Source organism: Lynx canadensis, chromosome D2 (genome assembly GCF_007474595.2).
Source record: "Lynx canadensis isolate LIC74 chromosome D2, mLynCan4.pri.v2, whole genome shotgun sequence".
Lineage (NCBI taxonomy): Eukaryota > Metazoa > Chordata > Mammalia > Carnivora > Felidae > Lynx > Lynx canadensis.
In genome coordinates, this window is record NC_044313.2 from 49,692,847 (window position 1) to 50,846,279 (window position 1,153,433).

At 43.4% G+C, this 1,153,433-nt stretch overlaps 2 protein-coding genes across 6 annotated transcripts in view; one reads left to right on the forward strand and one right to left on the reverse strand.

Moving 5' to 3' along the window:
• Window positions 1-98,869: 98,869 nt before the first annotated feature.
• Window positions 98,870-832,995, forward strand: KCNMA1 (potassium calcium-activated channel subfamily M alpha 1). Of its 5 annotated transcripts, XM_030334400.1 has the most exons (30): window positions 98,870-99,412; window positions 321,962-322,123; window positions 469,556-469,617; window positions 532,504-532,597; window positions 533,456-533,567; window positions 592,148-592,223; window positions 601,953-602,028; window positions 604,167-604,337; window positions 605,944-606,035; window positions 624,450-624,560; window positions 627,130-627,235; window positions 628,968-629,050; window positions 632,570-632,639; window positions 638,587-638,742; window positions 671,803-671,912; window positions 684,913-684,981; window positions 695,308-695,394; window positions 701,582-701,658; window positions 740,746-740,839; window positions 755,390-755,513; window positions 759,505-759,729; window positions 762,975-763,167; window positions 792,752-792,865; window positions 793,648-793,728; window positions 797,669-797,799; window positions 817,968-818,162; window positions 820,049-820,167; window positions 822,530-822,754; window positions 825,057-825,085; window positions 832,235-832,995. In XM_030334400.1, the coding sequence occupies exons 1-30, from the start codon at window positions 99,035-99,037 to the stop codon at window positions 832,384-832,386; spliced, it is 3,774 nt and encodes a 1,257-aa protein (XP_030190260.1). In that variant the 5' UTR covers window positions 98,870-99,034; the 3' UTR covers window positions 832,387-832,995. The 5 variants fall into 5 exon arrangements, with proteins under 5 accessions (XP_030190260.1, XP_030190261.1, XP_030190258.1 ...); XM_030334401.1 differs by lacking the exon at window positions 793,648-793,728 and having other exon boundaries at window positions 98,871-99,412; XM_030334398.1 differs by lacking the exons at window positions 793,648-793,728; window positions 825,057-825,085 and having other exon boundaries at window positions 98,872-99,412; window positions 832,232-832,349.
• Window positions 832,996-1,063,446: 230,451 nt separating this feature from the next.
• The window catches only part of LRMDA (leucine rich melanocyte differentiation associated), a 1,027,441-nt gene continuing 937,454 nt past the window's right edge, over window positions 1,063,447-1,153,433 (reverse strand). The window contains exons 7-8 of the mRNA XM_030334023.1: window positions 1,066,309-1,066,390; window positions 1,063,447-1,063,797 (exon numbers count right to left, since the gene is read on the reverse strand). Coding sequence (XP_030189883.1) covers window positions 1,066,311-1,066,390 — 80 coding nt within the window. The 3' untranslated portion in view covers window positions 1,063,447-1,063,797; window positions 1,066,309-1,066,310. The remainder of the gene's footprint in view (window positions 1,063,798-1,066,308; window positions 1,066,391-1,153,433) is intronic.

Consider the following 1,153,433-nt stretch of genomic DNA (forward strand, 5'->3'; position numbering starts at 1 on the left):
CTAGGCTTGGTGGCTCCAAACTCAGGCCCAATGCCCTGAATCATGTGCTCAGACTGCTTCGTCGGGACACCAGTGCTAGTACTGCTGACACAGGTGGCAAGGTCTGCCTCACCATCACTGCGACGCCAGGCGGTCGACACTGGGGATCGAGCCTCTGCTGAACTGTCTCTGGAAGGTGGGAGCTGGAGCCATGCCAGCTCCAGTAGGCTCTGGAGACTAAAAGATTAAAATATGGATCCTAGCGGCGCTGGGTGGCTCAGTCGGTTAAGCGTCTGACTTCGGCTCAGGTCATGATCTCGCAGTTCGTGGATTTGAGCCCCGCATCGGGCTCTGTGCTGACAGCTCAGAGCCTGGAGCCTGCTTCGGATTCTGTGTCTCCCCCCTCTCTCTGTCCCTCCCCGACTCGTGCTCTGTCTCTCTCTCTCAAAAATAAATAAACAGTAAAAAGAATATATGGATCCTACCCTTAAAGTGTTACCCATCCATTTGGAGGAGTGAAAAGCCATGAAAGGTCATTATAATGGAACAGAAAGTGGTAAGTGTGTTGGAAAAGGATGGGTACTGGACTCGGATTCCTGGAAGAAGAGAGGCATTTAGGTCAGGATTAGTTGCCTATGTGTGCTCGGGCTCTGGGTATAAGGCCTAAGGCTAGATTCAATTGTGTTACTATCTTTTGCAATTCAAGAACTTAAGGAAAAGTGTTGAAGATAAAGGTGGACATAGAATTTATTAACAACAACGAAACAATCCTACAACCCCAAAACATACACTCAGTGTATATGTACTTATGGATACATACCCTCATACCCTGCACCTGACTCTCGGCTCATAGTTAACTCTCTCTCCTTCCAGTATAGCCTTATTTGGCAGTGAAGTGAAAGGCAACTTTATTTGTTGTTTTAACTCTTAAGACATTGCATTTTTTGGGTCTTTTATTTATGAACCCAAAGTTGTACTCTTTCTATCAATACTTTCATTAATGTCTCAATAATAACATCACTAGTGACTCTACTTCTACTCTTGATTGTTATTTATTGGGTTCAACGTCTCACACAGTTCTGAAAAAATAATCCCATTGTGTTAAAATGCTTTTTCACAGCCATTTAATGGTTAAGACACAGGGCTGCTAACATTGACCTTCCCATACACATCCTTGTTTTTTTGTAACCATCAATCATTCATTTGCAAGTCTATAACCTACAATTTTGCATTCATTAGTCGTCATTTAACATATAGCTCCTGACAAAATTATTGATGTATTAACATCATATTTTTATTATATGCTTAGGTTCCCAAATCATCCTGAGTCCCTTGAAGGCTGCTATTCTGCTCATCTTTTTTTTTTTTTTTTTTTTTTTAATTTTTTTTTTTCAACGTTTATTTATTTTTGGGACAGAGAGAGACAGAGCATGAACGGGGGAGGGGCAGAGAGAGAGGGAGACACAGAATTGGAAACAGGCTCCAGGCTCTGAGCCATCAGCCCAGAGCCCGACGCGGGGCTCGAACTCACGGACCGCGAGATCGTGACCTGGCTGAAGTCGGACGCTTAACCGACTGCGCCACCCAGGCGCCCCTCTGCTCATCTTAATAAAGTACAGCAAAAGATTGGAAATAAGCCAAATATATGTAAAACAGAAACTACTTAAATAAGTCATGACACATCTCTCCATGGGATATTACACAGTTGTAAAGAATAATGAGGAGGCACTTCATGTCCTGTTATGCAGTGATCACCAAGACATATTGTTAAGACAGCCAAATGCAGAGCCCAATGTAGAGAATGCTCCCACTTTCTGTATAAAGGAGACATTAAAATGTGTGGGCTTACAAAAGCATGAAATACCTCTGGGAGGACATACCCAGAAGCGAGATAACATTTGTTACCATTTGGGAGGGAAATCATGTGGCTGAAAGTCTGGGTTAAGGGGGAAAGTGTTCAATGTATATGCTTTGCTTTTGTACCCTCAGATATTTCAAATAGGAAATACTGTATTTCCTAAGTGTGAGGATATTCTCGTACGTAACCACGGTGCAATGATCACAATCTGCCAATTTAACGTGAATGTACCATCATCTGATCCACAGTCCGTCTTGTAATTTCAGTTCTCAGTAATGACTCAATAGCCTTCCCCCCCAACCCCCCCATCCAAGGCTCAACTCAGGATCACATATAAGCTGTCACGTATTTTAGTCTCCTTTACCTCGGAATGAGTCCTACATCTTTCTTTGTCTTTCTTTTTTGTCAATGGCAGCAATGATGAAGCCTCTTTAAGTGGCTTCTCGGGCAGTAGATGTAGACAGGTGGGAACTGGAAGAGGAGAGCCAAGGCATGGAGGCCTTAGGGATGGCTGTCAGCTTCAGCCTTACTTGTGGTCTAATACATGGAACCCTTTTGAGGACTTGGTGGAATAATGGCATTTTGGCGAGGGTGAGAACGTGCTCCTAGGCTGCAGGGATGGGTGGGTGGGTCTTACAGTCGTAAGTTGGGTCTACATAGAAATTTTGTAGGCTTATTTTGAAGGCTGGTGAGGCCAGGTGACATTTTATTACATTCTTAGGTAGATTTATAAGGGGAGGTTGTCTATAGCTTTCATCAGAATTTTTTAAGGCTTTTTATTCAAAGTTTTAAACACACGCAAAAGCAGAGAGTGTTTAACGAACCCCCGTGTACTCTCCACAATGGTTTCGCTGGCTGGTCAGGGACTTGGGAAGGCACAATTAAAAACTGGTCACAAGGCATTCTGGGAAAGAGGTGTGTGGCTGGACCTCTCTAAATGGCCACAGAATGTGAAAATCTGCATCCCAATGGTCACTCAAGAGTAGTTGCAGCAGAGAAGGGTTTTCATAATCAGATGAAATGATCCATTCTCTGGGTCAGTTAGCTTCTTTTCCAGGCACCGCTGTTCTTGCCCAAAGGCCTCAGAGATCAAAGTGGCCAAGACAGCAGTGACAGAGATGGTGCATCAGCTCAACATCATGGACTGTCCACTTCCTAAAGCCTAATCTCCAACAGCAGAGACCGACACTGAGCCCCCCATGTAGCACTACCCTTTGGGAAAACCAGTGAGCTACCACAACATACGAAGGATAGGATTTTGATCTCACTGACATAGATACTCTGGATATGGATTTGCTTTTCTTGTCTGCAGTACTTCTTCCAAAACTATTATGCATGTGCTGACAGAATATCTTAGTCACCATGATGGTATTACGCCTTGCATCACTTCTGACCAAGGAACTCATTTTACAGCAAATGAGGTACAGCAATGAGCCCACGTTCATGGGAATCAGTGGTCTATCATATTATCCTGATTACTGTAGCTTTATAGGAAGTCTTGAAATCAGGTAGTGTATGTTCTACTTTGTTATTCTTTTTACAATTGTTCTGGCTATTCTAGATTCTTGGCATTCTCGTGTAAACTTTTAGAATAATCTTGTCATTTTCTACCAAAAAAATCTAGGATTTGAATGGGATTGTGTTGAATCTGGAGATAAATTTGGAGAGAACTGACATCTTCACTACACTGAGGCTTTCAACTCCGAACATGGCATATCCCTTTGTTTATTTAAGTCTTCTTTACTTTCATTAGCAATGTCTTTTTGTGCACAGGTCTTGTGGACCTATTTTGTTAAATTCTTTCCAAATTATTATATGGTCTGTGATGCTACTGTGTAAATCGCATGTTTTAAATTTTAGTTTTCTGGTAACTTATTGTCAATATTTAGGAATACAATTCATATATTGACTTTGTACTTTTTTAAGGTTTATTTATCTATTTTGAGGGAGGGGAGGGGCAGAGAGAAAGGGAGAGAATCCCAAGCAGGCTCTGCATTGTCAGCACAGAGCTCGACATGGGGCTTCAACCCATGCACTGTGAGATCGTGACCTGAGCCGAAACCAAGTTATACACCCAACCAACCGAGCCACCCAGACACCCTGACTTTGTATTTTAGAATTTTTTTGTGAATTTTCTTATTTTAGTAATTTCATAGTATGTTTCTTAGGATTTTTTTTACATATATACATACATTATTATGTCTTCTGTAAATAGTTTTACTTCTTCTAATCCATAACTTTCTAATTTATTTCTTTCTATTTTGTTTTGTCATGTGGCACTCTAGTACAATACTGAATAGAATGATGAGATAGACAATTTTGCCTTTTTCTTGATCTTATCATTAACTGTAATGGTAGCTCTGTGTTTTGTATTTTTTTCCTTAAGTTCACTGAAAACTATTATTGTGATTTTAAAAACGGCCTAATGGGTTTGTAATGAATTCGGCATATCATTCTGTTGATATTTTAGAACTGATACTGACTTTTGCTAGAGAATTAAAAAAAATTCAAAAGTGAAAATTGTGTAATAAACTCCATCCCTGGCAAAACCTGCCATGTCACATGGCCACAACTCACTATTCTGTACAAAAGTTTGTATTAATAAAGCTCTGATATAAAAATCAAATAACAAACAGTGGTGTTTTAAGTGTAGACAGGTTTTCCATTTGTTCCATTACTTATAAGGCTTGAATCTCTCTTTAACAATGTAACATTAAATTCAGTATGATGACTTAAGTCAATTAAAAAAAAACCCATCCTTTTATACTCTGAAGGATTTCTTTCTTTCTTTCTTTTCTTTTCTTTTTTTTTTTTTTTTTGGTCATCTTTCCTCTTTTCCTTTTCTTTATCTTTGCTCTTTGACTTCTTTTTCTGTTTTGTGTGTGTGTTTGACTTTTTTTTTCAATTTTACCTTAGTGTCCGCGTGCTTATTCATTTTTAAAAAAATGTTTCTTGTGTTTGTTGTTCTTGTTGTCCTGACGTCCTGCTGGGCTGGCACTGCCACTGTGCCTTCAGCCTTGGCTTCCAGGACTATGGCTTCCACGTGGGCTGCCCAGGACAGCTTGACTCTGGCTCCTGCTAAGCCCGTCTGGCCGACGGCTGCTGTGTCCAGGCCCTTTTGCTTCCTTCATTACTGTGTTGTTCAGTTCCTTAGACATTTTGCTGAATTTTTTCTCTTCTTTTACAGATAGGTTTCTTTCGCTATCACCTTCTTTAGAGTCTGGTGCAAAGCAGGTTCATCACTTCCTTAGGTAAGTCAGAGGAAGGTCAAAAGGCGTAGTTAGCAGGGGTTTAGGCTGGCCAGCATTCTTATCATTTGCTCTTTTTTCTATCTGTGTGTCTAGTGGAGTAAGAATATAAATTGTTGCCACTCGATTCTTTGTTGCTCCTTGCTTCTAAGATGAGTGGCTCATGATCCTTACAAGGATTTTTGTCTGCCACTTAGTCTCCTTGCTGGAGCACGTGGTATCCTAAGTGGCTTTGTGATCATGGGAGTTTTTCATCTCTTGTGGTACTTGACCTACCTTTTTGGGGGAATGTCCTGTTCATTTTTTTGGCAACTCTCTCTTCCCTCAGCTTATTTTTCTGTTCAGATGCAGAAGCTGTAAGTTTTTTTGTAGACTCCTTTTATTAGGTTGAGGAAGTCCTCGTCTATTTTCAGTGTTTTGCTGAGAGGGTTGGTTGTTGTTGTCTTTTATCATAACCAGTTCTTTAATTTTGTTTGTTTTTTTTTCTGTGTCTCTCATGATGATTATAATTTGCCTCTTTTATTCTGTTAATGTTGAGGAATACAGTAAGTTTTCGAATGTTAAGTCAACTATGCATTCCTGGGATAAACCCCACTAAGCCACATGTACTATCTTTTTTAATATTGCTGGATTCAACTTGCTAATGTTCTGTTAAGGATTTGTGTTCAGGAGAGATAGCCGTCTGTAATTGTCTTGTAATAACTTTGTTTTTCTCATCAGGATAATGTTGCATTATAAAATAATGTGAGAAGTGTTCCTTTCACCTCTTTTCTGGAAGTTTTCGTGTTAAGACTGGTATTATTTCCTCTTTAAATGTTTGATAGACTTCAGCAGTGAAGCCATCTGGTATGGCATCTTCTTTGTGAAAAGGGTTTTTTTTTTTAATGTTGATTTATGTGTGTGTGTGTGTGTGTGTGTGTGTGTGTGTGAGAGAGAGAGAGAGAGAGAGGAGTAGAGAGAGAGGGATAGAGAGAATCCCAAGCAAGCACCATGCTCAGTGAAGAACCCAATGTGGGGCCCGATCTCATAACCATAAGATCAGTACCTGAGCCGATATCAAGAGTTAGACGCTTAAACCAACTGATCCACCCAGGCGCCCCTGTGAAAAGGGTTTTTAAAAAGTTGTTATGAATCAATTTCTTTCATAGATATAGTATCATTTAAATGATTTCTCTCTCTTTTTTTGACTTTACCAATTTGTATTTGTATGATTTATTTTCTCATTTTAAACAAACTTACTTTTGTACTTAATTCTGTATTAAACATGTATTTTTTCTATTTTTAATTAATTAATTAATTAGTTAATTAATTAATTTTTAGTTTACATCCAAGGTAGTTAGCATATAGTACAATAATGATTTCAGGAGTAGATTCCAGTGATTCATCTCCTATGTATAACACCCAGTGCTCATGCCAACAAGTATCCTCCTTAGTGCCCCTTACCCATTTAGCCCATCCCCCCACCCGCAGTCCCTCCAGCAACCCTCAGTTGTTCTCTATATTTAAGAGTCTCTTATGTTTTGTCCCCCTCCCTGTTTTTATATTATTTTTGCTTCCCGTCCCATATATTCATCTGTTTTGTATCTTAAATTCCCATATGAGTGAAGTCATATGATATTTGTCTTTCTCTGACTTATTTCACCTTAGCATATACCCTCTAGTTCCATCCATGTTGTTGCAAATGGCAAGATTTCATTTTTTTTGATCACTGAGCAATACTCCATTGTATATATACATATATATACCACATCTTCTTTACCCATTCATTGTCAATGTATATCTGGGCTCTTTCCATACTTTGACTATTGTCAATAGTGCTGCTATAAACATTGGGGTGCATGTACCCCTTTGAAACAGCATACCCGTATCCCTTGGATAAATACTTAGTAGTGCAATTGCTGGGGTCATAGGGTAGTTCTATTTTAACTTTTTGAGGCACCTCCATACTGTTTTTCCAGAGTGACTGCACCAGTTTGCATTCCCACCAACAGTGCAAAGAGATCCTCTTTCTCTGCATGCTTCCCAACATCTGTTGTTGCCTGAGTTGTTCAGCCATTCAAAAGGAGGTGGTATTAGATGGTATTAAATGATTTCTCTTTTTATGTCAGTTTTTGTAATTTTCCTTTTTTTAAGGAATAGGTAGTTTCATTATGTTGATGAATGTACTGGAATAAATTTGCATATATTGTTAGTCTATCATTTTAGTGTTTGTAGGACCTGTAGTTATGTTTCTTCTTTAACTCCTGATATTGGTAATTTGTGTTTTTTCTTGATAACTGTAGAGGTTTATCAATGCATTACATTTTTAAAAGATACAGCTTTGGTTTAATTGGTTTCTCTGTACTGTTTGTCCATTTTCTATTTCATTATTTTTTTAAGTTTATTTATTTTGAGAGAGAGAGAGAGAGAGAGAGAGAGAGAGAGCATGAGCAGGGGAGGGGCAGAGAGAGAGAGAGGGAGAGAGAGAGAATCTCAAGCAGGCTCCGCACTGCCAGTGCAGAGCCTGACCCAGGGCTCTATCACAGGAACTGTGAGATTATGACCTGAGCTGAAACCAAGAGTCAGAAGCTTAACTGACTGAGCCACCAGGAAAACCCTCATTATTCTTATTGTTGCCTTCATGTTTCTTTTCTACTGTTTTCGGATTAAGCTACTCTTTTCTTTCTGCTTTCTTAATGTACAAGTTTAGATGACTGCCGCAATAAAGATCCTGTCCTGTCAGCCTCCTTGTTTATTTTTCTTTGTGTGAAAATGCATACATTCTAGTTATACTGCAGTTTCTTTGGCAAGCATAAACTATCTTTTCAGACTCAGCAGGTATGTTAGAGAAACTGGCTTCTGAATTTGGTACCAGTCCAGCATGGATTAAGAGGAAGAAATCTACTGAAATGAGGATAAAGAGGATTTTAAATGATAACAGAAATTCTATTTGGTAAAATTGGAGTAAATTCTCTTTTATGTCATTTCCCCCAAATTCCATTTTAAAACAGGTGGCCTTTTAAAGACAGGTGTTTCTGTTGTACTGGGCCTTGGACACATTAGCTGTCCTGGGCTTTCTCAGCAGAGATACGGACCTGACATGTGACCTGGGAGTGTTTTCCCTGAATCCAGTCAGTGTTAATTGGTTCCAGATATGGAGGGGAGATGGGTAATCTCATAGTCTACGGATGTCAGAAACTTCTTCTTACCCTGTCTTTTCATATTTTCAATTAATAAGCCTTTTTGAAAAACATTTGGACTTCTGCTCACCTGGACTTCCAGGTGAGTTCTAGAAAGTTGTAAGAGACCATTTCTCTCACTGTAACAATGTGAGTAAGCTGTATGAGCTACAAAATCATAGTGGTTAAAAACCTACCAGAGAGCTGAAGATGCAATGAATTTAAAATGACCTAATTTACAAACTGAGGGTTGATGGGGGGTGGGAGGGAGGGGAGGGTAGGTGATGGGTATTGAAGAGGGCATCTTTTGGGATGAGCACTGGCTGTTGTATGGAAACCAATTTGACAATAAATTTCATATATTAAAAAAAAAGTACAGATAATATAAAAAAATAAAAATAAAATGACCTAATTTCAGCGTAAAGAGCCTTTTTTAGGAGAGTGATACATGAGGCTGCTTTCACATAGGAATATTGTGGATGGAGGAGGAATCCCTACCATAGATAGGGGATTTGGGAGATGCAATGAGAAACTAGCTGAACTGGCTGAAATTTGGATGAGCTGGTATGATGTAGTAAGATTCCAAAAGACCTAAATGCAAACGGCACCCACCTGCAAATTCTCATCCATAAGGCCCCACCAATGCATGGCTCTTGTCTGTCCCTGAAGGACAGGGAATGAGTGTGGAGAGAGATTTTCCTAGGAGCACTCACAGGTCGCTTTTTCTACCTGAGTCTCCACTGAGTACATAGCAACAGCACAGACAAGAAAGGATAGAGACCCCTTCAAGTCACACGTGCCCACCGATCCTTTCCAAACGAATACATAGTCAAAGATAGAAGACATGTAAAAAAGCAGGAAAGTGTGACCCATAACCAAGACGAAAAAATGGCCAATAGAAACAGAACCAGAAATGACCCAGATGCTGGACCCAGCAGACAAAAGTTTTAAGGTAACTCTATTAATGTGTTTAGTGGAAAATATTGGAAAAATAAGTAAAAATAGGGGAAACTGCAGCAGAGAATCTGCAATTCCATAAACGAATAAGATGGAAATTCTAGAACTGATGTGAAAATTTCATTTGAAGGATTTAACAGCAGAACTTGAAGACAGGTTAATAAAATTAATCCAAATTTATGCATGAGGAGAGAAAAATTAAAAAGTTACAACAGACTCTCAGAGAATTGTAGGATAATATCAAACACTATAATGTATGTATATTGGAGTCCCTATGAAAGAGACGAAAGGAAATGCAGCACAGGGAGTATTTGAAGGGATTAGACTTGAGAATTTTCAAAAATTAATAAAAAAATATCAATTCACAGATGTTAGAAGCTCAGGAAAAGCCAATTAGAATAGATACCCCCAAAAAACCATATCAAGGCACATCATAGTCAAAATACTGAAAATTAAAATTAAAGAGAATATATTAAGCACAGCCAGAGAAAAGTGGCACATAGTTTAATGATACAATAATAAGAATGACAACTAACTTCTCATCAAAAACTCTAGACTCCAGAACACAGTGGAATAGCTTCTTTAAAATGCTGAAATTAAAAAAAAAAAATCAAAATACATACTTAAAGAATGAAAGAAAAAAAAAGACATTTGCCCTCAGAAAAAAGCTAAAAGCATTTGACTCTGGTAGACTTTCATTACAAGAAATAAGTTCTTCAGGCTAAAGGGAAAAGGTATCAGATGACGCCCAGATCAATAGGAAAGAACACTAGAAAAGGGCAAATCCGTGGGAAGGGGTGGTGTGTGAAGATGTAATCATCACTTTTTATTTACCCAATAGGTATTTAGATTTACCCTAATTTCAGTAAACTCTTTGCTCCATATTAAAGAGTGAACACTGGTGTCTATGGTGGTGAACGCTCTCAGGTTTCATTTGTTGAATGTATCTTTAATTCATGTTTATGGTCAATGGTTTTTTCTCTCTTGAGTAAAGTATTTTATGTTGCGGGTTATTTTCTTTCCGCATATGAAGATGGTCATTCCACTGTCTCTTAGGTTCCATTGTTTCTTGATTTTTGTTTTTTTTGTTCTGTTTTGTTTTTTTTGAGGATTCAGCTGTCAGAATAAATGATACACTCAAAAGATGTGGATTTCTTTTTAACACTCTCCCTGGGATTTATTTGGCTATATATATATATTTGTATTTATATATATATATATATTTATAGACACACACACACATATATACACATATATATGTATGTATATACATTATATATATATATATATATATATATATATATATATATATATAATTTATTGTCAAATTGGTTTCCATACAACACCCAGTGCTCATCCCAACAGGTGCCCTCCTCAATGCCCATCACCCACTTTCCCTCCCTCCCACCCCCCCATCAACCCTCAGTTTGTTCTCAGTATTTAAGAGTCTCTGATGGTTTGCCTCCTTCCCTCTCTGTAACTTTTTTTTTCCCCTTCACCTCCACCCTGGTCTTCTGTTAAGTTTCTCAGAATCCACACATGAGTGAAAACATATGGTATCTGTCTTTCTCTGCCTGACTTATTTCACTTAGCATAACACTCTCCAGTTCCATCCACGTTGCTACAAATGGCCAGATTTCATTCTTTCTCATTGTTTATTTGGCTTTTTAAAGATGTGGTTTGGTATGTGTCTTAGTCTATTTAGGTTGCTATAACCAAATACCACATACTAAGTAGCTTATAAGCAACAGACATTCCCCGCTCATAGACATGGAGGCTGGAAGTCCAAGGATCATGACGGCCCAGCGTGATGGGGTAAGGGCCCTCTTTGTGGATGAGAGATGGTGTCTTCTTGCTGTGTCCTTACATGGTGGAAGGGGCTAGGGAGCTTTCTGGAGCCTCTTCAAAAAGCACTACTCCCATTCATGAGGCTTCTAATCTTCCTGGACTCAGCACTTCCCAAAGGCCTCATATCCTGATATTATCATTTTTGAGGGTTAGGATTGTAACATATGAATTTGGTGGGGGGCATATTCAGACCCTAGCAACATCTTTTATTGGTTCTGGATACTTCTCAGTCACCATTTCTTCACATGTTCCTCTGTTCCTATTCTCTTTTCTTCTGGGACACCAATAAAACATATGTGTTAGACCTCCTCACAATATGCTCTATGTCTATATCTGTTAGGAAGTGAATATTTCCATATCTCTGCATAGCGAGGACTTTCTGCATAAATGTTATTGGTACCTGGGAGGAAGGCAGTTAGAACTGAAGCCACCTGTTCCCATTCAAAGGGTAAAAAAACTTATCTTCTCTGAACCCCCCACCTCCCCAAGCCAAATACTTATATTCTGGAGTGGGGACTTCCCTGTTTTGCTTATTAGTTTTTTTAAAATATAATTTATTGTCAAATTGGCTAACATACAGTGTGTAAAGTGTGCTCTTGGTTTTTGGGGTAGATTCCCGTGGTTCATTGCTTACATACAACATCCGGTGCTTATCCCAATAAGTGCCCTCCTCAATGCCCATTACCCGTTTTCCCCTCTCTCCTGCCCGCCCATCCACCCTCAGTTTGTTCTCTGTATTCAATAATCTCTTATGGTTTGCCTCATTCCCTCTCTGTAACTATTTTTCCCTCTTCCCTCTCCCAATGGTTTTCTGATAAATTTCTCAAGATCCAAATATGAGTGAAAACATATGTGTCCTTCTCTGACTGACTTATTTCACTCAGCATAATACCTTCCAGTTCCATCCATGCTGTTGCAAATGGCATGATTTCATTATTTCTCATTGCCAAGTAGTATTCCATTGTATATATAACCCACATCTTCTTTATCCATTCGTCAGTTGATGGATATTTGGGCTCTTTTCATAAGTTGGCTATTGTTGAAAGTGCTGTTATAAACATTGGGGTGCATGTGCCCCTATGAATCAGCACTCTTGTATCCCTTCGATAAATTCCTAGCAGTGCTATTGTTGGGTCATAGGGTAGTTCTATTTTTAATTTTTTGAGGAACCTCCACAGTTTTCCAGAGTGGCTGCACCATTTTGCATTCCCACCAACAGTGCAAGAGGGATCCCATTTCTCCACATCCTTGCCAACTCTGTAGTTTCCTGATTTGTTCATTTTAGCCACTCTGACTGGTGTGAGGTCTTATCTCAGTGTGTTTAAAAAATTTTTTTTAATGTTCATTTTATTTTTGAGAGAGAGAGAGGGACAGCACGAGTCGGGGAGGGGCAGAGAGAGGGAGACACAGGATCCTAAGCAGACTTCAGGCTCTGAACTGTTGGCACAGAGCCTAACTCAGGACTCAAACTCACGGACTGCGAGATCATGACCTGAGTCTAAGTCAGCACTCAACCGACTGAGGACCCAGGCACCCCTAGTGTGGTTTTGATTTGTATTTCCCTGATGATGAGTGATGTTGAGCATCATTTCATGTGTCTGTTGGCCATCTGGATGTCTTCTTTGGAAAAGTACTATTCATGTCTTCTGCCCATTTCTTTACTGTATTATTTGTTTTTCGGGTGTGGAGTTTGGTAAGTTCTTTGTAGATTTTGGATACTAGCCCTTTATCTGATATGTGATTTGCAACTATTTTCCCATTACGTTGGTTGCCTTTTAGTTTTGTTGATTGTTTCCTTTGCAGTGCAGAAGCTTTTAATCTTGATGAGGTCCCAATAGTTCATTTTTGCTTCTAATTCCCTTAATTCTTAATTCTTAATTCTTTGGAGATGTGTTGAAGCAAGAAATTGCTGCGGCTGAGGTCAAAGAGGTAATGTTGCCTGCTTTCTCCTCTAGGGTTTTGATGGTTTCCTGTCTCATATTTAGGTCTTTCATCCATGTTGAGTTTATTTTTGTGGATGGTGTAAGGAAGTGGTATAGTTTCATTCTTCTGCGTGTTGCTTTCCAGTTCTCCCAGCACCATTTGCTAAAGAGACTGTCTTTTTTCCATTGGATACTCTTTCCTGTTTTGTCAAAGATTAGTTGGCCATACGTTTGTGGGACTAGTTCTGGGGTTTCTATTCTATTCCATTGGTCTATGTGTCTGTCTTTGTGCCAATACCGTACTGTCTTGATGATTACAGCTTTGTAGTAGAGGTAAAGTCTGGGATTGTGATGCCTCCCACTTTGGTTTTTTTCAATATTACTTTGCCTATTTGGGGTCTTTTGTGGTTCCATACAAATTTTAGGATTGTTAGTTCTAGCTTTGAGAAGAATGCCAGTGCAATTTTGATTGGGATTGCATTGAATGTGTAGATTGCTTTGGGTAGTATTGACATTTTAACTATATTTATTCTTCCAATCCATGAGCATGGAATGTTTTTCATTTATTTGTGTTTTCTTCAATTTCCTTCATAAGTTTTCTATAGTTTTCAGCATACAGATCTTTTACTGTTTTACTTCTTAGTTAATTCATTTACATTTCAGAGGGGGATAAAACCTGGAATCGTGGAGGCATTTGTTTACATTCCAAATGATAGTAAACTAGATAGTTAATTAGATACTAGATAACTATCTAGTAAACTAGATAGTAAACTTGTGACTAAAGTAAATGGTTCTCTCCCTCCCTACTCTCTCTTAGGAAGAGAGTGTGCTAGCTGGACATTGTGCAACCTATATAAACTGCTAGATTCATAATTTCAGGGTTTCTCTCCTGCGGTGTGAAAAACTCTTGGGTCATGCAGGTGTAACCTCTGGTTCTCATTGTGTGACCCTGAGGCAGAAGAAGTTGGATGTAGGGAACGATACAGTTACTGCTGTAAATTATAATCTGCCTTCTCCCCAACTTAATGATTTTAGTCAGGATAACAGACATAAATAAAACCATTTAAAACTTATCACTTAGATTTTCTGCCTCATTTCCCATCTTCTTGTCTTGACTGTTCTTTGCATAGTTTCTTCCTACAATTTCATTCACAAATTCTCTCTCAGCTTTTGTAATCTACCATTGAGCCATTCATCAAAATGTTTTGAGGGTAATGGAAATGCTTTGTTTTTCTATTGTGGTGGTGGTTGCACAAGTACAGTTCACTAAAGTATGTACTTTGAATAAATGGATTTTATTTTATGTAAATTATACCTCAGTAATGTTGTTAAAAAGATTAAAAGGAAGATAGACCAGAAAAAATCTTATTCTTAATTTTCATATTATCATATTTTACAGTTTAAAAAATTCTATTTTGTTCCCTTACATATCTATTATGTGACTTTTTAAAATTTTTATTTTTTAGTTTTTAAAATTTACACCCAAATTAGTTAGCATATAGTGCAACACTGATTTCAGGAGTAGATTCCTTTAGTGCCCCTTACCCATTTAGCCCATCCCCCCTCCCACAACCCCTCCAGCCACCCTCAGTTTGTTCTCCATATTTATGAGTCTCTTCTGTTTTGTCCCCCTCCCTCTTTTTATATGATTTTTGTTTCCCTTCCCTTATGTTCATCTGTTTTGTCTCTTAAAGTCCTCCTATGAGTGAAGTCATATGATTTTTGTCTTTCTCTGACTGACTAATTTCACTTAGTGTAATACCCTCCAGTTCCATCTACGTAGTTGCAAATGGCAAGATCTCATTCTTTTTGATTGCCGAGTAATACTCCATTGTATATATATATACCACATCTTCTTTATCCCTTCATCTATCGATGGACATTTGGGCTCCTTCCATACTTTGGCTATTGTTGATAGTGCTGCTATAAACATGGGGGTGCATGTATCCCTTCGAAACAGCACACGTGTATCCCGTGGATAAATGCCTAGTAGTGCAATTGCTGGGTCGTAGGGTAGTTCTATTTTTAGTTTTTTGAGGAAGCTGCATACTGTTTTCCAGAGTGGCTGCACCAGCTTGCATTCCCACCAACAATGCAAAAGAGATCCTCTTTCTCCGCATCCTTGCCAGCATCTGTTGTTGCTTGAGTTGTTAACGTTAGCCATTCTGACAGGTGTGTGGTGGTATCTCATGGTGGTTTTGATTTGTGTTTCCCTGATGATGAGTGATGTTGAGCATTTTTTCATGTGTCAGTTGGCCATCTGGATGTCTTCTTTGGAGAAGTGTCTATTCATGTCTTTTGCCCATTTCTTTACTGCATTATTTGTTTTTTGGGTGTTGATTTTGATCAGTTCTTTATAGATTTTGGATACTAACCCTTTATCTGATATGTCATTTGCAAATATCTTCTCCCATTCTGTCGGTTGCCTTTTAGTTTTGCTGATTATTTCCTTTGCTGTGCAGAAAGAAGCTTTTTATTTTGATGAGGTCCCAGTAGTTCATTTTTGCTTTTGTTTCCCTTGCCTCTGGAGATGTGTTGAGTAAGAAGTTCCTGCGGCCAAGATCAAAGAGGTTTTTGCCTGCTTTCTTCTTGAGGATTTGGATGGTTTCCTGTCTTACATTGAGGTCTTTCATCCATTTTGAGTTTATTTTTGTGTATGGTGTAAGACAGTGGTCCAGGTTCATTCTTCTGCATGTTGCTGTCCAGTTTTCCCAGCACTACTTGCTGAAGAAACTGTCTTCATTCCATTGGATATTATTTCCTGCTTTGTCAAAGATTAGTTGGCCATACGTTTGTGGGTCCATACGTTTCTGGGTTCTCTATTCTGTTCCATTGATCTGAGTGTCTGTTCTTGTGCCAGTACCATACTGTCTTGATGATTACAGCTTTGTAGTATAGCTTGTGTAGTATAGCTTGAAGTCTGGGATTGTGATGCCTCCTGCTTTGGTTTTCTTTTTCAAGATTGCTTTGGCTATTCGGGGTCTTTTCTGGTTCCATACAAATATTGGGATTATTTGTTCTAGCTCTGTGAAGAATGCTGGTGTTATTTTGATAGGGATTGCATTGAATATGTAGATCGCTTTGGGTAGTATCGACATTTTAACAATATTTGTTCTTCCTATCCAGGAGCATGGAATCTTTTCCCATTTTTTTGTGTGTGTCTTCTTCAATTTCTTTCATAAGCTTTCTATAGTTTTCAGTGTATAGATTTTTCACCTCTTTGGTTAGATTTATTCCTAGGTATTTTATGGTTTTTTTGTGCAATTGTATGGGATTGATTCCTTGATTTCTCTTTCTGTTGCTTCATTGTTGGTGTATAGGAATGCAACCGATTTCTGTGCATTGATTTTATATCCTGCAACTTTGCTGAATTCATGAATCAATTCTAGCAGTTTTTTGGTGGAATCTTTTGGGCTTTCCATGTACAGTATCATGTCATCTGTGAAGAGTGAAAGTTTGACATCCTCCTGGCTGCTTTGGATGCCTTCTATTTCTTTGTGTTGTCTGATTGCAGAGGCTAAGACTTCCAATACTATGTTGAATAACAGTGGCAAGAGTGGACATCCCTGTCTTGTTCCTGACCTTAGGGGGAAAGCTCTCAGTTTTTCCCCATTGAGGATAATATTACTGTTGGGTCGTTCATATATGGCTTTTATGCTCTTGAGGCATGCTCCTTCTATCCCTACTTTCTTGAGGGTTTTTTTTTATCAGGAAAGGATGTATTTTGTCAAATGTTTTCTCTGCATCTATTGGATCATATGGTTCTTGTCCTTTCTTTTACTGATGTGATGAATCACATTAATTGTTTTGCAGATATTGAACCAGCCCTGCATCCCAGGTATAAATCCCACTTGGTTGTGGTGAATAATTTTTTTAATGTATTGTTGGAGCCGGTTGGCTAATATCTTGTTGAGGATTTTTGCATCCATGTTCATCAGGGAAATTGATCTATAGTTCTCCTTTTAAGTGGGGTCTCTGTCTGGTTTTGGAATCAATGCTGGCTTCATAGAAAGAGTTTGGAAGCTTTCCTTCCATTTCTATTTTTTGGAACAGCTTCAAGAGAATAGGTGTTAACTCTTCCTTAAATGTTTGGTAGAATTCCCTTGGAAAGCCATCTGGCCCTGGACTCTTGTTTTTTGGCAGATTTTTGATTACTAATTTGATACTGGTTATGGGTCTGTTCAAATTTTCTATTTCTTCCTGTTTCAGTTTTGGTAGTGTATATGTTTCTAGGAATTTGTCCATTTCTTTCAGATTGCCCATTTTTTTGGCATATAATTGCTCATAATATTCTCTTATTATTGTTTTTATTTCTGCTGTGTTGGTTGTGATCTCTCCTCTTTTATTCTTGATTTTATTTATTTGGGTCGTTTCCTTTTTCTTTTTGATCAAACTGGCTAGTGGTTTATCAATTTTGTTAACTTTTTCAAAGAACCAGCTTCTGGTTTCATTGATCTGTTCTACTGGTTTTTTGTCTGTTTGTTTGTTTTGTTTTGTTTTTGCTTTCGATAGCATTAATTTCTGATCTAATCTTTGTTATTTCCTGTCTTCTGCTGGTTTTGGGTTTTTTTGCTGTTCTTTTTCCAGCTCCTTAAGGTATAAGGTTAGGTTGTGTATCTGAGATCTTTCTTCCTTCTTTAGGAAGGCCTGGATTGCTATATACTTTCCTCTTATGACCACCTTTCCTGCGTCCCAGAGGTTTTGGGTTGTGGTGTTATCATTGACTTCCATATACGTTTTAGTTTCCTCTTTAACTGCTTGGTTAGCCCATTCATTCTTTAGTAGGATGGTCTTCAGTCTCCAAGTATTTGTTACCTTTCCAAATTTTTTCTTGTGGTTGATTTCGAGTTTCATAGTGTTGTGGTCTGAAAATATGCATGGTATGATCTCGATCTTTTTGTACTTACTTAGGACTGATTTGTGTCCCAGTATATGGTCTATTCTGGAGAACGTTCCATATGCACTGGAGAAGAATGCATATTCTGCTGCTTTAGGATGAAATGTTCTGAATACATCTGTTAAGTCCATCTGGTCCAGTGTGTCATTCAAAGCCATTGTTTCCTTGTTGAATTTTTGATTGGATGATCTGTCCATTGCTGTGAGTGGGGTGTTGAAGTCTCCTACTATTATGGTATTACTACTGATGAATTTCTTTATATTTGTGATTAGTTGATTTATATATTTGGGTACTTCCACATTTGGCGCATAAATGTTTACAATTGTTAGGTCTTCTTGGTGGATAGACCCCTTGATTATGATATAATGCCCTTCTGCATCTCTTGATACAGTCTTTATTTTAAAGTCTAGATTGTCTGATATAAGTATGGCTACTCCAGCTTTCTTTTGTTGACCATTAGCATCATAGATGGTTCTCCATCCCCTTATTTTCAATCTGAAGGTGACTTTAGGTCTCAAGTGGGTCTCTTGTAAACAGCATATAGATGGATCTTGTTTTCTTATCAATTCTGTTACCCTGTGTCTTTTGATTGGAGCATTGAGTCCATTGACATTTAGAGTGAGTACTGAAAGATATGAATTTATTGCCATCATGATGCTTGTAGAGTTGGAGTTTCTGGTGGTGTTCTCTGGTCCTTTCTAATCTTTGTTGCTTTATATATATATATATATATATATATGTCTTTTATAAGATATATATATAAAAGATATATATACCTTTTATAAGATATATATATATCTTTTATATAGATATATATAAAAGATATATATATCTTTTATAAGATATATATATACATATATATGTGTGTGTGTGTGTATATATATATATCTTTTCTCCCCTCAGAGAGTCCCCCTTAAAATTTCTTGCAGGGCTGGTTTAGTGGTCACAAACTCCTTTAGTTTTTGTTTGTCTGGGAAACTTTTTATCTCTCCTTCTATTTTGAATGACAACCTTGCTGGATAAAGAATTCTTGGCTGCATATTTTTCTGATTCAGTATACTGAATATATCCTGCCACTCCTTTCTGGCCTGCCAAGTTTCTGTGGTTAGGTCTGCTGCAAACCTGATCTGTCTTCCCTTGTAGGTTAGGGACTTTTTTTCCCTTGCTGCTTTCATGATTCTCTCCTTGCCTGAGTGTTTTGTGAATTTGGCTATGATATGCCTTGTTGATGGTCGGTTTTTGTTGAATCTAATGGGGGTCCTCGGTCCTTCCTGGATTTTGATATCTGTGTCTTTCCCCAGGTTAGGAAAGATTTCTGCTATGATTTGCTCACATAACCCTTCTACCCCTCTCTCTCTCTTCTTCTTCTGGGACCCCTTGATTCTGATGTTCCTTTTTAATGAATCACTGATTTCTCTAATTCTTAAATCAGGCTCTTTTGCCTTAATCTCTCTCTTTTTTTCTGCTTCATTATTCTCCATAAGTTTGTCTTCTATATCGCTGATTCTCTGTTCTGCCTCGTCCATCCTTGCCACCGCTGCATCCATCTGTGATTGCAGCTGAGTTATAGCATTTTTATTTCATTCTGGCTATTTTTTACTTCTTTCATCTTTGCAGAAGGGGATTCTAAACTATTTTTGACTCCAGCTAGTATTCTTATTATTGTGATTCTAAATTCTGGTTCAGACATCTTGCTTGTATCTGTGTTGGTTAAATCCCTGGCTGTCGTTTCTTTGTGCTCTTTCTTTTGAGGTGAATTCCTTCATTTTGTCAATTTGAAGGGAGAAAATGAATTAATGAGGTAGAAAAATTAAAATTAAAAAAACATTAAAATTAACATTAACACACACACACACACACACAAATCGAATAAATGATGCTAGATCCTAGGTGTGTTTTGGTCTGGGTGTTGAAAGTAGTTTGACAGATTAGAGAAAAAAAAGGGGGGGGAGGAAAAAAAAAAGGAAATCGTTTGAGAATTTGAAAAAATGAATACACTGAAGCAGACTAAAATGAGATGATGGAAGTAAAATAGAATTTGAAAAAATACACACGAAAGTAAAGAATATAGTAGAAAAAAATTAAAAATATTTTTAATAAAAACTAAAAATAAAAATGCATTTTCCTTTTTATATATTCAAGAAAAAGAAAAGAAACGAAAAAGAGAAAAATGAGAAAAATAAAATCGTTTGAAAATTTGAAAAAGTGAATAGTAGTAGTATTAAATGAAATGAAAAGACTTAAATGAAATGATAAAAGTAAAATAGAATTTGAGGGGCGCCTGGGTGGCGCAGTCGGTTAAGCGTCCGACTTCAGCCAGGTCACGATCTTGCGGTCCGTGAGTTCGAGCCCCGCGTCGGGCTCTGGGCTGATGGCTCAGAGCCTGGAGCCTGTTTCCGATTCTGTGTCTCCCTCTCTCTCTGCCCCTCCCCCGTTCATGCTCTGTCTCTCTCTGTCCCAAAAATAAGTAAACGTTGAAAAAAAAATTTTAAAAAAATAAATAAATAAAAGTAAAATAGAATTTGAAAAAAATTACATAAAAGCAAAAAATATAGTAAAAAAATTAAAGAAAAATATTGTTAATAGAAATTGAAAGTAAAAATGAAGTTTTTCTCTTTCTGTATCCAAGAAAAAGAAACAAAAAAGAGAAAAAAGAAAAAGAAGGAAAAATAAAAGGAAATTGTTTGAAAATTTGAAAAGGTGAATACACTGAAGTAGACTAAAATAAAATTATGGAAGCAAAGTAGAATTTGAAAAAATTTACAAAAGAGTAAAGAATATAGTAATAAAAATTAAAGATATTTTTAATAAAAATTGAAAATAATAATGAATTTTTTCTCTTTCTGTATTCAAGAAAAAGAAAAGAATTGTAAAAGAGAAAAAGAAAAAAAAAAGAAAATTGAATAGATGAACCTGCTAACACATGAAAGTAAGACCGAAATTGCTTCGTTTTCCGCTAGAAGTCAGTCCATGTAGCTCTTTATAGTCCTTAAATGAAGCCTGCGGTGAGACTTGTGTTCTTGAAGAGCGAAGTTGGCCCAGTTGGGTGGGGCTCAGTGTAATGGCTCCATTCTCCACTAGATGGCGCTGCGAGCCTACTGGGGTGGATTGTTGCAGGGCTCGTAGGTGTGTACGCGCATGCGCGGGAGGGTGAAAATGGCACTACCCAGTTACCCAGTCTGTTCTCCTGGATCAGCAATCGTGCACCCGTCCTCTGTCTTCAGCTCTTGTCCACTCGCTGCTTTTTCACTCTCTCTGACCAGGCTCCAGGCAGTACCTCTCTCCCAAGTTTTGTCTCAGACGCGGCTGTTTTCCCCGGCCCCTTACTTCCGAAGGACTGTGGCTTTGACCTGTTCCGCCCTTCTGCGGGAGGGTCTCACCGAGCAACGGCCGAATAAGCGATGGCCGAATATTGGCCGCACCCAGGAACCCCCGCTGGACCCTGTTGTTGCCGGTGCCCCGAGACTGTGGCCAGGTGCCAGCCCATCCCAGAAAATGTTCGCGAGACAGTGTAGCAGCAGCGTTTCAGGGATTATGGAATATCACAACACACATCTGGCACCAGGCTTCACCCTTAACGACCTTGTTCCAGCACCAGCGAATGCAGCCGTTCTCTGGGGTCTGCTGGGCCCAGGTTGCCTCAAGCCTCTACCAAATGTCCTTCCAGCAGTGGAACCGCTTTTCCCCGTGTGGCCCGAGAACCTCCCGGACCCCACCCTGCTCCTGGGGATTCGCCCTTCCCACCAGAGCACCGCCAGGTATGGAGCTGTGGAGTTGCAGACTCTGTGCTCGCCCTGTTTACAGTTTTAATGGAGTTTAAACCCTCTCCTTTCTCCTTTCTGCCTTTTCAGTTTAGTCCCTGCAGCTGTTTCCAATTTTCTGCTTTCTCTCCAGCTGCTTTTGGGGAGAGGTGCTTTTCCCATATTCTCCCCCCAGCCAGTCTCCATCCTCTCTCTGCTCACAAAAGCACCTCCCTGTGCCTTCTCACTCCCCAAGTTCACCTCTCTGCGCCACGTACCTGCTGAATTCTGTGGTTCAGTTGTACAGATTGTTGTGTCAATCCTCCAGTCAGTTTTCTAGGTGTGTAGGATGGTTTAGTGTTGGTCTGGCTGTATTTCATGGACGCGAGACACACAAAAAGCTTCCATGCTGTCCCGCCATCTTGGCTCCTCCCTTATTATGTCACTTTTTATAGTTTCTAGTTTTCTGTACAAATTGTTTAGATTGGATTTATCTCCTTGAGATAAAATACATAGTAAACCTTTATTTGTTTATTTATTTAAAATAGCAAACCTATTTATTTTATAGTCTCAGCTGACAATTCCATTATTTGAAATCCCTGTGGGTTGTTTCTTTGTGTTTTTTCTGCTTATTTTTATTTATAATATCTTATCTTCACATGTGCCTCGTTATCTTTGACTGTGTGTTAGACATTGTCATGGGAAAACTAATGTCTGGGATGTGTTCCATATTTTTCTGAGAGTGGGTTTTCTATTGCTTTAGCCAGGTGACTGGGGAAACTGCCAATCCAGGGTCTCCTTCATACCAAGTTCAGGCCTTGTTATTTTCTCAGGCACCCAAATTACCTGGAGCCAGATTTTCATCTGTGTAAGGCCCAGTCTACTTTTGGTTACTCTTACTTCTAGTGTGCAGCTTTTGGGGGCCATAGCCCAAAGTCAGAAGTCATATATTGGGTCTCATACTTTGAGAGCTCTGGACTCCAACATTTTCACCCACAGTTCCTTGAGGCCATCAAAAGCCCCAAATTGTAGCTTAGCTTCACGTAGTAGAGCCCAGACTATCTCACTAGTCTCTCTGGTTTCCAGGGCTTTCTAGGATTTTGGACAGATAATTTTTTATTATCTTTTGAGCTCTGTGATACTTTCAAGAAGATTAAAAAAATGTTTTGTTCATCCTTTTAGCTATATTTGGTAAGAGTTTGGTCTGAATCACCCAGTCTGCAATTAGGAGAAGTAAGTCATAACACTGACATTTAAAATAAATATTTTATTTAATTAGAGAAACACCGACTTCCCTAGTTAATAAAAGTTAAGCCTGCTTATTGTATTGAATTTTGAAAACTCAGAGAAATAAAAATGGGGAAATGTATGCCCTAGGAATACTATGAGATATATGTTAATGTTGTGGTGTATTTATTTCATTTCACTCTTCTCCCCCCCCCCCCCCCGTATATTAAAGTATAAGAATTCTAACGCATATACATTTTTAGGGGTGCCTGGGTGGCATCTGACTTTGGCTCAGTTCATGATCTCGTAGTTCATGAATTTGAGCCCCCCATCAGGTTCTCTGCTGACAGCTCAGAGCCTGGAGCCTGCTTTGGATTCTGTGTCTCCCACTCTGTCTGCCTCTCCCTTTCTCACACTCTGTCTCTCTCTCTCTCTCAAAAATAAACACTAATGCGTATACATTTTTATATACTTTTTTCTTTCTCAAATTTTTATTTATTTATTTTTTTAATGTTTATTTTTGACAGAAAGAGAGAGAGGGAACGAGTGGGGGAGGGGCAGAAAGAGAGAGAGGGAGACACAGAATCTGAAGCAGGCTCCAGGCTCTGAGGTGTCAGCACAGAGCCTGACGTGGGGCTTGAACTCACCAACTGCAAGATCATGACCTGAGCCAAAGTTGGACACTTAACCGACTGAACCACCCAGGCTCCCCATCTCAAATTTTTATTCAAATTCTATTTAGTTAACATACAGTACATACAATATTGGTTTCAGGAATAGAATTCAGTGATTCATCACTTACATACAACACCCAGAGCTTATCATAACAAGTGCCCTTCTGAATACCCATCAGCCATCCCCCACCCATCTGCCTCCACCAACCCTCAGTCTGTTCTCTATCTTTAAGAGTCTCTCATGGTTGGGCACCTGGGTGGCTCAGTCAGTTAAGCATCTGACTCTTGGTTTTGGCTCAGGTCATGATCTCATAGATCATGGGATAAAGCCCTTAGCACAGAGCCCGCTTGGGATTCTGTCTCTCCCTCTGTCTCTACCCCTCCCCCATTTGCACGCTCTCTCTCTCTCTCTCAAAATAAATAAATAAACATTAAAAAGAGTTTTTTTAGTTTGTTTCCCTCTCTTTTTTCTCCCCCTCCCATATATTCATCTGTTTTGTTTCTTAAATTCCACATATGAGTGAAATCATATGGTATTTGTCTTTCTCTGACTATTTCCCTTAGCATAATAGATTCTACCTCCATTCACGTCATTGCAAATGGCAGTATTTCATCCTTTTTGATGGCTGAGTAATATCACATTGTATATATAAATATATACCACATCTTCTTTATCCATTCATCAGTTGATGGACATTTGGGCTCTTTCCATAGTTTGGCTATTGTTGATAGTGTTGCTATAAACATTGGGGTGCATCTCCTTGATCTCCAGATGCACCCTCCTTGAATCTGTATTTTTTATCCTTTGGGTAAATACCTAGTAGTGCAATTGCTGGATTGTAGGGTAGTTCTATCTTCTTCTTTTTTTTTAAGTAGACTCCACACCCAGCATGGAGCCCAATGCATGCAGGGCTTGAACTCACGACCATGATGAGATCAAGATCCAAGACCTGGTCTTTGATCAAGGGTCATATGTTTAACTGACTGAGCCACCCAGGCACCTCTAATTTTAATTTTTTGAGGAACCTCCATACTATTTTCCAGAGTGGCTGCACCCATTTGCATTCCCACTAACAGTGTAAGAGGGTTCCCATTTCTCCACACCCTTGCCAACACCTATTTTTTCTTGTGTGGTTAATTCCAGCCATTCTGACAGGTGTGAGGTGGTATTTCATTATGGTTTTGATTTGTATTTCCCTGATGATGAGTGATGTTGAGTATCTTTTCATGTGTCTGTTAGCCATCTAGATGTCTTTTTTGGAAAAATGTCTATTCATGTCTGCTCCCCATTTCTTAACTGGATTATTTGCTTTTTAGATGTTGAGGTTGATAATTTCTTTATAGATTTTGGATACTAACCCTTTATCAGATGCATTGGCAAATACCTTCTCCCATTCCATTGGTTGCCTTATAGTTTTGCTGATTGTTTCCTTCACTGTGCAAAAGCTTTTTATCTTGATGAGGTCCCAGTAGTTCATTTTTGGTTTTGTTTCCCTTGCCTCCAGAGATGTGCTGAGCAAGAAGTTGCTGCAGCTGAGGTCAAAGAGGTTTTTGCCTGCTTTCTCCTCTAGGATGTCTTACATTTAGGTCTTTCATCCATGTTGAATTTATTTTTATGTATGGTGTAAGAAAGTGGTCCGGTTCCATTTTCTGCATGTCGCTGTCCAGTTTTCCCAACGCCATTTGTTGAAGAGACTGTCTTTATTCCATTGGATATTCTTTCCTGTTTTGTCGAAGACTAGTTGACCATATAATTGTGGGTCCATTTCTGGGTTTTCTATTCTTTTCCACTGATCTGTGTATCTGTTTTTGTGCCAGTACCATACTGTCTTCAATGACTATAGCTTTGTAATATAGCTTGAAGTTCAGAATTGTGATACCTCCTCTTTTCTTTTTCAGGATCGCTTTGGCCATTTGTGGTCTTTTGTAGTTCCATACGAATTTTAGGATTGTTTGTTCCAGCTTTGTGAAAAATGCTGGTAGTATTTTTATAGGATTGCATTAAATGTGTAGGTTGCTTTGGGTACTAGTATAGATATTTTAACAACGTTTGTTCTTCTAATCCATGAGCATGGGATGCTTTTCCATTTCTTTCTGACCTCTTCAGTTTCCTTCATAAGTGTTCCATAGTTTTTAGAGTACAGATCTTTTACCTCTTTGGTTAGGTTTATTTCCAGGTATCTTATAGGTTTTTGGTGCAATTGTAAATGGGGTCAATTCCTTGATTTATTTTTCTGCTGCTTCATTATTGGTGCATAGAAATGCAACAGATTTCTGTACATTGACTTTGTATCCTGCAATTTTGCTGAATTCATGTATTCTAGCAATTTTTTGGTAGAATCTTTCAGGTTTTTTACATAGAGTATCATGTCACCTGCAAATAATGAAAGTTTGACTTCTTTCTTGACGATTTGCATTCCTTTTATTTCTTTTCATTGTCTGATTGCTGAGGCTAAGACCGAGAGTAGTATGTTAAATAGTTATGGTGAGAATGAATATCCCTATCTTGTTCCTGACCGTAGAGGAAAAGCTCTGTTTTTCCCCATCAAGGATGTATATCCTGCTTCTGTTTCTTAAAATAATATTGCCAGTGTGTTCACTAATAAATATTTTGTGAGAAAAATGGTTTTACTGCTTTGTCATACCCCAACATAAGCATATCAAAATTTATTTAGCCATTTCCTATTGTTGGAGTTTTACAGAAATTATAATTTTCCTCTATTTTATAGTTTGATTAGCATCTTTGCATATAAATATTTTCCTGGACTTCTGAATATTTCCCTAAGATTTGTTCTCTAATTTGGAATTACTCGGACAAAGAGTATGACTAGAAATGTTATTTTGATAACAACAAGAAGGAACGTCTGGGTGGCTCAGTCGGTTGAGTGTCCAACTCTTGGTTAAGCAACTGACTCTTGATTTTGGCTCTATGCTACAGCACAGAGCTTGCCTGGGATTTTCTCTCTCTGCCTCTCTCTCTCTCTGCCCCTCCCCTGCTCACGCATGCACACTCACTCAAAATAAATAAATAAACTTAAAAAAAAGAGATTTATCTGTAGCCAGTCTATCTCTTTGCCAATTTATCCTCAGCACATTTAGAGCTATTGTCAGTGTAAACTCACTGTGAGTTATGAGTTTAAGGAAACATAATTGCAGGGGCACCTGGGTGGCTCGGTCAGTTGAGCGTCTTCAGCTCAGGTCATGATCTCGCAGTTCGTGAGTCCAAGCCCTGCGTTGGGCTCTGTGCTGCCGGCTCAGAGCCTGGGGCTACTTCAGATTCTCTCTCTCTCTCTCTCTCTCTCTCTCTCTCTCTCTCAAAAATAAATAAATATTAAAGAAATTTAAGGAAACAGAATTGCAGAGAAAGTGCATCAGTCTTATTTCCTCGACCACTTCAGAAAAATGTTCTGCTGAATAGGCAGAAACAGACAATTCTTCACTTGAAGAAGGTACTCCTTAACCCCAGGTGCATTTTAGAATACCCTCTGGACAGTTTGATATGAATCCCCGGGGAAACCATGGGCATTTATATATCTATGTTTGTAATCCCTCAGCTAGTTTCCATGGTAGTCAGGCTTAGGAACCGCTTCTTAAAAGTGAAAGTTTAGTCAGTGTGTAGTAGACAAATGAATTTTAACTATCAACTTCTTTTTTTTTAAATTTTTTTTTTTAACGTTTATTTATTTTTGAGACAGGGAGAGACAGAGCATGAACGGGGGAGGGTCAGAGAGAGGGAGACACAGAATCTGAAACAGGCTCCAGGCTCTGAGCTGTCAGCACAGAGCCCGACGCGGGGCTCGAACTCACAGAGTGCAAGATCGTGACCTGAGCCGAAGTCGGCCGCTCAACCGACTGAGCCACCCAGGCGCCCCTTAACTATCAACTTCTTAGAATACCTTTGACCTTTGCTTGTTTAAGATGTGGGTTTGCTTCTGATCATGGCTGTACTTCAGAACTCGGGTTGATGGATAAAATACAGGATCCTTAGTGAAATTTGTATTTCAGATAAATAACCGAGAATTTTTTTAGAGAGTGCATGTCCCAAATATTGCAAGCAATATGCTCATTCTAAAAACTACCCCTTTTACAATCTGAAATTCAAATTTAACTTAACTGGATATCCTGTGCTTCTATGTGCTAAACCTGGCTGCACCAATTATGGTTATACTTGAGGATGCATGTGATTTCCCACAGCATTCTCCTTCTCTTGCTGAGGATTGGTATTGGGACCATCTGTTTTATGAAGAGGTTTGAGTTTATAGTCAATTACAGCCTCCGATTCTCTCTGCCTGGGACCAAAAACTGCCTTCATCAGCCTTCTGAAATAACTCCACGAAGACACTGTCATGACACCCCATAAGGTTTTGGTGATTCCTTAGCCTGTCCTAATGTCTGTTGTGGGAAGCTTTTACTTGGTATACAAGAGGGTTTCTAATAGCCATAAAGTATATAATAGCTTCTTTAGACATAGTTGGAGAAAGAAGCTTCTAGCATTTCTGTATGTCAGTGAACAGAACTGTATACTGTGAAGTAAGCTTTTGTTCAGATAGCAGTCATTTGAGCCCCTGTTAGCTATGCATGGGTAAGGGGAGTTGACACCCATTATCATGGAAAAAAGGTACCACACACATGGTGTGTGTGTGTGTGTGTGTGTGTTTGTGTGTGTGTGTGTGTAGAAAATGCTTTGTCTCTTTAGTAGTCAGTCTCAGAGGGCGTAAGCCAATTTGTACAAGTTGCCCAGGGGTCTCGTGTGTGTAAAGGCACTTAGATCACAAGTTCAGTCTCTCCTGAAACTTGAAGTTAAGGGGAACTGATGAGCTCAATTGGCATGGCCCTGCCCATGGTATTCTGGTAGGAAAGAGCCCCAAAGGATCCAAAGGGAACCCGCTGGAAAGGAAAGGGGGGTTCTGAGTTAGTGGTGCTGAACCAGTAAGGAACCAGAAGCCCTGTTGGATTCAGAGTCCCCACCCCCAGCATGATTTGAGGAACAATATCTCAGCACGTGGTGAGAACTACAGAAAAAGTGAAGCCCCAGCTCCAGTGTAAGACACCCCTGTAGCTTAGCCGGGAACCTGAGCCAGTAAGGGCATCCCACCAGCAGACCTCCGGAATGAACCTTGCTGGATTGCCTTTCAATAGCGACACCTTGTGGCAGCATCTTACAATGGCAGCAGAAAGTTCAGCTTGTTCTTTATCTGCCTGGTTTGAGGAAGCAGGACCAAAGGAGAGGGATTCTTGAACCATACAGGGGATGTGGGGGGCTCAGAGGGGAGAGCCTGGGCTTCCTGTGCATAAGGGTAGGTACATGCTTAGGCAGTTATGAGAGGGGGCTCTACTGACTTCACATCTTTGCCCTGTCCTAGCCTGTGAGAAGTTGACAAGTTACTGAATCTCTTTCTGCCTCAGCTTCTCTATCTGCACAATGAAGCTGACAATAGTACCTATCTCCCTAAGGTGGTCGTGGAGACTCAGCGAGTTAATGCACGTTAGAATAGTACCTGGAACATAGCAGGTGCTCAGTGAATGGTGGAGGCTGATGTCATTGTAAGGAGAGGTAAAAAGGGATGAGACAATATTGCCTGAACGTGAGCCACGGTCATAATGAGCTCAGAGGTAGATGTGGGTACATGTGGTGATTCTCACGTTGCAAATGATGTGACCTGCATTAGGAGAATGCAAGTGACTTGCACAAAAGCACAAGGGCATGATCTGAATGCTAGTCTTCTTTAAAATGAGGTTTTTTTAATGTTTATTTTGGAGAGACAGAGCATGAGTGGGGGAGGGGCAGAGAGAGAGGGAGACACAGAATCCAAAGCAGGCTCCAGGCCCTGAGCTGTCAGCACAGAGCCCTATGCGGGGCTCGAACTCACGAACCGTGAGATCATGACCTGAGCCAAAGTTGGGCGGTTAACCGACTGAGCCACCCCAGCGCTTCTGAACGTTAGTCTTCTGATTAGACTTGTGTTTCCTGTCCTTGTGTTGAAATGACCTAATCTACCACCTGGGTCTCTGTGATTCTTCAGCCATGATCAGAGTTGTATCCAAAGCTATTTTCATGGCAAATGAACCTGCGGCCTAAGTGAACCCCACAGGGGAAAAAAGCCCTATTCACATCACCTCCGATTTCCCCCCTCAAATCCATCGTCTCTTTTCCAATATCAGTGCCTCTGCCTTGATCTAACCCTCTTCTCCTGCCCGAACCCCACACTCCTCTCCTAGCTGGTTGTCCTCCTCCTGGTCCTTCTCCCTTTCAGTCTTCCGTCCATGCAGCTAGACGGGTGATCTTTCTAAAACACATCCCCGCTTTGAGGCTTCCAGTATCTCCCTCTCTCCTGTGAGACTGTCCAGCCTGGCTAGCTGTGTACAATCGGACCTCTGTCCCCAAGTGAGCCTCTCTTCCTGCTGTTCTCCCAAGAGCTGGGTTCTCTTTCTCTTCCCGAAGTATTTGGATACTTGCTGTACCACTCACCATGTTTAACTGTCCTTTGCACTCAATCTCTCCGGGAGATTGAATTCATTGAAGGCATTGAAGAGATCATATGTGACCCACTGGTGTCTCCTTGGTGACTAGCAAGGCACCAGGCTAGGAAGCGTTGATACATGGGACAGATCATCCTGGGGCTCATTTAAGATAAGGAGGTGGCCAGTCCTTGGACTGAGGGTCAATGCAGCTCTTCATTGCATCATGGGTAGTAAGAAACAAATGGGAAGGGAACAATTGGCCATTACACACGGTACCGATGTGCCAGTTCTCTGTCTCGTAAGAAAGCTAAAATATTGCAGTCTGGCTATCCATAAGAGCTCTCTAATGAACAAGCAAAAGAAAAAAAGTATTATTGCCAGAACTTATTAAGTACTTTGTGTCGGTATCAGCAGGAAATGGTTCAAGTTGGAAAGTTTAGTCAGGTCCTGAATGACAGTCAGAAGCCAGAGTCCTGAGGTACTCTGAAGATTGATACGGGCACGTTGGGGGGATATCTGCAGCCACGTGTCAATTCACCTGATCGAAGGTGGCACAGAGGAGAGCTTAGGCACTGCCAACCAGACTTCCTGGATTCAATCGTGACTGAGCTGCCAAGCTGTGTGATCTAGGACAACTTCCTTAAGCCTTGCTGTGACAAAATCGACTCTTATGTAAACTGAGGACAGGAGAGCACCCCTCCCTTATAGTGTTATTGTGAGAAGCTAATACCTACTCAGTGCTTAGAACCGTGTCTGGCAAACAGTAAGCACTACACGTGTATTAGCTCTTATCATTACTGACTCAGGAAGTCCGTCCTCATTTTCTGAAAACAGCACCGTGAAATCGGGCGTTCCAGGAAAGCAGTGTCTTCCTTTCACCCACCCAGCTGCTGCACACCCACACCCCCTCTGTAGTTCTTTTGCACACACCTGTGTAGCTCTGGCTTGGAAAAGAGACAGTCCTCATTGCCCTTCCTCTGTAGAGCTGGTTAACAAGCCACCTTTCCTGTCAGAGTAATTGAATCTGAACCATCTGACCAATAGATCACCTTAATGCATTTGGCCCCAGTGCCCTGTCTCCTGAGGACTAGGTCCCTGGAGTCTGTCCCTGTTTGTCTCCTCTCCTTAGCATTGCACACTTAAAAACAAAAGCTTTCTGAGCTCCTGAGTTATATCTGCCCATTGTTTCTGAAGAATGTGCTGTCTCAGGCTCTTCCATTTCAAGCACTGAAGGTTTCCCCTGATGTATTGCTTACATCACATCATTTGCTTAATGACATACGTATAGAGTGCATTGTCTGGCACTTTTTCTATTAGAGTCTCCTGAGGGCACTAGTTCATGAGCGAAATGTATCCTCTTTTCTCTCTCTCTCTATCCCTTGCCTCACCCACCTCTGCTTCTGGTGGTATAATGGACACAGCACTGGGTTTTATGGCAGAGGGAAGCTGGGTTCTGGATCCCAAATGCCCTCTACTAATTACGCGAACTTACTTCTTGGGGTCCAGGGTCTTCTGTTAAATGAGATGCGGACTAAGGTCATCGGTAAGGATGCTGCCAGCTCAGGGCTCTTTGATGCTTCAACTCTTCCTGCACTCCTGATTTACAGCTGACCATTCATAAACCCCTTTAGGGGAGTGGCAGGGGGAGCCCCCATCTGCTTCAGTTGGGGGAGAATCAAGCAGGGTGCCAGGATGTATATTGCACCATAGAGATATGATGCCAGATTGTGCAGCCTGTGTATCCTACCTTCCAGTACGGACTATACTGAGACAGGGGATCCAAGTGTTCCTGATGGGATAGGTAATGATGACTCTTTGGGTGTCCAATTTGAGATCTGGAGATCTTGTCCAGTTGCCAGTTAACCAGCCTTTCATTAAGATGCTGGCAGCTCCTAAGGGGCTGAGACTGGCCTCTTGCTTCTCTTGCACCCGTGACACCCAGCACAGGGCTGGGTGCCCTAGAAATACTCACTAAATAATTTTGAATAATGACAATAAGTCAATGGTAGGATCTGGCTGCTGAGAAACCTAATGTCATCTCAGGCTGCATTAATAGAAGCACGTTAACTAGAATAAGGGAGGTGATATTGACAGCCTCACTGTTGCACGCTGTAGGAGACCTTATCTGTAGAACTGTTTCATTTTCATTTCATTACCCAGGAAAGCTCCATGAGAGTTGGGACAGTGTTTGCCTCGTTTGCTACTGTATTGCCAATAAATGCATTGAACTGGTCAGATACCAAGCTTGCAAAAACATGTTGTCTGCCTGACCGAGAGCTTGTTCTCCTTCAGGGTTACAAGGAGGGTTATCAGCATACCTTGTGAAGAGCAGCAGAAGTACCTGGGGGTTATTTGAACCAACCCAGGGAAGCCTGAGAGTCTTCCCCAAATATTTAATGGTACACATCTGTGTTTTTTCCTGCCTCCCTAACATCCATTCCCCTTTCAGTCATAGCATTCTGATTTTGTTTTGGAAATCCCACTGAGCACAGCCCTGTGGGACTTGCTGAATACAGCCTTGGAGGGACTGCTTCTCAAGGTGCCCCAGGATCCCCAGCTTAGAGAGGCACACAACCCAAGTGTGTGGCCAAGCCAAGGGCTGGCTCTCAAAGGATGGTCCCCACACCAGCAACACCAGCATTGCCTCAAAACCTGTCAGAGATGCAAAACTCCAGACATCTAACTCAGAGTCAGAATCTCTGGGTGTGGGGCCCAACAATCTACATTTTAGTAACCCCTGCAGGTGATTCTTAGGCCAGTGTGGGTCCCATTATTATCTGAGGGTTTGCTGATTCCTCCAAAACATTGAAGACAACCGACACCTGATTGCCTGCTGGGGGTGGAGGGGGGGCAGTTAAGAAGGCCCAAGGGGGTGACCCTCAGGAGACCGCCCAGAGATTCTTGCTCCAAAGGTCCCTGGGGTCTGTCCTATCAGGGACCCAGGTCTTCAGCTTTTCTTCAGTTATATAGGCTTCCCATCTTCCTCAAATTCTTTTTTTCAATTCAATTACATTAAAGTTTATTTAATTAAATAATTAAACCTAACTTAAATAAAAACATTAAATAAAATTTAATTAAAGTTTGTTTTGAGAGAGAGAGAGAGAGCACATGCATGAGTTGGGGAGGGGCAGAGAAGGAGGGACAGGGAGAGAATCCCAAGCAGGCTCCACACTGTCAGCATGGAGCCCCATGTGGGGCTTGAACCCTTTGAACCATGAGATCATGACCTGAGCCTAAGTTGGATGTCTAACCATCTGAGTTACCCAGGCACCCCTCTTCCTCAAATTCTTTAAAATTTTTAAAGAATTTTTTCTGGGGTGCCTGGGTGGCTCAGTCAGTTGTGCATCTGACTTTGGCTCAGGTCATGATCTCAAGGTTTGTGGGTTTGAGCCCCACATCGGGTTCTCTGCTGTCAGCACAGAGCCCACTTTGGATCCCCCGTCCGCACCCCCCCCCACTCTTTTTCAAACTAAATACAAATTAAAGAAAAAAAAGAAAAAAAAATGTCTTCAGTTAGCTAGAGTCAATTTCTGTTTCTTAGAATCAAAGAGCCCACCAACACTGGATGGGAAGGATTTGGTCAGATGACCTGTAAGGTCTCTTCCAGCCTGCACACTGTGAACGAGGCTCAGTACGTGACTGATGGATGGATGGATGGATGGGTGGATGGATGGAATGAAACCAGATCTCCTTGAGTTTGAGCTCTGAGAGAAAATAAAATTGAGCAGGGGAGAAAAAGAAGGTGAGGAATATGGCCAGATTCTGACTCCAGGATGACTGGAGTTCTGGCTGGATTAGAATGAGCACCAGGAAACTTGTCTCCAGGGAGAGTTTCCTGGTTGACTTGTAACCTCCCTAGGCTCCATTTTTTTTCTCTCTAAAGGAAGGATTATTCTGTGCTCTTAGCTCATCCCCCCTCTGTAGCTAAATTAAAATGCACGCGTGACTAACAGCAGCCTTGGGGTGCCCCGCATGGGGTGCTGCCTGTTGGGTTGTGCGCATTTAGACGAACAAGGCTTAATCTTGGTTCCTTGGGCCAGATGCTTCTGCATAGACCCTGCTGACGCACCACCAGCTCTGCCTTCCTGAGGGCTGGGCTGGGGGTCAGCTCCCAGCTGATACCATCTGCCTTCCCAGAAGCGCCCTGCTAAGATGGTGCAGTGGAGTAGGGGGCAGGGGGGCAGGCATTTCGGGAGAGCATGCAGGGGTTCTGAAGGACGGGGAGTGTTTTGTAGCCAGTATGACGATGTATGGGAAGGGAGCCCTTTCTAAGGAGAAATTGGTATAGATGAATGTCTACACGTGGAATTCAGAGGGCTGTGAAACTCACATGCATTTGGAACAGGAAATGTTCAGAAGTGCCAGCTCATGTTGTTTTTGGGCTGTTTTGGGACAGCCTGGGGACAGGAGAACCAAGCTCAGGAGCTGTGTAGTGCGAAGGCTGTGGCAGGCTGGGCCAGTAGCCCTCTCTAGCTCTGTGCCCCTCGTAGCTCTTCTGCCTCTCTTGGCTCCTCTTTGCCTCTCGGCCAGTCTTCCTGGTCCCCCCGTCTTCTGCTTTCAGCTTCTTGTTTCTCCATGTTGCCTTCTACGCAAGAACCCGTGGGGGTTGCAAGTGACTGACACCAACTCATCAACAACTTGGGGACCCAGGGGGGCTTTATTGGCTTGTGGAATCAAATCCTGAATTTGAGCGACCAGATCTTTGAAGGGAAGGGGTGCTGCTGGACTCCAGAAACGACCGGAACCAGGGCTCGAATCGGCTGGCAGAGTCACCACTTTGCTTCTCCCCATGTGATGGTTTCGCGGTCTCTCACCACACAGGAGCTTCTGGCACACGTGGGAACATGGCTACTGACAGAGCCCTCACTTTGCTGTTCACAGTTCCTACCACCAGAGAGGGGCTGGCTTTTACTTTCTGGGTTCCAGGTTGAATTAGAACACTCACGTGACTAAAACTCGCCGCTCAGAATCATGACTGTCCTGGCTCGGCCGATGACTGCCTGTGCGACCTTGCAAAAGTGACTTTACCTCTTTGAACCTAGTTTTCTCATCTGAACAATGGGGATGAAGGCAGTGCCCAGACCAGAGAGGCAGCTTTTGTCTAGCAGTTGAGAGGAGGGGTTGTGGGGCCCGGCTGCCCCGCTGCAACCTCGGGTTTGCTACTTAGAAGCAGTGTGACCTTGGGTGTCCCGGCCTCCTCACCTCTAGAATAGGGGTAATAATAGCACCTGCCTGCAGGGGAGTGTTGCAAAGAGTAAATGAGATTGTGAATGCATCTCCCAAGCAATCGGCGCCAGCATTTATTCCCTGCTCTCTCCACAGCTTGTGATGTCATTTCTACAGGGTCTCTGCCTGGCTGCAGCATCGATAAAATAGACGGTGAGCTGCGGGCCATTCCCTCCTCAGCTGGTGGCCACTCTGCTCCTTCTGCTTAAGAATGCGAGTAGGAACCAAGAGGGATGTTCATGTAGGAATGAACTTGAATCTGTTTTATGTTTTTTTTTTTTAATAAGCATTCTCAAGCCTTGGTTCCCTGTTATTAATGGATTGCTTTTAAGAATAGATTCTATTCTGAGCACTGTATCAAGTGCTCCGCATCCCGTATTTAATGTAATTGTTCCATCAACACATCACGGCAAGTGTTCGTAACCCTCTTTCGCAGATTAAGGAAGTATGCCCCCGAGAAGAACAATGACTCACTAGGGATCGCGCACCTGGTGAACGCAGGCGGAAGCGTGGGTATTTAAACCCCAGCTCGCCTGGCCCCAAAGCCCACACACTTGGCGCCTGTCTTTGAGGTATCTTCTGCTGGAGGCTGAGCCTGGGTTGGGCTTGCGGATCCTGGAGATCTCAGCCAAGCCTTCCCGTGTGTGTGTGTGTCTCTCTCTTCCCCCTGAGTCAGGCGGGCCTGTTTGCCTGTAAGCTTCTCCTCTGCCGGCTAGTGTTTCGGCTTGTTCGCCGTTGTGCTCCTTTGGGGGGACGTGTTTCACCCAGTTATGTGGTGGACGTTGTGCCTGAACATCACAGCCAGCACTCTGGAAAAATCCCCGCGACTCTGGAGATGTGGGGGGAGAGGGATGGAAAGGAGCGCATCAGTCCCGCTCCCCACCAGGCGGTGGCGCCAGTTTGCAGGCCGGGCCAGGCTCCCTGAGTGGCTGTGGCTGGGCAACTGACCATGCAGCCTCAGGCCTCCTCAGGACCTCCACCTGGAGAAGCACCAGTTACTGGCCGTTACCTGTAGAGCCTGTGGGAAGGAGAGGCCGCAGCCAGGAGTGTGGCCATTCATGAGTCCCGCCCTGAGGTGACCTGAGGGCTCAGGGGTCCTGCTTTCCCAGGGACAGCAGGATGGCCATGTGGCCCCCGCCCTGCAGGACTCACAGAGCTGGGCCAGCCTGGGCTGGGCATCTGGACTTCTCTGAGCCTGAGATGCCCTGAGCACCGCCTGCACCCTGAATGTGGTAGAAATAATAGCTGAGGCCTATCACAGCCTGGGGCTGAGGATGTGTGGGGGTGGGGAGAGGGCCTTGGACCCGGCCACCCAATCACATAGGGCCTCAAACTTCCACTTGGGACATCACCTCCAAATTAGGGTAGGTGTGTGGTGAGGGAGGTCCCCTGACAGGGTACCCAACCCAAGGCCAGAACAGCTCCAGTTGTTAAATGTGAACATTTAAGAAGGACCATCATTTTTGCAAGCCAGAAATGCAAGCCATTTTGCATTTCTTCATTTTTGTACACGCCAGGGCTCTCAGATGAAAGAAGAGGTCTGCCCACCCCCCACCCCCACCCCCCCCCCATCCCCCGGCCCCGGGTCTCAGAGCCCAGTTCCACAAAAGGAAACCGGAGGCCTTGGGCCCTGGCCAGATTGGTCTGGGACGGCAGCTTCTCCCCTTGCCTGCAAACTGGCAGGAGCAAGCAGAGTGACCCCAAGCTCCTCTGTTGCTCTACTGCTTAAAAAATAAAATGTACAGGGGCGCCTAGGTGGCGCAGTCGGTTAAGCGTCCGACTTCAGCCAGGTCACGATCTCGCGGTCCGGGAGTTCGAGCCCTGCGTCAGGCTCTGGGCTGATGGCTCAGAGCCTGGAGCCTGTTTCCGATTCTGTGTCTCCCTCTCTCTCTGCCCCTCCCCCGTTCATGCTCTGTCTCTCTCTGTCCCAAAAATAAATAAACGTTGGAAAAAAAAAATAAAAATAAAATGTACAACCGTCTTCAGAGATGCGGGGCATCTGGGAGCCACCTAACTTAGGCTACTATTCATTCATTCACTCATTCATTCATTCACTGAGGATTGACCAGTTTCCACCATGGGCCAGGGCCCCTAGAAGGCTGCCAAAGGCAGGGTCAAGAGACCCCGCAGACACAGCCCACTGCCTCAGTGAGATCTGAAGTTTAGTTCAGGGAAACAATTAAAGAGGCAGTTGCTAAACTGTGAGAAGTGGACATGGAAGATCAAGGAGAACTTCCTGGAGGAAGAGGCCCCTAAGCAAAGGCCTAAAGGTGAGGGGAGTTAGGGGCTCGAGAAGTGAGGAGTGGAGTTGGACACTGGGCCTCAAAAACTCTCATTGTTTTTCAGGAGGAGGGCCTGGCTCTATCGCCTCCCTTCCTGGCCACTCCCACTGCAGGCACCCATGACCTGGTGAGGCAGGAAGTCTTTCTATCTGTCCACATGAACTACAGTGTCCTCCGCAGAGGATTAAAAATCTGTTGAGAGCTATCAGCCTTCTCCACGGGAAAAATATATCTGTGTGGGTCTGCTCCCATTATGCCCACAACTGCAGGGCTTCGTGGGTGTGCAGAGGGGCCCGGGGTGAGAGTCCACGGATTAGAGGCAGAAGAGGGGCGCCATGCACCCTTTTGGGGAGTGTCTCCCTTCCCGAGCCACAGCCCCCCAGCTGCTCCTGTCGTTCTGACTCTGAGAGGCCCTCCTGCTGACTTTGAACAAGGTGGGGAGGGGGCTGGAAGAGCCTGGCAGGGTGGGCCCTGCCCTGACTTCTCTCCTTGCTCCCCCTTGTGTGGCTCTGCTGGGGTGGGCCTTCTCCTCTCCACGATGCACTTGTGTTGTTGCTGGGGACCGACAAGCCCCATCTTTGGCCCACAATAAGCACCCACAGTGAAACACCACTTGCAAAATGCAGTGACCCCCATGGGGCATGGCCCTGCCGGCTTTCTTGAGTGGCGTGGCGCGAGCTGTGCCTGGGTGGGTCAGCATCCCTGCCTTCTTCATTCAGAGACTCCGATGGCCTCTCTGTCAAGAGCAAGTGGCAGGACGGGTTCCCAGCACTCACATCTCCTGGCCTTTCTCTCTCTGTTGGGCTGTTTGGAGGCCTGGCAGTTCATCTTGGCAGAGTGCTGAGGATGACCGTGGGTCTTCTTAGTTGTTGTTGTTTATTTTTATTTATTGTGAGAGACAGAGCAGGAGTGAGGGAGGGGCAGAGAGAGAGGGAGGGAGAGAATCCCACGCAGACTTCATGACGTGGGGCTTGAGAAATGAACCGTGAGATCATGACCTGAGCTGCGATCGAGACTTGGATGGGTGCTTAACCGACTGAGCCACCCAGGTGCCTCAAAGTGGGTCTTAATAGCAGAGAGTCACAGTCGTCACTGCCAGGCCAGCACCACATCCTCTCAGGGTCCGTGTCCCACCCCAGAGGACTGTGGGAGGCAGCACCTTGGAGTCTGGGGTGCCGGCCTCACTGTGCTGTTACTAACTGCAGGGATTGGGGAAAGTCCTTCAGAGGACCGTGTGAACCTACTTAGCTCTTGTAAAACAAGGTGCTAACACCCACCGTGACTTGGAGCTGGTGTGAAGATAGGAGATGGGAAGCAATAGCAGCAGTAAGGATAGCGAGTCCTTGTCAGTGTGTTCCATGCCAGCTTCTGTGGTCAGGGCTTCCCATACGTGAACCGGGCGCAGGATATGTGTGTGCTTTGTGAGCTGCCTACGTATGGCAGAGTACGCGGGCATGGGGGATGATAACTGTCCTGGGCTCCTCCGGCCCGGGTGAGCCACACAGCCATCCCAAGCCTCATGTGCGAATCTGGATGAGCCCGTGTCCCTTCTGGTCCTCTGTGCTTTGTCAGTGATCAGGTGGGGCCAGATGAGCCTAAGGGTCCATCCAGTGAAGCAGCCTGTGGAGATGCCGAGGGCAGAGGATACAGGAGAGCAAGGAGCTGGCTGGAGATGATGAGGGAGGACAGGAGCCTGATGGACCAAGATCTGACTTCCTGAGGAGCCCAAATCCCACAGATCCTCCTTGTCAATGCTTCTTAGCCCTACAGAGAGTGTGGTCCTTAGTGGTGAAGGGGCTTTTGCAAATGAGCACACTCTCCTCCAGCTGGTGGTGGGGACACTGCCTTCGGGAGTCAGCCACAGGGAGCAGAGGCAGTGAAGGTAGACGGCAGCCCCAGACTCTGTGAAAGCTCCGGAAAATCTCTTGATCCAATTGGGAAAGCCTTTGTAAGCAGTTCGTCTGCCCAGACCTAGGTCTGGTGACCATTTCCTCAGTGTTGGCAATGGTGTTATTAATGTTCACAAAATGCCCATGTGATCTTCCCTATCCACAATTTGCATTTTACTTCTCTACAATATTTCCCATCTCCTGTCCATGCCCCTGACCCAAGATCAGTAGAAATAAGGGCCACCATTTAATAAGCACTCTCTACGTGCCAGGCACTGTTTTAAGTGCTGTATGTGTATTGTTGTATGTGATTCTCCCTGAAGAGCTCTGTAAGGCTGTGTGGTTAGTGTCATTTCTCTTTATAAATGAGGAATCTGCAACACAGAGAGTTTAAGTAGCTTCTGTGAGGTCACACTAGGGAGTGGCAGAGCCCAGAGGCAGAAACCAGGGCTGTTGGATTCCATGGATCTTTGTTCTACAATGTAAGGAGAGATTTTTGGTTTTCGTTTCTTTATTGTTCCTCGTATTGATCTGATGCGGCCAGTGTTGTTCGCCAACTTCAGGTTGACGGTGATGTCCTCCCCAGGAGACTGGCAGCTCACATTCTGTTCCTTCTGCTCCTGCCCTTCCACCTAATGAAACTTGGGAATGTCCCCAGGAGAGCCAACGGCATGCGAACTGCTTGTGGCGTCCACCTTTTGCCCAGGGCCAGTGCCTTCTGATAACAGCAGGACTTAGCCCACCCCGCACCTGACATCAAATCAGACAGTGGGATGAAAGAAAGAGACTGAGGACAACAGGCCGAGATGGAAATGTTTCTTCCTGTTGGCATTTTTTTTTCCTCGGTGGTGGGGGAGGACCAGTGGGAGGAGAAGGAGTAATTCCTTGTAGCATCAGACCAGTTTAGTGGGCTCGTTCGCCTCTTCCCTGGGCCCACAGTGATTGTCCTGTTCCTGGTCAGACAAGAGGGAGGTCCAAGGACACCCGGAGAGCAGGTGTTCCCAATACCGTGGAGACATAACGTTTGGGGATTCCCTCCTGTCTTGCCTAGGACTCACCCTCCGTGTCTTTCAGGAAAGGAGTGGTAGCCTGGTCACAATGAAGAGTAAGTGACTGTCGATGCTTAATAGCTCACCACTCCCCAGAGGTGCTGAGGGGTGAGATGGGAATTGAGGGAATGTCATATGTCAGTGAGTGGTCTGGGGGAGGGGTACCCAGAGGCTGGCCGCTGCTGCTGCTGTTCTCAGAATGGATTTTTTAGCTTTTTAGTTTAACTTACAAATGTCTACCTTCAGGCTCATATCAGTGGACTCTCAGCAGACTCCCACCCAATTTCCTTGATCACTGGGATCCCTGTGCCCTGGAAATACCTCCTTGCTTCCTTCAGGAGTCTCTCCATTCACAAGCACGATCCCCATCCAGATCCCCATTGTTGAGGGCTCAGTTTTGAGGGCCACCCACTTTGAGATCCCATGTCTGATGGGGATGGACGAGGGTGACTTGGGGAGACTGTGGCCACTGCCCTCTTTGATGTCAACCCCAGAGTCTGGTTGTGGCCCTACTATGACACCTGTAGTGGAGACAAGCCCGCTGGGTGCTCAGAACACCTGCCGGGCTGCCTGCACGGGTGGTGTGGTCCAGCAGAAAGCTCGCTGAGCTTAGAGTAGGGACCCCCGGGTGTGTGTCCCATCCCTGTCTGTCACTTTTCCACCCTGTGACCTTGAGCACATCATTTTACATTTGTGGCCATTTCCTCATCTCCTGTAACTCTGGACCACTGGGAGAGGATCAAATGATGTAGATACAAGTAAAAGCACTTTTTATTGCTTTGAGAGGGAGGGGGAGGGACAGCGTAAGCGAGCAAGGGGAAGAGAGAGAGGGAGAGAGAAGTGGGGCTCACCTGGAGTGGGGCTCGAGCTCACCTGCTGCAGAACATGAACTCAAACTCACCATCATGACCTGAGCCAAAGTCAGATGCTTAACAGACTGAGCCACCCAGGCGCCCCAAGTACAAGTACTTTTAAACGGAATAGAGATTGTGTCTGCTGGGATGATGTCAGCGAACAGGTAAAAGAGGGCAACCCCCCACCTGGCTGAAGCAATAAAGGATGTGTACTGGTTCCTGTAACCAGGCAGGCACTGGCACCCGGGTTTTCCTGTGCTTCTCTTAGCTCCACCCTCCTCCCGCGCGGTTTCTTCTGAGGCTTGGCTCAGGTGGCTGCAGGATGTACATGTTCTCACCACAGCCACAGTAGAAGATTCTTGAGGAGGGAAATTTCCCCCGAGTCATTCGCCAAACCTGCTGCTGTATCTCACAGGTCTGAATGGGGCCAGGTAACCATGATGGTCTCTGAGGGGGCTCCAGTAAAGGACTCTCGTGTCTCTGAGTTATAAAAAGTGTGATACATGAAACAAAAGAGGAAAATGGTACCTTTACCTTATTGCTGTTGGAGACTGTTACTTAGGGTGAGAACACAGTGAGCCTTCTTCCAGAACCCCCCAGTTAGGACAGCCTGCTCACCCAGTTGGGGTCTCCCTGTGTGGGAAACCTGCCAGGTGAGTAAGCCTCCTGCTACGGAGAAGTGGAGGTGACTGTGTGCTCTCTGCACACACACTTCCTGAGGCTCTCTTCGATGGGAAGAAAAGCTGAGCTGGGCTGAACACGGCCAGTTTATTCTTCTCTGGTTTTCACTTAGAGGGATTACTGTGCCTCTGTGAGTAAAGGGGTAGAGAGAGGTCAGAAACCACATTAATGGATTTTCTAAGGGAAGGAAACATTAGGAGAGGGGAAGACACATACCCCTCCCCCTTGCCCCTCAAGTCTCCATTCCAGAACCATCCGTGTGGCCAAGAGAATATCATGCACTAATTAGCTTAGCCCTGGTTTAACTGAACTAATCAGTATGGCCCGGGGTGTGGGGCTTAGAGTCACACGAAATGGTTTGAAAGAATATGAAATACAGGGGAGCCCGGGTGGCTCAGTCGATTAAGCGTCCTACTTCAGCTCAGGTCATGATCTTGCAGTCCGTGAGTTCGAGCCCCGCATCGGGCTCTGTGCTGACGGCTCAGAGCCTGGAGCCCGTTTCGGATTCTGTGTCCCCTCTCTCTCTGCCCTTCCCCCACTCATGCTCTGTCTCCCTCTCTCTCTCAAAAATAAATAAACATTCAAAAAAATTATGAAACACAGCCAGTGTGAAGCTATAGCCGAGGTGACGTCTCCCCTCCCCTCTATCCTGTGGGTACCGGATGATGGGAATCTGATACAAGAGGTATTGAGAAGATCATGTTCGGCTCAGTAATACATAAAATAGTACTTAATAACTATGATTTGTTTAGTGTTTATTACAGCCAAGCACAATGACAAGCTGGTTTAATCTCGAAAATCAAATAAACGAGATTTCCACTTCTGGCCGTGATAGAATAATTATACCAGAGTAACCCTCCTTCTATAAATAACTACAAAACTAGAAAAAAATATATGAAAATAAGAGTTTTCAGACATTGGACAATAGACAGTGGAGCCCTGTGATCACCCTGGCTTTCTGCCTGGAGGCACTTAGCAGAACCCAGCACAAGGAAGGTTTCCAAGGGAGCTCAGCAGTCTCACTGAGCTGGGCACACAGAGTCTTGAGTACAGGGAGGCTGAGGCATCTGGAGCTTGTGGGGCAGAATATTGGAGAGGAGAAGGCTCCAGAAATCTCCTGAAGGATCCCCATGCAGTGGTGAAAATGTCCTGGAGTTAGATGGTGGTGATAGTTACACGATCTTGTGAATATATTAGAAACCAGTGCTTTAAAAGGGTGGATTTTATGGTACGTGAATTGCATCTCAATAAAGAAAAAGTGGGGGTAGGGGTGCCTGGGTGGCTCAGTCGGTTGGGCATCCGACTCTTGGTTTTGGCTCAGGTGCTGAGCTCGTGGTTTCATGGGTTTGAGGCCCGCATTGGGCTCTGCACTGGCAGCTCGGAGCCTGCTTGGGATTCTCTCTTTCCCTCTATCTCTGCCCCTCCCCCACTTGCATGGTCTCTGTCTCTCTAAAAATAAATAAATAAAAAGAAATTTTTAAAAAGTTGGGGGCAAAGAGGATCCCCTTAAGTTTTTGGCTGAATATTAAGCTGCACATATATAGGGTGATATCCCAGAGGGCCAGACAAAAAACAAATACTGGGGAATGAACAAAAAACAAGGACCTACCCAAGCACATACAATATTGGAAGACTTTTGAGTTCTGACTGACCAGAACAGAGAAGGCTTCATGAACACAGGGAGCTCAAGGGTTAAACCATCCCTAAAACAAAGGCCATCCTAGATGTACTTTGGCAAAGCTTTAAAAAAAAATTGCTTTGACAGTGGCGAGCAGATCCACAAGTAACTGTCAGAACACAACAACATTTTTAAAGGAAGACAACAAATTCTAAACATACCAATCATATTATCCAGCATCTAATAAATTTTTTTTTTAATTTTTTTTCCACGTTTTCATTTATTTTTGGGACAGAGAGAGACAGAGCATGAACGGGAGTGGGGCAGAGAGAGAGGGAGACACAGAATCGGAAACAGGCTCCAGGCTCCGAGCCATCAGCCCAGAGCCTGACGCGGGGCTCGAACTCACGGACCGCGAGATCGTGACCTGGCTGAAGTCAGACGCTTAACCGACTGCGCCACCCAGGCGCCCCATAAATTTTTTTAATCAAAAAGAAAAAAATACGGTTGATAGAAACAGACCTAGGAATGGCCAAGATGGTAGGTAGAAATAGCAGGTCAGAACTGCAAATAGCTTTTATTTGAAGAGTTACTGACTGAAAGTTCTGCAAATAGGATGAAAAATATATACAGATAGGAAAATTTCAACAAATGACAAGCAGAATAGACACAAAACCATACCAGGCACATCAGAGAATGGCTGAAAACTAATGATAGAGAAAAAAAAATCTTAAAAGCAGCCAGAGGAAAAGAAATTGCATATAGTGGAATGAAAATCAGGATGGCTATGACTTCTCATCAGAAACAACTAAAGCCAGAGATAATGGAAAAACCTAACCAATCTTCTTTCTGTAGACAAGGGAATTGTGGCTCACAGAGATGAAGATATGTACCTAAGTCATACTGGAGAGTGGAATTTAAACTCTGGTCTTTTGACTCTGAAGTCTGATTTTTTTTTTTTCTTTTTCCCAGTTTGCCTCTTTTTAACTTATGAGAATTTCAGCAAAGTTTTTGTCAGAATTACCAGGTTGATTGTCAAAAATCAATATACTAAAGTGCTGAGAAGTAAGTAAAAATAACCTGAAGCTCCCCCACCCAGGATAAATCATTCATACACTGGTAAATATCTCCTAGTCATAACAATGCACAGGTACACATGCATGTGTATAATGTAGCGGTCATGGATCACACTCTGTGTAACTAAGACTGCTAATCGCCTGCCATATATATATATTCTCCTCCCTTAGTAATAGGGCTCTGGGCAACATGCCCGGTTTTCCAGGCTCCCTGGCTGAGAGGAGTGGTCAGGTGATGATGTGATGTGGTAGGGCTTCTGGGAAAGTTATTGTGGCCCCTTTCCAGGATTCCCAGATAATGGGAATGATGGCCGAAGCTCCAGTAGTCATATTGTGGCCTTGAGGGTAGATGCCACCTTCCAAGCATGGCAGAACAGAAGGACTGAAGGATCCATAGCCTCTGATGATTTCAAGGAACTGTCACACCAGCTTGAACTCTGTGTCCCTAGCTTCTTTTATGTAAGAGAATAAGCCATTAGTCTCTTTAAGCCATTGGGCTTAAAGAACCATGTACCCCTGTGTAGATTTTTAAGTTGACATCTAAAATTTCTTTAAAGGTTTAAATAGTTGCAAAGAATGAACTCTGACTTATTGAAACTGTTAACATTCTAAAACTGTCATATCACTTTATTTATTTAAAAAAATTTTTTTTTAACGTTTATTTATTTTTGAGACAGAGAGAGACAGAGCATGAACGGGGGAGGGTCAGAGAGAGAGGGAGACACAGAATCTGAAACAGGCTCCAGGCTCCAAGCAGTCAGCACAGAGCCTGACCCGGGGCTCGAACTCACAGACCGCGAGATCATGACCTGAGCCGAAGTCGGACGCTTAACCGACTGAGCCAACCAGGCGCCCCATGTCATATCACTTTAAAATGTATTTAAAGAAATAAAAACTTCATGGTAATCTAATACCATCATTTAAAAAAATACATGAATAAATGTGATAGAGGTACACAATGGAATATTACACAGCCATAAAACAAGATGAGATTGTGCCATTTGTGACAGCATGGATGGATCTAGAGGGTATTATGCTATGTGAAATAAATCAGACCAAGAAAGACAGATACCAAATGATTCCACTTATGAGTGGACAAAAACAAACAAACACATAAATAAACAAAGATCAGAATCAGATCTATAAATACAGAGAACAAATTGATGGTTGCCAGAGGGAAGGGGGATGAAGGAGGGGCCAAATGGGTGAAGGGGAGTCGGAGATACAGGCTTCCAGTTATGGAATGAATAAGTGACAGGAATAAAAGGCACAGCATAAGGAATATGGTCAATGACATTGTAATAGTGATGTAACAGGACAGGTGGTAGCTATACTTGTGGTGAGCATAATGTTTAACCTTGTTAAATTACTAATATAACTTTGCATGTCAACTATAATCAAATAAAAAATTCCATAAACAAATATTTAACAGTCAAATTTAGCTCATTCATTTTTTTTCTTGATCTCTTATTGCCATTCTGTGTCTCTTACAGAATTTCATCCTAACATGTTTTTTTTTTTAACGTTTATTTATTTTTGAGACAGAGAGAGACAGAGCATGAACGGGGGAGGGTCAGAGAGAGGGAGACACAGAATCTGAAACAGGCTCCAGGCTCTGAGCTGTCAGCACAGAGCCCGACGCGGGGCTCGAACTCACGGACCGCGAGATCGTGACCTGAGCTGAAGTTGGCCGCTCAACCGACTGAGCCACCCAGGCACCCCCATCCTAACATGTTTTTTATGCACGTGTTTTTTTATGCTTGAAAGTCTTTTATAGATTACTTTGTCTTTTTTTTTTTAATTTATTTATTTATTTTGAGACAGAGAGCACTAGCAGGGGAGGAGCAGAGAGAGAGAGAGAGAGAGAGAGAGAGAGAGAGGGTGAGAGAGAGAATCCCAAGCAGGCTGTGTGCTGGCAACTTGAACTTGGAGCTTGAACTCACAAACTGTAAGATCATGACCTGAACTGAAATTAAGAGTAGGGCACTTAACTGACTGAGCCACCCAGGCTTTTTTTTCCTTTTTTCTTTAAAAAAAAATGTTTTTTAATGTTTGTTTATTTTTGAGATAGAGATAGAGCATGAACAGTGGAGGGGCAGAGAGAGAGGGAGACACAGAATCCAAAACAGGCTCTAGGCTCTGAGCTGTCAGCACAGAGCCTGACGTGGGGCTCAAACCCACGAACTGTGAGATCATGACCTGAGCCACCCAGGCGCATTTTTTTCAATGTTTATTTTTGAGAGAGAGCACACATGTGAGTTGGGGGAGGAGCAGAAAGAGAGGAGACAGAATCCCAAGCAGGCTCTGCACTGTTATCATGGAGCCAAATGCGGGGCTCAGTCCCATGTACCATGAGATCATGACCTGAGCTGAAGTCAAGAGTCAGGTGCTTAACTGACTGGGCCACCCAGGTGCCCCAGATTACTTTATCTTGTGTCTCTGCAATAAGATCACACACACACACACACACACACACACACACACTAAAATTGTATAACCATGTATTTCTAGAGATTGAAAGTCTGACCTGGATTGAGCTATGTTGCAATCTTAATGAATATACAACTAGACAAAACAATATAAATTAAATTTTTTATAAATAATAAACATATAACTAAAGAATTGTAAATCCACTTCTTAATAACACGAATTGAGCATTTAAAAATTAATTGGTTCATTTATCTATGGTTGAGTATCATTTATCTACGGGTGGGTATTATTATTATTAGCTAGTTTCTCTTCCTATTGATGGTTTTTGTAGCGTTAGACACTAGGAAACCTTGTTCACATAAGTAAATAAAAATGGAACAGGTTTTATTATAGCACTGTCATATAATTCTTTGAACTTTTATGAGTTTATATGCTAAAAATCACAATGATATACTATCAAAAACCATTTTTAACATTCTATCAGCTAATAGTTTGACTAAGCCCTTCTTTAGTTTTGTTGAGAGCAAAGAATTAGGAACCATTGATTTGCAAAGGATAGAGTAATTCACATTCTCAATTTCTGGGAAGTATATTATGAAGGCTTTGTACCAAGTCCTATGGAATGACTCTTAATTGAGAGGTAATCCATTAACTCTCATTCCTTTCCAGAGCAACATTTGTGTAAATTGACAGTCACAAAAAGAGTTGGGAAAAATCCAAACGTAAATTTCAATTTGCCCTTATCAACACAATATTTTTGATGAAATGCTTTTGTTTTAGTGCAAGCTTTAAATATATTTTCATCCAAACTTTGGAAAATGTCCACTAAATATCTGAGATGGCAAAGCTAGTTCTTATTGCCAAATCAGTTAGCCAAGTTTATTTACTTTGAAATATGACACACATACAGAAAAGTCTACTAAGCAAAACTTTATGGGTCAATAAATCATAAAAAAGAAAATGCACGTAATTATCACTCTTTGACAGCATCTTCCAAGGCTTGCCACATTCCTTTTCCCACTGACATCTCCCTCTTTTTCTCATAGAGGATAATGGGGCATCTAGCTGGCTCAGTCAGTAGAGCATGTGACTCTTGATCTCAGGGTTGTGAGCTCAAGCCCCATACTTGGGCATAGAGGTTACTTTACAAATACTATCGGGGCGCCTGGGTGGCTCAGTCGGTTGAGCGTCTGGCTTCAGCTCAGGTCACGATCTCGCAGTCTGTGAGTTTGAGCACCACATCAGGCTCTGTGCTGACAGCTCAGAGCCTGGAGCCTGTTTCAGATTCTGTGTCTCCCTATCTCTCTCTCTGCTCCTCCCCCGCTCGTGCTTTGTCTCTCTCTCTCTCTCTCAAAAATAAACAAACAAACAAATAAATAAATAAAAATACTATCTCTGCCTTTCTCCTAGAGGATACCACTGTCCTGACTTTTATGGTAGCTCTACTTTTCTTTATAATTTTGCCATATGTATACTCATTCCTAAACAGTGCAGTTTTGCCTAAGTTTGAATTTTTATAAATAGAATCTTACTGTGTGTGTTTTTTTAAAATGTGTATCTTAACACTGAGAAATTCACTCATATACTTGTATGTAGCAGTAATGTGCTTCGATTTCATTTCATTATAGTTGACCACTGTGCGAAATTACCACAATACGTTTATCCATCTTGTTATTAATAGACATTTGAGTAATTTCCAGTTTGGGACTATAAGAATCACGTTGCTATGGATATGTGTTTTGTTCCATGTAGAAGTGGAATCACTGAATTCTAGTGTAAGCCGATCTTCAGTCACAGTACGTGGTGCCAAGCTGTTTTCCAAAGTGATCATACCAAAATTACACTGCTCTTGATAGGAGAGCTCCCATTGCTTCCCAGCCTCACCCACCCTTGGATTCATCAGTTCAAACAGTGTGCACTGGTACATTTTTGTAACTCCCATATATTTGTCAGCCTTTGTACGTTTGTACTTCCTGGTACACTCTGGTGGACATATAGCGCTATCTCACTGTGATTTTAATTTGAATTTCTCTGATAATAAATGGGGCCAGGTTCCTCCTGTGAATTGTTTGTTCAAGACTCTTGGCATTTTTCTCTTAAAACGTTTATTTCTTGCTGTTTTGGAGGAGTTCTTTTTATATTTTGCGTATGATCCCATCATCAGTTATATGTGTTGAAAAGATCTGCTCCCACTCTGTGGTTTGTCTTTTCAACCTTTCAGTGCTTGTTTTTGGATGAACATGAAGTTCTGAATTTAATGGGGTCCAAGTAATATTCTTTTCCTTAATGGTTAGGCTTTTGTGCTTTGATTAGGAAGATTTTTTTTTTTTCTACACTAGGGCCATGAAGATAGCTTCGCATATTAACTTCTAGAAGCTTTATTCTTTTCTTGTAGATTCAGGTTTACAATACACCTGGAATTAGTTGTTGTGTGAAGTGTGAAATGGTTTCGTTTTCTCTCGCCATACAGATGTCCAGTATTCCACTTTACTTATTAAGATACAGTCTCTTTTCCACTCTGTTGGAACCACATTTGTTAAGTTGTGAGTGTGTATGTGCGTTTGTGTCTATGTGTACGTGTACACAGCCTCGTGTATTGCAAGGTTTCTGGGCCTTCCATTCTTTGGGTCTATTTGTCCAACCCGGCGTCAGAACAACACTGTTTCAATTACTACGCTTTATTAACAAGTCTTGATATTAAGTCAGGCATGTAACCCCAACTTCTTATTGAACATCTTGGCTATTGTGCTAGTCTGGGTCCTCCAATGATCGGACACCAAGGTAGCACTAAAAATTAATAAATAAGCGTACCTGGGTGGCTCAGTCAGTTATGCACCTGGCTCAGGTAGTGATCTCATGGTTTGTGAAATAGAGCCCTGCGTGGGGCTCTGCACTGACAGGGTAGGGCTTGCTTGGGATTCTCTCTCCCTCTCTCTTTGCCTCTCCCCTGCTCATGCTCTCTCTCAGAATAAATAAATAAACATTAAAAAGTCAAATAAATTTAATTAAGGGGCGCCTGGGTGGCACAGGTGGTTGAGCATCTGACTCCTGATTTCAGCTCAGGTCATGATCTCAAGGTTCATTGTGTAGGGCTCTGCACTGACAGTATGGAGCCCGAATGGGATTCTCTCTCTCCCTATCTGCCCCTCCCCCACTCATGTTCTTCCCTCTCTCTCTCTGTCTCTCTCTCCCTCCCTCTCTCCTTCTCTCTCACTCAAAATAAATAAATAAACACTAAAAACCAAATTTCATTAAGGGAATTGTTATGTGAGAGGAAATAGGGAGGGAGCTTGCTAAGGCTGGGAGAGCTGTCAGACTGAACAGCACAAGTCTGCTTACAAGTAAAGGGGAGAAGAGAAAATTGGGTGGAATTGTTCTAGGCAACTGTGTAGTCAAAGAAAGGTTTGAAAAGATTATTGGAAATTCTGGCGCCAAAGCTGGCTGTCAGAAGAGTCTCTTGTCTCCCAAGAACAGGTCTGCTTTAGTATCTCTAAATGCATTCAGTCACTGGGGTCCTTGGTCAGTTTTTCTCCTTATAGTTGGAGGTCGGCAAGACACTCTCGTGGCTACCATAGTCTACCCTGTGGTGGGAAGTTTTACTTCTCCACACAGATTTGGAAAGCAGCTCTTATAAGATTCCTTATTAGGATTTGATCAAGATTACATTAAATATACAGATAAATTTGGGAGGAATTGTCATCTTTACTTTTTTAACTTATTTTTATTTTATTTTATTTTATTTTTTTTACCGTTTATTTATTTTCAGAGACAGAGAGAGACAGAGCATGAGCAGGGGAGGGGCAGAGAGAGAGGGAGACAACAGAATCCCAAGCAGGCTCCAGGCTCCGAGCTGTCAGCACAGAGCCCGATGCAGGGCTTGAACTTAAAAACTGCGAGATCATAACCTGAAGTCAGACGCTTAATCGATTGAGCCACCCAGATGCCCCTAGAATTGTTATCTTTAAAATATAGGTCTCCTGGGGCACCTGAGTGCCTCAGTTAGTTAAATGTCTGACTCTTGATTTTGGCTCAGGTCATGATCTCATGGTTCATGGGACCGAGCCTCACTTGGGGCTTTGAGCTGACAGTGCAGAGCATGCTTGGGATTCTCTGTCTCCTTCTGTCTCTACTCCTCTCCCACTCTCACACTGTCTCTCAAAATAAATAAACATTTTTTAAAAAATTAATAAAATATCGGTCTCACAATCCATGAAACTGGTATATATCTTTGTTTATTTTCTTTTTAAAAAAATTTTTTTTTCAACGTTTATTTATTTTTGGGACAGAGAGAGACAGAGCATGAATGGGGGAGGGGCAGAGAGAGAGGGAGACACAGAATCAGAAATAGGCTCCAGGCTCTGAGCCATCAGCCCAGAGCCTGACGCGGGGCTCGAACTCACGGACCGCGAGATCGTGACCTGGCTGAAGTCGGACGCTTAACCGACTGCGCCACCCAGGCGCCCCATCTTTGTTTATTTTCTATCTTCTCTTATTTATCTTCTTAGTCTTTCATTGTTTTCTGAGAGGTCTTATAGTTAGATTAATTCCTAGGTATCAGCTTTTTTTTTTTTTTTGCTATTGCTAGTATACATGAATGCAATCGATTCTTGTCTATTGACATTTTATTGAACAACCTAAACTTATTAATTCTGACATTTAAAAAAAATGTTTATCCAGAGAGATAGATAGAGAGAGAGAGAGTGAGCATGAGCAGGGGAGGGGCAGAGAGGGAGAGAATCCCCACATTGTCAGTGCAGAAGCTGATGTAGGGCTTAAACCCATGAACCATGAGATCATGACCTGAATCAAAACCAAGAGCCAGATGTTTGACTGAGCCACCCAGGTGCCCCATTAATTCTGACATTTTATTTGCACATTATTTTTGATTTTTTCTTTCTTTTTATTTTATTTTATTTTTTTAGTTTACATCCAAATTAGCATATAGTGCAACAATAATTTCAGGAGTAGATTCCTTAGTGCCCCTTAACCATTTAGCCCATCCCCCCTCCCACAACCCCTTCAGTAACCCTCAGTTTGTTCTCCATATTTATGAGTCTCTTCTGTTTTGTCCCCCTCCCTCTTTTTATATGATTTTTGTTTCCCTTCCCTTATGTTCATCTGTTTTGTCTCTTAAAGTCCTCATATGAGTGAAGTCATATGATTTTTGTCTTTCTCTGACTGACTAAGTTCACTTAGCATAGTACTCTCCAGTTCCATCCACGTAGTTGCAAATGGCAAGATTTCACTCTTTTTGATTGCCAAGTAATACTCCATTGTGTATGTATATGTGTGTGTGTGTGTGTATGTGTGTGTATATATATATATATATATATATATATATATATATATATACCACATCTTCTTTATCCATTCATCCATTGATGGACATTTGGACTCTTTCCATACTTTGGCTATTGTTGATAGCGCTTCCATAAACATTGGGGTGCATGTGCTCCTTCGAAACAGTACACCTGTATCACTTGGATAAATACTTAGTAGTGCAATTGCTGGGTCGTAGGGTAGTTCTATGTTTAATTTTTTGAGGAACCTCCATACTGTTTTCCAGAGTGGCTGTACCAGTTTGCATTCCCACCAGCAGTGCAAAAGAGATCCTCTTTCTCCACATCCTCGCCAACATCTGTTGTTGCCTGAGTTGTTAATGTTAGCCATTCTGACAGGTGGTAAGGTGGTATCTCATGGTGGTTTTGATTTGTATTTCCCTGATGATGAGTGGTGTTGAGCATTTTTTCATGTGTCAGTTGGCCATCTGGATGTCTTCTTTGGAGAAGTGTCTATTCATGTCTTTTGCCCATTTCTTCGCTGGATTATTTGTTTTTTGGGAGTTGAGTTTGATAAGTTCTTTATAGATTTTGGATACTATTTATCTGATATGTCATTTGCAAATATCTTCTCCCATTCCATCGGTTGCCTTTTAGTTTGCTGATTGTTTCCTTCGCTGTGTAGAAGCTTTTTATTTTGATGAGGTCCCAATAGTTCATTTTTGCTTTTGTTTCCCTTGCCTCTGGAGATGTGTTGAATAAGAAGTTGCTATGGCCAAGGTCAAAGAAGTTTTGCCTGCTTTCTTCTTGAGGATTTTGATGGCTTCCTGTCTTACATTTAGGTCTTTCATCCATTTTGAGATTTTCGTGTATGGTTTAAGAAAGTAGTCCAGGTTCATTCTTCTGCATGTCACCGTCCAGTTTTCCCAGCACCACTTGCTGAAGAGACTGTCTTCATTCCATTGGATATTCTTTCCTGCTTTGTCAAAGATCAGTTGGCCATATGTTTGTGGGTCCATTTCTGGGTTCTCTATTCTGTTCCATTGATCTGAGTGTCTGTTTTTCTGCCGGTACCATACTGTCTTGATGATTACAACTTTGTAATACGTCTTGAAGTCTGGGATTGTGATGCCTCCAGTTTAGGTTTTCTTTTTCAAGACTACTTTGGCTATTCCATGTTTTTTCTGGTTCCATACAAATTTTAGGATTGTTTGTTAGCTCTGTGAGGAATGCTGGTGTTATTTTGATAGGGATTACAGATTTTCACACTTCTAACCTCTGTTCATCTGTATTTTAACAAAGAGAAAACTGGGCTTCAGGCAGATAGTCTCTGGTTAATGTTTCATAAATTATTTGTTTTTCTTTTTGTGTGTTTTAAGTTATTTATTTATTTATTTGTTTGTTTGTTTATTTTGAGAGAAAGAAGAGAGAGGGGGAAGGGGCAGAGAGAGAGAGAGAGAGAGAGAGAGAGTCCAAGCAGGCTCCGTGCTATTAGCACAAAGCCTGACATGGGGCTCGAATTCACAAACTATGAGATCATGACCTGAGCCAAAGTCAAACACTCAATTGACTGAGCCACCCAGGTGCCCCTCTTTGTGTGTATTTTTGTAGTTATCTTCTACTTATGGCAAGGGATATGCCGTAAGTAGTAGCTAACGTGTTCCAAGCAGTGTTATGAATGCTTTTTGATTAGTAGCTCATTTTATCTTCATGAGAACTCTGTGAGAAGGGTTCTAGTACCCCATTTTTCAGATCTAGAAACTGAGATGAGAAGGGTTCTAGTACCCCACTTTTCAGATCTAGAAACTGAGGTTCAGAGAATTTTAGTAAACCAAGAGAGTCACAAGTTAGAAAGGGCCAAGCTTGGCTCCAATCCAGAGCCCATATTCTTAGGAGTTGTCTCTTTTAGGATGGTGATACTTTACATTTAATTTTTTTTTAATTATTTAAGGGGCTCCTAGGTGGCTCAGTTGGTTTAGAGGCTGGCTCTTGGTTTTGGCTCAGGTCACGGTCTCAGTTTGTGGGTTGGAGCCCCACATTGTTAATGCAGAACCTGCTTGTGATTCTCTCTCTTCCTCTCTCTCTGCACCACCCCCTGCTCATGCACACACACACACGCTCTCTCTCTCTCAAAATAAATGAATAAACTTAAAAAAGTAAAAATAAAAAATATTTAAAGTGAGCTAATTTATTTTTAATTTTTAAAAGTTTTTAAAAATGTTTTTTATTTATTCTTGAGAGGCAGGGGAGGGGGAGAGAGAGAGGGGGACAGAGGATCCAAAGCAGGATCTAAAGTGGGCTCTGTGCTGACAGTAGCGAGCTGGATGCAGGGCTTGAACTCATGAATTGAGATCATGACCTGAACTCAGGGCACCCAGGTGCCCTAAAGTGAGCTAATTTAAAGATAAATATTAGGTAAAGAATTAAAAAGTATAAGTACTATGTGAGTGGGACAAAAATTGGGTCCTTGAAAGATGCATGTTTGAGAAGCATCAGCTTAGCCTAGGCTCCATGGTTCTGCCTGCAAGTGTTCAGCTCTGTTCTGGGCCATGGGGGGCTGGGGGGGGGGCAGTGGAGAGCCAGCCACTGGAGGAGAGAGCAGGGCACCATCTGGTTTCTATTTAGAAGCTGTTGCAGGAGAGCTTGCCCTGGGTACAGGCTGACTTATACCCTTGTATCCCTTTTGTATTTTTTACTGTGAAATTGTATTACTGATTCACACAATATGATGTGATATAACAATATAAACTAGGGCTTTTCCCAGCAAACCTAGCATGTGGTTAAGAGCCGTCATGAGTATGAGTATGTTAACACATGACAGTATTTAGAACAGGCCTCACACTGCATCAGTGTGCTTACAGGGGGGTTGGGGGTGGGGATGGGTAAAGAGAGATGAGATGAGATTGTGCTGAGGGCTAGGGAGAGGGGGCTTCGAAGCAGTCCTGGAAGAAGCAAACCCTTAATGAGCTTCTATCTGAGGCAGCTCAACATCGATCTGCCTCATGTGTCTCAGGACTTGCTTCGTTTCAGGCAGTTGCACAGACCTGCCAGAGCCAGCTGGGGAATACCAAACGTTCCGCCTGGGTGCCTGGAGAAGCAGTGTCTGATCTGGGCCCGCCAGGCATCACTAGTGGCAGGATTCTATTGCTACGGGGGTAGAACATTAATGGGTTCCCGTGTCAACATTCATCAAAACCCTGCCCTATGTTGAGGGCTGCAAAAAGCTGGCTGATGAATCAGGAAGTGTATGTTGCAGAGATGGGCACCATCAGGGAGAAGTGGGCTTTTAAAGCTGGACATGGGTTCTTCTATACCTCTGAGTCAGTGAGCTCAAGACCAAGAGAACAGGATTAGCCAGGAAACCAGGCTAACCCGTGAGACCAGGTGCTAGAAGCTGGGACACGTTTCCAGTCCTCTGCTGGGCCCTTGCCTTCTGCAGAGCTCTACAGTCTATAGGGCACCCACAGGGCCTTGTATAGAATGGTTGTGGGCATGCCACTTATTCCTTGTCTAACCCTGCACAAATCATTTGTCTCTCTGAGCCTCAGCTTCCTCATCTGTAAAATGCAGGCTGCAATAGTACCTACCTTCCAAGGTTGTTGTGTGTATCAAGTTAGATAAGGGAGGGATGTGGGAATGGTGGTTGCACATAGCAAGTGATCAATCAGTGATACAGCTATCTGTTATGGTGTCCTCTCTGCTGAGCTGTGGAGGGCGGGGTTCTAGAGTCTAAGTGACAGATGTGGCTAGGCTGCAGGGGAGTGAAGGGACTACCCCAGAATTCACAGCTGCTCGATCACAGAGCCCCATTTCAAGCCTCAGGGCCCTCTACCTTAGGTGATGTGTCCTGGGCACAGCATGACATCCAGTGTAGGGGCCCTCTGAACTGGCCACAAAGTGGAACAATGAAGTTCAAGACCTAGATTTCAGTCTTGGAGCCCTGTATGCTCAGATGGACCAAGATTTGGCTTATTTGATTTATGCCACCACTATGGACAAAAATGCAGGCAAAGTCTTCAGCTGGGGGCCGACAGAAGATTAGTAAATTGAGTAAAGAGGAACTTTATTTACACCTTTGTGGCTAAAGCTGATCAGAAGTGGGATATTTCACTTGGTGTGTGCTGTGTCTTTTGTAGCAAGAGACCTACACGGACAGTTCAGCGTGAGGCTCTAGAATTATACTGCTTGGGTTCAAGTCCTGGCACCACCACTCAGGAGCTGAGTTGGTGGCTTTCTGGCAAGTCTCAGCTTCCTCATGTTTAAGACTCTGGTAATAAGGGTGTCTATTTCACAAGGTATCTATCAGTTAAGGTGAGGTTTAATTGAGACTGTTCTATATATGGCACTTAGCACAGGGCCTGGCAAAGAGGAGGTTCTCCCTAATGATAGCTATTACCATAATTAAGACACAGAATGTCACTTAAACTTACAAAGCATTATCTTTGCAGCCAAATATCAACAGATTTTTCTCTCCAGTTGCAGACGTGAATGATAGCTCAGGCTGGAGCCCTGGTGTCTAAGCAACTAGACGCCTATTACCTTTACGAGCCCGGCCTCTGCATCATCTGTTACCACCTACCCCACCCCCAGCCTGCCGCAAGCACAGTGCTTAGCAGAGAGGTTCTCCATAATGGTCTGCCCACCAGAAGTGAATATGCCACCCATCAGCTGGGGGAACTCGTTCCTGAGGGACGGCACAATGGCAATGCCTGGGTGTGGGGCCAGGGAAAATGAAGCCAGGAAGACCCCCTGTTGGACAGACTCAGCAATGCCCGTTCTGATTGCAGGTGGTTCTTTCAGGGAACTTCCCAGACATGTAATAATTGATAGGATGCTGGTCATGATGCAGCTGATCGTTTGGCCCCTCACCCACTCCGTTTGCGTTTGCATCTCAAAACCAGGAATAAAAAATATCTGCCCTTCTAGGATTTTATAACTATGTGATGCTCTGCAAATGGACTCTCTCACACAGGTACATGCTCCTGCACGTGGTTTACCAGTGATGGTTTTGCCCGTCTTCCCACCCTGACGGGCTGATGGAAAGATGGAAGGGCCCAGAAGTCCCTTTTTTTCTACATTAATTTGATCCTGTAAATCTCCCCTCTTGACTGCAGCCTCCAGAGAGAAGGGCCAGTGTGCTGCCTGCTGGGCAGCAGGAGATGGACCATTAAATATGGTGGTGATGGTCCTAGTGATTCATCACCCCGGTTGGCTCAGGAAGAGCCATTTTTCAGGTGGGAGATTCACAAGCAAAAGGTAATTCCTCTCTAAGGGCAGACACTTCAGAGCCAAATGCAGCTCAGGTGTTTGCTCTGGGAGGGGAGAGAGGGTGCTGGCGACACCATCCCTCCTCCTGTGGAGTCTGGACGGCTCTGCACCAACTCTGATGCGCAGGGCTCTGCCCTCCTCCTCCGGGCTTCTGAGCTGGCCCCTGGGGCCACCTGCATTGCCAACACTGTCGTTTAAAATGGGTGATGAACAGCAGCCGCGGCAGTAATGACAATGACAACGATGAGGGGTTCGGGTGGATTGTAGCATTTTGTTCTCGTGGCATCCAGCCAGGCATGTATTATTATCATTCTGATTTTACAGGTTGGGAAACTGAGGCACAGAGCGGCTAAGATGTGCCATGCCACAGATTCTTGTGCCTGGTAAACTGGAATGCCAATCCTGGCAGTCTCACTCAGAGTTTAAACACTTTATTTGCTGCCCATCACTTGGCTGGAAGGGAGGGAGGAAGGAGGGAAGGGGGAAGGGAGAATGGGTGTCTTCCAGGTTGTGAGGATGAAATGAGGGACTGCGTGTGAAGGCGTACCATACAATTTAAAGTGTCAACATGGACTTGAGTTTGTCACTGTTGGACCAGAAGTTGTCCCCAGAAGAAAGAAGCTTATGCTCTGAGGGTTAGGACTTCAGGTGCCTCTGGCTTCTGGCTGAGACTCCTAGGGCTTTCCCTCCACCCTTGGTGCTCCCCCCACCCCCACTCTGAGCCCTCAATGCTCTCCCTACCCAAGCCCCTGAACCCTCAATGCTCCCCCCCCACCCTTGATTCTGAGCCGTCAGTGCTCCCCCCACCCTCAACTCTGAGGTTGTTCTCTTCCTTTGAGATGCCAGGATACAAAATGCACACCTCAGAGACTTACAGCTCTCTGCCCTTGACCAGCTCATTGCTGCCTATGAATGACCTTGGGTGAGGCTGACCTTGTCTGTAATAAGGTGGTCCTGCCCTGGCTGGCCCAGGGGCTGTGAGGGCCTGTGACAGCCCATGTACCCCAGCACCCAATTCAGTTGCCTGATTTCAAGTGCTGCACAGCCACGGTGATGGGTGGGGACCGTGCTGGATGACACAGATGCAGAACATTTCCATCCCCTTGGAATGTTCTATGAGACAGCATTGCTTGAGAGTTTGGTATTTGTTTACAGTTCTTTTCTTTTGAGGGAAAACTTGCATACAATGAATCTTAACACCCTAGAAAGTTCCTTCATGCCTCATCTCCGTCAGTCTCCACCCCCCAAGCTCAGAGGTAACTGCTATTTTGATTGTTTTTTAAAACTGTGAATTAGTCTTGCCTGTTCATAAAAGACTTTTGTTGTCCCCTGAAAGCTTGCCCCATTTTTCTGTCCTCTCAGGAGAATGAGAGAGTCTTGAGACTGACGATTGCTATCTTCCCTCCTCCTGGCTTCCTTGGCTTCTCCTACATCTGATAGACAATGCGGACTAGAGCCGGTCTTTGGGAACTTGCAGGTGGCCTGCCTTCAGCTTCAGGGACCCTGCACCATTCCACCTGCCTCTGTTTATAGTTGACCATGGGGACTGGGCTGTGTCCCTTTCTAGGCACACCTGACTGTCCTTCCCATTGGGGGCTTCTGCCACCATCGGCAGGACTGCTGGGCAGATGGGAGTGGGCAAGGAAGCAGAGGCTGTCACCTTCTAAGGACTGGCAGACAGGAGGTTGGCCTAGAGGACATTGGTCCAAGTGACACCACCTAGCCTGGCTGGCCGCTAGTGGCCCTGATCCCATAGTGGGGGATTACAAGAGATTTGAGTCAACTTAGAGCTGGAAAGTGGGAAATTACTTTTGGCTTAGAATTCTGGGTAAGGAAACACATTTTACCTTTTCGCTTCAGCTCGGTTGAAGAAAGTCTCAAGTAGGAGAAGCCAAATCCATCTCTTTGCATTGATGTTGTCACCAAGGCTTGGAAAATTCCCAGGTGTTCACAGCCAGCCCCTGGGCCAGCCTCTCCTGGTGACTACCATCTGGCCAGGGAAGGCATCTGTGTGCTGAGAGCCAGCTAGAAGGACAGGAACTGTGATTCCAGGGACTCCTGCGCTGGTGCAGAATGACCTTAATTAACTTTTCCTGGGTGAGGGAAGGACCCCCCACTGGAGCAGAGGCGGGGGGGGGGGGGGGGGGGGGAGGGATAAATGTCACAGCACAACGCTGGAGACTTCCTGCGCCATCAGAGGGGATGCGGGCTGGCTCTAGCACCCAGCAGGAGGGGCCTCTCTGCAAAGCCCAGAAACATCACCTCCTGCTGTCTGTTGGTCTGCTCACTTCTCACTTCTGTGTGCTGATTGGCAGCTGTGCCAGGATGAAAGAAAGGGGACTTGCGACCTGGATCATTGGAGGGGAAGGGAGGGCAGCTGAGGACACTGGGGCAGGGAAGGAAATCTGGAAGGTTGTGTCTGGGAGCTGCCTGAGGAGGCGCTGGAGGCAGCACATCCCTGAAGCCCACGGGAAGGAAGCAGGCGTAGGATGGTGAGGCGCCGGGGGATTCGCCTGGCCACAGGACCACGGTATCCCTGAAGACACACGGTGGCCAGGCCACAGAATGATGGGCCAGGAGTCATGTGAAAGGGAGACCTTTTTTGCTTCCTGGGCAGGGCCCCCGAAACGACTGTGTGTCTGTGTGCAAGTACGTGTGTGGCATGAGAACCTCAGAGGCTGATCATGGGCTTTAAGGTACCTCTGCATCAGGGGTGTCCACAGAAAAATCAGGAAGTCCTAGAAGTCTGTGTTTAGTGGGGTCCCATCCTCTCCTTCCTTCCCTCTCTGTGGCTCCAGAATTCACAGCACTGCCTGTAAGGTCTGTCTATCCAGGGGGTCACCTGGCCTGCTTGGCGCTTTCCCTTCCCTCCACCCAAGCACAGACTCATAGGGAGAGAAGGCTCTTTCTCTCCAGCTGGGACCTCAGGGTTATCAAGCAACTGTCACCAAACTTGAGACTGAAACCTGTATTGGGCACCAGTCACCCACAGACCTCAGCCCTAGGTCTGCCAGGCAGGATGGCCAAATCCTATCCATTCAATGAGGAGCAGCAATGGGGCTAGAGGAGGGCATTGTTATGTTGGGAATTATTAAATAAATGCTTTCTCATTAAAAAATTTTTTTAATGTTTATTTATTTTTGAGAGAGAGAGAGAGAGAGACAGAGTGTGAGCAGGGGAGGAGCAGAGGGAGAGGGACACAGAATCCAAAGCAGGCTCCAGGCTCTGAGTTGTCAGCACAGAGCCTGGTGTGGGGCTTGAACCCACAAACCATGAGATCATGACCTGAGCTGAAGTTGGACACTTAGCCACCCAGGTGCCCCAACACTTTCTTATTTTGAATATGGAGTTGTCTGATAGAGACTCAATAGAAATGTAGTGAGCTCTCCATCACTGGCGATATTCAAACTGAGACTGGATAAGCACTTCCCAGGGATCGTGTTTGTGTGTGTGTGTTTTTCAATGAGGAATGGCAGTTTACATGATTGTCACTTTGCACTAGATGAATACTTCCCATTCATGTGCCATCTTACAGATTTTGGATATATCTGGGTCCTGTTTATTTATATACCATTTCTTTCTTTAAACAATTTACTCTTTGGGACATAAATGTATGTTTAAAGAAAACTTGAAATCCATATCATAAAGGAAAGCCAGAACTGCATGTTATAAATAGAAAAGAATGCTTAAAAATTCACCACCGCCACCACCACAAACTAAAGCAGTGTTACCAAATCCTAGCTGGATGCTGTTGCCTGCCACGTTGTCTAGATGCAGATCGAGAGAGCAAGGTAGACCTGCTTCCGTTAAGGCTTTCTCCTTGAGATCATCAGAACGGTTGGGAATGAATTGGAAAGTGAATAGCCACCTCCCTGGGTGATTCCATTGCATGCCCGCTCCCTCGACCTCACTCCCAATCACCCAATCACCCAGACCAAGTGCCCCTTGGCCATTTCCTAACCCCAGGCAGGCTCACATGGCCTAGGGAAGATACCCCTACCCTTGTTCCACCATGTGTGAAACAAGGTGTTTGATTGGAGAACAATTGCTAGGGTCCTATGCAGCTCTAGTATTCCTTGAAGCTTCACTTTTAAGGATTTTCCACTCCTGTATGGTTTTTTAGAGGGCTTTCATGAGCCATTGCCCTGGGAGGGATATGGGGTCAGGGCCACCTTGGCTCCTCTGTGGTTCCACCAGAACCACCTGCCAGCCCAGCAGGAAAAACTTGCTTTGCTGTTGGGCTCCTGCTCCAAACACTCCTCAGAGCCTCTCTGAGCCCTCACCTCCCATCCTCCCTGCTTCCATGTCTGCTTCGCTTGGGCTAAATGTCGGTTTGAAAAATAGGATTCCATTAAAAGATTATTGTCTGCCTCCTAACTCAGGCCTCTGAGATGCAGCCTGTCCTCACTTGATTTGGTTCAGGGGCACTTTCAAAAGAGGGGTGGCAGGGGGTGGGAGGGAGCCAATTTATCATGGAGAGTTAGACATCGAGAGAAGAGGGTTTCATTTGGAACTTTGCTTATACTTGGAAAAGTGCTTCGAAATATTTTCACCAGCAGGCGGTCAGCAGGCAATGCCCTGTTAAGCACAACAACACCTGGCTTGAAGCAAGTTCACCACTTGAAAATTAGGCCAAAGGAAGGAAAGGTAAATTAGTAGGTAATTAGGCACTTTACACAGGACGGGTTTCCTAAAGGAACCCTTTAAACAGGCATTCCCTGGTGACTTAAAAACATTTTTTTTTTAATTTAAATTTTAGTTAACATACAGTGCAATGTTGGTTTTAGGAGTAGAATTCAGTGATTCTCACTTAGGTACAACACCTAGTGCTCATCACAAGTGCCCTCCTTAAAACCCATCACCTATTTAGCCCATCCCCCCACCCACGTCCCTCCAACAACCCTCAGTTTGGGTGTGGTAAAGACTTCATAAGATGACCATGTTTCAACCAGATGCATTTTGGGGATGGAGTTCCTCCTGGAAACCACTAATCTGCTTTCTGTCTCCATGGATTTGCCTCTTCTGGGCATATCACAGAAATGGAATCCTATAATATGTGGCCTCTTGTATCTGGCTTCTTTCACTTAGCATGTTCTAAGGTCCATCCTTGTTGTAGTGTGTATGAGAATTTCATTACTTTTTTTGGCCGAAGAGGAATATTCCATTGTGTGGCTATACCAGGTTTTATTCATCCACCCATCTTTTGATTGGCATTTTGATTGTTTCCACTTTTGGGCTATTGTGGATAATGCTGTTATGAACATTTGTGTATGGATGTTTTCACTTGTCTTGGGTATACTCCTAGGGTGAAATTGTCAAGTCATATGGTAAGTCTAAGTTTAATTTTTTGTTTGTTTAAAGTTTTATTTATTTATTTTGAGAGAGAGAGAGAGAGAATGAATCTCAAGCAGGCTCTATGATCCTTGCAGAGCCTGACACGGGGCTCAATCTCATGACCATGAGATCATGACCTGAGCCAAAATCAAAGAGTAGGACACTTAACTGACTGAGCCACCCAGGCGCCCCATTAAGTTTAACTTTTTGAGGATCTGTCACACTGTTTTCCATAGCAGCTGTGCCATTTTCCATTCCCACTAGCAGTATATGAGGGTTTCAGCTTCTCCATGTCTCTACCCACACTCATCACTGTCTTTGTTTTAGCTACCCTAGTGGGTGTGAAGTGGAATCTCCTTGTGATTTTGTTTTTTCCTTTATTTAAATTTTTTTTTCTTTAATGTTCAATGAGAGAGAGAGCATGCAAGATGGGAAGGGGCAGAGAGAGAGGGAGACACAGAATCGGAAGCAGGCTCCAGGCTCTAAACTGTCAGCACAGAGCCCAGCGCAAGGCTTGAACTCATGAACTGTGAGATCATGACCTGAGCTGAAGTCAGACACTTAACCGACTGAGCCACCCAGGTGCCCCTTTCCTTCTGATTTTGATTTGCATTTCCCAACTGCACACCTGGGACTTGAACCCAAGTCTCTTAATTCCCAAGTCACTGCTTGACCCACAATACCAAAGGACAAAGAGAAAAAGCAATGACTGGGGGAAGAAAGCACCTTTTTCCACCATTCCTTCCTACTGTGTCTAAGGGAGATAGTTTTGTTCAAGCCCTCGGTATGAAGACTATATTGAACATAATATGAGGATGGGACAGTCTTAGATGATACATAAAGCTCAGGGCCAAATAGCCTTAAGAAGGTGAGGTCAGAGAGGACTCCATGGAAACATGGAACCAGTTTATTTAAGATGTAAGAGTAGGGGTGCCTGGGTGGCGCAGTCGGTTAAGCGTCTGACTTCAGCCAGGTCACGATCTCGCGGTCCGTGAGTTCCAGCCCCGCGTCGGGCTCTGGGCTGATGGCTCAGAGCCTGGAGCCTGTTTCCGATTCTGTGTCTCCCTCTCTCTCTGCCCCTCCCCCGTTCATGCTCTGTCTCTCTCTGTCCCAAAAATAAATAAATGTTGAAAAAAAAATTAAAAAAAAAAAAAAGATGTAAGAGTAAAAGACAAAACAAAACCCGTAATGGTACCCAATAGACAATAGACACTGGTACCACCAACGGAGTAAACAAGCACAGTGATTCTCAAGGGTGTGAGTCCTCCACTCCTTCCCTTCCTCCCGTCCTCCCCCAGAGGCTTCCTGAGCTGTAACGCTCCCATCTCCGCTTGGGCTGGGTCCCCTGGAGATGCTAGGGCCAAATCACTGCCTACAACCACTGCTCTTGTGGCTGGTATGTCACAGGGTAATGCATTTTATCACTTTACAAGTGAATTACCAGTCGACTTAAGTCTTTTCCAAAGGCTGATTACCATAGTTTTTAACCTTTGAATCCTCAGCGCCTGACATATACTAGGCTTTCCATAAATGTTTGTTGAAGTCATTCATCCATCCATTTAACAAATATTTATTCAGCATACTTTGTCCCAGGTACCGTTCTAGGCTTCGAGGATACGGCAGTGAATGAAACAATTAGGAATTCCTTGCCCTCATGAGGGTTACATTCTAGGGGATGAATAAATCAAGTGTACAGATTTGTGTTTGAGACAATGAATGTGAAGGGAATTTGTAGTTTATACATGCTACATACAGTAAAGGATTATATTCATGAAGCAATGGTAATATACTAGCAACACAACAGTTATGTGATGCATTGGCCATGTGCCAGTCACTGCTCTAAATTACATTTGAAGATTATGTAAAATATACATGAGGGTTATATACATAATAATATGAAGATTATATACATGAGTATTCAATGGAATTTTAGATGTACACAGACACACACAGTGTAAAAATCCATTAATCCTTACAACAACCCTACAAGGTAGAAGTGATTACTGTCATTTCCACTGTACAGATGAGAAAACCAAGGGACAGAGAGGTTAAGTAACTTGCCCAGGGTCACAGTGAGTAGGTGAGAAGGCCAGATCTTGAACCCAGGCACGTGGCCACAGCACCTGTGTGCCCGACCGCCATACTACGGCCCCTTGCACTGGGCAGGAAGCAGATGTGAATTTGGCATGAGCTGGCTTCCTGTGCTTTGAGGACTGGATGCCACCGTTTCTTTTCATTGGTGTGGGCCTGGGATGTTTGGGTTGGTAGCAAGCTAGCCAGGCCACCAGAATGGAGGCAAGTCCTTAGGACACACTCTACCACCTCAGCCTGTGTGGCCCATGACCTCATGCCCCGGAAGGTGACCCTCCCGGAGTTTGCTCCTTCTAGCCCTCTTGCCGCCCTTCTCCTAGGTGTCCGTGTGGGAACCTGCACTCATTCCCGGCAACTGCTGAGTGACCTCACAGCTGTGGCAAAGGGCTAAGAGTCAGGAAGTTTACTTCCTGTGCTTTGCCTGGTTAGTGTCCCCAGGCAGGGCAGAGAGCCTCCCAGAAACTGCAGGAGGGAGGAGGGCGGGGAGCTGGGGGACTAACAGGTTCGCTCACATTTTCTCTCTGATGGGGTGAGCTGTGAGCATCTGGTGGGTTTCTCCCTGTAAAGGGTGGGTGGTCTGTCAAAGACTCCTCTCAACACCTTTGGTTTTGTCATTTAAAGACGGATGCTGGAAGTACCTCTGAGCACAGAGTCCGGGATGGAGGGACACACCAAGGTCCCTCCCCCTCCAAGAGCCTAGGCTGCAAGAGCTTTCTGCTAAGCGGCAAGCAGGTAGGGCCTGCCGAGTCCTGTTCACTGCTACACTCCACGGCCTGGGCCACTCGGCACACAGTAGGCACTCAGGGAGTGTTGAATGAAAGGGCTGGAAAGGAAAATGAATCTACCGGGTTCAACCCTCTCATTTTATAGGCAGGAAACTGAGGCCCAGAAAGGGAAAGTGACTCAGCGAAGCCAATATTTATAGCCACCAGGCCACCAGCTGTGCGCTTCAGAAGAGGTGTTCTTTCCATGACACCAGGGGGCCCAGGTCTGCAGATGCCTCTCCTAGAGGGAGAGAGCCTGCACAGGAGTCCCCGCCTCTCCTCTCCCCCACACTCCCTCTGATCTCCAGGAACATCTGCTCATTAGCAGCCTGAACTGGAAAGCCAGGAGGCAGGGAGGAGCCAGGTAACCTTTGCAGTTGGAAGTATCCTCCTGGGAGGAGGGGAAGGAAGGTGAGTGGGAAAAAGGGAATAATGACTATAACAGTGTTGACCATAACTTACTGAAGACCTACTATGGGCCAGGTAGTATGAGCAGGACCTTTTTGTGTGTATTATTTTTAATTCTTTGACATTCCTAAAATATATTATTGCCCACAGTCAGATGGTCCTGGTGGCTACTTGCTTTTTTTTTTTTTTTTTTTTTTTACTGTTTATTTATTTTTGAGAGGCAGAGAGACAGAGCACGAGCAGGGGAGGGGCAGAGAAAGGAGACACAGAATCTGAAGCAGGCTCCAGTCTCTGAGCTGTCAGCACAGAGCCTGATAAGGGACTCGGACTCACAAACTGCAAGATCATGACCTGAGCTGAAGTCAGATGCTTAACTGACTGAGCCACCCAGACACCCTGGTCCTGGTGGCTACTTAAAGCAGAGCAAATGATGGAAACTTTCTAAACGGAATGGGAAAACAGTATGCGTGGGCCCAGGTTCTACAGACAAGTGCTCAGGGGTCTTGTGTTCAACCTAGCAGAGGGCAAAAGCTCCCGCTTCATGAGTTGTGGGCTGTCTGTGGTCTTGGGGCCTGCAGCCACAGGGTCTTGGGTTCCAATCCCAGCCCCACCACATGCAACTGAGTGGGGCCTTTCACATTGTAAAAGTAAGTGGAAAAGAATACCTACCTCCCAGCAGTGTAGAGACGATAAAATATATGTGATGAAAAGGATCTTGAGTCCATGGTATGGCATACAGTAGGAGTTTTGTAATTGTTAGTTCTCTTTTCTCTCCCACCTGCAAACCAATGTCTACTTCCAAGAAAGATGATGGCCTTGTGTCCTTTTCTAGGGAATCAGCATTTTAACTGATGACTTGTAGGAACCACAGGGTCTGGAAGCTCAAAGAAGTACATTTCAAATTAAAAAAAAATTGTTTTTAATGTTTATTTGCTTTTGAGAGACAGATAGGGAGAGAGAGAACGAGTAGGGAAGGGACAGAGAGAGAGAGAAAGCAAGAATCCCAAGCAGGCTTTGTGCCATCAGCACAGAGCTCGATGAGGGGCTCAAATTCATGAACTGTGAGATCATGACATGTGCCGAAAATCAAGAGTCGGACGCTTAACCAACTGAGCCACCCAATTTGGCTCACCCAATTTGAGTGCCCCAATTTCAGTTTTTAAAATGTTTTAGTTATTCTTGAGAGGGGGGGGGAGGGGCAGAGAGAGAGAGGGAAACATAGAATCTGAAGCAGACTCCAGACTCTGAGCTGTCAGCACAGAGCCCGATGTGGGGCTTGAACTCATGAACCCTGAGATCATGACCTAAGCTGAAATCAGACACTTAACTGACTAAGCCACCCAGGCAGCCCTCAAAGAAGTGCATCTCAAAAAATAATTGGGAACATCATAAAAACTACTGACTTGTGTACAGTTAAGAATTGAAATGTTGTGACATTTTTCGGCTAATATATATGAAAGAAACTTAATAGAAATTTCTCCACATTTGGTAACAATTCTGAAGAATTGCCAATAATAAGTTGTGAAGCTGAAAAGGTCTTTAAAACTGTCAATGATAAAAAAAAAAAAACACCCCAAATTTGGTTACAAAGGAAAAGTAACTGAGAGAGGCAGCAGGGGTGGAGAGGCTTCCCCCAGGTAGTCCCTGAAGGGCCTTAGAGCCCCGGTCCTGGGCTGCCTTTCTCTGCACAGGGAGAACGAGGTCTGGGGATCCCTGAGCAGCAGTTGGACAGGAGTCCCTCAGTGCTTGGAACACCCCCTGCATGTGCCCAGCGTGAAGGCTGGGGACAGAAGACATGGGTGTTGGGGGCTGCTATTTGGGAGCTGGAATCGAGGAAGGACACCGGTGACCTCGGGCACCAGGAAAAGGGAGCAGGGTCTGCTGCTTTAAGAGTCTTGCCGTGTCTCATCACCATCTCGAAGATGTGGGGAGGGTTACAACAATCACTGGCTTCCCTTGATGGGATGAGGAGAAGTCCCAGAATGCCTGAGATTTACATTTTTATTACCTCTGTGGAGTAGGGACTCAGAACAGATTAAGTTTGGTTTCAGAAAAGCACTAAAAAAAAAAAAAAATGTTTCTTGCTCCTGAGTTTTGGGGCAAAATTTAAATATGCTACAGATGTATATTACCAGCATATTTAAGTGTAATGTGATAATACTGGATCTATACCTTTTTACTTTTCCCCTATTGATAGAGCCAAAGCCCCCTTATCGGGTGCCATCACTTCTGGTTAAAGAGCAGATTAAGAGAATGATTATAAAAATTTTATATACGTACTTTAAACATTTTATTCTAATTTATAAACATGAATATATATTAATCTGGTATTTTAAAACTTAGGGAAAATTCTAAATGTAGAATTTAGAATTCTAAAATAATATGCAAAATTAATATTCAAAATAGGCAGACTAGTATAATGAACCCTCGTGTGCCCATAATCCAACTTCAAAAATTATTGAATCACGGCCAAGCTTGTTTGGTCTATATCCTCCCAATGTACTGTTACTTTGAAGCAGATCCTAGGTGTAATTTTGCTTAATCCATGATATTTTAATCCACATCTGCTATGGACTGAACTGTGTCCCTACAAAATTCTTATGTGGAAGACCTAGCCCCCAAAGTGATGGTTTTTAGAGATGGGGCGTTTGGAGAATATTCGGGTCAGATGAGGTGAGGAGGGTGGGGCCCTCATGATGGGATCAGCGCCCCTATGGGAAGAGACGCTGGAGAACTTGTTCACTGTCTCTCTCTACCCACATCCACTGAGGAAAGGCCACGTAAGGACACGGTTAAAAGGTGGCCGTCTGCAACCCAAGAAGGGAGCTTTCACCAGGCACCCACCTTGCTGGCACCTTGAGCTTAGACTTTCAGTCTCCTGAACTGTGAGGAATAAATTCCTGTTGTGTAAGCCACCAGGTCTGTGGTATTTTGTTTTAGCAGCTTATACTGACACAGCATCTTTAAAAGACAAAAATTCTTTAAAACAAGCAAATTGAAAAATAACATTGCCGCACCTACAAACTGGACCATTGACTCCTTCAGAGTGAGGGGCTAGGGCTAGGGCTCTTCTCTTGAGAGCACGTTAGCTCCCTGGAGGCCCATGTTGCCTTTCAGTGAAAACCGCATCCCTCATGCATGATGTACAGCTTGGAGCTTCAGTTTTTTATTGCGGGATGAGAACTTAGAGATACGTTGGGACATATGGTAACAGAATCCTTCCAGGTAGTTCTTACTGTCTCCTGCCATCTTTGATAGTTGCCTCACTCACACGTATTCTGACATCATTTTGAGGTTTTTTGTTTTTTTTTTTTTAATAAACTCCCTTTCATTGAGCATGTCCAAAGCATTCACCTTAATTTTCATAGAAATGACTCTCATTTTCATCCTCATACTTACCTGGTATTCTGTAGTATTCAGTTATGAATTAACAATAACAACTGGCATAGATCGGTTTGGGAACACACACAACCGGTTCCTGCTGAGGATCCTACTCAGCTTGTGGGAGAAGGGCCTTGGAACGCTGGAGAGGGCCATGGTCATCCAATGGTGTGCTTACAGAGGACAAAGAGCGTCACATGAGTTGGTAAGTCAGTCAGGCAGAGACTGATTAACCGAGCTTCTTCTGGCTTTTTCGGAAATTGTTTTATTTTAGTGCACGTGGCTCCATATCGTTCTTTTTATATACTGCATCGTAACCACCGCAGGGTTGTGTCATATGCCTTAACTTACAGGCTTCTTGGTGGTAGATGTGGAAGTTGTTTCTAGTTCTTGTCTGCTCATTTTACTTTTTTGCTACTAATAAAATGCTTCAGTGAGCCTCCTTGCACGTATACTGGGATGTGCTTTAACCATTATATCTACAGGATGCGTTTCTTAGTGTGGAACTCTTGTCAAAAGATATATATGTCTCTTTAAAATTTTTATCGATACTGCAAATTGTTCTCCAAAATTGTTTCACTGATTTATACTCCTACCAACAGTATGTAAAAGTGTGTATTACACAACCACTCACCAACCATTACCAACCTTTTTCATCTTTACCGGTCTGATAAATAAAAGGTGCTATCTTGCTGTCGATTTATTTTATTTTATTTTATTTTATTTTATTTTATTTTATTTTATTTTTTGCTTTGTTTTATTTATTTATAGTAGGCTTTAGTTTTTTTTTTTTCTTGTGTTTGATGGGTATTTGCACTTATTTTTCTATGAACTGTGAGCTCATATCTTTTGCTCTGCTTGTCTTTTTGAATAGCTTTGAGACTCTAATCTAACAGTACTTACCTTTTCCTTGTCTTTGTGTGACGTAAATTCACGGTGAAGGTTGGATGACTGTTCATCAAAGATGTGTGCTCTCTTCTGCTGTGTGGCGTTGTCTCTGGGAAGAGGTTGCCAGCTACGGACTTCCCTTGGCAGCCGTTTCCAGCGGGGCAGGTGGAACCACGTGACTGAGTTCTAACCAATGGCTGAGAGCGTGGATGCCATCTGCCGGCAGCTGGTTAGAATTTCTCACTGATCCTTCACCATAATCCAAAGGTCAAAGTTGGCAAGGCTTCTGCCAGCCTAGTCTCTGGATGATGTAGAGGAGGAGTGTTAATTGAAACCACCGGTTAATTGAACCATTATGCATTTTATGGCTTATCTTTTTTAAAATAGTAGCCAGTCCCCTCTAACAAGTACACAAAACTCAGAGTAAGTAGCCTATTCTAACTTATGTATCAAATATGTGTAGTGTTTGTTTTTTGACCCTTTCTATGCTATTTATTTTAATAATACAGATCTATAATTTTTTTACATGGTTGTTTTTAAAAATGATGCTTGCATTTTGTGTTATGCTTAGAGAGAGGCTTTCTACCTCAAGATTATTTTTTAAGTCATTTATGTATCTTTATAGAACATTTAGAGTTTACATTTTTCATTAAAATTTTTTGCTTCATCTGTAAGTTATCTTAGTGTAAGATATAATGTGGGTTTCCATCTTAGGAACTGTCCCCCCCCCTCACCCCTTAAATGGTTAGGAATTTGTTCGAATTTGTTCCCATTCCATTTATTGAATAATCTTTTAAAAAATTTTTTTAACGTTTATTTATTATTGAGAGACAGAGAGACACAGAGCATGAGCAGGGGAGGGGTAGAGAGAGGGGGAGACACAGAATCTGAAGCAGGCTCCAGGCTCTGAGCGGTCAGCACAGAGCCCAACGCAGGGCTCAAACTCACAAACTGTGAGATCATCATCTGAGCCGAAGTCGGTTGCCTAACCAACTGAGCCACCCAGGCGCCCCTATTGAATAATCTTTTAATCACTGATTTGAATCACACTTTTGTCATTTACCAAACTCCAATATGTGATTGGGTTTACATAAAGATTCTCTCCTGTTTCATGAATTTGTTTATTAATGCATTGTGCCAAAGTATTTTCATTGCTGCAGATTTATAATATAGTTTAACATACCTAGTAAGGAAGTCTATCTTCATTTTCCCCTATCATTTTCCTCTTGGCTAACCTTATATTTGCTTTTCCAGATAAACCTCAGAATAAGTTTGTCTAGTTGAAAGAAATTATATTTGATACTTTAACTGGAATTTCTCTGAATGAGGAAAACTGAAATTTTTACAAAACTAAAATTTTGTCTTAAAAAATATATATCTTTTGGGACACCTGAATGTCTCAGTAAGCTAAGCGTCCAACTCTTGATCTCAGCTCAAGTCTTGATCTTAGGGTGGTGAGTTCAAGTTTTGCATTAGGCTTTGCTCTGGGCATGAGGCCAACATTAAGAGAAAAAAAAAGAATATATGTCTTTTGATTTATTCAAATAATATTAAAATTCCTCATTGGAGGGTTAAAGCTTTTTTTATACAGATCCTGCACGGTTGTTGTAAAATTTACTCTCAGGTGCTTTAGGGACCTTTTCTTTGAGCGTATTCTCTAACTGGCTTGTTGTTTGAATAAGAAGAAACCATCCAAATCAGTTCTGTATGGTTTTAAAGTTTTTCAATTGATTTGGATATATGATCATATTATCTTCAAATCATATTAAATCTGCCCCCTCCTTTTGAATATACTGTATTTCCGTCTTATTTTGTTTTTTCCTTGTCTAATGGCACTGGCTTGTACTTCCAGAACAATGTTTAGCAATGCTGTTGGTGGCAAATTCCTGCTCCTGAACACCCTTAGAGGATGGTCTGTTGCTATCGATTGGCTAAAATCCAGCTCTCTCAGAGGAAGCAGGGGGAGTTTGCTAGGAGGTTTGGAAATGGCCCTTGCTAGAAAGGTCCTCCCTGACCTGCTCTATTCAGGACTAACCCTGGCTACCTCTGCCCACCCTAAGCCCCTAAGCTCCCTAAGCCCACCTGCTCCGTGCCCCTAGCACGGATTGCATGGCATAGGATACATACACTGTCTTCTCAACTAGAATGGAAGCTTTCCCAGGGCAGAAACAGGTTCTTTGGATCACTGCGGTTTCCCTGCAGCCTAGTGCCCTGCCTGTCACATAGGAAATACACAATCAATATGTGACCAATGAAATGACACAATCAGATAGACTTTTGCTGTGTCCTATAAAAAATGCCCTTCCTAATAACTGCCCATCACATTTTTATAGCCTTTTCTGTTAACAAAGCCCTTTCGAATACATTATCTTGCTTTACTCTCTCATTAAAAACCCTGGGCGGTTTCCCTTTATTTATTTATTAATTTATAATTTTTAAATTTTTATTTATTTATTTTTTAACGCTTATTCATTTCTGAGAGATGGAGAGAGACAGAGCATGAATGAGGGAAGGGCAGAGAGAGAGAGGGAGACATAGAATCTGAAGCGGGCTCCAGGCTCTGAGCTGTCAGCACAGAGCCTAAGGCGGGGCTTGAAACCCATGAACCGAGAGATCATGACCTGAGCTGAAGTCGGACGCTTAACCAACTGAGCCACCCATGTGCCCCACGTTTTTCCTTTAAAATTTTTTTGTTAATGCTTATTTATTTTTGAGAGAGAGAGACAGAGAGAGAGAGAGAGAGAGTGGGAGAGGGGCAGAGAGGGAGACACAGAATCCAAAGCAGGCTCCAGGCTCTGAGCTGTCAGCACAGAGCCATTTTTCCTCCTTTCACAGATATGAAAAAGAGGTTCAGAGAAGTTAAGTGACTGGCTCAAGAATTGCTCAGCTAATGAATGGCAGAGCAGGATTCCGTCCTAGCCTCCTGGTTCTTTCCACTGGGCTGTGCTGCCGCTCAGTTGACCATCCTTTGGAAAGCAGCTCTGAAGATTTTCCATCTTGATAATGAAAAGTGACTTTTTTAAAGCTGTTGGTTTAGGAGGAAGAAGGGAGTGAGTGAGGGAAGTAGTGGCCCCCCAGAAGCTGCTACTAATTTTACCCTTGTCAGCAAAGAGTAGGTTTATGTGGGTGTCTGGCAAGGTGCGTGGGGCTGAGGGCGGTGAGGGTGGTGGGGGGTGGTGGCCGGCATATTCCTCAGCTCATTGTCCCTTGGCCTCAGCTGCAGTGTCTCAGAGCCGCAGCGCTGGCCCTTTGGGGCTGAGTCCCGTCCTCTCACTTGGTGGTCCCATCGAGGGTAATGCAGACCTCTGGGCCTTGGGTACTCGGCAGCCCTTTCTGCACACACAATCCTGTCTGAGCCACTTTGGGATGGTCCACAGGGGAGAACGAGAGCACCCAGTCCTTACCCTTACAGGCCCATGCTTTGAAGGGAGAGAAATAATTTAGACCTCCCACGTGCCAGGCCGGATGCTGGCCAGGCTCCCATATACCACACTTCACTTAGTCCTCCCTACAACTCAAGAGTGAGCTGTAATGATGTCCTTAAACAGAGTTTCAGAGAGTGCCCCAGCTCACCAGTGTCACGGCTGCAATTCCAGCCCCGAGGGACTCCAACACCCATGCACATTCTGTGGCACCTCCCACAGGGTTGCGTGGTCTAATGCCAAGGGACAAGTCCCTGGTGACACAGCTGGGTCCCACCAGGGGGCGGAATCAAGGACCCTGCCCGGAGGGTGAGTCTCCTTTGGCTTGTGAACGGCCTCAGGGGAAGGCAGAAAAGAGGTGGTAGCGGGCTCTGAGAGGGAAGAGCCGGCAGTTTGGTCTGGCAGTAAGGAGAGACAAGAGGGATTAAACTCCGGCTCTGCGTTAAAGGGTAACGTCTGAGTCAGCCATACTGAAGGCCATGTTCCCCTGAAGGGATGACCTTGGCGAAATGGTGAGGTCAGTAAGTTTCACTGACTTTTTCACCCCTTCCCCTGGCCTGGACTGCTTGCGACTCCATGAGGGGCCTTTCAATTGGCTACAGATCAACCCTCCACCACCTACCGCACCCCATCCTTCCCCCATCCCCCACGTCAAGATCCCCTCCTGTGCCTCTGTGGATATTTATACCACATAGAGGTTCCCAGAAACCTGAAAGCCTCCCAGGCTGTCTGTGGAGAAGCAGCTGCTACTGTTGGCTATTTGGGTGGCCTACAGGCTGGCAGGAGGGTGTCCTGGCACCCCTCACTGTCGGGGGACCACCCTTTGCCTGTTCCACACATGTGTCCGTGGGTTCAGGAAGTTGGAGGGCTCAGTGAACACCTTCCTGTCCCACGTCGATGCTGACTTGGTGAGAAGTACCACTGGTGGCTTGGCCTTGCCTGGCCCTCAGGTGGCATTGACTCCCCTCTACCCAAGCAAAGTGGAGCAGCAATCCCAGTGGCCGCCCATCCTTGGCGACTCGATTTCACTATCAGGATGGAAAATCTCCAGGGGCTATTATTTTCCAGAGGGCTGGCCACCTCCATTAGTGGCTCCTTAAAAGGCAATCCAATATCGTGGTGAATATCACTTTGAAACCAAATCTGGTGTCCTTGCCTTAATCCCCATAAGCTTCCTGCCCATCACTCAGAGCTGACCCAGCACTGGCCCCCCACGGCTAGATCCTAAAATGACTTGGCTTGAGAGGCAGGGGTGGAATAGAAGTGTCAGCTCAAACTTACGGGGTGGATAATGAGGGGCAAAGTCTGAGGCCACTGCCCTTGGAAATTTGGACTCCCTTAAACAGTCAGTGACAAGTGATCCTCAAATATATACACCTTCAGCAAGCATGAAAAATCCTCAGTCCAAAATAATATTGACATGTAAGGGTCTTGCCGTGTTGGAAGGTGGGGTTGTAAGTTATAACACACGATCGTGGGAGCCAGTTTCCTTTAAACTTTCCTGAGGCTAAGGGCATCCTTCCCTGTCTGTTTACCCCCAACACTTTGGCCGCAAGAACAAGAACATCAGATTAGCACTATGAAGACCTATCAGGTTTCTAGTCGAGATTTTCACACACGCACACACACACTCACATATGCGCACACATGCACACGCACTCTTATCTCTCACTTTCCCAGTTACTTCTTAAAGGAAATTAAGATCCTGTGAGGTTAAACTAACTTGGTGAAGTTTCTTGGAAAGAACAGTGTTTTAAAGAATCTGTAAACAGCTCCTGGATTGACCTTCAAAAATACTTTAACTCCTGTCATCACTTTTATTACTCTTTGCTTAAGAGCCTAAAATGGCATCCCCATCTCTCAGTCCACATCTTATCTAATATTCAAGATCATTCTCTGGGCCTTCACTGCTTTGTAATCCTCCCCACCCCTGCCTCCTGTCTAGTGCTTGCCCACACACCCAAACACACACACACACACACACACACACACACACACACACACACAACCTTCCTCCACACACAACCTTCCTCCTTGCTTCTCCCCCAAGCCTGTGTGCCTAGTCTGGCCCATCCCTCCAGGCTCAGTCTGGCTTCTACTTCTGCTTCTCAGAATGCTGGGAGCATTTAGGATATGATTCTAACCTCATTTTCCGCCTGCTGTCACTTTTTTAGCTTCTTGTGTTGCAGGCACTGAGCCTTTCTCCTTAACAAGATTAAAAAACTCCAGGAGGACATGAATTCTTGTCTACTCCCTCTTCCCTGTGCCTATAGCAGGCGCAGCACACAGTAGGCCCTTTGGGAAATATTGAATAATTGAATATTAAATAATTGAGAATTCTGGTTTCCTATCTCAAGGAATAATTCCTAGTTACTTTAAAAAAAAACAAAAAAAAAATGAAGCAGAAGAAATGTAATAAGGAAGCATTTGGACATTTTTCACAAGATGTTTTGAGAGTGCCTGCTTCTGTGTACGTGTGCACGTGCGTGTGTGTGCATGCATGGGTGTGTGCATACATGGGTGTGTTTGCCCTCATAGGTATACATGTGGTAGTTTGGCTCCAAGGCAAAATTAGGCTCATTAAGAAGATGCTTGCTGACCACCTGCATATGGGTGTGTCCCCATAGTCCTTAAATTGTCCTCATTTGCCTTTTTCTTTGCACATTGTAACAAGCCCTTGGTAACGACAGGGGCTAAGGCTGGAATGCCTAATGAGCTTTGGATTAAGAAATGACGAGATAGCATCTTGCTGATTGTAATTAACACAAGGCCTCTATTGTGTCGTATCGGCACTGCATCTTCTCGCTGACAAGTAATTCCCCCAAATAATCACTTGTCTTTCAACATCTCGATGTGTGGACTAATTGTAAAGAGCTCCTGCCTGGAAAGGCCACCCAGAGCAATTTGGGGACAATTACACGGGCGCTAGTGGCTGCTGGGCACAATTACCTGGACTGGAAGACATGGTAATGAGTGAGACCCAGTGAGGGGAATGAAGCTTTGGCCGGGCGCTCAGACAGCATCTGCCCATGGTCGCTGGCTGCACAATGAGCTTTCAACAGAGCTAACATGTTGCCCTAGAATATGAGAATAAAGTGCTCATTGGGAATACCTGAAGGGACTTGGGTCATGTTTTGTCCCTTAAATGATACTAGTCATGATTATCGGTAGAAAAAAAAACCCAGAAAATATAGACAACAAAACCACTACCAACATCTTGGTGAGTTTAGTCATTATAATCACCGACACCACCATCATCACCATCATCCTCAGTATCTTCATCATCAAAGTGGCTACCATGTAGGAACAGATACTTCATTCCACATACTTTGGTAGGCACTTTAAATAGATCATCTCTAGATCTTATAAAAATCTTGCAAGGTGGGTCACTGTAATTCCGTTTTATAGATGGGAAAACCGAGACACATACCCGTCTCCGCTCACACAAAGCAATAGTTGTTGGAGGTGGAATTTCAATCTGGGTCTGTGTGTCTAAAATCTGTGTATACGCTGTTTCTCTACTTGTCTTTCAGACAGGATGGTGACCCTTTCTCTCCTGACTGCCATAAATAGTTGCTATGAATGTTGAGTAAGATACTGGATATGAAAGCTTTGCAAACTGTGAAGTCCTGAATAGACTCAGGACTTATTAGGCAGTGCCTGGCATCTATTCAGACATCATACCCAGCTGCCAAGTAAGTAAGCAATATTCATTGAATGGCGTTTAATTAGGTTTCATTGAAAAGCTGAGACTGGGCAGGTATGTGCAGTTTGGGTAAAGGGAAGGAGGGACTGGAGAAACTCTAGGTACATGGGCATGAACATCGTGAATTGAAGGGGAAGAGAATGATTCCATCAACTGGAGTGGGCATGGTGCTGGGCGGGGGATGCGCTCTCACTCCCATCGGCCACCTCAAACCGTACTTCTTCAAAATCAAAATGGCATGATTATTACCTAATGGTAGCCTTCGAACAAGCTCCTAGCCCCCTTCCAACAAGATTGTCAAGTTCTTATATGAAAATTCTAGAGCCACCGGTTGGTGTTGGGGAACAGGAAAGGCAAGAGTTCGAAGATGTGGGGTTAGCTTAGGCAGGGGTCTGAGTATGAGGTGGGCCACAGCCAGACTAGTTACCAAGTTCTCTCTGCTTCTGTCTCTGCCTACCTCACCACCTCTCTCATCTCTTGTTCATTCTGACTCTTGACTTTGGGAAATAATGTGGAATTCTAAAGCTTTGTCCCTACTGCGTGTGTGTGTGTGTGTGTGTGTGTGTGTGTGTGTGTGTGTGTGTCCATGCACGTGTATTGGAATTAGGGACTATTCTCCTATTAAAAGGCAGAAGTTAAGAGTCTCCAGCATCCTAAATGTCCACCCAGGATGCCAGCCAAGTGCCCTGCCAGGCTTGGACGCTGAACTCCCCTCCCATGTTGGAGGTCCTGATGGCAACCTGAGAAATTAATTGAAGTTCTGTTGGGCAACTCTCCGCGAGGGCAACTCTCCAGCACCCTGTGGCTTCTGCATTTGTCTTGGAAGATGACCAAGCCAGGAGTGGAGTTTGACCAAAAGTAGGTGGAATTGACTTAGAAGAGCTAACTCGGGCCGTCGCTACCATCCAAAAAAGAAAAGAGAAGGTGGCTGGGAGGGAAATCGGGCGGCGTCAATGAGGGGATGCTATTTTGCCAGCAACAACTTGCAGCCGCAGCCTGGGAGGGGGCAAGGCTGCCTACGTGCAGCCACACACAATCCTCCGCCTGGGGCCAAGGCAAGAACCGAGCCTGCACTTGACCTCCATATCCATGCACGGTGAAGGTGAATCCTCTCAGTCCCCTTGTGCCCTGTCATGCAGAAGTAACCAGGCTGGGGGACTCTTCGTAATGGTCACACTGACCAGGCATCTTGCGACTGACCGCATGACCCTGTAGTCAGTGAACTGGGGAAAGTAGAGAGCCAGTGATCGCTATTCTGTTCGTGTTTGTGTGGTGGCACCCTTACAGGGGACACCAGTGACCATGAACTTTCTTTCCTGGAGTTGTGTTCTGTGGATCAAAGGCCACTTCTGCCTTCATTCTTGAAACTGGTGTTGGGCTTCGTAGACAAGCAGATAAAGGAGATTTTCTCATCGGAAAAGAAGGAACAACTGTGTAAGAAGTTAAGCTATAAAGTTGCTGCAGTGAACAGGTTACTTGAATAATTTGAGCTGAAAAATCACATCGGACTGAAAAAGATGTGCATATACATACAACCTAATTGGAGTTCAACACCTGGGTCTGCCTGCCTAGGAACTGCTTTCTGTTGGTAGGTCTTGTTGCTGATGCCATCGCTCCCCCACGGGCTCTGGAGTCCACAGGCATCTCTAGGGGAAGAGAGCAAAGCTGTCCCATGTGTCCTTCCCACCCTACAGCATGCAGCTCTTCTACTGTGTCTTGTGCTGCCACTAGGTTGATCACTGGGAACTGAGAGAGATCCTCCGGTCAAAGTGGTGCTTGACTCCTGAAACATGGAGTTCGGAGTTGTTGTATCACAGCTAATTCTACACCTAAAGATGGAGAAGGTGGCTTTTAGAGGGCATTGGGAACCTCCCTAATACCCTCCTTAGATGGGCCAAACCTCAGAAATACTAATCAGATGGAGCCCTGTCATGTCCTGGCGTCCCCTGGCCCAGGGCTAACTCAGCTGATGGTCCAGTATTGGTGCCTCATGGATCTTCAGTCTGCAGTGAGACCTGAGGAACCACTCATTTGAGCCTCTGATCCAGGGACATCCTCATTTTTTGTCTTGTTTTCTCAGTCTCTGGATCCATCCAATTTTACCTGCTCCTTAGCTGCGCTCCATCTTCCTTGCATGGGATAGGACCGCTCCCTCCTAGCCTTTCTTGCTTCGGTTTGTCAGAAGGCTTGATGAGACTCCAGCTACCAAGTTCTATAAAAGATATCTGAAGAATGATGGGATATTCAGGTTGGAGAAGAGGAGATCAGAAAGAACCACGGTCCCTCTGTTTAATTCACTGGCCCGAGTGTATACATCTGGAAGAATAGTCAGATTTTGGATAGCCCAAGAGGTGGAATTCAGATCCATGAATGAGAGCTGGAGGGGGACAGAGTCCAGGTCAGAATAAGGAAGTTAGTAGCTGCAGTAGTTAGGAGCTGAACCACCATTCAAGCAGCTGATACTGGAGGAAGCTTGTCCATTATCAACACAATCCCCATCATCATCTGCATCCTCATCACCATTTACTGAGCGCTCTGCCAAGCTCTTCACAGACATGGTCTCAGTTGGTATCTCTGCCATTTACTGCCACTTCCTTTTCTCTTGGAGGCTCATTCTCCCCATCTCTGAGCCCTCTGGCTTGTGGTCCTCAGTGGTTTACAGCTCAGAATGAAGAATCTTGACGAGGCTGTAGAGTCTGGAAAAGCGTGGTCCCGGTAGGGAGGTGCCCACCGGACCACAGGGCTTAGAAAACAAAGCACTTGCCTGATGCGAGCATGAATTCGCCCCTCTGTATCTGACAAGTAGGCGTTATTCTTGGTGGGTAAGCAGAAACACAACCTTCCTTTGTGAGCCTGTTCCCCACACCATGAGCACCCCCCTACCCCACCTTGCATGGAAAGCTTCATATAGAAATGAATCATTCCCAAGTTAATGTGAAATTTAAAGATTTTGCTTTCCTCTTCCAGGGCAATTTTTGATGTCAGGCTGATCTCTCTCCCAGTACAATGAAAATCTTTGTTCTCTTATCACTAAAGGAATGTTATGATTCTGAAAGCATGTAGGAGTATCTCAGGAGGTTTGGTTCGCCTCAAACCAGGCTACATGGACAGATAAAGATGGATAGAAGGTGGATTGGGAGTTATTGTTTAATGGGGACAGAGCTTTGGTTTGTGCTGTTGATAAAATCCTGGTGCTGGATAGTAATGGTGGTTGCCCGATATTGTGAGTGTACTTAATGCCATTGAATTGTGCATTTAAAAATGGTTACAGTGGGAAACGAAACAAGAAACAGTGGTTAGGCGTGTTTGGAGACATGCGTGGGGAGAAGTGAGGAGGGGGAGTAGCTAGCAAGGAAACAGTGAAAAGAATTGAAAGGGAATGCTTCCTCTTGTACGTTGCTGGAGGGGGTGCCCAGTGGCACAGTCCCAATGGGGAGCAATTGGCCGTGTTGACCAGAATCACAGATGCCCATGCTCTTTGAGTCTGTGATCTCACTACTATTCAAAGGGTGTGCCTGCTTTTGTACAAAATGATGGTGGGCGAGTGTCTTTACTGTAGTGGTGTCAGGACCAATATAAGACCGTCATTGGAAACACCTAGAGGGGCTGGCTAGACAAAGTATGGCAGAGCCACACCATGGAATACAATGCAGCTGTGAGAGAGGGAGAAAAGAGGGAAGAGAGAGAGAGAGAGAATAAGCTTCCTAGATACTAATGTAGAAAGGTCTCCAGGGGGACCCATCCACAGTAAAGATTTATTGTAAAGTAAACACATCAAAGACCAGAGTAGTGCAAATAGAATGCCACCTTCATGTAAGAAAAGGGAAAATTCTGAATATATACAGACTGTGTGTGTAGAAGAATACTGGAGGATACACAAATTAAACGAAGTGGTTGCTGAAGGGGCCTCAGGTGTGAGGAAGGGAGGGGAGTGGACAGACACAGGCTGTATTTTGTATATTGTTTTGATTTTTTTTAAGTTTATTTATTTTAGAGAGAGAACGGGAGCAAGCGGGGGAAGGGCAGAGAGAGGGCAGGGAGAGAGAATCCCAAGCAGGCTCCACACTGCTAGCACAGAGCCTGATGTGGGGCTCGAACTCATGAACCATGAGATCATGACTTGAGCTGAAATCAAGAGTTGGATGCCTAACCAGCAGAGCCACCCAGGTGCCCCTGTTTTGATTTTTTAATTATATGAATAAATTACTTAGTCTAATTTTCTAGGAAGGAAGGAAGGGAGGGAGGGAGGGAGGAAGAAAGGCTAGGAAGGCCCTTTACAAACTCCGAAACATTCTACAGATATAAGCGCTTAATAATGAGAAAGCAATTATGATCATAATACTCTAACAGCTACCATTTCTCAAGTGTTTACCAGACACTGCATGAAATACTTTGTATCTATGATCTTCTTTGATCCTGACCACACAATGGTTTTTATTTTTATAAATGGGAAAACTGGCAATTGGAGGAATTAGATTGTCCAAGGCCACACTTCCGGAAAGGCACAGGGCTGGGATTTGAACCCAGATCCGTCTGCTGTTACACGTGACTCTTGACTGTGCCGTACTCCCATAGGTGCCATTGCCCTGCGGTAGACTTTCTTATGGGGAGGGGGCTTCTTTATTTCCCAACCTGCCAGAGCAGCCCCTGGGACCGACATAGGCGTTTTCCAGGGAAAGCTGGAAACCTTAGTAGGCTAGGTGCCGTTCTTGGAAAAACGGGACACCTTGACAGCGCCCGTCTGCCCCCGGCCGTGTGGTCATCCTGTCTCCAGGAGGTATTTTTGGTCGCAGTTTTCCTACAGTATCCGGTTGAGTGCCGTGATGAGGCACAACACGTCTCTGCGGTTGCTCCTGGCCTTCCTGAAATATCCATCCAAGACCATGTTGGCTCCACCGCCTTGGATGGAGCCCAGAAGAAGGTTTTTATGGAACATGTCTTTAAAACCGGTTAATGATTTACGAATAGCTTGGCAACGAAGGCAACGTATGCCCAACAAAACCTTTTCCTGTGTTCAGGCAACCTCAGGGCCGCGTGGTTAAACCTGCAAGGAGTCCCAGAGGAGACCCAACAGTCAAACGAAAGTTTGATTGTAAAAATAATTAGATCACAGGATATTTAAAAATAAGGTCCAGAGGTGGAGCTCGAGCTCCATCCTGTTTGACTTCAGAGAAGGGCCCCCAAGTGGAAAGTAAGCTGAGAAGCAAAAGTACCAGTGTTTGGCAGATTGAAATTCTGGGTTTCATGTCTCAGGGCCCAGCTCTGCTGCTGGTGGGATTGCCTGGTGGAAGGAGGAGCTTTTCAGTCACAACAATCCTGCCTCGGATAAACCTCATTGGCTATGGTATGGCCACCATGCAAAGCTAGGAGGCGTTTTCTCAGAAGATTCCACTGGGGAAGTGCGCGGCCTGCGGGTTTCCTGTGTGTTTCCATAGGTGAATCGCACACCACCCTTTTCCTGGCACCGTGCAGGATGACCTGTCCCTCCCACAACGCTTGATCCATTTTCTAAGTTAAAGGTGCTTGGTGCCCAGAGAGTGAGGCAACTGACGTGCAAGTGTTTCCCTAAAGGGGTGAGTGATGGGGTGTCCTGTGGAAAGGGGATCGCCAGTTTGTTTCAGGATAAATGGCCTCATTGTATTCTGTTCGTTCGTTCTTTCTTTCTTTCTTTCTTTCTTTCTTTCTCTCTCTCTCTCTCTCTCTCTCTCTCTCTCTCTCTCTCTCTCTCTCTTTCTTTCCTTCCTTCCTTCCTTCCTTCCTTCCTTCCTTCCTTCCTTCCTTCCTTCCTTCCTTCCTTCCTTCCTTTTTTTCTTACCTCAGTTGATTTCCCACAGCCAGCCTAGCACATTTAGGTGTAACGCTGGGGTAGGAAGAAAGTAGTGTTTGTTTTGTGTTTAAAGTTTATTTATTTTGACAGAGAGAGAGAGAGAGAGAGAGAGAGAGAGAATGAGTGGGGGAAGGGCAGAGAGAGAGAGAGAGAGAGAGACAGAGAATCCCAGGCAGGCTTCACACTGTCAGTGTGTGGAGCCTGATTTGGGGCTCGAACCTACGAACTGTGAGATCATGACCCGAGCCAAAGTTGGATGCTTAACTAACTGAGCCACCCACGCACCCATCGTTTTTGTTTTTTGCCATGACCAGCAGCCAAGGTATCTTAGAAAATCACCTCCCCTCAGGCTATGTCATGGGGATCTGAGCAGGGGGTTATAGTTCAAGTCTCCCTGGCTAAATCCAGTTTCCTCTCAGGGTTTCTAGGCCTCTTCCTGGTAAAATTTGTTGATGGGGAGTTGGCTTTCGCCTTAGTGATGGATACATTGAACACAGTGATGCTTTCTACAGAAGTGTCAAGGGTGGCTATGTGGGGAGAAAGAACTCTGATGAATCAATAGGTCCCTGAAACTAGACTGTCTGGTCATCCCATAGGGGTTTGCATCAGAAACATAGGAAGTGCTGTCTCGTATGCTGCCCCAGCTATGGGCTGTCAGCAAGGCCTGGAGGTGTCCCCTGGTTAGTGACACATTTGGTAGTGGTTGTTCCCATTGGTCATGACATGGAAAGCTTCTCTTTCCTGTGGAAGCCTTCAGAGGCATCTCAGCAAGATGCTGCATGTGGAAATTCACAGGAAGAGTAGGAATAATGTATACAGAGTAGTTAGCATGATGCCTGGCACCAAGATGCTCAGAATATACATTTAAAAAAATAACAGAACATAACAGTACAATTAAGAATTTCTCTTTCCTCCTTATTTGAGTTTGGGCCACTGAAATTTGCTAGGCACACTCTCCCTTTGTGTCTTTGCTCATGCAGTTCTGTCTGCTGTCAATGGCTTCCCTCCTTCCCCCGCCATTACATGTATGTCACTTCTGCTTATTGTCACCTTAAATTCTATATTGTCTGACCATAGAACAGCAACGTGGTTTTCTTTTCATGAGAATTTATCCGGTGTATATTTCCCCAGTCCTTTACTTTAAACTTTTCTGGGTTCTTAAATTACAGATGTGTTTCTGGGACATACGCATTTTAAACAATTTAAATACAGTAATTCTTTTAACCGGTTAGTTGAATCTGTTTACATTTACTGTAATTTTAAATATGTTTGAATGCATTCCACCATTTTCTTTTTTTTTTTAAATTGAGATACAGTTGACATATAACATTATATTACTTTCCCATGTAGAACATAAGGATTTGATATATTTATATATTATGAAATGACCACCACAATAATGGTTAACATCCATCACCACACATAGTTACAGAATTTCTTTTTCTTGTGATGAGGACTTTTAAGATCTACTCTCTTAGCAACTTTCAAATGCACAATACAATATTATTGACTACAGTTGTCATGCTGTATATTATATTCCCATGACTTGTTTTATAATTGGAAGTTTGTATCTTTGTCTCACTCCACCCATTTCACCCACCCCCCCCCACCTCCAGCCTCTCACCATCACTAATCTGTTCTCTGATATTCTGTTTTTACAATTTCTTGTCATTTTAGATTCCACATATGAGTGAAATCATATGGTATTTGTCTTTCTCCGCCTGACTTATCTCACCTAGCAGAATACACTCTAGCTCCATCCATGTTGCGGCACATGGCAAGATTTCGTTCTTTTTTATGGTTGACCAGTATTCCATGGCATATGTATACCACATCTTCTTTGCCCATGAATCCTCCGATGGACACTTAGGTTGTTTCCATGTCTTGGCTATTGTAAATAATGCTGTAGTCAACATGGGGGTGCAGATATCTTTTTGAGTTAATGTTTTTGTTTTCTTTGGATACATACCCAGTAGTGAGATTGCTGGATCATATGGTGATTTTATTTTTCATTTTTTGAGGAACATCCACACTGTTTTCCAGAGTGGCTGCGCCAGTTTGCAGTCCCACCAACCGTGCACGGGGGTTCCCTTTTCTCCCATCCTTGCCAACACCTGCTATTTCTTGTCTTTTTGATCATAGCTACCATTTTCTTCTATTATTTCTGTTTACCCTACTTTATGCTACTCCTCCTCCTTCTTTCTGCCTTTCTTGTTTCCCTTTTTATCTTTTTTTGTTTTGGGAACTAGCTGTCCATTCCATTTTCATTCTTTCGGTGGTTATCCCTAAATTATCTCTAAACTTAACAGGTTTACTTGATGTCACAATCTCAAGTTAATTTATACCTCCACCCTCTTACAAACAACTTGGAGAATATCGATATGCTTAAGACTAATGCCCTAACATGTTATTGTGTTTAGTATTTGGGTTCCATTTTGTTTGGTACCACCCAGATGTCCTTAATATTATTGTTGTTGTTTTATAAATCAAGCTTGTTTAGTATTCCCCATCTGGCAATTGGTATATTTGCTCATCAATGCTTTTTTTTTTTTTTAATTTTTTTTAACGTTTATTTATTTTTGAGACAGAGAGAGACAGAGCATGAACGCGGGAGGGTCAGAGAGAGAGGGAGACACAGAATCGGAAACAGGCTCCAGGCTCTGAGCAGTCAGCACAGAGCCCGACGCAGGGCTCAAACTCACGGGCCGCGAGATCGTGACCTGAGCCGAAGTTGGACGCTTAACCGACTGAGCCACCCAGGCGCCCCATCAATGCTTTTTTATTACTTTCTTCTGGGTTTGCTTCCTCACCCCCCTGAAATTTATCCTTTAGAAATTCTTTCTGGGAGAGTCTATTGGTGACAGATTCTCTTAGTTTTCATTTATCTAAAAACATTTTATTTGAACCTCACAGTTAAAATGTCATTTGGCAAAAAATTCTAGATTGAAAGTATTTTCATTCAGTCTTTTGAGGACTGCTGTCTGTGGTCTCAGTTTTGCTGTCGAGACGTCTGCTAATTGTCTCCCCTCTGTAGGTAATTTCTCTTTTCCCTCTTGTTGCTTTGACTATTTTCCTCTTTGACTTTGGCGAACTACCGTTTCTCTACAAGGCATCTACAGGTGGGATTTTATTTATTATCCTGCTTAGAACTTGTGCTTCCTGAATTTGTGAATTCTTGTTTTTCATCAATTTTCAGCCATCATCTCTTTGAATATTATCAATTCCCTTCCCTGTGACCCTTTTCTGGAACTCTCATTAGATACACTACAGGACAGACATTCCTCTTCCATCTGCTGTGCCTGCTGGGTCCACGCTCTTCCTTCTATTTTCTTTTCATACACTGCATTCTGGGTTTATCTCTCAGATCTGTTTTTCTGTGACTGAATCTTCTTTTTTAATGTTTTTATTTATTTTTGAGAAAGAGACAGAGAGCAAGTGGGAGAGGAGCAGAGAGAGAGGAGGACAGAGGATCTGAAGTGGGCTCTGTGCTGACAGCAGTGAGGCTGATGTGGGGCTCGAACTCACGAACCGGGGGATCATGACCTGAGCTGAAGTTGGACGCTTAACTCACTGAGCCACCCAGGTGCCCCATTACTTGCCTAATTCTTAAAGTCCAACCAAGTCTAATCTATTTAATTTATGCTACTCACTGAATTTTTTTTTTTTTTTTTTCCAGAGAGAGAAAGAGAGCGAGAAAGCACATGGAAGGGGCAGAAAGAGAATCTCAAAAAGGATCCACACTGTAGCCTGGAACCTGATGTGGAGCTGGAACTCACAAACCGTGAGATCATCATCTGAGCCAAAGTCAGACACTTAACCAACTGAGCCACCCAGGCGCCCCGCTACTCACTGAATTTTAAAAGTTCAGTGACCATTAAAAAAAAAATTCCCATAAGCTCTTTTTGGTTCTTTTCCAAATCCACCTTTTTTGTTTTATTGTGGTTGTTCCATTTTTAGTTTTTTTTTTTTCATTTTGTTTCTTTATACTTTTAATAATTTAAAGTCTTTACTTTTATGGTCTCCATCATGTTATTCACTTACCTAAAGTTCTGCAGTCTTATCTGATCTTGGCTTCCTTCTATCTATTGACATTATTAGCTCATGATGTGATTGCTTTTTCATGGGTTTTGAAATTTTTGGATGGTGAGTTCATTCTCAATGTGGCTTTATCTTTGGGAATCCTTCCCAGTCAGTTGAGGATGTGTATTTTTTTCCCCAGCAATTAATACACTTTCATGTGCATATTAGGTGCCCAACAAACATTCATCTTTGCTGATGATATGGACAAGCTACAAAAAGATAACTAAATCTCTTTACCCCTTTATTGGAAGGGGACATATTTCTTTTCCATGTGTTCCCTCCAAGCTTGTCTGCTTGTGAGTGTGTGAGATTTTCACTGTTGTTGAGACATATATTCTTGGGCCCAGAGAATGTTAGCTAGCCTTGGGATAAGAGAAATGAGCAAAAATTCTGGAAAGGGACATGGAACAATTCTTTAGTCACAGGAGGAGAGGCACCGTTGAGCAGCAAACAAAGATGGGTAAACAGGGCACCATCATTCCTGGCTTGAGACAGGGGTGCAAAGACATGGTAACATGGTGATAGATCAGAATCTCATTTGTATGCTTCAGAGTGTGGAGCCTCTGAGAAAGTGGGAGTAGGCTTACGTAACCACTTTCTTGCTTTTATTAATAATAGCAAAGGACAGGGGCTCCTGGGGCGCTCAGTCTGTTGAGAGTCCGGCTCTTGATCTTGGCTCAGGTCACGATCCCAGGGTCGTGGGCTCGAGCCCCACATCTAGTTCCATGCTGAGTGTGGAGTCTGCTTAGGATTCTCTTTTTCTCCCTCTGCCTCTCCCCTTCTTGCTCATGCTTGCTCTTTCTCTCTCTCAAAAAAAAAAAAAAAAAAAAAAAAAAAGCAAATGACAGTAAAGGGTCAAGATACACCCTGTGCCAGGTACTGTGCTAAGAAGAGCTTTATCTGCGTTCTTTCATTTGATCCTTATAAGAACTCATGGAGGAGGCACTCCCGCCCACCCCCAACTATACAGATGACGTCACTGAAATTTGAGAAGCTGAGAAACTTTACCCAGACCCCATAGCCAGGGAGAGGAACAGAGCTGAAATTTGAACCCAGCTCTGTCAACTCCAGAGCAGGCACATGTAGCCACTGCAGGGCTGGACTAGCATTCCCACTGGGCTATGATATAAAATACTTTAATACATGTGGTAGGCCCTCCAGGGACTCTTCATGTGGTGGTGGGAGAGCTGCTATGCACAGGAAGACCCAAGTTATTGAAACTGTCGACAGCATACAGTGCATGGTATACGGTGGGTGCTTAATAAATATTTATCCAGTAAATAAATAATGCTTTTTCCTTTGAAGAGTTGGGGAGCTGAGCCCTGGAGAACTGGGCTAGGACAATTAGATTGAGACTGTTCCCTCTCTGGCTTCACCTTTGGCTTTAAAGTACTGCGTAGTCAGCCAGAGAAACCAGTGTCCTGATCACTTTTCCTGACAAGGAGGCTGGGCCGGGTGGGATTCTTTAGAAACGTGTCACACTACAAGTCGATAATGGTGATGGGGAGTCACAGCCTGGCTATTTGGAGCTTCTCTTGGCTGGGTGGCAGTTTCTAGATATTCATCCTGCTGAGTCTTACTGTCAGTCCTCATCTTGGTGAGGGCAACAGCATACATAATGAAGGGATTCCTTCCTTGGCTCACCCCCTACACACGCAGCCCAGACCCACCCCAGCAAACCAGGAGACTTTATAGAGCTGCAGGGTCTCCCTGGACCTATGCCCTGCAGGCAGACCCAGCATCTCAAGTATCTCTTCTCCTGGACAGTGAGACAGCCCTGCCCAGAGTGAGGGAGGTTGGGGGGTTGGAGGGGACAGCAAGGTTCACCTGCTGAGATTTGCTACCAGGATCCTGCATATCATTCCTTTCTAGGGGAAATGACTTGTTTCTTACCGCTGAAGCTCTGGAGCTTTGGAAACCCCCTGTATTACAGCCACAACTGGCTGTGCTTTGCCAGGGAAGTGGAGCCCCCGGAAGAGCAACCGGCCCCAGGCAACTGTGTGTCTTGATGTCTTCTTTGTGTCTTGGGTCTCCTTTCTCTGTCTTTCTAGTTCTCTCTGACTTTGTCTCTGTCTCTCTCCCTGTTTTCATGTCCTTTCTTCCCTCTCCTTCTCATCTCCAAGTTCCTCTCCCAGGCCTCACACTTTTGTCCCTGTGAACTTCTGCACAGCTCTGCCCCCCTAACGCCTTCTTTCTGTCCCCAGGGACCCCTGTTCCTGCTCTCTGTCTTCACCCCTACTGGCCCCCCTGTGGCCTTGAAAGGTCCTGGCTTGCCTGCAACCCCAGGGCTCATCCCACAGAGGCTCTTCAGTGCTCTCATCTTGGCCTCAGGCTGTGTTTGGCCTCCAGCAAGAGGCCCAGGAGCTAGGCTGCCAGACACACCTGCCGAGTTTAAAGCCTCCCACTGGGAAGCACTTGCTGAGCTAACTAGGATGCCCGGCCCCTGCACCGTGTGCGAAGGCCCAGATGCCATGGGGGTGAACTTCTTGGTGCCAGTCACCAGCCTAGGGGACTTCTGAAGTCCTCTGTGCTGACCCACAGCAGGGGCTCACTGGGCCAGTGGGCTCTCCACGGGATAAAGGGCCTCATGCAGCTCAGAGACCCAGATTAGCATTTTAAAGAAAGGTTGGCAAGAAGGAATTTCTGAGACTTGCTGGGAGCAGAAGGGGTGATGGTGAGGAAAGTTTACCACCCCCCAGACCCCAACAGGCTGACCAGATGGCATTGGAGAGGGGCAGAGAAGGCATCAGGTAAGGAAGGGGGAGACTTGGATTCGAACTTCAACTCAGCCACTGGTGAGCAAAGAGTTTGGGCAGGTTACTTAATACCTCCAAGCCTCCTGTCCTCCCTTCTCAAAAGAAAAAGACAAAAAGAGCTCTGAAGTCCTCCCAGCTCTACCATGATGATGGCCCAGGGGAGAGGTGAGGGGCTGGATGACCACCAAGGCTGCTGTTGTCCCCTGACCTGTAGAAAAGCCTCAACAAATACTAGCTCTTTGTGTGACTTCAGACGAGGTACTTAAACTCTCTGAGCCTCAGTTTCCACATCTACATGGTGAGGGTAATTCTTGCTTTGTACGATCCTGTAAGAAATACATCCAGCAGGAATGTACAGCGTGTCTCAAAGGCTGAGCGGTGTGGCCCCAGGCGGTGCAAAGGAGGATTTTAGCTCATACTCGATCCTGGCACTCAACGAGAAAGTCATACCCTGATCAATTCTTTCTTAAACCTAGTTGCCACGGAGACAGTTGGCATGTCTCTACCACCTCAGTAACACTCATCCGTTTCTGTATTTAGCAAAGGGAGTCCAGGCCTCGGGGTGAGGGCCTTCAGTTGACAGCCCTAACCTCTGATTTGATAACATCGTTTTTATTCATTATGTCTATTTTTGTACTTTCCTCTTATTCATTATTTGTATCCATATATTTTTATCTCATTTGTGGTTTTCATGATCATTTATTTACCTTCTATTTATGGCAATGCTAGTGTTCCACAAAGCTAGGGTTACAAAATTTCCTTTTGCAATAAATTTGAATAAATAATAGGAGTCAAATGGAGACAAATGTTAAATACTAGTAAAGGTAGCATGGTGATATAGTGAAATTGTGAAGATGACCTAAGAATAGGAGAAATGCTTGTATTAAATGTGGGGATGTGCCACGTGGCAATCATGGGGGTAATCGTGACTGTTACTGCCTTAGAAGGAGGGGGCATGGGCTGCCTACATGCCATTTCTCTGCTTGTCATCTCAGCTCCCAGGTAGTGCAGGTGACGCCAGTCTCCCTGGAAGACCCACGGATGAAAGAGCAGAGCGAACCCTCTGGGCGGTGCAGTGTGAGAATAAATTCCTTCAGTCTCCAGATTGGTTCTGACTTAAATGGTCTCCCCCATTGAATTGAACAGGAAGCCATTTAAATGGCCACCAGATTGTGAACCATTGAACTTCTACAATAATGACAGAGGGGCTGGACTTCCCATCTGAGCCATTGTACTTTAAACAGAATATGTGCTGCCTTCTGAAATAAAAGCCACTTATGCATCCCAGCCAATCTGTCTCAGTAGAGTGCCACCAAGACAGATCTTGATAGAAGAGCCAAGAGCAAGTCAAATAAAAAGCTTTAAGTCCATGACTATCCATCACCCAGGGAGTTCCCAGGACTGTTAGGGCAGCTTGTGGGTTACTTTGTTCAACGCATAGCTTTCAATTTTGTTATAGGGAGGGAAGAGCGAAATGAGATTGATAGATAACCAAAAGGATGTTTTTGTAAGCCTCCGATTCAGTGTAGCACCTTGCAGGAAATTCATTTAGCACAGTGTCCAGATGCTCCTGGAGGCTTTCTGAAAGCAAAGACACAGCCACGTACCTGGCAGCATCTGCCTCTAACAGTCTGCTCCGTTCCAGCTACACAGTGCAAGGTGTTTTTCCAGGAGTATCTAAAGTATCTAAAGTTTGTGCTCATATAAGCCCATGTCAGAGGTCCCCAGAAAGAAGGAGCTGGTAAAGCACCCACGGGATGTTTGCAAACAGCAGTGGCTTCAGCACCTGGAAAAACCAGAGGTCACTCCTCTCTGGGTTTGGATTTGCTGGGATGGCCAGGCAATTGGCACTGCTCTCCTGGATTAGAACGGCCATGCAGAGTCCACTGGAAAAACTTCCCTAGGTGGCGGACTCGAGGACTCAGGTTCTGGCCAATGGTGAGGATCTACCTCTCCTTCTTATACTCAGGCTACATTTCTAGAATAGTGTTTCCTAAGTTCTGGAAATCTGTGTTCTTCTGCTGAAACATGGCAAGCCCCTTCCATAAATACCTAAAATAATTTGTCTCATATTTATTTATTTTGGAGAGAGAGACAGACAGACAGACAGTATGGAGGGGGGACAGAGAGAGGGGGAGACACAGACTCTGAAGTAGCTCCAGGCCCAGCTGTCAGCACAGAGCTCGACGCGGGGCTCAACCCACAAACCGCAAGATCATGACCTGAGCCGAAGTCAGATGCTTAACCACTTAACCCACTGAGCAACCCAGGCACCACCCATAAAGACTTCTAATAAACTTTCCTCTTTCACTCAGTGGCTAGTTTATTGGTCTGTTGCCTTTATGTCTCATTCTTCTTCAACTCCCAGGGTATTGCTAGGTTGGGTTTTTGTCTAGTCTTGTTTGATTTTTGCAAAAATATTGCAGAAGCAGGATTTGTTGATTTCATACAGGTAGCTTTACCTCTTATAAAAATATCACCGTTTACAATTTTTGAAGCCATGAAATCATTCTCTCATCTTTGGGGAAGTAGAAAGCTTGACAACTGTGGGATAGATACTAAAGCTGAAGAAGGGACGTGACCTCCAGGGAGGCCAGGTGTCAGTGTGAAAGGAAGGGATGGACCCTGCTCTGGATAATGTTGTGCCCAAAGTGGACACCAAAGGAGCAGTCGGAATTAGAAGTCAATGAAACCCACAGGTATGCGACTTTCGACTCATCTTTCCTTATTCCCAAGAGGGCTTCTGAGTGGGATGGATGGTCTCAGCATTGTCCTTGCGTGCCGATGTGACACAAGCTTCCAGGCAGAGGCAGGAGGGAAGCCCTCAGCTCATCTGCACAGTCCCTTTTATGGTGCAGTCATTAGAGCGCCTTTTAGCATGAGAGATGAGTTCCGTGCTAGACTGCCCAGATCTTGAACCACTGTTTCTACAAAGACAAAATCAGGGACCTTCTCAGAAAAGGATTAGAAAGTCTCTTGGTTTGGTTTGGGGCACCTGCCTGGCTGGCTCAGTCTATAGAGTATGTGACTCCTGATCTCAGGGTCGTGAGGTTAAGCCCCATGGTGGGTGTGCAGTCTACTTAACACAAAAACCAAAATCGTCTCTTGGTCTGGAAGTAGGAACGAGTTGGGTAGTATCGAGGAGTATCTCTTCACTTTTGGCTCCTTCTTTCCCCACCAGGAAAATGGGTGGACTAGTTTTTGCCCTGCCTACTTCCCAGAAGCAAGGCCTGTAGTCCTGGCCTTCTGGTCTGGTGACCACTGATCACAGAATGAAAGGGAAATGGGAATTTGCAGAATTGTTATTCGGAAACTCGGGAAGAATGCAGGTGGGAGTTGAATTCAAACCACGCCTCGGCCCCTGAGTTAGGTCTACTGGGACCCAGCCAAGGATGCAGTTTAGGGGAATGAAGACTATATTCTTGCAAGTTTGTATCTTGGCTGGCCCTGGGGACAATGACAGAGGAAGATATGACACTGTTCTTCACATTCTTCACTCAGCATTGGCTGATATGAGGCCAGCAGTGCAGTGCGAGGCTGGGAGGTGTCCCACAGTCGGGTTGGCCCACACATGCACTCTCCCTGGAAGACAGGTACTGGATCTAGGATGTACAGATATTAATGGCAATCTTCTTCAGGACGTCTTTTTGGCTACTATGGATCATTTACACATAAGTTCTAGGACTTATTTAAAAAGATGTTACATTTCAGAATATGCCATCTACTGAAATATTAATTATTTTAAAAAGCATGTTTTTTTGGTGATATTTCATGACATGGAGAAAAATACTCACAATTTAATTTTAAGGGAAAATAGGATAAAAACTAGATGTTCAATCTAACCCTTAGTTTTTCAAAAATACACCCCTGTTAAGGACATAATGTGAAAGAAATATATGAAAATATCAATCATGGTGGGGTGCCTGGGTGGCTCAGTAGGTTAAGGGTCGACTTCAGCTCAGGTCATGATCTCACAGTTTGTGATTTTGAGCCCTGTGTTGTCAGGCTCTGTGCTGACAGCTCAGAGCCTGGAGCCTGCTTCAAGTTCTGTGTCTTCTGTTCTCTCTGCCCCTCCCCCGCTCACACTCGGTCTGTCTCTGTCAAAAATAAATAAACATTAAAATGTAAAAAAAAAAATCAATCATGGTTATTGGTAGGTTGTGATATTCTATTCTTTTGTGAAACACTTATTTTCCAAATTCTTTTAGTCTGAATTATTCTCATAAGCAGAAATAAACATAAAATAAATATTTATTATAAATAAATCCCTCCAAGCTTGCTCTCTGAGTCCCTCTCTCCATCCTGGGGACCAATGCTTCCTTCTGGATCTCAGAGGCTTTTGGGCATGGTTTCAGGGGTGGACTCTTCCTTGTTCATTATAAGTCACAAAGAGAGACGTTGCTCCAAAGGTAAGGTGCTCTTGTCATGCCCAGTAACTTGACAGATCTAAGACTCAGTTTCTTACCTGTAAAATGGGAGAATGGCTACTGTCCTTTCTTATGGCACAAAGAGATTATAAAGAATGAAGGAAACAAGGAAGGGGAGAGTACTTTAACCATTTAGAACAAACCACAATGGTAATTTAAGAAGTGGTAAGTTGCCAAGGGTAGTTACAGCTTAGAAGATCTGACATCAAAGCATGGTAACAATATCAACCCTGTTAACTGCCTTTATCACAGTACTTTTATATGTTGGTAGGGCTGGCAATGGGTAATTAATATTATTGCGGCTGCAGGATTTTGCAGTAGGACTTTCTTCTTTGGAATTTTCACACCAAATTTCTGACTATTTTAATAGGTCCCCTTTGCATTCACCAAATAATGTCAAGTACCAGAAATGGTCACCAGAGGGCGCTAGATCACTTACGGTGTCCCCCTGGCTTCCGCATAACAAAATCACCATGATTTATTACGTGGAGTATTGGAACTGGGTCTAGGCAGGAAAAAGATGAAATCTATGCATTAACTATGATGTTGAGCCAACATTTCAGTAAATAAGCTTCTTTTTTCTTCCTTGGCTATTACTTTAGTTGCTCTGCTTTTTTCATTTGTATGTTAATATACTTTTACTTATTTCTTTTAAATCAGTTGAGATAGTTCAGATTAGAATACTTTACAAACTTGAAACCCTGGTTTGCTTTGAAAGCCGAGATAGGCACATGTTCACATGGTAAAGAGGCTGCCCTTCCCCCGAGAAGCTTATAAATGTATTTAGAAATAAATAAATGGCCTGTATTGTTTTTAGGAGAGGGGGGTTGAAGTTTCTATTTGTGGTTAGCCTTTGAGTTCTTGTGCAGTGGCCCTCAGTTCCCAGCCTGCAGACACACACCTACAAGAGGGGACATGCACTGGGGCTGTTTGGAAGTGCTTCTCTATACTTTGCCCTGGAGTCCATCTGGGGACTGGCTGTGGGGCCCTCCAGGTCGTAGTGTAATTGCTGCAGCAGAGAGCGGGAGCGCTTTGCCTCAGTTCTCATCCCAACTGAGGGGACTTGTGGGGTGCGGAACAGCAAAGCAGGGGGCAGGGAGATAGTCCTATCTGGACCCCTCTCCCCCATGGCCTGGTGCATGCACACACACATTAAGTACTGGGTTGGGGTCAGAACATCTGGTCAGAGTTTGGCTGTCTATTTTTTGGGTCACAGCCAAGATCTGTATAATGTTTTCTTTTTCACCTTACGAATAACCGATGTTATTTGTGGGTAAGTGGGTAGAGCAGTTCCTGTTTATATTCCAATTTTATGAACGAGGAAGCAGGCACCTAAGTTTCCTTTGAAGTTTGAGGTTCCATTCCATCTGTGTATAACTTTTTCCTCAATTAGTGGGGCCAGGGGCAGGTTTTCCGAACCTGGTGCTGAAGTTGGTGGATGATAAGGAGGTAGCAGGAGAGGTGGGCAGGTAAGCCTGGTGGATGGTGGCACTCTTGCATTCGCTGCCTACCGGTCGGGCCACCCTGGGAGGTGGTGTGAAACTGGGGTTGTAGGATTGGTAGGGATATACCACAGCGAGGGACCCTGAGGAATCCCAACTCAGCCTGGGTTTTGTATGACACAGAAGTTGCTAAAAGCTTCAACCAGCACAGGCAGAGGTGTGCAGAGAGCAGGAGATAGGGCCTCCCAGCACCCTGTGGAAGGACGATGGGGTGGTGGAGGTGACAGTGGAGGAGATACACTGGTGGGGATCCTGAAGTTGGGGTGACTGAAGTCACGGCAACCGGTGGCTTCTTGCTAGTATCCCCAGACTGGTGTTGTAGGGGAACTCAGGCTGTGGGGGCTGTTCAGGAAGGCCTGGAGGGGATTCACTGGTTTGCGGAAGCTCAGTTGTAGGAGGGAGGAAATCCATTCTGGGGGTTCCACACCCCCTTGGGCAAACAATCCTATCCTTCTCTGCTCTTTTTATGCTATGGGTGTTTTATTTTCAAAATTTAAATCTTGTACTTGCTTTAAGGAAAGTCCTTAGCGTTCCTGGCATATGCTGAGGCCCAAAGGTAGCAAAGTACAGCTGTTTAGAAGGCTAACAAATCAAAGGAATCTCAAGGTCACGGTTTACCTTCTTGCACATCTTCACGGCACTTCTGGGCCTGACCCCTAACCCAGTGCTGGGAAGAACCCAGGGCCTTTGCATGGACTAAGGCAGCACAGATGTATTGTGTGGCTGCTGAGCACGAAGGAGGAGGTTTAACACTGTTTTTTGAGTACCAAATATTCAAGAGCTCTTACTCATTCTGTTTCCCCCTTTGATGCTGGCCTTGACCCTTTTCTAATGAGTGTGTGTCTTGAGCCCAGTGAACATATTCTGAATGTGTCTGGAGAAGCTGCAAACGTTCCCTTCAGCCTCTCTGTCCAGCTGGGCCTCCCTTCCCAGGTCCTCCCCAGCATCCTCCAAGGGCGGGTGGGGTGGGGGGGGGGTGGTGCTCTGGCTCAGGCAGAAGCAGCACTTGCCTGCCTACACAGTTAAGGTTGCTAACTTGGCCCTCACCACAGGAAGGGCTGAAAGGAACCTGATAATTCCAATTAGGCTTAAACTAATGAGCCGGAAACTTTGGGGAAACCACTGAAGGGAGAATGTGACCATCTTCCTTCTAATTAGCACTGGAAAACCTTGTGGTCCAACTGGTAGCCAAGAGCTTTGAAGGGCAGTGTACAGAGGGAGCAAAATTTCCCAGAGCTTTGCAAGAGGTATTCCCCTGTGGTGTAGGGATAGAGGCTGCTGAGGGGGGAAGACCCTAACTGGGGAAAAGCAGGCTTGGATGGCGCCTAGAGTGCCCCTTCTCCCAGTGGCTCTCCTCCCACGATGAAGCTTGGGGCTAGATAAGAGGGGGAAGGAACACTTCGGGGAACTCTACTGTCTATTGAAGCCTGCACCATCCCTGAGGCCAGGTCCCCACCCTGCTCATCTCTCCTCTCAGGCAGCCTCTGTCGCTTAAAAACAGGCAGAAAAACCACCTGCTGCTGTCAGGGGCCACAGACCACCCTCCAGCCTCCAGCCGTGCGTGGGGCACTGGGGCACCTAGGAAGAGGGGAGGGAAGAAGGAACTAGAGGCCCGAGGTGGGGGGGTCGAACTAGGGTGTCCTGGAGAAGGGTCCTCCTCACTCCCGAGGCCCGAGGATTTGGAGGTGTCCGGCTGTGTGTCGACAGCTGGTCACTCCTTCGCTCCCCACCGGGGGCTCCTTTGGTAAAAACAGCCTGCCATGGGTGCCCCGCCATCCTCCTCGGGGCCCCGCGGGTCGCTCGGGTGGGGGCGCAGCACCTTGGAGAGAGGCGCCCGATCCCGCGCCCTGACTTGGGGCGCTCTCCCTTGCTCTCGGGGGGTCAGGGGCGCGCGCCCGGCGGCCGCCGAGGGATCAGCCTGCCCCCTGCCCGGCCTCGAGCCGAGGCGAGCCGGCGCTGCGAGCCTCCTCCCCTCCCGCCTCGGGCGGCCTGAGCCCGCGCCCGCTCCAGTTGCTGCAGCTGCTGCTGCTGGCGGCTGCGGGGAGCGCGGGGAGCGCGCCGAAGAGGCTCGGGCGGCGAGGACGGGGACGAGGAGGAGCCGGAGGAGGCGAGGAGGAAGAGCGAGGGGAGGCCGAGGAGGCTCAGCGGCGTGGCAACGCGGCTCGGGGATCCCTGGGGGCATGGGCTAGCGGCCGCGGCGGCCTGGCAGCGGGACGCAGTGGACCTTCCGTGGCCCGGCGCGTGCAGGGGCGGCGAGCCGGAGCCGAGCGCAGCCGGGGACCGCGGGCTGGCGCGGAGGTGTCCCGGCGGAGGGGGCTGATTACCCGTTATTAACTAGTTGCCACCTAATAAGCCAGGAGCGGCGGGTGAGCGGCGCGGGCTGCGCGCGGGGAGGGTCCCGGGCCGGAGCGCAGCGCACTCGCGTGGCGCACGGCGGGCCGGCGCGCAGAGCCGGGGCGGGCCCGGGGGGCGCGCAGACCCCGGGCGCGGGCGGCCCGCGGCGCCCCCTCGCTCTCCGCGCTCGGGCCGGCGCAGCCCCGGGCGAGCGGGGCGCGGGCCGGGGCGGGGATCTGCCCGCGCGCTCCATCCCCTCCCCCCGGCGGGCGGCCGGGGGAGGGCGGGGCGGCGGCCCCGCCTATATATCTCGGCGCACCCCGCCAGGTCGCGCACAGCGCCCCGAGCCCAGGCGCCTCCCCGCCCCCTCCCCGCGCTCCGCGGCGGCGGCGGCAGCAGTAGCAGCAATATGGCTGTTGATGGGTGTTCGGGGTGGCGCTGGCGGCGGGAGGAGCTCCCCCGAGCCCCTGCGCCGGCTGCCCGTTGCTAGCTATGGCAAATGGTGGCGGCGGCGGCGGCGGCAGCAGCGGCGGCGGCGGCGGCGGCGGAGGCAGCAGTCTTAGAATGAGTAGCAATATCCACGCGAACCATCTCAGCCTAGACGCGTCCTCCTCCTCCTCCTCTTCCTCCTCCTCCTCTTCTTCCTCCTCCTCCTCTTCCTCCTCGTCCTCGGTCCACGAGCCCAAGATGGATGCGCTCATCATCCCGGTGACCATGGAGGTGCCGTGCGACAGCCGGGGCCAGCGCATGTGGTGGGCTTTCCTGGCCTCCTCCATGGTGACTTTCTTCGGGGGCCTCTTCATCATCTTGCTCTGGCGGACGCTCAAGTACCTGTGGACCGTTTGCTGCCACTGCGGGGGCAAGACGAAGGTAACGCGTGCCCCGGGCGCCCGCCCCCTGCGCCAGCCCACCTCCTCGCTCCTCACCGCGCCTTGCCGCCCTCCATCCCTGCCTGTCTTCCCCGCGCCGCCTGCCCTTCCCTCCGCTCTCCCCGAGCCCCGCTCGGCGCGGCGGGCGGTGCGCCCGGGCAGAGGAGTTGCCCCCAGCCGGTGCGCCCCGGGACGCGGACGCCCGGTCCCGCGTCCCCTTGTTTACGGTGGGGTCGCCGGCGGCCGCGGTTGGGGCCGGGCGGGGGACGCGCGCCTCTCGGTTGCCGGGTGCGGGGTGGGGAGAGCCGAGCCCGCGGGCCCCGAGGCCCCGGGGGGCCGCCGGGTGCGTGTGCCGGGTGCGGCGGCCGCGTTGCTGGTGGTGGGCGAGGGGGAGCACGGCAGCCCGCACTCGAGAAACCTGTTGGGGACAGGAGTTCGCGGTGTCAGAAGGAAGGGGGAAAGCCTTTGGACAGGGGAGAAAATCTTTTGGACTAGGGAATCCCAGGGGAGGAACCTGGCCAGAGGAAGTGGGGGATCTCGGAGACAGAGAGGGAAAGTTGGGGAGATGCATCCCAGTTTCGGAGGCAGCCCGCGGAGGCTGCCACTTTAGGAATGTGGCAAGGGCGCACATCTGATGTCACCTTCCTCTCCATCCCTTGGATATTCTTCTGGAATATACCCCCACCCCAAGTTCTTCAGCCTGTGTATTCTCGACCCCCAAGCCACCCCCTTTAGGTGCCCGGAAATGCCGCCAGCAGCGGGGAGCAGGAGCAGGAGGTCCGCCCGAGAGCCTCCGAGGCCGCGGTTTCGCGCGGAGCCTCCTCCCCAGCGCTTTTGAGGTGGCTGGATGTCGGCTTAAGCTATTCCTGGCGCATAGACGCCCACCAGCACCGAAGCTCACTACACCTTAAGTATGGTTGCTAGGCTGACTGCCTGGTCTGTCGCCGTGTCCCTAGAGATGTCCTCTGCCCTCCTCCTCCCCCTCTCCCCCCCATCCTCCCAATGGCTGAAGGTGAGGGGCTGGGGCAGTTTTTCACAGAAAACTGAATAAGAGAGGGAGAGAGAGAGAGAGAGAGAGAGAGAGAGAGAGAGAGAGAGAGAGAGAACTGGAAAAAAGAGGGACCGAGCTGCTTTGTGTTTGAGTAAGTCCCACCCTAGGGGACTTCACAGCGCTAACATTTTCGGAGGGAGGGGAGATCAAGGGGAATTGGCGAACATTGCAAAGTGGAGGCAGATCTTGGTCGGGATATTTCACACCTCTTTTCTAGCAAAGTGAATCCCAGGACCCCTCAAACTTCCATAGGACTCGGCAACTTGTCGCAGTCTCCTTAGTTGCTATGGGAAGTAGGGAAGCCGGGGGCTCTGGGTGAAATACCGAGGACGAACCCAGGCTCCCTCTCCTGATCATTAATTATACACGGCGCTGGGTGCTGGAGATCAGCTGAGTTTTGTGGCAGGCACATTTGTGTTTTGGAAAATACTGGTGTGTTGGGCATAAGGGAGAAAAATAAAAGCCATCTCTGTCTTTTCTCCTCCCACTTCTCGGGAGGCTTCCAGATGTTGGCCAGCCAGCTTTCTTTGGAGTTACCTCCTCTGCCATGGGGGTTCTCCTTCCTTGTCCAGGTGAGAAATCTCCCACATTCCTGAGAAGCAAACAGGTTAAGCAAAATCTGAACCAGGAGACCCTGAGATGGTGCTTCCTGCCTTAGCCTTTCTCTTACCTGTGTCTTTTTTTTTTTTTTTTTTAGTATTTATTTTTGGGAGAGTGCAAGTGGGGGAGGGGCAGAGAGAGGGGGACAGAGGATCCAAAGTGGCCTCTGAGCTCACAGCAACAAGCCCGATTATGGGGCTTGAACTCACAAACCACAAGATCATGACCTGAGCCGAAGTTGGAGGCTCAACCGACTGAGCCACCCAGGTGCCCCTTACCTGTTTCTTCAACATCTTGACCACACATTCCCTCGTCTCCTCCTTCTCTCGCAGTCTTTCGTCTTGGAGGGTTTTTTTGTTTGTTTGTTTGTTTTTTCCTTTACTGAGGGTCAGTGTCTGCCCTTAGGGGAGAGAGAACTCCTGGATGTGTGCATCTAAAATGTTCTCTAGACTAAGTGGTTTTGGTGAAGTTTTTTTTTTGTTTTTTGTTTTGTTTTGTTTTTTTAAATTTCTTTTTAACGTTTATTTATTTTTGAGACAGAGAGAGACAGAGCATGAGCAGGGGAGGGTCAGAGAGAGGGAGACACAGAATCTGAAACACGCTCCAGGCTCCGAGCTGTCAGCACAGAGCCCGACGCGGGGCTCGAACTCACGGACCGCGAGATCATGACCTGAGCCGAAGTCGGACGCTTAACCGACCGAGCCACCCAGGCGCCCCATGTTTTGGTGAAGTTTTGAACAGCTTCCTCATGCTTAAGAAATGGGGCCTTCTTGATCGTAGTGAAAACTTTTTCAGTGAGTCAAAACAAGTTTTGGTATTTTTGTGATCCTGGGGTTTTAAACACGGCTTCCAAGTCCTTTTACTCTAGGGGTTCATGGATGCCACTGCAGTACCTGTGATGAAATGCTAATTGGATGGCTCACGTAGAGAATCTCTTTCATAAATGATGACCAAGCATAACTTCTGTCGGTCTTCTTAAGTAAATAGGTTTTTGGCAACGATCATGAGAAAAAATAATCCCTATATATTTTAGGCTTTATTTTGTAGCTCCAAGACCTGCTGAGTTGACGTCACTGCAAGTTTCTACAAAAAAATCAACCTGGGATGAGAGACACTTGCAGTTGGAGGGAGGATGTGAGGCCAACGTAGCACGAGGTCAGGTCACTTTTGATCCCATTAGAGTCCACTTTAAAACATTCCCAGAGTTACTTAATAACTGCCCCTTGATTTGCTCACTTAAACCATGTGTAGCTGGCTCATTACACCCATTAATAGTAACTTAGGCCCCTTCTAAGCTTTACTTTCTACCCCTGAGGTCTGTATTTTTACTGCCATCCTGGTTTTTTGTCTTATATTCTTTTTGTTTTCCAAGTATTTGCTAGTTGTTGAGATGCGGTACAGAAGAATGCATTTGGCCTAAGTTTGGAATAATTATTCCAGTGCTGGGCTTCCCAAGCAAACGTAGACTGCTGGGGCATAGAATTCTCTCGGCCCTCAGATGTGCCCACCCTCACCCTCATTCAGTCCCAAGACGGTTTGACCAGCAGCTGGGGTCCCATGGAGGCCTCGTTTTTTAGCATCTGAAATTCCATGGGAAGTAAATTTCATCAGGGCACTGTGACATCACAAGTATTTGGCCCCTAGGACAGCATCTTCCTTTTTGATCAAAGGAACCCAATCTTCCTTTTTGATCAAAGGAACCCGAGACTATGGACGTGCTTCCCGGGGCATCTCAGCATTAGTACCTTTGGCCTCTGAATTGTAAATGGTGAGTGACTTTACTACTTTGAAAAGAATGGCGTGTGGACTTTTTTTTTTTTTTTTCAGGAAATGAGAGAACTAATCACATTGCCCCCTGTTGGGAACTTGGGCACAATCATCCGGTACTGTGTTCTTTGCTATACTTTTTCACGTCATCATTTTTTTCTCTGTTGGGTTTCATCAGAGCTCTGTGTTCACCAGGCTGTGATGTTTTGAGGTCCGATCCAGTTGCGAACTATAGTGAACAGCGAGCAGCTCAGGCAGCCTGGATAAGGCCATGACCTTGAAGAAGTCATTTAACATCTCTGGTCTCTTTCCTTGTGTTTAAAATGTGGAGATTGAATTCTCTGACTTCTGATGCCCCTTCCTGCCCCGTGACTTGGTGTCAGAGGTTGGGAGGAGTTGAGAAACTATGGGTAAAGTTTCTAGCTCAGAGTGTGTTTTGTAATTTTCTGGCAAATTCTTTAGGAATTCAGCCTTGGAGTGCCTCTGTGTATTTCCTCTTTCAGCACACAAGCTGCTTCTCTTCAGATTAGCCTGGGGAAACTGAGTCCAGCTTTCAATGGAGCTGCGGCTCACTGGGGGACCTGGATGTGGCCAGGCATAGGCTCTCGCCTGCTCTCAGTTTGAGCTGTCCTCCCTGTAGAAGTTGGGCTTGATCGAGCCTGGTCTGCATGTAATGAATTATTGAGGTATTGTCTCCATGGTTGTGTCTGAGAAAACAACACGTTTTCTCTGTCAGGTTCGTGACTAATATAAACATCAGATCCCGTTATGGCTTGGTAATTACCCAGGGTCTGGCCCGATGCATCCAATCAGGACTGGAGCTCCAGTGCCTCAGAATTCTTGATTCCAGATCAGACCTGCAGCCTCATCTCGTCTTGGGGATTGCCTGCATTGGATGACCTTCGGATAATTCTCTTTGATCAGGTCACTTAGGGTGGCCTTGGAGAAGCTCTCAGGTCCCAGTCACAGGGGAGTTAGAGCTGACCTTCCCTTGTGCAGAGAGATTTTTGCTGCTCATTCCTGGCTCTCTTTGTGCAAATGCACACTTCAGTAGAGATTCAGCAGTCAGACCCAAGTGCAAATCCTGGATCTTATTAGCAGGGTATCTTTGGCTGTTAGCCATATTGCACCTTGGTTTCTTCATCTGTAAAAAGAGCATAATGATGCTTACTTTGTAGGATGCTTATGAGGAGTAGCAATAATGGGTATACAACAAATAGAACAACAACAAATAGAACTTTTGAACCCAAAGGAACCTCTATACTCTGAAGTCTACTGTCCTTGGGTCAAACAACCAGCTAGGGTGACACTGAGACTTGGGCTCATGGCTCTTGGCTGTGGCAAGGCTGGAAGATTGGGGAGGGGCAGCCAGGGAAGTGTCCGTGGATGGGGGCCTGCCAGGACAGCTGCCGTTTTGATGGTGGGGACATCAGTGGACTAGCGTTGACCAGTGTTAACGCTGTGGGGCTCCGGGAATGATAGACTGAGAGGGTGTGAAATGTTTGGTAGGAGAGCAGGGCTGGCCAACATCATACCATTGAGAAGGGAGGACTTTCATCCCGTTACCCCAGTCCAGAGCTCGTAGACCTGTTCCCCTGACAATGCCACAGTTTCCTGGGCAGCGTTCTCTGTAACAGGACCAGCTTTCCTCCCAGTGCTGTTTCCCAAAGTGCGTTCCGTGGAGCACTTGTCCTTGCACTTACCTTGCAGAAAATGTTGTGAGTCTTGGCATACCTGAACACCCCCTTGAAGAGTCGGATCACAGGTGGGGAGAAGCCCTGTAGTAGAGAAATTGGTCAAACTGCTCTTAACCGGGCTCACTTCGAGCAGCCTTGCCTTGCTGTCAAGACTGCTGTGTAGTACCTGAGTCCGCCTGTGACCTTGGGCAAGGACTTCACTGCTCTGCACCTCAGTTTCCCCATCTGCAAATTGGGGATTGTAACAGAGCACAGCCCTGTGGGGTAGGTTGTCTCTCTAGCCCTATTTTGTAGACTTTCCTAGGAGGACACTGGTGACCTAAAGCCTTGGGCTGACTCTGTATCCAGGTGCCCTGGGGACTTATCCAAACATGTGTCAGGAGGAGAGGAAGAGCTGCCCTATCACGTGGTCTGGGGCAGAGAGAATTCCAAGGCCAAGGCCGAGTGGGCCCCTTCTTTGCCTTGCTCCTGTCCTTTTTCCTGGAGGGGGACATTCATTGGGTGTCTCGTAGCACGGAGTAAGTCCTTGCTTTGGGTCCCTCTCTCTGTCTCACCGGGGCAGGAGAAGCGTGCTGCTGAAACCGCCTGGCACTGGATTGCAATGCTGGGACCTCTTTCCCAAAGTGGGCAGCAGGGGGGCCCCAGCTCACAGTGGCAGTGGCCATATGCTAACTTTTGAAACACAGCAGGCAACACCACCATCTTGGGACTTCAGAGCTGTGGAGTCCCTGGAGGGGTGCCCCTGTGCCTCCAGCGGAAAGGGCTGTGTCTGTGCAGTGATTCCGAGCTGCTGGGCTGTGCGGGAAATACTGGCCTTCATGGACCCGTGTCTGGGGGTCAGGCAAGGCCAGGCCTCCTGCAGCACCTCTGAGATTCCACAGCCTTTCAGTGCATGGCAGGGAGCAGATCAAAAGTGCTTCCTTTTTTGAAATGCTACTTAAGTAGGTGGAATCCTGGCCCTGGGCACACAGAGAAGGACTCTCCGCCTCCCAGGCAGAGGTGTCTTAGCATTCTGGGTAGAAGTCTCAAGGAATGTTCAGTTGGGATATCAGATCTCTGCTTCGGAGGGCTGGAGAGAGTGTTTGTCTGGTCCCGGGGCTTGTCACATGTTAATATGCATAAGAATCACCTGGGGTAGCCATTAAAAATGCAGCTTGTGATTCCGACAGAAGGTCCAGGGTCGGGCCTGAGATTCTGCACATCTGACAAGACACGGGGGAGGGCGGGTGCCTATGTTGTGCAGGCCACACTTAGAGTAGCAAAGATCTGGATCATTCCCACCCTCCAGTCAGTCCCTCCCTAAAAAAAAAAAAAAAAGCTTTTTTTTTTTTTTTTTTGCTTTAATTAAATTTTTTTTAATTTACATCCAAATTAGTTAGCATATAGTGCAACACTGATTTCAGGACTAGATTCCTTAGTGCCCCTTACCCATTTAGCCCATCCCCCCTCCCAAAACCCCTCCAGTAACCCTCTGTTTGTTCTCCATATTTAAGTCTCTTATGTTTTCTCTTCTTCCCTGTTTTTATATTATTTTTGTCTCCCTTTCCTTATGTTCATCTGTTTTGTCTCTTTAAGTCCTCCTATGAGTGAAGTCATATGATATTTGTCTTTCTCTGACTAATTTCACTTAGCATAATACCCTCCAGTTCCATCCATGTTGTTGCAAATGCAAAGGTTTCCTTCTTTTTGATTGCCGAGTAATACTCCATTATATATATATGCCACATCTTCTTTATCTAGTCATCCATCAGTGGACATTTGGGCTCTTTCCATACTTTGGCTGTTGTTGATAGTGCTGCTATAAACATGGGGGTGCACATGTCCCTTCGAAACAGCACACCTGTATCCCTTGGATAAATGCCTAGTAGTGCCATTGCTGGGTCGTAGGGTAGTTCTATTTTTAGTTTTTTGAGGAACCTCCATACTGTTTTCCAGAGTGGCTGTACCAGCTTGCATTCCCAAAAAGCCTATTTTTAAATATGGAAATTCCCAGCTCTTCAGCGGTGGGGAGGGATCCTGTGCCAGGACAGCCAGGTCGGGACGACTCCGCACAAGCCCCTTGGAGCCTCTGCGGTTCAGACTGGGCCCTGACTGCTAACACCCACTGTTCGGGTGCCTGCTCCCAAGGAACCCACAAGAGCTGTTGGTGGAGGGTTGGGTTGTGGCGGCCAGAGCAGTGGTCTGCAGAGATACAGGGTGGGGTGTGTGCGTTCCCCGCCCAGCAACATGCGGGTTCCTCCTCTCGCCAGTTGGTCACACTGCAAGGGGCTAGGCTTCTCGAGGTCCAGGATGGCAAGTCTGCCAAACCAACTTCTTGCAAAATTAAAGGCTGGTGGCGTAGCCAGGCCTGCGCCGTGGTGATGCTCCAGGAAGCCAGCTGCTGGCCATTCCCTCTGGAAGTGTTTGAAGTCCGCGGACAGCAAGACCGCCAGCCCGATTTTCCACAGGGACCTGGGTGGGTCTTCCCAGATGGAGGGTTCAGCTTAAAAGGGTTGGACTCAAGACCGATGCTGAGTGTGGGGAGATGGGTGGCGCGGCACGGTGCTGGGCCCCCTCAGCTGCTCTTCTCAGGGGTTCTGTCAGGGGAAGTTGAAAGTCATTCTTTTGTCACCCTAGCGTATTAGGGTTGTTTGCAGCTCACACCGCCAGGGACCCTGTCCTGGAGCTGTGCTGTTGATGTGGTTGCACTGTCAACGAGGAGCAGTTGGACCAAGCTTTGAGCCCTGAGCGTCTTCAGCGGCCAGAAGGAGGAAGGGCTTAGTGCAGTGGCAAGCACACAGTAGGTCCTCCGTTGAATGTTATGGTTACGATTGTTGTTGTTGATTTTGCTTTTACCACCTGGTGAGTACATACTCTGTGCGCAAACCAGGCTGGGTGCTAGGGGAAGAATAAGACCCAGTTGTGACTTTGTTTTTAATGTATATTTTTGAGAGAGAGAGAGACAGAGCATGAATGGGGAGGGGCAGAGGGAGACACACACACACACACACACACACACACACACACACACACACACACAGAATCTGAAGCAGGCTGCAGGCTCTGGAGCCCGACACGGGGCTCGAACCCATGAACTGCGAGATCATGACCTGAGCCGAAGTTGGATGCTTAACCGACTGAGCCACCCAGGGACCCCTTTTAATGTTTATTTTTGAGAGAGAGACAGACACAGAGTGTGAGAATCTGAAGCAGGCTCCAGACTCTGAGGTGTCAGCACAGAGACGGATGTGGGGTTCGAACTCATGAACCATGAGATCATGACCTGAGCTGAAGTCAGATGCTTAACCTACTGAGCCACTCAGGTGCCCCCCAGTACCCCCCCCCGCCCCACTTGTGACTTTCATCTGATAGGATGAGAGGGAAAAAAACAGTTATCTTCTCGTGGGGTGTGCAGTGTCTGGTCTTGGAGTTGCCTGGGAGCCCCTCCCTCGAGGGCAGGAATTGAGTCATTTAAATATATGTTGTAAGGGCCCTTTCCATCACAGTTAGCTGGGGGCCGGGTGGGAGTGTAGTAGGTGCAAATATGTTTTGCTCTTTTTTTCTGGGTAATTTGTTAGGAGCTGTGGAGAAAGTCTGGGTGAAAGGGATGGGCTTGATTTGGTGACACGATGTTTGAGTCATTCCTGGCTTTCAATTATTCACGCCACCCAGGTCTCTCTTGGCCAGCGGATAACAAGGATTTAGTTCATGACAAGCAGCTGTCTGCGAGGTGGGTGAGTCAGGCAGGGGACAGGAGGGGAGCTTCAAAAGAATGGAAATGGAATTTGCTTTGTTTTCAGCATTATTTGGTGATTGTCTTTGTCTCATTGCCAATTTGGAAATGTAATTGACACTCCAGGTCCTGAATGGATGTACTTAACATCCTCATCTCCCTGTAAGATCTCATTACCTGTATGACTAATGCTTCTTTACCTGGCCAAACGCGAAATTATTTAAGACATCTCATTTACTTTCTGTTCTCTGTGCTGTTTCACTGGGCTCCCTACCATGTTTTCTGAGGGACCCAGATCTGGCTTACTCTGGACATGTGAAAGCTAATCAACAGACATGCCTGTATTCCTTCCTTCGCGCCTTCCTTCTGCTTTTCACCCTTTACTTCTTTTCTTCCTTCTGTAGTGACTTTTGCTAAGTCTGGGAGCAGAGGGACTGAAGTTGGCAGGTTAGTGGACAACAAACAGGAACTTGGTCTCACTAGTTGAGAAGCACATGGTATTATGAAGTCACAGAGGTGGAAGGGAGATTTGGGCCTGGATTCTACTTCCTCCCCGGTGCCGGTGCTGGGAGCCCTGTGCCCCATCATCATTGGGGATGGGGGTGTTCATGATCTCCTGAGGCCACTGTTTCATGGAGGACAAGCCCACCTTAGAATGAGTGGAGAGAAAGAGTTTTCTCCTTGCACTAGCCCCTCTTTGCTTCTGGTCTGTTTCCATGACACCCAGAGCCAATCTCAGTGGAGAGTAGATTTCAGATTCTAAATCCAGCCCAGGGAGGCCAAGAGCTGGGTGGTGTTAATGGCAGCAATGTTGTGGAGGGGTAGAATGCCCATAAGGGTGTTGCTCCTGTGCAGGCCACTTTCTTTTTCTCTTAATGACTTGCTGGTATCCTTCACCTGTGGTAGTGAGAGTTTTCCTTGTCCTATTCCCCGAAGTTTGGAAGGTGGCCCATTTTGGCCATTGGTTCTGAGAGTTTGCCCTCCAGGATGTGTCTGGTCTTGTTAGACGCTGCGGGTGGAGGTTTTGGCTGTCCCCGGGCCATCACGTCACCTCTTTGTCAATGGTACATGCACTGTGTTCCAAACTTCAGCTTCCTTCATAGTTTAGTGCTGGTCTTGGCTGGGAGCAGATGTGAATCAGGGGCCATGCCAAGAATCCAGATGTAGAGTGTGGATCCTTTGTTAAGAAGCCGGAGGCGGACTCTGCTTTCTAGGTGTCGGCTCTTCCCAAAGGGCAGAGAGCAGATAGTGATCTGGGGCCTCTTTTTGTACCATTTAAGGACGGCTGCTCCCTAGAATCAAGGCTTGTCCCTCCCAACTGCTCATCTTACGCCTCTTCTCTGGGCTTCCATATACTAGTTCTGCCATTTCCCCTGGTCCGCGGAACAGAAGGAAACCAGGAAAGGAAGGAGAACATGCAAGAGGAGAAGGTGAGGGAGAGTAGGGGGGGAGAAGGAGATGTTCACACCAAGAAAAATATAATTTCTTTTCTGGGAGCTAGAGGCTGGGTAAATATATAATTGGGTGGATTTTGTTTTTAGTTCCTGCACCTTTGTCTTAACGAATAAGTCATGACAAGTGACCTCACCCCCAAAGAGAGAAGTGTTATATAAAGACCGGTAGAAAGAGTGTTTTCACTGTGGGAAGATTTTGGCTTTCCAGTGAAAAGCATTGTCTGGTTAACTGATAGCATGGGGCCCCGGGTGGCCTGTGACCCAGATCCTGGGAGTCACGGGGCTCCGTGGGGGTCTTTTCTATGTACACATTACACAGGAGCAGAGTTCTGCCCCTCTTCAGGAGCAGTTGCTGCATTGATTTATTTTCCCTTCATGTGACTTTGGAGTATAGACCCTTTATAGCTCTGGAAGGGGAAAAAGTGGGCGTCTAATGATGATCCAGTGGAAAACTCAGAGAAAGGACTCTCAGGCTTGGAGGAAGGTTTGGAAGATGACAGGGTTTATCCAAGTGCTGGGGAGTTTCGTGACCAGTATTAGCTGGCTACAGCTTTATATACATTTTTTTTTCTTTCTTTTTGCATCTGGGAGCATTTTCCTCATAGTGTTTAAAGGAATTGTTTTAGCTACCCATGCATTATGGCCTTTCATCCTGTGGATTGTGTCAGCCACAACTGATCAGGTGTAAGATTCTCAACGGGGATAGGAATGGTGTCTTTAGCTGAACCTACAAGAGAAGTCAGTGGTTTGCCTCAGTATTAAAAATGGCATCCTTTCCTTAAGCTCGGGTGCAACCCTATTTTCCTTGTAAGATTTCTTTTTTTTTTTTTTAAACTAATATAGTATTATATTAGTTTCAGATATACAACATAATAATTTGATTTTTGTGTATATTGTGAAACAATCACAATAAGCCTAGTTAACATCTGTCACCTTACAGAGTTAGAGATTATTTTCTCTTGTTCTGAGACCTTTTAAGATCTACTCTTTTAACAACTTTTGAATATGCAATACAGTATTATTGATTATAGTTGCTTTGCTACACATTATCCCCCCATGACTTATTGATGTTATAAGTGGAAGTTTGTATCTTTTGATTCCCTTTACATCATTTCATACACCCTGCATTCCCAGCCTTTGGCAACCACCAGTCTGTTCTCTATATCTTTGAGCTTGGTTTTCTTTCTTTCTTTTTTTTTTTTTTTCCTTTCTTTTTGGTTTCCACATATAAGTGAGATCATATGGTATTTCTTTTTCTCTGTCTGACTTATTTTACTTAGCATAGTACCCTCAATAACATCCATGTTGTGGCAGATGGCAAGGTTTCATTCTTTTTTTATGACTAAATGATACTCCATTGTCTGTGTTTTCTTTCTTTCTCTTCCTTCCTTCCTTCCTTCCTTCCTTCCTCTCTTTCTCTCTCTGTCTTCCTTCCTCCCTTCCTCTCTTTCTCTCTCTCTCTGTCTAAAATCACATTTTCTTTATCCGTTCCTCCATTGATGGACACTTAGGTTGTTTCTATATATTGTGTCTTGTAATTAATACTGCAGTGAATATGGGGGTGCAGATATCTTTTTGAGTTAGTGTTTTTGGTTTCTTTGGAGAAATCCCCCAAAGTCGAAATGCTGCATCCTGTAAAATGTAAAAATAGTAGCTCTATTTTTAATTTTTTGAGGACTGTCCATACTGTCCCCACAGCGGCTGCACCAGTTTACATTCTTACCAATGGTGCACGAGGACTCCCTTTTCTCCACATTCTCGCCAGCATTTTTATTTCTTGTCCTTTTGATAATAGCCATTCTGACAGGTATGAGGTGGTATCCCATTGTGGCTTTGATTTGTATTTCCCTGATGATGAGTGATGTTGAGCATCTTTTCATGTACCTGTTGGCCATCTGGATGCCTTCTTTGGAGAAGTGTCTATTCAGATCTCCTGCCCATTTTTTAAATTGCATTGTTTTTGTTTTCTTTTGTTATTGGGTTATATAAGTTCTTTATGTACTTTGGATATTAACTTCTTATAAAATACATGATTTGCAAATATTTTCTCCCATTCAGCAGATTGCCTTTTCATTTTGTTGATAGTTTCCTTTGTTGTGCAAAGGTTTTTTTTTTTTTTTTTTTTTTTTAGCTTGGTGTAGTTCCACTTGTTTATTTTTGTTTTTGTCGCCTTTGTTTTTAGTGTCAAATCTGATACATCACGACCAGGACCGATTTCAAGGAGCTGACTGCCTGGGTTTTATGGTTTCAAGTCTTATATTCAAGTCTTTTATCCATCCATAAGATTCCTTTTTTAACTTCAGTGTTTTATACTTTTGTCCTTAATCCTAAAGGCAATGTATGTTCATTGTAGAAATGCACAGAGAGGCATTAGGAAAAAAAAAAAAAAAAAAAAAAAAAAGGAGACCTCACACCTACTAGGATGCCTACTATAAAAAAAAAAAAACAAAACAGAAAATAACAAGTGTTGGCTAAGCTTTGAAGATTTGGAATCCTTGTACACTGTTGATGGAAATATAAAATGATGCAGTCACTGTGGAAAAAAGTATTTGTGGTTCCTCAAAAAAAAAAATCAAAAATTGGATTGCCATATGATTCAGCAATTCCACTTCTGGAGACCCATGTTCATAGCAGCATAAAAGCCAAAAGGTGGAAGCCGCCCAAATGTTGATTGACAGATGAGTGAGTGAACACAATGTGGTCTGTACATGCAGTGGAGAACGACGCAGCCTTATAAAGGAAGGAAATTCTAAAGCATGCTACAACGTGGATGAGCCTGGAGGATGTTACGCTAAGTGAAAGGGGCCAGACACAAAAGGACAAATACCGTATGATTCTACTTTATGAAGTACCCAGAATAGTCAAAGTCGTAAAGACAGAAGTAGAATGGTGGTTACCAGAGGCTTTAGGAAGGAGGGCAGTGTGGGCAATGGGGCGTTGTTTAATGGGTACCAAGTTTCAGTTTTGCAAGATGAAAGCATTCTGCACAACAATGTGAATGTACTTACTACTACTGACCTGTACACTTAAAAATGGTTAAGATGGTTAAGTTCTATGTTAGGACTATTTTACCATACAGGAAAAAAAAGAAAACAAAAGGAAAAAGAAATTGCTCCAAATCCTCCCTCTTGGAGATGACCCCCCATTATCTTCAGGTACATTTTCCTCCCAGACACATTCTCCACCATGGTGCTTGTGTTTGTCATTGGGGCAGCTAGTAATTTTCCTCTAAGGGTTGGTGAGTGGGAGTCCCCTGAGAAGTGCCCAGCCTGGCCTTTTTTGCTTGAGGTGCTGTCCACACTGACAGCAGAGCAGACAGGACAACTGTCCCTCTGCTGGCGGAGTCTGATTTGATGGTATCTGTTCTGAGTGTGAAATTTTTTTTATTAAAATTTTTTTTTAATGTTTATTTTTTTTTGAGAGACAGAGAGAGACAGAGCAGGAGAGGAGCAGGGTCAGAGAGAGAAGGAGACACAGAATCCAAAACAGGCTCCGGGCTCTGAGCTGTCAGCACAGAGCCTGATGTGGGGCTCGAAACCACGAACCATGAGATCACGACTTGAGCCGAAGTCAGATGCTCAACCGACTGAGCCACCCAGGCACCTCTGGATTTTTTATTTTAACACATGAGTGGCTCTGGTGTCTCAGGCAAGTCATTGTCCCTGGGCCTCAGTTTTCACTGTGTAACATGTTCTCAGATTCAGTGATTTCAATAGCTAGCCATTTCTTCAGTCAGATTCTTTATCATTTGTGCCTGATAAAGAACCCAGTGGTAAATCATTCAAGGTAAATGGGCAGTTCTGGTTCTATTATAAATCACAAGATTGAAATCTGACTGATGTGTCCCCGAAGCATCAATATTGACTTCGATGAGATGGCATATTTGAGAATTACAATCTGAGGACAGAGGCCCTTTTGGAAATATCATCAAACTTGTCATTAAAAAAAAGTCTCAGAAATAGTATTTTGTGACTCTGCTATTACTTCGAAGGAAATAGCCACATCACTATTGAGGTTTTAGTTTTAATTTTGGGGGTGGAGGCCAGGTTGAAAACATCTTAGATTATAGACTGTAAGTGGTGTGCCATGATAGGCTGGCTTGGTTGAGGTTAGACATAAAAAGAAACATCTCATTAAAGAGGAGGTCACACAAATCAACCTACTTTGATGCTTTTCTTTGACTTGCCCCAGAAGGCAACCCCAGGGTGAGAATGTTCATCTGGGCTCTGTTCCATGGAGCATTTCAGCCACGAGAAGTGGGAGGAGATGCCCAGAGCTTCTGTGGCAAAGGAGCGAGTGTCTGAAAGGATGATCCCCACTTCCCAATGATTTCTGAAATAAAATCCTCCCCACCCCCAAATCGTAAACAACGAGCACATCGGAACGTACTGAATAGTCTTAGGTTACCCAACATCAATTAGATCATGCTACAGGGGCCATGTATTACATTTTAACTCGTCACAGATACATTACGTTAGCACTTCACAGATCCACAGGGTCCCAGGCAGCTTTGGGGTATTATTGAGTGAATTGGTGATTGTGTAGGACTTGACGAAGCCCAGACAAAAATACTTCTTTAGATTTTTCCGTATTGTCGTTACACTCTTATTAGGGGGTGCAGACATCCTGCAAATATTTCTTACAGAATAAGCTAAAAATTTAGACAGTGGTTATTGTATCGGTTGTACTGAATGGTTGATTTATGGCCGTGAACCAGATACAACAGATTTTTAAAACTCCGGGAACCTTTACATTTTCCAGTGACAGGCAGTGCAAGCACTATATTTTTAATTGGTCCCTTCTTTTAAGTCAGGAGCTGAAATGTTATCATGCAAATCTCTCCTGAGTTGCATGGAAACTAATAAAATCACAAAGGTTTCTATTTGTACGCTATGAACACAGACTGTAATGAAGCCGAAACAGCGATCTCTAGGGGATGATGCTATTTAAATGCTAGGCAGGGCTTTGAAACGATTCTAATGGTGAAGAGAGAAACCAGCAAGGGAGTGGGTCCGGTTCTTTCCTCCCCACCTCTCAGTGCCTGTTCACCCACGCTCCTCTTTACTTCCTGACCTCAGAAAGAATTAACTTAGAACAAAGACCTCTAATCTCTAGTACATCCTGTCTGTTACCTGTTGTAGCAAACAGCAGTGAATTCTCAGACATTCTCTCTTAGCCACTTTCTCTTCCTCCTTAGTCATTGCATTGATCCTACACTTAGTGGTGCTTTTGTTTTGGTAAGTCTATGTGAACTGGAGTAATTGACTTCTTAGGGGAAAAAAAAAATGGTAACAAACTTTTTTTTTTTTTTTTTTTTTTGAGTAGTTACTATGCATCAAGCACTGTCTTAAGCTCCTTATGTTTATTATGTTATTTAACTTTGAAAACACTCCTATGGGGGCACTCAGTTGGTTGAATGCCCGACTCTTGAATTCTGGTCAGGTCATGGTCTCATGGTTTGTGAGATCGAGTCCTGTTGTGGGGCTCTGCACTGAGCATGGAGCCTACTTGGGACTCTCTCTCTCCCTCTCCCTCTCCCTCTCCCTCTCCCTCTCTCTCTGCTCCTCCCTGCCTCATGCTCTTGTGCTGATTCTCTCTCAAAATAAATAAACTTAAAAAAACAGTCGTATGGAGTAAGCACGTTTATAATCCCCGTTTTGTACATCAGAACAGTGAAGCATAGAGAATATGTGTGAATTTGGATAATAGATTTTGAGTCCTTACTATGTGTCTGATGGTTTCTAAGCCCTGCATGCTGTTATCTTATTTTAATCCTCACAACACCCCGGTGAAGTAGGTGGTGTTATCAGATTAGGAAACTGAGGCATGGAAAGTAGAGTAATTTTCCCGGGGTCACACAGTAGTGAGGGGCCAAGCCAGGTGTAAGTCCTGGTGGGCAGGCAGTGGACCTTGCACATCTGACCCTTGCACTGTCCACATGCAGGTGTACCACCTGTAGTGGTAGATGGGCTCTGCTTAGCTCATCTGTGCCACAGAGTGAGGGAAAACATTAGGGCATAGATAGATAGGACTGAAGAGAAGGGTTGGTGTGTGGAGACTCATGTACCATCCCTAGATGAGGTGTGAGACCCCTTGCACAAATTCCGAGAATTCTGTACTATGACTAGAAATGAACCTTAAAGATTATCTAGTCCTTCTAATCTTTCTAACTCTTGCTTTTCTTTGCTGGAACAAAGTCAGGTATGCTGTGTGCAGTTGTACAGGTTGCTCACTGCACAATTCTAGGGCTGCTATGAGATTCATATCAGATAATACATAATTAGACTTTTAACTATGGCCCATGTGTCATACATCTCTCTATGTTGGGGGGTATTTGGAGGCACAGAATAAATATGGGGCATTTTTCTGAGTATCAGTCTTCCTTTAAGTTTTGAATAAAACCACTTTTTTTTTTTTTTTTTTCCTGAGGTAGGCTCCACAACCAACGCTGAGCTGGTGCAGGACTTGATCTCACAACTGTGAGATCATGACCTGAGCTGAAATCAAGAATCGGACACTTAACTGACTGGTCTACCCGGGTGCCCCCAAAACCACTATTTTTAATATTTACACATACATGGGAGATATTAGGACTAGGATGCGGAATTCAGGCATATTTTTAAAAGCTTGAGGTGTGTGTGTGTGGCATGTGTGTATTTGTGCATGCACGTGCAGGAGGGCATGGAGGGTGAAAGAGTCTGACACCCCCAGTAAAGCCTGATCATTAGACTATGAACCTGAGCGTCGTGATGTGGAATGAGTCCCTATTCTTCCCACATACAGTTTGCTCATATCTCAAACTCTGAAACTGTGTTATTAAAAGAATGGGACTTCTATGAAAAGCACGTAACTATATCTGAATTCCCTGATCTGTTATAAATAAAGTGCATTTCAGATGTCGGTGGGGCAGAGAATTTAATCTGTGCACTCAGAAGAAGGTAGTGCTAACTCATTCAGTGGTTATGAATCTTCCCTTGCCTTAGAAAGATCGATTCCTTGCCGCTCTCCACCTCCAAAGCCTGGAAATACATTATTGTATCACAACATGGATTTCTTTCTAGACCATTGGGTATTGTGGCCTTGCGTCTGCCAGACCCTCTGCACGATATCTGGAAGCAGGAGACGAGCTGGTCAGTCTGTGAATCTTTATTATCCTGGCTATCCTCTTCCCAGGGATACAGATTTGCATAAGGCATTGTTTCCTCTCGGGCAACGCCAGTAGCCACGTTGTGTGATTCCAGGGCCGCCATCCACATCATAAGTGTGAACAATGCCCCTGGAATTGTGCAGTGTGCGCCTCACATGTCCATACATGTGACTTTTCTAAGTGTCTAGCTGGGTTGGTATACACTTACATAAGAAATGAAGAACAGGGTAAGGCCCATAATTCTTTTTTTTTTTTTTTTATTTTTTTTAAATTTTTTTTTTTTTCAACGTTTATTTATTTTTGGGACAGAGAGAGACAGAGCATGAACGGGGGAGGGGCAGAGAGAGAGGGAGACACAGAATCGGAAACAGGCTCCAGGCTCTGAGCCATCAGCCCAGAGCCCGACGCGGGGCTCGAACTCACGGACCGCGAGATCGTGACCTGGCTGAAGTCGGACGCTTAACCGACTGCGCCACCCAGGCGCCCCAGGCCCATAATTCTTTTTTTTTTTTTTTTTTTTTTTTTTTCAACGTTTATTTATTTTTGGGACAGAGAGAGACAGAGCATGAACGGGGGAGGGGCAGAGAGAGAGGGAGACACAGAATCGGAAACAGGCTCCAGGCTCTGAGCCATCAGCCCAGAGCCCGACGCGGGGCTCGAACTCACGGACCGCGAGATCGTGACCTGGCTGAAGTCGGACGCTTAACCGACTGCGCCACCCAGGCGCCCCTCAGGCCCATAATTCTTAATGGCCAAATAAGTAAGAGAAACATTAAGAGCTTGAGATCCAGAAAAGGTGGAGAACACTGATGATTGGTCAGAGAGGACGTGGCCAGACAGGGACCACTGGGGGGATGTGGGGGTGTGAAGGTGAACCCAGCCTTCCGATCCCTAGGCCCAGCTCCCGGGACAGGCTGTTGCCATGACTTCTGACGACGGTGCAGCTCCTGACGTGATGTAGGAAGGCTCCCAGGCCCCCACGTTCGTTCTCAGCACGAGCCTTTGAGAAGAGTGAATGCTTGGGTGCCAGCCCGTGTGTGCCCCTAGGGCCTGTGCACGAGGAATAACAGGACCCAGAGGATGTGGAAAAGGCCTCTCCAGTGCCAGCTGTGCTATTTTTAGCTCCCTCCCACGGCCCCTGCTGTCCCCAGGTGTTTGTCAGCGGAGCATCCGCACCTATATGGAAAATGGCAGTCGGAGCCCAGGCTGGCCCGGTAGGCCGCGGCAGTCTCGCTCCTGGGCCCAGGCGGCCAGGCCGGATCTCTGGGGCTGGCAGGCTGCTGTGAGGGTGGTTGCATAACTGGCCTTTCTGCCGGTCGTGGTGCCTGCTGGTTCTGGGTGAGGAGGTCGGGCCAGAGTAAACAGGTCTACACTCCACTGCCCCTCCCTGCGCGCTGGTGCACTGGACAGGCTCACGGGCCTGGTGATGAGCTGGCATAGTCAGTGGCTGCTTTGGCTCTGGAGAGCTGCCTGACCCTTGCCGCCGAGTGCCCAGGGCGGAGCGGCATGCCTGGACTGGGAAGTGTGCAGACGGCCTGGTCTGGTCCAAGGGCGGTCCAGGTGTGGTGGAAGGCTGGGTGTGACCTCAGGGATGGCCCACTCCTTCCCTTTTAACTCTCCACGTTGCCTCCCCCATTCTTCGAGGCGCGCGGTGCACTTGCCGGCTGTGTCAGCTTCCTGCCAAGCCTTCCGCGCTCAGCGAGCCAGGCCTCGCTCTGCCTCTGACACCCTCCGCCGTTTGTCCTCCCTGTCCTGTGTGACCACCACCCATCTGATGTTTCTTGTGGACGGGGCTGGGGGTTCTCCTTTTTCGACCTCCTGTGCCTCTTCTGGGTGGTCCTGGATTGTGGGCGGTGAGCGTTGGCCCATCAGTAATGGTGTGGTGGCTTGTCCTCTAGCAAGGTCCTTGACAAACCAAGGCTCCTGGTATTCATGTTCTTGGGTGTTCCCTTGCTTTGAATCTGGACCGTGACTTGCTCATCACCAGTAGAATGAGGTGGGGATGACTATGACTTCTGAGATTAGGTCAGAAGAACCCTTCCAGCTTCCCTCTTGGTCCCTCGGAACACTGGCTTTTGAGAAGGCAGCCATCGGGTATAAGACATCTGATTGTCCTGAGACCACCGTGCTGTGAGGAGTCCGGGCCACAAGGAGAGGCCTGAAGGCTGAGATGCTACATGGAGGTGGGGACGGGATGGAGAGACAGACTCTCCAAGGAACACCAAGGCACCAGACGTGGTGGGAAGAATCCGTCCTGGAAATGCGTAGTTGAACCCCAACTGACATAATCAGAGATGAACCAGCTAGCTCATTCCTCCCTGAATTCCTGACTTAAAAAATTATAAACAAAATAAAACAATTGTTTTAAACCACTACATGTTGAAGTGATTTGTTATGCAGCAATAACTAGAACAAATAGCGACCATTTAGGGTGGTCCTTCTGCGAGATCCAGTTCATAGTGCTTTCTCTGGGTTCCTCTTAGCCTCTCTTCCCCAACCTCTGCCGGCCAGCCACACAGGACTTTCTGCATGTCAAGGATGACCTCCGCTCCGCCTGGAATTCTCTTTCCTTGTCCCTCCTCTCCTGTTCCATTTATCTGGCACCTGTTGTCCAGAGATGTGCTGGTAAGTGTTTAATCTCTAGGAAGAAACCCCTGTTTGTAGCATTTGTCCATTCCTGTGGTGTAAATACACCCACCGTGGCCGTTTTCAAGATACCAACGTGATGTCGCAGGACACGGAGGCAGGCGTCGTCGCCCCCATTTTGCAGGTGTGAAACTGAAGCTCAGAGGGTTTTCCTTTCCTAGGGAAGTCGTGGCAGGCATGGATCCTGGGGTCCTGGCCTCAAAGACCATGCTGTTTCCAGTGCCCTATGCTGTTCTCATGAAGAGCCTGTGCTTGACCCTGAGCCCAGGTAGCATTGCTGCTGGGCTGTCTGGTGTCTTTTAGACTAGTGGTCCTTCCACTACTTGTCGTGAGCTGCTGCTCACTTTTCCTCATGCTTACCATGCCAAACCAGTCACAGCCGCTGATTTCTCTCTTCAGCCATATTATGACATCTAGACTCTGTGATGCAGGCAGTGGTCATGGAAGCAGTGAGCTAATAGGGACCTGGGAGTCCAGCTGGGGGCTTGGTTACTTGTGCGTTTGTCAGGCCAGGCCAGCTGTGGGGTGTGTGGGGTGGGAAGGGGTGGGGGCTTGTTTCACACAGTCGTTCAGAGACCTTGGCTCCTTGCACCCGTGGATGGCCCTGCCGTCTTCTAGGGTACTCTTGACAGTCTCTGTTGAATCCCCTGTATCCAACTGACAGCTGGGGAGTGAGAATTAAGGATCCTGAGGTGTGGCTTTGTGGGAGCGGTCCTGGAAGCCGTTCACATCACTTCTGCCCACGTAGTCCGTTGACCAGAACTCAGTCACATGGTACCCTCACACCTTAACAGCGAGAGATCCTGAGAATTGCAGCAGGGCACCCAGGAGGAGTGGGAAGTAGATCTGGAGAATATCCAGATTGCAGAAGGGGCTCCAGAGTGCCGTGCTGGGGGGAAACTGGGGCGAGGGCTTCTAGAACTTACTAATCACACTGGATGTTTCCTGGTGCTGCTAAGGGTCACGAATGGTGTTAAGCACGCCACATGCTTTATGTCACTTATTCCTCTCAACAAGCCCATGTTGTGGTTATTATCCCATCCCCCTCATCCCCGTTTTATAGGTGAGCAAACACCGAGCCATGCAGTGGTTACGGCACTTGGCCGAGGGGTGTCACTGAAGAAGTGGCAGGGCTCCACTCCAACCCAGGGATTTCTGGCTCCAGAAAACCTTCTCGTCCCTGCCATCAGCTTGCGAGCCACTCTCCTTCTTACACACTAGAGCAGAGGGGCCAAGGGGCTAGAGTGCCCCATCTCTCCCCCTTCCAAAGAGGACGGAGAGCTCAAAGGTGTCTTGGCTGTTGCCAGATGAAGTTATACCTTATTCTCCGCCGTGGTGATGTGGAGCATTGACAGCGGTGGCCTGTGCTCTGCCCTGTGACCTGGAAGCACCGTCTGCCCCTCAGTTCTCTTCCACTTGGAGTATTACTCTGAGTGGCTCTGTGCCTGGGACATCCAGAGTGTAATGGAGGCAGAGGCTGGTTCCCAGGTCCCTCATCGTCCCCCCCCCCCCTGCAGTGAAGTGCTTCACCCTTGGAAATGTCTCTTCCCTTTAGCCCATTCCACACAGTTCAGATTTCGTGTTTTAGCAGAGTGAGTTCAAGTTCAAGAGTTCACTGCCGAGACAACAGGGGATCGGACGTGAGTAATAAGGAGAGTAATGTGGCTGCTTTTCTCAAACCCAGTGGACCAGAGTGTACATGTCCACAGGAGCATCTCTCATTCCACCAAGCGCAATGTTGTCGTCAACATCATGCCCTCTGGAGCCAGACTGCTTGGCCTCAAATCATAGTTCTGCCACTTGGTGACTTTTAGACCTTTGGCAAGTTGCTGAATCTCTCCGCACCTCAGTTTACTCGCCTGGAAAGTGGGACTAATCATAGTAACCACTTTGTGGATTTGTTAGGAGGATATGATATGTGTTAATTGCTTACAGTAGCACCTGCTATGTGACAGGTGCCATATAAGCGTTCATTGTGATTGTTACTTCGCTTTGGTTACCTTTGGAGGCTGTTTTCCTAGCATGGACCAGGACAGTAGCTTATGCAGTCACTCTGTCTTCCGTAGTTCTCCACTCTAGGGGACCCAGCTTCCAGAGGGATAGCTTGCATGTCTGGCCACCTGCTAGAATGTAGCCTTCCTGAAGTCTGGGACTGTATGTCCATCTTTGCATCCATAGTATTTGGGGCACTGGAAGGCTTCTGCAAAAGTTGCCTGAGATATTGTCCCCATGCTGAGAACTCCAAGACAGGCAACTTTTTATGTTTATCCCTGTTTCCTTAGCAACCTGCAACACTGTCCAGCATCACAAAATGCTTTTTGAATAAATGCAGGACTGGAAGAACAAACGGTTTCATTCTTACTTGGAAAATGAGGGTCTGTCTTTGGCAACAGGCTTGTTGATAGCATCTGTGCATTCTTTTGAATGTTACTGGGGTGACATCTCTTGGCATTTGAAAGTCAATATGATTGTAGGAAACTGAGGTAGTTTGCAGGCGAGTATAATGAATAAGAGAGGACGCCAATGTGGATAATGTATTACTGGTCCCCCAAATGTGTAATTATGATGTACTGAATCTCAAAGTTCTGGGTGGCATGTAATTGACCTCTGTAGGTGACTTCCAAAGAAAAGTTCCAAAAATGCCTCGAGTTTTGGCAGCATTGGAGTAAATGTGTGATCCCTCCTCCCCTCTCCCCACCACAGAGGGGCAATACTCATGCTGCATGTTAACTTTCCTCTCTTAAATTTAGGCTTGTGAGCATTATAGCCTAGCCTTGGAGTAGGACAAAGCCAGGCTTGAATCCCTGCGTTACTTTGCACTAGTTTGGTGGGTTTGGACAGTTCACTTAACCTTGCCAGGCTCACTTTCTTCATCGGTAAAATATGAATACTAAAAATATCTGCTTCATAGAATTTTTGTGTGAGTAAAATAAGGTGGTCATTATGAGCACTTAGCACCTCCGAGATGCCCAATAGATGGCTTCTGTTCAGTTGAGGTTGAGTTATTTTTGACCTCTCTCCTCCATCAATAGCCACAGTGGGGATGCTGCTGAGGTAGGAGGCAGGGATTCCTTGAGGGAACATGGTAGCCAGGGGCCAGCGGAGTACCAAGATGGTATCTCAATGGTGAGGTGGTGACATTTCCTTTGGATACTACATATGATGGTAGAGCTTAGGGTGGAAGAAAGGTTATTTTCCCACAATCACTGAGTTAAGCAAATATTTTTATCATTAGCAAGTTGTTCCACATTGGGCCAGGCTGTGAAGAGGATCCCAGGGACATTAGTCATGGTGGGACTTCCTTGGGGGAGCCCCCAGTTGAGTTGGGACTGGGCGAGGGACAGACATGGGTGTTCTTTCCTCTGCTTGCCGGGTGACATGGAGGGGTATGGGATATGGGGCACGAAGATCTGGGCTTAGCTCTCGCTAAGTAAGTGGTCCTGGGCAAGTGGTCTCCCCTCCCCAAGCCTCAGCTTTCCTTGCCTGTAGGATGCAGACCACAGAGAAAGTTCTACCTAGCACATGAGAGATACTCAGTATATAGAGGCCACCATTTTTTTTTTTTTTTTTTTTTTTACAGAGCGAGGTGGAATTATACTATTTAGCAGAAGTAGATCTATTCAAGTCTTCCGTTGAGCCCTCCTTATACGAAGTACTGTGTTAGGTAGAGGGTAGAGATGAGCTCTGGAGGATTCCACATTGCTTCACTTGCCCAGCTCTCTGGCTAGAGTGTAAGCTCCTAATAACGGATCCTTTAGGCCTGGGCAAACTGTGGGCCTCACGGTAATCCTCTGTATCCCCAGAACCAAGCATGCGGCATGACGCAAGATAGCCACCTGGTAGACATTGGTGAATGAGTGAACAGATGGGCGTTAAACTCTTGCTGATGAGCTGACTAATATTCCACACTGGCTAAAATTGTATTTTGGGCACTGAATCTCTTTCTTGTCTGCGGCTTCTTGAGCACTGAGGGTATTTAATTATCTCTGGAAGCTGGGATGGAGCCTTCCAGGCCACCTTCCCCAGGCCCTGAGCAGACAGGACGCCCATCCAGTCTGGGCAGTGGCAGGGTGTGGGTGCCTGCAAAGGTAGCCTCTCCCTGCTCTGTTTGCCAGTGGCTTGGCCAGCTTCCCCTAAAGAAAGGGCATTTTGTATGCTTTGTTTGTGTAAGTGTTGGACAGCAGCTTCCCACCTGCAGACAGTCTTTGCCTGTGTTTGATAAAATGACAGATTTGTGCTTTTCTTCTGCCAGCTTTCCCCCGTCCATCTCTTTCTTTCATTGCTGTGGGAAGGGGACTCTGTCGGGCCAGCCACCAGCCATCAAAAGAGGAGCCAAGTCCCTCATCCCACAGTGCTGAACTGAATTGCAGCAAATTGGGTGGAGGAGGCAATTTTAGCTCAAATGCAAACATCCTGTCAAAGAACAGAACGATTATAGTTTTTGCTGCACACGGGGAATAACAGCACAGAGGTGAATCTCGGCATCTGTTTATTGCTAATTAACCCCTTGGTGCACACTTGCATTCCGTGTGAACCGGCCTGCAGCCTGGATGACCTCCTCTGAGGAAGGCCCCTTGGCAGCCAAACTCACTTGGCCAAGATATCTTCATGGGCTTCTTGTTTTACTTGCTACCCCCATTGGCTCTGACTTCAGACGAAAGCATTGTTTTGGGACCAGATAGCTTTGTGTTCTTTAACAAGGCACAGGGTGTATTGGAAAGAGGCACAGAGTACCCCCAAGGGTGGGGCTGGTCAGTTCCGGTCAACCAGAATTTATTGGGATCCTGGAAGTTTTAAACCTTGTACTGTGACGGGGCTGGGGGGAGGTTGGGGCAGAAGGGTTGCCATTTACTGAGAGCTTAGAATGTGTCTGCAGTGTGTCATATTTCTGAGCTGGCCACTTTGTGTTGCAGCTGGTAAAATTCTCACAGCAGCCCTGAAGGGCAGGTGTTTGGGAGGAGAGACCCAGAGAGGTTAAGTAATTGCCCCAGGGTCACATAGGCAGCCCAGGCGGTAGAAGACACAGAGTTTGAGAACTTACAGTCCTATCGTATGGGCAGAAGTCCCAGGTTGTAACTTAATTCCTGCAATAAACAATAATTAGGCACCTATTGTATACCTGGGCACGGGGCAGGGGATCCAGAAATAAGTCAGCCTCTGCTTTGTCTTCTGGGATGGTCTCTAGAGAACTCCTTGAAGGATAAGAAGAAATCTGCCAGTCTTTGGACTTTCAATTTCTAAACTGAGGTCTAAATACATATAGGGCATGCACAGAACTTAGTGTAGAGGTTGGTGTTTTTTTTTTTTTTTTTTTTTACATATGTATGCACCTTTCTAACCACCAGTCCTTGGAGGCAGGAACCCCACATTACGTTCTGTGTTCAGGCAGAGCGATGAGATACAGACCTTGAGCGCTCTGAGGGATTCAGAGGAAACGGAGCTCAATGCACCCGCACAAATTTGGTTTCTATCATAAGGGGAAGGAAGATGAATATTCATGTATCTTGATCTCTTTTTGCATCATTACATCTTGCTTTCTCTGGATTTGAGGCTCCCCACCTGCCCCTGGGTTCTGTGGAATAAGTGTTTCATGCATCACATCTCTACTGCATTGGGAAGAAAAGAAATTGGGGGAAGAGGAACTGACTGAATCCTTGAGTAGTTTAGCCAGCTTGCTGTGCATGACTGGGAATGGGTCTGGGTCTCTGGCCATGTACATAGAATATGGACGTGAACTTTGGCGTTTGTGGGAGCGAGGCAAGGACTGGGGCTGGGCTCTGGTGTGCTGTTTAGTCTGTACATTCTTGGATGGCGGAGGGAGTGTGTTTGGATCTGCGTAGGCCCCTGTGTGGGAGCAGAGGGGGCCAGGAGACACTAGAAAGCCACCAAGACTGTCATCTCTTTTTCCCTCAAACTCTTTTAGCTTTCACTTTGAATTGCTTAAATCATATAAGGAGGCAAATACAGACTTTACTGTCTTGTGGCCCTGGCTCTTGCCTTCCAGATTAGTGTATAAACTCCTCTGTCAGCTTATAACCATGGTGCCTTGTTCTTACACTTTCCTCTTGCCTACCTTGTCTTGTCTGAGCATGCAGTAAACCACCTCATGAATAATTGTTGTGTGCATTGATTTTAGGGTCTTTGAGGGAGTTGTCTATGGCTTGCCATCAACAGGGATGTGGAATTGAATTATAAGGTTATAAGCCGGTATCTGCTTATAAGCCGGTAGTGTTCATCTTTAGACATCAGGATGAATAGCATTGACCTTGGTGAATAGCATAGGAGAAGTTTGGAAAAAAAGTCACAATAGCTCACACGTTTAGGGAACTATGTGCCAGGCCCAGAGGGAAGGACTTTATGTAACTGAATGAGTTGTGATGCTTTTGATAGTAAGTGGAAGGAATCCTGACTTTAACTATCTTAAACATTAAAGGGACTTCATTAGTTCATGTAACTGAAAGGGTGGGTGACTTCAGGTGATGCTTGATCCAGTGGCTCAGTGTCTCCAAGGACTCAGTTTCTTTCTGTCTCTCTGGTCTACTTTCCTTACAGGTGGCCTCATCCTGAGGCTGCATTGCCTCTGGGTTCCCAGATGGCTTCCACAGTTTTGGAGGGCACGTGCTCTTATGTTCACACCTGCAGGAAATAGAACACCTTTGTCCCAGAATTCCTTGCACTGGTCCTGAGGGTCACTCTCACTGGTCAGGCTAAGGCAAGGCTGTGTGGTCAGTGTCCCTAGAACCTTGATGACCTCTAAATGGAAAACAGGGTCTGCGAGGAAGGGAGAAGATGGACATTGGGAAAGCAGTCAACCAAAGTTTTCTACAAGTGATGGTCGAATTTCATCCTCACAACACCTTTTTGAGGCTGGCACAATACCCCCATCTACACATAGGGAAACCAATGTACAGAGAGACCAAGGAATTTGCTTGAGTCCATACAGCCCGTGGCTCAAGCCAGGAATGAGGCTGGGCAGTCTGACTCCAGAACCTGCAGTTCTGACCACTGCATTGCATTATTCCATGGGTCTTCTCTTTTTTTAGTTGAGATAAAATGTATCCTTTTAGGGCGTACAATTCAGTAGTTTTTAGTATATTCACAAAGTTGTGCAACCGTCACCACTATTTGATCTCAGAACATTTTCATCACCCTAAAAGGAAGCCCTGTACCCATTCAACAGGCACTCCCCCGTCCCCTCCTCCCTCTACGTCATCTACTTTGTAGCTCTGTGGGTGTGTCTAATCTGGGCATTTCATATACATGGAATCACAGAATGTGTGGCCGTTTGTGTCTGGCTTTTTTCACTTAGCCAGTGAGTTGTTTTTGACTGGGATCTGCTGTGCTTGACCTTAAGGATTCTCCATTCCCATCTTTTCTGTCTTGAAGTGGATGGGGCTGTTGTCCGGGGAAGAAAGAGATTCTGTGCTAGTGACAGGCTCTCACTCTGCAGGTGGGCTCTTTTGGGGGAGCCACCAGACTAGGGTTTTGTGAGGACAGGAATGGGCCTTTGTATCCCGGCGTCTCCTGGATATGCACGGTGAGGGTTCATTCTGCATTCTTGAGCACCCCCATGTGCCAGGCACTGTGTGAAGCCCACCCAAGGAGAACAGCAAGGAAAAGGGCTGGGGAGGTGGGGACCGGGGTGGGGGGTGGGTCAGATAATCAACAATCAGTCAATAAATGAATGAGATCATTTCTAGGGCACAGTGGAGAAAACAGAAGAGGGCGATGGGGTTGAGGGTGTTTGAGGGGCCCCCTTAGTCGGTGACAGGGAAGGCCTTTCTGAGGAGGCACTCACTGAGCTGAGACCTGCCTTAGGGGAGAGGTGGCCATACAGGATTGGGGCAGCGTGCCCTAGGTCCAGGGGGTTGGGGCCTAGCCCAAGGGTGGGGACGTGGGTGGCAGTCAGGCTAATTGGAAATGATGGTGACTGCCACCTCATTTCTGCTTTTCCTGAATGGTTCCTCCCTCTTTGGGACCTTTTCCCTGCAGCCTCTGCCCTGGAAGGGTTTGATCACTGTCTAAAGGTCATGGCGACATTCATCCTTGGAAGGCTTTGGAATCTGGGGCTTTAAGCCCCTTCTGTGTTACTGAAACTTGAGCCCAGACTTCCTCCTGTTTCCGACTCAGGCCTGAGAGTGCCAATCACCTGTCTTTTTTTTCCTTTTTTTAAACAATTTTGATTATTCAAAGACCTTCATGCTCTTTTTAAACGTCGTATCCACCAAATTTCAGGGACCATAGACCTAGTCCAGATGGACGCTGTCACTTGCGGATGGGAGCCTGGTAGGCTAGTGTGTGTTGAGTCTGCTCTGGTGAGAGTGCAGGTAGATAGGAAGACAGATCATTGCTCCCTTGGACACACATATGCACACGCGTGTGCATACACGGGAGTCCAGAGTGTGATGACAGTCCGCGGAAGAGGGCAGGGCTTGCGGAAGGCTTCTCTGCAGAAGGAAGGCCTGAAGGAGAGCAGTATTAGTCAGGCCTGGGCGGGTGAGGGGTGTGCCCGAGGGCCCAGGGCCGTGAAGCCCCTGTGGCCCCAGCAAAGCTGCTTGGAGGCAGTGGACTGGAAGGGAAAGGGACGGGGAGACTCTGAGAGGCAGATGGCAATGTACTCCAGGCCCTGGGGCCCCAGGAGGAAAGACGGAAGAGGAGGAGAGAGTAACTAGAAGCTCTAGGAGGCCAGGCATACGTCTGTTTTGTTCATTTCTTAGCCTGTGGCCAGCACGGTGCTGAGCAAGGAGAGTACGTCCTGACTTCTCAGATGGGGGGAGTGTGTTTCCGTTTCCGATCGCCACTGTGATAGATTACTGCAAACTTAGTGGCTCAGGACACCGGCGATTATTCTCCCACAGCTCTGGGGGCCGGAAATTTGTAATTGGTTTCACTGGGGCTAATCTCAAGGCATCCCCTGGGCTGGTTCCTTCTGGAGGCTCTGAGCTGGGGGGGCCTCCTTCCCTTGCCTTTTGTAGCATCCAGTGGCCAGTCGTGGTCCTTGTCTTGTGGCCTGTGCCCCATCTTCAGAGCCCATCACTGTGGTCTCTGTTTCCACCACCGTATCTCCTACGTTCTCATCGGCAGTCAGATGTCCCTCTGCCTCCCTCTTCTCCGGACCCTTGTGTTCACATCTAGGGATAATCCAGGACTCTTAGCCCATCTCAAAATCTATCGCTTAATGATACCTGTGGGACCCCGTTGGTCACATAAGACATTCTCACGGGTCCTGGGGATTAGGACGTGGACATGGTGGGGCCATGTCCAGTGTGTCCGCCAACCAGCGTGTCCACAAATGATGTTCTTAAGGGGTATTGAGGGTAGGGGAGTCCATAAGTACATTCAGCAGGGGAGCCGCGGGGAAGGCTGTCCTTCGCTTGGCTGGTGCGACTCTGCAGTACAACCCTTCGTCCTGTGTGGCCGCTCCTGATATCCCCCAAGAGTGACACGAGGTTCCTCAGTCTCGCACATCCCACTCACGCCCTTCCCTGACTTCCGTTCCTTCCCTAGCTGGCAGCTCTTCTTCTCATCCCAGGTCTGGCATGGCACACGTCCCTCCTGCCCCATCCGCCTAGCTGAGTCAGAACCCCAGGCCCGGCCAGGGTGAGTCACTGTAGGCACACAGTCATGGGGAGGGAGAACAGAGCAAGGCCACTGCCAAGGTGGGGAGAGGATCTCTGGAAGATCCGCTTCCCCTAGAGGTCTTGGAGGGTCTTCCCCGTGGTCAAGGTGCCCAAGGTGGCCCTGAACAACCAAGATGGCGCCCTGTAAGGGTTTGTTGGCTGAACGTGGTGAATCCCTGATGGCTCTGCCTGCTTCAGGAAGGGGGTTCCATGTCATCAAGAGAGAGCTAGTGATGGGGCAATACTGCCTGCTTAGCACCCCTTGGGACTTAGGAAGAAGGGACTGCCAGGTGCAAACGTCTTTCTTGACTCTAGGTTGGAGTGCTGTTTTATTTTATTTTTTATTTTTATATATTTATTTACTGTTTTAAATTTTTTTTAACGTTTATTCATTTTTGAGACAGAGAGAGACAGAGCATGAATGGGGGAAGGTCAGAGAGAGAGGGAGACACAGAATCTGAAACAGGCTCCAGGCTCTGAGCTGTCAGCACAGAGCCCGACGCGGGGCTCGAACTCACAGACCACGAGATCATGACCTGAGCCGAAGTCGGACGCCCAACCGACTGAGCCACCCAGGCGCCCCTGGAGTGCTGTTTTAAAGACCTTTGGGGTTTGGGTGTTTCTCTGGAGGAGGTACTTGTACCTGGCTGACCCATCCCTCCTTCCAATTGGAAGTGGGATGAGGGGCAGGGCTGGGTGACCCTAAGCTTAGAACCAACCTGGCCTTTCAGCAGCCTTACCTGCAAAGGGCCTAGGGCACAGGGAGCCAAGAAAGGCCAGGGGATTTGAGGGAGGGTGGAAGGTGGAGTTTGAGGAGAGGATCCAGGTTGCAGCCATTTGTGTGTCTGGGAATATGGTAGCCAAGTGGACACCTCTGTGGATGTGATCCCCGAGAGGTGAGGCGGTATGGTGAGGACTGAAGATTCACTCCCAGTTCTGCCATCTGTAGCTGCATGACCTTGGACAAGTTGTGTAGCTACCATAAACCTCCATTTTCTATAAAAGGGCACTTCCCTCGTGGAGTGTCTGAATCCATGCAGGGACCTAATCTGGGTAAGGTACTTACACGGCACTTAGGAAGCACCTACTAAAGGTGAACTACTCCTGTCATTGTTACCATGTGTTGGCAGCCCGAGGGCCTGCGACATGGAAAACCTTCCCAGAAGCGGGAGTAGGAGATGGTACCCACCCCTGTCCCCAGCCGTGGCTGATATGGGAGGCTGCTGGGACTGTCCCAGCAGATATGGGAGGGCGCCCCGGAAGCCCATGTGCCCAGAGTCTGGAGGCCACTTAGCCGGGAACCCCCAGACCTCCTTCTAGCATCTCTGGCAGCCTGTCCCCCGGTCCCTCCAGGAGCAGCTGAGAAAGGGAGGTGGGCAGAACCCATGTTTGGAGATAGACCTGGCCCGGACCCAGTGCGGTCACTTCCTGGTTGTGCAACTTCTCAGAGCCTCGGTTTCCGCGTCTGGAGGACGGGAATCATGCCCAACTTGCTGGGCACTTCTGGTCTTAGGAGAGATGAAGGGTACTATTTACGGAGTCCTTGGCTGCAGGCGGGGTGCCGGCTCTCTCCTGCATTATCTACTTGACCTCCTTCGGGGAGGGCATCCAATGCAGTCCCCGGCAGCTAGTGAGCACTCTGTGAAATGCCTCTTCTGCCAGGTGGCTTCCGAGGATCTTACAATCCTGTGTCCCGGGGCTGCAGCTGGGTGGAGTGCTGGGGAGGGAACATCCCTCTGCGGTTCACAGGGAGCCCAGCAGCTGGCTTCTTTGCTCCGGCCGCGGGGTGTCTGCTGTTACAACTGGGGGTTTTATGGCTGTTCCTGGTGCTCAGCCTTGAGGCTGTTTTATGGGCCACTGTGTTCTTGGAGCCACACCTCAGACATGGTCAGGCCTTGAGATCTCCCAGAGCCTCTCTGGGCCACAGTGGCCTGTGATAGGTACCACAAGCTGCCTGTGAAAGGGAGGGGCTAGGGGAGTGCTGGGCCGTGAGGCCAGGACCTGGGGTTTCCGGTGACCCCAAGACCTTCAGAGGAAAGTGTTGGCTTTCTGGTTGTCCACTTCTTTTTTTTTTTTTTTTTTAATTTTTTAATGTTTATTTATTTTTGAGACAGAGAGAGAGAGAGACAGATTGTGAGTGGGGAGGAGCAGAGAGATAGGGAGACACAGAATCTGAAACAGGCTCCAGACCCTGAGCTGTCAGCACAGAGCCCCACTCGGGGCTCGAACCCATGAACCACGAGATCATGACCTGAGCCCAAGTCGGACGCTTAACCAACTGAGCCACCCGGGCGCCCCAGTCTGGTTGTCCGCTTCTGACGAGAGCTGTCTGCTCATCTTTAGGAAGGGAATGACAGCCTGGTTTCTGTGCTGTGGCATAAGAGACTCTCAAAAGACCTGAAGAGGAGAATTTGGTAACTTAAAAACGAATAAATGCCATGCCTTCTGATTGCTTTATTTTGTTTTATTTTTTTCAGTCCTATTTCTTTGTTTTCTGCTGTCCTTGAGGAGAAAGGGTTTTTTTTTTTTTTTCTTTTTTGTGCCCAGCATGGGCTTCAGAGGAGGCTGCTTCGTGTCAGTGGTTAAAGGTACAGGCTTAGGGTACACAAATGTTGGTTCAAACCCTGTCCTCACTGCTCATCCATTTTGATGGTCACCTGGCTGGAGAAGCACTGCCAGCCTTTGCTTCCAGGGCCCGGAACAGTCCATGTCCTGCCACGTTGAGGCAGCCCTAGACAGGTAGGATCTGCCCTTCCCCCAATGCCAGTGGGTTCCCTGGAGAGATTGTTAGTGGCTCCCCAGTGATGTCCTGCATTTATTGTATGCCTTTTTGCATCAGGCAGTATTGTAAGAGCTTCACATGAACCCTGTTCATGTGTTTCAGCTAGGAAACATTATTATCCTTGTTCTAGAGGTGGAGAGCTGAGGATCAGTAACTTGTCCAGGGTCCCGCTGCTGCAGGGTAGGGCAGGGATGGGAACGAAAGCAGCCGATGCACAGTCCGCACTCACGACCACCCAGCCTTCTTGCTCCTGAGGCTGCTGTGTCTCTGAGAAACTACGGTTCTGCGTGAGTTTGGGGCAGCCCTGGGGGTGGGAGTGGGGGTCTGTGGAAGGAGCCAGAGGGGACACTGCCTGCCATGTAACAGGAGGGAGTTGGTGTGGGCGCAGGCTGACATATTGCCCCAGCTGTCCCCCTGTTTGCACACTTAAAAACATTTTTTTTTTAATGTTTATTTATTTTTAAGAACGAGCGAGACAGAGTGTGAGCAGGGGAGGGGCAGAGAGACAGGGAGACACAGAATCTGAAGCAGGCTCCAGCCTCTGAGCTGTCAGCACAGAGCCCGACGCGGGGCTTGAACTCATGGACCGCAAGATCATGACCTGAGCTGAAGTCAGACGCTTAACGGACTGAGCCCCCCAGGCGCCCCTGCCTGCACATTTTTTATTCCTTCCCCTAAACACCCACCAGGATACTGGGGGGGGGGTGGATGTGGGGTGTCCCATTATTGAATGGATCTGTGCCCTTGCCCCCACTGACACACATGCCCACACCGTGTTCTCTTGAAGGGGTGTAGCACCTGTCCACATGTTCGGTTCTCAAGCCCTGGTGCACATCCTTGAATTGGGACATCAGAAGGAAGTCTGTCCCAGCCTTATTTCTGTCAGTCCTGGACTCCCCCCGCCCCCGTGCTATAGAAATCCATGGTGAGGTGGAGGAGAAGGGGAGGCAAGGAAAACTGAAGGAAGCCCAGAGGGAGGCCGGCCCTGTCGGGCCTCCTGAGAACTCTGGCATCACAAATACCAGGGCCTGTAGCTTTATTTTTAGCAGTATGAGGGGCCCTGAGGGCAACAGGGGGGATGTGGGAATCCTATTTTTTGCTCTGTCTTGCTAATGGAACCTCTAGCAGTTTTTATGCCTGATTTGCTTTCCTCTGAAGTCTGTCCCGCTTGCAGCCCCAAAGTGTACTTCTCCTTCGATGCAGCTTGGAGTAACGCGGCGATGGTGTGGACTGTCGGGTGCGTCGCTTCCTCCCTGCCAGCCCCAGCTTCCCGAGAAGGGAGGTGGCGGTCTGTCTGGTTTCACATCCCTTCCTCATCCTGGGCTCGGTTTTCTGAAAGCAGCCAGCTTCCCTACCAGATGAATGAATATTCCCAGAGGTGTTTCCTGTTTCCTGGGAATGTTCTGAGAATGTTCCCATGCCAGCCTTGGTTGCTTAGAACCCTTGAGTGTCTGGGGGGTTGGGGGGGTGGGGACTGTCACTTGGTGGAAGGGGCCTGTCTGCTGAGGGCTGGTCGATGGAAGGGCAATGTGTGGGGTGCTGGTCCCAGTGCTGTAGGGCTGCTAGGAGTGCTTAGGATACGAGGACCCCTATCAGTGCAGGAGGAACAAATGAGAAGATGTTGGAGGGGAAGAACCTCCTATTTGGTACGTTCAGATTCTCTCTCCCCACCAACAAAATTAAAAAAAAAAAAAAAAAGCTTTATTGAGATATCACTCTGATACCATAAAGTTTATCCTTTCAATAAAGTGTTTAACGGGGCACCTGGGTGGCTCAGTCGATTGAGTGTCTGACTTCGGCTCAGGTCATGATCTCACGGTTTGTGGGTTCGAGCCCCACATCGGGCTCTGTGCTGACAGCTCAGAGCCTGGACGTTGCTTCGGGTTCTGTGTCTCCCTCTCTCTCTGCCCGCCCCCCCTTGCACTCTGTCTCTCTCTCAAACATAAACGTTAAAAAAAAATTAAAATAGTCTTTAGTGTATTCACCGAGTTGATGGTGAATCCATCGCTATTATCTAATTCTAGAATGTTTTCATTACCCCAAAATAGGCTCCTTACAGCCGAGCAGTCACTCCCCACCCCCTCCCCCAGGCCTGGCAGTCACTGACCTGTTTTTGGTCTCTGTGACTTGCCTGTGCTGGCCATTTCATATAAACGAGATCATAAAATACATTATGATCTCCATGTCATGCTATGAGAGTGAATCTCTGTCCTTTTCTCTGAGCACTTTTGTCTACAATGGATGCAGGAGTCACCTGAGTCTGAAAAGTTACCACCGCGAGGGTGTCTCTCTCAGCCTCGGTGCCCGGGTGGAGATGGGAAGCCTGGGTTGTGTGCCATCCAGTTTTGATGTCAATCATTGGTAGATTTCTTGTGCCCTGGAAGTAGGAGCAAAATCAGAAGGCCGCTCCCATTATCTGGGGTGGTGATAGGTGTAAGGGATGGCCTCATTTTCAGTGCCCTTTAGTATAGTACAGTTTTGGTGAGAAGCAAGGTTAGTTTCTTAGATTAAAAAGGGTCTCCTTGTAAGCAGAGGAGCAAAGGGGGCGCATCTATTAAACCGCTTGCTCAGAACTCAGCATTTCCTGGAACTGAACATTAGCATGGTCTGTGCCACCTGCTTTGGCTTTTGGTCCAAGTAGTTTGCTACATCCCTTGACCAGCTTGACTTTGGCCAGGTCCTTGAGGGCCAGGAGGATGCCTTGGGGTCCACATGGTTTCTGGTTGAATCATTAGCAAATAAATTGGCCTTGATGCTTACCAGGACCCGGGGGACAGGAAGGCACCATGGTGATGACCTCTGATGGTAAACAGACCATTGGAACTGGACTGTATCCTCCAAGGGCTTGCTGCCTTCTGCGTTGGGATCAAATGCAGGAGATTTTTCATCCTGGGGCTGGTGGGAGGGAGCTGCTGATAGATATTTTGGCTCCCAGATTTTGAAAGGAGAACAAATGTATATACCAAGGCTGTAAAGGTCATATGGTCTGAGCCTAAGGCAATGGCGTTATCTGTGCTCGATTGGCCAGATCATGGGCTTACTGCTTCCTCATTCATGTCACCGAAGAGCTATGGAGTGCATATCACACCCTAATCGACATCACAAATTGGGATTTGAACATAGGTTTAATTGTAGCTCTGCCTTTAATGCAGTTTATGAGATTGCCCTGTGTTTTTATCTGAGAGGCTTTGGTTGGGATGGAGATAAGGATGGTCTCTGGTGTCTCTGGACCTGAGCATGATGGTCCAGCCATGGGACCTATGGGACCTGCAGCAGAACTTCTCATGTGAGCCTCGGCGACCTCTGTCAAGTCCCTGCCTCTCAGAGCTGTGAGGCTCAGATGAAAGCATGTGCCTGAATATGTTTTGAAAAAGTGGGCTGGCCATAAAAGCCACACAGTCAGACCTTCCTGTGCACGAAGGGCCAGGATGCGGTCTCCCCTTTGCTTCGTAAATGAGAGAATGGCCCTTGCTGGGTGGCAGGCACCTTCTGTCATCTCCACCTGGGGGGAATCGTTAAGTGCCCATTATGTGGCTGTCACTGTGTTAGGCAGTTTAACAAGAAGATTCATGCCCTATAGGGAGGCAGAGTAGTGTAGTGGAGGGAGCATGAGGGGCCCCTGGTGTATCCCTGGGCCCTGTCACATGCTGGCTCTGTTACCTTGAACAAGGTGTGTGTGTATGTGTGTATCCTGGTACAGAAAAGCTCTAGTGAGGACTAAGTGAGGAAATGTGTGTAAAGTGCTAGGAAATGCTCAATATATCCTACTTGCTGCTCAACCCTCTGGGCCACCACCGCCTGCCTTCTCCCCCTCCTCCTTTTCCTTTGAACTGGTCTGTCACCCTCATTTTACAGATGAGGAGATGTGGGCCACTTTTTATGTTGTGTGGAAAAGCCTTCTGTAACAATATCATGGGAGGCATTCCCACCTCTGTTTACATACCCCCAGGAGCGGGGAGCTCACTACTCCTGAGGCATACATTTTGTTCCATTTTGGAATAGTTTCATGTGAATCTTAGAATATGCCAGGGGGGATCATGAACTATTTACATCAAAATGATGTGCTGTTCATCTTGAGAAAATGGTAGAATCAGCCTATATCCCACAGTATAGCCTAGGGATGATTTTTCTTGACATGAAGATAGGTTGGCAGTGACTTTCTCTTGAACCACCCCCCCCGCCCCCCCCCCCCACACACACACAGGTGAAGGCCAGTGGTGTTTGAGGGATTAGTGAGGTGGAGATTAGCCCAGAAAGTTATAGGGTTGAAAAGTGGAGTGGACCATCAGGACAGCTCTGGTTGCTGGTTGTTGAGGTAGGATGATATCATTATGTCCAGGGTCACAGGACTTGTTGCCCCTGACCCTGAAAGTCAGCATTGGGGTGGGTATCTAGTGCTGAGTAGTACTCTATTAAAACAGATGGGGGGGGGACAAATATGACGATCTCTGTAGTTGCAGAAAAAATATTCAAGTGGATATTTCATGAGAAAACATCCCAAACTTGGCACAGAAGGGGACTTCCTTATTTGATAACTAGCTAAGAGCTAGATAGGAGCTAGATAGGAGCTAGAATCTGTAGCAAATCTCATTTTTAATAGGTAGACATGAGATGCATTCTCTTAAAGTTAAGAACATGACAGGAATGTCCATGATCACTTCTCTTGTTCAACATTGAACCCTAGGTCCAAGCCAGTGCAGTAAGACAAGAGAAAGGCAAGAGAGACATAGCATTGGACAGAAAGAGAGAACAGTGTCATTATTTGCTGGTGATCCAGTCATCTGGCTAAAGGAGATCCTAGACTCTGAATCTATAAATTATTAGAAGTAACAGAATTCAGACAGGGGGCCAAAGGTCAAGTACAGAATGCATAGCTTCTCGTAGACCACGAGCAACTAACTAACTGGAAGCAAAGGCGAGAAAACCTAGGGTTTCTGTATGGAGGCTCCGGGCATTATCCCATGTGGCATCCACAGCGGTGATGTCTCCTAACGAATATTTATGCAGTGTGGCAAAGCACTGTCACACGCATCCAGCCCACCAGGGCAAAACGGGTAACTTTAGTTTGGATTTTACATGGGAGGAACCAGTGGCTCAGAGAGGTTCCAGGGGCCTTGCTCAGCATCCCTAAGTGAGCAGGAGGAGAGCAAAGGCTCCTTGCTTTCTGCTCCTCTCCACCTGCCTTCTTCAGACCTTACTGTCTCCAGCACTTGCTCTTGTCCTTTGTTACTCATTTCCAGGAGCAGCAGAGCTTGGTGGGAAGGGGGTTCTGGACGCATTTATATTTGGGTGAGAATGTACACTAGGATTGCTTTTATGAGCAACAGCTTGTCCTCACACACTCGTGCCTGTGATGTTGGGACGAGCTGGCTTTCTTCTGAGGGCAGCTGGCCTGAGATGTGATGAGGCGAGAGACGGTTTAGTGGTTGTTGGGCATGGTCTAGGCTCCCTCTCTCTTCATTTTGGCCCGCTTCCTTTTAGTCTGATTTCCATCTTTGCCTTTTTGTTTTATCAAATGCCTCTTTAACAATTCTAACAGTAACACGCGTTCGCTGCAACTGGTGGAATAATGACATCGCAGACTGTAGTTGCAGAAAGTTGATAACTTTCTGCTGCAACGTACTTCTCTCCTTTAGTCTCACCCACCAGTGAGTGGTAAGAGCCCAGTGTAGACTCTTCCACTCATTTCTCCAGGCACACAGCAAGATGTGCAAATGGGTTTTCTGCTGATTTGGCAAGAATTTATAGGCATTGTGCTAGGTGCTGGGGGTACCACAGTGAACAGGAGATAAAAATCCCTGCTCTCATGGGGCTTACAGTCTAGAAAGTTGAAGTATCTAATAACAACATGTCTAAAGTGCCAGCCAGTGATAAGTTCTATAGAGGAAAATAAAGCAGGGGAAAGCTCCCACCCATCCCCCATTTCATAATTTTGAATCAAGAGGTCACAGCAGAATTTACTGAGAAGGTGAATTTTGTACAGAGACCTAAAGGACATGTGAGGGAACGCCATGAGATCTCTGGGAGTAACTTTGAGGCTGAGGGCAAGTGCAAAGGTCCTGTGGCAGAATTGTGCCTGGTAATATGCTCTGTCAACTGGAGTAGGGCGTAAGATGGGAAAAGAGGTAGGAAATGAAGTCGTGGAGGGAAGAGGAAGGAACTGGATGAGGGAAGATTGCTTAGGGCCCTTTGGGCATTGGATAGGGCTTTACAGTTGTGTCACGAAAAGGGGATCTCGTCATATTTTTTTCCCTTGCAACTTGCTTCTCTTGTTTAGTAATACATCATAGACACTCCTCCGTGTCCATAGATAGAGATCTCGTTTTCAAAAATATTTCAACATACTCATGTACCATAATTGATTCAGTCATTCTTTTTTGATGGACTTCTAGGTTGCTTTTTTTTTTTTTTTTTTTTTTTTTTTTGCCCGACTACATCAGTGCTCTAATAAATATCCTTGTATTATGTTGCCTTCCATACTGGTGCTTTTATTTTACATGTTGGAGTGTGGGATCTCAAGGGATGTGCGTATATTTAATTTTAATAGGTATTGTTAGATTTCTCTCCAGAAAGATTTTTTTTCTCTTCATGATTGAACCCTTCCTCGGTCTCAGATGTCTGGCTTTGTCCCTGAGTTGCTAAAGAGCTACCCTGCAGAGAGGGGAAGTCACACCTACAAACAAGGACAGCTGTGGAATCCTTCAGCTGGTGGGAAGGTGTGTGGCCTTTTGGGGTGTGCTGCCGGGAACAATGTCATTAGCTCTTTTTTGGAGCTTGTATTTGATGCTGGTGACGTCAAGATAGCCCAGAAGATGAAAACACAGCTGCTGCTGTGTTGTTTGCATTACGGCTGATTTTCCGTCTACTTAAAATAAGCACAACAGCGAGGAGCCGCCCGGATGGAGATTCACACCTTGTCAGATATTGAAGCGTGTTCCTGTAGCATCCGAAGGATGAGGCTTCGTCCCAGCACCGGGTCTTGTGAGCTTTGGGAACGCCGGTAGAATGGCGGTGGGCATGTGCTTGCCTGGCCCCCCTTCCCCCACGACGTTCCAAAGTGGGATGTCGTCAACTTTGAGGCCGATTCTCATCTGTTTAATAGTCTGTATGTACTTGTGTGATTTGTACTGTTGGACATTTAGGCTGTTTCCCATCTGTTGTAATTCAAACAATGAATAATCTTGTGCGTGAGTCTTTTTGCACATGTATGGGGATATCTGTTGGGTAGATTCCTGAACTGAAAGGGATTTGCTGCTTGGGTGGTGATAGATATTGTCAAAATGACCTCCCTTGGGAGAGGGACCAGTGTCCCCATCCCCAGGTAGTGCAAGAAAGCGCTCTCTCCCCAAACCCCCTGTGACACGGGGTCTTGTCACACATTTTGATTTTTGCCAGTCGGCTGGGTGAGTTGAATCCCATTTCTATTACGTATTTATTTCGTGTTGTATTTATTTCTCATGTGTGGAGACGAACTCCCCTTCAGATGTTCAAGAGCTATTTCTGTTTTATGTTTATGGACTTTCTTGCAAATCCTTTGCACTTTTTTATTTTCCTGTTGGATTATTTAGTCCCTTATCTGGCCTCTTCCAGTGTGGTCTGTCCACATTGTGAAGACATTTGACACTGATCAGATAACCTAACCTGTCTGACTAGTTACAGGTCGAGGCGCACTGTCTTTATTTTCAGGGGTGAAGGTCTAGGTGTTGGAGAAAAAGAAGTAAGCCTCAAAAACAAACTGTAGATCACAGCTGTGTTTTGACAAATGTGTTACACTGACTGTTCCTCAAACAGCTTAAACTCAGATATAACAGAACTGTGGGGCTGGGGAGTCCATCAGCCTGGGCACATCTTGAATTTACAACCCCACTGTGGGAATTTTCAAAGCAAGGACTGCCCTGGGTCACTATGCTTGTCCAGGTAGCCTAACAGCTCCTGGCCTTATAGCACAACATTCAACTTCAATAACCTCACACAATACAAGGGTTACAGCCAACACGGGTGTTCCTCACGGGGCAGGCTCCTAGGTGTCCAGTGAAGGATCCAGACTTCTTTTGTCTGTGGCTCTGCCCTTTCCAGGTCCCAGAGTCCTCCTCTGGGTCCTCAGCTAGCAGAAGGGATGGGACAAAAGAGGATTATGTGTGAGGGGGCTTCATGGGCTGGAGGCTGTGCCCATGCTCCTCTGGCCAGAACTTGGTCTTGTGTCCCATCTAACTCAAGGGAGGCTGGGCGGTGGAGGCCAGTCTTGACTCCAGGAACTTGCTGCACCATGGTCTCTTAGCGCCGTGTGGAACTTGTAAGTTTTAAGTGTCTTCTTTTTTTTTTCTTTTTTTTTTAACGTTTATTTATTTTTGAGACAGAGAGAGACAGAGCATGAATGGGGGAGGGTCAGAGAGAGGGAGACACAGAATCTGAAACAGGCTCCAGGCTCTGAGCTGTCAGCACAGAGCCCGACGCGGGGCTCGAAATCACATACCGCGAGATCGTGACCTGAGCCGAAGTCGGACGCTTAACCGACTGAGCCACCTAGGCGCCCCGTGTCTTCTTAAGTGTGATCTCACTCCGTCATTTGACAGCTCTGTGAAAGAGAGGTATGATGAATGCATTTACCCCTCATTTGGATCCGAGGAGGCTGAGGCCCAGGGAGGTCAGTATCCTATGCAAGGTGAGGCACTCAGGTATGGACATAGGTGCCTGTGGAGAAAGCTTGAGAACAAAGCTCTCACCTGGCCCGCCCTTTCTAACGTAATACAAGAGCACTCACCCACTCTGGGCATGCCTGGGTGAACCTCTGCATGTGGGAGAACAGGCTGTTTGGTTAGGGGACTGTAGAGGCTGGTCAGAGCGCATCCTCTACTCTTGAGAGTGTCTCTTGCCCTTTATAAATAGTACCCAAATGGCGAAGGGTGGCGGTTCTCTTGCTGGTAGGAAGGTTGGCCAAGGTGTCCCACGTAGGACAGACTCGCCATAAACCTGCACCTTCCAGGGGAGCTGTTCCTCACCTCGACTTTGGCCATCATACCTTTCTTGTCATTTGCATGGGACACTAGCATTGAAATCGGGGCTTTCTTCTTCATGCTCCCATTTCCCTTTATTTAATGAGTTGAAAGCATCTGATGTTGCAGTGAGATCAACATGTGAACTGTGATATCTCATCTGTTCTATTTCGAGCGGCAGGGAGACAAGTGTGGGATGCTCTCACCCACCCTCTGCGTAAGGACTGTTTCTCCGAGAGCCCATTATTAGATGGGTGGAGCCAAGGCAGCTCTTGGCACACTTTGGATGCTTTCCCCTCCAGGGTGGACACCTGGGTTTCCTTTTAGTGAGAATGCCTTCAACTAACCTAGTCAAAGCCTACAGAGACAGAATCATAGGTGATTGCATGGGTTGTTGTGGTAGCAAAGTCAGCACCGAGCAGCAGAAGGAAGAGGCATCCACAGGCCAATGGTCAGGGCTCTGGACTGTCACTTCTTTTTTTTTTTTCAACGTTTATTTATTTTTGGGACAGAGAGAGACAGAGCATGAACGGGGGAGGGGCAGAGAGAGAGGGAGACACAGAATCGGAAACAGGCTCCAGGCTCTGAGCCATCAGCCCAGAGCCTGACGCGGGGCTCGAACTCCCGGACCGCGAGATCGTGACCTGGCTGAAGTCGGACGCTTAACCGACTGCGCCACCCAGGCGCCCCTGGACTGTCACTTCTAATTGCATGGCTGCAGCACTCGGTTTTCTCACTTGTGCGACAGAAAAAACGTCTTTCTTACCACTCCCACTGGGCTCTTCTGAGGATCACACAAGATAACGTGTATGAAAGTGCTTTGTAAACAGGAAAGCACTCTGCAGTATAAGGCATTATTATATTAATAGTAACAACTGTCGTTTGCAACCCTGGTGATTCATTTGGGGCAGGAAACCGTAGATGTCATCACTGCTACCATTGCTACCCCATGTGGTACTCCAAAGCTGCAATTACCATGGGCAGTTTCACTTGATACTTAATGATCATGGAATGTTAGTTCTGGAAATAATTTGGGGGATTAGCTAATCCAGCCCTATCGGTTTATAGATGGTGAAGCAGACACCTGGAGTGGAGAGACTTACCTGAAGTCCTTAGAACCCAGGGCTGCAGACTCTGAAGTTCCCGAGAGTGGGTTGTTTTGCTTTTTGGGTTATGATGGCCTGTGCTTCTGAAAACGCTAGAAACCAGGAGGTTGGGTGGGACACTTAGCCTTAGTCATTAGGTGGAGTAGCAGCTCTGACTCATGTCTGCTCACTCACACTGACCCCACTCTGAGCTCTACTGCACGAGGTTCTGGGCAAATTTGGACGGTGCTCAGAGAAGCTCAGATACTTGGGCACAAGGTCCAGGAGAGCAGAGAGTAGGGACTGAAGTAGTTTGCTAGCAAGCAAAGGAGACGAAGGTAGTTCCAGAACTCCAGAAGGCAGAGGTGCCCCTGCTCCTGAGCCTGGCCCTCGTCAGGCCCCACCCCCTCGTGCACCCTCTGACTGCCCTCCCCAGGGGGCGCCGGCTACCAGGGCCCCTGCAGCTGTGGGACTCCCAGGGCCCTCTGGAGAGAAGGCCGGGGGCATCCAGTGATGCTTTAGGTATTCAGAGGGCTATCAGGCCTGCTCCAGGTAGAAGAGGGACTAGTGAGTAGAAGTCCGGGAAAGGCTGACTTTGGTCTCCCATTCATTCACACCTCTGGTCAAACCTTTACCTGCCTCTGGGGCTTGCTCACATGTCACCTTCTAGACAGGTCTACAGGAACCTCTCTATTTGAACATGTGACTTGCGTGCCCTCCTCCCCCCGGAATATGTTGACCCCCTATTTCTGGACTGGATTCACCATCCAACATATACAAAAAGTTGCACCTTAGTTCAGGGGGTTCCTGTCTGCCCTCTGCCCAGCTTCGCCTCGTGTGCACACCTCAGGTAACCATGGGCTGGGAGGGCTAGAACCTGAGCAATGAACCTGGTATACTGCCACTCCCTAACCACAGACCTTCGGATGTCACCAGCTCTTCCACTAATGTCCTTTTTCTTTTGCAGGATACAGTCCAGGATCACACACCGTATTAACGATCTTGTCTCCTCGGTCCCCCCTCCAGTCTCCAACACGGCTTTATCTTTCAGTACTTTAACATTTGTGAAGAGCACACTGTTTAGTTGTTTTTGTAGAATATTCACCAGTTTAGATTTGCTTGATATCTTCTAATGGTCAATGTGTATTGATTTTATTTGCTGTTGATTGGGTCTATCCCAGCACTGGATCGTGGGCTCCTTCAGAGCACTGACGTTCCCCAGGCCCGCACATGTGCTCAGTCAGTGTTTGCTGAGTGAGCGGATAAGGCTCAACACTGCCCGGCATTAGCAGAGCGTCTGACCTGAAGTAAGAGAGAACCAGAGCAGCTGGGTAGTGCTGAGCCTTGGTAGGTGGCTGGGCTGGATGGACCCTTAAGCCTCTTCCAATATTCAGATTCCAGGATAACATACCAGATGGTGGTATATGAGCTCAAACTCACATTCCAGTGTTAGCTGAACGTGTGCTTGCTGTGGAGCTCTGTGCTGGGTACCTGCGATCCAGGCTCTGAAATGGGTTTATTTTCCTTGTAGACCAAGAGTCCAGGGAAATGCGTGGGAAGAGCCGGTGGCCATGCTACAGACAGTCAGTCGAGCATCCGGACTCTAGATCAGTGGTTTCCAAACTCCAGTCTATATCATAATCACCCAGTGGACTTGGTTAAAGCACAGATTATTGGGTGTCACCGACAAGGTTTCTGATCCACTTGGTCTGGGGTGGGGCCCAAGAATTCCCAGATGCTGCTGCAGCTGCTGCTACAGTGACCCTCCTTTGAGAACTACTTCTCTAGATGTTCAGAGGAGAAAGAGGCCACTGCCAATTAACACAGGCCAGGAAGCCTTCATGGAGGAAAAGGACAGGCTTGAATGGGGCAGGGTTTACACAGGTTGGGGTGGGGCTTGAATACACAGCTCCCTTGCTGCTGCCATATGTAATCTGTGGTTGCCTTTTGCCTGCCTTTGCCACGTTGACCTCTGGCCTCACTGTGGACTTGTTCAATCCTCTTGGTAGCATGAGCCGTTTTGACCAGGGGAGTCTGAGCCCCCAGAAGAGGAGGCTGACTAAGCCTTTGACAGGAGTTGACCTTGGCTGGCTTGGATGAAGTCACTCTGAGGCCTGGATGTGTCCGTATTGCACAGGCTGCCTGAATGTGTTTATTTGCCTGGGCCTAGCTCTCTGCCCGCTGGCACCGTTCGAGGTGTTGCTGTTGGGCTCCGTGGCTCTATTTCTGTTTTCCTGTCTGGCACCAGCTCAGCGGGGGCAGATGAGGTATGTGGCCACCCTTGCTTTCTTCCTGGCTCCATGTTCTTCTTGAGGGCAGCATTTGGTCAAGTCGAACATCTGAGTCTCACTGGAGTATCTGCTGGGGACGGATTCTTTTCAGGAGAGAGACCTTCTCTGATGGAGAGACGAAACCTTTCGGGAGATAGATAATTGAATTATGTTTGGACTTAACACATGGCGGTGGTAGGAATATTTACACGTGTGCATAGGTGCTTAAACTTCCAGGTTCATTTAGAAGTTTTTATTCCTTTAAGTGGCCTTCCATAATCGGTGTTAGAGGGGAGCCGGGAGGGATTAGCAAGCTTGGGAGAAGCCGGGCATTGTTTGCGAGGTTGGAAGACCCCGGGCAGGGGGGCAGTGTGTCATTCAAGTCACACAACGTTGGAACGAGAGGGACATCGGTGAGCTTCTGGTTCAACCCCTTCATTTTAACTGAGACCTTCAGAGGCTAAGTGACTCGCCCTACTCAGATGTCACCTCCTCAACCGTCTCAGGCCACACCAAATTGCTCTCTCGTTCCTTTCCGTTCCCAAGTTGTTCTATCTGTAACACATCTCTCTTGTTTTATAAGTAGTCATGTGTGGGTTTGTTTGACCCTCTAGATAAAGAATCAGCAAATTACAGGCTGCAGGATCCGATCTGGCCCACTGCCTGTTTTTGTAAATAAAATTTTATTGGAACACAGCTGTGCCCATTTGTTTATCTATCGGCCATGGCCGCTTTTGCATTACCGTGGCAGAGCTGAGCAGTTGTTACAGAGACCAAATGGCCTAAATGACCTAAAATATTGACCATCTGGCCCTTTACAGAAGAAGTTTGCCAGCTGAGGCAATAGAAGGTGAATTCTTTAAGGGCAGGAGAGGAGTTTCATTTATCTGTGCATCTTCCATTTCTTGCTTATAGTAAGCGCTTCATAAATATATGTTGGCCAGACTCAAAGTGCAATGGGCCCAGTTGTCAGAGATTAAGTGTGTGGGGCCGGAGCCACCACCTGGCTGTCCTGGCTTCCCTAGCTTTCATCCCCTCTGTTGGACCTCTCTGTGACACAGTTTTTTTCTATAGAAAGATGATAGTATTGTCTGCCTCCATCAATATGTGGTGAGGTTAGAACAGGATACTGAAATATCTTAATAGAACCTCAGGCCTAGATTCTTGTGTTCCTGATCATTCTAAACCAGCTTGGCACTGGATTTCTCTTTCTGAATCTCGGTGGCTCCCCTGCCACTCACCATTCTCTGTGGCTCCCTCTTGCCTACAGGCTATGGTATGCACTTGGCCTGTCATTCACCACCCTCCTTATTTTGGCCACTACTTACCTGTCTTTCACTTCTCCAGTGCAACCTATTTTTGCATCCAGAATCTTCTGCATGGTGTCTCCTACATATTGCCTGGGACCCTGCGTCCCACCCTGATCTTTACTTTTCCTGCTTCTCTGCTGCCTGCCCTTGTGGGTCCCCCTTGTGTCTGACCTTGCTGGAGTCTTTGGACCTTGGCCAACATGAGTGACTGTCTCATTTGCTACTCAGGGTAGTGTTTTGGTTGCTATTTTTTAATCCTCATGGAGACTTGTTAAAAAAAAACAAAACACCAGAAACTTAGACCCCAGACCCATGGAAGTAGAATCTCCAAGGATGGGGCCGGGTCTCTTTGGTTTTTAACAAGCTCATGTGGTTCTGATTTTGACCAAAGTTTGAGGAACATTAAGTAAAAACAAGGTACTTTGCAGTAGTATTTATCTTTTTATGAGACTCTTCTTATCTCTTCCAATAAACTGGAAACATCTTGAGGGCAGATCATTTTTTTCAGAGTAACACACATATACATGAAGATTAAGTCTGTGAGATGCTTGATGGGTGAGATTAGCTCCTGCATCTGGTAAGCGCTCAGAAAATGTTTGCTCATTGATCGGTACAAGATATGACAGTGCCCGGGAAAGCAAAACAGGATCTGTGAGGCAAGGGATTATTATCGGGAGCAAGTCCGACTCATGCCTTTCTGCTAAAGACGTCCTCCAGCTCTAGACATAGAAAGTCACACCCCCCTGAGAAACGCTCACCACGCAGATATCCTGTGCTTCTCCAGAACTCTTTTCTTTACTCTGATGTCTCTGGGCTTATGCAAAAAGGCTCCTTTTTCCTTCGCCTTTGGTTTATCCCAATAATGCAAAGCTGTAAGAAGTGCATGCTGCCGGGGAGAAGTTTGTTTGGATACCTGGGAATGTAGAAGATGTTTAGCTTGTATAATGAGTTTGGCGTTCCCATTGAACATGCTCAGAGAGAAGTGCAGTGTTTCATCTCTGCCTAGTGAGTTATATCGCCTGTTTACACAACAAGCCTGTACTCTGCGGCCTCGGAAGGGGCTCCTTGCCTTCTTCAGGGTGTGATGGTACCAGCTTGGTGTTGTCTCTGGGCAGACACTGTGCTTGGGCTTCGTGTCTTTTATCCTGTTACACGGTGGGAAGATTGTCTTTCAGAAGAAATAATTTCAAGCAGCGCTTTGTTTAGAACCATTGTGCGAGGTTATTCAGAACACGAGTATACCATCATTGAATTGATGCATTTACTGAGTGGGGAAAAGAGAATGGTGAGTAGACCACCCATCAAGGTTGTCAGCCTGGGTTCTGGTCAGGGCACTCCCTAACTGGAGTAGAAAATTCTTAGTCTGTAATGGAAAGAGATAAAATAACAAAGGGAAGAGATAACATAAAAACGGAGGTAGGTTAGTAGTGAGGGCTGATTTAGGAAAATTCTCTGTGTTTTCTTAGAAATTTTCAGCCATCTAAGCCTAAATGGGAACCTTGGCTTTGGCAAATAAGTGCTCCAGTTATTTGAAGAATAAAAACTTCTCTCTCTTGTTTCATTAGCAGCACGTTGTATACGGGGGAAAAAACGTAGGTTCTAGAACTTACTCCTCTCCTCCCTCATGATTTCACTAATTCATTAATATTAGGCCTAATTATTCCAATTTATTATATTAGAGGCTTCTTGCATAATGTAAAAATTGAATGGATTATTAGCTTTTTAATAAACAATAACATTTACTATCTACTGTGAGAACTCTAATCATTTAATTGATGACTGCACCTCTGTTTGTTCCCGAAATGGAGCAAAAACTGTTACCTATCCCAAACTGGACTCGTTGACCACGAATGTGGACAGTGGGAGGTGGCCCGCACAGGATCCAGAGCGTTCTCCCATGGAGCACGAGGAGAGGCTGTCAGACATGAGGCAGTGCAGCCTCTGTCTACCTGCTAGAATCAGTTTTCCTCCGTTGTCCCCAGAGTCAAGAGCATGGGTGGGACTAGCTCAGTAGAGGGATTGTGTGGTCCTGTGTAACAAATGAAGATAGATCTGGCGTTGTCTCTCAGCAGCGATGACTGTGAAACCAGCTGGTTTCAGATTTGGAAATGGACAGTGTTACCTACAACGTCAGATTAAATTGGGGCCCTTTGCTATATAGAGGATAGAAGGCATGTGTTGTAAATACATTGTTTGGTTTGGACGTCCAATTTCATTGTGATATTAAGCGTGGTGGGTCAAATTGGCTTCTATTTCTGATAAAAATGAGGTTCCAGAAGGCCATTCTGGCCTATGTGCTTATGAGAAAGAGGCCTCAGAAGGGAGTTTGGGTGTGCTCCCCCCCACAGAAATAGCGCTGCTGTAATTATTCTGTCACTAGAGGCTTGGCACTGGAGAATGAAAGCATGAGTGAACTCAGTCTTCTCCTGACGGAGCTTGCGGACTGGTGGGAGGACACGGCACCCCTGCAAAGAAGGCCGTAACTAAATGCAGGTGAGGACCTGCATTCCTGATTGCCAAGGAGATCCCAAAACAGGGCAGGGAAGCTGTTCACTTGGGGACTCACGAAGCACGTAAGCCTACTTACGGAGGAGACATGGAGCTTACCCTTGAAGACTATATATTTTACAAACAAAGAGAGATGGGAGAGGTAAAGGGAATGGAGGAAGGCGATAAGGTGTGGAGCTCGTTCACGGCAGGTTAATGCACCTTTTTCAGAGCCTTCTCTCATCAATGGAGCTTCCATCCGGTGAAGGGAATCAGGTAAGAGCTTGGTACAAAACCAAGCAATATTCCTTGTGCTTATCTTCACTCCTTACAGTAAGAGATTGTTGAGTGTAATAATCATCTTCAGTTATAGTAACTCGTTTAATCATGAGCGCAGCTCAATGAAGTAGGAGTCATCATCGTTTTCAAATTCTGGAAGAGGAAACCGAGATGCATGTAGTTAAGTGATTCGCCTGAAGCGTGTGCAGTTAGTATGTCAGGGAGCAGAAACTCCCACCTGCTGGTTGGACCCTGGAGCTCGTGCTCTTGGCTGTGGCACCACACACAGTCACTTTCACCCTGCGCGGCAGGGAGCCACCTCTCTGCCCCCTCCCCCAGCCACGCGCATGCAGGTTGTGAGCAGGGGTACATCTCACCCCTCAACCCGCTCATCCAGCCAACTGTTGGCCTGTGGTCTGAGCACTCAAGATTTGTTGTGGGGGCTTCAGGACGGGAGTGATCACATCTTCTGGGTTTTGAGGGACAGTCTAGAGAAGGCGAGGGAGGGCACTTCAGGGTGAGAGAAGAGCGTGAGCCAAGTGCCGCAGTGGGTGAGTGGCCGGGGGAGAAAGTGGTGTCCCCCGGGCGGGAGTGTGGGGTGCGTCTAGGAAGCTGGAGGTGACCTGGGAGGTGGGGTGCGGGCGGTGGGTACCGGTGAATGCTGGCTCGGCTGCGGGACTTCTCAGGGTCTGAAGGATTGGGTTGGACCTTGGGCCTCCCAGAGGATATCAGATGACCAGGCTGTCCCCCAGCTCACCGTTTGGTGTCTGTATCAGAGATAGAGCCTGGGACTGAACGACCCATGGCCTGGATTCCAAGGAGCATTTCCTTGGCTAAAAACACGTATTGAACAACTTCAACGTACCACATTCTGTGGCTAGCGAGACAGATAAGGGTTGCTCACAGGCTAGTGCTCTTATCTGTATGTTGGGCTCTTGGTGATTGTTGTCAGGGAAGAACTGGGTGGGTGGTAAGACCAAGGCCTGACCCAAGGGAGTGGGGGCTTAGCAAGCAGCCAGGACTGTGGCCTGACAGAGTTTCTCTGACCCTGAGTTGCTGACTAGCAGGGTACCCAAGTCCTGCTCTCTAAATTTTGGTAACTGGACTAAGCAACTGAAGGAGTCAGCAAATCGTCACCAGGTCAGGTCCTGGATAAGGTATGATAAAGCATGACATATGAAGGAGACGGAGGGTAATCCCCCCCCCCCCCCCCACCTCAGACCCCCGAAATTGCATCATTTATGAATGAGATTTTACTTTTCAGAAATGGAAAATTCCTTTTAAGTGAATGTATGGCTATTCCTCCTTAGTGTCTCCTGCCTGGGCATGATCAGGGCTTGGGGCTGGGGACCAGGCCTTTAGGAAGTGAGTCTGGACGTGACAGTCTTTCCTCCTGAGCCAGCACTGAGGCTGAGTGTGAAAGGTGGGTGAAAGGATGGGCGGTCTCGGGGAAAGCCCCAAAGCCATAAGGAGTCAACACCCCATCTTCTCCTTTCTTCTGCCACAGAACCAAAGGCGTTACCCCAAACCCAGGACAAACTTTGACCCTGCTCTGCCTGTATGGAAAGTTAGGTCACTGATCGGAGAAGGGTGGACGAGTTTCCCTCAAGGATGGACTTTTTGTCATGAAGCTGATTGTCATGTTACTCAGATTTCAGGTCTCAGAAAACTGTAGCAGCATAGGCTCCAAGGGCTAAATGTTTTCCAATCATTTCTTCTTGCGATTAGACTCTCCCAGGTGTTAGACCAGTCCCTGGACGTATCGTCTCCTGAACTGGTGCCCCTGTGTGAGAAATGATTCCCGCCCAGGCTCTGTCAAGCCTGTGTTTGCCAGGACCTGGATTCCAGTAGCCATTTCTCTCCCCATCCATCTTTCTGTGAAACTGGGCCAGTGATACATTGACCTGATTTCTGATGATCTTCAGTTGCTCAGAGTGGAATTAGCTGTGGTCAGGGCCGGGATGGGTCTCACCTGGAAGATGTCCAACCTGGGAGTCCAGGGAGCAGAGGCAAAGGGTCAGGACCAAGGAGGAGTGGGCAGAACCCCAAGGGCCAGGCTCTGAGTGTCAGAGGTCAGCGAAAGCAGCCCTGCTTATGAGTTTGGCACAGAGGTATGCAATAGCCATGACAGTCCTGGACGTGTGAGCAATATTTGTAGCCAAAAGAAGGTTGGAGGCCCACAGTGCTGCTGACTGAAGCAGGAGGGGTGGAGATGCTGGAATTATCTCACCTCGCCCGAGTCAGCTTTGCCCTGCAAATTGGCACATGGGGCCGGTCGGTGGCTGGTTATGGGTGCAGACAAATCACACAGGAAGTGGGGCCTCCCTTGCTGGCTGCTTGCCCTATGCTTTGGGTCCATGCCCATAGCTAAGCAGTCACATATCTCTTAAATAAAGTCGGCTGAAAGTTTCATCTGGAAGCTAATATGGAACCAAACACCTGGGTGTCTGCCAAGGCCTCAACTGCTCAGGTCAGGAAGGCCCCCAGGGGGGCATGGCTCTGGGAGCTGCTGGGGACAGGCGCTTCCTTGCAGTTGGTCAAGAGAGGCCAATACTGCTTGTTTGTCTTAGAGATTCCGGAGGTGAGAGACTTAGCAGAGGCTGCTTCCTGATGTGTGAGCATTTCTTCCGGGTCTTAAATTCCAGCTGGAAGATGATGTTACGAATACGAATTGCTAGCAATTGTTACACTCTTATTTCACATGCATTAATGTGTGCATGCCCCATGTCAGCCCTGTGTGGCAATAACCCATTGTTACTTGTTTTATAGAGGAGGAAGTCGAGGTGCAAGGAGGTTAAGTGACTCACCAAGGCCAACCAGCCAGTGAGTGTCAGGGCCAGGGATTCGACCCCTGGCCCACTAGTTCCGAGCTGGGCTCAGTGTCAGTCACAGCGTCTGGACTCTGATCTTTCCCCACTGGGGCTGGGGTGACATGCATTTGATCTTGCCGGAGAAATCGCCAATCTTATCAACCCTTAGAAAGTTTGAGAAGTGGAACCTCAAAGCTGTATCCCAAGGGCATGTCTTCTGGTTTGCTGAATTTTTAAGAAAGATTTTACTCTCTTTTTTACAGCAGGCTTTCTTGCTTAGTTATGGGAAACTGATAACTGCTTGTAGAACCGCCTCTGTCCTGACTCTCCCACCCCTTGAAGTCCTCTTTGACTGTCAAGGAGCACGTGCATCTGTAGTCAGAGCCAGACAGCAGGGCTGGGCCAGGCAAAGCAGGGTGGCTCTTCTGAGGCCAGTCCCCATGCAGCGCCCGTCACCAGCCCAAGGCTGCTGTGTGGTAAATGGAGACGGCCGGCCCTGTGTTCCCCAAGGAGGGAGAGAGTGGTAGGAGATGGTAAACTGTGCTCAGGCTGATTGGCCCAGGCCACCGAATCTTTGTGCTGCCTGGATTAAAAGTCCAAACTTGGGTGTCAAACAAATCCTGGTGTCTCGCCTGGCTTTGCCTCTTAAGAGCCTGGAATCAAGGAGGCACTTCATGAATGTAATTTCTGACCGTGTTGTGGTTAGGAGGGCCGGTGCTGGAGGCTGATGGCCTGGGCTCACTGGCGAGCCATGTGATCTAGGCCACTTTCAGCAGGACTGGCTACCTAACTTGCGGGGGGCCGTGCCAAGCGAAAATTCGAGGTCTCTTGTTCAAACATTATTAAGGATTTTAAGGTGGTGGCATCAGGGCATTAAACCAAGCCTGGGGACCTGTGGGCCTGCACGGTTTGTACGTCAAGCCTCAGTTTGCTCATCTGCAACATGGAGATAATAGTAGTATGTCCCTCTGGGGCTTGTCATGAAGTTTAAGCCTTAGGCCACAGGGTAAGGGTTCGATAAATGTCAGCTTTGATAAGTGCCATGCCAGAAATTTACAGCCTCGTTTTGGGCCATTGGCAAAGGGCCGTAAGGCAGCATGGGCGTGGACTCTCGGTAATGGCATAGCTTCAGGAACATTTTGGGCTTTGTCCTCTGCTCTCACCTGCTTGTGGGTCAGGACTTTCACCTTTGCCGAGCACAGATGTCTCCTCTGGGGGAGCAGGCCGTGTCCTGGATTCCCCAAGCCGTGGGCTGGAGGACGATGGGAAAAATGGATGCTGTTTTCCTGTATTCACTTTTATTTCCTAAAAAAAGTCAATCACTGACATCACAGAATTTCATCCCAAAGATTGTACTATGCCTCTCTGAAAAATAAAGGCATTTTTCTGTTTTTTAGATTAAAAAAATTTTTTTTAAGTAACCTCTATGCCCATCGTGGGGCTTCAACTCATGACCCCGAGATCACGAGTCGCATGCTCTACCGGGTGAGCCAGCCAGGTGCCCCTAAGGGCCATTTTCCTATACGTGCACAGTAACATTATTATAGACATCAAGGTTTGTTTGTTTGTTTGTTTGTTTGTTTGTTTTTAGCAGCATTTTATGTAAAGTTTAGCTGGGTATATGTGGGGAGCTAAAGTGATTAGTGTAGATTTGCTTTGCTAGGATGAAGGGCTGTTATCCAGATTCAAACTCAGCATGCTTGTTTACGTTTAACTGCCATTCATAGAAGGCAGTGGCTCACTATTTTGGTAAGAAAGATCCTGGGACACCTGCCTCACAGCCTCAGTGGGTGAGTGTAAAGACTACTGTCCAGGAGGAGCCTTTATGTCTCATTTCCTCTGCTGGGTTCTTTTATCTTTCACCTAACCCATACCAGGGGCCTCCTGAAGGGTCTCTTAGCCTTTGGAAAAACACCCCCATTGGCCCATCCTCCACAAACCAGGAGAGAGATTGAAGATGTCACCATCTTCACGCAAGGTCCAGATGACATTCTCATTCGCTTAACTAAAACTTTTCAACACTGCCCCCCCGCCCCGCCCCCATGGCTGGCCACGTCTGTCTGTATGGCCCATGAGCTGAGGATGGTTTATATATCTTTCAGTGGCTGGAAAAAAACAAAAGAAGGATATTATTTTTTGACACATGAAAATTCCGAGAAATTCAAATCTCAATGTGTATACATAAAGTTTTATTAGAACGTAGCCATGTGCATTCATTTACATATCTTCTGTGGCTGCTTTTATGCAACAATGGTGGTTGAGCAGTTGCACAGATCATTAAAGAAAAGGTTGACAGCGCGGCGTGCTGAGAAGTCACAGCAGGCTCTCAGGTCAGAGGCCTCCCTTGTGGGTGGCCTGCACCTTCCCTAGGCCCTTCTCTACAGCCTCCTGGGATCTATCTCAGCCCCAGGACAGCACCAGCGGTGGCCACTTGACATATGCAAAATGCCCCGGAGGGACTTCAGAAATGGACCTGTCCTGGCCTCTGCATTTCAAGAGGCAAAACTGAAAGCCAGACAGGTGGAGTCTCTTGGCCATTGGGCTGATCAGAGGCAGAGCCAGGACCAGAATCCTGGCTTCCCGACCCTCAAAGAGAGGGATTACTCATCTACTTTTGACTTTATTAGGGGGTACCAGGAGAAATCAGCCCCCAGAATTGAGATCAGGCCACTAGAGGCCATTGGGAAACCCTTGGATCAAGGCACCATCCAAGAGAAAGGCCACTGGCTGGGACTCCTGTGCAGCACCAGTGCTCTTTGCTGGAGGTGTCCAGAGGTGCTGTGCGAGGCTGTTGCTTCTAATCCCACCGGTTTAATTTAGCCGCGGTCCTGAGGGAGGCTGTGCTAATTATAGCCAGTTGGCCATGCTGGGAGCTATAAATAGTGCAGGAGGCACCTGTTTGTTCATTAGTAGGCATTTATCAAGGCACCTACAAAGGATTCGGCGTCGGGGCTGGGCATGGTGTGGGCATAGAGAGCACCTAGAAGCCTCGAACTGTGCTCTGAATTTGTAGTTGAGTCAGAGGAAGCCAGTGTGAGCAGTGGAGTGGGGCATCAAGAGGATGCCTTGGGAACAAAGCTGTCAGGGTTCAAATCCTGGCTTTTCACAGCTGTGAGCCCCTGGGAAAGTTGCACGAACTCTTTTCGTTTGCTTTCTCATTTGGAAAAGAGAGAACTTAGTATCTGCCTAATGAGGATGTTGTAAGACTAGAGATATGTGCACATATGTATACTCATTTGATAGATATATTTATGTATTACAATGACATATTCTGTTATACGGTATAACCATATATTAACATGTATAAGTAATTAATCTGTATATATGTATGCATTATTTAGAGTAGTCTAGAATCTTGAGTAAAATGAAATTGTTAGTTATTACTGCATGGAATGGCATGAGGACAGCTCCAAAAGCAACCTGCCCTTGCGTGACCATCTTTCAAGGAACACTTGATCTTGGAAGAGTGCTGAGTCTAAGGCGTCTCCCAGCCTTCGATGTGGCAGTTAAGAGTGAAGCTTTTTCAACCTGGAATTAAATTTTAGCTCTCTAACTTCCTGGTAGCCAGGTTACCTCCTCATCCTGTCTCCGTTCCTCCTCTGTAAAATGGGACACCATGGTACTGAGCATTTCTTGGGGTTCTGGCAGGAGTAAAGAGATAGGACGTGTAGAGCACTTGAGAACACGATGCCAAGCCCGTGGTAACTGTGAAACAACCTAAGTCATTACTGTTAACCCTCTTCTTCTTGTCTGCCTCTGGCAGCACCTTCCAGGCTGATGTTGTCCTATCTGGAGAATGGGGCCGGTGCCTCAGAGGGCAGGGGGCTGGCCCTGAGATGTCCTGGCCTCAAGACGGGTGGCTGAGGCTTCTTCCCTTGTAGTCCTCTGGTTCCAGCTCTTAGTGTCCCTTCTCTTGAGGCCTGTGGCACCCCCTCTTACGATGTTGTTTCTTCCTGTGTCTCTGTCCTTATGCCCCAGACACGGCATGGCGCACAGTGGGCTCCTAGGAAGCACTCTGCTAGTGGAGAGCGGTGTTTGCCATGACAGTGGAAGAAGAGAAGAGGGGGTGGGGTTTGTTAGATTTGTATGGAGAGAGGTTGAGAGTCAGAGGGAGGGACAGGATACCTAGGGGGTCTCCTGGAGGAGAGGCATATTCCCTCTATCCCGTGTCACAGGGCAAGGGCGTCAGAATGGAAGTTTCAGGAAGACACATCTCTGTTAGGGAAAGGCCGAGTTGCCTGGCCCTAAACCTGCCTGAAGTGAGAAGCATGGGAGAACATGGAAGTCAGGCACGCTGGTCTGGGCTCGCTGCTCCCAGTTTAGTTGTAGGACCTGGAGCGTGGGTCCTACCCCAGATCTGCCGAGCCCAGGCCTGGAGTTCAGCAAGATTTCCCAGGCGTACGTATGGAAATGTGGGGAGCTCAGCTCCAGACCAGAGCTTCTTAAGCCAGGAGTCATTCTTCCCAACCCACAGCTGAGAAAACTGAGGCTATCCCTGGGCCTCACGCACTGATTCTCGAAGTTCCGCTTCTCTCCCTGGACCACCAGGGAAGCACTAGGTCTTTCCTTGGACCAGCGGCGTCAGAAACGGAAATTGTCAGGCTGCGCTCCGGAGCCAGTGAGTCAGGACCTGTGGGGTGGAGGCCTCCAGGTGGCTCTGAAGCACGGGTGAGATCGATAACTAGGAGCCAGAGCACTGGCCCGCAGCGCTGGCTGCACAGTGGAATCACTCGGGAAGATAAACAAAGGATCACCGCCGAGCACGTGCATGTGGCAGGGCCACTGGGAAAGTCACAAGCTCCCCAGGTGATTCTAATGTGCAGACAGCGTTGAGGACCAGCGGTTTAGCCCCAGGGAAAAATAGACCTCAGTTTTCTCAGCTGTACATCAGGGGGAATTGGGTAGAATAACCCCTGTTTGCCTGCCAGGTAAAGGAAAGTGCCTTCGGCCTTTCATTTAGTTCCCTGGGGCCTGGAAAAGTGCATCGGGAGGCGGCTTCCACCTGTCAGAAAGGTGCAGCGAGATTCCTGTGCCTGTAGAGGTGGGGTTGGATACCTGCTATGGGCTGAGGGGCAGAATTATAATGCAGTGGCTCACAGGTCCAAGTACTAAGTGTTATAAGGAAGATATGCTGCTGTGTTCCGGGGAAGGCAGTCACTAGCTCCTTTCGAGCCTGGTTCAGGAATTCTCCTTGCCCTCCCTCTGCCACCAGTGCTTCATGCTGGAGCTCACCCTTAGTGGGGCCCTTTGCTCTGTGTTGTGAGATAATGAAGTCTGCAGCATCCCAGGCTCCCTTGGGTTAGAATCGGGGGTTGTTGGGAGCCTGGCCCCCTCGCCCTGAACACCGGTGGTGGCAAGAATGACGTTTAGAGAAATATTTACCCAAAGTAATCCCTCTGCTATGCCACTGCCCGTCTCCCAGGAGGCTGGGTAACAAATACAGAGTTCTGGTCATCATTTATCGAGGGGTTGAGCTGAGCCTTCCATGGGCTAAGATGAGGCAGGAAAGAGGGTGGTGGTTATGGTCTCCAGACCCAGGCTCTGCAGTGGCCAGCATTTAGGGCCTCTGAAAGTAGCCATTTGTACCAATCACGGGGTGACGCTGAATGTGCATCATAAATGCTGGGTTCAGGGGCGCCTGGGTGGCGCAGTCGGTTAAGCGTCCGACTTCAGCCAGGTCACGATCTCGCGGTCCGGGAGTTCGAGCCCCGTGTCGGGCTCTGGGCTGATGGCTCAGAGCCTGGAGCCTGTTTCCGATTCTGTGTCTCCCTCTCTCTCTGCCCCTCCCCCGTTCATGCTCTGTCTCTCTCTGTCCCAAAAATAAATAAACGTTGAAAAAAAAAATTAAAAAAAAATAAATGCTGGGTTCAGAAGTGTCAGGAAACACTGTATGTAGAAAGTAATCATAATTTAATCTTACAAACGAAATTATATGGCACTTACCAAGTGCCCGAGGCACTATTCCTCATGGGATCCTCATGACCCATGATGTGTATAACATTGTCCGGGAGGAGGCTGAAGCTTTGCCTCACATTGCGTGTCTCTTAGTCGCAAATCTGAGACTCGAATCCAACTGTATTGATTGCCACCATCCACCCTGCCCCAGCTTGACTTATTGAACCTGAGACTTTGCTAGGGACCTTTTGGGGCCATTTCATGACATGTTCTGTGGTTTTATGCCTACAAAGCTGTGGCTTCCGGGCCTGGCCAGGCTCTCTCTGGCCATCACCCATCTCAATGCTTTCTCTTCTGGTCACTGTTCTTTTGTTCTTCCTCTTCTGAGAACCAGAACATGGATTTTGCAACTGAGTCCTAAGGACTTTTGTACTGGGGATCTAAGTGTGAGGGATTTTGAGAGAGAACTCATTGATCTGAGTCCACAACCCCTTGCTTATAATTCCAAAAACCCTAAAGCTCCAGAAAGTGAGGGTTTTCACCTAACTCATTGGGGAGGGAGGCAATCCTTCCCCAAACTTATGTGAGGCTGCTGATGGTCTTGATTCATCTAGCTTAGTCTGGAGAATCATATGTGAGTGTCCCTGAAGAAACTGTAGTGTGTGTGACAGTGATTTGTGGCCCAAACCCCATAGATTCACCTAATTAATTTTCGAAATCTGAACCAGTTGGAATTCTAAAACACATCTGGCTCCACAGTTTTGAGTAAGGGGTTTTGGACCTGCAGATAAAAATTGAAGTGTGTGCGTGTGAGTGTGTTATTGATTTAGTCAGTGGATGTCTTTTGAGAGGAAAGAGTGGTAGATGGAGGAAAGTGGGGAAGACTAGTTATTAGAGAGTTGTCAGCAACCTGTGAACAACAGAGGTTTTTTTTTGTGGGGATGATGTAGGTGAAGGGTTTGACAGTGAGAACTGTTGTGGTCTGTACCTATATCAGGGGTTTTGTGTGGTCTGGTTTCTTTAGAAAATTGAATTGTAGAGGCAGCTGGGTGGCTCAGTCGGTTAAGCGTCCGACTTCAACTCAGGTCATCATCTCATAGTCTGTGAGTTCGAGCCCTGCATCGGGCTCTGTGCTGACAGCTCAGAGCCTGGAGCCTGTTTGAGATTCTGTATCCCTCCCTCTCTCTCTGCCCCTTCCCAACTTGTGCTCTGTCTCTGTCTCTCTCTCAAAAGTAAATAAATTAAAAAAAAAAAAAAAAAGCATCTGACTTCAGTTCAGGTCATGATCTCACGGTCCATGAGTTCGAGCCCTGCATCGGGCTTTGTGCTGACAGCTCAGAGCCTGGAGCCTGCTTTGGATTCCGTGTCTAACCCTTCTCCACTTGTGCTCTCTCTCTCTTTCTCAAAAATAAATAAACATTAAAAAAATTAGAAAACTGAATTGTAGTCTCTAATGATGCACTTATTTCCAGCTTTAACAAAGGCCCACGTTGTGTGTGTGTGTGTGTGTGTGCATGCACAGAAAAGGTGTCACTGTTATTTTGCTGTGCCACAGATGAGGAATAACCAAGCAAAATAAAAAGACAGGAATGTCTCTGCATTCTTTGTATATTCCTTTCACATCTACTTGACTCTGTTCTAATATTTCGTTCTTCTTCTTTGTTCTCTCTTCTTTAGAAGAGTTCAGATGCCCCTTAATAGAAACTGCTGACTTCACAGTGGAATGCACTTTTCTTCATTACTATTAGCTGTTGTAGGTCATTAAAACCTTGCTGTGGCTGCTTTTTTTTTTTTTTCCCCAGTAAAGGCTTTAAAATTTTAAAGTTTTTAAAGCTTCTGCCTTAGAGGGCTCTGGGAACTGTGGGCTCCTGAGACGAGAGAAAGTCATTCCCAGCCTTCAGTTAAGTACAGGAGAGGACACGGATGCAGGCCCTGAGAGATACTTTGATATGTCTAAAAAGAATCATTCTAAAGGAGTGTCAGACTTTAAGCCAGGATTGAAAGCATGGGCTTTATGAAGGCCCAGGAGACCAGACCTTGGGCCCTTGCCAGGTGGGAAGTTGGAAATGAGATTCCTGCATAAAGCCTGACCTTGGGGGGGGGGGTGGTGGTGGCTACATCCTCAGGGAGCAGGTGATCCAGCAAACATTTAGGAGGGGGTGGGGGGACAGCAGGGGCAGTGCAAAGGGAGCAGACAGGGGACTTTACCTGTTTCACCTTTGGCTTGGTTGAGGGAGGGTGAAACAATGTTTTCTGTGAGAATTTATGGTCATAGATCTGCCTTCATGAGGGTTCAGGTTTGAATTTATACTACCTGCATGACCCAGGACACCCCAAGCTTTGAAATTAACCTGATGTCGTTTTGGGTTGATAACACTCCATAGCATCTGTCAGAATCAAATGACAAATTCCCTCTAGAGGGACATTCTCATAGCTCGAGCATTGAAAAGTTCCTGTAGGTAAAACCCTTCAGACATGAGCTTTACCCTTAAATAATGAAACAGGGAAACTAGTCACCATGAGTGAGAGCACAAACAGATACAAGAATCGGATCCAAGGGCTTCACGTATAAGACCAATTGGATACATAATGTATTTCAAATGTTATAAAAATAAGTTGTTGGAAAAAATGAGCAAGAAGCACTATACTAATTTAAAAAAGTACAGACATTTGAAGAAAAAGAAATAGAACTTCCAGAAATGAAAAATGTAACCGCTGAAATTGAAAATATGATCTTTAGTGTTAGGCTTGCGCTTTTACAGGCTATTTTTATTAGAAACATTAAGATAGCAATTCCGAATAAGGGTACATCAAAGATAACATTAAAAAATGTGCAGTTTTGCAGGACTGAATGCATTATAATGTATTAGAAAAACCACATGGGACCCAGGCATGCTTTCATTTTTTGGCTATGTAACCTTGGGTTACTTCTTAACCTCTCAGATGCAGTTTGATCTTATGTAATCAGACTCCACAGATTTGCTCTGAAGGTTCTATTAGGTAGTTTTTGAAAAGGTCTTGATTTCCCTTTTCCCTTTATTTCTCTTGCTTCTGAAGAATACATAGTCTCTCCCATTTCCTTCTCCTTTGGGAGGGGTTCTATAATTTAATAATTATAATTGCAACCAGGATGACTGCAAGGCAGGCTACCAGTCAGAAGAGCTGGTCTCAGGTAGCGAGGCTCTGGTCAGGCCTCCCATCCTGAGGTGGGAGTGGATGGTGGGGTCCTGACTTTGAGAGGGGCCTGAATGTGGTTAATATGGCGACAGATATGGATCTTGGTCAGGCAAAGCCTGCAAATCCTATTCCCAGTTAATCCAATCCCAACCCTTGGGAAATCTGAATTTTGCATTGAGCTTGGACTCTATTTTGGGGTTGGGCCCAATCTGTTACATTGCTCTGCAGACATTGTGCACCCTGTCCTCTTGGTCAGCTCTACAGGACAGGACCTGAGTTCCTGAACAAGTGGGGAGGAGGAGGGGGATGGGAGGTACCTGTAGAGGAGCTCAGAGGCAAAAATAGCCTCACATACAGATCCTCTCCCCCTCTTTCTTCCGCTTCCCACCTTCATTTTCTCCATATCCATTCTTCTCCTTTGACTTTCACTCCTTTTTTTAAAAAGTGTATTTATTTTGAGACAGAGAGAGAGACAGAGATAGATAGATAGAGAAAGAGAGAGAGAGAGACACACACACACACACACACAGAATCCCAAGCAGGCTCTGCGCCTCCAGTGTAGAGCCTGACTGCAGGGCTTGAACTCACGTACTGTGAGATCATAACCTGAGCTGAGATCAAGAGTCAGATGCTTAACTGACTGAGCCACCCAGGCACCCAACTCCTTTTTTTCCCTTTCCCTTTTTATCTCTGTATTTTCTCCTTCTCTCTAGCAGAGGAACACAGCTCATTCTTTTTTTCTTTCTGTGAAATGAGTACAGTGAGAATTTGGGGAGTAGGTCTCCTCTGGACTTGCCTGGACCCACAACAATGCTTGGCATATACTAAGATTTTAGAAACTGTCTAATGGGGTTGTCCCAGACCTTGGAATAGCTTCTGGACCTTTCCTGGTGTGGATCCAAGTCATGACAATGGAATTCTCCCCAGGAAGGGAAGCAGTGAGCCCGAGTGGAGCTGGCTTTCAGGAGGAAATGGCAGGTTCCCCCTCCCCAGTGACATGGGCCCAGCCCAGCCTTGGAACTCAGCACTGTCAGGCCTGCAGATGACGTCACTGGCCTTCCATGGGACAGCTGCAGCCAGCAGCAGGACACTCCAGAAATGCCAGCAGTAATTGGAAACTTTATTTTCAAATGCTTCCCACAGCATTCATGCATGGCGAGAGGTGCTCGTGCTGCTGGGCTATTCAGGTGGCCACCCTGAGATGGGCCCTGGGGGATCAGAAGGACCTGAAGCTAACCTCCATCTTCTCTGGGGCAGGGCTCTGGGGGTGTGGGGTGTGGGGATATTCCCCAGAAGGTTGCAGCTTCTTGTGGAAGGGATTCCGTTCATATAAGCCTCCAGAACCAATGGGATGCAAATCATTTTCAAAGCCCCCCCCCCCCTTTTTGCTATTCCATCTAAAAAACATTTTCTTCTTATTTAGCTATCTCTGATGCCTCATCTTCTCTGTGCAGCAGGTGAATGTTAAGAGAAATGAAAGGGGAGAGAAACACAAAGATCTTTGGGAAGGGACTATTTTGTGGAGACACAGCAGCCGCCTTCCCGTGTCTGAAGGTCTGTGATGGGGAAGAGGCGTCAGCCTGTTCTGTGTGCCCCCTGATAAGAGAACCAGGTTGTGGGGAGGCACGTGTCGTCCTGGAATTCCGGTGAGAGCAGGGAGCTCACAATGATGCACCTGCTACAGGACATCACAGTGCAGGGGACTTGCTCCTAAGCCACGGGAATCAGAGCCAGTTTGTGCTGGGGAGCCGGCCTCTGGCACAGTACCCGCCCCCGCCTCCCCATCAGCCGCGTTACTGGCCCACTTATCAATCACAGACCAGCGCCAAGTACTGATCAACCATTCAGTTGTCACTCCTGCCCCAGTGGGTGGGAGCTATCATTAACGTCATTTTACAGATGGGAAACTGACTCACAGAGTCCAGGTTCCCAAGGTCACAGGCTAGGAAGCGGCAGGGGCTGGACTGGAATCAAGGCAGTCTGTCATCAGAGCCCACTCCCACCCCATACCTCCCGCCCCAGCTCTTAACCAGCAGGATTTACCTCTCATCGTGGTTTTAATGTGGCTTGAACCCTCCAGTCCTTTCTTTCATACTTTTTTCTCCACCTCCTTTTTATCGTAGTCTTCAGTGTCATGTCAACATAGTGCCTTATGAAATCGTTGGGAAGATACCTCTTTGGGACAGTGCGCTCAGCCGTGGAAGCTCTCTCCCTGCGCCCCCACCCCCCACCCCGCCTCATCCCTGTTTATCTCCTTTAAGGGAGAGTGTACTATGGGAGCTGTCATCTAAAAATGGACTGGCTCAGCCCTGGCGGGATCCAGGAGGGGGAAGGTGGCCACTTGCAGGAAACCGGTGCCGGGCATAGCCAGCACCGGCTGTCAGGCGGGAGGACTGGTGGACATTGGAGGTGCAGTCTAATGGGGACAGTCGCCGAGTGTTGCCCTTGATGGCGCTCCCGCTGTCGTAGAGACGGTGGCTGCCAGAAGCGTGATTCTGCCGGGGAGGCCGTGGCTCGCCGGCCCCTCTCACCACCTGCTTGAATTATTGCAGTTGCCTCCTGGCTGCTCTACCAGGTCTCCTGTGCTCCCTTCCCCAGCCAGTCCTGCGTGCAGCTGCCGGAGTCATCTCCCCAAATACTGATTTTATGACATCACTCTGAACTCCCTTTGCCCCTCCATGTGCTCAGAAGCCTGACCTCCTCCTGCACCCCGCGGTCGAGGCCTCTGCCCTCAGACCCCGGCCCGCCTTTCCAACCTCCCCTTCCTCATCTGCCCTCTGTGAGCCTCACTGCACCCAAACTGGTCTGCGGTGTGCCCCGAACAAGCCTTCACAACCTGCCTGTTCTTATCTGGGACTCCCTCCTCCTCCTCCCAGGTGTCCGAGTTCCTGGTTCGTTCAGGCTTCCCTTCACTCAACACCCATCTACTATGAAGTGACTTAGTGCCAGGGAGAGGCTGGGAAAACTGAGACATATGAGAGAGGTGCCCTGCCCTTGAAGAGCTGTTGGTCTTTGATCAGCGTGGTGAGAGCCACTCCAGGTTTGGTAGAAAGGCTCCTCTTCCAGGAACCCTTCACTGATGGCTTGTCACTGTGAACTTGCCCTTAGCAGGAGCCCTATAGATCCCAGTCTGTGTTCTTCTCTTTTAGTGCCTTGTTTTCTGCCTGGTGTTTTTCACTTAATGTCAGTATCTGTTGGACTTTATTCTAAAGGAACATACCACACTCTACTGCACTATGTTTCTATTGATAGGAATACACGTTTATGTCGAGGCCTGAGTCCAAAGTGCGCCCACTTCCGTGATTCCCCGAGATTCTCATAACGACACTATGGGGCAGGCAGGACAGATGTGATCAGGGCCGGTTTGCAGAGTGGATGCGACTTGCTCACAGGCACACAGTTAATAAGTGGCAGAGGCAGGACTCGGCCCTAGGGTCTTGCCAAGTGCGTGGCACATAGCAACCCTCCCCCGCCTCCAACGGAAGAGTAGATGGAGGCAACCCCATCACTGTGGGCTCTCCCCTGGGCCTGTAGTTGGGTATGTTAGGGTAGAATGAGAGAGTAGAGAGAAGAATCTTGTGGCTGAAATCCAGGGGATTCATCAAGGAGAGGGAAGGTACATGGGGTTATGGGGCTGGTTGGATAAAGGGTGGTTTGTTCCCCTAATGCTTCTCATGCAGGTGTTCTACCTTCCTCTTCCTCCATGGAGATGGGAGTAGCTGGATGGAATGCGAGGAGAAGGAACAGTGTGGGAGGGGGCTACAGTGGATAGGATGGATGGGAAGAGGGCAGGGGAGCAAGGTCTGGGGACAGAGGCAGTCAGGTGACCTATCCCTTATCATCCAGGAAGAGCTTCAGAACTAAAATATTTCAGGTGACCTATCCCTTATCATCTAGGAAGAGCTTCAGAGCTAAAATATTTCAGAATTCTACATCATTCTTAAAGCATTTAGTAGAACTGGGGACAAGGTATACAGAAAGTGGAATCCCAGCTCCCTGTTACGCTGGCTATTGATTTTTGGCTTTGCAATTATAGCAAACGTGCTATCACTGTGAACACTAGCTAGTTGGGATGCTTGGGCATTTGAAGCTCAGTTGTTTGAGCTACTTAGGTGTTAAAAAAAATCTTACCTTGCTTTAACAAGAACAAAGTGTGTTTCTTTAGCCCAGGCATAAATCAAAAATAGTTGAACTTTTTTTTTTTTTTTTTTTTTGCTTAAGTTTAAAAATAAAAGAGTCACCTTTGGGCTGAGATCAAGAATGGAAAATTTCAGGGCATAAGAGTAATTTTTTTTCCCCATCTGTTCTGGTAAGGGACGAGAAGGTGTTTTGATGGAAGGTTGCATGTCAACGTGGACTCTGGGTCCCTCTGCAATGTTGCTTTGCAGGGTCTACATGGTTAAGATGTTTTCAATGAAAGGCCCCTCCCTGTCCCGGCCCCTCCCTCTCCTGAATATGCAGAGGCCAGGGGAGCCACGTAATTGAATATAAGCAACGAATCAGAATAGACAAAGGGGGTGGTGATTAAAATGAACAGGCTCTTCAGCTCCTGCAAAGGTGGTGTTGTCACAGAATGTGCAGGTTGGTATGCCAGATGATCAATTACTAAAGCTCTAGATTGGATAGTGGCAGGTATGTGGTGATGGCTGCCAGGCCTGGGGAACTGTACTGGCAAGTGAGAGTAAGGATGGGGACTCTTGTGGCTTTTCATTAAAAACAAATCTAGATAGTCCTTGACTGCTGTGGTTAATTTTGAAGGGCATTGTGGTTAAAGCGTTGTTTGTTGGAGATACTTTATTTTTACCGTTCAGTATTATTAAGGTATGAAGAAACTGTTTTATGTATGTCAACTTTACTGTTTCTGACGTCTTCTGAGGAAGTATACATTCGTGCAGTAGACTGCCTGGGATGTTCATTCTAAATTTAGAAGCCGCCTCCAATGGGTACTGAAATCAGTCACACAGAATTCAGGTGCTTACTCAAAAAATCTACATATGCATGAGACTGGCATCATCACTGGTGGAAATTTGGGCAGCCGAGCCTGTGTCTTAGGATCCCGGGGTTGTCAGGGTGTGCCCTGTCAGCTGTGGGCTGGGCTCATGACATGTGTGTTAGTGAGTATGTATTGAGCAGAGTCAGCATGGATGGAGAAAGGACAAGCCACCATAGACAAACCCTGAAAGCTCCGGTTCAGGAGCCCTAGGTTTTCATCTGGACCCTGTCACTTACTAGCTGTGTGACCTTGGGCATGACACTTCACATAGCAGCCCTGGTTTCCCCATCAGTCAAAGTCGGGGATTGAATCATCCCCAAGCCTGTAATTGACAATTCAAAGATTCAAAGATTCCAGTAAGAACTTTAGTTCTCTTTTATCTGGGCTGTTTGTAGTAGTGAAAAGTGATAACATAATTAAAAACTTCCCTTCTGGTTAAATAGCCATAGTCAAATACGGTCAGTGTTGTAGTAGTTTTATGTGGGGACAGGTGGTAGCTACCCTTGTGGTGAGCACAGCCTCACACACAGAGAAGCTGGACCACTGTGTTTCACACATGGAACTACTGTAACATTGTGTGTCAACTATTCTCAAATAAAATCACATTTTAAACATGAAATAAAATGGCCTTTGTGCTAAGTTGTGTGAGTATCTTTGTCATTCTGGCTTTTGCCCTGAAAGCCTCTGGACCTTCTCAGGAGGCAGCTATTAATGACTCAAGGTTTGGCACCGAGAGGGGCTTCAGCCTAGGCCCTTGTCCATCCTGATGTTCATGGTCCTGCCTTACCTGCTGTTAAATATGTTGGACATTTCCCTGGCTTATGGGCAGTCTCTGGGTGGAGTCAACATAATGATCGAACTTCTCTGGGTCTCTGTTTCTGCACCTGGAAATGGAGCTAATCATGAACAGTAGAAGTAGTTATGAGGGTGGGCTCTGAAGCCTGACCACCTGGGTCCAAGTCTCAGCTCTGTCATCCGTTAGCTGTGTGATCTTGGGCAAGTCATGTAGCCTCTCTTACCTCAAATCACTGCCTGCAAAATGGGGACTAGAATAGCACCTACTGTATAGAGTTGAGGCTGACATTAAACAATATGCATGAAATGCTTAGAATAGAACAGTCATATTAAAAATGATGGCACTATGTATGTGTGAGATATTAACATACAGGGCTTTATCATGTGCCAAGTGAGATAAAGTAATTATACATGGAGGGAGAGGATGTGTGTAAGCCCCTTACAAAATAGTTGCCAAATAGTTAACTTTTAGTCATTGTTAGCTGTTATCTAACCAGGTCCTATTGGAAAAAGAAGTTTTTTTTTTTATTAAATATAATTTATTGTCAAATTGGTTTCCATACAACACCGAGTGCTCATCCCAACAGGTGCCCTCCTCTATGCCCATCACCCACTTTCCCCTCTACCTCCCACCCCCCATCAACCCCCAGTTTGTTCTCAGTATTTAAGAGTCTCTTATGGTTTGCCTTCCTCCCTCTCTGTAACTTTTTTCCCCTTCCCCTCCCCCACGGTCTTCTGTTAAATTTCTCAGGATCCACATATGAGTGAAAACATGGTATCTGTCTTTCTCTGCCTGACTTATTTCACTAGCCATAATACCCTCCAGTTCCATCCACGTTGCTGCAAATGGCATGATTTCATTCTTTCTCATTGCCAAGTAGTATTCCATTGTATATATAAACCACATCTTCTTTATCCCTTTGTCATTTGATGGACATTTAGGCTCTTTCCATCATTTGGCTATTGTTGAAAGTGCTGCTATAGATGACATGATATTACACATGGAAAACCCGATAGACTCCACCAAAAGTCTGCTAGAACTGATACATGAATTCAGCAAAGCCGCAGGATACAAAATTAATGTACAGAAATCAGTTGCATTCTTATACACTAATAACGGAGCAACAGAAAGACAAAGAAACTGATCCCATTCACAGTTGCACCAAGATCATAAAATACCTAGGAATAAACCTAACCAAAGATGTGAAAGATCTGTATGCTGAAAACTATAGAAAGCTTATGAAGGAAATTGAAGAAGATACAAAGAAATGGAAAAACTTTCCATGCTCATGGGTTGGAATAATAAATATTGTTAAAATGTCAATACTACCCAAAGCAATCTACACGTTCAATGCAATCCCAATCAAAATTGCACCGGCATTCTTCTCGAAGCTAGAGCAAGCAATTCTAAAATTTGTATGGAACCACAAAAGACCACGAATAGCCAAAGTAATATTGAAGAAGAACACCAAAGGAGGAGGCATCACAACACCAGACTTTAGCCTCTACTACAAAGCTGTAATCACAAGACAGCATGGTATTGGCACAAAAACAGACATGTAGACCAATGGAATAGAAGAGAGACTCCAGAATTGGACCCACAAAAGTATGGCCAAATAATCTTTGACAAAGCAGGAAAGAACATCCAATGGAAAAAAGACAGTCTCTTTAACAAATGGTGCTGGGAGAACTGGACGGCAACATGCAGAAGAATGAAACTAGACCACTTTCTAACACCATACACAAAAATAAACTCAAAATGGATGAAGGACCTGAATGTGAGACAGGACACCATCAAAACCCTAGAGGAGAAAGCAGGCAACAACCTCTTTGACATCAGCCACAGCAATTTCTTACTCGACACATCTCCAAAGGCAAGGGAATTAAAAGCAAAAATGAACTTTTCGGACCTCATCAAGATAAAAAGCTTCTGCACTGCAAAGGAAACAATCAACAAAACTAAAAGGCAACCGACAGAATGGGAAAAGATATTTGCAAATGACATATCGGATAAAGGGCTAGTATCCAAAATCTATAAGGAACTCACCCAACTCCACATCCGAAAAACAAATAATCCAATGAAGAAATGGGCAGAAGACATGAACAGACACTTTTCTAAAGAAGACATCCAGATGGCCAACAGTCACATGAAAAGATGCTCAACGTCACTCCTCATCAGGGAAATATAAATCAAAACCACACTGAGGTGTCACCTCATGCGGGCCAGAGTGGCTAAAATGAACGAATCAGGAGACTGTAGATGCTGGCGAGGATGTGGAGAAACGGGAACCCTCTTGCACTGTTGGTGGGAATGCAACCTGGTGCAGCCGCTCTGGAAAACAGTGTGGAGGTTCCTCAAAAAATTAAAAATAGAACTACCCTATGACCCAACAGTAGCACTGCTAGGAATTTACCCAAGAGATACAGGAGTGCTGATGCATAGGGGCACATGTACCCCAATGTTTATAGCAGCACTTTCAACAATAACCAAATTATGGAAAGAGCCTAAATGTCCATCAACTGATGAGTGGATAAAGAAATTGTGGTTTATATACACAATGGAATACTACGTGGCAATGAGAAAGAATGAAATGTGGCCTTTTGTAGCAATGTGGATGGAACTGGAGAGTGTTATGCTAGGTGAAATAAGTCATAGAGCGAAAGACAGATACCATATGTTTTCACTCTTATATGGATCCTAAGAAACTTAACAGAAGACCATGGGGGAGGGGAAGGAAAAAAAAAGTTAGAGAGGGAGGGAGCCAAACCATAAGAGACTCTCAAAAACTGAGAACAAACTGAGGGCTGATGGGGAGTGGGAAGTGGGAGGGAGGGGAAAGTGGGTGATGGGCATTGAGGAGGGCACCTGTTGGGATGAGCACTGGGTGTTGCATGGAAACCAATTTGATAATAAATTTCATATTAAAAAAAGAAAGTGCTGCTATAAACATTGGGGTCCATGTGCCCCTATGCGTCAGCACTCCTGTATCTCTTGGGTAAATTCCTAGCAGTGCTACTGTTGGGTCATAGGGTAGTTCTATTTTTAATTTTTTGAGGAACCTCCACACTGTTTTCCAGAGCGGCTGCACCAGGTTGCATTCCCACCAACAGTGCAAGAGGGTTCCCGTTTCTCCACATCCTCGCCAGCATCTACAGTCTCCTGATTCGTTCATTTTAGCCACTCTGGCCCGCATGAGGTGACACCTCAGTGTGGTTTTGATTTATATTTCCCTGATGAGGAGTGACGTTGAGCATCTTTTCATGTGACTGTTGGCCATCTGGATGTCTTCTTTAGAAAAGTGTCTGTTCATGTCTTCTGCCCATTTCTTCATTGGATTATTTGTTTTTCGGATGTGGAGTTGGGTGAGTTCCTTATAGATTTTGGATACTAGCCCTTTATCCGATATGTCATTTGCAAATATCTTTTCCCATTCTGTCGGTTGCCTTTTAGTTTTGTTGATTGTTTCCTTTGCAGTGCAGAAGCTTTTTATCTTTTTTTTTTTTTTTTTTATTTTTAAAATTTTTTTTTTTTTCAACGTTTATTTATTTTTGGGACAGAGAGAGACAGAGCATGAACGGGGGAGGGGCAGAGAGAGAGGGAGACACAGAATCAGAAACAGGCTCCAGGCTCTGAGCCATCAGCCCAGAGCCCGACGCGGGGCTCGAACTCACGGACCGCAAGATCGTGACCTGGCTGAAGTCGGACGCTTAACCGACTGCGCCACCCAGGCGCCCCCAGAAGCTTTTTATCTTGATGAGGTCCGAAAAGTTCATTTTTGCTTTTAATTCCCTTGCCTTTGGAGATGTGTCGAGTAAGAAATTGCTGTGGCTGATGTCAAAGAGGTTGTTGCCTGCTTTCTCCTCTAGGGTTTTGATGGTGTCCTGTCTCACATTCAGGTCCTTCATCCATTTTGAGTTTATTTTTGTGTATGGTGTTAGAAAGTGGTCTAGTTTCATTCTTCTGCATGTTGCCGTCCAGTTCTCCCAGCACCATTTGTTAAAGAGACTGTCTTTTTTCCATTGGATGTTCTTTCCTGCTTTGTCAAAGATTATTTGGCCATACTTTTGTGGGTCCAATTCTGGAGTCTCTCTTCTATTCCATTGGTCTACATGTCTGTTTTTGTGCCAATACCATGCTGTCTTGTGATTACAGCTTTGTAGTAGAGGCTAAAGTCTGGTGTTGTGATGCCTCCTCCTTTGGTGTTCTTCTTCAATATTACTTTGGCTATTCATGGTCTTTTGTGGTTCCATACAAATTTTAGGATTGTTTGTTCAAGTTTTAAGAAGAATGCCAGTGCAATTTTGATTGGGATTGCACTGAATGTGTCAGGAGGTCAGGTGCTAAGGTTTAGTCTGCTGGTGAAAGTCACAGCCACACTAGAGACCACTTAAGTGCAGCTCTTGGGGGCTGAAGAGCCCGGCTCCTTAGCATCCAGGAAACCTGATATCAGGTTCCAGAGCCAGAGTCACCTCCAAGAGAAGTGAAGGCTGCAGGCCACGTGGACTGTCAGCCACCTCCATGTGCCACGCTCTCCAGTGGCTTTCCTTGCATGGGTCAGTTTCCTCATCAGCAGTAGGGTGGAATTAGCTAGATTGGGGCTTTCAAACTCTATTTTTTTCCCTTGAGACCCCAGGAAGATGTGTTTCCTCTCTCAATTCAATATCTACATCTGTGAAGATAATTAAGCAAAAGTTCCACATAACGGCACCTTTCTGTAGGCATACTTTCTGTTTCCTGTGCTGTTACATGCTTTTCTATTTATTGAAAAATGCCAGTTGTGAACCATGAAGTTGGTTCTGTGAGCTGCTAATGGGTCATGACATGCACTTAAAACACATGAGGCTGAATGATAGCTGAGGGCCCGTATGGGCTGTTGTGTCGTGATTCTGCTGGGACAGTACTGGGGGGACGTGTGGCTTCTTCCTCATGGGCCAGAGATGGTGTGAAATACCGGCCAGATTTTCAATTCCAGAGGTGGAGCCAGCTGCTGGTCCTTTTTTTTTTTTTTTTTTTCCCCTTTCCTCGAAATCAAGTGGATATTTCCATAAACTCACAGGTATGAATTAGAACGCATGTGGGACTATAGTTCCTTCCCTAGCCTCCAGTCCCAGTGGGAAGGAAGGGAGGCCTATCGCCATATGGAGGACAACAGACAGTGGTTTCAAATGGTTCTTGGCATAGCGGGGTCCTGTAGCCCTTCTGCCAGGGGAGTGCAGTGGGTCAGGCTGAGCCCCGCCAACAGCATACGTGGGGAGGGTGTTCACCTCATGTGGAAATTGCACAGCCCGAGCCCACGTGCAGTCCCGGAGTAGCGCCCACCTGCTGCTCCAGGTGCCAACTCTTGAGCTGCAGGATCCTGAGGAGGTCTGGGGTCCTGGGGTGGGGGTGGGTGGGCAGTGGGATGGTGGCGGCGGGCACGCCAGAGTTCGGAGGAGCGGCTACATACTAACATGTACAAAGTCGTTCCATAATTTCATGCCTGTGGAACTGCACCAATCTTAGCCTGATTGCGGCTGTCCCTGAGAGGCCACCAGTAGGCCGGCATGCATGTTGCCGGGCAACAGGGGCTGGGCTGACCAAAGGCAAGGGGAGGAGCTAGCCTCTGAGGCTGACATAACCATCAGGCCTTTTCCAGCATAGGGCCGGAAGTCAGGCCCTCGCCTTCCCCGGGTAGCATTGGAGCCTAAATGTCCCCCGCTGCATTATGATGAAGTTATCTTGTGGGCTCGCCACCTAAGGCTTTTGGGCCACAGTGGTTTTAAGAGCACTCATTAGAAAGGGGTGTTGCTTGGAGAGGCCCTGAGGCCCAGCAGCTAGTGACTGACTCTGCCAGGGGTTCTACGGTCCAGATGCCTGGCGTGATGCTTACTTCCAAGCCTCTGCTTCATGGCTTTATTTTGTGCCTGTGCCCTTTTCCATCTGGACAAGCAGAGACCTTACTGGAATTTCAGGACTGCTGTTGAGGCCTTTCTTGAGATGCAGCAGCATTTCTGACTAGTGGAGGCAGGACTGTGGACAAAAGGTGCATAATTGATAGCAAATTTATTGTAGGAACCTATCTCCTCGGGACTCTTCTTCCTTAGGACACCTGTCATCCAAGGTCCTTCCTGGAACTGCATTTATGCTGGTGAACCACGGGCCAGAGTGCTCAGTTCCTTCTGTGAGGGCCTCGGCTTTCCCTCTCTGCCCTTCCCTCCCCTAGTGTCACCCTGGTCAAATAGTTCTTGTGAAATAGTTTTCTTCTCAGGCTCTGCTCCTGCAAGTCTGCACTCTGAATGTGGTGCCTCTTCGGTGTCACCTGACTCACGATGCGTGTCCTGACATCTGTGTTCTTATTTTTCTAAGACCAGAATTATGAACATTCCAAGAGTCATCTGGGGGGAATCTGGAGAAGCAAGAACCCACTTTGTGAGCCTTTTTCTTATCGGTACCAGGGGGATAAGAATGCGTGCTTCACTGGTTTGCTATGAAGATCGTATGAGATAGAACTTTGCAAGTTATTCAGCTCAAGGTGAAAGAAAGAATTATTAATTAATATATCGCTATTATTAAGAATTTCCTAGAATTTGCACACTCAAATGCTTTATTCGGTGCAATCTTTCTACAGCTGTAGATTGGGATATTAGTTTCCTTGCATACAGAATGGTGTAAATAGAAACAAAATCACTCTTCCCTGGCAGTCTGAATTTCTTAACTTGGCAAGACAGCTTAAAGTTTTTTGTAAACGCTGGGGAGGGGGACCCAGAATCACCCAGCCCCCCTGCTAATAGCACATTATTACTGTGTTTTCTGTATCTCCTGTTTATCTCTGGAAACCCTAAAGAGCATGAGAATTATATTCTCTGTCACTGCTCAAGAGTCTCCTATGAACCATATAAACGGTATTGAACTGCACACTTGTTTCTCATAAACCCAGTTGGGCTAATATTGTAGACCGTTTCTGTCACCTCTGGCTGTCTGGCTGTATTTGTACTTAGCCACACATCCTTCACGCCCAGGGCACATGCTGGGTAGGAGAAGCCTGTGTCCTCCCAGCTGGAGGGTACTCATAACTCATGAACTCAACATTGAATGGCTAACCATGGGCCGTGACTCATAGTGTTCCTGAATGCTTTGGGGCAAGATTAAACTGCCTTTTGGCAGTGACTGACAGCTGCCAAGATTGAACTAATGAGCCCGGAGCCCCTGACTCCCTGCAAACTACTCTGGAGTCGATTTCTTTGCATATAGCTCTCCCTACCTTTCAGAAACCTGCCTCTGTAGCTCCTCTGTGCTCAGTATATGTCACATCCATCTCCTGCTGTTTTGCCAGACTTAATTGCCAGAATTATCTGAGTGAGTTATTTGTATTAGTCTCCAAACAACCAGTAATTACAGCTAGAGGACCAACAAATAGAACACATGCTTGTCTTCCCTGGTGACTTTCGGTCTCGGTCGTCGCAGGACCCGTAGAGATGAGTTTGAGGCATTGGGGTGTGATTGTATCTGTGGTTGATGGGGGGCTGGAGCTGGGGAAATGCCCCAGTGATTGCATTTTCCTCATGTGTTTTTGGCTCACAGGTGTGCATCACCATGGCATGACCATTGGGTGTCGATGAAAGATGGTTCTCTGGTGTTGAGCAGGAGGCACTTGGTTGGGTGTGTTCGTGACCCTGGGATCCATGCTCATTGTGATCCTCGGTTTCGGATGGATCTGGTTTATATCTCCAGGGTCCTGGATTCTTCCTGGTGCAGCGTGATCATGGCTTTGAGATGTATGAGCAGTGGCCTTGTTCTATCACTGTCTTCACCATCATCTACAGCACTGACACTTCTGTAGGAGCACGTCAGAGGTGACAGAGGTCTGTCACCTGAATTATGACCTTCAGTTTCTCCCAAACACTTTGAAAAACTATACTTCCACTTTTGAAAGATGAAGAAACAGACTCAGCAAGGTTGGGTGACTTGCCCCAAATCCCCCAGATGGTAGGTAGTAGAAAGGGGCTTAGTACCTCTGTCTGAAGCCCAAGCTTTTTCTCTCTGGTCACACTATGTGTCTTTTGGAGAGGAGCAAAGAATGCTTTTTGAAAACCTGCATTTTGCTTTTGCTGCTTTATAGAATGTCAGTGTTTGCCTAAGTTAGTTCTTAGGTAGTGGTGACCAAGAATCTTATTGTTCATTGGGATTTGCCTAGTTGACTCCAGCACAGAACCAGAGGCCCCAAAACACAACCAAGCTTCCTGGCTTCTCCAGCACTAACTTCATCTCAAGATGCCACCGGTGTGAGGTCTCTGCTGTGTGCAAGGGGATGGCGGGGGTGGGGGAGCTAAGTTTGGATCCCTGTACTGTTCCCTTTTCATCTGCTTAGTTTAACCTCCAAAGTCTTGTACCATGCTGTCTGTGCCAAATGGAAAATGATGTTTTTATATTGCCTCATACATCATTCTTACTCTGGCGTGGGGGCTGGGATCTTGGAACACTTCAATATACTCAGCATAGGACTCTGCTTAAAGCTATGAGAAGCTGTTAGATTTTTTTGTCGTGAGGTTGGCTGAACCTGAGTTTTACAACTAGTTTTTATGTTCTGTTCAGAAAGACAAGGTTGAAAAAAACAGGTGACACTGAGGTATCATTTGAGTAAATGATTTTTGTCTTCTCCTAGAAGGGAGGTTGGCTATTCTTTGATTCTAATTTTCAGGTTATTTCTCCCAAGATATATAGTTCTTTTTTTCCCCCTGACCTATGGGATCTTCATCCCTTGTAATAGTCAGAAATGGCCCTTGATCTACGGGTTTATTTGGGCTCAAATCAAGTCTCCAGAAGCACGAAAGGCCTGTGACTTTGTCATATCATCACCCTGGCCTGTGAGGAAGGGCCCTGCTGATCTCTTTCCTGAAGTACCTCAGACACATGTGTCCATCTCTCTGTTCCCCCAGCTACCCTTCCTGAGAATGAATGTCCCCCTCTTCCTGATAAGGGGAGTTCTTTGTCTGCTCCATGTTTCTGTGGTGCACACCTGTGTGCATGTGTGTGTGTGTGTGTGCAGACGTGTGTGTCGGAGAGAAGAAGGGTGAGGGAAGAGGTGTTGAAGATGAAGTCCTTGTTAGCGGATGTTTTTTCTCAGAAGAGAAATCACTTTCACAGGATGTGGGGAGCTAGTAAAATGTCATCACCGACCCCACTCAACCCCCCTTGTGATCAACACTTCCTGCATCTTCCTTGTTTCTCACTGTCCCCAAGTCCCCCAGGAACTGCTGGTCCAAGAGAATGCACTGTGGTGGTTGACTGTGGGTTTTGTGCCATGACCGTGAAGTTAGGGCCTGTCAAGGCCTGCCATCTTTGCAGATGGCAACGTTTCTGGGAACAGGAGGGCCTTGGAAAGTATGTGTGCTCGTTAGATTGAGGCAAAGACTCGCTTGGAATCTTCCGTGGAGTTTTCCTCACCTCATCAGAGAGGACTTGGTTCTCAGGAAACGTCCTCAGGGCGCTTGTGACAGTTTTTCTGTTGGGCTTTCAGAGGGTTAAAGAAATAGCACACTCACCCCCAGTTGTGCAAAATCCGGCTCTGAGGATTGCTGGGGAGATTGCTCAGCTTGCTTTGAGAAGCTTGTGTTCATGCAGAGGGCCCTTGTGGGCTTCTCTTCCTGGTGTCTGTAGTGAGTGGCCCAGGCCAGTGCTTCCTGGTCGTGGCCACAAGGATCACCTGTTAGAACCTAAAAAAATAAATAAAACCCCACTCCAGAACTACTGAATTGAAACATCCAGGAGTGGAATATGAAATGTGTGTTACTTAGACCAGCCCTACAGGGAATTCTGATGACCTTCCATGCTTCAGAAACCACCAGACTCTTTACCCGTCCGCTAGACAGTGGGGGAGGGCAGGAGGAGGGGTGAGGTGACACTCGGATGAGACCTTGTGTCTCTGTGGTTGCCTTGAGCTCACATCCTGGACACCCACCTTCGTGGTAACAGCCTGCTGTTGACATTGGGCCCTGGGAGTGAGGTCAGCAGGACACCCTGGTCCCCGGTGTGGGCATTTCCCTGGGAACAGCCCCGAGACAGAAGCTGCTTTCTGGGAGTGGGGTGTACCTGAGACATCACAGGTGGGCTCACTGCTGAACAATTCAGTGGTTCCTCCCGGCCACAGGGACACTCAGGCTCTGGGTAGGTGTGTGTCATGGACGAAGGGCTTGACTCGCAGTGCAGGGGGCCTGGAAAGGGCCCAGCCGGAGGCAGGCACACCACCGGACAGGTGCTCACCCTGCACCCAGTGGGGGGAGCTTTCATTCGACTGGGGAGTGCCATCCTGCCCTTGTCCTCTGTCACCTCATCCCCCAAGGGCCCCTTTCTTCAGTGTAGGGGGAGGGGTAAGCTTGGGCATGGGAAGAACCATTTATTTGTGAGGGCAGATTCAGGAACATTTAAAAGATTGATGGGCCGCATTTTCAAGAAATTCAAAGCAGAAGTAGTTTTATGGAGACCCAAGGGGCAAAAAAAATGAAAAAAAAAAAAAAACATTTAGATTTCATCTTTCACTCAGTAATGGAACACTATTGAGAAAATTGACCTCGCCTTTTTGTCACTAAAATGTTAATGTGTGTGCTGTTTGGGGAGGAGTAATGATGCAGAGGCTGCTTTCTAACTTTTTGCCTTCTTAAGCGAACTCAAGGGCTGCATGGTGGCCTGCCGGTGGTGTTCATGACAAGAGAAAATCGTGCACAGCATGGCTCGTTCAGGAAGAGTAAAACTACGCCCTCGGGAGTGTCTGATCTCAGCACTTCTTGGTGGAAGTCCTGTCACAGTGGATGCATACATCAAATCACTATAACGCACACTTAAATATTTTAGAATTTTATTTGTCAATTACATCTCAAGGAAGCCGCAAAAAACAAAAGCAATTGTGAATACCCACATATGTTCCTAAAGAAAACTCCTAGGGCACCTGGGTGGTGCAGTCGGTTAAGCATCTGACTCTTGGTTTCAGCTTTCAGGTCAGGATTTCATGGTTCGTGAGTTCGAGCCCCACACTGGGCTCTGTACTGACAGTGCAGAGCCTGCGTGGGATTCTCTCTCTCCCCCTCTCTTTCTGCCCCTCCCCAGAGTATGCACTGCTTTATCTTTATTTATTTATTTATTTTAAATAAATTAAAAAAAAATTTTTATTTTTTTATTTTTTATTTATTTTTTCAATATATGAAGTTTATTGTCAAATTGGTTTCCATACAGCACCCAGTGCTCATCCCGAAAGATGCCCTCCTGAATACCCATCACCCACCCTCCCCTCCCTCCCACCCCACATCAACCCTCAGTTTGTTCTCAGTTTTTAAGAGTCTCTTATGCTTTGGCTCTCTCCCACTCTAACCTCGTTTTTTTTTTTTTTTTTCCCTTCCCCTCCCCCATGGGTTTCTGTTAAGTTTCTCAAGATCCACATAAGAGTGAAACCATATGGTATCTGTCTTTCTCTGTATGGCTTATTTCACTTAGCATCACACTCTCCAGTTCCATCCACGTTGCTACAAAGGGCCATATTTCATTCTTTCTCATTGCCACGTAGTACTCCATTTTGTATATAAACCACATCTTCTTTATCCATTCATCAGTTGATGGACATTTAGGCTCTTTCCATCATTTGGCTATTGTTGAGAGTGCTGCTATAAACATTGGGGTACAAGTGTCCCTGTGCATCAGTACTCCTGTATCCCTTGGGTAAATTCCTAGCAGTGCTATTGCTGGGTCATAGGGTAGGTCTATTTTTAAATTAAAATTTTTTTTAACTGAATTTTTTAAAATCTAAATTTAAAAAATTTTAATGAACTTTTAAAATTATTTATTTTAAATAAACTCAAGCACCCCCCCCCCCCCCCACCCCCCAGTACTTGATATTTCAAACATAGAAGGGGAGCGGAGAGCTGTAGCATGGGTATACATGGGCTGTCTGCCTGCCCGGTAGACAGAGGCCTCCATGGGGACTTGTCAGAGCTGCCACCTAGATAGTGCCCAGTGCTCAGCCTGTATCCCCCTCCCCCTCCTCCCTGTACCCATGCTATTTGTACACAGTTATTGTCTGTTCTCTGGTGAAGAAACCGACCCATATTGCAGTCACATAGCTGGTAAGTGGAGGAGGTTGGATTTAAGCCTGGAGGTCCCTGGGCTAACCACCACGTACAGAGGCTAACTAGGGTCCCATCCTACATGGTGCTGTCTACTTTCCTGCCCCACTTTGTCCTGGCAGGGCTCTGCTCCTAGGACATTGCTGTCTCTTTGAATGCAGTCTCTCTAGCCTTCTGCGTCCAAACCCTCTTCTTTTTCTTCCGGGTTTCAGAAATGCCTGGAAATTGCAGATTTGTCCAGGGCGTGTTTTCCCACTGAGGCTCCAGGAGGCTTGCGCTTCTGTCGCTGACAATTGACTTCCTCCTTGCCGCTTGTGGCCACTTTGGTGGGCTGTGCAGGTATCTATCATGTTAGAATTGTGGAGGGTCCCTTTGCAGAATTAACTTCCCGGAATCTCTAGAAGGAGAGGGTGACTTCTGGGTCCCCTTCTGCCATCTTAGCAACGGCTGGAATAGACGTGCTGGCCAGGCTGGACGGTAGGGACTCTGCTCTACATACACTGTGCTCAGGGGAGAAAGGGTTTTACCTGAAAGATCAAGTCTATAGCATCAGCTGAACCCTGGCTGGTATCTCAGAGCATCCCAGGGCTCAGCAAAACTATTTAGTTAAGGATGCAACTTTGTAGCATGCTGTGCCAGTCACAGGGCAGGATGAATTACATTGGAAACAGTTCCTGGCCTCCCGGTGGGGCCCCCTAACCTTGCACGATACTTTCCTGGAAAGAGCGTTTGATTGATTGTGGGGTTCAGGGGCTTCGGATTCCCGTTGGTTTCTGTTTTTTTTTTTTTTTTTTTTTTTATTCTGGGTCTCAGTTTTCTCATCTGTAAAATGGGGCATTAGAAACTGAGTACATAAGGTGATACTTTATTTACTTTTTTAAAGTGTATTTATTTATTTTGAGAGAGAGAGAGAGAGAGAGCGCGAGCGAGCAGGGGAGAGGCAGAGAGAGACAGAGGGAGAGAATCCCAAGTAGGCTCTGCACTGCCAGCACAGAGCCCGAGGCAGTGCTCGAATTCATTACCCATGAAATTGTGACCTGAGCTGAAATCGCGAGTCTGACGTTTACCTGACTGAGCCACCCAGGCGCCCCCTAAGGTGATAGTTTAAACTCACACAATGTTAGGGGCGCCTGGGTGGCGCAGTCGGTTAAGCGTCCAACTTCAGCCAGGTCACGATCTCGCGGTCCGTGAGTTCGAGCCCTGCGTCGGGCTCTGGGCTGATGGCTCAGAGCCTGGAGCCTGTTTCCGATTCTGTGTCTCCCTCTCTCTCTGCCCCTCCCCCGTTCATGCTCTGTCTCTCTCTGTCCCAAAAACAAATAAATGTTGAAAAAAAAAATTAAAAAAAAAATAAACTCACACAATGTTATATGTCAATTATATCTCAGTAAAGCTGGGGGGGGGGGAAAAACTTAGTGCATTTGAGAATTTTCTACTGAAATTCTTTAATTTTTTAAATCTTTATTTATTTTTGAGAGAGAGAGGGAGAGAGAGTGAGAGAAAGCGCTAGCAGGGGAGGAACAGAGAGGGAGACAGAGGATCCAAAGCAGGCTCTAAGCTCTGAGCTGTCAACCCAGAGCCCGATGCAGGGCTCGAACTCACAAACCATGAGATCATGATGTGGGCCGAAGTCAGACACCTAACCGACTGAGCCACCCAGTGGCCCCTCTACTGAAATTCTTTAAGGGGAGAAATGAATAAAGGTGAATGGGCTCCTCCTCTGTTACTATATAGGAGCATAATCTGAAGTCACCCTCCATGCACATGTTTACTTGATAAAGTTGTGCAGATTTTCCCTGTCATTATGTGATGTTTGTTTTTTATTTAATATGTAAATAGTATTCTCCCTACAACTTTGAATCAATTATGCTCCATTCGTAAATTCCCTGAGTGGTTTTATGTGCCCTAACACCTTAAGTCTGGGAGGCAAAGCTCAGGGAGCAGGCTTGTGTCGTGCTCAGGTTGGGGGGCAGCATATGAAAGTGGTGCCCCACATGTACCACGTTTTCTGCTCGTCTCAGGGTCGTATTCTCACACTGCTTCTAGCATCTTTTCTTCATGGAATTAGTGACGATGTCAACATCTTACCTTACAAATGCTCCCCTGTTGCAACTGTGCTCAGAAGATGCACACCCGGCCCTCACCAGTCCCCAGCCTTGCCTCTGCCTAGACGCAGCCCGGTTTCCGGGGGAGAGAGGCATGCCCGGGTCTGAGATGCTTGCTTGGGAATGTTTTCCAAGGCCTCTTCCAGCTCTTATGTTCTGTGCATCTGCATGAGGTCACAAAGCTCAGACGGGCAGGCTGACACCCACATCGACTTCACAGCGATATGTTAATCCAGGAGATAAAAGAGAAAGCGAGGCAGGAGAGAGCAGTGTGAAATCCCAGAGGGAGCCCGAGGCCCCAGGGAATTCCCATGGCTTCCAGCGGCAGAATGAAGATAGCTCTGGGTGCTGGCACCAGACAGCCGCAGGTCTACACTACAGGTGTTGAGAGAGAGGCAGCTCCAGCCAGAACCAGTATCAGATGGAGCCTCTGAGGAACCATGCTCCCATCTGGCCTGGGAAGTCTTCTGTCTTGATGCTCTATCCTCCCACCTGGATGTACCAGGACTCCCCGAAGAGGGGGCCCTGTCTCTGCCTTCATTTCCTTTCTAGTCTGCTCCATCGTGGCCCTGGTGGTGAGCACACCAGACATGAGCATTATTGCGAGGCTCAGGAGAGTCTCTTAGATGGCTGGGGGGGGGGGGCGGGGGAGGGAATCCTTGCACAGTCCCTGAACCTCACACCTTTCCCTCATCTTCCATTCTCTGCCCCTCTTAGCATCCTCCTCTTCCAAAAAGGGAGCTATTATTTGCCCAAGTTACCTAGGACTTTCATCCTCCACATCGGCAGTGGAGAAAAACTCCACGTGGCCAAAGGGTAGCTCATCCTGACTTTCTCCAATTTTTACCTTTCTCTTGAGGAATTTCTCATCTGTTAGTACTTTCATAAGATACTAGTTTTAAAGGGGCACAATTTTCCTCTAACCACAGTGGCCCCAGCTTGGGTACATGGCTTCTCAGCCTTTCCTTAAATTCCTCGTGTTGCTGGACATCTGGCCTGGGACACTGAAACGGGACTTGATGGGAAACTTGGGGCTGACACTAGGGAAATAAACAGAGGGTCACAGAGCCAGGGGACTGCCTTACAGGGCATAACGTATCCCCGCCAGCGTCCTAGTCTGGGCCTCCTCCTCCATGCACAGGGGTCACTGCTCTCACTGCAGCCCACAACTAGATATCTGCCCTTCTGGAGATCCCTGGCCGGGAGGTGGCCCAGAATGGGAGATGCAGGGACCAACTCCTTGTCAGTTGAAGGCCTGTATCCTGGGTGCAGCTGTCCTCTCCCATCGTCTAGGAGACGAAAGCTTCCTTTCCTCCTTCTGGGGCACTCCTGCTGGCACAGAGCAGCATGGCCTCACTCCTCTAGGTCATGATGGGAGAATTCAACATAGAAAGTTCAACACCTCCAGCCCGCATAGGAGCTATCAAAAGGGGTGGCCACTTGATTTCCTTCTCAGTATAAGCAAGACGACGTAGTGGTTATTAGATATGTACGTCCTCAGCATCAGAATGCCTGCATTTTAATCCTGTCTCTGCCTTTTACTGGTTCTGTTATCCTGAAAAAAACAAAAAACAAAAAACAAAAAAACCCAACCAACCAACCAAACAAAAAAATGGCTTCGCTTCTCTGGGCCCCAACTTGCTTGTTTGTGGAGTGTGTGTATTTATAGTGTCTTCTTCCTTGGTGTTGGGGCTGCTTGTGATTGTAGGGTTACTACATGCAAATGCCTGTGGTCAGTGACTGATTCCCAGCAGGTCTGCTGTGTGTGTGAGTCCGGTCCATAATTGGCCCGGAGCGGAGGATATCTCCATCCACGCTGCAAGTGTGGCAAACATGGTTTTTCAACCCATTCCTGCATGCATTCGTATTAGGTTCTGTCCCAACCCTACAGGGTACACTCCATGAGGAAGGGCTTTTGCCCGTCTTGTTTGCCACTGTATCTCAGGTGCATCTTGAGTCAATGTCTTGCCAGTAGTAGATGCTCATTAATTGCTTGCTGAATGACTGAGCTCTGTGAGTTAGGCATAGCAGGTAGCATTAGTCCATTTGACAGGAGGACAGGCTGAGGCCCTGAGATAGGACATGACTGACTCTTCTGAGGCTGTATGAGGCATTAGCAGCAGAGTCGGGGCGGGACCCCAGTCTCCTGAGTCCTGGTTCCGGGCACTTGCCCCCGCGTGCTGTTGCCTTAACTAGGAGTAGGTTGCCTGGAACAGGAGCGAAATAGAAGGTGGGTAGCTTTCAGGTCAACTTCCTGGATCCCCGTCCATGCCGCTGCCTGGGGCCCCTCTGTGTGCACTTACATGTGCGTATCCTGCACGTCGAAAGCTCTGGAGCTTGTAGGCCAGTGGTATCTGCTGCATGGAATCCTACTGACGGACAGCTTCTGCCCCTAGCTGATTGGGGTGGTGCAGATGACCGCTTGCTTTCTGGAAGCAGGCCTTACCTACATGAGGCTTCAGGCTCTGCGTGTGGGTGCAGGGGGAGGCTTTGTGGTTGCACCGGGCATGTCAACCTGGCTTCCCAAAGGTGGTGCAAAGATTGCCCTTCTGTAAGTAGGGCTTGTCATGGGAGGCACTGGGTACCAGGCATCTTGTGTCTTTTTTGGCTTCCTATGGGGCTGCTCGGGCCCTCCAGGGCTATTTTCTCCATCCTTTCACCTCCATGCAAGACTGTACCAAATATATTCTAGAGATGTTTTGCTTTTAAAGGGACTCAGGAAGCAGGCCCAACTACTTCTGAAAGTTTTTCTAAATTGAGGGTTGCAATTTTTTTTTTTTTTCTTATAAAGGGCCAGGTAGTAAATGTTTTAGGTTTTATGGGCCATGCTGTTGCAACTACTCAAGTATGCCTTTGTAGCATGGAATCAGCAATAGGCAATACTTAGCAGATTAGCATGGGTTAGTTCCAATAAAACTTTATTTACAAATACAAATGTCAGGCCAGATTTGGCCCGTCGGCTGTTAGTTTGGCAACCCTTGTTCTAAATGATCATCTTCAGGGTCGGCCCATTTCCTTCGGTCTTGCTGGTCCTGGGTACTGCCTGAGTCAGATAATCCAAAGGGAAGGCAATTCCATGTTGATTTCACTTCTCAGTCTCTGCTTCTAAACCCTTCTCAGAATACCTGCCCAGGAGAGGTCCTGGAAACATGTGCCTTCCATGCAGAAGGCTTACTGTGTATGGAAAGCCTGGCTCTCACCCCAAATTCCAGTTGATCTGGAAAAGCCACACAGGGGTGGGCCTGGATGGGGGGCCAGTCTGGGGTGAGGCTGGATTGCTGTAAATGCTCAGACACTTGGGTTCTTCGTTCCATACCTCCTCACTGCCTTCCTAAAGCCAAGAAAAATGAAAGACAAGGGCTCTGTGATCTTGGGCATAATATTTAGGGTTTAATGGGTAGGGTGAAATGTAACTGACCAGTTCTTTTCCTTTAGCCAAGCCCTGCATGGTTCCTTAATAGTTCATGGTGGGGATTGCAGGTTGGTGGGGAAGCAGTGGGGCTCTTCGGTGGTCTTGGGATAGAAGTCTGGATTCCAGGAGGTACTGGCTTATAAGAGGCAAATTCAGCATGATTTTTTCAACACATCTTTGCACAGGGAGATTTTTATGGAAATTCGAACACTCCCAGCTAAATATCCCTGCTATTAGCATCTTTCATTTTGACAGAGGAGTTTTCTTCTGCCCTGATGGATTATTCAGGCTGGGCTGGGTTCCTGTGTGGAGTTATGGGCACTCTTTAGGGGAAACATTTGGTGTGGTAGGAAGATCATGGTTTCTGGGATTAGATTTATGTCTTGGCCGTGTGCCATTACTTGTAATGGCCTCAGGCAAGTTCCTTAACCTCTCTGAGCTGCAGACCTCACCTGCACGAGGGCGTGATGATCCCGTACCCAATGCTGCTGGAAGACTGAGGACCAATGTGCAATGTACCGAGTACAGTGCCTGACACATAGTAGGTGCCCTATAAAGGAAAACAAAAATTCACTTGTAATGAGGTCGGCTTCAACTATCCAGGTCTGGTTCAACATCTTTGAGGTTGTCCATGTGCTGCCCTGAGTAACCACCCAGTAGTAATGTTTTAAAGTATAAAGGAGGCCCTGAAAGGACAGTCTACTCCCTGGGGAACATCCATTTCTGAGAGTACGACCGTCCTTTCCTCCACCCATTGGAAATACTCAGCCAGTATGGGGCCAGGCAGCACCAAGGCGAAGGGGGCACATGTCTTTGCATCTTGGGAAATAATCTTCTTGTGTGAACTTTTCCAGAAGAAGGAGACAGGGGTGGCCTGGGACCCTGGATGTTTCATGCTATCTTGTCTTGCCTCTTTCCTTGTCCTGGTGTTATTGTAGATTTGTTGAGGCTGGAATGTTCCTGCATAGTTCCTTTATACGAGGCACCCTCTGCCCAAGCATAGTCTAGCCCTGCTGCTTCCAGCGTGCCATCTATCCATGCTGGGCAGTGGTGGTACTCTTTCCTGCTGGGTGGGCCAGAGCTGTCTGCAGGTTCTTGTCAGAGCTGGGTGCCCTTAGCACACTGTGAGTTAGGGGGAGGCAGTAAGCTGGGAACTCAGTGGAGGAGGGAGGCCTTGAAGGTACAGAGAGGGGACAAGACAGGGAGAAGAAAAAAGAGGAGGAGGAGGAGGCTGTGGAGATGGCTCTCTCATTTACGGCAGGGAGTGTGTGATCACAGCCAGCGCTATGCAGACTTCCCTTCAAACGAGAAGGGAGTGAGAAAATGTAATTTTAGTGTCTGGCTTTTGACTGATTCCCTGCGGAGGTTCCTTCTGGGCTGCGGTATTGGGTGTCTCCCCTCCCCTGCAAGGGACAGACGGGCTATGATAAGTGAGTTCAGATTTTGCCTGGGGAAAAGCCATGGGGAGGAAGAAGAGAGCAATGCACATGCCCAAGGGGTCTGGGGGGCTTGGCTTTGGGGACAGGGAGGTAAAATTAAGGACACTGCAGGAGAGGATCAAGGACACTGCAGGAGAGGATTTAGGGACAGGCCAGCGGGGTCAGCAGCTCCACTCAGTCTGGGCTGAGCTATATTGGGTCTCTGTTCCTACGCCGAGGCATGAAGCCATGTTTTCCAGGCCCTGTTCCATGGCCCCACTGCCAACACAGGTGTGCATTTTGGTGGAGGCCCGCCGACCTCTGTGCAAAACCAAGGCAGCAGAGTCTTCCCCTGGAACAAGGTCCTGCTGAGAAGTGTGCGTTCTGGGCAGGGCCCAGGGGGAGCCCCTGTGCCCAGCTGCCCCGTGGCCCCTGGCGTGGAGATGTGGCTGGTGGATCTGCGTGTGAAGATCAGACCTGGGGAGATTATCAGCCGGTGACAGCTCTCCACCCCAACCCTACGGCCCCCACCCAGCCCAGAGAGTTCTCAGCCAGGGCATAGGGAAGGTTCACACGTGGTGGAAAATCTTAACATTTTCATCCCGCTGTCCCTCCCCTCACTGCCAGTCTGTGTGTGTTAGGGGAGCAGAAACTCATTTAAATAGGAGTCTATGAAAAAATATAATTAGGAAGATAGATTGAAAAATGCATATAATATGCTTCCGTGCAAGATATAAATTACTTTACCCACACCACTACACCCATCCATTAAACTGCAGAGTGGGGAGTTGTCTGTGGCATGAAAGTCTCCTGGGAGATTCTCCCAGGGAACCCAACTATTAGGAACTCCTTAAAAGTGGAACTTGAATGATAGCATATAGATAAGAGCATCTTGGAAGCTTCATGGTTCCATTTAAATTCATCATGCAGTGGAAAAAAAAAAAATTCATCATTCAGTGACTGCATCGTAGGTAAGAAAGAATGTAGTTTCTTTTTTTTTGCCCGTATCATTTGCACCTGGTGAGGGATCACCTGGGGAGGAAGAAGGCTGGGCAGATGAGGGTCATGGGATTTTTGTCTTCCTCTATTGGAAGGCCGTGCCATATGGGAAGCGGCTAGCCTTTTTTGGTGAGTCCCCAGAGGGCAGATTTTTTTTTTTTTAATTTTTTTAACGTTTATTTATTTTTGAGACAGAGAGAGACAGAGCATGAACGGTGGAGGGGCAGAGAGAGAGGGAGACACAGAATCGGAAGCAGGCTCCAGGCTCTGAGCCATCCGCCCAGAGCCCGACGCAGGGCTCGAACTCGCGGACCGCGAGATCGTGACCTGAGCTAAAGTCGGACGCTTAACCGACTGAGCCACCCAGGCGCCCCTCCAGAGGGCAGATTTAAGTGCCATTTGTCAGAAGTTATAGAAAGACGGGTCTTGGATCAATGTGAGGGAGCACTTTCTAGAAAAGCATTTTGGTTCAAAACACGGACTTTGGAGTTATGGAGCCCAGACCTACCAGCTCCTGGTCGTGGGGCCTCGGGAAAATTCACTTCTCCGGGGCTCCATCTGTCCTGCACGAAATGGGGAAAACTCATGAAACCTTGTAACCTCATAAGGTTGCTTTGAGGATTAAAGGAGAAAGTAGAAGGGTATGAGTAGCTCATAGTGAGGGCAATTTCATAAAAAGTAGGTATTCTTGCTGGAAGTCATGACCACCAGGGTGTAGCGGCAGTGAGAAAATTAGCTGTGCTGGGCAGGGATGGTGGCTGCATTCAGTGGTCCTCAGATTTGGCAGTGATCATTTCAACCACCTGGGAGTTTCTTCCTCTGCAAATAACAGCAATTGTTTTTGGAAATAATCACTGCAAAAAACTCAGAGAGAGATTTTGAAAATAAGTCCAAATCTCACCACCTCGGAATAATCGTCTTCAACAGTAGGAGGAAATCATTAAAGAATCTTTCTATGGATATATACAGCTGGGAGGATACATAGACCATAGATTGACAGGAATACTTTTAGAATAATAGGCTCACACTCTCTGTTCTAATTTTAACAAAGAGTATTCACTTACTTTGCTTGATTTTCTTTTTTTTTTTTTTTTTTTAAATTTTTTTTTCAATGTTTATTTATTTTTGGGACAGAGAGAGACAGAGCATGAACGGGGGAGGGGCAGAGTGAGAGGGAGACACAGAATCGGAAACAGGCTCCAGGCTCCGAGCCATCAGCCCGGAGCCTGACGCGGGGCTCGAACTCACGGACCGCGAGATCGTGACCTGGCTGAAGTCGGACGCTTAACCGACTGCGCCACCCAGGCGCCCCACTTTGCTTGATTTTCTAAGAGGAAGCATCTGAAGGAAGCGCTGAGCTCTGGATTAATATTTCTTCATTGAAACATAGTTTCTAAAAGATCTCACTGAGGTTAAGAAAAATGTTAAGAGGTTGTAGTCATTGCTTTCTGTTAACAACTGATTTTAATTTTAGACTTGTAAGTGCATGCTATAAAAGATGCAGAAAGATGCGCTCATACTTTCTCCTACCACCTGTCTCTGCCTTATTTTAGTGCTTACCACTGTTTGTACATTGTTAAGGTTGATGATTTCTAGTAAGTCCCAGAGCCGTCTGGCCTCAAGCCTTTCCCCTACGTAGGAATTCAGTTTTCACTAGTATTCTTTCTGTCTCCAAATTGTGCAGCCCTCTGAAATGCTGTCATTTTGGTCTTTAGTTTGTTTTCTTTGCTCTCACTTCATGGTAATCTAACTTTTCTTGTTGTATTGAATATATATTCTGATTTGTTTCTCCTATACATTGAGCACTTGCAAAAAACTTCCTCTGTTTCTTTGGTTCCGTTTTCTTCAAGACGGAGCTCTTCATGGTCTGTACGCGGTGTTCCTTATATTTCCCTCTGTTCGTGTATGTATGCAAGTGCCATGGCATGCTGACCTTGGGTAGCTTTGTCTGGTCCTTCCACTCCGATATTGGGCAAAGGCTCTTTTAAAATGACTTTTCATGCTTTTTTGAAATGACTCTTTTTGTAGCTTATTCAAAACCACTGCTTTGGAATCTGAACTGCGCTTTGTGAGGTGATTTCTGATGCCTGAGAGCATTGTAGGGAACTTGGGGATGAGGGAGGGTCGGAGCTCAGAGCTGTGTGTTCCTTTGGTAGGACTGTGTGCTGCTCTCCCTAGATTTTGTTCAACGTCCCGTCCAAGTTCATGCTGCCCATGGTGAATGTGTTGTCTTCTGTGAGGGGATGCCTTTAGACGATCCCTTGAGTTAAGCACTGAGTCTCAGAGCCAATGCTCATCCGAGAGGAAGGGGGGGACCCCGAGTTGTTGAAACCATGGCTTTATAGCTGCCTTCTAGCAGTTTCCAGTTTATCCTTTCGACAATTTCCCATCAAGTCAGAAAAGGGAAAAAAATAACAATGCAACTATGGTCTGCTTTTTTCTAAAGAGTAGGAATAGTAGTATAATGATGGAAGTATGATTAGTAGAAAGTGTGAGGATTGTGGCCTCACCAATAGTGCTTCCAGGGGCTGGGGTGGGGATAGGAGACTTACAAGGCACACTGAATCCTACTCCCCTACCCTCACCCCAGGACTTCTCCTTTAGATGTTGATAGCGTTCCTTGTTTTTTTTTTTTTTTTAAGTTTTTAATGTTTATTTTTGAGAGAGAGAGAGAGAGACAGAGCACGAATGGGGGAGGGGCAGAGAGAGACACACACATAGAATCCAGAGCAGGCTCCAGGCTCTGAGCTGTCAACACAGAGCCCAATGAGGGGCTCAAACCCACGAACTGTGAGATCACGACCTGAGCCAAAATTGGACGCTTAACCAACTGAGCCACCCAGGTGCTCTGATAGCGTTCCTTGTTTAATCACTGCTGCCCCCCCCCCCCGTCTTTTTTGAGGGAGGTGCGTGTTTTGTTTTGTTTAATGTGTTGGGACATGGAGGTGTGTGACATGTGGCTTCCCTCCACTGTCTTTCTCCGAAAGCCTCTCTGAGTATCTTTTAAAAAATAATTGTTTCTCAGTCTTGAGCCATGTACATGGAATCTCACTCCCCTATGAGTGGGACGCAGAGATCTTTAGCGGACCCTCGAACAGTGCAGGGTTAAGGGATGCCAACCTCCAGTGCAGTCAAAAGTCCAGAATAACCTTTAACCCCTCCAAAACTTAGCTGCTAATAACCTACCATTGACCAGAAGCCTTACCAATAACACAAATAGTTGATTGACACATATTTTGTATGTTATACGTATTATATACTATATTCTTACCATTAAGTAAGCTGGAGAAAACATTATTAAGAAACTCATGAGGAAGAGGAAATACATTTACAGTACGTGATGTAAAATATCTGCATGTAAGTGGACCAAAGCATTCAGACCCATGTTGTTCAAATGTCAACTGTATATTTTTATGAAGTTCCCAAGGCAGTTCTAACAGTTGGCCAAGTCTAGGATCCATTTTAAGTTTCCTGTAAGATTCTTTCCACCCCTAAGATTCTGTGATTCATTCTGTTCTCTTTAAGAAGGAGGGAGGGTGTATTAGTACAGGGATTCTATCAGCTCTTTCCCCAGATATCCCCAGATGTGGTTTCCCTCATCATGTGGAAGAAGGAGTCATGCATCTCCCCTTGTTCTGATCGTTTCTTTTTTGAACTATGTATGTTGGAGGGATGAGGTTGAAGGCTTATCTAATCTTTGCTTTCCACAGTGACTTAAAAGTACCCTCTATCTTTTAGTAGGCTTGTCCTTGAGTTTGTGTAGATAGATTGTTCTCAACCCTTCCTGTGTGTTACAGCGCCTCTGGAAGATTTTTGAATACTCATGCCTGGGCCTCACCCCTGGAGATGCTGTGTTAATGGGGCCCAAATCACTAGCCTTTCTTACAGCTCCCTAGATGTTCTAGCTAATCTACTTCCAGGGTTGAAAACCAGTAGATTGTTCTTTGTTCTTAACGTTTATTTATTTTTGAGAGACGAGTGTGAACAGGGGAGGGTCAGAGAGAAAGAGGGAGACACAGAATCCGAAGCAGGCTCCAGGCTCTGAGCTGTCAGCACAGAGCCTGATGTGGGGCTCTAATTCGCAAACTGAGATCATGACCTGAGCCAAAGTTGCACACTTAACTGACTGAGCCACCCAGGTGCCCCTTTTTCTTATTTCTTTAGTGACTCATGATCCTTTCCCCATTTCCTTTACTCGTACTCCAACCCTTGGTTATGGAACACGTATTTTCCACTCACTAAATAAGATAACGTTACTTAGAACCATATAGTGTGTTGTGGTAGGGAGCATGGACTTTGGAATGATAGAAACCTGAATGTGGATCCTCTTTCTGTCCCTGCTGCTTGGGTGACCTTGGGCAAGTAACCTAACTTCTCTGTTCCTCAGTTTTTCTCGTGCAAAATAGGGATTTCGTATCTAGTTTGCACAGTTGTGAAGGCTGTTTTGAGGACCTGTAGTAGTTTTGAATGACATTAATTACATGTTACACCAGTTTTCTTTTTGTTACTGTTTGCCTGATATATTCTTTTCTGACCCTTTATTCTCAATCTTTTAATAAGATTTTGTTTTAGATATATCTCTTGTAATCACAACACAATTGAATTTTGTTCAATGTTTTAAACAAATTTGGTAATTTCTGTCTTTTAGTAGGTAAGTTTAATCCATTTATGGTTATTATAATCACTGATATAATTTCTGAGTTTTTTCTCTACTTTTTTATTTTCGGTTTCTTTTTTACCATTCCTTTTTCTTGCTCCTTTTTTCCCTTTTCTATGTTGATGGATATTTCCACATCCCCTCCTTTTTTTCCTTTGCTGGTTCACTATTTCTAGATCATATTCTATTCTCTTAGTGGTTATTCTTAATATTTTAAACATACAGACATACCTTGTTTTCTTGCACTTTGATTTATTGTGCTTTGTAGATACTGTACTTTTTTTTAATGTTTATTTATTTTTGAACTAGAGAGAGCACAAGTGGGGAAGGGACAGAGAGAGAGAGAGAGAGAGAGAGAGAGAGAGAGACAGAAGATCTGAAGCGGGCTCTGCACTGACAGCAGAGAGCTTGATGTGGGGCTCAAACTCACAAACCATGATATGACCTGAGCCAAAGTCAGATGCTTAACTGACTGAGCCACCCAGGTGCCCCTGTTTTTTGTTTTTGTTTTTGTTTTGTTTTGTTTTGTTTTTCCAAATTGAAGGTTTGTGGCAACCCTGGGTAGAGTAAGTCTATTGGCTTCATTTTCTCAACATCATTTGTTTGCTTTGTGTTTTCATGTCATAAATTGGTAATCCTCACAATATTTCAAACTTTTTCATTATTATTATATTTGCTATGTTTATCTGTGATCAGTGATTACAATTCACTGAAAGCTCAGATGCTGGACAGCATTTTTTAGCAATAAAGTATTTGTAAATTAAGGTGTGTACATTTTTTTTTATATAATGTTATCGCACACTTGATAGACTGCAGTATTGTGTGCATATAACTTTTATATGCACTGGAAACCAGAAAAGTTCATGACTTGCTTTATTGTGATATTGACCTTATTGTGCTGGTCTGAAACCAAACTTGCATTATCTCCAAGGTATGCCTGTACGTACGTAGCCAAAAAATGTTTCTGGCAACAGTGAAAGTGATACAGGATTATTAATAAATACTATATGTAAAGTATCCAACATAGTGTCTAATAGTCATTAAAATGCATAATAATTTCCAGTTACTAGTGCTTCTCTTACTACTGCCAGCACTACAATTAATATTAATTCCATCATTTTACCCAGAGAGCTGCTAAGCAGTATTTTTACCCGTGAGTATGTTATCAAGAAGCTGACTATTATGAAAATTATGCAGAAAATCTGTTAGTCTGAGTAGTGACAGTTTTTCCCAAAGGAGGGCCTGCCTGTTAGGAAAGATAGCATTGTGTCCTGGTGTATTTTGTCCCTGGGTTCATGACTGCATCTTTTTACATGACTTTTCTTATTTGTAAAATGTTGCACTAAGTATTCAATGAGATACATTTTGCAAAGCACTTAGCACAGAGTAGGTGTTCAATAATTGGTAGCGTTTATATGGGCACACAGCTGAACTTCCCCTTTCCAACACACTAGCCTTGATGCATTACCCTGCCTCATTTCCCTGAAAGCCAGTTCTTGGTGTGCATCCCTCTGGCTCTGACCTCCTGACCCCACAGCTCCGGTGGGTTGAGCACGGATGTAACCGCTCAGCTCCACCTGCTTCGGGCACAGCCAGGCAGGAGGCAGCCCAGCACTGTGAAATCAATCATGATGATTCTAGGAGGAATTATTGGTGAATTAGTGGAATGCTACAAGGGACGGGCCAGATGGAGGTAGGTGTAAAGCAGCACTTTGCTGGATGGAGATGTTTTTGCACAACATATTGATCTCCTTGGGGTGGGAGAAAAAAGAAACAGCAGCTCCTCGACACCCTCCCAGAGTGGCGGGTGGGAGAGGACAGGTGGGAGTCTGTGGGCCCCCTCAGCTGGCTTTTTTTGGATGTACCATCAGGTACTGGAGCTGTATTCCCACTGCTCCCCCGGCAATGCAAAGGGCAGATTACTAAGCAGGGCTGGGCTGGCAGCGAGCTATGCTTTGTTTTCCCTTCGCGGCTGCAGTGTTCCTGGAGGTAGGTGGTGCAGATACTCTGGGAGGGGGTGATGCCCATGCCTGGTGCCACAGGCTGAGCTCAGAACAGAGAAGTATGCCTGAGAGTCCAGCCCCTGGTGCTCCTCTGATGGTCCCGGGAGTAGCAGGGGCCAGGAGTAGGGTAAGCCGGGACGGCTGAGCACGAGGGACCCTGTCAAAGCTGGGTCCCATCCTTGAAGGTGTCTTCCAGATCCACCCTTGACAGGACACGGTTCTGCCTCAAGTATCGGTTTTGCTTCCCTGCTACAATCCATTATCTTGCAAATCCTAGGCCACTCGTTCCCCACCTGGATGTCTATTTCCCAACCAGTAAAATTAGAATTGCAGGTGTTTTAGCGGAAGGGGTCAGAAGATGAACCTAGGTTTTAATTCCATCACCATCACCACGTGATCTCGGACATCTGGCTTGGGTGATTGACGGCGTGATCTTGGACTTCTGACTTGGGCGATTGACCATCTGTAAAATGCCCTTGCTTCCTCTTGGGAGCTGGGAGGTATGAATGAAAGAGTGGCCTAGTGGGCTCTGGAGAGGGGAGAGAGTTAAGAGAAGGGTTCCTTGGGGACATCTGCTTCTTTCATAGGGCGGGGAAGCTGGTGTATGAATGGTATAAGTCTCGGGGTCCCCAGCCCCTTCCAGGGGGCCTCCTGGACCAAGCAACCTATACTGGAATCTTTTTAGTCCCACGGGTAGATGCAGGACCGAGACTGGCAGCATGAGGGGGACAGGTCACTGCTCAGCAGGAGGAGGGACCTGATCTCGGAGCAGCCCAGGCTTGGAGGTAAACTTGTACTAAGCAGGGACTCTGTGCCAGGTCCCGTGCGAACCGCTCCCCCTATATTAGCCCACTTACTCGATGCCTTCACGACAGGCCCCTCACAGGTGTGGACCAATCAGATTGGGTGTTTTTTATGGAGCTGTAACAGGATCCTCCTGGGTTCAGCCTTTAACCTCTTAGTCATTAGGTTGTGGAAGATCCAGGGGGCTCTATGGTGGGGGGGCAGTTTGGGGGGTACCGGGGGGTTGATAGACTTGGGACTCATGTTCTGGCTGAGCTGTTGAGGATGGCTTCATAACTAGCTCTGGAGTTTGTGGTACTGCCACTCTCCAGGACACAGGAGGAAGTGGAGGTCCAGAGCACTTAAGTGACTTTGCCAAGGCCACGCAGCTTGTAAGCTGGGATCTGAACTCAGGTCTTCTGGCTAACTAAGGAGTCCAGGTAGGGATAATGATACCAATGAAGGTCCTAGAGTTGGAAAGGGTGAGAGGAAAGGGCTCATGGGGCTGCTTCAGTGGCCAAAGAGCTTGGCAGGTTGTCCTGACCCATAAGACCACCATTGGGGTTCCTGGGTGTTGGGGGCAAGAGTGAGAGCGTGAGTGTGTGTGTGCACGTGTAGGATGTAGGGTGTGGGATGCAGTATACATACAGAGTAGGTAGGGGCGAGGAGGCTGCAGAATGTCGCTTGTGTATAGTGTGGGTGAGTACATATGCAGGGTGGGGACTGTGCGTGTGGGGAGCTGGTGTGAGTATGTGTGTGTAGAGTATATGGGTGTGTGCGTGTGTGTGTAGAGTATATGAGTATATCTGTGTGAGTGTGTGTGTGTAAAGTGCCTCCTCAAAGGCCCCAGTCTGCTAGCAGCCAGCTCGTCCATCATCATAACAGAAGTCTGTTGCGTTCCTGCTGAGCCCCGCCAAAAAAAATTAGGGGGAAGGAGAGTCATAAAGAATGTCCGGGCCAACGGGGGGACATGAGCACTTTATGGTCTGAATGGCCCATTGTGATGAATTGGGTGACAGTGGGGCCAGCGTTGCCACTGGGACTCATAATGGCTCCTTAGGAGCGGCTATATTCTTAATAACAGATTGTTCCCAGTTTCTCATGTTAGGTCATTTATTTTTCTTTCTTCTTAAAATTATTTCTTCTTTTACAGGCAGAATAGAAAGAGGAAGAGGGGGATACGAACAGCAAGAGAGACGGAAAGGTTTCAGGGATCATCGAGTAAATTCTGACACTCTAAGCCAGAAGAAAGAATTCTGAGTGATTTTTATTTTTTTGCCCTCATGGGAGGGATCTTAACATGGAAGGGACTCTCCAAGCCAGCTCACATGTCTCAGACTGTGGAAAAGCCCTTCTGGGGCTCTCTTCTGGAAATTATCTGCAGTTTGGGGAAGGTGGGCTGGGGGAAGTTGGTGAGGATGAGAGTTCTCCTGTAGCATGGCTTGGGCACTGCAGACTCACCTTGATTCTGCTGAGTGAGTGGCTCTTGTGGCAGAAAAGTATGTCCCTTGAGCTGGCATCTGATGAGGAGTGGTTTAGGATGGGCCAAAAGGAAGGCATTTCCTGCCAGTGAAGTTAGAGGGAAGTCCTTGGTTCTAGAGAGAATTCAAAGATCTTGTGGGGGTTGGCGTTAGAGGACCCGGTCCCTCCCAGCCCTGGGGTTCTATGTGTTCCTTTGGAGATTTTAGAATCAGTGATACCTAGTGTTGAGTGCTGTCTCTTGGAAACAAACATGAACATAAAATAAGAGGGGGTGCCTTTGGAGGAAATGAATGGAGGGTCAGGAAGCATTTTGGATTTCCTGCTCTGTGCCAGGATTTCTACTGGGTTGTGCAATGGCTCTGAGATGAATAAGACAGCCTTTGCCCCTAGGACCTCACTCTTCATGTAGTGAACTGTGACTTTTGTTTTGTATTTCCCTGTCATTGACTGTGTTGAATTATGCATTCTTTCTGTATCTAACAGGAAGCACCATCATGATGGCTGTTGAGTGAAAGGTACAGAATTTGGCATGCTGGGAGGAAATAACAATGCTACTATTTATTAAGATGAAGATCTACTGTGGTATTTTAGATAGTTGGCTTTTGAAGTCCAGAGGATGAACGTGTCAAGTGGGCATTTTTTTTCCCCCTCCAATTGACAGATGTTTTAGAGTAAATGATAAGAGCATAGGGGACAGATCACCTAGTTTTAATCTACTACTGCCAATTAGCCATAGGACCCTGAGAAAGTTACCTACCTCTCTGTGCCTCTACTTCCTTATCCCTAAGATGGGGGTGATATAATAGTATCTATTGCTCTTCTCATAGTGGTGCTGTTGCAAGGAATAGGTGAGTTCTTAGATGCAAGCTTTAGTATCTAGTACATACTCAGAGCTGAAAAATGTTGGTATTTCTATTACCAGTGAGGAGATTGAAGCTTGGTGAGGTGAGGTGACTTGTCCGTGGTCACTTACCTGTACCTGGTGGGGCTGGAAGTCAAATCCAGTCTCACAGGGAGGCAGAGGGTGGGGGTCACACACTAGCCTTGGCTTCCACCTTTTGTGATCTTATCAACTAGATAAGGGAGAGGAGTAGAGTTCTTGACTTTTGAAGTGATATCTGCTAGAGAGAGAGGAGGCCCTTTGTCTTAGGGGACTCTTGAGTCTTGGTTGCAGTGTCTTCACTGAGAAGAAAGACCCCAGCAGGATGTAGCCCTCTGGGAAATCCTGTGCTCTCTGAGCCCAAGAAAGGGTTCTGGCTTCCTTCTGCCCCTAGATGCCAGCTACTATGCCCTCACCTGGGGGAAAATTCTAAACCATTGTTTCTAGGCCAAGAGTAGTTGGGAACCAAATAATTACACAAAATGTACCTGCCAGTATGTTTCCTTTTTTTTCTTTGCCCCCCCCTTTTTTTTTGAAAGCCTGAATTAAACCTTCTTCTATCTGTACTTTTCAACAGGATGATAAACTCTTTGAATCAAATTTGTTAGGCCTTGAGAAGTATTGGGTAGGCGAAGAGGAGTCACATGGTATCCATTTTGACTTTGAGCCCTGATAAGAATTTTCTGGTGTGTTAGTGTTTCCTCCTGGAATTAAGACCCACCTAGTGAACTGATACGTTGTTGATACTGTAGTGTGTATATGAGTGTTGATGTCAAGAAATCATAATTATTTTATGCCTTACCTTTCTATAACATCTTCATGTGAAGACTGGCACTTGGGTGAACCCCACAACTCTGACAGCAACCCTGTAGGTTGCAGATTGAGGCTGTAGGTGGAGGTGTTGTGCGGGTATAGTTTGTAGATGTAGTTTATAAGTGTAGGTTGTAGATATGAGTTGTAGGTTATAGGCATAGCGTGTAGGTTGTAGGTATAAGTTGTAAGTTACTCAGTGAGAGCACATAAACAAGAAATAGAAACAAAGGGCTTTTCACTTCTCAAGGTCACATGCCATTGGAAACAGCCCTGGACCTAGAACCCAGATCTTTTGGTGCCAGGATCCCTGGTCTTTCTGAGTATATGTTCCTCCATGGAAATGATGACTCTTTGCCCCTCCCCTGCTCATGCTCTGTCTCTCTCTCTCTCAAAGATAAATAAACATTAAAAAAATTAAAAAGTGGGCGCTTGGGTGCCTCAGTTGGCTAAGCGTCTGAATTTAGCTCAGGTCACGATCTTCTTACAGTTTGTGAGTTTGAGCCCTGCATCAGGCTCTGTGCCGACAGCTCAGAGCCTGGAGCCTGCTTCGGATTCTGTGTCTCCCTCTCTCTCTGCCCCTCCCTGCTCGTGCTCTCTCTCTCTTTCAAAAATAAATAAACATTAAAAAAAACTAAGAAATGATGAGGTGTATTTCAAAAGTATTGTTTATATTTTGCTCTTATAAATATACATAAACATAGACAGAGGAGTCACCTTGTCTCTTGTCTCTTTACCTAGAGATACTCATTGGTTACCATTTGATACATTTCCTGTAACCCTCTTTACTTTGTACAGATTTACAAATTATTTCAATTTCCTTAGCCATGATTGTACTCTATCTAATTTTGTATGCCTACCCCCAATTACTGTAATAAACATTTTCTGTGCTGTTACCAGTCTGTAAACATTTTTATGACTGCATGTTATTCACTATGGCTATACCACCATTTCTTTGTTAGCCTTTCTCCAGTGTGGGATATTTAGGCTGTTTGTAGTGTTTGGCTTATCACTAAGATAACAACAATCATCTTTAAAAAAATTTTTTTTAATGTTTAGTTTTAAGAGAGAGAGAGAGAGAGAGACAGAGCACAAGTTGGGGGCGGGGGGACAGAGAGAGAGAGGGAGACACAGAATCCGCAGCAGGCTCCAGGCTCTGAGCTGTCAGCACAGAGCCCAACCCAGGGCTCCAACCCACAAGAGCTGCAAGATCATGACCTGAGCTGATGTCGGGTGCTTAACTGACTGAGCCATCCACATGCCCATCAACAGTCATCTTTGAGCTAAGTTTTCTTGAAGATGATATCGTTAGGTTTCCAGGGGGAATGTGGGGCTGGGTGTTTTCCACACTCAGGAGACGCTGGGGGAGGCCTAGTTAGTCCCTGGTGGGAAGTCTGGCCTGGGGTTACACGGCTGCCTGGCTCAAGTGTTCCCTTGGCAAGGGGCTGCCTGGCCCAGAGGCCAGCACTGGGCAGTGTAGTGTATATAGAGGGAAGTGTTCTGCTTTCTTTAGACACGAGTAGGATATGCAGGTACAGAGCTAAGGAAAATGGATGCCTTTCAGAGACTTGGGTTTATAGAGCCAGTGGAGATGGGCATGGGGTAGGAAGGGGGAGCCATACTCCTCTGGCATTTCTGCCCTGGGTTGTCAATAAACAATAGGCAGTTTTCTCCCACAACCAAAGCCTAAGCAGGGAACAGTTGACCCTCCTTTGTCAGGGCTTGGGAAATGCTACTAGGTAATCCTCAGAGGGATCTTGGAAGGTCAGTGGCTGGAGGAGTGGCCCCATCATAGGGTTGGGTGAATTTTGCAAGGGGAGGGGTGGTAGAGGGGAGAGAGAGGGGCAGAGTCTGGCATGAAGACCCAAGGGTAGGGTGGATATGGAAGAAAGATTGGCCCCTTCATTCAAGGAGGTTATGTTCCTTGGGAGCCCTTCTTCTAGCCCTGGATGTCCCCAGCTTTGGGATGCTTTCCTCCTTTTGTTTGTGTTGTTTTTGCAAATGAAACAGTCAAGTCTTGGAGAAGTTAAAATATTTGCCCAGGGCTGGGTAGCCATTGAATGGGGATGGGAAGCTAGACCAGAGAGCTCCAGCTTTCCTAGTGACCCATCCACTGTGTGATGTAGCCCCTTGCATGTATGGGCTTGTATTCGCTTGGGCTCTCTGCTCCTTGGGGGTCAGGGTATTGAATCATGTGTGATATGCCCTTGTTAAGACTCAGTGGACATGTTAGCAACCCTGAGTGGTTAGCAACTGCAAGGGCCTCTCACAATGTGGATGGTCAGCCTGTGTTTGGTGACTGTTCATCCATCCATCAGAAATGCACATGCATTTGTTCTACAAATATTTTTAAGTACTTACTATGTTCTGAGCATAGCAGTAGACCTTCTATTCCTGCAGAGGACAAAGTTGTCACCAAGAGTTAGAGAATTAATTAATTACAAATGGTAGGAGAGCCAAGGAAGAGAGTGGTTTCAGGTTGCCAAGAGAATGTGTGTAGAGGGGGCACACCAGAGTTTGGGAAGACACCTTTCAGCATCACCCAGATGCCCTGCCCAGAAGGCAGGGTCCCGTAGGGCCAGGAGAGGGTTCTGTTAAAATAACTAGATTTTTTCCACTTGGACTTTGGTTTTGTTCTACTATGGACCAGCTGGGTTACTTTAAAAAAACCATTTGCCTTTTTACATCTTGTTTGCTTTATCTATAAGCAAGAGTATATGAATGAAGAGATTGTAAAATTCTGCTATAAATAATCAAGCCACCTTCTCGCCTCAACCACCACCAGCATGGTAGAAACACACCGAGGAAATCCTAACCCTATCTTAAAAATAGTCAGTACATGTAATATTTTAGTGTTTGTGTTTTCTCTTTTGAGTGGAGTTTGGTCACTGGCTGGTTCCTGGTGGGTAAGATTTGGAGGGAAGCATTTTCCAGGCTTAAATGCATTAAAAAAAAAAAAAAAAAAAAAAGATCTGGGAAGAAATATACTAACCCTTGCTCCTTCTTACTCAGTGAGAGCACGTTTTCCACCTCCTTGATTTTGGTCCCTCATCCGCTGGCAGCCTCTTGCCTTCTTTGCTTGGTCAGATGATGGTCCAGAGAGCCCAGTGCCCAGCAGGGGGGAATCTGCCCCTTTTGCACATATCATGGGGAGGCTCGAAGGCATCTTGTTGGACTCAAATGACGTGTTATCACATGCCTGCTTGGGGGATCCTTCTGCATTTGACATATTGCATGACACTCAGGGGGTTTTGCATCACGCTGAAATGCGTGGCAGGCCTCCTCTCCCTCTGAGCACCAATTTAGTGCATTTCCTCCCCTGTTGCTGCTTTTTGTAGGAGATTATTTCTGACGCATATTGACTTGTTAGTGGAAAATGCTTCAGAGGGATAATGAGCTGGGTAGTTTGCCTCTTCATTTTTCTTTGTTATTGTTGTTGAATTCATATGGGCTCTCCACTTACACTTTATTGATTCCTGAATTTAGGGGATGGCCCTGTAATTGACAATTTCCTCCATCCAGTGTGAGCAGAGAGAAGGGCTGTATCTGTGGATGCTGATTCCACCAGAAGCAGTATGATTCCAGGACCGAGGTTCTTGCCTGAGATAGGGGCACTTCTGTCCAGCCCTGGCCTGACACAGCTCAGTGCCCTTGGGCAAGTCCCTTGCTGTCTCTTTCTTGGCTCTGGTGTTTCCTTGCCATCCTACCAGGGATCAGACCAGATGACAATGGGTGCTGGCCATCCCAGTTCTCACATTTGCCAGACGAGAATGGAAGCCCTTTTCTCTGGTGGTTTAGTGTTTGAAGACCTGGGCTTTCCTACATTCATGGATGACACCGCTGACCCCATGTGCTCTTGCCATTGGTTCCCCAGGAGGCCTGATGAATGTGTGCTGAGTCACACACACGCACAGCCAGAGTCCCTTGTGACTAAGCTGTGCATTTTCAGGAGGGCTGGCAGGGCCAGTCGTGCAGCCTTTGGACTGGGACAGCCTGAACTCAGTGTTGCCCAGATGGGGAATAACCATGACCTTGGTGGTGTGGGGGAGGGGCACCTGCCCATGGAGCTGACCAGTCTGGGCTTGTGCGTTGCTCTGTCTATCCCAGTACTCTGGCTGTCAGCTTTGCTTCTGCATAGATGAATTACTCTTGTTTCAGACTCTCATGGAAAATCTTACTGTCAAGTTCTTAGGACAGGATTAAGGAGAATAGGTGATAAAGGTCATCAGCATTATTTACAATCTCTTGACTTTTATTCACCTCCGTGGCCTGTAGACAAGCTGAGTGCTTACATGAGTGGCAGAGACTTAGGATTTGGAACCAGGCACACCCGAGTTTGAAGCTGGCAGTGGGGCTTTTGGCCGTGTCACCTTGGAAACCAGCCTCCCGAGCCACGGTTTACCTTCTCTAACATGGGAGAAGGCGGCATTGACCTAAGCGGTTGGCTGGTAAAGACTAAATCAGTGGAGGCTGTGTTTTGCAGCACCCCCACACTGGTGGGATGCTTTTAGGTGGGACACAGACGGATTTCTTATTATAAAAATAGAATGAGCACATCAGAGCTTGTGCTTTCGCAGATACAATTGTTCAGGACAATGCTAATTTTAAAGAAGTGAGACAAGTTAAAGTTGACTCAAAGAACAATGTGCAGTGAATTTTAGTGCAGGACATGCAGACGTGCCAGAAATCAGGAAGGTGGGTGAGTAGGACAGAAATTTCTGGGCACGACGGAGCTATGTTGTCCTAAAAATCTCAGACAGAATAAATACATGGTGGGAGCAGGGTCAGTCAGTGTGTCTTTGCTTTCTTGTCTGGTACTGGTGTGGGGAGGGCGAAGGGCGCTGGCTCTGGTGTGAGGAAGGCGTAGGGTGCTGGCGGAAGAAGCTCAAAAGAGAAAAGTTGTTGGTAACACAACTTTGTGCATTGACTCCACCTGATTGGATGCTGTCCTCTCCCAGCTCCCAGCTGTGAATTCCACTAAGTGATTCTGGATGAGATGACCACTCTTCCAGATTTTTCCAGGGCAAGTGTTAGTCATTTCAGAACGAGAGCCCTCCAGCTAAAGGAGATCTTGGCGACAATCTACCCCATTTTATATGAGACTCACGTGATTTCTTTAAAAAAATGATTTTATATAAACAAAAGAGAACACAGAGAAGTATAGAGTTACTCAGGGACACACAAATAGCACAGTGGCTGGGACAAATCTTTACGTGTCTTTCCCTGAAGATCTTTCTTTCCGCTCTCCTGCTGCCCATCATGGGCATTAGCCTCATTATTTGGAGTGTGTGTTCTGAGAACAGAACCCACCAGGCCTCAGGTGGGTAAGCCCAGAGGGTCTGCTCTTCAGCATCGCCTGTGTTTCTGTGTTTCTCCTGTTGGAGAGACTCTGTGCAAAGAAGAGGAAATGACTTAAAATTTTGGCTTTTGTGTTTGCACTGTTGCAAGCTGTGTGGCCTGGGCCTGCAGCCGACCCCCCAGGGCCTGAGTTTCTTCCTCTATAAGGTGCTTTGATGTCTGTAGGTTTAAAGGAGATAAGAGATGTGAGAGGCCTAGTGCTTGGCGCCCCAGGTAAATGCGGTTGGAGCTGGGATCAGGCTGTTCACTAAACTAAGCCCCCAGCTCATGGCCTTCCTCAAAGGGGCTCCTTCTGGTGCCTTGAACTGGCCTGGTCACTCTGCCAGCTTGGGTGCTCATGCTCCTTCATCCTGTAGAGCTTTTGGTGTGGGGGGTGGGGTTAGAATATCTAGGAATCAAATCTCCCTTTTTTTTTAAATTTTTTAATGTTTATTTTTGAGAGAGAGAGACAGAGAGAAAGCAAGCAGGGGAGGGGCAGAGAGAGAGGGAGACACAGAATCCGAAGCAGGTTCCCAGCTCTGAGCTGTCAGCATAGAGCCGGATGTGGGGCTCCAGCTCACGAACTGCGAGATCATGACCTGAGCCAAAGTCTGACGCATAAACAACTGAGCCACCCAGGCATCCCTTCCTTCTTTACACTTCTTATTTCCTTTCTCATGATTTCTAGATCGTCGTCTGTAATTTTATGTCATGTAGTTATTCTGTGCTAGGTTCTACGGATCCACGAGTGAATTAGATATAACCCTTGCTTGGAACAAAGTGACAGTCATATGGGGGAGCTGTGTTGGGAATGCATAGAACACTGCTTGAGAAGGGTGAGTGTAGCATGCCAGGTGAGATCCCAGAGGAGGAGGCCACCTGACCCAGTCTAGGAAGGGGCAGCTGGAGGGAGAGGCTTACACAGTAGATAGTACCTGAGCTGGGTCCCAGGACATGCGGGGAGTTAGTTAGGCAGCATCCTTGGCGGGGGGGGGGGGGGGGGGGGGAAGCAGGGGTGCAATCCTGGTGGAGAAAATAGTATGAGAAATGTCCGGGGTGGATAGGCAGCACGGCCCATGTGAGAAACTAGGCAGTGTGGTGTGGGGAATGAGGGGGCAAGAGCACAGGGCTGGAACTCTGCATGTAACAGCGGCCCCCAGCCTTCTGACCCTGGTCGCTCTGTCCTCCCAAACCCCTTCCAGGTGAGAGGTCTCGGCGGAGAAGGGTCTGTGTGCTCTGCCTTTTCTGGGTCCTTTTTTTGGTGTGTGGTAAATTATATATACCATAAAATTGACCATTTGAACCATTTTAAAATATATGCTCACAGTGTTGTGCAGCCATCACCACCACCTGGTCCCAGAACTTCCCCATCACCCCAGACAGAAACCCCATACCCATTAGTGGTCACTCCCCACCTCCTCCTTCCTCCAGCCCCCGGAACCACGGATCTACTTTCTGCTTTCTGTGGATTGGCCTATTTTGATATTTCATAGAAGTGCAATCATACGGTATGTGACCTTTCGTATTTGGCTTCTTTCATTGAGCATAATGTTTTAAGGTTCATCCAAGTAGCGCTGTTTCATTCCTTGCTCTGGCTAAAGAATCCTCCATTGTATGGGTATTCCACCTTGTGTTGATCTGTTCATCTGCTGATGGACGTTTGGGCTGTGAATGATGCTCCTGTGAACATTTGTGTGCAAATGGTTGTTTGAGCGCCTGTTTTTAATTCTTTTGGGTACATGCCTCGGAGTGAAATTGCTGGGTTACAATGGTAATTCTGCATTTAACACGTGGAGGAAATTGCTGGATTCTTGAGAGTACATTTAAAAATTTTTTTAATGTTTATTTTTATTTTTGAGAGAGAGAGAGAGAGAGAGAGCGTGAGCAGGGGAGGAGCAGAGAGAGGGAGACACAGAATCCAAAGCAGGCTTCAGGCTCCGAGCTGTCAGCACAGAGCCCGACGCGGGGCTCCAATCCACGAACTGCGAGATCATGACCTGAGCCGAAGTCGGACGCTTACCCGACTGAGCCCACCCAGGCGCCCCCAGGGAGTTCATTTTAGCTCCACCCTGTGCTTAGAGCCAGGCCCTTCTCATGTGCGCTGTTGGGCACCAGCTCTGGAAAATGCACTGAACAGTTACCAGGTGCCAGGCACGGTTTTGCATCCTTACCAGCAATCCCAGGAGATGGGCACTATCCTTGTTCCCAGATTTCTGATGAGGAGACTGAGGCGCGGAGTGGTTAAGCATGATACCCAAGGTCACACAGCTTGTGAGTAGTGGACTGGGGATTTGAAGCTAGACAGACAGTCTCCAGAGCCTGGTGTTTCTCTGACATACCACAGGATGCCTCAGAGAGGCCTAGGAGTGGTCTGGGAGCGTTCACAGACGAGGCTGCTGGCTGAGCCTGGGAAGCCTCCTGATGTGCGGTGGGAGGCTGTGTGTGCAGCATGGAGCCCACATTTGCCCTTGGGGCCCCTCAGCTGCACCCCCACCCTTTGGTTCTTTTTTCTACCTTGCCTCTCCCCACCACCCCACTGCAGCCGCCAGCCTCTACTCTTTCTCTTTCCATAAAGGAGAAAAGTTGATGGGCTCTTCTAGAAATAAGACCATAGAGAGACCCTGCCCTCTGGTTAGCAGTGGGGAAGGTCCAGGAGAGAGTGCTCCTTCCGCTGATCTGAGGGGAACCCACGGGACCATCCAGCCCAGGGGTTTTCATGGTGCTTGCGGGTTGCAGAGATGACCCTGAGTTGGGCTCAGGCTCAGGTGGCTAAGGGCGCCCCCCGCTTGTGACTGCCACAGGCTGGTCTATGTCACCTGCTGTGGTGTAAGCAGCACCCACAGAGGACGCTTCATACTGGGCTGCTAGCTGCCTGTGGAAGAGCCTGTGTATGTTCCCTTGGCTGAGGCTGAAGGTGGGGAACCCTTGGGAAGGGGTGGCTGGGCCTTGGGGAGTGGGAAGGCCCTCCTGGAAGTTGAAGATGGAGCCCCAAACCAGTTCGTCCTGTGGGAGCTGGCCCAGATGATGGTTTACAATGCAAATTTGGGAGCATGCCAGGGCCATATTAATACCGCATGAGGCAGTAAGGGGACCGCAGACTTGAAACCGGAGCTCTGCCCTAGAATGGAACTGAACAGTGGGCCTTGTCTTAAAGGGACATGACGTGCTCCCAGAAGTATGTGCAGCATTATTTCCCTCTAATGCTGTATACTATATTTGCACACAATGCCCCCGAAGGGTTTAAAAAGGAAATGGCATTGTAAGATGGGAGACGCTTTTTATTGCACATGGTGGCACCATTTAATGCTCACTGACTTTAATTATTGTTTCTTTTGTTACCTTGGTGAGAGGTGGGGGGGAGTGGAGAGGGAGATGGAGAGAGAGAGACAGAGAGAGAGAGAGAGAGAGAGAGAGAGAGAGAGAGAGGACGGACTGTAAGTCTTTACCTGATATCGTGCTAAAATCTATCTCAGCTAGTAAGCAGGTGGAGAAATCTGGGACTCATTCAGAGGTAAAGCAAAATGAATACTAACACTTTGAAAGCTTAGGATCACTAATGACACATAATTCTGCCTTCAAGGTGCCAATTTTGATTCTTCTGCTCTTGGGGTTGAGTTCATGGCTGTGCTCATTGTTTCCATGGAGAAGGGCAAGTCTGTGCTGTTTCCTGTTGGAATGTGTGGGCCACTTGCATTTGTCTGGAAACCGAGCAACTCCAAAGTGTCAGTATCTGGATGCCATTGGCTTAAGAGGAAGAAATGGAAGAGATGTCAGGAATTTGTCTGAAAGGGTAACCTCCATTCAGATGGTGGCCTAGAGCATTTTTCCTTGACATGAAAGGAAGAGCTAGCTCTGTGTGGTCTAGTATCAGTGTTAAGTGTGTTTCAGAATATTTTCAGAAATATTGCATTTCACCAATCTTTTGAGAGTCGTGGTCTGCTACAGTAGCTAGCATGCTTTTGGGTGCAGGTGATGGGAAACACGGACTCGAGTTGGCTTACTGTAAGGAAACATACCTGTGGCAAGTAGGACAGAGATGGCTGGGGTGGGGGTGGGAGCTCTCAGGTGTGGATGGTTTTGGCTGAGTGATATCTGAGGCTTTGGCTCCTCCTGTTTCTTTACTCTACGGCCCTTGGTGACAGCTTCATCCTAAATCTGGTTCCTCTCATGGCTATGAAATGGCTGTGGCGGTTTTGGGCATCACATCCGGTCATGGCAATGGCCAGAGGCATGGTGGGATCATCTCTTCCAGTGAAGACTTTATGGAGAGAGGAACCTTTCCCAAGGCCCCCAGCAAATTCTCTATCTGTCCTGTTGACCAGAACTAGGCCAATTGCCCTGTACAAGTATCCAGTAGAAGAGAAATGACCTTAGACTGGGCAGGACTCAGGAGCTGGCAAGGGAATGGGCCCAGCTTACTTGAGGCCCAAGGCAGTATAGAAGAGAGGTAGGAACCTGAACAAAATGAGGCCGTGCTATGAACGAGGAAGGGGGTGATGTCTAGCTGTCGCTTGCATTCACAAATAGCAAAGGGCAGCCCCCATGTACTTGGGTGCACAAGGCATTAAGGAATGCTTGAACCTGGGAGAGAAATCAGAGGTGAGCTGCTCCAGTCTCTTCATTTCACAGATGAACAAACTGAGCCCTGGGAGTGGGGGCGACTTGCCCAAAGCCAGCTGATCCGCCCTGGAACCCGGCTCCAACTGTGTGGGCATGGCTGGCGCTTGGGGGGTTCTGGCTGATGTCACACAGCTTGTGGAAGAGTACCGGAACCCAGGGTGGGAGGATGTTGTCAGGGCTTCTAGAAACCATTTGTAGGGCCTGTTATTTTCCTTCACGAAATGTATCAATCGACCACTGTGTCTCTGAGCCTGCCCTTGCTGGGTGTTATGAGTGTAAATGCAGTAAAGAAGTCTCAAGGCATCCACAAGAGGACAAAGTTCCAACCCATGAAGGCATAGTCAAAGCTGGGTATGTGTTCTCTTCTGGGGAGAGTCCTCATTTTTCGTATTTCACTGCCTATTCCAAGGACTTACAACAGTGTCTGGAACACAGCTGTTAACCCCACAGATAAATGTCAAATTGCATTGATGAAAAATGCATGAGGCCATGAAAATGTTAATTTTACCTTATTTTAACCTGATGAGGTGGGTATAAAATTAAGTCATGCTAGTGATTCTCTAGACAGGATTGTCCAAAGAAAAATATCATGCTCTCCTGACAGCAAACATGTCTGGCCTTATTTAAGGAGTGTGGTCTTGATGGTTGGGTATTGATTTGGTGAGGGAATAAGGCGGTGATGGTGGCACAACCCACTGGTGCTGAGGGAAGCTGGAGGTCGTGTCCATGCGGGTCATTCGTGACTGCCCTGGGCTGCAGGGCCAGAGCGAGTATATCCTCTCCTGCCTCCTGCACAGCCCTCAGGACACTTCCTGGAGCCTTGTCTTACCATCAGGGTGGCTCTGGTTGTCCATTATGATCTGATGTCAACTGCCAAAAATGTGGGTGGGGAGTAGTTTGTGGACAACTAGACCCAGATCCCTTGGTCCCTAGATGCCACCCTAAATAAAGCCAAATGAGTGGCCTACAGTGTATCACTGTGCCTGGCATTTTTGTTTTCTCCCCCAGAACCGAGTCACCAGGGCTGTAAATCATTCAGAACTCAGAACACCACACACACCATGTCGAAGTTTCTAAAATCAGGCTCTGTTTCCTGTGCCATCTTGAGAGTGTCAGAAACTCCAACACATTTGAAGGTTCCCAGAAGAGAAAGGAATAGCCTTCTTATTATTCTCAGAGGGTACAATGTGCACATTCTTGGCTTCCTCAACATTTGGATTCTTGAGGGGCGTTTGGCGTGGGGACGGAGAGCAAACTCCACCAAATCTTCTCCTCTTGTCATGCCGATGGAAAGTTCTCCATATCTGTTTTATTACTCAAGCATTCCATGTCCCCTTTCGACATCTCCTATACCCTTCCTGCTTGCCTTTGTGCACTGGAGACTTATCTTACTTTGTAGGTGGTTACAGTGGAGTTCTCTGCAGAGTGAATTTTTGTAAAGCAAATCCTATTCTTGCATTGACTTCACTTGGGCCGTGAAGATAAGTTTCCAGAAGGAAATATTTTAATAATTTCTTTTCTACTTTTTAATGGAACTATACTATGGTATGGAAAAGTGAACATACCATAAAGTCTGCATGTATGCAAACTGAACCCACCCATGTAACCAATAGCCAAATCAAGAAACAGAGCATCTCCATAATTTCTTGAAATAAACCCTTCACTAGAGGTATGTTCTTTCGGTAGCATTTCTGCACTCAGTATCTCCCCTCTGACACCCCTCTGAAACATCACCAAACTGAGGGAGTTTCTCTCCCTTGCAGGGGTTACCTGTGTTTTGTATTTCTTATGTGTTAGCTTTGGTCTTTGTTTTTATTTTTTAATGAGTATCTACCTCCATGTTAAATACACCCAACCTGTGAACAGCCATATTTACCAATGAGACCAACTGGGGACAATCTTATTTAACACTTTTATTGTTTAATTCTTTTGTTGTTTTCTTTTCTTACATATTTGCTGCTTTCTTTTTTACTGTTCCTACTTGATTGTTCCTTCAATTGGGTCAGCTCTCCTTTTGCATTTATAAAGTGACCTACCTTAACAACCCATAACTATTCATCAAGCTCCTACTATGCGCCAGACTTTCTGGAAGATAGTGTGTGTGTGTGCAGTGGAAATAAGATCCAAGGCTAAGTCATGACTTCTCTTCTCAAAGATGTGCTAGTCTTGGGGTGGGAGTGGGGGCACAGATGTGTGCTAGCCTGACCATGAACTTGCCACATCAGTGAGATATCAAAGAGGCTGAGAGATTTGGGTGGGGTGGTCACCCCCATCTGAGGGTGGGGAGGAGGATTCAGGAGGACTGTGTGAAGGAAGGGACGTTTTACATTTCCTCTTGGAGACATGATGCCTCTTGATGGGACCCATGCTCACAGTTATGATGTGAGCGACAGGGAAAGGGACCTTATTGTGCTTTGATAGTAGGTCCCGCTATGTAATGCATGAAGCTGACTCAAAGGGAAGATTTTGGGTTTATTAAAGGAAATTAGAGTTCTCTGTGCTACCAGTTCTGTAAGTTCAAAATGCAGTCCAATGGGTTTGCTTAAACAGTTGGTTGCCCTGAGACTTGTTTCTGGTTCACTTGGCAGCTGGGCAGAGCTGGAACCTTTGAAGGTTGCCCTCCGAAGGTAGAGGCCAGAAGCAGACCCTGAGCCAGGCACCCCAAACTGCCCTTACCTGTCCCACTGTCTTGCCAGCTTTGCTGGAACCCTGCTCTTGGGCAGCGACAGCTGGGAGGTGTGGGTGAGGGGCTGTTGCTAAGAAAATGATTCCAGCTTGCCTTGTGTGGCGTGTGTGTTTAAATTAGCATCTTTAACTGCAGTTCCCAGCAGTTACTCAATTTTGAAACTACTGGGGGTTTGGGGATGGGGGGGGTGGTGTTGAGGGGGAGGAGAGGTGATTTGAAAAGGCAAAACATTTGGAGGTGTTTTTTTTTTATGAAGTTAAATAGAAGAATATCAGCTGGGTGAGTGCAAGTCACAGGCATGGTTACAGAAGTCCTCTGTGGGTCACAGGGTCCCCCTACTCTTCCCCAAGAAATTGAAGGTGGCCCCATGGAGCCATTTGGAATGGCTCTTGGTCCTAAGTCCTCTTAGGGTCCCCAGAAATCATGGTATTGGGTGAGGATGTGGGGTGGGCACATCTGATTGATACCCACCCTCAAGGCAGGGGGGCTCGGGCATTTGGGAACGACGTTCTGGTGTGGGTGTCATCCACCCACCCGGTCATCTCTCACAAGGGGCCGGGTGGAGAAGGGGAATCTAATAATAAAAATGAAGATGTTAAAAACAGGCAGTGATAGTGCTCACGTTTATTGGGTGCCTCCCATATGTGAGGGACTGAGCTGAGAGCTTCACATCCTCTGACTTGTCTGATCCTTACAGTGGCTCAGAATTGGCTCCCTGTTATCCATGGTTTGCACATAATGGAACTGAGGCATGGAGAGGTCAAGTAGCCTGCCCCAAATCACTGAAGCAGTAAGTGGCAGAGCTGGGGTAGAAATCCTAGCTTTCTGGCACTAGTGTGTAGGCCTCTAACCTTGCGTTTTGCTGCCCTAGGAATTAGGAACCAGGAAACTGAGGAAATGAGGTGAGAGCAAGAATGTGTAAGTAGAAGACAGGAGAGGGGACTCAGAGATTTGCTGGGTTGAAAGTAGTGCCTCCCGTGGCTTTTTAAAGGTTGCTTTTGGATGAGGGTGACACAAAGATGTCAGTCTCTCTTGACCTCAGGGCCTTTGCATGTGCTATCCTCTGTGGCTAGGATCATTGTCTTGCCTGCTTGTTGTACCCGGCTCCTTCTCATTTGTCAGGTCTTAGCTTAAAGTCATTGGAGCGGAGAAGCCTTCCTGACCATCCAGTAACACTCACTCAGCAAGTATTTATTTTGTGTCCGTACACACCATTCTAGGCATACTGCAAAGCTAGTGAACAGACATAAAACGCTGCCGGTGAGGAGCTTAATTCTATTTGGGAGAGGGAGAAAATACACAATAAACACAGCATATAAGGACAGTTTTGTACTGTGTGATTTTGTAATTCTCTGTTTCAGCATTCTGCTTCTTTCAAAGCCCTTACCACAATTTATAATGATTTTCTTTGTTTACTTGATCATCGTCTGCCTTGAGTGTCTTGGTCAGCACTGTGTCCCAAGCACCCAGCCCAGAGCCTGACACAAAGTCGATGCTCAGCAAGTGTTTGCTGAAAAAATGAATGAGAAGTAAAGCTCTTGGACTTTGGGGGAATATCTAGACTGAGAAGTTTGGAAGAGTTTTCTGCAGTTGAGCCAGATGTCTTCCAAAGGCCAGTGTTGCTGGGAAAGATGGTGCCCACGTCAACACAGGGACCCTGGCTGAGCTGCTTTCCATGCTTTTCCCCCAAGGCAGTCTTTGAGAAAGTCTCTTGGATGCCTCGCCACTGTCTCTTTAAAATAGGGAGGGCGGTGCCCTTTCCTCTCTGTGGCAGACGGGAGGGAGGGCGAGGGATGAGCTGGCTGCCAGAAACAGTGGACTGTGCGGTACGGGGTGACCCGAGGCCTGCCCCGGGTGCTGCACTTACGCAGGCTGAGGGACAGTAGAGGACACGCCATTCCCGTCTCCATACCTGGGTCCCCCCCCGATGTGGGGACCAAAGAGAACACATCATCATCATGAACAATAAGGGTTAGAATAGGAGCTAACATTTACGGAGCACTGCTATGGGCAGACTCCTTGCCAAGCCTTTTAAGGGCGCCCTGTTGTTCAGTCTTTACGGGTCCCTGTGTGATGTTGGGAACGTGCTGGGGGAGTGACTTGCCCAAGGTCACAGGGCTGGTGGAGCTGGGAACCCCATCCAGGCGAGCCCCAGACCTCACACTGTACAACCTCAGACAAGTCCATTTGCTCATCGTTAGTGTCACCACGCAGAAAGCTCTTACATGGTCAGAAGATTCCTAGCTTGAGCCCTGGAAAACATTTTCCACTCTGCTTTTCACCAAGCGAGGCCTTCACTGTGGAGGTACTTGCAGACTTCATGTACTTCATAAGCGCTGATGTTATTTATTGTTCTTGCTATTATTAATGAAAGCCAAACTAACTCAGTCTTTGGGCTCGAGAGGCAGCAAGAGGGAGCTGAGTGACCTTGGTTGGGATGTTAATACTCTTTTGCAGTCTCCTCTCGATTATCCAGGCTAATGGAATGGGAAGCCGTGCTCACAAATAGTCATAAAACAAGAAAATCAATTATCTGCTCACTGGGGTGTTGACTGACAAGTAGGTACTAAGCCTTTTATGAGGCTGGCCTTCAAACATGACTCCCCTCTCTGGTGAGCTTTTAGAAAGTGTGAGCTGGGAAGTAGTCCGTGCTTTGCAAAACAAGGATGGAGACACAGCTTTTGCTCCGGCCTTTGATCTCTGGGTAGAGATAGTGTGTAGATAGCGTCAGCAGCCAAGGTGGGGCTAGTGATGTTTTCCCCTTTCCTAAAGCAACTTGGGTGATGGAGCAAGTTTTGTTAATCCCCCCTGAGCATTTCTCTGGCTGGTGCAGCCGCATGGAAAATGTCAGCGTGCTGTCCGAGCCAGGCACAGGCCAAGGCCGGCGTGTCTTAGAGCTCTGCGGGGCTGACGTGGCGTGCAGCTTGAAGGGAATGGAAAGGTCACAGAGGCCTGGGACAAGGGAGTGGACGGAGCCAATGGCACTGTCCGGTAACATTATATGGAAGATGAAATTGTAGCGTGGAGCGGAGCGATGCCGGGCTGGGGAACGAAACCTCAGCATTTTCCATGATTAACTTTCTAATAGTAACCGTGTGTGTACAGCCGGTGCTTAGCAACGGGGAGATGATCTTCACTGAGTGTGCATTAATACAAGGGCACGTGGCTTCTCACCATTGTTGGGTTTTCCCCACTTTGTTTCTGCCACCGTCCTGTGGAGAGCCATCTGGGAGGCCAGCCCGCAGACCTGTTGTCCTTGATGGCAGAGCGCGGAGGCCGTTGAATTTGTGTCCTTTCCCCATTGATCTGTCCCTCCCGCTGGAATCCCAGGCCTCAGGTAACCACACACTGCCTCTCAGCTGCAAGTCAGGAAGGGACGGATGCTTAGTGAGATTCACCCAGAAGCTGGGGCAGGGCTGGGTACCAGCACTTCTGTCCTGTGCTCTGGAAAGCAGTTCTGTGCTCTCAACTTTCTTTCCTCAGTCCCCTCCCTCAAAATCAACACTACATCTTAGATTTGTAAGCAGTCCCGAGAGGGAAATGGCGGGTTCACATCAGCGTCGATGACTTCCTGTGTTACCACCCAGAACCCCCCCACACCCCCGCCCGGAGAACTTAAGAAAAGGTGCCTGGGGAGGGCATTGCTTATCCCAAAGGAAAGGTGGATGGCAGAATTTCAGGCCCCGTGTGGCCTGCTGGGTGTTGGCCTGTTGTAGGTGTAGGTGCTGGGGATAGAGTGGTGACACAGACCCAAATCTTCTCTCCTTTTGGACCTTAAATTCCAGTTGGGGAGGCAGGAACGTCACAGGTGGATAATTCTTTAACCTTAGATAAGTGGTTTAAAAATACGAAGCAGGCTAAGGGGTAGTGAGTGATATGAGTGTGAAGGGGCATCTGTTTTACATAGGTGGCCATGTAGAGGCATGATGTGTCCAAGGAAGTGGCTTTCACAGGGAACCAGAGGGACCTGCCTGGAAAAGGAAGCATAGGAGACCTGTGGGGGAACAGTGCTTCAGGCATGTGGAACAGCAGCTGTGAAGCCTCTGGGGAGGGAGTGAGCCCAGTTGCTGGAGAGTTCCCCTCACTACTCTAAGTGCCTCCTTTCCTGCCTCTCTCCCCAGCTATATCTCTTCCAGAGAGCTTGTCACCATCCAACGTATCTTGTATTTATTCCTTGCTTTGTTGCTGTGGCTTCTTGTCTGCGTCTCCAACTGCAGTGTCCCTGGTACCCATAAGAGTGCCTGGGAGGTACTGATACTCAGTACCTTCTTGTCAGATGAGGGACGGATGGAAGCCCGTGTTTGGAGCCAGTGAGCAAGGTGGACGGTGGGAGGAGATGTGACCGGTGAGGTAGGCACGTAGGGGTGAGGAGGAGAGGCTGGGAACACTCCTTAGGTATTTGTATTCTGCTGGATGGGGTGGGCAGGGAACAGACCTTCTTGCCCCGTGAGCCCTAGCTCAGCAGAAAGACCGGCGGGTCACCGTACCTCCGAGCCCCCTGTTCCCAGAAGCTGAGATGTTCATTAAGTGTGTAGCTAACGAAAAAGGTGCCAATACTGCAGTGATGCCTCTGTTGCGTTCCGGAGTCTCCAGGGAATCCAGATCTACACGTTCAGCCATGGTGCAAGATCACCAGGAGCCTGGGCTCCTTCTGAGGGATGCCGGTGACCCCATCCCCAGGGACCCTGAGGCATCCGTGCTCGGTGCTAGCTTGTGTTTTCCAGGGGCTGCTTTGATTGTCTGGTTGCTGCTGTGTAATTGCCTTCTGGTCCGTTAATGGAGGAGGCCTGGGTTCCCATTACGTTGTGTCCTTCCCATGCAGTCTGACATAGGCCAGGCAGCAGGCAGCAGAGGGAGCGATTCTTGCTGAAGACCCAAGGGCAGTGCCCACCTGGTCCCCATCTCTGCCTCTGCAGCTGGAGTTTGCCCTTGGGAGAGGAGGCACCAGCGCCTTCTCCCAGCAGCATGCTTTCCCTGCGTTCACACGCATGCAAATGCACCCAGGTGAGCACGTGCATACGCCCACCCTGGCATGCCCGCCTCCCCTCACCCTCGCCTGTTTTTACACATCCCCATGAACTCCCTCACCCCTCACCCACCCACTCAGGCCCACACGCTTCCACTCCCCCATCCGACACATTTGCTCACACACCTGTAGCTCCCCACACACGCCTCCATGGGTGGACCCTCTCCACCCCTCAGTCTACCTCTGTGCACTCAGGATGCCCACCCCACGTCACCTCCCCTGGCACCCCCTCATCAGATCCTCTTACATTTAAACAGGGGGGTTCTTGACTTGCTTTGTGGCATCGGAGCCACAGAAATGTGATGAGGTGTGAGGAGTGGAAAGTTCTGCAGGTGTCCTGCTTACTGATAGCAAAGGAGGAGGAGGAGGAGGAGGAGGAGGAGGAGGAGGAGGAGGAGGAGGAGGAAGGGGTCCCAGCTGCTTCTTGGGCACAGAAGGGGCTCAGTGCAGGGCTTTGGGGAAGGATCTTACTTTCTCCTTCTCAAATTCATTCACTTAGCCAACATTTATTGTGCCTGTTGGTACATCAAGCACTGTTCTAGGCAGCGGGAATACGCTAGAGAAGAGAGCAGACACAGGCTCTGCTCTCTCGGGCTACATTCTAGAGGTAGAGCAGATCACAGACAGGATAATGAAGTAGACAGGGTCAGGCAGCTAGTGTGGGGGCAATAGGACCAATAAAGGAGGGAAACGGGAAAGGAATGATGAGGAGGGCACACTTTCACACGGGGCAGTGAGACAAGCTCTTCCAGAAGCCGAGTTTTGGGCAGGTGTCTGTTCAGAGCACAGCCAGAGGGAGGAACAGCACTTGCAGAAGTGTGGAGGGGTGGCGGGGGGTTGGGGGGCTGCAGTGGAGAAAGGCCAGCAGCGTAGCCACGAGCGGGGATAACGGAGAGTGGTGGGGAGTCCTTCCCATGGAGGTCTCTTAACATCGGTCACCCCCAAAAAGATTGTGATACCCAGAATCCCCTGGATGCATGGGACTCATCTCAGTGGGTGTTCCTCTCATGGTGCCTGGCACCGATCCATCCCCAGAAAATACTTGCCCCTCAACACATTGCTTTGTTCAGTTCTACACAGAACTTCTTCTGTGTTATGAGATATCTGTGCTGGCTGCTGGGGATGACAGGATGGAATGAGCCAGCCTTCCCCTCGAGGGGCTCCCAGCCGGCGAGGCGGGCAGCTGGACGGATGCGTGAATATTAAGTGCCCTGCGAGGGATGTGCCAGGGCTCTTTGTGCCAGGCCCCTGTGCCAGGGATGTGCCAGGGCTGGTGAGGGGACCCCGTGTAGGGGACAGCTCTTTGGAAAAGCTGATTCCTGAGCAGAATCCTCAGGAAGGAGAGGAATTAGCCTAGAGTGAGAGGGAGGAGTTGGAAAGAGACATTGCAGGCAGAGAGGTGAGCTACAAGGATTAGGGAAGTGATGCCTGGAGAATGCATCCATGCAAGTGGACTCCTGGCAGTTAGGGGCTCGAGGAGTCTGCTCTTGCCTTCATGCTCTGTTTGTGCTGGGCCAGGAAGGAGGCAAGACGGGTCCCAAATACTTCACCCTCGCGTTGATGCTGTCATGGGGGCGAGCCCTGTGGCCGAGTGCCCCCCTCCCCAATCCCTATGGCTGAGAATACCTGAGTCACCTGTTCCCTGTGCCCCGTGGTCATCCTCCTAGTTCCCCCCTTAAAGTGGCGGGAGCCAAATTTCCTGGCTTATCAGTCAAGCCTCACCTTCTGGCTGGTGCTGCTGTTTGAGGGGCAGGCCAGGAGGGCCTCCCTGGGGAGAAGCAGAGAAGGAAGAGGTCCTTTGAACATGTTGCCCAGAATCCAGTCACTGCACCCTCCCTTTCAGAGGGAACAGACAGACTGGTGGTCTGCAAATGTGTTTGGATTGGCCTGCATGCTTTAAAGTTTTGTCTTGTGTGTGTGTGTTTTTGTTTTTGATTTTGTTTTTGATTTTTGTCTTTGTTTTGCATTTACTGCCTACGTTTACAAAGTGGGAGGTTTGGGATTAAAAAAATGGGTTTTGGGGTACCTGGGTGGCTCAGTCAGTTGGGCGTCCAACTCTTGGTTTCAGCTCAGGTCATGGTCTCCTGGTTTGTGGGATTGAGCCCCGTATTGGGTTCTGCGCTGACAGTGAGGAGTCTGCTTGGGATTCTCTCTCTTCCCTCTCTCTCTGCCCTTCCCCCCACTCGTGCCATCTCTGTCTCTCTCAGAATAAATCAATAAACTGAAAAAAAAAAATGGGTTTCTAGTTTTTCTTGAAAAAAAGCTTGTGGGCCTGAGTACCATCATGGTCATGACTGGCTGGGCAGAGTTGTGGCCCTTGCTGTGCACAGGCCCTTACTTACCATAGCAGCCTGGTTCCCACGGGCATGTAAGCTTGGACCCCTTCTTTTGCATGTAGGAAACAAACACAGTTTTGTGTTTCTGGAAGTTCTTGGGGATGGCTTTTGAGTCCTTAACCTCTTCTGGGTCATTCTCATTTCTCAACTGCAAGCCAGTAGGTGGGAGCCCCCTCTCTGTTTTCATTTGCTCCAGGACAGCTTGGTGTCACTGTATGTCAGAAATAATGGGGGATATTGTTGGAAGACACAGGTCACATCACCCGGCATCTGTAAAAATGGTGTGTCCAGATGCGGGTGAAGAGGTAGAAGGTCTGAAGTTCTTTGGAAATCTCAAAGGCTGAACATGGAGAGCTCGTGGGTGCAGAGGACAGGGACATGGCCAGGGACTCCTTTTCTGTGCCCTCACTCCCCAATTTCCCTGTCACCCAGGCTACTCACTGAGCCAGCTCCTTAGTGAGTCTTTATAGAAAGAAAGAAGACATGACTGATGTGGTCAGGGTCTAATTAGATGGTGACCCCTTCCCCACACCCCATAACACCGTGTCCCCTTCAGCCCCTGGGATTCACACATGGTCATTTCCGGAAAGCGGGAAGCCTTGGGGCAGGCTGGGAGGAGGCACTGGGAATTTGCCTCTCGAGGCTTTGCCGAAGTAGGGAGTCACGTTCTGTTCTCTCACTTCTGGTCTGTGCTCCGAGGAGACTGAGCTTACACCACCTGGGCGAGCTGCTTTGATGGGGTCACACGTCGATTAGGATTGGATGACCACCTGGGGAATGTGCCAGCGGGGGCAGCCAGGACACAGAGTGGTTTGCTTCCTTTTGCCAGTACTTTCCAAGGCCTGGTGCTTGCCTGCAGCTACTGGAGAGGCCTGGCCTACCTCTGAGGGCAGGTCAGCGCACCCTTGGGCTCACAAGTCTGCGAGGCGGCACCGCCGGGGGCGGCATCAAGGCCCGATGCGCCAGGCGGGGAGGCGGGGGGGGGGGGAAGCCACATGCCGCCAGCCACTGATGGTAGTGGGGAGGCTCCAGGCCCAGGTGCCGGGCGGGTAGATTGAGTTTTCAGCCTGCGGAACTTCTAAAGATAGGCCTGGGTGGCGCTCTGGTGGCAGCGGGAGTGATGGGCCATCTGTGTGAATCACAGGCCCGCCCGCTGCAGTGAGAAGGGCCCAGATGCAGGAGGGGGAGGGCCAGTGCAATGAGGGCGACTCAGTCCCGGCCACCCTCAAGGAGGGGCTTTTGCTGCCTGGCTCCTGGAGGGCTGCAGCTGCCTGTCCTGTTTGTGGTTTCCCGTGGGGTGTGGGAGCAGGTAAAGCACGAGTGGAGTGTAGACGAATCGTCAGTGTGATCTGTGCTTCTCTGGCCTTGCAAGCCTCACATCGTGAAGCACATGGGTTGCTTGGTTTCTTTCTTTCTTTCTTTCTTTTTTAAATGTTTATTTACTTTTGAGAGGGAGACAGAGACGTGAGCAGGGGAGGGCCACAGAGAGAGGGAGACACAGAATCCGAAGCAGGCTCCAGGCTCTGAGCTGTCAGCACAGAGCCCGATGCGGGGCTCGAAGTCACAAACTGTGAGATCTTGACCTGAGCTGAAGTCGGCTGCCTAACCGTCTGAGCCACCCAGGTGCCCCTTGGTTTACTTCTTACATCACCACTGGGAGTCCCTCCATGTTCACCACTGCCCCCCCCCCGCCCCACCCGCGGCCCCTGTTTTCTTTGAATTATTTGGCTGGCTCTTTGGGGTACTTGTGACACTTTCTCACATTCCTGCAGCACTCTACAGTTTGCAAAGCAGGTGACCCATATTTCTTGAGCTCCTTCCAGGTGCTAGACCAGCGCTGGGGAAGCAGCAGTGAAGGGGCAGGAGTGGTGCCCGCTCTCAGGGACGCAGGAGACGCTGATGCTCTCCTCTAGGAAGATAATAGTGTGAAGTGCTCCCAGAGGCTTCTTTGTGAGAAGGAGAAAGGCCTCTCTGAGGAGGAGACATTTAACCCAAGAGGAAGGGAGCTGGGCAGAGATTTGGGGGAAGATCATTCCAGGAAGTGGAACAGCTACTGCGTAGCCCCTGAGGCAGGAATAAGCTGGTCTGAAATAGCAACAGAGCCACTCTGAACAGAGTGTAGGGTGCGGCGGGGGGCGGGGTGGGGGCAGGTAAAGTGCTATGACAGGAGGTTGGCAGGGCCGAATCTTGGGGGGCGTGGTAGGCAACGGCGTAGAGTCTGGATTTCCTTCTCAGTGTGACGGAGCGTTATTGGAGGGCTTTAGGCAGCCGTGCGTGTGATGCGATGAACATTTTTAAAAGCCTGCTCTTGGAGCAGCGAGGCCAGGAAGCGGGAGGCAGGAACAGAAGCAGTAGGGCCTGTTAGGAGGCCACTGCATTTTTCCTGGTGAGAGCTAAGGGTGCAAGTGTGGCTCGGGCTCCAAAGCGTAGATCAGTTATGCTGCTTCTAAGCTTAGAGCATCCGCATTAGAGACAGAGGGAGACAACGGAGGTTCAGAAGGTGCTGATGGCTCCTCCCATGGCCGGCAAGCAGCAGGGCTGACAGCTGCAGCCAGAGCCCCGGTTTCAGGACTTAGGCACTCCCCCCACCTCAGCTGTGGTGTCTGAGGAGGCCGCCTGCCTCTCTTGCATGGTGTGATGCTGGCATGTGAGGTGAGGGTGGTCCCTGTGGGTCCTTGTATCCACCTGCTCCGGCTGCTGTAACAAATACCCTGGACTGGGGCGGGGGCGGGGGGCGGGGCTGAACATTTTCTCACGAGTCTGGAGGCTAGAAGTGTGAGATCAAGGTGTTTGGCAGGGTTGGTTCCTTCTTTTTTTTTTTTTTTTTTCTTAAGTTTATTTATTTATTTTGAGAGAGACTGAGACTGGGGGAGGAGAAGAGACAGAGAGGGGGACAGAGAGAGAATCCCAAGCGGGCTCTGTGCTGCCAGCACAGAGCCTGACGCCGGGCTTGAACTCCCAAAACCGTGAGATCATGGCGTGAGCCGAAATCAAGAGTCAGACGCTTAACTGACCGAGCCACCCAGGTGCCCCTAGGGTTGGTTCCTGCTGAGGCCCCACTCCCTGGCTTGTAGCTGGCCGCCTTCTCCCTGTGTCCTCACAGGGTGTTCCCTCTGTACCTGGCTATATCCTAATCTCTATATCTCTGAGGGTGCTGGTCATATAGGTGTCTAATGACCTCATTTTAACTTAATCACCTCTCGAAGGCCCTATCGCCACTCACAGTCACCTTCTGAGGTGCTGGGGGTTAGGACCTCATATACGAATTTTACGGGGGACACAGCCCTACCAGCCTGTTTCCTCACAGGCCAGCACGGTGGGTGGCATGCAGTTACTGCATGGTGCTGACCTCCTTTGAACACTTGGGACCCACACTTGGCTTGTCTCCAGGACGATGGGCAGTGGTAACAGATATTTGCAGGTGGCCGTGTGCAAGAGTTCAGCCCCAGTGCCACGAGCGCGCGGGGGCCTCGGAGGTCCACTGAGAGAGCAAGTGCACTTTGTGCGAGGCGGTGGGTGGAAGAAGGAGTGCCAATAGCATCTGTCCTAGCCACTGACTTTATGGTGCCACCTGAAAGCACACAGACGATGGGCTGTTGGCCAGATCAGGTGGTTAAATAACAGAGTAATTGAAAAGAGTGACCAGTATTTATTGAGCACTTACTAAGTGCCAGGCATTCTCCATAGCATCCTGCTTGCTGGGATGCAGGCTTTTGGCATCACAGAAATTCTGTGAACTAGAAGATGAGGAAGCTACGTCTTAGATCAGTAACTTGTCTGTGCTTGTTCCAGGCACTGGTGGAGCTGGGATTTGCAGACGTGCTCCTTCTGATTCCAAAGTCTGGTTATCCACCATAAAATGCTTCCTTTAAGAATGTGTCCCAGAAGAGAATGGCTGTTTCAAGTTCTGAATGAGACTTGATTTCTTTGGTGTTGCAGGAAGGGCAGTTGACCCTAGATCCATGTGAAGGTTTGGATGCCAGCCGTCCCTGCCTCAGTCAAAAATCCATGCATAGCTTCTGACTTACCCCAAACTTAATACTAATAGCTTACTATTGACCAGAAGGCTTACTGGTAACATGAACAGTTGATTAACACAGTTGATTGTGTATGTTATATGTATTATTTGCTGTATTCTTACCATAAAGTAAGCTAGAGAAAAGGAAATGTTATTAAGAAAATCCTAAGGAAGAGAAAGTACATTTACAGTATTGTACTATAAAAAAATCTATGTATAAGTTCAAAGCCATGCTGTTCAAGACTCAACTATACACAGCTTTCATCTGTGTCCCGTGTTAAACTTGTATGTAAGGAGTCTTTTACTGTCTACGTCAGTGGTTATAAAGGTGGGGTCCCTAGATCAGCAGTATCTCCTAGGAATCTGTGAGACACACAGGTCCTACCTTGGATCTCCTCAATTGGAAACTGGGGCTGCTATCAGTTTCCTGATATGCTCACGGGGAGTTTGCACTGCGAAATCCAGGGCTGGATGTCTTCAGGAGCCAGATTTCAAGGCTGTACGTGAGATGAGGAACAACACAGCATCTCTCAGAGCCAGTCCCATGTGACGCTAACAGGTGTTATGCCAAAAAGGTGTCGGTGGTCGATAGGCTTCTTTATTGCGGATCTTTAATACGGTGATTATTCTTTCACTCTTTTTGGAGATGGCGATATTTGTATTTCCCAATCTTACTTGACTGTTAAGTGCCTTTTGTGGGGAGCAAATAGCAGGACTAATGTTTGTGAAACATGGCACTCCATAGGGGTTTCGGGGGGAGATACAAATGATCGGATTGGGATCTTCACAACGAGTTTTTATCAATTAAGTTGTATTTACTAAGAGGTATGCAGTGTTCCTTCCTGTGGCAGAAGCTATGAACAATGCCAGAAATAAACAGGGATCATTATTTATCAGATGCCTTTTTTGTGGCGGGCACAGTGCAAGGCCCTACAACCTTAACGGGTTGATAGCCTGAGTCCCAGTTAGCAGATGAAAAATGGAGGCGCAGAAAGGTAAAATCGCAGGGAGTACAGTGGGTAGGTGGTGGAGCTGGGATCATACTCCAGGATTGTGTGAGCCCCAGATCTCTTCTCTTTCTATTTCTGCATCACCTCCTGGAGCTTGGGGAGGGAGACAGGGAGCACTCGTGGAACAGAGGACCAGACCTGCAAGTTGCACTGTGAGATGATGCTCTGCAGTGCTTGGGGCTGGAAGAAGGCATGAGCCATTCCCCAGCTGTTTTAAAATGACAACAATGACGATGACCACAGCAACATTGTTTCTCAATGACAACGACCACAGCAACATTGTTTCTCTGAGTATACACATAACAGGAAACTCTGAAAATAGGTAAAAGTATAAAAATGCATACCCGTTAAGATGGGTAACAAGTAACAAGTGTCAAGGGAGGATGTAGAGAAGTTGGAACCTGTGTGCATTGCTGGTGGGAAAGTGAAACGGTACAACCTCTGAGGAACACGGTATGGCAGTTGCTCGAAAAATGAAACATAGAGTTACCGTACGATCCTGCCCTTTCCCTACTGGCTGTATACCCCGAAGAAATGCAGACAGGGACTTGAACAGATATTGGTACGCCCGTATTCATAGCAGCTTGATTCACAACAGCCAAAAGGTGGAATCCTCCCAGGTGTTCACTGACAGAAGAATAGAGAAACATACACCCTGGGATATTATTCAGCTCTGAAAAGGAAGGAAATTCTGACACGTGCTACCACACAGGCGAACCTTGACTGACGATAGTGTGCTCAGTGAAAGAAACCAGTTACAAAATACTGTTACGGTCCTACTTTGAAGAGAGGCCTAGAGTACTCACATTCAGAGAGACAGAAAGGAGAAGTGTGGCTGCCTGGCGTGGTGTGCAGAGATGCTGGGAGGTGTGGGGAGACTTTAATGGGGGCACTGTGTCAGTCTGGAAAGATGAGAAAGTGCTTGAGATGGATGGTGATGAACCGTGCACAACCACGTGAAGACAGTTACGCACAACCACATGAAGACAGTTACGCCACAGAAACGTACACTTAAAAAGAGTTACAATAGTAAATTTCATGTTATGTGTATCTCAGAACACTTAAAAATAGCTACAGTGGTAAAGTTCATGTTGTGTGTATCTCACCGCAGTTTTTAAGAAAGTATAAAAATGAAAGCGACTGTTAACATCTCAGAGAGGATTGCTGTGGATGTTTGGGTATATTGCATATCAATCGTTTCTCGATGCGTTTAGGTGCACGTATGGATCTTTTCCCATGCCATCAACAATTCGTTGAAAATATACTTTTTAGTATATCATATAGAGTATATCACATAGAGTTACCGTACGACCCTGCCCTTTCCCTACTGGCTGTATACCCAGTGCACCCGTGTATACAAATGTGCATCACATTTGTTTGTCAAGTAGATGTGCTGCAGTCTGTTTAACCATCTCCCTGGTGTTGCTTCTGGACGTTATTTCCAGTTTTTCACTGTTTCAGGCTGTGCTATCGTTAAGGTCTGTGTATGTCCATTTTTATTCACACCACAGATTGTTTCCTTAGGACAGGCTCCTAGAAGTGGAATTTGCTGGGCCAGAATGCGCATGTTTTTAAGATTCTCTGTACACATTGCCAAGTTGCTTTCCAGAAAGGTCATGCAGCTTTCATGCAATCTCACCAGAAGTGTGTAAAGAAAGAGTGTCTTTTTTCATTACCTTCCCTAAAGGGAGCCTAGAGGATGCAGAGAGAGAAAGAGAGAGGTAGCCTGGTCCCTTCGGATGCCAGAGCTGGGTCTCAGCCTGTGCATTTTTCTTTCGGGCAGTAAGTGGGTGCCTGCTTAGCCAGCCAGGACAGCGCTGATTTGTGCTCTGGCCAGCCAAGGGTTCGGAGCCTGCCTGCGGGAGAGAACAGCCAGTTCAGGGATAATCCCTTGATATTGGCGCTCTGGTTCCAGTCTGGAGATTTTTATCAGGGCTGATTGCCAGTCCAGCACTGGGCTGGGGCAGCCAGCAGTCTGCTGAGCTGCCCAGGCAGGGTTCACTGAGCTTCCTGATTGGGCCCTCAGACCTCATTTCAGGGGGGAAAACGTTTGAGAGTCTCTGTGTTGCTTTCTTCCAGTGTACCCTGATAGAACAGGTGGCCGCTTTCTAACAGGCATTTTCCTGTTCAACGGGGAATGGAACTAAGTTGGAAGAATATATACTTCCCTGTGGGCTCCATATAGCCATTTACCTTTTGAATGAAAAAAAAAAAAAAATTAGAGGCCGCAAAGCATTTTCTGTTTTTAAAAGTTGTTTATTTTTTTGTGGATCGTAGAAACAAATGTTTGCTTGTTTTTGCCCATTTGGGAAATAGTGTGCTGCTCTTTATTCTGAGCTGACGGCATAAACACAGGTCTGGAATGAATGGCCTATTCCTCCGGAATTAAGCTCCACTGGTGGTAGGAGGGGCTTACAGCTCTGAGCCTGGGACTCCCCTGAAGGCTTCAGAGGAAAGATGGTCTCCATCTCTCTTTCTGTTTCCCTTTCCTTTTTTTTTTCTCTCTCTCTCACTCCACATTTAAAATCTTTCCCTCCATGTCTGTCTGTCTGTCTCTCTCTCTCTCTCTCACACACTGCTTGGGAACCTCCATGTCCGTCTGTCTCTCTCTCTCTCTCTCTCTCTCTCTCTCTCTCTCTCACACACACGTGCACACATGCTGCTTGGGAACATCTACTGATGTGTTCTTGGTTTCTCTCTGGTGTTGTAGGAAGCCCTGATAAGGTTCCCTGAAGATTCCTACTGATTTTGGACTGTTCTTGAAAGGACACGTTTCCTGGCTCTCACCATTCCCAGGGGAGTGGGGCTCTCTTGAGCTGTACCCCTTGGGTGTGGAGGCGATAGGAAGAAACAGTTATGGGCCTGATGGTGAGGGTCTGACTGAGGAGGCTCACTGTTGATGGTTCCAGAACTTTCAGAAGAAAGTCTGATTAGCTCTACACATGAACCCGTGGGGTTAAATTCACCAAAGAGGGATGGGGGAGCCGTGCTACAATTCCCTGAGAGGAGAAAGAGTTTGTCTTTCAACAGGGACTATGGTTTCAGGGACCGGCTTTCCCTGCACCTGTTCTAGTCTGTTGCCAAATGCTAGTGATTCTCTCTCAGTCATTGCCTGCATGCACCCCCCTTCTCCATTGCGGCTGCCTCATGGCTTGTCTAGTGCGGGCTTCCATTGCCATTTGCTTTGGACCATTGCAGTGGTCTTCCAGTGGGCCGCACAACTCTCTCATTTCTGATTAGTCATACATCTGGCTGCCCAGTTAAACATTCTAAATGTTAGCTGATTATTTCACTTTCCTCATCAAATACCCTTTCATGGCTTCTCATTAGTTGAAAGGAAAACAAAAAGTCCAAATATTTTTTTCTTGGTGATCAGAGAACTCCATATTTCTTCCCTGTCTTCTCTCCCCTTTATGTCTCTGGGTACCAGCCCACAAAATTACTCCCTGCCCCTGCCTCACGTGGTAGTTCATTTTATCCTTTCTGCTTCCTTGTCTGTGCACTCGTAGGTCCCAGTAATTCTTCATAGCCTGGGGCTAAATCCTTCTCTTCCAGGATGCCCCAAACTAGAAGTAATCCCTCTCTCTCCTCTACCCAGTACCCTCCTCCCCCATTCCCTCTCCTAAAGCACTGAATTTTTGTACTTTCTGTTAGAGTTTCTTGACTGCTAGTCGTATGTCCACAGTCTTTGTAAGACTCTGATTCGCTGTTGAGTGCCCACCTTTCCAGGGTTTGGCGTCTTGCACATTCACATGGCAAATACGCGGCCATATCTGGTGAATAAAATGAACAAACGACCTGGGGTGTTCAGTGGTGTTGGGCCTGTCTTTTCACCCTGCTCTGTTTGCCCTCCCCTCCCCTGCACTGGTTCCTGCTGGTGAGCAACTCACAGCCCAGGGACCACTTCACTTAAGCACTCGCATTTATTTCCAGGCATGTAGCAAGGGGGCAGCAGGTTAGTGATTCATGAGTAGGTGGAGAAGGTGAGCGCCTTGAGAGCTGCTGACTCAGCCACCAGCCGCCAACCTGGGGCTCCTCTGGGCGATGAATCAATGAGTGGATGGTATGAATGAACAGATGGTCACGGAGTCTCAGGGGACCTGGGTCTCCTGGATCTGTGCTTCCCAGCTTTACAAGTGCATGGCCCGGAGCCTCATGGGGAGTGCTGGAAGCCTCTGTATAAACATGGCATGTTTTCCTGGAGAACCAGCTCTTTCTGAAGGTTTGGGAATAAATGTTCTTTAATATTCAATCACAGTTATCACGGGAGAAATGCAAATGTATTAAGAGATAAAATGTAACACTTTAAAGCAGCTTCCTGCCTGCTGAAGGCTTGCTTGAGGTCCCAACCCAGGATCCCCTTGGAAGGTGGGAGGTTGGTGCCCACTCTTCTCGCCTTCAGGGGCTGTGCTGGAAAGTTTGCAAGGATCCGGGCTAGTTCAGTACCCCCCACCCCGCCTGTTGCTAGTTTCCCATCACTGCCTCCTCACCCTATGGCTGATCTGAAGCAGGGTGTATAGACTGTTTCTTGGAATTGCACAGAGCTGGGTTCAAATCCCTTCTGCTGTGTTGACATTGTATCCAGAGGGCGATGGGGGAAGGGATGCTCCCATTCTGTCTTTGCAGAGGAGAGATGTGAGTGCTAGAAACCATAAGACTGAACAGTACGTGTGGAATAAGGTGAAGTGTAAGCCCCTGGGGATCAGTGTGAGAAACACACTCTTTCAGGCAGGAGTATAACCAAAACAAGGGACATTTGGGAGCACTCCCACTGATGATGCTACCTGGCTGTACCCCCTTGTGGAGTGACCCTGCAGTGCACACCCCAGCAACCTGTGTTCCTGCCCCTCCCTGCAACATGCCCCCTTTCATCAGGATGAACATGGTTTAGCTGTGTGACCTTGGGCAAGTCATGTGTTCTCTCCTTCAGTGCCTGACTTTTTTTTTTTTAATTTTTTAAATGTTTATTTATTTATTTATTTATTTATTTATTTATTTATTTTTTGAGAGAGAGAGAGAGAGAGAGAGAGAGAAAGAGAGAGCATGAGCAGGGAAGGGGCAGAGAGAGGCAGACACAGAATCTGAAGCTCACTCTAGGCTCTGAGCTGTCAACACAGAGTCCGACATGGGGCTCGAACTCACGGACTATGAGATCATGACCTGAGCTGAAGTCGGACGCTTAACTGACGGAGCCACCCAGGCACCCCTGTGCCTGACTTGTTACATGAGGAAATGACATGCTCCAGAAGGTTGTTGTAATGACAACTCCTGTAAGATGGGTTGCAAAGATTTTGGGTCTGATGCTTTGTGACCAATATGGCAAGGACTCCATTCTGTACTAGAGAACCCAACAGCATTTTGCAGTTCAAACATGGGAGTGGCCAGTTACTTGCTCCCTAGGGTTTCCAGAGAAGTAGTTTAAAGAATGCCAGCCCCATGCAGGCAGGGACGTGCCTGACTTGCCCTCATCTCCTTACCTGCTGGAATGGTGCTGGTACTTCGTAGGTCTTGGACCAGTGCCGGATGGCTGGATGCAGGAGGTAGATCCATTAAACACCTGACAGGAGACAAGCACCTGAGGATGTGCTCAGAATCTCTGAGAATGTTAGTTGCTAAAATATTGTGAATTTAAGGACCTCTTCAACTTGAAGTAAAGCTACCAGGCTTTTCTGGATCTTTCTTCAGGAGCCTAGAACTAAACTCTGGGTCACATGGAACGCCCCGGCTGGGTGGCATATGGATATGTCTAAGATATAAGTGAAGTGACCTTTCTTTCCAAGTCACTGGTGCTAGAGGCGAGGTTGGTGTACTGTCTCTTTAAGGGATTGAACTGACTCTTTGAGCCTTGGAAGAAAGAAGGGAAAACCTTGACGTGTATTAAAACAGTGTTTGAGGGGATTGAGAAGTCAGTCTGTGGGAAGCCTGCCATGATTCTTCTCCAAGTAGATTGCTTTACCTGGGCCAGTAATTAGTCTTAGTTATGAGGTCTTCCCCTGTTTACTAGTGAATTACTGTCACACGAGTTGTACATTGCCTTTGCTATGTTTCGCTCATATGACTTGAGCATACTTCTCCAACAGACTTAACACCCCTAGATATGACGTGTCTCTTGTGCCTTTGTGTAAACTGTATATTCATTGCTTCAAAAAAAAAAATAGACATTGATTCCTAAGATGAAGAGGTGATAGTTTGACCTTTAAAGTACCCTCGTATACTTCTCAGGGATTCTTGAGGTGGCGAGGTTAGTTTTTGTTTGGAAGGTGGATTTTATTATTACACCTTTAAACCAAGAAGTTTGGGGGCGCCTGCCTGGGTGGCTCAGTCAGTTAAGCGTCCGACTTCAGCCAGGTCACGATCTCGCGGTCCGTGAGTTCGAGCCCCGCGTCAGGCTCTGGGCTGATGGCTCGGAGCCTGGAGCCTGTTTCCGATTCTGTGTCTCCCTCTCTCTGCCCCTCCCCCGTTCATGCTCTGTCTCTCTCTCTGTCCCAAAAATAAATAAAAACGTTGGAAAAAAAAAATTTAAACCAAGAAGTTTGTTACCACCCCACTCTTCATCTCTGACCTCTGACCTCTTCATCTCTGACCCTACCCACTCTTCATCTCTGACCTAGAGGGTTTAGAGTTACTGTATCTGCAACATTTTTGCCCCAAAGCGTATGATTTATCTGCATTTCTTTGACAGTGTTACCAAGTGGTCTCGGACAAATCAAACTAAATTGAACAGTGTGTATTATGCACTAATACTATTTACCATCAACATTATCATTTTTTTATTATAGGGACTTCAATTTGGTATCTGTTTGGGGGTACTTGGAACTTTACACAAGTAACCTCATTCAATCCTTGCAAGAACCTAGGAGGAAGGTGTCATTGCTATTTTAGCTTAGAGGGTTCAAGTGGCTGTCCACAGGTGGGTGAGTGGGAGTGGTGACATTAGACCTCGGCGAGGTGAGAGTTTAGGCTTTGCCATCAGACAGCCCAAGTCCTTCTCTTGATGTCCGTGGGGTGTGAGAAGCATAGGGGGTGGTGCTGTCTCCTAGACCAGATAGAGCTGGGAGTCTACTATAGACCAGCCAGATGGTCTATAGTAAGCTGGAAACTGATTCCTCTAGGGCTAAGATGAAGTTCTGAGGGATGGCGTCCTGGAGGAGAGCACCCTGGAGGGGCCCGAAATGTGGAAGCTTTGGGGTAGGAGGAGGGGCAGGTGTGTAGGGTGAAAGAAGTAACCTGAGAAAGGATTCAGAGGTAATTGGCTCAGTGTTCTGGCCTCAGTCTCCCCACCGTCCTGGGCACGTTTAACTGTGAATGAAGCGATGCAAGATTCATCGTCTCCATGTAAGAAAAGTGCTGGAGAGAAGAGGCATTCCTGGTATCAGGAGCACAATTCTCAGTGGAGTATCAAGTAGAAACTGCTTTTTCTGTGATTTTTTTCTCTCTTCCCAGTTACTGTGGCTGCTGTGTTTCATGGCAACTTGATGTCGTAGAAAGATTCTTTTGGTGCCCTCAGATGTCCTCAGTGTGTTTTCGTCCTTTCTGCTAGGTTTTCTGCTCTCTGACCTTGGGGTTGCCCCAAGCTTCCCTGTGCCTCACGAATCTCACCTGGCAGAGGAGGGGTTACACCGGTTGATTTCCTTGGGCACTTGTAGCTCTAAAGCGCTTGAGCATATGATCTAATCATGATGACACATAGAACAGTGAAATTACTGCCACATCTCAAATTTGAATGACATCTTTATGAGTGAAGAAATTGTCTCCTGCCTCCTGGGACATTTTCATTTCATTGGGACACACCTGACTCCAGTCTGCCTAGGGATACAGAGAATTTGCTACGTGGCCCAAGGCCTCTGCCTGCTCCTGTCCCTCTCGCCCGGGGTAGCGGTGCCTGTTTGGTACCTGAAGGCCGCGTCCTGGGACATGCCTGGGGCTCCCCTTTGTGCTGGCTTTCTCTCCTCTGCAGAGACTAGGGCCTGGGGTCTGCGTCTGCCTCTGCCCAGCTCTGCAGACTCTCCAGGAGGGGGAGGTGGAATAGGGCCCAGAGGCAGGGAGGGAGGGTGGTGTGGGCGGGGGGAAGAGGCCCCGAATGACAGGCTCAGTGACTCACAGAGCCTCTGCTCCAGCCCGAGAGAGAGAGAGAGAGAGAGAGAGAGAGAGAGAGAGAGAGAGAGTGTCGGGGAGGGGTTTGTGGCAGTGCCTCATGCAGCTGGGTAGGAACCAACCCCGAGATGCATAGATTCATTGTCAGGGGTGGCAGTCCTCCCTGGGCACAGGAGTGGACACCGAGCTGGGGTGGGGGGCAAAGAGCAGGGCGGTCCAAGGTGGGACCTGCTGTGCATCCCTGGATCAAAGTGAGAGCCGTCCACGAGTGCTTAGGCCGCAGGCACTGTGGGTGCCTTACAGGAGTGATCTCATTCTCTCCTCACAGCCCTATCAAGAGGGAGGCATTCTTCTTCTTCTCAGTTGGTGGATGATGAATCTGAGGCCCAGAGGGGTTAAGCATCTTGTCTGAAGTCACCCAGCAGTGACTAACCAGGGCCTTGGGAGCCTATGGGCTGAATCACTGCATCCTTGGCATGGAACCTGCCTCAGAATCACCTGCAGGGCTGGGCCCCACCCCCTAGTTTCTGATTCTGGTTAGGTCTGGGATGGGGCTGAGAATGTGCATTTCTATTCAGTTCCCTGGTGATGCTGATGCGGGGGCAGAGGGGAGGGCAGAGCCATACTTTGAGAACCACTGTTCTATCCTCACATCTCCCCCATCCCAGGCTCCTCCCCCATGAAACAAGAGGGATGGAGTCTCCTGCCACGAATGCCGTTCTTCTAATTACTCCTAATTATGGTTAGTTTTGGCCAATTTAATTTATGAAAGAGCAGTGCAGTTTGACAGACTCTACTTTTGCTACTGTGTTTCTGTCTTTGTCTCTTTTTATTTTTGAAAATTTGCTGCTGGGGCTCCTGGCTGGCTCAGTCAGTGGAGCATGTGACTCTTGATCTCAGGGTCGTGAGTTCAAGCCCTACACTGGGCACAGAGATTACTTAGAAAGAAAACCAAAAGAAAATTTACTGCCCTCTGTTTTGAGCTGCTATCTTAGTGCATAAAGTCCTTGACTTTTAGGTATCTACTTTGGAGTGTACTCCTTAACAACACAAAATCTCCTGAATTGTCCGATGTCTTTCATCTTGACTTTCTCTTGATCTGGATACCAATGCCTCCAACCCGGCATCATCTCTACTGTGTGTATGTGTGTTACATGTATATGCATTTGTTATTCTGAAAGCAAATGCATTTTGACCCTCTGGCTTTCTTCTGCTTTTTATGTTTCTTGGCAGTCTCTTTTGTCTTGCGATGATGAACCATTTTCAAATTTAATTTTATATTTTCCTCTGATACATCAGAAGGTTAGCTCTATCGTTGTTGCTTCTCAGGTATTTAAAATATTCTTCATCCTTGGGGCGCCTGGGTGGCTCAGTCGGTTGAGCGTCCGACTTCGGCTCAGGTCATGATCTCGTGGTTCGTGGGTTCGAGCCTCGTGTCGGGCTCAGAGCCTGGAGCCTGCTTGGGATTCTGTGTCTCCCTCTCTCTCTGCCCCTCCCCTCCTCATGCTCTGTCTCACTCTGTCTCTCAAAAATAAATAAATGTTAAAATTTTTTTTAAATATTCTTCATCCATCTTTTGCTGATGGTTAATGTACAGAGTGAAACAGCAGCTCTTGGCTCTCTACCACGTAAGGTAAGTGACAGTAAGTCTTCCCTCTTCTCATTCCTCTACTCCTATAATAGTACAATCATATTTTCATTATATCTTCTGGTATTTTAAGCCTCTACTTAATGTATTACTGCATTACTACTCTACTAAATGTATTACTGCATTTTATCGTTTTTACATTGTATCTTCTCTTTAGAAAAGTTTAATTTTTAATTTTTATTTTAATTTTGATATGTCCCAATTATAACAATTATTGAGACCTAATGGGTCTTCATGTTCATTGCCAGATCTTTATTACCAGGGGCCTTCCCTATTATTGAATTCTTTACTTTGATTAATGTCTTTCCTGTAAATATGAAAAGCCTAACACCTATAGAAGGTTTCTGAAACATCTGTTCTGACTTATTGCACTTTGTTTCTCCTAATGTCAAGGACAGCTTGGCCCTGTTGGCTGAGGTTTGCCGGGGAGCAGTCGGCGACCAGCCTGAGTTTTCTCCCTTCCGTGGGTCATCTGCCACCTTCTTCACCGTGAAATAAATAAATACATATGTATCCATTTGGTCATCAGTGAGCCTTTTGATCTTCAGATGTGGGTGTGTCTTCGGTGTTGGAAACTTTTCTTGGCTTTTCATAATTTTTCAGTTATTTTTTTCTGAACTGGCGGCCTGCCCTCGCTAACTGTTATCTTTTTGTATAGCCCAAGGTCTTAGATGTCACAGCATTTGTGCTTGTGTCTTTCTTCCTCTTCATTTTGGGAGTGCTTTTTAAATTTGTCCTTCACAACACACCTTGTTTCAGAGATAAGGTCTCTTGGCTTTGATTGCAGACAAGGAGTAGATGGTGTCTCGGTGCTTCAGCTATCCTCAGAGTTCTCTTTTAGTGAGCATGTGCTGTGCTGTAGGCACTGTGCTAAGCATTTTGTGTGCATTACCTCTGAGGAGCCTTAGAACAAGTCTGAGAGGCCTGTGGTTTGAGTGTCTTCAGTCTACAGATTGGGAAGCAGGTGCTCAGGGCGACTGAGCTCTACTCAGCCTCACCCAGATAGTGAGCGCTGGGGCCAGGGTTCAGGGCCAGCGCTTTCACAACAGAGCCCATGCCCTTGGCCATGATGATACGCTGTCTTTCCAAGCCGTGATTCTTTTCCAATCTCTTCTTCACTTTGAGGGCTGTATTCTCTGCTTTCTGTGTTTAAGAGCGCTTCCACAGGTCTGGTGGGAGGTTTATTATGCTTTTCATCTGTGAATGTGGACAGTGTTTGCCTATAAACAGGAAGGATCAGTTCTTCCGGGTCCCCATGCCGTCCACCGCACTGCCCATAGAATGCTCCTCCTCCTGGCTCTTACAGCAGATCATTGGTTGATGAAACAAAGTCTTACATGACCCAGCAAACTGTAAGGCAGGGCAAGTGAGCTCCTACCATGAGGACTTCCAGAAGGGAAACTTAATCCCCATGATATTTCTTCCCTGAGTTTGGTGAACCCATTGCACCGTGAGCCAACTGTTTGCATCTGGCTGGCTGTTTGACCTGGCCACCATGCCAGGTACAAACTGTGCTTGGACCTGCCCTTCCTGGAGCTGCCACCTGCCGCATCAGGGACAAGTTCCTGCCCCCAGCCAGTTTTCTTCTCGGTGTACCTGCCATGTGATTCCTGGGGCTTCCCGTGGCGGCTGCTGACACACGCTGTTGTCGCTCCCCAGTGACAAGAGGGAGCCAGGTGTGCTCAGCATCTCTGCCCCATGCTGGGCTCACTGTCCCGTTCTGTCCTCCTGATCTTGGCGGCTCTGACGTGCAGCTCCTCTGCGACCTCCACTTCTTACTGCGTGTTCTTTCTGCCACTTCTCACAAAGCAAGGCTCTCCCAGGGGCCTCATGGCCTTCTCTCTGTCTTCATCATATTTTCTTCAGACATTCTTTTAGGTCGCTGGCACAGGAATGGCACCTGTTCCTAGCTTCCCACTGCAGGTTTGCCAGGCCTGCTGTACTCGTTTGCTTGTGACAATAGGAATCCGGGCAGGAAGTCGTTACAAGCCTGTGCGCATGTCGCCATGGTGACTCATAAATGGACAGATCCCTCCAAAGCCAGTGGCAGGACTTTTGTCTCTCCACTGCCCAGGCTCCTGAGTGTGGGGGTGGGGGTAACTCACCACCTCTTCCTGCTGGTGGCACCTCCCACTTTCTACATTTCTCCCCACCTCAGATCTCAAGTCTTAGCAGGGGAGGACTGGGGCCCCTGGATTTGACATTGAGTTGGATGAGCCATTGCAGCTTCAGACTCTATGACTCTGGTGGCCCAGGTCAGGTTTCTAAACTAAGCTCTCAGGAGATGAGAGACTTTGTAATACAGAGTGGGTCCTCTAACACTGTAATCCTTATTCATCACATGGTTTCAGGCTGGGAACTCAGGTTTTAGAAGACTGTCTGGAGGTCTGGAACTCAGAGGTGGACACAATAATGTGGCACTGATTCACTGTCAGAAGGTGAGAGACGCAGTGTCAGGGATAGGTTGGGTATGTGAGCTCACTCACCCTCAACCAGCGTGGACTCAGGGTATCACTTCCAAGTCCATCTGTGTCTGGTGCTAGGCACAGTCACATCCTTGAAGTTTACTTGATGGACGGTCACTAAGGTAGTTGACACTCTAGAGGCATCAAATGTGGTTTGCAAACAACGTTACTCCCAGGCTAAGAATGATGATCCCATTGGACTTTGATTATTCATAAATGACAGTTGATGATAAGGCACACTCTGTTTCAGAAAACTCATTAAGGGGGGCGGGTCACAGAGTTTTTCCAATGAGAGCTAGGACGGAAAACCAAGAGAGGACACATTCAGATGAGTGGTTAATCCCCCAGGCGAGTGTGAGGTTTGCTTCCTGAGATGTTGCTTGCTCCCATGCATTGGCTTCTACAAAGACCTTGGAGGACACTGATGTTTTCATCCGCATTGCCAGTGAAGTAGATGGTGATTTCCTAGTGAGAGTACAGGAAGAGCAAGGTTGGGTGGGAGGCTGGTGAGGGAGGGGGGCAGGAAGCGTGAGGAGGGGAGGACAAGGAGTTGAACTTTGGAGAGGTTGGGTTTGAGGTACTCATGGGATACTGGGTAAAGACAGCCAGTAGACCGTAGGGGTGGAGAGAATATTTCCATGGTGTTGCAGGGGGTAGCAGCAGGCCTCTGCTTAGCTCTGTGTCTTGGGAAACTCACTTAACCTTTCGGAGCTTCAGTTACCTTACCTATAAAATTGGGATGTTCGTAACTTGCTCATGGTGCTGTTGTGAAATCAAGTAAGTCAATAAGGGTGGTGTTGCTGGTCCGACAGGGTACTCAAAATCTCTTCCTAGAAGGGTGCTTTTTCTGGAACATTCTGTGTAGCATTCATGAGGTGCTCTCCTATCTGGAAGGCCTGTCCCCTGGTGAGGAGGACCTTGATTAGAAAGATGACAGTTGGATAGGATTTTCTTGTCAGTGAGGTGGTAAGGAAGGGTCTGGAGTCCAGTATGGTACTGAAGGCCGGCCAGGGTGTGCAGTGAGATGATTCGAGGGCCCTGGGGTCAAGGAAGAAGAGGTGGGCAAGAGAGTCCTCAGGCAATCTTCGTTGGAGATGAAGAGTGTCCACACCCGTGGAAGCCTTCTGCCTCCTTCTGAGGCTGGGGCTTTTCTGCCTCCAGAGAGTGCTCTGCTTCTTTATCAGACTGATTCTCACTGAGAACCTCTGGCCACCTTGGTGCAAGTGCGTGTCGCAGGCAGGATGACTTCCAGAGACTGGCAGCCTTCTGTGAGAAACCACAGGGAGTGAGGCAGAGGCCGCTCGGGAAGATGTCTGTCTCCAGTCTGAGGGTCTCCTTTTGGCCTCTGCAGAGTGTAGGGCTCCTTTGCTCCTGTGCCCACCCCTTGGGCCTGGGGCCAGAGCACTGCCACCTGTGTCCACGTGTGCCAGCCTCTGAAACAGCAGCCTTGACTTGGGCTCCAAGCATGCTTCCTTGCCGGTGTCTCAGGGGGACATTCCAGGAACGATGCTTGGGGAGTTTGCATTTTCTCCTTTCATGAATGTGACAATGGCCTGAGAAGTCAAGGAAGCTCAGCTAACTTTCTCACTGGTGCACATCACCAGGGGTGCAAAGGGCAGAGGGGTGGGCCACATTCTGTTTTCTGGGGCTATAGAGCAGGTTGGGTCTTGTTAGGGATGACACTTGATGGTAGGGTTCAAGGTCGGGCTGCAGCATGCTGGAGGGGCAGTGAAGGGAGCCTGACCTTAGTTAGACCAACTGGCAAGGAGTCTGTCTCAGTGAATGGAGACACGAGGCACAAAGGCTGGGGCTGGGCTAGAGCCAGGAAGTCCTTTCAGATGTCTAGCCTACTTCTCGGGACTCTGCCCCAGTATAGGAGCAATGCTAGGAATTCCAACTTGACTGTTTTTTTTTTTAATTTTAATCAAAAAACTTTTAATGTTTATTTATTTTTGAGAGAGGTAGAGGGAGAATGCGAGCAGGGGAGAGGGCAGAGAGAGAGGGAGACACAGAATCTGAAGCAGGGTCCAGGCTCTGAGCCATCAGCACAGAGCCTGATGCGGGGCTCGAACTCATGAACCGTGAAATCATGACCTGAGACGAAGTCGGACACTTAACTGACTGAGCCACCCGGGTGCCCCCCAACTTGGCTTTCTTAAAAAAAAACTTGTTTTTTCTTTGAGGAACCCAAGTATTATAGGTTGAATTATGTCCCCTGAAACGGTACTGAAATACTAGCCCCATGTCTCTATAAATGTGACGTATTTAGGAAATAGCATCTGCAGATGATCAAGGTGAGGTGAGGTCATTGGGGCCGGCCCTACTTCAATATGACTGGTGTCCTTATAAAAAGGGGAAATTTGAACGCAGACGGGCACACAGGGAGGACGCCGTGTGAAGACGATGGCGGAGGTTGGGGTGAGGCATCCATAAAGCTAAGGAATGCCGAGGACTGCCAGCAAACCACCGGCAGCTAAGGGGGAGGCACAGAACACATCCTCTCTCACAGCCCTTAGAAGCATCTGACACTGTTGACACCTTGATCTCAGACTCTGGCCCCCAGAACTGTGAGACAACATGTTTCTGTGGTTTAAGACCCCTAGTTTGTGATACTTTGTCATGATAGTCATGATACTTTGTCATTTGTCTTGGCAAATGAGTATACCACACTTTCCAGATCCCATTTTCCCACTTCCTGGAAAACTGCTCCCACTGATGTCAAAGGACTGTGTGTATGACCATCTGAGCCCGAGGAGGTCACCAGTGGTAAGTGCAAGCTGCTCTCTGATCTGCAGAGAATCCAGTGAGCTCCTGTGTTCACAGGCTGCCTCTGGGACTTTGTTCCCCATTTCCTCCCCATGCACCTGCCTGGCCAGCCCCTGCTGCACCCCTTGTGTGGCCGGGTGGCAGTCGGAGCTGCCCCTGCCAGGGAATGTGTGTGTCGAGCCCAACCAGGCAGCCGGGCTGGACTCCTTCTGCGCAGCCTCACTGAGGAATTTCCCCAGCACCCATCCTGCCCTTGGCCCTAAGCCCTAAGGGTAAGGAAGACGAGGTCCTTGTCATTGGGTCGCTCACGGTCTGTTTGGTGAGATGCGCAGACTGAACAGAAACCACCTTTTATTTTATTTTATTTATTTATTTATTTATTATTATTTTTTTTTATTTTAATTTTTTAAAAAATAATTTACATCCAAATTAGTTAGCATATAGTGCAACAATGATTTCAGGAGTAGATTCCTTAGTGCCCCTTACCCATTTAGCCCATGCCCCCTCCCAAAACCCCTCTAGTAACCCTCAGTTTGTTCTCCATATTTATAAGTCTCTTCTCTTTTGTCCCCCTCCCTGTTTTTATATGATTTTTGTTTCCCTTCCCTTATGTTCATCTGTTCTGTCTCTTAAAGTCCTCGTATGAGTGAAGTCATATGATATTTGTCTTTCTCTGACTGACTAATTTCACTTAGCATAATACTCTCCAGTTCCATCCATGTAGTTGCAAATGGCAAGATTTCATTCTTTTTGATTGGCGAGTAATACTCCATTTGTGTGTGCGTGTGTGTGTGTGTGTGTATACACACACACCACATCTTCTTTATCCATTCATCCATCAATGGACATTTGGGCTCTTTCCATACTTTGGCTGTTGTTGATAGTGCTGCTATAAACATGGGGGTGCATGTGTCCCTTCGAAACAGCACACCTGTATCCCTTGGATAGATACCTAGTAGTGCAATTGCTGGGTCGTAGGGTAGATCTATTTTTAATTTTTTGAGGAACCTCCATACTGTTCTCCAGAGTGGCTGCACCAGCTTGCATTCCCACCAATGCAAAAGAGATCCTCTTTCTCTGCATCCTCGCCAACATCTGTTGTTGCCTGAGTTATTAATGCTAACCATTCTGACAGGTGTAAGGTGGTGGTATCTCATTGTGGTTTTGATTTGTATTTCCCTGATGATGAGCAAAGTTGAGCATTTTTTCATGTGTTGGTTGGCCCTCTGGATGTCTTCTTTGGAGAAGTGTCTATTCATGTCTGTTGCCCATTTCTTCACTGGATTATTTGTTTTTTGGGTGTTGAGTTTGATACGTTCTTTATAGATTTTGGATACTAACCCTTTATCTGATATGTCGTTTGCAAATATCTTCTCCCATTCTGTCTGTTGCCTTTTAATGTTGCTGATTGTTTCCTTCGCTGTGCAGAAAGAAGCTTTTTATTTTGATGAGGTCCCAGTAGTTCATTTTTGCTTTTGTTTCCTTTGCCTCCGGAGACGTGTTGAGTAAAAAGTTGCTGCGGCTAAGATCAAAGAAAGTCAAGTGCAACGTGGTGAGTTTCTGCGGTGTTCAGAGTCCTCTGCAATGGTTATCCTGTTCCACTGAGTGGCACGGTCAGTTGTAGATTTACCCCCCGGCCAGTGGTTATTACCTTTGGAATGTTTGAGTCCACCCCCTTTATATTACTTCCAACTCCCAGAAGGCAAAGACCTCTCCCTGTCCTGTTCACCTGGCGTGGGGGAAGCCAGCCTTTGCCTAGGGCTTGTCATTTTTGGCCACATTCTGCAGGCCTGCGTGGGATGTTCCATCAGTTCATCCTTATTGTGCGGGGGAGGAAACCAAGACTCTGGAGTGGAGTGATTTGCTCAATGTTACACAAGCAGAGCTAGACCAGGGGTCCCCTGGCACGTGGTAGGACCATAGGAAGTGTGGTAACTTCATAGACACCATATCAGTGTTCTGTGTTTAATGGCACCTTCAGTGTTCCGCAGGGGCCAATCTTGTGTCCTCAGCTAAGACAGTGAGCCATCGGGGACAGGGATCACCTCTTTCCTGCAGCCCCCGGGCTCTCAGCCCCAGCTTGGGCACACATTCCCCTCCTGTGCTGATTGACGAGCATGGTGTTAAACGTGTGGCCTTTTGCGGGCAACTCGAGGAGGGCGATGAGCTTTATAAATCTGCCTGGTGCCTAAAATTGAACCACACACATAATTCACTGACACGTACTTTGCTCATTCGGGCTTGCATTCTCTCTGCCATCCTGCCTCCAGCTCACGCTTGACGCCTTATGGTTTTGGACTTCGCCAGCACACAGTGGCACGTCCGGCTTGTCCCAGATTCCTGACCTTTAGGCCTTGGGTCCCCATGGGCAGCTTACTGCTATCCGAACACCAGGGCCTGGCCCTCAGTGAGGCTTCATCAAGTGTTCTGCTGCTTTTCCTCTGCTTTCGAAGCACCGTGCCTGCCTGGGGGTGGGTGGAAATGGGGGTGATAAACTAGGGCACCCTGGGATGGGGAAGGGCTCCTGATCTGCAGCCAGGGTTCCCCATTTAGAGAGACTTGCCAGAAACCTGGAGTTGTTATTGAGTCCATTTAAAGGGCCTGATCCAGGGCCAGGAACTTCGGGGAATGTGAAGACACAATCACTGTTTCCAGAGGCTACACAAGCAGCAGAGGATTGTAGTTAAAACTTGGATTTGTATTTAACTACCAGTTCAGATCCCCAGTTACTAGCTTTGATCTTAGGCAAATGATTTCATTTTTCTTAATTTAATTTCTTTGTAAACTTCTACGAGGTTTTCATGAGCATTAATGTAGTGCATGGCACGTTTCAGGTACCCAGTAAATATTAGCTTAAAACACTGGCCCCTCCACCTCCACTGTATTGAGAAGAACTGACCTGCAGACCGTGCCTCCTGTGAACCGCCTGGGAGGCACTTTACTGGCATTAGCAGATTTCATCTTCCCAGGATCCGGGAAAGACTGAGGCACAGACTGTTGCAAGGAGCTGTTTGAAGTTCAAGGTATAGAGCTGGGGTTTGGTGTAGGCAGTCCAGCCCCTGATCTGTACCTTTAATTGCCATGCTACATGGCCTTGCTTAGACCCACTTATGAAATCTTGGACCACTTCCAGGTACCTCAGTTTCCTCGTCTTTAGAATTGGAATGATGAGGGTGCCAGCTAGGACCCTTAGGAGAATCCCTTGAGCTTTGTGAAGGGCTTAGCAGGCAGGATGCCTGGCACATCATAAATAGTCAGTCAATGACAGCAATTTCTTGATAGGGAACACATGTGCACAGGTGACCAACAGTGCAAGCTACACGAGGCAGAATGCCAACAAGGCTATACAGCTCTTTTATTATAGGTGTTTAGAGTGTAGAGCTCAGCATGGGCTGATGAGGAGAGATGGGGAGGGGGTGGCCCAAGGGAGGAGGGCAGTTTGGACAATGGGGAGGAGGTGGGAAAGTGGAGGGTGAGGAGGCTGGGTGCCAGCATGGTTGGGACAGTTGGGGATGTTAGGTGTGGGGTTTGACCTGTGGGCGGTAGGGAGATACTGAGGGACGGCAGGCTCACGGGGATTGCTTCAGAGTCTTCTGGCCTGTCAGAGGCATGGCTGTCACAGACAGGAGGGACTTCTCATTCATTCGAATCCAGCTGCCCATCCCTGGTAAACAGAGCAGTAGTCACAAAGGAAGGGACCAGCTGGACACACAGGATGCTTGCCCAGTCCTTCCATCTGCTATCCCAGGGGGCTAGCCCTGGACCCTGCACAAATCCAAGGCCCCAAGTTTATTGACTTTCAGCTGCTGTTTGTGTCACAAATGCCTGTCCCACAAGGGGCATTAAAAATAACCCAGTGGCTAATAGCATTTCTCAAAATAACTGCTTGCAAAGTGCGTTGCTGGAGCGAATGGCTACTAAAATTAGACTCCTGGAGCGTGTGTGTGTGTGTGTGTGTGTGTGTGTGTGTGTGTATGCGTGTATGCATGTGCATGTGCGTTAGTGTGACTTTTAGACCCATCTCCCCCAAGGTGAGGCCCACAGTTTGTGCCCTTTTGTTCTCTGGCTCCTTCTGTCGTCATTGGGTGTCCCAGAGCTGTGGTTACCTCTCATCCCTGCAATGCCCTGTTCTATCCCCCAGTCCTTGGCAAATTGGGGCAGCTGCTGCCCTACATTGCCCAGTTGTGCTGCCCCAAAGAGCAGGATTTTGAAGAATCTTGGGGGGTGGGGTGGCCTCATTGTCGCAGTGGCCTCATTCCTTGGTGTGCCAGGTAATAATAGCACGCCGTGGGGGGAATCTCACTCAGCCTGCTGTCCAAGGGGGAAACTGGGCCATGGAGCAGTGAGGCAGCCCCACTCAAGGTGCCCTAGTAACTGAGGGCACGGACACATGATTTGCCAGCCCTCGTTCCAGGTCGAGTCTCTAGAATTCTTCAGTGGTCTTCTGTGACAGTCCGTTGGGCCACCAGACAACTGGGTCAGTCAAGCCCAATCAATTCTCCATTCACTCATAACAGAAAAGGGAATGTGGGGATCCTTAGAACAAGTTGCAAAAACAAAGTGAGTCAGCACTGGAGGGGGTAGGGAATTTGGATGCAGGACAAACAGAATCTGAGAGCCAGAATTTGGTTTTCCCTTGGGTAATGACTCGCACGGAAAGAGGTGGGCCCCAGCGTCCCCATCTTTGACATGGAGGAACATTCAGTGATTCATTAGCGTGTGTTTATTGAGCAGCTACTGTGGGGCTGACTCTGTCGTAGGCTCTGGAGTTACAGTGAGAGGTGCAAGGTAAGAGCAAGCTCAGGACGCACAAGCCAGTGGTGACCCCCGAGGGCCTGGTGTTCTGTGTGGCCCAAGGGAAGAAATGCGTCCTCTGTACGTTAGCTACATCCCTTTGCCTATTGGCCTTGAATTGCCCCTAGAGATTTAGGTTCTGGAGAGGAAAGCCTGTGAATTTTTTTTACCTGCAATGGAGGCCCAGGAAGAAGTGAATTTCCCATTCCCTGGGGGACTGCATGTGGCGGAAGTGTGTATAGTGGAAAGATCATAGGCCCTGGAGTCAGGTGGACTCTGTGACCTTTGACAAATTGCTTACCCTCTCTGAACCTGTTTCGTCAGCTGCTAAATGTGAATCAGCGTAGCACGGACATCCAAGGGCTGTTGTGAAAATTAAAAGACATAATCGATCCAATCCAAAGTGCCTAGTGTTACATCAGTATCAAATTAATAAAAACTGTGTTTGCCTGGGAAGTTTCAGTAGTCATTGCTTTCAGTCAGGGTGACGGTAATTTCATTTTTGAGTATTATTAAGTCATTGCTGTCTGTATGGCCATCAAAAACCTAGAGTCACTCGCTGGAAACCAGTTAGGCCAATTTCTTTTCTTTCTTTTTTTAATCTTTATTTATTTTTGAGAGAGAGACAGAGTGTGAGCAGGGGAGGAGCCGAGAGAGAGGGAGACACAGAATCCCAAGCAGGCTCCAGGCCCCGAGCTGTCAGCACAGAGCCCGACGCGGGGCTGGAACCCATGAACCGCGAGATCATGACCTGAGCCGAAGTCGGACGCTCAACCGACTGAGCCACCCAGGTGCCCCAAGTGAGGCCAATTTCTAATGCTAGAGTCAGGGTGAGGGGGGGATACAGTTTGAAAAGTTTACATGTATTCAGACCTTGATAAGTCACATCCTATGGCACATTCTTTTTGGGCACTGAGTGTCCAAGAAGAATCTTTTCCTCAACCCCCCATGTAAAGTTGGCAGGACCCTAGACATCAGGCCAGACTGTCTTCTAACCCAGTGATTCTCGGCCGGGCATGGCTTGCCCCTCCCCTGGGATGTTACTAGTATCTAGTAGGCGGAGGGCAGGGGTGCTGCTAAATATCCTATAATGCACCGGATGCCCCCACAACAAAGAACTGTCTAGATCTAGTCAGGGCTGTGAAGCCCTCATCTGAAGATGAGGAAACTGAGCTCTGGTTGGGGAATTGACTTGCTAAGGTCACCTGCACATCCAAGCTAGAGCCGGGACCCAAAACTGAGTTGACTGATCAGAGATCAGGCCCTTTTCTAATGTACCTTGGTGCCTTCATCTCATTGTGTGAAGCAAATCATTAACTTTAGTCGCGTTACTGAGCTCTTACTCTACGCTTGATCACTTTCAAGGCACTTTGTCTTGTCATCTCCTGAGTTCTGCTCTGGGAAAGCCAGGTTTTCCTCTTCCAGGCTTGCGGGTACAGAGGGTTGTTAGATTTGGCAAATAGAAATAGAGGATACCCAGTTACGTTTGAATTTCAGATAAATAAGACATAGTTTTTAAGTTTAAGTATGGCCTCTGCAATATTTGGGGCATGCTATTTCAATACATTATTTCTTGCTCATCTGAAATTCAGATGGAACGGGGCATCCTGTTTTTGACCCTGCAACCTTTTAGTCTCTACCTGCTGCCCTGAGATCACACACAGGCCATGGGACCTTTCCGCTCCTACTCGAGGCTTCCGGCATTACTCATAGGCCCTCTGCCTGGAGGGCAAAGGTGGAAAGGGGCAGGTGGCTCTGAGAGTTGAGCAGGCATCCCTAACTCCTGGTCCACAGGTGTCTGGGAGAGACTGGCCATCCATTCTGGGTTAAAGAGCCCGTAAGCTGAGAGGGTGGTCGAGCTGTCCCTTTTTTATAACTTCAGCTGAAGTGTCAACAAGTGAGCTATGTCCCTGGAACACCAGGTCCGGGGAGAGGTCTGGCAACTTTGCCGCTAAATTAGGAGCAGTGTCCTTTCCATCTCGCTGGCTTCCAGAGAATACTGCTACCTGGGCCTGAGGAGCACCTGGGCTGCAGCTATGCTCCAGCACCTTCTAGGACTAAGTACTGTCCTTGCATGGTCCCTGGCTCTGGGCCTGCCCTTGGGGCTGGGGCTGGGCAGCTGCAGTTAACTCATGGGGAGAGGATGAGGGCAGGGGATGATGCACCCACAGCACTGCCTCTGAGCCAGTGGGCCTGGCCACTGGAAACCCCTTTGTTAACAAGCGAGGCGAGAAGGGGATGCTGGCCTGGCTGCTGTGCCCTCTGAGCCTCACCCTGCCCTGCCCCCTTTGGCAGCCTGCTACTTTGCTAGTCTGGACACGGGCTCCAGAGCGGTTCGAAGTCAGGTGCTGACAGCCCATGTGGAGGGTGGTGCTGTCGCCCTGCCCCACTCCTTCCACGAAGCTCACCCCCCGCCAAGGTCCAGGCTTGTTCCTGGGTGTGAGGATGCCATCTGTCCCCTCTCCCCAGAGCGGCTTCTTGCTGGGGGAGCTCCTCCCCACAGTACTTCCTGAAGGGCACTCAGCTGGCCAGTGCCTCAGCACAGTGGCCTTTCTTCACGTGGACTGGGAATAGCTTTTGAGGGTCTTCGGGGGTAACTGCTTAGGGAATTTTCCACATTGCCTGCCATCTTGTGGACATCCGTGGGCCACCAGAGAACCAGTGAATATACCTGGCCTTTGCTGTATGTATCTGTGCATAATAATGCGTGTTGAGTGAATACATGAAAGAGAAGAGAGGGGTAGTTCTGTTTTGTAGAAGGTGTCTGATGATAAAGGCTGAGGCCACTGCTTCTCAAACTTGAGCGGGCATCAGCATCACCTAGTGGCCTTGTTAAGCCAGAGACCAGCCCCAGCCTCGGGATTCGTGGCTCTGTAGGTCTGGGTAGGGACCAAGCCGTTGCATTTCTAACAAGTTCCCAGATAATGCTTCTAGTCTGGGGTCATGCTTTGAGAACCACTGGCTTAAATTATTGCCTTTCGCAAATGCCTTGTTGCATTTCAATGTTACTTTTATTAAAATAATCATTCATTCATGAATTACACATGTCTTTATCGAATACTTACTATGGCCCAGCACACCAAGTTGGGGGCATAAAAGGGTAAGAAAGGCCTCAGGAAACTCACTGTGCAGTGAGAGAACTGGACGCTGAAAACAATGGTGAACGGATGTAAGTGCTTTTACTGGGGTACTGTGTCCAGAGTGCAAGAAGTGAATGCCTGTTGGTGGAATTCAGGCCCAAGGATTTGTGAGAGTCTTACTGATTTGGATTCCATTACATATGCCTGCTTCTTGGGCTGCCTGGATGGATTCTTTACATATGCCTACTTCTAGGGCCGTCCTGGATGGAGACCCTCCTTGGATAGAGACTATCTTAAGCAGGAGAGCACCCTTCTGGGTCCCTAGTGTCAACTTGCTGCCTGAGTTTGTGCGAAATGCTGCTGACATTTACCTCCAGGGATTCTTGGAATCTGCCATGCTCTTAGAAAGCTAATTTCCAAGAGTCTGAAGCGGTCCTGAGCTGATGCTTAGCCAGGGACTTGTCATGGCCCAAAGAGACATGTCCTTGCAGCAGGGGGAAGAGGCCTGGGTACCTTTCTTCAGAAGTTGGGGGGTTGAGGAGGGAGGGAAGCCCCCCACCCTGGTGACTGACTGCTCAGGGCTACGAGCTCCAACAAGAAACTGAGGAAGGAAAATGTGCTGCCGTTACTATCATTAGTAACAAAAGTATTCGGGACAGCTCATACTACTGGATTGTCTGCTGTGTGCAGAGCACTGTTCCGTACAAATACCTTGGATTCGTAACAGACTGAAAGGGTCGAACGGTTAAGAATAGTCAGTGCTGGTGGAGCACACACCCTCAGTGTTCTGAAGCACTCTGCACGCATTACTTCATTCAGTCCTTGAAACAGCCCTCAGAAAGGGGGCTTCCACTGACTCCATTTTAAATGAAAGAATACTGAGGCGTGGAGACAGTGAGCCCCCGGAGCCTAGGTTGATTGCACTGCTCTCCCGCTCGAGCTGATGGTGGTGAGGGGTGGGAGGAAGGTGAAGGTGAGTGTGAGGGAAGGGCATATTTCCGCTGTTACTATTAACTCTGTCTAGGTGAGATTGCAAAGCCCTTGAGAGCAGGGACGGGCCTCAGACACCTTCCTGCTCTCCCAAGACACCTTACAGGGTGTCTGATGAAAGACGCAGCCTCACCCAGAACTGCTGTCTGGTCTACACCTGGGGTGACCAACCGTCCTGGTTTGCTTGGGACTGCCCTGGTTGCAGCACTGCAGGTCTGGCATCCTGGGAAACCCTGTAGTTAAACTGGGCCGACTGGGATGGTTGGTCACCGTATCCCTTATATGATAGGCAAGGACACTGGTGCCAGGCGGGAACACCGTGTGCTCCGAGCCTCAGCCTTGGTCATTGGTGGAGACGGATCCTGGGCCTGCTCTCTGCTCACAGTGCAGTGCTCTCTTCTCCCACAGCCTGTAGAAGTGAGGCTTGGTCCGTTCTGTGCCCGGGAGGTGCAGCGTGGATAGGTAGCCTCTGTCTTCTCTCTGGGTTCCTAGGTGCTTCTCAGCCTCTGTTGGAGAAAGGACTCTCATTATCAAGAGGCTTTGGCTCAAGGCTCCTTATGGGGCACTCGTGCTGGGTTGGGAGTTATCAGGGTAACTCTTTGAGGGGCAGTGTCTGCTCTAGGGGCTTACAGTCAGTGAAACGGAACATGCTTTTCCTGAACAAGAGCACAGCCATTCTTTAGTGGGAACGGGGGTGGGGGGGGGGGTGGTGGTGGAGGGGCGGAGCAAGTGACAAGTTCCCAGCATCAGATGTTGAAACTGGGATCCCTTCCCGTGTTTGGTGGGGACACTGAATTCTAGACCAGTGGTGGTCTTCAAAGCGGTATGCACAAAACCATTTTTTTTTTTTTTGGAATACAGGAAGAAAATATTAAAACATCAATTTTACTTACTTTTTATCATCCTTTTAAGTGGCTATTTCTGTGTGTATTTTATAGCATATCGCGATAAACGCGGTATCGCACCTGATATAAACATACATGTACGCGTGTGGGGGTGCACGTGGATGGGGGCTGCTCATGTGGAAGGCTCTCTCTGCCTCTGAGGAAGAGGTATTTTAATGATAATGGGATCTCTTGGCTGGAGGAGAGATGTTAGAATCACTTTCCGCAGGGGGAGGTCCAGATGAAGAGCAGAATGAGTTTTAGTGGACATTGGCTTAGAATATCCCTTGGTTGATGTTCAACTGGTGCAGATGGCACTTAAGAGTCTCTGTGGATGATGTGTGCTCTACTTGTGGTATCGAGTGTCAGGAGAGCGGTCCCTGCACTGGGGAGCTGGCTTCCTGCAGTCACGTTCTGCCCACCTTATTTTATCACGTCTCTAGCAGGATGGACGTGTCAGCTGACGAGTGACAGGAGGCAGTGTTAGATCAGCGGTTCTTAGAGTGGGGTTCCTGGTCCAGCAGCAGGAGCACCACCTGGCAACTTGTGGGAGAGGCACACTGTTACGCTTCATCCCAGACCCTGGGAATCAGAGAGTCTGGGCTGGGGGCCCAGCGTGCCTTGGCTTAGCCAGCCCTCCAGTGATTCTGATGTCAAGGGGAAACTGAGAACCACTGAGATACAATGGAGTTTGAGTCTTGTTTCTGTCCTTGCTGCTTCTGTGGCCTTGGGCAAGTTACTAACACCCGGAGCCTTGGTTTCTCCATCTGATTAAATGAGGACTCTAACCTCTCTCTCGCAACTTCAATATGAGGATTAAGATAGGAGATGCAAAGTGTTTACCACAAAGCAAAGCATATAGTGCCAGTTAATTGTTTTGCTCATTAATTGCATTGTGATGGGGCAGCAGTAACTTCTGTAATGGGGGAGGGATGGAAACGTCTGACTCCCCATTCCTTCACGCACTAGCGCTGTGACCTTGAACAGACCCGTCTCCTTGTCTGTAAAGTGTGACCCAACTAACAGGATCAAATGAGACGAGTTGCCTCAAGTGCTTTGTAATTTGTAAGCTACCAGGCAAATATGAGAAATTTCCGCATAGTTGTTGACTGAGGTGGCTTGTACTTTGTCCCCTTGGAAAATATTTTTCCTCCTCCCAAATAGTAAAAGAAAGTCAGGAATCCCACCATGCCAGACCTCCACTCTAGGCTGGGTCACACAGGGATTTTATTGCCCCAGGAATCATTATTTCTCTATGCCATCTCATTCCCTCCTACTCTGACCTTCTTAGGCCAGATCTTGTCCTCAGCTTGCTTCCCCCTGTGGTCTTAGGTTGATCCTTTATTAAAACGTCAACTGCAAGTCATGAAAACTGCCTGGTTTCCTGGAGGAGGTGAAGGTGGTGGTGACTGTCCAGCGTGCCCTTATGTCATTATGATAATTGCTTGGGTGGCCATGCCAAGACATCAAATAAATTGCCTCCTCCCCTTAAATGCCTCAGTGCTGTTTTTGCAACATGAATTTTCCAAGTGTAAAGATAAGCTTTGCTAGTAATTTCACCAGATTCTTAAACGAGGGAAATGGGCAAACAGCTTTCCTTTCTCCACACTCTCCCACTTTTTCCATGGCGGTGTCCAATGACAACACATCCATCACTAGAGAGGCCCCGGGGCCAGCCAGCACTGGCTGCTGGAAGGCTCCCGTCTTCCCAGAGAGTACTGAGGGCCCCGGGGAGGGGGGGGGTCTGCAGAGCAGAGATAGAGCCGGAGGCCCCGGGGGGAAGAGAGCCCTCACCCTGTTATTTACCATCAGCAGCTCTTGTCTCTGGAAGGAGGGGCACACCTCTTCCCTCCTCCTGGCCTGCCTCAGTGAGCCACACACTGATGAAGTGAAAGCATATGTCACAACCACGTGTCCTCATTAGAGGCTGCTGATGAATAGGGACGGCAGGAAAAATGAGTTGAGCTCTGCTGGGGCATTTCTTTACTTTTCTAGCAAACTGCCAGGATGTCCTTCCCCTGTAAGAGTGAAGGGAGCGGAGGAGAGAAGAAGGGTCAGAGCAGAGAGACTTCTGCTATGCTTTTAGTGGTGCAGCCAATTAAAAAGAAATTAAAACAGAAATCTCTGATGGCTGCTGGAATGCAAAAGTCTTCTCTCTTGGCCTCTTTAAACCCTTGAACAAATTAATTGGATGGATGTTGACTGGGTACCAGCTGAAGGCTTAGGTACCAGTTCTTTCTGTGGTGGGTAGAGAGGAATGTGTGTGTGTGTGTGTGTGTGTGTGTGTGTGTGTGTGTGTGTGAGAGAGAGAGAGAGAGAGAGAGAGAGAGAGAGAGAGACAGAGAGAGAGACAGAGAGAGAGAGAGGGAGAGAGAGAAAGAAATGGAGGGAGGGACTCAGGGGTTGTGGGGCAATTTGGGGATTGAAAGCATGCTGCATGTGATTTGAGCATTTTGGTATATAGGAGACAAAATCTGCTGAAGTTTCATTTTAAAGATAATCAGAGGACTGGGAGAAAGACCTTCTCTAGCCTTGGAGAAAACAGTTGGAAACTGTGAAGACTCTTGCTTCCAAATGCTGCTTTTTCCCCTGTAGACACTAAACCTTGCGATGGCTCCGGTGAGCCGTAAGGAAGACCCATGTGGCCGGGTGTTGCTGGGACGGGCAGTGGAAGGTGTGGGGTGGCCCCGTGGTGCTAGCAGTTGGCCAGGGGTCGGATGGGATGCTTTACCCCTATGCTGACACACACTTGTCTAGAAACTTTTTCCGCTGTGTGGTTGGGTGGTCTTGGAAAGAGACAGGAGGATGCTGCCTCCCCTTCCCGGGACCTGGACATTTGGGGTCACCCAGGTTCCTCCCTGACCTTGTAAGGTCCTCAGCCCTGCCTTCTCCACAACTTCACTTTCCTTTTTGCACAGTCTGCTTAAGAACTTAGAAAATGGTGACTGTGGCCCTTTGACCCAGAGATCCAGAACGGTTGTCTTACCGTGGTCAGGGCAGACGTGCAGGGATGGAGCAGAGCCCCATTGTGCCTCTCTTTCTGGCCCCTGGGCCATCTCTGCTCCATTGCAGGGACAGGGTTGGCATCCCTGGGAATGGTTCCCACCACACACTGAGCCATAAAAAATTAATCTACAGGGCTATCAAATATTTAGTCGGTCTGGTGAATGAACACTTGCAGATTCTTATGAATTCTTTGCTTTGATTAAATAAAATTGAAGGATGGGAGTTGTCTTTTTCAGCACATTAGCAAAAGGCAAGTCATGGCCGTTACTCTCTGCCCGGGATCCGGTGCCTGGGAGCAGCTGGAATCCGGCAGAACCCACCTGCTTCATGTTTTAGCCCTGACTCTCTGTGCTCCAGAGTTTTGGACTCACCCCGGTTGTGGCCAAGAACGGTAGTGCTAAGACCAGCGGCCCTTTACACTTTATGAGGCATTATCCCAGCAGATCCCAAGTTCAATATTCTCAACCTTGGGTAGCCCTCTGATCTTCACAAAATGGGAATCATAATAATAATTGATAATGCTGCCTCACTTATGAGATTATTGTGTGAGATGTATATCAAGGTCCTTGTACCTAGCACCTAGTAGGTTCACAGAAAGTATCACTATCATTATTGCTTTATTTCTACAATACTGTGATTGAGTCGCATCACTCCTTGGATTTGGGAAGGCACGATTTGAGGGGAGGATATACCTCTGGAGGCCGCAGCCAGCAATTTCTTGGAGTTATAAACTGACCATTTTGTTAACGAGCCTACTTGTTCATCTGTTCATTTGTTCAAGGCTGTTGGCTCATGCTAGATACAGGAGGTGTAAGCCATCAGACCCCGCTCTTAAGGAAAATATGCTTCCACTGGGGGGAAATCACATGTACACGCTAGGTATGTATGTACATGTTTGTGTCTTAATATGTTCATCATACAGGGAGAAAAAGATTCCTAAAAATTAGGATTATTATGGGTGGGGTTCTTAGGGAGAGCTTTCTCAAGAGGTAAAATCTATGCCCGGGAAGGGGTGAAGAAGCCTATGGCAGTCCCTGGGGTTTCAGAAGAGCTCAGAGGGGGCTCTGACTGCTCAGCATGTCTGGGGCGAGTTTAGGCTTAAAGGATGCAATTGCTCCAGGAGAGGGGACTGTCTCCTTATTTGTCTGGCTGCTTTAATAGTACAGGAAAAGTAAGCGTGGCCCTGTTTGAGTGCCTTTGGCTCAGCCCGAGGAAGAACCACCCTGCTGCAGTTTAGTGGGGGGCACTGTGGGTTGGGTCTCATCAGACCAGAGTTGTACAACTGTGATCTGCCTGCTGGAGCCCTGGGTCACTGCTGGAACCTGGCACTGGACCCCTGTGGCTGGATGGGAGGCAGGCTGAGCCAGCCCTTCCCTGTCAGCCCTGTAGCTAGCCCAGCTCTGGTGGGAAGCGAGGGACACGTCCTGATGTCTGGATGACCTGTGGCGTATTGCTCAGTGGCTCGCACTCGCGGGGGCAGATACCAGCGTCACAGTTGACATGTGTTGAGACATCCTGGTGGGTGAAGTCAGCGGGTCCTGAAGGAAATGCATCAGCTTCTGTCTTGGTTGAAGGCTGAGGTGCCCCATGGGACCATTCTTCTCTTTAACCTATCCACTTGGTCAGTCGATGAGCAAGGATTTCCTGAGATTTGAGGTGTCAAATATTCAAAAAAATCCCTAGACTTGGCTCTGTAGGGGTGCATGGAATTGTAGCAGAGCAGGGACTCCCTCCTCTGCCCAAGGAGCTCCCAGTGCAATGGAGGCGAGCAAGAGAGAGACACACACGAAAGGTTAACAACTTGTACTAGCCTCAGAGACAAGACCATGGGCAGGAGTTCAGGAGATGTCCTAAGACAGCATCTGCTCAGTGACACGAATGTCTGGGGTGGGGAGTGACCGCTGGGCACGGTGGGGAGAGCTGCCTCCTTGGTCGGCCTCTGTGTCTTTCTGCTTCATGAACTTGTCTACGTGAAAAGAGAGAAATTCCGTTTCTCTCCAAACTCCAACGAGGATGAAGAATACCTCTGGACATTCTTTTTATTTCTCAGTCCTCCTCTACTGCTTATGAAAGTCCTTTGGACACATGGTAAAATATTTGCAAAGAACAGAAGCCTGCAAAGAAGCAGAAATAAATTCACCTGTAATCACATCAGAAACATTGCTACTAGTCATGTTTTGCTTTATTTTCTTCCAATAGCATTATTGTACATTTTTTCTTCACAGTGCTGAGGTCACAGAGCGCTTGCAATTTAGTGTTCTGCTTTCTTCTTTAACGTTGTCATATTATTGGTATTTCCACGTGTTATTGGGATCCGTAAACATATTTTTAAATGACTCATGTCCCATAATATGGATACTCACCTCTTTTCTTTCATTTCCCCTCCTTTTTAAATTACAAATAGAATTGCACTGAATATCTTTCTTCATAATTATATATATTACCTCATTTGTTCATTTATTTTAGAAGCCTTGAATCCCTGCAATGTGCAAGACAGTGTGCATTTAGCCCTGAGAAGGAAAAGGCTTTTAGGCATAGGTAATTGAGAATGTCATAGGACAACTTAGGAGGACACCATCTGGAATCACAAAACATATCACACAATCACACAAATCACAAAACGTATCACACAGTTTTGTGATGTTGTCTGTAGCCAGTTCCTGGTTTGCCCTAGCACCATGGGCAGGTTGATTGTTCTGGGCCTCAGTTTCCCTATCTGTAGTCACTAGATGGGTTTGAAGCTGCTTCCTGCCTCCAATAATCTGTGATTCTAACTGCAAATGTAAGATCACACAGGGATCCCTCTTCCCTGAGGACTCACTGAGGCCTGGTGCACAGGTGCTGCTGTGGGGCCTGTTTTCTTCCCCTCTCGGTCATGATCATGGTGTCCATTTGCCCAGCTCTTCTTCTGCACAGTAGTTGAGGGCTTGACTGCAGCCTGGATCTGTTTGGAATTAGCATGGACATGATAGAATTTTATAAAACTGTGAGCAGAGCGACCAAGGAAGGAAGACTCTTTTTTTTTTTTTTAATTTTTTTTTTCAACGTTTATTTATTTTTGGGACAGAGAGAGACAGAGCATGAACGGGGGAGGGGCAGAGAGAGAGGGAGACACAGAATCGGAAACAGGCTCCAGGCTCTGAGCCATCAGCCCAGAGCCCGATGCGGGGCTCGAACTCATGGACCTCGAGATCATGACCTGGCTGAAGTCGGACGCTTAACCGACTGCGCCACCCAGGCGCCCCAGGAAGGAAGACTCTTGACCAAATGCTGACATGCCCAGTGAGGTCCCTTTTGAAACTTGAGCAGGATAAATGGGAGGGGTTCTTACCCCATCAAGCCCATGATAATAACAGAGAAAGTATTGTCCTGAGAAGTGTTGAAGGCGGGACACTGCAAAGACTTTGGAAACATGCCATAGAATGAAAGGCCAGAGGATAGCTGGTACCTGCAGGGTATCCTAGCCAGGTGATTGGGTGTGGCAGTGCCCCAGTTCCACAGGCCCCAGATAATGGCATTCAAATTTATGACCTCTTATTCTCAGTTTATACATAACATAGATTGAGACAAGCCAGCACATTTGAATGGGGACTGAGAGACCAGCTCATTTATTAAGGATAGCAGTTTCTTGCTGGGGTCAAGCCTTTAGCTTTGCTGCCTCAATGAACTTAATTTTAACAATTCATGCAGAAGGAAACAGGTTCAGAGAATTGACCACTACTCAGCTAATTCTTTAATGCCTGGGGGTACAACTATAAAGGTGGGCAACAAGGAGTGTGTGTGTGTGTGGGGGGGGGGAGTATCATCCATCTAAGTGATAAATGACAAAGTGCCACCTCCTGTCCCTTACTCATGACAGACATCCTCAATCTCTCAGGATATTCTTTCTAGCTCAGCCAAGGTGCAGGTTCAGAATCCTTCTTAACACTGTGCTCCAAGCAGCCACACTCGCAAACAATGGCATTCATTGCTCCCGGAATACAACATTCTTGTCATTCCTAGGCATGGGTACATTCTTTCTCCTATGGGCAACACCATATGGGAAAATAAATCAACATCTATAAGGAAGTTCCTTGATAAGCACAGATATATGGTGGCTTAATAAATTGCTGTTCTGAACTCTAGGGATGTTTGTTCAAAGAACTGGGTACCATCTTGAGTAAAAGCAGTGAATGTGGAAAAACACGGATCTCCCTTGTATTGTCAGCCTCCAGAATGAAGATTGGTTCATGTTATGATAGCGAGTTCTGTTGTAGGCATTTCCCAAAGGGCTTGTCTCTGTGCTTTGTCGTGTGTTCTCCATAGCAACACCTGTGGGACGGGCACGCTTGGTATTATTTCCATGGAACAGATGATAGAGGCTCAAGGAACATAAATGGTCTGCATGAGGCAAGTCCTGCAGCTGGGACTTCCCCTGGAAACCTGGTGTCCCTGCCTCCAGGCAGCGGTTTCTTGGGTGTTCCTTTTTAAAAAAAATTTAAGTTTTTTTTTAACCTTTTGAGTTTGCACTAACATGAATTCCTCTAGGGTAGGGTCATGTCTTACTTATTGCTGTATCTTTGACTACTTGTCCTCCTCAATCTCAAGTACTGTGACTAACACAGGAAGTGATTAAGAAAGTATTTATGACATACAAGTCAGCAGAAAGCTCGCTTCCTTCCTTCCTTCCTTCCTTCCTTCCTTCCTTCCTTCCTTCCTTCCTTCCTTCCTTCCTTCCTTCCCTCCTTCCCTCCTTCCCTCCTTCCTTCTTTCCTCCCTTCCTCCCTCCCTCCCTCCCTTTAGTAAGAAACCTGTTCCCTCCCTCCCATTCTGGCCTTTCCCACTCTGGGGGTAGGGGAGTGCCCTGAGCTTTAATCACAAGAGCGGCTCTGGCTGTGAGGCTACCCGGGGAACAACCACACCTGTGCAGCAGATAATGACATTATCACTCCGCTGGGACTTTCTTTCCCACAAACAGGCTAGTCATTAAACCCTTATTTGCAGCCCTGACAGCAGGAGCCACAAGCCTCTAACCAGCTTAAGACTGGGGGCGGGGGGTGGGGGGTCCTCAGTAGAGGGATCCCTGTACAGAAAGCCTTCCAGGACAGTGGCAGTACCTACATTGCAAAAGGTGGAGGGCTCGGGGAGCAGGTGGCCCCATGGGTGAGCTCCGGGCAAGGCAGCAGGAGAGAGGCCTGAGCTAGGAAGAAGTGGGGCTTGGAGGGTGGGAAGTAGATTGGATTTAGGGCTGTAGGGAGAGGCGGAAGGCCGAATAGCCTAGCTCCCCAGTCCCCCTCTGGACCATCTTTGTTTTCTGATTTATCATGTGTCCCCTTTGGGGATGGCCTTTTGACATGTGCTAATTATAAGCTGTCCTTCGGTGCATTCTGAGAGTTCTAATAATTAGAAATTCTAATTCCAGTCCTTTGAGCTACTCCCAGCAGCCTTATCCGGTGAGAGGAGCACTTGACACATTTGCTCTCCTGCTCAAAGTCACTGCAGGAGGCCAGCAGCGGGCTGCCTGGAGGAGGGATCCAGATTTGGGGAGTAAGGATGGAAACTTCTCTCCATAACCCAATGTCTCAGAAGAACATCTCTCTGTGGTTTGTTCGTTTTTAAAGAGGAATATTTTCAAGGCAGATGGGACGGGGCCCCCCTGGGCTCCGATCTTAGCCTGGTGGAGCCTCACTGTGGGACCCTGGACAGGACACTCTTGGATCTCAGTATCCTCGCCTGTATACCGAGGGGATCAGATCTGTGATTGCCCAGGGCCCTTTCAGTGCTGAGATTATTTGAATCCATGAAATGTGGTAATAGTGTGTTCGGGGGTGAAGCCCCTGGCTCCCCCAGGGCCAGCTACAGGACTTCATTTGCATGTCGTTTGATAATAAGATATTAAATAACTTCATTCAAGGTCAAAGTAAGGGCCCAAGCCCCATGTTTTTTTCTGCCTTACCACACTGTCTGCTTAATCTCCCTTAGCCTTGGTTTCTTCATCTGTAAAATGGGGACGATACTACCTGGGAGATGGTATCGGTGAAGCTCTGTGTAAAGTGCAAAGCACTGACCGTGGGGAGGGATCTCCATATGGTCACCCTAGCCTTGCATAGATCCTTTGGAAGAGGTGCACCGTGGTTTCTTCACGGCCTCATCCCACACAGGGCCACAATCTGAGAGCATCTCCGGGGCCTTGTAGCAGTATGGCGCCCAGGACTGTGGTAGGGAGAAGATGGGCACTCCAGCTCCAACTCGGACCGAAGACTCCCCCTCCTTTGCTGGGGAGTCGCCCCGTGGGACTGATAGAGGTGGACGTCAGTCCTTGGGGTCCACCCTTCCGTCTTGTCCGCTAGTGACGGTGAGTGTGCTTGGTGTGGTAGGATGTGTTACTGGTGCACAGCGTGTACACTCACGTTGTTTCTTCACAGGTGCAGGGTGGGCGGAGGGGGCTGCTCAAGGTCATGCACCAGGGGACTGAGGAATGAGACAGGGGCAGGGAAGGAACTGAAGCTTTGAGCTCCGAGAATCAGCCCCACTGCCACACCACAGCCCCCCTACCCCTGTGAGCTTCTCCCACGGTTTTGTCTCACTCTGCCATCCAGAACCTCCCTGTCTGGGCTTGGGCCCCAAAGCTGTCCCTTGTTAGTGGGCATCCTCAAGCCTTAGAACTTAGTGCTGGAGAGACCCTTGGATGTCATCAGGTCTGACTGTTTTAGTTAGTTGGTGCTGGAGTGGGGGTAAGATGATTGAGTAGTTCCCAAGGCCACATAGCTTGTTGAAGCAGTCTGAGATGACCATCTCTCCCCACCAGGAACACAGTGCCCTTTACCCCCCACCCTACTGCCTTTCTTGCCCTGAAGTTCCACCAGCGGGTTGTATACTGGTGTAGTGAGGCCCAGGGTTTCATTTTATTTAGCCGATCTTTGAGAGAGAGGGAAAAACAGAATGTAAAGCCTCTGCGTGTGCCCCGTTCTCCCTGTATTTGTCAGCTCGGGCTGCAGCAGCAAATACCCCGGACCTGGGGGCTAGATGACAGACATTTGCTGTCTCACAGTTCTGGAGACTGGAAGTCTGAGATCAAGGTTTCTGTAGGGTTGGTTTCTTTTGAGGCCTCTCTGCTTGGTCGTCTTCTCCCTGGGTCTTCATGTGGTCTTCCTGTGTGTGTGTCTGTGTCCTCCCATCCTCTTTTTATAAGGACACCTGTCAGATTGGCGTAGGGCCCGCCCTAGGACCTTATTTTAGCCAATCACCTCTTTGAAGACCCTGTCTCCCAACACGGTCACCATCTCAGGTACTGGCAGTTAACACTTCAACATATGGCTTTGGGAGGGTGGGGGGACTCGCCAGCCCCTGACATTCCCCCTCATGTCACCTTGTGTCTGTTTTGCCCCTGTGGGCATTTGCATTCCCAACTCTATCTTCTACTGGGAGCCTTGGTGAATGATCAGGAGAGACTCCAGAATGGAAGGAATGTCCCGGAAATGCTAAAGAGGGGGAAGCAGAGGGGCTGCCTGTGGCCACCCCCTGCATTCACCCCACAATGGCTGCTCCCCAGACTTGCCTGGAGTAAGGGCAGGAGGACCAAGCCTATTCAGAAAACATTCAGGGCCGAAGAGGGGGGAGGTAGTTCTAGGGAGTGTAACCGATTAAAATAATCATATCAACCGGCCCTCAAAGAGACATATTTATAGCCATGGTGACACATTTTTGAGGATCCAATTTAGATCAGACTCCAGGAGTCTTATTTTTAGGCCCAGAGGAGATCCCTGTAGGCAGGTGACCTGGTCTCCTGTGGCTTTGTGTCCGTTCTGTCCAATTGGAGACTCTCAAAGCTGGAAGACATTTGGAAGGTCCTATCAGCCCAGCCTTCTACCTGACGCCTGTATCACTGTTCCCGTGGTCCCCCTGAGGGACCATTCCACCTCTCTCAGATGCTTCTAGTGCCAGGGAACACCTTTGTATCCAAGGGGCCCATCCTATCCTAGGAAAGTCAGAAGGAACTTTCTTCTTTCTAAATCTTCTATCTGCTGGTCGGGTCCACCTTTGGGGATGGACAGAATGTGTCTAACCATTGGGCAGCTCTTCACAGGTCTTGAAGACAGGGCTGATGGCCTGTTGGCCTTCCCTGCTCCAGGCTGTGGGCCCCAGTTTCTCCGTCAGCAGCTCCTCTCAGGATTTCATTCTACCCTGTTTTTTGATGAATGTGGATGTTCAGTTCTGGGGTGTAGTACCTTCCTCAGTGCCCTCCTCATGGGGCTGGCTGTCATTCTGGGTCCAGATAAAACTTGGCCAATTGTCATCAACTGGTCTTTGATGAGAAATTGTAGGGAAAACAGAGTACTTCTCAAAAGGAATCACTCAACAGATAGCTGTGCTATCAGTTTGGCCAGAAGAAAGGTAGAGGCTAAGTATTGATAGAGGGAATCTGCCCTATGTGAGGGGTGGCACTATGCCCCTCTGGGGACCCAGGTCAGGCCACAGGATGGGGGGATAAGCTAGAGGACCCTGGTCAGTGGTCCTGCTGGGAAATGAACTTTTGGGCATCTTTGGTTTGCATACCCTACCCTGCCAGGCCTGAGAATGGGGTGGGGTCCTTCCAGCCCCATCTGTGGGTGCCCTGGACAGGGAGAGCTTGGGGGGGGTCCCTTGTGCTGGGCCATGTCCCCTGGCTCACAGAAGGCACACCTTCAGTGTCACACTGAATGGAACATGTACATCCAAGACTCAGCTCTGTGGCCGACCTACCCCTTGTGAGACCTCGAGCAAAGGTCCCCACTTCCCTTATCTTCAGATTCTATCTGCCTCCTTTGCTGTTCCGAGGATGAAATGGGGTGACGCCTGGGAAAGAACACAAGCCCCAAAGCTCTCCACAAGTGTCACAGGTGAATGGTTAGGCAGCTACCTCCACCTACACAGATATTTATATCATAGTGCCCAACATCAACAACAGAACAGAAAGAAGTAAGTTAGTTTTGAGAGGTGGAAAAACTCATACTTTAGAAGGTACTTCATTGGAGCTGTTAGAGTAAGATTGGCCTAATTGTCCAAATACCAGTTTTTATGTTTCCTTCTAAAACTCTGTTTTCTGTTAAAGGCAAGAATACAGTGTGCGTGTGTGTACATGTGAGTGTGTGTTTTTATTCTTTGGACAAATGAGGGGTGTTCCTCTGTGAACGGGGATGCCCACATAACCTCTCCCCCTCCCTGCCCGAGTCTGCCCCTGCTCACCTCCTCAGCTGGCATAGTTGTGTTTATATTACCTAAAGGAACACAACAGAAGAATCCAGTTAAGCGTCTGACTTCAGCTCAGGTCATGATCTTGCAGTTTGTGAGTTTGAGCCCCACGTCAGGCTCTGTGCTGACAGACAGCTCAGAGCCTGGAGCCTGCTTTGGATTGTGTCTCCCTCTCTCTGTGCCCCTACCCTGCTCGTGCTGTCTCCCTCTCTCTCAAAAATAAACATTAAAAACATATATATATATATATATATATATATATATATATATATATAAACATTAAAAAAAGAAAAGAATCCAAGTTTGGGGACAAACAAATGCCTAGAAATTACACCTCTCAGGGGAATCACTTGCTGACTCTTCTAGAGAAACCCTCGTTGCTTGAAACAAGATGAGAATTTCCCAGATTAGACCCTGCAAGATGGCAGATTCTGTGGGCAGGCTTTTAAAAATGATGAAATTACTTGTTCACTGTGATCAGGATTATAGTCGAGTGGCTTATTTCTACTCTTCTGCCTGGCTTGCAGCTAAAAATAAGATTCGGGAATTGGGTTTTTCTCTTTTGTCCTCACCACAGAGCAACCTCTGTGAGCACTGGCATTATGCAGAGGCCTCATGTAGTGACCAAGCTCTCAGGCTCTGGGCGCTCAGGAGAACGTGTGTGGCCTTTGGTTTATGTTTCTGGAGGATCCCTTCTCCTGACTCACCCTTTCTCCGTGTGGACACTCCATCTGGTGTCTTCATCCCACGTCTTCCCTTTGTAGTGTCCAGGGAGGGACCTTAAAGGCATAATTCTGTGGCATTACCTCCTTGGTATGCTCAGTCAGAATCACTGCTGGACTGTAAACCCCATGAGGGCAGGGACTGGGTCCATCTTGGCCTTCAGAGTAGCCGTGGCATTGTGTAGGCAGTCCATAATCATTTGTGGGATAAGTGAATAGATTTCCATTTCTAGGATCCTTTCCAGAACTGGCACGGGGACAGAGAACTTCACTTGCTTCTCTTTCCCAGTTCCCTCCAAACAGTGGGCGACTAGTGGAGAAGCTGGCTCCGGGCATTTCTGCCCCAGGCCCCAAATCCTGTGCCTCTCCAAATGAGGCTCAGAGAGCAGAGAGCCAGAGGCACAAGTAGGCATCCAACCTTTGCCTCCTTGCTCTCACTGTGACTGATGGGATTAAAGAAGTCTGGCAGCATTTTTAGGTCTTCATCTGCTATTAGCTGATTAAAATGAAAAAAAAAAAAAAGAAAAATAAAAATCTGCATCCTGGGACCTCCTGTTCTCGAAGCAGCTGAAGAAAGACTAAGGAGCTATCAATGACTTCCTGGCTTATGTGGCCCTATTTTTGGCCTCAAACCCATTGTGAATTGCTGTCTTTCCCCCCAATCGTCAGCAGGAAAATCCATCAACAAATTAAAATTCCCTTCAGAGTCAGAAGGGCTTTGGTTTCTGGGTTTCTAAATGACCTTAATTTTAATCACCAATGCCATGCAGGTTTGGAAGCAACCACAGCCACTGAACCTCTTGCTACTTGCTGAGGCGGCAACGTGCTGGGGTTTTCACAGTCTGCAAGCTTCTGGGTTCATGGGTGATCCCTCTGGAAGCCTTATCGATTTCTAAAGAGCTTCGTGCCCCTGCTTTCATTGGCCTGACCCAAGCGGTTCTCATGCAGCTTTTATAGCTAAATTCACACACCCATGGCAAGTTTTCCACCACCTTCCAGTGAACTTGTCCTAGGCCCTCAGAGGACCCCTTCTGGTGGCTGTTGCATGCAGGGGCCCTTTGCAAGACAAACCAAGAACCAGACACAGGTCTCAGGCTGCCACGATAGGCTGGGTTATCCTGGGGTGGCCGGGAGCCCTGTCCAGCACCATGTCAGCTCTCCAGCTCATTTTGAAGTAGGCCGTCTTGACCAGGAATCCTCGGTCTCCAATAAACCAAAATGGAGGCCTCTGCTTCCCATAATGTGGGGATTCCGATAGCCTGTAGATGTTTTTCAGTCATTGCCATTTTCTGGAGCCACATCCTATGTTGTCTAGACATTGATAAACTGGAGGAGAACCAGGCTTCCTACTTAGGCCTTCGGAGGTGCTGGTGGGGAGAACGTGGTGATTGACAGGCAGGGCCCTGAAACAGAGATGAGCAGGAGAGGCAGCTGGGTGAATGGGAGGAACGCAAGTGGACCAAGTGCAGGTCTGGGAGTTTGGACTGGTCTGCTGTGAGGTCCTTGGGGTGAGGGGGGGGGGCCGTGAAGAGATTGGGCTTGCCTGCAGAGTTTAGTGCTGTGTGTGTTCATTGTACGCCCCTTTGCTCACACAGTAAGGTAATCAGTTTGCCAAGACTGGGTTGGGTTAATGCTACTTGTTAGTAATAAGAAGTGTAAGAAACATTTACTGGGCACTTACTGAGTGCGAGGAACAGGGCACTCGTCACAGCTGTGTGAGGAAGGGACTATTACTCTCTGCATTTTCCTGATGAGGGAAGCCAAGCTGGCCGAAGTGTCATAACAAGTATCACACGCTGGGGTTGGGCGGGGGAGCTTAAAACTACAGACATTTGTTTTCCTACTGTTTTGGAGGCTGTCCAAAGTCAGGCAGGGTTGGTTCCTTCTGGGGGCTGTGAGGGCCTTAGCCTCTAGAAGGTCATCTTCTCCCCGGATCTTCACGTCATCTGCCCTCTGTACCTGTGTCCGGATTTCTTCTTCTTGTAAGGACATCGGTCATATTGGATTGGAGCCCACCCTAACGGCCTCATTTTAAAGACCTTATCTCCAAATACATTCCGAGTTACTAGAGATTAGGAATGCAACATGAGTTTTTTTGAGGGGTGACACAGTTCAGCCTGTAACAGGCACAGAGAGGCTAGGTAACTTGCCTGAGGTTGCACAGCTACAGGATCAGAAGTCAGGGGTCTGACTCCAGAATCCCCTGGTGTTGCACATACTGAAAAAAATAATGAAGAAACGCCAAAGCAAGGTAACGCAACTGTGCACAAATGCACGTTGCATTTAAAACAAATATTTTAAGTTTAGATGAATTAAATAAAGGAGCTCTTTTAAAAAGAAAAAGAATCAAATACATTATGATTCTGCCATTCAGAGGACAATTACTTAATACGTGAACTTAATGTTAATTCTTTGTGTACCACCAGGGATGAGGTCTGGTAACAGGATCAAAGTGGAGACTTGGTGGAAAGTGGTATCTCTTCCCATTCTGTGTGGCATCTCTGTGGAGGTGTATATAACCCCATCAAGGATCGCTTTGAGGTCTAATTCTGGGTCCTCTGTGAATGTAGACTTGGCTAGTGGGCCCTTGCTCCTCCCTGCCTCCTTGGGGTAGCCTTTCTGAAACTGTGGGGCTACCCAGTCTCTAGTCTTGGACTACTGTGCTCCACTTCCTCCCAAGTCTGGACACCTGGGTTCTGAACTCTCCAGGAAAAAGTGGTGACCTTGGGAAGGTCATATACCTTGAGCTTACCTTCCCTGTCTCAAATGGAGGCGTTGTGGTAAAAGGTGACCTTTATGGGTCCCAGCAGATCCAAATGTCCCCACAATTTTGATGCTGTGACTGAGAGCTCTTTCTCCCGATTCTGTGGCTGAATGTTATGCTAAATGAAATTGTAGTGCCTGGAACCCTGTTGGATTGTACCCGATGGCACCCAGATGCCATCAGGGACAGTCAGGGTCTTCTGATCGCCTGGCATTACACCCACTGAATGCTGCTCCCCCAACATCGTCGCAGATGACCGTGTGGCAGGGTGCCGTTCCCTCGTGAGGGACCGCAATCAGGAAGGAGGAGATGATTGAAGTGTGGTCGTTTGAGCTAACGTGGAGCCTGCTCGGTCCGACCCACAGCGTAGCCATGGCCTCTGCAATATAAAATTGGTTTTAACAGACGGATCTGTAAGGCCAGGAGCTATGGGAGGTGATGCGTGTCAAAGTGAGGTGGCAATAGCTTTGTAACACGGTGTCCTTCACAGTCTGGCCTAGAGGTCACCCTGAGATCTTGGGACAGGCTCTGTGTTCTTCCAGCTGTGTGTTCCCAGCACAGCTTTCTAGCTTTCTTTTTCTTTCCCTCCCCTTCCCTTTTATTCCTCTTTTCTCTATCTCCCTCTCCTTCTTTCCTTCCTTTTTTCTTTTTAAAACTTAAAAAAAATTTTTAAGTTTATTTATTTATTTTGAGAGCGAGAGCGAGAGCGAGAGAGAGAGAGAGAGAGAGAGAGCGCACAAGCAGAGGAAGGGCAGAGGGAGAAGGGAGAGAGAGAATCGCAAGCAGGCTCCGCACTGCCAGTGCAGAGCCTGACGTGGGGCTTGATCTCACAAACGTGAGATCAAGAGTTGGACGCTTAACCAACTGAGCCACCCAGATGCCCTTTTCCTTTTTTCTTTTAAGTACTGTTGATCAGAGCTTTCAGATCAAAGGTGATAGTTTGCCTCCTGTGGGCATTGCCATTCTGTGTGACATAACATGCACGCCCTTGGTTCTGTGAATGGGCACCAAAGTGCACGTAGAAGGGTTATTTGCCCATAGTCTTTCCTTTCTCTTACCTTTCTGACCCCTTACTATCTTGCCACGGCTAGATTCAGCCCACCTCGTGCATTATTATTTCTCTGACTATTGAAGCCTCCAGTGACTGGTTGTAAAATGTAATGACTCTTTTCTTGGAAGTTGTCACAACTTAACATACCCGTGCTATAAATAATAGGTGTGCGTAATTGATTTGCTTTGTGTCTCACTAGAGGATAAGCTCTTTGAGGACAGGGACCCTGTCTGCTTTCACTGTAGTACTCCCAGAGCTTAGCACACTGTGTGGATTGCAGTGGGTCTCAATGCTTGTTTGTTGAGTGAATGAGGGAGGTGGAGGGTTGGATAAGTCTTCCTTTGGGGCTGAAGAAACGGGTTCAAGCAGGTAGGTGGTTTGCCCAAACATCTCTGGTTGCCATCAGATGACATAGACCTGGGCTCTGTCATTGCAATCTGTTCAAGGGGACCGCAGCCACACCCATTACTCTCCTGCCTATGGGGAGCCTATTGTCTAGTTGGAGAAGCCAGGGGAAGGTGGGGGAGGGTCACGCAAGGAAGTGTGCTAGGCTGTATGACAGGTGAGACACAGGCAGCCGGGATCCAAGAGGCAGGGAGCTCTGAGCTAGGGATGGGTGGGGTCACCCTGAGCCACACAGCTGGTCTTGGCTTCCACCTTCAGCAGCTGTGGTTGGCTCCTGATGTTCCTGCCAAGGGTGTGCCTTTGCTGGACTTCTCACCTCCTTCCAGCTGTGCTCCTGCCAGGAGCACTTTCTGGGGGTGGTCCCGTTCCCTGCCAGGGTGGATTTGGGTCTGTCCTTTCCCTCCCAGCATCCCATGGGCATCTCCATAGACTGAGGAAGGGTGTGGACTGTCCAGCCCCAGGGCCACAATATGGGCAGGGCTCTGCTGTAGTTGTTTGGTGGCTAAGGTATGGAACTGGGAATCTGGGAGGGCCTGGCTCACTCTCGATATAATATATGAGGGAAGAGCTCATTCTCCGGGAGGGCCCATCCCTGAACAGTTTTTGTTTTACCTTGGAGGAAGGTGTGAACAGTCATTAGATGCCTGTGTTTGCCAGGTGCTAACAGGATGCCCTATATATGGTGTCTTATATAATCTTCCCTACAGCTCTCTGAAGGTGGTATTGTTATTATCCCCATTTTACAGATGAGAAAGCTGAGGTTCAATGTGTTTAAGTGGCTTACCTAAGGTGGGCACAGCTAGTGAATAGAGAGTCCAGATTCAATCTCTGGCTCCCCAACGCCACCTCCCAAGTATTTCTGTGCTGCCGTGATGAATTCTAAGACCCAGGTAGAGCCAGGGAGCTCCAGAGACAGGTGCCATAGAATGGAAGACCTAGCCAGGACACCTTTCTTTCCTGCAGACTGCCTGGTGCCCCTGGGTCAGGGGCCCTTCCCAGTGCCTGGAAGGCCAGGGAGTTTGCTCTTGGCGCTCTCAGGAGTCAGCAGTGGGCAGGGAGTCCGGCTTCTGCTGAGGTCTCCCTGCTACTCCCAGCCTCACCAGAGACTGTGACTGGGCCCCAGGTGAGGGCTCAGGAGGACCCAGACCTGGCCTTCTCAGAGCAGACCATCTGGATTATTGGTGTGTGCATGTGTTCCATTTTGGGTGTACTGAAGTGTCTCATCTGGTTTTGGTTTAGAATTTGAGCCCTGTCTCTTTGTTACCCACCCCTGTAGATTTATACACAACCATAGTCCCGTGTAGAAGACAGGTGCTTGGCCGTCTGAGGCCCTGGAGCTGATGGAAGGAAGCAATGACTTTGATGAAACAAGATAAGCAACAATTTAGAAACTTTCTATCTAAGCTCTGTGATGTAATTTCCTCTCATGGCAGATTTATCTCCTCAATTCTGTGCAACTCAGACCAGTACTGGAATGGCTTCCCCCTTCCTGTCTGCACACCCGTCTGAGTTGACTGTCAAGGACACGGGTGCCCTGAAGCCGTGAAGAGAGTTTGCCTTAGAAGGCAGGGAGCCAGGCTCTGGATTCTGGCCCTGCCTGTCATTGGTTGCATGACTCTGACCCGCTCACTTAGCCTCTCTGAGCCTAGGAAGCCTCATGTCTCAAAGGAGAATTCAGTGGTGATACCTGAATTACCTTAACGCAAGGGATGGTGCCAGACTGGGGATTTCTGGGTGCAATTCTCTGTCTTACTTAGCATGCCTCAGATTTGCTGCTTTCCCATTAGCAAGAGGCAGTACCTTTTTCTTTTCTTTTCTTTTCTTTTTTTTTTTTAATTTTTGTTTTTGTTTTGGAATTGAGAGCCATTAAGATTAAAGTGGAATTAAGAGACCATCTTCCTGGCCTCATTGTGTCCTTCAGGGATCACCTCCCCACCTTCCTATCTGTGCACTAATGGCCTAAAAAAAAGGGAGGGGAGCATAGCCGGTTAAGAATGGAATCAATTTATTTGTAGAGACCCTCCCCCTTCTCCAAGGGCTTGAAGACGGAGTCTGACTTGAGCCTCCTGGAACTTATGAGAAGGAAACGAGGCTCACTGGCCCAATAGCCCAGATGAGGAAACTCCAGCACCCAGAAAGGTCAGGTAGTTCTCAGAAAGTCACACAGCAATTTGAAGGCAATAGAACTCAGGGATTTTGACTCCCATCCAGTGTTTCTCAAACTTTATTATGCACAAGAATCTCCTGGGAATCTTGTGAAAATGCAGATCAGGAGATCTGGGGTGGGGCCTGGACATTCAGTATTTCTGACAAGGGCCCAGGTGTTGCTGATGCTGCTGGTCTGGGGACCTTGCCAGGAATAGCAGGGGGCTCGGTGAAGCTAGGAGGCTGGGGTCTTTGCAGTCTGGGCGAGTGGGAGTGAGCCCTCTGTCCTGTGTGAAATCTCTCCTACCTCCTTACTGATGTGTGTGCCCCCAGCTTTTCCTAAGTTTTCTTTTTCTTGTGCCGTCAAGGCCTGGGCTGCTGCTGGGGTGCTTCCCCGGCCCATTTTCTCCTGTCTCATCCTGCTCTGTGTTTGAAGTAGACGTCACATCTTCGCTGGTTTCTGCGAGGCCCCCGGCTTACAAGTCTGCTCTAGGCTCAGAGTCCCCGTTCCAGGGAGACTCGAATGCCTGAATTAACTCCCTCTGGAGCACTAAACTGCCCTGAGTGCTAACCCAGTTTGTATTTTTAGAGTGTGCTCCATCAATTACCTCACTCGCAGAGCCGCTCTCTGCTCGACAGGGAGGGGTGGCAGAGTTCGTCCTCAGGCTTTCCTGAGTTGCCCCTCCTGGTCCTCATCCCTCATGAAGTCATCCTTTTCCTCTCGGCACTGTATCCTTAGTGCTCAGGATGGAGAGATTATCCACCCCATTTGGTAGATGTGGCGGAAACACAGGCCCAGAGCAAGTGACAGTCCCCAGGATTAGGGCTCCTACGCCCTTCACCTTCCTGCTCGGGCGAGGTCATGGAAAAGGGCCATTCTCCCATGTCAAGCAGGGCTGAGGACTCTCTCTGAGCCACTGTTTTGCAAGAGGCTGATCTGAAGGGAAGCCAGGTGGGGGGCCATGACCCATGCCACCCTCTGGTGGACTGGTCTTTATTTATAAAGTTCAGCTGGAAAATCCTCACGCCAGAAAAGACGGCCAGGGCCACTACGCTCCTGCCCCCCCTGGGGAGACCTTTGACCCGGGCCCCAGACAAATCTTGCCAAATGACTGGGTTTGTGTTTCAACCCAGTTTCTCCCACCTGTGGCCAAGGCGTTGATGAGCAGCGCTGCCCCCAAGCTGGGCCGGGTAGGACAGGGCCTCTCCAGGTCGGGGGAGGGGGAGGGCTGCTTCGAAATTCAGGGTGACACAGTGGCTGGCACTTCTTAACCAAGCTCTGTCTCTGGACCCAAGGCCTGTGGATTGGCAAGTTCATGACTTCTTCCACCAATTAAATGTGAGCGCCAGCTGTGGTCAAGGCCCCAGGTGGGCTGCCCAAGGGCTCAGAGCCAGAGGGGAGTGAACAGAACACAGTCCCTTTCTCAAGGACCTTGGACCTCTTCCTGGGAAAGCATGCTGTATGCATCTGTAAAAGTGAAAGCTGAAAGCACCAGGAAGTGTGAGTGTGTGTGTGTGTGTGTGTGTGTGTGTGTGTGTGTGCCTGTGTCTATGCCAATGTGTGGCACACATATCTATGTGTGCTTGTCCGTGTGTTTATATATGTATATCTGTATGAGTATGTATGTGAGTATGTGTTTGACTTTGTGTGTCCGTGAGTGTGCTTTAGGCTGTGACTCTTTGAAGTCCACCCTCAGTGGGGAGCCGGCAGACAGCCTCAGGACCCGGCTGCTCTGGAGTGTGGCCCTGAACCCCAGCATCGTGGATGGGACAGGGACATGTTCCCTGTGGAATATCTCTGTTTGGCTCTATCCTGGATGTTCCTTCTGCCCAGAAGACAGTGGGCAGCGCTCATAGTGAAGGGAGGGGAACAAAAAGGAAGGACTAATTCCACTTCATTCAGCATGTGCCTGGCCCCCCGCTGGGTGACAGACTCAAAAGTGCACCAGATTTGCTCTAGTGTGGGGGACAGTCCTCGCCTGTGCTCTGCCTGGAGGGAAACTGAGCAGGAAGTGAAGAGCCTTCGGAGGACCGGTAGCCGAGCCGAGTCCTAGGTGGAGGTTAGAGTGGCTCCTGGAAGTGAGGAATCTATGCCCTCTTGCCTTCACTGCTGCAGCCTTGGTAAGCCGAAGACTACACTGAACTGAGATTCAGGACACCCAGTGTCTTGTCCTGATCCTTGCCGTGTGATCTTGAGAAAGTCGCTTGGCCTCTCTGGGCCTCGCTTCCCCACCTGTGGAACGAAGACCTTGGATCATCTCATCTTACAGGAGTTATTAGATTCTGCAGCTGAATGAGTCACTCCACAAAATGCAGTCTGAGCTATTTGGCCCGCAGAGCCTAAGATACTTACTATTTGTCCCTTTACAGAAAAAGCTTGCCACCTGTGTTATAAGTGCTTTATAAATATGGACTTATTTAATCCTCATAACAGCCCTATTGAGATGGTATTGTTATTTATTATTATTATTTAAAAAATTTTACATCCAAGTTCGTTAACATATAGTGAGAAGGTATTATTATTGTGCCCACTTTATGGATAAGGATACTCAAGCGCAGAGATATCAGATACCGTGCTTAAGGCCACACAGTTAGGAAGTAGGAGATGACACATGAACCCAAGCAGTGGGGCCCAGAGGGCTGGAGCTCTGGCCACCCCGTAGTACCGAGAAAGGACCCTCGGAGGGAGGATGGGCTGAGAAGATTGAGGTGCTGACCTTGCCAGGCTTTTGTCCGGAGTAGTGATGTGTCAATGCTCTGCTTCGGAAATTGTCATAATGCGGATGTCTGGGGACCACCCTGCCTCTGGGGATCCTCAGTCTCCAAACCGTTTCTCTTAAGCTCTAGATAGTTCTTAGAGGCAACACCTGCATGTCATTAGCTGGGCCCTGCTCACAAGAGCTTCTGCATAAAGACTTCCTAATTTAGATTATTGGTCAGTGTTTGTACAGTTGCCACGTGCTGTGGTCTGTGTCCTAGCTGCCTGCTCTAGCTCATAAATGCTTGGAAGGCCTGGGTTGTGTTTTGCACGGTGTATTGTTCAGGACAGAATGGCGTCTTGTCAGGCCAGAGGATTCTGGGGCCACAGTGCTATCAGAAGGGAGCTGTCAAATTGCCTGCACCTCGAAGAGGGTTCGACCAAAGCCAAGAGTTATGTGCAGGGAGGATCAGTGATGTAGCAGGTGCTGTCCGTGCCCCCCCCCCCCCCCCCCCCACCGGTGCTCTCCATTCCTATCCTGTGCTCCCGGTCGGTGCCCGCCCCTCCTCCTCACTTCTCAGAGCCAGAGTGAGCCCAGAAAGAGTCAGTGCCTGCAGGAACAACCCCAGCCACAGACCCCCCAGCATCTGGCCCCTCAAGTGGCACAGCCACAAGGCATGTTCTACACCAAAGCTTCTCACAGAACTTTCTATGATGATGGAAATGCTCTACACCTGTGCTGTCCAATATGGTAGCCACTGGCTCATGAAATGTGGTGAGACTGAGGAACTGAATCTTCAGTTTTAATTTAAATGCCAGTAGCCAGTTGTGGTTGGTGCCTGCCATGTTGAGCAGGGCCATTCTGCCGTTTCCTGGAGGTCCCCAGCAGGACTGAGCCTGGCTCCGTTGCCGTTAGCTGTGTCCTCACTGTTAACAAACCCTGCGTTGAATTCCTCACCTTCTCCACTCCCCAGCTGATTCTTCCCTGGAATTGCCATCCAAATAAACTATTCATTCCAGCCATATGAAATTGCCATTTTTTTTTTTACATCAAAAAATTGTTGAATGTTAGGACTTTCATATGATTTAGTTTGCACCGAAATCCCCAGCTTGGGTCTGCTCTCTGGGCGAACCCAACCTCATGAGGTATTGAGGTTTGTATTGATTTGTGTGCATAAGCTAGGGGAGGGAGGTTTGAAATCATTCCCTGCCCAGGCTAGATTCTAATCCCAACTGTGCCTCAAAGTGGCTGTGTGGCCTCGAGCAAGCCACGAACCCTGTCTGTGCCTCAGTCTTCAGTGAAGATAATCCTGCCTGCACCTTGGCCCGGTGCCTGCCCTTACCTGCCTTGCAGGCTGGTTGGAAGGAACAAGGGAGCTTGGAGACGGGACTAGTCATAACAACGGAGCACAGTGAGGATGAAAGGTGCCTTTCCAAGATGCACTGCCCCGGCTGCACCCTCTTTCTGGCTGCAGGGATGCTTGCTCATGGCTGATGGAAACCGGACTGCGTGTGTCTTTGATGCTAGGATGGGCGTTCCTGGCTGCCCTGGATGCCAGTGTCCTGAAGCTGTCTTTGCATACTCTGGTCTTCTTGGCAGGGTGAAGTTAGCCTCTAGCATGAGCTCCTGAGCAGGAACACTGGAAAAACTCACCCTGGCTGCCATTTGATCAGAGCAAGAGCATGATTTAATGAATGGCTGCCGAGGGCCTCACATTTGTTTCCCTTGTCCACAAAGTGGCAGTAAACAGTTTAGGTGGTGACTTGAAGGCTTATCCTTTTTAGATTTTTCCTGGAGTGGAACTATTGGAATGGACGGGCTGGGAGCCTTGCACTTGTAGTCAATGTGGATTTTCCTAGTTCCCTCGATCTTCTTGAACTTCCTAGAGGTTTGTTCTTTCAGCTTGGGTTGGCCTTTTCCAGAAGCTCAGAGCCCCCCAGAATATGCTGGAGGGAGGCTGGTCCATCAGGGACCGTTCAGGAAACCAGGGCTCATGCTAACAAGTGCAGTAGGAGTTTATATGGGGAACTAAGTACAGAGGTAGTGGAAGAGATAACAAGCTGAGCATATGATGGGGAGATGACCCCCAGAACAGCAGTAGCAGGAAGCTGCTAGCATCCCTAGGGCTGGGGAAACAGGGAGAGCTGATTTCCTGGAGCTCAGAATCCAGTAGTGTCTGGGGATGTTGGAATTTTGGAAGGCCTGCTGGGTGGAGCAAGATCACAGAGGAAGTGAGTCCTTGGGGACTCAGAGGGGGTAGAACCACTGTGGAGACACCACCCAACACACAGAGAGAGGGAGAAGTGTCCTGGTGTCTCTTCTCCTTTTTGCAGGAAGAAAAACAGTCTTCTGCCTGTATTCCTATTGGCCAGATCTACCAGAAGGCAGAGGGCAAGAGAGTGGGGTGGGGGTGGGGGAAGTGCGGTTTGTAGAGGGGGAGTCAGGAGTGGGTCAGCATGGGGGCCTAAGAGAGCCTTCAGAAGAGAGGTTCTAATCCTGGAGCCTGTGAATGAGCTTCAGGGAGGCCAAGCACCTCTGGGGAGTGTAGGCTCTGTTTTGTGTCCATGTATATACACCCGTTTTCTAGAAAGAGAGCCAGCATCCTTCTTCGGATTCTCAAGTTGTCCTGCGCCCACCGAAAGATCTAGCACCATCGATAACACCACCTTGTCTTACTCATGGGAAATCTATGCATGCAGAGAAATACACTTGACCTCGTGGACTAGGGTCCTTTCTGCTAACTGGCTATTGTCCTTCAGTTGTCCTGGTCGCGTGAGGATGTTAGGAACGTCCCCTGTCTGCTCTCTGCCTCTCCAGAACTAGCTGTGTGTCTCTGCTTGCCGGTCAGCCTTCCTGATCTCAGGGCCACAAAACCGCTCCATCTAGCATGTTCCTGCAGCTGTGGTATCCATGCCATTGATCTAGATCCTGGTCTAGGTGCACCACACAGTGAATGAGGCAGGCAGAGCTGGCACTGGGAACAGACTCCAGTTCTCCTTCATTCAGTCTCCTTCATTCAATAATGAGGATGGACCTTGCACCTACCATGTGCCAGGCATTTTGCTGACCGTGGGGGAGACAGCGCCAATCAAGATAAATGATGACCCTGCTGTCATGGAAGTGGAGGTGGCATTAGAAAACGAACAAGGGAACAAAGACACAAACAAGATAATTTCTGACTGTGATCAGTGCCAAGACGATAACAGAATGGGGAAATGGGATAGAGTAATGATGGTTGAGTATGAGAGTTATTTTTGATGGAGAAGGCCTCTCCTAGGAGGACATGTTTAAGTAGAGATGTGAGGGATAAGGAGTCAGCTCTCTGAGAGAAAAAGCATGGCAGATGAGGGCAAGAGCCCATGCAAAGGCCCTGGGGTGGGAATGAGGACCCCAAAAACAAAAACAAAAACAAAAATACACTGTGCCCATGTGGCTGAAGCCAAATTAGAGCTCCTGCCATGACAGTCTGATTCTTCGGACTAGCTCCGCCAGGCCTCCTGCACGCTCTTCTTGCTTTAGTGGGTGAATGGGCGGCAAAGTGCCCCTTCCTTCGCCATGCTCTATTCTCAGCAGGGTGTGTGGCAGGTGGCTGGAAGCTGGCTTTCTGCTCCCCAGAACAGTGGCTGAATGTTTTGGTGTCTCTGAGATGTCAGGAGGATGGCAGATTGTTTCTCTTCAGTCCATCAGTCACACAAAAGCCCAGGGAGCAAAGAGCACAGGCTTAATTTATTTTGTTTATTTTGCAGAGGAAATAGCACTTCCTTGGAGTGAAAGCTCTGAAGACTAAAAGCTGAATGGAGAGGGGGAGTCTGGATTAAATGAATGGGCTGACCAGCTCTGACCCACTTTCTACCCAACACAGCAGTGATGGAGAGGAAATTGCATTCTGGCTCTCTCTGCACTGGCCCAGGGGCCGGTCACTTCTCTAGCCTGCCCTTCCACAGGGGACGGGGCTTCTGTGCAAGTCGGGCTTCCTGGAAGTGTTCTTGAAGGTAGCTCATGAGGGGACGGGAGGGTTACAATGTGCAGCGGCCTCACGCCCTGCCTGAGTTCATCTTGCACCCTTCGAGCCTGCCTGATATTACTCCATCACCTCAGCCGTGAGGGCAGGTGTACATTTAGGTGAAGGTCATTTTAATGGTTCTGTGATGTAACTGAACTGGGAGGGAGAAATCGCTGCTCTTCTGGACTCCAAAGGAGTGATCAAAATGAGGAGTTCTGAGGAGGTCTGGAACAGGCTGGGCAGGGAGGGCAGGGGACATTCCAGCTCATCTCTGCGACCTAGTGCTGTGATTGCAGTGAGCAAAAGGTGTCCATGAAGGGCTCGCTGCAAGGACTCCTGGGTTCACATTCCTGGCTCCACATTTCATTATGTGTGTGGTCACAGCAGGTTCCTAAGTCTGTTTTAGAGGCCGCAGCTTCCTTACCTCTAAAGTGGAGGTGTTGATACTTGTCTGTCCCACCTCTCAAGGTTGGTGTGGGGTTCCAAAGGGAGGTAGGGTTTGAAAGTGCTGCCAGGCACATAGTAGGTACTTAGTAAATATAGTTTGTTTAATTGCAGGAATACATGAATAACTGAAAGAGACCAAAGCTGGTATATTACCTGGAACTTTAAGACTATAAAGAGTGAGCATTGAAAAACCAGTGATGGGGGCGCCTGGGTGGCTCAGTCAGTTAAGCATCCGACTTTGCCTCAGGTCATGATCTCATGGTTTGTGAGTTTGAGCCCCGCATCGGGCTCTGTGCTGACAGCTCAGAGCCTGGAGCCTGCTTCAGATTCTGTGTCTCCCTCTCTCTCTGCCCCACCCCTGTTCATGCTCTGTCTGTCTCTCTCTCAAAAATAATAAATAAGTGTTAAAAAAATAAATATAATGAAACAACAGTGACAAAGAGGAAGTTAAGGTGGACTTTTGCAAATCATCCATGAAGCTCCATCATCCCAGGGGCCTGGCCAGCTCTATCAAGTACCCTCATTGCAGGAAGAACAGTGCTCTGGACATAATGCAGATTGTCCTGCTCTCATCGGATGGATGACCACAAATCACAACCCTGGGGTTCTTGGGCCTGTTTATGGACTTTGTTCTCCTCAAGGTTGCTTTAGACAGCTGGTCGTATGAAGATCTTAAAAGGGAATAGAGCCCAAGAGTGAGGGAAGGCTCTCACTGTGGCATTTTGAGGGTGCTTCACTAGTGAAATAATTACATCATTAATCCCCAAATGAAGAAGGAAAGGTGAAGGCATCAAAGAAAGAGCACGTGTTCATATGCAGTGATCACTGACAAACTCTGATTTTAACAGACCCTTATGAAGAGGAATGAAGAGTCATCTTACTTAGGACTGATCAAAAGAGGTTTGGGAGGGCTGAAACATAGAATGAACTAAAGCTAGTAAAAAGAGCTAAAGATAGCCACAGGCCTTTGTAAAATAATAGCCCCAGAGTTAGAACGTGAAGGAGACGGGATAGTATCACTACTCTGGAAAAGTGATACTGTTAGCAGACAGAGGAACAAAATAGAAAAGTGAGCATTCTGTTTTTTCTCTCTGTCTTCTCCACCTGGAATGAACTCTCTTTGGAAGAAAGTGTCTTGCAAGGAACTGGAGAGTCATTTTAAAATGCATTTCTAGGATCAAGTGGGTTCTGTAGCAGGGCCTTCACATGCACTTTGGATGTGACTGCAGAGTTGTGAGGCAGACTCTTTTGATTGATTATTATTTTTATTATGGATTGTATTTTCCTGCTTCTTTGCATGCCTGGTAATTTTTGATTGGATGCTAGACAGTAAATTTTACCTTGTTGGGTGCTGCGTATTTTACTACTACTATAAATATTCTTGAGCTTCGTTCTGGGACATGATTAAGTTCCACAGAAACAGTTTGATCCTTTTGGGTCTTGCTTTTCAGCTTTATTAAGTGGGACCAGAGCTGTCTTAACGTAGGGCTAATTTTTCCCCACCGTAGAGGCAATACCATTCTGAGTACCTGTATTAGTTTGCTGGGGCTGCTATAAGAAAACAACACAGACTGGGTGGTTTACAACAAATTTGTTTGCTCACAGTTCTGGAAGCTGGAAATCTGAAATCAAGGTGTTGGTAGGATTTTATTTTTCTTCTGAGGCCTCTCTGTTTGGCTTGCAGATGGCCATGTTCTCTCTATGTCCTCACATAGTCCCTCTGTCTGTGTGGTCTGTATCCTAATCTTTTCTTAAAAGGACACCAGTCATACTGGATGAGGCTCCTGCCTAAGGACCACATTTTGGTTTAATTACCTTATTAAAGACTCTGTCTCCAAACAGTCACATTCAGAGGCTCTGGGGGTTAGCATTTCACCAGAGGAATGTTGAGGGGACACAATTCAGTCCATAACCTGGTGCCTCACGAATTTTGAGGTTTTCTGTTCTGGCTGATTGGACATGACCTATTTTCAGCCCTATGTGAGCTCCAGGCTGTTCTCCATGTCCCTTCAAGATGTTTCTCTCCTCCACCTTGGGCAGTTTCCTCACAGGCCTGTGCTGATCAGTACTTAGCTGAAGACTCAGGAGGCCCCTCTGCGGATCTCTGGAGTGTTGTCTTGGCAGCTTTCTCCTCTCTGATGCCTTGCTCTGTGAATTCTAGCCGCTTTGGCCTCCCTGGTATCCCAGCTCATCTCCTCAACTCATTGAGACTCCTGGGCTCTGCCTCAGTCCCCTTCTCTGTGCTGTGGCCTGGACACTCTCCAGGTGGCTGGCCAGGGCCATCGTGGGCTCCTCTCATTTGTCTCTGCCTGAACTCCAATGTCTGCAAACCCTTGTCTCCAATGTTGCTTCCGGTTTTTTGTAGTTGTTTTGAGGAGGGGGTTGTTAAATCTGGCTCCTTTTACTTCCTTTGGAGAGTGTTTGAAGCATGGGGAATAATACCCCTAGTGTTCTGGAACTTCTTGTCCTTGCTAGTATTTCTCAGTGTGTGTTAGAAGATGGGTTCTGGAATCTCCATTCTAATGATGCTGTGGCTTATCCTTGGGAATATTTTTTTATTGGATTATTGAGCTGAGTGCTTGTGAGCCCTTAGAGATGCAGGTGGTGGTCACATTGGGCTCCATTCATGCTGGAACCACCAGTTGTTAAAGAACTGATGTCAACCCATAGGGCTTCCTTCACCGTGACTTAACCTTACTTGGTCATGTCAGTGAGTTCTTGCTGCACACCAAGATTTCCTTTTGTCCTCGTAGCAACCCTCTCAGGCGGGTTCTATCATCCCTGTTTTCCAGATGGGAAAACCACAGAGAGGTTAAGGAAATTTCCCAAATCTAGAGTTTGAACTTAGTTCTGCTGGCCCTTAAATGAGATGCTATGTTGTCCAATATCTTCATCAGCATTTTGATTCAGGAGGCTCCAAGAGCTGGAATTTCAACTCAATCAGCAAAACAAAAACAACAGATTAGATGCAAGAGGAAGGATGCTTCCTGATCCCTGCATTGAGATAAGAAAAGATCCCCAGAAGCGGATGGAGGCTAAAACTTATTCCTGCAAAAGGCCTCAGTTTTAGAAGGGAACTTTGACATTATTCAGTCCCCAGGTTACAGCTGGTGTTAGTGGTGGCCAGTGGCCAATCGCTTTTGTGATAATATCACACTCACAGGTAGACAGGAAGCTTCCGGGCAGGACTTTCCCTTAATTGCCCCAGTCTCCCCTGTGTGAAGGGCTTTTCCTCATGCATTTCTCAAGTGTACCATTATTCCTGGATAATTGGATGGATGAATACAACCGTGGATGGGTACAACCTTGTTAATTGTAAATAAATCATCACCTCACCTCTCCATCACCATCAAAATGTCTTTCATGCTCCAATTAAATTAACCTACTTACTTCATTCTCTAATGAACTTTTCCAAAAGATAACCCTCTGACTCCATCTAGAGAAGAACTCTGGTTAGATGTCAACTTTGCTCCCTTGGGTGCCCACCTCGTTCTCCCATTCGAGTGTGGCTTCCTCCATATGATCATCAGTAGGTAGCAGGGAGGGGACAGTCTTGATGAATTTGGTTAAAAGAGCGTTTTGCTGGGGCACCTGGGACCTCAGTCAGTTAAGCATCCAACTCTTGATTTTGGCTTAGGTCATGATCTCACAGTTTGTGAGTTCGAGCCCTATGTTGGGCTCCGTGCTGACAGCATGGAGCCTGCTTGGGATTCGCTTTCTCCCTCTCTCTCTGCGCCTCCCCTGTGCATGCTTTCTCTCTCAAAATAAATAACCATTAAAAAAAATGAGTACTTTATTGTCTTGGAATGCCAGCCTGTGTCCAGAGCAGTGATCAAATATAGGATCTGTACTTTTATTTCCACTGCTGTTAGCAAAGCTTTGGTGGGAAGGAGGCTCTGGGGGAAGGGGTTCAGTCAGACCCAGAAATACTTGTCAGGCCTAGTTTCCTGTGGCAAAAAGAGTTGTGGATTTCAAAAGCGTTTTGTGAACATCCGCAAACTTTCATTTACTGTGGGTTTGGAATTGACCCGAGCACATGGGTCCTGGAACATACAGGTGCCCCACATGGGGATGGTTGGTGGCCTTGCCCATAAACAGGAGGGGCAGTCACTAGAGCATGTGGGCCACACACTGTGGAGACTGACCACACCTGGATCAGGTGGACACCTGGCCTCTATTTGAATACACCCAGATTTCTTTTCTTTCTTTTCTTTCTCTTTTGGCCAAAACAACAGAAATTTTATTTTCCACAGTTTGGGAGGCGGGGAAGTCCAGGATCAAGGTGCTGGCCAGTTTGGTTCCTGGTGAGAGCCCTCTTCCTGGCTTGTTAGACAGCCACCATCTCATCACATCTTCACGTGGCCTTTTCTCTGAGTGCACACAGAGAGAAGGAGATCTCTGGTGTTTCTTCTTATAAGGGTGCCAACCCTATCAGATTAGGGATCTGCCCTATGACATCACTTAACCTTTATCACCTCATCATGGGCTCTATCTCCAAATACAGTCACACTGGCGACTGGAGCTTCTACAGTGAATTTTTGGGAGGATGCAAACATTCAGTCCATGACAAAGGGCATTAACAGTAACAATAGTAAATTGACAACTTACATGTTGTAGCACTTTACAGTTTGCAAATACTTGCAAACTGTTTTCGTTTTAACCTCTCAGCAGAAGGTAAGCCGTGAAAGGATTATTACATCACATTTGCAGGTAAAAAAGTCTTGAATATGCCCAGATTTCTAACCCACGTCCCATGTCACCTCTACAAGAAGCCACCCCTGTACCCTAGCTGGAAGTGAGCTTCCCCCTCTGAGCCCCAGTTGCCCTTGACCCATATTTCTGCTGTTAGGGCTCTGGTCACTTTCTGTCTGGGATTTGAGTTAGTTACTTACCTTCTTACTTCCTCAGCTGGACGGCACCCTCCTTGGAGGCCAGGGTCCGGGTCCGAGTTAGCTTTGTGACCCCTTCAGTGCTTTGCACAGAGCAGATGTGACGTCTCATTAGTGGTTCCTTTTGATCTGCCTAATCTTCTGCAGCCCAGTGTATTGCGCAGGGTGAAAATTAAGGAAGGTTCTTCCCCTATTTAATTCAGGGCTACCTCTGGGTCCACCTGCCCTTGTATTTCAGGGACTCAGGGGTTCAGGGCTGGTAGGAAGTGGCTTCAGCTGGGAATCGGGCTAAACTGTTCAGAGTTTGGGTCTGCTACATTAGCTGACCTGTTGTCATGGGTCTCCTGCTGCTCCTTCCCTCTCCTGGACTCAGGACAGGGTGACCCTTTGGGTGGGTCTGAGGCAGGCCATGACTGGTGAAACTCTGAATTCTCTAAGATTTTTATCCTCTTACTAACTGGATACCTTAAAGTTTAAAAAAGAGGTTTTTTATGAAAGTGACTTTATGTTTTTATGGTAGAAAACTTGGGAAATAACAGAAAGTTATAAAGAGCAAGCAATTTCTTCTGTAATTTTACAGCGTAGCAATCATATTTTGGTGTATTTTATTATTACAGTGAAATGTTATTCTGAAACAAGGATTGGGTCATACTATATATAAAGCTTTAAAAATATTGCTTTTTGGGGCACCTAGGTGGCTCAGTCAGTTGAGCATCTGACTTTGGCTCAGGTCATGATCTTATGGTTTGTGAGTTCAAGCCCCACAGCGGGCTCCGTGCTGACAGCTCAGAGCCTGGAGCCTGCTTCCGATTCTGTGTCTCCCTCTCTCTCTGCCCCTCCCCTGCTCATGTTCTCTATTTCTCTCTCTCAAAACTAAATAAACTTAAAAAAATTTGTTTTTAAATATTGCTTTTTAAAACTAAAAGTAACACATGTGGTATTCAAATAATTCATAAAGAGAAAATGAAAAATATAAGCTTTCTGCTAATCCACCCTCCCTGATCCCTGAAACCTCTCTCCAAAGGTACCTACTTTTCAAAGATTCTTTTGTTTCTCCCAGGGGTAGTGGTGGTGGGGAGGAGAACACATATACTACCTTTCATATGCATGACTAGTTAGGCTTAGAGGCTAGAAACAGGTAATGAGCATTTCCCCCTTGCTAGTGATATTTCAAAGATATTTAAATTTTTTTTTAATGTTTATTTATTTTTGAGAGAGACAGAGACAGAATGCAAGTGGGTTAGGGGCAGAGAGAGAGGGAGACACAGAATCCGAAGCAGGCTCCAGACTCTGAGCTGTCAGCACAGAGCCTGACGCGGGGCTCCAACTCACAAACTACGAGTTCGTGACCTGAGCCGAAGTCAGACGCTCAACCGACTGAGCCACCCAGGCGCCCCTCAAAAAATATTTTAAAGGGCACCATTCCAGTCTGTCATGAAGCTGTCTCATCTTCCCATCTCTATTCTCTGTTGGGCATTTAGCTTCTTTCCAGTTTGTTATTAAAAGTAATACTTTAAAATAAAAACATTTTTTACGTATAAGTTTGCCCCCCCCGCCTATTTTTTCTCAGGACAGAATTCCAGAAATGGAATTCTTGTAGCAAAGGACAGAAACTTATGGCTGTTGGTAGATACTGTCAAATTGTGATACATTTCTTCTATGGAAATAGGACCATTTCTCTTGCCCATAAATTATTTTTGCTGCTTTGAAGATTAAAAAAAGTAGTACAAGAAGACCTGCTCTTTATAAAAAATTCAAAAAATATGGAAGTACATGGAGTGAAAAGTAAAAGGGGCACCCTCTTCCACCTCCCTCTTTAACTCGGAAATAAGCCCTGTTAGAGCCAGACCAGGCTTGGACAGACCTGAATTCGAATTTGGATGTTGCCATGTGATGGTGGGCTAGTTATGCAGTTGCTGGGCCTTGGTTTCCTCATCTGTAAAATGGGTGTGCCAAGAATCACCTCGCTGGACCGTGAGGATGAAGTGGGCATGTGCAGGGGGCCTGGCCAATGGTAGGCACTGTTACAAGCGTCGGCTTTGTTGAATGGCTGAGGGATGCTGGCCCATCTCTGTGAGACTGCTTTCAGCCTGGCCTGGTAGAATCACAGTGCTGGGAGCTATGCTAGCAGGAGGCAGAGAGTTTCCAGCAGCGGCTACACTGAGCTTATGTCCTAGTTTGTTCATCTAGGCTCTTTGGGGAGCGGGATATCATCATCCCTTTATTAGGATGGACACACCCTGGATTACTTTTCCTGAGAACTCTGACATTGAGGAGAGAAGAATCAGGCAAGAGAAGCCCCAGCTTGGATGGGCATTGACTGAGTGTCCCCTTGGAATGTCAGCCTGCTCGAAATTGTAGGCATGACACCATAAACCGTCCTATTTATATTGCACTAAACTCTGCAAATATCTTTAGTAACACTAAGCCCTGGGTTGTTTTAACAGCATCTCTAATTATAACCTTTTTCACATTTACCACACTGTCACACCACCCCGATTAAAGCAAGGCTGTTCGCACCCAGTGGCAGCATTGCTGATGAGAAGGTGCCACTAAAGCTGACCTTCCAGGAAAAAAGGCTGAGCCATCACTTAGAACGCTAAGGACCCAGTGAACTGTTGTTCTGGATCCTGGGCTCTGAAATGTTCCAGATGGAGCATCTCCTGGTGGTCTTCAGGCTGCATGTGAAAGATGGAAGGGAGCAGGTGTGCTATGCGAGTTTCAGGGAGCCAAAGGGACTTTCCTAAGGTGGTGGTCTGTGTTTCTGGCCTCGGCAGCCTTTAGTTTACCTGCCAAACAGCCTGGAGGAGGGGCTGTCTGTGTGGGAGGTTGGTCAACAAGTTGGGCATTAAGTGGTTCTGTGTTTGTGAAACATTCATGGGATATCTTCGACGGGAGGAACCCAGCTTGTACTGATAATGGCCAACCAGTGAGTACTAAGAGGGGATGGGCACTGGTGCAGACCGGCTTTTCTGGAAACAGACCTAAGTTTGGCCATAGGATGTTTGCTGGGGATCGATACCTGTGAAAGGAGGGGTGGAGGCAGGGAGCAGTGGCCACAGGGACAAGTGGAGGGCTGGTGCAGGCCCCACCAAGCCCCCACCGGCCCAGCCGGGAGTTCAGGGTAAATATTGCCCAACAGAATTGATTTCTTGTGGCTGCAAGGGCTGGGCCTCTATACCCCACCTCAGGCACTCACCAGATGCTGACTAGCCCAGGAATGGTGTGACCTTGGCTGAGGCCACCCCCTGCAGCTGAGGCTGAGCCTGATGGAGCCAGCTGGAGGCTGCCTGCTTCACTCCATGAAGCTCCCCTGAAGGAGGATTGGGCCAGGACATGCCCATAGGCAGGCACAGCTTGATGAAGGAGCCGGAGCTCCTCCTGAATCCTGAAGGATACCTCAGGCTTTGGTAGTTACAGAGGAACAGGGAGGGCTTCCAGGTGAGCACAACAGTGTGAGCAAAGGTGTGGAGGTACAATGATAGGGTGTCATAACCAAGAGCCAGAATGCACAGCATCGAAGTTTGGCTTGTCTGGACAGAGACTTTCCGGCCATTGAGAAGCAGCCCAGGGGGCCACCCGTGTGAGTGACCCGCCTTGTTGTTTGCCTTCTACCCCTGCTCTGAAGCCCGTTTTTCCCGTCACCGTTAGGGAAGCCAAGCCAAACGGGTGATGTGTCTTCCCGTGTGACCCGGAGTGGCCTTTCCTCTGTGTCCTCCAGCCTCTTCACCTTGGGTGACTGGGGAGATTATCTGCTTCTTCCTGCACAAAGCCTGGATTTCCAGGGCTCATCTCGATGAAGGTGGAGGGGACTTCTAGGGCAGCTGACCAGAGCCTTGAGAACCTCCTTGAGCCCGGTCACCCCGTTCTCATTACAGGCTCTTCTGAGGGGGGTGCAGGGATAGAGCATCCCAGCTCCCAAGTGTAGGGGCCATTGTTGGCCTCTTACCAGCATCTGGGAAGCTGGCAGCCAGGCAACATGTATTTACTGGGCATCTTGGAGCCCCTCTGATGAAGAAAGGCTGGTCTTTGGCCTGACAGTTTATCTGTTTAGATTCCTGAGCTAGCCCCTGAGGCCAGGGGATTTTCATAGGCAGTGACTCTGTTCAGCTTCACTGGTGGGGTGTGTGTGTGTGTGTGTGTGTGTGTGTGTGTGTGTGGCAGGGGGGTCTCCTTAGCCAGGTGTATATGGCAGCAGGAGTTCTATGAGAAGAACACAGAAACAGAAGCATCATCCCCAGGAAGGCAGGTTACCTGGGTCCAGCCAGCTCTCCCCCGACACCTGCCCTACCCATCAGCATTTCCCTCTTTTCACATGTGCTCTTCCAGTCCTCTGCCTTCCTCTGCTGCCACTTGCCCAACATGGGCCACACCTTGAACATCAGTCCCTTGAAGTTGGATTTCCTCTCGAGTACTCTCAGAGGCCCCCACTTGGGTGTTGTCCTGGTATTTTGGAATTTGACAACAGAGCAGAGCTAGAATGGCCTCGTGGCCTGTTTGGGTAACCTCCCTCGGCCTTGACTAATGACTGCAGTGACATCTGTGGACAGTAGGCAGGTCCCTGGTGCAACCCTGTGTGATTGAGTTTCCTGAGTTATTCCATCAGCAGTCCAGCAGCCAGATTGCTGGCTGCTGATTGTGCTAGCTCGTACCTGGTGCGGAGTTTGGGTTTCAGGTCCCTCCCACTCAGTACCGAGTCGATTAGGAAATACTACATGGCTGAAGTAACAAGTACTCTACAAGTATAGTGACAGAAGTGTCCGAAGGTTAATTAGAAATTTTCATTAAAGGAGCTTGTTGAAATTGGTCACTCGTCAGTATCATTCTCACCTGCAAATTAACCATAGGGACCTGTGTGTATTTTTATTTTCCCACATGTGCTTGCATTGTGTGTGTGTATGTGTGTGTGTGTGAGAGAGAGAGAGGAAGAGAGAGAGAGAGAGAGAGAGAGAGAGAGAGAGAGAGAATGCTTGAGAGAGAGAAAATGTTTCTGCAGAAGATCTAGAGGTTTGTTGTTCACTCTAACCTCCCTAGCAGAGCAGAGGGCCTGCACCAGCTCAGCACACAAGATATTCTTGGAGTTTGCCTTGATAGAAAGCTAAGATAGCAGCCACATTTTCCTGCTGTGGTTTTCTTGGGCTTTTCTGAATGCAGACAGATGCTGCTGGGCTGTATCGGATGTTGGGATTCCAGCATTCCCACCCTGTTTGGGGCAAGCCTTGGGTCTCTCCTAGTTGTGTAGCTATAGTTGGTTGCTATGGAAACCAAGTCTCACAGTATGGCATAGAGCCCGTTTATTTCTCCACGTCCTGCCCCTGACCTGGGAGATAATGGTGATGGTGACACTTCTGTTCGTGGCCTGTTGGGAATTCCCTATGCCATCCAGCGAGGCTTTTCCAGGCCCCGCCCATGGCAACCACAGGGAGAAGCTGGTGATTCTTGGGGGGGGTGGCTTTTCCCTTGTGCAGGGCAGGTCTTTACCTTTGGACGGGCTGCCCAGCTGCTCCCGCAGGCTCCACAGTGCTCGCTGGGGCAGGGGGGCCTTGGGCCTTTGGGAATTACTGGGAAGTGCCCAGGATAACCTCTGGAGTGTCTGGGAACAGCCTCTGCCTCTTAGCATGGAGACACCCAAGGCAGATTGCGTGGCATTTTACATCTCACGGATCAGCCGATAGGATAGTGGATATAATTGCCTTGTGGCAAGTTAAAGTGGCTCCAAGTCAGCTAACAGGTGCCTTTTCATTATTAATTCTCATCAAGGACGTTAGTTGCTATTTAAGGATCTAGCTGCTTGGCCACCTACACCATACTTCCTCTGGATGCCTGCAGTTTTTGAAGAAGAGAGAGAAAAAGTCTTTTTCTCTTCCTTGCTACTTATCCTTGGAGAATTCACTTTGGTGAAATGTCAGGTGATTCTCAGGACTGTCTTTTCTCCAGGCAGAAGGAGTCTGGAAGTCACCACAAGAATTCTTTGTGCTGGGAAGTCTCAGTTCCATAAGCAAGCTCCTACTGTGTGCCTGTTACCCTTTGAAATTACATCCTGGTGCTTCTCAACAGTGCCTTGCAGAAGGCATTTTTAAAATTCTCCTTTCTTTGATGAGGAAATTGAGGCTCAGAGAGGTTAAATGTATCACCAGAGTTCGCCTAGCTAGGAAGTGGGACAGCTAAGTTTTGGCCCTGGCCTCTGATTCTATGTTCCACCTGAGTCAGTGCAGGGCCAGGTGAGCCTGGTTCATCATGTGCTGCGGTCTCTGCACTTCACGAGGGCTGTTATTTTCCCTGACGAGTAGATGTTTCACCCTGTCCTCTATTGTCCCCAGAAGCCCAGCCCAGATCAGCCTCCCTAAGGAATTTTCCAAGCCATGACCACAACCCATAAGTGGCTCTGAATGCACATGAAGCACGAATGTCATGGGGCTTAGTGATGGATCTGATGAAGGTTGGTGTCTGTGGCAGACTCCGTGAATGCAGTGGCTTCGAGACCAAGAACATCTGGGCCCCTGTGTGCAGGAGTGTCCCGGAAGCCTGCTGGGACCACCAAGAAGACCATTCTTTGGGGAAAACATCCATGTAGAAGCAGTCTGGCCCCTCAGTGGGAGACCGGTGGCCTCTAGGGGCTTTTTCTGTCACCCAGGTTCTCATCTGTTGTGTGTACCCACCCACTCCTGGATCTTGGACAGCCTTGGGCTGTCACCATGGTATTCGTGCTGCTGAGCAAACACGTTCTTTGAAAAGCAAACGTGTTAGGCAGGAGGACTCTCCTTGCACCTTGGTCACCTGTGTGGAGTGAGGGCCCCCTAGCTAGGACAGGAGGAAGGATGGTGACAGAGGGTAAGCAGTAGGTGTCAGACACGTATGAAAACATGTTCAGGTTCACACTGGCCGGGATCAGGAGTCCCAACTACAGGAGCTGAATGTGTAGACTCCTGTTGTCACCTGGCCTTTTGCTGGGGTGTGAACGGGGAAAAGGGGAAGGGCAGAACCCAGCCATTTATGGAATGCTTGCTGAGTCTGATGCATGCTGGAGCTGGCGACTGGGTTTTGGTAAAAGCAGCCCAGTGACACTCCTGTAGGGAGCATTGCCATGTGCTAGGCTCCAGGTGAAACCCTCTACATGCTCTCTCTTGCTAGTCCTTGTAAACATCCTGGGAGATCAGTACCATTGTTGTGCCCACTGTACAGTTGAGGAAACCAAGGCATTGAGTGTTTCAGCCCCTTGACCAAGTTCTTACAACTAGTAAGGTAGCAGATCCAGAAGGCAAAGCCAGGATGCCCACCGTGGTTTCAGGGTTGGGAGGACAACTGAGGAGTTAGTTGGGGCAAGAGAAGGCTCATGTGCAGGGCACAGAAAGTCCACTTGGAAGGGGAGGAGACCAGTGGGCAGGACTGATGGCTGATGATGGGTTTCAGTGTGGCAGAGGTCTAAGTGTCAAGGGAAGGGGGGCTGCTGGGGTGTCAGGCTTCCTCTCGTGGGCACCAAGAATCCAGAACAGGTGTTCCTGCCCTTGAGTTATTCACTGAGCTCACCTCCTGGTTCTGGGTCCTGAGAGTCCAGTCCTTGGGGCATTTCCTATAGCTGGGAGTGCAGTGGGGCTAGAGTGATGGCTGCACATAGGCACAGTGGGTGGTAAGGTAGGAAAGACTCTGGCTGACCGGAGCTAGGTCAAGGAGACACCTCAAAACAGACCTTTTGAGTCTTCTGGATGGTCTCTCTCCTGACCCCGTGGCCCCCCCTAAGAACTGTGAGTGGTCAAGCAATCTCCATGTCTGGCTCTGCTGGGAGAGGCAGGTCCCCAGCAGACCTCGGGCCTTTTTGAAGCTGCCTTCGGCTTTCTGGCTCACACAGAGGGCAAATGGCAGGGATCGAGTGTGTGAAACCCTCACCCTCCTCAGTCTGCCGCTTGGTGGCCCTTTCTTTGCTTGTAAGACAGAAAAGGTCTCTGCTTATTGTCCAACCCTTCTATTTATAGTCACCAAATGATTAAGCAGATCAACGTGTCTGGGATCAGAAGGGGCTGCCTGGCTGGTGGGCCATATGGTGAGTCTGCAGGGTCGCCGTGTGGCTAATAGGAGGAGAGAGGGGAGTTTAGAGAGCCTCTTGTCGATGTTCATGCTTCATTTCTTCCCAGTGTGTTTCTGGTCAACAGAAGGATTAAAAATAGCATTAAAAAAATTCTGTTCACTGGATGTGATCCTCGGGGGGCTCTTTGGATCACATTTAATCACTTCCCTGATGACACAGTGTGCTAAATTCTGAACAGCCCGGGGAAGACTTCAGATGTCCCCCTACCTGGTCAGTGTCAGACGTGTGTCATGACCTTTCCTTTGTCAACACCTGTGACAATTCACCAGGTTCACCCCTTGGCACCCCCTAGTGTATCCAGTGGGTCACCTGTAGACACTTTGGTCATGATACGTCTCTACCCTCATTCCAGTTCTTCCATGGCTCCCTATTACCTACGGGGTAAAGTTTAGGCTTCTTTGCCTAGTGTTTGAGGCCTCTGAGGCCTGGCCTTAGCCCATCTTTCTAGCTCTGTACCCTGTTCTCCTGAGCCACCGTCAGTCTTTTAGGGCTCCTTTCCTCTCCAAATATGGGGGCTGCCTCTTTGAATTTTGACTCTTGCTAGAATGTTTCCTCTTTGCCTGTTTAAATTTTCCTCACCCTGCAAAAGCCAGTTCACATTCAGTCTCCAGGGCTCCCGACAATCTCAGAATGATCTCACACTTTTTTTTTTTCTGGACCTTTAGAGCAATTCTGTCTGAACGCTTTCATTTGGCAATTAATCATGTTCTGCCTAGCAGTGTCTTTTCCACTATTATCTCAAAGAGTTATTTAAATATTTCATCAGCATTTAAGTCTTGATATTTGTCCTGCCACCTCAACCAGACTGAGTGTCATTGGAGGGCGGAGGGAGGGTCTTAACGTCGGCTTCCGCAGCAGGCGGTGATGTGTGGTGGTCACCCGCACAGGCTCCAGAGTCTGCCTCTGCCTTTCATTCTCGCTCTGCCTCTTACTAACCACGTGACCTTGGGAAAGTCTCAGCATCTCTGTGCCTCAGTTTCCCTACCTGTAAAATGTATGTTAAAATCACACTTGCCTCAGAAATGTCCTAAGGATTTAGTGAGTCAATACTTTCAGAGAAAAGGCCTAGAGCAGGGCTCCGTGGTGCCTGCTGAGATGCCTGTACTTGCCGTCCACCCAGCCCCTGGCCTTGGACACAGTACATGGGCCAGATTTGCTTATTCTGTTCATTTGGTATAACATCATTTGTACAGATGGGAAAGCTCTGGCCTGGAGAGGGTGAGAATGTTTCCTGTGGTCACACAGCAGGAAGTGGTGGAGAGCCAAAGGGGGCAGGACTGGGATCTCAGGGCTCCAGGAGCCCCAGGGCCTTTCTTTTCATATGCTTTCCCATTGAGGGTCTTTACTATGCCAGGGGCACAGAGACAATTTTTTTTTAAATGATTGAGCATCTTTTCCAAGGAGCAGATGCCATGGGGGGGTGGCATGGAAGCTGTGGCCCTGCAGCAATTCCAGGGAACCATTCACATTTAGTTCTATGGGATTAGCCTTCCCTCGAGGTGCACAAAAGGGCCTTGGGATGGGAGGTTTCCCTGACAACCTTCCCATCTCACTCCTGGGCCTGGTGATGGAGCCTTGAGGCCACCTGCAGCCGGAAAACACAAAAGCGTCAGAGCCAAGGGTGCTTTCGAACCCTGCTTGAACAGGTTGAAGGCCTCTGAAGGTAGGTACCTCTGCCCCTGCTGTATGCTGCCCCTCCTGCCGTCTCCTGGCCACGTTCTGAAAGACCCCTCAGGGTTCGGGAGGGGTGTCGAGGACCTATTTACTCTCCCTCCCCGTTTCGTGCCAGGGGAGAAGTCAGTTTGGCTGGGACACGTGTTGTGATGATGTGCACGGGTGTTCCAAGATCAGTGCTTCCCTTCTTGCCTGCCCCAACCCACCCCTAGTCCGGGAAGAGGGGAGGGGTGAATGGCCAGAAAGTGCCAAATGATTTCTAATTCAGAAATGGTAACATCTGACCTGAGCCTCCAAAGTGCTTTCCAGGCTGCTTTTCAGATAGAATCAAAGGTGACAACCTTTGGACAGGTTTGTGATAAAACAAAATAGTAAAATGCAATAATGTTCATGTAGAATCTAGGTGATGAATATTCATGTGTTCTCTGTGAAATTCTTTCAGCCTTGCTGTATGTTTGAATTTTTTTATAATACAATATGGTGGGTGGGGAGAAGGAGTGAGGACTTTACAGCTGACTGCCGGTGTAGTCAGTCCCAGCTTTGCCCCTGTCTAGCTGTGTGACTTTGGAGAAGTTACTTAACTTCTCTGAGCCTCAGTTTCCTCATCTGCAAAAATGGGGGATAATCATAGAACATATCATAGGTGGTAAGATAATGCATTTGAAGTACTTCTTAGGCAAGGGCTTGAGACAGTGTGTGATACACTTATCTAATTGATAAGCACCAGCTATCATTATTATCACTTGTTTGGATAGGGTCTTAGAAGAGGACATTGAATTAGGCAATGAGAAGGCCATTAGTAATGTGAAAGAATTATTCTAGGACTGTGGTCTGGTAAGGAGGAGAAGCTGATAAAGGGGTTTAAACAGACAGGGGGTAGGTGGAGAAGTCAGAAGTCTTGTTAGAAATACGAGGACAGGGGAGGGAACCGGGGGGATGGAGGAGACTTGTCTGTGGGGCACAGGTGGAGAGAAGGGGCAGGAGGGAGTAAAGTGCCGCCTAGCTCCTCAGAGTGTGCCCCGATGAGGGCAACGCTGTGTCACCTGGCAGTTCGTCTGAGAAGCAGAATGCTCGCACTCAGTGACGACGGAGAAGTGTGGGGCTGGAATCCCCAGTCCAACTTCAGGACCGGAAGGGCCCCGCCAGCCTCCGGCAACATGCCCAGAGGCACAGTCACACAGCCTGTGTCCGGAGGCAGAGGCAAATGGTCCAGCCAGGCACGTTGTTGCCTTCCCCTGAGGTCAGGGAGCCTTAGATGGGACCCCAGCTGGACTTTGGCAGAAGCTCTTCCTTGCTCTAGTGACTGAATTGGTTAGTTCCACCCGGCAGCTTTCTGTCACCCTTCCTCTTGTCCGTCTCCTCTGACAGGTGGTGCCACGGGGCCAGTGAGGCCAGTGCTGGATGGTAATGAAGCAGGGACCACACAGCAGGCCTACTGCACACCCTACGATCAAGGGAATTTCTGGACTCTGTTAACCCAGAGAACACGTCCAGGTTCTGTGTCACCCTCGGGTGTTTACATTTTTGAAAAATTAGATGCCAGCAAAAAATTAAGGGTCCACATGAAGGCGTAGATTTCTAGCTTCTCTTGAACAGCAAAAATCGACTGATCAGTCAGCCTGGGACCTAGCAGTTACCTGGGTTTGAGTGGCAGGTGCCTGTGATCTCTAGGTCACCACAGTCCCTGGTGGCCCTTTCAGTCTTACATTCCAGCCTAACTCTTCAGACCATTTGAGTTTGTCACCCTGGTCTAATGCAGGAAGTGGACACTGGCCAGCCAGATTAAGGGATTTGCCTGAAGCCGTCTATTTTGTCCACAGAGCAGGCCCCTGGCTCCCAGGGCAAGTCCCACACCTCTGTATGGGTGGCCCCTCTCTCTGTAGCCCTCCCATTAGAAGCCTCATTGAGACTCTGAGAAATCCCATAAGCCTGGTCCAGCGTTGTTTCTGGCTCTCAGGTGGCCCCAGGGCAGGGCGGGGGGTGGGGGGTGGGGATGAGATAACTGTAGTAATAATAAAATAATTTATAAAATTATCACAAACCAAGCTCCCCTTGGTGAGTCGTTTTGAATTTTCTACCCATGAATGTTCTTAATACCTTTTCACCCCAAAATTTTACCTGGTATAAAAACTATATAATAAGAACTTGAAAAGACATTTAGGAAACCAGTCATGATCTCACCAGCATAGCCCGGCAGCAATCTCTGTCTTTGATTTTTAAAAATGCTTTAAATCACGGAAAAAAAAAATATTCTTATTCTTATCTTATGCCACTGACAATAATTTTAACCACCCTCCCTTCCTCTGTTCCACCTCCTCTGTTCTACCTCCCCTCCCAGTCTTTTCTTTTCCCTTTCCTTCTATTCTTTCCCACCTGATAACTGCAAGGTAACACAATGCTTCTATGTCCAGAGTTTATCACCTGACAGAGGATACAGTCGCCCAGTCCCGCTCAGTCAGCTGCCTACGCCCACCCTTGGTAAAGGAGTTCTCTGCTGTCTGCTGTCTGGCTGGCCAGATAAGTTCCAGATCCTGGGATGCAGGAGGGGGAAAGCTAGGCAGGCATCATGGAGAAGCTGGAAAAGCCTCACTAGCCCTTGCTTTTCCATCTACTAAAGTAAAACATTTTGGCTGGAGGTTAGTGTGTGTGTGTGCACTTGTGTGCGTGTGTAAAGAGGTAGGGCTGGAATGGTAGACTTTTAGGCACCAGGAATCCTCTCCCTTTCTAGCCCGGTACACTCAGATCTTTTGATGCCTCTGACCGGTAGTAAGTTTGAAGCTTGATACAGTCATCTTTGTTGTGCCTGACTTTCTTGGCATTTATGTGTATTCAAAGAGTGGGGCATATTTCAGTGCCTGGTGATAACAAAATATCAATGGTACTTCCCTGGGAAGACTATGCCGAGTGCTTCTGGTAACAGCCCGGGCTTTTGGTGCCATAGTAGCTGTGTGACCTTGGGTCAGTTACTTTACTTCTCTGTGCCCAGGTTTGTTTTCTATAAAATGGAGATGATCATTCCTAACCCTGCTGGGAGAATTAATTTAATGAGATACTGTATGTAAAGCACTTAGCAGAAAGCCTGGCAAACAAACAGAGCAGGGATTCCTGTTCCCTCCCCCTTCCTTTCCCTGCTAATTTTCTTTAGAGCTTGAGAACCTGCCAAGGAGTTAATAATCTGTTAACAAACACTAATGTGTTCCTGGGAAACTCAGACTACAGCGGATTGCTTTTGGAGAGTCAAGAATATTCGTGTAGTGTAAATAGTCAACTCCAGTTTAGGTCTAACTTTGGTGAGCCTCTAGTGTTGCCTGTTTAGGGTTTTGTTGCTCAGCTGTACCTGGGATTCTGGGAACTCTGTTCTTACCTCGCTCACCCTGCCAGCTGGGTGACCTGGGCACATTCTCTCCCCTCTCTGGTCTTTGATGTCCTTGTTTGTAACCTGAAGACCGTAGGATATATTTAACCTTGGGGGAGGAAGGGGCAGAAACTTGGGAACCTAATTCAGCCAGCGGCCCAATGTTGTTTGAGCATTGTCTGTTTCCCTTGTGCCTGATTTCTTTGGCATAAGCCACGTGCTTATGCTGTTACAGAATCTGGACGTGGACAGAAATGCTACAGTTAGGTTGGGCTTTAGGGTTTCCCCAAGGGTGGGAAGCACACCGTGGGGAATGTGCCAGAGAACTTCTAGTTATATGCTCACAAGACCTTGACTCTCCAGGAGGAAGGTAGTTCCTTTTCAGCTTTCTTCCAGTTCTTCTGGTTACCTGAGGGAAAAAGTCTCTTTGAGGTATTTTGAGCACCTCTCCACCCTCACCCTTGTCCCTTTGGAACAAAGGCACAGCCACCCTCAGGCCAGAGCCTTTGTCAGCTGTAGCGTCTAGTTGGCATCATGTGACCCGGTTGTGTTTTGCATTGTGTTTATTTTGAAGGCTATCTTCTAGGTCTCTTTTATAAGTAATACCAGCTTTTTACATATGCCAGTGTTACACAGTTTCATTAAAAATACTTACCTAATATGAGTCCACTTAAAGAAACAGCCTGGGGCGCCTGGGTGGCTCAGTTGCTTTAGTGTCTGACTTCGGCTCAGATCATGATCTTGTAGTCTGTGAGTTCGAGCCCCGCGTCGGGCTCTGTGCTGGAAGCTCAGAACTTGGAGCCTGCTTAGGCTTCTGTGTTTCCCTCTCTCTCTGCCCCTCCCCTGCTTGCTCCCTCTCTCTCTCAAAAATAAATAAACGTTAAAAAGAAAGAAAGAAAAATCTAGGTCATTAATAGTGTGGGTGGCATGTGAATAGGGCAGAGGTTGTGAGGGGGCTGTGAATAGTACTGACTGAGTCAGTCTTCTGGATTAGCCCCCTTGACTCCATTGCTGACCTTGAGTCCATTTCTGACCTCAACATTGACAATAACATGGGCATCTTCTACCAGCCTACCAGTTCCTTGAAGTCAAGGGCAGCATCTTTTTCATCCTTGTTGTCTGCGCATGACATAGAGACGTGCCACATTACTATTTTTCGTCTGCTTAACACACATATTGGTGGACTGCCTGATTTCCAGCAGTCTTGCGGTGGGCCCTGGGGTCTGGGAATGAGGGCCAACATGCCCCAGTCTCTCAGGGTTCTGAAGACACAGGTAGATGCTGTTGTTGAATATGGAATGTCTTCATATGAAAGAATTCACCTTCGTTATGACTCAAAACCCCACCTCACGCAGACACACTGGCCTGTTACCGAGAAGAGGGTTGAGTTGGCATCCCAAGGTTGGCATCAAGATGTGTGTGTAGAGAGCAGTTCCAGTAGTGGCCGCTTCTCCAGAGAATGCTATTTCTCAGTTCTTCTCATAGGCAACTCTATTCCACACTGTCCAGAACCAGGATCCTTGCCCGGGGGCCCACCGTGCTCCCCGAACCTGGCGGGAAGGATACTTGGTCTGGTGCAGCGCAGTTTCCTAGCGGTCAGCACTTCTGTAGGGGAAATGGCCCAGATGCTAAGAGATGTGCCCTGCGGCAGATGTTAGAGAGCATGCTTAAGAATACCCCGCCCCAACCGTGGCCACCACGGCTCGAAGACTAGCCTTTGTGTGTTCTTTCCGAGAGGCAAGTGTATGGTTGGGGGAACAGAAGGAAGCTCGAAGCCAGCTGGTGATGGTGGGGAGAAGAGTCTCTTGCTGGGTGAGGGAGGGATACCTCTGAGGCGATGGCATGTTGGTGCCAGAGGAAGTGTAGCTGAGCTTAGCCAGTGGGAGGCATTCTGTGGCTGGATGTGGCTCTGACTGCATTGCACTTAACGTTGTAGTCTGGGCTTCGGGCTTGGGGTGATTAAGACATTGTGCTATGCTCTGCTTGCTGCCACTGTGTAGACTGGGATGTCAAAACGATCTGTCAAAAAGTGAAATCACTTTTTTATGAACAGGAAAACAGATCTAATGATTGTGGCCTGATTTCCCAGCACTTGGCCTTCCTTAGTTTTGAAATATGAAATATCGTCACTTCTTTCTTATCACGAACAGACTTTGCTGACCTTTTCTCACCCCAGCACTACCCCATCCTTGACCTTGACCCCTCCGTGACCCTAGCTAATCCCCTGCCTCACACCTTTCTTGGCCCTCTTCTCTTTCTCACCTCACTCTTCGTTCCTCTGTGTCTCTCCCACCAGGTATAGAATAGCAAAGTCAGTTTTGCATCTTGCTTGATAATTTAAAAATTGTTGAAACTTTAAGAATTTGTTCTTTAAATTGTATCAGAATGTTCCAGCTTTAAAATGACAGGGCAGAGAAAATTCTGGTTTGAAAATGGGGGCCTTTGAGGCGCCTGGGTGGCTCAGTCGGTTAAGCATCCGACTTCGGCTCAGGTCATGATCTGGTGGTCCAGTCCGTGGATTCGAGCCCCACGTCAGGCTCTGTGCGTACAGCTGAGAGTCTGGAGCCTGCTTCAAATTTTGTCTCCTTCTCTCTCTGTCCCTCTCCTATTCTCGCTCTCTCTTAAAAATAAATAAACATTAAAAAAAATTAGAAAGTGGGGGCCTTTTGGGTTTTCTGCCTCCTGGGCTTGGCTCAGCCACCACCTCCCCACGTGATGATACCTTTCACTTTCCCGGGACTCCTTTTTCTCATTGGCCGCCAAAGGGATTTGGGCCAGATGAGCGGGTCTCTTTATTTCTGGATGTCAGTCTGCTCCTTGGTGTGACAGTGACGCCCAAGCTAATCTCCAAGGCCTCTTCTCATTTTGATGTTCTGCGTCTGACCCTTGATGACCGTACTTGAAACCACTTGTGGGACTAGGAAGTGAAATTAGGACACCTGCTTGTTTTAGATGCACTTTTTAGGGATGGCATCATAATAGAAGAAGATCAACAACTGAGCAGAGCCCTTCTCTGTCTTGTTCACCACCCTCCACCCGGTGCCTAGACTAGTGTGAGTAAAAATGGGTTGAGTGAAAGAACACGAGGCAATTGTGCGTTTTGTTCAAGGCAATACATAAGGCTCCAGAAGGCAAAGTCCCTTTGGCTTCACCTTAAGCGTTACCATACTGCAGTAACTTGACGGTGCTGGGAAGGGGAGAGAAGGAGTGAAGGTGTGGCTTTCAGAGTCTGGAATCCTGCACGTGGGAGAGACCTGCCATGTGCTTTCCCCATCCCGAGGGCCCCAGCCTCTGAGTCCTTTGCTGTCAGTTTTCTAACAGCACAGACTCCAGGCAGAGCTGCAGACATCTAGCAGTTGCTGCTGCATTCATGTTGCAGCTGTTGGCTGCAGCCGCCCTGTGGCTGAGCTCAGTGGCCTGCGGTCACCTTTGTATTCTTCAGACTGCCTGGAGCCGAGGTAAACCCGGAGAGGGGCCTCAGGCCTGCCCTCCGGCTTAGACCCTTCCCCATTCCCATATACTTACGCTCTTCTGCTTGGAAAGTCACAAAGAAAGTCTTCTGCTCCCCAGGGCTGAAAGAGTATCCCTGGGACACCAGAGGCTTAGGGGTGGGATTCTATTTCAGTCCTCATGCAGAATTATAGAATGTCACACCATCAACACTTTCCTTCTGGATATTATTTTGATTGTTTTGCAATCTGAGAACGGGAGCCGGTCTTTGGCTCCTCCAGTGCTTGGTCTTGGCAGCTGAGCCCATCAGGGGAGTGAATGATCACTCATTGCGTGTGGTTGGGCCCACAGTGACAGGAAACTGGTACCTTGACATGCTGCTTCTAGGAGAGTCACTGGACCAGCTGATCTGAGCTGGGAATTGATCTCTTATCTCTTGGAACTGATGTTAAGTGCAGAGATGGACAGTGGACACTTCACTGGAGATCGAAGCTGCTGTTCCTAAAAAGAGTAGTTCTTTGCTGTCTGGAAAGGCCAGGGTGGAATATGACCCAAGAAAATCATGAGACAGGATAGAAGGGAGAGTGGAGAGTCTTTACTATGCTATTGACGATCTGTGAATTTTAATCAAGGCATGGCAACGGTGGAGGCCTTGGCTTTTCTTCACTAACATATTCCTCCCATCAGCCTTCATCGAGGCCCACTCTGTGCCAGCCACGATACAGAGGTGCACTGTGATACAGAGATGGGTTGATACAGAGATGAGTTACGTCAAGCGACGCTAATGGGGATTGCACTTTGATGGGCTGGCAGGGTTCACGGATGTGATGTTGCATGGATGGCACCTCCCTGCATCCTTCTGTGGTTATCACCAACGTGAGGTCCTTCTCTATCTGCCTGCAGAAAGTACTTGCTTTGTTTGCTCTCCTGGGGAATATTCATGCTAGTATTTGACTAGCTCTGGCTTCCCAGGTGGATGTTCTGAATGTTGGTGTAGAACCACATTGTGCCATGATCGCGAGAAGATGGACTCCAGTCTTGTAAATAACATCCAAGGCATTTATGCAGGAGGCAGTAGACTGGGACTCGGGACTCCAGACTTCTAGACGTGGCCCTCCACTCATCTGTTAATGATACTTAGAAACATGACTGGCTTATTGCTTCCATTCATCTGGTCAACGGGGTGGATAGTTGCCCCTGCACACGTACACATTAGCACATTTATAAAAATCTCACAATATAGTCTTTGAAACATTACTCTGGAAGATGCAAATAGATAATAAAGGAGTTTATTTGAGAAAGTTTGCAAAATACTAGATTAAACAAAATTATCCCATGGGTTTTTTGCTACTGCAGAAAATTTCAGGGTCTTTAATATACTAATATGGGGAATCACCACCCCTGGGGGCGGTATAGTATGCAGTGATCCCCAATCTTACTTGACCATGCAATACTTGTGTTATAGGGGAGCTTACTGAACTAATGTTCCTTGGAATCTACTTTGGAAATTGCTAGCCTAGATCGGTGGTTCTCAACTGGTGGTCATTTTGCCCCCTTGAGGACATTTGGCAATGTCAGGAGATATTTTAATGGTCACAACTAGGGAGGGAGGCAGAGTGTCACCAGCATCCAGTGGAGAGAGGCTGGGGATGTTGCTAAGCATTCTACAGCACACAGGACAGATGCCCACCATAAAGGCTTATCCGACCCAAATGTCATAGTATGGGGTTGGGAAACTGGCCTAGGGGGTCCCTAAAGCGCCCCCCCCCCCTCCCAGCTCTAACACTTTAGGGGATTGGCTGGTTTGGTGACAGTCTCCAATGTGGTACACCAGTTTATCTGGAGGGATCTTTGGCCCTTGAATGCCATTGCTCTCTGGAAGGCAGAAGAGGTGAGGCCATTCTGCCTTATCCTTGTAGATACTTGCGCACTGCTGGCTCAGGAGCCGCGTATCTGTGTATCCATATGTTCAGTAACCATGGTCTGGCATTTCTGGCAGCTCAGAGGCTGGTGGCGAGGTGAGAAGAACACGAAGTCTCCCTTTCCTGGGTCTTGTTTTCACCCTCAGTGGCCAAGCTGGGGGAGCTCACTTTGCTCTGTTGCCCAAGAAACTTGGATTTCAAAACCTGCTGCCTGCCAGGAGCTGTTCCCGCAGATGGAGCTGAGATTCCAAGAAGAGTCTCTAGCTCGCACAGATTCATCATCTTTATGAAGTTTTAAAATCACAGATGGTTTTTATGGATACTCAAGGTATTCCAGCTTTTTATGCTTTCTCTTGACCCCCTTCCCCCGCTTCTCCAAACACACATTTTTCTCCAGTAACCAAAACACAGTAAGTAACGGAAATTCCATCACAGGCTGGCCCACAGAGACCCGAATGGGACCAGTGCAATTATATCTGAAGCGAGGCACTGTCATGACTAATTAGCCTCTTACAGAAGTGAATTTTCCTATGGACAACTTCAGGGAATCAGCCTGCCATGTCCCGAGGTACACTCTTTGTAAGCTTCCCTTCCTCTCCAGGCTTCGGAGGTATGTGGTCTCTGAGGACTCTCTGCCATCCCTGCACCATGTGAATGGTCCAACCTAAGGTGGAAACTCATTACCCCCCTGCCCTTTGCCCCATCAACCATGCGCTTGTTCTCATAACAGGGGACCTCGTCATCATTAGGGGTATGAGCCATGTTTGGAGAACTTGCTGCTTCATCAGAAGGCAACGTAGGCCCTGATGAGTGGGCTCACAACCCCAGCTCTGTCACCAACGGTAACCTAGGAGGCCTTGGGGAAACCGTGTTGGGATTTGCCATCTATGTCTTTCCCGTCTGTAGCAAGTAGAGCATTATCCTGTGTCCAGAGATATCAGATGAGATTGAATGAGTGAAATTTATGCAACAAACTTTATTAACCACTGGCCCCAGAGGGGATTGTATGAAACACATTTTTCAAAAGGACACCCCGTGATGGATGACTTGTTGGGGGAAACTCCAGACCTTTGCTTACTTGGTTCAGATATTTATTGAATGGTAACCATGTGCTAGAGAGTGCTGCTCTTTGTTCTGAAGGTTGCAGAATCTGTAAAATATGGAGACACAGAGAAGGGCAGAGAAAGCCCTTGTGGGGTTTTGGGTCAGGCTTAAGACGGAGCAACAAAGACCTCCTACTGCTGGTCAGCACTGATTTAGTATTATGAGTCCTGGAACTTTGCCGAGTGCTTTTGGCGTCTCTGCTGACCCTCATGACCTCCCTCTGTGGTGGATATTAATAGTCCCCTTTCCAGGTGAGGGAACTGAGGCTCCTGGGAGGTTAAGAACCCATCCAAGTTATTAACTAGAAGAGTTGGGATTTGAACTAATTTCCAGCAGATTCTAAAGCTGTGCTGTTACTTTCTTGCCTCCCATGAGTTTTGAATCTTGAATCTTGAGTCCTTAGCTTCTAGCTGGTACCCAGACTCCATGCCCTAGTGCCCCAGTCAGGCCCCAAGTTCTAGGGGAGGGTCTGAGGGACCATCCAGGCTGTGATAGCACCATGGTGCTCACATGCAGTAGATGGGCTGTCTAGCTCTTCCTTTGTAAAGAATTGCTGTGCACTGTGCTCAGAAATCTCATGTACTACGTGTTAGAGCTGAACTCCCCCAAGAAGAATTTACCAAATCCTGGCTGCAACTCATAAGTAGACTATAAAGTCAATTTAGCAGGTTACAACCAATGCTTACAAAAAAAAAAAAAAAAGATATAAAAGTACATCCCTGGTAAAAAGGATGACTTCTTTGCTGCAATCACTTATGTACTAGATATGTATGGGTCATGATGTAAAACGTCTTTCTCACTTTGGGTGAAGGTCACGGGTTTGAAAGTACTGCCCTGGAGGGTTATTGGGCATGCAGCAGACACTCCAGAGGGAGGTTTGCTGTGTTTGCTGTGGGTCTTTGCTCGGGGGATGGGTTGAAGGAGCAGGTCATGACAGGTTGGTCAGTGGGGGTTGGCTGAGAGCCCACTCTGAGCCGGGCTCTGTTAGGTGCTTTGGGAGCTTCAGGCATGCTGGAGAGGAGGCCCCTGCTGATCCTCAGTCTTCTTCCTTTCTGTCCAGAGAACACAGGTCTGCCCAACCAGACAGAAGAGGTAACAGTCAACACCTAAAGAATAATAACTGAGCCGTGCCGCGTAGCCATAGTTAAGAGCCTGAACTCCAGAACAGCTGGCCCAGGCTTAAATCTTAGGCCATCTCACTGCTTATAGTTTCCTGACCTAGGGTGGATCACCTTACTTCTCTATGCTTCAGTTTTCTCATCTGTAAGATGGGCACAACAATGGTCCACACTGGGCAACATTGTTGTGTGGATTGAGTTAGTATTTGCAGAATGCTCAGATCAATGCCTGGCACAAGGCCACCAACATACCTACACTTATGTACTATATACCTAGTTTGCCATATGAGCTTTATTGGAGTGCCTAACAGAAGGCTTTACCAAGACAAGACCTGAAGCAGGCTTGAAGCTCACCGCATTTAATATCCTTTTTTCTCATCATGATCATCATAACTGCTCTTTTTTCATCATAAATATATTCCAGACACTGAATAGAGTCCTGCAACCCAATGGAGTGGGAATCATTATGCCCATCTTACAGATGGGGGAAATGAGTGTTTAAAGAGGAGCCACGCCAGGCCCCAGACCCAGGTTGGTCTGGCTCTGAAGCCTGTGCTCTTGAACCACTGGACACATTCTGTCCTTGATCTGCTGCCACTGCTTCCTTTGAATATGTGGCAGATTAGGTCCTTTCCTGGTCCTGAGAAAGGGTAGCATCCTCTCCACTGGGCAGAGGGAGGGTTGGAAGCCCGGTGGTCCTGGGGAGTGCTCAGGCCTGCCCTGAGAGGCAACTCAGACATTCACTACCAAGACTTGGTTTCCTGATGGCTCCTGCAGCTACTTAGCCTCCAGATGGCTTTGTCTGGTTGTGCTGATGTCAGAGATGTGTCTCATGCCCCATGCCTGGCTCATCTTCTCTCAGTCTCAGGAGCCAAGGCCCTGACGGGACAAAGAGCCCGTGACAAACGCTGGCCCCTATTTGAAGTGCTGTGTTAAAGAGGGTTCCAAACAGGATGCACGGCCCTGCAGGGACTCATGCATTTTTAAACACCCCCCCACCCTGCCTTCGGAAACTACCGGAATCATTAGGGCTCTTAGTCATCCGGTTCAGCACTGGGGAACTAAGGATCTTGGCTCTGTTCTCAGCAGGAGAAGTCCTTCCACCTGGAAAAGGCAGAAGGGCAGCCTACCCTGCCTCGCCAAGTGAACCCACCTGAGGACCCATGCTTCTTGGTGGGTGTGGGCTGATTGGCAGTTGACCGATGGCAATAAGTGAGGACAGTGACAATGGCTCTCAGCTACAGGCCATTGATGGACTTGGACTTAGCACCCCTTGGATGTCCAGGTCTTTCCCAAACACTGTGGACAAATATGAAGGAGGAGGCAGGGCTGGGGAGACACCCAGCCCACAAGCCAAAACCTGAGTACTGTGGGAACTGGAGGAGAGGGGGCTAGGAGAACCGTCATGGTCTTGAAAACTTCCCACAGGAGAGGAAACTCGGGTGAGGGGAACCAAGGGTTTGGAATTACTACATAGGTAGGTAGGTCTGGGCATTGTCTTTACACATAACATTTACTCTTTCAGGAAGCAACCCCCAGCCCTCCAACACTTACCCATTCATTCGTTCGTTCATTCACTCATTCATTTGTTCTTCAACAAATATCTCTTAATGTGCCTGCTGTGGTCCATGCCTTGGCTATACCATGGTGCACACTCTCCTCCTGGGCTTGTGGTCTAATGAGGGACTTCTGCGTTAAACAAATAAATCTGCAAATATCTGTGAAATTAAACCTATAGAGAGTCTGACAGAGGAAACCAATGGGATGTTGAGAGAAAGGCGAATAAGGGGGACCCCACTGAGACTCAGACATGCTGCGTGTGCCTGTCATAGCTGTGCCCACACATCAAGGCCGGGCAGAAGCCCTCTGCCTTCATGACATCAGCCTCTTCTATGAAAATTATCTCCCACCATTTCACAGGCTTCTGCCATGCTCTGTCTTCTACTCCGGTGTCATATTCTACCTTTATTTAATTTCGGGCACTTGTCTTTTTTGCCATACTGTGTCTTCAGCTCCTGGAAGGAGAGGCTATGTTTTATTGGATGAGAACCTACTGTGAGAAGTCCCTCTATGAGTGTTGTACAGGTAGATTGTTGTTGAATGAATGAATATGGGCCTCCATTCCTATCCCAGAGACGCCCTAGGGGATGTGTCAGGGCCCTGTGATGAGAGCACAGGTTCCATAGCCATCCTGCCTGGGTTTGGCTCAGCTGCTTACTGTCTGTGTGCCCTTGTCAGGTGCCTTGACCTCCCTATCCTGCTGGAGCCTCATCTGTAGAATGGGCGATGTTAGCAAGGTTGTAATGATGAAAAATGTTATGACATGTGTGCTACTTAGATTCGTCCTTGGCCACAGTCAGTGCTTTAGAAGTTAGTAGTAGTGTTCCAGAAACGTCCAGCATCTCACAAAGTTCTCATAACCTCCTTGCAAAGCATTTATTATTTTTATTTTATAGCCCAGAAACCTGAGGTTTTGAAAGTTTGACTAACCTGCAGCAGTTTGTGTGGCAAATGAGATTTCAATACAAAACAAAACAAATGTAAAAATGAGGCAAACTTGCAAGAAGACTTTTGTCTTCTACGACAGCATACTATTCATCTAACTGGCTTAATTCTTAACACTAGTTGGAGGCTGAGATGTAGATGTTCCAGAAGTCTGCTCTCCTGGCCAAAGACAAATGTGCTGTTCATGGACCAGCTGGATACTTGAAATTAGATGCTATCCTTGGAAAGGATGAAGGAAGGAATACTTAACTTCTGGTTAAGTGTGTGTGTGTGTGTGTGTGTGTGTGTGTGTGTGTGTGTCTGCTCCACCCTGTCTCAGAATCAGACCCTTCTCTTATTTTTCAAGGACCTTGAGGTGGGAGACAGCATCCCGAAAATCTCATGATCTGTTGTGGCAGAAAACATGGCCTTGGCCCATCTCTAAAACATTCAAAGGCCTTCAAGTTCACACAGACTCCATGTGAGCAGTCAACCCGGGGTTGGCATGAGTTGGAGAGGCAAGGAAAGTGATTGGTTCTGATTTTTCATTCTGTGGCTTCTGAGCTTGTGGAGTCTCCATCTCTTGGTCCTCTTTCTCTCCATCAGCAATGACAAGCTGTATCTACATTCCCTTTCTTGGCTCCCTTAAATGCTCCTTGGGCACATAACTATGTCTGCCTCTTTTGAGAATAAACATTATGGCCCTTATTTTTTCAAAAGGAGAGGGGTATAATTTGTGGCTAAAACCAGGGCACTCAGGCTGTGAAAATATCTACTGTTTAGTTGTTTTCATGTTGATGAGAGAAGGCATTTCTAGCTCAGACCTGGAGGAAAAGAAGCTCTTTGTCATTGAGAAGCTCTTTGCAAGTGTCTCTCAATGAGAAACAGGACCAGTGGAACCAGGATGGGGGAAAGCCAAGTCTCCTTAATTTATTCATTGACTTTTTTTTTTAAACTAAAAAATAATCACACGCTTTTTGCCACAACAAGCCCTGGGGCAGGAATCCAATAGAATATCATACCAATACTAATTAGATAATCTAATTTCCAAAGAGAGACCCCAGCTCAAGCTCCTAACAGCTCGCAGTGATGCAGAGGTGGCCACCAGGATCAGAGAGCTGAGGCCCGTTGTTCCCCTGAAGTTCTGTGCACATCCACCAAGGTTAGGGCTTGGCCAGAGTTTCATATGTATGTGTGTGTGTGACTCTCATAATCTGTGATGGCAAGAAACACCCTATTTGTGGGAAAGATTGCTACATAGTGGGTGGCTTGAAACAAACAAATTTATTCTTTCATAGTTCTAGAGGCCAGAAGTCCCAAATCAGGGATTTGCAGGGCTGAGCTGCCTCTGGAACCTGTAGGGTAGAATCTTCCCTGCTTCTTCCGAGCTTCTGGTGGTGGCTGCCCATCCTTGGCATTCTTTGCCTTGCAGCTGTAGCACATCAGTCTCTGCCTCCGCTGTCATTTGCCCTTTTCCCTGTATCTCTGTGCTCACATGGCATTCTCCTCCCTTGGTCTCTTTCTCCTCCTCTTGTAAGGACACCAGTGATCCTGATCACTTGATTACATCTGCAAGGACCCTGTTTCTAAAGAAAGTCATATTCACAGGCACTGATGGTTAGGAGGACTTAAACATATTTGGGGGGGGGGAACACAGTGCAACCCATTATGTGCTCCTTGCACTGATGCTGGGAAGATGGTTCAGGGTTTCCTGTACCAGTGTGAGCAAGTGGGCGGTTCTTGGGAATCAGGTCCTTGGAATGAGGAGGAAACCTCAGGTGGAGGATTTATGCCTTGAAGGTCTTTTTTTCCCAGATCAGTGTTTCTCAGAGTGGGGACCCCAGACTAGCAGCATCAGCATCAGCATCAGCTGAGCACTAGCGAGAAATGTAGATTCTTAGGCCCCACTCCAGACCTCCTGAAGCAGTGACTCGGGTAGGGGCCTGCAATCTCTGCTTTAACAGGTCTTCCGTGAGATTCTGATGCACCGTGAAGTCTGAGGACTATTCTAAGTTCTTACCTTTTGTCCTCACTGTCGTACTTTCTAATGGGGTTGTCCATGGACAGTGTTAAGTATTTTGGGTTAAAGTGGAAAGTTCTTTGGTCAAGTGAGTTTAGGAAGTACTGTACTGGTCTATGCCAAGCAAGTTCCTTGACTGGTTCTGAGCTTTTGATATGCTTTACGCACTAGACCTTGGAAATTTCCAGGAAGAGGAACAGTAGCATTTCCAAATTTCATTGGTGAAAGAATTATCCTCCCTTGAATGGAGTATCCCATTGGACTGGCATTCTGCAGAGTACACACTGGGAAAAACTGCTCTCATCCACATATCAAGGCATTCAACACATTTTTATGAATCACCTTCTAGGAATCAGGCCCTGTGCTAGGGGAATACGTCCATGAACAAGACATAGTTTCTCTCTCCATGGAACTTATAGTTGCATGCAGGAGCTGGCAAACTACAGGCTGTGGGCCAAGTCTGGCCTGCCATCTGTTTCTGTATGGCCTGCGAGCTAAGAATGGTTTTTGCATTTTTTAAATAGTTGAAAAATTTTTAAATGAAGGATATTTTATTTATTTTAAATATGAAATTATATGAAATTCAAATTTCAATGTCCATAAATAGAATTTTATGGGAACACAACCACTCTTTGTCTGTTTACATATTGTCCATGGCCACTTTTGCTCTATAATGACAGTTGAGTAGTTGCCATAGAGACCGCACCACGTATGGCCCACAAAACCTAAAATATTTACTGTCTAATCCTTTGCAGAAACAGTTGGCCAACCCCTAGCTGAGTGAAGCAAAGAGGCTCTGAACAAACATTTGCAGGTGCCTTGAGTGTTACAGAGGACTACACAGAGATGGAGGTGGATGGTGCAGTAGGGAAGGCTCTCTGGAGAAAGATCTTGAGGATGAGTAGAAAGCCTAGAATATGACCAGGCAGAGAGGGTTGATATAAGAAACTGTACCTGCAAATCCAAGAATCAGAAAAGAGGACCATCCACTGAAGGAGTGGAAGGAAGTCCAGTATGGCTGGAACATAAGGAAGGTGAGCCAAGAGTGGTTCCATATGTGACCGGATGGATGCCAGGCAAAGGCCAGACATACGAGAGCATCTGTGAAGGTCATGCTGAGGATTTTGAGTGTTACCCTAAGAATAATGGGAATGAATTGGAGAGTTTAAGCACTGGAATGATATGAGCGATCTAAACTTTGCGAGGTCTCTCTGGCTTCGATGTGGGGAACGGATGGGGGACTGTAACAAGAGTGGCAGTGCGCAGATAATTATGAAGTTTGACTGTCCATCACGGGAGAGAGAATGGGGCTGGAGAGAAGTGGATTTGGGATGTGACGGCTCTTTATGACATCTATGACATTTACCCTCCCTCCTGCAGGTTCTGTGCTCTCCTTGACAACCTAAAGAAACTGTCTCCTTGGTGCTGGGCCTGCCTCCTCTTAAAGCCTTTTTATTAATCACCATGGATTATTTGTTGCACACCTACTACATATGTATCTGGCATGGTGCCAGAGATAGAATAAGAATACATATATATATGTGTGTGTATATATATATGTACACACTATATACACATATATACATATGTATATATATACACTTACTATAGAATATGTTCTACAGATAATATAACTATATTCTATATCTATAAGAATTAATAAGGTCAGGTTTCTGACCTCAAGATTCTTAGCTGGGAGAATGATGGATGTATCCACAGTGCTTGAATGTAGCGAGGGCTCATAACCAGGGGAGCAAGTAGTTCTCTTAGGGAGCAAAGAGTAAGTGTTGAGTGAACACTCATGGCAGATATTAATTTTAATTAAGAGATCTGGAGAGGCTTCATGGTGGAGGTGGCATTTAAACTGAGTCTCGAAGAACTTGTAGGAATTGGGAAGGAGGCGAGGGATAATGAATCCAACATGAGCGAAGTGATGGGTTTGTGATGGTATGAGGTGTGTACAGGGAAGGGCTAGGGGAGCAGTGCAGGGTGGTGGAAGGCTCACTCTTTGTCTGATGGCTAGGGCCCTGCCTACGTCATTTCATGACCTTCTGAAGCAAGTACAACTCATAAAACACACCCTTCCTCCCCATGACCTTGTTTATAGGCACAGACTTTAACCTGAGCCAATAGCAACTGTTGTATCAGCAAGTCCTCTTGGAGGGTTCTAGCCCTTCCCTCCTATGGCTATTTCTGATTGCCTTTGACCTCTGCTTCTACTTCTTTCTTCTGGCTGGTGCCTGGCCCCTGGCTGTACCCCAAGACCAGTGACTTTCAATGCAGTTTGCTTGGTTCTCGGTTCTGTTGTCCCAGGCTGTGACACAGAGTCATTTGTAATCTGGTCTTCTGTCCTTTGCCAAAAGATACTTAATAAATGAGGGTGATGATGATGGGTCCCTTAAGAACAGTTTGGCTGATTTATTTTTAAAGTCTTAAAAATAGTGAAATATAACAAATATACAGAAAAGTGTAGAAACATAAAAGTACAAAATAGTGAATAATCATGACAAAATAGTTATAACCAACTTGGTCCAGAAGTAGAATACTGCCAAGTATCTCCAGAAGCTTCTCTACGTCCCTTCTCCTTGGCCAGCTTCTCACCTCTGATGTGTCAATGCTAAGAAATACTAACAGCTACCTCTGTCAGGCTCCTGGTCAGAAAAGCAGCTGTAGAAGGAGAAGAAAAACAGAGACTTGGGATTCAGACAACAATACGACCTTCCTTCCAGAGCTGCCCACACAAAGGAGGTCCCCTCTTAGGGAGTTGTAGGGGCTGGACTGACAGTTGCTATGGAAACGTGGGGCTCGCAGGATGCCTGGTCAGGTGAGGACCACAGCGCTCAGGCAGGGGCCCCTGTCCTCATTGCTGTAGTTAGATCTGTACAGTAACAAACTTGGGAGATATAAAAGAAGCTTCCCTTTCGTGTTATCTTCGTCCCCATGCCTGCCTGATATGACATACCGTCTCCTGAGCACGGTAGACGGAGCGGAGCACTAATGGAAGGAAGGCATGTTTCTTTTTGTCCAAGGGAGATTGTGGGTCCTCAGGGGAGAATGTGCAGAACTAACAACACTTCAGTAGTAGTTCATTAGCAAACCTGACATTCAGGTTACAGACATTTTTGCAGACTGCATTTTCTAACAATTGTCTTGGGCCCCCCTCTGGTTACAGTCTTATTTATAGAAGGAGGCTAGTCTGAACAGGCAAGAGAGGAAAAACCATTTCCATTGGAAGAGAAGGCTAAATGAGTTTGCCCTCTCTACGGAGAGAAAGGTGTGTGCCTTTCGAGATTTCAGTTGTTGAATCACCTTCCCCATTAGCTCCTCAATATTTATACTGGGTGCATTGCAACCAGATTTGCAAATTAAGAATAGCGGGGGGGGGGGGGGGGGGAGGGATGCTGTAGGGAGGGAGCCCCTGTGTATGCAAGTGTGTGAGCAAGACCTTTCAGCTTCCTGTTCACTTGTTTCCTATATCTAATTTCATCTTTGGGCTGGACCTGCCACTTTCTCAACTGTGCCCTGCTGACTGAGGTCTGGAGACAGGGAAAGGGTGTGGGTGCCCCCGGGGGTAGTGAGCTGCCGTGTCCAGACACTCGGTGTTCTCTGTCTGGGTGGAAAACCTCATCTGAAGCCAGATTGAATCACACCAGTTTCTAAGACATTCCTCAACCATGTTAGGCAAAAGAGTCCCCCGCTGACAAGCTGGGGTAGAAGGAAACCTGATATAATTTTGGAAAAACCTTCTTTGAGAAAGAAGGTTCTCACAGCTGCTGAGCCTCTCTCCGCCGTCCAGGGTTGGAGGGGTCCCAGGCCACAGCGAGGAAGGAGATTGATGGACCTAGGGGTGCCAAGTAGAGAGCTGAGGCTTTGCAGTGCTGGGGTGCTCACCAGTCCTCACTCCCATCAGGGATCTAGGAGAAATAGTCATCTGAACTGGTTAGAAATAGAAGTCCGCTCGCTTCTCCCCTGGCTGTTGAGTTATTGCTGTTATTTCACATTAGCAGCTGGTCCAGACTCTCTTGTATTTGGCTGCCGTGTTGGAAACCTAGATCCAGACTCGGGTTGTGGGAACTCAGGAGCATAGGAGGTTGAGGTTTCGGAGTCCAGCCCAGCTTCCTGAGGTGGGTGCGGAATCAAAGCATGAGGTGACCGGCAGCTGTGCGGAGCCCTGGACGTCTGAGCCCGGGCGGCCACACTGGGCAGCCGATTACATCGCTAGGTCCAGAGTGCATGGTGTGCCTGGTAACCTGGCCATCTTTCTGCCTCCCGAGGCCTTTCTGACCTGCTCGGCCTTGGTTTCCTGAATGAGGGTCATGCGATGCATTGGGAAAGGCAGTGGGGCGACCTAATTGGGACCGCTCTTTTGACCTGAAGCCAAACCCCATCCCAAGTTCTGCAGATGGAAGAGGCAGAAAGATGTTTAGTCGGTGAGAGGTCCATAGGCACAGGCTGGATTAACTCCTAAATCATGGTGGAAATTTTCCTGGACTGGGACAAATCCTTTTGTAAACAAGAACATTCATCTTTTTTTTTGACTGACGTGTCTGGTGAGGCAAGTGCCTCTCAGAAGCCCCATGACATCTGATCTTGTTTGGGATTTGGTGTTTGTGTTTGAAAGTGTAGCTGCACTGGGGAGCAGCAATTCTGGAGGCAGGACTCAGTGCTGGCCTCAAGTTGGGGAGACCGGCCTGGTTTAGCCAGGATATCAGTGGTGCCCAGAAAAGGGCTTGCTTTTCCAGTACCTACTAAGCAGCGTTTTAATTTACTCAATCATTACATACCTATTAATCACTTGCTGTATGCCTAACACTCGGCCTTGACTTCAAGTTGCTTTCAGGCTAATGGGGGCGATGGGACATACATGGATAAAAAGACAACTATGGCTCCCAGCCTGTGTCTGTCCAGTGACAAGTGAGAGGAATGGATAGTGAGCCTTGCATTTGGGACAGGGGGAGCTGTGGGGGTTGTAGGCAGGTAGAGGACTTCACTGGGCCCCTGGATTTGATTGACGGGGATGAAACCGACTGGAGAGCAATGGACTAGGTGTCCCAGGAGTGGGAATAGCTAGCACAGAGATTGGCACTAAGGAGGACCAAGTCCTCTCAGAGAAATCCAGTGAGAAAGCAAGCTCAGTGAACAGCAGGAAGGGCAGCAGACAAGCCTGAAGAGCAGGCCTTGAGGGATAACTCAAACCCCTCAAGTTCTGTGCAGCAGGCAGTGGAGACGGGGGAGGATTTTGAGATTCCAGAAAATATGAACAGAGGGAAAACAAAACACAACAAAACCAAAACCAGAATTTGTCCAATAATTCTTTCAGCACATCATTAAGTCCCCTCTGTGTGCTAGGCAGGTCCCGGGCTCTGAGGACGTGTGAACAAGTTGAGCCAAGACCCAGGCCTCTAGGAGCTCATGCTGTCGTGGAGGCTGATAGAGAGTGAGCCCACCTGTGCACAACGTTAGGTAGCGGCAGGCGTGAGGAGGAAAAGTGGGTCAAGCCAAGGGGATGGAGGTGGTCTGTCCCATTTGGGACATTGGACTGTCCCTTGGAGTGTTCACAAGTTAATTCACTTTGTCACCTCATGTTGCTTCTGTCTGTTGACTTGGAGAACAATGTTCAGCCACAAGCAGTTCCTCCCACCTGCAGTCTGCACTTGGCCCCTGAATGGTGGCATGGGGCCCTGGCTACGGCTGCGCTGGTAGTTTTGTGCACTTCTTCCTATAGTCGTAGTGAAGCCTTCAGAAGTAGTTCAGGACCCTTCAGTATGGCCCTGAGCCCTGAAAATGAACGCATTCCCTTCTCTTCCTGCTCTCCTGACCAACCGGCACTGGCTGAGCTGAGGGACATTGTCTCTGTCTCTTGGGCCCTACCTTTCCTGGCCCTGAGGCTGTCCCTGATGGGCGTGACGGACACACCCTAAGCTCCATGTAGGGGACCGTGGCCATTATAAGCAGGGCCTCTCTGGGCCTTAACTTCCCATCTGTAGAATCAGGAGTAGGTGAGTGGTTCCTAGACTTTCCATGGGATACTCAATTAAACTTAAAAACATAGAGAATATATCACAGGGTTGCCAGGTTTTTTATTTTGAGAAGCAGGGACATAAAAAAGAAACTGTCAAATGCCAGCTCTACCATCATTGTCATTTCATTAAAAGGGCATATTAATACCCAACAAAGGAGTGATGACATAATGTCAAAGAAAAGGACACTTCTTCCCTGGAGAAGAATGTTGGCTGTCTTTCACTGACATACACATTACATTGTGCTGTTGCTTTTTATTTTCAAACTCCCTCCTGGAGCAGCACAGTCATGGGCCCAACATGTGGGACCTTGGAACCAGAGGGCCTATGAGCCAACCTCCCAGCATCCTTTGCTGTGGAGAGTGAGACCCCATACAGCCAAATCCACAGGTGGCAATGGGCTCCCTTCCTTCTCCCCTCTCAACCCTCTACTGTTTCCCTCTCAGTACCTCCTTTGTGGAAGTGGGGACATTCCAAATGGTCTCGGGCTGCCTTTCAGAAGCCGGGTGAAGGTGAGAGACAGGAAGAGTCCATGACCTCACTGACCAGGTGAACCAGTCCCTCCAACATCTAAACTCCTTGTCTTTGGGAAGCATTCATTTTTTCCCCAACCATGTCCATATCCGTGTTTTGATTCACTTGTCTTCCCCTCCCCCTCCCCAATTAACCTTAGTCATAAAAGTTAACTTGACTGTGATGTGGAGATTTCTGCCTTCTTTTATGAAAATGAGCGTTTGGGATTTCCTGTGGGTCTTAGTTATGCATCGCCAGTCTGTCTTGACTAGAAACTGGATTTGGCCTCCACTTTGGTGAAGTGAACAGGAATGAGGTTTGCGGTTTAGAAAATATGGATTCACATTCTGATCAGCTCTATTAGCTGTGGGACCTTGAACAGGTCGTTGGGCACTTAGCTAATAATAATAGCTGCTGTTTACTGAGCCCTCGCCAACTGTGTAGCATTTATCTTGATGGCTGATCCTTACACGTGTTCTCTTGTGGCAGGTATTTATAAGCCTGTTTTTCCAATGAGGAAACTGAGGCTAGGATGAGGTTCCAGGTTGCACAGTGGTAAGAGGGGAAGGCTGGAGTCAGACTCTGGCTCTCAGACAACAACACTCGTGCTTCCCACACTTCTCATGCCCTCTCTCAGCCACGTGGGGTTCTACATAGTCTCTTGTATGAGCAGGCTTTGGGGGTGCCTGGGTGGCTCAGTCAGTTAAGCATCCGACTTCGGCTCAGGTCCTGATCTCATGGTTCGTGGGTTTGAGCCCCGCGTCGGGCCCTGTGCTGACCAGCTCAGAGCCTAGAGCCTGCTTCGGATTCTGTGTCTCCCTCTGCCCCTCCCTCACTGGCACTCTGTCTCTCTCAAAAATAAATACACATTAAAAAACAATTTTGAATAGGCTGTGTTTCCTTGAAAAGGCCCTCCTCCTTCCATGACCCTAGACACTTCCTTTCTGAAGAGAAGGAATCAGACTGCACAAGTTGTGAAGTTGCTTGCAACCTTGACCTCTGTAACCCTGAGATTCATTTCATTAAAAAAAAGTTTTTTTGAAGGGTTTGAGTACTCTCCTTGAAGAAAGAAGTCATGCTAGATTGCCTTCCTATAAAATGCAAGATTCTTCCTACAAAAAAAAAGAAAAGGATTTATATTGAGCTCATGGTCCTCACTGGGATTTGTAAGGTTGTCGTGCTAACCTCAGACCTTCAGAGAGCTTCAGTGCCTCAGTTTCTCATTTTCGTTCTTCTTCTTCTTCTTTTTTTTTTTAACATTTATTTATTTTTGAGAGACAGAGAGACAGAACATGAGTGGGGGAGAGGCAGAGAGGGAGGCACAGAATCCCAAGCAGGCTCCAGGCTCTGAACTGTCAGCACAGGGCCTGACGTGGGGCTCGAACCCACAAACCCTGAGATCATGACCTGAGCCGAAGTCAGATGCTTAACTGACAGAGCCACCCAGGTGCCCCTCAGTTTCTCATTTTCAAAATGGGGATAATAGTGTCTAACCTGTAATCATGTTAATAGGATTAACCAAGACACTACCTTCAGAAAATTACCTTTATTATTAATCCTTCTGAACTTCTAGCCCTGCCTCAGACTTTCTGGGTGTGATTACAAATTATTCCTCAACTAAAACACATGTCATTTTTGTCTTCTGACTGGGCCCCTGTGACAATTTTCTTGTCTGGATGGTGCATGAGCCATTCTCCCATCCTGCCTTGCAGACCAGAAGTTCGGTGGCCATGTCTTTGCAGGTGAATGCACTGACTTGGGCCCAGCCTGGGTCAGTCTGGCTGAGGGATCAGAGCTGGGGTCTCTGCTAACACAATTCCAAGTCTCTGAGGTCCCAGTAGTGAACTCTGGGCTATCACATATGTTGTCATTTTGTTAAGCTAATTGAAGGAGAAGGAGATCGTTAGTCTGCATGTATGGTGTAGTGGCTGAGATATAAAGTTAGGGGTTGACTTACTGATTTTTAAGCAGCTAGTGTGGCCATTTGAGAACATATCACACCATGGGACATTATGTCTAATGGGTCCTTCTGTTCCCAGGTTGGAACCCCCTTCTCTGGGCCATTTCTCCAGCTCCCTATCCGTATATGGCATGACCAGATTTAGATGTCTGAGCTACAAAATTTTGTTAGTTAGAAGCCACCGGGTGTAAGATGATAGTTTCAGTAGTAGTAATAAACAGCATTTTAGGAGCAGATCCCATCTCTTTGTACATTTTGCCTATCCTGAGGCAACAAGGAGTAGAGAAAAAACATGGCTTTTAGTCTTAGAGTGAACTGGATTTAAATTTCCGTGCTGCCACTTAGGAGATGAGTGATCTTGGAAATTACTCAACCTCTCTAAGTCTTATGACATTCCTACCTTGCAGGCTTATTGTGAGAATTAAATAAGATGGTGTAAAACCATCAGTAGAGAACACGGCCTGTAGATGCAGGAGGGAACCAAGGACTTCCTGAGGGCCAGCTGAGCCCCCTCAGTGCCTGGGAGACTGGCGAGCATTACAGTGTTCTCCTGACAGGAGCCAGCAAGGGCCCCAGGCTCCCCCAGCACTTCATATTCAGGGACTCATGCAAGGGAGGGGCTGACAATCCAGACCTCAAGGTCAGGCGGTTTGCAAGAAGACAGAGCCTCGGGGAGTGTTTACACAGCCCCTTTGAATTCGAGACAAAGAAACCTGAGGCACAAAGATGGTAAGTGCCTTGTTAAAGGTCACCTAGCCTTTTTCTTCTGTCACCTTTTTCTCCCACAAAGACCTATGAAGAGCAGTTATTCACACACAGCCCAGGGGACTCCTAGGAGTGAGAAACTGGACAGTGCACCCGGGAAGCAGTAGCTAAAAATGCCTGTGATGAACAAGTGTCTTATGACCAGCAGAGAGACCCAGTAAACTCGGATGGTTTTCTGACATCTCAGAGCACTTGGCTTTGTCCAGCCTTCTTTTTAAGCTCCTGTGGCCTGCGTCCGTGGGCACTGTATGCCTTCCCTAGAGGTGTAGCCTGTCGTTAGCAAGTGTAATAGCTGCTGGGTAGGCTCATCTGGCATGCGTGCGGGTCCTCCTGCCCCTGTGGGCTCCCGGGGGATGGATGGGGAGGCTGTGAGGTGCGGGGACAGGACGCTCTGAGCTGCAAGGGAGGGGTGTGATAATTGGAACTTCTCCAGGGTAGACACCAGTCTCACTGCCTCCTCACACCAGCTCCAGGTGGGGCCCAGATCCTCTGCTGCCCTGTTGCCCCCACCCCTATGTGTCGGGGCTACCCCCTCTCTGTGCTGCAGAGCAGTGCACTCCTCCTTTTCCTTTCTCTGCAGAGCTCTCGCCATGAAAATCCCAGCTGGCGGTGCCCACATTATGCTTTATTTGCCTGAGCTGCTTTAGGTAATCGGCCTAATCCCTAATACATAGGATTATCAGTACCTGAGAGAATCCCTTGCTGGGCCACACACCCAGGATGTAAAGGAGGCTGCTGGAGGGATTTCCTGTGGGCCTGTTTGGAACAAGCAGGGGTGTCTGGAGGACCGTTCCCCAATGTTTAGGCCTGAGGCAGAGGAGCCAGTAGCCTGCATGGAGGTACCGCTAGCCCCGTGGGTTTACAGATACTAAAGTTCAAGCATTTCTGGGTCTTAGGCCAAACTGTGCCCCGGAATGTCATAATCATCGCCACAAAATAAAGCATTTTTTTTTTAATTTTTTTTTTCAACGTTTATTTATTTTTGGGACAGAGAGAGACAGAGCATGAACGGGGGAGGGGCAGAGAGAGAGGGAGACACAGAATCGGAAACAGGCTCCAGGCTCTGAGCCATCAGCCCAGAGCCCGACGCGGGGCTCGAACCCACGGACCGCGAGATCGTGACCTGGCTGAAGTCGGACGCTTAACCGACTGCGCCACCCAGGCACCCCAATAAAGCATTTTTTAAAAGCTAAAATGGGCCTATGGATTTTGACTCAGTGGATTTCAAACTTTTTTTTTTTTTTTCCCCACAGAAAACCACTTCATTCAGACCCAGTCTAGCACGGGACCTTACTTGGTGAAAATGGCTCAATGCAGAGCCGCTTGGATTTTCACGGGGGCCATAGCCTTGCCTCCTCTACCCTCCTTTGCTAACCTTCTAAGGCGTCTCACAGATTATGCGATGCTGGGCCCCAATGAACAGAAAACTATGGGCTTAACCCATTGCTCCCTCTCATTTCTCATTTGAGGGCTCTGCTCAGAGAGGTTGGATGACTGGCCAAGGCCACACAGCCTATTCCTGGAAAAGCTGGGGCTAGAATGCCAGCTTCCTAACTTGCAGCCCAGAGCTCTTCGCCTGCCACCATTCCTCTAGTGAGAGAGAAAGACTCTTGTGCTCAGCTGAGGGCAGCTGCATGCAGGGCTGCTGGGTCAGTTTTGAGGACAAGAGGGTGCAGGAGAGGTGGGGAGCTGCCACTGGAGAGGGGGTGAGGGTTGGGGTTCCAGGTGGATGAAAGGGATAGTTCAGGAGCAGAATCCTTCAGTATAGGCTCCGGGAAATGGGTTTCTGATGATGACCAGGGAAACGTGAAGAAGAGTGGGACTCAGAGTGAGAGCCAGAGAGAGGACAGACGGAGGTTTCTGGATCCTTTCTTCCCCCACAGCCCTGTGGAAGTTGAACATCCAGGAAATAGCCTGTGGCTCAAGACTCTGGGCAGGGGGCGCAGCTATGGGACTTCGAGGGATGGGGCTGGCTCCCGTCCCTGCAGTGTCCCCCGATTCCCTGTCACACCCCAGAGGTGCCTCAGGCTTTGCGGGACTCCTTGAGGATTTGCCTGCTGAGGCCCTCCAAGGATGCAGAAGCACCTGGGGAGCTTTATCTCCACCTTCAGCCACATCTGCATAGGACACCTTAGTGCTTAGGAGGAAGGCTTCACGGCCTGTCAGCTGGCCATGTTCATTTCCAGTTGGATGCATTGCTCTGTGAAGGGTGATTTATGTCTCCAAGCTGGTTCTTGGCCAAGAAAGGAACCATGTTTCTCTGTCCTTGATTTCATCACCCTCTCAAGGCATGGGGACCTTGAAGAAGGGTCTCTGCGGTACCCGTGGTACCCGGAAGTGGGGTGAATCGAGTGCTCAGAATGGTAATAAACCCTTCATGGGCACTTTGCAGTAGTCCATAACCCTTCTGCACACATCATCCCCTTCACTCCTCACGCTGTCCCTGGAAGGACGTCAGGACAGGTACTCGCCTCTTTGTGGTGTCAGACAGCTGAGTTACAATTCTGACTGTGTCTTCCTGGGCCAGCCACTCATCCCCTCCTCTGCTGCCAGTGCATTCCTGGCTGCGCCATAGAGTTACTGCAGTGGCGCTCAGCGGCAGTGGCCCGTGTTAGTGTCGTTACCCCTCGTTAGTAATACCACCCGTTCCAGATGCTCTGCGGGCCTGGAGCCGACTTCCCATTTGCTGCAGCTGTCCTTCTTCCCTCTCTCTTCCCTTCCTTCCTGAACCCTTGGCTCCTGTCTCTCACCCACATGGAGCAGGTGCTTACTCAGAGCTCACAATGCTCCACCGTTGAGGACAGGGCAGTGGACAAAAGAAATGTGAAGTGTTTCCCTTGTGGAGCTTATAGACCATAAGGGACGATCGAAGTTGGCAGGCTAGCAGCGTATAAATGCTCTGAGGAGGAATAGAGCAAGGGTGGGGGTGGTCAGGGTGGGGAGGGTGTCATTTTCAGTAATTGCCTCTCAGTAATAAGGTGACAATGACCCGAGAATGGCGAGGGAAGCAGCCAAGGGGCTATCTAGGCTGGGGGGGAGCAGCCTGGAACATTCTGGAAGCACAAGGAGGCTGACTGGGCTGGAGTGAGTGAGTGAGTGGGAGACTAGGAGGGTGGTGGGAGGCGCGGACAGATTGGGTGCGTTGGACTGTGTTAGGCTGTGACTTATCCTCCCAAGTGGGACGAGGAGCCACAGGAGGGTGTCGGCACAGCCGCAACATAATCTGACTTACATTTTTAAGAGTAGTTTTCCTACCAGATGATCACCGTTTAAGCAACTTCCCAGATCTGGGATGAGGAACCTGTGTCCAAAGAACCCAGATGAAATCAAACTCGAGACAGACGTGGGCCTACTGGGGGCAGTCCCAGCAGGAGCAGGAAGGGAACTCTGGATTCCTCCCAGCAGCTGACCCCCATCCCTTCTGTAGTCACGCAGCAGGTGCGGTGCCCAGGGTGGCCTGACCTGGCTCTGCCTGACAGGTGTGGGTACGAGTGTGCCTGGGGTGAGTGAGCCTGGCCAGGTGGGAGCAGGTGTGATGTGTCTCACAGGAGGGTGTGGCCAGCACAGTGGGCCACCTGGCAGCACCTGGCAATTGCAACATCCTGTTGGGGCTCAGAGAGATAATGGGGGCCCTGCCCTGCAAGATGCAGCTGGGTGGGGATCTGACAGCTGAGCCATGGGCTCTGTGAGGCCTGGCTTTGGGGTCTGGAACCCCTTTCTCCAGAGCAGCATTGCTTCCTGCCCAGGAGCAGAGAACAGTGATGCCACCATTGCCCATCCCACTCGGTGCTTTCATAAAGTGCTATGCTCCACCTTATTAGATTGCAAGGCAGCACTCATTGCTGTTTACAGAAGAGGCTCTTAGAAATGGACTGACTAGTCCAAGGCCATCCAGAAAAACCAGACTTGGCTTTAAGTATTTTGACCCTCGGAGCTCTTCCTACCACACCACAAACCCAAAGTTTGCAGTATACTGGGTCCAATTCAGGAAGGAGGAGAGACACAGAGGGGACCTAGATTTGAGGACTGGGGGCTGTGGGGTCCTGGGATTAGAACAGGTTTGCTCTTCAGTGAGGGGCCAGGGCTGCCCCCATTGCTAGGGAAAGCCAGGCCCTTCGAAGACAAGAAAGGTTGCTTCCTACCATGGCCCCTGACTCAAAGCCTGGACCAGTCGTTTCTGCCAGTGCCAGGAACACCCGAACGCCAAGCTGCAGGCTGGTGCATCAGAGGGGTGTGCTAGGGAGTGGCTGGTTCCTTTAGGCTACACTTGGGAGGAAGAATCATCTTGTCCAGGAGGCAACAAGCATGAGAGCCACAGAGCCGCTGGGGCTTCACTTTTGGCTGGGCTGGGTGGGACTGGGCATGTGGCTTCCTCTCCAGCCACCCCCCACCCCTGTGTTCCCATCTGTATAGTGAGTGGGGTTGGCATCCGAAGGGATTGCCGAGGTCCCTTCTCAGGTTTCCGTCTTTGATCGTATGATTCAGAAGCAATGCCTAAATATCCAGCAGATGTGTGCTCTGTATAGTGAGCACCAGGGGCCTGTGGTCCAGTCAGGCCCTTGGCCACAGGTGACACAGGAGGTGTGAGACCCGTGAGAGGCTGCCTGTGTGAGCAGGCGGGAGGAGGGGACTGCCGGCCACTGTGCTCTCCAGTGTACCCCCAGACCCCTGTACCTGCACTCTTGCCCGGCAGCCCTCTTCGTCCTCCGGGCTGGGCACTGAGATTAGATGTTGTCCTGTGCTGTCTGCAGGAGGTAGCGTGGCTTGTTTTACGTAAGACTCTGGTAGAGACAGAAGGCAGGGCTGGAGGGAAGAGTGGCCTCCAAAGCAAGACTGAACTCCTTTCTCAAGGGGTTGGCTGTTGCTGGATCTGTAGCTTTCAGGACATGCCCGCAGGCCCTACCCACTCGCAGTCTCTTCAGAAAATCCATGGTGTCCTGTCTGAGGCCAGGGTAGCTGGAGCCTGTAACTTGTGGGGTCCCTCTCTCTCTCTCTCTCTCTCTCTCTCTCTCTCTCTCACACACACACACACACACACACACACACACACACACACACACACACACACCCAGGGGTGCACACACACAGAATGAGTGGGGATCAGGGTCAGATTGCTCCTGATGCTCAGGGAAGCCTGCCTGACCCTGCTCAGGTGTCTTCCCTGAAGGGTAGCTGGGTCCTTCTCTGCAGTGGGAAGTGGAAGGTTTGATGGATGCCCACTTTGCCATTCAGAACAAAGGGCTGCCTGCCCCCCCCCCCCAACGCCAGCAATGTCCTGGGGGCATTGGAGAGAGAGTGATGTCCTGGGACCCAAGCGGCAGCCTCCTTCTGGCCCTCAGTCTCCTCATCTCCAATGGGAGGCTGATCTGAAGGAGTTCAGAATCAGAAGGGATCTAAGAATCTAAGAGGTCACTTGGTCCAGGGCTCATTCTATGTAGGAATCCCTGCCCCTGCTGCCCTGGGGGGATGCCACACAACTCCTGATGGAACCCCTCCAGAAGTCATGCTGCCTTCCTTCCCAGGGGCCCATCGCCTCATTGAATAGTCATAGCTGTTAGAACCTACACGCGTTTATCCTTTGTTCTGTAATTATTTGTTAAGGTTCCTCTCTGGGTCAATGTCCCCGCCTAGTGGGTTATTAGCGTCCCTCTCAGGGCCACCAATCAATGAAGTGGTGCCGTTTTAGCTGAATATCCTTGAAGGCCAGTCCCATCCGTGGGTGCTGTCTGGGCAACTGTTACTGCCTGGCACCATACCACGTGCTGTGTATTGTCTGTCTCACGTAAGCTTTGCCACCACCTGGATGGGGCCAGTGTGCCTGTCCCCATTGTATATGGAGGCGGCAAGGTTCATGAGTTACCATGCCCATGGTAGCCAGCTTGTAAGTGGCAGAGCTGATCAAGTCCTCTCAAGCTCTGTGTCTTCCGCTAAGAAATACCTGATCTCAGTTACCCTGTCTGTAAAATGGGGATATTTCACCTGCCTGTTGGATTTATTATAAACCCTAACCAAATCGTATATGGAAAGCACTAAAGTTTTAGTTGCTGGCACCCAGTTCTGGCTTGATAAATGGTGGCCAGTGACTATGATACTGGGCACTGTCCCTTCCCGTTCCTTCCCTGCTGTGTGTCTCCACAAGGATACAGCCTCCTCCCTGGGTCTCTACCCTCTTTTCTCCAGAGCATGGGGCCGTACCTGCTCCCAGCAAGGAATGCTTTGGCCAAAGTAAGGTCAGAGGTGGCGGGGGCCTTTCCCCCAGGCCAAGCATGGCTAACCTGGACAGCTGGTAGTGTCCTTGCAGAGCTGCAGCGTCCTCGCTGTCCTGCCACTGCCCTAGTCCTGCCTCCCACACGTGGTAATTAAGCCCACAGCATCTAGTGTAAGCAAATAATAACAAGGGCATTATCTTTCTTTAGTCTCTGTTTGTCCTTGCCTATCATAAAGTAATTAAAATAATGAATGCCTTGTAAAACAATAGTTAAGAGGGCTGGCAAAGGGCATCATGTGCAATATACGTCTTGCGCTCTGAATTATTGATGCGTTGAAACCACTGTGACTGGGGAAGACTCCCTGCCTGCCGGCCCTTTTCCCGCAGGTTCTCTCCGCCAAGGTCCCAAGGCCTGCGGGGTGGCTGTGGGCCCTGAACCTCCAGGGCTGAGGAGCAGCTTGTGGCCATGGACCAGCTTTGACACATTGCTGGGGGGCGCTGCTCAGAGGGAGACGCAGGAGCCTCTGATTGGAGGGCTTTGCCCTGTCCCGACCTCTCCCTTGTCCACCCACATTCTCCAGTTCTGAAAGAAGCAGGTGGTTCTGTCCTGGGTGAAGGGGGAGGCTGGGAAAGATCCATGTCCCATTTTAGATCAGGGCAGGGATGATTAAGCCATGCCGGCACGATTAGGAACAGTGGTTCTCCAAGTGGGGTTCCCAGAGTGGGGTGCCAGACTGGCAGCATGAGTGTTCTCTGGGAACTTTTTAGAAATGCAGGTTCTGGCGTGGGGCCCAGCACTCTGTTTTAACAAGGCCTCCAGGTGGTTCTGATGCCCACTTGAACTTGAGAAGCACTGCTTTAGAGTGTCGTGGCTCAAGGAGAGGCGGGAGGTGGTAGGACTAATGAACTGAAAGTGCGTTGTGTGCATCTATGGGGCAGGCCCTCTTGTCCCCATCTTACGGGGGCCGGGGGGGTCCCATGCGCAGGAGAGCTGAAACTACACCTTCAGTTACTAAGGCTTTTAGTGAGGGCCCCTGGGTCAGGACCATTGTTATTTCCAGAACACCCACTTGTGCAGAATTTCCACATAGTCAAGACATAGGGTCCTAACAGGCCACTGAGATTGGCTCAGGCAGCAGACTCCACAGATGTCAGTAGGTGGCCCCAAATGTACCCACCCTGTGACTCTCTTACCACAGCCTCCTCTTAGACGATTTTAGCTTCCTGGGGCCAAATATACTTGGAAATGCAACATGAGCACCCAGTGGTGCTGATGCTTCTTCTGGCTTCCCGCTTCCCTGAGCCACGGGAGGCCGGATGGGGAGAACCCTGTGTCAGGAGCAGCTTCCTGCCTGCCTGCAAGTCCCCAAGAGGATGAGTCATCCCATGCCTCTCAGCTCTCCTTTCCTCACTCACCCCATCCCCACTCACTGCAGACAAAGGTTTTCACCTCTGCCTTGGCTTCTCTCCTGTGCTCCAACTCACAATGTCCCCAGGGTCTGTTTGCCTTCAAGATTAATTCCGTTTTTAAATTTTATAAAAGTTTATTTATTTATTTATTTATTTATTTATTTATTTATTTAGAGAGCAGGCAGTGGGGATGGGCAGAGAGAGGAAGAGAGAGGGAGAGAGAAAGAATCCCAAATGCATGGAGCCCGATTCAGGCTCAAACTCACGTTCTGTGAGATCGATCATAACGTGAGCCAAAATCAAGAGTCAGACGCTTAACCAACTGAGCCACCCAGGCGCCTCTTGAAAATTAATTCAAAGGTTTTAAATGGTGAATATAATTTGCTGGTATCTTTTTATACATCTGTACCTGCAGAAATGATATCAGTGGGTATTTGAGCAGGGGGGGCCCATTTAAATTTAAATTTAAAGTTTATATAACGAATGTGTTTCGTATAACCATGTGCCATGTAAAAAATATGTTGTCTATCTGAAATTCAAATTTCTCTAGGTGTCCTGTATTTTGTTTGGTAGTCCTAAGCACATTGAAGGGCTGGCTCTTATAACCCTTTTTATTTATTCATTCATGTTTATAGAGCCACCTATATGCAAGGCACACTTTTAGGCACTCAAGGTACAGCATTTGGTAGGGGAGGCAGACTGTAAGTAAAAAATAAAACTGAAAGGTGGTGCTGTTGGAAGGAAGGTTGGAATTAAAATTTTTTTAAATGTTTATTTTTGAAGGAGAGAGGGAGAGGGAGAGGGAGGGGGAGAGAGAGAGAGAGAGAGAGAGAGAGAGAGAGACAGAGTGCTAGTGGGGGAGGGGCAGAGAGAGAGAGAGAGAGAGAGAGAGAGAATCTGAAGCAGGCTCTAGGCTCTGAGCTATCAGCACAGAGCCTGATGCGGGGCTCAAACCCACCAGCTGTGAGATCATGACCTGAGCCGAAGTTAGATGCTTAACAGACTGAGCCACCAGGTGCCCCATAGGGTTGGAAGTTTCAAACGTTGCCAGAGAAGATTTCACTGAAAGGTGGTATTTGAGCAAAGACTTGAGGGAAGTGAGGGAGTAAGCCGTGACCTTCTGTGGGAGAAGAGTGTTTTAGGCAAAGGCACATTGTGTACAAAAGTGTGCAGTTTAGGGCCCCATGTGGGGCTCGGTTATTTGAAGAGGTCAGCCTTGTTTCCTCAAGCATGTTTTTAGCCATGAAGGGAGATTTATTCTCTTTTGTAATTAAAAAGGTCTGCGGGCACCTGGGTGGCTCAGTCAGTTGAGCGTCCGACTTTGGCTTAGGTCATGATCTCGAGGTTTGTGAGTTCGAGCTCCACATCAGGCTCACTGCTGTCAGTGAGGAGCCTGCTTTGGGTCCTCTGTCCCCCTCTCTCTCTGCCCTTCCCCCACTTGTGCTCTCTCAGAAATAAATAAAACATTTTAAAAAGTTATTGAAAAAGGTCTTATGTGGATTTCAGACACAGCTGGATTCAGGTGTTCAAATGATGACACCAGTATTCTATCACTTCTCCTAGGTTCCTCTGTGGTGGCTTCATTCTCAGGGAAGGGTTGCCTTTCCTGTTCTTTCCAGCAAAAGTCCCAGGCTTGAAGTGTATTGGGCTGGCATGGGTCATGTGACCATCACTGGCTCAATCTCTGTTTCCTGAGGGATGGAATGGAGTCTCCATTCCTGGGACAAGCGTGGGCCTTCAGTTCCTTTTGAACTATATGGATCGAGATGAGCAAATGGAGATTTCCTTCAGAAAGACAGGGTGCTCCTGTGAGGATGGTATGAATGGTGGGCGGCATGCCAACCTCGCCTCCTTGTAGTCACTCCATGACCCTAGACAGGATGCTCTCCCTACGGAACTTAGTGGTTGTTTTCTTTAAAGGGGAAAGAGAATAATTTCATTCTTCTTTCTTTCACAAAGATATTTTAAAAGGAAATAAAAGATTCTTTTAAAAAAGATAAAAAAGAAAACCAAAGCCATAGTCTATCCCACCTCCTCGCCCCTTGTACCTTCAAGCCGGCATCCATGTCAGCCAGGACCTTTCCAACTTTGATTCTTTTGGGTAGGTTGTGTTTACTAAATCCAGTTGGTTCCTGTTCTCAACCCTGTTCTCTCTGTTGCCAGGAGGCCCAGAAGATTAACAATGGCTCGAGCCAGGCGGATGGCACTCTCAAGCCAGTGGACGAAAAAGAGGAGGCAGTGGCAGCCGAGGTCGGCTGGATGACCTCTGTGAAGGACTGGGCGGGGGTGATGATATCTGCCCAGACACTGACTGGCAGAGTCCTGGTGAGTCCCCAACACCTTCCTCCTCAGGGAGGCCTGCTGTCTGGTCCATGATCCTACCATGTTTCCCAAGTCTTCTCTAAGCTACCCATTATTGGGGAATGGGGGTGAACAGCGGGTCATGGAGTAGAGGCTGGTTCTCTGTGCATGTAAGCCAGAGGTATGAGGGAGGATCTGTAGAGTGGGCCAGCACCTGGGGTGAAGGGGGTATGTTGGGGAGGATGTAGGACATTTCCTCTGCCAGCAGAGTGTGTGCATGCACACTCACACAAGTGTGCACACATACACCATGTGCACACACACATACATACACACACACACATACACACCTTGATAATCCTGGAGAGGAGAAGGGAGTCAAAGAAATTTGTGCTCAAAATTCCACAGAGAACCCATAAATGATAAATGCCAGGATCCATAGAGTTCTCGGCATGTGCCCATTGGCTCTGTCGGGTCTGCTCTGGGTCAGAAGTTTCCCTGAGAAGGATGCTGCATTCCAAATGATTTCTTATTACGATTCTGGAAGCTGTTTTGTACGGGCTGCCCTTCCTGGGCCTGAAGCTGGGGCTTGGTCAAGACTAATTTGACTCAAAGAATGAATGGGAGTGTCCTGACAGCTAGGTGAACCAAAGATAAGGCAGGGCCATTGGAAAATAGGTGCCACACCCAAGGTGTTTCATGGTGAGAGCTTGGTGAGGAGGTGACGATAGATGTGGGGAGATGGTAGAAGTTTCACCCGTCAGAATCCTTCTTGGGGACAACTCTACGTCATGTTTGGGATGACTATGCCACAAACCGCTTGAGGGAGGGACTATGACACTGACTGTCATGCTCGCATCACAAAGGTGGTGGCCAAACAGCTGTCAAGGAGGACAGGGTTCTGTTAACTGAGGGAGCTTTTGGGAGCAGAGCTTTCTGGAAAGTCCAGAAGCTGTGGTTGATGTTGATTGCTGGCACCATAGAAATGGGAGAGGTTTAAAGCTGTGGTTCTGGAGAGGAGGAGAGGGAAACTGACGAGGCCAGATGCTGCATGGAGGAGGACCTCCCGGGTCGGTGGGACCCAGGAGAGACCGGGTGGCACGGAGCGTCTAATGTGAGATTGTAGGTCGCTTGCCGCAGGCTCTGCTCCGTTACCAGCCTCCTCACCTCCCTGCACAGTCTTCTTCAGCAAAGGCTCCATTGCTGTTTCGTGCTTGTGTATGAGTGGATTCTGTGTGGGAAGCTGACGGAGGGTGAGTTCTGGGTCTGGGCATTCATGGGGAAAGAAATGCAGGCAGTGCATGCTATACCTGTGGTGGTGATGGTGGGTGAGGAACAGCAGACAATTTGGTTGCACAAATGTGACGCCTGTCGCTTCTGCATGGCCACTGTCGACAGCTCTAATTTTCTCCATCGGCATCAGCCGAGAGTTACCAGAATGACTTGGCTAGGCGTTTTTTGCGGCCCTGTGGAAAACAAGGAATGATCTACTTCCATTGCACCGTGGATGGAAGTTATTGACGGAATGTGTGGAGGAGAAACGCTGAGTACGAGCATCGTGTGGGTGTGCGTAGGGGGCGCTGAGTGTGGGGACACAGGGGCCATCAAGAAAGCCTCGTGGCGCTTCACCGGGTGGAGCCTTTGAGCTAAAATTTCCATTTCAAGATGAACTGAGCACATGCTTGATGACAGAGAAGATAATCCGAGATGGAAGCATCCCTGAGCTTGAAAATAAGAAAGGGACCACTTAGTGGGCCAGAAGCGGAGAAGAATACCTAAATAATACATAATAAAACAGAGAACATTTGAGATGAGCATTGAACTGTGAGCTAGCATCATGAATGTCTACACAGTAGAGGGGGTCATCCCAGAGTGAGGGAACAGTGGCAGCAGAGAAAGGGCGCGGAGCGTTGAGGGACCGAGGCCCAGGCGGCGAACAAGGAGGCACCTGAGGGGATAGAAGACCCGGAAGATGGGCTGGTGGCAGCTTGTCAGATCTTCAAATGCCCAGCCAAAGAATGCGGACTGAATTTTGCAGGAAAAGGAGATTTTGAGGGAGGGGCATCACGATTGGTGGTTGTGCCGAGAGAAACACAAGGAGACAAAGTAGGGAGCAGATTGGTGAGGCGGGAGCGCGACGTGCTAGGATCCGTCAGGACAGTGAGCTACCCCGCTGGGACAGGCCGTGAGCAGATGACCACAGGGGACCCGCCGCAGCCAGGCCTGAATGAGCACCACGCGGTGCAGGCAGGTGGGTGGACGTGGGTGGTGCTAGGGAAGCAGAACTAAGAGGCCAAGGGCACCAGTAGCCATGTTGACGCTACCGCTCATGGTAACGTTATCAAGAGCCTCCCGTGAGCCAGGCACTGTGTGCGGCACTACGCATTACGATCAGGTTGAAGGGCCAGGGCCATGTTGTATTTGTTCCGTCTCTCCCATTTTGCTGTTGTGTTGTCGGGGTTCATTACAAGGAAGCAAGCAAGCGGGTCTTATCGATGAATGTGTCTCCAGTTTGCAGTTGAGGAACCTAAAGCATAGGAAGGGCAGCAACTCGCCGAAGAGCATGCAGCCTTGAGTGACACAGCCAGGCTCGTACCTGCAGGCCTCTGGACTCCCCGTCTAGTGCTCTTTCCGTGTCATTACTTCCCAGGCGAAGATAATGCCTCTTCTTTTTCTAAGCCACTGTCAGCTGTCGCTTTGGCTGTGACATTTTGACATTACTGTCTGAGCCAGTTAGATCCTGAGGCTGTTTGGCCTGATTCTCTTAACATTTGCATGGACAAGCACAGTCTGCCTACGCCTCTTTGCCCCTGATGCCAGCTGCCCTCTGAAGGTCTCCTTGGAGAAAATCCTGCCCGGGCTGTTCTGGCTCCATCCTAGCAGGCCTGGTCCCGCTGCACAAAGAGAGCAGGCGTCTTGGTGCCTTCGGAACAGGCCTCTCCTTGAGGAGAGGGCGGGTGTCTGCTCTGAGTAGGGAGCAGATTTCACGTAGAAGTTTCAGTGCGCACGAGAAAGCATCTCTGTCTGTTCCGAACCCAAAGCTGTGTTTGTCTTGAGCTGTCCAAATGTTTATCCCTGCAACAATGGGATTAAAGCAAGACTAGACACCCAGCTGTTCAGAGTTTCCCTATTTAATGTTTAATTTTTTTTGACACCTGGCACAGGAGCTTGGCTGCCACACCTGGGCCCCTTTCTTACCTGTCTCATTGTCACAGGTGAGAGTGTCAAAGCTAGGCATTTGTGGGTAAGGCCCAGGTTGGGGAAGATTCTCCAGACGACCCCAGCACATCTATTGACTCACCTGCTGTCTGAGATCTCTCAGACAAGCACACCATTCATTCAGTGAGTGCTTATTTCTGACCTGCCCCAGACACTATTCCAGGCCCTGGGCATAGGAGATGAGCAACAGAGATCTAGGGGGTGAACTATTTGTATCGATAGACTAGATATAAAGTTGTTGAGCTCAGTGTGAATAAGAATAAATGATAGTCACCACTCCCCAATGCTTTTTATGGTTCACACCTGGAGCTTCAGCATTGGGGCTCGGAATAGCCTGCCTGGTTCTCCTGCCATGGTAGTCAGGCTTAGCTTCATAAAAATAGCAAGACTGGACAGAGTCTTGGAGCACATGGCTGAGGGGTTCTGCATCAAAGCGGACACCAGGCTGGCAAGGGTTACTGCTTCCTTTATCTTTCAAATTTTTTTAAATGTTTATTTTTGAGAGAGAGACAGAGACAGAGACAGAGAGCAAGCAAGGGAGGGGCAGAGGGAGAGGGAGACACAGAATCCAAAGCAGGCTCCAGGCTCTGAGCTGTCAGCACAGAGCCCAACGCGGGGCTCAAACTCACCAACTGTGAGATCATGACCTGAGCCAAAGTTGGATGCTTAACCGACTGAGCCACCCAAGTGCCTCTCCTTTATCTTTTTTAAAAATTAAAAATATTTATTATTTTCTGGCTATAAAAAGGATGCATGCTTATTTCAGAACTGGGGAGTATATTGGAAGAATTGGTGACAAAATCCACTTTGGGGCTTGGGGTTGGCCCACACTGAGGGACATTTCAGGGGCAGTAAATGCCATGGAGATAACTCCTAGCTGTTTGGGCATTGCTGGGACTTTGTTCACTCCATGTCGTGTTTTCCCTTGTATGCACAGACTCCGGGGATAAGTGGTTCTCTGTGCCAGGGATTGCTGTGGTCTTCCTGCGGACCTTCAGTGAACACGAAGTTGGGAAAGGGATGATGGCCCTCTCCTTGTAGTGGCTGCTGCGAGCCACGTTCGTGGCCCACTGAAAACACACAGCATCTCAGGATTTACATTCCATGTGTTCACATCCCCTGGACTTCACGTCTGTGTCTCTTTGCTCATTTCCCCTTTGTCCTGATTTCCTTATTCTCTCCTATTCAGACTTTACATGTATGTGGCTATGTACTCCATTACAGTTTTGTGAGCTAAATGAAATCTTTCTAAGAATAAGGCAGTATACTGAAGTAAAGAGGGCAAGAAACAGAGTAGGCTTTTGTATTGTTCGGTTGTACTTTATAAAATCATTAGCAAAAATCAATATTAGAGACAGTCTACTTCAGGGTTGGTAAGGTGTTCAGTCAAGGGCCAGATAGTAAAGATTTTAGGCTTTGCAGACCATAGGGACTCTGTCCCAGCTACTCAACTCTGCCATTGTAATTTGAAAGCAGCTATGGACAATACATGAGTGTGACTGTGTTCCAATGAAACTTTACAAAAACAGGCGGTGGGCCAGATCCTTTTTCATAGTCACAGGTTTCCGATCATGGTCTATTCAATTCCTTATTTAATAAATAAAGAAATTGAAAGGCAGAAATTGGAAGAACTTCCTTAGGAAGGAATTTTCTAAGGTAATACTGCACAGGAGTGACAGTCCCAGAGAACCCATTTGTAATGAGAAAAGTTACAGACACACAGATACACCCATGGCTAAATGTGGACACACACATACACTCACCCCACCTCTGTTAAACATCTTGTTTCCGAATATTCATATTAATTTCTACATTGATCTCAGAGAGGCTATCTCCCTAAGAAAAAACTATGCATCATGGCCAAGCATGGCCTCACCTCTAGGTGTGAGTCGTAGTATCTACGTTGCCTGCACCGGACCTCAGTCCCTTTACACGGTCACTGCTTTGTGCTTCTCTTTAAAGACTACTTTTGCCCGTACAATCATCAGCTCCTTGAGCAAAGATAGAACTCTTAGAATTCACTCTGTTTGGCTATTTTCCCCCTACTTCCCATGCCACTACATTTAAATATTCCTCCAGGAAACATGTAAATCGAACCCATGAACTGAGAAGATAGGCTATACTTGCTTTACCATCTTTGGGATGATTTATTGAAGAAAGAGAAAGAAAAACACCAGTCTTTTCCTTTATCTTCCCCCAAACATCGCATGTGTGGCATTTTACATTAACATTATATACGTAGTCTGGGCCGTCCATCTTTATCTCCTAGAGCCCAAAAGAAAATATGTATCAACTACATCTTTCAAATAGAAATAATCCTATTGGCTTAATAGAGTTAAATAGACACGTTCTCTGCGGTGCCATTTGCACATGAAATTGGACTAGTTGAACAAAATGGGGGTGCGCATGGGCATATGCTTAATCGAATATGTGACATTTATTGCCTTCATTTCTCCCTTTAGGTGACTCACAGTGCTGCTGACACATCTCAACAGCATCCTCTCCTTTTCCGTTGCAGGGCTGCCTGGTGGCAAATTCACGCACAGCTCACATTTCCATCTCTGTCTTCCTCTCATTCATGCCCCCTCCCCCTTTTTATTGCATTTTAAGCAAATCTGCATAAAATTTTTCTATCACCTACAAATGTCCTATGTGGTGGAAAGACCTGAGGTGTCATGGGCCTGCATTCTTAGTAAGAATGTTCTCATAGTAAATAGATAGACCCCACTGTCTGTACACTTGGAGGTAAATTGGGATTTTGTTTGAGGTTGTTTTTTTTTTTTTTTTTAAACTCCCCTAAGTGAGGCTTCTCTTAAAGGAAATGCATGGCAGTCCCTCTTCGGGACTTAATAATGGCTCTTCATTTTATCCTGTGCAAAGAGTTTATATTTTGGATATGAACCAATAAGTCAAGGAAGGTGTGCTTTCTTTATATCATTAAACATGAAATGTTGTCTTCACCTGTTGAAAGATGCACTGGCTTGCACTAGATTTGTTGCTGGTGACGCCGCACCATTGGGTGAGAAAACGTGAGTCACAGAAGTCACTGAATCCAACAGGCACTCATGATAGGTGGTGAGCTGCCTGTCACCGGAGATGTTCAAAGAGAGGCAGGATCACATTTGGTGCCGTTTGTGACAGTTGGTCGGACTTCATCCTCACTGCTTTAATTAGGTTCTACAGAAAACTGGATCTAGGAGATGCTCTAGGATAAAAATGGTTCCCTGGAACTTGGACAGACTTCATTGCTCTCCCCTTCGTGAGATTGTCAATGCATAGCAACGTGTAAAGCTCAAAGAAGTCCTGCAGTAAGAAGGCAGACTTTGCTTTGCCCAGCGTTCCCCTTTCCTGTTTCACCAGGGAACCCTTTCCTCGTGAAACACCTGTAAGGCATCATAAAGAACGCACTTTGGGAAACACTTAAATAGCCCAGGGATTGGCAAACTACAACCCATGGGCCAAATCTAGCTCACTGCCTGTTTTGTACGGCTCACAAGCTAAGGGTGGTTTTTACATTTTTAATGGTGTTTTAAAAAATCAAGAGAAGAATATTTTGTGACATGTGGAATTATATGAAATTCAAATTTCAGTGTTCATAAACAAAGCTTTATTGGGACACAGCCATGCTCACTCATTTACATATTGTCTGTGGCTGCTTTTGCAACGTGCTGCAACGGCGGAATTGAGTAGTATCCACAGAGTCCAAAATACCCGCCAGCCTAAAATAGTTACTGTCTGGCCCTGTACAGAAAAAGCTTGCCAGTCCCTGAACTAGATCATTAAGTTCCCCTCTGCTCCAGGACTGTCTCCAAGTAGTCAGCGAGACTTGCCCTATGGTTCCTCAGAGCACAACGGATAAGGGGTACCATCTAGCCCCTCAGGGAGACATTTATTTCACAGTCTAAACCAAATGATGTGGTAGAGATGGGGAGACGGAGGCCAGAGCCAGGTGGGCCTCAAAGCTCTACAGCAGGTTCCCAGCTGGCTCAGTTTATGGATTTCCCCTTCCCAAGGTCAGTGGGGCGTGTCTGGGAATTCTGTGGTAGGGTCACTCCCTGTAACTCCACCTGCCTTCATTCCCCTGCAGTCGAGCCCACCCCAGGCCCTGCCCAGCAGCCCGGAGTCCGGTTCCTACCATGGAGGACACCCCCAGTTCTGGCCTGCAGGCCAGGTGCCTCGGCCACACTACACTGGCTGCTCGTATGCACTGCTGGTCTGCGGGCCACGTGATCCGTGAGCCGGCCTCTCCAGCGCATTCTGTAAGGAGCAGCTGTTAATTTTACTAGCTGGTGTGTTGGCTCCTCTGGCCTCCCCTGTGAAAATGAAGGAGAGTTTCAGAAGTGAATCCTCAGACGGCTCTGGGAAGAGGAAGAGCCTTCTGGCCCAGGAGCAGCCTGCTTCGTCCTGGCTGTTTATCTCTGACTCCCAGGGGCCTCTGGGCTCTGGTGGGAAGCACTTCTGCCCCACTGCCTCTCTCCTCTGGAGTTTCTGGCGGGGAGTGGGTACCCATGTAGTCCTCCTACATTATCTGTCCATTCCTTCATCTGTATCCCTTCATCCGTCTGTCCTGTCCACGACTTCTACTGGTGTTCCCAAGCACATGGGATTGAATGAGCACAAAGTGGGTGTCTGGTGAACAAGCCAGGGCACTGCAGGACTTTCCCTTGCTAGTCACCCTTGCTTCTGCCCTTTCTGTTTCAGCCTCCGTGTCTGGGCTGGGAGACAGGAGCCCCGCCCCTTTGCTAAGCCAGCATTATCTGACCTGGGGCTCCTACTCTCTTTTGATCTCCATCTGGCTCTTTATGTCTTTTTCTCATTTGATTGGAACCAACAAGGAGGACATGTAGAGCACTCAGCATCCCCAGCATTTCCACCTCCTGCTTTCCTCCCTTCCTGGGACATGCATCCTCAGGAAAGGATGCTGAGGGCTGGTGTGCATGGTAGGAACCCAGCCTCTGCGGCCATTCTACTGAGTCCCAGATCTGCCACTCCCTAGGGCTTTTACCCTGGGCTGGTTGCTTCCATTTTGGTGCCTCAGTTTCCTTATCTGTCCAGTGGGTGTCATAATAGTCCCTGCTTCTTAATGTTGTAAGAATTTGATGCATCAGTGCATATTTGATGTTTAGAAGAGTGGCTATTATGTGGTGGGTGCTTACTAAGCATTAGCTATTATTGTTTTGGTCATTGTTGTGTGAGCCCAGTGACACACCATGGAGGAAATGGGCTGGTGTGGAGACACACGGGGTTGGAGAGTGGAGGATAAATCCTTTCCTGCAACAGATGTGGAGCGGCCTTCGGCTCTCACCAGAGTCAGATGTCCTCTCAGGATGCTGAACCAGCTCTGGGCATGGTCGTTTGAAAGGGGTCTGAGAATCCCAGGCAGGCCCTGGTTTGGGTCCAGCCAGCTGATGCTCCATGCACACAAATTCCATGCACACAAATTCAGGCCATCATTTCTGAAGCCGGCTCATGTCAAGTCGGCCAGGAAATTCTCACTTCATGTGGCCTTCCGGAGCTGGCTGGGGTCTGGAGGGCAGGCTGGGCCCACCCTGGGAGCCATACATTATAGGTGTATGTGCCATAGGAAATGTCTTGGCAGGATGACACATGGGTCTTGTAAAAAGAGGGTCAAGTACACTCACTGCGGTCCCCATGTCTGGTCCTTCCTGGATGTGAGGCGAGGCTGCCAGACACAGAGCTGGTTTCAGAGAACACATCAGCCCCAGTATGTGGGGAGGTGTCTTCCACATTCGTTTTGTCGGGCAGCGACCACAAATCTGTTGAAAGGGTGCAGGGAAGTGTGCTGTCACCAGGAGAGGACACAGATTCTGCTGTACGTGTAAGGCATCTCCTTTGAGCTATTCATTCATTCCTTCAGACATTCCTGGAGGATCTGCTAGGTGTCAGACGTTATTTAAGGCGCTGGACACATGTTGGTTCTTCTAGCAAAGCTTGCAAAGTGAAATCATCCAAAGTGTTGAAAGTGCAAATGTTATGTCTGCATTTTGCACCAGGAGAGGACACAGATTCTGCTGTACGTGTAAGGCATCTCCTTTGAGCTATTCATTCATTCCTTCAGACATTCCTGGAGGATCTGCTAGGTGTCAGACGTTATTTAAGGCGCTGGACACATGTTGGTTCTTCTAGCAAAGCTTGCAAAGTGAAATCATCCAAAGTGTTGAAAGTGCAAATGTTATGTCTGCATTTTGCTACAATGCTCTGGGTGGCAAGATTTTTGAAGTAGTTTGGTCATAAATCAGAGCCCATGACCTCTCCATCAGTCCTTGGACAAGCCTGGGAGCCCCACACTTCTGGTCCCGATCACACATCCTGTGCTGGACCCAAGAGGCCTGAGCAAATGTGTTTCTATGACTAATGTTAAACTAGCTTCTCCTTTGCCAACCGGTAAAAGCTGGCACCCCCTGGAGGCTTTGTCGGAAATGGTATGTCTGTATTTGGAGCCCACCATCTTGTGCTGGGAGAGTTTTCTCACTTGGCTCTTCTCCCAGGGCCTTTGGAGGATGCCAATGGTTTAGCAGACCCTATTTGCCAGAAAAATACCCCAGTGGACTGAGACTCTCCTTGGAGCCTCCCTGTCAGCTGTGCGGAAGTTCGTTCAGCAGGGAGACCCCAAAATAGAGATGATGCTGATGACAAAGTCGCCAGCCGTTGTCGTTGCTGGGGGCACGTGCTTGGAAAGTCACACTCGGGACCACACGCAAGCTGACGCTTCCAAGTTTAGTTTACTAGGCTATGTTTAGGAGGACGCAGACTGACTCGTGCCTACAGGCCCCACACATCCCAATTTGGTGCGCTAGAAGCCCCATTTTTAGGGTGTGGGTCCAGAATGAGGCTTTCCTCAGAAAAACAACTACGTCAGGGGAATGACAACAACAGAAACCCACCATTTGCCCTAAAATTTTATTGCAAAGTATGTCCTCTAGAACTTGAGTAGTGAGGGAACTAGGGCAGGACATTTGCTTGTCCTTCTTTCTTAAGGAATCAGGCCGGTCGAAAACTCCATTAAGTGCACCCAGGCCCATCTCTTTGCTCATCCAGTTAATTTTAGTTCATAAAATTGGCCTGGTGCTGATGTGGAAGATCACGACTAAGCTGGGAGGCTGGGGGCCTGTCTGAAGGGAAGCTTGGTTCCCAGTTCCCAAGCCTGATGGGACACGGGTCTTCCCCTCGGGCACCAGAGTTTACCTGTCAACTATATGTGCCTCCTCCCTGGGCAAGCAGACCTCTGAGCCTTCGTTGTTCATTGCACATGGGTGAATCCAGAAGTGAGTGGACTGGTCATACTGGTTTCTTGCACCTGGGGAGAATCCGGGGTCTAGTGGATTCCTCTGAAGGGTTGAGAAAGCCTCAGCTTCCTAGAACTATTCCCAGCCTGCCTTAGCAAAGAGGCTGAATTTTGACCTTTCCCCATTTCTCTTTTTAGCTTTTTTCTTTCCTTCTTCTTCCCTCCCTCCCTCCCTCCCTCCTTTCTTTCTTTCTTTTTCTTTCTTTCTTTCTTTCTTTCTTTCTTTCTTTCTTTCTTTCTTTCTCTTTCTTTCTTTCTCTCTCTCTTTCTCTTCTCTCTTCTTTCTTTCTTTCTTTCTTTCTTTCTTTTCCTTCCTTCCTTCCTTCCTTCCTTCCTTCCTTCCTTCCTTCCTTCCGGCTCTTGGTGAAGTGGCTGTCCTATGGGAAACAGAGAGCAACTCATTGAAAGAGGGAGAAGAAGAAAAGGCCCTGTTCCCACACTACCTTCCCTCAAATTCAGGCTTCACTTACATTAAAAATAGCTTGAGACAGAGGCTGAATCACAATAGGGTGGCGTTTCAGAGGCCAGTCTGCTGGCTTCCTGGCTGCCACATGAACCTGCTAGGCTTGTCGGTCTCTGGGCCCTGACTTGCACAGGAAGGCGTGGGGTTTGGAATCCCACTGGGAGGGATCCAGACCATTCTCCTTGTGTGTCATGCTAGATCTATCTGGAGCTAATTATATCCGCTGGGCACTCACAGAGCCTTCTCTCTGGGATTGTGCCCTGGGGTGGAAAAGAACTTCCTGCAAAGGAAAGGGGCTGTTTTCAGGGGCTGTCACATCCCACAGGCACCATGTGGGCTCCTGGGGAAGCTGCCATGAGGTTATTGTCTCCCTCTGAGCCGTGAGGTGGGCAACTTGGTGACCTTAGACCTGTCCAGGAGGAAAGCTTGGATCATTAGAAAAAAAGGCAAACAGTTTGCTCCCCTAGGTTCATGTGGTGTGTGTCTCTGGGCTTTGGGGACCATTGATAGTGTTGGAGATCAATTTGAGAAATAAGAGGAGAGGTTGCAATCACTTTCTTTCATCTGAGGAACTGTGGTCAGTGGAAAACTAACTGAGTTCTTATCCTGGCTCTGCCGTAACCTTCCTGGTGACCTTGGGCAAGTCAATTCCCTTTTAAGGTCTTGGTGTCTCCATGAACAAAACAAGAGGGTAGCAATAGTTTATTCCCTTGCAGCCCCAAATGTTTCTATGTTTTCTCATTCCCTCTACTGTCCTTCCATCCATAAAGGCAGCGAGGGTTGACCTCAGACCTTTAGTGCACCTGGCAACGTGCTAGGCACTGAGAGCTTCAAAAGGAGAAAGAAGTATAGTCTTTTTCTCATCGGCTGGAGTAAGTGAAGAGAAGCAAGAGATAGTCCAGCAGCGTGGTGTCCCCATGTGGCCCTTCCCTGGCTTTGTGTTTTGCTTATTTATTTATTAGTTTATTTACTTATTTTGAGAGAGAGAGAGAGAGAGAGAGAGAGAGACAGAGAGAGAGAGAGAGAGAGAGAACGCACAAGCTGGGGAGGGGCAGAGAAAGGGAGAGAGAGAATCCCAAGCAGGCTCCGTGCCATTGGCTCAGAGCCCGATGCAGGGCCCGAACTCACAAACTATGAGATGGTGACCCGAGCCATGCTCAAGAGGCAGACACTTAACCAACGGAGCCTCTCAGGCGCCTGTCGTTTAAGATAAAAATCTAAAACTCTTCCTTTGTGATAAGGCCTCTGCCTCACACTCACCTAAGGTTCTTTTCTTTCTGGACTTCTTTCCAGGTGGATGTCTGTGTGCAGAAAAGGAGGCTTCTGGCCTGTGAGTGTGGAGTCAGGTGGGAGGAACAATGCGGTGGGAGCAGGGGTCACATCCTGAAGGCTGGACCCTCCCAGGGGAAGTGCAGGCTTCTTTTAAACCATTTCAGTCTTGGATCCTCCTTGAGTTAGCTTTAAACAGTCGGAAACCCCTGAGGGGATCATGTTCCGACTTGGTAACCACACTAGCACCAAAACTGACTTTAAGAAAAGCCTTCTTTCCGACTGAGCAGCCTCTGGTTGGGAGACCTTGAGTGAGATGCAGCCTCCGTCCTTTGCTTTGGCAGAACTGCTGCGGAAGAAGTCACCGTGTTCCTGGAAGTCTGTTCCTCTTCTGGAGGTAGAAGTGCTACCTATAAACAGAAGAGGCACATTTATTTAAAGTGGTTAGTGGCAGAGACACCCAGGAGGGGCTGAGCAGTAGGGAAGATTACTGTGGTGAAAATCATTGTTTTATTTCTGGAGCAAGGTGGTGCACCCCGGGGGCTGGAAGGAGCCGCCAGGCTAACCCCCAGATTCATAGCAAGGGTGTCAACGCTATGGGTGGTTGATGGACTTGACATGGTGGGAGTTCCCCAAATGAAGCTTCATTTTAGGTGAACTTCAGTGAACTTACAAAACAACCACAGCAAATCCTCAGCTGACTATTCCAAGTATTCCTGATATAATTAACATGATTGAAGCAAAGACTGTCTGAATCCTTGGGAGTAAGGACTAAGCAGTTTCCTGGAGGCTAAGTTATAAAACACCACTGTTCCTCTGACCTGTGCCCACTTTGCAAACCAGTGGGTTTATCTGGTGGTTTTTCCAGAAATTTCAGTGCTAAAGCAGGTTTCCATAGCATCCTGGCCCAGAGGGAGTTGCTGTACTGGGGGATCAGGGACATCTCCAGCAAGCAAACCTTGTGGAGGCAGCTAGGTAAGCCATCCATCCAGCCCCCAAAGATACAATTCCTCTTCCCTGGGGCTTGATAGAGAGATCCAGATAGAGAGACCAGAAATAAATAAGAAACTAGATTCCCTTTCACTTAACTTTCTTTCAGACACAGCCTCTGGTGCTAATTATTTCTGCAGTAGATTTTGTCAGGCCTCGAATCCCTTTCCTTTTGCCATAGGTGGTATAGAGATGCAAAATGACACGAGAAACAATCCGCTTTCCTGAAAGATAATTTTGTGTACATTAAACAGACACATTAAGCCATTTATAAGTGAGCTGTTTGTTCTTAGGGAGCTGGAGGAAATCTGAATTTCTAATTCCATGCTCTTTTAATAATTTTCAAAAGAACCAACGGTAATAATTAAATGTCTTTGAACTTCCCTAGGCTGTCTTCTGTTCCATGATCTCAAAGCATATGAAAAGAAATAGAATTCTCTACCTTGATGAACTCCTTAAGAGGGTGGAGGGGATGTTGGCCCTGGAAGGAGCTTTTTAGCAGAATGGGGGGGGGGGGGATTTAAGGTAAAGAGGCTCAAGGGAAAGGCCCAAGGTCACTCTGAGAGCTTCAGGCATGAAGTGAGGACCTAGAAGCCAGTGTTTTCTTAGTAGCCTTGTTTGCCCAGACTTGGAGCAGGGCAAGGAGAGAGAGAGCTAGAACTTAGTTAAGGGTATTTGTAATGAGAATATGTGTGACATGGAACATTTTTTGGCTTTGGTGTTCAAGGATTAGAAGAGATCTGATCCAGGGGTTGGTGAACATGTCAGCTCCTGGGCCTGCTCTGATTGATTGGTAGTGGTTCCGAGAATGCTTTGCTGAAGATTCAAGGCTCAGCAGCAAAGCCTAATTGGGGCTCTGCTCTCCAGAATGCTGTGATTGATTAGTGATTTCTGCCATGAGTAGTGACTGGGAGGGGGTGGGGGTGGGGTGGGGGGTGCAGTACCAGTGTTATTTACACCTTACTATGCCTTAGCTGTCTCTGTTCTAGATCATTTTCCCTAAAGTTCACTTCATGTGTGATTAAAGTGAGGCTTGTCCAAGATCACACAGTCAGTCCCAAGCAGCATATGGACAAGAGCCCATGTTTCCTGACTATGTCTAGCGTTCGATACCCCAGCTCCATTGGTTAGATCTCAGAGAAGCAGAAACTTGTCAGCTTCCTGTAAGAGCCTTCTTTTTCTTTTCCTTTTTTTCATGTTGTAGCCTGATTTTAGTTTCTTCCATCTGGAGACTTGCTTTAGTGTTTGGAGAAGAAGAGGGGGTGGATTTCAGGTCCACAGTGATTCTACGGATAAATAGAAATGCAAGCACAATTTTCCCATTTGTTGGGACCATTCTCAAAACTCTCTTAAGCACAGAGTATGTGCCGGTCGCAGCCTTTCTCACTTCAAAACTTTGCCCTTGACGCACTCCTGGGTTCCGCTCTCCCAATCTCTGAGGATGCCCGACCCCTGCTCCACTCTCTGTCACTCTGTGAAACGCTTTCAGTGAGGGCTGGTGCGTCATCATTCCTTCTCTTGCTTCAGAAGCCTTACCTTCTGTTTCTTCCTGTCTTCCTGTTTTCTCCCTCACTGTTTTATCTCTTCAGGTATTCATGCTCACACCTTAATGGTTGTGATTACAAAGATAAATACGTTTTGCCTCTGACCAAGAGCAGTTTCTGCCCAGACTTGAACTTAAAAGTCTGCAAGAGTGGCTGGATGGGAGCAAGGGTAGAGTCCTCAGCTGTATCCTGGGAGCCATAAAAGTTTGATAAGATTTTATTGCCTCCATAAAGAAGAAAATAGGATTCCAAGGTTTCAAATATGATAGATAAATAATAAGGAAAACTCCAGCTTTTGTCAAAGCAAAGTTCTCTTTACTATATGAGTCTTCCTATTGTGGCTGCACCTTGGAGCCTATTTCATTCTGATGCCAGACAGAACCTTCTCCAGGAATTTATGCAAAACTGGGGCTGGATAGAGGATTTCAGACAATTGGTAAAACTCGGAAGAAGGCGATAAGTTGTGCTCACGGGCCATAATTCACTCCTAAACTCATCCATTCCTCAATTCTTCTTCCTCCCCTTCCAGCCTAATGGGGATTGGAATAGAGTGCTGCATTAGCTGTGAGACCCAGGCGGGGATTGGATTCTGGGGTTGTGATCGACAGGGCAGTATAACAAACAGGCCTGCGGTTGCCTGTGCCAGGCAATCTTTCATGCTTGGGGTGGCTGGGATCCTTTGTCAGTGTTGAATTTTGTCTTCAGTAAGGTAAGGTACTGGGCACAACTGTAAGTAAGGTACCTGGGCACAACTGCAGAAGGCTTAACTTCACATTTCCGTGCACTGCTCAAGAGATCCCCACGTCTCGCCTTCTTTAGAAACCAGATGCCGTGTTGGGTGGCTAAGAAAGCACCCTGTGAGTGCTACCTAGAACATGTTTCTGATTTGGGTGCTTGGTGGGAAACTGATACACACACCTTACATCCTGGCAGCAGCAGAGTTCTTTGGACTTGCCCCCGACACTCCTGCCTCCATGTCCTGGTTGAAGCCCCGTGACCTCTTCCTTCCTCCATGATAGCAGCTTCTGTGTCACTCTCCTCTTTTGGCCCACCCCCTCCCTTTGGCCTACCTTGCATGCTGTTCCCAGATGCCATTTGCATCCTTAAAGCCAGCTTTGCTTTGGTTCCCCCATGGCTCAGGGACCGTTAGTAGCTTCTCATGTCCTAAAGCCCAGACTCCTTATGCAGATGGTCAGGGCTCACCGTCCGCGGGCTCCCGCTGACTTGCCTGCCAGGCTTCCCACTTTTCTCCTCCATGTGCTCCATGTGTTCAAATCCTGTTCACCTTCATGGTGCATTGCGGGGTCCTTCCTCCTGTGTAACCCACTGCTCTTGTACACCGTTCACTTACACTTGTGCATGTGACCTGTGTGCCCTATTAAAGACAGCAGCCAAATGGCTAAGGGCACTGGCTGTAGAGCCAACCTGGCTGAGTCTGACTTTTGCTTTGCCATGTACTTGTGTGACCTAGAGCCAGTGACGGGGCCAATAATAGTACCTACCTCATAGGGTTATTTTGAGGATTAAATAAGCTAATATTTATAAAGGGCTTAGAACAGTGGTTGGCACAGACTAAATATTATATAAATTGTTTGTTAAATAAATACAGTAAACCTCAAATTCCTTGAGAACAGGAAACACGGATTTTAATAATCACCTTTGTCTTATACTGAGCTAAAATAATCCTGAACCAGATTGACGTGAGGATGAAATTTAAGGGGGATAAAGACAGAGAGAGAGAGAGAGAGAGAGGGAGAGAGAGAGAGGTGGAGAGAGAATGAATACGTGTGAAAGCACTGTCATGTCTTCGTTCAACTGATATTATTGAGTATCTGTGCTCATATTATTGATCGGTGCTGATATTATTGATATTATTGAGGCTCTGTGCTCAGTAGTTGTTAATGATCAAAATGGAATGAGATATGTCTTCAGTATTCAAGGAGCTCACAGTCTAGGGAAAAGGACAGAGATGTAAGTCTGTATCTAAACTTGTTGGCTCTAACTATATGGAAAACAAGTAGCAGGTATTATTCTGATCTCAGCCCCATGTTATAGATGCGAAAACCAAGGCACAGAGATTTTTTTAGTAAGTTAGATAAAACCACACATCCAGTAAGCATCAGAATTGGGATTTAAACGTAGGTTCCTGTGACTCAATGGCTCAGGCTCTTTCAACTCTACTATGGTGCTTCTCATTCAAGAACAAGTGAAGGAGGAATGCCTAAAATACAAAACACAGCAAACAACAGGTGTTGGCAAGGATGTAGAGAAAAAGGAACCCTCGTGCACTGTTGGTGGGAATGTAAACTGTTGTAGCACTCTGGAAATAGTATGGAGGTTCCTCAAAAAATTAAAAACAGGACTGCCACGTGATCGGTAATTCTTCTACTGAGTATTTAGAAAACACGAATTCAAAATGATATATGTACCCATATGTTTATTACAGCATCATTTACAATAGCCATGATAAAGAAGCAACACAAGTATCCATCAATAGGTGAATGGATAACAAAGATGTCACACACACACACACACACACACACACACACACACACACTGGAATATTACTCAGCCATAAAAAAGAATGAACTCTTGCCATTTGCAACAACATGCATGTACCTAGAGGGTATAATACTAAGTGAAATAAGTCAATCAGACAAAGACAAATAGCATATAATGTCACTCATATGTGGAATTTAAGTAACAAAACAAATGAATAAACAAAGTAAAAAAAAGAGAGACAAAAAAGCAGACTCTTAAATACAGAGAGCAAACTGGAGGTTGTTAGCGCTGAGGGGTGAAATAGGTAAGGAGGATTATGGGTACACTTATCTTGATGAGCACTGAGACATGTGTAGAATTCTTGAATCATGATATTATATACCTGAAACTATAATACTGTATGTTTGTTATACTTCAATTAAAAAAAAAAAAGGATGAGTGAAGGAATGAACAAAGGTGTGAAAGAATGAATTGGAAGATCCCAAAGACATGGCTCCAGGAAGAGAAGATCAAACCAGGGATTTGCCGTGTGTCCCATGTCAGGTTGGGCAGGTAGTAAGCCCCTGAAGCCATAACCATTTGCCCAGTCAAGCATTTACTATGGTGGACAGGCGGGACAGTGCCATTGCTTCCTTTTTGGGGGCCACCTCACCCCTTTTGTCATACCTTGATGCCCTTTAGCCATTTCTCTCTGAGGAACAGGTGGTCTTATTTCCTTCTCCTTTGGGTAACACTGAGGACAAGAAGTGGATGTGATGATGGATGGAAAAAGTACTTAACTCTTCACTCTTCGGTCTACTTTCATCATAATGGGCCCATTTGGAAGGCTTCCATAGGTACAGGGACAATGTTCACTGGGCTTCATCAGCCACTGAATGATCAAGGCATCAGAGAAGTCTGGAGTGAGGCTGGCCGGTTTCCATGGAAACTGCTGCTTGCCTCAGCCCCACACACACGCTTTTCTTTCCACGTAGGCATGTGTTTATTTATTATTGGCTCAACACGGGAGTGCCGAGTGGCCGTGTAGGTGCTGTCTGCACCTCCATTGCTGAGGTCACTCTCTCAGTTTGGAGATGGACCCACAGGTTGGGGGGTAGAGGCACAAGATTTGTCCCAGCAGGAAGAGCTCTCCTTTAGGACCCTGAGCTCCCGCTGTCTGTAAGCATGATGACGGAGATCCCTGGGGTGGGGACATTGGAGATATGTATCTAGAACTGTTACAGTCAGACACTGTGTAGGGTCCTGCAGTAAATCCCACACTACCCTGGAGAGCGCATGGTGACGCACATACCTTTCATAAACAGATTGCTTGCTGCTCTGTCCTGGGGATGCCCGTGATCTGGCTGAGTGTGCCTAGGCTTGACAAGCTCTAGACCTAGGCCCTGTCCAACACGGGGTCAGTAACCTCAGGCGGCCACTGAGCACCTGAAATATGGCCAGTCCAAACTGAGATGTGCTATAAGTATAAAACTTAGCATGAAAAGAAAGATGGCAAAATATTATGAATACTTAATAATTTTTGCCTTGTTTGCATCTTGAAATGATAACATTTTGCACAGTCTATCTAGAACCTAATTTAGGCTAAATAAACTTCCTTATTAAAGTTAATCTCACCTGTTTCTTGTCATTTTTAAAAATATACCCCTTAGGTGGACAGTGGTGAGGATTGTACAATGCAAATGTACTGAATGCCACTGAACTGTTACTTAAAATGATAAGTCTTACATTATTTATATTTTACCACAATTGAAAGAAAGCAAAAAGCAAAAAAAAAAAAAAAAAAAAAGTCTGATGGGAAAAGAACCATCTCTTCCAGGCTTCTTTCTTAGGAGTCTGGATCACTTTCCCAGAAGCCCCCGGGACACTTCCCTATTTATCTTATGGGTCAGGACTGAGTTCCCTACAGGCTTGGTCCTAAGCCAATTACTCACAAAAGAATGACACCACTCAGTTGTCTCAGATTAACTAAGTCTACACAGGAGTGAGGCCAGGGTCTCTTGTGATGAGCTACCCGTATCCTAGAACAAAACCAAGGCTCTCTGAAGAGGAGAAGGGGAAATGGCAGCCAACACTGCAACCTTAAAGGAAAATGTACGAGCAAATCGATGTATCTGAACATTAGGTGAAAGCAGTTTGAAGATTTCCTCCCCCACTTGGAATATTACCGTCTTTAAATCTGCTTATGGTTGTAAATAACTCAGTTAAGCATCAAACAGATGTGCCTCCTAGGAAATTTTAAATTACATATGTAGCTTGTATTAGATTTCTTTTGACAATGCTGCTCTGTAGTATTAGTGGTGAAACGCAGGGTCTGGGATATTCTCTCCCACTTAAAACTTTGTGCTGCGTTACTATGTCTTAATTGCTGTATCTGTATAATGTGAATAACACCTACTTCATAGGGTTATGGGTTGAGGTGACACATGTAGGGCACTTAGAATTGTGGGCACGTAGGAAGAATGTAATGACGATCAGCTCACATCGGGGCCTGCATGGAGGTGAGTGGCCATTCCCAGAGCTTCCAGACCCTCCCCAGCCTGCACACCACTGCTTCTCTGGCAGGCCGAATGCCGACTCAGAGACACAGAGGAATCACCCCAAAGGGAGCTTTTAATCAGATGTGGTGGTGAGTGCTTGTTGGATGGGTTTCTTTCTCTGGATGGTCCCAAGATGACTTTTCCTAGATAAATGGCCATCTCCTGAGGCTTGTATCAGCTCCACTGGAAATAGGGAATAAAAGGTCCACAAATAGGAAACCCTTTGTTGGGTGCCACCTCATTAGGGCGGATCTGACTTAATTGAACTCACACCTGCTGTGCTCACGTGTGTGGCTCTAGGAGAAGCGGGTGTTTGAAGCCAGGTTGCCCAGCACCCTTGCTCTCAGAGCCCCACTATATGACCCTCTGTAGGGGTTTGTGCCTATCAGCAGGGTGTCTTGAGCTTATCTGAGGGGAACAAAGGCCTGGATTTAAAGTTGTTTCTAAGTCAACAGTTGAAAATAAAATCACAAGTGAATTCCTGATTGTCTTCACAATTATTTGGGACCAAAGGCACCCGTGCAGGATTTGTGGGGATCTCCGGGGGATGTGGGATATTCTTTGTGTCATTGAACCTTAGACTGCAATCATTAGATCTTGGCAGACTCTCATCTCCATTGCCATCGCTGCCTGTTGCTTAGGGAAGTGCAGTGTCAGTGCTAGGAGGTGGCTTAGGGGGGTGATGAGCCTGAGCACTGAGCAGGGGAGGTGCCCAGGTTTACATAGCAAATTAGCGCCAAGTGTCACGCTTTTTCTGAAGGCGGCTCTCTTGTATTTTATGTAACTTTCAATACTTTCTTAGCAAATTTTCTCCCTAATTTAAATTACTCCTATTTTCCTGTTTTCTCTTTTTTTCCTTATAACGTTCATCATTCTCTAATATAGTATATACTCTGCTTATTCATCTTATTTATTAGGTATCTTCTCCCATCCCCACTAGAATCCGTACTAGCTCTGTAAAAGCAGGGATTTTTTTTTTTTTTGTCTCTTTGGACCACTGGTGGTGTATCATTAGCATCTAGTTGCTGGAATAGAGTAGGTGCTGACCGAATGAATGTTGAATAAGTGGATGAGAGCCTAATCGGGTCTCAAGATCTATCCTGGAGTAAGTCAGCTTTCCTTCGGTTGTCTAATTCAGAGTCCCTTAGAGAGAAATATGAAAACCGTTTCCACCCCAGTGGAACTCTAAGGTCAGAAAAGCATAGAGTTGCTCAGGACTAAGCTATGAATGTTGACTTTCTAAGAGGTCATAAGGTTTGGGACTTAGTGCCTTCAAGCCATCATGTCATCGTGCCCACTATGCTGCTTGAAATAAACAGACAGGGTGGATACTTGGTGCAGCCTTCCTTCCAGATGAAGTCATCTTTAAAGTTGTTTTTTTTTTGTTTTTTGTTTTTTGTTTTTTTTTTGAGGGGGAAAGTGAGCTGGGGAGGGGCAGAGAGAATCCCAAGCAGGGTCTACAATGCCAGCACAGAGCCCAATGTGAGACTCGAACCCATAAACTGTAAGATTATGACCTGAGCCGAAACCAGGAGTCAGATGCTCAACTGACGCGGAACCACCTGGGCTCCCCAAATGAAGGCATCTTTAATATGAAGTACCAGCAGGGTCTCGCTAGGCTAAGGTGGGAGAGGAGCAGGCGTTCCAAACGAACGGACTGCCGGAAGCAAAGTTGTGAAGGCAGACATGATCCTTCATTCCGCTGACAATCGTCTTGAGTACACCTTAGTACACGCTAGGCTCTGGCTGGATGTGGCTCTGTGGCTTGGTTGTGAGCACGTTTGAGGGAAGGAGCAATCGGGAGTAGGCCACTAAGGGAGAGAAGGATGCACATTTTCCGCCAGTTCCTGAAATGTGCCTTCATTCTTCGGTGAGGTAGGCTGAATAAGAAAGTAATGCAGGAAGACAGTCTCTTCAAAGGAGCTGTGCCTAGGGGCTCCAGATGAAAGGACTCCTTTGTGAGGGAAATGAAGGAAGGAAACAGAAGTGATTCTGTGGTTGAACTGTGGGCTGAATGAAGACCTGAAATACGGGAAATGCTTTAAAATTAGATTCCAGGCTGGGCTTTCAGAAGAAGACGAGTAAGGGGGGGGGGGGGTCCACCGAGACGGAGGGCTCAGTGCGGAAACGCAGAGGTGGGAAGGAGATGCCGTGTGTAGATCTTTGGTAGAGATCGGAGAATGTTTTTTTGTATCGGGTATGAGAAGAGCATGGTGCTGGGTATGATGCCTTTCACCTGATAAAGAAAGAACTTTCAGGTGATAGTGTCAGATTTCCAAATAGTTTTGTTTATACACGCATTGTTTTTCTCCGTCCGTCTGTAACCCCAGCCAATAACAGATGGCAGTATTTAGTAAGGATTTACTAAGTGCCACCTGTGGTGCCAGGTGCTCTCCCTACATTACCTGTAATCCTCACATTCCTGCGGTGGCGTGGGCACCGTGTTCATCCCGCGTCTAAGGACTCTTCCAGGTGAGGAAATTGCCCTGGTACGTGGCAGGCCTGATGGAAATGTTGGCTCTTGTAGACGTCAAACGTTTTCTGTTGAAAAATAACGTAGCATGGTGTTCTGGGGCAGGGATGAGGGGCCGCTGGCCCGAGCGCTGGATGTGATGGTGATGTGATTTTACCACATTAAGGAAGCAGACAGCAAGAGGTTCCATACCCTTTAACTCCTGTAATCGTAAATCTGTAACATAGCTTTAAAAGCTTTTAGTGATAATCTGCCAAATCAGAGGTCACTTTAGGGCGGTTTCTCTTTGTTTCTCATTTTATGGTTGTTGTTTGGTTGGTTGACTGTTTTCTGCCCATGTCTGGTTTTCTCTTCGTCTCTACCTCCTAGATGTCTTTGCTACCCCTTCTCTCTCTTTTCCATCACTCTTGTTTTCTCTGCCTGTATGTTTATTCATCTGCTTTTTTTTTTTTTACTTTTCTTTTTTTCCTCTGTACCTATTAGTATTCCTTAAATGCCCACGAGAAAGAATTCTTGTGTTCTTATTGCTTATTGGAGGAGAATTTTATGCTTTACTTTAAAAATTATGGATGATTTTAATACTTCTTTCTTTAAAATGTCATAACTTTAAGTTGCTTTTTTACTTCATTACTATCAAAAGGATATTCTGATTCTCTATTGGACAGTGGTCCCTGGTGGGGGTGGGTGGATTGCAATTCTCTGTTAATCACTTGTGTTGAGGAATTCATCTTTGGTCTGTTGTCTCTCTTGGTTATTTATTACTCAGTTTAACATAGAAATCATTAAACAGACAGTGTTTTCTATCTACAGTGTCAGGGGAAAGCCTTGTCATTCCCCAAACATCAAATGAAACAATGCTTATGAACCAAGAACTTCTCAATAGAAATCAATTACCAAGGGTGTCATCTGCACCTCATCTTGGTGTTTGTAATTGAACAATGAAAATGAAGGTACATGTAGGGGCTTTTAATTTGAATCAGAGGATGGGGCCAAGAACTGTCATTTACAACATTACACAAATAGTCCTACAATAAATAATAATTCTGTCTTGAAATTACTTTCTTAAATCCTTCCTGCCAAGTGATCACCATAGATTAGTTGGTTTATAATGAGGATAATAGTGCCTTGAATCTGCATAGAGTGCTTTTCAGTTGTCAACATGCTCTCTCATAATGCTATCTTTTTTAGCATTTGAAGATCTCAAATATCCCAAAAGTAATGAGACCTGGAACTAAGATCTTTCCTTACAATGTGGAAGCTGGGGATCAGAGAGGTAATGTTAGTTGCCTTTTGACACACAGCATACCAGTAGTGACAGTTGACCTAATCTACATCTCTAGATTCCAGAGCCAGGATTTTTTTCCTGAGTGCCTATGGCCAGAGGGAGACATCATGCTATCCATTGTACTGAAGGCAGAAAAGGGAGAACTTGGCAGAGTGAGCTCTCCAGCTTGGTGGCCCTCACCTTACTTGCTGAAGAGTCAAGACAAAGGCAAACTTTTCGTAGCTAAGCCTTTGCCCCAAACATTGTGAGATGAGGGTGGTGCCATAAGGAAATGCAAACATGTGGTCCACAGAAAAGCAGCAGCCTCACCACCTCACCAAGGTCCTCCTGACACCCTTCCAACTGGAGGGGCGAGTCAGTGCCTTTTATTTTCCCGGCTCATTGGCTTCTGGGCACCCTGGGACTGTGCTGACCAGTGTTGCTTCAGGTGGATAAAGACGGAGCGCTTTCAGAACAGTTTCTTTTCTCAGACTTTAAGCAGTTTAAACACTGGGGACTTCTTTAAACTTAGGAAAAGAAATAAAGCTCCACTGCCTTTGTACCCTAGGGTTGACTGGAAGCTCATCTTCTGCTTCAGGCACTAAAAAGGGCAAATGCTCATTTAAAACAAATTTTATATGCCACCAGTGACTTCTTCACATTTGTTGAGAACTGACTGTGAGCCAGGTATGGGGCGAAGTGCTTAGTGGGCCTCTTTTAACCCTTACACCCAGACTACGAGGTAGACACTGTTATAATCGCTGTTTTATGCCAGGTTCAGAGTGGTAACTTGCTGATGGTTGCACAGTCACTGAGTGGTCTGACTTATAGCCTCTGCTGCCCAGGATCTCCAGTAAGGGAGATAGTTTAAGGCCATTGCTTTCATACTTGTAAAGGCTCAGAGCTCTGTGTAAATTGACAAAAACCTAGCCGCTTTGATGACAGGGTGGGGGAGACTGGTGCTCACCTGTGCCCCCTTCTCTGGAAACCCAGGCTGGCCCGTCTCAGTCAATGCTGCACGTCAGGCCTCCGTGTGCCTTCCCATCTTCTAGGTGGGGAAGACCAGCAGCCATTGGCCTACCTCTCTCTCTCTCTTTTTCTTTTTTTTTTTTTTGGAACAGGAATTGCAGAGGGATTGTCTTTGTCTTTGGAAGTGGGAAAGGGAGTAGGCCTTCTTGATGAGGCTGCAGATGAGGGTGCTGGAGATACGGGTCCTTCTCAGCAAGCCCCTTGCTTGGAAGAAAGCCCAGGTGGGAATGGGGCAAAGCAGAAAATGCTGTTCTCCCCTGGTGGCTGCAGGCTGGGAACAGGTGAGCTGGGACTTCTCAGGCAAGGTGGCTCTGACCCGACGTAAGCCAGGGAGGCTGCCCTGAGGGCATTGTGGACAGACATGCCTAGATCCCACTCGTGCCCCCTTTTCCAGGCACCTCTCTGTGCCTGCCGGCTCTGAGTAGGCCTGAGGGCCTGTGGGCTCAGCCAGCTCCTGCTCTTCTTCACCTCACTGCCAAAAAGAACTTACCGGTATTTTAAATGTACATGTTCCAACTCATTTAAAAAGTGAAGCATTTCATGTTTGGGTTTTTTAAAAATTTATTTTATTTTATTTTTTTTATTTCTTTATTTTTGCATATGATCATATGTTTATTTATTTTTTTTAATATGAAATTTATTGTCAGGTTGGTTTCCATACAACACCCAGTGCTCCTCCCAACAGGTGCCACCCTCAATGCCCATCACCCACTTTCCCCTCCCTCCTACCCCCTATCAACCCTCAGTTTATTCTCAGCTTTTAAGAGTCTCTTATGGTTTGCCTCCCTCCCTCTCCAACTTTTTTTTCCCTTCCCCTCTCCCATAGTCTTCTGTTAAGTTTCTCAGGATCCACATAAGAGTGAAAACATATGGTATCTGTCTTTCTCTGTATGACTTATTTCACTTAGCGTAACACTCCAGTTCCATCCACGTGGCTACAAAAGGCCATATTTCATTCTTTCTCATTGCCAAGTAGTATTCCATTGTGTATATAAACCACAATGTCTTTATTTTTTAAATTGAAACTTACACAGTATTGATAAAATAATTATTTTCGAATTGACCATTTATCTTCTAGCAAAAAAACATGTTTCTGGTTCTTTTGCTATTGGAAAGAGTTTCCTTTTCCCTCAGGGTGACCTTCCAGATAATGCCTTGAAGCGACCAGCCTTCATCATTTATGTTTATGTTTATCCTTCATCATATATGTTTATTTATGTTTATGTTTACTCATATTTATGTTTATGCCCTCAGGGACTCTGTGGATAAAAAAGTGGGCGCCGTCCCATTGCAGGGTCCCCTTGGCATGTTTTATTGCTTTATTTGCCTCCTTGTCTGGGACCGACTGTTCCAGCTATGTGGGGAGAGTGAATCTGGTGGCTTTTGGAGTGGAGAAGGTCTACAGAAACCCTCCCTCTACCTGAAGCTTCCTAGACCCTGTTGGAAGACAGGCATCTGATTTTCTGATTTTGCTGGAAGGGGGAATTGCCCTTTGTAAGTGTGGCCATCGGGGTGGCCACAGCCTACCACATGCCATTTTGCTCACCCTGGTCTCTTGACCATGCCAGCAGCAAAAGTGCCTCGGACATATAGGGGCCAGGACCACAGCCCGGCTGGGTACATGGGGCCTGGGGAACACTCTGGATTTAGTAGGCAGGGAGTCTTGTTTTCGGACACTTATTCAGTCAACAAATACAGGGTTTTCTGCAGGTAGGGTTCTTGGGAAGCAGACTCTGAGGCAGAGTCAAGTGAGTGCAGGATGTTGATTCCAGAGTATCCACGGGACCAATGCCCACGCGAGGGGTGGAAGGAACCACATTGCACGGAGGGTGAGCGGTGATGCAGCTCCATGAAGATTTCCCCCTATTGCAGCCTCGGCCAAACCTATGGAGAGAGCTGGATCTAAGATGGTCTGCCAGTGTCGTCCTGGGATGAGCTGGAATGGGCCTCTGTTCCCTAGCCCCACTCCACACAGCCCCACAACCGCAGGGAGTGGGCTGCCCCCCAGAGGGCGTGACCTTGGGCCGAGCAGTTCTCTGTGGCTGCGCACGCCTTAAAGAACTGCAGACAGTTCTCCCAGCAGCTGGGCGGTAAGTCACTCCTGCGATCATCATGGTTTTCTCACTGCTGAGGCACTATGTTAAGGCACTTAAGATAGAGTCAAAAGGATTGGTCCCTATCTTTAAAGTGCCTGCAGCCTTGTGGCCCAGACTCTAGTGTGACAGGTGCAGGGGTGGAGGGCTGCACCTGGGACTGTTCAGCAACCCCAGCTGGTCTTCCACAGCCTCAGAACTCCCCTTGGTACCGCTAGGAGGTATATGCCAGCACCCTGTTTGCGGATGAGGAAAGCAGCTGTTGAGTACCTTGCTGGGTAGCTTGCTGCTTGAGACAGCCAGTAGGGAGACACCAGGATCCAAACTCAGGTCCAACTCTGAAAGCTGTGTGCTTTTCTTTATTCAAATTTGCCTCTGATGTGCGGAGCAGGGCCAACAGGAGCGATGTGACTGTGGGAGATGGGTCCCCTCTTGCTAGCCTTGCCCGTGCCCCGTCTCACCTCTGTGCCTTTGCTCCTGCGGTTCCCCCACCTGTGATGCCATTTTTCCATACTTCCTCCATGAAGATTTCCCCCTTCTCCAGCCCACATGGCTTCCTCCTCACCTTGACTTTTTGCATTTGGCCATAGTTATGTCTCTAGTCGCTGCACTGGAAGAGAGACCGCACACTTCCAAAGGGCAGGGCTGTTGTATGTGTGCTGATGTAGGACTTCTGTGAGATTTCTGTGCTCGTGGTCTAGGAAGTTTGGTGTGGGTGGCTTCCTTCCCCCAACAGAGACACTCTAACCCTCCTCTCTGGGAATCAGAGTGTTGTAAAATGCTGGCAGCCACTCAGCCCTAAGGGTCGTGGGGGAAGCCAACCAGCTTTCCCACCAGAAGCCTAGCTGGCAAAAATTCTCACATCTGTGCCATCTTGAGGGGGTCTGTACCTGTCCTACCTCATGTATTATGAGAGGAGGTGCAGGGGAGGCCAGGGTATCAGCAAGTCTGAAGGACGGACTCTGACAATCCCCATGTTTGCTGAAGGGGGAGGCTGGCACAGAAGCCATCCAAAAGCAGGTTTGGACAAAATCCAAAGGTTCCAAGGCCTTGACATCCAGCCCCTGTGACCTAACACTCAATCAGATGGCCAGGGATGTGTTAAGTGGGAGAAATCTGTAAATGTTTACAGAGCAATGGGTTGCGAGCTGTAAATGGCCTTGGCATATTTATAAGAAGTGAGCAGGCCAGAAAAGAAACCCCAATAGCTTTCCTGCCCCCCTTGGATACAATTACCAAACTGATGGATGGAGGGAGTATTCTGGTTGTTAAATATTTGGGCCTCAGGAGTCTTTTGATGTAGCTTCGTATGACAACTGCTTGCAAAGTGAGCTCAGACTAGCTGAAATTAGCTCAGGGCCATGTGTTGGGAAAGAGAGGCTAGTGGTTGGAGTAGATTCCCTCCATGATTGTTTGCAAGTCTGCTGTCTAAGAGTTCGGGACTCTGGTTTGTCTCTGCTCATTTACTACCACACTTGGGTCTGGGTGAGTGCATAGAAGCATCAGGTCAAGGAAGATTATCATGATTCTCAGTCAGGTATTGATACACATTAAGACCAATCAGTCTGTCTCTCCATTTCCATCTGCTGCCCTCTGCCCTTCCCACAGCCTTCTCAGCAGCCCACCACAACTGCTCCCATGTTGCTGTGCATGGCCCCCTCCCTCCTGCTTCTGGTCCTTTCTGCTACCCACCCACAGTTCCTTCAGCTCACATGACCTCTCTCTAAATAGCTCTGCTTGAACCTTCAGGGACAAGCTCAAAATGGCATCTCTTCCACCAAGTCTTCCTGGACGCCATAGCTAGAAGCAACCGCTGCCTCGTCTAAATGTCATTTTAGCCAGTTCCACAGATCTAAAGTGAAAGTGGGAGCCATCTTTGTTTTGTGTAAGCTAGCTGGCTGAGGAGATGGGAAGAGATGAATGGAAGGGAACGTGGATGGAGGGATGAATGTAGTGTCTTTCAGTTAAAAAACACTATGCTTCAGCTTGCTTAACCTCCTCTGTGAGACTAGTGGTGCCAGCACCTACCTCAATGATGTGTGAATTAGATGGAATAGTGCATGATACCTGGGGCTGGAAACATGTTGGCTGCTGTTATCGTTGCCATTGTTTTTGGAAATAACTCCGGAAGATGGTCAACCCTTTGAGGAGAATATTTGAGGATTCTGTATTAAACTCAAAGATTCCCAGGGCTTGTAGTTAACCATCTGGGCCCACTTCCTTGTATTACTGACAAGGAAACTGAGCCTGAAAGAGGAATGGGAGAGACTTGCCCACATTGTCAGAGTTGGTGGCAGGTTGGTGTCAAAGTAGAATCTTCTGGAAGCTAAAAATGTGACTCAGACAAATATAGAATGTGCACATGTCAAAAATTGCATTTAGCTCCTTAATGAGGAAATCCACAGGATAATCAAGTGCAGTTACATAGGCACTGGAGAATTTTGGGATGAGATTGCTAGATTAGATACAGATCTAATTAATGTTTTATAGGGCAGTAAAATCTTAACTGGTATTTTTTTTTCTACTGAACAGAAATCATTTGTCTTCTTACTGGGAAAACCCCACACATGGACATGCACCTTCACTGATTCTGAGCTTTTTAACAAGGCAAGCAAAGGTGCTCTCCTCTAGATAATGAAACATCCCCTGGGAGGGCTGTCAACCCACACCCCACCTGTGACGTTGAAAGCATGTGCTGCCCTTCTGGTGCCTCAGTCCTGACAATAGCACCAAGTCTTCCCACCAAACTCATCACCTCCCTACCTCTTTCCTACACATGCATGGAGCCTGGGTCCTTGCTTCCATTCCCTCATTGGTGATGTGAGGATCACACCACCTCCCTCGTGGGCTGGGGGTGCCAACTTATGGTTTGGTGCCGGGCAGGCAGGAGGTCTCATGGTCCTGGCAGTCGAGGAACTTGACGTCTACTGGAGAGGCAGACTTGTACAAGTAACTATGCCACCATTTGGTAATGGCTGTGAGGCAAGAGCAAAAGGCTGCAGGAGCCTATGCAGAGGGGTGCCTTGGCAAAGTAAGGGAAGAGACAGGAATGTTAGATAGGGAATCTCCAAGCCCCACAGAATGGAGTCATTGGTGGAAAGGAGAAGGGCACAGGGCAAGCTTGGCTAAGTAAGCAGCATATGCAAAGATGTAAGGAATAAAATGTAAGGCGGTTGTCATTTAATGTGTATTTGTTGAGCTTCTGTCATGTGCCAAGTTCTGTGCTTGGTCTTGGGATATGTGTAGGGATTGGAGGACATGGAGACATCCATTCATGGAGCAGAAGACAAGCCCTAGTCCTTTTAGGGGTGTTTTGAGGAGGTTGGGGTCTTAGGTACATTTGGGAGGAGGAGAAGGGGAACCCAGCAGAGTGGAGACAAATGAGGCCAAAAGAAGTGGGAGAGCCCAGCCGTTAGCTGACTGATGATATGGATGACAACACTTGACCATGCAATTCATCTTTGTCCAGAGCCTTCTCTATGCAAAGCCTGTGGCTGCCCCCTGGGCAAGGCAAACAAGTGTAGTCACCTGGTGAACTCTTCAAGAAGCTTATGATTTGGCTGGGAAGACAGGCCACACTCACCAGAAGAGCTAACCATATGCAGTGGTGGATAAGATAACTGTTTGCTCAAGGCTTTGGGAGAAGGAGAGCTCTTTGTGGCTTGGGTGGTCAGGAGGAATTTGTGGAGAGGAGTCACTCAATCAAGAGTTGAGTAAACAAAAGAGCAGAGAGGGCATTCTAAGCAGTAGAGTAGCTCCCAGCAGAGGCCTGGAATCAGGGAGATTTTCTGCGGTTCCTGGGAGAAGAGTTTGAATAGGTGCAGTGGGCCAGGTGGTGAAGCACCTTAAGTGTCCAGCTGAGAAACTGGAAGTCCATATTGTACCAGGGATTGAATGCTCAGATGCTCACAGGGGCTAGGAAGCTCTTGCAGTGAGGGGAGAGGGCCTGGTTGTGGGAGCTTGGTCAGCACAGTGAGAGTCTTCCTAGCTGAGGGAAACTGCCTTGGAGCTGTGGCTGACTGTGGCTATTTGGAAAGTTGCTGTTGTGATATTTCAAGGGAAATCAGAAATCTGCATTTGTGTGAAGTCTGCTGGTTTTTTACATGTTGTCAGTAAAAAAAATTACTCCATGGGTCAAGAAACAGACATGTGACTTCTCTGTAGGCAGTGTGTTCACTGAAGGTCCTTCTAGGCTTGGGCATCACAGGACAGATGGCAGAGGGAAGGTGAGGGTGTTCACCTGGAGAACTGAGCAAGGAGTGGGCAGCATCATAGTCAGGCTCTTGTGCAATTATGGCCAGGGATAACAACTAATGCTGAGCAGGGCTCACCCTCACCAAGAACCAAAGACCTAGAACAGAAGAGTACCTAAAGGAAAGGGAGCAGGGTTGGGTTCAGGGTTTGGTGAACAGTACAAATCCAGTTTCTTACTTGCTGTCTTTAAAGAAGCCTGGGTGTTGTAAATAATGCTGCAATAAACAGGGGTGAATATATCTTTTTGAATTAGAGTCTATATATTCTTTGGGTAAATGCCTAGTAGTGGAAGTACCAGATCATATGGTAATTCTATTTTTAACTTTTTGAGGAACCTCCATACTGTTTTCCAGTGTGGCTGTACCAATTCACATTCCCAGCAACAGTGCATGAGGGCTCCTTTTTCTCCACATCCTCTCCAACACTTGTTGTTTCTTGTGTTTTGATTTTAGCCATTCTCACAGGCTTAAAACGATATCTCATTGTAGTTTTGATTTGCATTTCCCTAATGATAAGTGATTTTGGACATCTTTTCATTATTGACAATAGCCAAGATATGGAAGCAACCCAAGTGTCCATCAATAGATGAACAGATAAAGAAAATGTATGCATATGCAACGGGATATTACTCAACAATAAAAAATGAGATCTTGCCATTTGCAGCAACATGGATAGACTCAGAGGGTGTGATGCTAAGTGAAGTAAGTCAGTCAGAGAAAGGCAAATACCATATGATGTCACTCATATGTGGAATTTAAGAAACAAAACAAATGATCAAAGGAAAAGGAGACAAAAAATTGGGCTCTTAAATATAGAAAACAAACTCATGGTTGCCAGTGGTGGGTGGTGGTTGAGGGGAGGGGTGACATAGATAAAGGCGATTAAAATCATTGTTGAATCATTATATTGTATACCCAAAACCAATATAACACTGTATATTAATTATACTTCAACTAAGAAAAAAGAAGTATGGGTGATGCTGGCCTGTACTTGTGAGGAAGGCAGGGAAGTTAACCCTTAGCCTAAGTGGGCTTCCTGGAATGGCTCAGGGTCTTCATATGGTGGGACTGAAAAGAACACTGGCCTGGGATTTGGGAGATCAGGCTCATAGAAGTCACTGCTATTTACTGAGTACCGTCTGTGTGTCAGGCACATCATGCACATTCTCATTAATTCTGCTAATTCTCCAAGCTGCCCTGTGAAGTAGAGAACACTGGGACTCCACTTGTTGGTGGCTCCTTGTTTGATAAAGCTGGTCAGTGGCAAGGCTGGTGTTGGAACCCAGGTCAGTTGAATTCCAAAGGCCAAGTTCTTTCTCATGGACCCTACTACTGCTGCGGCCTATACTGAATTCCTCCTTGAGCTCCAAGTCTAACCCATTGTGTGACCTTGGATAGGTCACGTCCATCTACTCACAGAAGAGCAAGAGAGGAAACCTAGGGCTTGTCTGCAGCATGTTGTGGTTCTGCAACTTGAGGCATTTGCCTTTTGGAATGTTATGATTCCAAAGGTCTTTGAATGTTTAACTTCAAAGAGTTAGGAATCAGAGATGTGTCATCCCCAGATAGTTAGGGGCAGCAGGGTTGAGAATGAATTTGGCAGAGTTGTGGGAAAGGATGCATTCTCATCATTCTTGGAAGGGCTTTGTGTATGAAATAGGCACATGGATGTGTAAAAAATAATCATTCTAGCATGTTTGTCACTGAGGCCCCCAACCTAGAGGCCTAGAATGCAGCTTTTTCTGTTTTCACGTATTTCTGCCCTTCTATCCTCTATGAATGTTCACAATCCCCCCACCCCCAGGACCTGCAGCTTCAAAGAGAAATATTATTGATGCACTGAGTCTATTTTTGGCTGGCTGGGGTTGGTGGACATCCAAAACGGAAGCATTAAGTTTTACATCCATTTTTATCTACATCTGCTCCTCTCTCCCCCAAATCCATCAAAAGATAACAGAAACAGAACTTTCCTCACACCACATTCAATTGGTTCATATTTTGGGGGCCAATATGTCATGCCCCACCTTGCTGTAACTGAGAAATGCATTTAACATTTCGAAGGAGCCACAGAGAAAGAGAGAGGAAAACTTCCATTTGCCCTTAGAGATTAGAGGAGGGCTTTTCTCTTGGAGCTGTTATATATGGAGCTGTTTTTTCTGACTCAGCAGGGAAAGGAGGTGGTTATGAAAGCAGATGTTCCCTTGCCATGAAGCAAGTATTTTGGGTCATGAATCTTATTGATCAGACCTATGCGATTGAATATTTCTCTTATGCACACACATATTTTCTGTTTCCTCTGTCTTGTGCTGTTTCAGTAACTTCCTGAGAGACTTCTGAAGACTGGAGACAGCCAGAAGGTGGGCTTCTGGAATATTGCTCCTATTCTTGGGTTAGGTGGGAAAAGGCAATCCTCAAGTTTAAGAGATGTGTTGGACAGACAGAGAGAGTTTGGTAAATCTGTTAATCAAAATTCCTCCTTGAAAATTCTCAGTGAAATCACCCCTGTCCTTGGGTGATTATAATGTGCAGTGGGATTGGGAAGCAATGAATCTATGCCCTTAAGCAGACTGATGCAGGGGGCCAGAGTCATGGGAGCTCAGATTCTTATAAGCCTTTGTATGAGTCTAGAGTAGGGGTTCACACCTGACTGCCACTTAGAATCACATGAAGAATTAATGGTGCCTTAGCCCAGCTTCAGAGATTCTTTTTCAGTTGGTCTAGGTGGAACCCAGGCATCCATATTTTATAAATCTTCCCAGATGACTTCCTATGATTTCCACTTTAGAGAAGAATGCTTCTCAAACTCTGATGTTCAGGGAAGTTATCTAGACATGTTAAAATAATAATTCTGAAGACCTGAATGAATAGAGGGACATACTATGTTCATGGACTGGAAGACTCATCTATAAAGATGTCAGTTCTCCTCAGATTTCTGTATAGATTTAGTACAATTCCAACTAAGATCAAAGCAGGACTTTTTAAGTCAATTTCTAAAATGCATGTGGAAAGCCAAAGTAACTAAAATAGTTAAAATAATTTGGAAAGAATATATTTGGAAGAATCACACTCACTACCTGATTTTGAGACTTACTATAAAACTATAGTCATCAAGACAATGTGGTGTTGGCAGAGGAATAGACACAGGTCAATGGGACAGAATAGAGATTCCAGAAATAGACTCACAGCAAATATGGCCAAATTGTTTTTTGACAGAGGTGCAAGGGCAGTTCAATGGAAAGAGGACAGTGTTTTCTATAAATGGAGTTGAAGCAATTGGATATTCAAAAGCAAAACAAAACAAAACAAAAAGCTTGACTTAAACATCACACTCATGCAGAAATATATTCAAAATGGACCACAGAAACAAAGTAAGAATGTAAAACTTTTGGAAGAAAACAGAAGACAAAATCTCTGTGACCCGTGGCTAGGCAAAGCATTTTTAGGCATGACACCAAAAAGATGATCCATGAAAGAAAAATGGATCAACTGGACTTCATCAGAATTAAAAACTTTTGCTCTGTGAGAGACACTATTTGGGAATGAAAAGACAAACTACATAGTGTGAGAAAGTGCCTGAAATTCACATGTCACACAAAGGACTTTGTATAGCCAGGATGTATAAAGAACTCTCTAAATTCAACAGCAAGAAAACAACTCAAGTGAAAAATGAGCAAAAGACTTGAACAAACACTTCAACGGTTGTTGGTGCCTGACAGTCTGAAAAGTGCTTCCTTGGAACTACAGAAATTAGGAGGGTCTTAAGGAAGATGCACTGAATTATTCACCTCAGCCCAGTCTGCCAGAGTTTTATTCTTTTCTCCAAGAGCTTATGGATTAATGTTATTTTTTTAGATACTGTACATTTATGTGGGATCCTAGGCAGGGATTATTCTCCCTTCTTGCAGGTAATATCACTGACACCCCGGGAGGTTATGGTTATAGAGTGTGTTAGCGAAAGAACAAGGAGGAGGCTGATTTCTTACCCACCAGAGTGACCAAGATTCCCCACAAGAGTCAGGTCAAATGGCCAGAGCCATCACGGAGTGCCAAGCATGGGAATTAGGTTCTCAGGACTCTTTTGGGGAGTGGGCTGCAAGCTCACACACCAAGGTGAAGACGGCAGAATAAAATACTGTATGGAGGTACAGTAAAAAGCAAGGGGAGGGAAAAGAAGAGAGAAAATAAAACCATGACTGTCAAGTATAGGTTTAAATACACAGTGAAGGACTGAAGGGTGCATCTTTGTCAAATGGTGGGTCTGTGGGAAACCATACTATCACTTACTCCTAATTACTTTTTCTCCTCCCCCAACCAGAGGAGGTAGTGCATGAACATTCCAGTGTTGAGAGTCTTTTTAGGGTCAGAACACTTGGGCTTCAGTTGGCTTCTGCTGACACCTCGGTTATTGAGAGATCTTAAACAAGTCAATGAAAGCCGTGTCTCCGGAAGGTCCCAGGAAAGGGTATCTCGGTTGCTCAAGGTTTGGGAGTGGAAGAAGATGTCTGTGAATGATGCTTCAGTGAGTTGTGGTGCCTTTGAGTGAGGCAGTGAGAGGAACCAAAAGACAATGCCTAGGTTGGGCTGTTGGGATGTGAGGTTGTGACATCTCTTCATTTGTTTCAGGCACCCCTACCCTCAGTTGTGCTTTGGTTGATAACCTTAGTTATTCTTCTATGCAGATGGCTCTTAAACCTCAATTTTCCTGGCAATTACCCCCTCGACAGTACCTTCCCTACTGCATACAACTTCAATTAATCCTCAGTTACAATGCCACAGAGACTGAAAGGCTTTTTTTCCCTTGTTCCCCTTTTTTCCTTCTGAGCAGATTGGATTTTGTGCAGCTCCATTGGAAGAGGAGTCAGTTTTGAAAACAGGTTCAGATTCTAGCCCAGTTCCTATTTATTTATAGCCCAAGTTATTTCGGCAACTGCTGTCAAGTAAAAACTCTGTTTAATCGGAGGCAGGTAAACATGCCAGTTCCATTTCATTGCCTAAGCTGCCCTCTCTGCTGGGGTGGGGGAATGAGGCCATGATGAGTCTGACCTTGGATGCCAGAGGGTTGAGGACCAGAGGGTTGAGGAGCTGCTCCCCATTCAGACCTGGGCACCCGGTTTATTGCCACTTCTGTCATTTGGTAGAAAAAAACAAGAGCTTAGGAGCCATTCTGGTCTGGCCACTTGCTGACTCCATGACTTATAAAAGTTACTTAGCTTCTTGGGGTCAGGATTTACTCATTTTAAAATGGCAATGTTACTAACTACAAATAAAAATGAGCTAATATAAGCCTCCAGTATGGTGCTTGGTAGACAGTGGTTTCTTACTTCCTGGCTCATGGAAGCTCTTTGAATGAATGAAATCAGACATTGGGAAATTGAATGAATAAATGAGCACATTTGTTCAGCAAAGATTTGTTGAGAATCTGCTAGGCATCAGACATTATGCAAGCTGGTGGGGACAGTAAGATATTGTCCCTGGCTTCACAGAGCTTATGTGGTAGGGAAAGAGAGGGCAATGTGCACAGAAATGTATACTCGTGCACATTAATAAGTTTGTTTTTAAAAGATCTAGAAGAGAGAGGAGGTTGGGAATAACTTGCACTGGAGAGCTGAGACCAGAATGGGAGGCGGGAATTCACTGGGCAAAGAGAAGGAAAAGCATGTGTCCAGTCCTGAGGCAAGAGAGAGAGCTTCACATATTCAAGGAAGGAAAAATAAGGCCAGGGAGGCGGAAGTGTGGTGAGCAAGGAGGGGTCTGGCTGAAGGAGGCTGGAGAGGAGGGCAAGAGGCCTTACAGGCCACAGGAAGTGTTTTGCATCTTTTCTGGGCACCAGGAAAAGCCATAGAAGGGCTTTGAGCAAGGAATTAATGCAATTCTATTTATTAGGACCAGATGAGGTTGAAATGAATACAAGGTTACTAAGAACACAGATGCCATTTTTATGGGAAGAGCTTATTCACTCAGCGCTGAAGGCTGGCATAAGGCAAGGGTAGCTGTCGATGGTCATTTTTGGTTCTTCCTGATTCTGGTCCCTGCTGTAGAGTGGGAGACAGGCTGATAGATGCTACAGTCTCTAGAGTCAGTGGGGTTCTGCCTGTCTGAAGCCGTAGACTTTCCCATGACCCACTCCCATTATGCCTTTGGGTATGAGAATCCCCAGGAGTGGGAATCCAGAAAATGTCAGCTGTGTGGCCTGATCTGGAATTCCAACTTGATTTAAATCCACTATTGTTTGGAAGAGAAACAAGGAAGCTGTGGTATCGGTTGGGATAAACTGGATTGAGGAAGCCCCCCATGTATTTTCCAGGAAAAAAAGTTCTTAAGAATCTCAAACTACTCTCAATATTGTAAGTCACCTTGGCAGCACAAGGATTCAATTTGTCTACTGCTTGTCCTAGACACTTTGGTGCTCTTGGGCACGGAGATAGTTCAAGCAAAGCCAACCATGTCTCTCTCTTTCCACTGACAGGAGGACCATAAAAACTTGAAAAGGGGACATCTGTCCCTTGTCCCCACTTCTGCCTGACCTGGAGAATGGCAGGAACCCTTCATAGCATTCCTCCTCTATATAAACAAGTAGCCTGGGGAGAGATTTGTCAGAGGCCCACTTGACTGATGCATGTATTTTAAAAGCTAACCATCCAGGGGAGAGTCTTTCTAACTAAGAGGGCCATGGCAGAGAAAGCTAATGGAAACTCAGGCAAACAGACTGAGGCTCCCATGTCCTGCTGCCCTGTGAGCTGGGTGGCCAGGTCTGAGGCAGGGTGTAAGGCAAGGTCCATCCAAAGAGCATCTCGAATTTATCGAGAGTCTGCTATCTTTGGAGCTCTGCCTTTTCCACATGCCATGCCATTTACCCTTTCCAGTGATGCTGTATGTATTCAGATGAAGCAACTGAGGCCCAGAGTGGTTACGTAAAGTACCCAAAAGCAGACGGGCAATAAGTGGTTGATATAGACTGAATGTTTGTGTCCCCTCTCAAATTCATATGTTGAAATCTAACCCCTAATGTGCAGATGTTTGGAGGTGGGACTTCTTAGAAGGTGGGTAATGAAAGGGGAGCCCTCATGGGGTTCATACCCATATGAAAGGCCCCAGAGAGCTCCCTCACCCCTTCTGCCATGTGAGGGCACAAAGAGAAGATTACTGTATGTGAACCAGGAAGTGGGTCCTCACAAGACACTGAAGCTGCCAGTGCCTTAAGCTTAGACTTCCCAGCCTCCAGAACTGTGAGAAATAAATGTGTGTTGTTTAAGCCATTCCATTTGTGGTACTCTGTTGGAGTGGCTCAAATGGGACTAAGACACAGGTAGAGCTGGCTCTGAATGCAAATCTTTCTGGCTCTTTCCACGTTGTCTCACAGCCTGCCCCAGCTTTCTGCATGCCCGTGCATGTCAGGAAGAGGGTCAGTGATGCCCTTCTCCGAAGCATGTCTCCTGGTGCTAAGTCATTGTCCTTGGTGGGGGTGCAATGAAGGGTCACTGGCTAGGGCATGTCCCAGCATGGACTTGTCAGCAGGCCATTATTTTCTCCTCTGTGAAGCAGGGTCAGCCTGCCCGCCTTGCAGGGCTGCCCTCTGCCAGCCTACCGGGAGCCTGAGTGAGATAATGGGTGTGAAAGGTCTTTAGGGAAGAGAGAGCACAGGAGAGGAGGCTGAAGTGCTAATGGGCAGCCAAGACCACCGGTAGCCTGCTGAGAGAGACCTTGGGCTTGTTTTGGCTACATATGTGCTGAGCTCCCAGGGAACAGAGAACTGGGCCATGGTTTGCCCAGGCTGGGTCAGAAACAGTGTTTCCTGAGCCCACGTCACCAGCCTCCTTTTGCATGGTTGAGGAGGTGCCTGGGCGTCCTGTTCCCTGCCTGGCTGCATGTGTGGGCCCTCTCATCCTGCTGCTTGGAGCCCAGTGTTAGCCAGGAGCAGCTCTTGGCCCACAAGGTAGACCATGCAGGCTAGCTGTGGGCAGTGGTCACCTGTCCCACCTGGCCACAGAAAGCCAGTGCTCCTCTTTGTAGCTGGTGGCCTGGACCACCAGCTCCCCCAGCCCTGCCCCTACTTCTGTCTCACCTCGTCTCTGCAGTTACCCTGCAGTTGCAGTGGGAGGTGTTGGAGCAATCAGGTGGAAACATCCTTCCTGCTGCCTAGAATCTGTGAGCTCTCGGAATCTTGTTAGTTCCTGTGATCTTCTCTCTGCCTTCCTGTCCTCTGCTAAGAGCAAATCCAAGGGCCAGGCACCTTGTTTCTGGGGGGCAGATGGAACCTCTGGCAAGTGGCCTCCCTGGGAGGAAGGTCTCCTGGCTACAGGTGCACACTGTGACTTCTCTAGGCCTGTTCTACTTCCGGGGCCACTTTCTCATTCTTGTCTGCTAGAACAGAGAGGGCTCTGGATGCAGACTTAGGAAGACTGGGGCCTGGTCTGAGATATGTCTAATCTTGCTGATGGTGGTACTAACAGTAATAATAGTTAAAATTGGAATTTACCAAATGCCAATTTGCACCAGAAGTCATTTAGACCTGCAAGACACGTATTATAGTCATCTTACAGATGAGAAAATTAATGTTCAGAGAGGTTGAGTGACTTTCCCAGAGTCAAACAGCTGGAAGGTTACTGAGCTGAGGTTTGTGTCCACGTCTTGGTGACTCCAAAGCCCAGCTCTGTTCACCAGGTGCCCTGACACATGACTTTGTGAGCTCAGAAAGTCACTCACTCAGAAACCCCCCAGAGCTGTCAGGGTTCCAGATCATTTTGTCACCCTGGCGATGAGGGGGTTCAGGCCCCTGACTGCACTAGCACCTTGGTTCCTTAGTCCCTCCCACCCACCCAACTCTAAAATTGCCATGGCTGGCCTGGGTGCTTTGGAAAGTGCCGGGTAGGAAGAAAATTCAAAGCGGCTTGACTCAGTCTCTCCCCTGAGTTTCCCTTTGGAGCCCTGAGAAACACATCTGAAAAATGAATGGGAATATGAAAAGAAGCAAGCAGAATAGGAAAAAGCAGAATAGGAAAAAGAAGGCTGAAGACCTCATATATGAGGAGGGTGCCCATCTTCCTAAGCACTTAGGCACGCATTTGTCTGGAGAGTGGCCTGGCATCACAGAGGTCAAGGTGGCGTGAGACCCTGCTAGTCTTGATGCTCTACTTCCCTGAGACAATCAGAGAACAAAGCAAGGAGGGCTTCCCCAGCCTGAAACCTCATGCTCCAACAGGGGCTGGCCTCCCCAACCCTGGCAGGGCTGGGAAGCCCAGTGGCTATCTGTGCCTAGGTTCGCAGAGGAGACAGTTATTGGAAGCTCTCCTGTCTTTCCTCATTGGTTATCTTGCTTCTTCCTAGGCTCCCATCCTTTCTCCAAGGCTGACACTGACACCTCCTGTAGGAGGTCTTCTTTGGCTGCCCCAGAATCAGGGCTCCACACCTCATTCTAGAACAGCTATTGCATTGTGGTCTAAATGCTTTATATGTTTCTCTTCCTTTTCTGCAAGATAAGTCCACAAGCTCTTTGCAGCCTGGGGTGGTCTCCTTTCTGGATAGCCAGTTCCATGAAATATTTAAAATACTGCTGGCATAATTTGATATTGTTAATTATTCTTATTATCACTTTGCTCTACTTAGGGTTTTTTTTTTTTTAACAGCTTTGCTTTCCACTACTTTTTCCTATCTTGGCATTTATTTACTCATTCACCAAATAGTCATTGAGTACCTACTATGTGTCAGACAGTCTTCTAGGTACTGGGGGTACAGAGGTGAATGACATATTTATTGGCTTATGCAATTGAAAGACACAAGATTAGGATTCACTTAGGCTCAACAGTATCACCCCTGGAGCTCACATCCTGTGGGAGCTGACTTTGTGGGTTGAGTATCTGGGGATCCTTTCCTGGACATGCCTCAGGTCATTTTTGAATGAGTATTTCATCTGGCAATGAATGAGGCCACCCAGGCTCACACACACTTGTTCCTGGAGTTGGAGCTACCCTCCAAGGTTTCATAATGAGAACACGCTTTTTTTAGGGGAACAGGTGTGTGGTAGATTCTGGACTCCTACGCGGCTGTCTTCTGATTATTCCCGGAGAACTGCACCTCTCTGATCTGGTTTGGCTGAAGCTGTTTTTGTCACCCCCACAGGGCTGTGTTGCTTGTTCCTAGAGCAGAGAGACATCTGTCATCCTCACTGAGCCTTGACAGATGCCACAGTCAAATAAGCAGCACCCGTTTAAACACACACAGCAACAGTAGTTCTGTCGTTGCCACGCTGGCTCAGACTCCGCACCTCATTTCCATATTCTGTGGCCTGCCCGTCCTCCTGCTGGGCACTCCTTCCTGCACCTCCCTGGCAGCCCGTGTGCCCACATGGCAGGTACAGAACCACCAGTACCTGTGCACATTATGACACCCAGCAGACCTGAGCAAGAGGGTTTGAGCCAATGAGATGTGAAGGAGGGTCTCACTGCAGACTTCCAGGTTGTAAGCACCTGCTAGACAGTGAGCATCTCTCGGCCTCTGGGTTGGAACAGGGGTTGGATGCTTGATCGTGAGCATGATGGGGAAAGCAGATAGGACCTCACCTCCTCTGGGATATGGATGAATCTTCCTTGGGAAGTGCCACACTTGGCCCCTGTTTGCTTCAGGAGTGAGAGGGTGGGGAAGTGGTGTGGGCACAAACCAACAATGGGGCTTGCTCCTAGTATCAAGGGGAAACTGAGGATGCTCCACCTGTATTATAAGAAAGAGAAGGCTTGACCAAGGATGGCTTCTAAAAGGAGACCCAGAGAGATGAGGGAAGACTGGGGGTGGTGGGTTGAGAAGCCAAGGAAGAGCCAGGCACGAAGTCTGTGTAGTTGTACGAAGGCCTGGCATGTATTTTACCACGATGTAGAACATTTCCTCTTACTTTATAAAATTGCCCTAGCTTTTGTTACTTTATCTCTCCCTCCCTGTGGGTCCTAACAGTGTAATCCTGAAAGGTTTGTGGACTTGTTTTGGAGAAGGCCGTGTTAAGAAATGTAGAGGTGGCAGGGAATATCCTTCTCTTTGGCAGGTTCCTGCAGGGAGCGGGTGGCCTGGGGAAGGATGCTGGAGGGCCAGGACCCTGGGGCCTATAGAGAAGATGAGCTCAGCGGTGTCCTGGGGATGGACAGGGGGATAATCAGTGGTTAGGTTCTAAGCAGTGTCCTGGTGCCATGTCCCAGATGGGAGCATAGATAGATGCCATCCTGCTCTGTGGTTAGACTTGGGAAAGTGGGGCAGGAGACTGTTCTGTATATTTAACAAGATCTACTAGAGACAAGCCAATACGATAAGTCCTACTTTTTACTATGTATGCTTATAATAGACCACTAGCTGAAAAAGACTGGTCCAGTCCTGGAAGCTTCCCGGAAGGACTTCTGCTAGTGCAGCCCCAGCTAAGCTAGAGGTGTGAGGCTCTGGGTGCTGGAGAATGGGGCAGCAGAAGACCAGGTCTGGGGCCACCAGCTGGGCTGCAGGCAGTCCTGGGGGTGGTTCTCAGTTGACCCTCACTGCTCCTTCTCAAACCTCCCTCTTTGAAAAAGCAATTCTTGTTTATCCGACTGGCTCAGTTGGTTAAGTGCCTGATTCTTGATGTCAGCTCAGGTCTTGATCTTGGGGTTGTGAGTTCAGGCCTCATGTTGGGCATGGAGCCAAAAAAAAAAAAAAAAAAAAGAAAGAAAAAGAAAAGAAAGAGTACTTCTACTTTTATATTGTGCTTGTGCTTAAATATTGTATTTGGAGAAAGGTATCAAGAGCTGAAATGTTTCTCTGTACCCTGAATCTGATCATCTGCAGCTCCCTTGGACTCTAAGCTGATTTTGTGATGTGGTGTTGCAGAGACCCCAGCCCACTTCACTTCATCTTGCTTTTTGTTTTTAAGCTACTCGTTCTTTCTTAAGCTGACATTTGAAATCTTAGGTTGTTCTTTTGGGATTTTCCCAGATTATATTTGTGACTGATCCTTCTCATGATGTTTTAAGTGATGAAGAGAACCTGACTCCAGCAGTAAAACCAAAGGCCTTCGTCATAACTGTAGAAGTTTCTGGAGCGTATAAAATATCGGTCTAAGAAAGACAAGCTTTTCCCTTAACTGAAATGACTACATCTCATGGGAAATTTAATTTTTAAAATAAACCTCGCATTCCAATAAAGAGGAAAGCCCTGCTAGATAAACAATGAACATGTTTGCTCAGAAAACGGTTCTTTATTCAGCTAGGGAGGAACCATGGGAATAGAGGAAGATACAAAGTGCTGAATCAAATCTAGAGGATTGGATTTTGAAATCAAGGCTGAATTTATCATCTCTCTTTTTCAGTGGGATCTACCTAGGCAGAACCAAGCAGATTTTCTCCAGATGCGTCCTGTCCCGGTTCTAGGACCACCAGAAGATGCTGCCAGAAAGGCTGTCCCAAAGTCCATGAGTGTCAGGGAGCAAAGCCAGGGTCTGTTACCTGATAGAAAGCCTCACCAGTGTGACTGCATGTATCATCCAGGATTTTATGTATACACATGGGAGAGATCTGGTTCCAGCTGCCTAAGCAAAAAAAAAAAAAAAAAAAAAAAAAAAAAAGTGGGGTGGGGTTTGATGGCTCCAGTAACCAGAAAGCCCAACGGTTAGGTTTGGCTTTCGAGGTAGCTGACTCCAGGCACTTGAATGATGTCCTAAGGTCTCTTGCTGTCACTGTTTCGCTCATTTCTCCTTCTATCTCATACTTCTGCTTTCTTCTGTGTGGGTTTTCCACCCAGGAAAGCTTCCTCCTCAAATGCATATCCTATTTGCTCCTTACCTTGAGCTCCAGTGGAAAAATGACTTCCGTTTTGCGTACAGAAGTTCCAGCAAAAGCCCCAGAACCAACTCCCATTGAAACAGGTTGGTTCACATGCTTGTTCCTGAGCCAATCACCATAGCCAGGAAGATGGGTCTGATGCTCTTACTGGGGAAGCCTGGCAGGACCTGCTCCCAGAGCTAGAAGGTGGGGTCGGGGTCCTTCTTGAACCAGATGGAATGAGAGTGAGGGAGTTTTGTTACTAAAGGGGCAATATATACTAAGCAGATAAAGATAATAGCTCTCCATTGTGATGTGGTTTGGTCAGGTGGATTTGAGGGACCAGCCTCGGGGTGGACCCATGTTTGTCAGATGATCTTCTTAGGTGATTTCTTCTTTGGTTTCCTATAAAGTACCTCTGTTGTTTGAATGGTCCTTTTGCCATCTTGTTCCTTGACACTGAAAGGGTGTGCAGAGGCTAATTTACCACCTTGGACCTGCTCTAGAAGACAAGGCAAAAGCTCTGTGCCCACACTTCTTCCCCGACTACAGATTTGAGAAATCCTTCCACCCTCTAGGCTTGCTATTAATTTCTGGCCATCAATTGAGAGCTGATAGGTATTGGAGATTGAAAAAAATCTTTGTCTCTCTCTTTCTCCCTCTCTCCATCTTTCTTTGTAATTTTACTATTGGAACTATTTAGTTTTATTAATTGAACAAGTTTTTGTTAAATATCTGTATCTATCTGTTATTAAGTACTTACTACGTACCAGGCAGTTGCATGCTTTATAAATATTAAGTCACATGTTGGCAGGAACCCTGTGAGATATATTATGAGTCCTCTTTTGCAGGAAAGGAAGCAGGGTCAGGGTGTTATGTGACTTATCAGAGGCCATGTAACCTGCAGCGTCCTACACACTTATGTGGTTGTGCTGGGTTTAGTGCATATAGGGATGTGTAAGGCATGTTCTGTGCCCTTGAACAGTATGTAATTGCTGTGTGTTTACAGTTACATAAAAGCATGAGTAATACGTTTCAATGGGAATAAATGATACACCAGAAGGAAGTGATTAATTTTCCTTGAGTATAGTCTCGGGGGCAGGAAGGGACATTTGAGCTAGGCCTTCATGAGTGAGTAGGAGTTTCCAACGTGGGTATGGTGCAGAGGGAATTTGTTCTTTAACTGAGTAATACATGAGTTGTTTTTTTTTTTTTTTTATTGTGATGGAGTTGCCACCTCCAGAAGATGTAATATCACTTTGTACTCTGCCTTCTCATTTTACTGGATGGCCAAAGTGATTCTATTTAGTTCAGATGCTTTCATTTGCAAAGAATGGAAACCCTAGCACAAGCTGGTTCAAATAATAAAGGGGGTTTATTGTTTCATCTAATTGAAAAACACTGAATTAGGGCTGGTTTAGAGTAAGGCTTAATCCATTGGGTCACCGATATTGCCAGGGGTCTGGTTTCTTTCCATCCCTCTCTTGTGTCTTAGGCAATGGTCTTATCATCCAAGGCTGGCTCCTTTTAGGGTGTTAAGATGGCTGACATCCTCCTTTGCCATGCTCATCAGGAAAGAAAGGTGGCTTCATCCCAGGATTCTCAGCCCAAAACCCAAGGCACTCTGACTTCTAGATGGAAGGGGGAAGTGGACAGTGGATGCTGGGAAGGCATTAAAGAAATGTTACCACAGCATTTAGGTTTGTATAATTCCTTTTGTCTTGAGCAGTAAAGGTGGCTTATACCTACTGCACATAACCTTTGATGCTCAGTCTGGGGTACCTCAAACTCCAAGCTTGACCTTGGGTAATCCAGCCATTGAACCTTTTTTCTCCATGTTGTCTCTTCCTAGTTTGTCTCCTGGACCAGCTTCTTTGACTTTGTTTGAGAACACCCAGAACACCTACTCTCTAGTAGTATATGGTAAATTTTGTGGATAGACCAGGATACTCTGGGCATAATGACAAAGTACCACACAGGATGGTCTAGAACTTGATAGCAGCTAATCTCTTAGGCCTTTTACAGAGCTGCTTCAAAGAGGGTAAAAAATCTGACACACGGTGCCTGGGTGGCTCAGTCGGTTGAGCATCTGACTCTTGATTTCAGCTCAAATCATGATCCCACAGTTGGTGAGATTGAGCCCCACATTGGGCTCTGTGTAGACTGTGCAAATCTTGTGGATCCTGCTTGGGATTCTCTCCCTTTTTCTATCTGTCCCTCCCCTGCTCACACACACATTCTCTCTCAAAATAAATAAATAAGCTTTAAAAAATCTGTCAAAGTATTTTCTAAAACTCTTACCACACTCTAAGACCACTACTTTCTCCATTCTACTGAGATATCTAAATTTATCCTCAGTCATGAAATAGAAAAAAAAAAAAAAAAAAGCTTCCCAAGATGTCCTGCACTGATGAGAGGAAGAAATACCCAAGGCTGTTATTAGCCAGAGCTGGTCAATCGTATGTGGATTGTAACAACAGCAGGATGGCTCTAGGAAAGGCTGACTATTTGGAAGTGGGTAGTCCTGGGTTTCAAATTCTGATGCTGTCACTTTTGAAGAGGCAATGTGTCATGAGGATGAAGAATACAGGCTGTCGTCAGACTGCCTTGAGTCTAAATCCTGGCTTTTAGGATTTTGTTTACACGCTGTGCCTGGGTTCCTGTCCCAGCTTTCTCATCTATTAGACCTGGATAAGGAAATAGGCACCAGGTCCTAATCTTCCATTCAGGGGATTGTTTTCTGATGTGTTGTCTTGTCATCCAACCTTCCAATTTAGTTGGGAGGGTGATGACTGTCGCTTTATGTCTGTGGTCTCAGTGCTTCATTGGTAAAATATGGATACAAGTAATAGCCACATTATAGGGTTGTTGTGAGAATTAAGTGAGTTAATATATGGTAAACAGTTGACCCGGCATCTTGTAAGCACCAACAGTATGGATAATTAGATATATCTTGTAGGATTGCTCTAAGCCCTAGAGACATTGCATATATGCTCTCTGGTGTATTGCAGACACCTGATAAATGTTAGCTATTATTAATGATAATTATTTTGATCGAGCTGCTTAATAATAATGTGAGTCATCTGAGTAGAGCTTTATCATTGCCAGAGTGCCTGCTGCCAGCATTGTCCCCCCTGGACCTCACAGCTGCTCAGTGATGGGGCCCCTTCTTCTGGCCAGTGGGTCCCAGAGGAAGGTTGAATGCCTTCCCAGGGTGTCCTGGCCAGGTGGTCACTCTCAGGATGAGGACAGGACCCATTGTGAGGAGCTTCCTTGTCCAGGGCTCCTACCACATCCCCTCTCTCTCCATCCTGGAGGCTTCCCAGCCATTTGTCACAGCCTCTTTTGAAATGCATGCAGTTCTCATCAGTAATATCCTGATTGCCCCATTAATCTCCTTTAAGCTTCATGAAAAATACAAAGGGCTGGATCAGGAAATAGTCACCCGGTTCTAATTCTGCATTCAGGGGATTGTTTTCCGTGGACGTGAAGAGACTGATGTTTCCCATTTGGCAGTTGGATTTCCAACTAAGTCGGAGAGAACTGTCACCTTCTAAATTATCAACCAGTTTACAAGGTTGCATCTATATTTTGCCCCTAACGTGTCTGTACTTTTTGTTGTGTCTCTATCTGCATGTGCTTTTCTTCCTAATGGATGTTTTTCTATACGCCCAGAGGGAGTGCTAAGGAAATTTCTTTTGATAAGACCTTAGAGAAGCGAGACGCCTGAAACTTCCACTCACCCCCCTGTGCATATTCCTTAGACTCTGACCATGGAGCACTGTTCACTATGGAAGGAGCAGTGTTTGCTTGGTTAAAATGTGCTCATACACACACACAGACACACACACACACACACACATACATTACACACACATATACATACACACATACTCAGATACATATACACATGGGCACACATACACACACAGACATAGACACACACATACACATATTACACACACATAGACACATTATATACACACACACACACAAATGCAGACACACATATATGTACAGAGGCACACATACACAGACATAGACACACACATATTACACATACATATACACATTATACACACACACATACTCAGACACACATACACACAGACATAGACACACACAGACACACACACATTCCACACTTGATATTAGCCAAAAGGCCGAGAAGTGATTACACACACATTCCAGGGCCCTGAATTCTACACTCCTTTGCTGTTTAATGTGGTAGCGACTCACCACATGTGGCTTTTAAAATTTCAATGAAGTGACCAGTTTAGCTCTTCACTCTCATTAGCCACATTTCAAGTGTTCAGTAGCTACATGTGGCAAGTGGCTACTGTATTGGACAGCATTTCCATTCATGCAGAAAGTTGTGCTAGACAGCCTTTGGTGTAAAGGAGAAAAGGAGAGGGGACTAGCCCATGAGTGTCAGCATTAGTGACATAGTGCCCTACACCAACAAATATTAAAATATTCCTCTTTCTTCACTCTGTGTGTATTTCTCTTGTGATTCCAAGGACACTTACGACCAGGAGAAATAAGAGCCTATATTGTTCTTCGATCGAACACATTCGATGAAAGCATTCACTGAAAATTGAGTTATTTTAATCTTATGGAGAAATATAAATGCCTATTTTGTTACTTCATATGAACAATGAACTTGGACAGCACATTATGTATGTTTCATCCCTTTGGTGACTGGCAAGGGGGTGGCCAATGTAGTGAATACCTTGTTTGTCTTGGAGACAGTGGGGTTCAGGAAGACTGTTTTTGAACATTGCTTGGCAGGTCTTGAACTGGTCCAAGACTTTTAAATACTCCTGTCCAATTTGAACTTTAACATTTCTGGCTGGGGATTACTCTGGGGTGCAAATCCACTTAGGAGTAATCGAGCCTACTCGTTTGTCTCCAGACACCAGACATCGGAAATGACTGCAAGAACACACTTGCTTTTGATAATATCAGAATGGCGTCTGCTGTTGTTTTGTTGTTAAATATCAGTAGGTTGCCCAGTAGTACCATCCAAAGAGATGAGCATCACTGCATGAATATTGCAAAAAACGTGTGGACCTCGTGGGGGCCGCCCAGACCTGGTTTTGAGAATGACTAATTTAATCAGTTTGCAGAGTTTAATTCACATACGGGACAAAGGTTCTGAATCCTTCAGTCCTTTGTATGGTGTGGGTGGGGGTGCAGGGAGGGGAAGAAAAGCAGAGAGTGGTCACTGGCTGTCTGAGCTAACAGGAAAGTTTGGAGAGGCTGCCCCCAAGATCTGAGGTCTGATTGACAGAGCATGTGCGGGAAGGGGTTGATGTGCCTGCCTGAGATGGGCTTATCCAGCAGCGTCCTAAGCCTCTGGTGAGTATGGGGGGCAGGAGGGGTGCGGGTCATTGTGTTCCAAATTGTGGGCAGCTGGCTTACCAAACAGGCTGGAGAATATCTGTAGTATTTTCGAAAGACCAGAAGTCCCAGGACAAGAGGATGCTCTTCCCCAAATATCTTTGCAGTCTTTTAAGATTTTTTTTTTTTTTTTTGCGAGAGAGACAGAGACACAGAGAAAGAGAAAGAGAGAGAGAGAGAGAGTGCATGTGTGGGGATGAGGTGGGGGTGGGGGAGGGGAGGGGGGAGGGAGGGGGGGAGAGAGAGAGAGAGAGAGAGAGAGAGAGAGAATGAGAGAATCTCAAGCAGGCTCCACAATCAGCACAGAGCATGCTGTGCTGATTTCACAGAGCTGAAATCAAGAGTCGGACACTTAACCTGCTGAGCCATCCAAGTACCCCTGTCCTTATAGTCTTAATAATGGCATCCTGGGAATTTCAACCCATGTTAGGGGTCATCTTTTTGGTGCCCTTTGACCTTTAGTTCCTTCAGAGTTGACTGGTGACATTGAGAATTTTTTAACTCCTGTTGCTGATAAAAATATTAGAAGATTTATAATACTCTAAACATATCACAGTAATAAGTGTAATAATACCTCTTTCCATTTCTGTAGCCTTTTGAATAAAGCCCCCTGGAAGCATCATCCTAGCCATTCTAGCCATCATTCCTTGGCTAGAATCCACCAGGCAGTCCAGATATAAGTGGAGCGGTGACTGAGGGGAGAGAAAAGGTGGAGCACAGCTCACTGAACCTGTGCCCCCATACCCTCCATCAGTCTTTGAGCCAGCCCTTGGTCACCAGTATGCCACCTCAAGAGCATCACCCACCAAGCCTTGCCAGTGTGTCTTCTGATCACAACAGCAACCCCGTGCTACCCCTGGAATTAGGGTGGCAGCCAGAGAGAGGAGAGTGGCCCCTACACCACTTGGCCCAGTTCAAGGAGGGTCTATAGTGACGGATGCAGGGGGAAGGGACTCATCCAAAGTCACTGGCAGGGTAGGGACTGGATTCTTCGCAGGCTGGATTGCTTATTTATTTGTTTGTTTGTTTGTTTATTTACATTTACATCCAAGTTAGTTAGCATACAGTGCAACAATGATTTCGGGAGTAGATTCCTTAATGCCTCTTGCCCATTTATTTATTTATTTTTAATTTATTTATTTATTTATTTATTTATTTATTTATTTATTTTTCCAGATCAACAAATACCATTTTATTTTTTTTAATATTTTTTTTAAAATTTAACTTTATTTTTTATTTTTTAAAATTTACATCCCAATTAGTTAGTATATAGTGAAACAATGATTTCAGGAGTAGATTCCTTAATGCCCCTTACCCATTTAGCCCATCCCCCCTCCCACAACCCCTCCAGCAACCCTCAGTTTATTCTCCATATTTCTGAGTCTCTTTTGTCCCCCTCCCTGTTTTTATATGATTTTTGTTTCCCTTCCCTTATGTTCATCTGTTTTGTCTCTTAAAGTCTTCATATGAGTGAAGTCATGATTTTTGTCTTTCTCTGACTAATTTCACTTAGCATAATACCCTCCAGTTCCATCCACTTAGTTGCAAATGGCAAGATTTCATTCTTTTGATTGCCGAGTAATAGTCCATTGTATATATGTACCACATCTTCTTTATCCATTCATCCATCGATGGACATTTGGGCTCTTTCCATACTTTGGCTGTTGTTGATAGTGCTGCTATAAACATGGGGGTGCATGTGTCCCTTCGAAACAGCACACCTGTATCCCTTGGATAAATGCCTAGTAGTGTAATTGCTGGGTCGTAGGGTAGTTCTATTTTTAGTTTTTTGAGGAACCTCAATACTGTTTTCCAGAGTGGCTGCACCAGCTTGCATTGCCACCAACAATGCAAAAGAGATCCTTTCTCCGCATCCTCGCCAACATCTGTTGTTGCCTGAGTTCCTTAATGCCCCTTGCCCATTTAGCCCATACCCCCTCCCACAACCCCTCCAGCCACCCTCTGTTTGTTCTCCATATTTAAGAGTCTCTTATGTTTTGTCTCCCTCCCTGTTTTTATATTATTTTTGCTTCCCTTCCCTTATGTTCATCTGTTTTGTACCCTAAAGTCCAGGCTCTTTTCTAGAGTAGCACATATCCTCATAGAACTTGGCTCATGGTTTCCCAGGCAAAGCTGGGGATTTTGAGCACTGGCCTCCATGTAGCCTGTCTTCACGGTGACTGTGTGCTCCACTCAGGGATTCTGCTGGGAAGACCCTGAGGAGGGTTTTCAACTTAGCTCAAACTCTGGGTTGATCCAGTTTCTCTTGCTTTGCAAACTCAGGTGAGGGCACCCGGAAGTCCTGCTGTGGTCTCCACCCCAGGCTCATGAGACCCATTGTGCTCATTCTGCCTTGCAGACTGTCACCTGTAATAAAACAGCTACAGAGTGTCCACAGATGCAATTGATTCTTATACACGGATGAACGAGCACTTGTCCTCCACGGACTCTTGTCTCTACCTATTGGCACGTGCCCAATGCCTCAGTATTCTTGCCTGTGAAATGGGCACATAAATAGATCTACATAAGACTCACTAGAAGATTAAAGCTCTTAAACACTTGGCTAATGGCAAAATTTCCCAAATAAATGTTGGTTGTAGGACCAGAGAGTAGGAATAGTTGGCCTTCATCTCAGAGACGGTTACTTCCATGCTCCATAAAATTTCATTACTGTTCTTGTTCTGAAAGCAAAGAAACTAAAGCTGTGGCTTCTTGTCTACCCTTTGCTAATGGTTTTCAAATTGACTCTATATGCAGAACTGCTGATCATTTTCTTATAGGGGAAAGCAGATGATAGGGAGAAAAGGAACTGAATGTATTTTCTAAACTTGGTTTCTATGCTGACTCACCCAGTGGGTTGGGAGCAACTTTCTACGTGTCCGCATCCACCATAGAGATGGGGGAGATGTTACCCTTTTGCCCAAGGGAGGGGGGTGGATGGAGAGAATTCCAAGGACTGCATTAAGAAAGAGAGTTTGCAGAGCAAAGAACTCTTCTTCAAAGGTCAATACAATCTTAGTAATCTTATGAAAAGCCTTCCTGGCTTTTGAATTAGCTCCAAGGAATCTGGCACCAGATTTTAGATTTGCTCAGAGAGCGAGAGGGAAGGAGATGCCGCCTTTGTCTGGAACTGCCGTACCTTCCTCTGCAAGGCCAGCATTGCAGAGATATACCCCAAAAGAACAGTGGCAGCTTATAGTTGGGACGGAAGCACTTAATTTGTTTTAATCGTAGCAATTTCTAGGAGTCACTGGGAAATTCAGCAGCTAATGAACGTGCCCCTGTTCTGTCAGATCCCTATTATAATATTCAATATTCTCTTTTTCATACTTATCAGCTAGGGGAAGTACAGAAATATATCTCTGGAGCCTGCTGGGGATAAAAGCAGGGATGTAAAAACCTCCTTCCTTCCCACCAGATGGGTCCCAGTAGCCCAGGTGAATGTCACACCTGTGTTAAAAAGGCCATTGATTGATTCCTAGCAGGCTCCGACCAGAGCCTCCACTTTCCAGGACGGTGCCAAGTTGACATCTTTTCCCTTGTCCTACCCCTTGCTGGAGTCCTTGAGGACCTTCCATTCAGTGTGTGGATGTCCAGGTCTGGAGGCAGACACACTTCAGATCTGGACAAGAGGACAAAAGACATAGGATGAGGGACTATTCATTTTTGGGCTGTTTGCTTTTTTCTTCTCTCCCTCTGCCCATACGATAGTCCCGCTTCTCCGCAGGGACTAGTTCCAAGACCCACAGTAACTGCCTGAAACCGTGGATAGTGCCCAACCCTACAGATACTATGTTTTTTCCTGCACACACATACCTGTGATAAAGTTTAGTTTACAAATTGGGCACAAGAAAAGATTAACAATGATAAAACTAGCACAGATTTCTTTTTCCTGTTTTACAGTTTCACGGAAAGAAGATTTTTTCATATTGTAGATCTTAGCAGCCTCAGCATGTGATTTTTACCCTCATTAAGTTGAGAAGTTACCTTTTCACTTAAAGGAAGCACTTTAGGGCTTCACTTTGGCATCTGCAAATCGCCAGCAACACTAGCCTTGTGTTTGGGGGGGGGCATTATTAAGTAAAATAAGGGTTACTTGAACTTAAGCACTGTGATACCACAAGAGTAGATCTGATGCCTGAGGTTGCTGCTACATTACTAGTGGGCAGGCAGTGTATAAAGCAAGGATATGCTGGGCAAAGGGATGATCCACATCCCTGGTGGGATGGAGCAGGATGGCACGAGATTTCATCACACTACTCAGAATGGTGCCTGATTTAAAATGTATGAATTGTTTATTTCTGAAATTTTCCATTTAATATTTTTGGACTGTGGTTGACCGTGGGTAGCTGAAACCATGGATAAGTACTACTGTACTTAGTGTTTCCAACAGCTGATGGGAGGCTGTTCTGTCTAGAGTAAATGACTCAGGAGTGGTATTTATGAAATCATATTTCAGGACATACTGGCACCCCTCAAATTTGGAAGAAGCTTGCATACTCTGTCTCCCACTTGATGATTTCCATGCATATTTACATATTAAAGACCATGGAAATCTTATAGTAAAGTGACCTGGACAAGCTTGCCTCTGTTTATCCTGTGAGACCAGGATGCTGATATTCTGCAGGGCACAGTGTACATGTGCTGCTTACCTGGACTGATTCATCCTTTGAATGAAGTTTGGATGCAGCCAGATGGATAGCAAGGCGGTAAGTTTTCAGCATCTAGTTCCGTGCCCTGGTGCAAGTTACCTGTTTCATGCCTCCGTTTCCTCATCTGTAAAAGGAGATAATAAAAAGTACCCACTTCATAGCATTGTCATGAGGGCTAAATGCTTAGTGAAGCTTTTAGCACAAATTCTGAAATATAATGTGTTCTATATGTTAGCTATTGTTATTACTGATATCTTTAATTATGGTTTACTGAAAGCTTTTGTGCTAAGTGGTGTTAATGTCTCCTCCTCATGTTGTAGAGCACAGGATAGTACACTACCTTGGATGAAAGATTACAAGACACCCTTGTTTTATTAAGCCTCATGACAATCTTAGAAGAAAAATGTAGCTGTCCCTCTTTTATGCTGGAGGACGGTGAGGCATACATGAGCGGTGAAGAGACTAGTCCCAAGTCCCCCAACACATAGAGGGCACAGTGCAAAGCAGGCTTGCTGGCTCCATGCCCGTAATCCCCAAGCACCTCTAACTACCTGTCAATCAGACCCTGATAGAAACCCACAGACATGGACCTGGTGTCAGCTCTGGTAGGAGGCACCCTCCCCTAGATCCTGGTTTCGAATCTTAATTCCACCCCTCTCTAGTTCCTTGCCTTTGTGCAGGTCACTTGACTTCTCTGATCTTCAGTCTTCTCTGCTGTAAAATAGAAATGGGAATACCCATATCTGATGGACACAACAGGGCTAATGATACAGTGAATGTGAAGGTCAAGCACAAAGCCTGTCATATGGCTAGTGCCCAATAAGTCTTAGATCATAGTGATGCTGTGCATCAGCCTTTGTGCCAGGTTGCTTCACATGCATGATCTCCTGTAATCCTCACAACTCCAGCAGGAGATCTGGACTCTTCATTTTTCAGATGGGGAAACTGAGGCTCTGTGTAGGTAAGTGACCTGCCCAAGGTCATAAAGCCACAGACTGTGAAGTTGAGGTTCAAGCCCTGGCAGCCTTCCTCCATGGAAACACCTTTCCCGTTCCTCTTCTGCAGAGCCATGTGCTGGGATATATGCAGGATTTGTGCGTGACCATGTTACTTGGTCTGCCCAGTAGTCTGGCAGTGGACATTTTAGCCATGTCTCTGTAGGATAGTACTGTCATTTGGGCTTGAGGACTGTGTTCCTGAGCCAGGAGAATCAGGCAGAAGTTTAGTGAAGTTTCACCAGGAGGGATGTACCAACTCCAGTCTTGGGTCCAGCAGTCACCTCAGAGGTGGTGGCCCATTCATATGTGCATGCTTGGCTGGGGTTAGAGTCTATGCCATGGCATAGGACACACTGACCCCAATGAGTCCAGTTACCTACTTAACCGTTCAGGTGACCAGAAGAGATGATTTCCTGCAAGATGAACCGAGAGAATACTCAGCCAGTTTTCCAGCTGATTGGGGGATGAAATCCAATGCATTGCAGGACAACAGAGTGTTTGCATCTTCCAGATAAATTCTAGTTAACAATTTCAAAATACCCATCAGCCTGAGGGACAAGAGCAAAACAAAGGACCCAAGGTACCAGATGCAAGACACTAGAATAGGGGGAGGAAAGGAAGGCAAGGGAGAGTCCAAGATTTTCCTATCATGCTTTTCCTATTCAGTTGGCATTGAGAGTCCAGGAGAAGAGCCAGGATGGGTCTTCAATACTAAGGAGTGTTAATTTTGATGTGCTGAGCAGGTGGAATGTTTTTGTTCCCAGGACATGAAAATGCACTTGGTTTTGCATGATTGCATTTAAGTTTTCAGTGGAACATTACTTGGCCCTGGCCCAGGTCTACAAAATCCCACAGTTTGGAAGGACAGTCACTGCAGCACTATTACACTTCAGGGTTGTTCATGGGGAATAATAGCAGGTTCCACTGTTCAATTGCAGCACATTTCCCAGGATATCCCTATTTTACCTTCCTTGGCTCAGGGTCCTGTAAGCATCCCTGTGGGGGAAAGGGAGGGTGTGTCCATCCAAGGTTGGTGGCCAGTACATGAATATGCCCAACACTTGGGTTCAAGAGAATGGGTCCAGGTGTAGCTGGGCAGTCTGGGAGTGGAGATAAAGGCAGGTCCAAGGCAGGGAGGACATTAGGATCCTTCATTCAGTCACCCAGTCAACATTGACTGAGCACCTGCTGTGTGCCAGGCATTGTGCCAGGCAAGGGCATAAAGCTGTGATTGGTGCAGCCAAGCACAACCACACACAGTCATGTCACAGACAGTGTGGGCAATGGGGCCAACATGGTGGAGATGGGAGCACTGGATTGGGAGTTGGTCTGTGCTGTATGGTGATGCTTTCTTACTAACCTACCTTATTAGTTCTTCTCCACTCTCAGTCAGGACCAACTTAGTAGGAACAACACTTTACTTTCTTCCTCCCCCCCACCCCCATTCCTAGCATCTCACAATTGATACTCAGCTATTTATTTTGCCTTTGTCCTGCAGGCTGAAAGGTGAACATAGATATGAGATCCATAACTTCATCTCTCTGGGATTCAGTTTCTGGACAGAGGGAGAGGGTCTTCTGAACCGGCTAAACTCTGCCACATGCTTCTCAGGGGAAATACCTCCTCCTGAATCTTTAGTTTGGTTTTTTTTTTTTTTGAAGGAACTGAGTCCATGATTTCATATCAGGAAGGTACCACCTGGCAAAGGGGGAGATGATAGACCTGATGGGGACAATGAGATGTGGTTCAAAGTATCAGACTTGGGGGAAGGTGTCAGGGAGAGCCGGCTAGATGTGAGGATTCAACCAGACAATATGAATAGAGAATTTAGGACCATGCCTGCTACATAGGGGGTCCAGTAAAGTCCCAAATAAGCCTGGCAAGGAAAGCAGGGAGGCAGCCATTCACCCAATCTACAAATATTTTTAAAATATCTGCGTCCAAAGTGCATGGATTCTGGAGCCAAACTACCTGGGTTCAAATCTTGGCTGTTTTATTTACTACCTTTGTAACCTTGAGCAAGTTAGCTAATTATTCTCTGTGCCTCTGTTTCCTCATTTATCATATGGGAATAATCAATAATAGCAAATGGAGGTTTTTTGAGGACTATAAGAGATTAAGAGCTCCATGTATTCATTATAAGTATCTTTTTGTTTATTTATTCAATGGCTATTCATTGGTCGTGTTAAGATCAAGGCAGTGGAGACTAGCAAGTTCTCTGCTTTGCCCATCTTATATTCCAGTGGAAGAGCCAGATTATTCAAAAAGCCAATAAAGAAACTGACAAATGATGCATCTTAAGGTAGTGATAAGTGCTCTGAAGGAGACAAGAGAGAACACCAGGAAGTGAGGGAGTAGAGTGAGGACCAGTAATACAGAGAGGACGGGGAGAGGGAAACAGGCATTACACACAGAGATCATTCTGAAATAAATTCTTTGGAATTTACCAAAAAAAGAAAGTGGGGGGAGCACTCTTCGAGTTTCCAAGAGAGGCAAACAGGATAAGCAACCAAAAATAAATATAGTTAAATAAAGATTGATTCTGGGGCCAAACAAGCTTCAAGATAATTATTTTACCCAGGAGTGAATCATTATGGCTCACAAATGAATTCATCTTTTCGTGTTTTCAGTACCAAAGGTCCTTGATAGATGGATTAATCCTCCTTTTCACCTGGCTTCCTTCACCTGGTCCCCTTACTTCATTGAATTGAAATTAAGGGCCATTCATTTGGAAAAACCTATTAACTCCCTGCTCCTCGATGGCTCACTATCCAGTCAGCCTGGCTGAGTTCCATCTCTTAGGGCATGAGTCCTCGTGCATCTCTGCTATCTCCATTAATGTCCCCTTTGGGCCTGTGGCTGAGGCAGTTAGGCTCATTGAATATTCTAGTCGCTTCTGTATACTTTCCAGCTCCTACGGTTAGGCAGGACACAGGAACCCAGGAGATGGGCATCACTTCTGGTCTGAGGCAGGGAGTCCCCATGTGGGGTACTCCAGCACTCCCTTCCCTGTGATGGCACCCCACCACAGGTTGGGTGCTTTTGATGGTGTGATGCAAGATGGCAGAACTTCCATTAGCTCCAGCCCTGGAATGGGTGGGCGAACCCTCACTGTCTGTCGTCATGGGTCTCTGACTTCTGGCTTCATAAGGGCCTCAATGACTGCTTGTTCCCTGTATTTTGTAGACATGTGCAAACCTCTACCCAATGAATTTATTCAGCTTCAGCTAGGCCTGCTTCTGCTTCTATTAAAGTTAAATTTACCTCCTCTAAGATCACTTCCACACCTCTTCCTGCCCTAGTCACTCTATCTGACTGTCCTGTGTTATTTCTTTATTGTATTTGCCATTCTGTGACATTATCTTATTTATGTTTATATATTATCTGTGTCTTTTCACTAGACTATAACCTCTCGTCTGCTTATACTCCGATATACCGTCAGTGCCTATAGCAGTGCCTGGTGCAAAGAAGGTACCTGATAAAAATGTGAATGAATGAATGCCAGTCACCAGGGAGGCACCTCCTTTCCTTCTCCATAACTTCTCCCATCTGCTCTCCCCTCCCTCAGGGCCTGCTGAAAGGTTGACTCATTGAGGCTGTAGAATGTCTGATTAAAATGATGAACATCAGACCCAGCCTGTCTGGGCTTAAATACAACATATGTGTGACCTTGGGCAAGTTCATCTATGCCTCACCTTCCTCATCTATAGTCTGGACAGTAGCACTACCTTCTGCATAGGATTATTTTTCAGATTAAATGAGTTAATACTTGTAAAACTCAGGAAAATGCCTGACTCCTATGAAGAAGCATGTAAGAATTACCTTGTTGTCAGTTGTTGAGAGAGGGGAGGGGTCTATTCCCTATGTGGCCCCCTAGGCATCCCCTCAGTAATCTGCAGACTTGACCTTGCAGGTCACCTGAGGTCCCCTGGGGTCCATTCAACAAGGAGGTTCGGCCCAGTTTTTATGCCCAAGATACATAAACCCACCCAGCCCAGAGGAGGGGTCCCTGAGGAAAATGGCTGACGGGATGAGGATGGAAGGTCCTTTTCTCAAGGTTGAAGCTCCAAAGGCTTCATGAGGTCCCGTCCTCAAGGCTCTGTCCTTCCCGAAGTCCTTCAGCAAGATTTCCATAATGTTATTAAAAAGCCACATATGCTGGCCAGATGAGTGACACTTCCCAGTGATGGGGCTTTGCTCTGCTCCTCTGGGCACGAAGAACTTGTTCAATTATGTGCCACCCCCATGATGGGCCCAATCACGAGTACACACATTAGCTTCTGATTATACCCTTGTTGAGTTTCTCTTGACAGGAGGGAAATGAATTTACCTCGTGTCACCTCTGTAGTTTGCAGACAGCCTTGGCTTCTGTGATAATAGCACTTTTTGAATTTTGTGAGATGAAGGAGGAAACATTCATTTGGTGACCAGTCCTTAATGACCCACATGTTCAAGCCTGGAGGTGGCTTGAGCTCATCCATCTCCAGGATGATTGCCCCTGGGCTTGCATGGAGAGCAGAGCCCCAAATTCACACTCTTAGGGTCTTGAATCACTGAGGCTGGAGGCAAATGATGACCCTCCACTTCCTTTTGTAAAATAAGCATAATACTAGTAGTTATTTTGCAGGGTTGGTATGAGATTAAATAAGCCAATACACATAAGCATGTAGAACAGTGCTTGGCATATGGTAAATGCTACATAGGTTTGTCTTTTGTTAAAAATTATTTTAGGGGCACCTGGGTGGCTCAGTTTGTTGAGTGTCCAACTTTGGCTCAGGTCATGATCTCACAGTTTGTGCGTTTAAGCCCCACATCGGGCTTGCTGATGTCAGTACTGGAGCCTGCTTTGGATCCTCTGTCCCCCTCCCTCTCCCCCTCCCCTCCCACTCTCTCTCTCTCTCTCTCAAACATAAATAAACATTAAAAACAATTATTTTAAAAAATAGTTTTGCCCTTGTTACTATTATTATCATCATTGTGAAAAAGCCATCCCCAGAGTTCGAATACATCTCTGCCATTTAGTAGCTGTGTGGCCTTGGACACATCTCTTACCCTGTGGGTCTTCATCTCCCCATTTGTAAATGAGAAAAGAGTAATGCGTTCCTCAGTAACTGTGAGCCGTTCAGTGAGGGAGTGCATGGAGAGCATTGAGGACAAACACTGCCGGCACAGAGAAGTGCTTAGTGAATATTAACCATTGCCAGGTGTCACTGGTGATTTGCCTCCCTCACCAAGGGGGAGGTTGCATGCTGTGCAAGCCAGAAGGGGCAAGGGAGAGGCGACTCCGCACGGTAGCTTGGTATTATGTACTGAGGTCTTGCTTCCACTTGGGGCAGTGAGCTTCTTGAGAGAAGGAATTGCCCCAACCCTAAGCTTGAGTTCTGCTGAGGGATCCTGGGACAGGCGCCAAAGGGTGATGGGAGTTGTCTGTGGATCCGTGATTCCAGCTCTCAGACTGGGCTGGTCAGTACCACCTTGAGACAGTGCAGTTCCGGTGAGGGGCAGCAGACCCCTCTCTTACAGCCCCATCCCCTCGCCCTTAAGAGCCCTGACTCTTCAGGAGCCCATCCCTGCAGAAAGCCACCCCCTGCCCAATCACTGGGGAGCATGAAGTCCCTAGGGACTCGCCTCTGAGTGCCTGGGAAGGGCTTCTCCTGCATCTGGGACAGGACATCTAAAAAATTAACTAACAACCCTTCCTCAACCATTCCCTGGGAGTTGTTTGTGGTTTGATCTCTTAAGTTGACACTTTTCCTGTCCCTAAGGAATTCTCAGTGGCACAGTTGTTTGCTGGGGAGGGCCCCTGTGTGGATGAGGCCCTGAGGTCCCTGAAAGCACTGACATTGTAGTCTGATCTGAGGTTCCAGGGCTTGGTAGGGCACCACCTCTGGGTTCTTTTCTGCCCTTCATGGCTGCCCTTGCTCCCAGAACATGAGGCTCAGCAGCAAAGGTTCATTCTCAAAGGGAGGCCATTGTGGCCTCGTTGAGGTTCAGGGTCCAAAGTCTGGGGCTTTCCTGCTCCCCGAGCCCACAGCCTCAGCCAAACCAAGTAGCTGCAACAAGAGTCCCTTTTTCCAGAGGAGCCTGGGCCTGTGATGTGCGGGGACCTGGTGCTACGTCTGCCTGGGATGAGCTCTTCAGAATCATGGGCCAATGAGGCAAATTGCACATGCCTCCACTGTGAAAATGAATGGGATGGGGGAGAAGGGAGAAGAAGCCAGAGACAGTCAGAGTCACTGCAGGGCGCTGGAGAAGGACAGGACCAGAGTGAGACTGGGAAGTGAGAAAACTCTTGGAAACAGAAGGGAAAGTAGAAAATTGTCACAAGAACAATCCAGCACTGAGAACCTAGTGTGTACCAGGCACTGAGCTATGCACTTTGCATCTCATTTAATCTTCCCAACCCGAGTATGACGTAAGTATTATTCTCAACTTTGTTTTATAGAGGAAACAACTGACATTTGAAAGGGCCGGGCATCTTATCTAAGATACACAACTTTTGGTGGAGAGTCAGGACTGGAACCCAGGCCCAGGTGACTGCAGAGTGCATGTGCTTATCCCCTGCAGAGAGCCAGCACCCCACAAGTGTGGCAGTGTGGCAGAACACCCCTGGGCCCCCCTGCGTGCCCAGACACTGAGAGGCACAGGCCTTCTCTTTGTAGTTGAGATGAATTTGCCAAGAGACCTCAGGAAAAGCAGATGAGTGTTATGCATCTCATCCTCGGCTCCTGTGTTACTTAGGATGCTTTTGGCTAATAACAGAGAAAAGCATTTTTTTTCTGCACAAAAAGAAATCCAGGCACGGGTGGTTGCTGGTGCTAGTTCAGGTGCTCTATCATGTCAAGGTTGACCTCTCTCAGATGCCAAGATTCCCTTGTCTTTTTGCTCGTGGTTACAAAACAAATGGGCATCTTCAGATTTTGTGTGTCTTTTGAGGTAGGAAGAAAAGGGGAAGAGGCAACATCAGGTGATGCTTGTTCGCTCCTCCTTCTTGGACTTCCTGCCATGCAGACTTCGTGACATGGCCATCCATAATGGCAAGAGGAGCTAGAAGGGATTTTTCAGCTGTACAGCCTCTAGCACGGGCAGCCTGGGAATCCACCTTGGGTAAGCCAAACTGTGGGGCCGGCCACATGTTAACAAAGCAGCCAAAGCTCAAACCCACCAGGGACCCTCATCCCCGGGGCAAGCCCATTTAGTTCTCTGGACGACACAGGCAGGCCTTGACCATTCTGAATGGAGCAGAGTGGTGGACGGCACGAGGAGGAAGGGGCGCCCAGCTCCCTTCTGCCTTGTGGCTGCTGCAGGTGGCGACGAACACAGTCACGTCTGTGGTGTCTGCAAAACCCAGCCCGGAGTCTCTCAGCTCTTTAGTGCCTGCTTTCTCTGCAGCCAGCTGCACCGCTCACGTCCCCGGAGAGGCGACAGATTAGATCAGTGGAGCAGCGGAGAGGCTGGGGAGGGGGTGGAGGAGGAATGAATGTGGATTCGACAGAATTTTCTAAAATATCATATTATTGATTTGGGAGAGACACAAGAGAGGAAATGTAAGAGACGGGTGCTAAGAGGCTCAGCCGAGATGGGCATGAGAGAGGATGCCTGTTTTCGGATTGGAGGTGACATTAGACCAGTGATTCTGAACCAACTTCTTATTAGGGCCTGTTTGTGGAGCCTTTTTACACATTTTTTTTCCTAATCATCCCCCCACCCACCCATGAAATTTTAATATCACAGATGTCTGTTTATGTGCTGTATGGATACCTGTGCTTATCTATAAAAGGAGTAACATTGTTTAGATCCCCCAAATATCAGTTGTGCCCCCTCAGAGGAGTTATTGATAATACATGCGTTAGACAGATCTCTGGGGGGCACATCTGGGCTTCTCTGGGGAGGGGAGTAGCTGGCCCTGCTCAGACCTTTTTATAAAGACGGGAGCTAGGAGGAATCTCACATTTCTTGAGCACCTGCCATGTGCCGGGCACAAAAACAGGCACTTTAAACACATCATCTCACCCGATGGGAGGTCAGAACTGTGACCCCATCTCATAAATAGGGGCATCAAGTTTCAGAGGCTCATCCCTCCTTTGAAGAGACCGACTTTGTCCAGATGAATGAGGTGACACTGCTTCTATGGCAGGGTATGATTGTGCGTCGAATGGGTTCAGAGCTGGTGGGATTAGGAGAACAGAAAGGGCTTAGTTCATGGTGGTACTTTCTGGAGGGGAGTGGATGGGAACAGGCTTTGAAGACCCAGAAATGAGAAGGGGGAGGCAGCCCAGGAAGTGGGGACAGGAGCTTTGAAGGCTTAGGACTTGTATGGGGCCCTGCCTGAAAGCCTAGGATTGGGAGCTGAGGGAGATGTGGGTGGAGCCATCAGGTCACCAGAAGAAGCCACGGGGAAGCCTGTCACTCTCTGGGCTCTAGTTAGAGTGTGGTATTGAGTCAGTGACCCAGCCCGGATACTTTGCCCAATTGCCATGGGGCACAAAGACATTTTCTTCATAGGTTAGGGAAGGAGATGGGGTTCCTAACTCATGGGCTTTTGGAAATTGAGCAGTCTTTCCAGAGTGTCCGGAGGGAATCTCTGAAAGAAAGTAGCAGAGTGTATGACCAAAGAGAGACTAGAATCTTGTTTTCTTTTCACTCCCAAGACCTTTGTGTCTCCCTCACTCCTTCCCTGACAGGTACTTTGCTGGAGCTGGACCTCCTATGGACATGACTGTATCAATGAAGACAGACTCTAGTAGCAAATGGCCCCCAAATCTCAGTAGGGCAGTGCAACAGTGGTGTGTTTCCTACTCAGGCTTCCTGCTTTTCATGCTGCATATTGGAACCCAGGCTTCTGGAGCCTACATTTCCCCCACCCCTTCATTTTTGCATGTGCTCCCACTATGGCTATAGCAGGGCATGATGACGTGAGGAACTCTGTACAGCTCCTAAAGTTTCTGCCAAGATGTGACTCATGCCACTTCTTTTGACATTTCATTGGCCATTGTAGGTTACATGGCTTAGCCTAACTTCAAAGGGAGCAGAGAAATGTAATCCCGTCATGTGCCCCGGATGTGAAGAGCAGGAGATACTTGTGAACAGCTTTAAAGATGACCACAAAGATAATAATAAATGATGAAGATATGAAATTGATTTTTCAAGATCAAGTAGAAATCTCTTTCCTCTGTTCTGTGTAGCTCTCTGAGTATCTCTCCATTAGTGCTCATAGTATGCTGTTTGGTAAATATTTATTTGTTGCCCCAACTAACGTCAAAACTCCTAAGGGCAAGAAATATGTTGAATGAGAGACCTACAAATACTTATTGAGGACCCACATACTATATACCAGGCACAACGCTGGTACACCGAACAAAATCCCAGTCTTCCAGAGTGGTGGATCGGGGCTGGGGGGGGGGTGCTTTGCATTGCTTGTGACTTCCAGAACACCCTGGACATGCCTCCATCCTGGCACTGACTAGTCCAATGGCTTGTTGATTGACTAAGTTAGAAATGGGAGAGGTGGTGGAAGAAGCTTCCAGAAGGAGGTGGTTTGTGAGTGATGACCTCGCCCAGGCTCCACATGGGGCAGGTATATCATACATTCTTGGCCTTCATCGTATACTTTGCTTTTAACAATGGTTCATTTATCCTCTCATCCCACTTGTTCCTTTAGGTGGACAGATATCATTGCTCCCATTTGACAGATGCGCAAGCGTTCTCAGAGTTGGCCCTTCAACCTGATCCGCTTAGTTCCTTATGGATGAGAGCTCATCTCCTCTCTGGCTGTGTTAACTGAGCTGGACCTGCCGAGTTTAGGCTTCCCATCATTCAGCTCCCATCACCATCAATCAAACATTCTCAGATTGGTGGAGCTTAAACATGACAGCCATTTGAAATTGAGTAGAATTCAGTATTATTAAAATAGCATTCTAAATTTTAATCTTGTGCATCGACTTTTTAATAGCTTCTACTTTCACTAAAAATTATGAGCCATGCTCACAGACATTCAATTTAAATACTGTCAGGCACGACTGATTTCTCTTCCAGTATTACCAAATTCCTTCCTTCCTTCCTTCCTTCCTTCCTTCCTTCCTTCCTTCCTTCCTTCCTTCCACACACTCTCTGTCCTTCTCCTTTTCTCTCTCTTTGCTCTTTTCTTCCTTTTATAAATTAAAGTACTGAGTTAATTTGTTACTACTTGATGATTTTACAAGGTAAGAACTCTAAGAAAGAGGGCGTGTCTTTGCTTATGGCTTGATTATTCTTACTCTTCTATTGTTTGGCCTTCTTTCTGGTCTAGCCATTGATAAGGGAAGACAGGCTCCTCCATTGTGGAAACTGGATAATGTTTACTTTTTTCTGGGGCATCTCTTCTTATTATTATCTCATTGTCATGATACCAAACAAGTGTACTCAATATTGGTACCCTCCCCCATGTGCTCTTTCAGTACTCAATCTCTTCAGGACTTGCAAGTCTCCCAGGGCCGTAGTACCCTCTGTTATGCATCTGCTACTAGTTTTCTCTCCTGCCACCAACCGTCTCCTGCCTGGTTATCTTCATCCTCTCATCGCCATCCCAGTTTCTCACCTTGAACCGAGACTGGTGTAGGGGAGATGGGGAGCAGGATTGATAACGAGGACAGGCATGGATGGATAAGAAGAGATGAGAGTGGCTTTTGGAGTCAGACCTGGTCTGGATTTCTTTTCTTGCCAATTGCTAACTGCCTGACCTTGGAAAAGCACTTAGCCTCTCAGAGCCTTAGTTTCCTTACCTGTAGAATGGGGTTAGTGATACCTCTCTCATGGGGTGATAGTATGGATTCAATGAGAAAATGTACACACAGCCCAATGCTCAGCATTGTGGGCTATGACATCGATAGCTAACAGGCCATTCTTCCCTGCCCTCCACCCCAACCCACTACTTCTCAGTTAAAGATACACATTAGAATCACCTAGGAACCTTTAAAAGGTGCCCAAATCCCCAGGCTTCACTCCAGACCAATTAAATCAGAATCTGGGGGTATATGCTTATAGCATCTTCACTTTAAAAATTCTTTCCAGGTAAGTCTGATGCATGCGAGGGCTGAGAACAACCCTAAGTCCCCAGGGTTGCCTAAAGCCTGAATATACTTTTCTTTTGAGATCAGAGGAAACTTATTTTAGTGCTTGTGGGCAAAGACCCAGATCTCTCATTAACACTGGAATGGGGTTGTACTTTTTCTTTTTTTTTTTTTTTTTAATTTTTTTTTTTCAACGTTTATTTATTTTTGGGACAGAGAGAGACAGAGCATGAATGGGGGAGGGGCAGAGAGAGGGAGACACAGAATCGGAAACAGGCTCCAGGCTCTGAGCCATCAGCCCAGAGCCCGATGCGGGGCTCGAACTCACGGACCGCGAGATCGTGACCTGGCTGAAGTCGGACGCTTAACCGACTGCGCCACCCAGGCGCCCTGGTTGTACTTTTTCTGACTGTGCCTGAGAGAATAAAGAGAAGAGGTGGGGTGGAGTAGGGTGGGGATTCTCAGTGGGTGAGACTAGGCACACCCTTTACTTGTTTTCTTTTGGGGGTCCCTATGTTGTGCCTGTAGTCATCACTCTTGATTCTGAGAGGTGGGCAGAGGGGGAGGGGAGGAAAAGGAGGGAGGAGGGTGACCCTCATGGAGTCTTCTCCAGACTCCTCTTCCCACTAAGGTACTCCTCTCGTATAGACTCTAAAAACTTTTGGTCTAACTGCCAGCTGTCCAGTATGGTGGCCACTAGCTACATAAGGCTGTTAGACACTTGAAATATAGCTAGTCTGAGTTGAGATGTGCTGTGTCATATACATATTCAAAGAATAACTATAAAAAGATAATGTAAAATAGCTTATTGACAAAATTGTTTTAAATATTGGGTATATGTTGAAATGATAATACACAAATTTTAAAAAAATATTGGGTATGTGTTGAAATGATAATATTTTAGATATGTTGGGTTGCATAAAATATTACTGAAATTAATTTAGCCTATTCCTTTTTACCTTTCCATATGGCTACTAGAAAAATTTAAGTTCCCTAGGTAGTTTGCATTATTATATTTCTATCAGATGGCACTGACTTAACCTCTCATTTTCCACTCAGTATATGTTTCATATATAAATATGTCTTGATGTTTCCATCAGACAGACAGTCTGAGGACAGAGACCTCAACATCCTATTTGTTTTATGTCCCCCAAACACCTATTATCAAAACACCCTGTACTCAGCAGGCAGTGACAAATGTTTTCTGTAATTGTTGACGATGGGGATGCTGTTGATGGTTGTGGTGGTGAGGGTGTTAATAAAGCTCAAATGGTCTTTTGGGGCCAAATTGCAAAGATTTTTGAAAAAGCATGCAAGGTGAAATGGTATATTGTTTAGAATAAGGGTCCTCAAATGTATCTGAATTGTTTAATTTACACATATAAAGATCCTTAGTACATGGAGCAGAAAAATCTTCAGTCATTTCTGTTTAGACCTGGAGTACTTCTTAAAAGTCTAATGATCAAAACTCTCCTAAAATGTTTAGTGAACTGTACTAGGTGATGGGGATACAGCAGTAAATGAATGGGCTAAAAATCCCTGCTCTTTGGAAATTCCTTGCATGTATGCAAGTAAAATAAACACATTTCCAGTAAAATGTTTATAGGTTGGATGATATAATTAGCAGCCTGGAGAAAAGTAACACAAGGCAAAGGCAAGGGGGTATGGTGGGTCAGGTGGGTGACCTATGAATCTTCCATGGGAGCCTCATCAAGAAAATAACGATCAAAAGTCTGGAGAAGGTGAGCAAATCTCTTGAGGTTCACTTTATCGTATTGTTTCAGCAATTCACCTCACATCGTGTTTCTTTCACTCTTATTCATTCAGTACATATGTGGATTGAAATTCTTTTATGTGCTTCGGGCATTGGTGAGATGAGGAAGTAGGTTCTGCCTCCTAAGCTCACAGCTTAGTCTCAGAAGTATGGAAAATGTGCCAATTATACATCACACTTGCATCCTCTTCAAAGTCGATCCTCAATTAGACAGCCCTCCAGCAGCTGCAGTCACTGTATGGTATTCTCAGGTAACAGAAGTACACCTCATCTGAAGTATCATCTGATGCAGGATATGCCGGGGCTGTAGCCTGGGAAGATCCCTCTCAAGGAACCTGGGTCCTGCAAGCAAATGCTATGAGGCTCTGGCTGGCATTCTGAACCCAAAATGAGTTGAAATGCTGCAATTTCGTTGCAGTGTGGTAGTGTGAATTTAGGCACAAAATTTGTTTTGAATTTGATTCTAATCATGGGGCTGGTTTGTGGTGATGTGGTTTGAGAGGACTGTGGGCTATTTGCCAGGCCATTCTTGATACATGCTGTGTCTCACCTGTTTAGTCTATTAAGACCAGAGCCAACAGGGAAGTCCAAGATAGTGTGACTCACATCCTGCTTTATACCATCTATGCCATTGCTGGTTTAGCTTCTGGAATCCTCAATCAGGATTGAGACCTATCTTGACCTTGTGAGGTCATCGTGGAGCTCCAGGCAAAAAGCAGAATGAAAACTTGTATTTATCTTATTCATGGCTGATGAGTCTCTCTGTTGTAAGGGCCCCCAACTTGGTGAAAGAGAAGAATCTCCTTTTTGTAAATTTCATCTTTGAAAAAGGTTAACACATAGACTACATTTGCTAAGTGAGTCCAGTATCTCTCTGAGTTTGAAGTTTAGAAGCTGAGCTGAGGCTGATTGAATGATTTTCTTGAAAGTCACGTGTTTCTGTTATTTCCATTTCTGTCCTTTTGATTGCTAACCTGTCTTTGCTGGCTTCCTTGCTGCCATCCCACGGATGTGTTCATAGTTCCCTGTCACTCCAAAAGTCTGCTACCTCCTCCTGGTGACCCCACAAATCCCCAGTGTTCCATGTTCAGTGCTCTGGGGAGGGAAGCAGATGGCAAGACTGTCCATTCCACCACCCAGGGAGGCAGGTGGAAGGATGGCTAGGGTTACAGCAACAGGTGGGGAATTGAGGTTTCAGGGCTGAGCCTGAAGGAGACACTGAATCATCCATGACCCCTGGGCAGATCAGCTCACCTGGAGCCAGCCCTGCTGGCAGAAGGTGGCAGCAGGTGGGAGTTGTTTCAGCTCTTGAACAAGTGAAGAACAATGTTGGGTGGGTGACTGGGAACTACTGCCTTTATGGATGATCCCCTGCCACTCACCACCTGGGTGCAGTGGCTGCACTGAGGTCCCCAGGTTCTGTGACAAATGGGTTTTTGCTCCAGTGTTTTCTTGATCCCAGGCAACATCCTCCTGTTTCCCCCCTCTCTCCCCTCTCCTACCCTGCCCCCCTTTAGTTCCCAGCTCTGAGCTAAATGCCTCCAGTTCAGGGAAAGTGCCCTTCCTCTATGCTCCCCCAGCACCAAGGACTTGGTCCACTGCACTGCTTTGTAATTGCTTCTACAAGCTGTTTCCCACACTAGGTGGTGGCTGGGATTGTGTCTTGACCCACAATGTATTTCCAGGGCCCAGAAAATTATACCCGTGCTACAGTCTGGAGTCAATGCCATCTATGTGCATAGCATCATTTAATCTATTAGAGACATCTCTTGATTATCCACTGAATGAAAAAAAAAAAAAACTAGCAGCCTAGAAAAGCCAGAAGAAGACTTAATCCAAAATTTACTATTTTTAAGGCTTTGCAGTGCTCCATAGGGCAATTTGGGGGAAGGAAACAGATATGGTAGCTTCTTGATCATTTTTACATTTATTAAATAAAAATGAGGATTTTGGTAGTGTTTGAATATTGATAGTATAAAATGCCTTTCACTGACTCCCTCTTCAGCATTGTTTCATCCTTATTGGTTCTACCTAGTGAAGACAGGAATAATTGTTTATGGAAATGGATATGTTTCATCGACCCACTGTTGTCCTGATGGTGTATATCATAAAGTTGTATTGTATAAATTGAACATAAGCTTGAACAGTGTTTTCTAAGTTATTAGTTATTATATTCCTCATGCTCAGACCTGCTGTCAGTCATTGTTAGGAGCCTGGGGGTATGCCAAGTAGGGTGAGCCAAGCCAGTGTAGGATTTAAAAGTTTTCCAGATAAGCCACATGTGATAACTGAGCTCTCTGTAGTTCAGGCATGTGACTGGCAAGTACATCAGAGAGGGTGGGTGGGGAGGGGACAGTAGGACACTGGCATTTGTTTGAAGCCAGTATATGTTACGGCCTCCTTTAATTCAGATTCTGTGTGTCTTTGCACATTGGAAAGAGACTTGGCTGGACACTGACAATAATGACAAGTGTCTTCTTATTTAACCCCATCTCTATGCCAGACAGTAGGCTCAGTGTTTTGCTCACCCTCCCTCCCACATCCTGAATGGAAGATACTATTTCCATTTTACAGATGAAGAAAGTGAGTCTTCAGAAGTTAAGGTCACCTTCACCAAGTCAATCAGCTAGTAAGTGGTGAAACTTGTTTTCAGATTTCTCTCTGGCTGCCTTTCCATGCTTTTCTCACAAAACCTTCCTGCCTGAAGAGCCAGCCTGGCTGTCTTGAATTTTCCGTTCACTAGTAGCTCTATGACTTTTACCAAAACACATCAGTTCCCAGACTTAAGCTACCTTTTCTGTATAGTGGGGATGACACTAAGTGCCTGCTCTGGAAGGATATGAAGAAGATTGAAGGAAGTAAGATACATGGAAGTATTTAGGAAAGTATTATGAGTTCAATATCAGATGGGTTCATTATCATTGTTTGTCTTCCATCATGACTGCTAGAGTTTTGGGGTCATGGGCTGGGAATGTTGAGTTAGCATTGGCCATTCTTCAAAGAAGCCATGCAACTGGGGCCTTGGTTTTGTTGATCTACACAGCTTGTGTCAGCCCTGTGAGCCTGCTGGGCTCCTCTGGAAGCTGACAGACTGATGGAGAAGCAAGTGGATGGTGGCCTCAAACATGGGTGAGCAAGGGGTGGAGAGTGGCTCTCTTGTAATATGGACTGAGCTCTCCATTGCTTTTAGGGGAATTGTGGCATTTGTGTTTTTATGTCTCCCATTTTAAGGAATGTCTGAGATCTCTTTATGTTGAGTTCAGGGGATGGGTGAGTAACCTTTCCTTATTTCTTTCTTACTTGATCTGTCTCCAGAGTTTGCTCAGCAACAGGACAGAAGAACAGGATAGTAGTTAATAGGAAAGAGAGAAATAAGGGCATCCATGCAAACCAAGATGTAGGAGGAAAAAAGAAGGCTTCATCTTTGTTAAGTCTGATTTGAAACAGTAATGACAATAAACACTATGATAATAATAACAATGATAATTATACTTAACTCAGTTCTTACATGCCCTTTCTAAGTAATTTAGAGCATTATCTTAATTTTAAAAATAACTTTATGAGCTGAGGACTATTTTTGTGATTGTTTTTATAGATGAATGAGCTGAGACATGAGGAGGTGAAGGAACTTGCCCAATGTCGCCTCCTGATAAATGAGGAGTTAGGATTGGAATCTAGGCAGTTTGCTTCCAGAGCCTCACTCTCGATAATGTTCTCTGCCACCTCTTTGCAGTAGGTAAATTAGAGAATAGAAGAATTAACTCATTTCAGGATAGAAGATCCATGTTGTTCAATTTCTTATTATTCAGGCCAACAGAGGGGAGCCAATGACTCCCCAAGTAATTTATGTTAGCTCTGGTCTGCATTATGAGGGTTTTTTTGAATGATATGTTTAGAATCAGGAGCACAATAGGTGAGGAAGCTCAATTGCTAAGCTGAAACACATTTATTCTGAATAATTGTTTTTATTTGAATGATTCCAAAGAGTCTCTCTCTATCCTCCTTGGCAATTTCTTAGAAGTCATGACTCCCATCAGCCTTTGTCCACTTGTCTATTTCAGTACCATGGACAGGGTCCTGGGTGCTGGAGTGGGCAAACATTTTAGTTAGATTATGCCTGTGTTTTTGGCTCAGTTTATTTTCCATCTTCCATAAGACACATTTCTAAGCATTGTAGTAAGTCACACTAGCATTGTCTGAATACACGCATGCTGACATCAGAGTGTATAATGCTTCAAACATTCTGCAGAGTTGGTACTGGCCCTTTTTTGCTTTCTCTGACCTTATTGGGACTTCATAGGCTTGACAGTTTGTTTTCAGTACAGCCTGCCTATCTGAAATTTTGGTCCCTTAGTGTGGTTGGTGCCAAAATAAAGAAATTCATTTACCTGTTCTTCAGTATCATTACATGATAATGACATCATGGGTGATGACAATACATATTTATTGAGTGCTTATTTTGAGCCAGCCTCTGCCCTGAGTGCTTTGCATGTATTGTTTTATCTAATCTCTCACAACCAAAACAGTCCTAGGCAATGTACTGTAGTTTTACAGAGGAAGAAAATAGGACACAGAGAGACTAAATTGCTCAAGATAACCCAGTTAGGTCATAATTAGTGGAGCAGAGCCCACACTCTGAACTTCACGGTAATCCTGTATCCACTCACAAGGGGTCCTCAGGGTGGAAAGAGAGGGATAACCTTTTCCGAACAGAGATGTAGGAGATTTGGTTGGCATTTGATAGGATTTGATGCTCAGTCCCTTGTTCTGCTTATGATCCAAGCTTGTTTAGACAAGAGGGTAGTGATACTCTAGAAGCCAGAGATGGCAAGTGAAGCTTCCTTAGGAGTCATAAAGTGTGGGCTCAGAAGTAAAAATGGGTGTGCTTTGCAGAAGGGATAATAAGCATCTACAGTCTGGATCATTTTGTCACAACATCTGCTGCTAACCCACTGCCGGGAGGAGGAATGTCAACCATGATGCTGTCTGGAGTAACCTTTAAAACAGAAAGCATTTGCATGTCCTGTGAGCACTGGTGTTCTGTTGCTTGTCTGACATAAATCCCAGTTTCTTCCATCTCCCCTCTGGTAGGCTTGCATCTGTGTATCAAGTCATATTGGGTAAGGATGACCATAGAGATGGAGGGCAGGCTTGCTTTGTTGTCAACTAATCTCATTAATGACCACAGCATTGCAATATCATCACTAGACTGAACCTCAGATCCTTGTAGAAAGCGCATTCTTATATAGCAGAGGACACTGAGACCCAGAGTAGGAAAGCAGAACTAAAATTCAATATTTGACCCCTAATCCAATGCTTTCTTTGTGACTCTATGCTGCCAAACTGCAAACATGATGAATATTAACAACAAAATATTTTCAGTAGTATTAATATTATTGATAAAGCTTCTACCAAGGGTAAAGCATTGGGATTAAGATTTGAAGTTTGTCAAGACAAAGTAAGCAATTGTCTTTCCCCTGAAAGAGGGGATTGACAGCCTGGGATTTGAAATATAAAAACAGATATTGCCATCATCATCACCATCACTGTCACCATTTTCACAGAAACCCATTGTGAGCACTTACTATGTGCCGGGCACTGTACTACATGCTTTATGTTATGTCTTAATTTAAAATGTATGGCAAAGCTATTATTAAGCATGCTTACAGATTAGGTTCTGAGGTGTTAAAATAACTATTACAAAGTCTTCTATTATGAAGCTCCTTATGGGGGACACAGCTAATCAGGTACAATAGAAGCTTAGAAAAAACCAGGACAGTATAGAGGCTTCATGGAGAATGTGAGACTTTCAGGGGGCCTTGGGCTAAGCTGCAAAGAGAGATAAGGACAGTGAAGGTGAACGGATGGGGAGGACACCTGAATGGTTTTGGAGTGAAGAAGGTGGGAGGTTAGAAAAGAACAATGTGTAGAGTGGTCTGAAGAATAAATGAATGACCTTCTAATTTTCTGAGCACATTCTCTGTTCCAGGCCCCATGCAAAGTGGCACTGGGCATGCAGAGGAGAGGGACACAGACCCCACACTAATGAGTAGGGGAGAAGACCCCAAAATAGGCAACCATTATTGTGGATAATAGGGTTGGGCAAGGGACTATGTGAGTTCAGTGTAATGGGGCCAACCTCTCCTCTATTTGGGGGTATACTACTGATACTGTCAAGAGTAGCCTGGAGACAAAGAGACCTGGGGCAGTGCAGATGAACACATGGTTCCAGCTGGTAACTGGCCTTGAAGGTCATCTTCTCTCCTTGCCTGCCTATTCCCTGCCTGTGAGCAGGACAGGGGGAACTTCTGTTAGTGCCACTCCCTGGCATGGTCAGCTGCCAGAGCTGCACCCTGAAGCCCAGAGCTGCCCACAGCCAGAGCTTGGGGCTGTCAGAGGATATCACTCCACACAAAGGCTGTTTCCCCTCTGCTGCTGGACTGGGCATGTTTGTGTTTACTGTGCCAGCCACTCCTGCCCTCCTCAATTCCCAGTGCTGAGGCTGGGCGGCTGCCGAAGGGCGGGCTTCCGGGAGGCCAAGCTTGCTGTGGGGGGAAGGAGGGGGAGGAACGCAGCTGGTGCCAAGAGAAATATTAACTTGACATTTAGCAAAAGGGTGAATCCATTTATTGCACTGCAACAATGAGGTGTTTGCATCCTGAGTTGCCTTCTGTTTTCCTATTGTCTTTCCTCCTCAGTGGTCTGGCCAGGCCCTAGTCTTGGCAGTTTAAATCAACACAGTAATGAAGGGAAGCCTCCTGGTCAGTTTAAAGTCAGTCTCTTTGTCTGTGTCTGTCTCTGTCTCTGCTTCTCTCTCTCTCTCTCTCTCTCTCTCTCTCTCTCTCTCTCTCACACACACACACACACACACACACGCACATACACACACACACACACACACGTGTGCAGAGTCCCTAGAGCTGTACTGATTGTTCAGAAGTCTGTTTCTCCTTGGTTCCTTCCTTGCTAACCCTACAGTTGCAGCTTCAGTCCAGACAACTTGGGCACTTTGAAATGCCTCCATCCTGGCCTGCCTTTCCAGCTACTGACAAAAACCATTTCCAGACAGGATGAAACATGGATCAAACTCTTGCTATGTACATTCAGGAATGCTAAGAACATGACAAAAATTCCTTACATAGCCACAAGGATGTTAGTATTTATAGGGCTCTTGCCTTTTTGTCATCACCCAGTGTCATGGTGAGATGGGCAGGGTTGGTGCCATTCTAGGTGAGGAAGCTAAAACTTAGGCTCTTGTAGGGGCGCCTGGGTGGCTCAGTCGGTTAAGCGTCAGACTTGGGCTCAGGTCATGATCTCACAGTCTGTGAGTTCGAGCCCTGCCTCGGGCTCTGTGCTGACAGCTCAGAGCCTGGAGCCTGCTTTGGATTCTGTGTCTCCCTCTCTGTCTGACTCTCCCCAGTTCATGCTCTGATTCTCTCTGTCTCAAAAATAAATAAACGTTAAAAAAATTAAAAAAAAAACAAAACAAACTTAGGCTCTTGTATACTTACAGTATGCCAGGCTTGGTACTGGACTCTTTAACTGCATTACATCATTTAACTCTCACCAGTGGGATGGGTCTAGTTGTCCCATTTTATAGATGAGGGGACTAGAAGGTTTGAGAATTTTTCAGCTGGGAAGCAGTCATATAAACCTGACCTTAAAGCCACCACACTGCTACTTTAGGGGGCATGGGTCAGTTTGGAAGGTGGGCAGAGTCCAGTGGGCACTACACCATTTGGTTTTCTTTCACTCCCGTAGCCTGTAGTGGTCTGAGATGGGATCACAGGTGTTCTAGAGAACCATTTCTTTTGCTTCATTGTTCACCTTGCCCCCAGAATCTCCAGAAGAGACACTGCTCTTACCTTCTTGTCTTGTCCAAACAAGATCCAGTAACTCAACATCTGAATATCTAACCCAGGACAACTCAGAAGTTCATAGAATGTTCTCTCCAGAAATTTCCTTCAGGTCTCACCCATAACAGCCCTAAACTACAGGATGGTACTATTGCTTTGAGCCCAATCTCAGCTCTGAAACACTCTTATCCTTCAATCCCCTTTCCATGAATTTACTTGCCCCAGGCCCTTCATTCTATATCAGGAGGGAGATCCCACTGGCCTGACATGATAACTTGACCTCTAAAATTTGTAGTGATACATAAAGCATGAGAGAGAAGTGGAAAACACATATAAATACATCTACTATTTATTATGCAACTTTTCTTCAATTGCTAAGTTAACATGCTCAGCTCACTCAAGCTATCTATGTGTTCATATTACCCCTCTCACAGCTCAGTAGGTATGACAAATCTCTTGCCACAAAATTATGCTCTTTTATAGTGATGGGCCTGACCACATTTGGGGAGGGGAAACCCATTGATCCAGAACGAAATTCTTTTCTTTTAGACCCATCTATGTACCTGTGTCCCAGTAGGTCCCAAACTGACATGGAATGGAAAAGCCAGTGCTTACCATTGACAAAGGCTTTATTCCCATCTCAAACCATTCTTCCAAGCCTATAAACATCCTTCTAGGGAGTTCCATTTGTCTCTAAGAGCCTTGTTTCCAAATGAGAGGACCAATCACTTTTTTGATGTTCTAGTCTGTTCTCCAGTGAAGACCCGCCTCAGCCCTTTTGCCATCTATCAGATATTGAATGGAGCCCAGTGGTCTGCTGATCTCGGTTGGTTTCAAATCAATTACTTGGTCTTGGCTCTCATTTTAAGACTGAGTAAGTCAATCCTGGTGCTAGGGAAACCTTATATTTTTCTCCAGGGCAATAGCTGTCAAATATGGCTATGTATCACATGACCTGGGGCTGTTTGTTAATAGGCAGATTCCTAGGTTCCACACTAGATTGACCAAATTAGAATTTCTTGACTGTAATTTTTTTTTTTAATTTTTTTTTCAACGTTTATTTATTTTTTTTGGGACAGAGAGAGACAGAGCATGAACGGGGGAGGGGCAGAGAGAGAGGGAGACACAGAATCGGAAGCAGGCTCCAGGCTCCGAGCCATCAGCCCAGAGCCCGACGCGGGGCTCGAACTCACGGACCGTGAGATCGTGACCTGGCTGAAGTTGGACGCCTAACCGACTGCGCCACCCAGGCGCCCCGACTGTAATTTTTAACAGCCAGTCCTCCTTCCAGTGTTTGGGAACAACAATCTCATTTATCTACCAGTTCCCAGGCAGAGGAATATTTCCCAGTGTGGATGCTCTTGTCTAGTCTTCATTCCCTTCTCCACCCTGATAGCTTTTATTCTGCTTTTGAGGAACAGAGCAATCATCAAAAGCTCAAGGTGACCCTGCTCTGGTCCATTCTTCTCTTGCCAAAGCACAGGAAGTAGTTCCATCTGGCATACTCAGAGGACAAAAAGAAGAAAACGTTGGGTTCTAATAAACATACCTGTGCCACATACCCAGTGAACTGCACAGTATTCTGTATCCTTTTGTCACCTCTGCTGATGATTTCATGATGAACTTGGAGCACAAATTTTAAGGGCTGGAATTCCAAAATTGCTAAGTAGATTAAGTGTCCCAACACTGCACACTGATAACCAGTGAAAAGACATTCAGTTACCACCAAATAACCATGGACTCTCTCACTCCTCCAAGTGGACTATGAGCAGAAATGACAATGTGTCCCTTCCAGCTTGAGTCAGTTAAAAGCCCCTGTCTACTTCCACGTACTCTTCCTTGCCCTGTCATGGTGATCACAGAGACCATGTGTTGAGATGGTAGAACCATGAGGTAAAACCAGCCTGGATGTCATCTTTTTAAAACAAGTTACCTTGGAGAGCCACCAGACCCAATATGACTTTTAATGAGTGGGAAATAAATGATGAAATATTAAGTCTTTGGAATTTTAGGGTTTCTTTGTTACTGCAGCATAACCTTGTATATCCTGAAAAATGAGGTTGATACAGTCCTGAAGCAGACTTTCCTGTTCATGAAACTTCTAGTTCTTGGCATTTGTAGCTTGCTTCACCTCTTAAAGACTGAATGAAACTAGAACTTTCTAGGAACCCTTTCAAACTGCAGTAGTGATTTACTGAAGCAGAAAGAACATGGTTATTTTGAGTCCCAGGAGAAGAAGAAAACAAAACAAAACAAACTTAGAGCTGTTGTCTTCCTCCTAGAAAGGAATTAAAAATAGAGGCATATTGACAATGGGCAAAATACAACACTGCCTGATCTCGTGTGGACGTGTTCTTTGAAAGTATTAATTACACACTCATACCATTTAAAAATATTAATTTAAATGCACACAGTTTGCAAATCTCTGCTGGATGACTTGGGACAAAGCTAGCTGAGAATTAATTGATTAATAACAGGCTGAAGCCTGTGTGTGTTTTCACTGACAATATCCTCAGGACTTGGGTTTCTTAGAGTTGCTTTTCTGTCTGTGGGAGAGGTGATTTCTTCTTTAGTGGACTTTTACCACTCAGCAGAATTAGCTAATCTGATCCTTTCTCTTCTGTCAATGGCAAAAGTCACTTATTTGAGAATGGACACTTATGTCGTATTTTCCTAGTTGTGTGTAAGAGGCTTATGTGGCATTTATGATATATAGAATGACAAAGAGGGTGCGTACTCAGGAAAAGGTCTTTTGTCCATCATGACATCAAAAGGGTCTTCTGTCCATGGTGACTCACTGTGTACTGAAAAATTCCATTATGAGTAATACATCCCTTTCCATTAAAGATGTCATCCCAGAAATGGTTTGATTGAATATATATTCCTTCGTAGGGAGGGAAAAGTAGTAAGTCATTAACAGCATAAATATGACTTCCTTAGAAAATCCTTGAGAGAACGTGACATTAGTCAGATACATTTTGATGGGACGTGTGAAGTAGAGAGATGAGCCACTTAGGACAGAGGATGGCAGGGTGAGTGTGAGCAGTATGATGTGGCAGAGGACCTGGGTGGCCCAAGAGCTCTGACCCTACATGTGGACAATGAACTGGGTTTGGGTGGTAAAAGGTCAGCATTTGTTCAGGGTTGGTCATGAGTGCCTGCATTGGTGTGTCCTGTGGGGCTGATTTCTTTCACATTAAACCAGCCTTCCTGAACGTTTTAATTGTGTTTGGGTTTTTTCCTGTAACTCTTAGGTTGGAGTCATGTCCTATCATATATAGGTCAAGTGATCTGTCTGCCAACCTCTGATGTGGTGGGGTTGGCAAGTGTGAAGGAGAGAGAAGTGAGGGAGGGTCCAAATCAGGAAATACCTACCTACCTTTGTGCATCTTGGCCTGGGGAGTGGGCTGGGAGGCAGGCAGGAGTGGATGGGCCTGCAAAGGCTCTGACACTTGTATGGTGAGGAGGGTTCAGCCCAAGGATGCAGGGCCCTGAAAGCCACTGGAATTCCTTCTTCTTTCTTCAAATTTGCCTGGAGTCTCAGCCTCAGCTTTAGTGTTTGGAGCCATGTACACATTTGATTCTTAAGGAATTGTTCCTTTTTTTTCTTTCAGAACAGCCTTCATGAGGATTTGGAGGATATCACCTCCCTCATGACACCCACCTTTCTAATGGCACTTAACAGAACATATTTCTTTTGCACCAGTTAGAAGGTGACTCAGTCGGAGGTGAGGGATTGAAGGGGATGGATGTGACTGCAGACTACTCTACTTCTTGCTAGCTTTGTGACTGTGGACGAGTTACCTAACCTCTCTGTGCTCCTTTTCCTCCTCTGTAAAACCTCATAAGGCTGGTGAGAATTAACATCTTGTGAAGCTCTTGGAACATTACCAGCAACAGATAACTTATGTACTGGTTTGTTGTGTCAATACATGAATAAAAAAGGACGGTTGGAGTCTCCACCATTGCGTTTAGGAAATATATATATACATAAATATATATATTATATATATATATTTATGTATATATATAAATGTCTTTTATATGTATAAATTTTATATATTTTATATATTTATAAATGTCTTTTTCATATATATATATATATATATATATATATATATATCTTTTAAGGGCAAAGGGTGAGATCTCAAGGAGAATGTTCAAGCTATCAAAAGATGTCATAAACTATCTTTTGCCAAATGTGGATTCTCTTACCTGGAGGATCTATTTTGTTTGGTGAGTGACATCATTAGTTGCATAGAACAGTTTACCTGGAGATCAGGGCAAAGCTGAATTGTTCTGCATCAAGCAGGCTCTATCAGGTTAGGCCATATTATGCTATAGTAACAAGCAACCCTGACAGTGACATAACACAAGAAAAGTTTATTCATGCTCCATACATATATAATATCAGTCAGAAAAGGCAGGGAGTTGGAAAGAGGGAGGCTCTTCATTAAAGTCAGGCAGTGAGCCAAACTGATAGAAGAAGTTCCATCTTGGCATTTCCTTCCAACGTCATCCTGGCCCAACACAATGGTGCACCTCTCTGGCTGAAAGCTTCCATCTGGAAATGGCACACATCACTTTGCTTCTGATTCATTGGCCAGAGCGAACCACTTGGTCACACCTAATTTCAAAAGAGATAGGAAATTATTCTACCAATTTCCCAGAAAGAGGAAAGAATTGGGATAGTTGTGAATATCCCCTGTGATGTCCATAGGGGTGAATATCCTTACTCTAGTGGGAGGGTCAGGGTCAAGGGGCTTTTGCAGGGAGAGTGAGGGATTTTGGCTTATCAGGACTATGTTTCTATATGGAGGGGCTGTGAGGGGAAAGGTCAGGAGCCTTGGTTGTACCATGGCCTAGAAGGAACTGAGGTGAACTCAGAATGTCCTATTAGATCCATTTGTGCAACTTATATCCCTTTTCCACCTTACCTGTGAAATCTTCAACAGTTTATGTTGTTCCTTATTTGCCTGTATCTGGGAACATGGGTGGAGGTGGGGGCAGGTGGGAGGGTCTCAGACAAGCACCACATTCAGGGTATAAATCATTCAGGGCAAAATCAGAGGCAGAACATCTCGGCCTAGGTGCTGAATGAGCCAGAGATGGCCAACCTCTGAGGTACTATACCTGTTATTTTTCCTCCTAGATCATAAATTCCTCATGGTCAAGTACTGTCTCTTATTTATATGTATGTCCTCTGCAGAGCACAGAACTATTCTGATCTCAGTAGGTGCCCAATTGCCTGAGGCATGTTTGTGGGTGAAGGAATAAATGAGTGAGTGCATTTCTGCCTCTTCTACCTTGTGCTGGGAAGCCTCGTGGTGGGCAAGTAGCCAGGGGAGGGGAGGGGTGGGCCAGCACTGTCTTTGCTCAGAAAAGAAACTCTCCTCACTCTGCATCCAGCATTGACTTCCAAGCCTGTTAGAGGAACAGAGGCTCCAAGGGCTCTCAAAGTAGGATGTGGAAAGTTTCCTTGACCATTTTCACTTGTGCTGATGAACCATTGGCCCTGGAGAGTAGCCCCACCAATATGCCCAAAGGCAGATGGCAGCACAGGAGCCCTGGACCAGGAGATGGTGGGGGGATGGCAGGCAGGGGAGTGAAACACCTGTGAGGACTCAGGAGTGGGTGTTGTGTGCAATGGACTGCACACCAGCCTTGGAATACCTTCACTTGCCCACCCATTCATTGGTTGACTCACTCCTTCACTTATTTACTTGGGACTGCATTCATTTCCTCTGTCATCCACAGTGACAAAACAGAGTGTGTATGGAGCTCCTGATACAATGCCTGGCACATAATTAGTGCTGAGTTAATGTGTTTGCTCACTCATTCCACAGCAATATTTTTTGAGTGCCTGCTTTGTACCAGGCACTCTACCAGATGCTGGGATAAAGCAGAGAACAGACTAAGGTCGCTGCTCTCATGGAGCTTGCATTCACGTGGATGAATGGGAGTTGTTATTATTACTTTGGCATATTTATGACGTTCTGGGAATCCATAGCAATTGACAATATGGTCTTACTCCTTGGGGAGATGAAAAACTAGTGGAAGACACAATACACATACGTGTAAAATAAACACAATGAGGCAGTCTGTGTGGGGTGGGTTTGGGGAAAACAAGGGCTATATATTGGGCCATCAGGCCCCAAGTGAGGGGGTGCTCTGGCAGAGCAGGAAGAGAGGGAAGACTCTGATGGGGTGGGTTGGAGGTGAGGGATTGAAGGGGATGGATGTGACTGCAGACTACTCTACTTCTTGCTAGCTTTGTGACTGTGGACGAGTTACCTAACCTCTCTGTGCTCCTTTTCCTCCTCTGTAAAACCTCATAAGGCTGGTGAGAATTAACATCTTGTGAAGCTCTTGGAACATTACCAGCAACAGATACCTTATGTACTGGTTTGTTGTGTCAATACATGAATAAAAAAGGACGGTTGGAGGATCCATACTAGAAGGTGTGGCTGGCCATGTGAATGAGAGCCCTGAATAGCACAGAAAGGTTATGAGTAGACTGGAGCCTGTTCGGTTGCCCCTCCCCGAGGAGACACTTAATTTCCTCCATTTATGGTGTCTTTCTTTCTCCTCCATCTTTTTCACTTTCTCCCCAGCTATGTGCAGTGTCTGATTTGCCTCCGCACCCCCAGTGCCTAGCACAGTGCCAGGAAGACAGGTGCCATGTATATATTGTTCAGTGAACCAATGGGTATTCATTTCTCAGTGCCATTGGAGTTCATGTGGTTTTATTCAGGAACTGACCTCTGACTTTCAGGTCCCTAAACTCTCACATGGGACCTTGAAGAGGCTGGCAGCCTAGAAATCCTTATATTCCCAGACTCCTCCATCTCCCGAATGTCCTCTCATCATTGACCTTCAGCTGTTGGTCTTTCCTCTGAGCCTCCCCCAGGGACCAGAAGGGAGGCAGGTCTGTCCTCAGCAGGACTCCTATGGCATCAGTCACTGCAGGTAGGGGGTGGGAGGTGGGCTGAGCTGCTGAGCAAGAAGGGGTGTCCATCAGCTCTTGCCTTCATTATCCTTGGATTGTTTCAGTCTTCCTTCTTGTCCTCCTGAGGCCAGCAGTAGAATAGTAACCGTCGTCATCATGACAGCAAATAACGCTATTCCAAGTCCTTAACCTGCAGTGAAGCAGAAGTTCCCAGTGCCCCACCCATATCTCCATGGCCAATCCCTGAGGTTACTTGAAGGTGGATCCTGACCGTGGACCTCATCATATAGATGGCTTCCTGCATCTCCCTCCTGAGGGTGTTCTCTGTCTTCATAGGGCCAGAGCTGAAATGCCAGGGAGACCCCTAGTAGTGACCCTCTAGCAATGATGGGCGGGTTGGCAGAACAGATAGCCCACCTTCCTCACCCTCACCCTCTTGGAGAGCCCCATTTGCTCACAGTGGAAGTAACCTACTCATCAGTGCACCTGTAACTGGTTTTCTCCTTTCCCTGTCTCACTTCTCCATGGGTTATGGTGTTTGCCTGAATATCTTCCAAATAAATTTCTTGCACCAGGTTTTGGCCTTCAGGCCTGCCTGTAGGAAGAACTCAGCTGAAGACTCATATTATCATCCCCGTTTTATACATGAAGTTAAAGAAGTAACTTGCCAAGGTGGCACAGCTGGTAAGTGGTTCAGCCAGGACTGAACCCGCCTGTTTCCAGAGCCCCTGACTCTAATGACTTTCAGTCCCCCCTCTCCCCTTGACCGTGACTTTTAAGTTAGGTGCTGCAGTCTGTTTACTCCAAGTCTTGGGGGCTGAGAACAGACCCCATTGCCCCCACATCCCTAGCATGGTATCCTTGGGAACAGCCAAGGCAGTAACACTCTGCCTGGTTCAGGCCAAAGCTCTGCCCCCTCCCTTTTTTTTTTTTTTTTTTTTTGTCAAGGAGCTGCCAACCCCTTTCCCCTTAGTATTTGTTGGCAAGACACAGTAAAAGCATTCCTGAATTAAAGGCACAGTGAAATGACACTTGAATTCTCTGGGGAACAATTCTGCTATGATGGATAAACATGTTAATTACTCAGAATTTAACCTCCAGCTGCTGCATATGTCATGCTTTTTCCTCTCAGCCTGAGCTTGGGGCCTGGGGCGGTGGACTCTCAGAGATCTCTGTCTGGCCCAGGAGAGTTTCCCCATCCCTGCACACAACCAATATCTGGGGGGGGGGGGGGGGGGCAGTAAGTGGAGAGGTCGAGATCACAGGCTCTTGTGCTAAATGGCTCAGGTTCGAATCCCAGCTCTACCACTCATGACCTGTAGGCCCTTGAGCAAGTACTTCAACCCTGCTATGGCTTACTTTTTCTATCTGTAAAAGGGTTGGCATGAAGATTAAATATGTTAACAACTGTAAAGGACATAAAGGACTTAGACATGTCTGTGCTATTACTATTATTACAAGCCCTGTGCAGATGGCCACCTGGGTGCTCAGCTCTCCCCTCCACAGGATTTTTTTGGGTTCCTTTCTCTTTATTGTCCCTGCTGCCTTGTTCTAAGGTCTCTTAGTGAACTTTGCAACTCACTTTTTTTCTTTTTTTTTATTTTATTTTTTTTTAATAATTTTTTTTTCAACGTTTTTTATTTATTTTTGGGACAGAGAGAGACAGAGCATGAATGGGGGAGGGGCAGAGAGAGAGGGAGACACAGAATCGGAAACAGGCTCCAGGCTCCGAGCCATCAGCCCAGAGCCTGACGCGGGGCTCGAACTCACGGACCGCGAGATCGTGACCTGGCTGAAGTCGGACGCTTAACCGACTGCGCCACCCAGGCGCCCCAACTCACTTTTTTTCTGAGCCTAATTTTAGCTCTCCCAAAGGAGAGGGAGTGAGGCACATTTGTAAAGCCTTCTAGGACATGAGTGGGGACTGCCTATCCATTGATTTATATACAGAAAACTTAAAGAATGCCTACCATGTGCCAGGCCCTGTACCAAAAGCTGGTGCTACTGTTTCCAGTGAGATGTGGCCAATAACTCGGGTGGCTTTCCTGTGGGAAGGCAGGCAGAACCACAGGGAAGCCATGTGCATCAGCATGGAGCAGTGGTAGGATGAGAGGCTAGAGGGTCCCCTCTGGTGCTGTCCCCTACACACCCCCTGTAATGAGGGTAGCACGTGGCAGCATGGCTTTCAGAATCCAAAGACATGGAATTCAATACAGGCTAAGCATCTTTGCTGTGTGACCTTGAGCAATACATTTAACTTCTCTAAGCCTTCAGTGCCAACTCGGAAATGGGGATAGCAGCAGTGTGTAACTGGCAGTATTGTTGTGAGGATGCAGGCAAAATCCTAAGTTCGGTCACCTAGAAAGCATGCAGTAGGTGTGAGCCATTACAATGATTGGCCTATATTGCTAATGATAACCTCTTCAAGTTGGAGTGTCCTCACCTAAAAATAGTACCTCCCTCACTGAGCTTAAGAAAATTGAATGAGATGATTGATACAAAACCCTTAGCACTCTCTGGATACAAAATAATGAGGGCGACATTTACTCATGGCTTTTGTCAGTGCCTCTCCTCCCTCAGCTCCTGGCTCACCTGGGTGCATGGGGGAGCCCCCTCTATGTTTGGAGGCCCAGTAGGGCTCAAGATTCCCCAAGGAGCCAGGCAAGGAGATTCCAGCCTTCAGGCTGCCTGCTACAGAATTGTAAACTTCTCGACTCCTCATGCTGGAAATGTCTGGCTGCTGATGGGATCATTAAGAGTGCCAGCCAGATCTGATCTCCACATCAGAAGTTTATTAATAACACCTCGAATTTATCTTCCTTGGTGGGGAAATTTTGCCAGTATCTGATAAAAGCAAAATGCACGGTGGCCTTGTGTGTGCCAACAAGAGTCCTCTCCCTGTCATCAGCTGTTAGCAGAAAGCTAGCACAGCAGGCTGAGATGGGACTAATGAAAGTACAGAGGGGGGAAGTGAGTTTTGTATCTTCAATTCAGAGTTTGGGCTTCAGATGTCCTTCTGAGACCCCTCTCCCCCACACGGGGTTGTGAAAATAAATTTCAGACCTGCCTCTTCCTCTGAGAGTGTGTGCCCCATCTTCCAATACCCATCTGAACACAGTGCTATCAGCGAAACCAGTCTTGTCACCTCTGAACTTCGATGAGTCCCACTTATCTTTCAGTTGAGGATGCAAGCACAAAAGAATATCAAGGAGTGGTGTAAGTGGAGCTGGCTGCAAATGAGAGAAAACATTGTGGTGGCATGATAGGGATTTAGAAACCAGAATCCTGGGTTAGACTGTTGAGGAACTAGACCCCTTAGTTTATGTTAGCTGAGTTAAGGAGGGTACAGCTAAGTGGAAGGACCCTCCAGGGCAGAGGATTCAGGCCGTGATTCTGAGCAGTCTGAAAACATCCTGCAGGAGACCTGGCAGTGGGAAGCCTGAGGAGCAGGGAGTGTTTGGGGAGGCTGGCCTGATGTATGGTGCTGAGTGGTAGGCGAGGAGTAAAGGGCTTTGGAAGCTTCTAGCTCAAAAGGCACCCTCAGTCCATTATAACATGTCCAATGTGCTGATTTTACTAATGAGGACATGAAGCCTAGGGAGGGGAAGCCATTTGCCCAGGATCCCACAGCAGTGGTGGCAGGGCCAGAACTGGAATGGATGTCTGGCTTCCCCGTCCAGCAGTCTTTCCACCAGACCTTTCTTCCTTGTGTGGTTAACTTTAATTGAGCCCTTTCTATCTGCCAAGCACCCTGCTAAGCAGCGGATATTCTGTGTTGACTTTCACAACAACCTTGTGAGAAAGATGCTCTTGGTGCTTTCATTGGACACCTCGAGCCATTGGCTGGGAGAGTTTAAAGGACTTACTTCAAGTTACAGACTATTAAGTGGTGGGTTCAGCGTTCCAACATAGACAGCTTGCTCCAGAACCTTGCTTGTAATGAGAAGTCTAAACCAGTGCTTCTCAAAGTGGGGTGCCTGGAGAAGCAGCAGCACCCAGGGAACTTGTTCAGAGATGCAGATTCCCGAATCAGAAACTCTGGGAGTGGGTCTAGCTTTCTGTGTTTGTAGAAGTTCAAGTTGGTCTAAGCCACAAATCTATCAGCTTTAAAGTGAGTCTTTATTTCCATGCTTTGTAAACCAAATTGTTGGCTTCTCATGCCTCAGGAAATTTACAAGGTCATTGCTACTTCTCAGCATCCCAGCTTCTGGTGGCCTCTTTTAACAGTGGGATTCTTCAGGAAGCCTGAGATTGGCACAGGTTTTCCTATAGCCAGAGGGGTTAAGTGTGTCTCTGAGCTTGAAGACAGCAAAATTGGCATGGCCGAACCTTCTGTTGGCCAGAGGGGATTTTGAGAGTCCTGTCTGCTTTCATGTGAACTTGGACAATTTGGTTCAGTCAAGTGGAAAATTAACAAACCAGAAAGGAAGGGGACATGATTTGAGACCAAATGTTCTTTGCAACCAGGGTGCTGCCAGCCTTCTAAGCATTGCTCTCGTGAAGCCTTGATGAATCCCACACTGGAGATATTTTCTCCTTGATTCAACAGATATTTATCCTGCACCCACCAAATGCCAGGCACTTTGCTTAGGAGTGGGAATAGAAAGATGAAGGGATGTGATCAGCCCATAGGAAACCCACAGTCTATTGTGATTATCTAGTGATGGGATTCTCCATTGGGGAAAATACAGTGGCTTTTAGTTGATGCAGTTGATGATGTCTGGTTAATAGAATGTCATAAAAATAAATCCCCCGATTATCCCATTGGCGATCAGTGACACTGCATACTAATGAAGGCAGCACTTCTTTGGTGGTATGGGGTAAAAGAATTGCAGCCCAGTGAAGGAGAGTCTGATGAAGACTTCATTATTTAATGAACCATGTCCTTATGAACAGCTGTGGTGTTAACCAGCCAGGACAATTATGCAAGTTGGATTATGTCTCCAGTAAATTGATTCTACTTTATTTGATTAGGTTGGTTCTCCAAAGACAGATTCTTCCAAGTTGGGTTGGGGGGGGGGGGAAACACATCATTTAAACTTTGCTTCTAACTTTTAATCTTTGAAATGCTTTTGCTGACCAATCTTAAGAGGAAACCCATGATAGCTACTGTGTTGTCATAAGCAAGAGAACCAAGAATAATCATGCATTTACAGTAGCTCTTAGCGTGCTCTGTACAAGACTCATGCAGGCTTCTCTCAATGATCTTGTCCACAGGGGCAATAAGAGACAGGCAGAAGCTGTGACTTCTCCTTTGTGAGCCCCCAAAGTAGCTGGGCTCCAGTTCACCAAGCACTTATCTTCCTTAGCACATAGCCAATTGTAGGCACACAGCTGAACATAATGAAAAGAAATGGGATTGATGTGAAAATTTTCCTAAAGCCTCACCTTGCCATTTTCAGATTATTAGGCACCATCCAGTCCAGTGTTACTGTGGGCCATGATGTATTAGCATCTTGTAAAATCTATTTAATGGGTTATCACCAACATAACTAAAAAATGAAATAGAATAAAATATAGTGCATCTCATTATGTGTAATAAGTATTACCTTATGAAACAGTGTTTTGGTTTGGTGTATATACATGTATGGGTGTGTCTGTGGTGTGTCCTGAACCGTGTTGCAATTCCACAGCCAGACAGTCTTTGAGTAGAACAGACTGCTCCTGGATGAAAGTCATTTCCTATAACAAGAAGAGGCTGGAAATTGGAAAATCACCTTCTCCCAGATGTGGTCTCTGAGGTCGTGAAATAACTGGATGAAAGTTGGATTCATCAGTGTCTTTTGGACTTGTTAGGACAGGGTACATCCAGCACACACACCCCTACCCCACAAACACATGTCTGGCTGGTCTATACTGACCCTTACTACATGTGATACATTCTGATCTATTCTATCCCGTTCTTCTATACTCTGTTCTATTGTACTCTGCTGAACTCTACTGAACTCTTCCATTCCATTCCATTCCATTCCATTCCATTCCATTCCATTCCATTCCATCCCATCCCATCCCATTATTCCTTCCCATCCCATCCCATCCCATCCCATCTATCCCATTCATTCCATTCCCATTTCATTTTTAAAATGATGGCCAGGACTTATTAGGTGGATCCATTTCATGATCCATTAATGGGCTGCATTAAAAAGTAGCACTAGATTAGGTTATATTCAAATTCCCTTTTAACACCCAAATTCTGTGTATGCAATGTAAATCACCACCATAACATTAGGATGCAAATTCTGTGTATAGCAGACTCCCATATAGAGTTGTTGAGTGACTGAAAACCATCTGATTAATCACTCATTGATTCACTTGCTCATTCATTCTATTCATCACTTAACATGTACCTGGTACTGTCTAGGCTACAGTGATGTATGGTACTGTCTAGGCTACAGTGATGTACAGTAGATAATACACAAACCCTGCCCTGGAAGAGTGCCTACTTATAGGGATCCCGATTAGGCTTCCTGGGTTTATGAGAGTCTCAGCAGTTCCCTCTCTTGGGAGGGGGGGGACCTTGGAACTTCATTTCCACACATTCTCCTTGATCTTTCTGGGTGAAGTATATAGCCCTAAAGTCTTAGTCCAATAGCAGAGAATTTAACATGCTGCAGTTAATAAACACCAAACTCAAAATGAATTTATGCTACAAAAAAAGGCCAGTGGAGCTGTGGTGGCCCTGTCTTCTCTTGGACATTGTCACAGGTATTAGGAGCCCTAATTACTTGTTGTGTATTGATTAGTGTCCCATATAGACTACTAATCCAGTGGACCGATTTGCAGGGACTAGTAAATGAGATTGCTCAGTGTTGGGAGCTAATCATATTTTTTATGCTTAGACCAGCTTTTTGCGGGGGTTTAAGGAAGTTTCTGACTCAAGTCCCAGAAATGCTCTGTTTGACCACAGAGGTTAGAGGTAAACTGGGCCCAAGGGAGTACAAGGGGCTAGATGTTCCTTAAGTCTCCCCTATAATGAGAAGCTTTCATTCAGTGTTGATTCTTCCTGAGCTACTGGACTTCTGAGGACATAGGGAGAGTGGCCACATGACAGTTTAGTATGATGTGCTGATTTTTCATTATGATTTAATTTGCTCCCCAGCTAGATTGTGTACTCTTGGGAATGGAGCAGCTGGCTGATAGGACCAGTCACTCCATAGCTCTGAGTTGCTCTTTCTTCATGCATAAAACAGAATAAGTATGTCCCCCAGCAGGCCTGTGGGAAGGGCTAAGTGAAAATCTGGCCCTCATAAGGGCACTTGCCTTCTTTTCCAGTCCCCCCGCTACTCCCCAAAGCCAGTACTGAGCAATGGCTTGTACCTCCAACCCAAGACCCCCTGTCCTACCCTCAATCCAGCCCTAGAAATACCACCATGTCATTAAACCTCCTGATACTCTTCATCCGTGTTTCTATCCTTCCCTCCTACACTCACATCATGCCACACCCTCCATTCCACTTTAGCCAATCAGCCAGAATTATAAATACTTCCCCAAACCTGAGGGGCTATTGGACTGACAGCTCCCTGCTTCTGCTCATAGTTTACCCTTTGCCTGGGGACCTTCCCTTACACCCTCGACAGTCACCCCGTCCAGCACTGTCTACGCCAGATAGAATGACCTCTTAGGGTATTCTTCTGTCTTGAGTTTCTTTACTTGAGCATCATAACAGGGACCAGAACCTAGTAAGCTGTGCACACTGGAATTTGAAGCTTGAACCCGTGATGTCAGTGAGGTGGGATGCAAGTTGCTGGCTGGGGGACCGTGACATTCTGACTCACCTGCCGTACCATGGCTTAAGTGAACACCCAGAGGCCTGTGCACCCTCAGGAATGTGTGATAATGTGTGTGTGCACTCTCAGGAATGTTTCACGGAGATGGTTTCTTCCAGAGCAGATCCTTAAAGGAAAGGCAGCATGGCTTGGAGAATGAATAAGGCTGTGGTTTCTAAGTGAGGAAAATGGATTCCAGTTCTACGAAATGCCACACTTCTTTGTATCTTTTACACTGAGGCCTGCAAAGATGAGGCAAGGCCATTCCCAGTGACTGGTCTGGTGAGACGAGCCACTGGATCCTGGGTCTTTGGAGTTGAAAAGGTTATGCTGATCCTCTCTTGTCTAGTTCTCTCCTTTTACACCTGAACAAACTGAGGTCCAGAGCTGGGTCATGGCTTGCCTGAAGTCAATGAGAGCTATAACTGCCAACACATGGGGTGACAGTTGCCTGGGCTACAAGGAAAGGGGGCCCGTTGCTACTTCTCCTCATCCTGGTTGCCACTGTCTTCTCTTGGGTGTCCTTGTCTTTCTCTGAAGCCAAGAGACAGGGAGGAAGGAGCATCCATTGCCATGGAAACCAGAGAGCGGGCTGCTCTCCCCACTGACTATAGCTCCTCTCACAAGACTGCTGCTGGTTCTGCTGCTGGGCCTTGATGGTGGCGCTGGGACCAGTCACCTTATTTGCCAGGAGAGAAAGCTGGAGGAACAGCAGACATCTTCTAACACCAGTTGCACAGGCTTAGCAAAGAGGGCCTACGAGTACATTGCGGCCATCCTCTTTGCTTTCTCACATGACTTTCTCCCCTGCCAGAGACTCCAACAGAATTTAAGAATCTTTTTTAGAAAGAGATCCGTCTTGAGCAGACTCTGGTCTTCAGATGCCAGAACTAAGCTTTTGAACTGACAGCAGCTCTGGCTGAAAAGGTTCTGTTTGTCAGACCTGCCAGAAGAAAATCTAAAATGAAGAGCTAGAGTCGGGAAAAAGAGGCAAAAGAGGACATTTGTTTTGCTTTCAGACATATTTCAGTCTCCTCAATCCTCCAGGAGGTAAATTGGGACTTTAAAAATCAATAGGCTTTCCTGTTCATATAGGACCAAGGAGTTCGGGGGTTGGGAAGGGCCTTATTAGGCCATCTCATCCATCCCTCGGCCCCCAGCCTATTCTAATCCCTCTTGTTTATAAAACTCTCTGGAGGAGGTGATTGCATAAGCTCCCACAATAATTTGTTCCACTGTCTAACAAATCTTGATCTTAAAACCATCTTCCTTATAGCAGGGCCAAATTCCTCCTGCTGCCTCCAAAGCTTGTCTGTCTATGGGTCCAGGCTGCTCAGGGCCAGCGAGGGTTTTATGAAATGAGCAAGGACTTGGTCCTATCATCAGTGTTCAAGTCTTGCCATTTCCACTCATCGGCAAAATGACCTTGGACAAGTCACTTAACTGTTCCAAGACTGTTTCTTAATCTGAAGGGGCTGATGTGAAGGTTATAGGAAGTAGTAAGTGTCAACATGTCCAACATGGTACCTGACACTTAGTGATGTTTAACAATGCGTCATGTTGCTCTAGGTTGGCCTAGGGGTACCACGGTATGGGCACCTATTTGATCAAGACCTCAGGCATTGACCTTTTAGTTCTTGGATCTTGGGGTTGTTGGAGGGATGGGAGACTGGAGCAGCAGGAGCAGCCAAGGGGACACTCATGTGGGCTTGGCCATTGCCTGTTTGCCAACCAGTACAAAAGGTTTCACTATTTTAGAAACCTATTTGGCTGTATCAGCGCATATTGTCTAAAGTATCAGCCCTAGTGGTTCCTTCAAAAATGCCAAGCAAATCCCTACCTCCATGTCTTTGTTTGTGCCACTTGACCCTCCATGTTTTACTGACTTTTCCAATCTTGCCCACCAATAAGATCCAGCTCAAACCCAACCTCATACAACACCGTGATCCAGCCCTGAACCTCATGCCCTGTATTTTTTATCCAGAAGGGAAGAAAGAGGATGAAATTTTTTCCTGCATGGTCAGTTGAGCCATTGACTGAGTTGAGCCATCACAGAGAATTCACCCTGAGAAACATAGATGAGGAAACAGGTCAGAGAGGGGCAGTGACTTGCCCTAGGCCATCGCAGTCATCAAGAACAGGTCTAGAACTTCAGTCTCCTGACTCACTGCCCAGGCTTCTTGTCCAGTACCCCATGACTGAGGCTGTTCCTTGAGCTTGGCATTAGATCAGAGTCAGCCCCCACCCTGCACAGCACCCCTCCTACCCTTGCACATGCTTGCTGAGTCATTCTGAAGGGAGGTGGGTAGGGGGAAAACACACTTTTTTTTGGAGATGGCATCCACCAGTTGGGAAAACTGAAGCCGGGCAGTCAGTGTGGGTGAGGTCTCCTATCTAGGTCCCCATCCCAGAACACACACCAGGGTAGGAGTTCTGGGGAAATGGAAAACATTTGTCTTTCTTTCTTCCTTTCTTTCTTTCTTTCTTCCTCCCCTCCCTCTTTCTTTCTTTCTTTCTTTCTTTCTTTCTTTCTTTCTTTCTTTCTTTCTTTCTTTCTTCATGTTTGTTTATTTTTGAGAGAGAGAGACAGAGAGACAGAGTGCGAGCAGGGGAGGAGCAGAGAGAGAGGGAGACACAGAATCTGAAATAGGCTCCAGGCTCTGAGCTGTCAGCACAGAGCCCGACATGGGGCTCAAACTCACAAACGGTGAGATTGTGACCTGTGCTGAAGTTGAACACTCAACCAACTGAGCCACCCAGGTGCCCCACATTTGTGTCTTTCTTACCCACCTGGTGTTGGGCAGGGGGACAGCTAACTTTAAGCCATGTGCTGGGAGGCTGATGTTTTACTATTGATACCTTGCTTGGCTTAGCTTTTACAGGACTTGCTTTCAAATGGAAATTCCTTAGTCAGACTTGTTCCACTGTCAGGGAGATGCTGGCCAGCCTCTAAAGCACCTGGGTTATAGAAACATCTGGAGGGGTCATTTAGGCCAAGAAGCTATGAGGTAAATGTTTGTGTGTTTGTGCATGCATGTGTGTCTATGACCCCCTTTGCTGGCACATTCTGTCATTGCATCATGGAAAATTCCTTCCTAAGTAAAGAAAGTAGCAGGTGCAAAGATGCTGATGTTGGATCCATTGAGAAAACACAGTTTTCGTCACAAAAATGGTATTTATGCATTGGGTAGGCACGTGGTTGGCCCAGATGGGGAAAATACTGTTAAGATGGCCAGGCTCCTTTGGGTAAGGGACTTAGAGTGGCACCCAGAGGAGTAGGGAACAATGTAGGATAGGGAAGCATGGCGCTTTGGAGTTTATAGGACCAGAGTTCAAATCCCGACTTTGCTGCCTTCCAGCTAAGGGGCCTTATACAGCTCTCCACCACTTGGGGCGGTTTTGTGGGGAGGGGCTCCGTGTTAATTCCAGGGTCCTTTTCACAGGGCTTTCACGATAACTGCAATGGATGTCTTAGAGTCTGCTGACTTTAGGCATCAGTGTGTTTTGAGTCTGCTGGCTTTAGGCATCAGCGTGGACTCAGGTCATGAAAGTCACGTATGGTGACGAAGAGACCTACACATGAGATGACCCCGTGGGCTGCCATTTTAGCCACATTTCAGTGTTAGAAAGCTGCCAGCTGGCCTGCTTCATTTCCTGAGCACTGACAGGGGAGCAGCTGGAGTCATCTTCTTTGCTGGTATCTGGAACAGCTGCTGGGATTTAATAGTGCACTTAGAGGAATTACCTGGAATCACGGCAGGCATTAAGAAATGGGAATGCATTTCTGTAAGCCAAGCTAATGTTTGAGAGTAAGGGAGCAAGGTCTTTCCTTCCGTAGTGGTGAGACACGGAAAGGTCTGTCCTGTGATTACGCTCTAACTACAGGCAGTAATTTCATCTGGGTTGTACTCAGCATGGGACGCAGGTTGGATAGTGTGTGAAAATGAAGGACTGGCTCATTCTGGGGGACCTCTTTTCAGATCAAATGCTCAAGGAAGCCGCCATCTCTGGGCACCTAGGGGGTGACAGCTGTCTTGGCCAGTACATGAGGACAACTGGGGATAGCGCAGCACTCTGAGCCCGTTCCCCTCCTTGCTCCTCCCTGTTTATCTGGCTGCATGATTGTCCCATGAAATATCTTCTTCCAGACCCAGCTGTTCTTCTCTCAAGTCAGCTGGTTCCATATCCTGATATTTAGTTGGCGCTCCCATGAGGCAGCACACTGCTGGGTATACTGTGCTTATTTTCTAGTGGTTTATAGTCTTCTTGGGAATTGTGATGAATGAACATGCAATTATTAGACAACAGTAAAGACAGTACAAATTATGGTTATAGATGGAGTCTAAGCAAGATAAATATGTTTAGGGCCAATCTAAATGTCCTTGGAGCTTACAAAGTAGAGAAGCTCCAGAAAGCTGAAAGAGTTTGGCTTCGGATGAGCCTTATGGGGCCAGAGCCCTGCACAGCCTATTGGGAAATGTACCCACTACAGGGAGCCATGCCCTCTCCGTTGACTCCCCATTTGGGCCTGAGGCAATAGCAGAGCCTGGGTAAAATAGAAGGAAGAGAGTTCTGCCTCATGTGTCCTTTTGCAAGCTAAGAGTTTTGTCTAGCTTGGGGACCACTTGGGGTTGCCATACATCTGCCATGGTGGCCAGGATAAATGGTCACTTGACTTAGTACCAACACTGGTTGATGAGTGGCTTCCAGCTGTGACCCTGGCTAATGAGATTGGACTCAAAGAATGTTGCAAATACCAAGTCAGTAAATGATCTCCATTTAGCTCTTGTGCACCTCCTTAGTGCCTTGCCCTGTGTCATGCTGAGCACCAGCAAAGCCCCAGCCAGTCTGACCTGCTAGGTGTTGCTGTGGTCCCTTTGCTTCTTACCCAGTTCAGGCAGCCATCACTTCTTGCACAGACAACTGCAACTGTGGTCTAAAAATCTACGGATATTCCCTCCAAGCCACACCCTCCCCATCAAATCCATTCTTCCAACAGTGGCCAGGGGGGGCCTTTCTAAAATGGTTTTCTGATCATGGTAATTCCATTTCAAAAGCTCATTGCTTGCCTCCATGGTACATAGAAGAAAATCTGATCTCATCATGGATTGTCTGGTCCTGAACTTTTCTCATTCTCTAAGTGCTATTTATAATGCAACTTAAAAACAACAACAACAACAACAACAACAACAAACAACTAGCCTCTACCCATGTGGATTCCTCTCCTGGGGATGTCTTCCCTCTCCATTCATGTGTCCCACTTGGGCCTCGCTCCCTCCTATTTGCTCTTTGTGGACATCATCTCTTACCAGACCAGGATGGCTGCTCCAATTCCATACTTCACAGCTTGCTGTGATTTTTCTTTGAAGCACCTTTTGAATTACCATATTATCTGTGCAGGGTTTTTTGCTGGTGTTTGATATTTGACGTCTGTCTTTCCTCCAGGCACTCACAAGGTTCCCAAGGGCAGGGAGCCACCACCCCCATCTTGTTGGCTACTGCACAAGACCTAGCACAGGGCCTTGCAATTCAGCAGGATTCAGGACATGTTTGCAGAGGTCGTAGGCCTTCTAGGTTTCCAAAGCTTCCTCAGGGTTTCCTGTCGGATGTCCTACTGACCAGGGAACCACTGGGGGTGAAAGGAGCTTCAGGCAACTCAGCCAGATGTTTCCGTCTTTAGATGTGCTTTAGATGCCCAGGCGTGTAGCAGAAGAAACTATTATGACTCATAAACAGAGCAAATTTATAGTGGAAATCAGTGGGAGAGAATAAATATGAATCCCCATGATGTCATTTTATGGGCTGCTTTATAGATTGTAATCACCCATTTAGAGTTTGCAGGCTATTAATTTTGTTTGTGGAGAGCCAGGACTCTTGGGGACAGAATTTACAGGGCTGTGGTGTCAGACACGTGGATCTAGGCCTTCAACCCCTGAAAGGTTTTGGAAAGAGAAGGATAAACAGTCTTTTGAGTGGTTAGAGACTCGGGAGACTTGCCTCTAGCTCTCCTCTTGAACCACAATTTTTAAAATATTTTTACAAATATTTGTTTACTGTTTTATTATCTTAATTTTACCCTGGTCTCCAGGCCCCTCCTTCCTGTAAGCGAAGTGACCATGTAGAATTTTGCATTCCGCATTTGGCAGAGAGAACCCCGCCCCTTCTTAGAGTTTGAGGAGGCCTAACAAGGGGGGCAGGGGAGGGGTGCCTGGGTGGCTCAGTTGGTTAAGTGTCCAACTTCAGCTCAGGTCATGATCTCACAGCTTATGAGTTCGAGCCCTGCATTGGAATCTGTGCTGACAGACAGACCTGGAGCCTGGTTTGGATTCTGTGTCCCCCTCTCTCTCTGCCCCTCTCCTGCTCCTGCTCTCTCTCAAAAATAAATAAACATTGGGGCGCCTGGGTGGCGCAGTCGGTTAAGCGTCCGACTTCGGCCAGGTCACGATCTCGCGGTCCGTGAGTTCGAGCCCCGCGTCGGGCTCTGGGCTGATGGCTCGGAGCCTGGAGCCTGTTTCCGATTCTGTGTCTCCCTCTCTCTCTGCCCCTCCCCCATTCATGCTCTGTCTCTCTCTGTCCCAAAAATAAATAAACGTTGAAAAAAAGTAAAAAAAAAAAAAAAAATAAATAAATAAACATTAAAAAAAAAAAAAAAAGGAGCAGCCTGGGTTGGACAGAGCATTGTGGACTCCAGCTCTACCCCTTAGCTTGCAATCTTGAGCTGAGTTTTGTTGTTGTTAATTTCTTGATCCTTCCTTTTTTCCTCTATAAATCGTGACTACTGTCCCTAACCTGAAAGGGTGGGTCTAAAGACAAAGGAAATGAAATAGAAAAAGCACTTGGTACTCAAAAGAATTGTAGGTAATAAAATGATAATTTAATTGCTGTTTTATTGTAAGTCTGGTATGGGGGGGGGCAAAGTAAAAACTAAGAATCAGGACACTTCTGCCACTGACATGCTGGGTGACTTTGAGCAAATTAGTCAGCTTTTCTGGTCCCAGATTCTATGTTAGTGAAATGAGAGGCTTAGCTCAAATGATCTCAATGGTGGTGCTACTCAAAGTATGGTCTGTGGACCATCATCATGGGGGAACTTGTTAGAAATACAGATTTTCAGTCTCCACTCCAGGCCCCCAACTCAGAAGCCCTGGGGGTGGGGTCCAACCATCTGCATTTTAACACATCATGTCCATAGCCCTAACATCATGTCTGATGTTGGTGCCCTAAGCAGTAGGCATCCCTGGAGCCTTCCTCCTCAGGGTCTTGGACCCTTTGGCAAGAGGAGAATGGAGTGAAGTAGAAGAATGAGCACAGGATCCTAAATCAAGACTCAGTTGGGATTTGAACCCATTCAGGGTGATACAGTATTTGTGTGTAGAGCCACTACTTAGTCACCTCTCAGTAGTATGGATCTGCCTCATCCTTGCCTAGTGACCTTGACCAAGTTATTCAAACTCAGGCTCTTTTTCCTCATCTGTAAATGGGGAGGATGCTAGGACCTATGCTAATAGGGTCATTGTGGGGATTTCATGAGTTACATGAGAAAAGTGCCTGTAGGGCCTGCATGTGACCAGTATGGCAGGTGTTAGCTGCTAATGTCACATTAGTGTCCTTGTCATTCTCATGGTCCAAAATGTGACTACATGGGACTTAGAATAAAATGGAAAATGAGGGACCAGAACTCAAGTTTCCTAATTTGCTCTGTGACCTTGAGCAACCCGTTTAAGCTTAGAGAGGTAAAATTTCCTCATTTCTAAAATGGGAGTGTTTATTTATTTATTTATTTTTTTCTGCTGGTATTTATTCGAATGTCTATAACGTGCTGACATTGGGGAAGCCCTGACGGTGCATCATGAGGAAGGCAGACGCAGTCCCTACCCTCCCTCTACCCACTTGCTCTGAACCCTGGGCTCATTTTGGGATTTGATGAGATAATACATGAGTAGGCCTATCGTGGTTGTTAATTATCATCATTTTACCGACACAGATGTCTGCAAAGTATGTTGTGGGGTTAAACAGTGTTGACCGTTCTTGTGCTGAATGTTTTGGAGATTTCTTCCTATAAGTCAGGCCCTAATAAACCCATCAGAGAGAGGAGGAGGCCTTGCCTGGACAGCGCTAGATGCCTGCTTCCTGATAGCCTGACCGACTGCTGTGCCCTCCAAGGGGAGGGCTCCCCCTCTGTGTTAGGGGCAGTCATTTGACATATCCCTCAAACAGCTGATGTGGAGGTAAGCCCACCTCTGCCTTTACCAGGTCTTTTTTGAAGTTCTTATTGTCTGTCTGCACGTGCTGTATCCTGGAGGGTTTTTTTTTTTTTTTTTTTTTTTTTTTTTTTTTTTTAGACCCTATTAGGTACATCTGGAGACTTTGTATCAGGCAGGAGGTTGGAACTGCAGAGGGAGAGGGGATGGGTGGGCAGGTCTTTTAGGGTGGTGTTGGTTGGATTGGTCTCTGAGAAGTTGCTTTGAATATTTACTGTGAAAATTGCACTTGGCCCTCAGCCTGACTGTATGCCGATGAGGTCTGCCTGTGGTTTAAGTCGGGGCAGCTAGGAAGCAAAGGTAATGATAGTCCTCCAGAGCTGCATATGAGCTGCAGCAATACTCCCAGTCTCGGGGGTCCTTGAGAGCCCAGCTCTGTCTGGGGAGAGGGGCGTGACTGTCATAGCTCCTCTGCCCCAGCTCCCCTTCCAAAGAGCACCTTCTGCCTTCAACTTTGGACTTCGTGTTCTGAGTGGTGGTCTGTTCCTTCCATCAACCTAGGGCTTAGTGGACGTCTCTTGCAGGTCCAGCCTCCTGCCAGGCGGAGGGGAAGATAGAATGATGTCCTGGGCTCTGCCTCCTGGGAGTTTGCTCTCTGGTTGCTGAGGTGAATCTAAGTCACAGGAAAATGCCACTGTTTACCGGAGGTAGAATGTAATTTATGATTTGAGAGGCACAGGCAGAGGTGAGAGGAGAGAACCTTGAGAGCTAGGTATAAGGGAGGACTCTGTGGAAGTCGTGGCACTGTGGCGGGGGCCTTGAGGACGGAAAGACGAATGAGTGGGCTTTTTGAGAAGGAAGGATACTTGGACAGACACTCAGGCAGACGCGGTGGTTGGTTAATCCATAGCTACATAGCACTTGTAGTGGGTGACTAGGTTCACAAACCTGCGTGTGCTAACAGTGTCATCTTTACTTTTTAATCTTCTAATGAACCAAAATCTGACTCCTGAGTTTTCATGTTTTGGGGGGATATTTTTCCCTACTCAGGGCTGTGCATAGCTGTTGTGTCTAAGAAAGAGCCCAGCCACAGGTTTCTGGCCACTAATGATGTGTGCACCTGGTCCCTGCTGAGATGCTTGTTGTGTGACATACGGGTCCATTTGGGTTTGGGGTTCTGCTGCATCAGTGCTGAACACAGAGCATGGGAGTCCCACAGGAGGCAGGAAGTCTACACTGGTGGTGGTCCTCCCCAGGTCATGCAGCCACCCCCTCTGAGGTCTTGCCCTCTTACTGGTACTGGGAGCGTGTGACTTGCTCATAAGCCCAGCCTCCTACTTTTCTTCAGTCTGGAGAAAATCTCTCTCTTTCTCCTTTGGTGCCCCTCAAAGGCCATCCCTAGCACTCATCTCTCCCATGAACCCCACAGTGTGAACCAGATGAGGAGCCTTTGTTTTCCTGTCTGCAGAAATCCCCTCATTTAGGGGTACCTGCGTGGCTCACTCAGTTAAGTCTCCGACTTCGGCTCAGGTCATGATCTCACAGCTCGGTCGTGAGTTCAAGCCCCACATCGGGCTCTGTGCTAACAGCTCAGAAACCTGGAGCCTGCTTCGGATTCGGTGTCTTTCTCTGTCTCTGCCCTCCCCTGCTTGTGCTCTGTCTGTCTCTCCTTCTCTCAAAAATAAAATAAAAACATAAAAAATTTTTTTTAAATCCCCTCATTTAGACAACCTGGTGGGTATGAGCCACCCACAGTGGGGACAGACATAAATCGGTGTTTCTGGAAATTAGCTCACCATATATTTTAGAACCAGCAGAACAGGAGTAACATTTTTAAGTAGCTGAAGTCCATCTTGACCTTTGGGCACCTATTAACTGGTTGCTCAGGGCTGTACTGGATTTAAATACTGTGTTACTCAGGGGCCAGGAAGGACCAAAATCAGGCAGCTGGCAACCAGTGACTCGCCTCTGGGTGACTTAACACTAAAGCAAACATTTCTTTGATCATTCACCCCAAAATGCTCTCCCCATGCCATTTCACCATAACAAAACACGTTGGCCCTGGAAGTCCCATTCTCCAGAACCAGGCAAATAAGAGAGCCCTCTTCCATTTGCTATCAGAGTTCCTTGCTCCTGGCCTCCGGGACTGACTGCTGACATCTGAAGGACCAGGCCAGAGAGTAGGTGGGGACCCTGGTGCCCAGGGTAAGTGCTGTGACTCCTAGTGGATGGGGACTTCGGAGGGATCATCTCTGGAAAACCCAGAACCTCTAAGGTATGCTTATTGGCTATTACTAAGCAATAACAGATGGCAAGATAATATTCTTTTCCCAAGTCCCTTGCTAATAAACATTCAATCATTCTCAAAGACCTTCCCTATTGAAGAAGATACCTGCAGGGTGAAGATCATGGCCTCATTTTTTCTTTTTTCCATTTCCCTCTACCATTTTTCCCTTCATGTATTTCTGGAAGGTAAGTTAGTCCAGCTCCATGAACAGAAAACTGGGCAGCTGGGGTGTGATTTGAGGGATCCATTATGGCCCTGTGGACCATCATCATGTTCCATTGATTCCTTAGCATTGGCCTGAAATGTCCATGTTTGTCACTTCTTTGGGTCAAGGCTTGAAGACATCTGTCAAACCACCAGTCTTATCTCAGATATGGAAGATAAGAATCGACGGTTAACTAATTGAATAGGAAAGGCTGATCATGTTTTCGTCAATAACCAGGGCTGGAAATGAGTTGTAATCCTCCATTTTATTGCTGATAAAGAGAAACAGCATAGTTTACTGCACAGTCTTTGGAGCAAAGCTCGTGGGCTCCATGTCTGAAATTTGCTGAATTGGACACGTTACTTAGCCTCTTTGTGTCTTAGTTTTTTCACATATAAAATGTGGACAATATTAGTACTTATATCTTAGGGTTGTTAATAGTTAAAATTCTTGGGTTAACATGTACTTAGAACAGTTCCTGGAACATAGTAGATCCTGCAGGGGTGTTTGCTAGAATTCTTATTCCCCAAGGTTACAAGATCTGGCTTTGAAAGTTCTAAAGCCAGGACTGTGCATGTTGCTAGGACCACACAGATTTTCAGGTGACTGAGATATGAAGGAATGTGACCAAGACCTTTTGATGGGTCAGTGAGGACCAAAGATGGCTAGGTGAGAAAGGTCTCTATCCATGTGCACTAGAACACTTAGGGAAACTTTTAAAACCCCAATGCCTGCATCCCTCCTTCCCCCATCAATTAAATCAGAATTTCTAGGAGTGGGACCTGATCCTTAGTATTTTTTTTTAAGTAGGCTCCAAGCCCAACACAGGGCTCGAACTCACAACCTTGACACTTACAGTCACATGCTTTACCAACTGAGCCAGCCAGCTGTCCCTGCTCCTTAGTATTTTAAAAATCTGTCCTGGGTGATTGCAGTGTGCAGGGTGTCGAACTAGTGGTTGACAGCTTCATGACTCTTCTAAAAATTATCCCATAATCTTGTTCAAATAGCTTCCTGCCTCAGTCCCAGCTGTTTAGATTCCATAGTTGGGGCCCAAGAATTGACATTTCTAGCCAGCTCCCGGGTGCTGATGCCCCTCATCTGCAGGCTGCACCCACTTAGTGGCGAGAATAGAGCATAGCAAGGGAGGGAATGTGCTACTTTGGGTCCACACTGCATAGTTGTGGAGGCCAAGAGGTAACATGGGATTTAGCCTACTTACATCACTTATGGATTCTTCTGTAATGGGCGTTACAGGTGGGGGAGTGGGTGGCCAGGGTAAGTAGTAGAAGTTTGTCAGAAGTTCCTTCAGTTTAGGACAATCCCATTAGTAGTCTTCAGAATCCATGATGAGACAATGATCAGTAAGCATTTGCAGTGAGCTAGGCCTGGGGGGATGAAAGAAAAACAAGACTTGCCCTGAAAGGGTTTCTAAGACGCACACCCTCCAAAAGGAAGATAATGGAACTGTGAGAGACATGTAGGTATTATGAGTTCCATCTCAAAGATGAAGAAACTGGGGCCAGAGAGGTTGCCCAAGGTTGCACACCTTATAAGTGGTGGGATGGGGACTCGAACCCAGGATTGGTCATAGGGCAGCATTAGCTAAGTGCTTAAGGAGCGGTATAGAGGTGGCGGGGGTGGGGGGGGGCGCTGATACAAAGATGCAAAAAGTAGAATTTTCAGTCATGAACTTCTGGAATTGAGAGAAACACCCTGTTACCCAGGTCTGGATCCATGGGTTGGGAGTAAGTTGCTCTGCCTTTTGGTGGAAGGGGGCTTGGAAGTCAGAGGGATCAAGGCTGAATCACGGGTCTGCTGTTTATTATCACTATGACCTTGCAGGAGCCTGAATATAATCTCCACCTCCCTATGACTGTGAGAAGGACTTTATTTATTTATTTATTTTTTTATTTATTTTTGGGACAGAGAGAGACAGAGCATGAACGGGGGAGGGGCAGAGAGAGAGGGAGACACAGAATCGGAAACAGGCTCCAGGCTCTGAGCCGTCAGCCCAGAGCCCGACGCGGGGCTCGAACTCACGGACCGCGAGATCGTGACCTGGCTGAAGTCGGACGCGTAACCGACTGCACCACCCAGGCGCCCCCTGTGAGAAGGACTTTAAATGAGATAGTACACGTGAAGGACCCAACCCGATTTCTGGCATTCGGTGCGCCCTCAAAACTCGGTAGCTCTTCTCCATGTGGACAGTTGTGACTCTGCTCCCAGACCCTGGAGCCCAGGACGAGAGCTCATCCTATCTGCCTTCAATTGTCTTTGATTTGCCACCATGCTCCTAGGTTCACTGAGAATCTGCCTTTCGATGGGTTGAAAACATCAAGCCGTGGTGAGATGTCCCCATTATTGTGATTCAAAAGCATCTTGGATACTTAGTGTAGCTTTTGCCAATTTCTCAGAGAATGAAACATTTAGTGCCCAACTGGATAGTTTCCAGTGCTGAGTACAGGTGGAAATGTATGTGCACCCCTCTAGGGGGTCCATTAAAGTGCAGTTGAAACTAACACTAATTCTCCACTTATTTGTGGTAGGCAAAATAAGGAATGTGTGTAATCTGGTGGAGTTCGGCTCCAAAAGTAGAAGGTGGAGGGCAATAGAGGTCTGCAAGAAAGAGAAAAGCTTGGCATGGTTGCATGAGAAAAAGCAAAGGGGAAAAATACCTCAAAGGTGATTCTAGTTTACTTAGAAACAGATCTGGTTAACATGTTAGAAGAAATTTTCTTCTGACGCTTATTCTCACCATTTGCCATTTCTTGTGGAATCAAGCCAGCATAGAAGTTATTTTTCATTCTCAGCATGATTGGCTTTGAGAATTAGATCATTTGTAAGTCAAAAGATTTCTACAAAATTCAAAATAGGTGACTATCCAGGTATCTGAGTTTAGCCAGCTAGGAAGAAGGGATCAAATTAAGGTAGGTTTCCTTATTTCCCAGCTTAAAATTGCCTTTCAGGTCTCACCCCTGTCTCAAAATAACAAAGGCCCTGGCTGGGGAAGAACCTCTCCTTTTTCATGGTGTTCTATGACCTAAGTTAGTAAGGGCTGAGATTCTGCTGGAACTCAAGTGGAGGCTGCCAGCTACTTGTAAGCTGCTGGGCTGGAGGGGAATTCAGACAGGGGAATGAGACAAGACTGGCTGGGGCCGTAGTTCTCAATCCTGGCATCACATTATAATTCCCTGGGGAGCTTCCAAAAATCTGATGTCCGTGCAGCATCTCTGGGGGTGGCCCGGGTCCCTAGGATCCCAGGAAGCAGTCAGGGCTGAGAAACCTGGCCCTCCAGGAGGGCTCCTTAGAGTTTGGGTTTGAGAGACAGGAAAGAGTTAGAGCTGCCCCGGGGAAGAAGGAGATGTTGGCTTGAATGGACCTACACCCCCAGGGGTGGTCGTAGTGAGGAAGCTGCAAAGTTCTCTGAGAAGAAGGGTATCGTGAACATTGCATTTGTTACTGTACATGAAAGGGTTAATTCAAAATTATATTTTCTTGATTCTAAAATACATCGATTACGGGGAGCCTGGGTAGCTCAGTCGGTTAAGCGTTTGACTTTGGCTCAGGTCATGACCTCGCAGTTTCTAAGTTCAAGTCCCACATCGGGCTCTGTGCTGACAGCTCAGAGCCTGGAGTCTGCTTCGGATTCTGTGTCTCCGTCTCTCTCTGCCCCTCCCCTGGTCATGCTCTGTCTCTTTCTGCCTCTCAAAAATAAATAAACAGTAAAAAAAATAAAATAAAAAATTTAAAAAATACATTGATTAGTAAGATGCACTGTTTCTTTGGAACATAGGGACAAGAAAAAAACCCTATATTAAATGTTTTAAAATATGCATTGATTGTAAGATATCTTTTAACTTCAAACTTATATGTTGGAAAATGTGACTCTTCGAATTGATCTAGTAACATAATGATACAGTGCTTTACATAAATGTGCTCATTTAATCCTCACAAGATTAAATGGTTGCTACTGTTGTCCCCATTTTATGGGGGCCTCAGGGATTGAAAGCACAGAGAAGTTGAATAATCTGTCCAGTGCCACAGAGCTGGTCAGCAATAGAACTGGAACTTGAAGTTGCTTTTCAGCAATAACCCAGGAAATGTAGTGAGAACCTGGGCTGTGTTTTCTCAGAGCCCAGGAAGGTGGCTTTCCCATAACCAGGGTCCTGAATCCCCCAAGAACAGGGACATCTTGTACAGTTGCTTCTGTTGAATACTGCACAAGGGTGCCTGGCCGAGGAAATGAGCGGGGATGAAATCCCACTTGAGACCCTCACCAGGCCCCAAACTCGAGGGGTTGCTCCTTCTAATTCCACAAAGGCTCCGTGTAAGCTGGTGGAGCCCTGTCGAAGGGACCAGAGGCAAGGTGACATGGCTGAGGAGAGATCACAGAGCAGTCAGCAGGCCTCCCCACCACTTCCAAGTGTTTCTCTGACCTCTTGTGCATGGCTTCATGAGGAACCATTGTAGGGGACCTGTTGGTGACAGAGGATGGGGAGAAGGAATCTGAGCGCCCTGTAGCTCTGGGGCCTCTGATGCTTTTCAGGACCCACGTCTATGCTTTACATTATAGTTTGCTCCAACCAGCCAGCTGAAAATGGGAGAGGGGAGGGTGGACCGAGCAGGAACCACAGAAGGCAACCTCTCTGAATTCCTGAACCCAGCCTCACTTGTGCTTGTGCAGGTTCCCCCTCCTGTTTTTCCTTTCTCAGGCTCCTTGACGGGAAGGCCGGCTGCACCTCTCAGGCGCTGCATTCCAGAACAACCCGGGTAATGGAAAGTACAGAAACAACTTTAACTGCTTTCCAAAGCCTGATGGGCTACACCGACTTCTCAGAAAGCATCCACTTGGACCCGGAATGAGAACTAACGTTTCGTGGCTCCCTGGAGGAAAGCCAGGGTTCCGCGGCTCCGGGCGGGGGCCAGATGGGAAATCCAGACGCTGGCCTGGGGAAGGAGGTCCTTTCTGCTGCTCCTCTGGGCTGTCAAAGCAGCAGCCTCCTTAGGACCCTCACCGCAAGCCTTAAAATATTGCTCCGTGGGGAGGCTTTCAGATGGGAGGAAAGGTGTAATAAGTAGACAGCATGTAGCTGGCGTTAGAATGACAGCTGTTTAGAAGAGGGGCATACGTGGGTGGCAGCAGTAAGTCAGGTGTGGTGGGGGCGTGAGGGGCTTAGGGTGTGGTCTGTAACTCTTCCTCTCTATCACATTCCAAAGGCCAATTCCATTTCAGCACACAGTCTAAATTAATAGTCTGCTGGCTCCGCAAATGGATGTTCAGAAAGCCCCCGAGCGCCCCGTGCAGTAAGATCGCGTGATTGTAGAGCCAGCGCTGGTAAACGTATATGTGTGCGGAAAGAGCAGCAACAAAATCACTTGTTCCAAAGATGGACTCATTATTCCATGAGCAGAGAGGCCCGTCTGACACTTGGGGTGCAGATTCCTTGAGTGTCTGTAGGGTGGGTGTCCAGGATTGTCTGTGCGCAGGCCAGCCCCTGCCTCAGCCTCTGCAGGAAAGACCTCCTACGCTCTCCTCCCTGCCTCACATGCAGTAGGAGCCCAGTCAGGCTGTGGGGCTAGTGACCACCACTCCACTGGCCCTGGAGAGGACACTGCTAGAGGCTGAGGGCCATTCCTCTCTGCACTTGCTGACTTTCAGGCAGGGGGTGGCAGGGAGCCTCAAATTGGGAGACCTTTGGGAAGTCACCCTGTCATGGTAGAGAATAAACTCGGCGGGTAGTAGAATCATCTTGGGATTTTTTTTCACTAGAGCACACCCTCTTTTCCATTATGGCAGGTTTGCCATGGAGCCCAAACATCCATTTTTAATAAGCTCCTTGGATGTTTCCGGTGGTTCTAGTTGACGCTCAGGTAAACCCCTTCCCCCTGACTCTTTGAGGGGCATTTGTGGCTATTCTGTTCTTGTCGACAAGTTTTGTCTTGTTCAGCAGAGCCTGCTAGGGTACAGTTATTGTTGAATCCTTGTGACTCAATTCATGATGCCGGTTTGGATATACAAGTAGAGGCTGCTAGTTTCTTGACAACTTCAAAGGCCTGCCTTAGGAGGAAATGGTAAGCTGAAAGCCTTTGGGATGGATACCAATTGCTGCCCTGAGGGTTATCAGCATTGTTTGGTGTTGCTACTGAAAACCCTGTGTGCACTCATTTGGGGGCCAATTAATGCACAGATCTCTTCATTGGAGTTTTCCTCTCGGAACCCAGGAAGGAGGAACTAACCAGGGAATGTAGCGCATCTTCCTTTCTCCCCGCCTGTGATGTTCAGATCTTGGGAATAAAGAGGCTCAGGCATGAGAGAGCAGATATTACCTGGCTGCAGAAGGAAGTGTGTTTTATTTTTTTCTCTCCCCTTCCTCTCATAGGTAAAGGCTGTCTCTTTTGTACCATCTGTCTTAGAATGCAGCCAAATTAATTATGTGTGTATTTAGAGCTTTACTAGCCTTGCCACCAGACGTGTGTAGCACCTTACAGTTTACAAAATGGGTTCACATACTGATCTCCTTTGACTTAATGAGATGATGATTCAACGGGTTATAAATCACCAGAGCCATGCCACGCACCATGCATGACAACCACAGAGCTAGGACGAAGCTGTCACTTCAGTGAAAGAGAATGATAAAGGCTTGTGTTCCCCAAGCAGAGGGAAATAGCTGTAAAGTTCCATTGAGGTCCTTGCGATTCTGTCTTTAGCTCTTTAATAACTTCTTGTTTTCTCGTTTGAGATACCAGGAATTTTGGCAACAACATCCTATAGATGAAATGTGCATTGAGACAATTGATTTGGGCTCCACGTTGCATAACGTTGGGTGCGGTAGGGCCACCTGGTTTGGCTCTGTTCTTGCCACGAGAGACGATGGCATTCTCTTGGTTTTGCGGCTCTCCAGAAGCCAGAGGAAGGCTCTGATTATAGACCTCACCTCTCACAGTTTGTTCTGTATCTCACCAGAGCCTTCTTCATGGGGACTAGGTCTTCTGTCTTTGTAGTGGGGGATGGTCTTAACTTCTGGGGCAATGAGACAAGTCTACATCCTCCTTAGATGTCTTGGGCACAATCAGGTAAATGGTTCAAAGGCAGAGGGAAGTTCAGGCTCACAGTGGGGCTTTTCCAAAGCCCCAGAAAGAGCTTTGTCCCTCTCTACATCAGCTTCCTAGACATCCTCTTACACTTTATAGTCCCCATTAAGCAGGTTGGCAGGTAGGGCCTCTCATCTGTTCCCTTCCTATTGCCATGTCACCTGCCTGAACAAATGGGACTGACACATGCTAGAATAGAGATGCCATTCTGTTCAGAGAGTAGCAGTTAGGCCAGATGGATGCTGAGTCCATCCCAGCATGGGGCTGGGAGGGTGGCTCTGTTGCTATCAGACCAACCAAGGGAGAAGTTTGTCATTTGTCAGATATTATTGTAAGGGGCAGTGTTATGGAAAACCTGTGTGTCTCCAGCAGAATTTTCAGTCAGGGCTGATGAGCCATAATTTGAGGCAAACCTATCTGATTGTTCCCCTTCTGAAACATGAATGAGACTGTTTCAAAGATGTGCTCCTGTGTGAATCTCCAATTGCAGCTATAACAAATTACCACAGACTTAGTGGCTTAAAACAGCACAATCACATTGTCTTACCGTTCCAGAGGTTATAAGTCTGATCAGTCTCACTGGGGTAAAGATTCGGTGTTGGCAGGACTGAGCCTCTGGGGTAGAATCCATGTCCTTGCCTTTTTGTCCTTCTAGAAGCCAGTGCATTCCTTGACTCCTGGCCTCTTCCTCACATCACTCTGACCTCTGCTTCTGTTGTGACATCGCCACTGATTCTGACCCTCCTGCTTCTATTAAAGACCCTGTGATTATATTTAGGACCCACCTAGATAATCCAGGATAATCTCCCCATCTCAAGGCCCTGAATCACATCAACAACATTTCTCTTGCCATGTAAGGTAACATTCACAGGTTCTGGGGATAAAGGTGTGGTCCTCTTTGGGGAATGGTTGGTCTTCCAATGAGTGATTTCTCCCTCCCTCTCTTTCCTCCTCCTCCTCCTTCTTTCTTCTTCTCCTTCTTCTTCTTCTTCCTCTTCTTTTGAGAGAGAGAGAATCTGAAGCAGGCTCTGTGCCCAGTGTGGAGCCTGACACAGGGCTCAATTCCACCCATGACCATGAGATCATGACCTAAGCTGAAATCAAGAGTCAGATGCACAACTGACTGAGCCACCCAGGTGCCCCTCATTTCTCTGTTTTATTCGCCAGAGCCTCAGGGAGCATCACATTTGCTCATTAAAAAAAAATTAATAGGGAAAATATGCATTTGCAAAAAAAAAAAAAAAAAAAGAAAGAAAGAAAGAAAAAGAAAAAAAAAAGAAAAGAAATAACCTGTACAAAAACAGAATTTTAAATGTTTCTTCACCCTCGATTTCTAGTGCTTTGTTTCCCCTCCCTAGAGAGGAAAACTATGTTCCTTAACACTTTCTGGTGTATCCTTCCAATCAGAATCCATGCATAGACAAGCATATCTACACACATGTGTATATGTATACAACTGTCCCGTTTTTTTAAATAAATGATAGCTAATTTTTACAGAACTATGTTTGTTAGTAATCTGTTTATATCAAGATTTATATACATGCGCTGTTTTTAACAGCTACATAGTACTAGTTCCACTGCATTGCTCTATCAGAATATACGTAACCAGCCCTTTATTCAGAGAGCCTATCATTATTGCTAATCTTTTGCTGGAACGAACAGATGCAATGGCAAGCTTCTTCTCGCATTTGTCTTTGCACACATGTGCCAGTGTATCTATGGGGTAAACTCCTCTGGGTGGCCTTGTCCAGTCTCAGGTTTTGTGCTTCTTAAACCTGGAGAGTTATTGCCACATTGCCTCCCAAGAAGAATATATCAGCAAGCACTTGGAGACTTTGCTCACCAGAGCTCTGCCATGTTACTCACTGATCACCCCTGGGGCACCTCATCATCACCCCGTCTCTCACCACATCTACCTTTACTATGAGAGGGTTAAGTCAAGGATTATAAGTCCCCCCCCCCCCCTGCTGGGTGAGCCACTGCAGTCCTGGACCCAGAGTTGCAACCAGGACAGACATGTTCACTCAAAAGGATGTTCATGAAGCATCACATTCCAAGATCCTGTGTCAAATGCTGGAGATTCGATAGTATGTCTCTCCTTGAAAACCACAGATTCCTTTTGTCTCCCCAAGTTATTGGAGGCAGAGAGTGTCGAGACTTTGACCCGAGTACCATGGTGGCAGGCTGTTTTGGGAGGGATGGGTCTGAAAGATGCATTGCATTTGCCAGAGATGGCAGCCGTGCTGGCCGGGACCAGAGTGCCTGGATGTGACAGCTATTGTTTGTGAAAGAGATTTGATGCTTCATCAGAGAAAAACTGTGTACAGAATCCTGGCAGAGATTTCTTAATGGCATTCTGATTAAAGGAGCAAACAAACTAAATGCCAGATTAGTAGCATTTGGGGGAAGAATGCACGATGGGGAGTGCGTGTCTATTTTCTCCTTTCCCTCAGCCTTGCTTGGCAGTATACATTTGTCACTTTGAGGAAATGAGAAAGGGCCGGCTGACATAGCAGAGAAATAACTGGAAGCAAAGCATGATACTCACAGCTCTCTGGTCGTCCGAGGGCACAGGTGGGAGAATCTGACTCCTAGAGTCCTGAAATAAAAGTCTGGGTAGCCCAGTGGACCACCTCAGAATGCAAAGCTATGCTGGTATGCACTGGACGTTCCGCCAGGAACCTTCTTGAGTGGTGGAGGATGGGACCACCAGGGCCTTTGAGTGATGGAGCTGTCATGCACAGGAGTGGTTGCCTCTCTTCTCCTTTGGCCTTAGAACATGGTGGAACTGTTATCAAGGGAACCAAGCCATCTCCCCAAAGCCATGCTTCAGGAGCTGTGGTTGTCCCCTCTGTCCATCTTTGAGCAAGTTGATTAGGGAGATGATTAGTTCCCTCTTAACCCTTTAAAGTGAGGTGCCATGTGGACAGGGATGCGATTTCGGGGAGGGGCATTAAGAATTTTTTTCTCTGTGGACAAAAGGAAAATTCCCTATACATTGGCTCGAGTGATTTTTTTGAAGTGTAAATCAGGTCAGTTACAGAGTCTAAACTCCTTCCCATGACTCCCAAGGACAGCCATGGTCTGGCCCTTGACTGCACATCCAGTTTCATTGTTTACCACTTGCTCATATGGCCCAACCACACTGGCCTTCTTGTGGCACCTTAAACACACCTAAGGTAGTTCTTGTCTGTTCCCACTGCCTGGAATTCTCTTCCCCTGGCCCTCATAGTTGGGTACACTTGTATGCTTCGGCTCTTGGGGGAGACATCCCCTTGCCCTCTGACGCAGTCAGCGACCCCCCGCTCCTGCCACTTTGCTGCTGATTTCCTTCATAATCCTTAACATGGCCAGGAACTAGTATTTGTTTGTTTATTTGATTGCTTTCTTGCCCTTAAGATTTCTCCCCACTAGAATGTAAATTCTAAAAGGGCAGAGATCTGGTTAGTCATCTTCAGCGGCCGTAGGGGTCAGAGTTCAATCAGGAAAGCAGGGGTTTCAAGAGAGGGAATTCAGCATAGCGAGCTAGTCCCTGGGCTTAGGAAGAGTGGAGGGGCCAAACAGGCCACTGCAGGGCAACCCAGAGGTTAGGAAAAGAAAGGAACCAAAGGCAAAGGGACGAGGTGGTGTTATGGAGTTCTCATCACTGCTGGAGGCACCACCTGAGGAAGAGAGAGGGCAGAGAGCAACAGAAGAGCAGTCCCCCTAGCTCTCCCCCTCCTTCACCCTCCAGCCTCCCCCAGTGCTCCCATTGGTGGAATCCAGCAGTGACCCACTTGCAAGTGTGCTGCCTGTGAGGGTTAGCCTCCGTAACCAAGAACAGAGCAGAGGTGGGGAACAGGTGTTAGAACAAGCAGGTGACTGGCGCCTTGCTCTGTGCCCAGCATCTCCATGGTCGTTGGCATGTAATAGGTCCACAGTAAGTAATTATTGAATGGATGTATGAATACACCATTCCACACAAGTCCGTTCCAAAGTCACTTCTAAAGGGACCGACTCCTGTTAAAATAGTGGGACCTGATGGAGAGGAGCTCTGGGCCTGGGTCACGCCCTGTGACCCCTGGCAGGTTCTGACTCTGGTGTGTCCTCTCTCTGCCACCTAACCCCCGGGGAAGGGAGAAGGATTCTTATTTCTGAAAAGAACATTCTTGCATGATCCCTTTAATCTGAGCTTGCTGTCGATTTTATATGTGTGGGGTTACATTGCTTGAGGAATTCCTTTGAAGACAATATTAAACCTCCATTTCTTCATTCAGTTTTAAAATTTGTAGTGTTTGGGACCCTTCCCAGGACCTGGATTTTATTCGTGGCCTTGGGGTGCTAAGGAACTGGAGCTGAATTCCACATTCTTTATGGCCTCTATCTGGTGACCTAGGAGAATTGATTCAGTATATCGGAGCCTCTATTTGTCTGTAAGGTGGAGTTATGAACACCTTGGAGGGAACGTGAAATGGTGAAAAAAAAAAAAAAAAAAAAAAAAAAACAACCCAAAATAAAGCACCAGCACATTTGAGGCCTGATGATGTGGAATGCTTTCCTATAACTTTCCCCAAACACTGGCAGGTGGCTCAGATGTCCCTTATCCCTGCTCCCACCCAGGGCTCAATGCAGCACCGCCTGTGGATTTTCAGGTTCCCTCCTGCTGATTACCTTCCATGGAAGAGTGTGGTTGGGGCAGAGGTGGGTAATAAGTTGGCCACTTATGACTACGGCTCCTCATTTTGACATTTTGTCCTGTTAAAGGAGTAAATGCAGGTTTACTATAAATTTTCCCTTACAGGTTGGCTGTGTTAAAACACAAAATTGTAGTCTGCCTGGACTGATTTATTTGAGTAATTATGGAGTACCTGTTTCTCTTTTTTCTTTTTTTTTTTCTTCTTTTCCTTTCTTTTTTGCTGCCTTGTCCCCAGAGTTTTGCTCCAGGGTTGAATTTTGAGCTGCAATGGTTTTTCCCATTTCAGTGTTAGTAGGTTGACTGCTGCTTTGTCAAAGCTGTACCTTGTATTATTGGAAATCTCAGCAGGTTCGAAGCCAGGGACTTCTATTTAAACCTCTAATGTAACAGTGACACCGACCTGTTATTAAACATTTCTGGAAGTTACTTCAACTGAATTGCAGAAAGGAAGGTAATAGCCCATGGGGGGCTGGTGCTAAATCCTGGGGAAGAAATGCTTGGGCAGCTGTGGGTGTGGTGGTGCGTTGGGGGGGGCGGGGTGCACGCATGCTCACTTCCCAAGATTTCTGTCTGAGTTGTCAATATGACGGTAGGTGAAGGGCGCCTTTCAGAAAACACCGCGTGTCTGGTGAACATCCTGTATATCGAATGTCCTGGTCTTCTTCCCACTGCCCCTCCCTGTCAGCCGCATGAGACACGGAAGAAAAATATTCTGCCGGTTTCCAAACAGTTACCCTCTTCCCTATCATTTCACAGAACTGGGCTTAGTCAAGCTTGTGATGACATAGAATTTTCCTTGCTTTGAAAAGTACTGGTTAAGTCTTTTTTGCTCCTGCTCTTCAAAAGTGGAGTCATTGTGTTTTTCTTCTTCGGAGGCACCGTCAGGCTGTCAGAAAGTGGAATTTCCCCCAAGACCAGAATTCCATCAGCCTTCATTCATGACCTTAGTACTTTCAGTTTTGAAGGACAAACGTGCCCTGTTTTGAGTGTTGAAGGAAAGCAGCCAGCTCCCAAGGATGGGTCTGTGCACTTCAGTAATTGTGTGGTGGATTTGACGTGCACGAAGAGACGGTCCCCCTTGAGGTGCCCCCTTCAGGTGTCCCCTTCTCACACATGAGGAAAGTGAAGTTCTGAGGACAGAGGCCGGAGCCTGAGTGGGGGCGGGGCTCAGACCCTTGTCTGGGACAGGGCTCAGAAAGCCTGATTTGACTTCTTTCTCTAAGCACTACCTCTCCCCTTCTATATTCCATGCTCTTTTTATTTTAAGAGCACTCTCATGTGTTACTTACTTAATATCCACTGCAACTATACCCACTTTAAGTTTTTATTAGATACTCCATAATATTCTAAGTATGATCCAGTTTTTAAAAACTAAGAAAGTGGCTCAGTCAGTTGAGCTTCTGACTCTTGATTTCAGCTCAGGTCATGATCTCACAGTTTGTGGGTTTGAGCCCTGCGTGGGGCTCTGCCCTGACAGCATGGGATTCTCTCTCTCCCTTTCTCTTTCTCTACCCCTCCCCCTGCTTGTTCTCTCTGTCTCTCTCTCAAAATAAAAAAAAAAAAATGAAGAAAAGTCACCTTCTGTAGAAAAATCTATTCATGGGCCTTTAAACATGTTTACTTTTTAAGTTATTGTAGAGTAAAATAGACTTTCTTTCCCTTTTGTATATAGTTCTATAAATTTTAGTCCATGCATATAGATGCATGTAACCACCATCATAATCAGGATACAGAACTGTCCCTCACCCCATAAAACTCCTGCCCTCCACCTATAACCCCTGGCAACCACTGGCCTGTTTTCCATCACTATAATTTTGTCATTTTGAGAATGTCAGATGTATAGAACCTGCAGTATGTGACCTTTTGAGAAAGACTTTTCTTGTGGATCTTTTTTGATAGAAGCAGATATTCCTCCTTTGGAGTCATCTGTATTATTTCATTATTTACTCCTTTTGTACAAGCTTGGAAGAGTTTGAATGGTTCCTTAAAAGAGAAATTACCTCAGGAAATTGGTGGCAGGGACTCAGGGGCAGCTTTGAGACCTTCATTTCTGTCCCAGACACGGAACCTAGTAGTGTCTGGTAACTTCCGGCGGCTGTCCGTTTCCTGTATATAAATGCAGGTGTAGGTTGTGTGCCTGCTGAGGGGCTGGCTAGAATTCCAGATGCCTGCTGCTAATCAGAATATTACCCTCCCCACCAAGTGTGCCGGCACCGCGGGGCCCTCTCAAACACTGACTGAACACGGTTGTGGTGGCAGGAATCACATCACGTCCTCGGGAGCCCCAAGCTTCTGGGGCTGGGCCCTACGAGAAGAATGGGGCTGCTTGCACAGGGGCAAGAGCTTGCTTGGTTCAAGGTGGGAAAGGAAGTGCTCCAGTGTAATTCACCTGCCAAGGAGGTAATTGGGAAAATTGGTTTGGTGATCTCCATCTGACAACCCACAGGAGACATCCCAAGGAGGTGGAGAGATAAGCCTGTCAGGATCCTCTCTGCTGTTTTAGGTCCAGGATTGTCACTGCTGCGAGGCAGGGCTTTGGCCTACCAGAAGGGGAGCCGGTAAGATGCAACATTTTTCTCAAAGCACCAAGGGATCACAAACCCCATAAATAAGCTGCATGGAACCAACCACGGCAGTTGTCTGGTCAACCTTTCTTCTCGTCTAGCCGGTGGGTGGCATTCACTTTTGAGAGGCCTCAGGTTGTGTTATGTTGTTCTATCCCTTTGTCTTTCAAAAAAAGCATGTTGAAATGGGGGGTGAGGATATGCTTTTAAAAAAACTTTTTTTAACGTTTATTTATTTTGAGAGAGAGAGACAGAGAGACAGAGTGCGTGCAGGGAAGGGGCAGAGAGAGAGTGAGAATCTGAAGCAGGTTCCAGGCTTTGAGCTGTCAGCACTGAGCCTGATGCAGGGGCCAAACCCATGAACCCTGTGATCATGACCTGAGCCGAAATCAGAGGCTTAACCGACTGAGCCACCCAAGCACCCTGAGAATATGCTTTTTAACTTAAGCCTCCCCTCTTCTCTGATCAGCCACTTGTCAGTTGATTGGCTAGAACTGATAGCTGTTATTTACCATTACTGAGAAGCATTATCGTGGAGTAGGTAACAGCAGGGCCCTGGAGCCAGACCACAGGGATTTCAGGTCCCACCCCTGCCTCTGGCTGGGTGGGGGACCCTTGGACAAGTTGTTGACCTTTCTGAGCCTCAGTTTCCCCATTTGTAAAGTGCGGATGACAAGACTGTCGCCTTCACAGGATCGGTGTGAAGCTCAAATTAGTTGATACATATAAAGCAACTACCAAATAAATACCAGCTTTTCATTGTAAGTTAATTTTGAGGGCTCCACAGGTAGACTCTTCCACTAGTGTGTTACCCGTCCAGTTTGAGCACTGTTGATTAGTCTATTAGTCTCACTTTACGGAGAAGAAAGCCGAAGTCTACAAACACTTAGTGCCTGCTGTGCCTCGTGGCAGAACCAGAGATCTCCCTTGGCTCTTAATCCCCTTTTTGTCATGCTGCAAAGCAGACAGCAGATGATCTGTATAAACTGTTTGCTATTGGGCACTTTATTAACTGGAGGTCTCTAGTAACTCGGACCCCCATGCCTTGTCAAGACCATTGTAACTAATTTGCAGATCAATAAACCCAAGTCACTGGAGAAAGATGTCGCTTCCTTCAGTAGAGTTTTAGTGTTATGCATATTTTGCAGTGCTTATTTATTGGCATCATGACCACCTTCTGTGGTACGTAGAGTAGTCTGTGGTGACCCAGAATGGTTGCTGAGCAAGAATCTCTCGTTCGTGGACCAGGAGAGATAACGAAGCTTATTGCTGCCTGATCTTGGCTAGCCCATCTGGGTCAACTTGTTTCTCTTTGGTGTTCGCTCTTTCCATCAAAGTGTTCCAGTGAGTAACAACCCAGTTTAGTGATGACAAGTTTGTTAATAGCAGAGCTCAAGATAAGGCACTGTTAACTCCCAGTGCCCTGAGAGTTTGCTGCCTGCCTGTTGAGTGATCCAGGGACTTGTCAGCCCTTTGAGCTGACGTGTTAGGTGCTGGGAGTGGGGAGAAGCCCTTGGTGTGCTTTCAGCTTGCACATGTGTCCCTGTGCTCAGCCCTTAGCCTGCCATCACCCCACCCCTTCCAAGAGCACTCCCTTTCTCCTTACAGGTGATCCTCATGCCAACTCCCATCTAGAAAACATGCCTTTGATTTAGAAATACATTTTCTTAGATGTGCAGAAGGTGTTTCAAGCTTTTGGTTTTGCTCAGGCCACAAATCAGACGACTCCCATTGTCTGTCGGAATGACCTGTGGTCAAATTTAAGATCCTAAGTTGGGATTTCCTGTCGCTGATTGAGCTTCTGGACTAGGCAACATCCTCTGTCATGGTTCATTCACCTCAATGTGACAGGTAAGAGAGGACAAGCCCGCACTGGTTCGGAGCCTCTCTGTGTGGGTGTGTCGTGTGCACTTTCCTGGTACAGGCTCCCTGAAGGTGAGGATTGTTTGTGGGGTGCTTCTGAATTGTCTGTGCAATACATCCACTCTTTCAAGTGCGAGGAAGCCCAGGTTGATTGTACCCAATCTAAAGGGACTCCCTCCATGTGTACGTCTTTGCTTTTCCATTCATCTTATTAGAGTGGCACACACCCTGAAGTGTGAGTTAGCTGGGTCTGTGGCTGAACGAGTTCAGATTTGCTGAGCAGGGGGATTCAGGAAACCACCCACAATGGTGCTGCCGTTTATGGCGTGCAGACACCCGTCCTAAGTGAATGTGGCATTTGTATTGGATGAAGGCCGTAGCTCAGTATGAAACGTGATTACATGTCTACTCTAATCCTCAACAGGCAATGCTTTCCACTTAAGGTGTTTTAAGAGCCCTATGCACCGGTGGACTCACATAATATTTGGGTCAAAGGCATTAACAGACAGAGATGGAAGATATGAACCACCAGCTTGGAAGCCTAACCCCAGGACAGTGGGGGTCTGACTGCAGCTGCATAAAGTTTAAGTAGCACCCCTATGCATATAGATATGTGGACACGTATGCATATATGTATACACACACACACACATACACACCATCTCCAGTCAAATTTGCAAAGGCTTACTGATGAGCTAATTACGTTGTTGCATGCCAGGGGAATTCACAGGTCTACAAATTCCATGAATTCTAATGTATCACTCTGCACTTTTAGAAATGAATAGGCTAGAATTCATTGGGAACCTTCCTTTCAAGGGGATATTGGAAGTATTCTTCACTGCCGTGGAGCACTGTTTATCCATAAACCCCCACAAATTGCAACAGGAGTCACTGTAGATGACATTGTGAGAGATGGGTATTAACAGGACTTTAGATGATGGGCTGACCCAGCATCAGATGATACAGGATACAGACTCATGTGGTGAGAGGGTTATGTTGCCTTTTATATTCCATGTACCACAGGGAGAAAGTCTCTGCTTGGTTCTACTATGTGTTTAACACCTCTGTGAACTGTGGTAATCAGCCTTAAAGCCTCAGACTCTGAGTCTTTGCTGGAGTAACAGTATCCAGGTAGAATCTACGTTATCTGGGTTTTCTTTTTTGCCGTATAGGATTGCTTTCTAGTTATGGCAAGTGAGACGGGCTTTCCATTTCTGGTGATAATATAAAGTTCCATTGAAGAAAACCATTTGGAAGGATGCAGTTTAAAGGGGAAAAAAAACCACTACATAATTAATTGTGCAGGTGGAACCCAGTTAAAACATGTAGTCTGTGGGGACAGGACAAGTTAGGAGACCCTGGGGTAGGGGATGGTAAGTGCTCTGACTGTGGGGAGGCAGTAACGATGGGTTCCTCCTTCACTTTGTAAATCCTGCCATCATTCCCGACAGAGCAACTCAGATTGCTAACCTTTAGAGACTAAGCAAGTACCTTTCGTACGCCTCATATAATCATCCAAACGATCCACAAAACGTGTATTCTTATAATCCCTTTGTTAAAAGATGTGGAAACTTAGGGGTGGTGGCTGGCATTTCCAAGGGCACTAGACTGGCAAGAGGCAGCACCAGCATTTGACCACAGGCAATCTGACTCCAGAGACTGGCACTTCCCACTTATGCCACATTCCATTTCACACCTAATAACGTCCCCCGGCAAATGACCAGGGAAACGGAATAAGAGAAAACTGTGCGCATTCCAGTTTACTAACTGTTGGCAAGTTGAAATTCTAGTGAGGAAAAAGAAACACACATTTTTTAAAAAGAGAGAGAGAGAAGACACCAACCTAAATGTAGGCAGTTGAGACCTGTGTGTAATCCCCATGTGACACTGTAATTGTCACCTCTGTTTTGCTGTCCACCCTCTGCTTCCCTCAAGCTGATGGCCATTGAAGATCCACGGACGTTCTTAACATCCCTATTGGGCTCATTAATGATTAGATTTTGTGATTCTTTCTCTCACAATCTGGATCACCAAAGCCTCTGGATTTGCAATGCGGATTTAGCTGTATGCCAATATTTATACACTGATATGAAGGTTTTTTACATTAAAGGAGGGATCCGTTTGCAACTAGACCTGATTTAGAGTCCATCTAGGACGCTAACAGTAGTATTCTTAGCACGACCACTGTAGCATAATAGATGCTGTCTGTAAGTACGTATGACGTTCAGCTCAGCTGAAAGCATTTACTCCTTGTTTGTAAGTTTTCTGGGTAAATTTCAAGACCATCAGGATATTCCTTAAGTTGGTAGATTTTATTAAACCTCCGAGAACACAATTAACTCATTTTACAAATTGTTAATGCTTACAGAAACTCATGATAAATGAGACACATAGTGCCGTTTCGGGAGAAAACAGGAAAAGGCAGTTTGTTAATGCTGGTCCCATTCTCTGATCTTGTGAGAAATGAATGAATGTTTATCACTAGCTGTTATACCCTTCATTTGAGAATTATTTAAAAGGCAATCACATATATTTGCAGAGAAATAACAGGGCCGTTTAGTGCACTGTGTTCAGCTTCACAGAGTCTCCCTTGAAAGAGAATTACAAAACGGTGCCAGGTGAGAGGTGGTTCTGCTCTAATTTTAACATTTTACTATGCCTGTATCACTTTTAAGAAATGAGACAAATAGAGCCGTGCTCAGTCTCCACCCCTGTTCAGTGGCTGTTGGTTCCGTTCGGCAGGAGGCCTGCAGAATCTTGTTCCAGGGACTTTGGTTGTAGTGGCTTACTGGGGGGGCCATCTCCAGCACAGCGTACCTGTTCCTTCCGATCCCACCCCGTAAGCAGCCACCCCTCCACAGCCGTCAGGAACTGTGCCCCGAGTTTCACTCTCCGCCTCCAAGTCTGGGCTCCAGTCCTGTAGGTTCTGTCTCATCCCCCGACGTCCGGAGTCTTTCTCGTCACCGGCTTTGCATGTGCTGTGGCCTCTGCTGGGATACTCCTTCCTCCTCCGGTCTCCCTTCCCCGGCATTGCACGTCTTTCACCCGGATGGTATCTACTTGCCCTTCAGATGTCCACTCACGTGCTACTTCCTCCGGAAGCTTCTCCTCACCCTGTACCTCTGCCCGCAGCTCTCCCGGAGTCCCGTTCCGTCCTTCCACGCTCTTCTTTCAGTTTCGGTTTCCTCGTTCGCTGGGGGTGACTGACTGTGGGACGAGTGTCTGCCTCCTTGATAAATTGTGACATTCCCTGAAAGCAGCTGCCACCTGCAACATTTGCTACAGTTACATCCTCAGCGTCCGCCTCTGTGCCCGGCACCGGAGCACTCGGTGAAGTATTTGTGGCAGACCCACGCGGACGGAAGCGTTCGCACACCTCCATGTTCTGCAATTCTGCCCTCGATGCCGAGAAACCCGGCACTCCACCACCCTTCTTGAATTCTCACTGACGTGGCCTCTGATTCTGACCCCACACGACAAGTGCGTGAAGGGATCAGAGACTTCCTGGCATTGGTGGAATCTATCAGGAATCTGATAGAGAGGTCTGCCGGCTCCCCTGGCGCTGTCAGTGTGCACATGCGCACATCACTTTCCTGATAAGCGCCGTCGCAGCAAGCTAGGGTGGGGGGGGGGTGGCGGTGGGGCCGCCGGGGTTTCTTTACGGGCAGCAGGACTTCCAGGCTGCAGTGCACTGGCCGATCTGGAAATGAAACAGGTGGCATTAAGTTCTATTTAGGCAGCCTGGACACTCGAAGAAGAGGGAATAGAGTCTTGTAGAAATGATTGACAGACAAAGAAGTTGCAGGTGAAGAAAGAAAACGGACATTTATTGACTACTCGCTGTGCTGCAGGCACTGTGCCGTGTCACACGTATACACACCCATTGTCTCCTTGCGTTCCTCCATCACCACAGACCCGGAAACTGAGGCACCAACATATAGGGAAAGGGCTGGTGGGGGGACCTAAGCCTGTTTGGCTCCAAGGCCTATATTTTCCACCACGATGTGCTTCCACAAAGGGTCTTTGGCCCTTCCTGGTCTGACTCCAAAAGTAGGGAAGCTCATCCTGCCAGAGGTGGGAATATATTTGGCCTCGGGGGCCTGAGCCACGCAGCCGCTTGTGTTTCTCATCAGGCCATCTAGCTGTCTGCTGAGGCTGGGCCACACAGGCGATTGTCATGCTGCCAGAGGGCAGAATGGATGCAAACCTATTCCATAGAAGACGTCTGTCTTCCACGGATTCCCTGGGCATCGTTTAGTCAATAGAATCCTGCAATCTGTAAACTGAACTTACAGGACTCAGATACATGTGCCCATGTACACACACACGTGAGAAGTGTTGCTGTGAGCACCAGTAGATTGAAGGTGAGGAACGGCTTTCGGCTTTCGGGAGCAGCACTTGGCTTGACTCCGAAGGATGCGTGAGAGTCGTCCGTTGGAAGAGGCTTAGATGGAGGAGGGTCAGTGAGAATGTTCCAGACAGAGGAAGTAGCATTTGCAAAGGTCTAGTGGGGGGATGGAGGAAGGCACACCCATGTCACTCCGAGGAAAGGCCAGTAGGGCTGGAGCTGGTAGAGGGGGAGGAGCCTGATGCCACATGTCAGAACAACAACAGGGATCGAGTCTGTTGCCTTTTTCTAACCCAAAACTTCGTCAGGGGTTCTGGCAGCTTTTTGGTTGGCATTCTGCCCTGTCTTTGGCACTTGTCAGAGAGCTGTATTGACAAGATAGAGGATCAAATTACAGATGTTTTCTAACGTGTGGATTTGTGCCCGTAAGAAAATTGTTCCCTACCTTGTGTTCAGAGATCTACAGCTCTACCATGAGCAAGGGCAATTTTCACATTTTCTGTTTTCTCCATCAGGTCTCTTCTGAGTTCTAGCATCTCTTGCTGTTCCCATCTGTGTTTCTGTCTTTGGGGTAGAGCGTTTCTGAGGTTGAACTGGTGTTAAATATCAATTTTCACGAAAAGGGTAGAATCATGAATATCAGATATCAGAATGACCATGTGGTAAAGATTTTATTCTCCTTAATCAATGAGGGGATCATTTGGAAAGAGCACACATCTATAGACCAGGAATCGTAGAAGAAATGTGCCAATGAAAGCAGAGCTGTTTGCTCCACAAGGGGAGGGGGAACTCAGTCGAACCTGCCTTGGACAGGGCAGAGTTTATGTGTCCATAGACAAGAATTATTTGCGTTGCTATCACATATCTACAGTTTACAGAATGGTGAAATCGTTTCCATACAGTCAGAATCAGGTAGCCCAAAGAAGTATTATTGAGTCTGACAGTGCAACTTTTTCTATGAAACCACACATTTACCCCTACGCCGGTGATCAGTGGTGTCTCTAGCACATTAGTGAATAAGGTATTGTTGTTTCAGTTGAAATTGCAATATGAGAGAAGGATTTTCAAGGGTCTTTGATATGCGATGTCCTCTACTGGAGGAACAAGAATCTGGACATTTTCAGACACCGTAGTTGGTTGAAATAGCAAAGGTGAGATGCACTCGGTGGGGGCGGGGGGGGGGGCTTGAAGGGAGGAGCCTGTTAGACCAGAAACTGGGGGAATAAGGTCTGAATGTTATTCTTCAAATCATTACACACTTTCTGTTCGACCTTTGGGCTTGCCATTGAGATGGCAAATAAGTGTTATTTGTAAACTGCATTGAGGTTCCCTGATGAAAGGTACCAGTTAACTCTGAGTGGTGTTATTAATTTGTTCAGCTTTGCCCTTTGTATTCCTGCTGGGATCTTGATGTCCTGGGTAGATTTGTCTTCCATTTCTTCGCTCTTCCCACCATTAGTTTCCACTGGAGCAGCTGGGTCCCCCACCATGAGACTAAGCATTTTCAATGGCTGCTTTGGGATATTTCAATTTACTCTGAAAATATCTGTTATAAAAAAAAAAGCCTAAAATATCCACCCCAGTTTCTATCCTTTCCTTTAAAATGTATAAGTAAATAGTTAATGGGATAATTATTCTAAATGTAGTAGAGCATCATGTTGTCTTATAAAACTTGCTATAAATTTAAAATTAGTCTTGTCAGAGCCTCACGGAAATCTTTGGCTGTGCCAGGCATGGCTCCAGTGACCCAGTGTTGCAGGTGGTGGAAAAGAAAATGCTGGAGCTTCCAGAAATTAAAAAAAAAAAGTATGGGAACATTTCTGAGATCTGTATATCTAGAATTGACTCTATTCCCATTAATCATGAGGGGGGTCTTCAGGAATATTTTCACTCTATGAAAAAAAGCCATTTATATAGGAATTTCGGTAACATTTACAATGTAATACATTGTGTGTCTGCTCAGCTTTTCTTCTCAAAACTGACTAGCCGTGGGAACGCACATAGTGGCTGGAAGACTTATTTTTCCTTTTAGCTGTGACATTTTAATGACTGCACTATCCCTCTGTTTCTCCCCTGAGCTGAGATAATATTCTTCTACAAAATAAGACATGCAATTCTTAACTTCTACTACACCAAATCCTCCATCCCTTGCTTCAACTGTTGAGTTGCTTTGGGTGACCCAGTATAGCAGGGAAGATTATTTTTGTCTTCACCGTCATGACAAGTTTCTATAATACTCACACGAGGCTGGGTTTTGGAGACTGCTTTGTTATTTTGAGACAAATGCAGGAGCGGGGAACAGCAGCAGCTTTTCAGTCCTGGGCACTAAATATTTGTTGCTTTTCGGGATGCAGTGCTAGGACTCAATTACACTTCACACATTTATCATTCCACTTACTTTTGATACATTATTTCCCCAGCCATTCTAGCCACACGGATCTTCTGCTTCTCCATTCCTAAGGTTTTTATTATCTGTCCTACTGATAGCTCCATTTAGCCATAACAATCTGATATGATTGTCAGTCTGTTTGTTGGGTATTCCTTTTGTCTCCCCACAAGACATACGTTTTTGTTAAAGGAGAAAATCCTTTTTTGCGTTTCTCTTTTGTCCTCTGTAACACCTAGCAGGTGGCCAGAGTCACTGTAGGTGCTGAGCAAATTCTTTCCACTTTCCTAAATGCAAATGGCATTGACTAGACTTGAACTAAGTTGCGTAGATAGTCACAAAGATCTAAACAGAGCACGCTGATTATGTACATATAACCAGCAGGACTGACTTGAGGATGGGGGTGAGCACAGTGTGATCTAGCTGGATGGGCAGCCCCTGGCACTGATTAATGGAAGGGTGTATCCCTTCAATTGGTTGGAAGGGACACGTCTCTAGCATTCTTTTCCCCCTTGGATGAACTATTAGAAACTGAAAGATCTAAATAGTCCGGTTCCCTGGGGATAACTGTAGACTTTTCAGGTAGCTTTGAACACCAGCACCCCGCCCCCCGCCCCTTGACCCGTGGTGCTTCAGGTCAAGTGTTGAAGCAAGGAGACGAGTTAGAACGACGGTGTAATAATCTGGTGGAAGATGATGGTGCCTTGGACATGGTTTGGTGCTATGTGAGTTTTGAGAAGAGTGGCCTGCTGAGTTCATTTAGAAGGCAGAGTCAGTTCTATGGATAAAGTATCAGGACCCTTCTAGTGATTCCAGAAAGTCCAGAGAATGAGTCCCAGGAGGAATGCCACTCAATTTTGGAGACACTTCCTGTCCCTGGAGGCGAGCTCTCAGAGGTGGATCTTGGGCACTGGTATCTCTGTTATGGTCTGTCCCAGCTTCTCTGATGGGTTGGCATTAGGACCATGTGATCCTTTTAGCTAATTCCTCTCCCTGGCGAGGCAGCATCAGTCATTCAGAAGTTGGAAAAATGCGTCCGGTGTCTGGACAGGCCCCCCCCATCCTGGCCCTGGCACATCATGGAGAAGCTATCTGGGGGTAGCCTCTGCCTCTTGCATTAGTGGGCCTCTTTATTGTGAGGGGCCCCAGAATCTGAACCGCAATGGGCACAGGTCCAGGGGGGTGCTCTTCTTGCCAGGATTTGGCCTGGAGCTCAGCCCCGAAAACACTGCCAATGGAATGGGCTGTGCCAGTAGCTCCTCACCCCTCCTGTCCTTCCCTGCATGAGGGAGGGATTTTTCCAGGGCAAGGCAAGGATCTCTTATCAGGCAAGGATGGCTTGCTGAGAAGATCTCAGTAGGTCCCAGGGCAGAGACAACAAAGAGAAGGGATAAACCGGGCAGCCACCAGATATCTCAGGAAGGAGTGGCAGTTGGAAGATTCCCAGCTCTGTGCCATTAACTGCTGTGGGAAGTTGGGCAAATGACCCAGTAGCCCTGGGCCTCAGTTTCCTCAGCTATAAAATGGGGATAATAGTAACAATAGCTATTTTTTGTGGGGATTAAATATGTTATTGTAAGTGAAGTATTTAGGATAGTTCCTGGCACAAAATGTGTACCATATACATGTTCGCTGCTATTAACATTATATTATTAATTTGTTATATAATATGTTATATATTATATTAAGTTATTATATAGTTATTATGTTATAAGTATCCTCCCAAGCCAGGGCCAGTCACTAGCTTTTTGATTCCTGCCTGCTTTGGATTTGGTTCAGGTGAGTTGCTGGATCAGCCTGTCCGAATCCTGCATAGACCTCACTCCTAATTCAAACGTCTTGAACTGAGTAGCCACTAAGCCTGGATCTGTGCAGGGAACTTCACACACACGAGCCACAAGCCTGCGACATATGTTTCAGAGGTGAAGAAACTGAGGCCCAGAGGGTTAAACTCTCATGGGACCAGACGGGTCGGGTTAAAATCAGGTTCCCTGAGTATAAGCCCAGAGTCCTCTCCATGACCAGTGTAGACAGTGCCAGGTTGGCAAGTTCTCCCTCATGTCTGCTGTATATACCCGTTGCTGTGGGAGGCACTCCCAGACAGTTATTCTTGACCTGGATCAAGAGTCTGAGTTTGCAGGTCTGGGGCCAGACTGGGTTTGTGCATGTCACCAGGCGCCTCTGAGAGCTTCCGGTATGGCAGGTGTACAAAGGGTGACCGCTGAGGGGTCTTATTATGGAGGTGATTATCGAATTAAATCAGAGTGCATAGTAGGCACCAATTCTGTGCATGTCTGCTATGCCCACTCTGAGCAGCAGCCCGGTTAACCATGAGACCCATGATACACATGTTGCCCGTAGGGACAGGAGTGGCTGGGACAAGCTGGCAGGATTTGTGACTGTGGAGAAGAGTGAGGATGGAGCATGGAGGGGCACCATTTGAGGAGGCGCAGAGGTGGAAGGGGTAGCATGTCGCAGGGATGGTAAGGATTCCCACGGGCACTTTCCCCACTTTCTGTGCAGAACTGAGGGCCTTTTCCTGCAAAACCAGTGGCTTTTCCACGGTGCATTCTCAGCTTTCACCAAGGGGACCCTTGGAGGGGACATGGGAGGTGGCATAACTTTTGGTAAGACACGTGGGAGAAAGGGGATTGTGTGAATGGGTGGGACGTTTGTGGGCGCCATTCTCTTTCTCCTGGTGGCAATGTTGCCCATTCCTCTCACCTCCTTCTTGCCCTTCTGCCGAGTGATGATGGCTGTCAGCAGTATAGTCTGCTGAGAACTTCCTGCAGGAGTGGCTGATGTCCATCTGCTTCAGGGATTTTGTTGTGGTTTTATAAGTCTTGGGCTTGTGAGTAGCTTGGCCAGCTGTGCCCTCTTTGAAGGAACAGCCACTGGGACTATGACAAGTTGAAGGCCAGCCCTTGGGCTTTTCCTTCCCTCCTTGTCATCCAGTCTCCATATTCTGCCTTTGCCTCTGCTTATAGTCGGGCCTTGGACAAGTGATTTCCTCTCTGGGTCCCTAAATGCAAGCCCAGTGCTAGATGTCCTTGATGATTCCTTCCCAGAGTAACATTCAATGACTTTTTGGAATTCTTGGAACCATCCTTGGTGTTCAGTTCTCTTGGCTTTAATACCTTCACTATTAGGTACTATCAGAGCTCACTGTCTGAGCAAGGGCCCAGATTCCTGGGTTCATTCCCCTTTGAACCTTTGAACCTCCTGCTAAACTGGAGCTAGTCCAAAAGTCAAGAAGGGAATCCTGATGCCTGGAGCCATTCTCAAACATCTGTTTATGAACTTTCCATTGGTAAAGGCTCTCTGAGGTCAAACCCTTCCAAATAGGAAGAACCCACTGTCTACGTAGTTGACCATCCATGACCATCCATTAACCACCCATGAAGGAGATTCTCAGATAATAAACCCTTCCGTACACTTGATAATCATTGCCAAGGTTTTTCACTGAAGCACATATCTGAACAGGGACCTTAGGGTTAATCACTGGGTGTTGGGGCACCTGGGTGGCTCAGTAGGTTAAGCAGCCAACTCTTGATTTCGGCTCAGGGCATGATCTCGCAGTTCATGGGTTCGAGCCCCACATTGGGCTTTGTGCTCACAATGCTGAGCCTGCTTTGGATCCGCTGTCTTCCTGTCTCTGCCCCTTCCCTATTTCTGTGCTCTCTCTCTCAAAAATAAATAAATGTTAAAAAAACAACAACAACACTGGGCGTGAACTGTAGAGAAAGCAACAAACATCACCCTTTCATGTAGAGGGAGACAGTTTCCTGGGACGGTGGACACTGTGGCAAAAGCCAAGTCCACTGCCATCTCTATCTCTATCACTTCTTGTCTCAGCTTCTCTCCCTACAAAGCTCCCCATGAGCTTGCTTGTAGCAGTGAGGTTTACCATCCAGTAGAAAAGAAACCCTAGGTCAGTTGGTTAATAGACCAAACTTAGCTCCATTTCCTCTGATAATCAGTAATTATTAATCACCTGCATTCTCCCCAAAGCTGTAAACAGTCCTTTCTTTTGTATCTCTGGGACAGCAAATGAAACCAGGATTAGCCAGCCAAGGTTTGTGATGCCTGGTATGCTTGCGTTTGTGTTTTTGGCTCACAGGCTGCCTTTGCTGGGATGAAATTGTGGGCCTTCCGCTGGGCATGGCTCAGCAAGTCTGCTAGTGTCTGTGCTTTATTGGGCAATAAATTAATACAGAGCACTGCCAAGGAAAGAGATAAATGGATAGGACAGCAAACACATTTTTAACAAGGAAAATGGCTTTGTTTCTCAGTAGCATCATTTAAATGATTAGCTCAGTAATTGTGCAGGTTCCTTGATTGGGAGTGGGGGAGGGGATCCTGATTGAACGCATCTCTGGGAGGAACTGTGCGGGCATCCTCACTGCCTGTGGGGTTTTGCGGAGAGGAGGAGGTTCCTGGGTCCTGGGAGAAGCTTGCATTTTCGTCACGAGTGACACAAATTCTGCCTGGGTTTTCAGCCTATAAATAGCAAGTGGTTCATGGAGGGCTGTACCTGCAGGCTATAATCAGGATAGTCACACTTGAAGGAGTTAAGAGAAATCTTTTATGATTTGTCATGGTCATTAACTGCATCCTATGGTTAATAATGGCGAGAGGGAAGGAGCAAGGAAAAGATAGACCCTGAGAGAGGAGGCTTCTTGTTTGCAACAAAGATCTCACAAAGCCCGGAGAAATTCTAGATTTCAGCATAAGGCAAGACCCTCAAGACTCAAGTGAAAGGCAACAGAAAAGAGAGAGTAAACCCCTCCCTTTCCTGTACGTACATGTAAGCACCAGATTGTACATGTCTTGTCATAACTAATGTCTAGGAAGGGTGTTCTCCCCACCAGGACATCAACTGCACAAAGGGTCTTTGTGCCTTGTTCTCTGCAATTTCCCTTGTGCTGGGAATGTCGCCCAGCTTATAGTAGGAGATCAATAAACATGTGTGAACAAAATAAATTATAAGTGGACTGTTTTCCACCCTCCATATTCTACCCATTATTCCTTCACAGCTTAATTATACTTCAATCATCTCCTTCCCGACAGCTCCGGCCTGAATGGCCATTCTCTCCTCTGCTTACTTGATTAACAGTACTTTTCTTTTTGGAAAAAAAAAAAAAGAATTGGAAATTGAGTCCTTGGTTTGGGCTATCTTTTCTATTGTCTCAATTTGGTATTAAACTCTTACGGTATTGATCTTTTTTATATCCATTTCACAAACCTTTTCAGGTTGCTATAAAATTTTTATCTGCATTTCTCTAGGAATAGATGAGTTGCATAAATGTGAATTCAATTTATCTTGCAAGGATAATAGCTTATCATAATAGACCCTTCATGTAATAAGTACATCAGAAAATAATTTTTGCCTTTATAGGATTTTTTTTCCCACTTCAAATGATTGGTCTATATGCTTAATCGCTCAAGAACTCAGCTTTCTGTAGAAATTGAATTTATGTTTGCATGTGACCAACCTGCTAATTTTTGTTTTAGAAAGACAGGGAGAGAAAAAGAATGGGAAGGAGGCAGAGGAAGAGGACAAAAGAGAGAAAGAAAATATGGATGTATACTGATGCCCATAGCTTACTTTATTATGAGTTTTGAGGGCTTACTTACAGCTATCTTATAGAAAATATTTACCAAAAGTAAGTGCCATACGATGTAAATTGGAGAAGAGGGAAGACAAATTTAATGCTTCTTCTGCCTTAGGGGGTATATCTTGGTGACTTCTGATAAAGGGAACTTTTCAAGCTTTTCTCGTCTCTGGTGCTTATAATGTTTCCATGTATCTCTTCTTGGTAGGGGGTTTAGAAGAAATGGCAGCTCTTTGCCAAGGAATTGCTTTATTGGAACAAATCATTTGCAATAGTAATGTGTTTACTAAGATAAGTGCCATTTTAAATGTAGCATGCTGTACCCCTGGCAAAGAATCTTAAAGATGACTCAAAGCTTTTTTGAAACACTGCCATATAATTAAAGACAACCAACTTAATGATCTAACATTTAGCGTTGTTTTTTACAATTTTACTCCTAGACTGGAAAATAGTTACAAAAATAGCTTCATTTAATTAGAAGGAGAAATATGACACACATATAGATGCATGTATATGTATGTATTTACTTCATTTTAGAAATTATTATTTGTAGAAATAGTCCACTATGTGTGACCAAGTAAACTAATTTAGGGACTCTGATTTATACTTCCCATTAATTCATCAACAAGTATTCATTGAGGATGTGCCTCATGCTGGGCATTAAGAAGGAGAACGTAACATTCAGGACATAACCTCCACGGGTTAGTAGTCTAGTTGAGGAGACAAGACATATACACAAAAATAGTTAACCATATGTATCAAGTACTATGGAATGGAGTGTCCTCAAAATATGAAAAATGAAGTGTGCTTTGGAATACCAAGCAGAGAGAAGTGGGGAATATATACAATAAGGAGGGCATTCACTCGTTTGTTCATTCATTCAGCAATTCCATGTAAAGCATTTGCTATGTTCCAGCCACCGACCTAGGTGTTGGGGTTATAGCAAACACAAAACAGACCAGGCCTCTGTCCATACAGTTTATCTGATCTTGAGGTTGGACAAGCAATAAACAAGTAACAGTAAGTAAGCAAAGTGATTCCAAGGAATGATAAGCCAATGAAGGAAATGAGGTTGTGCTAGGGGACAGGCCAGCGCTGTGTGCACCTGTGTGCACACATGCACGCTCACTTGCACACCCATGATGCAGCTTCAATAAGGATAGTCAGGGAAGGCTTCTATGAGGAGCTGGCCTGAGATCAGGCCTGAAGAAGGAAAGGGAGCTTGCGAATGGGGTGCGAATTCTATCCTTGCCTTGAAGAACCAGGAAATATGATTTGGAGGATGGGAAAGGGATAGACATTGCAGAACATTTCAGAGTATCTGAGCTCCTTTTTCCCTAAGGTCTGGGGTTGCAGTCCTCTGCAAGGTAAGGACTCAGTGAATATTTCTCAAGTGCATCTGTGAATGACCCTGACAGTCAGAAAGTTGGTAGCCATTGACAGGCAAGTGATATATATATATGTGTGTGTGTGTATGTATATATATGTATGTATATGTATATATATATATATATGTATGTATGTATATTCATCTTTCAGTAAGATCATTCTGTAATAAGAGATATCAGTGTGCTAAGTGCCAATCGGCAGGCATCCTGCTGGAAATGTACTTATTTAACATTTATTTATAGAACACTTACCACATACAAGACACTGTCGAGTGCTTTACAAATATTAATTTATTTAGTCTTTAGAACTCTTTGAAGTAGCCACTCTTGTTACCTCCTCTGACAGATATGGGGACCAAGCTATAGAGAGTGGTCTACTCAAGGTCACATGGTTGATAAGTGTCTGGGTACACAGTCTAGCCCTTAACCACTGTGCTTCCTTTCCATAAGAGGAGGGGCTACCCACATCACTGAGAACATTTCAAAGTGTCCTCATCCTGGATTGGTAAAAAGAGAGGTGGGACCTTTTCAGTTGGTTAAGGGCCCTAGAGCAATACTGCCCAGAAGAACTCTCTGTACAAAGATGAGAATGTTCTCGCTGTGCTATCCAGTACAGTAGCCAGTAGCCTGTGTCTGTCGAGCACTTGAAGTGTGGCTAGTGTGACTGAAGAACTAAGTTTTCCAATTTTATTCAGTTTTGGTTCATTTCAATGTGAACCTCAAAACTGAAGCAATCTGAACTATTTTTCTGTTAAACACAGCTATGTTGTTTCACTAGGACTAATTTTCACCGAATGCCACAACCATTGCATCACATAAGACACTGTTGTATTGTAGTAGGTGTGGTGGGTGCACAGGGTGTTTCTAGAAGCCCCTTAATAACATTCAACCTTGACTGCATTGTTGACATAAAAGTATTTTGCCCCTGTGGGGTTAAATGTGAAATATATTAAGCATAAATATCACCTACTTCTTAATTTTTTTAATATGTGGCTACTAGGCAATTTAAAACGACAAATATATGTTATATGGAAACCAATTTGACAATAAATTTCATATAAAAAAAACAGCAAATGTAGTCATTTCTATTGAATGCCACTGGCCTGAAGTTCACCCTCAGGCCGCTGGATCGGGTGCTCAGTCAAAGGGAAGTACCTATTATGTTTTTGGTGGATACTGAGCCATTGTCCCGATGGCTAGTTCTCCATGGACCCCTGGGCCCTCACATCTTCGTTCCATTTCCCAGGGACCAATGGGTGCTGTTGTATAGGTTTTGCAGATGGAGTGCCAGGAGACAGAGGTTTGTGGGAGCTCATACATTGCACGTGGCCCCCATTTTGCTAAAAAAGATGTGGATTTGGTTGGAGTTGCAGGATCTTTGAACCAGATCCTACTCCTGCTGTTCTGCTCTTGCCTACTCCTGCTGTTCTGCTCTTGCCTGTTTAGCTGGGACGGAGGCCTGCATTGCCACTGGCAGGAAGCAGCTGTCCACCCCTTCCCTCGCATGAGGGCCCAACGCTGCACCTGGACCCAGAGGTGCCAAGGAGCAGGGGTGAGGTGGCTGTGCTTGCAGGAAGCCACTGCCAAAGCACTTGGGCTACTGAAATGCAGGCAGCAGCAAATGTTCCCATCCGTGAGGGCCTCTGGCTGAGGCCCAGCCCCTGCATGCCATCTGTGTCCCTAGAGGTCTGGCATGCAGCAGCCTCCCCGTCAGCCTTGGTGTCCAGGAAGGTTGTGGGTGTGTGTGAGAGAAGTGGGGGTCCTCAGCAACTGGGTTAACTGAGGACCACTCTTCCAAGGTCATTCAAGTGGAGATTTTGGAGAACTGGGTAGTTTCTCCCTTTGCCAATGCAGAGCCCTGACTCTCTGTGTTGGGCTTCCATTTACCCAGCCTCCTGACTGGTGCATATTCTTCCCCACTATCTTAAGATCCTTCCAAACCACTGTTGAGGTTACTGCAGTTCTCATATACATGTAATGAGTGCTTTTACCCAGGCTGCACATTGGAATTACCTGAGGAACTTTATTTTATAATATATCGGAAAAATACTAATGCCTTGTCCTACCTCCCAGAGATGCTGGTGTCATTGCTCTGGGGTATAACTTGGTGATCTGGGTTTTAAAAATTCTTAAGTTCTCCTTTTCACAAAGGAACTGATGTATTAAATGGACCTTTCTCAGAATGTGTCAGAATTTACAGGGAAGGGGGTACAGTGTGCTTGTTGAAAATGCAGATTTCTGAGTCATCTCTTAAGCCTCTGGAATAAGAATATTTAGAGAATTTTAAACAAATGTTTAACAAAAACAGAATTTTTGACAAATAGCCCCAATGCATCACAGGTACACTGTGTTGTCAACATCACTATATTAAATCATTAACAACTTCATATGGATTTTTTTGTTATCCCTTGTGCATTTTAAAAGGGCCAAGAAAGAAGGTTAATGCAAAATTCAAAGGAAGTAATCTCTAATGATTCTCACTGTTAAATTTAGACTTCATAAAAGAATTTTCCATTATGGGGGATAAGACTGGAAAATATGCCAATAACGTATACATAAAGCAGTAAACATACAGTTTCCTTGGGGATGGGAGAGAGGGTTGCTTATGGTTTGGGGGACAAGTGGGATTAGTGCTTACCTTTTGTGTCCTGGTTGGCAGCAGGGGTGGGGGGCGGGGGTTCTGCCATCAAAGCTATCCAAGAAAACCTTCCAGCCTTGATGCTTCTTCACCAAGGAACTCCAAGAAAGCTGATGGAACCCCACAAAGTTCCACCAGGGGAAGGTTTGGTAGTTGCTGACAGCCTCATAACCTGAAATTCAGAAACTTGCTTTGGTATCATGGATTAAAAGAACAAAGGTAGAGAGTCAAGCCTGGATTTGAGACCCAGCTCTGCCTCTTGCAGAAGACATTTAAATTCCCTGTGACTCAGTTTCTCTATCTTCAGAAAAGAGCTACCTCTTCCTGCTTGAGAATAGCGGGTCCTCATTCAGTTCAACTCAGTCAGTGTTTAACCCTGCCCGCACTCTGCCCTGTCACAGTGAGTGCATAACAGCACCTTGGTCCCCCCATCCACTCAGGAAATGTTAGTGGGACAATGGTTAAGAAGCTTTGGATGTGCTGTTTTCTGTGTGTAAAATGCTTGTCTTCTTCTAGTTAACTCCTTCTTATCCTTCTTCCCTGGGGAAGCCTCCTTGGATCCCACAGTTGACAAAGCTCTCCATTCCTTCTTTTCAGAGTCCTCTTTGCCATGTACAGTTTTTACTCTGTAGTGTGACCATTGGTGGAGTGTCTTTCTTTCCTCTAGGTTGTAAGGTTCATGAGGGCAAGGGTCCTCTTTGGTTCTCTGCTGCATATTCAGGCCTAGCACAAAGCTTCGTATGCAGTAGTTACCCAAATAAGTGTTTGTAGAATGAATGAATGAATGAAAGGTGGAGACACAGACACACTTTCTGCCCTCAAGGAGATCATGGACAAGAGGCTGAGAAGAAAACTGACGACTACAGTCAGGAATGTGAGACATGATTTGATAAATCTTTTATCAAAGTCTTTTATCAAAAGTCTTTTATCAAAGACTTTTTATCAGAGTCTTTTAGGAGTTGCCTTCAGTGAAGCATCAGATGAAGTTAGGGAATGCTGAGAGTTGTTACCTTGCCTGCTTCTCAATGGTTTGATTTTTCAATAGAATAAATGGAAGGAAGGAAGCGAAGGAGGGAGGGAGGGAGGGAGGAAGGAAGGAAAAAGAAACAAGGCTTTAAAAAAATCCAATCACCCTGTGTAGTTGAAATAGCATTTGAAACAAAATGTGGAATGGCAATGTAAAATGACAATTGTGGCTGCTTCCGGAGAGAACGTGTCGAGAGAACGTGTCAAGCAGACCTGTATTCTTAGGAAGGTCAGTCAGCCCAGAGCACACAGGGAAGCCAAATTAGTGCCAGACGTTTCTTGCAGGGAGCTGGAGCTTGAACCAAGGGAGTTGGTTTGCCTTTCCTCTGTCTTAGACACATCTGGGGAAAATGGTCAGAAGCCTTATCTTTGGTTCCATTGATTTCAGAAGCTTTGTGGGCAACTAGTCTTTAACGCTGCTTCGTTACAACAGTAAAGGAAATAGTTTATTGATAAGCTCCTGTGTTCCATTTGTGGGACTTTTGGATTCTTGTCTAGAAACAAGTCTTCTCAGCCACATGGTTACAAGTCCTAGTTGAAGCACGTCTTCAGAAATCTAAGCTTGCATATTGGAAGTGGGGGCTTTATTAGTTTTATTAGCAGTAGTGGTATATCTAAATTCTTGGGATTCCTTTCTATGGAGAGGATTCATCAACTTAGTTAAAAACAGCAAACGTGTTGCTGGCATTATCGGGTGCATTTAACTAGAGTATGAAAATTATTTTGAATAATATTTCAAGATAGAGTTCTGGCCAGTTTTCTCCCTTTTGGAAGGCTTCAAAATTTATAGATATTTTAAAGGAATTTTGTCCATATAGCACATCCCCAAAACAATTTAAAATGTTTTTACACCCATCTTCAAAGAAGACAGAATGTCTTCAGAAGAGTGACTTTTAAATTTTTTTCTGATGGTTTAAAGCAATGATTCTTAAAATATGGTCCCTGAACCAGCCACATCAGCCTCGGCTGGAAGATGTTACAGATGCAAATTCTCAGGCTCCCCCAGACTTATTGAACTGGAATCTCTGGGATGGGACTCAGCAACATGTGTTTTAACATGCCCGGCAGATAATCTGATCCATACTCCTATTTGACACCCACTGTTCAGCTGCTGCAGAAATGTCTCAAAAGGCTTTTGATGCTGGGAGCCTCATCTCGGCATCTGTCATCCTACTTTGCACAAAAGTCAAAGCTAGAGTTTAAATTTGATAAAGCAAATTTGACCATTGTCTCCTACTCTGTACCCCATGCCAGCTCAACCCTGAGTCTGTAGTGGGCACTTGGCAACCACGTGCAATGATGAACGAATGGATAGCCGTAGAATGGTGTGGGACATTCAGAGGAATGAGTTCTTGTGCAGGAAGATCTTATAATGGAGTGGACAGGGAGGGGAATTTGGTGATCGGGCTGAGGCAGTGCTGAAATGCGTGGCCGGATTATGGCAAGAGCTCCCAAAACCCTGAGAAGGTGATGGTACTCCCCCAGGTATAAATTGAAAACTCGGAAAACCCGTACAAAGACTTAAGGACGTCCACCTCGATTCTGATTTCTCCTTCATAACTGTGTCAACCTTCATAACTGTGTCAAAGCTCTTAAAAATAGGAAATAAAAAGTTCTTCGCATGTTTTCTGACTCCTGCCTTGCTGAGGACAGACTGTGTGCCTGGTCTGTCGGTAGAGAGACTGAAGTATGAAGGAGACCTGAACATCATACACATGCTCATCCTCTTTTTTTTTTTTTAAAGTTTGTATTTATTTATTTTGAGAGAGAAAGTGTACACGCGAGAGAGGGCGGGGGGGGGGGGGGGGTCGGGGAGAGAGAATCCCTAGCAGAATCTGCACCATTAGTGCAGAGCCCGATGCAGAGCTTGAACCCACAAACGAGACCATGACCTGAGCTGAAACCAAGAGTTGGATGCTTAACAGATTTGAGCCATCTAGTCACCTGCTCTTACCATTTTTAAATGGCCTTGAAAAGACAGTAAATGGCATTACATAGACAGTCCTCTTTCTCCTCTTTTGTATCTAAACTAAGTATGAGGCTGAGAGAGGCAGGAAAGCTATATTACCTGATCATGCTCCCATCCCTCCATCCCTAACATGTGCCCCATGGGAGGGCAACTTGCGGTTTTCTGATTGTTGGTGTCCTGTAAGCCAGAGCCCTAGTTATGCTGTGCGCAGTATTAGCATCTGATCATCACTGGGTAACAGGGAGATGCATGAGATGTTGCAGGAAGTAGGGCGATAGCTGGGGCTGTGGTCCAACCTTTCTAAATTAACAGCGATGCAGTGTTTGGTGGGGCATCCACCGCCATGCAGGACAACCATAATTACATATGGTGACATTTGTACCGGTGACCTTTGCCTTCTGATTTTCCATGCTGTTGGGGTGGGAATTTGTGAGTGTGAGGAATGCTCTCTTGTGAAGATTCCTACTTCTTTCAGGATAGGTAACTTCTTTGTAAGAATACAATAGTACATTAAATATATATATTATATATTATATATTATATATATTTATAGTATAGTATAGTATATATACTATATATAGTATAATAGTATGTTATATATATAAATATATATTTCTTTTTTTTTCAATCTGAGGTGAGGGAAGGAGGGAGATATATCAGAGGTGGACAGGCTAGAACCTTCTCTTTGGAGACTTGGGTCTCAACCCACTATAAACTTTAGTAAAAGGGGCCTTGCTGGTTTCATTCTCATCTAGATGGCATTTGCCAAAGCCAACCCCTTTGTTATGGTCCCAGAAGAGGAAATGGAGTGCTTTTGGAACTAAGTACATGAACATGAAACTTCATGGTCAAGCCCAGTGTGGGGTGGGTGACTGATTCTGAAGCCTGGTCAATGTTGGTGTCAATGTTTTATTGTCAATTGAATGGTTATTTATCATCTTTGGCCAACTTTCTTGATGTGGAGGGCTTTTGGTGGCCTTGCTTCCTAGGGTGCATTGACAATCCTTTTTAAAACAGCACTTTGGTGGCAATATCATAATTGTAAAAGATGGCAATTTTAGGTTGTTCTGGGATGACTTTAAGGTCCTACTAAGGACCTTCCCTTTTGTGGTAAAGAGCAAATTCTTTTAAAACTCCCAGTCATATCTGGGACTTTAGCTACAGTTACCAAAAGACAAAGTTGGTTCTGGCTCTAGTTAGAAACTCTGATCCCTGAGAAATTCTTAGCCCCCTTTTTGTATCAGTACTAGATGAGTCTGGAAGTGGGAAGAGAAGGTAGGTAGGAACCCATGTAAGTTCTCTGTGGCTAAATGGCAATAGATTCTGGAACTAAGGGAGAAATTCCAGCTTACTAAGGGATAAGAGCAAACATCCTAGAGAGGTAAGAGTCACCTGCACATAATACAAGTTTCTCAGAGGTACCCTCTGTCATTGAAAGGAGAGAGATTAGTATCCCTCTGGAAAGGTGATTATGTTTGAATTTTGACATTTAAATATACTGCTGGATTCTGCTCGCAGATTCTCAGAATTTTCCTTCTATTTTTATTGTGATTAAATTTATTGTGTGTAAAGTTTGCAATTTTAGCCATCTGTAAGTGTACAATTCAGTAGCGTAAGTACATTCACAGTGGTGCACAACCATCACCACTCTCCATTTCCAGAAATTTTTGATCAGTCTAAACAGAAACTCTATACATATTAAACAATAACTCCCTGTTCCCTCCCCCGGGCCTGGCAACCACCATTGTACTTTGTGTCTCCTTGAACTTGACGACTCAAGGGGCGGCATGCAAGTGAAATCATGCAATAATGGTCCTTTTGTGTCTGGAATATTTCACTTAGCATAATGTCTTTAAGGTTCACCCATGCTGTAGCATGTGTCAGGATTTTTTTCCTTTTCAAGGCTGGTTTTCCATTGTACATATAGATCACATTTTGTTTATCTGTCATCTATCAATGGGCACTTGGGTTGCCTCCAAAGCTGTTATGAACTTGGGTGTACAAGTATGTTTCAGTCCCTGCTTTTGCTTCCATTTTTTGCCTTTAATATAAGAATGGAAGGATTTGAGAAGTAGGGCAAAGGTGGCCATAAATGTAGTCCTTGGTGATGGTAAGTGGCAACTGGTGACCTGACAATGCTCCAGAAGTTTTCTCATCTTATGAAACTAATTAAATTAAAAATCCAGTTGGCCAGCCCCACATGCACTTAAGCCAGGACAATTTCCCCCAAAGCTCATTAGCTGCAAAGTTGGGAGCTTCACCAGCAATTGGAACTTTTTCCCCTGGATTTTTCAGTAATTAGACAGGAAAGGTCTCTCAAACTTTCGACCTCGAATGGAACATTTTATCTTGCTTGCCAGTGCGCCAGTTTAATGCTGTTGGTAAAAATATGTGAAAATCAACCTTTTAAGTTTTGTGATGCAATGATATAAGATTTCAGTGTCATTAAAGTTCGATTCTCAGGAAGGTCACAGGCTTTAGGGAAAGTTTTCTGACTCAGTATTACAATGGCTTTCCATCATTTCGGTTTTTTGTTTCAGTTATAATAAGTTGAGACCTTCAGAGGAGCACATTTGAGCTCTTCTGTATTTTGTGTTGTGCAAAGTGAAATGAACATGGTCAACAGAACCCAAGATGTAAGATAGTTGACAGCTTCATGGCGTTTGGGAAACACTGACCTGCAAAAATTCACACAACCTGTGCCCTGGAGTTATATCAACATGAGCCCCCACGAGGCAAGAGATTGGGCAACTGACTTATAATTAATGCCCCCGATTCTTCTTTGGGGGGGGGAAGAAAGAAGGACCCAGACCCTTTTTATCTATTCCATACTAGTCAAATTCTTCTCTGCCTTCTGCAAAAAGCTCATTATTGTACTTAGTTTGTCTATATACAAGCAGGCATATGATTTACACTAAGATTGTCCTTAGTAGCTTACATTAAGGAGCCCTATTATTTTCCAAGGTTTCTTTTTATCTACGGTCATTTTGAAATTAGCTAGCTTGGAAATGGACAGAGACACATTACTAGGAATGTAGTTGGTTAATAAATATTAATAGAGACCCAGTATTTGTGATTAATTAGTGGAGTATAGGCTTATCTCCGTGTTCCTTACAGCATGTGTTATGTATACATGCACACCATACAGATATTCATGTACTACTTATACACTTATCTTTACATTAGTGTGTGTCTCACCTCCTAATGACATGTACTTCATTGTGTCCCCACACATTCCTGGTCCTGACCCTAATTTAAATTCTCAACTTCTTCATGTAGCACTCCTGACATCCACCACCTTAATGGAACCTGTTATTCACAAAGACATGGTTTCCCTCTCTTCTCTCATGCGGATGGCTTATTTCTGCAGAGTCCAGGGACCCCCTGGACACTCTGATCCTCCATAGCCGCTTCCATCTTTGTGCAAAACCTTTTCTCTTGAGGCTCCTGCTGTACAACTGAACCCTCACCCTGTCTGCTCCCGTCCCTTCTCCCTGCCGCAGCCCCAGCCATCCTTGCTGGGCCTGTGCACATGATTCTCCTCGCTAGCCCCCGTGCATCCTAGATCCTTAATTTCTTCAACCATGATGCTGTCTAGCCCCGCCCCACTCCAGCCACGTGTCCCTTGAATCCTGCCTTCACAGGAAACTATACCTCACCTTCTTCTGGCGTTTGAAACTCCACAAAGTCTCACTCAGTGAAGGTCCATGTCTTTCCAGCTTTCTTTTGCTTTCAGTAGACCTGTTCCCCAAACTTACTCTCCAGTCTTTTCTCCAAATACACATTTATTTGACGAATATTGATTGAGACACTTTGCCAGCTTCTGGGAGTTTAATGATGAATAAAAATGGACACGTACCCTGTCTTCATAGAACTTGCAGTCCAGCAGAAGAGAGAGAAATTGATCAAATGATTGCACACAAAAAATGTAAAATGGTTGCTGTGCTAAGTGCTACAAAGTGCCCACTGTGCTTATGGGGGACCTTCTTGCATTAAGTGACAAGAAAGTGGCAGCAGAACTGAGATCTGGAGGATGAAAAGTATATGACCTGAGGTAAGACTTCCAGGAAGAAGAAAATGCTTGTGCAAAGGCCCTGTGGTAGTTGGGAGTAGGGAGGCACACATGGTGAATAAGAAGAACTAAAATTTCTGTTAATTGGAATTTATAGCAGAGGAAAGAGGCCAGAGTTTTCAGAGTCTTTTAAGCTGTGTTAGAGATTTTCTTTTTCTTCATCCTAAAAGCCATGGAAGTCATTTGAAGCAATATAAGGGGGGAGGGCCCTCTCTAATTTTTATCTTGTGTCCTAAAAATCCAGTCCATTCTATGGTGAGTATGGTTTTAAATATTGTATTTTTGGAAGGACCAGATTTTTAAAAATGCCCCCAAAGGCATCGACATTTTCACTAGGCTTCCTAACATTTGAATAAAACACAGTTTTCTCTTATCTGGAAGTCCTATATGTATTTTATAATTCTAAATACTGACTACTGAAAGCACTTCTTTCTTCTTCCTTTCTTTCATCTTGAATACATCTGTACTTAAACTGTTGTTTGGAGTCTTGGCTTTCAGTGAATCAATTTACCGCATTTTTTGGTAAGCACTTCATAAGTCAAAAGTATTGTGCCAGAATGTTATTTTGGAAACTTAGGGGACCTTTGGATGTTTAAACGACACTGTCAAAATATTGGTTTTATATTTTACAAATCTTTTGTTATTTAGGATAACAAAAATATCTTTCTTTGTAGCAAGATTATATCTTCTCTTGAGAGTGATTTAAGGGTGAGGCAAACATTACTGACCAGATTGCGAAGAAAAAAAAAATATCCTTCTTTTTTTTTCCCTTAAGAAAACACTGATACTCAGAGTGTGAGTTTCTCTGGGCAAAACCTACAGAAACATAGGCTTTTCGAAGAATCATAGGGGCAGGAGGAGAGGAGACTGGGTGAGACCACCCCTCAATTCCGTGTAGCAATAGCAGAAAGAAGCACAGAGCCAGGAGAGAGCTAGTCCGCGGCCCCTCCAGATTTTGTTGTAGTTTTGTGGGATGGCAGGCTGCACGAGCGATTGATTGTGCTACTGGAAACACAAAACTATGAATCCAAGTGTCCATGGTATTCCCACTTGTGATTATCTGAAAGAAACATGCCCTCTGACACGGATTAGTGCCACACATAATGGCCATCAGGCTGAATTACAGTTATGCACGAATGGCATCCCACTGACTTCAAAGAGCGCTGCCTTTTCAAGCCAAACCTTTTTTAGTTCTTTTGCTGTGTGCCATGACCTGGCAAGGTCCTGATCTGATAATCACCTGTTCCAATTCCCCATTTCACAGATTGGGAAGCTGAGTCCTGGAGATGTTCTGTGATATGCTCAAGAGCATACTGCTCTCTAAAAAAAAAATAAAAAAAAAAAAGGGGGGCACCTGGGTGGCTCAGTCGGTTGAGCGTCCGACTTCGGCTCAGGTCACGATCTCGCAGTCCGTGAGTTCGAGCCCTGTGTCGGGCTCTGGGCTGATGGCTCAGAGCCTGGAGCCTGCTTCCGATTCTGTGTCTCCCTCTTCCTCTGACCCTCCCTTGTTCATGCTCTCTCTCTCTCTGTCTCAAAAATGAATAAATGTTAAAAAAAAATTAAAAAAAAAAGAGCATACTGCTCTCTGCAGCAGAGTCAGGATTCAAATCCAGGCAGGCCTCCTGATGGGAGGTCTGCGCCCTCTGTGCCACGAGTCTGTCTGCCAGTGCACCTGGCACCTGTCCTTCACGGCAACAGACAGGTGGAGCCGGGGTGTCGGGCATTTCTTTTCTTCTCCTTTGGTTTTCCATTCTCCTCTTCCCCTCCCACTTTGGGCATTTGTGATGGTGGTTCTGTTCCTTCTGCGTCCTCTCCTTCCTTGGACATCCCAGAAGTGTTGGTTTATATGTGTGGCATTTACCAAAGCCACGGGGGACTCCTGAGTAATTTAAACTTCTGGATTCCTTGCTTGTTGAGAGCAAAGACCAGGCCTGACTTTGCTCTTTAAGTTTCCTATTTCCCTCTCTCTCCCTCTGGGCTTTGCACATAGGAGTCCAGTAAATGTTTGTCGGAGTTGTTAAATTCACCAGACCAAACATTTTAATTTGGATGCTGGAATGATGTGATCACTCATCAACAGAACGTCCCCACGTTGTTTTGCCTTGGGAATTCTTGGGTCTATTGTTTTTATATAGTGAATTTTATTGTATATAAATGATACCTCAATAAAAAAAAAAGTGATGTGCCCTAGGGATTCTGTGTAGAAAATGGTCCATTTTCGGAGGGGCGGCTGCTGCCAGTAGCTGGCGACAGCCCCAGTCAAACATGCAGAATCATTAATTAGGGTCATTTGTTCGGCTGTGAGCTGAGCAGAATGTATAAAACCTGCCCAGGAGAGAATTGATTCATCCCCCTCTCTGTACTTTTCGGAGTACTTCTAACACGATCCTCAAAGCCTGCAGGCCTCATACATATGTTCTAATGGGCTAATTGTTAAGGCGACATTTGTAAATTAATCCCTGACTTGAGCTAAGTGGTTTCCCCTAATGGCTTTAATTCAGTGACTCCCATTCTTGGCCATACATCAGATTCACTGGAGGAGCTTGTGAAAAATAGAGGTGCCCGGCTTCCCCCTCCCCCGAGCTCGCCGTTCTCTGGTTCCAGGGCAGGACGGGGGCATCTGTTTTTTTTTTGTTTTGTTTTGTTTTGTTTTCTTTTTTTTAGAAAAGCTGCTCAAGTGTTAGGATTGTGGTGGTAGCCACCTTTATGAGCCTCTGCTCCAGGGTCTGGAGGCCCTCGCAGACTTGCGTCGACTGGAAGCACTTGGGTCCAACTCAATGACCTGGGACCAGTTTCCAGAACAGGCAACGTGCCTAAGAGCCCCCCTTCCTGATTCGTTCACTCTGTGTCCACCTCACTGGGACTGTCCTTTCCTTGACGAGCTCCAGTGACCTGAGGGGAGCTATTCTGTGCGTTGCTATCCTGTTTCCCGCTTTTTGAACTTTTGAGACATTTGGAAGATCTTCGGGGCCTGCTGCAATGTCCATCATGAAAATACCTGTGAATACCCCCTCTCTGTTCTCCATTTATCATCACGTTCCTGGTGCCAGCCAGGTGTTAAGGACAGACTTATTTCTTTTAAATTTTCTGCCCCTGTGTCTCTGAGTGTCCGTGTTCCTGGCATTCTTCTGTGCAAACACATGTCATGTTTGATCTTGAAGTTTTGAAAAGCAATGATGCAAGGGCACCATTGTTTCAATTATATTTGTCAAATCGCTTTTGTTTTTAGGTATCTGGCACTCTGTAAATATCACAACGTACTTTGTATCAGCACACAACATGTGGGTATTTTCAGTAAACCTAAAAATACGGCAGTTAGCACCATCCCCGGTAGCCAAGGCGATTTGGTGAACCCGGCCTAGGAAAGCTAGAAAGCCTCTGGGAAAGGTCAGCACACAATGTGCCCTGAGAGGGAATGCTCATACGTCCCACATGTCACACTGTGCTTACAAGATCTTGTTTGCGACAGTGCTTTGTAAAGTGCTTGCTTGTTATAATGTGTCTTCTGTGACCCAGCTGCTGGAGGGCTAGTGTTTTTCTGTCTTAGGAATCATGCTTTTCTTGGCCTCTTCTTACCATGTCCCTTGGGCTTCAATGTCCCTTATTCCTGGGACCATCGAAGCACATGGAAGGACTCCCAGTGGCCTTCCCCCTTACTGAAGGGATATTAGAGTAGCCGTTACGTGTAGGAAGAAGGAACACTTTGAGGACAAAAAGTGTATTGAGACAAGAGCCCCTGTTGTTCTGCCTGTCCCTAGCTTCTTCTCCCATTTATATCTCCACCCAGTTAATACCTTATTGCATATTGACTATACCTATGCCATACAGTTGAGCACTGATTGCATAATCGCATAGCATTCATCTATGTAAGGATTACTCTACAGAAGAGTGTATTTCATGACTGTAAGTGGACTTCTTTCATTTTCCCTAGGGCCTTAGGAGATGTGACATAAACACTTAAGATAATTATTTGGGGGTACTCTATAACATAACCATCATAGCATTTAGGCAAAAAAAAATCTAATCATTTTGTGTAGTTGGATTGAATTTTTTCATATTTAAGCAGAGTTCTCAGACAATGGGGGATTTGTCAGAGAGGGAGAGGTAAGAGATGAAGAGAACAAGAGAGAACTAGTCCTTGGCCAAGGCCCTCTAGAAGACAAGTCCTTGTTGGATCCCTATTTTCATGGCCTAATTCAAAGGGTTGATTCCTTTTCTGCAGCACCTGGATCCAGGGTGACAATGTAATCAAGCCTGACATGATAAAGAGCCATGTGGCAAGTTTCAAAATCACATGCACAGCTGCCTTAATACTGAGAAGCAGGTACCCCCTGCCCCCCGCCATTGATCATTTTATTCCTGGAGGCAGGTGGGTGGAAGAGTTTGGACACCCTGAACCTCCTCATGAGAAAGCCTTCCGGCGGAACATGTGGACCCGAGAATAGGTGCACCCAACAGCTTCAGTTCTTGGGAGCTTTGGAGGTCATTTTCCTCCTGGATTTCTTCCCTCCCTTACCCTCTCAGAGAGATGCCGCTATTTGAGTTTGTATCGTGAGAAGATAGCACGAGTCCTCTCCTCCTGTCACTGGCCGATTTGCTTAAATAAGCTGCACATTATTCCCTGTCACAGAGGCCGAGCGAAGGCAGCTGGGACAAATTAGTGTCAGCTACTTCGTCTGGCCCCCCAATGCTGGGAAACCCTCGCCATTGCTGGAGAGCTTATATTTTGAGCTCATTTCATAATGATGTAGATGCCATTTTCAAGGACTTCCATCCTTTTTCCTCTCCTCTCCCCTCTGTCCCTGCCCTCCCCTCACTGGCCTGGATAGCCAGCTCTGACCAAAGCTCAGCATTCACACACACACACACACACACACACACACACACGCACACACACACACACACACACGCACCAGCTGACAGAGATTACTCTTGGGTCAGCTGTTTATGAATGAAGAAGAGGTCCTTTTCCTGTGTCCTGGCCACTCCTCTTCTCTTTGCAGCATTTTGAGAATGAGGTCGAGGCAGGGATCTAACTGCTTATGTCTCAGAAATAGCAACACAGATCAAAATTAATCTTAAGCTATTTGTTTTGCTGCCTCATTCAGATAATGGAGGGAAAAGCTGAGGCCTGTTTATGCTTTTGTTTGTTTGTTTTTGCGCATAACTTTGCAAAGAATGAACGAGTGAGTGTGTGTGAGGGGAGAGCCTGGGGTGAGCCTGTCAGGGGGATTAGCACCCGGTAGAAGGTACTTGCTAGCAGACTGCATGCAGGGTTTCCTTGCATTCAGCTGCAGCGTGGTTTAGTTTTTGAGACAAAAATGGAAGAATAAAATAAGCCCCAGTGGTGTACTGTGCCTCATAGCACCTGACAGATTATCTTCCTTTTGTAAAGATAATCTGTCAGGTGCTATGAGGCTGTGTCTTCCTTCCACAGTGTCCGGCAGTTTGTAACTGTCAGTGTTTACTGTGTGGTCCGCTCTCTGTCCCAGGAGCTCTGTGGGGTTCTGCAATGTTTTGAATGAATACCGTATGCAGATTTCACTTCCTATTGGCCACTTTAGTGCACACACACACAGTACAGCATGATCCTCTCTCTCTCTCTCTTTCTCTCTCTCTCTCTCTCTCTCTCTGTCTCTCTCTCTCTCTCACACACACACACACACACACACACACACACACACACACACAGCTCGACCATGCCCAGCCATTACATAAACTGAGATTCATCTCTATTCACCAGCCAATGCCACAGTGATCTCAATATGTAGATACTATGAGGAGGCTGACGCTTCTCTCTGTCTATAGACCCTTTAGAATATTAGCATGTCTGAAGGTATTTGTTGAGCCCTGGCACTGTGTGTGGTCATGGTGTTTACTTTTGTTTTCATTCTTAATTATTGGCTCTCCACGTCTTTATTTTTGAGACCATTAAGTTGCCCTCCCGGTCTCCTCTGTCAAAGACTAAATAAACTAGGATGTGGAGTAGGGACACAAGTGTTGGTATCGGCCTCCGCTGCTACATGTGCATTGGATGGACTTCAGTGTGACAGGTATCCTTTGAAGGAGATGCCAAACTGTCTTTCAAATCAGTGGTGATTAATTTTGAGTGAAGAGTGTAAAGATGAACAAGGATTCTTGTGTAGCTGGCCTAATGTATTACCTAATTTGGCTTCCTGCACTTGAACTATTTCCAGAATACTGAGAAGTGTTGTAACCACATACAAACCCACACACACATGCATACACACACACATGCACAAATGTATGTACACACATTTGTACAAGCAGACAATTTATGTTTTTCAAATTGATGTTTCTGGTGTGGGGACAGGAAGTAAATAAGGGGTTGTATAGGGCTGGGGGTAGGAACGGGGATTAACTGTTCATGGGCGTGAGGGCTCTTACCGGGATGATGAAAATGTTCTGGTACTAGAAGATCATAGTGATGGCTGTACCACTTGGTCAATTTACTTGAAGTCATTGATTGAATTGTACACTTACGATGGGCGAATTTTATGGTATGTAAGTTATATCTTGGCAGAGCTGCGAAAAATGGATATTCCCATATCTGAGTTCCTCCGGGCCCAGATTACACATAAGATGACCAATTGTATCACCCGGAATTTTTATTCACTCTTCCCACTGGAGTGTGCTGACTTCATTGCAGAGAAGCGGGACCCTGTGCTAATAGGGCTAGATGAGACCCAAAGCCATAGATATAAGAGTCTACCCTGACCCCTGTTGGCCAGCAGTGAGGTTGCTGCCCGCTGCAAGGTGCGGAGTCAGCATCAGGGTATCCTGGGGAGTGGAGGGGGGGTGGGCGGCAGCTCGAGGGGCTGAGATTCCCAAGCGGGCCCCAGAAAGCGGTTGGAACCCTGCTTCCCAGCTGCTGCCGCACCTGTGTCAAAAAAACCCCGAAGCTTCCCAGTGTCGGCTCTTAAGTGATGGCATTTTCCTCTTCTTTTGCAGGTTGTCTTAGTCTTTGCTCTCAGCATTGGTGCACTTGTAATATACTTCATAGATTCGTCAAAGTGAGTATTCAAATACATTGTCTTGCCCTCTTTCCTAAAAACAATCATGAGCCTCTACATTGATCAGTTTATTGACTTTAACACCAAAATTTGCAAGAGTCTTTTGAGTGTGGAAGGCTTTCAGAGGACGGCAGGGCTACTCTGTGCTGGTTTTCTGAATGGGAAAACAAGTTCTCACAAGGAAGGTTACTTTGATTCTGCTGGCCCGAGAGGGGGGGAGAGGTATGTGAGGGTGTTATTTTTGTTTGCTGGGTATTATTTATTTTGAAATAGCTGTTTCCCGTCGAAGTATTTGCACTGAAGATGTCAAGAGGTTAAGAGGGCTTTGGTGTGAATGTCCAACCACTGGGAGGGCTACAGGTATCCAGCCAGTGAGGGTCTGAACTATTCTTGCCATGGTGGTAAGGTCTTCTTCTCATTAGGGTGTCTGATGCTTTAACCTTATTGGAGGTTAGATTAGGAAGCACGGCTCTATCCTTTGCAGCTACCAAGCAGAATATTCAGCAGAAGCATTGCTCGCTGGTGCTTCTTCACTTGTGAAGGTCACAGATGGGACGGAGGAGTTCGTGATGACTCCCAGAGGTGGAGACCCATGGCCATCTAGGATTTCCTAGAGTGGACATTTGTGCAGACCCCTAAGGTGCCAGTTGAGCGAACTGGTGCTCTAGGGTGACCCTGAGGTGGGGTGTTGCGACGTTGTAAAGGCTTCATAGGAGGCAGGAGAGGTCACTGAGCAGAGCTGCTAGGTGGCGGCCAGCTCTGCTCTGGTTCCTGCAGGTGTCACCCTGGCGGGGGGTGGGGGAAGAAGGGGCTCATTTATTCCAACTATTATTCTATTGCAAGTTTGAGGCTGACAGCATCTGGGAAACTGGAGCTGAGCTGGTCTGACACACCTTTTTGTGGCGACATGTACTTGAAAACTGGGCAGTGGACTTGAGCTCTTTTCCTACATAGTCTACTATGAGAGTGTTTTCAACTCTTTGAACTCCATCCCTGGTATGGCCGTCTGCTAGAGTTTGATTCCAGGAAACCTGCTTTGTGTCCTTGTTGGAGCAGACCCTGGGGTGCCTGAATTCTGAGCCTAGTGCTCTTTCCCTGTGGCTCAGGATGGTAGCAATGTCATGCACGCCTGAATTCTGAATTTCTCAGAGGCATCTGGTCACCAGCCAAAGGATTTTGTGCAATTGGGTGCTGATGTGCAATTGGGTACTGAGGCCAAGATGCCATGTCAGGGAAAATAAAGAAAACGTCCCCTTTAATCACTTGTCTCTGGGCGTCAGCCAAGTCTGAGAGTATCAGAGGTCCTTCTGCCCATTGCCACATATGAGGCTGGACTGCCTTCACCTGTCTCAGGTGGAGGAGGGTCCTTTAAAAGTCCTCCAGGAGACAAGATTCCACACACTCCCTCCATCAGCTCTTCCTGGCCAAGAAAGAGAAGAGCTTTTTAAGTCTGGAAAATTCCAGCTGGTATGTCATTGAAGGTAAGCCTCTTTTAAGTATCTATTCTTCATAATTCTGGACCATATTTGAATTGAACCAAGGATCTCCTAAAGCCCTGGTCTTATTTCTCCATTCCCTTTCAGGATTGAGGAGTGTTCTCACATGTCAGGGGATGCATAGCCTGTCAGCTTCCATGGCAGGCTCAGGAAATGGGTTTGGGCATGCATATGTGTGCCCCAGACAGAGCAAACCCTTACATGAAGGTGAGTGTGGTGATCAGTTAGGAGAGATGCCTCGGCACCTTCTTTCCCTTCCCCACCCTTTCTGCTCCTCTGTATTTCTCAGAAATAAAATACTCTTGTTAGATGGATTTGAATTGTGTCCTTTTTTACAGTGCTTATTAAGAGGCAATCTTTCATCCTGGTGTTCTTGGCTCCATGTGAGAGGATGGAGAGGAATGAAATTCTCTAAGACAAAAGAGCCTCTTCCCTGGATACCCTGCACCATCTCAGTACCCTAGATTCAGCTATGATTTTGCTAAGCCTTGGGAAATCCAGCGTTGGGAGCCCTCTCTGGTTCTGGTTTCTTTTATGGACTTGCAAAGAGTCTATTCCATAGATGGACAGGCGACCCTGTTCTCCACTTTTTTTCAGCAAAAATGCCAAAAATCTTAGAACCAAGCTTGCCTCCACTCTCCCTGGAGACTGTCCTAGCTCAGTCCTTCTTTGTCCCTCAAACCCACACATGGTTGGGCAAAGCGAGACTTGGTTTATTTATGTAGGCCCTTCCATTTCTCATTTGCATTACTACCTTTGGTTCTAAAGCCATCTCCCAAGGTTCTGTACCGTGGGTGACCTGATCGGCACAGCCAATACCAAGGAGGCTTCCATCTTCCTGGGGAAAGACCAGCAGAGCATGTGCATATCAAGCAAGGGGAAGAAGTAAGGTTGAGTCTGTAGAGTAACCTTTATGGCAAGTCCACAGATTCCCAGGAATAAACAAAGAACCTGTTAGACATTGTAATCAAGCACAGTAAACAAGAGACAATGAAGTTCTGTCCACACATAAGATGCAAATGGAAAATGTGTAAGAAAGCAGGATGTAAATTCCCCAAATCCATCTATTCATTCAAGATTCTCATCGATTGTACACACTGGTGGCTTGGCTGGCCATTTGGGCATCTTGGAATGAGAGCTTTAGACTTCTCTTGGAAGTTATACTATATCATCACCCAGTACTGGGAAAAAAACACCTAGTATTCTTCCAATGAATTTTAGTTAACATTTATGCCCTTTGAATAAATCAATCTGTAGGCTTTCCCTTGCATGAGCCTAATTGGGCAGACATTGTCGTGAAGTGGCTTGTCTCAGTGAATTTTGATCAGAGCTGGCCTCCCTCACAATGGTGGGGGATACTCCAGCAGCACAAGCTCAAGATGTGAGGCTCTCTGCACCCAGCCCCTTGCAGAGTGGGAGGAATGCAGATCAATGTATGAGGTAAGCTCCGGGGTCTGCCCTGCTGGCTCAGTGTCAGGCGGGCCCGTCCAGGCTGTGCGAATGGGCAACAGGTGGGGAAGGCAGTTCAGATAAATGTCGTGAAGAGTGGTTGTCTGATCTTTTTAACCTTTCAAAGCTGAGTTTAGTATCAAGGCAGTGGGTAAGTCATTTCCAAACACAGCCTCTCCTATGCATCTTTCCTTTCCCATTGTTAGGCCAAGATCGGTCCCCAAGCAGCTCTTTTTCATTCAAGGGTTTGAGGAGCCCTTCTTTGGGTCTTAGTTTTCCTAGAGTGATCGCCGCAGAAGAATCACTCGTGCAGCCTCAAGTGATTGCTGTCTAGCTAAGACAGATTGTGCTCAGAGCTCCTGGAGTTGAAAGCCAAAGAGGGACATTAAACTGTGTTAAAATTATGCTTCATCATCCCAGCAGTAGACTCTCTAGAAACACCCAAGCAGAAGGAGTTGTTCTACCAAGTCTTTGGATAGGCACAAGTGCCGATTCCTTGCAGACACAGAGGAGCACTAAGTCCTCCAAAGACAGTCATCCCGTCCCTCAAAAGATATTAAATTAGCCACATGAGGCAGACATTGTCCAAAAGAACTCCATTTTTTTTCATCCCTTTGAAAGATGTTCTGCCCAATTTAAGGCATCTGCCACTCCAGCTCCTAATTCTTATGTCTCTTGATGTCTATTCCAAGCCATTCATCCCACACACTCTGATACTCTGTGAAGCAAAGATTTTTAAAAAATTGTACAACCAAGTCAAAAGTGCCCCAGACACCCTGTGGGTGATAATGTCACCATTGCTGGTTCCATCCCTGTCTATTTTCTGTCTTTGACATAGGAACAGTAATTCTTCTCTAACAGATAAGAAAAAAAAAAAAAAGACCCAACGATGTCAGTGTGAGGGCAGGATTCATGGATTGCATAATGCAGCAGTTCCTGCTGCTTCTAGAATTTCAAGAGAAAGTTGGAAGAGACAGAGGCTCCAGGCCCTGGGTATTTGCATTTTTTTTCCAGGGGCATTCTTGGAAAGGATGACTCACCTGTGGGGAGATATTTATTCCTTTGATTCATGTTTAAACTCAGCTTCTTCTTATGCTACAGTTCTGTGGGTGATGAATATTTAATACTGCGTATACTGAAAATGAAGGTCAAGTTCTGCTTACTGGTGACTTCAGTGCAGGCTCATGTCTCTGCAAGGCAAGCTACCTGCTGTTACCAGAGTAAAGCTGAAAGGTTATACATTGTTAAAATTTTCCTTAATGACTTTATCTGCTCCAAAATTGCTGGCACACAGTGGGGGCACCCGCTGATTTCACCAGCCTTTGCTCTTGGCTTCTCATACCAGCAGTGAAGCTTTGGGGATATGGACATTAGCAAGGAGGAGGGAAGAGTGGTGCAAAATTTGGAGAGCATTTAATCCAAGGGCTGGATTCCAGGATAATGGTGGTATTATGATGTGGAAATGGCCTTCCCCTGGTCTTTAACATTCATTTAACAATTTACGTTTGTATTCATGGATTCATTCATCTTGTATTCATTCACTCATCTGGGACCTCTTGGGTGTGATAACGTGGAAGATTTTTTACACTCTAAAATTGCTTAGGGTTAGGTATGGTTCAGGAAGGTTATCTTGAAGACTGCAGTAGAAATTGACCAGACTGTTTCCATAGTTTCTGAAAATAAAACTGGTACCCTTTATATGATGGGGATACCCACAGCCTTTGCAGAACTGGCCAATCACCAGCTATTTTTCCTGCTGAGTGTTCACACAAGCCAGACCTCTCATCCCTCAGCCTAGAAGTTCTCTTGAGCAAGGGAGAGACAGGCAGGTGGCCAGGAGAACTAACATTCCCTGATCATAGACTTGTGTGAGGTATAGTGTCAAGCACATTACAATACACACCACATGGGACCTCACTAGATTCCCCCAACAACCTGATTGGGTGGTCTTATCACCTTTCCCACTGTACAGGTGAGGAGGCTGAAGATGCAACATTGGTCCCAAACCATGTTGCTCCTGAGTTGGAGCCAGGATTTGAACCCAGCGTTATCTAAAGGCATCTCTCTCCCAGGTATCTAGAAGTGAAATTCCAGGTTGTAGAAGTGACCAAATGGGTTAAGTGACATGTCACCAGAACGAGATATGGCTTAGCCTCCTTAGCCAGCTCCTCTGTCCTGTTTTCTCTTTTGTTCTCCATCTTCCCATTTCCTACCTTTGGGGCCAGGCCTGCAAGTCAGCAGGGGCCCTATCATAGCTTCCTTCCTAGGACATGAGAGACATGGTACATGTCTGTGGGACATGTGCTGTTTGATGTCTGGTTATGTCTTGATTCATTTTCTCCTACATTATAGCTTAATAAGACTCCCTTCTCTTTTATCTCAACGGACGGGCAGCATTTGGTGATGGAAGAGGGTCATGTTTGCAAAGAACAAGGGAAGTTGATTGTTTCTCAATGGCTTCTCCCAGTTAAGGGATTCATTCCCAGTAGAAAGACCCTTTCCCCACCCCACCCCCCCCCATCCCCTTTCTTACCTCCCCCTCTGCGCCTATCATTTGGCACACTAGAGTAGATAATGAGAGAAGCCCTGCTTCTCCATTAGACAGATTCTTTTATCTCTTATCTCTTTAGAAAGTTGTACAATTTAGTTAATTTGTTATAATTTTGCATGATGTGCCTAGAAAGTTAGGATTACCGGTGGACTTTAGGAGAATTTGGTCCACAAGAGGTTTCTGTGGAGGTCTTTGTAACAATGTAAGATATCCCAATCGCCTCCTCCAGTCTTGTTCTTGCTGGCCATGAGCACAGGTGTCGACCCAGTGCTTCACACGTGGCAGCTTTGTAGCAGGCGCCTGGCAGAGCTGTGAGGACAGCATCACCACCTCCACGGAAGCTCATCGTAGACTGTGAAGTACCATGAAGTACTATGGAGTACCTGAACGCGCCCCCTGCCTCACAGCAAGAAGAGCTGGGTGACCCATGGTATAGGGAAGGAAGCTCATCACCTTCCCTTGTGCTCAGCTCCTTTATGGAACGTGGCCTTTCTAGCTGGCGTTCTGAGAAATTCACTGCCATTCCCCGCCTTGATGCCCTTTTTGAGGAGTCACGGTATGCATTTAGCCTTTGTTGAAGAAGTCAACACAAATCACTGTCTGTGCAAAGCATCCTCCTATTCTTTTTTTTTTTTTCCTTTTTACATACTCCCCCCAATTTTCTCTGTCCCTCACTGACATTTTTATTGCCAGGCTTTGGTCTGGAAAATTATGGGTAGGGAAAGTTCAAGGGCAGGATGTTCAGAACAGCACTGCACATCTGTGAAGGGGAGCACAACAGGAGCGCCTGCAGCTGTTGAAAGAATGGAATGTCAGATGGTGGAGGAGCTGGGCCCACTGAGGGGATGGGGGAGGGGGGTGCCTTCAGGGCAAAGAGTCTGTAAATAACTCCCAATGAGAAGTCCTTGTCCCCTTTCAGGATTTAACCTTTAATGGCAACACTCAATTCTCCTATGTGGGAACAACCCTAACTCAACTGTGCTACTTGGTCTAGCTTTCTGAAATGCCTTTTTTTCATCAGGTGGTGCATAAACCTGGCAGAGAAGACAGGTGGAGGAGGTGCCCACAGGGTAACCTTCCCCATTCCATCTGGGTGAGGCGGTCTTGGCTTCCTCACTTATTTCTCATTGTGCAGGTGATGCCTAGGTACCACACGTGACAGCAGCTGGGAGCATCAGGATGAGCTGCTCATCTTTGGCATTTCCTTGGGAAAAATCAGGGACTGTGTTAGGAGTGGGAGGGAAGACACAGCTAGACCTACTTCTGGTTTGCGGCAAGGGACAACTGGAGAGAATAAAATGTTAGAACTTGGAGAGATTTCAGAGTCCACTTGGTGCCACTGTTCCCTGTGCCTCAGCATTCTACCCTGCCTGATGAGGGTTAAGTGACGTTCTCAAGAACACCCAACTTGCCAGGGGCTGAATTGAAGACAGAGCAATCAATGCTCCCCAGTCCAGGGCCCTTTCTCCTTGATCTCTTGGGTTCTTTCTACCACATACAAAATCAACAAAGATGTGATGGCAAATATTATCCATTGAAGAGCAAAGCAAATAGTGGTTTTTATGCCCATTTTGGAGTTTTAGTCTGTCATCGTGGGGGCAACTTTAGGGTCATGGATAAGAACAAAGATAATGCCAGATAGATGCTTGGGATTCCTTTATTTCATCCCCCTTGGCAGGGAGGCCCTGAATTCCTTGATTTTATGATCCTTTTTTTTTCTTTTCTTTTTTTTTCTGTACTATTTCAGAAGGGGAGTAAGAGTTCAACTGTGTTGTGGAAGGTGAACAAGGCCGAATGCTTTGGTTTGGCCTGTTTGGAATTTGTTATGCATGACCTTTGAGGACACGTTGCCCAATGGCTCATTTGTTTCCCTGTGAAAACCCTATCCGACAACTATGTCTATAAATCCACATTTACTTTCCTCTCCAAAAATTATAATGAATTATTTCTTCTTTCCTCACCACTCTCCAGAATTTCAAAAGAAAACTTTAGATTCTCTGACGCATTGAAAAGAATGCTTATTTCAGGGAAAATAAAGAAAATGCATTCCCGTGGAGGTTCAGTTAATGTGTATGTCTTCTGCAATTAGTGTGTGTTTATGTTGCACGAGGGCCGGATCTTCTCCCTGTTCCACAGCAATGGTCTTCTACCTGATGTCCCAGGCAGACATGCATGCAAAACTCTCAAGGGATTGGGGTAGGAGCCAGCTGGAGAGAAGGTTAGCACTCAGGGCGGTATAATCCAAACAGAAGGGCAGGGCTCGTGCTTAACACAACCCGGATTGTGCTGAGCTTGGTGGAGATGGTTACAGCTTTATGATGGGTTTTATGGGCTTCAGATGAGGATGGAGATGTGACCTCTGTCTTTGCTTTTTGTCCCCCCTGTCCTTCTTCCTGACAGCCTGACAAATTGTAGCTTTGGGGAGACCCTGGTTAGTGATGAGTCATTTGTGTTTTAAAAATAGAACTTCTTACAGCAAGGATGCCTTTGGGACTTTTTTTTTTTTCAACGTTTATTTATTTTTGGGACAGAGAGAGACAGAGCATGAACGGGGGAGGGGCAGAGAGAGAGGGAGACACAGAATCGGAAAGGCTCTGAGCCATCAGCCCAGAGCCCGATGCGGGGCTCAAACTCACGGACCGCGAGATCGTGACCTGGCTGAAGTCGGACGCTTAACCGACTGCGCCACCCAGGTGCCCCTAACCCTTGGGACTTTTTAATGCACTTGTGACTACTCATAGAATTTGGGAGAAGGGAGTGTGTGTGTGTGTGTGTGTGTGTGTGTGTGTGTGTGTGTAGGGGACAATCCCTGTCCCACCTCTAGATTGATGGGAAAGTATAGCATGGGAGGATTGGCCACCAATCTTACCATAACAACAGAGATGAAGCTGAGAGCCATGCGCCCATGACCTTAAAGGTATCAGTCAGGTAAGAGATCCCTGTTAAGTACTGACTGTGTGTAAGACATTTGCGAGGTATGGAAGGTTTACAATACTATGTGTAAGACTCAATCTTTTTCATTAAGACTTTAAAGTTATAGATATTTTTACAAGGGTCAGGAAGTCTAGCCATCATATGGGAAATAGACGGAAAATGAACATAAACATAGGAAAAAGAAAAAAGATACAGGAAAATGGTGGCAATAAAACAAGGTACCAAGGAAGATTTCAGTATATCATCAGTCTCTAATATAAGCATTGCTAAGGATAAGGGCTGAAGTTAGAAAAGCCAAGCAGACAGCTGGATCTTGGGAGTGTTGGCAGTCTGGGGAGGTTTTGAGTTGAGGAGAGAGAAAACTCAGTCTCCCATTAATTCTAAGAATCCACAAGAGGGGACTCCCATTCTGGCCTGTGCTGTGTCCTCTGGCTTTTATTTTCAGTATGTGCTGAGTCCAGCAAAGCCCCGCCTTGAAATGAGCTGCCGAGATAAAGGACTGAGATTGCTCCAGAGGTGGCCTAACAGAACCAGAAAAGCAAACTCTCCCTGTTGGCGGTAATGCCTGTTCTACACTTGCACACGACAAAAATCTTTGGAGACTTATCTTTGGAAAATTCCAGAAGTGGCTGACCGAAAGGCATCCACTCCATCTTTCTGACGCCAAAGTCAGGGTGTAACATGCCTTTCAGAGGCCTAGTTTATGAACTTGCCACATGCGGAACGTCCCGCGATGTGGTGGGGAGGAAAGTTATGGCTAAGGGAGGCAGTGCTGTACTGACAAAGCGGTCCCCACACGTTCCAGGATGTTTGTCTGGAGACCATGGTTTGCCTGTAGGGACACACGATGATTTTTGTGGGTATAGGTCCTTATGCCTTCTTGGGTCCCTTTCCCTGTACAGAATATTAAAAGTCACATTTTGCGACTACATTCATATAAAGATAAATATAATCCAGTCTGGATTCATTTTTACGTGTTCGTTATTATTATATTTACATTTTTCTTCTGATTTTAAAGAAATGAAAAGTAAGACATTTTTGCAGGTCGCTAGAAGTCTGGTGGGCCATAGACACAGTGTCTGCTGTGCCTGATGGAAAGCTGGCTCTGTTTCCTCCCTTCCTGTCAGCCCCATCCATCTGGAAATTTTCACAGATAAGAAAACATGCCCAGAGACAGAAGCCTAATATCCCATTCCTCCCAGCATCATCTAATTGTTTCTGATGAGGGTATTTAAAAAACAAAACAAAACAAAAACAAAAAAAAAAACAACAACAAAAAAAACACATTCCATTTCAAACCATGTGTTTTGACTTGGCTTTGAGAAATGAGAACTTCAGCAGCCCAGCCTTAAAAAGAGTGGCACCTATAGATAAGTCCAATTTTGTCAGAAAACCTAATAATCTTCTGATGAGTTTTAGAGAGAAACGTGTGCTTTGTCTGTCCTTATATCTGAAAAGAAGCCTTGCCAGTTTAGGAGATCTGCTCACTAGGAGCACCATAGTGAAAGATAACATTCCCTACAGCAAGGTCTGCAGCAGACGGGGTACAAGGCTCTAGTAGACGGGGGCGGTCGGCCAGATGTTAGGAAGGAGGGCTGGAGGTCTGGTGAGGACTGAGCTGAGCTGAGAGCTCAAGCCCTCCTGAAGTGACTGCCCAGCTCCAGCTGCTCATCCCCAGGCAGAGTGCAGGCGCATGTGGCCAGATCTTCCTGTGTTTCAGAGAGAGGAGAGGCAAACCAGGCTTGATGTTGAATCTCCAGGTTTAAAATACTGCCCACGGCTCCAGATCTTTTAAAGCAGTCTGCAGGCCAAACAAAACACTTCTGCAGGCCAGATTTGGGCCTCCCATTTTCAGTCTTTATTCTAAACCGTCTCTCTTTCTGGTCTTGAATTAGCTCTGCTCTCTGAGTGCCAGAAAAATCTTCTTAACTCTTGATTTTCCATCTCCCAGAAAAGGCCCCTTCACTCTCCAAAGTGACGAGACCCTGGTCTTCAGGTTCTCTGTCTTGTTTCCCATCTAACACACTTGCAAATGCTGCTTAGGTAAGTTTCCACTTTTCTCTAGGCATATACTGTATGTCATAGTAATAAATTACCCGTAACTTACTGTAAATCCCTAAAGCTACATATCAAAAACTCTACGTCATCCCTGAAAATAACGTCGTTAGGACCTCATAAACATACGCTCTGTTTGTTTAAGAACTGCTAGAGCTTTTTAAACATGGTTGCTAAGTCACAAGAGTGTATTTTCCAGGACATAAATGGAAGTGAACACAACCCCCTTAAATTGTCAGATTCTTTATAAGAAAAGAGGCCCAAGTCTGTCTGTTCTGCTGGTGTATTAACTTGACCAAAACCGAGTTGATTATACTGAGCATGTGTGTTGATCATTATTGGGATCTATCCTCTCACTTGTCTAAATGGACACATTATGGGGCGCCTGAGTGGCTCAGTCGGTTAAGCGTCAGACTTCAGCTCAGATCACGATCTCGCGGTCTGTGAGTTCGAGCCCCGCGTCGGGCTCTGGGCTGCTGGCTCAGAGCCTGGAGCCTGCTTCCGATTCTGTGTCTCCCTCTCTCTCTGCCCCTCCCCCGTTCACGCTCTGTCTCTCTCTGTCTCAAAAATAAATAAAACCTTAAAAAAATGTTTAAAAAAATAAAAAAAAATAAATGGACACATTATATGAAACTTGGTTTAATTTCTAGCATATGTGGGTATAAAAGCATGGGTTAACATAGATAAATCTTGGCTGTATTTTTTATCAACTTTAAAGGTTGCAATTTGCTGAGCATTCAGTTCAACACTTAGTGATGAAATTCTTATGCGATGGCCCCTTTAAAAACAAAATCCAAAGCATCTCTGGACCTTTCTTCTAGATATGGTCCCAAGTGTCAGCTATATCTTCATCCCCTCATCTTTCACTTTTTACATGGAAACTTGGCAGTTAATGTTAAGGTAGTGCTATGAGGCTGTCCTTGAATATAGAGGGCTCAAATATTTTCAGAGCTATGAAAAAGATGGCCGTTCTATTATGATAACCCTGATTCCAGTAGAGCTGCTTCATCAGTCTGGTTTTCAAATGGAAAATACTCATACCACCTTTCACTTATCATGATACTCTCAGGAAGAAAATGGAGGTAGGACTGTAGGGCCTACCAGTTAGATGCTGGAATCTACTATAAGGCACTTGTCCTTCTTAAGGATATTCGATCCGTGTTCCTATTTATGCCCAGGCAGAGAGCCCCCGTCTCTTCCTTTGAGAACTGGTATTTTCACCTTTCTCTCTCTACCTCCCCCTACCTCCCACCCGGAAGTGAACCTATGGCCCAGTTTGAGATACAATTGATCTTGATGTCTTAGAGGGAACTGCAGGGACTGTATGTAGAGAAAGATGAAGGACAAGGGTGCCATTGGATGACTCTGCCTGGCATATGCTTTTCCTCTAGCATCAGGAAGAAGGGTGGGGAGTGCATGAAGGATTTTTCCCTCTTCATAATAACATGAACAGGAATGATAAGACAAGGTCTATAAAGAGCAGCAGTAATAATTGAGATGTGCTCCAGGCAGCCATGCAGTCTGTCAGTGCCTTGGAGCACAATCTGTTATCAAGTACTTAGTGAGGCTGGGGAGTAGACAAGGATGGAGCATTTGGTGGCTGTGTGTCTGTGTGCACTCATATGCATATGCTCAGAGGAGGCATGCATGAGTAAGAGCTGGTACCTAGAGCAAGTAAAATTACGGAAGGCAATGTGCATGATTACGATGTGCAGTGGTGGTGGTTCTCCTGTGGGTCAGGCACCCCTTTGGGAATTTGATGAACGCTATGGGAATTTTGCTTGCCAGGGACCCTAAAGTTGGTCCATGTACCCCAAGTTAAGGATTCCTGCTCTGTAGGGTGGGTTCATCTGCCCACACACGGTTGTTTCTTCTGCCATGAAGATCACGTGACAGACAGAGGGCAGTCCTCATACCCAAGGGCTAAGCAGAGATTGACTGACAACCCTCCCCTCCTGGCATATAAAACACATCCAAGGGCAAGTCTCTCTGTAGTGTGTTTTCTCATCTCAAGCAGTCATACATACCCCTTTCCCCCCACTGCATTTGAAATCTTGAAAATGGAGGGGCAGTGCTAACAAAACCAGGGAAAGGAGGCCCCTACCCAGGAAGTACGTAAGGTGAGATGGGTCTACAGGGCAGAACTAAACACTCTTTCTTTTCTGCTTCTCTCATACACTGTCGGTTAGCACCTATATTTAGAGGGAAATCTCCTCCCTGGGTTGCAATCCAGGGATACAAACCATCTCCAGCCAAGAGCATTTCATCTGAGACACAGCTCTGGTGCACCAGAACCTGGGCATCTGTGGGGTGCCCAAGCAGACGCAAGCAGCTGCCACTTCTCCAGAAGGCTGAGTCTTTCACCTATGGCTGCAGAGTCTCTGGGGAACCTCTGTGGGCTCATCTGACCAGTTTTCAGACCAGTTTGACAGAAAACTGAAGAGCAGCTTCCCAGAGAAGCCCCATCCCTCCTGAATTCCCTGCTTCCTTCGGATTTCTTCCTGCTTGCACCTGTCTCCAACCCAGCCAACTGAGACAGTTTAATTGGTGCAAGGTGGGGGAAGCAGTCAGGGGTGACTGACGTTCCGGAAGAAGGAGACTCCCCTGAGATGAGTGAGGGGAACCGTGACAGACAGGCCTGGCAGTGCTGTGTAGGGGCAGGAGGTCGGTGACCCTTGCTTGGGAAGAGTGCTGGCTGGTGGAAACGTTTGCCAGCTTCTTCCACCCCGAGTTGCTTGGCCAGTTTTATGCATTCGTGTGTGTTGTTGCTGCCTTGTCCATGGAGGGCAAAGAGGTCTCTGGGGGGCTCTGGCCCAGCATGAGAATGGGTAGAAAGGAATGGGCAGCACCACCCAATAGTTAGCAGCAGGGTTTGGACTCAGGCCCTCCTGGGCTTATCCTGCTCTACACTCCGTAGTCCTTGTATTTGGGTGAGCTAGTTAACCTTTCCAGGCGGTAAGGTCTTTTGTGTGGAGTGGGGTGAAAATGGTGACGAGGGACAGCGATAATACCTGCCTTGTGGCTGTGTGTACAAGGCATCGGATCATGCCTGTAAAAGCTCTTAGTAAAGTGCCCAGCATGAACGTGGCCCCCCAACTTTATTTATTTATTTATTTTTTATATTTTTAATATATGAAGTTTATTGTCAAATTGGTTTCCATACAATACCCAGTGCTCATCCCAAAAGGTGCCCTCCTCAATACCCATCACCCACCCTCCCCTCCCTCCCACCCCCCATCAACCCTCAGTTTGTTCTCAGTTTTTAAGAGTCTCTTATGCTTTGGCTCTCTTCCACTCAAACCTCTTTTTTTTTTCCTTCCCCTCCCCCATGGGTTTCTGTTAAGTTTCTCAGGATCCACATAAGAGTGAAACCATATGGTATCTGTCTTTCTCTGTATGGCTTATTTCACTTAGCATCACAGTCTCCAGTTCCATCCATGTTGCTACAAAGGGCCATATTTCATTCTTTCTCATTGCCACGTAGTACTCCATTGTGTATATAAACCACAATTTCTTTATCCATTCATCAGTTGATGGACGTTTAGGCTCTTTCCATCATTTGGCTATTGTTGAGAGTGCTGCTATAAACATTGGGGTACAAGTGCCCCTATGCATCAGTACTCCTGTATCCCTTGGGTAAATTCCTAGCAGTGCTATTGCTGGGTCATAGGGTAGATCTATTTTTAATTTTTTGAGGAACCTCCATACTGTTTTCCAGAGTGGCTGCACCAATTTGCATTCCCGTGGCCCCCCGAATTTAGATATCTCTGTTGTCCTTTTGAAGTTTGTTTTGAATCAGGTCTTTAGAGGGACAACATGTGAACACATTCAAATTAGGAAACAAAACAAGAAGTTGCAAAGCAGGGATGTGGTTAATTATCGAGGTGGTGCAAACTACAACCCTCAACTCATTAATGGTTTGGGAAGGCAATAGAGTGGGTCACAATAAGCACTTTTAAAAGATGAGATTGAACAGCCTTTGGTGAAAATACTGCTCCGGAAGGTCACTGTGATTTGATGAAAATTTGTCTTGGTTATGTACGTAGAGCTGTGTGTACTATGTAAATGTATGTCTGTACTGGCTTGTGATGTAAAATCTGTATCTTACTATGTATGGGTTTTGTGAAAAAGTAGTCTGAGCAATGCTAGCTCTGAGTCCAGAAGAGAGCATGTTCTCTGAGCTGCAGTAATTTAGGGCACCAGGGAGGTGGGGTCCAGGCATGGGTGGAATTTAGATAGTATGGAAGGAGGGGATAGGGTGAACAGTCCACAGGATCGCCCTTACTTCCCACACCAGCCCCAAGCTCAAAGAGCTCCCCAAATTACCCCCAGCTTTGATAATTCACTAGAAGGACAAAACTCATCAAAAGCTGTTAGGTTCAAAGACAGTTTCCTTCAGGGAAAAAATACAGATGAAACTCAGACAAGGAAAGAGGCACAGAGTACCATGAAAGTACCAAACATGGAACTTCCATTGTTCTCTCCCTGGGGAGTCATGGGCAGTGTTACTTTTCCAGCATTCATATCTGACAACACACAAAGAATATTGCCAGTGGGGGAAGCTCACCAAGGTAGATGTTCAGAGTGTTTTGGGGGCTCCAACACACAAACTTGAGTGACTGTCCATATGGCTGACCTCCCAGTCTCCAGCCTTTTTGGAAGCTGCAAATACCACATGACCCCGAGCCCCCGCTATACATCACAATGTGAGACTTTCTGGTGTGGTTAGCCACTCCTCTCCATCTTGCCAATCTCGTTGTTACTCTCCAGGCTGACACAAGACACTCCGGCAAAGACTTTTAATTGGGCATGACCCCCCCAAAGGCTTAGAGATTGCCTCCCAAAAGCTGAGGGCCAAGGCCAGCCTTCTTTCTGGGCAAGGTTAACATCTTTATACCAGAGTCAGTGAGGGAACTAGGCTGGCTGGAGGAGGGGTCTCTCCTGGAAAGAACTGGGGGTGGGTCCTTTGATCACATGCATGAGTAGCAGGGGAGAGGGAAATGCTAATTCACAAAGTCTAGTGTTTACAGGTCTGTTAATGTCAGTAAATTACTGTTGAGTACAACAGGATTTATCTATCCCCATGTACATCTAAGTTGAATAGCTTAACAGGTGAGCCTGCTGTTGTTAAGGTAAAGCTGGGCACAGGGGACAGGGAAGGGGCTGCCTGGATGCATGCTCCCCATGTGAGTGAGTTGCCCTGTGCACAGTGGGCTTTTGGTTCAACCCCATTGCTGCCATTTCTAGGTGACCAGAACTCTTCTTGTGCCCTGTTCCTTTGCAAACCCAACGGATGGGCCTCCAGGTGCCCTCGACAGCTTTGGTAAGGAGAACATCTGCCCCCTGCTCCAGTTTAACTTCCCCCACGGTAAGGCTTGATGAGGTCAAAACCAGAAGATGCCGAGGCCTCAAGCTGGGGATAAAATGCTGATCCAGCATGCCATCAGGCCATGCTGCCCCCTTGCCACCTGACAAATGAAACCATGTCCAGCCAGGGACAGTTTGTAATTGTGCAATCAAATTAACTTGGATTTCAGTTTAATGAAGTGCTTAATGTCCTGAATGAGGCCGAATCCTAATATTTAGAGAAGCAAGCTAGACCCTAGGAAAGGAAAGAACAGACTTTGGTGGATAGCTGCTAGTATTAATTGTACTTGCAAAGTTATCCTTTTCAGAAATTCATCCTTTTATGTGAGGCAATCTGTTAGCACCCAGTTCTGCTATAGTTTTGCTAAGGGGTTTTCCTGCTATGGCTTATAAACAGGACAGTGGAAAGAACGCTTTACTGGAAATCTCTGCTGAACTCTATGTCTCAGGGCATATTTCTTCACAGGATCTCAGCTTTCTCAATTTAACAATAAGAAAAATCTTTCTCTTTTTTCTCTGAAATTCCGCCCCCACCCCGCCTCTTTTTTTTTTTTTTTTTTTTTCCTTAGAATTGTTTTGTTGCAGTTAAAAACTGAGGCAAGTAGACCTGGTTATAAGTGCCGATGCTGTTGCTTACTAGCTGTGTGCCCTTGGCAAGAAATTACCCTCTCTGAGACTTAATATCCACAACTGTAAATATGGATCATAATGATTTCTGCTCCTTGGTACTGAGAACCGTAAATGAATACTCCACATAACCGTAAATGAATACTCCACATACTCCACATAAAGTATAGGGCATAGACTGTATTACCATTTATTAAATCTGATGGTATGAATATGAAATTATTTTCCGTGTGAATTGTACATCACTAACTTGGTACCAGTAGTTTTCATTTTTATTAAGCTGATGGTTTAGCTCCTGTTTAGAAAAATGACTGATGATTTAGTAATTAGCTTAATAAATATTTATTGAATGGCAGTTATGTGGCAGGCACTATTTTAAGCACCAGGCACTTACCAATTGTAGTGTCAGAGGAAGACTGATAATAAACACATCAACAAATGAATAAATAAGATAATTTCAGTTGATGATCAGTGCTGGGAAGAAAATAAAACTGGTAATGGGAAAAGCAGAGTTTCTTAACATTTTTGTGCTGAGGATTTCTTTGGCAGTCTAGTGGAGACTATTACTCCCTTTTGAGAATATTTATAAATGCATCATGTAAAAACACTGGATTATAAGAAAACCAGTTATATTGAGATATAGTTATCAGAATACAAAAAAACAAATTCATGATAATGTATACTTCTTTATTCATACGTTATTATCAAGATCAAGTGCAACAGTTCTAATACACGCTTTAATTTTAAAGTAGGATTAAAGTAAATGATATCTTGAGGTATCTGTGTCAATTATAATCTTATATATAAATATCTGATACTTTTATTGCTGATAGAGTCAGAAGGTTCATTAATTCTATCATAGTTTGTTGCCCACTTTTATAATTAAAGAACATGCTGTATTGGAGTTAGAGGCTGATAAAAGTAAAGACGTAATTTTTCTCATCTAAGGTCATGGAATCCCTGAATATTGTCCCTGAATCTGTGCCACCAAGTAAAAACCCTTGGAACAGAGAGTGACTTGTGCTGGGGGTTGAGCTGTTTTACTGAGGGATGAATAATGTGATTTCTACTTTAAAAAATCCATTGTGGACATAACAGATCAGTGGAGTAGAATTGGGAGTCCAGGTATAAACCCATATGTCTGTGGTTGACTGGTTTTTGATAAGGGTGCTAGGATCATTCAATGGGGAAAGAATAACATTTTCAAAAGATGGTGCTGGGAAAACTGGATGAGTCACATGCAAAATAATGAAGTTGGACCCCTACCTCACACTATATGCAAAATTGACTCAAAATAGATCATAGACTTAAATGTAAGAGCCGAATCTATTAAACTTTTAGGAGAAAACATAGGAATAAACTTTTTTGACATTGGATTTGGCAGTTAATTCTTGGATATGATGCCAAAGCATAAGCAACAAAAGAAACAATACATAAATTAGACCTCATCAAAATTGAAAATTTTTGTGTTTCAAAGGACACCACCAAGAAGTGAAAAGAGTCTACACAATGGGAGAAAATATTTGCATATCATATATCTGATAATAGACTTGTATCTGGAATATATAAAGAACTCTGAGTACTCAGTGATAAAAAAGAACAACTCAATTAAAAATGAGCAAAGGATGGATATTCATCAACACATTCGTCATAAGGGAAGTACAAATTAAGACCACAATGAAATACCACCTCACACTCATTACTATGGTTATACTAAAAGACACTTCATAACAAGTGTCAGCAAGAATGGAAATATCAACAGATTGAAACCCTGTACATTACTGGTGGGAATGTAAAATGGTGCAGCAGCCTTGGAAGGCAGTCTGGCAATTCCTCAAAAAGTTAATCATGGAGTTACATAAGACACAACTATTCCACTTCTAGGAATATAACCAAGAGTAATGAAAGCTTATACCCATATGTTCATAGCATCATTATTCATAACCACCAAAAAATGGCAACAACCTAAATGCCTATCAATGGACAGTTGGATCAAGAAAATGTGGTATATCCACTGAGGGAATATTATTTGGCCTTAAAAAGGAACAAAGTACTGATATATGTCACAACATGGATGAACCATGAAAAAGTTATGCTAAGTGAAAGAAGCCAGTCACAAAAGATTACATATTATATGGCTCCATTTATATGAAATATCTAGAATAGGCAATACAGAAAGACAGAATAGATGAGTGGTTGCCTAGGGCTTGTCAGAGAGAGAAGATTGAGGAAGATGGCTAAAAGGTACAGGGTTTCTTTCTAAGGTGATCAAAATATTCTAAAATTTACTGTGGTGATGGTTGTGCAACTTTGTGAATGTACTAAATACCAAATGAATCATATACTTTAAGGGGGTGAATTGTAGGATATATGAATCATAACTCAATGAAACTGTTACCAGGAAGTCACTCTGATGTGATGTGAAGAAGAGAGTGTGGGCTGCAAGATTAAAGGAAGAAAACACTTGGGAGGCTGTGTCATTAGTCCAGTTGAGAGAATGATGCCTTGGGCTGGGATGGAGGCAGTGGAGGGGGCGAACACACACTGGAGGTACCGTAGACAGACCATGCTGTTTAGTTGAAAATAGAGAAAAATGAAGAGTGACTTCTGGGTTGTTGACCTTAATAACTGGTATTTTCTTCCTAGAAGACTTGAGTTTTAGTTACAATCTACAGAAATGTTGAGAGGATTTTTGACAGACCTAAACACGACACAATCTTTGGAGAGTTGGATCTCAACATGTCATGATTATCAATTTCATTGGAGCTTTTAACAGAGAAAAATGATCATTATACAGTGTATATGTGCACACACTCACCACATTTTCATGCACACTTTCATGCATGCAAAGAAAGAGCATAAAAACCACATGCTTTGGAAAGCCAAGCCAAGGGAGAAAGAATGAATCCCCAGCCTCATGACTTCTCATGCCAATGCTGAATTTGTTCTGTAGAAAGAGAGATCTGTGATCAGAGCAAGTAGGAAAGAATCTATTCAAGAATTTATGTTTCTTAAACATGTCCATCAAGCATAATTTTCTCCTAGTCACATGTACAAATAGTAAGGGAGAGGAAAATGTCACTTCAGGGCCTTGAGTATTACAGGATTTTGATACTGTTAGCAAAATAATGGATAAAATAACTGATTGCTTCAGTCACCAGGTCCCAACTGAAACCCAGGCAAAGTAAATTGTCAGTCCGGGTGTGTTAAAATCCTTGTTACTTAAGGCCTTTCTCTGGAGACAGTGTGGCTTCAGTAATGAATGAGCTCTGGAAATTAAAGAAATAATCAGATTGTTAATTGAGGTTATTTGCTTCACCCCAAGCAGAAGCAAATGGAACAGACTCCTGAATGTGTTGTGGGGAGTCAAGGATTTTCCATGATGCTGAGTTCTTTATGGCTCATGTTCACATGAAACAGAAGGCATTTTCCCTAGGGTGGGGGTAGAGGAAGACTTCCCAGGAACCTTAGCCTTGAGCCAGAGAGGCAGGAGTTGATATACACTCAGTTATGCTTAAGGAAGATCTGTTTCCCTCCATATTTTTTCCTCTTCCTCCAGTGCCCCTTGGGAGCCCGGACGTCCAACTCCATGAAATTAATTGACAGAGGGCTCATTTCTAATCTTGACTGCACCGAAAGAACTTGACTTTTTGTTGCGTAACTCTAGGCTAGATGGACTCACGGGCTTAGTGTTCTCATCTATAGAGGATAGAGTTGAATAGAGAACTTGTAAAATCATTTTCTATACTTTACACCCTTGGTTGTTTTTTCAACTTGGGGTAAAATTCACATAGCACAGGATTAACCATAAGCCATATTAAAGCGTACAATTCAATGGCATTTAATATATTCATCGTGTTAGGCAACAATTACCTCTTTCCAGTTCCAAGACACTTTTATGACCCCTAAAAGAAACCTCATACCCATAAGCAGTCACTTCCCTGCCCCTGGCAACCAACAGTCTGCTCTCTGTCTCTAAAGATTTGCCTTTTGTGGATGTTTCCTATAAATGGAATCATATACCTGTGTCTGGCTTCTTTCACAGGGCATTCTATTTTCAAGGTTCATCCCTGTTGGAGCATGTATCATTACTTCATTCCTTTTTATCACTGAATAATATGCCATCGTATGGATTTGTCACATTTTGTTTATCCATCCGTCAGTTGATGCACATTTGGGTTGTTTCTACTTTTTGGCTATTTTTAATAATGCTGCTGTGAACATTTCTGCACAAGAATTTGTTTGAATCCTGCTTTCAGTTCTTTTATACCTAGGAGTAGAATTGCTGGGTCATCTTATTATTCTGTTTAACTTTTTGAGGAATCACCAAATTGTTTCCCATGGACTTCGGACTCAGAGTTGGGATTCAAATCTAGGTCTGCATCTTTCTAGGAACGTAACCTGTTATAATATGTGTGAACCTTTCATCTGTACAATAGCCATGATACCACCTACCTTAACACTGGGGTGAAGGGATGAGCAACTTCCCAGTACATGCCTGGCAGGTACTAGGCTGAAAAATTGTGTTGTTCTTCCTTCTCAATGGTGTAGACAAGCAGAGTGAAAGAGCTGGATTTTAAACAACCTGCTTTGAAATTCTTCTTATTGTTTTATTTTTGCTATTGGACCTTATCATAGAGTGTTTTCTTTGCAGTGGACTTCCTGCCAAAGTACACTTGATTAAATTATTATTTTGTTTTATACATGAAGTATTTATTAAATTTATCAATTTATTTTACACATAAAATATTTGTATTATTTATAAATTTATTTTCTACGTGTATGCCAGTTGATGGGGGCACGGGAAATGCCAAATCCGGAAGATAAACTGGGCTAACTCTTGATCTTGAGATTTCGCAGGTGGATGATGCATTGTGTCCATGTGTGAGGATGGACTTGGTTATTGGAGTGGTTATTGATCTCTATGTTCCTTCCATAACATGGCCTTCTTATTTAAAAAAATGAGCATCTATTGGCCACAAATTACTTCATTAACTTTGGAGGAGACAACAGCTCTTTATATTACTTATGATGTAATATGATCCCTACATTCAAAGCTCAACCACATCTCCCGAATAACACCCACTGGTAAGTCACAGTGGTGCAGTTTTCATGATGAATTGTTTCTTTCTTGGCCTCAAGCACTGTAGGTCCTCAGACAGTGAACACTGAGGACCACTCCTCCCTTGGGGTTTGGCCCCAATGATAGTGAGGGTTTGGGGCTGGTCCCATGGGAAGTGACTCATGAGGGGTCACTGTGTGACTACAGGTGGTCTGAGTTGGAATTTCTGCTCGCTAGAGGTGGTTAGATAATGGTTGAGAATGAGAAAAACCGTGAGAGAATGGTAGACCAAGGAGATGCATAGGCTGGCTAATAATTTTGCATCCCTTCAAATTGGTTTTCTTTACATATTTATTAACTATTTAGTGGAGAGACTGAGCCTTGTGTGAGCAAAGAGAAAGAGGAGGAGGAAGAAAATGATGATAGAGATGTGTCAGTGGCCCTGGCCAGCTGCCTTGGCAATTCAGAGAGCCTCTGGTCTTCAAATTTGCCCTTATAGAGTCTTACCTCCTCACAAGTGGCTTTTCCAAATATTCACTTCCTGATCATGTGTAATAATGATTCTCCATGAAAATCCCATTTTTCCAAATCTTGTTACTTTTCCAGTGATCTCTTGAGCACCTTATAGATGGACACCCAGGAAATTGCCCAGCTGGGTCATTCCCTCATTCACCAGTGGCTGAGAGTTTAACAAACAATTTGAATTAAATACTCACTCTGTGACAGGCATTGTGCTGAGCCCCTTGTAAGTATTACCTCATTTGTTCCTCGCAACAGTTCATAAGGTATGCACCTGTCCCATCCTCATGGAACAGGCAAGGAAACCAACACACTGGGTGGTGATAGTGGCTTACATAAGGTGACAGCTAGGAGGTGGCAGAGGAGGATTTGAGCCCATACCTTTAACTTTAACCCCTACATTTTTCTTGGGCAAAATCGCCTATTATTTCTTCTAAAGTCAGACCCCCTGATAATGACAGTGAAATGAAAGCCGTGTGGGGATCATTTGATACTAAAATATCACATGTACCAATGCTTGTGAATTATTTAAGAATCAAAATTGTTATAAGCATGATGTATAAGGATCTGCAATGTGAATCTTGCCCATCTAGGAAGGTGGTTCTGTATAGCGTTTATGCCGTAACTTGCATTTGGCAGTAACTTCCAAGACACTGACGGGCCAGAGCTTTAGAATGATGGAACTTTGGAGTTCACAGGCATTTTCTGGGGCCTGGTGAACCTCAGAACCAGAACCTGGGTTTAGTCAGACACTCAGTAAGGAAAGTGATTGATCACTTTTCCTATCTGTAACTAATTGCAAAAAAATGCCCAGAACTTAACAGGGAAATTTTTCCGTCTCCTGCTTTTCTCCACGGACCTCAAATTGCTTGATATTCTGGCTGTTTCCAGGGTATTGACGTCAGTGGAAACGGCATGCACAGAATAATTATCTAACATGCCATAAACTCCATGCTATGGTCTGGCAAAGGAAACACTGCTCCAGGCAAAGGGGAACTTGGATTGTATAAAATAGCAGTAAGTCTTTCCTCCATTACTCCTGAGAAAGGAGAATTCTGGCTTCTAGGATGAACTGAAAAATACAAAAAGAACATATTTTGTAATGGGGGAGGTGCACCTCTCTCTTAGAGTACCGAGGTTATTTTTTCTGGACGTTGGCTGTTAGTAAAATGGAGACCATAAAAAATCTCCAGCGACACACCTTGGAGTGTGTGTGGTGGTCCTGATGTCTCCTCCTTTTACCTGAAGCCCCTGCTTGCAGGGTGAACAGGTTTCCGTAGAGCTGATGTGATTTATTCCTCTTCTCTCCTCAAAGCATCCAGTCCTGGGCTGGGCGAGGGAAAGATAAATGAGTCCCAGTGGCCGTGTTGTAGATTACTTAGTGCCAGTTGTCAGTTCTTTTTTCCCTGGGAAGGGTTTGAAATGAGATTGTTTTCGACAGACTGTCCATGATAAATGATTTTCCGAGTAAGAAATTGCTTTCAGTGCTGAACCTCACCAAATCACGCTGACAAATGTTTATGGTGGCAGGGGGCCTTCTCCTTGCCACTTCATGCTCAGGGAGGGGTTGGGGGGGTATGGGAGGCTGAGATGGGTCAGACCGGGTGTCTCCTGGATGCAGACAAAGAGGGGTGGGGGGGGGGGTCTCTGTTTCTGGGCTCTGCATTTGTTCAACTCCTTTCAGCCATTGCTGAAAGTCCAGAATATTCCAGATCTGAGGGAGGAAGTAGGTAGGGGAAAGGGCTGTGTACATCTGTTAAGTCCTGGATTACTGTGTTGTTTCCATGTGTAACTGTTAGGGTGAGGCAACTGATGCCAGTTATAAATAGAGCAGTGATATGTACACACAGCAGGGGCAGAAACCCTTCAGGCCATGTTCCCAAACTCTTACTGGTTCATGACCCCCTCTGAAAAAATCATAAAAATAGCATTCCCTCTTTCAATATTATTTGGCATTTCAAAAGAGATTAAATACCATGTCTGAAGTCACAAAGGACTGTTAGAACACACCTTTTCCAGCTGTACAGGGCCCCCTTCCTCCTCTAGATTCCAGGAGAGCGGGGGCTTCCTGCCTGGCAGACATATAGGGCTTGGTGACGGAGGCCTCCAGGGCATCGGCAAGAAGATACTTCTTGAGCCGGAATCTGGAGGCTGGGCCTGCGTCACAGGATTGTTTAGTCAGAGCCCAGGTAAGGTAACGGGCCTGCAAGAGGGGCCCACAGTGCTGTCTGAGCTGCAGATGGGACCTCAGCAGTCCCAGTTTCAAAGGCCATTGTTACTCTCATGCATTTGGGCATGTGGCCACCACAGCTCCTTGGCTGCCTGCCAGGTCCCAGCCCCTGCCTCCTCTCAGGGTCACAGGAGGAAAGCCACAAATGCCTCTTCAGTGATGGTTACCCAGGGGCCAACAGCCCAGGCCAGCTCTGTGGGTTGCCTGTGAGCAGCCGCAGGAGTGTCACAGACTTCCTGCCACGTGGATTCAGAGAGAGGCAGGGCATGACACCGCACGCCCAGGGCCTGTGATGGGGAGAAACTGGCCCTTACGTTGGTGACAGGAGCACTGGCCAACCCTGGACAATTACTGGGGACACCAGTTGGCTTCTGCTATGACTTCAGAAGCAGGGTCTGTTGAGAGCTTGCTGGTTTTCCTAGTCATGGTGGAGTCTCCTGGGACAGGTGGAGATAGATGGGTCATGCTCTCCCTCCCCACCTTGTTCTTCCTGAAATAATGACCCAACCTTCCTAACAGTTTCAGCCTGTTTAGGCACACCATTGAATGGATTGAGGCCTGAGAGCAGACACACATGCCCACGAACACCCAGTTGGCCAACGTTAAGGCTTGTCTGTTTTGCTGCCACGTTCATCCCCTCCGTCTGTCTTCACCTCGCTCAGATCCTGTCTGTCTGGTGTACCCCATGACATCCTCCCTTCACTCAGGATACTGCAGAGAAGGACTCAGTAGGGCAACCATGGTCTCGTAAAACTGAGTGTCAGTGGTCCAGCACAGCCTACTGGATTGACATCATTTATTCATCCATCAAACATTTAGTGAACCTGTGTACCATGCTTTGTGCTGGGTATTGGGGGCCGCAGATGGAAACAGGAAAAGCTTTCTGCCCTCAGGGGCTCACAGTCTCATGTGAAATCTGACAAATAGTAGTGGTGGTAACAATAGCAGCTTACTATGTTCTAGTATGTTCTAGTCCACGTTCTAAGATTTTTCTTCTTTCTAACTCATCTGAGCCTTACTACTATCATCATCCTCATTTCATAGATGAGACAGGCCTTCACACAAGCAAGGGAGCTCCCCCAGAGTCACGTAGGTAATGATCTGAATCCCTGGAGCTAGAGCTCTAGATAGATGCTCTAAATTAATGCTACAGTGAGGTGAGTCTAGAGCAGTGTGGGTGTGAGGGAAGGGAGTGGTCAGCACTTCAGTGGGCTAAGGGAAAGCCTCTCTAGGGAGCTGATGCTTGAGCTGGGTCCTGACTCTTCTCAAGGCATCCTGGTCTTCAGCATTGGTGAGAGCAGCCATGCTTTCCTGATCTCTGGGCTCAGTCTCCAGGTGTTAGGACTATCCTACAACCCTTTCTTGTAGTGTGAGGACCTTTGCAAAGGAGGCAAGCTCACCAGTGCTCTTCATTTGGATCCAGGGACTTGGGAGCTATATGCAAAAGGGCGAAGGTATGTACATAGATTGATGTGCTCAGCTCCATCTTCAGATGGAGCTTCAGATTTCAAAGTTACAGTCATGTGGGATAGAAAGCCTATTGGGAACTGTGCAGAAGGAATGTGGTTCCTCTCCCAATTTGGGTCCATGAGCCATGGGCCCAGGCCATGCCTTGTTGGTTAGAGCAGAAATTAGAATAATTAACTGTCTATTTTGGGAGCAGACACATCTAAGGCTAATTAGATCAGCCAAACTCCAGGTGCATCTGGGTCCATGGAACTGTAACATCCCAGATATTCAGCAAATTTGGCAAAAGGAAAGAGATAGAGGCAGGGATTAAGATCAATGGACTCATGGAAAACACCCCTTCTTTGTGCCCTGACTTCAGCAGCAAGCCAATAGCAGCACCATGGCAGGGAAATTCCCAGCCCTTCTGTAGCCATCAAATTCATGCTGAGAGAGGCACAGTCGGCTTGCTCAAGGACTGCTCTGTTCTGGAACTTCTCTGATGTCAGGCAATATTCCAAGTAGTGGAGACTCCCACACACTTCCTTACTGCCCCAGATCTCTGGTTCATTGGGCTCTTTGGTTCTGCAAGTGAGCCAGCATCAATGCGGCTTTTCACCTCCCTCTACATATCACTCACGACCTCTGCTAGGTGATCATGTTTGTGGCCTGAGCTCACCCTCCTTGAATCTGTGGTATCTGAAACTGTGTTGTCCAGAGAAGCTATCCTTGGTTAGGGGACTGGAAAGAGAAGAAGACATGACAACCAGTCAGAACAAGGAGAAAGGGCAGAACACCCACATTTGAGAAAATGGACTTGTAGCCTAGTGATCTTCACTAGCCCTGACAGTGGCTCTTGAAACCATCAGCCCAACCCTCTTCCCTTCCCTTTCCTGCCACCGTGTCTGCAAGTCCAATCAAGAAGGTATCCCAACAAAGCCTCCACTGTTATGAGCTTCTCCTTTTTGGTTCATCCTAGGCATGTTCTAATTTTTTTGCGCTTTCTTTTAAATTTGCTTTGGGTACAAATAGCTTCTCTAACTGGGGAGTGAGGCTGATAGTAAGAATTGTAAAGATGACCGTACAGATGGGCAAAGATCACCTGAGAAGGCCAAGATGAGCAAGTGGCTGGGTCAATGTCATCTGAAAAACCAACACATTCTGTGTTACAACATAGTCTGATGAGAAAAACTATGATCGCTCTAAATGGCCTCCAAATTATAGTTCTTTAAAGCTGAAGAGAAATGGCATAATTATTTAAGTGCAGTTCAGTCCTGCAGTAGGATACCACACAGTCCAATTCATAATGTAAAATCAGTTATCTAGAGAATGGCTATCAGCTCCAGTCCCTGACCAAGTCTCAGCTAATTAGGCTAAAGTTCTTTTTTTTTTTTTTTTTTTTTTTTTTTTTTACTGGGGGTTGGGGCAGCTTTGCCTTGGGAAGCAGAAATGCAGAAGGTGGGATCCTCTTTTCTTCAGTGTTTTCCTGGCTCTATCTCCCTGAAATCTGGAATCTGGCCAATAAAACAGGAGCCAACTAATCAAGATGTTCCTGGGATCATTACTGCTGTCCTGGAAGTCCCAGCAGCCAGAGCTTCTAGAGTCATCCCATTGGTATGTACCCCAGAGCAGCCCACTGGCCCAGGTAGAACCAGGCTGCTACTGGAATGGAGAAAATGTGGATCTTGCAGCAGGACCCCTGGTGGCTGACTGTGTAGGCTCTCTCAGGTCATTTTAGTGCCCTTGTAGTGATGCAACTCCACATTTTACGTGATTGAAATATTTAGACCTCACTTTTCATGTTACGTTGGGGGTAGTGGACAGTGGGTAAAGTGGGTGGGGAAGCAGAGTGTTGGAGGTTTATTTTAATTTAATTAATTAATTTGTTTTTTTAATGTTTATTTTTTTAGAGAAACAGAGAGAGAGAGAGAGAGAGAACATGAGCGTAGGAGGGGCAGAAAGAGAGGGGGACAGAGGATCCAAAGTGGGCCCCCTCCTGACAGCAGAAAGTCTGATGCAGGGCTCAAACTCATGAACTGTGAGATCATGACCTGAGCCAAGATCAAGAGTTGGACACTTAACTGACTGAGCCACCCAGGTGCCCCCAATTTAATTTTATTTAATTCAGATTGGACATTTCAATATGATGCTCAAAAAAAGTGCTCCTACTATCTAATTCTTGTGGATTTCCCGGAGACCATACCAACCTGATTGTCTTTGTAGAACCCTGAGCTTCACTAACAAAGCCTAAGATGCACCTCCGAAAGATCAGGGAGCAAGTCCATTACTAATGAGTCTATATCTACCTTTCTGTCTTTCCTGTAGAGACGACTTTCATGTTGCCCCTTTTGTATATGAATGCTATGTGCTTTCATGTATATTTTGTTTAATCGCCAATAATCCTGTAATGAAGTTGTTTTTAGGATCATCATGGTACACATGAGGAAACAGGGGCTCAGGGAAGTTAAGACACTTGTCTAAATTCATATAGCATGTCAGTGACAGAGCTGGGATTTGAACCTGAGTCTGTTTGGCTCTGAGGTCCAGGCTCTCCCACTCTGCATCATAAATGTCCTTACGATGCAGTGGTTAGGCAGGTATGGATTAGTTTTTTAATTTATAATGCTCTTTTTTTGGAGGGTGGTGGAGGACGCAGACCTCTTTGAGAATTTTATGAAAACTGTGCCCCTCTGGGTGGGCAGAGAGGCAGGGACACCCCAACTTCACAATTCTGCATACAACTTCTAGGGGTCCATGGGGTCTCTGAAGCCCATCTGGGGATTATTTAGGCCTAGGAGAGTCTTGGATCCTAGGTTAAGCTAGTTAGCATCTTGGGAATATTTATTACAAGTAAAAGAGTCATTAAAAATTTTTAAAGAGGTGTGTCTGGGTGACTCAGTCCGTTAAGCGTCTGACTCTTGATCTTGGCTCAGGTCATTATCATGTTTCATGAGTTCTAGCCTCATGTTGGGCTTTGTGCTGACAGCATGGAGACTGCTTGGGATGCTTTCTCTCCCTGTCTCTGCCCCTTCTCTCTCTCTCTCTCTCTCTCTCTCTCTCTCTCTCTCTCTCTCTCAAAATAAGTAAATAAGCTTACAAAAATTTTTTTTAAGAAAAAGATAGGGTGATTGGAAGGCCATTTCCAGAAATTTCCTTCTGGCTCTTCAGGAATAAAGAACAGGGATGAGGATGGGAAGATGGAGAGGAGAGGAGTGAGGAGAAGAGGAAGCAGGATGGAAGGCATTAAGGAATTATACAGCAAGCAGTAAAAGCAATTTGCATTGTGAATAATTAAGGCTGTTCAGACCCTACGGACTTGGTTGAAGCACTATTCACAAGCATTTTCTTTTCACGTTAAAATTAATTGGAGTGTTGGTTTATTTATCTTTTCCCTTGGTGAACCAAATGACTCATCCTGATTTATAAACCTTCCACCTATCCACTCTCTATTAAGATCAGTGGGGGTGAGTGATTGACAATCTTACTGAGCTCCCTGGGGCCATTATTAGTAAAACCCAGATGCTGGTGGCCAGGTCAGTGGCTGCTAGAGACTTCTCAAGAGCCCTCCTCCCCTCCCCCCCAGAATCTTCAGCTTTTACGAAAAGAAAAAACAGGTAGCCTCATGAAGGTGGGCGTGATTTCTGTCCTCAGGTAGACTTTTAAAAAAGAAACTGGAATACATGGCTAAGTGGGCAAGGAGGATTAGATCCAAGAGCTTGGGGATCTTTCTATTTCAAAACTAGATGGAGTTTCAAACCCACCAGCAAGAAGAATACCTGATACAAGTTCCAGCTCCTTCTGTTTAAAAAATACCCCCTGAGACCACTGTATATGCACAAGAACGACCCAGAATTCCTTCATGTGGCTTATCTCCTCTGCTAGACGTTTTTAATCTCCTGAGATTTCAGAAAAAAATAATATAAGGAAACATTTTTTCCCAGCCTAGCTCTGAGGTAGCTAGAACATCCATCCTAGACCCTGTCGGCCAGTCTTTGGAGACACTGCAGAGGCCAGAGCCCATGGCTACTCCTCTGACTCTAGATTGTGACCACACCAGGCATGCTTCCAGCCCCGATCTTGAGCAGTGGTGTGACCTTGAGCAAGTCAGCCTAGAGGTTAAAGCACAGTTTTGGTGTCAGAGTGCCTGCCATGTTAGAGGATTAGAACAGCGCCTTCAGGAATAGTTACGATTATTCTTTAGGCTCTGAGCTTCAGGCGCTCCATTTGTAGAAAAGAGCTGCAAATGCAGGGTTGTCATGAGGATAATGAGGTGCTGCAGCGAATGTGCTTAAAACAGTGTGGGGCAGATCGCGCATGCTCAGCCAGTGTTCAGCGGCAGTAGGTCATAGCTGGAAGGACAGGAAACAGACCTGGGGGATCTTGGCAGTTTCCACATGGATTGAGGTTGCTGAGAAACCTCAGAGTGGGTAGGAGCTTCAAAAATGCTGCTCTTCGCCTGCAATGCCCTATGTAGCTTCCGTCAGTGTCAAAGCATAAGAGGCCCAGAGCAGCACATCACTTGGTACCCAAGCGGTACCCACTTGGCAGGCCTGCCTGGGTTTGGGATTTGTCCCCCTCTCGTGGCTCCCCATGTGAGCACAGTGAAGCTGAGCGCCTGTGCCTTTATATATTGAGTTTCTGGTTCCAGTTTACTGCTAATAGTGCTTCGAAGAAATGAACGTATTAGGCTCTTCTTAGAAGGATGGCATCAACATTGTATTATGCTAATGGAAAGCAGAAAAAACAATCAGTGCTTCTCTCTAGGCCCTATGGACTAAAAGGGTAAAATTAATGCATTAAGAACGTCTGTGAAGCAAAAGCTCTGGAAGCGTGACTCCAGCGCTGATTCTGGGGACGGCAGTGATAATAGAGTCCTGATTCTCACTGGACAGAGTGAACCAGGCAGGCAGGCACTTTAAGACCAGAGGATCTGAAAGAATTTGGGGTGGATCTAAAAAAAAATTGATACATTTTTTTGTAAAAAAGGAAAAAGAAATGGTCTCATAAACGTTGAAAACGGACATGATGGTAGATACAGGTCCTGCGTAGTGCGTGGGATTGCGTGAGAGTGGAACTGCTTCTGCTCTGATGTGGTTGGACCACGTGGTGGGGCTTTAACTCTGAAGGGTCTCCCTTGGGGGTTCAAGCGAAAATGCCCACAGGAGCCAGGCTGGACGCAATGCAACAAGGAGTAGTAGAGCCTGGGGAGACTGGTCCATAGGTCAACTCTAAAGAGTTATTCCCCAGTGGGAACATGGAACAGGCCCTCCAGAAATTCTGGAAATTGAATTTCTGTTTTAATGTGACACTTCTGATTTTAAAGAACCGTGTGGGTGGCTATTTTGCAACCTTTGACCTTAGAAGAAGACCAGGGAGATACTTGCTCGGTATGTGCAAGGAGACCAGAGGGGTCCTCTGGCATCGGGGTGCTGGACTCCTTCAACTCTGGTCACCTTCCTCCAGCTGTCAAGAGAGAAGGTCTCACAGCTTTTGGGGACTTGAGGGGTATACTCTTCTCCTCTAAGCGTTCTGTCTCCCCTTCCAAGTCTAGGTGGTCCTAGAATTCCATTCCTGAGCTTACACTTCTTCATCTCTTCCAGAAAGCATCTTCCAGCTCTCCCAGTGTGTTGAAATATACATTTAAGATGACCGTTGTAAATATGGTAGAATCCAGGCATATTTTTAAAGTCTTCAAACAATCTTTTTGTCTCATGACATTCCTGTCCACCAGAGGTCCAAGGGGGTTATGGCATGTATGTTAGGTGGGTCCCACGTGAAAAGAAAAAAAAAGAAAACTGAATTTCAAACAGAGATTGGGAATTGACTGCTCTCAGCACAAAATGAGTTTTCTCATTATAAAAGTTTCCATTGCAAGGTTTCATCACAGTGCTCTTGTTGAATTTACAATAGGATTTAGTTTATAAATCAATTTGATCTACACATAATTTTCAGGAAAACATCGGCAGCATAAATTGAGGAGCACCTGCTCTTCATATCATTTTTTTTCTCATTGTGTTTTTCATTTTCCACCTTGTTCTGTCTGTGTCATCTTTAAGTATCTCTGTGTTTTCATTTCTGCAGCTCTTGGAGACTCCACAGCAAGCCCACTTATTGAAGGTAGGGAGCTCAAGGGTGGCCCCAAACACTCTCCATAAATGGATAATAATTCCTATTCCTTTAATATATACCAGTTGATGTTGAGAGGAGGTGACCAAGAAAAAGTGGGGGATGATGGGATGGATCTGGGTGTCTACATCTGTATAGCTGATACAGATGAATCAGCTGGAAAAAATAGAGTTCGTTTCTAAAAAACCATAATGAAATCCTCCAGTCACCAGGTTTTCTCATCTGAGCTTTTCATCCATAACGTGGCAGAGTGAGAGACATGCCTTAGAGTCCTGGCTCTGCTGCTCACTAACTATGGGACCTTTCTGAAGCCCATTCCCTTGTCTATAGAATGGGAGCATCATGCTGGTCTAGATAGTCGTTGAAGACTAAATGAATGATGTATGCAAAGCCAAAGTCACACACACATGCAGCCAATACCTACTTCATAGTACTCGTTTGATAAATGTTAGTTCTTTTTTAATTTTTTAATAAGTCAGTTCACAGTTGAAGGAATTCTTTTAAAGAAGTAATTCCTGGGGCACCTGGATGGGTCAGTTGGTTAAGCGCCCGACTCCGGCTCAGGTCATGATCTCGCGGTCCGTGAGTTCGAGCCCCGCGTCGGGCTCTGGGCTGATGGCTCAGAGCCTGGAGCCTGTTTCCGATTCTGTGTCTCCCTCTCTCTCTGCCCCTCCCCCGTTCATGCTCTGTCTCTCTCTGTCCCAAAAATAAATAAACGTTGAAAAAAAAAATTTTTTATAAAGAAGTAATTCCTGGGGCACCTGGATGGGTCAGTTGGTTAAGCGCCCGACTCCGGCTCAGGCCATGATCTCATGGTTGGTGAGTTCGAGCCCCGCGCCGGGCTCTGTGCTGACAGCTCGGAGCCTGGAGGCTGTTTCGGATTCCGTGTCTCCCTCTCTCTCTGCCTCTCCCCTGCTCACACTCTGTCTCTCTCTCTCTTCCTCAAAAATAAATAAACCTGAAAAAAAAAGTAATTCCTATTTAGAAGGCACTGGGAGCTGATGCTTAGAACATAAGAAAGCTACTATATTTCATTTTAAGATACAAAACTTAAATCAATATTTTAACATTTCCAAAATTAAGAAGAGTCTTTACAGTTGATGGCTTCATAAGGCTATAATTGGCATTATTTGTTTTCCTTCCTGGCGGTACATAAAACAGTGGTCCTTCTTACTGATGGCAACTTAGATTCAATAAACTGGAGTATTTATATTTTTAAAGGTGAGCCTACTAGACATTACATGTGTAATGCATAACTTCTCCTCTTTCTCTTTTCTCTTCTTCCTTCTTTCTTTTCTTCTTCCTCTTTTTGTTCTGTTTAACAGCTTTTTTGAGGCATATTTCATATACTATACAGTTTACCTGTTTAAATGGTTCATTGGTTTTTGGTATATTCACAGAGTTGTACAACCATCACCACAATCTAATTCTAGAACATTTTCAACTCCCCCGCAAAGAAACCCTGTATCCATCATCAGTCACTCCCCACCTCCTGCCCTCAATCCGCCCAACCCAAGGCAACTGTCAATCTACTTTCTCCATGGATTCGCCTATTCTGGACATTTCACATAAATAGAATCTTAGAATATGTGGCCTTCTGTGACTGGCTTCTTTCATTTAGCATAATGTTTTCAAGGTCCATCCATGTAATAGCATGTATTAGTGCCTCATCCAAATAATAGTCCAGTCTACGGATATGCCAAAGTTTGTTTTCCCATTCATCAGTTGATGGGCATTTAAGTTAATTACACTTTTTGTCTATTATGGATTATGTTTCTATGAACATTTGTGTTTAGGATTTTGTGTGGATGTATGATTTTCATTTCTTTTGAGTATATATCCTATAGCGGAATTGCTGGATCATATGATGTTTTAGTCAGCATGGGCTGCCATAACAAAATACGCTGGATGGCTTAAATAGCACATCTATTGCTTCTATTTCTGGATGCTGGGAAGTCCAAGATCAAAGTGCTGACATGGTGGGCTTTTAGTGAGAGTCCCCTTCTTGGTTTGCAGACCTTCTCCCTGTGTTCTCATGTGGCAAACTCTCTTGTGTCTGTTTTTATAAAGGCACTAATCCCATAGTGACAGCTCCACCCTCACAGCATCAGCTAAAGCTAATTATCTCCCAAAGGCCCCATCCAAACACCATCACATTGGAGCTTAGGACTTCAACATAACAGTTTTGGAGATTCACAATTCAGTCTATGGTATGGTATCTCTGTGTTTAACATTTGGAATAACTTTTGGCTTCTTTTGTTATGAGCTCTGTTTTGGGCCCAGCTTTTCTAGTGATCCTTATGAGTTTATTATGAGGCAGTGACTCTGCAGCTATGCAAACACTGTGGCCATTCATTTATTCATTCAATGGAAACTTAATTACCTGATCAGTGCTGGCTGCTGTAAATCAGCAAGCCAGTAAATGTAATCAGGGGGCATTTATAATCTAGTAGGGGAGAGAGGCAAAAAATAAAAAGCAAAATAAAACAGATGAATATTAAAAGCCAATTTTAATCTGTAATCATGCTCTGAAGTGAAGAGAGGACGCCAGTCACAGATAGTGGTGGCTTGACTGAATGGGTGGTAAAGCAGAGAAATTAATGAGAAAGATATTTTGAGCAGGACTCATTGGTGAGCTAGATGTGGAGTGAAGGGAAAGAAGGAATCATGGACCTTGTGGGTGTTTGGTTTGAATAACAGGTTGAGGGTGCTGCTACTTCCTGAGAAAGGAAGGGCTGCACTGGAAGGTAAGTTGGGTGAGAAATTAGGATTTCATGGATGTGTTAAATTTGAGAAGTCTGTGAGACATGGAAGAAGAGATGTCAAGAGGAAGTTAGAAAGTACAGAACTTGGAAGAGAGTCTGGGCTGGTGTTAACTTTCGTCAAATGTAAAGATGATTTTGAACTCATGGGAAAGGATTGCATTATCTAGGGGAAAGAGTTTGAGAAAGTGACCAGGGCAGAGGGAGGAACATCCCCAACATGTAGAGGCTGGGTAAAGTAGGAGCGGCCATGGGAGACAGAAGGTGCAATCAAGATAGCTGGCAAGTGGTCCAGTAGTGGGGGAGAGCCGGCAAGAGCCACAGAGATAGGACAGAGCTGACAGAGCATCTATGAGGGCCATGGCCTTTTGTGGGAGGAGGAAAACCGGCCCTGAGGAATGAGAGGCACTGAGGAGGGGCCCATGCAGGCTTGGAGGGCTGGTGGGAGGAAAAAGGGTGGAACTCGATCTGACTTCACATGGGATTCTTTCTAATAACATTATGAAGCAAGTCCACGGGCCGAGCATGATGGTGCACAAAGGGCGTGGGAGGTTAGAGGAGAAGAGAAGCTATGAAATACTGGCCTTGGGGAATTGGAAAGCAAACAAATTCAAGAAAAATAGCAGCTGGCCAGTCAGCCTTGAGTGTCAGTTTGCAGTGTGAGATCATGAATTTAGAGTAAGAGTGGTCGTTTCAGTTGTGTGATTTTATCCAGGGGTTGTTGCTACTCAGGGACCAGGAGGGAGCAGGGGAAGAGGAGGAAGAGTCCAGTCCATCATGGGGAGGCCTTTGTTAGGGATGGAGGATGGTGACAGAGGGTGGTGATAATGCTGGGCTGGGGGAGTCAGGCTGGACAGGGAGGGTTGGGAGGCGAGGCAGGGAGCAGATGATGGCTTAGTGGGGTGGTTGACGATTTGGAGGTTTCCTGGAGGCCGAAGAATGATGCCAGAGGGGAACTCTTGAGCGGGTGGGCCCATAGGGTAAGAGGCTGTGGTTGAAGAGCCGGCTCTTTGAGGTGGAGATAGCAGATACTTTGCAGTTGCTGGGGCTGACCAGGTCCAGGGCATGACCGTGGGAGCGGTGGGTGGCATGCAGTGGGGGGATGGGTCACGGACAACGAACAGAGCAAGAAACCAAGAGTCCAGCATTCCCTTGGTTCATCAATGTGACAATTACCGAAAGATGATAGGAGGTGGAGAGCCTAGGGAAGACTGTGAACTGGGAGCTGGGGCCCCAGCCATAATCTAATGATTATGGCCCACTTGGTATTGTGTGCATGGTTCTTGTGTCGTGGTTACAATTTTGAATTTGAAATTGACGTGTGGGAATGAAAGTTTCAGAGATTCAAGACTGTCCCTTGCAGCTCCTGCTTTCTGTTTTAAGGATGATTGTTTCGGTGACCTGGTTCTTGAAGATGTGGGTGCTTCTGTTCTCACAAGTACCTTCTTCATGTATCCTCTGCTGCTGCCTTCAATTAGCACAGAGCATAGGCATGGGGGGTAGATTAATGCAATAAAGATGAATAAGAAGTCCAAGCCTTGATGCTGACAGCCACTTCCCAGGTCTTGAACCTTAGCTGCCTTTCCCACATGCAGAACGAAAGCTGTTCTCCCTCTTCACAGGGTACCCTGTGAATTATACCGCATGGTGACACATCATAATTGTATCATTGCACGTCATAACAATGGGATTTCAACAGTTATTACTGCACATTCTAATTATGTGATTACTCAGTCTTTCACCAATTATGTAATTAGATTTAATTATACCAATTGCACAAATAAACCATCGTCAACTACGAATTACTTAAAATAAAATCCAGAACTATGCATACGTTGGCAATTGCCCCGAAAACAAGAATACAAAACAAGAAAGGAGGAAGGCTTAGGAAACCAATTAGCAAGTGAAAGGAACAATATGATCCGGACAGATCTTTAAGGATCATGGCAGGGGATCTGGAAGTTTCCTGTCAGTTTTCTGTCCAACAGAGCATGGTGGTAAGAATTGAGGTTGTCAAAGTCAAGGATACTGATGCACCGTTGTCATGCTTGGAAAAGCAGATGGCTTTTATTTCCTTAATAAAGAAGGGGAGAGAGAAGGAGTGAGAAAAGAACAAGGGACATAGATGAGAGAGGGAGGGAGGGAAAAAGGGATGGGGAGAGAGGGAGTGGAGAGAGGAGGAGAGAGGGGAGGGGAGGGAGATAGCCAGAAGAGGGCAGGAAGAGAACAAGTTTGATATTTAGTAATTATAAGAAGTACAGTTATCATTTAATGTGGAGCGTAGAATCCATGTTAAGAGATTTCAGATTTTTTGTTTGAACTTTAGTCCTTATCTGATCCACTCTGACTTTTTCTTTCTTTACATTTTTTAAAGTTTGTTTGTTTGAGAGAAAGACGGGGGGTGGGGCGGGAGGATGAGTGGGGGCGGGGTAGAGAGAGGAGACACAGAATTCAAAGCAGGCTCCAGACTTTGAGCTGTCAGCACAGAGCCCAAAGTGGGGTCCAACTCATGAACCGTGAGATCATGACATGAGCCGAAGTCAGACGCTTAACCGACTGAGCCACCCAGGTGCCCCTCTGACTTTTTCTTTCCTTCACCCCTGGTTTAGTTCCCCACACTCCTTCTGAGTTGTTATTTGAAACTAGAACTTTAGGACCAGGCACCTGTCACACTCAAGACTAAATTTACAAGACCAAACTTAATAGGAGAGAAACCCAGCCTTCGGAACAGGGAACAAATGCCATCTTCATCATGGTTCTTCATGTGCATTGTCCTTGGTTGTTGGGTGATTGTGAATTGGGGTGCCTGTGAGAACTTGGGGCTGTATCACAGGAACCAGTTGTTTCTATGGAGACATCCCAGAGGGGCGGTCTTGTCTGGGAGCAGGTTTTCTCCAACTCATGTCTCAGAGCCAGAATTGAAAACAGTGCTAACTGCACCCGTCACAGTTTTCTCGACTCTTCTGTGCCTGGGAGAAGCGCTACCCTAATGTTTCTGGAGAGGGGAGGCAGAGAGCCCTCTGGGGAGGTGGGACCATGCATGCATCTGGGGGAGTGGGTCCACCGCATTTGTGCTCTTACAAAGAGATATAATTGGTAGGTGCCATTTAAGCACATATATACTTAGGGAAAATTGCCTGCTGGGCTTGGCTGAGGAACCACTGAGCACCAGAATTGCTCAGCATCTGCCCCAAGATCCTACACCAGTTGACAGGATGAGAATTACTTTAAAAGTACACATAATGGTTGGTGTGAGTACTTAACACTGCTATAAAAATAAGTCTCTGTGCTGTTGAGGGTCAGGTTGGGGGTTCAGTGTACTTGGTTAGCTTTTGCCTGTACATTAAAAATGAACAAAGTGCATTGCTGCAATAAACAAATGAGAGCAAATGTGCTTTTAAATGTAAAACGAAGGCATATTCCCTTCTCCTGTGGGTTTGCCTATAGAAGCCCCTGAGATGGACAGTGGAAGCTAACGGACCTTAGCCTATATGCACCTGTCTTTTGGTTTCTCCATGGCTCCAGGGCTGTGTTTCACTTTTTACTCTGCTATCATGGGTATTCATTCCCGCACGGAGGTTTAATGCGTATTGTGGCTAAACCACAGCTATCGAAGGGGGTGCCTAAAGTAGGGTGGTCCAGTCATGATGGGAATTTGAGCGAGGGAATCCTGTGAAATTGGAACTAAGAGAGGGGAGTCGGGCTGGAACTCTGTAGCCCAAATCTCTCTTTCCTCATCTCCCCAAGTCCACCAGATTGAGTAAGGTTAAACCGATGCTTATTAGCAGGTTTGCCACAGCACCGAATTTCACTCTCCACTTCTCTTGTCAGAAACTTGGAGCATGTAAAATGGAAGATGTGCTGGTTATTAAGCAGCCAGAGCTGTTTTCTACATGAGCGCAAAAGAAGCCTAAGCAGTTTACACAAACAAGTCAACTCGCTGAGCTGCTATAATCTGCATTCCGGACTCTTAGCCCAGAGCTGGCCACTCCTGGCTTGCTCTTCTAAACAAAATGCCAATGCGAAGATTAAAGTGGAATGTACTTATGTATAAAGGCATAAGCTGGAACTGGCATCACAGTCTTACAGGGGCGCTTCCCCACTTAAGCATCTCCGGTATGCATGCGGTCCTGGTTATAATGGGCTCAAGGAAAGAGATTCTACAAAATGCATCTCATAAGTGTACGGAGCACCACACAACTTGAATAGTTATCAGCAAAGGTGGTAGGGGAGGGCTGCCACGTGGCCGGTCACCAGGAAGCAGCCATTCATTCAGCCAATATTTATCAGATGTTCACGAGGTCAGGGCCTGGCTCAGCTAGCTATTAGTAAGGGATTCTGGCTTTAGTCCTGGTTTGCTCTCTCTAGGCTTATAAGCAGTTTCTATATTTATTGAGAACTTACTACGTGCAAAGATAAGCCCTTTACAAACCTATCTTATTATTCTAATCAGTTGCACTACTGTGTTTTTCTCCATTTGACTGATGAAGAAAGGGAGCCTCAGAAAGTTTAAAGAACTTGCCTGAGGTCACACGGTTACTAATTGGGATCAGAATTTAAGCCCCTGGTCTGAATCCAGAGTCCTTTTTTTTAACTCCAGAATTATACATCCTGTCATATGTCAATATGTGTGAAGTCCTGAACCATTTCCTCCTTGTCAGCACACTTGAAGTGTGGGAGATTTGCATAATGGGGCTCAAATTTATTTAGGGGCATTCCTTTATTAATATACATAATAAGGAGAGCTTTGGATTAACATGAAACAGGCTGTCAGTTTCTTATTCACATGACCCAGAAAAGCAATTGACAAGAAAATGTTCTGTTTTGCCTTCAAGTGTGATTGGAAGTATATGGCTAAGTGTAAGTCAAAAATTAGATGTTAAACATCCTTCCAGGTTGTTTGCAGAATATATTATAGAATATTAACTTATTATAGAATATTAAATTATCAAGGGACCCCTGTTGGAGTAAGAGATGAAAATCCTTTGATGTGGGTATGTAAGTCATATATATGTAGGAACTGAGGTGGGAGCAACCTCATGCTAATGATCATGGTTTGATGAGAGAAACATGGCAAACTAGGTCCTTGTTTGCTTTTATTCTTTCCCTTGATCCTTCATTTATTTTTAAATTTCATTTAGCAAAGATTATTGAGTACCTACCATGTCCCAGGCCCCAGGTTAGGCTCTGGTGAAGCAATAAACAAGACACGTGGGTTTTCTGCTTTCATGGAACTTGCATGCCAGGGGAGATGGACGAACACTTGGGGATTTGGAGGAAGAGAAAGGTGAGTGTGGTTGGAGTTTTTGGGCAAGAGGGAGAGTGATGTGCAGAACAGAAAACTTCCCTAGAAGCAGAAGAGATCCAGTTTTCAGTGAGACTTACCCAAGAGCAGACAGGAGCTTGGTTTGTGGTGTTACATTTAACAACAATATCAGCAGGTAGCAGTTAATGAGGCCTTACTAGGTGCCAGCAACCTAAGCATTTGTCGTACTTTAACTCATTTAAACATCACAACTCCACTCCAGGAATTTTAAAACACCTCTACTAAGTCGAAAAACAATGAATTCACTGTCAGGTTGATCATTCTAAAAACTCTTTAACTATTCCGTGAGTTAGGACACAATGACATTAAATTATTTTTTTCCAGTTTCAGTGATGATATTGTTCTAATGTAACTGCATTAGCACTAATAGGTAACTTTTTAACTGAGGAAAAGTATTTTATATTTGATGGGATTGTTTTTAAGCTTTAAATTTAACTGGTGTTGTCCCTCCTTTTGTTGAAACTGGCCCATTAGCAAATGGGTCCACTGAACGGCTTTATTTTGCTCTGTTCACACGATGATATCACGTTGTTCATAGTTTCATCTGAGTAAAAGCGGTGTTTTGATGCATACAATTTTGTTGCTACTCATAATAAACAAATATTATTACATCTTTGCTTCTCTACTATTAGTTAGCTCACACAGAACTACAGATAGTCTTTTTAGAATTGCTTACACAGAGCGTGGTGTTTTAGAAACTAGTGGCAACTTAGAAAATTATTATAATATCATGCCATTTTAGAAAATAATACCGATTTTTTTTTTTATCCACTTAATATTTAGGGAGAATGATGACTAGAAGGAGCTGTCCATCAAAATATGTGCTGATTTGAGAGGACAAATTAAAGGGAAGTCAATGTTACGTGATTTATTTATTTTAATTTTTTTTAACGTTTATTTATTTTTGAGACAGAGAGAGACAGAGCATGAACGGGGGAGGGGCAGGGAGAGAGGGAGACACAGAATCGGAAGCAGGCTCCAGGCTCTGAGCCGTCAGCCCAGAGCCCGACGCGGGGCTCGAACTCACGGACCGTGAGATCATGACCTGAGCTGAAGTAGGAGGCTTAACCGACTGAGCCACCCAGGCGCCCCAATATTACGTGATTTAAATGTTTGGTTTAGAGACGGTCTCGAACGGAACCTTCATCACATGTGCAACATAGGGTAAAAACTGTGATAGAACCCGTCTTTACCTATGTAAGATTGCATTAAACATTACTGTATTTTTTGGAAGGTTAGAATGGATTATATTCAGCATTACTTGAACAGTGGAGCATGTTGGTTCATATCTAGTAAGACTGGTCTGTTTATAAGCAGAACTTTTAGGTTCAAATGCTCGTCTAAACTCCTGCCCCCTGTGTTTTTATGGGGACCCTCTAATTTGTTGCTTTCCGTTATTACTTCAACACTTGATTCTCTGGGTTGGTTCCTGGAGAAGTGGATCAGCAAGAGAGAGCCAAATTTACGTCCTAATATCTGATCCGGAGAGATCTCTAGAGTTTCAGTTTATGCTGCTTATATGCTTCATGTCAAGTTCAGATTAAGCTTTCTGATCTACAGTACAAAAATAATATTATTTGAAGAGAAGAGAGAAGAATGAATTGTGACTCCAGTCATCTGTATGTATTATTTCCATCCTGGCCTCCCAGTGGTAGAAGATAACCCTCACATAAAGAAAAAAATGACACATCCATTACTTTAAGAGAAATGAGTTTTAATTTGGCTTTACACATGTAGTTTTGTGATGTCTAATGACACAGAGGAATCAAATGCCCTGGTGGAGATCCCCCTATTATAGGATTCAACTTCTCCCATAACCCTCTGAGGGCTTTGGCTTTTCATGGGTAGAGGTCAGGTGGCTTCACCAAATGTGACGCTTGCTATCTCTGAGACCCCCATTTAAGGCTTAGAATTTTCTCGCAGGTGAGAATTCCATCTAGATGAGATCACCTGTAACTCTCCTGGGACACAAGAGGAGTCCATAAATCCATCCACTGAAGACACTGCATCCTTTAGAGATTGTAGTATTATCATAGCAGATGTAATTGTCATAATGATTTAAGTTCTCAATCTGTAAAGGATCCTGGGATCATTTAAAGTTATGTCAGAAGATGGTATTTCTCTAGTAGGGTTGCCCCCTCATCTTGATGCTGTTGGATTATAATCAGTTTTCCCTAGATTCTTCCATTTCCTCCCTCCATCCATTTATTTCTCTCCTCTTCCCTAAACATTTGTTGAAGACCTCTTGCACAGGCACAGTACTAGTGGAGACAGATGTAAAGAACAAAGCACATCCCCTTAGGGAGCTCGAAGTCTAGCAGGGAAGGGAGGGCGACTAGCAAACAGATAAATGACCACTGCATGAATGCTAAGTGCCACAACAGAAGCACTCACAAAGAAAGGGAAAACCCAGAAAAGGGCTCAGGTACCCCCAGGTGAGGGGAGGATCAGGGAAGTCTTCCTGGGGGAGGTAGCCACTGAGCTGGGTGTTCAAAGGTAGATGAGTAAGTTTTTGAAGGAATAGCATGGGTGTGAAACATAAGAGTGAGTTCAGCAGCCCGTTCTTCCTTTGCTGGTGTTCATTCTTATGGATGCCATATATTTCTGTGAGTCTTTGTCTTCCTCTGGTTAAGAAATACCTAAAAAAAATATTGCGGTCAGGATAGGATCCTTCTTCAGAGTAGGATTTTCCCAGCTCTTTGGGAAAGAGGTTTGAATAACTTATTTTTTTCCAGTGTGAGCTGATCTGCTTGTTTATCCTTTAAACAGCTAGAGAAAGGTGGAGGTTCCAGAATCCTTATAACCCCAAACCACCTGCAGGTAATGACAGTGTTGAGTTAACAGCAGTGCCACATCTTCTATTTCAGGAAGGATTGAAGTGGCTCTTCCTGGATATTCATTTGTGAGGCTTCAGTTCCAGGAGATTTTATTCTTTGCACATGTCTCCAATTTTCTTTTGTTCCTAGTAGAGGAAGCTTCTCAGAAAGATAAAGCAGTGGACATGTTCCTTGTAAAGTCTTTGGCATTCTAAGGATCCTTCTTTACTGCCTCATCTTGGTATTGACTTTATTTCCCGTAGAATTGCCCTGAACAAGCATTATTTTAGTAGGTGGAGTGGATGGGTTGCTACCCTTGGGTGATTTTGAGGTGCTACAAAGACCCCTGTACTCCAAATATCTCTCTTTCTCACTTAAAATTTATATGAAAATTTACAATTATAAATCCATTCTTGAAGCCTATTTGGTTGTTTTTAAAAATCTAATTAATTTTTATCATTCCCTTGTACCTTAACTAAGCAGGTATCAGATACGGGCTCCTTAACAAGGCAAGCATTGAGCTCTGGGAAGATAAGGAGAGGGAAAAACACAAGATAAAGAACAGCTTAGTCTAGGACCAGCTTTATGCTACATGGGGAGGTCATTATAACATCAGTAGCATTATTCAACACAGCTTGTCACCTGATATCTGTTTACCTGAGGAGATTGCTGTGGGTTAATTCTAGGAGTTTCCTTATCACATTAATGACCTATATTTATTGACAGTTCATTCTGTCTTGAGAGATTGTCTATGATAATTTGCAAAGTAAATAAACAGCATCTCTGTCTCAATTAGCATTCCTCTGAGAAGGGAGCAAGATAGTTAATATCGATTGGTATTTCCAGTCTATCTTAAACCTCTTTTGTATCTTTTTGGATTGAACGCAGTACTACTCACATAACAGGTGCCAAATAAACACTTTTTAAAGAAATCAGTATATATATACATATATATATATATGTATATATATACTGATATATATACATATATATATATACTGACATATATATATACTGACATATATATATACTGACACACACACACACACACACTCAAATATATCATATATATATATATATTATATATATATATATATATATATGATATATTTGAGGCTCTTAATTGCCACTGAATAGAATACTAACCTGATACCTGGTTAAAGTAAAACCATGCAGGCAAAGTAATTTATTATGTTGTTATTATAGCTTTATTTTTAAATAATTTAAGATTCTCAAGAAGTTGCAGAAATGTTACAGTTTCTATGCACCCTTCCTCCAACTATAGTGTTGTATGTTACATAGCCGCAGGTCGTGGTCGGTGGGAAACCAGGAAACTGATGTCGCCACAACACTGTACTCGGGTGTGGAACTTTTTTGATTTTTTTCCCCCAGGTTTTAGAAGCACTTTTTTTTTTCTGTATCACTTGAGGACATTTTATCACATGTGGATTTATGTTTTTTTCCTTCCCAATCAGAAGATAGAGATCTTCCATCAGCACATAGAAACTCCCTTGTAAGGATACAGGAATGCTGGTGCATAGGGGCACTTGTACCCCAATGTTTATAGCAGCACTTTCAACAATAGCCAAATTATGGAAAAAGCCTAAATGTCCATCAACTGATGAATGGATAAAGACATTGTGGTTTATATACACAATGGAATACTACTTGGCAATGAGAAAGAATGAAATATGGCCTTTTGTAGCAACGTGGATGGAACTGGAGAGTGTTATGCTAAGTGAAATAAGTCATACAGAAAAAGACAGATACCATATGTTTTCACTCTTATGTGGATCCTGAGAAACTTAACAGAAGACCATGAGGGAGGGGAAGAAAAAAAAAGTTAGAGAGGGAGAGAGCCAAAACATAAGAGACTCTTAAAAACTGAGAACAAACTGAGGGTTGATGGGGGGTGGGGGGAGGGGAAAGTGGGTGATGGGCATTGAGGAGGGCACCTGTTGGGATGAGCACTGGGTGTTGTATGGAAATAAATTTGACAATAGATTTCATATTTATTTTTTTTTTAATTTTTTTTCAACGTTTATTTATTTTTGGGACAGAGAGAGACAGCATGAACGGGGGAGGGGCAGAGAGAGAGGGAGACACAGAATCGGAAACAGGCTCCAGGCTCTGAGCCATCAGCCCAGAGCCTGACGCGGGGCTCGAACTCACGGACCGCGAGATCGTGACCTGGCTGAAGTCGGACGCTTAACCCACTGCGCCACCCAGGCGCCCCTAGATTTCATATTTAAAAAAAAGAAACTCCCTTGTGAAAAACTAAATTTTTAAAAGAGAAATAAACAAATTGTAACATATACAGATTTTTATAAGGTCCCATTGAATGAATTTTTTAAATGGCATTAATTTCAAAATGACTTCGATTGAGGTTTAAAATAAAAAACCAATCGTTATTCAGTAAACTACTTGTAAATACAGTATGTGTGTGTGTGTGTTTTAAATCACCTGTTTTCTTTTTTTAGCCTCTCTAAACATAAGCATCCTCGAACCTTGGTCAGTTCTGTTGATCAAACTGTTAAGGGGCGCCTGGGTGGCGCAGTCGGTTAAGCGTCCGACTTCAGCCAGGTCACGATCTCGCACTCCGTGAGTTCGAGCCCCGCGTCGGGCTCTGGGCTGATGGCTCAGAGCCTGTTTCTGATTCTGTGTCTCCCTCTCTCTCTGCCCCTCCCCCGTTCATGCTCTGTCTCTCTCTGTCCCAAAAAATAAATAAACGTTGAAAAAACTGTTAACTTGCTACCTACTGAAAAGTTACTCTCAGTCTGTCAGGCTCATCTGAAATCACACACAGATGCATACATATGAAGGTGCACATGATCAGCACATTTCTTGGCAGGAGCATAGGCTTTGAAAGGAGCAGGTGAAGCAGATCTACTTACCGAGTCACTGGGAAAGACGTTGGGGACTGGACACATGCTCTGAGCTCTTACAAATTCCCAGTCAGTTTCTGTCCGATAAGTACCAGCAGAGCAACCTGGGGAGGTGATGAGACCCTGCTGCATGATATTGTCAGCTCTTTGGAATTCTGTTTGTGTGTATATTTTTTTACCTACTGGGGCAGCAGGAGGGAGAAAACAGCGTTTGTTGGTATCCATCTTTTTACCCAGCTGGGAAAGAAAAGGAGAGGCATTAGGTAGCTGAGAAATATTCACCCTCTTTCCAGACAAGACATGCTCCTTCCTCCATTCTTCAGAGGCAACAGCTGCCTGGGTGCGATCTTTTATTTTAGCTTTAGTTAAGACCTGTTACACTCTTCTTTGAAATCGGTCCCTGCGGCAGCGGCTGCCCCACAAAGATGGCTTCCTGCTGAGCTGACCGGTTCCTTGAGTGTCTGCTAATTGTGCAGCAGCAGTTGTTTTAGATAGTACCAGTCTGGGATTCTGCCACGAGTTCAGCTCATCATGTTTTCTTCTCACAAGTCCGAGTGCAGAGGGTTCATTTCCCCCCCAGGTCAGCGTGTGTACTCTGGTCCTGGCTTCAAACTAGAATGCACTTAGAACAAATGAAAACCCACCAGAGAAGTATGATCACATGGTCACAGCAGTATATAAGCAAACGTCTCCTGTTCCTGCCTCATCAGCTGAGGGTACAGAGTTCCACTACATTTGTCCTTGAAAGTTGGGCTAAGTGAGCATCACACTTAATAACTTTAAAATTTTTTTTTAACATTTATTTGTTTTTGAGACAGAGAGAGACAGAGCATGAACAGGGGAGGGTCAGAGAGAGAGGGAGACACAGAATCCAAAACAGGCTCCAGGGTCTGAGCGGTCAGCACAGAGCCCGATGCGGGGCTCGAACTCACGGACCATGAGATCATGACCTGAGCTGAAGTCGGATGCTTAACCAACTGAGCCACCCAGGCGCCCCACACTTAATAACTTTTAGCAGGAGAGCACATTCTCACAAATGGCCCTCTCCCTCTTGCCTTCTTTTTTTAAATTTTTTTTTTCAACTTTTTAATTTATTTTTGGGACAGAGAGAGACAGAGCATGAACGGGGGAGGGGCAGAGAGAGAGGGAGACACAGAATCGGAAACAGGCTCCAGGCTCCGAGCCATCAGCCCAGAGCCCGACGCGGGGCTCGAACTCACGGACCGCGAGATCGTGACCTGGCTAAAGTCGGACGCTTAACCGACTGCGCCACCCAGGCGCCCCTCCCTCTTGCCTTCTTGACTGCAGCCAAAAGAAAGCTGCACCCCCTCAAAATTTGTATTCTCAGCAGCCCTCTGGGATCTGAGGAAATCTAAGTCTCTAAAGAAAAACTACTTCGTCATGCTCATAGAAGCCTAGACACATGACACATAGGGTTTTATAGAACATTTAAAAGGCATTGGAGTATGATGCTTGGTGACAGCGTTAACCAAGGTCTTTAGACAATCAGCAGAGAAAGTGTTAGCTGTAACTCCTCTGCATGCCTAGGTATGTTCACATGTTATTTGTCTATAATCGTTGGCAAGTATTTAGTATGTACAGATGGCCTTCCTCCATTCAGGGTACTGAAATTTATCCAATCCATGTAGATTCTAACTATAACTTAGAGACTGCTCTCCAAAAAGCAGAGAGAATGCCTTCTTAATAGGGTAGGTCCTTTCCAAAGATGAAGAGACACATGTCCTGTGACACAAAGACTGTAATGATGGGGAGGGCTGTCTTAGAAGTAGCCACATGGTGGGGTCCCAGGGTGGCTCCGACGGTTAAGTGTCCAACTGTTGATTTCACAGCTCAGGTCATGATCTCACGGTTTGTGAGTCTGAGCCCTGCATTGGGCTCCATTCACAGAGCCTGCTTAGGATTCTCCCTCTCCTCTCTCTGCCCCCTCTCCCTCTCCCCCTGCCTCAAAAATAAATAAATAAACTTAAAAAAAAAAACCAGCCACATGGTTAGGTAAGGGACAATTCCCAGGATCTTAGGATACTTAGTGCTGCAGTAACAGTTTTTATCTTATTATCTGTGTAGGTGACTTTTTTCCTTTAGAATGTAACTTGACTGATGATCCTCTTTGCCTCCACATGTTCCTGCTTCCGATTCCTTCTCCATATCCTTACCTGTTAACGTCCTACAAAAGATAATGGCCATATTCGCCTGCATTGAAACTTCTATCACCTCGCTGTTTCCTATAGGATAAAGACTAGACATGCTACCAAGGCACACAGATGCCTCACAATCTCCATCCAGCCCCATTTCTTGCCGATCCTACAGTCTACTGAGGCTCCAGTCATACGGAGCCCCCCCCCCACATTCCCAGAATGCACTGTGTGCTCCTGTGCCTCCAAGTTTCTGTCCATGCCTGTCCCTCTGCTTCAGTACCTTATCCTGCCTCTGTCCCTGACGGATTTTACTCATCACTCATAACCTATCTCAAAAGTTAGGCGGAGGCCACCTTCTCCAGAGCCCTTTGTTTCTTATGTGTATTGCAGTACTAATGACCATAATAGCTAAAATGACACAGCATTTTCCATGTGCCAGTCACTAACAAAACAGTTAACATTTACTAACTCATTTATTCCTCTCAACAACCTGAGGAGGTGGGTATTCTTTGCATTTTATACATGAGGAGACTGAGGTACAGAAAGATTAAGTAACATGCCTAAGGTCCTATAGTAGCATTTTGAAGCAAGGCACTGTTGCATATATGCTTCCAGAAATTAAAATATGGGTAGACTCCTCTACTAAATGGAAAATGACTCAAGAAGAGGAACCATGTTTGATTGAATTTTATGTCTCCCCAAACTAGATAGTGCCTGTCTCAAAAGAACCTTGGAGAAATTTGTTGAATGAATGTACAGACTATTATATTTTCATTGCAAACTATAATCTTTTTGAAAACATGTCATTTAAATTAAGCCTTTAGGTTTTTAATCCATGAGAAAGGAATGAGTTGCGACCAAGTGGAAACAGCTGCATTTTGAGGTGCGGAAGCTGGTGTGGGAAGCAGCCCTGGGTTTCTTTTCAACCTGCATCCTGTAGTGTTGGTGGATGGTCAGCTCTCAGGGAGCACATGAGGCTGAGATAGCACCCTGCCCCTTCCTGTGGAGTGTGTCCCCCATCAGGGCTGTGATCACACCCACAGGGTAGGAGGAGGCTGAGCTCCAGGAGCGCATGTCAAGAGGTGCCTGCTTTTCTCCAATCAGAACCAGGAAGGAGAAATTGGAGGGAGTTAGACCTAGACCACACCATCCTTTAGACCATACTATCCTTTGCGTTGCGTTCACTGTGTCAGAGATCACAAGGGGCAAAGGGGGAGGAGAAAAGAAAGCAGATGTTAAGCAGGCAGTTCTCAGATATCCTGTGTGGATTTGACATCAGAGGGGTGCTTGGTGGGATCCTACTGAATCAGTACTATTTTTATTCCTTTAGGAAGAACTTTAATTTTTTTTTTCTGATCACTTGATTTTGATTAAAACACCTTTGGGGAGTCTCACCTGTAACTAAGGTTTTATGAAATGGTCAAGGTATACGTTGATGAACTCACTTCTAACCTGCCATGCATGCTGAGATGAAGAAAACATGGCTTCCCTCGGGAGTGGGTTTGAAAGAGGGTCATAAGTGGCTTCCTGGGGCTATAGTTGCATAGAGTTACCTACTTTGTGCTGCCCCAAGCTTTCATGACTATTGGGTTGCTTCACTGCCATGTTATACCTCGGGAGTCACCATGAGTTCTGTAACCCACAGGTTAAGGATGTTGGCACTTAACTGTCTTTTATTTATCGGACCAGCTCAGCTATGCTTGTATAATGAATTGTAACCACAGGAAATCATGGTGTGTATCTTTATGTAACTGATGCCTTGCTTTTCCTGAATTTTCAAAACATCTTAAAAATTATGGTTGATGTTAAAGACTCTAATGAGGTTATTTGTTGAAGCAACATACATTATAATAAGACATGCATTCGAAAGGATGGCCGGGGAAACCATCTCATCAGAGTGACTGTCAGAGGTTCTGTCCTCACCTTCCCTCCTCTGTCTCTCCCCTCCCCGTCCCCAACGCTGCCTCTTCTCACGTGTAATGCCAGTGCTCTGTACAGTGTTCTGTTTAGAGTGGTTTGAACATTTTTCTGCCCGTGTCTTTCATTGCTGAAGTAACTCACCTCTCTCATATCGACTCTTACCCAGGAGCCGCACTGCAGACTCTTTGATGTAGGTCTTTTCTGCATGGCAGCTAAGGCCAAGCTGTGGTTTTCATTGCATGATGCAACTTCACCCTTTCGGTTGTCGCCTCCAGGTTAACCAGATCCTTTTCCCGCACTGTGCATGCATGCTGCGAGCTTTCCCCCAAGGCCCGGACCTGAATGTAGTGAGCACTGGGCGCATGCATGGAATTGAAGCGGCGAGCATTCCAATACACTGAAGCACTGGGATGTAGAGTTCCCTTTGGACACCTTTGTGGGTCTCCAGTTTGCTGTGATACCACGAAGGCCATTCTGTCCCTTAAAATCTCAAGACTAAAACGTTGCGAAAGAGAGAAATTAATCTATTTAGATGTATGCTGAGCAAAGGCTAACAACAAGGAATTTAGAAACAAGGGTCAGTTTTCCAAATAACCACTTACCTGATGATCAGTCCTCCAAATTTCCAGATCTGCATGGATGTGCTCCAAATGACCAGTTATTACATTACCTTATCACATCTTTCTGAACACTGTGACCTAGTTTGGTTTTGTTTAGAGCTAATAAGATTAATAAATGTCTGACTGTATATACTTAAAAAAAAAACAAAAAAACTTCTTAGGCTAAATGGCCTGGGAAATACAGTCATTGGCCTTTGTCTTAGTTTATCGTGTAAACAGGAGTACCACTAATTCAACTTTAAAAGAGTAAAATGGTAGTACTATGAAGAAATACCATATTTATGGAAACATGTTGGCATTGCATTCAGTATTACTGATTAGTAACTGTGATCGTTTTTCACTCATTGAAATATATTTTTGCCTTAGGGCGTCTAACGACTCCTTTTAAAACTGCTTTTCTTTTTTTAACATGTCTTTTTTTCTCCTTTTTTCATGCTTTTATTTTCAGAATAAACTTTTACAAAAAAATTATTGTTAGGGTCTTTTTTTGAGCTGGATTTTTTTTGTTATTTCACATAAACAGTAGATGCTTTACATTTTAGACATACCTTGGCTGTAAATAGAGAATGATGACAGGTTGGTGTTACCAAACTCTGATAATCCTAGGGCAGGAATAAGAGTTCCTAGAGTTCCAAGAATTCTTGGTAGAATCAGCTTTCCAGAGCCTCTTAGATTGAAACTCCACATGAAGCAGTCATAATGACACAAAACTGAAAGCTTCATATCCTGTGTTTTATTTTTTCTCATGAATCCTGATTTCCTCATATCTGGGGAATTTAGTAGATTGAAGTTCTTTCCATACTTCTTTTCCCCCATTCTGTTAAATATATCCTATTCACCCTGTAGAAATAGACTCTGCTTAGAATTTTATAGCATGTTCTTTTGGTAACCAGTAAAAAGGCTCTTTACATGGAAGTGTTTCCTCTTTTGAAAGGAGCTTAGATGGAATTTTAGTGTAGACCAGTGCAGAGCAGGTGGTCCTGACCAGCATGTTGACATGCTCTCACTTTACCAGAGTTTGTCTTCATCTGGGGGTTTGGTAAGGGAAACAACTGATTTTCCTCTTTGGGGTTCTTCAGTAAAGGAACCCACTTCTCTTTCTCATAAAAACACAGCGCTTCCACATAAAATGAAAGGATTTCTGAAACCCAACATAGAGGGGGGATAAATGGATTCCATTCATGAAGACAAAAGAGATAATCATAAGAAATAAGCTTCCTAGGGGCATCCCCCTTTTACAGTGAGGGGGAAAATGACTCTAGAGAAAATCAAAGATATGGCCACAGAATTAAAAAGGGGGACTTGCGGAAGGTAGCAAGGAAAGAGAAGCTTTTACTCCAGTGAGCATACAACTCACGTCATTACTTTCTGAATATGGATCCAGGAGTCAGGTAGACACCATTAATATGGTGGAAAGAGCTATTGTTTCTGAGGTATGAGCAGGACAATTTTGATAATAAATGATTTGCCCTGCTAACCAGAAGCAAATGGGAAAGGAAGAGTGAAGGAAAATAAATGTTCCTTGAGGTAAGAAGTTATTTTCATGAAGTAAAGAGGAAATTGAGAGTGTATACTTGAATATATGATTGCATCACCATAGGATTTAACAAGCCATTACCGTTTTCCCTGTTAATGATGACAATTTGTCTCTAAAGGTAACTTGTCACATCTGATTTTCCATGGTGATGTTGGTCCTCACTGCCCAGGTCACTTTATGGCATTCCTAAGGAGTGATTCCTGCTTTGGACTCAGCAGACTCATGACTTCTAATCAGCAACATCTCAGACTCTCCGTTTTGGCTGTGAGGCTGCTGGGCTCTCAACAAAACTCCTAAATAGGAATACTTACAAAACTTCCACGACTCAGCTGTCAGCCAAAGACAGAGCTAAGACACAGCTATTTTATTTTCTTGTGTAATATAAAGGTGCAGTTGTTTTCTACGCCAGATGTCAGAAGGACTTGTACCAGGTCTCTCTCTGTCTTCTTAAAAAAAATTTTCTCAACAAAAAAAAACCACCTCAGGATGTCAGAAACAAAACTATCATAATTATCCTTTAGCATCACATATAAATTCACGTGTAGCTTTTAACAAATGCCGGTGTCTCGGCGGTGAGTATGTATGTTATGTGACAGTGTTTTCTATTCTTCAAAGTGAAGCAAAGCAGACAAATGCAACAACTGTTTCTTTACCTCCTGAATTTTTCCCTCATGCTCTTGAGCCTCCCCGTATTGGTACCAGGCAGGTTTTCAGCACTGGCAGTCTTTGTCATTGTAGCTCTTTGGATGAGACCACCGAGGAGATATATGCCATTGTGCTTGGATCGGATGTGGCTGGCAGATAGCAGGATTGAAACTGTAGCAGATCTAAGTCTCTTAGGCTGCTGGCAGGAAACCGGAGTTCAGTGAAGAGAACAGGGAAAGGATCTGTCTCATGCATCCTCATTACCCTCACTTGATTAGGCTGCCAGTCTGCGACCCAGAGCAGACTGGGCCTGGCTGAGTAGATTTGGTAGTTTTGGCTTTCCCACTCGAAATCCTTGCAGGTAGACCAATAGCAAGGAGGCATTGCCAAGGTCAGGCTGTTTTGGTGTGTCAGGATTACGTGAAAGCCAGGGAAGCGGACAGAGATGGGAGCATAGGGAGGTAGCTCCTTAGCATCTTAGTATCCTTAGCATACTAAGTAGGAGACTAGTAGGATGATCAGGGAATGCCCAGAAGAATCCAAGACAAATAGCAGGAGAAGGCCCAAACAGGAGAATTTTAAAGTCTGCACCCAGTAACAGTTCAAAGAGGTCCCATGGTAATTTGAAAGACTGTTAAACTATGGAAACCCCAACCCACCCGCTCAACCTTTGGAGCCCCTCCCATTCTCTATGCAATTATGAGAACTTCATAGTTTATTTGGGAAGCCTTGAGGCCAAAGCACCTAGAAACTGTTCCCCCAGGCTGCTTCCTTATGGTTGCTCTCTCCTCCAGAAATGGTGACACCAGGCAGTTGCCCCCCAGTGTCTAGGAGCTGACTAGTGATTATTACTGCCAGGAGATGATTGTCTATGGGCCTCTCAGCACATGTGTGGTGTGGCAACACTTAATATCCAGGAGTGTTAGGATGAATCCTCATTTCTGGCTTCTTCAGGTCTAAGTTTTTGTAGGCATGAGAGTAGTTTGGCTCCAGGGGTCAGAGCTACTGTGTCCCCCACACCCCTGCCCCGCCCCTCCATGCCAGGCATTGTGTCTGGATTCCCTGCTCTCCTTTCAGACCTGGAACTTATTCTCGCTTCCCTCTTCTCCCCATTTCTACTCACCTCACCCAGGCCATCCTGTTTTGTGGATGGTCTCAGAGTGTGGTTGGGGTTGGGTAGAGAGAATACACTTGTGCTGGAAGGCACATACATGTGTATGTGCATGTGTACCCTCTCACATGTACCACTCGATGACTGTACATGCTCATTGACCCTGCCCTTGAAGAACTCTCAGTCTGTTTTATAGTATTTGTGTGTGTGTGTGTGTGTGTGTGTGTGTGTGTATTTGAATTATCTACTTCATCCTATCCCTCTACTAGATAAATAGGACTTTACTTAGTGAGAGATGGCTGTAGTCAGTGGAGGTAGAGGAATAAGAGTAAGAATTAATCTGTCATGAGTCCTCAGACAGTTCAGTGAAAACCAAAGCAGCACTCATTTGGCGAGACTCTGTTTCACGTAGTAGCTTAACTCTGATTTATTACATAAAAGTTGCTGGCAAATATGAACACTAATTCCACTCTGGTAACAACAGTGATTGAAATAATTGTAGTCTGTGGACAAATTGGAGAAAACAAGCATTAGTGGGTAGGTTGTCTTGGACCTCATTCCAAGAGTCCAACAGTGATCTTACGGATGTAGAGTTGGAAGAGATATTTAGAAGACATATGACTGGTTCGTCCCCCTCCCTCTCCTCCAGATCCATACTAAGCCAACTAGGCAAATGAAACTCTCTCTTCTGCTAAAGACCCAGGAAAAGAATACACAGCCTCCTGTGGCCACTCATTAAAGTGACTCATGGCTCTCTCTGTCAGGAAATCTTGGTTAATTATTTAGTATTTATGAGACTGTGTGGCTGCCTTCATGGAAATATAATTTCCCTGGTGTTTCTTCTTTAATATTACCCAAATGCAATGCTCTAATATATAGAATCACACCAGATGTTAGCTCACTGCACAACCTATTGGGCATTTGAATTATATTGCAACACCCGATAAAGAGGCAATAAAGCCGGTACAAATAGAAAATTAAGTGTGAAATAATCGATTCTATCAGGTTTTTGTTCATTTGGATGATTGCCCTTTTTTTTGGCATTTTTCTACAAACAGTAATTATTATCACTACTGTTATTACCTTAGTTTTAAAAATAACTATCACCTTTTCAGTGCTTAGTCTTTACTCATCTGAATTTATGCTCGCAACAGCCTGTGAGGTCTGTATCCTTATCTCCAGTTTACAGATGAGAAAACCAAGGCATGGAGGTGAAATTATTTGTCCATGACTGTGTAGCTAATAAGTGATAGAGCTGGGATTTTAACTTTTTCATCAAATTCCAAAAACTACCTCACTGCTATTTGTGCTTGAGGTCAACTTGTAATGCCCACATTTTGCTTTTGACTTACTTATTTGGGTACATAAGTGGATAAACAGATATGGAATGAAGATGAGGAGACCCTAAGTTTGGATAGCATATTGAAATCTCGTGAGAAAATTCAGAAGAACTCCATAAAAAAGTGACAAAGATTTCACCATGTGAGTTTTATGAAAACAAATTATCTGTGTGTTTATTGAGAAATCCAGTGTGTAAGGAACTGATGTATTTTGTTCTCTTCATCAGCTGTCTATGTCATATTTTTGTCTCTTGAGAATGCTTAATTATTAGGACCAATTATTCAGGTAGATACCCTGAGCCATACAACTGCTCTGAAGTCTATGGCTATCATTGTTCCAGGATTCTCCATAACAGTCAAAGCTCAAGGAGACAGAGCACATAGGATTCCAGAGTAGTAAGGGTTTATATATCGCCTCTCCATTTTTTCCAGTTCATTTCAGCATGACCCTAATGAGGCATGTGTTTGTGACCATTAGAACGCATCTCATCAATTGAGCAGAGGCATAATTGGAACCCTGATGCTGTCAGAAAGATTAATAGGCCTGTTGATACAAACACGTAACTGAAGATTTCCCAACAAGGCCATTTAACCAACTGGCTTGGGATCAAGTAACAAAAAGTGTTTGCTATTTGCATTAGAACCATTGCAAGGTCTAAAACAAGTGTCTGAAGATTTAGAAAAGGCTCCTTTTGATGCCATTGTCGTTAGTATTGATTAATGACTGAACACAAACTGCCCCCATCAACAATAATGTCTTAGAAGATAGCTACTCAGATGTTCTGGGATAAAGTAAAAATGATGGTCAACAGAAGAAGTTGGGTTCTGTTTGATAAAAGTAATAAAGCCTACACAAGTTATTGAATATATGCTCCACTCAGTGTAAACACTTAAAGCACCAACATTAGAAAGATATGCTCTTAAGTACATAACTCTGACAAGGTGATTATAATGGGAGCACTAATGATAGCTAAAGGATAGAAAGCTTGCAGCTTGGATCCATTCAAGACCTGGGGTGCTGTGCAGATTAGAAGACAATGTTCTATGTGAAGAATATTATTTTCTCAATGATTAATTACTGTCATGTCATTTGCACTAAATCCACTATTATCATTAACTTGCAACGTATTTTTCTGAGACCTAAAATTATATGAATAATAATATTGATTTCTAATTTGGAGTATATTGCAAAGACTTGCATTCCCTTTTAAAATTTTTTGGTCTCATATTCTGATTAGCTAGGTGCTTTTATTCCTATTTTGGGGGCACCTGGGTGGCTTAGTCAGTTAAGGGTCCGACTTCAGCTTAGGTCATGATCTTGCGGTCTGTGAGTTCGAGTCCTATGTCGGCCTCTGTGCTGACAGCTCAGAACCTGGAGCCTGCTTCAGATTCTGTGTCTCCCTCTCACTCTGCCCCTCTCCTGCTTGCACTCTGTCTGTCTCTCTATCTCTCTCAAAAATAGATAAACATTTAAAAAATTTATTCCTATTTTGTTGGCAGGAAAACTGAGGTACTTTGCTTATCCAGTATATCCAGACATTGCTAGGAAAAAACCTCAAATCACTTAGATTGCCTACCTCTTGATTGCAAATAGACTCCATAGTATCTGCGACTGTATGAACTTATATTTTTTCTTTATTTCAATGGAATGAAATGAGATGCAAAATTTACAGTCTGGCCCATAATTAGAAGTGTTCAAAGTATCTAAACATTATTCCATTAGTATGTCCATTCTTGTTCTTCTAGAAAAATAGAGGGTGAGAAAAAATTGGGTTATCTTGAAGGTCATCCATCTTTAAGCAGATGAGTACCTAGGAGTTATTTCTCAAGAAGCAGTGGAACTTATCCTCAGCAGATGGGGTCAGGCTTCCTGATGCCACTAGCCCCCTCAGGGGCCCAGGAAGCACTTCTGGGGATTAGTAATGTCCCATATGACTATCTTTACAGAACAGGGTTAGATACAGGTTGGACAGATCAACTTCCTTTGGATTTTCCCAATCCATTTGACAAACACATTATATTTTCTAGGGCAGTTTTACCTCCTCTGTAAATCAGTCAGCCCTCCTCGTTTTTACATAAGCTCCATGCCAGGGTCTGTGGATATCAGAGGCTACCTCTTATGTTTCTTTTACCTCTCCAAGGATGTTGCAGTTCTTCTGGAACAGTAAGTGGCATGGAAGAAGGGATATTGGGTCTCTGTCCCAACTCTTCCACTTACCTACATGATCTTGGGTAGGTTTCTGAGACTCTACTTCTCAGAAGCCTGCAAAATGGGGTTTATAACAAAATATCTACTTTATTTTGCCAAGTTGTAAGAACCAAATACAATAGTATGTGCAAACTTTATACAATTGACAGATATGATTATATTGGATTGGATGAGAATCAACATTACGAGATGGTTTAGAATCCTCACTCCTAATGCTATAGGAATTGACACATGGGAGACGTCAGCCAGGGCATGAGTAATTCACTGAGTTGCACCTTTCTGTTGGTTTTGAAGGCTGCAAAATGTTTGAACACAAAGAGGGAGGAACAATTTGAAGAGGCCATGACAAAAGCAGATATTTAGAATTAGGAATGTGTGGGTCACACTCATGAAATAAGGAAGGCACCAGCTCCTGGTAGCAAAGGGCTTGGCCTGGAGCATGTGGTCAAAAATGGGACATGTAGTGAGGTTGGGTTTTAGAGGTCCTTCACAGCCACGGTTAGAGCTGATGCGGGAGGCAGGAGGGAGCCATGATGGTAGATGAATGACATCTTTTAATTAAATTAATCTGGCAACATTGCAGAGGTGAGACTAGGAGAAGAGCCTGGAATCATTAAGCTTACTGTATTGATTCATGTCTTCGGTGCTGTGGGCACTCCGGTGGTCCATAATCCTGGTGGGAATTGAGAAGGCTCCATCCAATTTAAAAAGGGACTAGCCACAAAAGCAAGGAGAGTTTAAGTGTTGGAAATTATTTCACAAAGTGCTATTTTGTTCCTCAGTTAGTCCCTTCCCTCTCATGTGATTATTTATTAAATCACCTCAGATATTTGCTGCTGTTGTTGTTGTCCCTAAACTGCTTAACATTTTGTTATCTCTTATAAATGATGGTCTCCATAACCTCTCCCCATATATACCTTATCATTTTTCCTTTTAATCTTAAACAAAAATGTGCTCCTCAGGCACTCTGTTAATTAGAATGTCGTTGGTAAAGCTCGCATGGTGGTATTGTAATTACTTCTCTGTATTGTCTTAATTTTTGTTCCCATCTGAAACTGAAAATATCTGTTCAACCTCTTGATCTCAGCAATTAGTTAAGTGGTATGCAGCTGGTTATCCGGGGGTGGGCTCAGATGTTTAATCACCTCTGTTCAGGTCTGAATGGGAATCTTCTCGAGCAGCGACACCTGTAATTAGTGTGTAGTTGCAAGAAAGTTCTTCTGGAACAGTGGCTCTCAACATGTGGTCGCCAGAAAAGCAGCAGTGTCTGGGAAACCGTTAGAAATGCAAATTCCCAGGGCCCCATCCTAGCCCTACTAAATCAGAAACTCTGGAAGGGGCCTGCCAATGCTTTAATAAGCCTTCTAGGTGCCTGCTAAAGTTTGAGAACCACTGTCCTGGAGAAATACCTTCACAAGGTTAGGAAAACAGACTTCAGAAAACACCAGGGGAGTTGAGAGGCTGAGAAGAGAGGGCAATCACTACCCTCTTGGAGATGATGCAGATTTCCAGAGGAATAAGCATTGGAAGTGAGATTTTTTTTTTGTCCTGAGTCCCTGCTCCTGGAAAGAAAACCTGGCTAGCTATTGTTTGCCCTATGCTTTGGAAAGACAAGTGTTTTTCTTTGTTTCTTTGTTTTGTTTTGTTTTGTTTTGTTTTGTTTTGTTTTGTTTTGTTTTGGAGAGAGAGGAGAGGAGAGGGGCAGAGGGAGAGAGAGAGAGAGAAAGAGAGAGAATCCTAAGGCGGCTCCACATTCAGCACAGACCCTGATGTGGGGCTCGATCTCACAACTGTGAGATCATGACCTGAGCTGAAACCAAGAGTAAGACACTTAACCAACTGAGTCACTGAGGCTCAGAAAACTTTGTCTTTGGAAAGACATGTATGTAAGTCAGTTTTTAGGAAGGACTATTGGATCTTCTGGCTCAAGGGTCTTCATTGGATATTTTAATGTTAAATAGATGAAGAAAGAGATCTATTTGCCACATTGAGTGAGTCTCAGTTTCCTCTACAGACACCTAAATACTGAAGATATCCTTATTTGATGGTCAAGAGGAAATAAGACCTCTATCCTACACTGAACATTTAAATAAAAGAAGCAGGTCTTTATTGAGATTCTTTTGAAGGTGTCCCAATCACAGAGTCCTGGTCAAAATGCTAAGCTTGCCTAAGGTTTTAGTATCACCTTTGATCCATGGACTGTGGGAGTCTAAAAATGAAGAGTCCATCAGCTTACCAACTACCTTGTATCATCTAATTGATAAGTCATTAGTTAACCAGGAATAATTTAGGGAAAGTCCATTTTCTACTACCACGATCAGAACCAGTATACTTATTTAAGTTCTTAAAACTCCACTTTGTTTTTTCTATTGGCAACATATATCCACATGAAACCTATTCTGATGTGGCCATGCCTCATCAGAATGCCAATCCAAATTTAAGTGTGTAATTCAGAGTTTCTTTTGTGTTAAAAACAAAGCGATTTGTTTTCTAGCTCTTGAAACTTCTGTGTGTCTAGACAAGGAACTCTCTTATTTTACATAGGAAGGAAGAAGAGTTTGTGTTTCATTTTCTATCCTACAATGAGCATTAATCATTTAGATAAAAATCTCTTTGGGAGGAAAATAAATCCTCGTTGATATGGCCAACCCTTTTATTGTTGAATTATGTATTTTCTTTTTATAAGATCAATGAACTTCTCCATGGGTTGTTTCCATTTGGGGAATGAAATGATGGGGCTTTAGAATCTCCACTCTGTGGTCTCTGATTGTTGGAGTTTGTGGACTGCAGGCACTCGGAGGATTTAACTCAGAGGGGATCCTGATAAAGGGTTCTACTGCCACTTGAGAAAACTAGGCAGGACATTTCTCCTTGGGCTCTCATGTAAGCAGGAAAGAGCTAAAAGTGATAGAAAACAGACTTTCTGATCACTCTGGTCCTACAGGGGTCCCAGAGGCTGGCCCTCTTTTATCCCAGGGTTTTCTGCTTCTCTTTCATCTTAGCAGAATATGCTCATATCATTGGTGAGTTCCAGCCAGAGAAAAAGCTGCATAATTTGCTCCTTTTCTTACTGCAGCTCAAAGTCTAGGACTCAAGGAACAATGTGAAGCAACGATTAAATCAGGTCTGAATGTTTGAAAGAAGTACAAAAGAAAAGGTTTAATATGGTTTCAACATTGTCTTCTGTAAATTAGGGATGCTGTTGAGGTATATTTTTCAACACTGTGTCCTTTAGCATCAAGCCCTCTCATTGTTGCCATTGGGTATGGACAATATAGGAGGGGACAACAGAAATGACAAGGAAGGAAAGGATCAATGGAAAGAAGTTGCTACAGTCTAGTCTGATTTCTTATAGTTCTGCTTCTATTTATACTGAGCCAAAATATCCTCAATGGCATTGAGCTAACATCTTTCCCCCCACTCCCATTCTCTTCCACAGCCTAGCAAATGTTTTCCCTATTAGATACACTTTAAGGTTACTACCAAATTAACCACAAAGGCCATGGCATTAACAGGAGCTAGAAAATTCACAGGAGCCCCAAATAAGCCACCAAAAACTATTGTGTAGGCAACTGTAAGGTTATTGTTTGGTCTTGGTGAAGTGATAGTGGGTTTTCCATGATAGACTTGGGAGCAAAGAGTTTCTCTCTGTCCCTTTGACTATGACTATTAATCTTGATGAATATGAATTTCCACAGCTAAGTCACTACTGGTACAAGTAAAAGCTGAAGTGCAGTATTTACGAATGGAGCTGCCCACCCTCATTCTCTTGCTCACTCTCTTATACACACACACACAGACACACAGACACACACACACACACACACACAGACACACACACACACACCTCATTCATTCTTCAGTAGCATATCATACCAGTGGCTTATGTAGCACAGAGATGCATTGTCTCTTTATCCCTTGCAATCTACAGTGGATTTCTGGTCAACCTAGTTCATGTACTTCTTTTCACTGCAACTAGAGTAGCTAAGAACTCTGACACCTTTGAACCTTATGGGTCTTGTTTTTGAAATGAAACAAAACACCGTCATGGCTTGGGAATTGCAGAAATGTCACTTACTAACTCTAGGCCTGGATTTTTTTTTTTTCATTTAAATTAATACCTGTGTAAGGGAGGAGGCAAATAGCAATGGTTTGGCTTTTTGTGCTTCTGCCTCCTTTCAACATTGGACTAAGCAAACTCCATGCTGTCTCCCCTCCCACTTCCCCACCTTAGTGAAAACCTAGGAGTTGTCATTTCCTTTGTAAAAGAACTGTTTTTCAGTGTTTGCTCTTTGTTCAGTCTGCGTAGTTGGTAAATGCAAGTGTAGATAACTCTTAATGCTTGTCTGGAGGTTTTTCCGCCTATTTGTGATTTGGGAGATGACCAAGGGCATGTTTGACTTGTAATAGAGATGAAGAATGGATAAATCCAGTGCATGTAATATGATTGGAGAGTCCCATAGACTGACCCACTGTGCATTCCCATAATGCCTGTTGAACAACCAAGCATTGCCCTTGCAGAAGTACAACTATACTAACTGGTATTGCCTACAGTGATTTCCAAAATGGTGGTACTCAGAAATCCGACATCCTGCACTTCTCAAGGGGGCCCTCTCCTGGCCCGGAGGTCCATGTTGCTTCCCATCCAGGGAAGGTATTTTGCTTCTCCCCATCCTTCCTCCCCTTTCCCTCCCCTCACTTTCTTTATATTCCTGGCCTGAGTGTTACCATTTGCTTACTGATAAGAGTATACTATGAATTTTCATTTACAGCTTTGAGATACTTATGAGGCTTTCCTGCTTCCCACTCAGCCCCAAACTTGGGACTTTTCACACACTGATCCTCTGATCAGTTTGATGCGGGAAAGCACATGGAAGCCATGTACCAGTTTGTATAGTAGTACCGTTTTAAACTGTGTACTCTTGAACAAAGTAGAGTGTGCTGGGGGTTCGCATTGGCTGCTTGACACACACAAAGCCAATTAACTTGCATGCCAAAAAAAAAAAAAAAAAAAAGAAAAGAAATTAACCCTTAGAGTACTGCTTCAACATTTTGGTTTAAGGGTCTTGAACTTTACCGGTTAGGCAATGCTTCTTTCTCCAGATCCGAGTGCTGCACTTAAAGTCCATACTTAGTCTAGCCAGAACATCAACCAGGATCCTCTCTTCCACAGCTTTCCTGAGATGCTCCTGGGTCCTTTATTATTAATCAACTGATGGCATTAAAGAGGTCTAAAACATAGCCACTGTGTTTCACTGAAAATGGGCTCCACTTCCAGTGTGCTTGAGGGTGTGAGGGACTATTTTTAGCTTTGGTACGTGTCCTCTTAAAGAAAGAAGTCAGTTCTTTAAGGGTTAATATGAAATTAAGGAATTTGATGGTCTCTCTTGCTTGTCCTTCCTCCAAGGTGTCTGCATGATCCTTTTTAGATTCTTAGCTCTCCTGTTGAATGATGGTAAAAAGTAATATATATATATATATAATTGCAAAAACAAAAGAACAAAAGACTGAATGGTTGAATGAAAAGACCCCTTGGCAATGCTTGCTTGATTATCACAGAGGGTAGAAAGACCAAATGTTTTAGTTAACGAATATTCATTTTGTCCTCTACCCCGAGCACCACTGCTACACAGTATTGTGGAAGACTTGATGATGCTTTTCATTTACCTCTTGCTTTTTCTTCTTCCTGTCTAATAGCCCAATAGAATCCTGCCAGAATTTCTACAAAGATTTCACATTACAGATCGACATGGCTTTCAACGTGTTCTTCCTTCTCTACTTTGGCTTGAGGGTAAGTCTGATCAGTGCCACCCGGTATCATAATGGGGCATCTTGGACCCAGGGACCATCCTTCACCAGCATCTGTTCTCGCAGAGATGAAGCCCAGTGTTTCCAGGGGAGACAACAGACCTGCGCTGTGATTTTCAGTCTCTGACAGAGACCTTTCCTCAACTCAGCATTTTCTGAAGTGCATGTTAAAATCTTGTTCCAAGGAGGAGAAACAGGGATTGAAATAACCATTTTGCCTTTGCTGGCCTACTGTTTCTCATCTCTCTAAATACGAATGCATTGTTGCCTTTAATAGGAACAAAAAAACTTCTCTTAAAATTATGTTTATCAGGTTTCGCTTAACTGAATCCTAAGAGAACAGGTGTGAGGACTGAGTCAAAGGGGTAGATTGGCCGAATTTGGGACTTGGGCATTTATACTGGAGCCTGTTTACGGTGATGGCGGGGGGCGGGGGTGGCTGCATAGAGTGTGTATCACAGAGATTGTGTGTGCATGTGTGTGCACACGTGCATGTGTGAGTGGATGCATACGTATATGCCTTATTTACAGTTATATTTACGTTGGAGTCTAACAAAGATGAGACCACTCAAACTTTCCGATGACATTATTGAAAACCATAGGAAAATAGATTGCCGGGTATTTCTCCAAGGTTAACATAGTCTACGGTCACTCTCCGGAAAAGGCTGTATATCCAAATTCTAAGACAGAAACAGCCTGTGATTGGTATAGATATGAGAAGGACATAACATCTCCCTCCAGGCCCCCATGAAAAACCAAAACATAGCCTTTGGCAAAAGAACATAGTTAGAATGCCAGCATCATGCTTCTCATTTTTTTGTCTCCTTTTCTCTTTCCCCAGTTTATTGCAGCCAACGATAAGCTGTGGTTCTGGCTGGAAGTGAACTCTGTGGTAGATTTCTTCACGGTTCCCCCGGTGTTTGTGTCTGTGTACTTAAACAGAAGTTGGCTTGGTAAGTCAGTCTCTCCTCCTTTCTTCTTACTGGTTCCCAAACTGTGGTGGATCAGAGGCCTGGGCTGTCCCCACGGAAAGAAAGTTTTGTGTGAATGTGCACAACTCTTGGAGTTTGGGGGGTTAGTGAGGACAGTTCTCTTCAGAGCACTAGCCCAGGAGGATTCGCGCAGCGAGTGCTTCAGGTAAGGCAGTTTTCTCATTGTTGAAGCCTACGGGTCACACTGTCACAGCCAGGACCTCTGCCTTCGTGCTTCTGTCATTTTCATTCAGCCTGCAGTTAGAACTGGACAAAGAAGAGCCTGGTACGAGGCCAACTTTCCAAGTAACTGATTCAGGTGCCCCAGAAGGCCTGCCTGCCGAAGTTAGCTTCTGTCTGCTTCTCGGTTTTATGACGAGTGGTTCCTGCCTGGTTTATCTAGAGCTAAGAGTTCCTCTGTGGGACAGCGTACAGGAAGGCATCTCAAGCCACTGTCTCCATGAAGGAGGTGGAGCTCCCCTCCCGTGCTAAAGGAGGGGCTTTTGCAGGTGCTGTGTTCACATCTTACTTCCTGTATCTGCTCAACATGTCCCTTCCTGTCTGTCCCTGGCAGGTGACTTCCTGCATTACGAGCAAGACAGTTTGGCAGGAGAAGTAGTTAGCTCGAGGATGGTCATGGCAGCCAGAGGCATAGAGAGACAGCTTTGAGCTTCTCTTTGTTGCACTGAATAATTCTCTCAGAATGTTCCTGCTGCCGTAGGTCTACCGGGGGAAAGGGAGGCTGAAACAGGATTCAGAGGACTATTTGTGCGTCCAATCTGTATTTTTAGAAATTTTTGGTGTTACCTCAATTTTTTTTCAAAGTAATAGAAATAAAACCTTGGATTGCAAGTAACCTGTTCTGCGAGTGTTCCGCAAGACAAGCAAACATTTCTAAGAAATTTTAACTTGATAAACGAGTGATGCCTTGCAATATGAGTCGTATGTGAGGCTGAATGTCACACGATCACGACTGAACCAACGGTTCTTGAAATTTGCTTTGATATACAAATGCTTTGGATTACAAGTGTGTTTCTGGAATGAATTATGCTCGCAAACCAAGGTTTTATGTATATTACATTCAGTATAAACATTTAAAGATGTATAAAGGAAATATCAATCATGTCTTCCCCGTTCTCACTGCCTTGTCCCTGGGATGCTCAATGTTCATAGACTTCCATATCTTTCCTTCATGCCCCATTGCTACAAACATGGATGTGTACATATATATGTTGTAGAGGAGGTGGTCTTTGTACAAATACGTGTGTCCATGACATTGCACTGGAATTTGGTTTTCTCACTAACAAATAAATGATGGACATCCCTTCAGCTCTGTAATAATTCATTTTATTAGAGTTACACAGAATTCTACAAATTGTTGTATTGCAGTTCATTTGGATACAGCCCTAATGATGGACCACCTGATTATTTTCTTTTTGCACTGTAAACAGTGTTTTAATAAACACCCTCATCCACACATCTGTGCAATTTTATTTCTCTAGATGGTTCTAGGTTCCTGGAAGAGTAATTGCTGAATCAAAGCATGCATATATTTTAGTTTGTACAGAAATTGATGGTTCACTTTTCAGAAATGTTGTGTCAAGATATGCTTCCACTAGCAGTATGTTTTTGATGTCCTTGTTAGCATTGTGAATTTATTACATGCCTCATATCAAGTATTTAAAAAAAGAAGCACCCTTTGTATATGATGTATGCAATAATCACATACACACATATCTGTGTGTATCTATGTGTGTATATCCCATAAGGATTCTATTTTGGACGGATTTTCACATTAGAATTGTATTCATTCACTCAATGGAAAAGTCATCATCCTTGATTTGAAACCTGCTTGCTTAGATTGGGTTTTCCAGCCAGCTTGATGAAACCATCAGAGCCACTCACAAATCTGAGAAGTAACCTGAATATGCTCTGGTACTGAGGGTCCCAGCTACCTCAGCTTGACTGTTAACTGGCTTTGTGACCTGGGGAGCTCACTTTTCTTTCACTCAGCCTGTTGTTTATAATCTGTAAAATAAAGGTTAGGTTAGATGATTTCTCAGGTACTTTCAGCTCAGAATGTCTCTAGGATTCTTGCATTGTTCATGAGAAATTTGGCATCTAGGTTGTTGGGAAGGACTGGGAAATTGGTGAAATCAAACCATCAACATTCCTGAGTCAAAATTACATATGGGTTGCTAACCATGGTTCATCCTAGACCATCCTGTTGCAAAGAGTATACACACACATGTGTGCACACACGCACATGCATGTACCCATGTACCCGTGAGCGTGCACAGACCCTGAAAAACTCCAGACAGACAGAGAAAGAAGGAAGGGGAAGAGGAAAGAAGAGAGGAAGGGAGAGAGAAGGAGGGAGAGAGGGAGGGAGGGAGGAGGGAAAGGAGTCTGCCTTCTCTTCCTCTCTTCTCTTCTCTTCTCTTCTCTTCTCTTCTCTTCTCTTCTCTTAATTACTCTGTACACTGGAACAACCACTTTGCTTCTGGACCCTCAGTTTTCCCTTCTGAAAAATGGGAGGTTTGGACTTAAATTATCATCTAGTCCCCACACTTCATGAGTTGGAATTTTATGTCAAGCTCCATTCTCTCTTGGTCCCTTGTGGTCCTAGGTGATTGAGGATAGTCCTTCATGACTGGTGGAGACACCCTCCTGTGCAGCGAGCAGATCTCACCCCAGGGTAAGGGTATAGAGCCAAGTCTCCTTGTGAGACTAAAAGCATCTTTGTGTCAGGAGAACTTGGATGTTTTAAAAATTCATGCCTTCTTGGGAATGATTTAATCCTGATTTTTGGCTTGGTGTTCTCATCTAGTGAAAAATCCACCAGAGTGAACAGGAAAAGGGGAAGAAAAAGAAAAAAGAAGAGAAATGAGATATACTTTTGCATCTGCTATGGTTTCTCTTCAAAAATTAAACCTTTAAAATGTGCTTCAATCGAACAGTATTTATTAATACCTACTATGTGCCAGGCACTTTTCCAGATGATTTGGAAACAACAGTGAATGAAATAGCATCCTACCCCATAATGTTGCAGTGAGGGAAGAACAGGAAAAAAATGGGCCTAGTAAATAGGCAAATTATACGGTGCGTTAAGAAGCATAAGTGTGTTGAAACTGAAAACAGACCAACAAACTTTTGGGCTATAAAATCATAATAAAAATACCAACAACAAATAACCTTTCCCCCCTTGTAGGAGAAGGCATCCTTAATGAAATGCTTGTGGTTCTCAGCCCCTTGGGTGAGCTCCACCACTGGTCTTCCTGTTATGGAAGAGAATTCAGTAGAATAATATTTCAAGGAGGTTTCCGTGTCTGATTTAATACATGGGTTATTACATCGTGAAACAATTATTGTGCTGATGAGCTGCCAAATATAAAATGAACATTCCCATGAGATATAGCTTATACAGTAGAAGGAATAATCCCATTAAACGGGGGGCATTTCAGGAAGTGCTACCCTCCTCCTGGAAAATGAAAGGGTGCTGCCTTTACTGGTTGAGGTTTGGCATAAGCTGGGGAAAAGTGCAGTCTGTTCTATTTCTTCGGCACACACCTGCTGAGCTCTATGACACAGGGGGCTGCGCTATAGCTGGAGTCATGTGGGTGCAAAACAGAACAAGGGCTATGACCCCCATCCTTACCTTCGCCAGAGCAAAATGCACACCACATTTGACTTATCATAATGTATGGTTGCATATTATATAGTATTGTATTGGTTCACTTTATGTATGTGTTATCTTAGTGCATTTGATGGTGTATTGATAATAACAGCTAATTCCAGTTCTACCATGTGCTGGGAACTCTGATCAGCCCCTTACATATATGAACTCACTTACTTCTCAGAAAAGTCCTGTGAGCTGGGAGTTACTTTCCCCATTTTGCAGATAAGGAAACAGATTCAGTGACGATAGCTCTTGTCCCAGGTTGCATAGCCTTGGAAGAGGTGGAAGGGGTGATTTGCCCCAGATTTGATCTGATTTTATGTCTGTATTCATGCTGTTCTTCTGCCTCTGTCCTTAGCCTCGAAAGATTGGGGGTTTTGAGGACTGCGTTGGGGTGACTGAGCTGATTTGGCTAATTTCTGTTGGCACTTCTCCATCTCTCCTTACTGAGAGAGATTCACTTCAGGCAGGCAGGGAGGGGAAGAGCTCTTATTTAAGAACACACGTCCTCATGACTCCTCATCCCCATCCCACTCGTCCTTGCCCACCTTCAGTTTCTAGAGTTGTCACTAGGACCTGGGGAACACATAGAGCTTGTCTGGTGTCTCCCGAGTCCCAAGGTACCTTAGCACCTTGGGGATCAGATCTGTTCCACCTGAGAGAGAGGGAGAGACTAGAGGCTTCCACACATGCTGTCAATAGAGCAGAGTGGGTCAGAGCCAAGCTCTGGGCTACCACCTCAATTCACATCTTGGCTTGGCCAATGGGTCACCTTAAGCAAGGTTGTTTTACCTGTCTTAAACTCAGTTTTCCACCTATCCAATGAATGGGCAGTACTCACCTCACAGGGTTGCAGAGGGGATTTTGTGAGGCAGTGTAAGGAAAATACCATGTACCTAGGACGGGGTTCACGATGACCCCAGGCTTCTCTTTCTAACCTACCTATCATATTTTAAAGCACCAAGAAAGAAAACAAACCAGAATGGAACCAAAAATAAGGCAGCGGGATGTGAGGACATCCACGTTGGCAGGCGGCAAGTCTCTGCTTATTTTAATTCCTGTTCCCACACACACCAGCTTATTCATTTTTGTTTCTCTCACCAAATCCTTATCCTACCTCACTAAAATAAATGTACCTTGAAATGAGAGATGTATTTTATTTTGAGACTAGAATAACATGCTGAGGAGAGCTCTTCTGTCTGTCTCATTTTGGGGGGAACTGTATCCCCAAGGTAGGTCAACAGACTGTGCCTCCTTTGTGTATTTATTTATGTGGTTTCATTGAGGGTCATTTTGTGTGGTCAAAAGGAGAGAGGAGAGAAAAAATAATGATGCACTCACTGGCCACTCATCTCGCTAGCTTTTTTTGAGTGATTACTGTGTATTCAGCACTGAGATGAGGGGACCATGTCTGGCCACCCTGTTTTACTATGTTTTACTATGATCTCCAACATTGCCCCTCTTCTCTGATTAATGAAATCAGGGGATGGTAAGGAGCCCCAGGCCTTGAACCCAGGGTGGAAAAACTGTCAACTATAAACGTACCTGTTCCTCTAACCCATGTTAGACTTCAGCACCTCTGGAAAACACTGCTAGAAAATAGAGAACTCTGATAAAAAATAGAAAAATGAGTTAGTGCCCAGCCACAAGGCAATTAAAATGATTTAAGATATCTGCTTATAAATATATGCCCGGGCAGTACCTTTTTTGTGTCAAAAGGTGATAAAAACAGGATTTAAAAAAAAAAAAAAAAAGTTCAGATCCTCAAAAACAACAACAAAAGGACAAAACGTAGTTCCTGTTTGAGACTGAGGTTTCAATCTAGTTTTAGAACCAAAATAAACACGCATGCAGCAACAGCAAGTAACACTGCCCGCTGTATAATTAAGTCCCAAATTGTCAGGTACAGGCTGTAAGGGCCGTGGGAGTTCACAGGAGAAAGAGCTTATGTGGGTGGAGGAACGCGAGGAGGCTTCTGCAAGGCACCAGCTCAGCCCGGCTTGCCGTGGTGGGTGAAACTGGGGAGCAGTGGCCCGCTTCGAAGGGGAGAGGAGACCAGCCTACCCTGTGCAGAGGATAGCAGGTGCCCACCAATGATAATGCCGTCCTAGAGAAGAAAGCACCCTTCCCTGCACGAGGCATCAGCCCCACAGCCCCGCAAGATGGATGTGTTTGTTTCCTCTTGCTACAGTAACAAGTGAGCGCCACAAATGGCGGTGGCTTAACACAAGTTTCTTTCTTTTTTTTTTAATGCTTTATTATTTATTTTTGAGAGAGAGACACAGAGAGAGAGAGAGAGAGCGAATGAGCATGAGTGGGTGAGGGGCAAAGAGAGAGGGAGAATCCGAAGCAGGCTCCAAGCTCTGTCAGCACAGAGCCCAATGCGGGGCTCGAACTCATGAACTGTAAGATCATGACCTGAGCCAAAGTCAGATGCTAAACTGACTGAGCCACCCAGGTGCCCCAACACAAGTTTATTTCTTACAGGTATGTAGATTAGAAGTCAACTTGGGTCTCTCTGGGCTAAGGGACAAGAGTCTTCAGGGCTGTGCTCCCTTCTGGAAGCTCAGAGGAATGTTCTCTTACCTTGCCTTTTCCATCTTTCGCAGACCACCCACACTCCTTGGCTTGGGGCCCCTTCCTCCATCTTCAAAGCCAGCAGCCCTGGGTTGAGTCCTCTTACCACGTCTCACTGATCTTGCCATCTGTCATCACCTTCCTCAGACTGTCTCTCTCCTGTCTCCTGCTCCTACTTCTAAGGACCCTTGTGATTATACTGGGGTCCTACATGGATAATCCAAGATACTTATCCCATATTAAGGTCAGCGGGTTAGTAACCTTAATTTCTCTGCTACTGTGATTACCTTTTGCCATGTAAATTACCATATGCCCAGGTTCTGAGGATTACCATGAATGTTTTTTTTTGGGGGGGTGGGCATTATTCTGCCCATCAAAAGCGGTATTATTATTAATACTCCTATTTTGCTGAAGAGGAAACTGAGGTTCAGAGAAGTTAAGTATCTTGCCCCAAATCATGGAGCCAGTGGCTCTGCACAGTCTTTTGGAGTCCAAAAGACCTAGTAGGCATTCTGGGCCCTCCACGCCCTTGCCTTGTCATACGTTTCTACCCTGTTATGGGAGGAGACCTTTGGGGAAATCTTGCTTGGAGCCTGAGAACTTCCCCCCTCTCCTCACTTCCACGTAGTGTTTTTTTCTTCTTCTTCTTCTTCTTCTTCTTCTTCTTCTTCTTCTTCTTCTTCTTCTTCTTCTCTTGGGACCTGGTGAATTACTAAGCCGATATGCCTACTATTCATTATTCTTAAACATTTGCTCTGGGGGGGGGGGGGGGGAGCTTCCCACGTGGCTGCAGCAATTGAGGGGAACATGTTAGGTCTACATGCCCCCTGCTTAAAAGCTTCCTTTCCTTAGAATTCATGCTTTCTTGCTTTTTCTGGAGCTTATTTTAAAGAATGGAGAGAAACCAGAATTTTAGAATGCCAGATGAGGCGACAAGTTATGACGTGTTCCCAGGGAAAGCAGCGTGTGGAGTCACCTTTCCTCTCGTTATTCTCTCAGGGCACAGCTGCAGTCTTAGGAGGCTTTCCATTGCCCTCTACATCATAGGGTGTCTGGCCCCAGGGCCACTCCCTTGCTTGAAGAATCCCACAACGGGTAAAGTGAGGTGCGGTTAATATCTAGCCTTCTGTTGACTGGCCTCTGCATTTGGTAAAAGTACTCAATGGTGAAAGCCTTTGCCTGGTTTCTGTTTCCTGACATCAGGAATTTTCAGTGTATTGAAACTTAAAACAAAACAAAACAAAACAAAACCATAAAACCCCGAATATGATTTGGCCAGAAAGTAGAGGCAGCCCCTTGTGGGCAGCCCCAGGCACACAGACTTGACTCCCAGCCTCCCCTGCCCCTTACAATTCCCACCAGGGGTCCACCAGGCTGCTAATTGCATCTACCCTGCTGTGTGTTCCTTCTGCTGAGGGCAGAGTGAGTTTCTGCCCCATCTCACTGGCTGGCATCCCTCTCCCTGTTAAGGCACAGCCCTAACTTCACCACCCATGTAAAGCCTTCCCATTTTTCCAGTTGGAATGAATTCCCTGACGTTTTTCTCTTTTGCTCTTACAATTAGTGCTATAAAAGCAGTATTATCATCTGTGTTATATTATCAGTTAGAATACAAGTTCCATGACACCTTTGTGCAGGAACATTGACCGTCCTGTTTTTTTGCTGTGTCCTGGTGCCTGGAACAGTGCCTAGCACATAATTTGTGCTTGTTGAATGAATGAATGAATGAATGAATGAGTGTGTTTTCTTTCAAGGATGATAATAATGAACAATTACTTGCTTATTAAAGGCAGACACTGGGCTCAGCATCTCATATACGTTATCTGAATTAATGTTCACAGCAGCCCAATGAGTAAATACTATAGTCTGATTTTACAATTTAGAGAACTGAGGTTTGCGAGTTACGTAACTTTCTCAGGTAGTAAGTGTGGATCCAGGACTCAGCCCAGTTCAATCTGATTTCTGAGCCCATGCTTTTAAAATTACTAGTCCAGTGGTTCTCAAGGTGTGGTTCCCATACCAGCAGCATCAGCACCACCTGAAAATTTGTTAGATATGCAGATTCTTAGAACCCAGCACAGACCCAATGAATCAAAAACTCCCAGAGTTTAATCTGACAATCTTTGTTTTGCACACCTTCCTGGCCATGCTGATATTCACCCAATTTTGAGAACCACTGTCCTAGGCTATTCTGGGATGCTTATACATTTGGCTGTCCACAAGAATCCCCCAGAAGGTTTTCAAAACTCATGATGTTCAGACCAAACCTCCAATCAATTAAATCAGAGTCTCTGGGTTGGGGGATATGACCCAGGTTCAGCATTTTTTAATGTTCTCCATTGCATCAAAAATGCAATTAGGTTGAGAACCATGTATATACATCTTCTAATTGTGAACGTTGAGTTAATTTCTCCCTAGAAGAGTGCTTCCTAGTCTTCATGTGCATGTGAAACACTGGGAGGTCTTAGAATGCAGTTTCTGATTTGGGAAGTTTGGGCGGGACGAGATATTCTGCCTTTCTACATGTTTCCAGGTGAGGCTGGTGTTTCTAGTCTGGGGACCATATTCGAAGTAGCCAGGCTTTCTAGTCTGGACTGAAATGTCCAGTAAGGTAACCACTAACAACATTGGGCTACTTAAATGTAGACTAATCAAAATTAAATAAAATCTCAAAGCTCTGTTTCTCATTCATACTAGCTACGGATCAAGCATTCGCTAGCACCGTGTGGTTAGTGGCTGTGGTGTTGGACAGCACACATACAGAACATTGCCATCATCACAAGAATTCCACCTGACCACACTGCTCTAGAATGTGTCTTGTGAGAGAGGTGCCTTGGTGGCTCAGCTGGTTGAGCGTCCGACTTCAGCTCAGGTCAGGTCGTGATCTCACCATTCGTGACTTTTAGCCCTGCATTGGACGCTGTGCTGACAGCTCAGAGCCTGGAGCCTGCTTTCGATTCTGTGTCTCTGTCTCTCTCTACCCCTCCTCTGCTCGTGCTCTGTCTCGCTCTCTCTCCTTCAGAAGTAAATAAACATTAACAATTTTTTTTTAGACTGTGTCTTGTGATAGAACGTACCATGAATTTTTACTTTTTGTATGTCTGGGACACCCTTGTAAACCGTGGAAGCTTAACAAATGTTTACTGAAGTGATTTTTAATGAGAGGACTGATGTACAGATGTACACCATCGAAGTGAGACTCCCCACCACCCTATCCAGATTACATTATTTAAGGCCTCAGTAGGCAACAGCTGCACAAAAGAGGCTCTGGGCCTGGCTCCAGCTCCAGCTTCTTCCCCAGGACTCTACTGCTGCATTTTGAAATGGCCTTCTGGGCTCTGAAAGGAAAGGTCTCTGGTGCCCCCTACAGGACTGTCCTGGACTTTGCTGGATCAGAGCGAGATTAAGTAGGCTGGAGGAGGGGAGATAAATTGGCTCAAAGTCAGTGGATACTTGGCAGTTAGTCAGAGGCAAGGATAGGCTCACTTTGCATTCCCACAAGGTGTTTGACATCTAATAACTTGACTTGAGTCAGCCGCTATGACCATAAACTCCCCATTCTTCCCCCCACCACCCCAAGGGGTCTCCTGGTCCCATTGCCCAGGGTCTAGAAGGAAGGGCCTTTGAGAACGACCAGAGGTGACCTGAGGCAGTTGGACACAGATGCTCTAAAACCCAAAGCCTTCTATGTAAACCCTTCCCTGTAGTTAGTGGTTTAATTTAAAATAATAACAATAAAAGAAAAGTGTGGCTTCCCTTTTGGGGGCCAGATGTCTTTGGAGATGGAGAAAGAGAGAGAAGAAGTATGTGCTCTAAAAGAGAAGGTGCTTCCGTAACTAGGGTAGTGTTGGATCTGTTCACATCTTACATATGTATATGTGTGTTTGTACATGTACAGGTACAATTTGTAATTATCCCAGGTAGTCTTCCAAACACCACTATGAAATAAGGATCGTTTTTAGCCCCATTTTCCAGATGGGGAAACCAAGGCCTAGAGAGGTTCTGTAACTTGCCAAGAGTCATATAGTGAGTAAGTGGCAGAGCCAGGCTTTGGACCCAGGCACTCTACCTCCAAGGTTTATGTTCCTCAGTGGCCTATTATGCTAGCTTTCAAGCTATAAAATTAACTCGCCATTATAGTTTCACTTACAAAAAATTAATCCAACAGCCCTGTCTAATCAGAGCAAATACTGAGTGCAGCTTCCTCCTCATTCCAGTCCCCTAAGAAAAGGTGAAAAGCCCCCTAAACAGAAAGTTCTTTGGTACTCCTAGGTAAGAAAGGAAATTTAGAAGAAAAATAACCCAATCCGTTTTTTTTTTTTTTTAAACTGAGTTAATACAATTTCTATAACTTAGTAGCCTCCAAACTACTTTTGGTTTTGGCCTTAAAACACCTTTTCCCCATTTCCCCAGCCCCCTTTTTCTGAACCTCTTGGTTTATTCTATACAAGTAGCCAAATAAATAAAAACAATCTATGTTACCACCATTGGTCCATCTTGAAATAGTGTCAGGTTAGAGATTATGGGCTGTACTGTTTGCCTGAGCTATTTTGGGGTGGAGAGGGCTATTAAGTGGTGCCATGCACCTTGGGAAAAGCATTGGGGCTGGATTGCTATTGTGTGGCAAGAGCAATCAACTCACTGAGTTCCGTCCCTTTGACTGGGCTCTGAAGGAAGGCAGCCCCAGCAAAGTGGCACGCAGAAAGTTTAGACGTGTTTCAGGGAGCTAATTGCTGCTCTGGTAACTGCTCTGCCGAAACTGCTTCTAGAGAAATTATTCCTCTGTAAGAGATTTCCGACTGTATTCCCTTGATATTGCTTTGTCAGGGCATGCTTTAAATAAGATGCCCTCTGTAGGTAGCAGGGATTCTAAATCCTCATTGACGTGTACAGCTCTGTTATATGCCAAATTGGAAATAACATCTCAAAATGAATGTCTTCAAGGAACAAATTCAGCAGTAGGTTTTCATAGATGCCAAAACCTCTCCAGATGGCTGTACTTCATCTGGGGTATTATTGGAACAGCCTTCTCAAGCAACCTAAATCTCTAGGACTGGACGTATATTTACCTTTGCATCATCTTGAAAAAATAGATGCCTTGGTTCTTCTCGATGAGATAGGGCCGTGATGGATCGACTTGGCTGGCAGACCAGGTAGGGAGAAAGTGGACACGGGAAGCAGCTCTGAGACGCTATTGCCAGACCTCCTCCCTCCCTGCGGGACAGAGCCTCTCAGCTCCCTTTTCTGGAGAATGATAGAGCCTGACTCCTCTCCACCCCCAGGATAATTTATTCTAACAAACACTCTTTCCCAGTCATCCTACCTGGAGACACCTAGATGCCCCAGCCTGGACCCGGGCCTGCTGGCAAAAGTAAGGGCAGATGACAGGTGGTGAGCAAAGCTCCATTTTTCATGAGCCACATTGTATTACCAGAAATAAAAATCAAATACCGGTTTGACGACACTTTGCTCTCAAGTAACAACTGCTCAATTCAACTTCTGTCTTTAAGGCCAGATAAGAATTTAGCAACCCACCTCACAGAGGGTACCACTCATTCATTATTTCCTGGGTGGATTGCAGAACTTTTCCACGGCCAGACCAGGGCCAGAACAAATTCGTCCTTTTTGTCAAAACTCAATCTCACAGTCTTTGCCTTTCATATTCTCACGCGGCCTCCCTTTCTACCTCTCTCGGTGAATTTCTTCCCTGTGGTCACCAAGCAGCTTACTCACCAGCCACCCCGATCCCCGCTGCAGATATGCCCCAACTCCATGACTCTGGTAGACCCCAGCCCCTGACTAGCAACTGATGCTCATCCGTCCTCTGTGCTCACCTGAACGCAGCCAGTTACGATCTCGCCCCTTCTGAAACCGCCATCATCTGAATCATTCATGGCCTCCCTTCCAAAGTTGACTATATTTTTTATAAGTCATGTATAAAGTGTTTTTATAAGTCCATGTCCTGGCTGATGAACTAGATCAGAAACTGGCAAAGCTGGCCCATTGCCTGTTTTCCTAAAGTTTTATTAGGACATAGCCACACCCACTTATTTACATCTTATCTTGGGCAGTGAGCCAGAGATCTAGGGTCCCCAAAGCCTAAAATCTTCACTATCTGGCTCTTTATTGAAGGTCTGTGATGTGATCCCTGCTCTAGAATAACAGCTGTGTTATGTATTCCTTTACATTCCACTAACTGTTTGCCACAGTGTTTTGCACGTGGTCCCTACTGATCGGTTTTGATAAACTGGGCATAAACTTTCCTCTGAAATCAGTAAGAAATGTAATAGTAATAAAGTAACACCCTATTTCTGCCCATGCTATTGCTGTTATTTCTAGAGCTACCTAGTATTGTGCAGCAGGTGTTGGACTTTGCTCTTTATCTGCCTGTCTCATTTGATCCTCCCAACAGCCCTAGATAAGAGACCCTGGAGCTCTGAGAGGTGAGCTGTCTCCTTTGCTGTGTGACTTCAGCAAGGATTCAAACTCGGGTCTTTGCGATCTAAGAGCCCGAGCTTTTCATTCCTGCTGGGTACTCCCGGTCCAGCCCTAGCCCCTCCAGGTGCTTGCTCCCTGCACACCTCACTCACCTTCCCTGAATCTCGGTTCTAGTGAAGAGACTCCATTAAATGCCACCATTGTTACTGCTATTATCATCCTCATTCATTCATTCCACAGACCTTAAAACAAGTACACGTGTTAGTTGCTGTACGGGGCTTGGTGTTTAGACTGTGAGTGAGGTATCTTTCCCCTGCTGTGGGAAGGGCAAGTCTATAAACCCTGGCTTGTAAACCCAGATGTTTCCAGGGATGGGAAGATAACAGATGAGTGAAGCCTGCCAGATGAAGGCTGTCTCTAGCTGGGGAGTGAATTTCCCCCTTAAAACGTTAGCAGCTGATCATGTTTGGCAGATTCTTGCTATGTAGACACATCCTCAGTGTCCAGTAGGGCCTTCTCCTCTCCTTTCCTCCCCCTCCTCTCCCTCCCCTCCTCCTCCTCGAGAACAGTTATCTTTGGCCACAGTGACTTGCCCTTTAAAAACTGGTCTAGGCTTCAATATTATCTCTGCTTGGGACACAGAAATTCTTCTCTATAGGAAACAGTCATACTAGACTGTTTTCCCACTTACTACATCTATTGTCCAGCATCCTTACAAAGACTATGTATGTCCTGACATCGGCTGACAACACTAAACAGGTTACAGCAGATTCACCAATAAATATCCATAATGTGGCGGGTGAGTATCTTAGGCGACTTAAAACACTTAACTTGAATTTGCAAACTGGGACAGAAATCCCTTTTCCAATGTTCTTGCATTTGGAGCAAAGTGCACGTTGTCTCAGGACTTCTCATTCCTATTTTTGGTTTTTGTTCATTTTGAGCAATAGCCTTTGCTTACTACCCACCCTACTCCCTTAGTAAAAGCGCTTCTAGTCTGGTGGAGAGGAGGGATCCAGTGCAAGCATGAAGGGATCTGAGGGAAACCCAGGTGTCACACGTTTTTTCCCTACAGTGACCTGCCCCAAATGTCTATTCTCTTGGCCCTCAGAGACCCTCTCCAGTCCCTCACTGTAGCAGGACCGCGTTTTCTAGGCCACGCTTCTGAAAAGATTTGTTGTGTGGTTCTGCCCCCTAGTGGGAGAAATTAGGAATGAAACACACAGAAGCTTCTGTCCTCCGAATTCTGCCTCCTTCAATCCTGGTGAATGAACCTCGGCAAATGTAAGCTCTGTTTTTGACTCTTCGAGATAGCATATCCCTCAAAAGGTGCCTCAGACTATCTGTGAAAGCTTGACAAAGACAAATGTCAGGCCAATAGATAGAAATTTAAAAAAGTAGGCATATGTATTCAGGCTAAACATGTGCTAAGATGTCCCAGGAAGGCCAAGGAAAGGAGATACCCTAGCCTGACTCCAGAGTGTTGCCCTAAAACAAAGGATTCTCTTCAATTGTTTATCTAATCTTTTTAAGCCTTCTGTCCTTTGGTGGAATATGTGCCTTCTGTCCTTTGACTGAATTGGTTTCGGATTTGAAAGAAATACTGAAGGACCTGTCACTTTCCTTCTTGTATGTCAAGCTGGCCAGCTATGAAAAATGGAAGAATGTGCAGATCCTGAATAGATATGTTTGTCAAACCTACACAGAAATAGGAACTTTATTAATAAACTCGAGTGTGATCATAATACATGTATCCAGTAAAGCAGCTCTGATAGATGAACCAGAACTACAGTATTTAAATAAGGCGTGTACTGTGTTAGTGTTGTGTTAGTATTTCATTCCTTCCTCCTGCGAGGTGAGTTAGCATGATATTACCATTAACTGCCATTGGGTGGGTCCCAAAGGTCATTTCTGGGGAAGATAATAGAGCTTTTCATATGATATGCTTTCAAGCCGCCCAGCAGATGCAGAATAATATGAAAAGAGGCTAAAAAAAGTAGTGAATATTTTTATCTCGAGTTGTCATTCCTTATATCAACTCATTTTTAGGGAGGAGAAAGCCTGTTTTTTTCTGTTATGACATTTCTGTCATTTTTTTTTTTTTGACTGTCTGGCTGGACTTCATCTCAGCAAAGTTGAAAAAATATTCTAGATGAGGGGAAAAAAATGATGGGAAGAAACTGGAAGAAGGGAGAGAGCCACAACACAAGGAGAAACAGAATTCTGATGTCCTGTTGCCAATTGGAAAGTTTAGGGTTTTCAAGAAGGAAATGTGTTATTCTAGGGCTAACAGGAATCCCAGAAGCATTTGTGGTTGCTCAAGGAGCACTTCAATGATCTGACGATGGCAGCCGTGGAACCAGGCAGTTAACAGAGCAAGAGAAACAGATGACCCTTGGGTGCAAATGTGCGTTGTTCAGACCACCTTTATTGGGTCTAGATACCCAAGGGACACAGCTGCTTCCAGAGGGGAAAAGAGCTACAAAGTAATCCGGAAATCAGGTTTTCAGAGCTCCTTATGTTCCAGGACCCTTAAAAATGATCAGTAGCATGTGTTTGTGTGTGTGTGGAGGGGGGACAACAAAAGGGGTAATTTGTGTGTATGTGTTCATGTGCTTTACAATGGCCACCCGTGTTGAAGCTGCAATTTAAAAATGGGTGTGGAAAGAAAAGCTTCATGATTTTTAGCTCTAGTGGGTCAATTTAAGAAGCCAATGTCAAGTCTCTTCTCTGCTGGTGTGTGTTCAGCCTGGCCATCCTTTGTACCAAAGACCTTGAGCAGACCTTGGCTAAAACCCCAAGGTATACTCCTCGTTCACTGTCAGCAGTCATCTGTGGAATGGATTGGTGTGGGCTGCGTTGCCTTAGGCAGGGTGCGTGTGTCATTCAAGAGACGATGCATCAGGCTACAGAGGCAGAGGGAGGCTGCCGTATGTCCACAGAAGTGAGTGAATCAGAAAGCCAGATGGGGACCCCCTCTAAGGACATGAGGAATTGCAGAGCACAAAACTAGAAGGGCTTGGGAACATCTTGTCCTTTATTTCACTTACGACAAAAACTGAGGCCCAGGGATGCCAAGGAATTTGCCTACATTTCTTCCACTAATTAATTAATTCTTCCATTTATTTATTCAGTGATGATGCCTGAGTGTCTCTCATGTGCCAGGCTTTGTTCTGGTGCCGGGGTTTTATAAAGAGGATGCATGTCACACAGGGAGTAGAAATTTGTTGTTAAGTCAATTTAAGAGAAAAAGCTGGCTGAGGATGAAGAGTCTCAGGGCAGAAGCAAGAGAGAAGGGAGAAAAGAGAACCACGTTCGTGCTGTGGATGTGAACACAGATTTGACAGTGTTTGATAATTACAGTAACCACCAGTGCATGATGGGAGGTTACCCCTGGTACCATTTCTTGGCACCCATCAGCACTGTAATAGCAAAGGTACTTGTAAGAGGGTTTGATTAGTTTTTATCTCCTGCTACAGGCCCAGACCGTGAGTTCCATCATGCAGGTACCTTTGTTGGCTCTATGTTTTATCCCCAGAACCTGGGAAAACACTTGACACATGGTAGATACTCAGTAAATATCCACTGAATGAACAATGGAAGGAACAACAAAATGATACGGGTGCCCATGTTCCATTCTATAGTGTAGGGATCAGCCAACATCAGTAAAGGGTCAGCTAGTAAATGTTGAGGCTTTAGGGGCCATATAGTCTCCAGCACACCCTTTCAACTCTACTTTTGTAGCAAGAAAGCAGCCATAGACAATTCATGGATACTGAAATGGGCATTTCGTACAGTGTTCCTGTTCCATGAAATATTATAATATGTTTTAACTATTTAAAAATATAAAAAATAAGGACACATGGGTGGCTCAGTCAGTTAACTGTCCGACTCTTGATTTCTGCTCAGGTCACGATCTCACGGTTTGTGAGATTGAGACCTACAAGGGCTCTGTGCTGGCAGCGTCGAGCCTGCTTGGGATTGTCTCTCTCCCTCTCTCTCTGCCCATCCCCTGCTCATGCTCTCTCTCTCTCTCAAAATGAATAAACTAAAAAAAAAAAAATCTTAAAAAAATAAAAGAAAAATGTAAAAAATAGACATTCTTAGTTTACAGACAATAAAGAAAGGGGTGACAGGCCAGATTTGTCCCATGGGCTATAGTTTACCAACCCCTGCTATAGAAGTAGATAAATTGTTAAAGGTCTCATGAAAGTTTTAATTGATTGATTCATTTATCTATTCTGAGCCAGGCTCTGTATCAGGCACTGGGCATACGCAGAAATAAGACACAGTATCTGTCCTCAGTTGGTCTAGTGTCTAACTGAAGAAGATACATGTAAAAAAAATAAGTATAATAAAAATAAGCTTGGCACAGGGAGGGAGTGGTCAATTCTGTGCTAGAAGGATGAGAGAGCTTCATGGAGATGGTGTTGCTTCTGTTGAGGCCTGAATGATGAGTAAGTAATGGCCAGGAAAAGATAGGGAAGGCACCACATGTGGAGAGATGCAGAAGCAGTTTTTATTTTGAGAGTCAGCTATGATGGGGGCAAGGCCCTGGAAAGGTGACCCCGGGAGGCATGGGCCATATCTGCCAGGACTTGGGGTATTATGTGTCCGAATTTGAAATGTGCAAGTCTGATCTTGGAAGTGTCTCCCTGAAAATCCTCTAGAATTCTGTCGTCTGCAGGAAAGAGTGTGAAGAGCATCCTTTGGGAGAAATTGGGACTGTGTTGGCTCGAGACAGAGGACAGGACTGCTTGAGACCACTTCAGAATCTAGGCAAGAAGTCATAAGGACTTGTGGTAATTAAGGCAGAAGCAGAGTCTTGGAGAAGAGGCAAAAATCAAGAGAAATATCAAGGAAGAAGACCCTAAAAGACTTGGTGGTTGATAGATATGTGGAAGATGTAGGTATAGGAAAAATCTAGAATGACTGGCTTTTGGCTTGGATATCTCCCCGTTAATGGTACCATCCAACACACAGAAAATAGTGAAGGAGGGTATGTTTTAGAAGAGGGTGATTAGATCTCTGGAGCTTCCTTCTTTGATAATTTTTAAAGAGTTCTCCTTATGAGACTTAATCCCTAAATCTATAGAACAGGAATAATAATTTTTGTACTTCTTTTGGAAGGCAGAATTGGTATGGCTAGCCTCTCTTGGCCGTCCTAATGATGATTAGTCACCAGCACAAAGACAAGGTCATTATGTTCAGCAGGTCAGATCTTCGAAGGATGAGTCATGACTGTGTAGTAAATAAGAACCTCACGGTCCATCTAATCAATGTATGCAAAGCGCTCTAAAGTTAATTGGGGGTTTCTAGACTACACCTTCCAAACATCACAAGCATCTTTCAAATATTCCCTATTTAAACACACACACACACACATACACACACACACACACACACACACACACACACACACAAATATTCCCTATTTACAGATTGGAAAATCAACATAGATGGAGTGATTTCCCCACTTTCTTGAAGTCAATTTGCCTAGTCTCTAGTGCTCAAAAACTTTCTGCTAATTCGCTTTCTCATTCCTTGCCCATTGGGGAGGGCCCGTGGATTTTTGGATAACTTCCTTACAGATTAGAAAGACTTAGAAAAAAAAATTCCCAGTTTTTCTCATTTGGGGTGGACCTGCCCAGTTTTTAATCTTGATCAAAACGTAGATGGATCTCTATACTGTGGTCAGAAAACAATAAAACTCCCTGTCCATTTTATTTCCTGACAATAGAAAGTGGTCCAGGAAAATACTATTGAACATAGAGGCAAGGTAAAATTAGGACCTTGAAAGGTTTTGCATAATACTTTACTTGTTTGTCTGTTTCTGGTCTGTCTTTTTTTTTTTTTTTTCAACGTTTATTTATTTTTGGGACAGAGAGAGACAGAGCATGAACGGGGGAGGGGCAGAGAGAGAGGGAGACACAGAATCGGAAACAGGCTCCAGGCTCCGAGCCATCAGCCCAGAGCCTGACGCGGGGCTCGAACTCACGGACCGCGAGATCGTGACCTGGCTGAAGTCGGACGCTTAACCGACTGCGCCACCCAGGCGCCCCTGGTCTGTCTTAATTCCATAATCTATTGTATCCCAGCCAGTAGTTTAGTTCTTCATCACCAACATTTTGTACTCTTTCAGAATACCTGTGGGGAATTCCAGAGCAAATAGCCTTAAACAGCAACTTAATTGTCTGAGAGATTTTATTTGCTTATTGAGAACTGTTGGGAACACAGCGTTATCTGCATAGGGGAATAATTTCCTTAGCTGCTGTCAGTTTTTACAGCTCTTTGCCCAAAGGATTATAGTTGTTTTTGTATAAAAGGGTGTTTAGAACAGGCACACCAACAGTATCCGCTTTGGGTGCTTGTAACTGGGCCCAAAGTGATAACAATTTGAGTAGAATCACTGTGTCTCCTGAGGCCTGGAAAAAAAGGCAGAGAGAGAGGAGAACAGGATTTGGGCATGCAATTTGAGAGTAATAAATGATTCATTCAACAGATAACGTATTGATTACAGCACTGTGCTTGTCATGAGGGTTATACTGTGAGATGTAAGACAGTTTCTGCCTAGAGTAGCTTAATCTAGTTATGGATATGGGAATTCAAAGTACCTTGTCTACCAAGGGAGATTGAAGTCCTTGATGAGTCAATAGAACAGTTCAATAATAACACTGATGAGTAAACATGAGAAGATATGCATTGGAATGCATGCAAATGCACTCTTTACTTTGGACATAATTCACATGTTGTCCATGTGCTGATTACATGAGGCATATACACTTATCTATACACGTGATCTATAATGGTAGAGTAATTGAACAAGACAAGCTGGTGTGCCTGACTTTCTTAGATTGGGTATCTTGTTGGCACAAGGCAATAATTAATACTAAGACCGGTGGGTGGAATTTCCCAGTGAGTCCAAATGGCAAATCCTCCCTGTCCTGCTCACCTGGCCCTGAGTGAACAAATATAGGCATCTGTTAAACAACTGATATTTATGTCTCTTTCGCATCTGTCCTTGAGGGCCATCACGTGGGCAAGGACTGTGGAACATGCAGACAACGTGTCTGTCAGTGGACTGACCATATTGAGTGGATGAAAGAGCCTTGGAGGGATGGGACCTCCTCACAAAATAGGCTTGTAAGTCAAGAGCGGGGTGTCAGCACCCTGTGTGTATTTCATGGTGAGAGCGAAAGCAGACCTAAATTATGAGTTGTTGAGTCTCCTGCTTGAATGTTTAATTCTTAATTTGAAAGGACGCTCAGTGCCAAGGGAGTATAACATAGAAAAGGAGTGGCCTTGATGCCTAATAGGAACTGGGGCCTGTCAGGGCTGCTTGAGTTTATTTACGTATATTTGTAAGACATACAGTCTTTCTACAGCTCTTCAACTCTGTGAAAACATTTTGTGAACGTTATTGTATTTAATCAACTCTGTGAGGTAGGTGTCAGTGTTCTCCAGGTTTGGCAGGTGTGACCAAGGGTATTCCAAGAGGCCTATGTCCAGTGTCACATGACCAGTAAGCAGCATGACCGGGGCTAGAATTAGGAGGTCTTTCCTTCAGTCATATTCCCACTATGATACAAGAGCTGTGACATGTCCTGCCTTCTCAGTGCTGATCACTTAATTTAGGTATATGCTCAGATCGGTTGAATTATTCTCTGGTTGGGAGCCACATGTGTAGTCTGCACCGGATTGTGAGTTGAAAGCAGGGAGTTGCTGTACCATGGAGACGCACTGGGGGCATAGGGTTTGAGCTGAGCTTTCAAGCACTCAAATGGAGTGGAGAGGAAAGGGCATTGTAGACAAGAGTAAGCATGGGGAGGAATCTGCACGCTGCTTTGGGAAGCCAGTCAGTAGACCAGTGTGGATATTTCATTTCAAGTGTTTGTGTGGATGGATCTGCACTGGTGGTAAAAATAATTGGAGTAGATTTACCTCAGGAAAGGCAGGATAGCTGAAGCTCTTTGGGGAAGATCGAGGAACGGGGAGGAGAACCTGAACCTGATACCCCATTATGGTCTTTCTCTTTGACCACCTCTTGCAGATGCATAGTAGATGGAGTTCATCCACCTGTCCATCCACCCATTCCTTCATTTCACTTCATTTTGTTTCCTTCAACACACATTTATTATGTACTTGCTGTGATCTAGGCACTGCATTAAGTCTTAGTGAAGTGACTGAAAGGAACCCTCAATGCTTGGTGAATTAATACATAAATGAATCAACAAAAGAAATCGGGTTTGGGCTGGTGAGCTCATTTGTTGGGGAGAGAGAAGTAAATAGAGGGTTCCAGTGTGTTGGGCTAAGTATGGCAGTGTGGTGCTCTGGGAACACATAGAGAAGCACCAATCCATGGAGCCAGGGAAGGCTTTCTAAAAGAAGTGACATTTTTGGTGACTTTTGGAGTCGGAAGTTGGGCTTTATCAGCTACAAAAGGGGTGGAGAGTCAGGTCAAACTGAGTTAGTGTTTGCAAATGAACAAAGGCCTAGACACTGGAGGGAAAGCAAGAAAGTAGGTGTTATCCAAGCTGAAGGGGGGAGGAAGGTAATGGCAGACGATACAGGAAAAATGTTTCTGTGAAAAATGTTACTGGACCACCTGGTCCAAGGTCAGGTCTGCATCCCCTTAGGCAAGTCCTCAGTAAAAATGGTACTGCTCTGGGAAGTTTTCTGACTCGTAGCCCAACACTCATCTCATCTTTCTCACAAGAAGGCCTAGGGAACATCTGTCTAAGGCTAGACACCCAGCAATTTAAGACGAAAGAGAAGAGGCAGCACTACACTGTAGAAGAAAACAAAGCGAGGAGGGCATTGGTGGTACTAGACTATTTTTTCCCTAAAACAAAAGGAGGAAATGAAGTGTCTTTTAATGGCTGGCCTAGAATACCATTCAGGGGACTTAAGGAAAAATCAAAATGTATTAGAGCTCTCTTCAGACCTTGGATGGTTTATGGCAGCATCTAAAATCACTGGTAAAATTATGACCTTGTAACTCACAGCTGTGTCATATATTCTCTAGCCCACAGTGTGATTTATAACCAAGCCAGTTGCTTTGAAACAGCATGGATAAAAAACTCACCCAACAGGAAGTTTATAAAATGTTGTTGTTTTTAATGTATAATGCCTTTTGCTTCAATCTGCACCGATAGGACGGGTGGCATGCTGTTGGTCAAGGCTATCGGCCCAGTTCCTGCAGTGGGGTGGGGTGCGAGGGTCACTTATCACACTCACATGCCAGCTGGCCAGGCTGCAACATCCAGGATGCAGAATTCTACCCTGCCTCTCCCCAAAAGAGAACAGTCACTGTGAACCCCTTCTTCCCTTGAAATTATACCTGGGCATCGACCGAAGCTTGAACTGCATTACCTTGATTCATATTAAACCCCAGCAAGAAACTGGAGCCCCCCTAGGAGTCCTTCCTTCCTAGGAAATGAAGGGGCTCTGCAGGACAGCTTGTTAGAAAGCCATAAATGGGATTTCCACCAAACTCTTGAAGTCAGCATGGTTTTGACCCCTGTTATGGAGCTAGGGAGGGAAGGGGCTGGGGCAGGCTAGGGGCTGGTGATACTGGACTGTGGGGAATATCAGATTCATCCAACTCTCACTTCTGTGAGAAGGTGAAGGGAGAGAGAGAAAGAGAGAGGACACCCCACACAGCCCAGCGATCAAGCAAGAAAAGCCCCAGATGTGAGTCCAGGGACCCAGTTGTGGTTCAGGCTGGAGCCAGTTTGGTTGACCTTGAACAACTCACCTGCAAAACGGAGATGAGCTCTTGCTTTAGCTACGTAAGAGAGTTATTGTGAAGATCAAAGGAAATGTTATTACTTTTAATCCTGAGCCAGTGGCTAGGTCGTTATTTTTCTCTTGCTCTGCCTATTTCATTTTACCCTCTTGTGGCATGCAACCTTTTTTTGCTCAAAGAAGGTTCTTGAGGACAACGACCTCAGACTTCCTTCTCTCTAAAAGTATTTTCTTCTGTTCAGTCTCACTTCTGTCTTTCCAGTTATTCCTGATTGCTTTCTCGGAGCTGTTAGGAATCTGATCACTGGGGACCTGTGTATACCCTTTCTTTGACGTGACCGCATGCTTCTCTAGATCAGACTCTTAATGTTCCTGGTTCATGTCCTGCCTGACCCCGACCCGTGGGGAACCCAAAGCAACAAGAAGGGAGGCATCTCATGGCTGAGCAGAAGGACTGTAATGCAGGTGACCAGAAGCCAGAGCTCACTGCAGTGGTACCCGAAAAGGTGCCAGGACTCTGTTCCCATTGAAGGCAGTGGGGCTTAGAGGACACTGCAGCCCCGTAGTCAGGACCTCTCAGACTTTGGCCACAGCGAGGAACTTTGCCTAGCCCCAGAGCAAGATGAGGGGATTTGCTTTTTGTTTGGTACATTGCATCCCAGAAACCATAAACATGCTTTGAATCCCTCCAAGATAAGGGAGCTCTTATTTTATTCCAACACAAGAAGATTCTATTTTATGGGGCAGAGTAAAAGAAGTCTGGACATCTTAATTATGTGTCTTCAAAGTAATTCTTTTATAATTTTTATAAAAATGACACATTTTAATTTTATTTTATTTTTAATTTTTTTAATGTTTATTTTTGAGAGAGAGAGAGAGAGAGAGAGAGAGAGACAGAGCATGAGCACGGGAGGGGCAGAGAGAGAGGGAGACACAGAATCCGAAGCAGGCCCCAGGCTCTGAGCTGTCAGCACAGAGCTCAGTGTGGGGCTTGAACCCATGAGCTGTGAGATCATGACCTGAGCCAAAGTCAGACGCTCAACTGACTGAGCCACCCAGGCACCCCTACACATCCTCACTTTAAAAGAAAATGAGCTAAAACAGACACCATGCAAATTTTGATAACTAGGTGAAGTTCATGTTAGACATCTTTGTATGCCTTAGATACTTGAGTGCTAACTAAACAGAAATTTATATGAGTTAACATTATCCATACTGTTAAAAACTAAAATGTTAAATTTAAGTTTGTTTGGAAGTAGCAGGAGCAACATTGAAGACCAGGGAAGGAATTGCTAAACTCCTAACTTGTAGCTCCTGAGGCCGCTGGTGTGGTTAGGAGAGCAACAATTCACCAAAGGAGTGAAGGTGAAGTCATGTTTTCTTTCAACTCTATTTTAAAATGTGTTGTAACAGGGGTGAACTCTGTGCTGGGAAAGGAGAGAACGTGGCCATGCTTACATTTCCACCCCATCCTTCCCAACCCCTCCCCCCATGAATTGGTTCTTATTTCCATTTTGCCAAGGCTTCCTAACACTGTCTTCTGGAACTAGAGTTTTCCATGTCATTTAGTCTTAGTTAAGTATTTCAAAGTGTGAAGTCCTCACCCAGGTCCTGTCTTTGTAGCTTTTACTGTTAGTTTAGAGAATAATGGTGGAGAAAACTGCTTCCGTGCCACGAGGAACCCCAGCTCCATCCTCAGGGTGCTGGGTGAGCTTGGGCAAGCTGTGTAACCTCTCTGTGCCTCAATTGCTGCATCTGTAACATGGGGGCAACTAGAGCCACCTCATATGGGGTTTTGTGGGGATGGAATGAATTATTTATCTATGTACCTAGATAGGTAGCCATACAGGTCTTAATAGATTGATCTATCAAATTCTCTTTCTCCTTCTCCCTCTATAGCTACCTATCTATAGGTCCATAGGGACACACACACACACACACACACACACACACACACATACACTTTTTTGGAGATCAGAAAGTAACAGGCAAACTTTATACAGCTATAGATAGTCACTAAGTGGCTTGAATTATTCTGGCAAGTTATTCTCATGATTCTATCCTCTCTTCCCATGACAGTCCTCTAAGTCAATAAGAACTTGATTCAGGGTTCTTGTGGGAGTGGCTAGAAGAAGAGATTTGAGGGCAGGTACGTTCAGTACATGTGCTGCACAATACTGGATGCTTTGTGCTGTATTTTCAATTTTTTTTTAAGTTCATTTACTTCCTTTGAGAGAGACAGAGAGCTAGCAGAGAAGGAGGGGCAGAGAGAGGGAGAGAGAGAATCCGAAGCAGGCTCTGCACTGTCAGTGCAGAGCCCAATGCGGGGCTTGAACTCACGAACTGTGAGGACACACCCTGAACTGAAATCAATAGTCAGATGCTTAACTGACTGAGCCACCCAGGCGCCCCTGTGCTGTGTCTTCCTCAACTTTTATAGCAACCTGTGAGGTAGACTCATTTTCCCATTTTACAAATGATGCGGGGGAAGTTATTTAGTCTCTCGCAGTTAGTAAGCAGTAGAGCAGGACCTGGAGACTCCCCTCCATCGGTGCTGCCTGTTAAAGAAATGTCACATGGTAGTCGCTAACTAACTTCAGGCAGATTGCAGGGAGTCCTTCCTTTGGAGATAAGAGCTATGCATATGGGTGCCAGAGAGAGGAATTTCATATTGCAAGCTCGTGCCAGCCATAAGCCTGAGAAATGAAAAGTAAGGGGATCATCACTGTGGGTTTGGATTCATCAAGAAAGGGGGTAAAAGCAGAGGATATGGGTGGCACTAAGAAAACACATTTGGCGGCAGAATTTTAGGGGTGAGCTGGAAGTTATGGAATGCCTTCCTGGGGAAAACCCACCAGCCTCAGGCCTTCTTTTTTTGAAATGTGCTTTGTGGAATTTTGGATTACACAGAAAGTTAGTAGGCATTGTGAAAAGAGAGCTCTATGGTCAAGTAAGTTTGGGAAATCCTAGTTTAATTAGAGGATTTCTTAACTGGAGGAATTCTCAGAACCTTTAGTATGCTGGCACACATTGTCAGTTTCCGAGGACAGGATGAGGCCTATCTCTGAACCTGTGGTGTCTTCAGACACCCTTGGAGCAGTGTTTTTCCACCTGACGTGGCCTCCCAACAGTAAGCCGTCAGTCATTGCAGGCACAGTGTGGAAAGTAGTCATAGTGACAAATACTTCCCTATACAGTTTCACGTGAGCCTCACAATGACCTAAGAGATGGGTTTTACTATTCTGGTGAGGCAGGCCCTTCTGGTGCCCACCCACACCCCTTGTCCTCACCTTTATGCAGGTGGCTGGGTTTTGAATCGCCAGCATCAGCATTTCTTTGCCTGAGGCTTTTCTCCAGTCACCTAAGCCTGCTCCCTGGCCTGCCTCCAAGATACCATGCTAGGATCTTAGTGCTCCCCTCAACCAATGACCTACTGGAGGTGATGGATCCTTACCATGGTCCCTTAGTGAGAGATCTCTGCATCCCCCTCCACAGGGCTGCCCAGGCCCCCGCTGGTGTTCTTCTCCAGTTGTCCACAGTGATGCTTGCTTGATTAACTCTTTTTTTTAATGTCTTTTTTTAATGCTTATTATTTGTTTTTGAGAGAGAGAGAGAGAGGCAGAGCACGAGCAGGGGAGGGGCAGAGAGAGAGGAAGACGGAACGTGAAGCAGGCTCCAGGATCCGAGCTGTCAGCACAGAGCCTGATTCAGGGCTCGAGCTCACAAAGTTGTGAGATCATGACCTGAGCTGAAGTCAGACACTTAACCGACTGAGCCCCCGATGAACTCTTTATTGCTACCTTCTTTCCTGTCCCTTTCTTTTTTTAAAAAATAGAAATTACTGTCAAATTGGCTAACATACAGCATATACAGTGTGCCCTTGGTTTTGGGGGTAGATTCTCGCGATTCATCGCTTACATACAACACTCATCCTGTCCCTTTCTTAAATCCCTGCTCCCCTGCTTGTGTTCCCTGATATCACCTCCCAAACAAACTATTCACAATAGAATCTTCTGCTCACATTCTGTTTCCAAGGGAATTTACACTGAGATACTTCATTTTACAAAAAAACAAAATGCAAAGGAAAGATCCTCCAGAGTCTCTAAGAGGCTAGAGAAGGCACCCCAGGTCACAGTTTACAAATGGTAAAGCCAGGATTTAAATTTAATCAACACTTTTACTGAGCACCCACTGTGTGCCTGGCACTCTCCTAGATGACAGGACAAGATGCAGGAAAAAAAAAAAAAAACTCACACAAAAAACTCTTTGTCTTGCACAATAGACAGAAATAAATTAGTCCAGGCCTATCTTCCAACCGTAACCACAGTACTCCAAAAATTCACTGAGGTTGGATGCTTGGCCCCTTCTAAACTGAGAGTCCCTTTCTCTACCAGACCCATGTTGACCTCTGAATCAGAAGCTGGAATATTTAACTCCTGTACTGCCCTCTAGGCCATACAGAAATGCATCAGACAGAGGATTTTGCTTCATGATAAATGCTGGAGAGAATTGCAGGATTTGCTTACTCCATGATTTTCCTGCCCACTATAACATCTCTCCTAATTAATGGGTTGCAATTAGCATTTATAAAAAGAAATCATTCCACAAGGTGAGGTCACTGAGATATGACATCTTCTTCCAAAGCTGTCCCCCTGGTGTGAGTGGGAACATTCAGAAATTAGCATCTCAATAAGCCCAGCACTCTGGCATTCAAATGCATGTGGTCCAGCTGGGCAGATGGGTGGATGAAGGCAAGGGAATTCACTGGAGTGAGTCAGGCCTACTGTGCAGTAGCATTTCCTTCATGGTTACAAAGTAGCTACAGAAATTGCAGATTTATGAAAATAATTTTTATTTTTTCTCTTTTGGCTACTTTTAAAGTATTATTTCTTTGTTCATGAGTGACCTCTAAGAGCACAGAGCCACATAGTTATAGAAATTTGATTTGAATAAAGAAGATGTGGTTTATATATACAATGGAATACTACTTGGCAATGAGAAAGAATGAAATCTGGCCATTTGCAACAACATGGATGGAACTGGAGGGTATTATGCTAAGTGAAATAAGTCAGTTAGAGAAAGACAGATATTATGTTTTCACTCATATGTGGATCTTGAGAAATTTAACAGAAGACCATGGGGGAAGGGAAGGGGAAAACATAGTTACAGAGAGGGAGGGAGGCAAACCATAAGAGACTCTCAAATACAGAGAACACACTGAGGATGGGTGGGGGGTGGGGGAGAGGGGAAAGTGGGTGATGAGCATTGAGGAGGGCACTTGTTGGAATGAGCACTGGGTGTTGTATGTAAGCTATGATCCATGGGAATCTACCCCCGAAACCAAGAGCACATGGTATCCATTGTATGTTAGCCAACTTGACAATAAATTATATTAAAAAAAAAAGAAATTTTATTTGAAAGGGACATTAGGGATTACCTACTAGTAAACTCTCCCAGTTCCTCCTTCCTTTCCTTTCTCCCTCCCTTCCTTCCTCTGTTCCTTCCTTCGTTCCTTCGTTCTTTCCTTCCCCCTTCCCATGAGAAACCATTTAGGTCAGGAAGAATAAACATGACTTGTCTAAGGTGATGGGCTGTGTTGGAGTACTCCCAAAACTAGCACTCACTTAGTTTTTCAAATTGTCATACAGATGTTCTTTTCATAGTCGCCAGAAGTCTTAAGAATTTTTAAAAATTTTTATTGCCCTTTTTGTCCCTCTCAGCAGTTTTCATATAAGAATTACGAAAGGAAGCTTAATTTGCCAATCAATGTAAGATTTTGCATTATCCAGAGATGTCTGCCTGTGGACCGTGCTCTCAGTACTCTTTTTTTTTAATGTTTGTTTATTTTTTGAGAGAGAGAGAGAGAGAGAGAGAGGAAGAGAGAGGAGAGAGAGGAGAGAGAGAAAGCAGCCGGGAAAGGGCAGATAGAGGAAGGAAGAGAGGATCCCAAGCAGGCTCCGTGCTGTCAGCACAGAGCCTGACATGGGGCTCGAACTCACAAACTGTGAGGTCATGCCCTAAGCTGAAACCAAGAGTCAATGCTTACCTGGCTGAGCCACCCAGGCGCCCCTCTCAGTGCTCTTAAAAGCTCGGTCTGTTCCAGTAAATCGTTGTGATTAGTTATGTGCTATTTTTGATTTCTGATTTTACTTTTTGTTGTTGTGTTTCTTTAGAGACCATGTCTTATAGTGTTTCTGGCCCTAACCGCTCCCAGAAGAGGACCAAATATGTAATAGGGACACGGTGACTTATCGCTGATTAATTCACTCCGTTTATCTACTTCTACCCTTTGTTTGCTGGGTTTGCAACTTGCGCCCATTTGTCTCCTCTGGTGTCCCCTCATGCAGTTAGTGAAATGACCACAAGGAAGGCATCTGATGGAAGAGGAAAGGGCTGGCCTATTTTACCCCCTCATTAAACAGTCAGTCCAAAAGAATGGTTGGGATGATTTCATTTGCAAACCCACACCTCAGGCAGTTGGTGAAGAGAAAAGGCCTAAGCAACAATAGGTGTGTGTGGTTCCTTTACATCCTCGCTTTGTGGTAGGAAGAAAGAATCCACTTATTGCTAATGATAAAGCAGTGACCCACCTTATTTATTTTCACATAAGTCATGTCCTGGCAGGCATTTTCATAGTCTGAGACCAGCTCGGCGCAGTTTGTCTTATCTGTGAGATTGTTCCTGTGCTGTCTGAGCCATTTCGTAGAGATCAAGAATCACTGCTTAAGTGCGATCCATCTTTATCAGTGAAGTAAATGCTGTAAGGACGTTCCAGACATTGTCTGTTGCCACGTGACCAATAAGCAGATGGTTTGGTGCCTCCTGTTCTGGTTCTGTGAAGGGATGGAGATTTTAGTGTTCATCCCCTGTCGCTCAGAAGGGGATGCGGAAATGGATGAGGCCAGCGGAATCGGCAGGCCAATGAAGCCTGCCATCCAAACTCCGATCAGTGACCCCCTTGTACTCAGGGACAAATTGGGGTTAGGGATACAGGGATACAGGATCAGTCCACTAAACAGCGTCAAGTGTGGGTTTCAACTAGGTGGCACAAGAGCACAAAATCTTGCTTAACAGATTTTGCTTCCTAAACTAAGCTGGCAAAGGCCTCTCACATAACAAAGGTTTTAGGAGCTAAACCCAAATCATATTCATTTCCTCATTTCTTCAACACATATTTATTGAATGCTACCATATGCTGGGCATTGGCGACAAGCGTAGAAGGAGACAGAATTTTTATCGCCATTTATTTATAGGAAAAAAGACTGAAATAAGCACATGAGCTGAGGACTTGGGCGTCTCAAAGTGGGACTTGCTAACTTGTTTTGGGTCGGAGCAAACTGGTTTACGCCTTTAACATAGCTTTATTCAGAACTGATTAGAAACAGGATGCGCATGGGGAGGGAAGAAACTCTCAATTGTTGGGTTAGAAAGATCTCCAAGTCCTCACATACAGAAACCAGAGATGTGAACTACATCCCTTGTGGAACAAGGGAAAAATCTTAAACAGATGCAACATGCCCGACTCTGCTAGATGTTACAAATTATACACAAAGAAGAGGGCCTGAGACCCTGACCTCAAGGAGTTCATAGTCTGAAGTGATTTATAAATATCTGGATTAGGCTAGGAAAACAAAAACAGCATATCAGGTGTTAAAATGAGTGTCACAGGAAACAGAAGGAACTAAGTGTTACCAACTTGGAAAAGTGCTTGCTGGCAAATTAATCATTCCTCCCTCCCTCTGAAGTGTCAGTGGATCAGAGGTTGGCAAGATTGGCCTGCAGGCTAAACCTGGCCCGCCACCTAGTTTGGGAAATAACATTCTATTGGAATGTAGCCAAGCTCGGTTTCTTACATATTGTCTATGGCTAGCTTTCAGGCCACCGTGGCCAAGTTGAGCAGTTTCAACACAGGTTGTACGACTCCCAAACCCTGAGGTATTTATTATTGGCCCTTTACAGGAAAAAAATGTGCTGAGCCCTGGTTTCGATTATCCAAGTTTATCCTGGTGTTAATTGCGAGCATTAGAACAAAACATAACTGAGATACGCCTGGTAGTGGATTAATCCCCCCAAAACGAACACTTCATTTCCATCCTCCGAGTTTACCTTGAATTAATTGTGAGCATCGGAATTAAACATCGCTAAATCCTGTGGCACCTGAGGCCCTTGTGAAAATGTTTTTACTGATCCGAGATTCAGTGTTCTGCTTCCTGCCTTTATGGAGAGCTAAATCAAGAGCACCCGTTTGGAAGGAGCGCCTCTGTTCTTTGTAAACTGTAATTGAAGATATAATTCACTGTGTTCCTCAGTCTTTATTCAAAGCCGCTGGCACAGAAATTCTGCTTGAGATTAATTTTAGGATAACATTGATCTCTGCATTGACTTTATAGGTTTTCCCAGTTCACAACAATCATAACCCAGTATGTTTCTCTCTTGCCACAGGTGACGGAAAAGGCAGAGCCATTTCCAGAGATGAGCTTAGTAACATATTCATTGCAAGTGCCGGGGAGGGGACTAGGGTGAGGCGAGAGAGGAGTATGGGGTGCAAATTGAATGACTCACTCTCAGGGCAATGCAAGGGCAAAGTGGGCGTTAACAAAGGGGGCCTCCTCAAATTTTGTGCGCTACATGCCTCTCTAACCTCACTCTTGTCCCGAGGCTGGCAGGTTCCTGGTAACATTCCTTGCTGCTTCTTTTAGCTGGCAGGAGCCCTGTCCTAGTTTATCCCTAGGTATGGGTTTTGTTTTGATGTGATTTTTGACCATGTCAACCGATTCAGGTCCTCCCTGCAGTAGATGGGGCTACAAATCTCAAAAACCAAACCTGCGTGCACTACAGTGACTGGGGACACCATCTGTCTCCTGTGGGTCCAAATGTCAGGCAGGAGGGATGCTCAGGGCCATGTGTCAGCTTTCCAGCCAGGGCTCAGCGTGGGAGGTGGGATTAGGGAGGATTATTCCAGTTCTCATCATTGAGCTCGGGTTTTCATCTTGGGGAAAAGGAGAGGATATTGGAGGTAGTTGGATTCACTTGTCTGCAGCATCACACGTGGTGTGTCAGGACAGGCAGAGGCTGTCACTTTGGAGATGAGAGGGCAGGACAGGGACCAAGAAGATAGTGATGTGCACCGCTAGCTGGTGATGATGGGGAGGGAAATGCACCGAGTTACAGACTCTATCCCTCAGATCCTCAGATGGTTAGTTCTTTTTTTTTTTTTTTTTAATTTTTTTAAGTGTTTATTTATTTTTGAGACAGAGAGAGACAGAGCATGAACAGGGGAGGGTCAGAGAGAGAGACACACAGAATCCAAAGCAGGCTCCAGGCTCAGAGCTGTTAGCACAGAGCCTGACGCGGGGCTTGAACTCACGGACCGTGAGATCATGACCTGAGCCAAAGTCGGACGCTTAACCGACTGAGCCACCCAGGCGCCCCTCAGATGGTTAGTTCTCAGGAGGGAGGGAGAAAGAGGGGAGAAGATGAAGTGGGGTGGGAGGAGGCAGATTAACTGGAGATTAGGTGATATTTTCTTGAATAGAGAAACCAGGGACCAAAGTAAAGCATCCTTTTCCCTTGTGACTTGAGGCCTGTGCAAACGCTGCATGCTCTGGTCTCCAATTTTAAAAAGAGTTAAGAGTGTGGGGAGGTGACCTGAGGCACTTAACTCAAATGGTCTGGGATTTGGGGAATAAACAGTAGTATGTGCCCAATCATAGACTCAGCTTTGACTTTTTATTTTCCCTATTTCAAATCACAGATGTTGGATGGCTCTTTCATCAGCTAAAAACAGGGCCGTGACTTGCCAGCCAGTGGAGTTGGTTCAGTTCGCAATTTGGTCCACAGTTTGCCCCTTTCTACCCGATTCTCGGCACCTGCTCTCCTCCCCCATGCCCAGGTGGCTTAATAGTTTTCCTGTAACCAAGACTTATCTGGGGGATCAGTGACTCCTAGGCAAATGTGCACTTTCATAGGGAGCAGACCATTAGATCCTAGGAGGAGAGAGCAAGAGCAGGGCCCTCGGAGGAGACAGGGAATGAGTGTTCGTGTAGCACGTTCTGTGTGTCCCCTTAGAGGTGTAATTATCCTCTTTATGTGTATGTGAGGAGGTAGGTTTGCAGGTTTCATGTAACCAGCCCCCGTTCTCATATTGCAGGAGGAAGGGGCAGGGTTCAAACCCACATCTCTCTGGACTTTCTTTTTTTTATTTTTTTTTTTAATTTTTTTTTTCAAAGTTTATTTATTTTTGGGACAGAGAGAGACAGAGCATGAACGGGGGAGGGGCAGAGAGAGAGGGAGACACAGAATTGGAAACAGGCTCCAGGCTCTGAGCCATCAGCCCAGAGCCTGACGCGGGGCTCGAACTCACGGACCGCGAGATCGTGACCTGGCTGAAGTCGGACGCTTAACCGACTGCGCCACCCAGGCGCCCCTCTCTGGACTTTCTTACTATGCATCACTGCCGTTCCACCAGTGGACTTTCAGGCATCAAGGAGCAAGTGAGGGAAAAGAGCTAATTTGGGGGTCTTCTCCTAAAATAAAATGATGCAGGCAGTCATCTCTCCTTTCTAGCTAAATAGAAGTGTAGATTGTAAACTGCTCCATAAAACAATAACTTCCTTGAGGATGGACTTAGAGTTTGTGTCCCCAGGGCGCCCAGCTCAGTATCTGGCTCCTAGGTATAAAAACAGCAAACACTCAGTGGCACTTACTTGTACTGAAGACAAGTTTAACTGTTAAAGATACGGTGATGTATTCCTCTAGGAGGTGGGTTACCATTACTACTCCCATTTTATAGTTAGGGAAACTGAGACAGTGGGGGTTGAAGGAACTTGCCAATGTTCATTCCCTACTAATGGCGAGGCTGGGATTTGAATCCCATCATTCTGGGTTCCAGAATCCTGCCTGTCTTCTACATAGGCGCTTAGTTATTTGAACAAATGAATAACTACAGGATTTAGGGAATTGGATATCCGTTCATTTCACTGAAGAGGTTAACTGCATCGAAGTTAATTGCTTGGTTATATTTTTAAAAGAATGGATTAACATTCTCATGTTCTTTCTTCCTCACCAACTCCCCCCCACCCCCACCCCAAGAGAAATAAGCCTGTTGCAGAGGGGAAGGAGCAGGGTGTTTCTGCACAGTGAGTGTGAATGAAGGGCAGTAACTTCATGTTGGCAACACTGGGCTCTTGAAGACAAATGAAACCCCCACTGAATTCCTTGGAGTCTGATGGTATAGGGCAGCAACTGTGGGATACACTGAGGGGTGTGTAAAATGTGTATGTGGTCTAGGACAATTTTTTGCAATACACACGTGTCCAGAGAAATGAGCCCCAATTTATTTGAGTGTGTGCATATGTTTACATAGGATTCTCTTTAAATTTTTAAAAATTGTTTTAAGAAGCACTTTCTTGTAGTGAAGAGGCTTATGTTGAGATGTTTCTACTATGTTAAGAGTCAGGGACTCAAGGCAGGGTTTGAATAACTTTTCCAAGATCACATGGCTCATAAATAGAGATGCCAGGACCCAAATCCCAGCCGTCTGGCTCCAGGGTCCAAATTTGTCGTGTCCACATCAGTGAAGTCTTATGAAGCAGCTGGCAGGCCTGCTGTGTGGAGACAAAAAGGGATTTGGTTATTGACACTCTGTGGCCAGGTTGCCCATCAATGATGGGGTATTCTGTGAGCAGAACACAGACCAGATGGGCTGTGCCCTAGAACTTTGGTAGTTGGATGGAGGGGAATTTGCTGGGTACAACCTTGTGTAGGTACCTGTGCAGGGCTTTGCATACATGTTTAAATCTGGATTGTCATCTGTGAAGTAGATATTAAAACCTCTATTTGAGAAATGGAGAATCTGAGGCTAGGAGCGTATAACTTGTTCTGCCCCCACAGCAGCAATGGCAGAGCCTAAATATATAAGTCCTTCGCTCTTTCCATTAAACTGATCCTCTTTCAGATTAACTGGAGTTCCATGACTCTGCCGTCTACCCTGCTGTTGGGAGGTAACTAATAGGGTTAGAGCAGATGATCTCTAGTGAGACACCAAGCTCAACTTCCATGTTCATTAAGTTGGTACAAACAGCCACATTTCGGACACCTCTGGTGACCAGGAGGTCGCCATCATCAGGAGGCATCCATCTCAATATTTTTAGTGAAGTATATGAGACTTACAATAAAATACAAAGACTTTATGGTGCAGTTCAATGAGTTTTGACGTAGGTATTATTGTGAAATAGTCTATCACCCATGTCAGGATACAGAGCATTGCCATTATCTTGAGAAGGTTCCTTCTGCCATTTACAGTCAACAGCTGCCCTCTTCCCTCAGTCATAGGTAATCATTGTCTTGATTTCTATCAACACAGTTTAGTTTTGCCTGCTTTTGAACTTTATACAAATGAAAACAAACAGGTTACTCTTTCCTGTGTCTACCTCCTTTTACTCAAAGTAAGATTTTTAGGATTCATACATGTTGCTGTGTACATGAGTAGATTGTTCCTTTTTATTACTAATACTGTTCCATTCTGTGGGCATGCCACCAATTTGTTTATCTGCCCACCTGCTGATAGACATTTAGGTCATTTCAGACTTTGGGTAATCTTGAATACAATTTTTATGATCATCCTGTACAGGTGATTTTGTGGACATGTGTTTTGATTTTTCCTGAATAACTACTTAGAAATGGAACTTCGGGTGATAGGATAGATGTTTAACTTTTAAGGACCTGACAAACAGGTTTCAAAGAGATGATAGCACTGTATACCCCTCCCTCCCATTAATGTATGAGAGCCACAGTTGCTGTTTGCCTGCTAACAGTTGCTATTGCCAACTTTCTCATTTTAGTCATTCTAGTATAGTGATATTTTATTAAGGTTTTTTTTAATGTTCATTTATTTTGAGAGAGAGAGGGAGAGAGAGAGAATGCATGCACACAGGCGGGAGAGAGGCAGAGAGAGAAGGAGAGAGAGAATCTTAAGCAGGCTCCATGCTCAGCACAGAGCCCAATGAGGGGCTCAGTCTCACAACCCTGGGATCATGACCTGAGCCAAAATCAAAAGTCTGATGCTGAAAGGAAAGAGCCACCCAGGGGCCCCTTAGTAAGGTTTTAATGTGCATTTCCCTAAGTTCTTTGTTGGATAAGTGTATTGTAAATATTGTCCCCAATTCTGTGACTTTTGTTTTAAAGTCACTAAGTGTCTTTTGATGAGAAGTTTGTAATTTTAATGCTATTTAACTTATCAAGTTTGTAACAGTCAATGCCTTTTGTGTCCTACGAAATCGTTTCCTACCCCAAGTGTCCTCAAGATACTGTCCAATATTCCTTTTTAGAAGCTTTATATTTGGCTTCTACATTTAAGTCCATGATCCCTTTCAAACTGATTTTGTATATAGTGTTCGATGAGAGTTGAGGTTTGTTTCTTTTCTGGTACAGAGATCTCATTTTTTTCCAGCACTGTTTGTTGAGAATTTCTTCCTTTTCCCATGCAATTGTATTGGTGCTTTTGTTGTAAATCAATTAACTTTCTCCTTCACCCATACATATGTATATTGTCCTCTATCATCATATATATATATATATATATATATATATATATATATATATCTATCTATTTCTGGAGTCTGTTCTCTTTCATTAATCAATGTATCATTGTTTAGGCCATAGCATACTGTCTCAAACTCTTATTACATGTAGCTTTATAGTCTTTATAGTAAAGTGCATGTTGTATTTAGTCAATTTTTTTCTGATGTCTATTAAAATGGTCATAAGATTTTCCTCTTTTAATTTGTTAATGTGGTGAATAACATTATTGGTTTTCATTTGTTAAGCTAATCTTGTATTCTGGGGATAAACTCCTTTGGTCATGATGTATCATTCCAGATTACTTTTACTAGTACTGTATGTATTTAAGAATTATTGTGCCTATGTTGATGAGATATATTGGTCTATAATTTCACCCTCTCCTTCTCCTCCTCCTTCTCCTTCTCCTCCTTCTTCTCTTTTGCCCCCCCCCCCCACTTCTTCTTCTATTACCCTTGTCACATTTTGGTGTCATAATTAGGCTAACATCCTAAAACAATTGGGAAATGTTTCTTCTTCCTCTATTCTTTAAAAGAGTTTGTCTAAAATAGGAATTATTACCTTCTTAAATGTGTGGTAGAATTCTCCAGTGGAAACCATTTAGACCTGAAATTTTCTTTCTGGGGATGCTTTCCATTGAAGTTTCAAATTTTTTTTTTTAACAGATACATGGCTGTTTAGATTTTTCATTTCTTCTTGTGTCATTTTGAAAAGGTTGTATTTGTAACAAAATTTATCTATTTCATTTATTTTTCAAATTTGTAGACACAATATTGTTCATTATTTTCCTTCATTATCCTCTTGATGTCTGTAGGGCCTATGGTTACACAGATCATTTCAAGAGAACTGTAAGTTTTAAAAAGTCTCTCATCAGTTATTTCATTTTAGACACAGTGAGTTCCTTTCAAGTCAGGAATAGGCCATTTTTTCCCCTCTTCAGGACATTTGTCATGCTGCTCCCTCAACCAAAAAAAAAAAAAAAAAAAATTCCCCTCACCACTGTTGTCTCTTCTCAGCTGGCTGTCTGCTGTTCAACTGTTAGGATTCATAATCAATATGAAGCCCTTTCTGATATACACACCCCAACATGTTCCACACATTCCTATCCAGATACACATATATGCATGCGTGCACACACACATGCACACACACACACACACACACACACACACACACACACTCATTCAGACAGATAGCTACTTCTGCTTTTCCTTTGCAGCACTTTACTCAAACTGTTAGTTAGATACATTTATGATAGGAATTTTGTATTGCTTCTCTCTCCTACTAGACTATAAACTCCATTACAGCTGAACTTGTATCATTCCCATCAGTTGCTGAATAGTCAGTACTAATCACAATTCTTGGCATGTGATAGAAGCTTAATATGTCATGGTTGGGGGGATGGACAAATCTCTACTGAGGAGAAATAAATTGCCCTCTCTGAAAATTCCATCTGATCACTTTAGCCTTGCTAGAAGGCAGCGTGAAGGCTGGAAAAAAAAAAAAGGTGGGGGCCAGATTATGGGGAGACTTAACTAATAATTTATGAATCTAGGTATTTCTCTGTTTATATTTTTAATACTTTCTCTGTCCTGCTATATTTTTGTTTACACTCAGTGCCCTAGGGGAAAGAGGGGACCGGTGTTGGTAACAAGACGAAGTGCTGAGAACTACAAGGTAGGGAAGCACAGGGGTGAGGAGCTCTAATGGAATGTCTCCTCCTGCCTTCTGGAAAGCCCAGAGTCCCTCCTCAGTCCTACACGTGATATTAGCAGAGGATTTGTGCATCTGGGTTATGTTGGTAGTAGGAGGTGGGAAAGAAGGAGTGGGGCCATTCAGTCTTTCTCTCTAGTTGGGCATCATATCCCATAAGGGAGTCTTCCCTGAGAACCCTTAATCATCATAAAAAATCACCAGAATAAAAGGAATGGCCCAGTAGGACCCAAACTGCAGCCCCCCTCCACACCCTATTCTGTGCTCCATGATTTTGAGGAATTATAGCCTATTCTCCTTCCATCCCCCTAAATCATGTCCAAAGGAGCTTATGTGGTAATTTCCAGAGTGAAGCTGATTGATCAGCTTGTAGGACATAGTGGATCAGACTGCTCCCCCTCCCTTCCCAACAGCCTCTCTGAGGAGGCCTCCTGCAGCTGCCCAGAGCATGCTGGGGCTTTTTCAAGGGGGCTGGTGAATGAGAGAGGAGGAAGTCTCCATCGGGACATAAATGCTGGTGAGCCACACCGTGCTGGACAGGAGGACCTGTCTGCAGCACAGGTCCAGGAAACACAGGCTCTTCCAGATCCTTGCAGGACATCAGTTTGTGCAAGACGTGAATTGAAGGGAACCTGGAGCCCAGTCCGGCTCTCTGCCCCCACCATGATCCCCAGTAAGATTCTGGTCTACCATCACCCACCCAACGGCACCAGCACAGAAGATTACAAACCTACCAGGCGCCGCAGAAAGTCCCTGGGGGACTTGTTCCATAATGGCTACCGGGTGAGGTGTGGGCCCGCGGCCCCTGAGAAGGAGGAACGGCACAGCTTCTGGCAGTCATTGGTGTCCTACCGCAGGGTCTGCGCCTCTTGGGGTAAGGTCCCTCCCGGCCCCAGCAGTTATCCCCCAAAGTTATCCTGTGTTTTTGGAGGCTGCCCAGGAAAGAAGTGCCCTTCTCATAGGCTGGATTGAGGGTGATATCCAGAGGGCAGGTGATAGCTTTCTCCATTCCCGTTTGTTTGATACACCCCTGAACTCAGATGTGCCAAGCCAGGCAGAAATCCTATCTTTTTTTTTTTTTTTTTAGATGAATGTGGCTGGCCTCTAGTGTTCCCAAATGTTTTTGAGCTATTAGAGAATATATTTCAGAAATGTTGGGGAAAGCTTGGCAAATAACAGCAATAGCCTCCTTCTTATTTATTAAGTGGTAACAATTTCCAGTGAGTCAGCGTTTTCTAAAGAGGCTTTTGGAGGTATGAACAATATTTGTTTTCAGGGACACCAGTGCCATTTCTGTTTGCTTTCTTATGTCCTCATATTAGGCCATGGGGATGCTGTCTTGCCTATCTTGGGTGTTACTTCATTCTTCTTACCCAGCAGAGATGAAAGAGACATCCTCTGGGAAGATTCTTCTGTCTCAACAGTTTTCTGAGGGGGATTTGATTTTATTTGGGCATCCATAATGTATAGGAGTTTGGAATTAATGGCTTAAATTTACATTTCTGGACCTAAAGATCCCAGACTTAGGAAGAGATATCTTTTATTTCCGGAAAGGTTAGTAGTACTAGGAGCTTCTTTAAAATAAAGTATCATTCCTTTGGAGCCCAGTTTAGGATTCTGATGCGGATAGGCACAGCTTGAACTACCTCGGCATTATATAATTATGCATGGTGAAATTCCAATTAGCAAGCAAGTGATAGGTGAATTCTAGTCAATCCTTCTCATTAGAACTGGCCTAAAAGGCTTCCTTGGGTTAAACCATCTGCATGGACTTCACCTAGAATCTAAATATTGATGCCTCCTTTCTGGAGCCCTAGATCTGTTGATCAGATTGTTAAGTTCCCTCTCCCTTCACTTCAGGAAAGAGCTGCTTCATGTTTTAAAACATCCAGCATTGGTGAGGACCGCCATTAAAGCACCTAGAGATATGAGCAGGAATGATGGGATTATAAGCTAAGAGAAATAGACCATTTCCTGGGTAAGAGTTGAGTAACTGAGCAATACTACAGGTTTAACTTAGTATCTAATCTTCTTCTTACTTTCCTTTGGAATGGTTTCTCATAAATTCATTCATTCATTTTCAGCAGTGAGTGCTTACTATGTGTCAGTCATCACTGTCCTGGAAGATGATAAACACAGTGGTGAGCAGGTGTATGAGGCAGCTGCTATGATGGAGCACACATTCTATGGGAGAAAATGGTCACATATACAAGCAAATAAAAGGTCATGGTAGAGAGTTAAAGAAGGACAGGGTAATGGGAGGGGGGCTACAAATTGGCTGGCCAGAAAAGACCTCTCTAAGGCAGTGTCCAGTTGAGCCTCTCTTACAATGATTTAGGGGAAGGACATTCTAGAAAAGAAGGGAAGGGAAGGCTGAGCTGAGAATGAGTGGGAAACGTTCAAGGAGTAGAGGCACAGTGTGGAGGGTATGAGGATGGGGAGAGTGGAAGTGAAAGGAGAGATCATGGAAAGCCTTCCAGAGTAAGATAAGGAATCTGAAATTGATTTCTGGTGAGACAGCTCTTGGCCGGTGGCAATGTGACCTGACTGATGTCTGGAGAATGGTCCTGGGCAGGGTGGGCTGAAGGAATAAAAGTGAAGCAGGAAGAACAGCTTGGGGCTGTCGGCCAAGCTGGAGGTAACAATGGCTTGGCCCATGGTTCTGGCAGCGGAGAAGGAAAAGATGAGTTAGTTCATATATATTTAAGGGATAAAATCAAGAAGACTTGCTTGTTTACACACACAAAAAAATGTGTTCCTTTACTTTCTGCCCCTCCCCATTTCAAATAGAAGACTCTTGAAGCCAGAGCATCACCCCTGCTGCCTTTAGTGTTTCAAACATTGAGAGACTGGTATAGAGCACTCGTACTGTACATGTTACGGCATGAATGAATGAATGAATGAATGAATAGGTGACAATCCCAGTTGCATCTCAACTGATGTTTCATATCTGTCACACAGGAAGCAGTACTGGGATGAGTTGGGGAAAAAAACAGCCCAAACAATTACCCAGGGAAAAGGTTTGAAAAGGTCAGACAAGCAGGCACTGTTTATAAAAGCTCTGACTGGAGGAACAAAAGCCCAGGGGCATTTGAAAGAAGAAAGACAGTCCTCTCCCTCCAGCTCGAAAGGAGAGGCTCCCGTTCACTCTGTGCTGGGGCTGAGAAGCACGTGAGGTGAGCATGGGAGGTGGGTCCTGGTGACAGCAGTTGGGTGACTACCCTGGAGAAGGGGAGCACCTTGGAGAAGCCTCCCTGTGCTTGTATCTGCACCCCCCCCCCCACCGTTACCCTGAGAACTCCTGGCCTCAGTTTGAGCTCACTGGCTGCAAGGCCAGATGACTATGACCTTGTCAGACACCACAAAAATAATTGCTCTTCAGGCTTTACGTGGGGGTGGAGGGATTGGAAAGGACAGAGGTTTATTTGAACCTTTCAGCTTTTTGGATTTAAAGATTAAGGAGTTAAAGGGAATGGAGAATAGCAAATTGGAAAACCCTGGCAGGCTTTCCGCCACAGGCTGGGATGTGGTTGCTTTTGTGTTTTCTCAGTCTTCTACTCAAATGGGACCTTGTTTCTGCCCCAGGGCAGTGGGAACCCTGAATGGTGAATGACTGATCATTTGCCTCCACATCCCTTAATGTCTGTCAGAATAACAATGCTGCTTCCCTCTGAGAAAGAGTTCCTAATCACTTACCTGGCTAGCTGCCCAGTAGGAAATGCCTTGGTACCGGTTCCCAGGATGACCCTAACCTAGTTGTTCAGGCCCCAGGCAATAAGTTTGACCCTCTGAAGGAACAGCAGTGGCCTGGGGTCTACCCTGCCTAGAGCTGCTGGCTTCAGGGTCCTGACTTTTTGACAGGGACACAGGGCTCAGAGCCAGAGGACCTGTGCTCAGTCAGTCTTGACTTGCCATCGACTTTATAACAGCAACAAAAAATTATGAACAAAAAGAGAAATTTATATATATATGTTACAGAAAATTTTTAAATCTTTTTTTTTTTTCAACGTTTATTTATTTTTGGGACAGAGAGAGACAGAGCATGAACGGGGGAGGGGCAGAGAGAGAGGGAGACACAGAATCGGAAATAGGCTCCAGGCTCTGAGCCATCAGCCCAGAGCCCGACGCGGGGCTCGAACTCCCAGACCGCGAGATCGTGACCTGGCTGAAGTCGGACGCCTAACCGACTGCGCCACCCAGGCGCCCCCAGAAAATTTTTAAAAACTTGAGGAAGTTAAAGAAATTCAAAAACCCTGCCTCTGTAACACAACCACTGTCACCATTTTATGCTTTTCTTCTAGTTCTTATTTTTCATATAGCTATAGTTTTTAGATTGATTGATTGATTTTGAGAGACAGAGAGATTGGAGGAGGGGCAGAGAGAGAGAGGGAGAGAGAGAGAGAGGATCCCAGGCAGGCTCTGCTCTCAACGCGGAGGCCGATGTAGGACTCAAACTCATGAACCGTGAGATCATGACCTCAGCCAAAACCAAGAGTCAGACACTTAACTGACTTAGCCACCTAGGCACCCCCTAGTTTTTATAGTTTTATTATAGAGAACATGCATTTTATATACTACTTTTTTTTTTTAAGTTTCCAGTTTGCTTTTTTTTTTTTTTTTTTTTTTTTCCTTTTCTAAATTGTGGTTTAAAAGCACAGAACATAGGGACATCTGGGTAGCTCAGTTGGTTAAGCATCTGACTCTTGATCTCAGCTCAGGTCTTGATCTCAGGTTATGAGTTCAAGCCCGTCATTGGGTTGCATACCCAATTTTATGTTTTGTGTGTTTTGTCTTGTTTTGAAACACAATTTTACGTTCTGTGTTGTTTTAAAAAACAATAACATAGAACATAAAATTTTCCATCTTAACCATTTTTAGTGTACAGTTTAATACTGTTAAGTATATTGGCATTGTTGTGGAATGGATCCCCAGATGTCATCTTGCAAATCCGAAGCTCTTTACCGTCCCTCACGCCACAGCCTCTGGTAATCGCCACTCTGCTTTCCACATCCTGCTTCTTTAACTTAACACTGTCTCATAACATTTCCTTTGTTATATTATTCTCAAACCTGTGTAATAGCTCATAAAGAAGATGGACTGTATTGAAGAAAACCCATGTTTAGGTATGAAGCTGCTGTCCTATTTTTCTTGTTTAATGAGTAATTTTGCAACGAGCATTTCCTGTAGCATTTTTCCATATTTTGTTATATTTCCGAAATGGAATTAGTTTGATTCATAATGTGGAATAACTTTCTGAAAATTCTGAATCATTGGACAGTTCCACCCTCAAACTATAAAATTATCTCATTTGTAGAGTCATCTCTAGGAGGTGAAACTCAGATGTGCTGCTAGTTAAGTAGAATAAACACAATGTTACTGTTTTTTTGGTTAACTTGCATTTCTCTTGTTTCATCCAAGTCTAATCATTTCTAATTGTTGCTTACTACTTATACTTACTCTTTTATGATGTGTTTCATTATGATTTTTTGCCTACTTATGAACTAGGGATAAGGTATTTTCCATACATGCTTTTGACATTACAAAAGGTTCATCCTTATATTTCATATCCTTATTATATCATATCCTTATTATATCATATTACATTATTTTTCTTATAGGCTATCATCTTATCTTCAGTACTGTTTTTGACATGTAGAATTTTGATAATTTTATGGTGGCTGATCTGATATTTAAGAGTTTTTATGATTCCTTTCATATCTGAGTTTAGAAATTCTTCCTCTCTACAGAGAGCTAATAGATACATAATTACATTTTCTTTAGCTTTTCTATGGCTTGTCATTTATATTTCATTTTTAATTTATCTCAAATTAATTTCAATTCTGGTATGAGATGGCTGTTTATATTGATCATTGCTGTTAACCAGTTGTTCCATCATTTATTCATAATGCTCATGTCCTTTTAATTTGTGATAACTCCCTTTTCATATATTTTCATATATTCATATTTCAGGAATTCATATATTCCCTGCTTCTCTCTACAAGACGGTCTATTTTGCCTATCTTTTTGTGATTTTCTTATTCTATTGCTTTGGGGTAGTTGTCCCCTATGATTTCTGCATTTGGGAATTTGGTGAAGTTTCTTTGTGGCCTAATGCATGGTCAGTTTTTGTGACTATTCAATAGTTGTTATTAAAGAATGTGTATTCCTAGATTAGTGAGTAGTATATATGTCTGTCCATCCATTCTGATAAACTTATACAAATATATCCCAAGGAATGAAATGTTATGCACATATTCTTTATTTGTGCTTATTTTTTGGCTAGTTTCTGGAAAAGGAACATTAGCATCTCCCATTGTGATGTGGCATTGTCAACTTTTTTTTGTTTGATGTATTCTTATCAGATTTTGTGTCCTGCATCTCAAAGTTATATTCTTAAGTGTGTAAAATTTCTTCATTGCTACACATTCTTGATGCATGTTCCTTTTATCAATATGAGGTATTACTCTTTACTTCTCTCATAATTTTTCACAGTAGTTGCCACTTCAGTTGATATCATTGTCACTTTGTTTCCCCCCTTTTTTGTCAACATTTGTCTGATATCTATTTTTCAGCTTTTAATTTCTAACTTTTCTTTGTGTTTTGTTTTTGGTGTCTTTCTTACACACAGCATGCCTCTGGAATGTGTTAGTGATGGTTTTCTACTACCTGGGAGTCATTGTATTTTAATAGGTGAACTTAACTTACTTAGTTCTATTGTGATGACTAATATCATTTTGGGCTGTTTTTACTGTTACAATAGTATTTTCTAATTAATATGCTTTTCTTTGGTTTCTTTTTTCACAACTGTTTTCCTTTAGTTGGATTTTTTTTTTGTTCTTTTTCCCCTCCTAAGATTTTGAATTTTTAATTCCAAATATATTCTTAAGTTTTTTTTCTAATTTTTTTAATGCTTATTTATTTTTCTGAGAGAGAGAATGCATGCACACACAAGTGGGTGAGGGGCAGGAAGAGCCGGGGACAGAGGATCTAAGGAGGGCTCTGCTCTGACAGCAGAAAGCATGATGCAGGACTTTTAACTCGTGAACCCCTGAGATCATGACCTAAGCCGAATTCGGACACTCAACTGACTGAGCCACACGAGAGCCCCTATTTAAGTTTTTGATACACATACTTAAACATAATTTTTCTATTAAAATGTATAATTAATAGTATCTTCCCCTCGGGGCACCTGGCTGGCTCAATCAGAAGAGTATGTATCTCTTAATCTAGGGGTCATGAGTTTGAGCCCCACGTCGGGTGTAGAGATTACTTATAATAAATACACTTAAAAAATAGTATTTTCTCCTCAAGCAGGACGGGAGCTTTAGCACACCTTTCTTACCTCCACTGCTGTCTCATCTCCATATCTCTATCTTACATACAGTATCATCTAGAGATTTTAATTTTGGGGTCGTTGCCATTATTTATTATGTTTTGTAATATTCAGCCAACACATAAACCAATCAGTTACTTTTAATTCTTTTCCTACATTGGTTCTTGTATCTCACTTCTTTCGGATTTATTTTTCTTGAAGCTGGCTAAGTATATCTTTCTTGGTTCCAAATGATTTCTCCCGAGAATTATGAAGATATCCTTCCTTTGTTTCCTTTCACCCAGTGTGGCTAGGGGAACTGTGACAATAAGTTGATTTTCACTGCTTTGAGGGGCTAAGATCTTTACACTGATGTTCTGAAATGCCACCATGATATGCCTAGATTTGGACCTTTGACAATGCAACCTGCTGGATACTTAACAGACCTTTCCAATCTGAGGATACAGGTCATTCTTCTGGCCAGGGAAACTTGATTCTAATATTATTTGAGTTTTTCCTGCTTCCAGTTGCCTTTATTTTCTCCTTTTTGGAAATTCAACTACATAAATGTTAAAAATGCTGTACTTGTTTTCCATGCCTTGACTTTTCCTTTGTATTTTTTATCCTTTTGAAAGAAGAGATCTCTATTTGATAGTTCAGCCCTCCGGTTTGTATGTTAGCTATGTCCACTCTTCTGTTTTGTTGACTTTTTAACGCTTTGATATTCAAATTTTAATTTCTCAGCTATCTACTTGACTTCGTAGTGTTGACATATTTTGTTACAACTCTTTATGGTTTTCAATTAAATTTTTTCTGGAGCTGTTGCTTTCATGTTGTATTCTCAAATGTCAGTTTGCTAGAATATGCATTTTTCTTAAAAAAATTTTTTTTACTATTTATTGGTTTTTGAGAGAGAGACAGAGACAGTGCAAGCAAGGGAGGGGCAGAGAGAGAGAGAGAGATACAGAATCTGAAGCAGGCTCCAGGCTTCAGCTGTCAGCACAGAGCCCAACGTGGGGCTCAAACCCGCAAACCCTGAGATCATGACCTGAGCCGAAGTTGGACGTTCAACTGACTAAACCACCCAGGCGCCCCTAGAATATGTATTTTTTTCAAAGGAAACTTGATTTTCCTCAAAATGACTTTCTCAATTCTGTGTTCCTCTTTGGATTTGAGATGTGTGCTGTGAGTGCTGTCTTTGCCTCTGGCAACTTGTCCAGTGAATGCTGGGCTGTGCGGTGCTGCCTTCCGCTCTAGTAGCTGTTCTTACAGCTGTGGTGGCAATTTCTTTCCAGGACTTACCTGTTCACTCAGTATTGCTTAGCAACTAAAATGCCCACACTTATTGCTGTGTCCTGGCTGCTCCCATTTGGTGCCCCCATCAGTCAGTGTCACTGTCCCAGCCTCCTCCTTCCCAGTGTCAGTCACCCCATTTCATTTTTTGGACAGTTGTTTTCTTCTTTACTAAAATCTCCGCATCTGCCACCTCCTCCAACCTCAGTCTTTGTGGAATTCCTCATTGAAATTTGTTGACAAAGGACATTTCATATATTCTTTTATCATTATGGTTATATATATATATATATACACACACAGTTATTAATATGTATGTTAATATATAGAGACATATAACAAATGTGTTCAATATATATACATATACGTATACATATATATGTATATGGTTGCTCTATGTGTTATACAAATGTGAAATTAGGTTTCTTAGTTCTGTTGAGTTAATTTCCAACCAAGTATCCACTTTTCACCTGCCAACATTTTGTGCTTTTCTCATATGTGCTATAGTCTCTCTTCCCTTCTTTTTGTCCTTGGGCATTTTACCATTTTCCCCCACTAGTATTACTTTAGTGAGGTTTTGAGAGGGGGCAGAGATAAAGCATTGTTTTCAACCTGCTAAATCTAACTACCATGCTCTGGAGTATTATTTGATCCACTGATGAATTATATACATTGGTATTTTATGTAGAATGCAGCATCTCTAACATTCGTGAGATTATTTTATTTTTGTGTTTTGAAAAGTCAGTTTTTCGTAGCAGGTTGATGTTTATTTTCTTAGTAGCTTTCTATCTTTTTTGTATTATGGGATAGTTTAGAATTTCAATAAAAAATATTTTAAAGAATTTAATGATAAATTATATGGTTGCAAAGCCTTTGAGAGGAAGGTATTAGTACATTTTCCTATTTACATACCAGCTACAATTCTGCAATGACTTATTTCCCCATTTGGTCATATCAACTTTCAAGGTTTACATTTTGGAGAAGTCATCCCCTATTACTGAGGTTTTCAGTTTTATTAGTATATAACTGTGCATGAATTGTTTTTTTCTATTTGCTTCTCTATTGGATGAGCCAGTCATTTATTTTATCCTTTGTTTGACTGTTGTTATTGTTTGTCCCCATAAATTTTTTTATCACTTTTAATCTTTATTGGTTTTCTGAGTATTCAGTTATAAACACTAAAATAGAGATCATCTACCTCCTAATGTTGTTAAGACTACTTTTTTACTAAGATCTTAAGCTGAATGTATTTTTTATAGGTAGTGTCTTATTATACTATTGATTTCTCCTAAGTTATAGTTAGCAAGTATGCTCTTTAAAATTAAGTAGCGAGGCAGCATGCTTAGTGGGTATACTAGTGGTTTTAGGTTACTCAAGTGATTACTCAGGTAAGGGGAAATTTGCTAACTATTTGAGAACAAAAATAAAGTTTGGTTCCTTTGGTACACTATTAACCAAAATAAATAAATACATCAAGATAGAGTAACAAGGTTAAAAGAAAAAACAAAGATATTCTCAACCAGTCGTTCCCAAACTTGGTTGCACTTTAGAATCATCTGGGGAGTTTAAAAAATTCTGACACCTAGGTTGTACCCCAGGCCAATTAAATCTGAGTATCTGGGAGGGGGAGGCAGGTATCAGTATTGTTTTAAAATCCCTGGAGTGATTGCATTAGCAGCAAAGTCTGGGAATTACTGCGTTCCAGCCTTGATTTCTCAAAGTGTGTTCTCTGACCAAGAGTATCTGCATCATTTTAGAGCTGGTTAGATATGTAGAGTATCAGGCCCCATCTCAGACCCACTGAATCAGAATCTGAATGTTAATAAATCCTAGGCAGTTCCTGTGAATGTGGAATTTGATAGTAGGTCTCTAATGCAGGTGTAGCAAACTAGGGTCCTTGGGCTATTATTTGAATAAAACTTTATTGGAATATGGCCACACCCATTCATTTACATATATTTACAGCAGAGTGGGAGTTGTGGAGAACCTAAAATAATTGCTATCTGCCCATGTACAGAAAAAGTTTGCAATGCTTCTCAACCTTGACAGCTCCTTAGAATCATCTCAGAACTTAAGACTCCCTCTGCCTGGCTGTACCAAGGCCCATAAAGTCAGAATGGACACAGGTATCAGTAATTCTTAAAGCTTCCCAGGTGTTTGAAATGTACAGCCAAGGTTCAGAACCACTGCCCTAAAAGTATAAAGAGGAAAGGTGGATGCATTTAAAAAGTCTGTTTTTATGTTGGAGGTGGCCATTGTTGAATATTAAAAGAAAGAAACAATGATGAAAGATTGATGTATTTGACCATATAACAAATTTAGAATTTGAAAAGAAAGAAAACAAAATTTTAGACTTAGAAAAAACCTTAAGCAAAATTAAAACAAGAATGACGAACTGTGGGAGATACTAGAGAACAAAATGTCCTCAGTATAACAAAGCCCAAATTTATTTATAAGATGAAGACACAGGTCATGTGGCAAAGGCCACTATAAAGCACTTTAAAGAAAAAATACAATGACTGATAAGTATGTGAAAAATAATGAATTCATTTGTTGACATAGAAAAGAAAACTAAAATAGTGATAAACTCCTATTTGGGGCCCTTCAAATTCAGAGGCTTAGTTTCCCTTCTTCCCTCCCTTCTTTTCTTTATCAGGGTATCAATCTGGTGGGGTTGTGGGCAGATGACCATTTACATAGTGGTGGCACATTGTTAGCAGACTCTGGCAAGAGGATCTCCATGTTGAAAGTGCTTACTTGAGTACTGATGTTTGCAGTTGGAACTGACTGGCTGAAGTCTGTGCCGGGGCAGTGTTTCCAAGCTTAGGCTTTGTGCAGGTACACAAATTTGGGTTGAGACTTGGCTCCATTGCTTACAAATTGTGGTGGACACACTGCCCAGTCTGTTTATTTTTAGCTTTTTTCTTCTGTTGTATGTGTAAACTATAATTAAGGATTTTGGCATAAAAGAAGTGATCGAGAATAGTAGACGACTGGGTCATCTGGGTGGCTCAGTCAGTTAAGCATCCTGCTCTTAACTTTGGCTCAGGTCATGATCTTACCGTTCATGAGTTCGAGCTTCATATGATGAAATTACCATTTATTGAGTACCACCAATGTGCCTGCATGTATTATCAGAATACTTATTCTTCTGGTATACAATCTCCAGGGTATTTTTTTTAAATTGAAGCATAGTTGAGATATAATTTCAGGTGTACAACATAGTGATTTTACAATTATATACATCCTGAAATGCTCACCATGGTAAGTGTAGTTACTATCTGTCATCATACAAAGTTATTATACTGTACTCTTCAGCCCTGTGACTTATTTGTTTTATAACTTAATCTACCTCACCTATTTCTCTGATCCCCTCCCCAGCTTCTCCTTTGGCATTTGCCAGTTTCTTCTCTGTATTTATGAGTCCATTTTTGTTCGTTCATTTGCTTTGTTTTTAGGTTCTGTGCATAAGTGAGATTATGTGGTATTTGTCTTTTTCTGTCTGACTTATTTCACTTAGCATTATACTCTTTCCTTCCATGCATGTTGTCACGAATGACAAGATTTCATTCTTTTTGATGGCTGAGTAATCCATTGTGTGTGTGTGTGTGTGTGTGTGTGTACGCGCGCGCACGCACGCGTGCACGCACGTATGTGTGTATATATACATCTTCTTTATCAATGGATATATAGGTTGCTTCCATATCTTGGCTATTGTAAATAATCCTGCAGTAAACATAGGGGTAAATATATCTTTTCAAGTTAGCGTTTTCATCTTTGTGTAAATACTCAGAAATGGAATTACTGGATCATATTGCATTTCTGTTTTTGAGGAAACTCCATACTGTTTTCCACAGTAGCTACACCATTTTACATTCCCACCAACAATGCATGAGGGTTTCCTTTTCTCCACATCCCTTGTTAATACTTGTTATTTCTTCTATTTTTAATTCTAGCCATTCTGACAGGTGTGAGGTGATATCTCATTGTGGTTTTGATTTTCATTTTCTTGTGATCAGTGATGTTGAGCATCTTTTCATATGTCTGTTGGCCATCTATATGTCTTCTTTGGAAAAATATCTCTTTAGGTCCTCTGCTCATTTTTGAGTCAGATTACTTTTCTTTGTATTGAGTGATATGAGTTCTTTATATATTTTGGATATCAACCACTTTTAGATGTGTCATTTGCAAATATCTTCTCCCTTTCAGTAGGTTGGTTTTTTGTTTTGTTGGTGTTTTTGTTTGTTTTGTTTCACTAGTCCCAATTGTTTATTTTTGCTTTTGTTTCCCTTGTCTGAGGAGACATATCCAGAATAATATTGCTAAAATTTATGTCCAAGAGATTACTGTCTACATTTTTTTCTAGGAGTTTTATGGTTTCAGGTTTCATATTTAGGTATTCAATCTACTTTGAGTTTATTTTTGTGTAAGGTATAAGAAAGTGGTCGAGTTTTATGCCTCTGCATGTAGCTATCCCAGCATGTAATTTTCCCAGCACCATTTATTGAAGAGACTGCCTTTTCCCCATTGTATATTCTTATCTCCTTTGTTGTAGATTAATTAACCATAGATATGCATGGGTTTATTTCTGGGATCTCTATTCTGTTTCATTGATCTATGTGTCTGTTTTTGTGCTGGTATCATACTGTTTTTATTACTGTAACTTTGTGGTATATCTTGAAATCTGGGATTGTGATATCTCCAGCTTTGTTCTTTTTTCTCAAGATTGCTTTAGCTACTTGGGGTCTCTTGTGGTTCTATACAAATTTTAGAATGATTTGTTCTAGTTCTGTGAAAAATACTATTAGCATTTGATAAGGATTGTATTGAATCTGTAAATTGCTTTGGGTAGTATGGGCATTTTAACAACATTAATTTTTCTGATCTATGAACATGGAATATCTTTCCATTTATTTGTGTTGTTTTCAGTGCCTTTCATCAATGTCTTATAGTTTTCAGAGTAGAGGTTTTTCACCTCCTTGATTAATTTTTTTCCTATTGTATTCTTTTTGATGTAATTATAAATGAGATTGTTTTATTAATTTCTCTTTCTGCTATTTCATTAGTAGTGTATAGAAACACATCAGATTTCTGTATATTTATTTTGTATCCTGTAACTTTACTGAATTCATTTATCAGTTCTAATAGATTTTTAGTGAAGTCTTTAGGATCTTCTATGTAAAATATTATGTCATCTGCAAGTAGTACAGTTTTACCTCCTCCTTACGAACTTCGATGACTTTTTATTTCTTGCCTGATTGCTATGGCTAGGACTTCCAGTACTAGGTTAAATAAAAGTGATGAGAGTAGACATCCTTTCTTTTTCCTGATTTTAGGGGAAAAACTTTCAGCATTTGACCATTGAGTATCATGTTAGCTGTGGGTTTGTCATATATAGCCTTTATTATGATGAGGCATTTCCCTTTCTGCCCACTTTGTGGAGAACTTTTATCATGAATGGATGTTGATTTTTTAAAAAAAAAATGCTTTTCCTGCATCTATTGAAATGATCATACCATTTTTGCCATCCCTTTTGTTAATGTGCTGTATCATGTTGATTGATTTGTGGATATTGAATCATCCTTGGAATAAATTCCACTTGATCATGGTAAATGATCATTTTTGTATGGTTTGCTAATATTTTTGAGGACTTTTGCATCTAGGTTCATTTTGGATATTGGTATGTTTTTGCCTTGTTGAGACTGCTTGCACCAAGGGACACTGGTACATAATTTTCTTTTCTGTTATAGTGTCTTTGTTTGGTTTTGGTATCACAGTAATGCTGACCTCATAGAATGAATTTGGAAGCATTCTTTTCTATTTTTTGGAATAGTTTGAGAAGGATAGGTATTAACTATTCTTTCAAAGTTTGGTAAAAGTCACCTGTGAAGCCATCTGCTCCTAGACTTTTGTTCGTTGGGAGTTTTTTGATAACTGATTAAATTTTGTTCTAGTAATCAGTCTATTCCAATTTTCTATTTCTTTCCTATTTAGTCTTAGAAGACTGTTTGTTTCTAGGGACTTATCTATTTCTTTTAGGTTGTCCAATTTATTGGCATATAATTTTTCATAGTAATATCTTGTAATTCTTTGTATTTCTGCAATATTAGTTTGAAACTATGCTTTACTTTTTTAAAGTTTATTTCTTTCTTTTAGTAATCTCTATAGCCAATGGGGGGATTCAAACTTATGACCTCAAGATGAAGAGTTTCATGCTCTTCTGACTGAGCCAGACAGGTGTCCTCCTCTTCTTCATTTTTTATTTTATTTATTTGACTTTTCTCTCTCTCTCTCTCTCTCTCTCTCTCTCTCTCTCTTTCTGAGCCTGACTAGTTTATCAATTTTGTATATCTTTTCAAAACACTTGCTCCTAAGTTTCATCGATTTTTTTCTATCTTTCTACTTAGTCTCTTTTTTTTTTTTTTTTGTTTCCACTCTGATCTTTATTATTTTTTTCCTTCTACTAATTTTGGACTTTAAGATCAGATTGTTTATTTGAGATTTTTCTTGTTTTTGAGATAGGCCTGTATTACTATATACTTCCTTCTTAGAACTGCTTTTGCTGGATCCCAAAGATGTTGAACCTTTGTATCTTCAGGGTATGATCCCAGAGATAAAGGGAATAAGACTGGGTGGAGAACTCCAGCTCTAGTACGGTTGCAACAGAGGCCTCAGCCAATGCCACATAGAGCTCTGCAGCTGGATGGTTCATTAGGGTTATCCCAAATGGGGCAGGGCAGCGAATTTTTGTCCCCACACTTACTGCTCATTGGGGGTCTCCCATGGCAAGGATATAACCTTAGGTGAAGCCACTTCAGGAGTCAGGGGAGAATAAAGACCTCTGTGCTTCACAACACCCACTACAGCTCATGTGTGTTATTAATTTAATATAGTCTCAGATATGATATGATAGTGTTTTATTTAGGATTCTTGTAGTTAGTCATTATGTGATGAGTTTGCCTTTTTTCCCCCAATGTGTGGAGTACCTGTGTCCAGGTAATTCCAGCTTTCTAAACCAATACAGAGTGCAGGAAAAGAAAGAACAATCCATTTTAGGGGCTCCTGGGTGGCTCAGTCAGTTGAGTGTCTGACTCTTGATTTAGGCTCAGGTCATGTTCTCACAGTTCATAAGTTCGAGCCCCATATCAGACTCTGTGCCAACAGTGCAGAGCCTGGTTGGGACTCTCTCTCTCCCTCTCTCTCTGCCCTCCCCTTTTCTTTCTCTCTCTTCAAATAAATAAATAAACTTTAAAAATTTTTTAAAAAGCCAATCCATTTTAATTAGTTGACTATATAGTATAGAGAAGTTTGCTATTTCTTAATATTTAAAGGAACTGACTTGAACTCATCTGGATCTTTGTGGGGGCATAATTCATGTTTTTCGGTACACACACATTTGCTTCTTTCCAACTGTTAGAGTCATTTTATATTTTCCTAGAATATCATTTTATTCCAGAGATTTTCAGTCATAGGAAACACGTAGTAAGAATACAGTATCATGAAGCAAAGAAGACAAATGGTTTGCCATTTAGGCATTACCCATCCCACCTCTCCCTTTTCTTGGCCTCTTGTATGTAAATTGAGTTGCTGTCTGTACCTCTGTAGGATCTCTCTGGGTGCAGCAGAGTGGCCACTGGTTAAGAGCTTTTCCTGTATTAGGCTGCTTTACATTTCCTAAGGGTGTCAGCCCTTAGCTCGTCAGGTAAGCCCTCAGTGCTCATGACTCTTTTCTTCAGGAAGCTGGGTACATACTCCTGAATGCAGAGTATGTACTCTGGAGCTGTCTGCTCATTCTTTCTCAAAAGTCTGATTCATTTATTCAGTTCAACTGAGTATTTATTGAGCTCCCACCTTGTGCCAGGTACTAATTTACATCTATGAAATAAAGCCACGAGCAAAGCAGACAGCAGTTCCTCCCTTCATTGAGCTGATGCTATACATAGGGAGTCAGAAAGTAAATGACATAAGCAAGTAAGACACTAGCACTTCTTCGTGCTGAGGAGAGAAGGAAAGTGGGCATGAAGAATAAGAGTTAGGGGGATGGAGAAGGAGGGGGCTTGCATTTGGGGTAGAGTAGCAGGGGCAGGTCTTGCTAGACGGCTGCATTAAGGAAACACCTCCAGGAGGTGGGAGAGTAAATCCCGTGGCCACGTGGGGAAGAGCCCTCCAGACAGAGAGCAGCGTGTCCAGGAAGGACCCATGCACAGGAGCTTGCCTGTACCGGCGGGGATGATCACTGAGGAGGGCAGCCAGGTTGAAGGGAGAGTAATGTCAGGAGTGGGGGAGGACATCAGATCCAGAAGGAAATGGGTTGCCTTTGCTTTAGGCCCTTCAAGGACTTTGACTTTTACTCTGTGTGAAATGCGGATATTGGAGGATTTTGAGCAGAGGAATGGTGTGATCTGTTTTACTTTTTAACAGGTTCATTCTGGCTGCTATGCCGAGAATAGGCCCCCAGGGTCCAGGGCAGAAAGTAGTTAGGGAACTGAAGGGTATGTCCTTCAAACCACTATTTCTTCAGACAGTTTGGCTTGACCTAAAGATAAAATGTAGACTGAATTTTTTTTTTAATCCACATAGAACTTTGTTTGTTCATTTGCATTAATGAAAGCCAATGCCATGGAAATGACCAGCATGAGGCAGTCAAATAAAAGCCCACTGTTGTTCAGCCCATTCTTGTATTACCTACGGTGGTCGCTTTTTCAGGGAGACAGTTCTGAGACAGTTCTCTCCTGTCTCCATCCTGGAAAACCTGTTTTCCTAAGAACCAGCTTGCTTTTCTCTTCTGGACATCATTAATCTTCTGATGTTGCATTCCTTACTTTGTTGACAAAGTGCTCAGAGCTAGATCTACAGTTTGCTTCTAGCAAGAGCCTAGGACCTTTGGCTGCTGAATTCACTGTTTTTCCTACCCTTGTTTTCATACAGCTCCATTAAAAGGGAAGCTTTTATTCTATTATTATATTTTTGTGAGTCCCTTTAAAATGTGGCAAGCTACAGACAAATAATATAGGATACAAATAGCATCACCTACAGTTGAAAGAAAGAAATCCAGTTCAAAGCTTGGGTCATATGTATCCTATTTTTGTTTTCATATATATATATATATATATATATATATATATATATATTTATTTTGGTTTCATATATATATATATATATATATATATATATATATATATATACTAAAACATGCACACACAAGCTTTTCAGGATGAAACCATTAGCAGCTAATAATTACTAAAACATCATTATTTCCTGACTGGTTTCTGTGCTACTGGGTTTTTTTCTACCTCAAGTTTCTAAATTTGGTTTTTCATCTCCCACAAGTGCATGCCAGTGGTGCTGGACTAAGACCAGCCATCCAGGTTGGGCTGGATGCTTAGGACCAACAGTAGAGTTTGTTAAAAATACACCTTCCAGGGGTGCCTGGGTGACTCAGTTGGTTCAGTGTCCAACTTCGGCTCAGGTCATGATCTCACAGTTTGTGAGTTTGAGCCCCACGTTGGGCTCTGTGCTGACAGCTCAGAGCCTGGAGCCTGCTTCGGATTCTATCTGCCTCTCTCTCTGTCCCTGACCCGCTTGCACTCTGTTTCTCTCTCTCTCTCTCTCAAATATAAATAAACATTAAAAATTTTTTTAAACTACACCTTCCAGCCTCTGCTACTCACTCCAATTTAATAAGGCTTGCTAACTTTGAAAATATTTTGCACAGGGGCGCCTGGGTGGCGCAGTCGGTTAAGCGTCCGACTTCAGCCAGGTCACGATCTCGCGGTCCGTGAGTTCGAGCCCCGCGTCGGGCTCTGTGCTGACGGCTCAGAGCCTGGAGCCTGTTTCCGATTCTGTGTCTCCCTCTCTCTCTGCCCCTCCCCCGTTCATGCTCTGTCTCTCTCTGTCCCAAAAATAAATAAACGTTGAAAAAAAAATTAAAAAAAAAAAAAAGAAAATATTTTGCACAAACAATGTATTTTCTGGGATCCTGGATTTTTAATTTTTTTTTAATTGTTTATTTATTTTTGAGAGAGACCGAGTGTGAGCAGGGGAGAGGCTGAGACAGAGGGAGACACAGAATCTGAAGTAGGCTTCAGGCTGTGAGCTGCCAGCACAGAGTCTGACGCGGGACTTGAATTCATGAATCGCGAGATCATGACCTGAGCTGAAGTTGGACGTTTAATCAACTGAGCCACCCAGGCACCCCTGAGATCCTGGATTTTTTAAGACATTTTTTGTTGTCTTTATTGTTGAACAAGTGCTAGACTGTGCATAAAAGTCTTGGATCAGATTCTCCTCATCTTCAAGTTCTGAGTGTTGCCCCATTGTCATTTATACTGACTGTTACATCTTGTGGTCTTAGTGGCATTAATGGTGACCCTCTCCCCACCCTGACACTTTGTTTTTAATTTATTTTAATACTTGAAACTTGAAGAAAAGAAAAGGCAGATACTTCTCAGCATGGGTTTCTAAGAGCTGGTCATTCATTTTACCTTTTAATCTCAAATCCTTTTTTCTTTTCTAGAAAGTTCTTTTCTATTATGTCTCGGCCATTACTTATGAACTACAGGTTGTTTGTACTTCCCTTCAGAACATGTTTTATTCATAGGTTGGGTTTCTGTGATCTCCCCTCCATTTCCATTTTCTTAAGTTTTATCCTTTTTCTCTGTCTTTTCCTTATGTTCTCTGTGTTCTGGGATTACTTCTTAGTTTTGTCCTCTGCAACCAGTGTAGTGTTCAGCTGTGTTAAGTGAACCTTTCATCAGTTTGGTTAAGACTGTGTTTCAGCTCCTGGGCCTTCAGTTCATCAATATCCCTTCTCATCTCTGTGCTTTTTGGTTTAATAAGAGTAATATAAATATCATTTGGCATAGAAGGCCAATGTCGTTTGAGAAAATCTTCTGTTCATGAAGGTAAATCCTTTTTAGATGAGAAATTTCCCTTTTGAGCCATTATCCTTTTCTCCCTCTTGTGCAGTGGGATTTTTTTCCCTCCTGGGCTTTGTGTTAGTTTTTCCTTGGAACCTAATGCTTGAACAAGGCAAAATCTACCTGGGCCAGATGTGGAGCTATATGGGGAGGGGGGGACTTCCTGTCTGTCTCCTTTCCTTGATTCATTCCAGTGAATCCCTGGAGCTTCTTCCCACCAGTTCCTGCCTTATGTATGGAGGCAGGATAAAGTCTCACCCACCAGCTTAGAGCAGCCTGTCAATAATTTAGCCCACTCTCTGCTTAGCACTGCTCTTGGCACGTGGGGCTGCTTGACAAAAGGCTTTCAGAAAATCTGTAGAAGAAAACCCCCTTAGCAAAGGGTGTGATATTGAAAATATCTTGAAGCTGTGATAATCAGTATTTTGTATGTAATTCTCTTATATGATGACCAAGCATGTAAGCAATTCTCTTACATGAAGCCCTTTGAGTGACTCAGATTGTTTTTAACTCGTAAATTGGATCTGAATAGAAATATATTTTACCCTGGTCTATTAAAACAACAATAATTTGTGTTTTCTTTAATCCTTGATTGTATCTTCCTTTCAGGTGTTCATCTCTCTTCTGCTGTCTGGAAATCTACCTCTTTGTTTCCGTTCAGCAGCTCTTCATTACTGATTTAGAAAGGACAAACATTTATCTTGATACTTAGTAAAAGTGGAAATATACACATTTTGGATCCTGAAGTTATGGGGAGTGAGATCGTACTGATGTGTTTTTTTTTTTTTTTTTTTGATTGGGAGAAAAATATAGAACCTTCTAGAAAACAGATAATGCTGTGGCCTATACTCTTCATTTTATCAGGACTGAAGATAAAGTTTAAAAAAAAAATCCATCAAAGACATAAGATTATCAGATTTGTTCCTAATCTGCTCCTAGCACAAGGGTTACCCTGTGCTATTCCTGGTATTTTTCAGAGCCAAAAATCCTCTCAGACCAGTAGGTAACTAGAAATAGTGCTTTAAATCCAAGATGGACAAAAGAGAGGCCTCATTAAACTGGGCTCTCCCCACCAGACCTTCCTCTACAGGGGCTCAAAACAGGCCTCCTTTAATGAGAAAGTTTACCAGCTGAGATAAAAGTCAAGAATCAGAATGAAGGACCATGTCCAAGGTACCGGTTGGTTTAATCTCCTGCAAAAACTTCATATCCCTTCAACCCTGGCAGCTGTAGATCAAACGGCAGAGTGTGAACATTAAAACCACACGGTGAGAATAATGTGTCTCTGTTTCATTTCTCTTTCCAGGTTTGAGGTTTTTAAGAGCTCTCAGACTGATACAGTTTTCAGAAATTTTGCAGTTTCTGAATATCCTTAAAACAAGGTAAGATGTTCTTATTCATATTTTTTTCTTCGTTCTGGTTCCCAAGGCCAAATTATAAATAGCAGGTGTCTTTGTTCATCACTATAAAGTTAGAGTTCTGTTATTCTCAGAAGAAGTGATCTAACACAGAGATCTGGAGAAAGCCTGGGGTGGGGTTTGAACTGCTCTCTTCTGCAGGGCTGGGAACTGTCTGGTAAGAAGAGAAACAGCCATGCATGTGGAGAAGTAGATAGTTTTGGGGGGACTGTGTGGGTTGCTTGGAAATCAGCCACAGCATCCTGGAGAGATGGTGTACAGTGGATGAGGGATCGAGCAGCTCATTGATTGGGAAGTCCTTGCTCCTAGGTTCTGAATCGCCCCTTTATTACATCACTAAATAAGAAATTGAACCTAAACCCAAAAGCAATGGAAGCAGTGCTCTTGAAGAGGCAATTACAAACCTCATATGGCAAACAGAAAATCATTTCATTTCAAAGTACATTTTAGATGTTCACTTTCTTGCCAGTGTAGTCCCTGGGGCTTGCTTTGTGAATTGCCTTTTGGGGAATACCTAAAAACCTTCTGCCGAATGTACTGTGACTGCTTCTGTTAACTGTGTTATGATCTGGAAAACACTACGGGAGCAGGAGGAAAAATCCCCCAGAGATGCCTTTCCTGATGACCTGTGGGTTTGCAGAGCTGGTCTGAGACCAGGCTGCCTTGATGAATAAACTAATAAAAGAGGTTAGACGTACTCTAATGGAGAATAAGTACAGGCCATAAATTTCTCTTATAGGAAATTACACTTTAAGAAGCTCACTCCTAATGTTCCATTTCCTCTTAGGTTGATGTGTTTGATAAATGATTAAAAACAGGATGCTTCTGGATTTTGTGATTTATAATTAATATACCTGAATTTGGGGTGGGGGAGGGCCCTTGGATTTGGCATTGTTTTCCCAGTAACTGAGGCTGGGACTCAGCTTCCCAAACCTGTCGTATCCAACAAATGTGATGGGCTGTTGACTTCCCTCTTTGGGGTTAGTGCTTTTTGTTTGTTTATTTTGGTTTGTTTTAATTCTAAATTGGTTTTTCCTTGCTAACTATTCATCTGTGTGCATGTGGGACAAATTCTCTTTGTGTTAGCCAAGTTAAAAAGCAAATGAACATCTAACGTAATAGAAGCCCTCTATAGTGTGTCCCCCTACTCTGCACCTTCATTACCCTGGGGTCAGAGTTTGTTGATGTTGCACTTAATACTATGTAATATTATTAATATGGAATGAATATTGTTATTCTTCCTATTTCTTCTGAGTGACAGTAACCCTCGTTTCTACCTTTTTATGGCTCTTCTGTGCAATGAACTCATATTACTTTTGAAATTAAGATTATCCATAAGCCAGCAATCCTCAATGCTTACCTATGTCATAATTGTTCTGCTATATTTTTTAGGGTAGAATTGGTGCATACCCAGTGCCAAGCACAGGGACTGATTTAAGAGACACTTGTTTTTTTTCTAGTGCGGAATGTGTCATGTGGAGTTAACCACACTCTCTAACATGGTATAGTGCCCCTCGTTCCCTGTTTCATGTTTACATCATAAATTAGGGGGTTTTAACTCTCTGACACCAGTGTTTTAAGAATGTGCCATTACTCCAAGGAATAACATGGCGAGAACTGTGTTCTCATTTTTCTTGCATTCCACATGGATCCTTTTTGGACTTGGGAGAATGTTAAGCCATGTGAATAAAATATCTTTTTCTGGACCTTTATCAAGAGACCCACCAATTTTCCAATCCTTGGAGAAGATTCTTTTCCTTTAGGTGCAGGAAATAGCACTAATGTCTGTGGTGCACAATCCACCAAGAAGGCCACAAGTATGGGTGAGGTTCATTCTCCCAAGGCACAGGGGAAAGAGCTGAAGCAGCCAGCAAGGGACAGAGGTGACTATAAATCAGAAGAGAGTGGCCTTAGGGAAGACTCATGGGATGGCAGGATGCCAGGTGTCTGCTATCTTGAGCCCCAAACAGCATCTCCCCATATCTCCCCATCATCCTACTTCCCACTCAGTTAAGCTCTTTCTATGGTAGAGCGGGTTTTCATCACCCCCCCCCCTTGGATTGTCCCTGTTCCTGTTGCTTAGGTGGGTGACTGAGTTAATTCACCAAGCCTGAACTGACCATCTATTCGTACCAGCAGTGAGATGGGTGCCAGGGTAGCGTCCTGCTATCAAAGAGTGCATGAGGAGGGAAGAGCCAGCTGGACCTGTGGTATGGTGGTACTGGGTCACAGGTATATCCAGGGGTGGGAGTGGGGGGCGGCGAGGCATGGAGGAGAGGAATGAAACCAGGCTTGACATGAATGTGGGGCAGTCAAGGCTCTTTTCAAGAAAAGGTCTTAGGTAAGCTTCCTAGAAAACTAGATGTCATCCAGGCAGGGGTGGGCTTGGGCATCATCCAATCATAGAAGCTGCAAAAGCACATGGGTGAGAGAACATGGCCCTTGGGGGTGCTTTGAATAGTCTGGTGCTCCTGGAGACTAGGGATTCTGTGGTGGGAAAACAAAAATGACATTATAGGAGAGCAGGTAAAGGCCAGACCCCAGGCACAGAAGAAAACTTGACTTAATTTATAAGAACTCCAGAGGCTTTAGACCAGCTCTTTGAGCCTATTCTCTCCTCAGGTGCCTGGTTAATCTCAGCTCTTTCCTTCTGCACACCCCAAGCCCAGATCCCAAAGGCTCTGATTCAGAGAAAGGGAAGGCTTGGTTTTTATAGGGCTTTGGACGCAGAGCGATTTTTCTGGTGACTCCTCTGTACTCTGCTGTGTTCATGGTGACCTTCCAGAAGGGTGGGCGCAGCCCTGTAATCATCTTCAAGGAGATTTTGTCTGGTTTCCTTGGGTGGCCAGTCCTTACCAATCTGTGGCATTAGGTAGGCATAGAGATATTGCAAATGTGATTTGAAATAATGATTTGAAATTGCAGCTTCATTTTCTGTCCTTTGGTTGCCTTGCTTGGCAAAGAGCTGGAAGAAACAGAGCAGGGAAGTATATTGGGGAGAGAGAGAGAGAGAGAGGGAGGGAGGGAGGGAGAGACAATTAAGAGGGCAGCAGAGTGAACAGGATGACAGAGAAAACACAGAAGAAAGAAACAGTTCACAGTTATGGGATAGCATCAGGGCCATTCCTGCCAACTACCAGCCAAAAGAGGGTCCTAATGTGCTCCTTCTCTGGAAAATGGCATCTTGAAGGGGACAGGTTCCCCTCCATGTCATCGTCTGAGCTTTGGCGGTGCCTCAGTGGCTCTGAAAACTGGCGAACAAACTCCCAGATGAGATCAGACTTATTCTACACTCAGAGCAAAATAAGCATCTCTGTTTTAAAGGCTGTCATTCTGATCTCATTTCGTGTGTACAGGCTGATGATAAAAACATGGGTCATCCCAACAATTTGTTTTAAGTGTCAACGGCTTTACTAATTATCAAAGCAGACTATAGCTCATTGTAAACATTTCAACAACGTAGAAAAGCATAAAGGATAAAGTAAAACTTCCCCAACCCTTACGAACTTCCAAGGTTAGGTTCTTAAAAAAAAAGAGTATTCCCTATGGAGACTGCAAGGGCTTGTGCAGGTGGAGGCCACATTGTGAGGGCTCTCAGGTGTCATGGATTTAACTTGGAGAGCAAGAGGGAATTGCTGAAGGGTTTAAGTAGGAGAGGAATGTGGTCAGATTTACATTTTAGAAAGATCTACTAGTCCACCAATTGTTTGATGGGTTTGAAGCATCTAAGACTGTAGAGCATTAGACCAGTCAAGGCAGTTGTCCAGGCGAGTGGTATCAGGAAATGGCCTTAGGCAGGGCAAGTTGGGGTGGAGAGCAGGCAGAGGGGCAGAGAGATTACTTAAAGGGGAAGAATTGCCGGAACCTGATTTTGCTTAGAGTTCAGAATATTCATCTCAAAGTAGTATAGTCCAAGTGACTTTTCAGGGGTGGATATCTTACATCTGTCTGGCAAAGATAATAATAAAACAAAATAAACCCATTGACACCTGGCTGTAACTTTAGCCAGAACGGAGGAAAATAGTGGACAAGCTGAACAGGGACAGATTTGCCCTTCTTTGTAGAAAGTGGATGACGTTTTTAGTGTTAACCAAAACATGTCTTGTTAAATACACTGAGGGCAAAGATGGCTCGTGTTAGCTCTGGGTTTATAGCTATACTTTCACAAAGAGAAAGACTTTCTCTCTTCCAGTATCTATGGGGTCCTGGAAAGGTCTCTGATCTATAGGAACAGAAAGATATCTGTGCCTGCCCTTGGAAAATTCACTGTATCCAGTAATGTACATTTCTCCAATGGCTATGGAGAACTCATGAGTTGGGGAGGCAGCAATGAAAATGGACAACATAGAAATGATTTTCTTTATGAGTTAGGTTCTCATAAGGTCATAGTCCCCTCCCTCAAGGCATGGGAAAGGGGCTTGAATCCGAATGGTTCCAGTCATTCTCGCCATTGGGAAGTTTGTGTTTGGCTCAGACCCATGGCTTTGGCCAAAAACCTATGCTTATTTCCAGTGGCCCCCTTTTGCCATGCAGAGTGCACAAACTTGGCCCTGCTACCCCATGCCTCCTCCCACGGAGCCCTGTGCAACCTGGTGAGGTTCAAATTTCAGAATATGCAGTAAGTGCACCAAGAGTTAATTTTGCATCTTTTTCACAGAGCTTTTAGATAATTACCTGGTTGTATAGTTTAATTTGGAAAGCAAATTCCTAATACTAGCGATCTGTAATGATGATAATGCCATAAAGTAATCAGATTTCGGCACTGAATAGAGTCTTTCATCATCAATGATGAACTCCACGCACAGCAAGAACTCCCTTAAGCACTATTAATATCATTGTGACAATTATTTAGAAATTAGTAATCACCATATTTAGGTTGTTTTTCCAAAGCACCAAGAGGCTCAAAGGCTGCAATAGTTTTAATATCTCAAGAGCGTTCCACATGGTGGTTGGTGGGACACTGCTTTGTTCAGGTTCCAAGGATCTGGAAGTTTGTAAGTGAATCAACTTGGTATTTAATTACCCTTTGAGAAAATGAACACTACACATTTTCCTTGACTTATGATGGGATTATGGCCAGATAAACTCACTATAAGTCAAAAATGCATTTAATACTCCTAACCTCTCACACAGAGCTTAGCCTAGCCTCACCTTAAATGTGCTCAGAACGCTTAAATTAGCCTACACCTGGACAAAATGATCTAACACAAAGCCCATTTTATATTAAAGTGCTGAATAGCTCATGTAATTTACTGAATACTGTCCCGGAAGTGAAAAACAAAATGGCTGTGTATCGATTGTTTGCTCTTGTGATCGCGTGGCTGACTAGGGGCTGCATCTCGCTGTCACTACCCAGAATCATGAGAGAAATCATGCGGCATATTGCTAGCCCAGGAAAGGACCAAAACTCAAAATCTAGTTTCTACTGAATGCAGATGGCTTTCACACCATTGTAAAGTCAAAAAGTCGTAAGTTGAACCATTGTTAAATCGAGGACTATTTATACACGCTTTTCTGAGATCTCTCCCTTTGCTACTGGCTACCTGTTACTCAACTGCTTCTCATGCTCCAATGTTAGCTCACACCTTGGAGGACTCACAAGGTAGAGACAGGGGGTTTTGCTCTAGTTTGGTTTCCCGTTAAGAAACTAGTTGGGAACAAGACATAATGGTGTTTCAGCCACAACAATGTTCAGTTCACTGATTGCCAGAGTTGCTTTCCCCAGTGGCTCGTTGGGTGGATGCCTTATATCTATGTTTTTGTTTTTTTTAATTTCATTCATTCATTCATTCATATAGGCTTCACGCCCACGTGCTCTTTGGCTACCAATCCCTTCTGTTGTAGGCAGATGGCTTTAATTGCAAGTGACAGAGTCTACTTTGAACCAGCCTTAGTAATGACTGGGATTCAAGAGAGAATTGAGCATGTGTGGATCCAGGGGTTCAGATTCTCTCATCAGGATTCTGCCTCTCTCTTAATTTCTTTTAGGTTACATTCTCAGACAGAGTTTCTCCAGGGCAGATGGCCTTCTAGAGCTCCAGACTTAATATTTTCTGCACCCAAATCTCAGAAGGAAAAAGATTATTTTTATCCTGCTCAGTTTCTGAGACATGCCTCTGATAGGCCTTACTTCGGAGCCCTTTAGAGCCGGGAGCTCCTCCATCAGCCAGTGTGGCTCAGGCCACCCAGGTAGAGGGAGAGGTGGGAACCTTTGAGCGCTAGAGGCTGAGGACTGGGCTGTCCTTGAGGAAGAGATATGGGACAAAACAAAGAACAATAAAAACAGCTGTGTACTGCTTCTCCGAATTACTGCGTTAAATAGGATTTGGATCAGACAGGCCTGGTTAGACTATTAACTCCACCACTTACATGTTCCGACCATGTCTTCTCAGGCAAGCTGCTTAAGTACACTAAGCCTCAGTTTATTTGGTTAGTGAGGACAGTGATCATACCTATATCAAAAGGTAAATGGTAAAAATCTGAAGAAAATAAAGAACCCAACAAAGTGCATAGCACATAATAGGGATTCAATAAATATTGGCAATTTTTATAGGCAATTCTCATAATCTGGCAACTCTAGAAATGACCAAGAATGACAGAGTAGACGTTTGTATTGTTTTTTCTGTTTTTGAACCAGAAAGGAGTCATTCCACACATTTCAAGAGATCAGTATCAAACAAAATTAAAAATATTTGGTTATTCTTTCCTTGAACTGTTAGAACCAACTCTAGGAAACTAAGACCATGGGTTCCTCTGCTCAGTTACTTAAAGAAAAGAAGATTGAAGAAAAAGGCAAACTGGACCCTTGTCTCGTGCCTGTCCTAGAGCCACTGATCTGACCTCCACTGAGGGGCTTCTCCTTCAACCCCTGTGCTACCTTGGACTGCAGCCCACCCCGCCTTCCTCTACATGGTGACCCCAGTGTAGATGTAGTTATCAGAATTTTTCCTTTCCATTCTCTTTTGTGGCAGTTCAAGAGGTTAATCAGTATGTCTACATAGTCTCTCTCCTCCGTGGAGCAGCTATCTCTGACCTTCTCCTATCCTATGCATAGAGCTTGGGGGGAGACACAGCTTTGCTTTAGCAATCAAGGAAGACTTTCTGACAGATGCCAGGCTGTGACTGTGTAGCGGCCAAGAGGGCAGACTCAGCAGCCAAGCTGCCCCAGCTCAAATCCCAACTCTGGTGCTCACCATGTGAGCTTGGGTTTGGATGACTTCACAGAGTCATTGTGAAAAGTAGAGGAGTTAATACACTCAAAGCACTTAGAACAGTGAGCTAATGGTAAGCACCATAAAGGAACCAAAGAAGTGTAAGCCATTACTGTTAACTGTGATCTTAAACTCTCAGGATTTACACCATCAGATCCCCGTGAGGAAGAGATGGGAGAGGGCAGAAAACAATCTGTCAAGGATAATGGGCTGAACTACCCTGTGGGTGGCGTTCAGCCACTATAGGGAGACTGAAAGAGGCAGAAGATAGACTTTGTTTCTGCAAGATGCAGTTAGGAACATGAGACGAAAGCAATCCAAACCACATTACAGAAGATGTCTTAAGACACTTGGGATCGATTACCAACGAGTGCCTGAAAGTAAGAGCCATGAGGAGTCACCTTGTATTGCAGGTGGGGGGACCACATTAATGAGGACATGGGGATTGAACCAGGCTCTGAAGAAAGGGAAATATTTGTATCGATGGGAAGGACCATTTATGGTAGTAGCATAAACAAAGACGTAGTACCCGGGTTTGGCTGCTACAGAAGTTTCAAGAGTTTATGTAGAAGAGGGTGGTGGTTAAGCCTGCAACTTTAGCCAGTGTTGAGGATGGAAGGAGTTTGGACATAATAACATTTAGCCAACAGGGAGTCTTTGGACAGAGAAATGACCTGCTGATGACAGCGTTCAAGGAGCTGTACTCCAGTGGGAGTGAGCCTGGTGAAGCTAAGTATGGAGAGTGCAGAGGAAGGGACCAGTTCATTCAGTACTTATGCATAGAGGCCCTATTATGTGCCGGGGACTCATGTTCCCAGGATCCAGACAGACAAGGCCTGTGCTTTCAGGATGCTTAAAATGTAGTGAGTCCCAAATGATCCACTCAGGGAACACTGATGGATGCTGAAATTATTCAGCATGAGGTTTTTAGAGAATAGGATGTTCATATAGTCTCAGATTCTTGCTGCACAGATGACATATTAATTACAAGGAAGTGGGCTCTTCTTCGTGGCAAGATTTGATGTTCCCACCTTAACCAAATGACTGGGCCTAGTGTAATTGAGTTGAGATTTTCTCATGTGATGCCATCCCAGGTAGATACTCTTAACAGAAGCATATAAACAGAATCTTGTCATGGGGGAACGATTAGACAAATCAGAATATGGGACATAAATAAGGCAGCTGACCTGAGTGTAAAGAAAATTAAATGTCTTTGAAAACAAACAGAAAGAGTTGGGCCGGGGGTGGGGGGTGTAGATTAAGGGAGAACAAAGCAGGGATTGGCAAACGATATAGGCCAAGGGCTAATCCAGCTCACTGCCTGTTTTGGTAAATAAAGTTCTGTTGGAACACAGACACATTCGTTCTCCTGCTTCTATGCAACAGCAGCAGAGTAGAAGAGTTGCCACAGAGATGCTGTGACCCACAAAGCCTAAAATATTTACCACCTGCCCCTTTATAGAAAAACTTTCAAGACCCCTGGAATACAGAAAGCAACATAATAACCAAAGGCCGTCCCTGAATCTTGGTTAGTTCCTGTATCAGGGTGAAAAAATGAAAGCATCAATAAACAATTTCAGGGCAACTGGAGAAATTCAAATAAAGAGTGCATTTTAGATGACGTTCCTGGATTCATGTGAATTATTTTAGGTATGACAGCTGTAGTGTGGCTGTGTTGCACGGTTTCCTTATGTTTTTTAATTTTAATTTTATTTTTTTTAAATATGTATTTATTTTGAGAGAGAGAGAGAGAGAGAAGAGTGCAATTTGGGGAGGAACAGAGGGAGAGAAGGAGAGAGAATTCCAAGCAGGCCCTGCACTGCCAGCATAGAGTCCAATGCAAGGCTTGAACCCACAAACCGTGAGATCATGCCCTGAGCTGAGGTCAGATGCTTAACCGACTGAGCCACCCAGGTGCCCCTCCTTATTTTTTTTTAAAGTTTATTTATTTTGAGAGAGAGAGGGAGGGAGAGAGAGAATCCCAAGCAGGCTCCGTGCTGTCAGCACAGAGCCTGACATGGGACTTGAAGTCACAAACCGTGAGATCGTGACCTGAGCCACGATCAAAGTTGGATGCTTAACTGACTGAGCCACCCAGGTGCTCCTAGAGACAAAACAAATGTACAAAACTGTTAATTGATCAATCTAGATGAAGGGCATGTAAGTGTTTATTATACTTTTCTTTCCATATTTCTATAGATATAAAAATGTTCAAAATAAAATTTAATTAAAAAAATTTAAACCCAACGGAAGGGTTAATTTAGGGGTCACTTTTAGTGGCCCAGATGTCATTTTTCTGTAGGCTCTGGCCCTACCTAGCTACTGATGCTGTCTTCTGGGACATTTCTTTATGATGGAGGAAACGCTGGAGAGTGAAGGTGGGCTGCCTGTCCCCTAAAGATTGCTGTCACTCTGGAAGGCAGCCCCAGCATGGTCTTTTTTTTGTAACTTGGGGATTTTGCTTATTGTCTCTTTTGCACAGTAATTCCATCAAGCTGGTGAATCTGCTCTCCATATTTATCAGCACATGGCTAACAGCAGCTGGGTTCATCCATTTGGTGAGTATCCTTGAAGATGCTTCAGCTCTGGCTTTTCTGCAACAGGTACCCCCCCTGCGTCATTTTATTACCTGAAATTTTTCTCCCTGAAGAGAAACTTCAGCCTAGCTGAAGAATGTAAGAGAAGGAGAGGCAACTGCACAACTGTCTGGGTGTCCAACCCTATACCCCAAACTAATTCCGAATGGTGAATGATGTTCGCTCCATTAACCTGCATTTTTCGGCTTACCGGGTTAGGGGATTTTTCATTCTGTTTGCAGTAACTCCAGGAAGCCACAAGATGGCAGTGCTTCCTCAGCCAACACTTGAAAATGTGTTGGTGACAAGGTTGAAAGTTTGACCCACATCTCTTAATGAACAACAAATTCAGATCCCTTAATTTCCCTCCACTTCCCCCTTACAAAAAGCTACCTTCGATTCTTTTGACTGATTGCTTGTCAAGTTATTTTGTATCTCAAAAATGTTAATTCTTTTAAATTAATGACTCTTTGAAAGGCTTATATTATTAAGTCAAGCTATTCTCACCTCCTGGAGGCTGACTTTTATTCCTGCTTTTAGGGAACACAGCTTTTGTTGGAAGCATGTTTCATACAAACACAAACTGTTAAAACTGGAAGGAGCCTCATCTAATTCTGAAGATTTGAGTAAAATTGCCTTTCCCTTGCTGAGGAAAGCCTCTATCTGCGTTAAGTGAGGGGAAGGGTGCATTTAGTTACCTAACATCACTGGGGTTTATATAATTACCGTGCAGAGGAAGGCAGCCTGGCATGGAAGCCGGGGCTCTCACTCGACTACTAGATCTGATGGCTCCCCACCCACCCCTTTGTGTTGATGGAATTCTTGGCTGAAATCACTCTTAGTAGGTAATCACCCCAATCACAAATGTGGTCTTTGGTAGGCCAGTGAGCTCACCTTACTATCTTGTGAAGTCGCTTCTGCTTCACCAGGAAACCTCCACGAAAATGGCACATGGGATCAAGAAGTCATGTGTGAAAGAGGCTAAGTTCTGGACCCTTTCTGCAGAGGAAGAGCGGGAGGCCTGGGGGATTGGAGGCCTGGAGGCTCACTGCCCACAGGGGCTGTGCTGGTAGAACTCTGGCACGGTATATTGCAGGGTTGGGATCTGGGGTAGACCTGGAGGCCCAGCCCACCCATCTCCCTCTCTCCCGAATTATCTCTCTTGCCTACCTCACAACTTGTTGGTGGATCAAATTCGATGGGAAGTGTTTTGTAAAGTCTAAAGCAGAGATGGGCAGCCTGCACCCCTGGGGCCAAAGGGCTCCCAATTCATCCACGCCCCTTTAGTGTAAGTATTGCTTCTGGCTGATTCACCTTCTGCAGAGTTGAGTTGTTGCTACAGAGATCACAAACTGTGTTGCGCAGAACTGAAAATGTTTACTATCTTTTCCTTTACGGAAAAAGCTTGCTGACCCTTGGTCTGACGAGTTGCACAAAAGCAAGTTGTTGTCATGAGCTCGATTTTCTTGCTCTCAGGGAAATTCCTGCCGTTTGCAGGGTAGAGCCATCCCTGACATTCTGCAAAGTCAGGAGAGCGAAGTCAGATTCCAAGAGATGCTGTTTGGGGTCCGGGTGTAAGATCTGCATGAGGGAGGCCCACCGGGCAATCGCCTTGGTCAGAATGATGAAAGGACGAGGCGCTTTGTGGGAGAGTTTAGAATTTCTTTGGGAGTGCATGAGCCAGGCCCTCCGAGACTGAGCAGGAACTCACAGAGAAAGGTCAGGGCAGGGCTCTCTGGCTCTTCCCTTGAAGAGGATACTGTAAAACGTAGCCAGGGGCAATGCCTTAAAATTCAGCTGGCTTCAAATCTTTAACAATGAGAAGAAAACCTAGGGATATTTACCTTTGTTTCTTCCCCTCTTTGTCCCAATCAGCTAGGAAGATATGTTTCTGTTACAGCCTCTCCACTTTTCTCTGTTACCTGTCTGGGGTGGGGGAGTGGGGCAGTAGGGGGATGGGAAGCTGGATTCTGAGTCATCACTACAGAACTTACCCGGGCAGCAGACACCTTGTGTTGAGGTGGCCGTGTATCCGGAAGCAGCCCGCTGGAGTTTTTGTGTCCCTGGTTTATCATATGTATATAATGTCATCCTTTTTCTTCCCTGTCCCCTTGCTTTAGGTGGAGAATTCAGGGGACCCATGGGAAAATTTCCAAAACAACCAGGCTCTTACGTATTGGGAATGCGTCTATTTACTCATGGTCACAATGTCCACTGTTGGCTATGGGGATGTTTACGCAAAAACCACACTTGGGCGCCTCTTCATGGTCTTCTTCATCCTCGGGGGACTGGTAAAAGCTCTTTATTACGATGTTGATTTTTATGGTCATTAATATTTTCCATTATCCATTTCTTTAAAGCTTTGTATTTTGACTCTGTTTCTTCATTGCAAGCAAGTGATTGCCTTAGTGTTACAATCAGACCGAGTACATCCAAATGCAATGGTGGCTTTACTGCATATTTCTTTGGTATATGAGACTTGTTCCCCAGAGACCCAGGCACACTGCCCTTGTCAGGGTCAGCCTTTTCACCAGGAGGAAACCTAATTGTCTTAAGAAAGTGATGCTCACTTATTAAGTGAGAGTGTCTGTTCTTTAGTAATATGATTCAGTAGCTGATACCCTCTGCAAGGACAGTTGCTGTCACCTGACCCAGTAGATGCTATAGATACTCGGTAGACAGTTTGCGGTTTCAAGAGCTCCCCCACATCCTTCACGATCCTCTCCTAACTTCCAACAAACACTGTGGCCGGGGCCTGCCCCAGAGAGTAGGGTCCCCGCAGAGGATGCAAAGCCTACTGGTCTCATGCAGGTGGACATCATTAGGTGAGCCGAGGGTGGTTTTGTAAAGAACCAACCAACTCCATTATGCAGCGACACATGGGATATTTTCCCTCCCCCTTTGTAAGCCAGAAGTTTCTGCTCTTTGCTTTTCTGGTCTTTGCAGGTCATAACAGTCAGTTAGGATGTAATTTTTGAAAGGGGGATTTCTGGCAGCATGTTGGGGGTTGCTGCATTTTGTCTTTCAAAGTAACTTAGGTGAAGTTTAGATGTTTGCACTGTTATGTGGTAAGTGATTAGAATCCTACTTCACACACAGCTCTCACATGTGTCCACGGCACATACATTTGTACTATGCATATACATCTCTCTGTTCTGTATGCATACGACATATATACATTTTAAAAATGTATATTAAATGTACATGTGCGTGTGTAAGCTAACACAAGCATTTCCTCAGCATCAGGGAGGTCCCTGTAGGTAACGAGACCCACTTATCCAGCCACAAGCACAATGTTTGTTGGGCAAAACATGGCAGTTTTGTGTTTCTCCTTTCTTCTCCACCCCCCCACATGATTTCCTAAATTTACCTTTTGTGCTTTTTAGTGATTTTTTTTTTTTACTGGATAAGTTTATATTATTTTAATCTTCTTTTGATGTTTATTGTCTTTCATCACTCCTAAAGGCATTGATTCTCCTGTGAATTTTAGCTAGAAAGAAAGTCTTCTCTTGCAGTTGTGTGTGTGTGTGCGTGTGTGTGTGTGATTTCACCAGCATGCACCCCCTTTACTGACTTTCCTTTAGCAAGAAGTGCTAGATGTCAACTTATTTATTCCTGTCTCTTTTGTATTTTTCTCGACTGCGATTTTTTTATTTTTTTATTTATTTTTTTTAGTTGTCCGGGTTGGTTAATGTTTGTTTTGTCCTGTGTATTTTCAGGAGCTTGCCCTTTTTGTGCCTTTATTTTTACAACCCACCACAGTGGTATATACCTTTGCAGTTCTAACCCCTTTGTGTTTTCGGATATTAGTGTTCCGACCCCCCCCCTCTGAAAAGGTCACCCCCTTTCTTTGGCCTGTCTTTTCAGTCTCTCTTCTGTCTCCTGTCTTCTCCTCAGGCCATGTTTGCCAGCTACGTCCCTGAAATCATAGAATTAATAGGAAACCGCAAGAAATACGGGGGCTCCTATAGTGCGGTTAGTGGAAGAAAGTAAGTATGCCAAGAGGTTTTGCTGCCTCTGCTGCGGTAGAATCCTCTCTGCATGCCATTTTTTTTTTTGGCTCTTGTTTCTTTGTTTCATGCATGTAGGCAATGTTTGCCCGCTACGTGCCCGAAATTGCTGCTCTCATCCTGAATCGGAATAAATTCGGCGGGACTTTTAACAAACATGGAGGCAGAAAGTAAGTCAGTTACATCAGAAAAGATGTGGTTGAGTGACTTTCAAGAGCCCCTATGGCGGTGACACCTGAATCCCGCCCCTCCCTCCTCCTACCCAGGTGCTTCTGTGAGGGAAGGGCCACATTCTGTGTGGGGTGTGACGTCACCTGTGGACTGACCTGTGCCCACCCGTTCGTGCCTTTCTTCCCCACCTGTCTTTCTGAGAGACCCACTGTGTTTCTCCTGGAACGGGTTGTAGGTAACTGGGCCTGTATCTTCTGTTCTAATCCCTACCAAGTAAACCAAGCTCATTCAACTGGCTTAGTGATTACATTCTGGTGCCCCAGACTAACGTGATGCCATCCTCTGGGGTTGTTTTCGTGCAGCAATAACATGGGATCATACTCCAGCGGGGAAGTCTTAGGGAGGGCAAGAAAAAGGTCACCTTGCCTGCTGTAAAGGCATCGTGGCAGCCAGGAAACCAATTCTCTTTAGCCAGGAGGCACCAAACGTGTCCTCAAAGGGACTCATTACTCAGCTGAAATTCCTTCTGGGCAAGACATATTACATTTATGGTATGTTAGGGTACCACATGCTATTCCTGATGGTCTTTTGTTTGACTTCCCATACATCAGTGCTTTCTTCTTGGGGACTATTTCAGTTTGTGTTCAGATCGTTTTATTGATATCAATACCAGTGTCTGGGTTCGTTATCAACCTGAAATTTGACTCCTAAGTAAATGTCAGGGCCTTACCATCTCTGTCTTCTGCCAGAGCACTGTCTTGGGAGGAGAAGGCCTCCGGAGAGGCGGGGCTGGTGGCAACCATTCTTTACTTTTTTTTTTTTTTTTTTTTAACTTTTTCTTGGGCACTCAGCCTTGCTTTTGTTGTTTCTGGGTTTTTGTTTTAATTTCCACAAAGTAAGAGGTATATAGCTTTAAAGTACAGCTCAAGGGATTTGTACCTATGTACACACCCAGTAATTACCATGCAGATGAAGATGAGAATATTTTCATCACTCAGGCCCCTTCCTGGTCATAGAAGCTCCTATCACATAACTAGGTCCCCCTCCCCCAGTACATTTTCAGGTGAACTCTTGAATAGCCTATTTTGCTTTTTAAGAGAAAATAAAACTATAGCATTGCCCTTCCCCATCCTCCACCCCCATCTCCTCTGGGCCCAGTAATCATGTTGGATGGAGCAAACCTCATCTCCTGTCGGTGATTCCAGTGCATCCTGAGCTCAGGTGTCCTGTCCTTCCTTCAGAAAATGAAGAGGTGGAAAATAAAAAGACTCATTTTCTTGAACTGCCCACAGGACACCAGTTTCCTTTCAAAGGAACAAAGGACAGTGAGCGAGAGGAGGCCAGTTGGCGTCTCGTCTGTAGAGGCAGCACGTTCCTCCACCTTTCCTCTAATGGAGCCCTCCTCTCCCTATTATCTTAACAACCCTGGATGAGATTAGAACCAAGCTGTTCTGATTTCTGGGCCATTGGTTGGATCCAAAAGGCCAGATAAGTCCAGAGATTCCCATTGGTCATTTATTCCATTGCCAAGAGAAAAACAGCTCCTCTGTCCATTTTGCCTTTAAGGTGTGAACAGGTCGCCATAAAGCAGAAGGCATTCTGAGGGCATGGGCTCTCTTTATTCCTCCCACCCCACTACCTCGGCCAGCATTTCCTTGTCACTGCCCCCGAAGAAGCCAATAAAGTCAATTGCCCCCAAGTCTATGCTGAAAATACTTCTTGACTCTCCCTCCAGGTAAAATTTTTTTTTTCCCTCTAGTTTCCCTAGTCCGGTGCGGGTGGGCCTGGTGGCGGGTGGCTTTTGTTGGTGGGCAACCCAGATGAGGACTGAGACCAGCAGTCACTCACCCACCCCTTTTGCCCTGGCACCTCCACTCAAACCCCCGAGTGCTGATGACTTCAGATCACAGACTCCCCGCAGCTTTTGTTCTGTCTCCATCTCTGTCATCTTTTACCACCGGCTTTTAGCCTGGTGTTTTCTCTGTCTCTTTTTTTCTTCTCCCTTTAGGAAAATACACACTTTGCTTTTAATGTTCTCTTTCGGTCTCTGATGTCCCCCGACCCTGAGGACAGAGAGTCGGTCCTGTCATCAACACTGGGACCGTTCACTTTACTTTACGCATTGTTTCCTGGTTCAAAAGCTAATTACTAAGTAGTTTAAAGAAGCCCTTTGGTCACTTAGATCTTTCATCAGAAAATATAAGCTTGGGAAAGGAACGGTAATAAAGGGCCATTAGCACCCTTTGTTTGATGTTGTTTTTCCAGTCAGTAGAACAAGATTGATGAAATGTTATGTTTGGCCAAAATTTGAGTTTTCATTTGGAATTCAGCGTTGAGAGAATGGGCTGTCAGAATCAATAAGTTTTCTTTCGCTTGGGATATGGGCATGTGGTAGTAATTAGCAATATAAGGTCTTTAGTTGAGCAACCAAGCATGGATTCTGGCAGCAAACATAATGAGAAACTACAGTTGTTCTATTTCTAACGTCAAAAAGTTTCCAGATAAAATTAAATGCATTTGCAAAGGGAAAGCAGCTAAACTTTGTTGAAAGATAGAGCTCAGACTCTTAAAATAGCGTGCTTTGCCCTGTGTTTTTGTGTATGCAAAAATACATGTGCTGTATTCATGGATACACGTATGTACACTCTTCTCCCCAGGATTTCATCAAGTGAATGCCCAGAATGTAATTAAAACATATACATAGTTAAGGGATTTGTTTACACATGCATATCTTACTCAGAAATACTCTAACAATGCATTAACTTGTCAGAGAATTTAAGGTAACTTGTGACCCAAAAGCTATGGAGACACACAACTTTGAAATCTAAAGATGATTTAAAGTAAACACACACACACACACACACACACACACACACACACACACACACACACATTAGGCAGAGAAGTTCAGGGTTTTGTTTACGCAACACCCAATTTCAGGATATTGGAGAACATGGAGGTTTTGTTGGCACCTCATTTTCGGTTTTGATCAATGTGTTTGACATAATGTGAACACTTCATATAGCATCCCCAGCACGTCCTCACCGTCAACATGGGATCAAAGGCCTGGCCTGGCTTCCTCCAACATTCACTTCAGTATTCCTCACTTGACCTCCCACAGGACATCCAGAGCCAGCAGTAGATGTGGGGACATGTCAGCTATTCTCTATCTTATTATGATGCATCAGTGCTCCTAAGAATAGGAATTGGGTGTCAATAACCAGAGGTTCAATGAGTGGCCTCGCCAGGCAGTCTCTGTGGGTTGGAGGTCTTGGGGACAATTGTCCTCTCGGGCTGAGACCCCAGGTCTTATTCAAAAGGGTAGTCTGCCTACGGCCCAGCTGACCCCCGGGGCCAATGCCTCCTCCTTCCCTTCATGTAAGGCCAAAGCTGCTCAGAGGTGGGGGAGCAGCGGGGTGAGGCTCCCATGGCCTTTGGGTCCCAGCTTGCTCTCCTTCCTCCCACGGCCCTTGCCGTTCCCCCCTGAGATTTCCTCTCTGCGTGTGACTCAGCCACTCCTGGTTAGTTTATGAGAACTGACAAGATCATGGTCTGAGGTCACATGGCCAAGGGCCATGGAAAATAATCAGCCACAGAGAGGAATCCATCTGTTGTAACCCCCTTGTTAGAGGTGGCCAGGCCAGGGAGCCATCCAGACCTTGTGTTTCCCATGATGGGCTTCTGGGGCCCCCAACTGAGGCAGTCCTAGGCCAGGTGTTTGGGACAAGGAAGAATGGGATAGCTTTGGATTATTCTTCTGATTTCTGTAGCCAAATGCTGAGAGGACACACAGAGAGGACAAGGTATAATAGACGACAAGGAGAAGGCAAAGGGGACCAGAGAGGTGAATGAAGTCTTCTTGAAGGAGAGGTTCTGTGGCTGAATGAGGAGGCTAGGCCTCTCTTCTGGTTGAGGGAACCATTGTCACAGACTAAGCTAGCTCTAATTTCAATTCAGGAAAGTTGTTTGTGAAACTTAAATACTGTGGCTTCTCTTAGAACTCTTCTTTATATAGACAAAGCTTGGGTCACAAGCTTTTGGGGGCACTTGTAGATGAGAAGTGACTCGTTACAGCCCAGAGCCCTAAGACTGCCTTCTCTGACAGTAAGAATACCTATAAACTTGCATATCGCTTAATTCTCACAGCAACCACCAAAGGGAAGTATTATCATCTCCATTTGCAGTGGGTGAGGAAACTGAGGAACAGAGAGGTTATGTGACTTGCCTGATGTCACACAGCTAACAAAGGGTGCATCTAGGGTTTGAACCAAGGGGCAATCTGCTTCACTGGGCCGTGCTGCCTCTGAAGATCATCTCCTGAGACCCCTTTTTGTTTTGAACCTCATGATCCTATGGTTGTTCTTCCACCTGTACCCATAAGTGAGGCCACAACACCGTGCACATGATGGAAAGGAAGAGAAATGCACGAGTATCACTGTGGTCCTGTGTTTTCCTTCTGCTCACCTACTGCCTCTAAGGATCCTCGCCCCACCCCAAGGACAAAAAGGTGGGGAGGGGACTGAACCGTCTCTTCCTTGATTTTTCTCATTTGGTTAGACTAGGAATGTATTTACCTCTTGTACACTTGTAACAATGAGGGGCTCTCAAGGATAGACAGACGGATCATTGACCAAAATTGTGCCTTATTTGTGGGTCTCAACACTTTCAACCTCTTCCTGGGGAGCTCACTTCCTAGGTTACCAGCCATGGCAGATTGTAGTGATCTGCCAGATGCAGACACCCTCCTAGGCAGAGTCTATCTGCATGGCATCTTGAGAAGAGCATTCCTTGCCCTGGCAGACATATCCACCTGGCTTCCTTTGGTTTAGAGAACTTCTTTGGTGGTGGGTTCTTAACTGTCAGTGAAAATTAGAGTAGCAGGACCTCCCTCCCTCCCACCTGCCCCGAAAGTCCTCTGCAAGATCCACTCTCTAGGTTTATTGCAGAGCTGTAGGTGGAAGTGTTACCCTCAGGAGGCTGGGTCTTCCTGGGGGGAGTAAGGCAGTCTGCCTTCAACATGGCCTCAGGATTGTAAAAGGGAGCCCTAAAGCCATAGAGGTTGGCAGAATGTATCATGCTTTTCCATTTAAAAATGAAAACAGAGTACTTTATTATGTTCTTTAATGTGGTGGTTATATTTTAAAGAGTTTTCGATAATTTAGACAAGAATTTCAAGAGCTAAGAAATACTAGAGCCCAGTTAGTTTCCTGCCTCACTCTCTGTTCCTGTTATCATTTCCACTTGCTCATTTCAGTCCATGGATGTTCACTGAGTGCCTCTGTGCCCGGCACAATGAGGGTTGTGTTGGATGCCAAGGATTCGGTGGTGAGCAAGCGACCCGTGGGACTTGTCCTCAAGGACATTACAGTTGCCAGGAGGTTACAAGCAATGAGCAAGGCTATGACTGAAGAAAATACCAAGTACAAATGTTCATACATGTGGCAAAAATGAACATGAAAAAGACTAAGATCCTATTATAGAGCAAAACAGGGGTGACTTACTGTACAGAGGTCCTGGGAGGTGACCTTTCAGAGGAGGGGATGTCACAGCCTGTTCCGTGGCTGTGCACCCCAGCTTTTGTTACTCCTAGGCTGAGAGGAGTCAACACCCTAGTTTTAAAATTCATATCACACGGACTCCGCTTACAACCATTGGTCTTTGGTCCTACTACCGTGGTCCTACAACCATGGGAGTAAGTCTTAAAATCTTATTTTCCTTTCAGGCTCTATTTCGCCTGTATAGTATACTCTCCACAGACTTACCAGGAGAGGGTACCCTGCGTATCTTCCCTGGTTCCTTATTAGTGGGTTCTTATTAAATTGTGTCTCCTCATATCAGAAATGGTCTCCTCATCCATCTCTCTCTGTGGCCTTTGTTCCTTTATGAGACCACTTTCTATTCCCTCCTGCCTGGCTGTCTTGAAATTCCGCTCCATTTTCTCCACCACACTCAACCTTTGCCTGCTGTGGTTCTAGACCAATTTTTGTTTTTTCAAAGAATTAGAATCTTAAACGATCTGCTGTGCCCAAACAGGCATTACCGGTGACCCTTGATCAACATGGGCTTGAACCGCACAGGTCCACTTACACGCGGATTGTTTGAGATAAATACAGTACAGAACTGTAAATGTGTTTTCTCTGCCTTAGGATTTTCTTAACATTTCCTTTTCTCCAGCTTGCTTTATGGTAAGAATACAGTCTGTGCCATATGTAACACATAAAATAGGTGTCAATCGACTGTTTATGTTATTGGTAAGGCTTCCAGTCAATGATAGGCTATTAGTAGTCAAGTTTTTGGGGAGTCAAAAGTTACATGTGGAGTTTTGACTTCACAGGGGTCGGTGCCTTGACTCCCATGTTGTTCAAAGGTCAAGCATATTTCTTTATAAAGACTCACTCAGTCTACCCCATAGCCATCCCCCCAACCCTAGCCTAGGGGAACTAGCGTGAGTCATGCCTTCACCGTCCATTCCACGTGTGATTATTGAGTGCTTGCTACACACAGGCACTGGGTATAAATGTACTTCTTCAAACCCATGAAGATTTCCAAATATGCCACATCTCTCTTGAGCTATGCATTAATATTATTTGGCCACTAAAGTGGCTGGGGAGTTCAAAATCAGAGCTTATTTAAGCCTCCCTTCTTGGTTCCCAGAGGTGACCGTCTTCCTATAATAACATTTCCATGTGTACTTTTTCTGATAAGGGCTGACTCCAGCACTTGGGAATAGGATGTGGGGTTAATTCGTGTGGTATTGTCTTGGGCCAAGTACCATGGGCCTCCTTTCCTTTCCCGTCTACGTACAGCTTGGGCAACACTCACTCTCGCTTCTGCAAAGCCTGACGTGGCGGGTGGGGGGTTACTCCTGGAGAGAGTGTTTCCTATAAGGTGCCATTTATGATTTCTAGATCACAGACATCACTCTGGTTGAAATGTGACTGAGGCTTTGCATTTCACACAAACGTCTGTCCTTTGACAGAGAAGCCATTCAGTCCTCTCCTTGCATGGCCCATGTGATTCCCAGCCTGAACTCCCAGCAATGTTTTCAGATTCCTAGATTTTAAAAGCCATAAATTAGCAAATCATCAACATATCACCAGGAAGGATCATCTGGTAGCCATTCTAGTCAGAAGGAAACACAGGCCCCAATAACTGATCTTCACAAAGATAGGAAGAACTGTAGACAGACAGATACAGTAAATAGGAAGACAAACAGATAATTCAAGTTGACAGACCATCTTGGACTGATTAGACATTCTGCTTTGATTAACATTAAACTTTTGGGGGAGGAAAAAAGAATTGAGATTGCCCTAATACTTTGGAAAAATGACCCCTTTACTACTTCTGAAATTCAGAACCGAGGGGCAGATACCGAAAGCAAGTGTCATTAGATGCTGTATTGTATAATGTAACATGCTAGGTATTCCTTTCTGATGAGAGGGGTCTTGGTGGGTGTGGATGTGGGCGCTTCTTTCTTTGCATCTGCTTTGGATTCTTGTAAGCCACATCTTCAGCCCCTTTCAAACTTGAAGCTCTATTTAAAGAGACTTGGATGCATATTAAATCAATTTCCTGATAATACCTAATGGAGTGAAGGCTTGCCCCACCCTCCCCCCTCCACTTTCTTGCTGTCTCTCTTCCTTTCCACACACTTTTCAAAATGTTCCAGCTATTGTTCTGAAAACAAGAATAGAAATGTAGGTGGGAGATGAACTGTGTACCTAAAAAAAAAAAAAGTCGTATTCAAACCTAGACTTTTGCTCTCAGATAGTCTTTCCTCCATAAAAAAAAAAAAGAAAGAATTTTGAATATGACTTTTCTAATTATAATCCCTAAAGAATCTTTCTGCTCAGCCTCATGTTTGATTGGGTGAATCCTCCCTGGGTAGTTTCCAAATCTAAACAACAAACACCACCATCCGAGAGTAAGTTTCACCGTGTTTTCTGTCTTCCTGCTATGTCATTTCTTGTGTTGGAAGCCTTTCCAGAGCCACACAAAGTGGTTCCTAGTAGACTTGGGTGTGGCCCACTGCTGCTGCCATCATACACTGAAAATAAACCAGGAAACTCTCTAGCTGTCCAAGCCCAGTGTCTCCTTCTAGTAAACTTACAGGCTGTTGTAATGTGAAACTCATGAAAACCTGATTCTGTGTCTCTCAGGGTTTGGGCTCCCACATCTAGTACAAGTGTTGCATGACAATGATCTGTTCCCACCCCGGAACCATGGGGACTGCTCCAGATATGGTACCAGTTGTCAGTAAAAGCAATCTCATCCCCCCTTCCTATCCCTTCTTAACTAGGGGACATAGAGGCAGTTCGGAGGTAGATTCATGCCCGTCTCTGGCGAGGCTTTGCAACCTTAGCCACTGAACTCAAAGGCAAATGCTGGCTAGGATATAGAACAGATTTAGGAAAGTTGCCATCCCAGCATGTTTGCTCAGCTAACAAGTATGTGACCCCCTGCTATGTTCCAGTCACTGCGCTAAGTGCTGTGGCTAAAGAATGAGCAAGAAAATGTGGTTCTTGCTCTCCTGGAGCTTACCTGAGACTTTGACCAATCAGAACCATCCAAGGAACAAGCGGTAGCTAAATAGAGGCTTGATTATGTAGGGGAATCATCCCAGTGAAATGCTCTTTGGCAGGAATTTTGTTCAATAAAATCGTAAAGACTGCAAACATTTCAGAGGGAATGCTTCCAAAAGCATTGGATAATTCATATTGTTAAAATGTACCCTTTGGAGCAGTTTTGGGCAAAGGTAATAGCGGGGTGACTTGTGCACCTAAAAACCTATGGTTTTAATGATGGGCCCAGTAAAAGAGGGATATGGAGAGACTTGGGAAGGTGGGGGAGCTGCTGACACTACCCTGAGTGCCCCTGTGGTGTATTATGTCTCAGCCGACCCTGACACCTGTAAACTCCTCCCAGTTCTTACCTGTGTAACAGATGCTGGAGGCCAGTTGAGGCCTTTGCAAGTGTGCTGGATCTACTCAGAGGGGATTGGATAGCTAGCAGCATATGCTAGCAGGGACAACACCCTTGGGTGTGGCTGGGGAACAAGGCCAGGATGTGTCAACTTGATTGTCATTATGGGAAGGTAGTCCCAACAACATATGCTCTAGGGCCATGATGCATGATTTACCCGGAGTGTTAGCAGGGAGGTGGGGCTCGCTTTGCACATCAAAGCTAACAGACCTCCCCTTTACCAGGGCAAAAGTAAGAGCCATTTCTGTGCTTGGACTCATTATCCCCCCATTCTGCCTTCATCCCTGAAGGGTATGGTTGACCTTGGCCTTAGTCTTCTCTTCTCTTGGTGCCTCTTATTCAGAAGCAGCATTACCAAGTAGAGACAGGCAAATCTACTTTGATCTGCATAGAGGAAAGTGCTATTCAGTGCCCTGATTTCTCTTAAGATTGGAAGAACCAGGTCAAAGGAAGATTGACTTGCTTGAAAATGGCCAAAGCCTACCAAGTCTGCAGTAAAGGGATGAATAAAATGTGGAAGGGCAAGGGTATTGGGAAGAGACACAGTGTAATTTGTGAGAGAGTCAGGCAGTTATGGAATTGCTTACTTAAGATCGGTGTATAATTCCTCTTGGGGGAAGGAAGGAAAGAAGGGTGGGGAGAGAAAGAAACCCAAACAATACCAGCATACTGGGTTGTTGTGAAAATTAAGTGAGAAATTAAGGTTAAGGTAAACAACTCTTCCAGTTAGGGGCTCTTTGATTATAGGCAACAGAAACTGGTTCTTGCTAACTTAAGCAGGAGAGGAATTTTTTTGGAAGGTTAGAGTACCTTATAGAATTCAGAGAAAAATTGAAGAGGAAGATCCCAGAAAGCACAGAGTTGAGCCAGGCAAGCAGCTCTGGGACCCAGCAAGCAGAAACTCAGGAATAGTCATTATAGGGCTTTGCACGAGGATGGATCCCACTGTGAACTTAGTGTCACTCCATTCAAGGCTGAGAAGTATTGATTGGCCTAGTTCGGGCAGGGAAACTTGATTAAAGTTCCCAACACTGTATCTCATTGGGGATGACTGGTTCCCCAAATTAAAAATGAGGTGCCATTGACAGAAGAGAGGGTGTGGGCTGCACATGTCAGTACAACCAATGCCTCCTGAGGTTCTCAGAATTTATTTTCAAGACGTGGACTGAGGCTTCCTTTAGGGAACAAGCTACAAAAGATACTTGATCATTCCTTGGGCATGGTCTAATTATGGAGATGTAATTGTGATCTAGGGTGGTGGAGGTATAGATATAGACCCCTCTGGCGTTGTTTAGGTCATGACCATCTGCATATGATCAGATGCACCTACTTTGTGCAGAAAATTCTATTCTGGTCAGGACATCTCAGTATTCACTGTTGGCATTCCCAATAGTCTGTCCTGTGACCTTGCGGCTCTGTTTTATAGAGGTGCCTTTGCTGCACTGTTGGGATCTATTTGCTCAGCCTTCTGCCCCTTTTTAGGGAAACTGCAAAACAGCCTGTGTCTTCCAGAATAGCTCTATTGACAGCTGGATAAGATGATTACTTTATTCTCTTCCTCACTAGGAGGGAGAAGGCATTTCCTTTCTTTGTAATTAGCAAAGTACTAGCTGTGGCCCTGGGTAGGAAGTCTTATCTCCAAACCTCCTTGGGCTTTTTGTTTGCTTGTTTTGTTTTTTCATTTGTTCTAACCAGAAATGGCTAAAGCCAGCGTTTGGGATTATGGCCTCAGAACACACTCACAGTTGTTTTGATTTCATTTTTGCCCTCCTTACATGTGCTGTTCTCTCACAAACTCGAAACAGATCTGGAGTAGCAGAATCAGCCAATGATCTGACAATCTTGCAGTTAACTAATGGTTATGTTTCTTCTACACTTACAACGGCATCAGGTGTCCAAGACAAGCACACCTTACCAACCAGTCCATTGGTCAGTAGACAGTTCTGGAAAGTCTAGCAAGCTTTGGAGGTCCTGAGCCAGGTCCCTAGGTGGAATGGAAGTGATGGGTTTTGGAGTGATGGGGGTTCGGAGCTGATGACCAGGAAAGAATTCTTGAGACATCTTTGGTGCAAAAAAGTTGATTTTATTAAAGCATGGGGACAGGACCTGTGTGCAGAAAGAGTTGCACTGGGCTTGTGAGGAGTGACTGGTTATATATACTATGGAGTTGGGGGAGGTGAAGTCAAGAGGAAGTTTCTTAAAGGGATTTCCATATGCTAAAACTCACAGATTACTGAGGGCCTAGTTTTGTCAAACTAAGGTAAGTTTGTTTTTTTTTTTTCCCCTCTAGCAAAACATCATTAAGATAGTAGGAGTTCCTGGAGATTAGGCTATTGATAAGATTGCCCCTTTCTGGTAATTTTACTAAGATATTTGTAAACTGATAGAGACTCTGTCAATGTAACCATTTGTTTTCTGTCCTTTCCTTTGTTCTTGGGCAGGCAGAAGTGCCTAAGGAATATCACACATATCCCACCTCGGTGGGGGGGCCATGCAGGGTGTCGGGTGGCTTGCCTTATGCTCCCTCATCAGAAGGATGGGACCTGCACAGTCTGGAGCTAGCTTTTGTTGGCCATAGGTGAACTGCCCTGCGTGGACGTCAGTTCCTTTGGGACTGGCTGTCAGTACAGGAGGAAGTGGGAAGGCAGGAATTGGATTAGTCTCCTTCCTTTTAGGCAGTGGGGTCCTGCACTTCACAGGAAAACCTGGTTAACAGTCATCCTGAAGGACATGATCCAAAGTAGGGGAAGCCGTGGGAGAAAGCAGTCACAGAAAGCACCACCAGGTGATACAGAAGGTCAAGCCCAGAATCTGCCTAAACCTTAGCTTGTGTGAGAGTCTTGGAGAGATAGTTCTGTGGACACTGAATGGTTCAAATTCAACATTGGAGGGATAAATTTAAATTTTAGTACTGACCACTGTGTGCTTTGGGTTGTGGGGTCTCTTGCTGCCCCCAGCCTGCTTTCTATGTGATAAAATGCTGCTGAATTTCCCTGACAAGTCCTTCTTAAAATTCATTCCCACCAAGCCAGTGGCTACCATTGGGGTGTGGGCGGGGGGCAGGGGGAGGTTGGGGGAGGTTGGATGGAAAGAGCATGATTAGAAGTCTCAGCAGAAAGACAGAAGAGATTCTAGCATATGTATTTGATATAAATATTATAGTTTTACAGAGACATCTAGATCAATATATGCCACATTTCATCTACCTCTCTGACAAAGTGAGCACAATGTATTCAGGGAAAGCTGTATAGGATTTTCAATTTACTCTGTGTGATTTATTGTGACAGGATAGCTATGGGTTTTTTAAGTTCTTTATACTTGTTCCAGTAAAAATGGATATAGTATCTTTAAAAATAAACAGCCCAGAGCTGTGCATTTTACATTGTCTTCCTAGAATGAGGCTCTGCTAAAGAGCGATGTGAGACCTCCCTGCCCCCAGGGGGGACCTGATGCAGGCAGATTTGCCTCAGTCCTTGCTCTTTAGCTGTTTTGAGGGGGGGGGGGGACGGTGTGGAGGGTGAACAGGGAACTGAATTAGGAAGTACTGCCGACGTCTAGACGAGATGTGATGGTGGCCTGGACTAGAAGGGCAGAGAGCTAGAACTCTGTGGGGGGATCCATCAGTGTCGGTGGGAACAGCCCAGTCAGTCTGGGCTCCTTCATTTTGTAGTGACTGGCCCCAGTCTCCTGACTCCCAGCCCAGCGGCATCAGCCCTCCCTCTATCTAGAAGGCACCAAACCAACGGGGTAGGGCTGCTCATGCTCTGCCATTCACCTTGTACTGAATCTCTGGGCCTCAGTTTCCACATCCAAATAGCAGGTACTAGACTGAACATTCACCAGGGGCTATTCTCATACTAAGATAAACATGAGACTGTGGAGTGGAGCCCATTACTTTTCAGGCTCTAAGAAACACTACCTGAATCTTCAAAATGTGTAGATTTTAGTTTTCATTAGCTAACCTCAGCCTCAGCGAGTCTCTGGAGGCCTCATTCACTGGAGCCTTGAAGAGTTTGGGGGCTCCCTCGGCATCCTCCTCTTATGCCTCCTGCCCTTGGTCACCTCCTCTAAGTTGTCCGTTCTGAGAAGCCGCAGTGGAACTAAGCTCAGAAACAGGTTCCAACTCAACTGGGGCATCCTGGCTTCCCTTGGACATCTCTAAGAAGGATAGGAGAGTGATTGAGGAGAATGTGTGGGATTGCATTCTGGAGGCAGAGATGCTTAATGATGAGAGAGGCATACTCATGGTCGTTTAGTGAAGATATACCCATTTAACAAGCAATTGGCAATTTTCTGGTGAGCCCTGATAGAGTTTGTAATAGTCAAGCATTATTCTTAAGGTTGTCACACTCATCCACTGATGCCACACTTGCTCATGACACATCAGTCCAGCCTGTGTTTATGGAGCCCTGCCCCCAAATCAGGCCTGTTTGCTTATACTGGATGAGTAACTCTTTTCCACAGAATTCCATCTGCTACTATTTTGGCATTTAAGATGCTTCTTCATGCATCTGAGAGGAATCTTTTGATCCAGCCATTAACATTAGTTTATCCCAAGAAAGATTTGTTTACAGAATTTGACAAAGTTTCAAAAGTCCTATCGGATCAGAAATCGTTATTGATTTAAGCTTGTTGGCCATCTTCACAAACCATGCGGCCAGGCCCTGTAAATATCAGTCATTAAGACTGATAAGATTGACATTAAGATAGACTAATCAGTAGTCTGAAGAAGTTCAAATCTACAGCCACATTGGGAACAGCATTAGTTACCTTCATAGTGTAACTTTCCTAAATATTCTCCACTGTACATGGATCATTTAGGTTTTCCGTATCTTCAGGATCCTTGGACTGGAGAGGCGGTCCTGGGCCGGACATAGCATACAATGTTTAAAATGGATATTTGCATCACTTTGCCATCCCTTGACTGGCCAAATTGTGTGGCTTAAGTTTAAAAACTTGATTTAGAGTTTCTGCCTTCACTCACAGTATCTAGTGATGCTGCAATACTGTGATGTTTTTAAAAAGAAAAATTTTTTTAATGTTTATTTATTTTTGAGAGAGAGCTCGAGTAGGGTAGGGGTAGAGAGAGGGAGATACCGAATCAAAAGCAGGCTCCAGGCCCTGAGCGACAGCACAGAGCCTGATGTGGTGCTTGAACCCATGAACCATGAGATCATGACCTGAACTGAAACTGGACGCTTCACTGACTGAGCCACTCAGGTGCCCCAACACTGTGACGTCTTAAGTGAGAATGATCTTCGTCCATCCCTGTCCCCGGCTAAGTCTCTCTCCTGGTCCAGTGAGGACCCCTCCATCATCCCCTCCACTGTGTGATGAGGAGGGCATCCTGCTGGCCCAGCTCTGCCTGCCATAAAGAGCGGAACCCGGAATACTCTATCCTCTGCTCTCTGCCCTCTATCACCTTCATCTGAACAAGCATTAGAGTCGGGGACCTGGGTCACATCCTGGGCAAGTCACTTTCTTGCTGTGGGATGTCACGCATGCAGCTTAAGGAAATTGAGGTTAAGAGAGGTTATCTGCAATGATATAGGTTGTAGGAACATAGGGTTGTTTAGGATTAGGTGAGATTCCAGGGGCCGTAGAGCACTTTACATCTGTTACCTACTGATTTATAGATATCACATGAATCCCACCATTTAATAATGCTTACAATGGCCCAGGCCCTTTACTAGGCTCTTCGCATGTATTATCTATTTAAATAAATCCTCAAGATAACCTCATGAATCAGGAACTAGCACCAGCCCCTCAGAGACTCTGACTTTATAGTTGTAAAATGCAGAATTGGTATCTTGCCCAAGACTATTCAGTTATTTAGTGTCTGAGCTGAGCTAACACGGGGCTATCAAAGTACGAATCTCACATGGTAGATTTGTAGGTGTCATGGAATCTGGCAGAGACAGTTTTGGATGAGGATCTCTTTGGCATTCTTCAAATCATGCACCATGAACAACCATCACTCTATGTACAAGGAGGACACACCCTGCTCTCAGTCTTGAATATTTCCAATTATATTTTCAATCATGGAGGACATAAGAAATTCTGCTTCTCTTCTCCCTGAAATAACATCCTTCCCCAAACTACTGTCCCTGGAATTTTCGAAAGTCTTGCAAATGTTTCTGGAAAATAAATTTCCCTTTTTGCCATCCATCCCTTGTACTCCTGCAGGCCCCTGGTGCTTCCTCAGACGTAGGCTGGTGAGAGCAGATCTTCTAATGCAGATGCTGAGTTAGAGAGGCGACTTCTCCCCATCCATCAACTCTAACTGCATTCAAACATGTTCAATATGTGGGCTTCTTGATAACTTCCACTGTATGGAAAACAAAATGGAGGGAAATGATTATTGGCACAAAAGGAGGAAGTCATAAATCTTCAAATCAGATATAGGACAGATTGGAACAATATGGGTCCTCCAAGGTTGCCATGATAATGTACCTAATAACTCTCCTTGGGCAAAAAGGCAATCTGCTTTCAATCAATCTCGCTTTTTCTGAGCAAAAATACCAATTATGTTGAAGGAAGATTTTTTTTCTTCCTTTTTGATAAAGGCTGCTCTCCACCCCAGAAATCATGCTGTAGCTAAAAGATATATATTCTCAATTGTCTAGAATGGTATTGGACAGCTAGCATCAAATGAGAAAAGTCAATCCTTTTTTTCTCCCCTCTCCTGCCTGCATTTGTCTACTTCTTAAGAGAAGTGAAAGCTAATTAAAGGCTTAAGGGATAATATTGATTGCATTGGAATATATTTTATATGTACCCAGCACATTTTCAACTGAGAGAACCCTGACTCTTTCTAAGGCTGAATAAATCAGCTGGCAGGGCCTTTGATTCAAGGGTGAGAGGGTGAACTCATCTCCTTCCCTTCCACTTCTTGCACATCTGTCCTAGAGATGAATGATTTCAGAAGAGGGAGAGGCAATGCTGGCCGATGTTCATTCAGGCCTTTGCGTACAGGATGGGAAGGATGGATGTTCAGGCATTTACCCAGACCTATCATTGATTTGAGTCCAGCTTTGAATAATCACCAGGCTTCTACTGGTATAGAACTTTGAGCTTTGCAATGCCTGAGGCGGGAAGCTAGCTGGATGGTATTAGCCTCTCAGCTCCCTCATCTATTGAACGGGGATAAGGAGCTTGCCCAGGATCACACACATCTTTGGGGGCAGAGCAGGGAATCCCATCTGGCTTATTTTCGCATCCAGGTGAGAGGAAGGACCCAACCCAGAACTGTCCTGTGGAGGCACCCGTACATTGGATTCATGCTGGGCTTATTCTCAATCATAGACGTCTGTAGGCAGAAAGCATTAGAATTGCCCCATGCAGCCCCACATGTCAGATCAGGAGGGAGGTCCTATTTCTCTCTCACTTTCTGAACATACTTGGCAAATTCAAAATCAGAGATCTTATGCAAAACATGCAAATTCATTTGCAGCCTGTTTCGTCCATATAAATGCACGTGTCACAAGAAATATTTTAAGATATGACATGATAAAAACGTATATAACCCAAGTGTTCTGTTTACGTCCTATAGTCTCACACGCTGTGTATTTCAGGAGGGAGTTAGTCATGTGGGTTTGGGGCATTTGGAATGGGTGGCCAAGGGACCTCCCTGTACCTGTCTGGCACTTGCTAGAGAATAAAGTGATCATGCTGGGATGTCTCTTCTGAGGCAGCCACTGACAATCTTTCCTCCCTGCGATGGCCTCCGCTTGCCCGGCCACTAAGTGCAGCACCGTAACAATAACAGTCCATAATGGTGATATTATTAACTGCATTGTGCATATTATTGATTTACTCTTTGTTCTGCATCATTATCCTTTCACCAATGAGTTTACTGCCTTATTCTCACATACTTAGTCAAGCACCAAATTACAACGAAAGGGCAGGCTCTTGTAATGGCATCTAATGGAACATTGCATAAGTGATCATCACTTCCTCCCATTATGCGCTGCCTCCAGCCAATGAGCTTTCTGCCTTATTGGAATGTGCACAGAGCAATTATGAGGTGCAAGGGACCTAGCCATTCTAAATTTTTTCCCACAAAATTACCATGCTTCGATGTTCACCACCTACCCATGCCTCAGAGCCCAGCCAGGGATTCAGCCTCTGTCGCTAGCAGCCTGAGAGGCACAGGGACCTGGGCTGAGCCCCTTGCTACAGTCTTCTTATTAGAAGCCAGCAGATTTCATCTCCACAGTGAGGCCCCTGCTTTGGGTCATGGGGCTAACTCGTGCACTGAAGTGCTTATTCCTGATTGAGCATTGGATAGCAAATGTAAGTGGCCATGGTACAGCCAGGTTGGTTCAGATTCATCAGATTGGTCTGGGAGCCCAAAGATATTGGGGGGACTGTTGTCCCAGCAGTTCTGGAAAAGAGGCTCATCTCCTCAGGGGGAGCCACCATCTCCAGAAACAGAAGTCCACACCTCCCTGGATCAAGGCAAACAGTTCAGCCTCATCCCTTTCTAGCTTCTCCCCATCTTGAAGTAAATTCCTTCGGCTCTCATGGAAATCCCAGGCACCCTGAGGAGGTAGCTATCTGGGGATGGACAGCCTGCTGCTGATCTCCGATTCCATAGGCGTCCCATCCCCATTTAGCCCTGAGTAATGCTCACTTACTGTAAAGTGTTACATGCCCCCATTGTCGGAGGAGTTATGGCGGAAAAATGCAAAATTTCCTTTTTACTGCTTATGGCCAGCAGAGCCCATAACGTGTCAAGCCGCACATTAGCCACCCTGATAAAAGTCCGCTTTCTTACACACAAAATCATCGTTTCAGCAAGATTTGTTATCTCATTACCTGATAAGCTCTATGTCATAAACCAAGACCCATTCGGTAAATCTCTCAGGAGGACGCTTTGTGGGCAGAAAGGGAAAGATCTGAATCTGCAAGGGACTTGATAATGCAGCATTTAAGCGCACGCATAATGTCACTTATTGTTAAAGGCATAAAACCACTTGGCCAAACGGTTGGGCTTTTAATAGGATTTTGTGCAGCATCAGGTGAGAAGCCATATGCCTTTTCTGTCTCGGAGTCTCTGAACACCTGCCAGCACCGCTGCTTTGCCTCACAGCCCTCTAGGGATGGGAGCTGGGCTTTAATTGAGGCCTCGGGAGGAGAAGAATGCTTCCCCGCAGCTGTGCGCTTCCTCTGTCTTGCCTGGGGTGGGTGCTGGGTCCTCGCTGGGTTGGCCCCATCTAACTGGCTTCTCCTGTTCAGGCACATTGTGGTCTGTGGACACATCACTCTGGAGAGTGTTTCCAACTTCCTGAAGGACTTCCTGCACAAGGACCGGGATGATGTCAACGTGGAGATTGTCTTTCTTCACAAGTAAGGGGCCCCTGCTGTTTCAAGACCCTCCACTCAACCAGGCTTCCTGAGGAGGGCTCACTGAATATCTATGGAGTGGTGGTATGGGGGCAGTGTTGGAGGGTAGTGCAGAGTTGAATCAGCCATGTGGCCTCCTTAGAGAGGACAATCTGGAACCAATGGAAAGGGAACATTAGTTCAGTGGTGAGAATACCACCTGCCTCTGTGGAGCAACTCTGGCAAATAACAGTGAAGTTCATTATGGGTCAGATACGTCATTACCGTCCCATCAGCTGTCTGAATCTATTTGATCCAGGTATGTCCACAGTGTCTGGTGTGGAAGATTAGCTGTCTCGTGTGGATTCTTTACAAGTGCAGGAGGGACATAGTGGCCAGGAAAGACACAGACATAAGAGGAAGCAGGGTATAATGTAATGGAAACAGTTGCAACAATAATTCCCATTTCTAGAAACCTCTGCTGTAGGACACTGTGCTACTCCCCGTGCATAAGTTCTCTTCTTTAATCAACACAGGGAGTAAAAGTACATGCTGTGAACTCAGAGTGCTCCATGTGAATCTTGACTCAATCAGTTACTCGCTGAGTAAGTTACTTAACCTCCCTGGGCCTCAGTTTTTACATTCAGTAGATAAGGAGATCACAATGCTTTTGATCTCCTTTCTTGGGCTGTAGAGAGAATGAAAAGAAGTAAGCCATGTCAAGAATGAATCAGGCACACAGCAAGCGTTCAATAAATGTTAGCTAGTATTATGAAAGATAAAATATATTTGGCTAGATAAGCAACATAGAAGGTGGGTCTTATCATGTTTGTTGTGCAATGGAAGAAAGGAAGAGATCTCCTTCTGCTCAATGTTGTTGGGGTTTTAAGCTTCATCTGACCCCCATTTAGGTAAAAGGTAGTCAGCCACAGGGATAGAGGGTCTGGGACTCGGGCATGTTGATGTGAGTGGCACTGTTTTCTTTTCTGATGGAAATGGGCCGTCATAGGGCCAGCACTAGCCCCAATTTACCAAGAGACAAAGCTCATGTGTGGTGCTAACTCCATAGGGGGTTGACAGCCCACAACTCAATCCTGCTCTGAGATCCCACAGAAGTTGACTTTCCTATAAGCTTCTGTTCTGTGCGTCTCCTTCCTTTTGACAGTTGTTCACAGAATACCAAACTGGCTGCCATGTTTGAGCACACCAGCATTTTTTTCTTCTCAGCACTGAATTCTCCAAGTTCTGAAAAGACCGGCCAGGCTATGAACACAGGAGCAGAACTCACAGATCAATTCAGCGCTTTAGCCTCTCATTACCAGCGGAGGGGCCTATCCTCTGCTGAGCACTATGGAAGGTTCAAGAGAAGTATAGTGTGTAGGTCCTGCCCTCATTGGGCATTTCAAGATGAGCATGTGTGCAACAGCTAGAGCTCAACATCCATGCTATATTCACTGACTGAGGTCAGTTTAGTCAAATGGCAGAATCGCATGGGGCATTTGCATCAGGGAGAGACCACCACTTCTTACATGACGAGGCAGACTTTCTGAGAGGGGCCAGACCAGTAATGGATCTCGAAGACTGGTTGGATTTGCACAGGCACCTGTTTCTCATCCACTACTTGAGTCTGAACCAACAAGCTGGCTGCTAATGCCTCACTTGCTGGGAGTCACCTCCACGTCCCCAGCATCTGTCAGCATCAGCTTTGTCATAGACGGCCCAGTTAATTAACCTCTTGAAACTTTGGGTTAATAACATCCCTTCCTCTAGGGTTGTTTTGAGGTTTAAATGAGTTAATACTTGTCAAGTGCTTAGAATGGTATCTGCCACATAATAAATGCTCAAAAACATGAACAACTCTTACTAAGTACTTAATGAATGTTAGGCAAGCATTGACCAACACAGGTCCTGGTACCTAGAAGGTTCAAACGAAATATCATCTGCCATCTAGCATAGTACTTTATAGAGAACAGATATTTTTCATCTTTGCAGAAGTAATAAATGAATGAATAGGTCAATCAGTGCTTTAGTCCTTGTCCTCCAATGGGAAAGGTATCTGTATGGCTCACACTAAGAATGACGAATAGCGTACACATGTGTGAACCAAGAACAGTACCAAGAGTAAATTCACTCTGTCTGTAGCTGCTCAGAGGTGACATGTTTTGATCCAGGCCCCAGGAGATGAGAAGTCCATAGGGCTTAGAAGCAAGGAAGAGGCTTTGAGGGAGGGAAGAGCAGTAGGCTCTGCCAGGGGCACCTTTGACTAATCTCTGAGGTCACAGCTCGGTCTCTCTATTCATAGAATAGCGATTCCATTCATAACAAAATGAAAGACATTTTGCCCCATAGGCCTCAGACTCTGTGAAGATTGTGAACTGCTTCATTTTACCTTGGTACTGGTTTGGGTTTTCAGTGGGCTGGGGTTTTATTCCCCTTGAGTGTGACCCTTTCATTTCTGCAAGAAACGGGGCTACTTTGAAAGTGAAGGCCTTTTCCTAGGGCTTTCTTTTTGGAAGTCAGAGAGAAAGGAGGCCATGGAGGCAGAAATACCCAAGTCTGTTATATTAATGGCTGTTTCTTCTCTCCCTGCCAGCATTTCCCCTAACCTGGAGCTAGAAGCTCTGTTCAAACGACATTTTACTCAGGTGGAATTTTATCAGGGTTCAGTCCTCAATCCACATGATCTTGCAAGAGTCAAGGTAAGAAGGAAGAGGTGACTTCTGCTTTTACTCCATCTGAGAGGGGGACTGACTCTGTGGTGAGGGCATATGCCTCCCAGGATGGCCAAGAGTCACTCCCATTCCCCTAATGCCATAAGTCAGTATGCCACCAGCCTTGACATCACCCTCCCACTGGTCCCAGGGCTTTGTTCTCTGGCACCTGCCTTCTTTCACTTGAAACAGTCGTAAAATTAGTTCCCTCAATATCCACACTCCTCAAGGAAGCAGACTAGTTGTATGGACTCAGTAGACTCATATACAACATGATAATAAAGTAATTCCCATGTTAAATACTGAAATTAGACTCAAAGTAGCTCTGAAATCTATTATTTACATTGGAGAGGAACATGAAGGGTAAAGTATAAATAAAATGTGACCAGGCCATAAAACATTTTGAGCTTCCTTTTTTTTGGCCCCCACTAAAGACTAAAAGTGAAACACTAAACATGCAGATATCTGATATCACTTAGTGATAGGCTAATCTTTCATTCCCAAATCTGCTAAGTTAGAATCTTCTTATAAAGCAGACCTGAGGTTTATAAAGGAAAGGGCTATAGCAAAGTGACATCTGGTACTTTGCTCATTTTGTATCGGTTTTGTGAGCACATTCGATATTTGCATGGCAGTGGTTATAGATTAATATTGTGAATCCACTGACATCTAAATGCTCACTGTGGTCCCAACATAATTTAGTAAATCATGTAATTGGCAAACATGAATAAGCCAGAAGGATTCGGGTAAATTCTTTGGGTTATTAAAGAAAACTAGAGACAATTTGTGACATACCATGGAGGAAACTGTGGCCCCCCACCAAATGCAGGGATGGTCTGTTAAGTACAACAAACCAGGGAGGACGGATTGCAGACCTGAGCCAGCACGAGAATTCTTATGCTTATAGAGTCCAGTTAATCTTAATATTATCCAGACAGGATCCAAGTTATGACTTAATGTGAAATCTAATGAGAACTTGGAGAAAATAGTTACTGTTCAAGGACCTAATTTAGATGCAAGCAATTATTAGCATAACTCATCATTCCCTCAAAGGAATCAATCTTTTTTTGGCTCATGTTTAGATAAGTCGGTAGGTTTTTGAGGTCATCTGGAACACATCATTTCATACACATGGATGTGTTGTCTTTTGAGTATCTGAATGCTAATTCAGTACTAAACGATACCGAGCTGTTATCTGATTTAGGGCTCTTATTGCCTTCTATGCCACAGTTAAGATGTGAACAAGATCAGATGAAGGACTTTGGAGTCTCAATTTCTGAATCCCCGACTACTCGGTTAACTTGGTAACCTGAGAGGAGGGGTTTAGTCTGCCTAATGCCATTTCCCGACTGGAAAAATTAGGATGATGGTGTAGATCCGTTGGTTGGGAAAGGAGGCAGGGAGGGGGACTGAAAGCCTTAATTAATTGTTATGTGAAGAAATCTGGGAAGATTATACCTAAGTGACTGTGCAAAATGAAAAGTATAATTACCAAGGTACATGTCGTACCCTCTAATGGCAACAAGATGAAATGTTTATACCATAATAAGAATTTGCAGCCTATACTTTTGACAAAAAAAAAAGATAATCTCCCAGGATTATTTTTTTTCTTTCCTTGGAAACTACCAGGTTCCCCAAAAGCTGTCAACAGAGAAAGATTGCAAACCAAGCATGGCTATTTATATGTTTGTGTTCTGTGATCTTCCTTTTGGTGTCTTAGATAGAGTCAGCAGATGCGTGCCTAATCCTTGCCAATAAGTACTGCGCTGACCCTGATGCTGAAGACGCCTCCAACATCATGAGGTAACGCCGGGGAGGCCAGGGAAGGCTCTGGGCTTGGCACTCTGCAGCCCATTGGCTGCACTTTGGGGTTCTCTGCAGAGCACCATCTCTGTGGGACCTTCTTTCCCCCATAAGACACCCTACACCTTGCCACAAGCATAGGTGTGGGGGGAACTGAGCCACTGGTGGCTGTGGAGGGCGATGACACAAGACAAGCTTATCCTTGGCGAATGGGAGCCCTGGGGCTCACAACTGGTTTTGGGATTGAGATATTTTGGACAGGACTGGGAAAGGAAAGATAGATTTAGATGGGTACAGGCCTGAAGTAGGGTACCATGTTCCCTAAGGGAGAGTGGACCTGGGATGTCTTAACTGTGGGTGATTTTGTCCCTCAGAGGAAATTTAGAAGTATCTGGAGATGTTCTTGGTTGTCATAACTAGGGGATGCTGCTCACATCAAGGGGGCGGGTAGAGGCCAGGGATGCTGTTCAACATCCTACAGTGCACAAGACAGTTACCCACAGCAGAGAAGTATCTGGCCCAAAATGTCTAGTGCCAAGCTTGAGAAGCTCCATGTTAGAGCTTTTCGAGCTTGTCTGTAGCATGTTGATTAATAGCCCCACAAAGAGGAGTTTGTCGACTGATGAGCTTTTGTTTCAACCAGTTTTCCAAAATGAAATCGTGTCTTTACTGAGAGCCTTCTCAGTGCTTTTAACACTAATATGAATTTCTAAGAGAATGTTCTACAGAGAACATATCAAACCTATTTAACTCCAATGCCCCCTTTCTTACAGAACACCTTTGGGTGGGTGTGGGCACACTCCGGAAAACATGGCTCAGTGCCCTCCCTGTGAATGGGCGAGGCCCATAGAAGGCCCTTCCCTGCCGACTCCCCACTCCTTATTCTTTTTGCATTTCAGAAGAACACTGTTCTGTGACAACAAAATGATGGACGAGTTAAGATATTTGGCTCCAGAGAGTTAAAGCCCCTTAGGATTCTTCTCCCCTCCCGTGTACATTGCAGAGTAAAGAGAACGGGGAGGGAATCATAAAGAGACGCTTCCGGAGAAGAGACCAAAGAGAAGACATCTCACTCCCACTACATTCCCAAGAACGCTTGCCTAATTGTGAACAGCCGTCCTTTGGTCCAGACAGACCGCCCTCTCCCCACATCCTGGTTTGCCACCATGTCCTAGGAATTTACCTGGGGTGAGGGCTTAGGGAGCTGCTTCCTCACCAGGCTCCCATTGCCCTTCCTTCGTTTCTCATCAGTGGCCCCCAAGCGACATGAGCTCTCCCATCGCTGAGTTGGGGGAGCTCCTCCAGTGCATTTGGGATGAGCGTGTCTTTCCCTCAGCATCTGGACCTTGTGTCTGGCAAGCGACAGCTGGCACAGTGTTCTCTTTCCTCCCGCTTCTCTTTGGCAATATGCTCAGTGCAGTTGTTTTAAGGAAGTTGATGCATGAACTCTTGTAAGCGTGGGACTTGCCAGCCTACGGGGAGATGATGGAATGGGGACATGTGTCCACACCTCGGTCCGCCCACTAGTCACAGCTGGAAAGTGACTACAACAGCTCAGCAGAGAGTGCTTCAGTGAGCCTTTCCTTGAACTAGGATTTCCATCCTTCCCTGCGTTTTTGTGTCATTTGAAATGATAAAAATGTCCCTTTTAAGGAACTAAGCTTCATTATCTTCAGATTTGCAAACATAAAAAACAAAAGAAGATAAAGCTTAATGTTTTGATCCCCCCAGAGAAGTTTAGGGCTAGGGCTTTTTTTTTTTCCCCCAAAAGTGAATAATTGAAATGAATAATAGCTTTGAAATGGGCAATTCTCTTAATCGCAGTATTTTACTTAAGTGCGGTAGGGCTAATATGAAGACATGTAAGTTCTCAGGGTGATTGGCATGATGCCAAGACATAAAACTTACCGAACAAAGTTACCATCATAAGTTTAATGATGCCATTCATTAACCAGAATCAGAACTAAGGCGCAGGCAGCACAAGGGAACAGGAAACTCAGGGTTAAAAATGGGCTCTGTCTTTCCCTTATTTGTATAATCCTCCTTTCTCCTTAGTTTAATGAGACCAGTCTGCCCCTTTTGAAATTAAAATGTCAAAGATCCATTTGAAATGAGCTAATGCAGAAAAACTGGCTGATGCTATGAGCAGAATTCTGAGGGCTGACTGAGGCTCAAAGTCCTTGAGTTATTAAGCATGAGCCAACACAACACTTCTTCAAAAATAAAATGAATTCCTTCAAGTGCAAAAGCCCAGGATGAATTTGTGCAGGCAGAAGCTTACGAGTGATCCATTTCCTAAATTCACAAGTTGTAGCTTTTCAGCCGAAATGGCTCCCTGGCTGCCTTCTCTCCATTTTTGCACAAAAAAGGCATGGAGCACAGAGCAGTTTCTTGGTGTGAAGTTTGTGAGGGTGGTCACAATAAACGCACTTGCATTTCTGAGTAGGCTTGGGAGGTGGGCCTTTCTGTGGAATTCCATTCCTTCCTTGTCACGAAGGAAATGTATAATGTCACCTCTGACAGAGTCGGTAATGACAAAAACCATAACTTACACGTGGAGAGAGCTTTTAATGATTTCAAAGCATTTCCACATCTGGTCTTTCATTTGCTGCTCATACCAGAACCTGTGAAATAAATAAAGCAGGTACTGTTGCCCCCAATGTCCAGATGAGGAAACAGTCACAAAGAGCCCAGGGATTTCCTGAAGGTCACCTAGTTCCTTCGTACAAGACTGGGACTGGAATCCAGGTGTTTCTCTTCTTCCACCTGTAGCCCAGTGACTGTGTCAGGGAGCAGAAGCGAGGGTTGGGGGAGGGGACGGGCAGTGGTCCATAGAGAGCACGGACTGAAGGCGGTTTGAGCCGGGCGATTTTCTATCAGACTGTGACCCCTGCCAGGCCTCGGTACTTATCGCCAACCAGCATTAAAGTTGTCATTTAGACACCAGTATCTATCGAAAGCTGAGTCATTGATCCTGTCTTAAGAGCCCGGCTCAGAAATCATTTTTGTGAGTGGCCATGTGTGTGTGACAATTAGCATCATTTGTCAGACTGCTTGTTTGATTTGTCATCGTTGTCTCAAGTTAACTTAGAGAATTGGACTCAGAGCAAACGGTTTCTAGGCTCGTCCCTAGGGTATGTGAGATTGTAAGCCGTCAGCCCCATGAGTTGGCTCCATGAGTTGAGCTTCCTTTATTTAGACGCCTAGCCCACGACCCCTGCTCCAGAGCCCCCACCCCAGTGCACACATACTCACATGCCAACACCAAGGCACCACAGGACCGCTTTCTTCTTCTATGCCCAGGACACAGTCTGTGGCCGTTTTGTGATTTCTTTTTCACACCACCATGGGGTACAGCAATGGACACACAGTTTAACTTGGCCCTGTGCCTCAAGCTCTCTGGATGGGCCTGGCTGCTGGCCCCACATTCACTCCATTTGGGTGTAATCAAATCAATGTCCCCATCAGACTCCAAGGGTTAGGCAGATCCTGCCTCAACTCTGGTTCTTTCTTTTTCAGAGTAATCTCCATAAAGAACTACCATCCGAAGATAAGAATCATCACTCAGATGCTGCAGTATCACAACAAGGTAGGTCAGCGACAGCCTAGCCCAGGCTCAAATATGCACATGTGTGTCCAGTTACACACGCGCGCACACACACGTATGCACACATGTGCACACATATGCACACACATGCTGCTACAATCCAAAGCCCTGGAAAAGGGGGTGGTGGGTAAAAACCTCCCTGGGACTTTTTTGCAGTGCAAACACCTTGTTTACAGTTGGTCACTGAAAGGAAGCATGTGTTCCTTCATGTTTCCAATAGGAAGCATCTATTAGGCCCCAGGTTCAGAACACTGATGCGATCTTAGATCCCATTTCAACAACTCCCACTTTCATGTGCTGCATGCATTTCTTCATTTGGTATTTACTGACTACCTACCAGGTGGTCAACACGCTACCTTGACCTCCCTAACCCCCCATGGGGAGTCCTATGTCGTACCCTCAGGGGTTTCGCAGTCAAGGTGTAGAGAGTGTCCCGGGCAAGTGATGGGACTTTTCTACCTGGCACCATGTGACCTGGAAGAACAGATCACATGCTGGGTGGAGACTGTGGAATCTGGCATTCTCACCCTCAAGATGAGAACTGGCATTGTTGAATTCGGGAACATAGCTGTTCTCCAGAGATTAAACATAAAGGAATTTTCCTAGTGTTTTAGTTTACAGGGGGACTGGAAAGAAAACAAACGGAGTCTATGTTGTTTCCCTTGTGATTTTTTCCCAGTCTCTCATTCAAAGGCACTGATCCTTCACCCGGCCTGTCATTAAATTCCCAGCAAAACAGCTTTGGGGGAGGGAAGGTGGCACCTTTCTCTGTTCGATATGGAACCAGTTATGCCCGTAATGAGGCTCAGAAACTGGAGGCTCAGTACCTGGAACCAGGTGTCCTGTCTGAACAGAATAACTCCCTGCTGGGTTATGAGTGAGTGCGTGTCCCATCTTATAGGCCATATTCCCTATGAAATAGGCAGTCAGGTGACCCAGAGAAGACCCTATTCTGCCAAATGCACCAGTGCCATGCCATTATTTCTTAATTGCTGGCAAGTGCTGTCCCATTTTGCTGTGTGGAGGCTCATCAGAGGCCATTGCTGAGTGGAGCCTGCTGTCGGTGACCGGCCTACCACTTGGGTCTGCTGCCCACTGCCCAACCCTCGGCAGGTGGTTCCACTGTAGAACGTGTTGCATTCCAGCCAGTGGGGCTTGGTGATGAGCACCCAAGGTCACATTGTCCTGTTTGTCTTGGGAAAACCCAAGGACATTGAAGAGATAAAGTAAGATATTGGTAACTCACAAGGATTAGGCCAGAGAAGTTTTTATTGACAGCAGCCCCTGTAGGTAGAGGTAAATTTTATTAGCCAGGCTGTGGCTGGTGACAGCTCCTAAGGCAATAAACTCTTCTTTCATTTATGATACGAAATTTCATTTAGTGTGAGAGTGTTCTAAGCTGTTGTTTAGATTTTTGGCTGAATTTAGATTGAATAGGAAAATTAATGTTATGTGTTTAGAAAGGGATGTCGGTTCCTTTTTTTCTCTCCTTCCAATGAGTGCTGATTCAGCATCTTCAAGAAATTAAGGAGGATTTCAGCGATGCGATTCATGTCAAGCTCAAAGTAGCAAAGTAGCTCAACGAACCTAGGATCCAGATGGTACCTGGGCAGTACTCATGTGACCGTAGCAAGCTGAATGACTTTTACAAACTGCTTCATTGTAATTATTCAGAAATAAGGATGAATGGCATCAACTGATCCATGATTATTTGCTTAAAACACATTTTGGGGGCACCTGGGTGTCTCAGTCGATTAAGCGTCTGACTCTTGATTTTGGCTCAGGGTCGTGGGATTGAGCCTGGCATCAGGCTCCACGCATCAGATTCTCTCTCTCCCCCTCCCTTCGCCCCTCTCCCCATTCCAAATAAATAAACAAGCAAATAAATAAATAAATACCCCACACATTTTATTTAGAACCACCCCAATCTATTTGGGTTTCAAAGTAAGGCAAAATCACATATGAGACTTTGCCCCTGTAGGATTAGTAAGGGTACAAGGAACAGAGTGACCTTGACACAGGGCATTTTTCTCTCTCATTTCATTTCTCTCTTCTAGAGAGAGCAGCATGTCCACCGGTGACTGTCATGCCATTCCTCATGGAATTGCAAGTGGACATTTGTCACCCTGCTTTATAATTGTGCTGTTCCATGAGATGCTTCCCCCTAACCTTTAATATGTTTTTCTTCCCATTACCTTATAATAATATTTTTCTTCCTCTCTCTGTACTTTCTCTTCACCCATGCCTAAATGCCCAAAGATGACCACCCATTAAAACTCTCTTTCTTGAAAGAACCTGGTATGTGTATGTAAACTTAAGTTACATTGAACGTATTTCAAGTGATAATTAATTCCGTAATTGGATACTGGACTTAAAATATAAAGAATTTTAATTCCCTGCGCCCTAATGATGCTGGAATTCCAGGGATGTAGGGAGGCTGCGTACTTTCTTTCTGCATGTAAAACTGGTCCTGAGTTTGTCATCAAAGTAATCTCAGACACTCATGTCCTATTTTATGGTTTTAAAAAAGCTTGACATCCATTATCGCGTTTAGTTCTCATTTGACCATCTGTGCATGTTAGCATCCCAGTGTGACCTCAGATGGGGAGTCTAAACTGTGTCTCAGACAGAGAAGCTCTGGTAGATACAACTCATGGTCACTTGGCAGGCAGTGAGCTCACATCAGAACTGCCAACTGCCACCTTCTCTTTAAATAGAGCCACACCCCACTGAACCAAACTGTGGTTCCTCACAGTAGGCCTTAATGAAAGACTGATGTTCCCTAAAGTGGATCTGAATTCATGGAGAGAAACACTTGGCCTAGCCATCTCTGAACACAGAAAGACGGTACAGGACATTTTTGATTTGAGTGTAAATGTCTTGATGCTTTTCAAGGAAAGAACAGTTTGTGATATCTTAGAAAAGTGTCACTTCTGATGACTTAGCTGTTAATGGATTTTTTTATTTTTCAAACAGCTTCTAGAAAAAGATGTCTTTGCCTGGGACCTGGAAGCCAAGTCCCAGTGGCCCAAAGGAGATGCAAGTTCTTTGCGCTTCCTCACTAACAACCCTTACACACTTAGGTAGTAGTGTTAAAGTGTTTTCTCTGAAATGACCTTCTTTGTTCCTTATGGTGGCTTCCCCAAAGTTGTGTGTGCAGGGAGAGCTGGAACCAGGACTGGAATTAATCTCTCCTGGTTTCCCGTTATTATATGTCCTCACATTTTCACGTTCCTTATTCTTGAGATGAGGAATGGTTCAGTGGCTGATCAGAGGGAGACCCTGGTCCTGCTAGGCCAGCTCTATCAGGCCTCATTCTCCAGGTCACAGAGGATTTGCCTCTAGACTTCTGTGCAATAATGCTGGCATTTTCCACTAGACCTGAATGTCCCTCATATGAAGGACAGAGTTGCCAGGGGAACTCTGGGGAAATTTCCTCTCTTCATTTCATGCATACACATGTCCCTCCCAGCCTTTGGTATATCCCTCCCTGCTCCATGTTCCACAATTGGGGAAGTTATGATGGCCAATAAAAGGAGGCCATATGGAAGCCTGAGAAATGAAACAAACTTGACTTTCCTGTGTAATAACGTGTAAAATCTATCTAAGGAACTCAAACCAGATGGGGACATGGGGGACCCAAGGCCCAAAAACCTGGACTTCCATACCTGCAGAAACCAGGTACATGGGGATATGAGAGACTCTGTGGAAAAGGTTTTCTTTGTTTGTTTGTTTGAAGGTGCCATGAAGGGTATGTGTCCTTCGAATCTCCTTTCACACTTGATGATTTACTTGTTCATTACGTAGATCTCATTTGTCCTCAGATGATGTGAATGCAAATGAGGATTTCTCCACTGAGACTGAGGTATTCTCTGTGGTGTCAGTATTCTCTATGGCCTTCATAAGCCAGTGAAGAGTAGGGAGGAAAACAGGGTAAAGGGCAAGGCTACTCGCTGGAATCAAGCCTATGGGAGAATGTCTCTGACACTCAGCTTGACAGAAATTCCCATCCGCGATGGCCCACGCACCAGACATTTTTAACCATGCTCTCATTAGGGAGGATAGTCTTCTCTCCCAGGAGTCACTGCTGGATTAGGACTGTGAGACTGTCACAGGACTTTGCAGGAAGGAATTTCACAAGAGTGGTATTTCTAAAATCAGAGCAAAGAGCCATTGGACTTGCTGTTTGTGTCCACAATGGCGTCTTTCATCTCTTCTAGGAGGTACAACTGTAGTGTGTTGTCCTGACAGTGAAGGGAAACCTCCAGGGGGTTTCTTGTGTTTGCTGCTCCATGGAGAGAAATAGTAATTTCTGGGCCACGGAGTCTTGGCATCAGCAGGAACCTAGCAGGGCTCTCTGCTTCAGCCTCCCATGCAAAACAAGAGGTCTTTCCATTGTGACTTGGAAAAACACTTACTGAGTTTTTGGGACAAAGACCTTGCATTTTTGGAGGTAGCTTTCTCCATTTGTTAGACACATTAGATCCGTAGAAAATTCCTTTATAAAACAAGTCAAAAATCTTCTTTCTTATAATATACATCAGTCAGTCCTAATTCTGGCCCCTGGAACGAAGCAAGACAAGCCTAATCTCTCTTCGGCATGGCAGCACCTGTGGTATTTGGAGGCAACCATCTTGTCTCCCTGAAGGCGTGGCCCTTCTTCCAGCCAAACACGGATGGCTGTCTTAACTGTTTCTCCAAAAATGTTTTCCAGAACCCCCACCTCTCCTTGTGCTTGTCATTTTTCTCTGGAAGTTATTCAGTTTATCAGTTTCCCTCTTTAAATCTGACTGTTACAACTGGATCAAGTATTCTGGAGTAGCCTGACCAGTTCACAACAGAAGGAAACATTCATTTCCCTTGATCTGGAGACCATTTCTAACAAGCAAGCATCGGCCTTCTCTGTAATCTGTCACACGGTTGGCCTCTTTTTCGGGTTTGAGTTGCCCACACACTTAAGTTTTTTTCTTCTTTCCCCTCAGCTCTGCTGCCAAGTTAGGTCTTCTCATTTTGAATTTATACAGTTGATTTTTTTTTTTTTTTTTTTACCCTAAATGCTGTACTTGACATTAAGGCCTTTAAAATCTTTTCTGGTTGGTTTTCTGCCCATTTTTCTAACCCTGGAGAACTTTTTGAATCTTGATTCTTTCATCCAACATATCATCTCTGGCTCACTACTTCATGCCACTTAAAACTAGTTGGATGAGCATACATCTGGGTCCTTATCTCAGGGTGTGACCTAACTGTTGAATAGGATCAGTCCATTTGCAAGAGATTGTACCATGTCTACACTGTGAGTTGCCTCATAATTTAGGTCAGTGCTTCTCAAAGTGTGGTCCCCGGATCAGCAGCTCAGAGGCATCTCGAACTTATTAGAAATGCCAATTCTCCAGCCTCACCCTGTACCCTACTGGCTCAGAAACTCTGAGATAGGGGCCAGCAATAGGTGTATCAACCCTCCAGGTGATTCTGATGCCCACTCAGCCTTGGGAGCCATTGATCTGGAGTATTGGGATTGCAGATAAAAAAGGAATCTAAAACACACAGACATCTGATAGTCTGAGTCTGTTTGAGGAGCCAATTTATGAACAATTTAACCAGACATCCTAGTAGCATAGGCTGATGTGTCTGTCACAAGAGAAAATTCCCTCTGGACTTTGTTTGGCTACATGACAAACCCCCCCCCCGGAGGCGGGGGACCTAGGTTTGGGAGGTGCAGAAGCAATGATCCAAAGGGAAGACTGAAGACTGAAGTCTGCTGAATGGGAGAGTCAAATAAAACACCAAACACCAGACTCAGGAGAGGGAAAGAAAGGATGAGTCTGAATGCCTTCTAAGCAGCTGGGCAATGCTGCATTTCACAGAGGAGCTTTTCAACAATTGAACATTTAGGAATGAAAGGTCTCATACCTTGCTTTTGCTTCCACAGGCGCATCTGCTAAACATCCCAAGCTGGAACTGGAAAGAGGGGGATGATGCAATCTGCCTCGCAGAGCTGAAGCTGGGGTTCATAGCCCAGAGCTGCCTGGCTCAAGGCCTCTCCACCATGCTCGCCAACCTCTTCTCCATGAGGTCATTCATAAAGGTAACGTCTTGTCCTATTAGAGCACATTAGCCCCGGATTCAGTTTGTCGTGGGGTTGAGTAGAGAGCACAGCTTAAACTCAAAACAGATCGACGGGCTTTAACCACTTTGGTTAAAGAGAAATTCCTTGTTACAGATTTGGGCACAAGGCCAACTTCTTTCAAAATTATGTTTTTATTTTTATTTGGCACATCCACGGCCATTAAATGATTGTTCAAAGCACAATCCTCTCTTTTTTTTAGATAAACCACATGTTTATCTATCAACAAAGCCTCCGCTGTTAAAACAAAAATATGATTTATATACATTCCATATGGCACCAGAGTGCCTAAAGAAAAGAATTATCATTTTGCTCTTTTACATCAAGTGGCTGGTGGACCTCTCACTGTGCGGATAAATGCAGACCATGTGTTTGTGCTGAAGCCCAAACCCCAACAACATAATTCATTTATTTATTTCTGCACAATCAAGGAGGCCAGCAGGACTGACATGCCATGGTTATTTGAATGGAGAGTGAATCTATGAACCGAACCCTCAGCAGCGGCGCCCTGTACCCTGTGACACGGGCGGTCTGGGTATGCTCCTCGTCGGCCGGCTCACCCCACAGAGCTTACTGGGCAGCCACCCAGAGCCTCCAAAGTGGACCCTGCCTGTTGGACCAACCCAGGCAGTGAAAGACCCAACCCTGTCCTCACAGGCCAGGCCAGGACAGTTTCCAGGACACTGTTTTGAGAGTCCAGGCCCCTACTAAGAGAGTCTGGAGACTGTGGGATAATGGTAACACCAGTCCTTATCCTTGGTTTGTTCCTGGCCTAGACCATCAAAGAGGCAGACCAGTGCAGTAAAACCTGCCTCGTTTGGGCCTTTCTGACTTGGCATTAGTGGCTATTAGCTCAGCATCTGGGCTTACATTCATTCCCCTTCCTGAATTTGTAGTGATTGGAGTGGGAAATTAATGAGTTACCAGGAGGTCCAACAAAGGGGGGCTCGAAGCTCTGCAGTCAAAGGTGTAAGACCTCCGGCCCTTTGCCGCCATTACTGCTGTGTCTGGTACCAGTGTTAGTCATTTGGGGGAGTTGAGGAAATAGCCTTGCACTCAGTGAGAGGGATGAGTGGGAAGGGCGGGGCTGGAGGTGATGGACCAACTCCATGTGCGTGTTCACCCTGGGCATCCATAGCTGTGTGATTAGAGCAAGGCTTTTTTTTCTACATCCTTACCCTCTGTACCCACCTAATTGACATTATTTAGCCAATTTATAGATAATAATACTTCATATAAAAGAACAAATTGTTTTGGAGTCCCTTCAATCACTTTAGCAAAGGATGCCTTGATCAAAAAATTCCTGCAACTCACGATGGTCCCAAAGACCTCATCAACTCCACAGATCTCCAGGCTCAGACCCAGCTCACAAATAAGGACATTGCTTTTTTTTTTTTTTTTTTCTTTTAATGGCTTCTTTAATCCAGGCTGCTGTTCCCCTGCCTGGATGAAACTGAATGCAGGCAAAATGGAGTTGGCAGGGGAGTTCTGTGTGGCTGGACTTAGAGGCATGCCCCAAAGCCAGACGTAGCCTTGTGTCTCCCACGGCTCTTACATTCAACACAAGGAGCCCAGACCCCAGGATAGAGGACTGTCACCAAGAGAGCTCTCCTGGCTCATTCGACCAAGTTCTGGTGGTTTCCTCCATCAGGGAATTACCCACAGGCCCAGGCACAAGGTCTGAGACCTGGGCTCTGCTTCCTTACGTTGACGTAACGTGGTCTTGGCAGGGCCCTACCACACATGGGGCGCTTGACATGCGTATGTTTTGATTTTGTGGTGCCTGCATGGAAACTAGAGCTGCCTGTCAAGAAAATTAATAAAATGGATGTGACGCTGATTCTTCAGTGTTATTACCAGCAGGGAGAAAGAACTTCTGTCCAACTTTCCTCAAGACCCTGAAGGGCCTCACCTCTGGAGCCAAGGACGTCCCCTCCAGCCCAGCTAATCCCACTGCCAAGTTCCTATTTAGGAAGAGCCTGTGGGAGAGGCCCAGCCAGGCCCCGGTGTAACTGAAAACACATTTCCCTCCTAGGGTTATGTTACCGTGTTATTTCTGCCCGGGGCCAACTCCTCTGTGTTTGGAGGTAGCTCTCTGAACATGGCCTCTTGACATTCAGGTGGTCTTTGTGTTGGAATTTGCTAAGGCACATGACCTGGAAATAACAAGGTTTACCTTCATATAGGTTTTTTTAATTTAAAATAAGGACAGTGTTAAGCATGTGCTCCCGTTCTGTCATCATCGTGTACTTACCCTCCAAAACCCCGATCCTTGTCTCTTTTAGGTAATAATAAACACCATGATGATGTTCTCCTCAGCATGTTTATGTATTATCTCTCATTCCATAGGTCACAAAGCCTTCACTCCTTTTTATTTGGCAGGTGGGAAGATGGAAAAGAGAATCTATAAATGGATGAGTGTTTACAGAAACGTGCTTCCTTCCCCAGTGTCCCCCATGTCCTACAGCAGACAATTCATTAGCACTTCCACAGAGACAGGCAGGCCTTGAGAATGGAGGGAGGTGGGACGAGGCTTTGGCACATTTGATCCCTTGAGAACACTTAGCGTTTCTGGAAGCCAAACATGGAGTGTGAGCTCAGCCTGTCCCTTGCCCTGGGCAGGTACAGCGTCTATTTCTTGGTTCTGCAGAATGCATTGTACTCTGCCCCTGTTGAGCAGAGAAGAAAGAGGAACAAGACTGAAATTATGATATATCAAAGGTAGAATCATGGTGGCTTCCCACTGGGATTTTCGTGTCCATGAGACCAAAAGCCAAGACTGGAAGTAAGGACAACAAAGCTCAACAAAAGAGAGATGGGGTACTGGTATGCAGGGGTTACAAAATAGACCCAGCCCAGAGGTACCAGGAAAATACGAGGAACACCTGTTTATCCCCTGAACAATGTCACTTGCAAAGTTTCTTACCCTGGGGCCTCATTGCTCCTGAAAGCCTAGCTTCCATTTTGGAGGTGTCATCTCATAATTGATCTAAACTTTTGGGGAATCTATATTTTTAGCCCACATCCTTGGGGGTAATGAATTCAAGTGTGCTAACTACTGTTAAAGACTTTCTCCTGGTTATTTGTATTTAATTTGCTCCACTTAACCCTCAAGGCATGCCCTCAGCAGTTGCTTGTGTGCTGGGATTTATTTAACAAATTCATGCTAACCTTATAGCCAATACCTTCACAAAAGAGGTACGGGTTGGCCAGTCAAGGGTCCTCTGACCCAGCAGCCTGTTAATGAGAGGCTAAGCATTTTCCCCAGCAGCACCCAGATTTTGCCCTGGGTTCCTTTAAGTAGTGAAGGTGATCGTCTGGTTCCTTTGACTTGTCTACATCTACGTGTTAACCAGGTGATCCCATCCACCTGTCAGGTTCAAATGAGAATCTTTCTAAGGTCTTCTGTAAAGACAAAGACAATGAACTTATTTAGCCTGTCTGCCATTGCCTCATAACGGACCACACTTACCCTCTACTTGGCTTCCTCCCTTGGATGTATTTTAAGATCCATTGATTTTTTTTTTTCTTTTTCTTTTGGTTTTAGAGTTCTAGCATGTAATACTTAAGTTTCTCTTCAGCAGATGTGGTTTCAAGTTGGGGCTTGACCTGCCATCTCTGTGAATTGTGCTATTATTCTTACTAGGATTAGCTGTCCTTGGACATGATAAGTTGTGTGTGTGGGTGTTGTATATAATTTAGAGAGTGATTAACTCTTAACATGTCGTTTCACTCTACACGGAGTCTTCAGATTTAGCACATTTAAATCATTCTCAGGATTGCCAACTATTTTAACTCTGCTAAGCTACCATTTATGCATGCGCACGCACACACGGACACAGCCTGGAACATGGCGTGCACTCCGTAATTATTTCTTAGTTGAATGAATCAATTAGGAAACCGGAAAAAGTATGTGATGTCCTTCTTGTATTTTTTCTCCCTGTTTTACAAGCTTTGGAATTTGTGGGTGAAATGTTACTTAATATTGATCACAACACGGTCTCCTCTGTCACATTTTCTATTTCTGAGTGAGGACGCCATAGGAAAATCACGTCCATGTTCTTCAGAGCATATCCTGGCTGTAGTGGACTTTGCTGGACATGAAAAACGTTTGTTCGTTATTGATATTACCATATTAAGATAAATACATAGTCCTGGTGCTACTTGTAGCCAAATGAATCATTTTAATACCTTTATTTTGGGTTGTGTTTATGTGCAGATGTGTTTCTTATATGCATGTGTGAATGCATTATGGTTTAGGAGCTAGAAATATAAATCAAGACTCTAATAATGGCTGAACTATAGTGAGTTCTAACTGTGTGCCCAGCCCTGGGCTAATTGTTTTATGTACATCAGACATTTACTTCTCACAGTGACCGAACCCAAAACTGGCACTATTATCATCCCCACTTTCCAGTGGCAGACGCTGTGGGTTATGAGAAGTTCAGCAACCTGTATGAGGGCAGAAAGCCTAGAATTGACAAATTCATGTCTCAGACCAAACAAACTGTCTCCAGGTCCTTGGGTACACCAAGAGGAAATATGGTAAATGGTAAGGGGGACCTTCGCTAGTGCCAGCATCATAGCTTTCTGTAGTTTATGGAAACGGTTGCTTTGGTAGAGATTTCCTGAATACCTACTGTATTCCAGACAGGGTGCTAATCTCACTGTCATCTTCATGGCTAGGAGGCACTCATAAGCTTCAGGAAGCTTCTGTTATGACTGGGATGTATGGGCACACATTTGCAAGCCCCATTCTCTGGGTCTTGATGGCCTTTCTCTCTGGCCAGCTCTATAAGGGCAGAATTCACTGCATCAAGACATGTGAACCTAGGCTGGGATGAGTCAGGCTGGGGAAATGCCCCAGGCTTTCCAGAAGGAAGTGACATCACTCACTGCTGTATTCAGGGGGTAAAGCTAATTGGCTTCAGTAGATGCTTCTGGGAGAAAACAAACAGTTCTTATTGGCTGGTGGGTATGAGCTCTGCAGATCTGAGGTGTTCACCCAGGTGAGGGAGACATACTAGAAACAGGGCTCAACCCTGTGTAGACAGGAGTGAGGTGGGTGACAGGATCTCTTAAAGGGGGCCAGGGCTGCAACGGATAAGGCTGAGGTCAAGGTGGCTTTCTGTTTCTAGGAGGGGAAGCTAATGATGTCAGAGTAGAGGGTTTGTCTGGCAAAGTAAATCCACGTAGGGCAAGTTAGATAGTGAGAGCCAAACTGTTGCCTATTTCATATCCTTGGGTGTCATCCTAAGCACAAATGGTGTCATGACAGTGGACTTCTGCAGATACCCTCACCAGTGGAGAGAGCAGCTCCCAATACAAATATACTCACATGTTTATTCTCATAAATCCTAGATATATAGAGGATTCTCATTTTTTAAAATGTTTATTTATTCTTGAGAAAGAGAGAAAAGGCAGAGAGAGAGGGAGAGAGACAATTCCGAGCATGCTTGGTGCTGTCACCATAGAGCACCATGCAGGGCTCGAACCCACAAACTGTGAGATCATGATTGGAGCCCAAATCAAGAGTCAGATGCTTAACTGACTGAGCCACCCAGATGCCCCAAGGATTCCTAAATTTATTTCTCCATCCAGAACCTCTCCCTGGACCTGATATTATCTGTCTAACTGATACTCAGCATCTCTATTTGAATGCCTTATCTCATCTGAGACCTAACATATCCGGAATTGAATTCCAGTTCCTTGTCTGGAAACCTTGTCTCCTCCCATTATACTATGGGTGATGCCATTACTTCCCATTGCTCAAACTGAAATATTTGGAGTCATCCCTAGTTTCTTTCTTTTTCTCATGCACCACATTGAATCCAGCAGGAAATCCTCTCTGTTTGACTTTCCAAATATGCCCAGGATCCGAGCGCTTCTCACCACTGCCACTCTTCCTGTCAGATCCACACCACCATCCTCGGTCTCCTCCAGCATTATACCAGTCTCCTAACATCCTCCCTGCTCTGTTTTTATCCCTCCCCCACTCCAGTGTATCTTCAGTAAAGCATCCAGGACAATCCTTCGCAGGTGTGAACCAGATCTTGTCACCCTTCTGCATGAATCTTACCAAGGCATCTCATCTCACCAAGATAAGATTCTTACCAAGGTCTCTAGGTCCTAAGCAATCTTCACTGGCCTCATCTTGTAAATGCTCTCTTGCTCCTTACTGTCAGCCACACCTGCTTCAGCTAGTCTGCACGTTTCGCACATGCTATTCCTCTGGCTGAAACACTCTTCCTTCATGTAGCTTCATTGCTTCTCCCTAGCAAATCCTTCATGTCTCTGTTTAGTGTTCATTTCTCAGTGAGACCTTTCTCTAAAACAGTAGAAGTCCATTTTTAAAAGGGCTTGAAAACAAATTTTTAATTGAAATATAATATACAAACATAAAAATGTACATCTAATAAATGGACAGCTTATTAAATATTCACAAACTCAGAACTCTCATGTAACCAGGACCCGGATTAAGAAGCCACACATTATCAGAACCTCAGGAGCCCTTTTTTTTTTTTTTTTTTAATGTATCAGTGCATGTGCGGGTCTGTTTCTGGGCTTCCCTGGGGAGAATTGACATCTCTACCGTGTTGAGTTCTCCAGTCTAATATGGCATATCTCTAATAAAGAGATGCTTTGCAGTTCAACAGTTTTCCTGTAAAATGCAGGAGAATCAAGAAGAAAGTGACTAAGCTCATAAATTTCTCTGGGGCTCCTGAGGGTCCCTACAGGGAATAAATGTCCCACTTCACCGCATTCTCCAGGAAGGATTTAGAGGTTCTCCTTGGCTTCGTGGGGTGAGTAAAGTTTCCATAGTAAAAGCATCCGAATAACATTTTCAAGATTTACATCACTGTCCCCTCCAGAACCTCATACATCTATGGCCTTATCTATGCTTCTGACTTTGTTTTCCTCCATGGCATTGTTTATTGCCTCTTTTCTCTGAGACAGTGTAAACGCTGTGAAGCCTAGGGCTACTCGCTGAATCCCCAATGCCTGGAACAGCGCCTGATGCCCAATAGGTACTCAATAAATGCGTGTTGAATAAATAAATGAATAAATTGGCCTTAGCCTTTCCTGGCCAGAACTTTATGACAGACAGCTGGGTGGGGCCAGGATCACAATTACAATTTGGGGTGATTTTGGTGCTGAAAACTTCTTCCATTGCTACTGTGTAGGTAGTTCCCTTGCCAAATTAAAGAGCTTGGACTCCATGTAGAAACTTGAAATACAAAGCTTGGCGAGGACGCAGGAGGCTGGTTACATTTGGTTACAAAGCATTTCGACTGCCAGAAAATCCAGTCAGTGTGTTGTTTAAATTCACAAATCAAAATAAACACCCATGCACTGAAATGAATTTGCTAAACCTCAGTATCCCATCTGGGTCAGCATCGTTGTGCATCCTCTTTTTCCCTCCTCGAATCTCATCGGATCAGCGGCTCAGCCTGCCTCCCCTAATGCCATCCACTGTGCTCAAGATGACTAACGCCCACCTGAAAACAGGGCAACTTCCTTGCAAATGATTTCAAATAAAGAGAGAATTAATCCATGAACTATTAACAGGGATTTCGTTCCCCCCTGGCCCTGGTAATTTCTAGAACATTGAATTAAAGAGTTCTTAGACCTTTACAAATTCTCAAGGCAAACATTATTAGCAAAGAGAAGCCCATACAGCATGTTAGAAGATTGCCAGAAAATGTCAATGGAATTTCTGAATAAAATAAAAAAGGCTTATGCTTCCCTCCCGATTTTCTCTCCTTCTTCCTCCCTCCCTCCCCCTAACATGATTAGAAAGTCATTTCATGTGTCTTATATGTTTGGTCAATCAAAGGCAAACGTACATGATTGATGGTGACAGGGAACACATTTAACTCATTACTCTTTACTTTGCAGCAAAATGATTTGTGTAAACTGTCTGCCTAGCATTAAAGGTAAAACAAACTTAGAAACCCCAAAATGTTAAATTTTTGTCTAATATTTTCCTTTTGGTTTTATAGCCGTAATCACATATGGATTCTTTTATTTGGCTCTTGGCACAGACTGAACAAAAGGGAAAGGCAGCACAGAAAAATTACATAACATAGAGACAGAGCCCCATGCCCAGTGAGGACAGAGCCACAGGAGCTGAGGTGGCCAGGACTCACCGTGAAAACCAGGAGAGGCTGCACCTCACCCTGGCTTTTATCAACTGCCAGTATATTGTCAATAATGTGAAATAAGGCCCTCTTGACCACAAACATCAAAACTATCCACTTTGGAGATGATCACCCTTTAATTAACCACGTGTATTCACAGGCTGCGTCCTCCTGGCCTCCCGCACTTGGAATTTTCTCACTTAGATTTTATGGATGCCACATACCATTGGTGATTTTTCAAGCAAAAGTCTCAAAACGCTATGAAACCATGAGGAATAAAGTTGCAGATTCCTTTAGGAAATCTACTGGCTATCATTGTCCTAAAGTGATACCGAGTATAAATCTGTGCCCAGAACAAGAACGAGGAATCTCTCTACTACTCTACATATCTAGGGGATGCAAATTAAAGACACATCAGTGATTTGATACAGTGGTATTTTATCAACTTTAAAATTATAATAGTATCCTAGGGGCGCCTGGGTGGCGCAGTCGGTTAAGCGTCCGACTTCAGCCAGGTCATGATCTCGCGCTCCGTGAGTTCGAGCCCCGCGTCAGGCTCTGGGCTGATGGCTCGGAGCCTGGAGCCTGTTTCCGATTCTGTGTCTCCCTCTCTCTCTGCCCCTCCCCCGTTCATGCTCTGTCTCTCTCTGTCCCAAAAATAAATAAAAAACGTTGAAAAAAAAATTTAAAAAAAATTATAATAGTATCCTAAGTCTGCATAGCACCTTATAGTTTATAACGTATACATTTTTACTTAAATTATTTTTTATTTGACCAGAGACAAAAACATCTTATTGAATATCATTTGGGCAAAGGAGCCAGCATTTCTGACCCTTCCTCATGTGTAGAGTAGGAAGACAGGAAGAGAGGAAACAGGAAGACGGCTGACTTCTAGTTGCACAGCCGGATGGAAAATGGTAGAGCAGGGCCCAGAACTCCACCAGACCCAGTGCTCAGTGCTCAACTCAATGCTTTTCCCATTATTACGTGTTGCTTCCCTGAGAGAAATGTCTTGATATACACATTGTTTGGCTTTGTATTCAAATCGATAGCTTCTAAGAGTAGAAATCACTTTGCAGTATTCGTGAAAGTGGTATCCTCCATTTTCCCCAACCATGCCAAACTATGTAATATGAAAATTCAGATAGTTTTCAATGGTAGGCAATACCTATGTCTGCCCCATTCCCTCCATGATCTGAAAAAGGTACTATCATCCCTAAAGCCTTGGCATGTGGGAGACTTCGTTGCCCAAGTCAAGCACTGTGGCTGCACAGGGGAGGGAGAGGATGACTGGTTGGTTGAGGGAGGAACCAGTGGGTCAGAATGCACTATGGTGATTTCCAACACGGAGGTGGTATCAGTAAAGAGGGCGTGAGGTCCAGGCTCCTTCTGATTAAAGTACAAATATTTAAGTAACACAAACCACTTGGGCACAGTGGTAAGGCTCTGAATTTATGTCTTCAAGACTGGACATAAATCCAGTCACATTTACCTAGCATTTCTTCGGGCCATTTTCCATTACAGGAAAATGCTTCAAGTATGTAGTCCCACCAAGATTCAGAAGCAATTTTAATTGTCCGGCTATCTTGTTCTTTCATTTTATTCTTTAAATTAACTTCCAGTAAAATTGATGTGTGTGCACATGTGTGTACACAGCTCTGTGCATTTTAACACATATGTAGAGTCGTGCCACCACTACCAGAATCAGGGTACAGAACAGTTCCAATACCCCCCAAATAAACTCATGCTCTCACTGTGCATTCATATCCTCCCTGGCCCCCTAGCCCCTGACAACCACTGATTTGTTCTCTGTCACTCTCATCATGTGATTTTGAGAAAGTCTTGTGAATAGAATCATACAAGATGTAACCATTTGAGACTGGCTTTTCTCATTCAGTATAATTCCCTTGAGATTCACCCCAGTTATCGTATCAGTATTTGATTCCTTCCTGTGTCTGAATAGCATGGCATTTCATGGATGTGCCACAGCTTGTTTGTCGCTTCATTCCTTTGATAGCATTTAGGTTGCTTCCAGTCTGGAGAGATGATGAATAGAGCTGATATAAGCATTTGTGTAGAAGTTTGTGTGGACATTAAGTTTTAGTTTCTCTAGAGGAAATACTAGAAGTGGGATCGTTGGATTAGAGGGTAAGTGTGGGTTTACCTTTAAAGAAATCACCAACGTGTTTTTCCAGAATGGCTGTACCATTTGTCATGCCCTCCAGGCAAGCGTGAGTGTTCCTGTTGTTCTGCATTCTCATCTGCACTTCGGATTGTCAGTTTTTTTGTTTTTTTTTTTTTAATTTCAGTCATTCTACTGCATGTGTAGAGTATCTCATTGTGGTTTTAATGTATGTTTCCCTAATGATTAATGATGTTGAACATCTCTTCATCTGCTACTCTTTTATCTGTCTGTCCTTTTTGGTGTTTGGCCCATTTTTAAAAATAGGCTTATTTTTTAAAGCAGTTCTCAGTTTACAGGAAAATTGAGTGGAGGCAGAGATTTCCCAAATACCCCTTGCCCCACACCTGCATAGTTTCCCCCATTACTGACAGTGGGTACATTTGTTACAACTGATGAAGCTTCCTCCTCGCTAATCCCTGGCTAACACTGATGTTTTAACCATCTCCATAGTTTTGCGTTTTCCAGAGTGTTACATAGTTGGAATCACAGTCTGTAGCCTTTTCAGATAGGCTTTTTTCACTCAGTAATATTCTTTTGCATTCTTATATGCCTTTGCGTGGCTTAAGTGCTCATTTCTTTCTAGTGCTGAATAATATTCCCTATGTCCATTGTCTGGAGGTTCCACAGTAAATTCATTCAACTATCTAAAGACATCCTGGTTGCTTCCAAGTTTGGGCAATTATGAATAATGCTGCTGTAAACATCCATGTGCAGGTTTTTGTATGGACATACATTTTCAACTCTTTTGGGTGAACATCAAGGAGAGCAATTGGTATGGCAAAAATATGTTTAATTTTGTAAGAAGTCACCAAAGTGTCTTCCAAAGTACCCTATCGCATTCCTACCATCAGTGAATGAGAGTTTCTCTTGCTCCACATCCTTGTCAGCATTGGGTATTATCTGTGTTTGGCCCTTTTTTTTTTTTTTTTTCAATTGGGTTGTTTGCTTTTCACTGTTAAATTTAAGAGCTCTTTATATATTCTGGATATCTTGATGGATTTGTAAATACATTCTCTCAGGTCTGTATCTTGAGTTTGCGTTTTCTTAACACTGTCTTTCCTGGATAAAAGTGTTTAATTTTGAGGATTTTAGGGGTTTTCTCTAAATGTTAAATATGGAGTTTCCACATGACCCAAAAATTCCACTTCTAGGTGTCTACCTAAGAGAAATGAAACCACATGTACTAATTTTCCATGGCTGCTATAATAAATTACCAAAAAATTGCCTGCTTAAAACAACACAAATGTTTTTTTCTTCCTTTTCTGGAGGCCAAAAGTCTGAAATCAGTTTCATTGGACTAAAGTCAAGGTGTTGGCAAGGCTGGTTCCTTCTGGAGGCTCTAGAGGAGCATCTGTTTCCTTGCATTTTCTAGTTTATGGAGGCTGCCTGCATTTCTTGGCTTGTGACTCCTTCTTCATATCCCTCTAGCATTTGCTTCCAATATCACATTTCCTACTTCCTCGTCTTTAATCAAATTCCCATCTGCCTCCTTTCTTTTTTTTTTTTTTATAAGAACACTTGAGATTATAATTAGGGCCATCTTGGACAATATAGAACCACCTCACATCCCAAGATCTTAATTGTATCTGCAAAGTCCCTTTTGCCATGCAAGGTAACATTCACAGGTTCCAGGTATATCTTGGGGGGCCACTATTCAGTCCACCACAGTCTGCCCTTTGGCCTTAAAATTCTGTATCCATCAAACATGTAAAATACATTTACCCCATCCTAATATTTTAAAAGTACCAACCCTGCAGCACCAATTCAAGTTCAGAACCCCATCTAAATATCAGCTCTGAAGTCCCAAATTTTATCATCAAAATTAGTATGGGTAAGACTCCGGGTATGATCCATTCTGGGGCAAAATTCCTTTCCATCAACAAATCTGTAAAACTACAAGACAAGCATTCTATCTCCAAAATATAATGATAGGACAACCATAGGATAACAATTACAGGCATTCCCATTCCAAAGGGAAGAATATGGAAGCAAGAAAGGCTCTATGAGCACCAATTAACTTCAAAATCCAATCAGAAAAATTCCATTAGTTTCACGTCTGGGCATAATCCTCTGTGGCTTAAAATTGGCCTTAGCTAATGTGATTCCTCCAAATGTATCATTTTTCAAATTACTTTGGCTATTCTAGTGTTTTTGCCTTTTCTTGTAAATTTTACGATCAGCTTACCTATGGACAAAAAAATCCTACTGGTATTTTGTTAAATCTATATACCATTTTGGGGGAGCACTGGCATCCATGAACATGGGTTCTAATCCATGAGCATTGTCTCTCCATTATTAGGTAATCTTTAACTTCTTTCATCAGTGTTTGTAGTTTTCAGCAAACAGGTTCTGTACCTTTTTGCTAGATTTATACATAAATTATTACAATTTTTGGAGCTACTGTAAATGGCATCTTAAAAAAATTCAGTTTGCAATTATTCAATGGTGGTATGTAGAAATACATGTTATTTTGCTATGTGGCCTTGTATCCTGCAACCATATTACACTGACTAGCATTTCATGAAGGATGTTGAATAGGAAGAGTGAGAGTAGTGGTCTTTGATTTTTTCCAAGTCCTAGGGGGAAAATATTCAGTATTTAGCCATTAAGTATAATGCTAGCTATAGGTGTTTTGTAGATGCCTTTATTTTGAGATTGTGGGGTTCTTTTCCATTCATAATTTGATGAGAGGTTTTTTTTTTTTCTTTAAATCATGAATGCATACTGAATTTTGCTGAAGGCTTTTTCTGCATTGATTGATATAATCATGTTATTTTTCTTCTTCTGACTGTTAATATGGTCAGTTATGTTGACTGATTTGAGAACATTGAACTAGCCACTGTGCATTCCAAGATAAACCCCACTTGGTCATAATGTGATGTATTCGCTAATATTTTTATGAAGGTGTTCTGTGTATGTGTTGTGAGTATACTCTTGTGAGTATACTGTTCTGTAGATTTTCTAATACTGTCTTTGTCTGGTCTTAGTATCAGGGTAATGGTTGACTTCATTAAATGAGTTGAGAAGCCTTTCCTTTTCTTCTATTTTCTGCAAGGGTGTAGAATTTGGTGTAATTTTTTCCTTAAGTGCTTAGTAGAATTCACTAGTGAAAATATCTGGGCCTGCATTTCTTTTTCCAAAGGTTTTTAAAGACTAATTCAATTTCTTTAATACTTACAGCTCTATTCAGGTTATTTATTTAATCTTGGATGAATTATGGCAATTTGAGGTTTTTGAGGAATTAGTCTAATTTATCTGAGTTACACAATTTATGTGCATAGAGTTGTTTATAGTTTTCAATTTATTTTACATTTAACATCTATGGGGTCTGTAGTGATATCTTCTCTCTTATTCCTGATTTTGTAATTTATGCTTTTTTTATTGTCAGTCTTACTACATGTAAAGTTTACTGGTGTTTTCAAGGAATCAACTGTTGGGTCTATTACTTTCTTAATTTTTCTGTTTTCTTTCTGCTTGCTTTGGGTTTATTTTATGCTTCTAGCTTCTTAAGATAAACCTTAGGGTATTGGTTTGAGACTCCTTTTTAAAAAATATAAACATTAAATGCTATATAGTTCCTTCTAAGCATTGCTTTTGCTACATTCCACAAATTTTGATATGTTGTATGTTGATTTTTATTCAGTTAGAAGTACTTTTCAATTTCACTTGGGACTTCTTCTTTGACCTGTGGATTATTTAAATGTGTGTTGCTTAATTTGGATATATTCCTCTTATTTTGATATTACTGATTTGTGGTCTGATTCCATTATGGTTAAAGAACCTACTCTGTATGATTTCAAGTCCTTTAAATTTGTTAAAGTATGTTTTATAGGATCTATCTTGATGAATGTTCCGTGTGACCTTAAAAAGAATGTATATTCTGCTATTGTTGTATAGAGTGCTTTATGAACATCAAGCATTAATCCATGCCACTTGGTGGTGTTGCTCTGTCCTTCTACACCCTTGCAGATTTCATGTCTGCTGGTTCTACCCATAACCGTGAGAAGAGTGCTGCAGTCTCCAAAGATAATTGTGATTTGTCTATTTAATTCTGTCTGGTCTTGCTTTGTGTATTTTAAAACTCTGTTAAATGCATATACATTTGCATTCTTGTTTTTTTTCTTTCTTTCTTTTGGTGAATCGATCCTTTTTATCATTAAATATTGTCCCTAATATTCTTGGTAATTCTCTTTTTCTGAAGTCTAGTAGACTTCAGATCTGATGTTAACAAACCCACTCAAGCTTTCTTTTTTGACTAGTGTTTTCACAGGGAAAAAAAACTTTTCTCATCATTTTCTGTATAAACCAAACTGTATCTTTAAATTTTAAGTGATTTTCTTCTAGACAACTTATAGTTAGGTAATTTTTTTAAAATTCCATTCTGTGAATCTGTTTGTTAAAAGGTGTGTTAGACTATTTATCTATAATGTAGGTCTAATATTTTGCTCTTTGTTTTCTGTCTGTTTCATCTGTTTTAGTTTCTTCTTTGGGGTTATTTTGAACATTTTTAGTATTCCATTTTGTCTATAGTATTTCTTATTGCATATATATATATATATATATATATATATATGTATAGCCTTGTAATTGATTGGCCATGGGATTGTAATGTACATACTTCTCAAGTCTACTTAGATTCAGTGACTTACCTCTTTAGGTGTAATGTAGAAACCTTATGAAACTATAGGTCTCTTTACCCTCCCCATTTTTGTTGTTGTTGTTGTTGTTGTTGTTGTTGTTGTTGTGTTATATCTATATACACTGACAACCCCATAAGACAGTGCTATAATTTTTTTACTTTCAACCATGAAACATATTTTATTTATTTTATTTTCATTTTTTCAATGTTTATTTCTTTTTTGAGAGAGAAAGAGAGAGAGAGAGAGAGAGAGCACAAGTTAGGGGAGAGGCGGAGAGAGAGAGGGAGACACAGAATCCTAAGCAGTCTCCAGGCTCCAGCTGTCAGCACAAAGCCTGACACAGGGCTGCAACTCATGAACTGCAAGATCGTGACCTGGCCAAAGTCGGATACTTAACTGACTGAGCCACCCAGGCACCCCTCAACCATTAAACATATTTTAAAGAACAGTATCATCTTTTATATTTATCCTGATATTTCCCCTTTCTGTTGTTCTTTCTTCATTCCTGATATTCCAGCTTTCCATTTGTTATTCTTCTCATTCTGTCTGAACAGCTTTCTTTAACAATTCCGTTAGAGCAGTTTGCTGGAAACAGATACTATTTTCCTTCATCCAAGAATGTCTTTAATTCACCTTAATTCCTGAAGGTCAGTTTTGGTGGATACAGAATTCTGGGTTGACAGATCTGTTATTTCAGTACTTTGAAATGTTGTTCTACTTCCTTCTTGCCTCCACTGTTTCTGATGAGAAATCTGTAGTCATTTGAATTATTGTTAACCTATAAGTAATGAGTGATTTTTCTTTGCTTGCTTTAAAATTTTTTTATTGTCTCTGGTTTTCTATCATTTGATTACACTGTGTTTGAACATTATTCCCTTGGGCTTATTCTGCTGGAGCTCACTGAGATTCTTGTATCTCTAGGTTTGTCTTTGGTAAAATTTGGGAGGTTTTGTTCATTATTTCTTCAAATATATTTCCTGCTCTATACTCTCTCTTGCTTTCATTCTGGGATTCATATGACACAAATATTAGACCTTTTCTAATACACCACAGGGCCCTCAGGCTGTATTCATTTAAAGAATTTTTTTTTCTCTCTGTTGTTCAAACTGAACTATTTATGTTGCTTCAAACTTCAAGTTCATTGATTCTTTCTTCTGCCATCTCCATTTTGCTACTGAACCCATCCAGTGAGTGTGTTATTGTATTTTTCAACTCTAGAACTTTCATATGATTCTCATTTTTATCTTGTTTCTTTACTAAGGCTTTTTGTCTTTTAATTCTTTACAAAAGTTTTCTCCTTTAATTGTTGAAGTGTTTTTAAAATAGCTGCTTAATGGATTTTGTTAGATAATTCTAATATCTGTGGTGTCTAGGCATTGGATGAATGCAAGTTGAGATTTTCCTGTTTATTCATAAGCCAAGTAATTTTTTTTATTGTATCCTGGACATTTTGATTTTTTTTTTATTTTGAAACTTTGGGTCTATTTTGATCTTAGAAAAAATGTTGATAATTTTATTTTGACATGTAATCAACCTATTGGATTTTAGGCTGCATGGATTGTGATTCCAATGTCAGTTGAATTTCAAAGCATTGGCAGTGCTCTTTGGATCTGTCTCACATCAGTCTCAGACTGGGCAATAGTCTACATTATAGTTTGTTCTCAAAATCTATATATGCTGTATATAGGGCCAGCTTCATCCATGCACAGCTCAGGGTAAGCCCAGAAGTTCAGAAATGATTGTAAGAGGCTACTTTCCCAAGTCCTCTTTCTCTGTGATCAGCCAGGGAATTGTCAGCCTCCATGGCTGTCAGCCTCCTCCTCTTTTTAGCCTCTGACCAGAAAGCTGGGGCTTTACTTTCCCTGCTTATTGTACATTTCCTGCTCCTATGTGCCCACCCAGGGGGAGACAATGACAATGACAAGAAGCAACAGGGCTTTGTCTCTCACTCTTCTGGGACCTCAGATCCTCTAGCCAGTGGAGGTTCTCCTACCGCTCATGTCCTTCCAGCTCCCATTGCCACAGCTGCTACTGCCACCACTGGATGCCTTAGGGGTACAGGTGCTAGAAAAGAGTAGAAAAGAAAAAGAAAAAAAGAGAAAACATGATTTCTCCCATTCTTCCTGAGTATTAGGAATTCCTTCTACTGGTGTTTGAGCCAGAACCGTAGCTTCTCTTGGAGTTTTCTGTCCACATCCTGGTCCTCGCTTATAGGTTCTGAGGTCAGGCTGGAGGATGGAGAGGAAAAATAATAGTAAACTCATTGCCGATTTGGTGATACTTCCAATTCTGGTCATTTCCTCTAATCTGCCTGCTATTGTTCACTTGTCAGGGTCTTCAACTGGCTACTCCATGCATTCTGTCAAGGTTTAAGAGATGCATTCAGTGAAATATACAGGGCAGAGAGTACTTATTCCACCTTATCCAGAACCAAGAACCCAAATAGTGCTTTAGATTGTCTTTTATAGTCAGACCCAGGAGAATATTGCCTATGGGACGGTATTGTCATCATCGGGTCCTTTTAACATATTCAGTAATCATTCTCTTTGGGATGGGTTTGAGATTATCCACCTTTTCATCCGAAGCTATAGATAACATAATATGGCAAGCTACATTACGGCAAACTCCTGTGCCTCTCCTGGTAGAACAATATGAGGTGGCTATTTCAACTTGAAACTCATTTGGCTGATTTAGAGAAACTTTGGGACAACAGTAAAATGACACTGAGATCAATTTAGGCATCCATCTGCCATCTTGAAAAATGGTGTGCAATAAAACCTTTCAACTGGGTATAATTTCTTTAGTTTTTATCATTAATGCCACTTGTATTTCAGGGTAACAAGAGTGATTCAGGCCCACTTATTAGGGTTTGAAGTTCTAAGAAATGCAGGTTCCCTGCCTCAGTGCTGTGCTTTATTTGCCATAGGGGATGGGAAGTAGGGTGGGAAGCAGATGGAATTAGTTGACATATATGAGTAAAAGATAGCATTTCCTCTCTTTTTCCCATATTGTATCAGTAGATAGGCAATCTCTGCCCATTGAGAAATAACATCTATATCTGTGCCCATTGATCTTGGTGTACAAAAGCTCCTTGCTGGCAGTCTACCAAGAGAAATCTGTGTTTATTCCTAGCCTTCATACTTATGGCATTGCTTTTTAGTACGATGGATTTAATCAGTTTCTCCTTTCTCTAGACTGTGACAAAGTAAGTATCATTTAAGAAAGAGTTTCTGTTGGGTTTCTTATTTTAGTTAAAGTTTGTCAGCAAGAGGCCATTTCTTTCAGTGGTTGGGTATTTTTTCTTCTGAATATACTAGTGTGGAAGGAAGCAACAAAAGAGGAATACTTGGTGCCCCTTTCAGAATTCAGATTAAGTATTAGGCTTGTTTGGCCAAAGATGTTGGATAGTGTCTCCCTATGCAGATACATCCATGGACCACCATGTTCCAAATTTTCCAGCATAGCCCTCACTCTGCCTTTTCTCCCTCACTTGTGAAATGTGAAGGGACTTGTATAGCTGTGTAACAAGTAGAGGGCTGGGCAGTGAGAAAGCTGTAAAGACTCTGATTTAGGACATAACTTGTTGTAGGACCTTGGACTGCTTATTCAACTTTTCTGAGCTTCATATTTTCCCACTGTAAAATGTGTGAGAGTATAGATGATTATTGGAATGATTGCAAGTGTGTTAAAGCCCCTAGCCTCTTTCTTCCTTCTTAGGAGTGGGTGGTACTGTTTGGGCTTCTATTTGCCATGAGACTTGAGACTGGTTTGGGCTTGAATCACTGATGGGAGAAGATAGAGGGGTGAACCTAATATAAAACCAATCTCAAGGGTGGCATAAAGGTATCCCTCCCTATATTGCTTACACTTTTGTGTTGCCAACATCTTTGTAAATGACTGATGTTGGGGGAGGTCTCCAGAACTCTTTGTAGTGAGATACAAGGTTAGCAGAATTTTCTGCCTGAGTACACTTTCTAGGACAGGAGCATTGTTCATTGGTCTAAATGACACTGCTTCCTTCAACCCTTTCAACCTTCCTGTCAAAAACCCCACCCCCAGCCCCCTAAGCTAGAAGCTTTTACAGGTGAAAACTGGGTGCCTCTGTTTGGTTTTTCCCAGGCCTCTTCTGTGAATGGATACTCACTGACTGTTGTTCCCCATATGTAATGAAAGCCCAGCTAGCTAGTGCAGCCTTGCCCAACACAGAGCCTTACAGTGGAGTGGCCTACAGGAGAAAAGCTGTGTGCTAGAGTGAGTTACCTGGGGAGAACTCAGAGAGACTAGCAACCTCCCAGCTTGTGCCTGGAGGCTTGAAATGTACTATTGACTTGACCTTGCTTATGGGACCAGTGAACTTAGAGGGACAGAGAGACCTGTCCCTGCCCAAACAAGATCATCACAAGTCTATACCAACTGCAGGATGAGAGCTAGCCTGACAGTTTTGGGGGAATAATGAATTATAATTATTGCTAACATTTTCCTAGAAATACAACCAGAAGGAGAAAACATGCCTTCCAGAACTCTTCTCAGGAGGCATGAAGTTTGCAGTTGGAAGGAATACTTTGGTAAACTATTTGGAGTGGAAGGGATGGGCTTTCTCCCCCCAAGTGACAACAGATATTTTCTAAATTGCCTACTAAAAAGGATAAATCCACTTAACTGCAAAGCTTTTTTTTTCTTTTTTGAGGGAAGTTTGCAAAATTGGGGCCAGAAATATATTATAAGGGTAGTAGAGGCTAAAGACTCTGAGCAGTTGATCATTCTTCTCTCTTATGTCCCCACGAGTGCTTAGCCTCTACTCCAAATATGAGTTGAGCAAGTATTTTTAAAAAATAATGTTTGAAGGGTGCGTGAGTGGCTCAGTCAGTTGAGTGTCTGACTCAATTTGGGCTCAGGTCGTGATCTCATAGTTCATGAGTTTGAGCCCTGTATCCACCTCTGCATTGACAGTGCAGAGCCTCCTTGGGATTCTCTGTCTGTCCCTCTCTCTCTGCTCCTCCCACACTCATATGCACTCTCTGTCTCAAAAAAATAGACATTAAAAAAATAATGTTTGAATAAACACCAGTTTATTGGTATGCCCATCCTATGGGCCAAGGATACTCCAGGTATCAGTTCCAAATCCATCTGGAAGGTGAGGCTGGAAGTAAGGAGCAAAGCCATTTGCTAGGAAGGAGGATGATAAATAAGAGTATGGTATAGAGATTCCCCAGTTGAGGCATGTGGGCAAAAGTCAAGTCCAGGAACCAGAAGACTGGGGTAGCCCAGTCTACCCATCAGGATCTTGCTGGCTTAGGTATCCATTCCAAAGGCCAGGCTGGGTCTTCCTCCATCAGCTTCAGGCTCCATCCACATGTGACCCATCTCCTATTTTAGGGGGCCATTATTTTCTTCAAATATCTAATCTGTCTTACCATCGTATTTATTTATAGTGAACTTGCTGGCCACTAGGAAAGGTGAGGGATTAGGAGGACCTCTAGGTCATTTTGGGGAAAAACTCAAGCTTCTTAGTTTTTCTCCTCAATCCAGAGGATCATTTGATAGTCAGTGGTGTTCCAGGCTCTTCTAGCAGCAGCTAAGCAATAGGAAGCCATGAATCACACACCCAACATCCAACTAACTGACCTCTGTTTCTTTGTGTGAGCTGGAGAAATGTCTTTATTATCACCATCATCATCATCATAATCACCATCACCATCACTGTTATAACCATCACCATCACCGCCATCACCATCATCACCATCACTGTTGTAACCATCATCACCACCATCACCATCATCACCATCATCACCATCACAGTCACTCATTACTTATAATGATAGCTGACATTTATAGAACTTTACAGGGTACACACTCAGTAAATGCCATCTTTTAGTGCACAAGGGCACTTGACACATTTGCCAGGCACTTTACATGTGTCCCTTCATTTCAACTGTCTTCCTGGGAGGTAGGTGCTATTGTTGCTCTCATTGTGCAGGTAAAAGCATTGAGCCTGGGAGAGGTTATACAGCTTAGCTCAGGGGCACGCAGGGAGGTTAGGATTTGAACCCAGAGCCTGCCTGTGCTTTGGTACTTCCTACGCTGCTATGCCAATGAGGACCATGGCCCCCCTTAAAAGGAAACTGCTAAGCCCAGCTAAATGCCTCGGCAACTTATAAGCTGCCCACTTTCAATCTCTGAACCAAATGTCTTTTTGATGAGGCCTAAAATCCACTCCAGGAAGCCACAGAGGGGAATTTCTGAAGTCATTTCTAACTTCCTGTGAAAATATTCTGTAGCTGGCAAGAGATGTTCCAGATAACAATGAATACACAATAAAGCGGGTGCCTCTGCCTTGGATACCTGGCTCACAAATAACCCATTTGGCTTCCCAATCACCCTGATACCTAAAACTAGCAGAATTTATGCTTGCGGCTGGAATGGCTCTGTTCAGCCAGAAAGCAAAAGTTTATGGCTGAACCCTTTGCTCTGAAATGAAATCTAGTCTCTTTGGCTCGACTTTATTAGGCCGTATTGTACAGCGATAGGAGACATAAGTATCCAGAATCTGCTGTCACTAAAACGGGACTGAGTTGGCAAGCGTTTTTGTCCTCACACTCGATGCTGTGTCCTAAAATGGGGAAGTTGAATAGAAATTAGGGATCCAAATCAGGGCCATTTTTTGAAACTTTATTTTTAATTGAATTAAATATAGCCATCTCATTGTTCTGTCTTTACACAGCCCACATTGAAATGGAAGCTAAACTATCATTGGGGTCACTGAGTCAATGGAGAGAGACTAAGTAGATAAATCTGGACTCCTGGAATATTGTTTAGACTAATTACCAAAACAACCCAAACACTTGGATTCTCAGTGCTTAATTAGGTTTAAGCTTTCTCTGTAACTGGCTCCAGTATTTAGTGATATCTGTGGAGAACATTCTTTTTCATCTGTAATTTAAAGGATTGTGATTGATTCTCCTTAATCTTTATTCTTCAAAGGCATGATGGAGAATACTTGTTTTCTGTTCTTCACTGTCTTAGGGAATAGACCTTTGCTAGTCAAAGTGTGGTCTATGTCCGGGCAGCGTCATTGTTGTCTTGGAGCCTGTTAGAAATGCAGAATCAGCCCCCACCCAGGACCATGGCATCAGAAACCACATTTCAGTAAGAACCTTGCATGATTTACATGCACGTCAGAGTTTGGGCAGCTGTGGACTCAGAGCCTCAGAAGACTTTTGTTAAGTAAGCCTCAGAAGTGCCCCCTGGTGAGAAATTATCCAGAGTGATAGCAGCAATAAACCAAACCATCTAAGATACTGAAGATCCTGCAAAGGCATAGGCAATGCTGTGGTGGTTTGTCTCTTCAAAGCCAGCTCATAGTTTCTGTGATGGAGAATGCTTTTCTTTTCTAATTCCCTTCCTATCCATCCAGTAACCAATCAATCAATCAATCAATAAACCATTGTTTCTCAGAATTTGGGGGTAATGGGATTGCCAAATGTAGCCTCTTCTGGGCTCAGTCTGTTCCCTGTTGAATTGTTGTTTGACTTTACATTGCAATCCAAAAAAATGATGGCAAAGAGAAGACAGAAGGCTAAGTCCCGTGCGGAAGACAGTGTGGTCATGAGACAAGGACACAAAGGGGGCTTCTTTCTTCAGGGATGGCAGTGAGACTCCTAGCTAGTGGGAAGAAGAACATTAGTTGGATTGATGGCAGTATACCAGCTCTTGAGAATTCCTTCTTTCAAACTCAAGCCTCTAAGTTACTGGATTTAGAATTTAGAAAACCATAAGCCGCTTGTTAAGTAACCAAAGAAGTTCTGTGATAACAAAATTTTCCAGAAAAATATTGCTCCTAGTATGAAGTTTTCTGGGAAGTCTAAAATTGACCCAGTTCTACCCATTCCTTATTAGAACCTAATACAGAATTTTTCAACATTTGGAGGCAGGAATTGGTTCATTGCATGGTCCGACACTAAATGCTGTGAAGTCATCAGTGCTGACTTGTGATTAGATACTTAGGAAAACTGCTTGTTTCATTGTGTCTCTTTCTCTAGTTTTTGTCTTGCTTCGTTCAATGCAACAAATATTAATTGAGCACCTCTTATATAAGCACCTTAGAAGGTAGTATGTTGCTTGTTCTGGAAGATACAAAGTTGAGTGCATAAGGAGGGGCTCATGTTCCAAATGCTACTTTGCTGTAGCTCTCGTCAGATGTTAGAAGACTTGAATGCTATGATGGTAGCTAATGATAGTTAACATGCACTGAGCACTTACTGTGGGCCAGATAGTGTTCTAATCATTCTGTACTGATAACCCCATGTAGCCCTCCCAAGCCCCCTAGAAATGGGCTTGATTAGCATTTCCAATAAGGCAAAGAAGAGCATGTCAACCTGGGAAATGAAAAGCCTCACCAGTGAGGGGGCATATGATGCAAACTTTATAGGAAGAATTGGATTTGACAATTGAAAATAGGGATTTATATATATTTCCAACAGAAGGATCAAGGGAAACAAAGTGGTAGGGAAATCAGAAAGAAGGAAAGTTTTTAGATTAGCATTACCTATCTCCATGAGCTACTCCTTGAAATAAAGGATCATGTGACTAAATGCCATGTTTGCAGATTTACAACTACTATTAACATGTTAAGTCTCTAACCATTGCAAAAACAAAAACAAAAACAAAAAACCCAGTTTGGCTTTGTGAATTCCAGTCCTTCCCAAATCTACTTCTTCCAAATATTATTGAGCTACTGCTGGATACATAGGCTACACTGGAGATTCAGATAGAATTTTCTGCCCTCAAAATAACCTATATTTTCATGGTGACCCTCTCTCCACTCTGTGCATTCGAGATAATACCTGTTAGTAAGTTCTGATGCGCTTACTTTGGGAAATAGCTGAGAATACTCCTACTTTGCCAAAACTTGGGGGGAATTGTGGGAAGTTGGGTTTGTAAGAGAAGGCCAGCACATCTGTCAGCGAGTCCATGGATGGGTGCTGTGAACTGTATGCTACTCATCCACGAGGGACAAAGTACAGAAAATGAGAGCAAGTTCTTAGGAACTTTGAGAGCAATTTGATAGATTAATTTTATAATGGTTGAATTGAACAAGAAAAATTTGGGAACTGTACTTGGCATATCTTTTTCTTTTTTTTTTTTTTTTTTTTTTTGGAATTCATTTCTGTTAGATTTTGCAGAAGTTTGAGTCTGCAAAAGAGTGGACGTTGGAAATCAAAACAAAACCTGGTCCCCTACCTCAAATGGATTGAGAAGCTCTGTCCTGGATAATCCTGCACGCCAGGGGCTGAATCCCCATGAGGATTGCTTTCTCATGAGGATTGCTCAGCAGGCATCTGCTTGAGAACATTTACTTCCTGCTTGCTCTACCCAGATTAGAATTCTTTTCATGATATTTTAAGAACCTTATTATTTGAAGCACAAATGAGGATGTTCCTAACCATTAGCGAGATTGCAAAGCCAAAGTCCTATTTGGACAGAGAGTGAATAGGCCAACCTTTAATGAGTTCTGACATCTCTTAAGCATAAGATATCCTTTCTTCACTGGAGAGAAAAATCGGGAGAGAGTAGAGAAGCCTTCTAACATATTGAGAAAAATACCAATTTCTGGCCACAGAAGCAATACTTTCTTAAATCATTTCTAAATAATAATTCCTTAAAAAAAGTTCTCCTATCAGGGCACCTGGGTAGCTCAGTCAATTAAGCATCCGACTTTTGATTTCAGCTTAGGTCATGATCTCACACTTTGCGAGTTGGAGCCCCTTTTGGGACTCTGTGCTGCCAGTGCAGAGCCTACATGGGATTCTCTCTCTCTCACTCTCACTCTCTCTGCCCCTCCCCTGCTCATGCTCTCTCTTTCAAAATAAATAAATAAACTTTAAAAAAAAAGTTCTCATATCACTCTTTGCACTAAGCCCTTTTAGCTTTAGCCCCTCTGGCACTCTTTGTGTTTTCAGAATAATCTGGGCTGGAGGTAATATAGCAGAGGAAACACCATATATTCTTACACTCTTGCATGCTGTGTCTGTCAGTCGCTCTCAGAACACCTCATATGGGAGTTTTTTGTTTTTTTTTTTTTTCTCATAATGCCTGATGGAAGAAATCTCATTTGATAGTCTGCAGCCCACTAGTCTGGGTCTAAGAGATTTGGCTCAAGTCCACCCAGAATTAATCTTCGGAGTTGTTTATTTATTCGTTCAGTGCTGAAGCAACCAGTTATCTGGCATTCCATCAAATCCCAAATAATTTGTTTTAATTGACATTGTCCTGAAGGCTTTGGACGAGTCTGAAATCCTTTCGTCCTGCTCTCACATTCTGGAGAATGCAATCTGAAATAGGCCATAATTGTGGAATGCCAAATCGTTATGGAGTCCCTGAAATCCCATGCTGCTCTCAGAAGGGCAGCCGACCTGAGTCCACATCCAAGAAGTACAGCATTGAAGTGCAATTTGGCATGGAGAAGAAATACATTCTGAAAAGGTGCAAATCACCGTGCATTCCCCCCCGCCCCCATCTCCTCTGCTTCTCTCCTTTGGTTTCAACTTTATCACCAGTTTATCCCACCCCCAGAAAGCTGTGCAGCGAGGCATTCTCTGTTCTGGCACCTGTGAGGACATAAGCTAGCGAGATGCAAAGGCTTTATTTTTTTAATACCACGAGTTGGTCTTAGGATTTGTCATTATACTGAAGAACGTTGAGGCGAGAAAGGGAAGGCGAAAGAGGTAGCCCTGTGCCCATTGATAAAAACTGGGACAAATATGTTAAGATTGGTGTGTGGAGGAAATGAGGAGAGAGAGAATCCAAAAAGCCCAATGATAAAGACTTCTTAACACTCAGTTGTCCTTAACATTGTTCGTTCCAGCAAGAAATGATTAGATGCAACATTAAATCAGATTTTTCTCAGTGACAGAGCATGCTGTTAAAGAATGGGGATAAATGGCCCCACACATTTTAATAACCACCCATACACTCATCAGCCTAGAGACCATAAATGCTGATCCTGTGTTTATTATTATAGTCAAGGGCTTGACACTTCCTGTGGGTTCTTTCTTTTTTTTTTCTTTCTTTTCTTCCTTTTTTTGTTTGTTGTAGGAATTAATACGTTTAATGGTATCTAAGGCACTTGGTCGTCAGTTCATGTCATTGTCACAGTGACAATGTATTGTGTGATTTAAAACATTTTTTTTTTTCCCTAATGGAAAGTATAAACCTTCCAAGGTATTGTGTGATTTATATGTACAAAGTTCATTCAGATGTGACTAGTTAATTCTCTTTTTTTTAAATATTTTATTTATTTTTGATAGAGAGAGAGGCAGAGCACAAGTGGGGGAGGGGCAGAGAGAGAAGGAGACACAGAATCCGAAGCAGGCTCCAGACTCCGAGCTGTCAGCACAGAGCCCGACTCAGGGCTCAAACTCACAAACTGTGAGATCATGACCTGAGCCGAAGTTGGACGCTTAACCGACTGAGCCACCCAGGTGCCCCGTGACTAGTTAATTCTTATCAAAGCAGTTTGATGATTTATAACTGTGCATTCTTTAGAGAAAAATATTAACTTAAAATTTGGATAGATTAAAAAAATTGTAATGCGTTGAATACCTGCTAATACACTAGTCTCCTACTACCAGTTTGGGGCAATGTTAGTGTGTGTGTGATGACTCCCGTCTTCTTATTGCAGCCATTAACATAATGGTCATTGGTTTTTATAATTTCCTTTTAGTTCATTATTTTTGATGTGCATAATATCAATATATTTGGATTAAAATAGTGTACTTGTTTTCAGTTAAATAAGAATTGGCATATTAGATAATCTCCGGAATTATTTACATGACTCCAGAGGTGGGGACAGACGTTAGCAAAATTATTTGACCGTAATCACCACGGTCGTTCAGACTCTTCGCTGGGAGCAGAAATCACCGTGGTTGTAGCATACCCCAGCCAGGATGGTTGATTTTTCACATTCACTGGGTTGTTAGCATTAGAGAAACACAGTTTCACTCTAATCAGAGAAAGCATAAAAAATAAAAGGTGTCATTACCGACCCACCATTAGTAACACATGCAGAATCTAGGATCAAGAAGGTGTCACTTCCTTCGAAGCCAAGGCTCATGTTTCCAGTTGGCAGGTACCCTTTGATGGTGGAGCTGTCTGCCCATGAGTTGGTGTACAACCATTCACTCGGGGGGTTGAACTAGACTGGTTGAAAAATTAGATAATGGAGAAAACATAAATAAGCCCACAAGCAGTGTAGACGAGCTAGCCCAATGGCTCAATTTCCCTTTCTCACTGAAGATTCTGTGAGTGAGTATTTGATGAATCAGGAGCCACAGCACATCACCTGCTCATCTTTGCTCTTCTAAAACAGCTGGAGTTTGATGTGACAGCCAAAGGAGAAATTGCTGCCTCAGGAAATGCTTTGCCTTTGACTGATGGCTGCATGGCTGGCAAATTAATTTTGGCACCTTTCCTTAAGTCACTTTGGTCCCATTCCTTCATTTTTCTGCTGGGAAGTGTGTACATTACATTACAGTTAAAAATACCTTCACAACACAAATGTGGAGAATAGCATGTACTATTTGAGGAAAGAAGTTGTAGGCTGAGATGGTTCCATTTTGTAGAGTAGAAAGGATGCTGTCATGCTGTGAGAGGAGGCCCACACTCTCAGTGCAACTCAAAATTTGTTTTCCATTTTCATTTTCATTTTTTATTTTTTTAAATATAATTTATTGTCAACTCGGCTAACATATAGTGTGTAAAGTGTGCTCTTGGTTTTTGGGGTAGACTCGTGTGGTTCATTGCTTACATACAACACCCAGTGCTCATCCCAACAAGTGGCCTCCTCAATGCCCATCACCCACTTTCCCCCTCTGCCCCACCTCCCATCAACCCTCAGTTTGTTCTCTGTATTTAAGAGTCTCTTATGGGTTTGCCTCCCTCCCTCTCTGTTTGTAACTATTTTTTCCCCTTCCCTTCTCCCATGGTCTTCTATTAAGTTTCTCAAGTTCCAAATATAAATGAAAACATGATATCTGTCCTTCTCTGACTAACTTATTTCACTCAGCATAATACCTTCCAGTTCTATCCACATTTCTGCAAATGGCATGATTTCATTCTTTCTCATTGCCAAGTAGTATTCCAGTGTATATATAAACCACATTTTCTTTATCCATTTATTGGTTGATGGACATTTAGGCTCTTCCCATAATTTGGTTATTGTTGAAAGTGCTGCTATAAACATTGGGGTACATGTGCCCCTATGAATCAGCACTCCTATATCCCTTGGATAAATTCCTAGCAGTGCTATTGCTGGGTTGTAAGGTAGTTCTATTTGTAATATTTTGAGGAACCTCTGTACTGTTTTCCAGAGTGGCTGCGCCAGTTTGCATTCCCACCAACAGTGCAGGAGGGTTCCCGTTTCTCCACATCCTCGCCAGCATCTATAGTTTCCTGAGTTGTTCATTTTAGCCACTCTGACTGGCGTGAGGTGGTATCTCAGTGTGGTTTTGATTTGTATTTCCCTGATGATGAGTGACATTGAACATCTTTTCATGTTTCTGTTGGCCATCTGGGTATCTTCTTTGGAAAAGTGTCTATTCACTTCCTCTGCCCATTTCTTCACGGGATTATTTGTTTTTTGGGTGTTGAGTTTGGTAAGTTCTCTATAGATTTTGGATACTAACCCTTTAGCTGATGTGTCATTTGCAAGTATCTTTTCCCTTCCATCGGTTTACAACTCAAAATTAATGTTACTCTTCATCAACCTCTCATAAGGTCATGGGCTCCAGGGTTTAAGAATTTGAGTCATTGGTGAGCTTCTGTTCTGATATTTCCCCTCTTAGGTACTCATATACAGCAAATCCATCCTGCCCCCCAAGATCCTAGCACCACTCCCTCCTTATATATTTACTCTGTCATCTCTAGCAAAAGGTGACATGGTGGGTGGTTAAGAGTATGAACTCTGAATCTTATTCACACCAACAATTGGCTTTGTGACTATTAGTGTGTTACTTAACCTCTCTGTGCTTCAGTTTAGTCCCCTGTAAAAGGGAAATCATAATGACAGTAACTCGCTCCACCTTTTCTAGCTCTCTTTGTTCACTGCCATCTCTCTTGGGTGAAGCACAAATGTTTTCAACTCAACATATATTACACTTATTTTTCCTTTCTTAAGAATGCATTTCTTGGGGCGCCTGGGTGGCTCAGTCGGTTAAGCTTCCAACTTCAGTCCAGGTCATGATCTCACAGTTCCTGAGTTCGAGCTTCATGTCGGGCTCTGTGCTGACAGTTCAGAGCCTGGAGTCTGCTTCAGATACATTCTGTGTCTCCCTCTCTCTCTGCCCCTCTCCTGCGTGTGCTCTGTCTCTCTCTCTTTCAAATATAAAAATAAAAATTTAAAAAAAAATTTAAAAAAAGAATGCATGTCTTTACTGCTGACAAAGGTAAAAGAATATGTCCTTTCAGTTTTGTTTTTTTCAGCCAGTCAAAGATGCCAGGTTTGAGACTTAGAAAGGTAAACCTTGGTAAGAAGTGATAGATAGTTTGAGCCCTTGCCTTGGGATGAAGATTGAGGTTCTCTTGTCTGAGTCTGCTGTGTGCTATGGTGTCAGTGTCCTGGGTTGGGGCTCATTTCCTGATTCTCCTGATGTGATTAGCCTGTTCTTATTGTTGATCTGTCACAACTTGTCATTCTTGCCCTTAAGGATTAAAAGGTCTTAGGATTCATTATAATTACTGGTTCTTCTGCCCTTACAATTATAGATATTGCACTGTCAGCACAGAGCTTGACACGAGGCTTGAACTCACGAACCATGAGATCATGACCTGAGCCGAAATCAGGAGTCGTATACTCAACTGACTGAGCCACCCTGGTGCCCCAGAACACCTTTGTTAGGAATCTCAAAAACATGTTGGCTTATCTATATAGAAATAGTGTTAAAGATGTGGCAATCTTAAGCAAAAATCTTAAGCAATGAAGTGAAACCTCTCAGTGTTTAAACAGTCCCTTCAGTGCTACTCTATCTAGCATTGTAGATACCGTCTCAGAATCCACAGATAGATGTAGAAGAGGCATTTTGCTTTCCAGAAAAGTTCTGTATGTTTTTTTTCCAGTTATTTGATATTGAATCCCTTAAATGTTTTTGATCAGCCACAAAGGCAAAACCTGCAGAAAGAAAAATATGGGAAAAAATCAGGAAAAGGTATATCTGGTTAGATATCTTAGCTAGACATCTGGTGCTTCTTCCAGCAAAGAGAAAAAAAATGGGCAGATAAATACCAGTTTAAATAAGATCTAATCAGCAACTGGAATAGGTCCTGAATAGATACTGAATATGCTCAGTAAGTCTTTGCTGAATGAATAATTGAATGAATATTTGCTATGTTCAAAACAAACATGAATAATACTATTATCCTGCAAAAATTTGTGTCTACTTAATAAAAATATTTAATGATTAACTTACAATAAAATTTGGTCTATAGAGTAGTTGCAAGGGCTGTTGGGTGGCTGGGTCAGCTAATCATCTGACTCTTGATTTCAGCTTAGGTCGTGATCTCTGGGTTCATGAATTTGAGCCCCATGTTGGGCTCTGCATTGACAACGCAGAGTCTTCTTGGGATTCTCTCTCTTTCTCCCTCTGCCCCCACTCTCTCTCAAAAATAAATAAATAGGGGCACCTGGGTGGCTTAGTCGGTTGAGCATCCGACTTGGGCTCAGGTCATGATCTCACAGCTCATCAGTTCGAGCCCCGTGTCGGGCTCTGTGCTGACAGCTTGGAGCCTGGAGCCTGCTTGGGAAACTGTCTCCCTCTCTCTCTGCCCCTAACCCACTCGTATTCTGTCTGTCTCTCTCAAAAAAAAAAATAAATATTAAAAACATTAAAAATAAATAAACATAAATAATTAAATGCATAAATAAAAATAATTTTTTTTAAAAAAGGAAATGTTAAAAAAAAAAGAATAGTTCTATTAGGATACAGAGGTATGAAAATACTGGCCATAACTAAAAGGACCATATTAAAATTATATTAACTGAGGAATACCACCACCAATCAATAATAATCGAGATAAAGGCTCCTATTTTCATTGTTTTGAAAATCAGGTTAAACTAGTAACATAACGCATTATAAAGGGAATGTCTCTGCTGAGAGAATAGGCTGAATTCTTCCATTTCAAAAACACTATTTTCCCATGAAGCTCTACCATGAGGATTTATCATTGGCAATTCTCCATATAGTATCCTATTTACCAATAAAACAAATTATGGTACTGTAATTCCCCAACTATTCTATATTTCAAATTATTTACTAATGCAGACTAGGCTTTCTTCAAATTAGTTAGAATTAATGGCCTTTGCTTATAAAGTCAAAATATCTTTTATTTGAAAAAAAAGTTGAAATCTTATGATTCAGGGAAATTAAAAAGTTTATGCTTAGTTAAACACATTGCAGTTAATTTTTAAAAATCATACAGTTTAGCAGTAGAAATGGTTGAGTGCTTTTTTTTTAAAGACCCCACTCTGGGGAAGACCAATTTGTAGATAAACAGCCCATACCCAGCAGCACTGCATAGCTAATGTCTAATGTGTGGGAGTAGGTTAGAAGCAGCTCAAACTAATGAGGTTAACCCACATACTCTAATCACCCAGACTTGCACAAAGCAGGCAAATAACATAGAAGCAGGGAGCATTCAATTTATTTCTAAGTGAGTCCTGCCTTTTTTGTATTCCAGGGTGTCACCCAGTAGATGGTAGGTGTTCATTTCCCACTGTTTCCAAGTCTCTTTCAACTTCTAGCATTGCATTTCCCCTAGCTAACTGATTATGGGCCATAAGCAAGATGCCTTCTAATTCAGCATCAGCCCAAGAAATTGTAAGGAGTCACTTCCTGTTGGCTGGGAAGGTGCCTCTCATCTCCTCACCTTATGTAGAGGTATACATGGGAGGCCACAGCCTACAGACTCCCAGGGACTACTCAGTCTGCCTGCCTTGGGAATCCCAAGGTCTTTGACCTCCTATAGGGGCTCAGCATTCTTGTTGTTATTCACGCTATAATTTTTAAAGATCACTTCCAATGTAAAATCCTTCTAGAAATGCTTAGCATGAAGAGGGTTGTTGGGAAAACCAGTAGAGCTTGATAAATTAGGAAAAAAGACACATTTTAATGAAATCTGGGGTAAGGCCTGTCTGAAACAACATTTTACTTTTTGTGATACTCAGGGTGTGGTTGGAAAAACCTTTTTTTTCCCAAAGTAGAAATATACGTATTGTTCTATTGTGTTATTGTTTTATTTTTACATATATATATATATGCATACACACACACACACATACACACTCATTGTAAAAGCCTTCAGACAACTCAGAAATCTATAGAGAAAAGTGTTAGTCTTCCACTCAGAGATAGTTAGTGTTAGTGTTTTAGTATAAAGTTTTCTAGATTTTTCTATGGCTTTACAAGCATTCAGATAATTATAGGGTATTTTAATAGGGTCAGACTACTAACATTATTTGGTAATTTTTACATAATTGCTATATGAGCAGATATACATTTTCACCATCATTTTTAATTATTTCTTTGTATTCCATTGAAAAATGTACCATTTGTGTTTTTTTCCAATTTTTTATTAATAGGAAGGATGTTCTTATACATATGTCTCTGTATATGTGTCTATTTGTTTCTTTGCTATGAATACTTAAAATGGAATGGTTGTGTAAGAGAACATGTCCTTTAAAAAATTTTTATAACACTTGCAAAATTGCTCTTCAAAGCACTTGTATCGATTTACTTGCCCACCAGTATTGTGGGTGAATGCCCATGCTTCACACCCTTGAAAAGCATACAGGTTAGAAAAATGGTGCTTTAGAGAGGATGTACTTCCATTCTAAGAGCTTAGGAGCATGGAAAGCTTCACGTGGACGATGTGGTTGTGGTCCTGGTTGCTGAAGACAGTCACCATCACATAACTAGGGCATTCATTCATTTGCCAGATGGTAAACTCCGGTTTTTCTTTTATAGTGTGCTGTCATATCTTGAACCTCCTGTGTTCTTCTCTCTAGATTGAGGAAGACACGTGGCAGAAATACTACTTGGAAGGAGTCTCAAATGAAATGTACACAGAATATCTCTCCAGTGCCTTCGTGGGTCTGTCCTTCCCTACTGTTTGTGAGTAAGTGACCATTAACCATGTGCTCTTTGGCTCTCAGGGGTATTTAATGTGCCCCTTTCAGGGAAGATACCTTACGCCTGCCCAACACAGCTGGGGTACTCAACAATTACTGAGGGTAACCTGTGTGCTCTGTCTTGTGTGGTGAACAGGAAGGTGGGTCATTACATGGTCTCTGCCTTGGGGATTTCTGCTGGCCCTACTTTTCCCCACAGCTCTGAGAACCTTATACTTAGGTCCATTATTTGCATTAAATTATGAACCACAGTGTTCCTGCATGTCTTGAATTAGGCTCCTGTGGTGTAGACACAGTATGATGGGTGGCAGGAACCCATGTCTTTTTACCAGGATGAAAACAAATCTTGCCTGCTCCTTGATGAAAGGAATTTTAATATCTTTCAGTCAAATCAGATCATAGAGACATCTGAGAAGCCATTATTCAAAGTGCATTCAAATACTGCTGAGGAAATGTGGAACCAAATGTATGGAAGGAGGCCTTGAGAAGCTCTTAGCAATTTAGCTCCTGACATGAACAACCACCATGTTATGACAATGAGAAGGCTTAGCTTTTCCTTATTATTGGCTCAGCAGGATGGATTTGAACAAGAGGCAGCCCCAGCTGGCCATGGCCCCTCAAAGTAGCATAGGTGATCATTTAAGGGATATGAACTCAAGAGTTACACGGGTCCTGGACCCCGAGAAACTTCCATCATGATGATGCCTTAGATTTCCCACTTGGAATCTCAAATGTTGGGTGCAAGTCAAACGGGGGTTTTGTCCCCTATGAAAGCATAAACTCCCTGGGAATGTTGAAACATTAAGCCTTGTTAATCCATTGACACTTTAGCAAAAGATTTGATAACCTCAGTCTTGCTGATAAAAACTGGGCAGAAATAGGGGAATCTTGGAACCACTGGGCTGAGGATGAAAAGCTATTCCCTTGTGCTGAGTACCTACAAATGAAACCCACCTTCTGGAAAGGGAGGTCTAAAAAGGATGGTCCTGGGGACCCTTGGGCTCTTCTGTCTTCTAGCTTTCTGTTCTGTGCAGAGCAGAGAGGGGACAGAACACCTGGGAGGCGGTGTTTACCTGGAGACTCCTGTCACAGGACACAGCAGGTGTACTGTGTCTGTCCCTGGGCCCAGACCCTAAGCAATCCAAAACGGTTTGGCTCTTTACTGAAATTTCCCACCCTGTCTCTAAGCGAAAGTTTAAACGCTAAATGGACTGGAAAAGTGAATAGGTAATTGATTCGGAAGGAGTTATTTTCTGAAAATGGATGCCCTATTGTAACTCCCATGTGTTCCTTTCTGTGAGAGCTATTTCTCTTTCTGCCACAGAAAGAAGTTAACCATTCAGAGGCCTCAGGTCCTGGAACATTGAGGCCGTCCCAGGGGATTTTCTCCACCTTGGGGTTTGGACTGCCTAGGATAGAAAGCCCAGGAGAATTCAAGACTTTTAATAGAGGCTGGTTCTATGTTAAAAAAAAAAAAAAAAAATGGAGGCCTCCTATATAATGTAGGGGTGGTCTGAGCACACGGCAAAGCTGCCAGTACCCAGAGGGGTCCTATGGCATTGGGGGCATTAGCAGAGGTGTGTGTGAAGATGCCCTCCTTGGCTGTTGATTTTCCCTGGCTTGACCAGTGTTTATATCTACCATGAGTGCTTCCTTGGAAGCCTGCATTCCCACTGCTTTTCTTACTCTGCTGCGGAGAGCCAAGGAGAGCCAAGTCAGTTTGTTTTAAGAGCATTAAACCGCAAGGTTAGAATTGCTCCCCCTAGAGGCTGCAACTGGGATACCCACAAGGTAAATTTGACTCCCTTAAGTGCCCTGTGCAGTGTTTCATTTCTTAACAGTTAATTGCAAATATTTCAAAATAGTGGTATTTCACATAAAAACCAGATTTTTGGCCTCTCTTGAAAACCTGATGTGCACTTGCATTTCTACCAGACGCTAACTGGCTCTAATTTGTTGTAAAGAAGGGGTTAGTGTAGGTCCTCCCCTCTCTGTTGTCTTAAACCAGGCCAGATCTGCATTGATACCCTGGGCCTGGCCCCACTGCCATGTGACTTTGTCAAGAACTCCCTGGGTGGTGTGAAACTTCACTGCCCTTCGGAGCCAGCTCAAGAGCTGGACACTAGTGGCTGCTGTAAATATTTCCTTTGATGGATTTGCATGTTTAAAACATGTCCTGAGGAGGAGAGAATCTTTCAGACACACCTCGTTGTCAGAGAATTTAATATTTGTTCAGCACAGCTTCTAGAATACAAAAAAAAAAAAAAAAAAAAACCCACAAACTTCTGATGTGAGTGAGAATGTGTTCAACTTAGTGCTATTATTCGTTTAACACAATGATACAGCAGAGGTAGGAATAATCAATAAAGAAAGGACATTTAATGAGATTTAGGAACATCCCAAAACATTGAAGCTCTCCTCAAGCATTTGATTATCTGGAGGCTTAATTATCTGTGTTTTCTACTTTAAATTAAAGAAAAGCCATAACTCAAAGTTACCAGCAGTTTAATGATAACACTCTTCAATTCAGGTTAATTAAAGCACAGCCGTAATTAGAGTGTAGTGTTGTATATCACCGGGCTGGCGCATAAGTATTTTCATTACAGTAAGAATTGGCTATTCAATTTCGAGATGACATAAAGGACGCTGAAATATATTTTAAGCTGGTTCATGTAGAAGAAAAAGAATTGGGGAATATTCTGGGGACAATAAAGCACAGATAAAATATACAGATTTTCAGAGTGGTTTCTGTAATTATGTGCTGCATTAAAACAATATGCAGCCAATAACGTCTTAAAGCATGAAAAGAAATAAATTTGCTCTTCCCCTAGCTGGCAGTATGCCCCCTTGCAGGGTGGGATCACCGCCCAGGAGAGCTTGGAGTTTCCTCAGAAGCCAGGAGAAACGTTCTGTGGAAAGATAAGGGAGCAGGATACACAGATGAAATTTGAAGTTATTTCCCCAGAGAACAGAGTGGGGAAGAGGAGAGGCAGGAGGGCCGAAGGCCCCCACAAGGCAAGCTTTTTAAAAATTTCTAGTGGAGAGGTGTTCCCTCTTGCCCGGGGGAGACTCACACCAGCTATGTCCTCAGACTTCTGGGCACCGGCCTTGTGGCCTCACTGCGTGTGTCATCAGAAGATGCACCTTTGTTCCGTGTGTCACTAACTTAGACAAAACACAGTACCATTTCTAAATATTTCATTTACGTCTTCTCATTTTATCCACACAACAATCCTGTGGTTTCTATTAATGCCACACTTCCTGGTTTATGAACAAGGACACTGGGACTCAGAGGATGTTGGTGCCCCTCCAAAGCCACCTAGTGCACAAGTGACAGAGCCAGGGTTCTGATGCTGGGCCTGTGTAATTGAGAGCAGCTTGGAGGAGCTGCTGGAGGAAAGCTGGCTAATTAAGAATCTCCTGGGGAGTGTACTAAGTGGAGAGATTTCTAGACTCCATCTCCAGATTTTAATATCTGGGGGAGTCCCCCACATCTGTACTTTTTTTATAAGCAAAGACAGGTGATTCTGATTCAAAGTCTGATGCCTGGGACCTCCCCCTACCCCCTCCTTCCTCATCCCTCTACACCACAGGCTGGAATAAACTCCCCTTACTCTGCACTTTGGGCTCAGTCACTGGAATGTTTCTCTCTGATTTTAGGCAAATCATAGAATATGGGTGGGCCATATTTGACAAGCTAATGTTAACATTTGGGCCTTTGTGTGAGTTTCCTTGCCACCATTCCTGCTTCACATTTTCTTCAATCTCCTGGAAGACAGGCTGAATCTACACTCTGCCACGCCAGGCACACTCCTGACTGCTCTGCCCTCTCTCCATGCCTTATCCAAATCAGTATAGGAAAAAAGCATTGGGGTGCTGAGCCCTTTAATGCTCTTGGTGAGGCTTCCACCGGACATCATGAGAGCAACTTCAGGCTGCAGAGAACAGAGAAGCGCTAAATGCCAAGATGCAGAGGAAATAAGGACAATTCAGGATGCAACCCACAAAGGTGCCTCTTGGCTTTGTTGGCAAGATCATGGTGGCTATGTCCTAGACCTTCCCCAGGATGCCCTTAGGGTGTTCCTTTTAAGAGCCAGCAACTCCTAAGCAACCCCCTTCATTTTGCATAGCTGGCTTGCCCCTGGGTCTGTGTGACAGTACGATCAAGGCAAAGGAGCTTTGGGATCTGAAAGAGAAGGTGCCATCCATTGTGCTCTGAACACCACAAAACCACCTGCTCCCTCTCCCTCCCATTCCCCACCTTCCCCAGCAAGGGACCATGGAGGGTGCGAGGGGCCAGCGCCAAGCTTGCAGGAATCAAGGAGCTGCTGTCTGAGGCCATGTTTGCCACTAAAGGGTCTTGTATTTGATCGGTCCCCATAATAGGATGATGCTTGATATTGTAGAGTGTGACCTTGGAATCTCAAACCCTCAGAGCAGCCACTTGGTGGATGTGTAATTTGGGACAAGGTATTTGATTTCTCCATACCTCCTTCCTCTGATAGTTACCAGCTGCCTGACTTTGGACATGGTGTTTACCCCAGGATCCTCATCTCTGAAATAGGAACATTACTTATCTCTCAATAGTGCCGATATTCTTTTCCCTCTCCCACCTCCTCTTTTCCCACCTCCTCCAGTCCTGTCCCATCAAGTACAACATAAGCACCAAGAAAGAAAGGGATTCCATTGTGGCATTTCCAGGTTATACTTACTCTTACCCTCTAGAAAAGTTCTGCAGGCAGTCAGTGGTCTGTCAGTCACCAGCCAGTCAGTCGACTAGATATTTAATAAACTTAGGATATGTGTGCAGTGTGCCAGGCATGGTGCCATCTCTAAAGGAAACTGCAATTAGATTTAATCAAGTATGCACACCTTAAAGGATTAATGACAGTACTTATAAATGAAAAGTAAAGAACTCTGTTTCCCTACAGTAGCTGCTTTCAGAGAGTTTTAAGTCTGGCGAAGAAAAATAATACCCAGGGCACCTGGGTGGCTCAGACAGTTAAGCATCCGACTCTTGATTCGGCTGAGGTCGTGATCTCATGGTTCATGAGATTGAACCCCGAGTCAGGCTCTGTGCTGACAGCGTGGAGCCTGCTTGGGATTCTGTATCCCTCCCTCTCTGCCCCTCCCCCACTCACATGTGCGCCTGTGCTCTCTCTCTCAAAATAAATAAATAAACATTTGGAAAAAAAGAAAGAAAGAATACCCATCCTCAGAGAGAACTAAGCACCTATGGAGAAGTATTTGATGGGTGCACACTGGAGGACAGAGGCTGAGAGAGGGGGTGAGAACTCCCTGTAGGCTGGGGGGTGAGCAGGAGAGGCTTCCTAGAAGAGAAGACACTTGAGCTGTGTCTTGTAAGGAGATTGGATTCAGAGAGGGAATAAAGAGGGAAGAGGGAATTCTAAGCAGTAAGCAGTTGGGAGGCTGGGAGCCACATAGCATCTCTTCGATTTTCCAACAAGAGCAAACTGATTTCCCTTTTAGATGGGAGAAAGAGACAAATCAGATTTCTTTTGACGTGTGATGTTTTCAGGGGGAAACAGCGACAGAGTTTTTTTTGTCTGCCTCCAGACAAGAAAGTGAAGGCAGAGGGGAGACCAGAGAAGTGGGGAAGGAGGAGCAGGAGGAAACCACAGGTTCTGAGGTTGGGTTATGGCAAGAACACCATGTTCCAGGTCCTGGCTTTCTCAGTGAGGGTATTAGTCAGTCATTCATCGCTTGCAAAATATAAAAGCTTAATTGTATTGGGTTTTACAGCTCAGAGGGGATTAGGACAAAAGATGTATTTAAAATACAGTGTGTCTCTCTCTGTCCCCCTGCAGCTGATGGAGTAGTTAAAATTCAGATTTGATGTGGAGTATTTAATGCCTGGGTAACTTGGGGGAACTCTGGTCAGATCTTCGTGGTGCTACAGGGCAGGAGTTCTGCCCTCGGTCTAGATGTGAGCATGGATGCTTTTGTGATGACTGAAGACAGTGTAGAGGTTGGAGGGGGCTTCTCCATCCCCTCGTCCACTTGCATTCAGGGCTCCTAAACAAGAAGAAAATCATGCTCTCGTGCTGTGTTGTTCTGCATGGACAGATCTTTCCAGTGAAGCTGCTTGAGAGAGATTTAAGACTACCTGGGGAAAGCTGGGTCTCCTGTAAAATGAAAACTAGAGCCACTTGAACTTGAGTTCTAGCAGATCAGTAGATTTTAGGGAAGGATTTCTGAATTTGAACATTGAGCAGAGAGAAGCTGGCAAGCCTGATTGTCATTTGATGGATTCATTTAGCCAGGCTGCAGAAATGAGAATTTTGTTAGAAATTGTGGAGGGACTCAAGTCTCATCTTTAAAAAATATTTTTCCTGAACAAGGTGGCCCTATTCATCTAATTATTTGAGGGGTGGTATTGTAGTTAAGACAACATTTATGAACACAGATAGGAATACAATATTTATGATGATTTCTACTACAGAGACCCAGAGATGACCAGTAATCTTTCTACATGTTAGTGAATAAACAAATGACCCTAAAAACTGTTAAAACTTTTTTTTTAAGTTTTGAGGGAGAGAGAGGTGGGGGAGAGGGGAATAGAGAGATGGAGAGAGAGAGAGAGAGAGAGAGAGAGAGAGAGAGAGAGAGAGAGAATCCCAAGCAGGCTCCACAATGTCAGTGCAGAGCCCAATATGGGGCTTAAATCCATGAACCATGAGATCATGACCTGAGCTGAAATCAAGAGTCAGATGCTTAACTGCCTGAGCCACCCAGGTGCCCCTAAAATCTGTTAAACTTTTAATCGAAGGCCACAGAGACAGTGGCACATCTAGAATTCTCTTCAGGAGGGTCAAGGAGGCAGTCCGTTGGAAATGAGATGTTAGGGGCTTCACTTGATATTAGGTCCACATAACAAACACACAGTTTACATTTTGTTTCTGACTAATAATAGTAATACAGTTTTCTAAAATGCATTTATTCATATTTTAGGCAAATGCTCGCTGTCTATATCAAAGAATGTAATTATTAATAAAATCAAGTGTCTCAGGTGTGGTAGTGGAGATATTGTGAGTGTGTGTGTGTGTGTGTGCATGCATGTGTGTGTGTTTCAGGTGGGGGTGTTCTGATGCCCGCTCCACCTCTATCAAAGCTATTGGGAAATGAAATCTGAACATCTCCATGAGCATTTTAAATCACTTCCTTTTTCTTGGTCCTGAGTCTTATAAATCCTGCTGTTTCAAATTTCCTTTAACTAGATGTTTCCATTTCGAGAGCCTATCATTTTAAATCAAAGCTCCTAAATCTGAATCTTTTTCATTCTAGCCCCTAGATCCTAAAGATCTGGTTTCCCAATGCACAGTATTTACATCCACATCTACTCTGATTACATGCATCAGCCTGACATTGCCAGGGTCCCTCTGGATCGCAGAAGAGGGGCCTGTATTTCAGGGGAAGCTGGGTTTGCAGGGCACAATGAAAGCTACCTCTTCTCTCTTCACCCACTCACTCCTAGGTGACTCATTTTCAACAGCCCCAAACCACATCTTCACACACCCTTCTTGGGCACATTCGAAAGTACAGGTTCTGAGACAGGTTTCTTCGCTTAATTCACATCAGCAAGCAATCTTTCTAGTCAAGGAGGCTGATTTAATGGCAAGAACAATTTATGTCCCTCTGGGTAGGTAGAAACAGTTGGACTCTAATTCTTAAGAGCCTTTGTTCAGGAACATCTGGGTTGAAACTACTGTATTTAACAGATGATGCTAGCACTAAAAAAAAAAGGCCTTATATAATGTCATTGTCAAATTTGGTAGATCTCTACTTAATAATTACCAAGAAAGCAATCTAACTTGTTATTACAACAGTTTTATTGCAGATTGCTGGTTTAAGACCTTTTTGTGACAAGTGGCATTTTTTTTTCTGGAAAAAAGTCATTTCTGTTCCCCTGTAATTATTTTCACAACCAGCAGCAACTTCCTGCATTGGACATATTGGGACATTTTATTTTAGAAACAAGAATTGAATTCCTGCTAACTTATGGCTGATTTTATCCTGTTTTCCATTGTAAAGGCGGTCTAGCTTCTCTTTCTTATACCCTCCCTCAACCTAAGCCCCTTTCTCATCCACCCCCGGTCCTATCTATGTGGAGACACTGAGTAAAACCATAAGAAGGACTATAAAAACTGGATGAGCAAAGCTTATTTTGCTTTACCAAAAACAATGGTATCAATGATACAAGAAAATATTTAATCTCAGGACATCAATCCTGGCTGGTCTGAAGACGTGTTCTGAGAAGCACACCCCTTGTAGGAGGATCTGTAGAGATTCCCAAGGATAAATTGCTGTCTGTATCTTAGAATTGTATTTGCATTTTGGCACATTGATTCAAGGCGAATGTGAGATCCCCAGAGTACATCGCTGCTATTCTTTTTTTCTATATCCTTCTTTTCCAGTCTCTTTGCTTCTAATGAGCAAGAGGCACCTTGTTTCAGGATTTGATACTCAACTCCCAAGCCTTCCCTGCTTCGACTTTCCTAGTTTACCACTTTATCTCTTATGTATACTTCCAGCACCTCATGAGATTCTGCTCCCCAGTCATTCCTGCATTTAATCATCGTTTATTAAATGTGCCTTGCACTCTTTGCACTTTGCAGAATTCCAGGGAGACAAAGCATGTGTCTTGCACTGAAGAAGCTCAACTCGAGGGCAGAGAGATGAGTAAACAAGTGATTACCACACCCCAGCACTCCTGTTCCTAGCCTTGGTCTGTTCTTACCTCCAGGACCCCCCCAACAGAGACTGTACCTCTGCTGCAGCCTTGAGCCCACCACCCTAGATTGGCTAACTCTCTGTGGCAGGATCTAACAAAAAAAACCTGATGTTTAATAGGGGGGATGTAGTTCTGTTTCTAGTGCAAATTGCAAATTACTCAAGATGTGCTTTTTGCGGACATGCAGAAGATACTAGTTAGAGCAGAGATTAAAAACTTAGGTGTCTGTAGGAGGCAGGAGTGAGCAACAAAGAGTGAAGAATGAGGAGGTAGGGTAAGGAGTGCAGGGGACCTTGGCATAGTGGAGAGCACATGTCCCATCCAGAGGTATAAGGGCATCAAGCTCGCATCCCTTTTAGCTATACAAAATGTGGCTCCAGTGTGGCTATTTATGATTGACTTATCAAGGAAAGCTGAAAGGCTAGTTTTTATATGAAATCACCTGTTAGTATCTCATTCTGAATTTTTAAACATGCTGCACTGCCTAATGCTCCATGCTGGGCTTCTGGCCACCACTGAGATTTAATTTCCACTTTTGGCCTTTCTTCGTAAAGGCCATTTGACCTTGAGCAAGTTGCCCCTCTTTGTCATCTCTGTGAGAAGGGTGGGCCTGAATCCCATAATCCATGGTTGTGGCACTATTTGCATATGATTACTTTGTTGACATCACTCTGTCCCTGCCCTCTCCCCCTTTGACCAGTGAGTAAAGGCTGGGTTTGGGTCAAAGAGCTTCTTAAAAAGAGGCTTCTGTAAAGCAGTGTACAATCAGTCATCTTAGATACGGATTTGGAAGTCATGAAAGAGGACTCAGAGATCTCCTTGGTCCACCCTGCTAGGTTAAGGAATGTGCACAAGGCCGTGTAGATTTTACTGACTATCCTGCGTTGGAAAACTTCTCTCTTTTTATACCTAGTTGGTAAATGATATTGTAGTACCTAGGAAGACATAATTCACCATTACTGTGGACTATTTCTTTGCTTCTACCAACAGGATCAGGTCATTAAAGCAATTAAGGTCCATGATCCCATGAACCACAGAGACCCAAAACAGAGTGGCCAGCTGCTCATAGGGTATCAGCATATCGGCCTCTTCGTGACATGTGCTAAGAGCAGCTTTCTCCTTGAGATTTTGGCATTTAGCTGTTATTTACATTAGAAAGTGGTTACCTACCCTGGTAATTTGGTTCAACAAATATTGCATGAGCCATCTGATATTTTAAACAATTTAAGCTCCACAAGTAACAGCCCCATAAAGGGTGCATGTTAGCAGTTCTCTATGGGACATAAATTAAGAAGAGCGTTTTTCCAGCTGTAGTTGGATACCTGGATTGGTGTTTCAGCAAACTGCGTAATCAGCACAAAGCCCAGGTCATTAGAGTCTGCTGGCAGGAATCAGCAAACCTGCAAATCACCGGGAGAGCCCAAATGTGCCTAGATGAAGTGGTCCTTTGAAATCTGTCTGTTGAAAGCAATAGGAAGACCGTGACCTCACATGTAGGAATGAGCAATTCGGTCTTCTTCCCACCGGAGAGCATGAGGCCTTCACCAAGCCCTTACCTGCAGGCAACACAGCCACAAAGTCTCACACATGATTATGCCACTTTTCTATTTGAAACCAGCCCAAAGCCTCCCATTTCACTTAGAATAAATGACAGACCAGCAGACTCATTGCTGTGGCTAGCAGTCTTCGCAAACTTGCTCCTGCCTAGCTCCCCGACCTAATCACTGTCACTTGTGACTTTGCTCACCCTGCTGCAGTCCAGCTGCCCTTGTTGCTGATCTTCAGACACCCCAAGTTCCTTCCTGCCTCGGGACCCTTGCACTTGCTGCTGCCATTCCCTGGAAAGATTTTTCTCCAGATCCTCATTGCCTGCCTCTTCTCATCACCTCCAGGGCTCAGTGCTCTAACTTCACTTTCTCAGGATGGTCCTCTTGGACCACTGCAGATAACACATCGTCCCAGTTGCCCTTTTTTGTTTGGTTGGTTGTTTTGGTTTTGGGGGTTTTTGTTGGAGGATAGTTGACACACAGTGTGACATTAGTTTCAGGTGTACAACATTGGGACAGTTCTGCGTGTTATGCTGCATGCTCACCAAGGTGGAGCTACCATCTGTCACCATACAACGCGATACAGTACCACCGACAATACTCCCTATGCTGTGCCTTTCATCTCCTGACTCATTCAGTCCATAACTGGAAGCCTGTACCTCCCACTCCCCTTCACCCATTTTGCCCACCCTCCTCCTACTCCCCCTTGGCAACACCAGTTGGTTCCCTGTATTTATGGGTCTTCCCAGGTACTCCTCGTCCTCTTCGGTTGTTTTGTTTTCTGCACAGTGTTTTCCTCCTCTGGAAATGTATTACCACTTGTATATTTGCTTTTTATCTATCTCTCCCAGTAAGAAATAGGCTTCCCTGGGGCTAAGGATGTGTATCCTGCCAGGTATTAGTTGGGGATCTTGGGCAAGTTAACATGGGTGTTCTGAGCCTCAGTTTCATCACCCGTGATATAGAGATACAAGTAGATGTTGGAATAACTGAGGCCATCTCTCTCTCTCTCTCTCAGGGATATTGTAGGGACTAAAGGAGAGCACCAAGGATGGCCCTGACTTGTGAACCGGTGCACCCCTACCCTCTTATGGGGCTGCAGCCATCAACCCATCAATAACCATCAACTCATTTCTCAATCTATCAGTCAGCCAATGTTTTATTATCCAGAAAGTCCTTAAAACATATGCTCATTGTTGATACTTGGCATATAGAATGTATGTAATTCTTTTGTGTGTGCTTTTATTTCTTTGAGTATATAAATATGTATTTTCACCTAATTGTATCAAATAATTTAGAAGTTTGTATCTATATGACAATCATTTATTAATCTTATACCTTGAAATATTCTTTAAAAACTCATCTTGAATGCTAAAACCATATTGTACCATACTTTACTTAACCATTGCTTCATTATTAGACATTTAGGTAACTTGTTTTTTATTCTGTATAAATATTACCACCTTGAACATCTTTACCCATAAATACTTCACTGGATCTTTTATTATTTTCTTAGAACCCCAGTAAGCAAAACCTTTCATTTATTTAGCTTCTGTGTGTCAGTGGTTCCACGGACAGTACTATGGGGAATTCCAAATGAGTCCCAAACTTTTTTTTTTAAGTTTTGTTTAAATTTATTTTTTGAGAGAGATAGAGAGCAAGTGGGGGGGGGGCAGAGAGAGAGAGAGAGAGAGAGGGAGACAGAATCCCAAGCAGGCTCTGTGCTGTCAAGCCCAATGCAGGGCTCGATCTCATGAACCCTGAGATCATGACCTGAGCCAGAGTCAGGAGTCGGAATCTTAACCGACTGAGCCACCCAGGAGCCCCTAAATAAGTCTCAGACTCTTGAAGAAGTCACACTGGTTGAGGAGATAAAGTTCAGACACAGAATGCAACGGGGAGCAGCCACAGCCAGTGTGCGGCTGACTTCGGGTTGAAGGAGGTTGTTGCAGGTTGTTGCAGGTTGTGGCTCTCTGGGAACAGAGAGCCAGAGGGTGGCGGTGGGCTACAGAAGAGCTGCACAGAAGGTTGGACTTGACGGGGGCCTGGGAGGAAGGGCTGGAAGAAGAGAAGGCATGTGGGGGAGGAATCGCATCAAGGCAGGAACGAGGCAACCTCAAAGCAGGCTGGGCTGCAAGTGAGAGCACCGGGCAGATGAGGTGAGACAGCTTGGGTGAGGCCAAGAGTGACGGTGCCACAGTCATGTGCTGGGCAGTTACACGGAGGCTAAGGATTATTACCATCATTCTGAGCACACAGGGGTCTGCTCGGAACAACAATACGAGCCATTTGTACAAAAGACCGAAATGGAATCCAAATAACAGGTCCAGCTGCTCCAAATACCTCCCTCCTCCTGCAGTTAACATTTTACTACCCGACTGAGTAACTAATGAATCTGGCCCAGCATAAATCCCCAGGCACAAATCCCTGCTTGGGGTCTGTGTCTAGACATCCAGACCCGAGTGCAATTTGCACTTTGAACATTCAGCGCCTTATCACTTGCGAGAAATCAGGTTTAATGGGGAGGATGGGGAGGTGTCGCTCCCACCCCCTCCCTTTGGCACAGTGACTATGGAATGGAGGTCCCTGGAATAATGAGTGCATCGGGCGATGGAGAGGTCGTAACAGTGTCGTGTGGCTCTGGTCATTCAGAAGCACTGACTGGGAGGTTTCTCCATCTCATTGCAGGCTGTGTTTTGTGAAGCTCAAGCTCCTGATGATAGCCATTGAGTACAAGTCCGCCAACCGAGAGAGCCGGTAAGTTTGCCACAGCCTGGTGGCCGGCTGACATTTACGAGATGTGAGAGTGCACTAAGAGTCTGGGTCTCCCCACTTGTTTCTTACACGTTATTGATGTACTTGGAACCCTGGTGCAGCACATTTCGGGCCCTCGGGCACTTCTCATGGCGTACCCAACCAGATACTGCCACTTCCATCTCATGCCCCAGTGGGCATTCAGAAAGTGTTTCTCCGGAGGAGAGTGATGAGGCATCCAGATCGCCAGCTGATCATGCCAACTTGCACTTTTTACCCTCTGTGCACAAAATCGGGGGCAGCCCCTGTCCTCAAACCCCTTTTTACTGCGGTGAGCGTGAAGCAGGTGGATTCTGGCCTCCTTCACAGCAGGGATGGGGCAGGGCTGTGATGGGACACGCCAGCTCTCCCGATAGCCAAATTGCAAGCAGCCTATTGTGTACCATATGTGCTTTTCCCGGTGCAACCGAAATCCAGGTGGCAGAGTATCAGCTTCATGCAAATTAGTCAGGAGAGCAGGCTCAGAGGCAGGAGCTCTCTTTATTTATTTATTTTGCACTTAATTATGTGCAGATCAGACTGATGAGGGACTGGGTCTGGTTGAAATAGATAACAGCCCAGTCAATATATGAGTTCACACTGGAAGAAGGAAGCATCCCATTAACAGGGGATTTTGTTGATGAAGGACTATATGTATTACAGATAAAATAGAGTTGATTTTTTTGCTCCCCAATTTTTATCAATGGGTTTGGAAGAAAGAGCTCATTGAGAAATGCATGGGCTTTTGTCCTCTGAAATGACAAAACCTATAGCTAGGTTTCCTCCTAGCTATAGTAAATAAGTCTTCCTATGGATGCCCAAGTGTAGAGTGCAGATACCCTCTGACATATGCCTTAATACGGTAAGTGCAGGGCAACAGTAGAAGATGCCTGCTATCACCATCTAAGGAGTTTTCATTATCTGGATGAATAACTCAATGAAGCCAGACTTCCAAATGTATGGTCTGTCTCTGACAAAGAACAAACAAAGCACAATGAAAAAACACTGGATTGTAAGCAAGTCAATCAATCCAGTGTTTGCTATATTACCTTAACCACCAGATCAGATTGCTCACAAAATCTGATCAAAGGCTAAGCTATTTTGAAAGTCCAAATCAACCAAGAGGAAGAAAAAAAAAATGGTGGATTTGGTGGCCACATGTAGAACACGGCCATAGCAGTTAACAAGTATGTATATATACATTTTTCTTTTCTGTGTTGGCAAAGTGAAGAATATTATGTGCAAAAAAAAAAAAAAAAAAAAAAAAAACAAAAAACCCAGAGTCCTGGCTATTTGCTGTTCAACAGATAAAGCGGATGTTTCTGGAATTACTGCTTTCCCACATGGAGGCCAATAGTCACCGGCGCCTGTGTAGGGAGAAACATGTCTCCCGGGTTTTTGCAAATGATATTCTTCATGTTGCCACGTCGGTAACTCTGTAATTCAGTCTCCTCTCTTTATCACTTCTGTGCATCTCTCAAAGAAGTGTCATGGTGTGGGTGGCACTAATGCCGTGTATTGTTTCTTGACCATTCTGGTATAATTTCAAAGCAGGAGTCCGCACCCTGAACCTTGACCTATCATCTCCCACCTGCCACATTTTGGTCACAAGGAGGGAGAGAAAAAGCCTGTTAATGGTTCAGTGTGAATCTGCTGTCACTATTCTAAGAAAAATAACTAACAGCTATCCCTGAAGACAAAAATCTTTTCTTTGATGGACCCTCCAATTAACTCACCAATCTGAGATGTTTTCAACAAAGCCATATTTATAGATACAGATTTTTAGTTTTTTTTTTCTTTCAGAAAAGAGTGAAAAGAACTTGTTTGGGTTTGTTTTGGCTTTCTGTGTGCAGTTACCAACTTTAATCCTCACATGTGGCTTGGTCTCAGTGTGGAAGCACATTGGTTCTTGTGGAAAAAGGTGTGTTTGAGGGAATGTGGATCACACCTCTGAGAAAACACTGAACTTACCAAACACAATATCCATGTTAAAAAGGATTGAGTTTCTAACCCTTCCTGAGATAAGGATTTTGTTTTTCATCTAAGAATTTCCCATTTCCTCCCCTCCCCTATCCTCCAAGCAGCTGGGTGTGAAAATTCAGAGAACCCAGCTTCTTCTCTCCACCCCTTTGCCTCCAGCCTGTGTTGAACTACCTCCTCTGTTGTTTTACCCCATGACGCTGTTTCCATGCTCTGCTGAAAAACCTTGTTTTCACATGCATCCTTCAAATAATTTGAAACAAAGGTTTTCTTCCTTCTCTCCTTCTGGTGTCAGTCAACTTATTATCAAATTGTTTGATTTTAAATTCTTTTTCTTGTCGTTTTGCAGAAGCCGAAAGCGGTATGCGCTCTTCGTTAACCTTCCTCCCAACCCCCACCCTCTATCTTCACTGCTCACCACAGGACTAACCATTTGCCAAGAATTCAGGAAGATAGAGATTATATATATGTATACACATACATATAATCTCATTCCCTTGTCTAGTATATATATGTATATATATGTATTTATATATATATATATGTATATTTATATTTAAACCCCTCTCCAACTAGAGCACATAAAAATTGGAAATAGCATATTGCTTTTCTTGTTTAGTTTGTTGATTCTTTTGGATGACGCACTAACTTCTTTGCAGGAAACCTAACAAACCAACAGGTACAATCCCTGTTTTCAGTCATGGCACCAGTGATGGGAACAAGTGTTATCGATGTTGAGAAGGAGGACGCTTCTCTCCAGCCCCTGGTGTCTGTTTCTGTCCTGTCCTGATGTGTCTTGGTGCCCACCAGACTCTGTGCCATTTGTCTGCATACCACGTCCACATTCCCAGTGACTTCCTCCTCCCCATGTCCCGTTTCCAGTTTGTAGAGCAGGATCCGTGTCCTTTTATCCACAAAACAGAGACCAAGCTCTTATACTCAACTTTTTTTTCCCCCTTACACTTGTTTTGATGATACCATCTTGCATATTTTATTTCTTCGACAGTACTCAATACATAGAACACTGCTACTAAATTGCCAGATTATCACATTCAACTCAGTGAATGAGTACTGCTTAAGGAGATGAACTCATGGCTTTATTTTTTCCCTAGCGTGTTTGGGCATATTTCTTCATGTGAAGTATCTCAGTTTTCACCATGTGACATCACCCCGTTTTGCCGCTGTTTTCTGTTGCATGAAGCATGACCAAATCCTCATCGATAGCATTTTTTTTAACTTTTCCAGTTACTGTTTCCAGCGTAGTTTTTTGATAATGTGTTCTCTAAAACAGTATTGTTGAAAACATACTATTGAGATGCCCATGTGTTCATTTACTCAAGAGTTGTTTTTCTCCGTGGTTGGAATCACTGTCACATGTTCGTGTTTGTAATTGTGTGTGTGTGTGTGTGTGTGTGTGTGTGTGTGTGGTGGGGGATATTCGTCTGGAACTCTTTCCAAAGTCAGATTCTTCTGTGGTTTTTGGTGTTGATGTGTGACCATGAGGTGGCTTCCTGTCAGTTTGGTATTGTTGTTATGATCCAACTGCGAGAAGTTACTGCAGCACTTTGCATCTTCAAAGGTCCACAGTGGCTGCACCTCTGCTGTTGGCTTTTGGCCTTTGAGTCCTTTTATCTTGTGGTGGAGGCATGTTGTGACATAGCATGACTTGTCGTAAAGTGTACCAGAAAGTGACACAGCTTGCTCCCAGAGCCAAATAGCCACCATTGGCCTTCCCAAATGAATGATCTTTTCCCCATCCCATATGGCTACTGTTTTCCTTATGTGCACAGTATATTTCTAAGTGCCATTTCCAAAATCATTGCGATGGGTTCGGGCTAATCAATCCCTTGCCTGTATCATTGGCGGACCACAACGGCAGCCATTTGAGTCTGACCAACTGGGAGCAATCTTTATTATGCTGTCTCTGTGTGGGTGAACTGGGCTCAAGTATATGGAAGCATGGAATACACACTGTGTCTCCTCTGTATATTCTATAAGTAAAGTGTGTGTGTCTAGTTGTGTGGGACTCCAGCAACATCTATTTGAAAGCCCAGAAGAAATGAAAAATTCCAGAAAAGCAAGAAGATTTGAGATTTGGGGTTTCTGTAGGCTGTGCCCTAACACAGCCCGTAAACTGCAGGGCAGTTGTACTTTTGAAAGAAGAAACAATTAGTTCAAGCAAAGTGCCAACCAATAGCAATCATATATGACCATGGATGGTCAAAGAGGCCACCTACCAGTGGCCTGATTTATCTGGGCACAGCATGAACTGAAGTCTTACATGGTTCTGATTCCCTTGCTGTAGTTAATGAAGTCCCATTAGCTTGCTAGACACAGATATAATTATCATGTTATCAAGTACAAACTATATTCTCATGTGAGTGATAATTTTGTAATTGCTCAGGGAATGGTACATTACACCTACCAAAACCTGAGGGGTGGGGTGGAGAAATACAGACCTATCATATTTATCCACAATGGATAAAAGATTCCTTTAAAAAATAGGGTTCAGTTGAGCTATTCATCATTGGTTGTCTCCAAAAACAGCAAACAAGTAAAATTGATGATGATTGAAGAAGGAATAAGTAGATGTTTCCTAGTTGTTATCCCTAAGTGGTGGAGAAAAAGAATAAATCATGTTGCCTCATCAAGCCCCGATTCTCCAACCTGACTGAAGTTCAGCAAGACCTACACAATGAAATGCATTGTAGCTTGAGCCCTGGAGTTCCCCTTCCGAAGGAATCTGGGAAGAATATTTCTCTGTTGAACAAAGCCCTGCTAGCCAGTTCCGTGTTTTTGCATTTTAGTTGAGAAACACATATTTTGGTTCTAAGTGAGTGGTGTTTTCAATGTTGAAATTAATTGCTCCTATGCCTCAAGTGGCTAGCTGTTTATATATTTATACACGTACATTTTTGTACTTAGTGCGTCTGGGAGATTGTTCGCTTATTTGCCAACCCCCTAGTAAAGGTGTGGTCACTCCTTTGGTAGGGCTGACTAATAAGAATCACATCTTGGTCTTTGAAAGAACAGCTATGGCTACCTTTATCCTTCTAGGAGAGGGAAAGGAACACTTTTTGAACTGAGACCAATGGTTTATATTTTTCATTCATTCCACCAGTAGTTGAAAAGTATCTATTGCATACAGGGCTTTAAGCTGGCTACTATGAGAAACTTATTTACAAAAGCAAATAAAACATGATCATGCTTTTCACCCCTTTATTCAACTATGGGTTTCCCACAGAAAATATATATTTGTTTCACATGTGGGAAAGGAACCAAAGAATCGGTCTAGATACAAAACTAGTCTGAGGGCAAAAGAAAAAGGGAGCGAGCAAGAATCCTCCGGGGAGGAGCTACATAAGCCCTTTGCCTCCAGCTGCCACTGAATGTTTTCTGTTGAAATTCGCAAGGTCATAGAAGAAAGAGGGTAATTTATAGGTTCCTTGAAATGAGGGAAAGTCCACCCTTGCCAAGAAGATATCCCTATTGGAATTCTGCTAATTGATATATAGACTTTTTCTTAGAGATTTTCTTGATTCTTCACATGACACATTTTGAAGTTTATCTCTGATAAGCTAGTGAATTAGACAGAATTGGAACCAGAGACTGATTTAACGTGATGCATGGGGAGGGAGGCTTCTGGCAGGTCATTAGAACAAAACAAACTTAATGTTGGCTATTCTTTTTAAGAGATCAAAGACCTTTGGAAAGATTTACATATTCCCAGTAGGAGGTCAATAACATATTCTGAGGGTAGTAGGCACTTTACTGGGAAAAAAAATTACTTCTGTCTAGGATCCTTATCTTTTTATATTTTCAAAAAGAGGAGGATTAACATTTTATTTAAATTTTCTAGATATGGAATGTGGATAGTGGATAGCGACTACCATATTAATGTCTACCATATTAAAGAGAGTAACGTATTTCCTCAAAGAGTCTTTGAAACGTTGAACCCTTACATAGGGAGTATTACAAGCAGTGGCCCCCTGGAACAAGGGACACAAGCTTCTCTATCAAAACCTTAAATGTATGAGTGGAATCCAACACAATGAACATTCATATGTATCTAGATTTCTTTCCTTCGTTATTCTCAAGATCTAGGCTCATTCTTTCAATTCCCACCCAGAAGGCTTCCTTAGCCTGATCTGGATAGCTGCAAAGGTGAGCATACAGCCTCACACATGATTTAGAGAGTTGATTCAAAGCCTCTTATTCACGTCCAAAAGAAAACACACAGTCAGTGATGTCCTTGGAACTACACAAGGCTTGAGGAACAGAGAGCTACTCCACTCTGCAACCAAAAGTCAGTCCAAATTAGTCTGTCACCAGATGTTGTATGGGGATATAATGTTTTGGATCCTGCAGTCAGTTAAAAAGGTCTTTCAAATGCTATTAGGGTGCCTCCTGGTAGCTTATTAGCACCAAGGACAAAATGGAGAGCTGAGACAATGTGAGAGATTATTTGCTGCTCCTTTAGTTGTTTTCATAGCCTTGCTTACTATTAATAGTGACCTTGCGTTCAGGATCTACCATGTGGCAGTCACTCAGCACATAGTATATACTTTATTTATTTATTTATTTTATTTTTTTATTTTTTTTCAATATATGAAATTTATTGTCAAATTGGTTTCCATACAACACCCAGTGCTCATCCCAAAAGGTGCCCTTCTCAATACCCATCACCCACCCTCCCCTCCCTCCCACCCCCCATCAACCCTCATTTTGTTCTCAGTTTTTAATAGTCTCCTATGCTTTGGCTCTCTCCCATTCTAACCTCTTTTTTTTTTTTTCCCCTTCCCCTCCCCCATGGGTTTCTGTTAAGTTTCTCAGGATCCACATAAGAGTGAAACTATATGGTATCTGTCTTTCTCTGTATGGCTTATTTCACTTAGCATCACACTCTCCAGTTCCATCCACGTTGCTACAAAAGGCCATATTTCATTCTTTCTCATTGCCATGTAGTATTCCATTGTGTATATAAACCACAATTTCTTTATCCATTCATCAGTTGATGGACATTTAGGCTCTTTCCATAATTTGGCTATTGTTGAGAGTGCTGCTATAAACATTGGGGTACAGGTGCCCCTATGCATCAGTACTCCTGTATCCCTTGGGTAAATTCCTAGCAGTGCTATTGCTGGGTCATAGGGTAGGTCTATTTTTAATTTTCTGAGGAACCTCCACACTGCTTTCCAGAGCGGCTGCACCAATTTGCATTCCCACCAACAGTGCAAGAGGGTTCCTGTTTCTCCACATCCTCTCCAGCATCTAATACTTTAATTCTCTTAGTGACACTGTAAGCTACAGATTATTCACTCCATTTCATAGATGAGGAGAGTGAGGCTTAGTGGCACCCAGGGTCTGAACTCACAGGCCCGACACATGTACCTGCTTGCTTAACCAGCATCGGCGCTGAAACAGATTTGAACACAAATCTGCTTTACATCAGTGCCCCACATCTTTCTTCTCTGCCACGCTAATTTGACTAAAGCAGCCTTGAAAGCTGTAATAAATGATCTCAACCCACAGTGTCTGGAATGACAATCCCAAATTCTCATCGTAAGCCAATTCTTGTTCACTGTTGATAAAGAACAGAGGAAATGAGAAGAAACTTTTCATTGATAGGAACCTTGCTATCACTGTCGTCCCACCATGACACAGTGGGCTTGATCACTGGAGTGCAATTAATGAAGCACATAATGTAAAAAAGAGTTCTGTGCAAAGCTTGTTGTGCACATAGGTGTCACCAAGACATTGATGAGTGTCAAATTTCCTCTTTTGAATTGTATCATTGAAATCATGATAGGATTTTTTTTTCCTCAGAAGCTTTTTTTATACTCTTATATAAATACATATCAAAATGTAGATTTTTCCAACTTTAAGGAATTAGCTTCTTTTTTAAAGTTTATTTATTTTGATAGAGAGAAAAGGGAGGGCAGGGAGGGGCAGAGAGACAAGGAGAGAGAGACAATCTCAAGCAGGCTTTGCACTGTCAGCTCAGAGCCTGATGTGGGGCTCAGACTCACAAACCATGAGATCATGACCTGAGCCAAAATCAAGAGTCAGCTGCTTAACTGACTGAGCCACCCAGGTTCCCTGAAATTAGCTTCTTTAGTCACTAGAAGTACCTAGAATTTTTCATGTGTGTCCTTATGCATTATTCTGGAATGTACAGTTCTTCACTCTGTAACTTTATCTCTTTATGAACAGGATATTTTGATAAGGAGCCCTGTGTTCCATTCCATTAGACCAGCTAAAGAGAATCTGATAATTCCATTAAAGATGAAATATACTTTTGTCTTTTTTGCAATAATAAATAATACGAGTAACAATAAACCAATATGCAGTGAGCCTTCTGTGCATTATCTTGCTTAATCCTCTGAAGAAAGACTATCATTATCATCATGCCCATCTTGTAGGTGAGGATATGAGTCTGAGGGAGATTTAGTAACTTGCCTAAAGTCAGACAGCTACTAAATGGTTGATGCTGGAATTTGGGCCCAATTTCTTTCTTTCTTTTTTTTTTTTTAATATATGAAATTTATTGTCAAATTGGTTTCCATACAACACCCAGTGCTCATCCCAAAATTGGGCCCAATTTCTGATTGCAGAGCCAGGGCATACGAGAACTGCCTTGTAGCAAAGGGGTCAGAAAGTGTGCAGAATCCAGAATTCTGCCCTTCTAAGACATCACATTTAATTGGCTTTGAAAAAGGAATCCATCTAAACTGTATAAGCTCTGACCCTTTCCCCCTGATGATCATGAGAAGTCAGAGAGCTGTTGAACCAATGTAAAGAATTGGCAGAGGGGTAATTAGGAGGTGCCTGTACAGTGCCACTGTCCATTGCAAGCTGTTGCTGTTAGTGTGGCCTGCTGCTTCCTGATTTGTGAAGAATGTCATTGTTGCCTGTAGTTCTAGGACAGAACAGTCCAATCATCCTGGTCTCTTGCTATTATTCAGTGTTAATGACAGTGATGACACAGGATTGGTTTCCTTCTGTCAGGTCTCGTTATGGGTAATAGTGGATGTTCTTGTGACCACAAACAATTATTTTGCAATAATGATCCACTCTGGGTCCTCCCAACAGAACGAAAGTTCACCTGGTCCTTCCTGTATTGCTACAGACACATCACCCTGTTGTCCACAGCGCCTTTCTGGAATTGTTTTGCCAGCAGTAAAAAATTTCCATGTTAATTACCATCCTCCATTTTGGTTATTTTAGACAGTTGAGGACTTCCTTTAGCTGGATTCCAAACATCTTTTACCTTAAAGCCAGCTTTTCAGATCAGAGAATACCTCTGTTGTATCTATTGCTACATTCAGAGGGTCTAAATTCTGTGTCCATTAAGCCCAAAGCCTCATCTTAGTCTGTTTGTAATACATTTCTGTATTCTGCTCTTGATCAGGAGAAAATTTAACTTGTTTGTTTCACCCATTTATTAGATTGGGATTCATGTATCTCTTTTGTCAGTCCAAACACAACTTGGTCAGCTAATCTATTTATAACACTTTGAAATAGAACAGTGTATATTTAAGTGTATACTTCCCTGCAAGGGGAAGTTTTTTTTAAGGCATAATTTGCATGTTGTTTTCTAATTACAATTTGCCCCAATCAGGATGTACTAGACACACACTTTATTCAAACACTCCCATGCATTCTGGTAAAAGCAGACTGGAATCATTTCCAACTGCTGGCATTTTTCTTTTTCCCCATTCAGGTAGATCCAATTCTTTCTACATAAGGCTGCACGTGGAATCCACTTCCATGTCTTTACCGATGTCGTGCAGATGTTATGTTTGCTTCTGCATTGGTTACAGGTGTCGTGTACCATTCCTGGCAGTAATACATGTATATATGTATGTTTCTGGATGCATATAGGGGTCCCATTAATGCTCTGCCATGTAATGGAAAATTGGTGTAGCAATAGGTTTAATAGACCAATCACATTCAATGTTGACCATCAACAGAAGTTTCCAAGGGGCAACATTATTAGGAACTTTGCTTCAGATGAGAAGCCCATGATGGCAACCCCATTATACATGCCCAGCCCTAAAACCTAGATGTGCTTTGATTTCTGCAACTGGGAGTATGCCAGCCTGAGAATTGAGAATCAGAGCTTTATGATGGCATTATCCAATTAAATGTTTGGGACTCTGGACATCAGGCTCTAGACAACATCTTTGGGAAAATCATTAGACTAGTGGGCCCCCTATAAAATTAACAGTACAGTGTAGCCTTCAAGGTTTTATTCAGAACATGAACTCACAACTGTATCTTCTTTGTTTGTTTTTGTTCACTGAGCAGTATATTAATTAATCCTGGAAACCATCTTAAGATCCAAGAAGGTACTTTAGGATTTTTCATCGCAAGTGATGCCAAAGAAGTTAAAAGGTAAGAGTTTATATTCATCTGTCTTCCTTTCTGGTCCAGCCACATACGTCTTGATCCACCACAATGGGCATAATTTCAGTATGTATAGGGCCCTAACCCCTAAACTTCTTAACATGTCTGTGGGTATCAATGGTGCTTCATCTTAAGAAAAGGAGACTGTGCTTTCAAATGCTTCCATGAGCTCCTCTTCACATCATTGATTCCACATCTTTCAACTGGAATAATAACATTTTAGAACTAGGAAGGCCTTGGTAACCATTCCTTCATTTTCCAAGGGAGGAAAGTGAGTCCCAGAGAGCTGAAGTGATTGTTCGAGATCATCCAGATTCTTGATGACCCAGAACAACATAACACAGGACAACTGGTTCCTTGTCTAGTACTCTTTACCTAGTATCATCCAGGAAAATTTACTTGAGATTTATCAGCTTTCCACTTTAAGTGCCGAATGGAATCTCAAAAGGTTTGGATTAATTTCAGATGAAATACTAAACTGGCTGTATTTCTGTTTGTGGGCTACTAGGTAAGTAGGCAAGGTTGTCAGGTTCAATTCTTAGGCCTCTGTAGGTACAGCCCACGATTTCATTGACCTCGGTGTTTTACGACACTTTTATCAGTATCCTTAAACCTGTTTAAACAGCTGGGAATCATAGGGCTCTTTGGAGAACACCATGGAATATCATTATATTTGCTTCTATCCTTGATCTATGAAAAATTTATGAGCAGAAGATGTGACTCGAATGGCCAGACAGGTCACTCACTCTAACAATAATGTTACACAAACTATTTAAAATAGATTATTACTTGTGAAGGTCTGTAATTATTTATGTAAGCCTATTGTTTTCATTTAATGAGCTTCCACTCAAAGCCAGGCCTGTGTTAGGTATTCTACATTCTTAATTGTTAGTCCTCAAAATAACTTCGTAAGGTAAGTCTTCTAAAACCCTCAGGGCTTTGGTCTCCTCATTGGTCAAGTTGAGATAAATGATTTATCCGAGGTTATAAAGCACAGAAGCAAGTGGCAGTGCCCAGATGGGAAGTGGTCTTTCCTTTTCCAAAACCCACACTTTCTACCAAATTTAATGAAACTAGCAAATTCTTATGTAGAGTTTAATATGTGCCAGCACTGTTCTATGGACCAGGTACCCCAAGTATTGATGAACTCATTTCATCCTCTCAACAACCTTATGAGATAGGTATCATTACTATTTCCATTTTACACATGAGGAAACTGGGGTGCTGATTGGGTAACCAATACCCAAAGCCCTACTGCTTGTGGGTAGTAAAGCCAGTATGTCCAGTGCCAGAGCTTACGCTCTTAATTATTCGTCATGATGTGATCCTGGCATGCCGAGCACAGAACTATATTTGATAACTGATGTCTATTACTTTCTGCCTCTTCACCCACTCCTACAGTCTAGCCATACTATTTATGAAAGATTTTAGGAGGAAAAATGGGATGGGGAAGCAAAAAAACAAAAACAAAAATTCTTTAAACTGAGCTCTCTAATGGCTTAAATTTACGTCTACAAGTTGGGAAAGAATTGCCATTATTCAGATGGGGACAGGAAAACCTCATCCAGTTCATGGATCCTGACTGTTCTTCAGGAGTACCTCAAGAACTGGGTTCACCTGAGAGAGGAGAGGGGGCTGGTGAACAGGACTGAAGTACCCCTGCCCACATCCCCCCGGAAGAGAAGGCTGTGCTCACATCCAGAATGTGAGACACAGAAGCAGCATCTCAACACCACATATGGGGGGTGGGGGGCTGGGGAGCACAGCGGCACCATAGATCATGTGTACCTCCCAGATAGCAAATATAACGTGAAGCTCCCATTTGTGTAATTCTATTTCCTATTGCATCTCTTGCTAATGAATGTCACAAATACCAGGCAGTCCAAAAAACAAATTACCTCCTATATTAGGGAGTGCAATATGTCTCATTTCAGTGCTTTATGGTGTTCACAAATACATGCTGACACAATCAGCAACAACAGCAGCCTGTAATTTTCCGTGGTGTGTGATGTGTCGGAGCAAATGCTGTCAGTTAGGGGACTTCAAACAGATGAAGACGGCAGAAAACCACAGAAAGGGCCTTGGAGATTTGAATGAAACTAAACAAGTTTTGTAAAAATGGAAAAGTTGATTATGATGATCCAGTATTGAGTATGCACCCTCTCCTACAAAAAAGCCACAAAAGAAGTTAATGGATTTTTAGCTCACAGAAACTTTCAGATGCAGTGTTTTAGGAACAGAGCAGTGAAACCACCATTCCAGCCTTAGGCCACTTTGGGATGGGCATTCGGTCACTTGTCCACTGCTCCTTGCCACTGAGTATTTTCCTTTTTAAATAATGTTGGCACATAGTCTTTGATGTCGGGGTCACAAAATGGTGCCTCGTTGACTCGGTGTGGCTTGCAGACAGGCTTCATTTGATTCATAATTTTAACAAATAAATTATTTGCCAAGCAGAAGACACCATCATCCTTATTTAAAAATCCTTATTTCTGGTTTCCCCTGAAAAACTTGCAGATCTGGCATTACTTGGCTGCATTCTCATACTCATTCATGCATCAAAGGTCACTCACTTTCTAGAACACTCTGTACCAGGTGCCAGGGAAGCAGAGGTGAACAATGAAGTCCTTGCTCTCATGGACTCATGTTCTAGGGAGGAGAGAATTACAGTTTTGTTTATTCATGGTACATTAATCAAAGAATTAGTGCATCCAGGTCACGGATTTGGATTGTGCGCAAGTGAAGGCTGCTTGGAAGGAGTGACATTTGAGCAGAGGTGGAGGTGATGGGAAAGAGTCCATCATACAGAGATGGGAAAGGAAGAGGAGACAAAGTAGGGACAGTTTTGTTGTGTGTAGTGAGCTGAGGGAAGGAAAGTGTGTCTGAAGGAGTAGTATGGAGAGATGAGGTAAGAGAAAAAGGCAGGGCTGACTCCCATAGGACTTGATATGTATGGGTCAGGTTGTTATAAAATGGAGTCACTGATGGCTTTAAGCTGGGAGTGATGTCGTCTGATTTACATCATTGAAAGGTCTTTCCTCTCCATTATAGAGAATGGGATGTGGGGCAACAGGAGTGGGAGGCCCAACAGATGGAGATACTGCATAGAGTAGGTGAAGATAAGCTTGGGTAAAACTGGTGAGTGGAGGTACAGAGAAGGGAGACCAGTTCAGAATATATTTTAGAGAGTCTATATATAGGACCCGCTGGTAAACTGCATATAAGAAATGAGGGGAAAAAGAGGAATCAAGAATGGAGCCTAGATTGGGAGCCGATGAAATTGGGAGGTGCTGGCTTCCCACTTTACTGAGACTGGATTTAGCTGGAAGAGGAGCAAGTTTGGGATGTAGGAAATTAAGAATTCTATTTGGCTATGTTAAGTAGACAGTCAGCTCTAAGATTCTGGAGTTTGGGGGGAAGATGAAAGCTGGAGGTGTCATTTTGGGTGCTATATCAGGGAGGGTCCTGGCCAGAAACAGGTGACACACCTAAATGAGAAAAGGGAGGAGAGTTTTATGAAGGGAACATAAAAAGTTGTGGACAGAGGGTTAAGGAGAACCAATAAGGGATGCAAAAGCACCCTGGAGCTGGCAACAGAGTGGGGCCACTCTCAGCCCTAGATCTGCAGAATCAAGGGGAAGGAGAGTTATCAGAACCTGGAGAGAGAGGCTGTAGTGTAGGAAAGGCCACTTGGCAGGAGCTGAGTCCTCTGGAATATAGAGATGTGGCCACCACCATTTCATGGCCCTGCAGGGAGGAATTCCTCTCTTCCCATCCTCCAGTTTCCAGCTGGCTCCTCCCATTGGCTAAACACAACAGGAAAGCAGAGGACAAGGAGACCCTGAAGATCAGCCTTGCAGGGTGTGGATCCGGTCTTCTTGATGATGTGTGTGTCAAGGTCACCAACACAGGGCCACTTGGGGAAGGGGTGGATGAGCAGGAGAGGAAGTGGGGAGGAGAGCAGAGAAGGTTGAGGTGGAAGGAGGGGATATGGAGTAGATCCTGAGGTGTGTGAAGAGGCCCCTGGCGTCCGTGGCCATGGATTTGAAGTGAGATTAGTCAACACAGTTGTGTTTCCGTTCCTCAGTTCGGCTGCTCAGGTGCAGGTGTGCAGTAGGGTGGGTGCTTTGCCAGGTGAGTGTGAGAGAGGCAGAGGTGAGTGGAGAAGACAGTGGTGCTCTCAAAGAAGTTCCACTTGGCAAAACTCAGCTGGAGCTTAGCTACGGTGCTCCCTCTGGTTGGGAGATATGTCTCCAGGTCACAGACCAGAGACCACCCCTCCCAACCTGGCCCCATCTCAGTCATTAGCTTTACCTGTTTGGCCCCCATGGGGCCACTTTCAGAATCCACTTTGAATTTGTGAAGTCATCAACTTTATCTTCTCAACAGTCCACTCAGGCTCAGCACGGTTTCATCATCTCAGCAGTAGAGATGTGTTTAAGACCATGGACTTTAGGACTAGACTGTGTGGACTTGAATCCTGGCTCTGTGAGACCTTGGGCAGGTCAGATAACCTCCCTGTGCTTAAGTTTCCTGTACACTCTGTAAAACAGAGATAATAATCATGACTCCTTCAAAGGATTGTTTAAGGATCCAATTCATTGATACTTATAAATGCTTAGAATAGTGCTTGGCCTATAGCCTTGCCCTACAAATGTCTGTTATCATTGTTATCATTATTATTATGTATAGGAGCATCAGATAGGGAGAGAAAATGGCCAAAGGATGTGGACACAAAAAGGCTTCCTCCTTTCCTGTCATTGCCTTTTCAAGGCAGGTCACCATTGATTGGCTTCTTAGCCACATGCCACTTGCAGGGCAAACAATCAACTGCCTTTTTTCTTTTTCCTTTTTTCACAACATGGATGAAAACTGGCATTTAGGGAAATAGTGAGTGAGATGCTGGGGTGGAAAGAGCACTGGGCTTGGATTTAGAAGTTGACCAACCCCAGCACAGGATACCTTTGAGCAGGTCGTGACAACCTCCTCATTTTACAGATGAGGACACTGAGTCCTGGGGACTTCCAAGATCTCTTCCAGATCCCACATTGGTTTTCAGCTGGTGTCAATCACGTGTGCAAATCCTGTGAAAAACATAAAAAGGAACCTGGGAATTGAATCGCCAAGAATTGTGTTTCTTTATAGTCTTGGTCAAGGGAAGACTGTGTTATCCCTGCCATTCAATTTCACGTTGGGAGTGGTGAAACCAGGGATTTTGTTAGCTCCCATATCCGGAAGCTTGTAAGGCTGTTCCCGTGAATTTGGTCCCAGTAATCCCCCGTCCTGAAAAGATGTAGGCCTCCAGTGCTGTTCTTCTAGGTCCTATGCATTCTATACTTGAATGATCTTGGTTTGTCGCTTGTCTGGACACAACCAATGTGCTTTATAATCACAACTTGACACTTAAGTCAGATGAGGAGATTTTCTTGTTGATTGCTGCCTCTGGGTATCCAGCCCCATAGTGCCTTCTGCCCACCCCATTCCAGTGCTCGGTTGGGCTATGCTTCACCGTGAGAAGCAAACCTCCATTTATTTTGTGTTCTCGGGGCCGAGAGTATGGGAGTTGATCATTCCAGCTTGGGAGCAAAGTATGGGCTATGAAATGCCAGAAGAAATTTGACAGAGGACCCCCTTGACTCATCACTTTTGTATTTCCCCCTCCACCTTCCTCCTTAACCTCTCTCACTTTGAAAAGAAATATCCTTTCAGAGGGGCAAGGCTAATGATTTTATTTGACTGTGGAACTTTATCTTGGCTCTCCCTTCAATAAATATCTGACCAGACGGCAAGGGTTTCGGAGATCCATTCCACTTCCCCACCAAGGGCCTGGGGCTGGTTGCCTACATGCTTTGATGAGCAGCCCTGAAGGCTGTGCTCAAAAAACGAAGGATGAGCAGGCAGATGTAGGGGGTCACCTCAGCAGCCATTCACCCCGTTCCTGTTCAAAGGAAGGTTTATTAAAAGAAGCACGAACTCCAATTGCAGAGTCCTGTGTTTGAAATAAGAGGTCTTGCAACAAACATTTCCGTCTGTAAAAGTCTAAACCTTTCAAAAGATGAAAGGAAATTAGTGCTGGCGTGTTTCATTAATTTGGCACCACGGTGGAGGAAATGTGGTATTCATTTCATTCGGGTGGATTATGAAATGTGTCAGTTTTTCCATTCTCTTTCTCCAGGGCATTTTTTTACTGCAAGGCCTGTCATGATGACATCACAGATCCCAAAAGAATAAAAAAATGTGGCTGCAAACGGCGTAAGTAGTGTTTCTTTCCCCCTTCCCTCCCTCTTTCCTTTTCCCCAAATTTGTTTCCCTTCTCCTTTTCCTAGTAAAGAAACACTAAACATCAAGAGGTTTCTTGGATATGTTTATGTTTCGCCCAGCAGTTTAAAGAGACATGGAATAAATACTTGTCCTCGCTTTATTAGAGCAAGGATGAAAAATCACCACCATCAACACCTTTGAGTGAACCTAGTGCCTAATCCCCACCTCTGGACCTTAATGGGATGCCGAGGTGCTTGTGCCCACTTGAACATACTCAGTACAATATATGAGAAGGAGGACTGCTAAGACCATGGAAGAGGGAGTATTTTTTTGCATAATGATTTCCACTGGATGGGGGGCCACCAAGTGTAAACATGGGGACTAGGGCTGAAAGGGAAACCGAATCTGAGGACTGTGTCTCCCAAATGGGAGCTGCTGCAAGGTTTGATACCAAAGTCCAGAGTTTTCACTTGTGGTACCCTCCAGCTGGCTCAGGAAGAGAATTTGACCATGACCAATCAGCTTTGTTTGCCACTGCTCCAATAACCAACCTCAAACTCCATTGCTCCTTGGGGTAGACTAGATTGGTCTCCATAGCTTCTGGCATATCCTGTCTCACATCTCTTCCAAAGCAGCTTGCCAGTGTGACCTCTTGAGAAAGATATGGTAAGTCAGGAACGTTGGGTCGTGAGCTCTCCAGAAACCAGGACCTAAAGTGGATTTGCCTTGAGAAGGCCATGTCTTTTGCAGTAATCATGTTGCATTGCCTAATAGAAATTGTTCATGGCCGTAAAGAAAACAATAATAATGATGCCTTCCTTCCTATGGTGATTTAATGTTTTCAGAGCTCCTTATTTATGATCATTATTTTCTTTGATCCTCACCATAACCCTGGGTAATTGTCAAGGGATGTTATTAATTCCATTTTACAAAAAGAGGAAACTAAGGCTCCAAGTTTAGTGGGAGGATGAGATTGCTAAGAGTCACACAGACCCAACAGATCAGGGCTCAGGCTCACACAAAAGCCTCTCGATGCTGTGCGCTCAGTGCCCTAATCACATCTGCAAGAGAGAAGGGCAAGACAATGACCTTGACTCTGATGAGTAGAAGCACAGTTATGAAAGATTGCTCCATAAAATACTTTTTTCACAAGCAGAAACCAGATAGAAGAGCACTATTCCTGGGATAGGCCAACCAAAGAGGGGGCTTTTTTTCACTACACTCCTAAAGGGGACACAGTAATGTAAACCAGTAAGATATAAATATCATTCTGCTGGAGCACGAAGACACTCGAGCTCTTAGGCAAATACCCAGGGGAGCACTCTTGGTCGAGAGCAGATTCTGTAGACATCCTCTGAGGCTGGTTCCCAAGTTTGGGGCAGTTGAGGCCCACTGTTTTGCTTTTTCCATGGCCCTGTTCCCCCTAGCTCTGACACCTTACTAAGATGAGTATTTATTGATGTCTCAGACAAAGAGATCCAGACAAAAGTCTAGAGGTCTAAGAATTCTCTGATTCTGACAACTTAACAGGAAGAGCATCTAAGGCTGTTTGTAGGTCCAGAACAAACCCACCTCACTTCCAGTCCCCTGGACTCCATGATACAAAAGGCCCTCCTTACCAGGCCATGCATCCCAGCATGGTTGGTCGTGAACACAAAAACACAGCTCAGCTGACCAGGCATCCCTCAGATTTTTTCCATCAGAGGAACACGTATCCCAAGGAGATAGTAAATGAGAACAACAAATACAAAATGGTTAACTCCATTGTAAGGAAACTTTTGTAGTAGAGGAGGTTGGGAAATGCAGGAGAGTGTCAAGGCCAATAATCCAGAACCAGATAATCTGTCAAAGAACCTGGTTCCACGGGGCATCGCTAAAAGTTACTTATTGATTAGGCATCCACATATTTTTGAGTACTTTCTTTGTGCCAGGTACATGCTTGGTGCCAGGGATGGAGGGGTGAACAAGATAACATCGCTGTTCTTCTGAAGCCTTCACAGTAGTACACGGAGACAAACAGTGATCATAGAAACCATTAAATAGATTCAGGTAGAGTCAAATGCTATGAAGAGAGAGGAGACTGCCTGAGGGTATGGGGAACCTTGTAGGGACGCTGCTTTAGCCAGAAAGCCTCCCTTGGGAGGTGACATTGAAGCTGAGACCCTGTCGAGGTTAGTAGAAGAGCAAGGGCAAAGGTCAAGAGGCAGGAATAAGTTTGAAGCGCTGAAGGAAGGCAGGAAGGAAGGAAGGACGGAAGGAAGGCAGACCAGTAGGGCTGGTGGGGCTGGGGAGAGAGCAGAATGAAATGAGTTCAGAGAGGAAGACAGGGGCCATGAGGAGAAACCTGGGTTTTAGTCCTGTAACATATATAGCCTTTGGAAGATTTTGAGCAAGAACTCAATAGCATCAGTTTCTATATTAGATGACCTCCATGGTGACTGGACAGAGAGTAGACTCTAAGAAGGCGAGGGTAGAAGGCAGAATGATGGAGAGAAAGTGTCTCTGATCCCTGCTCTGATACTGGAATGTTCCTCATAGGCACTGCAGTGGAACTCAGCAGAAAGTTTTTTAAGTCCCTAGAAATGAGGATTTGGCCTCTAGGTTATTTTTCCACCCTGGTTCCAGGCAAGCACCCAGCAGCTGACTTTTAACTTCATCCTGGAGGGAGAGCCACATAACTGTTTGAAATAATTTTATTCTCTTCATTCCCCTTAAAGCTGGTTCCAGCTAGTGAAGGGTGTGATCTCTCACCATGCATGGCATGGATTGCTTCAGAAATACTGCCTCTGAGCTGAGCCAGCATGACAGGGGTCTTGCCCCTGTCTCTCTGTACCCCCTTCCCTCTTGGGCTCATCTCATAGAGGCCCCTGGCTGTGAGGTTAATGTTTGATAACGATCAAAATTGTCCAAATATTGTTCTTCCTAATTAAAAGACCATAGCCGCCTGTGTTACAGAGGGCAGGATGCAGATGTGTATGTGTAAGGAGTGGTCAGAATAAAGTGAACTATTGAACATGGACCTCCCCATGCATACCAGGCAAGTCAGGAAATTGGAGAAGATAGGTTTTGGTTGCAAAGAAACTTTCAAGAGAAGGAGCTAAGGTTGTGAATAATGCATCGGGGATGGGGGTGGGGGTGGGGTGGGGGTGGTTCCTGTGCCTTTGAATGCACATTGCCTGGTGCCCCAAGTTGGAGAGGGCAGCTCACCCACACAGTCATTTGTCCAAACCTGTTAGGCCAGGTGATCATAATTCACCCTGGAACAAGGGCAGAGCTGATGACATGAGGGCAGAGCTGATGACAGTCAGTGGTCTTTATCCACAGCTTCCTAACCCTCCCCTCCCAACCTAGCTCTTCCCCTCCCATCCCCACCCCCACCCTCCCCATTCACCTTGAACATTTCATGCCATACTATCTGGAGCAATCTCGAGTGTGGGCATTCCATCTGGAAATCCTGTGGTAGTATAGTTTAACTTTTGCATTTCTTTCTATTTCTTCATAGCATTCCATCAAGGAAGAGAGTCAAATTCAGCTGTCTGGCCAAGGAGCAAGCTCTCAGAAACTACTATTTACCCATTTTCTTCTTCTGTATAACAAACTTGGTCTAATGATTTACATTTTTTCCCCCAGCCTGTAAAAGTTTGCCAAAGGGTGGACTCCTAGGGGACAAGTCATGTCTGAATTGATGTGTTTGAAGGAATTTTCTTGAACTTCTAATCATTGACATATTTTTGATTTATTTTTTTTCCTCTTTGCTGCCTTGGAATACGGCCCCTACTCTATTTTAACTGCACACTGGTAGTGATATATTGTGAGTAAAACGGGTTCCCAGGAGCCCGGAGTCCAGTTCCCCCTGTCTTTCTCTCTAGAAGAGATACTTCTTTTATTTTCTGTACAGTTTCAGTTTCTTTTTTTCTTTTGGTATTTATGTTGCATGTAGCAGTGACATCATGCCCCAACTCCCTCATCCAACATGGTCTGCAGAGTAGCCTGGAGCTGGAGACCCCTGAGAGCAGGGAACCGCCCTCCATTCATCTTCCCATCCCCCCAGCCTCTTGCCAGCTTCTGGCACTGTCTTATTTTTCCATTTGAAAATAAGACCTTGACAACAGTGTTTCTCTTGAAGGCCTTGTCTCGGACCTTTAGGGGACGCTGAGTAGGCTGAGGTAATTACCACTATAGCTGTAGATGCCTCGTCAATTGGGGGTCATTGTCATGCTTGCCTTTGATAAATTTTATCTGGTCTCTGCTACTGAGCTTGAATTCCTATCCTGAAGGAAACACACATGCTACATATATATTCCTGTGTTGTGATATATATATGATATGTACCAGTACTTTATATGTAAAAATGAACATTTTTATATATAAGCACAGAAATATTTTATAGAGAGAGTGATGTATTTATTATAATATATGTACCTCTCTATATGAGAAAGTGCTTGCTAAAGAATTAATTGGACATCAAACTTTGGGAGTGTAAGTATCTTAAACAGCCTTACTGGAGACAAGTATTTCCCCAGTGGTAATTATTTCCTACAGTCTATGAAGTTCCCTTGCTTTAAAGTTTCTCTTTCAATCAGTACCCACTAGGACATACCCAGTTCTTCTATTGGTGTTAGGCATCTTGGAAGATCCATTGACTTGTTTAAGATGGAAAAGATGACTCAAGGAAAGATGACTCAAGGAGAATGTTCCATTTCATTAGTGAGCTATATAGAAGTCTGAACAAGTAAATGTTAAGTCTCTGAGCCTCTAACTTACTCACAGAATAGGACCCCTCTCACCCACAAGATGTGGCAATTTTAGGGCCAGGGTTTCTATGTGTGACTCAAAGCAATGCTGCGTTCAGTGGCACCAGCAGTGAGCATCGTCGGATCTTTACACATGCTCATGAGACTCTACTGAAAACGGGACCCAGCCTGCAGACCAGTTGAATCCAATGGTCCTGGAATTTGGAGATGTCTCAGCACTCAGAACTCTCATTGCCTTTGTACCATGCAAATGGGTCATCTGGTTCTGGCTAGTCTTCAGAGTTTGAGGGTACAGAATGCTCAATGTACAAACAAAACGAATGAATGACGTCTTCAGTTCATCGCACAACACTGCCCAAGTTGACTGTGTGGCTCCCTTCATCCGCAGAACATCTGGAAGGGTGGCTCGAAGGCATGTGCCACTTTCATACCTGCAGAGGCACCTCCTGTACCTAGTGATCCTTCAGAATCAGACAGAAAACATGATGTCAATCAACAAACAACTCTAGTGCCAAATTCCTCTGCCTTCCACAACCACGGTGTGGTGTTGAGGGCAATATCAACTAATTCCATATCCTTAGTGCTACTGACATTAACTAGCTTTTTCTTTCCCCTCTTTCTGATCTTGGAAAACCACCTGGAAGATCCTTCTTCTCCCTGCAGAAGCTAATAGGAGGAATTTTGCATAGTGAAGACATTATTCCTCATTTACAGGACTGGAAAGAATGCTCTCTGATTCCCAGTATCACATCAAACAAATGTCTCAAACACTATGCCTCAGTGGACTTTTTGTTCCATGGATACTTTTACGTATCACTTTAGCTGCTGCTGAGCTTACGAAGAGCAGCCTCAGGGTCAGGCTTCAAATTAATCCTTCCTTCATTGGATTGATTTTAACCCTGTGATTGCAGCCTAAAAAATATCTGTGAAGTGAAAGGCAGATTATCTCTTTTTTCCTTCCACATTAGTCTTCCTTTGAATCTGCTCCATTTGAACCTAAAATACTTTTTCTCCAGCAGCTGGAAAACTCTACCTGAACCTCTCAGTCCAGTGCTGCTTTTCCTGCCCCTTCCAACCCACCCTGGAAATTAAGATTCTGCAATTGGAAATTGGCTGACAATTTGGTCGCTGATGCGGGAGGCAGATGGTGCTGAGAACAGGCTGGAGTCCAACTCCTTCTTCATTCCAGGCTTGGCGCAGAAGGGCTAGCCAGCAGAGAACCTGAGTTTGACAGCTGATTGTCAGTTTGACACAAGGACAGAGCAGTAACCGAGCCACATCTACAGCAGCCACTTCTCTACAGGTTTCCTTTCTCATGATCACGACCTTTGAAAATATAGGAAAAGTGCTCCAAGAGTACGTCTGAGCCATCTTCCATTTTTAAACACTTTAGGAGTAAACAGATAGCTTTGATGATGTCCGTTAGGGAAATACTTGTATTTTATCTCTACAAATAGCACTAGGAAGTCATAATGGAAATATTGGATGAATATCCACTTCATTGTGGTGAAGGAAAGCATATAAAAGCTTTTTCTCAAATTGTAAAACTGCTAAGACAGGGTTCTTTGGAGGAAGGTGAGACCCAGGGTCTAATTCTTGGCAACCGCATAACCTCTTTGAATCTGTGGCACTGGCCCAAGAACAAGAACCTTGTGATGTGGGCCAAAGAGAAAACTGAGTCCCCAGAGGCTGATATTTCTGCTTTCCCAGAGTTAAGGTGGCCTATGGGGCCAATTAATTGAACATAAAGTTCCAAAAGCCCTAAGACGGAATGACAAGTAGCTACAGTGTTCACACCTACCAGAGACACGCTCTTGTCTGTTTCCTGTCTCAGGAAGCTGCAGCAGAGCTTTGAGGAGACCCAGCCAACTGGTGCAGAAGTGGTCCCACTCTGCTGGCCATGGCTACAAAGCCAGTGTGTTTGCAAGCTGCTACTCTAGACCACTCTGGAACCATCTCCTAGAATTCACTCATCCCCCACTGCCCCCTAAACATCCACTGTAATTTGTAAGAACCACTGGATTGAAATGCACAGATTTCAATTGTTGGAGACACACGGGGTCCCCTTTTCCGCTCCCTTTGGTAGAAAGGCCAGCTGGTTCAGGTGATCTGTCGGCTAGCTGCTCTTCCACACAGATCCACTAGATGTCCTCATAGATCCACTTTGTATTATTGAAATCCTGGGGAAAAGTCCCTTTTCTGAGGACTGAGATTTGGGAAGAGAGCATTGGGTGACTATGTAAAAAAGAAAACCAGCAAACGCCAAAGGTGAGAGGGCACTTTATGTGTCCAGGGAGTAGATTAAGAAACTTACTTCTGTTTTAAATAAATACCGAAACTTTTAACGTTGTTCTTTGAAACCTAACCTTGGTAGTTTTAAGTGGCATTCTGATATCTGAAATTAACCTTCTAACCTACATCAGCTCCAGAAAAGGAAACAATCATGGAGAAATGGAAATGAAACACCAGCGGTTCTGAGTATCCATGATTCACTAAAACAAACCTGGAGGATTAGGAAACCAGAGAAAGTTGAAAGGGTGGTATTTTCCAAATCAGGAGGTCCAAGACTTAATTTTGATATAATTTTATTTTACAACTTGAGAGTATAATTTTACACACAGAATGCCCACATCTTCTGAAACAGCTACCACTAAGCAGGGAAATCCTCAAACGTTTTTAGTTAAAGCATTTGTTCATGTTCATGACTCGTGTAAGGGCACAGCAGAAAGCTCTTCCTGGCTGGGATGCACACCCGTCAATCCTAATGAATCACTCCACCAGCAGGGAGGTCAGATGGGCCTTTCCTTTTAAGAAGGGGGACCCGGAAGTGTATATAGGTGAAGACATCTGAGGGGTGGGGGTGTCCATGAAAATGGACTATTCCAGAAGTAGAGCGAGAGCCACCCTCCCAGTCGGTGGCACCTTGGTCTAGACATTGTAATTCACAAAGGTTTGTCAACACGTGGGGCTCAATTGTTTTTAACTGTTTCTGTCTTGTCTTTTAGCCTCTCATTGATCATTCTTGCTGGTTTTTTTGTGGTGGTGCTTGTGTGTCTTTTGAGATTTCTATTTTATATTTGGTGTGAGTGTAAAAATGATGACTGGGGAGGAATGACGAGTAATAGCATGTTTGCTTTTTTTATGCATATGCTGCTTTGGAATGTGACTGCTTATAATTAACATTTAATCTTCTTATAGCAAATGGTTTTTTGCTGCTTCGATTACCAGTTTCAGCCTGTTCCTGCATGCTAACAATATGAAATTTTAGAACAATGCATGGTCTCCAGAACAGCCAGCAATAACAGTTGCAAACAGTTCCTGAGAGACACTGGGTTGAGGTTCTGTTTCCTCCCGAAGCCCTTATCAAATACGAGGCTGAAAATCACCCATTAGGATGGATGGGCTTACCTCTGACAGAATGATTTCAAAAGTTATCCCGCCTCATTCTCCCTCCCCTTGTCCTTAAAGACGGGTATATGGAGAAGAACTCTCTTTCCCTATAAATGTGTCAGATTCTATTATTGTGTATGACCCAAAATGGCAGTATGGAAATGAAAACCAGGGACTGCTGCTAATGAGAAGCATAGCGTTTCAGAGTTTGATGGGCTTCTCTTCTGCTACAGCATTTGATTAAATTTTTTTCAAAACAATTTATTTACAGTGAAACAAAAAATCATCTTTGTTTCCCTCCTCTGTGTAAATCACAAATCAATATTTCCAGTAAAAGAACTAAGCAAGAAACAAGTGAGCGGTCTACAAGTTGTACAACAAATCTGGATGCATGTAAAATAACTTTATTTTTATGTCTTCCGCTGAAGACTTTTTCCTCTTTCTTGACTTGAGCTACTACTGTCTGGGGTGTCTGGGCATTCACACCATGCCTTCTAAAGTCTTCCAATTCAAATGCTATAGTGGAACTTTTTTTTTTTCTTTTCTTTCTTCCTTTTTTTTTTTTTTTTTGTAAAAGCTCAGCTCAGGAATGATGTGCCACGCACTGAAGAGGGCTGGGGCTGCATGGTGATGATCTGAACGACCAGCTAGTGAGGATGCTAAAAGAACATGTCACTAAAAATGGGAGCCAAGTTTACAGGAATGAATCTCTCATTCATCTCCCCCAGTGCCTGTTCTTCACAATCATAACGTTACCCCTGCTTGACAAATATACTGTATGGCAAGTCATAAAGGTCTTAGAACAGGACTTGACCCATTTGAGAGATTTAAACCCCTCTTCCTGGTGACTGTAACATTCAAAGAGGGCAAAACCACAAGCCATATTTTAAAGTAAGAGTGCAACCATTCTCCACAAAGAAAAAGAAAGAGGGGGGGAGAATGACTTTTAAAATGGAAGGTGTAGGCGCGGGGAATAACACCTCTCCAGTTCAGCCTTGCTATTTGGCTATGATGCTTGGAATAAACACAAGTTATTCTCCAATCCTGTGAGAGAAGCAGGCTGGGTCATGCTAAGTGATAAGCAAACACGTTTGCCTGTTGTAACATCAAAATGAGGCACAAAAAGGCTTCATGGACTGAAATATAAATTGGCTTGAAGGATAAGGGTGAAGTGTTTTTGAGAACCGCTACAGTGATGTCCAGCAAGTTTTGTAGGTCAACACTCAAGCTGGATCCCCAGGCTCCTACGATATCAGTTTAGAAGAGCTATCAATGTTACATGTAAATATAAGTAAGATATTTTACATGGGACCTAATCTCTTATTTCATGTTTTATAACCTCTGGTCTATTTTGGCCGACATTTCCTATATTAGAAAAAATTGTGATTAACCAATAGCCCGATGGCTTTCTGAATTTTGGGGGGTAGGGGAGAGAAAAGCAGATGCGATTTTCAGATGCTCCCGGCTTTAAGCAGAAAATACACCCATGAGTAGCTAAATGCATTCCAATAGACCAACATCTCATATGCTTTTGGTGATTTCTTATTTGTGAACTGCCTTTAATGTCAAATACGCAGCGTTAGCCTTGAGTAGCTGCATTTCTTATATGGACAGATTTGGATATTTGTTCTGTCAAGAGTAAATTTAAATTCCTGTAGGCATCATGTAAACTCACTCTGGGGAAGTTCAGCAGAGGCATCCTCAGATTCTATATTAACATGTAATCGTTTCACATCTAATTTGATGAAAGCTTGTCCTAGGCTCTGCCTAATGCCCAGAAATGGAGGGAAATTAGAAAGCCTACATATTACATATTTTGCAACTCGCAAAAACCATTTATTATACCAAATAAGCAATTAATTGATTGGCTGTGTGTATATTTTGACCTCCTGTATTAATTGCGCCAGGGGAAAAATGTCGGTTACATTTTTGCTGTCTTCTAACGTGTTGTTCTTCTCATCCGAGAACCCGATTGTAATCAGCCATGCCCTTTTCCTGTAGTCACCCGCTTTACCTAGGGGAGAAAAATAATACACAACAGCCTTGGGGAACTATAAAGGCAATTTATATTTTTGCTGCTGTTTTTTGATGTACAACCAAACTGTTACCAGCAGTCACTCTGCATTTTTTTCTGGGTCAAGACTGTTAATGTGAACTAAGACCTGTGTTAAATCCCTTTAGCTCCCTTCCAGCTGCCTTGCTGTGTGTGACCTTGCCATTAACTACCGCTCTTCCTCTCCTCCCATCCAACCACATGGTTATAGCCAAGATGTCCATCTACAAGAGAATGAGACGGGCATGTTGTTTTGATTGCGGACGTTCTGAGCGTGACTGCTCGTGCATGTCAGGCCGTGTGCGTGGTAACATGGACACCCTTGAGAGAACCTTCCCACTTTCTTCTGTCTCTGTTAATGATTGCTCCACCAGTTTCCGTGCCTGTAAGTTTAACCCCGACACACGGAGTTCCATGTCTGTGCTGTCTGTGGTATCATCCCCGTCTTGTGTCGTGCCCTGTGGTTCTGTGAGTCCGTCGAGCTGATGTTTTCTTCCCAGTGTGATCTTGTGTGGTGACTGATATGTTGTCCTCTCTGCCTGTGTCCCTGTGTACGTGCTGGGGAAGGCTCCCTTCCCATTCTGTTAACTTGTTGTGCTTCTCCCGGTACTGGTGTGCAGAACTGTGATATTCTAGTCTAGTGATATTCTCCCTCTCTCTGTCCTTTAAATAAATATAAATGGAAATTAATGTGACAGCAAATCAAATACCCTATGACTACAAAGATGTGTGGAAATGCCTATGTTCATATTTGGGTAAAGACTCTACACTGGATTGGGTTGCAGGGAGGAAGGAGAGGAAACACATAGAGAGAAGAAACCAATTCGACCATTCAATTGCTTTTAGTGAGCTTAGATCATTTCCAAAACACAACAGGGCTAGGATGAATGTGGATTTCTTCTTTCTTTCTTTCTTTCTTTCTTTCTTTCTTTCTTTCTTTCACCTTGTCTTTTTAACCTGTATCTCATTCTTCCAGTGCCAGATTGTGTCCTATGTTCTAGGAACAAGTATTCTAAATCTGTAAACCTATATTGACTGATGAAGTCTAGGGCTCTTCTCAGATGACTAGTTCAAAGGATCATCATTTTCCCCCAAATAGAACCCTCTGTTGAACTAAGGTGTCCTGTAGCCATTGTGATTTCAAAAAACAAAACCTGTAAGCCATGAACCGCCATGATTTCCCAGAGTCCTTTGCACCAGGCTTTGAGGTCAGTCTTCTTTGTCACTTACAATTTCAGAGGTGTTAAAGAACTGGCCAAGGTCTTGCAGCTGGCAGCACTGAGATACACTAGATTTCTGAGATCTCCCTCTTCCTTGTTCTTCAGCGTGGTCTTTGCCGGTATTTCACTGACATGGTTCACGGGTGATGTTACTGGAAGCTCCAGTCTGTACACCGAGATGCGGAGATATGGGTCCTCATCTAAGGGCAGAAGAGGTTGTATTTCCTTGTGAGGACTTAGATGTCTTCAAGTGTGGCTCTAACTTTATTTTCACATTTTTGGTAGCATGAGAGGTAGAAGATAATTCTGTGTTCTGTACTTCATCCCTTCCTCTTGAAAGCACCCGACACATTTATTGGTAACCATGTTGCCACATGTTCTCTCTCCTTCTTAGTGCCCAGAGCTGGTTGAAATAAACTTTCACCAGCAGGAGTAAATTCATGTTGACAATAAGGGGTTGAGGGAAAGGGAAGGGCACTTCCCTCTTGAGCATTTCGCGAAGAATTTGCTGATTCACCTGCGTGGGTGTTGAAGATGGTCCCAGCATGGGGTGCTTGTGGGACAGTGATCCATAGAGGCTCCCAGGGCTGAAGGAGTCCTGACTTCACTGTATACCCTGGAGCGGTATGCCATGTCAGGTGCTGGTGTTTGAACTTGCTATTCAGGACTGAGGCACAATCTGTGCATTGAACTGTTTTAGAAGGTGTTTGGAAAAGTTATATCTAGGACTGAGCTAATCATCCTTTCTCTTTCATGATTCACTGTTCTTCCAGACCAGTGCCAAGAAACAGGATTCATTTTTAAAAGTGATACCTAATGGAGGTCGTATCAAGAGGGATTTTGGACTGTGCCAACCACATTAGCCTAAAATCCTAGGAAGAAAGTTTCCTTTCATACAAATGCCACAGTGTGAACCTTTACCCCTTTATTCTCATTGTGAGAATTCTTGCTAGTTCCCATGACCCTGCAAGGTGAACTCGGTCACAACCACACAAGGAATTTGTTGGTCTACTATGTGTGGCAAGACACTGGGTTCAAAGACAGGAGCTAGTGGGGGAGGAGCAAAGGAATGAGCTATGGTGGCACAGTTTGGCCACATCTTTGACTGATGGCAGCAAAAGTAACCACCAGCCACTGGGGTTACCCGTCTGCGTAAGCACCACTTTTTCTGTGTTCAGATAACTACTAGGCTCTAAAACCTTGGCTAGAGAGTCAGTGGAGAAAAGGAAGGAGCCATTCGGGCTGTATGCGGTTGTGTCTTGGCACTGGCCACCCATACCAATCACAGCAAAATGTGTGTCCCCTGTGTGGGGCTCATGATACCCAGTGTGTGTAATTTCCATTTCATACAGGAGAAACCATAATTGGAGGGATTTCTCAGCTCTGCAACTTAATCCCAGCATTGATGGAGGCCAGGGGAAGAAAAACTTAGGGTGGGATTGTCCCATCCTCTCAGAAACATCCTGTGCGTGAGATTGTCGTCCTTCCCGCCCTCCCAAATGAGCCCCACCATGGAAAACATGGAGCTCTGGGCTGTGTGTTGAAGCCATAACTGGTACTGACAGCTCGGGGGTGGGGTGTGGGGGTCGCCTCCTCTGATTCATCGGTCTTCCCGCCGTCCTCACACCATCAAACAAAAGAAGATTTCATCCACCCCGTGTGAGTCCTCGCACCTTTGACCATTAACAATAAGTTAGAAAAACCCATTCCAACCTGAGCCCCTTCATGCGCCCACATAAACCCTTCTTCTCCAATTAAAAAATGTCTATCTCTACGCAGAACTCCACTGGCAGAGCTCCAATAGCAATCCCTGGGCTTCCCTTGCTGGTGGTGGGGCTGGGTGGTGCCCGTTTGACAGAGCTGGTGGACTCAAAGAGCAGTGGCGAGAGTGGGCTTTTCATTAAATATGAGCAGATGTGAGATGTAGAGGGTTTGACAATTAGAAATGGCAGGAGAAGGGCCCTTGAATCAAAGTGAGGTCAGATGGGCGGATCAGATTACTTCTCTTACATTCTTTAGTTGTTCTGAAAATCATTTTGAATTAGTGTCAGCAGAGCCCTGATGGGTTTTGCCCTTTGTCTTTTATGCTAGGGCCCTATTGTTTCCCAAGACACTCATTAAAGGTCATTATATTATTATGGAGCTTTGCTTTGGTCGCAGTTTCCCAGTTGAGCCAATGCTCTTTGGAGACTGCCTAATTCATTTCTCTTTTGCCTTTAGTCTCCCTCCTTGCTGTTTTTTTTTTTTTTTTTTTTTCTCATAAGGGGAAAGATTTCCGTTTTCAAGGGACGTTAAATTGAAACACAAAGTCCCATTATGTGTTTTCTGAAGTGGGAAGAAAAGTAGCCAGTTCCCAGAGGAGTAGTAATATATTAAAATGTTCACACAGTTTTAAAAATCTGCCTTCTAACAGCAGGGCCTGCTTGCTCGGGGCACCTCTCCTTGGAGGTGTGGCCCATCATCGAGGATCTGTTGTTGCAAAGTCACGTTCTGTTCCAACAGTTGTCTTCTTTTGAATTCGAGAGATGTAAGGTCAGACTGTGCAGACAGAAAGATCTTCAGAGAAGGAGGACTCCTTTACAAAAGGCGTGAAAAAAACAGTGTCAGAAAAGTAAAGCAAATGGTGACCAGCAAGAATTCATCCAAGACTATGTTTTCGACAAGACTGAATTGTTCCATATGGTAGGCTAGAATTGGTGCACAAAACCTCATTTTCTGATCATCCTGGTTTTGTTTCTATTCCGGCTGATCCTGGGCAGAAGAACCAGAAAAGGACACCAGAATGAAATGGGCCCAGAGTTTTTACAGAGTTTATATATATATACATATATATATACACATATATATGTGTATATATATATAATATATATGTATATACATATATATATATATAATTATGTCTAGCAACATACACACATACACACACACATAAATATAGATGTAAGTTCTAATCAGGGCCATTTTCCCTCCCTACAGGTTTATAAAGTAGTGCTTTTTCTCTGTTCAGAATTTATTCTTTTATTTCAGTCTGCCTCATGTGATTGCTAAGTCTAATAGAGAGGGACAATGGAAATTATGATGCAGTGTCAACATATAGGACCCTATTGATTCAAACCTCCTGAGACCTGTGTGACACAGTGCTGGCCACAAACCGTCAGCAGCCCTGGCACGAACAAATTCAACATGTGCTGGAAGAGAAACAGATCTTTAGACTTGCACTTGGAAATAGTTTTAGCTAAAGTACACATGCGATCACTCACACCCACTTTTCAATCTACTAATAGTTTAAACCTGCGCAATTACGTACACCCTTTTGCAAACTACTGTAGCTAATTTTAAATGGCGTGTGACTTTTATTTCGGGTATAAATATAATACAAGGAGGCATTCAACTCCAATGGTTAAGCTGAGAGGACAAGTCCAATACCATTAGGTTGAAGGGATACATACCAAAATCAGTTTAGTGTAATCTTGAGTCTTGTCAGATAATAAACAAAAATCAGCTTATCCCGAGTAGCCTTTGGTTTGTACAGGCAGAGAATTAACATTGTCAATAGAACTAAAGTCACTCGAGTGAACTAATGGCATTTTGAAGTACATAAAATCAGATACGAGGGCAAGGGGTGGAAATAGCTCTAGGAAAATGTCTATAACAGGACACACCCTGCACGGACAGTCTCCAATGCCTGTTAAGGAGGGGTTTGAGTTAATAAGCTGTATTTAAAAACCAACAGCCTATCATTATCTGATTCTTTTTATGTGTAGTTTTGGGTGACTCCCTCAAGCTCCCATCAAATTGTATTTGTAAACGTCTCCTATGAATCTACGTTCACTTCTGGTCCCTGAAACCGAAAACTCTTCCCACCACGGCCATCAGTGATAGAAAGATAGAAACAGGAGAGTCGAAGGAAACTCAGCTAAACATAGTGTTCCATGCATTCTTTAAGCCCATTCATTCTGCGTCTGTAATTTCTCCTATTTTTCTTGTGCATGCTGGTATGATTGTCTCTCTGACTCTTCCTCCCTCTACCCCTCTCCTTCTCTATATCCATGACAGTAAATATGGAAGCAGCCTTTGGATTCCTCTCTAGTTCTTTGTTACCCCCAGTGCACACTCCCTGGTTTGGCCATTTGCACTTCATTGCAGTACGTGAAAACAGGAAGGCAACTAGGGCCAGACAGCCATTTAATCCTTCCAAGAGACTGACGATGTACCTGGGAGGGCGTCTTCGGGCACTTTTGTTGGTAGCAGGCAAGGTTACAGAAGCCAATGCCTCTCACTCGATTTTGTGGTAGCCACCTTTAACAATGGGTTGATTGGAAATATGCCTTCCACGTGCTTCCACAGTGATCAGTTCATTAAATCAGCTTTGCAAGGCAAGAAATCATACATGGGCAACATTTCCTTTGAAAAGAGTCCTCTTCAAATGCCTATCTTTAAAGGGTTTCATTCATAATAAATAGATGCTTTCTTTAGTTTGATGTCAGGTGAAGTAGTTGACTTGTACTCGGGGACCTCGTGCTTCTCCCACAAAAGGTGTTGTTGAATTCTTTATGCTAAATATTCTATGAAGAACCACTTCATACAGATAAAGGAGAGAGGGAATATTCGGGCAAAAGGCAGCCAACTTTTCAAAAGAAATACTTTGAAACAGAGTTAGGGGACAAGAAGTAGAAAGGTCAGAATGAGGAAAGATGGAAGGGTCCCTTGTGTGTCCCTCTGTCACTTGGACACCTCCCTTCCCAGGAGTATGGCACTTTAATAAGTGACTCAGCTCTTCAAGGACAAACTAGAAACGACGTTGGCACGCCACAAGTAAGCTGAGCAGAGGTCCTTTTGCGAGGTGACGTGGAAATTATGTTTGCAATTTTACTCAGGACAGTGGCCGCTTGTCACGTTACTCAGCCTGACAGCCCCTACCACCGGGCAGCGGATTCTCCATCTTCCCTCCATGGTGGAGGACAGATGTGGCCAGTTAGCTCTCCATCTCCCTCCCTCCTCCACTATCTCGGGCGACAGATGCCAGGGCCAGTCCGCCTTTCACTTGAGCTTTCTTGTCAAGGCTCTGCCTTGAGCCCAAATGCTGACCTTTACTGTATGAAATAAAGTACTGATGAACAAGCAGAGGTTTGAATTGGAGCAGGCTTGGAGCAAATGTCAGGTCCATCTCTACCTCCCTCCTCCACCTGCACCAGGAGCCCGGATTAGACCCAGTCTGGAGTTTGCAGTGCCTTAGGCTTTATGGGTCTGGGGAGACATAACTTATTAACAAAGAGTTATTAAATTTTTATCAATTTTACAACACAATGTAAATGCCTCCTATGAATCTACATTGTATTCATTATCATTTAAAACGTTAATTAAGTCAAAGTTGCATTTAATTTCTCTCTAAATGGGCCTCTGGGAAGAGGCTTTTAGAAACATCTGTGGGAGCGTGCGGCTCGTGGAGACAGGGAATCCCCCAGCCGGTGTTCAGGATAGCCCCCTGAGTTGATTGCCATCGCGTGTCTGCAGTTAATTTGTTGTGATGCAATTGGGCATCGTCTCAAATTAGTATCAGACCAATAATGGTGTTAAGTCACTGAAGAGAGTCTTGTGGGGCGGCAGCACGGGGCCCCACCACACCCTGCCTTCAAGTCCCATTCAGAAGGAAACAAGCCCTAGATGTGCAGCTCTCCTGGTCTCAGTCACGCCTGGGATCCCCCCTCCTCGGATGGTGCCCATTGCTTCACTTCATCTGAGCTGGACGTTTGTCATCCGGCCCAACAGATTCAAGACATTTGCCTGCATGCTCATAGGAAAGATCTTAGCGTTTGGGATCTTTGATTCAGGTTTAAGCCTAGAAGCAATGAGCATAGGGGGAACCATTTTCAGAGGGGAGTGGATGTGGAGATTATAAACAGATCAGGCTTATTGGTGAGGAGAGAAGGGTGAAGCTTGCTAAGGTGTGCTGAAAAATTCTTCTCCCTTTTTGAGAAGAGGTTGATGCTTTTGTCTTATCCAAGTAAAGGTCCACTCTCCAGGCAGATCTATTGTTATATTTGTCCTCCGTTGCACAGAACCCGGGGTTTCTTAAGGTGGCAGTGGTAGGAAATGGCTAAAGCTTCACTTAGATTCACGTTAAAACTAGGCTTTGTGTAAGGTCTGCTCTTAGTGTGCAAGGTGCTCTGCCAACACAGCCAGGGTGTGTGTGTGTGTGTGTGTGTGTGTGTACATATATACGTGTGTATATCTTGTTAAATCTAGCACATAGCATTTTCTGCATTGTAGACACTATGTCCTTTATATATATTAACTTAATCCTTTTCACGAGGTAGTAACTGTTATTGGCGGTTGAGGTGGCTGTAAACCGAGGCGGCTATAAACTGCCGTTTACAGATGAGGCAACTAAGGCACAGAGAGATTCAATAACTTGCCTCAGGTCTTGCCTGAGTCAGCAGGTAGGGCTGGGATTCAAAAGCAAGCTGAGTGGCTCCACAGGCTGTGGAGCAAGTTGAGTTACTCAGATACTTACATAGTTGAACAGCTGGTCACCCAGTTTGGTTGGAGTCTATGACCTGTTCCCTGGGGGAGGAGCCCTGAAGGGGTTTTGTTCTTAATCTGCAATACAATAGAAAGCATTCAGAGTGTTTGATCTGGGAAAGGACCACAGAGACTTTGTTTTAAGAAGTGTAGTGGTGGGGCAGCTGTGGAAGCCGGGGCCAGCCTGATGAGACAGTTGGGAGACTCCCCCTGAGGGTGGGGAAGACCAGCAGAGGGGAAGCTGTGGTCGCAGGAGACCTGGAGAGCTGCTCTGAGAAGCCCTAGGAAGGAAGGCCGGAGCTACAGCGTCCAGGACTCTGCAGCTGAAGCACATTATCCAAATGCAGATCCGAGAAATTAAAAATCTTTTTAAAGAACGTTTAATTAATGACTCTGAAGCAGTTGAGTTGCATTAGTTAAATTTCTTGAGTTTAATTCTCCCCAGATGACCCAGCAGTCATGATTCTTATTTGGACTCAGTGGAGTTTTCTTCTGTCGGAGGGGAATTTACTAAAGCCTTGGTTGGAACTGGAGACCTACCAGGCTGCATCCACTATCCCCAGTCTTGGGGGATCTCCATCTCTTTTCCTTTTCTAACTTCGTATTTCTTCTTCCTCCCTTGCCATGCTCTCCATTTCCATTAGGGCTCACGTCTTTTGAGTGTGTTGATGGGGACAGAGTCAGGTAGCTCTGAACTGCTGCCATGAATGGTATTGGTCCAGGCTGGGCAGAGAAACAGCGTAAGTGAGCACCACCAGCAGGGACATGTGACCGGCCCCGAGGGTCTTGGCTTAAGCTCCAAGTGGTAGCTTCAGCCTGACCTCATGAAAATTATTTTTCAAATCCCTTGTATGACAATGAGACTTTTCTCTCCGTGTCTTTCTCAGGGAGACAGCATGTCTCCTTACATCTATGGAGGAAAAACAATAATAAAGTACTTCACATCCCATTCGCTGAAAATTCACTGTAGTTTTCAACCACTTACCCCACTCCAGTGGAAATACAAAACACATTTCCTGTGAAGTGCTGCCACACAAAATCTGGGGAAGTCATGTGGCATTTCTAAGTACCATGGTACAATTTTCTTCTCTGTTCACAAGACCTTTTTTTCATCGTGGCTGTATATTGGCCATCCTTGGCTGTAGGATTTGTACACGCCATTGACCCCAAAAGGTCATTAAAACAACACAGAAAAGCACTAGAGTCCTACGTTTCCTGACAGTGCTGGGACATGCGTGCTGAGAATGCCAACTTTGGGGGTGGAATGAGGCAGAATGTACCCACTCAATTGGCTGTATGTTGTTTTCCTCTCTCAGAGACGTTCTCCCAAACCAATATGTTGAATTACCTAGATAATCAGGGAATCCTTCATCCCCATATTTACTTACAAGGGTTCTGCTTCCCCAGCCAACCATTTTCTCAAGAGGGATCTAAATGTGCAGAAACAAGGCCAGCATTGTCAGAACCTCACATTGAAAATCTCAGCATTAAAGGGAGCTTTTTGTAAATGGCTAGATGGGCCTGGTTTCGAGGGAGATTCTAGACATGCCCATAGATTCTTGTTCTGAGGAGACATTCTTCTGGAGTCCAGCTCAGGCAAACTGGGTGAAGGATCTGGAGACTCCGAGACCTTTCTTCTCTGACCATCTCACTTGGTCATCCTCAGAAGGAGCTATCCTCCCACAAACAAGGGAAATAGCAATCAAGAATCTCTTCTGGTAAACCTGAAGGCCCCCCATTCTATCCCCTTCAATATAGCAGGGTGAATACTGCAAATACTCCCAGAGAATATTCCAAATATTCCTAGAAAAAACCCTATGCAAACTCAAAGTGGAAGCTTCTGAAGCAGATCAACATTAGGGATGGTCAGTTGCACTGAGAGACCAAGCAAAGTGAGAAAGACTGCTTCCTGGAGCTGGAGTCACTCAAGATGCACCAATAGTGTGTAAAGGGGCGTCTGTAGGCCACAGAATGTGGGCCATCTTCTGGGAGTGGAGCTGACTGCTTGCAGTAAAGTGATCTCCACTTTGGCCAATGGCATCTTTCTGGGCTGGGGCCTATTGGATTGCACTCAGTCAAGAAAGGACATAGAGGCTGCCTTCCTTCCCTCCAAGGTCAGAAATGCAGTATGCTGGCATCATTGGCTGGGCTTCAGGTGTTGGCAAGAATACCTGAGTAGGAAATGGCCTGAAGGATTCCAGTTGAGTAAATATTTGATGAGTAAAAGAATGAATAAATGAAAGGATTCTCAACCATCAGTTAAAGGAATAGATGGTATGCCAGAAGCAGGATCACATGGATCCATGAAGTTCCCTAAAAATTTCTAAACAACTTTATAGCATTATCATCCCTTATCTTATTGAAACTGCCTTATATATATGATATATATGATATATATGATATATATATATATATATATCATATATATATATGATACAAGAAGATTACAAGGAGGAAATGTAGCAAGAAAATCAAGGACATAACTGATGACCCTTGAACATTATCAACTAGTAGGTACAATCCCATATTCTTTGTGAAGACTAAATATTGGGAAAGAAGATCTAGAAACAATGAAATCAGATCCAGATTAAAACAGATCTAGACAGAATTGAATCACAATAGGCAAAAATCCACCAATGAGCCAAATGAGAGAGATACCACCATACAAAGGGTATGTAGAGCATTTCTCCTCAAAAATTGAGGACTTGTGACATTTGCATTCAGTGAGACTGATCATTTTCCTGTGAGTCAGGGTGGCACAAAAATACTGATGCCTTGGGTAGGGCCAATATGAGGAGAGGGACCTGTTTGCGGAGAGCTGTGACCATTTGCACATGGCTGCACCAATCTGCCCCAATGTGGGGGAACATTTAAGTCCACTCATGACTATTAGAATCATTGACTCTGACTTAAGGTAGGCAGATCAAATCCAACAGCACCCAAGTGGGAATTCTTCCCACCTCAAGGTATCCAAAGGCTGAGTGTGTCTCATGGCTATTTCCTATTAAGTGTCATTATTCTGTTTATTCTGCTTGAGACAAGGAGGGGGCAGAGAGCTTTCCAGATTGCTTGCAGAGCTCTCAGGTTGCACCAAGCATTCTCTTACCTTTGAGTGGCTTTGAATTGCTCTCTGCATTTTGTCAAGGTCTATCTGGCCATTTCTTCAGTGCAGATGAGTAAATTTCCACATATGGCCTGTAACATATCCAACTGAAAGAACACATCCAGCAGTGATGCTTCAAAGCCAAAGCCCTAAACAGGTGTTACTGAAAAAGAAAGTATGGTGACCTGCAGAGTAGAGAGACCCTGTGAAAATGACAGAATGAAACTTGCTAAGAATGCAGAGGGTAGAGGAAGGGGCTACGATCACGTGGCCTGGAAGTCTTGGGACATGGATATGAAATGTGCAAGAGGCTAGTTGCTGGAAGAGCCATTCCTTCGCAGATATCCTCAATGAAGATAAAGATGGATGTCCGATAGTCAGACATCTCCTGTCTTTTCTCAGCTATCTCGCTGGGGATTCCCAAGCCATTCATCTCACTGTGCAATGAGCTAAGTGATTCTCCTTGGCAATTAAGGCCTGAAATTCTGGGGAACCTCAGAGCAGGGAAAGGGAGGGAAGCGGTGGGATTTGTGTGTTTTCTGCAGACTTTGGAAATCAGTACTGGAGCAGTCGTGTTTTGATATATTCACCAAATGGATGCTCAGTGCATGCCAATTGCTATAGGAGTAATGGCTTACACATGTGTGAATCTTTATTCTTCTCATTTCGTCTAAGGGAACCCAGGATAGACATCCTCCCTTACTACTGTGGGACTTTGGGCAAGTATTAGAACTTCTCTATTCCTTTGTTTCCCCATCTGTAAAATGGAGATAATAATAGGACCTGTCTCATAGAGCACCCGTGACTGTGGCCTCATCATCCCTTATCTTATCGAAACTGCCTTATGACTTTTCCATTTCTACCACGGACACGGATAATGTGTTACTGGAAGATGGAAGGGATGTTGGAGAGCAAACGAGGGGAACAGAGGGTGGGGAGGGATGACACTTCTTTCCTTTCAAATTCTATCAGAATTTCTTTTCTTGATGATGGTCTTGATCTCTACCCATCTTTGAGGTCTGGTCGTGTTGATACTTCCCATCATCACCTTTCCTAAATTGCTTTATAAGTAGTCGAGTTCTGCTTCTTGTTGATTTTCTCATTAGTGAGATTAGTGTGAGGATCTGGGCCAAATGGGGCCCAAATCCTTTAGCTAAGCCCTGCCTTCCTCCCAACCTCCGGAATGTTATCAGCATGGTAGTTTTGCTTGAGATCAAATCAGGGCAACATAGGAACTGTCATTTTTCATTTGCTGGAGCCCTTTGATCCCATTTGGGGTTTATTTGTTTCAACTGAAAAATACGATCGCTCTTGCATACATCTATCCCGTAGAGCACTTTTTTTTATTTATTTATTTTTTTTTCTGTTAGAGATCAAATCAGAGTTGTAAGTTGTGTGGTCATTACTTATCACCACCAGATTTCACAGCCTACACCTTATTTCTGTTCTTACAAAATCACCAGCCTTCTCTGCTGTATAACGAGCACTTGCGGGGAAGCTAAAACAATATGCCTTCGTGGGTGCTTGGGTGTTAATTTATTTCACAGTTTCCTTTGCAGATATAATCAGAGTCACCTATCACATCCCTGTTTCTTCCTTTTATTGTGTTCCTTTGCTATCACGGTTGTGTGATCTTTTTCTGAAAAATGACAGGTAGTGTTTCTCTGCTCACTGTATCAGTGACTTATATTTTCCACGACTTCTCTATTGCCGTTTTAAAAATATAACATTTTATAGATGTAATCTTAGTTATTTATAACTCAGGTTTTGTTATATGAGAAAATTTCCTAAATGACACCTTGCTTTAGGTACATTTTTTTTAGAGAAAGGGAAAAAATATTCACAGCAAAAAGATTTTCCTCTAAGTTGTAAATGAAGGAAAAGCTCTCAGTTAGTAAGATTATAATGCATTTTTCCTGATTTCTTAGCACGTTGAAATGCATGAAAATTATTTTTGTGTAAGTGATCAAGTTGTGTTGTTTAATAACACGTTGTTAGAGGAAAAAGAGGTATCCCTTTCGATTTATTTGGATATTTACTGGGTGACTTACAGTGCTTTACATATTAGAATTGGTTTGTCAACAATTAACATTCTAGGTTTTTATATAACCCATACTTCAGGTAATAGAGGATTATTAAACTGCAACCAGTGTGTTAGAAATCTGCCGGCTGGTAATAAAATTCTTATGTATAACAGCAGCTGAGAAATACTGCTGTATATTTATGCATAGATTGCAAGATAGATGATGGCCAGCAAACCACAGAGGGGCTTGAAATGTAAATTGCCAGCAGGTGGCGCTGCTTTTCTAGAAATGAAACCCTCTACCTGGATGTATTCTAGGTACTCCCCCTCACACCCCCCACACACTTTCTGCCTTTTCCAGATACTCCTTTATTTCTCCAAAATGAATTTCTAAAACTGAGTTTGTGTGTTTGTTTATTGAGGAGATATACCTCCACTAAGACACCACCTCTCAATTGCTAAGATTTCTTTAAATCCAACTTGCTTGATTTAAGGCTCATTTGGAATAAATCCTAGTTAAATAAATGTTATATTTTTAAAAGGTAACTACTCAATGCCAGATTCTTACCCCTAAGACTGGATTACCTCCACCATCTGATTATTGTTATGTGGCAAGTCCCCATTTTTATTTAATACTTATTTATACAAATTAATTCCCTAGGCTTCATTCCACACCAGACCAAGGTGGGTCATTTTTACAAAGGTGGCTTAGTTACTGGATTAATGTACTATATAGAGATAATTTTCTCATGATGCCCTTTCATCAAGAATTACTTAGAATCCAAGTTAACCCAAGAATGTTGCTTTCTCACTGGGACAAAACTAAATTTCTGACATACAGGATCAGAGGTTTTCGGCTTGTCTTTTTAAAACAAAGTTATCCACACAAAGGCTGATCAGCTTTTAATTTGGGCATCAATGAAGCAAAACAAACATATAAGGAAAGCTATTTTTGGGGGGTTCTTTTGTCCACACGTAGCCTATTTTTCATTTTTTTAAAGAGAAAACTGTTTTTGTTCCTTTTTTTTTTTAAACCTACACTATTTCTTTTATACAGGGTGTTTGGGTGTAAACATGGACCTACAGAGGGGCAATGGATTTATTGGGGTTACTGAAGGGGAGAATTAAAATACATCCCAGGGCGACTCATTTATGTCTTCATCTTATTCATTATTAAGTGCTACCTATCAGACTACAAAGAACTTTGAATGCAAGTAATTGACTTGTTTTCTAATTTAAAATTTCAAACCCACTAATCTTGAAATGCCAGTAAGAATCTTCTCCCTCTCTTTTTTTTGTTAAGTAATTTCTACCCCCAAAATGGGGCTGATCTCATGACCCCAAGATCAAGAGTCTACCGACTGAGCCAGCCAGGCACCGCAAGAATTTTCTCTTTTGAGTTTGTAAATTTCTTTTGGCATTCTGGCCTAAGGGGTGCAGGTCAAGGATCCAGATAACATAATGTACATTCTTCTTTTATTCACTTCTATGCTTTTGACAGAGAAAATGCTGAAGTGTTATTGATTAAGTGAAACCAAGGAGTAGAGGTGGGGGAAACCTTTCTTTCTCAATGAATCCACTTGAAATCACTAGTTTTGTTGAAAATGTTTTTCAAACTGTGGACTGTAATCAGTTTTCTTGTTGAAGTCAAACCCTGATGATTTTCCTTCCAGTTCTTTTTAAATGGGACAGGATCATCTCCAGTAAAGACAGGAAATACTGTCCCAGAGTCAAGGTAAGATTTACCTGGCCAGGCTCTGAGGGAGCAGCCTTGTGAGTTTCATAGGACCCCCTTTCCAAGGCCATAAATAACTTTATTTTGCTCTCAGATACACTCTCCAGAGTAAAAAACGAGACCTCCAAGGGAACTGGACCACTGCCAGGAGCCTCTTTCTCCTGTTTAGTTTTATGCACACACGTGTGTATCTTATTTTTGGACCCTTATAATTTGGAAGTGGGCAGAAAGAAAGCAAGCTGAGTGAAGGGTTTTTGATAGACTCTGCCTAGATGTAAACCACCGGCCTCCCTCTTTGAATTTGAGTACTTAAATTGAAGGAAAAGTAACTTTCAGAGGATTCAGATTAGTATCTAATATTCATAATTTTGTCTTTGGGAATTTAAAGCCGTACACTGTCTTGTCCCTTATGCTCCCAACTGTGCCATCAAATAGATCTGCCTGCTTTAGCCAAATGGATTTTCCTCTAGTTCCCTAGCTTAGTGCCCTCCCATCTCCTTGCCTTTGTTCAAGCTGTCCCCTCCATGTAGCATGCCCTTCCCACCCTGGGCTGCTGCCCACCCTTTCTTCAGCATGGTGGCTTTGGTGGCCTCAGTGTTCCAGGGCCCATGTTTGGTTCTGAGGATATGTAGCTCAACGAGGCTAACATCTCTGTACATCCAACCCTTGTTTCAAGCCTGACTTTTATTTTTTTTCTTGACTACCCTACGCCTTCTAGCATTTACCATATGAGGCATTTCTTTTAGCCCTCATCTGACCTTATCATGCAGCACCTTTGTAGTGTTGTTTCATGTAATATATGTAAATTATTTCATGTACATTTCATTATATATATATAATATGTTGCAGCTATATATATATACACATATACATACATATATACATATATATACATATATATACATATATACATATATGTGTGTGTGTGTGTGTGTGTATATATATATATATATATATATATATATTGCAGCTGTATCATCTCTCCAGCTAGGCTTGTGGTTCTCTCCTACTATGCATCTTTAAAACAAGAAAAAGCAAAAGCAATGCCCAGCCTCAGCCTCTGCCCTCACGATTTTTGTTGAATAGGGTGTGAGGTGGGACTCAAACGTGTGCTCTATAAAGTTTTCCAGGTCATTTTATTGAAAGGCAGTGTTGAAAGCCACTGAGCTAGGCCACTTTTCTTGGACCAGGAATTCTGTTTTCTGACTATGTAGTGCTTTAGGATTGAGTCTGGGAGGAAATGCTGGATAATTATTTGGGGCTGGAGAGTTATGAGGCCTTCTGACCATGGCTGGCTCCTGTAGTATCTGTCAATTGACATAAGAGAGCATGGAGCCCAGAACCATTGCAGATTTGAGCTGAAGAGGCCCTTGTGCTTAGTGAACACCAATCCTCCAGGAGGGGAAGTGTCTTTCCAAGGCCACACCTTTGATCCAAGCCCGATGAACTTGGCCTCCGCTTTGTGCTTCTTCCCTCTGCAACACTTACTGCTCTGAACTGGGAGCTATTTATTAGGAACCTTACAAGGGGCCCAGGACTATGAGACATTCAGAGGTTTGTAAACTATAGTAAAGTGTATACGTCTAGTTGGGGAATAGGATATATTGAAATGGAAAACCAATTGTAATGCAAAAAAAATAAATAAGGAGATGTCGGAGGGGTGTGGGATGAGAAATGCCAAGGGGTTTGTAAAGAAAGGAGGGATTCTATCTTGTTACACTTTCCTAGGAGGACATCCTGGAGGAGGCAGGCTAACCTGTTTCTTGAAGGGTGGACAGAGTAGGTATATGGAAAGAAGATCTGTGGGAAGGAATAGTGGAAGAGTCACTGCCCCTCTGCCCCATCATTCTTCTGACCTGCACCATTGCCCACATGCATGCTTCCATCCCGTGACCTCCCACTTGAAATCCAAGGGATAGAGTCCCTCACAATCAGCAAGAATTTCCTGTAATTTAGAGGGAACAGTAGGGTTTCTCCACATTTCCATCTGATTTTCATTTGTTATTGCTCTGAATGGTCCCAGCCTTCTCCAATTGTGGCCCATTTAAACATTTTCTGGCTTTTTGTTTTTATGACACTTGGCATAGCCTAATTATTTTGACCTGAGCCATTCCTTGGGGCCATGCGAAATATAGGACAAAGGTGGTAGTCAAACAAAAGCAGAGGATGGGGAGGGGGTGTTGAATCTCACCCTGTTGTAGTGCTCAGATACCGGATCAGTTACTCGGGGCAGAGGAGAGAGCATGAACCCATCTGAGCAGAACAAAGTCAAAAGAGAGCAGGTTGGCATTGCAGAGAAGGACCCAATGGCCAAGAGCTCTAATTACTTTGATTACTCAAAGCCGCAATAACAATGAAGGGTAGCATTTATCCAGACCTTGCCAGGAACTCTTCTAAGCACTTCTTAGATTTCCAGTCCATTGTCCATTGTGAGGATGGTACTCTGAGGATTCCTGTTTTACAGGTGAGAAAATTGAAGTTAGGTAATTTGCCAATACCTGGGGTCAGCCCCAGAGTGTGGCTGCAAGGCCTCTGTGTTAGCTCTTTCTCTTCTTGCAGCCCGATACGAGTTGACATATGTAGAGGGATTTCCCATACCTTGTAATCCTTCTCGCAGGGATGGTGCACTTGAGTGTCACTGGAGCCAGGGCCAGAGATGTCAAAGAAGGGTGCCTGCCAGGTAGGTGAGGTACAGTAGGCAGCACTCGGGTGTTTGACTAACTGGTGAGCCCATACCCCATGAGACACTCACCCTTCTGGAATGGGAGCCCGGTCTTCTGCAAGCTGTTCAAACAGACATTAGCAATGCATATTTTTATGGACAGTCTTCAGATTTAAAGATTGCCCTACACATAAAATCCTGTGGAGCGGCAGTGCTAGGCAGAGCACATCGGGACAGTATTTGGTTCTCAGGCTGTTAGCATGTGGCCCTGATAATCTCTTTTAACTCTATAGCCTCTCCAAATCCTGGTGTTCACCTCTGTCCAGCAGAGATAATAGCTGATCTTGTGACATTGCAGTGTTGAGTAACTTGTCTGAGATCAGAACAGTCATGAGGGTCACAGGTGGGACTTAGGCATGTGGCCTGACTCTAGAAACTTGTAACCTCATACTACTCTTGTAAGCGGAATTCTGACAGCAATTGGTCTGGATTAGAAGTCAGCAGACCTGGGCCCTGGTTCTGGGTCTGCATATTACTGTAGTCTTGAGCTCAAAGAGAATGAGACCAGAATATCTCTAAATCCCTTCAAACCCTACTCCTGCATCCTACATCTTGTTTTCTGTGTTGACCGGAAAAGGGGCCCACCATGCACTAGCATTTTAAAATGTTGCACGGGATATGTCTGAGGATAAATTATAGTAGAGTACAGGTAATGATTTTGTAGTTCAAGAGCATCTTTAGAAGGTGACTAGGCCCTTAAGAAATATACTAAATGCTGTGTTTAGCGTAAAATCACAATCCAGACTGGTCCTTACCTCCCAAGGTTAAAAACATACAGTATTTCTAAAGTGTTCTGGCAGAACATTCTTCATTGGGCCATGGAGGGTACCTAGCTTGCACTAAAAACCCATGCATTTTACCTTTATCTGAGCTTCAGAGAAAGTATCAGTGCAACCATCTGGAATACATATTAGAATTCTAGGTGGCTCTTGTCACAACCACCTCAATGGAAGATATGGTGTTTATGGGTGAACCAGAAATAATAGTGATATTAATAATAATGATGGTCCTAATCTGCATAACATCTTATGGTTTAGAAAACGGTTTCACATACCCACCATTAGACACTAGGCTGGTCTTCAAGTAGAATTATTGGGGCAGACATTAATTTTTAAAACATAAATAGTACAATGAAAATATGATGGACATTTTCTGCCAGTCATATTTGCTTGAAGCTGTTTAGGGGGAAGAAACACTAAAAGAGAAGGAAGGTAACATCTGAGTCAAAACATATAAGCAAATAAAAACTTTTACCCCAAAGTAGAAATGTAAATCAACATTGTGTTAACCAGAAGAAGTTGATGTGAAGTGTGAAATTAAGTCCATGAGAGACCTGACCCTTTCTCTCTGTTCTGTTTCTCACCCCAGGCAGGTGGCAAATCTCAGATTCCTGAGGCAGTATGATCTTTTCTCCACTCCTTTGGATGTCTGACAATTTGTAAATCCACAAGGAAACCTTTCTTGCAAGGGTCTCCCTTAACAATCTCATGCAAACAGCATGAAGTGATCAAAAGAATAACTCTGGTTTTATATCTGCCTTGCCCCGTTCTGAACAAGAGAGTGTGTAGACACACATGCAGATACTAACTAACATAACGTCTTGGTAATGACAGGCAGGGTGGGCAGACCCAGCAGGTTCTTGAGGACACTCTTGAGAAATGGGCAGGACAGGGCCAGGGTTTGAGGAAAGAGAGTGAGGTACTTGCCTTGGGCACCAAATTTAAGATGGCACCAAAACTCTCAGTAATCAAGATAAGTGATAGTTTCATGCAATATTTTTTTTTAAATCAAAGCGCAAAAAATCCATGATGAATAAAGTGTCAGAATTTTAAATAAAGGTGGGATAGATAACAATTTTAATGCTGGCTTTTACATACTGAATAAGCACAACAAAAAAATGGCAGCACTTTCCATGTGCCAGGAGCAGTGTTCAGGACCTTATAGTCATTTTCTCCAGATACATTTCAGTGGGGCCTGATTTATCCTACAGTAAATCCAAATCTATTTGATAATAAACCATATTAGAGAAAGAGTTCCTTTACAGGCTCCATAAATTCCATTACAGTCCATTTTGTCTTTGTTAAACATACGAGTTGAAAATTACAATCCCTTTATTCACTATGATCATTTTAGACACACAGCTCAAAAAGATCGGCATTAACTTAAAAAAAATATATTAGCATGCTTGTGTCTATGAAGTACCATTGTTTTCTGGGATCTAGCTGATGATTTTATTAAGTATCCTGAAAGAAGGGGAAAAAAATCAAAGATAATTATAAATTTATAAATACATAATTCATCAGTATAAAGTGATTTTAATGGGATGGATACAGAATTATCTATTTCCTCATGAAAATAACAGAGATGTTCTGATTAAGCCCATAATCTACTATATGTGAAATTCTAACCAAACTGATGGGGCACATTTTCTTTTCTGAAACTACCTTTGATAAGAAATGCATTACAAACTCATCAGTTTGGCTTCCTGTTAACAAAGAGACAGCAGCCGTCTGGATCATTCTGGATTCACAGTGAAACTGCCACACCATGTATCCTCCAACTAAAGCCGTGCAAGTTTGACAAGGGGCAGATGAATCCAGGAGTTATTGTGCAGGGGTTTAAATCTATGCGGCAGCTGACGGTTGAAATAATCATCTATATATCGCTCTGAGCTAGCTGGGGAAAGGTTGAAGCTGTATATTTTCAACATATCTAGTCTAATGGTTAATCTGTTGTCTTGTGCGGGCTCTCTCAGGGTGGATTTGCAGCACATACTGACAGCTTCAAGGAATTGCTCATGGTCGATGTGGATTCTCAAAGTGCAGGGTAGATGAATCTGACTCCGCTTGAGTTGGAAAATGGGAAACTCACCTGACTGGTTTCCCCAAATGCGAGGGGACCTGCCAGACCCCTAGCAGGTTGGATAGCAGGGACCTTCGAACTACTAAACTACCTCTGCCCCTCCCGACTTCCCCAAATCTGTGTGCTTGAAGTGGGCTCCGTGTGTGTTCCTTTTGTTGTCTGGCCATCGTGGCATATGGGGAAACACATTGTCATTTTTGGAAACCGGACGGCTAGGAAAATGTGAGAAGAGTAATGAGAGCAGAGATCAGCAAACTTTTTCTCTCAAGGGCTGGCTAGTAAACATCTCAGCCTTGGTGGGCCACTAGATCTCTATTGCAACTTCTCAACTGTGTTGTACAGTGAAAACAGCCATAGACAGTAGGTCAATGAATGTGGCCACGCTCCAACAAAACTGTATTTATAGCCATTGAAATTTGAGTGTCCTATCATTTTAATGTGTTACAAAATATCGTTCTTCATAGATTGTCCCCCAACCATTCAAAAATGTAAAAACATTTGTAGCTTATGGGCTATACAAAAACGTGTTCCAGAATATAGTTTGCTGACCCTGGAACTCAAGAAATATAAGAAGAAAGCAGCTCTTGATGCCGGGCATTTGGCAAGTCTCATCCTTACTCTGAAACTTGTCTCCCACCAACAGTTACTGCACATGCCAGGGCTACAGAAAGGAGTCCGATACACCCTTTGGCTTCAAAGCCATGAGCATCTCATTGGTGTTAGAGTAAAGAATAGGGAAAGAAGGAAAGGAAAGTTGAGAAGGGGCTGTTTTGTTGGACTCCTGTATATTTTTTTCACAGTTTGATTCAAAGTAAAAGTTATCTTCCATCTTCTACTACCTTCCCGATCTCCAAACTCCATAGCATTAATTCAAGGAAGTTCTTGCATTTCTCATTTTAGTCATGTATTTGCGCTTAGAATTCCATTGTTTACCTTTCTGTTTTATCTCTGAGAAGCTAATATCTAGTCTTCGTTTGAGACTTTTCTTTGCTCTTGAGACGATAGAAACAATCTGTTCCAAGGAAAAAAAAGAAAGAGCCAAAGGCAACCAGATCTCCAAAAGGAATTTTCTACCAAATGCCGAGCAGAGCAGAGCATTGGGCAGGTTATTACAGCAGGTCAAGTTTTTAGCAAAGATATACGAGCTGAGATTCTAGATACAAGGCATTTTGATGAATGTTGGACTCCTACCAGGATGCATATAGAACATGAGGCTTATGGTTTGAGATGGGAGCGGGGGCATGGGTTCGGGAGGTAACATCTAATCCACCCTGTTTGATTTTCGAGGATCCATTAGGTCTGCAGTGTTTCCGTAGAGAACATTGCAATCCAGGTCATGTGGGTTCTGTTAGTATATTTATATAGTATTTTTCCTCTCTCCCATGTAGGAGCTGAATTCTTTCATTACTCTGTGTTGATGGACTCAAACTTACACAATTCAGGTTTCCCAGGCAGTGAATAGAGCCAGAAATACACCCTGTGATTAGCTTCTACATAACCTATTGTTCCTTAAAATCTCCCTCCCCATCCTCCTATTAGCTCTACAAAAGCCAGAAATGAAAAAGCTCCAACAAACCTCCCCTCCATGCCCCCCTCAGCCTACCTGGGGGCAGGTGCTCCTGTGCCTGTGCTGGGGCTGCAGGGCCACTTGGAGATACTTTCCATCCTCATTTTACATAATGACAGGTTAGTGTTATTTTCAACCCACATCCTCTAGATTTTCCAAATAAATGTATTTCCTATTCCTCAACTAGAAGTTGTGAAATTATCCTGCCTGCTAATGTAAATGATAAAGTGATTGTTCAATTATAGAGAATTACATATGTTATGTGTTGGAAATATTATTAATGTTGGCGTTGCTTTTGAGAGACAGTGTCCTTCATCCTTTTGTATTTCATCTGTGTATCAATATTCCCCATGATCTTTCAAAATATAGGTTTATGGATTGGTATTATCAATAATACTGCAAAATGTTCACCAGTTTTCTGGGGGGAATGAATATTATCCCAAGGTTTTCAGACCAGAAGCCCTCATTCCAAGGATATCACCCACTATAACTTCCCCATGTTCATGACCTGCTTATGACCCTCTAGGCATAGAACTTGGCTCTGATGCCTGCCTCACTGTGTCCTAGCCTCCTTAGTGGCTTAATCTCACTGATGGGCACATGACATTTCCCACTTATGGGATTCATCCTGAACCAACAGTCAAGTGCTCCTATACAGCAATTATAAAACCAAACTTGCAGTGTGGATTATTTATCTGGCATTTGTTGTTCTTGTTGTTTTCCTTCATTGCTTCTGGAAGCATCTGCACCTTCTCACCTGTCTGTTTTGCGTGACAGGCAGCCAGGGTTCTGGTAGTCTATGATTACAAGACAGGAGACATCCTTCCAGAAAGCAGGGGCCATTCTGTGCTCCTGTCCATGGATTGCTCTTTCGTGGCCACATCATAAGACCTTGAGAGTTAACTAGCCCAGATTTTCTGGGGAAAGGCTAAGCCTTTCCATCATATTAGAGAGAGGTTGGGTCAGCTTAGGAGTTTTGTCCATTGTGAATTACCTGTTGGGAAATTACGGTATTACTGTAACTTAACATTATTTTTCTTGGGGAGAAAGTTTGGTAAACATACAGAAAGTAGGAAGCACACTGTTAACATCCCTAGTCTGGCAATTTTACCCTCTCTCCTTACCCTGGTTTTATTTTAGTTCATTTTTTACCTGTGCCAAATGTTTATTTTCATTGTAAACAGTCTTAAATTTAAAATACACACTTTAAGGGGTGTCTGGGTAGCTCAGTAGTTAAGTGCCCGACTTTGGCTCAGGTCTCACAGCTCATGGGTTCAAGCCCCGCGTTGGGCTCTGTGCTGACATCTCATAGCCTGGAGCCTGCCTTGGATTCTGTGTCTCTGTTTCTCTCTCTGCCCCTCCCCTGCTCACCATCTGTCTGTCTTTCTCTCTCAAAAATAAATAAATATTTAAAAAACTAAAATAAAATATACACTTTAAGTCCGCTAAACACTTTTTTGCCAGCCTCTACACGTCTCTCTCCCATCTCTACCCCATCCTCAAAATTAGACACATACCAGAAGCAAAATTTCCTATTTTCCTTTTCTTAGAAAACTTTATTTAAATTCAAGTTAGTCAACATACAGTGTAGTATTGGTTTCAGGAGTAAAACCCAGCAATTCATCACTTACATATAACACCCAGTGCTCATCCTAACAAGTGCCCTCCTTACTGCACATCACCCATCTAGCCCATCCCCCACCCACTTCCCTCCAGCAACCCTCAGTTTGTTCTGTTTCAGAGAGAACAAACTTATGTTTTGTCTCCCTCTCTATTTTTGTCTTGGTTTTCTTTCCCTTCCCCTATGTTCATCTGCTTTGTTTTTTAAATTCCACATATGAGTGAAATCATATGATGTTTGTCCTTCTCTGACTTATTTTGCTAAACATAATACACTCAAGTTCAATCCACATTGTTGCAAATGGCAGGATCTCATTCTTTTTGATCGAATCTCAGTTTTAGTAAAACAAGATTTGTATCTTGAAAGATGGAAAACACACACCCACTTTTTTTTTTTTTTTTTTGTCACTCATGACACAAAGAGATGCTACACATCCTTCCTTCTTAGGAGTTGCAAACCTGTGGCATTTAATACAAATTAGGCAGCAATCATGGCCAAGTGACCAAACCTGCGGTGTGGGATGAAAATGACACTTTAACATTGAAGATTGATAACTTGCAATATAATGATTAGTCAGTAGGATGCATTCTAGCAGACTTCAGGAAATAATGGGTCTGGTCTTGCGGCTAAACTAAGTTTTTGGTGTCTGTGTATTATGTCATAGGGGAGAAGGGTCCTCTGTAGGTTTTTGGAAATTATTTCACAAACAATATTGTTTTCTGACATATTATCCCTTCTGACGTTGATGACAAAAACCCAGCAAAAAGAATTTCAAGAAGCCATCGGGGTAAAAGAAAAGAAAAAGAAAAACTGCAGTTCAGCTGTGAGGAAGAAACTTCCCTTTTCATGTAAAGCGATCATTCTATTCAATGTTAAAACTTGTTTGGAACTTTCCTAATGAAAAATTTTGCAGAGGATTCATTTCCGTTTTCTTTTTCTCGTTATTGTTTGGCAGTCAAGGTTGCAGCTAGATCGCGCTATCCCAAAGACCCATTTGAGTTCAAGGACACAACTCACAATTCTCGGCTTGTGACCGAGCCAGGTGAAGGAGTTCTGGAGCCCGTCCTTATTTTAATAACTGCACCCCTTAGTGTTCTAGCTTAACATGCTGAGCTCAGTTGAAGAAGAAAGATGTACTATTGTTGATTTCAGCATGCCTTCAGCTTGTTGGGCAGCAAAAGACCAAAGAGAAAAGCCATAGAAAACAATAAATAACAATTAAAGTGACCCTGCCCTCAAACTAGCAGCTTGCTCAAGACTTTAGTCGGAAGCCCTGTTAGCTAGATGCCTTTGCGTTCAAGCCACTTTGCATGCCGCTCACTCTGAGTGATTCCAGTGTGAATATGACATTACTAATGACCTGCTAAGTGTGTGCAGATGTGGGTTTCTCCAGATGTGGTGATTCATAACGTAATGGAGATAGCCAGTCGACTCATGTTTATGGGTTGTTTGCCTTTTATTGCATTTCCGAATTCATTCGCTTTGAACTGTTTTTTAACTCCAGCCAACAAATTCACCTTTAAGTGTCAAAGGGCCTCATCCCCCTAAACCCTGTGGAGGAAACAGGGAAGAAGGAATGTGCCCCAGGCTGGAGCTGAGCATAAGATCCATCACATGTCAGCACTGGGCTATTTGGGAAAGCTGAAAGGTGGAATCCTGGCCCCATTTTACTCAAAAGGCCCACAAAGAGGCGTTGGTAACCCTGACACAGTGTTTGCAAGCTGGCGAGGCCAATAAAAAAAGAGATTTCTGTTTTAAAAAAAAAATCCAGTAAAATATAGGATCATCTTGAAATAAGCCCAGAGTTCTGGCCAGTGTTTCTGGAAGATGTTGCCTTGCTTTCGCTTGAAAACAGAATGCCGATGAAGAGTCGAGTAAAATGTTGTTACAGATGTTCGACTCTGCATTAAGGCTGTTGGAATTACCACCACATCTTAAATCAATTCCCAGAACATTGTCTGGAGGTTATGTCATTGAAATAATGAATCCTCTTTAGTCAAGTATAAGCAAACATGTTAAAACATCATTGTAACTTTAAATTAAACTCTAGCGCAAACCAAGGGATCTGAAGCCTCATTAGACTTGCCTGACATTTTTCTAGCACTGAGTCTTCCCAAACTGTAAAACTGTTAGATTCAGTGCCTATTAGACAAGTGAGCTCTGGGAAGTTACAACAGCACATTAAGTGTTATACTTAGGGATGTGCAAAAACAAGCCCTTGAATTTTATGAGGACTTGGAGACTGGATGGAGTTCAGCTCCTATAAAAATTCCACGTAAGATTCCTGAACTTGTTTGTGTTTTAAAGAAGCTGGCAAGTCAGGTTCCTTTCAGAGATCATATCGTCCACAGTGTGGTGCAGGTGAAAATGATGGAGACAGAGGTGTATTGTAATTAGCCAAATTAGCCACAACGCAGTCTAAGTAGGAGCCTGAAAATGTGCATTGACAGGAGGTGCTGGCCAATTACTTCAATACGTTTGTCTCTCGTGAAAGTAAGTAAATTTAAGTCTCCTTTGGAATTCAACTTTTACTCCTTTCGTGTAGTCACAGAAGCCATGAAATGAAAATTATATTTTATAGCTTAACTAAAAGTTTTTCTAGGTCTGCTTTCTTTAAATATGCAGAAATTGATAGAATCCATAGAAAGGCTAATAATTAAATATGGTTTATAACCTACTTATGAGAAAGAAGTTATCACTACTTCTCTCATGGGATCTAAGCCATATGTAATGGTCTCCATTACCCAACGTTCATATATTTAAGCTGAAGACATTTCCCCCCCCCCCCACCCCATTTCTTCAGGGAACAGATCTGCATTTCTACGCCTGTGAGTGCAGGAGGAAACCTTTGAACATGAGTTTCATTTAAGAGAACAAATCCCAGTTTAAATGCAGCATGATTATGATGGATGATCTTTGTGAGTTGCAATGAAAATAAATAGTTTCCTTGCATAGAAGGAGGTATAATTTTAGCACTAGAACGAAGTGTCTCCCTGGAGCTGGGTAACTTACATGTCTTCCATTTGAAGATCGCTGCAGGTAAACAAACAGTGACAAGGTGCAAGGATAACCCACGCTTAACCAAAGTGGGTTATTATAGGTCCAGGACCAATGGGGAAACAACAGTTAAGCAAAGGTATCCAACAGAAACACCAATGAGTGTGACTTCTGTTCAGGTCTTAACTAAAATAGACTCAGCGTATAAATTGGACAAAACCATGGTAACATCTGGGGTCCTTGAATGAAGCTAAGTCATAGTAGCTTAGGTTAGGTGAAGAACCTTTTTGGATATGTCACTCCAAGCCTAAGGAGGCCTGTGTGATAGAGAAGCAAGGACACTCACCCCCACTAGACCCACTCACATGCACACATTATTTTGGTCTGTCCTGTGACTCAACGAATCGACGTCACCCTGAACACAGTACAACAACTGTAAGCGGTCCATATTAGAAGGCAACCTTGTATTATGGGTGGAATCAATGCAAGACTTTCTACCCCATCCTTAGATGCGGAAAACGCCAAAGTATACTTAGACACACACGTCTCTGTCTCTCTCTGTCTCCCTGTTCCTCCCCCTCTCTCTCTGTCTCTCTCTCTCTCCCTCTCTCACTGCCTTTCTACCCCATTATTAACCTGGGATGCCTGGCCTCCTATCCTGTGAAAGGAAGATGAATTCAGGTCAAGCTCAGAGTGCCTGTTTGCTTGCCGAGAGATGCATATCGACTCTAAGTGATTTTTTTCAATAGCATTTATGTGGCTTGTATTTATTTCCTTTAATCTTTTAAGTGCTGTTTAGTCTCTGTGTGATTTGCTGTGGATACTCATTTCTGATAAGATGCGATATCCTCCCAGCCACATAGTTCCTGCCTGGAGCCCTAAGTGACTGATAGGGTCGCAGCCTGAGCCTGGGCCTCAGGGGGAATGGGGCGGGGGAGCAGCTGCTGGAGTGAGTGGGCTGTGGGCATTTGTAGGTGCTTCCTTGCCTTCTGGAATCACTCTCACCTCAAACCGCGTTCTTGCTCCCTTTCCACGTGTCAGCCAGAATATAGACGACCCCAGACTAACAGTGGATTAGGGGAACCTACGAAGTGGGACACTCTGAAGCAGGTTTGGAAGATAGTTGGATTATTATGATCCCTTGGAACCATGTATGGTAACACTAAATTTATTTAGGGTTTTCAGGAAAGTACCATATAATGCATGTCCTGATATGGGTCTTCCTGGGCATTCTCGAGTAGCTGAGGTGGCGTTGTCCCCCCACCCGAGACTTGTACACCATTAACGTATGTCAAGCTTCTTTTGATGTCATCACTGCTAATATTTCTCTTCTTAGCTTTAAGGTAACGGCCGTGCATTCTGAGTTTCAAGGGTGCTTCCTCCCAGTCTGTGTTGCAGTCAACTCTAAGAATCCAAGGAACCTATTTTTCCTTCTTGACATTACAGCTTTAGCCTGAATTGTGGGGGTGGGGAGAGGAGGGCTAGACTTTTGCCGCTGATGCCCTTGGGTGACAGGCTGGATGCGCATCTGCTAATTATCAAGCAGTTCTCTTAAAAAGAAGCATGATGCAGGCTAATACATCTATAAAGCTTATTAGCGGGTGTCTTTGGGCAAAAGCAGTAGAGTGTGCTGTGTTGTTTGTGAGCGAACCTTCATATTGCTTAGCGATCTGTGTGGTTTAGACATTTGGAAAACAGCCTTTGGTTTCCAAACCCCTATGCTGCCCTCCCTCCCTGCCCCCACCACATCATCCGAGATACCATTCAATGGCAACCTCCTCCTTCATGTGGGTGCTCTTCTCCGGCCTGGTTCTCCAAACTCACAGCCCAGTCTTAATGAGTTAAAAAAGGATCCTCTGTGCACGACCCCACATGCTCTCCCTCTAGGGAGGTACAGGGACAAGAGCCGAGATGGGCTATGGATCCTTGAGCCAGCATGCATCAGTGTTCCCAGCCCTGACTGATTGAAACATTGGCTGTCAAGGCCTCAAATCCTTGCCTCTTTCCAAGGCTCTTCGTCTGGCGTGCAGGGATTAGGCACCAGCTACGTTGGTTTATTTGTAGAATCAGCTGGTTGGCGGCTACTATGCTGCTATTTCCCATACAACTTTATTTCTGATTTTGCTTATGAGAAAACCCATTCGATTACTCAACAAAGTAACTAAAATTAACTCTAAGAAAAATGATTGAGTGTTCCCATATATGTAATGTATTTTATATACAGATAAATCATGCGTTCTTTCCTTTCTTATGGTAGGGCTTTTACAAACTGGTTTAGTCTGTTTAAAGTGCATGTTCAAAGGCTGGAGAGTTAAGGGGTGATGGTTTCACCTTTTCGAAGCCAGCCTCTTTGACTAACACATTTGGTCTTTGTCACTGGGTCCTAAAAGACAGCCATGAATTCCTAGTGAGTGACTGAGCCGTGAGTGTGTGTCCTTTGATAGCTTGCCTGTATTTCACGGTCTGCCCTCAAACTGTTCATAATCTCATGAGCTGCCTATATTTCCAGTTGAAGATGAGCCGCCATCAACACTGTCCCCCAAAAAAAAGCAACGGAACGGAGGCATGCGGAACTCACCAAGCTCCTCACCCAAGCTGATGAGGTAAGAAGAGGGGCCACGGGCCATGCGGGTCCCCCTTGAGCGCCTTCTCCTCCTCTCCTGGCCCCCTCCCCGCCTTGCCCAGGCCCGGAGCCGCCCCTCCCCAGCAAGCACGAGGCGGGGGAGGGGACCAATCGTTAGGTGGCTTCTTAAAGGCTGGAGTATTTATTCTGTCAGCTTGTCAGCAGTTAATGATAGAGCTGAAAAAATTCTGTCATGAAAAACAGTTTGAAAAGCTGTTTGAAAAATACATAGGCTTTAAAGTCTTAGCTGTCACCATGTCCTGTCTATGTGTAGTTCCTAAACAGCAGTGGCACTAATGACGGCGGCAACCAATCAGAGGAACTCATGTGGTTAGTTTGCCTCCGGCAAGTCTCTTTCTGCTGGAGTCCCTCCGAGGACTGTTTTCTGTACTTAAGGCCATATGTGAGATGTATCATCACAATCAAAAATGAACCTGAAGATTACCTTCCTTTTATCCTGTCGATTGAAATCAAATTTCTGTTAATTGATTTTGACTGATAAAAAAGTCTAATAATCTGTGGACTTGCCAAAGCAAAGTTCAAAAGTAATCCAGTTCTGCTCAGGCTAAAAGCAGTATTAATTATGAAATACGGCATGTGTGTACTCTTTCTCTGTCTTCCTTCCTTCCTCCCTCCCTTCCTTCCTTTCTTCCTTCCTCACTTCCTCTCTTTCCTCCCTCTTTCCCCCTTCCTTCCTTCCCATCCTTCTTTCTGTCTTGACTATGGCTTCCTCTCAGAAATGGCAAATGAAACCAGATTTCGACAGACTTCTGCAGGTTTCTCTTCCGGGCCTCTTCATCTTTCATTTCCCCAGATTGTCTGCGACTCATCTGCCAATCCTGTGCTTATTTCCTCCAACATCCTAACTCTCCAGCACCCCAGTGATGAAACAAGAGTGACCCCTGAGTGATAACTGCCTTGGAAATACCTGCCATCTTGATGTTTCTTTCTTCTTTTCATTGCCATTGGCTGCTCTCCTCCCTTTGACTACTGAAATACAATTATGGCCACTTCCCCCTACTTTTCCCTCCCTCCATTCACTCGCATCTTCCTGGCCTTCCACGGCCACCCTTCTGGGACACAGACGGGGCAGTTCTCCATGCAGTCCAGGGCACAGGTTCCCATGGAAGAAGCCCCTGGCCCCATGTCCTTCTCCGTTATGATCATCTCTTCCTGTTAAGTGTTTCCTTACCAGTCCTCTGCCTGCCCGTTCGCTCAATCTTGCTGGGGTGTTGCTGATTTACATGCTTGTTTACACTTTATGAGGAGCAATGAAATGCACCAACTGCCAAGCTTCTCATTTTTACGATGCCAGTTGTCATGCTACCATTCATTTCCTATTTACTCACCTTTAGGTAATCGCCTTATCTAATGCTAATAGTTTTATCCATTTAAAGTAGAGAAAAGCCCAGGCGCTTTCTTTTGCCTAAATTTAGAGAAGCAAATAAATAAATAAAGAGAAGTCTGAAAAATCTGAAACCTTTGGAGCCAAATTCCCTGTCCCTGTTTGCTATGTAAAGTATGGCTCATTTCTTTGATCTTGAGTAATAATAATTCTGAGGCGTTATACTGTTTTCATATGCTTCAAAGCTGTGTCAAAGTTTTGCTGCTTAAGGGTACTTCTTTATTCTGTTGGCTCTTGGGTACCAAGATGACAGGTCTTCTGTACGAGGTGGAAGCTTTTTTAAGTCGTAGCCTTCAGCAAAACATCAAATTACCAAATCCAGGGTAACATACTTCTACACAAATGCCTTTCCTGTAGATATATTATACCATATATATTAAATACTTTAGTGTTACACGCTACATTTTATGTGCAATAGAAAGTGATGGTTTGAGGTAGCCTTGGGGGGACTTTTTTTCCACAAGCAGAAAAAGCTAGTGTATACCGTATCAAGTATGGTTTTTACAGGACTTTCTGCCCGAAGGCCTTTGTAAATAAGTAATGATCAACAGATTGGCTGTGGGTTTTTGAAAAGCATGCCTATGTCAGTTTGCATGATGGGGGAGAATTTTCAAAGTGGGTCTTGCTTTCATTGCCTGTTGGAGAGGGGCTGAGGGAGCAGTCATCCCGGGCTGGAGCTGTCTGCTCCGTGGTACATCAGAATTGCTAAACGTGGGTCAGGCGGTGAGCCTAAGCTTGCCAAGCTACGGAACTTGGGTTTCTGGTATTGGTGCCTTTGGGCTACCGCAACGGCCACAGCTACCTCTGTTCCCACCTGCCCACCGCGGTCTCATTTGCGGCTCAGCTGAAACAGCCTGTCCCACGAGGAGTCAGAAAGTCTCAGACACTCCTTCCTTGCCATGACTTTCTGTGTCCCAAGTGCTCTGGAGACAAAGACAGGGTGCTGAGCCGTCGTTTTCCCTTCACTTCCAGCACGTGCAGTTTCGTTTGGTTGGAATACCTGGCCCTGACAGTGAGGTTGCCAGGACCTGTTTCTGTTATACGTCTCTTGTTGACTGAAAAGAGAGAGGGGCTCATGCAGCATCTGGTGGCTTCTCCAGGTCGCCCCACCTCTTCACATACTCCCTTTCTCCTCTGCAGAAGATAGGGCTCCTAGGTCCTATTCCTCATGACCTGAAAAATCCATAAAGGAAGCTAATGACTTATTTGAAGTGAGTTTTTCGACATGAGTTTGCGGCTTGCTTGTTTGAGCGGAATCAATCATTCTGAACGTGGAAAGGTTTTAGTGGCCTATGGGCAGTGATAGGAACAGCTCCAAGAGAAACCAGAGAGCCCAGAATGGGCTAGGATGGGCTTTAATTTACCACTGTGGCTTCTGCAAATAAAACAGGCTCTGCGCAAGGGTTTCTTGCAAACCATCCGCCAGCATGAAATGCTGCCGGGACTCTGCACTAATGGTCTTTGTCTCCCCTTTGTTCTGGTATCAGACATACCCTGGTTTTTCAGTGTCACTTAACTCTCGGCACAGTCATTAGGTGAACAGCTTCGTTTTGTGTGTCTGGATCCTGATGCACTATGTTTTTTAGTCACCGTGACAGACAACAACTCTCGCAGCCAGACTGAGCCAAATGGCAACCGTCTGTGCTCCAAGCCAGGCATTCCTGTGTCATGACAGATAACCTTTGGCTTCCCATCCCCCGAAGGAGGAGCGGGCCATGGAGTTTCCCAGATTCTTGTTATTCGCGTTCCTTGTTGGTCTCTTAACATGGAATGATTTAAGGAGCTTCTCCTAGTTTCCCTTTAAAATCAACAAGCACTCATTGTCCACTTGTCTCTGCTACTGAGTCTGTGCCTTGGGAGGAGGGCTGTGTTTCCCTTCCATTGCAAGGCCGTAGAGGGCAAGCATATTGTCTCTAGATAACTAAGTCAAGTGTTCTTAATTTGGGGGTCTCACAGACCCCACAGAACGTCAAATGAAAGCTCTCTAGAAAGACTCTCTAGGGGGAAAAAAAAGGACACTGGGCACCACTTTGACTACAATTGAAGCAGATTCATGGACTGCTTCAATCCCTGCCCAGCTTACAACCATATTCAGTTCTTTTCACAGCCACCTTCACGTAGTTGTATTCACAAATGTTGTTGGATCCTAGGAATATTTCTCCATTGGGTAGGCAGTACAGAGTAAACGTCTGGGCTCTCATACCATATTCTCAAATGGGACCCAAAAACACTGTGCATTTCAGCTGTTTCTGTTCCTTTTCTCAGATTAATTCTCACCCAGCAAATGTTTATCGAAGTCTACTGTATTCAAGGCCTAGAACATCTTTGAGGAGTGAAAAGTAAGACGGGTTACAGTAGGTCTCTGTCTTCAAAATGATCACAGTTTAATGTAGGAGACAGACAAGCGTGTATGGCAAAATAGAGTAGAAGGAGCTTGGAGAAGTACTAGCAGAGGCCGTGAGAACAGAGAGAGATGTCATTACCCCTAGTTTGGGAGGCTGAGGCTGGTTTGTGAAGGAAGGTTTATTAAATCTACCCCTGACTGATGAGGAGAGTTCTCTAGTAATACCAATATCTACCCTTGTTCATTGTACTGGTTGCCAGGCATCATCATTCCCAGAGTGTTATGCCTTTGAACACACTGAGTCCTAACTATAACTCCATGAGTAAGAATTATACTTTCCCCCATTTTACCGATGCAAAAGCTGAGTAACTGAGATGTAAAGTCTAGTGAATCTGGTGAGTCTTACCTAATTAGGAAGATTGAACCCAGGTGGTTTAGCTTCTAAGCCCATATTATGAACTCTTTCACTGTTCTGTCCAGTGGAGGAAATAAGGAGAATGCTCAGGCCATTGTAAGAGGCTTGGTGTGGTTGGAGCAAGGGGTCCCTGGGGTGACATAACTGGAGCTGGAAGTATGAGAGTATTCTTGCACCTACTCATGTAAGCCTTTGTCTGTCATAGGCATTGGGAAACCTTTGCAAGTTCTTGAGGAGGCAGTGTTTTGGGAGGATCACTGGTGACATTGTCAGGAGACGTTTAGGACTCTCCATCAGGGCAGCCTTGTGAAGACACACGTTACAGAAATAGAGAGGTGTGAAGGGAAGGCCCAGCCAGCCCCACCCTCTGCCAAGGTCCTTTGGGTGCCACACCACTCAGGGTCTCCTATAGAATAGTGGAGCAGAAGTGGGCCCCGCTCTTCCCAAGAAGGACACACAGCATTCCTGACATCAGTTGGTGTTACACCTGCTTCTCCAGGACCTAGGAAACTTGGAGAAGTAAGATAGAGGGGCCATGAGCCATGACGATTCATGTAGGATGTGTTGGGTAGACAATTTACCGAAGAGATGGCCCACAGCCAGGCTAGCAAGGATCACTGGCAATACTGAAAACAGAGGAATTGAACAGGTGAGGGGAGTTCATGTCCCGAGACCTAGAAAATATTAGAGATCAGTTTGTTGAATAGGAGGGGAAATATGATTTGAGGAAAACAGATTATCTTCTTGGGCATTTACTGATCATCAACTGAAATAAACTCATCTGCTTGTTAAGGCCCATTTCTCTCTTTCACCTCATACCTTTTATAGGGTCTTTGGTGAGGACTGCCAACTTGAGAGGTTCTCGTAATAGCAAATGGCAAAATTTCCTGAGCCCAGTCCAAGTTGGGGACAGAATGCCACTCTTGCTGTTCTTTGCAACTGGCAGAATGAAGAAGGAAGGCAGGGACAGCTTAGCCAAGTAAATTCACCTCTGAATGCACAAATAGCAAGTGACAGGCCCTCACAGGACTGGAGAAGAAAGAAATAGTGGGGCTTATCATACCAGGGCTTGGGTGGATTTGACACAGGTCTCTGGACAAGTTGCATGTGCAGCAGAGGGTTATTATCCCAACCTCTCGTTTCGAGAGCATCGTGCACGCTCTCCTGTAGGACGGAAGAATCTGTCAGTCCTCCCAGGTTGTCTCCCAGACACAAAGGCAGTAATTTTCTTCTTGCTTTTAGAGTGGTGGCTGCCTACCAAGAGATGACGTATTGGGTGGCAGTAGCTCTTGACTGTTTACTTGTTAGGCAGGGAAAAAATGTATGTAGATAGATACAGAGAAGTTGAAAGGGACTTTAGTTTTGACAGAGTGGCTAGAGCCTGGCCTGAAGAGCCTGGTTTTGTCAAGGTGGCTCCAGGGATGGCCATCTAGTGGGGAATGGGGGTTGGGTGTGGGGGGGGGGGAAGTGGGGGCAGCTGTGTCTCAGGAGAGATGCTCATTACACAGGAGGGCGGGGGCAGTGTTGAAGGATGAGCCAAGGTAGGAGCCAAAAGTCAGTATCCTTGCAACATAACAGGAAATAGTATCCACCCAGAAATGAAATACACCCCAGAATGAGGCAGATTATTTATGGTGCTGAACACCCAGCTATGAGCCCTTTTGAGGAGGTCCGCCTGAGACACTCTTCAGCACAGTCAGACACTCACTTGCATGGCCTGTCGTTCTTGAACAGGACTTAGTTACTAACTGCCTTGTTTCTTTCGTGGAGTGGCAGAAAAAATGAAGAGAAAGGAGACTAGAAAACTGACTTTTAAGCGTACTTCACAAGAACTAATATTTCATTTGCCTTTTTATGTTTGCTTATTTGCTGATTAGCTCATGGGAGTGGAAGTCAACAACAGAGAGAATATGAGTGTAGCATCCATGTTGGGAACCCCATCAAGTGACACAACAGTACAGGTTCCAGAGAGTCACAGAGAGGCAGGGTGGGCAACCTGGATGTGTTTTTTGTCATCAGTCCTGTAATTATCCATTTAGATAAGAGGTCCAGGACTAGGGTGAGCCATATGAGGTGCCTCCTTAAATTCCGCACCTAGACACTTTGCTTGCATCGCTCTGTCCCTGGCCTTGCTGGATAGAACCATAGCCTTTTAGTCGGTATGCTGCAAACAGTTGCTATCTCTGGTAGGACTGACTCAAACCATATAGTTTCTCCATCTGGGCAACACTTTATAGCAATGGTTCTCAAACTTAGGCATGCATCAGAATCATCTACAGCATCTTGGTAAAACAGCTTGATTCAGTAGGTCTGGCTGGGCTTGAGAATTTGCATTTCTCTCCAGCTCTCAGGTGATGCTGATGCAGCTGGTATGAGAACCACTGCCTCCGTAAGTCAGAACAGTGAAAGAAACCTGATGTCATAGGGGCTCTCCTTACAGAAATGTTCAGACTTGACAGGGGAGCACTGAATAGTTGCTTCGTTCAGAACACCTGTCTTGACCACCACTGGCAATCAAACATGAGTCCTCCCCGCTGATCAGCTACAGCATCTGGATCCAGGAACACTCTAGACAGCGGTTAAAGGCCAGTTAAAGTCCTGTTTTCAGAGTCTCCCTTTAGATCAAGATGCCCTGTTTCAAATATAGTCCTTGAAAAGTGAAAAACAGTGCAAGAGCCTTGGTTGTTCCCACAGCAAACTGTCTCAAGATATCAAAGGTGAGTAAACTGTCACTGGGCACATTTTCTGGTCTCCCTAAAAGGTCTGGTGAGTTTGCATTGACTGGCTTAAGAGTCAAGGAATTAGAGTCAGACTAGAGATCATTCATCAGTTCCTCTTGTTAGTTAGTTGTTTATTAAGCATCTGCTGTGTCCTCTGCTGGGTTCTGGAAATTTGCTAAATAGTAAAATAGGAGTTCCTTGCCCTCAGGAAGCTCCATATCTAATGGATGAGACAAAAATGCAAATTATTATCTCTGAAGGAGCATCTCTCACTTCTATAGGAACTCCTAGGAAGGGAAAACAACTGTCTCTGGTTATGGAGGAGGGAAGCTTCAGGGGGAACATATGAGACAAACTGTGAGGCCTCAAAAATATCCCAACAGTTCCACAATGGCACTTGACATTGATAGATCCACCCCACAGAATTAGTTTTTGCCATCGGGACAAGAAGCCTGCAGAAGGCTGAGAAATTCTCTCACGTTTTATCCAGCCTCTGATCTCCCAGGGAGACCACTGCAGGGTGGGGCCTCAACCTACATGGGATGCGTGGAATGACGAGAGAGCCTCTTTGAGATGATAAATGAAGCCCCAAAGCTCAAGCAAGTAAAGGGTACAATTCAGAAACCATATTACCGGGCACCTGGGTGGCTCAGTTGGTTAAGCATCTAACTCTTGATCTCAGGGTCCTGAGTTCAAGCTCTGAGCTGGGCTCCAGCTTGAACCTACTTAAAAAAAAGAACAAAGAGCATGTTGTAACTTTCCTTTTTCACCCCCCTCCTTGTGTGTGTGTGTGTGTGTGTGTGTGTGTGTGTGTGTGTGTTTTGGTTTGTTTACTTATACTTTAATGTACATCTCTGAAGGCCAGTGTTGAACCCACTGCCACAGAAAAACTGGGATTTGCTGTATTTGCCTGGAAGGGGAACTGTGCTCTTTAAAATATAATACCGGCTTCTTCACAGCAGGTTTGCTAGAAAAGGGATTTGTGGTTTTGCTTTAGGCACTTGTCTTCCAGGCAAGCTTTTTGTGTTTCTGCTGTAGCAGGGCATTTAGTTCACTTCCTCAGATTAATTGATGGCAAGTGGCATTCCTCGCTCTGCAAACCCTCAAAACAATGATCTTCTATTCTTTATTTGAAGTCAGGCATACTTAATTTCTAGCTGTGGACTTTGGAGGTGTGAGCTAAGATTCAAGAAGCATAGATATGAAAAATTTAACTCACTGGAGCTCCTTGGTTGCTATAAAAATGAGGGTATTCCTGCACAGAGCCTTCAGATACCGGGACAAGGCAAAAGCTGTCCCAGGCTTAATCGATTATTGAGGCTCTCCTTAGCACGTTGTCCTGACAAAGGCTCTTGGGGCAATTTCGTACTGATTATTCACACAAGCTGTGCATTTCATGAATGCCCGCCATGCTGGTCTGCCTGTCTTTGCAGCTCACAGCACTGTACTTCAGGGCTCTGCAATGGAGAAGGAACAAGATCCAGCTGCCTCCTGTAAGTGGGAGGGGGTGGAACGGGGCCAAGTGGCATTGGCTTCCGGTCAAGACCTGTCTGTTCAAACCTTGCCTCTCCTCTCTCTGCTGAGCCACGTTAGCCATGTTACTTATCCAGTCTCTTTCCCAGGCACACAAATGTGTAGTCACAGCAGAAATTACATGCAAGTGTTACCTTGATGAGTAAATCATAAAAGGTGGGTAAAAATTTCAGCCCTGCAACATTTGTAACAATTCAACTCACAGTGGCTAGCCACTCATAGTAGCAACAGTAGTAGAAATAATTGTAGTAACTCTGCATTTGTATTATTGAAGTGCTCTACCTTTACTGTCTCCTTTCAGAAGAGCTACAAATAAATGGGTGGGTTGTTAGCAGAGTATAAAGAATGATAATAATAATGGTAGTTAACACTTCTTGAAGGAAAGCTCTGTGTCAGGTTCTATGCTAAGCGCATGACAGGACTTTACTCATGGAGTCCTCAAATGGAATCCATTAAGTCATGATGGTGATTAACACTCATTTTACAGATGAAGACATTGAGGCAAAGCACAATGTAACAAGTGGTAGATAAGCCAAGATGTGGAGCCACTGTGCCATATCATCACTAAGGAAATAGTGGTTTCCTGCCCTCAGTGATCCACCCCCAAAATGTACCCTTTGGAGAACGACTCTTGGTTCAGATGAATACATTAACTAGCTGGTGCACAGGTTTCCTTTTTCTTTTGAGCTGGGTTGTCATAGGTATTGATCCAAAAATGGGGATACAAGTTAAAGACTAGAGAGAAGTTCCCTCTTGGACAGATCTAATTATATACATGTGTTGGGGTGAGGTGGTGCTGAGGAGGGAAGGGACATGGCCCAAACTCTTTGAATAAGATATTGTGTATTTCTGGTATAGTTCCACGTATTCCTAAACTGGTGGCAGGATGCTTTTCTCCATGAAGGGAATAGGTGAGACTGAAGCACAAGAAGGGCAGCTGGGGTTCCTTCTAGGGACTGATATCTGATACTTCATGCTCCTTTTTCAAGGTGGACTCTTGTATGAGTTTCCTAAGGCTCTGCCATGTATTCTTGTGGTCTTAAGTAAGATACTTACTATTGTTGTCTTAAGCAACAGAAATTGATTTTCTCATAGTTCTGGATTTTGAAAGTGCAAGATCAAGGTGTCAGTAGGGTTGGTTCCTTCTGAGTAGGAGAAGGAAGACTCTGTTCCAGGTCTCTCTCCTTGGTTTCTAGATGTCTGTCTTATACCACTATCTTCACATGTCACATGTCTTCCCTCTGCACATGTCCATGTCTAAATCTCCTCTTCTTATAAATTAAGCAGCCATATTCAACTAGGGCCCATCCTAATGACCTCACTTTAATTTAATTACTTATTTAAAGGCCATATTGTACAATATAGTGACAACTTGAGGTACTGAGAGTTTACAGGCTTTGTAAACTCAGTGTACAGACCTTGTGGGGGACAAAATTATGCCCATTTAACAACTCTGCAGCAGATAGACCTCACCTCATGGCATTCCTGTTATCCTAAAATAACGCATGTACATGGCTCAGTGGTAAATGACAAATGAGCCTTGAATCAATTATGGTGCATTTTATGGGAGTCGAGATTACTTTGTGAGTTGGGGAAATGTATAAAATAATTAAGATAGGAAAGACAATATCTAGTATTGTCCTTGATTCCAACTAAGTGGTCATTGAGGAATTGTCTGAGGACATTTGAATGGGTTCTCTTAATCATTTTGTGAATCAGTGATGCTGGGATGCTTTGTTCAGAGAGGTTTCTGGTGGTCTTCCTTTCTGTGTACAACTGCCAGGTTCTTCTCCTGGGCCTCCTCTGACCATGGCAATGTTGGCTGTTGTGCTCAGTGGCAAATGCTTGAACTTTCTTTTGTTTGTATAAGCTCCATCAATCTCAGTTTAGCAGCACATGTTCCTGTAGCCAACTGGCTCTTCACTGTTCACCTATGTCAGAGACCTCTCAGGAGTTCAAGTCAACCTAAGCCACTTGAAGTTACTACAGGAACAGACATGGTAAAGAAATTTATCCTGTCTGGCTCAAAGTGGTTATGGATGCTCGTGTTGCTGGAATGAATCATATTCCTCCCAGATGGAAAAACAGTTATGGTCCTTCATGGAACTCTAGAGTGATCAGTCTTAATTCTTCCTATCTCTCATCTTGCTCCAACAACAACCTTTCTTCAGTTATTTAGTGCCTTCTGGCTTTTTGATGTCCAGCAGTGGCCAAGTATTTCAGAATCCTAGCCTTGTCTTCCTCAGTGAGAGAACAATGCTTCAAACCTTGAGAGTCTTCTAGGTTCACACAATGTTTTGAATGAAATCTCTATATCCCAGCTTTTCTGGAATGTCTCAAGTGATGAGAAATCCACTGCCTTGGGACACAACTCATGTCATTTTTTTTTTAAACCTTCCATTTTTATAACATTCTTTGTGTTTGGAAACTTGATTTTTGTTCTGTTGAAATTCCACACATGGTTTGTCGCCTGTTCTGAATCAGTTGTACACAATCAGTGGATTCCATCTTCCATTCGATGACCACCGTTGCACATCAGAAGACAGCTACTGTATGGGGCGCCTGGGTGACTCAGTCAGTTGGGCATCCAGCTTCGGCTCAGGTCATGATCTCACAGCTTGTGAGTTTGAGCCCCGTGTCGGGCTCTGGGCTGACAGCTCGGAGCCTGGACCCTGCTTCGGATTCTGTGTCCCTCTCTCACTGTGCCCCTCACCCACTCATCTCTGTCTCTCTCTCTCTCAAGAATAAATAAAACATTTTTTAAAAATTAAAAAAAAAGACAGCTAATGTGCCTGGCCTGAGTCTTCTATACCTCAGGTTGGGCAAATACCACAGCCAACATCTTCAACCGTGGTTGGGGGTGCCATGTGTGGGCTCATTTGGGCCTCAGTTCTCTGAGCAGGTTCTAATGGCTGCTAGTGGATCAACACTAAAATATGCTTAGATTGCTCCCCACCTTTCAGGGCTCAGATAAAATGTTACCTTCTCTGGGAAGCCTTCCTTAATGTTTCTCAAATACCAGGCAATTAACAGTTTCTTTCTTGGTATTATCATACCACCTTGCATGATATGACACTCATCACGGTGTATCACAACTATTGATTGACATTTTCTCTTTCTTGCTGTATTATGACCCTCCTTTTGACTAGGGACTGTGTCTTCATCATTAGGATATCTCCCATTCATGAATCAAAATAGAAAATTTATGTTTATTGGCTGTTTGACGATTTAAGAAATCAAAGTTTGAATTCCAGGTACCCTGCTGGTCAGAAAGGAAAATATCTTTGTTTGAGGAGATTTTTAATGTTCTTCAGATAAAACTTTTTGAGGAATATCTTGGATTATACATTTAAGTTGTCCAGGCCAGGGTGAGAGATATGTAGGGAGTACCTACTGCAACAAGGCATACCACTGAGACTTCTCTGATGCTTCTAGATATTCCAGTGTCAATCATGATTCACAAACCTAGTGTCAAACTGCACCTGAAACTAATATAAAATTGTATATCAACTCTATTTCAAGAATAAATAGGATTTTTTTTGAAAAGAAATTATACCTGCTTTCTCCAAACCCCAGCCCCAGTTTAATGAGGATTGACATTAAAAAACTATCTTTTTGGGGCACCTGGTTGGCTCAGCAGGTTAAGTGTTCGACTTCAGCTCAGGTCATGATCTCACAGCCTGTGAGTTCGAGCCCCGTGTCAGGCTCTGTGCTGACAGCTCAGAGCCTGGAGCCTGCTTTGGATTCTGTGTCTCCCTCTCTCTCTGCCCCTCCCCCATTCATTCTCTGTCACTCTCACTCTCAAAAATGAATAAATGTTAAGAAAAAATAAAAAGAAAACAAAAGGCTGTCTTTTTTCTTCTTATTGAGGGACGACTGATCATCAGCCTTGTTTATTTACTTTTCTAAGATGAAAGTTGGAGGCCTTTGTGACCAAAGAATGATTCTTTCCCAAAAAGGTAGGGAACCCAAATGTATGTTCTTCCACCCAAGACACATATTTTCTAGAAGGAATTTTGGCCAGCTTGCTATATCATTTGCTTGCTTGCAGATTTTATGTAAATATTGTCCTGTCTGTCTTTTAAATCCTGAATGCATTAGGGGCAGTACTCAGACCTTCTTGAGATAATACTTCCTCTCTAACCAATAAACTGGGCAAGAGAATTTGAACCTGGCTCTATTTCTCTGAGGTAAATTTATTAAGATCCTCTTGCAAAATATGTTCTTCTAGGGCTGGGAAGAGTTCATTCTGTTCATTTTCTTAAATCTCTTCTCTTGGTGGTTTCTATCCACCTACCTATCCCAGATGGTATCTACAACAACTATTGAAGATTCTTCAAGGATAAAAAAAAATCAAAAGTTGCTCTTGCCCTGATCTGTGACCAGTTCTTAAGAGAAACTGCCATTTTATTTTAGCAGTTTTGACCGAGTTCAGTATTTGAAAGGTGGCCTGGTAGTTTACAACACCTTAAGACCTTCCAACAGCTCAGCTACTGAGACGCTATTCCAAGGTGGAGTGTTTTTACCCTTTGAAGATTAGATATGACAGTTCCTATAGTAATCCAGCATGTTTGTTGAAGGTAACTTTGCAGGATTGCCTCACAGGGTATTTGTCATTTGGTATAGCCCAAAAGCAAATTCTCAGGAATAAATAAATGCAGCGAGAATTTTCCCATCTTGAGTGGGGGTGGAAGGAATATTGAAGGGAGGGGAATCACAATAGATATCTTGAAAGATTAATTCTAGGTATGTGGACCATTCCTGTCCCACTCTGTGTAGTGGATATATAAGTGAGAAGCATCAGAGAAATTTCAGAGGGAGAAATACTGAAAACTCAATAAATATTACCCTTTGATGCTTGAAATAGAGAACTTAAAAGGTAAAATCACTTTATAGTAAGTTTTTGGAATTTGAACCTATTTATATTTTCTGTCTTAAATCGGCAGTGTTATTTAGGGAAGATAGTTCCCCTGCAATGAGAGCTAGGTATTCCTGGAACATTGTCCCAATTATATGCGGTCAATGTTGTAGAAACCCAAATGACCTCCCCCCAAATGGGAATATGAAATCACTATCACAGATGGAACCTGACAATGGACATAGTCCAAGCTGTAGGAGTATATTTCTTATGCTGTAAGCCTGTTAGACCTGCCTAATTTTATTATAATTCCTAAGGTTGTTGGCGAAGATCTGCCAACCCACTGGAGGGGAAGTCTCTAGAGCAGCATCTTCCCTTTCCACCAGTAAACAAGGCAAGAGAGCGAATTCAAGACAAGTTTATTAAGATGCACCTGAGCGTGAGCTCCCATCCAAGGAATGCTGCAGCAGGGAGGTGAAGTGGGGGTGGGGGAGACCGTCATTGGACCGTTAGTGGAAATACAGTTGTCACGGCAAGGAGAGAGGGTGTTGTTTGGTATTGAAATCATGTATTCCAGATGTGGGCATTTGGTAGTCAATCTGCTCTGAAGTGACATGCTGCTGAATCTTTAAAGGGCTTCAGCCGGGGAGAGCAAAATCTGATTGGGCAAATTGCTAAAATATTTAAAGTGCAGCCTGTTAAAGCTTTTACTGCGAAGAGCATCACGTCAGAAGTTGTAGTCAGAAAGAGCAAGTAATTGGCTTTCCATCCTCATGCCAGTCAGTCAGCATGAGGCTCTATTCCTATTCCTTCCTCTTCATTGCCAATGCTAATAACAACCCTTTGGTGTGAGTGCGTGCATGTGCGTGTGCGTGTGCGTGTGTGTGTGTGTGTGTGTGTGCATGCGTGCGGTCACTGGGGAGATTGGATAGCTGGTAAAATGAGAATAGGAGGGAGGGATATCCATGAAAAGGAGGCTAAATCCACAGAATGACGTGAAGGCCATTTTAGAGAAATAGGAACAGGAGGGGAAGGTAGAATTATTAGCTGATAAAGGTCACCTGCATTTCCAAGTGGCGATGGCAGTTGGGGTAGTTGTCTTTCAAAGCATGGGTTCTGTAAGCAAAAGAATGGCCTTCAGTGACAGCCACTTCCTGTGCATCTTTCAACTCCTCTGAGATCTAACTCAGGGGGCACTTTCCATTTATAATTTATTACATTTTCCACTTAGGTTTTCTTGTCCTTTTCTCCCCAGGCATGACCCCTTGTTAATTCCTGGCAATGATCAGATTGACAACATGGACTCTAATGTGAAGAAGTATGATTCTACTGGCATGTTTCACTGGTGCGCACCCAAGGAGATAGAGAAAGTCATCTTGGTGAGTGACGGGCCACAGAATCCATGCCATTCACTTCTGTCCCAAACTACATTTGCCAGGAATGGGTTTCCCTAACTGGATGTTGGGAAGATACAGTCCCTGGTCCTAATTATTTTTGATAATTAAAATTAGGGACACATCAAAGCAACTAGAACCCTCATCAGAATATGAACCAAGGATGGAATTCTAAATCTCTGAATATTTATTGGCTCATCATGATAGGGGATGGTCATATGCTGTGTGAAAGGCATCATGGGAGGCAGTAAGTACTGTCATCCCTACGAATGTGGCTCTGTTTGGCTTCTTTACACCTTAGTTCTCTTATATCTAAGAAGGTGAGATGAGATTGACCCTAACCCCTAGGGTTGTACTGAAGAGTAAAACCCATTATTATTATGAAATGCCATGAGGAAATGTGAATGCTACCAATATAATAAACAATGTTATTTGTTTATAACAACATCTTGCATTCTTCTAGGTAATAGCCTTGCGTATTTGGGATCCTGCCTAACACATGATGCAAAATGCATCTGGTGAGGATGACAACGATGACCCATGCATGGGTCTATCTCGGGGAGGTGGGAGCTCAGAGCCCTGTTTTGTGGTTGTGTCATCTCGGCAGCAGCAGTGGGCTTTTTCTGGTCTGCCCTAAGAATGTCAGCCTAGAGAACAATCCATCTACTCTCCAGACTTGTCTTGTTAACAGCTTTAGGTTTGAATGCCCACACCAGCTTCCCTACAGTTCATTGTCTTGCTAATCCATGAAAAATGGATTAATAGGAAGGTCAGGTGGAAGGGTTCTTTCTCTTTTTCGCCTTCTCGTTGCAGATCACTGTGCCCTGCTTCTTTATGTCAGCGGGGAAAATCCTATCATTTCTGATGTCATGGCCACCCTTATTAGAAAAGGAGTCCCTCAGAATGGCTTTGTACTCTAATCCACTAGACTTCCCTGCGTTTTATTGGAATGTGTGTATGTGTGTGTTTTCTCAGTTTAATTATAATCAAGCAATTAAGAGCTAATACAGGGTTGTGCTAGAGACTGTCTTGGAGGTGTGAAAGTCACAGACAAAAGCACAGAAAGTCAGAATTCTCAATAAACAGCAATTGTCCAATTTACCAGGAGCGCAAATGGTTCTAATCACAAAGGTGCTCTGTGTATTTACATCCTGTTGTATTCACTGCACTTTTGCCCTGGTGAACCAAACTCAGAGTGGCACTACCCATCTGTGGCAGGTAAAAGGGCTTGGTGCTCTATCTGGAATCCGGGGTCTTAATGGCTTGCCTATATTCCTGAAGAGCGTATGGCTAGTTGACATCCAAACTGAGTTCCCTTCTGGCATGAAAGAGTTTAGGGAAGTGAGTTACTACTACCTGTCATCTGAAAAATAACATCATTTAACAAAACATTTTTAACAGGCCATTTATGTGCTAGGCACTGCTCTTGTTGCTGGGGGTACAGTCCCTAACTAGCTGATGTTCTAGTGGGGCAAAGAGAAGATCTCCAGGTAGATGATGAGTATAGAAAAACATTTCAGATACTGCTACAGTGCTATGAAGACAATCAAGCAGGGCCATGGGCTAGAAAGGGACTGGGAGGTGCTAGTTAGTGTGGTCTAAGAAGCCCTCTCCAAAGTCACACTGGAGCAGAGGTGAGCACACTCAGAAGAGCCAGCTGTGTGAAGATGCTTTGGGGTTGCATGTACCCACTGGATGCAGGACACTAACTGCTCTGGGGGTTAGAAAATATGAAATGGCCTCAATCTTGAGGAAATGATCATTTAATTAGAAGACGTAAAATGTAACCATGGAACAATATATTTAAAGCTGTGTTATGAGGCACAAGATTCAAATCTAGGGGAGAAGGACTAGGATGTATCTAAGTGGCCAGAGAAGTCTTATTGGGTGCACGCAGATTGTGCTTTGAAGGGGTTAAGGCGATGAAGGCCCAGACTGGGTCAAGCCTTCAAGGATGTGTAAGAAGCACAAGATGTGCATGTGAGTTGCTGTACTGGGTCTTAAATCTGGCAAAATCAGACTCTCCAGGAACTGGGGTCTGGACAAGATTCTGTGGGTCATGTTACTGTGGCCAATCTAAAGATTGGTATTTTGGTCCCCAGAGCTAAGCTCCTGTGGTCAGCCACTTTGCTAGATGGTGCCTTCCTCACCTCCCAGTGACTTCCTCAACTCCCCAGATTTCCAGCCCCCACTCTGAACCCAGGTTGTATTCCTGAGGCTCACTGAAGAGAGCTAGACTCCCAGGTGACCCGACCAATTAAAAGTAATTAGAAACCCCATCACAGCATGTTACAGACTCACTGATGCTCTGTTGGTGGTACCCAGGCACTCACACTTCCAAGCAGCCAAGATAACTAACTCCAGGTCTTGTCCATGAAGCGGTGATGTGGGATGTGACTTCCCAGTGGGTCCTTCTTGGTCACCATTTATAAGACATTTCTTACAGCCCCTGTCTTAGGTATAACTGTATTATCACAGAGGGAAACCGATAATGGTGACAGCCCCTGCTTTATTGTAACGATCAGGGAGTGAAAGCTAGCTTCTTCTTCTCCTTGGGGGTTACTGTAATAACCCTGACATTGTCGTGAATTGCAATATTGGCATTTAAACAATCAATACACTGGTCAATTCTAGGGATTAAATCAAGCAGAGTTTGATATGTGCAGTGGACATTAATATGCCTCCCCCAAAGCATTGTGAGCCACATGGGACCATCCAGGCATGCAGTGAGTGGAGAGGGAGCAAGCAAGGCAAGAATAGGAGGCATTGGACCAGAAGGAGAAGCAGAGAAAGGCCCACTAACTGGCCTCCTGCGTTATTCTCTTCACTAACACAGTGCGCAAAGGGGCAGCAGTGGCTAACCATTTGTGTGGGAAGCTGGGGTCCTCCTCTCACTGGAGCGATTTTATTCATTTATTTGTCTCCTTTGTAGATCCAAACCTAGGGTTGGGAGAAGACATGGGCTTGTTTCTCTGGCTGACCTTTCTCTAGATCCTTTTAATTGTTATTTGGGAATAGTCTTGTGACTAAAGTAATAGTCTGATGACTTTCACAGGTGGGCCACTCCAGGCAGTCCCTGGAAAACGCAAGGCAGCAGTAGACAGGGGTCAGCAAACTCTTTCTGCAAAGGATCATATAATAAATAATTTAGGTCTTGCTGGCCATACGCTCTATGTCACAGTTAATCAGCTCTGCCATTGCAATGTAAAAGCAGCCATAGACAGTACCTAAATGAGTAAGATTGGCTGAGTTGCAATAAAATTTTGTTGGAATTTAAATTTTATATAATTGTCCCATATTATGAAATCTTCATTTTTATTTTTTTTGCAACCATTTTAAAATGTAAAAACCAATCTTGGCTCACCAGCCATGGCCATACCAAAGCAGGTTGTAGACCAGATTTAGCCTATGAACCTTAATTTGCCAGCCCCTGGCTGAGGATGTGATATTCTACCTGTTGATGTGATAACGTAGTGTGAAATCCCTTTGATGAGTCTGGAACTCAAAACTGAAACTTCTCAAGCTGAGACTAGCATAGGATCTGACCAATTTAATATCATTTCAGCAAGAGAGACAGCAAAGACAACTCCTTTTATCAAAAATTTCATGTGAACTAAGACTTCTCTTTTTAAACAACATAAATATTACTATTCTCTATTTCCCCCCACCTAAATATCATCAGGAAAGACCACCTGCTCATATGTATGATGGTATAACTTTCTTAAGTCTTGTGACAAAGAAGGTCAGGTTATGTGTGGGTATATGTTTACATATATTTGTGACCCCAGTATAATGCACACACCACATACTCAAATTGTAAGTTTATGTGGCGTACACATAACATTGATGAAATAAAAATAATAACACAGAGTAAGCACTCAGCAAATGTCTATCTTTATGAAAGTGTTTTTTTAAATACTTCCCAAAACACTGTGAGGTCTTTTCTCCAATGCTGGTGCGCTTTTCCTTGTTGCAGACTCGAAGTGAAGCCGCCATGACCGTCCTGAGCGGCCACGTCGTGGTCTGCATCTTTGGTGATGTCAGCTCAGCCCTGATTGGCCTCCGGAACCTGGTGATGCCACTCCGTGCCAGCAACTTTCATTACCACGAGCTCAAGCACATCGTGTTTGTGGGCTCCATTGAGTACCTCAAGCGGGAATGGGAGACGCTTCATAACTTCCCCAAAGTGTCCATATTGCCTGTAAGTCCAAGGTCACATTATCGATGCTTTTTCCTTCTTTTCATTCACAAAAGAAAATCCCGGATGGATATAATAGCTGTAGCTTTGATCATGCCTCTGCTTCTTCATCCGGTTATGGGCCTGAGGACTCAGCCCTTCCCTTATGCTCTGTCTAGGAATATCTAAACCCTGGGAGACCTTATTAAAAGGAATTTGCAGCCAAGTTCAGCTGCTCATCAAGCATGAAGTTTAGCTGATACCAAATGTATTAACCATATCGATGTCTATACACTCTCTCTCTGTCTTGCCTACCCAAACCTAATGCTTTGAGATATTATGATGCTTATAGCAGAATTTACTTATGGAACTATTTTTAGCATTTTATTTATGATATTATTAATGCTTCTGTGAATCTTGGTCATATTGCTTTCTGTTTTTAACTAAGTGGATTTAACAGAGTTCTTTCTTTATTTCTGTTGTACGGAAGGCCAGCCCCTTCCTCTGGCCACTCCCTGCCTCCCATTCATGTAGAAGCCTAGCAATATTTTCATAGGCTTGTATGTGTACGCACACATATGTGCATGTGATATTCTTGATTGAAAAATATGCTAAGGCCCAAATCTAAAAGGAACAGTTTGAGACTCAACAATTTAGTGTAAGGATGCAGGATACATGATCTAGGAGGCAAGTAATTATTTCCTGATCATTAATCAATATATTTTTCATAAACTTTTAAACAATTCTAGATTTAGGAAACTAGTAAGCTGATTTAGTAAACACATGTAGTTAAAAATAATCACCTGAAGAAAAACAAATAGTCATACACGTAGAAGAGCATAAGCAGATATATACCTTGCTAATTTCAGTCATGTTAGATTTGATTATGTATTTCCACAATTATTTTTGTACATGTGCTTTTACACATGGTCCCTTGGAACACATGGACTGGGTCTAAAAGTGTTTTGTAAAGAGCTTATTATTTTGCTGGGCTGTGTGTGTGTGTGTGCACGCACGTGTGTATGTGCGTGTGCACACATGCACACGAGTGTGCATTCTGTATGTATGGGTGTTGGGTGTATAGGTAATGTTTGGTGTGTGTGTGTGTGTGTGTGTGTGTGTGTGCATTCTATGTGTGTATATGTGTGTGTCTCCTGTGTGCCCTTGTATACATGCACTCACCTATTGGCCTACATACGAATGAGCTCTCATATTTGCTGGTCCTTTTTAAACCCTCTGAAATTTAACACACTCACGCACAGCATATTGTACAAATGGGCCTTCCTCTATGTCTTCACATATTTCATTGTTTAAACAGTGCCCCACGTATGGAGTCAGTCCAGAGAAACATGGTGTTTCTATATATGTCATCGGTATTTCTTGAGTTTTGAAATCTTGTGTATACAACTATGCAGGGATTGTCTTATATCACAATTACTGCTGATTCCCTACAAGGTGAAAATTAAAAGAATATGAATGTAGGCAATTGAGGCATAAGCACTGGCTAAATGATTCAGGAAGTTGGTCAGACTTACTTTGTACCAAGTGATCCCTGGAAAAGAGGGATTCTTCTCCTCTCAGAAGATACTGCTCCAGAGGCTGGAATTAGTAGCTTCCCAGCCCCAAAGCACTAAATGCCTCTTGCTCCATAATGCCACTTTGCAGCAGTATTTTGGGGCCTGAGAGCAGAATCATGTCTCTCACTGAGGCATCAAAGGGGGTTGATGGTCTCAATCTGAGCGGCCAAGTTCCATCATCCCAAAGCCCCTTCTCCAGGAAGGAGAATGGGAGGAAGGCATCCGGGGATATATGGGGGTTGGCAAACCCTCTCCCTACGCGGTCAGTGAGTTGAAGGCAACTCAAATCTTCACGTAGGCAGAGCAGAAGCTGGATCCAGGCTGAAGGACCAAGTATGTGAACTCCAAAATGATGCCACATGACCCCTAGGGAGCCCTGACATGGATGGCCTGATTAGTTCTTCTGTGATCCCTCCTGAGGACACAGAGCGTGTGGAGGTCATGCCTCTCCCCTCTGACACTTAACCCTTCTTTCCTACCTGTGCTTGCCTTCTCTTCCTCTCTGTCATTACCTCCTTGTTCTGGGTTTTTTTTCCCCCACTGCTTTTTTGTTCTTACGGGATTTAAAAAAATCTGTTTACTGGCTTATTTATTTTTAATTACACCGGTAATATACAAATACGTTCTTGTTATAAAATATTCAAACAAGACAGAAGTATGTAAAGTCAAAAACAAACTTTTCCCTTTACCCCCAATCTTATTCTCCTCCCTAGAGGTAATTACTGTTATTAGTTTAGTGTATATTTTTCCTGAAATTTCTCTCCAAATGTACATGCATTTACGAGTGCATTCATAAATATATAGCTTTATTTTGTGGGTTTCTTTTTACATAAATTAAATAATACTTTTTAAATGATCTAGGACTTGTTTTTTTGTGTTTTTGTTTTGCACTTATCCCACTATTTTAGAGATCCTGCCCAGGCTACACCTACATGGAGAGCTGTTTTGGTCTCTTTACCTGCTGCATGGACTTTCCTTGTATGTATGTCCAGTGGCGTATTCAACCATCCCTCTGTTGTTGGTCAATTAGGCGATTTTCTTGTGCTTTTTTTTCTCTTGCTGAAAATTTACAATAAAATTATATGACTTGAAGCTTAAGTTCTTCCCCCCTCCCCTTTACAAGATGCACATTAATTCCATCCCTCTCACGTCCTCCAGGTTGAGCAGTGCTATCAGTCCCACCTCATCATACCATGCTCACTGGCTATTTCCCCTTGGCTGCATTGGAAATTCTAGTCAGAGCTGCTGTTTTTGCCCGAGACAGAAGTGACCTGCTATTAAATAAACAGGCATTTGAAACCCACCCCCTCGTTACATTCTGAAAGCCAGAGGTTGCCACAGGACAGTTTCTTAAATCAAGACAATTTCCAGGCAGGAAGAAGATGTAGAACCCTGGCATTATTCCTCTCCCTCGTTTGTTAGCAACGGCTTGATTGAGTGTGGAGAGCAAGCCTGAAATGCCGCCATCAGCACCGACTACCCTTTAGATTAGCACACAGCTCCTATTCCCTTGAATGTAGTTAGGCCAGCTTAATGTCAAGGCATAAAAAAGATACTTGTTAAATAATTTCCCAAAGCTCCGGCTCCATCTTTAATTTGTTTTTATTTTTTTTTCCCCCTCTTTCCCTCTCGTCCCTCGGTCTCACTTTTGCTTCTTCTTTTTTTTTTTTTTCCCTTTCCTCGATGCCAAAGGGTACGCCATTAAGTCGGGCTGATTTAAGGGCCGTCAACATCAACCTCTGTGACATGTGCGTTATCCTGTCAGCCAATCAGAATAATATTGATGATACTTCGCTGCAGGACAAGGAATGCATCTTGGCGTCACTCAACATCAAATCTATGCAGTTTGATGACAGCATCGGGGTCTTGCAGGCTAATTCCCAAGGTAAGGACAGCCTGTAATACTTCTCTGCTGTGCCTACAGGGGACAGGGGCTGGCAAGAGGGATATCCTTCACTCAGTAATTCAAAGAGGCTCACACCAGCCTGCTGGCAGTAAAACCTGTGGTCCGGGTGATGGCTTTCAAAGGGGCATCTGCCGCGTCTTCTTACCATCTCGGGAAGCAGGCTTGAGAACACCTGAACACCCACACCCCGAATAGCCTGCCTTCCCAGAGAGGAAAGCAGCCTTTCAATTGCCACTGCCCTCAGTCTTCCCAAACAGTGGCTCTGTGACCCGGGTCACCAGCTAAATGTCAGGCACTGAAAAGATGCTGGCTGAACAATTCCTAATGTTTCTCTGCAGTATATATTTTTGCCATTGACCTATGTTAAGCGTTGCCATTGTTATAGCTGCATGGGGGTGTTAAGCTTTACTTTGTTATCCGCTGACCTACGGATGGTGACCCCCGGACAGCGGGGACTATAGGGACACGAAAAGTCATTTAGCAAGAGGTGATGCTCATCAGCCCACACGTTCTCTACAGCAGGCATGCCAGAGTGAAATGATGTACATCCACCTTCTCTGCTCTGCCCCCATCTTCCCTGTCATTTTCTCTGGGATCCTGGGCAGATAGCTGCTAGTAAAGATGTCATCTAGAAGTCTCAGAGAGGCAGCACAGCAAAACCTTGTAACAAACAGCCTGACTAATCTGAGCCTTGGCAGGACTGCTTCTGCGCAGGCTTGCCATGAACTGCAGGATCGTTGTCATAAGTGGTCTGCTGGATGGGTGACATTGGGTGCGTGGTGGGGGCCTGAATCCCATCATTCCAGGACCAAAGGTGGAGGGAGCACAGCCGTGAGAACTCTAGCTGCTGGGATATGAAGCGCGACCTTATTGACGGGATAAAGTTCAGCCCCATCTTGCAGCCCAGACATGTGCTGCTGGATCTTTTGTCAGCTCAGCACCAGCACCACCTCCTTCCAACATCTGCTCAAAACAGTGCAGCAAAGCTGGGAACAGCAGTTCCTAGCATCCTCTGCCCTGCACAGTTCTGGGCTGGAGTCTGCCAATGAGAGCCGGGCACTGGGACGAGATCTGGAATTTGGAAGAGACAAAGAGACCTTGATTCTTTGGAGGCAGCGGCAGCCAGACCCTGAGCAGATGCGAGGTTCAAAGCAGCTTTTTTTTTTTAAATTTTTTTTTTTTCAACGTTTATTCATTTTTGGGACAGAGAGAGACAGAGCATGAACGGGGGAGGGGCAGAGAGAGAAGGAGACACAGAATCGGAAACAGGCTCCAGGCTCTGAGCCATCAGCCCAGAGCCTGACGCGGGGCTCGAACTCACGGACCGCGAGATCGTGACCTGGCTGAAGTCGGACGCTTAACCGACTGCGCCACCCAGGCGCCCCTAAAGCAGCTTTTAAAGGAGCTTTCTGAGAATCACTGGCTTTGCTGCTAGGGACTGAGGGGTGTGGTGTGGCCTTCTTCGAGCTGCCTGGAGGTTCACAGTACCTCCTGTGGGGCTTGCAACTTGGTGTTGCCAGTGCAATGGCTCATGGTGGCCTCTTTGACTTTTGTTCCTACAGCCCTTCCGATGGTGGCATCCGCATCTAATTTTCTTTATACTTGGAATAGAGTGACTTCTATTCTTGACGCAACCCTGACTGCTATGGTCTGAAGCCTGGTTTTCACCTCTCCACTCTGCCATCCTCTGCCTCTCCCCCAAATCTAAATCTTGGTATCCACTTGATCAGCTGGGCCTCAGGTCATAGCAACATGCCAAGGCTCTAAAAGAGAGTCTTACCTACCCAGCTGTGTACTGGAGAGCCAGAGACTGCCTTCTGTCCTGCCTGCTCAGGGAGCACAGGTGACAGAGGATATGAGGAGACAGTAAGTTGGCCTTCTGGGAGGTGGAAGAGGCAAGCCACCATTTGGTTCCTGCCTTTAAGTAGTTGTTCTTCCTCATGTGTCCTCCCAACTCCGTCCCAGCATGGGCGTCCCCTGGGGAGCTTGTTAGAAGTGCAGAATCTCACGCCCACCCCAAACCTCCTGGGTCAGAATCTGCATTCTAACAGGGTCCCCAGGTGACTCGTGTGCACTGCTTTAAGGCACAATATTCTGCACGCTAACAAAGCCCGGTCCAGTGAACACGCTGACCAACCCAATTAGACGCTCCTCTTCTCCTGGCGGGAGCTAGCAAGGGGAATGGAAAGAAGTGGAAGCAGGAGAAGCGCTCCCTTCGGGCGGGGGGGGGGGGGCAGATGGAACTGAGCAGGAGGGGCCAGAAAATACTCCCTTTCCCCAGCATGTCTGTTTTCTCCCAATTCAATAATTGTGATTGTCAAGGTCCATAGATCAGAATCTCAATGCCTGATTGAGTTACGTGTGTGTCTGACATGGGTGTTCCTTCCAGCTCTCATAAACCTGACCCCAGCCTCTCAGATCCTGTATGATGGCCACGCTGATAAAAAGGCTTCCCCTCCCCTCCACACATACCTGATTCTCAAAAGCTTTCTTTACTGTTTTAGGACAGGCATAAGCAAGGAAAATAGGCTTTGGCGGGAGATAAGGAAGAAAGGGAACGGGAGCATATTTTTCCTGCACAAAGAAGAGAAGGGCACTCCTTCTTTAGTACACCCACCCCCCAGACACACACACATACACACCAAAGGAGGCCAAGGATGTACCCCATGGCCAGTGGCAATTTTCAGACTCTTGGTCAGCAGTGGTGTGGAGCCCATGCCCCCCAGCAGCCAGCAAGCACTTCGTTCTGCTCTCAGTGAGAGACTGCCAAAGCTACCGGCACACTGAGCCCATATTTCCCCTTGTTTTCTTACTCTGTCTGCCCTTCTCTTGTCCTTGGTTTCTAACACCCTCCTCTGGGGACACTCTGACCTTCCAAAAGTCCAGCGGTGGCCATCAGCACAGGAAGTGACTTTCTCTCTGACGGGCAAGTGCTCTGTATTCATCTTGGGCTGCTCATCACACAGCCCACTCCTTGGGTTTGTCCCAGCCCAGGGGGCTGGAGGGACAAACTAGGTTTCCCTGTCACTGTCCCTCCTTGAGAACTGTTTGACCAGCTGGAACGCTCATTGGCCTCAGATATTTTAATTACCCTTCATCTAGGTATTTGTCACGACCACGCTCCAAGTAGATTGGAATTACAGGGTACAAAATGGATTTCGTGTTACTCTTTGCATGTTGGGAAGCAAATCTAACTTCCCCCGAGGAATAGCAACATAGATTTCTGGCCACTGCTACCCACTTTTCATCACTATTTATTCTGCAGTCCTTATGAAGCTGCATCCTCGGCTTTGTCTTGAGAGCTACATTACCATTTCTCCAAAACTCAGCAGGATAGAAATGTGGACTCAGGGCAAGCGTGTGTGCTCTGGGGCCAAAATATCCATGCATCTCAATGGAAAGTTTTTCTAGCATGATACCATGTAACATGAAAAATGTACCTTAACATTGAGGAGGTAGAGTCTTTGTTGAGATTTGGGTTCAGACACTTGCCAGTGTGCATTATCTGGTCTCTGAGACTAACAAAGCCTCTTTTTCCTCTTCTCTATTCACATTCCCTTTTGGTGCCACTGTTCTAGCCCACATGGTGTCAGAACTGACCCAGCCTAGGGACTTTGGACCAGACGCTTTCTGAAAAGATCTGAGATGTGATGGCTGGTTGTCAAAAACAATTACGGAGAAAGGTGGCATACCCCATGCTGGATGGTATATCCGATGTGACAGTTGGGTCTATGAGATGCAGTTTTAATATACAGCAGGCAAGACTGCAGTGACAATTATATAAAGCAGGTGAAGCTGCTTCTTGCTGGTCAGCAAACATCAGCTCAGAACCACTTTACAGCTCTTTACCAGCAACTAAGTGCCTTTATTTACAGAGCGCCTGTCACTTCCCTTTGGCTGGAGAGCTGGTATATTATTTAGCACGTATTTATCTGGGGAAAACATTTCAATTTAAATCAGCTGGTACAACAGTGGCTCTTGCCAGACTGTTTCCCTGTGGTTCTAAAAGACAAGAACTGAGCCTGATCTTGAAAGGGAGGGTGGGTAGAGGAAGGAAGGGCCCATTCTCAGAGAGCCACTTGAGTCAGTACCTGAAAAGAGGGGGCATGTGATTGAGTTTCCCTTTGTGCTTTTGAATCACATTATGAAATGAGCATCTTGTAGTTTCTTCCTGGCTGACCTCCTCGTGAAGGTAACTCTTAGAGAAAGAAAAAGGAGTAAATGAGTGTCTGCTATGCATCAGGCACTATAAAAGCCCAGAACACAAAGATGGCATGGATTCAGCACTTGCCATCCTTGAGGGGCTCAGGTGAGTGGATGAGATACCCCCATAAACAATTACCGTGCAATGAGACAAGGATGAGGCTAGAAACAAAAGAGCTCCTCGGTTTATATACTTCAAGGGGTTGCGAAAGTTTCCAAGAAGAGGTGACGTTTGTGGATGAGTTGAATACATGTGGCTCTTGAGCACTTGAAATGTGACTAGTGTGACTGAGGATTTTTTTTTCTCCCTTTTACTTAATTTAATAAATTTGAATTTAAATACTGGCATGTGGCTAGTAGCTACCATATTGGATGGCACAGGTCTAAGTCATCAGCTTGTTGCCGTTTTAAGGGCTGGGATTATAGGGCTGAGATGACAGGACAGCTATAGCGATGGCAGTCACAAGGGCCAGGCAGAGATTGAGGTGGATTTGTAACAGCAAAGATAGCCCATTGAAGGCCAGTCAGGTGGGAAGGAGGTGTGGATGAGCAAGGATGAAGAGCTGGTAATGAGTTCTGAGGTTGACTACTAGGTGGATATAAAGTAAGCTGAGGGCTCAGGAGGAGAAACAGGCTCGGGGAAGATGGCAAAGAATATGGTCCTGGTTCATTTGAGTTGACAGTATATGTAGATATCTAACAAAAAATACAACCATACCCTGACTATATAGGGATAAAGTCAGGTTTGAGGTTGCAGACTTGGAAATCATTGGTGATGGATGGTGTATAGGCCTTGAGAGTGGATATTTCCCAGAGAGAGAAGGCAGAGCAACCAAGAGAGAAGGGCCAAACCTGGAACCTGGGAAATGTCAACACTGAAGTGACAAACAGAGGGAGAGAACCCAGTGAAAGGGCCTGAGGGCAAAGATTGAGGAAGTAGGAGTGGGTACTATCAAAAGTAAAGGAGAAGAGAGTTGAATAAATTCCAGATAGCAATTTAGGGTGTATCCTAATTAAATGTTGATGCATATGTTTTCTTGAATAGACTATGAGCTCTTTGAGAGGCGAGGACCATTCTTCTTTTGCTCATCTTCATGTCCCCAGTGCCTCTAGCACAGGATCTGACATAGACAGTAGACAACTCTGACATAGAGTTGACATGCCATAAGAATTTGTTGGGCTGCACTGATCTGAAAGAAAGCAATGATTAGCACTGTCAGATACTAGAGGAAAGTCAAGTAGATGAGGTCCGAAAAGAGGCAATGGTGCATTTGACCCTCAGGAAGTTGTTGACGACCTTGGCAAGAGCAGCTTGAGTACCTTGTTGCCAGTGGAGGCTGGCGTTGAGGGGTCTGAAGCATTAATGGGAGGTGAGAAGTTGAAACCGTATATTACTCTTTCAAGTGCACATAGGGAGAGAAATAGGGTATTTCAGGGGAATCTTGTCAAAAAAGAGATTTCCTTTCTGTTTTTAGAACATGGAGAAATCCACCATATTTGTTGGCTGCAGTAGACTGAGGTGAAACCCCATTGAGAGGGAGAGTTTGAAGCTTTAGGAGGAAGTCATTATATGATAGCGTAACAGAGAGAAGCAGGAGAAAACAATATGGCCTTCAAAAGGAGAAGGAATGGCCCTGGTCCCTCTGAAATGGAAAGCTAGATGAGGAAGATTATAAGCTGGAGGCAGTCAGATGGCTCTCCTTTCTTCACGAAGCTGCCAGTTTGGTTTTCCTTGAAGATCTGAGGGACTGGGACAGTTGGGACTGGGAACTGATGGTGACAAAGGTTCAGGGCAGACATTACAGTAAACATGTAAGGAAGCTGGCTGGAGTGAGGTGAGGGTGTGAGTGAGTGTTGGTGAGGGCCAGCTGGGGTTGGAATTACGAAGGCGTTATGGTGCCAGTCAACACAGCTCTGCGATCTTCTCTGCTGCTCTTGGCAGAAACAGCAGAAAATGTACAAAATGGCTTGAGTTTGGGATGGCAATTCAGAGGAGGCGAAGGATTCCATGGAGCTGTTCAGAGGATATTAAAATGAATGGTCGCCAGGTCTAAAATGGTAGATGGGGAAGTCAAACCAGTGTTGGGGCTTACAGACTGAGAGGCCATGACAAAGCAGGCAATTAATCCCTGTGATCAAAGAACAGGGTGTGAAGCAAAAGCGTGGGAGAGCTGAAGCATGGGAGGTTTGATGTGAGAGAGGAGTGTGTGATGAGCTCGGAGGATGAAATATTGCAGATCCTGAACAGAGTTTGGTGGTATTATGCTCATTTTGCATGCGGATTCTGGGTCTAAGGCAAAGCCCATCTGACTACCACCAGCACCACCAGCACCACCAACAACTGTAATAATAACACTAATGCTTATGAAAGTTTGCTGCCATTACATGATAGACATTTTGCCAATTGAGACGATAAGGTTTTCACCCTTGGCCACACATTGTATTCATTTGAGAAACTTAAAAAAAAATATCGATGGCTGGGTCGCACCTCAGCAACTGTGGTTTCACTGATCTGGGGTACAACCTGGACACTAGAAGCTTTATAAACTCCCAGATGGTGCAGCCAGAGTGGGAACCACTGCCCGAACTGATCCTCTGAGGAGGCATATGTGGTAAGAAGGTTACCATTTTGATTGGAAAGGGAGGAAACTGAGGCCTTGAGGGGTGAAGTAATGGTTTTCACCTGGGCCTTCTGGTCTCCCAGGGATCCTAAACTTCACTATTTTACTTCCTTAGGACAATGCTGTTGGCTTAGCTTGTTGGTCTGCCTTCTTTCTTTCATATTTTCTGGATGGTCATTAGCTTCCTAAGACTAAAACATCCTTAAGTGGAGAAAAAGGGGCTTGGGGTTGTGCTGGAGCCCAGGTTCTAGTTTCTACCAACTGGCTGCATTTGTCATCTTGTCTCTGTCACATGTCTCATGGTGATAAGCGAAGGGTATTAGTTGCCCAGTGGACAGGCCTTCCTCCTGACCACAGCTTTTGACAGACGGCCAAGCAGAGATCCAGCACTATGCTGCTACTAGACAGCAACGTCGCTCACCCCCAGGGCCAGCAGTGTGCTCCCTAAAGAGCTTGGGTCTCTTTAAGAAGATGGAGTGTGTGTATTTCAACATCGAGGTTCATTTTGGATGTGATGTGAAGGTTTCTCTGTGGTTCCCTTTCCTGTTACATGCTTCGCATTCCTCAGATGCATGCTCCCTGTCCCCAGACCCTTATTAAGCACCTGTTGTGTGCTCGGACTGTGCATGGCAGACACTGTTAGAGAGACAGGGATGCGTGAAGCACATTCCCTGTCCTTGCAACCTCCAATGCAAATGTGCAACTGCTTCTGAATGCTGGTATATTACCAGGAAAGAATTACAGTCCATGGAGGCAAATATGGGACAGGAAGAGAAAAAGGAAGAGAGTGGGTTTGAGAGACACTTTGAAAAAATGAGTAGGATTTCAGCTGGTGGAACCAAATAGAGCTGGCTGCAGTCAGAGAAAAGAATTGAAGTAAGGGGCAAGGATGCATGGTGATGTGTTCGAGGGACAGTGATGAGTACAGTTTGGCTAGAAAACAGGGTATGTGTAAGACAGCAGGGAGGCCTGAGGCAGAAATGTGGGTTAGGCACTGAGGGATTTTTTTTTTTTTAATTTTGAGTTATGAAGCTATAATTATTCACTAGGCACTGGGGAGCTACAGCAGGTTTCAGAGCAAGAGAGTGATGGGATCAGACCTGAGCTTCAGGGAGATTGATCTGGCAGCCTGTGAAGCACTGTTTGGAGTGGGAAAGAAGAGAATGCAGGGGTCTGGGTAGGAACTGTGGTTATCCAGGAGATCAGGAACCTTGAGCTGGAAACAGAAGGGGTGACTATTTTACTGTGAGACGTAGTAGACGTAAAACAGATTACGTGATTGTCAGCTTCCTTCTCAGTGACAGAGGATAGTGATGAGCTCATAGGAAGAGGCCTCAGCAGGCAGGGCCTGGCAGCGGGAGAAAGTGGTATTGGTAATGTTGGGTTCTAGCCATGGTTCATTTCCATGTAGACTTGGCAGAAAATCCAGGTGACCAGGAAATGCAGATGGGTGGAAATAAAGTCCTGCATTCAGGAGAGGGTCACAGCTAAAAGTCTACCCCATGGCTCATTCTCTATCAGTGGAGTAGAACCTTGGAGAGAGGTATGAGGAAAGAAATGTGAAAAGCAGAAGGATGAGAAGCACCTTAGAAAGGGCAGAGAGGAACATTTGTAGAAGCCAAGGAACCACAAGCTGAGCTGGGCTCCCAACTTCCCAAGGGATGGAGAAACATATGTCACAAACCCGAAATGAATGTCCCCTGCCTGGTTTTCTTCACCCCTCTAAATTTATTTTTCTATATTCTGTGCCTCTTTATAGCTACAAGTTAAAAAATATATAATGGCTCACACAAACACTCCAATAGACACACAAGCATGTATGTGTACGCACACCAGCACACATGCGTGTGGGCACACACACACACACACACACCCAGACCTCCAGCCCTCCGTGACCCTCAGCCACGGTGACACTAAATGATGTCCACACATAAGCAGATGCTCTCCCTTGACTGCATTTCAACAAAAGTTAAGAGCCTCAAGTAGGGAATGACCTTTTTCTTTGGAAGAATGGCCAACGTTCTTAGAGAGACAGCATTAATTGGGGGCATAGGGCATATCCTAAAGTCTGAGGTTTCTTTTCCTGTTCCAGAGAAGAAAATGTGACTTCTCTTTTATCTTTGGGGGAGGCTATGTGGGTTAGGACCTCTAAATTATGGCAGGATTCAAAGGGTCAGGATTCAAAAGGACCTTCCTAAACTAGAACTTCGGGACAAAACCCACAGGATGGAATGTAATGAAGTCCACTGGGCGTTCAGTTTCAAATAATCACTGAAGACGGGTTGCATAAACCTGGCTGATGGAAGTGTAATTTATTTTGAGTAGTGATTGTTTCATCCTGGTCGGTCTGAGAGTGAGTGTGTCAGGAGCTATGAAGATTTGAGGGGAAAAACTAACCAACTCAAGAATGCAGCCAAGGAGATGGTCAGAATGGGGAAGCACTAGGGCAGCCTATCCCTTGCCAAGCAGTTAAGAGAGTGGGGGGTTAGTGGACTGAAAGGGCCATTTTACCTTCTGCTCCACTGGAAAAACCAGGGCCATGGCTAATGATTAAGGAGAAACAGGTATTAGCCCTGCATAAGGAAGACATTTCCAGAATAGAATGCGCTGCCTAAAAATGTACTGAGCATTCTGTCGCCACAGGTCCATTTGCCAAGGGAAAGGTACTGACCTGATCTTTGTGATGAGAGGGACGTCCAACCAGATGAGTTCTTTGGTCCTTCATAACTGAGGATCTTTGGTATGCTTTTTATGTTTATTACATGGGGATCTGTGTTTTTGACGATCTACATTGTTACTCCAGAGAGAGAGCTATGGCGTTTGGTAGAATTGGGGTTATAACGGGTCTTTTGGTGGAAGCTTCCACATCCTTCCAGAATGGCACTGTCTCTGTGTGTAAGTTGCAGTGCGGTAAGCAGTGCACATCTGGCTTTTCCGTTAATCTGACGGACCACCCCATCTTCAACTCCCATGTCACCCTCAACTTCTGTCCTCCCAGTGTTTCCCCTTTTTGTCCTCCCTGCCTCACCCCTGCACACCCAGGCCACACACCTCCCTGCCCCAATCCCAAACATACCTATGCACATATCCTTACACACATTCTCCCTTCCTGAAACCAGAGAAGCATTTTTTTTCAGCGGCTCCCATATGACATTCATTGCCACAATATGGTCTCTCAATTCTGAAAGGGTTGGGGTGGGGGGTGGGGGCGGGGAGAAGCCATTTCTCTCTACCCGCCGAATGAACAAAGCTCTGTGCTAAAATATTTGTCTTCGGTTGTAACTGAAACTGCTGTTGGCTTCAGTCCCCCAAACCAGAAAGACAATTATACTTAACTGTTTCGAGATTTATAAATACCACACTGGAATAGCCTCTAGGTAGTAACTTTAGATACCCAGCCCAATAATTTTCTTTTATTGGTTTGTGATTTAGATCTTATTTTGAGTCCTCTATAATAAGAGTAGTACATTTCATTAAAAGAGCTTACTAACCAATAAAGAAAATCTGGCTTAGGGCTCGAGCAGGTCTCGAGTACAGAAAGGGGCCTGCCCCGTTATGTTTCTGTGGCGGACATTACAAGACTAATCTCAGCACAGGAGTGCACATGTATTACAGCAAAGCAGCATCTGCAGCTGCTTTCTTCTAAATGACTTCAACTTGGGAGAATTTTTCCTACACAGCATATTTTACCACATGAGAGATCCTCTGAAGACCGCCGTTTACTATTCTGGTAATAGATTCCCAGCGACGAAAACGAGGACACACAAAAAAACAAGAATGGCTGTAACAAGAGATGGGAAAGCCTGGACTCTTTGCTCACCCGGTGGTGGTTTGTAGGCCTTCCCTAGATGGGGCTCTTCCTTGGGGAGTGGATGTGGGGGATTAAAAATAAAAACGGACAAAATAACGTTTTCCTTTCGACTACATGCAGAGCAGATTGAGTTCCTCTCTCAGGTTGTGCCCAGCTTGGGACAACTGCAGTGAAGGAAAATCTTAGCTTCGGAGACAGAAAACAGATGTGGGGTGGTGCTGGGTTTGGGCTGAACTCATCGTCCTCACATCAGGCTTTACTCCTTAAAACCTGCGTGTGTAGTTAATGCCTCTTTTTAAAAATTGTAGGCCCTCTTTTTTTCAGTTGAGTCATGCACCAGGCACACTCATATGCACTATCTCATTTACTCTTCCTGATAACCTGTTAGGGCGGAGGTCATCTATCTCCATTTTACAGATGAGAAAACTAAGGCCGAGGAAACTTCAGCAGCTTCCCCACAGTCTCATAGTGCGTCAAGGGCACGTGGAGTTGATGCCCAAATTGTGTGATTCCAAAGCCTGTGCTTTTCTTACCGCCTCAGTCAGCCCCATAGAAGAGAATAAGTGTTATTCTCATGAGAACAGGCCTCAATCTGTACGTCTGCTTTTAACGGTCATGGAAGCGTCCCCGGGCATGCTAAATGTCTCTTTGCACCCAGAGACTCAAGGGTCTTTTTAACATTCTTATTCTGTGCATCCACATTTTGTAGGTCCCTGGCCCTCCTTCCCTCAGCAATCAGAGGCACTGGGATTCTCTTGGTTCTGGTCTTCCTTGCTACAATAGCTAAACAAACAAGAGTAGAGTTGAGAGAAATATCAAGAACTCTGCTTAGCCTGCCTCTGTGAGCAGTTTAATTGTTGCAGCTTTTTCCCTGTTATTATAGATTTGCTTTTGGAGCTGTCAGAACAAAGGTGGAAAGTTAGAGACCCCTGATATTGCTCTCTGTTGTCCAGACACTTACAAAATATTTCCAGGTTTTATCGACTCATCTCACTCTCCAGGTGGAAGTTTCCGTAAAAGGCAGTAGATGAGAATAAACAGACCACTCTGGCCCCCAAAGCCTAGGATTTCACATGGTGTGTTACACTCAGAAAATGGTCCAGATAAATTGTCCTTTGGGAGGAAAGTGTGACTGTATAATCAAAGAAAAGTAAAAGAAGTCTTGTCATCCCGTGGACTCTCTAAGGCCCTCGATGAGATTCTGGATAAGGATGGGTCCATCAAGAGTTCTTTTCCTGAGCATTACTTTGGTTTATACCCCATGGCTGAGATTAGTGTCCCCACTCTTTCCATGGTCATGCTGTCACGGAGCTAATGGGATCCATAGACAGAAATGACACAGACATATAAAATAAGTTGTATGGCACAACTTGAATACACATATTTAACGCTATGGGGCCTGCATCATTCCAGAGTAGCTTGTAAAAGGCATGGTGTGAGTCATTTGTAATTTTCTGAGGCATGAGTTTAATCCATATGCTGTAAAGATAACGTGCGTGCCCCGAGCCGGTAGATGAGCCTAACCAACCATCCAAGGGAGTTTTGTCTTAATCCATCTATGTATAACCAAAAAACTCATATGAAGTCCTAAAACCTTTATTTCTTGTCTTAAAAATGGCCTTGCAAAGAAACACTGATCTATAAATGACCTTAGTTCTGGATTTATAGAGTATTTAGGAGTGTGGATGGTCCTTAAGTATTTCAGTCAAACTTCATGGAATGTTCTGGTGGAAATCATTCCAGAAAAGCAGTCATTCTAGAAAATTCTAGAAAAGCAGTCACTGAGCATCTTGTTACATATCCCCAGTAAAGAGTTTCTACCAGCTATAAGAGCCACAGGGATGCCACCACACAGTGTGTTAAGAGAAGCCAGGGGCCGTTTTGGGCTGCAGTGGTTGGGGGCAGGGGCTCCAGAATAAGTGAAGTTCAATTTGAAAATAGGTATGATTATCATAAGTAAAGGGGCTACAGGCAGGTGGAAGAGGCTGAGGCTGAGGCTGAGTGAGAGAAGGCACATAAACAAGAAAGGCCAAGTGTAGTTCAGAGAGGGGCACTTAGCTATCTGTCTGCTGATGATAGAACAGAGGGGCCTTAATGGTCTCAGGGCGTCAGAGGAAAGGAGGTAGGTGAGGTCACTGTTAATTTGGGTGGGACCTCAAAAGAATGGCCTGGTCTATCACCTTACTGATCTCCCCACTCCCGCCAACTGTCAGAAATGCATTTAAATGCTTAGCACAGCACCTCCCACCTACTAGATGCTTGTAGAGGTTTGTGGAGTGAACAAATGAATGAATACTCCTAATATCTGTTGTTTGCAGCCTGCCCTATCTTCGTTTGCCCTCAAATGAGACAAAGCAGCTCGATACTTTGTTAAAAACCACATACTTTCCTCCCAGGCTTCAGTCACTCTCCATTCCTTTGACTGCTGAGCAGTAGGCAAGGGCTACAAAGATCCAAGATGTTGAACTTGTCAGGCTTGTCCAAACGTTCTCTAGTAAATCACCCCAATCCTTGAACCTTTACTAATAGCTCCTGATCCTCAACCTTGCATTGGCCTCACTGCAGGTAGTGTTGCACAATACCAGCCCAAGGCCTAAGGAGGCTGTAGGATTGAGACCTCCAGAGTTTAACGAAGGGCAGAAACCATCTCTACTTTCTGCTCCAGGGAGCTTTGAATGGTTCCTTAGAGCTTTCCTGGCCACGTGGAGATGGGCACTCCTTTTAGCAGCAGACTAGCCCATGTCGCCCTAATACCTGGGCAGGGAGAATTCAGCAGATGGGTTTTGTCACTCTAATTCATGGTGGCGAGTCACAAATGGGGCTGTCAGAGTGATGACACAATTTTTTTTTTCAATATATGACACAATTAAATAGGGTCAGAAACCACGTCCTTCACAACCACACACGGCAGCCCTGAATGAATGGACATAAAACACTTAGTAACTGAGATGTAGTAAGAGATCACGCAACATCAGCTACATTTATTACTATTATTTTTGGAGAGTTTTACTATTTTCTTTCCTTTGCTCCCCCAAGATAACAAATAGCAAGAGAAGAATTATCCCTTTGTACCTAGCAGCCAGAATAGCTGTTGATTGTGCTTGTCAATAAATAACACGTAGAAAACAAAACACACCCTTGGGAGGTGAGAAATCCAGGAACAGTAGATTTACAAAAGCCTACAGAGGAGTTGAGGAAAAACTGGGACACACTGACAGTGACCACTGAGATTTTTCCTCCATAGACAGGCTAGTATGGCGCCACATGATGGGGCTTCTCTATGAAGCAGAGAGGCTAGGTCTCAGCTCACTGAGGTTCTGGTAAAATGAAACTATCCAGAGTTGCTACTGTCAGAGTAGGGCCCATACTGCTCCGACTAGATGATGGGTTATACCTATCATTGCCCCTTGGCCTCTTTTCACCTCAAAAAAACTAATTTGGGCTCTCAGCCAGAAGATCTGAGGAACTTTGAGTTTTTAATTGGGGAAGGGGTCTTGGATCCCTTTAAGTGCCTAATAAAATGATGGATCTTCTCTTTGCCCCTTCCTTTACCTCCCCAGAGTTTATGCAGAAATATTTGCATATGGAGGTAACAAGTTACCTAGCCTAATGGGTTTTCCACCTTAGCTTCACATTGCAATCAACCAGGAGCTCTCAAACCTCACTCAAGCCACATCCCAGAGCGATTGCACCAGACTCTAGACATAGGATGCAGGCATCAGAGATTCCAAGGTGCAGCCTGCATTGAGAAGTACAGACTGAGCCTCTTTACTCAAGGTAACCGTCCGGGATTCTCACATGGGACTGCTAGTTCAGTAAGCTTCCATCTCCATGGAACTGGCAGCCTCCCAGGGTTGCTTGCGGGGAAGTTTGGAAGGCATATCATGGACATTATAAAAATAGGAACTATGGGAGAAATGAACTTTGACTCGTGAACTTCCAGGTGGTTCCCAAATATACACCGTCCTGATCAGCAAGGAGTGGGGAAAATAGACCAGGGGAATGTGCATGGGAGAGGTCAAGGCAGGTAGGTGCAGGTAGTTTTCGGGATGCTTAATCAGCAGTATAGGAAATGGAAGAACTTTGAAAATCAATCAAACCCCTGGGTATAATGACAGAGAAGGAGACTAAATAATGGGAACGTCATGGTTGAAGTTTCAAACTTAATCTATAAACCTACTTTTAATGGGCCCCCAGGTGATTGTGAATTCAGGGTGGCTTTCTTTGTATTGGATTACATGAGGCTGTTCCATATTTCTAAGAGAAGTCCAGGTGTGTGTCTCATTTTATTTATTTATTTATTTATTTATTTATTTATTTATTTATTTATATTTGCATTTAGGATACCATAGACTTTTTTTTTTCTAAAGTCTTCTTTTTATGAGCATTAATTATATACCATGCAAGGAAGCAATTGCCTCTATGTTATGAAATATTAAATCAAAATGCTTCCTGTTCCCAGATGTCCCAGAGATAAATACGGCAGTATTTTGAAGCCCCTCTTGGAGCTGTTTTGCCTGCAAATTTATTGTTTTGTCTCCATTTTCAGAAAGCCCTGTTTTCTGTGAAGTATAGCACTCTAGGTAGTTTTTAAGGCGCAAACTCCTCTGGAGTTGCCTGTGTCGGCAACAACTCTTATGTAGATGGCACACGAGGGATGGCGCACTGATCGGCTCCTTTAAGATGACAAATGGGCAGAGAGTGTTATTGTCTTTGATTGCACGCCTTACATCATCTGTATGTAGGAATAAAAGGGCCATACTTTATCTTTAGCCATTTTATAAATATTTAAGCCCTTATAGCTGCCTAAAGATATTAAAGCATATTTTACAGTAGTCGGAATATAAATATTATATATAGCGCAAGATACCAAAGTAGTTTAATGAATTCATAATTTTCTGTTCACATTTATTGGAATGTGTTTTATGTTCCAAAAGTTCCATTTAAAGAATAAGATACCATTCTGCTTCCTGACAACACACCAAGTGTGGCCACATTTCGGGTGGGGTCTCAGTTCCAGTGTCTACAGAGGCTTTCATTAAAGAGGCAGAAAGGCAGGAAGTCAGGGCACTGGGATATATTTCCTCAATCTCTGCATTTAAAAATATATATATATAAATAACTTTGAATAAACAACTCTGGTGCTTATTTAAATTACAAAGCCTTCCAAAGAGAAAACTTTTTATAGCCCCTTTCCTCTATTTCAAGGAGATTAATTCAAAAAAACCTAAGTAAGAGCAATAAAGATGTAGTTTGCAATTTTCCTGTCCTCCCAACCCACCCCCTTTTGTAAACCCTGTCGGCCAGGATACAGCCTGATTCAGGGTATTGATTTCAATAGTGACTTCCCAGTGCTTTCTGAACATTTCTCCTTAAGTTAAAGAATTCCTTCCAGCTTGCTCCTTCCTTCTCCTAAACGCAAGAGAGTGACAGGGAGAATATCACTGCATCTCGTTTCAATTTTCTAGTGAAATATAAAGACTTTCCTCTTTAATATTTCACAAAGTTTCTCCAGTTCCCAGTGGGAGTCCATGCTGGGTAATGTTTGCTAATTACCAACAACAAAACTAGACATACAACGCTGGTAAATTACCTGACCCTTTCCATTTTAATGAGACAACAAGGATTTCGCGAAGTGATGTTGTTTCACTGGTTAATGGTGTCAGCAATGTTGTAATTGTGGGTTGAGACGCATTAGCTGAACAACCACATGTAGAAAGGGCTTTCTCTTGACAAGCCCTTTGGAGACTAGAACCATATTATCATTAAGCCTTTGTCATTTGCATGCTGCTAATCACTTACTTTATTATCCAGAGTATCCATTGTCTTTCTTTAATTGCTCTTTAAATTAAAATTAAAAATAGTTCTAAAGCCCACAATGGCTGGGATAGCATCTTGATTATGAAGATAACTTCAAGAAAATGGAACAACTGGTAACATATTGCTGGGATTATGAGAGAGTCCCACTGTTTCGTACCATGCCTGCAGGCCCCAGGAGCCTAATTGTGGCGGTTTCTCTTCCTTTAGCCCATACTGTTTGTTTAATAAATGGTTATTTATGGCCTTTTTGGCCATTATAGCAACTTTGGAGAAAGTACATCCTTCTCATTGGTTTGAGCACTGCAATTTCATTCTCCGGGCAAAGGTATAAAATACAACTGAAAGGCAGTTTCTGTACCAAAGCCTCTGAAAAGAGATCCTCTTGATTCTCCTTGCTTGTTTATTCTGTCTGTACACACTTACTTTTAAAATTTGGGGTCATGAAAGAGACCTAAACCTTGGAGCTAAGAAGGACCTTAGAGTCATCCCCATTTCCCAGGTGAAGAAACTGAGGACCAGAGCAGTTGTTATAACTATAATCACAGAGCAGGAGATGAACCGGATTGTCTGTTACTGAGTGGAGTGGATGCAGGGCTCCTGATTGGAAGATTGTGCCTTCTGGGTTACTCCTGAAAGAGGATATGATGTCATGTTGTGAATTGTGATGTGCAAGTGGCAGGGTTCTCATGGTGCACTTAGTGTGTGTCTCTTGTATGCATCTGTCAGTATGTTTGTTGCTAACGGACTGTGTGCTAGGATACTGGAAGAAAAGGCTCATGTCTTCCGCATCCTTAAAAAAACAACCCCATGGGGGTGCCTGGTGGTTCAGTCTGTTAAGTGTCCAACTTCAGCTCAGGTCATGATCTCATGGTTCATGAGTTTGAGCCCCACATCAGGATCTCTGCTGTCAGCACAGAGCCTGCTTCAGATCCTCTGTCTCCCTCTCTCTCTGCCCCTCCTCTGCTCTCTCTGTCTTTCTCAAAACCGAATAAAAACATTTTTTAAAAAACCCATGAATGACTCTGCAGTCATTCCTGAATACCAAGGGATTAAACCCAGAGTTATCATGGTTCCATTGTCATATACAGTGCCCTCAGAATTAGGATGATAGTTTTTGAGAACCAGAAGGGATTGGGCAGTGCCTTATCTGCCTCAAATTTACAGAAGGGAAAACCGAGTTTAGATAAAACACTGAGTCCTTCTAAGTTCTCATAGGGAGTTAAGGATTGACCTTTGATTCCCTGTCCATTTCTTTGTCAGCATTACCAATCTATTGTTGACGACATTCATCATCATCATCATCATCATCATCATCAAAGTTAGTATTCATAAAGTGCTTACTCTGTTCCAGGCACTCTTGTAAGCAATTTACCTGAATTATTTAACTTATTTAATCTTCATGACGTACTACTCTCCCACTTTACAGATGAACAGACTGAGACACAGAATTTAAGAAAATTTCCCCAAATCACAAACTAGAAACTGAACAAGGTAGCACTCACACGAACGCAGTCTAGCTCCAGAATTCAAGTTTTCAACCACAGTGTTATGGTTCATTTCAGATTATGGTCAGGGGATATTGATCATGGTGTAAATGACTTTTCAAAATCAAATTAGCACCAATCAACGTCTTCTTTAGAGAAGATTGGTGTGGATTGGGAATACCTGATCCTAGTTACATATTCATCTGCCAGCCTGAACTTGTATGCAGGAAAGCCTTTAAAACTTAAAAGAAAAGAGTTTACTGTGCTTTCTTTTAAAGGACTTTCAAATGTTTAGAACGTGGGCTGTTCTCTCAGGCCAGGCGTCCTGTCTTGAGAACCTTTCAGAGACAGCTGTCTCTGACAGAGAAAGTTGCCGGAGATGGGATTCTGCTTTTCCTGAACTGTGTTGCCTTGGATCACTTGGCAAAGCCATCTCTTACAGCTCCTTAATTTTCTGTGCTCTTAAGATACGGATGTTTTAGTTTGCCTGTGATTTCCTAGCTCTGGTTTTTGCTATGCTGGCCATTGGTTCCCATTAAACCAAACAACTGGGGCCCATTTGGCATTTGGTGTTTTAAAAGTAAACGGACACTTGAACTACATGACAAATGCTGAAAAACAAAGCCCATAGCATTGAGAACATAAAGAAACTGTTTATAATGTAAAGGTGGTTACATTTTCAGTCAATCTATCACTTTAATGAGCTCTTTGCATTTCTTTGATTAATGCTCACAAAAGGGGGAGAAAAAAATTGATGTAATGGAAACAAAATGAGAAAACACAGGGGAGGTTTCTGTGTGTTTTATTAGTATCCGCTGCATATCACTGTCTCACAATGTATACGTCTACCTTTTCCCTGGCATAGCACACGTCTCGTTTACTGGAAACAGGATCCGGCATGAAAGAGGGAACCCTATATTAGTGGCAAAACAGCCTTTGACCTATTGTGGTGGCAGCAAAGAGGGAGGGTCCAGAATAGGAATTAGGAATTAATAATAGTAATAAAGAAAAGGCTGACATAGTCCATGCCATATCGAAATGAAGAATCTGATAAGTAGGAAGACTAAAAATAGGACACATTGAAGACACTTAAAAAACATTTAAACATTAGAATGTAGTGATTAGTTCATAATTACTAGTGATTTATTTGCTCAGTTTAAAATAATAAATAAAGAAAATGGGAAAAGTACCGAAAAGGCATCTTCAGGAAGTATCTGAAGGGGGGAGAGAAGTTAGTCAAGGCAGGCTCCCTGGAGGAGGTGAAGGAGGGGTGGGAGCTGGATTGGGAGAGAAGAGAGGAGACGGCATTTCTGAAGTGAGTGAGCCTTGGTGGGAGCAGGGATGAGAATCATCAGGTGCCACTGTGTTGGAAACACAGTTTCTTCTGTGTTGGAAACCAGTTCTGACTGTTCCTCCCCTTGACCATGAGTCCCGTGCTCTTTAGAGCCCCGTGAGTATTAGCCATCCTTTCTCTGAGTTTGAGTGGCTCTTGTAAAGTGATTGGAGGTTGGCATAGCAGAAAACGGGATCCTTGAAGACTCGCTTTTTAATGTGTAAACTTCAACTTGTTATTTCCACCCCAGAACCTCCGTTTCCTCAAACTGAGGATCTCAAAAATAACATTTAGGATCTGTGTCGCTCAACAGGATGAGTCCATCTACCATATCCAACCAGCTGCTCTCAACTCATAAAGATCACATGAAGTTTTAAGGTTTCAAGCTCTTTTCTTTTATCAATCTATAATTTTGATAATTATCAATTGATCATTTTTTCTCATTGCACAAGTAAAATATATTCATTTAAGAAACTTTAGCAACTACATCTAAGCAAAAAGAAGAAAACACACATTCTTCATACTTTACCACTTGGACATATTAGTATTGACATACTAGTCTTGCTTCTGTAGATATGAATATTTCCCCCTCAAAAAGGGATCGTATATATTAGTATATGACCTGTGTTTTTCCATAAATATTTTACTATGACCATTTTCTATGTTAGTAAATATTTTTCTGCTTTATGTTTAGTGGATCATACTTCTCATAATCAGTTTCCTAATACTGAACATGCCTATTGTTTTCAACTTAACATTGTTACTTAATAACCACAAATGAAGACCGTTGTAACCAGATCTTTAATGTGAAGAAATTATGGCTGTATGTGCATATTTTTAGAAGTGAAATTGCTTAGGCCAACGGGCACATAAAATTTTAACTCATTTGATTCGTATCGCCAAAGTTAATCTTATTTTTAAGTTGTAAGATGAATTCAGAGAGGGTAAAAAGCAATTGAGAAGTTGTGGAAAATTCACTATGACACTATGAGCTCAGGGGCAAGTGAAGACATTAGACCATATGAATCTTAGATTTATTTCCAAATCTGTGGTCTTAGTTGTGTTTGAGTTGTGACTAATTTTTTCCCCTCCCTCTCTACTTCCCTCCTTCCTTCCTTCCTTCCTTCCTTCCTTCCTTCCTTCCTTCCCTCTTTCCTTTGAGAGATAGATACTGGAAACAGTAAGCTCTTTAGGCTTATTTTAAAAAGAAATTGTCTGCGTAATGAAACTTAATGAGCAAACAGCTATGAGAACGTGGGTTGGTTGGTTGGTTGGTTGGTTGGTTGGTTTAGTCTGCTTTGGTTTGATTCAGACCCAAAACACAAACTCTAAAAAAAGTGAGGTATTTTACACAATGGGTGAGCCAACTGCCCAAGGCATTCATCGAATACGGTCTCTAGAAAAAAGTACTGTTAAAAATATCAATGTCACTTACTGTGAATAGAGGAAATGGAGGGTGACGCTGACCCACGTCTTGTGCTTGGTCACTGGAAGTGAAAAGGAAAGCTTGAATAAAGAAAGATACAACCATTTGTTTTAATACAACATCAGACATGCATGAGCTATTTCACCATGCAAACAGATATTTGGGTACTGTACCATTTGGAGCATTTTGGTTGGAAAACATAGAGGTTCAACTCAAAAAGGCTTAAATAAAAAGGGAGTCATAGAACTGAGGTGCCCATGGCTTCCGACATGTGAGCCCATGAGCTTGAGTGATGTCAGAACTCTGTCTCATCCTCTTCCCCTCTTGACTCATTTGCCCCATGGTGGGCTAAATGGTCACCCACAGCCCCATACTTACCTCCTTCTGGCTTTGCAACCACAACATCTTTAACATCTTTTACATCAGGGAGAGATGGGGAGAACATGGCTTGGCCCCAGCTCGGGGGACAGGTTCATCTTAAACCAGCTGTGTCCCCAGGATGATGGGCCTGTGAAGTCACACTGTCTGGCTTCACATCCTGCTGACCCTGTGAAGTCACACTGTCTGGCTTCATGTTGTCACTTCTGTGCCAGGCTGGGGACAGGGTTGCCCTCTCCCTCTCCCCACCAAACACTGTGGAATGGGTTCCTTATGTGGAAGGACTTGGAAGAGAGCAGATAATCAACTGTCCTTCTTCTGCCACCAACTGGTTCTGTGATCTTGGGCACATTAACTTCTTTGCTCTGAGCCTTGGTTTCTTCATCTCTGAAATGGAGAGATTGATTAGAGGATTTCTAAAGCTCTTGAATCTCTAGCATAGAGTGATTGGTAAAGAGGCAAAGGAGACCCAATCGACTCCAAGCACGTGAGTTTTTGGTTGAAATTTCCCCCCCATCCCCGCAGCTCCCCAACATTGCCCTCCAGCGCCCTGTCTCGGGCTAGCACACCTCAGGCTCCGAAGCGCAAAGTAAGGGTGGGAGTACCCTTCGGACAGGGTCAGAAGATGCTGCCTATAGTAAATCATAGTTTTTTATTGAGTCAACACTGGTCAGCTGCCTGGCCTTCATGACTCTAGGACTCCAACTTTGTGGGAAACCCTGTTGCAAGGTTAAACTGAGGCTTTCTCTGGACAGGTTGCTCTTGCAGACTTTTCCAAAAATCTATCTTCCAAATCAAGCCTAGGCATGTAGATTTTCCCCCTACAAGTTAGAAAGCAATTGTGCTTCTGTAGGTGGAATTTTCTTGACTTCAGCTGCTGAAGAATTTGTTGGAATACATACTGCAAAATCACTGCTGTGGCTATTACTGTTCTTGCTCAGGGGAGCTATTCAGATGCCTCATTTATTGGAGCTTAATAGATTAAAAGTCCAAATTGAGTCTCATGATATAAGCCTAATCAAGTTCTAATCTGCATAATTTTCCCATAAGCAGCAATGGGAAATTTGGATAATTTATGTTTCAACAGTTGCCAATCATGTGTTAAATAGCATTGTTGCATTTACTTATCAAAATATTTTTATTGATCTTCACTTCATCTGACATTTCACTTTGGGATTTTTTTTTCTTTTTTTTTTTTTTTTTTGCCTGGCATTAACAGGAAACTTAATTCATCTCATAGATGATGTAATATGAGATGTTTCTCTTGATTTTAACATGTCTTTATAGATCATTTTTAACGGTGATCTTTTCCTTTTACAACTTCATATTGAATACCTGTCTCAGCAAACCTAGATGACTTGGCCTAATTTATTTCCCCAGTTTAACGTAGCATATGGATTTCTAACCATCATTTATATGCACACAATAAAAGATAATTTGGCCCACCATTTGAACCAATTCCTTTATGTTAAATCTATGGGGGCGGGAGAGGCACTTACCTTCATTTCTCCCATCTATTCTAGGGGAGGTGATTGATAAGAATTTCCATCTCTCTCTCCCTGGAAAGGCTTGGGGATTTAACTAGGGGAGATTTAGAAAGTACTTTGTGTTTTCCCCCATGGAAAAGGACTGTAATAAAGCATTTATTATATGTACCGAATTGTGCATGCTACTGTACCAAAGCAAGTTAAGCATAACTACAATGGGTCCCAGTTGTTATCTGCTATTGTTTAAAAGTGAAAACAGCAAAAGAGTAGGACTGGCTCGGGCCTCCAACTTACCTGCCTGGATCAGCCCCTGAGAAGGAGGGAGCATCTCACACAGGGAGAAGGCAACATGGGCATGGTTATCCATGGGCTGTGATGTCAGACTGCCTGGCTCAACTCCCAGAGCCTCCATTTCTTAACTGGTTGTGTTTGAGGAAGTTCTTGGACTGTTCTGAATCTTATTTTCCTTATCTACAAAATGGGGATGTTAAGAGTGCCTACATTCATAGGGTTGTTCAGAGGAATAAATGAGGTGGCCCATGAAAAGCTCTTAGTGCAGCTATAACACATATTGTAAGTCATGGCATTCCATTTCAATTCCCTTGGGTGCAAATGTGAGATCTGCTAATTCCTACATGTGTGCCCCAGGGCTGATTACTTGCCTTCTCTGTGCTTCAGTTTCTTCGTCTGCCAAATAGTTTTATCTACATAAGATGGTTTTGAGAACTAAAGTTACTCCATGAATAGAGTTTAGAATATAGTAAGCACTCAATAAATGTTGGCTTCTTTTTTTCTTGAGGTTCTTTTGAAACTTATTTTCTTCATGCCTAGTTATCTTAATCAGTCTAAATCTAGAACTTTGTTTTGAGTTCCGTATAGACAGTGATGCTGAGTCTTTCTCATTTTCTAATGCACTCACCTCTGCATTATCCTGGAATCCCACCCATTTCTAGCATTCCCTATGGTAGATCTTGTCTGAGCCACAGCTTTTTTTTTTTTCCCCCTACAACCACATGGTGTCTCTTGGATGCTGCACATAGATGCATGCATGCAGCAGGTACCCAAAACAATTGATTTTTAAAATGACACCTGGGTGATCTCCTTTTTATCCCCTTTCTGTCTCTTCTTCTTGAACTTCTTAGGAATAGCCCAAATGTTTGTTAAATTCTTTAACTGGAAGCCACCCTAACTGAAATGGCCTTGTCTAATTTAACTAAATGTCGCTTAAATTACTTAAGATAACTTCCCTGGCAGGGGCTGAGTGCTGCCAGCTCCTGGAATAATTAGTAACATGAAAAGAACATCACATGCTGCTGATTCTGTTCATCTGAACGTAACAGTAGCACATATGGTTAGGAACACAAATACTGGAAAAGAAAGCAGAGAGTAGCAAAAGCCATTTTAGGAGCCTTAGAACTCAAGAGAGGAGTTTATATCCCTAAATAATTAAGAAAAGTGGGAGGGGCACCTGGATGGCTCAGTTGGTTGAGCATCTGACTCCTGTCATGATCCCAGGGTCATGGGATCGAGCCCTGTGTGGAGCTCCATGATGAGTGTGGAGCCTGATTAAGATTCTCTCTCTCTCTCTCTCTCTCTCTCTCTCTCTCTCTCTCTCTCTTCCCTCTTTCTGTCTCCCTCTGCCCCTCACTCCTGCTTGTGTTCTCTCTCTCTAAAACTAAAAAATATATAAACATAAATAAAAAATAAGTGGGAGATTACATCTGGAAAAAGAAGTCTCCAGAGAGATTCTACAGTTGCTATAAGGAGTTAAGAAACTTTCCTAGTCTTTCTTATCAACTAGCCCCCAGTTTTCCCCATACTTAAAAAAAAATCCTAACCAGGGTGCCTGGGTGGCTCAGTTGGTTGAGCATCCGACTTTGGTTCCGGTCATGATCTCGCAGTTCGTGAGTTGGAGCCCCGCGTCGAGTTCTGTGCTGACAGCTCAGAACCTGGAGCCTGCTTCAGATTCTGTGTCTCCCTCTCTCTCTGCCCCTCCCCCACTCATGCTCTGTCTCTCAAAAATGAATAAACGTTAACAAAAAAATTTTTTTAAATAAAAAATAAAAAAAATCCTAACCATCCATACACAAAATCTTCATTCCTTAGATATATTGGAATTCATTTTTATCACTGAATTCATCTGATTATTTCTACCAAAATGTATTCACACTGCTCATTGCCTTCCCATTACTTTTCTATGGTTTTCTCTATGTGAAAATTCTTTCTAGAAAATATGTCAAAAGCTTCCTCAATTCTTTATCCATAGGGAACAAGTGGCAATGGATGCTGCACCTATCCACAAATATTTATTGTGTACCCAGTGAAACAGTAACATCAGTTGTCCAGTGTTTGAGTACTTGCTTTATACTAGACATTATACTAAATGTTTTTAATACGCTATTTCATTTTATCCTTCTAATTGCCCTATGTAGGAGACACTTCCAGTGTATATACAATGAAACAGAGGCTTACAGAGAGTCAGAGCTATGCTCACAGTTATGTGGCTCATAAGTAGATGAGTCAGTACTTGAACCCAAGACATCTGACTTCAAAGTCCATACTTTTAACTATTCCACACTGTTTCTTGTCTACAGGCCAGGAATTCCAAAGACGATCTGGGAAAGTTTAATTAATTTATTTTTTTTAATATATGAAATTTATTGTCAAATTGGTTTCCATACAACACCCAGGACTCATCCCAAAAGATGCCCTCTTCAATGCCCATCACCTACCCTCCCCTCCCTTCCCCCCCATCAACCCTCAGTTTGTTCTCAGTTTTTAAGAGTCTCTTATGCTTTGGCTCTCTCCCACTCTAACCTCTTTTTTTTTTTCCTTCCCCTCCCCCATGGGCTCCTGTTAAGTTTCTCAGGATCCGCATAAGAGTGAACACATATGGTATCTGTCTTTCTCTGTATGGCTTGATCTGGGAAAGTTTTAAAAAGATGGAAAACCCAGTCTCTGGCCTAAAGTTCTCATACAGCATGTGAAGTGAGCATGTTTAGCAGAGGTGCAATGTTGGTCCCATTTATGCCTAATGCCAAAAGAATGGAAAGGTAACATAAGGCCCTTACATCTGGCCCTGAGGATTAGAATGGGGAAGGGCCTTCAATTTTAGGAGATCAGGTAATCTTTGGAAGTCATTTGTAGCCTCAAACTTGCCTCTTGTGGCCATGCTTAACAGAGAGAATGGGGGCACATCTAAAGAATCAGAAGACCATCTTGGTAAGAGCATGGGCTGTAGGTGATTGAACTCGAATCCTTTCCTGGTTGAGAACTTCTCATCCTATCTCTCTGATGCCAATATTCTTAGTCACCTCTTCTGGCAAAATAAGTGCTGGTTTCTAAAATTAATTTCGCAAGTGTTAGTTTAACTAATGAAAGGAGAGTTTGCCAGTTTCACTCTTCTCCAGGTGTAGATTATGATCCCTGGAGTAGGTTCCATGTGCCAGCACATTCACATGCATAAGTGGAGCACTGTTTTATGGAGAGAGACTTCAAGTTCAACCAAAGATGTATCCACTGCAGCAAACAGTAATGGTGGGGAGCAAGACAATCAAGAAACGTGGACACAATTTGGACCTGTCCCTTTATCAACTGCTGCTATGATGAATGGGGTAGATGCCATCAAATGTCATTAAGGGCCGGATTGCCTCATCTCTTCTGAAGGAAGGTGCCTGAATTACTCTTTTCTCCAAGGTCATTTAGGGAATCTGGGTCAGTCCTGCCATTTCAAACCACAATTTTCCCATATTAGGACCTCTGAGAGAACAATGTTAATGAATTCTGTTTATCTTCAACACAACTCTACAGGAAAGGAACAGGAAAAAGATGAAATCTGTTTCTTTTGTCTTTGCTTTTTGCTTTCAAAAATGTGTGGCTAGAAAACTAGCAAAAGAAAAAGAGACGTTATCGTTGCTGAAGTTTTCTTGCCAACAAAAGCACCCTGTTCTTGGGGTTATGCATAGGAGAGAGAAGGACTTTTAATGGAGAGATGTCTTTGGACACCCACCATAGTTTGTCAGTTGCAGATGCTAATGGAACCAGGCTTGGCGACTGAAGGGGAAAATGGAATATGAAAGCAAAATGGAATAGGCCTATGAGGCAAGCATGTCATTTCTAAATGAAGGTTTCATGCAAAGGAGTTGAGTCTTTTCACAGCTGAAAATGGAATCTTTAAATAAGATAGAATAAAAGGATGCTTTGGCTTGTTGCGGGTTCTGTAATGAAATACAGTTTTCCTAATACCGTGTGACCTGCATTTCTCCCTGTTTTATGGGTGCTATTCCTTGACGTACAAACCCGTATTTTCTCAAGTCAGCATTTGATGATGGATGTCAAAATACAGGCCATGTATTATGCATATAGCATTACCGATTTAAAGTGTTTACTTGTCAAGTTGAAGAAATTCAAAAACGTCACATCCACTGAATCCGCACAGCTGCCACTTGCAGTTTTTCATGCTTTTGAATGAAACTTCTGATGAAAACAGTTTAGTTTTCCCCGTCGCTATTCTGGGGAAGAAAACAGCTAGCCTTTAAAATGCATGTTCTCGGTGATGTGGTTGGCTGAAAAACACGCATTCCAAAGTTTAGAAAGATGGACACTGCATTGTCACTTGAAATTACTTCCCCTGTGCACAGTCTATCAACACAGAGAATAAAATTAAGTGCAATCAGAGAATGAAGAGTAAATAAAACTTTTTTTTCCCTTCTGAAAGTATGGCATTCCATAGTGTAAAATTTATACACGAGCGAGCAGAAAATAGGAAAAAACCCTTTCATATTTTTCTGGCATTTCATGCATTATGCACCTCCAAAACAACAGGCAATTATTGAGCACCTGTCATTTCATTCCTGATAGATAGAGCTTCACACATACCATAAACCAGAGTGAATCCAACCTTGCTACGTTCCTGGGGACTAAGTTGGGCATCTTGCCACACAATCTTTTTGGAATTTTGTCCTTGGGAACTTAGCAAGTGACTCTGTATCTGTAAGCCCCTAATTCATTGATAAGTCTGTATAGCCAATCCACCAAGGGCAAAGGAGAAACCAAAGAAAATGTGAACGTCTATCTGCCTGTCCTATAAGGTTGGGGAGGAGATTGGGTCTCAACAACCAGCATGGAGCTCTTGGTACCGCTTACCAGGTGTTTTACTTGATAAAATTAATTTTCACCAAATGAATATATTGAGGTAAATAAATGTCTCAGGTTTATAGGTCTCTATGCACATCCTTAAAGAGGCAGCCATTAAGCCTAGCTGGGATGATTTCTCACCCTCACTAAATTTGAACTTATGGTTAGGCCAGGCTCATTCTTGTATGTACTTGGGATTTGGGTCTGAGAAGCTCAAACTGCAAAAATCAGAAACCAAGTAAGCTACTTTCCAATTTACTGTGCCCATGTTTACCTTATGAAGTCTGTGTTAGGCACGCTGGGAGGTTCAAGGGTCCACTATAAGCTCGTGGCATATGCAGCAGTCAGGATGATTTCAGCTGCAAGTAAAAACAAAACAAAACCAAATCCCTCATTTTTGGCTTAAACAAAAAAGGAAAAAATATGTACAATTGACCTTTGAACAATGAAGGAAGTTTAGGGGTGCCAGCCCTCCTGCACAGTTGAAAATCCTGTGTAACTTATGAGTCCCCAAAAACTTAACTACTAATAGCCTATTGTTGACTGAAAGCCTTACTGATAGCATAAATAATCGATTAACCTACATTTGGTATGTTATATGTCTTATGTACTATATTCTTACAATGAAGTAAACTAAAGAAAAGAAAATGTTATAAGAAAGTCAGGATCTTAAATTGTGTGTGTGTGTGTGTGTGTGTGTGTGTGAGTGTATGTACAAAACCAATCTACCCTACCTCAGGATATTTTACCATAAGAAATTATATATATATATATATATATATGTATATATATGCATATATATACACATAAATATTATATATAATTATTATATATAAAATATATACATAATCTCATTATCATATTGTATATTAAAATCTCATTTGTATATAATGTGTATAAAGTCTCACATAGTAAGAATCCTGAGGTCAATTGGTTTTGGCTCTAGGGCTGGTTAATTTGGGAACTCAAGGATATTTCTTTCTATCATTAAGGCTGTCCATCATTCAGTTCAGCCAATGTCATTTAGTTGGTCCTCAGCCGGTGCCCATCCTTGTTGCAAGATGGCCACCATAATTCTAGGCACTACAGGTACCAGAGCAATGTCTAGTGAATTAAAAGAGAATCTCTTTGTATGTGACTCTTTTTAATAGCAAAGAAACACTTCCTAAAAGTCCCCGACAAATTTCCTCCCATTTCCCTTTCGCCAGAACCTATCAAAAACCCTGGCTTGAGTCACTCACTGGCAAGAGAATAAGTAATCAGTTGGTTTAAGATAATAGTCAGGATAGGTTAGGTTATGCTGTGGTAACAACAACCACACAAACCCTGGTGTCTTAGAGCAACACAGATCACCTTTTCACTCACTCCAAATGCTTTTGGGTCTAGGTTACTGTCCAGGGCTGCTGCCCAGCCTTCATCTCCATAGTAACCCGTATTCCCATGGTTGCCACAGTCTGGAAAAAGAGGCAGAAAGTCAAGTCAAATATTTGTAACAGAAGTGATGGTGTACATTGTTCTGTTCACTTTTCATGGGCCAAAGCATCTCCTGTGTCACACAGAAGCACAGAGTACAGTCTTCGTGTCTGCCTAGAGGGAGAGGGGAACAAAAATCTATGAGCAAGATCAGTAATTGGTGTAGAGACTCATTTTTCGGGAACTATAAGGCAGGTTAGAATTATTTATAATGGCCTCCTACTTTGTGCTTCATGAAAGCAACACATCAGAGCTTATCCTGGGAGTGCTAATTGTTGACCTGTAAATAAAACATAAGCTACTTTTTTTATTATGTATATACATAATATTCATATTATTCCCAAGCTTTCCATGTCTCTGACTTTTCTTCCTTCTCTTTCTTTTTCACTAGGGTTCACACCTCCAGGAATGGACAGATCCTCTCCAGATAACAGCCCAGTGCACGGGATGTTACGCCAACCATCCATCACGACTGGGGTCAACATCCCTATCATCACTGAACTAGGTAGGGGTGAAAGTCAGCTTTGGGTAGATTTTTTTGTCCTCTTTTCCAACCATGTAGGATATGAGGAAGTTGTCCTGTTTCTTAGCTCCTTCAGCATAGTGGGCTCTAGTAGGGCTTGTTTGGGGGGAGGTGGAGAAAGGTATGAGTAGCAATGTGACAGATTACCAAAAGGAAAACTGATCTATCTTTCCTCTGAGAAGAATAGACAGTTTCCTTCGTGCTGGTCACTATTCTCAAAGCAGCTTGAGATGACGGATTTGAGATTGGGGCATAAATTAGGGAAGGAGGAGGAAAGGAGGAAAGGCATAATCCATGGACTCTGCCTGGTGATTTTCACTGGAAGCACCTCAAGACAGCTCCCACAATCAGAGCCCTCCCAGTGAGGTACAAAGCCTCAGGACTAAGCCAAACCCATTTTGAGAACTGGGTGGAGGCGTTGGGCTAATGTGTAATAACCCTCCATTTAATCTATCCTGGTTGAACTTCTCAGCTAAAGGTCATTTTCAGTGAATGTCACTCTGGCCTAAAGTAGGATGGGGTTTGGAGGGCCATGATTATTGGCCAGTGGAACCCAACTTTTAACCTGGCTGTGACAGTTTTTCCTACCATTTGTGAATTTACAAAACTGCTGAGTGGTGTCTTCCCCCCAAGACAATACTAACCACCTAAGGTGCTGGGTCTCTTTACGTTACAATGTTTCCTGTGTTATTCCCTCACTCTCTTCTTTTTCTGTACTTTCCTCCACTCCCTTTCCCCAACCCTTAAATGCTGTATCCAATTAGCTAAACCTGGCAAGTTGCCTTTGGTATCAGTCAATCAGGAAAAAAACAGTGGGACGCACATTCTAATGATAACTGAACTGGGTAAGAAGCACTGTTTTCCTTCACATCAGTATCTCCTTTTGTTCCGTGGTTGGTGTTTCCAACTATCATCGGCTTGTTTTTTTATTTCACCGGCTGTAACAGAAAGACTACCCCATGGCACTGCTTTGAATGTGTTTTATTTGTGGCTCTGGTTGGAATCGACTGTCTTGTTCTGGCCTTTCTTAATGATTTTTTTCCCCACACAGCATCAGTAAACCTTTGATCACACCCATCTGACCTGGCAGTTGTTTCCAAAGCATCTTTGCTCTAATTCATTTTCTTTGGCCTGGGCCTTTTTTTTTTTCTTTTTTTCTTTTCCATGTGTCCCCCTGCTTCCCCGCCTTCTCCCTCATATTCCTCTTCCAACATACTGTCAGTTTGACTGACATGTCTTCACAGCTCTCAGAGGAAGCCAAAGGAGAAATATAAAAATTTTAAGATAAGAAACCTAAGACGGAGCCTTCCCTCCAGCTGTTTATTTTCCTTTATTCTGACTTTATTTGCCTTCCCCCCTCTCCCCCCCGCCCCCACAAGGCCTTTTCTCAGAACCTCTGGTTCTGAAACCATAAAAAGCAGCCAGCTCCCAGGGGACCTTTTCTTACAAAAGGCAAGATTTCAAGAAGGGTGCCAAGGCTGAGGTGAGCCACCACTGAGGCACAGTCCTGCTCTCTGACCCCCATCCGGCCCGGCCCAGAGCCTCAGGGAGATTCAGAGTGGACTCACCGGGAAGATGAAGGGTTCTGGTCGTGACTACATTTGTCAGGCCCTTCACACTTCCCCATGACTTGGTTAATAACTCTGTAAAAGGCACCCATCAGCAGCAGGTCTCAGAACTGGGGATTGATCTTCTAAATAGAGACAGCAAAAGTGCCGCTCTGCAGTGGGGTGGATAGAGAGGTGGGGAGCACCTGCCTTCGAATGACTCACGAATGAAACGAACATGCCATTCTCGTGGCCCCCAAATATATTTCAAAATAAGAGAGCAGGCTTTTAACACAGTAATCTTGCTTGTGAGGTGTCTGGAAACTAAGGAATAAATTGTCCACCATTCAGCACTGCATTATTGGAGACGTAGCTATTTATCAGGACAAATTCACTCAGGTCAAGGAGGATTGCACTATTTTCTGTTTCCAACAGTAGGAGAGGTGTCTTTTTCATGTTTAGAGAAGTTGGCTAAAAGCCTGGGTTTCGGGATTGCTCTTCTCAGAACCATAGGGTTGTAAGAGACCCAGAGAGTGTGTGCAGCCGGGATGGCAGGTTGGAAAATTCATCCAGATATCTCCATCTCAGAAACCTTTAGTGGCACTTCAAAATCATCACTGCCAGGAATTTCTTTTTCTGTTTGGAATTCATGTGCCGCCAGCTAACTAGGATATCTTTATTTGTGATTAGTAGGAGAGAAAAGAAAAGGCTGGGTGGCCCAAATCGGAGGCAACAATGCAGGCATTCACTTAGCATAATGGAATCTCCTGAGCCTTTGTTCCTCACCAGATCTCTTCTGGGAGCTCAGAGAACCTTCCATGTGTTCACATCATCCTTACCTTCTGCCTTAAGCCTTGTTTTCCTAGTGCTCATAGCACGTTTGCAAGTACACCATCATCCACCAATCACTTGGCCTCCCTGCATCCCCACACATATCTACTATTTACCTTCATGTTCTGAGTCACGTTCCACATTATGCCAACCAGTAGAATGCCTTCTAAAAAGCACAGGGGATGCTAGCACCAAACACGTTTTTAAAACTGTGTAGTATATTCCAGTCTTCACCCACTTGGAGAGTTTCAGTTGATGTTAGTGGATTGAAGGCTCCCAGAAGTTCCGCAAGAAGGAAATTTGTTTAAAGCTATTTCACCTGCTTTCCAGTTCTAGGAAACTGTACAACATTTGGGGAGGGATTTAAAAAAAAAATCCCTCTTAGCATCCACATAATGACTGTTCTGTGAAATGGGCTTTGGATAACACTGTCTGCTCTCCCTCTGAGACTATCCCAGAACAAAACACAGGATTTTCAGGGAACCCTGGTTCCTGCCCTGGAGCTCTTTCCCAATGACTGAAATGCCTGGCTCGCTGACAATCTACTCGTGTCTCCCTACTTGTGGCCACATCCCCTCCAAGTCTAGTACCTCCCGTTCCCTGTGGTCTTGAAAAGAGGTAACAGATGCTATAGCTTTTGGAGTGTCAGTGCACATGCTGTCCTTGGCTATTCTAAGTAATTGAAACCACACTCCTCTGAGTATTGTCCAGAGTTCATATTTCTGATCCACAAAGCAAGAAGTCTATACTGTAGCCTCTAAGATACTTTTGGGTAAATGGAGGGAAGAGAGGAAAAGCTACCATATGGCCCCAGTAGGGTCTCTCAGCAAGGTCTTACTTGCTTCCGAGAGAGGCAGAGGGAAGCTGGGAATTTTCATAATGTAGTGAGGTGGACAGAACATTGACTCAGAAAGGCAATCCTGAGAGCAGCTGATGTCTATCAAGGTCCTGGGCCAGGCTCACCAAACACAATCTTATAGGAGCCTCCTGCCAACCTCATGAGAGCTGCTATTATTTCTCCCATTTTACAGACAGACAAACTACGCCGTGGAATGATGAAGTGCCTTGCTTGTACAGGGTTTATACAGAGCCCAGATTCAAAGCTGACTTGTCAGATCTTGCATTTTGCACCTTAACCCACTAGCCTGTAATTCAAGTGTTGCTGAGCAAAAATGTTCCCCCATTAAAATTTTTCTGTAGGGAAACAAGATGGTGTCACTTAAAAATAATTCCATGCCTAGCCTCTTAGCCTATTATCATTTATTCTGCCTCATACAATAAACAAACAAAAGTTAAAAAAAGTTACCCAAAAAGTAACTTTCAGGAAAAAAAAAATTAAAACAATAACTCTAGGAAAGAGAATTGGCAACTGATACATTTAGAAAGGAATAAAAAAAAGGAAACCTCATCTATTCTTTTCCTAAAAGCACCATAATTATTCCAGAAATCATGAGCGCTCATCTCCTCCCCCACCCCACACTTTCTTCCCTATTACTTGCTCTGCAAAACTGATAATTTCTGAAGCCAAGATGGGAATGGAAATTAATTTGTCATTTAATTTTTAATAAGTTAAAGACATCTCGGTGACACAGCCAATCAGTCTGCGCGTGCCTGCCGGAGGAGTCCTTGAGGAATCCTCAGATGGAAATGAACTACAGCATCAAATGCTGCATCTACTTTAGCTGAAGCACATAAAAGATTGAGCTGTTTAGAAGGGGAAAGGGAGAACGTGGGCGTCCCCATGCAACTCGGAATGCACAGCAAGTCTGTATCAGCAAGCAGCTGGAGACAGCCAGGAATCCATCCCACCTGGGGTCACCGGTCTGTCAGACAGGGCCTGTCAGTGTGTGCCTAGATTCAGGGCTAGGGACACCAGGCTCTACCCAGGCTGACCCCCGGCGGGCTAGGTCCTGCCTGCAGGTGAATTCCTTGCTATGTGCCTTTGCCGTGTTCCCAGTCTATCGCTCTTCAGTCTTAATAAATTGCTTTCTTTTCCTGTGGCTAAACTTAGCATCCCAGCATGGCTACTCATGGCTACTCATCCTTGAAATATGTTCATCTCTCAAAGGACTTGGCTACCGAAAAACACTTCAGGGTGTTCTTCGGTCATGATTCTAAAACTATACCAAAGGACTGACCAGCACTGTCCAGCAGTTCTCCGGCAGCCTGCCAGGGAGCAAGGCTGCTTGAACTCATTGCTCTCCAGGCCTGAGAAGCTTGAACAGTCACGTAGAAGCAGTCCATTGAGTCTGCTGGCTCCCACCCCAAGATTCATTTACAGCTTCTCCCATGCTTTTCTTTCTTTTTCAGTGACTTCAGTGTTGCTAAACAAGTAGCCTGCTCTTTCTCTGGCTTCACTGTTTGTGTATGGTCCTTGGAGCTAATTCTCATTTTACACTTTTTCTAGTGAACGATACTAATGTTCAGTTTTTGGACCAAGACGATGATGACGATCCCGACACAGAACTGTACCTCACGCAGCCATTTGCATGCGGGACAGCATTTGCAGTCAGTGTCCTGGACTCGCTCATGAGTGCGGTGAGTGGGTGCGGGATATGGGACTGGAGCACCTCTGACCTCCAACGTTAGCAGCCTAAGCCCGGAGCTTGAGCTCCCAGGGAGAGCATGACCACGCAAAGCTTGCAGTCTAGAAGGGGATACCGATGTTAGTCAGACTGCTGTGTAACTAACACAATATTTGGTTATGGATTCTTGAAAGTGTGAGGAAGGTAAGGAAGAGGGGAGATTTTGTGGGAAGAGCATCCCCTGAAGAAGAAAAGCAAATGCAAAGGCCTGGCGGTGAGGGAAACTGACAATCTTAAGGAGGCCAAAGAAAGCCTGTGTAGCGGGGCCACAGTGAAAGAGGGAGAGGGGAGGGCGAGGCAAGTTTGGACCTGCAAGACCAGAAAACTCATTTTTATGGCTTTGCTTTTTTTCTCAAGGTAAATGAGGCATTGAAGGGTGGTTTTAAGCTGGCAAGTCATGTGATCAGGTTTATGTTTTAAGAGGATTGTCTTGGCTGGTGTGTGGAGGATGGCTTAGGAAACAAGATGGCGGCAGGAAGTCTGAGCATATGAGGCTATCAAAGCTTGGACGGGGATAGAGCTGGTGGAGCTGGAGGGAGTGGGTGCATCTGAGTAGTGTTGGTCAGGAAAATTGATAGGACTTGGAGATAGATTGAATATGAGCAGAAGATGGAAGAGAACAAGGTGTCAAGGGTGTCTCTTCCATCCCTGCCCATCACTGAAACGCAAGTCCTGGGAGGAGACCTCGCATGAGGGCCAGGCCTAGCCGGTTCTCTGCTGCCAGGAAGGAATGAAGCAGTGGCAAAGAGAGGAGGACGGGCTGGCTGAGGAGGTCAAAAGCATCATTGGTTTCTTTTCTAACTTGATATGCACCAAACAGTCAAGGCATTATTTTTTCACTTTTGAGACTAAAAACAAATAACAGTTAAAAGTAGGCCCGGTTCATGAAGCTATCTTGAACCAGAAAAGGCAAAAGCAGACACTAGAATAGGTTATTATTGAGGATTGTGAAGTGTTCCCACCGAATGTCTTTATTTATTAGAAAAGCCTCTTTATTTTGGAGCCCTCAAATTCACAATTTATGAAAATATAGACACAAGCTGGATAAAAACTGACCTTTGAGGAATCCACGAAAAAGTGTTTTATTGAACACATTAAAACCATAAACATAGCTCAGTGAGTTTTTATACACATGCATTCCTTAAAGTGCTTAAGAAGGCTATTCTCCCGAATGTGTTAAACAACTGATATGCTAATTATGCATTATTCTCCTCTATTCATTAAAGCTGATCCCAGAAGAACCTCTATTTGAGGAAAGAAAAAAACATAAAGCTTTTTAAGACTAATTTAGGTTATTCGGTATTTCTGAATGTGGTCCAACTGCAAGCACATCTTATTTAAAAAATTAGAATTATGGGTTTAAAAATAATTATGAGACAATATTCATCTGAATTAAGCTTGACTAGGCATCATGCCATAACTTAGCTTTCCAAGGCAAGAAGGAGAGAAAACTGTCCCTGGAGAAGGCACTCTTGGTTTCCCAGGACCTGTGATTTCTTTCTGACTGCCTGCTGGTTCCAGGCGTAACCTTTCTACCTGCTAGTGATGTTGGGCTCAGTTTGGGCAAATACCTTAAGCAAGCCAGAAGATAGAGGCTACAGGATGCGCTCATACAGTGCCCAATTGTCTGTATGGTCTTCAGTTTCAGCCGGATTTCTGTAATTCATCTCTTTAGAAATCTCACTTGACTTCTGATCCTAATTAGAGAGATTACAGAAGATTGTTGTCAGTAAGAGATGATGAAACTGTTTACAGTAGATTTTTTTTTCCTAGAACTACAAAATACTCTATCAACAATTTATAAAAATCCAAATTTATAAAATTATTTATGTGTCTACCTGTCAGACATTCAGAATAGTCCAGGCGAGACCAGCTCTATAATTAGCAAGCCCACCTTTTCATACATTATTAAGAATTTCAAAATGGTGACAGCAGAGCTTTAAGCCAAGTGAGGGGCTCTCTTGAGCCTGGACCCTGGGTGACTGCACAGGCCACACACCCATGAAGCCAGCCCTTCGTACCAGTAAAACCAATAAAGTTGATTTTAAGCAACAAAGAACTTCACCCCTACACAACTGAAGGGGCCCACGGTAGCCACAGGGCGGGGGTAGGGGGCACATCTGGATCTGAGCTGCACAACTGTCTGTCTGTAGCACCACCAGGGAGTCAGTTCTTGGAAACTCAGATGAGAAATCAAAGTGGGTTGGCTTGAAATTTTTAAAAAGCCATCTCTAATCTCCTTTGAAATGCAAACTGAAGTGTCTGGGAGAGAGTGGCTAAGGCATGTATGGATGCTACGGTCTGCCAGCAGCATTCCTTCTGAATTCCAGCCTGGGAAAAAAGGGTATCAAGAATCTAGTAACTGTCATTGTACTCATCACCAGCTTCATCCGTTGAGGGCCCAGAACCCTGAGAGGCACTTCAGCTCTAGCGTCTGATCTTTTGGGCAATAACGTGCACAAACCTGAAGCAGGACATATTTAACCAATCTACTGACAGTGACTTTTCAAATCATTAGTCAAATGCGTATCCAGTTATTCCAGGCCTGGTTTTCATTGTCTGGGACGAACAAGTTGCACAGTGAGGTCTTGAATTAAGTCGGGTTGCTCAGACCCAGTTGACAAAAATGTTACCTGTGATTCCTTTGCATTCTACCTCATGTATGAAAAACCAGATTAGTCAAGAACCAAGGCAGTAACTAGAAGGAACTGAGAGGGTTGGCAGGAATGTAAATTGAGAAACTGAGGCCTCTCCAAGCAGCGGGAGCCAGAGGTAAGCTTCATCCCAGGCACTCGCTTACAAGCAGCATGCCGACGTTTACACACACACCTCCTCAGATGTCCATGATCTCCTTTTTCTAGCCCCCAAATTGCCATTTAATCATGTGTCCAAACATCCCCTGAATATTGTCCTTCATAAGTCAACTCCTGCTGCTTCCTGCTTCATTTGTTAAAAGAGTGATGTTTTGATTCATCGCAGGCATTCCTGAACAGATAGGGATGTTGCAGACATGGCCTCACGGCTGCCTCCTGCTAATCAGCAGCAGAAACACATGATGAGAGGGAGTAATTACGCTTGTGGGTGGATGCCTTTAGGAAGACGACCGCAAAATAAGAAATGTGTTTTTCAGAATGGTACCAGCTTGCCGGTCACACACAGACGAGAAAGATGAAAGGAAGCCTCTTTGTATTTGGAGCTAAAACTGGCACGCTAGTATTCAGGCTTCTTTTCCACAGCTACATACTCTTCCCATCCCTCACCCCCAATGTGAGTTCTACCTGGACCTTCCCTAGACAGAAAAGATAAGTCATGAACTAAGAGTCTGACTGCTTGGATCCAGAGCCCAGAACCACCATGTACTGGCTGTGTAACCTTAACCTCTCTGTGCCTCAGTTTCCCTATCTTTAAAATTGGGATCATAACAGTACTACCTTGGCTCAGTTGGTTAAGTGTCCGGTTTCAGCTCAGGTCATGATCTCACGGTTTGTGGGTTTGAGGCCTGGGTTGGGCTCTGTGCTGACAGCTCAGAGCCTGGAGTCTGCTTCGGATTCTGTGTCTTCCTTTCTCTCTCTACCCCTCCCCCACTCACGCCCTATCTTTCTGTGTCAAAAATAAATAAATATCAAAAAAAAATAATAGTACCTTCCTCACAGAATTGTTGAGATAATTAAATGAGTTAAGATTGTAAAGTGACTAGTGCCGTGCTTTACACATGACAAGCTCTATATGCATTCATTGTTGCTAATCGATGCCTTCACTGGGCACTTAACTAAATGCCAGGCACTATTTTGATGCTGAGGATTCAGTAGTGAAGAAGAAAGAGGAAGACCCTGCCCTCCTGTTGTTAGAACTTTCATTCTGGTGGGGGATAACTATGTAAGTGACAGCAGCTATCGTTACTGCTAGTAGTAGTAAATGAATACTATGAAATGGGCAAGACTGATTTGAAGAACATAAAATAGTTTGCATGGGTGTAGAGACCTGTGTTAGCAACCATGGTCAGAGCAAAGCTATCTTAACAGAAAACTTGGAAGCTGACACCAAAAAAGCAGAAGAAGAAAGCGCCTGGGGGTGAGGGCGACTAGCTTTCCAAGGCAGAAGAAAGAACAGGGCAAAGGCTGAACAGTGGTGCTGAGCTGGGTTTGGTTTGTCTGAGAGAGTAGTTGAAGGCCATCGTGGTTGGAAGATAGTGGATACCGGGGAGGGACATACAATAAGCAGTCAGACAGGCGAAGCTGTCATCTGTACTGTGAGTATTCTGCGTCCAAAAGATCACACTCCGCAAGGTTCTAAGTCCGGGGTTAAACACTTCAGTCCTGGTTAGAGGATGCTTCTTCCTTCGGATGCCACTGGCATCCTCCTAAGGGCACTGCTTCCTGTGTGTTCTGGATGGAAGGACAAATCCATCACTGAATTGAGTCCTGAAGTAACCTCTGATTATTTTTCTGTCCAGTGTGCCATCCTAGTGCACTCATTTTAAGAGAAGAAAGAAAGAGAAACAGCACAATATTTTGGCACGAGTACCTGGACTGATGATATTTGGCTTGTAATGATGGGTCTATCACAGAAGTCTCAAAACAGCACATAGCAGGCAACACCCATCCCACAGACAGGTTCTGCATTTCCAAAAGGTTTTTAATGTTTAAATGGAATCTGCTGCCAATGTTTTAAAATTACAAGATTACACATAAAATATGGGTTTCCAGCTAATTTTGATTGGAGTCACAAAGCAGATTCCCAGATGCCCACAAAGCAGCAATTGGTTAGAGCTGAGTGATGGTCCCCTTAGCTACAGCCCACACTATTCCCCATTGGATTCTACCAGGCCTGTTTTACTTGTGCCACTGGTCCCTGCCTGTCCATTCTGCCGAACCAGACTTATAGGCCTCCTGCTTCTAATTTTGTGAGCCCTCACGACTATCATCAGAGAGCATCCTTGGTCTTCTGGCCATTTGCCTGTCCTTTGAGTCAGGAGGTTGAACATGTGATGTCCATTTTCTTTGAACCCTCAACCTTTCTCAGACAGAAGTATACCACACTGTACCATCGTTATCAAAGGAGTGCTGAGAAGACCACCCCTTCTGGGGAGAAAAGAGGGCATCCTGTAATGAGAGCTGATGAATTCCACTGCACAGTCGCAGTGTTGTTGCTTTTTTAGAAAATAAGATTCCCTGAAGTTTCAGATTTGTACATTCTACCTAACCCGGAAAAAAATACAGAGAAAGACATACCTACCAGTGTAAAGGGAAAGGGCAGAGGAGAACCAGAGGCCCCCTTTTCCAGTGTCCTATACATCCAACAAGCATTGCAGGCACAACAGAGGATGCCGTCGTATCGAGGGACCCCCACTGCTGAATCCCTCAGGAGCCACAGAAAAACTTCAGTATGAGCGTTTTATCCCATGTGTACCTCTGCTTTGCCCACTGCACCAATGCCCAGGGTGAGTGTTTGCATGTTCAATAAGTTAGTATTTCATAAAAAAGGCAAGGACATAGAGGAGAAACAGTGTGGCACCAGCCCATGAATTAGGACTTAGAGCTTCTGGTCCCAGCTCAGCAGCATCCTGTGTCTGTCTTTTCCACTGTCTGGGGCTCAGTTGGGTCTAACTGTTAATGAGAATGATATTAACAGCCTCTTACCACATTCAAGGAATCAGGTAAGGACAAAGGTAGATGAAAATCTTTCACAGAGCTGACAAATATTTCTTAAGATCAAATGTAACTACAAAGAAGTAGATTATATATGTGTGTGTACATATCTATGCATGTACGTATATGCATATGTGTATGTACTCACAGACACATATATGTTATGCTTCTGTATTCTATTATCTAATATCAGAGAGCTGGTCTCTGTTTGCCAGAAATTACCGAGCTTATGTTGGGAAGAATGAAGAATGTGACCATCTGGAAGATGGACCCACATGATTTACTCTCTGGGTTTTTTTTAATTATTACTTTGTAAAATTTATTTTGAGAGAAAGAGAGAACAAATAGGGGAAGGGCAGAGGGAATGCCAAGCAGGCTCTGCGCTGTCAGCACTGAACCCGATGCAGGGCTCAACCCTACAAACTGAGATCATGACCTGAGCCAAAATCAAGAATCAGTTGCTTAACTGACTGAGCCACCCAGGCTCCCCAACACGATTTACTCTCTTAGTTGTACTTGCATTAAGGAGGGTGTTTTGGAGGGGACAAGTTCTCAGTCAGCCCAAGCTAATCCAGTGCCACGTTAACATAAACAGATTATTCCTCCATGGCCCTCTTCCTTACATTCCACCCTAAAGCCTCACTTCCTCTGCTCACTAGGTGAGAGACAGCCCGTGGGCCATCCTGAGGCAGACCAGCTAGCGCCAATGTCTGTGTAGCAAACGGTAGTGAGCTGTGTTGCACCTGGAACATACCACTGCTGTCACATCAGGCCAGGAAGGCCTGGGATTGGGGGAAAAAAAAAAAATCAAATTGTTCTCATCCCTCATGAAAGAAAAATACTAAAAATAAAAATCTACACCATGCAAACTAGCAAATATAAAAAATGGCAGCTATGGCATGGAAAATGACAATTTTAGAGCAATTATAAACGAAAGGCAAAGTGCCATTAAAGTTAAGGCAATGTTATTAAAAGATGTGTTAATTTTCAGTTAAATTTTCTATAAAAGACCAATTAGTTTAACAGGCTTGACAGCATTAACTGTGAAACATAAGCTCTGGTAATTATACTTTAAAAAAATAAAAAGAGGAAGATGCTCCAGTGTGTTAGAAACACAGGCACAGAGGGGTGTCTGCAGAGCAGGCTAGGTGGCACTGTGGCCTCAGATTTCTCTGTGCAGTCAGGTCCTCTGCCCAGGGTTTCTCGGCTTCCTCGAGGCCTGTTACTCCGTCTATATCTGAGAAAGGTCAAAGTTCTGAGGCCAAGGAGGTCATGCACGTGGTCCAGCTCTCTGATAGGAGAGTTGAGAACACAGAAACGTAGGGAGACGGAATTTTCTAAATTGCTTGCATTGCTAGTTGGTTGTTACTTTTATAAACTACCATTTTTTGAGTATTATTGTGCACTAAAAGTTACACAAAGTATCTCATTTAACACTGTAAGCTGGCTCATACTGGGTTTTCTTGGATTCCGGTTACATGGATGAGGAACTCGAGGCATAGTAAAGTCAGGTAACTTTCCCATCGTCATAGCTGTTGAGTGGCGAATCAGGGATTTAAAGCCATACTAGCTGAATTCTGAAGTCAGGACCATGTTGTGTTACCTGGAAGAAAAGCTTTCCTGACTAAGGATGGAGTCCTGATCTTGGTAGTAGGAAGAGGGGCTCCCCTATTCCCTAGACTACATGTGTGTATGTCTCTCTCTCCCTCTTTTTTTTTTTTTAATGTTTAACCTTTATTTTTGAGAGACAGAGAGAGAGAGAGAGCATGAGCAGAGGAGAAACAGAGAGACAGAAGGGGAGACACAGAATTCAAAGCAGGTGCCAGGCTCTGAGCTGTCAGCACAGAGCCTGACCCGGGACTGAAACTCACAGACTGCAAGATCATGAGCTAAGCCAAAGTTGGACGCTTAACCAATTGAGCCACCCAGGCGCCCCTACATGGGTCTCTTGATTCCAAGCACAAGAAAGACCCTAACTTGGTTCCCATAGGCTTCCCAAAGCCCATGTGACACAGGAACAGCCATGGCCTCTGCCCATAGCATCCCTGAAGACTAGTCCGGCTAAGTCTGGAGGCTCTATACGGAAGTCCCTCACAAGGCTTCCAGCAGAAGTAAGATGAACACAGTCACAGAAAAGGCCAGCAGTACAGAAGCTTAGGAGGCAAAGGATCACACTTCCATACTGCAGTCCTCCCTCCAGAAGTTTGTGTTTCTTCAGTTCTAGTGTTTCTATTAATCCAGAAAAGAATTGTACCTTCTGGGTCAAGGGAGTTGTATGGAAGTTTGCTGTAGCTGGCGCATCCTCCACAAGAATTGTCTGTGATAATTGGTATTTGAAGTCCTAGCATCTGGTTTGCCGTGTGGTGCTGAAACAGCCACTTTCTATGCAGAAAGCTCTGGATTTGGTGCTTAGCTGCAGACCGATGTTATGCTCTGTGAGTGATACCCCAACCACAGGAAGAAGTCTGTGCCTTCCATTATGACCAGCTGGATATCCTTTTTCAAGAAAAGCATGGTCTTTCCACCAAGTCACTCAGATCACAAAGAGACCTTGATGCATGCTTAGAACACACCCATACGCAATGCTCGAAGTACTTCTCTGCAGGCTGATTATTGAGGCAGCAGAATAGGAGCAAGAGTGCTCTGCTGACAGACAGACGTCATTATTCTCTGTCATAGCCGGTGTTGTTGCCCGCAGTGCCGCTTCTCGATGCCTGCATGGAAAAATCAAGGAGAGAGGTCTGGGATACAGAGCCAGGTCAGAGGGCAGAGATTTGTGTTCAGAGTTATGAGTGAACTCTGTGTTGTTCGGGCACCCATGAAACCCTGTGGCCTGCCCTGAAATTATACCTGTGTGATGGGAAATTTTGAAAGTGACACACTCTGAGCAGCATACAATTTTAGGTATAAACCAAGACCCAAGGATTAGTAGATGCTCAATAAATGTCAGTGACTGATTGATCTGAAGTTTGTGGTGTTTCAGTGTAACTGGTTTCAACACAGAAGGGGAAAGCCAAATCCTAAAGATTTAACAAAACAATAATCTTTCATGTTGACCTTCTAGACTTTGCAAAACGATTTATAGTGGTTTTTGTTTAAAAATCATTGACTGTTTTCATTAGAAATGTTATTCATACTCAGTGTGGGGTATTTTGAAAGCACAAGAAATATATAAAGAATATATATAAATATAAATATATATAAATATATAAAGTGAACCATATTTTCAACACCCAAAGATAAGCATGATTAATACTTTGGTATATTTCCAGGGTGCCTGGGTGCCTCAGTCAGTTAAGCCTCTGACCTCAGCTCAGGTCACGACCTCACAGCTCATGGATTTGAGGCTGCATCGGGTTCTGTGCTGACAGTTCAGAGCCTGGAGCCTGCTTCAGATTCTGTGTCTCCCTCTCTCTCTGCCCCTCCCCTGATCATGCTCTGTCTCTCTGTCTCTGTCTCTGTCTCTGTCTCTCAAAAATGAATAAACATTAAAATTTTTTTTAAATATTTTGGTATATTTCCTCCCAGATGGATAGATAAGTATGGAATCATTCAGTTTTATTATGTTGGTTTTTTTCCCTTTTATTTTCACAGTAACTATTTTTTTTTATTTTTATTTATTGAGAGAGAGACTGAGCGAGCATGAGCAGGGTAGAGGGGTACAGAGAGAGGGAGAGAGAGAATCCCAAGCAGGCTCCATGCCCAGAGGAGCCCAATGTGGGACTTGATCCCATGACTGTGAAATCATGACTTGAGCCGAAATCAAGAGTCAGACCCTTAAGTGACTGAGCCACAAAGGCGCCCCCACAGTTAGTATTTTATCCAGAGCATTGAATCATGTCGTCTTATTGGGTATCATGATTTGCAAAGCCTTCCTAGGATTTCATGAGATTCTAACATATAGCTATTCCAGAATCTATTTAACCATTACCTATTTATTGTGGGGCATTTCACTTAACATTTTTGTTGTTGTAATAATAATTAACCCTGTGATAAACATTATTGTACATAATCTTTGAACAAGAAGCAGTTTATTATCTTGAGGCAAACTTTCTGAGTTTTTAACAAATATGAACATTTAAAGCTCTTGATGCTTTTAATATTGCCAGGTTATCTCCTATTAATTTGCACTACCATAACTGTTACATAAATGCCATCCTATGCACTCTAGTGGACACTATCATTTTCTCTTTTAACTGCGTTTATGATAGTTTTGAAGTATATAAACTTCTAATTTGTATGTAGTCATGTAAATGCATGTTTTCTTTTGTGAATTATTCTATACTGTTTTTTTTTTTGCTTTATTTTGTTTTGTTTTATTCTTTTCTATAGTTTTTATGCTGAAAAAGTGCTTGCCAAACAAGCGAACTCTCAGGTATCCTGAGATCAGTTCAGTATTCAGCTATATTTTCATCAGGTTGTTTGTGGCTGTGTTTTTTTGCCTTCAACTATTTTATAAACATTTGCTTCCTTTCTTTTGCCTAGTTTCATTGAGATATAATTGACTTTTAACACTATGTACATTTAAGGATACAGTGCAATGATCCAATGTATGTATTATACTGAGAAATGATTACCACAATAGGGTTAGTGGACACATCCATTATCTCACATAGCTACATTTGTGTGTGTATGTGTGTGAGAACTTTTAAAATCTACTCTTAGCAACTTTTAAATATGTAGTACAGTATTGTTAACTGTAGTCACCCTGCTGTACATTACATCCTTAGAACTTATTCACCTTATAACTGGAAGTTTGTATCCTTTGACCACCATCCCCACATCCAGCCCCTGGCAACCACCAATCTGTTCTCTGTTTCTGTGAGATAGTTGCTTATTTATTTATTTATTTATTTATTTCCACATATAAGTGAGATTATACTATATTTGTATTTCTCTTTTGGACTTATTTTACTTAACATAACGCTCTCAGGATTCATCCATGTTGTTGCAGTTGGCAGGATTTCATTCTTTTTGTGGCTGGATATTATTCCATTGTGTGTATATATATATATATATATATACCACATTTTCTTTATCCACTCGTCTGCCAATGGGCGCTTAGGTTGTCTCCATGTCTTGGCTATTGTAAAAAGTTCTGCAGTGAACGTGGGAGTGCAGATGTATCTTTAAGATAGTGATTTTTCATCCTTCAGGTATATACCAAGAAGGGGAATTGCGAGATCATATGGTAGTTCTATTTGTAAGTTTTGAAGAACAATCATGCTGTTTTCCATAGTGGCTGCACCAATTTACGTTCCCACCAACAGTGTACAGGGGGTTCCTTTTCTCCTCATTCTCATCAACACGTGTCATTTCTTGATTTTTTGACAACAGTAATTCTAGCAGGTGTCAGGAGACAGCTCATTGTGGTCTTGATTTGCATTTGCCTGATGATTAGTGATGTTGAACACCTTTTCATGTATCTGGTGGTCATTTGAATGTCTTCTTTGAAAAAATGTCTATTCAGTTCCTTTGTCCATTTTGTGTAGGATGTTTTTTGTGGTTTATTTTTGCTATTGAGTTATACGAATTCATTCGTTCATTTCCTTTTTTTAGAAATTTAATATAAATATAAATACATTTTCATAGTCAAAACTATATAGAATAAATAAAATTACAGGAAAAAATTGAAGTCAATCAGAATTCTATCACCCATAATTAATTACCAAGTAAAACTTGAGAATACAATTAATTTTACATAAATAAGCCTTTATCTGTTGAGGTCTACACTTTTAATGTGAATTTTAGATCATGGCATTTTTTTTGGATACTGCTTTTATGAATATTTTGCTATTATATCATATAATTGTTACTGTGCCATTAAATATTCTCTGAAAACATAATATTAATATCTGGACAATATAACTAATGTAAATGTATTGTGACTTATTTAATCATTACCATATTGTTGAAGAATCTTTTCCAGATAGCCAGTTGCCCCTAAATCATTTGTTGAAGAAACATTTTTTCCCTTTAGTATATAATGCTTTCCTTATCATATTAAACAACAGATTAGCAAACTTTTTTTTGTAAAGAGCCAGATGGTGAATATTTTAGGCTTTTGAGAGCCATACATACTCTGTAAGTACTTGACTTCTGTCATTATTGCACAAAAGCCTACTTGTAAACAAATGGGCATGTCTGGGTCCCAACAAAGCTTTATTTAAAAAAAAAAAAAAACAACAACAGGGGACAGACTAGATTTGGCCCACAGATTTGCCAACTCCTGTATGAAGGTTGTATAACTACTAGGCTCTTGTTCTCACTAATCCATTCTGGTTGATTGATCTTCTCGTTTTTAATATTGTCTACAGTGTTTAATTATGAAATATTTAATATTTATTTTAACACTTGGGAGGACAACTTCATAAACTGTTTCCAGAGGAAATTTAGCATATTCATATCAAGTTTTTAAAAAACCCAGTTGAATCTATGATTAGGCATATATCAAACTTAAAAATTTTACTAGAGGGGCTCCCGGGTGGCTCAGTCAGTTAAGCGTCTGACACTTGATTTCAGCTTCAATCATGATCTCACGGTTCCTGGGACTGAGCGCAGCCTCAGGCTCTGGACTGACAATGTGGAGTCTGTTTGGGATTCTCTCTCTCTCTCCCTCTCTCTTTGCATCCCCCCTCAAAATAAATAAAGACACTTTAAAATAACTTACTAGAGAAAATATGACATTATAACATCCAGTTTACATGTTAAGGAACATGGTCTTTTTCTCTATTTTTCTCTTTTTCCTAATAATCTTATCTGTTGGTAGATGATCATTACTTTGCTTCCTGTTGAACAACAGTGGCTGTTCTTCTTACTCATGACCAGTAACTGTGACATTAAAGAGAGCTTCTGGAATAGGAGAGTTAATTCTCAAACGTATATGACACTATATTCTCTTTCTTATTTCTAATTTTATTTTTTAGTTATATTTGTCATAGGCTTGCTTATTTTATTTTTTCCAAGAATTATTTCTGGTATTTATCAATTTAATAAATATCCTCCTGCAGTTTCATTAATTGATGCCTTTTCATTTCATCCTTCTGCTTTTCTAAGATAAAAAAGAACAATAAAAGACAATTCTTTTAATGCTTAGCATTATTTATTATGATTCTTTTGTATTTAATAATAAAATCATTTAAGGCTCTGAATTTGTTTCTGCAGCTTTGGCCTCAGTCTATGACATTTTTACATACCATTTTCAAATATTTAATTTTTAAATACTCTATATTCTAAGTTTGATTTCCATCTTGACCTATAGTTAGGTTTTAGAGTACTTTTCTTTAAAACTTGGAGATGCTGGAATAGTTACTCTTATTTCTATTATTATCTTAATTTTTTAAATGTAGACCCTACAGCTCATACTTTATTTGTATATACTGAGATTTTATACTTTGAGCTGTGGATTTTTTTTTTTTTTTTTTTTTTTTTGGTAATTATTGTTTGGGACCTATCTAAAAATGTCACAAAGTTTAGCACAAATCTACTAAATCACTTGCATTATATCCTTAATTTTCTTATATTTTGGTTTGAGCTGTGGAAGCTAGAAACACAGTGATATTTTACATACCACCCTTAGTCCACATTTATTTTACTCTAATTGCTAATTAGTTTTGCTTTCTCTATTTCAGTTATATTATTTTGTCCATAAATAGGTAATATCTTTGTTGTAAATTTTAACTCTCAATGTAAAGTTAACTTGCTTAATGTAACATTTAACATTTTACTCTTGAAATACAGTTTTCAATGGCTGTTTTATTTTGTTTTTTCATGTTTCTTTATGAAGATATCAGAGTTTGATTTTCATTTTGGCTTTTGAACAAGTCTGAGAATCTTTGTAATTCAACCAAATCACTTAGTTCGTATCTGTTTAGTTATTAACATATAATGCTATAGTTTTGCATTATGCTTTACACGTGCCTCTGTAATTGTGTCTTTTATTATCCATCTTTGGGTATATGGACTATATTTTTGTATGCTCATTGACTCTAGTGGTATGTGAACTATCTATATTCTATTTTTGATTCTAGTTAGTGGTTACGAGGCATTCTATAAATATGTGTGAAAGTATATTTTCTAAGCATTATTGTCTAGAAAAATTTAATTCTTGATTCTTCCTTCTATAAGATCAAGGAATTCACATGCCTTTATATCCATCCTCCTCTCTCCTACCTCATTTTGTGGACTTTTAAAAATTAATGAATGTTACTGTATTAACAGATAATTTTATGTCATTTTTTTCCCTCAAGGATTACTTTTGACATTTGCATTTAGTTTAGTAATAAAAAACACAACCATTTATTAAATTCCACATTTCAATACATTTCACCAGTACTTTTAAAACAAATTTGCTCATTTTTTAATTTCTAAAAGTTTAAAATGATCTTAAAGGATGCAAATTTTTTTTCTGAGGTTTTTTTTTTTTTTTAATGTTTATTTATTTTTCAGAGGCAGAGACACAGACAGAGTGCGAGCGTGAGCTGGGGAGGGCAGAGAGAGAGGGAGACACAGAATCTGAAGCAGGCTCCAGGTTCTGAGCTGTTAGCACAGAGCCCGATGCAGGGCTCAAACCCACAAACTGTGGGATCATGACCTGAGCCAAAGTCAGATGCTCAACCAACTGAGCCACGCAGGCGCCCTTTTTCTGAGTGTTTTTTTTTTTTAATGAAGTAAATCAATAAATGCTTAGGTACTCAGAGATTCAAAATATTTTTTTTTCAAAAATATTTTTATTGCCTTCACAAATGATTGATGATTTAGCTGTATGTAGAATTCTTGGAATAAATGTGTCTTTTGAAATCTCAGTTGGCATCGTTCTTAAGTTTTCTAGAGAAGTCTCTGGCTAACCTGATCTTGTACTTTTTATTTTTGTACAGCATTGTGTTAGGTTACTTTATTTATTTATTTAATATATGTTTTTTAGATGTTTATTTAATTTGAGAGAGAAAGCAGGGAAGAGCTGGGGAGGGGCAGAGAGAGAAGGAGAGAGAGAATCCCGAGCAGGCTCCACACTCAGTGCAGAGCCCGATATGGGACTTGATCCCACGACCCTGGGATCATGACATGAGCCAAAATCAAAAGTCGGACACTTAACCAACTGAGCCACCGAGATGCCCTTCTTCATTTCATATTTTAAATTTAAATATTTGCCTAGTACAGATTTAGGTGTTAACCACACTTACTTGGTGAGCCATTTCAATCCACATCCTCAGTTCATTCTTCAGCTCAGGACAGGTTGTTTTCAACTGTTTCCTTGCTTGCTTACTCATTTTTACCTGCTTGAATTTTGTTTACAACATTAAGTTGTGAACACTTGCTATTTATCAATTTGATGTCTGTTGTCTTTCCTCAGTATCTACCAGCATTCTCATAGAGACAGACAGATGGAAGGAAGAAGGAAGGGAGGGAGGGAGGGAGGGAGAAAGGATGAAAGAGAGTTTCTACATGTGGTTTTGGCCAACTTCTTAGTTTTACTTCCACATCACTGACTATGTGATTTTAGTTCTACAACATACTGTGTATTTTTTGTTGTTGTTTTGGCAAGAACACTTCACATGAGATCTACCCACTTAAATTTTTCAGTGTATCATATAGTACTGTTAATTACTGTTTCTTAATGGATAAAAATCTGGCCATTACAAGTTTAGTTTACCTTTTAGCTGTTTCTCTTGTTTTAGGACCTTTGCTGAGATATGATTAATAATCCTGTAATTCTCCCACTTAAAGTGTGTAATTCTGTGATTTTTAGTATAATCACAAGTATGTACAATCATCACCACAGTCAATTTTAGAACATTTTCATTGTCTCAAAAAACAAACAACAACAACAACAACAACAGCAACAAAAAACCCAAAAAACCTCCATACCCTTTAGCAACCGCCCGTAAACCTCTGTCTCCCTCCCTCAGCACCAAGCAACCATTCATTACTCTATTGCCTATATTTCTTGATTTGGCTCTTCTACATATTTCATATAAATGGAATCATACAGTATGTAGTCTTTTGTGATTTTCTTTCACTTAACATAATGTTTTCAAGGTTCATCCATGTTGGAACATGTTTAGTACTTTGTACCTTTTTATGGTATGAATAATATTCATATAACTGAATGATACTCACGCATGGATATCAGACATTTTACTTCTGCATTTATGAGGTGATAGACATTTGGACTATTGCCATTTTGGGACTGTTGTGAATAATGCTGCTGTAAACATCTGTATACAAGTTTTCATATGGACATATATTTTTTTAGTTTTTCTTGGGTATATACACAGAAGTAGAATTACTGAGCTATATATAACTCTGTTTAACCATATGAGGAACTGTGAAACTGTTTCTCAAAGTGGCTGTATCATTTTATATTCTCACCAGTAGAGTGTTGGTGTTCCGATTTCTCCCCATCCTCAGTCTTTTTTATTATAGCCATCCTAGTGGGTGTGAAGAGATAGCTCATGGTGGTTTTGATTTGCATTTCCCTGATGACTAGTGATGTCTTTTCATTCATTTTGTTGGCCATTTGTATCTCTTTTTTTTCAGAAATGTTTGAGTCTTTTATCCATTTTTTTAAAATTGGGTTGTCTTTATATTGTTGGGTTGTAAGATTGTATATATATTCTGGATACTAGGCCTTATCAGATATATGACTTGCAAATATTTTCTGTCATTCTGCAGGTTTCGTGGGTTTCTTTCACTTTCTGGATAGTGTACTTTATTGCACAAAAAAGTTTTAATTTCGATGAAGTTCAATTTATTTATTTATTTATTTTTGGTTGCCTTAACTTTGAGTATCATATTTAAGAATCCATTTTCAAATCAAAAGTCATGACAATTAATCCTATGTTTTCTTCTAAGTGTTTCATAGTTTTAGCTCTTAAATTCAAGTCTTTGATCCATTTTGAATTAATTTTTATATATAGTATGAGGTAGGAGTCCAACTTTATTCTTCTGAATGTGGAAGCCCAGGTGTTGTAGCACCATTTACTTAAGAGACTATGTTCTTTCTCTATGGAATAGACTTGGCACCCTTGCTGAAGTCAATTGACAAAAGCATATGAATTTCTTCCTGGACATTCTTTAATCCCATGTCTGTCCTTCTGTGAATACTACACTCTCTTGATTATAGTAGGCTTCTAGTGTATTTTGAAATTAGGAAGTTTGAGTCCTCCAACTTTTCCTTTTTTCATATTGTTTGGTCATTTCGAGTGCTTGAAATTTCATGTGAATCTTAGAATCAACTTTTCCGTCTCTATAGAAATGGTTTTGGGGATTTTGCCAGAGATTGTACTGAATCTGTAGATTGTTTGGAGGAATACTACTGTCTTAATAATATTAAGATTTCCAATCCATAAACATGGGATGCCTTTATATTTATTCAGATTTTCTTTAATTTCTTTCAACACTATTTTGTAGTTTTCATTGTACTAGTCTTGCACCTCCTTGGTTAAATTTATTCCTAAGTACTTATTCTTTATGATGCTAATATATGTGGAATATCTTAATTTTATTCTTGTATTGTTCATTGCAAGCATATAGATATACAAATGATTTTTTTTGTATATTGATTTTGTACTTGGAAACTTGCTGAACACATTTATTACCTATGATTGAATTTTAATAGATAGATACCTTAGAATTTTCTGTATATAACATCATGTTCTCTGTAAACAGAAACATTTTGGATATGGATACCTTATTTTTTTCTAGCCTTGGCTAGAGCCCCCAGTGCTCTGTTGAATAGAGGTGGTGAGAGTTGACTTCCTTGTCTTGTTCCTGATCTTAAGAAGGGTATTGGATTCTTTTAATCATCTCTAATCATATCCATTTTAATTTAAATATCTTACATAAAAAAGTGATTGGGTAAGTTGTATGAAGTCAGCTTTCTTATAATCTGATCTTTTACTTCTTATAGAAACCATATTTAAGAAAAAATGATTTTGATTCCAAAACAGATGCTTTGATCTTTTCCTATTACTTCTTCCACTAACAATTTAATCAGTCAAAATGATGCTTTTCCTTTATATCTTAAATGTTATGGTTCCTTTTTTAAAAAATATGTATACTGGCTCTTTTTATTTCTCTCTATCTTTGAGCAAGGAGAGGTCTGTTTTTCAGTATTTGAGGTCTTGACTGTTCTGCTTCCCACCTCGCTAGCTGTTAGATTCCTCCTCTTGGTCTTGGTCTAAAAGGGTGATTATAGTGCAGAGACCCTTGTCAAAGTTCTTTGCTCAGCACTCACTCATTTAATGTGCCACAGGGTTAAGTAGGGGTCTTCTGCTTCTCATGGTGGGTTATATGACTGTAGGGCTGTGGATTTACCTCCGAAAACTTCGGACATGTTTGTGGATTTTCCCCAAGGTGACCCCTACTAGAACACAACTCTAGTGGTTCTTCCCATTGCTGCTGTCCCCTCCCAGGATTCAGCACCCTGGTGACATTTGCTGTGCCACTGCTGAGCCCAAATAGGGTCTTAGAATGGGGGGAGATTAAGAAGTGCAGATTCAGGGGGGTGCCTGGGTGGCTCAGTCGGTTAAGCACCCAACTTCAGCTCAGGTCATGATTTCGTGGTTCGTGGGTTCGAGCCCCACACTGTGCTCTGTGCTGACAGCTCAGAGCCCGGAGCTTGTTTCATATTTTGTGTCTCCCTCTCTCTCTGCCTCTCCCCCACTCATGTTCTGTCTCTCTCTCTGTCAAAAATAAATAAACATTAAAAAAATAAAAAAATAAAGAAGTGCAGATTCAGGGATGATGTAAACAGCCTTGGTTTGCCTACCTCTCACCTCAAGTGTAAACGATTTTTAAAAGGGAAGGTTGAGGATGAGCTGACTGTCCCTCTCACCAGCAAAAGCTGCAAGTCTCTGATATTAGGCCAGAAGTATTTATCAGGGCTTCCGGTGCACCAAGCACTTTTCTATGTGCCTCACATGTATTAGTTATATTATCCTCATAACCACTCCATTATTACATTTCATAGATCATGAAACTGAAGAACAAAAATGACAAATAACTTTCCAGGGTCACGCAGCTACTAAGTGGTGAAGCCCAGCATTAAACCCACCACCTGGCTCTTATCTCTTGACCACACCAGCAACATTTCCTCCTGTACCTGCCCTGGTTCTGCTTCTGTGTCCCCGGGGCCCATCTAAGCTTTAGTAGAGGATACATTCATTCTCTTCAGGGTCTGACTCCTTCTGAGTAACATTCCTAGTTTCCTTTGCTGTTAGAATTTTCTATCACTTTGGGTGTTTTGCAAGTATTTCAGTAAGGAAAGTGAATCTTGCCCCATGAATGGCTATCATCTGAACTCAGAAGTCCTCATGGAATTTTTTGCATATGTGCTTGACCCTAATGTCTGTGCTTATTTTATGGATGAGAAAATCAAAGCCTAGAATGGTTAGTCCACCTCCCCCAAGCCATAGAACTAGTGATGGCCAAGCAGGATGGGAAATTGTCCTTCCATGGCTTGTTCCCCACTGTGTTTTGCCAGGTAAACCGAGAAATCACTGAAATGAAATTTAGCTATCTTTCCTAACCCACTTCCAAAGGTCCACATGCCCTCAGAAGACACAGGCAAACTTTGCTTTGATTTCACTTCAGCCTGCTTGATTTCTTCTTATCTTGGAAAATGGAATGCAGACCCTCACTTGAGACTTTTCTCAAATTAGGCTGGGTGACATATGTCTTTTTGAGCTCTTTGATTTGACCCCCTATTAATGTTTTTAAACCCTAATTGTTTTGTTCCTGACAGACCTGTTATGTTTCATGTGTGAGAGAAATGTACACATAGAAGGAAACTTCTGTCATATTCTGTATTTGCCTCAGACTATTGAGATTATTAAAAACAAAACAAAACAACCAAAGTGCACACACGAGGGCATCTTCCTCCTTGCAATTTTATCTGGCATATTTAATTGATAGAGACTTCTGGGTTAGATTGTTATCAAAGGTTATAGTAAATTGTTGAGCGTGTGGCCTTAATGATGCTCTCGGCATCTCCTTCCAATACACAAAGAAGTTTTGCCACATTGGGGAAGGCGGCTTCCTGGCATAGGGTGACAGGACCTCGGAGGAGTCTTCCTTGGGTTAGCAGCCTGTGCAAGCTGCATTTGTGTCCCAGGTCCAAAGTCCCTTAGTAGACATGTGGGACTTGAGGAAGGGGAAGCAGTATTTGCATCCCTACTGACACCAATTATGGTAAACACCAACTGTTTAGACATCAGCCCTTTAATAAAAGTTCCCTGAAGTGGTTTTTGAAAGTCAAGCTCTCATGGCAGAACCAAGTAAGAGAGAAAAGAATGGAATAATTGGAGGCTGCTGTCTTTTCACTTCCCACATAAAATTATTTGAAGAGACAGGCCAGAACTTTAAACAGGAGATACCAAGAAAAGTTGTAATTTGGATGTCTGTTGTTGTGACTTTAGGGTGTTTGCTTAAAGGAATTTTTTTCTTCCCTACCCCCCAACTCTCTCCCCAGACATACTTCAATGACAATATCCTTACACTAATCCGGACGCTGGTGACTGGAGGAGCCACGCCAGAGCTCGAGGCTCTGATTGCCGAGGAGAATGCACTTCGAGGGGGCTATAGCACCCCCCAGACGCTGGCCAACAGGGACCGTTGCCGCGTGGCCCAGTTAGCGCTGCTGGATGGGCCCTTTGCGGACCTGGGGGTGAGTTCATGGTGCAGAGGTCACCTGAGCCCACTGACTGGGAATGGCTTGGCCAGAGTGAACTGGGTGCCAGGGTGAGGAGCCAGGCACCTGTCTTTTCTGTCTTCTGTGGTGATTCACTAGAGGTGATGTGTATGGTGTGCTGTGTTTTACATGCAGTCCATCTTTATTCCCACGGCAATCCTTCGACATAGGTTCTACTCTCAGACATTCTAAGGAAACTGAGGCTCAGAGAGATGGAAGACTGGCCCTATCAGGAATTTGCACCAGGAACCCTGGCTTCAGAGCCTGTGGGCTTTACTCACTCCCCTAGGTATCTTCTACCACGAGCTAGGAGGCATCAGGTGATTCCAGCATGTGACCAAGTCTGGGACCCCTTTCCACAGGGTCTTAGCCTACCTCAGGGCCACTTCACTCCCAAGGCACATTAATAGCCCATGAGGAGCTTTTCAAAACCACTGATGGCCATGTCCAGTTCCCAGGATTCTGAGTTTTTGTATCTGGGTATATGCCAGGCATTGGAGGTTTTTAAAACACCACCAGTAATTATGTGCATCTCGAGCCACTGGCCAAACAAATGGCATCTCATGTGGACCATTTAATGTCTCTAATTCCAGACCTAGGTCTTTGCATCTCTGAGGCTGCACCCAGTTAATCTCCCCCATGCCCTCCCTGCCGCAGAGGGGATGACCAGTGCCTCCCTTTGGGCTCCACACACCAACTGGGTTCTCACACTTGGGCAGAAGTATGCAGTCTTGACCCTTATTCACAGCCCTATACCGCATCCACGGATGGGTTCAAGGGGTGGAGCCACAAGTCTTGGCAACCAATACATTTATTGCACAAACAATAGCGTCGCCCAAGGAAAGGGTCACTTTTTCTATTTCTTCTGAAACTATGATGCTGACTTGCACCATATTTTAGTATGGTTATGGATAAGGACCTATGTTAGACTGGGCTTTTTGGAAAGGCAGCTTCCGTAGCTCGTGGCTCCTTTCATCTATCACCGACTTACTGATACACTTTAAAAGGATAAAGACTTTAAATGACGGTAAGATATGGCCCCATTTGTGTTCTGTAATATGATGCCCATTTGGAAATTCCAACGACAAGAAGGACAAAGGCAGCCACTTTATTCCCAGCGATGTCATTCTTCAGTGCCCTTCCTACACTCACACCCACCTGAAGCCACCTGGCTGTGTGAAGCCAGCATTTCCAAGTGAGTGGAGTTGCTTTCACATTCCATGTCGGGCCCCAGACCCTCTGGGAGGTGACTGTGAACTGATTAGGACTGTGAATCCCACTTATTCAACCTGCAGCTCTCCACCTCCTGGGGAAACACATTCTCTTCCACCCGCGCCATCTCTGAGGTCTGTAAATTGTGCTTTTCACACAGTCTTTTCCCTGAAAGAGTCTTTCACCGTAGCACCTGGTGGGGTCTTTTCTCCTCGCGGTGATTTTAATTATCACTCGAGCAGTTTTGACAACACGGTCAGATCACAGTGATTACAGCTGAGCTGGGGCTAAACATAATCGCCATTTTGCCCAGCTGGTTTCTTCTCTGCCAAACATGCATCTGAGAGCTTTGAGCCTTACACAATCACTAAGAATGAGGGAGAGGCCCATTCTCTCTAGGGCTCTCATTGCTACAGATGGAAAACTGGAGAGAACCGGAGGAGAACCCCATCATTATCTGATCCCCCAAAATTACCAGTATTGGATGTAGGCTCTTAATCACATTGACTTCTTTAGCCTCAGTCCCTTGGGACAGACCCTCCAACTGAGGAGACACCAACACAAGCTTTCACGAAAAGGCTCTGTTCCCCCTGGACCTCTACTTCCAGGCAAATGAAAATGTTTCTCTCTGTTCTTTCCTTGTCTCCCAGGATGGTGGTTGTTATGGTGATCTGTTCTGCAAAGCTCTGAAAACGTATAATATGCTTTGTTTTGGAATTTATCGGCTGAGAGATGCTCACCTCAGCACCCCCAGCCAATGCACGAAGAGGTGAGTATATTTCCACTCTCCTCTCCCACCCCGAATGCAGAGACAGAAATGCCCTGTCTTGTTTCCCACTGTGAAGGCAAAGGTCCAAGTACATGCTCTCAACATGCAAATGACTCTGCCCGCATTAAATCCAACACTGGGTTTGGAGGTTATGGGAGGCTTTTTTCTTTAATTCCCCATAGCAGATGTAAAGACATTATGGGAAGAATTCAAGTTTTATAGAATAGTTCCTGAATAGGAGCATCTCCTCCAAACTCTAGCTACTGGGATTATTCTGCCGGTACCTCATATAGAGATATTTCATATTGCTAGTGTTTAAGATAGATGTTTCCTTTGCCATATCTTAGATGCCTCTGCTTTTACTTAATATATTTTTAATTGACTCACTTTTTAAACTTTTATATATTTATTTCAAGAAATTTGTGTGTTATCACCTTAAGCAGAAAAATATAATAGTTTATGTGTGCTAGTTATATATTTTTAATTGCACTAAAATAAATTCATAGCAGCCCCAAATTAAAAGTATATCATAGAATTACCCAAATCTGTGCATTTGCATACTATATCTCAAGAAACAATGCTACAGAGATTAGTATTTCTCAGCTTTGCTTGCACGTTAGAATCACCAGGGGTGCTTTTTAAAAATATTCTGCTTTCCCTGATTTATCTGGTCTGGCTTGAAAGTGTAGATAATTTCTTAGTGCCCAGAGATTACAGTATATAGCCAGAGTTGCAGCTAATTGCTGTAGACTAGTGAGTTCTCAAAGTTTAGAGAGCAACAGAATCACCTACAAAGCTTGTTAAAACACAAATTGCTAGACCCCACTCCCCAGAATGTCTGACTCTGTAGGTCTGGAGTGAAGTTGCTTAAGAATTTGCATTTTGGGGCACCAGGGTAGCTCAGTTGTTTGAGAATCCAGCTCTTGATTTCAACTCAGGTCGTGATCCCAGAGTCATGGATCAAGCCCTGTGATGGGCTCCATACTGAGTGTGGAACCTGTTTATGATTCTCTCGATTTCTGACTGGTGTGAGGTAGTATCTGAATGTAGTTGTGATTTGTATTTCCCTGATGATGAACGATGCTGAGCATGTTTTCGTGTGTCTGTACAAACGCAGAGGGAAGCAAACCATGAGAGACTCTTAAACACAGAGAGTAAACTGAGGCTTGATGGGGGTTGGGGGGTGGGAAAAATGGGTGATGGACACTGAGGAGGGCACTTGTTGGGATGAGCACTGGGTGTTGTATATAAGTGATGTATCACGGGAATCTATGCACACTGTATACACTGTATGTTAGCTCACTTGAGAATAAATTATATAATCTTAAGAAAATAATTTTAAAAATTAAAAATTAAATTAAAAAAGATTATATCTCCCTCTGCCCTTCCCTGTCTCCCTCTCAAAAAAAATAAATAAAAGAAGTTGCATTTTATTTATTTTCGAATGTTTACTTGTTTTGATAGAGAGAGAGCATGCACAAGCAGGGGAAGGGCAGAAAGAGAGGGAGAGAGAGAGAGAATCCCAACGAGGCCCTGCACTGTCAGCACAGAGCCCGACACAGGGCCGGAACTCACAAACTGGGAGATCATGGCCGGAGCTGAAATCAGGAGTTGGACACTTAGCCCACTGAGCCATCCATGCACCCCCAAGAAAATGCATTTTAAGTGATGCCCCGGTGTTGCTGATATGTCTTGGCTTGAGGACCCACTTTGGGATCTCCTACTACTAGAGAGGAGGCGGTGGGGTTTTTTTGGTTGTTGTTTTGTTTTGTTTTATTTTGTTTTGTTTTGTTTTGTGTTAGCAGTGTCTGGTGTTAACTAGAGAAAGCTTGATGGGATTGAGAATAGTTAAAGCAGGACTAGCACAGAGGCAGGGAGGGATCTTATCTTCTCTCATTTAGAAAAAAATCCCCACCAAAACTGATTTGTAAAAGGTAAAGAGTGAGAAAAGGCTGAGAAGATGTTAGGTCATGGGAAACAAAGACCCTGTAAGGTGTGTCAGAACATTCTCTAGCAAAAGAGGCGGTGCAGTCAGTGAACCTCCTGCACGCATCTGGGCTACTCGGGATCAGAAGTGAACTCGAACTTCAGTGGAAAGGGGTGGGGACCATCAGAAGCACGGTGTGGTTCCCCCACCACGGGCACCAATTGAGCCTCTGGTGCCAGGGCTCACGGCTGGCCACCTGTGCTGAGCTGAAGAGAGGAAGAGCTAGTTCAGCTTGGAAGATAATATTTAAGGTCTTGGACCAGGTAGAAGCCTTCCAGATCCTCTGCAAGACCTGAGGATCCTTTTCGGTTCGATGAGAGGTGAAATACGCACCCAGTTGTCCTCATTCTGTGACCCCTTTGCTTCCCTGTCCAGGTACGTCATCACCAACCCCCCGTACGAGTTTGAGCTCGTGCCGACAGACCTGATCTTCTGCTTGATGCAGTTTGACCACAACGCCGGCCAGTCCCGGGCCAGCCTCTCCCATTCCTCCCACTCGTCCCAGTCATCCAGCAAGAAGAGCTCCTCCGTGCACTCCATCCCATCCACCGCAAACCGACCCAACCGACCCAAGTCCCGGGAGTCCCGAGACAAACAGAAGTACGTGCAGGAAGAGCGCCTCTGATATGTGTATCCACTGCCACCGTGTGTGAAACTGTATCTGCCACTCATTTCCCCAGTGGGTGTTTCCAACAGTAACTTCCTCCCTTTTCCCCTGTAGCCACCCCCTTTTTTTTACACATATTTGCATATGTATGATAGTGTGCATGTGGTTGCCATTTTTATTTCACCACCATAAAACCCTTGAGCACAACAGCAAATAAGCAGAAGGACCAAAAGTTATTTATGATTCTAGGGGAAAAATAACCCAAAGGCATGCTCCAGACATAAATAGCTCACTGCAGGAAGGAGTTCGCAGAGTAGAGGAGCGTCATTGTCATCCATGTCAGTTATGCAAAGCAAGTTTAGTTAATGTAGAAGAAAAGTTTGTTCTGATTGATCAGGATTATCAGGGTGCTTCGGGTTTTGATTTTGTTGTTGTTTTCCTTTCTTTCTTTCTTCTTCTTTTTTAATACACACGCAATAATATACACATACACATTTCTTTGAAGCAAGCAACCAAAAAAGCAACAAAAACACATCGATTGTTTCCACTCTCACTCTCTGGGCTGAAGTATCTCGAAGCATTTAAGAGGCTTTCGCCATTTGTGTAGACGATTATTAAGCATCTGCTTTTGTAAGAGAACATCCTAGCTTTTTTTACTCACCAAGGCCTTTCGTCCCAGATCTAGCTTCCTCTGGGAGTTCTTACGCACATTTCTACCCTTACTATGGAGGAAAGAATCGTATCCCATTCGTGGATGTATCAAATTCTAGTCATCTAAGTGAACAGAGGTTTGATTGCATATTAAATTGTTATTCTGTCTCCTTATGCCATATGACTAGCTATTTTTTTTTTCTTTCACTTTTGACATTTGGGATGAAAAGCCATATGTATCATAAATATCAGATGTAAGTCATTAAAAACTGCCTTCCTGGGACTTTTACATCTTTTAAAAGGTGAATTACTTACCTTATGTACAGAATAAATAATGCTCAGGAAAGAGCGAGTATTTTTCCACGAATTCTCAGGGGACCTTTTTACTCCCCTTTGTTTGATTAGCTAAGGCCCCAGTGCCAGGCAGGAGCAGGGGCTGGGGCCAAGCTAGAGTGTGAGGAAGATAAACCCAGCAGCAGATCATGTTTTTCTAGGAGCCAACATGCTAAATAAATCAGATTGTGGGGGGATCGAGCCACAGTTGACTCGACAGAGACAAAAGCTAGCTACTACTTCAAACTGTGGGCACAGCTGCATGGCGCTGGCTGTCCCAAAGCAGGAAGCTGGTGGGAAAATTCCTCCTCCTCAATTTCTTGAACACAGCCAATTCACTTAGGCAGGTGAATGACGGTAATAGCGAACCACTCCTTATCGTCATGAGACGGGGGAGAAGAAGTGTGCAACAGTGAGCCAAACACATTTTGGTATAATTCTTGTTTTTTTTTTCTTTTGTTTTCTTTCTTTCCTTCCTTTTTGAACAGTTAGTAAAGCATGAGCTGAAAGGTAGAAAAATCCCTTTTTCAGCATACAGTTGTCAGATGTTTATGCATGCTGTAGGCGGTGCGGTAGTTCTTACGAATCGGCAAACTCCACCATAACCGAATTATCCTGTGTGTGGACTAGCCCTGGGCGCGTATACCTGTTTGAAGTGTCTACTTGAGCAGATTCCACCAAACAGAATAGGGGTGGAGGGGAGGAGAAATATGTCACAGTGGTACCATCTCTAAAAAGGTGTTTTTATGGTGAATGCTTTGAGTTTAGATTTCGGATCCCCTCTCTCCCCTAAGCATGATAGTTTTGGAGATTTGCTTGCTGTGTGAATTGACAAGCACTTTTACTGACAAAATGGTGAGGTTCAGTCTGCACCTGTGCCCCCACACCAAAGACAGGGCAGTATTCAGACCAGGAATGGGGTGGGGAAAAATTGTATACATGTATATTAAAAAGCCCTATGAGTGGAAGAATTTTTTTTCAAATTATTTTTGTCCCCATATATATCGATTTCTATATTACGTATAACTATCTATCCTTTTATATAGAACTATATCTATATCTACATATATGTACACACACACACACATATACGTGTGTGTGTGTGTGTATATATATATATATATATACACACACGTATACCCCAGTTTGGGATCATGAAGAGCTTTTCATGCATTCTTTGCAAAGGAGGTTATAAAGTTGTGCCCATAGAACATTTATAACTATAAGAATGTGCCAGTTAAAGTGCTCGACAGGAAATATGACAGTTTAAAAGCATTGTAAAACTCACATAGCTTACTTCTCTCTCTAAAGTGCAACAAGGATGAATAGAATGGGCCAAGGTATGACAATTAATGGTTCTGCATGACCTAGCCACTGCTGGGGGTTTTCTTCTATAACGTTGTCCTTGTGAAAACTTTTGTGACATTAAAAAAAAAAGGAGTTACAAATTTTATTCTGTTATTGGTTTGTTTCTTTTTGTTTATATTGTTCTGTTTGTGGTTTTCTTTAGTTTGTTTTGCTTTTTTTTTCCTCCTCCCCTTCCCCCTCCCTTTCCCTCCCTACTTCTCTTTCCTCCACTTTCTAAATTGCTCAGCGCAATGAGGCTGTGCTGCTGCTACCGCTAGATCCCTTAGAGTTTGTTTTGGTGTTCTTGGTTTTGGGGTTGGGTAATTTGGGGGGAACTTCTCTCCATCTGGCTTGCCTTCAAATCTGCACGTGGCCTCCCTGCCCACCTTGGTACCTTGCTCCAAGTCCAAAAGCCTTTTGCCATCAAGAAACCCAGCTTCCTCCACTTCCCCCCATTACCACTACCCCAACCCGGCCCCCCCATCAGTCTGTCCACATCTCTGTGTTTATCTTGGCAAGACCTACTACAAGTGTGATGCCAGGTGATAAACTTCGCTGGAAAACATTTGCAGCTATTCCATTTGGCAAACCTGCTTCTTGGTTAATATTTTGTCCCTCTTTTTAATTTAGACCAGGAGGTTCATTAATGACAGAACGTTGGTCTCCTTTATGTTTGATCAGGATGACCCCAAGTTAAAACTGTTCAGTTATGTGTATCAACTCATAGCCCACACCCAGTGATCTGAGGTTTCACGACTCAGTCTCTGTATTTTCCAGGTCTCTCCTGTCACCTGCCTTTGTTCAATCCCAACCAGAGATTGGGCAGATAGAGAGAAGTAAATCCAAAATGCGTGTTATATACAGTCTGTTAGCAGCTCTGAGATGATGCTGTGACAGGAATGGAGTGGGAACAGACTATGACATGAGATGTAACTTTGGAATTTTCCCTGGACTTAGGGCACACACTTGAGAGTTGACTATGGTATTTGGCCAATGATATATTCAATGATGAAAAGGTATCATTGTGACCTCTATTCTGTTAGCTAAAACTACTGTATTATACTTTCCTCAACAGAACACAGAGTCTCCTCCATTGTTTTCCATGTGACCCCAAACTTCCCCATTCCCCCTCAGGTTCTCTTAGGAAGTACACAGGGTTCTCATATTATGTCTCTCCCTTTCCTGCTCCCCATAAAAAAAAAAGAATAGAAGAGGAAAGAAAAAGAGAAGAAAAGAAAGAAAGAAAGAAAGAGAAAAGAAGAAAGAGAAAGAGAAAGAAAGAAAGAGAAAGAAGTAGGTAAAGGTAGAAAGTGAAAGAATTATTTGAAGAGAAGGTCTATACATTTTAAAAGAGCAATAGCAAGAAACTTAATTATCTGTACCATTCTAGAAGAGAAGCAGTCTGTGAGCCATTCAGTCCAATTTGCTTTAGACTTTGAAGGGCTGAACCTTAAGTGAGTGGGTAGACCGGGAGGTGCAGTGAAGATTTCTCGGCCTCAATGTTCACCCAGATGATCATAAAATCATCAACACCCCTAAGGACTGCTACCCAGGGTCCTTCCTGAAGCCAGTTCAGATGTATAAAGGGAAAGATGGACCCACATACATAGAGTTCTACCACAACTGGAGAAGTATCAGATTCTGTTATGAATATTAAGGATTGTGACCCAGAACATTACAATAACGCTCAGTAATATTTTGAAATAAATTGACCTTAAACGTTTTTATACCATTCATCATGTTATACATTATCTTTACTCCTTTGGCTTATCAAAAAAAAAACAAAAAAACAAAAAAAAAACAGTGAATGCCTCTAGGTGCTTCCCGATGCTACTGTGCTGTTGTCACTTTCTTCTGAGAAGGGGAACACCCTCCTAAGTTCCATGAGACAGAACTGACTGTGCCTCCAGCCAGTATTGTCAAGATCTCAGATGACCAGAAAAACCTTAGACTGGCTCTTCTTCAGCATGGGAAAAGCCTAAAGGTGTCTGTATCCCAATAGGGACAATTAAATCAACCTGCCAGGTTCCTATAGCAACAGGATCCTATCCTTCAGGTTTTGGAAGGATAAAGAGGATAGTGTAGAAACTTGGGGGGCCATGGAAGTCAAGACAGGGTAAAAATCAGTGTCTCCAGCAGTTTCTTCAGCCCATCCCTGTTTTGTCATAACATGATGAAGAATAAGCTGTGGGCACTTATCACTAAATTGGTTGCCTGTCTCCCACCAGGAGATTACACATCTATTGCCTAGGGAGGTGAGGGGGCCTACCCCTTGCCATCCAAAAGGGAACAGCGAAGAGTCTGTCCTCGGGGTGCAGCTGAATCAAGGCCCCAGGAAAGGGCCAAAGGGGGAAGTTTGCTCTGCCCAGCGAATGGCAGCATCAGACTTTCAGTGAAAAGAGGAAACTAGAGCCATGGCGGACAATTGCAAATGACAGTTTTCATAAATGGAAGCTGCCTTGGTTTGGGTACAAATGACTTTCATTTCTATGAAATAGCCATACTTTGCCCATGGAGAGGAAAGAAGGCAGTATGCATGGGTGGGTCCACTGTGGGCCTCAGGGTCTGCCAGGCAGAGGGCAAAAGCCAGCCTGCCTCCGGAAAGGTGAGCTGTGAAACCATACAGCGTTACCTTTGAAGGCGTCAGCTCCTGGTTAGGGCTTACTGTTCTCAGCTGTTGTCTCTACCCAAACAGCCTTTTTCTTTCAAGCCCTCTCTCTCTAAACCTCAGCTTGTGGTACAGCGAGAAGAGGACCAATTATTTCAAATACGTTTGCTGTATTATCATCTCTCCTTTCGTGTACTCTTCTCTGGGGAGTAGTTATGTGAAAAGGCTAAATCCCACAGCACTGACAACCCACAGAGACAGCGAGGCTCAGTTTTCATAGTGCAGCCTATTTCTCTGCTTGCAGGCATCCAGGCAGTCAGGTCCGCCCAGCTCTGGTGTTCTTTCCCACCCACAGCCCACTCCTCCAGGCTCCTTATGGCTTGGGGAAGTCCTCACTCATATCCTGGACACTTCTGTCTCAGTGATGAAAATAGCAATGGAAGACGCAGATGGTTCATGGATGGGATAGGGCACCTGTTGAGTATAAAGCCATTATTTCAAGGCTACAGGTCCCACAGCAGGGTAGCATCCTTGAACCCCCCAGAAAGAACACTGGGTCACTCCTTCCTCTCCTTACCTTCCAAATGAAGGTAGCCCAAGTGAATCCTCCTCTGTCATCTCTGCTGCCAAAATCCCCATTCTGTGGGCCAGCACCCCAATTTATGTTCCCTAGTTCTCCATCCCTGGTTCATTTGCAGCCACACTGAAAAGTACCGCCCATCCTTACGTAACCCTTTAGTACTGAGAATATTCACGTTAATGCTAACGTGTAACATAACCTTATGTGACAAGCTGACACCTTAGTGCTTACTCGGTGCCAGACACTTTTCTAAGCACTTTACATACATTAACTCATTCAATCCTCACACAAGCTCAGATGTACATGTGGTTAGCATCTCTGTTTGAAGGATGCAGAATCTGAAAGATTTGTTCAAAGGCATCCAGCCAGAAAGTGGCAGAGTGGAATTTAAAGCTGGGCTATGAACTCTGCCACTATGCTGTGATGTGGCTACTATTACTAACAGACATACGTGCTCACGTTTATTTACCGTATCTGGACCTGCAGTAAGTGCTTCACCAGCACTAGCCCCTTTCATCCAGACCACATTAGGAAGATTTGATCACTAGCCCATTTTACAGAAGAGAAACTAGCAGAGATCAATTACATAGTGACTTTCTTGGAGCCATGCAACTACCGTGTGAGACCCCAGATCCATTTAGACTTCCCCACTGCCCCACGCCATCTCCTTAGCCCACACCTCATCACTGGTCCATGGTGGATAGCTCATGGCGTGGCTGGTCTTGATAGGTGCCTTCTCCCGATGATAGTGCTAAGTCTTTTAAAGGCATCCATCTCTTCTGCAGTCACTATGTTGTTCTAGCCCACTTGCCAGAGCCTAAAATGCCTTCCTTTCCTGATCTGGGCAGGTCACGCACTGTACTTGCAGTGATGACGTCATGCTTTGCATCCTCAAGAGACTTAACAAATAGGGCTGGTTTTTTGTTTTTGTTTTTGTTTTTTCTGACAGTGAGGTGCTCCTTGCAGCTAGATCCATTGCCCCTCCAATTTTAGGAACAAAAATGAAGCTCCCGGAAATCTTTTTGGCATAGGGGATGAGGCAGGGAGAGGAGATAAACCCAGGGATTTGGATTTATCCTGGACCACTTCAGCACCCATTTAAATCCTTTCCCTGAGTATTCTTCCTATAGCCAATGTTGTAGCTTCCCATTGGCACAGTTTCTTCTTTGGAAGATGAGATTCAGTGAACCAAAGTGTCGTCATCATGCTCAACGCACTCTGTTGAAGAAAACGACTGGCGATCAGTTAAGTGTGTGTTCCTCAGATGCCCTGTGGGAGAATCTTTTCATGAAATACCTTTGCCCCTGGATATTTTACTAGAATGCTCAGAGCATTGATATATTTCCATTTCCTCAACATCCTATCCAACCAAGTCTCCAACAACATATATGTTTATATCTTACAAGGTACCCAAATTAAAAAGCATGTTTCTCAGGCATAACAAAAACCTCAACTCATCACCAGGATGCACTTTAACACAAGTCATTCTTGTGTGGAAGTTCAGTGGCCAAAACACAGGGGCTACTCTTCTTAGATTTTCTTTTATGGAGAGAAATTTAGAAAGAAAGAGAATGAAGCTTAAATGGGGAAATAATGCTCTCTATCTTACCGACAGCAGAAGGAAATTGATATTCTCTCTGCCGTGAAAGGTCAAAATGCCAACTTTGAATTGAACTGTAAAGACTAAATTCTGAACAATTATTCTCTGCAGCAGTTGTAAAAATTTCAGCAAATTGCAGCTGTCTTAGGTCTTTCGCCCAAAAGACCTACTCGTTTCCATCAACAGAGTTCAGTCTCCTTTCCAACCTGGCATGTCCAACCCAGCACTAAATCCCTTTGCAAAATCAGTCCACACAGTGGCACAGCCAAAACCAAGGGCAGCTCAGGCAAACAGCAGAGGCGCTAGGTTCAGCTCTTCTGAAAATCATCTTTATACATAAACCGTTGGAAAAAGTCGTAGTTTGAAATTGTTTCAGCGGCCTGGCAATGCTTTTAAAACATGATAACCATCACACTTTACTCCTCTCTGAAAGGTTAGTTTAATCGTAGATCACAAAAAATTGGTTTCCACAAATGCATAATGGTTCATCTATGTCACACTTGAACTAAATGGTTTTTTAAATGGAGCTGAAATTATTTTGATGTGTACACAGTCCTGGATTTCTATACAACCTTTTTTAACCAGTCCATCAGGAACCTTGCCTCTAAAGCCTCATTAATAATTCAGATGTGCTGATGACTTTAAAAGATCTATGGAATTGAAGCTTAGGAAAAAAAAAACTCTGCTTGACAAAAAGATAAATGAATGTAGAAAGAAGCTGTAGGAGTCTGGCAAGCTGTAGATCATCTCAGAACAGATTGTAACTTTATCATTCTGTCAGGGGGAATAATTTAAAGCACTTAATCAGTTAGCTTCACTGTGAGGATGTAGCATTATGAATTCCTATCGTCCAATCTGTTCAAATCAAAGTGAACTTAATTATAATAGGTGAGAGAGCCAGAGCAGGAGAAAGGGGAGTGGAGAATGATCCAAGAGAGAGACAGTAGTTTCCTGGGGGTAAACTGAGCTGCTGAACAAAGGGTAGTGAGCAAGCTCTCACTAACCCACTCCAGTGACAGTGTTTACATTGAGGGCTCAGACTTGACACAGCAAGAGAAAGTATAGATCAAGGAGAAATAAGCAGAGCGATCGTGAGCTGATCACAGATGCTGAATTTGTAGATCATTAGCCCATCCGACAGACGCACATGCACACACATACTCACACTTCTCTATCAAGCCAGGTGAGCAATTTTTGTTACGTATCAGTCCAGAACCATGAACAGGGCAGTTGTGAATTGTTCTGATAGGTAGAAGAGAAGCCATTGTCTCTAGAGCAGTGGATGTGCCTGAAAGCTTTTTCCTTTTTTCTTTTCTTTTCCTAAGCCACTAATATGATTCCCAAATTAGAATGTCTTATTTGCCCAGTCTCTTCATATCTGTACACATAGCCGATTATGCAGAAAGTTTCAAATCCTAGAAAAAGGCGGGGGCAAGGCCTGAATCCTGTAAAATACCACTGAAGTGCCACGAGGATACTAGGCCATTTTCTTCCTCTCCCCAGCCCCCGAACGCTCTGACTCAGCGTTCTCCCCCAGCCATCTCTGTGTTTAGGGTGGAAATGAAATGCCAAGATGTCGTCAAGCTCCCTTGTCAACAGCTTGGATTATTATAGTCGGTTAAGATATTGCCAGTAGGAATTCTTTTCATGACTGTATACCAACACAGAGCTTTCTTTCTTGAAATAAAAAGCCATCTCAAAACCGTCTTAAAACATTGGTCACCATTCTGATTTTCAGTCTCATTACCCAGCAAAATCTGTGGGCTTCCTTTAAGACCCTCAAAACTGGCTGCAAAAAAAAAAAAAAAAATACAGAAGAGTGGTATATTGAGATATAACTTCAAGTATGTCTCGTACAAAGCTAAGTACAGTTTGGGAAGAGGAGATCCTGCATAAGGTTCCAGATCACTGGCTCTGTGTCGGGGACGACTTCCTTCATGTTTCACTCAAATCAGTGAACACACAAATCTTGCCTCAGGCACAGTGTTTATGCCCAATATTTGATATATTCAGCATCTCCTTCCCACCAAAGATTCCCAGTCCACTAAAGGAACCCCAGAGAACATTGCTGGAGTTCCTCTTCCAACCCCTCTTTGTTCTCAGAGGTCCTACCCATGGTCCTTGCAAGTCCCAAGGGCACGCTGGTCATTACTTGCCACAGGCAGCAGAGCTGTCCCAGGTTCTGGAATTCTCCTTACACTGCACTCCCTCTTAGCAACTATATTCACTGTCAGCTTCTATCGATTACATTTTTGCATTTTTTTTTTCAAGGAACTTTCCAAAGGCTTTACCCTAGGACTAATTAAGCTTCTCATTTCTCCTTCTTGTTCTCTATCCGTTTCGCCCTTTAGCAGAAAAGAAATGGTTTACAGATGAACCGGATAATGCCTATCCCAGAAACATTCAAATCAAGCCCATGAGTACCCACATGGCTAACCAGATCAACCAATATAAATCCACAAGCAGCTTGATCCCACCAATCAGAGAAGTTGAAGATGAATGTTGACTTCCAGGAGACCAGAACTCTTTTTTTAAAGCCTGACAAACTTCATAAATGGTGATGTGACTTTTCTTCCTCTTACATGCTGAATCACTGGTGGAAACGTTAGGATAAGCGAGAATTGCAAGAAAAATAAAGTAGACAGATCTTTCTCTTTGTCTGCCTTGAATATTGCTTCCATGTATTTTGGAAAGAAAATGATTTCATTTATAAATGAACATATTAAAATAGTCATGTATAGCCTCTAGCATTTTAAATTATTTTTATTTATTAGAAAGAAAATATATTTTTTCTTTTTTTTTTCATTGTCAAATATCTTCCCTGTATCTAAACAATGCAAAATCAAAATGAGTAAGTGGCCAGACTCCTTAATATGTATTTCTCTTCTTTCTGTCTTTTTCTTTGAGGAGAATGATGGTCACCGCCACAATTGATCGTAATGAAGGCAAATGGATTGCTAAAACAATTTTAAAATGGTCCAATGATGTAAACATGTATTTTAGTAAATTCATATAAGAAGACAAAAGGGGGCAGGTGAATTTCCTAGATGGGTGTGTATTTTAGCTGCACTGACACCAGCTCTTAATAAATGGAAACTTATTTATTTTCACAGTTGAAAGTCATATTTTTGTAGTTTTAGTTTTCATTCTGTATTTCTCCTCCCTTTGTTCGTATATTTAAAGGGAAGACCTTCTTGCAGCTTTGCTACAATTGCCAGATCAGGTTTATCCAGCCAACTAACGATGCCAGGAGGGGCGTGAGCACGCCTGGGACGTGGAAGTTGAGGACGAGACGCACACAAGATATTGCTCTGTTTGTTGTTCTGATGGTGGGGACTCCTCCATGCTGTTATGCTTCCCATTCCCTATCTCCAAACCACCTGCGCAAGTACAGTAATTTCAACTCTGGGAGGCTCTGGTGGGCTTTCTCCCCACTCCTCAAATCTCAGAGCTTCTAGCCTGAAAGTTTGTGAACACCAATGGGTAGTTCCACTTAATAATAGGATATGATAATGCAATCATTCTTTTCACTGAGTTTTGTTAAAAAGTCAGAACATTTTCATGATCAAAGAGACTACTTTTGCCCAGATTTTATTTTTTCCAGCCTTCCTTTGGTTGCTGGGACAAAACACACAAACTAGCTGCGACAGTGTAAAACATAATAACGACAAAAGGAAAGCAATGAATGCGCTCAATACAGACTGTTAGAAAAGGCCTTTGAAAATGACCAGCAATGAAATCAAATGTATCAGCCACTTCCAACTGTGCTCAAAGATTTTTCTAGCCATCAGACACAATTACCAAGTCTCAGAGCTCTGCTGTGGCTTGCATGCTCTCTGTCCCGGCAACTGTTACGTTCCAAACGATTTAGCAAATCTTTCAACTTCAAAATGATCAATCTTTTATACAATCATCAGGGTCTATGAGAAGCATGGATGTGATAGTGATTTTTCTTTTCTTAAAAATGTCAACTGTGGACACTCAAAGAATCCAAACTTACTAAAATATCCCCCAAAGTCCCATGGTATCTATTCCATTAATTCTTTAGGCCATGACCCTGTGGTACTTAGTACATTAGTGCAAATCAGATCAGAGCCAAGCAACAAAATCACCATGAAAACATATGTCCACTAAGTACTCCAATTACCAGTGTAGGCAAAATGGCTTCCACCTCCGTCTATTCCCTGCAGAGCCAATGTAGTTGTGCTTCCGCCTTGTAGGCGCCGTCCTGAAGTGACTTGTCAGACTGTGGTTACCCTGTCGTCACATTTTGTAGAACTAGTTCTATAAAAGTATTGTGAATATAATGTATGTCCAATTGGATTGTTTAAAAACTACTTATAACCAATCACTAGTCTACACAGCAGACTAAAATGACGTCAGCAGTCTATCTTCAGGCTTATGAATATTTCCTGGTTTCCAAAAGAAGTAGAATGGGTTTGTGGGGAGAATCCCTTGTGAGGATTTTACCACTTTCCTGAAAGCTATGCCTTCTTCTACATAATGATTTTGCATTGGGGTCACCTTAGTACATTCACAGCAATCCACGCTCTTCTTTCCTTCATGAACCTTGGTGGACTCTTCTTCACTCTTCTTCCTGATAACCATTTCTGAATTTGTTATAACTATTTGGTATCCTATGGGGCAGGTGATGGTGGCCACCTAAATGATCTTTCCTTAGGGAAACACAGTGTCCCATGCCTCTCAAACCCATCTCTTCAGCCAAGTTGGTCTGGAAGCAGACGTGTAAACTCCGTGACCATCATGGCCAGAGATTTGAATCTAAATTTCTTTTCTTTTCTTTTTTTCTTTCTGTTCTGTTTTTCTTTCTTTTTTTTTATTTTCTTGATGCGGGAGGCGTGAGGGCTGGAGGGGTGGAGACGGACGGAGAGCGCGCGGGCGGGAAAGCAAGGGAAGGGACGGCAAGGACGGAAGGAAGGGGAGGGAGGGCGTGGCAGGGGGGGAGGGAGGGAAAGGGGGGGAGGAAGGGGGGCTAGCTGATGGAAGGCATGCGGGCCGCGGCGAGGTAGTGCTCCAGGCCCTTCCATTTCGGCGGTATTCGCGGCTCTTCTCTTCTTCATTCTTTTCCCTTCTCTTCCCCCTTCCCCTCCTCTACCCTCCCCTCCCTTCCTCTCCTCTCCTCTCCTCTCCTCTCCTCACCTCTCCTCTCTTCTCTTCTTTTCTTTTCATTCAAGTATAGTTGAAAGAAATTTTTTCTCTTGACCAAAATGGCTAAGATGTTTCCCACCAGCAAAGAGCTGCCCCCAAAAACTAATTGGCAGGAATCTATTTTTTCTTCTAAGGTAGAGCAGCAAGCTCATGCAGTTTTGCTTTTGCAATAATGAACTGTTCTCAAACAGAAAATAAAAGCAAGCTTTACTTTTTTATTGAGAAAGTGTGCAAAGTGACTGGTTGGTGGCTCCTTTGGCAAAGACTGGTGCCTAGTAGGTTAAAAGTGACACAAGAACAGAAACAAGATTGTATGACCACTGAAGGGCTCAAGCCAATGCTAGAGCTTCCTGATTAGTTTCTATGGGTTGAGCTCTCTGGGAAGAGGTCATCATTCTACCCCACTGTGACAAACCCGCTCCCACATTTTCTGATTAAATTATCAGCAGCCAATGATAGTCATCATTGGTACAGTCTGTCTTGTAAGACTATGATCTCCCATCCCAGTTTAGGGTTCCAGAAAAGTCCTTTACCCAAAATAAAGACTCTTGGGTGCTTTGGGAATCAAAGACTCACCAAGAGGCTATTTTAAAACCACCTATTTATAAAACGTCATCACCACCATCATCTTTCTTATTAAGAAAACTTTTATTTTCATCTAAGCAATTTTATATTTAAAAATATCACCTTGAACCAATATAAAGTACTTCAAATGTAAGTGATCATGACTAAGGCATGTTGGGGGACACCCAGAGCTCTTTCTTTCCAAAGGTTGGGCATCTTACGATGTATTTTGTGCAAAACTTTATTGAAAACTTAAAAAAAACAGGGAATTAGAACTGTTCAGTTAGGATTGGAAAGAGGGAAATTGAGAAAATATTAGAAAATTGGGAATGTTTTCTTTTTTAATATTTTTATGTATTTTGAGAGACAGAGAGAGAGAGAGAGAGAAATAGAACAAGTGGAGGAGGGGCAGAGAAAAAGGGAGAGAGAGAATCCTAAGCAGGCTCTGCACTGTCAGCACAGAACCCAGATGCAGGCCTCCATCTCTTGAACCATGAGATCATAACCTGAGCTGAAGTCAAGAGTCAGATGCTTAACCAGCTGAGCCACCCAGGCACACCTAAAATTGAGGTTGAAAAGAGAGAAAAAGTGCAACTTCTTTCCTTGTGGTTTAATATGAGTACTCAAGAACTATATCTACAAATAACCAGCTATGTGAGAATGTTCTTGAAACCCCTGGAGTCCCAAGGACCTCATTTGGAAATGAGAGAGATTCATCTAAATGGCCTCCCTTCCAGGTCTGGGAAGCTGTGAGCTTGCTTGGGAGTGGGAGCATGGGAACAGCCTGTGGAGACAACCTTGTCTTGTGCTGGAATGACGGTCCTCTTGCTGCAGTACTCAAGCGATACTCCTGCGAGTAGTGTGCAGTTTCTGCTCTAGAAACGTGGAAATTAAGTTCATTCCTCATTCCTCCATCTTACGGTTTGGAGTCTCCTTAGGTTCAAATGAAATTTCAGACTTCAAGTTCTCTTGGGTCATGGTGTGGTCCAGACTTTTCTCTGTGTTCCCAGGGTCTTCTCCATCTCATCCCTACCTACCTTTTCTCTTGGCACCAGGCTCAAGTTCTAGTCAATTCCTTCATCTCTAACCCATCTCTCCACTTTTCAATATGTAGTGACAAGCTCTGACCCCTGGATTTCTGGGATTTTTCCTCATTTTTATTTCCACAAGTGGATCTGGGCTTTAGGAAGCAACTGTCTCACTTCTCACTTAATTTCCTGTCCTGTTTATTTGATTTCTTTTCTTCCATCTTAGTATTCCTTTCTTGGTATACCATCTCTGTTACTTACATTCATAAGTCTAATTTTGATCTATCATTCTTAATTTTCAATGAGAATCTCAGTAAAGGAAGAAAGGAAGGAAAGAGCAAAAGGAGGAAGAGAGGTAGGAAGACAGAGAAAAAAAGTATCAAACCAACTGATTTGAACATGAGCCACCTTACTCATAGAAGAACAAGCAAATCCACTCAACTTGGACATGGTGGTCCATTGCAGAATCTGTCAGTTTTCTATTCAGTCCCGAAAGTCTATTTTCTATTCTGTTCCTCTTTGCAGCTTTTGGAATGATGGTAAAATCACCAATCACTGTGGTCTTTGAAAGGGACTTTTTTATTTAGGGCTTGACTCATCCTCTTTAAAAAGCAAAGGGAACTGAGGTTTCATTTGGAACTCACCTGGTAAATTCCTTTTCTGCTCCTCCCCTACTCACCCCATGTTCTCAAAGTACATTTATTTTTCTATTCAGCAGAGATGATTTGACACTCAAATCCCATGGTCATGTAAGGCAGTGATACAACCCTTTGGATTTGTTAATGGAAAGTGGTAAATAGAAACAATTTCCAGCCAGTTTGTATGAGTGTGGCCATATTGGATTTTTTTTTTTAATTGTTTAACGTTTATTCACTTTTGAGACAGAGAGAGACAGAGCATGAACGGGGGAGAGTCAGAGAGAGAGAGGGAGACACAGAATCTGAAACAGGCTCCAGGCTCTGAGCTGTCAGCACAGAGCCTGATGCGGGGCTTGAGCTCACGAACCAGGAGATCATGACCCGAGCCGAAGTCAGATGCTTAACCGACTGAGCCACCCAGGCGCCCCCATATTGGATTTTTAAGTGAAGTCTACTCTGATTGGTTGTTGCCCATGCAATACCAGTTGTTCATATTTTCAAAATTGCCATAAAATAAGACAGTTCAGAGAATACTTTTATGATTAATTTTATTTCCCAAGGAACTACAGACCCTACTTAGCCATTGCTTGGAACACATTCGGAAAGTAGCCTGTCTGCCCCGACGCAGAAACCCTTTAGCTGCACACCAGTTGGAGACTGCATTATACCACAGCCTCATGCGGTTAGACTGGGGAAGGAATGTTGAATTAGACTATCTGTACCAGGCCTTCTTTTTTTGCCTCATTTTTTGAAAAAGGGCCTGGGACTCAAGTATCTTAAGACAAGCCAAGTCAGGACATGCATCTAGGAGCTAGGAAGAATGAACAAAAACAAAATGATATAAATAGGATTTTCAAGCACCATCAGCCAGGGGCAGGTGTGTGGTGGCAAGAGTTAGTGCTTTAGAAAGGAAGGAAAGGTTGCATTGAATTATACGGGTTGGGAAGAATACAGAGTGATATAATGCTTGATGGGTTTTGGAGGTATTTCAACAGGAAATAGATGCCTGGAGAAATCAAGAAAATGAAGGTTTTCCAGGAAGAGGTGATTTAATGGGCCATGGCTCATTGGACGGAATGTGATTTCAATACACAGTCTATTTTGTCTACGGTGACACGATTGTGTAGGGGAGCTGAAGAAATCTAAGATGAGACCTTAGGAAGTAGACAGTCTTAAGGGCCAAGGGTTGAGACTTGATTTAGAAAGCTACGGAAAGCTGCTAAAAGTTGTAAATGGAGTGATGAACACCTATGCCTGTTCATTTTTTAGGTTGAAAGTTTTCAAATGTCAGTTCCTCCTGGAAGTCATCATGAGGACAAATGCAGAGCTAAATGTTTTCTCAGCAGCATTGAGCTCTCAAGGGTGCATGTTCCAAGTCAAGAACTCAGTATGGGAAGCGCCTACTCTCCTCAGATGAGTCTTATGGATCATACTAGAAGTTTAGTTGGGGCTGTTAAGGGCTGGTGGATGCACTGGGTGTTGGGGCAATAACTGGTTCTGGAAAAGGTTCTTTGTGAAAGGGACACTGCCTTTGGACCTCAAGGGAAGAATGATGTGGAAGACTAGAAAGAAAACAAGAAGACAGGAAGGGGAGCCAGCAAATGTAGGCAGCTGAGCAATGTCGTATTGGATTCATTCAGAGTGGAAGAAGCTGAGAGCTTTCCTTAAGGAGGACCTTGCAGGCAAAAAGGAGTGGGCAAGTGGAGCTGGGGAGAGGGTTCCAGCAGGCCTTGTGCATTTGGAAGTCAGAGCCACTGAGATACTTGTCAAGTGGGGAACATGGCTGAGTCTTCCAAGGGAGGAAGCATAGGTATGGAAGGTCATCTGGCGGAAGACTGATAGGGGGCTACAGCCATGCTTGTAGGAGCTAAAAGGAACAAAATTGGTAAATGCCACTGTGATAGGGGATCCAGAGTACTCTAAAAACAGAGAAATGGCAAAAAGGAGAGAGAAACTCTAAGAAAGAAAGGTGAGTCACCTTCATTGGTGCTGAAGGGTATTGGAGATGATGACTCAGAAGTAAAAAGACTCACATGATAAGGGCGAGGACTTCGTTGATGTGTCTTTATCTGCAGAGCTTGTCATGAGGCCTGGCTCAAGGTGGACAGTCAGCTGGCCGCTGTGTGTTATTTTGGTTGCCATGGGAAATGCAGGGTGGGCAGGACTTCCTGGAGAAGGACTCAAAAGAGAGGGATCTTGAAGTGGGCCTCTTCTTTCCCCTCCCTGTTCATGTCACCCCATTATTCTTCATCCGTTCCTGAACACCACACACACTGGAAGCTTTGGTTTTAGCATTCTTAAAACAAATGTGACCATCCCTTTGCCTTGGTGGCTTTTCTGGACAGGGAGCAGAAGGGGAGAGGTTCTTTGGCCCAGTGAAAACTGACCTTAATGTTTAGGTAGAATTTAAGTTTAAAAAGGTTTCATTTGGTCTGCTTATCCCCTTGAGGACATCTGTGTTTCTTCTCCCCTACCTTGCAATTCAGCAGAACAGGGACAAACGTGATACCAAAGCTCTCCAGTGTCCCTGCCTCTGGAAGCGTTACCGAGATGGCTGTTCAGAATCTTAGATGGAAATGTATACACGGCACTGACACACGCCTGCCAGAGCAAACCAGAGCTTTCCTCACATGGGATTCAGGGTCAGTGTGAGAGGCAGCCAGCAGGCAAGGGATCCCTGCCAACAACGTTGACAGAGCCCCATTTCCACACTAAACCAAAGCCTCGCTGCCCCAGAGCGGCGCACCCCCTTTCCCTTCCTTCCGCTTCGCACAGCCCAAGACATGTTTGACCAGAACTGCAACATTTCAGACATAAACCAAACTCAGCCTGGAAATCCTAATTAAAAACATTCCATTCCCAGGTGGCACGATTGCATCCTGCCTAAAACTTCTGGCCCACATCCCACCACCCAGATGCTGAAGCAAAAGCTTTCCCCACTTAACACCAAAACCTGCACTCAATGTTTCTTCAGGGACAAAGGAAAAAAAAAAGTACACTTACACAGAGGTCAGCCTACATATTCATTAAGGAAAAAGAGCGTGGCTTATTCATCTGTCTTTCAAACTTTTGATTGCTGGCATTATGATTATGATTATGATTAATTACCATGACGGATCAGGAATTGGAGGAGAGGATAAATGCCGGTGCTCTGAAATGATCTGCCCAACTCTGTCATCTGTAACAACCAGTGATAATTCTCTTGTCTTGTAAAAAGGGTTTGTACATAACTTGTACATGGTTTCATTTTGTATTTTTCGCAGATTAAAAATTTATGTATTTGTGTTCTAAAACAACGAGTGTTCCTTGTGTTTCTGTAGCACCCGTGTCTGTGGGGGTTTTGGGGGTGGGGTGGGGATGAGGTTGGCAAAGTCCCTGAGTTCCTGCCAGATAGCTTAGCTCTCTCGGATGAAGGCAAAGTTGTAGACTGATAAGAGCCATGGGCTTGCCTTTCGAGTGCCTTTCTAGCTCGGAGTGCACACACAGACCCTTACAGGTCCAAGGAGATGGTCAGCGGGTGCCCGGGCAAAGCTGCAATGCACAGTGGGCGAGAGGGAGAGCCACTGACATTGGATGTGGTGCCAGAGGGACCGCATGCTTATGCAGAGGTCGTCCGCAAGAAAGCCTGTAAAGACATAGGTAGCCTTTAAACAGGACTTTGGAGGCTAGAAAACTTTTCTCCTCAGCCGCATGCTCCCAAGCTGACTACCCTTTCTTGACATCTGCAGAGCCAAGCAATGTTCTTTCCCCCTGCATTTATATCATCAAAACCCAGGACAAGTTTCTAAAGTTTTGACTCACACTCACCCCCAACGGAGCAATAGATGAAACTTTGTCTCAAGACAAAAAAGACCTCTTCAAAATTAGCACTGTGGTTTCAGGGCCATGATTTCCCTCTTCTTCAGAATCCTGGGAGTTTAAACTCTTTGAGGGAGGCTGGACTCCCAAGGTTAAGTCTGGTCTAGCCTGGAGAAAGGGAAGGAACTGGGGAGTGGAGAAAAGCCATCCAAGTTATATACATGCAATGTATATAGTGTAGCGGCACTTAATGTATTCTAGAGATTACTTCATTGTTCATCAGCCAAATATTTACTGAATAGCTATTGTGTTCACATTTCTCTACTGGGAGCTGGGGATACAACAGTAAGTAACAACATCATGATCTCTGTCTCCAGTCTGGGAGCGGATGGAGCCACCGGATAAATAGATAAGAGTCATGTATTCAAAACTGACCTAGAAGGGTCAGCACAGTATGCCATTGGGAACACATAAGAGGCACTCAGCCTCCTTGAAAAACAGTCTACCAATCGACTGATACTTCCACAAACAAACCCCAGTTCTGCCTAAGCCAAGACCAGCCCACACCAGAACTCACTCACAGGGGTCAGCAAGAGCAGGTTTATTGTCAGGATGTGCCAATTCCTGACAGTCTTTGCACTTCAGTTTCTCAACTTGCCTTCTCCAATATTTGCTAACAAATCTGAACGTTGTTGGGGAATGTAATTGCAGAGCATATGGTCCCCATTAGTTAGGCAAACTCCACTGCCAAATTCGGCTCCAAGGAAGGAGTCTGCATAAAAGATGAAGTATTAGGAAAAGATTGACAGTGACAGAGAAAGCAAATAAAAGAGACGAGACAGTGAGTTACAAAAGAGCAGGCTCGGCATACGCGGCACAATGAATGTGGAACGTATTTTTCTAGTTGTTGAGAAAACAATATATGTGAATTTGTGCTAAAATCTCCCTGTAGCAAAAATCAAAGTAGACCATTCACCAGAATCAATGTTAACTGCTTTGCAATGTCAGATAAGATAGATTCTGCCTGGGAGAAAAACTGGGGGGAACAGAATAGACAGTGTGCAAAAGAAATAAAGCATGAACGATATCAAAATGTAAATACCAGCATAGGCACTATTTTAAATGTTAATGGACCGGGCCTTTGAGAGAAGAAGCAGAATCTCATGCTTACTAACCTTTCACAGCCAGAGAGTCTGAAAACGTAAGCTAAAAATCAGAGATAATAGGTCCCCCAAGACCTGGAAAAGATGGCTTGGCAAGGTGGGAGTGTGGGGCGTCACTGGGCAGAAGGCAGTTCCCCTGCCCAGTCCATCCTCTGAAAATTGCAGGAGGAAGCAGGACAGAGTACCTGTGCCCAGATGCACCATAATAGCAGGGCCTATGCTTTCCAAAGAACTAACGTGGGGCTTTCACACCCACTGCCCAACTCATGCTCCTTGGCTTTTCTATCTGTTCTAGTTATTTCACCCATACCTCATTTGACAGATTAAAAATTTTTTTATTTGTTTGTTTATTTATTATTTTTTAAGTGTTTATTTAAAACATGGGGCAGAGGCAGAGAGAGAGGAAGACACAGAATCCGAAGCAGGCTCCAGGCTCTGAGCTGTCAGCACAGAGCCCGATGTGGGGCTCGAACCCATGAACCTTGAGATCGTGACCTGAGCCGAAATGGGACACTTAACCAACTGAGCCACCTTGCAAGATTTGTTTTTAAAACTATTTGCCTCAATCCAGTCTTTTCAAAAAGACTTTTGGTTGGAATCAACAATCTCTTTCTCAAGTACTTCTGTTTCTTCAGTTAGCATACTATTGAATTAAAATCCATTCTACAGGAACAAGTACAAATGTTTAAACATGCCTGGAGTTGCTGGTAAGCTCAGCTGGTGAAAGCACAAGGAGACAAGTGCAGTAAGGAGCAGGCATAAAATGTCAGTGTACCAGGGAAAGCCGTGAGCAGAGGGATGGAGAGAGTATCAGCTAGTTGATAAGCAGTGCTTGATTAAGAGAGCTCCTAACAGAAATAGCTGTAGATATCTTTCAACAAGGGATTTACTCATCCATTCAATGGAGTATTAGGTACCCAGTAAAGGAGATGATGTGTGTGTGTGTGTGTGTGGGCAAATTATGTCTCTGAGGCCCAACGTGGCCCTGCTGCCTGTATTGTAAATAAAGTTTTGTTAAATCACAGTTACATCCATTCATTATGTATCATCTGTAGCTGATTTCCTGCTGAAATGGCACAGATAAGCAATTATGACAGAAACTGGATGGTATGTAAAGCCTAAAATGTTTACTATCCTACCTTTTACAGAAAAAGTTTGCTGATTCCTGGCCTATGTTGCATACAATGGGAAAATATAATGCACATTAGGATCATACTTTTGTCAAATGAGTAGGTATATTTAGAGTCATTAAAATTTGGGAGGAAATAGGGCAAACCATAGACATGATTGTCAAGGTAGGGCAGGAGCAGAGGGAAAAACTGACAGGACATATGAGAGACCTTTACTTTCACTTTACGTTTCTGTTTTGTTCAGGTTTGCTTAGATTAAACATGCATAATTACATTAAGAAAAGTGCTTCAGATACTTCTTTTTAGGAAAAATGAATAAGTAAGGGCCTAAGGTCACAAAGGATATGTGGCTTTACCACAATGGGAATGCAGTTTGCCTCACTCCAATAGACCATTCTAGGGCTCTGCATCTCACTGTTCCCTATTTGAAAGTGTCCCGTGTACAACAGGCAAGCCTGAGACACAGGGACATTTTCTCTACTGCTGAGTTTGTTGCAAGTGTTGAGATCGGGACCTGTCCAGCTAGCAAGCACGTGTCTTAGAAGCCACTCAAACTGTTCTTCCTGTCACTTGCACACTCAGCACCAACACAGCGCCCTCTGCACACTGGCAGGAGGAACTGCAGGACCCAGCTGGTTAAGTCCAGCCCCAAGGCTGCCCTTTTCCTCAAGCCTCAACTGGGCAGCACCAGTCTGGACCGTGGGCTGCTTTTGTTTTGCACAGTCTTTTTTAATCAAGGCATCTTGCAAAGAAAGGATATGCCTTTCAAGGATCTTTCACCCCTCAATTAATGCAAACGCATTATTAATGTTTTATTTATTAACATTATTATTAATGCAAAAATTAACGCATTAATTATAATAGAACACGTATACTAGTTGCACAAATTTTAAAGATGGGAGATAAGTAAACAGTGCAAGTGATTCTTCTGCCTGGTCTCTCTTAGTCACCCAGTTCCCTTCCTTACAGACAATCATACTTTATAGTTTCTTCTTTATCCTTCCAGAAACAATTTCTGTACATACGAGCATAATCTGAACACAGTATGCTTTAATTTGTACATACACTTTATATATTTTTTGTATATCTTTTTAAAATCAGTATAACGTGTGGACTGTTTTTTTATCCATCCATCAATCATTCTTTTTAAAATTGTTTTTTAATGTTTATTTTTGAGAGGGAGAGACACAGAGCATGAGTGGGGAGGGGCAGAGAGAGGGAGACACAGAATCCAAAGCAGGCTCCAGTCTCTGAGCTGTCAGCACAGAGCCCGACACGGGGCTCAAACTCACGAACCACAAGATCATGACCTGAGCCAAAGTCAGACGTTCAACCAAGTGGGCCACCCAGGAACCCCCATCCATCAATCTTTCTAAGGGCTACATAGTATTCCATATAATGAGTATTTTATTTAGCCTTTCTCATACCCATGAACGTTTAGGTAGTTTTCAGCTTCTTTTATTTCCCCCAAGGCTTCAGTGAACATCCTGTGTGTATATCTTTGTGCACAGATATAATAGTATAGGATAAATTCCCAGAACTGGAATTGCTCTGTCATTTTTGAAAACGTTTTAACTGTATTTGATACTGCCAAATGATTCCCCAAAGAGGGTGTCTTAAAACATTCTACCACCCATCACTGAGTCCCTGGTTTTCCACACTCTCTTCAAGGTGGAATGTTCTATTAACCAGGATGCTTTGACTGTAAGTATCGCAATGCCCAGCTAAATGTGGCTGGGACAGTAGGTGGTTGTCACCTGATAAAATGAAAAGCCCAGGGGAGACTTAGTCACAGGATTGGTTGATGCAGGAACATGCCATTTTACTGAGACTCTGGGTGTTTTCCCTTTTGTGCCTGCTCCTTCCGTGTGCTGGCCACCACTGTGTTTGTGGTCACACAGTGGCTGCCATTCTTTTAAAAGTCATGTCCAGATGTAGCAATGTCCTGTGAAGAAAGGCCATTTTCTGTGATGGCACTCTTCCCATTAGAGAGGAAACCTTTTCTAGAGGCACCTTGCACACGGCCCTTCAGGTCCCGTCGGTCAGGATGGGATCCTGTGCCCACACCCAGAATAACCAGAAAAGGACTGATGATTAATGTGTTTGACTTAGACTTTCGTGGTCAGTCATGATTTATCCATGTTAGACTGGGGAGTGGGACCACCTAGTAATAAACCTCAACCTTTAAGCTCATCACTGTCTTTGTGGCATACCAATGTCTACAACAGTTTGTCTTTAAAAAAAATTGAGGAGGCACCTGTGTGGCTCAGTTAAGCGTCCGACTTCGGCTCGGGCCATGATTTCATGGTTTATGAGTTTGAGCCCCATGTCAGGCTCTATGCTGACAGCTCAGAGCCTGGGACCTGCTTCCGATTCTATGTCTCTCTCTCTCTCTCTCTCTCTCTACCCTTTCCCACTCTCACTCTGTTTCTCTCTCAAAAATAGATAAACATTAAAAATTTTTTTTTTAAATTGTATAGCTTGTTTAGTTCATCAGTGGAATCTTTGGAATGATATACCAGTTAGTATTTATCAGAAATAAATACACCGTCTTTGCCTTTTGACAAATGGGTTTATGATGTTGTACATGACATTTTATTTTTGATATGAATATTTTTAAATGATTTAGTTATTTACACAAATGTTTTAATGTATGCCTTTTGAATATTGTGTCAGTTAAAATACCTTCCCTAATCAGAGAATTACTTTTCATGCCTGGTATATTTTCTTCTGTTACTTTTTCTTTTTAATCCTTCTTACTTATTTATATTTTATCGCAATAAGAACACCTAAAATGTGGGGCGCCTGGGTGGCGCAGTCGGTTAAGCGTCCGACTTCAGCCAGGTCACGATCTCGCGGTCCGTGAGTTCGAGCCCCGCGTCAGGCTCTGGGCTGATGGCTCAGAGCCTGGAGTCTGTTTCCGATTCTGTGTCTCCCTCTCTCTCTGCCCCTCCCCCGTTCATGCTCTGTCTCTCTCTGTCCCAAAAATAAATAAAAAACGTGGAAAAAAAAAATTAAAAAGAACACCTAAAATGAGATCTACCTTCTTAACAGAGTTTTAAGGGTATAATACAGTATTGTTAATGATAGGTACCCCTTTTTTATCCTTATTATTGGTAGTCTGTGTCTTGTTTTCAAGCCTCAACTTTTTAAAAAAAATTCTTTTTAATGTTTATTTATTTTTGAGAGAGAGAGAGAGAGAAAGAGAGAGAGAGCATGAGTTGGGGAGGGGCAGAGAGAGAGAGGGAGACACAGAATCCAAAGGAGGCTCCAGATTCCAAGCTCGAACCCACAAGCAGTGAGATCCTGACCTTAGCCAAACTGAGCCAAAGTCCAACACTTAACCAACTGAGCCACCCAGGGGCCCCTAAGCATCACCTTTTTAACTGTCTTTAGGAAGAGTCTATCGGTGATGAACTCTTTTAGTTTTTCCTTGTGTGAAAAGGTTTTTATTTTTCACTTGAACTTAAATGATAATTTAGTAAGGAATATAATTCTAGTGTAGTTTAAACAGCTTCAACCGTCTCATTGTCTTCCCTTCTCAGGTAATATCTGGAGACATACAGGATATTCTCTTTGTCTTTGGTGTTCTGTGATGTCACAATGAGTGGAATCCTTCTGTTTCAAGGAAAATTTAAAGATTTTTAGGATAAAGTTAATCATACCTTTTTTAATATTGGGACAATCTAAAAGAGATGTCTTTTTTATTTTCTTATTGGTCATTTGTGTCCTTTTTTACTTTTTTTTTAGATTAATATTATTAGTTTTTCTAAAAAAATCCCCTTTTAGCCTGGAATAAGAAAAATGATCTCAAAAGGAAATTGTAAAATACAGAAAGAAAGGTGAACAAATAAAGTAGCAAATAAATCTAAGTGAGTAAATTTAAGGAAACAATTATTGAAAAAAAAAAGGAAAGCAATATAAGCTAGGAAAAAATAGATAAACAATATTAGAGGAATAGATATAGATTGGTGATCAGAGTTAAACCATCCAAAATGTTTGAACTATTCAGAAGTGCAGAAGTATTCCTAGTACTTAGACATTAAGTTTAGTGTGCAGCAGTAAAATTTAAGAGTAGCCATTTAACAGAAGAAGCAGTGTATAATTTCCAAATCAGCAGAAAAGAAAATGCAACAAAAAATATATCAATGTGAAATAAGCCAGAAAAGATTTATAAAAAATTAAAAAGGCAGCACAAAGTGGTAGGAGTAAGTCAAAATAGATGATAAATAGACACACAGTGAGCTGAACATTAGTTAAAACATTGTCAGTGGGAGGCAGCCTGGGTAACATTGGAATGCTGTACCTACCTGGGAAGTTTTCAACGGTTATTTATTTAAAAATATTTTCAAGGGGGTTGCCTGAATGGCTTAAGCATCTCACTTCAGCTCAGGTCATGATTTCGTGGTTCATGAGTTCCAGCCCTGCATCGAGCTCTGTGCTGACAGCTCAGAGCCTGGAGCCTGCTTCTGATTCTGTGTGTGTGTCTCTCTCTCTGCCCCTCCCCCATGAGTCATGACTGACTCAGGCTCAGTCTCTCTCTTTCTCTCAAAAATAAATAAACAATAAAAAAGAAGGTGTTGTCATCATATCTTCCCTTACATCGGTAAGGGTGGTTTGATTCAGTTCTTTGAAATTGTTTTAAGTTTATTTATTTTGAGAGAGAGAGAGACAGAGAGCTGGGGAGGGGCAGAGAGAGAGAGGGAGAGAGGAGAATCCCAAGCAGGCTCTGCACTGTTAGTGCAGAACCTGATGTGAGGCTGAAACTCATGCATCGTGAGATCTTGACCTGAGTCAAAATCAAGAGTCAGATGCTTAACCAACTGAGCCACCCAGGGGCCCAGTTCTTTGAATTTTTAACAGCTGCTTTGAAATCGTGGTCTAAGTCTGACATCTTGGCCCTCTCACGGCTAGTTCTGTTGCATGTTTCACAGACTCCTATTCCTTTTCACGTCTCATAATTCTTGGTAAAATCTGCACATTTTAGATAATATACTGTAGCAACTCTGAGCACTAATTCTTCCTTCCAACAATACCTTGCTTTAATTATTACTTTATATAATTCTATGTCTTATAAAGAAGCCAAAAGAAAGAAAGGCACAATAATTTTCAAAGTACTAACCTTATTAATACAGCCCCTCCTTAACACTTCCTTGCTTGCTTGTTAATTCATTTACTGACTTGTATAGACTATTTTAATAGACTTTATTTCTCCCTGAAATGTGAAGCCTCTGATATCGCTCCTTAGGGGACTCAACCTAATGCATGTCACCCTGGGATTATGGCAATTTTAGCAGGGTTTTATGACTGTCTCTTTCTCTGTTTCTCTGTTACACTGTCTCTCTTGGTATCACACCCAGTTGTTTAGTCTTCATGAATTGCATACTAATTTCTCTATTGTTTTTCAATATACCCTAGGGCTTAAATTGTTCCATTGTTTGATCTAATGAAATAAAAGTCTTTGATAAGAGTAGTTTTTGAAGCAAGTTGTCCAGGCTTGTTTTAACCCTAGGGTGGCTCTACTTAGCCGTCTCTTCCCTGGTTCTTTGTAGTGATCCAGCTGGCCTACGGTTTAGCTGATGCTCTCATGCAGCTACCAGCCCTCTCTTAATTGTTTACCATCAAGAGTACTCTCAGTCTTGAACTTTCCCACATTCTGTTCCAAATAAACTAAGTTTTGTTGGGGAGAGATATGCAGTTAGCTCTCTGTTCTTCAACTGAGCGAAATTTCAAGGCCACTGCTGTGAAGCTAGGGGTGGAGACAGTGGCACGCTTCTCTTGAGTGACACTTTTGTCTTGTGAGCATGGTGCTAGATAGAGGCAGTAGCCCCTGGCACTTTTTTGCTTTCAAAGCATGGAACTTTTGCTTTCTAATCATGCTCAGTAAAGGTGATCAGAGCAATCAGTATTCTTTTTGGGGAAAGGCAGGGGCAGAGGGAGAGGGAGAGAGAGAATCTTAAGAATGCCCAGCACGAAGCCTAAAGCAGGGCTAAATCCCACAATTGTGAGATCATGACCTGAGCTGAAATCAAGAGCCAGACGCTTAACTGACTGAGCCACCCAGGTGTCCCAGAGCTATCAGTATTCTTGATCTAAAGCCTCTGCCCTACAAGTAAGACTTGGTTGAAGGAAGGGAGCTCTTACATCTTGGCCACACTCACCTGGAAATTGTTCTCTGCTATACGGAGGCAGAAGGGGGATGGCAAACACTGGTGGCTTGCTTTTCTTACAGAGATACAGTAGTCCTTCATTGAGAACTGATGGGAAAGGGAGCTTCATATTCTTGACCAAACCCAATCAGAGTATTGCTTCCATCAGGTTGAGCTGGGAAAGGGGAGGTGGGAGGGTCATGCCTTTAGTACCACAGATTCACACTGTTTTTACCAAGACTTTCTAGATGTTTTGGGATAAATGTTCTTCATTTACTGTATGTCTTAGAACATATGTCTGGAGACTTCAAATGGATGTTATTTTCATAATTTTTATCAGGTATAGTCATTTTACTCAGGAGAGGGTCTGCAAGTCTTCTCAGACCTCCACTTAGGAAACTTTCTCAGAAAGTTTTTTTCGAGACTCAAAGAGGTATAAACTATAAGAGAAATAAAAAATATATTTAACTGCACTAAAATTAAGAACTTCTCTTAACTAAAGAGAGTATAGCAACAATAAAAAGACAGGTTACTTATAGGGAGAATTTTTTGAAACAAATATAGCCAACAAAGAACAGGTATGCAAAATACATAAAGAATTTCCCAAAATCAATAAGAAAGACCACAGTCCAATGGAACAAAATGAACAAGAGATATGAATTGACAATTTATAGGAGAAGAAACCCAAATGGTAAAAACACTCATACAAACACTCAATCTAAGTAATCATTTAGGTAGTACAAATTCAAACCAGTGAGGTTTTACAGATTTATACAATTATATACCCATCAGACTGATAAGAATTAAAATATCTTATGAACAAGCCTCAATGCCTAGATTTTCGATTCCAAATACCATTTTCCACTAAAAGAAACCAGAGCTTCTTCAGGGGAGTAGATGATTCCAGGTCTGGAGAAAGATAAATACAAGATAATACATGGAATATCCTGTCAGAGTAGATGTCAAGAAGATATCAAATTGTCAAAGGCACACAGGATCCAATTCAAGAAGGTTCCATCAGCCACAACTGAGAACTTTTGAGTATTATAAAGACAAGAAGCAGTATACGTTGAAACCCATCAAATAGCCTTGAATTCATGAACTTTTATACATTTTTATCATTAAAAATAGAAGATAATGCAAAAATGAATTTATTAATAGTCATTGAAGGATGGTTGTAAACCAAGTCATTTTTTCAAGAACTTGTAAATAGTGAAGTGAGTCATTTTTGTCTGATCTTTACTATATGAACCCTATCACCAAATAAGTTAGTAGCAGAGGAAGGGACACTTTTATCAGTATCCCAGCTAGTCAATTAAGAAAGAATGAGAGAATCAGAATGCCGTATTTTGCAACACCAAATGAATCAATGAATCTAGAGATTGAGCATCAACTGCTAAAATAAAACCAAGTGAGACAGCCAGACATTGTGGTGTAAAAATACAACATCAACCCTCCAATCTATAGACGAACTAGCAATTTACAGGAACATGTCAAAAGGCATCATAGAGAGGCGAACAGCAAAATTTAGTCTACGGGAATTTGTACAAGACAAACCACTTAATTTCTTTTCTTAAAAATTTTTTTAATGTTTACTTATTTTTGAGAGACAGAGACAGAGTGCGAGAGGGGGAGGGGCAGAGAGACAGGGAGACACAGAACCTGAAGCAGGCTCCAGGCTCTGAGCTGTCAGCACAGAGTCAAACGCGGGGCTTGAACTCACAAACTGTGAGACCATGACCTGAGCCGAAGTTGGATGCTTAACCAACTGATCCACCCAGGCACCCCCAAACCAGTTAATTTCTTAATAAAATAAACACAGAAAGGGAAATAAGAAAATGGAAATTAAATCTCTAGTCTAAAAAAGATATGAGACGTATCGATCAATTGTGATATGCAGATTTCATTTGATACTGGTTAAAACGAACTGCTAAAATATTTTTGTGATGACTATGCCACTATTGGAAATGTACTATTAGGAAATATTTTTTAAGGTGCAGCAATGCTATTGTGGTTATTCTTTACAATACTTCTTATAGTTTTAATGTAATAAATAATTACAGATTAAATGACAGTAATACCTTTGTCTGATGTTTGTTTTAAAATGATGTATGATAGGGGCGCCTGGGTGGCTCGGTCGGTTAAGCATCCGACTTCGGCTCGGGTCATGATCTCACGGTCCGTGGGACAGAGCCCCACGTCAGGCTCTGTGCTGACCACTCAGAGCCTGGAGCCTGTTTCAGATTCTGTGTCTCCCTCTCGCTCTGCCCCTCCCCTGTTCATGCTCTGTCTCTCTCTGTCTCAAAAATAAATAAACGCTAAAAAATTTTTTTTTTAAATAAAATGATGTATGATAGAAAAGTGGTGGGTATAAGTACCAATGAAGTGAGATTGGCTTTGAGGTGATAACTCTTGGAACTGAATGATGCATACATAAGGTCTATTATACTCTTATGTCAATTTCTTATATGTTTGCAGTTCTCCATCAAAAAAAAGGAACAATTTTTGACAACATAAAATTTTGGTAAGGATTTGGAGTAACTAGTACTCTTATAGACTGCTAGTAAGAGGGAAGAAATTGAATGCTTTTGGGTAGGAATATAGCAATCTCTAGAATATCTGAAGATGTGCATAACCTACAACCAACCAATTCCTGACCTGTATGTATACTGTGCAGATACCCTCGCAGATGTATATGAGGATGCAGGCAAAATATTTTCGGAGCAGCACGTCTCTGCGTGTGAAAAAAAATTGGAAGCAACCTAGCTGTCCATCAACAGGAAAATAGACAGATTGTGGTATATTCATCAAATGTATTTCAATAGAGCAGTAAAAGTTAATGAGCTATAGCTACATAAATCAACTTTGATGACTCTCACAGACACAATCCTGAGGTGAAAAAAAGAAAAAGGAAAAAAGCCAATTTCAGAAGAACCCATATATTTTACATAAAGTTTGAAACATATTTAACAATGTTATACCCACACACACATATATATATATATATATATATATATATATATAAAAGAATAATTTCAGTTGATATAAAATAAAAATGAAATGCAAAAGAATGACAGGTGTCAAACTCTGGGTAGTCGGCATCTGTAGAGGAGGGCGTAATGTGTTTGGAAAAGGGTCTAAAATGGGCGTCAAGCGGTGCGTGAGTGGCTCAGTAGGTTAAGTGTCCAACTTCAGCTCAGGTCATGTTCTCATAGTTTGTGGATTCAAGCCCCACGTTGGGCTCTGTGCTGACAGCTCAGAGCCTGGATCCTGTTTTGGATTCTGTGTCTCCTCTCTCTCTCTCTCTGCCCTTCCCCTGCTCTCACACTGTCTCTCTCTCTCTCTCAAAAATAAATTAACATAAAAATGGGCATCAAATGTGTTGGTAATGAATTAACCAACGTGCTTGGTCTTACACATTTTACACAAGTGCTTATTTCAGTATTTTTATATCATTTTGTAATGCTGAAGTTTCATAATTTTTAAATGTCAAAATGTATGAAGGAATAAGGTAAAGGTTATGAGCACGGTGGAGTAGGAGTAGAGAAGAGGGAGCATAGAGCCAGCCTAGGCAGTGGGCAAGAAGCTCCAGGGCAAGGTTAACCTCTATGGCAAGGGGATATTTGTGCCGAGTCTTGCAGGATGGAAATGAAATGACCTCTTTCTCTTAAGACACAGAACCTGAAAGAATGCTCAAAGTAAGATGTGTCATTTTTGTTGTTGTTGGGCCTGCAGGCTAAATCAAAGAGGCTGACTTGTTTCTTTTTATTTTTCTTTTCTTTCATCCCTTCTTCCCTTCCTTCTCTCTTTCTTCCTTCCCTCTCCCTCTTCTCTCTCCCTCCTCCCTTTCTTTTTTCTTTCTCCTCTTTTTTCCTTCCTTCCTTCCTTTCCCCCTCTCTCCTTCCCTTCTTTCTTCTTTCTTTCTTTCTTTCTCTCTCTTTTTCTTTCTTTCTCTTCCTTCTTTCCTTCCTTCTCTCTCTCTCTCTCTTTTTTCTTTTGGCCAGGGAGATAAGAATGGTTTTTACTTTTTTTTAAATGGCTACATTTTAAATGGTTATATAAGTAACTACATAATGTTTTCAGTGTGCTTTCTTGGCCCAAAAAGCTTAAAATACTTTTTACCTTGCACTTGCAAAGAAAGATTGCTGGTCCACGGAACATTAGATGTTTGTTTCATAGTAAGTTTGGGTGATCCTGGTTCGGAAACAAAAAAACACTTTTAGTTATAAAAATTCTTATGGCATCAAGGCAGTAAAGGCATTTTTATATTAATTGCAAAGGACAGAAGTATAACTAAAACTCCTTTAAGCAAAGGGAGCAAATTATTGGCTTATGAGTCTGAAAGTCCAGGGTGACGGCTTCAGGTGCAGTGTGATTCAGGTGTTAACATGATATCATAAGAATTGTATCTCTGTTTCCCTAGACTCTTCTTTCCTCAGTGTTGACTTCATTCTCAGATTGAATGAAGCTATCTCATTGTGAAGGAAAAGATGGGCAATAGCTGCTCCAGGCTTTTAACTGAGCAACTGTGCAACCTCTCATTCACGATTGTTTCAGGAGAATTCTGAGAGTACATTTTCCCTTTCTTGGCTTGAGTCAGTTGTCTACCCCTGAATCTGGGGGTGGGTATTTTGCCTCCTTGGAACACAGGACCCCAAAGTATTAAGAAAATGACAAGACTGTTCCAGAGAAGAAAGGATGAATTCAGATGCTCCCTGAGCACCTAATTGCAGACACTATTTCCCATTACTCCCACCTCTGCCTCAAGATCCCAAGGCCGATGTCAAACCGACTCTCCCTGCACTGTGGGTATAACACATCCTTCTATACTTTCTATTTAGTTCGCTCTCTTCTTGGGGTACCACATGTCTGGATTGCCTCTGTTTTGGTTTCAATGCGCAGCTTGGAGATGACAATTTCCATAATCTTGTAACTCTGACTTTTTTAGCTTAGTTCCTCAATAACACTTTTGAAAACTTAACTCTTTAGACTGTTCTTCTTCTATCCATAGTGGAAATTAGTGGGAATCGTGGCACATACCACAACAATTAACTGACATTGGGAACCCCTACAAGACAAAAAAAATCCTTTGCCTTATGGCATTTTCAATATACAGTAGACCCTTGGATTGTGAGCAACTTGTTCTGCAACTTTTCTGCAAGATGAGCAAACATTTCTAATAAGTTGTAACTTGATAAACGAGCAACGCCTCGCAATACAACTAGTACGGGATGCCGAATGTCACATGATCACAACTGAGCCGATGGTTCTTCTCTCTCTCTCTTTCTCTCTCCCTCCCTTGCTGTAAGATTGTGGGTGATCATCTCCCATGCTCAGATGCTTGGTCTCAGGCTACAGGGTTTGCAGAAATGAGCAATTTTTCAGAATGTTGGAAGGTGCCCACAAGTGTATTTTTGTCACTTCAAAGTGCCTGTGGACAGTCCTTTGCTCTTCCATACAAGAGTAAGCTTAGGAATACTTTGCTTCATTCTAGGTCAGGCTGCCTGCAGATATAGACCCTTTCATCTGCTGCCTTCTTGTCAGTTACATTAAATATAGTATATGACAAGAGTTCATTAATACTGTACTGTAGTCAACATCCATCAGTGACAGTGAAAGTCGTCCTACACAATAACCCTCCTCTCTCTTGTCTCCCTTACACCATCCATGAAGATTTTTACTGTAATTAAAATGTCTTAGGATGCTAACGTACCTTTTGGCAATTTTACCAAAGCCTGATTGCCCACTTGGGGTAGGAATGGGAAAAAGAAAGAAAGGTGAAGAAGTAACAGTTCTACCATATTTACTGTGCAAAGCTGGTTAAAAGCACACTTCCTCAATTCTAGGTAACAGCCTCAGTTATTGTCATCAACACACCATCTGATTAAATCACATGGTCAATAAGTCATGCCAGGGAATCAGGCATGGGCAAAACTTACAGGTTCTGATAGTCTTCCTTAAAGCAGGATGTCTACCTAAATGATACATTTTGTGGAGGTGGAGGGAGAAGAAAAAGAAATGCATACAGATATGGTCTACCCAGATAAGTTCCTTAGACATCACATTTGGAAACAGAGTTGTAGAGATTTTAGAAAACTTTCCCATTTGGACTGAGCCAGACTAGAACCAGGGCTCCAGGACCAATCATTATGCAGCCAGCTCCAAAAAATGTCTGCCAGCAACCATCTCCCTAGCCCTGATACAGCCGACCAAGCCTCAGCCCATACCCCCCATGCTGTTGAGCACCTCCCAGGGGCATAGACCCACTTATATGTGGGCCACTACTCCATCACTGCCATTGGGACACCCAGTTCTACACATGCACGATTTTCTAACCAGAAGCTGGTCGTCCCTGTCCTGGCTCTGGGGGTCCCTAACGCAGTGAGTCCTATGTGACCACTTGATACTACTATCCTTCCAGAACAAGCACCGAGGGACAAGTCTCAGTGCAACCTCAGAAAGTCCAACTTCATTCCTCTAACTCGTGACTATGTACACACATCCTCTACCCACTTCTAATGCCAGGCACATCCTCCACAGAGCACAGCACAGCCAAAAAGGCAGCTGGGGGATCTCTGCAGCCAAACTGCCTGGGTATGAGTCTTCTTCTGCTATTAGCTGTGTGGCCTCTGTTTAGTCCCTGTTCCTCACTTTCTCTGTTTGAAAAAATGGGGATGATCGCGATAGTACCTCCAGTCATTATTATAAAGACTGAGAGAGTTAATACTGGTAGCCGTGCTAAGACAATACTGTGCACATGGTGCTGTAAGTGATCAAAATCACTGCCCATCAAATGCTAGGTCTTCTTTAGACACAGCTGTTCAGTTTCTAAGAAGTTACATCTGCATTTCCAAAACCAGGAAAGGAAAACTGTCAAAAGTAATGACAGGCTGAGAAGGAGCTGAGCAAAAAGGAAACCCAGAAAGGACCAATCAAAAGCCTACGACCTCGCCAATCCCAGGACACAGGCTTTAACCCACGCTAGCTCCCACGAAGCCCGCATCTAAAACCTTGACCCCCACTCACAGAAACGGAGCCAGAGCCAACAGAGGAGGACACACAAGGCTCCAGCCAGCAAATTAACAAGCTGCTGTCCATTAAAAAAAGAGGAGAATAAAGAATGAAATCAGGCACAAGGCCCTAGTTGTAGCTACTGAGATGCTTCCTGGAGGAAGGTGGCTGACTTTTTATCAGATGTGTCACTCGGTGAAATAATTGCTGGCAATAATGGTGCAATAGCAGTCTGCTCAGAGTACTATTTATCCATGTCTGTTCTATCTTTCAACTTCAAAGCTCCCACTGCCTCACAGAGCACATCAAAATGACACCACTGTTGTTAATGACAGTGGCCTAACGCAATACACAGAAGTCAAGTGATTTTTCTAGATAGGCAAAAGAAAAAAAAAATCTCTCATAGAGCACCAAGGCTTGTGTGCACGCACATTCTGATGCTCCGCTTTAATTCACAGGTGGGGGAGATAGAACTGGATTGCAGATTTATTCACCTTTTGGAAACACTAGAATCCCAGGAAGGCGAGGGGAGGGGAGGCATAAAACCAGTCAGGAGGTTATAGAAAGAAGATTATTTCTCTGGTTTTCCCGGTAATTTGTCCCCGTGTTGCTGATGACTGGGCCTCATTGTGATATCAGAAAAAACATAGGATCGATTGTGAATGAGAAGAAAAAGCTTCCATTGTCTCTTAGTTCCTTTCCATGTCAGCAACCTACTTGTAGCACCACACTTTTATCTGACCACCTCGTTCCACCTCTCCTGTCACATCCTGCAGGAAAGTGGCACATAGACATCATGGCATCCTTAGATAAAGCTACCCATCAATTGTCTCCATCCTGGGATTATTTCCACCCTACCTGTGTGGTTAATGTAGTTTAATCAAATCAACTACACTCTTAGACTCCTCAGTTTTATCTTCTTCTTGACCTTTTGCTTGTGTATGTTGCAAATTGCATGTATTCTGGATGAACACAGCCAACCCTTTTCGTTGAATCTATCTCTAAGCTAACTACCAAGAGCACACACTGAGAATAAAAGAACCATGGTGATGGGATACTTCCCACACTTGTAATTTCTAGGCTCACCTGACGCTATATTTCTCCATAATCCATTTCCTTATATCCAGTCATTCTTTTCATATTTCTACAGCAGCCCTTCACGAAGTTCAGCATGCATGAGATCCAGTGGAGGGCCTTATAAAACATATTTCTGGCACCCATTTCAAGAGATTCTGGTTCACTTGATGTGGGTGGGGGGAGCCTAACAACTGGTAGTTCTAACAAGCTTCCAGGTGGCATTCATGATATGGGCCAATGGGTTGTACTTTCGATAGCAGTGATATACAGCTCCTGGCATATAGTAAATTTTTATTTACATTATTGTTTTAAAAGACCTCAATCCTTTCCTTTCCTCACTTCAACAGACCTCTTCTACATGGCAACAATAACGAAATTACTCTAAAATAAAAATTCTTTTTCACTTACTTTGTCCCTTCTGAAGTTATGTTCTTACCCAACTCTAACTCCTACCTTAATGTGCCAGAGAAAGTTGCAGCTTCACTGCCAGTTTCTTAGTAGACGGGACAATGGGATGTTTACAGATGAAGAGCTGAGTCTGGTCTTTAGCTGACTGACTCCATCATCTGTTCTCAGCAGTACAGGGAAATAAAAACACAAAAGGTTAGGGATCTCCTCCTGGCCAGACCCCCAAAGTCTGACACAGCTGACCATTTTTCTCTTGACTCTTGAAAATGAGAATGCACATTACAAATGGAATAGGTACCAAGAGCAAGGATCTTGGGGCCAGGCAGACCTAACCTCACATACAAGCTGCATCACGGCCTACCTACATGACCTTTGGAAGTCCCTTAACATTTTCTCCTAAATACAATTTTACTGATGATTGTAGATACGAATCTTTGACCACAAATTCAGCAGTGCAAGGAATAGGACTTCCTTTATTTTTCTCCCATGCTTAGATCCCCCATTTGGCTAGGGGCAAACATTCAATGTCAGTCATTTCAAGGGTTCCCCTTTTGTTTTCCCTAGGTTCTTTCTTTGTCCTGTGGACTCGTACAGTTCTATGGGTTGAGGATTTCTGATCCTGGATTAGTCAGGCTGTACCCACACTGACATCTGCAAGATGTCTGCTCTCATCTGATCTTGTCTGTCTGTCCATGCAGGTTGCCCTGAGTCATGCCTCATTCCTGAACCAAAGCCTCATCCAGCTTGTGTCTATCCAAGCTAGTTTCATACCCTTCATGAGTGTACAGGAGCCACTTCCCAGCTTTATTGGGGTGTAAGACATGTGATGGGGCTCTTTAATACCTTTTCCTACCTCCACACCACTCCCATCTTGAACCCTTCCACTGCCCTTGCATGCCGCTGAGACACGAGGAACTCTTTGAGGTTGCCTGTGGCCCATCCTGCTGGACACCCCTACCTTCTCGCTTTCCGGGGCTCTAACTGTGAATCAGAGACACAACTCTCTTGGTTTTCAATTCTCTAAAGCTACTTATTTTTGAAAATTAAAGTTCTAGGCTCTTTAAAATCAGAAGGGTTTTTCTCTTACTTTCTTCTGTGAAATTCATTCTATGAATTAACGGGCGCCACGTTAAAAAGGCTGATGGGTACAAAGAGAGACTGCAGGAAAAGTGTCAGTTAATATTTCAGAACATCTTAACCACATGTGTAAAGTGGGATGAGATTATTTTCGGGCTTCTCTGAGGACTAAATGCCATCACACAGGTTAAGTTCCTAGCTGTGTGTAATTTGAAACATACCAGATAAAAGTGAGTTCTTTTCCCTTAGTTCCTCCTATCTCCCTGTCTTTTTCTCACTGGCTTTTCTTCTCCTACCCCTTCCCTACCTTTGCTTTAAAATCTAGTGGGTTCTTAGTTGTTATGTCTTCAGCTCTCAAATCTTCCTCATTTTGATAATCCTCCTGAGATAATCCTCATCTTGCCCAGAACTGCACATGGTGTAACCTCCCCACATTTCTCTTTCTTCTTGGATGGTCTAAGTCAGAAACAGCACAACGTTCACACCCCCGCTTAAAGGGGAAACCTGAGCACCAATCTCGATGTCTTCCTTCTGTGCCAACACCTCACACATCTAACCAGCTCTCAGTGAATGAGTGTTTCTCCATCCTGACCCTCCCATACATTCTCACAGCTACTGGCATAGCTGTGTTCCTCAACTTCTCATACCTCACATCTTATGCTCTGAACTGGCCCCCCACTTTCTTGGCCCAGGCTATCCCTTGACAGAACTCTATTTCTGATACTCAGATGTCATTATCACATCACACCCCCAAGCTTACATATTTACAATGGTGCATCATTCCCAACAGGTAATGGCAGCAAAAGGCCCAGGGTGTCCAGTGCCAACTTTCACATCCATCTTTACTCCTCTCTTCTTCCCTTTCTCTTCTGTCCTTCACACACTTTCCAAGTCAGTGCTCAGCAATGATCTTATAAAAGTAAACTTGGTGGGATGACCAAACTGTGATGTGGCACAAGGACTTTATTACTGTTTAAAAAATTAGGTTTGCTGGGGCGCCTGGGTGGCGCAGTCGGTTAAGCGTCCGACTTCAGCCAGGTCACGATCTCGCGGTCCGTGACTTCGAGCCCCGCGTCAGGCTCTGGGCTGATGGCTCAGAGCCTGGAGCCTGTTTCCGATTCTGTGTCTCCCTCTCTCTCTGCCCCTCCCCCGTTCATGCTCTGTCTCTCTCTGTCCCCCAAAAAATAAATAAACGTTGAAAAAACATTTAAAAAATTAGGTTTGGATATATGTAAAAATTGTATAAATATAAATAATTATTAAAATGTATATTATGTAAACATAACTATATATACATAAGTTATTCATATCATATAGCATATATATTATGTATATGATATAATGTATATATACTAAATACATTATTGTTTTAAAAGACCTCAATCCTTTCTTTTCCCCCAAACTTGAACAGACAGACCTCTTCTACTTGGCAGCAGTAATAAAAATTACTATAAATACAAACTCTTTAACTTATTTTTTGTAAGTTACTTTCTTATATACGTAATAGATTATATGTAATATATTTAATTAGATAATATATATGATACATATAACTTATATAGTAGTGAGTTTCTATAATAGTGTCAAAGCAGATAAAAGAAAAAGAATAAAGAAGGGTGCCTGGGTGGCTCAGTCGGTTAAGCGTCCAACTTCAGGTCAGGTCATGATCTCACAGTTTGTGGGTTTGAGTGTCACATCAGGCTCTGTGCTGACAGCTCAGAGCCTGGAGCCTGCTTCGGATTCTGTTTCTCCCTCTCTCTTTGCCCTTCCCCTGCTCACACTCTGTCTGTCTCTCTCTCAAAAATAAATACACATTAACAAAAAAAAAAAAAAAAAGAAAGAAAGAAAGAAAAGAAAAGAAAAAAGCTAACCTCAACATCCTATCCACATCACCATGGTGTTTATTGCAGAGTCCAGTACTTGGAATATAGCGGATCCTCAACAAACAGTTCCTGAGTAAATGGACATGCCCTTGGAGACTTTGTTGATGCTCTGCTCTCCTCTCTGCCTTCCTGGGAGCTCCTGGTGGGTGGAGATCATATGACACCCTTCCTTAGGCAAACTACTGCTGGGAACACCCCTTTCCCACCTGAGCCACTGTGTTTTCCACCCCCACCCTCATCTTTCAAGCTCAGCTGAAATATCCACTCCTCTGTGAAGCCTTTATTGGCATTGTGTATCATTTCTCCCTTCCCAGAGAAATGGACTGTTTTTGTGGACTTCTACACCATTTGGTGAGTGCAGTTTCCAAGCGCTTTAGCACTACGGATTCGTTGTTATATGTATTCTAACCTATTCTTACAGTGCAAAGTGTGCTCCTCAAAAAAGCCTATTTTCTTTTGATTCTAGCATCAGAATGCATAGCAGACACTAAATTCTTGTTTCGTTTAATTGGGTAAGGAACTTGAAGGCCAGAAGACTAAGATCTGTTAACCTAAGCAAATACATTGAGCAGGTGTGCCTGGATTTTATTGTTAAGCAACAACATGATGGTTTGCCTTTCTAGGCTATTAGAATCATCTTTACCTAGTAGTACTTCCTTCCTCCTATTGGCTCACCTGCCCCAGACACAGAAAAAATCCAGGTCTTTGTTGCCCAAGAGACCGCAGTCTATAAATCCATGGATTGCTTGCCTCCAAAACTTCCAGCGTTCCAATGAACAAATATGCATTTGAAAACCCTCTGTCCAAACCAAAACAATGTCACAGAGCAAGTAGCAGGACCAAATGGGGTTCGTCACCAAAGGTCAGGGAAATCTTGTCCTTCTGGCACACAGAACTTTAGAACATAGTGGGATGCCCATTCTGCAACCCTTCCCAAGCATACCCATTTGGTTACAGTGTGTTATAGTTCTTGAGATACATCTTCTCCTTTCCCAATGAATGGTTGAAACATATGGTCCAATTTTTTTTAAGATAACACAATTCCCCACCTGTTTGCACAACGTCTCTGCAAAGACAAAATCTTGTCTTTGGCAAATTGCCTTCCTCTAGCTAGAGCTTGTCTTGCTGATTCACTGTAAACCTTTGGTTTCCATTTATGTCCCTCCAGGAAAAAAAAAGACACTCCAGAAATTTTTGGAAATCAATTTTCAAGTTGTTTGCACTGACTCAACTGGAAAGTTATTTCGCTCTAGCCCCCAAAAGAACTCTCTCCATGGTCCACCTGGTCTCTTTTCCCAAATGTGGAAGCTAATTATTGAAGCCACATCCCCCCAATTTAATATCTTTTAATGGACAGCTAAAAGCCTGGCCATCACATCACACCTGCCATAGTGTCAATCAGTTGGAGAAAAAACCATTTTTATGTCAATCATAAAATCCTTGGGGATGTTGTAACCTGTTATGATGCATTACCCTTTGACCACTGTGACTCAAAATCTCTAGCATCAAAGAGCATGCGCCAGAAATAATTAGAAGCTAATATTAATTGTGCTCACATATGAATGAAGCATTTATCTCTGGGGTGTTTATACTGTCTGGACAAGAAGGCTGGGGAGTCCATCTTCCTGGTGCTATGATCAGTATTGCTATTAATCAGATGTAGTGGGTTGAGATTCAAAGCCACTGCCCTAACACTGCAGATATTTAACACCAAATGCGATTACTATTATCCTGTATTAATGTCCTGACACAAGAGTTAACAAGGCCAATAGAGCAAACTGACTAATTTTCAATGCCCCTAGCACCCTGTGGTGAAAGAGATAGATTTTTCAGGAAACAACCATTGTGGAAAACAGCAATATATAGGGCTAAGGCTGGCCTTACACATTTTAGTGGTTACAAAAATGTCTCCCCCCCACCATTCGTGAGTTACAGCTCACTAAGGTACAACACTGAATCACCTTATCTCTCTCAGTAACTGTTCTGTTGTGCCTGGCTCAGGGGCATTCATCTGAATGACACCGACCTCAAAACCGGAATTTGGGCTCTAAATCTTGAGCGTGTGATATTTTTCTTTATGGGCCAGATTTCAGAGAACCCCCCAAAAAGAGAGAGAAACACCAGCACACATCTGACTTGCACTTGTTCACAACTCATCTTGGCCATTGCAACATCCTGTCCTTAGAATGACCTTACAGAAAAGGAGAGCTAAAGGGAATAGCTACAAAAACGAGAATGGCTAAGGAGTAAATAAAACAACAGGAAGGCAGGCAGGGGCCGTGGTGCCCAGGCTGAACCGGAATAAAACAAATTCATTATACTGTAAATTGCTCACGCTATATGGGAGCCTATTATGAGGAGGTTGTGAGAACTGGAGGAGGGGTTGGCTTTCTACTATATTCAAGGCTGTTGATCACTCCCAAATCCCCGGAGACAAAGAAATCTGGCTCCTGATGGATTGCTCATGGTTGTAGAGGGTGAGTGGAGAGTAGGTAAATTAAGACCCCAGATAACCCTATTTATGGCATGAAGAACATTACAAGTCTTTCTTCTGCATTTGGGCTGTGGATGTTTGCAGGTAATCTGCCATCCCGAGGGCCCAGGACAGGGCTAGGCAGAGTATCTGAATGCTCAGTATATTTCTACTGACCTCCAGAGGATTGTCATGAAGTGTTAAAGCACTTCGCACGTAGTAAGCACTCGATAAATATCAGTGATTCAGTAGCTGCACGATCATCTCCTCCATTGAAGCTTCCGGCTCTACTGTGGATGTATAATCCAATTCCAAGATACACGAGCCTTCTCGTTCTCACGTCACTGCTTCTTTCGTTCATTCATTCAATGAATATTGATGGAGCAGTCATTCTGTGCTAGACCCTATCAATCACATGCTCTGAAGGTCAGTACAGGCTTTGGCGTCAGATGGACCTGGGTTCAAATTCTGGTTCTGTGATATTAAGTTCTTTCCTGTCTCTGAGCTGGTTTCTTCCCCTGCAAAGTGAGCTTAAAAGTAATGCTTCCTTCGGGTTATTTGTGAGGATTACAAGAGCTTGGGTTGTGAGATATTTAGGACAGAGCTTAACACATGGTAAGCTCCATAAATGTAGTGTCTTAAAGGCCCTGGCTAAATCCAGGTGTCACTGTGACCCGCTCCTCGGTCTTACACAGCTCTTGTTAATTTTGTCTTCCCCTGAAGTCAATTAGTACTTGTTATTTGTTTTGTCAAGTTTAGCTTTTGACTTTTAAGTTTACATGGTAGTCCTTCTTGGTTGGCCTATTATTTCATGAATCTCTACCTTTGGCGTTTCCCATGGGGAAATATAATTGTGATATAATTAATATGATTATATTAACATTACATTAGCCATATATAATATTATGTAATTAATATATAATGTTAATAGACCATAATTAAAATTAATATAATATAATTATATTGCAAAGGAGCCCAGGTTGTGACCAAATTATGATCTGGGGACTGGGGCCAGATAAAGGTCAATGCAGGAAAAAGCTCACCTTCACACAGGCTGGGGCTGAGGGAAAATTAATAGAATCCTTGAAGGGAAAAGCAGGATGGGGCTCAGAAAGGAGAGAGACTGATGAGCACCTGATGACTATCCCAAAGAGTGGGGGGCACATTCTGTAGTGTGGGGACTCCCCTAAAGCATGGAGATTCTGCGGGGGGAAGTTGGGGAGGACAGTGGTTCACAACACCTGGGTGAGGAAACAGAACATTTACCATATGAATTATTGCTAGGGGCCATCAGTAGTCATGTTTGCTCTATTTCTTCGTGTCTAATCTTTTTAAAAAAATGTTTATTTATTTATTTTGAGAGATAGAGATAGAGATAGAATGCAAGTGGGGGAAGGGCAGAGAGAGAGGGAGAGAGAATTCCAAGCAGGCTCTGTGCTTTCAGTGGAGAGCCTGATGTGGGGCACTCTCCCATGAATCCTGAGATCATGACCTCAGCCAAAATCAAGAGTCAGACGCTTAACTGACCGAGCCACCCAGGCTCCCCTTTTTAACTCTAATCTTTAACTTTAGTTTCATTGGCAGGAAGAGAGTGTCCTGAGCCCCTTGGCATATCTGGCTGTCCAGTCACAGGGTGGGATCCAATAACATAATGCTTAAAAACAGACTGAGAAATAGCAGAGAGATGAGAAAGAGACTGTTATGGCCTCTGAATTGCAGTGTTTCTGCTATCTATCTATCTATCATCTATCTATTTATTTATTTTAAGTTTATTTATTTATTTTGAGAGTAGGGGAGGGGCAGAGAGAGGGAGATGGAGAATCCCAAGCAGGCTCCACACTGTCTGATCATGACCTGAGCCAAAATCAAGAGTCAGACACTTAACGGACTGAGCCCCCAGGGACCCCATTTTTCATAAAGAAATAGTTTCTGTGGCACCTGGGAGGCTCAGTCCGTTAAGTGTCTGACTTTGGCTCAGGTCATGATCTCGCAGTTCGTGGGTTTGAGTCCCGCGTTGGGCTCTGTGCTGACAGCTCACAGCCTGTAGCCTTGTTGGGGTTCTGTGTCTCCCTCTCTCTCTGCCCCTCCCCTGTTCATGCTCTGTCTCTCAAAATGAATAAATGTTTAAAAAAATTAAAAAAATAAATAGTTTTGTCCTATAAAAATATGTCAAACTGATCAGGGAAAATGAAGAGTAGGATTATCTAGCGGAAGTGAGTTCTTTAGTTTGTGCATCAGTCTGCATCATGGTAGACAGGCATCTTGTCACACGGAGCCCAATGTCTTCTCAGTGTCTGTCTGCAACCTGATCTGCAACCACACCATGTACTTTATACTTTATTGATTTCCCAACTGATCACTTCATTTCTCATTTTCTTCTTTCAATTCTTTTTTTTTAAGTTTATTTATTTTGAGAGACAGAGAGAGAGAGAGAGAGAGAGAGAGGAGAGACTCTGCTAGGGGAGAGGCAGAGAGAGAGGAAGAGAGAGAGAATCCCAAGCACTGTCAGTGCAGAGCTGGACAAAGGGCTTGGGGCTCGTGAACCACGAGATCATGACCTGAGCTGAAATCAAATGGACGCTCAGCCAACTGAACCACCCAATCGCCCCTTCTTGTTTCTGTTCTTACTATGTCCATATATTTTTCATGCATTTAATTTCTGGCAGCCACCTTGACATTTCTCAGGGTGATTCTGTTTCTCCACACCAGCTATGCAGTCCCAGATCTCCTTAGGAAACACTTTTCCAATTCAGTCCAGCCCCCAGTCTCTCCAGGCCTCACTCTCACACAGACGGCATGTCCGCTGCGTTCACTTGGCCCTGGGTCCTATCGGATACTTACCATGCTTTAGAAAATACAGCCACTGCATAGAGATAAGTCCTTTAGACTCCACACCCTTCATTGTGTCTTCTGAAAGCCAGAGGTCTTCAACTCAGTGTCCATCCAAACATCAACCCACAAGTGCAGCCCATTGCACTGCATGGCTGCCTGGAATGTTCAATTCCTCAAATTTGAGTATACAGAAAATGGAAAACAAACTTATATTCACAACAGTAGAAAGATGGTCAAATGTACTGTGGTATATGTGTTCAATGTGATGTTATGTGGACAATCTTATGAAAAAGTTTAATGACATACGAAAAATATTTATGATTAAATCCTAGATGAAAAAAGGAAAACCCAATTATAAAAAAGCTTTCTGGTAAGTGATGAATAAAAGGTGAATTATTTGAGTTGTTACAGGTCTTTATGATTCTTCTGGTGACTTCTTTGTTTTTTTTAGTTTATTAATCTTGAGAGAGAGAGAGAGAGGTGGGAGGGGCAGAGAGAGAGACAGAGAGAGAGAGAGAGAGAATCCCAAGCAAGATCCACACCATCAGCGCAGAGCCCAGTGCAGAGCTTGAACCCACAAACCATGAGATCACAACCTGAGCCGAAACCAGGAATCGGATGTTTAACCAACTGAGCACACAGGTGCCCCTCTTCTGGTGATTTCTGATGCTTACAAGGTGGCTGCTATAACTCTAGCCATCAAGTCAACATTATAGCAGCAACAAGGGGAGAGGAATAGGAAGAAACGGTACTGCCTCAATCAACAAAGCAAAAACTTTCCTGGAAATCCCACCACACAGTTCTGCTTGTGCCCCATTAGGCATCACTTTCCCCCATGACCAGGTCTATCTGAAAAGTAGAAAAGAAAAGGATGTTGAAAATGGGGATTACGTCAGCCAGTCAGCAAGTGCCCCAGGTGGTAAATGAAAAGTCTCCCTGTCTACCTTCTGAGTTTGAAATAGTCTATCACAGCAACTGCTGAACTAAGGCCAGAATATAAAGACAAATATTCTTTTGTTGCCCTTCCTTCCTTCCTTCCTTCCTTCCTTCTTCCCTTCCCTCCCTTCTTTTTTCCTCCCATCTCCCTCCCTCCCCCTCCCTCCTTCCTCTCTTCCTTCCCTCTCTCCCTCCCTCCCTTCTTCCAAGCCCACGTGCCAGGCACTTCTCCAGGCACTGGCATTACAACAGTGAACAAGATATACTTGGGCCTCACTCTCAGGTTTACCATCTAGTCAGAAAAATATTTGCTTGTATTCTGGGTTTGCTTCTCCAACTACTAGGTAATTACTGTGGGGATACATGGCAGGAACAACAAACTAGAGCGGAGTGTATGTACCTACATCAGAGAAGTCTGGGGTAAGAGGGAGCAACCCAGGCAGAAGGATTTGAATAGTGCAAGAGAGATTTTTAAATTCAGCATGGCTGAAACTGCAGAGCTGAGAACATTGTAGAAAGGAGGCAGTACAAAATAACTGGCTGAAGTAAAAGCTGGAGAAGAACACAGAGGCCTTCTCAGGAGAGTGAAGAAGTTCAAACTTTCATGAGTGAGCATTGGGATGCTGCTTTCACAGGAATACAGGCATGGACATTGTTTTTTAGAAAGACCGTGATGGCATCAGTGTAGAGCTTGGGGAGCACAACAATGGAGAAGTGAGGGGGGCTGTGGCCGTGGTCTAGGCAGAAGATCGTGACCTGGACCAGCAGAGTGGCAAAGTATGGAGAGAAGTGGAGAGAGTGTCTATGAAATCCTAGACCAGTAGAGGGAGAGAGATGTGTGTGGCCTCAAAGTGACTTTACACTCAAGAAGTTTGTTCCCACCCATCTTTGTGAAGGGTAGGAAAGTAAAAGTGACCTGCTAATCCAGCATGGTGATAGGTAATATAGATGTGAATATATACGTGCATATGTAATAGTATTTATTACCTGGTCCCAACTATACATGGCACAAGTCATATCAGAATTGTCTGCGTTTGAGAAGTAAAAGAAAATACAACTTCAGAGGCTTACACAAACTTGGAACTATGTTTTTTACAGAGAGATGTAGTTGGTTTAAAGATGTTAGAGCAGATACCACTTTTGGAGTTGTCCTCATTATCACAAGATGGCTGCTATAGCTCCATCCATCATGCATTCAAGGCAATAGAAAGATTAAGTGGGAAAAGCTGTGCCAGCATTATGTGTCCTTATATCAGGAAAGAGAAATATTTTATGAAAGACTTTTCCAAGAAGACTTTTGTTTATTCCTCGTGGGAACTGGCTACCACTAGCTGCATGAAAAACTGGTTGGCAAGTAATAGTCTTCAAGACTCCATGGGAAGAGGAAGAAAGGGAGAAGGGGACTGGGAATGGCTGTTCGGCAGCCAATCAACAGTGATTTGCCACAAATGCGTTATAAGCTTGGGTTATATTTGAGGGGGAAGGGGAAGTGGTGGAGACAAGCATGTATCAGAGGTCAGTCACAGTCATGGATTTTATGAAAGGTTTGCTGGGAAGCTACATTTAAGAAAATATATATGGTGACTATGATTCCCCCGACAGCACGACCGAGTGATTTGCAACATACTTGCATTTCATGTCCCTCGTTCCAAGTACTGTCACTCGCTTTCATGTCAGACACTTGAGTTGTTTCAAAATCACCAGCCTGGCCCACTTTTAGATTACACACACGTGCACACACACACACACACACAGACCCTTTAGGAGCCCCTGGTGTATGACGAGAAGTGTGCTTGCTCTTTTGATGGCTGTGGCATCAACACTATTGATTTGTTTGGGCTGCAACTCCAGGAGGATTAAAACTACCCTCTGCCCCAGGTCTCTTGACAAAGGTCTGAAGTCTAAATTCCTTTAAAGCAGTTTTATACCCCTGGTATCATTTGGTTCTCATGGAAATCTTGCAAAGGAGGCTTTGCTCATCATTTTACAGAAAACTAACCCCCCTCCCCCCATGAGATGATTTGCTTATGATCCCCTAGCAGCATGTGAGGGTCAACAGCCCTGCTTTAAAGGAAGACTTTCTGGGTTCAAATCTTAAGCCCTTACAGTGCTTGATGACTCAAAAGAATTTTGGGGAAGTAGCAAAGCAGGGCCACTGAGGAATGAAGGAAGACCAGAATTAATAAGCTGAATTATAATTGTAGTTTAGGAAAATCTGGAAAGATGTCCTGTTTATCTCTGTGCTAACAAAGCACCCCAGAACTTAGTCACATAAAACGCTCACTGTTTTATTTTGCTCATGGATTCTGGGGAGACCACAGTGGGGACGGATGATATCTAGAGCCTCAGAAAGGAAGAGTTGAAAAGTCTGTGAGTTACTCCAGGGCCAGAGGCTGGATTCATTTGAAGACTTTCACTCACATGTACAGTTCCTGCACTGGGATGACTCCAAGACTGGGCTCAAATGGGACTATCAACTTAAGAACCTATGCACGGCTTCTCCATGTGGCTTGGGCTTCTTCACAGCATGGCAACCTCGGGGTGATTTGACTTTTTTATATGGCAGCTCAGAGTTCTAAGAGATTGTGTTCCACAAGGGCAAAAGCTGAGTCACCATTTACAGTCTCACCTTGGAAGTCACATAGTATCACTTTCATCAAGCTCTGTTGGTTAAAGCAGTCTCAAATCCACCTTGCTTCAAGAGGAGGAGATTGCTCTTGATGAGAAGCATGTCAGAGTATTTGCAGCCATCTTTTCAAACCAATGTAGAAACCAATCCATATCAGTTTCTTTTATTTTGAGTTGAAATTGGGTAGGAGAAATGCATTATACTTTCTTCACAGAGCTTGTAATCTCTAAGTGTACTTTTTTGGCTCTAATACTAGCTGTGTGACCATAGGAAACTTACCTCATTTCTCTGAATCCCACGTTCTGTAGGGATTTAAATGTCTTTAAAGGACATCTTTTAAAAGAAATCTTTAAGAAGATTTCCATACCTTCAAAATACATATATTACCTCTCTGGGCTTTTGTGAGAAAAGAATGAGACAATGTATGCAAATGCTAACCAAAGACTTATTCCACATTTACTCAACACAGACATCTAGCAGTTTCTATGTGCCAAGCTCTAGTCTAAGTGTTTCACAAAGACTACCTCATTTAATCCTTATGTACCCCTATGACACAGACAGTTATTACTTTTGTTTGTATTTATTTACTATTTGTTTATTTATTTATTTATTTATTTAGAGAGGGAGAGTGAAGAAGGGGCAGAGAAAGAAGGAGAGAGAGAATCTCAAGCAGGATCCGCACGGTCAGCACAGAGCCCAATGTGGGGCTTGAAACCATTAACCATGAGTTCATGATCTGAGCCCAAATCAAGAGTCGTATGCTTAACCAACTGAATCACCCAGGCGGCCCATTATCTCTGTTTTAAGGGTGAGGAAACTGAAGTGCAGACAGGGCAGTGACTTAGTTCATGGTCACAAGTCATATAAGTGGCCAACCAGGACTTGAACAAAGCAATCTGGCTCTAGAGTCCATATGTTGGACTCTAAACCACTCCAATGTTCTGCCTTTCAGGAGATAATATAGATGTTGAATATATACATGCATATATAATTTCTTGAGCATCCACAAGTAGCAGTGTGCATCCAGGATTCTGATTTGTGCAAAGATCTGTTTAGATCTAGACCAGGGGTCTGCAAACTATGACTGTGGTTCAAATCCAGCCACTCCCATTCATTGTGTATTACCCAAGGCTGCTTTCACACTACAGTAGCAGAAATGAATAGTCGTGACAGAGACTACATGGCTTACAAAGCTGAATGTATTTGTTATCTGGCTCTTTATAAAAAGTTTGCCGACCCCTGCCATAGACTTTACCTGCAACAACTCTTTATCCTGGATTTCTTGGAATGTCACATGTATTGAAATTTTGCCCTGATTAATTTCTTGATTTAACATGTGTTTATTGAGTGCCTACTATATGGCAGCCATTGTTGTAGATCCTCGAGACTCTTGGTCTCAAGACCAAGAGATATGATTTTTGACCCCAGATAGTTTATGTTCTGGTTGAGGGAGATGAAAAAAACAAAACAGTACACAAAAACCCAAATGATTGTAGACTGTAATGATTGCTAAAGAAGAAATAAATAGGATAACAAGTAAATCAAGTTAGAGAGTGGATTTATTAGATAGATAGATAGATAGATAGATAGATAGAAGGCATTTTAGTAGGGAACTCTATTATTGCAGCTAAAAGCATTCTAATAAGAAGACACATGCAGAGGAGAAAGTATGAAATAGTCATGTCTGAGAGAGGAATAGAAAGCTTTCTAGGAAATGTGGAAGAATGGCTTCTCGGTGCAGAACGTCCACCTCAGGATGTGACAGAGACTTGATAGTGAAGCTGACCAGCCCTCCGGTACGATTTTTCCCTCCTGCAACATGAGGTAATGTGGATGCAGACATGGGGAAAGCAGATAGTGGGTTCAACAAAAGTTGAGGTTTTAGAGGATAGCAATGAATGGAAATAAGGTGAGAAACAAATGGATAAATTTAGCTTGAAGACAATTTTTGGGGTTTGAGCATTGTATTGAAGCTATGCATCTGAATGCTTTTAGATAGTGCACAATCCATCTGGTTCACCACATCCCTGCACCTTCTTGCTGAGTTGTGCTTTGCCAGTTTCGATCATTAACGTCTCCTCCTTGACCCTGTAAGCTTCTGAGATCGCAAGCACTGAATTGTAGCAGTGGGTGAAAGTCTCTTAGCTGCATGAGGACAGCATGGAAAGAAAACTAAAGGATTATGAAAGAGTGGTAGGATTAATTGGAGACTGAAGTTTTGATGAGGTCAGGTGAGAACTAAGGGACTATTAAAGTAAAAACTGGAGACATAGGAAGTTTTCTTAAGAATGAAATATTAGGATTCAAGAATCTGAAGGTAGTAGACTAATGTTTGCAAGCTAGGGAATGCGACACTGGGAGGGGGTAGCTGAGGCATATGATAAAGTTGGTATCTTAAACCAGTGGGGCCAAGACCAACTTTTAATAAATGGCTCTGGGACAACTGGGTAGCCCATTCAATAAGGGTCAAATGAGATCCATACCTCACACCATACACAAGAATGTTTAACACACAGACCATTTATGTCAGAGATTTAGATCCAAAGAATTTCTATATTGTGCCAGCTTCTGTGTAAGACCTAAGAGAATAAAACAAAATATACACATGAAGCACAGAAAACTTAGAAAGCGTAAGTCAGAATCTTGGAGACAACATAGAGAATAAGAATTCACTAGTCCAGGGGCGCCTGGGTGGCGCAGTCGGTTAAGCGTCCGACTTCAGCCAGGTCACGATCTCGCGGTCCGTGAGTTCGAGCCCCGCGTCAGGCTCTGGGCTGATGGCTCAGAGCCTGGAGCCTGTTTCTGATTCTGTGTCTCCCTCTCTCTCTGCCCCTCCCCCGTTCATGCTCTGTCTCTCTCTGTCCCAAAAATAAATAAAAAAACGTTGAAAAAAAAATTAAAAAAAAAAAAGAATTCACTAGTCCTTACTGTTATTAATAATTAATTGAATAAAATAAAAAATGGGGGGGAAAGGAATTGTTTTTCCCCTCACAGTTGAATTCCAAGCAATGAACATAGAAGGAATGATGGACATAGAAAATCACCACAGTAATGATCATTTCAGGTAAGTATCATCAGTGGATGCTAAAACTGGAGACGGGGACAAAGGCGGACTGACAAACAGGATTTTAATGCAGTCCTGAAGGAACTTGTCAGAAGATCCACAAAAAGAAAGAAAAAGTGAAATAACTGGGGAAAACATCACTTCAACAAAGTGATCAAAGTTAGTATTACCAGTTGTGGGACAAATGGACTGCTAAGAATTGGTCCAGAAGAGGTAAAACTTCTGAATTACACACTAGGAAGGATGCAGCATCACTTTTGTGTGTGTGTGTGTTTTTGTCCCAAATGCATAACATCAAATGAATCAAAGAAATATCAGACAAACCCAAATTGGAGGACAGTCTATAAAACAACTGACCAGGAGTCGTTCAACCTGTCAAGTCATGAAAGGCAAAGATTGAGGAACTGTTTCAGATTAATGGCTATTAAGAAGAAATAATAATTAAGTGTAATGTGTGATACTGGGTTGGATCCTGGACGAGAAAATGGACATTGGTGGGCCACCTGATGACATTTTAATAAGCTCTGTAGATGGATAATATTATATGAACATTAATTTCTTGATTATGATAATTGTATCATTGACATTTTCAGAATCTGGGTAAAGTTTGTACAGGAATTCTTTACTGGTTTTTTGCAACATTTTTGTAAGCTTGAAATGATTTTGAAAGGAAAATTAAAAAAACAAACAAATCTGATCATCGAATTTCTGTTTTGTGTCTAGTATATGCTTATATACATATGCTTATATATATGCATATATGCATATGTGCCATAACATTTGTTTCTTTTTCTTTATGTAATTATGCTAGAAACAGCCAGATGTAGTCACTGGTTCCTTCAGTGTTCTTGTGATACGTAGCAGTTAGAAAAAAGAAATGAAAAGTACCCTTTGTACATTCAGCTTTCCAAACCAAATAGACTTGTCTTACCCTTTGTCCAGGGTAATTATTGGCCATTCGCTGATTTCTACTCCAATTTATTATTGAAATAAACATTACTCCTAACTGGCATATCTTCTTTTAAAAAAAAATGTTTAATGTTTATTCATTTGTGAGAGACAGAGTGTGAGGGGGAGGGGCAGAGAGAGAGAGAGACAGACAGACAGACAGAATCTGAAGCAGGCTCCAGGCTCTGAGCTGCCGGTACCTGTTCTTTTAATAATAATCTTACTGATGTCTGTTAGCCAGAAAGGAATTAGTAAAGGCTCAAGGTATCACCAAAAACTTTACTTACTCTTTTTGTGGGGTGAACAAGTCAAACACAAGGTTTCCTTCAAAAGCATTTTTTCAGGACTCTGGGAGCGTCCTCTTGACCCCTTTATCTGGGTTAACGGGAGGGTCACAATTAACCAAAGTATATGGTCAGCAAATATTTCTTCTTGGACACAACAAATGTTTCTTCTTCTTTTGTTATCAGTGTTGCAAGAGACAAATTAACCAGCCTAAGGGCTGGACTGGAAATTCCAAAATGTATGTTTAAACAAAGTTTCACCTTCTTAAAGCATCTGAGTCCTCTTAGTACTGGCTTTGCCCCTCCTGGAACACTCCAGCCCATCACTACAGTGTAATCAATAGTTGTGCTGCGTATAAAGTTATGTCTTACAGGATGTCAATATTAACCTTTCAAGTGTTCATCTTTTATGATTTATTCATCAATAGTTCTACTAAATATATTTTATATTGGGCAAACAGTTATTTTTTACTGGAAGGGAAACTGACATTTCAAAGCTGACTACCTGCCACAAAGACACGTCTTCTGGAATCAGGGTGATGTCTCGCCTACTTGGGCTGGCACTGACCGAACCAGCACTCATCCACAGAAGCTCTAAGACAGTTCCCCACTAACCACCTTAAGGGTTAGTGTTTTTAAACCCTCCATGGCACCTAAGATTATCCTGAGCATTGAGTAAATGCTCACTAAACACTTCCAAATGGACTTGAGTATGAATCTAACTGTCACCAAGTTTGTCATCAATTATTGAACTATTAATTGTTCGATGGTTGTGCTTTTAAAATCAGTTGCTACATGGCAAACACTGACTTCAAGGTTTTCAAATTTTAAATAAATTCATTCAGTCCTCAGACAAAACTGGAAAGGCAGATAAAGTTATCCCTTTTGCTATAGATGAATAAGAATAGGTAGAGTAACACCTCCAAGTCACTTGGCTCAGTAAGACCGGGAGGGCTGGTATTTGCAAGGAGGTAGAACACAAAAGTGGCACTCAATCTTCATGTATTGCATGCCAGCACCACCCACGGGTGAGTAGAATTTAGAATTTAGGAGCCCTTCCCAGGATGTCATGTCTGTCCTGTAGTCAGAAGCAGCATGGGCTCTTAATCCACCCATTCAAATAATGCAGTTTTCTAAGGGCATTTTGTGCTTGAGTAATGATATGCGAAATTTGAAATTCTGCCTGAGGCACCAGGATACCTGTATTAGTTTCCTGTTGCTACAGTAACAACTTACCAGGGTCTGGAGACATGGACGTATTTGCAGGGCAATTATTTAGCCTACAGCAATACCACAGGTATAAAACTTCAAAGTGAGGTGAGACACCAAAATGCAGATTTTCAAAGCGAAGAACAGGGCTTGTATCACCACTCTTGAAACCCCTCAGCTAATCTGAGGGCATAACATTGTCAAGAATGGATTATTAGAGGAGGATTTTTTAAATTTATTTTTATTTATGTATTTTGAGAGAGAGAGAGAGAGAGAGCGAGCAGGGGAGTGTCAGGCAGAGAGGGAGAAAGAGAATTCCAAGCAGCAGGCTCTGTGCTGTCAACACAGAGCCCAACGTGGGGCTTGATATCAAAACTGTGAGATCATGACCTGAGCCAAAATCAAGTGTCGGAGGCTTAACCTATAGAACTGCCTGGACACCCCTTAGAGGAGGATTTCTTTAGAGAAATCTTGACTCTGTATCCTTCCCAGGGGGAAAGGAGAGGATACACCTATATTGTCACTTTACATGTTATGGGAAGCCACCAGGAGAGCTGATATATATCTGCTGGAGTTTGACCCCTGTCAGACCATGTTTGGGAATCTCAGAGCAAGGGACTGTGGCTGCTGACCCAAGCAGCAGGGCTGAAGGAAATAGAGGTCTTCATTTAAAAATAATCTGGGACGCCTGGGTGGCTCAGTCAGTTGAGCGTCTGACTTCAGCTCAGGTCATGTTCTCATGGTTCATGAGTTTGAGCCCTGTGTAGGGCTCTGTGCTGACAGCTCAGCCTGCTTCGGATTCTGTGTCCCCCTCTGTCTCTGTCCCTCCCCTGCTTGTGCCCTGTCTCTCTAACTCTCTCAAGAACAAATAATAAACATTGAAAAAAATTTTTAATTATCTTGCACCCACCAAAATAGGGTATCAGGTGTTTCCTACAGACCAAAGGCAGGCCATAAAGGAGAAAGAGAATGAATTTGGGGCTATTTAAATATTCTGCGATTGGGGCTCCTGGGTGGCTCAGTTGGTTAAGTGTCTGATGCTTGGTTTTGGCTCAGGTCATGATCTCATGGTTTGTGAATCTGAGCTCTGCATCAGACCCTGTGCTGACAGCATGGAGCCTGCTTGGGATTCTTTGTCTCCCTCTCTCTCTGCCCCCTCCTCTGTGTGCTCTCTTTCTCTCTCAAAATAAATAAATAAACATTTTTTTTTTACAATTCTGCAATTGACAGATGGTATAACTACACATATTGTGTTGAGCATTTTGTAATGTATACAGTTGTCAAATCACTATGTTGTATACCTGAACCTAATATAACACATATGTTAACTATACTTCAATTTAATTTTTCAATTATAAATACATAAAAGGAAATAGATATCTCTTTAAAAAATTATCCTACATATATGTAAAATTCTTCCACTGAGTAGCACCTCGGGGGGTAAAGGATTCTAACAGACAGAGATCTATGAGTAGTTCTCCAACAAACTAAGGCTGGAGGAAGGTGTAGAGGAAGATGTACATGTCTCACACAGCAGGATTACAGTCAGGGGAGCCCAAAAAATATCTGTAAGAGAATCATCCCTTTAAACTCCACTCTACCTTACCTGTGAAGGAAGAGGAATCCTTGTTCAGAAAAAGTTAGTATCAGCTTGCATGCTACGTTTTTATTATATATTTATAAAATAAATAAATTGTTAGAATGAATGGACATATAAGAAGACACTCAATACTATTAGATATACCAAATAAAACCATTATAAGAGTTACATACCCACGAGAATGACCAAAATTAGAACTGATCATGTCAGGTGTTGGAGATGAGGTAGAACAACTAAAATGTCTAATATCTGGGAACGCCCTAAAGGCTTGTGAGTGAGAGTCAGGCTGTACTTGCACAGGGGAAGGGTATTGGAAACCTTCCAGAAAGCAGGCCCCACTGAGATGAGAACAAAATATTTAGTAAGTTATTTGGAAATATCTTCTAAAACTAAAGCTCCACATACACTCCTCTCTACCCAATAGACATGAGAGCTTACATGTTTCAAAAGTCATGTACAAGAATAACCATAGCCACCATATTGCAAATCCCCCACCTGGAAGCAACCTCTTTGTCCATCAGAAACAGAATGGTAAATAACATGTGGCAAATTAAGACAATGGAATAACACACACAAGGGGGAAACACACAGTACTGAAACACAGAATGGCACAGCATGGATGAGACTAGAGACATCATACAGTGAATGTACAAAAGAGAACATAAAATGTTATTTCATTTATATGAAGTTCAAAAACTGATCTGTAGAGACAGAAACGAGAATAACGGTTACCTCTAGGAACTAGTGACAGAGACAAAGTACAAACAATCCTTCTACAATTCTGAAATATTCTGTGTCTTAATCTTGGTGATTGCTTATTATATATGTGTAATAATTCATCAAATTGTAAACTTAAGATTTTTCCAGTTTTTTTGTATGTGTTATATACCTCAATTAAAAAAAAAAACTGAAGGGCTACCTAAATGGTTCAGTCGGTTAAACATCTGACTTCAGCTCAGGTCATGATCTTACAGTTCATGAGTTCGAGCCCCGCATTGGGCTCTGCACTGGCAGGGTGGAGCCTGCTTGGGATTCTCACTTTCTCCTCTCTCTGCCCAGAGGTGCTTTCTCTCAAAATAAATTAAAAAAAAAAAAAAGAAGCTTTCTCTCTTTCTTTCCCTCTGCCCCCTCCCCTAAAAGAAATAAAAGATAGTTAAGAATGAACATAAGTTTGGAACTGGGCATTCCTGTCTTTAATACTTACTTGAATTAGAGAAGAAATCACAAATAACTTACAACACACTTAGAAGCCCATAGGAATATTGCCTGTGAAAGCTTATAAATAAGCTGCAGCTAAAGTATTACTCAGAGGTCAATTTATGTGCATATGTGAAGATACGTTAAACTAAGAAGATACTGACTGTAAGAAAGGTAATCGTGCCACTTTGCAAAAAAAAAAAAAAAGACAAAATAAAATAATGTCAAAGTTAAGTGAAATGAAAACCAAAATAAAATAAAATTAAAAAATTATTATGTTTATTTATTTTGAGAGAGAGAGAGAGAGAGAGACAGAATGTGAGTGGGGAGGGGCAGAGAGAGAGGGAGACACAGAATCTGAAGCAGGCTCCAGGCTCCAAGCTGTCAGCACAGAGCCAGATGCGGGGCTCGAACCCGTGAATGTGAGATCATGACCTGAGTCGAAGTCGACGCTCAACCAACTAAGCCACCCAGGCGCCCTAAAACCAAAATAAAATTAGATGCAGAAAATAAAATAAGAAACAAAGATGTGACAGTAAGCACAATACACTGTAAAGCTTTTTAGAAAACAGATCAATATAAGAGACAAATCTTAGATTACATAGATCGGGAAGAGAAAACAAAATAAACAGTATTAGGAAAGCAAAAGAAGACTGAATTCTAGATACTCTGGAAGTAAGAAATCATTTAAAAGTGTGAGGAACAATGATGACAATAAATTTGAAAAATGTATATGAAATGGACAACAGACAAGGAAATTATAGATTGCTACAATTGTCTTAAGAAAACTTGAAGACCAGAGTAAATCAACCAAAAATCGAACCAATCTTAAGACGCTTTCCTTCCCAAATGGCAACAGAATAGTTTTATGGAAAATTTGCTATCTTCCAAGAAACGTATGTCTTATAAGTTGTTTCAGATACTAAAAGATGGACAAATGTCTTGCTCACTTTCTTAGGTTAGTATAATGGATGATATAATCAGACAAGGATAAATTAAAATAAAATTATAGGCTAAGGATAAAATTATTGGGTAATGTAATCAGACAAGGATAAAGAAAAAATAAACATAGATAATAAGAGTCCCATAGTATATAACATTATTAACTATATGTCAGTATTGTATTAAATGTATATAATATCAAATATTTATATTAAATACAGTAGTTTTGATATGTATTTGTATACATAAATCAATATATGTGGTATATATATTTTACTTATTTACTTACAAAATCTATGTTAGTATAGCTTATTATGAAGAAAGTCCTACATAATCTACTCTATTACCATTGAATACATTAAGTATTATATTTAGGTATGAAATATGTAATATATACTGTCATATTTTATTAAATAAAATCAATACATAAATTAAGACATCTATGTAGCTGTATGTATACCCATATTAACCAAGTAAGGATAATTCTGTATCAGGAAATCCCTCCATGTAAATCATGAGATTATAAGTATAAAGAGAAGCAAATATGGTCATTTTAATAAATACTGAGAAGGAATTTAATGAAATTGAATACTCATTGTGGATTTTAAAAAAGGGAAAGATCTTATCAAGATGCAAAATGGAGTTATTCCTTCTGAAAATCTACTGAAAATATCTTGCTTCATGGTGAAACTTTAGAAACCTTTAAAGTTAAAAGCAAATTTAGGGAGCACCTGGGTGGCTCAGTTAATTGAGCATCTGACTCTGGATTTCAGCTCAGGTCATGATCCCATGGCTGGTTGATTCAAGCCCCAAGTTGGGCTCTGCGCTGACAGTGCAGGGCCTGTTTGGGATTCTCTCTCTTCTTTCTCTCTGCCCCTCCCTCTCTCTGTCTCTCAAAATAGATGAAAAAACATTGAAAAAAAAAAAGCAAATTTAGAATTCTTGCTACCACAGCCTCTATTTAATATTTTATTGGAGTTCCTAACCAACACAATAAGAGAGAAAAAAACAAAACAAAAGAAAAGTATAAGTATTGGAGAGAAGGGGGGAAACTCTGTTGTGAGAATATTATTTTCTACAATAAATAATCCAAAAGAATCTACAAAGTATTAGAAATAATAAGATTTTCGGGGGGCCTGGGTGGCTCAGTCAGTTAAGCGTTGACTTTCGATTTCAGCTCAAGTCGTATCTCCTGGTTTGTGGGTTCCAGCCCCACTGTGGGCTCCACGCTAACAATCAGTGTAGAGCCTGCTTGGGATTCTCTCTGTGCCCCTCCCCCATGTGTGTGTGCTCTGTCTGTCTCTTTCTCAAAAGTAAATACATAAACTTAAAAAAAAGAAATAATAAGGTTGTTAGAAATAGTAACATTTTTATATGCTGGCAATGGCCAATTAAAAGTACAATTTAAAAAATATAATTCTCACCAGCCACAAAACTTAGACCATCATAGACAAAAAAGAATTAATTTTAGTGATGGACATGAAAAATACCTAAATAAATACAGAGATGCGCTGTGTTTATTCTTTGGAAGTTTCAATATTCCTAAATTTTTTAAATTCTCTAAATTTATGTAAAATTACAGGCAATTTCAGTCAAAATGCGTGAGGGAAAACAACTTCTATTCATGCTGGAAAGCAGATGGCTAATAAAACGATCAAGAATGCTTGCTGTGAACCTGCTTTCAAGTGCCAAGACGGGCCAGTGTGAACAAATACTGCCTTGAATGGAAGCACTGAATTTGCTTGCCACGTGATGACATCTTCAGGCATAAAGACAAGGTAGTGCGACAAGAATTTAGTGGTTTTTGGGTTTGGCAACATTCCCAATTGCACACTTTCTCAGATTCATTGGTTGATATGCCGATAACCACCTGACTTCTGTTACATTTCTATATTTTGGGGTAAACAAATCAGGAACTCACAGTGCCTAGGTATGGTTTCCCTTCCTAAAATAAAGCAAAATTGAAGCCGCGATATGTCATGGTACTTAACAGGATGGCCCTAAAATTTATATGAAAAGTAAAAAAGATAATAAAAATATAAAAGATAAAAAAAGATAAAAAGATAAAAGATTAGACAGTCAATTTTAGAAATAAAATGGAGGGTTGTGCCTGGGTGGCTCAGTTGGTTGAGCATCCAACTCTTGATTTTGGCTCAGGTCATGATCCCAAGGTCGTGGGGTCGAGCCCCATGTTGGGCTTCGTGCTGAGAAGAGAAACTGCTTACATCTCTTTCTCTCCCCCTCTGCCCCCTCCCCTGCTCATGCTCTCTCTCTAAAATAAAATATAAAATAAAATAAAATAAAATAAAAAGAACTGAATGAGGGGGAACACTGAAATAAAAAGATTTTCCATAGCAAAGGAAACCATCAATAAAATGTCAAGGAATCTACTAAGTGGGAGAAGATATTTGCAAATGATATAACCAATGAGGGGTTACTATCCAAATTTTATTTTCAAAAAACTTATACAACTTAACATAAAAAAAAAATGAAAGTATGAGCAGAGGACCTGAATAGATTATTTTTTCCCCAAAGACATCCAGATGGCCAGCAGACACTTGAAAACATGCTTAACATCAGTCATTATCAGGGAAATGCAAATCAAAACCACAATGAAATATCACCTGAAACCTGTCAAAATGGCTAAAATCAAAACACAAGAAATAACAAGTGTTGGTGACGATGTGGAGAAAAAGGAACTCTTGTACACTGTTGGTAGGAATGCAAATTGGTGCGTAAACTGTGGAAAACTGTGAAGGTTCTTCGTGAAATTAGTAGAATTACCACATGATTCAGTAATTCTACTACCAGGTATGTATGAAAAAGAAAATGAAAATACTAATTCAAAAAGATATATCCACACCTATACATATTGCAGCATTATTTACAATAATTGGCAATAATAGTCAAGATATGGAAACAACCCAAGTATCCATCCATAGATGAGTGGACAAAGAAGGTATGGCATATATGTGCAGTGGAATATTACTCAGCTATAAAAAGAATGAAATCTTGCCATCTGCAACAATATGGAGGGATCTAGACAGCATAATACTAAGTGAAATGAATCAGTCGGAGAAAGACAAATACCTTATGATTTCACTCATATGTGGAGCTTAAGAAACAAAGCAAACAAACAAAGAAAAAAAGAGACAAACAAAAAACAGACTGTCACAGAGGACAGACTGGGCTGCCAGAGGGGAGGCAGGTGAGGGGATGGGTAAAATAGATAAAGGGGATTAAAAAAATGAGGGCGAACTTGGCCTACTAAATAATAAGTCTTATTAAAGTGCTAGTTGTTGGGGCATCTGGGTGGCGCAGTCGATTGAGTGGCCAACTTCAGCTCAGGTCATGATCTCATGGTTCGGGAGGTCAAGTCCCTCATCGAGCTCACTGTTGTCAGCACAGAGCCCGCTTCGGATCCTCTGTCCCTCTCTCTCTCTCTGCTCCTCCCCTACTCTCTCTCTCTCTCTTTCAAAAATAAATAAACATTAAAAAAGGCCTAGTTGTTAAGGCACTACAATATTTGTGCATAGATCAAAACATTAACAGTAGTTCAGAAGAGCCCAGCATCAGAGCCACAAATATACATAGGAACTCCATATGTGACAGGTGTCCCAATACAGATCAGTGGAGAAGGGACTCACTACTAAGTAAATGAGGTTGAGATAACTGGTTAGTCCCATGGAAACAAAATCAGGTCCTTACCTCACACTTTATATTTTTTTTTCCAAGAAAAGTAAAATTGTGACAGTCAAAATTTTATTTTTATTTATTTATTTTTTTTAAAATTCACTTATTTATTTTGAGAGAGACAGAGAGTGAACACCAGCCAGGGAGGGACAGAGAGAGAGAGGCGGAGAGAGGATCCCAAGCAAGGTCCACACTATCAGCTCAAAGCCTGATGTGGGCCTTGATCTCACCAACTGCGAGATCGTGACCTGAGCTGAAACCAAGAGTCAGAAACTCAACCGACTGAGCCACCCAGGGACCTTGAAAATAAAAATTTTTAAACTTTTAAGTAAAAGTACACGAAATCTTTATAGAATTGTGGAAGGTATCCTAAATAAGACACAGAAAGCACAGATCATTTAAAAAAAAAAAAAGATTAGGTAAAATCTTCTGTTTCACCAAAGTATCCATAAAAAGGTGGAAAGACAAGCCACAAACAAGAAGACACTCGCAACAAATACAACTGACAAAGTTTTAGAGTTCAGAATATATTCAGAATACACAAAGAATTCCTACACATCAGTAAGAAAACGCTACTCCACCCTGCTGATGTGACAAGTGGCAATTTAAAGAGGAGGCACGAAGGTGACCAATGCCTATGAAAAGATAGGCAATCTCATGAATAATCAAGAAAATGCAAATGTTAAAATCGAGATATTCCGTGATCATCAGACTCAGAAGCTGGCAAGGAGTAAAGAAATAAGTAATTCACGCACACTGCTAGGGAGGTCAAATGAATTTAATGACTGACGGGTGTTTTGGCAATTCTCCTTGTAAGTACACTTACCAGATAAGCAGTTACATGTGTTTTCAAGGAGATGTGTTGAAGAATAATCGCCGAAGCATTGTTTATGATAACAACAAATTGAAGATGTCCTAAAACTCCATCAGTTAGTAAATTAAAATAAACTTGGTATACCCTGCAATGGCACATTATTTAGCAGATGAAACGAATCAACTACAGCCAAATGTGATAAATTTGGATACACTGTAAATTGATATATTGTAAAAGCTTAGTTAAAAGACAGGTTACAGACGTATCCCTGTAATGAGATGCCATTAATATAAAATTTTTAAACGCATAAAACAATAGTGTGAATTTTATGGATACGTGCACATGCATTACAATTTAAAAAATATGCATGGGACAAGTATACAAAACTCGCTGATAGTGTAATCTGTTGGTTGGGAATGAGAGAGGCTAGGATTTGTGGCGGGGGGGGGACCAAAGGAGTCTCAATTGTACCTGAAATGTTTTATTCCCTCAAAAAAGGCTTAAAAGATTTTGCAAAAACAGCAAAATGTTAAGGTTTGTCACATCTTGGTAGTAGGTATGTAAATGTTCATAAATTATATTATTATATTATTCTTTCTACTTTTCTGGATGTTTGAAATTTTCATAACAATAAAAAATGAAAAAAGTGAATTGCAAAATTTAATACTCTGATCCACCTTTGCTGAAAAGTTTTAAAAATTGGTTCTATGTGTGTATATGCACATGTGTGTATTATTAGTTTGCTAGGGCTTTCATAGCAAATCCCACAGACTGAGTGGCTTAAGTAACAGAATTTTTTTTTTTCTTCACACTGTTCTGGAAGCTACAAGTCCAAGATCAAGATGTTGGCAGAGTTTTTCGTTCTGAGGCCTCTCTCCTAGGCTTGAAGATTGCCATCTGTTCCCTGTATTTTCATAGTCTTCCTCTCTGTGTGTCTGTGTTCTAATCTTCTCTTTTTATAAGAACACCAGCCATGTTGGATTTCAGCCCACTCTGATGACCTCATTTAACGTTACTTATCCCTTTAATAGCCCTCTCTTCAAATATGGTCACATTCTGAAATAACAGGGATTTGGGCTTCAACATACAAATTTAGGACGGATTCATTTCAGCCTAACAGTATGTGAGGGCACACAATATTTTCCATTGTGGTCCCAGTCCTGATGCACATGATTAGCTCAAGCTTGTCCTGCCTCCTTCTCTTAGGAAGCCAAGTCATGCATACATAGGCATCTTCTTTGAGGATCCCATTTCCTTCCCCATCCATGTTACTCCCAAACACCTCTGTCTCATAAGTGGGGACCTCCTTGGAATTTTAGAACCTTCATGTTCTCCTTTGAAAGATTAGCATAACACTTCAGCCTGAACCTGACAAAAACAAACAAACAAACAAACAAACAAACTAACAAACAAAAAAACTATGCCATGTGTACTGTATTGACAGAGATAGATCAGATCAGACTGCTGGTTCACTCCATAGTTTCTACTTTATGTGGGCCTCCCCGTAAGGTTGGGCTTGTTTTGTTTTGTTTGATTTTGGCTTGAGTTTTGGTTTCAGAGTTTATGCCTAACAAAAGGAAACAAGTAATCATTAGTGGCTAAGAAGTAAGAATCTGAACTTTATAAACAAGTCCATTTTTTAAAAAAAGTCAAATCACAAAGGATTAAAAATGTTGCAAACAATCTTTCTTTGCATCTAACTACAAACTTTTCTGTTCTACTCCAACTCAGTATTATTGTTTTCTCATTCAGCATCCGTCCACACTGGAAATGAAAAAAATTCATGTCATTGACCTGAAGTGGTACAGACTCATTTACAGGATAAATACATTATTAGAGATGACGCCCGATGACATCTCCAAAAACTGATTTAAAAATTATGAACTTTGCCTGTGGTGCCTATGTCTTCCCTCAAGTGGATAAAACAGAGGTGGACTCATTTTCGGCAAAGCTTATTGTTGCACAGATTTGGAGAAAAACTCACGTCAAGTTATGGTCCTTGACATTGAACCACTATGAAACAGATCAGCTCTGTGTACCATACTAGAGCAATTAAAAAGTTCTGGCCTTCAGGAGGAAATTGGGTATGGGGGGAACTAGACTTGAGATTCCTGACCCCGTCTATTGAAAATCCACCTCATCAGCAATCATTTGCTTAGATGGGGTGCAAATCCCTATGACTATATTTAATGGCCTAAAGAAGACTGGGGGAAATGTAATATGCATTCACGCAACCATCCTCAGCTGTCTTCAGGATTATTAAGTACCCAGAACTGTAAACTCCTCCTTGTTTCTTTAAAAATTGTTTAAGCAGAAATGCCAGCATGTCAATAGCAGAGTAATATCCAAATCATATATTATTCCTTCCAAGAGGCTGGAGAAAGGCAATGTGCATCCCCCAATGAGGACAAGACTAATCACAGAGCTAGTGCCAGGCCCATAGAGATTTCCCCAGGGAGCTCATCATTTTATCACATGTCACGGCTTCTCTCGGTCTCAACATGCTCTCCGGAGAAGATGCCCTTCCCTCTACAGGCGCCGCCATTCCAGGGAAAGAGCTTCCTATAAAATCTAACTGGGACAGGGCTGGCTGGCTCAAAGGTCCATGGTACTAGCATACAAAGAAAACAGAGAGATGCAGAGGCCCTCTTCCAAATGAGGATGGTGGCTTGACTCATACTTAGCATCTAGACCAGCAACGGGTAATACACGGTGATTACTTGATTTGAGTACTTACATGAAACAGTGCTGGCTGCCAATAGCCGACATGTTATTCCTCCTGACACTGCTTTTGGTCTTCTTCATCCCTCCATATTCCTACCTATGATGGGCTTTGGAAGCATGAGCATGCTAGTGTGCATGTGCACACACACACACACACGCACACATCTAGAAAGGAGGTTGTCAGTGCAGTATGAGTGTCTGCTTCTAAAATCCTGCTTACCCAGATTAAGGCACATAACTCTTATAATGCAAAATCAAGATTTTGCCTTTCCCTACATGTGTATTGTTCAAGAAGGGTTAAGCCTGCCACTTGTCTATCATCTATAAAGCAAAATATCCTCACAGCTTTGCTCATTTTGACCTAGTCCTGTAAGTCCAGAGAACTGTGTTAATGTATCCATTCAGGACAGGTACTGTTAAACCTCACGATGGCAGAGAACATCAAGCTGTGCCAGGAGGCAAAGTATGGCCAAATCACAGTAGCATGTTGGTTGACCTGGCCCATGATCACCAGAAACCAAGAGCTTCCTCTAGTGACTCAGACCTCAGGCAGATAGAATGAGAGAGAATTGATCCATATGGAGCACAAAATTGGCCATGGGGTCAGAGAACTCTGAGTTCCCTGGCATCCCTAGGGGCATGGATGGAACTCTTCCTAGGTCTAACACACCACAGTTGTGACTCAGAGTTGCCTCGGTCTTGTTAGCAAAGCCAAAAGCAACAACAAAAAGTTAAATGTTCACTGAGTGACATTGAATTGACCTGACCAGAGATTAAAATGTTCTTTCTGTCCTTTATTGTCCCAAGTTACCCTGCACTCTCTCAGCCCATACCTCTGAGAGGGCCAAGATGGACGACAAGGTGCTGTTAAATATCTTGCTGACAATATATAGAAATGAAGAGATTGTCAGCAAAGACTCCTGTGAAGGTTACAGGGACGGCAGAGGGCAATTGTTTTCTGAAGTACGGTTGTCACTCTGTGTTAATAACTGCATCTGACCTTTTCCTGACAAAGGTTCTTTGCTGGGTTCCACATTGAACGGCCAGAATGATTTAAAATTTAAGCCCTGACAACAGGGGACAGTCCATTTGAGTGAGCAAAGCACTGCACTTTGTTTTCTCCAAAGCCTTTGCCTGTCATGGAAACTCTGCGAAAGGCAGAGAAGAAGGGTGAAAAATAATGACAGGGCCACTCCTTAGAGCATGTGCTTGGTAACTAAAGAGCTTCACACTTAAAAAATACAATTCAAGTACTTTTTAAAAATCAACTAAGGCACCATTTCTTCTTTTGCCTCAAGGATAAGTGACTAAGTGATCCCTTTCCACCACTAGACCTAGCCTAACCTCCCACCATAGACTCCCCCTCCATTAAAACCAATCTTTCTACTCAGCTTCAACTCCTTTTTTTTAATGTTTTTTTTTAATTTATTTTTGAGAGACAGAGAGACAGAGACAGAGCATGAGCGAAGGAGGGGCAGAGAGAGAGACACACAGAATCTGAAGCAGGCTCCGGATTCTGAGCTGTCAACACACAGCCCAGAGTGGGGTTTGAACTCACAAACCACAAGATGAGGCAGAGTTGGACGCTTAACCGACTGAGCCACCCAGGCACCCCCAGCTTCAACTCTTAAATTGACGTCTTGGTCCAATTAGTGTTTCATGTGCCTCCTACCAGCTTTCCCACAGCCTCATGTGCACTGACAGCCCACTGTTCCCCAAGCTATTGGCACTAATCATGGGCTCTCTGCAGAGATTTATGATATGTTACCCTCAGCTGTTATTTCACTAGGATCTTCTTTTTCAGCATTAACCTATCAAGCTTGCCTCTCATCTAGAAGTAATAAAAATTAAATAGCAAAGTGTTGATTTAATACGGGGACCTATTAGTTGAAGATACCATATTAGGTCCATGGGAAAAGCACAGAAGAGTCAACTGTGAATTTTATCCTCATGGTACTTCTGGTCCAGCTGTGCAGAGACACTCAGGGTATGAGCTGATGGAAGTGGCCTTTGAAGGTTGAGGAGGTAGCTTCCAAACCAAGGTCAGCTGCAGTGTAAAACCCAAGTTCAAGTGAGTCCTGATGCTGAAATTCCTTCAATTTACATCTGGCTAAACTGAGGTCAAAAAGGCGAAATGATTTGCCATTGTCAAGGGTTAGCAGGTTTGGGATGGTATGTTTCTAGTAAGAACCAATAATAATGATGACACACGTTTCATGAGTACTTGCTAAGAGTAAGGCCCTGTGCTAGCAGCTTTCCACACAGTCATTCAGGCCATCTTCACCACAACCCAAGAGGATGGCCCTATTGTTTTTCTCCATGGTGATCCAGGCAGAAACTGAGAGATTAAGAGACTTTCCTGAGGTCACGGAGTTAGAGAGCTGGGGAACCAAACTGAGAACCCAGGGCTCTGCCATCATTGCCTGTGTACCTTTGGCCTTCTGTCTTTGATCTAACTTCCTTTCAAAAAGGAAGAAAATAATATACTAAATTGGAGTTAAGACTCCTTACCTGTGTGCATGATTTGTTTGCACTTTGTGAATCCTGACCCTGGTCTCTTCTGGTTCAGGGCTCCAGGTGTCGTTAAAAGCATTAGTCACAGACAGAATCATTTGCTAACGGGCCTTGGTTCCCTCACTTGTAAAATGAGAGGGTCGGACCAGATAATCTCAGAGGTCCCTTCTGGTTCTTACAGTCTATGATTCTATGATTCCAAACAAAGATTGCCATCCTCAAAGCCTGTAAATTTCAACTCCTTTCAGAAGCCCTAAAGAGGAAGGAAAGGAAAGAAGAATTGATCGCATGCTTGTGCAAATTTAAGTAATAGAGAACAGAGATGCTACCCTTGTGAATTCCTGGGCGATATGCATGACTTGGAAAAAGAAGAAAAGTATTTCATGCAATACCACAGGGCACCCTTAGCTCAGCCTTTCTTCCTGAAATAAAAATACAACTGAGTTTTTCAAGTTAGTTGGTTGATGTATCACCCTGTTCCCCCTCATCATTCTCGTATGATTCAACAAACATTAGAGAGAAATTTTTCTGCTTAAATTCCTTCCTGCAACAGAAGTAAATATCTTACTTTTATAAAATACATTTCTTAAAGATAAAATACAGTTCTACAATGCTGTTTCAGATAGATTTGCCATAAGTCAGATACCCCCGTTCAAATAATGGACTATGAACATAATCCATCTTAGGGAGTCAGGAAGTACAGAACTTGGTCTTATTAAGGTGCTCTGTTATGAGGCCCAGTCACCGATACAATGAATTGTTTTTCAACTGGGCTGTGGCTGCCACCATAAGTCTTCAGCTTGAATGAAAAGGCAATTAAGAAAGGAAGTTGGAACAAGAAACTCAAACCAAATACTCTTCTTTTTCCAGTGCTAACTTAATTAAAATGGTGTTTAAATGCCAGTTGGCTAAAACTAAATAAAAATGTGCAATTAAGGATACCGGTGAGACTATAGCTCAAAACCTCTGTCTCCTACTAGTGCCATTTGATTTTTATTTTTCTTTCTTGAAGAAATTTCTTCTAAGATGGAGTAAACTCTGCATGCGGGCAATGGAAAGGTTACATATTCCAATTCCCCATTTTAGAACCCTTAGCTATTCCAAAGTTGTTTGGCCTGAAGGACACAATATACTTTCAACCATTTTGTACAGGGGCCACGAGCCTGAGAGTGATCAAAACCCGCAGCCTAACATGCTTTCTTATGTGATCATCATGAGAAAAACCTTAGTCTCCTAAGAAGGCAAAAATTGTATTCCTTTAAGGACTGTATATAATCAATATATTGCTGTGTAACAGAGGACTGCAAAACTTAGTGGCTTTAAAAAATACAGAATGATCATCTCACAGTTTTCCTGGGGCAGGAATTTGGGCATGGCTTAGCTGAGTCATCAATTTGAGGGTCTCTCACAAGGTTACAATCAAGGTATAAGTGAAGGAGGAACTGCTTGCTAGCTGACTCAGTAATTGTTGTCAGTCTTCGGTGCCTTGTGGGCTGTTAGTTGGATACCACCCCTAGATCTTTGCTACATGGCTTCTCTAGTACAGCACCATGTTTCATTAAGGTCAGCCAACCCTAGAGTCTACTAACAAGACAAAGTCACAATCTTTTGTAACCTAATCATGAATTGACATCATATCACCTTTCCATATTCTGTTGGTTACAAGTAAGTCATTAGGTGAGTCAGTACACACTCAAGGGGAGAAGGTGGCACAGGGTATGAACACCAGGACATGGGAAACATTGCGGGTCATTTTAGAAGTCAAGGATGGATGGGGTTCCAAGACTTGACCAGTCTCCATATGATAATTAGAGGCAAGGTTTCATCAATTAGCATCCTTTCTAATTTTTACAGCAAAATCATCATTCTAGGAAAAGTATAGTCATTAGTTATAGGTGTCTCTCTCATTTCCACCACCAGTTACACATGTGTGGTCTTCATAGCTATTACTTGAAAATGGAATGTTTTCCTGTAATTAAAGTCACACTGTTAAATTATTGCTCTCAGAATTTACAACAGTAACTCTTATAGTTTAGTTATTGTTGATACCAATGTGACCTAAGTATATAAAACTGTTCTGAGTCTACAAATCCCTGTGGCAACTTGGCTGAATTTCTTATGGTCAATATGGCCAGCTGATGGTATCCAAGGTCTCTCTGTTGGGGTTCTCTGTTCCAAGCAATGGAAACTGACTCTGACTAGCTTAAGTTTAAGGTAATGGTTTGAGGGAGCAGGACTTTATTGGGAAAATGATGGAGGATAATAGACTAAAAGAAGAATAATTAGACCAGTGGAAGGAACGGAGTCAAGGCCTCTCCAGGGTTTGCAGCAGTCTCTGTCTCTCTGGGACCTTTCTATATTAAGTTACGACACCAAATATCTCATATTCATGTACGTATCCTCTGATTAAAACAATATTTAGATTAATAAGAGAGAGATTCTGATGAGTTTCACTTGGATTATCATCCTACCCTTGCAGTGAAGGGGAAGGAGTCTTATGATTGGCAGACCCATCAGAACCACATGTGATGGGGGAGGAACATTTCCCTAAAAGAGGCGATGTTGAGTAAATTAAAATGATTGACATCGCTGGTTTCAGCCAACAGAGCTTGATGACAGTGACACTATGTGACTTCCAAGGTTAGACCGTAAAGGACTGGGACAACGGACATTTGTGGGAGACAATCTAAGAATATGTTATCCACCCAAGTTTATTTATTTATAGTATTTTTATGAGTCACGTTAGGCTGCAGACAATGTCAAGATTAGTCACATTAGTTTTGTTCCAAGAATGCCTTCATCAATCAGTGATACTTTCTGTAATAGTACTTACTATTCCATTGGAATATATACCCTGTAAGGGAATCTTGGGTTTACATCACAAGTGCCTAGAATAGGGTGTGGCACATAGTTGACTCTCAATAAACACTGGATAAGTAAATGCACTGAATATACATTGCTGGCAAAATTGTACACTGATACAAGTAAATGATATCTCCCATAGATGTTAATTTCTAAAGTCAATTTGTAAGGAGAGCCATGTGTTATAGAAATTACTGCGTGGCAGATACCATGGGGGCTTTGTAGGCTACATTGAACTTTGACATTTTAGACCATTTTTCTACATAGTAACTCCAACAGGGTTTTTTTCTTTCTGAAGTTTTCTTGGGTGACCACCATAAAAAGTGATTCCTTTGCATTTAGTGGCCATGATGTATAAAATGTGTATCATGAAGCATTTCATGACAGACCTCAGGAACCAAGAAGGGCTGAACACCAGCAGGTTTATTTGTCCCACTTGTGCTCCATCCAAGATAGACACTTCCAATTATCCTGACTTTTTGGGAAGTGCCAATATCCTTAAAGGTGTTCACACCACTGGATCTGCTGTGACTACAACTTGGATGTTACCACAGGAAAATAATCAGAACTATGTAGCGACATATATTGCAGTGTTATTTTTAATAGCACAATTCAAAGTCATTAAAATGTAGAATAGTCAAAAAAAGGTTAAGTAAGCACGATATGTGTATATAATCAAATACTCTGCAACTTTATTTTTTTAAATTTTCTAGCATTTATTTATTTTTGAGAGACAGAGACAGAGCGTGAGCAGGGGAGGGGCAGAGAGAGAAGGAGACACAGAATCCAAAGCAGGCTCCAGGCTCTGAGCTGTCAGCACAGAGCCCAATGTGGGGCTTGAACCCATGAATCATGAGATCATGACCTGAGCCAAAGTCAGGCACTTCATCAGCTGAGCCACCCAAGTGCCCCCAAATACTCTGCAACCTTAAACACACTTGCTTGTTGGTAGTAAATAGGTGTTTGGCAAGCTTGTTGCCACACCTATGATACCAGTGGGGAAGCTAATGTTAGCGATTTTCAGATCCTTGTACAATGTCAAAGTGTCACATAATGTCTATGCTTGAAAGTTGACCTCTGGTTGTTTAGTCTTACTCTAGTTTAAACGAGAGCCTTCTCTATACTGCTCTAAGGGGTCTTCCTAACTGAACCAACTCCAGTGGATGCTGTGATAGGAAGAATAAAGAACCCCCCCCCCAAAGATGTCCACCTTCTAATCCACAAGCCTGCAAATATGTTATTTTACATAGCAGAGAGGAATTAAGGTTGCAGATGGGATTGAGGTATTAATCAGCTGACCTTAAAATTGGGGAATTTTCTTGAGTTATTTGGGTGGGCCCACTGTAATCACAAAGTTCCTTAAAAGTGAAAGAGGCATGAGGCACCTGGGTGGCTTAGTTGGATAAGCATCTGACTTTAGTTCAGGTCATGATCTCATGGTTCGTGGGTTCGAGCTCGCGATAGGCTCTGTGCCGACAGCTCAGAGCCTGGAGCCTGCTTCAGATTCTGTGTCTCCCTCTCCCCCTACCCCTCACCCTCTTGCATCTGTCTCTCTTTCTCAAAAATAAATAAACATTAAAAAAGAAAGTGAAAGAGGAAAGTAGAAGAAGAGAGACAGAGGGACATGACTGGAAGAATGGTCAGAGGACATGGACATTGCTGTGTTTGTAGATGGAGGAAAGGGCCCACAAACCAAGGAATACAGGCAATTTCTAGAAGCTGGAAAAGATGAGGATAGAGCCTTCAAGCCTCCAGAGGAATATTGCCCTGCTGATACTGTGATATGAGCCCAAGGAGACCCATTTTGGACTTCTGATCTCCAAAACTCTAAGATAATAAATTTGCTTTGTTTAAGTCACTGAGTTTGTGGTATTTGGTTAGAGCAACTATGGAAGACTCATACAGATGGGTAGCTTGTCACTTCTCAAAATTACTTTCACATTTCAGATCTTGTAAGGCAATGTGGAGGAATGCACTAAATATTTACTGACCAGAATAAAACTGAAAGATAGACTTGGACATACATCTCTGATGTCCCACCTCAAATCTTAACATAAAGCCACATTCCAACTCATTGGAATTATATTCCATAACCGACCTTAGCATGCTGTCTTGCAATTATATGCTCCTTTGGCTATCTCAGTTTGGATTAGTTCTCAAATGTGGTGGTAAAGAGTGTCTTGAATTCCTCTGCCTTCTTAAAATTTTCAGATGCAGATCCAGTGAGTAATTAAATTTCTTTGAATAGGTGAATAGACTATCATAATTGATGAAGTTGATGACCTGCTCAAAGTCTAACTCATGACCTATAGCCTGGGCTTCTCAGGAGGGATTTCATAAAAGAATGTTTTCCTCTTACACAGTTTACCAGCCTTGAATTGTTAGAGAGGAAATAAAGGAGTCATCAAGTTATATGGTGAGATATTAATCATTAGATTTCATAGTTGGTCACAGTATTTTATTTATTACCATTTTATGCATCAAGTGCAATATTCAGAAGCATATAGACAGTTACATATATTCAGGGGCTTATAACCTATGAAAAGGGGGTTTGGTTTCTCTGTGTCCTTTGTTTACTTGCATGAACCAAAAGATGCATTTCTAATTATGTCAGGACATCACCCAAAGATGAGGCTGTTGTTAAAAGATCACAAATTAAATGGCAAGAACTGAAGGCAACGCGGAGTTTTTTGAGAGCAATCTTACAGCTTGGAGAATTCATAAACCAAGTAAACCTTCTGACATAACTATAAAATGTGGTATAAACCCTAGAAAAAAATGGCCATCTTGAAAGGGTAACAGCACTTTTATGAGAATTCCAACCGCACCATGGCAACATCAACCCGTCAAAGCAAATGAAGGGTAGTAAAAGTAAAATTAAACATGATGAAGGGGACACCAGCTTGCTAACAGCTTTCCAAGCAGTAAAGCTTTCAAATGTTATCTCTTCATTGGTCTGTTCAATCACACATGCCTGCTACCAAGCTTTATCATATTATGTATCTTTCTCATCACAGCAGCCTGCCACGGGTTTGATGGACTTGTCTGTATGTTCACAAAGGAGGGAAAGAGAGCGCTCCCCTCCCCCCCACTGCAGCCCCTCCTTGTGCACCCTCATCCCTCTTCTGTAATTCTCTCCCACCGTCCTCTCTTGCCCTTGTTCTGGTGTCCAACATGAGTCTCCCCGGCATAACAAAAGTTGCCTTGCAGCTCTGAGCTTTGGGGACTAAATATAGATCAAAGCCCCATCCTACCCTCAGTCATCCAAAGGACAGATTCCAATGTGCATCTGACTTTGTCCTCTCTGTTTGCTTCCAAAAATCAGCATCCTTGTTTCCTCAAGGTTTTCCCCTCCCCTCCCAACTAATCCCTCTTCTCTACCCCTTCTCTAACCTCCCATGGGGAAAATTGTGAAGGCATTTTCTTGTGTTAACTGACAGACTAGCTAATCCCTTGGTCTGAATGCCTTAGCCCTGTTTGCAGGGACCCAGAAAACTCAAGGTTACATTTATTCTCTGACCTACACACCCACCAGGGAGTCAGGATAAATTCTAGCCTTTTCAGTGCTTTCAAACTTCTTCCCGACTCTATTTCCGTGTCCTAAACAAATAAGGTTCCCATTCATTGTGTGTGTGGTGTTGCACATGCCAAATTCCTCAGCCTGTGGACCATATGCGTTATTCAACTATATGGGAAAAAAGGAAAAAAAAGCAAAGGGCTTATCAGCCACTGGAGGCTTCCCATAGCCCACACAATGATGACGAGATTGAGGAAAAAATGAAAAAAACTGGGATACCACACTGTGGTGCTTACAAATAGTCAATAGGGGGTGGAAATGGAAAAGAGAAACCAAGGAAAGAAAGACAAAGTTGCCGCAGCCAAGAGTCTCATAAAATTGCGATGTTTTAGCCTGAGTTTACTGTCTGTTAGTGTTGGTAATTGAATTGCTTTCTCTACTGTGGGCTAGTACGTGAACCCACCTCCTTTTCCGATGATCAACATTCAAGTGTGTTCCCAGTTAAATCAGCCCTTTGATTCATTCATCCATTCAATGAACACTTATTGAGGCTTGACAGCTTGCAGAGAAGGACTTAGAATGGATTCGAAGTCTGAGGAAGAGCAGTAGAACTTGTCCATGGGCGCTTAGGGAGAAGATCCCTAAATTTGCTTTGATGACTCCCACCGTCTCTCTCTTCCCATGTTTCTGTCCCTGTGTGCCCCAGATGGGTCCAGTGGCAGACATTTGGTTGTCCTAGCCCTAACCTTTGCTGATTTTCCATCTCTTATTCTGTTCTTGTAGGATTAACATATCTTTCCCCATCTCCTGTCTACAATTGTTGCTCAAAGCACAAGCAAATAAATATTTGGGAAAACGCTAAAAATATGAATGAAATCATGGTTACAAAAAGAGCCCAAGAAGATTCTGATAAGTTTAATCATGTTGTGTGATTGTGTGCATACACAAACACACACATTAATGCATGCTTGTGAGCACACACACACACACACACACACTCTTAACTTTTGTTGCCTTATTCTTTACCTTAATCGATCCTAATGTAATCAAATCAATCAGGCATTTCTCCCAAAGTGTAAGAACTTATTTATGTGGTTTATGATGTCAAAGCCAACACACTGTACTTCTTGGAGGGTCCTGATATTTGGAGTTGAAAACAGGATAGTGATCTTGATGAGCAGAGGGCTGCTTTTGTAACCACAGTCTGTTACCAATTTGCTCTGTGGCCATGGACAAGTCACATTTATTTATTTATTTATTTGTTTAAAGAGAGAGTGCATGTGTGCACCATGAGTGGAGGAGAGGGGCAGGGGGAGAGGGAGAGAGAGAGTCTTAAGCAGGGTCCACACCCAGCACAGAGCCCTACACTGGACTCAATCTTACGACCGGGAGATCATGACCTGGGCCGAAATCAAGAGTCATATGCTCACCCAGCTGAGCCACCCAGGCACCCCAAGTCCCTTTTATTTTAGCATATAGATAGAAACATAAAATTATAAATATAGATATGTATCTACCTCTATGTTTAGCACCAAATATATATAAATGCTTTATACTAGGTGCTTTAGTTTGCTCAAGTTTTGTATTACAGATTGGGTAGCCTAAACAACAGGCTTTTCTTTCCTCCCAGTTGTGGAGTCTGGAAGTCCAAGAGCAAGGTGTCCACAGGGTTGTTTTCTTCTGAGGCCTCTCCTTTTCTTGCAGATGGCCATCTTCTGGATGTGTACACATATGGCCTTAGCTCTGTGTGTACTCATCCCTGGTGTCTCCTCCTCTTTATTTAATCACCTTTTTAAAGACCTTATCTCAAAATATGCTTACATTCTGAGGGACTGGGGGTTGGGATTTCAATATAAGAATTTGGGAAGATGCATGGATCACCTGGGTGGCTCAGTTGGTTAAACGTGTCCAACTTCGGCTCAGGTCATGATCTCATGGTTTGTGAGTTTGAGCTCTGCATTGGGCTCTTTGTTGACAGCTCAGAGCCTGGAGCCTGCTTCAGATTCTGTGTCTCCCTCTCCCTCTGCCCCTCCCTTGCTCGCTCGCTCTCTGTCTTTCTCAAGAATAAATAAACATTAAAATTTTTTTTAAAAAGAATTCGGGAAGATACAATTAAGCCCATAACACTAGGTTGGGACAACAAAAATAAATAGGAAAAGTCCCTGCTTTTCAAGGATCTTGTCACTGAAACAGAAATAAAGTTGATTATATGGCAGTGTAAGAAGTGTAGCAACCGAGGCAGATCCTGCATGTAGGGAAGGCATATTGAGAAATTGGCAGGTCCGCTTGACAAAATCACAGTAGGCATCAGGAGGAAGATGGTATTTGTTCTGGATCCTGCAGTCTTAGTAAGAGTTCTCCAGGCCAATGGGGAAAGGACAAGGAAAGGAATGGGCATTTTAGTTATTTGGGGTTAATCTAGTGGCCCACGCAGGCTAGTGCTGTCTCATATTAAGGATTTTCTGTGACACTTGGGAGAAGAGAAATGTGCCCAGCTGTCCTCAGTCAATTAGACTCCTAACTATTTAAATCTCATTTGAGTTCCATGTGAGCCATGGTGTATTTTGTAGGCCTCTCTTCTGTGCAGTGCTGTCCTCGGTCCCTGAAGGATAGAAAAGATACTATCTCTGTTCACAATCTGAATAGAGAGAGCAGGTGAAGTTACTGGAATAACATCATAAAGAAATGCATGAATAAACCCCCAAATACTCACCTATTCCCCTCTGGGCTTAAGTTCCCTCTTGGATAAAAAAGAATAATGTTAGACTAAATCTTCTCTAAATTCTGCACAAGGAATCAAATGGACTATGACAGTGAAACTTGAATAATATATTAAAAGGAAAAAAATTCACAAACCTTCCTCATGTTAGCTTACATTATTAATGTTATTTAAGAACATAGACTCAGGAGCCACAGTGCCTGTGTTTGAATCTCAGATCTGCCATTTACTGGTTATGTGACCTTGGCCAAATCACTGAACTTCTCTTTGCCTCATTCTCCTCATGTGTAAAATGGGGATAATAACAATACCTATATTCATGACATTGTTGTCAGAGTTAAAGGCATTAATATTTGCAAAACACATCAGGTGTTATGTAAGTGTTCAATATAATTTTCTATAAATGTATAAACATGAAATCAGGAGTGAAATCCTTATGTATATAGCTCTTACTCAACTAGAAAACAAAGTGATTTGAAAACTATCTGCTATAAAGAAAATAATTTAAAGTTAAGTTGAAATAAAACTATTAAAACAAATAAAATTCAAATTTACATTACTCCAGTGTGATGTTTTTGCTGAAACTAAATCATAGAAGTTGTCATTAATTATAGAATGATTTAGCTTCAGATTTATTCCACAGTGAATATTTTTTTTCTGTGTTTTGACTTAATAATACTACTGCAGAGGAAGTCTGCATTTGCTTTTCAGAATTCTATGAATACCATCAAGACTTAGTTTGCTAGGTCAGGACAATCAGACCTCATTCTTTATCAGTACAGTCCTGGAATGCCCATTTTAGTCAAAGATAACGTCAGAGTACATTATTAGTGAAACCTGCATGAAATTGTTCCCTAAATCACGAAGTTGCACAAGTCAGAAACTTGGAGACCATTCATGATTTCAGCTTTTTCCTTCACCCCTTCACTGAGCAAGCTTGCCTCTAAAATATTCCCTGGCTCTGTCATTTTTTTAAACCTCCTCCTAAATGGATGGTCTCCTGAGAGTACGTATTCAGACCCATGGGGCTAGAGATCCTGGTTTGACTAACATAGTATCCTGTGTATGCTTATAATATCTTGAGGACTGTGTAAGAGGATTGTCTCCTGGGAACGCTGCTTATGAAAGAGGGGTACAGGGTCTCATACGTAAACCTATTAACAAACTGTAAATTAGTAATGTAGAGTTACCCATTGGTATGATGAAGTTCTCCATAAGTGAAGGTTTCAGAGCAATTGCCCTACAGCTTTCTGAGTTCCAAATTCTAGGTTATAGCCGAACCTAACCTGGAAGCTCCTTTTTTCATGGTATCTTTCCAGCCTAAATCAATACATTTTGCCATTAATAAGATAAAGCCTGTAAAGGGCTTTGCCTTTCAGCTGGATTGGGGTTGGGGCTCCAAAAGAAATGCCTTGCTGTACTGGTCTGTGAGCCACTGGCCCTTAATCAAACCATGCGGACTCTACGTTTAAAGCACAGAATTATGGAACTCTGGCATGCATTAGAAATGACAATTTCGACCACCTTGTTCTAAATGTCGAGAAACCAAAGCTGAACTTCCCAATGAGAACAAAACACGTGAAAACATCACACTTCTTTGAGCACCTGTATTGAATAGGAAGTGTAAGTGTGGAAAGGCTTTTCTTTTTTATTTTCCAGAAGCACTGTGGTCTGGTTAAAAGTACTCTTAGATGATCCCAGTGCTTCCATCATCTGGCTAAGTGACCTTGGCTCAAATCAAGTGACTTTCTTGATCCTTGGTTAATGCAGAGGTAGGTCTGACCCCTCTGTCCTCTCTGTGCTTAGGCTGCTCAGGCTAACAACTGCCCCAGCCTTTGTCACAGGCCATCACCGTGTTTGCATGCCTGTGCCCCTCTACTATCAATTACCCAAATAATGTGAATGCATGTCTTGCTGGCAGAGAGATCCTGTGGTCAAATCATTGTTGGAGTGCAGAGTTGAATAAACAGGTTTTCCTAGGACTTCTTAGAACATTTGATATACCCCATGTGCATTGAGAATCTCCACCAGGGGAATAAGCAGGAGGTTGAAATTCACACAATGTTTTTGAACTAGAAACTTTTGTTCAAAAAGTTTGGGTCCTTTTTGGTGGGACCTCAAAAAATATGATTTACCTAGATTTCACTTCCCTATACACCATTAGAATATCTGAGGCTTTTTTTTTTTTTTACCCAAAACATAAAGCACTATACTGAGCATATGATAGATCATCCAACAAGTTTAATGAAAGGATGAGCAAAGGTACATATTTTTCCCAGGTTCTTAATTTGCTCATCTATGATAGTGTAGTTTAGATTACATGTTATTTCTCTTGATGGTTTTAAAGTGTTCAGAAGGAGTATTTGAAGGAACGTAAAACATTAAACTGGCAATATTTTGTGTGCTTTGTGTTGCCATCAACCTTCCTACCACCAATACCAGTCTATTACTGTTATTAAGTGCTTCATAGAACATTGTTTCTTTTAACCCTTGCTCTACGTGGGGTGTTAAATAGCCCATAAGCATTATTACTGTAATATGTATCACTTTTAAATAGAATCAGGTAGAATTAAATAGAATTTACCAAACACATGTGAATGGATCATTGGCTGGATTGATGCTTTCCTTGTTACCTACGCCTGAAAAAAAGGGGAATCATGTGCTTACATAAATGTTCACCTGCAGCCCTTATTCATGTGGTTACAGTTTTTGGAGTTATAATTATTCCTATAACTATAGCTATGTATATGACCATTATTACTACAGCTATCTGTATGTGTATATGTATGTTTTATACATATATGTATACATATATGCACACACATGTACGTGTATATATGTGTGTGTGTGCTATATATGACATAGATATTGTATATACATACATAATAGCATATATAATTTATTGAGCAACTAGTATGTGCCAGGTATTGAGCAACTTTACAAAGGGACAGGCATTTTACATATATTGTCCTTATCCTCATAGTAACTCTGCAGAAGCTGTCATTATTATTCCTGTTCTAGGAAGAGGAAGCTAAGGCCTCAAAATGTTAGAGATAACTTCCCGGAAGTGTGGGAACCCTGTGCCTTAATTCTCTGAAAGAATCCTCAAGCAGTACTTGCTCAGCCTAAAACAAACTAGCTCGTATCTCACATTTATACCGCTTACCGTGATGAGTTATGGCCCATGCCCAGAACAAGAATAGCCCCATCCTGAATGGAGGGCAGAGAGTAGCCACGGCAGAGTACTATCCGGAGCCTAATAACGTATCACTGTAACCCAAGACCATCCAGGGCCCAGAGGAGAGGCGGTTTGCCTCCGGTCACAGTGAGTATTTACACGATGCCATCACATGGTTGGCATTATTCTCAGCTTTTTACTCCACTCTCAATCCTCATAGCAACCGTATGTGGGCTACAGTTATTTAAACCATTTTGCAGATAAGGTAAAAGGCCTGGAGAGTTGGAGTAATTTGCCCATGGTCACAGAGCTAGTAAGTGGCCAGCTGAGACTTGAACTCAGGCAAAGCTAATTTAGCTGCCGGGTGCTTTGCTCCTACACCAGTGACAGTGGTGTCATCGCACCTATGGTCTCCTTAAATCCTGTGCCACCTCGGTTGCCAAGTCCTAATCAATCCAAGGTTCCTTCTAACCACGTTATCTTGTCACCATTACCTTGTGATGTTTCATTACCATAACTGTCTCCCCAGTGAGTTTAAGCTGGTTCTCCCATCTGTGCGTCCACAAACCCCCGCTGAAGTGGATGGGCCACAGGCATTCAGCTGCTCTCCCTTGCAGTCCAATTTTACTCCTCCCCACTGCTCAAACTACTCCTGGAGTTTTGCCTTCTGATGCAAGGTTTACAAGGGAGTCATCATCACACAATTACTCTCAACCATGCAGCGTTGACAATGCAATCATCTGTCAGCAAATGAGCTGAGCCATTCCTGCGTGAGGCTGTCTGGACCACACTTGGCAAAATCAGGTTATTACCTTCATGCCTTCTAACCAAATGCAAACAATAGAGCTCTCCATTACCCAGAATGGGAGCACAGTGTTCTTTGGCTTTCCTGCCCACGTACTGAGACTCAGATAGGAGCCACAAAGGTAGGGGAAAATCTCTCCAGACAAAATGCCTTTGTCCTATCTCTTTAAAAAGAGTTGAACGTGTTTTGTAGAAAGCTCTTGGAAACTGATTATAATACTCCCTGTGCGTCTTTTCACTGAGGAGTGTGTTCCCTGTGTTACCTGGCAGGTTTGTTTCTGGAGAGCCAAAATTTACTCATTTTATCTAGCCGGTGGAAAAGGGTAAAGGACATTCAGACAGGGCACAAAGCTGTCCCGGTCATGACGCGGACCAGGTAAGGCGGGCCCTCCATCTCATCTCTACCCCCCTCAACACTGTTTTATGAAAGTTTTCCAGCATACAGAAAAGTTTAAAGGAATTTACAGTGAACCACCAACCCACCCCTACTTAGATTTTATTATACTTGTTTTATGCCATATCTATCCAGTTATCCACCTTATAGTAAAGTACATGTTAAAGTAAGTTGCAGACTTTGATACTTGTCACTCCAAATACTTCAGCACACATATCATTAATTAAATTTAAAATCTATTTACATTTCTCTCTTACTCTTGAGAAGTACCATATAATGTGGAAATCTTAAGTGGACCCTTTACTGAGTTTGGACATATGCATTTACCTGTGTAACCCAAACCCCTGCTAAGATATAGAATATGACCATTGTTCCAGAAAGTTTCCTCATGCCAATCCCAGTCAGTCCTCAACCCCACCTCCCCAGAAGCAACTACTGTTATGATTTTCTTCCCTACCATAGATTAGTTTGTGCGCTGTAGAGTACCAGATGTATGGAATCATACCATCAGTACTCTTTAAAAAATTTTTTTTAATGTTTATTTATTTTTGAGAGACAGACATAGAGCACGAGTGGGGTATGGGTGGGGAGAGGGAGGGAGACACAGAATCCAAAGCAGGCTCCAGGCTCTGAGTTGTCAGCACAGAGCCTGACGTGGGGATTGAACTCACGAACCACGAGTTCATGACCTAAGCCGAAGTCGGATGCTTAACTGACTGAGCCACCCAGGCGCCCCACCATCAGTACTCTTTTGTGTAAATATCCTCCCTCAGCATGTTTTTGAAATTCTCCCATGTTGTGTGTACTAGTAATTCTCTCCTTTTTATTGCTGAGTAATATCCCCTATGTATGGATATACCACAGTTTGCTTATCCATTCACCTCCTGATGAACACCTGTGCTGTTTCCAGATTTTGGCTACCATGAATAAAGCTGCTGTGAATGTCTGTACACAAGTCTTTGTGTGCACTATGTTTTCATTTCTCTCGGGTAAATATGTTGGAGTAGAATTGCTGGTGATAGGCTAGGGTATGTTTAGTTTTATAAGCAATTACAAACCTTTTTTTTTTCCAAAGTAGTTATCTTGGGTTACACTCTGGCCAAGAATGTTTGAAAGCTCCGTTTGCTCTAGATCCTCACCAACATTGGGCATTGTCAGTCTCTTTAATTGTAATCATTCTGGTGGTGCTGTACTTACATCAGTGAGGTTTTCATTTACGTTTGCAAAATGACTAATGATGTTGAGTACTTTTTCACATGCTTATGGCTGTACATGTATCTTCTTCTGTGAAATGTCTACGCAAACCTTTTGTACATTTTTTTTTTAAAGGGAGGGCCTCGTCAAACCTTGGGCGTTATTTCAGGGAGACAAATTTACAGCCTTGTGCATGTGCACGTGCATGCATTAGGAAGCCCCAATGCATCCCTGCTCCTCCACCTCCTGTCCAGGCTCAAAAGAACCTGCAGAGATAATTTTTGAATAAATGTTGCTTGCCCTCCTCATTTGCTGGGTGCTGCCACCAGGCAACAGGAATTGACGGCTTGTTAGCAAAGCCTGGCCCCTTTGTGAGATGTTTTCAGAATGATTGATTTACAATAAAGTGGTTCCTGGTGGGTGCATGCAGGTGGAACTGATGCGGATCGATTCCAGTGGTGCTAACTAATCAGCTGTTTAAACTGGCAGGGAGAATGCTCAGTGACAGACACAGCGCAGCCATCATTTTCCCCCTAAGATTACAAATTAACTTGTTGGGGTTTGCTGGGGTGAGTGACAACCTGGAGCCCAGCCTCAGAGGAGGGGAGGGTGGCTGTGCCTTCAGGGAGGCCTCTCTGAGATCTGCCTTTATAGGCTGGAGGAAAAGAGATCTTATCCAAGAAAAGTGTGGGGATTTTCATCCTCATTGAAATTCATCTCTACTCCCTAGTGTGGGGACCAGCTGAATTTCTAAAAGCGTCCACTCTTGTTCTTCTTTTCTTTTCTCTGTGAACTGTTTGCTTGACCCAGTGGCAGATCTCTTTCCCTTCCTTTCTTCCACTTTTTGTCCCCTCTTCTCCTGAAGAAAACTCAACATCCCCCAAACCCAAGCTTTTTGGGGTTAAGGAGGACCATTATTTTGTCTGTTTGCTTTTCAGACTCTTCGCTGTATAGCAGGATTACATTGTGGTATCCTTTAAACAATAAGGTATTTGCTTTTACTGTATTAATTACAACAATTGATCTGAAAATTGGGAGCTTTTAGGTAGAAGAGACCAGGTGAGGGTGTGGAGGTCCATGAAAACAAAATACGAGAGCTGGTGTAACTTTGGCCCAGTCACGGCACCAATGGGAAGGTCTCGCCGATCTCCAGACTCTAGGACCAATCTTGGCCTCTTGCCCACAAAAGCTTTCCACACGTTATCTGATCCTTGTGATACCTTCATGTGACACACAGGAACCACCTTCCTTATGAGAAAGCGGAAATTTAAAGGCCTCCTCAAGCAGATGCTGGAAGGGGTGAAATCTGACCTCAAATGCAGGTTTTGGGTTTTAGTATTTCCAAATACAGCTCTGGAAGCCTGAATGAGCAGGCTAAATAACATGTGTACCTTATGAAGCGTCTGGAAAGGCCTTCCAATGTAAGAGGATGAATCTGTTAACACACTCCAAATTAACACTTCAAAAGGATTTGTTTCTTCAGAACTTGATACTGTTATTCTAAAGTGCCACCGGAGGAGTAACCAGGTGAGAGCTGGAACAGGCTGTAACCAGATATTAAAACTTAGTGTGAATCTCCAGTAATTAAATCCGTGTGGCCCCAGGGATAAACAAACAGACAAATGAATAGGTGACTTCGTAACAGACTGTAGTGTTTGAAAAGGCAAAATATGACAAAGGAGTTATCCAAAACCTGTAGAGAGGGAAGGCAAGAGTCATCAACAAACAGTTCTCGACAATCAGAATTATCAAGGGGGGGGGGGGGGAAAGTATATTTACATCCTTAACAGACGACATGCTCCAAAATAAATACCAAATAGTTCATGATTTAAATGTAGAAATCCAAATCATGAAAGTCTTCAAAACATTTAGGTGATTCTTTAAGTCTTTGGATCAAAAAAGTATCTGTAAGCAGAAAAGCATAGGAAAAACCATGAATGAAAATATTCATGAATTTAATACATGCAAATGAAGTTCTGTGTATCTACAAAATAATATAAAGATTAAAACCCAGCAACGAACTAGGAGGAATATTTGTAAAAATTATGGTGAAACACCAATACCACGTAATATCTAAAATTTTGTTCCAATCGGTAAGAAAAACAGGAATCTCAATGGACACATTGACGTCAAAGACTGAAGACAGAATTTATAGGAGGAAATTAAAACATTAAATTGTCTTGTTTTCATAAGTTCACCAGTCAACAAAAGATTAAAAATGAGATAATGGGATATTTTTCATCTCTCAAAGTAGCAAAGATGAAAATATGATAATACTTAATGCTATCAATAATATGATAAAAGAGAGACTCTCATACATTTATGGATGATAGTTAAACTGGACAACTCTTCTGGTCTACATACCAATATGTTGTCCCATATGACCTCTCCCCTATTATCTTACATTGCTTTCTCCTTTGCCTCTCTGTTCCAGATTAAGGGGATTTTTTTTTCAATTGTCATCATGAATTCTATATGCCTAGAAAATGTCGTTTTCTATATGCCTAGAAAGCTCCCAAACTTCCCCTCTCTTCCCTCTCTCTCACTCCCTCCTCCTGCCTTTCATTCCCTGCCTTTCCCCACTTCCCCTGCTCCTTATCCTCCCTCTCCTCCATTTTCCTTGTTCCTCCCCTTCTTCCATATTTATCTCTCTTCCCTGCCTTCCTTTGTCTTCCTCCTCCCCTTCCTCTCCATCTTCTCCTAGATTTACTCATCCCAGAAATCTCAGATCAAACATTACTTACTCAATACAGTCTTCTTATTCTCCCTGAAAGGGTCACATTATCTGGTTATTTGGTCTCATAACAGTTTTTAACTATCCCTTATAACACTGATCACAACTGGAATTTACATTTTTGTGATTGTTTGGTTACTACCTTTCTCCCTCCCAGGGTTATATGAACTGTGTCACCTTTAGTCCCCAGTGTCTAGCAAGGTGCCAGAAAACAAGAGAGTTGATAAATATTTGTTGGATGTTTTACCTGCTGACTTCCTGAAAGACCACTAGAAGAAACTGAATCCTAAGCAAAGCTAACTTTATTAAGCTTACAGCAGCAAGAGGAACCTTAGGGTCTTGGTCACGTCTCAGAAGAGGGCGGTCATGGGTAGAGATCCATGGGTAGAAATCTATAGTTTGGGGATCTGGGCTCAAGTGGTTTAAGGCAGGTGTTTAGTGTGAAGAGCTGATCTAGAATGGCCAAAGTATGATGTAATAGTTTAAGATTGGTAATATAGCAAGATAAGGATCTTTAAGAAAGTCTTCTAAGTAAAAATAGTTTGATATGTGAGTGCTTGCCCCCATGAACAACCTATTGTTTTGACAAGAGTGTCTCTTTATCCAGATGAACAAATTAATTATTCATATAACTTAGCTTTCAAACTATTTCTAAAGCTAAAAGTGGAGGCTTTTTTTTTTAAACTGGTCTATAGCCTTATCTTAATGAGCAACAACTTCCAAGAAGAAAAAGTAAAATCATATTGATACACTTGGCCTCCGCTCTCAGTCTTGAGAGTTAAGCTATATGGCTGTCAGAGGTCTCAGTGCTGAGATGAATAAACAGAATGCTGTTCTGGCAATATATATTAAGGACCTGCAAAATGTTTTTGCAATATGTCCTAGTAGCTCCTTGCTAAGAGTCTATCATTAAAAATAAAAATCAGGGACACAAAGTTTTATGTACAGTGTTTGGAGTGTCTCTTTGGGATTGGGGCAGCTGTTAAGAAGCAAGATGACCCAGCCCTTGGGAGAAAAGAAGGGCTTGAACTTGTAAAGGAGGGAGAAGTGGAGGTGAAGTGAAAGATTGCCAAGGATTTCTCAATGTTGCTTTTGATCCATTTATGGAAACCACATTCAATATCTACTGAGGGATTCTCCTTTTCTCTGTCCAAAACTGGCCACATGTTTTTAAGAACCACTCACAGATGACTCAAGCTCCAGGAATGCCTATAATTAAAGCTTGTCTTTAAGTTTCTATAGTTAATCAGTGAGTTGTAGACATGTTTATCTTAGCTCATGTCTGAGTAACAATTACCTGATGAGACTCCATGAAAATGCTACACATTTTGTGGTGACAAGGCCAACATTTTTTTGAATATCTGGAGCTCTTCCTCTCACTCTTCTTTATCATAACAGTGCATGTAATGTGCAAAATAAACTCACATTTCCCTTGGGCTTTTTGGCCGAAGGAAATGTTTTGGGACTGAAATCTGTGGTGCCTGGTGCACGGCAGTGGAGACCCTAGATAGTTAGCAAGATTGTAGGACAGTGACTTGTGGTTCTATCTGAGAGCTTAGCTCCTCAATGGCTGGGTTTATATCCCAAGGTAAGAATAAGATATCTAACATTAATAGAAGCGCTAGATGATAGAAGAGAGAGTCATTTGGTTTTCCCAAATGAAAGACATGGCAAACTACACTTCTGAGATATTTTTGATCAAAATTACAAGCTGCTTTATGAGTACTGAGGAGAAAAAGCAGTTCCCATCAGGACTTCAGATGAGGTTATTAAAAAAAAATCATGACAGATAAACCGCCATTTCCTGTTTTTGATATTGCTTGCAGATCAAGCATATGTACACATTTTTTATGGCATTTGGCCATGTCCTCAAAATATTTTTGTGAACAAATAAGGGGTTGACATACTCAGGAAGGTGGCTAGTACTTGGCTGAAGGATTGCATCTAAAGTGTATGAATCAATATACTAGTTTTAACCTGCATTAATATATTCATTTCAACTTGTGGATATTCAGAATAACTATGAACCACCAGAGGTCAGTCACAGTGCAATAAAAGCTTATATTATGTAGTGCTAACACCCTGACGGACCAAGGTCATATTCAGGGTTAATTAAAACTCTGTCCTGCAACAGAAAAATCAGTAAATGCTTACTCTCTCACAATCTTTTAAAAAATCATGAGATTGAATGTTTTAGTGGTGATGACATATACATATTTTTGGTTTTTTTTATTTTTTTTTCAACGTTTATTTTTGGGACAGAGAGAGACAGAGCATGAACGGGCGAGGGGCAGAGAGAGAGGGAGACACAGAATCGGAAACAGGCTCCAGGCTCTGAGCCATCAGCCCAGAGCCCGACGTGGGGCTCGAACTCACGGACCGCGAGATCGTGACCTGGCTGAAGTCGGACGCTTAACCGACTGCGCCACCCAGGCGCCCCGACATATACATATTTTTGTCTGAGTTACCTGAAGTCAACAGCTTTTGCGTCAAAATATACGGCTTCATTGAGTTATCTAAACAGAGTGCAGAGTTTCTTATTTTGATAGTACACACCAGTGTCAAGTCTAGATTGTTAGCTTCAACAATAAGCTCAAAAAACTTCAGTAATTGAAGGAAGAAGATGAGGTGGAGCTAATTATGAAATAATTAGTCAAAGTCTATGGAAATATGAAATATATGAATATTGTGTCACTTTATCTCATTAAAAGAGTCATTCACCTCGCATATATCATTGTGTCCATATCACTTCAATTACCACCTAGACCGTGTTAGGAAATCAGGCTAGTAACAAGGAGATGGCAAGTCATAAACAATAAAGTTACAGATGTCAAATACTTTGCATTTACACATAATGTAAATCTCATAATGCATGTGGTAACCACCTAGAAAATAGAGTATCACTTTTAATACCACAGTATTATATACTCCTTAAAAGTTATGGGGAGGTATCTTTTAATCCAATGAAGAGGTGACCTTTGAATTGATTCCTATACTACTAGTCCAAGTTAGCCAGCCATAGGGATGGGAGCAGAGAGTTCTAGGTAGAGGGAGGGAACAGAAAAGTCCTACCATGGGAATGGGTATGATATACTCTAGGAACCAAAGAAGGCTTTCATAGCTGGAGGGGGCAAAAGGGTTAGAGTAAATCTGGTTGAGGTTAAGAGGTAGGCAGGGGCCAGTTCACCTAGTGACTAGCAGCAGTCCAAGGATAGGAATTTAGATTTCTGTCTAAGCAAAGAGGGAATTCACTAGAAAGATTTAGGGAAGGAAGGAGTTTTGCTTGATTTTTTAAAAAAGTTTATTTATTTATTTTATGAGAGAGAGAGAGAGTGAGTGAGAGCAGGGGAGGGGCAGAGAGAGAGAATCCCAAGCCGCCTCTGCATTGTCACTTCAGAGCCCCATGCAGAGCTCGAACTCACCAACCTGCAAAATCATGACCTGAGCTGAAATGAAGGATCAGACGCTTAACCAACTGAGTCACCCAGGCACAGTGACTGCCTGATTTGTTTTTAAAAGGATCCCTCTCGGCTGTTGAGGGGATTATAGAGTGTAGATAAGTAAGGCAGAAGTGGGGAAACCAATTAAAAAACTATTGCATCGGTCAAGACAAAAATGATGTTGGTTTGCATTAGGGAAGCAGTTGAAAGATGAAGAGAAGTAAAGGCATTCAGGATATATTTTGAAGGTAGAGCTAAGAGGATTTGAAAATATGGATGAGGTAGTGTGAAGGAAATGGATGGATCAAGAATGGCTCCTAATTTGAGAACTTGACTGAGTTTGGTGGATAGCTGTGCATTAAATACGGGTTAAAAATACGCACTGAGCATCTACTGTGTAGAGAACACTTTTTTGGCAAGATAAGGTCTTCTAACTTCTAAAATACTTCTATTACTAACAGACTGTGAGTGGAAATCACATAAAAATTTAATTGTCATTAATATTTCTATTTTATTTCAAGCAAATATTCTAAGTAAGCATTTTTCTCTGTCTCTCTCATTATCTTTGTTATTATAACATAGATCAGGGCTTGGTAAACATTTTTCTGAAAACAGCCAGATAGTAAATATTTTAGGCTTCATAGTCTATATGAACTGTTGCAACTAGTCAACCCATATGGTGTAGTGTGAAAAGAACCATAGACAACATGTTAAGGAATGATGTAGCTGCGTTTCAATAAAACTTTATTTACAAAACAAGCAGTGGGCCATATTTGGTTGGTGGGTTGCAGTTTTTTGATCCCTGACATAAACTACAAATCCCTGAACAAGACAATCTAGAGGGAGAAAAGAAAACCATGAAAAAAGAAGCCAAATACTTATTTATTGGTTGACAACAATGCATCATGGAAGCTTTCATATTTATTTATGTTTATTTTTTTTCTCCATATTATTTCCAATAGTCATTCTTCTGATTTCTGTAGGATACATAATTCTATATAATCCTGATAAGTCAGTCAATCATGGTACTTTGCTCTCTACCATAACGACAGATCCTTACCCAGTTTCACTAAACTGAATAGTTCCTTCCCTATGGTCACAGTGATTGGGTCAGAGGTGGGTGCACTATCCAAGCAAGGTCAATTTAGAATCTTCCCTGAGCTTGATATGTAGATAGTAAGAGACAGTTTTCTTGACAGAGGGACTAATAAGAAGGAGATGAAGTTGTATAAATTATACGGGCTATTTTGCCAGGCATTTGGTCAGTTCAGAAAAACTGCAAGCAGAGATAAACAGAGTCAAGAACCATGACAACATTGTTTGAGAAACTCAGTCTAAAGCCAGGGACATGCCAGAACTGCATGTGTGTAAGTTCTGTAAGTCAGTAAATTTCCTTTTTCCTTCAGTTAATTTGAGTTGAGTTTTGATCAGTTGCAGAGAAAGTTTTCTTATTTATTTATTTATTTATTTATTTATATTTTAATGTTTCTTTATCTGAGAGAGAGACAGAGAGAGAGAGAGAGAGAGAGCGCGCGCGAGAGAGAGCATGGAGGAGGGGCACTCGAGAGAGAGGGAGACAGAGGATCCCATCTGAAGCAGGCTCTGTCTGCGCTGTCAGAGTTCAGTGGGGCTTGAACCCATGATTGGTGAGATCATGACCTGAGCTGAAGCTGTATGCTTAGATGACTGAGTCACCCAGGTGCCCTGTAGACAAAAGTTTTTAGACAAAAATATTGCTTCATTGAATTTGGAAGGGAAAGACAATTACCATTGGAATTCCTTGAATGTGCCGAGCATAATACATGTTAATCTTAGTTAAACTTGAAATAGCTTTATGTTTAAGGTTGAGAGGACAGGGACTCAGAGGTAAACGATTTGCCTGAAGTTGCATAAAGTTTTGGTTGAATTATAATTTCACTGTTGATGTTTCTGATTCCAAACACCACGCTATTTATGATGCCATGTAGTAAGGAAGCATAGAAGTTAAATGAAAAAATAACAAAATATAAGTTTTTGACTTCTTTGTTTATTTTAAAGTAGTTTCATATAGAGCTCCAAAATTGTGTGAGAATAAAGGTGATTCTTGAAGCATCAGAAAGACAGCTGAATCTCTGAGAAGTTTCTTTAGTAGACGTAGTATATGAGCTGTTAAGCAATCAATCATGGGCCAAGTTCCAAAGCTGCTCTGAATCTTAAAATGGAATGATTCTAGCTTAATTGTCCATAGGCTAAAGCTGGAAAATGTTAGCCTTCTTTTTTTTCCTGCTTAGGGAGACCAGATTTCATATGCATGCAGGAAATGCGGAGCCAGGCATAGCATTCATTTCCATATCTCTAAGTGGGCTGTGTGAGTTTGATGAGGAAGGGCAAGTAAGGGATATAAAATCACCGATCAAAGATTCATGCTGAGGAAACTCTTCTTGAGAGCTATATGGAGACAGGAGTACAAGAGGGGTTTCTTCCTAGGTGGAAAGAGGTGATAATTAAACATAATTTGTAGAAGAAAATTAATAGTGATGGACTTGAATCCTTTATAGCAAATGTAAATTTCAAAGCAATTTTGTGTGGAGAAGTAAAAGGCTATAATATATGGCTGAGTGGTATATGCTGACAGTAATGGTCCTCTTGTGCAGTGAGTTATTAAAGACTTTCATCTCACGGTTTTCAATAATGAAAAGGGAGGCAGTTTGGGGGCATTTTCTGAGATATGTCCCTTGTGTTGATTTAGCTTGTATGATCAGTAGGTTATCTCAACAGCTGCATAGAAAAGGTTAAATTTGCTAAGGAGGTGAAAGACTAAAATGTGAGAAGCATGCTATTTCAGAAAAGATATATTGTTTCCTCTCCGGGACTTACAAACCATGACCTTGGACAAGTCATTTAATCTCTCTGGAACGTGGTCTCCATGTCTTGTCCAAGGATATTGTCCATGGATTTTTCCATCTCCAAAAATCTAGGATTCCCTCTGATGGGAAAAAATAGCCTTTTGGGAATGAGTTTTCTCTTCCTCTAGGGAGTTTGCCCTGAGGAAACCTCAGGGATGTTTCCCTTGGAATCATTTTCTCTCTCTCTGTCTCTCATTTTTGACACGGATTCTAGAACCAGGCCCAAGACTGCATCTCCTTCAGGGACACAGACATAGTGAAGGACCAGAGCCATTTCACAAAGCTTGTCACTCAAGTTTTCATAAAGATCTACAGAAGGGGAACTTGTCTGGGAACCAATAGCTCAGCTCAACCGGATCACGAAACAAATGACTATGGCTTTGGGATGTTCTTAAATAGTCTTGGCTTGTGAGAATTGGATCACACAGTTCTTGGATATTATGTTTTACTTTTTTGCTGTTTGTGTTTCATTTAGGAACTTTCTATTAACCTATCTTTAAGTTCACTGGTTCTTTCCTAGACTGTGTCAAGTCCAGTTTGGAGCTACCGAAGGCATTCTTCATTTCCGTGTTTTTCTTTCTCCCATTTTCCTTGGATTTTTTAAAATAGTTTCCACCACTCTGCTAACAATACCCATCTGATCTCTCATGCTGTCTATTTTTTTTTCATTAGCATCCTTAACATATTAATCATAGTTACTTAAAATTTCTTTTCTGTTAATTTAAATTCCTTATCTGTTAATTCATATATCTGAGCATGGCTATGATGGTTCCTTTATTTCCTCAAATTGTTTTTTCTTGCCTTTTGATAGGCCTTTCAATTTTTTGCTGAAAGTCAACATGTATCAATAGTAGCTCCTGAGGTAAATAGACATTTCAGGAGGAGGAGTTTTGTTTATCTGGCTATGAGTTGGGTTGTGTTTAATGTTTGTTGTAGCTATAGGGAGTAGGGGCCCCAAATCCTTCTGGCATCACTGTTTTTGTTTCCTCCTTTGGCCTTAAGGCTTCTCTCTGGATTGCTTCTCAGAGGCAGTCTCTGTCCTACAGCTTTGTCAGCTGTAATTCTCTATTATACTGAAGGTTTGTAGGTGTGGTGGTTGGGTGTGGGAGAGGAAAGAAGGGTCAGTCATTTGGTAGACCTCTGTCTTCACAGAGGTCTTCTGTGAACACACTTCACAAGTGTTTCTGTCCTTCCTAGAGGCCTGTAGCTCCCTGGCCCTTCCTGTACCAAGCTTCCAATACATTTCCTTGAAGCTCAGTCCCTGTTAATTTTTCCTCTCCCCTCCTTGGTAAAATACAAATGCTAGAAGGGGGTGGGATGGGCAGGACCTCTCTCTCCCCAGGCTGAGGTAAAGTTTCTGTATTGCTCCCTAGCGAAGTATTTCTTCCTGGAGATTAAAGAAGCCTTTGTTACAGAAAAGGAAATGAGAGGATTCCACTTGCTGCTTTCCTTCCCCCTCCCCGCGTCAGCATCACGGGAGATTTTTCTTGGATCCTCACTGTGGGAACCTGTGGGGCTCCTCCAAGGAAAGCCCAAGAAAGTGTGTGGGCTCCCCTTTGACTGCAGCACCCAGGAATTTGTCACGATCAAGCTAGTTAGCACTCAGACTACAGTAATTTGTCAAAATTAAAAGGAAGTAGTTTTACAATTTATGGCTTCCATTGGCTTCCAGGTAAGCATGTCTCTAGTGCTTTATCTCTCTAGATGTTCCAGTCTTTCCAGTTTGGGAGTGGTGGTTTGCTCTGTGTTCTCTGACAGATTTGAGATGAGTTGTTGGTTTTACTTTGCCCAGTTTTTTTTTCTTTTTTTCTTAAACTTTTTTTTAATGTTTGTTAAACATTTTTGAGAGAGACAGAGTGCAAGCAGGGGAGGGGCAGAGAGAGAGAGGAAGACCCAGAATCCGAAGCAGGCTCCAGACCCTGAGCTGTCGGCACAGAGCCTGACGCGGGGCTCAAACTCACAAACAGTGAGGTCATGACCTGAGCCAAGGTCGGACCCTCAACCAACTGAGCCACCCAGGCGCCCCCTTTTTCTTTCGTCTTGTAATGACACAAAATGATGTCTTACAAGCTCCTTAAATGTCTGAGCCGAGATAAAGTCATACCTACTGATTTTAATGGGGAAAAAAAATAGATATGTTCCATTTCAACCCTAGAGACCCAACACAATTTGCACATATAGAAAGATATGTAAATTGAACAAACCAAACAACCTTATATAAGATAGAAGCAATCATTAAAACCAATAGGTACATAACATAATACAGGTTTCTTGTGCTGACCATAAAATGAAGAGGAAAATTCAGAATGGGTGGTAGATGGTGGAAGAGAGGCACAAGGAGTCACTTTTTGGAAGGCGTAGTCATCATTCTGGATCTCTTTCCGAGTTAACATTTTGGAGTTCATGTTTTATCTTGCAAACACTTCTAGATAAAATCAAAGAACAGAAAAAAAAAATCTATCTAACAAAATGAAGACAACATCCAAAAGCACATTGAAACATTTGGGAAAAGCACACATACTCAACAGACTGAAGAAATGAAGAGGAAGCTCTTTTTTATTCGTCTCACTTGGCATATATTCACAAATAAAAATGTTTTGGTTCATTGAACCACGACCTGCAGTTTAAATTTGTTCCATATGATATTCTCTGACTAGAAAGTGTGTCTAGTAAATTGCTGAATGTGTCTTTGCTCAAAAATGTAACATTGAAATACCACATCTTAGAGTATATTTACTTAGTGTGTTTTAGGTGCAAAAAGTTATTATATCAACAACAAAAAAAGTCGCATCCAAAAAGTGATATATTTTGTCAAGAGCTCCTATGGCAAAACATCATTAAGTGAGCAGTCCCTATGTGAAGTAATTCTGTAATTAGCTATAACTTTTATTTCTTTTAAAGTCTTAAATCCGTTAATTGGTAACTATGTTTCCTCGCAGAGCAATGTAGAAACCATAGGACATTTTCATTTTCCTGAATTTTTTTCCCCTTAGCATCTACCAAGGTTCACGTGGTAGCTGCCTGGAATTTCAGCTCATATTATTGTTAAAATTCTTGTTTGTTAATAAATACTTATTTAGACCTAACAACCAGTGGTCCTCCCTTCTCTGTTAACCGTATCTTCACACATACTCTTGCTTATTTCTGGATTTATTTTCTTTCCTGATGTAGTTCATTCTCTGAGAAGCAGCTATTTTCAGCAACGGTCTGTAAGTTATAGACCTTTGGTGTTCAGGCTCACCCTTAAGTGACAATGTGTGTAGGTATGGATTTCTAGAATTAAAGTATTTTCATGAGCACTTTCAACTTCTCCACTGTCTTCTTGTATCCAGTATTGTTGATGACAAATCTAGTGTTACCTGAATTCTTGAGGTAGGTTCCAAGGCAAAGATGCAAGGATAAGTAGATTTTCTCTTTACCACTGATGCCCTGAGGTGTATCTATAATATGTCAACATAGCATTGGCCCTGGTGTTGCTTGTAGTGTAGTTTTGCTCTGTCATCCATTTTAATTTAAATGCACATCTTTCTTTAGTTTTTAGAAATTATCAGTGATATTTTGGAATATTTTTTCCTTTCATTCTCTCTATTCCTTCCTCCACAACATCAATTATATGTTGGACTTCTGTTTTATCCTTTTAATAATCTGTGGACATTTAGAATCAGATTGCTCCATTTTTTTAATGTTTATTTTTGAGAGAGAGAAAGAGAGAGAGAGACAGAACACAAGAGGAGTAGGGTCAGAGAGACAGGGAGACACAGAATCTGAAGCAGGATCCAGGCTCTGAGCCATCAGCACAGAGCTGGACGTGGGGCTTGAACCCATGAACTGTGAGATCATGACCTAAACTGAAGTCAGACACTCAACAGACTGAGCCACCCAGGCGCCCCAGATTATTTGTTTCTTATAATGAAATATTGGGAGTTCTTTATATATTCTGGATCCAAATCCTTTATTAGATATGTGATTTGCAAATATGTGCTCCCAATCTGTGTCTTGCCTTTTCATTCTCTTAATAGTATCATTCAAAGAGCAGAAGTCTTTAATTTGGATAAAGTCCAGTTTATCATTTTTTATGCTTCTCCTTCTAGTATTGTATCTAAGAAAGTATAGTTTCAAGTGTTATATTTAGGTCCATAATCCATTTTGACTTAATTTTTGTAAATATTGCAAGATACTAAAATTTTGTTTTATTTTGTTTTGCATATCAACATCAACTTTCCAGCATCATTTGTTAAAATGGCTATTTACTGTCCACCAAATAACTTCTTCCTCTTTTTTTGAAAGTCAACTAACCATCTCTATGGGATGTCTACTTCTAGTTTCTCTATTCTGTTCTATTATTTATCTATCTTGACTTTAATATCACACTTCTTTGATTACTATAGCTTTATCATAAACCTTTTCTAAAAAATAATTTTTAATGTTTATTTATTTTTGAAAGAGAGAGAGAGAGAGAGAGAGAGAACATGAGTATGGGAGGGCCAGAGAAAGAGGGAGACACAGAATCCAAAGCAGGCTCCAGACTCCAAGCTGTCAGCACAGAGCCTGACACGGGGCTCAAACTCACAAACCATGAGATCATGACCTGAACTAAAATTGGATGCTTAACCTACTAAGCCACCCAGACACCTCAGCTTTACCATAAATCTTATGTCAGTATGGTTCCTCCAACTTTTCAAATAAACTTTTTCAAAGTTGCTCTAGCATTTCTAGGTCCTTTACATTGCCATAAAAACATAGAAACAGCTTTTCCATTTTTACCAAAAAGCATTTTGGAAATTCAATTGGGATTACATTGAATCTTTAGCTTAATTTGGGAAGAATTGACATCTAAATGAAACTGAGTCTTCAGATTCATGAATATAATGTACATCACTATTTACATAAGATTTGAAATTTCTCTCAGCTGTAGAAAGTTCCTCAACTTGATGAAAAACTTGTAGCTGATATTCATAAGACTGAATGCTTTATGTCTATAATAGGAAACAAAGAAGGATGTCTGCTCTCACTATCTCTGCTTAATGTTGTATGGGAGATCTTAACCAGTGCAATAAGGCAAGAAAAAGGCATAAAAGTGAACAGATTTAAAAGAAATAAGGACGACTATGCTTATTTGCAGACAATATAATCATTTACACAGAAAATTCATGGAATCTACAAAAAGCTAGGCAAACTAATGAGTGATGTAAGTAGGATAGCAGGATACAGTGTCAATGTACAAAATTGATTGAATTTCTATACACTAGCAATCAACAGTTGGAGGTTGCAATTAAAAATAACACCATTTACGGGTTACCTGGGTGGTTCAGTCAGTTAAGCGTCTGACTCTTGCTTTTGGCTCAGGTCTTGATCTCATGGTTCATGGGTTCGAGCCTCACATTGGGCTCTGTGCTGACAATACAGAGCCTGCTTGGGATTCTCTCTCTTCCTCTATCTCTGCCCCTCCCTTGCTCTCTCTCTCTCTCTCAAAATCAATAAATAAAACCTAAATTTTTTTTAAAAAAATAGTAACATTTACAATATCATAAACATCAAATACTAAGAGATAAATAGAAAATAATCTGTGTAAGAGCTGTGTTGAGAACTACCAACTATTACTGAGAAAATCATACAGTGTTCATATATCAGGTTACAGAATAATGTTATAATATCAAATTTTACAAAATTAATCTTGAGATTCAATGCGATAACAATCTCAATCAAAATCTCAATGGGATGTTTAAAGAAATTGACGATTTGATTCTGCATTATATGAAAATACAAAGGCCAGAATAGTCAAGACTGTTTTGAAGGTGAGGATCATGGGAGTATGTCACCTGTTAGTAAGACTTACTGTTTAGTTGCAGTAATTAAAACATTGCGATAGGCATATAGTTTAATGGAATAGAATAGACAGCCTAGAAATAGTCTTACACCTATATGGCTAATTGATTTTCAAGGAACATGCAAGGTAGTACAATGGAAGAAACAAAATTGTTTTCATCGAATGGTACTGAAACAGCTGGAGCTCAGATAGAAAAAATAAACCTCAATTGTTATCGCAAACCATGTATAAAAATGACTCATCATGGATCATAGAACTAAAGAGTAAAAACTATGCAGTTTCTATGCATGCAGAAAATTCTACGCAGAAAAATTTAACAGAGAACAGTTTTGTGACCTTGAGTTAAGCAAAACTCTCTTGATAAGACACAAAAAAGCATGAAGCATAAGAAGAAGAAAAAAGGATGAAGTGGTTGGCCTTCATCAAAATGAAGAAATATGCTGTTTCACAAATAAAAAAACAAGTAGCTCCTGGAAGAAAATTTGGAAAACATACCTGATAAAGAACTTGTATTCAGAATAAATAAAGAACTCCTATAGTAAGACAGTAAGAAAAAAAAATACTTAAAATTTTTTTAATGTCTATTTATTCTTGAGAGAGAGAAAGAGAGCATGAGTGGGGGAGGGGCAGAAAGAGAGAGGGAGACACAGAATCCGAAGCAGGCTCCAGGCTCTGAGCTGTCAACACAGAACCTGACACGGGGCTCAAACTCACGAACCGCGAGATCATGACCTGAGCCAAAGTCCGACGCTTAACCGACTGAGTTATGCAGGCCCCCTAAGAAAAAACGTTTTTTAAAAAGAGCAAATGATTTGAGCAGCTACTTTGCCAAAGAATGTATATAACTAGAAAAGCAATGAAAAGATGCTAAACATATCTACAAAATTGAAAAGGAAATTAAAGCCGGATGAAGTAATATAACACATCCAGTAGAGTGTCTAAAATAAAAGACCAACAACCCAGGTGTCGGTGAGGATGTGAAGTAGTTCAATCTCTCATTGCTGCTGTAAATACAAAGTTATAGAAGCCACTAAAAAAAACCATGTTGGTGGTTTCTAATAAAGTTAAACACACTTTAGCCATTTGACCCAGCATCTCCACTTTTGAGTATTTATTCAAGGAAAATGAAAACATATGTCTGTTTGTTTCATAAGTATTAAAGACTTGTACCGAAATGTTCATATCGGCTTTATTCTTCATAGCTAAACAGTGGAAAAACCCAAAGGTATATAGATTGGTCAATGGATTAACATATTGTGACATGTCCGTTGGAGGAATACTACATAGCAGTTAGAAAGTACCAACCATGGAAATAATCAACAACATGATGAATCCTAAAAAGTATTATGCTAAGTGAAAGTAGTCTGATAAAAAATACTGCATATTGTGTGATTCCTTTGGAATAAAATTTTAGGAATGGAAAAACTACAGTGACAGCAAGAAATTCAGTAGTCACCTAAGGTTGGCACGGGACAGATTGACTGCAACAAGGCAGGAGGGTACTTGGGAGGTGATGAAATTATTCCATACCTTGATTGTTGTTGTTACATGACTATCTAAATTTGCCAAACTCAAAGAACTGTACATTTTTAATTGATTTTTTTGTGGGTAAAATATAAGTCAATAAAGCTGATAATAAAAAAAAAAAGAAAAGAAAGGCTTGGAGTGCCTGGGTGGCTCAGTGGGTTAAGTCATCTGACTTCGGCTCAGGTTATGATCTCAGGGTTTGTGAGTTTGAGCCCCGCATCAGGCTCTGTGCTGACAGCTTGGAGCCTGGAAGCCTGCTTTGGATTCTGTGTCTCCTTCTCGCTCTCTGCCCTCCCCCGCTTGTGCGCATGCTCTCTCTCTTTCTCTTTCTCTCTCAAAAATAACTAAACATTTAAACAAACAAACAAACAAACAAAAAAACAGAAAGGCCCAGAAATGACAGAGAAAATAAAGAACATTTTTCTTTGGGAAGACAAAGCTGAGAATCATATAATAGACCACTCAGAAAACTTGTATCACATAAAAATCAGAAGTGGCACTATGAGGAAACTCTCCTAAATAATCTAGCTGTGTTCTTTGCTCCAGACCAAAATTCTCATTTTTTTTTTCTGGTTTCTTTTGTTACCTTTTCCTTGAAATTAAAGATTGCTTGTTCTCTTATTGGCAAAGAACCTTTAAGACTTCAGTCTTGATATTCGAGGGGTAAACAAATCCCAGTGTTTCCATTGACCATTCCTGTGAGGAGAAAGTATGGGGCAGCCTGGTAACTTCCTTCCCCCATACACCCACGCACAGGTGCACACTGCCTGCTAGCTCCAAGACTGACTGCAGAACCATTAGCTACCTCCATCAGGCTGGGATCAGACATGAGCCTGCAGAATGAAGGGCTTTGTGAATCTTTCTCTTACTTCCTTAACAGCTGCTTAGTCTTAAAAGCTGTCTGGTGATAAAAGATTTGTAACACAATAGGAATTGTGGACTCAAGATATTTCTAGCTATGGTTTTAAAAACCCCCACAAAAACATAATAGAGGTGAATGTAATCGTTTTAGCCATCCTGTTAGCTTGCTACACATGTCAATGGCTTCATTACCAACACAGTCACACAGAAGTATTTAAAAGTTTACTTCTATATGGAACATCTTTATCTCACACCTTTTATGGCTTTTTCATCTTCCATAACTGTCATCTTCAGCATTTGCAGTCCTTCTCAAGAGAGAGGAAGAAAAATAGGTTGTGTATATAATATATGATGACTCAACCCTGTTGTTATCATCACTCATAGGGGAGATGGGGAGATCATAAGGTATGAGTTATCCCTTACTCCCCCATTCACAGAGATAAAAAACATAGAAATGCCATTCCAACATTTAGGCAAGATATACATACTAGGAATGGTGTAGAAAAATAAATTGTACCAGTAAGTCCTATAGTCTCTCCATAATAAAATGGCAGGATTGAGGGAAGCAATGGAAGCCTTTGGAATAAAGTCGCCATTCCATCAAATGTGATCTTGATATTTATTTAGATAAAGAAAAGTCTCCCAGTGTTTTGGGTGTTCCAGCAGTTAGAGGCACCAAAGAAAGAATATGTAAACACATCTACTTGTACATGAAATGGGTAGATTCCAGTAGATGGTTCTCTGGTTCAAGAGCTAGATTTGCTTGTGGAATTTAGGGAACAATGAGAAACTACAAAGTTTGTAAGCAATGACCCTAAAAAGAAGCTTCAATGTGGTAACTTTGGACCCATTCTTCACCCTAATTTACTCAGTACATATGTACATTCTATAGCACTACTCTTGTTAATATTGATGTACAGTGGCCTGTTTCTGGATTTGGCTTAAGGACCCTTGTTTAAATGGTTTCCCATATTCTCAGTGCGTGTATTTGGAGCTCTGAAAATCCTAACAGTCGATTCTGGTCTTTGTATGAGATAATCGCTGTCCCACCAAAGTTCACCCCCCCTCCCCAAAGTTGAGAGTCTGTAAGAATTGGTGAAGCTGTGTTATTAAAATCCCATGAGACGTAGGTAGAGTAATCCAATATTTACTCTTCAATATATTTTTTTCTGTAGCAACATAGAGCTCTTTAAAGAATGTTCTTAAAAATATTAACATAGTTCAAATTTTCCTGCAGCTACAAGTCCTGTTATACATCATCCTCGCAATGTGGCACGGAAACTTAAAAAAAAGAGAGAAGAGAAAAGACAATTCCAAAAAGGTTTTACATGTGGACTCTTGTTTGTGGCAAGATCATCTTTCATCCTTAGTGAGACTATTAGAACAGCAAGGGAACCTTAAGGACTGTTAAGATGATTAAGAGCCACATTTAATAGTTGCTCCAGTAGCATCTTGACAAACATTTTAATTTTATATCTCTCAAGTAAGCCCATAAAACAGCATGATCTAAAAATTCTTAACAAATATATTAATAAAAATTTAAACATGCACGTGTTTCTTATGCTGTTTTGAGTTAATTACATAATAATATTGCCTTGTATACACCTTAATTGGATTAAATATTGATCAGTGCACTTTCCATTGATATTTCATTAGCACACAGTAACTGTCTTGTAATATCTAGATGAAACTTTAAATTAATTAAAGAGTTTGGGTGTAAATGAAAAGTTATGGAAAGATACCCCTTTTAAACATAAATAGGACTGGAAAACTCAGTCTATGAATTAAAGCAGAAAAGAAAAATTCAACTCAACCTATTTTAAGGGTTTAAAGTAATGAGATCTAAGAATGATGATGCACAATTCCCCCCCCCCCCATAGGCTTTAGCCATAACATCAGTTAGAGTAGGTTCATCTATCACTCTGTGTTAAGGAAGAGGTTATGAAATATTACAATTATTCCTAAGGATTATGGTCTTTGTTTATTTCAAAAAGAAGCTAAATTTTAAACAGCATCTAAGATTTGTTAGCATGTGATTAAGGCTGTTTATTTTCATGCTGATGAGCTGAGAGCTGTTTCAATGGAGAGATGCTGTAATTTTCCCATGATCTAGAAAATAATTCATGGTACTTTTTATGTTGTCATTAACTGTCATGTCTCTTGAGTTAAATATGAGCCCTGTCATTTGGAAGTCAGAAAGCGGCTCCTAAATTTCTCAATTTCATTAGCAATTGATTCAAATCATTTCCCGAAAATAGTCTGAATTGACATATGAATTGTAGTGGTTCCTCAGCTTGGTGATTAATTAATCAAGCCATCAGGTTCACATTAAACTATTTATCAATCTTACGATTTCCTGCTTTTCAGAAAAAATTAAAAAGCACTCTAATGATATTTTATGAGTTTGGAGAAAAATTAAAATGGGACCAAAAAAAAGTAATCTGTCCTTCCTAATTCCAAAGCTCTGTGATGTCGATTTCTATAAGCCCAAGACACTCAGGGAGAAAGGGCTGGAATCTGTACCCCAGAAACGACACTTGGTCATCCTGCAGGCCTCAGTTTCTCCATCTGTAAAATAAGAAAATTGAGCTAAATGATCTCTCGTTTTTCTTTCACTTTCGAAATTATATGAGTCTATGAATCAAAATGGAACGTGATTATTATTACTTTTATTTTTCTTATTTTGCTGTGTGCCATTATCTTTTACATTAACAAAAACCAAACAAACAACTTGGGGTTATTGATAGAACCTCAGAGACTCCAAATTAAAACTGTAATTGACGTTCTTGGAGCAACATTGGCCAGTGTTGTGCAATTTGCATTTGAAATACTATTTTCCACTAAAGGCCGCATTAGTCTGGGTCTTTTCTATTGTGCTGTTCTAACAGGGGACCACAGCTGATTGCTTCAGCCCAGGATGACAGTGTCAACCTTTCCAAGCATCGGGCCTGGACCAAAAGCTGTTTGTGAACTGAGAAAACTGTTGGCAAAACATCAAGTTGTTTCCCTATTTAATTTCATTCAGACTTTGCTGAGTTCAGTTAATAGCCAGTTCTTTTCAAAATAAACAACTAGCCAACTGAATTCAGCCCCTTTGCTTTCAAATTTGCGGTGTGTAAAACCCCAAAACAAATGCCTCGTTCTACACAACTCCCTGTGGGATTACTTACAGAACACTGAGGTTTCTCTCTTAAAGTTAACTGCATTTTAAGTGCTGGACTTTCTCCGGTGTTCTAGAACAGAGAGTGCAGGCCACACAGAGAGGCCCCTGGGCTTCTGCTCCTGCCTGCAGTGCTAAGACAGAGGCAGCATTTTTTTTTTTTTTTTTTTAGTGTATCACATCATCACTTTGTACACTTTATTTTTTGCATGCCTGTAAAAATTATTTTAAATTTCTTTTTTGTTGTTGAAGTATAATTGTGGCTGAGGTGTAACAAACATTATATTTGCTTCAGGTGTACCACACAATGATTTAGTATTTGTATACACTGCAAAATGATCACCACAATAAGTCTACATGATTCCATTTACACAAACTATAAGAACAGACAAAACTAAGGCGACGGAAGTCAGAAAGGGCTGAGGAGAGATAGGGGAGTGCCTGGAACATTCTGAAGTGGTGGAATTGTCTATACCTTATTTTGGGTGCTGGTTACCTGGGTGCGTACAATTTTTAAAACTCAGTAAACTGAATACTTAAGATGTTATACTTTAATTAAAAGAAGGGAAGTTCCGGTATAATAATTGAATCAGGCAAGAATCATCAATGGACACTAAAACAATTAGGTGTTGGGGAATAGGATATTTGCTTCATCCCCAAGTATCATGGAGAGGCAGCTTTTCTGGCTTCATCTGTCAGCCTCTGCCTTCTCAGGAAGACTGGGGAAATGGGGACTGTCCCTTCTTTCTCCTCCTGCTCAGGGCACACAGTGGCTAGTCTGCCCTGTGCAGCTCCAATTGCAGACACTTCAGACCGAGTGCAGGAAACAGAAGCCACCCGGGAGCGGATTCCTTGGGGGCCGAGGGGGGCGGGCGGAGCTAGCCTCCTCCTACAACAGTGGGAATGCCTCTCATCTTGAGGAAATGGGTGGAGGCCTTTGGGTCTGAGGCCTCACCTGTTCCACCGCAGTGATGATCATCCCCCACCTCTACTCTGCCCCAGATGCACGTAGATTTTATCAGTGAGAGGACCAGAGCCAAGGAGAACAAGAATGACACTTTTTGGAAAACTCTGGCCTGTAGGGGACTGAGGTGGAAACAGCAAAGCTTCAGAAAGGCTCTGCGACACACAAACCCACAAAGGATCTTGCATTTAGACTTGACCTGTATCTCCAAATGAGGTTATTCATACAACTGCTGGGGTACATAACAGAATTGGAGAAAGAACAAAGTTCATCACACAACCGGAAACCTGCGTTCTATTTTGGAAACCTAGTGTCCATAAACCTCTATTTCATCAATTTGGTGATCATCTTAGGCAGAGCACAGTATTTTTTTTTTTAACTTGAAGAGTTAATTTTTTTTGGCATAACCATTTAAACACATAATGTGATTTTCATAACCCTGTTTTGGTATTGCTTCATTTGTTTTTCATTGGCCAGGAACTTTAAGAAATACAGAAGCCCGGGCCTCTTTCAGTCTCTCTGAGGCTGTGCTCATTTGGTCCGGGGAATCCTTCATTTTAGTCTCCCCGATGCCAGAGTCACACTCCGTGGGAAGACAAAGCCATGTAGTCAAAGGAAAATAACATGTGGGAGAGGCACATTACAAGGACCAAATGAACCACCTAAGCCCTATAACAGCCTTGGTGCATTGCCAAAAGACACCTCGAATCATATTACTAAACAGAAGGAAAAATCCCTCACCTCTAGATGATATCTCACTCTTGCTATTTTGTTATAATGCACTTGTAATGCATAACTCTCCCAAACCCTTTCTGGAATATGCCATGCTTTCAAACTCCCGGGCTAGCACCACGAGGATGGAAAGGAATTGCATTTGCAAATGTCAGCCTACCTCATCCATCTCCCCTCATTCAAACAATACGCATTCGAGGCTCAGCAATCGGAGTTATATATTTTTCCTTAATGTTGTTGTAAGGTAATGGTTCTCTTATCTGAAATTCATCAGCCTGCTATAAATTTAAACTCCATTACTGCCAATAGAGAAAAGCTAAGCACCAAACCACTTTCAATAAATTTGCACTTATGCAATTGAACTGATACGGCCTCAGAGGAAAAGGTGAAACTCGTCTTGAGATATTTAAGTTAGTCTGAGTCACTGCTTCGTCTGGTGTTAAATTGGATCCATCGAGAAATGTAGGGCAGCACTCATCAGCCCTGAGTTATAAGAAGAGATTTCAGGCTGAAAAAAAAAATCTGTCTCCAGCATTCATTATTAGATGGTGTAATTCTAAGAAACCAGTGGCTGGCTCTGTTATTTGGCACAACTAAATGCTACAAACGGAAAGCTTGATGGATGAATATTTTTATGAACAGCATTAATCAGACTCAGGCCAGCCCAGGTCCTGGAGGTTTGTCATGCCCAGCCATGAAGCTGTAAGTGAGGATGTCTACGTGCTCAAAGCAAAGAAGGTAATTATGAACATCTGTATGAAGTTTCAGGATTGACAGATAATACCCACCCAGGTCTATATACTAGCCCAGAGATACAACAATTGTGGCTATCATCTTCTATTTCTGATGAGGAAACTGAGGCTCAGATATGTGAAGTGACCACCTTCCCTGGGTTTGGGAAAGTAACGACTTATAGCATGTCTTCCTGGCTCTGTGTTTTTGGCAGTGGAAGATCGAGAACACAGCCAATTCAGCAGTCTCAAAAGGCTGCCAGGGTTTCTTGGTGAAGGAGGACATCTTGATCAGGAGCCAAAAGAATGAAATGAATTACCCACAGAGTCACTGCTGTAGCTTCATTGGAGAGGAAGCCGACCTTCTGAAGCAGTCCAGCCTGGGGAGAGGGGTCAGCTGGCCAATTAGAGTTGATCGTTTTACAGGCAGAGGACAGCATGACCAGGCCAGAGCTCCTAGGCTATTAAGGATCAGGGATTTAGATATTTAAGATGAGTTCTCTTTATGGTTGGAAAAAACATATCTCTGTGGACCTCAGCATGGGAAGTTTAAGTCCCAGGGCATAATGAGCTGCTCTAAGTTGTGGGGGCTTAGCTGTCAGACACACACACACACACACACACACAACCACACACCCTCCCCAGCCTGTGCTCCCATCCCCAGTCTCAGTGCCCATTCTAAGGCCAGAACTGGCATCACATACCCGTTGCAAGAACTGAACAGCATTTGCACTTAATTGGATGATATACATTATTCATGAGCCTTGAGTCTGTGATGATTTTGGCATTCATTAGGGGGGAAAAATGGGGCATTAGTTTTCGTGGTACAAAACATTCTGTATTAAACTTCATTTGCAATCCGCTTTTAAATGTGAGGAATTATAAATGCTTTTAAGCAAAGTTAGGAACTATGAAATGGCTGGAAAACAAGTAGCAACAACTTCTAAAGATGGCGAAGAAAGGAGTAAAAAGCTGGGATTTTCAGATGTCTCCATACTCAGAGCTCCAAGCTCTAAGCTCTGGCTATAGGAGAGGGAAAGTCACCCTAAAATTAAAGCAGGTTAATAAAAATTACCATGATAATAGTGATAAATGTTTGTATGCATATGCACAAACTTATATATGTATATACCATATACATTTCATATTTGCTATTTGAATACATGTATCTATGCACATATATTCATATATATTATATGTATAACATATACATATTCAATATTTATTTAAAGCAGTGGATGAATGCAAGAGGTTTTATTTTTTTTTTACATCTATTTTTCTAAAATAAAAGTCATAATTTCCTGAGAGATAAATGAGACCTAGTTTAGGGTGGTATCATGCCCTTCCTTATTCCATTTAGAATAAAGACAAAACATACCAGAAGTTTCTGTAGACTGAGGTTAAAAATCTGCCTCATTTCCCTTTTTACAAGTATATTTAGAATCTGGGAGTTGAGATCATCTAAGTCAATCCTTTGTTGTGCAAATAAAGAAACTGAGGCACAAGGAGGGGTCTGGGATCCCTAGTACTCGGGGGATGGGAGGTAGAGGAAATAGAACTTTCTTGCAACCTTTTTGCACCCCTCCCCCGCACACACACACACAGCCACGGCTCCCTGGGGAAGCCCTTTAGTCATGAGATTTGAAGTCACACAAATCTGGGTGCAGACACTATAGGATGGTGGGAAGCCTCTCTGTCTTGTTAAGCCTCAATTCTTCAGTTATAAAATGAAGACAAATTTTGGATGTTTGTTAGGAGTTTTGAGGTGATAACTATAGGAAAAGGCCTTAGAACAAAGCCTAGCATCCATGAGGTGCCCATAAAACTTCCCTGTGACTGGTTCTTTTTTATTATAAAGTCTGAACACACAGCCCAGCTGGACGTTGTAGCTCTTGGTGCTATTTGTCCCACACTGGTGACACCTGTCTAATGTTCTCAATTAGACATGGAGTTCCTTAGATCAGCTTCATCTTTAGACCCACGTAGTGTTCCCAGTGTCTGGCCTTAATTCAACTAGCAGGTGCTCACTAATGATCCCAATTGTGTTTCACACAGTGGGACAATTTATGAAGTGTGGCCTTTTCACACGTCCCTACAATGTTGGTGGACCTGCCATCAGAAATCAGTGCTGATTCTGTGCTTTAATACTACAGAAAATCTTACTTACAAGAATATCGACAAAGTTGCCGTCATTGTCTCAGTTAATACTCACAAAGACCCAGGCAGGCAGTTACCACCATCTGCATTTAATAGAGGAGGAAAGTGAGTTTGGGGGAAAAGGGGAGCTATGTGTCTGCAATCCAGTTACAAGGGGATGGGTGTGGAAAATAATCTCAGATTTCCCATCCTACATCCAGCACGGATTCCAGTCAATACCCTGTCTCTCAGTGTAGACTCACTGTCTGTTGTGGCCATTATTTAAGTACTGTGCTTTCAGAAAGTAGGATAAATATGTTGGCTCATTTTTGCGAGTCTTTTATTTGAGAAAGCCCCAAAGCTAGAGTAAGTGATTGCCCGTCACTAAGGGTCTAAAGCACGGCTCCAAGAGGCTCATCACAAGAGGGAAGTTTCTTTGAAGTTTCCCATTAAAATTCACATCCATTTGAGTCAACTCCACATTAAAATATATGTGTTTATTTTAATATACATTTACTGCTCAAATCTTGAAGTAAAGTAGGCATTCCAAGAAAATGTACCATTTTATCTTCTGGTTCAGGGCACCCATGGCCCACAGCTGTACAGTGAGATTCAGAAGAATTGTTGGGGGCTCTCTATCTCTATGGTAATCCCAAATCTCAGCTCCAGCCCGAATGTATGATGACCCCACAGTCTATTATCATCAGGGCACAGCTAATGGGCCTCGATGAGGGTGGGCCTAAACACGCAACCAGACCGACCCATCCGTCAATTTTTCTTAAGGAGCCACTGAGGATGCTTGCCTGCCCACAAAAGCCCTAAGAGCAGCTGAACTCATTTCTCTTCTGTCCATGTGTATTAATTCCTGGTTCTGTAATGAGATACAGAAGAGAAAAAAGGGCTGAGGACTGATGTGGAATCAGATTGGGCCTGATGAGTTATGGAGCCTGCCTTCTCATCAGCGATGTAAAACAGCCCAGGCTCTATTTACTGCTGCTGTCAGCAGGATCGATAAATAACATTTTCAGTGACATGAAGAGGGAACGTGTGAGCTCAATGAAATGAAGGGGAGCCAGAGGTAGAAGCAGACAATGCCCTTTTTCTCTTCCTGCCCCGTCAGGAATCACCTCTTTGGCTGGGAGAAAGAAAGGGACACAGATTTGGTTTCCCTTTTAAGGGAAGAGGCTGCATCCCGGGAAGAAGAGAGGGCCTCTTGGCTGAGAGGGGAGGCAAGGAAGGGCATGGTCCATTGTCACTAGAACTTCTCTCCTATGCTGAGCCACACCCCCATATGAGCCTGTAAGCCACTATCTCCTGGTGGGCAATATGCCCCACATTCTTAGCCACTTCAGAGGGAGGCATTTTGGCTTATTGTTTATACTTGAAAAAGAGTACAGGGCCAAGGTAGAACCCAGAGGAGGCATGTCTGACTGCCAGGGGGCTGAGAGGGCGCTGACTATTCAGAAGGGTCTCCATGGCTAAGAGGGGTTAGCTGAGGTGACCTAGAACACAGCAGAATTCCATTCTCCCCAGAAGAGTTTGGAGTCAAGAATTAACATAATCACAGAATTCCCACTTTGAAGGAATCTCTGAGGTCATCTTATCCAACCTTCTACCAGTCACCAGAATCATCTCTTCAGTACACAGGAGGGGCTGACCCAGCCTCTGTATGCAGGGAGATCATTAGCTCTTTGCGTTATAGGCCCCTCCATGCTGCATGGGTGGTTGAATCATCTGATCCAAAGCAGCACAGCTAACTCCAGCCCATCTACTTAGCAGGCCCTGTGAGACTGGCATTCTGCTGGGGGCGGGGGCTGGCATTCCAGGCACACCGAAGACAGCCCCCGGGCCCTGAGCGGGGGCCCTGCTCTTTGCTGTGTGGACAGCTTTGTAACAACAAGCCCTCAGCTGAGAGCACAGCAAAGAATCTCAGTTGCAGGTCTGATGAACAGAATCGCTTTGAGGACTTCATTTGCATTAATTTTTCTTCCCTCCCCCCACCCGCCAACACTTTCTTAGCATGTTCATTTGGGCTAAAAACCATGTGCGGTTAAGAGTCATTTATAAATCTTAAATATGTCAGACTCTTTGTGGCATTTGAAGCTTCTGGCAGAAACCAGCTGTGATAGCTCCAGAAGCATCGGGGAAGACAGAAGAAGGGAAAGGAGGAAGCCATTAGCGTGGGAGTGGAGAGAAGGGTAGGCAGAGAGAGGAGATGGACAGAAGGACAGCAAGAAGGAGATGGGGGGCGGCAGGAGAAGAAAAGGGAAGAAGAAGGGCGCTGGGGGAAAGGGAAGTGATAGAGGCAGGAGGGAGAGATGCTGGTCAGCAAATCCCTGCTCCTCTCAACTCAGCTTCAGATTTATAAAAACCATTAATTGGGTGGAAAACAACATCACTAGAAGAAGGTCTCCTGATGCTGTGTTGAAAAGTACCAATAAATAGAATCAGAGTACATACACACACACACACACACACACACCCCACACGTATTCTAATTCCAAGTATCCTTTGGGGGAAATCCAGTGAAATCCTCTGGCAAAATGAATGTGTGAGAGTTAAAATCCTTTTTTATACTCATAATAGTGGATATCATCATGCATTGTTCCAATCTCTGTGTCAAGCCTGAGAAATTGGGGCCATTACTGTGCCTGTTCTAGCAAGAAGCACAGAGACAGAGTAACTCTCAAGGCATCAGCAATGGAGGATCCAGGATTGGCTCCAGAGCCTTGACATCTGACCACCCTAGGCTTCTGCTTCTCTTTCATTGTTAATCCCTCATTCAATAGGAATTTATTGAGCCCCTAATATGTGTCAGTTTGTCAGGTTTGGAACATCCCCCAGTAACACCACCTGGACACAAAGCATGTAAGCAAGAACAGGCACATTCTCTGCTCAGAAGGACAATCCGGCTGATGGGTGAGACCCCAAATCAATGATAACTGATTGCTCATTTGTCTCCATGTTCTGGAGGGGGTAAATAAGACAGGGGCACAAGAGTTTGCATTTCTATTAAGCTCACACATGATGTTAGCATTGTTTGTCTGGGGACGGCACTCAGAGGACCACTGAGTGACAGAAAGAACAGAAACCAAGACCTAGACTGTCATTGAGAGGTTTGCAGGTGAAGAGGCAGCAGAGAGAATGTCTATAGGCTTCCACAGAAGCAATAGGCAGATGCCACTTTGAGAAATGGAGGTAACGGCTGGAACCCGAAGCGTACAGGTAGTGAAGAAAAGGAGGTGATGCTCAGGAGGCAGCACCGGTGAATTTAAAGCAGCTCTCACCTTCTCAAGGACAGGATCACTCCTCATGAAAACTTCCATGGAACGACCGCACGGGTTTCATTATTTACGCAAAGTCAAACCTTCTTTTGATGTGAAAGGCAAGTCCGATTTCCAATCACTTATCTGGACTTCCTCCACATTCTCTTGGAGAATTTGTCCCGGGTTGCACTGGCCTCATGTTGATTCTGCTGCCTGGGAATAATAAATATGCACAAGTTCATGACGTGGCTTTGTCCGTGATAAAACCTAGCTCTTCATGGCCATCCCATACGTGACTACTTCTGCAAATGGTTTTGAGAACTAGAAGGTCCCACTAGCTTCTCCAGAGCTTCCAAATCCCACTAGTGTAGCATTCCTATTAATCTATGGGATCACCCTGAGACTCCTATTCATATGCAAATGTGTATGCAGGAAAGATATTTATTACTATCACAGTCTCATAAATATAGTCACAGAGGAGTTTATTGGGATATCTACTTATCCATGGCCTGGGATTCGGGGAACAGAGACATCTCTTAGCATTCCCTGATGTCTTCACTTGCATGGAGGTTGTGCTCTTTGTGACCGCTAGACTGCTACAGACACATATGTACCCAGCTGGGTCCAGCATCATCTAGACACATGTTCAGTTTGATATTAATTAGCCACTTAGTTTCAGTCCATATGATCCTTGCCTCAGGGCTCACCTAGGTGGACATACACATTCTCTCCAGAACTGTTTGATGGCCCCAGTCACAAATGGACAACAAAACTTTAGGAGGCACAGCTCAGAGGTAGAATGTGAGAGTGAGTACCTAAGTAGGTTGTCATTTGGAATAAGTAAAAATGTAGCATGAAGAAAAAGAGAGGAATGGAATAATTTTAAAGAGCAATGGGAGAGAGAAGGATGGACAAGGAGAATAGAGGAGGCAGTCCTGGGGCACCAAAGGCACAACTGCTTTCTACCAGCTCACGGCTTTAGCTCCTGTTGGGGAAGGAGTCGCTGAATTGACAGGGTAAGTGAGTTTTGTTGTGGCCCCAGAAAAAGCATAATATCGCTACCCTGCTTTCTAAATGAGATAGCATTCTCGTCTGGAATGGTGGAGTAGTACAAACCTTTCATCAAGATAGAAACTAAACCTAAACTCAAACCCAAACAAAACAAACAAAAAAACCCCCAAACACACCAAGAAAAAAATTACTTAAGTTCCAAAACATGAATTACAGTTTGAATATCTTTTTCTTCCACCAGAAGGTGTATTTCACTGAGTACCTTGAGACATCTGGCAGTTATCCTGGGATGACATAGTTGGTGGGCAGCACGAACGAGGCGGGGGGATAGGGAGTCCTAATCCTTCTACCCATTGCTTCCTCTGCTAGCTCAAAAAAATGACCTGTCTTTTCAGAAATGGCTTAGCAAGATCCCGTGAACTTTCTTTTTACCCTTATCAGATGTTGATCGGGAGGACTGTTAATGTTTTTTCTCTCTCTCAAAACCTGATAGATGTCAGGCCCCCAGCTTGTTAACCGCTGATTTGGCTATCATTAGTTTCTGCTTCAGATGACTGCCCCATCTATCTTGGCTTAATACATTACCATGCCAACACACGATGGTATATAGGTATTCTTTTATTATGCTCAAGTAGCATATTGAAGCATGTTTCAATTTAGAGTGACACAAATCTAACTTTCCTCACCCTTTAATTTGACTCAGTGGAAACACAATATGGGCATAACAGACAACGTACAGTCTATTAGCAATTTTACAGTGAATCACTGTTAGAGTCTGTCATCTTAGTATTTATTTGACTAAGTCACATGTGATCTAGTTGAACATTTCATATATGCCTGTAGTTTGCTTCCTGACAACCTGTGTAGAAAGCACATGCAGAACCGCGTATCAAATATGCATGCATCCTCCCATGATGATATTTATAAATGCATGATTTTAATAGTGAAAAACTTAAACAAGGATGACCCAATGGATTCTGCTCCAATATGCATGGTTGTTATTGAATTTTTAAACTCACTAAAGGAAAAAGTCTTAAGAAGTAGCTTTACGAACTAGGGACACAACATCAGCTTTGTGTGTTTGAGGCTCTTTAAAAAAATTTTTTTTAATGTTTATTTATTTTTGAGAGACAGAGAGACAGAGCACAAGCGGGGAAGGGGCAGAGAGAGAGGTAGACACAGAATCCAAAGCAGGCTCCAGGCTCTGAACTGTCCGCAAAGAGCCTGATGCGGGGCTCAAACTCACGGACTATGAGACCATGACCTGAGCCAAAGTCGGATGCTTAACTGACTGAGCCACCCAGGCGCTCCCCCCACTTATTTTTTAAGTTTGTTTATTTGAGACATACAGAGTGTGAGTGGGGTAGTGATAGAGAGGAAGAGAGACAGAACTTCAAACAGGCTCCACAGTGTCAGCGCAGACCCTGATGCAGGGCTTGAACCCACAAAACTGCAAGCTCATGACCTGAGCCAAAACCAAGATGCTCAACCAACTGAACCACCCAAGTGCCCCTGTCTGAGGTTCTTTCTGAGAGAAAGAGATGGGGAGAGTTTTCAGTTAGCCACCAAACATAGCAAAAAAAAAAAAAAAATTCATTGACCTTTTTGTGATATAGCATGAATCCTTTCTTCATATTCGTTGCTTTAGAAAATGATAAAAAGGATCATTCAGAAAATTCAAATTTGTCTCTAAGCACTACTAATTCAATCACAACAGCACTTCAGTAGAGCTGAAAAATAAGTGTGCACAGATACACACATACCTCCTTGAGATGATGCAGTATATGTTTATGCTTGTGTGCATGTGTGCATGTATATGTGTTCATGTACATATGTGTGCATGCACATGTGTGTGGTATATGTGTATGTATACATGTGTGCATGTGTATGTGTGCGTATGTGTATGTATATGTGTGACATATATGTGTATGTATATATGTGTGCATGTATATATGTGTGTATGTGTGTATGCATATATATGATATATGTGTGTATATGTGTGCATGTATATGTGTATATGTATGCATATGTGTGGTATATTGCATGTATGTGTGCATGTATGTGTACGTATATATGTTCGTGTGTATGTGATACGTGTGTGTGTATGCACACATGTGATATATATGTATGTATATATGTGCATATATGCATATATGTGTATATATATGTGTATGTATGTGTGTGTGTTTTAAACCATTTTTAAACCTTTTTTTAAACCATTTTAAACCAATTTTAAACCACTCTTCTTAACTCCTTCCTTGTCCTTCACACAGCCTTGCATACCTGCCTTGTGGATGTTCCTTTAAACTTTTCGGTTGGCTACGCTTTGGGCTTATTTAACAGTGGTGCTTCATTCCTACAGTATTAGGATCATTCTTATCAAAGGTGAGGGAGACTTTCCGGTTACACCAGACAGTGAATTTCTTTGTTGTTTCGTTGCTGTTACTTTGTTTAACTTAATTTGCAATGGGTTATAGGATATATAGCTTTAGGCACTGCTAGGTCCAGGTGCTCAAATGATGTTGTCAGGGCTCTGGCTATCTTGCCATGTCTGGATTCACTTTCCACTGTATGATTGTGTCATTCCCAGATAAGCTCTTTCCAGATAGTGAGATAGATGGTTTTTAGCATCCCCATGCCTTTACAGTAATGGCTCATGATCGAAAAGACAGAAAACCATTCTCTCAGTGTCAATATGTATAATCTCAGGGAGGTTTCTGACTGGCCCTACTTGGGTCACACCCCGAATCACTGGGGTAATCATGGGATTTGTTTACACTTTGGGTCTAGCCTAGTGACTTGGGCCAGCTTAGGGCCAGGGTGCTACATCGAGTTCCATGATTAGTAGCCTCATCATAACCACATGGAATTGTGTTTGTGTTGGGGAGTGGGGTGGGGAGAGCAGCCTCCAAAGGGAAGGGGGATCAGAAATAGAAACCATGTCCCCACCTCACCTACCTAGATGCCTTGACTCAGATTGTCTCAGATAATCATCTCTCCCAATTTTACCACACTTGGGACTTTCCAATCCATTACCCTTTACCCAGGCCTCAACTACATTTTTCCCTAAGCATTCTCTAAATCATAGCTGAAGTTGCTCAGGATTTTCCCAGGGAAATAGGAGTCAACAAAAGCCCAAGAGATAAAACACTTGCATGGCCAATAAGCCTTAAAATAGGCAGTAAAAGATGGGCAGATGGTCTCCATCCAAGAGTCTTGGAAAAGCAGCCAGACATTCTGTGCACGCTTGATAAACATCAAACAAATCACAGACATCTGTGAAGATGGGTTCTACCCATGACCACTCGCTGGATCCCTGGAAGAAGAAGAAAAACATACTCTCAGTCATGTTTCCTACCCCAGTTCCTCCTTCCCTCCACAAATTATCTTGCCATCGAATATAAGCCTTCCCTAGAACGACTTGCGGTGTAGCACATGGTGCTAAAATTCAAGGGTAAGATAAACTTACAACAATGAGGGCAAGTTGCCTAATCTCTGCAAGCTTAGTTTATCTTTTATCTATAGTATGGGAATAGGAATATTTATCTCATGGGATAGCTGTGAGAGTTCAATCACTTAACCTCTTTAAGCTTCAATTTCATGATCTGCACAATGGACATAGAGTAATATCTTACTTATAGGGTGAATCAGAGTTACCTGCTCAATATCCATTCTTCACTTCTTCCTTAGTAGCATAATCCTAGTTCTGGTAATGGTGGCAAGATGCCATGATTTTTAAAAGACCCAGCCTTTCTTGCAGAGAGGGGTGGTCCATGAAAGTGGAAGCTTTTAAGAGTGACATCAAGGAATCCTCAACTGATACCCTTTCCCCCTTTATTTCTTCTTTCCATCTGCAATTAGATGTGATGTCTTCAGCTTCAGCAGCTATCTTGGGTTCATGAGGAAAGACAAAGAGGATTGCTGAGACCTTGACTCTGACATCCTTGAGTTGCTGAAACAACACCAGCAAACTCTTACTTCTAGTCCTCCTGTTGTTTGAGAAAAAAATAAATCCTTTTGCATGTTTAGTACTCTGTAATCAAGTCTCTGTTACTTGCAGCCAAATGCAGTGTATAATTGTGTTAGGATTGTTTAAGTATTCAAACAAGTAATCCATACAAAACACTCATTGCAAAAATCTGCAATATTGACTCCTTGATACTGTCTTTTGTTGTGGTGGTTATTCTTACTAGGTGTCAGTGGAATGTTTTTCCCAACTATGTCTCAACTATTTCTGATTTCAGAAATGTTAGGATGGGCAAATTGTGTACCTTAGAATCAGTGAAATAGGATAATAATAATAATAATAGCTAACATTTATAGAGCAACTCTTATTTATAAATGTAACAGTGCTAACTGTTCAGAGTGTTACATGGCATTAGTGCTCAAAGTGTTGTTTTCTTTGTATCCATTCGTGTTGCTTCTTCTAATGCAAGGGTGTGTCTGTCCAAGACTAGGAAGCCTCCTTCAATAATCTGTAAAGGGTAATAGGTTCCAGGTGCACTCAGGAGGTGGTCACAGTGAACAGCGCTTTCTCACTAAAAGGAAAACTCCACCATGAATTTTGGAAAAATAATGAGTTTTGTAGCAAACTGTCTCTTAAAGGGGACCCAACAAGGCTCGTCCCTAATTCCAGTTGGCTCTTCAAAGCAGGTCTGATCAGTGGGGCTGAGATTAGCACTATTGGGACAGACCAATTCATTGAAATATTCAGTCTCCTATCAATGTCACCCTCCACCCAGGCCTGGTGGGGAGGCAGCATCCACCATCAGCGTTTCCATGACGATGCAGTATATTTAGTCAGTAGCACCTCCCAAGTAAACAGTAATCCTTCAGAAAAACAAGAAGGTCATTACAGCAACTTGTCAAATCAATGCAGAGGGTGTCGAGGCCGATTAAGGCATCTTCTCTCGCAGCTGACACAGTGTCAATAGTACTGGGCCACTACTGCTCAGGCAGATGATTGAAGTGAAGTGCCCATCAGTCAGGGCGTTGAGGTGGGCTAACGATTCCCCGTGCTGCCTATTAGAGCTACATGACAACTCAATCCTGTTTGCTGGCAAAGAGAGAGAGGGAGAGAGAGAGAGAAGGGGAAATATAGTGACCTTGTTGCTTTGTTTGAAGCTGAATTAAATTGACAAGAGCAGCTAATCTTTACCTAGGGCGATTAACAGAATTAAGGACCACAACAAAGGCACCCAAGGTTTTAACATCCATGCAAGGGCTCAGGGATGTTTATGATGTAGGAGGCTCTCCTTTGGTATTCAGGTACAATCCAGGCATATATTCTGGGCCAAGCCTTCTCCAAATGAAGCGTGGGTAATCCCATTAACACCCTGCCAAAGCAACGTGTAAGGACACAAGGCGTTCACTGAATATGCCTCTTCCTGCATCAGCCTGGAAGCCTACCCTTCCCAGTGGCACTCGCTGATTATTTTAGACTTATGAATCTGGGCTGAGGAAAGCCATAAATACACAGAGTTTTAATATATTTCCCAAGAGAAATATTTTGCCTGATTTTAAATCTTCTAAGCCTATGATTCCACAGCAATTTTTTCCAAACCAGTCAGTGGTTCAGCAAAATAAGAGAAGGGCCCCATGGCAGGAGAACAGAACTCCCAAAGAAGGAAATGAGCAGTTTGAGAGTTTCTTGGACAGAAATATCTTTTTCTCACTTACTGGAACATTCTACCCTTGCTGCAGTTAAAGTCATGGGATACAGCATGAACAAATTCGAACAAATTGGAACAATGGTATCAGAAATAAAAATTTTACTTTTTTAACAGAAAGTTGCATTTAAGATTTACTAAGAATACTCTTCAGTGATCAGAAGCAGGGGTAATCAAATCTTTTTCTATAAAGATCAAATAGCTAATATTTTAGGCTTTTTAGACCTTATCAGCCTTGCTGCAACTACTGAACTCTACCACTGTAGCATGAAAAGAGTTGTAGATGATATGTAAGTGGTTGTGTTCCAAGAAAACCTTTATTTACAATAACAGGCAGTGGACCAGATTTGGCCAGCTCACTGCAGTTTGCAGATCCTTGACTAAAAAAGATCTTAGCAATTCCATTCACCCAACTAACATTCATGGAGTGCTTTCTATTTGTCAGGCACAGAACTAGCTATTAGAGAAAAATAAGGGAAGAAACACAGTCCTTGCATCTGAAGAATTTGCGGTAAAATGGAAAAGACAACTCTTTGTGTGCATGACTATAATATAGAGAACAGGAGAATGTGGGGCTACGCATTCAAGAAACTCTAGGTGGGTAAGGTGGGTAAAGGCATCACAGATTCAGTGTGGCCAGAGTTTAGTGTGTGTGTGTGTGTGAGAGAGAGAGAGAGAGAGAGAGCACAAGAGAGAAAGATCTGGAAACAGAGAAGACAGGTGAAATGACAAGGTCAAGAAGAAGAGAAAGAGACTTTAGGGGACAAATAGGCTACAGAAAAGACTAGAAAGGTATGAAGGGATTTGTACGGCAAGCTACGGAATTCAGATTTTTCATCTATAGGCAATAAAAAGCAGTCAATGACTTTAAGCAGAGGAATAATGCAATCACATGGCTGTGTGGAGATAAGGAAAGACTAGCCAGAGACTATTATAATAGTTCCAGGCAAAAAGAATAAAATCCTGGATGAAGATTGGTCAGGGAGTAGAGGAAAGAACAAAGATGTGAGAATGTTTAAAAATAGAATCTATCAAGCTTCTGCTCTTAGGGATAGGGTAAATATGGCTAGAGGGTTACCTTGGCATCTCCTCCAAGAAAGTTGGTCTTGGGTCAGTGTAGGTCTTTGAGAAAATTTTGCACAGGGCGAACTAAGGCAGCACAGCCAAGGGAGAAATTTAGTCTAAGAGGATAGCAAGAATTCACCATGGAAACAGTCTGTAAGAGCCAAGCATGGAAGATGATCCAAAGGTAGGAGTGAGGTATTGGATCACTGAGATGAGAAGCTCATGAAAGTTGGTAGATGTCAGAATGCAGAGCTGGAAATATGGTTGGGGCAAATTGTTCAGGTGAGGTGAGCAGGACATCATTCCTCAGTCTGGTGTGGTACCAGTGTGGGGAGAGTTAATACTATAAGGCCTCATGTAAACTCAGATACAATCAACAACACCAGGAATTATTCCAAAAATTCTATCTGGGTAATTCAAAGCAGGGTCATGTTTAACAGAGGTAGAAAAGACAGAAGATGATAGAGTGATATTGAGTTTACTTTAGGGTGTGATGAATTGGAAACACCTACAGGTCAACTGGTGGCTTGTTGAATTTAATGATGTAGAGCTTAAAATTGCACATATAGTTTTCAGACTAATCAGTATGTATCTGTAGTTGAAGCCACAGACACAAACACACACACACACACACACACACACACACACACAAACAAACAAAAAAAACATGTGGCTGAGAAGAACAGAGAGAAAAATAGAATCCTATAGAAAATACTTATGGAGAGGACAGAGAAAACTGAATCACTGAAAGAAGACGGGGAAATACTGGTCAAGGATGTAGGAGAAAAATCAAGGGAGAATGTTTCTGGAGTGGGGGGTGGGGGATGGTTAATGGCAAATATTACAAGGAAGCGAGTTTAGTTAAAAACCAAACAGAACTGGGGCACCTGGGTGGCTCACTCAGTTAAGCATCTGACTTCAGCTCAGATCATGATCTTGCAGTCCCTGGGTTTGAGCCCCACATTGGTCTCTGTGCTGACAGCTCAGAGCCTAGAGTCTGCTTCAGATTCTGTGTCTCACTTCCTCTCTCTGCCCCTCCCCTGCACGTGCAGTGTATCTCTGCCTCTCAAAAATAAATAAACATTAAAAAAAAAAAGAACTGAAAAGCCTTTGGGGTAATTCTTGGCAATCCTGAGTTAGAAGAACAGAGTGGATAGAAGACAGATTATCCTTGCGTGAAAACTGAATGGGAGACAGTCAAGACTTTTGATGATAAAAAGAGATGAGAGGTATGTTTATAATTTAGGAAGATATATAGCAGAAGGAGGATGATTAAGAATGAAAAATACTTTATTTGAACTCAAAAGAGAAGCTTATGGAGTATGAATATATCAGCGAGGAAATACAGACAAGCTTAGAATGGTGTTTCCCCAAATAACCTGTAAACAAGAATTACCTGTGGGTATTTGTTAAAAATGTTCCCAGGCCCCAATTGAGATCTCCTAAATTAGTAGATGTAGAAGATATACCAGATGCGGGGGGAGGGGGGTGCCCTGGTGGCTCCATCAGTTGAGTGACTCTAGATTTTGGCTCAGGTTGTGATCCCAGGTTGTGGGATGGAGCCCCATGTCAGTCTCCACACTGAGCATGGAGCCTGCTTAAGATTCTCTCTCTGTCTCTGTCTCTGTCTCTCTCTCGGGGCACCTGGGTGGCTCAATCGGTTGAGTGTCTGACTTCGGCTCAGGTCACGATCTCACAGTTCATGGGTCCGAGCCCCATGTCAGGCTCTGTGCTGACAGCTCAGAGCCTGGAGCCTGCTTCAGATTCTGTGTCTCCCTCTTTCTCTGCTCCTCCCCTGCTCACACGCTGTCTCTCTGTCTCAAAAATAAATAAAGATTAAAAATAAATTAAAAAAAAAAGATTCTCTCTTTCTCTTCCTATGCACTTCTCCCCTACTTGCATGCTCTCTCTCAAGAAAAAAGAAAAAAAAAAAAGATCCACCAGAGAGACCAGGGGATTTCAATGTATAATAATCATCACAAGTGGCCCTAATAATCATGCTGGTTTGGGAAACTGCTGTAGGAATATTTGAGATTAGGGCAGTGATACACAAATTTGACTGTTCATTGGAATCAACTGAAGTGCTTTAAAAACATCAATGTCTGGATCCCACCTCCCAAAGTAGCCGATTTATTTGATCTAGAATTTTGCCTGCATATTAGGAGTTTTATAATTTTCTCATGATTTCTAACATGCAGCTAATTTTGAAGGGTAGGTAGGGGAAGATGAGGATGAATGAAAACAAGTTTGGAGGAAGAAGAGGAAAACATACTTGTTTCATACTTCTGTGGCCTCTATTATAGTGAAGAAGTAAAAGGCTTTATCATCTGTTGAAAGTGAAGGGGTGTAAGTGGCATGTTGGACTTGGGGAAAGAAGTAAAGGGAATGAATGGGAATATGAAATGTAAGAGCACTAAAGATGTTGCTGAAATGATACCCTTTTTCAGCAGAGGCAACAATTTAGAAATAGAGTGGCTGGTTGACTCTGTATCTGGTGCTGGCTTAACAGGGAAAATATAGCAGTGTGACCAGGGCAAAGAGGATTGAGGGACTTGGAGAGATTAACATCATTTAAGGAGGAATGGTTATTTGAGAACTGTTGTGAGTAGTAAGTCATAATTTCACTTCAGGATCTTGGAACCTCAGCCTCAAAGAAGAGCCACAGAAATTCTGCCCAGGTGGGCTGGAAATGAAAAGAGATTGGGTTTTGAGATATGGGATTGCCTAGGGAGGCAAAGGGCTTGAACTCTAGATTTATCAAACCAGGCTCTTTGACTTACTAGTTGTGTAACCTTGGGCAAATTATTTAACCCATGGAAGCCTTGACTTCTTCATCTGTAAGATGGGGATAATAATACTTGTTAGAAAACTACATGAACAAGGCAGTGGTCAACAATGTCACTCTTCAGGAAAGTCCAATAGGATAAGAAATAAAGAGAAAGCTTTGAATTGGTGAATAAAATGATTATTGGTGATCAGTTTCAACATTTGGTGAGGGTAGGAGTCACATTCCAATGGGCTGCAAAAGAAAGTCATGAACTAGAGAGTCAAGAAGTTTGATGAAGAGAAAGAGATAATTAAAGGTAAATTTAGGAAAAAGCATGGTCTATGGAATACTTACAGTTGTCTTTGTCATGATTAAATTAAATGATGAATACAAAGCATTTAACCCAGTAGACACACAGTACTCACTGAAAGCGATCCCTCATTATTATTATTACTACTGCTGTTACTGATACCAGTTTTGTGGATGATAACCCCTGGTTTGGGGAAATAAGAATATCATATGTTTTATGGGTTTGGTGCTTGTGTTGACTAAATGAAAATTTTAGGAAATGTGGTCTGAAGTGATGGAGTGGTGAAATCATGATGGGTAAGGTAGCTATAGAGGTAACAAGCCTATTAGACAATATTCTGCTATTTTGTTGTCATGTTTGCTGCTAAAATGGGGTTCCATGATGTCTACTTATAACTATATCTAAAACTGGGGGCCATTCTAAAACTTGTTTGATGAAAGCTGCCTTTATATTTGTATCATGTTTTTGTGCAATTCATCTGTTTATCTAACTGAACTACTCAATCACGTAGACTAAAATGCTGCCAGGAATGGGGAGAGTGAGGGCAAGAGTGAGAAAACTGTCCCAAAAAAAAGTCTAAATAAGAGAAAGCATTAGAGAAAATCAGAAATAATAGCTTTCATTACTGGTCCTGAGCCCTGCTTGGCACGTGTCTATATCCTATAGATAATGCATTCTAGCATCTAGAAAAAGAAACCAATGCTACAGATGCTGTGCTGTATGGAAGGTCAGGGATCTAGAAAATATTCAAAGTGGGCATTTCTTAGAAGGGTCTGGTATACTTAGTAAACAGGGGAAAACATCTTACAACCTATCCTAGAGACAAGCATGCAAAAGCCTATTTATTTCTGCAAATAGAGCAGAACCAACCACCAAAACAATGGTCTCCACAGTTTTGGAAGAAAGGCTTAATGGAGCACTTGGTTTCAAATAACAACCCCAGTGAGCCAGATCTGTTTTGGAGGCCCTTGGATCGCTGAGAAGTAGAATTATTATAGTGACTTTTAGTTGGCAAGACTAGATCCAGTGAACAGAGGTTGAAGGGAGGGAGATGTCAGTTTAACATAAGAAAAAAATAAGCTGCTTAGGAAATAGTGGTTTTTTTAAAATTTGCATTTGGAGATCCACAAAACAAAATGAATAACCAATTGCTGGGATCTTTTGGAGCAATTTAAACATCAATAGGATATTAGACTTTCAAAATCCCTTCTGAATCTGACATGTTACTTTTGATGTTTTAAAAAACATCAGAGCCATGTTTAATACTCATACGCTAGGAGGAACTTAACTCTTCCCTGGAGCAAGTCAAGACTCGGTTGGTCAACGCTCTTCCTGACCAGACAGATAACAGGATATAGAAGAATTCTGGAAAAAAGTTGTAAAGAGATCATTTTTGGGAAGAGAGGCTTCCATTTATGTCTACTGGGACATATTCTATTTGAGAATATACTACAGACTTTAAAAGTTATCTCATTCCATTTTCACTGGACAACCAAGGGGTAAGTCTATAATCCCCATTTGTTGAATGAGGATATGGCAGAACTAGAGTAGTGAAATAAATTGTGGGTGATCACACATCTAGAAAACCAGTACTTAAAACCAGATTTATTTTATTCCACAGTTGGGCTCTTATCACTGCATTCTACTTTTCTCAGCTTCTGTCAGTTACCAGCTGCATGATTTGGGGTATATACTCACACGACCTCAAAATTTTTGTCTTTGATTATAACATTGTAGTGTTGTTGTACAATATTACATGGGGAGCTTTTGGGTAGTTGAAAATAGTAGCTGCTACCTACATCCACACAAGCCATATAACCTGTAAAAATAATACAGAAAAAAAGAAGAACAAATAAAATCACACAAAACCCACAATTTTGGAATAAATACATCACAGAGAGTTACCAAATTTCAAAACAATTACAAAAGTAAAAATTGCCAAATCCCAGTGAACTTTCATTCATAGTCCCACCAAAGTCTGTTTGAGATAAGGAAGGGCAGTTTGAGGAAAAGCTATAAGAAAAAGAGAAGATAGGAGTTAAACTGGACATAAAGTTTTCTAAAACCACAGCCAGAAAGACAAAGTTCACGTTATGTGTGAAAACACTAAAAATGTTTATTGATACATCTGATTATTGATGACAAAAATTGGTGCTTAAAAGCACACACGATTGGAAATGATAGTTTTTGAAAGGCATGACTTCAGAGAAGAAGGTACAAAAAAGAAGGGAGAGAATCCCCTTGACGATTGAATGGTGAAGGAGAAAAAAAGCCAAATGGAAAAATGTAAGTTTTTTCCAGAGAAGAAACAAATTTAAATAAATAAATAAATAAATGTGGACATAGAATATCTCCCCACATCGTATGGGTGTATACACATGCACACACACACACACACACACACACACTCCACTAAGGAATTGGACTTTGCTATCCTGGCAGAAGAGAACAGCACAGAATTAGAAATCTAAATATCAACAAATCTTAGAAAACCACGAAAGACAATATATTCAAAGTTATAAAAAAAATCAGAAAACAAGAGTCAATATGTCTCAGTTGATGAAAAATTCTCCCTCAAAAAAAAAAAAAAAGGAAAAGATAAAATCATGAAGAAAAATCCCTACAAGATCACTTTGCAAGGTTAATTAAGTACACAGGCAAAGATCATTTGGGAATATAACAAATCAACTTGAATGAGAAATTCAAAAAACAAAAAATGGAAATAAGTTAAAAAATAAAAGGAAAAAAACAAAAGGACAGTTTATTGAACCAAAGAAAGAAAAGGTAAAAATAATCAAAATTATTTCAGAAATGAAGACTAAATTATAAGATTCTAGGTGAAAAAAATTAAAAAAAAACATTTCATGAACTGTATTCCGTAAAGATAGGAAGTAGCCAAGATCATGGAAATGAGGTAAAGGAAAGAGAAAAAAGTCAGAGAAAAAGTGTTAGTGATGGGAGACAGGCAAAGAAGAAAGAACATGCATATAATTGGAGGCTCAGAATAAGAAAAGGAAACTAATGGAACATACCTAATGTTTAAAACTTTAATTCAATATTATTTTCCAGAAATAAAAGAAAACTTGAATCTATATCTTGAAAGGACTCATCCTTGGGAAATCAACCCTGGATGATTAACACTGAGATACATCATTTAAAACTACTGAACCTCAAAAATAAGGGAAAAATCATTGAGCCTTCATGAACACACACGCGCACACACACACACACACACACACACACACTGATAATAGAGAATATTCCCTCTTCTAAAATACTCATGGATTGTAACAAAATTTAGCCTATATTAAGTCACAAAGAAACCAGCAATAATTTTCATAAAGTAGAAATTTAAATATAACTCATCACTATGCAAAAAACTTAGATATCATTAAGAAAAAAAAACCTTCTACGTGGAATTGAAAAACAACCCTGTATAAAGGAAAATACACATTGAAAACAATTAGAAAAAAATTAATGGTAATGAAAACACTGCTTATCAGAATCTATGGGTATATATAAAGTAACGATTGCAAGGAACTGCATAGCCATAGTAATCTTATACATAAAAATGAAACAATGAAAGTAAGGAAATACTTGACAAAAGTATTAAAGGGGCTCTTGGGTGGCTCAGTCAGTTAAGCATCCAACTTCAGCTCAGGTCATAGTCTCATGGTTTGTGAGTTCAAACCCTGCCTCGGGCTCTGTGCTGATGGCTCAGAGCCTGGAGCTTGCTTCAGATTCTGCATCTCCCTCTCTCTCTGCCTCTCCCCTGCTTGCTCTCTCTCTCTCTCTTAAAAATAAATAAGCATTAAAAAAAATTTTTTTTAAGTATTGAAAAGTCAGAAGAAAATAAAAGAAAGCACAAAGAAGAAAATACAAAAGATAAAAACAGAAGTTACTGGTAGGGAATGGGTAATAGCCTGGAGAGAAACCACTCTGTGGCATAGGTTCATGGGGAAGGAGGATAGTTGAGGGGCAGAGGCAGGAGCATGGAGAGAAGCTCTGGTCATTCCAGAGCCCCTGACGTAAATACAAGGTAATGCTAAGGAATTAATTTTTTTAAATATTTATTTATTTTTGAGAGACAGAGAGAGAGCATGAGTGGGGGAGGAGCAGAGAGAGAGGGAGACACAGAATCTGAAGCAGGCTCCAGGCTCTGTCTGAACTGTCATCACAGAGCCCAATGTGGGGCTCCAACTCATGAACTGTGAGATCATGACCTGAGCCGAAGTCAGATGCTTAACCGACTGAGCCACCCAGGCTCCCCAGTGCTAAGGAATTTAAATCTGCAGTGCATTATAAGTAACACTAGAAAGAGAAAAACCCAAACCCAGCCCAAGCCCTAACTAGATTGGCTAAACCCCTACACTAATGGCCTGAGAGAAGAAGTTTGCCTATTGCCAGGCATAAAACTATCTCAGCTCAGCTGCCTACTGGTCTACAATGTCTGCCACTTGATCAAACACAATTAGAGGCTAAAAAGCAAGAACATGCATTCATTGACAAGAGACAAAATAATTGAAAGAATCAAACTCAAAAGCGAACCAGATGTTGGAAACATCAGACAGGGAATTAAACATAACTATGGTTAATACGTTAAAGTCTCCAGGGAAATGATGGACAACATTAAGAAATAATAAACAGGTGGCTAATTTTGAAGAAAGCAACTATAAGAAAAATCCATATGGAAATCCTATATAAATAAAATACTTGATATTTTATACCTGATAAATAAAATAAAAATAAATACCTGATAACAGATATAAATAAAAATAAAATACCTGATAACAGACATAAATAGTTCTCTTGAGGGGCTTATCACTAGACTGGACATGGCTGTGGAAAGAATCAGTGAATTTGAAGATAGGACAATAGAAATTTCCCAAGCTGAAATACAAGGGGAAAAACGAATGGACGTACAGAGCACAGCATCCCAGAACTGTGAAACTGTCAAATGATCTAATGTTGAAAATAGAGGGGCGCCTGGGTGGCGCAGTCGGTTAAGCGTCCGACTTCAGCCAGGTCACGATCTCGTGGTCTGTGAGTTCGAGCCCCGCGTCGGGCTCTGGGCTGATGGCTCAGAGCCTGGAGCCTGTTTCCGATCCTGTGTCTCCCTCTCTCTCTGCCCCTCCCCCGTTCATGCTCTGTCTCTCTCTGTCCCAAAATAAATAAACGTTGAAAATAGAAAAAAGAGATACAATTAATATATCAAAATTCTGTTTTTGAAAAAAAAATCAAATATATATGTCACTAGCAAGAATAGAAAATAGGGACACGTGAGAAAGATATAGAAGCCAACATGAAGAGGCTCCTAATGGCCAAATGTGGGAAATTTTGAGCAACAAAATAAATGACACTAATCAATTATAATCCACAGATTAAAATAATAACTCATGGGGTGCCTGGGTGGCTCAGTCCGTTGAGTCGAGCTCTTAGTTTTGGCTCAGGTCATGATCTCAGGGAGTTCAAGCCCCACATCGAGCTCTGAGCTAACAGTGTGAAGCCTGCTTGGTATTCTCTCTCTCTCTCTCTCTCTCTCTCTCTGCCCTTCTCCCATTCTCTCTTTCTCTCTCTCTTTCAAAATAAATAAATTAAATAAAAAATATATTTTAAAAATTGTTTTAATAATAATTCATAGCCTAATACTGATAGTTATATACTGATACTAATATAAATGTATAAGTGAATGTATAAATGAAATATTACAGTAATAATTGTTTCAGGCAAGAATCATTCATGCATGCTAAAATTAGTAAGTGGAAGTATGTTGGGAAACAGCATATTTACATGGTTTCAAAATATCTCCATATGATATACCTGTTAATTACAAATAAAAAAGGAATAAACCACAGTGAGGATAACTAGCATGTATTACCTTAACAAAGTGATGTTATTTTCAGCAGTAACAGCATAGATCAAGTGCTTTCTGATATGTACATAGAGAAGGACACAGCCTCAGTTTTTCAGTATTCTTGGCAAAAATTTAAATCAGAATGTAGTCATGCGGAGACATCACACAAACTCAAACTGAGAATCAGTGTACAAAATAAATGGCTAGCGTTCTCCAAAGTGCTAAAGCAAAGAGAAATGGATGAACTATCTCCGATTGGAGGAGACACTAACTTAAGAAATAATAGCTAAATGCAACATGGTATCCTGTACTGAATCCTGGACCAAAGAAAGGGGCATTAGTGGAACAACTGGTGATACTCAAATAAGATATGTAGATTAAATAAGAGTAGCATATTAATAATGTTGTATCAATCGTGATCAGATTTAACTGCTGTGGATTCTGGGTGAAGGATATTTGAAAAGTTTTTTGGCACCTTTTTTGTAAGTCTGGAATTATTTTAAAAAGACAAGTTGTTAAAATGTTTAGAGTTAAAAAAATAAAGTGGTTAAAACAGCAGCCTGTTGGGATATTTCTTGTCAATGGACTTTCTACACACACATCTAACCATTTTTCTCCCTTGCTCAAAACCTTCTAAGCCCGTGGCCTTCCTTACCTGGTCCCTGCCAGCCTCTTGTTGTTCCTAATACCTATCCTCGACTCACGTCACTGTGAGTTCTGTGAACACATCAGCCTTTCTCAAGCCCATGGGTCTCAAGGGCCCCTATCTGTGAGCTCAAAGGAGCAGTGCTGGATCTAGTGAATCAGATGTCCAGAACAGGTGGTTTTTTGAATACCTCCCTCTTCTAAATGATGTAACTGAATTTTCAGTTGAAATATATATTAATGAATAGTAATCATCACTTTCCTGATTTGTTCACTAGCTTAAAAATACACAACTGACCATTTTAAAAAAATAAATGCCAATTTAAAAGATATTTACAAAATCTGTAACATATGTCAGGTATGAATTAGAATCTTTCCTTACCTGTAAAAACACTGTTATGACTCACAGTTTGCCTAAGTATCTCCAGACCTGTGATCTTTCCAATTATTGTGTTATCATTGCTCATTATGAATCTCCTGTTTAAATGAAGTTGGAGACAGTCTGCATCTTAAGTGAGCTTGTCTGGACCATGATGGACTTACCCCAGAAACGAAAGAGTGTAGTCAGTCTGCATCAGGGTGGGGAGTGACCCCATAACTGAGATTTCTCAGAATTAATTTCCATGTAGAACAGAATGTTTCTTAAAGGACAGGTGACAAAAATGTGCTGATTTCCTGTTTACATGTATGTATTATTCAAACTCAACAATAAGTCCAGCAATCATTTAAAACTTAGATGAAGAGATAATTTGGGGAAGAAGGAGAATTTTATCACTGACACTGTTTAGAATTTATTATCATATGGTGATAGTAAAATAAGTCCAGAGGCGCCTGCGTGGCTCAGTTGGTTAAGTGTCTGACTTCGGCTCAGGTCATAATCTCACAAGCCCTGCATCAGGCTCTGTGCTGACAGCTCAGAGCCCAAAGCCTGCTTCCGATTCTGGGTCTCCCTCTCTCTCTCTGCCTCTCCCCCGCTTGCACTCTGTTTCTCTCTTGAAAATAAATAAAGCATTTAAAAAATTAAAGTAAGTCTGAGTCTTATTTGGTTCTATTTTTTTTTAAATGTTTTTATTTATTTTTGAGACAGAGAGAGACAGAGCATGAGCAGGGGAGGGGCAGACACAGAATCCGAAGTGGGCTCTGTCAGCACAGAGCCCGTCGCAGGGCTCAAACTCACAGAGTGTGAGATCATGGCCTGAGCTGAAGCCGGACACTCAACTGACTGAGCCACCCAGGTGTCCCATGATTCTATTATTATTTTTAATTCATCCCTTTGTTGCCTGCTCCTGACTACTCTCCCCCCACCCTGCTTTTGCAACAGTGCCTCATAGAACCCTGTGTTTCCTTCCCTCATTAGACCTACCACTCTGCTTTGTAATGGCTTACTGAAATATCCTTATAGCATCGGATATTGTGAGCTCTTTGGCAGCAGGGTCCATGCTTTATTTATTCAGTTCTATATCCCCCACACCTGATGCGTAACAGATTCTCAGTAACTGTTTGCGGGGGGGGGGGGGGGGAAATGACTCCGTGAACACATGCAAACAAGAAGCAGGCCAAGATCCTTACATATGTACCCCTGGCAAAGGTAAAAAACCTCCAGCTTTAGCGGCGCCCAGAGTCATAAAACTTGCCAACTGGAGTCCGTGCAGATTTCTGATGAAGTGAAGGAACTGGTCTCAACCAAAGGGTCAAGCTTTATTATCTGTTCGGCAAATACTGAAGGAGTGCGAGGTGGTGAAGGACTTGAAATTGGTATCGGACATGATGGGGTTATGTCCCACCTGTGCCACTTCATGACAAACAAATTTGTTTTACAAACAAATGTGTGTAAAACATTTACAAATGTTTGTAAAATTGCTTGACTTCCCTGAGCCTCGGTTTCATCATCAGTAACAGGGGGCAGAATCCCTACACGACATCGGGTTCCTGTGGTATTTAAATTAAAGGCCTCTGTTGTCACGTCTCTGGCACAGAGTCTACCCGTGGTGGGAGCTCAGTAAATGATGGTTAACACCCCATTCTCCTCTTTCTCTCTCATGACGGACGCTCAGACACACTCCAAATTCATCTCCACTATATTTATAAAACCCAAAAAAGTCTTCCACGTAGCTTGACATTTCTCTTAAGATAGGAAACAGTACAATTCGGAGATGTGGCAGTTGTAAATATTTGTCATCAGTTACAAGAAGAGTCAGTCCTGGAACCCCAGGTTTCCCTTCATGCTGTCAGGGCCATCCAGGGTGCACAATGGGTGGCTGACAGAGCAATTGGAGAATTGTTTCCTAAGGCCCTGCTGGAGCTCTGCATAATACCAATTGAGGGCCATGGAGCCCCAAAGCCAGAATTAACCAGCACATTCTTCTCTCCTTTCAGTAGATACTTAATTGGTGCCTGTTAATCAACCTGACTGGCTTCCAATAATCACAACTTATTTTCCAACTTGACAAGACATGCTTAGGGGGAGAGGAAAAGAGAAGCACACAGGGGGATAGGTAGAGCAATGGATAGATAATCAACATTTTTAATTGAATTTCAGGTTTGAGTTTAAGCCTCTCGTTGGAGAGTCTTTATTGGATCTATCATTAGCAGAATAATTCTACTCTCATTTTCTCATTATTTTTAAATTGAACAGCAAAAGAAAAGTGTAATGTCTGAGCACATGTGTTTCTTGGGAAAATTAACTGAAATGCTGGAAGTGATCATTGAATCCAGGGCCACCTAATAGAACTTTCTGCAATGCTGAAAATATTCTATTCTGTACTATATAATATGGTAGCTATTAGTCACATGTGGCTATTGAGTACTTACAATGTGGAGAGTGCAAGTGAGAACCGAATCTTTTGTTTTAATTTTAATTAACTCAAATTTAAGTAGTCATATATGGCTAGTGACTACTTAATGGACAGCAAGATAAGAGATGCCAGTAAAAGGAAAGTCCACTGCTCTCAGAGTGTTGGGGTTGACCTTGCATTGCTCTAAGGCTGCCTGACTCCGTACTTCGAACTTTCTTGCATACTCCTGTCCTGCTTGTGTTCCTCCAAGTTATCTTTAAATTGCTTCTACCGAATTCTAGCTATTATTTACTAATGTCTACTTTGTATGTTGTCCTCTGCCTGGTTTTCTAAGGCCTCTGCAGTTGGTTTTCCTTATTGTTTCCTGCCCTGCACCCATTTCCTTTTACATAACGGCTTCCTAATTTTCTTTGGGGAACCACTTTTTCTCTTTCCTTACACACAATTCAGGTGGTTTGGGCAGAGCTGACTCCATCCTGAAACTCTTGGAATACACACTGTGAGCAGGCCAAGCAAGCACTGCATCCCTCTGGCCTCCATAACTGGTGCAGAGATTAACAGATGGCACAAACCTATGTGTGGTGGAGACTCTCATGGAATCCTTTGCTGGTGTCATTATAAATGTGGAACTCCCTTTCCCTTGGGACTGCTGAGCTAATAAAATGAAAACACGGAGTGCTGGGAACCATTTGCCACCATGTAGAGATGAGTTTAACATAGAGGAGAATACAATTAAAATTATTGAAGGGTATTTCTGATGACATTACCTTTCGACACCTGGATCCTGGCAAGTCTGAAGATATGGATGCTAATAAGTTACTTTCTTATCTCCCTCCTTTCTTTCTTGTTTTTTTTTTTTCCTTAAATATATTTGAGCTGTGGTTCAGGTAAAAAAGGTTCTGACTAATATATGGCTTCTTTAAGGAGCCTTCTACAAATCTGTGCCCTCCTTACATCTCTTTTGATTTCTTACTGCTACCATAAATGCACCCTCTGTTGGATTCAAACACATATCCCCATTCCACCTCTCTGTGTCTTTGCTTTTGCTATCTTTTCCATGCCAAATATAACATACTTTCTTTTATTCTTTCCAATTACTCTTCTGGGTTCCTAATCCAGGGTAAAGCTCATCTCTGCCTGCCTTTTCTGGCTCCTCGCTCTGTGTTCTCTGAGTTCGTGACCAGAACTGCAGCCAAGTTCACTCTTCTGTGCTCACTGTGCTCTGTGAATTTGGTCTTTACTTGCCAACAAGTCTTAGAGGCTCGCTGAGGGCAGACACTACATTCAGTCCATTTTTATTTCTTGCATATCACCTCTCTCAGGGCCTACTGCAGCAAGGCTCAAAAATTCTGATAGACTGATGGATTTATTGACAGAAAGCACATATTTTGCAAACACTGCTTTCTGAATGCGTAAGAAGCCAGATGGTGTGAGAGGTGAGCTTGAAAGAAAACAACTAAAGCTTACTAAAAATAGATGAACGACCTTTTGTTTATTTTTACACCACCTTTTGTTTATTTTTACATTTTTGTGGAAATTTCACTCACACACTCAGTCTGGAGTAGTATTCTTTGTTCAGAATTGGCTTATGTCTTTTTCCAGGCCTAAAACTAGTAGAAAATGAAGAGAGATAATTATAGCTACGATTCAAGAAGCCAACCATCAAGGCCTGAGGCAATAAAAGTTTAAGACAATCTACAGTCCATTTGTCTCCCGAAGGAAGATACTATCATCCAACCAGAATGTGTTTACAGAAAAGACCACTCAGTGTTCCCAAATAAAAGCAATGAGGAATAGAAGAAAAGATAAAGGCATTGTCTCTGTACTCAGGGCGTCCCAACCTCCTTAGATGGAAAAGTTAACATTTCAGAGATAACAATGAACAAGATAAGGCAATATATAATGAACTCTGTGGGATAGATCAGTGGTGTAGAATTTAAGAGATGTTGGAGATCACTTGGGGTTGCAGGAGTCACTGAAATTTTCTTATAAAAGGTATGACTGTGTTTTGAAGAATAGATAAGAACTGAATGAACAGAGAGAAGACATTAAATGGGCATAAAAAAGAGAAAATTTAAAGAAATAAAATGCTAGCTTTTTTAAATTTAATAAGAGAGGTTCAGATATCTTCTATTTCATGGTTTTGACTGAGAGCCACTTTTAAATGCTTTAAGAAACTAGAGGCAGGGAGGGAGCCAAGATGGCAGAAGAGCATGGAAGTTTTCTGTGTGTCTCGTGTCCATGAAATACAGCCAGACCAACACTAAGCCATCCTGCACACCTAGGAAACTGATCTGAGGATTAACACAACAATCAGCACAACCTGAACCACAGAATTCAGTGGGTACGTGGCACAGAGAGGTGAACTTTGGGAGTGAGAAGCTGCTGAGGACAGGGAGGTGCTTTTGCATGCAGAGAGAGGATGGAGACAGTGGGGAGAATACGGGAAAAGCACCCCTCCCCAAAGGCAGCTGGAGAGAAAGTGGAAAATTGGAAACAGGTGCAGGGACTGAACTAAAAAGGGAGAAAGGAGAAAGGAGAGGGTTTAAATTCCATTAAGACTGTAAACAAGGGGAGCACAAAGTCTGCAACTCCACAGCTTGATACCTGGTGGTGCTCTGGTGGGAAGGGCAAATCCCCAGGAGCAGAGTGGGGTCCGGGAGGTTCTCAGGCCACATGGGGAAAAGCGGTTCCACTGCTGGAAGGAAATTTGGTAGAGGCTTGAGGCAACCTGGGCCCAGTAGACCCCAGAGAATGGCCGCATTCGCTGGTGCCGGAACAAGGTCATTAAGGGTGAAGTCTGGTGCCAGATGCGTGTTGTGGTTTTCCATAATCCCTGAAAAGCTGCTGCTACACTGTCTCACGAACATTTTCTAGGATGGGCTTGCAACTGGCCGCAATCTCTGGGCTTTGGCAGCAGCATGGTCCCATGAATTTTCCTGGGTGCAGCTGACATTTGGCCATTGCTTGGTGAGACCCTCCACAGAGGGGTGGAACAGGTCCAAGCCGCAGAAATAAGGGGCAGAGGAAAACAGCCACATCTGAGATAAAACTCGGGAGAGAGGTACTACCTGGGGCTGGGTCACAGACAGTGTAAAAGAGGGGACTGGACAGAAGCTGAAGACAAAGGACAGGTGTGCGATTGCTGATCAGGGAGAACAGAGTTCTGATACTAGAGACTGGGTAGCTGGATGATGCCATTGTCACCGCTCTGGCATATGCGCATGTGCATCTACAAGCGCCACAACAATCCACCCCAGTAGGCCAGCAGCGCCATCTAGTGGAGAATGGAGCCATTACACTGAGCCCCACCCAACTGGACCAACCTCGCTCTTCAAGAACACAAGTCTAGGGGCACCTGGGTGGCTCAGTCAGTTGAGCGTCTGACTTCGGCTCAGGTCAGGATCTTGCAGTTTGTGAGTTCGAACCCTGCATCGGGCTCTGTGCTGATGGCTTAGAGCCTGGAGCCTGTTGGAGACTCTGTGTCTCCCTCTCTCTTCCTCTTCCCTGCTCATGCTCTGTCTCTCTCTGTCTCTCAAAAATGAATAAAAAAGAACACAAGTCTCACCGCCTGCTTAGTTTATGGACTATAAAGCGCTTCACAGTCTGACTTATAGGGGAAAACGAAGTAATTTCAGTCGTGTTTCAGTCTGTTAGCAGGTCCATCTATTCAATTATCTTTCTTTTTTTCTTTTTTCTTTTTTCTATTTTTCATTTCTTTTCTTTTTCTTGAATACAGAAGGAGAAAAAATTCATTTTTATTTTTGTTATTAAAAATTTTTTTCTTAAAATTTTTTTTCTACTATATTCTTTACTTTTTTGTAAATTTTTTCAAAATCTATTTTACCCCCATCATCTCATTTTAGTCTACTTCAGTGTATTCACTTTTTCAAATTTTCAAACGATTTCCTTTTTTCCCTTTTCTCTAATCTATCAAGCCACTTTCAACACCCAGACCAAAACACACCTAGGATCTAGCACCATTTATTCAATTTTGTGTGCGTGTGTTTTTAATTTTTTAGTTTTAATGTTTTTTTAATTTTAATTTTTTCTACCTCATAAATTCCTTTTCTCCCTTCAAAATGATGAAACGAAGGAATTCACCACAAAAGAAAGAGCATGAAGAAACGACAGCCAGGGATTTAACCAACACAGATACAAGCAAGATGTCTGAACCAGAATTTAGATTCGTGATAATAAGAATACTAGCTGGAGTCGAAAATAGATTAGAATCCCTTTCTTCAGAGACAAAAGAAGTAAAAAACAGCCAGAATGAAATTAAAAATGCTATAACTGAGCTGCAATCATGGATGCATGCAGCAGTAGCAAGGATGGACGAGGCAGACCAGAGAATCAGTGGTATAGAGGACGAACTTATGGAGAATAATGAAGCAGAAAAAAGAGGGAGATTAAGCCAAAAGAGCACGATTTAAGAATTAGAGAAATCAGTGACTCATTAAAAAAGAACAACATCAGAATCATAAGGGTCTCAGAAGAAGAAGAGAGAGAGACAGGGGTAGAAGGGTTATGTGAGCAAATCATAGCGGAAAACTTTCCTAACCTGGGGAAAGACACACACATCAAAATCTAGGAAGCACAGAGGATTCCCATTAGAGTCAACAAAAACTGATCATGAACAAGGCATATCATAGTCAAATTCACAAAATACTCCAGGAATGAGAGAATCATGAAAGCAGCAAGGGAAAAAAAAGTCCTTAACCTACAAGAGAAGACAGATCAGGTTTGCAACAGAACTATCCACACAAACCTGGCAGGCCAGAAAGCAGTGGCAGGATATATTCAGTGTGCTGAATCAGAAAAATATGCAGCCAAGAATTCTTTATCCAGCAAGGCTGTCATTCAAAATAGAAGGAGAGATTAAAAGTTTCCCAGACAAACAAAAATTAAAGGAGTTTCTGACCACTAAACCAGCCCTGCAAGAAATTTTAAGGGGGACTCTCTGAGGGGAGAAAAGATGAAAATATAAAAAAAACAAATAAATGAAGACCAAAAGCAACAAAGATTAGAAAGGACCAGAGAACACCACTGGAAACTCCAACTCCCCAAGCATCATAATGGCAATAAATTCATATCTTTCAGTACCCACTCTAAACGTCAATGGACTCAATGCTCCAATCAAAAGACATAGGGAAACAGAATGGATAAGAAAACTAGATCCATCTATATGCTGTTTACAAGAGACCCAGTTTACACCTAAAGATACCTTCAGATTGAAACTAAAGGGATGGAGAACCATCTATCATGCTAATTGTCAACAAAAGAAAGCCGGAGTAGCCATACTAATATCCGACAATCTAGACTTTAAAATAAAAACTATATCAAGAGATGCAGAAGGACATTATATCATAATCAAGGGGTCTATCCACCAGGGAGACCTAAAAATTGTAACATTTATGTGCCAAATGTGAAAGCACCCAAATATATAAATCAATTAATCACAAACATAAAGAAACTCATCGATAGTAATACCATAATAGTAGGAGACTTCAACACCCCACTCACAGCAATGGACAGATAATCTAATAAAAAAATCAACAAGGAAACAATGGCTTTGAATGACACATTGGACCAGATGGACTTAACAGATATATTCAGAACATTTCATCCTAAAGCAGTAGAATATACATTCTTCTCCAGTGCACATGGAACATTCTCCAGCATAGACCACATACAGGGACACAAATCAGCCCTCAGTAAGTACAAAAAGGTCGAGATCATACTGTGCATATTTGCAGACCACAATGCTATGAAACTCGAAATCCACCACAAGAAAAAATTTGGAAAGGTAACAAATACTTGGAGACTGAAGAACATCCTACTACAGAATGAATGGGCTAACCAAGAAGTTAAAGAGGAAATTAAAAAGTATATGGAAGTCAATGAAAATGATAACACCACAACCCAAAACATCTGGGATGAAGCAAAGATGGTCATAAGAGGAAAGTATATAGCAATCCAGGCCTTCCTAAAGAAGGAAGAAAGAGCTCAGATACACAACCTAACCTTATGCCTTAAAGAGCTGGAAAAGGAACAGCAAATAAAACCCCAAAACAGCAGAAGACAGGAAATAATAAAGATTAGAGCAGAAATTAATGCTATCAAAACCAAAAAAAAAACCACAAAAAAAAACAGTAGAGGAGGTCAATGAAACCAAAAGCTGGTTCTTTGAAAGAATTACCAAAGTTGATAAGCCACTAGCCAGTTTGATCAAAAAGAAAAAAGGAAAGAACCCAAATAAATAAAATCAAGAATGAAAGAGGAGAGATCACAACCAACGCAACAGAAATAAAAACAATAATAAGAGAATATTATGAGCAATTCTATGCCAATAAAATGGGCAATCTGGAAGAAATGGACAAATTCCTAGAAACATATACACTACCAAAACTGAAACAGGAAGAAATAGAAAATTTGAACAGACCGATAACCAGTAAGGACATCGAATTAGTAATCAAAAAACTGCCAAACAACAAGAGTCCAGGACCAGATGGCTTTCCAGGGGAATTCTACCAAACATTTAAGGAAATGTTAAAACTTATTCTATTGAAGCTGTTACAAAAAATAGAAATGGAAGGAAAACTTCCAAACTCATTCTATGAAGCCAACATTACCTTGATTCCAAAACCAGACAGAGACCCCACTTAAAAGGAGAACTATAGATCAATTTCCCTGATGAACATGGATGCAAAAATCCTCAACAAGATATTAGCCAACCAGATCCAACAATACATTAAAAAAATTATTCACCAGGACCAAGTGCCATTTATACCTGAGATGCAGGGCTCATTCAATACCTACAAAACAAGTAACGTGATTCATCACATCATTAAAAAAAAAGGACAAGAACCATATGATCCTAAATAGATGCAGAGAAAGCATGTGACAAAATACAGCATCCTTTCTTCATAAAAACCCTTAAGGAAATAGGGATGGAAGGATCATACCTAGAGAACATAAAACCCATATATGAATGACCCAACACTAATATCATCCTGAATGGGGAAAAACTGACAGCTTTCCCCCCAAGGTCAGGAACAATGCAGGGATATCCACTCTCACCACTGTTATTCAACATAGTATTGGAAGTCTTAGCCTCTGCAATCAGACAACACAAAGAAATAAGAGGCATCCAAATCGGCCAGCAGAGGTCAAACTTTCACTCTTCGCAGATGACATGATACTCTATATGGAAACCTAAAGATTCCACCAAAAAACTGATAGAACTGATTCATGAATTCAGCAAAGTTCCAGAATATAAAATCAATGCACATAAATTGGTTGCATTCCTATACAGCAACAATGAAGCGACAGAAAGAGAAATCAAGGAATTGATCCCATTTACAGTTGCACAAAAAACCATAAAATACCTAGGAATAAACCTAACCAAAGAGGTGAAAAATCTATACCCTGAAAACTATAGAAAACTTATGAGAGAAATGAAGAAGACACACAAAAAAATGGAAAAAGATTCCATGCTCCTGGATAGGAGAACAAATATTGTTAAAATGTCGATACTACCCAAAGCAATCTACATATTCAATGCAATGCCTATCAAAATAACACCAGCATTCTTCACAGAGCTAGAACAAATAATCCTAAAATTTGTATGGAACCAGAAAAGACTCCAAATAGCCAAAGCAATCTTGAAAAAGAAAACCAAAGCAGGAGGCATCACAATCCCAGACTTCAAGCTATACTACAAAGCTGTAATCATCAAGACAGTATGGTACTGGCCCAAGAACAGACACTCAGATCAATGGAACAGAATAGAGAACCCAGAGATGAACCCACAAACCTATGGCCAAGTAATCTTTGACAAAGCAGCAAAGAATATCTAATGGAATAAAGACAGTCTCTTCAGCAAGTGGTGCTGGGAAAACTGGATGGCGACATGCAGAAGAATGAACCTGACCACTCTCTTACACCATTCACAAAAAATAAACTCAAACTGGATGAAAGACCTAAACGTAAGACAGGAAGCCATCAAAATCCCCGAGGAGAAAGCAGGCAAAAACCTCTTTGATCTTGGCGACAGCAACTTCTTACTCACATCTCCAGAGGCAAGGGAAACAAAAGCAAAAATGAACTACTGGGACCTCATCAAATAAAAAGCTTCTTTCTGCACAGCAAAGGAAACAATCAGCAAAACTAAAGGCAACCAACAGAATGGGAGAAGATATTCGCAAACGACATATCAGATAAAGGGTTAGTATGCAAAATCTATAAAGAACTTATCAAACTCAATCCCCAAAAAACAAATAATCCAATGAAGAAATGGGCAAAAGACATGAATAGACACTTCTCCAAAGAGGACATCCAGATGGCCAACTGACACATGAAAAATGCTCAACTTCATTCATCATCAGGTAAATACAAATCAAAACCACCATGAGATACCACCTTACACCTGTCAGAATGGCTAACATTAACAACTCAAGCAACAACAGATGTTGGCGAGGATGCGGAGAAAGAGGATCTCTTTTGCACTGTTGGTGGGAATGCAAGCTGGTGCAGCCATTCTGGAAAACAGTATGGACAGGGCACCTGGGTGGCTCAGTTGTTAAGTGACTGGCTTCAGCTCAGGTCATGATCTCACAGTCTGTGAGTTCGAGCCCCACATCAGGCTGTGTGCTGACAGCTCAGAGCCTGGAGCCTGCTTCTGATTCTGTGTCTCCCTCTCTCTCTGCCCCTCCCCTGCTTGTTCTCTGTCTATGTCTCTCTCAAAAATAATAAACATTCAAAAAAATTTTTAAAAAACAGTATGGAGCTTCCTCAGAAAACTAAATATGGAACTACCCTATGACCCAGCAATTGCACTACTAGGAATTTATCCAAGGCATACAGATATGCTGTTTCGAAGGGACACATGTACCCCAATGTTCATAGCAGCACTATCAACAATGGCCAAAGTATGGAAAGAGCCCAAATGTCCATCAATGGATGAGTGGATAAAGAAGATGTGGTATATATATGTATATATATATATATATACATATATATATGTATATGTATATATATATATATATATACACACACATACATATATATACTTGTGTGTGTATATATATGTATATATGTACATGTATATATATATATGTATGTACATATATATGTATATTTATATAATGGAGTATTACTTGGCAATCAAAAAGAATGAAATCTTGCCATTTGCAACTACGTGGATGGAACTGGAGGGTGTTATGCTAAGGGAAATTAGAGAAAGACAAATATCATATTACTTCACTCATGTGAGGACTTTAAGAGACGAAACAGATGAATGTAATGGAAGGGAAACAAAAATAATATAAAGGCAGGGAGGGGACAAAGCATAAGAGACTCATAAATATGGAGAACAAACAGAGGGTTACTTGAGGGGGTGTGGGAGGGGGAATGGGCTAAATGGGTAAGGGGCATTAAGGAATCTACTCCTGAAATCATTGTTGTACTATATGCTAATTTGGATGTAAATTTTAAAAAACAAATTAATTAAATTAAATTAAAAAAAGAAATTAAAGGCAGGGCTTCTCAGTTTGAATGTATAGGTTGTGCATGTATATCTAAGACAGTGTAAGATCATGGTGTGTATGGTATTACAAGATTTCCTTGCAAATTATAATAAAGTAGCTTGCTCTCACAAAAGCACTATGCCAGTATAGGGGAGATAGAAGTTGATTTCTTGAGGGAAGAATGTCTGCCTTTTTCTTTTTCTTACAAAGTCACCTTATGGGTGACTAGAAGCTTGAAATTCAGAAGAGAGGACATGCCCTTCATAGTCAGCATTCATGATTCTCTTGTCTCTGACCTCATTCTGCAAGGTCTCAGGAGACTCTCAGGGAGAAAGCAACAACATCAACTCCCAGGTTGTTTTAGTTACTGCAAAGGCTTTTCTATGATCTCTTTTGAAAAAGTTCAGGTCTTAAAATGATCATAAAAGGGGGGTGCTTGGGAGGTTCAGTTGGTCGAGTGTCCAACTCTTGATCTTGGTGTAGGTCATGATCTCCCAGTTCATGAGATTGAGCTCTACATTGGGCTCTGGGCTGACAGCACATGAGCTCTCTCTCTCTCTCTCTCTCTCTCTCTCTCTCTGTGTGTGTGCCCCTCTTCCATGCATGCATGCATGCTCTCTTGCTCTCTCTAAAAGTAAATTGAAACTTAAAAAAATTTAAAAATTAAATTAAAAAATTATCAGAAAACTGCCAAAGCAAAATAAAATTTCGGGTCGGGGGGGATGGGGTAGAGGATAAGTACTACAGAAGTTTGATGCCAAGAGACTCCACTGTGAATTAGTGGAAGAACAATTGAGGTGGACTTTGAATGAGCATTTAAACGTTCATAGTCATTTAGAGGAGAGGAGGGAATTTCTAGTAGAATAGAAGTTAATCCATATAGACAGCAAATGAAGAGTGGGAAGTGTCTGTGGTATGTAGTTTTTTCTCCAAACCATATGAACTTGACTTCTAATTTCTAGTCTGGCATGTTAGAACTTGGAAGTTGTCACTCCCATGCTCACAACAAGAAGAAAAAAGCTACTGCAGTGAAAATCAACAATTCTTCTTGGGTCATCAGAGAATTGCAGTCATAGGGTAAAACACTGCCCTGAAAGCTGGAGAAAGGGGAGGTTACAGAGAACCACAGTTTACTGGGAGCAGAAGCCCAGGAGCAGAGGCTGACACTGGAGCTAGTGCTAGTAGAAACACTTAAGCTATAATTTAAAATTTTCTAGATGCTCAGTGGAGACTCCGTGTTTGAAAGACAAAATCTTGGCATCAGGGTGGAGGATAGAGGACCATATACTTTTGTGAGATTTAGTCCAGGAGTCCCACTGAGCTCTCAGGGTATACATTGGAGAAAAATTTCCTTCTGTTTAGGGTAGGAGGGTGGTGGCAAGGAGAGTGAGGAAGAAACCATTTGAAATACCCCCCAGAATATTCCACTCTCCTAAACAAATCCTTACCTAAAAGTAAGCTATTTTGTGCCCCTATGAATGATGGTATATACAAACTATGTATGGTAACAGATGTTAACTAGAATTATTTTGGTAATCATTTGACAGTATATACAAATATAGAATCATTATGTTGCACACCTGAAACTAATATAACGTTTAATTATATTAGGCTTTAATATAATTACACGAAAGAAAGAAAGGAAGAAAGAAAGAAAGAAAGAAAGAAAGAAAGAAAGAAAGAAAGAAAGTTACAAAAAAGAAAAGAAATTATTTTACCAGAACCTAATGACTTGGGTTTACGAGAAACTAACTGACCTGGAAGAAGGAAAATACCCAACTCCAGGCCCCTCTAGCCTTCAACACAGGAGAATGGAAGTGTCCTAATGCAGCTCTTCTGACTTCACAGCCCAGGACACAGGTTCACTAAAACAAAGAGAATTAATTACAGAACTATAGAATGCCCCCAGACCCCCATTTGCCACTATGTCAGTCAGGTTCCTGTATGAGAGTGCTTTATAGGTAACAGAAATTGAAGGTTCACACTTGATTTAAGAAGTCTCTCAGGAAACCCAAAGTTATCAGGGAAGGTAAAAATAAGAATACTAGCAACAATTTTAGCTTCTGCTACCCACAGCTATGGCAAACAACAAATGCAGCCTAACTTCCAGCCATATAAACACACAAATCCACCCTAATGGCCTATTTACCGGTTTCTTTGACCCAGTATATCACATCTGACTTTCAACAAAAAATTATAAGACACACTAAAAGGTAAAACACAGTTTTAAGAGACAAAGCAAGCATTAGAGCCAGACTCAGCCAAGGCAGAGATTTAGAATTACCAGACAAGGAACTTGAAATAACTCTGATTAACACTCTATGGTTCTGAGGGAAGAGATATACTATAGAGCAGATGGGTGATTTAAGCAGAAAGATGGAAACCATAAGAAAGAATCAAAGGGAATCTGAAAATTCAAAAACTCTGTAACACAAATTAAGAGTGCCTTTGAAGGGATCATCTGTTGTCTGGACACAGGTGGGAAAAGAATCAGTAAAATTGAAGATATATCCATAGGAACTTCACAAACTTCACAGAGAGAAAATGAATGAAAATAAAAAGGAACAAAATACTAAAACTTGGACAATTACAAAAGATGTAACGTGTGCATAATGGGAATACCAGAAGTGAATTAAGGGAAAAAAGGAGCAGAAGTTATATTTGAAGTAATAATGGCTGAGAAATTTCTAAAATTAATGATAGACAATAAATCACAGATCCAGAAAGCTTAGAAAACACCAAAAGAATAAATACTAAGAAATCTACAACTGGATATATCATATCCAAACAGCAGAAATAAAAAAAAAATGGGGGGATAAATCTTGAAAGAAGCAAGAGGTTGGGGTATCTTACATATATAGAGGAACAAGGTTAAAAATTACAGAATGCATGCAAGCAAGAAAAGAGTGGAGTGAAATATTTAAAGTGTTGAAAGGGAAATAAAACCCCTACCAACCTAGAATTCTGTATCCTGCAAAATTACCCTCCAAAAGGGAAGAGTAACTAAAGATGTTCTCAGACTAAATAAATAAAAAAAATAATACAATACAATACAATACAATACAATACAATACATTGAGGGAACATCTCCAGTAGACCTGCCTTCCTTCCTTAAAAGAAATGTTACAGACAGTTTTTTAGAGAAAAGGAAAATGATATACGGGAGTTTTCACTCTTACGTGGATCCTGAGAAACTTAACAGAAGACCAAGTGGGAGGGGAAGGAAAAAAAAAAGTTGGAGAAGGAGAGAGCCAAGCCGTAAGAGACTCTTAAAAACAATAAACTGAGGGTTGATGGGGAGTGGGAGGGAGGTGAGGGTGGGTGATAGGCATTAAGGAGGGCACCTTTTGGAATGAGCACTGGGTGTTGTATGGAAACCAATCTGACAATAAATTTCATATTAAAAAAAGGAAATGATATAGGAGAGAAACTCAGATCTGCATAAAAAAGAAAGAGTGACAGAAAAGAAATAAATGAAGCAAAATTACATTTTTATTTTTTCTTATTTTAAAATTTTTTAAAGTTTATTTATTTATTTTTAAGAGAGAGAAAGAGCATGAACGGGAGAGAGGCAGTGAGAGGGAGACACAGAATTGGAAGCAAGCTCCAGGCTCTGAGTTGTCAGCACAGAGCTCAACTCAGGGCTTGAACTCATAAACTGTGAGATCATGACCTGAGTGTAAGTTGGACGCTTACCCGACTGAGCCACCCAGGTGCCCCTTTTCTTATTTTCAATTGATCTAACAGATGGCAGTTTGTTTACAACAATAGCAATGGTGTATTCAGTAACTGATACTTACAGATAAGTGAAATTATTGGCATCAATGTCATAAGAGATTAGATAGAGGAAATGGGAAGGCTCTCTTACAAAGTACTTGTATTAGCCAGGAAGCAGTAAAGTGTTATTTGAAAGTGAACTTGGATTGGTTGTACATTTATATTGACAACTCTAGTGAAATCACTAAAATTATTTTTTAAATTGATAATTGATATGCTGAGAGAAAATTGAATCACATGAAATGATCAAGGAAAACCAGAGAAGAAAGAAAAAGTAGATGAGAAAAGAAACAAAGAACAAGAACAATAGGTTGAAAATAGTTACAAATATGGTAGATATTAAGCCATCTATATCAATGGTCACTTTAAATGTGAATGTAAATCTACCAATGGTGAGAGTGGATTAAAAAAAAAAAAAAAAAAAATCAAGAACCTGGAGTGTCTGAGTGGCACAACTGGGTAAGCCTCTGACTCTTTTTTTTTTTTTTTTTTAACGTTTATTTATTTTTGAGACAGAGAGAGACAGAGCATGAACAGGGGAGGGGCAGAGAGAGAGAGGGAGACACAGAATCAGAAGCAGGCTCCAGGCTCTGAGCCATCAGCCCAGAGCCTGACGCGGGGGTCGAACTCACAGACCGTGAGATCGTGACCTGAGCTGAAGTCGGACGCTTAACCGACTGAGCCACCCAGGCGCCCCAAGCCTCTGACTCTTGATTTTGGCTCGGGTCATGATCACACAGTTTGTGAGTTCCAGCCCCACATTGGGCTCTGTGCTGACAGTGTGGAGCTTGCTGGGGATTTTCTCTCTCTCTTGCTCTCTGCCCTTTCCCCACTCTCTCTCAAAATAAATAAATAAACTTAAAAAACAAAAACAAGTACCAACTATATGTTGTCTACAAGTAACTTACTTTATTTTTGTCTTAAGTTGATTTATTTATTTTGAGAGACAGAGTGTGTGTGAGCATGGTGGGGGAGAGACTGAGGTAGAGAGAGAATCCCAAATGGTCTCCACACTGACAGTGAGGAGCCTGACTCAGGCCTTGATCCCACTAACCATGAGATCATGACCTGAGCCGAAATCAAGAGTCAGATGCTTAACCAATTGAGCCACCCAGTAACTCACTTTAAATATGAAGATAGTGTTATATTAAAAGTTAGAGGCTGGAGAAAGATGTACTATGCTAAAGCGAATCAAAGTTGGAGTAGTTACATTAGTTTCAGACAAAGCAAACTTCAGAGCAAAGAAAATTATCAGGGATGAATAGAGGCATTACATAATGATAAAGAGGTCAATTCTCCAAAAAGACATAAGAATATTTAATGTGTATGTGTCTAACAACAGAGTTAAGATACATGTGACAAAACATGACAGGCTTATAAGAAGTAGAAAAATTCGGGGCGCCTGGGTGGCTCAGTCGTTAAGCGTCCGACTTCAGCTCAAATTCATTATTGTAGTTGAAGATTTCAACACCTTTCTTTTTTAAAAACATTTTTTAAATGTTTGTTTTTTGAGAGAGAGAGAGAATGAGAAGGGGGACAGAGTGAGAGAGGGAGACAGAACTTGAAGCAGGCTACAGGCTCCCTTCTGTCAGCACAGAGCCCAATGTGGGGCTCGAACTCACAAACTGTGAGATTATGACCTGAGCCGAAGTTGGACGCTCATGACCTGAGCCACCCAGGTGCCCCAACACCTTTCTAATAGTAATTGAGAGATCTAGGGGTCAAATATATAAGAATATAGTTGAACAGAACAGCACCCTTAGTCAACTGAATCTAGCTGACATTTATAAAATATCTCATCCAGTAACAGCAGAATACATATTTTTCTCAAGCACACATGGAACATTTACCAAGATAAACCACATTCTGGCCATAAAACATACCATCACATATTTAAAAGAATAGAAATAATGAAAGTAGTCTCCCAAACCACAGTGGAATTAAACTGGAAGTCAATAACAGAAACATGGCTGGAAAATACGAAGGCACTTGGAAATTAAACAACACACTTCTAAATAACACATGGTTCAAAGAAGTTTCAAGAGAAAATTTAAAATATCTTGAACCAAATGAAAATGAAAATACAACTTATCAAAATGTGTGGTAAACAGCAAAAATAGTGGTTGGAGGGGAATTTAAAGCATTGAATTCACATATTAGAAAAGAAGAAAGATCATATTCAATAACCAAAGCTTCTACCTTAGGAAACTAGCGAAAAAAGAGCAAATTTGATATAAAGTAAGAGAGAAGAAAACATCAGAGCAGAAATCAGTGAAATTAAAATAAGGAAATCAGTAGAGAAAATCAATGAAAAAAAAAACTAGCTCTTCACAAATATCAATAAAATTGATAAATATCTAGCCAGGCTAACTAAGAAAAAAAGAAAAGAGAACTCAAAATCCCAAAGAATCCACGAAGAAAACTCTTGGAACTAAGAAATAATAATAGCAAGATTGCAAGTATAAGTTAATATTAAAAAGTCAATCACTTTCCTGTATATCATCAATGAACAACTGGAATTTTAATTTGTAAACTCAGCATCATTTACATTGGCACCAGAAACAGAGAGAAATAGGTCAAATCTAACAACAACTATATACATTATATAGTATATATAAATATTTACATATATAAATATGCAAATAATACATATACAAAAATATATGAGGAAAGGTACAAAACACTGATGAAAGAAATCACAGAAGATCTAAATAAATGGGAACATAGTCCATATTTATGGATAAAAAAACTCAGTATTGTTGGGCTGTCCATTTTTCCCAACTGATCTTAGATTCAGTGCAATCCCAATCAAAAGCTTCAGAAGTTATTTTGTGGGTATTGACAAACTGATTCTAAAATTTATAAGGAAAAGCAATAGAGAAAACAGCTCACACAATTTTAAAGATGAACAAATCTGCAAGACTCTCACTACCCAATCTCAAGATTTGTTATTCAAGCTGCAATAATCAACAGTGTGGCATTGGCAAAAGAGTAGACAACTAGATCAGTGGAACCATGTAGAGACCCCAGAAGTAGATCCACACAAATATAGTCAACTCATCTTTGACAATTAAATGCAAAAACTACATTTTTTTTTTCAACAAACGTGCTACAACAACTCGACATTCACATGCAAAAAGAAAATGAATCTCCATAGACATTACACTTTTCACAGAGACTGACTAAAAATGGATCATAGATCTAAATATAAAATGCAAATATATGTCTCCTCAAAAATAATATAGGAGAAAGACTAAGTGACCTTGGGTTTGTCAATGACCGTTTGGATATAACACCAAAAGCACAAACCAGGAGAGGAAAAAAATTAGTAAGTTGGACTTTATTTAACATTAAAAAGGTTTTCTCTGTGAAAGAAATGGTTAAGAAATGAAAAAGTAAGCCACAGACTGGAGAAAATATTTTCAAAATAAAGAAAGAACTCTTAAAACTCAATAAGAAAGCAGAACCCAATTTAAAAGTAAGTGAAAGATCTGAACCGTCTCAGATAGATACACAAATGGCAGATAAAAATATGAAAAGATGCTCAGTATCATATACCATTAGGGAATTGCAAATTAAAACAATTAGATGCTACTGAATACCTATTGGAATAGCTAAAATCTAAAACACTGACAACATCAAATGTTGGCAACAACGTAGAGGTACAAGAACTTTCATTTGTTGCTGCTGAAAATGCAAACGGTACAGCCTCTTTGGAGGATCGTCTGGCAATTCCTTACAAAGCTAAACATATTTTTCAAGTATGATCCAGCAATTGCACTTCTAGGCATTGGCCCACATGAATTAAAAATTTACATCTACAGGGAAACGTGCATGTGAATGTTTATAGCACCAAACATGGTTCAAAAGAATGGATCGGCAAACCGTGGTACATCCATATAATGGAATAATATTCAGTAATAAAAAGAACTACCAAGACTCCAATGGATCGGCAAACCATGGTACATCCGTATAATGGAATAATATTCAGTAATAAAAAGAACTACCAAGACTCGAAAGACTGGAACGAATCTTAAATTTATATTGCTAAATGAAAGAAGTCAATCTGCAAATTGACTATATACTGCAAATTGACACAGTATATAACTGTGTGACTTCAAGTAAATGACATTTTGAAAAGGTGGTTTCCAGGGGGCAAAGGAGGGAGGGACTAAATAACTGGAACTCATTTATTGAAATATTCTGTGTGGTATGTTAATGGTGGATACATGCCATTATGCATTTTTCAAGACCCATAGAACTCTACAACACAGAAAGTGTACTCTAATAGAAATTATGGACTTGAGGTAATAATAAAATTTCAATATTGGTTCATCAACTGTAACAAATATTTCACAGCAATGCAAGGTGTTAATAATAGGGAAAACTTTTTAAGGGGATGGGGAGAAAGAAGGGTAAGTGAGAGCTGTTAGTACTTTCTGCTCACCTTTTTTGTAAACCTATATCTAGTTAAAAAAAAGTTTATTGGGGCACCTGGATAGCTCAGTATATTAAGCATCCGACTTCGGCTTAGGTCATGATTTCGCAGTTTGCTAGTTCAAGCCTCACGTTGGGCTCTGTGATGACAGTTCAGAGCCTGGAGCCTACTTCGGATTCTGCGTGTGTTTGTCTCTCTCTGCCCCCGCCCCCCACCCCCGTACTCTGTCTCTTTCTCTCTCAAAAATAAATAAACATTAAACAAAAATTTTAAAGTCTATTAATTTTTAAAAAGCACATGAAATTTGGAATATAGTTTAAGAGCATCTGAAGCAACTGGAAAGCCAAAGCATTAGTTTTCTAACGTCAAGAAGGAATCACTAGACATAACCCCATGATTCACAACCCCCCCTTATATACTATTCATTGTGTGTTTGAAGGCATAATGTAAATGGCAAACGCTGGTGTCATTAGAAAGACTCAGGAGGGGCGCCTGGGTGGCTCAGTTGGTTAAGCATCTGACTTTGGCTCAGGTCTTGATCTCATGGCTCATGAGTTTGAGCCCCGCGTCAAGCTCGGTGCTGACAGCTTGGATCCTGGAGCCTGCTTCAGATTCTGCCTCCTTCTCTCTCTGCCCCTCCCCTGCTGGTGTTCTGTCTCTCAAAAATTAATAAACATTAAAAAAAATTTAAAAAAAGAAAGCCTCAGGCATATGATTGTCACGTGAAAAGCCACAAACATCTTTCCACCAAACTCTCTACTGTCACCATGCTATACAACCACTTCACAGGCAGTGCCACTCCATTTCCTTGAGGTAACTCCCGTGGTACAGTGACACTTCCCTCAATATTTATCAGGTCAGTACAATATAGTGGGGCAGAGCAAAAGCTCTGAAGTCAGATGGCCCAGGTTTAATTTCTGATTCCACTATCTGTTTGCCGAGTGACTCTGGCAAGAAATGCCATGTCTTTGTGCCTTGACTTTCTCATTTGTAAGAAGAGTGTAATAATACTACCTACTTCATAGGATTGAGAGGAATAAGAACAAGCCAATTCATCTGAAATGTTTAGAACATTGTTTTTTTGGAACATCCCCCTCTTGCAGATGTACAAAACTAATGAATGTATTAAAGGCTCTGATAAGTCCTGTAATAAAAAAGTTCCTAACCATAGGTTTTCTAAATTCATCTGACTAAACAATCTTTTTCAGTTGATAATTATTAATATTCTACAGAACTGACAGTCACTGGAAAATACTTTGAGCGATGTTGGACCCAAGCATCTACCTTTTCTGTGCATCACTTCCTCCTTGCCTTTTTCTCTTATCATTGTCCACATGATCTGAATAAGAATCACAATCTCTTTTCCAATGATCTCTGTATTATTGAGCTGAATTTCCTCCTAAAGAAGGAGATATTTGGAAAACAGTGATCCTTCTGTGTCATCCCTCTGTGTGGATAAGATTTCCTCCTGCTGTTTGTGATAATCGCTCCATCAGAATCTCACAACAAAAGAATTGACAATTCCTGGGTAGATGCTCAGTGCACTGTGGATCTGTGATGCATCATGCATGTATTGAGTGCTGGCAGCCTATAAACGTGCAACAACAATGTGAAACCACAGAGAAGTCTCCTGATAAGAATGCTTAGGGGCAGCAGGTACTAGGACACTTCACTGGGAAATGAAGAACATTGGGAGGAAGCCAACATTTCTAGAACTAGAAAGAACATTTCTAGAAAGGGAAGACCCTTTCGGCTTGGAATAACCAATCTCAGAATGGCCAAGTTCCAGGCAAACTATAACGAAAGAAACACAACAAATGAGTATCAGCAAAGCAAAGCTATTAGTAAAGAAAAGTGAATGTCCACCCTTTGTTTTTTTGGCTCATGGGGTTGCCTTTAAAAGGAAGTCCTGGGTTGAAGGATTGGATCCAGTTTCCAGAGCTAGAAAATATATACCAGACACAGCACACCCAAGAGTGTGTCAAAAAGAATTATGGCCCCTCTAAATTGGGAAAAGGCACTTCTCTTGGTGGCAGGAAGACTTATCTTGCTCAGTGACATGTCACTGTTACCACACACCATAGAGCCTTTCACGGCCTACAGATGAAAGACATTATCCCACCCAGGAAGGTAGCAGTTATTCCCCCAAATGAATCAGAGGATGTCATGCTCATATGGACACCATTTGTGGAGTGTTTATATGAAAACTATGAAACTTAATAGGCTGGAGAAAATAATAAAAAAATAAAAAACTTAAAAAAAAGGCAAGTAGGAAAAAAAAACATTTATGGTTGCCTCCAAGATCTATCTTAGGAATACCATTATTTCTCAAATTGTGTTCCTAGGAACACCAGGATTGAAAAGAAGCGTTTCAGAAGAAAATGTTCTGGGGTCCAATCAGCTCAGAGTAGTCTGTGCTCTACAGTCACTGGTGGCGAATGCCACATTAAGGACTTTGAAAATCCTAGACTAAAATTTAAAATAGTATCTTGTTTCATTTTGGTTTATCCTGACCTCCCCCAAATGTGTATGTGCACATTTTTATTTGGAATTTCTATTAGGTCCATTATAGTCTAGTACTTAGTAATGTTAATTATTCTTTTTTCCTCTACCTATCAATCACTGTTCATCTTCAAACTGAGTCAGAAGGGGCGCCTAGGTGGGTCAGTCGGTTAAATGTCTGACTCTTGATTTCAGCTCAGGTCATGATCTCACAGTCCAGGTCATGCTCTCACAATTCACTGGTTCCAGCCCCAGGTCAGGCTCTGCACTGACAGCATGAAACCTGCTTGGGATTCTCTCTCTCCCTCTGTCTGTGCTCCTCCCTGCTCTCTCTTTCTCTCAAAATAAATATATAAACTTGAAAAATAAAATAAAATAAACTGAGTCAGGTGACTCAAAAATTGACAATACTTGCTCCTTATAATTGGGCAGGCCAAGAAATTTCATGGGTATGAAAGTATTTTGTGAGGATTAGAATGTTTGTACAAATACATCTCAGGTGCTATGTGGCTGAGGGCTTGCAAAAGTGAGCCTGCCCTGATTGGCAATGCTACTTAGTTTAATGTATCTATTTGGATGCCACTGTTTGTTAGGCTTTCCTACAATGTAAGACTTATCTTTCCCCCTGAACAAAATGTAGAGCAGATTTTCAACAATTAGCTTGTCTATCCAACAAATGTTTATCAACTTTGTATAGTTAGGATTCATTCTGTGATGAGTGATGGAAAGTCTAACTGATACTGATTTTATCAGAAAGGCCTTCTGACTTAGGGTGAGATGAGTTCACACACAAAAATCAAGGAATACTAGTGGGAAGAGTGCTTGAATACTAAACAACTGAAGATAAGTCCATTTGAAAAAAAGAAACTTCGCGCAACTGTGAACTATAAGCACTGCTCTAAATAAAAAATAAAAGTGAATTATTTCTTGAGTACTTAATTTGCAGGAAGCAGAGTCCTAAGACCATCACATGTGCTCACTCATTAAAGCCCTGACAAGTACTCTGTGAAAGGTACTGTTAGTATCACTATGTTACAAAAAAAAGGAAACAAAGAATGAAGTTAGAAATTGATCAAGTCCACTTGGTTAGCAAATAGCAGAGCAGGGATTCCTGAGGCAGCATTTTAGTCACTGTGCTATAGTGACTGGTAATAATTTAGTAGACGCTAGGGACATGGAAATGAACAAATGGAATGTCTAATTAGAAACATATTTTGGGGCCGCTTGGGTGGCTCACTCGGTTAAGCCCCCAGCTCTTGGTTTGACTCAGGTCATGATCTCACGGTTTCATGAGTTCAAGCCCTGCATCCAGCTCTGTGCTGACGGTGTGGAAACTGCTCGGAATTCTCTCTCTGCCTCTCTCTCTCTCTCTCTCTCTCTCTCTCTCTCTCTCTCTCTCTGCCCCCCTTCACTTGTGCTGTCTCTGTCTCTCTAAAAATAAACAAATAAACTTAAAAAAGAAAGAAACACGTATTTACTAGTGGAGGACAAAAAATATAAGTATTTGATTGCAACTCGGTGTGCTCGTGTTTTTAAGAAAAGCCAAAATGCAGACAGTGCACAGCAGGCTGGGAAGGGGGTGTAATCCCTACCCCTGGGGTGGAGGCTCCACAAAACTGGGAAAGAGAAGTGAAGAGTGTGCTGGCCCTGGAAATATATGTGGCACTCTGCCTTGGCAAGGGGTAGAAGATTGAGGAATATTCCAGGCAGCATATGTGAGAAAAGATGATGCATTTCTCTAAAAGCTATCCAGAATTATGCATAATTTCAGAACGTCTTTGTTGAACATTTACTAAGTATCAGGCACACTTGTAAGGACTTAGGGCACATCAGTAACAAAACACACAAGGATCCCCATCCTGGTGGAGTGTACCAGGGAGGCTGCCTACACTTCAGCAAGAAGGCACAACAGCCTGTCCCATCATGTCCTTTCAGGCAGGATGGAATGACCTCCTCCAAGGCAGCCAGCTCTGCTATGTTCTGTATTTTGCTAGATCCCCCAAAGAAGAGAAAGGACAACTTTGATCTCAGCTGCTACTACCTGCAGATTGCAAAACAAAACAAAACAAAACAACAACAACAACAACCCAGAAGGCCCTGTGAGGTGCACAGGGGCCCAAATCCCTCCCCTTTAGCTGATCATATTGGGCCAGGTCGATATAAGCAAGGAGCCAATTGATTGGCATGGGTGTGTGTGTATGTGCGTGTGTGTGTGGTGTGCACTTCCACACACGTGCATTGTGTGCATCTGGTTGCACATTGTGTGCATCTGGTTGCACAGTGTGGCAGTCCCCAGGGGAAGAGAAGGCAATGTGGCTCCATTGCTCACTGGTGGCTCAGGGTCCAAAACTTGGAGAGGCTGGCTGGGCATTAATCATGCAGGGAAGAGGACAGCATTTTAGTTTTCAGTGAATGACAAACTTTATTAGAGAAAAAGGAAGAAGCAGATGCATCTTGTTCTTTCCCACAACTCCTCATGAGGCAGGCAGAGCTCAGTGAAAGGCTGGAGGAGGGAGGAACAGACAGCCCTCTTCCCAGGGATAATTGAAGTGCTCTGTACTGTTTTATTGGGGAAAAAACATCTTCTCCCCCAACGGGCATTCTCAAACTTGGGCACTGAAAATTTCCAAAGAAAGGTCACACTACCCAATGTGAATGTTAAGGATAATTATTTTTGTCGTCTCTTCTGGAATCTGAGTTCTGGGATTTGATTCAAAACTTGAGTCCCGAGAAAAGAAAACTATGTCTATTAGCTTGTTTTCTGAACCCTGAATAGTTACAGTCAATGCTCTCTCCCTTAAAAATAACCCCACCCATCACATAGTAATCTCTTCATTTGTTCATTCATTCATTCATTCATTCATTCAGCAGATTTGTTCTTTAGCCCTTATTGTTGCCAGGCCCTGGGCTGGACAACCAAACTATAGGGTAATGGGATAGACTGGGTCCTTGTGCTCATGGAGATTAGTGTAGCTTATGACTTGTATCTGTGATGGGGATAAGGGAAGTGTACTTAAGAGAAGAGGCAAGAGCCCTAGGGTACTTCAAATCCAGAGCTTTCCTTCCATAGGACTGCCACATGGCAAAGAATAGCATAACTTCCTCCCCCAAGCTTGCAATTTTGGTGTGCATTCCTTCTCCAACAAGCTGGCAAGAAAGTCATCTCAATATTATTTTACCAGAACACACCATGTGGGGGTTGGGGGACATGAGCACCCATAAGGAAGTTGGCCCAGACCCTACTTCTCCATTGAGATGATTCTGCAGCCTTGTTAGCAGAGACCTGAGACTCAATATTCAGACTGCCTGATTTCAAGCCATGGCTTCATCATTCGTTAACCATGTGGCCTTGGACAAGTTACTTAACATGTAACACGTGACAGTGAATATGACTCCTAATATTATGTCCATTTTACAGATAAGGAAACTGAGGCATAGAGTGGTTAATTCGTGTAAGTCATGTACAGTGGTATCTAGCATATAGTAAGCCCTTCATTTTGGAAAATAATCTCTAGGCATCGGGAATTCGCCCAACAAATACTTAATGAATACCTACTATGTCTTATAAAACACAGGCAGGGCTGCTCCTGTTCTCATGGAGCTCACGTTATTCCAGTGGAAACACAAAATCACACAAAGTACAAAAGTCACTATTTTTTTGGAATGAGTTTATTTCCTGGGTTTGGAGACATCTTCCCATTGATGTTTCTTTATTATTCTGATTAGGGCCACCATGACTGCCTTGGCTTTGTGCCAACGGAAGTACTAGCCCCATGGTCTAACTAGAGGATAAGAGTGAGTCTCAAATGGTTAAGACGTAATGACCCGTGGAGGGAGTGGGATGTTGCCATGGCAACACAGGGTCAGCAACTAGAGGGCTTCCCTCTTGAGAATCCCCTTTCTCCCAACTCTTACTGTGAGTGTAGGTGAACCTATATCTAAAGAGATGTACATGTGTTGTTGTTTGGACTGAGACTCCCTCTAGAGGGAGACAAAGGGAGCCTTCAGGGTCCCAGAGGGGGTGGGGGCAGGTCTGCAGACACTCCCTCCCTCAATGCTGTCCCTCCAATACAACTGAAAAATGTGTCTCACCCCTGGAGCCCTCAGGTCAGAGAATCTGTGAACTACCATCAAGCTCAGCTCCATAAAGGACACAGGGCTGGAGGCAGCGTGTCTACTGTCTGTCAGCTTAACGGATAGAACAGGTGCTTGGGAAGTATGAAATAAATGAAGGATACATTTCCATTTCTGAGCAAAGATGATTTGAGAAAATATAGGAATCGTGGAATGCTCGATATCACGCAAAAAGATTAGATAAAGAGTGGGACATCTTTAAATATAGCTTTCTGGGGCGCCTGGGTGGCTCAGTCGGTTAAGCGTCCAACTTCGGCTCAGGTCATGATCTCGCGGTTCGTGAGTTCAAGCCCCACGTCGGGCTCTGTGCTGACAGCTCAGAGCCTGGAGCCTGTTTCAGATTCTGTGTCTCCCTCCCTCTCTCTCTGACCCTCCCCCATTCATGCTCTGTCTCTCTCTGTCTCATAAATAAATAAATGTTAAAAAAATTATAAAAAAAAATAAATACAGCTTTCTGACACAGAATCCTGCCAGCTACACCCTGCATATCTAGTACAGATGCAGATTATAATTAGCAGGTATCAGATTTTGAGCACTTATTATGAGCCAGGCATTCCTCATACTTCATCTAATTGAATCTAATTTAATATTTCATCTAATATAATTCTCCCCCTTCCATGTACATATAGTTACTATTATGCCCATTTTACAGATGAAGAAACAGACTGAGAACAGTTTGATAACTTGCCTGAGGTCTCTGAGCTAAACTGTGGGATTTAAATCCAGGTGAGCTTGATTCTGAAGTCTAAGCTCTTAGCCATTGCCTAATACTGCCCACCCAACAGAAACAAAGTGAAGGCAGATGACAAGCTTGTGGGAAAGCAGTCCCAAAAAGAGAGACCAGGTTTGTGATGGTAGCAAAGACTGAGCTGTAAGGGAAGCCACACAGCAGAAATGAGGAACTGTCTTTTCAAGTTTTCATATTTATTTTTTTAATGTTTATTTATTTTTGAGAGAGAGTGCAAGAGGGGCAGAGAGAGAGAGAGAGAGAGAGAGACACACAGAATCCGAAGCAGGCACCAGGCTCTGGGCTGTCGGCACCAACTGAGCCACCTAGGTGCCTCGAGGAAGTGGCCTAGACTGGGGTAGAATAGGGAATAAATGGGGAAGGCACTATCGCAGAGGCTCCAGTCAAACATCGTATCAAAAGACAGGGTCTGGCCTAGCATCTCCCTGAGCCCAGGGCTGTGCTGGGCCCTGCAGAGAAGGTATCATCCAGGGCCCACCCTCACAAGCCTATACACCTTACAAAACATTTGGGAAAAGGGCTAAGAAAGGGAGTCAGAAGACCTGAGTTCTGAATTCTAGTCTTCCCTCACTCACTGTACAATCCCAAGAAGGAATTCTCCTCTTTGTGTGTTGGTTTCCTTATGAGCAAAAGGAAGGACCTCGACATCCTATAACACTGTGATTCTACCACTTATATGAATGCACGATCAATAAAGAAATAAATACATGCATTGCTTGGAGAATCCAATACCTAAATTGGATGATCTTCCACAGCCTTTTCTCTGTCTCCCTCTACACCTTCCAAAATAATTCAAGATTCTGCACAAAGTCCTGCTAATACCAGAAGAGTTAATACCAAAAGAACTCATCCCTTTTTGGGGGTGCAACTTCCCAGCCTCCCTCCCACCTAACAAAAGAACAACAAAGTGTATAATTTCAATACAGGAATCACAGTAAAAGTAACCATAATAACGGTAACTAACAATGATGGAGAGCTTATTGGATTCTGCTCTTTTTTTTTTTTTTTCTGAATGCATTAAATGCATTAACCCTTTAATCCTTATAACAACACTGCCGTTATTGTCTCCATTTTATAGATAAGAAAACTGAGATCTAAAACAGTGACGGAAGTTGCCAAGGCACCCAGTTAGTGGTCAGATTCCAACCCATCACTGCCTGACTGAAGAGCTCCCACACAAGCTTGGTAAAGACACAACATTGCCAGCACACCTTGTGCCATTATACTCTGGGTCCACCATGCCACAGTTGCCTGAACATTCCTTTCGCAACCTCTCGTTTCTCTCTCTTGGTCCTATTGGGATGCTGAGCTCGGGGGAGAGTAAATGTTGTAGGAACTAGGGGTTTGACTATCCCTTTCCTTACCTAAAGTATTTTCTGTCCTTCCTTCTAATGGAGAACTCAACAGTTTTCTAGGAAATTAACTATAGCACCATCTTTCTTTTTATTTATTTATTTATTTATTTATTTATTTATTTAAATTTTTATTTTTAAAAAATCTCTACACTCAATGTGGGGTTCGAACTCACAACCCTGAGATCAACAGTCGCTCTACTGACTGAGCCATCCAGGTGTCCCTATAGTCCCATGTTTATAACAAAACAAAAACTTGGGGCCAGTCATACTGTCTATCAATCTCCATAGGATTTGGAAGAAAAATAGATGTGGAAAACTTGGTTCTTGGTAAGAACATTTCTAATTTGAGGCAGTACCTGGCCAAAACTAGGGATGGGGGCACTTCTGTGACAACAGTAAGTGACCCTGCTGAACTCACAGCAATAATGGCCATATGGGGAATTTCAGTACGGCCCCTTCTACAACATTTATATCCTCGCATATTGTTTCCAGAATGTGGCTTGTTCTAAAAGAAAGAAAATTAGTTTTGGACTCAGAGAGAGCTAAGTTCATATCTCAGGTTGATCATTTGTCAACTGGGTAACATCAGGAAACTTATATAACACCTCTGAGCCTCAGTTTTGTCATCTGTAGAATGGGCCTTTAATTCATCATGGGGGTTATGGGAGAATTAAATGAAGGGACATATTATACATACCCAACACTAGCTGGCACAGAATAAAAGCTTTTTGTTGGTTCTCTCCCTTTTTCTATGCTCTCTTGAGTTTATACTAAACATTCAAGTCAAATATGGAGGCACAAAGAAGCTACAAGTGGCAGTCCTGAGGCAGGTAGACTTCCCACACTGGATGTGGAGGCCATCAAGTTAGAGGTCAAGGGCTTACCCACATGCACTGAACACAAAAGGGGATTCTTTCAGTAGGAGCAAGGAGGAAATGTGGGAAAACATAACATTGAAATTAATGTGGACTAGAATCTGAGTCTAAGGATGAGAAAGTGGAAGAACAGATTTCATACCTATCCAACAAGGAAGGACAGTGAAAACCTTAAGGTTTTTAGTTCTCTAGTATAGACAAAATTCTGAATAAGCAGGTTATAAATGAAAAGGCTAAGGTAAGGTAATATGTTACTACAGGTAAAATGTTTTGGGGCACTAGACATAGGCACAAAAAGAACTCTCATGCTGTAAATACATGAAATCACTTTGTCTTCCAATTCTTGGCTAAGGAAATACACATGCGCTGTTCCATCATTCAACAAAACTTTATGAAACACCTATTGTGTATAAAGCCCTCTGTCAGGTACTGTACTCAAATCAATATCGATTTATGTTAAAATAAAAGAACATAGAACATAGTCCAATCAGAGACAATCAAAGCACAACTGGGGAGAGATAGAGAATAATGTGCAAATGGAGAGATACTAGAAATCTTAAATATTCGCTCTGCATTTATAACACTTGGTTGCTTTATCAGTGGCAGTTGCTCCCGGAACAGAAAAGAAACAGGTTCACAGCAATTTCCATTGAGCTCACTTATTTTAAAGCCACATTCTTACTGGCTCCTTCATGCTCCAAGCTGTAGAAATTAAAATGTGTGTTTCTGCTGAAATGGAGGCCTTGTGATTGGTTAAGTTGGTGCTGGCTTGCCTCTGATTTTAGTGAATGTCAAAACCTGTTTCAAGTTCCAGTGGGTTCAGGTCAGCTCATGCTAGAAAAACAGTAGTTCGGAGCTAGGGATCTAAGACTGCTATAGCCATAAACCAAGGTGCTTCACACGGGGAATTACAACTGGGAACAGATGGTGAGTATTTCACCAAGTAGGGTGCAGGGTCTCCCACAATCATTCTCTCCTCTCATCTCTGGCGGTGAAAAGCTGGACAGGACCCTAATGGCTGCCTAATGAGCATGATTAAAACCTGGTAATGACTCATCCTGGGAGAAAATGTTCAACCCTGCAGAATACATTCTGCCTTATTTTCGGTGAACTTCTCGCTGACGGGGACTGGAGATTGACAGATTTCCATCACATGGAGGGGGCGAGGTTTGCTGGAAATGGAAGGTAACTTCAAATCGTCATAGCTTGTGATGCTCTTCTTAGGACAGGAGGGTCCCTACAAGGGATGCGCAATGGGGAACCTTTGGTTTTCCCCTTAAGTCTCCAGCCTCTGATCTGGCAAGAGGAGCAGTTGTTGAGGCTAAACAGAAATGCGTTGTTTTCTGCATAGATTTGATTAACACTGTGCTGTCGAGTCTTTACCGTCAGGCCAGATTATATTATAGTCATGACAAATAGTTAATGAATTTACATTGACTAATCCATACAATGCTAAAGATTTTTCTGTCAGGATTAATATCCGAAATGTGCAGGACACTGTCTGATGTATGACCCGTGGCTGGTGTTTAATGTCCCATGATCAGAGCTAAGTGACAGACGGGAGCCGGACACTGAGACTCAGGATTGTTTGGAGAATTTTGTAAACAAACAGACAAGGGTGATCTTATTCCTCTCTGGTTAGGCATCCTATATCTTGCTTTCTTTTCCTCTAGGAGCTGAAGCAAGCACCTTTGAGAATCCTCTTAGTACCCATGACACCTCTAGAAATGGCAGTAGAGTTTTCTTGCTTTTGTCTGGTTTTGACATTAGGTACCTGCCATCTCCTCCACACCAAGCATAGCACACTCCAGACTACTCATTTTCCCCCCAAATCCTGGCTCTACTTTAACCATGACCTTACCAGCCCCTCTACTCTACCTCAGTTCTAACTCCTGTGTCTTTCCATTAATAGGAGGCCTGTTGATGGCCATCATTTAATGCTGATGGAAGGCCCCTGTTCTACCCATCCGAATGGCAAATATAGTGGACATCAGAATCAACTGGAGAACATGTCAAGCACTGAAATTCACCACCCTACCCATTAGGTCTGCACTGAGTCCCCTGAATCTGTTTTTTATCAAGTAGCACAAATGACTCTTTGTGTTTGATAAAAAGGGTGTTCATGGTCCACAATTCATGCCCCTTATCAGGTCATCTCCAGCAGGTCTCTGTCCCTTGGCAGCAGTGTCTGCACTAACAAATTTATTGACAGGGTGTTGTGGTCTGATACAACCATTGTGGGATTGACTCTCTGACAGTCAATCTGTCTCTCCCAACACCATAAAAATGCTGGTCTTTCCCATAGCTTGATCTAGACCTATAAAAATCAAAACCTTTGGCCTCCACTGGCTCTCTTTACTCTCAAATTCTGGTGATTAGAGGTGATAAAAGTGCATTGTACTGGCTAGATGAGAGCTGTATCTGGAGAGAATATCTAGAAGAGATGCCAGTGGGATATTGGTAGGGGAGACAGGGAGTAAGGTAATTGTCCTAGTGGCTGCAGCCTCCTTGCAGTCCTTTGTAATTCAGTGAGCTGGGGGCGCCTGGGTGGCTTAGTCGGTTGGGCGTCCGACTTTGGCTCGGGTCATGATCTCACGGTCCGTGAGTTCGAGCCCTGCATCGGGCTCTGTGCTGACAGCTCAGAGCCTGGAGCCTGTTTCAGATTCTGTGTCTCCCTCTCTCTCTGCCTCTCCCCCGTTCATGCTCTGTCTCTCTCTGTCTCAAAAATAAATAAACGTTAAAAAAAATTAAGGTAGATTGTTTTCAATCTAGTTGGACTAATAAAGTGTTTTTTTAAATTAAAAAAAATTCAGTGAGCTGTACGTCCAAGGATTACATGAAACTTAGACAAATCCAGGAAGTTTGGTTTATACTCTATACAAATGGAAGTTGGGGTAAGAAGTGAGAGAAATAGCACTAAGAGAAGGGATCATGACAGGCAGCTTGAATATGGCCTATCAAAAGTCCTGTTTCTGTGATGTGTTAGAAGGGGTGTTAACCCGTACTGTGGGCCTGATCGGTGCTGGTGCTTTATAAGCATCACTGAGTGCTCTTTATAACAACCCCGTGTGGTGAGTAAAATCATCACCATTTCTCAGTTGAGGAAATTCAGGTCCAGAGTATCTGGTAGCCAGCTCCAGATGACATATGCCACATTGGCAGAATGAGGATTTGAACTCAGGTCAGCCTGACTATCCCACCGTAGAATACTGTGTTTTAAGGATATTGAATACGTTAAAATTGATCCAAAGTTGTGGAAGCTTTCTGTATGAATGTCAGTGTCACCACCCTTAACTCTTGCCTGTGTGTCTTCCCTGCCAGGGGACGATATAGCATTCATCATGCCTTAGTTGGCTCTTTATGAGTGACTAACACAAGACTATTGAGATGTATCAGATAAGCAATATGTTGTCATGATATTAAATGATTATCAAAGACCAAGGTCTTAAGTATACAAAAGTTTTCTTCCAGGTAAATATCAGCATGGTAACTACATGATCATGTGTATATTTATTCTTAGAGTCTCTGAAGGTTGGGTGGGATATGTGCTGTCTGTTTCCCTCTCACATGATACTGTTTGCATCTCAGTTCAAACACCTCCTCCTCCATGAAAACTTCGTGATTTTTAGAATTGAATTTGCACCCATTCTTCTGTGTTGCCCGTTGGCCTTTGTGTGTTCATCATCACGTTCTGCTGGTGCAATTGTTTGGGTCCATGTCCATGGTCTTTTTCTGGACTGTACATGCCTAAAGGAAAAGAACTTTTACTCATGTTTGTTAAAAGCCAGTGTGAAATAAACGATGAGTGAATTCACAAATGGGAATAAACCATATTGCTAAGTCAATTCTTTGCCCAAGGCCTCATGTTTAATATGGGCCACAAAACCCCAGTCTTCCAGATTCTAAGAACTCAAATAGTCACAAATATGCCTTGCAAGGTGTTGGCTGAGAGCCCAGTGTTGGCAGAAATGCCAATGAGTAAGTCAGCATCTCGGCCCTGGGGCAGCCTAAGTCTCACCCGGCCCAGACCCAAAAGGGCAGATCTGAAGAGCTGGGAAGCTGAATTCTTCTCATTTCTCTCCACCACAAGAGGCCCATTACTGTTCAGTGAAACTAGTCAGCAGGTACTTTCTTTCTTATTTCACGCCAAATCGGTGACCCTGCTCTTCCTCTGAAGGGGTCTGGCCCCTGCAGCATCCCACCCTGTCTTCTGGAACTACTTCCATCTGTCGTAGTGGCACTTTCCACTTTCCAGGGGCTGAGTCATGGCCTGGAAAAGCATCCAGGTTCATGTCAGAGGCTCATCTCAGCTTGTGAATCCCAGCCGGGGGCTAGAGCACCACTGGACTTCCAGGAAGGCTCATAAAGGGGCCAATTGTAACATTCACACTCCTTTGGAAGTCATTCCTGTGTCCCAATGGGATTTGGCTGAGAGGACGGTTGGCCAGGAACAAGGATGCAGTTACATTTCCAAAATCCAGCCCCTATGATCAGGACACTGCAGAGAAGTTGGTAAGAGACCTCCCTTAAAAGCCTCTCCATGGTAACTTGCTTAAGCTCCTTGGCACTCGTGGTACAGTCACCCTTTAATGTCATTTTATTTGGATGCTTCGTGATGTTTGTTTGCATGCTTGGGGCAGTTTCTCCCTGGTTTAAAAACTCCTTTTGGAAAGCAAGTTTTAGATTCTTTTTAGAGGGAAGAAATTTTTGTTCTCCTTCAAGTGGAGGTGTTGAAAGGTCTTGTCTGTCCAGTGAGTACCTTCTACAAGAAAAGACAATCATACCAAAACATGATTTTTCTTCAGGCATGGAGAGGTTGGGGAGAATGTTAGTTCTGGGTCTAAATTTGGAGTCAGCCTTTCAATATTTACTTATTTGACTTGAAGTTATTAAACATATACCCTCACGTTTGGCATTGCATTAGGTACCGACCAATTTACTAGAAAGGAAAATGAGGTTCCTTTTCTTGGAGAGACTCCAGACAAGTTACAGAAGCAAAATTTTCACCCTAGAAATAGCAGGAGCATAACTGCCAAAAAATGAGGGCTACTCTATGCATGGGTTCTTTATATAGAATCCAGGAATTCCAGGGTCCATGAACAGGATTCTGTAGGTATAGTTCATGCATGTGCATGTGTATGTGTCAGATATTTTCTTATAAATATATATATTTTGAGGAGAAGAGTCCTTAGTTTGCTGAGATCCTCAAAGAGTCTCCAAAATAAACTCCACTGTATTAGAAGTAACTACCCTCTTGTAACTGGGACTCCATTCCCAATTCTGGCTCTTCAGGCTAACACATGCCAAAGTGAACACATTCATCTTGTCTTTCTTCTTATTTTTCATCCACCATGTTAGATTCTGACCAGGAAGCGGTATGTACCAGATTGTACTTGCTACAATCTTACCGGTCTGTATTTAAAAGGCATATATTTAAAGGTGGAAAGACAAACTCTCTTTCTCTCTCTCTTCATGGATAGGATTTTGTTAATAAGCATTTGTCTGTCCAACCAAACTACACACTCAAAATCTTTTCATTCCTTGGTTAGATTAGGAAAATATTTTATTTCAAATGAGATAATATATGATGCACTACTTGTGCAACTGTGATGGCATTCAGTCATAGGTAGCCATTACTGTGTCTTAACTGGGTCCTCTCCCAGAGAGAACATAAGTTCCCAGAAGAAGGGAAAGAGCTATGTCTTAAAATGTTCTAGCCTCCCAGAGTTCTGGATTGGAAAGAGCCAACCTTTCCATCTACTCTTCATGACTTCATGGTCTCCCTGCCTCCACTGGGCCATCTCTGGTGACAGGGCACACAGTAGGCTTCCATGCTGGTCCAGGAGGCTGTAGCACATAACCACAGTATTAGTGGCACGTGGTGGAATTATGTAATACGTGGGCCCAATGGGACTATTAGAAAGTCCTTCTTTACACCACTTTGCTGTGCCCTTGTATGCTGAACCCGGGTTCTGTCATCTAGGACCATTTAGGTCAGGTTGGATCTGTTTATGAGGGGCTTTGTTCCAGCAGTAAAAGCTTCAGTTTGGAGTCTGGCACCAAGGAGAACTGAGTGAGCAAATGAGTAAGAAAATGAAGGGTTTTCTAGTTGATCCTGTGCTAGAAATAGAGAGACCATGAAGAATGACCATAATCAGAATGACCCAGACCCAGACCTTGTCAGGTAAGCTCATGGCTGCTGCGAAATCACTCTCAGTTCACTTCTTTTTACCTCTGGTCTCTAGTGACTAGTTCTATGGCTGGTTGATTGGTGGTTAGAGTACAGCACCAATAAAACCAAGGTTGCAGATGAAATCTCTCTTCAGATGTACCTGTTGTCATTTTGGTTACAGGCTATGCTCCTTTCTACTACCAGACAGATTTCTCCCTCTTTAATACAGAGGCACACACTTACGACTTTCAAAATTTTCTAAAAAAAGAATACAGTGTTGCTGAAAATAGAGGCTGAGGACCTACAATTTTAAGGAAAACCTAAGTCCCTTTTAGGAATCCTAAAGGAATCCCTTTTGGGATTCCTTGAAGGAATCTCTAAATCCTAAATCAGAAATCCCTTTTTTGATCTGATCCCCCAGGTCCATCTATAATGTCTTTGACCTGTATTTACCCAGCCTGATGGTAACAATAGCTACTCTTACTGCTGTTAGGATTATGATATACTGAATTTTACGGTGTGTGCATTCTCACTTAACCTTCACCACAACATTGTGAGGTTGGTACAGCCAATGTACACATTTCAATTTTTTTAAATTTTTTACATTTATTTATTTTTGAGAGAGAGAGAGAGAGAGAGAGAGAGAGAGAGAGAGAGAGAACGAGTGGGGGAAGGGCAGAGAGACACAGAATCTGAAACAGGCTCCAGGCTCTGAGCAGTCAGCACAGAGCCTGACACGGGGCTCGAACCCACGAACCATGAGATCATGACCTGAGCTGAAGTCGGATGCTCAACTGACTGAGCCACCCAGGCGCCCCATATTTTATACTTAAAGAAACTGTAGCTGAGAAGGATTAGTAAAATTTCTGGGGTCACATGGCTTTTAAGTGGCAGTGGACAATTTTTAACTCAAGTCTGCCTGACTCCAGATAATCCAGCTCTTAGTCACTGTTCTCATTTCTCATACAAATGTATTGTCTCATTTATTCATTCCTCCAACCAACAAACATATGTTGGGATTTCTGTTCCAAGTACTGGGCTGTATGTTTCCCAGGGCTCCCGGATCTGCTGCCCTGGGTCATGCGTGAACCTGTTCTATTTCCTTCAGATATCTGGAGACAACAAGGATGAATCCGCTAAGTTTGTTCTTCAATCAAAATGTCCCCGGTTCCTTCAAGCCCTTCATTTAGGATGGTTTCCATTGCTTTTCTCTTATGGGGTCCCATCTACTGCATCTTCTCAGCAGCCAGCAGACCAATGAAAAACCTGCTGTGATGCCTGTAGGACAGGACCAACCTCCTTAAGAAAGCACTCTAATGACAGAAGCCACTGGTACACAGCGTCCCAGAAATTTCCTAGTTTTGGAAACAAATAGAAATAGGTAACACTGACTGAGAATTCACTACATGCCAGCTACTGTTTAGAGTGCTTCATGTAAGTTAACTCATTTCATTTCATACCAACCCTATGTGGTACATACAATTATTGCCCCCAGTTTACAGATAAGGAAAGTGAGTTTCTGAGAAGTGGTGGAACTTGCCCAAAGTCATCCAGATGACAGACCGCCAACAGTCTTATTCCAGAGGCCACACTTTACCTCTAAGAGTGTTTGTATTAGCTCAGGAAGGGAGGAAGGGCAACTCTGAGGGCTGTTCTCCAGCAGCCAAGGCCAATCCCATCTAGCCACAGTCCCTTCTTGAGAGCTTCCCTTTCCTTCCTAGGTCCACAGAGCAGGCTTCCTGGGCTCAGGACAGACACTCCTCAGCTCAGCAATCCTTAGCCCTGACTCTTAGTGATTCATACATGAAACCTCCATAAAGCCCATCTCGGTGCCCCAAACCCACGTCTTTCCTCTGCTTCTGAAGGCACAGTGCACCTTAACTGAAAGGAGGAAAAATGCAAAAATACTTCTCCTTCAGCAACCCAGAGACACAACCTATCAACACTTATCAATTATTAAGCTCTTAAATATATATATTCCTTAAAATAGCAGATATTTAAAAAAATTAAACCATACTATTTTTTTTGCTATTCGCCACAAGTTCTTCTTATAAACCATTAGTTAACATTTACTAGTCCAGTCATTCTTTATAGGAAAATGATTTTTGAGCCTATTATATATGAGCAGAATTTTCTCCCCAAAGACAAAAAAACTACGCAAACTTAACGGCTCCTTTATTCGTAATTTGAAGATGATTCTTTTTTTCTGAACATGTATAATTTATGTTTGTGCATTAATTCTGTAATTAATGGTTATAAAATACATCAAATATGTAAAGTGCTGCATAAGTGCTTAATTAAAATAAAAACAAAAAAGTGATGATAATTAATTGTTCATCCCAAAGGCAAGACGGTATTATAGTTCACAGTGACTATCAATTAATATTCCTATTGTTAATAATAAGCTCAACTTTTTATGTAAAATAGAACATGTTAAAATTTTCTGATTAAACACTGAGTCAAAAAAAGAAAAAAGTTCCTAAAAAATATTTTCATCATATAAAGCCTCTGTGGGAAAACAGCTTTCAAATTTTGCATTTCAAATCCTTCGTTGAATTCTGCTTCATTATAAATTTTTTGACTCAGAATTATACTATTATAATACCACAATTTTCGAGTTCCTTATCTTCCCCAAGGAATTCTGAAAATATAGCAAAACCCACGGAGGGTGATCTTAGTTATAAATACAGGCTCATTAGTGTTTAAATAGCTAATATGCAATAAAATGCCTACTGCATGGAAGGAACTGTTCCAAGTGCTTTAGAAGTATTCTTTTTGTTCATTTGACAAATCTAAGGACCAACTGTGTGCTGGACATGGAGGTATGTTCTAGAAATACAACAAGGAATAAAAGCAGGTTCAGATTCAACCCTCCATCATGCTCACGATCCAGAGAAGGATGCAGACATAAAATAAGAACGCAAACGTGATGAGTACTATAAGGAGCAAGCCTTCCTACCTTGAATTCTGGCTTTGTAGATAAGGCAGTTTCGATGTAAGATGGTAAACAACTGAATGTTGTCAACTTAGTCTTTCCTACTTTGCTTTTCTAAATCAGTTTGTTGAGACTCCCTGCTTTTTAAAATGACATGTTCATAAATAATCCATCTATTTTGACTTAATTAACCAAGAAAAGATGAATAAATCAAATGGATGTTATTCTACTTACTTTACTCAGAAGGTCAAATCTCTGAAAATAGACCAATGAATGTGCATTTACGGGGAGATATTCATTCACCAGGGATCCTCACAAGTTCACTGGAATAGCTCAAGCTTCTTTTGTCAACTCCACACAGCAGCATTATTGGCAGGTGGGTAGAGCCTGCCCACGTTTTCCTTGACTGGTGGGTGTTTGGTGGAGGGGGGGGGGGACTTCTGCCTATAGGAATCATGTTTCTTAAAAACCAGCTCTGCCACCTAGTCTGCAGGCTCAACTGCCTCTCACAGCTTATGTCCTATCCTGAAGCAGGAGGCCATTAAAAAGAGACAAATAATCTTATTTTGAAAAGTGAAATACGACTTCCTATCACTATGCTAATGAAGCAATGAACTTGGAATTCATAAAGTATTGTATTTAATGACAATATTGCCAAGATAGGATTTCAGTGTGGTGCATTCTAGAATCACCACCCACACAGAGCTCTTTCTTCTGTATACACTTGGGCACTGGATCTTATACTTGTTGATCTCAAGCCTTTTAATCCTATGATAAAAAATCTCTGCTCTTGATGAATTAACAAATCTCCTACTCGGAGAACCCTCTTGGATTCACTAGTGGGCAGGTGTCCTTCTCTCCCTCTATGTATAGATATATACTGCCACCCCTTAGTCAGCCATCTAGACCTTCTTAGCCAGGAATTTTTAATTTGGAGTCATGGAGAAGCCTTGAAGAATTAATAACCCCAGAGACATAAATACATTTTACATATCATGGATTTATCTTGGGAGAGGTTGCATTCTTTTTTATTTGAGTCTCAACATGTCTATTGGTTTTTTAAAAAAAAATGTTTGAAAAGCATTGCTTTTCCTAGGTTCCCATGGTAGACTCCAATGATTCAAATTCTTCACCTTTTCCTTTATGCACATTTTGATCATGTGGTTTTGGAGTTCTTGATGCCAAAGAAGTGAAGTCTATGCCCCTACTCCTTAAATATGGGCTCAGCTCTGTGACTTACTTATATTAATGTAATGAAGAGATTTTGTAAGTTACAAGTTTATGCCTTAAGAGACCTTGTGTGATTCAGTATGTTCTCTTTAGCTTCTGACATCACCATTGGAAAGACATTCTTGGGCCAGCCTGCTGATCCCAAGAAGTGGATAAGGAATCTTGAATTGCCCCAACCAAGGTGTTTCAACTAAACTCAACTCAGAACAAAGCCCTTCTGACAACCTTGACACACATGAGTAAGTCCAGTTGAAATGAAGCAAACCTAGTCTTCAGGAAAAACCAGCTGACCCACAGATAGGCAACCTATAATAATAAATAATTGTTGTTTTAAGTCACTGAATTTGGGATTCTTTGTTACACAGCGATAGCTAACTGATCCAACTCCCAATACGTTGGGAGAGATTCCTGGCCTGCTCTAAAATCTCTGGAAATATCCTTGGGATCTTATACTTACCAATGCAGATATAGCTTCAAGTCCAATCTTTGATAACTTTTTTCTTTATCTGTCCCCTGCACACAAATCTTGGGAAAAACTCCATAAATCCTTCTTCCAGAATTGCTTTGTAAGTGTCTTATGGTGAGCTCACCTAACCCACTTTGCTCCATGTTCAAAGATTACTATTCATAAATTACTGTAGGCAGGGTTCATCATGGAAAGGAAAGTCTTCTATTAACTCAGGTTAATATCAGGAGAGGACATTAGCAGAATCAAAGTGAGATAATAATAGAATATAAATGCTCTTGAACTGTTAAGGCCAAAAAGAGGGGCAGGCACACTGGCAATGGTTAATGGGACAGTAAATGCTTTGGTATCTACCTGTTCTCTGTTCTAAGTCTCTTTAGAATCTTTCATCATATTAAAAGCAAACTCTCTCTGGAAACATGGTCCTTTGGACACAATTCATCATGTAATTCTTTTACCTATGGGCTCAGTTTTCTCTCGCCTTCTATAGCAAAAATACCTGAGGGAGGAGGGTCAGACCAATCCCCTAATAGTCCACTGGTCTTCTGGCATAGCTTATAGACTATATTTCAACCTCAGCTATGATTTCAGTGCATCCAAAACACCCCCAGTAATGACATCTCCCCCCACCCTGTACTCTCTCACATTGTAGCTATGTGACCTTGAACAAGTCCCATCATTTTTCTGAGCCTTGGTTTTCACATTTGCAGACCTTGGGGACTGAATCACTTGATGGTCTTTATGGCTTGTGATCAGACAATTCTCTGATTATCTTATCTACTCAACCAGATTCACAGAAATGTCAATTCTTACATTTGGAAGAAACTTCCAAAATTATCCAACCCCAACACTTTAATTTATGAAAGAGAAAACAGAGCCCCAGACCAAGTGAGTTGCCTGGGCCCACCCAGTAAGTTAACAGCAGAGCTGAGATGAGAACTGGGGCCTCTTTCCTTTTCAACATTGTCTCTCATTTAACTTCCTTGAGAATGGGGCTAATTTCAAATTCATCTTTTTCATTTTCAGCCACACAGTCCAAGAATTGCAACCAACACTCAATAAATCTCAATAAATATTTGTTGACTTGAACTGGGAATGAGTAAGCATTGGTTACTCGGCCAAGAACCAAAATTCTGAGTCTGTTCAGCCAAGAGAACATGACTGCCACATTCCCTGGAGCTCTTCTTCTCTCATGTGGGGTAGAAGTATGATTGTGTGTAACTAGTTTCTTAAGTTACATTTTGATCAAAGACACAAAACAGCTCCTTATCCAGCATTAGGTTGACATCACTGGGTCTTCAAACACTAGTGCTGCTCACCATGAAGGTGTGGTGGCAATTTACACACAATTTCTCACTCACAGTTTATATTTTGAGACAAGATTGGTTTTGGGCAAGGACATGATGGATTGGATTTAGGCAGACAGCCACTAAAAGTGCTTATTGTTTTAGAGTGAACTAATGTTCCTCTGAATAGAAAACAATTTATACACACAAGGAAAGTAAAGCAAAGGAGTGAAGTACTGACGACAAGCAAACTTGTATTATTTGTCATAGTCCCAGATATTCTCCTCTCCCGTTTTTGAAAAGGTACAAGACTGACTATGTCCCTACCTGGGTGGCATTGCCATTGAAATGAGGAGATATAAAACCACATGTTATCCCAGCCTGTTCTGTTGGGAAACCACATTAATAAGCTCAGTTTACCCTCAAATCAGGCACTTAAAACATTCCAAGGGCACTAGTTCTGTATGTTAATGAAGGTCTCCCAGAAAGAATGTCCTGTCCCGAAACATGTATAGGAAATCCTTGGTTAAAGGATTTTAAGTTTATTTATTTTCTCTTTAAAAATTATGTGAAAAAGTGTGATATTTAATACATCAAAGAATATATGGCACATATAAGTAATGAAACTCAGTGGTAAAATAAATAGCCATGTATTCCCCCAATCAACTTAAAAACAAAAACATTGCCAATATCTTTGAATCTACTTGTGAATTCTTCCCTGCTTCCCTCAATTGTCCCCCTACATATGTATATACATGAAAATATATACCTGTATATGTGTATATATGTGTGTATTAGACATTTACCTTTGTTTTGGTAATTTTGTAAAAATTAAATCATACTATACATAATTTTGAGTGACGTATTTTTTCATTCATCATTATATGTCTAAGATTCATCCATGTTGTTGTACACATGGGTAGATCATGGGATGTCAATGGTGGAATGAATAGACTTATAAATGACTCTTAGGATAAATATGCAAGGAATTGTCTAGTATACACATGTAGGACTAGAAGTAAGTCACAAGAAATGTACATGTTTAACTTGACAAGAGCCAATTGTTTTCCAAAGTGATTATACTGATGCAATCTCTCCCAGCAGTGTGTAAGAATAGTACTGCCTTTATATGTAGGCAAGAAGTCTCTGCCTGGTCTTGATTCACAGGGGATTGTGCTTTGGACTGCCTTTCTGAAAAATTTCCAAGTTCTCCTACAGTGCCTAAGACTGGCTTGGAGGAAGAATGCAGTCTGGGTAGGTAGGGTATTCCAAGTTTTAGTTCATCTCTTAGGGTGTTCCCTGCCCTCTAACCCCCCTCACCCTAACACAGCTGCCTCACGTATACATAAGAAGTTCCCAGACTCAGATCTATGGGGCTGTCCTGGGACCCCAAGGTGGGGGTCTCTATTTCAAGCGTTGGCCTGGTCAGCACACTGCTTCTGCTGGCTGAGGCAGTATTTCTTTCTCAGGATTGTATGAGGTTAAGCTCCCAGAATAGTGGTGACTGGCTGATATTGGTTGATCTAATTGTTTACATGGGCAAAATCCCTGAAAAATGGATTTACTTAGAAGCCCACATACTTTGGGAGTGGTCATGTATAAATGTTCCCAGTATTCCACAATCCCATCACCACTTAGTACCGTCAAACTTCTCAATTTATGCAACCTAGCACATACGAAATGGTATCTCATTTTGGTGGTAATTTGCATATCTCTGATTACTAGATAATTTGATCTTTGTTTCATATTTTTATTTGCCATTATAATAACTTTTCTGTGAAATGCTTTTTTAAGTCATTTAACCATTTTTAAAAATTGTGGTAAAATACACATAACATAATATTTGCTATTTTAAAGAACACAGTTCAGTAGTGTCAAGTATATGTATATACTTGGTTGTACAACAAATATCCCGAAATTTTTCAACTTGCAAAACTAAATTCTATACCCATTAAACAATATGTCCCCATTTCCCCCTCCCTATAGCTCCTGGAAGCTACCATTTTACTATCCGTTAATATGAATTCGACTACTCTATATTTCTCATATAAATGGAACAATACAGTATTTGTCTTCTTGACTAACTTATTTTGGTTACCATACTGACTTCCAGGTTCATCCATACTGTGGCCTGTGTCAGAACTTCCTTCCTTTTATTTATTTATTTTTTCAATATATGAAATTTATTGTCAAATTGGTTTCCATAGAACTTCCTTCCTTTTAAAGGCTGAATAATATTCCATTTTATGTGTATATCACGTTTTGTTTATCCATTCATCTATCAAGACATTTTGTAGCTTCCACACTTTGATGACTGCAAATAATGCTGTTAGAAAATACATATACAAATATCTTTTCAATTTGCTTTGATTTACTTTTTGGATATGTATCCAGAAGTGGGAGTGCTGAATCATACGGTAATTCTATTTTTAATATTTTTGAGGAGCCACCATATTATTTCCCATAGAGGCTGCAACATATTACATTTCCACCAAAAACCCATGAAAGTTCCCTAATTTATCCAAATCTTTGGCAATTTACTCACTTGTTTAGGAATAGTCACCTTAATAGATGTGAAGTGATATCTCATGTGGTTTGATTTGAATTACCTTGTTAGTGATGTTGAGTATCTTTTTTTTAATTTAATTTAATTTTTTATTTTTTAAAATTTACATCCAAATTAGTTAGGATATAGTGAAACAATGACTTCAGGAGTAGATTCCTTAATGCCCCTTCCCCATTTAGCCCATCCCCCCTCCCACAACCCCTCCAGTAACCCTCTGTTTGTTCTCCATATTTATGAGTCTCTTCTGTTTTGTCGCCCTCTCTGTTTTTATATGATTTTTTGTTTCCCTTCCCTTATGTTCATCTGTTTTGTCTCTTAAAGTCCTCCTATGAGTGAAGTCACATGATTTTTGTCTTTCTCTGACTGACTAATTTCGCTTAGCATAATACCCTCCAGTTCCATTCACATAGTTGCAAATGGCAAGATTTCATTCTTTTTGATTGCCGAGTAAGTAATACTCCATTGTATATATATACCACATCTTCTTTATCCATTCATCCATCTATGGACATTTGGACTCTTTCCATACTTTGCCTATTGTTAATAGTGCTGCTATAAGCATGGGGGTGCATGTGTCTCTTCAAAACAGCACACCTGTATCCTATGGATAAATGCCTAGTAGTGCAATTGCTGGGCCATAGGATAGTTCTATTTTCAGTTTTTTGAGGAACCTCCATACTGTTTTCCAGAGTGGCTGCACCAGCTTGCATTCCCACCAACAATGCAAAAGAGATCCTCTTTCTCTGCATCCTCGCCAACATCTGTTGTTGCCTGAGTTGCTAATGTTAGCCATTCTGACAGGTGTAAGGTGGTATCTCATGGTGGTTTTGATTTGTATTTCCCTGATGATGGTGACGTTGAGCATTTTTCATGTGTCAGTTGGCCATCTGGATGTCCTCTTTGGAGAAGTGTCTATTCATGTCTTTTGCCCATTTCTTCATTGGATTATTTGTTTTCTGGAGGTTGACTTTGAAAAGTTCTTTATAGATTTTGGATACTAACCCTTTACCTGATATGTCATTTGCAAATATATTCTCCCATTCTGTTGGTTTCCTTTTAGTTTTGCTGATTGTTTGCCTCACTGTGCAGAAGATTTTTATTTTGATGAGGTCCCAATAGTTCATTTTTGCTTTTGTTTCCCTTGCCTCCAGAGACATATTGAGTAAGAAGTTGCTGTCACCAAGATCAAAGAGGTTTTTGCCTGCTTTCTTCTCGGGGCTTTTGATGGCTTCCTGTCTTACATTGAGGTCTTTAATCCATTTTGAGTTTATTTTTCTGTATGGTGTAAGAAAGTGGTCCAGGTTCATTCTTCTGCATGTCACCGTCCAGTTTCCCCAGCACCACTTGCTGAAGAGACTGTCTTTATTCCATTGGATATTCTTTGCTGCTTTGTCAAAGATTAGTTGGCCATATGTTTGTGGGTCCATTTCTGGGTTCTCTATTCTGTTCCATTGATCTGAGTGTCTGTTCTTGGGTCAGTACCATACTGTCTTGATGATTACAGCTTTGTAGTATAGCTTGAAGTCTGGGATTGTGATGCCTCCTGCTTTGGTTTTCTTTTTCAAGATTGCTTTGGCTATTCGGGGTCTTTTCTGGTGCCATACAAATTTTAGGATTATTTGTTCTAGCTCTGTGAAGAATGCTGGTGTTATTTTGATAGGCATTGCATTGAATATGTAGATTGCTTTGGGTAGTATCGACATTTTAACAATATTTGTTCTTCCTATCCAGGAGCATGGAATCTTTTTCCATTTTTTTGTGTGTCTTCTTCATTTCTCTCATAAGTTTTCTATAGTTTTCAGTGTATAGATTTTTCACCTCTTTGGTTAGATTTATTCCAAGATATTTTATGGTTTTTTGTGCAACTGTAAATGGGATCGATTCCTTGATTTCTCTTTCTGTCACTTCATTGTTGGTGTATAGGAATGCAACAGATTTATGTGCATTGATTTTATTCAGCAACTTTGCTGAATTCATGAATCAGTTCTAGCAGTTTTTTGGTGGAATCTTTAGGGTTTTCCATATAGAGTATCATGTCATCTGCGAAGAGTGAAAGTTTGACCTCTGCTGGCCGATTTGGATGCCTCTTATTTCTTTGTGTTGTCTGATTGCAGAGGCTAAGACTTCCAATACTATGTTGAATAACAGTGGTGAGAGTGGGCATCCCTGTCTTGTTGCTGACCTTAAAGGGAAAGCTTCAGTTTTTCCCCATTGAGGATGATATTAGCGTTGGGTCATTCACATATGGGTTTTATGTTCTCTAGGTATGATCCTTCTATCCCTACTTTCTTGAGGGTTTTTATCAAGAAAGGATGCTGTATTTTGTCACATGCTTTCTCTGCATCTATTGAGAGGATCATATGGTTCTTGTCCTTTCTTTTATTGATGTGATGAATCATGCTAATTGTTTTGCAGATATTGAACGAGCCCTGCATCTCAGGTATAAATTGCACTTGGTCCTGGTGAATAATTTTTTTAATGTATTGTTGGATCTGATTGGCTAATATCTTGTTGAGGATTTTTGCATCCATGTTCATCAGGGAAATTGATCTATAGTTCTCTTTTTTAGTGGGGTCTCTGTCTGGTTTTGGAATCAATGCTGGCTTCATAGAAAGAGTTTGGAAGCTTTCCTTCCATTTCTGTTTTTTGGAATAGTTTCAAGAGAATAGGTGTTAACTCTTCCTTAAATGTTTGGTAGAATTCCCCTGGAAAGCCATCTGGCCCTGGACTCTTGTTTTTTTGGCAGATTTTTGATTACTAATTCGATGTCCTCACTGGTTATAGGTCTGTTCAAATTTCCTATATCTTCCCTGTTTCAGTTTTGGTAGTGTATATGTTTCTAGGAATTTGTCCATTTCTTCCAGATTGCCCATTTTATTGGCATAGAATTGCTCATAATATTCTCTTATTGTTTTTATTTCTGTTGTGTTGGTTGTGATCTCTCCTCTTTCATTCTTGATTTTATTTATTTGGGTTCTTTCCTTTTTCTTTTTGATCAAACTGGCTAGTGGCTTATCAATTTTGGTAATTCTTTCAAAGAACTAGCTTCTGGTTTCATTGACCTGCTCTACTGTTTTTTTTGTGTGTGTTTTTTTTTTGTGCGTGTGTGGTTTCGATAGCATTAATTTCTGCTCTAATCTTTATTATTTCCTGTCTTCTGCTGTTTTGGGGTTTTATTTGCTGTTCCTTTTCCAGCTCTTTAAGGCATAAGGTTAGGTTGTGTATCTGAGCTCTTTCTTCCTTCTTTAGGAAGGCCTGGATTGCTATATACTTTCCTCTTATGACCATCTTTGCTTCATCCCAGATGTTCTGGGTTGTGGTGTTATCATTTTCATTGACTTCCATATACTTTTTAATTTCCTCTTTAACTTCTTGGTTAGCCCATTCATTCTGTAGTAGGATGTTCTTCAGTCTCCAAGTATTTGTTACCTTTCCAAATTTTTTCTTGTGGTGGATTTCGAGTTTCATAGCGTTGTGGTCTGCAAATATGCACGGTATGATCTCGACCTTTTTGTACTTACTGAGGGCTGATTTGTGTCCCTGTATGTGGTCTATGCTGGAGAACGTTCCATGTGCACTGGAAAAGAATGTATATTCTATTGCTTTGGGATGAAATATTCTGAATATATCTGTTAAGTCCATCTGGTCCAATGTGTCATTCAAAGCCATTGTTTCCTTGTTGATTTTTTGATTAGATGATCTGTCCATTGCTGTGAGTGGGGAGTAGAAGTCTCCTACTATTATGCTATTACTATCGATGAGTTTCTTTATGTTTGTGATTAATTGATTTATATATTTGGGTGCTTTCACATTTGGCACATAAATGTTACAATTTTTAGGTCTCCCTGGTGGATAGACCCCTTGATTATGATATAATGTCCTTCTGCATCTCTTGATATAGTTTTTATTTTAAAGTCTAGATTGTCGGATATTAGTATGGCTACTCCGGCTTTCTTTTGTTGACAATTAGCATGATAGATGGTTCTCCATCCCTTTAGTTTCAATCTGAAGGTATCTTTAGGTGTAAACTGGGTCTCTTGTAAACAGCATATAGATGGATCTAGTTTTCTTATCCATTCTGTTTCCCTATGTCTTTTGATTGGAGCATTGAGTCCATTGACGTTTAGAGTGGGTACTGAAAGATATGAATTTATTGCCATTATGATGCTTGGGGAGTTGGAGTTTCCAGTGGTGTTCTCTGGTCCTTTCTAATCTTTGTTGCTTTTGGTCTTCATTTATTTGTTTTTTTTATATTTTCATCTTTTCTCCCCTCAGAGAGTCCCCCTTAAAATTTCTTGCAGGGCTGGTTTAGTGGTCACAAACTCCTTTAATTTTTGTTTGTCTGGGAAACTTTTAATCTCTCCTTCTATTTTGAATGACAGCCTTGCTGGATAAAGAATTCTTGGCTGCATATTTTTCTGATTCAGCACATTGAATATACCCCACCACTCCTTTCTGGCCTGCCAGGTTTGTGTGGATAGGTCTGTTGCAAACCTGATCTGTCTTCCCTTGTATGTTAGGGACTGTTTTCCCTTGCTGCTTTCATGATTGTCTCATTCCTGGAGTATTTTGTGAATTTGACTATGATATGCCTTTTTGATGGTTGGTTTTTGTTGACTCTAATAGGAATCCTCTGTGCTTCCTGGATGTTGATGTATCTTTCAACAGGTTAGGAAAGTTTTCCACTATGATTTACTCACATAACCCTTCTACCCCATTTCTCTCTCTTCCTCTTCTGGGACCCCTATGATTCTGATGTTGTTCCTTTTTAATGAGTCACTGATTTCTCTAATTCTTAAATCGTGGTCTTTTGCCTTAATCTCCCTCTTTTTTTTTTGCTTTATCATTCTCTGTAAGTTTGTCTTCTATATCGCTGATTCTCTGTTCTGCCTCGTCCATCCTTGCCGCCGCTGCATCCATCTGTGATTGCAGCTCGGTTATAGCATTTTTAATTTCATTCTGGCTATATTTTACTTCTTTTATCTCTGCAGAAAGGGATTCTAATCTATTTTCTACTCCAGCTAGTATTCTTATTATCATGATTCTAAATTCTGTTTCAGACATCTTGCTTGTATCTGTGTTGGTTAAATCCCTGGCTGTCATTTCTTTGTGCTCTTTCTTTTGTGGTGAATTCCTTAATTTCATCATTTTAGGGAGAAAAGGAATAAATGAGGTAGAAAAATTGAAATAAAAACAATAAAATTAAAAAAATATTAAAATTAAAGATTAAAAACACACACACCCACAAATCGAATAGATGATGCTAGATCCTAGGTGTGTTTTGGTCTGGGTGTTGAAAGTGGTTTGACAGATTAGAGAAACAAAAGGGGGAGTGGAAGAAAAATAAAAAAGGAAATCGTTTTAGAATTTGAAAAAATGAATACACTGAAGTAGACTAAAATGAGATGATGGGGGTAAAATAGAATTTGAAAAAGTATACACAAAAGTAAAGAATATAGTAGAAAAAAATTAAAGAATAATATTTTTAATAAAAATTAAAAATAAATACAAACTTTCAGTTTCTGTATTTAAGAAGAAAGAAAAGAAAAAGAGAAAAAAGAAAAAAAAAAGAAAAAAGATATTGTTTCAAAATTTGAAAAAGTGAATACACTGTAGTAGACTAAAATAAAATGATGGAAGTAAAATAGAATTTGAAAAAAGTTACACAAAAGCAAAAATATAGTAATAAAAATTAAATAAAAATATTTTTAATAGAAATTGAAAGTAAAAATCAAGAAAAAGAAAAGAAACAAAAAAGGAAAAAAGAAAAAGAAATAAAAAAAAGGAAATTGTTTGAAAATTAGAAAAGGTGAGTACACTGAAGTAGATTAAACTAAAATGATGGAAGTATAGTAGAATATGAAAAATTTACACAAAAGTAAAAAATATAGTAATAAAAATTAAGGAAAGATATTTTTAATAAATATTGAAAATAATCATGAATTTTTTCTCTTTCTGTATTCAAGAAAAAGAAAAGAATTGTAAAAGAGAAAAAGAAAAAAGAAAAAAAAAGAAAGAAAATTGAATAGATGAACCTGCTAACACATGAAAGTAGGACTGAAATTGCTTCGTTTTCCCCTAGAAGTCAGTCTATGTAGCTCTTTATAGTCCATATATGAAGCCTGCGGTGAGACTTGTGTTCTTGAAGAGCGAAGTTGGCCCAGTTGGGTGGGGCTCAGTGTAATGGCTCCATTCTCCACTAGATGGCGCTGCGAGCCTACTGGGGTGGATTGTTGCAGGGCTCGTAGGTGCGTATGCGCATGCGCGGGAGGGTGAAAATGGCACTATCCCGGATCAGCAATAGTGCACCCGTCCTCTGTCTTCAGCTCTCGTCCACTCGCTGCTTTTTCACTCTCTGTGACCAGGCTCCAGGCAGTACCTCTCTCCCAAGTTTTGTCTCAGACGCGGCTGTTTTCCCCGGCCCCTTACTTCCGAAGGACTGTGGCTTTGACCTGTTCCGCCCCTCTGTGGGAGGGTCTCACCGAGCAACGGCCGAATGAGCAATGGCCAAATATTGGCTGCACCCAGGAACGCCCGCTGGACCGTGTTGTTGCCGGTGCCCCGAGACTGCGGCCAGGTGCCAGCCCGTCCCTGAAAATGTTCACGAGACAGTGTAGCAGCAGCGTTTCAGGGATTATGGAATATCACAACACACATCTGGCACCAGGCTTCACCCTTAACGACCTTGTTCCAGCACCAGCGAATGCGGCCATTCTCTGGGGTCTGCTGGGCCCAGGTTGCCTCAAGCCTCTACCAAATGTCCTTCCAGCAGTGGAACCGCTTTTCCCCGTGTGGCCTGAGAACCTCCCGGACCCCACTCTGCTCCTGGGGATTCGCCCTTCCCACCAGAGCACCACCAGGTATCTTCCTATGGAGTCGCAGCCTTTGCGCTCCCCTTGTTTACAGTCTTAGTGGAATTTAAACCCTGTCCTTTCTCCTTTCTCCCTTTTTAGTTTAGTCCCTGCGGCTGTTTCCAATTTTCCACTTTCTCTCCAGCTGCTTTTGGGGAGAGGTGCTTTTCCCATATTCTCCCCCTCCCCCAGTCTCTGTCCTCTCTCCACTCGCAAAAGCACCTCCCTTCCAGCACCTTCTCGCCCCCCAAGTTCACCTCTCCGCGCCCCGTACCTGCTGAATTCTGTGGTTCAGGTTCTGCAGATTGTTGTGTTAATCCTCCAATCAGTTTTCTAGGTGTGTAGGATGGTTTAGTGTTGGTCTGGCTGTATTTCATGGACGCGAGACACACAAAAAGCTTCCATGCTGTTCCGCCATCTTGGCTCCTCTCCCCATCAGCTTTTTTTAAGTTTTGAGAAATAATTTCCTAGCTCAATTTTATGAAGGTATTCCATTATATATCATTCCAAATTTTAATAGTTTAACATTTATATTTAACTATCTAGAATTGATTGTGTGGTATGAGGTGAGTATAAAATTTTATTTCATTTTTTTTCATCATTCTGTTCAAGTAAAGACATCTGTCCCTGTACCAATTATTTACTAGTTCCTCAGTGATGTGACGTGTTCTCTCTGGCATACATCAAGTATTCATTGATGTATGGAATTCTGTCAGGACATTTTATTTTGTCTTTACTTAATAGTGACAGTACCTTAATTATTTAGCTTTAAGATTAGCCCCGATCTCTAGTAGGGAATATCTCCTCGTCCCATTCATCTTTAAAGGAGTGCCTTGGCTATTTGTATCTTTCATATACATTTTAGAAAGCTTATCAAATTCTTTTAAGAACCTCAGTTGGAATTTTTATTGGAATTGCATTAAATCTACAAGTCAATTTAGATGAACTGACATTTTTGGAATTTTAAATTTTTCAATTCATATACATGGAATATTCTCCATTTATTTAATTTTCTTTAATGTCTTTCAATTACATCATGCAGTTGAAAGTCTTTTGTTAAAGTGATTCTTGGGTATTTATCTTTTGTTATTATGAATGGTGTACTTTTATTTAAGTTACATCTTTTAAATGTGTATTTATCTTAAAAGGAAATGCAATTGATTTTTTTATATTGATCTTATATCTAGCCACCTTGGAAGTCTCTCCTTAATTTTTATAATTTATCTTCAGATTCCCTTGTCTTTTCAATGTAGTCAATTATATCATCTTGTCAATATTATTTCCTCATTTCCATTCTTATGTCTTTTACTTCATACCTTTTTGCTATTGCATCAGCTAGGATCTCCACTGTAGTATTTAATGGAAATAGTGATATTGGGAATCATTTCCACCACTCCTCACATTTTAGGAAATAACTCTAACTTCACTATTTAGAATGCCATGTATATAACTTTTTTTGTTAAACACCTTTTGTAAAGTTAAGGAAGGACATTTCTATTCCTAAGACTTTTTGTTTGTTTATTTTATTTTGTTTCCTTTTTGTTAATAGTTGTTTAATTTTATCAAATGATTTTTCTATAACTATTGTTTTAATCAAGTATTTTTCTCTAATAAAATCATTATATGTTTAATTTAATAATTATATATTTTATAATTGTACATTTAGTTTAATTATATATTTAATCTTAACATATATATTATTATCTTCACAGATATAATAATATATATATGCTAGAAGAATATATGCTATTAAGTAGCAGGAAATTCACACTTAGGCACATAACAATAAGAATAATAACAATATAATAATAAAACTGTATTACACTAAAAACAAAAAGTCTTAAAAATAGCAACAGAGAAAAATCAGACATTAAAAAAATATATGAGATGAAAACAATAGCAATAATTGAAGCCAAAAGATGATGGGTAATCGATATAAAATGCTGAGTTGTATACCCAGAAAAACCATCCTTCTAGAATGAAAATGAAAGAGAGATTTCTAGACAATTTCCATCAGTGAACATTAATTCAGAGAACTGGTGGCTCTCAAAAAGTCAGAAACAGAATTACCATATGACCCAGTAATACTATTCTTAGGTGTATGTCCCAAAGAATCAAAGACAGGTACTCAAATAAATACTTGTATTTGTATTGATAATATGAATATACATATAAACAATATTTGTATTGAATGTTCATAGTAGCACTATTCACAATAACTAAAAGGTGGAAACCACCCAAATGTCCATCAATAGTCTAATGAATAAACAAAAACAAAATGTGTAGGTACACCTCAAAAACATGAATGAATGAAACTATATGCTATAGTATAGATGAAACTTAAAAACATTATGCTAAGTGACAGAAACCAGAGAGAAAAGATCTTATGATTCAATTCATATGAAATATCCAGGATAGTTAAATCCACAGGGACAGAAGGAAGATTGGTGGTTGCCAGGGGTTGGGGGAGGGGAGAATGAGGAATGAATACTTAACAAGAACAGGATTTTCTTTGGGATGATGAAAATTTGGAACCAGATAGAGGTTGTATTGAAAATGTACTGTCGGGGCGCCTGGGTGGCGCAGTCGGTTAAGCGTCCGACTTCAGCCAGGTCACGATCTCGCGGTCCGTGAGTTCGGGCCCCGCGTCGGGCTCTGGGCTGATGATGGCCCAGAGCCTGGAGCCTGCTTCCGATTCTGTGTCTCCCTCTCTCTTTGCCCCTCCCCCGTTCATGCTCTGTCTCTCTCTGTCCCAAAAATAAATAAACGTTGAAAAAAAAAAAAAAAAAAAAAAAGAAAATGTACTGTCATTGAATTGTATTGTAAACTGGTTAATTTTATGTAATAGGAATTTCAGCTCGATAAACAATTATTTGCGGTAATTTTCCCAGTTCTGGGTGTATTTTAGCAGGTGGATTTGCCAGAGTACCTAGTCCATTTTACACTGGAATTAGAAGTAGCATTTTGCTTTCTTAACTGCAGAATCTCTCAGCTGTTTTAATATACTCATGTACATTGGCACCTTCCAAGCAACAGATGGAACACACAGCACTCTGGAGGGTGGAGAGTGATACTGGGAAGTCCAGCTTTAAAGAGAGCCGGAGATGTTGGTATTAATAGTAGCAACAGTAGTAGCAATGTAGTAGAAGCTTTTCTAGTAATAGCTAACATTTGTGAGTGTTCGTTTCATAACCTGTTTGGGTACTTCAGAGTTGTTAACTCCCATAGTCCTCAGAACATCTGTGTGAAGTAGGTTATTTTATTATCCCCATTTACAGACAAGGAAACTGAGTCCCAATTATTTAATAGGACATATGAGTTCAGTGTAGCACGTGGATCTGCCCATCAACAAATGCTCACAGTTCAAACTTCCTTTAAGGTGAACATTTACAACTCTGGGCAGGGGTAATCAGACAGAAAGGTGGTCTGAGAGAAAAGCAGCTGAGAAACCATGGGAGAATTCCCATCGAAAATCAACTGGACAGTTATGAACCCAAGTAGTAGACTTCTGATCCCTGCATTTTTCTATGAACACTCAACTTCCCTCCTGCTGAAGAAGCCCTTATCCAGAGCCTACCTTCTGTTTTGCTCCTCACTGCCCTAGTTCAAGCCAATGGATTTCTCCTACCTCTTAATTATGGCCGTACATACATCACCTCTAAGGCACCTATGATCTGTGAGTGAGCTTCAAGCTCACACTCCTTTGGGGATAATGCATACTTCTGTGTTTCTTTAAGGTTGCAGGACGCATATCACAGTACTAATTCAATATGGACATTGGTACCAGGAAGGGAAGTAGACTTGGGATTGACTGATTTTCCTCCTGTTCATATCCAGAGCCTGCTCCTCAGCTTCCCTCTCCATGGGCTCCCATCACCCTCAGTGCCATCCATCACCGCTGCAGCTCAGCCCGGTGATGTATTACACTAACATATCATTAGTGCAACGGCAGAGCAAGGAGCTTTGATGATGTATTGGGGCCATACATCATCAGAATGAGTCACTCTGATGATGTATAACTCAAAAGATGGTACTATCCAGGGAAATGTGGACATACCATAAATCAGGGACAATGTTAAAGAAGAAAACCCAGGACGGCCTCGAAGGAAAATAAAAGTTCAGGGGTCTCCCGCGGTAGGGGTTGAGAGACAAAACTAGTAAATTCTTAACGGCTCAGATTGAAGCTTTTTGTTAGCTGTGGCATTCTTAATGACTAAACCAGACCATCGGCATCCCAGGGTGACACTTGGGTTTCCTTTCCATCTGGAATTCAGTTTGGCTTCTGCTTTCCTGCAAAGCCCCTTTGTCCTGAGGGAGATGCAGAGTCCATCAGATCAAACACGAAACACTCCAGGTCTGTGCTCTATCCGGGTCCTCTTGGATTCGTCAAGTACAGAATAGTTTGTGGAGCTTTTCGGTCTATGATGGTTCAAGCTTACATTCTTTCAGAAGTTCTTTGCTTGTAGCCTCAGATTATTGAAATTCTTTAGACTCATGAAGGGGTGTGAGTTTGAAATGAGGTTGTAAAAATAGAGCCAAGGGAGTCCTTGCTTGGCCGTTGGAGTTAGAAACCTTTAGAACATAGTAGAGGATTTCCATTTGTCAACAGGCTAGATCTTGCTGAAAGTTTCTTTGCTTTTCTTTCTACAAAATAGCAACAGAAAAGGGAGGAGCCCGTGTAACATTTAGTTCAAGACAGAAAATTCCCAAATTAGATATTTATGCTGTCAATTCCCTAATTGGACTAGTAAATGTTTACCCTTGGATGTGGGACCTCCATCGAAGTACTTTACCTTCTTCTGTCCTCCTATCTTTTCCAGCTTTACCCCCTCCACAGGACGATAAATTATGGAAAATGTCAGCCTCCCTTTGGTATCCTCAGATCAGGGTAGGCTAATTACATTCTCATAGTTTAAGAGCATAAACTTCTCTGTAATTTTAAAACTGATAGATAAAGAAAGTCTTCAGGAAAGGGAGTTGAGAGCCATAAGGCAGAAGGAGGAGGTAAGACCACACGCAAGCACACTGGAAAAAAAATTAACATTTATGTTTAATGCTTTATTTAATGCCAAACTGTCAACTTGAGATCTGAGGCCCAAGCATAATGATTCTATCCCTCCACCCATCCAAAATAAAATAAAAATCAAAGCCTAGGTGCTTCAGGACTGGAGAATATCAGAACTCAGTCCTTGGCATATGGGATCCATTATAGGCAAGAAGTCTTCCTCTGGGAGTTCCTTCCAGTGTCCCCACCCACACTCCCGTCGGGGAGGGAGCCATGGGCAAAGGCACTTACAGTCAACCCCGATGCCAGCCCTGACTCACTGTCTTTGTTTATTGCAAACTCTGCTGTGGACTCTGTCCTGGAGGGCAGCACACTTGAAGACCCTCCAAGGGAGTGCAGGAGAAGGGCCTTAGCCAACCACAAAACACAACTGCCCCATCCCCTCCCCACTCTGTGGAAAGGACAAGGGGGGCTTCACCACCTGAGCAGCAGTTAAGAAACAAAATGCTTTTTTTTTTTTTTTTTTTGGTGCTCAAATAGCTGTGCCTTCAAAGGCCTTTAAAAGTTGAAATAAAACAGATCTTGCCTCTGCTCTTTATTTATTTTTTTGGTTGGGGGCAGGGGAAGAGAACAAGGGAGCTGATAAAGCCAGTATATTCCTTGGGAATTATTAATAAAGGAGCAGGAACTGAAAGGGTCCCATGCCTTAGGGGCCCGCTCGCTGTTGAAGGGGATGGTGTGGCAGTCACCTGCACCTGTGTGCATGGTCTCTTTCTGCCTCTGCAGAGGATTGGAGGCACAGGGCATTGGGCACCTGGGCATATGTGTCCAGACGGGACATCCAAGGGAATGGCTAGAGACAATGCCAAGGGGTGCATTGAGGGAGCATTTGGGACCTACAGGACACTACAACTCCATGGTCAACGTGGGGACATGAGAGAATAGAGAATTTTCCAGAAACAGTTTTAGCTATTAGTGCCAGTTGCCTTTACTCAGGAGTGGCTTGAGTCAAGCTGTGTTGTGGTATAGCCATTGACTGAGCCTACAGGTTTGGCGTCCTGGGACTGCAGCACAGGTCAGTGCTGTGCATCCACTCATCAGACCTGCCAGACCTTGAGAATGTCAAGAATAACAGCAGCAGCAGTAGCAGCAACAGGTAACCGCTGCTGTCACACATTTAGTTTATATCAGTACTGTGTTAAGCACTTATATATCACTTAATTATCACAATAGTTTGAAGGGATAGTTTTATGTACCCCATTTCGCACGGTCACATGGCTAGGAAGTGGTGGAGTAGGACTTCTACTCGATTTCCTTTGGCTCCTAAGCTTTTCTTTGTCAGCACCATGTGAACTGTGATGCAGGGGCAGGCCTGCAATGTTACCCAAACAGGCTTTGAGTGTCTCCATCGCTTCATCCTCTTCTCAAGCTTCTTGCCTTCAGAGACATCTCAGACTTCCATTCTAGCACCCACAGCCAACTTCTCTAAAACTTGGAATAAGAATTATTGCATATTCAATCTCCTATTCTGTGCATAAATTAAAGAACAGAGAAATAGGCCTAACCTCCAAAGGCCACTTGCCTGGGAACACAATAAAGGAAGAAAAGCATGGGGTTGGATGGGGCTGCCTGGGAGCTGGTCTTTGCTTGCAGCCTACTACATGCTTGGGTTTCCATCATTGGCTCTGGAACTGGGGTCGAAACTGTGGCCTGGCCCTTTGATAACAATTCTACCCCTCCCCTGCTGTTGGAGCGACAGTATGCCCCCAGTCTAGAGGGCAGCAGAACCACACAGAAATAAAACAATTCAATTTTTCCTTAATTATCTGAATCTTTAGAATAAATACTAATAATAATAAACAAGACACTTGCTATGTTATTCTGTACCCCCCCACCTGCAACATAATAATGCATGGTTTTACAAGATGGAGGTGCAAGAACTAATAAAATATATGGTTTAATTAACTAAACTTATGCTGTAGTCCACATTAGAAGGCCATGATTTAGCTTGCACTCTCATCCTCAGGACAGAATAATGCAAACAGCATAATTAAAAGTTGATGAGAAGTATATTTATTGGGCACACAGAAAGAAGGGACATCCAGATTTATGATACATAAAGTAAACCTTTAGTTTACAATATAATTAATATTTTAAAAACCACAGCATGCATATAATGCAGTTGAAGAGTCCACCCCCGCGGAAGGATAATTTCTTTGGTGCTGATCTTGGCCCCGTTTAATAGTAAATTATGTTCCTGAACATATACAAATGTAACATGATCTATTATGATCTGGAGATGATGCTCATTGAGATGTCTGCGGCTGTGATAGATCGTGGTTGTGCGTCTCCGAAGACATGGAAGATGGCTGAAGGGCCAATTATTTATCTGTGGCATGAATTCCGTGGCTATTAGTCACACACATGGTGACGCAAAATGAGGGTATGCCACTACATTTTAATCAATTCTCGCTGAAGAAAATCCCTCGTTAGCACAGAGCCGAGGACATGCAGAGTTTGCAGGGGAAGAGGAAGAGCTTTAGAAAAGCAGGACAGTTAGGAGAGACAGACAGGCTCAGAGCGACTGGGAGCACCCAAACAGTGCTCCACAAGTGGTTCTGAGGACCCACTAGCATTTATGGTCTTAGGTCGCAGGTTTAATCTCATGCAACACTCATAACTACCTTGTGTGATAGGTACCGTTTTCATCATGCCTATGTGCAGACAAGGAAACTGAGGCCCTGAGAAATTAGCATGCAGGTAAAGGCAGGGCCAGGATTCTGAGCCTGGTGTGCTATTCATTCTGCCCCACCCCAGGTTTTCTATGAAAGACTCTGAAAGAGCTAAGTAATATTTATCTACAATCCAGTCCACACTTGTCCTTAGAGTCCAGAAGCTCAGGGTCCTCCTCATCCTCTGTTTCTCCATGCACACATGTCCCCAAACTGCCTTGCTGGGAGGCAAGTATCCGGCATGATCCATTGCTTGTCCTTTCATGCTTATTCCCGAGATGCCAGTAATCCTGCCAGCTGCACAGTCTCCGGGAACCCTGCACTGATCCCAGCCTCTAGGGTATTCCAAATAGGGTCATGGTTGTTGTCATTTAATAGATTAAAAAGTCCTAATATATAACGAAATTCGTGAATTACCTTCCTTTCCTCCCTTTTAATCTTCCTCCCTCCCTCTCTCCATGCTACCCTTCTTTCTTCCTTCCTCGCATCCTTAATATTTTTTTAAACCCAGACATTGGGTTTAACAAATATATTTGTATCCTCTTTTTACTGAAACATAAAATACTATAAATTTGGGGGGAGGGGAGGGCTTTTGTGCATAGTCTCCCATATCTCTTCTGTCTAAATTCCCTAGGCCAATTAGTCTACCTCACTATAAGTCTACCTCACTATATAGGGACAGTGTCTTTAGAGCAGCATTCTCATTTATCTGTTCACTCTGCTTGTCCTGTCACCTGGATTATTACTATAGGGGGCCACTGAAGGATTTTAAGAAGGAACACCTGGCTGATTTCCCCTACCCAATCTGTATGCTTCACAGGTCATGAAAGAGTTATGAACATCTTATAGAGAATGGGAAAGTGATGCTCAGCCACATTGCAGAACTCCTAGGAGCTCTGAGTACCTGGCTTTAGGACTTTGGATCCCATTGCTTCAGCCACATCCTGGTTTGGCTCTCTCACCCAAGTATCAAAAACGCAGAGAAGGAGAAGTCCAGTCTAGCATGGGCCTCACTTCCTAGACTGTACTCCACATTCAAAGTGGAAACTAGCATGGCTCCCTTAGCCCCAGGAGGGACCCATTTGAATTGAGACTTGAGAAGAAATTCATTAGAGCCTGAGACACACCAAGTCCCAAAAGGGGGTGCAGAGTCCTGGGCATGAGCTTTGAAACCCTGTCCCAGGTGATCTGGACAAGAGTCCATCCAGCTTTCAAATAAGAATTTTTACCCAGTTTCAGTGGAACTAAATGAAACATTTACCTACAATCCTAATGCTGTTGGAAACACTCTCAGGGAAGAGGCATGCTAAGGAAACACACAAAATAAATTAAGTACAAAGTAGATAAAGAAAATAATATGAGTTCTTCTTCATTATCTGGTTCATTACACATTTTAGTGCTTATTAAATTCGTTGTTAAATGATTTAATTTTGTTTCGGAAAAAAGTGGATGAGGAAAGGAATAAGAGATTAAGGAGATAAACTGCTGAGGTTTCCATTTTGGAACTGGTTACAGAACAAGGATACGATGAGAAAATTAATTTGTACGTCTCTCTAGGGGGGTAGTCAACACCAGGCACCACAACACACACTATTTGCCTTATTTTTTGCTTAATTGGCATGGCCTTCTCTGGGGAGAGCTCAGCCTAAGCCAAGTAAGAGGATAAATCACCTTTAGTGTGGCCCCTTCTGGGTCATGGATAATTTTTCTGACAGCCATGTCAGATCAAGATGCTAATGTATCAGCTCACTCTCTGTATCCCAGTACTGAGAGTGTAATTTTCTTCCTATTAGCACACATACACACAAACATGTTCCCCAGGGTGGTTTAGTGAAGGTCCCTAGTACTGACTTAGGGAAGAAGAACTCTGAGAGGTGGTAAGATGTTCTAGGCCAAGACAATAGCAATCTTTTTCTAGAACCATCTTTCCATCCCCTTCAAGAGGGTTTCTTTCATTTGAGCATGGACTTAGTATTTTTAGATGTCCTAGAGGCCCTGAGATGCATGCCTGCGTGTGGTCTGTTAGGTCTGTGGTGGTGGCAGTTGTCCTGAAAAGGTCTGAGGTTTTCATGACAAACAACATCAGAACACATTACCTTTACCTGCTAAATTATTTGGAGTTTAGCATGTGCCTTTAGTTTAACACCTGAATCCTGAATCCACATGGATAACACCAATGAGTTTTAAGATAAGTTCATAGAAAAGTGTATCAGGAAAAGGCAGACTTTGTGTACTCTTCAAAATCCAGCATGTAGACCACAGAAGACCCAAGTAACTCTACAAACTACAGTGTAGCTTCCCTGGGTTGGCTCCAGATGCCTTTTAAGGCCCAAGTTTGGTCTCTTGAAGACTTTCTTCAGAAATGGATCTTCTTGGAACTTTAGAACTGGATCGCCAGTTATTAATGTGCAATTCTAGGCAAGGACCTAAATATGCCCTTGACCTCCTGGCCTCAGCCTACTTTCCTATCTTACCTTTGTTGGGACCACTGTTTTGTCCTCAGTAACAGTCCTACTAAACTATTTTTAAGTTTATTTATTTATCTTTGAGAGAGAGAGAGATAGAGGGAGAGACAGCGAGAGAGAGAGAGAGAGAGAGAGAGAGAGAGAGGAAGACAGAGGATCCCAAGTAGGCTCTGTGCTGTCAACACAGAGCCTGACACAGGGCTTGAACCCATGAAGCATGAGATCATGACGTGAGCAGAGACCAAGAGTTGATTGCTTAACTGACTGAGCCACCCAGGCACCCCTTACTAAACTATTCAAATTCCCTTTATGTACTTTAATTCTTCCATCCTTCAGTTCCCATTGGCAGAGAGAATTCCTTCTTCCCTACATGTGTGCTTATTTAATCACAGTATTCATTCCAATGAATGAGCACTGCTTATTCATGTAATATCCTCCCTCACTAGGCTGTGAGCTTCTCGAGGGCAGTGACCATTGTTTTATGCATTAATAAATGGGTATGATAGAGATCTTAGATATCTACTGGCACACAGCAGGTCCTCAATAAATGCTGAGTGGATTGAATATGATAAAATCTTACCTCAAAGGAAGATAAAGGAGATAAGAGATTTTACCAATAGTTTCAAGGCAATGTAGAAAGTGTGAAGCCACTTAACAGAGGTTATAGCGGTTTAGTGAGGAGAGAATTGAGAAGAGTTGTGTTAACTTGAGGGCCTCCCTTGGCTCTGAGCATGTGTGATTCTGACATGCAGAGATGCTGACATAATAGAGTAGAGGCATGGCATGGGTCAGCATGGTACTGGGGGCGGGGTGGTGAGCCCTGCATAAGGGCTCACAAATGAAGTTCTTGAGCATAAATCATCCTCTCTTTGAGTTTAGAAGTTGGTTTTTGCCTTCTCCCCAAACCTGCCTTTCTAACAAGATTAGTCTCTTTTACACATTGAGCCCTTTCTCCCCTCAGTCCATGCCTAATGGGAAAACCTTTATGACCTCATCCATTGGGCAAAGTCTCCCATCTGACAGCCATGAGTGCCGAGGCTACAGTGATGTCTCCTAAGGGAGAAAAGTGTGGTCCCTTTGCTGCCTTTGACAGTGGCGAGCACTTCATCAGACAGGCTTGGGGCCTGGAAAGTCCTTGGCGGTAAGGACTCAACATTAGAGCATCCATCCATGCTCACTGACTGTCCATATTAGGTGCAGGGAATTTGCCATGTCCTCTGCCAGAGATGAACTGTGCAGCTATTCTCATCTTTTCTGTTGCCCAGAGACCTCCACCCCTGCTCCGTGTGAGCAGCATCATTAATTGGAGAGACAACAACGGGGAGAGCTGGCATTGACCATCAGCGGAGCCAGAGGAAGGGCTGGCCTGGGCAGGTGCCAGGGATGAGCCAAGCAAAATCTTTCCTTTATCCTGGTGCTTCCCCTCCCAGGAGCCTTCAGTCTCCATTCCTAAATCCTCTGCAAACTGCAGTGAGGGCAAAAAGCAAGCCTGTGCCTTTCATAATGGATTTGGGCATAAATGAGGATTGTTTCTAGGTAACTCACCCTGCCCTACTTTCTCCCACCAGCTTTCTAACAAAGTCAACCAGAGAGCTAACAGAGTTGGGTTTTCAAAGCCTGAGATTCAAAACAGAAAAATCCTCCCTTTCACAGAGCCTGTACTTACAAATATGTATTCCGTATTTATACAGCATATTAAAACCCAAAACCTACAGTAATGCAACATTAAAGTCAAGAAATGCAAAAGTGAAGGGTTTATGGCATTGTTAGCTTGCCCACATTGTGCATTCCGCATAATGAGCCTCACCTTGAAATTCAAGCCATATACCATGCAGCAGAGTTCACCCCACCGGGCAAACCTTAAACCTTTTGCATTTTGTGAATTTCATTACCTCAAATTGCAATATTAATAACTGAAATGTGCAGCCAAGAAAATGCTAATTTTCTGCTTTTCCTTTCATTTTTTTCTTTCATCTATTTTACCCTCTAATTAAAAAAGTGGGGAAGGTAAAGAAATAACGAGGGGGGCGGTAACCAATGAGGAGAAAACCTATCACACACCTTTACGATGTTAGACAGTTTTATGGGAGGGGAAACTGAGGCCCAGAGAGGGATGCCCACAGTTACTCAGTTTAGTGGGGACCTCACAGTATGTTTCTCAGTGTTCTTTGTAAACTCAGTGTTCTTTGGCTTCATTTCCTGGCCAATTGTTTGATGAGGCCCCAAATCCAAATAGGGAAATGGATCCCATAGCAAATAAAGGAAAGGCAGAAACCAAAATTTCTGTGAGCAGTTAGCACTACTTTTCTTCCATTTATACTATCTTCACTTTATCTTCACTTAGCATAACTCTGATCTCAAGGGGTACAGAATGACTTTAAATTACTGGCATTTAAAGAAGACTGATGTTTCAAGCAATAAAAAGAATACATTCTCTCTTTGATTATTGAATTCCCAAGGAGAAGAACACATTTAACTCATGAAGTAGCCAGCATGGACAGAGTCCCAGGGGCCACACATTATAATCAGCAATATTTCTTTCAACCCATTGAGCTAGCTATCCTTGTAGGGATGGTTGCTCCCCATTTCACGGAGTCTGAGATGGAAAGCCTGTTGACAGCCCTGGCTTCCTCTCCATCAGTCTGTTGTCTAGGCAGGCTAGCATCATGTGGACATGAGAGAGGATCAGTGTGACCTCAAGTCAGCCTTCTCAGTCTACATACAGCCAAAGCTGCTTTGGCACTTGGGGTGCACACAGAATCAGCAAAAAAAAAAAAAAAAGGTAAAGATGGGTTTTTATCCCAAGACATGTGACCGTAGAACATGGTTTTGTCTGTTTCTTGGCTAGAATGCATCCAAAGACAGTGCCAACTGGACAGATGTTGTCCCCTTTGCAAGAAAGAGGAGAGAGAGAAAAGTAAATGCACACTCACAACTCCAGGAAGAGATGTGCCTAGATGTCAAGCATCAACATCTAGGACTTCCTCAAAAACAAAAACAAAAAAAAAACACAAGGGCTTCCCTGAGGGGAATGTTTCAATGGAGACCTGTTTCACACACCTTGTAGATACGGGGGTCAGTTTCTGTTTTGTGAAATTGGAATCACAGTGAATTATTCTGTGCTAGAGGTCTGGAGATTCTTCTGCCTAGGACCTCCCTCTGCAGAGACATTTATGAGGAGTGTAGCAACTTCAGGGCAGCGTTCCAGCTCCTATCCCTGCCTGCAGGGTAGTAAGAACCAAGTGCTGTTAAGTGGGGGGGTGAGGGGCAGGAGAGGAGTGTTCCCAAGAGGGTTTTGTTGAGTTACAGGACTCCTTTACAAATGGCCCAGAAATCTAGTGAGTAAAGTGGAAACATTTAATGAGGCAAAAGGTGGGGAAAGAAGAAACACCCACGGGTGGCCGATCAAAGTCAGAAACTGATGCCCATCAGACAGGAGACAGGAGGAAAAGGGGTTTTCTTTCCTCCATCAATCCTGCTCAGAAGTGGCCTACCCTTTGTCAGTCAGTTTATTGAATCCAAAAGGTGCTTACCCCAGCTAGCGACAGCCTGCTCTCCCTTCTCCTACCTCTCTCCTCAAGTCCCTGCTGCTCTCTTCCTAACAGATGGTAGCACACACGAGCATTTTTTTCTTGCTTCTGATGCTAAGCATGATTTACAGGCTTGAGTTATTATTTATCATTATTCATTTTCTGTCAGCAGTGCATTGAAGGTTAATAGAAATGCCAGCATGCTCACTGATTTACTTAGTAAAATATTTGTTCCAAGGTTTAGGTCATATGATTGGTGTCTGAGTGAGTTTCAGGTTTATGCATTATGAAAAGCAAGATGATTTGACCTTCAGCCACCAACACTAGCACCATATATTACTTTAGTGAGTGACCTTCAGAGACCTAAGATGCAGTAGATGTATTCAACACATGTTAGCCTCCTCCATATTGCTGGCATTGTATACATACCAGCTGAGTTTACGCAATGTAAGCTGAGCCCCTGAGCCCATCTCGTGAATGGGAGGCAGATGAGATATAAACTCAGGCTAAACCATATCCTTTTCTTAAGATAATAAACTGGTTTTGCAGTCCAGCTGTGCTCAGGCTGTGTGTGCACATGGGGACTAATCGCTTCACACTGCCTCCTGGGTTCCATGCAGCTCAGCAGAGAGGAGGTAGACAAAAGGACAATTCTGAAGTAAGCTGGTCTTGGATAAATGATTAGTCAGGGGCTCAAGGGGAGAGTGGGCTTGCTGGCGTCATGGTGCTGTGGTTTCAGGCTGAAGGTGACAGAGGATGGAGGAAGCAAAGAAAGAAGTATCATGAGTCTTGATTTTTAGATCTTAGGGCCAGGTTGGCAGAAGACATCTAAATAGCATTACAGTGATGCAGAAGTAAATAGTACATAAAAGCGAACATTATTTCTAAAGGGCCAGTTGTAACCATTAGATTAGCAGTAATGTAGTATAGTGTAGTAGGTTCAAGGCATGGTATCAGATTTAGCATTCAGGGGTTTGGGTCCTAGCCCTGATGGGCAAGTTGGCTCCACCTCTTTAAACCTCACCTTTATTATTTTTTAAAAGTATTTTTTAAACGTTTTTACTTATTTTGAGAGAGAGAGAACAGGCGCAAGCAAGTGGGAGAGGGACAGAGGGAGGGAGAAATCCCAAAATCTCCACACTGTCAGCGCAGAGTCCTACAGGGGCTCAATCTCACAAACCATGAGATCACCACCTGGGCCAAAGTCAAGAGTCAGACACTTAACCAACTGAGCCACCCAGATGTCCCATCACCTTTCTTACTTTTAATAAGTGTAGCTTGCTCTTGAGACCATTGAGAGGGTCAACTGAGATACTATAAGGAATGTGCCTAACATGGGGGCTGGTGTTCTCTCCAAATGTTTGCCAATATTTTAAGTTCTGTGAATAGATGGAAAAGGTATTGCTGAGAACAGCTGGCAAAACTTCATGTTTGAGGAAGGGGCTGATATGGGAGTTAAAAAGGAAAAGAAATAATGTAGGTTGGTGGAGAAAATGGGGGTCCTGGAGGAACAGAAATCTTGCTGGCTGCCAGAAACATGTCACAAGCCTGGAGCTGGAAATGAAAGTTAAGATGTCTAAGAGCCTAACTTGCTTTCTCTTCCTAAACTGTGCCCCTCCCCTAAATTTCTTCAGAGAAGATACCAATGTCCCTTTATTGATAGTTCACTAAATCTCATTTACTTTCAAATCTATGGACTTTTTTTTAGGTCTTTAGATTTGATTTGAACATGGTTTTAGGATTCAATGATCATCTGACATTCTCCAAGGAGCCTCTCCATTTACTTCTCTAATCTGTCCTTTGCTTCCTGCCTTACAAGCAACATATGTTATGTTTAAGTTCATTTACCCAGATTTAGGAGACCAGGCTTATTTCAACTATTCATGCCAATAGGAGAGGGCAGGTGTCTTGTTCCTTAAGATATTGCCTTAGGTGTTCTACAAAGGTAGTTTTAATACCCCTGAGCCCCATCTACTTCTCCTGAAAGTGACAAGAACCCTCTTTCTCATGTGTAATATTAAGGGAATAGGCCTTATTGGAGAGGGGTCAGGGAAAATAGCTTAACATCCAGTGAGAATCCCATAACCAGGAACTAAACACAAGGCAGTTTTCTTCAGAGAAAGCAAATATGGGAAATAGATCCAGAGATTCCCCATACATCAGCCCAAAGTATAAAATAATATTGTATTTGAAATAAGAAAAATTATCCCTCACTGGGAACACTGCAGTGAATTAGATCCAGTCCAAAAGAATGGAAGACTGCCCATTGGCCATTCATTCATCTATTAATTCTAGAAATAATGTCTTCTGGGGAGGGGGAAAAATAGAGGTCCTATAACCAGGGCATTCATTCACTCTGTCTAGTAGCCAAACTCCTCAGGGTTGAGGCCATGATGCTGGGACTCTGTTCCTCATACTGATTATCTATAATAGAATAACAGAGTCTTAGCATTAGACAGGATCTGAGAGGTCATTGAAAATGATATTTTTCCTTTGCAACTGAGAATTCTGAAGCTTAGATTTATTGATCTGTGACTGATGGTATCAGAAACAAGCCTGGAAGAGAAATCATACAGGCTCCTGGTGGTGCACTTTGCTCCTCTCCACATTTGCTTCTATTCCAAAAACCTCTTTTCCAAAACTGCCCCTAGCAATACGCTGATGTTTGGGTTCCAGCTGCCCAGGCACAGGTCCACTCTCAGGACAGCCACCTTTCCTTGTCTTGAACAAAGGTGGGAATGCCAAGAAACCCATGGTGTGTCAGAAATGTTGATGGCTAAATATTGCAATGTAATAACAAAGGCAACCTTCAGAGGAATAAGGAAACAAAGCAATTTAAATCTCATTTAAATAATTTTCCCTTCTTCCCCCTATCTTCACCCTAGACTATTCAATGAGCCCATCTGAATTCTGAGGGCATGTTCATCCTCCCACAATGGGGCTGAGTGCTGGAAATGTCCTTTCATTTAATTTCCAGTACTAGCTAAATTATCTATTGCCACGATCTGTGATTGATTTAGCTTTTATTGCTCTTGGCTGCGACAATCTATAAGGACCCAGCTGATTTCCCCTTTTTGGGTTTTAGGCTTTTTCGCTGTCATTTTAATGACAGATATTAAACATAGGGAATTCTCATCTGTATTTCCTCCAATAGGCTGAGCTGTATGTTGTATTTGAATGTGAAATGATATCAAGAACTAGTTCGTCCAAAGTCTCCTTCCTTCTCCTACTTGCTCCAAGCAATCATGCCAGCAATCTGACAATTCTGAAGGAGAACACATGTATCTTCAGGCTAAATTCACTATCATGCTACCAAATATTTAGTAAATATCTAATAAATATTTGATGAAAAAACTAATGAGTGAAGACTTCATTAACCCTCTGGCATGTGGACTTCTCCACAAATCTGCCATTACTCCTCATTTCCAAATGCTAAGTGAGCATCTACTGTGCGAGGGAAATTGTGCTATGTGTAATTCAAAGAAGTGTATGATCTTACATGCCATGAACTTAAACCTTATGGATAAAAACCAAGTGTGTACATAAAAAATACAATAGTATAAAGTATAATGATAAATGAGATTGTAGATTTCCTCAGGGTATAAAAGAGTGAGACATTCTCTTGAGTTGAGCAAGAAAAGAGAAAACAAGTAGGAAAGAATGATGTAAGTTACATGGAAAAGAGAATCATTTGATACTATATTAGGTCATTTTCAGCTACAAGAGACGGAAACCCAGTTCAAGTCAATTTATTGGCTCACATAATTGGCTTCCAACACTGCTGGGTTAAGGGCTTATATGATGTCATGAGGAATCTAGAATGTCTGCCCCCCTAGGAAGCTAGAGGAAAGAGCATTCTGTTCTACCCTACATCTAACCTCCTTTTTTATAGCATTTCCCATTAAATGCTTTTTTGCTCTTTAAACTTGGGACATAGTTTGTTCATTATAAGAAATACAAAATTTCTGAATTTAATTTTTGAGATATCTTCTTAATTCTTAAAAATATATGATCAAATCAGGCTGAAATTCACAAGCAGCAGCATAGTGAAGTCAAGTAATAAGTTGGGAGATAAATTGTTTGAAAGCCCAGATTTCAACTCTGCATTCTGTTTATCACTGGTAGGCTCAAAATAGAGTTGTCTCCCTTCTTTACCATGCACAGGTTCACAAGATGCATTATACAATGAAAATCCTACCTCCCATTCTTGGCTGCTGCTATCTTCATTTGCTAATAAACTCCAGTGTCAACTCTAGGGTATCTATTCAGAGAATTGCCATTGTAGAAGCTGACTCTGTTAGAAGAGAAATTATTTATGCTTATTATGAGATTATTATGCATAGTGATGGTAAGAAGGGAAAAGTTACTACTTAAAAAGAAAGAAACAGACAACAATAGCCCTACAGATTTGGATTTTTGCCTAGTTGAGAAGCACAGAAAATACCTGTAGGTAGTAGTCGATGTTTATATTTAATGTAATTATATGGATAATTATTATATCTTAGGTGACACAAAAAGATAACTTTTCAAAATGTTTTTGTAGATATTCTTCTTCTTCTTGAAGACTTGAATGATAGTAATGAAGGCATATTTATCAAATCTATAGATGACACAAAGCTTTGATGAAGAAATCTATATTCAAAGAGAGCTCCACAGTGCTTTTTCTATTAGTCCTCATCCTTCAAAATACTTATGACATACAGTGTGAAAATAGGTTTCAAAACAACAAAAAGGAAATGGAATATTAAACTCCCCCTTTTCTGCCCTTTCTATCCCTCTAAAATAAAGTAGCTTTAATCAGCTACCAGAAGCCAGAGCTTATAGCAAGGCCAGCCGGGAGAGGTACTTGAATTGTTTCTGATAGTAGAGCTTGGTGACTTGAGAAAATCAAATTCAACCTGAAATTTTAGAGGTTGGGGTTTGTTTTCTCATGTTTCTCCATTCTGAGACAAGAGGATCTTTGAGCATGTGAAATTTCAAAGTACTCTAGCTAAATCAAAGTCATTCATTCACTCAACAAATATTTGCTGAGTGGTTTCCATATTCCATTCACTTGGGAACAATACTGAAAGTATCCACCTTTACTGGCCAAGGAATTAAAAGGAGACAGAGAGAGACACTGGCTGGGGTAGGGGTGGCGGTAGGCTCAGAAGACTTTCCCAATTACACAGAAAATAAAACAACTTGAAGAGTTTAGTAAATGTCCAATACTCTACAGCATCTCTGACCCCAGGCCTGGAGTTTTATACATCCCTCTATGCATCATCAGCAACACCACAGCCAGCATCTCCACCAAACCCACTTCCTAATCCTCCAAGCAGAGAGAGCCTGATGTTGGCAGTGGTGTTGAAATTCCATCTGTCCCCCTGGAAGGGCCCTGGGAGGAAGAAGAGCCCAACATCATCCAGATGTCTCAAATGAACCCAAAATTCAATCACAGGACCTAGGACTGGCATCCAATTCAAGCAATAAGGAAACCAATAATCACAGATTATTGTGTTCCAGATGCGTTGTTCATGTTCTACAGTGTTTTCAAAAGAGGCTTTAAAGTCAGCAAATGGGTTGGAATTCTAGCTCTGATCATTTTTAGCTGTGACTTTAGTAAGAGTGTAAAGCACAGTATCTTCTACTACTATTAGTGTTACCACGACTCTATGACTGTTACTTTGACTATTGGATGTTATATAATTCACACTAAAACCTTATAAAAGTGTGTATTACTTCACCCATTATACTAAGAAAAACAACCAAAGAAGAAAAAAAGGAAAGAAAAAGCAAAACTAAGATCTATTAGTTTGTCCAAAGTTGTATAGCAAGAAAATGATAGGACTAGAATTGAATCCAAGTTTGTTTGACTCCAAAACCTTTGTGCTTATCCAATAACCCATAACACCTATAGGGTGGATAAGAATTTTGCTTTGGAGCCAAGGAAAAGAGAGAAAACAGAATGGTTACCCAAGATCCTAAACTGCAGGAAAGAATCTTAGCAGAGCAAGGAGGACCTCAGGGACCATGGGTCCAGGACCATCTTAGACACTATCTAAAAGGACCACTCCAGTTCCAAAGGTTGCTCATATGTCATATGCTGTTGTTGGCTTAACCACAAATCTTGCCTTGACCCTCTCTGTGCAAGTCAACTTTCACTCAGTACAGATTACTGTTGGACCATACTCTCCATTCTGCTGTGGGAATGCATACTTCCAGTGGGGCCAAATTGTCCAAGATGGTTACTCTTTAAGATACGTGTTCCTTCTCTTTTTTTTTTTTTTTAATTTTTTTTTTTTCAACGTTTATTTATTTATTTTTTTGGGACAGAGAGAGACAGAGCATGAACGGGGGAGGGGCAGAGAGAGAGAGGGAGACACAGAATCGGAAACAGGCTCCAGGCTCTGAGCCATCAGCCCAGAGCCTGACGCGGGGCTCGAACTCCCGGACCGCGAGATCGTGACCTGGCTGAAGTCGGACGCTTAACCGACTGCGCCACCCAGGCGCCCCGTGTTCCTACTCTTTTATAAGTCACCGAAATATTCTGGAAATCCATTTTTTTTTTTGAGAGAGAGAGAGAGAGAGAGAGACAGAGACAGAGAGAGAACATGAGAGGGGGAGAGGCAAAGAGAGAGGGGGACAGAGGATACAAAGTGAACTCTGCCCCAACAGCAGAGAGCCTGATGCTAGGCTCAAACTCATGAGCCATGAGATCATAACCTGAGCTGAAGCCAAACGCTTAACTGACTGAGCCACCCAGGCACCCCAGCTGGAAATTCCGATTTTTATGTGTCTAAACACTCTTAGGCTGACTCTTACAAGTAGTTGAAATAAATTTTTTGGGCTTATTTTTAATTTGGAAAATAGAGCTGACCGAGCAGTACCCATCTGCAGTTCAGCTTGTCAGCACATGTTGCTACTGATCTTGTGGAAGGGTTGCATTGCTGCCCAAGTCAAGACAAGGAACTCGAAGCCCAACTTCTTGAAGAGGGGAATAGCCACATCCAGAAAGCTCCTCAGGGTACAATGAATATTAACAATATTACCAATAAGGACATAGTACATATTTTTATACATGAGATTCTCACAAATGCCTTGTGAGGAAGGCCAGGTGTCTTACAGATGATAAAGGAAATAAACAAAGGAAGAGGCAGGGACTTAGTATTTGGTAGGTGGGTATTTTACCTGAGCTGGCTCATTTATTCCTCCCACAGCAATGGTGGGCAGAGGTAAGTTATTTCCTCTCATTTATAAGTGAAGAACTTCAGGTTCATATTGTTAAAGTAATCTGCCCAGGGTTAGCACATAGTTACCTGGAATGAGGCTTCCAGGTCCTTCTACAGGTCCATACTGCCTTACTCTCCCAGACCACAAGGCTCCATGACCCCATTCCCAACAACCCACCTCAAGAGATGGAAAATTTGTATAGACCATGAGGACCTCCAAGTTTAGGAGTATATTTTAAACCCAGACCATAATGAGAAGTTCCCATCCAAAAGGCTAGTGTGTAGTCACAGCCTGAAGAAAGTTTACTCGTACATCTGCAGGGTCAGTGAGAGAGCAAATGTGAGAACTAATTCACACCACTTTATCTGGCTTAAATATCTCTCCAAGTCTTGGGTCAAGAAAGTACCCATGGTTCCTCACTTTATCACTGCCATTTCTCTGAAACATAAACAACTTGGACTTAAGCTTCCTTTCTTCTGTGGAGAAATCAACCTCAAATGTTGCCAATTTGGGGCAAATGAGCTTTTGTAATCATAAAGAATTTTACCATTTTATTAAGTTCTTTCTGCCTTTCCACCTTCTGCACACTCTTCCTGTGTGCTCAATGCTCTAAATGTATGTATTTATTTTATCCATATAACAACCCTATTAGCTAGATCATTTTTTCAGTTTATAGAAAGGAAAACTGCAGATCTGAGTTATTGAGGGCCCTTTAATAGGAAGTTACCAGGCTTCAAACCCAGGTTGTTCTTATTCTCCAGCCTTGTACTTGAAGCAGGCTGGTGTCTTTCAGAAGGGACTCCTTACCGAGGTTTCAGCTGCAGCCTAGCTATTATTGACCTTTCTTTAGGCACTTGTTCCCTTTCTTTTTGTGATGGAGAATAAGGAACATCCCAACAACTTCAGCCCTTGGAGGGTTGTTTTGGGTTTATAGCACTGGAGTTTGAGGTCACCTACCTTCCTACTGCCTATCACCTGCCAAAGGGCCAAGAAATATACCTGGTGTTATTGCCATGGAATCACCCAGGTACCAGGTGAAGTGGATATTGAGAGAGTCTACCTGTGTCTGACACAAAGTGGAAGGGGAGAAGTGTTTTCAGCATGGTGTCATTTATCATGCTCCACTGCCCCCTCCACCATTCAAAGAGAGGATATAGCATTCTGCATGTTCTAGGGGCTGGAGCATGAGCGCAGAACATGAGCCTCAAAACCTAAGCTGGATCTTTTCCCAAGTGGTCACCAGAACCCATTCAGGACCAAACTGCAAAGTACCAGGCACCCAATCAAACTCCCCCAAATGCAAAGACCCTTTGTTCTCTTGAAAACTTGTCTTTGTTGATGAGGTTGCTTTTGTTGTGGTCTTGGGACGGAGGAAAATGCCGACATCTCCAGTTTTTAATATGGTAAATGTCAGTGTTTATGCCTGCACGGGCTGGCCTAATTATCCCGTGTCCTCTAAAATCTTCTGCTGTAATTACCACTCACCGCAGTGACACCTACTGCTGAAGGGAGAGCCATAAGCTGCAGGAAGCTCAAAGCCAGAGCACACTCAGCAAACTGCAAGCAACACCAGCAGCTGTTTCTGGTTTCCAAGCAGTGGGAGCTTCCTGAGCCATTTTCCCCGGTCCCGCTAGAGTAAATGCCACCATGGTTGAAAAGTTGGAAATGTTTGTCAGGCCCAGAACAAAGCTGTGAATGAATACTACAGTAATTTGCTTTCCCACAATCTCCTGCTTTCTCTAAAGCAGACACGGAAGCAACTGATGGGGCTAGAGCAAAAGAAAAAAAAAAAAAAGACTATTAGCACCAGTGGTATCTGGTATGTCGTTGCTATTATGTGTATAATAGCCTTTGTGTTATCTACATATGTACTGTAATGCATAGAGAACGAGCTACAGAGTTGAGACAGCTCAAGAGAATAGCTTTTAAGCAAAACACTATGCTAAAGAGACTGATCTTCTTTCTAAAAAAAAATGCCCATTAGCACACAAGGGCAGTATTGAATCGTGTTTGCAGTGTAGAGGGAATAGTTTGGCCTGGCTTCTATGTTTGCAACTGTACGGAAGGAGGAGGGGAAGAAGAAGAAGAAGAAAAAGAAGAAGGAGAAGGGGGAAAAAATCAATAAATTCCGTGTAAGCAAAGTCACGGCAACCTTTAAAATAATAAGACAAATCCATTTATTTCACAAATGTCTTCATTTCCAAATGCCATTGTTTGGGGCACTCTGCTGTCATTGTCCATGACATTTTCGAAAACTTGGCTCTTAATCATTTAGGTGTAGCTGGAGTTCTCCAGCAACAGCCAAGTTAAAAGATTATACATTCACCCCACTGCTTTAACAGCCTTGTGCTGTGGGGTGAAGGAGGGAGGCTGGCGGTGGGGGAAGAGACAAGGCTTAAATATGGGCAGAAAAGCTCAGCTGTATTGCTATATACAATGAAAAGTAATTACAGAGAAAAATGAAAGCTGTTTCTTGCTGTTAGCAGGAAGAATAAGAGAATTCTGTACCTTTTTAAAGCTCTGAGTCCATTTTGATGTAATTGGTTCTGGAATTATTTATGACATTAATTGCTGTGCTATCGACTGCCTGTCAGTGGCTCTGGCAGTTAGTCCATCTTTCTTAGCAGAGACAGCCTGCTCAGCCCAAACTAGACTGACAAGCTAATTATACCCATCTTCCCCTTCAATGACAAATGCTGCTCATCGGAAACCTTTCTAGAAATAAGCTCTCATTCTTTTCCCTTTTTCCTGAGCCAGACATAACGGATATCTCAAGGTGCAGATCACAGCTAAAACTCAGCTCACAGGGCTATTAGCTCTGAACATCTCACTTGAGCCAAAAAACCTAAGCATCTTATGTTATCAAACTGTATGTCATTCCCTGATGCTAGTTTTCAGGGATGAGCAGGGGCCTGGCCTGTCAGTCAGAGCCAGGCAAAGAGAGCCAAGCTGACTGAATTAGCCAAGCTCTTCTTAACCGTCAACCGCGTCCAACTCAGGTGATGATATGGAGGCTGGGAAAATGCCTCTGTGCTTTGTTGCCGTGGGGGTTGCTTTGAGGATACTCACTGCAGGGGCCCGGTTTAGGAAGGCTAGGTGGATAGTTTCCCTGGCTGCCTCGGATCCCAAAGCCCCTTTGTGATTTAATTGTGTAAATTGTTCTTGTGCTCAAGGTTTATTTTGCATGCAAGTTTATGAGAACACTTTGGAGGCGGGGCATCTACCCCAGCAGGCACTGCTTTAAGGAGTGGGTACTTTGGAGGAGTCACAAGAGGAGAAATGAGGTGACCCTCTTGCTTTAGGAGCACACAGACTAGTTAGGAAGATGAGACACCACATAAACAGGTAGGAAAAGCCTTTTCTCCAAGCATTAGGTAAACACAGGGAAGTCATATATTTTACTAGAATGATGGAAAGCCTAACAAAAAGAAGCAGTTCTCTTTTGGAAATACCAACTGGTCTGTTCTCTGCTACAGGTATTTTTTGCTCTGTTTTGTGCTGTCCAAAACAAGTTGGCAAAATGAACTCTCTTTTTAAAAGATAAAGGTGCTTCAGAAAAGAAAGGCCCAAATGTGCATTGTTACTCATTTGGGATGAAACTCAGACAGCTAGAATTCAAGTCCCTCCACTTGGGCAAGACACAAACTCTCAAAATCCAAACCTGCAACATGAATTGAATAACCCCAGTTGACCGCCCAGTCAAAACTTGGCAGGAATAAATTTAGAAAAATTATAAAAACACTGAATAGACAAGAATTGTTTGATTTGTGCCAAAGTATGGTGATGAGAACAGGGTGCGCCACGGGCTTTGGAGCAGAAAAGTCACTGGAGACAGCTTGCTTTGAGAAAGAACTTAGAAAGCCTTTGAGATTGTGGGATCCTTAGGGACAGTATTAGGTGCTTTGCGATTTTTCACGTAATTTTGATACTGTCTTTGCTTATGGCTGAAAGGACCATTCATGGAACCCAAGTGGACAAGAGGTGGACTGCGGTAGATGTGTATTGTATTAGCTTAGCTAAACTGCACATTTCCTAGAATTCTCTTCCCTGCATAGTTCCAAGTTAATGCCACATGGATATTTTGTATGAGATTTAGAAGAAGACAGTAGAGGTGTGGCCATATTCTTTTATTCTCCAGAGGTCATTGGAGGCAGCCCTACATTGCCACATATCTGCTGGCTTATCTGATTGACATGGGACAGATGTAGGGCTCACAGGCTCCTCCAGAGCTGCAGAGTTATCTGCTTCAGCTTTTCCAATGCCTGGAAGAGGTGCCAGCATGACACGTGGGGTCAGCTTCTCCTGCAGCCCACCCCCTCATCAAAGCTGGAGGTCTATAGGAGGTAAGAGACCAACATGGAATCCCAGCTTTCCTCCGGAGTTCAAACTCGGCCTTGTAGGTTCCAGCCTGTCCTTGATTTCCTGACTTCATATCTATCTTTCTTTCCTGGCTGTCTGCTATGGACTTCAGCCCTAGCACCAATATAATATACATATAATATATATATATATATATATATATATATATATATATATATACACACACACACACACACACATATATATATGTATATATATATACACACACACACACACACACACTAGCATAATACATTTAGCATAGTATAACATACATTTTACTATACACACACACACACACACACACACATATATATACATACACATACATACATATTCCAGTAAAAGATTCCTCAACAGGTGGAAGAGATCATCAGTTACTATGTCTATAAAGACATGGTCATCAGTGTGCCTTGCACCATTATTTGATTTTCATGTTAGAGTAAGGCAAGTGAGAGAAGAAAAATTGTGTAAAGTTTGAGCTCTATCCTTATAATTAAACACTACCTAATATTTTGACTTTATGGTACCAAATGTTTGTATAGCTAGAAAATGGACTTTGTTTTCATACAGAGGTCAATAATCTATGAATGTGAGCTACCGATCAAGGGCATAGTGCAGTGAAACTTGATCTACAAAGGAGTATAAATAGAGTGATGCCCCCTATCCCAATTTACTCAGAGCTGAGGGATTTCATGGGTCATAGAACCTTCAGTACTAACTCAGAGACAGTCCCAGAAAAACTGGGATGGCTGATTCCCCTAAGTATAAGACAACTTTCTTGGCATGAGAGGGAGTCAGCTCCGCATTACAATACTTTTAGTCTGTTTCCTCACCTCTAAGATAATTTGTCTAAGGATAAACTTTTTTAATATATGTAAGGCACTTATAGTTCTTGATAAATAATAAACACAAGATATGTAGTTTGCTAATAATTAGCAAATAATATTATCAGAAAAAGTAACACACGAATATGTAAAATTATAAGAAAAAATCCATATGTGATGAAATATTAAGCATTAAGTGAGAATGAAAGCAAGTGCTACCAGGGTCCATGGGGACATACAACATGAGAGCAGGAGGTTCTTGCCATTCAATGGGGTATCTACTCACACTAAGCTAAGTGAAAGGACTAAGAGCCAAGTAGATATTAATTGTTACCTTGATGGGGCTTTCAACCTATGGGAGGGCCAGACATTACACAAAATACAACCAGAAATGAGTATTATGAGGGAAAATAATTGAGTGCCCTCAGAGAAAATTCAGGGAGTGATCTAATTTAGACTGGGTAAGGAGAGAGGGGTTCCCTGATGAAGTGCCACTGAGAATGAGTCCTGAAGGATGAGAAGGAGTCAACCAGACAAAAAGGAGGAAAAAGCACAGCCCATACACAGGGGAAGAATGGGGCTCAGGGAATGGATCATGGAAGAAGTAGGACTTGAATTAGGTCTTGAAGGATAGGTGAGCTTTCAATAGACACAGAGAAATAATGCATATCATGGGTCCTTCTACTTCCTTACTGACCTTGGGAAGATTATTTCCATTGCGAGGCCTCAATTTCTCCCTCCATGAAATAAATGGGTTCAACTGGATGATCCCCATGGAAGAATTATGTTAATATAATTGAATATGCCCAAGATGATGAACAGATAAGAATCACAGGTCACTTGCCATTAATCATGGCCAAACACAAATATCCCCCAAGAAATGGAGAAAAAGTGCAGATTCCACAGGTTGCTATAGTCACTGCCCATTAATTGAATGGACTAAGACCTTCACTTAGTGAAGATTCACTCAGATGTGAAGAGATGATGGTGTGTAAATTAGGCCTGACTAGGAGCAAGTCTGATGCATGTATTGGCCTCTTGTGGAGGAATGTGTGCTTCTTATTTTCAGTGAATGATTTCAGTAGGTCAGAAAAAAGCAGTTTCCCACTTATGAAGTCCTTCCCCACTAGAAGAAAGGGGATGATTGATCGTCTAAACTGTGGACACTTCACACTATACATATTTTTTCTCCTGGTAAACTCCTTGGAAGCATCCACATAAAATTAACACGAAGCTCTCAAAACTGGCTCCTTTAAATCACTCACTCTGTGCCTATAAATTGTGGGGTGCTGAGGGCAGCTTTCTTAGGGCATTTTTTTCACTGATTTCTGGGCTTCGCCCCCCAACATTGCCAAAAAAGGAGGAAATCAGGACTTCTCTGATGACCTTTAAACCAGTGAGCCTCATGAGGACAAAAGAGTCTGTTCCTGTGTCCCTGACTCATGGCCCAGAGCCTGGCCCACAGTGGGACCCTGGGAACTATCAGTGAGTTGAATGGACAAATTAACTTCAAGCCAAGATCTGGTTTGATCTGATCTGGCTAATGTGGAAATTGAGGCATGGCAAGGAGATTAGAGAAGCATTTAGAGAAAGAGTAGCATCCTGACATTTGGTAAGAAAAGTACTCTCAGTCAAGCTGTAGAGGAGGGCTGCCTCTTCGGGCCCTTAGCAAAGTGAACTTCACCCAGGTGACTGTTCTCTAATCTGAGCTCTGCAGGTAAAATTTTCTCTCCTAGCTAGAAAAATGTCCTTAAAAAAATAAAGTGAACTTGGCAGTCTTTCAAATTCTGTAGCTTAGACTTTCAAATAAACATTTTACAACATGACATAGGATGGCTTAAGCTCAGTCCTGATGAAGACAGAAATCATTTAGCAATTGCAATGCAAATAAGATAGTATCTTACAGTTAGTAAACAGATCATAGACTCCAAAGTCCTTTTACATATATTATCCTGTTCAGAATGGTACAACTTCAGGTCCAATATAGGTGGGGACCAGATATCTCTTGCTTATCACTGTATTCTCCTCACTTCAATAAATAGTTGTTAATAGATATTTGTAGAATAAACCAGTGACAACAAACAGGATGATGGCTTAGAAATGCCATATCATTTTCCCAATGTCAGGTAGTTAATAAATGGTAGAATAGTTACATTTCACGGGTAGCTAAGAATGTTTCCCAAATATGTTCATAGCTCAGCTTCTTGCCACACCCACAATGGTATGACAGGTGGATTCACCTTCAGTGTCATTGACACAGGTAGTGTTCAAGTTGAAAAAAGGAGAAAGCTTTAGATCATAAAGAAAAATATGGAAAAACAATAGTCATCCAATGTAGATTCCTCTATAGAAATTAGCTCACGCATCCAAAAGAAAATCAACCCTCATTATAGCTTTGTATTATAGTATTATATTATGGTTTATCATGCCATATGGGTTGATATTTTAAAGCCAATAAACACTTTTTTAAAGCTCACTAAAATGCCCGAGAATTATTGCTCTTTCTTAAATTCCTCTGATTTTTCTATAAAAGTATACTTTGACCAAAATTTAGCAGTCATGCAGATGATATGCAGATGCCTTTCATCTTTAAGAATAATATTGTTTAGGAATCTATTCATGACTTCTGGAAATTATCCCTTGGGTGCTTCTAAAATGCTTCTTGCAGAAGAAGTCCTATACCCAATAATTTACCAGTCTTGGGGATGGCAGGGTAAGTGGAACGTTTACATCCAGTCAAACCCAGAAAGGCTGTAGTACATAACTCCAGGAAAAATGCTATATTCAGTGGTGCTTTCTCTTTTTAATTTCTGAATTTAAGGCTGCAGTTGGAAAGAAGAGAAAGATGGGCACCCCCCTTTCCTTCTGGTCGATAAGCTCACATCAGCTTGCCTGGAACTCACAGACATTATCTCCACTCAGGACAGGTGGCGGAAGGGGTGGTTTGCTCCCTCCTCACCCTGTCCTTTTAGGTTTCCGACATTTTTAAGACATGTGTAGAATTTTTTTCAGGTGAATGCCACAAGAGATTTAATAGAAGATGCATTTGTTTTTGACTTCTAATTAATCAAGATAACATCTCTCTCAACCATTAGACAGTAAAATCAATACCTCAGGCAGCTGCACCACCAGTTAGACTTATACACCAATACCTATTATTGGCAAATCAGTGATGTATTTAACCATGTTGTACTCTATCATTTTATAATATGAGACCAACATGACTATGTTGAGGGTGTGTAGAGCAGGATATTTTTGCCCCTGGACGCAGTGATGGGATTTCTGCCACATCTCATCATGGTCCACTCCCTCCCACAACCAAAGCTGGGATAATGATTCACTTCCCAGATTCTGATTTGCGAGAAACCATTTACTCACTATGAGAGACACTAGAATCCCAGAATATGAGAAACATAGGTAGAGCAAAGATCCCAGATAAAAAGGTGAGACAACAACTATGAGAGATGTGGGTATGTCATGAATTCCTTCCATCAACAGGCAGTGGTGGCCTGGGGCGGGAAGGGCCCTGGCTATTCTGAGGCTCTGCTCTCTGGAAATAGTATGTGAAGGATGTCCTAGGTCTAGCTGAGGAGGCAGTGAATCTCTGGGGAATTCACTGTAGAATTTGCATAAGTGGTACCTGCCCTATTCACTGCCATATTCACTGGAATATTCTTCCAGGCAAAACCCACCAGGTCAAGGGCTCCATGGTAGGGGGAGGGCTTTCTCTTTGAGGCAACCTGACCCAGAACTAGGGCACTGAGTGTATGACATGTTCCAGCAATTCAACCCTTGGCAGAAAGGTATCTAAGGCATTTTCTTGGTAGACCAAGAAAGCCTACACAGCAGGTGACTCTCCCTGGGACCCTACAGAATGTCTTGACAAGCCACTCAAGTCCTGCATCACTATTGCTCTTTATTAGAGTGCCCCAAGTTTCAATCATCCCAGGTTTTCATCTACGTTGTAAGTATTCTGTGAGCAAGACTCTTGAGATCATGATGAGTTCTAAGTGACCTGTGGCCCGAAGAAGAAACTCTGACTCAGGAGAGGAAGAGGCTGGGAGGGACTGAATAAACATACCTGCTGGGGCACCGAGGTACAACAGAGCTAGTGCTAACCTTTAGACAGGCACAATCATCTGACAGATCACTTTCCAGAAAGCATTCTCTGACTGCCACCGCCCCCACCCCCAGGCTTCCCTCTCCACACCCTGACTATACCTGGAACCCCTTCTATACCACATGCTATAGTGACAGATATGTTTCCTGTCTCTTCCCTGAGTGACTGTGAGCCCCATGAGTCTTGTTCTTCCCCATCCCTCCAGGACTAAGCACAGACTTGGTCCAAAGAGGGCATTCTGCCAAGGATAGCTATTTTCATGTGAAAATTCAGATGCAGGCAGCACTGAGCTGTAGGAAACCATAAGTTAGCCTGAAAGCGAAAGAGTTAAGGAACACTGAATCCATCCCATTTTCTGGAATACCTGATGAGGGGAGAATGCCTATATTTTAGGCAAGATGGTGGAGAGAGTAATAACAACAACCACAACAATATCTATCATTATTATGAAAATAAGTGCATGACATTGTGTGTGTTTCTCTGAGTCTGGCTTTAAAACCCTGTTATACTGATGAGGAAACTGACTCTGAGAGGTCACATCATACACACAAGGTCACACAGCATTTGATCTTGAGCAAGCCTGAGTCTAAAATCTGTGCTCCTTCCACGATGCTACATTACCTGCCACATAACACTCTAAAGTAGTATTTCTTCAGTTTTTACTAAGACATTTTCCCTTTTCCCTCAACACTCACTTTCTTTCCCAGAACTTGTGATGGTCACAGCCTTGTGTTCCTCTCATTGGAAAGCTACACTTGGAATGTCAACATACACAGAAAAGTAAATTTTTAGAAATATGATTATGCTTCTAGGATCTATTTTTTGACACCAAGATAATGATTCAGTGGATCACAGGCATTGTGCTGGGGATTTAGACACACAAACACCTTATAAGGGGGGAAACCTCTATGCTGTGTGTGTTGGATATAAACACACTGTCTTTAATTGAAAGGCTTCAATTAAGTGTCCCAAATTATTCCCCAGTAATGTGAGCTATGGGTTCAATAAGAGATCCCTTCTTCATTCTTTTGTGTTGTATTCAACTTATAGTAGCTAAGAGTTTATATTGTCCATGAGCTTGGTTAAATTTGTCATTGAAATATTTTTCTCAAATATACCCTTGGGTGGGAGGCTGAATCTGTAATTTGCAGAACAAATTTGTGTGAAATGAGATATTATGCCTCTGACCTCGTCTTCAAGGCATTTCCTTCTTAATGACTTTTATTGTTTTATTTTTTTAATTTTTAAATTTATTTATCTATTTATTTTTAAGTAGACTTCATGCCCAGCACAGAGCCCAGTGTGGGGCCTGAAATCATGACCCCAAGATCAAGACCTGTGCTCAGATCAAGAGTCAGATGCTCAAATAACTGAGCCACTCAGATGCCCCTCTTAATGCCATTTTTATAATCTTACCTCATATTGCCTTGAGCTGTATGATCTGTCCCATTTGAATAGAAAGCCCTGTATCAACCACAGTATGCAGTCCAATGCATTGCTCATAGGTTTGTAGAAAAGAATCAGGGTTTTGATTAATTACCTGGTGTCTGAGCTTTGATGTTAAACCTTACCCTTAATGTATTGCTGTGTGAACATGCATTATGAATTATGAAACTACTCACCCACAAAGGAAGTTGTTTGGCTAACATTTAATTTTACCACTTGTCAGCACCATGATATGAGAGAGGAACTATCTTTTGATAGGAAGCGCTCTGAATTCTTCTAGAGATTTGTTGGTGATGCACCAACCTCTGCAAGGCATCTCATAATTGTGCTTACAGTCAGTGTTCATGCTTCAAACTTTGTAGTTTCCAGTCCCTCAGTATTAGTTAGCAAAATCAGAGGAGCTGGTCTTCCATAAATCAATCATAGGCTTGTCCAATGTGTCTTTGACTCATACTCTTTTGTGGTAGCCCATTCACTGTCATCTCTTTCTCTGTAGTTTTGGGGGGCTTCAGGTGACCTGGTCTCTTCTTCCTTGGTCTAGGCTGCACTCATACCCACTGTTCTGATCCAATGTCAGCCATGTCTGCTTTCTTGCACTGACTCTTTATTTTGGTATTCATTCACTCATTCATTCACTTAACAAATATTGGTTAAGCACCTACCATGTGCCAGGCACCCTGCTAGATGCTAGGGATAAAATGATGATTATTATTGGCATGGTCCTTATATTCGTGATTGTTAGAGTTTATTGGAGGAGATAATAATACAATATGTAATTATGTATCACAATAAACACTAGGAAGGAAAGTAATAGCATGCTATATACATTAAAAAAAAAAAGTAACACAGGACCTACTTGGGATGGCTTGGTGGTAGTTAGCCTATAGTTTCCTCACTTCTTGACCACCCACCTCCTCTACCTTTGTGGAATTGCTTTTAACTGAAAAGAGTTTCCTCACTCAAGAAAATCTTTCTTCCTTCCTGGAGCACTTGTATCCAATGAGTGGTCCACAAGAGGACGCAAAGGCCTGACTCCCTTGCCTCAGGGCAGGATGATTCTGAAGCCCCTCAAAGCTCCAGATCCCATTGTAGAATCTGCTAATGCTTCTGGTACAGCTGCATCCAGTTCAACTTTTCTCTCTATCCAATTCTGCACCCCTCACTGCCTTACAGGACCTGTTCCAGAGGGTATTCTCCATAAATCTTGCATGAAAATTGCAGAGCCTGGTTTCTGGAGAACGTGACCTAGAGGTTAGTGGTAGGAAGAATGGGGAGACATCTCTCTAGGCAGAGGGAATAGCATGTACAAAGGCCAGGAAGGAGAAGCACTGGGAAGTAGTTGTAGAGGCTGCTGCACTCTGACAGTCCTCCCTTACACAGATGTTCCAAGGTCTCTATAACATGATCTTGCCCTGCCTATCCACATGCCTCCTGAACTACATCTCTGCTTAACCTGTACACAAGTTAGACCAGTTTCCTCCTTGCTTTTGAGGCTCTGGCTATGGACTTCCTCCAGCCTGCACTGCCTTTCTCCTCTCTTTAGCATCTGCCATCCTCATTAACTTGATTTTTGAAAACTTTACTTCAGGCTTACTATTTTCTCAACTTAATGCTTAATTATTCATGATTCTCCTTTGTTTAGTTGGGTTTTTAAAAATGTTTTGCTTATGCAACCCTGATAGCCCTGATGAGACCAGAAGATGCTTCATAGAAGGAATGGTTCAGGAACTTCTAATTTTTTTCTTAATGTTTATTTTTGAGAGAGAGACAGAGTACAAGTTGGGGAGGGGCAGGGAAAAAGATGGAGACACAGAATCTGAAGCAGGCTCCAGGCTCTGAGCTGTCAGCACAGAGCCCGATGCGGGGTTTGAACCCATGAACCATGAGATGATGACCTGAACTGAAGTCAGACGCTTAACCGACTGAGCCACCCCAGTGCCCTGGTTCAGGAACTTCTGTGGAATTCTCTTTTTCTCAGATAGAGGGCTGAGGGAGAGATGAAGATGGGGACCAGTGAGGATTCTTAGTTATGGACAGCAGGACCCAGTCTGACTAGTTCAAGAAGGAAAGAAACTTATTAGAGGATATTATGTGACTCACAGAGTATCTGGGAGAGCCAGAGATTCAGGTTTAGAGGTTCTTCAGGGAAACATAGTCTCCTTCATCATGGGCTATGTCAGTGGGGACATCACTGCCACTTGGCCCGGACTGTAGCTCATACACAGCCCTGATGCTGAGTGAGGATATGTCACTAGAGTCTCAGTTACTTCTGTCTCTGGGACGTCTCTCCTTCCATCCCTTCAGAGTAGAGTCTGGCTGCCATCTGCTTAACTGAATCCCTAGGTTCTGAATCAGAGTATCACACAGAAACATCTGACAGTAGAGCCTAAGTCATGTGACTGCACTGCCAGAAAACTGGCAAAACAAGTTTTTAGCATCTACTGTAGAGTGGTGAGAATTCATAGATGGAAACATTGGAAGCTGAGGAAAGGTATTCAAATGTGATGAACAGCCAAAAACAATGTCTAATGAGTACTGAATACAGATGGGAGGGGAAGTGGAGATAGAGTATGAGGGGCCTCTAATACCAGTCTATGAAGTCACCCCATATCTAGGGGTCATCACCCACTCCCCTCTCTCACTTCACAACAGATCCCTGAGAAAGACCTTCTGATTTACTTCTTAACTGTCTCTTAAAACCACATGTCTCCCTTACCATCATCCTAGGACAGGATTAGCCAACTTTGGTCTGCAGGCCAAATCCAGCCCACCTCCTGTTTTTGTAAACCAAGTTTTCTCAGACCACAGCCACACCCATTTGTTGGGCACAGCCACACACTGGGTCCTGCAACCATGTGACTGACAAAGCCTAAAATATTTACTACCTGGTCCTTTACAGAAAAGATTTGCTGACCCCTGTCCTAGTCTATGCCAGCACCATCTCTTACGGGGCTTCTGCAAGAACTTCTTAAAGAACTCCACATTTCTTTTCAGTGAGTAAATCTGATACCCAGAGTACTTACTGCAAAACATACATAGGATCATGTCAGTGTAAGACAAAATTATTCAGTAAAGTTTCATTATACTTAATATAAAGAGCAACAGCCTCAAAATGGCAGTGAGATCCTGCAAAGTTTAATGTGTGTCTACACACATGGTTGGCCAGTGGGGCAATGATACTGAGTGAAAGACATCAATGGACATGGTTAGAGTATGTGACGTTTCTTTGATATCAAGGATGAGAGGTAATATTCTGACAAAGCATAAATTGAGAACTTGTCCTGAGATACTGGATACAGGCTTTTCCCAAGCCCCTCACACACAAAAAACAGCTGTTATCTATGGATAACATTCCATAGAATGAGGATTCAACTGGCAGCAAGATGCTTGATTTTGTCATCCTCCTATTTTTAAAAATACCTGCTTGTCTCCCTCTCCCCTCACCCACATATCTGATGTGAAGTCTGACTGTGGCCCTGCTTGCTCTTTGGATACAAGGGACAAATCCTTCATATTTATTCTTATTTATTTATTCTTATTCATATTTATTCATATTCATATTTATTGCAGGACTATGTAAATTAGTGGTTAATTTTCCAGGTATGGTGAACTCCAGTAGGCCTCTGTTTCAAACATGCATAAGGTCCATTCCTGAAATGAACTCCCTGGTATAAGTTAAAGATTCTCACAGTATCATTTCAGCAGATTAGCTTTTTTGTTTAGTTGGTTCATTCAGGTTTTGTGTTTTCTATTTTTGTTGTTTTTTTTTTTTTGTACTTCCCCCTCCAAATGTTTATTAATTTATTTTGTGAGAGAGAGACAGCATGGGCAGGGGAGGGGCAGAGAGAGCGAGGGACAGAAAGAATCTCAAGCAGGCTCCGTGTTGTCAGCACAGAGCTTGATGCTGGGTTCGATCTCGTGAACCAGGAGATCATGACCTGAGCTGAACTCAAGAGTCAGACACTTAACTGACTGAACTACCCAGGTGCCCCAATCTTTCTGAACTTCTATTTTTTATGCATAGTATACTATCATCACTTGAACTACATAATAAGGGGAAAGTACAGTAGCAATCAAATGCATTAATTATTTTATCAGATGAATAATTTGTCCATTTTGTAAGTAAAAAACTCCCTTTTCAGCTTAACAAATTCTAATTATTATAATGATAGCTTTTTTTTAAAAAAGTTTTATTTTAATTACAGTTAGCATACAGTGTTATATTAGTTTCAGGTGTATAATGTAGTAATTCAATACTTCCATATTAATAATAGCTTTTTAAATTTTATGAAGCCTATTACTACAACTAGGCATCCTTCTCTTTAGACTTACCATTCTATTATTTTTAACCCTATTCTCAAGACTGCGGAAGATAGTCTTACTTTATGCCAACATCAAGGTATTCTTTCCTACCCCAAACATGTAATGAATACTCTCCAGGGAGCCCTGGGGATATCTATCTATTATCTATCTATCTATCTATCTATCTATCTATCTATCACCTACCTACATACCCATTATTTTTTCATTGGTTTGGAATAGAATAATAGAAGCTAAAATTGGTTCTAGGGCTAAATGTCTTAGGCATGTTGACAATAAGCGTATTTATTTTTAGAAATTTTATTTATTTTTATTTTTTTAATGTTTGTTTATATTTTAATATGAAATTTATTGTCCAATTGGTTTACATACCACACCCAGTGCTCATCCCAACAGGTGCCCTCCTCAATACCCATCACCCACCCCCCATTAACCCTCAGATTGTTCTCAGTTTTTAAGAGTCTCTTATGGTTTGGCTCCCTCCCTCTCTAACTTTTCTTTTCTTTTCTTTTCTTTCTTCTTTTCTTTCTTTCTTTTTTTTTTTTTTGTATTGGACTATGATGTACATGCAGAACACAAAATACATAAAATATAAAATACACAAAATACAACACAGTACAGCTCAATGGATTTTCTGCAAAGTGAACACAGTCATATAACCACCACCCAGATCAAGAATACAACACCAAAGATCCCCCATGGCCCGTTATAGTCACTATATCTCCAAAGGTAACAAGGATTAAGAGAGCTATCACACTGCGTCTCTTCTCCTCTTCTTAAGAGGGCACCATTTATATTGGATTGGAGCTTATTGAACACATTTTTTGAAGGGATACAATTAAACCCATAGTAATCAGTTTTAAAGCTCTATAGTTAGTTGTATACCTACTTAGGATCATTATGTCTTTTAGGTAAATTGATATTTATCCCTATGTATTGTCCATTTTTATCCTTGGTAATTTTTTCCCCTCTAAGTCCTACTTTGTCTGATACTAATATAAAAATTCCAGATTTTTAAAAATTAGTGTTTACAAGGTAGACTTTGGTGTTTGTTTTACTCTTAACCTATGTATATTATTACTTCCAGAGAGTTTCTATGTTTTTTTTTTTAGTTATATATTTATCAATTCTAATGATCTCTGTCTTTTCATTGGTATATTTACACTATTAGTATTTACTATTGACATGTTTAGGTTTATTGTTTTCTGGTTTTTATTTCCCTGTTTCTTCTTTCCTGCCCTTCTTGGGGTTATTTAGACATCTTTAACATTCTATTCTAAATTGTATATTGTGTTTTTAAATATGTAATTTTTTAGGTGTTGTCCCAGGGATTACTTAGAATCACTATTTTATCACTTTATGTGTAATGTAGGAAGTGTACCATAATATAGGCCCCTGTACCCTCCCTTCTTTGTGTTATAGTTGTCTTATATATTACATCTGTGTACATTGAAAACCCTTGGGATAATGTTTTAATTTTATTTCAATGGACAAACACATTTTTAAAGAACTCAGTAGCAAAAGGATAGTCTATTATATTTACCTAGGTCTTATTTCTATTATTCTTCCTTTATTTCCATAGCTTTTCATCTGTTATCCCTCTGTCTGAAGAACTTCCTTTAGCAATTCTTCTAGGTCAGGCTTGTTGCTAGCAGCAAAATCTGTTAGTATTCCTTCATATGAGAAAGTTTTTATCTCATCTTTGTTCCTAAAGGGTAATTTTTGCTGGAAATTCAATTTCTTTATCAGATAATTGATTGGATAATCAGACTTTCTATTTCTTCTTGTGTCAATTTTAGTATGTTGCTTTTTAAAAAAAAATTTTGGGGGCGCCTGGGTGGCGCAGTCGGTTAAGCGTCCGACTTCAGCCAGGTCACGATCTCGCGGTCCGTGAGTTCGAGCCCCGCGTCGGGCTCTGGGCTGATGGCTCAGAGCCTGGAGCCTGTTTCCGATTCTGTGTCCCCCCTCTCTCTCTGCCCCTCGCCCGTTCATGCTCTGTCTCTCTCTGTCCCAAAAATAAATAAACGTTGAAAAAAAAATTAAAAAAAAAAAAAATTTTGTGTTTCATCTAGTTTTTCAAATTATTGGCATAAATTGTTCATGATACACTCCTTCAAATATCTATAGGATTTGTATTTTCATTACTTTATTTATCCCTGATATTTGTGCCTTCTCTCTCTTTCTCTTTTTTTTCCTTATCAATCTCCCTGGGGGTTTATCAAGAGAAAAAGAAATAAATTACAAATATCATGAATGAATGACTAATGGAGCTCTGAATATTAATGTACATATCTTTATGCGGACATATGTTTTCATTTCTCTTGGGTAGATTACTAGAAGTAGAAATAATGGATCATATACTAAATTTATCTTCAAAGATTTAAGAAACTGCCAAACTGTTTTCCAAAGTTTCTGTATCATTTTACATTCTCATCAGCAATGCATAAGGCTTCTAGTTTCTCCACATTCTCACCAATACGTGGTATTGTCTTTCATTTTGATTATAGTCATTCTAGTGGGTGTATAGTGATATCTCATTGTGATTTTAATTTGAATTTCTCTAGCAATTAATAATATTAAGTACTTTTTTGTGTGTATTAGCCATGTCTAGATATTATGTGATAGAATGGTTAAAATATTTTACCTGTATTTTAACTGTATTTTTTGTCTTATTATTGAGTTATAGGAGTTCTTCATATGTTCTAAATATCAGGCATTAAAAAATCCAGGATTTTTATAGTCTTCCTTGTTTTACTGTCCTCTAGTTCCTTTTGTGTGTGCAGCCTCAGGTTAAGCTAGGAGTATAAGAAGAGCTTGGAGATTCTGTGTCTCAATTGACCATGTATACAGACTCAGCCAACAATTTATTTGTCCCAATCAAGACTGCAACCTCAGGCTACTAGGCTACCATTGGCCTTGATACTTGTTTGTCTTAGAGAAGTCATTTCCATTGAATGGGCAGTACCTATTGCCCCAAATGGAGTGAGTCCTCTTCAACAGTGTCAGAAAAGTTAGTCCTCATGGCCCACCCTATCCTGGCAGAATCTACATTACCTGTTGAAGGAGAGGGGAATGGGAGTAGCCCCAGCCCCAGGTCTGAATGCCACAGAATCCCACTGTTATTATCATAAATTCAACAGTTTATCACATATTATTATATAACTTGGGTAGAATTTCAGAATAATGACATAATATTACTTGTTAATTTTGTCCAGCTTTATAGTTACTTCTTGAGAGAGTATTTGCTACTCTTGCTTGGCCATAATCCTGACCTTCCCATCTTGAATTTTTACTTTCTTATTTTTAATATATACATTTAACTCTATATATTTTCTTCTAAGAACAATTTGAACTGCATCGTATAAGTTTTGATAAGTTTTATTTCATAATAATTCAATTTAAAATATATTTTAATTTCCATTTCAATTATTTCTTTGCTTCATGGGTTATTTATAATTGTACTGTCTAATTGCATACTATGAGGAGTTTTAATAATCTTCTGCTATGGCTTATTGGCTTCATTAAACTATTTTAAAAGAATATACTCTAAATCAGTCATGATTTTGCCCCCCCAGAGGACATCTGGCAATATCTGGAGATGAGTGCTATTGTTGTAACTGTGGGAGGTGAGCTGATACTGACAACTAGTGGATAGAGGCCAGGGATACTGCTAATCATCCTATAATGTACAGAACAACCACTCACAACAAAGAATTATCAAGCCTAAAATATCAATATTGTCAAGGGTGAGACATCCTGAAGTGGTTGAGACTAACATGAAAGCCTAGCTTGTCACAGATTTTGATAAATGTTCCATATCTACTGGAAAATAATGTGATTTTGTCAATGTTCAATTCAATGTCCTCTGTTAGATTCATATTTGTTAATTATGTTCTTAATGGATTCTAGATTCTTAGTAATGTTTACCTGTTTTTTCTACCAGTTACTAAGAAAAGCATGTTAAATTCTCCCATTTTGTTTGTAGATTTATCTTTTATTTTCTTTCAATTACTGCTTATATATTTTGAAGTAATTTTTAGGTTCACATAAATTTTTCTATCTTTTGGCTAATAGACCTTTGCCATGAATCATCTCTAGTAATGCTTCATGTCTTATCTGATATTATGCCAGGTTTCTTATGGTTAATGTTTCCATATCTTTTTTCTATCCATTAATATTCAAATACTCTACAATTTGCGTAAGTTGTCTCTTGTAAGCATGAGTTTGAGATTTTATCCACTTCAAGAATATTTGTATTTTATTGAAATATTCAGACAATTTTCATTTAATATTATTACTAATATATTTGGGTTTATATTTACCATCTTAATGTTTTTTATTTATTACCTACTTTGGGTTCCTTTTTCTCTCCTTTCTTCAAAGTTTTTTGATTAATCAAATATTTTTATTCTTTCCTCTTTATTTTCTCTATTACAAATTTCTTCTATTTGTTTGGTGGTTTTCCTAGATATTACAAAATACAGTGTTGAGTTATTAGAATCTAATTATGTTAGTACTTTCACCTCTTCCCAGATAATCCTAAGAGTTTAGAATATTTACCTCCATTTAGTCTAGCATTTTTGATGTTTTTCAAGTTAGTTGTTATCATACACTTTAATTTTGTATGTGTATTTTAAATCACACAAGGTATCGCTATTTTGTACAGTCACTATGCCTTCCTGGCTGTCCACATATTTACATTTCTTATTGTGCCCTTTATTACTTACTGCATACTCTTGATTCTGTCAGATAATTTTCCTTCTACCAGAACTCCTTTAGTATATATTTAGCTCACACTTGCAAGCAGCAAATTCTCTGTCTGGAAACTTTCTTCATTTTTGTCTTCACTTTTAAAGGATATTTTTGCTGAGTATGGAATTATTAAGTGGCAGTTGTTTACTTTCAGCCCTTTAAATATACCATTTTGTTGTCCTCAAGCTGCTATAGTTTCTCTTAAGATATTGACTGTCTGTCCTACTATTGTTCCTTTTAAAGGTAATTAATACATCTTTATATTGGCTGCTTTCAAGTCATAGAATTGAATTTAGAGTGGTTTGGGCAGACAACTCTAAGGTATTTTATAATGAGAACATGGTGTAGATGGGAGAATGTGAGCTTGGGGTGGGTATCTCCTATTGGCTCTTACAGATTCTTCATCCAATGGGGAGGGGCAAGTCTTACCTCAAGATGCTACAACAAAATACTATACAGTGAATGGCTAAACAAAAAACATTTATTTCTCATAGTTCTAGATGCTGAAAAGTCCAGGATTAAGATGCTGGCCAATTCAGGGGCTCCTGGGTGGCTCAGTTGGTTAAGCATCCGACTTCAGCACAGGTCATGATCTCAAGGTTTGTGAGTTTGAGCCCTGCGTCTGGCTCTGTGTTGACTGCTCAGAGCCTATACCCTGCTTTGGATTCTGTGCCTCCCTCTCTCTCTGAGCCCCTCCCCCACTTATGCTCATGCTCTGTTTCTCTCTCAAAAATAAACATTCAAGGGGCGCCTGGGTGGCGCAGTCGGTTGAGCGTCCGACTTCAGCCAGGTCACGATCTCGCGGTCCGTGAGTTCGAGCCCCGCGTCCGGCTCTGGGCTGATGGCTCAGAGCCTGGAGCCTGTTTCCGATTCTGTGTCTCCCTCTCTCTCTGCCCCTCCCCCGTTCATGCTCTGTCTCTCTCTGTCCCAAAAAATGGATGAACTTTGAAAAAAAAAAAAAAAAAAACATTCAAAAAATTTTTTTAAAAAGGTGCTGGCAGATTCAGTTCTTGGTGAGAGCTCTCTTCCTGGCTTGTAGATGGCTGCCTTGTGTTCTCACATAATAGAGAGAAAGAGATTTCTGGTCTCTCTCCCTCTCATAAAGACACAAATCCCACCATGGTGGACCCACCCTCATGGCCTCATATAAACCTAATTACCTCCTAAAGATCTAACCTCCAAATTCCATGTCATTGTGAGGTTAGAGTTTTGGCGTATGAATTTGGGGGAGACACAAACATTCAGTCCATGGCAGGTACAGTCAGAGGAAAGGGCCAGAGCAGTGCCCACTAAAAGGATTCTTTGGACTGAGTCTAATAGTGGTGTTGATACTAAGTATTGAGTCTATAACAAGGATTAAACTGTAAAATTAGAACTGAAAGTAAATAAATAAGATTGGCAATTACAACAACAGTACAGAATAAACTAACACACACTCTAGTAGTACAGAATTATACAAATAAACATTGAGCAATGAAGGAGAAAAAGATGCTGATTTCCTCATCTTTAACAGCTAGAAATCAAAGGATACCATTTAAGGTTCACAAATCAAGTATCATCTATTCTCTACAATGCATATTTCTATTACATGAATTAGGCCATATGTCATTTGAAATCGGTAGAGATGAATTTGAAATTGCTAGTATACTGAGGAAATCATTGATTCATGTATATTTATGAACATGTAAATATTTCAAACCACCGGGAAACAAGGGCTGAATGTAGCAAGCCACAGAGAAGTATAGGACTGTACACAACCATGCAGCTACTCCATATTTTCTTGGCTCGCTTTGTCCATGTGCACTATCTTTGAAGGATTATTGCTCATAACTCTCTAATCATTGTTTCCAGACATCAGCAGATACAACAGTTCAACACACACACACACACACACACACACACACACACACACACACACACACTAAACTTTAATAAGACTAGGAAGGATAGGAATAGAATAAAATAGGGGCACCTGATGGCTCAGTCAGTTAAATGACTGGCTCTTGGTTTCAGCTCAGGTCATGAACTCATGGTTTGTGAGTTCAAGCTCCACAACAGGCTCTGTGTTGACAATGTGAAGGCTGCTTGGAATTCTCTCTCTCCCTCTCTCTCTGCCCCTCCCCTGCTCTCTTTCTCTCTCTCACTCTCTCCCTCAAAAAAAAAAAAAAGAAAAAAGAAAAAAGAAATAGAATAAAATAATATAGTAGAAGAGGAGGAGGAGAAAGAAAAATAAGCTAATGTATTTATTACCCATTTTAGGACACTTTATCAGTCAGGGTTTCAACAGAGAAATACAACCAGTGATTATATATATAAAGAGATTTATGGCAGATAATTAGCTTATGAGATGGTGGGGTTGGCTAGGCAAATTAAAAATCTGTAGTATGGGCCATCAGTAAATGCAGGCTTGAGACTTGCAGGCAAGAACGAATGCTGCAGTGCACAGGTATACTGAGATTTTCCTCAGGTTTCTTGCTTTTAAGAACTTTGAACTGATTGGATCAGGCCCAGCCATAAAATTAAGGATAGATAATCCTTTACTTAAAGTCAATTGACTATAGATGTCAATCACATCTGCTAAATACCTTCATAGCAACCTAGACTAGGGTATGATGAAATAAGTCGGTACTAAAGCCTAGACAAGTTGACAGAGCTGACCATCACAGAAACACACATGAAGAATTTCAGGTTGGATTAAAAAAACAAAACCTGTGGAAATTTATCTAAAAGTCTTTCAACTTTGCTAAACGTTAATTTTCATCATAAAATGTTTGTATATAAATATTGAGAGGGGAAAATAAAAGCAAGACAACTCTATGTTCTGTATAGGAGACATACCTAAAACATAGTGATTCAGAAGATGTGGGGGGAGAAACACAAATATAAACAAAGAAAATGAAATACAAAAAAAAGAGTGAATTAGTAAACTTAATAATATATCATACTGAATTCAGCCCCAAATCCTTAAATAATTCTAAATGATGTTACCTTACCAGGCTAAAGAGTATAATATAGAATGAATACATAACTGTTGTGATTATATGCATTCAATAATAGAACATTCACATTCAGAAATTACATTGATAGTTATATCTATAAGCAAAAGTATGCTAGTCTAAGATTTTAACTTATCTGTCATTATAACGAAACAGAAGACACAAATAACATAATTAAAAAGTTATACTAATTTATATATTTTGAGCTTCAAATGCTGAAAGTAAAGAATATATCTTCTTGGGGCGCCTGGGTGGCGCAGTCGGTTAAGCGTCCGACTTCAGCCAGGTCACGATCTCGCGGTCCGTGAGTTCGAGCCCGGCATCAGGCTCTGGGCTGATGGCTCAGAGCCTGGAGCCTGTTTCCGATTCTGTGTCTCCTTCTCTCTCTGCCCCTCCCCCGTTCATGCTCTCTCTCTGTCCCAAAAATAAATAAACGTTGAAAAAAAAAAAAAGAATATATCTTCTTTCCAAGGTATAGACTATTTGCAAATCTTGCCCATATATTAGACCATGTGGAAGTCCCCAATAAATTTTGAAAAGTTTAAAAGTACCAAAAAATGTATTATGCTTACAACGAAATAACACAAGTAATGATATGATAATATAAAAAGAATCCCATAAACATCATTTTTCAAATATAAAATAGAAACTAAAATTAACAGCATATTGAGAAAATAATGAGTGGAAAATTCTAAAAAACATTTAAGTAGAGGAGTAAAGTGAAGACATTTTTACATGTGACAGAAATTCAGCATATAGCCAGCACCTTTTAGGTGCTTTAGTCTTTTCCTTTCCTTGTTCCTTTCTTTCTTCCCCTTCCCATTTTCCTTTCCCTTTCCCTTTCCCCTTCCCTTCCCTTCTTTGGTGGCAGTGGGGGATGGGAATATAATCACCCAATGATTGAATTCAGCCTAATGAAAAAGAAAGGTAACTTGTAAAAGGAGCTTGGGGTATTCAATGTCAGAAGCCAGTACTACCATGGCTAAATCTTGTTGATGGAATGAGATGAGAGTGTGATTTGGCACACAAAGAACTCAGAGAATGCAGCATGAAAGTTCTTTCTTGAGAAAAGTACTCCACAATCAAATCTAACCAAGCAGGAGGAATCAAAACCAAGACACTCAGAAATGTAGAAGCTCCAGAGAAAAGATTGCTTGTGAGCAATAAATTAATCCAAATAAAGAACTAAGAGGACTATATTCTGTACATTTGATTACAGAACATAAATGTTATAACTCTTAGCAAGTAAATTTGGGAGGTGGGGGTAGGAATCTTGAAAGGAAGTATAAAAGGGAGACCACTTACTTCCACAGTGTGATTTTGATTACTACTGATTAAAATGGAAGGGGAATTTTAAGAAGTATAGTACTTTGACAATCTCTTGAAGTTGGAAGTTCATGTTTTTTTTAGCCTTAGATAATTTAGGCATTTATATCTCTTGTGGTTAAGAAGCAGCTGAAGTTAAGCAATTCCCTTATTTTTAATTGTTTTTCTTTTGTCCTCTTAAAATCAAATACAATTATGTTTAACATTTTATTAAATAACATGGGTAAAATAACATGGGTATCCATTCATGTATATATGTGTATTAAGAGCAGTCTAGAAGAATGTTATCTAGTTTTATGAGCTATTTATGGTCAGTATAATCTTGAATATTACTTTTAATTTTTTTGTTTTGGTTGTGTTTTTCTTTTAAAAAAAGTTTATTTATTTTAAGAAGAGAGAGCACGATTGGGGTAGGGGCAGAGAGAGGGAGAGAGATTCCAAGCAGGCTCCATGCTGTAAGCTCAGAGCCTGATGTGGGGCTCAAACTCAGAAACCTTGAGATCATAACCTGAGCTGAGATTAAGAGTCAGACACTTAACCGACTGAGGCACTCAGGTGCCCCAGGTTGTGCTTTTCTTTATGTTTTGCCATATTTCATGATGAAAATACATAATTAAAAATAATCTATAATAACATTTCAAAAATCAAAATGCAGGGCAGATGGAGGGAGTTTTATGTAAGAAAACTGACAGGTCTGGATGACTGCTTGACTACAGGGAGCAAAGGAAGAGGACAATTTAAAGTTTCACTGAGATTTAGAGTCTGGGCCTATGGCAGAATGGCAGAACCACCAGCAGAGCAGAGAACCAGCAGAGAACATAACTGGTAGGTGCAAGCAGGTTCCTTCAACCTCGGATGTATGCACATCAGGGGTTATTGTCACTACGGAGATGCTAGGTAAGAGGCTGGAAGACAGAACCAGGTAGAAAGGCATACCTAGGAGTAAACATTGTAGAGATGTGAGCTGAAATCATGGAAGACGATGAGATTCCAGAAGTGATATGTACACAAGAAAGGCCTGTGGGTCACGACACAAGCTGAATGACCATCACTGCTTTCAAGCAGGCCCCCCAGAAGGAGATATTCTGCTATAAGGGTCATCTCCAGTCAGCAAGCACAAAGCCAGAGCAGAAAGTGGCTGAAGCTGAGATGTACCGGCACACGTGGCCCAAACTTACCTTGGCACTCCACAGTGCAGGTTGCAATTAAAACATCTACCCAGAGCCCCTGCTATTCTCAAATTTCAGGCTCTACTGTGTCACTGTGACACTAGAATTCTCTTTCCACTTCAGCATTGCCTGTTGGCATTTGTAGAGGCAGTCACACCACAGTTGATTTATCACTGTGCCTGAGGCTCCAAGGGATTTTCAGTGGAAACCAGATTCAGAGTCTATATGTGCCACTGACTTTTTATCAGATAATTATTTGTTGGATTTTTAAAAAATGAACGTACTTATAAAGTCCTTATGTTATTTAAAAATGTTTAATGACAGCCAATGTATTGAGTTAAGAACCATTATATAAGTACATTCTCTGTTAGCAGGCTGGAAAGCCAGGCTAAAGATTATACACACATCTGCTGCCATCCATCATGCCTTAATGCCAGTTAACCATCACTTCTGGGCTGGAGTTAATCAAGCCGGGCTCTCTCACCAGGTGAGCTTGGTTACCACCTGTTACTTTGGCTGGGTGAGAGGACTAGCCATGGATTTTTATTTAGCAGAAATATTTGGCTTTGGCAGACTGTTAAAAGAAGTAATATTTCAAAATAATGCAACAGAGGAATATTTATGAAACTATTTGCACAGTGTTATGGAGAAGCTAGCTCTCCTCTCCCATTATAAATCACTCTGCAGCCGGGTCATAAGAGCAGGTTTGCCAAATATTTAGATTCTGCAGGATCTGCTGCAAAGATCATTATATTAAAGGAATTAGAGTCGTCAGAAGTTATTGGTGGGGGAAAATTATGGCAGCACAAAAATCACACACGGAAATGCAGGAAAGAACGAGAGGATTGAAACCCCTTCTTTGGAGGGCAGCGCAGAAAACAGAAAGAGAGCAAGCAAAAGCTCATGGAACCTCCTAACCCTCTCTAGCCGGAGTGCACCTACTTTGGGTGGCTGATCCTATACTTTTGCAGCTTGGCAACATCATTTGGTCAGGAAAGAATGTTTTTAAGTTTTCTGAACACTTCCCACTGGCTCTGTCCATTTGTAGTTACCATTCTTGAGTCGGGTTATGACAAGAATTGGAATTGACACACACCAAACTCTGCATGTCCTGGAGCCAGCCTCGATCGCTCTGCCACTGTCACGTCAAGCTCCATCACTCCTGGGCCTCAGTGCCTGCGCCCATGACACCTGTCAGAAACTTTCAAGTGTCTGCTCGTTTCTTCATCAGGATTGCCTACTTAGCCTGGGCAAGGAAGGGATGACATTTGGGATGAGGGAGGAATGGGCAGTGCCTTCCTCTTTCTGCCTCCTCCACCTGTCAGTTTGGGTTTTCTCTCAACATATCAAAGTTTAGACCCAGTTGCCTTGTCATTTAGAAATGCATGCAGTGGTGACCAGGTTTGAAAACAATGTGGGAGACAGAAAACTTGGGCACATCTCCTAAGAGAATGATGCATTGTGAGGAAACTAAAGAAAAGAGGCATGGCGTGAGGCTATCTCTGCCCTTTGGAAATGTGCTGCTTTGAGAGATGGGTGGATGCACTCAGGTCATCTATACACATGCATTCTTTTGCATTTTTTCTCTTTTCATTAAAGTGGAATAATTTGGCATATGAGTTTTCCAAAATTATAGAGGCTTCCTGAGTGGGAGGTTTTAGTTGTCTATTGTTTTTTTCTTCTTTTTAGTAATGCTTTCATTTTAATGAAGGATAGAGGGGCAAAAATATGGGTCTTAATTAAAGACAAACCTTCACAGTGTTGCAAGCTCTGTATGGATGTATGTCTGTAATTTACTCTTCTCATTAACATAACTTGGACAAATATGTAAATGAGGAAGCACTGTTTCTCGTCCATCCAAAAACTACCCCCCGCCCCCCACTCCCTGTGGCTTTAACAGATAGCAAAGAAGTTCTTTCACTGGTCTTCTACAAGAACAAAATGAGTGTTTTCTCTTTCCTTTAGTCCTTCTGAGCTGTTATAACCCTCCAAACAAGTTGCACAGAGTTAAACTGTATCATTAAACTGCTTCATTTCCCATCAGTTTCCTCTGTGCTTAAACTCTGGCTTTTGCCACCAAAATGTCACCCAAGTCTTCTGTAAATCTTTCTCAATTATTATTATTTAAGTAGAGTTGACCCACAATGTTATATTAGCTTCAGGTATACAACATAGTGATTTGACATTTCTATATATTATGCAATGCTCACCACCATAAGTGTAGTTATTATCTGTCACCGACTTTTTTTTGTTTTCCCCCACAATAAATAAATCTTTCAATTTACTCAGAGGATGGGTGTTCTCAAGAGGCTGTGCCAAAGTGGGGCATTCAACTAGAGCTAATGGGGGTGGCTTTTTGTGGGGCAGCATCTTGTCAGCCATACAAGAGTCCTAGTCTTACAAAGCCTGTGCAGACAGACAGACAAGGTGTGTTGCCTGGGGGTCAGGTGTGGTGTCTGATTCCACTTCTGCCCCTAACTCTCTTCTAAGCCTTGAGCTAATGACCACCATTTTGTGCCTCTATCCCCAGATATAGAATGGGAAGACAGAATGATAATTTGCCTCATTCATGAGATCCTTCAAAAGCCCAAATGAGATAATGGTTATGGAGTTACTTAAAAAGAATAAAGGTATTATTAGAACAAAAAAATGGAGAGGTGCCTGGGTGGTTCAGTCAGCTAAGTCCTACTGCTGCTCGGGTCATGATCTCATGGTTTGTGAGTTTGAGCCCTGCATTGGGCTGTCTGCTCTCAGCACAGAGCCCTCTTTGGGTCCTCTGCCCTGCCTCTTTCTGCCCCTCCCCCACTCTCTTCCTCTAAAAAAAAAATATATATATATATATATATATATATATATATATATATATATATAACAAGAAAATGGAGAGGGTTCAGATAATTAGCACAAATTTATCTTCCAAATACTGTAAATGCGCTTCTATGACCTGGCTTATCCTCAACAACCACACATAGAAGCAAAAGGACCTAGGGGCCATGTTTGTATGGGGTGGTAACAACTAACTTCTAGAAGGTAAAGGAGAAGTAGGAACACACAGCTAAGGCAGGGAGATTATAAAAGAGGTTCTGTATGTTTTAATTGTTCTAGGTTGGAACAAGAGATTGAATGAACTTCCAGGTAACTTTTTCAAGATCAGAGAATTGCTTCTACCCAGAAAGAAAAGACAAGAAGATGATCTTAAGGGTAACAGTTAAAGTGGGGGACTCTCTAGGCCTTGTCTTAAGGATAAAAAGGAAATCAGGAGAAAAAGGAATATAAACATGTAACTCTAAACCCTCCCACTAGGGAGTGGGGTTAAGGGGCCTGTCAGCAGCAATGCTCATTTTCTCTGGCCAGCAGTTTACTCCTCTCAGCTCACACCCAGGGCAGCAGAGCTTGGAGGACAGGGACTTCAGGGAGAGAAAAGCAAACCCATAATGTTGACCTTTCCCTCCACATCCAGGTGTCTAACATCAAGTAACACCAGCCATTGTAGAGTGTGAAATTCCAAGGAGAGGTAGTGGTGTGGTGGGAAGGATGTGAGTAGTTCCCAGGCTGACATTTGGACTATCAGCTCCTCAGACAAAAAAATGCACAAGGCCAGGGACAAACAAGTTTGGTCACAGGACCTTGTGTATGGACAGGTAGTCACCATGGAAAAAGTATCTGCACCTATACAAGCCAGCTCATCCTGCAGCTGACAGGGGCAATGGCACTCAGCACCTATTTGTGAATGCAAAGACCTGTTTGGGAATCATCCTCTCCTTTATTCAGTATGCCTCTTTGGCTCAGAAAATGTACTAGGTCACTCTTTGGAAGTAGCACCTCTACTCACCCCATGGGAGGCATGAACCTGATGTGAGAAGTTGGACTCTGGCCCTCTTGTGTGAAGATCTATCTCTCTGGGCTCTCTTTGTGTGCTGCCCATTTGTTTGCCTATAGGACACTGATTTTACATTTTATTCCAGTTGCCCAGATTCAGGTAAGCTCATGAGAGGAGAGCACCTCTATTGTGCACCTGGCAAACAGGCTGTACAATCTTGTCATGTGCCATGCCATACATTTGAATTTAATTTATCAACAACAAAAACTGATATCCCTATCCCTATCTGACTCCTATGTCTACTTTTTAGACTCTTGGAGGGATGGGTTATTCAAAATTTTAGTAAGATTGTGGGTAAATCATATGGTTTTTTCCTCAGCCAACTTCTGTGGGAAGCTGGAGAACAATGACATTATAAATATAACTGTGGGAAGTCATTCAAAGTGAATCACAGGTAACTTATCAGAGTCAATGCATGACTTATAAACTATGCATTGACCCTTGAATAATTCTCCTCATGATCCTAGTGGGGACTGTACTATATTGAGAATTACTTATATTAGAGGTAGGAGTTTATGACATCAAAAAATAAAATGTAGTAAATATAATTATGAAGTTGTGAACTTGGTTCTAAAGAACAAACTTCACAAAAATACAATGAGAGTGTGTAGGTACACATAGAGATATACTACATGTAAAGAGAATGATAGTTTGCTAATAATCTCTAGGATTGTAAATGTCAGTGAGAGCCTTAAACATACAGCCTAGCGTCTCATTCTGTTAATGCCCTGTGGGAACCACTCCTGGAATTCTGAAGCCAGGTTGGATGTGATACATTGAAAAGGACACAGGAAAACCTGGGCAGACCCATAAGTGACAAAGAAGGATGGTGAGAGGAAGGGACCATGGGATCTGAAGAATGGATTCTATCTCCTGGACAAAGAAGGCACCAGAGGAGGCATGAAGTCCACCTAAAGTATCCAAGTGGCAATCATGTGGATGAAGAAGCTAGCTGTGTGGCTTCAAGAGGTCCAAATGGTAACTATAAAGAAGAGTTTTCTAACGACTAGATCTAATTGAAATAGAATGTCCTCCCCTCCCCCGCCCCGCCCAGAGTGAGTTCTTAGTTATCAGAGTATAGACAGAATTCATGCACTAGGGAAGAGTTAAATGGGATGAGGTATCATAGAGATATCCAGGGGTGATATGCTATGATTCTAGAAATTACTCACATAACACTTATGCACCAGCACAGCCTTGAATTATTATAACTAATTGTAAATTTGGATTCTCTTCTCCTTTTTCCTTACTAGTTCACTCATGGGGGCTAACTTAGTGTTTTGCACTTGAGCACTTGACAAATGTCTACCAAATAAATGAATGGTAGACACTCAAATATTTTTGATGATGGTGATGATATGCTCAATAAAAATTGACTAGATTAATGAAGAATGTTAAATATCAGCAATTTTTTTCTCATACTGTTTATTAACAAAAGCAATTCTTCCTGATTTGGTAATATTTCTCTTTAGCATTCTTTACATATGAGTTGAACACAATATGCTGAACAGCCTTGAGGCATCTCTCAGTTTGAGAAAGAGCAATATAGTTTACATTTTACAAAGGATGCTCACATCCATTATTTATTTATAATGCTCAATATAACTCATATAACTCAATGAAGCTGACATTTTCCAAATGAGGAAACAGGGCCCAGAGATAGAAAGGGACTTGCTCAAGGACACAAAGCCAGTAAGTGCAGAAACTGAACCAAGGATAAGGTCCATTAATTCTAACATGCACTCTCTTTCCACTATATGTCAAATGCCTCTGACAAAGGCCCCATGTGAAAAAAAGAGTTACATGCTTTTATTTGGCTGATTTGGTCAGACCTACCTACTCCTCATTTTTCCCAAGTGCCTGTCTTCCTAGAATCCTGCACTCAATAAACCAATTGTTCACAGAAGATATGGTTCTGGGTTTTGCCTGGATGCTGAGTTGATGGTGATGCTATGTGAATATGACCACAACATAACTTGTCTTTATAAATATCCATTCCTTGCAGGCTTGTGAAACTACTCACTTGAAGTCTGAGTCCATTTGGCAGGAAGACAGGGACAGGGCAGCTGTAAGTTGGCACAGTTACCCTAGGCTAGTCCATCGCAAGCCACCTCACTTAAAGGAGGACTGGAAGCTGGTGCTGTAGTTTAATACCAGGACTGCTGGCAGTTCCCACCTTGTGACCTGGGATTGCAAGGTGATCTGTGAAGGGAAGCTTTGAAATATCATCAGACATCCTCTGAGGGTATGCTTGCTGCTGCTTAAGTGCTTTGGAGAAGGGACATCTATTAAATGTGTTCAGTATTCTCCTTTCCCCTTCAATTACCTCTTTTCTTATGTTTTCTTTTTCTCCCTCCTTGAGGAAATAGCCCAAAAGTAACATGTTCTCATAATGAGATAAAGTTTTTCCATGTTAATTCATTTAATAAATGTGAGAATTTCTGATATGCCTGATGCTAGGCTAAGTTCTGGAAATATAAAACTGAAAAATACTATTTCTATGATCAATGAATCAGTCTAGTAGAAATGACAGCAATTAGACAAACAAGCAAAATAAAGGCTTATTTTTAGTATTATTGAGATATTTACAAGATGCTGTATTTGGAATTCCTGAAGAAATTATCAGAATCAGTACAATATAAATGATAGTCATATGTATAATAAACATTCCCAAGCTAAATGAGAGTGTGCCTATGAAGGACTCACCACATATCAGGTAAATTCAGGAAAACAGGCCAACATTTAAATACCCTGAAGAAATTTAATTGTTTAGTAATTTTCATAATCTGAATAAAGATTCCCAGCAGAAGCAAACAGTGATAATTTCTGGAAGAAAACTTCCCTCATAAAGGCCCTTATTATTATTTAAGTGATTTTGCTTGTGTAACTACAGTTCATTATAGAACAAAGTAATGCTATTTTAAATGCTTTATATTTTCCCTGGAGTTTCTAATGGCCTTTATTTTATTCTTGAAGTTTTTATTTTTACCTTCTTTAGGTCTTTTGCACAAATATCCTCCTTGTTTTTCCTCGATAACTCTTTTTAGTTAAATCCAAATGGTTCTTTGTAGCTCCCATCACAATACTTCCACTACAGATCATTGCCAAAGTATCATCACATGGCCAACTGAATGCCAAAATAAGATTCGATTCCTCTTTCTTTTCCACTGTCCTCCATCTGTGGCTTTCATTCTTAAGACAGCCAAAGAAGCAAAAATAAATGTTAGAGCTCCAGCTACTAGATCTACAAATTGGAAGAATAAGAAAATTCTCTTTCTTTTAAAGATATCTCCATGAAACTCCCCTCACAACACATCCACTACAAATCACTGGCAGAATGCAATTGTATAGTCATCCATAGCTGCAAGGGAGGCAGAGAATGTATTTTTTTAAGCTTAGTTGGAGTGAGTCTAAGTAAAAATTATTTTCTATTGCTGAGATAGAAAAAAAGAAAATATTGTGAGAAACAGATTTCTGTCTTTCATATCTGAAAATATCTTTACTTTGATCTCACATTTGTTTTACATTTTGACAGAGTATAGAATTCTAAGTTAAAAATCATTTTCATCAGAACTTTGAAAGTATTTTTCTACAATTGTCTAGCACTCAATATTATGATAGCAGGTTACTCCTTTAGAAGTGTCATACTCAACTGATTTACTTTTTTAGTCTTAGCAAGCTTTTAGTTATTTATCATTAAAGTTCTGAAATTTCACCATGATTTTTCCATTTGTTGTTATTATATCTTTTCGCTATTAAAAACTATATTCCATTATTTCTTTAAATATTTTGTCATTCATTTCCACATATGTTTCTTTCTATGACTTCTAATACTTGACTGTTAGACCCTTAAGATTTTTCCTCTGTCATTTATCTTTTCTGCTATATTTTTGTTTCTACTTCCTATTTTACTTCATGGATGAAGGTAGTCTGAATTTTTTTCTTTCAATCCTTTACCTAATTCTTCCACTCAATATTTGTTTTGTTTTGGCAAAAGTATTTTAATCACTAATATATCATTTTTAAGCCCCAAATCTCCTTTTTAATAGCATCCTGTTATGTGATGAATGATAGGTCAGCTCCCATGTCTCTGAGCATATTAAAAATAGGTTTTTTGTGTGTTTTTTCTCTATTCTTAAAGGGCTCTATTTTCTTTGAGACCTTCTTTTATTTATATGTTACAATAAATCTTATGTCGTATTTTATTCAAATATTTAGTGATTCTTGGTTTTCCATTCATATTTCAAAATAAACACATGTAAGAATTTCAGTAAAAGAGCTCATGAAACAAAGTCCTACCACTACAAACATTATCAAGTGTTGGAGTACACACACACACAAACACACACACACAAACTTGAAAATTTCAAAAAAAAAAAAAAAAAAGAAACTCAAAGCAATACCTGAGTATTAAAATAAAAGACAAGTGGCTCACAGGGGCATCAGATTTAAATATAGGATAAATATCTAGGAGAGGAGGTTTTAAGATCCAGGCTGTTAAGCAAATACACTTGAGCTCCTGAGTAAGGCTCAGAGCTTGGAAGGACATAACATGGGACCGAATAATACTCTGAAATATATGTGGTAAAAGACTAATCTATATTAAACTGAAAATCCAAGTCTGTGCAATGAGAGATATAGAGTTCAAATTTGCACTCCATTCCTAGGGAAGCAATTATAAGCAGAAAATTAACATAAAATGTGCTCTGGAATTGGTAATACTGATTCTTAACAAAGATAAATTTGAAATTGTCTGATAGATTCCACAGCATAGAGAATCAAGTGCCATCTTGGCAAAAAAAAATACCAATAAAAAAGAAAGAGGAAGAGGAGAACTAGAACAAGAACAGAGGATGAGGAGAGGAGAAGAAAAATTATAAACATAATGAAATTCATCAGGTAACAAAAAACAGGAAACTTACAACTCATAAACTACTGGTAATAAACCTTTTTAAAGTTAGGAAACTTTTTAAAGCTAGGAGAGTGTGAAAATCTGGAAACAATGAATTTCTAAAAATAAAACACATACCTAAACCTTTCTGATTTTGATGTAAACTAGAAACCCACAGATTTGAGAAGCTCAACAAGCCCTACACAGACTAAGCAAAAAGAAACCATACCACAGCACATAATAACCAAATTGCTGAATAACCAGTGTTGAAGAGAAAATCTTAAAAACTACCAGAAAAAAAAGCCATATTATATATAGAAGACAAACATTAGAATGACTACAGATCAGAAATAAGACAGAGTACAGTAAAATGACATATTTAGTGTGCTAAAAGAAAAAAAGTGTCAACCTATAATTCTATATCCAATGAAAATATCCTTCAACAATGAAGGTAAAATAAGGCCGTTTCTAAACAAAGCTGAGAGAATTTATCATAAGCAAATCATACCATAAGAAATGTTATAGGAAGTTCTTTATGCTAAAGAATGTTTCTAAATGGAGACTCAGATTTCTGCAAAGAAAGAACACAAAAAAATGGTAAATATCAGAATTATAAAAAAATGTGTGCATGTGTAAACCTTTTCCTTATTTTAAAAATTTGGGTTTTATTTTAAAAGTTTGGATTTAATCCAATACTATATTAAAATGGCTAAAATATAATGGCTAAAATTTTAAAAGACTGATAACACTAAATGTTGGCATGTATGTAGAGCATATACTGCTGTTGAGAGTGTGAAATGGTATAACCTCTTTGGAAACAATATGGAGGTTTTAGATAAAGCCAAAAAACACATCTAGCATATAACCCGGAAATTATACAGCTAAGTATACACCCAAAACTAATAAAAATATATCCAAAAAAGTGCATGAACAAGAATGTTCACAGTAGCATTATTTAAAATACTTCAAGCTGCAGTAATTAAGACAGTGTGGTATTGGCATACACTATATGTTAACTATTATTTGAATAAATACTTTAATAAATAAAGAATGAAAACAAAAAATGGGCAAAGGATTTGAATAAATTTTTTTCCCAAATAAGATATTCAAATAGCCAACAAGTACATGCAAAGATGTTCAATAGCATGAATCATAAGGGAAACGCAAATCAAAACCACAAGACACCACTTCACACCACTAAATGGATATTGTAAAACAAAAAACAAACAAAAATTCCAGAAATTGGAACCTGTGTGTATTGTGGTTGGAAATGGTGTGGCTGCTATGGAAAACAGTATGGTGGATTCCCCAAAAGTTAAACATAGAATTACCATATGATCCAGCAATCCCTGTCCTGGGAATCTACCCAATAGCATTGAAGCAGAGATCTAGACACTTGTACACTCATGGTCAGGGCGGCATTATTCACAATTGCCAAGAAGCTGAAACAACCCCAAAATGTATGAAGATGAGTAGATAAACAAAACATGGTATATACATACACTGGATTATTCATCTTTAAAAACAAATGAAATTCTGCTACATGCTGCAACATGGATCAACTTGGAAAATATCATGCTAAGTGAAATAAGCCAGACACAGAAAGATAAATATTATGTGATTCCACATATAACCTAAAATAGGCAAATTCATACAGACACAGAAAGTATAATAAAGGTTACTTACTAGGGTTTGGGAGGAGAGGGAAATGGGAGTCATTGTTTAAGTCATCTACTTAGAATGAGGAAAAAATTTCGAAATGGAGATTGGTGAGGGCTGTACAATATCTGAACATACTGCCACTGATTTATACACTTAAATATGGCTCTATGGTAAATTTAATGTTATGTGTATTTACCACAATAAAAGAAAAGTTATTACCCCAAAACTTGAAAGAAAGGCAGATGCCCACAAAGGAATATGGAGAAAAATTTTGGTATCTTCATACACGGGAATACTATTCAGTAGTAAAAGGCAGCAATGTGAATAAATCTCAGAAATATAATACTGAGCAAATGAACCCAGCCACAAAATAAGCATATGCTGTATGACTCCATTTATATACAATTCATGAAGAAGAAAAATAATTAATTTATAGTAACAGAAGTAAATTAGTTGTTGAGTAGGGTTAGGGGTTCTGACCTTAATGGAGTATAAGGGAACCTGCAGGGGTGATAGGAATGAATCATATCTTGATTGGCATTGTCATCATACGGATGTATTTGGTATAATTCACTGAACTTTAAACTTATAAAGAAGAAACTTGGTGTTTTGTTGCAGGAAATCATATATATATATTTAATAAAGTTGATTGAAGGAAGGAAGTTAGGAGGAAGGAAAGAAGACAGGAATGAAGAGGGGAAGAAGAAGAAATTGCACAGCTATAGCAATTAGAATAGGGTAATTACACACATTGAATAAATGGAAAGCCCAGAAATAATTCCAGGTGTATATGTAAATTTGGCCATGACAGAGTTGACATCGAAAAGGAGAGAAAAGATGAAGTGGAATAATAAGCCAGACATGTACTCAAAAAGTCCAATTCTATCTCTGCATCACACCACCATAAATTCTAGATGGAGTGAACCCCTAAATATGCAGGACAAGACTGTATAGCTTTTAGAAGACAATTTGACAGAGTAACTATGATTTCAAGTACTGAAGAATGGCCACGGACATATCACAGTCCTACACCTCTCTCACATATATATTGCAAAAATTAAGAAATTTGATCACATCAAAATTGTAACTATTCCTCCCAAAAGATAACAAAGTTAAAAGGTAAACCACAGATTCACAGAGACATTTACTAACACATTAAAACCAAGTTTTCATATTAGATTATTCAGGGAGTCCTGAGTCTTAATGCAGTTTTAAGCTTATATTGTTTCAGATGTGTAAGTCCTACTAACTTACATTAACACTATTTGAAAAGTTATTTATATTTAAAATAATGACGTTTCTTCTTTTAGTTTTTAAATTTTTTTATGTTTATTTTATTTTTGAGACGTGGGGAGGGGCAGAGAGAGAGGGAGACACAGGATTCAAAGCAGGCTCCAGGCTCTAAGCTGTCAGCACAGACCCCAACGTGGGCTTGAACTCATGGAGTGCGAGATCATGACCTGAGCCAAAGTCAGCACTCAACTGACTGAGCACCCAGGCACCCCGCTATGTTTCTTACTAAAATTCAATATAACTACTGTCTTGTGCGACACATCACTCTAGTCAATTTCAAATTTTGTAAAAACTTTTCTCAGCTGTTGCTCAGCAATTGAAAGAATAGTGTTTATAATCCTGGCCTCAAGATCTTCCAAGAAGGAGGTTTTCATAAACACATGACAGACAGTTTGAACATGACCCCACAAGAAAAAGTCTAATGGAGACAGATCAAGAGACCAAGGTGGCGAAGTAGTAGATTTCCGCCACTGAGCCATTGAGAAAACGTCATTCAGAAACTATTACAACCAAAATCAGTTAAAATTAAAAATTTAGTTTTCAAACCCACAAAAATAAATAAGTAGAAGGGTAATATAAATAATTATACTATCAAGTGATATGTTTGTAACTGGAGCATTTAAATTTCCAGAGTCATTAAAGCATAAAACTTCACTAAGACTTTTGAAACACGCTGCATAATAAATGCCTACAAATTTTCAACTAAAATTGCTTATTTTTCTCTTCACATTATTCTCACATTGTCACATTATCACTCTCACATTATTTCTCTTCACATTATCAATATGGGCTATTGATAGGTATGTGTATATATGTATATATATGTGTGTATATATGTGTATATATATATTATACACACTCAAGATCATAATATCTTTTTTTGATTTAGCATTTCTTTTAGCAATATTATACTGCCTATATTTTTCAGGATTATGTGGCATTTATTATAAGGAATTGGTTCATGAGATTATGGAGTTTGACAAGTTCCACTATCTACCATCTGCAAGCTGGAGACCCAGGAAATCAGTGCCATTTTTCAGCCAGAAACCAAAGGCCTGAGAACAAGGAGACCTAATGGTGTAAATCTCAGTCCAAGGGTGGGAGAAGATAAGATGAGTTTTCAGCTCAAGCAGTGAGGCAGGAAAAAAGGGGAAAATTCTTTTCTCCACCTTTGGTTTTCTTCAGGTCCTCAAGGGATTGGATGCTACCTACCCACATTGGGAAATCTACATTACTGAGTCCCCTCCCCCACCCCTGTTCAACTCGAATCTTATCTGGAAACATCCTTGTGATAAAACCAGAAATAATGTTTAACATGTGCATCCCATGGGCACTGAAGTGGACACATAAAATTAACCATCACATCATTCATCTTTGTTCTTTAAGGGATGTTAAGTGAAAAAAAAAAAGGTACAGGATATTGTATATGTACCCATTTGAATAAAAAGAAGGAGTTACATATATATCCACATGCACACTAGTTCTCGGTTCTCTTTAGGTGCTATATAATTGGAGGAAAGGCAAATGTGGAGTCCATTCTCATATACAGGCAGTGATGAACAGAAGGCCGTAGTCTTACCTGCTTTCTGCCAAACTGTGCAGAAGAGGAAAACAGGTTTCATGAGAAGAACTAAAAACCACTGGGGATTGCTTAATAGCTAAATAGGTAAAATGCAAAGATAAGAGAAACCATCACAGATAAAACTTAGCCTTCAGTAATGAAGCCAGCTATAAGCCACAGTTTAGGATTTTTAGCTGGAAATTAAACCAGTGTTGAGTGTTAACAGGACTAAGGATTTTTAAATATACATCAGCAAGTGATGTCCAATCCCCACCCCACCCAATCTTCCCCAAGGGGTGTGAACTAGTCAGGGCTGGGATTACAGCAACCTGGAATGGAATTTCTTACCCAAGGCAACTGGGGACATCAAAGGATTGAGGAAAGTAAAGATCTGAGTAGCAGTGCAAAGGCCCAAGGTAGAAATAGTCACGCCACAAGGAATGTCTGAAAGATTACTAAAACTAAATGAGAATGAACGGACAAAATTAGAAGTGACACTAAAGTCAGACATATGGAAAGGAATATATGATCAAAGAGATAAGAATAGATTAACCAGTTGGAAGCAAAAGGAAAATGGGGATTTCTAGAAAACATGCTTGTCTAGCTTGTAAGTATGGAAAATGCACAGGGCATGGGCATAGAATCTGGTTTGTTGGCTTTGATGCTTTAAGGATAGAACGGAGCAGGTGAATCTAAGCATACTTGGAGATTTGCAGGTTTGGTTCCAGGCCACAACAATAAAGTGACTCTCGCAATAAAGCAAGTCAAATGAAAGTTTTTATTTCCCAGTGCAAGCAAATTATATTTACACCATACTGTAGTCTATTAAGTGTGCGATATCATTATGTCTTAAAAAAAAACGTAAATACCTTAATTAAAAAAATACTTTATGGCTAAAAAGTGCTCACCATCATCTGAGCTTTTCAGCGAGCCATAACCACTGATCACAGATCATCACAGTAAATATAGTAACAATGAAGAAAGCTTGAAATATTGTGAGAATTACTGAAATGTGATACAGAGACACAAGTGAGGAAATGCTATTGGAAAAAATCATGCCAACACACTTGCTTGACGCAGAGTTGCTGCAAACCTTCAACTGGGAAAAACACAATTTATATGTGCAAAGCACAATAAAGCAAAGCTCAATAAAATGAAGTATGCCTGGATCATTAAACTATGATTTAGTAACCTCTGTGAATGGATAATGTATATTAATTCTTACCTATTTCAAAGCTCCATAACTTAATAGTCTAATATTATGGTAAAGCCCACCATGAGCCACCCTTTGTCCCTCTTATCACAAGGAGTCAAATTGAAAAGTAGTATTTAAAGGAAATTATTCCCAGTACCTTTCAAATCCATTCCTATTTCCAAGACTGAAGGAATATTCCAACATGGAAGAGGAAACGTTGGTTTAAGGTAATTGATGTGAAAAAATGTAAACATTAATTATTTCAGATTATTCTACATGCTAATTGAAGCTATCCAGTTGAACTTAAGTGTCATCCACTTGTCCTATAGGTTGAGCTACCCTTTACTGCCTGAACCTAGGGACAGTCAACTCTTATTACCAGCATCTTCCTCTTGCAGCGTCTTCAGCCCCATGTAGAGGCCTTCATTGTTTTCCTTAAAACTCTTGACTTTTGCATTGTATCATCAAGAAAGCCCTCTAACTCCTACCTGAACTTAATGAACATATGAAGGTTTGGCAAGAGCGTGAAACTATTTTCTCTCTTTGATCTAACTGCCCAGACAACAAGTGTTTCCCTTATATTTCAGCTGGTCCAAGCAGCAAGGGAACTTACCTTAGGATGCTGGTTTTTGTTGAATATTAACCATATGCCATAGTCATCTTTGTCCGTAGGCAGTCAGCACACATATGGCTATTTAAGCCCACAGGGCTTTGTAATCCATCTTTTCCTCACTGTTCCATTGTCTTGGGCAGAGTAGTCTGTAAAACATTACTGAATAGTGGCACTCCTCACTTGTATCAAAGATGATTCCATTTTGAGGAGGAGATGTTGCTAAACATCACTCTAGGGCTGAACATCAGCAACCCTTCTAATTGGCAAAAAACAAAAAAAAAAAAAAAACAAAAAAAAAAACCCAAACAAACAAAAAATCAAATCTGTCTATTCACTTCCTTTCTCATTATTCCTCAGCTCCTGATTTATCCCTGCCTACGATGAGCCCACACTTCCAATTCCACACTCTGCCTCATGCTCTCCTTTGGTATAATTTCATTTATTACCATATACATCACCCCTACTTTAGCAACTCACTCCCAGACACATTCCATACTTAAATGTCTTCTTTTGTTTCTCAGCTAAACTCCCTTGTCCTAGGTTGCATGTTCTCCAGGCCACATTCCGTGCTGCTTTAGAAAAATTTACACATGCTAATATGTTAATATGTACAAATAACATTACCTACTTCATCCACAGAGTGACAAATTAACGTTACAGTTCCCAAAGGAGGACTACTAATGCTGGAAAATTACAGGTAACATATAGGAAGACAGTATTCTTGGAGACTGGCTGTGTTTTCTGATCTTCTTCAAATCCCTGAAGTGTTTACTGACGCACTGGAAGTACTGCACTATGGGCTGATGGTCTGTTTGTCCTACAAACAAGTAACCAGCATGTTTTGTGCTCCTCTGGTCTCATTTTCCTTTCCAGGTCCTAGTCATGGTAGTTTACCACATGGTATTTGGACAAGTTAGAGGGAGAACAAGTAATGGAAACACCCTTCTTTAGCAAAGCTTCTTGGAAACAGAATTGGGATAAGCAGATGGTGAATGTCACACTGGATCAGCTGCAATGGATAGACACCATGGGAGAGTCTCAATGGACCCTCTGTTGTCCACCCTTGGCATTAGGTAGTGACTCAGATCTGACTTAGGCTGCTTTTATGTAGCAACTACTGAACACTGCTATTGCTTTTGATGAAAAGAGCCCTGTGGATTGTTTTTGATCTGCATATTAACAAAGAAGAAAAAGACAGCCAGGTTATTTCTTAGGAGCAGCAAGAAAGATTTTCCCTTAAAGATGTGCAAGACACATCTCTGCTGGAACGCACACACACACACACACACACACACACACAATGAAACAAAATGAAACAAACAAAATAAAACAAATGCAAAACCCTTTCATCTGGAATCTCTGGTTTGCTTTCTTTTATTCCTTAGTATACATGAATATGTGAAAATGCACAACACTCAGACGTGTCGCCTGATCGAGTGATAATCTCTTATAATGTGCCTCTATTTAAAGCAACAAACAGATGGAGGGTTTATGAGCAAGGCTGGTAAAAGTAAAAGCAAATTATTGTAATAGTTGTACTTTTAATAGGATTCCCCACAATCTAAAACATTATTCCCCAAGGAACAAATTGTTCTATAAAATTGCATTACTTAGGAAAAAGTCCGCCCTGACTTTGCAGAGGCAACAGAGGACTCCGGGATGGCCTTCTATTGCAGGGGCACTCAAGGCAGATCGGTGTCCTGGGAGAGAGGATACAGGGATGTCAGATACCATGATCTCCTAAGAGAAAGCTCAGAGGAATAGGGTATAAGGCAGAAGGAGCAAGGGGAAATTGGGGGCATGTAAGAATTCTGAGCTTTGATTGAATTCATTACCTTCTAATTTTCTACTTTAAAAAACAAGGTTTGGGAAATTCTTATAGATTTTAGCATGCAACATTGCTTCCTCCTCTACCAATTCGGACCAAATTCTAGCTGTAGCACAGCAAATCTTGCTTAACAAACAGTATAACTGTAAACAGTCCAACACTGATTCATTATCATTATCCCTTTTTAAAAGAAACAAAACTCATACTCATTCTATCATTAAGATGAATGTATCATAGTGATGGCCTTTACGTAAATTATAATTAAAGCTAATTTTAATTAAAGTTATTACACCATTTTGGAAGAAAATAAACAACCCAAAGAGAAGGAAACAATGTGGTCAATAACTCACTCCAAAAGTATTTTTTTGCCTCCAAAGCTCGCATTGAGGGAGACATTCCTGTGCATGATACAAATGGTTCTGACATTAAGAAAAGTAAACAAGTAAGAAAAATAAAGATGGAAAAATCTGTGGTCAGTTCACAAGTGCTTTTTTATTGTTTGAGGCAGGGTTAAAGCCTTTTATAAAGACAAGGATATATGTGCCGCTAGATTAAATATGACATTGGACTAGTCTAGCTGCCCTTGCACAGAAATCTGGCTGCCCGTAATATGCCATGGACAAAACATGTGTTGGTGTTTCTAAACAAAGAACAGGGTGGGACTTAATGCAGCTAATTTAAAGCATCATCTCAATGCTGTTCTGTAGATCAAACAGTGAAAAGGTACTCAGCTCTGGTTATTAATGAATTTGAGAGATAAAGGCAAACATTTAATATCCTCTAGTTATTAATGGCCTCGAGGATTTTGATCAAAATTTGTCTCAATAACTGTTTAACTTGCATAACCTACAAAAGAGATTCCTGCCTGCCTTATTGCAAGTCATTCAAAGACTAAGTTGACTCAGGAGGCCAGAGGCCACTTAAATGGTCTAGAACTGAGAAAGCAGATTCTTCTTGGGTCCTGAGGGATGTTGAGTCCCCAAAGACTTTTACAGTAGTGACTCTCTAGTTATGTAGTATCTATAACTTGGAAGAATTCTCTTTGAAGTTTCGTTGCCCTCAATCTAACCTAATACTGAGAGATCCAAGCCAATGAACACCTGGTCTAAACAGAAGAAGCAAAAATAAATGCGATTGCATCAAGAGCAATCAGCCTTTCAAAGACTTTTCTGGAGTGATTTTACTTGTGTATCGTTCCATTAAATGAAATGATAGCCACCTTACTGGTATGATTGTGCTTATTTTCCTTGTAACAGTGCTGGAATATAGCCAAAGGACACACAAAGACCATCTCACAAGCTATGGATTTCGGTTCTGAGAGGTGCTGAGGAAGATACCAAACTCAAAGGTTTGTGCCTTCTGTTAAAAACTGTTCAGTCTGGTGGGTGTTTTCTATAGTCTTCACTTTCTTTTTTAACTTCCTGACCCATCACTCTGTTTTCATCACCTCCCTACCTTTAAATAGCACCCAAAGGAGCAAGCCAGCTCCAAACTACAAATATGGCCACAGGCATAGCTGGATGTAGTGTTGTTAAAAATAAATAAATACATACATAAATAAATCAGAGTCCTTGGTGCAATCAGAACTTGGTCCTGGGAAAGATGCCTGACATTGCCTAGTATTCAGGGCAAGAAGTGGATTTAGAAATGTACAAAACAAGACAGAGTCCATGCTTTTGTAGTTAGGGATTTAAGGAAAGCTATTTACTCCAGTTGTAAGAACACAAAGTCAGCCATAAATGTATGACCTGGCTGAGAACCTTCAGTTCTCTGAAAAACTGCAAGCCAAAATGCACTACCTGTAATAAAGATGCTAAAGGATGGTATGTGTTTTGTTGGAATGTGTGGGTGTGTGCAGAAAATAAGGGATTAAAATTCAAGGTGAATAAGGGAGGGTGGCCTTCCTCCAAACTGTGATTATTTCACTAAAAATAAACCCACAGCACAATGGTATCAGAGGGATCTCTACTCAATAGGCAAGCTGAAGACACAGTCTCTCTCGCTTGACTACGGCCAACGAGCATGCTCAGGCAGGCCCCAGGTGTGACCTCTGCTCCCCTGTGAGCAGTGGAGGGGCCAGGCAATCTATCATGGTGTTCCTCCTGTCAGCCCTGGTGCTTCGCCGCTGCTGTCTGTCACCCTAGTGGATGAGACCTGCTTAAGGGCAATCATGTCAATCTCTATGTGACCACTCAGTCTAAGGCAGAAGGATGATCTTGACAGGCCTGGCAAAGTCAGCAGAAGGTACCAAAAGCTGAAGTCACAGCCTTCCCACAGACATGCGATGTGGGCCATTGTTTTTTTCCTTTAGTTTTTTTTCTTTATTTTTACTTTCCCTTTTTCTTTTATTCTCATGACACAGGCTAAAGCATTCAGAACTTGCCATCAGAGCTGGTCATCTCGGATAAACCTGTTGCCTTCTGAGTTTTTCCCATAGTAAACATAGCGACACTTCCCCAGGACACCTGCAAAGAAAAGGAAACACATCTTTAGAGACGGCACAATTAGTACAGCAAGGAAACATAGGTGCAGTAAAGCAGATATGCAACATGGTCACAGATCCAGTGGGTAGCAGCAAATGGATTAAGCCCCAGGAGGGAAGGACCCTACTTTCTTGTCCTCAGAGTTGACATTCAAGTAGAATATCACCAGAGCACAGGCACCTAGGAATCCCATGTTTCCTGCACGAATTCTCCTCCACATTTCAGAGACTTTTCCAGTTTGGCTAAGTACTCCTCAAAATAAAGAATAATACCCCTTTCCCTCTCTGGGGTCCCTTAGTAGAGTTTCTGGAAATGGAAGATTAAGACTTTCTAGACGGGTCTGGCCCAAGCAAAAGATGTAAAACTATCTTCCCAGAATGTGACTCTTTTCAAGTCCTTTATCATGAATCAATACTATTAACTTTCAGGGAGAATCTTCTAAATTCCAGGAGGCATCAAGCACCTACTGGGTGATGGAGGAAGAGTGATGGTGTTGACAAAGTGCCACATGAAAAGTAACAAGAGCCTCTGACATTAAAGGGCTTCTTCTTACAGGAGGCCTGAAATGAATCCTCAGGTTGGAATGCCTTTGATTTTCATCTTTAGTTTTAGTTTAAATAATCTTGTGGCTCTACATACAGTTTTTGTTTCATTCAAGGAGACTGTAGGAGAATTTAAGTATGAAAAATACCCCTAGAATAGGGTCAAATCTTCTAACTAACTCAATATTTATTCTAAATATCCATAAGAAATTACCTGCCACAGTTATTATGGAAGCTTTGTGTAATTATTAAGGGCAATCAGTCTTCCTCAAAGAAAACATTTATAATTACAGTTTGCTTTTTGCCATCTTGTGTTTTCTTCTTCTAATTTTAGAAAAACTAACTTAAAATTCAGCTTCACAGAGTTGCCTTATTACTAAGAGCACTTGAGTCTCTGAAGTGTGCATAACCAGAAAAAAAGCAAAGGAGTGTCCATAAAACATTAATTCAGGAGCCACAAATCTGCCTGTAAAAATAGCTACCTATATGCATGATTATTTGTCTCTCTGTTTTGATAGTGTGAAACCAACAATCACCATCTAATGTTCATCGGGGGTAAATTAGTACTAGAAATTATCCAGGTTCTTCACAGCAGTTCTAAGTAGTAAGTATTTTTGGGATTGTACAAGAGATGTTTTCTCTACTATAGAACTTTAAACATTATTCTTAAATAAGGATTAAAAATGGCTCTTAGAAACCTTTAAGGACAGGGCAGATGTTTCATGGTTTGGATGGCTTAGGACAAATTTAGGAATGACTGGGGTTGCAGAATCTCTCAAGAGTTGGAAAAGGGGAGAGGATGACATTGTTTCATGGTCTCAGACTGGTCTTGGGCTTGCTCTCATTAACTTCTATTTGTCACATTTCTGTGAACAAGGCTACTGTGGACCCCGCCTTGGTCATACTTTCTCCTTGGCCCAAATCCCTAATTTCTGCTTTCAGAAATTAGGTGCTTGGAAACATCAAGCTCGAGAAAACCTTCCTGAGACCCTCCTTGGGCTAAAAAGTATTCCTTTGGCTATTGGCCCCAAACAGCTCCTTCACTGCAATTACATAACCCTGCGGTTGTACTAATGTTGTCACCAACGTTGGGAACTGGTCTGTTGGTCAGGCTTGGCTTGTCAGGTTCTGTTCCAGGAACAGCATCCCCTAGAGGCCTGGGTGGGAGTGTCTCAGATATTTCTGAAAATCCACAAAGGGCTTCCTTAAACATAATTGACTCAAACAAACCCTCAAGAATCTGGAAGGACGAGGCCAAGGATGTTAATTTCTTTCTACAGTACCAGGACAGCATGAATTTTTATAAAAAGAAATGGATAGGGCTGTCAGATATCATAAAGAATACAGTCTTTCTCTTGAGTAAAAGAACAAAAGGCAGACACGGGCACGTACACACACACACACACACACACACACACACACACTACCCACGAGCCGGGTGCATTCCCTCCAGTAAATCCTCCAGTGTGTTCTGGGATTGAATTTCTTGACTCTCCCCTCTCTCCTTGGTAACCATCAACTCCAGATCTTGCCTAGATACCACCTGGATGGCAAGTCCCATCCTGGAAACAAGCTGGCTACTCCTGGAACCTGGGCTGTAATGTGGAGGGAGGTAAAGTATTCTGAGCCATGTTCCCCAGGCCTTCTTTCTGGTTGGTACTGATGAAAGTCCTTTTTAAGGCCTGCCCTGTTCCTTTGGGCCCGGAAGCAAGAATGTTTATAGACATCCTGGGGAGAGAGGGCTGTTTGATGAATGCGGGAGACTGGCGAGGTGTCAGAGCTTGGAAAATGAGGCAAGGACATGAGGTATTAATATTGTCAATGATCTCTTGACAGGAAAACAGATACCGCACTCACCGTCAGGTTTAAATAGACATCAAGTGCATTGATGACAAAAGGGCAGACTTCAAACAAAAGGCTGTGTGGTGGGGAGCAGAGCCAGTCTCTGTGCTGGCAATAACCTGATCTGAAAAGACACTGTCAGGGCTAGAGACAGGCCCAGGATTGTGTGCGGTGACAGAAAACAGAGATGCTGACAGAGATACCGGTGCCATATTATGCCAAGGATATTCTAACACTGTCTGCGGCTCTAACGAAAGCTGACATCATTCCCTATCACTTGGGGTCTTCTCCGCCTGCTCCTGCAGAGCATTTCTCCCCAGACATCATTACAAAACTCGCTGCTGTAAGTTCCGGGCAGCCCTGTTCTGTCAGAGCACTTGGGGTCAAGGGGCCTAAGGATAACCTCAGTCAATCTAAATTTGGACTTTGCAGGAGGAGCACACTCAGCCCCCTGCTATCTCGGCTACTTGAGGTGATCGGACTGCCAACGTGCGAGGAGCTGTCACCTTGAATAAAATCCTTAAAGGGAAGGCGCTCAGTCTGTGGGCTGCTCCAGGAAGGCACGGGGATGGCGGCCTGGCGGGCAAAAATGAAATCCAGCTGCTGGTGCTCTCCTGGGGAGAAAGGTGGTCTGGCTAGTGACAGTTAAAATCGGCTGAAATGTTTGAACTCACACCCCCTACAATTGCTTAAATTAAGCAAGTGTTGCCTCTGTTGAGAATCCTACTGGAGCTCACAGTCGGGAGGTGATTATCCCTCACGTGGGACTTTAGTGCTCCAAAAATATATAATAAATAAATAACATTAACAAGGAAGGGGAAAAAAAAAACACAAAACAAAACAAAACCACAATCCCATGTGTGGCCATAGGACTTTATTTATCATGAAGGTTATTTGTAAAATAATGGAATCTGCTTATAAATTAAGTGAGGTGGCAGGCAGCGTGTTTCTCTCCCCCGCCTCCCCATGGCCCTATTCTCCGTCATGGCACTGCCATAAACTGTGAAAATTACAGAGGGAACAGTTTGCTTGCAAAGAACATTTGACAGGGAGGCGCTCCGAGCCTGGAATTTGGGAACCCGCTGGTTGTGACTCAGTAGGCGGTGGTTTCCGGGTACATCTGTAATGCATTCACTTGTTTGTATCTCCTCGTACTATAACGTCTTGGGACGGCAGGGGGAACAACACATTTAATGGCGTGTGTAGTGTTTTTAATTAAAATATCTGGCTTTGGCCATAATAAGTGAAGCAGGCTTGCCGTGCATCAGGCTGACATGTATCTGTCTGTGTGGGGGTTTCTTTTCAGGGGCCCTGAAAAATGACAGTGTGCTGTCCCCTGGGAATCTTCTCCTGCCAAATGAGACTCCTAATTTTTCTTAAGTAGCCAGCTCTCCCATCACCATAAGCTTTTAAAACTATAATTATGAAAAAAATGTATTGGGAAGAATCTCTTTTAAAGAGGTCCTTTATCTTTTAAATGTTTCCCCCTCTGGAATGGATGTTCTAATTATGCAGGTTAAGTTATGACCTTGGGGCTGCCTGAGGGGGTGGAAAACAGCCTCTTTTCTTTCTTGTAAGGCTGTGAGGGCTGGGGCAGTACCAGACTCGCTGGGGGAAGACCCTGAGAGTCCTGAGTAGAAATTCCTTGCACACTCATGCAGAGTCCAGCAAAGACCCCAGGACTCCCTGATCTCCCGGACAACCTTGCCCTGCCAGGTGCATTTCTCCTATTTAGTAAGGAGAGGTGGGAGAAGACCTATACTTAAATCTAGCTCTATGCCTGATGGTTATGTCACCACAGATATGTCCCTTTTCCTTACTGAGCTGCATTCCCCATTTGTAAAATGAAGGCAAGGGGCCAGATAATCTTGGAACTTCATTCTTGTTCTGAAATGTGTGATTTAGTATTTTCAAATGCTTCCCTTATGACAATAAGGATGTCAGATCCAATAGCGCCTGATGGAGAAGGAAAATCCAATAGTCAGTTAATCAAAAACTGACTTTGACTAAGTTAGCTCTTGAGACCCATCTAGCCCACATTCTCATAATATAAAGAAGAGGAGTTCTGCTGGGCCTCAAAATCTCCAAGGAAAGAAGTTCCACTAACTTTCCTGCAACCTGTATTTTACACCCAGTGCTGGGAAGCACCTCCCACAAACTAGTCCCTATCCAGTTAGCTTTGATATGAGTCCTGGTCGGTCGCATTAACTTCAGATTCCACAGAGCTCAAGACTAAATAGAAGCGTGAGTGTCTTCTCTCAAATGGTTGGCCATTTGTATCTTAGATGGAAACAAGAATAATCTAGACACCTACAAACATACAAACCACAAAAATTTATTCGATGATCGAGGATAGGCTGGACCAATAAATTCGTATTTGTAAAAGAGAGAAAGTAAAAACTATCAATTCTATTACCATTATTAATATTAGTTTGATAATCATCATTTTAAATGCTATTATAACAAATGCAAGTGTAGCTGTGTGATGACAGATTTTGATCAGTTGCGATCACCAGAAGCTTACAAGTGTGGACAGCCCTACAAATGGGTGAGGGCAGAAGGATTCTCATGGAACTCCTGTTCTCCAATCTGTATGAGTAAAGGCAGGAGCTAGACTCTTCATTGGGTCTGAGAAAAAAGTGATGACAGTGTTGTGAAGAGGTGGGTCCAGTGACAGGGAAAGAGTATCTGGAGAGTCTTTCTGGCCCACTGCAGAAGGTTCTAGAACTACGTTTCCACATGACACTATACATACCTGTTAATGGGTCAACCCTATAATACTCCCTGCACTGCTCCCCAATTGCTAATGCCCAGTGGTTGAAATAGTACAGAGGACATGTTCCATAAATATTTGTTGAATAGATAAATTAATACCACTGACGTTATTATCCATGTACAATTTGAACAGAAACTCATCAAGTTAGGAATTTCAATTGTTGAACCCTCATACCTTACCTCTTCTAAGACTACATGTCTGAAATGCTTTCAAAATATATACTTGCCTTATTAAAAGGGGGCAAAATACAGAAGTCAACAGTCTCAATTCCTAAACACTAGTGTTGTTTTTATGCTGAACACTTTCCTCCCACAGAGAACAAAGCAATCATAATTATCAGGCCAGAAAGAGAGAAGTGAAGTGAATCTTATCCAGACTTAAGAGCTGTAACATCATACACGGGACAGGACATTCCCCAGAAAGCGCATCCCTCGGTCTTTGTGGGCTGCAAGTAAACCGGGAGCTGGAAAGGAATAAACGCCCATGTTTTATGATCTTGAGAAGTGGCTGAGCAATGCCCCGAGGTCAGCCTGTGTGCTGTGCTATCAGCTTGGCTGTGGAGATCACACCAGATTTAGCAGAGCCTGCAGAATTACAGGCTCCTAGCACAACATCCTCCTTCAGTGTCAGCTATTAAATACTAAGGCAAAATGAAAAGAAGAGAGATCTTAAAAGGTCTTAAGGGAAGGGGTTGCTTGGGAGTTGTCTCTGTGGAAGGAGGACAAAGTCCATCCTCCAGGCCCAGCATATTTTTCCTTTGTCTGGGGGCCCATCTGAGAAGCCTCAGGCAGGAACAGCAGGAACAGTCTTTCCACTTGACCCAGGAGAGGGGAGAGAAGGCAAGAAGAAAGTGAGAGAGTTCCCTCCCAAACTAGCTGAGTGTGACTTCAGGCAAGTGTCTCAGGTTTTAGTCTGCTCCTGGGTTGGAATGGGGGTACCATGTGGTGCTATGGTTGTGCAATGCTTGCTAATCCTAAAGTTACCTAGAAGGGCTGCGGCTGTCTCCACCATGGACCAGGGGCACAGCGCTCTTGCTGAGGACTGCAGGGAACACCTCAAACAGTGCCCTGCAAGGGACATCTCCTAGTCTCTCAAATGAGTGCACTCTTGAACTCTTCTTTATTATCCAAAACAACCCCGTGGTTCTGAGCAGCACACTGCAATGGAAGACATTTGAATTCTGCCATTTTGACCGCAAGGATGCTTTGGCTTCCTTCAGGCTTATGAATATAAACACAGACTAGCCTGGCAAGTTTTCTTTGAGAAAGCATTAATTATTCAAAGCAAATGCTATTTAGCCAATTCCATTCTTTAATTTTTGAATGTAAAGCTAAACCATATCCAATGTTTAACATTTCACTTCTACTTTATTGAGTTTATTTTCAATGGCGTCAAATTCTTTTCCATGTAATTTTTACATCAAGGTTAAATTCCTCAGCTTTTGCCCGATATCAAAGTTACCAGTTATATCTTCTAAATCTCTGAGTCAATAATTTTTACAAAGTCACATTACCTTGAGTAAAATTTGCAGGCCTGAATTGTGGCAGGAAGGTTTGTGCCTTCAGTTAAAGTTTTAGTCAACACATTTTACTAGGCACAGTTTGGGTTCATGTCAATTTTATTTTGTTTCATTATTTCCACCAAGGTTAATTTCTCCCCATGAATGTATGCAGGATGCAACATATACCGACGAGATATAAATCTATAGTCAGTTTATTATTTATTTTTTTGGCCATAATAAATTGCATTATGTGCAGGTTTAGTGGCTGTCCGTTTTATTTTGGATTGACTATTTCGATTAGCAATGTTTGTTATAAAGGTAAAGTAAATGATAATTTTTATTCATTTCTTAGCACAAAGAGTATGCAGGAAAAAGATCAATATTCTGGATGCATGGCAGGATCCAAATTGTGGGGTTATGACATGTTGCTTTCTACCAAGCGCCCATCAAAAAAACCCACATAATCCAAGGGTTTGGCTAAATCTACATCCTGAAAGAAAGCTGATCCAAATGCTGGCCAACCTACCCCTTTGAGGAGAGGGCATTTGGCCCCAGTGTTCAGTTCCCTCAGGGAGGTTAAACTTTGCACTGAGAGAGAACAGATTATATACCCCACTTAGACAAATGCTGGGCCTTGTCAGGCCTCACCCACGTGTTTGTGACGAAGAAAAAACAGGGGAAGGAAACCAGTTAGTACAGAAAAGGATCTTGGCAAAACCTGCACTTGAAGGTGGTAGGAATGTGAGACTGAGAAGCCAGCCTTCCAGCCTGGGGGAGGCTGCACAAACGGTCACGTGAGTGGGCCGACAGGTTGACGGGTGACAAGCCAGAGCCTGTGGAAAATGCGCTCTGGGCTCCTGGGGCAGCTGAAATGAGGCTTGTCATTTTAGAAGAAGAAAAGAAGGTGGGAAAGGAGGAGAAAAATGCAGGGCCAGTTTTCCCCTCACATAATCCGCTAGTGGGAAATGGAAAAGCTCATTGGTCCAAGTCCCAGAAGTTACTGCACCTTTGAGTGGATCCTTAGGAACCAGCCCCACTGTCCCACCTTGAGCCCCCGGTCCCTGCCCTCAGGCTGCAGATTGTGGCCCTGTCAAGACCTGACTCGGCCATTCAAAGTCCTTTCCACACAGAAAAATATTAGACTGACAGAATTAAAAGTTATCTGGCAGCAGATGTTTCCATTACGTGAATCCTGGAAAGGAAACAGTCAACATGCTTTTCCTCAGATGTCAATGCTTTTGAAATTTTGTTGTATTAAGGGTAGTTTGAGTAGACAGAGACTGAGGGGAAAGAATCCCAGTCTGAGGGTGGGCTCACTTGCTCTCTTTTTCTTTTTTTATAGTGTTTTTTTTTAAATTTTATTTATCTTGAGAGAGAGTGTGTGTGCAGGAGGAACAGAGAGAGAGACAGAGAGGATCCCAAGTGGGAGGGGCAGAGAGAGAGGTTGAGAGAGAATCCAGGAGGCTCTGTGCTGTCAGCCAGGAGCCCGAAGTGGGCTCGAACCCACGAACCATGAGATCATGACCTGAGCCTAAATCAACAGTTGGATGCTTAACTGACTGAGCCACCCAGGTGCCCCTTCCTTGCCCTGTTTAAAACATTATTAATATGATTGGCTCTTATCTCTACATAATGCTGTATTTCAATCAAATAGGAACATATACACTTCAGAGATCAATGCCATACTAAAGATTTCTTGCTTCAACAACATCCCCCCATTAAAAAACAAAACCAAAAACCAACCAACCAAACAACAACAACAAAACGTGGCTAAATCTTCTTAGCAATCCAAATTTTGGTTTTTCTTCTTAGGTTACATTTTTTTGTGCCAGTTAAATGAGGTTAGAACGGTTTTTTACTCTGACTTCCGAAACAGTGATTTATTTACATGCTTTTATAAGAATACTTTATTATTTTGCTTCTTAGCTTAAACATAGAACAGAAAACTTTTCTTTAAAATTATTTCTTTAACTCTATTGAAGAAATCTCATTGGGACAAAATTTAAACATCATTATTTTAGGTCAAGTCCTTCACTTTATAATGGAGGAAAATGAGGTTTAAAGTGGTTTCCCCAAGGTCATGGTACCAGACCAGACATCCATGCAACTCTATCTGTCTAGTCCAGATGTTTCTGAATCGTAGGATACTGCCTTTAAGATAGGGGCACTGCAAAGATCAATCTGACTTAGGCTGACTCTTACCTACTTTTCTGCTGGGAGAAATGGAATCTTCAAGGCCAGTTTGGTGTTAGCGTGTTTCCCTACTCCCCATCTCTGTATTTTAAGTGGGGTTTAATGGATTTGAGATGGGCTGGATTCCAAAGTGCATGCCAAGATGGAATGCAAATCAGTTCACATTCCTGAAGTTCCCTTCCTTGCGGCTCACTGATGGATGTCACATAAACCAGGCTGTCAATCAAGGTGGACAATAGTCAAGTGGTATGGCTCCATTTTTCTTTCTCAGTGTTTTTTTTTTTCTTTTCTGGAGGGACTCAGAAATCTTTCACACAGGAAAGAAAAAAAGAAAACGTTCACCCCTTCACCACCTCCCCCATTTCCACCATTGTGTCCATATTCATCTTTCCATTTCCCATCTGAAGTCAAGAGCATTGCCACTAGAGGGCAGCATGAATTTAGGAAAAACAGCAGCTTTCTTGGAAAAAAAAAACAAAGATGGCAACTATTCAGGGAGGGCCATTAAAGCCACACGGTGCTTTTTGGCACCCAATATAGGTTCCGTAATGATCCAATATGTCATGTTTGCTCAATCTATGCTGGAGGCTTCTGGGAACTGGGGCTACCAAACACCCCCCTTTAGATTCCTCTGGTCTTGATTTCAAAGACTGACTTTCTTTACCGTCAGTTGCTCTAATTAACCTTCCAGGCTCAGGGGTTGGGGATGTTTACATAATACCTGCATAAATGTAACACGTATGCCAAACTAATAAACAAAGATAAATTCCTGCACTTCCTAAAAAATATCATTTTTTATGGTAGGAATCCAAAAGGAAATATGCCACCCACTGGCATGGAGTTACCAATCATTGTGAGAGGTAAAACAAGTAAAAAACTAAAAAATAAGATAAAATAAAATTGGACCAATAAAATATACAAGAGGTGTGTGATTTCATCCAAACAAATCATAGCTACCACCTTTTAAGGCACCTCCCTGACCAAAACCCACCCAGCCATTGTCTTCCCTCTTAGAGTATCTGGCCCAGACTAATCACAAAGAGAGGCAGAAGCAACTCAAATAAAATAATAGTAATTCCAGCTTCTCCCTGATCACCATTTGGTCCCCATCATTAGTCTCTGGCACATGGACCAGTGATGATTTCATGCCCTGACAACAAATGACCCACCTCCCTTTAGGAGAAATGAGGTACTCATGAGTTTCTAGGGATTTTAAGCATATTATTCTTTTTTTTAAACAGCAATACAGGTATGACATTCTAGGGAATGGCATTTTAAATGAGAACTTTTTAAAATTAAAATCCATGATGGGGCACTTAGGTGGCTCAGTCAGTTAAGCATCCGACTTTGGCTCAGATCATGATCTTGTGGTGAGTTCGAGCCCTGACTGGGCTCTGTGCTGACAGCTCAGAGCCTGGAGCCTGCTTGGGATTCTGTGTCTCCCTCTGTCTCTCTCTCTCTGCCCCGCCCCCCACTAGTGCTTGCTCTCTCCCCTCTCACTTTCTCTCTCTCAAAACTAAACATAGAAAAAAAGTTCTAGAATTAAAATCCATGAGTAGACTCAATCAGAAGGGAGGAAACAAAAATCGGTGTCAGACCAGGGGAAATGACAGCTGAGTACAGGCTGCAGCTCTTCATTTCAGCTGAGAGACCTCTCACATGGTCAGTGGAGCAAGTATAAAATGGCTCTCACACGTTTCTCCCCTTACACTTTCTTTCCTAATACAACAGTCCTGTGATTGACTAGCCACTGGGGGGATGTTGGGTTCCAGTTAATAATTAAATTATCTCATTAACTCGTGGTTAACTAGAAACCTGAGTTTTTTCTTGCACATAAACACTATGCAAAACCAAAGCCAATTTCATTGTCTTACAGGTATATCATAGTGACCACAAATGAGGATTTCTCTGAGTATCTATAGTGAGGATGATACAGTTTAGAGGCTTAGCTGGGGTGGGAAGACTGCCTCTTTGAAATTTCTCAAGGTCTTAGGATCTCCTTTATATATGAGCTTCAAAAGGGCAGAGATGACAACTTTTCATCCTTGCTTCATGAGGCCTAGGGCATGTAGGTACTCAATAGATTATTTTTTATTGTGGAATAAATGAAAGAATCCTAGGATACAACTTGCCCTTGTACCAGAATCACCTGGAAGGCTTGATAAACAGATTGCTGAGCCCCATCCCCAGAGTCTCTGATTAGTGGGTCTGAGTTGGGGCCAAGAATTTGCATTTTTGCTAGTGCCCCAGTGACAGTGATGCTGCTGATTGGGGACCCCACATTAAGAAAAAATGATATAGGACAACCCAAAGGGGCTCCCTTTTTTCCTTTTTTAAAAAAATAAATTCTTGACATTAGCTTTTATTCTTGTAACGTTAAGAGTATTCAGATGCAGACAGAAAATCTGGTTGACTGAGGATCCTAGTGCATGAGTTTTAATAAATGGGGATTTTACCCTCTCCAAACAACTGTCTGAAAACAAATGGCACCTAAATTAATACTAGTAATAGTAATAATAATAAAGTTGCTCCAGCTCTTCAATATAAACACAAAACCGTAAAGATTAAATTTAAGTGACATGCAGATTGTATTAACAGAAGAAAGAAGAAAAGACTTTTTGGGTAAGTAAAATGGGACTGAACCTGCAAACCATAATTTATGAAGTATAAGAAAAAAAAGCTTCCAGAAAAATTTCCCAGAGAGTCTTTAGCTTCCCTCTAAAAGGACAGAATCTTAAGTGAACAAATCGGAACAGTGGGGGTCCTCCTGCAGAGTTTGAATGAAAATTTTGGCTTTGCTCTCAAGTACAAATTTGCTTTTGGGTTTCAGATCTGCCCCTATTAGAAAGCTTACATCAAAAGGGGGGAAACCATCCACAGTTCTGTCTCGTTCTTGAGGCTAAAATTTCTCAAGAGAGTCATTGAAAATAAGACAAGTTGCTTTTTTTTTGAAATTCTTCAAGCTGCAAAAAAAAGAACCTCTCAAATAAAATTAAGCAGACCCAGTAACACTGGGTTTGTCATAATTCAAACTCTGCAAGGATTGGGGAAAAGACCTTTCCTTCTTGGGCCCATTAGTCCAGCCTCCATCTGCCCTTCATTAAAATCTAAACAAACTTTTCCTGTACTGATATTACTATAATCTTTCCTAATTCCAGGACACTCTAAATTGCTTTCTCCAAAAGGAAAACAAAAGGAATCTGCTGATATATGAGCTAACTGAAAGAAGTTTACATTATAAAAAAATAACCAAAGTATGTTGTTGCAGAAAGCACAGCATAATTCTTGGGCACTAGTAAATCTCAATGCCAAATGCCAAATATTTTCATTATTTCCTGATCTTACTTCCCATCCTCTAACCTGATCAGAAAAATTAAAAGTCCATATATATGCTAATGTTAATGAAATGAACCATAGGTTAAGTAAGAATTAATAGGAAGCAGTTTATAAGAACAATGTGAACCTCTTGTACATTTTGTTTTGCCCAAAATAAAGACAAAGTGAATAGAAGAGCATAGTATAAGGGCCTTCATTAGGGCCAGGCTCATTAAAACTTAATGAAGGCACTAGAGTCTCTCCAACAATATTAAGAGGGTTTATACTTTTACCTATCAGTGGAATGGCCTGGGTTGGAAGACATTGCTGACAGTGGGTGGTACCCAGGTGTTATCTGTCTCTGGAACACACGACTTTGATGGCTTGGGATATTACCCCTTTTATTTGGCTGGCTTGAATTCGTCAGGATTCACCCTGTGGTGAGTTAACATGCCTCCATATTGAAAAAAAATTGCCCATGGGCCAATGTGAGCCCCGCACCTAATAGAATACATCTGGCTCTGACAGTTTGATGCCCAGCTCTGAGCCACATTCGGCAACACAAATTAACAGCGTAGACATTGCCCACGCTGAGCAGGAAGTAATAACCTGCTACCTGCTACTTGGCCAAAATCTCATTATAAGCCATTACGGTAATTGAGGGCCAAGACTCTGTGGATATTAGACTCCCCGAGTGCCAGTCGTTAGTTCAGCAGAAGAAAGACTCCGAAAGGAGGGGGCAGTGGGGCCGACTGAGGAGAAACTGCTTTGGACCATCGCGTGAATTCCATCTACAGGGTGCTCTGTGGCTCTGGGAGATTCGTGAGCTGTTTCTCTTTCTGCCCCCAAGTCCACAGGACCCTCTTCTGGGTGGGGGGGTGGGGGTCAGAACTCTAGGAAGATGAGGTAATTCTTGGTAGGCCTCCAAACAATGCTATACAATTAAAATTTGGTTTAAATGAATATTAAGGACATCCACAAAGGGAAGAAGAGGGCAAAAGAAGTCAGAATGCTCCATACTAATAAGGGTAGAAGATGGGGTGGAAAGAGGGAAGCCACCCGTTTTCCTCCAGAAGATGGATCCTGTCTAGAATTACTACACCTATATGAGCATCCATTCTTCTGTGGCTGGCAAAGCCAGCCCCTTTTCCCATAAGGCTGGTCCTCTTAGTCTGTCTCCAGGGTTGGGGAGCTAGGGATGAGGTGGTGTGCATTTGGTAGAGGGAAACAAGGCAGAAGTCCAATGGATCAATCAAGAAGCTGATCAATCAATCTGATTTTTGGTATCACGAAGATGGTTCTGGACTGTAGTAATCATAACAGCTATCAATAAACATCTCTTGAAAAAAGTTACAGACGGCCAGGGAAAAGAGTAATTGAAATACAATAACTGTTTTTAGAAATCCTTTTTTATCCCACTACATACAAATATCACCCTACACGCACACGTGCGCGCGCGTGCACACACACACACACACGCACACCAATAAGAACCAAATTCTCAATTACAGGAGCATGTTGAAGCCCGGTTGTGCCTCAGTTATCTCAGGAGTATCATAAAACTCTGAGTGTCAGGTCCTCTCCAGCAACGACTAGAAGCCTGGTTAACAAACCTTCCTGGGCATCCAGAAGTTTCCATTTATCTTACTCTGTTTCTCAGTAAAAGGATCCCTGCCTTGGAATTTTGAAAGAATTGGTATGGGGGGGGGGGGATAAACACAAGGATGGAGGAAAATGGGAGTTGCTGAGCTGTGAGGATGTCTGTGAGCAGCAAGTGCACAATCGGAACACCCTAAGACAATCTTCCTGTCTCAGCCACGCCAGCCTCAGTATTTCTCTTCACCTAGAGGGTTAAGCACAAGCTGGAGCCTAGAAAAGGGCTGCTGTTGGTACAAGCGAGGCCTTCCCTATAACTAGATCCTTCAGGAAAAAAACAAATTAATCAACAGCGAGCTGAAGTGGGTTAATGATTGCATTCTGATACAATCAGCTTTTCCCTTTTCAAGGGCCATCAATATGTCCAAGGGAAGACAATATCTGAAGGATATAGCTTTAACATCAAGGTATCTATTCTCCCACAAGGCTCCCACTCCTTGCTGGGCTGATACTCCACGCTGCCTGTGTCTAACATTTTCATCAACTCTGCAATCAATACAGGTACTATGTTGTGCAAAAATCAATTAACAACGCAATTAAACTTTCCTTATATCTCAAAGGGCTGAATGAATAATACCTAAGGGAAGATAGACTCACTGAACGCAGACATCCATTAATCCAATGTGAAAGTGAATTATGAGGTTGGACAGATGCAGGCATGTGCTGGTGCTGTTATTTTCCAGGGGTTATATCTCATCGTGGCAGTGTATCAGTCAGCCCCAATCCCAGGACCCTAAACTTCCAAATTACTTTTAAGAAATATATGATGTGCAATATCCATTTCATATTCTCTTTTAAAGATAACCCCCTCCCCTCCAAAAAAAAAATTGAACGGCCATATTATTCAAAGACAAAATGATCTTTCAACAAGAACATAAAATATAAAAGCTATAATAACATTACATCTGTATAGCACACATCTCTGTAATGCAGGTCATCTATTATACATAATCTGCGGAGCCTAAGAGGCCTGGGATGTGGCACATTTTAAAACCCAAATGCGTGAATATGCAGACTCCTATGGGTGGCTGTGGCTCCCCCTGAGTGAAGGTCTACCCATGCCTGCCTACTGGTATATGAATGCACACATGCACACATGCAGGCGCGCACACACACACACACACACACGTAGAAGCATCTGGAACAACGGAAGTATCACTCATTTAAAATGAGAATGACTATATTATTTAGCAATTACACTCAACTTGCCCTGAAACACTGTCCTCAGGAATCAAGCATTTATATATAGTTCGTAAAAAAGAGGCGACTATAACCTTTAATGCAGTGAGGACTGCGGAGTCCTTGAAATTTCACACTGAAACGAGATACATGGTAGAGGAAGAGGAGGAAGGAGTTTCCTGACATTTACAGAGCTCATTTTGAACTGTTCAGGACCCACATGCAATGGTCCAGCACCAACGAAAGATAGAAGGGGAGACATGCCCGGAACGGGAAGGTTAAACAAACAAACAAACAAACAAACAAACATCAAAGCAAAAGCCAGCAAACAAAAAAGTGCTGACAAAATATTGACATTATTGAATATCCTCATAATTCTGGAAGTAAAACACAAAACAATTAAGAATCAACATGGACATATGTCAAGCATGAATTACCCACATAAGAATCACTCCCTACACTTGCCCTTCTCCATCGTGGGGCCAGAGGTTTCCCTACAGCAGGCTGCAGTATCTCACAGCATATATAGAAAGCCTAGGAGATCCTGAAATTCATAGGAGCAAATGAACGGATCAGAAAGCATAATCCCAAACTTGGGCCTCAGAGAGTTATCTGAATCAGAATAAGGAAAGGATTTCCCTGTGTTTCTTGAATCAACCATGTTGCTACTTGAGCTCTAGATTTTAGTAACACCAGCAATTCTCCTGGTGGTGTGGATTTCCAATATGCCACCTGGAGTGGTGCAGGTATTGTCACTTCAAAATATCAATTGCTCAACAATGAATTCCTTCTTTGCAAGTTACTCCCTTGTAACAACGGACCATCTTCTTAAGCCAACTTTCCCCATTTTCAGCACCAGCAAGGAGGCAGGACTGAGCCCCAAGTGCAGATGTACATGAAAATGAAAGAAGACAAATGCATATAAACCCTCACTCTAATTTCTTAAGAAAATAAGAAGCAAATTGTGATGCACTTTTTGGTACGGAATTTCAACAGAGAAGTTGAACAGGTTAGTGATTCTTGCCATTTCTCTACCTTAAGGAACATAATTAATATGTTTTCATTTTCAATGACTATATGTGGTGTATCAACTGGAACTGCTCCTGCTGTGTATTTGATTCCACTGCCGATGGGGTGGGTTGGATTTTTAAATGATGTGTGAGCACTTCTGTTCTTTCCGTGCTCTGGTTTATGTGTTATTCATGACTTGCATTACGACATGGCTGATACACAGATGTAATGTTATTAAATCTTTTGTATTTTAGAGGCTTTGTGAAAGGCTTCTTTGTTTTCAAATAATTCTCTTAACCACCAAAAATAACCAGTAATACATGACAATGTCTTGGAATTTTTTTTTTGCTGAATTTTCTGATGAAGAGATTTTCTCCTTCCGAAGAGATTTTTCCTTCTGCTGTTTTTTTCATCAAAATAAAAACGTAGGATAAGCTGGCAGGTGGAAGAGTTACACCTTCACAGTACCAGTCAAGAACAATTCATGGTGGTTGCTACGTACATGCACAAATGTGTATTGTGTGTTTTGTGTGTATGTGTTACATGTGGATGTGTGGTGCTGTGTGTGCACTGTTGTATGTGTGCTGTGTGTCTTGCGATAAATTGTTGTACTTATGTTGTATGTGTTTTGCTTTTGTGTGCATCTTGATTATGATTGTGTTATAGGTGCACATGGTGTATACCTGGGTGTGAATATGTTGACATCATTTTGCCAGATCAGAACTCAAAGTTGCCAATCTCATATATCTGCCAAGAAGCAGCTGCCTTACTGCATTTCGGTATCTGACATAATTTTTAATCTGTTTTCACTTTGCTCATCATCTTCACATTTCTTAGGATTTCAACAGAAATGTGGCAGAGGATAAACCTCTTCCTACAGACAGCACTTAATCAGTCTGTGCTCTTACTGGCTCACTTTTCCTTATTGATTTTAAATTTAAACAGTGCTCTGAGGCTGAACAATACACCCCCCACAAATACAGCTGACTTCCCTGACGGAGGTCAAGACAGACAGAGATGTGTGTTTTCAGTCCTGAGGTTAGCAGTCCAACTTCAAGAGCTCTAGAAGGAGAGAAGGCTCAGGCCCTCTTCCATCCTCAGGGCAGTGGAGTACCTGCCTGATTTCAGAAGAGCCCTTTTTAGAAGGACAAGAAAGGTCGTATCAACTTTGGCAAATGGGGGGAGTCCAAAGATCAGGTTCTAGCTCTGGTTTACCTACGCATATTTTCTATGCTGTTCACAGCTCATATGGTGACACAACGATAGAGACCTTTCTCTTTCCATGTCCCTCTCTTCTTTTCCTTGGTTTGTCCCCTTCCCTTCTAGAATATCTATGACCCTCATACTCCCTCTTGCCTTTCTTGGGGTTTCAACTCCAGAGTTAAAATATAACCGTCCTCTTTCAGATGCATGTCCCTTCATACCTTTTCTAAGAATCGACTAATTTTCTGATCACTAATTCACATTAACATGTTAACAGTTGACAATGAAATAGAATTTCATCACTCAGGAAAACATTTTCTTCTTAAAAAGACACATTTAAAAAAATAACCAACTGAGTGCATCTTGAATGGAATTTTGGGCAAACAATAAGTGGGGGAAACACTATTTTCCAGGAACAATCCCTGATACCCAAAATAAAGAAGAAAAGGAGGGTTGCCTGGGTTGGCTCAGTCAGTCAAGCGACTGCCTCTTCACTTCTGCCTCAGGTTGTGATCTCATGGTCACTGAGTCGAGCCCCACGTCGGGCTCCACGATGACAGCCAGGAGCCTGCTTGGGATTCTTTCTCTGCCTCTCTCTCTGCCCCTCCCTCACCTGCATGCACACACTCTTTCTGTCTCCCAAAATAAATAAATACACCTAAAAAACAAAGATGAGGAAGAAGAAAAGGAAAGAAAGGGAGAGTCTCTTGTTATATTTGAGGAACTGACAGGCCAGAAAAGGAGATGACTTGTCAAATAAAGTTGCTATAATAATATTAGGCACAAAGTGTTATGAGAACATAGAAAAGGATTATCTCTGCCTTGGGAAGTGATGGGTTAGCATAAAGCATTAAAAAAAAGTCATTTTCTCTATATGTATTTCCCTTATTACTTAAGTCACGGATATAATATTTATTGTTAACAAGTTAAACAATACAGAAGGTATATTTAAAAACGTATATTAGTCCTTTCAAGACTTGCATGATCACCAGATATACAGTGACTCCCGGATATACTTCTGGAGAGATGTAAATGTAGGTATATTATATATATTTATAGAGATGATACAGATGTAGATGTAAATATAGGTATAGAGTTATACAGACATATAGAGGGGCAACTATAGACACAGTATAGACAGAGACACAGGCATACAGATAGATACAGATATAGATATGTAGACATGTTTATATAGATATAGATGTAGATGTAGGATATACTGATAAGTAAAAATGCGAGGAACCAAAAGGTACATAAACTCAGTACTTGGGGTAAGAAAGAAGTAAAAATAACTTGGACCTTATGAAGATAAAAAGCTTCTGCACAGCAAAGGAAACAACCAACAAAACTAAAAGGCAACCAGCGGAATGGGAAAAGATATTTGCAAATGACATATCGGACAAAGGGCTAGTATCCAAAATCTATAAAGAGCTCACCAAACTCCACACCCAAAAAACAAATAACCCAGTGAAGAAATGGGCAGAAAACATGAATAGACACTTCTCTAAAGAAAACATCCAGATGGCCAACAGGCACACGAAAAGATGCTCAACGTCGCTCCTCATCAGGGAAATACAAATCAAAAACCACACTCAGATATCACCTCACGCCAGTCAGAGTGGCCAAAATGAACAAATCAGGAGACTATAGATGCTGGAGAGGATGTGGAGACACGGGAACCCTCTTGCACTGTTGGTGGGAATGCAAATTGGTTACAGCCACTCTGGAAAACAGTGTGGAGGTTCCTCAAAAATTAAAAATAGACCTACCCTATGACCCAGCAATAGCACTGCTAGGAATTTACCCAAGGGATACAGGAGTACTGATGCATAGGGGCACTTGTACCCCAATGTTTATAGCAGCACTCTCAACAATAGCCAAATTATGGAAAGAGCCTAAATGTCCATCAACTGATGAATGGATAAAGAAATTGTAGTTTATATACACAATGGAGTACTACAGGGCAATGAGAAAGAATGAAATATGGCCCTTTGTAGCAACGTGGATGGAACGGCGAGTGTGATGCTAAGTGAAATAAGCCATACAGAGAAAGACAGATACCATATGTTTTCACTCTTATGTGGATCCTGAGAAACTGAACAGAAACCCATGGCGGAGGGGAAGGAAAAAAAAAAGAGGTTAGAGTGGGAGAGAGCCAAGCATAAGAGACTCTTCAAAACTGAGAACAAACTGAGGGTTGATGGGGGGTGGGAGGGAGGGAGGGTGGGTGATGGGTATTGAGGAGGGCACCTTTTGGGATGAGCACTGGGTATTGTATGGAAACCAATTGACAATAAATTTCATATATTGAAAAAAAGAAAGAAGTAAAATATGACTAAAAACTAAACACACATCTTATCTGTGTTTTACATAAAGAAACAGGGAAGGATAAACATAGACTAGTAAGAATGACTATGTGTGGTGAGTGAAAATAGGATGGAGGGCATTGAGATAGAGCTGAGACTTCTCTGAATATATCTTTAAATATTCTATACTTCACATATTCAAAAAATAAAATAAAAAGGATGGAAAAAGCAAACCCTAAAACTGAATACAACTGGGAAAAACTGAACCCAACTGCCTATCAAATCGATAACATAATGACACAAGAAAAGAAAAGAAAGGAATTTTGGAACACAGTACCTCATGTACTGTGTACTCATGTACACACCAGAGTGAGATATATTGAGTAAAAAAATAAAATAAATGAATAAATAAAAATAATGCAAAGAAATATTGAGCTTTACTTAGGAGGCTTATGTTGTTAGTGTCATTGTCATTATACTTCTCAAATTATTTTGTGTGTGTTGTAGGAGGAAAACATGTAATATACTGAAGTTACTGGAAGTTAACGTTTTCACTGTGAGAGAAGGGAAATCAAAGAACGAGGGAAGATGTAGTAGGCAGAATAATGGGTATCAAGATGTCCATCCATAATCTGACCTCTGGAATTTGTACTATATCACTTTACAAGACAAGAGAGACTTTGTAGAAATGATAATGGGTATGGACCTTAGGTTGGAGACATTATTCTGGACTATCTGTCTGGGTTCAGCCTAATCCCATGAGTACTTAAAAAGGGAAGAAGCTTTAAAGGCTGTGGTCACAGAGGGAGATATGACCAGCATCAGAGAGAGACACAAACACCCTGGCTTTGAAGGCGAGAAGGGGCTTGGAGCCAAGAAATGCGGGGGGCCTCCAGAGCTGGGAAAGCCAAGGAGATGGATTTTACCCCATGAATCTCCAGAAAGGAACACAGCTTTGCCAAAACCTTGATTTGAACACACTGAAGAGCCATGTTAGACTTTTGACCTACAGAACTAACAAATAATGAATTTGTATTGTTTTAAGCCACTCAGTTTGTGAGAATTCATTATGGCAGCCCTAGAAAACTAATATGGAAAGTGATGGTGACGATGATGATGGTAATGAGAACTGCAAATCTAAATTGGAGAGATCTATAAGAAATCATTAACACTCACATATATATGAATGTGTGTGTGTACACACATGTGTGAAGGATATCTGGCACCTAGATACTGGCTCCCCACCATCCAAATATTTCCACCTAAAGTAAACAGGATGTGGGCAGGAAATGTACAAAGTGCCTGAAACATCTTGTGCCAGAAAGCAGATCAGAACGCAGAGATGGTTTGAAGATCCTCTCTCTAGCCAAATTTGGCATTATTGATATCAAAATGAATAAGGAGAGTAATATAATTTCACACATTGAATTAAAAAATAACTATGAGTTGATAATGATACTTAAGCACAAAATAAATAGGAGAGAAAGCTCTTATTTAAAGACTGCCAGCTAATTAATGTAGAAGCAATGATACAATTGGAAAAATCACCATATTCCAATGTAGTAATCCAGGCAATACTATCAATGGATGCTACAAGTATTGGGTTGAAAGTTTATTGGAGAAGAAAATATTCATGCAACCATAGGTTGCCACTGTTAAGGTTACTTATTAATTATAAAGGGGAACATATACCTTCAGAGTGGATCAATATGGTAGTAACCACGTTAACCAAATGATCAATCAGCATTACTACAAAAGGGATCATTAAATATCACATGCCTCTCAACATGATGAAATACACCCAATATTGCCTACATTTGCCAAAATGTTTAACTTGAATCAAATTATGAGTGAGCAACTAGAATAATCCAGAATGTGGGAAATTCTACAAGGACACTGACTTGAGCTTTTGAAAAAAACAACAATAAACCTAAATGTCTTGAAAAGGAGGAAAGGTGGAAGGTGTGCTCTAGCATACATGAGAATCACCTGGAACACTTGTTATAACAGAGATTCCTGCGTCAGCCCTCAGAGTTTCTCTTTTAGTGGGTCTGGGGTGGGGCTCCAGCATTTTTACTTCTGACAAGTTCCCTAGTGATCCTGACATTGCTGTCTGGGAGTCACCCTTGAGAACTACTGCACTAGATTGAAAAAGAATTAAAAGACTTAACAACCAAATGCCAAACTTTGCTTGGATATTAGATTAAAACAAAAGAAGTTATAAGAGACAATCATTGGAAGACGGAGGAATTTTCACTAAGGACTGAAGAGTAGGCAATGGTTTGAATTAATGTTAATATTCTTAGCATTTTGTTGTTTGTAAGAAATGCTCCTTATCTTAGGATATTCATGCTGGAGTACTTAGGGCTGAAGTATGATGGTGTCTACAATTTATTTAAATGTCTCATAAAAATGTGTGTATATACATGCAGACTCAGAGACATACAGAGAGATGGTAAATATTAAAAGTGATTTAGGTAAAGATGTGTATGTGCATTTATATTATTCTTTTGACTTCTGTAGGCTTGCAAATTTTTATAGTAATAATTTGGGAAGAGATGGCTTTTTTGTGTATCTTGGCATGTGATCTTTGTAACTGGACAGTAATGACTCCAGGGAGAATTTTCAAATCTGTGTTAACTTTCTTTGCCTTCTCTTTTCTGGATTCTGTCAGGTGACCTATTTAAGCCCAATAGTCAGTAGCACTGACTGAGGTCCTTTCAGGCCAGCATGTTCTCCACAAACAGCACTTTGCTATCCCAAAACAATAACTAAGAGTGAAAAATTATCAGTCTCTGCTACTGCAATCCCATCACTCTCTGCCTTCTCGTTGTACCACACACACACACACACACACACAACACACACACTCCACATATGCACTCCATCCTTACCATTCTTCACAAAAATGTTAGGGCCATGTTTAATTTGCATTACAAAATGTCTGACTAGTAAGGTATTTATTTAATCAGTTACTGAGTTCGCATTCTTACATGAGACAGCTGTTTACTGAGATCCTACTATGTGACTCTCAGTGTTCTTGTAGATATTGATACAGCAGGTGGATAAGGTCTCAGCCCATGGACAATACAACCTAGTGGTGGAAGGAAGGCAATAAGGAGATGAAATTTAAACAAACTAATATTTTATATATAAATATAATGAAGGTGACAAATCTATAATGAAGGTGATAAAGAGTAAGAGGATAGACTACCTCTTACTAGAAGAAACATAATACCTTGTTGCTAGTACTGAGTGTTCTGTACTCCAGACTTGTGAATTTTGGCAGGTCTCATGACTTATGCCAACCCTGATTTTCATGTCAAAACAGTAGTAAATAAACCTTGCCTCTGTACCCTCTGCCCCCAATCAGGGGACTATAAGGAACTCAAGCTACTGAATAATATTTATTGTCATTGCCAAATGATAGCATGTCTTATGATGATTTGTTCTTATAATAATGAGCCATCTTCCAACTGCCCCACTGCTGTATTACTGAGGATTATGCAAGCTGCTATAACAAAAAAAAAAGCCCTACAATTTCAGTGGCTCACATAACAGAAGTTTTATGTCTCGTTTACTCAAATGTCCAGTGCAAGAAGCCTCCTTTATGTGGGATTGCTGTGGTTCTGCCATCTCCTGTAAGTCCTGTCATCTGCATTCTGCCAGTGGAATGGGCAAAGTGAAGGAGGCAGAGCCGCTCCTCAAAAGTTTTAGTTGTGAAATGACACACATTGCTTCACTATCATTTCCTTGGCTAAACCACACTCATTTAACCACATCTAATTAACTGTGAGGGAGACAGAGTTGAAGTCCAGCTTTGTGGTCCCAAAGGGGAAGAAATGTATATTTTATTGAGCACCAAAGCAATCTCTACTACTACGACCAAAATGTATTTTTCCTTCCATGTTCTTACTTAATGTGGAATTATGTAAAATGTAAAGACAGAGAAAGGGTAATTTCACACTCAGTTAAATATTTGTTCTGGGCTAAGTACCAGGCACAATACCATACTGATGTTTCACCTGCATAGCAAAGGACAGTACCTATCACAGTGCCTGGCACATAAAGGCATTTCAGAATGGATTCACAGGTTAATGAATGAGCAAACATCCACTAAACCCAACTTCATGAGAGCAGGAAGTCTGATTTGTTACAACAGTCTCTTGAGGGCCTAGCACTGGCTCAGCACGGAGCAGGCAATAAATGTATACTAAGAATTTGTTTTAAAACCTAAAGTTATATTTTGTTCCCCCAAATGAGCATATGCATATATAGCATCTCTGGATCAAACATTTTTATGACACATTTAGTCATGTCAGAATAAATCCAAGCCATCCAGGCTGTACCTAAATATGCATAATAACTGACAATTCCATAGAGCCATTATAGCTACATTTAGTATCAAAGAGTAATAAGCAAATCAAGTAGGCAGCATCTATTTTTAAACAGAAATCAGTAGGTACCTTTAGCTGAAAATTAAAAACAAGGGGCCCTAATTTCCAAAGATCCTCCCTTAATTAATTAAAGCAATGAATTTGCCAGCTCCTAGGTGACAGTGAGATGTTCCTGGAAGCCAACATGGTTTTGTAAAGCAGCACCAAATGCAACAACAAATGTGAACTCAGGTCTTGTATGGCAAAGATCCAGACACAGTTAACCTCAATGAGGAAGAGGTATTCCTCATCACATTTACACAAAGAAATTGTTTTTCATGATGTATTCAGAGGCCAATGAATCCTGATGAATCTGGATAGAGTAGCTTAAGTTGGCTTGACATGATCAATGTACTGAAGGTAAAATTGTGAACAGTTGCAATCAGATGACTTTGAGAGATTCTATAATGTCCACACTCTGTAAGTACTTGTGATTTCTTCCCTCCTTCCTCCCCTCCCTCCCTCTCCCCTTCTATCTACAAATGATCTTGTTTTTCTTCTTTTGTTACTGAAATGTCAGCACTCAAATTAAGACCATTTCAATGACCACATCTTCCTTGAAGAAACTGTTTATTTATTATTAAACCATGAAAAAAATTAAATAAAATTAGGATTTAAAAATCTGAGTCACTAGTAGCAGCAAGTCAAACCAAGTCTACTCTGCAGTGACGGTATATCAGGCATGCCAACTGTATTTAGAACACATAAATGGAAGAATTGCAATAATTAAAGCAATTTGACTTTTTCATTTACCATTCAGATTTTTGCTCTCCTGATCCAAACAATTAATTCATGAAGCTAAATATTCCTACCCTCAGAAAATCTGAAATGAGTTGTTCCCCAAACATCCCATGGCATTTCAGGTGCTAGGACTCCATTCTACCTCCATTCTACCAGATAAATTCCCCTTATCTTTCAAGACACAGGTCTAATGGCATTCTTCTTAGAAACCTCCAGTGATTTCCATAGGCAGCATTAATGGCTCCGTGTTTTGTTCTCCCTGTGCACCATTCATGACACACCCTTACATTCACCCCACTGTATCAGAGCCAGTCATGTCATTATTATTACCACTTAAATGTAATTTACTTGAACTCAGGGATACTGTCTTATTTCATATCTCTGAATCTATGGATTCTCTACCCCGGGTCTTGGAATTTAAAATGTAGTTAAAATGTTTGCTACATGAACGAATGCATGCATGAATGAACTGAGCAAGTGAGCCAGACTTTCTCTGTTTATCAACAGAAGGCCTAAGAGATCATGAGCAGAATTTGTAATTAAGCCATAAACAACACAATGGTATCTGATAGCCACAATTATTAAAAGTCGAGGCTTAATGGGAGTGAAATTTGTCTTTTATAAAGAAGCTTGCTCTAACGAAAGAATGAAACACCCAAAGAACCTCATGTCTCTTAAAGATTCAAATTCATAGTTTAGTATCAACTCATGAAGCTAACTCCAGGGCCAAATGGCTTGAATGGCCAATTCAACCAAGGATTACCAAAGAATTAATATCAATTCTACACAAACTTTTCAAAATATTGAGGAGTTGGGGAACACTTCCAATTTATTTTATGCATCCAGCATTATATTGATGCCAAACTAGGTAATTACATTACATGAAAAAAAAACTATAGGACAATATTCCTCATGTACATGCATGCAAAAATCTGTGATAAATATTAGAGGTTCAGATCAGCTATACATAAGAAGTATAATACATCATAACCAAATAAGGGTTATCCTAGAAATGCAAGGTTGGCTCAATATTTAAAATAATTTAATATACCAAATCAACAGATTGAATCATCTCAACCGATGCAGAAAATATGACAAACTTCAAAATGCGTTCAAGATAAGAACTTTCAATAACATAAGAATAGAAAGGAATTTCCCAATTTTGACAAAGGTCACCTACAAAAACCCACAGCTAATACTCATACCAAAATGGCAAGACTGAGGGCTTCCTCCCATTAGGAATAAGACGGGATATTCACAGCCACTTCTACTATTCAGTTCATATATCTCATCTTCCCTTCTTGAATTATCTATGCCCATGTATGATAGGGACTGTATGGCATGATACCTACCAATCACTCTTGGATGTTAAAGACAATTATAGTCCCTGACAGCTACCATGTAGAGGCTGGCCTTCTTTTACTGGAGAAAGACTAGGCAGATTCCCAAGGGTAAGAAGAGTGTGGGACATGATGAACTGCACTACATTGAGTGATTCTAATGGGGGTGGGGTGGGGATTTTCTTTCTAACATTAACAGGAAGGACATAACTAAATTTCTGCCCCTTGGCATAAGTTCTTAGGCCATCTGACCATAACATAATAAAAGTTCTTCAGTTTGAGTTTTCTTTTTGGTAGAATCTTCTTCTGCATCAGACATGTCCCTGGAGATGAAGGCAGATGTCCCCTGAGAAACATGACACATTTGAAGAACTCTGTTGGCTGCTTTAGCCCTTTACAGCATCAGTTATGTATTAATTCCATGTGCAAGACACTATACTGGGTGCTTTAAATCCTCATTTAATCCCCATGACCAACAGGTAGGTTTTACTACTCCTGGTCCACAGAGGAAGCAAGTGAGATTTAGAAAGACTAAATATTTTCAAAAAGACAAAATTATTATAGGAAAAAGCTATGGTTAGCTTTTAGTTCTTCTGATTCAGGTTTTCTTCCATTATAACAAAAACATTTTAGGGAAGGATGAGCCAAAGAAGAATGCAATGAGCAATGTTCTGTAACTTAGGGCTTTATCAATAGTTTTTTTGTTTCATCTCATGACAAAATTTTCAAAATTAATTTTCCAGTTAAAATACAAAACTTCTCCTTTTAATGCAAATTTCACTGAAAGACATTTTATGGAGCAAAATCTTAGCAGATTTCTTGCCTTCCTTTTCTTTTTCCCTCCTCCTCCTCACCATCATCATCAGAGCTAAGTTTATTGAGCTTCCTAGGTGTAGGCACTCTGATTTTATATTGACTGATCACTTGATCCTCTAAACAACCCTATAGAGATAATAGTATTATTTTGTCCTTTCTTCTAAAAATTGCCTATAAAATGCATGTAAACAAAATTCAAGTCTGTGAGTCCTTGCATAGTGTTTGTGTTCTTCCTGGAGCCCACTAAATTAGTTTACAATGCAGTTCATGAAAATCCTTGCCAATAGCACTCATTTATATTCTCTCTCTCTCTCTCTCTCTCTCTCTCTCCTCTCTCTCTCTCTCTCCTTCCCACTCTCTCCTCCCCCAACCTTGCATCCCACAACATTTATAAGTTGTGTAAATCTATCACAACATATACTTTGACTTGATGGTTCTGAAACACGCAAAAAATAAGTATTAACAAGAAGCAAAATTCAGTTGCTCTGACATTCGTCCTGTATTCAAGTTGGAAATGAGGTCTCCTGGCAACTTCTTTAAATGGTCCAGTCCTTGTCTTCTGTTTTGGGTATGCTGTCTATTGATACATGTAGACCTCTTCCAGCACCTCTCCCATTATGGGCCAAGAGGAGAACTCAAAGGAAGGCAGTGGGGTAGATGCTCCTGATCTTCCTAGAAAGTATCTATTTACCTTCCCTCGGCCAGGCAGCCCTTATGCCTGGCGTCAAAGTCTTCTTTTTTAAAAATAATGAAAACCCAAACCAATAATGTCAAATCTATTGACCAAGACTTCTCACCTCTGAGAGTCCCCAAACTATTGTACTAGGGGTTAGTCTCAGAAATGGTGCGCTGTTATCCATGTGCAGTGACAAAGCCTCCCAAATAACTGGCATACTACTAAAAATATCTATTCAATGGCATATGGTCTCCCTGCCAGAGAAGATCAAGGAAGGGCTAGAATAGAATTAGGTTCCTGAGGCTTCCTTTGGTGCCGCTGATGTGCTAGACTTTGTTAAAATCAACCTTCTGTTGAGTGGCAGAATTGGAATTAAAATCAGGAAGTAGGGATAACTACCAGTTATCCATATTGCCCTTTTACCTTACACACAGACACCCTAAGCTATTGAGCATGGCAATGTGTCACTGAGAGTGGCCATAAAATTTTAACAACATGTATTGAAGGGCTCCTGGCACATCTGTTAAAATATAACTTCTTTGCTTAAGGGAGTATCACTGTAATCTTGGCTTTTTTTCTTCCTGCTAATGGAAACACAAAAATAAGGGCTGGTGCTGCAGCAGCAATATTGTGATTATAAATCAAACTGAAGATGGGCACTGGTATTTTGGAAGTTAGAACAAAAATATAGAATCTTGGGTTTCTGATGGTTTCACACCTGTTATAGACTGCCTATATCCAGGATTGATGTTATATGAAAGTATCCGTTAAAGTCACTGCTATTCAGATGTTTGTTAGTTGCAGTTGAACACAATTCCTAAGTCATGCAAACCTTTTTCTACTATCACTACTTTTTATTCTAGGAATTATTTGCAAAAAGACCATATTCTTGTTTGAGGTTTGTTTTTAAGCTACTTTCTCATTATGTCTACACGTTTATGTAAAAAAAAAAAAAAACAACATAAAGTAGAAGGAAAAAATAAAAATCATGCTAATTCTACTGCCCAGGGCTAAATGCAATTGTCATTTTGATGTTTTGCCTTCCAGTCATTTTCTATCCATATGTCATAAACATGGATAAGTTCAGATATATCTTTCTTCACTTGATTTGTTGCATAAATATTTGCCTGCCATATTAAAATTATTTTAAAATCTCTTAAATGTACATAACATTGCATTATGATTTGCCATAATTACTTAGCATTCTGTTTAGTTGTATTGACTATTTCCTGCATTTTGATGTCATACACATTACTATGGTGAACATCTGAATGTATACAAATATTTTGTTTATGCATTTCAGTTTCTTTCCTTGGACAGATTCCTAAGTGTATCATTATTAGGTCAAAGGATCTAATATTTTCTAGCCTCAATTGCATAGGGCCACAATGCTTTCTAAAAATATCAGTATACCCAATCCACTCAATAGCACCAGTATGGTTATGTGATGTTCCTACCGAGCTTAATACGTAGAAAAATTATATCCCAGGACTGTTTTACTTTTGAGAATTTGATTATTACTGTGGGTGAACATCTTCATGCTCATCACCATTTGTGTTTCCTACAGTGTTTTATTCATCTTGTATCTCTCACATCTACTATACATCCTGGATCACAGGTATACTCAATATAGATTCACCAGAAAGATGTGGTTATTTTAAATACCCTGTACCTGAGATGGTCTGAGAAATATGGTTTTGGAGTTATTACCAATTAGACTATATACCATCAAGTTTTAATGTTTGAACACTGATGATCCATGGAGTACTATAATAGTTACGGCTAACACTGAACTTTTTCTATTTATCACACACTGTTCCAAAATTTAAGTGCATTATTTCATTAAACCAACATAATAATCCTGTGAGGTAGACTGTGTTACTCTCCCCATTTTAGGATTTAGAAGCTGAGACAGAGAGATGTAAATCAGTGGAACAAGGATTGAACCCACATGGCGTAATTCTTTAATGACTTTTTATTCAGTGTTTCCAATATGCATGGAAACTTGTTAAGTGTTTTGGGGATCTCAAGAGGGGATAAGAGGCAACTGGGTGGCTCAGTCAGTTAAACGTCCTACTTTGACTCAGGTCATCATCTCACAGTGACAAGTTTGAGCCCCTCATTGGGCTCTGGGCTGACAGCTCAGAGCCTGGAGCCTGCTTCAGATTCTGTGTCTCCCTCTCTCTCCACCCCTCCCCCACTCATATTCTGGTCTCTCTCTCTCTCAAAAATAAATAAACATTAAAAAAGTAAAAAACAAAACAAAACATGTCCTGCCTTCCAAAGTCAATCTGGTCATATAAACAAAATAAAACACAGAAATATGGATAACAATGGTGATAGCAATCAACATTACTGAGGACCACAGTGTTCTAATCACTTACTCATCTCAAATATTCATGCTGTAGACACTACAATTATTTTCATTTTACAGATAAGGAAACTGAAGAAGAAAGATTATGTAATTTGTCTGAGCTTACACAGGTATTAACTGATGGAACAAGATTTGAATCTAAAAGACATCAGAACTCATCTTTTTAACCGCTGTGTATGGAACTTTCCATTGTTGCATACAAAGGGCTCAAAAACGGCACAAGTACTGCATGCCTGACAATCAAAGAGGTAGACCCAATGTGTCAAGTGAATTCAGAAGATAGCATGTTCAGAAGATATCACGAGCTGGAGCAATTAGGAGTAGCCCTACCATCCTTTATTATGAAATCAAAATGGCAGCTAAAGAAACATGAATATAGAGAAAAGACCTGGAATGGAATCTGTCAAATGTGGTTTCAAATCTCAGCTCCACTACTTCTTAGTGAAATGGGAATAAATACTCTTCTATAATAAGGTCATTGTAAAGATGATATAAGTGGCTCTACATTTGGCATCTAGCAACACTTCAACCCTTTTAGTAGAAACACACAAAAATGTGATTTATCTTATATAGTAGATGCTATGGATTGCCTTGCTTTTATCCTATCTTCCTCTACTGTAAGAACATGAGCACTAAAATACTTGACTCCCAGCCTCCAATGACATGGCCTGGGCAATGAGAAATAGGCAGATGTTTTTAGAAAGCTGTCCATCCACAAATAGAAAGTGAATGCCTTGCAAGGAAAAGACCTTCCCTCTTCATCCAGCCTGGAGAGCTGGAATGATGCCAAGAAGAGTAGCAGCCATTCTAAGAACATGAAGATGAAATCCTCATGCTAAAGGCAATGGAACAGAAAGAAAGACTGACCCCTCTTTCAGCCACTGCAACAGTCCTGGATTGCCTACTTCCAACCTTATTTTTATGTGAGAAAAATAAACACTCACATATTTAGGTCACTATTTGTCGGATTTTTGTTGCTTGCAGCTGAACACATGTTTATCTGACATACTTTCCTCACCAATTTGCCAGAGCCACTGTGTTTCCCCAGATGATGGAAGACACATTATCTGAGGGTCACACTGCCTGTTACCAAGTAGCCACCATCTACTTTTTTAGAGGTAATGGCTCAACATTCTCCACAGATAGGCCTCAGGACATGAGGTTTAGGTGAGAAATTATGAATCTAATCCTTCTACCCATTAGCAGCCAGTTGGAGAGCTGGCTGGTGGTGGACTACAATAAAACTTGGGGTGACTTCATCAGATTTCAATCACCAATGAGAACATGAGGCATTATAGAACATGGGGATATTGTATAGCTGAAAGAGAGACAAACAGACCAGGATCCAAATTCTGGAACTGCTACCTACTAACAGTGACTATTATAATTATCTTAAACTCTTTAGAGCTCAGTTTTTGCCTCTGTAAAATGGGGATAATAACTCTTACCATCTTGGGTTATAGCCAAGATCATATATAATATTATCTATAAAATAACTATCATAGTGCCTAGAAATCATAATACGTGAACCAAAAAATGACTGTAATTATAATTAAAGTCAATCAGAAATAACAGTCTGAAATTCACTTCACTGCTGTTTATAAGAACCTACCATGGGCCAGGCCCTGGGATTCTAGGGGCAAAGAAAACAATCATGTTCCTGCCTCCTTACTTCCCATCCACCTGCCCCTACCATGGACCTGACTTTAATATGGGGGGAACAGAAAGCACAAACAGACAAATCAATCAATCACCTAAGATAGTGATAAGAACTAGGAAAAATAAAGAAGGGTCCAGGGACTGCAGGGGTATGAAAGCGGCATGACAGTTAATGGAGGGGCATCATCTGTTAGCAGAGAGTCATGCTTCGGACTTCAGAACAAAGGTTTCTCCCCATTTTGCTTATGGGAAGACAAACGACCAGAGAATCCATCAGTTTGGTTGACTAAGCTAAAAGTGATTTCTTTTGAACCTCAGGCTCAATTAGAACAAATTCTTGTCATTTAAAATACATTTAATATATAAGCAGATGTTATTCTACATTCTTATAGGTCCAAATATGGGATAGCTAGATATCTTTCCCCTTGCCTCTTTTCCTCATCCTGTAGCCCCACTTCGATACATAATAAACTATTTTCTTCAACACTCTGGCGTTAAATGTGAAGACTTTTCAGAAGGTTCAGACACTGAAGAGAACCCGAGACAACTGGCTGCAAAGGGATATTAAAAACATGCTCTTCCATTGTGTAAATGCTTCTAATTATTTAATAAAGTGTATGCCATTTTCTGAGACCCCATGCTCCACAGGGATACCATACTTGTTTTATTTTGGGAGAAAAAAAAAAAAGAAAGAAAGCACAAAGCTGAACGAGGTCTATATTTTTTTGTTGTTCAGACAAAGCTATTCCTCTCATTTTATTTCAGCCGGTTTCTGTCCGGCAAGATGGCACCACTACCGGCAAAGCCCATTCCCTTTTCACCCATGTGGTCCTACCAGCCTCACAGCAGTGCTACAAAATATCGACGTGAAAAGTAATTAAGATATAAGTATTCCAAAAGAGAGCACATGGTTATTTAAAGTCATTGGACACCATTCAAATGGAAAGATGTATGGAATACAAGGGCTGAGAGTCATCATGCTGTTTCTCCCCCAGTTCTCACATTAAGAAAAAGGACTAATTATAAATCTCCAGCAAATATGACCTGGTAAAGAGTTTTCAAACAAAGCCTGCACTGAACGGGATATCTGGCAGATCTGGGCACTTGTTTTCCCTAATAACCATTAAAGTTGTTCCTAGTAAACCATTTTACAGCAACATTAGAAATACAGAGTTTACGTTTTCGTTAATGAATTGCTGCAGAATGTTAGCACTGCATCACGTCTCCCAACGACTCCTTATCCTGGCTTTGTCTCCGTGGTGCATTCCCCCCCCCCCACCCCCTTTAACATTTCATTTCCAATGACACGTCAGCCGTCTTTCACCAACCTCAAAGGAAAGTTGAATGCGGGGCTCACAAAGTTAAGCTGACATTTGCTCCCTTCCAATAAAAAATATTTAGTCCATTAAACATAAATAGCTGTCATTATGATACATGGACTGAGTGCAAACCTCCCGGTTCCCTCTGATGTTTATTACATCCAAACAACTGCAGTGCCTGCATGTTTTCAACTTTAGTGTATTGATTAAACTTTTAAATGGCTGCCATATAACCCAGGGACAGCGGGAAGATTAATTTGCGTCAATGTTCATCTGTAATTCATTAGCCATTTATCTTTACAACCACATGGGCTATCAAGAAAATGCAGGCCATTTTTCACTCGGCACAGGCTGAGAACAGATTCTGAAATTTGTGCTGCATACAAATAAGTTTCCCCGGGCCTGGCCAGTTAAACTGCTTGGCTTTTCAAAAGTTGAAGTCGGGAAACAGCAGCAGGGAAGAAACATTAAAAACCAGGAATGGGGAAAAACATACATCCTCAGGGTGCTCATGGTTTAACTGAGTTTGTCCACTGTCTTCTCATCCATGGATTATGGTTTCTTATTTCAGTCAGATTAAAATAACGGAAACGTGTGTCTGAGCAAAGGCCATAAATAAAATGGGGCTCTTTTTCCCATCCCTCCCTTCCCACCCCCATTCTAATATCTCCTAAAATGCTGTTTCTGGCAGAAAACTCCAGAGTGGCAGTGGAGTAGAAAGTGCATAGCCCGAGGAACTTGGATTTATACTCAGGGACGGTGGCGTTTGAACCAACCCTTCCTGAAACTGTGGAATCTCACCCGGCCTTGAGTTGGGAAGGTGCCCAGCTAAATAGCGGCACGTTTCCTGAGGGAAGAGGTAAGCCATCTGGCTTCTCTGCGTGCCCTCCTGACCCCACTGGCAGAACACAAAATGCATATTAAAGGCATAAATGGAACGAGCACCCTGGTGAAAGGCCCTTCGACACACAAGGCACTTGGGAAGACAAGGAAGAGGGAGTCCACGTGTACGCAGGTCGGGGCAGGAGGAGAATAAAACACACGAGGAAATTTTTCTTCATAAGGATAAATAATTAAAGTGGAGAGCTGAGCGTGCTGGCCTCACTGTAGCTAATAACTGCAATACTGAGCGGCAAAAATCAATGGTCAGGACGACATCTGGGGGAGAGTGGCAGGTACCCATTTGCAGGACGTGTGGAAGCCAATGTGCAGATGCCCAAGGCGACAACTCTTTCTCTGGTCTATGGTGCCCACGAAAATCAAAGGCACCAGGCACACTGGTAACCTTTGGTAACAAAGTCCAAGAAAGAGCTGACAGAAGAGGACTTGGGGAGAAGGCTGTAAATGACTCATTTATAACATAACTGCTCAGGCTGCATACAACCAAGGATAAAAGCGAGCCTCCACAAAAGCCTCCATCTGGAGCCCTTCTCATCCCAGCGCAGAAGTCACCAGCACTAAGAATCCACAGCACACAACTCCTCTGCAGGCCCTTTGGGGAAATGGGTGGGGAATCATCATGCATCATAGAGATGCAGCTCGAGGAGTTTGTTTGGCTTGTGGATGTGACATGGATGTGTCAAAAGGAACGCACATGAATTATAGAAAAATGCACTGGATGGGACCTCAAGGTCATTAGTGACAGCCCCCTGCTGTGTATAGGATCTGTCAACTTTATCTATTATTTCATAGTTATAAGTACACTGGGCTTTGCACCTAACAGGAGCTCAATAAATATTTGTAGAGTGATTGATGACTTTGACCTAAGCACACAGATTCATTCATTTAACCATTCAACAAATATTTATTGACCGTCTATCATATCCCCTCACTGTTCTAGATCTAGGATAAAATGGGGAACAAGCATAGATGCAAACTTTTATCAATAGGGTACATTTATCACAGTTGCCTTTCTTTCATTTGGGCCTAAGGGACATTCTAGAATCCCAGTATATCAGTGTTGGAGAACCAAGACCATGTTCTTTGTCTGGGCTTTCTATGAGCAAACCCTGATAATGGTGATGTTTAAACAGCTTGTGAATGAATTGGATAAGACCTGGAATAAAATAAGCCTGAAGGCTAGAAGAATTCAAGATACGTGTTTACTGAAATTTTCAAATAACATTGATTACAAGGATAAGTATAACATCTGTAGGTAAGGTTAGTGTAAGAGTTTATTTTGGAGGTACAGCTTAAAAATCTTCTGCTTGCCAAATGCATTTATTGTTATTGAACTTGAATTTGAGGTACAGAAATTTATAAAGGCTTCAATCAATAAGAGCAAATACTGAAGACAATTATGTTTGCTACACTTTTTAAAGGACATCGTGGAATATAAAGAATAAACACAAATCACTGCCTGTACTTGCATTCAAGGACCTTATAATATCTTTGGGAAAACAAAATTAACACATTAAAACTAACTAATACGTGATAACAGAGAATCAGGAGCAAAGGTGTTTAATATGCTTTTTGCTCTCTTAAGTAGTCAATAGTAAAATATTTATGCCCAGTAAAATCAAAACTGCTGGGGTACCAGGACTCTCATAAATGAAATCAATGGATGAAAGCCATCTGATAACATATATTGGGAACTTAAAAATGCTCTTACCTTTTCTTCCCTTAATTCCAATTCTTGGTATCTATTCTAAGGAAGTAATTCCCCATGGAGAGGAAAACTACACAACAAACATCTCACTTCACTTTTGCATGTTACAGAGAACAGAAAGTAATGCAAAGATTAAATAAATAATAGTACATTAACTCTATAGAACACCAGGTGGCCACTTATGGTAATAATAAATTTAATGAAGCAACATAGAAAAGCTTGAATCTATGCTAAAGTAGCCTACCAAACTGTAAGTTCACTAGGGTTACAATTATGCATTCATATAAAAGATACTGTAATGGAGTATATATGATTCTTAACAAGGAGTTAGAGCTATACAAAACATGCCTTCTCAATAAAATGTTCTGTGAATTTGTTTTATTGCATTTATAATTAGAAAAAGTTCTAAAATGTTTAAACTGTGTGGAACAGATTACAAATGCTATGAACATTGAAAGAAAGCGTCATGCTGAAGGAGCTAGAATTTGCCCTTAAAGATTCCGTAAAGAAATAGACCTTTTTTTTAATATGCTTATTTATTTTTGAGAGGAAGAGAGACAGAGTGTGAGTGGGGTGGAAGCAAAGAGAGGGGAGACACAGAATCTGAAGCAAGCTCCACGCTCTGAGCTGCCAGCACAGAGCCCAATGTGGGGCTCGAACTCACGAACTATGAGATCATGACCTGAGCCTAAGTCAGATGCTTAACTGACTGAGCCACCTGGGTGCCCCAAGAAGTAGATCTTAATACACAGAAAAGAAGAGGAAAAAATATCTTTGGCAAAGAATATTCTCAGCAAAGACTGGGAATTTGAAATGTATGTGGCCTGAAGCAGGAATAATGAAGAGAGTTGTCTGGCTAGAGTGGATGAGATACTTTGGAGACATAATGTCAGACAAACAATATTGGATAAATTTTTTAAAACTTTGGTTCTATCAGAGTGGAACTATTTCCTCTCTACCCCCCCCCCTTTCAAACTAATAGGTGTATTTCTTACTTTAGAATCCTATAGGCGTCTCCAAGTTTAAGGTCAAATGAAATTAAAATAATATGTCAAAACATTGGTTACGTTTGTAGTTTTTCACTTCAGGAAGTGTCTCTGCACTTCACTTAGTTAATCAAAAAGGGTAGTTGAGAACATTTTGAAATAGAAGTAATTCAAATAGAAGATAACGTTTGTAATTTTAAAGGAAGTAATAACATGGGGGAGAAAGAAAAAGTAGCAAAATGGGGCGGTGATAAGATCATCATTACTCCAAAAATAACAAAGCTACAATAATTAAACAACATGGAACTTGTAAAAAAAATGGGAAGAGAGATTAATGATACAAAATAGAAAGCAAAGAAGTATTCTATTAAAAGGAATTTAGACTAGGATACGGTTGACACTTTATATCAGCAAGGAAATTAAGCACTGCTTAATAAATGTTAAAGGGACAAAATGAATTTGCAATCCTAACCAGATAGTCAAACATAAGAAAGCTAACTGTACAATAATAACAAAAAATTGATTGGATCTCTCCAAACTCTAGGGATATGAATAAAGTCAAAAGAAGAAATAGCAAAGGGAAATATTGTCAGATAACAGAAGATATAGCCTGTAAAAAGTTAAATGCCTCTGTGAGTTAAAATGCCATGAAAAGTAAAATCCAAATTATAGACAAAAATTATTTTTTATCATCTATGACAAGGGGTTACTATCTTTAATGTAGCAAATATTTCTTATAAATCAAATGAAATTAACATCTCCACAGGAAAATGGATAAACAATAAAAACAATTGCTTATAACATAAAAAAAAAGTCAATAAATGTACTGAGTGTGTTCAGGCTCATGAGGTATCAAAGAAATAAAAAATAGGTATTTAATTATTTTAAAATTTATTTATTTTATTTTTAAGTATTTCTTTTTTTAAGTTTATGTGTTTTGAGAGAGACAGAGACAGCACAAGAGGGGGAGGGTCAGAGAGCAAGGGAGAGAAAATCCCAAGCAGGCTCCTTACTGCCAGCTGTGGAGCCTGATGTGGGGCTGGAACTCACGAACCATGAGGTCATGACCTGAGCCAAATCCAAGAGTTGGTCACTTAACCTACTGAGCCACCTAGGCAACCTCCATTTTTTTTTTTTTATTTTAGAGAGAGAGAGAGTGAGCACATGAGCAGGAGGGGCAGAGGGAGAGAGGGGGAGAGAGGGGGAGAGAGGTGGAGAGAGAGAGGTGGGAGAGAGAGAGGGGGAGAGAAAGAGAGACAGAGAGAGACACAGAGAGACACAGAGAGAGAGAGAGAGAGAGAGAGAGAGAATATGAATCTTAAGCAGGCTTCACGCTCAATTCCATGACCCTGGGATCATGACCTGAGCCAAAATCAAGAGTTGCATGTTCAACCGACTGAGCCACCCAGGCGCCCTGGTATTTAATTATTTTTAAAAATTACAACATTGAGTGTTTGTGATCATGTAGCGAAACGAACCCTATCACTCTGTTGGTAGCAGTTTAAATTGGCACAGCTTCATGTGGAGGCTGTGGATATGTTTCCAGTACTTTAAAAAAGCCTAAAACAAATACAAATTATATTGTGGCCAGACAAAATGTATATGATACCATGTTTTTGAAATTTGTTAAAATTTCCTTTTTAGCTTATGATGTGGTCAATTTTTAAAGTGTTCCCTATATGCGTCAGAAGAATGTGTATTCTCTAATTGTGCACAGTTCTGCATATGTCCATTAAAATCAGCTTAACTGCATCAATTTTCTATATCTTTACGACTTTTGTCTGTTTGCCCTATCACAAATTGAGAGAAATGTTTTGAAATACGTGACTATGATGTTGATTTTCTATTCTTTTCCCATTATATAAATATTGCTTTATATGGTATGAGGCGATGATAGTACATTGATTCTAAGATACAATCTTTTTCACATTTAATACCAGTCCTTTGTATTATTTCAAACATTCCCTCCTAGGACTATGTCCTTTTGTTTTCTCCTCAGGTACTTGCTGAAGACATTCTTTCAGTTGACTATATGGCTGGTAAGTTGTTCCCATTTTGTTCATTTCAATTTCTTGAAAGATAGTTTCGAATTCTAACAAAATTCTAGGCTCATATTTATTTTCTATCAGTACTCTGACAACATAATTCTACTGCTTCTTGGCTTTCATTTTGAGGCTAAGAAATTTGCCTCCTGCCTTTATTCTAAAGATCTGTTCTTTGTAGGAGATTTTTGTTTTCTCTACAGTTATTTATAACATCTTCTCTTTGTGGTACTCTGTAGTTTTTTGTTTTGTTTGTTTTTTAAGATTTTATTTTAATCACCTGGTGCTCATGACAAGGGCATTCCTTAAGCCCCATTACCTATTTCACCCATTTCCCACCCTCTCCTCTATGGTAACCATCAGTTTGTTCTATATAGTTAAGAGTCTGTTTCTTGGTTTGCCTCTCTCTCTCTTTTCCTTTTGCTTATTTGTTTTGCTTCTAAATTCCACATAAGAGTGAAAGCATACATTTGTCTTCCTCTGACTGATTTATTTTGCTCAGCATAATACACTCCAATTCCATCCACGTCGCTGCAAATGCCAAGATTTCATTCTTTTTTATGCTGGTGAGTAATATTCCATTGTGTATGTATGTATGTATGTATGTGATATATACATACATACATACATATATTTACACATACTACATCTTCTTTATCCATTCATCAATCGATGGACACTTGGACTGTTTCCATAATTTGACTATTGGAGATAATGCTGCCATAAACATCAGGGTGCATGTGTCCACTTGAATTAGTGTTTTTGTATTCTTTGGGTAAATACCCAGTGGCTCAATTGCTGGAACACAGGTATTTCTGTTTTTAACTCTCTGAGGAACCTCTATACTGTTTTCCATAGTGGCGGCACCAGTTTGCATTCCCACCAACAGGGCACGAGGGTTCCTTTTTCTCTGCATCCTCACCAACACCTGTTGTTTCTTGTGGTACTCTGCAGTTTTAATAACTTTGTTCAGTTGTAGCTTTTAAATATTTACCCTGTTTGTTCTACCATCTGCTTCCTATATATTTTATGTCTTTTATCATTTTGAAGAATTTTCAGCTATTACCTCTTCAAGCACTGCCTCTCCTGTCTTCCTCTATTCTCCTTGGAATTCTAACTTGCTGAATGGAAAACTTTCTCATTCTAACCTCCATGTCATCTAACTCCTAAGATTTCCCATGTTTGTTTATTGCATTATAATATTTTCTTTAGATCTACTCATTACCTAATCTACTTAATCTACCTGAAGAGTTTTAAATATACAATTATATTTTTATATTGAATGTTTCAAATGAATAGTTTTCAAATTAGTTACTTTTATAGTCTCTTACTGCATTTTTTCTGTTTTATTCCATATTTATTTCTTTCATCATTTCATGATAATTTGTTTTACATTCAGACTGTGCAAATTCCAATATCTGATGCTATAGTGGAGTTTAGTCTCTTTCTTTGCTAACACTCTAAAGTGAGGTTTTGTGGAATGTTTGGTAGTTTTTGCCTTTTCTCAACCTGTGGAAATCTGAACGGTCTAATCAGATGGGGCTTTCTTCCGAAAGGTTCTGTGCTATAGACCTGATACCACTTGATTAAAATTTAAGGATACACTTAATAAAGGAGTTTTGGTTCATATCCTCCACCTTGTGGTAGGTTCAAATCTTTATATCCAAATTCCAGTGTTGACATCTGGGGCAAATACTTGCTTCCTACACTGACTTCAGCTCAGTGTTTTCTGGATCCACCACCCCCAGTCCCCGCCTTTGATGATTTCTCCTATTTTTAGCTGAACCAGAAATGTATTAACAATCATGATCTAGAAATAAGGTACCTTAAAAGGATAGGTTTTCAAGATGTCCACTCTACCATACTTTCTAATATGTATTCATTACTTTAAAAATAATCTAGACACTTGTGTTAGTGGGAATGATAGCACTATATTCAAGGTTAAAAGTGCCCCCAAATGATGACATTTAACCAATGAAAGCTTGCAAAAATATTTTTTGGTAGATATATTATTTGGCCATCCAATTTATCTTCAAGAAATTTAGCTTAAGGAGATATTCAGAGATACTGTTAAATCCAGGTGGCCTATGGAGTTGTAAGAACAAACCCTTCCACAGACTCTCATATTTTAAAATTATATTAACTTCCAAACTTAATAACTATGGATAAAAATTCTGTCATAAGTGAGGTGGCCACATAGAACAGGAACAGATATAGCAATCACAGCATAGTATTTTTTACTTCTCAGAGTCCTGGAGGGGCATAGTTAAGAGCTTGGGAGATGTCCAGGCAAGGTATTAGAAGGCCTAGTTTTCCTAGGTTCCTACACCCTTTTATATTCAAAGCTTACAAAATCATTCCAGAAGGATGCATTGCAACATATGCACTTCCATTTATGAGAAATTTTACAGAGAGCTCTCCTGGTTCTTGAGCAGGTGGAAGTAGTCAATACTCAACTGTACTTGAAAAATAGTTCTGTATCTATTTACAGCTTTCTAGAAAGCCTATTTGTTCAGATTCCAATGAAGATGTGTGCACCAGAATGGTTGTTACAGCATTATTGATAATATCAATAAAGTATCTGACTCCATTTTTGATATCTGACTACTGACAACTTATAGGCCCCATTCCTCTACTTTCTCTTTTGCCCTACCTCTGGGCAAGCTGGTAATAAAGACCAGATGCTCCTTTCCTTGGGACTGGCAGGGAAGTTCAAGTTGTGCAAACCTTGGCCCACAGGTAGGAACCCTCTCCCTGGCACAATTGTTAACCACAGTAAAAATCAAAGCCATTTGCCTGTTCACTGAAACCAAATGGACCAGCTTGAATGCCTTCTTCCTCTCTGCAGAGAGTATCATGATAGGAGTAATGAATGTCTTCATACCCTCACAGTACATGTGTGGTGTCATCAGTCTTGAAATGGGATCCAATTTTGGGACGGGGTGGTTGATTTTACCCTCTGCTGAGCAACCACAAGGTAAGTGAGTAGGATGGTCTAGGTGATGACTACCATCATCTGGAGAACTTTCTTCTTCTGTTTGCGGCTTGCTAACAAGCTCTGTTGTCTATTGGCTAGTGTGTATTTTTGAAGCCCGCCAGCCACCAAGCACTTTGAGCTGCATTTACTGAGTCTGACCTAGCCTTTCTTATAGATTTAAAATCTAGAAGACCAACGTAAGTCAAAGTTTCAATGTTGGCATTTAGGGACAGGAATAGGAATTGAGGCTCTCTTTAAGTGGTATGTCTCAGCCCAGACCTATGCTTGTGCTTCAGATTACATTTTGTACCTCCCTTGCAACATGAACTCTGAGACTCATGCTAAGTACAGGGAAATAGCTGAGACCATAATTGTCTCTCAACCAGGCAAATACCCTATTCTGCAATTAGGGAAAAGACCAATATTGATACCCTGTGCAGTATAGGGCCCATTGGGTGTTGTTGCTGTAAAGAACAGTCATCCAGTGGTGCGCTCCTAGAAACAGATTACTCACTAGAACCCTATGAGGTTTTAAATGCTGCTGCTTCCAATGCTCTGCCATCAAAAACAAACCTGATCCTCAGAGTTATAAGGAAAGAACACTTATTTACCATATAGCATAGACCTTGATTTAAAAAAAAATTGTGAATGCTTTATCCCCAGTTCTCTTAAAGGGCCAGAGGATATCATTAACCTATCAGACCCTATCAAATTGGCTCACAAAAATTCTATGTTCCACAACACTGAGTGATGTGGTTATGTACAATAAAACAACAATTGCTAAGGCGGGGGGTCCTTAACCTTGATGATACTGAATTGATTCTGGAGGATAAAAACTTATATAAATCTGAGCAAGATAGAGAGAACCTCCAAAAGTATATCCAGTATCCATTAAAAGAAAATGAGGAGCAGGGAGAATTGAGGTCCAGACTTGACCCAATTATAAATCCAAACTTTACTAAAAGAATTTAACAATGGAAAAGTAAAAAAAAAAAGGTATCAATTGGCTTTTGTGTTTTTAAAACATAGGTTCTACATTAATTTTAATCTCTGTGGAGGTGAACAAATTGGTAAAACTTCATGGCCTCAACTGACACTGGAGCTCAAATTACAGTTATATCTGGGTACTTCACTAAATTTAAAAGCACTCCATACTCTTATGGGAGTTACTAAGAGTCAAATAGAGGAAAAACAGGTATCCTTCACCTTACCCACTGACCTACTGTCTTGTTTAAATTTCCCATGGTCTTAGCACCCATTTCTTTAATATATCCCATAGTGGACATAGATAATATAACATAACAAGTATAAACTGAAATAAAATGAAATCTTTGGGTTGCCTGGGTGGCTCAGTCAGTTAAGCATCCGACTTCTGCTCAGGTCATGATCTTGCAGTTTATAAGTTCAAGCCCCACGTTGGGCTCTGTGCTGACAGTGCGGAGCCTGGAGCCTGTTTCAGATTCTGTGTGTGTGTGTCTCTCTCTCTGCCCCTCCCTGACTCACTCACTCTCTCTCTCTCTCTCACATAAAAATCATTTTTTAAAAATTAAAAAAAATTAAATATTTGATGCTCGAAATTAATGCTTGACAAAATGAGACCCTTCTGGGTTAAAATAGTTAAAATATTTAATATGGCCTAATATAGGTGAAACCAAGGCCAATAGAAATTAAGACCCTTTTTTTAATAAAATATACTTAAAGGAGGCCTTTAAGTTTCTACTTATCCTCCCATTTATTTATTTATTTATTTATTTATTATTTTTTAAGTTTATTTATTTTGAGAGAGAGCAAAAGAGCATGTGCATGTGAACAGGGGAGGGGCAGAGAGAGAGGGAGAAAGAACCCATGCTGAGCATGGAGCTTGATGTGGGGCTTGATCTCATGACCATGAAGTCATGACCTAAGATGAAATCAAGAGTCAGATGTCCAACCAACTGAACCACCCAGGTGCCCCATATCCTCCCATTTAAGGGTGATATTGAGCACAATTATTTTTTCTTTTGTCACTTGTATTTTTGGCGTTATACTTAAGAAGACTTGACCTTCCTCCTATGTTTTCTTCTAAGAGTTTTATAGTTTTAGCTCTTACATTTACGTCAATAATCCATTTTGAGTTCATTTTTGTGTAGTATGATAAAAGAGTCCAATTTTATTCTTTTGCATGTGGCTATTCTGCTTTCCCAGCAACATTTGTTGAAAAGACTATTCTTTCCCCATTGAAATATCTTGGCAGGCTTAGTGAAAATCGACTGACTTTAAATATAAGGGTTTATGTCTAGATGTCCAATTCTTTTACATCAATCTATATGTTTATCCTATGCCAAAACTATATGTTCTTCATTACTGTAGCTTTGTAGTAAGTGTGATGTTGGTAAGTGTGAGTCCTACAACTTTGTCTTCTTTTTCAAGATTGTGTCTTCTAGATTTATTGCATTTTTTTTAATGACTTTTAAGATCAACTTGCCACTTTCTACAAAAAAACAAGCTGGGATTTTGAGAGAGATTGTGTTAAATCTGTAGATCAATTTTTGGAAATATTGTCATTTTAATATTAAGTCTTACAATCCATGAACATAGGATGTCTTTTTGTTCATTTAGGTCTTCAATTTTTCAATAATGTTTGAGTTTTTTGAGTGTAAGTTTTATACTTCTTTTGTTATATTTATTACTAAGTAATTTATACTTTTATATACTATAGTGAATGGAATTATTTTCTTAATTTCATTTTTAATTGTTCATTGTAAATGTGTAGAAATAAAATTGACCTGTGTATATATTGATCTTGTAGCTTGCAACCTTGCTAACTCATTTATTAGATCTAGTAGATTTTTAGTGGATTCCTTGGGATTTTTCTAATATGTAAGATCATTAGACTCCAGCATGTGACTGCTGACTGCTTTCAGACTCTATCCTTCTCATTTCCTTTTTGCCCCACATCCAAGCCAGCCAATTAAAAAGCTCAGGTAATTCATCCCTTCAAATCCCACAAACCCTGCACTGTACATGGGAACCTTCAGGCTAGCCTACACCTAATCACATAAAAACCAACACCACTTTCCCTTTCTCCACTCAAACCAAGTAGACCAGTTTGAGAGCTTGCTCTGCTCTCCCCAGAAAGCCTCACGATGTAAGAAATAAATGTTTCCATACTCTCTTGGGGCGTGTGTGGCATCATTAGTCTTGACAACTGAACCAATTAGAGGGAAGAGAATATTGATCCCACACTCTGTGGGGCAACCACAAGACAAATGACAAAATAGAAACATTTCAAATATCCTACAGCATGAGCAAGCTTTAATACAGCCATTACAAATGATATATTTGAAAAATATTTAATAATATTGGAATATGCTCATGATACACTATTGTGAGAAAAATAATACAAAAATGTATATGCAATAAATCTCAATTTTCATTTAAAATATGTGCGTATATGTACACATGTAGAAGAAAGAATGGAAGAACACATGTTACAAATATTTGTCACTGGGTGGTATGATTGTAAATTTATTTTTATTCCTTATAATTTTATATGTTTTTCAAAGTTTTTATGAAGACTATTTATTAATTATTTTATCATTAATAAGAACAAACAGGAGCCAAAAGCCTACCAAAGAGTCATAGGTCTAATTCCTAAACAGTTGTTTGCTATATCACTTGTCCTGGCTGCCATATAAAGGTAGATTCCTGAGGCTTTATTTTGGGACACCTGTCTTGTATTAGAATAATTATGCCCTTGGATCTACTTAATTATATTTCCATTGGTACTGAATTGGTCATCTAACAAAATAATTATTGAAACAAGTTTTCTTTTAAAAGCATGTGGTTAGCAAAGCATTTGTAAAATAAACACATTTAACTAACAATAACAAAGAAGCTCATTCAAAATCTTTTGATTGTTTTTGGCATTTACAGAGTACTGATTCAGCTTCCTTAACATCTCCTCCCTTTGTCCCCATGTTCCATACTCCAGCTAGAAGTCTGTGTTCCCTTTCATTATCCATTGCTAACTCTACTCAGGGTTTTCTTTTTTTTAAAGTTTTATTAAGTTTTTTATTTTAATTCCAGTATAGTTTACATACAGCATTTTATTAGTTTTGGTGTACAATACAGGGATTCAACAATGCTATACACTATTCAGTGCTCATTATGATAAGGGTACTCTTTAATCCCTTTCATTTATTTCACACGTATCCCCCACCCACTTTCCCTCTGGTAACCATCAGTTTGTTCTCTATAGGTAAGAGACTGTTTCTTGATTTGTCTTTTTTAACCCTTTGTTTGTTTTGTTTCTTAAATTCCACATATGAGTGAAATCATACAGTATTTGTCTTCTTATGACTGACTTATTTTGCTTAGTATTATACTCTCTCTTCCTCCTTCCCTCCCTCTGGCTCTCCACCGCCCCCCCCATACCACATCTTCTTTACCCTTCATCTATTGATAGGCACTTAGGCTGCTTCTGTATGTTGGCTGTTGTAAATAATGTTGCAGTAAACATACATCCTCTACCCTATGATCCAGTAATCACACTACTGGGTATTTACCCAAAGAATACAAAGACTCCACTCAGGATTTTCTAAAACTATTTCCCAGGGCTCCCAAGAAAGCTGCTACCAGATATACACTTGTAAAATATAATAAAATGTAGATCCCTTCCTATTTTATAGTCCTAACAACATTTCATATTTTGCAAGGCATATAGTATTCTTTATAAAGTGATTATTTATTTTCTAAAGCTTCCTCACTTTGGACTTAATTCTTCGATAGTATCAAATGGCCTTCAGGCCCCATACCTGCACACTTTCACACTTCTGTGTCTTTTGCCTGGAATGCATTTTCCTTTTTGCACCTCCTCATCTTCAGATCAAGTGTTTCTTCTACTGCCTTTTTGTATTTCTGTCCATCTAAGTAGCATCTTGAGTTCCCTATGTACCCTCACTGCATATTAAAAAAAAAAACAAAAAACAAACAAAAACCCTTATGGTAGCACTTATCACACTACACCAAAGTAACTTGGGTAGTGGAATAATATTTTTGAAATGTTTCCTTGGACCACCTAGCCATTGGTCTTCCATGCTGCCTTCCTCTCACTCTATGGTTTTAACTCTTTTTCCTGATTTCTGGAATGTCTGTGAAGCTGTTCCTTCTGCATTGCTAAGAGGACAAGGTGGGTGGAGGTTATAGACTCCCACATTCCTGCTTTAGCAAGAATAATTTCATTTTTATCTACTTTACAACCAAATCTTCAAAGAGATAATCTATTGGATGAAAGAGATCAATAGTTATAAAAAACTTGAACTCCACAACTTAACCTGAAGAAGACTGGACAGATACAGAGTATGGGCCATGAAAGGGCAGATCAGCTAGGGGCGTGGGGACAAGAATTTCCTCACAAATGGGATAGTGGCTGATGCTCTCGCAGGGTGGACAATCACATCTGGGGTCATAGGCTCTGAAAGACCTCACCTCAACAATGATCACAAGTCATCCATTTGTGCAACAGTATTTCAGAATTAGAAGGAATTAGAAAATTATCTAATCCAACTTCCTTACCATACAGGTGAAGAATGAATTCCTAGAGAAATTAAGTGGCTTGTTTGGTTACCTGGGCACACTACAATTTCATGGTAGTCCTAGGATTGGACTTTGGTTCTTCTCAACCTCCTGTCTGTGATCTTCCCACTACACTGACTCAGTCTACATGTAAGATCAGCTGTCTCTGTGATTTTCTGGAACTGTGGTTACCAGCTGAAGGATCCCAGTCATCATCATTCATCACCATTCATGTTACTGCCCTTTGACAGGAAAGAAAATTATTTTAGCACCAACTTCCTGAAAAAAATATGTCACAAGTTTGCATCTGACCTTTGTAAATATCAGGTGATTTGGGACACTCAGCTACTTTCACAGGCTGTTTGGAGTACGCTGGTCCTCAACCTCAGCTCACAGATCTCCTTTGGATCACTGCTTAGCCTCCAGGCACTCAGCTAAGGGTCTGAGGTGAGGTAATCCAGACTGAGCCCATCTGTGACCCCTCACCTTAACATACAAACACATTCAGTATCACTACCTGTGGCTTAGTCTTGTGTGCCTATACCCGCAATGACCTGGATGCTATGCCGCCCCCCCGCCCCCCGACCAAGAACTATCCCAGAAATGAGATGGCTCATGGAATTTTGCTTTTACACAGGCAGCCTCAATGTTTTCCAGTGAAAATGTCACTCTCAGCTCTTTCCCATGCAGTGATCCTGCAAACCATCATTCAGTGCCAGTAGGGGAAGAATACATTGATTGTCATTTCCTAAAAATAATCAAACCTAGCATTTTGTAGGAATTTCATTTATCATCCCATAATGTCTTTTGAGAAGTTAGGATCTTTCACACCTTTTGCTTGTTAGTGTGCATACCCAGCCTACTGTGTTTCTGGGAAGGCCCTATATCAGCATCGTTTCAAGAAATCCTGGAAAATGGTTAGAAACTAAGGTTGCATGATGCTTTACAATGGGTGTCAGTGTTCTCTACCTCTTTTTGGTAGAGGAAGATCAGTCCCTCAACCCTTCATCACTCATGTCCTGTGTACCAAATACATTTCATTTGATTGGTTAATGGCCATCCATGTCCTATCTTGGGAAGGAGTCTGAGGTCCTGTTTAGGGACAGGTAAGGAGTGATATAAAAGATTAGTGATGTACCATGGCCTGGGATAAAAGAAAATACAGCAGGTTTCCTGTATGGTTTTCATCCCCACCTTACATAAACTAATAACACTATATCTAGAGGAGATGGAAGAGGGACCTACTCATTCTCTGGAGTCTGAAGTTAATATTCTAGTCTCCCCTGGAGAAAACACTGGCTGGCAATCTAACACATACCTGGATGTGTTTTGTTCCATTCTGCCTCTCTCCACACCCTTTGAATAACTCCATTCTCTTCTTGTAATCTATAGAATAACAAGGCCTCACAGGCCTTAGACTCTAAACAGAATGAAAGCTACTTTAAAACACACATTTCTCCTGAAGACAAACTTTAGAAGGAAAGATTCCAAAATACATATGTCCTTGGTTCATGCCTGGCATATTAAATTTGGTTAGGAGGCAGATATAAAGGTCTTGAATGAATATAGAATAGGGATAGACCCATGTGCCTTCTCTAAATCTATGACTTGATTGCTAAGAAGTTCAGAGTCATACAGTTTATGGTAGAAGCTTCTCCCTCTCCTCCATTACCCATTCCAATCCTCTCCCAACCCCACTATCCCAGGCAACCTTATCCATCCCAGTGGTTCTCAAAGAGTGGTTCCTAGACTAGCAACAACGGCATCACTTGTTAGAACTGCAAACTTGTTAGAAATGCAAACTCTTAATCTTAATTACTCACATAATTATTCTACTTACGTACTCTACTCACATTTATTTACTCATTCTTACTCTAGTTACTCTCATTCTTACTGAATCAGAGTCTCTGGAAGTAAGGTTTAGGAATCTGTTTTTTAAGAAAACCAAGTGATTTTGATGCATGCCAAAGTTGGAGAACCAACACCTTGTAGGGCTGCCTAATAGAATTTTCTGCAATGATGGAAACCATGTCCTATGTTTGTACTGTACAATATCATAGCCACTAACCACATGAAGCTATTGAGCACTTGAAATGTGAAAATAAGGAAATAAATTTATAACTTTCCTTATTTGAAAAAAATTTTTAATGTTTATTTTTGAGAGAGAGAGAGAGACAGAGACAGAGTATGAACAGGGGAGATGCAGAGAGAGAAGGAGACACAGAATCCAAAGCAGCCTCCAGTCTCTGAGCTGTCAGTACAGAGCCCAACACGGGACTTGAACTCACAGACTGCAAGATCAAGACCTGAGCCGAAGTCAGAAGCCCAACCACCTGAGCCACCCAGGAGCCCTTCCTTATTTTTATTTTTTTTTTTTAATTTTTTTTTTTCAGCGTTTATTTATTTTTGAGACAGAGAGACAGAGCATGAACAGGGGGGGGCAGAGAGAGAGGGAGACACAGAATCGGAAACAGGCTCCAGGCTCTGAGCCATCAGCCCAGAGCCCGCCGTGGGGCTCGAACTCCCGGACCGCGAGATCGTGACCTGGCCGAAGTCGGACGCTCAACCGACTGCGCCACCCAGGCGCCCCAGCCCTTCCTTATTTTTAATGAAATTATATGTAAATAAGTATATGTGGCAAGTGGCTACCAGAGTAGAAAACATAAATCTAGGATAGCAGCATTGACATATTTGGGATTCTGAGAATTTTCTGAGAAAATTATGAAAACTATAAACCCTATCTCCAGAAAAAAAATGCACATATTCCAATAAACAAAATTTGGTAAACAATTTCTGGAGGTCTAAGGGAGTTGCAGAGCCTTCAAGAGAATCTATTAAGTATCCACCCTCAAAATTTCTAGCAGAATTTATAGTTTATAGGTTGTAGTTAAATTGTTAAAGCATTTCTATGTACCTCATGTGGAACTTATTTTCTAGACCAATGGAAATACAGATTTATGTACACTGAGTTCCAAGAGAAATGTTAAAATATTTCATCAAATATTTTCTGGACCCAGAAGTGGTTATGATGATAAACATTTGGAACCCCATCAAAATTCAACAAATATGCCTAATATGCCCAAGATCATCTGTCCCCATCATAATATATTCCTCACTTGTCAGTGGTATGTATTACAAAATTTAGCAGCTTAATAGGCTAGAAGACCTAGTGTAGAGTGTCCACACTTCTTAGATATCTTGTAAGATGGGAGTTACCTTGCCACGGAAGACTATCCTCTTGTATAAGAGATGATTTGCGTGTGGAAGGCAAATTTTGTCTCCTTTCTCTGTCATTTCTGATGTACAAATGAATGGTCCTGAATTGTATTCTATGCTCCAGTGTCCTAACCTTCAATGTTCTATCACAATGAAATCCCATCATCTTTTTTTTTAACGTTTTTTATTTATTTTTGAGACAGGGAGAGACAGAGCATGAACAGGGGAGGGTCAGAGAGAGGGAGACACAGAATCTGAAACAGGCTCCAGGCTCTGAGCCGTCAGCACAAGCCCGACGCGGGGCTTGAACTCACGGACCACGAGATCATGACCTGAGCTGAAGTCCGACGCTCAACTGACTGAGCCACCCAGGCGACACTGAAATACCATCATCTTTGATGGCTCAGCTCAAATACCTCTTCTTCTAACACTGAGATTTCTATTTTACCAAATCTTAGACCATGCATCCCCCCAAATTCCAGCACTTATAACATTCATTGGAAATTTCATGTATTATAGTTTCATGTTCCTAAAGGGGAAGGGTTGTATCTTTTAATGTTTTTTTTTTTAACCTGCACATTTTCTATCTCAGGGCTCAGAGTAGGTGTATAAAAATACTTAGGCATGAATAACTCAACTCAGAGTCTAATAGTATTTGAGTGCCCACTATGGGACAAATATTGTGCTATTTCCCATGTGTCCTTCCATTCACTCACCACAACAACCCTGAGAGGCAAATAGCATTAGATTCATTTTGAAGATAAGGTGTGAAGGCTCAGAGATACGGAACAAATTTTCTAATCCCAGTGTGAAATTAAATTTAAGCATGGGCATTAGAGTTAAAACACGTAGGTTCAGATCATAGTTCTGCAACTCACTGCTGTGTGACACTGGATGTGTTATTTATGTCAAATATGAGTATGTCATTTATGTGAAACATTCCTTTTATTTAGAAAGTGGGGCTTTTAATTGTGCCTAACTCACAGGGAGGAAATGATATTAATGCTTAGAATAGTGTCCAGGCCATGGCTTCTAAATATCTTATCCAGTAAAAGTTATCACATTTCCTTGGAGAAATAGCTGACTCCAGGGCTAAGGCAAGAAAAGTATAAGATAAACCTGGAAGAGAAAATAAGGAACAGCACAATAAATAAGGGGAATATATCAAAAAATAATACAAGAGTCAAATGGAAAGGTCTTCAATTGGGAAATATTAATTCAATCAAAAATTAAATAATGATAGTAATGAATTATAACCCATAAAATAAGGATCCACAAAACCATAATGAAAAAAAAAAAGAAGAAGAAAGAAAGAGAAAAGAAAGAAAGAAGAAAGAAAAGAAGAAGAAAAAAAGGAAGAAAGAAAGAAGAAAAGAAGAAAGAAAATCAACCAACATTGGGCAAAACCCAATAAGACTGTGCAACGTACACCAATAGAAGTTAGATTGGTATGAGACTATGATGAGAAACAGGAAAGCTACCTAGTCTCAAAGCATCTTCCCACAAGATATTTATTAAATACAAAGGTAAAATCACAACCTTACCATGAGGAAACCTGACAGACACTATCCACACCAAGTTATCAAAGTTAGCATCATCAGAGATAAGGCAAATTGGTCATGTACCTCCTGACATAATAGACTGACAAGGGCACATTATTCTTGTCAAATATGCATTTCCTGTATTTTCTCATGAAAAAATACCTAAATGGCAAAAAACAGACACTCAGATCAATGGAACAGAATAGAGAACCCAGAAATGGACCCACAAATGTATGGCCAATTAATCTTTGACAAAGCAGGAAAGGATATCCAATGGAATAAAGACAGTCTCTTCAGCAAATGGTGCTGGGAAAACTGGACAGCAACATGCAGAAGAATGAACCTGGACCATTTTCTTACACTATACACAAAAATAAACTCAAAATGGATGAAAGACCTAAATGTAAGACAGGAAGCCATCAAAATCCTTGAGGAGAAAGCAGGCAAAAACCTCTCTGATCTTGGCTGCAGCACCTTCTTACTCAACATGTCTCCAGAGGCAAGGGAAACAAAAGCAAAAATGAACTATTGGGACCTCATCAAAATAAAAATCTTCTGCACAGCTAAGGAGACAATCAGCAAAACTAAAAGGCAACTGACAGAATGGGAGAAGACATTTGCAAACAACATATCAGATAAAGGGTTAGCATCCAAAATCCATAAAGAACTTATCAAAGTCAACCCCAAAAAACAATAATCCAGTGAAGAAATGCGCAAAAGACATGAATAGACACTTCTCCAAAGAAGACATCCAGATGGCCAACCGACACATGAAAAAATGCTCCACATCTCTCATCATCAGGGAAATACAAATCAAAACCACAGTTAGATACCACCTCACACCTGTCAGAATGGCTAACATTAAAACGCAGGCAACAACAGATATTGGTGAGGATGTGGAGAAAGAGGATCTTGTTTGCACTGCTGGAGAATGCAAGCTGGTGCAGCCACTCTGGAAAACAGTATGGAGGTTCCTCAAAAAATTAAAAATAGAACTTCCCTACAATCCAGAAATTGCACTATTAGGTTATCCAAGGGATACAGGTATGCTGTTTTGAAGGGGCACATGCACCCCAATGTTTATAGCAGCACTATCAACAATAGCCAAAGTATGGAAGGAGCCCAAATGTCCATCGATAGATGAATGGATAAAGAAGATGTGGTGCATATATACAATAGAGTATTACTTGGCAATCAAAAAGAATGAAATCTTGCCAGTTGCAACTACATGGATGGAACTAGAGGGTATTATGCTAAGCGAAATTAGTCAGAGAAAGACAAATGTCATATGACTTCACTCATATGAGGACTTTAAGACACAGAACAGATGAACCTAAGGGAAGGGAAGCAAAAATAATATAAAAACAGGGAGGGGGACAAAACATAAGAGACTCTTAAATATGGAAAACAAACAGAGGGTTATGGAGGGTAGTGGGAGGGGGATGGGCTAAATGGGTAAGGGGCGTTAAGGAATCTACTCCTGAAATCATTGTTGCACTATATGCTAACTAATTTGGATGTAAATGAAAAAATAAATTTAAAAATTAAAAAAAAATACCTAAAAATCCAAATTGAGGAATATTCCACAACTGTCCATTAGTCTTCAAAATGTCAAGGTCTTAAAAGACAAAGGGTGAGAAACTGTTCAAGATTTAAAAACACTAAGGAGACATGACAAGTACATGTATAGTGTAATCCTGAGTTTGATCCTATTTCACAAAAGAGTATTAGTGCAACAAAAGGAGAAGTTTGATTATAGTCTTTAGATTAAACAATAGTATTGTATCATATTTGATAACTGTACTGTGGTTAAATAAGATGTTAATGTTTGGGGAATTTGGGAAAATTCTTTGGACTAATTTTTCAACTTTTGCAAGTTTGCAATTAATTCAAAATCAAAAGTTAGAAAAATATATAGTTGTGATGCCCAGCAAAACTCTAACAAAGTGGAAATCCAAATGTCCATTAACTGATGAATGGATAAACAAAATGTAGATATCTTTTCAATGGAACATTATTAGGCTATATGAAGTACTGACATACATTACAACATGGCTGAACTCTGAGAACATCATGCTAAGTGAAAAAGACCACACTCTATTTTTCTATTCATATGAAATGTCCAGAACAGACAAATTTGTAAGATAGAAAGTAAATTAGTAGTTGACAGGGACTGGAAGTATAGGGAAATGGATAGTGACTGCTAAGGGATGTGGACTTTTTTGGTGGGGGGAGTGAGTGATGAAAATGTTCTAAAATTAGACAATGGCGACAGTTGTACAACTCTGTACTATACTGAAGACAATAAAGCTGTTATATTTCAAATGGGAGAATTTTGTATGTGAATTATACCTTAATAAAGCTGCTTTTAAAAAAATAATAGTGCCTTACGCTATTATAAATGATCTAAAGTAATAATAAATGGTCATAATAAATGCTCCAAAAATGTGACACATGATGATGATGATGACAATGATCACCAGTGTCATTACTGTCATTGTCGGTTGTTTTTCCTCACTAGAGCTCATGCCTCTCTGGCATTAACCTGTAAGGCTTATAAAGAAGCTAGAGATAAAATGACTTAGTTATTTGTTAACTGTCTTTTCCTATCTGCTGGAAACCAAACAATCTCTCACCCTGAGGAAAGACCAAGGGTTAAAGGAGAATCCATTTCAGCTGCAAGCACTGATGAAGATGCTAGAAAACAAGGGCAAATGTGACCCAGGGGGAAAATATCAATCTATTAAGTTTTATAGATTTCTTCTGATTTGTCTGTTACTAAATAACCAATTATTATTATTATTTTTTTACCTTTCAAAGAGTTGCGTTTACTGCCATGAATCCTTATTCAGCCCTCAATGTTAAGGTAAGAAAAGCTCCAGGTGTGTTTGCTACAGGTGCAAAAAATTGACCAGGCTTACAAAATCTATATTTTTTTACAGGAAGAGACTGGAGGGAAACTCTAAAGGGGTTTGCACGGCAGAGAGGGGAAGCTTATTATATATGTGGATGACACCTTGTATAGGCCCACTTTCTGTCCCTTGGTGCTTACAGACCACTTACTAACTCTGGACATGGAAACATTGAAGCCAGAGTGAACACCACCTTCTCTCAGGTCTCAGTGCAGCCTCAGAGAGCTGAGGGCTGCCATTAATCTTGAGAAGCCTCCAAACACAGTATTTAGCTGGGATTTATGAGAGGCCTTTGAGGCTTGCTCACTGCTGGTCACAACCCCATGTCCTTGATTATTGTGAATGAAACAAAGCCAAGGAAAACAATACTGATGGCTGAGCACAGACAGAGTGAGCCCTGTAGTATCACAACCAAAACTCAAAACAATTGTTCCAATTTGCAAGCCCATGAAGTAGCCTTTTCTGAAATTAATAAATGCCCACAGAGGTCTGATAATAAATGCCTGGAAGCTCTGATATTCTGGGAGAGAATGGAAAGGGCAGAAGGCCAAAAAGAATTGCTCTCTGAAGCTACATTCTTAACTAATTTGTTCCGAATATCCTCCGTCATACATGTGAGAAATGACATCTGAGGGCAAGGGGCAACAGTTCGAGATAAAACAAGTTGAAGGTATTTAAAGTACTTGCCAAGGAAAAGTGCTCATCTGATAAAAATTTAGACAGGAAGGATGCCAAAATCTAGGAGACTCACAAGTGAGAGATGTGATGAGGTGATGGCTGCTCCAGCTGTCAGACTTGTCAATGGTGTGGAGATGCCAGATTTTAACTCAAATGCAATGTCATCCCAATAGCTGCCTCTATTTCCCTATATGGTTTTCATTAAGAAAGGACTAAGACTTAGTTCCAACAATAAATATACTATCCGGGGCCAGTTCAAGATGTAAATTTGTCAGTTGCTCTGTCTTCTCTTCAAAAATGGAATTGAAATAGGAGGAAGAGAATACAATCTGACACCTTTATCATCATTATACTGGAATGGAACCAGCAGGATATACTTGAGTTCGAATTGTGGGCATGTTAGAAGACAAGACATGAAGGGTGGGATGGGTCTTGAACTGCTTTGAGGAAGGCAAACTTTTCCATATTGGTCTTTAAGAGTCTCATTAGAAAACAATGGTATAAGGAGTGGCAACTCAGCCATAATTTTGGAAAGCCAAACCAGATCAGGATCTGTGTTATGATAAATACTTGCCATAAACATAGGTAAATATACTTCCAATTCCAAAAAGATGGGATAACACGGATCAGACTTACCCCTCACAACATGAAATAACTAAAACACTGAAAATATATACAAAAGAAATAGTTTTAGCCATAGAAATACGGAGGCACAGGGTAATGTTTCCTAAGAAAGGGGAATTAAAGGAAGCGATTTCTGGATTTGTCTCAGTTTACTGGATGGAGAGAATTGTAGGCCATATTATAGGCAAAAGGACTCAAGTGGAGCATAGAGTCCCTTTCAGTAGTCTAGGTGAAGCTGGGAGGAAAAGTCAGGTAAGTTGGCTCGATTTCAAAGGCCAGACTGAAGAGGAGAAGCTGAGCCAAAAGAGCTCCAGCAAACTTCAGAGAATCTGCCTCAAGTCTTTAGCTGATTAAGGCATGTATATAAGGCAATTACAAGAGTCTAGAAAGAGAACTACTGAAAGAAGCACAGGGAGCAATCCGTAGATATTGCATAAAGCTGGGAAGAGTTCATGTTCCCCACCAACTAGAATGGGAACCTCTAGAAATCATGGGATTTGAGTAGACTACCAGAATATAGGCTCACCAGTGGGGGCAATTGATCCTATGGGTAAGGCTGCTTTGTCAGAGTAACGATTAAAGGCAAGTCTTCAAAGGCCCAGTCGGAAAACAAACCAAAACAACAGACTCTACATGAAAATAAGAAAAAAAATGCTTATGATGGCAGACAATGATGTATCCTCGAAACCCCAGGATTCTATAAAGGGTCCTTAGAAATAATAATTAAGTCTATAAGGGGCAGCATATAACATCAGCACACAAAAATTATATTTTTATATACTGACAATGAAACAAATGGAATATGAAATAAAAATCAATAAAATTTGCAACTGCTCAAAGAATATGAAACACTTAGGTGCAAATTTAATGCAGTATTTATATTATCTTAGGATAAAAATTGTAAAATTTATACAAAAGTAATTTTAAAAAGACCTAAATACTTGGAGAGGCATACCATGTTCATGGATTGGAAGACTCAACACAGTGAAAATGTCAATTCTTCCTAAATTGATTTACAGATTTAATGCAATACCTATCAAAATGCCAAATGTCTCTTTATAGACAGACAACTTATTCTGATATTTATAAAGAAAGGTAAAGGAGCTAAATTTGTCAAATAATTAAAAAAATAAAGTGGGAGTAATCATTCTTCTCAATGTTAAATTTTATTATATAAGCACAGTAATCAAGATCTATGGTATTGCGAGAGAGGCACAAATTGGTTAATAGAACAGTATAGAGAACTCAGGAAAAAAACATACTTCCTAAGTGGAAAATTGATATATTAGAACTCATCAAAATTAAAGGGAAAGAAAGAGAAGCAAACTGATTTACTTGCAAAAGACATGATCATCTACATAGAAAATCACACAGAATGTACAAAATCTATTGGAACTAAAAATGGCTTTATGTAGGTAGCAGCATACAAATATAAAAATGAATTGAATTTATATAGTAAAGCAACAATCAGAAATTGAAGTTAGACAATAGCATAAAATAGCACAAAGAAATAAAAGGTATCTAAACTGGTAAGAAAGAAAGAAAATGGTCACTATTTGCAGATGACATGATACTATATATAAAAACCCTAAAGGGGCGCCTGGGTGGCTCAGTCAGTTAAGCATCCATCGGCTCAGGTCATGATCTCATGGCTTGTGAGTTGGGGCCCTGCATCCGGCTCTGTGCTGACAGCTCAGAGCCTGGAGCTTGCTTCAGATCCTGTGTCCCTCTCTCACTCTGTCCCTCCCTGTTCACGTTCTCCTCTCTCTCCTCTCTCTCTCTCCTCTCTCTCTCTCTCTCTTGGCTCTCTCCCTCTCTCTCTCAAGAAATAAACATTAAAAAAATGTTTTAAAAAAACCCTAAAGACTCCACCAAAAAACTAATAGAGGTGATAAATTCAGTGAAATTTCAGCACACAAAATTAATATACAAAAATCAGTTGCTTTTCTCTACACTAATAATGAAGTAGCAAAAAAGAGACATTAAGCTAACAATCTATTTACAATCGCACCAAAAAGAATAAAATATCTAGGAATAAATTTAACCAAAGAGGTGAAAGACCTATAATCTGATAACCATAAGACACTGATTGACAATAGAAATAGAAAGATATACCATGCTAATTGATTTGGAGATATTGTTAAAATGTCCTTACTACCCAAAGCAATCTACAGATTCAATGTAATCCCTGTCAAATACCACTAGCATTTTTCACAGAACTAGAACAAATAATCCTAAAATTTATATGGAACCACAAAAGATCCAGCAATCTTGAGAAAGAAAACCAAAGCTGGAGGTATCATAATTCCAGATTTCAAGATATACTAATGCTATAAGTAATCAAAACAGTATGTTACTGGCACAAAATAGACACATGGATCAATGGAATAAGATAGAGAGACCAGAAATAAACCCACACATATGTACCAGTTTGCTCATCTGAAAAGGTAGATTTTAATAATTCCTACTTTATAGGGTTATGTATAGACAGGGCTCAACAAATGTTAGTTTTTGTTAGTTTTAACTTCATTAATTTTCTCCATGTCTTATTCCCACTAACAGATGGTAAATTTTTGGAAGATGTGTCTTCCCACCCTTCCTCAAACATAACAGACTCTCAAGAGCTCGATACAAACATGCCGGAGGTATCCCAAATCTCCATATGCCAATCCAGTCTCATTCTATATTCTACATTTACTTTGGTATTCTCCCATCTAATTGTGGTACCATCCTCACAGGCATCCAAAATCCTTCCTCTGAGTCATCTTTTACTGTCCCTTCTTCATCTTCCAGGGAAGAATCCTTCATCTTCCAGGCATTTTCAAGTGCCCTCAACATTACCTCCAAAATATCTTTCCTATTTCCTCCATATTTTCTATGGTCTTGGCCTAACTTTAAGACCCTGATATCATTTGCTTACAATATTATATGCATCTACTAATCTCTTTGACTTTGATGTCTTACTGATCCACTACCACTTATAAGTAATGTCTTAAATCTTTAGTATGCATAATAATATGCATAGATGATATAAAGCTAGAAATCAAGATTAAAGAGGCTGATGCTAAGGTTTAGAAATGTGTACATTTAACATCCTTTACTGGGGGACTTAATACAGACAAACTATAAACCCTACTTTGATTATCATTATCCTACATGTTATTATTGCCTGAGAAAGAAAACTTCCCATCTTAGCAAGAGCAAACTGGCCTTTATTAAAATACCTAACTCAAGGGTGCTTGGTTGGCTGAGTTGGTTAAGCATCCACTGTCAGCTCAGGTGATGATCTCACAGTTCATGGGTTCAAGCCCCAAGTCTGGTTCTGTGATGACAGCTCAGAGCCTGGAGCGTGCTTCAGATTCTTTGTCTCCCTCTCTCTCTGCCCCTCCTCTGCTCATGTTCTATCTCTCTCTGTCTCTAAAATAAATGTTTAAAAATTAAAAAAAAACTAACTTCATTAGCTATCTAAATAGAAGCAGTTACAACTGAATCAAGGAGCTCCTATGAACCAGAGAGTGTCAGAAGAATCTGCATTTCTCTTTCTCTTCTTCCTCCCAGCCCCTTCCCAAGGCTACAGTCATTCATGACTTGATAGTCATGGCAGTCATGGCAGTGGCACCTAGAGCCTTGAGAGAAGATCTGTCTCCATAGCCAGAGTTCCTGGAAAAAGTAGTCAATTGTCCAATAGGGACATAGGGAATGTCCATTTCTTTTTCTTTTCTCCCACTGCCTCTTCCCTAAATAGTTTCAGTCACACAGAATCGTTTGACAGTGCAGGTACTGAAACCCTGACAGAAACCTGTTTTTCTAGCCAAAGAAACCAGGGAAAGGGTCTCCTGGGAATCATAAAGGTGGGGGAAACCTAAGAAAAGAGAGATGATTCAGGGAATCCACTGTGTCTGTGTATAAGTTGCCTAATCAACTTTGAGCTGTGTATGTGCAGAACAAGCAAACAAATAAAAACAAACCAAACAGAGTAAAGGCTTTGAGAACTAATTATGACGTAAATAGCCCAAGTCCTGGACAAACCCTGGCTGATGCCGATACTGGGCAGACTTAGAGATCATAGCAGAGGCTAGGAAAGCTTAACTGACCTTGGAACCATCATCGACAGAAAGTAGGACAGAACCTTGTAGTGTGAACCTAAGTGAATTGATTGCCTGCTTAATAAAAAAAACATATTCCAGAGAATTTAAACAAGAACCATAGTTTCATGTACCTAATATTAAAAAATATACTTCTGGTTTCAAACACGATGGAATAAGCACACTTTACCCTATTTCTTCCATAATTATAACTAAAAACCCTGGAGTAAAACATAATAAAGAATCTACCAGAAGATTCTGAAAAGGGATTCAGTAGATGTAAGTGAGGATCTCAGTACGCAAAGGATGGCATAGTGGTGAGGTCTGTGTTTCACCTTTTTTGTTTGTTCTGGTTTTGCCTTATACTATATATATGTATATACATGTATATATATAGTATACATATATATGTATATACATATATATGTGAGTGTGTGTGTGTGTGTGTGTGTGTGTATGCCGGCCTGGAAGCTATAGCCCCCAAACTTCCAATAGATACACACATAAAAAGCCTCTATGGAAGAACAAGGAAAAATTGAAATGGATTTCTTGTCAGAAATCATGCAAGAAAGAAGAGAATAGAATATTTAAAATAGATATCTACATTTAGTGAAAGATGAGGGAAAAACTTCTCTAGACAAATGTGAGATAACTTATTGCCAGTAAGCCTAATCTGTGAGAAATGTTAAGAATGTTCTTCAAGGAACAGATGAAGAAAGGAAGAATGTAGGAGAATAAATAAAGGTAAATTATTGTTTCTACTCAATTTATCTAAAAGTTGACTGCTTCCTTAAAATAATAATAGTAACACTATATTGGGTGATTATAGCATATGGACAAGTGAAATAGACGACAACAATATCATAGGGAATAAGTAAGAGTAATTATGAATATCCCATTATAAAATATCCACACTATTCATATTCCTTATGGTACAGACATAAAAATAGACCTACAGACCTATGAAACAGAACTGAGAGCCCAAATAAACCCCTGTACATACAGTCAACTAATATTTGACAAGGAAGGCAAAAATACTCAGTGGGGAAAGGACAGACCCCACAATATATAGTGTTGAGAAATCTGGACACTCATTTGGAGAATAATGAAATTGGACCCCTACCTTACACCACTTACAAAAATTAACTTGAAATGGATTAAAGACTTATATGTAAGACTGGACACCATAGAAGTCTTAAAAGAAAACAAAAGGAAAAAGCTCCCTGATATAGGTCTTGATTTTTTGATAGGATACCAAAGCACAAGCAACAAAGAAAAATAAATAAATGGGACATTAAATTAAAAAGCCTCTGCACAAAAAGAAAATGATTAACAAAATGAAAAGGCAACCTATAGAATGGAAGAAAATATTTGCAAACCTTATATCTGAAAGGGGTTAATATCTAAAATATAAAGAATTCATACAAATCAATAACAAAAAGTAATTGATTAAAACTGGGCAGGGGAACCATACATTTTTCCAAAGACGCACAAATGGCCAAAGAATATTTTATTTATTTTTTTTTTAATTTTTTTTTCAACGTTTTTATTTATTTTTGGGACAGACAGAGACAGAGCATGAACGGGGGAGGGGCAGAGAGAGAGGGAGACACAGAATCGGAAACAGGCTCCAGGCTCCGAGCCATCAGCCCAGAGCCTGACGCGGGGCTCGAACTCACAGACCGTGAGATCGTGACCTGGCTGAAGTCGGACGCTTAACCGACTGCGCCACCCAGGCGCCCCCCAAAGAATATTTTAAAAGGTGTTCAATATCAGTACACATGCAAATCAAAACTATAAAGGCAATCATTAAAAAGACAAGAGATAACAAATGTTGGTGAAGATATGGAGAAAAGGAAACCCTGTGCACTGCTGGCAGAAAATAGAGATTGGTACAGCCATTATACAAAATAGTATGAGGGTTCCTTTAAAAATTAAAAATGAGGGGCGCCTGGGTGGCTCAGTCGGTTGAGCGTCCGACTTCGGCTCAGGTCATGATCTCGCGGTGTGTGAGTTCGAGCCCGGCGTCGGGCTCTGTGCTGACAGCTTGGAGCCTGGAGCCTGCTTCAGATTCTGTGTCTCCCTCTCTCTCTGCCCCTCCCCTGCTCATGCTCTGTCTCTCTCTGTCTCAAAAATAAATAAAACATTTAAAAAAATAAAATAAATAAAAATAAAAAAAAATTAAAAATGGAATTACCATATGATCAGCAATCCCACTTCTGGATAAATATCTAAAGGAAACAAAATCACTATGTTGAAGAGATAGCTGCACCTCATGTTCATGACAGCATTATTTATAATAACCAAGACTTGGAAACAATCTCTCTAGATAAATGAATGGATAAAGAAAATGTAACACACACACACACACACACACACACGCACACAAATACTATTCAGTCATAGCAAAGATGGAAATTCTGCCATTTGCAAAACATGGATACACCTTGATGGCATTATGCTAACTGTAATAAGACAGAGAGGGACAAATACTGTATGATCTCACTTACATGTGAAATCTAAAAAAACCAAAACAAACCTTGTAGTAACAGAGAACAAAATGGCTTTTGCCAAAGAAGTGATAGTGGGGTGCAAAATGAGTGAAGGTGTTCAAAAGGTAGAAACTTTCAGTTATAAAATTAGTAAGTCTACAGTTAAAAATACTGTATCATATATTTGAAAGTTGTTAAGAGAGTAGATCTTAACAGTTCTCATCACAAGAAAAAAAGTAACCATGTGAGGTGATGCATGTTAACATGCATGTGGTAATCATTTCACAATATATTCATATATCAAGTCATTATATACTTAAACTACTAGTATAACATTATATGTCAGTTATATCTCAACAAACTAGGAGAAATAAAAGCCAATCTTCATCTCTTTCATAAATGTGCTAAGTTCATTCATCAAAAGAATCAGACAAAGAAAGGTCATTGCAGGTCCTTGGCTGAAGCTTAATAAGGAACCCCTAAGGCTGACCATACTGGCATACTATTAAACTGTTTTTTTTTTTCATGTAGACAAAGCTGATCAAAGAGAGATAAGGTAATATGTGGAAAGTCTGATGAACCTAACATTGATTCACAAATTATATTTCTGTCTTTGTCATTAATGTAATGCACTAATTATGTGAACATCCAGATCTCAATTACAACATGTGTAAAATGTGTAGGCTGGCACAGGAGTCTTTTAAGACCTCTCCCAGCTCGAACATTCTATGACTCTAGAAATAATTGAATATTTCATTTTCCAATTCAGTATTTTTATCTCATGTAGAGCATTAAATACTCAACCTAGGTATATAATAAATCTTGGTGCAACATGAAAATAACACCACCATATGGTTTTATAATAGTATAAGGGTACAGCAGCATCATATATCAGTAGATTCCAACACTAATTCTTCTAATAAGACATAATGTGTTTGGGGAAAAAGTCAATGAAGGAAAGAGCTATCTATGGATTTCAGATTTTATCTTTCAGCAGTTGAGAAGTCAAAGAGAAGACATCATTTTCTTCTAATCTTTCTCTGTTAATTTCTCTGAGATTCAGCTTCCTCATCTATAAAGTTGGGATAATCATAATCAATGAAAAGACTGATAGGAAAATGAGATGAAACAAGGTACGTAAAGTGATTGTCTTAGAATATTATTATTCACCAAAAATTCTCTGCAAATCATAATTGTTTTTGCCACAGAACCTATTGAGTTGGAAATTTCTTAAGGAATCTACTAACAGCAGAAATAAAAACAAGTTAAGGCTATATTCATGTAAATCTCAGCAGGCTAGTTAGAGGACAAGAAGCAGGACTAAGGCACCTATGGTTCAAACAGAGTATATTATCTGTCTCAGGAAACAAAATGAGGGACAAAACTGCCAAAATATCTTGGACCCTCTCTAATTTTGGGTAAGTACATGAAATAAATCAAACCAACTCTTTGGAGGAAGAGGCACCATTCTTAAAAGTTTCAGATTAGTTTCTACTAGGCTAGTTAAAAATTACAGTACTTCAGAGTTCAACCATTCCTTAGTAATCAATGTTCCTCATCAGGACACTGTAGACAGGGCAATTGTTCATTTTATACTGCTGTCCTGTGCACTGCCAGATGCTGAAGGAACCCCAGCTCATTCCTACTAACTGTGGTATCAGAAAAGGTTACATAATTTGTGGGACTCAGTGCATAATGAAAATGCATGACTCTTTCCTTGCTCAGCACTTATTAAGAATTTCAAGATGGTAACAGCAGAGAATTAAACCAAGCATTGGCTCTTCTGAGCATGGAACCCATGCAGCTGGCCCTTGTGGGAGGAGCCTTCTTGGCCACTATAACCCCTAACTAATCCCCTCTGCCCTGCCTTACATTGCCAAGTGCCTCCATTAGGAACCTTTAGGTCCAAGCAATTGTAGTTAATGAAACTAAGGCCCATAAATATGCAAATTGTCTAAAGTCATACTGGTAGAAAAACACAATTGTAGGATTGGATCCATGTTTTCTGGCTTCATAATTTTTTGATAAGAGTTTTATATAATAAACACAGTCTAAAATTCACTATTTTAAAGCGTCTATTCAAGCTTTTTTTAATATATATTCAGTTATGCAATCATTACCACGATTTGGGGAAATTTTCATTAACCCCAGAGAACTCTCAAGCCCATTGGAAATCATCCTTCATTCTGCCCCCTAACTTCCTCAGCCCTATGCAACCACTAATCTTCTTTCCATCCCTCTATATTTATTTACCTTATACTATATGCTGTCTTTTGTAACAGGGTTCTTTCACTTGGCAGAACGTTTTCAAGATTCATCCATGTTGTAGCACACATCATCTATGCTTATTTCTTTAAATTGCCAAATATTCCACTGAATGGATACTATATTTTACTTATCAATCCTTCAATTGGCGAAATTTGAGTTTTTTCCATTTTTTTGAGTTATTATGAATAATGATGTTATAAACATTCATACACAAGTTCTTTTGGTGGTGGATGTATGTTTTCAGTTTTCCTGGATATACATCTAGGAGTAGAATTACTAGGTCATATGGTAACTATACACTTAATCTTTTGAGGAACTACCAGGTTGCTTTCCAAAGGAGCCTCACCATTTTATATACCCAGAACCAATATACGAAGGTTCCAATTCCTCCACATCCTTGCCTATATTTGTTATTGTCTGTTTTTTATTACAGCCATTCTAGAGGGTATGAAGTGGTATCTCTGAGGTTTTGATTTGCATTTTGCAGATGATTAACAACATTGAGCATTTGGTTGTATGTTTATTGACCATTGGTATATAGTTTTTTAACAAATATCTATTCAAATAGATACTTGCCCACTTTTTAAATGAAATAATTGTCTTTTTATTGAGTTGTGTTCTTTATATATTTCAAATACAAGTCCTTCACAGACACATGAATTGCAAAAATCTTCTCCCATTCTATAGGTTATCTTTTCACATTTTTGCATGGTATTCTTCAAAGAATACACATTCTTAATTGTGATGAAGTCCAATGCAGTTATTTTTCTCTTTTGTACCTCGTAATTTTGGTATCATATCTAAAAAACTATTGTCTAACCCAAGGTTACAAATATTTGCACCTATGTTTTCTTCTATGATTCTATACTCTTATATTTAGGTCTTTGATCCATTTTGACTTAATCTTGGTAGAGGTCCAATTTCATTCTATTTCATGTGACTATCCAGTTACCCCAGCACCATTTATTGAAATGACTATTATTTCCCCATTGAATTGTCTTGGTAACCTCATCAAAAATCAGCTAACTATAAATATGATGGTTTATTTACAAACTCTTTATTGTATTCCATTGATCTGTATGTCTATCCTTAAGCTAATACCACATGGCCTTAGTTACTGTAGCTTTATGTAAGTTTGGAAATTAGAAAGAAAATCAATTTCATTGAATCGATAAGATCAATTTGGGGTAAAAGTGCCCTCCTCACATTCATGCTATTATAAGTATGATTGTTTTCTTAATTTTACTTTCAGATTGTTCACTGCATGTATCTAGAAATACAATTGATTTTCCTATATTGCTCTTATATCCTGCTTTTTAAAATCAGTTAAGAGAATAAAGGAGAAGAATATGCATTTATATTATCTTTTATTATTTTATAATTATCTTTGCTGGTGTTGTTTTTAATGTGATTTCGAATTAATGTCTATGTCCTTTGCTTTCAGCCTTAAGAATTTCACTTACTAGTTTTTGTAAGGCATGTCTGCTGCAATGAAACATCTCAGTTTTTGAATGTGAATGTTTTTATTTCATCTTCATATTTGTAAGACAGTTTTGCTGGATATAAGATTCTTGTCTGACAGCTGTTTATTTCAGCACTTTGGATATGTCATCCTACTGGTTTTGGCCTCCATTACTTCTGATGAGAAGTACATTGTTAATCCCTGTCCATGGAGCAGGGGAGAGGAACTGAGGAGTTATTGCTTATTGGTTACAAATTTTCTTTTTGGGATGATGAACAAGTTTTCAACAAAGACAGAGGTGGTGGCTGTAAATCATGTAAATGTAACTAATGCCACTGAATACATGGGCATGGGTAGTTTTTGAGGCTAGTGGTTAAGGATTGTTGTGAACCCAGGAGAGTTCTCAGCTCTTTCCCATGGTCCTCTCTGGTAAATGGACTGGCCTCTTGTTTAGCATTTTGCTGTCAGATTATTAGCCTCTTCATAATTGCTAAATATCAAAATCTCCACTATTTATGAAAGTTCCCTTAGCCTTAAGCTTCCCCACATTCTGTTCCAAACAAAGTCAGTTCCTTTGGAGAAAATGTAAGAGCTTTCTGTTCATTTTTTTTTTTTAAGTTTTTATTTGAGAGAGAGAGAACACAGTGTACAAGTGTGGGAGGGGCAGAGAGAGAGGGAGAGAGGGAGAGAGGGAGAGAGGGAGGGAGGGAGGGAGGGAGGGGGGAGGGAGAGAGAGAGAGAGAGAGAGAGAGAGAGAGATACAGAATTCCAAGCAGGCTCCACACTGTCAGTACAGAACCTGATGCCACTGTCAACTCAAATCCTATGTGGGTTTGAACCCATGAAACTTGAGATCATGACCTGAGCAGAGATCAAGTCGGACACTTAACTAAGCCACCCAGGTGCTGCTAAGAACTTTCTGTTCTTATGGACTGCCTCTCTTCCCAGAAAAAGTCTCTGACCCCACTGCTCCTTGTGTTGGAAAGGCAGTGGACGGCTCTTATCTTCTCAACTTCTCCCAGTGTAGAACCTTCCCATTATAATCAAACTGGAGTAAGAGTAATCAAGGCCTCTATATGCTCAGCTGGATTCATTTGAGGGACACCCTCCACCTTATGAGCAGGGGTTGAGTAAAGAGAGAAATCCCCAAAGTTATGGACTCACCAAAAATTTAACCTCTACAATATTTAGTTGGAAGGAATAAAAAATGCTGGCAGCTCTCTTGATTGGGAGCTGAAGGGAGAAGGAGACCCATCTTCTTGGCCACATCTACCCAAGGTGGCGTCTCCATAAAACCAAGCTTGGGAGGGGAGGCAGGGAAAGGATTTACATGGTTCAAGTCCCATAGAATCTCATTGCTCCTTCTGAGTTTTAGTGGATGTTTTCACACAAATGTTTCTTTACTTGCTGTATTTCCCTGAGATAATACCTGAAGACATTAAATGGTTTTTTTTTCTTCATAATCCTCACCAGTTAATAATCATAATCTTCCCTTGACTCACTGGGGAGCAGGTCACAGAGCTGCATGTCTAGAAGTGAATCTCTCCTTCTCTTTCCTTTTAAAACCATCCCTCCTCCCAATGTTTTGATGTCTTGGGATTACATAAACAAAGAGAATTTGTTACCAGTGCTCTCATCTTGTCTTTAGGATACATTTCAGAGTTAGGTGACCCCTCTGTGGTTTTCTTATGTTAACTTTAAATTCCCTCCAGTTTTTCCAAATATATGCCTTTCTTAAAGGATAGCTATTGTCAGAGGTACATGCCTGAAATGATTAAAAAGTAGCAAATGCAACTAACCCTGCCTAATTACAAACTCCCTCCTGAATCATCCCCCCTGTGAAAAAGATTTCTTATTGGTAACTTTATCTTTCCTGGTCTATGCGAGCTTCAGAACTTTCTCTGACTCTTCAGAAAGATCCCAGGCTACTCTACTTAAAAGCATACAATGGTTTAAATAAAACAGAAGTATCCTCCAACACTCCCCCTAAAGGGTCAGCAATTATTAATGAAGAGCAAGCCTCCAAACTCGCCAGCCAGTGATTAAAAGACATTTGCTCTGGAACAGTCTCACTGTCTCAAATAAAAGAGATGAAGAGGAAATTAAATTCTTAAGAAATAAATTTTGACTGAAGTGAGAAATCACACTAAGAAGCTAATTTAAGGGAGATGAAATTAATTTTGGTGACATTATTCTATTTAGCAAAAAATGGTGACAAAACATATAGTGGCTCTGTTAGCCAGAGATAAGAGGCGAGTAATTAAGGCTGGGCACAGCTACAGTCTACAGCGATTTAATCCTGCTGCTACACATCCCTTGTGACCTATCATTAAAGGTTTAAAGTAAAAACTGACAATTATTATTAGCTAGTAATTGGATTTTGGAGATTCAGTATAAAGTTAGGATAATTTAAATGACTGTTGACATTGGAAAGATTATGTAAACGCTCTGAATCAGCTGAATTTATCAATTTATTTAGTCTTATAAAACTCAGCATACCCCAGCACCAGGAAATGAGCACAAGGGGGTAGTGACTTTCTCAGAACTGTCCTCAGGGAGCCAGCAAAGACTTGGACTCACACTTTTCTCAAGGTAGCACCTAAACCTGCACTCCAAGTCTCCAACAGGAAGGTGGGCTTCAAGCATCTGACTCAGAACCATCCCGACTCTTATCCTCTGTGGAGGACCAAGCAAGTCACTCCTCAGATAATCAGGACATCCCAGGAGAAAAAGATAAATCGCACAGGCCAATACTTTATGATATGGACTTTTAATCACAAAGGCTAAAATTCAGAAAACTAAAGATGGAATCAAAAACACAACCATGGGGATGCCTGGGTGGCTCAGGTCGGTTAGTGTCCAACTTCAGCTCGGGTCATCATCTAGTGGTTCGTGAGTTTGATCCCCACATGGGGCTCTGTGCTGACAGCTCAGAGCCTGGAGCCTGCTTCAGATTCTGAGTCTCCCTCTCTCACTGCCCTCCCCACTCAAGCTGTCTCTGTCTCTCAAAAATGAATAAATGTTAAAAAAATTTTAGAAAACACAACCATCATTATATATCTAGAGCAATGGCCTCTGGCCATCATAATTCCTACAAGGACACACTTCATAAATACAGACCCTTCCTGCTCCTCTGTCCAACCATAGCACCAAGTAAAAATTGGATTATTTAGGAAAATGCTTTACAAAATTAGTTCTGCTAAGCATGCATTGCATTAAAATCAGTAACAACATGGTGTCTCCACCAACTGAGGCAAATGCTACTATTAATATTCCCCTCACCTTTAAATGCTTTCTTAAAGGGAAGTTTTGTTTTAATCCAAAGTAATCATATTCCCATTCTTATGGCTCACATCCATTGGATACTACTGAAACCCTCCCCTGGGTTTTAGGACAATACGTTTTAGGACAGGATAATCTCACTCTGTTATGTTCTAGAACAGAAGGAACCACACATATTTCATGCCTTCTGTAGCTTAGAAAAAGTAATTTTATACCTTGTAAACATTCATATTTTGAGGCTTCTAAAAATTCATCCTAAGGGATTATTGAAGGATATGTGCTTAGATTTAGCAGGCTGAACTACTGTTTATAAGTGCAACTGAATTTTAAAAGCTATAATGGCTAAAAATAGGAAGTTGGTTAAGTAAATTATGGCACATCCCTATGATGGAATACATTATACGGCCATTAGAATTCATGCTCTGGAAGAGTATGGACATTGGAGATTTTTTCATATGTTGCTAAGTAATAAAAGCAGGCTACAGAGGCAGATATGACTTTTTAAAAGAAGCTGAAGGAATTTATACTGATTAGTAAGTATTGTCTCTCAGTCCAATATCCTTCAATATGCCCTGTCATGCTGGGGCTATGAATTGCAGATTACATTTCTCCTTTACCAGGGGACATCTGACAGGTTTTACCATAGAGGATATTAAAGCAAGACCGGCAGGCTGAAGCAGGAGGAAAGGACATGTCCCTTCCAGTTTTCCCATGCTTCTAAATGCTCTTCTCCTTGTGCCTGCATCATAGATGCCAGCGCCAGTCATGAACACTGGACATGCTCCTCAGAGGTCTGGATCCCAGTTCTGCAAGGCACCATACCCAAGCTTCTAGGTTCTTTTAACTCTAATCTCTTTTCTTTTATTCCTCTAGCCCTAAGGGTAGGGTAGCTGCTTTTTGCATTTACTATCTCTGTTGTTTCAGTGTTCCCCTCCTTGCCTTTTAGTCCACCAAATTACCTTTTAAGGAGGTAATTAAGGTAAAATTAGGTCATATGGGTAGGCCCTCATTCAATATGACTGGCCTCATAATCAAGGAGATTAGGACACAAACACACAGATCTAGAGGTGACCATGTGAGCACACAGCAAAAAGACAGCCATCAACAAGCCAAATAGAAAGGCCTCAGAAGAAACCAACCCTGGCTGGTATCTTTGATCTTGGACTTCTAGCCTCCAGAACTATGAGAAAATAAATATTTGTTGTTTAAGCCATCCAGTCTGTAGTATTTTTTAAAGAAGCTCTAGTAAACTATGTACTGTTTAAACCAATCCCTGTATTAAAAGATCTCTATCAAAATAGCTCATATACCAGTGCTCAGAAGGGGCCCTATGAAACAGATCCTCAAAGATTGGGATTCCAGTGATTTGGGATATATCCTTATCACCACTATGAACAGTTACATCAAGTTAATCAAATTATCATGTGGTTGATTGTACCTACTGTACCAAGTGTGTTGGGTGAACAAATGGCAGCTGCATGCACCCACTAAGGCAGTGATGATGGCTGCAAGGAGTGCACTAAAATACTTACAGGAAGCAAAGTACACACTCAGGTATCAAAATATCAGCTCAAGTCACAAGAGAACCAGAAAGCCTCTATGACAGCCCTTAATTAATGTTCTTTATGGGAGAGGCTCACATGCCCAAGCTGCAAATATTCCTGGTAACCTCAGAGCCTTGGTATTATAGAACTGGTATCAGAAGACTTGACCGCTTGAGCATTTGAGATCATAGAAGAAAAATGGAGACAACAGTGTCTGTTACTAAGGAGGCAGAATTGCCAACTACATTCAAATATCAAAAAAGAAAAAAAAAGGAATTCAGAGGCAATCAGGAAATAATATTCATCTGTAAATGTGGTTGTATCCTGGGACTCTTAGCTCAAGGTCACCAAGATGCCAGAGGCTTGTTTTTATTTTCCCCTATTATCTCTGAGAAATTGTAATACCAGATAGTAAGTATTTGCACAATATAAATTTATCAATTCATGAGTTTGATAGTGGGAACATTCTAGCACCGAATGACAGACCATCAAGAGTTCTTGTCTGCCTAAATATAGATTTATCTCAATCCTGTCATCTTCTGATCCTTGACCTTGAGAAGCAGTTCTGTAGGGATGGCCTCTGCACTGGCATCTGATTCTTCTGTATGTTCACATGTCCACAAAGCCATGATGAAACAGGGAGGAGAGAAGAGCAACTCTGTCTTGGGTCTTGTTGTCTTTCTGTGCCCCATGTCCTCCAAGAGATGATCAGATAAGCATGTGTCTGTATAGGCCCACACAAATATTCACACTTCATTACCCACTACAGTAATGAAGATGTGAGGGAAACATGAATTACAGAAACCCATGGATCACTTGGAAGCATCATTTTATTTCATATTTCTAACTCAGTAACTATTTCAGACAGGGCTGCTTTCACTGCCCAACAGATGAGCGTGAACAGTGGGAAGTTGCAGTTGAAAAAAATGACCAGGTACATACCTGGTCACAAGTAAATGCACAAATAAGTGCACAAATAAAAGAGTCTAGTTTATGTATCCACTGGATATATTCTGTCACAGGAGTTCACCCACCTCCCCTCATTATCTCTCATCTGGGAAACCTTGTCCAACCTGGAGTGCCTTTAAGACTTTTGCTGTTGGGGTCATGCTGACTGGGGACCAAACCACTTGAATTCTCACTACATGTACACGTGTACACTCACACTTACAGTTCCCAACACACCAGGCCGTCTTGTCTCTGTAGCACCATAACACTTATCTCTCTTCCTGAATACCCTCCCCTGCCACCATCACCTAGGGGCAATTCGCCTTCCTCCTTTAAGACTCAGAATAGATGTAATTTCCTCCAGGAAGCTGGAATTACTTTTCCTCCATTCTTCTTCCAAGGCCAACGTATTCCCTCAGGTGTACCTTATGTACATCTCTGTCATAGCCCATATACACAAATGGACTCATCATCTGTTTGCATGCCTATTACTTTCCAGCACCTGATCAAAAGCTTGAGCACAGGAGATTTTCATATTCATCTTGTAGCTCCTCTCTTAGGAGAGTGCAGGCATACTGTGCCTAATAAATGTTTAAGAACTTTATTCTAGGACACCCTACATTTCCCAAGAGTCTTGACAGACAGAGGGAGGAAAAAGTGTCCATGCAGCTTCTTTGCAGAGGCAGAAAATGGCCTTATTTTGTGTGCTGTCTCCCCTATAAGGAAAGCAACCCTTCTACCTACCATTTGCCAAAATATAAAGATGATCTATGCCAGAGTCAGGAAGTTGCCAAACCAGAATTACTCAGGGTAACAGTCCCTAAATAATAAAAATTCACTTCTTCATTCAGAACAAATTTATTGTGCACCTGCTTTGTGCCAGGCATTGGACCAGTTCTGAAGATATAGATGTGAATAAGTTAGATAAGAGTCCAGCTCTAGGGGTGCCTGGGTGGCTTAGTTGGTTAAGCATCTGACTCCTGATTTTGGCTCAGGTCATGATCTCACAGTCGTGAGATGGAGCCCCACGTTGAGCTCCACACTGAGTGGAGATTCTCTCTCCCTCTCTCTCTCTCTCTCTCTCTTTCCACCCCCCCCTTAAAAAACAGCTTAAAAAAAAGAGTCCAGCTCTAGATCACAGTCTAGTTGGGAAGACATATAATAAATAAATAGGCAAACATGTAAACAATATGACTTCAGTTAATGGCAAAGACTATGAAAGGAATAAAGCAGTGATGTAGCAGAGAGTGGGTGGGGTGAATATGCAGCTGCTGTCCTTTCTTCTCAGGATACAGTTCTGCTCCTTTGAAGCCCTCCCCTCCTCTATGACATCCAGCAATTCCCTTTACAGGGTCTCTTAGGCTCATTCACTCGTCCACTCTAATACTCTAAAGCTTGCAGTGAAAGCAGTGTTGTTTTGCCCTGGAAGAAGTAAATTACAAAGCTGACCTGTCATCATACAGAATCCTGTTACCAATCCACCTGCTGGTGGAGGGGAGTCTATCTCCTCAGCTCTGGGCAGCTGGGGCCCCAAAAGATCCTGGTGGTAACCAAAGCACCCATAAACTTCAGCAGCAGGAAGAGGCCCTTTCAGAACAATAGCCTTGCTTTTGATTTACTATCATTTCCCTTTCCTGCATTTCCAACAAAACCCATAGGTCCCACTCACATCTCATTTCACTGTTGTTGGCTGTATTCCCCCAGGGCAGCATCCGACCTGCAGTTACAGTATTTCAATTGTGGTCCAAGGCTTTGTGGCTCCTACAACCCCAGGCCTCTTCCATGAACCTACTTTGGAGACAGAGATGTGGTGACCAAACAAGGGTACACTCCTTATCCATGAGCATTCTGTATGCTGCAGTCAGGCAAGTTGCAGCCAGGTTGATGGAGGGGCTCAGAGGACTGGTAACAAATCAATCTTAAGAGATGCTTTAAGGGGTCCTGAACTAATAACTTGCCAGCTTTATGCATTGTGGCTCTGTGTGCTGCCTCGGTTGGGTGGAAGGAATGAGGCACTTGTAGGATTATTGAGCTCAGCATTTGCACAGGGGAACAGTGGGAAGTGATTTAGCAGCCACACAGGTGTTTTCTTTAATTATGCACTATCGGGAACACAGGCTGAGCTGAACGACCCCCACTGTTCCCTGTGTGTTTTCCCAGTTGTCCAAGGCAGGATGCGCTGAGTAACTGGAGAGGACTGTTATCTGACTGAAGTGCTTCCTGGTGGCCTAGAAACACAGCCTCTTCTCACTTGTACTTCTGAAACCCGGCCTGCCTTGGAGGCAAGTCTAGGTAGGGAGTCTCCATTCCAACCAGCTTAAGCAGAGGTGGTGCAGGATGCCAGGAGAACTCTGTGTCCCTGGGAGAATCTCAACTTCTAGTAACTGGGGGGCGATGCAGCTGGGACATCTTGCCTGCTAAACCCAAAGCAGCTTGAAGTGAGATAGGCATCCAAGAAAGTTGCCAAAGAGGAGGTAGGTAAGGAGGAAGAGGATGGATCTTCTGGCCACTGAAGCTCTAGACCTTTTCTACTGGTATCCTTTTACCACCTGCTCCTATCAACTGGAAGAATGGGACTTACCATATTCTTTTTTTAACTCATATGGAAAAACTGAGGTGCAGATGAAACTAAAAATACCCAGGCAGGTCTTCTAATTCTCTGTGGAGTTCTAAGGGACTCCTCTTTCTCCTGGAACTTTAATGTGCATTTGAACCACTGGGACCCTTGACAAAATGCAGATTCTGGTTCAGGAGGCCTAGGGTGTTGCCTGAGACTCTGCATTCTTATAAGAGCCCAGGGGATCTTGTGTGAACCACACTTTGAGTAGCACAAAAACTCCCAAAAGACAGCACTTCCCAGAGCAGGGGCCTCTTTTAATAGCTTGATGAGGATTCTTGGCTTTCTTCATTCACCATCTCACTTTCCTATCAGGGACTTTATTTCACAACCATGCAACCCTGTTGCTTTCACAAGCAACAGTTCTAGAATTAAGGCAGGCTTATCTACAGGGAGGAACATTTGCTGAAACTAGTAATTATGATACCAGGATCTTTATTTCATATGAATCATTCTGGAAGCAAAGTACTAAAGACACCAACAGGTTGTGGAAATCTTAATGCCCACAGCCTGCTTCCTGACTAGGAGATAAGTTATGAGGGCAGACAACAGAGGTTTCTGTAGAGTTTAGTAGCAGTGAAGTTCAGCAGGGGTTTCTCTCTAAATTACCTATGGCGTTAGATATTTTCTATTCCCTAGGCTCTTGGATCATGATGGAAAGGTGTAAACACTTCCAAACCACACACTGTGATGATGGGATGAAGCTCAAATGTGTGCTAACCTCCGTTTGCTGCTCTGCACAATCCGTTAGCATCTCAACTATCTTTCTAGAAAAAGTTATGTTTGCTATGATATCTGTAAACAACAGGCCTACTGTGCCTTTTGTGTTTTTGTATTATGCTTAGAATTGATTTAAGCACAAACTCATTTGATTCCAGAAGTACAAGAATGCGTTCTTAACCTTAGTTATAAATGAATGAGTGGCAGCTTGAAATTTTTAAGTAATATCCCCAAGATCATATAAGTAAAAATATCAAAGCGAGGCTGTGAATACAAGGTTTTACAACCATGAATACAGTACCCTCTAAAGTTGCTTTCTTTAAAAGCAAACATTTGAAATGTGCTCTCCCCAAAGGGAAGAAAGAGAAGGGGAAGAAGGTAGCTCTACAACATATTTATGAGTCTACAAGTAGAGAAAAGGACTTCCCACTGGATTTGAGAGAATGGAGAGACAAAGAGTGGTGGTGATACCTCCAACTCTTCCTGTCTATCCTTCCACATTTTCTTGGTTAATGCCATTCAAATTACACTTCTGTGTGTTCACCCTATGTCAAGTGTCGTGGGTGATTCAAGAAGAGTAGGAGATAGTTCCTGCCATCAAGATTTTGACTATCTAGTTAGAAAAAAGAGACCAAATGTCAGGAAACATACAAAGAAATAATCTTCCTCTACGATCTTCATTCAATGGCAAGGAATGTGTGCAACATGGATGTCAACCTTGGCAATACGATGGAATTATCAGAATTCATCAAAGTGCCAAAGTCATGGAGACTCTGATTCCATTGACGAAGGGCAAATATCCTCAAGTGTGATTTTGGACTAGCAGCATTAGCAATAACTTTTGGAAATACAAATTTTCAAGTCCTGGACCTATTGACTCAGAAACTCGGAGTGTGGAGCCTAGTGATCTGTGTTTTCACATGCCTTCTAAGTGATTGTGATACAGTTCCAGTTCTCTAAGCTCTGACAGAGGGTACAGCTTGGGCATTGCTGTATTTTGTTTTAAAGTTCTCCAGATGATTCTACTGTGCAGCAGTACAAATCACTGATGTAGAAAACAACAAAGAACAGTCTCTTGGACGAGATACATACCACAGACAAGTAACTAAATAAGAGATAAATTCTGGAGGACTTTGAATGTCAGACCAAGACTCTACTCCACAGATCAGATATTGTGTATCTGTCTCCCTCACCCCCCAAAAACCCAATATCCCCAGTAGCAACTCTGTCCCATTCTGTGCTCACTACACAATGGATACCCAGTGTATATCAGTCACTAGCAATTACTGATTATTCAGGGTGGGAACAACTGTGAGCTAAGCCTCTGGAAACTAGGTCCCTGAGAAAAAGCACAGGAATACGATAGGGTAGCCAAAGGAAAGAAAACTTGGGTCAAGACAAGAAGCACCTGAGTAACAAACGCACGTCGCTGAGGCTCACCTGAAAGGGAATAACATTGGCAGAAGCATTACCAGCAATCATTTCCTCTCCTGATTCCCACCCTCACTCAACCCACATTTTGCAGTGGCACCAAAACACGTAAAGAATTTATTAAACAGCATGAAATCATTTAACGCTTCTCTGGAAGCACTAATTAGGTTTTGCATTTGGGGCAGAGCAATACAGAATGGAGGGCAAAATCCTGGACTCATTAACATTCTGTTTCCCTTTTGCATTTCTCCTAAGGTATTGAACCTCACCCCCATTATCAGTCGCATGCGATGAAGGAAGTTCTTTTAGGGAGTATGGGGGAAAATATTTCAATTCTGGAGTCAAAAATAAAAAGCATTGGCACCAGGCTATGGGGCTTTACCTCCAGTCCATACAGTCCGCCATTTCCATTAATCAACATCTCCAGGAACATTACAGTTCCTTTGGAAAATCCAAAGTGCCTGGCAAGGCGGTTTTGATTTCCAGCCAGCCCTTATTTGGTGTTGTGTGAGGAGGATCTGTTAAGCTTCATGCAATTAGCAGGCAGAGAGGAGCTCTGAGTGGGGGATATTTTTTAGTTCGCTGAATCCTACCAAATCTGAATCTATTTACCAAAAGGAATAAAAAAATGTGCATCTGGCTGGGCTCTTAGTAGGGGCCTGAGAAAACCTTCACTTTCTACTGACTTCTTCTTGCTATTCTGTCTTGACACTTGGGATTCACAAGCAGAAGAGTGGAAGCTGCAAAGTTTCCATCCAGCTTAGCAGACACAGCAGAGTGGTCTTACTGGTATCTGTGCATTAAGTGCCAGATGTTATTAATACATTTTGAAAGTTTCATAAAGTGCCTACTAACAACTGCCTTTTAAAAAGAAAGAAAGAAAGAAAATAAATAAACTGTAGCCAAAGAAGCTTCACACTCAGGATTTATGTGTCCCCCACCCCCAGCAGCTGGGTTTCCAACATGAGTGATTCAACAGTGCAGTGATCTGAGAGGTCTTCCAAATTGTGTCTGGTATTACTCCTGTCCAAGAAAAAGAGCGCAAAGTTCCCCACATCCCATCTATCCCCAGGTATGACTGCCAGGAAATAAAAATGTCACATTGGTTTTATCCCACATCCACAGCTGTTGTAATGGCTACATCAATCGGCACACAGAATTTGAAAAAATTATCAATAAACTTGTGTGTGCATAAACTATCAATAGCTGTTTTTATTCATCTGAACCTTTGTATGTAACTAAAAATAACAGCACTTTCTATGATTGATTAGTATTGAAAATAAAAACAGTATTCAATATCCAATGCAGGTGGCACAGGTTCAGAGATTACTGCAATGTCAAGATTTAACATAAAGTTTCAACAACCCACCCTTGTCTTGAAGAGTAGCATGGCTCCTCTCCATAGGCCCTCAGATTGCAAATGTACACCTAACAATAGGGCCAATTTTTTGTTTAATTAAACACCATTTTTTTTGGAAAAGCATGAGGGGTGTGAAAGAAAATAAGCTATGATCCAAGTGAAATGGCCCAGAAAATGATGCATCTCTCCCTGGCTTGTTAGAGAAGTTCCAGGCTGGGAGAAAATTCTCCCATTCCCTTACTACAACATGTTGCTGACAGAGTACATAACATGCCCACATCCTTTCCTGGCATACTGGGTCTATAATATTTATCTTTATCATTATAGCAAATGCTTACTAAACAATTACAGTCACTTCTTATTATTTAGGGCAGTTATTTTTCTATAAAGTTGCTGCTAATACTGAATTAGCAAATACCAGCGATTGCTCTTAGGGAAAACATAGGGTTGGGTTCCTGAAAGCCTCTGGTCACAATATTCTAACCAACCAAACAGGATATAACCTGATCTTATGTGTGGTGTGTTAAAGAAAATCTATTTAAAATATATTGTTGGTTCATTAACAGGAATTTGCAGCCCAACACGTTATAGTTCATACCTGAACAAAGTTTCTCTAATACATGTATTTCCTCCAAAAAGGCACGGCACAGTTTTCTTGATGTAGGAATACTAGGCAGCACTTCAGCACTAAACTTGGAGGCAATTTTAAACCTCAAAATCACCAACCAAAACACAAAAATGTGAAAGCACAGCCTTCCATAGACTATGAAAAGGACATTTGTTTATAGTATGAGAGGTGAAACAGGAAGGCAGAGCATGGCCTTATTTGACCTCAGCTGGGAAATGTGTGTGGTGCAATTCAATTTTTTGTTGCTCTGTACATGTCTGTGAAAGACCATGGAAGCATGCCACAAGTATTGATTTTGGGATTACAAACAAATTTTCGTGAGTAGGGCAAATTTGCAAATATGGAACCAACTGTACTATTGAGCATCAACTGTACCTGGCTTGAACTGAGTCTAACATAGAAAAAGAAAAAGGATTAACTTTGAAATGTCAACACTATACCCCTCAATCCTCCCTCCCAGTGGGAGATCGACATCAAGTACTGTCTTAGTCTGTAGCGAAGAGAAGCCCACAACAATCGTACAGACAGGGTCATGATGGTTCTGGGAGACAATGAAATGTGACAGGCCATCCTCAGACATCCAAGGAACTGCAGAAATGTTCAAGGTCAGTGTTATCGCTAAGAACACTATTTAAAAAACAACTCAACTTCCTATCTTCAACTTAGCTTTTGTGTTTCACCCAAGTTCAATTTTGCAGAATATTTCAGACAACTAAAAAACCAAAAAGAAGGAGAAGAGGTGATGAGCTAGACAAAAGTATATGTGTATGTACATATGTATTTAGAAAAAGTTGATGAGAGGGGCAGAGAGAAAGGGAGAGAGGGAGAACCCCAAGAAGGCTCTGTACTGTCAGCATGGAGACTGATGCAGGGCTTGATATGGGGTTCAAGCTCATGAACTGTCAGATAATGACCCAAGCTGAAATCAAGAGTCAGACACTTAACTGAGTGAGACAACCAGGTGCCCCTAGAAAAAAGTCTTTGAACATTGGGGGGGAGTGGAAAAAATAGGCTGGATATACAAGATCACTACTTTTTATTTAGAGTTTTCAAGATCTCAATTCTCATCTAAAATGCTGCTTTTTCGGTATGAGTACAACTTTCTCAAAAGGCCTTCCCCTAGGTCTTCACTGTGCACAAAGAAACTGAGCCCTTCTTTCAAGTAGCTACCTTATTAAAATAGGAGGACATCCTCACCTCAAAGCAAGACTCCTCTTAAAAGAATATAGACATTTTACTTAGCCACTGGCCTAAACTAATATATCTTTTCAGGGGACATATGAGTACCTGGTTCTAGTACTACATCATGTGTCCTCCTTGATGGCTTTCATAGCATCAGGGGAAAATCCAGCTCAGGACCTGACCTCTTCTTCCTCTGAGAAGCTGGCATATACTAAGCATGCTCGTTGGCCTCTTTGATAAAACTTCAAAGTGAGGCAGTGTGCTGGGACATGTTCTGTTGCAGAATACATTTAGTAGGTTAAGTAAAAATAGTGGGAAAACAGCCTCAACACATCCCACTATAGAAGCTAGATCCATGCCCAAACCATAAGACTGGGATTGAATCCGGCTATTGTTCCCTATGTAAGATGGCCTCAGGAGCAACGTGGGGACTGGATGGCTACTTCTGGGTAGTGATGCTGTGCAAGGATGTAGTCTCTGAGGATACTCATGCCTTTCTTGACCCCTTCAACATGAAGGGGAGAGAGGAGGAATGTTAGCATGATTGGCCAGATCAGAAACCTTTTTCTTCAGTATGGTGCATGTAGCTGGAGTCACTGGACTATATGTGTTAATGTGGTCCTTCTAGATTTCTTTCTGCCATACTCTTCTGCACAGCCACGGTAACAAGGTACATCACTTGGAACACCTCCTTCCACTTTTCAAGGGCTTTCTCCTCCCCTCCATATCCGCATAAGATGGTCCCCAAAGATATGCCTGCCTCATCTCCCATGCAGTCATGCCAGACAGTGGACTACACACTCACATTCTTGTGCTTTCATCTGATGCAGTGTGGTGTGTGAGTCCTTTTCTCACAGCAGAGAGGTAAGATTTACAACTTGATTTTGAATCTGGAGCGGACTAGAGGGTTTAGACCTTTTGGTCCCCTTTTGTTCCACCAAAGACCCTTACATCGGCCTACAATGACTAACAGAAAGGAGTCTTCTGCAGAATCCATACTACCCCACATTAGTGTTTTATTGGGGCATGATGCTAAAGTTCCTGGCTAGTATTGAAGTCTTATCCCATCTTGTTTCAGTTTTCTGCATAAATCTATCTCGGGACTTTGTAGGAAGAGGTGGCTAGCAGACTGTGGGATTCACCTATTAGGGTCCTAGGGTTAAACAGCATTTTAAGACGATTTTAAGACCAGAATTTCATGTCAATATGATATTGCCAATATGTCTTCTGTTTTCCATTTATAATCAAGGAATTTTCATACTGGATGAGAATCTAGGCTAAGGTCCTTTGACACTATCTCTTACCCCAGTTCTATAATGTTCACCAATTCTGGATGGCCAGAGATGTGTCAAAGGGCAGCAAGTAGTTTTAGATTCTAGGACACCAGTTTTTGTATGAAAAAATCACTCTTTCTGCAGACTTCATCTAAAAATGATTTTGATGGGAGGCTGGGCAATGTGACCTTTAAGGCCCTTTCCAACTCTGGCATTGCAGGATGAGGAAGTCATGGTCCAAGCTAAAACTGTGCACTCCTCGTGGCTGCTCTCCCAAGCCACAAGGAAAAAAGAGGGCAGAAACACAACTTGGCCTCAGCTATACCAGATCCCCGCCCTGGATTCTCTATGAAGGAGAAACATATGTGAAAACTCCACCCAAATTGTCCCTCTCTCAACATCTCGAACCCTCTTCCTGTGGCTGTGAAACATCAGAATTTGTTCTTCTCAGCGTCTGAGATCTCTGCAAAGCCAGGAGATTACAAATAGTCCTGGCAGTTTCCACAAAAGTCTTCTCGTCTTTGGGCATAACAAGGAAATCCACACATCTGGCCCAGGGAAAGGAAATGGAAAATACAAATGAAAGAGAAGCCAAAGTCATGGGAGATGAGAACAGCTTGCCTCTAGCTGAGTGAATACAGACCAAAATCACCCAAAAGTCTTACTGTGTCATTTTTTTTTTCCTTTATGCTTAAAGGAACACACGGGTTTTTTTTCCCCCCTAATGATTATTCACTATTTCTAGTTTTCAGTTTGTTTGCTGATTTAGGATGGCCAGGTTGGGACAAAAAGTAATGCACCCTCAGAGTGACCAAAACCTACCCTTTGTGGGGGTCTGTGTTAAACAACAGGAAAATACACAATAAAGACATTGCTTCTTTAACAATGAAAGCAAAATAAGGAATGGCTCTTCTCTAGAACAATCTTGTCATTCAGTAGGCTAATGGAGATCAGATTCCTTAATGAAATAACCCAACCATCAATCTTTTGTATATCTTTCTCCAACATCTTACACCTGATTTATCCTAAGAATTGATATGTACAACAAACCAAATAATTCAAATGGATGCTTTTATGGATCTAGCTTTATAGTAAATGTCATTGACAGCCTGTGAATGGAGTTTCAAAATAAAGGATCAATGAAGCAGTTTTTGGACAGCCAAGAATACTAGAATATAAGTAGGAAGATGTGATTTTCAGTTCAGATTGTTACTAATTGCCTGTGTGACTTTAAGAAGTCCCTGAACCTTTGTGAACCTCCATTACATATCTTATTTTAAAATGAGTTTTGAGGAAAAAAGTATTATGTATTATGCAAAGGTGTGTGTACTACTTTCTTCTCATACAATATTGTATTTTTATCTTTGACTCACTTATGCTTAATGCATTGAATGTCAGTTGTGAACACTAGGACCCTCAATCAGCCAGCTGGGTTCTAATTTACTAAAGAAATTTCTGGAATCTGCACCCAGCTGCTGAGCTATGGTCAGAACCCATGCTATCTTCTATTTAAGACATAAATTTTTTAGTTTTTACAGGAAAAAAAATTACAAATGCATAAATTTATGTTTTAAACCTAGTATAAAACATGCTGTTGTGGTTACCAGTTTATCCATCCTGTATGATTTATTCATAAACAATGTAAGACTAGATAATCCATAACATGGCAAACAAATGTGCCCTGGTTTTGTTCAAATCATTCCTCTAAGCAGATGCTTATCATAGCTACCTCAAAGTAAAACAGATGTTACACTGTTGAAAATCTTGGGAATATATGTTAGGGAAAGATTGTGTATGTTGTGAAAACCACAACAGGGGTGGAGGGTGTGGGGCTCTCCTCTCATATATACTTTAGCTCTGAGACTTCACTAAACAAAACATATACAAGAAACTCTTTAGTTGACAACTAAAGAGACAAATCTTAACTATTCTATGTCAGCATTACCAAATCTGGCATGGCAGAGTCCCAACAAATCTGTGTATAAGAAAAGGCAGCTGATTTAGCCTGATTGAAAGATTCAATGTGTCTAACTGACTGATCAGTCCTACAAAGACATTACAGGTCTCTGACCAGTGGGAAGCCTGGTCACTGATGATGGCTATCCCTTTTAACTATATTTTTAGAAACATTCCTCCCCTACCGCAGAGAACTTTAAGTGGGCATAATGTAAGATTACATGTTATTAATATTAATATCATTAATTACCATCTTATTCAAGGACCACCATAAAGGAACAGGATATTTAAATATTTTGTATAAAGTCCAAAACAAACCCTGCTCACACAAAGCACACTGTCTAGAGAAGTTACATGGCATAATAAAAATACCAGGATTCCAGGGGCGCCTGGGTGGCTCAGTCAGTTGAGCATCTGACTTCAGCTCAGGTCATGATATCGAAGTTCATGAGTTTGAGCTCTGCGTCAGGCTCTGTGCTGACAGCTCAGAGCCTGGAGCCTACTTCACATTCCGTGTTTCCCTCTCTCTCTGCCCCTCCCCTGCTCACGCTCTGTCTCTCTCTCTCAAAAATAAATAAATGTGAAAAAAAATTTTTTAAAATAATAAAAAAAATACCAGGATTCCCATATTAGGAACTGGGAATCCTAACATAGAACCCCATGATAGTGCGTAAACTTAGTGGCTATTTGATAAATATGTGTTTATTCAGCTAATGAAAGAAAATATGGATAAATGGATGAATGAATGAATTGTTAAGTGAGTGAAACAAACATGAAACCTTTGTTGCTAACTCATCAAATTATGTTTCTTACCTGTTTAAACCTCCCTCTCCTTGGGCCTTCTTATAAAATTTTAATTAAATCCAAACTCCTTACCCTCATTTAAAAGGTGTTTTCTTTTTTGGACCCTGCATCTCCCCCCATTGTTGTCTCACACTACTTTCCTGCTAGCATACTATGCTCCAACTGTACTGACTTTCTTTTAGATCTTCTACCAAACACCTCTGCATGCACTCTCTGCCTGCTCTCTGTTCTTATATTTACCTGCCTGACATCTTTTGTTATTCAGTGCTCTGACATTTCACATCATCTGCCTATTAAAGGAGTTGGAGCAGACAAGTTCTAACTGTATAATATTTCAGTGACTTTCAAACATTTAGGGGCAGCAGAAACAGGTAGGTGATTATTTCTTTTGTTTAAAAAAGAGTTAAGTGGTCTGGGGCCCATGTGGCCTCCTCACAACCCCTCTACAATCAGATGACCTTGAGGTCCTGACCCAGAACCTCAGTGCTTCTTACCATTTACTATATTCTGTATCTAAACTGAATGCTACTCCACACTTATGTATATTTGAAGGAGTGGAATAAGAATGTAGGATATAGGCAAACCAGCTGGTTTAAGTCATTTCAAAAGACACCACCCATTCTATCACCACTTTGATGACCCAGCTGAAAAGTGACCTCTGAGTGTACAGGGCTAGAATCTTAATCTTTATTTCCAGTTTCTTCAGTTTCCCTCTCTATATCCATCCATATTATACCTCCTTAATCAAATAATAAAGAAAATAGAGGTATATTTTGAAGATAGATTATCCCTCTGCATAAAAACTCTACAATGGGTAAGGACAGAGTACTGGGAGGAGAATCTATGGATGAACATAATCTGCATGTGGCACTCTTCAAAGAAAAACAGACAAGTCTGAGTCTCTGGCTTATTCAAAATATTCAATTGTCACTGAAAGTATACAAAACTCAATTCAGAAGATTCACACTGATGAATGCTTCCTCCTCCACGTCCCAAATTAAGTGGTATGACTTCAAACTTCAGGATTAGACTCCTATCAAATTCGGTGGGACAGAAGCAAGAATAATCCACAAAGCCTGCCTGTAGGCACTAGGCTAGAAGTAGTCCTATTCAAAGATGAGTGTATAGAGATACATATTTACATCTGCCACCATGGAGTCTATAAAAAGACAAAAATAATACTTCAGAAAGGAAACCTTCCCTACTGATCTGGATAAAGATGATACACTTGAAAATTAATTCCTATGTGAGACAGAAAAAAAGATTTAGAACACATCTATTTGCCATCTTCAAAAATACATAAAAAACACTCACTCTGTTAAAAGGGATCAGAGTGCCAAAAGAGAGCTTGTTTGCCAATGGACACAGAGATGATAAGGAAGCTGGCTGGATTAAGAAAATAGCTAAGGAAACCCAAAACACAATGGTAAAATGAAAATCCATATTGGAGGGAGTAAAAAGGAAGCAACACTGTAAAAATTAAACGAACAATGTAGGGAAATTTTTTGAAAATATCTCCAATATTTAAAGGAGAAAAAGAAATAAAGAGAAGATGAAAGACATGGAAGACAATTTAGATCTAAGTAAAGAGAGGTGTTACTGAGGTGGAAATCCAAACAGCAGAGAATTTATCATCAAAGATCTAGTATAAATACTTATAAGTAAAAGGGCTTAGGAAGAATCAAATAAATTTTTAAATGACCAGAAATATCAAAGAAGTTTCATTTCATTTTAAATTTCAATGGTAAATTAAAAATCATACAAAAATTAAAAGAGGAATAAAAGTTTATCTCTAAAGTAGTAAAAATAAGGTAGCCTTACCCTTCTTTGCAAAATCAAATGTCAGAAGACAATGAAACAATTTGTACAAAGTAGTGATTGGAAAAGTTTGTAACCTGAGAGATTTATATCCAAGTTGTTCATGTGAAAAGTTGGCAGAAAGACATTTTGCTAAGCTTAAAATCATGAAAGATAAATCATTCATGTTCCCTTCCTGAGAAAGCATTAAAAAAATGAATACCTGTCAACTGATAAAGAGAAATCAAGAACTCAAGACTCTAACACTTAAAATATAAAAGAAATGGCAAAGAACTTTGAAACCAATTAATTTTAGGATCAAATATGATGAATTGTCACATGGGCACACAATTAAATTCAAAGTCTGAAAGGATGTTGTATATGTAAAACAGATCAGAACTTCATGATAAAATGTTAATATCATAATGCCACATAAAAGGAGTAACTGGTAAATACAGAAAAGGAGAAAGTCAGGTTAAGCCCAGATAACTTAAATTCCTCATTAGGAACTTGTTCTTGAGTTGGATAGACAAACACAATATGCTTTTGATAAACAAAGGAATCACCACTAAATCAATGAAAGGATTTCAATCTTACAAATGTCTACATAAGATAAAAAACAAAGTCAAGAATAAAAAGGAAAAAAGCAAGAATGCTTTAGAAAAGGTGATAAAATTAAGCCCAAATATATGTTATAGCAATGGATTTAAGTGCCATACATTTTTGTAATAATTTGTGTTAGAAAATTAAATATATACAGATCACTGAAAATATTTAAATGAAATTTTTAAATGGTTTAAAAATGGAAATAATAGTATATGAAAAAATCTTTCAGAAGGCAGTAACAGCAACAACATTCAAAGCAGAAAGCAATAGCCTGGGTAAAGAAGAGAATAATTTTGTGCCGATGAAAGAAACCCAATGCAATGAAGATATAATGGACACGTAACTTATGTGGTAGATGATATAATCATCAAACACCGAAATATATACTCCAAAAATTACCAGAAATAACAAGCTGAGAAACATCATACAATTGTCTTCCTATGACAGATCAAACAATATTAAATGAATGACACTTTCAACTAACATAAATGTGAGTAACCACATAAACTTACATACACACACATACCCTTATACCATTCAAAAT

What these genes read in the sequence shown, in the direction of transcription:
- KCNMA1 (XM_030334400.1), top strand. Translation starts at nt 99,035, where the DNA reads ATGGCAAATGGTGGCGGCGGCGGCGGCGGCAGCAGCGGCGGCGGCGGC. An exon ending in TCCGCCAACCGAGAGAGCCG is followed by an intron (nt 684,982 to 695,307) that starts GTAAGTTTGCCA and finishes TTCACTGAGCAG; the next exon opens with TATATTAATTAATCCTGGAA. An exon ending in GATGCCAAAGAAGTTAAAAG is followed by an intron (nt 695,395 to 701,581) that starts GTAAGAGTTTAT and finishes CTCTTTCTCCAG; the next exon opens with GGCATTTTTTTACTGCAAGG.